The 1,089,301-nt window shown below is 39.6% G+C and overlaps 11 protein-coding genes, 6 long non-coding RNA genes and 3 pseudogenes across 112 annotated transcripts; 11 read left to right on the top strand and 9 right to left on the bottom strand.

Moving 5' to 3' along the window:
* The first annotated feature begins 29,215 nt into the window (after positions 1–29,215).
* Positions 29,216–31,664, top strand: CITED2 (Cbp/p300 interacting transactivator with Glu/Asp rich carboxy-terminal domain 2). The gene is made up of 2 exons (XM_077895130.1): positions 29,216–29,471; positions 29,951–31,664. The coding sequence occupies exon 2, from the start codon at positions 29,959–29,961 to the stop codon at positions 30,766–30,768; it is 810 nt and encodes a 269-aa protein (XP_077751256.1). The 5' UTR covers positions 29,216–29,471; positions 29,951–29,958; the 3' UTR covers positions 30,769–31,664.
* Positions 31,665–48,760: 17,096 nt separating this feature from the next.
* Positions 48,761–223,877, bottom strand: HECA (hdc homolog, cell cycle regulator). 7 transcript variants are annotated; one of them, XM_077895105.1, is made up of 5 exons: positions 196,049–196,136; positions 191,654–192,694; positions 185,751–185,905; positions 50,133–50,244; positions 48,761–48,849 (listed from the first exon to the last, which is right to left on the bottom strand). In XM_077895105.1, the coding sequence occupies exons 1-5, from the start codon at positions 196,119–196,121 to the stop codon at positions 48,776–48,778; spliced, it is 1,455 nt and encodes a 484-aa protein (XP_077751231.1). In that variant the 5' UTR covers positions 196,122–196,136; the 3' UTR covers positions 48,761–48,775. The 7 variants fall into 7 exon arrangements, 6 of the variants coding, with proteins under 6 accessions (XP_077751231.1, XP_077751236.1, XP_077751248.1 ...); XM_077895110.1 differs by lacking the exons at positions 48,761–48,849; positions 196,049–196,136 and adding exons at positions 49,904–49,962; positions 223,145–223,244; XR_013377845.1 differs by lacking the exons at positions 48,761–48,849; positions 50,133–50,244; positions 196,049–196,136 and adding exons at positions 179,135–181,007; positions 181,727–182,717; positions 223,554–223,877.
* TXLNB (taxilin beta) lies at positions 90,997–140,847 on the top strand. 2 transcript variants are annotated; one of them, XM_077895063.1, is made up of 10 exons: positions 90,997–91,149; positions 93,656–94,099; positions 102,093–102,184; positions 107,745–107,915; positions 115,176–115,370; positions 117,159–117,278; positions 120,477–120,551; positions 126,227–126,319; positions 136,022–136,117; positions 137,362–140,847. In XM_077895063.1, the coding sequence occupies exons 2-10, from the start codon at positions 93,670–93,672 to the stop codon at positions 138,154–138,156; spliced, it is 2,067 nt and encodes a 688-aa protein (XP_077751189.1). In that variant the 5' UTR covers positions 90,997–91,149; positions 93,656–93,669; the 3' UTR covers positions 138,157–140,847. The 2 variants fall into 2 exon arrangements, with proteins under 2 accessions (XP_077751189.1, XP_077751195.1); XM_077895069.1 differs by lacking the exon at positions 93,656–94,099 and having other exon boundaries at positions 91,008–91,149.
* A 58,870-nt stretch (positions 223,878–282,747) lies between the features above and the next one.
* ABRACL (ABRA C-terminal like) lies at positions 282,748–295,471 on the bottom strand. Of its 4 annotated transcripts, XM_077895047.1 has the most exons (5): positions 295,248–295,471; positions 294,686–294,810; positions 293,329–293,430; positions 288,991–289,057; positions 282,748–283,323 (listed from the first exon to the last, which is right to left on the bottom strand). In XM_077895047.1, the coding sequence occupies exons 4-5, from the start codon at positions 289,049–289,051 to the stop codon at positions 283,139–283,141; spliced, it is 246 nt and encodes an 81-aa protein (XP_077751173.1). In that variant the 5' UTR covers positions 289,052–289,057; positions 293,329–293,430; positions 294,686–294,810; positions 295,248–295,471; the 3' UTR covers positions 282,748–283,138. The 4 variants fall into 4 exon arrangements, with proteins under 4 accessions (XP_077751173.1, XP_077751157.1, XP_077751164.1 ...); XM_077895031.1 differs by lacking the exon at positions 293,329–293,430 and having other exon boundaries at positions 295,248–295,465; XM_077895038.1 differs by lacking the exon at positions 293,329–293,430 and having other exon boundaries at positions 294,686–294,775; positions 295,248–295,465.
* A 30,126-nt stretch (positions 295,472–325,597) lies between these two features.
* REPS1 (RALBP1 associated Eps domain containing 1) lies at positions 325,598–407,920 on the top strand. 8 transcript variants are annotated; one of them, XM_077894723.1, is made up of 21 exons: positions 325,601–325,856; positions 349,914–350,004; positions 368,345–368,468; positions 370,043–370,239; positions 370,384–370,537; positions 371,042–371,166; positions 371,677–371,839; positions 372,121–372,184; positions 373,128–373,282; positions 384,133–384,254; positions 387,604–387,684; positions 393,719–393,806; positions 395,010–395,111; positions 397,107–397,179; positions 398,509–398,627; positions 399,850–399,914; positions 401,558–401,743; positions 402,598–402,693; positions 404,527–404,675; positions 405,484–405,589; positions 407,658–407,920. In XM_077894723.1, exons 3-21 carry the CDS (start codon positions 368,348–368,350, stop codon positions 407,724–407,726), a joined length of 2,235 nt encoding a protein of 744 aa, XP_077750849.1. In that variant the 5' UTR covers positions 325,601–325,856; positions 349,914–350,004; positions 368,345–368,347; the 3' UTR covers positions 407,727–407,920. The 8 variants fall into 8 exon arrangements, with proteins under 8 accessions (XP_077750814.1, XP_077750822.1, XP_077750809.1 ...); XM_077894688.1 differs by lacking the exons at positions 349,914–350,004; positions 407,658–407,920 and adding an exon at positions 407,078–407,567 and having other exon boundaries at positions 325,598–325,856; XM_077894696.1 differs by lacking the exon at positions 349,914–350,004 and having other exon boundaries at positions 325,599–325,856; positions 371,042–371,103.
* ECT2L (epithelial cell transforming 2 like) lies at positions 407,905–487,460 on the bottom strand. Of its 38 annotated transcripts, none has more exons than XR_013377768.1 (19): positions 487,353–487,460; positions 477,743–477,869; positions 476,577–476,689; positions 457,449–457,608; positions 453,839–454,091; positions 452,760–452,937; positions 451,878–452,016; positions 449,680–449,848; positions 445,404–445,532; positions 438,635–438,727; positions 436,796–437,047; positions 435,007–435,081; positions 434,771–434,799; positions 433,045–433,170; positions 428,873–428,959; positions 425,706–425,859; positions 422,632–422,854; positions 421,104–421,194; positions 410,115–410,251 (listed from the first exon to the last, which is right to left on the bottom strand). XR_013377768.1 is itself a non-coding variant. In XM_077894765.1 (19 exons), exons 2-18 carry the CDS (start codon positions 477,842–477,844, stop codon positions 421,161–421,163), a joined length of 2,316 nt encoding a protein of 771 aa, XP_077750891.1. In that variant the 5' UTR covers positions 477,845–477,869; positions 487,353–487,460; the 3' UTR covers positions 410,123–410,251; positions 421,121–421,160. The 38 variants fall into 38 exon arrangements, 23 of the variants coding, with proteins under 23 accessions (XP_077750908.1, XP_077750901.1, XP_077750932.1 ...); XR_013377789.1 differs by having other exon boundaries at positions 421,104–421,192; positions 422,789–422,854; XM_077894765.1 differs by having other exon boundaries at positions 410,123–410,251; positions 421,121–421,194.
* On the top strand, positions 412,971–424,112 carry LOC144312357 (uncharacterized). The gene is made up of 3 exons (XR_013377834.1): positions 412,971–416,142; positions 423,327–423,475; positions 423,584–424,112. It is a non-coding gene; the product is annotated as an uncharacterized LOC144312357 (long non-coding RNA).
* Positions 424,128–437,883, top strand: LOC144312355 (uncharacterized). Its single transcript, XR_013377833.1, has 4 exons — positions 424,128–424,313; positions 431,204–431,330; positions 436,815–437,204; positions 437,682–437,883. It is a non-coding gene; the product is annotated as an uncharacterized LOC144312355 (long non-coding RNA).
* Positions 487,461–487,503: 43 nt separating the features above from the next.
* On the top strand, positions 487,504–653,339 carry LOC144312166 (uncharacterized). Of its 30 annotated transcripts, none has more exons than XR_013377694.1 (9): positions 487,504–487,637; positions 488,370–488,530; positions 535,430–535,647; positions 535,813–535,911; positions 537,546–537,701; positions 539,250–539,318; positions 540,176–540,263; positions 546,639–546,741; positions 548,258–548,799. XR_013377694.1 is itself a non-coding variant. In XM_077894549.1 (5 exons), exons 1-3 carry the CDS (start codon positions 503,561–503,563, stop codon positions 540,230–540,232), a joined length of 327 nt encoding a protein of 108 aa, XP_077750675.1. In that variant the 5' UTR covers positions 503,342–503,560; the 3' UTR covers positions 540,233–540,263; positions 546,639–546,741; positions 548,258–548,799. The 30 variants fall into 30 exon arrangements, 10 of the variants coding, with proteins under 10 accessions (XP_077750669.1, XP_077750715.1, XP_077750675.1 ...); XR_013377702.1 differs by lacking the exons at positions 487,504–487,637; positions 488,370–488,530 and adding exons at positions 503,334–503,731; positions 519,579–520,652; XR_013377664.1 differs by lacking the exons at positions 487,504–487,637; positions 488,370–488,530; positions 546,639–546,741; positions 548,258–548,799 and adding exons at positions 503,344–503,731; positions 626,277–626,435; positions 652,819–653,316.
* On the bottom strand, positions 489,428–503,600 carry CCDC28A (coiled-coil domain containing 28A). The gene is made up of 6 exons (XM_077894523.1): positions 503,190–503,600; positions 498,950–499,149; positions 498,278–498,441; positions 495,141–495,295; positions 493,068–493,090; positions 489,428–489,998 (listed from the first exon to the last, which is right to left on the bottom strand). The coding sequence occupies exons 1-6, from the start codon at positions 503,442–503,444 to the stop codon at positions 489,941–489,943; spliced, it is 855 nt and encodes a 284-aa protein (XP_077750649.1). The 5' UTR covers positions 503,445–503,600; the 3' UTR covers positions 489,428–489,940.
* LOC144312158 (BAG family molecular chaperone regulator 2 pseudogene) lies at positions 500,629–501,473 on the bottom strand (annotated as a pseudogene).
* LOC144312238 (uncharacterized) lies at positions 565,552–570,518 on the bottom strand. Its single transcript, XR_013377739.1, has 3 exons — positions 569,667–570,518; positions 567,771–567,879; positions 565,552–566,220 (listed from the first exon to the last, which is right to left on the bottom strand). It is a non-coding gene; the product is annotated as an uncharacterized LOC144312238 (long non-coding RNA).
* Positions 653,340–657,861: 4,522 nt separating the features above from the next.
* On the top strand, positions 657,862–809,030 carry NHSL1 (NHS like 1). Of its 6 annotated transcripts, XM_077894490.1 has the most exons (9): positions 699,691–699,997; positions 738,274–738,342; positions 741,289–741,441; positions 768,786–768,913; positions 787,312–787,504; positions 791,745–791,876; positions 798,324–801,563; positions 802,078–802,210; positions 806,249–809,030. In XM_077894490.1, exons 1-9 carry the CDS (start codon positions 699,982–699,984, stop codon positions 806,946–806,948), a joined length of 4,764 nt encoding a protein of 1,587 aa, XP_077750616.1. In that variant the 5' UTR covers positions 699,691–699,981; the 3' UTR covers positions 806,949–809,030. The 6 variants fall into 6 exon arrangements, with proteins under 6 accessions (XP_077750636.1, XP_077750603.1, XP_077750620.1 ...); XM_077894510.1 differs by lacking the exons at positions 699,691–699,997; positions 738,274–738,342 and adding an exon at positions 657,862–657,883; XM_077894477.1 differs by lacking the exons at positions 699,691–699,997; positions 738,274–738,342 and adding an exon at positions 676,697–677,562.
* LOC144312119 (protein FAM133B pseudogene) lies at positions 764,545–765,434 on the bottom strand (annotated as a pseudogene).
* Positions 809,031–822,823: 13,793 nt separating the features above from the next.
* HEBP2 (heme binding protein 2) lies at positions 822,824–831,091 on the bottom strand. 2 transcript variants are annotated; one of them, XM_077894454.1, is made up of 4 exons: positions 830,931–831,091; positions 830,309–830,453; positions 829,404–829,584; positions 822,824–823,363 (listed from the first exon to the last, which is right to left on the bottom strand). In XM_077894454.1, the coding sequence occupies exons 1-4, from the start codon at positions 831,015–831,017 to the stop codon at positions 823,165–823,167; spliced, it is 612 nt and encodes a 203-aa protein (XP_077750580.1). In that variant the 5' UTR covers positions 831,018–831,091; the 3' UTR covers positions 822,824–823,164. The 2 variants fall into 2 exon arrangements, with proteins under 2 accessions (XP_077750580.1, XP_077750583.1); XM_077894457.1 differs by having other exon boundaries at positions 830,318–830,453.
* Positions 831,092–831,186: 95 nt separating this feature from the next.
* On the top strand, positions 831,187–835,748 carry LOC144312098 (uncharacterized). Of its 2 annotated transcripts, XR_013377533.1 has the most exons (4): positions 831,187–831,317; positions 832,806–833,201; positions 833,667–833,794; positions 834,443–835,748. It is a non-coding gene; the product is annotated as an uncharacterized LOC144312098 (long non-coding RNA). The 2 variants fall into 2 exon arrangements; XR_013377532.1 differs by lacking the exon at positions 832,806–833,201 and having other exon boundaries at positions 831,197–831,317.
* Positions 835,749–852,220: 16,472 nt separating this feature from the next.
* Positions 852,221–900,013, top strand: LOC144312088 (uncharacterized). Of its 2 annotated transcripts, XR_013377528.1 has the most exons (4): positions 852,221–852,494; positions 865,417–865,536; positions 898,537–898,658; positions 898,838–900,013. It is a non-coding gene; the product is annotated as an uncharacterized LOC144312088 (long non-coding RNA). The 2 variants fall into 2 exon arrangements; XR_013377530.1 differs by lacking the exons at positions 852,221–852,494; positions 865,417–865,536 and adding an exon at positions 895,915–896,279.
* Positions 888,606–1,061,460, bottom strand: ARFGEF3 (ARFGEF family member 3). Of its 5 annotated transcripts, XM_077894383.1 has the most exons (35): positions 1,061,269–1,061,460; positions 1,053,260–1,053,311; positions 1,018,920–1,019,001; positions 1,015,787–1,015,918; positions 1,000,959–1,001,027; positions 992,082–992,213; positions 988,469–988,591; positions 984,947–984,989; positions 982,557–982,635; positions 975,397–975,501; positions 974,178–974,511; positions 961,397–961,509; positions 959,699–960,618; positions 946,370–946,536; positions 945,129–945,294; positions 941,426–941,533; positions 940,862–941,077; positions 940,594–940,704; positions 938,965–939,115; positions 937,415–937,735; positions 935,080–935,213; positions 932,641–932,786; positions 930,833–931,012; positions 924,193–924,337; positions 922,355–922,477; positions 917,954–918,057; positions 916,777–916,921; positions 912,486–912,614; positions 909,855–910,031; positions 908,413–908,527; positions 907,520–907,622; positions 907,157–907,288; positions 905,572–905,693; positions 899,603–900,863; positions 888,606–896,220 (listed from the first exon to the last, which is right to left on the bottom strand). In XM_077894383.1, exons 1-35 carry the CDS (start codon positions 1,061,351–1,061,353, stop codon positions 896,029–896,031), a joined length of 6,717 nt encoding a protein of 2,238 aa, XP_077750509.1. In that variant the 5' UTR covers positions 1,061,354–1,061,460; the 3' UTR covers positions 888,606–896,028. The 5 variants fall into 5 exon arrangements, with proteins under 5 accessions (XP_077750509.1, XP_077750516.1, XP_077750523.1 ...); XM_077894390.1 differs by lacking the exon at positions 988,469–988,591; XM_077894397.1 differs by lacking the exon at positions 992,082–992,213.
* Positions 905,405–910,832, top strand: LOC144312095 (uncharacterized). Its single transcript, XR_013377531.1, has 3 exons — positions 905,405–905,701; positions 906,636–906,711; positions 907,410–910,832. It is a non-coding gene; the product is annotated as an uncharacterized LOC144312095 (long non-coding RNA).
* On the top strand, positions 964,562–965,044 carry LOC144282589 (ubiquitin-ribosomal protein eS31 fusion protein pseudogene; annotated as a pseudogene).
* Positions 1,061,461–1,089,301: the final 27,841 nt, after the last annotated feature.

Raw genomic sequence — 1,089,301 nt, 5'->3', positions numbered from 1 at the left:
AGAAGGCCTTTCTCAGTAAGTAATTATTAATGGCCCAGTGTCAGACCAGAGATGCATACCTCATGGGATTCCAAAGCAATTGGTCTTTACCTGATGCTATTTTTAGTAGGGACTTAGATGGTGGTAGAGAATATGGTTATTAAGTTCAGGGATGACATCAAACCGGGTGTGGTACATTCCACTTTGGAAAACTGGATGGAAGTGCAAATGATCTTGATGAGCTGGAGAAGTGGGTGGACACAAACAGACTGAGGTTCTATAGTATAATTCACATGGGAAGAAAAACAAAGCACACAACTGCAGGATTCATTTTGTGATGTCATAAAGAAAACGATCTGGAGGTCACAGTCAACACTAACTATTGGTGTTTCTGCTTCAGCCTTAAAATCATGATTGATTTAGTAAAAGAAAAGCATGAGGATTTTCCTTGATGCCAGTAGATACAGGCTATCCTGGAGCATTCTGTAGTGTCTTTAACCCCACATTTTTACAGTGAGATATGGAGAATGTGGGAGTTTAAGAAGAAATCAATTTTTTCTTCTTGATTACAAGTTTGAAAAACAGCCCTTGCAGAAAATAACTAAAATGATAAAACCATTTAGCCCAAAAGAGTTTGAGGAAAGCAGCTCACCATTTTCAGACCAAAAAGAAGAAGAAAAATAGAAAGAAATAATTTTTAAGGATATTAGAAAATCTTCCTAGCCAAAAAAGCTGTGGAAAAACCAGAGGGTATTTCAATTGGAATCAGACATGCATATGCATCCCTGAAAACTTCAAAGAATGGGCCTTTCCTTGATTTGGGGAACAACTTTATAAGTAGATAGAAGATTAGACTACCTGAGTAAGAGAACAAAAGCAAAAATGGTGTTTCCTGTTTATCTGTCTTTCCCCCTTTTCTTTAAAGGGCAAGTGGTGGGAGGTGCAGAAGGGGAAGACCTGTTCACCAGGTTTAGGGATCATCACTTTTCCTTATGAGACCAGATGGCAACTCACATTCCACCAACTATCCATGCTTCTCCAGGTCCCGACACCGCACACTGTTCACACACTTTGTCATGTTGCTTCGGGAATAGTCTTCACAGCTAATTTTGAGCCCCAGAGACACTCCAACACCCAAGCCCTCTGCCATGTCTGAGTAGAATGCACCCTGATTCTTTAAAATTACATTTGGCTCACTCCTACCACTGGGCTTTTGCTCAAACCTTGGGCCCTGATCTGGATACACAGTAACAGCTTTTTGTCCACTCCCTAAGAACTTCTTACCTTTCAAGACCAGATACCAACCCACCTCTTCTGGAGCTTGTCTAACCTCTCCTTGCCACAGAATTTCTCCTTCCTAGGAACCGAGAGCCTTTATGTACTACCAGTGGCATCCATTCTATACTTAGTCACACACAGCCTTGTGACATCTCAGATACTCTTCCATTACTCTCTAACATGCATTGCGTGTCTGCACTGTATTCCCTCGACTCCAAGCTCTTTGATGGTGAGGATTATGTGTTAAATTGCTTTGTATCCTCCTAGAGCACCCAATTCAGCAAATACTATGCTCATGGTAGGAACAAAGTTAATATTCGCTTCATGAATGAAAGAATGATTAATGAGAATGTTTAAAGAAAATTTGATCTTCACCTAGGAAAGTTTCTATCTTAGAAAACTATTTTTAAGGAGAGACAATTCTGTGAAAAAATAATAACCAATTAAGGAGAAAATATTTTATAAATTCTTAGAGGGAAAAGTAAATATTAACATTATAAAACTCAATAAACCAGTCACAATAATTCTTTACATATAGAAAATATTAAACTGCAGAGTCTCTGAAATTATGTAGATCATAAAAATTATGTATTTGGTGATATTTTCATCTGAGTAAAACATTTCACATCAGCACATGCAATTGTAAAAGCAAAAAGAAACTATCATGTGTATGGATATTGTGTGTATGTCTTTTAAATGATTTGGTCTAATAAAATTTGAACACTTCTTTTTTTTAAAGATGAACATTTAATGTGCATTTTACCCCAGCTCACAACAAACAGCATTTCTGCCGAGGTATCAGAGGTGGTAGCCATATTTAAAATTTATCTAACCACATCTTAGATTTCAAGTTAGAACCGTGGTTCATTTTACAAAAGATAAATATTGCATGATAGTCACTAATCTGGGTTGCATTTGAACCGATGACCTAGAACCTAAAAGCCCCATATCCATAGCACCTTTTCAAAAACTTTGCATGAAGCATTATCTGAGAATGAGCAGACACTGCTATTATAAGCACTGTTCAGTTTTTGTTATCTAAATACTGTTAGATGGTTAGATGTTGAGATCTTTGAAAAATAGCAAGAAGGAATTATGATGTACACTGGTTGAGGAGGTTGTTTGACATCCAAGTAAAACTTGTTCTTTGCTTGAGTTACACTTTGAAGTAATTTCCCAGGAACCTATTGCACACAGTAACACAGAATATTCCCCAAATTTCCAAAATAATTCAGGGTGTCCAAAGTTCTTGTAAAAGCAAGTGGAGTAGGTTGGGGGTGGGGAAGTGAATTTTGGCATAAACTATGGGTTTGAGAATCAGTCAAAAATAATAATTTCCTGCCAAAACCTACATTACCTCGTTTCTATCTGAGACTGTATAATAGAAGTCTGTTTCTATACTAACTCTTATGGGATTTCCATTGAAGGCTGGGTACCACCCCCCATAATTCAGTCATGTATGTTTGTCCAGTTGCCCTGGACAGATGGAGGCAGAAGCAAAGTGGGGGGAACTATGTATTTGACTCTCTTTAAGGTCCTGAGCAGAGCAGCAAGTTGGGTATAATGGAACACCTCCTGCCATTGTCTAGCCAATGATGGCTGGACAGTGGAAGGAGTGCCTAGGGACCATGAGCAGCAGTAATTCTTGTTAGTGGTGCTTCATCTGTTCAGAGTATTCAGAAAAGGGATCTTTACTCTCCTGATTGGAGATTGGAGATTTTCAGGAAGGAACAAGTTATAAATTCAGAGGCAAAGGGCTGGAGAAGGTTCTAATTCATTCTGCCAGATGCAAGCAGAAGATGCAGGCTGAAGAGGGTGACAGCTTGAGGCACTGGTTGCAGGGGGCTGCCATCAGCATTCTTTCCAGCTGTAACTTCATGACGCCACACAACTCGGTTAGCCTCTCTTAACCTGAGTTTTGTCATCTAAAAATAATCTTTACCTCAGGTTGACATGAGAATTAAGTGAAATAATATTTGTACAGTGTTTATCACAGCACCTAGGACATACTAACCTCTCAACTAATTGGGCCTTCTGGGACTCTCACTGTTATTTGGTATAAAGAAGCTCATAAAACATCCAGGGCAGCCAAGATAACCCACACTGAAGCCACGTGCACTGAGGTAAGGCCTGAAATGAAGGATATCTCTAACCAGGTGTCTGGATAAACAGAACAGAGGCTCTGAGCTAGCGGCAGGAGGCCTATCTTTCATCTGTTTTCCCAGCGCCTCTGGCAATGTCCTAGACCCAGGAACATATTTTTTTTTTCTCAGGTATTTCCTGAATAAACTGTACAAAAGAGCAAGGTGCAAGGGGCGGGAGCAGAAGCAACATCTGGAAGAATCTGAGGGACTAGATTAAAGCAATGACAAACTAACATTTCAGAAACTTCTCTTCAAGTCAACCTTCATTCTCTTCAGGATGCATTACCTTGACACGTTTCTTTCCTTCTTTTCCCTACCTTCCTCATCTTTTGGCCAAGATCTGTGATCTCCAAAAACCTCAACCAGTAATACTTGGTGACAATTGCCAAGCATGCTTTCATGCCTTTTTCATTCAGTATTTGTCAGCAGGTGGGAGTGTGACAGATACAGTGCTAGTTGCTCAAAATTTGTGACCCATTTCAGGGATTCTTCTTGCTCATTCAATAAGTATTCCCATGGGTAAGAGAAACCACAGACCATGAAGAGGAAATGGGACAGACCCATCATCTGCTCTCTAAGTACCCTTTCTTCTGGGCCTGGTAGCACATTAGACCTGCTTTTACTCTTTGTTTGCCACTGGTGTCACTTCCTGGCTGTAGACCAAAGTGAGAGAAGAGGGGGAGGGAGGTGACTTGGAGGGTCTTTTACCAGGATAAAGGTGTATGGATGTGATTCAGAAGTTCTTCTGATGGGAAATAGATCATTTCTGTTTTCATCCCACTTCAAATGCTTGCTCTAAAATTTCAGTCCTTCAAGTGCTAAGGATTTAGGAAGACTGGCTGCAATTAAGCCAAGAAGATACAGAATAATTATGAGGTAAGAAGAAATTTTGCTTTGTTTTCTAATTGAGTCACATACGGACACAGAATTTTCCCCCAAGTCCCCAGGATATTTCATGTGCAACTGATGCTCTTCAAATAACAATAATCATGGACATCCCCTCAAAATTTTTCAAAGCCAGAATACTGGTTAGAAGATTTTAGATCCAGGAGCTATTAAAAAATGGTGACTTAAAAACCAAACATAGGTTACATTTCAAATAAAATCACAATTTAGCATTTCATATCAGATGTATTAATTTCAACAAACAGTACTGTGACATTTATTGGAATGTAAAAGCAATTTCAAACTTGGAAATACAGGTAAAATAAATAGTGAAGGGGCATGCTACAAAAAGTTTCATGAATTTTCCACCTAAAAGCTATGGCAATTCCAAAATTATGCTTAATCCAATTGACATTTATTACAATATCACAGAGTGACTGGAAATCAGAGATGAATAGGATGCAGTCATTGCCTCACAGAGCTCCAACTTACCCTTGCTGTGCCAGGCAAGAAAATAAGCAAGCAAATTGGTATAATACAAAGCAGTGCATGCTTATTGTTGGCAATCATCCCAGAATGATCTCCTAATCCAATCTGGGGAAAATTGGAGGAAGCTTCTCTGAAGATTATGCATAGGCAAATCCTGAAAGAGGAAGAGGAATTTTCCAGGTAGGAACACAACAGAAAGAGAGCAGTGGCAGAAACCACCATGGCACTCAAGGCAGTTTGGTGAGGGTGGAATAAAGCATCCATATTGTGTGGGTGGCAGGGAAGGAGATTGGGTAGAGGCAAAACTAGAAAGTAGGTGAAGGGAGGAACATTGAAAGGCTTGAATGATTGGTAGGTGGAAATATATCCTGTACCACTCAGGTAAACCCAGTTTATAACTGTAACCTCAAAATAATTCTTAACAGTGCCTCCTAGAATGTTCAAAGGCGTCCCAGACTGATTGAGTGATCATCTTTGCGATTGGCCCTAGAGATCCAAATATAAAAAAATCTGATCTGTGTCTTCTAAGAGCTCAGAGGATTGGAAGAGGAAGACTCAGAAAGAACTACTTATAATACAAATTAAAAGATAATATGCTAAAAAAAATGATAATATGCTGTAAGAATGAGTAAACACTCCCACAAGTGACAACATATGAGCAGAGCTTTGGAGGACAAATAGAAATTATAAAGGAATACAAGACCATTCGAGGCATAAAAGGTCATGCCTTGTTGCAGAAAGGTGAGTATCCAATGTGGTTGGAAGGGAAAGGACCTCCGTGGCTCTAGTGGCAAATTAAAGTTGAAAAGGTAGCCTTGAAGACAAGTAGTCAAGGGCCTTTGAACACCACATCAAGAAATTTGGAGTTGAAAATGTCAGCAATGAGGAGCCCTTGAAGATTTCTAATCAGGGGACTAATGGGATCCAATTTGGCTTTTGAATCAAAAACTCCAGCTTCTCCGTGGAGGATGAACTAGAGCGAGGAGATAGATAATGGCTGCACTTCAGATGGAATGGAATTCGATGCTGCAAATTTCAAAGCCTGATTGCGATCTCCTATGAAGCTTGATTACTATGACTTTGGGAGTCCAGAAATGAAGAAAAGAATAGCCTTATCTATGAATGACAGTAAGCAAAAAATGGAAGAATATTTACAATCCTACGAAGATGTGTCATTCAAACAGTGCAAGGGATTGAGGAGATATTATAAAAGATTTGATGAGCTTACTACTCTAAAGGTTATGGCAATGTTTACACATATAAATTTTATAATAAATCAAAAGACCAAATGAGCCCATGGAAAGGTGTGTGACAGAGCCAGAACTACTAGGAACTTTTGCCTTCACTGAAAGGGATGAAATCATTTTTAATAATGGTGTATTCTAAACTTAGTCAGTGAAATATCTGGCAAATTGGGAATTTGAATTTTATTTCAATAAAGTAGCCTGCTAGCTGTTTTCATAACCAAAATAGACTGGCCAGAGCCATAGGAAAGAGAAAAACTCATTTGTCTCCTCTGCTCTCTTACCTTTGATTTTTTTCTTCCTTTTATTTTGGAAGATGGTAACAATGACATTTTTTAAACGAACATAAGTTCAACTCAATAAGCTATATTAAATCTAATGATCAGCAGATGGCAGATAAAGAAACCAGATCACTCTGACGTCCAATTGTCAATGAAAGGTTAAAAAAAAAAAGCTCAACAGAGAAGCCATATATCCCTAATAATAAGATAATTTCCTCAGCTTTCTGAAAAAGAGATTATGTGCAGATAAGAAGGTTGTGGGCCACATGAGTCCGTTAACAAAAGCACAGACTTTCCCATATTCGTACCATAAAGGCTAACTTCTATTAGGAGTTTTCCCCTATGATTCCAACCTTTGAGAAATTTCTTCTACAAAATTAGCAGTTTTTAACATAACAAATAACTTATTTTCATATTGTTTTATCACACATAGCCTTTCCTGCCAATCAAAGTTTCTGATCATTAAAAGAAAATCTCGGGGATCCCTGGGTGGCTCAGTGGTTTAGCGCCTGCCTTGGCCCAGGGCGTGATCCCTGGGTCGTGGGATCGAGTCCCACATCAGGCTTCCTGCATGAAGCCTGCTTCTTCCTCTGCCTGTGTGTGTCTCTGCCTCTGTGTGTGTGTGTGTGTGTGTGTGTCTTTCATGAATAAATAAAATCTTTTTTAATTAAAAAATAAAAAATAAAAGAAAATCTCTGTCACCACACGAAATTGATACAATTTTAGCAAAAAGCAAAGAAACTTGACATTTTTTTTTAACCTATAGGGACTTATCTCAGCTTGATGTAATGATTTCTGTTAGCTTTTTTGAAATACTGAAAATAGCTCAAGGTGTCCATTCCAATCTTTAAGGACCCTGAGGGATGTAGGAGCCTTTCACTGGAATGTTCACACCAGATAATAGACTTCCAGAGGGTGATTAAGAATAAGCAAACCTTGGGGCACTTGGGTGGCTCAATGGCTGAGCATCTGCCTTCCGCTCAGGTCATGATCCTGGGGTCCTGGAATCATGTCCCACATAGGGCTCCCCGCAGGGAGCCTGCTTCTCCCTCCGCCTATATCTCTGCCTCTCTCTGTGTCTCTCATAAATAAATAAATAAAATCCTTTAAAAAAAAAAAGAATAAGCAAACCTTGTATGCATTATATTCCTCCAACCCCTGTCCATTCATTCTTACATTCATTCCATTTGACAAGAATTTATTGAGCACAACCAATCACGCATTAGGCACTGAAATAGACACTGGCGATACAAAGACAAAATTCCCTGCCCTCAAAAAGCTCACAGTCGGGATCCCTGGGTGGCGCAGCGGTTTGGGGGATCCCTGGGTGGCGCAGCGGTTTGGCGCCTGCCTTTGGCCCAGGGCGCGATCCTGGAGACCCGGGATCGAATCCCACGTCGGGCGCCCTGCATGGAGCCTGCTTCTCCCTCTGCCTATGTCTCTTCCTCTCTCTCTCTCTCTGTGTGACTGTCATGAATAAATAAATAAAATCTTTAAAAAAAAAAAAAAAAAAAAGCTCACAGTCTAGCTAGAGAAATAGAGACGTGAACAAACCCAATACCATTTAAAAAGAGCTCGACCGCACACACTAATTCACCACTACGGCCACAGAGACATTGTTTCTTAACACTGCCTTGGGGAGCCTTGGAAGTTTTCCAAAGAAGTTAACAAGTGAGCAGAGACATTACAGTGGAGAAGGAGCCAGCTAGTTGAACAAACGGGACAAGCCTTTCCAGGAAGTGGGAACAGGACATAAAAAGCCATAAGTCATGGAAAAGGGTGAATGGGATGTTCTGAGATAACTAGCAATTCAGCAGGTGAAGCAGTATCGTCTAGTGGTTAAACCCACAGACTGAGACATCAGATCACCTAGGAGAGACTCTGGGCTCCACCACTTAGAAGCTAATGACTTCACATTTGTTTCACCTCTAAAAGGTGGCACTGCCTTCCGTGGGTCCTCGAAGAATTTTAAGTGGGGAATAAGAAGTGACATGAGATGATTTAGAAAGATCACTTGAGCTGTGGTGTGTGGGATGGATTTAAGAAATGGGAGACTGAAGGCACATGGCCAACTAGGGGATTATTGCAATGAAACCAGTGGCACTTCAGTATCACGAAGTGGTAATAGTTACAACTGTGATTGCCAAGTTGAATCTGCTAAGGAAAGAAAAATATTAGTTTCACTCAGTCACACCAGGTCTACAATATTCTGTGAGAACTTCTCTTCCTGAAGTGTTTGTTTTTCTCCTTAGAGCAACAAAGCATCTTTTGAATTAGCATAGCAACCAATGTAGGAACTTTGTTGTCAGCTCAGCGCTGGGGGAATGTTATAGAAAGCCCTTTCTAAAGACTTCCACACCTGTAAAAAGCTTCTCTGCCTTAAATGTGACGACTTAACTAATGGGATAAATAAACCCCCTTTGAAATGCAGAAGAAGCTTCGAAGAGCCTCTAGGAAGTCGTATTTGATATGCACAAGCATCTTGAAAAATAGTTTCCCTCTCCCAGTCCCCACTTGGGGATCAGTGGAAGAAGGTTCTTTCAGCCAGGCAAGAACACCAGCAGTGCTGGGTCTTCACAGCTTGGTCTCCACCCCCAGCAGCTGGGCTTTAAGAAGAGTACAGATTGTAAACTACCTTTTGCCAGAAATCTCCGACTTCCAGCTAATAGAAGCCACCAAGGAAGATGGGGAGCTTGAGAAGTGTAAGCCAGAAATATGGGACCACCAAAGCTAAGGAATCTTGAGGAGAGGATGCCAAAGGGATTCTGTTCACCTGGAATATAACTCTACCATCAGTTGCCCCATCCTCAAAAAGGGTGTCCTTTAAAAAATTTACTGGAGGGACGCCTGGGTGCTCAGTGGTTGAGCGTCTGCCTTCTGCTCAGGGCGTGATCCTGGGGTCCTGGAATCGAGTCCCGCATCGGGCTCCTTGCAGGGAGCCTGCTTCTCCCTCTGCCTGTGCCTCTGCCTCTCTGTGTATCTCATGAATAAATAGATAAAATCTTTAAAAAAAATGTTTACTGGATAGATACTTACAAAGGGAAAGTCAAAACAGCTTTGAATAAATGTTCTTAGGCAAGGGGGGTGGGGAAATAAAGTATTTGGCCAGAAGGAGAAGACCCTTAGAGGCGAAAGCAAAGTGCCATAATTGAAGCTAGCATGTTTTGCCCAAATGGTTTCTTCACAGCCTCTTAACTGACAGCCCTTTTCCATACTGTAGACCACCCAGTTGTGATCATTTGGTGTTGGACTCGTGTTAGTGGCATTTGGGAAAGGCAGCTGTCTACAGCCCAGGGAGTTAGAAGCAACCCACAGGGCAACTCCAGTCAAATGCAAGTTCAAGGTACATAGTGTTGTGGACACCACTGCTGGAGAGAGTCATGTATTTTTCACCCTAGTCTTCTCTGGAGTCCTTGGAAACCCCTTGTAAGAAGTAGTGGAAAGAAAAAATCCTACAGTATCAATTTAAGGAAAATGGCAATTTTGTTTCTTTTTAATGTCTTTCTGTATTTTCCATGAAAGTTATTTATTTACAACCACGGTTAATTTTCCTATAATTTTACTCTTCTGTAATGTGTTTACATCTGTTGCTTTCACCACAATCATAAAAAATCTACTAGAAATCAGCTGTAAATTGATTGCACTTTTCTAATACAATCTCTCCCTTGGTCTTCCAGCAAACTTCAGTAAAACTTAATCTACATGCAAAAGAAAGAAAAAAAAAGTTACATCCCTATATAAATGTCAGAGGTACACAAAGTCCATGGATACAGAAGCTGTCCTCAAAGAAAGTAGATGTAGAAACACAATTGAGAAACTGTCTCTAATAGGAAAAATAGTCATGTTGATTCCAATAAATGTGAAAAAGAAGGAATGGATCACTTCGCTCAAGTCCAAAAGTAAGCACTCTGTGGAAAGTTTTGATTTTTGACACAGGAAACAAGAAATAAAACACACAGATAAAATACTCATGAATGGTTCAATCTGGAAGTACAAATAGGAGCTATATTAAGGAGAGAAACATATCAGTGGGTCATAGGGCAAATGAAGAGATACGGTTTAAGGAGTAAAATTCAGATGTCTTGCATTGTTGCTATTTCCAAAGTAAATATTGATAGTGAACCTTTAAAAGAATAAAACATGAAAATCTAGTCCCCATGGAAAGATCCTTTATGTGTTATATAGTGTGTATGTGTTTTATGCAAAGCACAAGGAGCCAACATGGTCCTTCTTCGTAGGAACTTTCAATCTAAAATGTGGCAGGACAAGAATAAAGAGGCCTACACTATAAAACTTATGGGAGAAATAGTCTGAGCAATATCATGGAAGAAGGCTATTAAAGACTTTCTTTGATCAATATATCAAAAGTTAGTGCACCATGTTGAATAAACAACCAGAACATGGAAATTCACCTCTCAGCCAGAGTTGTCTGTCAAAGAGATGTCTTTCATCTGTAATGAACAAAAAATTTATCTTAGGTTTATTTTTTTTTAAATAAAACTATTCTCTAGTATTTTCTCACTGATGTCATTCAATATTCCTTTTAGGATAACCTACACAATAAATTCCTTTCAGAGTAACAACCAAAAAAAGTGTCTCTCTCCTGATGAACTAGTAGTCCTTTCCTTATTTGACCATGAAAGGCATGGAACACAACATATTTCTTCCTTTGCCTGGGCTACCAGGAAGCTCTGAGAAAATTTGCTTCCCCCAGGGTTTACTGATATCATTACTCATTGTTCTTCTTCCTTTGATGTTTATCTGTCACTGTTTTATTCTTGTGTTAAGATTGTCTTATTGTATCCTTTGAAAGCTGTTCTTTCATTCGAAGTTGGAAGGTGGAAAGTAGAAAGAAAAAGAATAATGAGTATTTTGTTTTGTTCCATTCAGGATAGTGCCGATTACTGTCCTTTCCTCAGAGTGGAGCAAAGGGAGATGAAAGGCCAAAGGATTTTGGAGCAGTTTTTCTGGATTTGGAGAAACAATAAAGCACAACCCTTGCTTTGCAAAACTTAACTTCGGTCTGGAGTCATATTCCATCCCACCGTCTTTTAAAAGTGACAACTAATAATAGAAAGTCTTTTGACTGTGGGGTCAGGCAGACTTGATGTGAAAGGCCAGCTCTGCCATTTGGCAGCTGAATAACTTCAGTCAAACCACTTTGCTCTTTAGGCCTCTGATAATAATACCTTTTTAGCAGAGTTGATACTGAAATTAAATAAGACAATGTAGATGGAAGTGCATGGAATACTGTATGTATGGCACGTAACGGACACTCAGCAAGTGAAGTCTGTGTCCTTTTTCTTCTTCCTTTTACTTCCCCCAAGGGCACCCTCTTTTTCAATTTCTAAGTCATCAGACACAGTGTTGTCTAAGGAGGAGAATCCAGTGTGGCAGTGGATGACAGCCAAAAGCCAGCATTAAAGACTTTTTTTATTTGTTTTTTTCTCCCTTAGAGCCTCTGTGGGGTTTTTAGGGGGGAGGGGAGAGGGATCCGCAGCCAACTGAATAAAGTTAATCAGTTAATCATTAACTTTCCTGTTCTTATTAAATAAAATAATACATAACTGCCAAGTTACAATGGCAACTTGACATTCCCATTGTTATCAACATTTGTTGAAATAAATGAAGTCAAAAGCAAAAACAACTAAACCTTTTAAATAGCCTGAACAGTATTACGGCCTATAGGGTTCAGGATTTTCAGGATTTAGTTGTATTAAAACGCACTAGAAAGCTTGTCTTACTACCTTGGCTAATTTATAGGGGTCTGGAGAGCTTCCAGTGGGGCATCACTACTATGGTAGCTAATGTGGTAGCTGTTTCTGAGAAAATCTACCAGGCCTGAGATTAATCTTAGTGGCATCTGAAGCAAAAGGAGCAGTCTTCATAGAGAAAGAGCTGTAGGCAGTGGTCACTGTTTTAGAACGTGATGTGATGAGCCCTGGGTGTTATATGCAATTGATGAATCACTGAACTCTACATCTGAAACTAATGATGTACTATATGCTGGCTAATTGAATTTAAATTTTTTTAAAAAGGAAAAAAAAAAGAATGTGATTCTTAGTTCTCAGGTACAGAAACTCAATTTTTTAGGTGCTTAGCAGACTCTATGGTCTGACACGTCCTAATCAAGATTCAGTTAAAATATATATTCATGTCTAAATTTATTAATTTTTAATGGGAAAGGGACATGCTTTTTCAGTGGCTGAAATACTTAGGTTCACCAAGTATAATATCTTTTTTACATTTATTACCCTATCTTTATTCTTTGTTTTAAAATATCTTACAATTTTATTTCTCAGTTATGCTTCAATAAAGCTGAAAAAAAAAAAAGTTCTTTTGAGAACCATTTATGTAGATCTACATAGGCCTAGCTAGCTTATTTCTTTTAACTGCCATAGTTTTCTATAGTACTGCTATAGTACATTTGACTCATTCCCTTCTTGTACATATGCACAAGAGATTCTCTAATGTATGCATCTTAAGGTAGAATTTCTGGTTTGTATGGTGTGGGACTTCTGATATGACTGTACCAGTCCACACTCTAGCAGCAACATTTACATTTGCCTCCCCACAATTTCACCCGCATATTTCTGAACAACAAATAATATTAGACTTTTAAATTTTTCCAAACTTATGAAAGTGAAATTAAATCTCATTGGTATTTTATTCTGAATTTTCCTGATTACAAGTGAATTTGAGCATCATATTTATTAATCATTGGATTCCCTGTGGCTTACTGAGAATTGCTTGCTCATTTTTTTTTTTTTTTTTTTTGCCCACTTTCCTATTGGGTGTTTTTGTTTTTGTTCCTCTTGGGTGTTTTATTATTAACCTGGTAGCTTTTCTTAAACATTTTTACATATTTACATGTTTTAGATACTTTAGGTAATAATCCTTTTCTTATTGTATGTTACAAATATATTGTTCCAGTCTGCTATTTATCTCTCAATATTATAATCTTATTTGTCATTCAGAAAGCTAAATTTAACATAATCAAAGTTATCAATGCTTTTTATATGTTGCTTAAGTTTTTCCCTATTCTAAAATCTTAATGATTTTTTTATATTTTTTTCTAGTTCTAATCCTTAAAAGTTAAATTACTTATCAGAAATTTCATTGGTAGACATTGAATCAACACAGGGGAAAAAAAAATGATCATGAGAAATAGTTGACAGACACTTTGGTAGAGCCACTGAGCAAAGTTTCCCACACAGGAAAGGACACTTCTCAAGGTACCAAAGTTAGCGTTTTTGGTTCAAGGCAGCTTAACACAGCCAAATTCTTACTCTTTAGATTCTATGTCATCTACATGTCATGCTGACCTTCAGTTAACACCTTCAGACAACTTATTAGACCACAGGTTTCATAGTTGATTCTAATCATTTATGTTACTTGTTGGCTTTTCCAAAGTTGTATCACTGCTCTATTGTTCTGAGAGTGCTTCCCTGAGATTCATAGCCTGGTCAACATTGACTAGATAGATGTGGGTGATCCTATTCTCCCCAGCCAAATGTGTATAAATAATCTCTTGGGGTATTTCTCTAGATAGTTAATCTTACACAATATACATAGTCCTTCCTAGTTTCACTCATTTTCATTGTCTAGTTATACTTCAAAATTCCAGTTATCCCTTACCTCACTCTATGTTCTAAAAATTAAAAGAATGTTGTAATAAACAGGGGAGTTTGAAAAGAACAATGATCAAGTGGTCTCTCTGGCACTGATAAAGGGACACAATTGAGTTGAGAGAATTGCTTGTTTAACTTGTCAATATAATCCATATTGGGCACTTCTCTTTTTCAGATTCTATTTGTCCACTGAGCAGTCTTGACCTGAGTCAGAACTGTCACCTTACCTCCAGGTGTTCTAGAGGCCCAGGTATAGACCATTATTTCCATCTTCTGGAGCACTATGTTTGCCTGCCAGTATTTTCCAAACCAGTGCTTCTGCCTACTGCAAATGGCTCCCATAAAATAATCTGAAAGCAGAATATCAAGATGTTATCAATGGGCTAATTCTACATCTTTGTCTGAACAGGGGTCCCTGGTGTTTCCTCTGCCTCAGAGGCTATTCCTAGCCACCAGTGTGACCTACATGCATGTGCTGGCTCAAGTTCTGATAGTGATTTGGCTTTCTAAAGATTTCTGAGAGCTAAGAATACTGGTGGTCTCACAATGGCAGCCTTTGGCTTGTATGTGAGGGAAGTGTTCAGCTGTATGTAGGTTTCCTCTAGTGCCAGTTGTTTTCTTCATGTTTATCAGCAAGGCATACATGGCAGGGCACAGATTCCAGAAGACAGCTCATATGGTCTCGTGCACCTCTTTCTGGCTCTTGAGTCCCTCTGTGTGTGTGGGAAAGTCCACCTCCCTTAGTCACGATTTCTATAATCTCTAGATGTAAAGGGTTGGACTAGATGGTTTTTATGGGCCCTCCCATCTGCAGCTTTCTGTGATTCCATGACCTTATGAGTTTACTTCAAAAGTTCCATTATTGGCATTCAAGCTGTGGTAAGAATCAAGCACATTTCTGCATGTGGCTTGTGAAAACTTTCCCCTTATTTTATAGTCGCACTTTGTGCACTGATTACTAGATAAACTAGTCAAGGTTTTGTTTTTGGTTTTGTTTTTGTTTTTTTACTAAGATAAAACATTTTTTACTGACATATAACATCACATTAGTTTCAGGTGTACAGCATAGTGATTTGATATATGTATACATTGCAAAATGATCACCACAGTAAGTCTCGTTAACATTCATAAACACATGCAGTTACAAATTTTTTTCTTCTGATGAGAACTTTTAAGATTTATGTTTTTAGTAACTTCCTTTCTTTTTTAAGATTTTATTTATTTATTCGACACAGAGAGAGAGAAAGCACAAGCAGGGGGAGCAACAGAGGAAGAGGGAGAAGCAGGCTCCCCACTGAGCAGGGTGCTTGATGCAGGGGCTCCAACCCAGGAGCTGGAGATCATGACCTGAGCTGAAGGCAGACACTTAACAAACTGAGGCACCCAGGCCCCCCCTTTTTTTAGCAATTTTCAAATATACAGTATAGTATTATTAACCACAGTTGCCATTCTGTACATTGTAACCCCAGGATTTATTATTATTTTTTAACTAGAAGTTTGTGACTTTTGACTATCTTCTCCTATTTCACCCACCCTCCACCCCTGCCCCATCCCTCACCTCTGGCAACCCCCAGTCTGTTCTCTGTATCTATGAGTTCGGGTTTGTTTTGTTTTGAGTCTTGTCTTGTTTAGATCTCACATTTAGGCAAGATCATACATACATTGTATTTCCTTCTCTGTCTGACTTGTTTCACTTAGCATAATGCCCTCAAATTTCTAATGTATATGTAGGTATACCACATCTTCATTCATTCATTGATAGACACTAGGGTAAAGATTTTTGAAAATGTTGGTAACTTGATGCATTTAAAGAAAACTGAAAACTTTCTGGCTCTAGCTGCCTAGGCTCTTTCAATTTTAGAAGCACAGCTACATCAAGTTGAATCATTACCATTATGATTCAGTTGTACACTCTTGGTGGCAAAGAGGGGGTCTAACAGAACCAGCAGTGATGACCAGAGAATAACAGATTGGACACAGACCCGTAATTCAATCAACTTCTGGAGCTTCTGAGCATAATTAGTAATGTAAGAGTCTCTTCCTAAAGAATTTTGTTAATCCAATTTATCCAGTCTGCTGTCTATCAAAATAATATATATCTGAACATAGTTTCTACCCTATACTGAATTTAGGCCTATACTTCAAATAAAACAGTTTCTGATCTATGAGTGAAACCATTTTTACTTCCTGAGAGTAGTTTTACTTACCAAAATCTCTCCTCCCCTGGACTAATATCCTTCAGCCTAGTAAAAAGGGAATGGGCTTGGGGATCATGCAAAGCTTGTTCTGAATTCTCACTGTGCCAAAAATCAGGACACAGTGAAAAATAAGTTATGGTTCCCAGGCTAAAGAAGATTGTGGTGGTGGCAGTGGCAGTAAGGGGGTGACACGTAGGAAAACCGTTCTGTCAGACCTGAGTTTCACTTTGTGGTTCCAGTCTTGCAGCTTGTATCTAATCGCCTCAGATCTCACAAAGCAGAGCTCACCCAGCCTCATGAACTCTGGGCTTCTTCCTTATGTCTGTAGTTTTTCTTCTACCTCCTTTTTAAGGAGGCTCCCTGCTAAGCAAAAAAGACCATGGAAATCACTCCTTGTTTGTGTTATGATGCTTGGGAACTTCTACCTAAATGACTACTTCCTAGAAAGCATCACTGTGCCCCACTGCTGCACCAGGTAACATGGGACTACCTAAACATACTGCATGCTGGTTCATCTTCTCTGGAATCCACTTTTATAATATCCTCTCAAACATAGAAAGAAACAGGAATGAGGAGCCCTCCTCTCTAGGCAGAGAACTGATTCCTGCTCAGAATTCTCTTCCACCTGATGATACCATGAAAGACCCATAAAGCCAATAAAAAATCCAGGATCAGTGGCCTAGAGAGGAGAACTTAAATTCGGGGTGGGGGGTGGAGTTTGGAATCTTGAAAAGATGGTGAACACAAGGACTAAAAACATTTTGACAACAAAATAGTAATTTTATAAAGAGCCTTCTAAATTATTTAGCATAGATTAGCAATTATGGAGAAAACTTTGAGAAGGTCCACAAAGTAGTCAACTAGAAAACTGGAAAACATTTTCAATTTCTTTTTTAAAGGAGGTTTTAAATTAAATCTCAATCGCTTAACTGTAAGGGTGAAAGGAAATAGAATTTTTGAGTTTGTGATCACCCACTGTGCCCCAGGTTCTGCTTTTTCACTGAGGATACAATGTTGTGGCACTGGGATAAAATAGAAGTAAGGTCCCTGCCGTCATGGGGACAGTAATCAAAAAGTCACAAAATAAATGTATAACTCCACCTTTGTGAGAAGGCCCATGAAAGAAAATCACAAGGCATTATACGTAATAGGACCAATAATGGTGGGCTGGGCGGTGGGCGGGGGGGGGGGGGGGGGATGTTGGGGGAGAATAGCAAGGCATTATAAAAGATCAGGAAGTAGGATTCTGACACTTCAGAATTTCAAATTATTTCAACAGACCCATTATAGTTATAATTCAGATAAGAGGAAAGGAGGAAGGCCAGAGGATCAGCCACAGCACCGGTATCTTTTCCTTTGGTGATGACACCAGAGACAAAGACTGGTTTTCAGCTTAGCTGGTCTGTCCATCTAGAACTGTACCAGATCCTACATTCATCAGACCAGAAGAGACAGATGAAGTATGGCTTATTAATTTACAACAGGAATATGCCCTTCTAGTGCCTGGAATTCCCATTGCAACTAACTCTCGAGATACCTAGCAGGCCTACGAAGCTGGGGCTTTCCTGATGAAGATGCTGATCTTATCTTGTACATGTTCATACTCCTTTATTTCACTTCCAGAAGATTATCTACTCTCAAAGTTCTGAGGGTGCTTCTCTGGTGCCTCAATATACCAATTCCAGAAACTAGGCCGCATAGCAAATTAGCTTAGAAATCCCTTGCTCACCACAAATTGATGGTGTAAAGATTGTTTACAGTACTTAAAGAACTAAAGTACTTAAAAGCACCCCAAAAATACTACTTAAAATACAAATAATTGACACACTAATACAAACCGTTCTTATCTAGTTATTAGACAGGCATTTGAATGAATGGAAGAAGGAACTAATGAACCAACAAGCAAAAGATTGAACTCACAGACAACTCTAGGGTCATGTATTTATTTGATATAGTAAAGAAATCTGTATTTTTTAAAAATTCCAGTGTAATTAACATACAATGTTACAATATAGTGATTCAACAATTCAACATTACTCAGTGTTCATTATAGTAACCATACTCTTAATATCCTTCACCTATTTCACCCATCTTGTCCACCTCCCCTCTGGTAACCATCTATTTGTTTTCTATGGTTAAAAGTTTGTCTTTTTGGTTTGTCTCTCTTTTTCATTTGTTCATTTGTTTCTTAAATTCCATTTAAATTATAAGTGAAATCATATGGTATTTGTCTTTGACTGGTTTATTTTGTGTAACATTATATACAAAGTAATGTTAGGTCCATCTATGTTGTTGCAAATGGCAAGATATAGTTCTTTTCCAGGACTTAATTATATAATTATATATATATATGTCTCCCCCAATCTTCTTTATCTACTCCACTCACCTATCAAAGGGCACTTGGGCTGCTCCAGTAATTTGGCTATTATAAATAATGCTGCATCAAATATAGGGGTGTATATATCTCTTCAAAGTAGTGTTTCAGGGACCCCTGGGTGGCGCAGCGGTTTGGCGCCTGCCTTTGGCCCAGGGAGCGATCCTGGAGACCCGGGATCGAATCCCACATCGGGCTCCCGGTGCATGGAGCCTGCTTCTCCCTCTGCCTGTGTCTCTGCACCTCTCTCTCTCTCTCTCTCTGTGACTATCATAAATAAATAAAAATTAAAAAAAAAAAAGAGAAAAAAAAAAGAAAAATTAAAAAAAAAAAAAAAAAGTAGTGTTTCATATTCTTTGGGTAAATACCCAGTAGTGCACTTACTGGATCATAGGGTAGTTCTAATTTTAATTTTTTAAGGAACCTTCATACCATCTTCCACAGTGGCTGCATGAGTTCACATTCTCACCAACGGTGCGGGAGGGTTCTTTTCTCTACATATCCTCACCAAACTTGTTTCTTAAAGAAATCTATATTTTTAAAAGAAAATGGATAACATTCAGACATCCCAGTAGTTTAAACTCTCCATTCCCTCCCCTGCTTCAACCACTGACTCAAATTATTTATTATAATCAATAATTATATGATCCAAGGTACTTTTGATATTAAAGCTGGATACCATTAAAACCAGTTTTTTGTTTGTTTGTTTGTTTGTTTTTGCAACTGGAGTTCATGAACCCTTCATACTATTTAAAGTATTGGGGGGGTCTCTTTTCCTCTTCAAGTACTCTTTAATTTTATGCTTTCATTTTATTGGTAATTTTTAATGAGTTATTACAGGCATATTGTGCATCATCCAAATGACCATCTTTCAAATTTGGATTTGTGGTTACAACTGTGTGGTGTCAAGCCATATTACTTCAAACATTAAACACTAAAAAGAAAAGAATAGAGGTGATTTTAAAATGTAAGTGATACGTTCATACCATGTGGAAACCAAGTGAAGTCATGGTGCAGTCCATACAAGTTTTTGCAATGGTTCAAATAGAGAATTTCACTGCACAGCATGCTATCCATTAGAGAATCAAACTTGATAGAATAAAAATGTATTCTTGTTGCTAGATTCACATTAAAAGCAACAATTTGATTTTGACAAAATCTGCCGTGAAATGCTGTTGATTTTAATTTTTACTGGTGCTCCAGTTTTATTTTTTGTTTAGCATGTAAATGAGTTTTAGTCTTACAGTTGTAAAGGAGCTATAAACACAAGTATATCACATATTGTTTTCTATTTTTACATACTTAAGAAATCTAATAAAAATTATTTAAGTAAGCATTGAAAGCCTTAGAGAGGTTTTTCTCTTGAAAGAGGTCCATATATTACTTTTGAGAAACATTATTTTAAACCAGCATTCTTTTTTTCAATATTTCTGTCCTGTGAGTTTCCTTCTCTATTATTTCATGAGCTACTTAGGCATTCTTTAGTCATTTAGAATTTTTTTGTATGCTACATAAAAAGAAGAGAGTTCATAGAAACTGTTATGTTTTAAATAAATATATTATTGAACTATATTTTGTGGCATTTATTTTAAGCCAATCTTTAATAATATTTGCTACAGAAAAATATAAAAACAAAATATTTTTGTCTTATGTTGTAGACTTCTATTGCATGATTTCTATAGAATCAATTATTAAGGAGGGGCACCTGGGTGGTGCAGTTGGGTAAGATTTCCACTCTTGGCTCCAGCTCAAGCTGTGATCTCATGGGTTGTGAGATCAAGCCCCACTTTGGGCTCCCTGCTCAGTGTGGATTTTGCTTGAGATTCTGTCTCGCTGCCCCTCCCACTCATGCTCTCTTTCTCTGAAATAAACAAATAAATCTTTTTTTTTTTTAAGAATCAATTATTAAGGAAAAGCATCAACTGCATACAATAACATCAGAAAATGACACAAAATACTTTCACTTCTTAGTGCTTTTTAGTTCTTGTACTTTGTACTTAAAAACCAACTGGGGTTTCTAAAAAGAATTTGTTTTGTTTGTAATTAATGAGATAAGATGAAAAGAGTTTGAGGCTCTTATTTGTAAACACACCTCTACTATTGTTATATGTAGCGGTTGAATCTTTATTTCTAATAAATTAAAGGCCAACTGTTTTCTCTTTGCCCTCTGAGTTTTGAGTTCTAGAGTTACGTATTAGTGCTACATAAGAATTTTCATTATAAGAGTATAACCTCTGCATGGGGTGAGCATCATCCTAAGTCATAGGTAGAAAAATTACCACAAATCTATTTCTCATTGATTTATTTTATTCAGGGCCATTTCTCTTCTATCTTAAAAAAAAAAATCCCCAAAGTAAAAATAATAAAATAAAATAAATAAAATAAAATAAAATAAAATAAAATAAAAACACAGAGAGAGGGACATCTGGGTGGCTCAGTGGTTGAGTGTTTGCCTTTGGCTCAGATCATGATCCCCGGGGCTCTTGGATGGAGTCCCACATGGGGCTCTACGCAGGGAGCCTGCTTTTCCCTCCGCCTATGTCTCTGCTTCTCTCTCCGTGTCTCTCATGAATAAATAAATAAAATCTTACACACACACACAAAACAGAGAGAGGCAAATCATAAGAGACTCTTGACTATAGGGAACAAACTGAAGGCTGCTGGAGGGGAGGTGTGTGGAGGGATGGGGTGATTGTGTGATGGACATTAAGGAGAGCACATGATGGAATAAGCACTGGGTGTTATGTGCAACGGATGAATCACTAAATTCTACCTCTGAGACTAATAATACACTGTATGTTAACTAACTTGAATTTAATTTTAAAAGTATAAAAGAAAAAAGGGGAACAATCCCTACGTGAATAAGAATTAAAGCAACTCAAAGTTGTACAACAGTAAAAGTCATCCCTCTGATGGGGGTATTAAGCTAGAGAGAAAATGAGTTAAGTGCCTGCTCATCAGATGTGGGATGTCTATGAGTTCGGTATGCTCACTCAGCATACACTCATAGACTTAAACTCCCATTTTGAACTGCAAAAACACTTTTAAATCATTTTATTTCCCACTTTTTAAAAAGTAGAAACTGATACAGATTCTGTTACTGCTTTTACAATGCACCCACCTATAATACCAAGTGCCAGTTGAGAAATGCTGATTTAAGCCATTCAACACATCTCTTATCCTATTTCACTGAAGTCTTCATAAGACTTACTTCCCTCTGATAATCTGCTCTAGTGTTTTAAAATCCTGATATTAAGGAAGTCTTTTACGGGCAAGTCACTTAACCTCTCAGGACCTTAGATTTCTCATTTAGAAAATGAAGGGGTTTGGAAAAGGTTCTCTTTAAAGTCCCTCTAGAATTAGAATGCTATGATTTTTGTATTATCTCAAGCTTTAGTTTTCATAACTGTGTAATATAAGAACAATGTTTTAAAACAAATTCAAACAAAAAATCCTTAATATATAAAGCACGTAAAAGTGAAGCTGAGACCACTCCAGGTCTGCAGAACACAATCTGAAAACCACTGATCTAAAGCTCTCTTTTCAAAATGCTTTTCTTTTTTCTTTGTCTCAGTGGAAAAGGAAAACATCTGGAAAGGATCCACCATATTAGTTTCCCTATATGTACACCAGAACATATGTATTAAGTCACCTGTCAGCTTTTCTTCTCCAGATTAAAAGGCCATTATAAGTCCCATTTCCCATCCCTTTAAAATACATTCCCCCTCTTTTTTTTAAACGAACCTTCTTTAGCCTCTGTAATTCTTTATTAAAATGTAAGGTTACAAACCAACCACAATCTCTGAGAAGAGCCAAGTGTAGAAAAAGGATTACTTCCAGCTCTATCATGTGATCTTCTTACTCCCAACACACTCCAAGTTGTTTCCTTTTTAATAATGACATTCCATGGTTGCCTCCCATTCAACCAACAGCTCAGTTGGGACCCACACTTGTTTTTTGTTTTGTTTTGTTTTTCCTTTTTTCTGTTTTGTCTTTCTTTCTCTCTTTTTTTTTCTTTTTCTTTTTTTTTTTTTTTTTTCTTTTTTGCTAAACTTGTTATAGCTAGTCAAATAATATCCCACCTAATACTCATGTAATTTGTTATTGTTCTCATGGGCCCTTTGAAGTATTTCCTATTGAATATAATTCTGTTTTTAATGGAGCATTTCCCTAATTAGTTAAGGTCACTGAAGTTCTCTTCTGCCTTCCAGCAGACTTCACCCAATTTCATAACCAATGTGAATGTTGCCTAGTTTATTGTTGGAGCTGTAGACTAATCAAATGTCAATTATCTAAAAAGAATCTACATGCGATATGTGTTATGGGATGAATTGCATCCCATGAAATTCATATGTTGAAGCCTTTTCCCCCAGTATCTCAGAATGTAACTATATTTGGATATATGGTCTTCAAAGAACTGACTGAAGTACAACTGGGCCATTTGCGTAGGTCCTAATCAAAGAGACAGCTGGGGCTTCAGCACAGAGATAAGTGGAGGAATGACCACGTATAGAGCAGCAAGAAGGTGATCATCTCCAAGCCGAGGAGAGAGGCCTCACATGAAAGCAAATCTACTGACACCTTGATCTTAAACTTCCAGCCTATAGAACTCCAGAACTGTGAGCAAATAAATGTCTGTTGGTGAAACCACCCAGTATGTGTGGTGGTGTGTTACAGCATCTCAAGCAGACTAATACAAGCTATTCTATGCATGACATTGTACAGCTCCTTGGGGCTCACCAAGGAAGTTCTGCCATTACAGAGAAGGCTACAGGAGGGCAAAAACACACATGACTCAAGCCAGAACAAGTTCTAAGGGAAGATCTGAGCAAAGTGCCCTGAAAGCAACAAGGAAGCCAGAATTTTTTCCATTGGGGGATTGAGGCTGGAAACAGGAGACATCACCTGAGCAGAATCTCCTTCAAAGATCAGGAAAATTCCAATAATGGGAGGCAAGGCAAGAGGATGGCAATTGGGGAAGGGGACAGAATTTTACGAGTATAAGCTACACTCATGCTACACCTGAGGATAAGGTCGGTGGTTTGTAAACCTGTCTAAACATCACAACTAACTTTTCAAAAAAGAAGCTTTTCAAAAAATATAGATCGTCAGGCCCCACTCCTAATGTGCTGAATCAGGAGTTCTAGAGAGAATGTCCTAGAATCTTTATTTTAAACAACTTCTCAGGTAAGTTGTATCAACTTCATCAAGTTTAAAGATCTCTTTTTATTTTTTTTAAATTTTTAAAAAGATTTCATCTATTTATTTGACACAGAGAGCAAGCAAGCACAAGCGGGGGAGTGGCATGGAGAGGGAGAAGCAGTTTCCCCACGGAAGCAGGGAGCCCAATGCAAGGCTCAATCCCAGGACCCTGGGATCATGACCTGAGCTGAAGGCAGACATTTAACTGATTGAGCCACTCAGGGGCCTCTAAGGATCCCTTTTAATCAAAACATCTGAGTGCCTGCTCCCTCTCCCCCGGTAACTAGTATATTTCTTCTATTGAGTGAGAAAATACATAAAGACAGAAAAAACCTATTATGAATTTAGTGATGACTTCAAGTGAATTTGTATTTTATTACATAGAACCATATCTACAGGTTTAAAACTGATATATCATTTTTACTGAAGCACATGCATGTAAGACATTATTTATTCAACTTGCAGAAATACAAGGTTGCATATAGGGCTTCCAAATCCTTATTAACCAGGAGTCCTCACCCTGACGCTAAAGTCCATCCATAGTCTGGATCAAGAACTATGGATCCAGTGACAGGTCCTAACCCAAATTATGCGACAGACCAATAAAATATTGGATTTTCTACCACAGACACTGCAAATGAGGGAGAACAGAAGTGGAAGAGGGAAAAGGCAGAAATAGGGACTGTCACCACACCTCATGCTCAGATAGATGACCCTGCCTTATTACGGTGTTCACACGGATGGTGGAATAAGATGACAGTAGCATTTTTCTCACCAGCTAAGATCTGGGGGAGGGGAGGGGAGATTATAAATAATAAATAAGTGTAATAAAAAAGATATGTCTGTTTCTCTCCCCTTTTCCCTAATTGCTCTGAGAAGGTGGTCATTTATGTAAAGTACAAAATCTAGTACTAGACTCCACCTTCTCCCCCAGCCCCACCCCCACTCCACCAGCACCATGTATAAACTCTTCCACAGAGGTCTTGGAGCTGGGTCCTTTAGTCACTTAGACTTTCCTCGACTCAAGGTTTCCTAAAGCCCAAAGCTTACCTCACAAAAGCTCTGCTTCGATCCAAAATTCACACCAATAGGGGCCTACTTCCATACCTCAATAGTCAGTGACCCCCAGATGAGCTGTCTTCCCAAAGAGATCACAGTGTTGCTCAAGTGCATGATAGGCCACAGGCAGACAGTGGTACCCTGCTGGTACCCTGCTGTTCTTTCCACTAGATTCTTCTCCCTTCAGCCTTGAGAGTAACCTTCACCAGAAAATCTTCTCTGACATTCCCCCTCATAAATCCTTAATTTAGGGGGCACCTGGGTGACTCAGTGGTTGAGCACCTGCCTTTGGCTCAGGTCATCACGACCTGAGTATGGAATCCCGTATTGGGCTCCCTACAGGGAGCCTACTTCTCCCTCTGCCTGTGTCTGCCTCTCTCTGTCTCTCATGAATAAATAAATAGAATCTTAAAAATAAAATCCTTCATTGGGACCCCTGGGTGGCTCAGCAGTTGGGTGGCTGCCTTCGGCTCAGGTTGTGATCTCAGGATCTGGGATTGAGTCCTTCACTGGGCTCCTTCAGAGGAGCCTGCTTCTTCCTCTGCCTGGGTCTCTGCCTCTCTCTCTCTCTCTCTCTTTCTGTGTGTGTCTCTCATGAATAAATAAATCTTAAAAAAAAATCCTTCATTTAGTTTTCCTCAATATCTCTGATATATTTCCTTCCTTCCTTCCTTCCTTCCTTCCTTCCTTCCTTCCTTCCTTCATCTATTTAGGAAAAGACTAATCATGCTAGGACTTATTTTAGACACTGAATGAACAAACAGGCAAGGTCTTCACTCTTCTGGGGCTGCCGTTTTAGGAGGGGGAGAGACAGCAAAAAATTCAATATGCAGTACACCATGTGGGGACAAATGCTAAAAGGAAAAATGGAACAGTGTAAGAAAGCAAACGGGGATATTGCTATTTGGGTAGGACAGTCAAAAAGACCTCACTGAGGTAGCGACTGAACAGAAACATGAAGGAATGAATGTAGGTTGGCAGGATATCTGGGAAGAGAGTTCCAGGAAACATCTTTTTTTTTCCCCCCCACAGTGGCAGGGGTCTTGTGTTATTCAACTCCTCCTCTACTGTTACAGGTTGAATTGGGTCACTCCAAAAAAAAAGATATGCTGGAATCCTAACCCCGAGTACCTCTGAGTGTGACCTTATTTAGAGATAGGGTCTAAGTAGAAGTAATCGAGTTAAAGAGAGGTCACCAGGCTAGGCCCTAATCCAATATAACTGCTGTCCTTATAAAAAGGGAAATTTTATACAGAGATAGGCACATAGGAAAACACCAGGTGGAGATAAAGGCAGAGACGGGGTGACGCAGGTACAAGCAAAGGAACACCAAAGATGGCCAGCGAATGACCAACTCTGGGAGACAGAAATGGAGTAGATTCTCCCTCAGAATCTACTCATAGGCCTCAGAACCACATAGCCCTCAGAACCAGCCCTACCCACACCTTGAAATCAGAATTCTAGCCTCCAGAACTGTGACAATAAATTCCTGTTCTTTAAGCCTCAGTGGTGTATACGAAGTTCGTAGCTGTCTATTGCTGTGAAGGTCACACGTAGACCACTGCCTTGCCTCGTTCAGAAGGGGTTTATCTTTACATGGGGCTCTGGGTACTCCTAGATGACTATAACCACCCCTTAACCGGATACCTTGCTTCCAGGCTTACTTTCCAATCCATTCTACACAGTTCTGTTCTGATCTCTCTAAAATGAAAATGTGATCATCTCTCTGGTTCACAAACCTTCACCTGCTTCTCTTTGTAGGATACAATCCAAGTTTCTCACCTCGGGAACCAAAGACAACATGGTCCGGCCGGATTTGCCTCTCCAACCTTGCTTCTCTTATCTCTGCCCCCTGCTCTGGTGGCCTAACTTGGACTGGGGCCTCAGTTTAGTTACCACCTACACAAGGAAGCCTTCTGAAGGCCCCTAAGGCAGGTTAGATTGTCCCTCCTGTGTATTTTCAGAAGTCTGTGTGTGGAATGCTGTTGTTGCATTCATTACAGTGGCCCAAGGCCTGTTTGTCCATCTCCTCTTTTTGAACATGAGTTCCTTTATTGGTTGTTTCTCTGGGCACTAGGAAAGTGCCTGGCTCTTGGGAAACATTCACTGGACAGATGAATAAATGAACAGAACATGCCGTGTTTTAACCAGCTGGTCCCAGAACTAAATTTTTTTTTTTTCCCTTTAAGGAGGTGGGGGACGGGGAGGTGACCTTTCCAGAGATTTCTCAATAGCATGTGGAACCAGTGGAGTTGGATGGAACTGCACCTTTCCTTAATGGTTGCAAGAAAAATTTAGATTAGACACTCAAGAGCTGGTCCTTGTGTCGCAAGACACTGCAGTAGAAGGAAGGGAAGTAAACAATCCCTCCGAGTCTAAGGTTGACCAGTATTTTGGAGCTTATTTTTTGATAGGCAGTGGCACTTTGAAGTTTATTCCCAGGCTCTGATTCTGTAACTTCAAGTCCCTGACCTACAGGTAAAAGTGGTGGGTGGACAGGAGAGGAGGGGATTACTGCAACCAACAATGCAATGTGTCCTGTGCACGAGTCTCCAAAAAGTAAATATTTTTGAGGTTTAAAAATTACTGCACACACACACATAACAAAAGAAATAATTGCACCCACAGTTATAAATGCTGAAGAGCTGGGAAAAAGAAAGAGAGGAAGACATTAACAATGTTTAAATATAGATCTATTAAATAAAGTATATTTGCATATTAGGCATATATCTCTATATAATCTAACTAGAGGAAGACAGAGGGGCAAGAGGTTAACGTAATCAGGATTCGCTCTCTTTTGCAAAATTCCTGCAAGGGTAAATGTATCAGAATTTCCAAGCCTCAAAAAATAGGGCCTAAAAAAAGTCTTGTGAGCACGAAGGGAGAAAAGGAGGAGTGGAGGGCGGGGGACTGGCTCTTCGCAGCAGGAAGTCCTCAATGGCTATCGAGTTATGAAGAAACAACTCTGAACAGAAGTCCTTATTCGGAGCGCTAAACTCGCTTTTGCCACATAAAGAGCAATATAAAAGCTCGGAGCAGCGTCACCACGGTGTTGGGGAAACAGCTCGGCTTCCCCAAGTGAGAAAGCAGGAGAGCTCCGACCGGGTAGGAGCCCAGACCGGCGTAAGGGGTTTTATTTGCAAGTCAATGAGCCAAATGGACGCCCGGGCTACTTGTGCCGCGTCCTGGGAAGCAAGGTTACGATTATCGCCTATTGCCCCGCTGAACAATTTCCCTGAAAAGGGAAGAGTCCCAGCAGTGTGTGCGCGCGCGGTGCCATACGGGACGTGCAGCTACGTGCCCACCTCCAGAACGACTTTATTTACAAAGCGATTACCATGTTATCTATTTGTTTTCCTTTTCCAGCAACAGCAGCTTTACTCAGCCCTCGAATTTCTTAATTACAAACCCGTTCGCTTCTAAATCAAACCCCAAATCGTCAGGCAGAGCCCGGAGGGAGGCTGTGCAAGTTTGCACACACCCCCACCCCCCGGATCAAGGGCAACAGCAGAAGCAAGAAACTGTGTATGTGCAAAAAGGTGGATCTGGGGACGAGGATCGCTGAGTTTGTTTACAGAGCAGAGACGCCTCAGCTCGGATGCCAAAGCTACCAAGAGCTGCAAACGCAAACTTAGCAGAAGCACACGTACCCCGGGAGCGGCGAGCGGGCCCGAAAGCGCGGACCGGACTCCCCGGCGCGGGAGCCGAGGCGGCCGGGCCCGCGAACGCGCTCCGTCCACCTGCAGCCGCTGCCGCTCCCCGCCCCCAGCTCCTGTCCTTGAAAGGGGGGGGGGGGGGGGAAACGCGTTTACACGCAGAAATATCTAGATCAGGTTTACCTAGTGCCCCTGTAAAAGCACAAAGGCGCAGCCCGGGAAAGTGCGTTCGGGGAAGGGGCATTATGTGTCCGGGGATTTAAAACCCCACTCGGAAAAACACAGCCATTCTTTGCAACCCGGGAGCGTGTGTGTGTGTGCGTGTGTTTGGGGGGGGGGGCGGGTGTTGCAAAGCCGGGGAGGCAGAAGGGCACTGTGGAGGAATGGGGCGCTGAGCGAACCCCCTTTCCCCGTAGAAGGCGCCTGAGATCGCTAGGAGAGCCGAGCGGGAGAGCTGGGGGCGGGGGATCCGACCAGAGGGGAGCGGTGCGGTTGTCCTCGCTCCTCGCTCCTCGCAGGGCAGGCGCTGCGCCGGGGCTGGGGGGCGTCCAGGGGCACTTCCTCCCTGCCCCGGGCACAGCCGCGCGGGGCCCCCCGTGCGTGCGGCGGGAAGAAAGCACAGCCCCGCGGCAGCGAGGCGGCGCCCGGGCCCGCAGCCTCTGCGCACGTGCCTCCGGCCGCGGGGACGCGGCTCGCCCACCCGGTCCGGCGTGCCCGGGGCTCCGCAGTCCGCGTTTTGCCGCCGCCCGCCCGGGAGGCTCTCGCTCCGCCCTTCCTGAAACCCTTATATTAACTGTGGCCAAAGCCCTAAGAAACACAGCTCATTGTTGGCAGCTGCCGGGCGGCCTTACCGAGCTGTGAGGGCAGCGGAGGGGAAATCAAAGGGAACGGCTCCGATTCTGCCCCAGCGGCCGCTGCAGGACCTCGGTGCCGACGTCGCGACAGCGAGCGCCCTGCACACCGGGAAGGCCCCCTCTATGTGCTGCTGAGCCGGTCCTGGACCCGACGATCCCGCCCTCGGTCTTTGGAGCAGAAATCGCCAAGACGGAAGGTAAGCGCGGCGGGCGACGCTGGCTGGGGCGCCTGCCAGCCCCGTCCTCCGAGGGCTGGGTTTGCCCGGAGGAAGAGCGCGAGGCGGAGCTGGGGAATAACAACAGGATGTGCAACAACAGGATGAGGAGGGCTGATTTAATGCCTGAAGTTCGCGGCGGGGCTACGGGGCACTTCCTTTATGAGGCGACTTCGGGGAGCAGAGGGGGGTGTGGGCCCGGGTCCGCCCGCCCGAGCGCCGGGGAAGGGGCTGTTTGTTCGGCGCCCGGCCCTGGGGTGGGTGGCAGGTCCCCCGCCGTGGCGGGCCCGGCCCGGCTGCACAGGCTCCCGGCCGGATCCCGGGGAGAGCGAGTGGCGAGGGGTTGCGCAGCCGACGTGCGTGCGGGCAGCCTGGGGGGCAGAGGCGAGGAAGAGCGGGGTGCGCCGTGGTGGGCGGCACGTGTGGCGCGGGTGCTAACCGCCTGCCCTTTTCGCTTCCAGGACTGGAAATGGCAGACCATATGATGGCCATGAACCACGGGCGCTTCCCCGACGGCACCAACGGGCTGCACCACCACCCTGCCCATCGCATGGGCATGGGGCAGTTCCCGAGCCCCCATCACCACCAGCAGCAGCAGCCGCAGCACGCCTTCAACGCCCTGATGGGCGAGCACATACACTACGGCGCGGGCAGCATGAACGCCACGAGCGGCATCAGGCACGCGATGGGGCCGGGGACTGTGAACGGAGGGCACCCCCCGAGCGCGCTGGCCCCCGCGGCCAGGTTTAACAACTCCCAGTTCATGGGCCCCCCGGTGGCCAGCCAGGGAGGCTCCCTGCCGGCCAGCATGCAGCTGCAGAAGCTCAACAACCAGTATTTCAACCATCACCCCTACCCCCACAACCACTACATGCCGGATTTGCACCCTGCTGCGGGCCACCAGATGAACGGGACCAACCAGCACTTCCGAGATTGCAACCCCAAGCACAGCGGCGGCAGCAGCACCCCCGGCGGCTCGGGCGGCGGCAGCACCCCGGGCGGCTCCGGCGGCACCTCGGGCGGCGGCGCGGGCAGCGGCAACGGCGGCGGCGGCAGCGGCGGCAACATGCCCGCCTCCGTGGCCCACGTCCCTGCTGCAATGCTGCCGCCCAATGTCATAGACACTGATTTCATCGACGAGGAAGTGCTTATGTCCTTAGTGATAGAAATGGGTTTGGACCGCATCAAGGAGCTGCCCGAACTCTGGCTGGGGCAGAACGAGTTTGATTTCATGACGGACTTCGTGTGCAAACAGCAGCCCAGCAGAGTAAGCTGTTGACTTGCTCGAATCCACCCCGGCCAGAAGAAATCAAACACCCCCGCCCCCACCCCCAACTTCGGTGTGAATTAAAAAAAACATTCCCTTAGACACAGTATCTCGCTTTTCAGATCTTGAAAGGTTTGAGAACTTGGAGACAAAGTAAAACTATAAACTTGTACAAATTGGTTTAAAAGAAATTTGCTGCCACTCTTTTTTTTTTTTTTTTTTTTTTCTGTTTTCGTTTCGTTTTTGTAGCCTTGACATTCACCTCCCTTATGTAGTTGAAATAATCTAGCTAACTTGGTCTTTTTTGTTGTTTGTGTTTACTCCTTATTTCCTCACTTTCTCCAGTGCTCAACTGTTAGATATTAATCTTGGCAAACTGCTTAATCTTGTGGATTTTGTAGATGGTTTCAAATGACTGAACTGCATTCAGATTTACGAGTGAGAGGAAAAATTGCATTAGTTGGTTGCATGAACTTTGAAGGGCAGATATTACTGCACAAACTCTGCCATCTCGCTTCATTTTTTTTAACTATGCATTTGAGTACAGACTAATTTTTTTAATATGCTAAACTGGAAGATTAAACAGATGTGGGCCAAACCGTTCTGGATCAGGAAAAGTCATACTGTTCACTTTCAAGTTGGCTGTCCCCCCTCCCCCATATGTACAGACAATAATAGGGTGTGGAATGTCGTCAGTGGCAAACATTTCACAGATTTTTATTTTGTTTCTGTCTTCAACATTTTTGACACTGTGCTAATAGTTATATTCAGTACATGAAAAGATACTACTGTGTTGAAAGCTTTTTAGGAAATTTTGACAGTATTTTTGTACAAAACATTTTTTTGAAAAAATACTTGTTAATTTATTCTATTTTAATTTGCCAATGTCAATAAAAAGTTAAGAAATACTCGTTTTCTAGAAGTCATTTGGGGGGTGGTTGTTCCTTTTGGTGGCTTTTTTTTTTTCTTTTCCTCCTCTTTAAGTTGAACACTTTATTGATGAGAGTAAGCATTCCAAAGGATAAATTACAGGACACTAAAACAGGTCATGATGAGCTTAAGTGGAGAGCAGGATTTAACATAATTGGCATAATGCTTCATTGTTATCATTGTAACATGCCTCTTGGTGTGGTTTAATCAGAAGCTGCAAAGTTGTCAAAGAGCATTTTTTTTTTCTTAATTGCCATCATATTCGAGTGTACTCCAGAGTTAGAAAGGTCTGTAACACCAAATATATTTTTTTCACAGTCTGGGAGGGGGAAAACCAAGTGTTTCTGGTTATACCTGATTCAACTACACAAATGAAGGGAGACCGGGAATAATATACTGGGAGATTGATGAGGATGGCATTGGACATAAATCTACCTTTATCTCTAGTGACGAATTTTATTTCTCAGCAAAAGTCCTAAGGAGAGGCACACATTTTCTAGCTTAATCTCTGAAATAGCTTCTGACTGGTTTATAGTCCTAAGAGGAAGAGGGGGCCAGAATTCCACCTTGAGGCTTTCTATTTTGTTCTATAATATTTAAAATTTACACAGGGAGGTTGATTCAAAGGTCAAATTACAGTCTTCACAAGATGTTCCCTCTCAAGCATGCCCTATTTTCCAGAATTCCTGAGCCTTTTCTGTTACAGGAAAGGGGTGCAAAGGACATAGGGATAAGATTGTTTTAATTTTACCTAAACGTGTTATCAAGAAGACATAATTATGGCTAAGTAGGTGTCGAGTTTTGCCTTATATAATCAAGTAAAAGAAAAAGTATTGTTAACATCTCAAGTTATCCCAGTTTGAAGATGGAGTTTTGTTTTCCCTTTCATGTTTTCCTTAGCTTAGCTTGTAGGAGCAATACATCTACATTCAAGAAAAAAATTCAGTCTTTTATATTTGACCCACTGGAGAAGTAAAGAAATAGAGTTTGAGGGAAATCACACTAATACTTTAAAAGAGCATTTCATTTAGACTCTTAGATTCTAATCTTAAATCCCATATTTCATAATAAAAAAATCAGAGAAGGAAACACAGAAGTGTTAAATTACAGTGAGTCTGGCGTAAAGGCTGATTTCAGTATAATTCAGATCACCTACACTATGATTCTATTTCCAAGGCAAGCCATTAAAATTAAGATGCACACTCCACTGGGCTTTTTATACCTCTATAATTGACACTTTCTTATTCAAAATTATGTTCTAAATAAATAATTTCTCTGAAAACAAAATCATTTCAAACTCTTCACCCCATTTTTAAAAACCCATCCAGATTTCCCACATTAATAGTTCAAGCTGAAGTTTTCTTCAGCTAAAATATGTCAATACTAAATCTGCAATCAGCAGTAAATCTTTCTGGCTAAGCATTTTCACAGTAAGTTTTTCTTTCCTTCCCCCCCACCCCCTCCCGGCCCCAGAGGCTCAAGTGAAAAAATATGTTTGCATACATATTAATACAGCAATTCTTGTTCTTTTTCACTTGTGCCAGGAAAAAAAGGAAAGCTTTTGGAGGCATTGTTTTTTTTGTTGTTGTTGTTTTGTTTTTGTTTTTGTTTTTTGCATAAAGAAAGACGCAGAAGAATAGTCTTGCCACCACCCTTCACCATTTATTCTGCCAGGAAATAAGCCACAACACCTGCTCTGTCACTAAATTCCTCCTGCTGCTCTAACACCGGAACACGTATGTGGAGATGCAGAGCCCAAGGAACTATTATTAGATCCTGAGCCCATCTCTACCAGAACAGAGGACTCAAACAGAGGAGCTGGTTTAAAAGCACGATTTCTCCTCAGTGCAAATACAAGCCTCCCCCACCCCACATTCATTTGAATGATCTATTTCATTAAAACTCTCTCTTGATCAACAATTGAGCAGATTCTATGTGATATCTGCAGGTCTCTTAAGCAGAGGAAAATAACTCCTTGTTTGAACAACCTGATTAATGAAACCTGTACAGTGACCTAGATCACCGGGCTACTGGCGGACATTTGCAAAACCTTTTGTGGTCTTGCTTCCTACTAAGTTGCTTATAGCATATGGGGAAATTTGACCTCTGTACCTTGGCTGTTTTTCAAAAAGTTCTAATATGGTACAAGAGAGCTTCTGTTCTTTAAGCTTTGCACACAAATAGACACTCCACGCTTGATTTTTCGAGATGAGATCAATGATAAGCAAGAACATCATAGAACATGTCAGAAAAATAACACATTGATAAAAACTTGTCCCTCTGCCTTGTGGCTGCTAAAATCCTGGGGCCGGGTTTTTGCTGGAGCTGATAAAGCCGTTACAACTATGGATGCGTCTTTGAAGGACAGTTACCTAATCACCACTGTTTATGGGGTGCTAGGCTAGAGCACTAGTACCAGAAGGCTGACATCTATTGTGAAGTTTATGGTCTCCATGACTTTTACTACTGTAAATGCCTGGGATAGCTATAAATTGATGTCAACATTAAAGGCCAGATCCTTTAGAGCAAAATATTAATCCACTAATCTATTATGGGTGGCCGGCTTTGTAATATAAACTTTGTAGTCCCAGACTATTAGGTGTTTTCGCCCCCTTGTGGAATTTATTTAGAAGGTCAAAGGAAAACCATTTGCTCAAGAGGGGTTTTTTGTTGCTCTATTTGTTTGTTTACCATTTCTGAATGCTTCATTTTCTTTCTTGAAGCAAACAGCACATATCTGAGCAACAAATTTTTTTAGCAAAGAAGAATCCTAAGTAAACTCCCTTTATGAAAATAAGAGGCTTTTACTTAACTTACAAGGAAATGTACATAATTGAGATTTGCCTCACATTTCAAAATATGCACTGGTTAAGGAATTTTCTTTAATAAAAGTATAGTGAGCAGTGCTTTAGCCTGTCAGCTGAAGCTGATACTCTGCACCCTCACAACAGAACTGTTGATTTGGGACAAGTGCAAATAATAATGGGTCTGATGGTAAGGGTTTGGAAAGGTGGAGAGCCATATCTAGGAATGCAGAATGCAGTTATCTGTGTTGGAATGTGACCAAGCCACAGGCTCTAATCTTGTGAAAGGGCCACAGGATGTTTAATGAGAATGAGTGTTGCTGTCTAATTGATTCAGTAAAATTTACTTTAAAATAAGCTTGGCAGATAACATTGTCTCCAAAAAATAAATAAATTTAGAATTCAAGGAATTTAGGACCCAAGCCATTGGCAATTTTCTCCTCTCCAACCGTATTGTTTTGTTAGCACAAAAGAGGTATTACACAGCTTCAGAGATGGTATTTATCATTTTGGTACTGTACCACTATCATCAGAATCAGAGCTCCCAGGCAGGTTGAAGCAAGAGAACAATAGGTAGCACACCAAGTGACTTAGCCAATGAACCCCTATTATCATGTGTTCTGTTTGTCTTTTCCCCCCAGAATAGAAGAAACAATGGCAATGTCAGAATTTTAATTGCCATGGACTGGCTTAAATTACTTGACCTATTTTTACCCAGCTAGGAGAGAAATGATTCTGTTTTGTCTGGTAGCCAAACTTATAATTTAAATTGGAAAAAGAAATATAAGGATATTTCTCTATCAAATACTTGTACTGTTCATAAATAGTTGTAGTTTGCTGTATAGTAAATAAGATTCACATATATTTTTGAAAGATTGTAAGGCATCTGAAATAAAGACATTTTCCCCCCTCGTTGGAGAACTTAAATTCACGAGGAATGCTAAATAATGAACTGAAAATATTCTAAGAGTTGCTGGTGTGATTTTCCAGAGTATTTTGCTATGGGGGAACATAATAAAAGAAAAGCTAAGAGTAATCGGGGTTGCTACTGAGTTGGAACTGAATCCACGTTGGTCCTTGGGAAAAGAGCATCAACCAACACCTTCCATGCGATCTAGGAAGAGATGATGGTTTCCTTAGTGCCTGGATCCTTATCAGCTACTTCTTTCCCCCACATGAGCATTAACCGATGTCAGAGACAGCCCCAGGAGCCGGTGGGTGGTGCTTTTTGAGAATTCTGCTTGGTTAAACCGAGACACACAGAGTGAACTAAAGCAGACACAAGGCAAACGATGAGTAGTATTATGGCTTTATATGTTGTTGGTTTTCATTAGGCTGAACTAATCTGAAAGATTAGTGAGGCAGGGAACAACGTGGGTGAGAACAGTGGTTCACAGGATTCCTGGAACTTTCCCGCGGTCTCACCAATGTGCACATTTTAGGCTGCTGAACAAAGCCGACAAGGGATTCTGACTCCAAAGGAGCCTGTGGCAAGGGTAGGTTAGTGCGGTAAGCCTTGCAGGAGATATGCAAAGAGGCGAGTGGCTTTTGAAAAGTTAATAGTGCTAGAGAATCCTGCTGGTCTATTCTAGAAAGCTGGGGGGGTGGGGGGAGCAAGAATTAGGCTTGAGTAAAAGTCAAACGGGCACAATACCAGAAAAAAAGTTGTCAGAGGTCAGCCAACCCTAGGGTGTGATATTATTTTATGAACACTTGTAGGGGACAGGATGCTAGAGTAGAGGAAATGTGATCAGGGCTATTGCAGCCTTTTCTTTTTGTGTCTCCCTAGGGACTGATAGAAAATTCAGCCTTGTAGGTTCTTTAACTAGCTGGATCACAGAACTTTAAAATTTCTGGTAACCCACCCTTTTTTGTTGTTGTTCTCCCTTTGCTTCATGACAATATCTTCATGCGGGCAAACACATAGCACTTAAGTTGTACATAATAATCTTTAGGTCACCTTGTAAACATTGCCCCGTTACATTGATTTTGAATAACTATTGAAAGGAAGATCCTGGATGCAAAATGATGGCTAGTTCCATATTTCTTCTCTTTACCATATGTATTTAGCAAATATATGGACAATGGAGCCGGTAGGTCAAAAATGATTGAACTGCTATGCCCCTAATATGAACCTAAAATAAATATCCAAATGTTTCTTAGATCCCTGTCTGCCACCATGCTTTAAGGCAAAGATTCTCAGCTAGGTGGGGCCACCCCTCTAGGAGGCAGATCAGAATGGGGGAGAAGGTATAGGGAGTAACTTGAAAAAACAGATCCCACACTATTATGTATTTGGAAACATGTTTAAATACATATTATTTCAGTAGGACTTTAAAAAAAAAGATTTATTTATTTATTCATGAGAGACACAGCGAGAGAGATTCAGAGACATAGGCAGAGGGAGAAGCAGGCTTCATGGAGAAGCAGGCTCCATGCAGGCATCCCAAAGTGGGACTCATCCCAGATCCCAGGATCATGACCTGAGCTGAAGGCAGAAGCTCAACGGCTGAGCCACCCAGGTATCCCAGTAGGACTTTTTAAAAACTTTATCAACCGATGGGGCATAGACTAAAATGGTGAGAAACACTGTTTAGGCTACATGATTTTTACCAAATCGGAGAAATTCACCCTTCAGCGAGCACTACTTGACAAATCATTTTGTTAACTGAGTTCCCATGACTGAGCTGACTTTGCTGAACATCTACTATGTGATAGGCAAGGTGGTAGGCACTTTATATGCAGAGTTTTATTTAATTCTCACAATATTCCTGCAAGGTTCACGTCACTATTCCAATATTAGGTAAGGAAACTGTTTTTTACAGAGGAAGTAAATTACTCAAGGCCAATACAGCTGGTAGTCCAGAGTGGTTTTCCAGATCTTGCTTTTGGTACATAACACTACCGTTGTAAACCAAATTCCTCTTATTCTTGGATGTCACAACTGGAAGCTCATCAGTCAATTTAATAACGTGCTTCAGGGGGAGAAATAAAAGCACTACATTAGAAATACACAAATGATGAAGTATACTAACATAACTGAGACCTGGAAATACACGTAGTTACATACTATTTCTTTTTGGGATTCACAACATTTGGGTCTGTATTTTTCACATCCAGTCTAAAGATTCTTCTAAATTAACTTTGGCCCTGACAGTGTAAGGGTAGCTTAGATGGTGAGTCTGCCCCATTCCTTCTAAACAGCGTCACCACGTTCACACCTCCAGCCAAATGAAATAGTACCAGCGATTTAAAGTTTGATTTTGTTTTTTTATTTCTTGATTGAATTACACATTGCGAATTAAAAGTTTCTTTTGCAAATTAAGGCAACACCTTAGCCTTGCCAATTCCATAACCTACTAAATGAGAACGTCAATGGCTAAATTCTTCCACGTAAACAGAACCACCTCACGACTTGACACACTGCCTGGAAGCAACTATGATTTAACATTGTAAGAGTTAGGGTGATTTCAGAATATTAGCATGCAAAAAATAGACACATCTCAAAATAAAGAAAATATAGTATTTAGTTCTTTTACAGTTACATAAGCTTCCTCAATCTATCTAAACTTTCTTGATGTAGGTATAAGCCCACTTCCTTTGCTTTGGTCTTCTTTGGGAACAGAAAACTTTTCCATTAATAATTATAATAGAAAGAATAGTACAACAGGAGTAAAAACCATGGGTTGTAGTCTTAGTCTTCAATTAAATAGCTGGGTAATTTAATCACTGTTGGCTCAAGTTTCTCCATCAGTAAAATGAAGATATATGTTTAAATAATATATCCTGTATTCAGATTCTCATGAAGGAAACATAAACCAATTCCTATCATTTTCTTCCTCTGGAAAACTGCAATATAATGTCATAAAACCCCTTCAAAATCTTTGCATCATTCCTTGCCATTCTTTTTCCAAGATAAATGTGAGTCTGAGGATGTGCCACAGGTGTATTGCCAGTCAAGTCAACTCTTCAATGGTTGGAATCATCTCTATACATGTCTCCCTTCACTGCCATAAGAAACACTAGAGTTGGCTACTGGGATTTCTCAAACTGTAAGCAAATGCCAAAAAAATTACCACTTGCAAAGACACAGGTGACTATGTAACATTCTTGGCTGATGCAGTGGTTGAAGTATATATATTATGTTCTGAAAACAATTTGATCAATTCTTCATTTAGGTTCTGCTCCATTTTCTTACAGGTTAATTTCATTTTTGCAACCTCATAAATCTCAGATGCAGAATAAATATTTGGGCTCTCTTTCCTTCAAACAACTCTTCCTGGACCACCATCATCATCACTACCATTGTTATTTCTTTTCTGGAAAAGACAATCCTTTATATAAAGTTAAAGTACAGGAACCTAGCAGGTGCTAAACACCGTAAGTTCATACTTCAGAGTTATCAAGCGGGTAAGGCAAAAAACTGAGCCACTGTGCCCTTTCATTTCCTTTTCCCCACCTTCCCAACACACCATCTCTTTCTGCTTTATACCACCGCATTCCTCCCGTTTGGAGAATAAATTATTTAGCTCGATGACAAACAGAGTCATTGAAAATAGTTATACAGAGGAAACTGCACTATAATACAGAACTCCCCAAGAAACAATTATTGACTATGTAAAGGTGAAGTAGCTGAAGAACCATGTTAAAATATTACAATAAAACATTCGTTCTTTTCACAGCTTGGCCACTAGGTGTAGCTGATGATCCATAAGTTTATATTTACACTTCAGTCACCCAGCCAGACCAGATTGTCCCAAGTTTAAAGAACTTGCCTCCTGACCTGGTGTTTGTTTTACTTATTGAAATGTAAAATGTTCCATGTGACCTATTATAACTTTCAAAATTAAAGGTAAGCCAATGACATCTCAACATACTCTGCCTAGACACTATTGCTCACGACAGTTTGACAGAAATTGGAAATGGACAAATGGTATCTTTGAACAGCACTCCTCTCCAACCCCCCCCCCCCCCCACTTTATCCCCGTTCCCTTTCCAAAGTGCTCTCACCCAGCCTTTTGTTCACTCAGATACCAGTGGCTCAATTTTCTGTCCTACTGGGGATATTTATATCTTAGGAGAGAAACTCTGGAGAGAGTACAACATTTACACTGAAGGAGTGTTTTGAATGGGAGGTTTCTGTGCACCAATCTGAAAGATTGCTAGGTCTTTCTCTGCCTTTCTCTGCCTTTCTCTGCCCCTTAAATCATTCCCCTCTCTTGTTCCTCGTCTTATCTCTCAAGCCAGTGCTGTTCGATGTCTTCTATTAAGCCTTTTGCTCTTCCGTTAAGTATTGATGTTCACCAGACTTCTCATCTCACCCTCACTTACCAATTCCATAAATTCCTAAAGGTTCTGATATGATCAGAAAGGGTTCTAAAACTGAGGATTCCAATACCTGGATCTTTTTAGCTCCAACCTCCTTCCTACATCCTGCCTGCTACACGTGTGCGCACGCACACGTTCCCACCAGAGAGCCAGTAACGACCTCCAGTGTGAGTGAAGATAACCTCCACGTGCTTCCACTCTCCGGCATTGAGTAGCTCTTGGCTATTAAGTCTTTTCAGCAAAAGCCCCAAACATTAGACATCATAGAGCAGAAACCAACCATGCTCCTGGTACCCTTTCTGAATTCCTGTCCCACAGAATCCATGAGTATCATAAAATGGGAAGTTTGGGGTGATTTGATAAATAGCTATCAAAACTGAATAGTACTTATCACTATCTCTCAAAATATGTAATTTGCTTACTCAAATTATTTCTTGATTTCTGTCCTTACTTTAAATTATAAGTCCTATGAGGATTAAAAATTTTGCCTATGTTGTTCATTATACCCAGAAGAATACTGGTGTTTGGTAGGTGCTTAATGAATATTTGTTGAATAAACAAATGAGTCGATGAGTGAATGAATTCATTTCACCTTTATTGTATCATTCTCTGCTCCATCCCCCTTCTATTGTCTTAGTTCAGATCCTATGTCTTACTTAGACTGCAATAACTTCCTATCTGGTCTCACTACCCCGATTTTACCCCCTACCATCCAAGCTTCATGCTTCAGGAAGAGTTATTCTAAGATACAGATTTGATCCTACTACTCAGGCCCAACTAACACAGTTCATATACGCAGCCATGTTCATATTATAATGACCCTGTCTCCGAGTAACACCAATCATTGGACCATAGACTGGTAGCTGTCCAAAAAAAATTCTGGCCAGGAAATTCCAACCAAGACACAGAGAAACTATAGTCAGATCACAGTGGTGTTGAAACAAATCATCTTGAGGTGATTCCAGGATGTCCTTTGGGGGTCATACACTCATATTGAAGACCAGAGAGGGACACCTGGGTGGCTCAGTGGTTGAGCATCTGCCTTCGGCTCAGGGTACGACACTGGAATGCCTGGATGGAGTCCCACATTGGGCTCCCTGCGGGGAGCCTGCTTCTCCCTCTCCCTGTGTCTCTGCCTCTTCCTCTCTGTATCTCATGAATAAATACATAAAATCTAATTTAGAAGAAGAAGAAGAAGAAGAAGAAGAAGAAGAAGAAGAAGAAGAAGAAGAAGAAGAAGAAGAAGAAGAAGAAGAAGAAGAAGACCAGAGAAAATAACCTGTAGAAGTCCACAGGAGAGGACACTGGGTCAGAACAGAGCAATACTAAAAGACCATATAACCCCAAATACAGACGGAGAGAGAAAATACATCTGTCCCCAATGGATTTCTAACCCCCCAATTCAGTCCCCTTGACACTCACCTGTGCATTGTTCCTATGAGATATCCTCAGACTTCTTTATTTGTTCTAACTTGAGTGATTTAAAGAGGAACATCTATTTTATTACTCTGTGCTCTTGCATATGTTGCTCCTTCTGCCTGGGAGGCTCTCCTCACTTCATTCTCTCATTGAAGTGTCCTTCAAAATCCATTTCAAGTGTCTTCTCTCCAAAAGATCTTTTCATAGGACTCTCTACTTTGTGGCATCCCTATACCTTGTAGATACCCCTATTTATTTGTATTTATCACACAGTACTACAATTATTTCATAAGCTCCTCTTTTATGCTTTGCAATTGGAGTAGTCCACTTTATCTGGGGTTTCACTGTCCATGGTTTCAGTTACTTATAGTCAACATGGTCCAGAAGTAGATGATGATACATCAAAAAGTCAACAGGAGCCTAATCCTAAGTCACAATGTCTATGTCATGTCATTTACCTCACTACATCTCATCACATTGGCATTTATCATCTCACATCATCAAGAGAAGAAGGGTAGGTATAATATAGTAAGATATTTTGAGACAGAGACTACACTCACATAATTTTTATTACAGTATACTGTTATACTTGTTTTATTTTATTAGCAGTTATTGTTGCTAATCTCCTACTGTGCCTAATTTGTAAACTGAACTTTATCATATGTATGTATGAGTATATATATATAGGATCCTATACTATTCATAGTTTCAGGCATCTACTGGGGGTCTTGGAACATATTCCCCATAGATGGGGGAGACTGTATATATATTAAGAAATATGCAGCTATATGTAGCAAACAACCTGATTTTGTCTTAAACCATAAGGAGATATATTAGCCATCCTCAGTCAATAGAAGGAAAGGCTCTGAGGCTGGTTAATTCACTGATTCAACAATGTCTACAGGGACTTGGGTTCTTCTTTTTCTTTTTTTTCTTTTCAAGATTTTATTTATTCATTCATAAGAGACACAGAGAGAGGCAGAGACACAGGCAGAGATAGAAGCAGGCTCCCTGTGAGGAGCCCAATGTGGGACTCGATCCCAGGACCCCAGGATCACAATCAAAGGCAGATGCTCAACCACTAAGCCACCCAGATGCCCCGGTTCTTATCTTTCTATTGGGATATTCTCACTGTTGGCTTCACCTTGGACTAGTGACAGGTAATATTAGCAGAGCATTGAGACATATGGACCCAACAATCTCTAAAAGAAAATTTTTCATCTTTCTGTGGAAGAGGAAAACTTTTCACAGAAACATTCATTCTCTTGTGTATCATACCACATACCCCTTTCTGAACCAACCACTGGGATTGGATTTACCATGGGATGGGAGTAAGAGTTGACTGTAACTAATCACTTGGGGTGGAGTAGATAAATACTGGATCAGTAACTCTGACACTAGAAGAGTTAAAAGGTAAGCTGATTCTTTCTGAAATTGAAGGCAGAGATTTTTTACTGGAACTGAACAGGACTATTTTTCAAGTTGTATTTTCAAATAAGTCTTCTTCATATAATAAAGATGTATAGCCAAGTAAATGATATTATAAATCACTCAGAGTAAGTTTTTTTGATAAAGGTTCAAATGCCTTCTATTTGTTAATATAATCATTTTTAATATAAATGTAATCATATATAATATATTGTGAATATATTTGTTAATATAAATAAATAAATATCCTCTTAAAAATAAGATATAATCATTATGTCTTCATTTCTAGCCCTTAAAAATTCCCTTGTTAATATGACTAATAAACAATTTCTCTGAGCCAAGAAAACCATGTACACGTTGGCAGGTGATTAATCTCAGTGCAAAATGAGTGGAACCTAATATTTATGAACAATTTATTGATAGCTATGTATATGGTCTATTTCCATGAATAGATGCACTGGCCCATATGCCAAAGCCAAAAACAGAATAATATTAGTCTGGTAAGATTGAAACAGGGAATAAGAGAAATCTAATACGCAACAGCTTTTGTTCTATCCTCTCATTGCCTGCCCTACCTTTCCACAATATATCCTGGTCTGCATTCCAGTCATGGATTCCACTTGAGAATTCCCTTAATCTTACTTGGCCACAGTGACTGGTGAGAGCTACCCAGATTGACTCAACTGAACCCATCATCATACCTCATCTTCCTGGCTGCAGCTAATTTGTCCACAGATAACAATGGATCCAGTAAAAACCTTCCCAGGGAGTTTTTAACTTCACAAAAGAGAGATCAAGTTTTAATCCCCCTCTAGTGATGAAATTGAGCTTGGAAACTGCTGTGAGCCTCACTTCCAGCTCTGTGGAAGAAGCAATGTGAAGAGAGAAGCAGAGACAAAGAAGTGATCTGTTACCATATAAGTCCCTGACGCCTACTTGCAATTTTGCCTTTCCTGGAGTTTGGTTACATGAGACAATACAATTTCCTGTTTCTGAACTAATTTTAGTTGGGTTCGATTACATGAAACAAACTCACTCTGACTAATATATACTAACACAAGTTTCATCTTAATTTGGGTTGTTTTTTAAATGTTTCATAGAAATATGTGTTTGAGGGGGAACTTTTATTTTAGAACTATACTAGTGAGTGACTTAAAAATGTTATTTTTTTAATGAACATAAGGTATATAAAGTGCCAGCATTAAAATTCACTTTTTTCCCTCTCAGATGAAGCTTACAGCATCCTCTTCTACTAATATTAAAATTAGCAATGGGTGCCGTCCAGATTTCCCTCCAGGACTAAAGAACCTATTCCTTCAGTTGCCGAGAATGCTGCCAGAAGACAGCCTACAGCTGACAACTCTCTTTCAGAATGGTCTCATTACTTCGCCCAAGGTCACATCCCTTCCTCGAGGCAGCCTGCCTCCAATGACCGGTTAATGTTAGGTACAAAGGCCTGGCTCCCTCACTCCAACTCAGGGCAACCCTGAAAGGCCATCTTAGTATCAGAGCTTCCCATGGGGTGGGCTGAGAACTTCACTGGGGCTGCATTGTCTTTTCCTCACCCCCTCAGCTCCCTTCCCTTCTCTTCTCTTCCCTTCCCTTCCCTTCCCTTCCCTTCCCTTCCCTTCCACAGGCATTGACTTCCCACTCAACTCCCAGCATGCTAATCTCCATCTCAGAGGCCACCCCCTGAGAAACCCAATCTGCAACACAGTGCTTTTTAAAAATCATCAACCATAAAGATATTACATGGCCCTTTAAGAAAAACTCAGTAACTATTTAATGGCTCCTTATACTTTCCTAGCACTATCCTAAGCACTACAGAGGACAGAATAAAAGTATAAGGCACATCTCCTGCCCTTAAGAAATTCACAGTCTCATTGGACACATGCAACTTAAGCAATCATTTTCATACAACTCAGCAGTGTGCTCAGATGAGGAAAGCTAAAAGGAAGCCCAAATTGGCACACAGTAAATGGTTCATAAATATTCATTGGATGGATGGATGAATGGATTGGTGGATGGATAGATGGAAGAATGAATGGGAAGAGATATATGTGAGCTGGGATAGACCAGAAAATGTAGGTGAAGCCAGTTTATATTTGCCACTGCCACCCTTCTTCTATTTGTTAATGTCCTTTATCATCTCCTACTTTTCACATCAAAAAATAGAATAATCAACCCAAGTGAACACACAAAATCCTACTAGGAATTCTGCTTTGGTTTGGGAGGATTTGGGGAAGAAAGAGCCTGCCCTTTGCCCCTGTGCTAAAATCTAATCTCTAACATACTCTCTGGATGGCCAAAGTGAACCAAACATACTCCCACCTCACAACCAATCTGTCGAGAAAGAGAGCTAATAGTCAGTAATGATCATACCAACGTAATAATAATTTCTTACATCATGGTAGTGTTTTATGGACCTGATTCTTGCTTTATTTGATCCTCATATCATCCTGGGAGGTAGAAAGGATAAATATCATCGTATCCCCTTTCACAGATGGAGAAACCGAGGTCTAGAGTCCTACATATTAGAACAGAAATTAAAGTGAAGTCTTACTTCCATTGCAGTCCTATAAACGATTAGAATTTACAGAGACTATTCATGGGGTTCTGTCTCTGAAGACTACCAATTGAGGTTATTTTGTAATAATATAATTGATATTTTTAGTTCCAGTAGCACAATGAGTTTTGGAGTCAGTAAAGGTCAGTAAATCTTAACCAAGCAGAATTTGTATTATTGCATATAGTATTCAGAAGTGATGTAATTGAACATAAGCCTTGAATTAGAAAAACAGAAGTTTATTGAATTAATTGTACCCATATTTGGACAGATAAATATGTGTATTACATTCTAAGTGATAAATCTCTTTACCTTTTATCTGGGATCTTATTTATAATTGCACAACTCCCTAGGAGATAAAAGCTAGATTCTATCAGAAACCTATTTCCTTTTCCACTCAGTTGTATGGCATAACATCCTATCCTTAACTGAGATACACTCATTTTGGATGTCTACTTTGGCAGGTCCCTTGTGGGGTGGAGGTTGGGATGGGGGTAAAAATTAATGGGAAAAGAAATTAGGCTGCCAGCTCCTGCCATGCCCCTTCAACTCAAATCAGCTTGCTATTTCCTCTACATGTCTTCAGCCAGCATATGGCAAAAACATCAGTTCATTTTTTTTCTTCTCTTCATGAGTGTATTGAGGTCATCTCTTGTGCAGTAATTATTCGGTAAGGATTATTCTGTAGGATGATTTGATTTCCTATTGTCTTGTCTACTCTTGTTTCCACCTATATTTACGTCTCATTGACTCTGAAGAATAATGTCTTACTCAGCTCCATTCCATCTGTTCATGTATATAATGAAGATTCACTTTCTAAAGTGTTCCATTCCTGAATCTAAGTCTCACCCCAGCAATCTCACTTATGGACTATATGACCTTGGCCAAGACAATTACATCCTCATTGGCTTCGGCTTCCTCTTCTAGACTAAGGGGATAATTATAACTGTTCCATTTATTAATATGCTCTGAAAAATCGCAAAGATTGCAGGGATCATTGGAATGTATGGATGTAATCTTCATGGCTATGCATCACACATAATCTCTGACATATTCAATAGATTGTCATTTTGAATTAGTGGATGTTTAAGGATGATACCCGAGATAGTCACTCAGAGTGCCTGAGCACCTGCACTGTCCAATAACTAATTTGTTTGGTTTTATAGTACCCTTCTCATCAGCAAAAATTCACACTGAGCAATGGAAACTTTGGTTCTTTGTTAAAAATGGACACCTTAGGCCAAAGCAAGCCACATGCAAGTGTTGTTGGAAAAACTGAATACAAAGTAAAGAGAGCTAAGAAAGTAATAATTATTACTCAGAAAAATTAAGTTTTAAACATATTAAAGAGCAGAATCTTGAATTTATCCATGGTTAATGACACTCTTATGTGAAAGACTGCCATATTTATTGACTCTGAAAGAAGAAAAGGTGATTGAAGAAAGTCTTTCACCTAGTGCTTTAGCCACTGCAAATATGGAAATTTGGGTGGGGGGACTATATGTTAAAGTACTTTTGTAACTTGAAAGATTCCAGATGGGTTTCAGATGTATCTCTCTTGAATGTTAAGAACCCGCTATATAAGGCAGTGTGGAAATGCTGGGCATGTTATTATGGTCCCACCCAATGAGATAATGCTGATCATACAGAAACTACTTTTAAAGATTTTTTTTTTTTTACTGCTACATAGAAAGACTAAGTATTTTAAATCCTCTGAGTTCATATTCCGTATTTCTAACCAAGGAAATAGTAAGCAGTTTAAATAATCCCTAAGTATTTGTTTAACACTGTTGACTAAAGTGACTATGATTGTATAAATGCTCCTGTCTTTTAATTTATCTGTTTTTTTTCTATGAATCTATCCTAAGAAAATAGTCCAAAAAATAGAGAAATGTTTATTCATTACAGTATTTACTACACATTTTATGTAGTGAAAAGCTATTGGATATGATCTAAATGACCACTATTAAGATGTTTAAATTATGGTTTAAACATGAAAGAAAAATGTTGTCATTTAAAATGATGCTTTAGCAGACCTTAATTAAAGTGGAAATTCTATGACAAAATATTTTAAAATTCAAAATAAAAATCCATTTTACCATTTTATTTCAACCATGTAAAGATGTGTGTTGATAAAAGTCTGAATGTAAACCTGTCAAAATACAATGGTTTCGAATATGGGAATGAAGACCTTATATTTGATGGACTTTCCAGTTTCTCTATGATGTATACATGTCATATTTACGGTCAGGAAAAAAAGTTGAAGGAAATTTTTAAATAATTTATCTCTCTTAAAAACAGCAATATTGGGATCCCTGGGTGGCGCAGCGGTTTGGCGCCTGCCTTTGGCCTAGGGCGCAATCCTGGAGACCCGGGATCGAATCCCACATCGGGCTCCCGGTGCATGGAGCCTGCTTCTCCCTCTGCCTGTGTCTCTGCCCCCCCCCCCCCTTTGACTATCATAAATAAATAAAATTTTAAAAAAAAACAGCAATATTATCTGGAGGAATGATGAACAAACAAAACACTACCCAATATCAGAAACTGGAATCGCTATTGACAATCCACAGCACCTGTGCCCTACTGGCCTGTAAATGTCTCCCAGCTTCTTCTCTGCCACTTATGACATGTTTCTTTACAATGTTGGAATGTTTCCATAGTTAGAAAAGCAGAAATTACAATATCAAGAAGGAAATTTGCAGATGCTTCTGTTACTATCCAAAGTAGTTATTTATTTACAAATTTTGGACTAACTAGATACTAGGTACTGTGTGTGTTAGGGGCTGGGGAAATCAGATAGGATGAGTAATGCAGTTTACAGTCTACTGGTAGAGCTACATGTGAAGCAAATAATATTTAACCTGAAGCTAGAAGGATTAGTGAGTGTGAACAAAGCCAAACTGAGGTCTAAGTCAGGCATGGGGCAGTATATGCAACAGCCCTGGACGCAAGAAGGTAAGAACCAACTGTTCTCCAGTATCCAATCTCCCTTTTCTTGCCTAGTCATAGAGGATTCTGCTGCTCAGCTCCTTTGTAGCCGGGCAGGGCGATGTGATTAATTCTGTCCACTAAAATGGGAGCAGAAAAGACATCCAGCAATCTCTCTTGTCCTCTGACCTTTAACTGAAGAGGTCCTGGAGGCGCCTGGGTGGCTCAGTTGGTTCAATGTCTGACTCTTGATTTCGGCTCAGATCATGATCTCAGGACAGTGAGATGAGTCTGAGTCAGGCTCCATTCTCAGCAGGGAATCCGCTTGAGAGTCTCTCTCTCCCTCTCCTTCTGCCCCTCCCCACCACTCATGAATACACGCATGCCCGCTCTCTCTCTCGCTCTCTCTCAAATAATAAATAAATAAATCTTTAAGAGGCCCTGTGTTCCAGGTTACAGGATCATGCCTCCATCACTGAATAACCACATGGAGAGCAGTAGTCCTGGAGAGTTGCTTGGACCCACAGCAGATTTTGCATTGATAAGAAATAATTATTGTGCTCAGCTGCAGAGAATGCGGAGTTTTTTATTTCTTGGATAATTTACCGATCTTGTCTTAAACAGAGACTTTCTTTCTTTCTTTCTTTCTTTCTTTCTTTCTTTCTTTCTTCCCTTCTTTCTTTCTTTTAACTAAAAGAGGCACACAGAGAGAAATTATCAGAATGTAGGGCTTGATCTCTCAACCCTGAGACCATGACCTGAGCCAAAATCAAGAGTTGGGCATTTTAACGACTGAGCCAACCAGGTGCTCCTTAAACAGGGATTTTAAAGATCAAAATAGTATGATTGAATCAACTGGAAGGGATGTACATTTGGAAATAAGTGTTAATTGCCATTGTCAGCTATGGCTGACATGGTGTTTGCATGGTCCCGGTAGGGATGCATTCCCCAGCATTATCAGCTGGTACTCACTCTTCCCTTCTCAACTTGCCCCATGACCTGTCTCTGGAACATTTTTTTTCCCAGCCCCATTTGTTTAATTTCTGGTCAGACCTCTCTTGTTGCAGTTTTCTTTATACTTCATAATAGACTACCACTAATCCCTGACAGCTCTATCTTTGAAGTCTCCTCTAGTCAATGTAAAACTCAAATTTTAATACCTGGTATGAAGTTTCTTTGCTTCACTTTTCTAGAACACTGTTCTCAAGTCTATTTGCCAAGTACAAAATAAATAACTAAGAGAAGCTACAGGAAAGACTACCATGTTGCAACATAGTCAACTCAACTCAGAATAGTATAGTGGAGAGGTGCCTGGCTAGCTCAGCCAGTAAAGCATGCAACTCTTGATCTCAGAGTTGTAAGTTCAAGTCCTATGTTGGGTGTAGAGATTACTTAAAAATAAAAAATCTTTAACAAAAAGAGTAGTACAGTGGAGAATATAGCATACTACAAAAATGTGCCTTGCCATGAGTGCAGATTACAGTCTGCTGAGTTAGTTTTCATTGTTTAAATATATAATAATAGTTAACATTACACAGAACTTACCATGTGTTAATAGATTAGAACAGAACAACCACCTCCATCAATCATGCAAAATTGAGAACTTTAAGAACTATGTCCAATTTCAACTTTAAAATGTCTTAGGAAAAAAAAAATAAATAAATAAATAAATAAAAATAAAATAAAAAATAAAATGTCTTAGGACTCACATAGCAATTCCTTTTTCATTAAGAACTTCATGGCACTTACATCAACCACTTCAAGAAATTAACCCATCTGAAGACTGTTCCCATTTAAGATATCCTAAAGCCAAACAGTGAACAATAAAAACTGTACAGTCATTTCCTCCAACAAGATGCCATTTCAGAATTGAAATGTTCTCCCTTGTTTCTATAATTCATAGAGTTTTTTCATTTATACTGTAACTGGTTTCTTTATTTAAAGAGGAGCTTCACACAGTTTGGAGGACTTACCAAGTTTCAGCTCTGACTTTCCTGCCACGGCCCAGGACCACCAAGCTAGACATCTTCTGTATGCATCCTCATGGCCTTGCTGGTCTCTTCTGCTTGAGGTTCCTGGGCTCTGCTGGAGAGATGAATTATTTGGTGGATCTAAAATATTATTTCATTGCAGCTTCCAAAACTTAAAAAATATTTTTTCCTGAGAAAATAATATTTTATTCATTTATGTCTTGAACTTTCTGATGAGATCTGTGCTACAAAGAAATTTTGGTGAACAAAAATTCTTGGTGATAATGTGTTCCCTCTCTTCAACTCGATCGTGTTATATCTTCTCATAAGCATTATTCATTGATTAAAGGGAAGACAATATAGAATGATAAACAAAGTCTAAGTCCATGACAAAAACTGGCACCATGGTCTTCTGCTTATGGCCAAGATGGAGTAACAGATACCAGATTCACTCTTGCCTGAAACAACCAAAACAAATAGACAAAATATTTGAGAGAAACAAATTTCAGGATCCTGGCATCAGGTGAAAAACACCAATACCAATGGCTGATAAATGAGGAAGAAATCAGGTGAATCCTATGATTTCCTTAGCTTATGGCCTTAAGGAATTTCCAGACTATACCACAGAAAAAAAACCCAGAAACTCAAAGCCGACTCCCTGCATTGAGGAGATAGAGTCTCGGGAAAACAAGGTGGCTAGAGTTCACAGGGCAGAGTACTAGAGATTGCTGCCAGGAAAGAACTACCCAAAAGGATTAAAACTAACAATAGTTGGTGCTCACCCAGCACTGGGAATAGTGCCTGTTCCCACTAGCAAGACTGAAATACTTCATAATTCACAAGCCATTTGGTAAAGCATCTTGCTTCAGTAGTGTGGAATAATTAACCCTAGACTAAACACCGCACTAGGACTACTGAACACATCTTCAAAGCAATTTATGAAAGAATCAAACTTTTTTTGGTAACTTAACTATATCCCAAAACAATGCTTGAGAATATTTTTACTGATATAAAAATATCCAGCACAGAATGGGAAAAAATCTGCAATGTCCAGCATCCCATAAAAGGTTATGAGGCATGCAAAGAAACAAAATACAACCCTTAATGAGACAGACAGTCAATCAATTGAAAACAAACAAGATGTTAAAATTAGCAGACAAGGACATTAGAACAGTTATGTTTTCCATATGATCAAAAATTAAGTACAGATATGGATGACATAGAAAAGACCTAAAAAAAAAAAAAAAAAGAAAAGACCTAAATCAAACTTTTAGTGACAAAAATTTAGTGATGAGATGAGAAATAAATCAAGTGGAATTAAGAGTTAGAAAAAAAGTAATCAATAAGATGTTTCACAACACTGTGAATATACTTAGCACTATTGAGCTATATACTTAAAAATAGTTAAGATGGTAAATTTTATGTGACATGCTTTTTTAGCACAGTAAAAATTATCTTAAAGAGTTAATTAGAAATTGCAGAGCAAAAATGCTTGAAGACACAGCAATAGAAACTATCCAAAATAAAGCAAAGAAAGAGAAAAAAGAGTATCAGTGAGCTGTGGACAACTTGAAGATACCATATCTGTACATATGTAATAGAAGTCTCTGTTTGGTTTGAGGGTGACAGAAAGAAGTTTGAAGAAATAATGGCCAGTAATTTTTCAAATTAAATGAGAACTATATATCTGCATATCTAAGTTCAATGAATCCAAGACACAAGATTTAGGAAAAAGGATACACCAAAGCATATCATAATTGACTTTTTCTAAACCAGTGATAGAAAATTATAAAAGCAGGGAAAAACAGAAAAACCTGTCAACTACAGAGAAAAAGAGGAATGATGGCAGATTTCTCATAGGAAACAATACAAAGAGAAGACAATGAGGCAATATCTTTAATGTATTGTCCAAAAAAAAAAGAAGAAGAAGAAGAAGAAAAGAAACAGAAAACCTGTCCACCTAGAACTCTACACTAAGCAAAATATCTTTTAAGAAATTAGGTAAAATAAAGACTTACAGATGTACAAAAGCTGAAAAAAAATTCATCACCCACAGACCTGCTATATAGGAAATGTTAAAGGAAAATTTTCAGGCAAAGTAAGAGGACAAAAAGGAAAATGGAAGAACTGGAACAAATAGAAAACAAATGTCAAAATGATAGACTTAACTAGATTAATAATCACATTAACTGTAATTGTCAAAACATCCCAGTTAAAAGGTAGAGACTGTCAAATCAGATTTTCAAAAAAAATGTAAGAGCCACCTATATGCTGCATGTAAGCACTGCATAGAAAAGGATAGAAAAAGATATACCGTACTAACCCTAATTAAAAGAAAGTTGGAGGGACTATATTAGTATTGGGCACAATAGAATTCAAGCAGAGTACTATCAGGATTTTTTTAAAGGTTATTTCATAAGGAAAAAGGGGTTAGTCCATCAAGAAGGCATTAAAAAATCTAAATATTTATATAACTGATAACAAGATAGGTGAAGCAGAAACTGATAGAATTACAGAAGTGGACTGTTTAGAATTACTAGTGGACTAGTCCACCACAGTTGGAGATTTCAATATTCTTCTCTTAAAAAAAATAGAAAATCTGTAGTCATAGAAGAATTAACAACATAATCTATCAACTTGACTTAATAGGATATTTATACAACACTCCAATTAACAAAAGCAGAACATGCCTTCTTTTTAAGTGCACATGAAACACTGACCAAGATAGACCATATTCTGGGCTATGAAAAAGTGTCTCAATACATTTTAAAAATTCAAGCTATACAAAGGATGATCTCTGACCATAATATAATTATTAGAAATTTTTTTTTAATTATTAGAAATTAATGACTGGAAGATCTCTAGAAAATTTCAAATATTTGGAAACTAAAATGACACACTTCTAAATAATCCATTAAACAAATGATAAATCAATAAGAAAATTAGTATTTTAAACTGAGTAAAAATCAAAAGAAACTACTTCCAAATTTCTGAGATGTGTTTAAAATAGTACTTAGGGGAAATTTATAGAATTAGAAAGTGAAACCCAAGTAACAGAGAGAAACAATAGATCAGATCAGAGAGCAATGAAATAGAAACACAAATCTAGCTGAGAAAATAAATGAAACAAAAAGCTGGTTCTTTGAGAAGATAAATAAAATTAGAAAATCTCTAGCCAGACTAATCAGTAAAAAAAGAAAAGAGTAAAAAATTACCAATATCCACAAAGAGATGTAATAACAGTCTAGATTCTACAAATATTAAAAGGACAATAATGTAATATTATGAAAAACCTTATGCCAATAAATTTGACAACTTAAAATAAATGGAAAAAATTCCTTGAAATACGCAAACTTCAGAAAAAAATAGGTAACCTGAATAGGTTTATATCTCTCAAAGAAATTGAATTGGAGCTAAAAACTTTCCCACAGAGACACTTTAGGCCTTGGTATTTTTACCAGAAAAATTTACCAGACATCTAAGAAAGAAACAATAGCAATCACACACAAAATACTGCAGAAGGCTGATGAAGAAGAAGGAGTACTTCCCAACTCAGTCAACAAAGTAAGCATTATCTTAAAAAAAAGACTACAAGAAAAGAACACTACAGAGCAATACCTCTGATGACGTAGACATAAAATTACTCAACAAGCATTTTAGCAAATTGAATTCAAAAATATGTTAAAATGCTACCATAACCAAGGGGGATAATTGTGGGAATTATCCTACAAATGCAGCAATGTTTATCATTCAAAAATCAATTAATGTAATTCACTACATCAACAAACTAAAAAGAAAAAGTACACATGATAATTTAATTAAATGCAGAAAAAGCATTTAACAAAACCTGACTCTCAGTCCTAATAAAAGTTCACAGCAAGGGAACTTTTTCAACCTAATAAAGGGAAAAAGGACATTTATGAAAAACCTACAGCTAATTTCATTCTTAGTAATGAAAAACAAATGTTTTTCCCCTATGATCAGAAATAAGACAAAGATGTCTACCCTCTCCACTTAAACTATCATTTTACTAGAGATTCTAGCCAGTGCAAAAGGCAAAAAGAAAAAAATAAATAAATGAAAGGTATCCAAATTGAAGAGGCAGAAGTAAAAGTCTATTTACAGATGACATGATTGTCTGTAGAAAATCTTATGGAATCAATTAAAAGCTACTAGAACTAACAAGTGGATTCAGCATGCAAGAAAAATATACAGAAATCTGTTGAAGTTCTCTACACTGGTAATAATCAGAAATTTTAAAAAACAATGCCACTAACAAACAACAGCATCAAAATGTGAAATAGGGAGAAGTCTAACATAGGATATGAGAAACTTATACAATGAAAACCGCAAAACATGCTGTGAGATGTAATAGAACTCCTAGAAACATCAAGTGATAAGACCATGTTCCTGGGTTGGGAAAACTCAATATTGCTAAGATGTTAATTCCCCTCAAATTGATCTATAGATTCAATATAATCCGTATTCAAAACCCCAGCAGACATTCTTGTGGAAATGGCCACATTTATTTCAGTACAAAATGTAAAGGACATACAAGGAACTGGAATAGCCAAAACAAATTTGAAAAAAGCACAAAGTTGGAGGACTCTCACAACCATATTTCTAGACCTAATACAAAGCTACAGTAATCAAATGGTATGTGTTTAGCATAATGACAGACAAATGCATTAACAGAACAGAAGAGTCCAGAATAGAGACCAACAGGCACATGGATAACTGATTTTCAACATAGGTGCAGAGGAGACAAAATAATCATTTCAACAAATACACTGAAATAATTGGATAGCAATGTGCAAAATTATGGACTTCAAACCACACATTTCACTATGTATACTAATTAACTCAAATGAGATCATAAATCTAAATCTAAATCTTACAACCCTATGACTTCTTTTTTTTTTTTTTAAGATTTTATTTATTTATTCATGAGAGACACACAGAGAGAGATAGAGGCAAGACACAGGCAGAGGGAGAAGCAGGCTCCATGCAGGGAGCCCGACGTGGGACTCGATCCCAGGACACCAGGATCAGCCCTGGGCCAGAGGCAGACGTTAAACCACTGAGCCATCCAGGGATCCCCTATAGCCCTGTGACTTCTAGAAGAAAACAGAGCAATATCTTTGTAATCTTCGGTTTAGGCAAGATTTCTTAAATATAACCCCAAAAGTAAAATACGCTTTTTAAAAGAGTTCAAAAATTATGTTATTTGACAGACACTACGAGAATAAGAAGAGAAGCCACAGACTAGGAGAAAATATTTACAAATCATATGTCTGAAAAAACACATGTGTTTAGATCATATAAAGACCTTCTATAATTACCTAATTTAAAAAATGGGCTAAAGACTTGATTGAACAAATTCTTTACCAAAGAAAATACACAGATGGTAAATAAGGCCAAAAGATGTTCAGTATCATTAGTCATTAGAGAAATGCAAATTAAAGCCCCAATGAGACTCTACCACATACTTAATAAAATGGCTAAAATTAAAAACGTTGACCATGAGTGTTGGTGAGGTTATAAAGGAGTTAAAACTCCAGATATTGGGCAGCCTGGATGGCTCAGCGGTTTAGTGCCGCCTTCAGCCCCAGGCCGTGATCCTGGGGACCAGAGATCAAGTCCCATGTCGGGCTCCCTGCATGGAGCCTGCTTCTCCCTCTGCCTGTGTCTCTGCCTCCCTCTCTCTCTCTCTCATGAATAAATAAATAAAATCTTAAAAAAAAAAAACCTCCCAGATATTGCTGATAAAAATGTAAAATGATGTAAAATTGTACAACCATTTTAAAAAACAGCTTGATAGTTTCTTAAAAACTAAATGTATACCTACCATACGATGCAGTTGTTCTACACCTAAATATTTACTCAAAGGAAAATAAAGCATATGTGCACATGAAGTCTTGTATACGAATGTGCACAGAAGTTTATTTTTGCTGTTGCAAACAGCAAAAACCTGGAAAACACTCCCATGTCCATGGAGAGGTGAATGGATAAATAATTTGTGGTATACCCATATAAAGGGATACACAACAAAAATAAAAACAAAACAACTATTGACATATACAACAACATGGATGGATGGATGGATCTCAAAATAATTATGGTCAGTGACGGAAGCCAGAGTGTAAAGAATACATACTATATGCCATTTATGTAAATGTTTAGCCAACAATGACTCATCTATAATAATCTATAATCTATAATAATCTATTCAATTTATAATAATCTATTACCAAGGGGCATGGGGAATCTTCTGGAAATGATGGATATTTTTATTATCTTGATTGTGGATTAGTTCATTGATTTATATATGTGTCAAAACTTATACATTTTATACTTTAATTATGTGCATTTTATTGTATGACAATTATACCTCAATAAAGCTGTTAATAAAAATCTTGTAAGCTAACATTTCCCATTGAATGAAATTTACTTTGGTCACCATCCAAAAACTTTACAAAGTTTATTCTTCCTCTTTTCTGCATTTACAACCCTGGGAGTTAATCTGAGAGGTAAATCTCCACAATTCTATCTGCTGAAGACCACAGATCATCAAAACTATTGTCAAAGATGGACAACCACTGGCCTAGGGCTTGATGTAGGAGCTATGGAATCAACACATTAAACTTACCATGATAATTTTCCAGATGTAGCTCGAGTTCAAGTTTGCACATCTGCCAAGCCCCTACTGTTCCTTATATGCAGTATCACTGTCACTCATATTCTTGCACATGTCTCACAAAATGACACTATTTCATCAATGATAATTTGGAATCACAGTGATCGCTTTGGGTGAACTCTAGGTATTTCCTAAAATTGTCCATCTTAGACTCATCTTAAAGCAAATGTGCAAACACTTACTGTTAAATATACTGTCTTTTTTTTGATTGCCATAGAGAAGCTTCTAAACAAAATTCCAATCCTCTAATAACTTTAATTACAGGGGAAACGCCAAAAGCACATAGCTTAATAGAAACTCTTTTGATCAGTGGCAAAGCCCTACCTTGCCTCAGAGCTATAGCAACCACTGCCAAATTTATGGTGGCTTCTGCTGGCATAGATTCAAGGTCTTCCTTGGAACTGATGCTATACAATTTGGCACTTAACTGAAAATACACATTTCCAGCAAACTGGCTTATATCCTATAAGATAGTCTTGCCTACTCCTTGTTGCTTTGAAACCCTTTCTGGAGCTTCGTGGGTGAAATCTGAAAAGGGCCCCTGTACTCAGAGGGCAGAAAGAACGTGAAGAAAGAGGTGACCTCTCCAGGTTGGTAAGTGGCAGACTTAAAAAGCAAAGGGAACTTACCTACAAAGCTTGTCCTGGGCAGCAAGATGAGGGGATCCGGTCTGTCTGCCAAATCTCAAAAGTTTACAAAGAAGCCCTAAGTGGGTTCAGTCATGTATACCCTGCAGATGTTCTCACACCACAGCACTGTCTCAAGGCTGTGCCCGTGGAGCAGCCTCTGGAAGCAAGAAAGGCAAGTGGAACCCGCATTCCAGGAAGGGTGGGGGGGAACTGATCTCCCAGGTTCAGCTCAGGGTCAACTGGTGGTCACATCTTCTCAATGACCTCTCTCAACACTCCTTTATAATTAGTAACCATTGCTTTAACACTTTATACCTTGCTACCCCCCTTCTCAGAAGAAGCTGGAATGCACAAACCGGGAGTTATGTAATCTACGACACCTCATTAAAATTAGGTAAGGGCAAGTGTGGGCAAGGTTTGGGGGAAGAAAAGTAAGTTGAATGAGTTTACTCTGAAATAGTATTTTTAAAGTCCTGATTTGATTAGGTTTATTCTGAATTGGCAAAATTAAATTTTTCATTATCTGGTAGAAGTTAATATTTATGACAGAAATTAATTTTGATTATAAAAAATTCTTAAAGCTTTATTTCATGCACAATTAGGTCACAGACTGATACATTTGCATCCACTGAAACAGCATCCTTTTCTGCTAGGAGGAACCAGGCTCCTGGATTGTTTCATTCAGACAGTAATAGAATAACCCCTACAAGCTCCTAGATAAGGGTTTCCAGGCTAGAATTTAAAATAATTCCACTGCAAGGATAAAGGAGGTTATAGAACAAGCGAATTGAAGGCTCTGGGACAGAAATGGGAATCTAACCCAGATTCACATCCAAGTCTATCTGAATCCAAACCCAGGTTTTCTCTCTTTCTGAAGAAGTAGCCCAGGGTTTGAAATCCAAAACACCAGTTTAGTGTCTGAGCATCATGGCCTCTTGTATAAAAGAGGAGATTACCGTGATCTTGAAATATGAGATAGCACCTGAAAATATCTGACCTTAGCACACGTTTAACACCTTTTCTTTAAAATTATATACTCATCTGGCAGAATGTCAGGTGGTATGTGGAGAACCTGAGGAACCAACCAGAGGCTTTCCATACTTAATGATCAGTTTTCCAGTCAAGGAGAACTGTATTCAAACTGGCGAGAAAGAGGCAGCAGGATTTTTGAACGGGCTGTACATGTTTAGGTGGAAGTCAGAGGGAGTCAGAATATTTATACTTGCTTTCTCAGCTCCTGTCTACAGTGTTATTTGTCACATAAATCTTGCAGGGGCTTTGTTTGGACAAGTTCTAAATGCCTACAAAGCTGATGGCCCCACCTTTTGAAGACTATTACTTCACGTACTTCTGTTGGGAGACAACTCTAGAACTTCCCATTAAAAGTATTCCTGGATATGAAATTTACTCATTTTCTTCTGCAGTCTGATTCAATCTCTTTATATATTCACCAGTGTTCAATGATTTCAGTTTGATTTATTCTCATGTTTTACCTTGATTCATGCTTTCAGGCCACTCCATTCACCATCTAGCTTTCCCTGACTCTCCTCAAAAACAAAAACAAAACAACCGTCCAAAAAACCTTTCTGACAGTATGTTTCTAAGTAACAGCCTTACCCGTATGTTATAGCCTCTAAGATGATAAAATCAATACAAATATTTTTCTTTTGAGACAGATTTCATCATCGCAGCCATGAAAGAAACATAAGATGATTTTTAGTGTTGATTTTTTGAGGATGAAGACGCCTAGGGAAAGGTCTGTTTGTTAGAAGATGAGTCACATTTGGCAAAGGTTTAAATGAAACAGCAAACTTGATAAATCTGTCCAAGGTTTAAGAATATTCAGGCACCTTTCTTCTCAAGAAAATCCCCATGAATCTCTTCAAGAACAAAAGCTTCTCTACAATGGCTTCAAATGATTCAGACATAACTTCCTGCATATGCCACCAAAGGGATTTCTTTACTTTTAGTAAGACCATTAGCTGGCTTGCCAAATTCTTCAGCATAACAAAATTATAGGCCGTTTCTCTCTTGGGCATGCTGAAATGGTGAAAATTGCCTGGAGAAAATTGAAACTCTGATAATTGATTTTCTTGCTGTTTTCAAAAGACCTAAACCTTTCTCCGATTAAATTGAAACTTTTCAGGAAGAACACTATCAAGACCATAGGGAATACCACTATATTCTTAGAACAGTTTCACAGCTAAAACCTATACATGACATTTCTTCAGACACAGATTTAGAATTAAATTATTTTTTTAAAATAGAACTCTTCTCGGGATGCCGAAATGTGGCTCAGCAGTTTAGTGCCTGCCTTTGGCCCAGGGCATGGTCCTGGAGTCCCGGATCGAGTCCCACATCGGGCTCCCTGCAAGGGGCCTGCTTCTCCCTCTGACTGTGTCTCTGCCTCTTGCCTCTGCCTCTCTCTCTGTATCTCTCATGAATAAATAAATAAAATCTTAAAAAAAAAAAAAACTCTTCTCTTTGGGCTTATGCAGAATCAGCTAATTTAATTCTGCTGTTTGCTTCATCCTTGGAATCTGGGAGTCAAGAATTAAAAATGAGAAAAAAATTGGTAAATAATGGCTGTGACAGAAATACTTACATTTTTTAAATTTTTTTATTTTTTAAGGATTTTATTTATTTATTCATGAGAGACAAAAAGAGAGAAAGAGGCAGAGACACAGGCGGAGGGAGAAGCAGGATCCATGTTGGGAGCCTGATGTGGGACTTGATCCCGGGACTCCAGGATCATGACCTAAGCCAAAGGCAGACGGTCAACCACTGAGCCACCCAGGTATCCCAATGCTTCACATTTTAAACTTGATATTGAAAAATAATCTTTCTCCCCGTTTGTGAACACTTCAGATAGAGACTTTGTTGACAAAATGACAGAAATGTGAGACCTTTAGTTTCCTCATAAAATACATCTCTAAGTGATTGGATAATGTTGTCAATGTGATTAAGTGGTACACATATTTCCAAATTAAGATACTTTGTGGTTGTCCACAAGACACAAATTGAGTTGCACAATACCTATCACGTATCAATGTTAGTTGATACGTGCAAAACATGTTCAACAGTTGAAGGAAACTTTATATGTATATGGAAGTTCTTACCATAGGAACACTTGGTTACCTTTTCCAGAACAGCTGTGTTCCAAAAAATATTCAAGCTAGTAAGAAAATTTCTTTGAATCATTATTTCTTGAAAATGACACACCAATATTTAAAATTTCAACTAACATTTATGTCCTTTATTCCTGTAGACCTAGATCAGAAGAAGGGGTTGAGGAAGAGGCCTATAAGGTCATTGCCATCAAATTCTGGCCAGCCCTGCCCCTGGAACATCCACATTCCATCTTAAAGTGCATATTTGTTCTTTTTGCCTAGAGCATCCAGTTCCACTTATGGAAGTAGGTAACAGTATCCCAATTTTCCTCTGCATGAGAAAACTCATTCCCCCTACATGTGTGTAGGAAGAATCACTCCACTTTACTTCAGATGTGAGGCCTAAGCCAAGCTGCTCATTTTGCCACATACTCCCTGCCCAACCACAGCTACTGGTTAAAGGATGAGATGGGCCCAGTAACCCACAGTGGGACACAGAAAAAGTGTGTGTGCATCTCGAGAATTATGAGGAAGCCACAGAAAGTTATTCTCCCTCTGCAGAATTTAAGAGTAGAATAATATGGATGTGAATCTATTGTGGGCCATAGAGTAGAACCTAAAAATGGACCTTAGTGGTACTGTTGGAGCACAGAATCAAGCAATCTAAAGTAAGCTCCATTTTATCAAAAGAAAGATTAAATGCTAAGTCAGTTCAAACTTTAAATATTTGCAATAAAAAAATCCCAATTGGCATTTGAGCTTCTCCACTATTCAAGAAACAATAGGTGTATTTTATATCTTAATTAAATTATAGTTAGAAACAAATTTTTAATTTGTTAACATTCATTAATCTGAAAGAAAACAAACAACTAAAAGCATAAATAGCTATGTATGTAATATATAAATTATGTAATTTATAAAATTATGTAATTTATAAATTTATAAATTATCAGTTTTATAGGAAAGTTGTGATATATTAAATTCAAATATTTATATATATTTTAAAAAGAAGGATCTTGAATACAGCCAATTGGATCAATAACAAGGATAGATTAGGAACATAGTTCCCATGTTATGGCTTTCACAAGAACATCATGAAAACACAAATTCCAATTCTGACCACCTCTTTTACTGTGATTTTACTCAGCTTTACAGGCCATAACCGTCTCTTCTCCATCTATAGCTCCAACACATTTTCCCATTTAATAGTTTATGAACAAACATTTACAACTGAGTGGTGATATCTACTCAGTCACCTCAAAAGGAATGGAAACCCAAAAGGTAATCTTTTGCTTATAGAATCCTCTAGATAATATCTAAGAAGGGTGCCTGGATGGCACAGTCAATTAAGCATCTAACTCTTGATTTCAGCTCAGGTCATGATCTTGGGTTCATGTGATCAAGCCCTGCATCGGGCTCCATGCTCAGCACGGAGTCTGCTTGTCATTCTTTCTCACTCTCTCCTCCCCCCATTCATGCTCATTTTTTCTCTCTCTCTCTCTCATTAATAAATAAATAAATAAATAAATAAATGAATAAATAAATAAATCCTTTAAAAAAAAAAAAAGAAACTATCTTAAGTGACAAGTCTCAATCCTGGCCAATTCTTTACTCTCAATATCTCAGGGATAGTTTCCTCAGAATGGACTCTGTGGAATTACTCTTCTATGCAAAAGATAATTCTATTGTCACTCCAAATTATAAGTTTTTCCATTTCCTGTTTTGAAAGTGTATTACAAATTTCAGATGCCAGGTCTGGGTTTCTTACTCTTCTGCAAGAGAAAAAAACATGACCATCTCCCCACAAAATACTACTTTATTTTCCCTTCAGTCTCATGAAATATTCAAATTAATATCAGAATCATGTTGGCATTTATTAATAATTTTGAATGGTGTTCTTTTCATATGTATGTTCTTGGTATAGAAACTAGCCTGAATTCTTTCCCAGCTGGTATCTTACCATTCTGGCAAAATGAGAATAGACAAGAGTAGTAACATTCTGAAAGAGAGTTTTAATTTTAATGTTTTTAAAATTGAGTGCATTTTAGCCCTTCCGATTTATGTGTATGCATATATGTTGGTGTGTGTATAAAGGGTATTATTTAGATCTTAGTTAAGTAATGTTTATCTATCCAACCTTCTGAATAGGAAGATGGCCACATGGGCCATCTTCACAATAAGAAGAAAACTCTACCTGTCAGGTCAGTTCATCTGGCAGATAATGGTGTATTTGGCAAATCATTCTTAAACCATAATTTTAACCAAAATCAGATTTAGAACAATGCCCTACTGAACCCAGAAATTCAGGGTGGAAAGTTGAGTAGGAGGCATAGAATAGAATGATTTTTTTCTGTACATTTTGGGGTTCCATTATCATAAGTGATATTTGAAAAAGTATATATCGATATCTACTTACCTCTTTTCTTAATAAACTTTGCTTTTCTCTCAGATTAATTCAGCTCCCAGAAAGCGACATCCACATAGTATCTTACCTCCTCACTGAAAAGCCTTTGTGAAAGCTTAATAGTATGCTTTCAGTGTCAGTCAATGGTCAATACATAAGAATGGTCATTCATAAGAACTTTTTGTATCTTCTATAAAGCGATATTTAAAGGTAATGCCACTGTGTTATCAACTGCTCCTTTGTATGGATCCAAGTAAGAAATTCCTCCTGGAATATAATTCCTGCCTGCCATATGATGTTAAGAATACTGTTTTCTTACTGTGTATATATATATGTATATGTATATGTATATGTATATGTATATATATATATATATATATGTATTTCTTTTATAATATCTAAAGAGACTTCTAGAACCCACTAAGCTTCCTTTTTGGTCTGGTCTACCAGGAAATTAAAAAACATATATTGCTAAGTTTAGGTTAAATTATATTTATATATTATATTGCATTAGTAATACAATGTTAGATTTCTGTGGCAGTAAATTTACTTCTATTAAAATTCTGACCATTCTTTTACTCTTCATATTAATTGCTTTTTCTGATGTCTGGGAAATATCTTACAGTATGTAATTTCCAAATTTTATTTGGAAGTAAGGGTAAAATAACATATTTTAAATATATGGGGCGCCTGAGTGGCTCAGTGGTTGAGCATCTGCCTTCTGCCCAGTGCGTCATCCTGGGGTCCTAGAATCGAGTTCTGCCTATGTCTCTTCCTCTCTTTTTTGTGCCTCCCATAAATAAATAAATAATAAAATCTTAAATAAATAGGTAAATAAATATATGTTACCTTCTTAGCTTACATATAGTTAAAGTTGAAAAAAAGTTATGTATACTCGTTGGTACTAAAGCCAAATGCATTGTGGAAATGGAGACTACTATGGAAGTTTACAAACCATAAAGAAAAGGCTTAAGCTTTCTCCTAAAAATAGATGAGGAAACACATCTAAGGTGGTGATTAATAGTAAATAATGTAATCTGAAATGAAATGCCACATGTCTTTGGATATTGATACTCTAATTTTGCTTGTATTCATTGCTTGATTTATATTGTGTATATACTTCCATCAGAAAAAAAAATGGTTTCCCTCTCTCCAAGAGGAGTTCAACCCTTTTAACATACATGGAACTGTGAAGGAGGAAGAGGATACTCTTCATCCAGTAGTGTATTCATTATTCCAACAAATATTTATTAAGCACTCACTGTGTACCAGGCACTGCATTTTCAACCCTATTCTTATGGAACTTCCAACCAAGTGGAGACAGATATTAAACAGACAGAACGAAAATGTCAGATAAATATATCATCACAAAACGAGAAGTGCTATGCAGAATTCAAAAATGAGGTGTGAGATGAAGAACACAGGGAAAGCAATAGATATCAGGGTATCTGGCAAAGCAACTCAGAGAAAATGACATTTCCGCTGGGCTCCGAAAGAATAGTGTGAGTTAGCCAAGTCAAGGAGAGCAATATTCCCAGCAGAGGAAAAAGCAGGCCGAAGGGCCTGAAGTGAGAGAGATGCTGGCACATATGAGGAACTGAAAGACCAGTATGGCTCAGTTTGAAGAGCGAGGGAAGAGTGCAGAAACATGGTACAGAAATGAACACCTGTTTAAACCACCAGATCAGTCAAATAAAGCCAACAATAGGGCAGAGAGCAATACATATGACAAACTGTTCTCAGACTCTCATGGTTACTTGACTGAAGTAGAAATTGTGTATATGGTAATAATGTGCATGTGGTAATAATTTTTAGTGTATATGGTAATAGTTTTTAGTAAGGTGAGCTTTTCAAAAGAAAGATAGTAAGTACATGACTGCTTGGTGCTGAATAAGGCTGGGTTGTTCTCTCATTCGTCAACCCATATTTTTTGTACTAGGGCTGGTATACAGAGGTGACTATGGTAAGCACCCCTCCTGCCCTCATGCAGCCTGCAGCCCAGGGAAGGTAAAGCCAGGCAAGCAGGCAAACAAACACTGGAGACTTGTTCATCCATGAGCAGTGTGGGAGGTGAACATTCCATGGAGCGAGGAGGGGAGGAAGCAGTGGTGAACAATGACCGCAGTTCTGTGGTTGAAGCAGTTGTGAAGGTTAGATGGGAACCCAAGGCTGTGGTGGGAGAAGGAAATATTCCCCACCCGAGAGACATGAAGTGACAGGGAGAGAGAGGGGACGATTCTGATGCCACCACATATCAGTTTCTTTTGGAGCAAATCTATCCTAGTTCTTTTTTTTTTTTTTTTTTTTTGTTGTTGTTGTTGTTGTTGTTTTTTTTTTTTTTATTTTTTTATTTTTTTATTTTTTATTGGTGTTCAATTTACTAACATACAGAATAACACCCAGTGCCCGTCACCCATTCACTCCCACCCCCCGCCCTCCTCCCCTTCTACCACCCCTAGTTCGTTTCCCAGAGTTAGCAGTCTTTATGTTCTGTCTCCCTTTCTGATATTTCCCACACATTTCTTCTCCCTTCCCTTATTTTCCCTTTCACTATTATTTATATTCCCAACGAAAGATGAATGGATAAAGAAGATGTGGTTTATGTATACAATGGAATATTACTCAGCTATTAGAAATGACAAATACCCACCATTTGCTTCAACGTGGATGGAACTGGAGGGTATTATGCTGAGTGAAGTAAGTCAGTCGGAGAAGGACAAACATTATATCCTAGTTCTTCATGATGATCCAAGAACACTTAATTTTATTTCCCTCATAAAAAGGAGGTACTATTGACTTGAGGAATCATTCAGCTTGGTTTAGGATTTTTTAAAAAAACATTTTTTTTACTACAATGTAAAATATTTGATAATTAAATGTCAGATTCTTTGACACTGTGTGTTTGCACTTGAGGGAAACAGTGGTTATAAGCGGGCATAAAAATTAACACCCCCTGAAGAATGAGGAAGTGACTCTTGCAGTTAGTAAATTGTTTCGATCTCTGACCACAGAAGCAGAGGTTAGAACCAAATTTGATTTACAAAGTAAATATAATTTCTACAGTTGGGTTCAGCCTGCTGTTTCCTTAAAGGATATATATTTTAGTTTGTACTGTGAAAAACACAGATGAGCATTTTTCAGAACATTAGGAATCAAATATAGTATAACAGGAGCTCATTTTATTTTCCAGTCTCAGATGATATTCCCAGTCAAAACCACATGTGATGAACACTCAGATATCCAATTTCTGGGGTTCTGCTCTTATCCATATATTAAACCATATCTGTTTCTTTATGGCAGAAGACAAGACTCCAACACTGGTTCATCTGTGTGTGTTGAGAATATGAATATAGCAAAAAGTTCTCTCTGCCATCTGATGGAGAACAGCAGTCTCTTAAAATTTCTTGACCTGGGAAAGTATTGGCATACCTTTGAATTCAACTCAGGATTTTTTTTTTTTCAAATTTGCCTTAATCATAAAAATATCATTCTATATTCAAATTAAAGCAATTTTAATAGAACCTTCCTTTCCAGAAACAATAATATACAAAGCAAGGCATTTCATAAACTATGGTCCTAAACTAGTCACAGTACAAAAATAAATATACACTAAATACGCTAGTGAAACAGAGACTACTCTCTGTCCCTTGAGCTTGAGAGGAAGCTGGACAAACTTTAGCAGGAGTTTCTAAAACCAAAGTTTAACTCAGGCTGTATATTTAACATTTGGTGCTAAGATATGGTGATCGAAGATGGAAATCATAAATCAACACCAGTGTCCCAGAGTGCTTTTCAAAGTCAAAAGTGGAGCTGTAAGAGTTAAATACACAATAACCTGAGCAGAACCTATCTGTCTGGAGATGGCATTAAACAAGGTGGGGTGATGGGGGTGGGGGATTCTATTCACCTTCTCTTCTCAAAGTTCCTGAGGATATATTTTGATGTATGGGACCCTTTCAAAACCCTGGCATCAACAGACTGGACATGAGTTGGGCCTTGACAAGAGCAATCCATGAACTATCCCCTATGGGAAAGTAGAGGTGGCCAATTTTGAGAAATAGAGGCTGAATCAGTCAGAAGTGAGGTTTGGGAGCAGATGTGAAAGGAAGCCTTGTAGTAGACTAAAGGCTTTGCAAACTGAAGAGGAAATAGAAATTATGAGTAAGCAGCGGAAGTTAGTAAGTTAACCTAGAGAGGAAAATGGAGCAGATGTGCAGAGAGAAGATGCTGGGACTACGTGCCTCGTGATTCTTGGTGACTTTCCCCTTCATCCCCAGCCCAAGTCCACATATGCCCCACTGTAATATAAGTAAGCTTAACAGTAAACAAATGCTTGTCCTTAGGGTCACTACACTAAATTTCTAGAGGTTCCTTGCCAACACGGAGGTCTTAACCACACACCAATCAATCAAAGTCTCTACTTCATCTTGTGCGGACTAGAACACTAACACTGAGAAAATGATTTCCTGTGTCTTTAGGTGAAGAAAAATCATAGTCACTTACCAAAAATGAAGCTTCTTATTGAAAAGACAACAAATTACTCCTGATCTCTTGCAGAAATCCTAGCTTAATATTTGAAAATGAGGGATGGTCCAGAGGATATAAAGGGATTTAGGGGAATGGATATCCCAAAAGCAATTGCCCCAAGAGTCTCTGAACAGGAACACTCACTGTTCAGTGAACAAATGTTTATGGAGGAAAGATGTAGAAGAGAGAATATGTAAAAGAGAGGATGTAGAACAAGCAAAGTAAGTAAGATGTACAGTGTGTTATATGAATTCTAAACAGTAAAGCAAAGTGTACAATGAAGATACAAAGCTGGGTGGCATTGATATTTTAAAGAGGCGACAGGGAGGCATTTGCTAATAAGGTAATTTTGCATGAAGAACTGGAGAAAGGAAAGGATCTCTCCTCATGGACATCTGGGAAAAGTGGTTTTAAGACAGAGTAAACAGCAAATTAGAAGCCCTGATGCAGGATGTTGGAGTGTTGGTAGAAAAGCAAAGTGGGGGGCATGGTTTCAGTGGAATAAATGAGGGAGAGGTGAGTGAGGTCGGGGATCACAGGGGACCAGGTTGTACAGGGTTTATAGACCACTACATGGGTTTTGGCTTTCACTTTGAGGGGATGAGAAACCACTGGAAGATTGTAAGCACAACAGTAATGTGACCTGATGTACATTTTAACAAACTCACACAAACTGCTATATTGAAAGTAGACAAAAGGGGTTAAGGGCAGAAGCAGGTAGACAAGAGATTATCTTAATAATTCAGGGGATAAATAATGATGATCGGAGCAGGGTGATGGCAATGAAGATGATGAGAAGTGGTTGAATTCTGAAAATAAAACTGGGAGGACTTGGTGTTGGATCTGATGTGAGAAAGGAAAGAAAGAAGGGAGTCTATTTGGTCTGAGTAACTAGAAGAATGGAGTTACCATTTTCCATAATGGAGAAGACCAGAGGAGGAACTTCTTTGGAGGGGAACACTAAGGGATACATTTTGGACATTTTAAATTGTTTATGTCCATTAAATATGCCCAAGTGGAGAAGTCATTAGGCAGCTGGATATATGAATTCAAAGGAGTGATAGGGGTTGAAGCACTTAAATGGAGTCAGTATAGACAGAAAAGAGGTTCAATCACTGAGCTCTGGGAGGCTCCCACACTGAAAGTCTGTGTGTAAGTTAGAATATCATCCATTAGGGATGAAATATCTAAATGTGAGACAAGATTCCATCAAAATCCTAGAGGAGAACACAGGCAACACCCTTTTTGAACCTGGCCACAGCAAATTCTTACAAGATACATGTATGAAGGCAAGGGAAACAAAAGCAAAAGTGAACTATTGAGACTTAATCAAGATGAAAAGTTTCTGCACAGCAAAAGAAACAGTCAACAAAACTAAAAGACAACCTACAGAATGGGAGAAGATATTTGCAAATGACATATCAGATAAAGGGCTAGTATCCAAGATCTACAAAGAACTTACTAAACTCAACAGCAAAGAATCTAATCATGAAATGGGCAAAAGACATGAACAGAAATTTCAGAAGAAGACTTACACATGGCCAACAAGCACATGAGAAAATGCTCCACATCACTTGCCATCAGGGAAATACAAATCAAATACAAGTCACTGGTGTGAGGTGGTATCTCCTCACACCAGTGAGAATGGTGAAAATCAACAAGATAGGAAACCACAAATGTTGGATAATAAATAAATAAATAAATAATAAATAAAAACATAAAAAAAATTCCCATCCTGGGAGATGTGGAGAAAGGGGAACCCTCTTGCACTGGTGGTGGGAATGTGAACTGGTGCAGCCACTCTGGAAAACTGTGTGGAGGTTCCTCAAAGAGTTAAAAGTAGACCTGCCCTACGACCCAGCAATTGCACTGCTGGAGATTTACCCCAAAGATACAGATGCAGTGAAAGACTGAGACACCAGCACCCCAATGTTTATAGCAGCAATGTCCACAATAGCCAAACTGTGGAAGGAACCTCAGTGCCCATCGACAGATGAATGGATAAAGAAGATGTGGTTTATGTATACAATGGAATATTACTCAGCCATTAGAAACGACAAATACCCACCATTTGCTTTGACGTGAATGGAACTGGAGGGTATTATGCTGAGTGAAGTAAGTCAATCGGAGAAGGACAAATATTATATGGTTTCATTCATACAGGAATATAAGACATAGTGAAAGGGATTATAAGGGAAAGAAGGGAAAATGAGTGGGAAATATCAGTAAGGGAGAGAGAACATGAGAGACTCCTAACTCTGGGAAATGATCTAGGGGGTGGTGGAAGGGGAGGTGAGCAGGGGTATGGGGTGACTGGGTGACGGGCACTGAGGGGGACACTTGACGAGATGAGCACTAAGTGTTATACTATATGCTGGCAAATCTAACTCCAATAAAAAATATACAAAAATTAAAAATTAAAAAAAGAATATGATCCATTAGATACAACGAACATCAAAATAATGATATCTTAAAGAACATAGGAAACTGGAACAAGTCTTCCAGGGCTAGTAGGCAGTCTATGATATAAACAGAGACCCTGTTCCTTTTCCTCCCTGCTCTGTCATCCCAAACACATGGTTTCTATGTCCATATTTGACTCAGGGGAGGAGCATGACCTCCATAGCTCCTAGCAATGCACCTGTCTCAGGCAGGAAAAAGGAGAAAGAGAAAGGGGGCAGACAAGCTCCCCTGGCAGTCCCATTCAGGGACTCCTGCCTATACGATGTGGAGAGGAGAAGAAATACAGGCCCTGGAAGCCAACTCCTGGGTGACAATCTTGACTCCACTGTTCATAGCTGAGAAGCCTTGGGAAGTCGATGAACTTGGACAAGATGATTGATCTCTGCCATAAATTTGCCTTCTGAAAATGAGAAAAATAATAGCTCTTACATTGGCATCAGTGTGAGGAATAAATGAGATAATATGCTTAGAAAATTCCCCACCCACAGTAAATGTTCCTGAATGGGCATGTGATTACATCTCATTTAATAAGCCAAGGGGTAAGGGAGGCCAGAATACAGATTTTTATAAATACAAATTTTTATAAACTCTTCTTATATTCTCAGAAGAGAATGCTGTAAAAACCTCTAACCTAGAAGTCCTACCTCTGGCTCTACTACCCAGTCAATGTGGTGCCATAGATAATTCAACCATCTGAAGATTACTTTAAGCATCTATTAGAAAGAAATAAAAACACCTGCCCAGATTTCTTCTCTAGGGTATTGTAAGGATCGAATGAACTGATGTTTGTAAAACTGCTTGTATATGAACAGTATTACATGAAGTAGAGTATTTTCTTAATTGTCATAAAATTCCTTCCCAATCTAACCCTACCTGTGCTTTCTCCCTCTCATGTTACAATTTACTTATGTATTATTGCTATAAGCAAAATACTTATAAAGTAGTAGAAATGTATTTTTTTAATGTTTTATTTATTTGAGAGAAAGAACACAAGCAGGGAGAGAGGGAGAGGGAGAGGGAGAGGGAGAAGGAGAGGGAGAGGGAGAGGGAGAGGGAGAGGGAGAGGGAGAGGGAGAGGGAGAGGGAGAGGGAGAGGGAGAGGGAGAGGGAGAGGGAGAAGAAGCAGGCTCCCCTCTGAGCAGGGACCCCAAAGTGGGGCTCCATCCCAGGACCCTGAAATCATGACCTGAGCTGAAGGCAGCCGCTTAACCAACTGAGCCACTCAGGTGCACCTAGAAAGTATTTTTTAAACTGACATAATCTTTTGACTTTTTACCCACCGAATTGCCACTTTAATATGTTGTTTATTGCTAAGCCTTTCTAAATTTGCTTATCATTTCCTGTTATAACTGTTTGTCAAATTCTACAAATTTTTAAAAATTGGCCTAGATTGTGATTTATTAATTAACATAAAGTACTTATTCAGAAAATTTATTTGTTCTCATGTTGTTCCTTTTAAAAAGAAGAAAAGTAAGCTAATAAATCCTGAACAAAGCTGTACTTTCCTAAGTCTCCCCAAAAAGTTAACTACTTTTCATCATTTTAGTCTATCCATTTATGTAACTTAATATTTGAGTCTCTCTTTACTTTAATCAATTTTAATGTGGGTTTACCGGCAATAAATACTCTCAGATTTTTGTCTGAAAAAAATGTCTTTATTGTATCTTCCTTTTGGAAGATACAATCACTGCCTATAGAATTCTAAGTTAGCATTGTTTTTTTTATATCATGTTAACAATAGCATTCCATTATCATCTGGCTTTCATCACTCTGATCATTTCTTTTTGAAAGAGATGTGTTTTGTCCTCTAAATGCTTTTAATATTTTCTTTTTGTCTTTAATTTTAGGAAGTTTTACTATAATGTACCTAGATGTGCTTGGGTTTTATAGAGATTCTTGAATCTTAGGTTTGATACCTTGCATTAATTTTGGAAAAATTCTCATTTACTACTCATCCCCCATTCTCTCTCTTTTCTCCTTCTGGGGTTCCAATCACACATATACAAGAACTTCTCACCATTTGTTATATACATTTTGCTCTCTTTTGTATTTTTTGTCTTTTTCATTAAACTTTTTAAAAAAGATTTTTAAATTTATTTCAGAGAGAGCATGAGCAGGGGAGAGGGCCAAGGGAGAGGCAGAAGATTAGAACTTGATCCCAGGACTCTGAGATCATGAAGTGAGCTGAAGGCAGCCCCCAGGCACCACTTCATTTTACACGTTTTACTTGACAGCTCAGTAATCCTCTTCTCTGCTCTAATTTACTGTTAAACTCATCTGATGAGGTCTAATTTTGGTATTTGTGTTTACAAACTCTGAACTTTGATCGGATTGTGCTTATAGGTTCCAGTCTTCCAGTGGAATTTTCTTTTCATCTATTTTCTTAAATCTATTAATCACAATTATTTAAAAGCCTCTGTCTGATAACTCCAATACATAGATCAACCAAAGGTCTGTTTGTATTGTTTTTATTTTTGTTTTGGCCATTTTGTCCTGTTTCCTTGAATATCCTGTACACTTTTATTGAATGCCAGTAATTGTGTATGATGAATTATAAGGGCTCTTCCCTTATCTTATAAGATAATATGTTCCTTAAAAGAAGCTGGGTGGTTTGTTTGTTTGTTTGTTTGTTTGTTTCCTAGGAGACAGAAACTGTAAATCACTTTGATCTGATTAGGGATTGAGATGATTAAAATCTGAGAGGTCTTTGGAAATGTCTTGAGTCTAGTGTTTGTATCTCTCAAACACTGTGAAACTGTGTAAAGTTAGTTTTCACTTTCTGCTTTGATGCTTATATTCCTACCCTGTGAAACTTATCAAACACCCTGAAGAAAAAAGAATTACAGAATATTGGGCTCACTTCCTTGTAATTCCCTTTAACCCAAGGTCTTGACTTCTCAAGTCTTAGCTACCTTGGCCATGTGGAACCCCAACTCTTGCCTACCCACTTTTGTGAGCATAAAAAAAAAATTATAAGATTTTTCTTTCTGTTTATCCTCTCTCTTGTGCCACTTACCTATTAGAAAATGGCTTGAGAAGACAATAAAAAAAGAATGTCATGTTTGCATCAGTGCATTGCTCTTGTGTACAGGATTTTATCCCACTAATCTTAACACCCTTAGTTGTTCTCTGATGCCTCCAAAAGTTGGGGGAGGCATTACATTTTAATACATTTTACTCTCTTTTTAAATTGTTTTTATCAAGGGAAAGGAGTTAATTTGATTATAAACCACCATACCTAGAAGTGAAAATTTCCTTACAAGATTATTGCATTCTTTTCTATATATTCTTGCCAAATATATTTTCTCCCTATCATGTTTAACTTAACACTTCAGATGAAAGATATTTTACTATTATCATTACTTTATAAAATTTAGTTTTAATTTCTTTCCATTAATTTAAACCTATACCATTTATACATTGTTTCTTTTTGGTCTGCAACTTTAATCTTGTAATCCAAATTCTCTCTATAAACTCTCTGTATCTACAATAGTATCCACTGTAGTTCTCTTGATGAAAAGGCTTATTTCTAAAGTTACAAGAAAGAAACTATGACTTTTAAAAACTGGCCTGCATACCTTTTGTTCATGCCAGAATAAATTCTTTTCCTTTTACCATTTATTTTATTCTCAAAAGAATTTCAAACACCCTTGCCTGAATATCCATCCTTGTGTTTCACAGTTTTCATAATACATTTTGGTTAAAAAGAATCTGACACTCAAACTTCTCTGGGATGCTATAAATATTCTATTAGTATAAAATTTGTGTTCAAATAGTTGTTTCTTTATTATTTATTCATATAAGCAATATCCTCAGTGAGAGAGATGACAATTACATGCATGCTGACTTCATCCAAAGAATGCAAAGATCATGGAATTTACTCATAATTTACTCTCTTTCATGCCAGTAACAAGTATTTATTTTAAAAAATTACAAAAATTTGAAAAACTACTTAGTATTATTCTAGATAAAGCTATTGTAAGGTTTGAAATCCCATTGTGTAGGGGAAGAAAATCTTATAAATGAATGTGAGGGCTACCTGCCACATAGGAGTCTTAATAAGTTTGCAGCTGTGTTCATATTCAAAATTTACCTTAAGAGCATCAACTTTCACGGATCAAACTACCCCCCACATTTATGAAAGCACTACTGAGCTTTCTCATATATGTTCCACAACAGATCCTGCATGTGGTTTTTCTGGCCCAAACTCCTGGACAGAGCACCCTTTCCCTTTCTCTTCTTCCGATATGAGTTCTGAGATCACCATTTTGCAGGAGCAGCTACACTGTGGGAAATGGCCATTGCTAACACCCAACTAGCCTAGGGGACAGATCCTTCCCTTAACTAAGGATTCAGCTAATTTCAGACTGCAGCAGATGATGAAAGGATACTGTCCTTTCTTTGATGTGTAGCACCTGATAGAAGGGTGTCTTACAAATGCCCATAGAGGTGGCTACACTAACAGCTTAGTCTCAACTTACCTTCAGGGCCCATTTGGGTGTTCCTAGCCAAAGTGAACATAGTAAGGGTCAGGTTATTCCAAGCCCAGGAATTCTCTGAATATAACTGTGCCTAAGAGTCCAGATAACCGAAGATAAGTTGAGACAGAATGATTTTTTTTTTATCCTTCTTCAAGTCTAAGGTCCTAAAATCAGTTCCTCTTGCTCAAGAGTGACTGAAGAAGAAACAGCTCCTTCACAGGAAGATCCTGCCCTGGACCACAGGAGTATGACCTTGCATAAAGACTCCATCAGAACAATGACACCAAACAGAATAGTACAGTGTTAATCATTCTAGATTATGTCTTTTTTTTTTTAAGATTTATTTATTTATTTGAGGGGGGTATTGGAGGAAGGGCAGAGGGAGAGAGAATCTCAAGGAGATCCCCTCTGAGAATGGAGCCAGAAGTGGGACTCCATGTGGGAGCTCCATGCAGGGCTCCATCTCACAACACAGATGACGACCTGAGCCAAAACCAAGAGTTGGGTGCTCAATCGAGTGCACCACACAGGTGATTCAAATGTTGGCTACTTTTTAAAAAGTTTCCCCAGCTTCTACTGATCAAAGTTTCAGAAAGCATTAGGGCCACATTGTCAACCAGTTAGGGTTAGTTCTCAATAATACAAGATACAGAAGTGAGCAGAGGGGTGGTATAGGGTTGGCTAGCTCATCTGGAGCTGGAAAACATGTATCCTTACCTTAGCTTAGTTGACTGTTATTTAAATAATTATTTCATTGGTTATTATACCTTATTACTTATTAAAAACTGCAATAAGACCCGAAGATGTCTGGCAGTGAAGCAGAAGGCAGTTTAGTTGCCAATGCAATGATACTAAAATTTATTTTTTAAAAAAGACACAGAAGTGTCCTTTTAATAATTAAAATTCTTCTTCATTGGGGAACTTGGTGATTATTCTGAAGGCTTCATAATTGGAAGGATAGATAGAATGGTGATACTTTTACTGCCAGAAATTTATATCTGATAAATAGAATAGTGGCAGTGGGAATTTGTTTTTAGGAGAGATATCTTCTATTTGGGGAGGTGGCACTTTAACGAGCATTTTAAAGTCAAGAATCTAATAATTTCCCTTGGGATATCTCTGGGTAATGGCTGGAGGAACCCAGCTGAGAATGCTTCGTATGAGACAGTAAGTGTTCTGTTTAATAAGGTTAAAGACCGTCCCATGGAAAGTAGTGCATCTCTAATGAAGGATGTTTTTACCCCAGATTGTCAGTTTCCCCAGTCTAATAAGAAAAAGTTTGGGGGGAAACACAGAGCCTGGATGAGGAAGGCAGAAGGGAAGGCCTGAGTCAAGGATAAGAATGCTAGGGGTATAGCTGTTCTTTGCCGACACTCTGCCCTGGTCTTGGAATGGCTCCTTCTGTCTGGTCATTTGGATTTCAGCTCAAATATCATTTCACCAAAGAGAACTTCTTGAATTGCCCTCTTCATGGCAGCCTCTAAGATGGCGTCTCATCCTCATGGTCCTCAAGGAAGGAAAAAAAAATAATTTTTTAAGGGACACCTGAGTGGCTCAGTGGTTGAGTAACTGCCTTTGGCTCAGAGCATGATCCTGAGGTTCTGGGATCGAGTCCCACATCAGGCTCCCCACAGGGAGCCTGCTTCTCCCTCTGCCTATGTCTCTGCCTCTCTCTGTCTCTCATGAATAAATAAATAAAATCTCTAGAAAAAAAAGGAAATAATTTTTAAATGCATCACTAAAGAAAAAAATTATCACAGTTAATTTTTTCCCCTCCTTTGTATGTAGGAGTATCATTTTTAATCTTAGAAAATGGTACCAAGCAACATTTCAAGAAGGAATCCCCATATTGTTTGTTAGATAAAAATAAATATATTGAAGTCTTCCTGCCATTCAATGCTAAGATAAAACACACCATCTTTGTTCCCAGGAAACATAGTCCAGGGGTTATAGGCAAATAAATCATTGTAATGAAACTGGATGGAATGTTGCAATCATGGCTATTCTCCTAGGTAGATCTCACAGTTCCTACTTGACATTAATATTAATAAATTATTTTGACGCTTTTAAATTTTTCTGTGCTTAATTCTAAATCTTCTGGGGATTAAAAGATGCATACCTATTGAGAAAGATGGTTCCCCCCACTTTTTCTTTTTCTTTTTTTTTTTTTTTAAAGATTTTATTTATTTATTCATGATAGTCACAGAGAGAGAGAGAGAGAGAGAGGCAGAGACACAGGCAGAGAGAGAAGCGGGCTCCATGCAGGGAGCCCGATGTGGGATTCGATCCCGGGTATCCAGGATCGCGCCCTGGGCCAAAGGCAGGCGCCAAACCGCTGCGCCACCCAGGGATCGCCCCCCCCCACTTTTTCTTAAGACATTTATTTATTTGGGGGGGGGGGAGATAGAGTGAGTGTGTGCACAGAGTGAGAGGGAGAAGCAGACTCCCTGCTCAGCAATGTGGGGCTCGATCCCAAGACCCTGAGATCATGACCTGAGCCCAAGGCAGACGCTTAACCGGCTGAGCCATCCAGGGGTCCCAAAGTGGTTTCCCTTCTAATTAATTGAGATTATTTACTATTAGAGATAGATGGAAGATCTGAATCCTTCTCAAGACCTGAGGATTAATGCAAAATTCTACTTATAGTAATCAGGCTAATAATTTCACTACTGTGAGGGAAGTGATCACCCAGCTCACTTTCCTGGATATGCATTATAAACAATTTCTAATTCTTCCATGTACCTTTAGAAATCTACAGATCCTGTTCAGGATGATCCATTTGATGTGCTTGGGATTCTTAAGCTATGTAAATATCTTTTTGTCTCTAAAGACTTACAAATTGAAAATATCACAAAATATGTAGATTTCTTTCCATTTAATTTTTTCATAATAGAAATTTTTGTTCCATGATCAGTCCATAGATGCTATGAAACTACTTGTAATTCTTAATATAAACACTGAAGGTTTAAAAATTCATGAGTTGTAATCCATGGCAATTTTTCCAGTAGCTTTCTATCTTAAAATTTGTAGGCAAATTGTTCTTAAATAGAGGATCTCAAATACCAATATTTTAAAATATTGATGAGCTGTTAGACCTAATTTCTCTCCAACATATAATTTAACGCATATGCACAAAAATTTCCACTCTTTGACATTAGATGAATAAAGTAATATGGAAAACTAGAATACCACTGCCAAAGATGTCACAGTTTTAATGGGAGAGCTAAGAGCAAGGAGCAGGAAACAATTCTACTTTAAAAATGGATTTTTTAAAAAGTAAGTCATTTGAAATACTTGTCATGCTGCAAACATGATTATGACTTCAAATTGGCATTTAGTTATATTGCATATCACAGGCCACTCAAATTGCACTCCTGCAGCCTGTGGAATGTTAAGTCGACACAGAAGACAATCGTTCACATTTTAAAGGTTTGCAGTAAATGAAAATAAGCACCTACCCAAATACGTAAAAAAAGGGGGGGGGGCGAGTGGAGTAGAATAAGAGGTCGGATTTTTTCCCCTTTAAAATGTCCTCCTAAAGGGACGCCGGGGTGGCTCAGCTGTTGAGCGTCTGCTTTCAACTCAGGGTGTGATCCCAGGGTCCTGGGATCGAGTCCCTCATCGCGCTCCCCATAGGGAGTCCGCCTCTCCCTCTGCCTCTCTCTCTCTGTTTCTCAAGAATAAATAAATAAAATCTTTTTAAAAAATGAGCATAAAAAAATAAATATAATGTCCTCCCAGAGCTACCAGTAATTTGCATTTATACAAGGGTTGGTACAAAGATATCTGGGTTAATAAGGAGAGACATCCACAGGTGAGAGCTGATGTATGACACCAACTGGACTTCACTTTGTTTCTTTGGTTTCTTCAGGGCAGTATTCTAGTTTCTTGGTGAGCTACCTCAGCCTTTCCTCTTTCGTTTACATCTATTTTTGTCTGAAAATCTGTCCCATCCTGTTGTCTTCTGTGGCTTTGTTTCAATGTGCACAGGCCTGCAGTTGACAGACTAGCTGTTGCCCCTGCACACCTTCTTGTCCTGCTCCTTCTGGTGAACTGACCTTCTTTTCTCCCCACAATGGTATTTGCCTCTTCCATTTACCTTTAAAGACATTTGCACAGGACACATTCTTTCCTATTGTTTGCATCATCTAAAAAGTGATGCAAATGAATTTGGGAATTTGGCTATTGATAGACTTACAGTCACAAGTTATGGAGTCTTTCTACTGACATTCTTACCTTGTGTCCTAAAATGCCTTCTACCGATACATTTAGGTTAGCTAATTACTGTAATCTTTATAGATACAATAAATAAGCCAATAATGCCACGTGAAAAAGAAGCCTCAGTAGTAATAAATTCTAGTCCCTTCATCTTCTTTCAAATACTTCATGTGATGTTTTTCCTTTTTGTTCATTTGTTCAGGAAATCGTGGCTTTTTAGTAGATTGAATGTATTTAAATTGGCTGGAGGACTTGTTAACATTTTTAATGTCACAACTTTGGTTAGTGGTGGCTTCATTTAGGCAAGTTTCTGTCTTTCTGATATGACTATTTCTTTTGGAAGCTTCTTGCTGTCTGGCACAAGATAATCCCAACAATCTAAGCTATATGTCTAGACCATGCATGCATAGACTGAGTTGTTTCTCCAAGGAAACTTAGTTTCTTTTAGTGAAAAAATGAAGACATCAAAAACTAAATAATATGGTGCAACATGGAGTAACATTGTTCCAGTGAGCTGGTGAAAGGAAGAGCCCCAGCCGTGGCCATTCACTATGATGAGTCCAGGCTGATGCTCTTCAACCTTTTCCACATGCTGAGCCCATGAATAAGATTTCTATTTAACCAAGTAAAGCATTTAAATTTAATTCTGGACAGAACTTTATGTGCCAAAATGCTAAAATACTTGTCAACACACTAAGGGAGTTAAATGTAAACCTTTTCAGTTACATGAGCACCTATGGCTCTGTTCTGAGGTTATTTCAGAATCAAAGCTATGAAAGTTTTCTTTTTTAAAAAATATTTTTTAAAGATTTATTTATCTACTTGAGAGAAAGAGCGCGTGTGTGCATGCAGGTAGGGGGAGGGGCAGAGAGAGAGAGAGAGAGAGAGAGAGAAAGAATCTTAAGTAGACTCTGTGCTGAGTATAAAGCCTAATGCAAACTTGATCCCAGGACCCTGAGATCATGACCTGAGCTGAAATCAAGAGTCAGATACTTAACCGACTGAGCCACCTAGGCGCCCCAAAAGTTTTCTTTTAAAGCTTACACTAATATTTCTAATCCTGTTCTAAAATTACATTGTTCCTCCTTAATTCGAGGAACTCTATAATCGCAGTGCTTTTCTATTATGCAAGTAAGAATAATTTCTTACTTTCCTTATTTGACTAAGAGTCCAAGAGACTTATTCAAATATCAATATGAACAATAAAGTATTGAATAAAACACACCATTCTATATGTAGTCACTTTTATATTGAGAGGAGGATCCCAGAAAGGATGTGCATTCCAAATACTTCTACCGATACATTCTAGGTTCTAGGTTTGTTCTGGAGCCTTCATTCTTTGTAGCTATGTAGATGCTTGTTTGACAAATGGTTTAAGTTTCACTTGTTTCAATTGGTTTTGAGTCTGAGGTCTTTAGAATCCTCACAGCTGCCAATTCTGTGTCGCAGGAAGTGAAGGCTTTAGATCACAAGTCCTCTTTCAGTGCTAATATTCAACTTTGGAAGAGGGCCCAGGAACTAGTCCAGTCCACTCTGAGCAGATGGAAAGAGCTTTAATTTGTGGTCCACTATGACTTACTACACAATTAAAAGTATAAACTCATTTATCTAAATGCATGCTGGACAAATTGATTCTTCTTACTACTCTTTAATTTCTAGTAATTTCTATTTCACACATTTAATTAAATTTTAGCTGTCCTAAATTTTGCCTTTCCCCTGATGCTCCTTAAATATATCTTACTCCGTTTCCTGAGCCATAAGCACATCCTTCCATATGCCATGCACCATTTCCTCATTTCCTTAGCAACCTAACATATCATGAAATGTTTTATTTGCATTATGTGAACCCAACTGATTCTCCAGTGCCACTTCCATCCAGGGCCAGGACAGTTGAAAGTGTTTAATTTTCTGCAAGGAGATCAAGAAAAGACTGTGTAAATAACATTACATGTAAATTCGGGCTTTTGAGGTTTAGATACTAAGTCTCTCCTTTGACCCATGATCAAAAATTCATGTATTTTGAATATATCATCTGATAAATTTTCACTTATCAAAAACACATGAGTCTTTAATTTAATTACAGTTGACATCAGTATAGAACTTGAGTTTCTCAGAGACCTTTTAATAAATAAAAAGTATCCATTACTTAATATGTTATGAATTCAAGATTCCAAAAACTACTTTAGGATATCAGAAAATATTAAAATAAGACAGTTTGATGGAAATATTATGTACATTCACCTAACATAATTGTATACTTTCACTTGTTTTTATGCAGAAATCTAATCTTGTGTCACTTAACCTTACAGAAAAAAACCACAAAATCACATTAAATTTTCCAGTTTCATTGTACAATATAGGTATGGTTACACTTCAAAATGTAACAGGCTTTTAATACAGAATTACCCAGTTTGGGAATATGTGGTATAGAAAACCCATCAGATTATTTTGTGTTGTTGCTGTTATTCAACCCTTATCTTTCTAGAATTGGGCTTTTGCTATTAGGACAGATTTTAAATGGCCACTCTTTTCCCAGGTCAAGCTTCTTTATTCAGGTCAAGCTTCTTATCTCTTCCTTGGCCTTTTTCTGTAGCACAAAGTCAAATATCTTTTTGAGTTTAAATCTATGATACTAAAAAATTCATTTAAAGTAGCTTAATCATATAATATTTAACTTTATCTACATAATTTCATGTTGTTATATTATTTTTTGCTAAATACCTATAACTCCATTCAAACAAAATATGCAAATATTAATTCTTCATACACACTTTGACCAATAAAACTTCATCATTTCAAGCAAGTGTATTTTTTTTTTTTTAACTGTTGGCTTGTTGGAGCACCTGGGTGGCTCAGTCAGTTAAGCATCTGACTTCAGCTCAGGTCATGGTCTCTGGGTCCTGGTATTGAGCCCTGTGTCTTAAGGCTCCCTGCTCAGTGAGGAATCTGCTTCTTTCTCTCCCTCTACCCCTTCCCCTGACTTGTGCTCACTCTCATGCTCTCTCTCTCTCTCTTTCAAATAAATAAAATAAAATCTTTAAAAAAATTGTTGGCTTGTTGTTGCCTTTCCCAAAAGACATTCATTTTTTAGATTTTAAGATCTCTGGATTTTAAATTTTGAATTTTGAAGTTACATCAGTAGTATGTTTTGTTTTCAGGCAGTGTTCAGGCAGTGTTCAAGCATTGATCTCTGTGAACAGATTTCTTCTGGTGAGGGCACTTTGTCCCATTCAGTGTTGGACACTGCAGGACAGTACTTCTTTTGGTGAGGATTCAAACCCATTAGTTTTAGGTTGTCCTCTTCTAATCTATGAGGAAGTAGTGATCATGCCTCAGGAGCTTATTCTTATTTCTAGACAATCTATAGAAGACTTCCTGGCATCCCTAGAAGAAAGCTATATGTGGTTTGTGGGGATGTCATAGGAAGGTAGATGCAGAGCAAAGAACAACAGAGATTGTGAAGGTTTACTTGGGCACTGGCAACAGCCAGGTATCACTTTCCCACTATTTTTTAATAATGGTTAATAATATTTTTCTACTATAAAGTGCTGGAAGATATTATCTTTTGCACTTAGTTTGCAGATACCCAAGATGATCCCCTTGCATTGTCCTTCATGCTTTATTTATTTATTTTTTTAACACCCAATGCAGGGCTTGAATTCACAGCCCTGAGATAAGAGTCAGATATTCAACTGACTGAGCCACCCAGGAGCTGCCACTTCATGTTTTTAATGCTTTTGCAACCTCTCTTGGATACATAAGAGAAAGGCAAGTAGGAATTTGTCCTTCCCAGATAGCATGATTCCAGCTGGCCACAGTCTAGGTTGAACCTAGACCCCCATGATGCACAAAGCTGGAGGACTTTTTATTTTATTTCATTGATGACCACAGGAATTAAACAACGAGCCAGCTCTGACAAGAGCTGGGACAATTATTGATTAATTCAATTCCAAACGAACAGACTAGGGTCCACTAAATGGTTTAAAGATGACAGAAGAGGTGAGGTACTTCCTCCCCAATCTTTTAAATTAAGGAGCACAAATGGTAAGTTAATCTAGTCTGGGAACAACCAGTCACATAAAAGATTATTAAGAGCTGGAAAGTCTCTTAAAGACTAGATAGGTAGATGGACAAACTCAGTTAATGGTCTATTTTCAAAACAGGGATCCCTGGGTGGCGCAGCGGTTTGGCGCCTGCCTTTGGCCCAGGGCGCGATCCTGGAGACCCGGGATCGAATCCCACGTCGGGCTCCCGGTGCATGGAGCCTGCTTCTCCCTCTGCCTGTGTCTCTGCCTCTCTCTCTCTCTCTCTGTGACTATCATAAAAAAAAATTTTATTTTCAAAACAACAAAGTCTAGGCATCCCACACCACAAAAGGAACAAAAGGAGGAGACACAAAAGGAGGATAAAAAAGTGTCAGTGGTCTAAGCATTTGCTCACTCAGTCCTATGGCACTGACCACCTCTGCCATTCTCAGGATCTATGTTGTTCCCGATCCTATCAAAACCACATCAAATTATTGTGGAGGAAAAAGGCCACATACTTAGAATTTAAAAATAGGTCCAGATTCTATGATAAGAACTGCATTGCAAGAAAGAAGGAGAAAAGAACTCATCAGCTTGTAACTAGGTGACCACCACACCCCTGTTTTTTAACACATCAAATGACAGGCTTTTCTTGAACACTAGTTCAACTTAGACCCTTAGACCCTTTCTGAGAATTTCTCTGTGATCAGCAAGGGAAAAGGGGCTTCATGACACTCAGGTAGAGGAAAAACGAACTCATGACCCTCCTCACGGAAGAGAATCTAAAGAACTTTTGATACTACACAGAGAAAAGAAAGATGAACCTTGTAGTCATTAGTTACCAAGCCTCAAAAAGGGTTTTTGAAAGAGAAGCCTTGTCAAACCTTTGAAAGGAGGAACAATTGCTTAGGGTAAAACACCACAGATCTATCATTTTGGGAGACTTCATTCCTTTATTTAACACTTGACAAGTAGTGCTGTCTTATAAGTAAGGGATGATTTTTTTCCCACCAAAATGTCATCCTAACAGCAGGTCAGGGTGGCATGGGACAAAACTCAAGTGCAAGGAAGATGGTAAGATGATCTGTGAGGTCCTTTCACTTGCCAAGATTCTGCAGATGCCACGGTAGTCATCAAATTCCAGAAAAAGAAGGAATGAGAATAAGGGAAGGGTTGGGAGGGGGGATATACCTAGTAGGGGAGTCGCAGTCCAAAACCACGGATGGTTTGGCAACTTCAAAGTTGGGACCAACAGCAATTGGCATTTTCAATCTGCGTTATTGTCTTCTTGTTGCCAATGATTTTTGTATCTTGTGACTACAATTCTTTCAAATGGGATGTATATCCCAAGTTTTCTGTAGGGAACATGAGCCAGAAGCAATGGGACTGTAAGTAATGGTGCCACTGGAGTTTAGGAGCTCCTGTCTCCAAGTTATGTTATGACTGTTCAAATGTCAGCAGGATTTTCCTACTGGTCTGCAGCTATAAGCAGATCCTGACACAAACAACATCTGGAACTCTGATGGGCAAATCACTGATGACACGTTTTAGACAACACTCAGGGAAAAAATGTCTCATGCTTTAACCATGTGGCCTTCAAGCCGCCTTGTTGGCATTCAGAGACTGGAATGGTGAAGCATGTTTAAGGAGAATCATTGCTGCAGCCCTCGGCAGCCATTAAAATTCAGCTCTACCCTCAGTGGACACATTCTAAATGAACACGGCAACACACAGTCCCATCCATGCTCCAGAATCCTACTACGTTAAGCAATGCAGTAAGGAAGGGCTTTTCAAAGGTGAGAGATTCAGTATTATACAATGTAACAGACTTTATTCTGACCTTCCTTGGACAAAATATTGACAGAAGCCAAATCTCCATCGTAGAGTGCATGCAGCACAATCTTGTTAATTCAGATTAACAGAGAATCAGTGTAAAGAAGCTTACTCTAAAATTTATCTGCATTATTTATAAGAAGAAATTCATGATTAAATTATTATCATGAAAAAAAAATTTAAGTATAATCAAATAAGGCCACTTAAGAAGTGGAGCTTTTTCCAAGTACAAGGGTAGCACCCAATATTTATGCAAATTTCAAATGATTTATTTTATTCATGAAAGCTAGTTCACATTGCCCTTTCTACAGACAATCGTTGTTTGGTTAATTCTTGTTTAGAAGTAATAAAACCAAAGTCTTTCCATAGGATGTGAATCATAATTTTCACTTCTAGGGACCAATTGTACCCAAGTACAAATTAAAGAGGCATCACCATAAAAATTGAAAATTGTAACTTGCTGCATAGGTTTTGTAATTAGACTAATTGAAAATAATTTCTGCTTGGCCACAATCCTACATTTTCCCCTTTTCCAGAAACACGAGGGTGTTTTCTGTTGAGTAGGAAAAGAATCATCCCAAGCAAATCTAACCCAGGTTAAGTATATACCATGACCAAGATATAATACAATAGATTCTCAGCTATAACTTGACTTCTAGACAGCAACAATTTCAAAATGCTATTAGTGTAGAAAATACTAATCTCCATTCACAAGCTTTACTTCAACATACCACTATTGGAATTAGTTAACATAGATTATGTGTTCATTATATAGACCACATTCACTATGTTAGTCTCATAACACTCATATAAAATAGGCAGTCCTAGTTTACAAAGAAGGAAATTAGAGCTGAAGAAGTTAAAATATAGCCTAAGGGGGCACCTGGCTGGCTCAGTTGGTAGAGCATGCAACTCTTGAACTCAGGGTTGTAAGTTCAAGCCCCACATTGGACATGGAGCCTACATAAAATAAAATAAAATAAAATAAAATAAAATAAAATAAAATAAAATAAAATAAAATAAAATAAAATAAAATAAAATAAAATAAAATAAAATAAAATAAAATAAAATAAAATAAAATAAAATAAAATAAAATAAAATAAAATAAAATTGGGACGTCTGGGTGGCTCAGTGGTTGAGCATCTGTCTTTGGCTTAGGGTGTGATCTTAGAGTCCCGGGATCGAGTCCTGCATTGGGTTCCCTGCATGGAACCTGCTTCTTCTTCTGCCTGTGTCTCTGCTTCTCTCTCTCTCTCTCTCTCTCTCTCTAATGAATAAATAAAATATTTTAAAATAAGATAAAATATGCCAAGTAAATAACGGATATGGAATTCATATGCAAGCTACCTGTTTTCAGATTTATAGTCTTAATTATTATGTGATTTCTGTTTCCCTTAAATCCATAGTAAGAAAGTATAGAATTAATAAATTCATTTTTGAAAAAAAGTCTTAAATGAGTCATTTAATTAATTCTTCCCCACCCTATGCAGAAATTTCTTCTTCAGAATCTCTAAAAGAAAGAACAACTAAGGCTCTATGAGATATTTCTAGTATTGAAGCTTCTGATTTTGGCTGATAGTTCATTTCATTGTTAGACCACTGCGATGGTTAAACAGATCTTCCTGACTCTAAGATGGTATTGTAAAAATCTGATCTCTTTTTCCTATAAAATTCTATAGCAAACAAGAACAAGAAATAGAAACTTATACCATGAATGAAACCAGAAAAACTGAATCTGTAAACCCCAAACCATAGTGAATGAGGTTTAGAACAAAAGACATAATGGTAAAAAATCAAACAGAAAAAAGATGCTTGACAGAAATGAGTTAGTGAGCTGAGGGAAAGTCAGCAGGAAATGTAGAAGCAACATAATTTTCCTAATAGGCTTTGAAAAGACTAAAGAATTTGAGGTTAATAGTCAGCAAACAGGGGTACTATCAAAAGTAGTAGTAAGGCTGGTTTTTTGTTTATTTGGGTTTTAGTTTTGGGGTCTTAATTAGCAGAATGAGCAGTCAGATCTAAGGGTCCCCAATTCCACCTCACAAAGTAAAGTAACTTCTCTCTACTCTTTCAAGATACCTCAGGATTGTTCTCTGGGAAGTTTAACCAGAAAGACTCTGCATTCAAGGATATGAGGCCCCGAGGAGGAAGAAGGTAAGCAACAATGAATGATAAAGGGGGAAGGAAGCTAAAGCCATAAGTCTCTAGATTTAAAAACCCATTAAGCATCCAACACAATAAATGAAAAAAAATGCACATCAAATTTGTCATTGTGAAACTTCAGAATATAAGGGATAAAGAGAAGATTCTAAATGTTCCCTTTGTAGGAACATATAAGGATCATATAAGAGATCAAGAATAAAAATGACTTTGCACTTTTAAGAAAAGAAACCTAAAAGACAAGGGAATAATGCCTTTAAAAATTCAGTAGATATGTAAAAAAAGTTTTATCAAAAACAGTTTTTTTTAGATTTTGTAAAAAAGTTTACATCTATGGGGATCCCTGGGTGGCTCAGTGGTTTGGCGCCTGCCTTTAGCCCGGGGCATAATCCTGAGGTCCCAGGATCAAGTCCTACATTGGGCTCCCTGCATGGAGCCTGCTTCTCCCTCTGCTTGTGTCACTGCTTCTCTCTCTCTCTCTCTCTCTCTCTGTATCTCTCATGAATAAATAAATAAAACTTTTTTTTAAAGTTTACATCTAGCCAAGCAATCAAGTATGTATAAGGGTAGCAAAAAAACATTTGAGACATACAAAGTCCCCCATAAACGATTTCTCAAAAAAGCCCGTGGACAATACATTTCACTAAATGAAGAAGTACACCAAGAAAGAGGAAGAATGGGAATCAGGAAACAAGAGAAAGGTAAAGGGAATTCCCAGAATGACATCCGGGGAAGTGTAAGGACCACAGCTGTGCAGCAGGCCAACAAAGTCACCAAATCAGACTTAACAGGAAGTCAAGTCTTTGGGGATTTTTGTATATGGGGGTGATATTTCCAAGAAGATACTAGAATGTATAAACTATCTTTTTTTTTTTTTTTTTTTTTTGTATAAACTATCTGACAGATTATATCTTGGGGAAAATTGCATAACAAGGCATTTTACGGACCTTTTGTGCAGTTTGGGAAAACAGAGTACTCTCAATACTAAACAAATGAAAAGAGAAAATGATCATTAGCAAAAAGTTACAAAAGAATGGAATTGTATGTAATCACAGTGGTTTACCTAATTTGTCAGTGAACATTTTATCAATAATGAAAATATAGAGTATTGATTAAAATGAATTATATTTTATGAAGAAAATGAGGAAAAAGGAGGTATAGCAAACATCTTTATCTATTATTATGGGAAAACAATAGATAATGTCAAAATGGGTGAGTTGACAGACAGCAATCTAGATGTCTTATTTATAAATGAAAAAGTAAACCATAGAAGAAATTTCTGCTTAGTTTAATATTATTACCCCTGGGGAACATGACAGGGTTGGAAGAACAGGATGGGGAGGAGAACAAGGGATTATTGATAAACATTTTAGCATTAGTGACTTTCTATTTTCTTATAATATTTGCATAAAAATTAAAATGTTATTTTCCAAAAAAAATTCCTTACAATAAAACAACATTGAATTCTGGGATGCCTGAGTGGCTCAGTCAGATAAGCGTCTGTCCAACTCTTGATTCTTGGCTCAGGTCATGATCCAGGATCATGAGATCTAGTCCCAGTGTCAGGCTCTGTGCTCAGCAGGGAGCCTTGTTGAGATTCTCTCTCTCCCTCTCTCCCTGTCCCTCTGTCCTCCCCACATCAATCTCTCTCTCTCTTTCTGTCTCACAAAAACAAATAAATAGATCTTTAAAATAAAATAAAATAAAATAAAATACTATTATTATTAATTTGTTTTCTTTACATTCCCAGTTCTTTGGGCTTCTACCAGGCCGCAGATGGGTTCTAGAGAGCTATAAGTTTGTGTGTTTGTCTTCATTTCAATACTAATTGAAAATGTATAAGCCTATCTTGGATAACCTGGATAATTGTCATTTGGTGCCATCACTTTCTTGTGTATCTAATCAACTTAGCTCAAAGTAGCACTACTTTTTTTTGGAAAGTTTTTATTTCAACTCCAGTTAGTTAACATACAATGTAATTTTAGTTTCAGGTGTATAATTGTTCATTCAGTGCTTCCATACAACATCAAGTGCTCATCATAAGTCCATTCCTTAATCCCCATCACTTATTTAACCCATCCCCCCACCCACCTGCCCTCTGGTTACCATCAATTTGTTCTTTACAATTAAGAGTCTGTTTCTTGGTTTGCCTCTCTCTTTCTTTTTCCCCCCTTTGTTCATGTTTTGTTTCTTAAATTCCGCATATGAGTGAAATCATATGGTATTTGTCTTTCTCTGACTTAATTTCTCTTAGCATAATACTCTCTAACTCCATGCATGTCATTGCTAATAGTGAGATTTCATTTCCTTTTTATGACCAGGTAATATTCCATTCTTTTTTATTTTTTTTCTCAGATCTAGGGTTAGGGTTAGGGTTAGGGCCAGGTTTAGGATTAAAATTAGGGTTACAGCCAAGATGAGGATATGCAAGTAGCACTACTTTAATAATTGCAAGAAAGTAAGAAAGAACTAAAAATGATACATTAGTATCAAAGAAAGTCCAATTGAAATTATGGCAGGTAATGTGAATGAAATTTATGTAATAATTTGGATGAATCAAGCATTGAGGAAATTGAGTCACTTCATAAGATGCACTGTGGTAGAGTGTCATAAACTCAATAGGACCAGCAGGTATATTCATGTTGCAAGTAGCAATTTGGATTCAGCAAAATACTATCTGCCACATAAAAGTAATGTTCATTTGTGTACTTATTCATTTGTAGGGTTTTAAAAATAATATATATTTATATTTTGTATCATATAATAACTATAGCAACAGAAGTTTATACCTATTTTTACATTGGTACATATTGGTACAAATGATAATATAATAACTTAGTTCAATCACGAAGAGTTCTTTTTCTGCCTTTAAATTAATTTCAAGGTTAAATTATTCTGTTAAAAGAATATATACATTACTTAAATTTGAAAAGAACTGACTTACTTTTTGTATTCACTGAGAGATCTAACTACATCAGTTTAATGCAATCCAGTATGCTACCCATTTGAGGCCCTCACCAAGTACACATTAATTTAGAAAGAAGTTCTTTTTTCTCTCACCCACTTTAGTTCACCAACTTTATCATCAAATGATGCAGTAAAAGGCCTATTGTCTTTATGACTGGGATTCTTTATCCTGACCTCTACTTGTTGGGAACCCTTATCTGTACATACCTTATGCCTCTCCTAAACTTAGAGAAAGGTATGAGAAAACATTTGGGAACAGAATATTTTAGTTTTGACACATTACTCTGACCTCTTTTGAAGTCATTTTCTGACTCTAACCCTCCGACTCAGACCCTTATTTATTTTTAAGGACCCTTGCGATTACATTGGGCCCACCCAAATAATTCTGGATAATCTCCCCATCTCAAGACCCTTAATTTAATCACACATGCCAAGTCTCTTTCAACATGTAAAGTAACATACTACTGGTTCCTGAAATTTGGATGTGGACATCTCTCTGGTGGCACTATTCTGCATACCACAGCCGGTGTCATTATGCCCAGCCAGTCCCAAGAGCAGCAACTCTGATGGAGGAGCCTACCTCGGAAAAGTGTGAGAACATGTTCTCTAGAAACAGAAAGGAAAGGGCACCGATGTAAGGTAAGAGAAAGAGGCCGTTTTACAGTGAATCAAGAGAAGGTTCTTTTTCTGACAAGGATTAAGGAACAAGTTGAAGACATAAAAAGGGTGGACAAATTTGGGAAAGCAGCTGGTGGAAAAGCCTCCAATTTAGGAAGAAAAAGCGACTGCCTCCCCAAGGGCTTATCTGAGACGTGAAGGTGGTGACATGCTTCAGACGTGGGATCTGAGGCCAGTTAGGCCAATTACCGTGTCCATGAAGATGCCACTAAGCCCAGTGCCAAGAGAGCCACCTCCATTCGTATTTCGAGTTTTACAACAAACCAATAACATCAGAATTAGAGGAGTTTTCCCACCACCTCCCTATTGTTAAGCCACTGGGTTTTGAAGTCAAAACCTTGATTCCTATAAGAAACCTGACACTAATTGGACTAGCATAAGAAGGGGAAAAAAATGAATCACAGATCGCCCTGGAAATAAACTAAGGAATAAGAAAATATGACCTCTGCCCAAAAGAACAACGGTGAAAAATTGCACCGAGGGGCTATATATAGTGAGCATTTAGATTTTTAAAAGGACAAAACATGGAGTCTGATAAGATCTACCAGCTGTTTCTCTTTCCTCAGACCTTTGCCTAGAAGACAGCTACTGAAACTTGGGTGTACCTCTCTCTTGCTGTGTCATACACGGTTCCTTTCCTTCCCCACCCCCTCCCTGCTCTCCTGCCGCCCTGGCGCCTGTGTGTGTGTGTGTGTGTGTGTGTGTGTGTGTGTGGTTTCTCTCTCTCCCTTGTAAGAACACAGCTGCCTGTCCCCTGCTGTCACCGCTCCTCTGACTAGCTTCTTGCTGCCTCTTGCCTCTCCTTTCTGCTTAGCTCCCTGTCTTCTGGTAAGTGCGACAATCGCTCCCCCGAACCCCGTGAGAAGCTGTAGGGTGCGGTTTGTGGTGTTCGAAACTTGCAACTTTGAGATTGCCAGTGAACTCTGAAGAACTTTCCATTGTTTTATTTATAATTGAAATGTGTTGCTCAGGAAGGGATGTGTGTGATAATTTGCTGGACTACCCAGTACAAGTGAAAAATTCTGAGGAGAGAAAAAAGGCAATAAAGTTTATTAAGAAGATAAAATTTAGAAATAATTTCTTGCTGTCAATTAATTAATATGGAAAGGAATCATTTAAAGTAGCAGAGTTCTCTGACTTTAATTTTCTCCCTCTTGGTGATTTATCTTGAGGCTACTTTTAGGAATTGAGTTGTCTTGTGGTTTACAATGACTCAGTTATTCTGTATTAAAGTAAATGTGGGCAATGAGTTTAAAGGATATCCATGGAATTAATATTAAAAACATCAAGGACTGTGGCCTCTGAGGAATGAAGAATAAATCAAATACAAGTCAACTTTTGCATTTAGACTAACCATACTAAAACTCCTGTGAGCAGTCAGTGTTAAATTCATTGCTTTGAAGTTGGGGTTTACTTTAGATTTTATTTCATACTAAGAAGCCTCCCTAACACTTTAAAACCCACATATGTATTTAAGCCAGTAAATGTTTACTGCTTTTAGTTTTGATTTTAAAAGGATTCTCTTCCCTTAATTTTCAAAGAAGTGCTAAATGCCATGGCTCCTTTTAGAAGAGCTTAAAATAACTTCTGGCTGGACAGCAGGTGCCATGTATCTTTCTCAGAGTTTAGGGGAGGCATAAGTTATATATAGACGAGTGTGCCCAACAAGTCAGGGTCAGGATAAAGAAATACCAGTGGTGAAAACAATGAGGCTGTTTACTGCATCTTTTGATGATAAAGCTGGTGAATTAAAGTAGGTAGGAGAAAAAAGTACTTCCTTCCAAGTTAATGAGCACTTGATGAAGGCCGTAAGTGGGTGGCAATGGCTGTAGGCTGGATTTTCCGTTCTTGTTGGGGTTCAAGCACTTGAGGTCCCCTGCCCTGAGAATGAGAGGAGGAAGCTGTGCAGTGCATGGAACAGTATGTTTTTGGTTTTCTTCTCGAGCTACCACAACAGCAAAACCTGTGCATTATGAGAAACTTGTCATATTTTTGTGTCGTTCATTAGCAGCATCCCCATTAAATACCATTAACAAATAAAAGGCACCATAACTCCAAGGTCAACTCTATTGCAACCCTAGAAATGAAGATGGCCAGAATTCCTAAAATTCTTTGACTCACCTTGTGCTTCAGCCCCTCTTTCCAAAGAGCCCACATTATATGTGGATTATTTCCCAAGTTTATCCCCTCCCTATTCATTAAACAGTGCTATTTCTTAAAAATTAAATTATGAAGTTAGCCTAGAGCTTCTTGACTGAGAAAAAAAAAGAGTTGTAATCTGTGTTTTTTTTTTTCTTAAAGAAAGTCAGTTTTTATATTGGAACATGAAAATATTAATAAAATTCAAGAAATTATTATTATGACCATCACCATGGTTCCATACTAGCTTTTGGTTAATTTGTACCTTCCTTCATTCTTCATTTTATCCAAAAATGGAGCTAGTTTGAACCTCAGAAAACGTGTTTTGCTGATAGATGATTAAGTGTTGCTCATTTGAGGAAAGGAAAACACCAGAAAAGCAACAAAGTATTTCCTGTATGTAGTATTCATTTATTTATTTATTTATTTATTTATTTATTTATTTATTTATTTATTATTCATTTTTATCAATGTATTCATATTTATCAAGTCTTCACTTATGGATTAAAATAGACTAGGATTGGAGGGATCCCTGGGTGGCACAGCAGTTTGGCGCCTGCCTTTGGCCCAGGGCGCGATCCTGGAGACCCGGGATCGAATCCCACGTCAGGCTCCCGGTGCATGGAGCCTGCTTCTCCCTGTGCCTGTGTCTCTGCCTCTCTCTCTCTCTCTCTCTGTGACTATCATAAATAAATAAAAATAAAAAAAATAGACTAGGATTAGGACTGCTGTTGTTATGAATGATTTTAGTAAGTTCAGTGGCTCTTATATTAAATGTTTTAACTTTGAAAAAAATAACAGCATTTTAAACATTTTAAATACAGCCATCCATCCATGTACTTCCAATGACTGTAAGTCTACATAGAATAAAGTAAGAGAGCGATAACCAAATTGGCTTAAGCAATATGACAAATATAACATGAAAAACAATATCTTGAATTACTCCATTAATGTCAATCATAGAAATTTCTACTGGAATTTAAAGACCAAAACCAAAAATATGTTCACAGTATGACTTGCTTTGGAAAAATGGCTTCCCACTGTTTTTACATAACTAATTGCAATATCAATGGTTTGCAAAAGTACATTCATTCTATGTTAGAAGCCATAATTAATAGGTGCCCTTTGGGGGATATCCTTACATTTTATGTGTAACTTGGTTAACTATATAAAACCTGACTATGCTTATCACTAGATACATCTCCCAGTATGGAGATGAATCACTCTGTGCAGCTCTCAGGGGAACCCCAGTCAGCACCTCCAGGAGACAGTTCATCATTACCCAGTCAAAATGGCTTGGAGAAGCAAGATGATAAGGATTCCTCAACCTCACTCCAAGCACCAGAAGGGATAGCAGGTGTGCAGTCTAAACAGGGAGCTCATGATATCTCTGAGGAGTTGAATCGACAACTGGAAGACATCATTAACACCTATGGGTCTGCTACTGAAAAAGAGGGTCCCACCAAGGCAAAGGAGCAGCCTGAGAACACAGAACCACCCGACAATGAGGATGGGGACTGTGATGAGGCCACTGAAGAGACTGACAGAGAACCCATGGCTTCTGGAGAGCTGGCCACAGCCAAAGAACCTATCAGCAATAAAGAGCAAAAATTGGAAAAGAAAATCCTAAAAGGATTAGGCAAGTAGTTATGTTCTAATGCATGACTTTTCTTTGATTATTCCTAAAAAGAGACACTTCCGCTAACCTTTACTAACAGCCACATCTCATTTTTGGATTGCTGTAATAGCTTCCTTCAGGGTCTCCCTATACTTCCCTTGCTCTAAGCTCTATGCTTGTGTTTAGCCGCTTCCCCTGAAAAGAGTGAAGTGAACTTTTCAACATGTTGCTCACCTACCCTGTCTCCCCAGTGATTTCCCACAACTCTTAGGACAAAGACTAAAATTCTTAACATGATCTTTTAGGCCCTAATGTTCTAACCCAAACCAGTCTCTGCAGCTTTATCTCCCATCACTCTACCGCATAATTCCCCTTCCTGAACTCTCTGCCCCTATCACCCACTACTACTACTGCCTAATTTGCTAATCATTCTGACCTTCTCTATCAGTTTTTTAATGTACCATGCTCCATGTACCACAAAGCCCACATACATCCTATTTTCTCTACCTAGAAATCCCTTCACTTTCAGCCCTTTGGGGACTTAACTTAGCAGTAAGCTCACAATTCAAGTGGCATTTTCTTAGCCCAACCCTAGATAAGGTCTTCTTGTTTTCTGTTTCTGTTGTACCATGTATCTTTCCTTCCAAGCATTTAGCAACATTTGAGAGTGTACACTTACTTTTTTGTGATTATTTGGTTAATGCTTGTCTTCACTTCCCCTAGCTCTTTTAGAACAAGAACAGGAACTGTGTGTGAATTCAGACATCATTGGATGCCTAGTGTCTACAATAGTAGATGACATATGCTAGGTGCTCAGTAAATATTTGTTATAAGGATGAATGAACAAGAGAAATTGTTTAAAGCAAAGCTAGTGGAATCTGGATTTAAACAAAAGATAAATATAGAGATGGTTTGTATATAAAAGGATTGCCTATTAGATTAATGAGTGGAATGTTCTATTACTATATAAAATATTTTTAACAAAACTCTTAAAAATGTTCAGTTATAGAATGTCAAAAATTATACAAAATATTTTTATTCTCATCCGTTTATTGATTCAGCAAATATTTGCTAATGCATAGTCTTTATGAAGTACTGTGCTGGGTACACAAAGATAAATAAGGCCTTTTGGTTAAGGAGCTCTAAGTATGGAGAGAAAAGCAGATGTGTAATCTAATTGTTATATAGGATAAGTGCTAAGAACAGGTACAGGAAAAGTGAAGATTGTGAGGGATTTTACATAAAAATGGCTGTGAGAAAAGGATGAGAGAGTTAATTTTTCAGCTACTAGTGAAAGCACGTTACTGTGCATAGGAGAGCCCCTCTGCCTGTCTTCGTTGGTGAGTTTCACAGTGACACTCAGGACAAGACCACCTCCTCTATGGTCCATTCCCTGACATGCCAAGCTATAGTTAGCATCACCTACCTTACTTCTCCATTAAATTTTCTGCAGCAATCATTTGTTTATATACCTGCTTCCCAAAGGAGGTAGAGAATCTATCAGAAGCCGCTATAATGTCTTACTCATTTCCGGAAGATAGTGTGGCAAAGTGAAAGATCACGGGCACTGGAGTCAGAACTGGGTTCAGATTCCAATAACAAGCTATCTATAAACCCCCAAATATGTCTGTGCTGGCATGGGATATCACTACGGTACTTAAAACCCATTGTGGGCAATACTTTCAAGAAAGGTTAAAAGACATTTAAATAAGACACTTGATAAACACAACATAAAGAATAAAATAACCCAAATAATACTTTTAAAATATCTACCAAAGTTGCAAAGTGCAGGACTAGAATCACTCAAGGGTTTTGGATCTTTGGGAAAGAGAATAAGGTTGTTCTGTGTTCAAAAGCTGTTTTTCCTTATCTATCCAAGACATTTCAGAAATGTCCCTTTGTATTAGTCATTGTTACATTTCTTATAAAACAGTACAAAGTCACATAGCAGAGGTGAATGGTTTCAAGTGTTCCTAATCCAGAAAGTTCTTTTGCTTTATCACCCTACAGCTATTTCTACAGAGGAGTGTGTATGTGCTGTATTGAGGGGATATGAAAAACATAAGGGTAAAATCAAAGATGACCACTTGTGGTTTCTTCTCTGTCTTCCATGAGTTATTTCAAAATCTATGCTGTGTAGTTACCAAATCAAAAGAATTGTAGAGAAAGAAAAAATTCCACAACTCTAATTCTGCCACTATCTACAAGCTACCAGATTTCAACTGAATGCCCAGAACCAGTGTTTGTGAAGCAGGGTGCCCATTTGTGCCCACTCTATGTATGTGTGAACAGTGACCCTTCCATGCTCTTCCTCTGAGCACCATCAGCATATTCTTCTAAACACTGTCATGTTTTGGCTTCATTATGACAAATATCTTTAGACTAATCAAAACATGGAACCACCATTTTCAACATGATTTCAGCCATCTGCAAGTAGCTATAGCAGGCTTCTTAGTTGTTCATCAATTAAATGGCACTGTGCTATCATCTAGACCAGTGGTTTTCAAACTTAACTGTGCATTAGAGTCAAATACAAAATGTATCAAAAATGCTCTTGACCACTGAAATTCAGAATTGGGAGGAATGGAATGGACCAAGCCAAAATACCAGGGGTAGTTTTGATACAAACAGGTTGTGGAAGCAATGATTCTGCTGCTTCAGAAAGTGCTTCCTCCCCCCTTTTAAAGAGAAAGTAAAGTGCTGGCTGTGGTCTTTCTTAGAATCTATTTGGACCTTTTATAGAATTTTAGTAAATCATTTGACCAGTACCTGAAAATAGATCCTTAGATTTTACTTAGGTCCTTGATCAAAGATACCTTTAATTGCTGCATGTTTATCAGATAATATCTGCTTTATTGCTATCTTTGAGATGCTGAAATGTTCTGGCTCTCTAACCCAAAATTTTCCATAGCATATACTTTGGGATATTTGAGGTTTCAGACAAAGTTAAAGTTTCCTTACTGCTAGAGTTCTCTGACCTTTAACATACAACAATAAAAATCCCCAACAGAGATGAGCATAGTTTACATTTCCTGGACTTATTGGACCAAAGAGATCCTTCTTTCGCAGAACACCTTTGAATATTTGGGAAATGTCTCTACAACCCATGTATCCAGGACTCATTTTTCCTTTAGAGACTGCATATCCCACAATCACACACTACACACCAAAGCAATTGGAAGAATATTTTTAAATCTCTTTAGTTGATAAAGTCAGAACTGAAAGAAACAAAAACAGAGTCCTATTAGACACCACCATGACACATCATGTCAACATCTAAATCATCCCCCTTGCCTTCCCCACCCCACCCTCCAGACTCACAAATATTTTATTATTCACTTCTCTGCCAACAGTAGGTGGGCTGCATGGACACCCCATAGTAATAAGCATAAAACAATGATAAAATATAATATACATTCTGATATTTAGGTTGATAACTGATCGAGTAGGAAATCAGAGGTTTGAAGCCTGGGAAGAAAACAAAGCTGATCCACAGGTCCAATCTGGGCTCAGAATACATTGAGTCAACCCACTAATTTTATAAAAAGGGAAATTGAAGCTTAGAGAGTTTAAGAGTCTACAAAAAAGGTTACTCACCTAGTTGATGTGATTTTGAGATTATTCATAAAGAAAGCAAGGAGCAGAACTGAAGCCACTAATATTGCAGGATTGAGTATACATAAAAACTAATTGGTGTGTTGGGTAGGGAGCATTTACTATATAGCTCAGTTAATGGGTTCTGCCTTTAGTTACAGGTGACTTTCAGTTGTATCGTCTGAGGACTTTGACGAGGACAGTGGATTCTGAAACATCTTTAGAAAGCCATTCACTTACTCTTCCTTAGAATGGGCACTTTTCCAGATGATTTATTTCATCCATTTTAGCTTGATTTCTAGTTTCACTGTGAAAAGGGAATAAGCTGTTGCCTTGATACAAATCCTAAATTTTGGGATAAGATGGTAGGAGACAGGAAGAATTCAGGGAAAAGAGGAATCAACAGAGATTGCAAGATTCATGAGTAGATTCACAGGGAAACTGGATTTTAGGCCAGGTCCTTAAAGGAGAGAAAGGTTTAAAGAAATAGGTTGAATGGGAGAGAAAAACATTACTTGAGAAAAATGATTAGTACTATCTTCTGATCAGAATTAGGAATAGATGTATTCATTTCTTACTGTTCTTTCTGATATTTTTCTTTCTCACTATAAGGTTTTGCTTTACTTTGTTTTCCCTGGAATAATCTCCTCATTACTAGACTCTTAAAGTTATTTTTTCCTCTTAAGAAAGTTTTCTTTATAATTATAGCCAAGAAATTGCTAATAGTTCAAACATATCATCAACTGACCTAGTAAGAAGTCCAGGTCCAGTCCCCAGCTGAATGAGAGGCCAAAGTTCCAAGTAAATATAACAAGGTGACTAAAACATTTTATACAGAAGGTATAAAATGTTGGCCAAATAAAAACAATGTAACTAGAAAATACAGGGCAGGTAGTATTTTCAAAGCTGATAGTCATTAAAACTAAGCAAAACAAACAAAACTCAGACAACACAAGGTGAAATGAGGGATAAGAGAATCCTGATAAATTCTTAAAGTTTTTTATTTTTTTCCCCAGAACATTTTGGGAAGACAAATATACCATCCAAATATTGTTATTTTTGTTGTTGTCTAAATCAAGCCAAAAATGGTTAAAACTATTCCAGTTTCCAGTCATGGAATTTTACAAATCCTAAGAGCTAAACTCAGAATCCATTTAGTCAACTTACTAATTTTATAGGCAGGGTAATATAGGCCCAGAAAGTTGAAGACTATAAAAAACAAAACAAAACAAAAACAAACAAACAAACAAACAAAAAACTAGTCAGTGCCACAGTCTGTTCTAGAACCCAGGGTCTAGTCTTTATGCTGAGTCCATGGGGAGTGTCCTTTTTATCAACATACACAAATCCTATTTCACTTAAGATTTCTATAGATACTCAGGAATTATTTGTATCATACTCACTACTTTTAAATTGTGTTAGAGAACAAAATTAACACTGAAATATAAATCTGGGTCTAACATTTGAAACAGAACCTTCACAATCTTTTCAAGCTTTTAGCTTCCGCCACAGCACATGGAAATCAGGAAGGGGGAAGACAGGCACACCTGGGTATCCAAGACCAAATTTTAAGCCCAAATTTTAAAAGACAATTTTGAAAGAGAAAAAGCCAGGTTTCAGACACTCATCAAATCTACATAAACTTAGTATTGATAGTTATCACTATGCTAAAAGTTTAAGAAAAATCCCAGTCCACATTTATATAGCCAGCTGATTTCATTATCTCAATTTAAGTGTTTTAATGTCTTTGATGTAACAATGATTCCTTCGTATAACAATATTCCCTCAGGCTACAGCTGTGCCATTGGTCATAGCCATGTGTGACATGGCTGTTCTTGTTGCTTTGGTGGTCCTACTTTTTGTAGAGTTTCTTGTAGAGTGTTTTGTGGACGGATGGCCATATGCCCTTCATGTGCCTTCCCTGGCTTTAATGGGGACTTCAGGTCTGTCCCTTGCTTTTTTAATGACTAATCTTACAATCACACTGTTTTGGAATGACACACTGGAGAGAAGTCAGGTCATTCCCTCACAATAAAATATCCCTGAAAAAAGTCAGTTTGTCTCTGGTGTCTGACACTATCACCGAATGACCTCATTTCTGTGGAACTGTAATTGCAGCCTTTATTAGAAGATGAGCAATCTCTGTCTATTTCTCTTCACCACGATAATCCCACACAACATTCTAGTCCAGCAAAACCAATGAAAGTTTAAAACTAAGCCCCCTGATGTCACAAATTTTTTAATCCTGCACATGCCCACCTCCAATTTCCTGGATGTTTTTTGCTGTTGAATGATAGACTGATGCCTCTGAATGTAAACCTTTTATACAAAATAATGGGATATGAGAGTAGAAAGATACCTCAGTGAATGTGCCCAAAACAAAACGGAACAAAACATAATCCCCTTCTCACAGCTAAAGAAAATAAAAGGAAAGAAGATTCTTAATATGGAGAAAAAAAAGAGAGAGAGAGAGACCCATGGGACTCACTCAAATGTTTCTATCTCCCCCAGATGAAACACATAATGGTTTTATGTGCTAGTACTCAGACTGAGAAATATCCTAAGTGTATATTAAATATCACAGGTGAGAGTAAGACCTGTCTGTCCTCTAGTCAGTCACAAAGTAGTCTTCAGGACAGCGTTCGTTTCATTTACATGTTACTAGCGAGCACAGGTTGGCTTTGCTCTGTTCCACTATTACCAACATTTACTGAGAACTTATCGTGGACAAAACATGTGCTGGGTTCTGGGCCAAATCTGATCCACAACAATCTCTTTCCCCTAATAGATGACACTCACTCAGGACAGCAGTCTTCATCTGGGTGCCTTTCACAGCCTGAAGACAAGGCCTGTGACCAATGCACATCTCTCCCTGGCTGCTAGAGAAATAGCTCACAGCGCAGGTGCAGTGGAGGTGGGCAGCAGTGATTCTCAGCTTAAATGCAGCACGAGGCACCCAGGCCATAATTGGAGAGCTGGCAGGTTGCCTCTCACACCCACCTTCTCCCCGTCTCAGGTCAGGTCTCTAATCTGAACTGACTCACTGGGCAAAGATGGACAAAACCAGCTGTTAGGAATGAGGTCATGTTTTTTAAGAAAAAGTTTTCTTTTCTTTCTCTGGGTTTCCTGGCATCCAAATTCCACATGGGAATGGAGCGATTTAGAGCAAATAGACCAACCTTGGACTCAAGCCTCAGCTCTGCCAGTACTAATTATGTAACTTTGGCCTTCTCTGGGCTTTAGATTTTTAATCTATAAAATTAACCAGTTGTCTGGCTGCTCTTTAAAGTACTTCTAAACCTAAAATTCTTTGATGCCATTAGAGTTACCAGAATTAGCAAATAAAAATACAGGATGCCAAGGGGAATTTGAACCTCAGTAAACAATGCAAATTTTTTTTGTACAGTCATGTCCCATGTCCTGTATTTCATCTGGCAAGCCTAATTCCATGATTTATCTGCCTCTCCAGGATAAAAGCAAATATTTTAGCAAAAGGGAAATGCCTGTTCTTGGGAAAAGGTTGTCAAAGTTGTTAATATTCTTACATAGATTTAGGCCAGGAAACATGGCCTCTACCGTGTGGTTTGACCTTCCGATTCTAATTAGCCAGAGTGGCTGTCACTCTGTTCCACCTTGATCAGACTCTTTGAAAAGGTATCATCAGTGGTACATGCAGGCCTCAGGGTCCCTCTCCTCCCCACCAACACTCAGCCCAATGGCTAACTTGAAAACAAGATTTCTAGGCCCACAGAAAGGCAAACAGAGAGGCTGAGCTGAAGAAGACGAAAGAAAGAACAATGAGGAAAGAGAAGAGTTTGAGATTTACTATCAAATAATTGTGAACAGATGACTCTTAAATTGTAGCATAAACTCCAACGGGGACCGGACAAGGAGACTGCCAACAAATTTTAAGGCCTGGGCAGGAGGAATGAAGGCCCAGGAAGGCAGAAGCCATCATCACAGAAACACCAAAAAGTCTGTGGAAAAGGCCCTCCATGTCTTGGCTTGATTTTCCTTCTATGTAGATTTTATTCTCTGCTAGATAGGAGATACAATCAGATCATTCCCACCCAAACCTATCTCATGGAATGCATTCATGCACAGGAACAAGAGAATGATTCCCCCAAAAGAGAGAGAAAAAAGAGGTACTAAAAACAAAACTAACCAAAAAATGGCATACTGAACTGTCAAATTTCTGTGCTTTGGGCTGGAATTCTAGAACTGCATGTATCGATGCTGGCCATTTCATGGGAGTCAGAAATTTTGATTGGCTGTTTTGCTTTTATTTTTTTAATTAATTAATGAGGCGAAATGGATGACTTAGCCTTATATAAAGTCAGCATTTTTTATTCTTTTGAATATTTTCAAAACATTTAAAACACTTTTTCATATGTCTTTATGGTTTTTATTTTCTTTGAAGGCAAAGAAGCCAACCTGCTAATGCAAAATCTGAACAAGTTGCAAACACCTGAAGAAAAACTTGATTTTTTATTCAAGAAGTATGCTGAATTGGTAAGATCTCTGATTAGTTTTTTTTGTCAGAAAGATTCAGGCTCTGGCTAGAGCTGACAAAAAGAGGCCTTTCGTTTTTCAGGTAGCTCATTAGAGACCATAGCTGGTTGCCTCACGCAAGCCAAAACAAGAATCCATAAAAGCAGAATTTTTTTAAAAGGAAAAAGAAATAGAAAAACTGAGGAAAAACAGCTCAAAAAAGAAAGAGAAGAGAGTTGGAATCTATTCTGCCTTCAATTATATGTATAATTTGGGGAATGGAAAAGAGAATTATAGAGAATTGAAAATTGTGGATATTTTAAAGTTCTTTTTGGGTTTGTAATAAAAGAGAAATATACTCAATATAAAGGCGATATAGGCAAGAGAAGGTGACAGGAAGAAAGGTAAGAACAGGTGCATAGGCGCCTGCCTGGGTGTTTTGAGAGGCCCCCTCAGGAAGGGAGAGGGATGAATTTATCCTACCTTCACTGTGTAACACCTTCTCATTTGGCCTGGAAAACTTTATTTGTTCATTCAGCCAGTCACTCAGTCATTCAACCATTCATTCATTCTCTTTGATCTACATTCTTCTCCCTGCCCCCCTGTGGCAGTGGTTGGTGTGGATCACTCTCTGCCTAGTGCTAGGTCCTCCCCACGGAGGGTCCATCTGGAGAAGGCCATTCGAGAGGCAGGGAAGCCACTCAATGGACACCAGAGAGCCGGCAAAGTGCACTGCCTCCCCACTGGTACTCCTTCAGTGGGTCAGTTGGGGAAAAGAGGAGGGTTCAGTGTAGCAGCCTCTCCGCTAAAGCAGCGACATCTGTGTCCTACTCCCCCAGGTGTACGGAGTATGCAACCCACTGCTGGGATGTGACGTCTGCTCAAGTGAAGCTAGCCAACATGCTTCTCCCTCATATCTGCTGGCTTTCTTTAAAACAATGTTTTCACTTACTGATTTCTTTTGGACAAGCAGTGACAGGAGAATGAAACCAAGTCCACACGCAGCAGAACATTTCCTGTAGGTGGCAGGGTGAAGGCAGGTTTACCTTTGCCACTAATGAAGTTTCATTTGGAGCCTCTCACTGGCATGGGCCTCTCTGAGGCCCTAGACGGAATTGCTTTTTCTTAATTTTGTTTTCTGTGTGTTTTGTTTTGAGAAGAGAGTCCAAACCTGAAGGAGCTTCAGGCATGCAAACCCCTTGTCTTATCCCTATCAGTGGAGTGCAATCTAACAAGTGATTTGTTTTCTTTCTTTTTCACTCTTTTGTCTTGTGGTTCCTGTTTTTCCCTTTCTTCCTGTCCTCCTGTTGCATCCTCTGGGCTGAACTGTCCTGCAATAGACCTGGAGGGACTCTGAAATACTGAGTGACTGGCTGGTTGCTTAACTCCCCTAATACTTTTTAATTTTTTTTTAATCACATAAACCCCACATCATGATGATACGAGAAATGCTGCAGACATGAGCAAAACTCTCTCTAATGTCATAATCTAAAACACAAACTTTGATTTATCCATCTTCCTTTCCAATTCTGCTATATATGCAGAGATACTTTTTATAACAATTACTATCATAAGGTACGTATGTAATTTGGTGCCTGGTTTTTTTGGCTCATATGACAGACATTTTCTCATGTAGTTCAGAGTCTTTATAATTATATTTTATAATAGCTATGTCTTTTTCCATGAAGTGGCCATTATCTCCTGGTTCTCGAGTCTGGAGACATTAGATTCCTTCCACGATTTGCTTTACCAAATACTGCTGCATGGAACACCGTCATGCATTAGATCTGTTCCTTCTCCTTTATTTTATGATCTTTGGGAAAAGTTCCAGAATTGGATTACTGAATCAAGTAGTATGAATTCCTTCTGGTTTTTGTGTTTGTTTGTTTTTTAATGGTCATAGTACTTTCCAAAAGCATAGTAGAAATTTATAAAGCAAGTACCGTGTATCAACTTTTTTTTTTATTACAGTTTGCTTAACACTAGCTATTAACTGTCTATGAACAATTTCAATGGCATAAAATAAGTTAGGTTTCAAAAATATTTTTCCTAAAAATAAGGCCCCATTCTCACCTGTCCATCCCTGCTCTCTTCAATATTTCCCACATCATTTTCCCTTTGCCACTTTGATTTACCTCCTTCTACCAAAGCCAGTCATGTTTCGTTTCTAGCGCCATGCTTCATACTTGGCTGGACTGGGCAGTATTCGAGCTCCGTACAGGAAGCCATGTGCAGTGCTGCAACCCACAGAAACACATCAGAGAAGCACCACTTCTCCCATCTGCCGAGATTTTCTTCCTAAACCACAGCTGTTCACCATGGGAACTCCCTCCGCCTACTCACCTTCCTAGTCAAGACTCACCCCACCCAGGTTATTTTTCCAGAGCGCCTACTCAATTCAAGCCTACTTACTATACTTTGGCATTTATATCATGTCCTATAATGAACTTTAAAACCCAAAAGATCATTCTAGAAAGAATGAATAGGAGATAATTGGCCAAAAACTCATTACATTTCTTTTTCAGAAAGGCAAAATTATGAATAATTTCAATCTTTTACTTAAAGACTAAAACCTATTTCATTGCTCACTGATTTGGATATTAATATAGAAGGTGTCTGACATGTATTAACATAGAATAAATCATCAAATTCAAAGCCGTGAATCAAAATGCCACTCTAGCTAACTCACCCTTACAGACTCTGAATCCTGTAATATCATCTACGATTGTTTTCATTAATAAATAAGGATATATTTATTGATAAAGATACCACATGACTAAATTAAGAAGGGACTTGGGAGAAGTAGGTTTTCTAAGTTTCCTCAGTTTTAATGTAGTCACAACAAACCACTAATACTATTCTGATTTCATAATTGGCATTAATTTTACTTTTTTAACTTAATAATGAAAAAGAGAGAACAAGAAAAATAGCAGATAAAAATCCAATATGACTGTTACAATTGTACAGAAGTGCTGTGTCTAAGTGCATCATTAAATCACTAAGCCAGTAAGTATTTGACTAAAGTTGACTCGTTACAATATGTTCGCTTTCATTCATTAAGAACCATATATATATATATATATATATATATATTCACAAGTCAGAAGTATTTGAATAAAGTTAGCCACACTCTTCATAAATTTGTCAGAAAGTTAAGAGTTTTTATTTAGAGCAAAGCAAGATAGACCTAATGGCAAATATGTATGACTTTGCAGTAAAACTAGAACATTACATGGTTGATAAGCAAGCAAAAATCATCTCTTCCAACTTATAAAACACATGTAGGGTATCTTTCTCCTAGTGCTCAGGTAAATCCATATGGGGTAGTACTCCCTTGTTTGGCAGTTTTGCTCACTGTGGGCCAATAGTCAATGTCTGTCTGGAGATATTATGAATGCCACAATTGGGGGGCGCTACTGGCATCCAGTAGGTTGGGGACAAGGATGCTGCTAAACAGCCTACAATGCTCAAGATAGCCCCCCACAACAAGAAATTATTTGGCTCAATATGTACAAGTGCTTAAGTTGAGAAATCCTGACATACAATTTAATCTTCAAAAAGAAAAAAGTCTAAATAATAATGGCAATAACAATAATAACAATATATAAATTTCAGATAGAGATAATAGGTCATTTAAAATCCAAATACACTCTCTCTCTAAAATTTTTTTTTTATAATTAAAAAAAATGAAAAACAAATGGGAGGCGCCTGGATGACTCAGTCAGTTAAGTGTCCAACTCTTGATTTCAGCTCGTGATCTCAGGGTCGTGAGATGGAGCCCTGCATGGGGCTCTGTGCTCAGTGAGAAGTCTGCTTGAGATTCTCTCTCTCCCTCTTCTTCTGCCCCTCCCCCCACTCTATCTCTAAAAAAATAAAATAAAAATAAAAAATAAATAAAATCCAAATATAAGCACAAATGTAACTATGGTACAAAATGAAAAAAACTCATCCATCCTTTTAATAGGAGGTTAGAATGAGAAACATAATAAAATATCAATGATTTTCCAATTGAACCTCAAGAAAGAAATCAATTTCAATCAATGTTTATGGTCATATGGGTCTAATTTTTCCTGATGTTAATTCTCACTAATAAATGAAAATTGCCCATAAATGTGAAGATTGAATATCATTTATGAACATCCCCAGCTTAATCCAACAATGATCATTTTGGTGTGGCAGGAAGGAGTGAGGAAGAGAGTAAAATAAGCCATGAACTGAAGTAAATGTGATAGTCTTGTTCAGCTAGTTCAAAAAGAACAAATACCTTTTCAAGACAGGGAGATTGAGGCACATGCGAGAGTTCATATCGTGTGTGATCACTTGCATCAGATTCTTCAAGTCACTAAGAACACCTGGGGTTCAGAAGCCCTGACAGTCTCACATGGGCTTTTCCTCCTCTTGAGCCAACAAAGTCATAATCAGGATAAGCACCTACCTGCATTAAGCACCATTTTGGCACTCAGGAAACTGAGTCCAGCAAAAGAAAGGCTCTGGATGAAGTGATACAGCCTCACTGACTGTCTGAGATCAACACGTCTGGCATGTGCTAGTCTCTGATGACTTCCGTTGGTTGATCCCCAAACTGCCCCTCCACCCACCAGAGCTAGAATTCCATTAAAATATCACTAGATTTGGCAAACAAAATAGAGAACACCCAGTTAAGTTTATGTTTCAAGTAAACAATTTTTTTTTCAGTAAAAGTGCCCCATCCAATACTTTAGATATACTTTTACTAAAATTTTTTAATTATTTGAAATTCAAATTTAACTGGGTGTCCCACATCTTATCTTGTGACTTCATCCCTGAACTGTAGCATCCCAAGATGGGAAGTCGCATGGAACTATGTGGTAGCTGCTGGAGGAGCATGAGAAAAGGCCCCCACTGTGGTTGGCAAAAGTGCGTGTCATGATTTATTGGCCATGAGCATGGAACCTGGGGATGGTCAGAGGGCAGGGTGTGTTATGGATACTTGCCATTCTCGCTGTTGAATTGTGCAGTGGCTACTTCTGAAGCTCTGGTGGAAAATCGCCAATGCTAGGTAGTTGAGAGGTATTTTCTCTTCCCTCCCTGTTTTACAAACCACAGACTTCACCTTCCACTTACCAGGAGGCTATTTTATGCTTTCTTATTCTTTAAAAAATAGTTGCTATAAGCTTGTTATGAGAAATAATTGTGAGAACAAAATATAAACCAAGCAGACACACTGTTGACCATTGCACCAATGCAAGACATTATCATGAATTCTGACAGCTTTACAGATTCCAAGATATGCCCTTCTATATTGACCAGTATCACTGGATAGATTCAAGAGAAGGAAAACTATTTATAGACCACCAAAAAGAATAGGAAGGGATCATTATAATGATAAGGAAAACCTATAAATGATATGCTCTAAAAGCTGTATCTATGAGTATCACAAAGTCCCATTTGTGAAATTTTTTGCAGAGGGGCAGTGACAATAGCAAAGAATGTTTCCAACAACCACAGAGTAATCTTTTGGTATTTCCTCTTTTCATCCTTTTCTATCAACTCAAAAGCAATTCCTGCCATTTTCTTTTATTTTTGCATCCCTCATGTCTAGCTGGATGAGCATCGCACTGAGCAAAAGAAGTTAAAGTTCTTACAAAAGAAACAGGTACAAATCCAAAAAGAAAAAGACCAGTTACAAAGTGAACACAGCAGAGCTATCCTTGCTCGAAGCAAACTGGAGAGTCTATGCCGGGAGTTGCAGAGACACAACAAGACACTGAAGGTATGTTATCACCACCTCTCTGAATAACACACCTTCTGGCATGCAGCGCAGCACGGGCTTCTGCCACTCATGGAAAGAGCATGAGTTTCTGATTTCCCATAAATTATTTTAACTCCCCAAGCCTGTTTCCTCATCTGTAAAATGGGGATCACGCCAACTTCACTGTGTGGCCAGGGAAAAATTAAACAAGGTCATATACATAAGGTGCTACGTAGTACCTGACACAGAGCAGGCCCCCAGTAAAACATGTACCATCCCCCTTGCCTTTTTCTTGCCCCAGTTTGTCTTATTTTTTAGGGTAAGACTTAGTTCTACCCTGTAAAATACAAATTTGTAAAAATTCCACAGTTTTTGTATTATGATGAAATCTGCAGAACACAAGAAAAATTGACACAAAACTAAGTGACACAATACAGCAAGACTGAGAGCCAGAATGTCAACAGTCAGCTGAGAAAAGAAGCTACTTGAAAAAATACTGAAGCTCTTCAGACTTAATTATTCAATCTAAAAATAATAGACTGATCACTTCATTCAGTCTGCATGGGTTTCATTAATTATAGCAGAAGCCTGTAGCAGTGTGCCTAATTTGATTACACACAGACACTAGCTCCATTCAATCAATGAAGCAAGATGCAGGGCTCTCCAAGATAATACCGCCGGCATCCACAATCCCCTTTCCAGCTGAAGACCTTAAAGCTTTTGACAAACAATAATTAATTAGACACCAATATTCCAGTGAGATAGTTATTATTACATGTGTTTAAAAGGAAACATTTTAAGAAGCAGAGAGATTGATATCACTGCTGAGTTTGTACAACATAGCAGGGAAGAAAACTGGAAGAGAATCATGACTCTTATATTCCAGATTGGTTTCTGATATCTAGGAAATGGAAGGCCAGCGTGATGAGCTATAGCTCTCAAATTACAAGTTGTAGGAGAAGGGCTTCTGGCCTGGCATCCTTTCACTCATTGCACTAGGGACAATCAGAATTGCAGGTTAAACGGGGGCCCAGGATGAGAGCATTATTCTCAAGATACACATTCAAGCAAATAGCACTCTGTGTTTACATAAATCCTCTGGCTTTCAATAGTGTTATATGGTAATGAGCTAAAAATTAAATCAAAGATAGTGGAAAGCTTATCAACAAAGATATTTAAAGAATGGGATGGGGTACCTGGGTGGCTCAGTCAGTTAGGCGTCTGACTCTTGATTTTGGCTCAGGTCATGATCTCAGGGTTGTGAGATCCAGCCCCACGTGGGAGTGTAGAGCCCACTTAAGATTCTCTCTTCCCTGACCATCCCCTCCCTAAAATTAATTAATTGATTGATTAATTAATTAAAATAATAAATGGGGTGATGTTGCTTGGGCTTTTTGAGTAACATTCAAAGAAAATAATGGAAGTGGCAGGAGACCTATACGTATAGCCACACACCCTCACCAATGGCTTCCTGTTATGGACAATGAAGTTAAGAATCATTATTACACCAGGACTTGTGCTAAGAGCCTTAACACAACCTTGTGCTAGGGTTAATAGCTCCATTTTATTGATGACTAAACCGAGACTTGGCAATTCAAATCAATTGTCCAAGGTTATGCATATATTAAGTATCAAAATCATGCTTCAGATTCAAAATATTTTCTGAGTCTCCTTCTCCATTTTTCCTTGACCCATGGATTATTTAGAAGTGTTGCTTAATTTTTATAGCCCATTGAACATGGTCTATCTTGACAAACATACTATATGCACTTGGAAAGAATGTCTGTTTTTCAAATGTTAGGTGTAATTTTGCATAAGCAACAATTAGCTCTGGATCATTTATGTTTTTACTGAATTTTTGTCTGTTGTTCTATCTATGGCTGAGGAAATCTCCTAGTATAATTAAAAATCTCCTGGTATAATTTTGAAACTCTCTACTTCTTTGAATTATGTTAAATGTTTGCTTCACATATTTTGAAGCATTAATTTGACAAGTATACACATTTGTGATTGTTATATCTCCTTGATAAATTGTTTTATCACCATGACATGTCTTTCTGTAAAGATCTTATCTTGATGTTTACATTATCTGATATCAATAAAGTCCCTCCAGTTTTCTTACTCTTATTGTTTTCAGGGTATATCTCTTTCCGTCCTTATTTTCAAACTTGGACCTTTATATTTAAAGTGAGCCTCTTATAGACAGTACATAGTTGTACCTTGCTTCTATCATTCTTATAATATCTATCTTTTAAGAGTACTAGTCCATTAACTACAGTGAAATTATAAGTGTGGTTGGATATATTTCTACTATTCTATTATTTATTCATCATCTGCCATCTCTGTTGTCTGGTTCTCTATTCTTTTCCTACTTTCCTTTGGATTATTTGAATATTTAAAAAATTCCATTCTAATTTATTTCTTGGATTTTTAAGTATACTTCTTTGTACTTTCAGGGGTTGCTCTGTAATTACTTAAACATTCTTAGCTTTCTACAGTCTACCTGGAGTTAATACTGTATCACTTCATATAATGTGTAGAAACACTACAACTTAAATTGGTCCATTTAGTGATCCCCCTTCAAACTATAATTGTTATATGTATTACATTTACATACATGTATAAAGCCCATGAGGCCATGTTACAATTTCTACTTAAATGAGAATATACATTTCTTTAACAATTAAAGGCAAAACTGTCTTCTTTATTTACCTAGATATTTATCATTTCTGACACTTTTTATTCTTCTAAAACTTCTACTTTCTGTCTGGTGTCATTCCCTTCAGTTTGGAGAACTTCCATTAGTATTTTTTATCATACAAGTCTGCAATTAATTCTCTTTTTTGTTGTTTGTGGGTTTTTTTTTATCATTAAAATGTCTTTATTTTGCTTTTATTTTTGAAGGCTATAGTCATTGGATATAAAATTCTGGGTTGGCAAGGGTTTTTTTTTATTTCTCTCTCTCTCTCTCTCAGCCTTTTATAGGTTCTGTATTGTGTAATCTAACCTTCACAATTTCTGATGAAAATCAACAATAATTTGAATTGCTGTTCCCCAGTTATGCAATATGCCATTTATCTCTGACTACTTTCAGGGTTTTTCTATTGATCTTTTGTATTCAGAATTTTGACTTCTTTATGCTTAGCTCCAGTTTTCCTCATATTTATCTTATTTAGGATTGACTGAGCTTCTTGTATCTGTAATTTCTGTCTTTCATCAATTTTGGTAAAGTTTCAACCATTTTTTTCAAGTATTTTTTATGTCTCATTCTTTCTCCTTTCCTTCTAAGATTCTAACTTCATGAGTGTTAAACCTTTTACTATTGTCCCACAGGTCCTTCAGCCTCTCATATGTTCTTCACCAATCCATTTTCTTCTATCTTCAGATTAGATCACTTATATTGATCTAGCTTCACATTCACTGATTTTTTTCTCTGTCATCTCCGTTTTGCTCTAAGTCCACTCCGTGATCTATAAATTTCATATATTATGACTTTTACTCCAGAATTTCCATTTCGTTCTTTCTTATAGATTTTTTCCTCTCTTGAGATTTCCTATATTTTCATTCGTTGAGATAATACTTTCCTTTATAATCATTAAGCATACTTATAATACCTGTTTTTAAATTCTTGTTTGCTAATTCTACCTCTGGTTCATTATGGAATAGGCCTCCTATGATTACCTTTTCTTATAAGAATGGGTCACATTCTTCATATATCATATATATCAAGTCATTGTAAACTGTATCCTGGATGTTGCAGCTGTTGTGTTGTGGAGCATGTGGATTCTACTATACTCCTTGAGAATGTTGTTGCTATTGTTCTTTTTAACCAGGGATTTAACTTGATTAGAGTCAAACTGCAAATCCTCTCTCGGGGAGCAATTCAAGTTCAGTTCATTTCTTTTTTTCTTAACTAGGCTGCTTTGAGCCTGCCCTGAGCATGTGTGGTTCAGAGTCAGCCAAAGATTTGGGCAGAATGTATTACAGAATTTAGGGCTCTCTCTCTCTCTCTCTCATTTTTGGGGATCTCCCCACATCTTCCACTAGCTGTAGTTGTTCAGAACTCTCCATTCTTCACACCAGAAAAATAGTAGATAGGTTTTCTTTTTTCTTTTTTAAGTCTTTATTTTTTAAATTTTTATTTATTTATGATAGTCACACACAGAGAGAGAGAGAGGCAGAGACATAGGCAGAGGGAGAAGCAGGCCCCATGCACCGGGAGCCTGATGTGGGACTCGATCCCGGGTCTCCAGGATCGCGCCCTGTGCCAAAGGCAGGCGCTAAACCGCTGCGCCACCCAGGGATCCCTAGATAGGTTTTCTATGACCGTTTTACCTGTCCCATGCAGCTGCTAATTTCAGTCTTCACCCAAGATAAAAGCTGAAGAAGGACAGAGAGAGAGAAACTTACAGTATATCATTCCCTTTTTACAGGTGTCAACTTCCCTATAGCATCTGTCTGACCTCCAGTTCTCCAGTGTTTTTAAGTAGTGGTTTCTTGCATTTTGTCCAGACCTCATACTTGTTATCTGTAGAAGGGTCAAAGTGATATGAGTTTCCTTGGTCATACTAGTAAAACAACATAAGTATATCTGCTACTAAAATCCATGTGCTAGGAGCTTGGGAAGATACAGAAAAAGAATGCATGCCAGGCTCTTCCACCAAAAAACTCTTAACTATCGCTATTCTTTATTAAAATTGATTCTTTAGGAGACCCCTGGGTGGCTCAGCAGTTTAGCACCTGCCTTCAGCCCAGGGCATGATCCTGGAGTCCTGGGATCAAGTCCCACATTGGGCTCCCTGCATGGAGCCTGCTTCTCCCTCTGCCTGTGTCTTTGCCTCCCTCTTTCTCTCTGTGTCTTTCATGAATAAATAAATAAAATCTTTAAAAATAAAATAAAATAAAATTGATTCTTTAGTGGGTCAAAAAAGAACCCACAAAAGATCACAATTTAGGGTAATCTAGAAAAAGACCAGTGAACGTATGAGACATGGATTTATTTCAAAAAAATACTCATATATTTGAAGCACTAAATGTGAACTTCAAACTATACTGAAAAAGAACTTTCCAGTAAGAGATGGGTGTTTCAGGGAACATGATTTTAGTAAATGAATAAGTAGGATTTGTTATCAGAATGTCACAGAATTTTAACATGGAAAGGATTATAAGACTCATCTAGTCCAAGTTACTCATGTTTGTATGTAAATTAATAATTTGTTGATTAATTGAATTAATATTTACTGAATACTTATGAATCACCTGCCAGGCCCAGCACCAGTTCTAAGATACATATTGCTGCTTGCAAAGTCTCTTTTCTTAGTTATTTCATACTTTACTTTTCAATCTTATTTGCATTATTAATTTTGACTTTGAACAATGTGCTTGATAAGGAAAATTTGTTCTCTGACATCATCCAAATGATTGCAAATTTTTTACCAATAGAACCAAGTTTTATAAGATTTTGCTAGATTTATTTTTCCCTCATTGATAAACAATGTGCTGTAAAATGCAAAATGCTACTTTGTGGGTCAGGATTCAGTGCTGTAATGTTTTGACCTGTGTTTAAACCATCCTAACACCCACACCTTCTTTCTGTACCCAGTTGCCAGTGATAAGCTCAAACTTGCTGAGTATCATGGGATGGTTCTTTCATTTATCATTCATTCATGGATGGAATAGTTATAAATGCAAATGGCATTCAGATCATGGTCTGTAGGTCTACAGCTAGGAACCTGTTGACTTCTAAGCTAAGCTGGAGCAGTAAGGAGACAATCACTATTATATAGATATTCAGTGACTCTTGGCAGATGGCTATAGTCATTCTTAGTGAAATATATATAGTAAGAGCATACAAAGAGCAGAGAAATATAATATCTCAGTTAATGTCCTCAGATTAGGAAGTGATATTTCCTACAATACCCCTAAGAAGGTGTCACCAAATAAATGTTTTATGACTTAATTATGATTCAGATATCAGGAGTTCTATCGGAGTTGGAGAATATGTTAATATTGTAGAGGAAAGAAGATACCTAATGATAACTTAAAATATTTTCAGAGCATAATTCTTAGCATCAGTTTTTATTTTGATCACATAATTTTACTACCATAATAAGGATTTGAACAATTACTTCTATTTAAATCATTTTTTCTTTTTAAAAATCCTGTTACATAATTTGATCACAGGAGGCAACTAAATGCAGTATAATTTTACTTGCCAACCATGAAGCAAGCTTTCATAATAACAATTAATCAGAACTGAAAGGCATCCTAAAATGTCTATATCATTTTTCAGCAGCGTCTCTATCTTTGGTATGATATAGCAAGATTAAACCCTTTGATTCTAAAAGAATGAGAGGCATCATCACAAAGCAAATACTTCTCAATATAGATATGGGGGAAATTTGGGCACATTGTTAGTAGTTAGCAATGAAAGGAGAGTTTTGATTTGGGAGAAAAGAGAACAGAAATGATATAAAAGTTAATTTCCAATTCTTGAATGTTAACAAAGCAAAAGAGGGAGAAATTAGACGTTTATTTGCGAGTTAAAGAAAATTTGAAACTTAAAATCGCTTTCAGATTCAAAATTTATATTGAACATTTCAATTACCCTATGTGACACATGGGCTGATTGTTCTTTCAGAAATAAAACACCCAGCAAATTTTCTAAGATTTATTTTTACATTCTTGAATTGCTATAATTGATCTATAACTATCTTTGTTTCCTTTACAAGCTTGCTGATGAAAGTTTTCCTTACTAAGAAAAAGTTTATATTGTGATCACTTATATTTACAAAACCTGGGTAATACAATTATGTGGTTAACATGCCCTAGTTCTTTTATAGAGGAATATAAGATCTATTATTCTTTTTTCTGTACCAAACCAAGGAAACACAGGATCTGTCTCATCAATCAGTAAAGCTGAGTGGCCTTTTTTCCAGGCCACAGCCAAGAGATCAAAACCCTGTTACTGCATGTTTGTTAGAAATTGCTACAGTTTATGCACTCAGTCAGAGACCCGTCATCTTTAAAACAAGCCTATTCATCACTAACTATCCATTTCAAGGCCTTCATTGCACCTGCTCCGAGTAACCATGTATTTACAACTGAAACCTTTGCTCATACATTTATTTTGGGGCTGAGAAAGGTTGGCTCCAGAGAACTGAGGAAAAAAATCCTACTTAACCCTGCACACTAATCTCCTTTCCTTTACCTAACCCTGAATTCTATAAACCCAGATGCATGTAAGCCAGCCTAACAAAAGACTTTGCTTTTTATCCACAGGAGGAAACCCTTCAGCGAGCACGTGAGGAAGAAGAGAAGAGGAAGGAGATCACCAGTCACTTTCAGACCACTCTGACAGATATCCAGGCACAGATTGAACAGCAGAGTGAGCGAAATATGAAGCTGTGTCAGGAGAACACAGAGCTTGCAGAGAAACTGAAAAGCATCATTGATCAGTATGAGCTCAGAGAGGAGGTGAGAACCACATCAAACAACTTAGGGGCACTATAAATAGATTCAGATCTGGGCTGTGAAGATGGAGGACGTGGTTAGTAAGAAAGTTATGGCCAGCCCTCTCAATTGATTAATATTTAGAATTGGATTTCTTTTACTAGCCAAAATAAAAACAGGTGGTGTTGCAAAATACCTGGCTGAAAGCCATATGGGGTTTCTTCAAAACTGGAATCACTGCAAAGCAAAGGTAATAAATAGGAAGTAGGAGGCCATGAGCACAGTTATCCCTGAAAATAGTATTTCTCGGCTTTTTAAAAATACTCTCTACAGAGCCAAGAAATATCTCACAGATTCCCTCTTAAGAATTATCATGTCATCTGAATGAATCTGCATTCTTTATCCCCCTAAAGCCAATAAGAGTACTAAAAATATAATTCTAATATTCTTGGTATTAGTTATTCAGTTTGTGCCAGGAAAGGTGCTGAGTACTGTACTTTGCATGCAATGTCATTTCATTGTCTCAGCAAGCTTATGCACTAGACAATACTTTCTTATCCACATTACATGGATGGGAAGCAGAGCCTGAGATTAAAGCACTTATCTGCAGTCACAAAAGCCAAAAGAGTTTTGCTTTCAATAGTTTACATTAGGGAGACTATGGGGACCTTTTATTATTCCAAAACTATATTTTAATATTTAATATATTTTTAAGACTCCAGAAGCCCTCTCAGGATTTTTATGTCATGTTATTTTCCCCATCCTACCCATATTTTAAATGTCTGCCTTAAATATCACATAGCAATCACAGTGGCTGTGTTGGCAACATGCTAAGATTTTATCAAGAGAAAAACTGAGCACACCAAAGCAGCAGTTAGGTAAATCAAGAAACCCGTCACAATAAGCCAAAATGCTATGCTACCATTTTATCCTGTCACCAAGATCAGTCCTACTCCAGAATGATAGGTTCAGGCAAAAGCAAAAGGGAAGAAGCTTAAAAACAAAATGTCCATACTCTACAGAGAGATCACAGGTAAGAATGGCCTGGTAGACCAGTAGTACATTCTTGGGATTGGTTCTGGATAAGCTCCCAGGCTGGAATTCCATAGGTCTTCTTGCCACTGGCACCTATTAGTGACCAAGAAATGATCTGCACTGAAATAGAATTAGAAGCTTCTCTTCACCAAGCTAGTTGAAAGGTCAGAAGATATAGGGGAAGCAGTAGCACGTTTGCTATTAATTCATCTGTGACCTTTGGCCTTGTCTTGCCCATCAGAGCAAGAGTTGAAGTGGGTGGGAGGGCTGCCCACTAAGTGCCAGGCCCTGGGCCATGCTAGTCCTCCAGAGCTGCCTCACAACCTTTGAGACAAGAATGTGGAAGAGAATTCACTGGAATAAATTGTGATTAAAAGCAATTTTATATTCATAGTAATCATCAAAATACTGAGCAATTGTGCAATAGCCCTCCCAATATGCATCAGTTTGCCATCTAGCATAATAAGTAGCATCATATCTGTAGTTACTAAGTTTAGAAAAATAATGTTGAGAGCTTGTAGAGCTCACATTACTGAACTCTGGCCCCCCTACCTTTTGCAGCCATCTTTGTGTAGTGCAAAATGCAGGGGACTCCACCAATTTGTGACTTTTTTACAAAGCCATAAGTGATGCCAATGTATTTATTCCCTACCCCCCCCCCTACCTTTTCTTTAAATCTTAAAACCTGGAGAACATATATGTCAATATTACTTTTTATTATATTTCTCAGCACCGGTAGTAAGTCAAGCCTGATCTGTGCAATTTATTTTCCCTTAGCATCTGGACAAAATATTTAAACACAGAGAACTGCAACAGAAGCTGGTGGATGCAAAGCTCGAACAGGCACAAGAGATGATGAAGGAAGCCGAGGAGCGACACAAACGTGAAAAGGAATATGTACTTATCATTTTAGTCAGTGTGCTTGTCTGGTCTGCCTGGGGGTCAGAGAACCCCAAGAAAGCTGGTTTTGATTGTAGTCACAGAGCACTAGACAGATGGAGAGAGCCCGAGCTTCCCTAGAGAACTACACTGGCCAGCCAGTAGAAGGCATTGTACCTACACAGATTTTTATATAAAATAGTCACACATCTGTTCAACAAATCTTTTTCAAGCACCTGCCATATGCTAAGCATCGTTCTAGGGGCTGGGTACAGCAGTGAACAAGACCAAGAAGACCATGTCCCAGCACAGAGAGCAGAATCTAAGAAAAGACAGGCAAGGGACACCTGGGTGGCTCAGCAGTTGAGGGTTTGCCTTTAGCTCAGGGTGTGATCCTGGGATCCTGGGATGGAGTCCTGCATCGGGCTCCCTGCGGGGAGCCTGCTTCTCCCTCTGCCTGTGTCTCTGCCTCTCTCTCTGTGTGTCTCCCATGAGTAAATAAATAAAATCTTTAAAAAAGAAAAGAAAAGAAAAGAAAAGATAGGCAATAAGCAAGCAAGGAGGAAAATTTCAGATAATAATCAGTGCTACTAGGGAAATAAGGAGGAATTGAAAAGAAGAAGAGCAGAAGGACGGGGCAGACTGTATGTAGCCTGGGGGACCAGGAAGCCTTCTGGAAGGGAGGATGCTTGAGCTGCACCCTGCCTCACGAGAAAGAGGTGGCCTCCAGCAGTAGTGTGAATAGCAGCAACAAAAGCCCTCAAAATAAGAAATAAAGCATTTAATTATACAGAACCCAAGCAAATAGCTATTCCACTGTTGGTGTAATTATTCTCTTAGGCAAAGTATTTAGGATATCAGTACCTTTGATATATAACATATGAGACATGACAGAAGGATAACTAGACAAAGCTTCACTTGAAAAAGACTAGGGGTGGTTTTGAGGTGACCCAGCCTTAGCAAGAAACTAGTGTGCTGCCCTATTTTCTACCCTGGTTTAGCAAAATAGCAGATTTGAGTCCAAAAATATACCGCCCTCAGTTCTTCAGAGCTAGCCACTGGCCTGGGTTCCAGCTCTGATGCTTCTTTTTGAAAGTGATGAAATAATCAAGTGAGAGCGGGAAAGTTTCTTCATCCCAAGCAAAACATGCAGCCGCCTTCCTCCATCACGGTCAGGGAACTGGGTTCCTCAGCCTGCTCTGTGAAGCAGGGGCTCAGAGGGCCAGAGGGGACCCTGCAGGTCCTGTACCCCACAGCTGCCTCAGACCTCCAGAAGGATGCATTGATTGTACTTCTATAACAATTAGCCTTCACTGCTCACTGGGAGGCGTTGAGGAACAGATAACTCACTTTACAAATGGAGAATTTGAACCGTGAGAAAAAGATAAACTCGGATTAGAAAGACAATGCTTCCAAGTTTTTAAAAATAACTTTATTATTGTTTTTTGTTCTAATTACCAAAAGTGGACATTTTTAAAAACAGGAGTAAAGAAAAAGGAAATCTAAATCAGCTTATCTTCAAATACACTAGAAACTTCTTAAACTGATGGCCACCTAATTGACTAGCTATGATGTCCATGATGTCCACCATTCTCTCTGTCAACACACTAACAGATGCCTATAGCAAGTTGAATCCTGTAGTTAGACAGCCACTTGAGTTTCTACACATGGGTTCCCAAGATAAGTAAGAAGGCACTGACCAAAAATTAGCTCTTTGCTCCCAAAGTTATTCTTGCTTTTGTATTATGAAAACCAACAGAATGACACAGAAGTGGATGAAATGTAAGTGCGAAAAGAAAGAGTTGTTTCTATGAAAACTATGCTTAATGCTTTGAAAGACTAAATGTAGGCAAATAGCACAAACAATTGTCAAGTTAGATGGGAGTAGCTATAAAAGACAGAGAGAAAGCTTTACAATTCCAAAGAATGATCCAATCAAGCTTCTTCACAAATATCTTTAGGGCTGTAGGTTTTAGTACTATTGTTTAAAAAAGTAAAAACAAAAAAAAATATATATATATATATAAATTTTAAATGGCACATTATGGACATAATTTTTACAAAAACAAAACAAAATATATAAGAAACTCCTCTGAAGTCCAATTAGAAGACCTATATCCAAAACAAAGAGCATAGCTCTCTATCAAAACTAACAAATAAAAAAATAAAAATAAAAATAAACTAATAAATAAACATACATCTTAAGTTAAAATAAGATATTTTGTTATTTTTAAAGATTGATTGATTGGAAAGAGAGGGAGAGACAGAGAGAGCACAAGTAAGGGAAGGGGCAGAGGGAGAGGTAGAAGGAGGAAGCAGACTCACTACTGAGTGTGAAGCCCAACACAGGACTCAGTCTCATGACCCTGAGGTTGTGACCTGAGCCAAAATCAAGAATCAGATGCTTAACAGACTAAGTCAATGAGGCACCCCCAAAATAACATGTTTTACATATATTTGTGTCACTTTTATGCCTAGAATAACTTTTTCAATGTAACCTATCAGCTCCCAGTTATGACTGTATTTGATATAAGGGCCTTGGTTGTACTCGAAAGGCTGTCTTGTGGAAGCGGGATAAGACTTATTTCATAAATATTCTACAAGATTTGGAATAATAGGTCAAATTTCTAACCCAGTGTTTCTCAAAATGTAATCCAAGGAACACCAACATCCAAACTATCTTGGGTATTTGCTCCCACTATAGACTTTAACCACACCCTACACTTCCTAGTTTACATTCTTTGACATTCTTTGAGAGGGATCTACATTTTAACATGCTGCCTAGCAGATTCTGATGCATGCTATGGTGGAGAACTGTGGTCTAGGAGAATAACTTTGAGTTTAATATAAAGGAACAGTTGTTCACAACAGTGATCCAGGTGGGGGTGCTCTGGAGATGTCCAAGCAGAGGCTGAATGATGGTTGAGCAGGACTGCTAGAGAATGTTCCAGAATTTGGTGGGAGGTTAAATTTTGCATGATTCATGCTTGAGTTAGAGATTATTTTTCTCTTTTTTTTTAACCATGAGAACCACAAACTTTTAGTGGAGAATCCAACTGTTCAGACTAGCTGCTTTCTTAGATATTTTGCAAAGTTCCCTAAAACTTACTTAAGAGGGTTAACCAGCAAGTTATTAAGTTTTATACACAAATTATCACCAAATGGTGATGTAAAGGACAATTTGACAGTCTCTCCATGCATTCTTTCTTCTCACAGTTGCTGAACCAGGCAGCAGAGTGGAAACTTCAGGCCAAAGTACTGAAGGAACAAGAGACAGTCCTGCAGGCTCAGGTGAAGTGGGGGAGACAACAGTGCATGAGGTGTACTCTCCTTGCTGTCCCCACATAAAGGGGCTGTGAACCAAAGATAGTCTGCACCAGGATTTATGTGTCACAGGGGGGCAGGAATTAGAAATGAACACTAACTTCATACTTATGATTTTAAAGTAAAAAGAAAAGCACAGTATTATATCTAAGAAAAATAAATTCTCCACAACAACATCCAGTCAAAAGGTTTGTTGACATATCAATGGGGGCCCTGAAATGGTTCACTAGAATAAGCTGGGGTCCAGATTCATGCCTGTCCATAATATGTCTTCTTTCTCTCCTCCCCATTACCCTATTTAAGTAAGAATAAAATGGCAACTGGTCAGATGCACCATACAGAAACTGTCAATACTGAAAATATCTGTACTGGTTTGATATCATTTATAACAAAGGAAATTAGAAAAATTAAGTCAGCACCTAAGTTTTTGTGCTATCATAGGTTGTCCTTGTCAGTGGTTAATGACTAGAGACGACAGACAAGTAGGGCACAATTTTGATTTGGCTCCGTGATGTTATGTGCGTGTTCTGATGAGTCTATAAGAATTCATAATTCAGACTCAAAGCCTCAGGCAACAGATGACTCTATCCCTCTTTCCCGTGCCCTTGTGGCCCTGCCCCTTCTGGGAAAGGTTCCCTGTCATATTCCAGGTGAAGCACCCTAAGGCTGAGCTGTAGAGAAGCACTAGCGCCCCAGCTGGGAGAAATGTCCTAGTGAGAGAAGGACTATAAAGTCACACAGAACAAATAAATTCACAGAAGTTGAGGAAGTCAGAAGGCTTCCAAGCTGGGCAGTGTTAATTTAAGATCTGAGTAATTCACTTGTAAATGTTGATGTGCTGACTGCTATACACTTATTCACTCTAAAAAACAAAAGCAAAAAACTTGTCATTACATGAATAAACAAGTTCAATGAATACTTCTTCATTTTAAAGAAGCAAATAAGAAACTTAAAATCACAAGTTATATCACTGCAGACAAAGACACAGATAACATTTTTATATCTAACCTTCCTAAAGCAGACTTTTCCAGTGTGAACCAAATGCAATGAGAGAGTCATGTATTCAGCTAGCATCAGAATGTAGGCCTTTAAAGACCTGTGGAATAAAAGATAAAGGTGTGACCCAACTTCCCACCTATACCCCCTCAAATTTGAAAAAGCATCTACCAGGGGTTTTAGACTTGCCCAGGTTTCTCATTTGTCCATCAATACTGGACTGAGTCCAGGGACCAGGGTCAGAGTCCTGGCTCTGCTGCTCAGAATTTATCTAACCCTGTGCAATTCATCTGAACCTCCTTATACCTAAATCTCCTTGACTGTAAAATAAGGATACCATAATGTATCACAAGCTTTGGAGTTCTCCGATCTCTGGGAGACTTTACTATTCAGTATTCAGTATTCCCAAAACATAACAGCATACAAGGCAGCAGCTACTATCTAAAATACAGTTGTTTTTGACATTATGACAGCTCTCCTTCAGAGCTATGGATGGTAACTGTTCATATGTTTGGTTAAGTTTATAAAAAGAAAATGAGTTAATGAACATGTAATATATGCAGTTTGCTTTCAAATTATGCACTCAGAGCACTTAGCTCCATGCCTGACCCATAATAAGCATAATTATTTCAACCAATATTTATTGAGCACCTACTTAGTCCTAGGCAAGGTTATAGGCGTTGAAGATATACTAATCAGTAAGAGAATCAAAAATCTCTGCCTAATTAAATTCACAATCTAGTGATAACAACAACATTGATAAAAATGCTAACAATTAGTTGTATGAACCTATATCACTATTATTTCATAGGTGAGGATCTATATAAGGATATACGAGACAAAAGGAGTCTTATTTGCAAAAAAAAATTAAGAGCCACTGGAAAAGATGATCTGAAGACCCAATCAGCTCTAGTTCTTGAATGCAGAGAATTTCCAGAATTGAAGCTGTGTGGTCCTAAGCTGGGTTAACCTTGCCTTCTCCTCTATTGCTTTGTTTTCCGTGGTGTATGGCTCTTGGCAAGGACCCCTCCCCACCTTGTCTGTCTCTTGTCTTCAGGCACTTTCTAAAACTCCAGGAATAACTTAATCTTCAAGAAGAATATAAAGGCCCCCAAAACCTATAAGTAATCATGTTTAAAGTTTCTCTTGAAAAGTAGCAACATTTTATTTTTAAAACCTTTAAACTTTGAGAAACACAATCTATCACAGGTTAGTTGGCATAGCACTTGAACACTTCCTTTGGTTTCACAATCTTTAAAGGACAGGGGTGGTAGGAGGCAGAGGTCTTAAGTCCCCATTTCTACAATCTGAGCAAGGTAAATAACAAGGACAAATTGTGTTTTACTAGACGAAGTCACTTTCAGCCGTAAGACAACAGCTTGCCAGTTTGGGACATGGTTTTCACTTAGGGAAGGGATGTCTGGCTTTCAATTATATGAACCAAGGCAGCAGAGTAAATGACAGAAATGATCAATGGGATACAATTGTCACTACAAATAGAGTATTCATTGGATCGATACGGATGAAGATGGTAGATGTGGAAAGCCAGCAATCCTAACAACGCAGCCACAAAAACAAAACAAAACAAAACAAAACAAAAAAACAGCCCAAGGGTTAAAGATCATTGAGTAAATTGTTAAAGACAGTAATCAGAGCTTTTAAACTCAAAAGTCCTCACCTTCCATATAGATGATGAGAGGAGATTACTCTGCAACTATTATTATTGGACTTGTTCCCAAACCAAATCTCGTAAGTTTGCTAGGCGAATTCCTGGACATGCTTCTGTTTCCTATATGCTATGAATGTTTGTAATTCAAATTCAGTGCTCTATTCAAAGAATGTGAGTGTCGCTCACCCACTTACCAATGAAAATGTTGAGGCAATTGTTGTTATTACTAACCCTAGAAGAGTTTGTTTCTATTTCTGCCTCTGGCAAGAGCACTGTGGATGACCTCTGAATGTCCCTTCCATGCTTCTCTGAAATCCCAAAATAAGAGCAGGAATATGACACATGAAACCAAACAGGCATCATGTCAGCATAATAGTGAGAAAGGAACATATTAGCAAACAAATATCCATAAAATAACAGGAAGTGTCTATTTTTAAGTAGTATAAGTAAAGAGAGAGTTGGTTACCTCAGAAAAGTTATAATCCACACAGATTTTGCCACCTACAGCAAAGAGGTCAAATAGGAAGAAAAGCTGAGTACGAAAAACAGTTCTAGAAGGGAAATGGGGAGTTAACTGGTTCATAGGTGTCGAGTTTCAGTTTTGCAAGATGAAATAGTTCTTGAGATTGGTTACACAACAATGTGACTATAGTTAACAGTACCGAACTGCACACTTAAAGTAGTTGAGACGGCAAATCTTATATTATATGTATTTACCCTAATTAAAAAGAAAAAAAAAAGTTGAGGGAATTAAAAAACAGGCACTAAAAAAAGGCCAGGAGAAGTGGTAATGAAATGAGACACTACTTCCTGGCACGCTGGGTGTGTCTGCCTTGTCCATGCCACAAGAAAACATGAGGAAGGGAAACAAAATCTGCCCAACCTATACACCCAAAAGAGCATTTTGCCCAAAGGAAGGGGAGAAGCTGACCAAGGTGGGTGCGGTTGTTCCTTGCTGATACTGTCAAGCAAGGAACAGTGCCTGTGCACACTCCTGCTCTCCTGTCTGCAGCCTGCAACTATAGGGCTGCAAGAGTGGGTTTGGGAGAACCTACTCAGGAGGCCAGAGTATCTACCACTCTCCTGTAACTCTGCAGGAATTACTGAGAAGTGAGGAAAAGAAAGGAGAGAAAGTCAGAAAAAGAAGCTTAACAGGCGATGTGACCAAGAATGCCAATAAACGGATTTTGTGATAGAATGTGAAGAGGATCAGCCCAGAGTTTCGGTTCTCACCCTAGACCATTAGATCATGTGCAGTATAGGTAGCCAGACCTATAGAAGCTTATCCTCGGATTAACAGGCTTAACCTACTCATGGGCCCTGAAATCAATTCAGTGGATTCCAGCCAGTACCTTGAAAAAAATGAAATGGAATTAAATAGAATATGTCAAGAGTACTTTGCACATAAGGAGTTAATGAGTAAGGATTATCTTATGCACTGTGTGTGTTGTGTGTGTGTGTGTGTGTGTGTGTGTGTGTGTGCAAAACCCTAGAGTACCTTCCTGGTTATGAATTCCCCAATGCCCCTTTACTCAGTCTTCTTTAATCTGTGTGCCAGGGAATCACAGGAAACAAATTTTAGGCCACCAGAGTTGTTCCAAGCTCTGTCACATATTCACAGAGCTAAGGGATGATTCCAAGATGATGGCCAGCCATTGTTTGACTTTTCTTTGGAAAATCTATCCTGTGAAAGTGTTTTGTGTTAATTATTTTGTTGTTCTTGTTTAGTGCAGTAAAATCTCTGCCATTCTAAAACATTTCAGAATAAGCCATTCTGGATAAGCAGATTTTCTGGGTTCTAGGGCTTGTTTGATTCCCATACTCTACCTCTCACTCCCAAGACTGAGAAGTCTCCAGAAAAAGAACCCTCCAGAAAGCAGAACTCTGCTTTCAAAATGACAGTGTCACAGGTACCCCCAGCTAGTCATTTGGTGCTCATTTGAAGAGTTGGAGCAGTTCCAGGCAGTCAACAGTACTAAACACTCATTTGAAAATGCAGGCTTTACTAACATGTATCATCCATATTAAATTTCCACTCACTCAAAGCATGCTATTCTAAAATCATTTTCGAAAGCAAGATTTTATTATTGCATTACTTTCACTAGCAACACACTTTCCTTCTCTGTCTTGCTTTATTCCTACCTCAAACTCAAGCCTTGGAATAAGGATATAGATAGGGGTGAGCCACACATTTGCCAGTGTTAACCCATATGATGTTTTATATTGTGTGCACATTAGAAAGGGCATTCCTTCCTTGAGACTCATTCTTTCCATCTGTAGAAAATTGGTATGATTTTGATGAAAAGGGGCATTTAACTGCTTTTGGCTAAAACACTGTATTCATAAACATACAAAAGCAAATTGACCAAAATGCAAATAGCTGTTGCTTAGTGGGCACAAGCTATATAATGGCGGCCACCCATGTCTGGTCCACCTTTCATACCACTTCTTTTCATCTATCTACTTTCTCACTCCCTTCAAGACCAAGTTCAAGGTAAGCCTTCTCCACAAAAACATGGCTCACATGAACACCTGCCATGCTTACTTCCTTCTCTGATGGGCACTATACTTAATGAACTTTCACTTTGTAGTCACTATACCATAATCAAGTTGTCTTTGAGATTATCTTCCTATCAGGAGTGCAAGTCTCTCAAAAACAGTAGTCATGTGTTAAATGCTTTTGTACATATAGTCGATGCATATGTTCAGTGCTCAATAAAAGTTTGTTGGTAAAAGTTATAATGAAATGATGACATATGTTATTATTTCATTTTTCTTTAAAGATCTCCTTCAGTCATACTCACTGACTTAGGTTGATCTCATAGTAAATACAAGAACTGAACATATTACTAACATTGTATTGAGAATTCCCGTAAATCACTTTTCTTCTCAAATAATGAACAATGACAAGTTGTTTTGTTCTGGAAGCATTCTGAAAGCAGCTTTAAAAGAGATCTACTTTTTCCCCTCTTAACAGCTTACCCTCTACTCTGGAAGGTTTGAAGAGTTCCAGAACACACTAACAAAAAGCAATGAGGTGTTTGCCACTTTCAAACAGGAAATGGATAAAGTGAGTATTACTTATTCCCCATAAACTCTGACATTTTCTATTATGATAGGCAATTCTCCTTTGGGTTCATTTTTCTCTCATTAAGATAACTCAGTGCATTTCATGAAGTAATTAAACATTTATATATTCAAATGAGATTTAAACTGTATTTTTTTTATTGGTATGTATCTGGTGAATTAATCTCAGGAAGAGTCCAAAAACACTAGGATACATTTTCACTTTGTAAAAGAATATTTTCTTTTCCTAGTCCATAGAGAGCAAAAAAAAAAAAAAAAAAAAGACAAGAGCTAGCAATTTCACATTATGTTGTTTATACTGAAATTTCTTAAAAATCTAATTTTTAAAGATTGAAGGAACAACTTTCATATAAATATGCAAGAGTAGAATTTTATAGTGGAAAAACCATTTCATACAACTCTTCCAATCCTTCTTAGAAGAGAATATATGTAGTATGATATAATTGACAGAGCCTTGAATGAGAAGGAAGCCTGAATTCAGATTCTGGGTGTGTTGTTACTCCTCAAGTAGCATTGGACAATCCATTTAAGTTCCCTTCAATTTTCTTATCTATAAATTAAGATACTATTCCCTTGCCTACTTCACAAGATTGTGAAATTCAAATAAATTAATATATTTTAAAGAATTTTAATCTTTCTTATACTCGCTTACAAATATAAAGTACTAAATATTATTATTAGACATAATATTTAAATTTTATTCAATACAATATTTTCCCAAAATAAAATCAGCATCAAAATTGTGTTTCTTAAGAAGCATTGGCATTAACTTTTTTTAAGTGCACAAAGTATCTTTCTAAAACACTTTCTTGGGGTGCCTTGGTGGCTCAGTCAGTTAAGCATCTGCCTTCAGCTCATGTCATGATCCCAAGATCCTGGGATCCAGCCCTGCATTGGGCTCCTTGCTCAATGGGGAGCCTGCTTCTCCTGCCGCCTACCACTCCTCCTGCTTGTGCTCTCTCTCTCTCTCTTTCTCTGTCAAATAAATAAGTAAAATCTTTTTAAAAAATAAAAAAAATTAAAACATTTTCTTAAAATTATATGATAAATTTCACAATTCAGTGAACAAACATAAGTAGGCCAATACTGGTTAAAAGTTACAGCTTTTCCTCTCAGGATGGAACTATCTATTTTTCAAAAATCTTTTTTCACTATACAGTACTAAGATTGGAATAAATATTAGAACAGGAATTTTTAAGTAAGGATTTATTTACTGACTTTTAAAGTTGACCTTAGAATTAGCATACACAAAACAAAATTGATGGGCATATTGCATTTCTTTGACTGTGGTTCCATAGATTTCATCAAATTCTTAAAGAGGTTGATGGAATTTAAAAAGTTTCTAAACTACTAAGTTGGTTAAGGAACGATCAAAATTAAAAATCAGTTAAGTCTCACCCAGCTTCCTTATAGAGCCCAGGGGCTGACAGCCTGGGCCTAGCCTCTGGTCTCCAAATGTACCCCAGCCTCAGCATGACAAAAGCAGCAAGTGCCCAGGGGTGGTTCATGCAGAGAAACTACACCTGATTACATGCCTGCCCTTCACTTCATCCAAGTAGAGCAGAGAGCCAACAAACAGTTTCACGTTCAAAAATGATGGGCTGCATTTTATTAAATTCTGTATCCCCTACACCCAGTTCCCTACTGGTGACCAGCATATGTTGCATTAAATAAAGTAACTCTAGCCCCACTCTTCTGCTAACTCACCTGAATATTCTTCCACTTCTCTGAGCCTCAGTTTCCCCAGTGATAAAGTGGAGGTGAAACAGAACCTTCCTTATGAAGCTGTTTCAAGGGTGAAATGAAAAATGCGTGTAATCACATTCTATGAATCCCACCACAACCTACAAATGTAAAGACAAAGGGAGCGGGAAGATGGTGGTGGAGTAGGAGAATCCTAGGCTTGCCTCAGCCAGCAAACACTAGATAACTATCAAATTATCCTAAATACCCCAGAAATTGACCTGTAGACTGGTAGAATAAACTCCACAACTAAAGGGAGAGAAGAGGCCATATCAAAGAAGGTGGGAAGTGCAGAGCTGTGATTCCGGGGAGAAACAGATCACAGCTGCTATGGAGGGGAGGGAGCTGTGGTCATGGAGGAGAGAGAGAGAGAGGAGCACACAGGGGAATGCACAAGGAGAACACTTCTCCAAAGCCATTGGCTTAGAAAATGAGAGGGGCTGAATTTTGTAAGCTGTTAGAACCAGCATGTCTTAAAGCCTGATTTAAAGGTCAGCAGGCTTGGCTGGAGAGAAGCAGGCAAGAAACCCAGGGTAGACAATGTGGAAGCAGTCATCTGAAGAGCACCTGGGGCAGCACACAATGGGGACATTATTGAGTCTTCTCATAGCATGTCCGTTGGAGGCATCATTCATGGAAACACATCTCCAGGAAGAAAGGAGCTGGTCAGCACCATTTCTCTCCTCTGTCCCTCCAGCATAAACACAAAGCCACCTGCAGAAAGCAGCATAGCATGGATGCTGGCTGCCATGGCATACACCAGAGACCTTCCCTGAAGCACCAGATTCTGGGCACGACATGACCTCTTCTTCATTAAGCCATTACTTTCAGGAGCAGGAGACAGAAGTTGCCTTTCTAACACAGAGAATACAGAGACTTAAACAAAGTGTTAAGATGAAGAAATTGATCCAAAGTGAAAGACTAAGATGAGACCACAGCCCAAGACCAAAGCAAAACAACTATAAGTAACATGTCTGATGGAAAACTTAAAGCAACAGTCATAAGACTACTCACTGGCCTTGAGAAACAAATAGAAAACAACAGTGAGCCCTTACTACAGAGATAAATAGTTTAAAAAGAATCAATCAGAGATGAAGAATGCAATAAACAAGATTGGAAACAGGCTTGATGCAATGAACAGGATAGAAGAGGCAGAGGAACAAATTAGTGACCTGGAAGACAAAGTAATGGAAAGTAAAGAGGCTGAACAAAAGAGAGAAAGAAGAATTTTGCAACATGAGAATAGACTTAGGAAACTCAGTGACTCCATCAAATGTAATAACATTTATATTCTAGGAGTCCCAAAAGAAGAAGAAGAAGATAAAGGGGACAGAAAATTTATCTGAGGAAATAATAGCTGAAAACTTCTTCTCTTACCTGGGGAAGGAAACAGATATCCAGATTCGAAAGACACAAAGAAAAAGAAAAAAAAATAAGTAAAAAATTTTAAAAATTTAAAAATTAAAACAAAAGACACAAAGAACTCCCATCAAAATCAACAAAAGCAGGCCAACACCAAGACATACTGTAATTATATTTGCAAAATATAGTGATAGAGAAAAAAATCTTAACAGCAGCAAGATAGTCAAAGTCCTTAACTTACAAAGGAAAAGCCATAAGGCTAGCTGGGGAGTTCTCAACAGGAAGTTGGCAAGCCAGAAGGGAGTGGCATGATACATTCAAAGTGCTGAATGGGAAAAAATCTGCACCTAAGAATACTCAATCCAGGAAGGCTATCATTCAGAATAGAAGGAGAGATAAAGAGTTTCCAAGACAAGCAAAAACTAAAGGAGTATGTGACCACTAAATCAGCCCTGTAAGAAATATTAAAGGAGACTCTTTGAGGTGAGACCTAAGGTGACAGTATAAAGGCAGGAAGCACAAAAGCAGTAAAAGTGAATAATTCTGTAAAAATCAGTCAAAGAATTCTCATTAAAAAGGTATAAAATATAATAACATATACTTAAAAGGAGGAGAGGAGAAAAGAATGAGTTCAACCCTGAATCACGATAATTTTAATTTAGACTGCTATTTGCAGAAGAGGTTATATACAAACCCAATGGTAACCACATATCAAATCCACTAATAAACATGCAAACAAAGAACAAAGAGAAAGAAATCCAAGTAAATCACTAAAGAAAATCAGTAAAACATGAAAGAGAGAAAGACAAGAAAGGATCAGGGAAAATCTCCAGAAACAACCACAAAACAAGTAATAAAATGGCAATAAATACATATCTATCAATGATACTTTGAATATAAATGGACTAAATGCTCCAATCAAAAGACGTAGGAGTCAGAATGGATTAAAAAAAAAAAGACCCACCTATATACTGCCTGCAAGAGACGCATTTTAGACCTAAAGCACCTGCAGATTGAAAGTGGGGGGATAAAGGAATATTTATCATGCAAATGGATATCAAAAGAAAGCCAGAGTAGCAATACTTGTATCAGACCAAGTAAACCAAGTAAACTTTATTTTTTTTTAAAGACTTTATTTATTTATTCATGAGAGATACAGAGAGAGAAAGGCAGAGACACAGGCAGAGGGAGAAGCAGGCCCCATGCAGGGAGCCTGACATGGGACTCAATCCTGGGACTCCAGGATCACGCCCTGGGCTGAAGGCAGCGCTTAACCTCTGAGCCACAGGGGCTGCCCCCAAGTAAACTTTAAAACAAAGCCTGTAACAAGAAAAAAAGAAAGGCACTATATAATAATAAAGGGGAATGATCCAACAAGAAGCTTTAACAATTGTAAATATTTATGCACCTAACATAGGAGCACCCACATATATAAAACAATAACAAACGTAAGGGAACTAATTGATAATAATACAATAATAGTAAGGGACTTTAACATATCAATGAACAGGTCATCTAAACAGAAAACATACAAGAAAATAGTGGCTTTGAATGACACATTGGACCAGATGGACTTAACAGATATTCAGAACATTCCATCCTAAAATAGCAGAATACATACTCTTTACAAGTGCACATGGAACATTCTCCAGAATAGATCATAGATTATAAAATAGGCCACAACAAATACAAAAAGATTGAAGTCATACCATGCATCTTTTCTGACCACAATGCTATGAAGTCAATCACAAGAAAAAAATCTGGAAAAAAACACAAGTACATGGAGGTTAAACAACATGCTACTAAAAAATGAATGGGTCAGCCAGGAAATCAATGCAGAAATTTAAAAATATATGGAAACAAATGAAAATGAAAACACAACAGCCCAAAACCTTTGGGATGCAACAAAAGTGGTCCAAACAGGAAAGTATATAGCAGTACAGGCCTACCTCAAGAAACAAGAAAAATATCAAAAAAACAACCTCATCTTACACCTAAAGGAGGTAGATAAAGAACAAATGAAGCCTAACACCTGCAAAAGAAGGAAATAATAAATATTAGAGGAGAGGATGTGAGGGACACCTGGCTGCAACATCCACCACTCCATTGACCACCAGGATTGATTCCGTTGATCTGGCTAGCTAGGTGGGTGTTTCGATAGAGGAAGACTGCTCTTTAGTCAGAGATATACAAGTAACTACATTCCCCTCCAAGAACTTCAAACAAGCTCTCAAGGTCCATTTGTAGGAGAAGGTAGGGTAGTCAAGCTTCTAAGACTCAAGACCCATCCAAATGAGGTGCTACATGTGGCAGTCTGCTTTTCTGAAGAAGAAGAAGAAGAAGAAGAAGAAGAAGAAGAAGAATGAAGATTAGAGCAGAAATAAATTATATGGAAACTAAAAAAACAATAGAACAGTTAAACTAGAAGCTGGTTCTTTGAAAAAAATAATAAAATTGGCAAACTTCTAGCCAGACCTACCAAAAAGAAGAGAAAATAAATAAATAAATTTTAAAAATCAAAGATGAAAGAGAAATAACAACCAGCAGCACAGAAATGCAAACAATTATAAGAGAACATTATGAAAAACTATATGCCAAAAAATTGGACAATCTAAAATAAATTGATAAATTCCTAGAAACATATAGATTACCAAAACTGAAATAGGAAGAAACAGAAAACTTAAACAGACTGATAACCAGCAAAGAAACTGAATCAGTAACCAAGAAAATCCCAACAAACAAAAGTCTGGACCAGATGGATTGACAGGTGAATTCTACCAAACATTTAAAGAAGAGTTAATACCCATTCTTCTCAAACTATTTGAAAAAAAAGAAAAGGAAGGAAAACCTCCAAATACATTCAACCAAGCCAGCATTATCCTGATACCAAAACCAGATAAAGACATGTCTAAAAAAGAAGCACAGGCCAATATCCCTGATGAACATAGATGCACAAATTTTCAATAAAATACTAGAAGCCAAATCCAACAATACATTAAAAGAATCATTCACCATAATCAAGTGGGATTTATCCCTGTATTGTAAGAGCAGTTCAATATTTGCAAATCAATCAATGTGATACATCATTGCATTAATAAAAGAAAGGATAAGAAACATATATGATCATTTCAATAGATGCAGAAAAAGCATTAATAAAGGAACATACCTCAACATAATAAAGGCCATATATGAAAAACCCACAGCTAGTGTTTTCCTAAATGAGGAGAAACTGAGAGCTTTTCCTTTACAGTCAGGAACAAGACAGGGATGGCCACTCTCACCACTTTCATTCAATATAGTACTAGAAGTCCTAACCACAGCACTCAGACAACAAAAAGGAAAAAAATGGATTCAGATCAGCAAGGAAGAAGTAAAACTTTCACTATTTGCAGATGATATGATACTATATATAGAAAACCCGAAGACTCCACCAAAAACTGCTAGAAGAGATAAGAGAGTTCAGTAAAGTCACAGAATACAAAACAACATACAGAAATCTGTTGCATTTCTATACACCAATAATGAAGCAGCAGAAAGAGAAATTAAGAAAACAATTCCATTTATGAGCACCAAAAACAGTAAGATACCTAGGAATAAACCTAACCAGAGAGATGAAAAATCTGAACTATAAAACACTGATGGAATAAATTGAAGATGACACAAAGAAACGGAAACACATTCCATACTCATGGATCAGAAGAACAAATATTGTTAAAATCTCTACACTACCCAAAGCAATCTATACCTTTAATGCAATCCTTATCAAAATAACAGCATTTTTCACAGACCTAGAGCAGTCCTAAATATGTGTGAAACTACAAAAGACCCCAAGCAATCTTGAAAAAAACAACACAAAACACAAAGCTGGAGGCATCACAATTCCTGACTTAAAGTTATATTACAAAGCTGTAGTGATCAAAACAGTATGATCAAAACAAAAATAGGCACAGAGATCAATAGAACAGAATAGAGAACTGAGAAATAAACACACAAATATATTGTAAATTAATCTTTGACAAAACAGGGAAGAATATCCAATGGAAAAAAGAATATCTCTTTAACAAATGGTGTTGGGAAAACTGGACAGCAACATGCAAAAGAATGAAACTGAACCACTTTCTTATACCAAACACAAAAATAAATGCAAGGGCCTCCTGGGTGGTTCAGTGGCTGAGCCTCTGCCTTTGGCTCAGGGTGTGATCCCAGGGCCCGGGATCGAGTCCCACATCAGGCTTCTCACAGAGAGCCTGTTTCTCCCTCTGCCTATACCTTTTCCTCTCTCTCTCTCTCTCTCTCATGAATAAATAAATAAAATCTAAAAAAATAAATGAATAAAAATAAATTGAAAATGAATTAAAGACTAAATGTGAGACCTCAAACCGTAACAATCCTAGAATTTTTTTGACATTAGCTATAGCAACTTCTTAAATATGTTTCCTAAGGCAAGAAAAATAAAATAAAAAATAAACTATTGGGATTATATCAAAATAAAAAAACTTCTGCACAGTGAAGGAAACAATCAACAAAATGAAAAGACAACCTGTGGAATGAGAGAAGATATTTGCAAATGACATGTCTAATAAAGGGTTAGTATCCAAAATATATAAAGAACTTTTAAAACTCAACACCCAAGAAACGAACAATCCAAATAAAAAAAAAAAAAATGGGCAGAAGACATGAATAGACATTTTCCAAAGAAGACATCCAGATGGCCAAGAGACACATGAAAACATGCTCAATATCACTCATCATCAGGGAAATATAAATCAAAACTACAAGGAGATATCACCTTATGCCTGTTAGAATGGCTAAAATTAACAACTCAGGAAAAAAATGAGTGGGAAATATCAGAAAGGGAGACAGAACATGAGAAACTCCTAACTCTGGGAAACGAACAAGGGGTGGTGGAAAGGGAGGTGGGTGGGGGGTGGAGGTGACTGGGTGACGGGCACTGAGGGGGGCACTTGATGGGATGATCACTAGGTGTTATGCTATATGTTGGCAAATTGAACTCCAATAAAAAAAAATGCCAGCAAAATATAAAAAGAGAATCATGTTATTTTTGAAAGTAAAAAATTAAAAAAAATTAAATTAGCAACTCAGGAAACAACAGACATTCACAAGGATGCGGAGGAAGGGAAACCTTCATGCACTGTTGGTGGGAAGCCAAACTGGTGCAGCCACTCTGAAAGACAGTGTGGAGGTTCCTGAAAAGTTAAAAATAGAACCACCCTATGACCTAGCAATTGCGATATTAGGTATTTGCCCAAAGAACAGAAAAACACTAAGTCAAAGGGATATATGCACCCTGATGTTTATAGCAACATTATCTACAATAGCCAAATTACGAAACAGCCCAAGTGTCCATAGACTGATGAATGAATATAGAAGATATGGTATATTTAGATATGCAATAGAATATTACTCAGCCACAAAAAATGAAATCTTGCCATTTGCAACACATGGATAGAGCTAGAGAGTTTTATGCTAAGTGAAATAAGTCGGAGAAAGACAAACACCATATGATTTCACTCATATGTGGAATTGAAGAAACAAAACAAATGAGCAAAGGAAAAAAGAGAGAGAGAGAGAAAGGCAAACCAAGAAATAGACTGTTGGGACGCCTGGGTGGCTCAGCGGTTGAGTGTCTGCCTTTGGCTCAGGGTGTGATCCTGGAGTCCTGGGATCGAGTCCCACCCACATCTGACTCCCTTCATGGAGCCTGCTTCTCCCTCTGCCTGTGTCTCTGCCTCTCTCTGGGTGTCACATGAAGACATAAATAAAATCTTGAAAGAAAGAAGGAAAGAAAGAAGAAAGAAATAAATAAAATCTTGAAAGAAAGAAGGAAAGAAAGAAGAAAGAAAGAGAAAAAGAAAGAAAGAAAGAAAGAAAGAAAGAAAGAAAGAAAGAAAGAAAGAAATAGACTCTTAACTAAAGACAACAAACCGATTGTCACCAGAGGGGAGATGGGTGGGGGGATGGGTACAATAGGTGGTGGGGATGAAGGAGGGCACTTGTCATGAGCACTGGGTGATATGTGGAAGTATTGAAATCACTATATTATATACCTAAGCTAACATTATACTGCATGATAACTTACTAGTATTTAAATAAGAACTTTTTTAAAAAATGTAAAGCCTAAGAAAATAGAAAGCTGCCTTTGTGTAACTACTTCTCAGATGTGTCAAGATAGTATCAATATTTTAATGGCTAAAAAGCCTGACCAGCTTTCTCACTTAGTCTTCTATTTAATAAAGTAAAAAATCATTATTGCAAGTTCATTCTTGTGACTGAATAAAGCTACTTTAAAGAAAATGCAACTGACGAAACAGTGTGGACCTAAGTAGTTTCCTTCTTCATGAATTGGCTCTGGTGCAAGTAAGTCTTGTTTACCACTGACCTAGATGATTCAGAAATAAATATGACTCTCCCCACTCAATCTTCATTCCTTGACATCAAACCTGCTTGCTTCGGCAGCTAGTAACAGGAGGACTTTTCTTGGTGTTGCATATGGAACTTATAGCTTTTTTCGATATAGTAAGTCTTCAGGATTAACATTAAAATACTCTAATTTCTGTAGACAACTAAGAAAATGAAGAAGCTGGAGAAGGACACAGCCACGTGGAAAGCTCGGTTCGAAAACTGTAACAAAGCTCTGCTAGACATGATAGAAGAGGTAAGGAGGGCTTCCCCAGAGCTGATTTCCCCCTGCCTGGTCCAAATATCCATACTTAGAAAATAATGATGACCTAACAACACAAATTATTATCTTTGAAAAAGAGCTGATCTTTTTCCCGGAGATGTGACATATGAAATTGTAATAAAAATATTTAGAGCAAAATAGAATTGGGACCAGACTCCCAAAGAGCTTTGTGACCCTAAGTCACAGCCTACTTACTGAGTCCAAAGCCATCCTCAAATCAGCACCATGCCTGCTCGACTACATTTCTTAAAGGCAGGACAAGTGTCTTGCTTGTCTTTGAATTTCCTCCATGCCTGGCACATGGCAGGTGCAGAATATATTAGTGAGTTGATTTGAACATATTGAGAGAAGACACCAGCCTGAACACCCAGGGTATGTACTACTTTATAGACAGATATGGGGATGGATTTTTTTAACTCCTCCAACAGGCATTTAATGACTGATATTATGTCAGATTCTGTAGCTATTGAGACTACAAAGCCAAAGAAACATGGCCATTATCTGTGAGGCAGAGTTTAGAGGTGAAGGCCTCTCCATATCAACAGAAAAAAAAAAGTCTTGAAGGGTACAGAGTAGCACAAAGGTGGGGGTGAGGAGTGAGATGATGAGGAACAATTTCATGCAGAAACACACCAACATTTTTACGGAAATGGAGGAGAATTGAACAGTTTGAGCAGCATCATGAATTAGTGTGGGGGGAGTTTCTGTCATTATAATTACTGTTCTAACAATTCATCCCAAATTGCAACCAATTCCAAAGAGATGAGCTTATTATTCAGCAACATAAATCAAACAGTTGCTGGATTAGCATACAGCAGTTTATCTATAGACTAGATGAAGCTCTGCTGACAGCCAGGTCTTGCTCCATCTCACTCATTGTGCCATTGGAAGACTCCTAAGTCTTGGAAGCAGAAAATGCATGTACTTAAAGATCTGGGAGACTTGGACTGTGGCAGGGGGGAAGCTTGGCCATCTTTCTTACCCAAAGAAAAGGATACAGTGATTAAAATTCTACCAGAGTCTACCTGACAATGGAGAAACAGATTCGATGCCCCTGGCCAGGAGTCTGTCTGTTCAGCCACCAGTCTGTGGTCAAGGCCCAGAGTCTGGTAGACAGATTCCTGGACAAATGGTTTTGCTCGTCTCCAGAGAGCATCCTGGCAATGTTGCTTTGTTGTTTTATGCCTTTTTGGCTTTCTGTTGTTTTCAAATCACAGAAAGCGCTGAGAGCTAAAGAATATGAGTGCTTCGTGATGAAAATTGGGAGGCTGGAGAACCTCTGTCGAGCTTTACAAGAAGAGAGAAATGAACTCTACAAAAAAATTAGAGACGCAAAAATGCCTGAAAGGGATGACCAAAGTCAGCACACCTCCGACGAAGAGCCCGAGTCTGCTGTGTCTGGGGGGGCAGGGGTTGATGCCGAGGAAGTCAGTAGTGTTCACAATGCTGTGAAAAATCTGGCCACAGTCTTCATGGCCATTCATCATCCAGAGTCGACCCTTAACCAGTCCAAAGAAATCCAACCAGAATGTGGCAGTCCTCAAGAGGGTGGTGACTCGGCCCCCAAGGAGCCAGAACAATCCTCTCTGGGCCCTTTATGTCATTCAGAGAGTTCCCTGCCTCCCCTAACTCCTCAGGCTGAAGCCAGAATTGGCAATGAGGCAGAAGTGCCTCCCAAGCCCAGTAATCCCCCCGTGGGGTGGGGAGCAGAGGCCCAAGACTGGGGTCTCTTTGCAGCAGCCCAAGCTGATCAGCAGCCCCAGAAGCCAGAGGCAAAAGCTTCCAGTCAGACCCCACAGTCCCCAGCTGAGGCTTCCCTACCAGTGATGGAGGAAAGTGGTCCTGCTCCACCACCCACAGCAGGTGAGCCAATTCCACCTGAGGTGCTTGCATGTGGGCCCAGTGGGCCGCCACCACCACTGGAAGAAGCAGCAGAGGGGCTACCAGGAGGGCCCTCAGTGGGGCCTGGACAGCCCCCAGTGGCCGACACCAACCTGGAAGGAGTAGACTAAGCCTCATGGTGCCTTCGGAAGCTATTCTCCCTGACTTTACATTTTCATCATAAGACTGTCTTCTGAAGAGGCGCTAAGGGCTAGAGATGTCTAAGGGAAGAGACTTAATTAGAATCAAGACATTTTTAAATGTTATGCAGAGCACATTCAGCCTGTGCTATTTGTTCTCAATTTATAACTGATTTGGAGCTTTTCTGTGTAACGGATTGACAGTATAATTTTCCCAAATGGCAACAAAACACACAGATAGGAAATTCCTACTAATTTTCCATTGAGATGGTATTTATTTCAATTTCTTAATCAGCAGTAAGATTTGGTGTTTCAGGACTCCCACTATAATATATAAATATAGAAAATGCAATGTTTCATTTATTTCCCTATACAGTTTTAATAAGTTCTGTAGTAAGTAATGGATGTCCAGGTTCCATTTAAACATTATATACATAATATATGCATATATGTGAATATACATATATATGTATATGTGTGAATATATACATATGTGTGTGAATATATACATATATGAGTTTATATACCTATATGTGCATCTGTATATTTTTAGTATATATGTATACAAATATGTGTGTGTATATATATATATATACACATATATATATATAAAACACATACATTTCATCCTTTTTTGGAGTTCTCTTGTGCAAAATATTTAGATGATAATCAAAAAAGTATCTCTTACTTGCTTGGGATGAGGGTAGGCTAATGCTCTATGAATCAGAAGTAGGTTCAGGATTCAGGTCTTTAGGCCATGTAATGTTGGGCAAAAACAAGTAACCGGATATTGGGAGATCAATAAACCCAACCAATGGATCAAATGACTGAACAGCAGTTGGGTTAGACTGTGAGTGTGCAAAACACATATAGACACAAAGATGCCACAAGAAGTCGTAAACAGAAAAGGGGAACAGTCACAGCTGTAGACAGCTCACTTCTTCCAACTGCCTCTCAGACACAACTCAGCATTGCCTTGCAGCTCCATGTGGGGAAGCAGGCACTCATGGCTACCTGCAAGGAGTAGCCTTCCCACTAGAAGTGGGAAAACAAGCAAGAGCGTAGAAGGATTGAGGGTCCTCCAATTGAGATGAGGTTATGCTCTTGCTCCCTGCCTCCTGTGCATGGGAGTCTTGAGAAAGAATGTTCACCTGGCCCTGCCAAGTCCCCAGTTCCCTCACTGTCTTCTATTGCTCTGGAGAGAGAGTTTCCCACCATTCTTGCTGTCACAGCTTTCATCTATATTCTCAAAGCACCTGCACCTTTTTTGTAACCACTCCCCACCCTGGACTTTGCAGGATATTATACCCGGCCCTCGTCTCAATTATTGCTAAGTAGAAGCTATTATTGTTCCAAAACAGAAGTCCACGCAGGGTCTCAATATGCATGATGAGGTGGCCAAACCAACAGGTTATCTACTTTGCAGAATTCTCTGCAAAGAACAAAGAACAAATGGGTCCCTTCTCGAAATGTCTTGAAAAATAGATGAGGATTCAGAAGAAGGCAAAAGCTAGAGACACCTGGAGTGGTCCACATGAGTATTACATTACCATTGCTGGACAAGAACTTCTAATATCGCTGACAGCATAAATTACTCGACTTAGGGGAGAGGGAGACTGGAACAAAAAAAAAAAAAAAAAACAGGAAACAAGGGAGTGCAGGAGGACAAAGAAGGGAGAGGAGGGAGAAAAGGAAAAAAAGGTCTAACCCAGCCCTACCTTAAAAGTTGAATTCAAGTAGAGAAATGGATAAAAGCAAGATTCTTTACTATTTATCCAGAAAATCATTCTTCAGTGTCACATGTGGCCGTCTGCCAAGGAATGCAAAGTGCTTGTAGGCAGCAACCATATGCTACAAGAATTGTAAACTGCATAAGATTTGTTTAAAGAAGACTGTGAAGGTAATGACAAATGCTAATCAGGAAAAAAGCATATCACTATTGGAGAACCCAAATATTTTTATTTATTTTTTCCATGCATTTTTAAAGCTCAAAATATTATAACCACAGATGATCTAGCCAAATTCAACATTACTGGAAATCTTAGAGATTTGAACATTCATTTAATTCAGAGCCAAATACTCACCATAACAATCCAGGAGGGTCTCCTTTCCTACTATTTATAGAAGCTAAACTTCCAAGAATGGAGTAAGATTAGATAATCATAGTAAAGTCTCAGTCTGAATGTTTAGCAAGAGAAACAGGCAGGAGAGGAGCCAAAATCTGGTAAATCAAATATTCTAATACCCAAAGTTCATGATTTTTTTTTTAATCCAAAAAGCTTTCAGAGCAACACATTACTCACTACTGTGTATGTCTTGGGCAGAGTTTCAATACAATACCTTGCCTAAAATTTGCAAAGCGTAATATAGGCTCTGGGAGGATTATTTTAATATTCAAAGAATGTTTTATTATGGTCCTTTGTGTTAGAATTCGGCCTTATTAATTATAACAATAACTCATGGGACCTGAAGGAACAAGGAATTTCTATGCTTTATCAAGTTCACGTAACTCTTTCTAGAGGTGTCAAGTCTACTTTCCAGAAACACCAGCATTATTTGTGTTTTCTTAAATTAAATAACTATAATTTATGTATATTAAAGTTACTTCTCTTCCCGAATGCTCACTTTTGTTACTTCTATGTGTCAATAATACCTAACAAAGATCATGGCTTTGTTTTTGTTGTTGGTTACATTTTTTGGCCTCTGAGTAGAATGTGCATATAATGAACACTTTGAAGATTTTGAGGTGTGTGTGTGTGTGTGTGTGTGTGTGTGTGTGTGTGTGTGACAGAAAGAGAAGGAGGGAAAGAAGAGAGAGAGGACATGACTGCCCAGAACTAGTGAGAGAGCAAACCCCCAGCTCCTCTGCCTGACCTTCAGCTGCTGGTGGGTAGTGATCACATGGCCACTGTTTCTCTCCAGTGCCAGTCTCCAGTGAGATTGTTTCCACAGGGTTCTCTGCCAGGTGAGCTCTCAGAAACACTCTGAGGAGTAAGGGGGTGGGTGTGGAAGGTGTCAACTTATTTTACCCCTACCTGGTCCTTCTAATGCCCCAAGAGTTTCCCTAGGAAGACCCGAAGAGGCCTGGCTGTCCTGCCTTTTGCTTCTACTCTCTTCCGAGTCTCTACTGATCCAGGAGGCGCAACTAGAACAAAGCATTTCCTGGTATGCTTGGAGAAAAGAATTATCTAGCTAAAATGGAGAAAAGATTAAACCCTACCCTTAACGCTGTTTTTGCTCCTTTTTGCCTGGTATAGATACACATTTTAAAAATAGCTCTCTCTCTCTCTCTGTGTGTCTCGATAATAAAGTATTATGTGTTTGTTGCAAAACTTATTGAAGCTGCTTTTCAATAAGATTAAGATATCATTAGGGGAGAAATCATTTCGGGAAAATGTCCTCAGCAATTTCTCCTCTAACCAGCAGTTAAATCCAGTATTTAGGGAAAATAAACGTAATTTAAAATGTAAAGGGGACGCCTGGGTGCCTCAGTGGTTGAGCATCTGCCTTCAGCTCAGGTCGTGATCCCAGGGTCCCGGGATCGAGTCCCACAGCAGGCTCTCCACAGGAAGCCTTCTTCTCCCTCTGCCTATGTCTCTGCCTCTCTCTGTGTGTCTCTTATAAATAAACAAATAAAATCTTTTTTAAAAAAACAAAAATAAATAAATAAAATGTAACAAATTGAGGTGCCCAGCTGGCTTAGTAGGGAGAGCATGTGACTCCCGATCTCGGGGGTCATGAGTTCAAGCCCCACATTGGGTGTACAGCTTATATAAAATGTAAAGAATTCCCTAAAAGAAGAGAGGAAATAACAATGATGACTTTGGTCTCTAAAATTTGTGGCCATCAAAAACTGGCAAGTAAGATTTAGGATTCAAGCAGGATACATGGGTAAGTTTATACAGGGTTTAAACCAATTGCATTTCTGTCCTTTACAACCTAAAAATTAAAGTTATCATTAGAACCGGAATGAGGGCATTCCATTCAAATATAAGCATTTATAAATGATAGTAATAAAGATTTTTCTCAGTCCCATGAAGTCGTATCTTCCATACTTGAAGTGAATGAAGTCTCCTTGCTGATATCCCAAGAGAAGTTCTAAAATACCAGTTGCTGCTATATATGTGTCTGAATGTTCCCACATACACATACACATGCACATAAGCACACAGTGTAAAATCTGTCCAAGATTCAATGCTGCACCTGTCGGTGGGCCTTTACACCTGTATTTTCAAAGGATATTACTATTATCTTTCCTGATGAAGACACTATAAAAAGAAATCAGGAAACTGTTCAAATAAGGATATCTGATAGAAACACTTATTAGCAAAATAAACCTACAAATTTATTGATTTGTGGCACAAAAATCATTTGCAGAAGTCGATTCACTCTTCCAGAAGATAGGAAAGGAGATAAACCACCAGCACCACAGTCAGGTTGGCTACATCCAATTGCAAGGCCTTCTTCCAGTCTTTCTTCCTGCTGGGTTTTAAAGGCTCACCCTTCCATTACCAGCCATGTCTATCCCATTCTTAACTTGAATTTTTTACAAAGTAATATAACGTTTGATTACTTCACATCATAATTAAAATATACCTTGGTATAAAACTCATCCTTTCTGCGCTGACCATCAGTATGACATTTTATGTCAAATAACACAAACCCACTGCAGAAGCCAAGGAAGAAGACATTATGTCAAGATAGGGAAAGAAGAGAGAAAAAGAGGCCTTCAATCTGAGAACTAATACAATAATGAAAAGTAAAAAAAGTAAAAGTTTAAGCAATAAAAAGAAGACGCAGGTGGACCCTTTTGTGAAAGCAAGATGCCAAACGAGGGCAAGAACCATAATGACTTTAATGCACTCCCACACCACAGCTTCCACAAAGAGGATTCTTACAAACATATTTCTTAGTGCAGCGGGTTTTATTGGTTTTCTTTTTGTTTGCCTTTCTTCTAAAACAATAAATGCATTCTTTTCAGTAAATAATAATAATAATAATAATATTACATCATGGAACATGTAGAAAACAAAGAGAAAAATTACCCTGAATTCCATCACCCTACCCTAACTTAACCAGTGTCAGCATTCCCTGTATCATGATATATTTTATATTACGTATCTTTTTTATTTAATATGATGTTAGTTTGTGTTTGGGGAAGTAAACAGTAGTCCAACAGAGAGTAATAGCTATTAATTGCTACCAGATTTGAGTGTTGATGCTATGTATTCAAATCTGCTACACTCTACCATATAAACATGGAAGCATATTATGTTATTCATAGAATAAATATAACTAGGCAAACACAAATACACAGCATTCTCACATGCTGTTTGGACAAGTTATGCTACGCATTGCACTTAAATGTTCTACTGCATATACACAAGTTTCCAAGTAAACCTGGACATAGCTAGAGTGAACTTAACGCAGTTCAGAAAATAAATAAATGAATAACCAACTCTAGAGAAATACAAATGCAGTGAATGAGAAAACAAGAGAGAGAAAGAGTCAAACTCTGGTTTATGAACTGACAAGATACATATGATAATACCACAAACCATAGCATTGGCTAAATAAAGGTCAGTGTTCTAGAATAAATCTAAACTCTTCAGCATTAGTGAGACAGTGTTTTTGCTGCCCTACTGAAATGATAGTCATCAACATTAACTACAGCCAATCCATTAAGTAGGGCCAGGCTAAAAACCTACATGAACCTGAGATTACTCTAACATCTACCAGGCAGATGCAACCAGCCATGGAGTACTCAGAGATCTCATACTCTAAGAAAATATGTAAGTCAGTATTCAAATTTATAGGAGCGGTACAACAAGGATGTCTTTCATCGTGCCCAAAGTCATGAAGTTAAATGTAAGTTGTAATGTAAGTTGTAAGTTGTAATGCTCTCCATAAAGAAAATTCATGTTCAATAATTTGTTTTCTTCACATTCTTATCAAGGAGTCATTCCCTGGAATAAAATCATGCAAGTCTGAGCAAGGTGTGAAGTGTGGGATAGCACTAGTCCAAGAACCAGTCCACTAAGTCCCTAGTCCCTGTTCTGCTGCCTACTAATGGGGTGACACTGGAGAAATAACATCTTTGTTCCTTCACCACCTATAAAATGAGAGCCTTGGACTACATTACATGATGGCTGAGGGTTTTGACATCTCTGATTAAATCCTCAAGAAACTTAAGAAGTTATATAGAGCTTCCACTCCTCAGGGATAGTTTTATTCTAAGAGATCTGCCCAATCTTGGGCTCTTCTATTAAAAGTCAGGCAAGGGGAAAGAGACAACATTACCCAAATTTTTAAAAAATGTTTTTAATTTAATTTATTTTTTAAAGATTTTATTTATTTATTCATGAGACACAGAGAGAGAGAGAGAGAGAGAGAGAGAGAGATTGAAATTGAGGCAGAGACACAGGCAGAGGGAGAAGCAGGCTCCACGCCTGGAGCCTGATGTGGAACTCGATCCCGGGACTCCAGGATCACGCCCTGGGCCAAAGGCAGGCACTAAACTGCTGAGCCACCCAGGGATCCCCATGTTTTTCATTTTAAAAATGAGAGGAAATCACAAATTCTTGGATTTCATCAACAAATGCTGAAGACCTTCTATGAGAGTCTGTACTAGCCCTGGGATGGCAGCGGTTACAAGGCTAAAGAAAGGATCTCAGGACCACCCATAACTTGAATCTATCTGCTCAGGACCAGAATGCCTGGTTGAGCCTGAGGATTCCTGGGGGACTCAGTACCAAGGGAAGGGGCTACAAGAGATGCTGAGAGGCCTCACATGCCCCTTCATGTTCTGCAACCAAAAAGCAGCACAGTGACTTCCAGCAGCATCTTTATCACAAATGGTACCCAGATCTCCGAGTGGAAAAGTTGTGCTCCTGCTAGAGAAGGAGGGCCTTATGGAATGTGTGTGTATAACTTGTGTGAATGAGTGTGAGTACATACTTGTATGTGAGGGTATGTGTGAGCATATGTGTGTAGCATGTGCCAGTATGTGTGTGTAGTTTTGTGGGCATGTGACATATGCATATAGTTCTATGTGAATGTTTATGACTATATGTGATAGTATCTATGCATAATAAATTGACATAGCCTATGTAAGTGTGTGTAATGGTGTGTGAGTCTATGGCATGTGCGTGATAAGACTGGGAACTGAAAACCTGAACACCACAGATGTGATTTTAATCATGCGGCTAACTTGTTTTTCATAGGATCATGTCTTGTTGCAGACTTTTGTTTGCATGACTAATCCTCTTGTTTACAGTGGCATAGGGTTTGTCCTTTTTTGGCTGACAATCTGCCTCCTAAGCAAACAGGATGGTGGGTGAAGCTGCAGCTGCAGGGGCATCTAGTCATGAAATAATAGCACACACAGCCAGCCCAAGGTGATAGCCCCCACTGACTCACAACTCTCATCCTTAGGCAAGGCTACGGGTATGTCTTGAGAAATGCTCAGTGCTATTCTTCACATGGACCAGCCACAGCTTGAGCAGGGAACACAAGAAGTGGTAGCAAACAGGCCAACTTAATTCTTGTCTTTCTAACTAAGAGAGGACCTCCTCACTCACATGACCACTGTTTCTAATAAAGGTGGCATCCTTAGAGGCAGACTCATAGTCTCTTCATCCAGCTGAAATCAAGCCCCTGAATATTACGAAGGTTTCTCTGAATTAAAAATCAAAGAAACAGTGTCCAATCTAAATTTTAATCATAAATGAAGGCAGCAAACCAGAGTTGATTTCAGCTGCTACCAGCCAATCAGCCATGCCCATGACTCATCCTTTGTGTGGAGAGATTTTTTGCTGTGATACAATTCATCTCCCAGAATCTAGCTGCGTTGTCAGAGTTGGACCATCTGGCTTCTCCCTTGCCCATTATTAGAAAACTGATCCAGAAGTTCTCCAAATCAGTCTGAGACTAATTTAAAGCAATACCCAAAGGAAGGAGAGTGAAAGCTTTTTTGACAAATTAATTACCTGCCACACAAGTTAACTGATGATCTTCAAAAGTTAAAGGAAACAAAACAACTAAACATTAACAAAATTTAAGGCAAGAAATGAATGGCAGAAAACAGTCACAACAAATACAACAAAGCATCAATATCCAGGATTCAAAGAGAAATCACAGAAAGCAATAAGAAGAGACGAACAACCCAGAAGAAAGTGGGAGAGTCAGAAGGTGAGGCCTACCAGGCTGCAGGTGATGAAGGGGCAGGGCCATAGTCTATAGAGAATCTAAAAACAGGAATGAAACCAACTCCTAGACAGTTTGCTTTTTACTACCACCACGCACAGCAATCCTGCATATCACCATGGAAAGCTGTCCTCCCTTCCGGAGACGACGCTCCCACTATGTATCCCCCATTTGCCTACCACTGGCATGAGACATGATGGGTAGTTCATAGAAGAAATTCAAATGACAGAAACATATGAGGCCAATAAAAACAACAAGAAGACATTCTATTACTTTTGCCCAATAGACTGAAAAAATTTAAATATTTATAAAACTCAATTTTAGCAAGGATGAGAGCAAATGGATACATTCAAGTACTGTTGGTACATGGGCATCTGGGTGGCTCAGTCGGTTAAGCGTATGACTTCAGCTCAGGTCCTGATCTCTGGGTCCTGGGACTGAGCCCCAAGTCAGGCTCCCCAGTCAGAGGGGAATCTGTTTCTCCCTCTCCCTGCTCATTCTCTCTCTCTCTCTCTCTCTCTCTCTCTCTCTCTCAAATATAAATAAAATCTTTTAAAAAATTGTTGGTTAATATTGGGTCACCTGTCTTTTTCTTATCCATTTGTAGGAGTTCTTTTGAAAGGCAATTTGGCAATATGTACTCAATTTTTCTAGTGTGCAAAATAAACATTATTTGGCAAAGAACAGACATATTGCTCTTGCCTACCTGCACCTTTTCCTTGGAGAAAGCACTATCCCATGGATACATATGATCTAGATGGCTAGATGTGGCCATCAATCACAAAGTCCTAACCGCCCCCTCTCCCCCTCCCCCCACCCCACCCCCCCACAGCCAGTCGTGGCCTCACAGTCATGGCCTCAGGGCTGGGCATAAAGCAGCAGACCACTTGGCATAGTATGTAGTGGCAGCCCCAGGATTTCCACAGAGGAGCTTCTGGACGATGATCTGCTTGAAAGAGGGGCAGGAGGCAATTTGACTTGTCTTAAAGCTGCAGTTGCTTCATGGCAGCCACACTGTTTTTATTCATGTTATCTTGGGGTTTATGGGCACCCAAAAGCCCTCTAATCCAGTGTGCCTAAATTCACCACGAAAGGTCCAGTCTAATCTAATAATTGGTTCTTTCTGCTGGAATTCGGCTGACCACATGGAGATAGCCTGTGTGCAGAATAATGTCCAGAGGGAATGAATGAAGTCGAAAGTCAAGGAGAAACACATTCCTGGTAACCCTATTTGGGCTCTTGAATCCAGTTGGTCTTTTCAGATCAAATAATTTCCCTTTTTGTTAAGAGGATGTGAGTCAGGTTAGTCATTCGCACCCAAAGAGCTCTGAGTAACAAAGATGAGGAGAAATTTAAATAGGTGAAGTTGGGCACACCAAAAGGGAGTTTTAAAATTGTAATAACTAAAAAATAAAAATAAATAAAATTGTAATAGCAGAATGTGTATCAAAATATTTTTAAAATCTTATTTATCACTTTAATTTTTTAGATTCTCTTTAGAAGTTTTTTATTGCAAAAATGATGAACTAGTACAACATAAATTCTTGAATGTAACCCATCACCCAGGTCAAGAAACAGAACACAGCCAAGCATTTTAGAAGTTCCCCTTCCCTTCTCCATCACTACCCCACCCTCCTCGCCAAAGGAAGCCACTCACCTGATGAATAATGACATGGATTTGTATTTGCCTCTGTGTGTGTGTGTGTGCATATGTGTGTTGTTTTGGGTTTTTTTTACTTTATAAAAGTATTATTTTGCATCTGCCTTCTTGTTTGCTCATACTGTGTCTGTGAGATTCATACATGTTATGCCTGTAGGGGTAGTTCACTCATTTTCATTGTCATAGAGTAATCTGTTGTAGGACTATACCACAATTTACCTGTCCATTCTAATGTAGACTGACACTTAAATTGTTTCCAGTTATTGACTACTACAAATAATGTTGCTGTGACATTTCCTAAGTGTATACTTAGAGAAATTGTTGGGTTATAAGGCATATATCAAATAGCTTTCCAAAAAGAGTGTACCAATTATTTCAATGATCAGTGTATGCGAGTTCCAGCTGCTCCTTGTCCTCCTCCTGGGATCATCAGCCATTTAAACTTTAGCTATTTGGATGTGTGTAGCAGCATCTCATTGTAGCTTTAATTTGCCTTTCCTGGATAATTAATGAGATTGAGCCATCTTTTCTTACAATTATTAACCAAGTGGGGAGATCCTCTTTTGTGACATTCATATTCATGATTTTTTTCCCCTTTACTTTTTTCCTATTGAGTCATCTGGTTTTTTTCTTGTTCATTTGTAGAGTTCTTTAGACTTCTAGAAAGACTTTATTAATTAATGTAATTACAAATAAATTCTACTCTGTGACTCTATGGCTTTTAGTTTCATAATGATACATTTTGATAAACAGAATTTGTCAATTTAATCATATCCAATTTAACAATATTTACCTTTTTGACATGTGTTTCCTGTTTAAGAAATCTTTGTCAACCTCAAAATTATGAAGCTGTTCAAAGTTTCATGTTCTCTTCTAGAATCTCTATTCTTTTATCTTTTACATTTAGGTCTACAATCTACCCAAAATTAATTTTTGAGGAGAAAGTGATATAGTGGGTCAGATTAGTTTTTTCCTAAATGGATATGCCACTCATCAAGCTCCACTTATTTAAGCAAAACATTTTCCTCCGCTGCTTTTTTAGTGTTATCTTAGTCATAAATTGAATGTCCATTTGTGGGTGGATCTCTTTCTAGATTCTCCGTTCTGTTCCACTGGTTTTGTTGTTTATCCTTGCAGCAATTCACCTTTTTAATTACTATAGCTTTATAAGTCTTTATAGCCAAGAATCCATGTCTTCTACTTCTCGTTCTTCAAGATAGTGTTGGCTATTCTTAAACTTTATTTCCTTGTTTAATTTAGAACCAGCTTATCATTCTACACATGCGCACACACACACGTTTTTATGAAGTTTGGATTTAATTGATAAATCAGTTTGGAAAGAATTGATATTTTACAATATTGAGTTTTCCAATCTGTGAATGTGGTAAAGATCTCCACTTATTTATGTTTCTTCAATTATTTTTCAATAAGATTTTATCATTTTCTGGTGTGTTGACTCATTTTTCATTATGTTTAATTTGGTGTTTGTGATCATATTTAATTTTTTGAAAATATTACATTAACTTTGGAATAAACTCAACTTGGTCACAAAGTAGTATACTTTTCATATTATTATATTTGGTTTGCTACTATTTTGTTTAGAATTTTTGCATCTATGTTCAGGAAAGAGATTAGTTTTAATTAATCTCAATTCTCTTATGTCTTTGTCATTATGAGAAAAGTAGGTTTCCTTACTTTTCTATTCTTTGGGAGAATTTGAGTTGGTAAATGTTCTTCTTTCCTTAAAGGTTTTAAACAAATTCTTTGGTTAAGCTATCTGGGATTTAAGTTAAGGATTTAATTATCTTTAATAATTTTTCCCATTTTTTGTATCAATTATTGGGTGCTGTATTTTTCAAGAAATTAATCCATTGCATCTAAATTTTCAAATTTGTTAACACAAATTGTTCGTGATATCCTTTAAAAAATTTTTTTAACTCTGCAATGTCTGTAATATTTTTTACTCCTGATACTGGTAATTTATGCCTTCTCTTCATGTCTTTTATTAGTCTTACCCAAGAGTTATTAATTATAGTATAGTGTTCACAGAACCAACTCTTGGCTTTTGGTTTTATCTATTTTATTTTCTCTATTGTCCATTTTGTTTTCTGTTTCATTAATTTGTGTCAACTTCTTAATGTTTAATTGGCTGTTCTTTTTCTAACTCCTTGAGATAGATGTTTAGATCACCGATTTTCTTCCTTTCTTCTTTCCTAATATATGTATTTAAAACTATCTAAGAAAAAAAAAAAACTATCTAAGAATGGTTTTTCAATTACATCCCACAAGTTTTGATCTGTTGTGTTTATTACCCTTCAACATATTTTCTAATTTCCAATATTTTTCTTTGACATATGTTTAAAGGTACATTGATTCATTTCTAAACAGAAAATTTTCTATTTATCTTTACCCCTGAATTAATAGCTCAATTCTGCTATGATCAGAAACCACATTCTATATGATTTAATTTATTTGAAATTTGTTGAAACTGTATAGCCCAGCATATGATCAATTTTGGCAAGTGTTCCACATGCAGTTGTTGAGTGCAATGTTCTATATATAGCAAATAGGTCAGTTTTATTGATCATGTTGTTCAGATTGTCATCCTGCTTGATTGATTAACTTACTGATTTTTAGGTCACTAACTCTATTGGTTACCGAGAGAAGTGTGTTAAAATATCATGCTATAATTGCATATTATTTTTAAACTTTGTATTTAATATAATTGCATATTTTTATATTTCTCTAGTTAGTTCTTCAAGTATTGCCTTGTATCTTACTAGGTGTAAAATTCTGATAGCCTTATGTTGGAATGACCATTTCATTATTATAAAACATCTTTTTAAATCTTAAGTAATGTTTGTTGCCTCAAAGTCTCCTTTGTCTGATGTATAGATAACTGAGCTGTCATTTGGATAGTATATACATACTATATCTTTTTCCATCCTTTTATTTTCAACTTTCATGAATTCTTGTAATTTGCACCATGCACTTATATGCAACATTGAGTTGGGTTTTGATTTGGTTTGTTTTTTTTCTTTATTTTGTTTTGTCCAATCTAACAATTTTTGCCTTTTGATGAGAATTTCTTATTCCTTTACCCATGATGTTATAACTTGTATATATACATTTAAACCCACTATCTTGTTATTTGTTTTAAATTTGTTCCATCTGCTTTGTGTTTCTTCCCCCCCTCCCCTTTCTTTTCATATCTTCTTTTGGACTATGAATGTTTATTATTTTTATTACCCCATTTCCCCTGTTAACTATTTTTAGTTATACAATCTTTCGTTATGCTTTTAATGGTGACCATAGAGATTTTAACACTCATCTTTAACTTTTCAAGTCTAATGAATAGTATTACACATCATTTTCTGGCCAAAGCAAAACCTTAGGACATTTAACTCCATCTAGTCCTTTTCAATGTCCTCTGATTCATCTTTCAGTTTATGATCTCTCTCTTCAACTCTAAGCCATTTTAAACCAATCTATTGAGTTCTTAATCTAGTCCTTTTCAATGTCCTCCGATTCATCTTTCAGTTTATGATCTCTCTCTTCAACTCTATCTAAGCCATTTTAAACCAATCTATTGAGTTCTTAATTATAGATAATAGATATTAATGTTCAAGTTTAGATATTCCATTTGATTTTTTTGTAGTTTCCAGGTACAGTTTCCTGTGTCATTCTCTATCTCATCATTTAAATTCTGGAACATACTAATCACAATTATTTTAATGTCCATGCATGATCATTGCAATATCTGGATGCCTTCAGGTTTTCCTCCCCCTCAGTTTTCAATAATTTTGCCTTGAGATGTACTGGATAGTTTCTTATCTTTCTTTTAAGATTTTATTTATTTATTTATTTATTTATTTATTTATTTATTTATTTATTTGACAGAGACAGCACAAGCAGGCAGAGCAGCAGGCAGAGGGAGGGGAAGAAACAGGCTGAGTAGAGAGCCCCAAGGGGGGAGGGGTGTTCAATCCCAGGACCCTGGGATCATAACTTGAGCCAAAGGCAAATGCTTAACCAACTGAGCCAGCCAGGCACCCCTAAAAATGTTTGAAATATAAAGCTCTGGATAGTGTCATCTTCCTGAAAGGAGCTTATTTTTGCTTCTAATAGGCAGTGAAGGTGGAGCAGATTACCTCATCCAACCATAAATTGAAGTGATTTTAAGTTGAATTTCTGCCTTTTTAAAGAGTCATCTATTTCTTATGGTGTAGTCATTTGATGGTCCTAACTGAAAGCCTGGAGTGTTTGCCAGGGCCCTAAATCATTGGCTGATGCTAAACTCTAATTTTTATTTCTGATACTTCATAAAACAGCAGGAAACTTTACTTAGCTCCTCAGCCTCTCAGCCACAGCTTGGATATTTGCAAGTGCGTGCAGAGGAAAACCAGTCTGAATGTCACTTAATTTCTCTAGGGTTTTGTTTGTTTGTTTGTTGTTTTCCTTCTCTTGAAGACCTGTCCTTCCAGAATTTTGCTCTGGGTAACTCTCCAATGCCTTCAAACAGATGCTGTATGTATTTTCTCCAGCTTTTCTAGTTTTCTTGGAGGGAAGGTCACCCTACAGCAAGTGATTCCACTTTTACCAGAAGTAGAATTCCTAATCAGTTTGTCTTTTGAGCATCAATTTCATTTTCTTGAGATTCTGGAGATTCATTGAATTTCCTTGGAGCTCTAAAATCAATGATCCCCTATGACCTTGCCTCCTTCGAGTTTCTGTTTCTTGTAAGAACCAACCATGAGAGATCTATTTTGTTGTTTTAGCTAATATTTTGACCTTTATTATTATATAATGAAAATATTAAAGATCAACCATGGTTTGAAATGAGAAAAATAAGTTTTAAGCCACGTGCCAAAGAGTCTGAGGCCACAATTGGTCCAGCAGGAAAGTGAGCCATGAGAAATTCATGATGCCTACCCTAGAGTGGGGTGGCAGCAGTATATGCGCCAGACATTTGCCAGACAATCCACTTGTGGATTCATCTCTCTGAGAAATTGCTTTGTATCCACTTAAATTTTACAGAGATTCAGCTAGTGCCTCTCTCTTAAAGGTGGGTAAGGATTTGCTAATATGAAAGATATTCTTCCCATAAACTAAGAAACTAGCAGCAACCAAATCCCAATGACCCATCACTTTGTATAAGAGTTTAATAGGTTTAGTTAGATAGAAAGGTGAGGGACACATTGTTGGGGTCTTTGTCCATTCAGGCTGCTATAAAAATTATCTTAGGCTGAGTGGCTTATAAACAACAGAAATTTATTTCTCACACTTCTGGAGGCGGAGAAGGCTAAGACCAAAGTGCTGACAGATTCAGTGTCCGGTGAGAGCCTGCTTCCTGGTTCACAGATGACCATCTCCTTGCTGTGTCTTCTCCTTGCAGAAGGGGCAAGAAAGCTCTCAGGGGCCTCTGTCATTACAGCACGAATTACATTCATGAGAGCTCCATCCGTATGACCTAGTCACTTTCCTACTCCCACCACACCGAGGGTTAAGACCTCACATATGAATTTTTGGGGAACACAGTCAATCCGTAACATTGGTTGAAACGCAGCTGTCAGAAAACGGAGGGTAATCATTATGGCAGCCGTATTTTCTAAACCCCAAATAGAGGCACTGCCCGGCAAGGGCTAATACTCGTACATCAGCAATAAGAACGTTAGAAATCAAGACTGCCTGGGAGAAGCCAGCACAAAGGTATAAAAGTACAATTCTGTCACTGATTCAAGATATTCTTGATTTTCACTGACTCGGTTCCAAGATGGGGCTTTAGAGAGTTGGCCTTTTTGATGAGATTTTTCAGAGCAGTTACAGGAGGGACGGGCCTGCCTGGGGTCCGGCCTCAGCCTCCAACCTGCTCCGGACCAGACCGTCTGCAGGGAAGCAGATAACGGACTCCTAACCTGCTTATTTCAGACGGTGGCTTTGCTCCTCTCTCCAGTCTCCCAGTCAGCTTGCAAAGGCCTTTACTCTGAAACTGCCTGCAAGCAGGCCCCCCTCCCCCCTCCCTCCCGGCTGCAGCTGCCACCGCACTGATAATGGGTTTGTACTGCCGCTTGCCCAGAGAGCTGCTTGGAGCCGGAGATTTGCATCCTGCCTGCCCGACCCACAGCGCCCGCGCGGCACGCGGAGAACGCGAGCGCCACCTGCCGGAGCTCCGCGGCAGAGCCCGCCGCTCGCAGGCCCGGGCCTGCCCGTCACCCAGCAACCGGACTCAAAACCACCTTTGTGCAGCGATTCAGTGGGCCGCGTCTTCTGCCAACAATCCTGGCTGTTGACCACAGTTAGGCTGAAAAAGTCTCAAGGAAGTTTATTCTGTTCCGAACAAACGCAAGCAAACTGCAGTTGGGATCCAGGCTGTACTCCACTTAAGCGAGAAGTGGGCAAGCCAGCAAATGCAGAGTTTGACACACAACACAGTTACGAGGTGCTTAGCCCCGACTGGACGCCGGTGAGGCACCAGGATAGAAGTGTGAACGGCCTACACGTGACGAACAGTGGAGAGATGAAGAATCTGTACCTGCATCCCACGAAGGACGAAATTACATGAGGAGCGCAGCCGCGATGTATTCCAGAGTCTACCTCAGAGCATGGAATTTGGAGGATCTGAATTTCCCATTTTTCCCTGAGTTCCGTGGCCACTGTCACTAAGCTTAGATTAAGAAGTCATAATGACTTTTTTATTGTGGGGCTTTTTGTTTGTTGTTTGTTTGTTTTGAGTCACCAATTAACAAATGATATATTTGGAATTTTGTTCTCAAAATAGCTGCTCTGCGATGCCCTAAGCATCCACTTGGCCTGCTCTCATAAAATCTTGCCAGGACAACTCTCAAAGGGCAAAATACTTTCCCTGCATTCACAAACGCTTCTATATGTGCTAATAACAGATGTCTGACAATGATCAGTAAAATACATTTGTCAATATTCTTAATGTCTAATGACATCAGAAAATCTTACTTGAAATACATACGTACCTACTTACATAAGTTAGTCAGTGAACACCCTAGTAAGTCAAGAACTCCACAGTGATTTGGTCACACATGCACAGCTGTGCAGTGAACCTGAAAACCCTGAGGGACCCCTTCCCTGCTGAGAGACTCTGGTGCTTCAGCCATTGTGTGGTCACTGTCCAAGCATATTTTAATGAGCTATACAGGTGTGCCTCCTCCATTAAGAGGAGACCAGGTAAATACAAATGATAGGAAATGGGCAAAGAAGTGTCATGTTGGATGCAAGATGCATAGACTTAAGACAGAATGCAATATTCACAAACTAAAATTCCTTAAGCTACTACTGTGAGAATTATATCTGAGGCCCTGCTAAAGTTTCTGGTATTTTACTATGATTTTACTTTTGAATACATAATATATGATATATTAAGTATGTTAGCACAAATTGCATCCATAAATACTCAACCAACATATTTCCCACCCACCCAGTGATTCAGCTGCTGACCTGATAAGACTTTTCTTACATGTCTTATTCTGTAAGTCTCATAATTCAGCTCGCGGGAGGCTCCTAGAACTGCTGTTGGCTGCTACAAATCCATATTTAGACATAAAATGAGCTGCTGGAAAACAGGCACACACCTCCTGTACATCTCTCAGAATCTTCCACAAAACTCTAAGGCCACTGCAGCCCTCATTCCTGCCAGAATATCTGCACTGTTCTGAGGGCAGGCATCATGGTTTCTGTAGCCTGTCTCTGAGGTATACAGATGGTAAGCACTGGGCAGGACCCCGGGGCTGATCCTTGACTTTTGTTCACCTCTTCTTCCCACCATCCTTCCTGTCCTTCACACTCAGCAAGGCGCTACTCACTGTCATCTGACCAAGGCAAAAATACTCAAGCCTTGGTGAAAACAAACAGGAAATGACATCAAATAAAATAAAATAATCATAGACACTGATATGGGCGGGAACCTTAAAACTCCGATTCAATCTCTGATCTGACTCAGAGCTTTGGTGCCCTCCACACACCCTGCCAAACGGTCATCAACATTTTAAAACACTTGAGTGATGGGAAATTACTCCAGAGTAGCTCTACTTGATGTTTAGATGAGTCTTCCTTGTATCAGCCAGACTATGATGTGTTATATATTCTATTTTGTATGTACGATCACTTATTCTCCTCAATAATGCTGTGAGGAAGATACTAATACCCTGCCCTGCAGCTGAGGAACAGAAGCTTACAGAGGTTAAGTAGCCTGCCCAGAGTCACCCAACAAGCAAGAGATGATGCAAGATTTGAACACAGGTGGTCTGACTCCAGAAGCTCTCTAAATTATGGGTTCTGCATAGCAAAATGATCTCCACCCCCTCTAACTCCCACTCATGGTCCTCGCTCTACCCCCCCAAGGCCAGAGGAGCATCTAATTTCTCTTCTCCGTGACCGCCTTGGCGATTAGCATAGAGGAGGTGCTGGCTCTTCTAGCTGCTATTCACCCGGATCCTTCAACACGTCTCGTAGGACATGGTTTTTATTTCCCTCCTTCTCCAGGCCCTCTGATCTGACATATTCCACTTAGTCTATGTTCCTCTGAATATGTTACCCAGATCCTAACATAACCATATCCGTGATGTGGTTTGATCAGTGCAGTGTTGAAAGCACGACCACAGTCTGCATTCTAGAAAAGTGCCATCCAACACAACTTTCTATGATGATAGATCTATCGTATAGTTGCACTGCCCTACTCGGGAACCACCAGCCATTCTTGGCTATCTAGTGCTTGAAATGTGGATACTAAAACTGAGGAACTAAATTTTTATTTTACTTCATTTAGCTAATATTATTTTTAGTGGGTACATAGTTCTAGATTCTGTATTTTTTAAAAAGATTTTATTTATTTATTTGATGGAGAGAGAAATAGCGAGAGAGAGAGAGCATGAGCAGGGTAGAGAGGGAAGAGCAGTCCAACAGGAGCTTGATCCCAGGACCCCAGGTTCATGACCTGAGCCAAAGGTAGATGTTCAACCTACTGAGTCGCCCAGGCATCCCTAGATTCTATATTTCTAAATCACATCCTGACTCATGTTAGGCTGAATGTTCTCAATAAATATGCCATCCCAGGGTCACCTGGGTGGCTCAGTCAGTTCAGCATCAGTCTCTTGGTTTGGGCTTAGGTTGTGATCTCAGGGTTCTGGGACCAAGCCCCACATCAGGCTCTGCGCTCAGCATGGAGTCTGCTTAAGATTCTTTCCCTCCTCTCTGTGCATGTGCATGCACGCTCTCTCTGTGTCTTTCAAGTAAATAAATAAATCTTTTTTTTTTTTAATTATGTTATCCTCATCCTTTAATCCTCATGGCTTTGGGGACCTCTGAGTATACTTTACATTTATCTTTGACAGATGTCACTTCATGATCATTCCAGTCTTTTAAAATCATCCCCAATCTGATTTTGTCATTCAGAGTATTTAGGGACTCTCACACCAGTTTGTGTCACCTGCAAGTTGGCTAAGCATACTTGCTACATCTTTACGAAACACAGCTAATGGTGTGTGAGTAACCAATGTAACTAACACTTACTGAGAGCTCTCTATGTGCTAAGAGCTGTGCTATGCACTCCAGCACTCTATATACATATCCTCATGGACACTCAGGACTGACTGGATCCACTGCCCACACTCACCTGACTAGACTGCTTTCTGCGATGAGGCACATTCACATATATGGGCGCGGACATGCGCGCACGCACGCGCACACACACACACACACACGCAGAACACGAGAAAAGCCCTTCCACATACTGAACATTGTCACTCAATCACAATTATCCTTGCTTCCAAGACTATGATTTTATAATATTTCCATGAATTTCATGAGAGTTCTTGTCAAATCTCTTGTTAAAGCACGTATTCACAATCTGTAAACACTGCCCTGAACTCCATAACAACCTATTAAGAAATATAATGAGATCAATCTACCTTGATTTTTTTCTTAAACTCATCTTGACTCTGGGAACTATTTAATGGTCATTCCTCATTTAGTAACTCACTCAGTCAAGGACATGTTCCCATATCCATGAAGAAGAATTTAAAACCTGAGACATTAATGAAAATTTTGTTTCAGCTGTCTAGCTTGTCAAACAGCAATAGAGAAATGGATTTAAAGTTTAGAGAAAAAAAAACCAGTTCGCAATAAAAAGCAAGACTTCAAGGAGAACGTTTCATTTTAAAGATTTATTTATTTGAGAGAGCAGAGAGAGAGGCAGAGGGAGAGAGAGAATCCTCAAGCAGACCCCCTGCTGAGCATAGATCTAGCCCAATGTGGGCCTCAATTCCAGGGTCCTGAGATCATAGCCTGAACCAAAACCAAGAGCCAGACACTTAATTGGCTGAGCCACTCAGGTGCTCCCAAAGAGAACATTTTTTAAATGAACATATGTCTAATAGGACATTGAGATTTTTTGCCTGTTGCCCCAATTTCAACTAAAGCCCCAAGATGGAGTACAAGTGATAAAGGACTCCATAATCTTGAATCTGGACTGTCTTTGCAGAACTTTCTTAGGATGGCCTCAAATCACCATCAGCAATCTGCCAGTTGCCTGTAGTCTATATTTAAGAAAATCAGAATGATAAAGAAACGACACATTGGTGGGTGAGGATGTCTTGGCAGTTGTCAGACTGCTGTGCCATCTCTCTCCTATCTATCAGAGGTGGTAGTAGAGGACATTAGAGATGGGTAGAGACTCTGTGAAGCATCTGAAGAGGCAGAAAGAAAATCAGAAGAGTATATTGTCATGGAAACTGAGGAAAGAAACAGTTTCAGGGAAAAAGGGGAGTGAGCTGAGTGCTATTGAGATGTTAAGCTAAGAAGTGAAGGCATTGCTCATATTTAGCAAATGGAACACTGGCTTCCTTGATTAGAGCAATTTCCCCAGAATGGTAAGAGTGGAAGTGAGATCACAGTAAGTAACGTGCTAGTGACAGAAAGTCCAGACAATTCTTTGAATTAGGCTGTGAAATGGGATAGAGAGAAAGACTGATCAGTGAAAGTAAATGTAAATTCCAGGGAAGAATGTTTAACATTTTAAATTATCAGTATAAAGCATTCCAGAGAAATCAACCTGCAGTTTTATATGTACTCCATGGAGATCCCACCCTGGAGTGCAGGGAAAGTGATGAGCCTTGAAGAGAGCTGTATGTATGTACACCTAAATGTTTTAGTAATCTTTAAAACAATCTTTAAAAAATCTTTAAAATCTTTCTAAAAATCTTTAGAAATCTTTAAAACAAGGGTCAAAGTTCATTTGTTTAAGTTCTGCTGCATTAACCAAAATAAAAATGAAATAGAAAAGGAACTAAAGGATCACTCAAAGTTTGAAATTCCTGAAATGTCCAATTTATGCAACTTGTAGAAGACTTTATTTTTTTTTTAAGATTTTATTTATTTATTCATAGAGATGCAGAGACACAGGCAGAGGGAGAAGCAGGCTCCACGCAGAGAGCCTGACGTGTGACTCGATCCAGGGTCTCCAGATCACCCCCTGGGCCACAGGCAGCGCTAAACCGCTGCGCCACCAGGGCTGCCCTGTGGAAGACTTTATAAAGTTTTCTGAGAAACCCCGGATTGTTTCAGCTAAACAATTTGCACCTGTGAAATGGTCCCGGGTGAGCCCAGTAAAATAAAATGTTATAATCGCATACACACATGGATATGATCTTTCCATAGGTTATTCATAAAGTCTCAGGTTTCTAAACTGTGCTGTGTAACTAGATAGGACTAAGAACCTTTTAAATGGAAATTTTATATAGTGTCATTTCAGCCAAAAGAAAATAATGAAATTAAGAATACCTATCACTAGGGGGCACCTAGCTGGCTCAGTCTGTGGAGTGTATGACTCTTTTTTTTTTTTTTAAGATTATTTATTTATTCATAGAGACACAGAGAGAGAGAGAGAGGCAGAGAGAAGCAGGGACCATGACGTGGGACTCGATCCAGGGTCTCCAGGATCACACCCTAGGCTGCAGGCGGCGCTAAACCCCTGCACCACCGGGGCTGCCCAAGAGTTAGGGTTAGAATGTATGACTCTTGATCTCGGGGTTGAAAGTTTGAGCCCCACATTGGATGTAGATTACTTAAAAATAAATAAAATAAGAATAATGAAAGAATATGCATCACTGTTGGAAGAAGAAGCAGTGGTGTGGGTCCTGCAGGAGGAGAGGGGTCAGAGCACACACGAAAAGTTAACTCTGGCTAAGTGGGAAGCATTTGATTTTGTCTGGTGCTTTAAGCTCTGGGGCTGGTCTAAGGCCTCTCTCCAGTGTGGCTGTCCAGTGTTTATCCCAAAGCATTTCAGTTAGCCAGTTTGAGAACAGGGTCATGCTTTCCAGTTTCTATTCCTGCTTTCACAGGGCCAAACAAATAAATAAACCAAACCTTGAAAAGTCAATAGACAAGGAGATGTGGGAGAATCAGGATCCAGCATCTCTGAGGCAGAGGAAGAAAACAGGTAACAGATACTTGCATTAGAGAGGAGAAGAGCCCACTGTTTAAAGATAAGAAAGAAGGAATAAAGTTACAGATGCTTGGGAGGTTGGTGGCAAGAAGTTGAAGGATTTTTCATTTGTTGACTTGAATATCAACATGAAGTCAAAGGCAAGGTTGACACCTGTGAACGGAGAGCTGGAGGTGTAGTGGGAGGTGTTTGAAGAAAATAGAGAGGAGATTTAAGAAATAAATAAATAAAACCTGCCATGGGATACATGACAGGGGAACTAATGAAAAGATTGTAGAGCTGTTGAGACCTGGACAGAGACCAGGAAGGTGAAATGCCCCCGAATGCATAGGTTTGGGGGGCTCTCCAACAGCTGCCCAGGCCATGTGAGGCTCAGAGGTGCTCCAGGATACAAATGCCAGCCAGGATATAAGGAGTAACTAGGAGAATGTTAGCAAGACAGCAATTGAAGCACTGGGCCATGAAGACTAGGCTGGATCGGAGTACCTGTCACTCCATAAATTCTTGTTCACAGACAGAGAAGAAAACTAGAAACCTAATAGTTAGCCCTCTTCCCACCAAACGTAATTGCCCCACCCTACTGACTCCATGTTGTAAATATCCCTGCATTCTCTCCACTTCCGTGATCTCACCACACAGTCATCAGCATCCACCATCAGCATTTCCCACATCCACCATTGATCACAGCAATGAGAAATCTTTTTCTTAAACACCTAAACTTGCCTTTTCAATTCGCTTTCTTCCAGTAATAGGACAAAATGACCAACTCAAAGGGGAAGAGCAAAGGCACTGCTAATTGTTCTCTGGGCCTTTCAAAAGCATGGAGTTGTTCCTTTGGCCACATACATGCAAATCTACAAGAAAGATGATTGACATCAAGGGGAAATGGGTACTATTCAAAAGGCAATGCCCCACAAATGTTAGTATGGCAAACGGAAATCTACAGTGTTACCCAGCATGCTGTTGGCATTGTTGTAAACAAGCAAGTTAAGGGCAAGACTCTAGCCAAGAGAATGAATGTGCATGGTGAGCATACAGAGCCCTCAAAGAGCCAAGATAGCTTCCTGACATACATGATGAGAAGTGTTCAGAAAAAGAAAAAAGCCAAAAAGAAATCTACTTAGATTCAACTGAAGCACCAGCCTGTTCCATCCAGGGAAGCACACTTTATGTGAACCAAAAGAAAGGACCCTAAGCAGTTGGAACCATTCCCTATGAATTTATGAGGCATAGTAAGTGTTCGAAACAAAACCAACAAAAACTTCTGAACTGTAAAGACAAAACAAAACAAAAACAAACCCCTAAACTTACTTTGCTTTTGCCTGCTCAGACTTCTTTAGTGGTGTGTGAGACAGGATCTTAGCTAAAGATCAAGGTACTGCAACCACACAGCCTACAAGATGGTTTTCTTTCTCTCCCCTACAAACCCTCTAACCTGACATGCCTCAGTTAGTAAGTGTCCTCTCAAATATGCTGCCCAAATCCTAGAGAGCATGGGACTAAACATACAAGAATGTTATCAGGGAAAATGCTTCTGAGAGAAAATTAAGGGACAGAGGAAGATAGGAGAACTAGGGGGCCAGAATGCAGTCAGACGTCCAGGGAAGGACAGAGGGGGCGCAGGGTGGGTGGAATGCTCAGATCTCTATGCAGGCTCAGGAAGGTGTAGCATGCTGCAGGGGAGTCATTGGGCTGAAGATGGCCTTTCAGGCCTCCTGTTTAGCTAAATTCTCAAATCCTTAATAAAGTTTCACAGGCCCTATAAAATCTGACCTTCACTCACCATTCCAGCCTTACCCAGCCCTGTTTTTTCTGCTCCAGCTATATCAGACTTCTCTCAAATCCAGGAACACAACACACTACTCTTCCTCAAGGCTTTATACATTCTGTATCCCTTATGGAGAAAGCTCATTCTGATCCCACCCCCACCTTGGCTTATCTATGTTCTTTACTCAGCCTTTACTTGTGTCCTCATTTAAATACCATCTCCTCAACTCCCCTGCCACTATCCCTCAGACTGGATTATGTGCCTCGTGATGTGCTCCTGAGATGGTTAGTTCTCTGATATAGAATAGGTCAGATGATTAAGCATCTGTCTAGTGTCTGACTTTGCTGCCAGAGGAGGTAGCTGCATGACAGCTGGACCCATCTCTCACTCACCACTGGACCCCAGGGCCAATATATGGCTGATGCTCAAGAGATATGCAATAATCCATCTTGACAGGCTGCTCAGTAAAAGAAGATCATGTAGAAGGTGGCTGCTAGCAAGATCAGGAAAATCACAGTCCTACAGTGCCAGCCACGGTGAAGGTTTAGGGAAAAAAATTAGTAAGCAGCCTAAAGCAGGATTAGAAGAGAAAGTCAAATAAAATGGTTTATTCTGTAAAGGAAAATTAAGGCCAAGATCATACTAACAATGTAAGCATTTTGCTGAACTGAGTGTGAATCTAGGATATAACTATAGGTATCTTTCAAACAACATGGCACCTGAAGGCTGTTCTCAGTCAGGATTAAATTTATCTGTATATAGCAGGGAACCTAAATATGAAGCTCTATCCATCAGGGATCCTAGGGATCCATCAAATAGATGGCACATCCAAAAGGGTTTAACCAGAACAAAATTTAAGGAAGGCACTATTACAGAGGTATGGCAGGATGAAGGAAACCAAAAAGGAATGGGTGAGGGAGCTCCCTGAGGTTAGCAAGAGTGAGAAGCCATTACCACCTCTAGGCTGAAGGGACAGTGGAGCAATAGTGTTACTGGAGCCCATCAGGAGCTGGAGCCAGGGAGAAGAGGCCACTGGGCAGGAGCTCTAGCCACAGAGGAACGAGCCTCTGCTAGAACTGAAACAATGCAAGCAGGGTGGTAACAGAAAAAAATCATCGTTCTCTTCTCCTCATTGATCTGCCAAGTGCCTCAATTGGCCAAACCCAAACAGAAGCCAGCGGGCAAGGGGGCCTCTTAGGGTACAGACCATGGAAGTCAAAAGTGAAGAATGGATCTGGGGGAAAGGGATGCAAATGGAGAATAAGCAATACAACAGCTTATTGATCTCAAATTACAGCAGATCCTGATATAGGTGCCCCATGACCAAGATGCCAGCTCCATGGTCTTCAGCCACCCAGACTCCTTCTAACTTTCTGATCAATTGTCTTTAACAATTGGCTTCCTTCCTTACAGTCATATCATGGTCAAGATGGTTTCTGGTGCTTCTGATAACCATTCTCATTCCAGGAAGGAAGAAGGAGAAAAGAGAGAAGGCTGAAAGAGACTTTCCAGTTGAGTAGGGATTCTCTAGTAGCCAGCCCAAGACCTCCACAGATAGCTCATTCACTCCCCATAGCTGCAAGGGAGCCTGGAAGAGGTATGCAGTACTTTGGCTGGGCATGTTATTCCCAGAAAAAAATCAGGGGCTTTAGTAAAGAAAAGGTAGAATGAATACTAAGTAGACCTTCCTTTAAACAATGATTGAAGAAACATTGCCAGAGATGGACTTCCTGAAAGATGATATGAGTTTTCAGAAGGGAAAAACTTTTTTTTGCCTCATATAACAACTTTATGACCTAATATCTATTTAGGTTTCCACAGGTTCCTGTGATTCATAATCTTTCTAAACCACAGAGACCATTTGCTTTACATCTTCTTACTCACATAGTTCTCAAGGAATATCTGTCAATTAGTGATTGGCTGATTTTCTCAGTTGATGGTAATGAATCATACTTCCAGCTGATGAAAGATGAAAATTCTTCCTTCTTTTGCTCAATACATATTGTGTGCCTACTATGTGCTAAGTACCATTCTAGATGCTGAGATACAGCAGTGAACGAAATAGGAAAAAAAAAAATCTGTCTTCATGGAACTTCGCAGACTTTAAATATGCATAGATACATGTCAGTTGGTTCACTTGAAGGAAAATAAAGCTTCAAAGGGAAAAGGAGTGTTAGATAAGAGTTGTGATTTTCTGCAGTCCAAAAGACTTATGAAGACAACATATAAGCACTACCCTACAAGAGGGCATGATTTGCAGGTAACTGAAAGGAAAGTAACTCAGGCAGACAATAGCAACAGGTAGAAGAGGTAGCTCCCTGGGGTACTTGGGTGGCTTAGTCGCTTGAGCATCTTCCTGTGGCTCAGGTCATAATCCTGGGGTCCTGGGATCGAGCCCCATATTGGGCTCCCTGCTCAGCGGGAAGCCTGTGTCTCCTGCTCCCTCTGCCCCTTCCTCCTGCTGTGTTCAGTCTTTCACTCAAATAAATAAAATCTAGAAAGAGAAAGAAGGAAAGAAGAAAGAAAGAAAGAAAGAAAAAAAGAAAGAAAGAAAGAAGAAAAGAAAGAAAGAAAGAAAGAAAGAAAGAAAGAAAGAAAGAAAGAAAGAAAGAAAGAAAGAAAGAAAGAAAGAAAGAAAGAAAGAAAGAAAGAAAGAAAGAAAGAAAGAAAGAAAGAAAGAAAGAAAGAAAGAAAGAAAGAAAGAAAGAAAGAAAGAAAGAAAGAAAGAAAGAAAGAAAGAAAGAAAGAAAGAAAGAAAGAAAAAGAAAGTTTCCTAGGGAACGGATATAGTAGGCAGAATAATAGTTCCCCCAAAGATGTCCAAGTCCTAATCCTCAGAACCTGTGACAATGTTAGATGGCAAAGTTGCTAGTTATCAGACTTTAAAATAGGGAGATTATTCTGGATTCTTGGGTGAGCCCAATGTCCTTAAAAGTGGAAAAGTTGGGGGACGCCTGGGTGGCTCACTGGTGGGGCATCTGCCTTTGGCTTAGGGTGTGATCCCAGGGTCCTGGGATTGAGTCCTACATCAGGCTCCCCATAGGAGCCTGCTTCTCCCTCTACCTCTCTCTCTAGTCTCTCATGAATTAATAAATAAAAGCTTTTTTAAAAAAAAAAAAGTGGAAGAGCTGGAAAATTATATCTGATGGATACAATGTGAGAAGAACTCAGCTCACCATTGTGGGCTTTGAAAATGAAGGAAGGGGGCCACATGCTGGGGAAAGTGGACAGCCTCTAGAAGCTGGAAGGGCAAGGAAATCAGGTTCTCCTCTGGAACCCCCAGAAAGGAATGCAGCCCAGCCAACTCCTTGATTTTCACTGAGCAAGACCTATGTCAGGCTTCAGACAAACAGAACTATAAGATACTAAAATTGTGTTGTATCACACATGAAACCAACACACATGGAAACACATCAGAAAGTTAGTGGACTAGCAAGGAAACATCACTGAAACAGAGTGGACAAGGGAAGGAGTGGAATACTTGCCCCTAGAGAAATAATTGGGGGCCAGATCATGTCATTTCTTCTTGGCCATTTTAAGGATGTTGACTCCCATTCCAAAGAGGAGAAGGGAAACATTACATAGTTTCCAGCAGGGCTGTTACATTGAAAATACACTGAGAAGGCAGGGCAGATGCAGTAAGATGGGTTAGAAAGCTATCCCAGTAAGCTGAGCAAGACTCAATGACTTCCTCCACACAGTAGCACTGGGCTGTGTGAAATGATTGGATTCTAAACGTATTTTGATGGCTGAGTTGACAAGATTTTCTAAAACACTGGATATAGAATATGAAAAATAAGAGTTAGGCATGATTCCAAGCATTTTTGTCTACGCAGCTAGAGTTGCCAGCAATTGAAATGGGCAGGAATGAAAGAAGAATAGGTGTGGAAGGAAGATCAGGAACTCAGTGTTGGATATGTTAAGCCTAAAATGTCTACTACACATTCTGCTGCATTATGTTAGTGTTCAAAATAATTCACTCCCTTTTCAGTTGACAGAGTACACTTCCTTGTCACATTGACTTTGGTCTTGACCACATGACTTGCTTTGGCCAATAGAATATAAGCACATGTGACATATGCTACATTTAAAGGCATCAAAAATTTCCACCTGCCCTCTTGTTCCTACCCTCTGCTACAAGAAAATAGTTCAAGTCAGATATAGGTAATACCTTTCGCCAGTTTAGGGGTCTGAGAATGAGAAGATAAGGAGAGAAGATTCATCTGTGGAACAAAGAAAATCTGGACCTAACACATAGCCTGGAGCTGAGATGTAGCTGAACTGCAAATCCATGAACAAGAAATAAATGTTTGTCAGTGTAAGCCACTGAAATTTGGGGGTTATGTTCTTTTAAACTAATGCAGTCTAGAGTTTAACAGAGAAATCTAGGTTAATATATACATACAAAGCCATGAGACAGGATGAGATCACCAAGATTATGAGTAGAGATGGAATTAAGAAGAGGGTCAAGGGGCACCTGGGTGGCTCAGTGGTTGAGCGTCTGCCTTTGGCTCAGGGCATGATCCTGGGTCCAAGGATTGAGTCCCACATCAGGCTCCTTGCAGGGAGCCTGCTTTTTCCTCTGCCTATGTCTCTGCCTCTCCCTCTATGTCTCATGAATAAAAAAATAAAATTTAAAAAAAGAAGAAGAGGGTCACAGGCTGCACACTGGGGTACTCCATTGTTAAGAGATTAGGGAGATGAAAGGGCACCTGGGCAGCTCTGTCAGTTAAGCATCTGCCTTTGGCTCAGGTCATGATGCCGGAATCCTTGGACTGAGTCCTGCGTCAGGCTCCCTGTTCAATGGGGAGCCTACTTCTCCCTCCTTCTCCCTCTCCCTCTGTTGCTCCCCCTGCTTATGCTGTCTGTCTGTCAAATAAATAAATAAAATCTTTTTTAAAAGGGAGAGACTGGGGAGATGAAGAAGAACCCACTAAATAGGGATTGAGAAGGAGCTAGCGGCAAGATAGGAGGAAAAACTGTAACATGCTGTGTCCTGGAACCGGGAATGATCACTATATTAAATACTATTAACAATTTAAGTATGATGAGGACTGAGAGATGATAGTTTTAGCAGGTGGAGGTCACTGTGAACTTCTCAATAGTTTTAATGGAACAATCAAATGGAAACATCACTCTTTGTGATCATAGTCACCTATGCATTCAATAACTATTTCTTGAGCATCTACTATGTGACAAGCACTATTCTAGATATTTGGTATATACCAATGAAACATACACACACCCTCCCCACTTCTCTCCCTTCAAAATCAAAACAAAACAAAATAAAACAAAACCAACCCTGTGCCCTCAAGAGGATTAGATTTTAGTGGAGAGAGAGACACATAAACAAGAAGCATAATAAATGACTCAGAAGGTGATAAATGCTATTTAAAAAATAGTGCAGGAAAGGAAAATATCAGGAATTCCTGAGGGGTTGCAATTTAAATAAGGTGGTCAGGGTAGGCTTCATAAAGAAGGTGACATTTGATTTATAGCTTTAAAGAGCGGATTCTCTGATCCAAGACTTTCTCAGGATTTTACTTTCCATGCCCTGTTTACAGCCCTCAGCTGGCATTAAGTAATCGAGTACATGTACAAGACCTGTGAGTGACTCTAAAGTCTATCTAAAATGTAATTAGTTGAATAAATTAACCAAGGGTAAAAAGCCAAGATTCAATCTTCACTTCTTTTGCTGTTACCATTAAAATAATCCAATTAGTACTGTGCTCTATCAGAAACACCAGAGAAAAATTATTTCCTATTAAGCCTGACAGAGGTTCATAGAGCATTACCAAGAACAAAAATCCATCACTATTAGATTATTTAAAACTAAATTAAGTATATGTTTCGAGGCTCATAGAAGAGACTAAACTGAGCGGGGATGTTAAGAGCGCCAGACTTGACACAGACAAGGGCCAAATTAATCTTTTTTTTTAAGATTTTATTTATTTATTCATGAGAGACAGAATGAGAGAGAGAGAGAGAGAGGCAGAGACACAGGCAGAGGGAGAAGCAGGCGCCAAGCAGGGAGCCTGATGTGGGACTCGATCCCAGGTCTCCAGGATCACGCCCTGGGCTGAAGGCTGCACTAAACCGCTGAGCCACCTGGGCTGAAGGGCCAAATTAATCTTGTGTCACATGAGGCAGACAAGGGCCAAATAAGGCCTTTTCTGCTCCTTCTTGGTTCTATGACTGTTCTCCTCAGGCTGTTTGAATGAACCCTACACTCACTCCATAAGCTCCTGATACACCTCTTTCCAAGGATAAGCAAAAATGAATAACAAGTAACAAAATCATTCCACACATTGTATCCAGTTTTAAATCACTTATTGGAATATATAGTAAGAAGTGAGGGGCCCATCATTAGACACTCTTTAAGGTTTTAAGTGGAGAAAAAAGAGCTTTGATGAAAAAGTCTAGTCCGAGCACGATCCAAGAAACTTTCTCTAGTGATGGAAATGTTTTATAATTGGTGCTGTCCAGTATTGTAGCCACTAGTCATGTGGCTATTGAGAACTTGAGATATGGCTAATGCAACTTAGGAAGTGGATTTTTAACTTAAAAATTTGTTCATTTGATTTGAATGGCCACCTGTGGCTAAGTGGCTACTGGACTGGATGACACTGTTCTAGAGGTCTTGATTCTAAGCAGTCTTTCTACTGTTTCCCTTTCTTTCCAGAAAGGAGTTTTAAGGTGCCTTCTACCACTGACATTCCTACTTCTAATTTTTTAACCCTAACTACCTAATCTTAAACATGATCACCTTTTTCCTAAATGTGTAAAGGATGAAGGGACTTTTACCAATGGCCCAGAACAGAAGTAATTTCTTATGATCGAGATAGTTTCTTTACTTTTAAAATTTTGATATTTGATTTTCCAAAAGGAATCCCCAAAGGAGCAGACATCAAAAATACAAAACATGATATAATGCATAGTATACTAGGTGAAAAGAAAAATTGTCTGAATTCTCCCACAGGTAGCTCATTTATGTCCCTGACATGTAGAATTGCCAGTATATTCACTTAACATTTAACAGACAGCTAGTGGGTAAGACCCTGTACTGACATTATAAATACAAGATGTCAAGAACATAGGAGAGCAAAATCAATGACTCGATATGGAATTCCATCATATAGTTACTACAGCACAACAGCCTTACCAAGTTCTCTGTACCCCCACGATGGAGCAACTTCATGCCAACACATCATCCTTGGTAAATGCTAACATTGCAATTGGTCAAAGCTGTTTTCATCTGGCCCTGCCCTCCTCACCACACTCCTACACCACCCCGCCACCAGCTGCAAAGACACTATTGCCTTTGAAGAGCTGAAAGCTTTCTTCCTTGACCCATATTAGAAATGTGACCTGGGAGTGTATATATTCAAAATGAGCACATCTCCATGAGCCATGAACTCCATTTACTTCATGACCTTTCAGACTTCTTTTCTTTGGGGTATAATAATAAATTTTGAAATCTTCAGACTCATATTTAGTATCCTGTTAACTGAAATTATGTGTAAACCAAGAAAACTAAAAGTACTAAAGTACTTGTTCCAACCTCAAAATAGAAGCGGTCCTAATGACAAAAAATTTCAACTTGATCATTTTAAGAAGAAACATTCTTCTTCTTAGATAAAATCATCTCTTTTGAATTTTAAAACTTAGCAATTTTGAATAAGCTTTCTCACATAGCTTAAATAATTTGCTAGAGATATTTTCTTAAAACTTTCAACTAATGCAAATTTAAATATGCACATCAACTTTAAGAGAAATCATATAAAGTTTTTAGCAACAGAAACAGAATATGCCTGTCACCTCTTCTGCAATATTTTTACCCAAAAAGCTATAATAAAGCATTAGTACTTCTTACACTAGGCATCATATAAATGCTTAATGTTTAAAAAAAAATCCCAATTCTAAAAGAATAAGAACAGCCCATATCCTGCCTACCCAGATACCAGATTAAAGGCATCTGGAAAATGATTGAGATTCCAACACAATTCTTCAAGAAGCTCTTGCTTCTCTGCACACAACATGCTGCATATGCATTAATAAACCTGACAAAAATGTAAATGACAGATATGCCAGGAGTGAAATTCCTTTCAGACTTTTTTCAGTCTAATAAAAATCTTAACCTAAAAACGCAAATCTTATAAGTCAAATGCTCTGTTAGAATTTCAATTAGTTCTTTTAAAAAGGATCTACATTTAAGCTTTCATTTCAATGTTAGGGTAATATCACCAATGAGCAGTCATTCTCAGCAAGAACTATTTTAGGTGTACATAACCTCAAGGAGCTTGTCCTCTCTCATGGAATGATGACACTTCAAAAGTAGAATTCAGTAAGAGTTTTTAAAAGATTTTCACAGCTATTGAAGATCAGCCTTCTGAACAAATAATCATACCTTGTTAGCAGAAGCATGTGCACATAGTACATGCTCAGTAAACAGTGTATCTCAATAAAAGTTGAATTAGATAGCATTTAGCATGTCAAGGTTGACAGGTGAAAGTAACACAGTCACAGCTATTTAAAACCAGGGATCAAAGGCATCTGGGATAGATGCTACTGTTTTAAAGTAGATTTGGGCACCTGGGTGGCTCAGTCAGTTAAGCATCCAACTCTTGATTTTGGCTCAGGTCATGATCTCAGGGTTGCAAGATCAAGCCCTATACCAGAATCTGCCTGCCCCTCTTCCTCTGCTCCTCCCACCCCTAGCCCCCTGTTTGAGCTCTCACTCATGTGCTTTCTCAAATAAATACACAAATAAACATCTTCAAAGTAGAATTAAATGGAATATCACTGACTTGCTCATTTTAATAATGTCTCATGTCTATTTCTCATTGAAGAGCTTATAAATTAATTTAGCCTATTAATTCATTAAATCTCACTCTAAGAACATTAGAAAGTTGGTATTTGTATTTGCTTTAAAGATTTTATTTATATATTCATGAGAGACACAGAGAGGCAGAGACATAGGCAGGGGAGAAGCAGGCTCCCTGAAGGGAGCCCAATGTGAGACTCGATCCCAGGACCTCAGGCTCAAGCCCTGAGCCAAAGGCAGATGCTCAACCACTGAGCCACCCAGCTGCCTTGGTATTTGTATTTTCATGCTATAACAGAAAGCAGATGTTAAAGCATGCTGTAACAGAAAGATTAAGTGATTTGCCTGAGTGTAAGAGGCACAATATAAACCGGAGCCTCCTGCCTCTGAAACCAGCAGCACTGCTGCCAGGCACGGCCCTGTTGGCTGAGCGAGTTCAGATGCCCACTGGGGGGTTAATGACCCTCCAGCATTTCAACAGACATATCTTGCAACCTAGATAGAACACCCAAGCTGGATGGGGCCAGTAGAAGCAAACCTCCAACACCAAAGGGCATTGTCTTGACTAGCAAAGAATGATCATAATCTGTTTCTATCACATTCCAAGCAAGTGTTATCATTTGCAAGTGGCATTCACTGCACTAAGTCATGAGTGTGGATGCCATCCTTCATGGGCATGCTTCAAGTGAAGATATTATCACTATAACAAAACAGATGGCCAGCTCTTTGTTTTCACCACCAAGGGGAAGAAATGAACTGTTTTCCAGCCCAAGAAGTAGGTTTTGGAGCGTAGGTCTCAGTTTGAAGCTAAACCCAAGTGGAGAAAAACAAATACGGCTTTCACAAAATTTCTAACCCACCTTCCTAAATCAGATTTCATGTTTATTCATCCCACAACCTTCTCAACTGCCTTCTTACCTTGCTGCCTTGCTTCACACGCCCACTGATTTTAAAATGTTCACAGCTATTGAAAGCGACCATCCTTCTGAACTAGGAAGACTGCTCTTGAAGCTCTTTTAGGAGTGACATAAGGTCTGCAATTCCTCCATAGTATCAGAGAACACCCTAGGTTTTCAAGAGCCCCTCTGTAAGAAGCCTCCAGAGAGCCTTCCTTAGGGTTACCCACTTTTGGTGACACACCAAGACCTTCAGCCCTGTATGCTGATGTGTTGAACCACGTTCTTCACCTATAAAATAAACAGAGTGAGTCAGATAATCTCTGAGTCTTTCCTGCCCTGCCATTATAAGAATGCTTTCTGAAATAACACACATAACCATAATAAGGCACATTTTCAGCACTTACTACATGCCAGGGATTGCAGAGAGCCCTTTATTTACACTGTTTCACCTAACTCTTAGTAATACCCTTGTTTCAGGTAGGGACTCAATATTTACAGGTGAAGAAAGTAAGCATCGAGAGCTTCAGCTCTCAACGGACATTTGCTTAGTCAATCCAACAAATGCATGACTCTACATCACTCTAACTCATGTCATAAAGCTGCACTGTGATGAACGCTTGTGGCTGGTAGGCTCTCTGCCTACAGTTTCCCTCCCCACTACACAGTTGTATGCTAACCAAGGGTTAGTCCATGTTTGTTCCCGAACTTGTTCATTCCAGTTATATTTGTCACTGCAATAATGTAATTTAATACAAATACCTACCAATCACGCATAATTATAAAAAGAAAATACTGTTTCAATAACTCAGTAGGATGTTTGGAAATAAGGCAATTCTCTCACACACATACACAAAAATATTGTTGAACTAAATGTCAGAATAAAACACTTAAATATTAGAGGACAGAAATCCCAAAAGGGTAAAGAGTTATTATATTTATGGTTTCTCCTGTGTCTTTAAGTTCTTGTTCCATTTTAAAGAAAACCCAACAGGAAGTACTCTTAGAGAATGCACCACAAAAGATATTGCAGCAAAGGCAGCAAGATGCCACAACTGCACCATTGTGCAGGAACCACACACTAAAACAAAAGAACAGAATCTGTCATGAATGAGTATTCCTGATTTTAATTTAAATAAAATGTTTATGGTATAGGGCATCCCTTGGTAGGGGGGGGGTCTCTCTCTGCTTTATGAAGGTATAATTAACATAAAATAATGCACACATTTAAAGTACACAAGTTTGTTTTTTTTTTTAATTTTTATTTATTTATGATAGTCATACAGAGAGAGAGAGAGAGAGAGAGGCAGAGACACAGGCAGAGGGAGAAGCAGGCTCCATGCACCGGGAGCCCGATGTGGGATTCGATCCCGGGTCTCCAGGATCGCGCCCTGGGCCAAAGGCAGGCGCTAAACCGCTGCGCCACCCAGGGATCCCAGTACACAAGTTTTAACAAATGTATACACCTATGAAATCATCATCACAATCAAGATTATGTACATATCAGTAGCCCCCAAAGGTTTCCTCCCACCCCTTTGTCACCATTTTCTCTCTCCTCTCCAATAATAACTCTCTGCCCAGCCCCAGGCAACTACTGACAGCACACTATAGATTTATTTGCATTTTAGCAAGTTTTATATAAATGGAATCATAAAGTATGTACTCTTTTTTTCCTCTGGTTTCTTCCCTTCAGTGTAATCTGAGATTCACCCATGTTGTTGCATATTATCAATAGTTTGCTCCTTTTTACTGCCGAGTTATATTCTATTGTATACATATCCCACATTTTGTTCACCCAGTCTCCTGCTGATGGACATTTGGTTTGTTTCTGTTTTGTGGCTATTACAAATAAAGCTGCTATAAACACTCAAGAATGAGTCTTCCTATGGACATGCTTTCATTTCTCTTGGGTATATCCACAGAGTAGAATGGCGGGGACACAGAATAAGCACAATTAACTTTTTAGGAAACTGCCAGATGGTTCACCATCAGCAGCAAATGTGAGTTTGATACCTCACAACTTGGCCGCAATTGGTATTCTGTCTATAATCATAGTCATTCCAATGGGTGCGTAGTGATATTTCATTGTGGTTTTAATTGGCATTACCCTAATGATTATGTTGAATGTCTTATTATGTGTTCATTTACTATTCTTATTTTTTTAGCAAAGTGTTCAATTATTTTGCCTTTTTTTTGTTGTTTATTTGTTTTACTATATTTTGGGAGTTCTTCATAGATTCTGGACACAAGTCCTTTTCTTCCGGTCTATGGTTCATCTTCATTCTCACCAGTAACTTTGAGAAGTTCTTAATTTTACTAAAATCCTACTCATTCATCATCAGATTTTTAGATTTTCTTTTCATCATAACTGTACTCTTTATCCCTATCACCCATTTCACCCATCTCCCCACCCACCTCCTCTCTGAACCATGAGTTTGTTATCTGCAGTTAAAAATCTGTTTCTTGGGAATGCCTGGGTGGGTCCGTGGTTGAGCATCTGCCTTTGGCTTGGGGCATGATCCCAGCTTCCTGGGATCGAGTCCCACATTGGGCTTCCCACATTGGGCTCCCCGCAGGGAGCCTGTTTCTCCCTCTTGCCCTGTCTCTGCCTCTGTGTCTCTCATGAACAAATAAATAAAATCTTAAAAAAAGAAAAAAAGTCTGTTTCTTGGTCTGTTTGCTTGTCCGGTTTGTTTCTTAAATCCTACATTGGCGTGAAATCATGTGGTATTTGCCTTTCTCTAACTTATTTCACTTAGCATTATACTCTTAGGTCTACCCATGTTGTTGCAAATGGCAAGATCTATTTTTATGGCTGAATAATATGCCGTTTTGTGTGTGTGTATACACACACACCGTATCTTTATCCACTCATCTTTTGATGGACACTTGGGCTGCCTCCATAGTCTGGCTATTATAAATAATGCTACAATAAACATAGGGGTGCATGCATCACTCTCAATTAGTGCTTTTGTATTTTGGGGATAAATAGTAGTGCAATTACTGGATCATAGGTCAGTTCTATTTTTATTTTTTGAAGAACCCCCATACTGTTTTCCAGTGGTTGTACTAGTTTGCATTCCCACCAACAGTGCATGAAGGTTCCTTTTTCTCCATATCCTTGCCAACATTTGTTGTTTGTGTTGATTTTAGCAATTCTGACAGGTATGAAGTGATATCTCATTGTAGTTTTGGTTTGCATTTCCCTGATGACTGATGTTGAACACTTTTTCATGTATGTGCTGGTCATCTGTAAGTCTTTTTTGGAGAAATGTCCATTCATGTCTTCTGCCCATTTTTTAATTGGGTTATTTGGTTTTGGGGTGTTAAGTTGTATCAGTTCTTTATGCTTTGGATATTAGCCCTTTATCAGATATGTCATTTGCAAATATCCTCTCCCATTCCATATGCTGCCTTTTAGCCTTATTTTTCCTTCGCTGTGCAGAAGTTTTTTACAGATTTTACACTTAGATCTATTATCCACTCTGAGTTTTTTTTTAAATATAGTGTGAGTATAGATCCAGGTTTAGTTGTTTTTTGCATATGGATAGCAAATTGTTCCAGCATCATGTGTTTCACTGCCCTTTCTTCACCAAATTCTCTTTACACCTTTATTAAAAATCAATTGGCTACATATGTAAGTATGGGTCTACTGTATTCCTCTAGTGATCAACTAACTTGTCTATCCCTACGCCAATTGTAGGGATCTCTTTTTTTTTTTTTTTTTATAAATTTTTATTTATTTATGATAGTCACACAGAGAGAGAGAGGCAGAGACACAGGCAGAGGGAGAAGCAGGCTCCATGCACCGGGAGCCCGACGTGGGATTCGATCCTGGGTCTTCAGGATCGCGCCCCGGGCCAAAGGCAGGCGCCAAACTGCTGCGCCACCCAGGGATCCCGGGATCTCTTTTTTAAACTAACTTTTCAAATGTGTTAACTAATTCATGTCTGGGTTGGTCAGGGAGCTTTTACCATTATTCCAGTGGTTAAGAAACTTGATACAACAGGACAGGCAGGAGAAAGGACAAGGTAGAAAAGACAGATGGACAGGTATGAAAAAGATAAGGCAAAAGTATCACAGCAGAGGGGAAGAAAAAGATTAGAAAAAGTAGACACTTCTAAAAAACGTCATTTTCCAAACTCTGCCATCGCCAAAGACCACCCCCACCTAACTTGACCTTATCCTGTTCTGAAAGATTATGTCTGTAAAATAAACAGCACTTAATAGGTAGTAATTCATTTGTTTTCTCATATATTATTCATCAGAGACATATGCTACTGCCAGTGTTTCTGATGAGATAACCAAGGTTGCAACAAGTCCTGCCAAAAATAAATTGATCTTTGAGATATTCTGTGCAATCTCTTGGTTGGGCCATGTTACATCCCCATTAAGCTTTTTGAAATATTCACAGTAGTCCCCAGAACTGCCACCATTTTGCTCCTTTGCCCACTCTTTTTTAGAGCCAGGGGGTTCTGGAGCCTCAAACTCTAGCCTAGGGGCTTCACTTTAGCTTTACTTTTTTATCAACCACAACAGAGCTTCAGAAAAATGTGTGATTTGAAAAAAAGAAAAATGTGTGAAGTTAATGTGATGAAAACAAGTATAAGGAAGGCACCGATTGCCCACACATGGTTTTACAGTAATTTGGAGTATTGCTAATTACTACTTCAAGATATAGCCCCTATACCATCAAAAATCTTAAGTCTCTGAAACAAATATATAACCAGCATTTCTAACCCCTAAGGCTGTGTGGAATACAAATAAAGTGCTCAGGTTTAGCAACTCAGAAAAGTCTGAGATATCAGAGCTTCAGACAAAATAGTGAGAAGCTGAAAATGAAACACAGCAAGACAAACTGAAAATTTAGAAAAGAGGAAAACCCTGCCCAAATTGCAGAGACCAAGGCTACCAAATCCAACAGCAGGGCATGTTTGAATCAAAACATAACTGAAAATCAACTCACAAAGCGAATAAAATGATGGATTCTTAGTGTAGACTATTGAAGTGTCACCTTCCTCTCTCAAGCAATGCTGAACAAAAGGGAACAAATGTCAATAAATTAATGCATGAAAAATGAGGAAAGACACAATTACTGATTTCAAATACTGTTTTTCCCTTTTATAAAAATGTTCCTGCTTATTTTTTTTCTTCTAAAAATAGGGGATGCTTTCAAATGTACTTGTCACCCGGGGATCCCTGGGTGGCGCAGCGGTTTAGCGCCTGCCTTTGGCCCAGGGCGCGATCCTGGAGACCCGGGATCGAATCCCACGTCGGGCTCTCGGTGCATGGAGCCTGCTTCTCCCTCTGCCTATGTCTCTGCCAATCTCTCTCTGTGTGTGACTATCATAAATAAATAAAAATTAAAAAAAAAATGTACTTGTCACCCTTATACAGGAATCAGTGGAGCTTCTCAGAATTATTTCCATTTTTGAACCTGTGCAGCCAAAGCAAGGGCTACTATACCTTTTAAATCTGCCTTCTTACAATGAAGAAAGCAAACCCAAAGTTATCTCTCACCTGAAAACAAAATACCCATTTGTTGATCTTATCTGGAGGATTGAGAGGAAACCCAGGCTTACTACTCTCAGCTATTAACCATGTCAATTTATTATATAGATTTAAATTCTCAGGGTCTCTGTTTCTCTCTAAAATAAATACAACAGTCAATGCAATTTAACATGCACTACTGTGAATACAACTGAAAACATAGCCCTTGCTCTAAATTCTGGTATCTCTAAATTCTAGACTTTTATGTTTATGAGTTCTTTACTTTTAGGTTTGTGAGAAATTTAGCTAGATAGTTCTAAACTTGATTTTAAGATATGACCTAAACTATCAATCACGTGTATCAGAACCACTTGGCATGGTATCCATCACCAGGAAATGATGCAATGGTGGCCAATTCCATTTGCTGAACACCAACAAATGTAAACAGTGTCGTTCTACTGAACTCCATAAAACAAAGTGCTTTGTTAATTTTCATTTTGCTGTCCCTGAGGCATAGCAATACCAGATTGAGCTTGTATGAAGTCATTACCACAAAACTAGAGGCCATCATTAGAAGAAAAATATTCCCTAAAAAAAAAAAAAAAAATACTTAAAATAATTTGTAACTATCTTCAAAGATATTTCATATTCATTAAATAGGACTTATCCCAACTATGGCCAGCTAACGAAACATGAAAAGAATACAAGCTCAAAGCCAGCTTTTTTCTTCCAAAATCTAACTCTTTACTAGAGAAATAGCCTGCATAATTAGCAATCTAACTGCTGCTAAATTTGAGTGAAAACAATATAAGCCAGATTTAAAGAAACTGGAAACCACTACAAACAAGATTCTTCTCCCATTAAACTTAATTCTTATCAATCACTGCTTAACTTTGTTTCTTCTTTCAGCTCTGTCACAGTAAGAAGTGTATTTTTCTTACAACTGCAAAGGAATTTTGTTGACATATATTACACCAGCAGAAACCACAATATCCCATGTCCTTAAGCCTTTAAATAAAATAAATTTATGCATAAGATGTCTGTAGTAAGTAAGTGGGAAGTCAGGCCTTTGAATCCACTGGTAGACTAGAGACACCTCCCTCACTCACATTTCCACATCTTATCCTATTCTAATGTTTTTTGTGGATTTCAATCCACTAGCTGAGAATGATATTTGAAATGAAAGGAACAACGAGATTTAAAAGATAAAACATACCTGACCACAGTGCATAAAGTCACAATAGGTTTAATTACAACTCAGTTTTCATTTCTTACCATGAAGAAGCATATGATCAAGTCTTTTCATTATGAAAATTGTTACAGGCCTCAGAACCACAGAAAAATCTGTAGAATAGGACCATTTACCCATTCAATAGAATTCTCTATAACCAGAACAATAATTTTGGACTATCCATATGGGACCAATCTACTAGTACAGCAACACTTATTTTATTGTGAAGGTAGGCTGCATGCAACACACCACCATCGAACAGCATATAACGTCCACAGTTCTTGTGAACTGCAGTAGTGACTGTGACCTTGAGCAGTGATCAAACCCCAGAAAGTCTTCCCTGTCTTTTCTGATCAAACAACCCCAAGCTCTGAAACCTTGAAGCTCAAACAAAAAATTAAGTGACACACTGAAGAGAGTACAATATTAGTTTCTGAAATTTTATTATTTTTAATACATACATTTCACAAACAGAAACCTTCAAACACCACACACAATTCCATAACCAAATGTTTCAGTTTTATCAACATTCTTGAACTATTTACACTGTCTTCCCTCAACAAAAGTGCAATCCAAGACATCTTGACAAGAAATCTTTAGGACAAGAATATATTTTTGAGCTGGTTTTAATGACGCCCATCCATGACATTTTCTTTCAATTACCTGCAAGAATAACAAAGTCAACAGGACATAGAAATGAGCTGGGTTAGGCAGCATCCTATTAAAGGAACCAAAACACTGAACAGATGCACTTTCTCCTCAAGTCCTCCTCAAAAGTCCAACTAAAACTGTTTAAGAGCTGCAAACGGGAGACCAAAGAGGAAAAGCCAAGTGGAGGTCCTGACCTGAGCACAGAAAAACAGACTGTACGTTAAGGGTTGGTCTTACAGGACAAAACAGATTTCAGCAAATTAGTTTTCAGGGTCTAATAAGTTATGCATCACCCTAAATGTTAGTATTTAAACACCTAATAATATTCTTTCCTGATGAGCTAACGTCCCCTCAAAAGATATGAAAATACTTTTTACTCTGAAAATAAATTTCCTTTGCAAAAACTGGAAATTAGGACTAGGGAGAGCTCTTTCTCACTTAGAATAATACACTCCACACTCCTCAATTTCACGGCCAACGTCTATCTTTTATTCAAGCAGTTGATAAACTCGGTGTATCACTTGCTTCAGATGCAACAAGAAGAGAGTAGAGAACTGAGTCAGCCTGAAGAGGAAATGATAAAGCCATCAGAAATGGTTTCTCACTGAACTCAAGCAGGTAAAACTTTATTTGTTCCAGGTACAGAACTCTTAAAAATAAATGATAGGGAAAAAAAAGTTAGAACAGATGAAAAATCACTTTGAAATTATTAAACACTTCTGAGTGGTTCATTTTATTGAACACTATTTATCAGAAACACAGAAAATGGATCTCTTGGGTGATGATATCCTTTAATATCCAAACCATAATAAAAGTAGTCATTTTTTTTTTGACATGCTCCCATTTCCACCAAGGTCATCAGAGCAAGGTACTTTGATAAAGTGTGGTGAAAATACTCAGGTCAGCAGATTTCCAAAATAAGATTTATTCTCCACACTATTGTATATTCATTATATTTTATTCTCAAATAAGCCAGATTTTCTACTTTAGCTGAGAATGTGATGCTTTAAAGGCAAACAATACCCTCAGATGATAACTCTGCCTCTCCTTTTACAGAACTACAGCATCCACAGAATCCTAACTTTCTTGTCCAAAGAAAGGCCAAAAGCAAACTTTATCTAATTACAGGATAAATCTTCTCCTCCTTATTTTTCAGAGAGTAGAAACCAAAAGAAGGAGAAAATACAGTATGCATCAGATAACACATTCACAGCAGTTTTAGGCCAAGGGGCTTGTGAATAGGATCTATACATAAACTCTAAGATCCAGAACATCAATAATAAGCAATAATAGGGATAAAATCTTAAGTGGATTAAGAAATAGCATTAGAAATATTTTACTATCCGTTGGAAATTCAGAACTGAAATCCAAATATTACTCTCAGGACATGAGAAACTTACCAATTTTTATACTTGGTACATGAGAGAATTAATGGGGAACCAGTTAATTCACAAATGCAGCTTTGTGTATTAAGGACAAGTTTGCAAGGGCTATGTCCTACAGATCTTTGCAGTTGCATTGAATACTGTCAGAGCAATATCGATTTGTGGCTTCGCAGAGGCATTGAGCATTTCGCCCCACTGTGAAATATTTTTCAGACCATCAAACACCAAACTAGATGCAGTAAACCGAAGTATAATCATCCAAACTGAAAGATAAGAATTAGTCGATATACTGATTCTTCAATACTCTCGTTTCAAACAAAACAGCAAATATTTCATACAGTAGAACTGAAACTTGCTTGCAGTAATACCTAAACACTTCTGAGAGGAAAAACAGCTGTTTTTCTGAGGGAAAAAAAAATGGCATAAACCAAATGAGTCATACAAACTGTTCATATAACCCCAAATTTGGCTATCCATAAAAGACTGTATTTTCAGCATTTTACTAGCATATGTGTGTAAGACTTGAAATTATCAAATCCACTTATAAGAAGTCATATTCCAATTCCAATTCTATGACGATATGGGATGTCAGTCTATTTAAATCCTCAAGCTCTAATTAACAAAAGGCTGGTTTTTGGAAAGCCCAATGCTCTGATTAATCAAGTTATTTAAATTATCATCTTTTTTCACTACTGGTTAAGTATCATGGAGAGCTTCAGAACGATCTATTTTCAAACATAACGTTAACACATTACAATCAGTGGTTTTGAAAAATGAAACACACTTTAAAGTAAAATATTAAAATTATTATCTTCCTCACATCCTCACAAGCAATTTTTTCCTTTCTTTCTTAAAGTCAAACCTATGATTTGGAAAACAGCATCAAATGGGTAAAATGTGGCCATAACAATTTTGTGGAAGACAAAGCATGGTAATGATGGTTCTGAAACCACCAGTTAGGGTCTATGGCTGTGGGACTGACCTGTGAGAAGGATGTGACATCAAACAGCACTTCGACAGCGCAGCCGACATACAACCATACTACCCAAACTAGGTCATTCGTGGATTCTCCTTATGAGCTCATTTGACCAACTTCAAGGACACAATTCCAAGGACAGGATTCTGCGTGTTCTTGGCCCCTGGAGTCAGTATGCATCACTTCCAAATTCATTTAGCATATTCTCTCTGTTACAGGTCACTTTACCTACAAATATCCGTTAACACCATTCGTTTTCTTATGTCTTATGATTTGGATATATTTTCAGTAGGAAAACTGCCTGCTAAATCACAACAGTGATAGAAGGAGCACTCATGTCCACTTTGAACGATCTGTGAGTCAGTGTGCACAGCTGAACACAGAACCCAGGCGACTACTACGCTGTCAGATCCCCAGGCACAGACTTACATTCACACGTCACGGGGTTTTCCCAGGGCCCAGAGAAGATCTGAAAGTGGGTCTTTGGACAGTTAACATTTTAATAAGACTTTCCTTCCAACTCCTACTATGCTTTTAGTTCCTAACCACAGAATCCCTTTGCTAGTTAAGTTCACCCTATCCTCCCCACCACACCTAATGACAGTGAACCGCTACCCCAGAACCATCCGTTTGGGCTCTCATAGGGACCACAGACTAACACTCAGGAGTTGAGAGAGGGCAAGGGGCCAACCCCATGTTAGTGGCACACATACGCAAAGGAACCCTCCTTTAAATTAGAAAAGAAGGTAATGTCACAGAATGTTTCCCTATAAAAGATATGTAATAAAGAAATAAAGTCAATAAAATAGCTATTACTAAAGCAAAGCTTTCATCAATAAGCTTCAAGAACTTTGAAGGAGGAAAATGGCTTCACGAAATGGTAGTCCAGGTTCCCACAGTGCGGACACTGCTGGACGTTGCTGTACTCGGAGAAGTACTGCATCCCAATCCGCACGTCTATCACAGGCTTCCCGCAGTGCTTACAGTTCAGGCGGGCCTGGGGGGAGGGGGAAAACACAGATGCGTGAGCCACCATGCCCTCCTGCCTCAAGACACTGTCAAGGTCACCTAAGCCAAAGTGCAACACTATTATGCCTGAGAAGCCCACCAAGAGTTTGGCGAAGCATCCCTCTTATGATGGAAGGCAAGGTATGCAGAGCAAAAGATATGTATATTCAAATATTCACCATCAATCTGACAGATTGACTCCTGATTTCTCTCTGGATAGGCAGCCCTGTTAGCAGTTGCATCTACTGGTAGGAAGAAAATTCTAAACTCGCACTGCCTGAACTTCTCCACTGAAGTTCCCCTAACAATAGGACACCCTTTCCCTGTGGGGTTATAAGGAGTGGCTGATGCTGACTTCCCTCATTCAAAGCCTCATGAAACTTCATGGAATGTGTTGAATTTATTTTAAAAATTCATATATATTTCTCATTCCACTCCTTACTACACTTTTCTTTGATGTAAAAATAAAATTTCCTGAAAATACTCCAGCAAAATTAACAATCCACGAAGAAGTGCTCTGTCTATCCTGAGGCTTCTGGAAACCACCACACACCAGATCTTCATTCATGCCTGGGTCTCTAAGAGTACATTCAAAAGGTTCCAAGAACTTAAATGAATAATCAGAAATGATAAATACAACAGACTCTCAATTTAGAATTCGTTGTAATAACGTAATAAAAATTATAATCTCGTTTTGTCCTCAATACACTCATGGGTGGTATGTGGTAGTAGATGAATTTTTGATGAAGAAACAGGCACATAGTGATAGATGGCCAAGACCATGTAGATAGGAAGCAGAAAGGCTGAGAATTGAACCAAAGTAGCTATTCCAAGGTCTACATTCTTAGCCATGACATGGACGACCTTTCTGGAGCTAAGATAAATTCCCTTTTAGCTGACTAATCGCTTTGAACAACAAAAGCGGGATTCTGGGCCAACCTCTCTCTTCAGTCTGTTATTCCTTTCAAATAATTAACCATTAGCTTATTTTTGGCTAAAAGTCTTATTAGAAGACTTCTCTTGATTCCTTAGTAGCATCTAACACTTGTACCTTCATAGCGGGTTGAACAATATGGTTCAGCTGTTCAAGCTGACCCCTGAACAACATGGGTTGCACTGCATGGGTCCACTTATAAGCATATTTTTTTTTAAATAAATACAGTAATACAATACTACAAATTTATTTTCCTTACTATTTTCTTAATAATGTTTTCTTTCCTCTACCTTACTTTATTGTAAGAATACAGTATTAACAAAATAGATTAATCAACTATGTTATCGTAAGCCTTCTGGTCAATAGTAGGCTACTAGTAGTTAAGTGTCAAGTGTTAAGGAGTCAAAAGTTATATGCAGATTTTCGACTGCATGGGGGACAGGGCCCCTAACCCCCATGTTGTTCAAGAGCGAACTGTAGTTGACTGACATTTTTCTAAAAGCCAAAGAGTAATTAAACATGTTTTTCCATTTTAATTGGAGGCCCAAAAACAAAGGCCTGGGCTTACATTGTTTTAAGGAAGAAATACATGAGTACCAACAGGTTAGCTATGGCAGGATGCCATTCTACTTTCTTCCTTAAAGATAAGGAAATAAACTCGCTGCCTTTCAGTGGTATAGTATAAAGAACAGTAGACTGGGAACTATAGGTTTTAGCATGGCTGTGACACATTTGTAAAGACTTGGGTAAAAAGACCTCCACTATGTGTGGAAAACAAGGAGGCTGAACTAGCTCTCCCAGGTCCTTTCTAGCACCAACAAATGGCCCCAAATTCTTTCACTTCCTTAGTTCTTTTAAAAGAGAACCCTCTCTTGTGTGTGTAAAGAGAGAGGAACCACTTCCTTCTGTTTCTCTCATCTCAAGACCTGGCACTGCAGCAGTGAGCATTACAAAATCCTACAGCACATACTAAATGACTGAGATCCATTTCCAAGGCTGATGGAATTTTAAAATGGAAATGTGGTCAATATATTAGAATAGCAGAAAAGTAGTCAGTCCTATCTGGAGTCAAATGAAAGGCTATGGATGGCCATTTGGGTCTCTCATGGCCATACGTCTCTTTGAGAACACTAGTAGAGACAAAGTAGAGTTGAAATACTCACTCCACCAAACTTTTCACTCAGCTGACAGTTTTTCACAGGATATTCTTCTTAAAAAAATCAAACCATAGTCTAAAGATACAAAGCTATGTAGTAATTAATAAAGGTGTTTATCAGTTATTTCTATTAAAAGCCAACTCGGTGACCAAAGAGCAAAGGAAAATTCTTTCCTATCCGTGAATATTAAGGAATGACAAGGCTTTCTCTTCCCTTTCTCTTTCCCTAAATGAACCCAATGTACTTTCAAGGATTTTGTTTTGTCTCTGGTGTTTCCATGGACTTATTTAATGTGTTTTTACAGGCTATTACTTCCCTTTTTTTCTGGTGACCCCTAAGTTTTGGAAAATGCTTCCTCTTAGCAGTACTTTAAGGATTACAGATCTTTCAACCTCCAATACCACGCAGGCAGGCAGTTCTTGGGTAACTGTGCTATCCCACAGAAAGGGAACAAAAAGAAAATCGTGTCTATTAAAGAAAGTAAAACCTCCTTCTTCCTTTTAAATAATAACTTTTTCTTACTAGAACCGAGGTATGTGTTAATCATACAAACCATAAAAAATTACAAGCAAAAAAGGAACCACTTAGCATCCCACCATCCAGAGACAACCTTTGGGTTACAGGTTACTAGATCCCTTTCCATAGTCACTTTTCATACTATTAGGCTATTTTATAAATTACCTTTTTCACTTAATACACTAAAAATATTTCCCATTAATTGTACATGATTCTACAATGTCTCCTCTTAATGGCTGCACAGTATTCCAGCAATTGCTTCATCACACTGTGCTAGGTCAGCCGTCAGTCCTGGACTTTGTGTGAGATTTAGGACTGCTCACTACCTTCCTCACCCTCTCCCTATTTAACTACATTCACCAGGAGACAGAAGCCTGAGATCATCCGCTGCTCGCCATGTGGGGTCCATACCAACCTGACAGCACGGAGAGGCGGCTAGGATGTCGTAGGTGTACATGGTGCCCAGCTGGTGCCAGCTGCCATCCCATCGCGACTTACACTTGATGCAGATGATCTTGTGAACCCCTTCCAGGCAGTCTACACACACCGCATATAGGTGCATGAGTCTCCCTGTGCACAAAAGACACAATGCTGAAGAGTGGCTGTCATGGGGCTAACAAGTGGCTTATCTACTGATTATAAGCAGACATGTTATGATCCAGATAAAATAAGAAGCAAAATAGGTCATATTTATCACATATCTCCATGCTGTCCTTTTAGAATAATAATGAATTACTAACTACTGTCAATGGGACATATACTTAAAATTTCTATCATATTAAATACTGCTTCAATTCACTTTTCTAAAAGGCATACTGCCAGGTTTATAATATGGACATCCAAATTCAAATGACCAAGCCCTAAGTGCTAAAAACCAGCTAGCAATCATGAAGGACTCTCTGCACAGAAGTCCATGTGTGGCACAGAGACCATCCAACAATGCTGGTCTGCAGTCACGAGCTTTCATCCACTGACAAGTCCCGTCATAAAAAATTCAAACGTCTGTCTTGGTATTGGTGGCCCAGAATTATACCATAGCCACAATTACTGTGTTGAGTGTCCCTGTCTCCAAAATTTCTCAGCCATCACCATATTTAATTTAGGAACCAGAATCATATGCTATTTTTAAGTAGTTATTTAAAAGTTCAATGTCTTAGTATTTACTGGGCTCTTAAGAGATACAACCCCATTCCTCCATCATTTGTTTAACATCTAATGCTTGTGACGGAAAAGATGTCACCCTTGTTTACATGGAAGGGTTAAGATTCAAATCATTAGGAAAGGCTGGTCATGTCCAGGATCCACCTCAACAGTGTATAACAGCAACACTGCTACTCTCTACGTAGAGACCAGGTAGCTCCACCATGCTGAAAACTATGCTCAGGAGAACACGTAGCCCTTCAGGATGTGCTGCTCCTTGCCAGCAGCCAGATCATGGGTCTTCACCTTTCAATGGTTAGGACCAGCCTGCTCCTTACCCACTGGAAAGGTATACGGTACTTACAGCATAGCTTTTTGTTGCATTTGCTTACAAAGCTCCCTCTTCCTCCTTGAGGGTAGGAACCATGTTTTCACACATCCATACAGACACTTCCCAGGCCTATCTCATTTTCATCTTTCTCCATCAATTCCACGACAGGTACCCTTCAGATGTAGTCCTGGGCTTTGTCACATACTGTTCCCTTGCCCAAAGTCTAACACCCCTTCAAATCCAACACATACCAATGCCCCCATCTTCCTTCCCCTAAGACAGGTCCCCCTTCCCAGGAGCAGAGGCTCCTGTCCATTGCAGCATCATTTATCTGCTCTAGAGCCAAAGGGAGCCAACCAGGATGCATCTTCATCCTCTACAGGCAAGTTGTCCCCAATACCATAATTTTTTATTTAAAATAATATTTTGTAGCTATTCCTTTCAGTTCCCACTCTTAGCACCCAGCAGTCTCTCATCTCCTGCCATCTAGGTTGAAGATTTAAGTTCCACCTCTCTGGAGATAGGTTTCACCCCTTTCAAACAACTTTTCCCCCAAGAGATCATCTGCTTTGAAGAGAAAAAATGAACTTCTTCAGTTCTTAAAGAACATAGCAAAACTCTTATTATGGCTTGAAAGGACATCCACAATCTGTTCTCCCTATGTATCCTACTTGTTTTCCACTGGAGAACCTCTACTCTCACCAGTCTGTTCTCTCCAGTTCTCTTAGTCTCGACTTTTTTTTAACTACCATTCCTTTGCTCGCATTGCTTCCTGTCCTTATCAACTAAGGCCTGATGTGGCCAGACCCTCTGCTTATCAAAATCTAGCCCCCCTTCTGATATCTGCCTTCACACCGCCTCCTTTAACTACCCAGGCCAAAGTGAAATTATAGGATGCTTAAAGTACATCATTATCCAAGTTTTATTAATTCCACAGGGGGTACTAGAGCCTTAGGCCTGGCGAAGTTAGTTACACTTTTCTATAAGACTCTTATATCCTAAGATTATAAACTGATGAAAGGCAATGACAGAGTACTCAACACATGTATGAAATTCATTAAATTTGATTCACTGATGAATGGGTTAAGTGAAAAGAATCTGTCCATCACAAATAGAAAAAGAACAACACTCCTCTCTTGTATGCTGAACTGAACCCCTGTACTCTCATCTTCACAGAAAATATTTCCAGCCTTAAAATGAAGTGAATGTAGTTTCCACCTACTTCCCTCTAAAATTATCCCCAACCAAGATCAAGAACAAGAAATAAAACACAAACTCCATCTTCCAGGAAACTAGGAGATATCTGCAAACCTGAATCAAAATAGGAGGTCAGACATCAGATGAAGGAATTTTAAATTGCTTAGCTCTGAAACTGGACAGCAAACAGAGTGGAGAGTGAGACAAGGTGCCAAAAGGGAAACAGTGTGGTAGACAAGTAACCATACATTCTATGCAACTTTTTCCATCAAGAAGTAGAATCTATTTGATCATCCCGTAAATCTGGGCTAGCCTTATTTTGAAAAACACAATGTGATGGAAGTGATGATACTCAGTTCCAAGCTTACACCTCTCGAGAGAGAATGCAGCCCCCATACTCACCACCCTGAATGCAGGAAAAAAAACAGTCTAGCCTATTGGAAGATAAAAGATCACACAGAACAGTCATGAGCCATTCATTCCAGCTGAGGCTCTCTGCCAGGCCAACCAGTCTGCCAACCATCAGACATGCATGTAAGAGGCCATCCTAACCAACTCATAAAACCATGAAAAATCATAAATCATCACTCTTTTAAAACACTGAGTTTTGTAGCTGTTTGCCTTTAACCAAGGCTAAAAGATATAAAGGATTAGGTGAAACTCTAGAAAGGAATGAGGCCACTCCCTGTAACTTCACTTCCTCTTCCCTACTGAGAAAGTTAAGACAAGAAATTGTATCCATGTAACAAGAACAAGATGCTATTAAAAAGAGCTCTTGGAAATTCTAAATTATCATTTATATATTTACAGAACAGAAAATCTGAAGCTCAGTAAAAATACTCGGATATGAAATCAAAGAAATCTTCCAGAAGGCAGGATAAGGATAGAGATAAACAAGAGGATATATAAGAGCTCTCTCCATCTCAATCAGTTTAAGAGGTCCAATATTGGGTGCCTGGGTGGCTCAGTGGTTGAGCATCTGCCTTTGGCTCAGGTCGTGATCCTGGGGTCCTGGGATCGAGTCCTGCATCGGGCCTCCTGCAGGGAGTCTGCTCCTCTCTCTCCCTCTGCCTATGTCTCTGCCACTTTCTCTGTGTCTCTCATGAATAAATAAATAAAATATTTTTTTAAAAAGAGGTCTAATATCTAACCAATAGTTTCACGGTTGTTTTTAAAAATGAAAGAGGAAATCATCAGAGAAATAAATCAGAGGAAAATGTCCCCAAACTAGGCCATACATTTATACAGCCAAAAATCCAAGAAGGGTGCTGCACAATGAATGGGGGTAGAGGGGAAGATCTATGTCACAGTGAAACTTCAGAACACTCCGTATAAAGAGAAAATCCTGGGACGCCTGGGTGGCTCAGTGCTTAAGCACCTCCCTTCAGCCCAGGGCATGATCCTAGAGTCCCGGGATCGAATCCCACATCGGGCTCCTTGCATGGAGCCTGCTTCTCCCTCTGCCTATGTCTTTGCCTCTCTCTCTCTGTCTCTCATGACAGACATTTATTTATGATAAATAAATAAAATCTTAAAAAAAAAAAAAAGAATCTTAAAACCTTCAGGGGATGGGAGGGGAGAACAAAAAGACAGGAATAAAATCTGACTTCCCAACAGTGACACTGGAAGACCAGAGACAGTAAAGAAATCAATGACTTCAAATCCTACGGGGAGAATATTTATAACTTGGAAAACTATACCCAGCCAAACAGCAATCAAGTGTGAAGACAGAATCAAGATATTATCAGATTTTCAAAGTCTGAAAATACCTATTCCCATGGTTCCTTTCTCAGAAAGCTCCTGGGGATGTTTCTTAACAAACTGAGGAAATAAACCAAGAAAAAAGAAAACATGAGATCTAGGAAACAGAAGATAAAAAACAGAAAAGCAAGTAGAAGGGCAGCCATGTAGTATAGCAGGTAATGAGTGCAGCCCGACAGATGGGAACAGGAAGAGGAAAGGCTCATTGAAGGGAATTTCTACAAAAAGTAATTCATTAAATGGATGATAGGTATGTGCAAATGCCTCTGAAAGCTCTGTGGGAGCTGCTGGAGAGTGGGAACAACCAGACAATGTTTCCAAAAAGACTAAGCAAATGAAATTGTGAAACAAATATTAGCTGTAATAACAAAACAAAAGATGTCCTAAAATATACTGTATTCTATATAAGAAATACACCTATACATCTTGCTCAGCACTAAATATTTACATAATCCTAACAGCAAAAACATTAAGCATTTCACCAAGAATGGTGATATGTTATCCTGAGAGAAAGGAGATTTAAGAAAGCACAGTCATCCACCTTAAGAGTCAGTCAACAGACAATATCAAAAATTGGATATGAAGGGCAGCCCGGGTGGCTCAGCGGTTTAGTGCCGCCTTCAGTCCAGGGTGTGATCCTGGGGACCCGGGATCGAGTTCCGCGTCAGGCTTCCGGCATGGAGCCGGTTTCTCCCTCTGCCTATGTTTCTGCCTCTCCCCACCCCACCCCCCACCTGTGTCTGCCCCTCTCTCTCTCTCTCTCTCTCTCTCTCTCTCTCTGTCTTTCATGAATAAATAAATAAAATCTTTTTAAAAATTGGATATAAAGATAGCGGTTTTCAAATTATGATGGTAAGAACCTGAGAATCGATTATAATTGAAAAGTGCTCATCCCTGGGAACTGAGACAGCAGGAGCTGGTGAGAAGAAGATAGGTATGGATATACTGTTTCTAGCACAGGTTTTTTAAGCATATTTTTAAAGTTACGGACAGGTTATATACATCATGTATCTCACCTTTATGTAAATACAATAATTTTACATGAATTGACAGATTTCTCATTTATACTAACCAATCCCCATCATTCAAGTTGTGGCTGAAGTTATCCCTACATTCTTAAATGTCAGCCACAGCATGAAGTTCCCCACCCCTGCCTTGGCCACCAGGGTGATGTCTCAGCTTTCACTAACCACCCACTTTCCTTTTGCCACTATCAAGAAAGCCTGATCTTCCATAAACTTCAAGATTAATCCAACTAATCTAAAAACACTTTAGCTGGGATCCCTGGGTGGCGCAGCGGTTTAGCGCCTGCCTTTGGCCCAGGGCGCGATTGCTCCCGGTGCATGGAGCCTGCTTCTCCCTCCTCCTGTGTCTCTGCCTCTCTCTCATCTCTCTGTGTGTGACTATCATAAATAAAAATTAAAAAAAAAAAAAAACCACTTTAGTCCTCTCTGATATTCCTTTTTCCTTACTCTGTTATGTTTACAATGATCAAAAGATGATACACAGCATACAGGGCACATTACTACAGGTTTAAAAGGCAACTATTTTACACCATGACGTAATTATGCAATTCCTAGTCTAAATTCCCTCCCAATTATAGAAAGCTATACACGAGGCATCCCCCCTTCAAATTACAGCAGAAAAAAAACATAAAATTACCCACCAGAAAAACTGTATTTCGTACAGTGACAGCAGAATAGAGAAAAAAAGAGCCAACGCCAACTACCTCCACCACCTCAATGGGCAAAGCTGAAATATTCAAACATTGCCTGGCATCTGACTAGAACTAAAAAGTACCATCAGTAAAAACTAAGGCAGAACAGAGTAAATTCCATCTTGCTTTTCCATTTTTTAACAAAGCAGGCAAGGTGAATGAACACCTGTACCTTGAAGATGACACGGAACATCATATTCGATCTCATCGTGTCTCGATGGGCTCAAGAACAGAGTTCCGTCCACCAAAGGGAACTGTTCGAACACCGGGAGCGCCCGGTGGCACAGGGCACAGTTTACCACGTTCCTGTGGCTGGCGCTGAGGGCTGCAAGAATGAACTTCCGCAGATCCTCGCCCTGGCCCATTTGGGCATCGTCTTCCATCCGCACGTGGAAAGTGTTCAACTTATGCCTGGGGATGTGAGTGAGCAGCTCGGACAGGTCCAGGCGCCGCAGGAACTGCACCGGTGCGTCGAAGTGGCCCCCCCTGTGCACGGATATCCCAGCCGGACTGTAGTCAAAGTGGGTGTTTCGGAACACGTGGCCCCCCGCCATGGCCTTCTTGTGAGGCTCCAAATGGATGGCATTCTTGAGGAATTCCCCGAGGTACCTGGAGGAGCGGGGGCCGCTGAAGTGGGCGGGGGAGAGGATGGAGTAGCCGGTGGGCGGCGACTGGCCCGGGGAGCCGCAGGGCGAGCGCGCCCCGTAGGCCGCTGTGCCCACCGCCTTCTCCTGCGAGTTCTGCCGGTCCATGGAGTGCCGCCGGGGGAGGTCGTGGCTCAGGCCTTTCTGGGGCTTGTTCGGCGGCCTGCACTTCTTGGCCTCCTCCCCTGCTTCGCCGGAGGGCCTCCCCGTGTTCTTCTCTGACCCAGCCTTCTTCTTTTTCTCATCCTGCATCCGCTTCACCTGGTACCAGTCTGTGTCCTTTTTTAAGTGGCCCTGTCCACAACGGCAAGAGCAGAAGCGGAAGGCCAGGTCGTAGCCCTTCTTTGTCCACATGTTTTGGCGGCACTGCTTCTCGTTCCAGCTGCGGGCGCGGCCGATGCAGTTAAACTGGACCAGGATGCTGCTCTCCCACTCGTAGAAACACTGCAGGTGCATCCAGGTGCTGTAGGGGCAGTGCTCGTTGTTACACACCACTTTCTGGTAGTCATCCTTGTCTAGGTCCACAGGCCTCCCGAAGCTGCAGATCAGGGGTGTGGCACAAGGGGCTTCTGGGAAGAGACACAGAGAGAGAGGTTCAGCACGCAGGGGGCCAGGGTTCCAGCTGGCACCGAGTCAGAGACCAAAGCCACCATCCTCACGCTAGCCCATGCACGCTGTTCTGGTGTTAACATTTCCACCACTGGAATAACACCAGATGGGATTAAAAAACATTTACTACTTTCTCCTGGTATTAGGTTGTGCCAAGGGATTTGATTTTCAAATATTTGTTATCGCCTGAAAAACATACCAGTAAGCTTCAAAAAGTCCAAATCCTTCATAGTACAATTAGCCGTATGTCAGTACTTCCAACAGTATAGTGTAGTATGAAGTTTTTCCCAAAGATGTGGGCGTAATGACAGGCAGTTCCAAGGTTCTTTTAAAAAGGAATCACTTCAGTGAACTAGGAAATACTATGATGAAGCCACTTAATCAACCAGCTCCAAAAGGACCCTCAAAGCCCTTTATCACAAGCTTTAGGTTATCCTCAATACCACAGAGAAGCTAGAAAACAGAATTACCTCGTCCCCTCTTCTCTTCTAGAATGGTCTGATACCTGATGGCAGGAATGTTTGGTCCAATTAATTGTTGGTCTACACAAAATAATTACACTGCTAGGACATGGAAGGAAAAAAACAGAATTCTCCTAAAGCCATCAGGACAGAAAGGAAGAAGATATTTCTACCCTATTTAGCCACATGCCGCTCTGGACATCTAAAAAGCCAATCAGTTTCCCCAAAAGGAGAGAAAACTTGGTGGTACAAAGCAGAACCCATTTCTGAGATTGGAATTCCACTAGATTCCAGTTACTCCAACATCCATAACATTTTCAAAAGGTTCTTTTGGACAGCAGTTAGTACTCCTAGTTGGGAACCACTGGGCTTGATCTGGAAGGTTCCACATGCCAAGCTCAGTTTAGACTTTATCTGTTGTAGCTGAGAACGCTCAGAGTTCTTAGAAAGCTCCCCCTGGTTGGCAGTATGGGACATGAGGCTGATGAGAGATGCGTGCCTGAGCTACAGTAGCAGCAGAGTAAAATGGCATTCAATGTTGGGGGTGAGCAAATGCTGAAGGACAGCAAACATGGTTTGCACCATGACAACTTTGGGCTGGCCTTATTTTGGACCTGCTGAATTGAAAGTGCCTGTGTACCACTGAGGTAGAGAAAGACAAGACAAAAGAGTCAAAAGAGCTGGAGACGAAATACAGATGTGTGGCCACACACCCAGGGAAGTTAAGTCCCTGGACTGAGGAGCTAGCCCAAGAAGAATGGGAGAGGAAAAGAATCCGGAGAAGCAACAATAAAAAGGCTAGAGGAGTCCTCCACAGAGGCTGGTCAGTAATGAACTAAGGATTCACCACAAGGCAGGAGAGAATTATATCAAGACAGTTGCAAAGTTATAAAAACAGAGGACTGACTCAGAACAACTGTGACATCCAAAAATATCTCCAGATATTGCCAGATATCCCAAGGGAAGAAGCAGCAAAACTGCCCCTGGTTGGAAACTACTGGGGAAGTTAAAAACCAAAAGGTCCTCACCAGAAGAAGCAGTAAGCCAGTCAGTGACACCTTAGTAAGAACAGTTCCTGTGGAGTGACAAAGGACAGATCAGACATGGATGGTGAAGAGCGTACAGTAAGATAAAAAAGTAGCAGCAGTTTGGATGATCTTCCAGAAAATGCTTCCCAGAAGTACAAGGAAGGGAAGGAAAAACAAGGGGAAGAGGCCAGCAAGGGCTGAGCCCTACACATGTTCACCCACTCCAGAAATGAATGCCAGAAATTCAGGACAGCTTGAAGAGGAGGAGGCAAGGGGCCCTACAATTCCAGTCCTCAGGGACCTTCACAACTTCACCACTGCCCACTGAATTACAAATACAACATTCCACTCGCACAGGTGATGGGATCCCCTAAAGCCTCTAAAGCCTATGACACTTGCTCTTGTGTTACAATCATCCCCTTCAGTGTGGGACTCCAGGGCATCAAAAGGCCCTAACCAACTTGTCTGCCTCCATTCCTTTGATCATTGTGGCTCCTCCATCTATTGCCTGGGAGTCTTCATTTGTCCAAATCCCGCTCATCTAGTGCAGTGACTCACAACATGGACTCCCAACCAGACTGCCTGTGCTAGAATCCTGGCAGTACCATTGTTGAGCTGTGTGCTCTTGGACAAGCTACTTCCTTTAATCTTAATTTCCTGTACAGAATGTAGATAACAAATGAATGTACTTTATATGGTTGTTGTAAGGATAAAACCTACCAATACCCAGGTGGCGCCTCAGAGCAGGGCCTAGCACACAGTAAGCCTTCTCCCCTTCCTCCCATCCTTCCAGGCCCAACTCTAGACACTGATTTCACCAGAACCACCCCTTCCCCAGCTGGATCTGGTGTGAACCTTACTTGAGTCTCCACTGTGGTCCTACCAGGGTGGTGACTCCAAATAGGATTCATCTTTGTGTCCCTGCACCACTGAGCTTAGGCCTGACACACATCTCATGCTGAATAAAGCTGCATTAAAACGACACTGGCACATGAAACCAAACATGACAAACACAGCAGAAGAAGAGAGCAAGCTAAAATCCTAGACAGAGAGAGAGACCTACATGTACTGAACCATGCAGAAAAAAAGTAGAAAAATGGTCTGTAAACTGAGTAAATTAACCGTAGTCACCTGGGCTGTGACCTTTTGTGTCCTTTAAAATGTTAATTAGTCAATTAAACAAAGTTCAGTTGCTTTTATCTTCAATTCTTCAGAGAAACAGCCTTGGAGAAGTGTCTCTGAAATGTAATGACAGTAACCAAAGTACTATTAACCCAGGAATAATGAAATCAAATTGAAGAATGGCCTAACTATATCTTTGCATTTACAACATCCAATATCTAAAATTTTAAATGCTGAGATCAGCCTGATTTTTTTTAATGTCTTTTCATATTAAAGAAGGTAGACTAAGAGGGGAAAAGTCCTTTTTATATCTTTCTCAGGGATCCCTGGGTGGCGCAGCGGTTTGGCGCCTGCCTTTGGCCCAGGGCGCGATCCTGGAGACCCGGGATCGAATCCCACGTCGGGCTCCCAGTGCATGGAGCCTGCTTCTCTCTCTGCCTGTGTCTCTGCCCCCCTCTCTCTCTCTGTGACTATCATGAATAAATAAATAAAATCTTTAAAAAAAAAAAAAAAAAAAAAAGCTGCAAATGTATCATTTAACCAATACTGAGCACTTCCTGTGCACCAGGTCTTTGGAGCTGAAGAATCAGCAAATGGTGCTAGGGGCTCTAACAGAAATATTTGTGGGAATCAAAGAGGAGGCAGCACTGCTCCAGGTCCCTGTCTCTCTAGCATTGCCCATCCTCACCACAGCCGTCCTCACCTGCACTCCACCCCCCTCCACAGCTCTGCAATGAAGAGCTCCCACTCCAACCTGCCAGCCTGCTTGTTGACATCTCAGCCACTCTGATGTGGTCTTTGTGGCTAGGCCTCAAAAACAAAGACAAGGTCTTAAGACCAAATACTATGTGTAACAGATACCTGACCCTGTTACATACCTCCAGCCCAACGGTGAGGCTCCAAGGAATGGGGCGAAACAGGGGGAGCCTTGGGTACCACACAAGGGCTGCTGACATGCTTTTATATTTCATGCAGCCTTCTGATGAGGCCACAATGGGCTGGCCTCTGAACTCAGACATGATCACCTTTGTGGCTTAGTCCAAACTTGGCCTCTCCCTCCCACTGTCCACACTGGAAAGGCAGCTGGAATAGTGCAAGAGGGGTTTGGGTGACTAGTTGTTTGACATGGAGCAGTTTCCTGCTTCCTCATCTGTAGAGTGAGGACAAAAATGCTTGCCTTCATTCACCTCAAATGTATATGTGGAAGCGCTCTATCAAGTTTCCTCACAACTCTCCAAAGCTATGTCTTCTGTAGCTTGATATCCATGTATCTGGCTCCACAACTAAATGCAAACTGCTCCAACAGATTTCCTACTTTTTCTATCTAATGTTTTAGACATACAAAAGGGGTTCAGTAAGTAACAGGCTATGCCTCTTCTTCAATTTCCTAAGTCTTATAGTTGACTAAAACATACAGGAAAGATTTTGAAACTCTAAAAAGCAGCACAAGATCCCTTCAGATCACACCTATAACAAATGAGCAGTCTTTTTATTTTATTTTTTTTTTTTAAGATTTATTTGAGAGAGGTGTGGGGGCATGAATAGGGAGGAGAGGGGCAGAGGGAGAGGGAGAGGCAGACTCCCCACTGAGCAGGGAGACCAATGTGGGGCTCAATCCTGGGACTCCAGGATCATGACCTGAGCTGAAGGCAGACACTTAACGGGACTGAGCCACCCAGGTGCCCCACAAACAAGCAGTATTACAGAAATACATTTGATTACTTCCTGAAAGTGGTCTCTAAACTTACAAAATTCCTAGCTCTTAACAACTGCAGTCCCACAAAAGTAAAGGTATAAATATAATATAGACTGATCAATACAACAAAACCTCTGGGAGAGAGATGAGAAAGGAATCCCACATCCAGTGAGGGTTTGTGTCATGTACACCCCTTAGGACATTCGTCAAAGCTGTGATGGTTGAACTAACAAGCAGTATGAGAAAATGTTCCTTTATGCAGTCAGCACTGCTTTACAAATGTATAGAAACTCTCCACTGTGTTTGTACAGCTTCACTGTCAGATATTCAGTACTCAGCTTCTATTTCTCCCTGCCCAAGTATAAATAATTAGGGATCACCTCATTCCAGGCAAAAATCTCATGTAGTTTCAAGTCTGGACAATAAGATAGGTACGCTGACATCACTTAGGCAGTCACTCCTCCCAGCCTTCTCATCCTGAATCCTGCCTCCCACACCTATTAAAAAGGAGGGATCTGACAGTAGTCATTTACACTGGCTGCCCAACAAAACCCAAACCCTTTGACACACCCATTCACACCAACAGGAGCCCTATAAACCAGGCAGACATTGCCACTGTCAGCTTAACTGTAAAATTAAATGTTTTCACCCCTCTTAAAATAGTTGCATCACAAGCAGGTGGAGAGTTCAGCAGGGTGGTGGGGTGAGGAGTGTCTTCTGAAGTCACAGAAGGTTTCCTAGGTGAAATCTAAGGTAGGCACTTGGTCATATTCAGCCTTGTAAGCCCACTACTGTAAAAATCCTATCAAGTGTTGAGTGAATGTCTTATTGAAGGAAAATACAGGGACTGAAGTGCTGAAGGATAGAGAAGGGAGGAAAGGTGAATCCCTGAGGAACACTGTTCTCAACAGGTCTTCCATACTCAGCCCCAGGACTCCCACCAATTTCAGAGCACAGCCTGGCCCTCATCACCCCCAAACTTACCAAAATCTATTCTATCCTCCTTCTGTATGCAGTTACCAAACGCAAACCGTGCGGTTTCTGAGCCGCTATTTTATTACAATTATCTTTTCCATACAGTAATTCTCTTACGTGGGAACATAGCCCCTTGTTTTTAGAGCAAATTCTCTTCAGGGTACAAAGTTGCTGACTAGAGAATCCTCAACTCCAGATTCCTGAAAGGCCACAGAGATTGGTCAATGAGCATATAGAGACTGGAGCCAGCCTGCCTGGATTTGACTCTGGCTCTGCAACTTAATAGTTTTTGGATCTTTAGCAAGTCACTTAACCTCCCTGTGCTTCTGTCTTAACGTGTAGACTGGGAGAAGAAATAACAGAACCTATCATCTCAAAGGGTTGCCATGAGGATTAAAGGAGTTATTAAAGCAGTTCACACTGTGCCTGGCACATAATAACCACCATTTAAATATAAGCAATTATTATTAAAAGCCCTATCACTTTATATTACTTGATGTAAAAACTAAAGAACTTTAAAAGCATTTAATGCAAATCTACAAGCAGGAAGTGACCATCCTCCTTTCAGAGGGTGGCATGCATAAAATAATTGACTATTTACTGACAAGTTTTAAGGGAATAGATGCAAAATTTTCTCCTTCTAACCCCTTAAAGATATTCTACTCTGTGTCAAGACAAATAAGTACCTTGCTATATGTATATTTTTCAACCTAAGAAATATTTTCCAGTCTGGGCAACAAGGTTTCATAAAGCAGGGCTGCAAATATACAACACAAACAACAACAACAAAAACCTAAAGCATGGCTGCATCAGACTCATGGGATGTGTCCCTGAAGAACTCACATAATTCAAAACTGATTATCCCAAAGTCTGGGGGCAGGGCAGGGGAATGCATCCTCAGAACACATAAATCTGCAGCCATTGTGTTGTATTTTTCTTTACTGCTGCTTTTTAATATTAGCATTATCGCTAATATTTCTCAGTTTTAGCTCATAAACTGACAGCATGGCATATCAGTGTTTTTATCACATTTCTGTTCAAAAGTTACTGATTTTCAGGATATTTTTCAGCACCAGCATTAGCACACCTGGGTATTTTGCAAGATAAATACTTACTTTGTAATAATTAATTTAAAAATAACACAAAGGTCACTAAAATCCTTGAAGAAGTTCTATAAACAAAAAGTTCACATAATACTGCCAAGGGTTAGAATATATTTCTCTTTATAAGAAAAGGTGATGCCACTGGGTATCAAAGTATCTTTGTAATTCAATGGACCTAACTTTGAAAATATGACATAGCTTGATACACAATTTGAAAAGTAACCACTGAAATTTTGCACATCATATGAAGCTTTTATTAATAGTATTTGTGACATTAGTTGAAATTTGCATACAATGGGATCACTGTACCAGGAAATCTTTTAGCAGGCTGCCTTTTCTTCTGCTTAAATTTTTTGATCCTAAGGATGCTGGATCACAGAGAACCACACAGCACCCTAGCATTACATGTATCGCCTGCACTCACCCTGAAGGAAAGGTAGGTTCAGGAGCTCTCAGAACCAAATCACATTATCATAAAATGGAAACACAACTCCAGATTAAGTATGTGTGTACATGCAGGAGTGTATGTGCATTTGTATGTAACTGCAGAGAAACTGTCCAGACAATTGTTAAACTATCCCATTTCTTTTATTATTGAGGTATAATTGACATGCAAGGTTTTTATTAGTTTCAAGCGCACAACATAGTGATTCAACAATGTGAATCTGTGACCATCTGTCACCATACGATACTACAATATTACTGTCTATCCTGTACTTTTCATCTCCAGGACTTATTTTAGAACTGGAAGTTCATAGCTTCCATTCACCTATCATACTCATCCCTTCATCTATCATATTCATCCCTTCACCCATCTCCCATATTTAACCAGTTTGTTCTCCATATTGAAGAGTCTGTTTATTTTTTAAATTCCACATATAAATGAAATCATATGGGATTTGTCTTTTCCTGACTGGCTTATTTTACTTGGAATACACTAGATCCATCCATGTTGTTGCAAATGGGAAGAGCTTACCCTTTTTTAGGACTAATATTCCACTGTATATATTTGCCACATCTTCTCCATCCTTCTACGTACAGATGCTTGGAGTGCTTCCATCTCCTAGCTATTGTAAATAATGCTTCAATGAACGTAGGTGTGCATCTATCTTTTTGAACTACTATTTTCAATTTTCTTTAGGTAAATACCCAGTAGTGGAATTAATGGATCATACGGTAGTTCTATTTTTAATTATTTGAAGGACCTCTGTACTGTTTTCCACAGTAGCTGCACCAATTTACATTCTCACCAACAGCGTAGGAGAGCTTCCTTTTCTCCATGTTCTTGTCCACGCTTGTGGTTTATCATCTTTCTGACTCTAGCCATTCTGATAGTGTGCAGTGATATTCTCATTGTGGTTTTAGTTTGCATTTCCCTGATGATTAGTGATGTTGAGCATCTTTTCATGTGTCTGTTGGCCACCTGTAGGTCTTCTTTGGGAAAATGTCTATTCAGGTCCTCTGTACATTTTTTAATCAGATTGTTTTTTTGGTGTTGACTTGTAAAAATTCTTTTTTTTTAATTCTTTATATACTGGATATCAACAGTTTATATTCCAATTTTTAAAGCATTTTCCTTGCTCTTCTGAAACACCACAGAACATGATTATCTTTGTCAATGTCCTCTCCTTTGCTGGCACAAATATTCAGAATGTGGCCATAATCAAAACTCCTACATTTCTTTTGTATGTGATACCCATTTACCATCTAAGTTATAGCACAACATCCCCAAAATGATGGCTCACCTCTTCTCTCTTGGTGGGCCCAAAATGATGCCTGGAGACCAAAAAGTGGAATCGGCCTTCTCCCCTTAACTCTCGATCCTGATAGAATTTGCCCTCTCCCCTTACCTCTAGATTCTGATGCAGTTCAAGGCAGGTCACCCCATAATGTGCCACTCTGGCATGCAAATTATTTTGAGCTTAAGATAACCAAGGTACAACAGACTCAAGAAGAGCTTTTTACCTCCCCACTTATCTAAAACAATTTTGACTAGGAGTCTGTACCAGGAAGAGAGCTATTACCAAAGATAACCTTTTTTTTTAACATAAGAAAGACCTCTCTGTAGGGTAAACACTTGCTTACCAAACATTTGCTCTTCCCATCTTCCTGTAAATAGTCTTCCCCCTCTCTGATGTCCCAAATTCCTATACCTACCTCTCTTTAGCTCCTGGTGGCATATAAACTTCAATTGTCTGTCAGCCTCTCATTTGTCTATTAAATTTGTTTTGCTCCTGTTAATCTGTCTTATGTCAAATTAATTTTAGGCCAACCAAAGAACCTAAAAGGGAAGAAGGAAAAAGTTTTCCTCCCCTACAATTTCCAGTGGCCTCAGTTGAAAAGACAAATGGCTTTAACTCCTCCCTAGTCTGTCCAACAGGTAAAACATATGGCTGCATGATTAACTGGCAACATGGGTCATCTGCAGACCAGGTACCTATCAGAGAATACAATCCGTAACTCATTGCTGTTCAATATTTTCCAAAAGCTCAACTGAGAGAAACACTTTTTTTTTTTGAAACAATTTTTAAGAAAGATTTCATAGGTGATGTCCACATAATCTAGATCAGAGTTCCAGTGGGGTGTGTTGGCCTGCAGTGTGACTTCTTAGACCAGTACAAGTTTTTTTTTTGTTTGTTTTTTTGTAATGAAATAAAACCCAAATGCCTATTGGGGTGCATCTCGTACTTTCCAGGTCGGTCATCCAAGCTTCCATTCTAGCCCCATTCACACTTATTCATGCCAGGGCTCTGGAGGCATTTGGGTGTAGGACTCCTTTGCTAAATAAAAGCTATCCTTCATCTAAGCTACGTGTCACACAACTGGTTACTTAGACCACATTATTTCATTCTCTGAACAGACTGCTTTTAATGATGCAAGCAAACCTAATAAAATTCTTATATTTATAAAAGGATACTGTCATGGACATTGCTTAGTATTTTACAATGCCTTATAAACGGCTAAGTGACTGTTTTTGTTTTTTAAGATTTATTTGAGAGAGAGCGAGAGGGGGTACATGCACATGAGCAGCAGAGAGGGAGAGGAGAAGAAAGAGAGAGGGAGAAGCAGACTCCCTGCTGAGCAGGGAGCCTGGCCCTGGGATCACGACCTGAGTTGAAGGCAGACACTTAACCAACTAAGCCACCCAATCACCTTGTTTTTGTTTTTTATCTGATGGATACTGTAAAGTATACACCGCTTCTGTTTGCCTCTTCCTTTTGTTAGAAATATGAAAGCCAAATTTGTGACCTACCTCTTAAAATGACTCAGGACATCCATTATTTTTCCTAATAGTACTGCTCCTAGTACTAATATTCTCATTTATTATTTATCTTATGGTATTAAATGTATTTTTTTAAACACCATTTTAGGAAGGAGAGTATAAAAGATGAAAAAGAAAAAAATCCATTTGCCACCTCTCTCCAACTTTACAGTCAGTCTTGCCTACTAGATATTAAAATCTATACTTGACTGGTGCCAAGGCACCCCCACCCCTCCTCACTTTTCAAAATCAACCAGAATAGAGTGCAAAGGAAAAGGAGAGGCCAGGGTGACCCACTGACCCCCGAGGTCCCAGAAACATAGCACCTTTCAGGAAGGCCACTCTTTCTGCCATGCCCTGGGCTCTCGTCCTCAGAGAAACATGTGGACAAGCCAAGTACTCTCCATCCTTGAACCACTCACCTCATCCATTGCACACCTCTCCTCTCCTTCCCCTTGGCTCAGCTCCCTCCACCTCAGACTCTGCTATTCATACCCAGGTCTCCACCTATTGCTCTCTCACCTGGTTTATTTCTCAGCATTTCTCTTCTCTCAGACTCAGCTGGGCTGTTCCTGTCACTCTACTCTGCCAGCCAACTCAGCCCTCAGTCCACCCTATCCACACAGGTGCCTCTCCCTGCCCCCCACCCCCGACCTGCTCCCAGACCGACTGGTGAAACTGAGACAATAGTGTAATGGGCTCAAGTTGCTCCCAACTCTACCCTGCCTTGTCTTCTGTCAAGAGATCCCCCCTTGGTTCCAACCCACAAAAGTCAGACTTTTGGGGGTACTTATCATCCTCATGTGGGCCCAGTCTTGTCTTTGCTTTGCTCTTCTCAACACCATTATCTTTATATCCTTTGTACCCATTCTCCTCCCTCACCTATCAAACCTGGGAATTCATATTCCACAAATACGAAAAGGAGAGTCTCAGATTTACCTCAAAGACTGTATCTATGGGATGAACTGAGAAATGACAAGTGATAAACAAATGGCCACATAATTTGAATGTACACCTGTCATCACCACTGACAATTATGGGAGACCAACAAATTCCACCATCTTAGGATGGCTACTCAAGAAATATCAGCGTAGGGGCACCTGGGTGGCTCAGTTCATTGTCTGACTCTTAATTTCAGCTCAGGTCATGATTTCAGGGTCATCAGATTGAGCCCTGTGTTGGGCTCTACATTCAGCATAGAGTCTGCCTAAGATTCTCGCTCTCCCTGTCCCTATGCCCCTCCCCCTTTAAAAAAATTTTTAAAAGAAAGGTCAATCTAGGGGTACCTGGATAGCTCAGTCAGCTGAGCATCCCACTCTTTTAATTTCAGCTCAAGTAGTGGTCTTGGGTTGGTGAGATCAAGCCCCACATCAGTCCCCACCCTCAGTGAGGAGTCTGCTCCTCTCCTTCTTCCTCTCACCCACCCCTCCCATCACACTCACAGTACACATGTGTGCTCTCTCTATATATAAAATAAATCTTTAAAAAAAAAAAAAAAAGAAACGTCAATGTAGTAACTTAGTAGGGAAAATAATAGATTATTGAAGTTATCTAGTCTTCATCAGTGGCACTAGCAATTATAATGGCAATTTGTTTTAATAAGAAAAAGTCATATCCATTGGTAATCACAGATACGTATACTCATATATAATAGTTATAAATTTATAACAGATGTCAACTGAAATATGGCACACCCATATGTTCATCAGTGTATCTATAAAAAACTAGATACAACCTTATCCATGTAAGCTTATATATACGTACATGCATACACACGCATATGCACACATCTATCCATAGACAATACCATTTCCATAGTGAAAAACAAACCAAAAAAACCTTGCATTTTATTTTTACGTACTCTAGTACAGAAAACCCAAACTGTGGGGTGCCTAGGTGGCTCAGCCAGGTAAGTGTCTGCCTTCAGCTCAGGTCAGGATCTCAAGGCCCTGGGATGGAGCCCCGCATCAAGCTCCCTGCTCAGCGGAGAGTCTGCTTCTCCCTCTCTCTCTCTGCCCCTCGCCCCTGCTTGTGCTTTCTCTCACTCTCTCTCTTTTTTTTTTTTTTTTTTTTTTTAAATTTTATTTATTTATGATAGTCACAGAGAGAGAGAGAGAGAGAGGCAGAGACACAGGCAGAGGGAGAAGCAGGCTCCATGCACCGGGAGCCCGACGTGGGATTCGATCCTGGGTCTCCAGGATCGTGCCCTGGGCCAAAGGCAGGCGCCAAACCGCTGCGCCACCCAGGGATCCCTCACTCTCTCTCTCAAATAAAAGTCTTTAAAAAAAAAAAGGAAAGAAAACCCAAAATGCTCTTTCACAAGAAAATTACTTATTATATGTTCTTATACATTTACAAACAGAAAATTGTGAAACAAAAACTACAAAGAAAGGGCCTTCAACTTATTATGAACCCAAACTAGTCCTTGAAAGGGAATTATGGTTTTGCTAAGCAAGTTCCTAAACAATTAAGTTTTAACTTCAGGATCACTTCATGAACCCCAGTCATTTCTGGCCTTGTTTACAACTGCCAGTAAACAACTGTTTATGGGTCCCCTTTCCTGTGTCACTCTGGACAATGACCAGCACAGCATTAGCCACAACAGACATCTGTCATCACCATTCAGAATGCTGACCACATTCTCCAAGACCCTCATCAGCCTCTGCCTCCCTGGCTGGCATCAATGCAAATTCAATCCACATCTTCCCCTTGCAGTGACGTAGGAGTTTGAAGCTTGTCAGTCTAGTAGATTTACTTCATCTTTTATCAGACACTAGAGTAAAAAGAGAAGGATGAAAAATATACACAAATGAGTATTTGGAAACAGGAAATATTGATAACACTGTGCACAGATGTGATGACTTCAGTGTTTCCAGTTTCCTTTTGTCTGCTCCTGGAATGAATCAGGGAACATCAATATGGTACATGACAACCCTGAATATATTCCATCATCACAACTGATCACGAAAATGGTAAAAGTCTGCCATCTACAAATACTACGGATTTGAGTTGAGGCCAGATTTTTTTAAATCAGCATGTGCTGTTAAGCAGTCTTAATTCACTGGGTCTGACACACCAAAATCCTCTGAATCAAATAAATTAAATTAAATTTAAATAAATAAATAAAACCAAAATCCTCTGAATCATTAAATGAAGAAGTCAAATACAATATAATATGAGTACCTGACTATAGGTCACTAGAGATCTGGACATCTGAAAACAAAGTATAATAATTATATTCACAAAATCCTTTAAAAATTCAAACTATAAAGATAAATTTCATATAGGAAACATTTCAAAATGATCTGGTCTCTAAATAAGTCAGTTTTCTTATCATGTTACTGTATATAATTGCCTAAAGAAAGAGCTTTCAAATTTTCCAGGATACTCAATCATCACACAGTTGGGCAAATGTATGACTTTTTAAAATGTCATTTAACAAGGACCCTGTTCTAGGAGACATAATAAAAATGCCAGGGTTTGTCTTGGGGTTAAACACTTATTTCGGAAGAAAGAAAATACATAGGGGCTCTCAAAATCAGCTAATTACAACTACTTGCACATCAGTTCAAATAATGTTTTTGAATACCTATTATGTAGCCAGTGCAGAGTTTAGCACAGGAGATGCAAGTGCTGAATAAGATCATAAGCCATACTTCACTAATTCCTTGAGTATCTTATACTTTTGTTGAAAACTGAACACTTTAAAAAATATAAAGTGGCAACTCTGAAAACCAGATTCCTTCTCCTCATGGGACATTCTGCTGTTGCTATTGCTGTTTATTGGTTTAGTGATTTTCTTGGGCTAATTCTGTAAAGTCTGGGGTTTTGGGTTTTTTGGGGGTTTTGTTTTTTGTCATATGCAGCCACCAAAATTCCTGCTCAGCTGACTTAGTGATAACTGAGCTAATAACTGAACAGAGATTGCCTTAAATGCCTTGAACTGGTAAGTCTCCCACTCTTCAGCCAGGAGCTGTATGTGTGCTGGGACATGCTTTCAATGCTTCAATAGTTCACAACTGTTTCAGCCTCTACTTGCTGATAGTGCAGAGCCTCAAGGCCAGAGGTAAGAAGGAGGACCTTCTCAAGTATTTCCTGGGCATGCATGCATCCCTCCCCATGGGCATAGGCTTCTAGAGCACCGGAAATACATCAGAGCTTTTCATATGCCCTCTATGGACAGCTCATTCCCAAGATTTTCTTTTCTCAGTTATTTGGCCAACCTCTTGTTTGCTCCAACTGCTATCACTGCCACAGGCAGTTGTGATGTTTAACAACTGCTGCTGACTGTTTTCAAAAGAAATCCTAAGAATAGGACTTTACCACGGGGCAATTTTTGAGCCAGGTTAAATAAAGACAAGCCCTATGTATGAGCTTTTACCAGGGAGCTTCCAGGAAAGTCAATAGTGACAATTCTCGGGGGCTAGGGCTTTTGGGGAAGCTCCAAACTTGTTTTTTCCCCTCCAATGACTACTAGGCTACTTGTTTAAAGCTACCCCGGAGCCAGGGAGAGGGAGTGGGAATAGAGCAAGTTAAAACACAACAATATTCAGTGTTCTTACAATGATTGAATCCTTTTCCCTGAATAAAGACTCCTAGGAGTACTGCAAGCCTATGGTTAATTTCCAGAGTTCTGAAAAGTTGATTTTATTGTTGCCTTTGCTCTCTTTGATTTTATGGCGATGCAGATCTCTAGAGGTCCTTACTCTGCCATTCCAGAAGTGCTTCTTAATACAAAATTAAGTTTAGGATGCCTGGGTGGCTCAGCCGGTCAGGTGTCTGTCTCCGGTTCTGGTCCATGACCCCAGGGTTCTGAGATTGAGACCCACATCCCACTCTCTGCTCAGCTGGGAGCCTGTTTCTCCCTCTCCCTCTGCCACTCCCCCTGCTTATGCTCAAGTGCGCGTGCTCTCTCCCTGTCAAATAAATAAAATGTTTAAAAATAAGCAAAATGGGATCCCTGGGTGGCGCAGCGGTTTAGTGCCTGCCTTTGGCCCAGGGCGCGATCCTGGAGACCCGGGATCGAATCCCACGTCAGGCTCCCGGTGCATGGAGCTTGCTTCTCCCTCTGCCTGTGTCTCTACCTCTCTCTCTCTCTCTCTCTCTCTCTCTCTCTCTCTCTCCCTCCCCCTGTGACTATCATAAATAAAAAATTTAAAAAAAAATTTTTAAAAATAAGCAAAATAAACTTAAGTTTATATACATATTTTGTTACAGAAAAATATGATAGAATAATCAGTAAAAGACTTCCAAGCAGGGCAATATTTGTTTGTTTGTTTTTTAAAGGTTATTTATTTATTTATTCATGAGAGACAGAGAGAGAGAGAGAGAGAGAGAGAGAGAGAGAGAGAGAGGCAGAGACATAGGCAGAGGCAGAAGCAGGCTCCATGCAGGGAGCCCGACATGGGACTCGATCCCAGGACTCCGGGATCACACCTTGGGCTGAAGGCTATGCTTAACCGCTGAGCCACCCAGGCGTCCCACCAAGCAGGGCAATATTTGGTCTTAGAATCAAATTATGGGTAAGAATTGAATAAAAATAAAGAAAAAATGTAAAATTTCTGAGTATTATTTTTTAAATAGCTAATAAATGGTCATCAAGTTACTATGATATTGGCATTCTCTTTAAATATATTTAAATGATATTTTACAGTACACTGGAAATGGTAACCTCTGCATTTATTTAAAGCTTTAAAAACTGGGTGTAACATTAAATGTGCAAGAGAAACTCTGTGTTTTTTATTTCTTTTAGGGGTCACAAAAGCAAAAGCGCTGGACAACCACTTTGAAATCAGCCTTCTAAAAATTACCCTATGATTATATCATATACACATTCAGGAAACTCAGAAACTCCCAGACTAAAGCCCCAAGTCCCCAAGTCCTCTGAGTATGTTCAAGTAGCTCCACGATTAGGCCCTAGACTGGCCTTTCTCACCAGATAACCCACCAGGCCCAAAAGCGAAGCCTGTGCTTTAGCCATGATCTCTGGCTATGGTCGCAGCCTGCACAGAAAGCAGATTAGAGGGGAAGGGACGGATACAGCCTGTAGAAGGCTAACTGCAGCCCACCGCTGCCCCACACCACACCTCAAATTGACTAGGTGTTGGCATATCATTTCTTGATGAATTGGTATTTTTTTAAGTGAAAACTAAAAAGTTTTCTTAACTTTCTCAGATATTTAAGACCTTTTCTCTATTACATAAAAAAAAAAGACACTAAGTTTTATACATAAAAGAAAGCTAATACAAAAATATTTTGTCAACTTGTTTTAATTAGTACAGGAGCTACAAATAAGCTCACTTAAGCACATCTGTCTTAACCTCTGATTTAGATTATCCTCCCTTATGTTATTTTAGTATCTGAGACTGCTCCAAAGTGGGTAGCAAATCCAGTACACAGTGATTACATTCTATTAAACATGTTTTTAATGCTTTGAATGGGGTTTAAACATATGCTTTTACTCAGACAAGCCACTCTATACAAATAAACATGGAAGTTTTACATTAAAAAAAAGAGCTCCTCAACTATATTTAACAACTTGGGTTTTTAACATTCTCTCAATATATTGTTTCTTCTCTGTGACCTATGCTTTCCTTACTTTCATTTAAAACCCACAACCTATCTAGCCTCAAGTTCAAACTAAATCGAAAGCTACAGGCTTCTATTATACCTGTTTTTTATTTCTATTCTGGCTTTATCATTCTGTTATCGGTTAAAAAAAATCGGTATCAGGGATGCCTGGGTGGCTCAGTGGTTGAGCGTTTGCCTTTGGCTCAGGTCTTGATCCTGGGGTCTTGGGATCAAGTCCAACATCAGGCTCCCTTCAGGGAGCCTGCTTCTCACTCTGCCTATGTCTCTGCCTCTCTCTGTGTGTCTCTCATGAATAAATAAGTAAAATCTTTAAAAGAAATCTGTATCAATTATGACTATAAAATAGAAAAGTCATTTTTCCTTTTCTTAACAGAGGCCATGTCAAGATCCCAAAGGACAGAGACCCAAATATGCCTGGTTTAGGCTGAATATCAGAATGAAGATAATGGTTCCATAGTTTTCCAGAATGTTTCTTTAAAATACTGAAGTTCAGGGCACCTGGGTGGCTCAGTGGTTGACCTCTGCCTTCGGTTCAGGTCTTGATCCTAGGGTCCTGGTACTGAGTCCCGCATCAGGCTCCCCACAGGGAGCCTGCTTCTTTCTCTGCCTTTCTCTCTATGCTTCCCATGAATAAATAAAATCTTAAAAAAAATAAAATACCGAAGTTCCACAGAACAGAAATAAGACAATGTCTTCATTCACATTCTACAAACATTTCCTGAACCCCCAGTAACCTTTAGTGATTTGCCCAAGGTCACTCAGTTGGTAAGAGGCATTCCTTCTTCCACTCATACCCATCTGCACACAGATCAATAAAGAGCATAAAGTCACCTTATAAAAAGAGGCAGTGACCAACAAGCTTTGCGAAACCAGATCAAAATAAGCGGTTCTATAATTTGGAATGGTGTCTCTTTTTTTTTTTTAAGATTTTATTTATTTATTCATGAGAGAAACAGAGAGAGAGAGAGAGAGAGAGAGAGAGAGACAGGCAGAGGGAGAAGCAGGCTCCATGCAGGGAGCCCGACATGGGACTCCATCCCAGGTCTCCAGGATCCCGCCCTGGGCTGAAGGCAGTGCTAAACCACTGAGTCACTGGGGCTGCCCTGGAATGGTGTCTTATTCAAAATTGTAGCACTACTTACTGTGATGTGATTACCCAAAAGCTTATTCAAAATGTTCAATACCCATATTACTCCTCAGACTTACCTTAAAACTAGGTATAAAGAAGGAAACCCAAGTTAAGGAAGCAATTGCTTAAACTCAATTATGATATAAAGATTTCCTGACCCCATCTTTGTACTTCTTAAAAACACAGAGAGGGGCACCACAGTGGCTCAGTCAGTTGAGCATCAGACTCTTGATATCAGCTGAGGTCATGATCTCAGGATCCTGGAATCAAGCCCCAGGCCAGGCTCTTCACACTTCATAGGAAGTCTACTTAAGGATTCGCTCTCCCTTCTCCTCTGCCCCTCCCCACACACAAGTGCTCAAAGATAATTACATCTTAAAAAAAAAAAAAAAAAAAAAAAGACGATGTGATAAATCTACTCTAGCTAACAGAACTGCTAAACTCAGGAAAAAAAAAAAAGTCATGAACAAAGGTTTACATAGTCATTAATGAGAATAAAGCAATTTTCCTTGAAAAGAATGTAAAGAAACATACCATTCTTTTGGTATGGAGACTAGTGAACTACACAGCAAAAAAAGCAGATGTTGAGAAACAGAAGCTCAGCCTGTCTTGCCTGAACCCTGTTTGAGTCAACAGACTGGGTCAATATACCAACTCTCCAGACTATTTAAGACTAGTGTATTTAAATCAATAAAATCGTAATACACCGTAACTAAGTTCATTTCCCTACCCTATCCATCCCTCAAACTAAACTAAAACCTTATACTCTTGTTTTCCATATGCCTTTTCTGCCCTGTTCAGCTCCCTGAAAAATACTTTCTGCTCCCTTGCCTTCCCTTCAAAATAAAGCTGGGAAAATGCTTCATAGCAATCCCTCCCAGCCTGGCAGTCACTCTGCTGAGATCCAAGGAGAAAAGACAAAGCTTTTGCCTGGGGGCTGCACTGGTCTATTTCTGAAATGCTGCATCAGCAACCAACAAGCAAGTTACAGAATCTATTGCAACAAGAAAAGACTTGTCAAAGAAGAGAGCATGTCTAAGTCTTATACACACCTTAGTAAGAATAAAAACTAGACTCAAGAATCAGTCATGTCTCCTGATCCAACAGTTTACCACATATTCACACTCAACACAACCTGCTGTTATATGACCTGTTTTCAATATATATTTCATAAGATTTTCTACTGCTAAGGAAACTCAGTTATAGACTGCCACTGAGATATTAAGCCAGTGATGTCATTCTAGCCAGACATTCGTTCTTTTCTCAACTACTTCTGTGGAACAAAGATATAATTTTATAGTACGGCCACTGTCAAAGACTCAAAACTATTCATTTCTACACTAGAGGGAAAAAATAATGTATGCCATTTATAAAGTTACCAAATATATCTAGAAATTTCTTTTTGCTATAGGAGAATATGTCACAGTAAATATAATTCTACTGAAATATATATAATGTATATGGTTATATGTTAAATGAATTCTAAATAGTATTTCCAAATCTGTCAAGAGAAAAACAGTTCCAATTAATTTTTTTAAATTGGAACATTAGGAATGCCTGGGTGGCTCAGCGGTTGAGCATCTGCCTCCGGCTCAGGGCCTCATCCCAGGGTCCCAGGATCGAGTCCAACATTGGGCTCCCCCCAGGAAGCCTACCTTCCCCTCTGCCTGTTTCTGCCTCTCTCTCTCTGTTTCTGCCTCTCTCTCATGAATGAATAAATAAAATACTTACTAAATAAATAAGTAAATAAATAAAATTGTAACATTAAAAAGTTATGAGGAGGGATCCCTGGGTGGCTCGGCGGTTTAGCGCCTGCCTTTGGCCCAGGGCACGATCCTGGAGTCCCGGGATAGAGTCCCACATCGGACTCCCTGCGTGGAGCCTGCTTCTCCCTCTGCCGGTGTCTCTGCTTCTCTCTCTCTCTCTGTGTCTCTCATGAATAAATAAATAAAATCTTAAAAAAAAAAAAAGTTATGAGGAAAACTGATTTAGTCCAAAGTCAAATTTCAAATCTGAATATCTCAAGGATGAAGCTTACAAAGTGTTTTTAATCAATCAAATCTCAAGAAAAACAATCATTCTATATAGATATATTGATATATTTATGCATACATTAAAACTTACATGTAACCAAGCAACATATGCCTATAGAAGATACTTTGATAAAATCTATAATATAGTTTGGTATATCCAAAATTCTTCAATGTAATTTAAAATGCAAAATCTAAAAGGGAGTTAAGGAAACAAATGAAAGCCACATATAAGCATTTCAAATGTTTTTTACAGTAACACAAACTCCTACTCCATAGGACCCTAGAGGCAGGTAAAGAGCAAAAAGTAGAAAGGCCTGAGTGAATCAAGGTACAAACTAAGTGAGGCAAGATTACAGATACAGGCAAATACATGTAAATCATGAGTACAATAGCCAAAAGCAAGGCTCTGTTAATAAAATGGTTAAAATCACAGTGGAAGTTGCTGTTACTGATGAAACCTGGTTACAAGATGATTCACAGATCACAACAGAACAATCCCCAAGTTAGCCACCCTCACTCTGCTGAAAGAACCTTACCCAACGCTTCACCACAGTCATTCCTCATGGCAGGGTCAGAAAGCCCTTGCAGAAACTCCTAAGAGCTCCCTCAAGGAGCTGGACTTGCCCTGAGAACTGCAGGCAAGCACTGCAGATTCTCCTGGAAAATCTGCACAGCAGAGCTCCTAGACCTGAATGTGGAGAGAAACTAAAGGCTTCCCCAATAAGGATTTTGGAATAACATTCACTGCGAACTTAAGGAGGCAAAGCCAAGGCCTGCCCTGGGTTCTTCGAAAAATTAGAGTATGCAATCAACACAGCGGGAAGCAACCACACTACCATACAAGTAATTAAGGACCAACAATTCACCTAGTAAACCCTAAAACTCCCAAATCATGACCCAACAATCTGCTTTTTCAAATAGCTCTATATTTTGTTTGCAAAGAATTGGTCACAAACGATGTATCATTATCATCTTTATTTTCTACAGATTAGAACATTTGGGCTGAGGGACACCTGAGTGGCTCAATCAGTTTAGTGTCTAACTCTTGATTTCAGCTCAGGTCATGATCTCAGGGTCCTGAGATTGAGCCCCACATGGAGCTCCAAGCTCAGGACAGAGTCTGTTTGTCCTTCTCCCTCTGCTCTTTCCCCTGCCCTCACCGCCCCCACCCTCAATACACACTCTTTCTCACATAAGTATATAAATACATAAATGAAATCTTTTTTAAAAATAAGGGGAAAAAAGAGCATTTGGACTGAGAAAAGTTCATTGGTCTTGCAAAATGCCAGATCTTAAGTTATGACCCGTGTCTGTCAAATCTCACACTCTTTAGAACAAGCAGTGAGTTTGGGAACCTCTTCCAAATCACAGACATTTGAGAAGCACAAGGGCTGACTGGATCAGCATGATGGAGATGCGAATAAATTTTAGTTCAGTTGAGTGCTATACCTTCATTTTACTAACATACAAATGTAATTTCAATCCAAGTTGTAACAAGAAAAATGAGAACTTTCTTGTGCTTGGCATTTAGTGTGTTATCACAAAGAAGTTATGGGCAATTTTAGCCTTAAGAGGACTCAGTTTGCATCTTTATTCTTGAGAAGAGGTGGTAAGTAACTAATGGACCTTTACCTACAAGTTTCCAAGTCCTCTGTAGCTGGAATAGAAAGTGCAAGGGACTTTAGCAGTGTGCAAGAAGTGACAGGTGTTGAGCACTGCAGCTCAGCTGCCAACTGGATGGACAATAGCGGTCAGGGAAGTGGAGGGTCAGAGAAGCCAGCAGGAACTGCAACGCATTCTATGAAAACAGAGCCTCGAAAATTAAATACAAAAAGGAAACAGAACCTAATGTAAGAGCACTGCTGTGCACTGATATCCCAGTGAGCTCAGTCATTAAGCTTACGCCATGCTCACACTCCTTTTCCTGCCGGTACCATCGTCACACAGGCTACTTTCCTCATACTCCCTACCTTTCTCTCAAGTCCTCTCTCTATGTGGATGTTCTCTGATCATACAAAAACCGTAACATTTCTAACCAGGAAGGACACCTGAAATAAGGCAAAAGATGAAAAAAATAAGCCAGGGGAAATGTATATGAAAAAAGTATCCTAAATATACAAAACCCTTGTGTCAATCAGTAAGAACACAAATGACCCATTTGTAAAATGACGAAAAAGCACAAACAGGAAAACAACACACAGAAAGGTACTCACTCACTGACAATCCAACAAATGCAAATAAAAATAACAATGACTTGTAATTTTTCAAACTATCTGATTGGTGAAGATGAAAATGATCCTCAAAACCCATGCTGAGGGGCAGCCCTGGTGGCGCAGCGGTTTGGCGCCGCCTGCAGGCTGGGGTGTGATCCTGGGGACCCGGGATCGAGTCCCACATCGGGCTCCCTGCATGGAGCCTGCTTCTCCCTCTGCCTGTCTCTCTGCCTCTCAGTCTCTCTCTCTCTCTCTCTGAATAAAATAAATAAATCTTAAAAAAAAAATTAAAAAAAAAAAAAACATGCTGAGGACTATGAAGAAAGGCATACCCCATGGAGGGCAGCGGTCACACAAACAGCTAAACCCTTTCCAGGGGGCAGTTTGGCAATTTGACTTGAAGCCTTAAAAACCATATGCCTTGTGACCAGTGATCCCACACCTAGGACTTTACCCTAAAGAAGATAATCACATCCTAGTTACAAACAGTGGTCCATTAAGAACAGGAAGCGTCAGTTCAAATGTTTCACAACCTTCACAATTCCAAGACCAGGAAATCCTTCCATCATAATGAGAAGGAATCAGATCAACATGAATGGAAAATGTATGAGCGAAGTGCTTCCTTCGTCAAGTGTTTTGCTTCACAAACTTGATCTTAGTTTCAAGTACCCAAATGGTGAGCATAAGGCCTTTTAAAGGTAATTTAAACAGCCCCATTGCTTCCTTGATGTTTATATACTGCATTTAAGTCCTCAACTTAAAAATTCACTCATTGGGCAGCCCTGGTGGCGCAGCGGTTTGGCGCCGCCTGCAGCCTGGGGTGTGATCCTGGGGACCCGGAATCGAGTCCCACATCAGGCTCCCTGCATGGAGCCTGCTTCTCCCTCTGCCTGTCTCTCTGCCTCTCTCTTTGTCTATGAATAAATAAAATCTTTTAAAAAAAAAAACTCACTCATTTATGCACATGTATGTGTGTCAGTCAAGATGGACCTAATGCCACACAGAATCAAACTGTGGCTTCAGGGTCAGGCACATTTCTGTAACCAAACATGCCTTTTCTACAAAAAAGGAAAGAGGTCATACGTAACTCAGGGACCTCATCTTTAAGTCCAGACTGCCGACTGCAGGGTTTTGTATCTGGCTCCTAGAAAGCACTTAACAAAGGGCACTTGTGGTATCATCATGGTTCTGACTGCTAGAAGCAGCTGCTTCTCCTTTCTGTGGATTCTATGGGTTCTGCAGCCCCAACACACTTACCACCCAGCAACCTTACCCAATTTGCTCTGGAAGCCAGACATTATCTACACATCTAAAACTAAATGTCAAAAATAAATAAATAAATAAAATAAAATAAAAAATAAAAATAAATGTCTAGGGATGCCTGGGTGGCTCAGTGGTTAAGCATCTGCCTTTGGCTTAGGGCGTGATCCCAGAGTCCAGGAATTGAGTCCTGCATCAGGCTCCCTCTAGGGAGCCTGCTTCTCTCTCTGCCTATGCCTCTGTCTCTCTCTCTCTCTCCCCGTCTCTCATGAATAAATAAATAAAATGCCTAATATAGTGAAACCATATCATTCATTACAGAGCTAACAGTACTGCAACACGTAAGCACTGCCCAATAAGAACAGATCTGAGGAGCTGGAAACCATTTGGAATAGTTTTGGAGCTGCCCCGTATGTTAGATGTACACATTTCTGCCTCTACCAGAAAAGGACACTTCGTATTTCTCAATACCAGGCTCTCTCCATGGCTTCTGGCAGCAATGTGTGTGTTCAGTAACAACCATCACCAACCATCCTCGGCTCAGCCTCTCAGATTACAAACTGCACATGCTGCCAATCAAAAATAGCCAGAACTTGATTCTGTACATCCCTGTTTCCATTTCTGCCCAGACACTGAGCTTCGTCAGGCACTGAAACATAACAAATAATATGTCACTTTAATAAGAAGCTGTATTATAATAGTTCTACTAAATATTATACTGAAATAACCACATTCAGGAATGCTCATTTAGAAACCTAAAAGAGTTTGTAATTGAGTTTCAACATTAGTGTCAAAAGACTCTTCTGAGATGCATTTATAACTTGAAAGGACATGATCTGAAGTATCATCAAACTTATGCTTATTCCTAGGGAAAACATACTTTTTTAAACAGCTTCCTTAGTTATATGTGTAATTTGATACCCTGTTAACTTTTGCCTAAACTTATCCTTTTCATTGGTTTTATAAAGGCATATGCTTTAAGACCATCTATTTCTAATAAATTTCCAACAAAATTAAAAATAGAAATCCTGAATTATGACAGTCTTTTGCTATCTGACCACCTGCAATTGTTATTACAGGGGTAATGTAATCTGAACTGCAAAATATTTTGAAGAGATCAATGTGCCACTATAGCCTAAAAATTAGTTTCAGCTGAAGGCATCAGAGTTCCTAAAAACCCTTATCTGACTAAAAGCAGAGCCTCTCAAAGGAACTGATTTAAGTCTCCTTCCTGGGAGCAATCAGGGAAGACTGACTCTTATCACCAGACAGAAGTCTTGACACCAAACCTAAGCAGCCACTGTCACTAACCATCATCTCTCTCATCTATTCTCTAACGGCACATTTCTTTTCCAGAAAGATATTTTTCCCATAGGTGCCTTTTTCTTCTCCACTTCTCTTATTAAGAAGTCCTCTGTTCTCTCCATAAGTGATCTCTCTCCTCCCCTTCTCTTAAGTTGGTATAGAAGCCACAAATTCTAGCTCCCTACTTTGAGTCGCTTTTTCTGTGATTAAATCAGTCTTTTCTCTTGTTAGTCTGTCTTTTGTCAGCTTAATTTGCAGACTCCAATTCTTACACATAAGAAGATAGAGGAAAATCTCTTCCTCCTGACAAATTAAACCTACAAAATACATTATGTGAGTGTGTATGAGAATCATGCTTTTTTATTAATTACCGTCAATGCAATTATGATTAACATAACACTTCCTCTTTAAGTCTTCCTCTTACCTTATTTTAAACTTCCTCTTAATCTTTGTTTCTAACTCTTAGATTGTTTTCAAGTATTATCCTCCTAAGTATAATTTAGCAAAAAGAATTTGTTCCCCTTTTGTACTTCTAATAAATTAGGACATAATTAAGCATTAGAAGCAATATTACTCTTTGCAGTTTTATAAAAACTCTCTAGTACAATCAAACTGAAACATCTTGTTGATTAAATAAATCAAGTAGCTATTTCAGCAACCACTGAGAACTGGAAGCTTTCTAAAATACAGAATGGGGCAGCCCGGGTGGCCCAGCAGTTTAGCACCGCCTTCGGCCCAGGGTGTGATCCCAGAGACCCGGGATCGTCAGGCTCCCTGCATGGAGCCTGCTTCTCCCTCTGCCTGTGTCTCTGCCTCTCTCTCTCGCTCTGTGTGTCTGTGATGAATACATAAATAAAATCTTAAAGAATAAATAAAATATACAGAATTAAGATACACACACATACACAAAGTTACTTTGTACAAAACAATGAGAGCCAACCTCAACCAGAGTTTGTTTTAAAACTGATCCAATGATAATAAAAACGATTAATTTTCTTGGTTTCTCATTCTGTTTTTGAATGGGGCAGCCCCGGTGGCCCAGCAGTTTAGCACCGCCTTCAGCCCAGGGTGTGCTCCCTGCTTCTCTCTACCTGTGTGTCTCTGCCCTCCTCTCTCTCTCTCTCTGTTTCTCATGAATAAATAAATAAAAATCTTAAAAAAAAAAAAAGATGTACTTATTCATTTGAGAGAGATAGAGAGAGGTGGAAGGGAGGGGCAGAGAGGGAGAGAGAATCTCCAGTAGACTCCCTGCTGAACGCAGAGTCCAACATGGAGCTCATGACCCACAAGATCATGACCTGAGCCAAAACCAAAAGTCGAAGAGTCGGAGGCTTAACCTGAGCCACTCAGGCCCCCCATAATAATCCCAATCTTTTAATTCAACTTTTTACCACCTCAGAAGCCCTGGTCTTTATTTCTAAGCTGCACTTGTGTACTGCATGTAATAACCTACTTGTACTTGTTTCTATACAGGCTCCCAAGTAGACCATAAGCCCCTTGGGCCCAATTCTTCTGTCCCTGTAATCCCAGAGCCTAACACAGTGCCTGATGAATAAATATATGAGATGAATAAATAAATGAAGAAAGGAAGATGTAACCGTTTTCACATTCTACTTTTTTCTTTTCTGTTTCTTTTCTGCTAAATCATCTGATCTTTCCAGGTAAACTATAATCAGAGATGATAAAGGAAGAATAGATCATTTGTAATCAAATCAGTGCTTGAATAAAAACCTGTATGATATCCATCTTTTCCTATATTAATATTCACAGACCTTTCACCACCATCTTATTGTTTCTTGGTATCTATTCTCAATTCAGAATAGTTGAAAAAGTCTTGTAATTGAATAAAGTTGAACAAATCAGAAAGCTTATAAAGCTATTACTGATAGAGCCCATATGTGCCAGGACCTGAGCCAAATCTTTAGTACGGTTTTTCTTCATTTTCAAAAACTCACTAAAGGGTTGTATTTAGAAAATGGAGTCTGAGAAAGATTACATAACTTGCCCCAAAGTCACTTTGCTAGTAAACTAGGGCACCTAGGTTTGTACCCACGCCTCTTCAGATTGCGTGCCTGTTGACTAAAACTTTAAAATTTTTAGACCTTATTTCTTAAGATTAGAATAGTGGTGCAGACAGAATTTGAAGAGCTTATGCTTTCATCTTCATTATTACCAACTACCAAAATGCCATTCACCATTATCAGGTATCTTGTTGAATCCTTGTTAACCACCAAATCACTAAAGAGCACAGAAGTCCCCGAAAGAAATAAATGCAGTCCCCTTAAGTGTGGTAGCATCTGCTCCAGGCTCCCAATCCCACTGGGGCCCTCTTATTGCTGAGACATTCAGGTATACCAGCAATTCTCCCAGCATACCTTTAAAACAAGAACTAGAGACTAGTAAGGCTATGGGGAAAGGGCACTCTGACCACAGCAGGGTCAAACTGCTACAACTTTTTTACAGGACCATCTGTCAGCATGTATTAAGTAATAATTTTTTTAAATGTATATCCTTTAACACAGAAGGTCCACAAGTAAAAGTTTATCATAAGTAACTGGATAATGCCTACAGATGTCTAAATAAGGACCTAAAGATCAGACAGTAGAATGATCAAAGTATCCAAGATGTGGACATAGGACGGCCTGTTATGCAGTCATGAAAATGGTGATGCACCTGCGTATTTACCACCCTGCTAAAATGTCCACAAAATACTGCATATGTAAAATGCAGATTATAAAATATACTATACTCTTTTTTTGAAAACTATATATGTACTTTTAAAAATTTGTAAGAGAAAAAATTAAAAGTGTACAAGAGTATGCATCAAATGTTAACAGTGGTGATCTATGCAGTATGCTTATGTGTTAGACTAGAAAGTAAAACAGAACTTTGCCTATTTTCTTTATTTTTTTTTTAATTCTTTTCCCACAGTGGTCATTTTATTACTGGTAAAATAACGAAATAACAACATTTGTAATTATATCAATCCCTTAAAAATGCCTAAGAGAAGGGCTCCTGGGTGGCTCAGTTGGTTAAGCATCTGCCTCTGGCTCAGGTCATGATCCCAGCGTCCTGGAGTTGGGCTCCCTGCTCAGTGGGGAGTCTGCTTCTTCCTTTTTCTCTGCTCCTCCCCCCAACTCGTGCTCGCTCTCTCTCAAATAAATTAATTAAATATATATATTTTTTTAATGCCAAAGAGCTGGTGAACAAAATCGATCAGAACAGATTTTTCTCTTCCTAAAGTTTTCCTTTTGATGCCTTCAAGTTTTTTAAATTGTTCACAGCTAAGCCTGGAGTAAATTCATAGGAGGATTAAGCTGCAAGAGACTTCCTAGTTTTATATCCTGTTTTCAATTCTCTATGGAATGGGCAGCCCCAGTGGCGCAGTGGTTTAGCGCTGCCTGCAGGCCGGGGTGTGATCCTAGAGACCCAGGATCGAGTCCCACATCAGGCTTCCTGCATGGAGCCTGCTTCTCCTTCTGCCTGTCTCTGCCTCTCTCTTCGCTCTTTCTGAATGAATAAATAAATAAATCTTTTAAAAAAAAAATTCTCTACGGAATGATATATATTCTTGGACTTACAGGAAAGCTGACATTGAAGGTTTAGTTCCTAGAATTTAAACTCAGGTCCTCTAACAAATAAAGAGTAAAGACTGCACAAAACTCCATCCGCAGAGCAAAGGATAGTCTTCTTAAAAACACACAAAATAGATCTTTGATGGATGAGGCAATATTTTCTACCAATCCTCATTACAAAGGTGAATTTCAAAAGACAAGATCCAAAAGTAGCAGATATTTTTAAAGACCTGACAAAATTAACTTCTAAATAAAAAAAAATATATATATATTCCGAGATGACAATCGTACTCGACATACCATAGACCTGCAATAAATATTCCTTGATTTGAAAATAAACAGCACTCTTTTTTTTCTGATGAATATAGATAATTTAAATGTAGTAAGAATTCAAGTAAACACCTAAAAAGAGAAACTATTTAAAATGTACTATAAACCTAGGGTTATAAAAAAAAAATGTGTTCACTGGTCTAAGTACAGAGAAAAGCACAAATCTTGCTTATAGGAACAGGTGGGAGTCCCAAAAACCCATTTGTAAAGAAGTATTTCCCATCAAAACAATGTCACGCTGGTAGTGAACTCCCAGCCTGATCCATAAAGGGTAGTGAGAACTATTTATCCAAAAACTGTGTCTTAGGTGAATGGCACTAGTGGTCTAAGAGAAGAAACAGATATAGGGGAATAAATAAACCTTTCAGCTGAGCCCCTCTCCACAGAGGGCTCTCCAGCTAAGAGATGCCACTCCCCAAGTCATACCCTCTTTCTGGGGGCAGCCCATGTCCAAATGGTCAACAAAGGAGAGCAAGTTTAAAGGCCCCGCCTCCATGCTTCAAGGTGAAAGAATTCCTCAGGACCTTCCCCACTAAAGAGCTCCCTGTTCTAACTGTGTGGCAGTTCAACTCCTCCCTCTGCTCAATCCTGCTTCCCTCACTGTCCAGCTAGTGCATTTCCAGTAATATTCCTACACAAAGATATTTCTAGAATCTAAGATGCATTTGTAATTTCCTTGCTGTCAATTTTGCACGCAGATGCCTTAGCATCCATGTTCAGTCATCAACTGCAGTGAGAGGTTCTTCAAATTAAGGTGGATCATTCACGGAGACTTCATCATGTCAGAGCCAAGTGGGGCATCGTAAAATACAGCTCACTGGTCAAAGTTTGTGCCTTCTCTAACCCTGACTATGGCAATGTTTGGCCCATTTCTTCCCTTTTTCCCCATTCATTTCATAAAACAAGCTGCAAATAAGAAATACACAGCTTCACACAGGTATATACATAACTGCTAAATATACCTGAGTTTGCCATTTCAGAGGAAAGTAATAATAGGAACGCCATAATCAGCTTGAAGTTTACAAAGGAAGAGGTATCACCAGCCTAATAAAAAATTTCCTCACACTGCCTTAAAGTGGTCTAATCTTTTGGAGAAAAAAGGAAATAGCCAACTTGAAGATTCTGTACAAACAAAAAATAAAAAGGTAAACCAGACCACCAGGACTGGAATGCAAGCCCCATGAGGATCAGGATGTCTTCCCTTGATTACCACTGTACCCTTTAATACTTAGCATAGTACTCTAACACTAAGTGCTATTTTTTGAAGGAGTGAATAACAGCTATCGTTCACAGATCACTTCTCTTGAGGAACTTTGCTAAGCATGGTAGAAATGTAACAAGACTTTAAAACAAACTTCGAACTGGGCAGGAAAGTGACACTCTGAGCCTCACAATAACCCTATGAGGGAACCAATGTAATAAATACAGATTTTTTTTTTTTTCCCACTTTAAAGGCGAGGAAATCAAGTCTGAGAAATCAAGTTTGCCAAGAAGGCAGAGCTCTAAGGGGGCTGAGCCACAAGTTTGTCTTCCTTCCCCTCTGCCACATCAAGACCAAAACAAAGTTGAGAGCTTGCAAAACCAGAGAACATGGAGAAGACTGCCTGGCCAAACACTGTACTACCAAACAGTCAAAACCAGGATTCCAAAAACAAAAACAAAAACAAAAAACCAGGATGCCTGTTCCTGGAAAAAAGAAAAACGTTCCTATTTCAATATTGCAGAGACACAGTCAGTGGGGCCTATGCCTCTGTTCTTGGCAGGCTACACTTCAACCTTCTATGTCCAGAGCACTGTGGGGTTCTAAGAAGCACAGGGGTCCGTTTAAAAAGTGACTGATCTGCATAAAGAATGGCTTCAAAAGCTGAAAAGCTACAAGGTAAAAGCCAGATATAAAGATCCTAACCCCCCTTCATTAAAATACACCTCTATTCCCTTCCCTGAAAAACTGCCTGACTACAGGAATTCAAAGAACTGTCCTAGCAAGAAAGAAGTCCCTGCCCGGCAGGCACCCTGTGGCGGAAGCCACGTCTCTGGAGTGACCAGGGCAGTCCGGCCACACCTTCCTATGCCCTGAGCGCCCCTCGGAAGGTGCTTCCAGGCTCTGCCTGCGACCAGCAGGCTTCCTTCCACAGCTGTAAAACAGAATCATATAGAGGATGATCTTTTTTTTTTTTTTTTTTTGAACTCCGGCCTGAGAACGGAAGTCAAGTTCAGATTCTCTTCCTTCCTCGAGCGAGCAGGAGAATCGAAGAGCGCGCGCGCGCACAAGCACAAGCACAAGCACGCACACGCCCCGGAGCAGGAAGGTCTCGGGGCCTCCTCACCTGTGGGACCGCCGCCGGGAGGAAGGACGGGGGGACCGGGCCGCGGGGCAGACGGGGCGGGTGTCGGAGCTGCCGACCGGATCATCTCCGCAACTTGGGCAGCTCTCCCCCTCCCTGGCCCCCTGCCCCCACGGCCCGGGGCGCACGCACTCGGCCCGCGCAGCACCCGCAGGGCCCGAGGGGCGCCGCCCGGGGTCCCAGGCGCTCTGCACCCCGCGGCGCGCACCCCGGGCGCCGCGCAGACCCCGGGCAGGGGCAGCCGCCGCGGGGCGGAGAGGCGGGGTGAGCACTTCCTGACTCTCGCATTGTCCGCGCCCCGCCCGCGCCCGCCCGCCCGCGCCCCGCGCCCCGCGCCCCGCCGTCCCCGTCGGGGAGGAAGTTGGCGCTCGCCCCGCCAGCCCCGTCTTACCGTTCCTGGCGTCGCCCGCCGCTGCAGCCCCCGCGGCGGCCGCGGCGTTGGCGGCGCCAGTCCCCGCGCCTCCGGCGCCCGCCGCGCCCCCGGTGCCCGGCGCGCCCGCCGCCGCCGCCCCGCAGCCGGCCGCCGCCGCCGCCAGGCCCCCCCCGGCCGCCGCGCCCGCCGCGCCCGCCGCTGCCAGGGCCCCGGCTCCATTTTCCTGCTCGTCGCCGCTGCTGTTGGCGCGCTTGTTTTTGCGGCCGCCTTTGCTGTTTTTGGGGTTGGGCATCTCGCGAGCGTCCAGGTGCCCGGCGTCAGGGAAGGCGGCTCCCCGCCGCACGGCCGGGGGGCAGAGAATGGAGGGCGCGGGCCGGCGGCTCCTCGGAAGCCCGTCTAGCCGCGCGGCCCGCGCCGCGCCATCCCGGCCGCCGCGCCCTCCCCGGCTTCCTGGAGCCGGCGCGCGGCCACCAGAGGCTCGCAGCCGCGCGAGCGCCGCGGGCTCGGGACGCGAGCTAGGAGCTCCCGAGCCGGAGGGAAAAGGCGGGTCTCCGGCTTGTTTTGATTCGGCTCCGCTGACACGCTCTGGCCCCGCCCCCGCCCGTGACGACACTGGGGATTCGGCCTGGCCGCGCCCACCAGGTGACCTCACGGCGGAGCGGACCGGCCGCGTGACGTCACGCCCGCGCTGAGCCGGCCGCTTTCGAGTGACGTCATCCCGACGCCCTCACCCGGGGTCCGCGGGGCTCCCGGGCCTCGGCGAAGCGGGCTTCGTCCGGTGGCGCCTAAGCCAATCCGGTGGCATCTCAAGTAGTTATTGGGTGGCCTCCTGACCTCCGTGTAATTGAGGCTTAGAACAATATGATCCGGAAAAACAGGCGGCTGACTGGAACAAGAAGTGAAAACAAAGGATTTCGGATTCATAATCCATCAAAACACTTTACCCTGCAAGAACAACCTTAGGCTCAGTGACTACAGAAATAAGATTGAGTTCCCAGACAAGGGGAATGAACAGCAGGGTCATGAATGCGAAGCCGGCACAGCACTGGGGTGAAAGGACCCACCAGCCAGGGCTAACACTAAACGTTGCCTGTGACCAAGAAGCAGGCCTTGCCTGGTGGGGTGGTGGGGGGGTGGGGGGGTGGGGAACGGGGACCCACAGCCGCCGCGGATAGGGCTGAAGTGTCCTGAAGGAGAGATGGCTGCGTTGCGAGCAGCCTAAGGTTAGAACATGACACCTGTGAAGACAGGTGGTGGCGTGAGGGCAGGAGACAGCCCCTGGGGAGGGTTTTCCATGGGCTCCCGTTACTGCAACTTTATTCTGCCTTTTCACAGACCAGCTTCTTCCCAAACCTCAGGTCCCAGATCAAACACACCCCTCCTTCAGAATGTTGTCACAGAAACACCTTCCCGGAGGAGCTATCACAAGTATCACTGTTTATTTTTCTCATCCATCTCTCATTAAGTTGTCAATGTACATGTTTGCTTATTCCTATCTGTCTCCTTCTCACTCACATGAAAGCTCCAGAGGTAATAGATTTTATCAGTCGTGGGCACCTCAGGGAACAACAGCTAGCTTATATTTACTGAGTATATAAATGAGATTCTTTTTCCCATGAACTATGGAGGAAAACTATTTTAGCTGACAATTTATAGTTTTCCCCTCCTATAGTGCAATCTTCTTTAATTAACCCAGCTCTTCAGTAAAGGCTCAGGGGCTCTGTGGTAAAGCATAGAGAGACAGGCAGGGAAGTCCAGGGAAGAGAACCCTCCCCATGCTCAACTTCTGGAGGGGTTCTGATTGGGAGCAGAGTCCACAGCAGAGCTCAGAGCTACTGGGAGGAGCACTGGATACCCAGAAGCAATTGCCAGTTGGACTTTCCCGCAGGAAAATGATGAACCTTTTAGTTCCCTAGTATACATTGATGGTTACATTAGATATTTTGTGCCTATATTACCACATCTATTTTTCCCCCACTCTGACTTCCTCTAAGCACTTAGAGGAGCAGGGAGTGAGTCTGTCTTTCTACCTAACTCTGCAAAGTCTAGCAGAAAGCCTGATCCACAGTAAAGGGGTCAATAAAAATCTGTTGAATGGAGAATGTCTAATGCACTTTTCTTCTGGCTACATCTTTCTGAACCTTGAAGTCTCAACTAAATCATCAATTCTCTAGGATATCTCCCAACGACAGCCCAACGTTAGATTTGCCGCCAGGTTCTCCCTATAACTTCCCGACCAACACAGCTTGCACACAAGGTATTGAAAATGCCTGTTTACTTGTCTTTTGTCTGGGCCCCTACTGGACTGCCAGCCCTGTGATGGCAGAAGCTGTGTCTGTCTTCGTCATCCTTGATGTCTAGCACGGTGCGTGGTACACAGTAAGTATTTAATAAATGCATGACCAGTGCATGAATAAATGAATGGACAAATGCTTTGAAGGTATTTGCAGGAGGATTTGGTCACCACCTGGGCCCGTGAAGTCAAAATATTCTGAAAACTGGAGGGAATTTTGCCAGTGGTTGATTAAGTGAAAACTTCAGGTAGAGAATGGAGGAGCTGAAGATAATGAGTTAATGTGACCCATTCAGACTTACCTTAATTTTGTTACTGGGATCCTTCACTAGAGGCGGCTGAGAGATCTCACAATATTTTGGTGACCTTGGCTTTGACCTTTCTCTTTCTTTCTTTCTTTCTTTCTTTCTTTCTTTCTTTCTTTCTTTCTTTCTTTCTTTTTTGAATGGTGAAAATAAAGTCTTGTGTTAGGATACAAGAAAATTGAGATAACTGTTTTCTTGAATAAGCACAGTGCTGTCATGCCATATTGGATCAGAGTATGTATGTACCCTGCAGACAGATATTCACACCAGCTGCCTCCCACCTCTACATAACTGAGACTGAAGAATTGGAAGCTTTCCCACAAAAATATCATAATTGGCTCAAAGCACACAGTCATCCAGCCGGTTGCTGTTCTTGTTCATTGTGTAAGCCACCTCCTTCTCATTCAAAATAAAACAATCAAAAGGAGGAAAGAGAAGCTGGGCCACTGCTTCCATGCTTAACCTTGCTCATCTATTTTTAGCCTTAAGCAAATTGGATGCAGAGGCAATGGTTAAAATTTTATTTCTGAAGAAAAGTACTAAAATCAAGATATTAGAAACAAAATTTAGATAAGGTTAAGAATCTCCATTTCCTACTTCCATACAACATGTGGAATTTCCCTGGAATGCTAACTCTTTTTTCTTTCCCTTTTCACACATCTGACAGAGAGAGAAAGGGAGAAAGAAAACTTGTCTAAAGTACAAAAGGTGGATGGTAACACAAAGCCACCCCCCTCAGATGCTTCCAGAAGGAAATATGAAGAGCTCTAGGAAACCATGGAAGCCACTATGCTCTGTACGTCCACATTTGGCTTCTCTTTCTTTAATTTCCCTGATCAACCCATGCGCTCTGAAATAAATTTCAGAAAAAGTATTTCGGTACTCAAGGTTTCCTTCCCCCAAACTTCATCATGCACTCCCTATCAGGTCTTTGCCAAACTGGGCAGCAAACACAACAACAATCCATATCATCATAGGTAAACAATTTATACCCTTGAAAAGGGACAACCTAATCTTCAAGGCTGATCAGAATAAGTGGTCATTGGTTGAATGTTCTTGTTCTGTTTGTGTTTTTGCTTGACATTTGTACCTGGTCTTCTAAACTCCGGGGGTCAACTAAGTCCTTTGAGCTAGAAATAGCTTGATCTGCTGAAGTCACTTCAAGTAAATATAACTTGAGCAATGCCTATTATCTCTATACACCAGTTTCTTCTTCTAGAAATAGCGTCTCCTATGCCCAGAGGTTTACTTTGAGGAATAGTAATAATTGTGATTATAAAGAATTCTGACAAAAGGAAATAGTAATGCAAATAATGATATGAATTTTTAAATGCCATAGGTCTGCTGTCCTATTAAACTATTCCCAATTATCGTTATTAATATTTTTCTCAAATATGTATCCTCAAAATCTGTTTTCAGGCCCTTAGTTTGACTTTTATATTGTTTCCGTAATCTACAAAAGCAATCATATAAAAGATCAGAATTCTGTTCTCAGTGACCCCTGAACCTACTGCTTACTCTAATCTCTGTGCCTTCTTTGCTCATATTGTTGTCTCAGCTCAGCATCGACGCTGTCATGGACCCCAATAATCTAAATAGGACACTCCTTTCAAAAGATATATAAATTATCTTTTCCAGGACAGATATCTCTGGGTTCATATTATTCAATATTCTTTTACTTTATACCTCTGTGTGCTCACCACCTGGCTATTCCAATGTTTTCCAAACTATGGATCATATTCTCTTAGCAGATTGTGAGATCAGTTCAAAGGGTTTCCACCAGCATTTTTTTGAAAACTGACACAGAGGAGAAAACATCAGAATTCATTCCGTATAGAAATTAAGTATTTTTTGTAAAAATATATTATTTTTGTAAAATTTGGTTTACACACACACATATATATGTATATATATGAAAATTGAGATAACTATTTTCTTGAATAAGCACATTGCTGTCATGCCACATTTGGCTTCTCTTTCTTTAATTTCCCTGATCAACCCATGCGCTCTGAAATAAATTTCAGAGATTAGAATATGTATGTATGTACCCTGCAGACAAATATTCACACCAGCTGCCTCTCACCTCTACATAACTGAGACTGAAGAATTGAAAGCTTTATATATATATCTGTATTAAGCTTTCTATATAAAGCTGTGTGTGTGTGTGTGTGTGTGTGTGTATATATATATATATATATATATATATATATATATATATATATTCTCATTGTGGTCGCAAGCCAAAAATATCTGGAAGCTACTTGCCATACCATACCATGAAATACTTGATTGATATGGGGCTGTCTTTCCATGGGCTTCTCACTTCAGGGTGAGCATTTTCTCTCTCCAAATATGTATTAAATTCTGCAAAGACAAGCATCATATCTTTTATCTTTTTTTTTAAGATTTTATTTATATATTAATGAGAGACACAGAGAAAGAGAGGCAGAGACATAGGCAGAGAAAGAAACAGGCTCCATGCAGGGAGCCCGATGCAGGACTCAATCCCAGGACCCCAGGATCACACCCTGAGCTGAAGGCAAACGCTCAACTGCTGAGCCACCCAGGTATCTCATATTTTTTATCTTTTATATTTCTTCCAATGAAGGTACCATCAAGAAGTTTTGCTTGCATGCTCCGTACATACTCACACATTGAGTTTTGGTGTAAAAATATACCAAACTCAAAAACCTGAAATTCTATTGGGAAAGGGGAAGGGTGCACAACAAAACAACAAAGGAAACAAGAATCAACTAATAACAAAGAAAACAAAAAAGATGGGTAAGTCGTGTTTTGTTTTGGAACTTTTTATTTTGGAGGGGGGTAGTCCCCTCAGGTCCCCAGAAGACAGAAAGGTTAATGGAGGCTAAATTGTCAAAGAAGCCTTCGTGGGGAAGCCATGAAGATCAGTCTTTTAAAAGGACATGAAAGTGGGACACCTGGGTGGTTCAGTGGTTGAGCGTCTGCCTTTGGCTCAGGGCATGATATCGGAGTCCCGCATCACATCAGAGTCCAGCATGGAGAAGCCTGCTTCTTCCTCTGCCTATGTCTCTGCCTCTGCCTGTCTCTCGTGAATAAATAGATAAAATCTTTTAAAAAATAAAAAAATAAAAAGGCATGAAAGCCAAGGCACCTGATTGGTTCAGTTGGAAGAGCATGTGACTCTTGATCTCAGGGGTTGTGAGTTTGAGCCTCATGTTGGGGTATAGAGATTACTAAAAATTAAATAAATAAACATTAAAAATAAATTAATTAATGATAAAAGGACATGAAAGCAAGAATGAGTATAGAGCCTACAGGGGTACGAGAGGAAGCCTTAGCAACTCTGGAGTTTGTTGGGTAGCATTGGAAAACAGATCATGATGCGCACAATACAGCAATGGACACAGCTGATTATCGTCTAGACCTTGATAACTGGTACAGAAGCTACAACTCCCCCTCCTTTTTTCCCTCTCTTGCTTTCTTTTTTCTGATAGTACTTAATTACTATAGCACATATTTTTAATTCTTATTACTATACGGTATATTTTATTTTTATGTTTATTTGTTTTATTACTGTCTGTCTTTCCCCACTAGAATGGAAGTTTATTTTTTTAAAAATTTTTATTTATTTATGATAGTCACACAGAGAGAGAGAGAGAGAGAGAGAGAGAGAGGCAGAGACATAGGCAGAGGGAGAAGCAGGCTCCATGCACCGGGAGCCCGACGTGGGATTCGATCCCAGGTCTCCAGGATCGCGCCCTGGGCCAAAGGCAGGCGCCAAACCGCTGCGCCACCCAGGGATCCCCTAGAATGGAAGTTTCAAGAGTGAGAGGATTTCTCCATTGAATCCTCCGTGCAGGGGCCCCTGGCTGGTTCAGCTGGTGGAGCATGAGACTCTTGATCTCATGGTTGTGAGTTCAAGCCTTGCATTGGGTGTGGGGATTACTTAAAAATAAAACCTTAAAAAAAAAAGAATTTTTAATGCTTAAATCAGCACCTAGAATATAATAAGTATTTAATACATAGCTATGGAATTAAAGAACACATAGAAAAACACCTAAAAGAAATAATCCAAACCTCAAAAAAATAAAAGGGTAGGAGCCTTCTAAAGCCACATTACTATGCTCTTGGTAGACATAACATCCTTCCCCAGTTGCTAAAGTATTTAAACCAAAATGGGTGTCTTTGTTTAAGGCTAGCTTTTACAGCAAGCTGTAAATAATGATGTCATAACGATATCTTCTTCAGCAATCACATTGGCCAGGCAGCAATCAATTTCTACACCTTGCATTTCTGATATCTCCTCTGGAAGTAGCACTGGAAATTCAGATTTATATCCTTAGATTTCATCTTCAGGATCCTCTATGTCTTTTCCCAATTAAATCAGTATTTTTCTATGCTGCCATTCTAAAGCACAATTCAACCACAGTGCTTTTAGTCTTTCTTTTGGCTGTCTGCAAGTTTTGACTTGGATAATACAATACTGGCCCATTCTAAGGACCTCTTTTAATTCTGCACTAATTATCTATTGCCACCTAATGAAGTACCCTACAATTTAGCAACTCAGAACAACACATATGTATTATTCACAATTTCTGTATATCAGGAATCTAGGCATAGCTTAGCTAGGTCCTCAGGCTCAGGATCTCTCATAAGACTGCAGTCATGTCAAAACTCAACTCGGGGAGAATCCATTTCCAGACTCACTCCTGAGGTTGTTGGCAGGATTCAATTCCTCAGGGTAGCTGCTTGGAGGCCTCCCTCGGTTCCTTATCATATGAGCCTCTGTGTACAGAAGCAGGCTTCATCCAAGTGAGCAAGTGAGAGAGTATGAGAAGGATAAACAAGATAGAAGCCAGTCTTTTTGTAACCTAATATCAGAAGCAAGAAGCAAGTCACCAGGTTCAGCCCATGCTCTAAGAGAGTGGATTTTTCAAGGGCATAAATACTAAGGACAGGGATCATTAAAAACAATCTTAGAAGCTGCCTACCACAAGTAGGTTAATATATTGCTTGCAATCCAAATTCTAATTCCTAAAGGCTTCAAATTTAATTTATAGGACAAGGGTGGACTGTGATAATCATTTCATAATATATACATATGTCAAAACATTGGTCTTTGGACATTGTAAAGATATACAATTTTTGTTTGCTGATAAGACAAGAAAGGAAGCACCTGGGTGGCTCAGTTGGTTACGTGTATGCCTTTGGTTAAGGGTCTGCCTTCAGCTTTGGTCATGATCCGAGGGTCCTGGGATGGAGTCCTGCATCAGGCTCCCTGTTCAGTGGAAAGCCTGCTTCTCTCTCTACCCCATGCTCATGCTCTGTCTCACTATCTCTCTCTCTCTCTCAAATAAATAATAAAATCTTAAAAAAAAAAGAAAGAAAGAAAGAAAGAAAGAAAGAAAGAAAGAAAGAAAGAAAGAGACAAGAGATAAAAGGCATTATTAACTTATTTTGGTTCTTGCTTTCTAAATTACCATTTCAAGTAATTAATCTTTGATGATCTTGGTTGAGTCAATTTCATGAATCTAAAATAATTTTTGCAAAATAATCTTTATTTTAACTATTTCAGTCTTCTGTATTCAAAACATTATCGATGTATGGAATGAAACCAACAGTATAGTACATTACATGACAGAGGGCCTGCTTCAAGGACATCTATTTTTTTAAGTTCTAAGGCTACAGTCTGCCTGTATGTTGAGTTAATTTTGATCAAGCTTGAATAGAATTCTTTCAGGATTCCTCCTCCTCCTTTATTTCCACTTAGAACAAGTTCTACCAAGAGTGCCCTGAAGAATACCAATTATGTGAGACAATGCCTCTATTTCTGTGGTTAAATAAGTCTAGGAAACACTGTATATTTTATTAGTCATAATATACATGACTATAGTAAAGACCCTAAAAACCCCAGCAATACAGAAACCAGTCTACTGTCAACTTAGAATTTCCCGAGTTTATACAACCTATAGATCCTTTTACATGCAATGCCCATTAACAGTCTGTGAAACTAAAGTTCTGCTAAATACTTTTTTTTTTTGAGAAATAGTGCCTTAGAGCAAAAAGTACTTACTTCTATCTTTAGCATTCAGGTGAGTTGATGCACTAGCGAAAATTCAAGTTGAAAAGATAGACACTAAATCCTTCTTGTAAACAAACAGTTCTTTAGAAAATATCTTGGGAAATATATTTAAAACTCTACAATCTCCAACACTTATAATAATATAAATGCATTAAATATTAATGTAAAATAGTTGAACATTCACAATACTGCTTCCATTTTCAGAAACATCAATATTATCATTGTTCCATCAAGGAACAAAAATTTATGTCAACAACCTAGTAAGGACTACTTTTTTTTTTTTAATGGAAAGACATAATTATCAATATTATAACCAGAGATGCAACTTTCAACTTTTGTTCAGAATTTTTGATGTAACAAATACTATCGAATCTAGAAATACATGCTTTGTACTCTTTAAATATGATGCAGTTCTTTTCTTTACCATCATGTGGTTTTTATCTTTGTGCTAGTAATAAGGGCTGTTATGTCTGTTTTTGGAGTTAATTTTGATTGATGTTCAATAGAATTCTCTCTCAAAATTTCCCTTCTTTCTGCAGAATATTCATACTGAATCCTTGAATGCAAATATAGTACTGCACAGATTAAAGATGGCCACAAGTTGGTTACTCCTCTCTCCAACACGTGGAGTCTATTTTCTCTCCCCTTGAATCTGCTCTGGACGTTTGGATTGCTTTGATCAACTAGAAATACAGGAAGTCATGTTGCTTTCGTTCCCATTCTTTTAGCTTTTACTCTTATTCTCTTAAAGCCAGCCATCATGCTGTTACAGGACCTTGAACTAGGCTGTGGGATGATGACAGGCCATACAGAGGAAGTGACAAAGATTCTCTCCTTGACCCAAACTTGTGTCAGGCTCCTCTGGGTCCTCTTTTTGAAGAGATCCTAACCCTGGGCTTTGTCCTTGGTCTGCTCATTCCAGTGTTAGCAAAAATCTGCTAAGCCAGTCTATTGAAAATACCCTACTCTTGCTACCTGATCACCTTCAATATCTTATCACCCTGGCCCACCTTCAGCAAGAATTCTGTCAAGTCAGTTAGCCAGGGTCTCCCTAATCCTGATGTTTCCTCTTGGTGATTTTCCATGTACTGACCCCCCAACTCTGTTCCTTCGCTTTAAATTCCCATTTTTCCTTGTTGTATTCAAAGTTAAGCCTAATTTCCCTCCCTTACTACAAACTCCATTGTAGTGGTCCCCCTGGACAAGTCCACCTTATAATCTGTAACAAGTATTGTGAATAAATATCTTGTTAACAAAGGATCCTAGACACCTGGCAGATGAGAAGTACCAAGATAAAATTGTCAGGAGGCAAAAATTAAGTCAGAGCATTTATTTGGGATCAAAGAATTATGATTCCTGGTCCACAGACTTGGGTAGCAAATCAGAAAGTGTCCCAGTCAGGAGCAAAAGTCAGGAGTTTTTATTTTATTTTATTTTATTTTTAATTTTTATTTATTTATGATAGTCACACAGGGAGAGAGAGAGGCAGAGACACAGGCAAAGGGAGAAGCAGGCTCCATGCACCGGGAGCCCGACGTGGGATTCGATCCCGGGTGTCCAGGATCGCGCCCTGGGCCAAAGGCAGGCGCCAGACCGCTGCGCCACCCAGGGATCCCAAGTCAGGAGTTTTTAAAGCAAAAAAAGGAATGCTTGTATACATCATTTACAAAGAATTTTTGATTGGTGTTGGCAGCAGAAAGCTAATCTTGACTGAATATAATTGGTTACTAAGGCTATCACTAAGCAAAATCTCTTACTGTAGCAAGTTGCAGGTGTTCTGACTGAGTCCTTGGAATATTTGTGGTTTGGCCCAGTGCAAAAGTTCATGCTTCCACCAGTGAGGACATGCATAAGGCCTATGCCTTTAACAGCTTCCTAATTCCACTTTAAAACCCCTTGACATAAGGGATCTCATTGAATTTTACCGTTCCCGGGAGCCATCTTTGATATTTCAGCCTCAGCCAACCCCCTACCTAACTCAGTGGTTCCCAGCCTAGGCTATTTTGCCCCCAGGGACATTTTTGGTTGTCACTATTAGCATCTAATAGGTAGAAGCCAAAGATGTGGCTAAAATCCTACAATGCACAGGATAGCCTCCACAACAAATAATTATCTAGCCCCAAATGTAATGAGAAGATTAAGAAATCCTATTCTAGCTGAATGCAGCCAGTATGAGTCACCATAGCTTCACCATGTGGAGCAGATTGCCCAGATGAGCCCAGTCAATCCACAGAATTGTGAGAAATAATACATAGTTGCTGTTTTAAGCAACTATTGGGGTAGTTTCAACCGTGCTATTGTTAAACCACCAAGGGGAGAGGGAGGAGGGAGCCTGTGGTCTGAATACTCCTACCATGGCCAATTTTAGGCTACCAAAATGAGCCACTGACCTCAAGGCTGGAAAGAGGTGTGCATAGTCAGCTCTGTGAACCAGGGGGACTTGTTCACGCTGCAATAGAAAACTGAAGCAACATCCTGTGTACAATGTTTTTTTTCCTGTCTGCATTTCAGGCATGGGCATTTCCTGTGTTCGGTTGACCGCCTAGTTAGGGCTCTCTACTGTATACTAAGGTCACATTTCTATTGGAAGCTTCTCCTTTAAATGCTGACACATTGATTCTGCAGTCCTTCTGGCTTGCACCAATTTTTGCACCATGAAAATTATCAAACTGTGTTTAGCCAAGAGGCTGCCATAGAGCATCACAGCATGGACTCTACTCCGAAGTAGTCCCACAACACTCAAATTTGTGGTGACTGAGGTGAATGGTCCAATGTGGAATAAAACATTGCCCTCACTAAACTGTGGGTTTTCTTTGTGAAATGAAACATCCGAACAATAGGTGAAAGAGCTAGGTAAAGGAAACCAAGCATAGCAAGAGGACCACCCATGCCAGGTTTAGGCCCACACTAGAGCATATTTTTATTCAGAAAAAAATCTTTTTCTTCCAGATAGAGACAATTTTTCTTGCATGTAAGACCAAAGCATTATTTGTTATTTCCTAGAGCAGCCATTTCTTAGGTTTTTAGGGTGGGCACTGGATTTAGGTTCTATTAAAAGTTATTATACTTTTGTGATTGGGAGACTATTCATGCAGCCAAACTTATTGGTTTCACTCTTGGCTTACTAGTTATATGACCTTGAGCAACATATCTGTGAAATAGGATAATAATGTTATCTATTTCAGAGTTAAGATAGACAATGTGTAGTGCCCAGCACATAGCAAGCTCTCAATAAATCGTAGCTAATATTATATGAGCAGGAGCATTTAAAGTTTGTATTCACGGTTGCTGTTTACTTTCCTCCTTCTAACTATAAATGCTATTCAATGTTCCACATTTTAACTGTAAACAAGATTTTTTTGTAGACGCTGTGCTGGTTCTAGGTCAAGGATAAAATGCTTTCAGCACACAACTTTTGTCTCATCCAAGAACAAACCACACCCTACTTCCTGTTGCATGCAAATATGGGTACCTTAAAGGGGCAGTCAAAACCAGAGACCCAGGCAGGATGCTAAGATTGCCACAGAGCGCACTCTGGCGAGCACAGCTGGAAGCCAGGATGAGATTTCATGCTTTGCCCAAGAATTGGATGATTTGTATGGACAGAAGCTATTGTAAGTTACTAAATTTAAAAATGAGGGGCGCCTGGGTAGCTCAGTTGCTTAAGTGGCTGCCTTCGGCCATCAGGTCATGATCTCAGGGTCCCAGGATGGATGGAGTCCCTGCCTCAGGGTTTCCTGCTCAGAGGGAGTGGGCTTCAACCTCTGCCCCTTCCCATCGCCCCATATGCTCTCTCTCGAATAAATAAAATCTTTTAAAAAATGATATGGTAAAAACAATATTTTTGGAAGAACAGTCTAACTGTAATATTCAGAATTGATTTGATAGAAAAAGTAGTGACAGGAGCACCTGGGTGGCTCTGTAAATTAAGCGGCTGCCTTCAGCTCAGGTCAGGATCCTAGTCCTTGGATTGAGCCTAGCATCCAGCTACCTGCTCAGCAGGGAGCCTCCTTCTCCCTCTCCTGCTTCCCCTGCTTGTGCTCTCTCACTCTCAAATGAATAAATAAAATCTTTTTTAAAAAATACCTTTAAAAAAGAGAAAGAAAGAAAAAGTAGTGACAGGGAAGCCAGCTGAAAATCTATTGTATCATTACTGGAATGAGATCTTGGAAGTTTGGGATTAGACAGTTTAACATGAGAACCAAGAAGAAAGAATGTACATGGCAGACATTTTGAAGGAGCATCCATAGGACATGAAGACAAAAATCTTTGATTTTAAAGAAAGTCAACCTTATCATTACTTTGTTCCATTTAGATGGATACCATGAATTTCAATTCACAAATAAGTTGTGAGCATCTTCTATTCTAAGGAAGCCCATAAAGGTAAAAGAGAACCCAATACTTTATTATTTTGGTTTGTTTGCTTTTAAAAAAACAAAATTAATTTACTATTCATTAAGACTTGAAAGTTCTAGGTAAAATTGAGCATTTTGCCATTAAAGACATTATCCAGTGATCTAGATGTCTTTTTTTTTTTTTAAGATTTATTTACATATTCATGAGAAACACAGAGAAGTAGGCTCCCTGCAGGGAGCCCTATGTGAGACTCATCTGGAACCCTGGGATCATGACCTAAGCGAAAGGCAGACCCTCAACCACTGAGCTACCCAGGTGCTCCTAGATGTCTTTTATACCAACTCTGGATTAGGCTAAAAATTCTGAATTCATTGGTTTCCTAAGCCATTTTTAGGTTCCAATCTGAGATAAAAGAAGAGCCAGACATTTCCTGCCAAGCATTCTAGATGACTCTGTTTCCCCAACTAATATCCTGAGACGTAAACTTAACTCAACATAAGGAACATTTTCCACCTTTTCCTCTGTAGGTGACAGTTTGATTCATAGTTCTTTACCTTTGTTTTACCATGAAAAAGAAAACCATCATTGCTCAAATTACCAGAAGATTCTTTTCTATTTTATAATGGCAACTTCATTTGGTTTATTTTCAAAAATATTTACTGAGCATATAATGAAGTACTGTGCCAGATCCAAATGCAAAGTGATGGAAAAAGGATCACAGTCCACTCTTAAGGAGCTCACAGCCTAGTGAGAGAAAGATGCAGATATGTCTGTATTCTCATGCTTTTCTTCAAAAGGACTTAGAGAACAAAGCGATGTGCAACACAAGAAAATATAGTCTATTAGAAACAAGTGAGATAGATGAGTCGAAGGGAACTCAATGATGGGATCATACAATAGAGGTAGGCTAATGCACAAAATAAATACAATGAAGGCCTACATGTATTCGCTAAGGATCACTAGGAATTTGATTCCAAGGTTTTTAGCATTCTCTGTAAAAGGAGAAACATGATCAGTTACACAATCTACAAGTCCACCAAATAACAGCAGACTAGTTGCTCAGGAATAACAGAACTAGTCCTGATATAAGGCCCCAACAAACCTCAGGAGTCCTGCAAATGCAATGCTATGTAATATACTGAAGAACATCCTCAATAATATCCTTATACCAAATGGAGTGGAGCTATTTCATAGCACATCAAAGTATGGGCTGATGGCTTATCATCAAAGTCCAGTTCAGAAAAAGCTATTTTATAGGAGTTCACTTAAGCAGAAAATTTCATTATAGAATGATAGTTATAGTAATAGAAATATGCATAACGTGCTATGGAAGAACAGAGAGGGCACAGGTGCAATTTCATTATTCAAGGTTGGAGCAGACATCACCATCAAGGAGAGAACCTTAGAGTTTCTATTCAATTTCCTTACAAAGGAAATACACAGATTTTGTTGCAAACACCTAACTTTCTTAGAACTCCAATTTTTATTATGGGTGTAATATTGTTGTACAAGGGCTTTCTCATCACAGCAAAATTCACATTAAAAAATCAAAACACAAAAAAAAAAAAAAAAAAAAAAATCAAAACACATCTGGCACCTGGCTGGCTCAGTTGGTGGAGCATGTGACCCTTGTTCTCAGGGTTGTGAGCTTGAGCCCCACATTGGGTGCAGAGATTACTTTAAAACAAAATCTTTAAAAAAAAAAAACAAAAAGCAAAACACATTTTAATTGCAAGAGTCTCATTTTCTTTGTAGTGTACATATCTTGTCTCACCCTTATTATGAAATACAATGAATAATAAATTAAGAAATTAGAGTCTGCCTACCTGAAGGGTGGGTACACAAAGAATCAATGAGGGTTAAGAGTTATATCAAAGTTTAAACTAGGCTCCTCCAAGAAAACCAAGACCACACAACAAAAGGAATTCTTTGGGGATTAGTTCCAGTTCAATGTTAAATTGCATTTTTAAAAAATGATATGGTCGAGGGTCATATTTCTACTGAAAAAGAGAAAATAAACAGAAAAAGAAGTTTTGAACATAAAAAAGTAAAATTTTTGACATCAAAAAAAAAAGTCTTAGGTTTCTAATCCATTCAATAAAAAGGGGACAAGATTTGTCTTGAAGGGAGGGAAAGGCAGGAAGAATGGAAAATGCTTCTATGGTTGGTTTTATGAAGATAGTATTTTTCTTCAGTGTTCAGCCAAGTAGAAAGGGAAGTAGCATTTCTGACTTCTTTTTACTGTGACTAGCTTCCTCATCCACAGGTACAGAGCAGCATCTGTGGACCATGCAGGTGAGTGGCAGAAGGAGTCTCTTCCATAGCACAAAGATTGAGACTAACACCAAGTAACGAAGGATAATGTTAAATCTCCACAAGTAAAAATGCACAAAACTGAGAATGACTAGCACAGATGTGAAACCAGGGGAAATCCTTTTTGAGAACCACCAGTCAGAGAGCATTCAGAAACATTTGCATCGACTTCTCTGTCTCTGAGCACATGTGATTGGTTGTGGAGATTACAAAAGGATATTTAAAATCTTCACCCAGCAGTGCTTTAGATACTAAGCCTGACAACATTTTTGTGTGTGACAGAAATAAAAGCTGGGTGTTTCAAATCCATCTGCCATCCTGTGAAGGATCTTTCAGTTTAAGGATCTTGTTTTCCAAGCACGAATGAAGTCATCTTCAAGATTACAGACACCTGCAGACAGTATGAAGCGATGGATGAGGAGGGCTTGAGGCGAGGTACCTTTCTGTGTGACAGAGAGTAGAGAGTAAGTGCAGAGGAAACCAAGGAGAGAAGGCTGGAGGTTTTATTAAAGGGGGGAGGAGGAAAGACACAGAGGAGGAGACTCATGAAATGGGGTGAGGCAGGAAAGGGGGAGTGATTTTTGAAAAAGATATTTAGGGGAGGAGACCCACCTCATATGATGAACTGTCTTGCCCTCTAACCACCTTCCACCTGCCCAGTCTCCACATAGGTCCACACATGAAAAACCACGTGAAAAAGATCAATCTCTCCACCTTATGGGGTGGCTTTTCTTTGGTGAAGTCAAGAGTAGTATTCAATTCTACTTCCCTTGCTGGAGAGGAAAAAGAATGGAGGCTGCCATGACAGGACAGGTTCATGCATCCTCTGCAATTTCCCAACTCTGGGAGAAAGCAGTATAGGTAACTAAAAGGCTGAAGGCATCTTTGTCTCCACCTTCTTTTGCTCACTTTATCCACTTTCTAGATCCTGTAGATTCTGCCTCCATGGTCTCTCAGAAGTAGACCCCTCTTCATTCTACTTCCAAGGCCATTTACTGGCATGATCCTCCCCGCTTGCTGACAGAACCCAATCTCTCCCACCCCTCAATGCCCATCACATTTTTCTGTACTTTACTTATCCAACTGAGCCCACTCTACCTTATTTACTTGGAATAGGTATCTTAGATGAACCTTCTAGGAACTTAAATCACACAACATTTATACATATTCAAATACCAGTATTTAGTTAGCCCCATATTTTTCCCCTACTCAAATACTTCTTCTATTTTATTTCTCTTTACAGTCAATATTCTTTATCCTTAAGATACTGGAAAAGTGGACTAAACAGTGCTAAATCAGGAGATGATTCAAAATACTTTTATTTTACTGTGTACTTCATTTACCCTTCCCGAGTATCTGATGGATTTCAAGGAGGCTAGTATATTATGTATTTTTCGGCAATTATTTTTCTCATTTCTGTGGTGTGGAAAAATCTGACAAGACCCCATGCAGCTGCACTGGTTCTAGTCTCTGCCTGTGATCCCCAGCCAGGTGCAAGGACAATGGCTATTTATTAATATCCCCCAAGCCAGCTGTTATCTCAATATGTGCCACGCCCAGGGACTGGAGAAGAGGACTCTATTTTATCGGCAGCCTCCCCTTTTTCTGCAAGGAATAAACTTGGCTATGAGGTTTGAAAGAGCTCATAAGGAGTTAAGGAAGTAAATTATGTTTTATGCAATATACTTCTCATGCAAAGCACCAGTGATAGACCTTTCTGTCTATCTTGTCTGAAGTAGATACAGAGCACAGGACTTCAGGCTGCCAAGGTTATTGGTGAACTGATCTATGTGATTTCACTGGAGTCTGTGATGAAAATCAATCTGCCATGAAAGTACCCTGTAATTGTGTATAATGGACATAATGAATAGGTAAGCATGAAACAGAAGAACACATTGGCCACGTAATACATAAGAGGGACCAGGGAATACATGTGAAAGAAATCTGAGACGATAAAGCTAGGTGACATTTCAGTTTTTAAAAGTACTAACACAGTTGCCTAGGAAATCTGTTAAAAATAGAACCACAGGCCCAAAATGGTATCACTTAGGCCCAGTCACCAAACCAGGGCTTAATCCCTAACCTCATGGCGTTTCAACCTTCCCCCTGAAATGTAGTCTTAACTGATAAGTCAGGAACTTCCTGATCAGCACCAATGAAATAACCTGTCACATGGGCTTTCTCCATCCCCCAATGGAAGACGAGGTAAACCACCTAATGAGACCTGTCCTTTCCCTTAAGTTAGACTTGCCTGGAACAGTTTGGTTTTGTATTCCTTCTCACTTTTGCCAGTGACTGCTTGCTCCACCTTCCTTCCTACAAAAAAATCTTCCATTTTGTACAACTCCTTGGAACTTACGTCTCCTTGCTACAGAGGATGCTACCTGAATGGTCACTCAATAAAGTCAATTAAATCTTCAAATTTACTCAGTTGAATTTTTGTTTTTTAACAAATTCCCAATATAGCTTGAGTAGGTTTAGCTTACAAATAGGCCAGATTCTTCATTACCTCACTTTTCAATTAGTGTCTTTATTCATAAATACATGATCACTTTCATTATGATTTGATGTCAGAAAGGTGGGAAAAACCATTTCTGAAACCAATATTGCACCATATGTTAACTGACTAGAATTTAAATAAAAATTTGGGAAGGGAAAATGTGGCAGAAATGAAAGTTTTCTGTCAGATTTACTTCAAAGTCATATAATCTTATAATGGAAGAGACTTTGCAATCCAGCCTCCTCTTGAGCCCCAGAATTCCTTTCACAACATCCCAAGCAGATGATCATTTAGGCTTGGCTTCAATTCTTCCCATGACAGTGAGCTAAGCCCTCTGGAAGGCAACCTACTGCATTATTGGATATTTTTAGTTCCCAGAAATTCTCAGGTGAATATTTCACTTCTATAATTTCTATCCATGGGTCATGGTTTTGCTATCTGGAGGCTGTTATAATTTGCAGAGAAGCCCTCAGGTAGACAGAGTGATGATCTAAGATACCTTAGGTCCAAAGAGTAGGGAATTTAAAAAGGTGAAATAAGATATTGCTAAAACAAAATTCAATCAAGTTATTTTTAAGATCTCATTGGCTTTATTAGGCAATTCATGAATTGGGAAGTATCCCATCTGGCAAGGAGAGGGGAGCTTGGAGGACTTGTACAAAATGGAAACTTTTTATAGGAAAGAGGGGCAGGAAAAAGTTATTAGCAAAAGAAAAAGGATTATAGGCAGGGTCACCTTCCTTTAAGGGAAGGGTTAGGGCGTCTTCTCATGGAGATAACCTCATTTTCCCTTGAATGGAGAGAACTCCTGTGATTACCTCTTTGGCCCTGACCAGAAAAAAATTCCAGATTGATTGGATTAAGATGTCCACTCCTTGGAGAGACTGAAATTTAAATTAAGTCTGAGTGTTCTGTCCTAGGGGCAAGTGACTCCACCTTGGTCCAGTCCTTTTTTTTTTTTTGATAATACCTAATAATAATACCAACAACAATTTTTGGATCAATGTAAATAGCATAATTCATTATTCCAACTTACACATAAGGTATAACTAAAGTGTGTGTGTGTGTGTGTGTGTGTGTGTGTGTAGTTAAGGTTTAAGGGTATGTTACCACTGAGTACAATGTGATACTTTTAACTAGACTCAACTGTCATCATTCAGTTTCTCATATTGTTCTGATTTCTGTAATCTCCCTAGTCTCAGATCAAAGGGAGTAAAGGCTTTGAGAGTAGGAGACACCGGGAAATAATTTTTTCAAGAACCTTTCCCCTGAAAATATTAGGGAACAGCATTTCTTTCTGTTTTTTTAGCCCAGTAAACTTGATCTTGAAATTGTCACTTATCATCAGAGGCCTTGGAAGACATCTGCATGGCTCCAGGCTTGTGCGGAACTTCAGGCTTCAGAAACAACACCCTGACAGGCTACCACTTCTTCCTGGTTCTAAGGTTAAAAGCAAATGCTTGCCCTAAATACTCTAGGTAAGATCTTATCTTCTCTTGTTTTTCTTTCTCTGATAGGCTACCCTGGTACTTCTAGACAGAACAGAAAAGTGTTTTGATATTTGCTTTTCTTGAGGCTCAAACTCAAAGAAACCCATCAAAAACCTGCAGTCACACAGCCAATGCATTAGTCTCCCTGGAGCCTGGGAGTCCCCATGTGTGTTTCTAACTCTCCTTCACGTGTGATGGATAAATCACCATGACCTTACCTGCTTTGGGTTTTGGTAACCATAAATTTATAAAAGATTTGTTCACTTCGAGTAATTCATTCTTTTTTTTTCTTTCTCTAAACAAATTTTAAACATTTTTTAACATAGATTAGATTTTAAACCTAGGTTTGTTCTCTCATAGTTAACTAATATACTAAATGCCCTTAGGGAACAATGATGGGGCTTACATTTCTTTCACATGCTTCAAAGAATAGAGCAGAATTGAGGACAGCAATGAATTCTAGGAAACCCTCCAGATACATTTTTTTAATCCAACTGGCAAAATTCAACGAGATTATGCTGGGAAACTGAGATGTTTAAAGAACTGACAGGAAAAAGAAATACCTATTCAAATGCAAAATAATCCTTTTTGCTTTCTATTTTAAGGTCAGTGAAAGAGGTTTCTTGAAATTTTTACAACTATTAAAAGAAATCACTATATAATCACCCACTTTCATAAATATTTATCCAATTTAATCCTCAAAACAAGCCCAGGGGCATTATCCTCCACATTTTTTATGAATAAGAAAATGGGTTAAATAGGAAGAGCTGAGACTTGCCCAACATCCCAAGGGCCAAACTTGAGTCTCCTGACTTCAGAGCCCGGGCATGTCCACTATAGCACAGCCATTCTGGGAATCTGTAGGCACGCTTGGTCTATTCCACAAAAAAATATGCTTTTCAAAATAGTTATCTCCAGACATCTTGCATTTGCTTTCTAAATGGTTATCTCCAAACCTCTTCATCCTACTAAGTCTTGAAATTTTTCAAATGATTCTCCATGTATGGGCGAGTAAGCTGGATCCTTTGCAGATTTCTAAAAATAAATTCGAAGAGATAATCTCTAAGATATGTTTTAACTCTAAAACTCTTGATTCTATGACATTTACACTTTCAAAGGCAGAGAAAAACAGAGACTTAAATACAGACTTATTAGGTTACGTGAAAGTGCTGCTTTGTGTCACAGAGTCTTGTGAGAGAAAATTAGAAGCTCAAAATGACGTGATTTAGCCCCAAATTGGGCCTTAATGCCTAACCTAACTATGGTTTCAACCTGCCCCAGAAATTTCGTCTTAACTAGTCAGTCAGGAATTTTCTGATCAGTGCCACAGAAGTAATTTGGGGGGTGGGGGGGCTCCATTCCCCTCAAAGCAAGATGAGGTAATCTGCATGACAAGACCCCTTAGTCTTCCCCCACCAAGGGAAAGCCTTGCATGGACAATCCCTTTTCTTTTGCTAATAACTTCCTTGCCCCACCCTCCTTCCTATAAAAATTTTCCATTTTTGGACAACTCCTGGAAGAGTCTCTCGGCTTCCTAGAGCATGGCGCCCAACTCATAAATTGCTTAATAAAACCAATTAAAGCTTCAAATGTACCCTGTTGAATTGTTTGGGTTTTTTAAAAGATTTTATTTATTTATTCATGAGAGACACACAGAGAGAGGCAGACACACAGGCAGAGAGAGAAGCAGGCTCCCTGTAGGGAGCCCGATGTAGGACTCAATCCCAGGATCATGACCTGAGCCAAAGGCAAAGATGCTCATCCACTGAGCCACTCAGGTGCCCTAAACTGATTTTTAAATAGTCTCTTCCTTGGACAAATATTAAAATAACCTGGAAATTAGGGGAAAGGGAAAAGGAGGAAAAAAAGTAAAAATAATAAAATTGAGTTAAGGACAAACAGGGTTCGGGATCCTTGGGTGGCTCCGCCGTTCAGCACCTGTCTTTGGATCCAGGGCGTGATCCTGGAGACCCGGGATAAGTCCTGCGTCGGGCTCCCAGTATGGAGCGGGGTTCTCCCTCTGCCTGTGTCTCTACCTCTCTCTCTCTGTGTCTCTCATGAATAAATAAATAAAATCTTAAAAAAAAAAAAAAAAAAAAAAGGACAAACAGGGCTAGGCAAGTCTAGGATGGGGGGCCAGGCCACAGTAGCAGGCTCAAAAAAATCCCAAAAATGCTCAAGTGTGAGGAACCACAGATAAGAGAACAAGCCAGATCACCCTGCCCTAGGTGTGGGTGGAGAGGGTGTCTTGTTATAACAGCTATTTGTGACCAACAAAGAATAACCAGACCCCAAAGAAGAAGTAAGCCATTAAAGATGTTATCAATAGTCCTTAATGATGATGTCCATAGATAATGTTAAAAGGATTTAGGTTCCCTGATTAGGTTCTCAATAAAAGACCAACCCTACAAGCCCTCAGTGGCAACCCTATCAGGACAGGACCCCTCTCACTCCTGAGAGCTTTCTTTGTATCTTTGCTTAATAAACTTCCATCCCTTTACTCTCCTGTGTCTGCAAGATTCATTGACTCAGTGAGACAATCAAGCTCTCCTGTATCAAAATGACCTAGAAATTTAAAAAGACAAAAATTAAAAAAAAAAAAAAAACATTACTAGCCTTGCCCTAAGAGATGATGATTTAGTTAGCCTGGCAAAGAGCTCCCAAATTAAATGTTTTTCCTAAACTTCCTAAAAAGAACTTTAAAGTACCCCAGGTTGATTCTGAGGTGTAGCCAGGACTGAGAGCCCCTAATTTGGGGGTGTTGGGGGGTGTCTGAGGAGTTTAGAGAATAGAAACTGGGTAGAAGATAGACCGTTCAATAACTTTCTCTGGGGCACCTGGATGGCTCAGATGGTTAAATGTCTGCCTTCAGTGCAGGTTGTGATCTCCGGGTCTTGGGATCAAGCCCCATGTTGGGCACCCTGCTCAGCAGGAGTCTGCTTCTCCCTCTGCCTCTATCTCTTCCCCTGCTTGTGCTCTCTCTGTCTCTCTGTTTCTCTCTCTCAAGTGAATAAATAAAAAATCTTTTTTAAAAAAATTGTAACTTTCTCTTCTTGAGAATCTACATTTCTGCTTGTGTTACAGGAATTGTGGGAATAAACACCTCAACAGGCATCCGTTGGTATTAGTTTGGGAAGGCTTTTAAAGGAGATAAAGCCTAAGCAGAGTTTTGAAAGAGAACAAATTATAATTTTATTATAAGAATAGATGAGCTAAGATTAGGTTAGGGACTTAGAAGAGTAAGAGTGAATTATGTCCAGAGCTGGAATAGAGCTTTTAACTGAGAACAATCAAGGAAAACCAAGAAACCCATGATCAAAACTTTGTTTCCTCAAGGCATTCAATAAATACTAATTAAATTTCATGTAATTGAATTGAAATAATCTTAATGGAAAATCATTAAATGGCTTGAATTAAGTTTTCTACTTATCACTGTATCCATTTAATCCTGGATCTGTTCTCAAAGGTTTAGAAATATTAAGCCTAAAGATCACACTGTTCCCTCTTTCTTCGCACTGCATATTATCTTTCCAGGAGCACAATGAATGGAAATTCATACTCTTAGCAATTTCCACTCCTTATTTTCAGCAGCCCAAATGTTACCCTAACATTCAATGACAAATAACTTTGAGATCTTATAAAATTTCCTGATATCCACCAACACAGTGGATAGCTCTTAAGTGTTCAATGACCATAAGGGAAAAAAAAGATATTTTAATAGAACGTTTTCCCTGAACTTTAGAATCTAATAGTACTTTAAGAGTTATACTAGTTTCTTTTTGACAATTGTAAAATATTGCTTATTCTCTTTCAAATATTTTCAAGAGAGAATGGAATCGAATATGAATAGTTTCTGAGATATACAAAGAAATTGCTGGTAGGGGCACCTGAGTGTCTCAGCCAGTTAAGCAAGCATCTGCCTTCAGCTCAAGTCATGATCTCAGGGTCCTGGGATGGAGCCTTGCATCAGTCTTTCTGCTCAATGGGGAGGATGCTTCTCCCTTTTCTCTCTCCCCTCTCCTCTACTTGTACTCTCTCTCTTTCTCTCTTAAAAAAAAAAAAAAAGAATAAATAAATAAATAATAACATCTTTTAAAAAGAGAGAGAAACTGCTGGTTAACTAATTGGGAGTAAAATTCTCATGAGAGTTGCTTGAAAATAAAATATGGCCTTCTTGAAATATCCTTTCTTGGGGATTGTCCAATCAACACTTAAAGATCAGCAGCTGTAGCTCCAGCATCAGACAAGCTTTTGTCACCAGCCAGACGCGAAGACCTGACCTTTACTGCTCACCTGCTTGTACTCACCAGCCTTTGTCCCACATTTTCCCTTAAGCTCTTCTTTCCGGTTTGTCTCTTAACTAAGGCAAAGATCCAAGGAGCGTAACATCCCGTAATGGAAACCAAAACCACCCTTCAAGCAATAACGACTACCTGGATGAAGAGCTCTGGCGGCCCAGACCACCTAGGCCAGTTTGAGCTCAACCCCTGACTCACACCTGCCTAGATGACAATGGACCTACCCAGGGAGTGACTGAGTTTACCTGTACCTTATTATAATACTAAAATCTCCACCCACAGAGAAGCACAAGTCTCATTTACATAGCATACAATATATGTATAGGCATGTTTCTGTAAGATGCAGGATGAGGTTCCCCTATCTAAATATTCATTCTGACCTTAAATGAAAGTAAGCCATTCACCCTTGCTTGGGGGGTTATGGCTTTGGAAGTTATTCCCTATGATCTCCTTATTTGCTGCAAATAAAGGTTCGTTTGTGCAACAACTCTACCTGGTGTAGTTTCTGTCTGTGACTCCCCAAGGAGCAAACTCACGTTAGTTTGGTTACACTTTCACCATTAGCCTTCACCATCAGCCTTCACCAGCTTGACAAAATGTAACAGACCATCTTTAGCATCTTTCAGTGGAATAGGATCTTATGCAATATTCTGGAGTCATTAATAGAATCTGTGGGAATAATGTAGTATCTGACCTTGAAAAACATTAAAATTGTCACAGTGTGTCCTTGATGCCACTATACCTGAATCCTAAATTCATTCATTCACCTGTTCACTAACTCAGCAAACACTGAGTCTATATTACATGCCAAATGCTGAGAGGGACAAGCTATTTTTTGCTCTCACAAAGTTTAATGGTGGGGGAGTAACCCAAAAAACAGGTAAATCAATTAAAAATTATGATTAAAAATTGAAAAATAAATGTTGTGAAGGGATAAATAGCAGGTCACTTGAAGGACTTAATAAAAGCAAAACAGCCCTGCAGATGTAAGGAGAAAGAATTGGAGCAGAGAGAAGGCCCTGGATGAGGCCGGATAGTAAGATCATGGCCAAGTTATGATATAGGACTTTTTTACTATTCCGCCTGAATCCTCTCTGCTGCTCAGTGACAGTACAGGCTCACCAAGGACACCTTATGCAGGACCCAAACCAAGCCCTTGTCTTACTGTCTCCTGTGGGAAAACTCCTCTGCTCCTGTGGGTGTGTGTGTATTCTGTGTGTTTGTGCTGTGTGTGTGTGTGTGTGTGTGTGTGTATTTTGGAGGCTGGTGTTGCTTGCACAATTCAGCTGTTATAATTAAGTCCTTTTTTTTATTTTTTTATTTTTTTTTTTTTTTTTTACAGCTAGAAACTTAATTTTTCAAGAAAACTGCATGGGAAATAACTCTTGAGTATTACTTGCCTGGGAAACCTAAACAATAAGTGAAACTTATTGACAATGTGGAAGCTGCTCTAGTGAAGATCTATGAATCCTCTGGTTTGCTGACTTCTAGGGGTAAGCAGGGCTCAAGTGGGGAATAGGAGTTCCATAGCAAGAGCTTAAAAGGCTATGATTCATGTCAGTAAGTTAGGGAACATCTCAAGGGAACCTATGTAAAAAAATCAGCTGTGATGGCTATGATGCAGGCAGGCCAGGTCCAAGGACCCACATGGGGTCCTACAGGACCAGCCAAAAAGGCCCTTGGCTTCACACAAGACGGAAATCAAATGCAAGCCAGCAGGATGTGAGAGCACAGTTTATTGAAGATACAGAGAACACTTACAGATAGAGCATTTGGGAGACTCAGAAAAGAAAGGAGCAAGATTCTCATCTTTACTCAGGGTCTAGGATTTTTATTGAGGATGGTGATCTGGTGTACATATCCCCTTATGTATCCAGGAACCAGTTAGAACAAAGATGAGGGCTCAGGTGTCATTCTTTGGAGCCAGGGGCCTTGACATTGAGCTGTCTTGCACTGGTGTCTGGAATGCACATGTGGTGGTTTCTCTGGTCATTCTCACCTGGTTCTTCCTTAAATGTTACCTATTCTGAAAAAAAAAATCACTAAGTCTTTGTCCTTTACAAGGAGGACATACTTTATTTGCACTATGAGGCATGTATAAAGTGGGGTGGGGTGCAGGTCCTAGCAAGAATAGAAGCAGAAAAAGGAGAAAAAGCGTATTTTTATGGTGTCTCAGTACACCTTTAAGCCTTGAAGTTCTCAACGTTTTAAACTCTAGCTACTCTTAATAAACCTAAAAAGCTTATATACTCTGTAATGAGTTGAATTGTGCCCCTTTGCCCCCAAATATTGAAGTCCTAATCCTCAGTATCTACAGATGTGACCTTATTTGGAAATGGAATCTACAGCAGATCAAGTTAAGATAAGGTCACTAAGGAGGGCCCTAATCCAATATGACTGTATCCTTATGAAATGAGGAAATTTGGACAGAGACCACAGGGACTATGAAGAGACGTATGATATGAAGGCAAAAGTCAGAGTGATGCATCTGCAAGTTCAGAAATGCCAAAGATGGCCAGCAAACCACCAGAAACTAGGTGAGAAGCCTGGCACAAGTTCTCCCTCAAAAGGAACCAAAGCTGTGGATACCTCAATCTTGGACTTCTAGTCCCTAGAATTGTAAGACAGTGGATTTTTGTTGTTTTAAGTCATGCAGTTTGTGGTACTTGGTTTTGGCAGCCCTAGCAAACTAATATACATTCTTACAAGTCTATTGGAAATTTCAAAATAAATGGAAAAGTAACTTCCTTTGAATCTATAGTTATTTTAAAACAAAACGCTAAAAAATGGAAAATCATGACTAAAAGCAATTAAATATTGAAGACACTTTCAAAAAATTTGTTTTGTAGTCTATCCATTCCTGGAGATTCTGATGTCAATCATGATAAGTTGGTATCCCAACTTCACACAGCACAGTTGAGAAATCACTGCTTTACCTACACTGAATTATATAGGAGTAGGCTTGGATCCTGCCAGACCTCCTCCCACACCCAGAGGAGACCTCCACCAAGGTATAACATTGGGGGAAGTAGTGGTATTCCATCAATCCCCTCTCTGAAACCTCTACCTGATGATGTCCATAAACTACTTCAATAACAGACCGGACAACTATGTCTACCCCAAGGCATGGATATCTGGAAGACCACTAATGTAACAGAAGAATGGGAACCAAAAATATCTTTATATTATCTTGGCCCCATCCTAGCATGTCATAGGGTGGGGGGATTTCATCTTATCTTGGAATTAAATTTTAGGTACAGCATTCATTTCCTAGGGAGGCTATGACAAAGTACCATAAGCAAGGTGGCTTAAAACAACACAAATGCATTTTCTCAAAGTTCTAGGGGCTTGAAGTCTTAAAATCGAGCTGTTGGTAGAGTTGGCTCTTTTTGAGGGCTCTGAAAGAGAGCCTTCTACCCACTGGTACTCTAAGCTTGTAGGTCCTCTCTTCACATGGCATTCTCTCAGTGTGATTGTGTCTATGTCTAAATATCTCCTGTGTAATGAAAATACCAGCCATATTGGATTAGGGCCAACCCTAATAACCTCATCTCAACTTGATAGTCTGCAAAGACCTCATTTCCAAATAAGATCATATTCACAGATATTGGGGATTAGGGCTTAAACATATTTTGGGCTAGAGGAGGACATAATTCAGCTCCTCATAGTACCAGATTGACATTCCATCCTATAAGAGACTAAAATCCTTAAGATTCTCAGCTAAGGACTGGATCCAGCAGTTCCAACTACTCAACCATTGGAAAGAAGCTGCCAGGAGCATACTGTCCGAAGGCTCCCCCTGCTGGAAGAGTCAATGATGTATTTAAACCTGTCTAATCTAACTGCATTTATACTTGTGTCTCCAGGTAAAATTAGCCAGTAATTCTTTCTTGTTCAGTCAGTCCTCGAAATTAAGGTTTCATTATTCTCATAACATGAACTGGAGGGTTGTATCTATTTAACTATTCTCTGGAATATTATTAGATGGAAATGCTGTTCTGTTGCTTGAAGATTCAGTCAAACCTACTCATAAAACCATTTTGGAGGGTCCTTGGGTGGCTCAGCGGTTGAGCCTTGGCTCAGGGCATGATCCCAGCATCCTGGGATAAAATCTCTTATTGAGCTCCCCTCAGGGAGCCTGCTTCTCCCTCTGCCTATGTTGCTGCCTCTCTCATGAATAAATAAATAAATTCTTTAAAAAAAACACATAAAACCATTTTGGCCTCATGTGCTTTAATTTTGTCTTTGGTAGATATTTTAAAAACTACTAATTGGTATCCTCTCTCTCTTCCTCTCTCTCCTTCTCACCTTCCCTGTGTGTGTGTCTGTCTTTCTTTCATTTCCTGCCTTCTTCCCAGTGAATTTAATTTTTTACATTTCCTTTTATTCTTCAACTATTTTGGGAGTCTTACCTTATATTTCTATTACTTTACTTTTACTCCATCTTTTCTTAAATTTTGCCATGCTATGGTAGGTTATGGCCAAGCTTGCTATTCCTGATTGTTCTTCAAATTGGAAACCTCAATGACTGACTACATGTTACCACAGCTTAGACATTATTATACCACTTCTGTACCCAGAACTGTTCGATGATGTAATTATATAAAAGCAGCATAAAATCATAAAAGCAAATTATGTTGAAATTTGAGAAACTGAGGTTTAAGAGGCTTGGCAAACATTGTTTTACCTTCAACAGGCAGTACACTATTGCCTAATACAAGCATGTCTGTGAAAACACTGGGAGAAACTTGAAAAGCCATCCTCACTGAATATCTGCCTGTCTGATGTGCTCTGTTATGCTTAGAGTTTATGACAGTAAAATGTAACTAGTACATAATTTATTAGTCAAAGTCTTCATTTCCATCAAGACCTAGCATCAGTCCTCTGCAGAACTATTTTGCCTGTGGATACTTTACAAAATCTAAATTAACTGCTATCTTAGATCTCATATATGACAGAAAAAGTACTTGGGATACTGACACTCTAAAAACTATCCCCCATCTTACATATAACTATTTGTAATGTACTTTAACTCCACAAATAGACATTGCAATTTGTTTTTCAGACTTACTTACTTATGGTCTTCTTCATATTTTTATTTCATTTTCATTTTGTATTTCAAATTCCTGGGGCCATGAATCTTTTTTTTTTTTTAAAGATTTTATTTATTTATTCATGATAGTCACACACAGAGAGAGAGAGAGAGGCAGAGACACAGGCAGAGAGAGAAGCAGGCTCCATGCACCGGGAGCCTGACATGGGACTCGATCCCGGGTCTCCAGGATCACACCCTGGGCCAAAGGCAGGCGCCAAACCGCTGCGCCACCCAGGGATCCCTGAATCTTTTTTTTTTAATATTTATTTATTTATTTATGATAGGCGCACAGAGAGAGAGAGAGAGAGAGGCAGAGACACAGGCAGAGGGAGAAGCAGGCTCCATGCACCGGGAGCCCGATGTGGGATTCGATCCGGGTCTCCGGGATCACACCCTGGGCCAAAGGCAGGCGCCAAACCGCTGCGCCACCCAGGGATCCCCATAGTTTTAAATTGTACTTTTTCTACTCTTGGTTTAACTTTACCAAAATGATCTACTCCAGAAATAGGAGGATGAGAAGGCTTTCAATATTTTTCTCACTTTTGCCTGCCCTGGATCCTGACTTTCTCTGGCTGGACACAGCTCTATACCATCAGAAGGGATGCTCCCAACACAAGATGAGGTTCCATAAGAAGACAGAGGTAGTGGCAGCATATTCCCATTGCTTTTTCTCAATGACATGGACTTGGTAGGCCAAGGCAACTACCAGATACATAAATGAAAGCTGGTGTCAAAGTACAAATGTATGACTTGATGAGTTTGGTAGCACAAAAGAGAACGCTTGGACCACTATCTTGCGACTATTCTCAAGAGCGGTTCTGTGAGAAAATGTCCATGATGATTGGGGTGGCTATCTTCTCAATTATCCCCCAGATGATCCATTTCTAGTGCCATTACAGACACGGAGAAGGTAATTCTGTATATACCTTGAATGTTTTAAAGCTTAATCCTCTCATGAAATTGCGGTTGAGACGGGCTGGGGAAAATAGCTAAAACAGCCTGTGTTTCTACCAAGCAGAATGGGCTGCTTTCCCAGAGCAATTCGATGTTTCAATCCACTAAGTCCTGGGCAGCCAAACTTACAGAACAAATAACCTCTTTTATTATCTGGGTTATGATTTCAGGAAATCTTGTGGCCTAAAAACTTTAATGGCCCAGGTTTGTATTAGTTTACTAGTGTTTCCATTACAAAGTACCACAAATTGGGTAGTTTAAACAGCAGAAACTTATTGTCTCATGGTTTTGGACACTAGAAGTCTAAAGTCGGGTGTTGGCAGGGTTGGCTCCTTCTGAGAGCTATGAGGAAGAGGGCTGTCCCAGGCCTCTCTCCTTTGCTTGTAGATGGCCACTCATCTTCAGGTTCACATGGCATTCTCTCTGTCTGATTATCTGTGTCCAAATTTCTCCTCCTATAATGACACCAGTCGTGTTGGATTAAGGCCTACCCCCAGTGACTTTGTTTGAATTTGATTATCTCAATAAAAACCCTACCTCAAAATGAGGTCACATTCTGAGAGACTGGGGGGTTAGGACTTCATATGAATTTGAAGGAGACACAACTCAACCCATAACAAGGTTGTACAGGCAAATACTGGATTTACCTGCTCAGTATCCATTGAAATCTTGACAGTACTCACCATGAGTTGTAAGGGAGAGGGTAGCGTATGATACAACCTGAACAATGAGAAAAGCAAATCTCCCTGACATTAACATTGGTTTAGGGATGAGCACTTAACTCAAATTAAGCCAATTAAAATTCTCCCTGGGACTTTCTCTGTAACAACCAGGAAAAATTGCAGCTGCTGAGGACTGTGTGAGCCTTAGCTGCTGATGGCCATCGTTGGTGGTACATGGAAAGACAGTGCCTGAGAATAAAGTCAACCAACTGGGTGCATGGCCCTCTGCCCAGATCATTGCATTGCTTCAGAACTGGAGCATTTATTTCCCCAGTTGTTTGGAATATTGGCAAGTGATGGCTCTCAGCTGAGTTGCTCTCCATGACATGCCCTCAGCCAAATAGCCACCTGGTCCAGGGACTGAATAATGTGGGAGTGAGGGTTTATAGAGGCCTAGACCCCTTCCAAGCAAAGCAGCCCTAAAGAGTTATCCAGAGCTACCCACAGAATCAGCTACCTTCCTCTGCTCAGTCCTGCTCTTTTCACTGTTCTCGCACATGTTGATGTCAAGAACATTCCCCAATAAACTTCCTGCATACAAATCTTTATCTCAAAAGATTTGATACTATGATACTAATTACAGAGGAAAGCAGTTCTACAAGACCCTGATTACCTTGTTGGAGGCCACATATTCAACCCTCAGACCTCTTGATTATAGAAGTTTCCTTTTTTATTAAAACTATTTAGTTTTGGGTCCTTATCCCTTTCACCAAAAAAAAGAGACTTGATGAATTATAACACCTTGGATATGAGTGTCAAAAATAATCTAGTGTGATCAGGAGAGGAATGTATATAAATTCATTCAGTGGGCAGCCGGGGTGGCTCAGTGGTTTAGCATGGCCATCAGCCCAGGGCCTGATCCTGGAGATCTGGGATCGAGTCCCACATCGGGCTCCCTGCATGGAGCTTGCTTCTCCCTCTGCCTGTGTCTCTGCCTCTGTGTGTGTGTGTGTGTGTGTCTCATGAATGAATAAATAAAATATTTTAAAAAATTCATTCAGCAATTATTATGGAGCACCTACACATCTACTTTGTGCCAGGTCCTGTTCTAGGCTTTAGGGACACAGAGGTAGGTAATTCAATGTCTCTGTTCTCAGAAGGCTTACATTTTAGTGGGGAGAAGAGAAAATAAGCAACTAAGAAAATAAACATATAGTGGAATTTTAAATAAAGGCTACCCATCCAAAGTTGGCAGTGGGGGATTGGAGTGCCACGGAGATTGGCTCTCCCAGATTGGATGGCTTTATATTCGATCCTATGTTCTGAGCTGTGCCAAAACATCTCTCGGGCTACTATGGCTTACTTAGAATCAACCACAGCGACTACTAGTAGGGACCTGGCAATCAGCACGCTACCCCTCAGTGTTACCTTTGACCAAGGCCTAACTAGGCAATTTGGGAGCGTGCTATAACAGATCTTGACCTCTGAGAACATTTGCTCCATCAACTTCACCTCAATTCCGCCTTCCTTAGATCATTCTAAGTGCCTTACATGAATGATTTCATTTAGCACTCAAAACCACCTTGTGAGGTATTTCTACCTTCACTGATACATAAGAAATTCATTTCACAGGCTAAGTAGTTTCTCCAAGGTCAAACTCCTACTGAGTGGATCTGAGCCCAGGCAGTCTGATTCTGGAGACCTTAGCAGCCCCTTGAGAAGCCTTGACTTGGCAATAGGTGGCCCAGGGGTCATACCTGTCAGGGCACCTATCATACCTGTCTCTGGGTCTGCATTTCTCAGCAAGGTCAAAAATCACGAGAAAAGGATTACCATTTACTGGGCACCTACATTGTTCCAAATACTTTAAATGTGTAAGGTCATTTAATCTTAAAAAACAAACACCCCTACAAGGTTGCCATCTCTATATTTATTTTAGACATGAGGAATTAATGCCAGTATAGATTTAAAATGTGCCTACCTCTCCAACTAGTGCTAGAGATGGGTCTCAGACCTGGATCCAGCTAACTTAAAAATACGTGCCCTTTTATGATTATGAAGGCATCACTACTTTTCCAGTCTTCTGGATACATTGAGGCCTTTAGTTGTTTACTTTCATTCAGTTTCCTCAGATTAAACTGATGTTACTGAACTATTAGATATTGTTGAAACATCTGAACAGGATTCTTTATTTTGGAAACTGAGAATACAAAGAAATTAATTGATAGGAATCCAGGCCAAGCAATGAATTGGCCAAGCTTTTCACTCAGACACGTATTGGTATCAATAAAGAGTAACACACAGCAGTGTGTTACTCGCACGCAGTCACCGCATGCCTTCTCGTTGAAGGACTTGTACTCATTTCCAGCCAGGGGTCAGTGGGGACACAGCCTCAGTCCCAGTCCTGGTCCTCAGCCTTCCCCTCTCCTGGACTGTAGCCAGATCTGGCAGATTACTCTGTGTCTTGTGGTAGTCATGACTTTGCAAGATTCTCCCCAAATTCCCTTCGGCTTTTTGGCTTTCCTCAGGCGACCATGCCTATGACTTCAATGCTTTTCTCTTATTCCTCCTGTCACTGCTAGTGTTCATGTCCATTCTGACACCTTTCTAAACCCTCTATTGAGTCCACTGACCTCTCTGTGAGGTCCCAACGGTAGGACTCCTGGTTCAATCAGTGATTCTTTGTCCTTCGTTCCACCTTTGCAAAACTGCGATTTCCCTCTGCTCCTTCGGCCCCAGAGACAATCTGCCAGGGGAACACACCTTGGCTCAGACCACAACCTCTTTCTGGTCTGCTTCACCCTCTGATGTTCTTACAATCAGTCTCATTGGGCACCTGATCTTTCGCTGGCTGTCGCTGGGCTCCCTGGACATTGCGACATTGCATTGCTCTCAGTGTTCCTGTTGTCCTCTAGAATCTCCAGTCCCAGGTCACATCTTCCTGGAAAGGGCTATTTCTACCATCCCTGTGGTTTCTGGAGGGGAGGATTAAGTCCCTCAGGAATAGATGACTCCTTTCTCTATAGTTGTTTTCTGGATCCCTTTTGAAAAGATCACTCTTCTTCCACAGCTTCAGGGCAAGGAACAAAAAGATTTTTACTTAATATGCAGACCTTGCAACCAGTCCTCTAACCGCTATTCCTGCAGAAAGCCCTTTTCAATACTCAAAAAAATTCTTTTGCTTTTTCATGCTCTGCCCCTTTGCATCTGGGTCACACACTTGTCACGACGTTAGAAACTATTTAATGTATCTTCCAATATATTTAATGTAATGATAGCATAATAAAAGAGCTGATGGTGCTCTTTAACCATCTAAGTTAACTACAAAATATAGACTTAAACTTTAGAGCTGATAGTAAATACCATTTTCTTGTTATTTGATCATGAGATATTTGTAAGTCCTCTGATAACAGCAGATCAAATTTGCTTATTTTTTTAAAGATTTTATTTATTTATTCATAGACACAGAGAGAGGCAGAGACACAGGCAGAGGGAGAGGGAGAAGCAGGCTCCATGCAGGGAGCCTAACGCGGGCCCCGATCCCAGGTCTCCAGGATCACACCCCAGGCTGCAGGCGGCACCAAACCACTGCGCCACCGGGGCTGCCCAAATTTGCTTATTCTTAATGCTATCACTTCCAGAAATGGACCTTTAAAAATCTAAACACAATTCCAGTCCATTAAAATATCACACTGGGTTTTGTAATCATTCCGTGAGAATGAAAGAAATAGCTTATGTTTAATGAGAATGTACTATGTGCCATGTTCTGCACCAAGCATCTTATAGACATTATCTCATTTAGTCCCTCAACAACTCTAAGAGGCTGATATGATAATAATCTCCAATAAGCTACCTAAAGTCCAGAGGAGTTAAATAACTTTATCAGAGCCCCAGAATGAGGCCACAGTGGAGCTTGACTCTGAACTCCACACCTAAGCTATTAAGTGACTTTGCCTCCCAAAACTAAGAAAAAAAAAAAGTGTGTGTGTGTGTGTGTGTGTGTGTGTGTGTGTGTGTAAAGAGAGAGAGACATGGACACAGACCACACACAGAGAAATACATATAGTGAGAAGTCCTGTCCTTCCTCATCTTCATACCCTCTACCCTAATCAGATTTGCCTATGTAGAGCCTCTACTGTGAATAGCAACATCACTATTGCCAACACTCAGAACATTCCATTTATTTGATCACAGAACGGACACATCTCTTTTTGCTTTTGTGACCCCTGGAGGGAATTTGTCTTTAGTTCTCTCATGAAATAACTTTCCCAAAGCTTCCTTTACCCATGACCTGTATTTGACCACAGATGACTCAGATTCAAATCTATGGACATTGCTCAACATATGAAAAGTGTGCGTGATCTTCCATTGTGTTATTTTGTTTGTTGTGACATTGCAGGCCTAAAAATAGGCTGGTATTTTTGTTACACGTAGCCTATCATTCATTTAGTTTTACAAGGTTACAAGAAAATTTCTTGAGGCATAGTACCAGCAATCAGGTCTGTTGTGATTATTTAACTGTGGCCCAGGAGAAACAAAACAGCAAATGAGCCGGATAATCCCTTAAGACCAAACTGTGTTCATAGTAAGGTGCCCAGGAAGTTGAGTTAATTTTTTCCATCTTTCCGCCTACAAAATTACCATTTGTTGTATTGCAACTTCAAAGTGACAAACAGGCAACCACTTCACCCAGATTTCATTGTAAAGAGGGTTGTGGTGTTAATAATAGCATTGGTAGTGAGTCATCCTGGCAGTGGCAGCAGCAACAGCAATCTTGCTACTATATTTATTACACGAAGATGGCATTATTAAGGCTACAAAACTAGACGTGGCACATCCATCCTATCATCCTGCCATTTATCTGGAAAGAAGCAAATGATTCCTGTTCAATTCCAGAGTAGATCCAGGAAGCCCTAATTTGCTCCTAGACTGATGGTAAATGATAAGGTCTCTTTAATCTCTCTCCCATTTTGCTCATCCAATGCTGGGTCTTCAGAATTGTGTGGGCACAATCTGGATTGACTGCTTTTGCCAGAAGTGTTGAGAGCACCTACTGCTGCACACGGACATTCACAAAAATTCCTTTTAGGTGCATAATGGGGTTCGAGAATTTTCCAGGGCCCAAGTCTTCAGAGCTCACATCTAGCAAGAATTCATAATTCCCAATGACCAAGGACCACTATGTGCTTCCTGTCCTTCTCTTTTCCAAAGGATAATATTAATTGAATTTATCCTTTTTGTTCTTCTCCATTGTATTTTGAGCATAAGTGAGGGGAGGAGCACTTTTTTATTCACTTATGGTCTACTAGCCCAAAGATCTACCTGCAGCCTGGCTGGAGAGGACAGCACATGACCCTGAGCTCTTGGACTTCGAACCATTTGTAGTTACCAAAAGGGAATTTGAGTTGTCACCTTTAGGAAGTATAAATGTGTTCAGGCAGTGGAAAGAAGAGGATGCATATGTAGAAGGCACGTAGGGAGAACTATGGCAGAGACTAGTTGCCCACCAAATCTGTTTGTCCCTTTAATGATAGAACTGCCAAATTCCAGGGAGCATACGACTACCAAGGTATAAAATATATCTCTCAGAAGACCATGCAGTTAGTGTCATCATATTACTAAATATGGCACATAGAATGTGGACAGAAGTAATTTATGTCTCTTTAGAGTGGAATTCCTCCAAAAGGAAGGCATGTGTGCTCTCCTGCCCTGTCCCCCTTTCTGCCCTATAGGAGATGAGGGGCCCTGGGAAGGAGAAGACACTTATTGGGTAAAGTGGAGCCTCCCACTGTCCCTGACCTGATTAACTCTGGACTGTTACGTGACAGAGTTATACTGTTGTCTTATTCAGGGTCTTATTCAGGCCTCTGTATATTTAAGTTGCTTTGTTACCAAAGTTTATCTCATATTCTAATATCTGTGGTTTATTCTACTAATGCAGAAGTGAATATGAAAGTTAATGACTAGCAGAACTGATGGCAAAATGTGACTAAACTAGAAATAAAAATTAGAACCTCATGTAATAATTGTCATTTTTTAATTATTTTTTTATTATTATTATTTTTAATAATTGTCATTTTTACCACCAATTGTAGTGGTACCAATAATAGCATATTGTTACCAATAAATATAGTTGTTACCACTACATTCTCTGAGGTGTTGCATTTCTGTGCATCTGTAGTCATCCCTACGGCATCTTTATTTCCATCTCTTCCCTCTTCTAAGGCCCTGGTGTCCTCATGATTTTTCCATTGACTCCCTTCTCTGAACACATTAGTGTAAATGGAGAATAGAAGACAACTCACATATACTGTGTATTTTCTCTATGCCTAACACTATACATGATATAATGTAGACAGTATTGTTATCATTATTTGTCAGATAAGAAAGGTGAAATTCAGAGATATTCATTAACTTCTCTTAAAGTCACATTTAGTAACTCTTGGGACCTGGCTAAAAATCAGTCCCTCTCACTTTGAAACTTAAAGGTGTACAGTTATACAAGACTCTATTAGTATAGTTTCAGGTGTCTCTGACATGAATAGAAAGTGGGTTTCCTATTTGTGTTCCGGGTGTAGCCACTGAATTGTGGCATAGAAATATCCACAAACTTCTGAATGTACATTAATACTTTAACTCCTTTGGGGGCTTTTAATTAATGTACTAATGATGCCAATATCATGCAAATGACGGTGTTGCTTTTTTCTTGCATTAATTATTAAATACTCTTAGTATTTTCCAATATATTATGTATTCTCTTTCCTTTAGGAGTATCTAGTCCAGTGCTTTCCATCCTAAAGATTTATTGAAGAAAGCATGGCATCTTAATGAAATCAATATAATCATAACAAAAAAATAAAACATAACAGACTATACCACAAAATGTAATATCAGAGTATGTTGCACACAATACAGGTAAGAATTATTTTATGAAAATATTGTATTGGTACATTGTATTATGTATATATTGTATATTGTATGAGAGAATGAGAGAGTGAGAGAGAGAGAGAGATTCCTAGTATAACAAAGCACCAAAAAATTAAGTGGTATTTGCACAGCCATGTTCTCTTTGAAGGATCTAGAGGAGAATCCTTCATTGCCTCTTCCTAGCTTCTGGTGGGTGCTGGCAATCCTTGGTTGTTCTTGACTTATAGCTGCACAGCTCTGATCTCTATCCCTGTCCATCTGTGACCTTTTTCCCAAGTGTGTACCTATCTCTGTATCTCCTGTTTTTATAAGGACATTTGTCATCTAGATTAAGGGTCCAGCCTAACCCAGCATGACCTCATCTTAACTTATTACATCTGTAACAGCTCTATCTCCAAACCAAGTCACATCCTAAAATTCCGGGTGAATATGTATTTAGAGGGGACACTATTCATCCCAGTAGAATATTTGTGTGAGTATGAATGTGTGTGTGTGTCTGTATGTAATGGGCCAATTTTTAAAAAATGTATTTCTTCCTGTGGCTCATGATCACAAGTATGAAATTATCCGATTCCAGTTGAAAGGGGATATGGCATCTGCTTATCACAGTGCTGCCAAATACATACCAAACACCTAAGTCCTAAGGGGATGCAAGCAGAGGAGGAAAGTGAGGTGTGCACAGCCCAGGAAAACACTCAAGAAGACACCCACTCTCACTCTTATTTGACAATAGATGTATGGTTGTCTGATCAGCAAGTGGAGCTCATCACAAGATTTTGGAATCAGACAATGTTTTAAATTACTTTAATGATGATCTTTATTATGTGTCAGTGAACACTAGAAATAGTAATTATTTTGAAGCCGCTCTAGTGACATAATAAGCTGGGAGCTAGTAACCTGGAAACGGGTTTCTTGAGCATACTGATAATACTTCAAGGACTTGAAGGATCAACTTAGCCATAGTGTGAAAATAAGAGATTTCAACTGTATATTATTATGAAACCCACACAAGTAAGAACTAGAAATTCACTGAAAAACATAAGTTTCAGGCATTCAATGAGCAACCCACGTATATCTTTTTTTAAAATCTATCTCACATATCAACTTTCCTAAGCTAAAAAAAACTTCCAATATATTGCTGGTAGAGTTAAAAATTAATTGAGAGGGAGCTTAAGGCAATATAGCAAAATGAGAACATTAAATTTTGGTGAATGAAACGTGGACGCTTCTCATAATATTCTCTACATTTTCTTGTAGTTAAAAGCATTTCTTTCTTACTCATTTAAAGTAGTCAGTTGTGCCAGACAATGTTACTGTGCTTATTCAGATCTGGAAGACTCAAGGGGCAGCTTCCAGGTTCCATTTTCAGAGTCCTTGACTCTCCTCCATGGACACCTGTACGAGCTCTTCCTGATGTGTTCTCTTGCTCTTTTATGTCATACACAGTTTTCATTTTCACTAGAAGACTTAGGCCTGGAGTCCCTGTTGTTGGATGGCTTCCAGGCTGATCCTGGGTGGTCTTCTCCAGCCACTCCTTAGTCACTTTTGTTATGCCTCATGGCCTCAGAATGCCTTCAGAACTAGATATTTGGACCGGCCAGCCTCCAAAACAGCTCTTCATAATAACACTACCTTCTAGGAGAAGTGTACCTGGGGGCTAACCTGGCTCTAGGGGAGAGGCAAGGCATAGGAGTGTGTGTGTGTGTGTTGTATATAGCCCATCAACGTGGGGCCTGGAGCCAGGGAGGGTCTGAAGGACTAGCTTTCCTGAATAACAGTGGTCTTCAAACTACATTTTGCTCCACACTCTAAAACCCTTATGTGTTGACTTAAAGATTTTATAAAACCATGTACCCCCTCAGACATTTTAAAGCTGATTCCAGGAGTGTTACTGTAAGGTTTAGCAGCTGCACAGAATATAATTTCCAGTTTGCATATTAATACATTTGTTAAAACTGTTACATCACTCTTAAAAGCAGCCAAAGGAATCTAGATATCTAGCAATTTGATACTCACAACTATCATTTTTAAAACATCTGAACAAGAAGTTCTTTTTAGCAGTCAGAAATTTTAGCTTATTCCTTGCTAACTCCATTCTACCTCCTCCGCATAAATTTATCCAAATGTAATATCATTCTAAGCTTGAAAGTCTTTTATAGATCACCATATTATCTTATCTGCAACATAAATGTGTAGATAAATTGAACATTTTTTACTTTATGTGCCCATAATGCTCTAAATATTAAAATTTTTTATCATAATTACTAGTATACAGTTGATCAAAACAATATCAGTATGTTGACACTTTTGATAGATGATTATTAAACATAAAAGAGTTTTTTGGTTGGAAATGCATCTCTTAGTAAGATGAATGCAGCTGCATTTTAAAAATTAGTTCATATATTCATCCATGAATATTATTATTGCTGGTATGAGAGAGATTTGGTGACTTTCTTTTCCTATTTTTCATTTTTGTAAGTGAAAGGACTAAGAAATCTTTAGAAATAAGAATGAGGGGAGAGAAAAGGTTTTGCTGAAACAAAATCACTTAATCCTTTGAATTCTTTCAAAGTTTTATGTCAAAAATCACCTACTGATTTGTCATTAAATTATTTTTCATGTTCTATCAAATGACAACTTGATTGGGCTTGCCTTCAATTTTGTTGTAAGAAAAGAATTGAAAACCAGCTGCCTTGCCACCAACTTTTTATCCAGATATCAGCTCTTTCACCAAGAAATGTTGCCAAGACTTATCAAGTGACTATTAACTATATATGTTACTTTTGACTTAGAGGTATTTTCTAAAATAAGATATATTCAAAAGGTTTGGGAACATAAAACTTCTTTATTTTAACAGTGTATCTTTGCATAGTCATAATTATTAATAAAATTATTTTTATCTTATCACATATTTTGAATTTTTTTGTTTGTCAAAACTTTGATGAGCTAAAGCAACAGATTTATCTCACTGAATTTGGGGGAAATGTTCACCATCTAACCAAGTGGCAAAATCAATCATATCACACACAATCTCTTTCTTCAGAAAAACTGAGTTTATCAATTGAAGTAAATATAATAAAATGGATTTTAAGGAATATCATGAAAATTCTTCTTTTATAAAAAAAAAAAATCTTGAGAGGGGGCAGCTGGGTGTCTCAGCAGTTTAGCATTGCCTTCAGTCCAGGGCGTGATCCTGGAGACCTAGGATCGAGTCCCAAGTCAGGCTCCCTGCATGGAGCCTGCTTCTCCCTCTGCCTGTGTCTCTGCCTCTCTCTCTCTCTCTCTCTCTCTCTCTGTGTGTCTCTATGAATAAATAAATAAAATCTTTAAAAAAAAAATCTTGAGAGGGATGCCTCAGTGGCTCAGTGGTTGAGCGTCTGCCTTCAGCTTAGGGTGTGATCCCAGGGTCCTGGGATCGAGTCTCACATTGGGCTCCCTGCGTGGAGTCTGCTTCTCCCTCCGCCTGTGTCTCTGCCTCTTTCTGTGTCTCTCATGAATAAATAAATAAATCTTTAAAAAAAAGTAGTAAAGACTAAAAGCAATTAATAGAATTAATTTTTCATTTTTATAATAAATTTTAAAACAAGAAAGTAACATGTTTCTTATAACAATCTGTAGTCATGATGGAATATGAAATTCTAGCTCAGTAGAAGTATATCTTTCTTTCAAGTGGGAGAAGGATTTCTGGGAAAGAGGATGTTGGAAGGAAGAGCCCTGATAAACATGCCAGCCAGTTCTCAAGAAGATCAATGTCAAAAAAATGTATACTTGGGAAGGGAGGATCTGGACATTGATTCCCTGAAAACTGTCCATGCTCATATGCCCCTTAGAAAGTCTTCTACACACAGGAGCCTACCAGCGTCAAGACTACTGCTCTTAAGAACCAAATAACCAATCTGATTTGAGACCTAAAGGAACCAGGCATATAATCATAACAGTTATGACGAGGAGAAAGGCCAACTGCTATATATAGGACAAGAACAACCAAAATTATCATCAGTCATGCTTTTTCATGATTTTGAGATGCCAGCTGAATATCGCAGCTGGATGACTCACAGTCACCTCAAACACAACACATCCCTAACTGAACTCATTGTTTCTCCACTTAGGCCTGCTACTCATCATGCATCACCTGTCTCAGAGCATGAAACCAACATCCACCTATATTTCAAGCAAAATACCTCTCTTGTTCACTCGATATCCATTTTTCACTAATGCAACCACTGTTTAGCTCAGAAAGGAAATATACCCAATTTAAAAACTCCCTTGCAACTAAGGGCAGCTATCCAAGCTACTTCTGACTAATGCATACTATAAACACAGGGATGGGCCATCCAGGAAAGCTCTTTTACAAGGGGCTCACTCAGCCTTTTGTCCTTCACCCTTCTTCTTCATCCAGCCTAGTCTATAGATGTGATGTGCAGAGTAGCTCATGCTTCTTGCAGTGACAATAGGATGACAACATGAGGATGGAGGCCCACGCTGAAGTAGGCTGAGCAGAAAGCTAGGAGGAGCCTTCACCCCAGCCACATCACAGCCTGCAGAACTGCACTGCCAGTTTCTTAGCCAAACAGCAATCTTGATATATGAACCAACCCAGGAAGCTGGATCATTTTCCAATGCTCCTTTTCCCTCCATCCCCACACCCACCTGGTGTCCAAGCCCTGATGGTTTAATCTCCCTCACATCTCCATCATTCCTGTTTTCTCTGTCCCTACAGCCACTGCCTTAGTTCTAGCCCTTGCCTTTGGTTTGTCCATCTCCCTGAGGCAATGTTTTCTTGTTAGAGTCTCAACTTGCCACCAAAGGTTTAAATGGCCTCTGTTGACTGTAGAAGGAAGCACCAACTTCTCAAATTAAACACTAGGTCCAAGGATTTGATCTGAATCTTGCTTGCCCTGCTAGATTAATTTCTGACTTTGTCTCCTCCATTCTTCACTCCAGACAAATTGAGCTGCACTGAGTTGTCCATTGTTTTCAGATCTTTCCTTTCTGCCCACTTACTTTTAAAATAACCTTCATCCCTCTGCCATCTTGGCAGACATCTGTTCTTCTTCTTTTTTTTAAAGATTTTATTTGTTTATTCATAAGACACACAGAGAGGCAGAAACACAGGCAGAAGGAGAAGCAGGCCCCTATGGAGAGCTTGATTTGGGACTCAATCGCAGGACCCCAGGATCACACCCTGAGCCAAAGGCAGATGCTCAAATAAAAATAAATAAAATCTTTAAAAAATGAAAATAGGGGATCCCTGGGTGGCTCAGCGGTTTGGCGCCTGCTTTTGGCCCAGGACACGATCCTGGAGTCCCGGGATCGAGTTCCACGTCGGGGTCCCTGCATGGAGCCTGCTTCTCCCTCTGCCTGTGTCTCTGCCTCTCTCTGTCTCTCTGTATATCATGAATAAATAAATAAAATATTTAAAAAAAATAAAAATTTTAAAATGAAAATATGTTTATGTATTTTGTCTTTTATGGATTTTTCTAGAATATATGATAAAGCACATGTCTTATGTGTACAGCTCCATGAAATTTTACACACACACACACACACACACACATAACTACTACCCCTATCAAGATATAAAACATGACCAGCCCCTAAAGGCCTCCTCAGGTCTCTTCTCAAGTGAATATTACTTCCTCAAAGAACCACACTTCTGACATTAATCACCATAAATTACTTTTGCCTGCTTTTCAACTTCATAAAAATGGAATTGGCGAGAACAAAGTAATGGTAGCCCCTGGCTTGTGCTCCCCGGGTGTCAGAGCCACTTCCCAGCTGGCTTTGCTGTTGAGTCATTGGCATGACCCCTGTAGAGAGATCCTCTGTGGCCCCTCACCTGCCAGGGGCTCCGGAACTGACCAGGCATCTGTCAGTTGGCCTTTTATTTCTCTCTTCCTCCAGGCATGGTGCTATGGCCTGTGCCCAAGGGACATGTGCTTCCTGCACAGTTCCCAGATCCTCTCCCATAGTGGCTGGAGGAAGAAGCCCTCTCAGGGGGCAGGGAGAGAGAGGTCACCACTCTTCCCCACCATCCTTGCCCATCTGCTTGCCTTTCCTTCTTGCCTCTATCTCTTTTCTCTCTTTCTTCTTCCCATCTGCCCTCTTTTCCTCCTTCTCTCCTCCTTCTTTCCTTTTCCTTTCTTTGTTTCCTTCCTCTATCTCTCTCCTTACTGTCATCCCTGCAGTAAGTCTTCTCACCAACAGCTCAATTGAGACATGTCTCCCCTGCCTCTGCTCTCCTGGTGAGGGCTCTGGGGTGCCTAGGCCCCAGGTGGCCAGGGAAGTCCCAGCACTGTAGCTGAGTCAGGCTGTGGCCGGGCTTGTAGATAGTGTTTACAGGAGGCTTGGGATGTTGGCCTGGAGGCCACAGGTGAGGAGGTGAGCCAGGAGCAGTTTCCCTTCCTTTTCTAGCCCCTCCACTTGGAGAGTCACTTCCCTTCATCAAGAAGGTAAATGGGGAGGAGGGATCTAGCAGGAAGAGGAGTCTCTTTTAATTCCTTCCTGACCCCCTCCTCCTTACCTCTATCCACATCTTTCTATTTCCCTCTCCATATGCCCCAAATCATAGACAATTCTGTGTGTGTCACGCCCACCCACCAGGAACCTCTTGATCTGAATTAAAAGCTGGGGATTGTGCTTTATGGGGAGAAAAAGAATGGGGGACATGTTGAGCTGTGACTGTCTTTGGGGGCAAGGGGGTAGAAAGAATCATTCTGTGTAAAGCAGTAAGAGTGAGCCCTTTCTTAAGCAACTTCACCGGACTTCACCGGACTTGGTTTCACACTGTGCTCTGGGGTATGGAGAGAAGCCTTTTGCTCTAAATATTTCACACTATGTTCCTGGAGCATCATGCCCTGCCACTCTTTCCAATTAAGTTAATTATATGATAATTAAAAATAAATACCCAATGAAACTAAGGAAATAAGTTTTCAAGTCCAATCCTCTTTATGTCTATCATACCAGGGTTTCTAGCATTGTACAGAGGGCCTTTAAAAATAGTTACTAATCATTGCATATTATAGGGAAACAAAGACTGGCCAGATGTTTCAGACTCAGTGCTTATTTTAATATGGTCAAACACAAATCTGGGCATCATTATTTCTTCTCAAGTCTGAGTATGTAATCAACACATAAGGCATGATGGTGCCTGTATTAAGATGATTGAATAAACAATTCGCATTGCTAGTATTCAATTATCATCCCCAAATATTTATTAAATGCTAACATATTGGTGGAGCTGTGATTAGACCCTATATAAGCCAAATTAATGAGACAGGTAACCACTCAGTTACCTTTTGTATGCATGACATAGAAAATAATGACACTGCTAGGCATGGCATTTTTAGAAAGTTCTGAGATAATTCCATTTTACCACTAGCTTTTGTGAAAATAACTTCAACAAGCTGTGAAATCTATAGACAATTATGTTAGCTGTAACAGGATTAATTTAGGGCATAGTTTGGGTTAAATATATAGGGGTTTCAAAAAATATATCTATTACATATTATAAATATAAAACACATTGTAGGGCAGCCCCAGTGGCTTAGCGGCTTAGTGCCATCTTCAGCCCAGGGTGTGATCTTGGAGACCCCAGATCGAGTCCCACATCGGGCTCCCTGCAGGAAGCCTGCTTCTGTCTCTGCCTGTGTCTCTGACTCTCTCTCTCTCTGTGCCGCTCATGAATGAATAAATAAAATCTTTAAAATAAAAAAATAAAAAACATTGCATATTAAAATGTATTTTATGTATTATATAATGTATTTATTATATATTTATATAAAATATGCATTTCATATAAAAAGCATTTTTTCAAAAAAGATTTTGTTTATTTATTCATGTGAGGGGAATCATGACCTGAGCTAAAGGCAGAAAGTCAACTACTGAGCCACCCAGGTGTCCCCAACATATTTTCATTTTTAGAGTTAATCTATTTAATCAAAATTTCTAAGGTAAGAGCAATTTCAGTGTTTCCCGGATATTGTAAGAACTAGGAAGGTGGGAGTCCTCTCATGCAAGATACTTGAGGTGCACTGCTCTGTACCACAGCAGCCTGTAACATTAGCAGCGCCTGAGGAAAGGAAGAGAGAGCCCTTGTTTCTCAAAGCATGATCTGGGGCTAGCAGCATGGGCATCACCTGGGAGCTTATCAGAAATGTAATATCTTTTTTTTTTTAAGATTTTATTTATTTATTTGACAGAAGGTACAAGCAGGAGGAGCGGCAGGCTCCCCGCTGAGCAAGGAGCCCTATGCAGGGCTCCATCCCAGGACCCTGGGATCATGACCTGAGCCGAAGGAAGATGCCTAACCCACTGGGCCACCCAGGCTCCCCAGATATGCAGTATTTTGTTTCTCACCCCAGACCCACTGAAACAAAACCTCCATTTTAACAAAATTTCCAGGTGATTCCTATGCCCTGAATAGAAAATAGAAGCACTGATAGAGACAACAATAAAACTGTTTCATGCACTTTTCTTAACTTCCTAATTGTACAATGAGGAGGACAATGTGCAGTAGTGATGGAGAGCTACTTCCTAGCTGAGTTGTTTTAGGAAGTTACTAGATTCCCTTAAGCCTCAGAATATTAAGTGAGATTATTATTATTATTATTATTATTATTATTATTATTAATACCTATTTCATGGGTGTTATGAAGATTAAATAAAATAATGTATTTAGGGCAGCCCGGGTGGCTCAGTGGTTGAGCACCTGCCTTCAGCCCAGGGTGTGATCCTGGAGACCCGGGATTGAGTCCCACGTTAGGCTCCCTGCATGGAGCCTGCTTCTCCCTCTGCCTGTATCTCTGCCCCCTCTCTCTCTCTCTGTGTCTTTCATGAATAAATAAATAAAATATTAAAAAAATTAAAAAATATAATGTATTTAAAGAGCTTAATATATTGCTAAATACAAAGTAAAAGAATAAGAAATGTTAGTTATTACTATCATCTTTATCCATCGTGCAGAGGTGAAGGGCATTTATTCACTTATTCAACAAATGTTTATTGCATGCCTACTACATGTTGGGTACCATTTTAAGCACTGAGGGTGCAGCTCTGAACAAAACATACAAAAAAAATCCCTGCATAAAAAATATTTTTTTTAGTCCCTGCCTTGTTGGGGTTTCTGCTCTAGCGTGAAAGGAGGTGACAGTGTAGCTGATGGGAGTGTGAACAGAAGGAAATGGGCACTGTTGAGATCTCCTAATTGAGTCCTAGGGTGTCTGGTACACCATGTACTGATTTTCCCTCCCAGATGGGCTGTGACCACTGTTAGTAAAAGAGGTATGCCACAATCTTTTCACACCTGCCCTGGAGACGGCCTACATCAGTGAGAGAGAAAATGTAGCACCTTCAAATCTCACATTTAAAACTATTTTTAAAGAAATTCTTATTCTTCTGATATTTGTGTTTCTATAAATAAATTGGGGGGGAATCTCCATTCACACCTCGAACAAAGAAAAATTAAGATGTCACATGGGTCCGTAATTTCTGCTCTAGGGGAGATGATAACAGAGGACATCACCCTCCCCTCTTTGCTGGAACAGTTGCCCAGGTGGGCACAATGACCGTGTGCCCATCCTCTGTCTAAATGAGCACCTGCCCTGGGCTGCTGGCCTCTCAAAGCCCTCCTCTTTCAGCTGAGGGATGATGGCAATGCAAATATTATTTGAATATTTAGCATTTGATTTGATGCAAGTATAAAAAAAGAAAAACCCTTTCCCAGCTCACTGTCTCTTGGTGTTCTTCAGTTTTTGTCCTCTTGTACATTAGAAGAAACCCATAGTCTATCTCAAAATAGAGAGTCATTTTGGATTTTGGCAGATCCTAATAGAGAGTCTAGTGACTTGCTTTAGGAAGGGTTTTTTTTTTTTTCATTCTATTCTTTCTCTTTCTTTCTCTTCTACTACATGAGTCATTGAATAAAAAGCCACCGAAAGCACCTGAACTTGTTCAGAAAATTATCCTGAGCCTCAGACCTTCATTCTCAGCCTTCTAGAGCTCCCTCCCCATGTTGTCCATTTATTGTTGGGTTGAGTTGAAACTTGGAGATACTCCTAACACAGTAGGGAGTAGTCAGGCTTGGAATATAACTAATCCAGAGGCTTCCATGCTTTTGCCTAATTGAAGATTTAAGATTGCGGGCTAGAATTCAGGATTTGAGTAGCTCCCAGTGTCAGCATCTCTGAGTTATGGGGATTGATACCTTCAACCCAACTGGGTCAGCTCGGAGTTGCCCACATACCCAGATATCATGACCACTTCTTAGAAACCCAGTGCTGTAGTGGTGTTTGCTTCCTCAGCCCCAGGCTTGCCAGATCTTTGCTTGCTCCTCTTTCTGTCTGCCTGACTCCACTCTATCATGCTTTGCAATCAACTCTTGCTGAATCATGAAACCCATTACTTCCTAGTATTTGATAACAGAAGTGAAATTAAGACTCTTATCATAACGTTAATAATTTTCATGGGAATTTTAGCTTTTAGGATATTTTCCTTCATGTCACCAACATACAAGTAGCTGCCCTTTGTTAAACGTTTTATCAAGCCATAGGGGCACCTGGGTGGTTCAGTCAGTTAAGTGTCTGCCTTTGGCTCAGGTAACAATTTCAGAGTCTCTGGGACTGAGCCCCATGTAGGGCTCCCTGCTCAGTGGGGAGTCTGCTTCTCCCTCTCCCTTTGACTAGCCCTCATCTGCTCATGTGCCCTTTCTCTCTCAAATAAATAAATAAAACCCTAAAAAAAGTTTTATCAATGTTTAAACATTGTAGCTCAAACTTTTTGAACCATAGTATATTTAAATCAGGATAATGCCCCCATGCACTATCAAATAGTCTTTGTAGGAGAAAAAATTTTCCAGTAGGAGAAAAAATAAATGATAAAAATAAATTATTTTACAAGCACATATTATAGGTTTTTTTAAAAAAATATTTTATTTATTTATTCATGAGAGATCCAGAGAGAAAGAGGCAGAGACACAGGCAGAGGGAGAAGCAGGCTCCATGCAGGGAGCCCGACGTGGGACTCGATCCCAGGACTCCAGGATCATGCCCTGGGCCAAAGGCAAGCGCTAAACCTCTGAGCCACCCAGGCTGCCCCATATTATAGGTTTTATGTACACATCTTCTCTAGCAATAGATTGTTCATATGTCAAAGCCCAGCTTTAGGGAAAATTGTCAGCCACAAATACCATTGCCTCAAATATGTGTCCCCATTTACAAACGTTCTAATTGTTAGAAGTTGATAAATAACAGAAGTAAAACAAATCACTGAAGTAGTAATTAGTAAAAGTTCACTGTGCAGACACCAAAAAGGTTGCAAACAGGGAGCATTCAAACCAAAACATGGAATGAGACTCAGGAATATATTGCTACAAGACTGCTAATATAAGAAAGCAATGGTTGTTTATTTTTCACAGTGATTGATTATAATATCAGAATTAGATTAAAATAATATTAGGATTTTCTTCTCAATAGCATGGGCACTACTGGGTGCTAACTAGACTTGTCAGTAGGCTCCTGAGTTAGGTGCTTTGTCAATTCCAATGTGCATTACGCTTGGCTTACAAATAAGTTAAGCTTAGCAACCCTTGGCTTTCTTAGTAGGTTACTATACCAGTTAGCATCTCTTAGCCCTATGTAAAATGAAAGTCACTTGCCCTGAAGCACCAAAAAAAGACCTGGCATTTTTAGACCAGTTTGAGGCTCTTAAAAGAAGACCCAGCAATGGGCCCCATTTTGAAAATTATGGTCCTAACCTAGAAGATGCAAACTGTTCCTTTAGGCCACATGCTGCTCATTGGCATTGGTTCTATTGGTACCTCTGCCCTACATCCCCTGCCAAAGCCCCCCTTTCTTATTCTACTGTCTACTCTGACCTTTGTCATTCCTTCTCTCTCTCCCCAAGGGTTGAGATCCCTCCAAACTTCCAAACTTATTATTATACCAAAATCAAGGTTCTCCAAACTTCTATGCAAATCTACCACTCTCTACTCTTGTTCTTTGATCACCTTGGGGATATTTTACTCAGCAACAGCCTCTTGAGCCAGGCCCGTTTATAGAGCCATAGCTCTCTGGGAAGATAGTGACCATCCTGTCCACATCCTCCACCCCCACCCCTTAACATCACAAGCTCCTGTGTATTTAGGGCTCTAAATGTGCACAAACCTAAGACTAGATTGTTCTGGATTCATTCTGAAACTTTTCAATTTTGGTTTAGCCTTGCAAAGTCTCATTTTTATTTCTCCAATTATGAAACATATTCTAAAAATCCAGCAATGAAATGAAGGGTTTGTTATTTCATAAAATGCAGGAGCCATGTGTTACCTTTCTGTGAGAAAGTACTCATTTATCATCCAAACACTGTATAATAAAAGCTGCCAAAATGTTGATTAAAAAAAAACTATAGCACACTGCCAAATCAAAAAACTGTAACTGCCAGCCCATATTCTTTCTTATTATTTTAAGCTGTAAGTGACCATGATACATGAGCATTCTCCTGATGCTCCGAACAATAACCAAGTTCTTCTGCTAAATTCATTATCCAGCCAGCCTTTCACTCATCCATTCATTCAACAACTATTTATTAAGCACTATTATGAGCTAACACTGTTCTAAGTACTAGAGATTCATCAGCGAACAAAAAGACAAAGTCACCATAGGATGGACAAAAATGTATGATATGTGATAGGAGGTGGAGATGTAGCCTTCAACCAAGAAGAAAATTATCATTTGTAAATTGGCCTCTGGATTTAGTCCTCTGACTTTCAGTAAGCCTTTTTCCCTCCCATTGAAGTCTGATGCAGTGAGACCTTGACCTTGACCACTTCCCCTGTTTGCATTAAGTCATCCTTGATGTTCAGGTTACTTTCATTACAGCATGGAAAGAAATAATGATAATGATTACAACTCCAATAACAATGTTTCTGTCAAGAAAAATAATCGCAACATTTATTGAACAATTACTATATTTTAGACACTGAATTCTCACAATAATCCTAAGAGTTAGGTATTATTATTATCATTATTTTTCCAATTTTACAGATGAAAAGAGACGGAGGCTTGGATTTGCCCACCACTTCAAGCCAAGGATTGATTTGCTGAATGCCTCCTGGTTGCAATGGTAGAGTCCTGATCTCTGTGGTTGACTCCAGCTCCAAAAATACCTCACCTTTATCATGTGTTCTTGGCGCTAATACTCTGCCTTTCTGCAGCCAGCTGTCAGCAAGCTCCTTCTCTGCTGATTACAACATCAACAAACAATAAATATTGAATATATGTGTAGACTGCTTACTATTCTAATCAAATAGTGCATTCCACAAAGTTAATTTGGCACCTATTTAATGAGACACATAATTGTTATTGAATTGCTTGACAATTAGATAAAGTTGTTCCAACAAATTTTGTAATCAGTCCCTAAATAATTATCTTTAAAAAATTATCTTATGTTTTCTACTCCCATTTCTTAATTTCAAGATCCACCATTTCTTATTATGATGTGCTATTTCTTTGCCTTTTCTTCTTATACCTCCTCTTCTGTTTCTCAGAACACACTCACATGAAATAAAATAAGTGTAGGTTGTATTCGCAGTGTCCTAAATCGCAGACTTTTCAGGGATGAGCTTTTTTGAGCTTCTCCTGTTACTCCACACCTCCTTTCCTGATCATCTCTGCCTGGATGATCTGGAGGCTGAAGGATTCAGACACAGCAAAAACCAAGCAAAGCTTGCCTTGGGAAGGCTATAGATGTATTATACTCTGGAAATTTGGCATGGCAGTGACCTCCAATGCAGCTGATGAACTAAAAATGAACATTTTAGATCTGAGAGTCTTAGAGCAAAAAATATTAGAGAAAACAGTTTAGGAATAAGAAAAAGGGAGAGGTTTCCAGCTAAATATGGCAAATTGATCAGTTTTTAAATATTCTCTTATTTTTGAACCTGTTCTTAACTGCAACAAATAAGTGAAAAAAGCCACAAATTCACAAGGACAAAGAGAATGTGAGAAGATACAATAGCTGATAAGCAACATTAATGATCTTTGGAGGTTGGAGAGCAAATGGAAGAATGGAAAATAGATTTGAGAAAGCTGCCACCTAAGCACCTATGGGTAGGGATACTAGCAGGAATTGAGCCAAGCCACCCCAACAGAGCCCCAGAGAGAGCTCTGAACAAGGGTTCCTGAGAACCCTTAAGGCAGAAATAAAATATGTAACTGAAATTAGGGAGAGTAATTGATCACCTGTACATTAAGCTGGTAGGTCTTCTCCATGAAACAATTATCCTTCACCCCTCCCCCATATACAGAGACCAAGGCTTTTGGAAAATAAAGAGGAAGTAGCTGCATACCAGAGAACCTCAAGTTTGGTAGAGAGCAGAGTTGAAAACAGAAGAATAAATAAAGTTTGCTGATTAAAGAGTTGGGCCTTCAGCCTGTTCCCTTACTCTACTTCCAGAATGCTGGTGCCCATAAGATGCATCCAGGCAGAAAACAGCTGAATTCTTCTCAGGAGAAACCAAATGGCTTCAGGTCGGGGAAACCCTACAATGTTGATGTGTAGGGTTTTTTCAACAAAAAGCTTGCTTACTATCTGATTACCATATAGCAAAGCTCACTAGTATAAGTTGGCAAAGACTACCCGTCATTCCAAAGCCTCCTATAATGTTTTTAGTGACTATTACATATTAATTTGAGAGCCAAAGATTTCTAGGCTGTTTGAGGAAATACCCCAGCAAAAGCATACAAAATAGAGATACAAACAAATTGAAATAGGACTTCAGTTGAAAGAGAAGTAAGTAGAAAACATCAATGAAACCACAATTAATTGGGGATCCCTGGGTGGCTCAGCAGTTTAGCGCTTGCCTTCGGCCCAGGATGTGATCCTGGAGACCCGAGATGGAGTCCCACATCAGGCTCCCTGCATGGAGCCTGCTTCTCTCTCTCTGCCTCTCTCTGTGTATCTCTCATGAATAAATAAATAAGATCTTTAGAAAAGTTTTTTTAAAAAATCGGAAATTAAAATATCAAAATATAATTTTAACTTTCAATTTTAAACAAAAAAGTGAAGTAAAAAAAGAGAATGAAAAGTCAATTGAAGGAGATCATTAGAAAACTAAAAAATTAGTGTATCAATTCAGAAGTACCCAACATTTGGGGTACCTGGGTGGCTCAGTGGGTTAAGTGTCTGACTCTTGATTTTGACTCAGTCATGATCTCAGGGTTGTGGGATCAAGTCCTACCTACATCAGGCTCCATGCTCAGTGGAGAGTCTGCTTGAGAGTGTCTTCCTCTGCCCTTTCCCCACAGACTTGCTTGTTCACAGTCTCTCTTACAAATAAATAAATCTTAAAAGAAAAAGTGCCCAATATTCAACTGAAAAGAGTTCCAGAAAGAAATAAAACAGTAGAAATGAAGGGAAAGGAATTGTCAAAGAAATAACACAAGATAACTTCCTCAAGCTAAAAAAAACCTGTTTCCAGATAGAAAGTGTCCATGCATGCCCAGAATAAAAGGTAAAAAAAATTATCCATACCAAGGTACAACCCAGCAAAACCTTACAATACTAGAAATAAAAAGAACATAAAAGCTTCCACAATAAGGAAAGCCAAATAAAAATGATGAGGAATTAGGATGCCACCTGACTTTACAACAACGACACTGGAAGCTATAATCTACTGATGCTACTTTTTGAGCTTGAAGCTCCATTCTCTTCCTTTATCTCTCTCTCTCTCTCTCTCTCTCCAAAGGGCCATGTCACCCCAGGAATTGTTGGCACTTATTTTTTGACCAGGAAGAAAGACTTAGAATGAAATCAATGAAACTGATAGCACAGAAGTCAGAATGGAGAAACAGAAAGAAACAAAACACAATAGGATCTTGAGGACATCACTGATACACTTGATCAAGCCATCTCTGAAACCCTGCCTCCCTCTGAACATTGTGTCACATGTGCCAAGTAGTTGCTCTTTGGCCATCTATGACCTACCCTCGGAAATCATTAACATTACTTCCCCTGCATTCTACTTGTTGAAGTAGTTACAAGCCTACCCAGGTTCAAGGGGAGGAAATGTAGAACCACCACTGATTCTGAGAAAAGAAGTTAGTGAATAGTAAACCCTGAGGCTGAAATGTAGACTTTCCTGATTTGGGATATGTGCTTATCGTACCACAAAATCATTCCTAACCTGCGGGCAGAGCACCCATAAGAAGACACAGAGTTAGTTCAAAGAGTCCAAGAAACCATACTACCACCAAGCATTTTCTGTAGATAAATGATATTCCTTGTATACATAATAAATGTACTACTATCTTTAAAGTATAAGCACTACTCTCTGATTAATAACATACACAGTCTTAAAGCTTTCACTAAAGTCATAGCAGCATTTTGTATTTTGCATGTTTTGTATTATGTTTTCTTAAATCATGGACTCTAAAAGTACAACTAATGTGTGGAGGAATTATTTTTATGCTTAAAAGGGGTGGCCATATGCTCCAAATTGAAAAGTACTGTCTTCATATTCTATCATATATCACAGAGGGGCACCCGGGTAGCTCAATGGTAGAACGTCTGCCTTTGGCTCAGGTCGTGATCCGGAAGTCCCAGGATCAAGTCCTGCATTGGGCTCCTCACCAGGAGCCTGCTTCTCCCTCTGCCTGTGTCTCTGCCTCTCTCTGTGTGTCTCTCATGAATAAATAAATCAAATCTTTTAAATCAACCAATCAATCCATCCAGAGAATCTCTGAGTTAATTGTTAGAATGGGATCACAATGCCTGCCAGATCCACAGACACATCTCAGGAAGCTCAAAGCACAAACCTTGTTTCGAACAGTAGCTCCGAACTTTCCGCCCGCCCACCCCTGCCCACCTATCCACCTAGTCCTAACTGATTGGACCGGGGAAGTGCAGCTGACCAAATCAACTTTGGAGCTGGCCAACGACCTGTGGGGTAGCCTGGCACAGAAAGTTCTGACAGCTAAGGGCAAACTGAGCTAGGCGAACTCAGCCTGTTAAGCATTTCAATTTACACATGCAGACATGGAGCACATGGGACAGCTAGCGGCAAGAAGGGACACTAACAAATCGAAGTCATGAGGGAGCAAAGTAAAACTTCAGTAGAAGCTATGGATTAGGGAAAAGACAGAGGATGAGGATGAGGAAGCTAATTGGAAGCAGGAGGAGAAGCAAATGGGAAGTGGCTCCATGAACACAGCCGAGTGGTATTAACAGAAGAGCTGGAATGCAGCCAGGAGGCCTTCTTCCTGAGAGCTGCCCATCAGTCTGGGAGAGGCTCCCTTGTGGAAATGGTTGGGCCTTTCCAGACCTACTGAATCAAAATCTCTGGAGCACCGAGATGTTCAAAAACCACAGAAGCTATTCTGTCGCTCTGTGGTTAGGAGCCCCTTGTCCCCAGAAGCCCCTGCCATGGCACATTTCACTTTCTTGGATTTCAGTGAGTGACTTTATCTTCGTAATTGCCCTGTATGCATCCTGATAGTTAATCCCTGTTGACTAGCTAAATTTGTCTCCATTCCTTCCAACCAAAAAACTTCTCACTGAAGCACTCACTAAATTCTCCCTAATTCTCACTAAAACAAAAGGAGAACTATAGAAACAAATATTTTTATTTAAAGGAATCTTTTTCTTGAGGCTGTAGAGATAAAAACCACAGGAAAGGGGTTGTCCTATGGAATAATCTTCTGGAAAAACATGGTCATTTTTGATATCTCATCATAAAAGTCTTCTGAGGAGCAAGTTTTCTTTGAAGAGTTATTTATATCTTTCGTTAAGAAAGAGGGCACTTCAAGACTATTTGACTATTAATAAATGGAAGGTGCATGCCTGTCCCTTGACTTTTTCTAGATATATGAGGCTATAAATTAATGAGTCTAATACCACATACCACACAGAAAAGTAGGCTTGTTCCTTTACCATCACATATGTTTGTATTTTGTCTTTCAGTCCATAGGCTCTTCTCTTCTTATTGTCTGGAGCTATAGGAAGCAGCTCAGACACCAGGGAAATCTGGGATGTTGGTGTTCGATTATGACAAATTCCTCAAGTCAACAGTTCTGTGACTTATTTTTAAGCCATGTCTCCAAGACACAGGGGTGCTTGGATTTCTTATGATGGGAAATTAAGGAAATTTGAGTTTGCAAAAGTGGTCAGTTTCATCAATTTTTCAATTAACAGTCATTCTCTGTGAGGATGATAAACTATAATATAAGTTGCCTTGTATAATCACAATATACAAAACAGCACTGTTAGGGAACTTAGAGATTAAAGTCACTTCATCATTAGTGGTACTTGTCATGTTATTTTATGTAAGTTGTTTTTATGTTTTTTGTTTTTTTGTTTTTTTAAGAGAGAGTGCACAAGCAGAGGGAGGGGCAGAGAGAGAGGGAGAAGCAGACTCCCCCTGAGCAGGGAGTCTGACGGGGGGCTTGATCCCAGTTCCCCGTGATTATGACTCGAACCAAAGGCAGCCACCCAGGTGCCCCCCCCCTTTTTTTAAACAATTCTTTATAATTCATCATTTTTAAGACATAGAATTGTTTCTTCTATCTTAAGAGTTCAAAAATAATGCCTCAACCTTTTCATCTCAGCTCCTAACGTTCCTTTCCTTCCTTACCTTAAGCTACTTGTCTTTCTCTCCTTTTGTAACCGCTCTACTAGGAAAGCTCTTCTCAATCATTCTGATACTTTAAGACAAACTTCACTTCATCCCAGTTTCCCCCTGGAACAATTTATCATTAATGTACCTGTCTCTTCTATCATCTACCCAAAGCCTCTTCTATATTTAATATATATGGTACAAATCATTTGTTTCTCTTTGAAGACTGGAATCAAATTTTGTTTATCCTTTTTTTAAAAGATTTTATTTATATATTCATGAGAGACACAAAGAGAGGCAGGGACATAGGCAGAGAGAGAAGCAGGCTCCATGCAGGGAGCCTGATATGGGACTCCATCCCGGGACTCCAGGATCACACCCTGGGCCAAAGGCAGACACTCAACTCCTGAGTCACCCAGGGTCCCAAATTTTATTTATTCTTATTTTACTTTGCTTTAATAATCCCTAATGCCTAGCATAGTGACTTGGAAAAAGTAAATGCTATACATTTTTGTTGCATGAGGAAATATTCATGCACGACTGCTCATAATTTTGAATTCTCACCTACCTATAGCCAATGACACTCGTTACTGAAACGATTAACTGGGATTTAGTTTATGGTCAAGAAAGATGATTTTCACTGTGAAACTGGCCCCAAAGAAATCAAATTTATGATTTTGAATTTTTAAGGCCATGATTCAAATAAGAGAGAAGTATCCAAATATGAAGTCATTACAAAGAACTGATCATCGCGAATCTAAAGCAAAATATGTAAAACTACAGCAGGGATGTCAGTAGTAGGTTAAGAATGCTATAGTATCAATTTTCTCAAAATGACAAAACAATCATTCGGAGATCTCTTTTCTGGGAGATTTATCAAATTCTAGATCATTATGGTTTGAAACTTTGAAACTTCCTTTGATACTCACGAGAAGACACTAAACAAAATGACAGACTGAGTGACTATTCAACTTACTTCTGCAGATTTTTTAAAGGAAATCTTTGATAAGATGAAGTCAGCCTCCTCTCTCAAAATGCTCTGTCGGACAGGAATTTCCCAAATTGCTTTCCTCTAAAGCTTGCTTCACTTTCTAGCCTAGGCTTTTACAAATTCTGTAGATTATAGGTCTTTTGTGTTTTCTAAGCACCTGATAATAAAAATGTCAACTTAATGATAATAATAAAGGCAGAATTACACTTATCTGTACATAGCAAAATTGAGATGAAATAAATCTTGAACCAGAAGTCTCAAGCCTGTCTCTGCCAAGTTCCGGAACCAAATCCTCACCTGCTTACTACACAAGTTCATCATGCCCAAATAAAACTCTAAGATCAGTCCTCCTGCTCCATCCAACTTTTTAAAAATATTTTATTTATTTATTCATGAGAGACACACAGAGAGAGGCAGAGACATAGGCAGAGGGAGAAGCAGACTCTTTAGGGGAGGCCAATGCAGGACTCGATCCCGGGACCTCAGGATCACAATCTGAGCCAAAGGCAGACACTTAACCACTGAGCCACCCAAGTGCCCTGTTCCATCCAATCTGTCTCTGTTCACAAGTTATCATCAGTTACTGATCCCACAGCTGGTGTGTCTTCTAACCAGACCTTCTCCTTTATCTTTTACTTTCTGCCACGCAGTTCTAAGGATTCATCCTTCAAAAGATCTCTTGTATGTATAGTGAACTTATGTTATTCCTATATGCTCAGTATCCTTTTTTTCCCCCCAGGGAATTACCCCTGTTTATTGAGGTGAGGTTGTGAAGCACAGTACCTACCCCATCCTCACTTGAAAACACACATGTGACCCAGGCCTGTCAATTCATCCTACTTTATTCCTATGGCAAATGCTATTATTGGTCAAAGGGGTAGGTTTTTGCTGCAAGTGCAGCCAGAGTTCCTCTGCTAGGATTCATAATTAGGTATAAGAAATTCTCTTCCTTATACCAACTAGGGTTGCTCATCTAGGAGTATGTGAATTTGCAACCACGTGACTAAATGCACAAAGCCTGTTTAAAGTTAGAAAAAGGGGCACCTGGGTGGCTCAGTTGGTTAAGTGTCTGCCTTCAGCTCAGGTCATGCTCTCAGGGCCCTGGGATCACCTGCATCAGGCTCCCTGCTCAGCAGAGAGCCTGCTTCTCCCTCTCCCTTTCTCAAATAAATAAATAAAATCTTTTAAAAAATTAAGTAGAATGAGATTGAACCGAAGAAGGCATCAGTACCAATATGGAAAGTCAGAGGGTTTTGACATTGTTTGAATCCCTAGAGCCAGCCATGCCTGCAGTCCATCCCATCCCAGTACTTGCCTGTTAGTTGATTCTGACTTGCCCATTTCTAGCTAGCTAAACTTGGACAAGCTATTTAACTTCCCTGTGCATCTCTTGCCTCATCTATAAAATGGGAGATGATATTAATATCTACCTCACAGGGTTATATGAGAATCAGCATAACAAATGCTCAATAAATGTTAGCAATGACTAGGAAGTGTCAGTGAATACTATTGTTGTTTAATCTACTTTGAATTGTCACAATTGAAAGGACATTGATGAGAGTTTTATCTTCTTTCAAAGTGTGCTTGGAGTCCATTCTTCCTCTGCTTTTCCATTATCATCGCCCCCATGGATTCTTGAGCAATGTTTTAGCTGGTGTCTTACTGCATCTTTGCTCTCTACAATCCGCCCTGGTTATCAGTGCCAGAGCTACCTTCATGAAGCATCATTATCATCATGTAACTTCTCTGCTCCAATTTCTGTTGTTTCCCTAGTTTCCCAGGTTCAACCTTATTTATACAATCTGAATCACCTTTCTCCCAACATTCCACTCAATCTGACATCCAAGCTTTCATAAGAGCAAGCCTTGCTTATCATGTACCCCTGCCTTACCTTGCCTGAGTCATCACCCTTGTCCATCTCTTCTTTTTCCTTGCTGGATAATCAGTTCCAATCATGCAAATTCTAACTCTTCTATGATACTTTTTCCAACTATCATGGTTTTCATGGATTTTATCCTTCTTGAAATTCTGTATCATTTTCAATTCCGTACCATAGGCTGAAACATGCATTTATAGACATTTCTATATTATTTCAGGTGGACCTAACTAATCCAATTAGATAGTGAAATCTTAGGTTTCATTTCTTTTGGCATTGGCACATCCCCTAACTCAGCGGTAAGTACCAAAGCCAATGTTTTCTATAGGGCCCAATCATGACATATCCCTACTTTTAAAATTCTGTAGTTTTAAGGAAATTTTCTTCAGATTATGATAACTTTTATTGCAGTTACTTAATCTTGATGCAAAGACTTCTGAGAGGCACATAAATCTTAAATGAAAAAAATAAGGCAATAAGACAATTGTGACATAGTTACCTGTTTTTATTACATAAACATTATAATATTGCTTGTGGGAGCTGGTCTTCAGTTTGGCCTCTTTTATGGAATGTCAACTATCTGTAAAGATTGTCTAAGAATTATTTATGAACACTCTTGCACCCTCACCAAAAAAGCCTCCATGCCTACATTTTTCCAGTCAGATTCCTGAGAAAAATAATAGGTTTTGTTTATTTTACAGTGTAATTCATAAGTTCTCTTTCAAGGTATAAAAAGGGACAGACTTTTAAAATAAGAGTCTCCTTTTGTTTACAAAGTTCTATAAAAATACATTAAGTATGCTCATGTTTGTCCTTTGACTTAATATTCCAGTTGACCAGAAACAAAAAATAATAATAAACAAAGGTAAACCACATTAATCTTGCAGCAATATAATGTCCACATCATCATGAACACCTTGCAAAAGCAACTCTCCTGTGTACGTAACAATCTTCCTTCGTTTTGCAGCTTTGAGAGTTCCCACCAATGCTTCAAAGAGGTTGGCACACTTGTCATCTCGGAAGAGGACCCCAAATTTCACGCTTAACTTCCCATCAGCATCTAAGTTAAGAAAATACAATGTTAGTCAAATGCAAAGTCCGTTTCTTGCCCCATATTTGGAAGATTTATGTAATCTTTAAAAAAACATCTAACTATGGGTTAGCCAAGATGACAAACAGTTCACACTCATAAATTCAATGTCATCTCTTGCCAGACCCAAAGACTGACAAAATAAATACAATGTGTTTTATTGTAGCCTTAGGATCATCTGAGCAAAGACTAGAAGGGAACCAAAACCCTAGCCTTAGGATCATCTGAGCAAAGACTAGAGGGGAACCAAAACCCATTTACAAAAAGTGAATGTGTTACAATGTTACTAATATGTCCCCTCTCTCTACATTTTGATTTTTTTTAAAGATTTATTTATTTATTTGGGGATCCCTCGGTGGCTCAGCGGTTTAGCGCCTGCCTTTGGCCCAGGGCACGATCCTGGAGTCCCGGGATCGAGTCCCACGTCGGGCTCCTGGCATGGAGCCTGCTTCTCCCTCCTCCTGTCTCTGCCCCCCCCCCATGTCTATCATAAATAAATAAATAAATCTCTAAAAAAAAAAGATGTATATTTATTTGAGAGAGAGGGGGGATGCGTGCACATACAGTGCACATGTATGAGTGCAGGGAGAGGGAAAAGGAGAGAGAGAATCCTTGAGCAGACTCCCCAGTAGCAGGAAGCCTGAGACAGGGCACCATCCCAGGACCCTGAGACCATGACCTGAGCTGAAACCAACAGTCAGACTCTTAATCAACTGAACCACCCAGGCGCCCCTACATTTTGATTTTTTAATTGTCATGTTGTTGAATCAATAAAAAATAACAAATAGAAGAGAAAGTTTGGGTCAGGAGCAGTGTTTCTCTAAGTGTGTTCTAAACAGACTCAGAGCCCCAGGCAGGGACTGGTGACCTTAAAAATGAAGAAATCTGTATTTACCAGATCCCTAGATTATCATTTAGAGACCAGTTTTTACTAGATGTTAAAAATTAAGGTAAACCCTAAAAAGAAATGAACCACGAAGCGACGAAAAGACATGGTGGAACCCTAAATATATTTTACTTTACTAAGACAAAGAAGGCCATCTAAAAAGGGCTATGTGCCATATGATTCCAACTATAGGACATTATACCACCAACAGTGAACCATAGAGTAAAACTATGAATGGTGGCTGATGATGTGTCCATGTAGATGATCAATTGTAACTGTGCAATTCTGCTGGGGCAGGGGGGTTAGTAATGAGGGAAGCTATGCATGTGTGGAGATAGCAAGTATACGGGAAATCTTTGTACTTTTCTCCCAATTTTACTGTATTCTAAAACTGCTCTAAAAAAATTAAGTCTTTTTTTTTTTATAAATAAGGTAAGTGAAAGATGGACCTTTGATTAAAAATCAATCAACTGGTAACTTGGAGATAAGAGTAATATGAAACACCCCCCCCCCCCCCATTGCTGGTTGATTCCTTTGATCTCCCTGGCTAAACTTCTGACTCCCTTCCTTCAGCACTGCCCCACTAGCCGTGCCTGCTGTCAAGAACACGGTCATCACAGTGAGGGAGACTAGTCCTTTGGCCAAGGGTTCTTGAGTTCCCGAGCTCCAGTGCTAGAATTTCTAACCTGACGCTTAGCACATTCCTACTGTAAATGCAGCATGGTGGTGGCCACTGGAGGTAAGAGAAGGAAATACACAATCATGTTCTAGCACTTTCTAGCTTTCAAAGAAACGGCTTCAGTTCCCACAAGGAAATAAGACATTTGCACATAATAAGTAAAGCAACAGTACAAAGCAGTGTGTGACTGGATGTCCAGCATGTAGCCAAGTATATCCTACACTTTGGAGAAGGGCAAGATGCCTCGAATGGACTAGAATGGGAAAGGAAGACTTCCTGAAGGAGGCAACCCCAGTGCTGGCTTTTAGGGAGGGTGTAACATGGAGCTTTTTTTTTTTTTTTAAGACTTATTTATTTTTATTTGAGAGACAGAGAGTGAGGGGAGGGGCAGAGGGAGCGAATCTCAAGAAGATTCCCCGGAGTGCGAAGCCCGACTCTGGGCTGCATCCTACTACCCATGAGATCATGACCTGAGCTGAACCAGAGTCGGATGTCAAGTGACTGAGTCACCCTGGTACCCCCAGGTTTCACTTTTTAAAGGTGCCAAAGGCAGAAATCTTGGAGTTCTGCCCACTGATTCCTCACTCTCACAAGTGATTCTACTTCCTTTGTATCTTCTGTTGCTCTCCCCTCTTCTCCATGCACAATCAATGTTTTGGTTCAGGCTGGAATTGATCCTCATGCAGATCACTGCATGACTCCTCACCAGCCTCCCTTTCGGCATTTTGTCCCTGGTATGTCCTCCATATTGGTGCAAAATAAAATCCGTGACAGAAACTTTAAAGATACAAATCTGATTGATAATCTTTTTATTTTTTTAAAATTTTATTTATTAATTCATGAGAGACACAGAGAAGCAGAGACACAGGCAGAGGGAGAAGCAGGCTCCATGCAGGAACCCAATGCGGGGCTCGATCCCGGGACCACAGGATCATGCCCTGGGCCAAAGGCAGACGCTTAACCGCTGAGCCACCCAGGTGTTCTGATTATATATATATATATATATTATATATATATATTTTAGGTAAACTCTACCCCCAAGGTGGGATTTGAACCCATGACTCTGAGATCAAGAGTCACATGCTCCATGGACTAAGCCAGCCAGGCACCCCTGACTGATTGATTCTCTTCTACTTTAATCTTTCAGTGGCTCCCTACCACCTTCTAATAGGGATGCCCATGGCGTCAGAGATAAGACCCTTCATCCTCTGGCTTTTGCACTCCTCTCTCACCTAGTCTCCTGCCATATTGTTATATGTACCTTTGATCCAGTCAATAATCAATGACTTGTTCTTACCTAAAGTAAAATGAGAGATCCTGCCCTGGCAGTTTTGCCCATGTTTAGCCATTTGCCCAGCATCCTAGATCCCTTTTTCTAGTTAATTCTTTTTCTTCAAGAATGGGCTCAAATGGGACGTTTTCTGAGAAGTCCTCTGTGATTCCCTCAGTTGAGTTAATCACTTCTTATAAAATTAGGTATATATCAAAGTACTCACCATCAATTTAGTAATAATAGCTAATATTTGTTGAATATTTGCTATGCTCCTAGAAATGTTCAATGCATTTTGTAGTAATTAAAACTCCCTTAATCCCTATTTCATGGAAGGTAAGGCACAATTCATTGCAAGAACCACCATTATTTTATATTCCAATTAAACTGCCAATTTAACTATAGCATAACATGTATGGTAAGATGCATTCTTGGGGCACCTGGGTGGCTCAGTGGTTGAGCGTCTGCCTTTGGCTCAGGTCGTGATCCTGGGGTTCTGGGATTTAGTCCAACAACAGGCTCCCTTCAGGGAGTCTGCTTCTCCCTCTGCCTATGTCTCTGCCTTTCTCTGTGTGTCTCATGAATAAATAAGTAAAATCTTAAAAAAAAAAATGCATTCTTATTTTAGAGATTTTAAAGTTTAGGGAAAAATGTCTTTGAATCATTGAAATAGAATATTATTTCCAAATAAGGAAACCAAGGCATAAAAATGTTTAGTAATGTGTCCAGGGTCACACAGTAAGTTGTAGGGTAGCTGGGATTCACTCTTAAGAGAGTCTGACTCCAGAGCATATGCAAATAACCACTTCCCGATCCACACCTCCAGTCCATTTGTCTGTCTTCCTGCTACCTAAAAAGGGCCACAGAGGCTGAGATGGAATTTTGTTTATTTTCACATGTCTAGCATTTAAGCACAAAGACGGCACTCAAGAAATACTTGTTGAATGAAAGAATTTAAATCTCCAAATAATCTTTATCCACTTAATTTTTTTTCCACTGGATGAAAAATGAGACTTTAAAGAATTTAATTTTAAAAGAAATAGATAAATATGTTAACTAACGAGACTTTAAGTAAAAATTTGAAGACAAAAATAAAAGAAGTAGGGATCCCTGGGTGGCGCAGCGGTTTGGCGCCTGCCTTTGGCCCAGGGCGCGATCCTGGAGACCCGGGATCGAATCCCACGTCAGGCTCCCTATATGGAGCCTGCTTCTCCCTCTGCCTGTGTCTCTGCCTCTCTCTCTCTCTCTCTCTCTCTCTCTCTCTGTGTGTGTGTGTGTGACTATCATGAATAAATAAATAAAATCTTTAAAAAATAAATAAATAAAAATAAAAAAAAATAAAAGAAGTAGATAAAACTAAATTCATCAATACAAGCTTCACCTAAAACATCATATTTAGATTAGTCTAAAAAGGATTAGCCTAAATCATAATTTAGTCAAAATTATCCCTGACACAACTTACATAATTAACCATAACCTGTCCATAGATAACATATCTCCATAGACACTTTCCAACTCAGGAAGTAAATTATTTCCAGGAATAGATAAGTGAAGGAGGCCTGGTGAAGCTGCAAAGTTCAAAATGCTTCATCCTTACAGAAATTATGATAATTACCTTATGGTCTTCTAATTTGTAAAGCTGCTAATTTTGAAGTGCAGATTCAATTTCCCTTAGTAGAATAATAACTGTTCTAGGGTAGAGGTCAGAAATGTAAATGCAATTGAATCCAACCAATAAACACTAGGCTAAACATGGAGACAGATCTGAGAAGAAAATCCCCAAGTTATTTAAAATACATCCTTAATATCTTTAACAATCTAAATAGTACTACTCCCAAGAGCAACAGGACCTCACAGAACTCCAAAGAAATTGGAAAGGTAGAAATGAGGAACTCAGGTAGAGCAATCACTATTGAAAATAAGATTTATGGGGTGCCTAGGTGGCTCAGTTGCTTGGGCATCTGCCTTTGGCTTGGGTCATGATCCTGAGGTCCTGGGATTGAGCCCTGCCTCGGGCTCCCTGCTCAGTGGGGAGTCTACTTCTCCCTCTGCCTCCCCACCCCTGCTTGTGCTTGTGCGCTCTCTCTCAAATAAATAAATAAAATCTTAAAAAAAAAAAAAAAAAGAGAGAGAGAAGAAAAGAAGATTCAGAACAACAGTGGAGAACTAGTACAAGGGACATTTGATATACTAACAGCTCAATGGCATTTTCCAACTATGTCTTATTTCAAGTGATTTGTTATTTAAAAGCAGACAGAGCCCTGAGTCCAGGGCTGAGCTCAGCAGGGAATCTGCTTGAGATTCTCTCCTTCTCCTTCTCCCTCTGCCCCTCCCTCAGCTTTTCCATTCTCTCTCTGTCTCTCTCTAAAATAAATAAATCTTTTAAAAAAACCAACTGTGTAAAGGATATGGTTTCTTTTAGTTACATGTACATAAATACCTGACAAAACTCAAGAATTCGGAGAAAATAGAGACAATATGGTGTAATTTTAATTCGAGTCCCTAGTCATTTAGAAGTTTGTAAGATGGTGTCAAGATAAAACAAATTAATTTTAATAGTGTGACAAATAAAAATATGAATACAATTCAATCACCAGATTTCAATGCAGCCAGATTAAAGAAACACAGCAATTTTCTTTGCATCAAATTCACAATATCCCAAAGGCTTTGTCTCCAGAAACCACTCCATGGCTGAGGGCAGAGCTGCTATAACTATGTCCTGAAGTCCTAGGTTACCAAAAAAGTTGGTCCTACCTGCTCTGAGATAAATTCAGAATACTATGACCTTATTATAATACTTACTTTTTGAACCTAGACGATGGATTTCCTCCACTAAAAGATTAACTTCGTGATCCACATTCATTGCTGCCTGAGAGAGAAAAGAATGCCTATATTATTACCATTTCTATATCCTATTAAGCACATCTTGCCAAATCCAAGGGTCATCTTTTTTTTTTCCCATGTTTCAATTGTCACTGTTAATTTACCATGTTCCGCTTCCTAAAAATACTTGTGTAACCTGCATGACACCGGACTTCCATTTCTCCTCTATCTTCATCATTGCCCCTTTGTGCTGACCCCACTCTTATTCTACACAGGATATTGGCAAGAATGCAGCACCCACTATAAAACTCTAACCCCATCCTCATGGTGCTCTGCACCAAAACCACAAAGGTGACACAGGACCTGCCCTCAGGGAAGAAGCAGAGAAAGACCTGCAATGAGTAATAGCAATGCGACAGTGTTTTTTTTTTTTTTCACTCTATTTTTTAATTGATCAGATGTTTTAGCTTAGTTTCATCATTATTTTTTTAATTTCATTTGCCAACATGCAGTATAACACCCAGTGTTCATCTTATCATGTGCCTTCTTCAATGCCCATCACCCAGTTACCCCATTCCCCCTCCCCCCACCTCCCTTTGTGTAAGCCATTGTTTACTTCCCAGAGTTAGGAGTCTCTCATGGTTTGTCTTCCTCTCTAATTTTTCCCCACTCGGTTTCCCCTCCTTCCTTTATGATCCTCTGTACTATTATATTCCACATGAGTGAAACCATATAATTGTCTTTCTCCGACTGACTTATTTCATTCAGCATAATACCCTCCAGTTCCATCCACATTGAAGTAAATGGGAGGTATTTACCCTTTCTGATGGCTGAGGAATATTCCAGTGTGTGTGTGTGTGTGTGTGTGTGTGTGTGTGTGTGTGTATACAAATCTTCTTTATCCATTCATCTGACAAAGGTGGAAGCCGCGGAAGACTTTGTGGAGGTCACTGAAGAGATGTGGGCCAGGTAGACAGTTGGCAAAGGGAGCCCTATGAGTGGGGAAGAGTGCATGCAAAAGCCCAGAAGCAAAGGAGGAAGCGCATAGCACATTTGAGGCAAGCCCTAAGATAGAAGCTGGAGTTCCCGAGATAAAGGAACACACTTCCAACCCTTCCGGAGCCTGCGGTCTAGTGCAGAAAGCAGATCAATACAGGGCAGCTTTAATACTGTCAGGACAGGGTGATGATGACTCTGGGTCACCTGCGGGGCGCCGTGGCCTTCCCGGGGCAGTGTCCAGTACAGCCCGACTGCAGTGGAGAGTTGGTGGTGAGCATCATTCGTCTCAGATAAGGAGGAGTCCAGGACTAAGAGCAGCTGAGAGACCCACCTCGGTTCACTAGGTGGTCTCCCGCCGGGGGCTTCACACCATCATAGCCTCCTCCACCCTAGCCCCCCAACCCTGGGCTGCAGCTACATGGAGCTTCTTTCTATTCCTCAAATTGTCTGGCTCTCTCACCTCCAACCTTCACACATACTGTGTCTCTACCCGGACTACTGCTATTCCTCTTTCTTGCCGCTAACTCCCACACATCCAGCCCCAGCTTAGAGGAGACTTCCTCCAGGAAGCCTTCCCCGAAGCCCTGGTGGAGGAGCGCTCCCCCACAGCATTGGGCACCCTCTCCATTCCACTTCCCTGGAATTATGTTTCTCGGCTTTTTTTTTTTTTTAAGATTTTATTTATTTATTCATGAGAGACACAGAGAGAGAGGCAGAGACACAAGCAGAGGGAGAAGCAGGCTCCATGCAGGGAGCCCGACGTGGGACTCAACCTCGGATCTCCAGGATCACGGCCTGAGCCAAAGGCAGACGCTCAACCGTGGAGCCACCCAGGCGTCCCTGGAAAAGACTCTCGATGCAGGAAACGACCAATATCTATCCGGAGACAGAAAAGGGAGGTAAAGAGGCATAGCAAACACCTTCAAAAAGGGAGAAGAGAGCAAGAAATAGGGAAAGAGGAGGTGGATGTGGGGGAGAGAACTCCAACCATCAAGGGTCAAAGAAGTAAGGGCAGTAAAGAGTTTCCTTTTTACATTATTTTTTTTAAGATTTTATTTACTTACTTGAGAGAGAAAGACAGAGATAGCGAGAGAGGGCACAAGCAGGGAGGAGAGGGAGAAGCAGACTCCCCGCTGAGCAGGGAGCCCATCATGGGGCTCCATCCCAGCCCCCACTCCCCCACCCCACCCCCACCCCCAGCCGCCGGGATCATGACCTGAGCCAGGCACCCCTGAAAAGTTTCCCTACAAAGGCAATAACTCACCAAAAGCACAACATGAGAGTCAGAAAGTATGAGCAATTGGCAGAACATGCATCAATTCAGTCTATTTTCAAATCAAATAAGGAACTAAAAAGTAGGGTTGTATGAGTGGTGTGCTTAGGAGTGATAATTTAGAAGAAACCGTTATATCTAGACACATTGTAACTAATTCCTGGTAACTTTTAAAAACAAGGATGATTTAAGTGATAGTGATTGGTGCCCCGGGTTTCTATCAGCTCATAATGAAATGCACCACTACTATCTGCTACAATATTTGTGTGGATATTATAATTTAACAAGTGTTTATTGCAATAAAATGCAACATCTTGGGTTAATGTGTCTACATAAAAATCAATACCAAAAATTATAGTGTCCAAATATTGAGAACTTCCCAGTTGGTGAAACTATAACATTGTATTCAGTTTGAGATCATTTGAGAGATGCTAAAAAGTTAAAATATAATCAGAAGATACAACAGAAAGATACGTCATGAAAACAATGGTAGAAAAACCCTACAGATGTTAGTGAGGTGGACAGTCGTCACTTTATCTGCTCGGCACCCATTCTGCATTCTGCTCCAGCAGTGTAATTTTTGGTTGGGTCCAGTCTTTTCTTCCTTACTCTAAATCCAAGGATGTCAGTAGAGCCTCACTCGAAATTCCAGGAGTGGGTTAGAGCCAGAATAATTGATTTGGGACCCAAGGTCAGTGATCCCGTCCTGAACAATTAGATTCAGCCCAGGAATTTTGCCAGAATGATCAGTAAAACACACTCTTCTACTAGGTTTGAAGATATCACTTTAGAGCCCCTAATGTAAACTGTTACCACGTGAAAACAGCCCGTCAGGAATAAAGTTAGCACTGAGAAAAGTCCAGCCACATTACAATGACTGAGCCTATATAGGACTGCAGACTTTCCAGTTGCATGAAACAATCTTTCCTGGTTTTGCCTGTGCTGGTTTGATTGAGCTTCTGTCACTTGTACTCTAAAGAATGTTGACCCATAAAGTCAGCCTAGAGAAGACCTGCAACCATTTCTTAAAATTAAAGCTTTTATGGGACGCCTAGGTGGCTCAGCGGTTGAGTGCCTGCCTTCAATTCAGCCCGGGGCGTGATCCTGGAGACCCAGGATCGAGTCCCACGTTGTGCTCCCTGCATGGAGCCTGCTTCTCCCTCTGCCTGTCTCATGAATAAGTAAATAAAATCTTTAAAATAAAATAAAGCTCCTTTTATGTATTTATGTAATAGTGTTGTTTCATGCGGCTCTATTGGGTAGGATGGACGGATGTAATAGACTTGAGAGCCATATAAGAAAAAAATTTCCTTATAATCAAAACTGTTGTCTAACAATGAAGCTCGCAGCTGTTACTGGTAACACTGATGCAGCAGTATGGATGTGCCAGTTAGTGAGGAAATTAGCCTGAGGCAGAAGACAATATGCAAGGGGATTGCAGTCCTCTCCAATTCTCAGATTTTCTGACTTCTCCCACACATGTACCTCTTTAACATTGCCCCCCCACACACACACACACACATACACAATCAGCAGCACACTTCAGACCTAGCTCTCCTTTAGTAACGAGACTTAAAGAGGAAATCCCACTATGAAGTAGTGTGAATACCTGTATCATATTAAGCAGATGTATGCAGATCCAATTTAAAGAAAGGCAACCGGCATTTCTTTATAATTAATTCCACACGAGACTCCTTATCTATGTTAATTCATGTAATCCTAAGAAACCTTGCAAAGAATGTATTACTTAAACCCATTTTACCTACTCCAGAACTGGCTCAGAGGGACTCCCTACAATTAAATGCTGTTGCTACACCATCATTCTGTTTTTTTCTCTTCCGCTTCTTCATCTTCTTCCTGGTCGTTATGCAAAGTGTGCTAAATATAATAGTGAGTGGTGTTTGTATGGAATATTACATGCTGAGTACATACTAAGGCAGAACACTGACAAAGCCAGAAAAGCTCCCCGCCCAGACCCCTGCAAGTAGGAAAACAACACGTTTAGGAACTCTTGCTAGCACATACAATTTGGTATGATTCATTTCTTTATTATTTAGCGGGGACACAGTGGGGGAGTACTCATTGTTGTTCCACAATCCTCGAGGCCCCCGACATTTGGTAAGGACAGAAGGCTGGGCTGGAGTAAGCTGCAAGATCAAGAACAATGGGGAGAGGCCATGAGCAGAGCAAGCCCAGTGAAAGAAAGAGATCCTCAGTGGGAGCTCAGGGGAAGGCGGTGGCAGATGCTAGCCGGGTCCTCTAACTGTGTCAGAATCTAATTAGGCTTTGTGCGTGGGAATCACAAAGAAAGCGGCTTGTCGGCGGATTGGGCCGCAGGCCGAAAAGCTCCACCCTCGGTATACGCTCGAGAATGTACTTAAGGACCTTCTCCCAGTTTTTAAGTTTAGAAGCAATACAAGGAGGTTTTCTAAGGCTCGAGGAATACCCCTGCTGGAGTGGGGCGCCCGGGAAGCCGCCGCCAGCTGCACGTCCACCCCGAGGGGCCGGGCACCCCCCCCCCGGGGCCGGGCACCACCCTCTGAGGCCGGGCACCCCCCCTGGGGCCGGGCACCACCCCCTGGGGCCGGGCACCCCCCCCCCCCCCGGGGCCGGCCACCTTTTCCGGCCGAGCCTCGCAAGCCCTGCCTAGCCGCCCGCGGCCCTCCCGGGTCAAGGAGGACTTGGGTTCCTTCCTGCCCGCCCGCGGCGCGCACACGCTCCATATTTGGTCATCCCTGCTCCAAGTTTGGGACTGGCCCGGAAGGGGTCCGAAGCCCCCGTCCCCGCAGGCCGCCCACGGCCACCCCGGCACCGGCACGGGCGCGGGGCGGGGCGCGGGGCGCGGGGCGCGGGGGGCTCCGGGGCAGCCCCGGGGAGGGCCGCGCGTCCCGGAAGCCTTTGTCTCGCCGGCGCCGCCCGTCCGCGCCCGTGCGCCCCGGCGAAAGCCAGCGCCCCTGCCCGGCCACCGAGACGCCCCGGCCCGGGGCTCCCCGAAACCCCCCGGGGCGCTCACCCCCCACCCCGCCGCGATCCGCAGTCCCCGGGGGAGCCTCGCCCCTCGGCCCCAGCCCTTGCCCGCGCGGCGCTGCAGAACGCCCCCCGCGCCCCCTGCAAGCGCAAAGCGGCCCGGCCGCACCGCGGAGGAAACCTCGCCGCGCTGCGGGCTTCCCGGGCCCCGGCCCCGGCCCCGGCCCGCGCGATGTCACGTGAGCCGCGGCGGGAGGCGGCGGGAGGGGCGGGGGCGGGGGGCGCGCCCTCGGGTCCCCGCGCGGGGTCTCAGCCCAGCGCCGGGTGCGAGCTCCACGCGCGTCCGCACCTCCCGATCGCCGTCCGCGGGCCTCCACCGGACCCCCCCATCCATCCTTGACACCTGCCCGTCACCTTGCCGGGGGGCCCACTCACCTTTCCGCCTCTTCTGACTTTCCGAGGAAAAGCTGGTGCAGCGTGGGTGCGGGCCGGGTCGTCTTCTTCAACACACCGAGGAGGAAGAGGCTGAGGAAGGAAGTGACTGATGCAGAAGAGAAAGGCTGGTGTGGAGGAGGGGGTGGGAGGTAAGAGTTTAAGCGCTCCAGAAAGGGGCCGCCCACACTCCCAGGGACAAGCCTATGGGGAGGAAACTGCGGAGCAGACGCCTGGGAAGGGGCCGACTCCAGACAGGTGGCAGGGCGCCCGAGGCTTCTAGGAACACGGACTCGAACTGCGATAACCGCCACCTTCCCCTGCGCCCCTCGGGGCCAGTGATCCCCCCTCCATCCCCCCCCCCACCCGCATCTGATCCTGGGCATCGATTTCCTGCCAGTATCTCTCTCCTAACGTCAGAAATAAAGTGCCACCAATGTGATGACTGCTGGGCTCTTGAAGGAACACGACTTTGGTTCTGGAGGCCAGCAGCAGGGGTCTCCAGGAAACTACAACAAGGCAGGAGGATAGTCCGATTTGGGGGGAGGGGGGTGCATTCTTCAACCTGTTCTCTTGCAAAGAAATTTTGCTCGGGCAATGCCAGTTCTTGATCCTGAGTGAATATAACTTTCGTCTCTTCTTCATTCAGTATTTCCTACATTTAACTACCTAGCTCAATCGGTCTATTTATACTCCTTTTCTTTTAGTCACCGTTGTTTTATTCACTGTTCTTTACTTGCACGCCAAAGAGAGAGAGAGACAGAGAGATGCTTGCTGTACCCAGAATCCCCTTAAAAAGGAAACTGAAATAACCCAAACTATTCCTAAGGCAAAGGTTGCACAAATAACCAAGAAAACTACCCTCCCCATAGCTGATTGGAGTAAGGGTGATCATGTGACCCAAGAGCACACAATCCATAAACTGGCCTACCTCCTAGAAGGTGACTTGGAACAAACAATCCTTACCCAACAGGGACTCTAATAATTGAGTAAGCCAATCAGATTCTCCCTTCAAAATTGAAAGGGAAGAGCAAAAAATGAGCTGATCCATAGAAAGAGTAAAGCTGAAAGAGGGCTTGAGGCTGGAGCAGAAAAAATGGGCCTCCAGGAAGCAGAACAGTGGAGTAAGCAGAAAACCCTTGGGATGAAGTAGAAGGTGTGTGTGGGCAGAAATGGTAGAAGCAAACTCTAAGAGAAGCTGAGACCCAGTGATGGAATAAGAGCAACAAACACCTGCTCCCCAGGGGGATATGAGTATCCAGGTCTCTAAGGCTTCACTGGATCCATCCACTTTGCAAACTGTATTCTGGTTTCCCTTTCATAGTAAACACCTATCCTTTGGGCACAACTTTGAATGAGTCTCTGTTCACCACCAAAAGATTCTGATTCAGTGTAGGTTTCCCATGTCAGATGAAGTGTAAAGTGACTCTGAGATCCTTGGAGGCCTATCTTTTTCTCACTAAAACAAAGCTGAGAAGTTACCTTTTATATCTTTCAAAGTCTACATAATGCAAAATCATAATTCAAGAAATTACCATGTTTAGCAATTCTCTGACCTGGCTAGTTGGCCTGTGGCTGTGATTGCGGTCCTTGGATAATATTCAGTGAAATGACTAATCAATCCGTAGTGTGCTACGACTATTAAGTAATTAGTGTTTCACTGTACTCTACCAATGGGCAGAAAAAGAAACAGATTCCCTAAAGAAAGAAAAGTCCCTATTAATATAAAATATATATATAAATGGATTCAGTCTTTGAAAATACTTTGCTTATATACATATGCTACACTAAGCATAACAACTTCATGTGAATCTATAAAGAATTACAATTCAAGAAAGTTTTTTGATGAAAAATATTAAATTTTTTGCCATTTAATATTTTTCTTTTTAAAATTTTTTTTATTGGAGATATTTTTCATACCCAATTTCTACACTTTCAGTTTTTTTTTTAAGATTTTATTTATTTATTCATGAGAGACACACAGACAGAGGCAGAGATAAAGGCAGAGGGAGAAGCAGGCTCCCTGTGGGGAGCCTGATGCAGGACTCCGTCCCAGGACCCAGGGATCATGACCTAAGCTGAAGGCAGATGTTCAGCCACTGAGCCACCCAGACCCTCTTTCAGTTTCTATACAGACTTTTGCCATCTTTTCTTGTTCTCTTAGGAATATTATCATCATGTAGCTAAACAATGTGGAATTTTAACTTACAAGCAAAAAATAAAGTTTATTAAACAGTTAAGAAGTATTTATTAAATATTGAGGATGTGCCAGCAATGGTGTGCCAGGATTGGAGGGTACAAAGTAGCCTACAGTATGATCTCTGTCAAGAAGAATGTTCAGAAAGGTGTATATGAAATATTAAGACAATCTTTATCCATTTATTTAATTGCAAAGTATAGACCAGCACTGTCCAATAAAAATATAATCATGAGTCACATTATGTAATTTAAAATTTTCTATTAGCCACATTAAAAAATGTGAAATTAATTTTAATAATATGTTCTAACCCAGTATATCCAAAATACTGTCATTACCACCTATAAAACTTATCAATGAGATATTATTATACTTTCTTTGTTTTGTACTAAGCCTTTGGAATCTATGGTATATTTTAAACTTATAGCACATTTCAGGTGCTCAATAACCTTATGTGGCCAGTGGCTACTGCATTAGTCAGTGTAGCTACAGACAACTCCAGAATAAAGTATGACATACATGCTAATAATTTTACTTAAGAAATTACATGTTCCTAGAATGAGAAAAATTATAGCGTTGTATTTAAAGGTTCATGACAAATTGAGGTATTCATTTTAAAAACATAATTGTCTCCATTATAATGAATAGAAAGTAATATTTGTAAGAAACCTGAGGATAGTAATTCTATCCTGAGTATACACCCAAGAGAAAAGGCACATTCATCAAAAACATGACAGAAATAGTCATGTAGTCACAATAGCACCGTTCATAATATTTCTAAACTAAAGCTACCCAAATGCCCAGTAATATTCAAATGGTTAAAAATTGTGGCATATTCATAAGCCAGAAAGTTATCCACCAAGGAAAAGACACAACAAATAACTACATGCAACAATATAGATGAACCTCACACAGTGCTGAGTGGAATGATCCTGATGACACTTTTTATATGAAGCTTTAAAAACAGGCAAAACCCATCCGAAGTGTTAAAAGTTAGGATAGTGGTTATCTTTGGTGGGTGGTGGGGTGACTAAAATGGGCATGACGGGGGCTCTATGCAGGTGGTGATTAGCTTCTGCCTCTTGACCTAGTCACTAGATAAACAGATGTTTTGATTTGAGAATTCACTAAACTGGACACTTAATTTTCTTTTCTTGTGGCTATATTCTTAATAAAACATTAAAAAAGTATAAAGAATAGAGAATATTAACCAAACAAGGCCTATTCCAGGAATGTAAGGATTATTCAGCGACATTAGAAAATTTAAAATTCCCTGTGGCTAGGGGTCTTTAGGTTTTATCTTATTCTGTAAAGTGAGATTTCTCAGTTGGACCTGTCATTGTAGCTCAAACTATCATCCCCTTGTACTCATGTTAGTGTTAAAGATGATAGTACTATTATGATGATTGCATGTCTTGGCATTAATTTTGGATTCAATTGCAGTACTGTTTGAGTGCTTTGGGGGACACAAAGAAGTAAAAGTAAAATTTTTGCTCTCAAGAAATAATGGAAAAGGATTATATATCATAAGCAAGCAAAATTTATTCCAGGAATGCAAAATTGCTTCAACAAATGGAAAATAATCAGTGTAATGCAATATATTAATAAAATAAAGGGGAAATCCACATAATTATCTCAGTAGATGAAAAAAAGCATTTGATAAAACACTGTTCTTTTATAGTATTACAGTAAAAGCCTTCAATAAACTAGGGGAAAAAAGGGAATTTCCTCAACCTAATAATAAGAAGGGCAACTACAAAAACCCATAGATAGCATCATACTTAATCATGAAAAACTGAAAGCATGTCCCCTAAGATCAGGAATGTGACAAGAAAGTCTGCTAAAGAATTCACAAAAAAACTATTAGAGATAATGAGCCAGTTCAATATATAAAAATCAATTGTATTTCTTTTTTTTTAAAGACACTTTTCCTTTTTTTTTTTTTTTTAAAGATTTTATTTACTTATTTGAGATGGAGAGAGAGGACACAAGTCAGGAGGAGAGGAAGGAGGAGGGGCAGAGAGAGGAGAAGAGGGGACAAGCAGACTTCCCACTGAGCAGGGCTCCATTAATGGGCTTGATCCCAGGACCCTGAGATCATGACCTGAGCCAAAGGCAGACAGTAAACCAACGGAGGCACCCAGATGCCCCAATCAGTTGTATTTCTATATACTAGCAATGAATCATCTGAAAATGAAATTAAGAAATAAATTCTGTTTATAATAACAGGAAAATAATAAAATACTTAGGAATAAGTCTAAAGAAGTACAACACTTGTACAAAATATTGCTGAAAGAAACAAATTTTTAAATCCAAGTAAATGGAAAAACATCCTGTGTTCATAGAGTGGAAGGCTTAATATTGTGAAGATGATAATATTTCCCCAAATGATCTACAGATTGAAGGCAATCCCTATCAAAATTCTAACTTTTGGGACGCCTGGGTGGTCCCAGTGGTTGAGTGTCTGCCTATGGCTCATGATCCTGGAGTCCTGGGATGGAGTCCCATATCAGGCTCCCTGCATGGAGCCTGCTTCTCCCTCTGCCTATGTCTCTGCCTCTCTCTGTGTCTCTCATGAATAAATAAATAAACATTTTTTAAAGTTCTGTTTTTTGACAAGCTTATCCCAAAATTCATACAGAAATGAAAGGGATCCAGAAGAGCCAAAAGAATCTTGAAAACAAAGTTGGAAATAAATAAATAAATAAATAAATAAATAAATAAATAAATAAATAAATAGAAAAAAAAAAGAAAACAAAGTTGGAGAACTCATATACCTTGATTTTAAAGCTTATTAACAAAGCTATAGTAAGTAATGTAAAACTTACTATGAAGGTAGCGTAAGTGGTACCATAGACATATAGAAAATGGGATACAATTTACAGTCCAGTAATAAACTCATTCATTTATGATCAACTGATCTTTTTATAAGGGTGTCAAGACCATTCAATGGGGAAAGAATGGTATTTTCAACAAATGGTGCTGGGACACTGGATATACTTAAGGAAAATAATAATTGAATCCCATTTCATATAAAATGCAAAAACTTAAAATGGATCAAAGATGTAAACATAGATGTGGAAACTATAAATCTCTTAGAAGATGAATAGGTGTAAATTATCATGACCCTGGATTAAGCAACATTTTCTTAGATATGACACCAAAAGCACAAGCAATCAAAGGGAAAATAGATAACCTGAATTTCATAAAAAAATTTAAAATGTCTATGCATCAAAGGCAGCACCAAAAGTAAGATCTGGAACAATTCCAGCCCCAGTCAATTTAGGACAACTGGTCACCCTATCCATAGTTCTCCCTTCTCTTCCGTAGATTTGTTTCATTTGGTTTTCAGTTCTTCCACTTTCTTTTTCCTAAGTCTTTGTTGCAATTTCAGTAAGGGAGAGGCTAAGGCTACATTATCCTTTATTGAGCTTGGGCCAAATGGTCTGTGTTGCCTGCTGAGAGTCAAACTTTCAAGATCATTGAACTTAGTCACAAGAGGTTATATGCTATGTGCAGAGAAGAGCCAGACTGGCATCTACAGTGAAGGTGGCAAGGTGGGCACTAAGAAATATAATTTCTAGACCAAATGTCCAGGCTGTTGTCTGAGGGTTACAAAGACCTGAAATGGAAGGGGTTAATGCCACAAAGCGTGACAGTGGTATTTAATCTGGCTATACATTAGAATCACTTTCCAGTCTTTAAGAAGTAGTGCCCAGGACCTCCCTAAATTAATTAAATTATAATCTTTGAGACATCTATGTTTTAAGGTCCCAAAACAATTCTGGTGTGCAGTCAAGGTTGAGAACTACTGGTCTAGTCAAGCCCGTGAAGCCAGAGAAATCTTGTGGCAGCAGTTGCTCCAAGGTATTCCAAGGGTCTTCTGCTTTTTAGCTGTTGCAGCTCCTAATGTCTTTTTAGTCAATCTCACAGAATGTAAAGGGTCTGTTCTAGTTTCTGCCCAGGCCCCCTCATTCCTGTTGTCTCTGGTAGGGTAGGTGCACTTTCCTAGGATGAGCAGAGGAAAATATGATACCAAGGCAAGGTAGGGATTCAGCAACATTATAAGACCTGAGGGATGCTCAGGAGGTCTCTTTTTCCCAAAGTGTCTCCTTTACCACCATAATTTATGCCTGGAATTCCAATCTGTATAGATTGCCATAAAACAGAAGTTACAAATTCAAATGCCTCTAGAGACAGACAAATGAACACAGTCTTTCAGTATCTCAATTCCAGATTCTTGAAAAAGTACCTAACTGACCCAGTTTAGATCGATTATTATTATTACCCACAGTTAGATCCTGTATGTCCAGTCGTTATGACTGCTCATTACAAAAACTATAAATGAGATAGTTTCTCTACCAAGGAGACATTGGAGAGGGATCATACCAAAATATGTCTACCACAGACAACAGCAACTCTGTACATCTGCCTTGTACAATAACTAGCCACTAGCCCCATGTGGATATTTTCATTTACATTTAAATTAATTGAAATGAAGTAACATTAAAAATTCAGATTTTTAGTCACAGCCTCATTTCAAGTGTTCAATTGCCACAAGTGGTTCATGGCTACTATATAGTATAGCATAGCACAGCATATTTCTATTTTCACAGAAAGTTCTAGCAGAGGTGTTATAGATGGCAAAAAAAAATCAACAACATCTGGAAATTGCTAAGAACCTTAATGAGATAACCAATAGTTAGCTTTTGTAACTTCTCCCCCACTCCCAAACCACCAACCAAAAGAAAATGTGCAAATTACTTGTTCTAGGCCTCCTACTTTTCTGACAGAAAACCTAAATTCTTACCCTAAAATGATTAATCCTGTAGTTTACTCACAATTCCTTTCCTCAATCCTTAATTCTGCTACTTGCTTAAGCTTTTGTTTACTTTTTATCTTAACAAACTTCTTCAAGGAACTGCTTTAAACTTGCCAATGCTATGCCAAGCCATCCACCATTTATTTTACTGCTTGTAATCTGGCTTCTGCCTTCAATTTTTTACTAAAGCTACTCTCTCTAGTCTAAGGTCAGTAATGACTCCCAGCTGGCAAACACAATAACCTATTCCCAGTTCTCACTGTCATGCAGCTCTCTGTAGCACTTGGCATTGTCACCCATCCCCTTGGTCATGATCATTACCCAATAAGGGAAAGTAAGTGGCTCATGTGCACCACCTGCTTGAAGTCTAGGCTTCTGAAGATCAATAAGTGGACACCAAGAAGCGAGCAGAAGGCAGGGAATGCAGGAAACAGAGTCAACCAAGGTCTCTTGGGAAGGAAGAGATATTCTAAGCCTGAGTCCAAAGGAAGTACAACTAAAGTGGTTTGGAATTGGAGTTCTGGTCCAGAGGCTTCAACCAAGAGAGAAGAAGATACACAGTTGTGTGCCTAGCACAGAGAACACTAAATAAACATTTACGGAGTAGTTTATCCCCACCCCCTCACTATACACTGAACTAGATGCAGGAACAGAAGTAGATCTTGCCACCAGGTCCAGGACTGGTGATGGAGGGAAGGAATCAGAGAAGGAAAGTCAGGGCTGAGGAAAAGGAGATCATGGGTCAGAACCCCAATCTGCACACCCAAAATCTTTCAGTGGAATGTCAGCAAATAGTGCCAAGCTGTTGGGCACTCTCCCCTTCTGAGAGGACTCCAGGAGAGGCTGGAGTAGACAGCCTCAATTTCCTTTAATCAGCGATGGGAGAGAAGAAGCAAACACTTACATGCAGGTAAGCACAGAAAGGCTGGAGAAGGAAGAGCAGCTCACCAGCTCAGACACTTGCCATCCTCAAGACTTAGTCAAAGAGCCATCTCAATGCTCCTCTTGTCACCATTTCTTCCTTCTCTAACCCCTTCACCGGCCCCCTTTTACTGCCCTGAGGCTCTGAACTAAGAAGTCCTCACAGACAAGTCTACACTTGTCTTCTCATTTCCCCCAACCCCAGCCTAGCACACACCACTCTGATATTTCTCTGTGTGGAGGTCTGAGATCCCCCAGCCCAACCAGCCTCTCTGTGTCAGAATCCCTAAGGGAGGGAGCTTGTTAGATATACAGAATCTCAGACTTACTGACATGGCATTATGTTCAAGTCTGGGATGCCCTGCTGTGGTCCACTCTTCACCTTCCTGCCAGGTTAACTTTCTGAAAGTACAGCTTTCCTCTCTTACTTAAATTCTTCTTAGTCTCCTGATGGTCTATTAAATCGAGTATACACTTTTCATCACACCCTTTAAAACCTTCCACAATTTAGCCTCTACTACCTTCCAGATTTCTGACCACTCCAAACCATCTGAGAAAACTGTGAATCAGTCAATTGAATTCCATCCTTTTCCTGCACCTGGTCCAGAGTATAGTGTGGAGATGAGATGCAGATCAGTTTTGTTCTATAAATGTGTAGTTTGTACTTCTTGTGTGCTTGGCATAAAACCTTGTGCCTCTTCTCTTCCCAGCCTGAAATCACCAAATCCCCTCTTTTTTCCCTTTGCTCACCTGGTGCCCTTTGCCTGACGAGTCTCTCCTCCTGGTCCCCCGTGATATCTTTGCCTACTGAACTTCAAGATCGAACTTGAATACATGCTCTTGAACAAAATTCTGTGTGTTGTGTAAGGCAGAGGTGACCCAGTCACCAGTTTAACTCCAGTCTTGACTATGTGCATCCTTGGGAATGGAACTATGTTCTATGTGCCTCAGTTTCCTAATCTAAAAATTAGTGAGACTAAAACCAACTGCTGGATGGTTGTAATGATTAAATAAAACTGTGTCTCTTTTAAGCATCCCTCTTCATTGCAAAAGGATTTGAGGGAAAATGAACTAATATAGGAAACAGGCCTAGCCCTGTTCTCTCCCTTCATTCTAATCCTCTCTGCCCCGAATGTGTCATATCCCCCTTTGAGAGTCCTCTAGCACCTTGTGCATCTTTTAGGAGATCTTTTATCTCATCCCACCTCATGAAATGCCAATATCACCATCATCTCTGAAATTTAATGAAATCAACTCAGATTCACTACTCTAATCCAATGCTCTACCTTATATTTTTGCAAATTCTTAGAATGTACATTCTTCTTCTGCTTTCTGCTGGTTCTGAGTTCTCTAATCCCAATTACATCTCACATTTCATGGATGTTCAAAAAAGACATGGAAGAGTTCCATTCCTTTAATTCACCCCAATTGCTTCCCAAATTCCTCAACCCACATTTGGCATTAGGTGAAGAATGTCAGGGCAGCCATAAATTACAACATGATGTGAATTTTTTTTTAATTTTTATTTATTGATGATAGTCACACACACATAGAGAGAGAGAGAGGCAGAGACACAGGCAGAGGGAGGAGCAGGCTCCATGCACCGGGAGCCCGATGCGGGATTTGATCCCAGGTCTCCAGGATCGCGCCCTGGGCCAAAGACAGGCACCAAATCGCTGCGCCACCCAGGGATCCCATGATGTGAATTTTTAAAAAGTACATACAGGGGTGCCTGGGTGGCTCAGTGGTTGAGCATCTGCCTTCCATTCAGGTCATGATCCCGGGGTCTTGGGATCAAGTCCCACATCAGGCTCCCTGTAGGGAGCCTGCTTCTCCCTCTGCCTATGTCTCTGCCTTTCTGTCTTTCATGAATAAATAAATAAAATCTTTTAAAAAATACAAAGTTTATTAAAAATAGATTGCAAATGATTGGTAGGAATGGAATGGTAGGAATGGAACACTACACCAGTTTTGATGTTTTGTCCATAGTAATACACAATTGTGAAAAGCACTTTTACCTGGTTGTCCAAGGATGGCCAAATACACTTATTTAAGGATTTTACAACTAGACATAAAATATCCCTGCGTGTACATATTTGCATGTATTTGCATGTATTTATGTGTATTTATTATTTTCTGTATATTTATTATTTTCTGTATGTATATTTTGTATATTATTTTATGTATATTAACGGAATAGCAATTCATCTCCATCTTTTCGATTAAAGAAAATGTGGGTTGGGTCGCCTGGCTAGTTCAGTCAGGAGAGCATGGGACTCTTGACCTCAAGGTCATGAGTTCAAGCCCCACACTGGGCATGGAGCCTATTTACAAAAAAAAAAAAAAAAAAGTGTGGGTTTAGGCCCCATAAGGCTGCCAATATTCTCAAGATAAAGTTTAAGGATACAGGCAATGTATAATAAAGCAAAGCAGGCAATTTATAATGGAATATGAGATATAGTGTTTAAAAGTTCCTTCACTGCTCTGTCTCTGGACTTGCTCACTGTCCCCTCTCCCTGCAGCTCCAGCCTTCTACCTGCTGCCAGGACTGTCCTCACCTCTCCCTGTCTGTTTGCCAAGGTCTCGCTCACTTCTCAGGCTCCAGAACCTCCAGTTCCTTCCTTTAGTATGTAGAGCAGTTTAGCTTTCTAGTCCAAACTCCAAAGTCTCCTTAATGTGCTCTGCTGAAAAAAGCACCTTCGTCGACTCTTGAGCAGCTTGAAAGACCTGGCAAGGCTTTAGAATTTGTCTCTGTTTTTCTTTTTTCTTTCTTTCTTTCTGTGGGGCGATCTTTCTCTACTATGAATCTCCATCCATGAAACTAAGCCCATAGCAATTTCTTCTCCGTGGTGTGAATTATGACAAAGGCTTCCTAAGAAGACAAAAGATACTATAGTCTATTGTTTTAAAAACGACATTTATTGAAATTTGTATTGGAACTTGTACCATAGTCATTCCCCTTTGGTGGACTGACTATAAAGTTCTTGGGGGTGGACAGCATCTTATTCACTTTGTATCCTTTGCAATGCTTGGCACCATGCCTGGCAAGGAGTGGGCACTCAACAATTGTTTAGTTGAACAGACTGGAGGGTTGACTAATCTCTTGACTCCTCTCAGGACTATTTAAAATGAAAGAGTAGATGTATAAACCAGTCATCTTAGCCATTGTAGTCTAGATCTTTCTCAATTTCTCCAAAATTTAAACAAACCTCTAGGGAAAAGGTAATAAAAATAAATAAATAAATAAGGAGCACCTGGGGTGGCTCAGTCAGTTAAGCATCTGCTTTCAGCTCAGGTCATGATCCCATGTCAGATTGAGTCCTGCATCATAGGGCTTCCTGCTCAGCAGGGAATTGGCTTCTTCTTCTACCCCTCCCCCCAGTTCATGCTCTTTCTCTCTTTCAAATAAATAAATAAAATCTTTTCTTAAAAATTGAGTATGTATTGAGTGCATACAGTTATCAGCATATATATATATATATATATATTTACACATATATACATATTTCTTTTTCTTTTTTCTTTTATTTTAAGTAGGCTCCACATACAGCATGGGGCTTGAACTCACTACCTTGAGATCAAGAGTCAGATTCTCTACTGACCAGCCAGGAACCTCTCAGCCTTGACATTCTATTTCCACTGTCCTTTTATTGTGAGATTAATGTCTAGTCTCTACCCTCAGGATCAATGCCTCTGGATCTTGTGCAATTGAAATAATCTACTAAAATGTAAAAATTATTTTTTGAATACATTTTTAATGGGATAAAGGGAAAGTTTCGTTAACACTGTAGTTTACAGCATCATATGAACCTTCCATGTTATCAATTACATGAAAAATTCTTTATATTTGCCTTTTTGCTGTCAGTTACTAGCAAGTATTTGTCATGCACGTTTATTAAATCTTCCTGAGAAAAATTTCAGAGAACTGTGATTTGATGTTTTGTCAGTATAAATTGAAAAGATCTATCTACGAGCAAACTTTAAAAGTCTCTTTGGCAGTTATTCTGTGTATTTAATTAAGGGATGAAACAATAAAAATGGGTGAGGAGGGCACATATACCACATTTGCTCCTTTCTTGTCTCAGTAGTGTTGATAAAACTGATGTTCTAAACAGAAGAATTATTTGATAAACAGAGATATCTTTCCAGGACTAATTTCAATCTCTTCATTGATTTCTTAGGAACTCAGAACGTGGTTTTCATTGCCACAGATTTCCTTTAAAAAGCTAATTACTTCTTTGGGCTTATAAAGTCTGATGGAGTTTGACAGGTAATGTCACTCAAGCATTTAGATTTCAATTTAAAAATTCAAACATCCAGATGTTTCTAGATAGGGTTCTCTTCTAAGTAGTTAAGTGGCTTCGTGGTGCTCCTCAAGTTTGACACATGTCAGGAAGACTGGCTAATGTTAACCAAGTGCTGTATATAGAAGATTGTCTTTGAAATATCAATATTAGTATGTAATAGGCACTCTAACTGTAAGAAAGTAAGATTAGGTACCCACCTAGCGGCATCGATAATTTGGAAACAGATTCCCATACTTTCAACATCAGATTGGTTTTTATAAACTGTTTTTTATAAGCACAGAAATAAAGATAAAACAAGATGGATTATCCTAGAGGCTACTAAATTCCTGGAATAGTGTTAGGAATTCAAAGCTTATAAGAGAAAAGAAAGAAAAGTATGTTACAGTAATGAAAGACCTTAATATTAATATTTTGTTAGTTCAATGGTATTTGCCATTGATAATGGTAACCATTAAGCAAATATTTATTGAGTACCTACGATGAGTTTGATAGATCACTCTTATCCCTTACAGGGATTTGGGGTCTGCTATGTAGGACTATTTACTCTGGGAAAGAAATATCTACTACATAGCACTTAAGTTGAGATAATGTAAGTCTCTTAAACTCTCCCTTTTCGGTATTCTACAATGGTTTTCAGAAGCTTCTGTTTGTAGTTGTTAAATTATTATTCTGTTCCCCAGGAGTAGAGAGCCTCTGATAGCTAGCTAAATCCAGGCTTATTTTCAAAGGAATTAAGAGCAGAGAGGCCTTCTGAACGTGCAGGGTAGCAGCCATCAGTGTGGCAAGATCTGAGATCAGAAAGAGCTACTACTAAGAAGACTGCTTGCCAACCCTTGTCAAATCATTTATTTTCAGTTCTACCAGCAAAGGGTGGAAAGGTGGCTGTATCAGGAAGGTCACTTTGTTATCAGCGAAACATTAGCATTATTTTGTGATCATTCTTGTTTTCAGTTAATGTTATTTGGCTTTTTAATGATCACAAATGTTAAGTAGACATATGATTAATTATAAGGACTTTTAATTAAGCATAGCATTATTAATTTAGTTGTATCATTATATATTTACATTGACTTAATTTTAGGCTCCATAATTTTCTAATAAGCCATTGCGAAATGACATATGCTTTTGAAAACCCCTCAAATTTACTGAATGGTAGCGTTTACTTAATTATATGCTCCCAATGCATCTCTCCTGTTCGTGTTGGGTGGTATTAGGTGCAGACAGGGAGAATGGCTATTTGGTCCCTGAGCCTAGGCAAGAGGCTTCCCCGGGGAAGTCAGGGGTTCTGAGACTTGTGACTATTGTGGCCTTAAACATTGTCCCTCTTGGTAGTCCTTTCTAAGCTTTGCTCACTTTGCTTTGCTCGACACCAAGCCTTCTAGGTTGCTTCTTTAGGATCAACTCCCAGGCTCCCAAGGAGCTCTCCGATGAGCTCCTCTCATTCAAAAATCCCTCCTCCCCTGCTGTTTCCCTCCAGATCATTGTCTTCCTTCATGTCACAGTCTTCTCCAGTGGCATTTTTACAATAGGCTTGATCATTGAGAAATTGATATGTTAATTAAAAAATGAAAATTTAGCTCTCCTGGAGAAGAGAAAGCTTAACTTCAAACCTTCCATGGAGGTGAGCTGAAATATTTGCAATTCATTTACCCAGGGCAGACAAGGAAGGGGAACAAGGCTCTCATAGTAAGCAGCCTAAAAGTTCACCAACTACTGCAAAATGTTCACATAAAAGGGGATCAAAGGCCATTAGAGGAGAAGCAGACACCCTCAAACTGGGAACACAGCCAACTCGAGCCTGAGAGGTAGAGTGTGGGGGTGGGGAGATATACAGTTCAACACAGACACAGGAAAATTGTTAAGAAGTGTGTATTTGTGTCTTCCGTTAGACTATACATGTCTCAATGACAACATTCTGTTCTCAGTGTCTAGTACAATTATTAACACATAGTAGATGCTCAATAAATGTTGGCTTGAAGTGAACAGAACTTACCAAATGTTTTCATGACAGGCATTTATAGGTATGTGCAAAGCCCCCAGGTTGTTTTACACACCCCAGACAATTCTTGAATCTTTAGAGGGTTAGAGACATATTGAATCCTTAAATAAATGCATGTCAGAATAGAATGGGAAAGTATGGAAAGGCTCAGATAAAGGAGCTGAGTGAGATGCCTATGGAATGTGGTGCATAACAACTATAATTTGAAGAGTAACTGCAAAAAGAAAAATTGGCAAACTTAGATTACAAATGTATGAACACGGAACAAAGAGATCTTAGAGAACTGCTATTTCGTTAGCACCACACAGTTATAAGAGTGAAACCTGTACTCAAAATATAAGCAGCTACAAATTGACTTCACTAATCTTAAAATTTGACCACAAGTATCATATATATGCAGATCTGATATGAAACCAGAACTTGAACTGCATAGTTAAAATTACTTATGCATAACATTGACGTGTGTGAATTAAATATGCTTTCACAGTGGAGTCTGAATGACTGCTGTCTCATCAATTTGTGATTGAAAGCTGCTTTTCTATTCATTTTGAGTCTTGTACATATAAATTTTTTCTTATGAACTACGAAATAAAACTATTTTATTTTTAGAGATCTTATCTATTCATTTGAGAAAGAGCATGAGTGAGAAAGCAGAAGAGCAGCAGAGGGAGCAGGAGAATAAAACTATTTTATTTTTAGAGATCTTATCTATTCATTTGAGAAAGAGCTTGAGTGAGAAAGCAGAAGAGCAGCAGAGGGAGCTCCCTGTGGAGCAGGGAGCCCGATGTGGGGCTCCATCCCAGGACCATGAGGTCATGACCTGAGCAGAAGGCAGACGCTTAACTGACTGAGCCACTCAGGTGCCCCATAAAATAAAACATTTAATTTACTTATTTTTAAGTAATCTCTATACCCAATGTGGGGTGTAAACTCACAACCCCAAGATCAAGAGTCACATGCTCTTCTGACGGAGCCAGCCAGGTGCCCCTTGAAATAAAACATTTTAAAACTGAGAAGGGAAAAAAAAGGAATACATGCCAATGAAGGTCCTAGAAAAATGATAAGAAAGACAAATATAAAGGATACAGGGAGAAAATACCTGGCTGTAAAAAATAGACTAAGCGGTGACTGATTTTCAAAGCTAGTCACAATCAAGCAATTCCTTTAATTTAACTCTAGTTGGTCTAAGTGGAGCAGTTGAAGAAACATCAGACACTAGTCTTATTTCCAAAAAACCCCAACTTATTCTTAAAATGATGAAGGCAATGGGGTAGGGATTATAAATGTCAAGAGATTCTGGAGTCTGACTGGTATGAAGAATCAGGCATCACTCTCAGCTAAGCTCAGCCTGGTCAACACGAGGATCTATGGCAACACTTGTTTTTCAGTCACTGTGGTAAGGACACTTAACATGAGTTCTACTCACTTAAACTTTTAAGTGCACAATATAGTGTTGTTACCTGCACGTGAGTGTTGTACAATGGGTTGTTAGAACTATTTCATCCTGTGTAACTCTCTTCAATCCTTCTTCTTTTTCTTACTATCTTTCACTTACCTTGCCTTCAACCTCATCTCCAGTTCCAGCTTCCATTGTCCCATGTCCAATGACCTAATTTGAAATGTCATCACTTTTTTTAAAAAAAGATTTATCCATTTATTATTCCTGAGAGAGAGAGAGAGAGAGAAAAAAACACAGAATGGGGGGGGAGGCAGAGGGAGAGGGAGAGAATCTCAAGCAGACTCCCCACTGAGTGCAGAGCTGGACTGAGGGCTCCAACCCACCACCCCCAAGACCACAATGGTAGCTGAAATCAAGAGTCAGATGCTTAACTGACTGAGCCACCCAGGTGCCCTGAAATGTCATCACCTTTATCTCACTGGTCCTATTCTATCTGTCACAGAACTGATAATTACCCCCAAATTCCTCCTAAAGGAGAGGCCCACAGCATCTAAGACTAACTTGACCTTACTTTTCAGCACTCCAGGTCTGTATAGGGCCGTTGTTCTGTAGAGCCTAAGAGTATTCTATTTCTGTCTCCTGGACAGTGACTACATCGTATTAAGTGTTGACTTCTAGTGCATGTCTCCCTCACTAGCTTCTTACCTCTTTAAAGGAAAGAAACATTTCCTTCAAAGCCTCAAACTTAACATGCTGCCTGACATAGAGTAAATATTTAATAATTGATGAATGACAGGGAAGGAGGAGGGAGAAAAAGAAAGCAAAGGGAAAAGTAAAGGAAGGAAGAAGAAAGGGGTTAGTTAGTTAGTTGGGGGAATTCTGTTCATAAAAGAGGAGAATGTAATATTGAATTTGTGGAAACCAATTATTCATAGGCACTGTGACAACAACAAAAAATTTTTTTAAGATTTATTTATTCATGAGAGACAGAGAGAGAGAGGCAGAGACACAGGCAGAGGGAGAAGCAGGCTCCCTGCAGGGAGCCCGATGTGGGACTCCATCCCAGTGCCTTGAGATCACACCCTGAGCCAAAGGCAGATGCTAAACCACTGAGCCACCCAGGTGTCCCTGACAACAAAATTGTAATAGCTCCTTGGCCTGGTCCTTCAAAATGAGCTGGCTCGTTAAGGTACACATCTTGAATGAGGTAGGAGAATCCAACTTTCACAGGAGCGAGGCATGTCCCAGGCTGCCAAGCAAGGAAGAAAACTAAAACAACGTTTTTTTTAAGGTTTCCAAGTTTTACAAATATGATCACCAACAATAAACACTAAACCAGACTGAGCAAATGAACAACAAACTTCATTTTGGTGATCAGGCAATTTCAGGGAAACATTCGGTTTTGACTCCTTAGCTGCATTTCTCTGTTTGCTTATTTCTTTTTCTACATACAATGGTTATTTTAATGACTGCCTTCCTCATAAATAACCCTTTGAAAATTATTGTCTTTGAGTGAATGAACTGGTTTATTGAGTAACTTTGGTAAAATAGCTTTCTGTCTTTAAATCAAAGTATTGTTCTAGAAAACACACTAGAACAAAACATTGTTCTGAATCGTGGAACCCCAAGACTGAACCTTGGTGTACCTATTAACTTCTTGTTGCATTGACCCTCGGTGAGTTTCTTTATCAAATGCTGCAGAAAGTAGCATACAGTTAATTTTATAGTTCTTAGTTTATTTCAACTTATTTTGGTAAAATCAGCTTCGCTACCAACCAAGTAGTACATTTCATGATGAGAATTTTTTTAAGTTTTTTTAAAGACACTGTAAATCTACTTTTAAAATACCAAGGAAATCAGTTAAACTTACCTTTTATCCTAAAGCTTAATTATGTTCTGCCTTTAAAATATTTTGTCACAAAAGACACATTAAAAAGATCAATATCAATTGTAAAATCTCAATGCAATGGATAAATTTCTGAGAAAAAAAAATTACTTAACAAGAAAAAGAAGATCTCAATAGGCTAATAATCCACGAAGAAACTGATAAATTGGCAAAGAAACCACCACACAAAAATATCAAATGGTTTTATAGGTGATCTTTCCATGGTAAAGAGAAAGACTGTCCAGTTAATTTGGAGACAAATATAATCTTAACGGAAGTGACAATATGGTATAGTGCCAACAACAGGAAGAAGTGAGACTGAGTGAAAGAGAGAAATTCAATCTAAAGTAAATCCACTGGTTAGTTGTGTTCATCTTTTGTCAGTTACAGTATATATGGTTTTCAAAGACAAATATTCTGCATGGCTTATTCTTTACAATGAAAAACACTGGGCCCTTCCATCAACAGGTGGGATATATATAATTCTCATTAAATCTGGGCTGGCCTTCATGACTCACCTATGACCAACAGAATGCATTGAAACTATGCTGAATAATTTCTGCCATGATCTCTTGGAACACTTTCTCTTTAGACGCTCTCCTAAAACCCAGCCATCATGCTGTAAGAAGCCATGCAAAAGGAGTGGCCATAAGATACTCCAAGAGATAGCCCTCGATGAGCTCCCAGGCAATAGGCAGCATTAACCACAACCCATAGGGGAGAGTCATCTTGGACATTTAGCCCAGTCAAGACTTCAGATGATGACATATATATCACAAACACTAACTGCTTAGTCAAGCCCTCCCTAAATCCCTGACCCACAAAATCATGTTTTGTGTCACTCAATTTGGGGGCAATATATTATGCAACAATAGATAAGCCATTTGCCTAAGACCAAAGTCTCAGTTCTTTTTTTTTTTTTTTTTTAAGATTTTATTTATTCATGAAAGACACACAGAGAGAGGCAAAGACACAGGCAGAGGGAGAAGCGGGCTCCACGCAGGGAGCCCGACGTGGGACTCGATCCCACGTCTCCAGGATCACGCCCTGGGCTGCAGGCGGCGCTAAACCGCTGAGCCACCAGGGCTGCCCTAAAGTCTCAGTTCTTTTTTTTTTAATTAATTTATTTATTTATGATAGTCACAGAGAGAGAGAGAGAGAGAGAGAGAGAGAGAGAGGCAGAGACACAGGCAGAGGGAGAAGCAGGCTCCATGCACCGGGAGCCCGATGTGGGACTCGATTCCGGGTCTCCAGGATCATGCCCTGGGCCAAAGGCAGGCTCTAAACCGCTGCACCACCCAGGGATCCCCAAAGTCTCAGTTCTAAGAAACAATCCATCTACCCCTCCGCCCCCTGCCAGGCCACACCCCCACCAAGTTTCTATATGGATAAGTGGAACTACCAGTGGGAGGACTGGTGAATGGCAGAGGCCACCAATAGAGACTTAACAATGAGAATTAAAGGCTACAAGTGATTTTGTGATCCCGATCTGATGCCCTAAAAGGCCAGACTGGATCAGCTAACTCTGAAGATACCTCAACATAGACTTGGGGACCAGGCCACATCAGCCAACTAGCTGGGGAACCAGAGGACAACACAGGGACTCAGGCTTGCTGATTCAGGCTCTTTCTCTCTCACGGTCAAAAAAATCACATGAGTGATTTGCACCCCTACCCTCATATACCACTAATGACTTCTGGGAGAGGAGCAGAGAAAAGAGGAAGAAATAAGGGCTGAACATTTAAGTGAAATACTGAACTACTTAAATGATTATACAGTAACAGAAAGATCCAGAGATATGATAACTGGTGAAATTAAGTTAAACTCTGCTGCTATTGAGGAAGATGATAGTTCATTAGAAGAAATTTAAAAAGCCACTTGTAGTGTTTAAAATGTTTGATCCCACTATTCTTAGGTACCTCTATAGAAATAATTATATTTTTAAGAAAAGATAAGTAGATTTTAAGCACTAAATGCTTACTGATTATAACACTTATTGAATGTACCCAAATCACTAGATATGGGTCAGGTTCTCTTTATCTAGAGGGTTTACAGGATAGTAACAACTTAAAGACTAATAGGAAATGAATATGATAGCTGTGAATAATGTTTTAAATAATTATTTATGTCTATAAAAGAGATGCCCCCTGGTTGTTTGAATTAGTTTAACAAAGAAAAACAAAATTTAAAACAATCCAGGTTTTGTTTTTTTAAAGATTGTATTCCTTTACTTGAGAGAGAGAGGGAGAGGGAGAGGAGCAGGGGGCAGGGATACAGGGTAAATTAGACTTCCTGCTGAGCAGGGAGTCCAGGATCATGATCTGACCTCTAAGGCTGAGGTTTAACAGACAGAGCCACCCAGGTGCCCCCCAAACAATCCAGATTTTAACTGATCATGTTTGATAATAGCTGCTAGTTGTGAAACACCAGTTGGATAACAACTTTTTATATTCTTTCTCTCTTATTCTTACACTGGCCAATTAAATCATCCCATTTTACAAAAGAAGACTCTGAGGCTCAGAGAAATTAAAACTGCAGAAGAGAATCAGGTTTCAAACCCATGTATGTGACCTCAAATGAGGACCCTTGGGTTTCTATTACAACTTAATACCTTCTTTTTTTTCTTTTTTTGAAGATTTTATTTATTTATTCATGAGAGAAGAGTCACACAGAGAAAGAGGCAGAGACACAGGCAGAGACACAGGCAGAAGCAGGATCCATGCAGGGAGCCCGATGTGGGACTCGATCCTGTGTCTCCAGGATCATGCCCTGAGCTGAAGGCTGCGCTAAACCGCTGAGCCACCTGGGCTGCCCAACTTAATACCTTCTTACTGCTGCAACCATTAAGGTTTGTACTCATGGGGGATCCCTGGGTAGCTCAGTGGTTTAACACCTGCCTTTGGCCCAGGGCATGATCCTGGAGTCCTGTGATCGAGTCCCATATCAGGCTCCCTGCAGGGAGCCTGCTTCTCCTTCTGCTTGTATCTCTGCCTCTCTCTGTCTCTCTCATGAATAAATAAATAAAACCTTAAAAAAAAAAAAAAAGATTTGTACTCATGGGACACCTGGGTTGCTCAATGATTGAGCATCTGCCTTTGGCTCAGGGCGTGATCCTAGAATCCAGGATCGAGTCCCACATCCGGCTCCCTGTGGGGAGCCTGCTTCTCCCTCTGCCTATCTCCTGCTTCTCTCTGTGTGTGTCTCTCATGAATAAATAAATAAAATTAAAAAAATATTTATACTCATTTTACACATTTTAAGTTTTTAAGATTGCACAGAGATGACCTCTAAGCATCCTCAGAAAATGAAATATTGACAACAGCAAAGCATGACATAAGGCTAAAATGGAAAAAGAAACACTATAGCTCTTAAGCACTGTGAACAGTCATGGAATCCATAACACTGTAAAATATTTCCATGGCAGGGTGATGGAAGTGAACAGAAACTAATACATGCTGTGGAAGTAAAATAAAAGGCATTTTTTTAACAATTTTAACAAAAAATTATTTTTTTTACTTTTGTTAAATTAATAGTTTAAAAAGTTGATGTGTTTGGAGACAACTCTACCCACATGCAGAGTTTTTGCTTTAGAAAATGCTACTCGTGGGAGCGCCTGGGTGGCTCTCAGTCCATTAGGATTCTGACTCTTGATTTCTGCTCTGGTCATGATCTCAGGGTCCTTGGATCCAGCCCCATGTCAAGCTCTGTGCTTAGCACAGAGTCTGCTTAAGATTCTCCCTTCCTTCCACTCAGCTGACTTAAATAAATAAACAAATCTTAAAAAAAAAAAAAAAAAAAAGAAAAGAAAAAAGAAAATGCTACTAGTGGCAAACAACATGTGTTTAGTATTTTTCACAACTACCTCTACAGGCTTCAGTATTACAAAGAATAAGAAAAACCATTTTGATTTTTCCATATTAAAAATTCATAGTATTGAGAAAATACTAAATTGAGAATGTTTACAAAGGAAACTTAGAAGGAAAAACTGCCCTCCATAGAGTAAGTAATAAATATTTGTTGGGTTGATTTTTATTTGGATAAAAGTGCTTTTTCATTTTTTGGCTAATCTCTTCTGAGAATTCTATTTATATAAAGAATTGATTTATTTCTGCTGTGCCAACAATTTTGTATAGATTTCTATGCCTTTGCTCCTGATGAATGAACCTCATGCTAATATGAAATCTTAAATTTATTTGGCATTTTCTGTCTCATTATGGGAACACTGATTTACAGCTGCAACATCCAAAAAAATAATCATTTTGTGATTCCCTCCTAGTTAGGTAATGAAAATAGATCCCACTGGTAATAAAATACAAGATTGCCTTAAATGGTTTCTGGAGGATACAGTTGTGTTTTTCCAATCTGTTAATCTGATTATATCATTTATATTGCTGACTCCAAAAAAGGAAAAGAAATAAGATTCAAATTAAGTTAAGAGAAAAGGACAACTCTTTTTACAAATATAATCTTGAGTGAAAAACACTTGCTGCATATGTTGGCAAAGTGAATTTAAATTACAAAAATGTTTTAATTTAAAAAAAAGGAAAAAGACTTGCTGCAAAGGAGTAGAAAGATATAGGCATACCACAGCAAATAAATGGATGAATCATACATATAGACATATATAATATGTAGTAAAAATATGTAGTAATATATAATACATCTATTCAATTGTTATGTTTCAGAATATAAGGAGTGATGTATACATATGATGTACATCTATATATACATATAATCCATCCCTTTATTTGATATTGCATGCTTGTATGCCTATCATTTTGTGTGTATTTTATTTTATTTTTAAAAAGATTATTTATTTTAGATGGAAAGAGAGAATGAATGGGAGGGGCGGGCATAGGGGGAAGGAGAGAGAATCCCAAGCAGATTCCCCACCAAGTGCAGAGCCCAGAGCAGGGCCCAATCTCACAATCCTACAATCATGACCCTGCAATCATGACCTGAGCTGAAACCAAGGGTGGCTTAACCAACTGCACCACCCAGGTGCCCCCATTTTGTGTCTATTTTAAACAAATAATGTCAGGAATATTTACCCAAATGTTAATAGAAGTTGCCTGCAGATGGCAGGATACCAAGTAATTTCTTTTTCTTCATTCTTTTCTGAGTTATTTTGTTTTTACACTGTGTATATTTTTACAAAAACAATACAAGATTTTTCAAAAACAAAAACAAAACAGAAATTCTGATTAGAGATAGGAAACTACCAACCATTCCAAACTCTAGATCAATCAATTAAACAAGAAGCACATACTGAATCTGCTGTGTGCCCAACACATAGTTACAGTAGTACCATATTTGCTTTCAACTCCTGGTCTTTCTTCATGAGTTCTACAGCCAATTCAACAGTAGCATCTTAGCAACTTACTATCGTCAACTTTTCCCAAAACACTATTTTGCGTTTTTATAAAAACAAAATCGTCTTCCTGTTTTCATAATTAATTTGTTTATGTAACATTTAATCCAATTGTAACAATTAACAATAATAAGTATAACAGGTTGGTAAACACTAATTAACTCAATTTACTTAATAGGAGCAGAAGTGTGTGGGTGGCTTAAGTTGGTTTCCCCAGGAAACACATTGGAATGAAGATTTGGGTACAGGAAGTTCATTGATAATTATTGTCAAGAACAGCACACATACAGAAGTGAAGCGGAAAAAGCCCATAATTGGACCAAGGGAGATGGGCAATGTGGTAACAACAGAGGCACCAGCCAATTCCTGGAGGAGCTCTGGAGCTGAGATGGCTCTTCAGATGGTCTCAAAGTAACGTAAGGACCTTTAGGCTTCTATATCCTCTGACTAGTGTGCTGCCCCCAGGACACAAGTGTGACCTTAGGTGAGGAATCATTTGTCTCCCAAGGGAAATTCCTGGCGTGGGATTCAGCTGTGAGCCCCTGACATTCCAACATCCCTAACAATTGAAAGAACGGTGTCTCCATCCGGAGGGGTGGTAGCATACCACAGTCCATACTGACACCACTCAGGTCCATTTGCTTCATGAAATGTATTTACCCATATGGGAACAACTCCCCCAGGATTCTGACGGGTGTTGTTTCCTGGAAATTTTTACGGAGAGGAAAGTTAGTGAAGCAAACTATATCTGCCACCATTGCAGCTCATTTCAAGGCCACATCTGATATTCATTGTTCCCCCCTACTTCTCATTCTAGATTCCTCTTGACCTCAGCTAACACCTCTGCAACTCCAGGTGCAGTGTAAGGTGATGCAGACTTTCATCCCAAAGTGGCCTGAGTCCCTTGTCACCACACTCTTCTCAGATCGTGTTAATTACACTTGCCCATTCACATTAAAACTGAACAGGGGAATACGAAGAGACACCTCAGTGGTCTTCTGGGTGTGAAACACATTCTTTCCTACTTCAGTCGTGTAAAATAAGCACCGTTTTCTTCTGATTAGTGGGTTCAATTAATTTCTCATATGTTGATTCTTTTCTTTTCTACTAGTATATTAGCAGGAGGTGCCCTAAGTGACTGGACAGACAGCATTTGTAGCTTAAAGTTTAGAGGGATTAATAATAAACCTCCTAGTAGAGGCATTCCCCTTTGAGAACTGGGACCTCCAGGTGCCCAAAATCCACAATTGAGAGGATGGGAAGTGCAAACTCCCCAAGTAGGTTGCTGAGGACAAAGGCAAATGGGACCACCTTGACTTCTACCCCTTGGTTTCATGTCCCATATACTGTGGTACTATAGCAGGCCATTAATTTACTGTGCATACCATATCCTGGAGTACGGGGTTCCATATTTACAGAATATCATCTCCAAGCTGACACATCAATTGCACTTCAAAAGGCCATATCATATTCTCTGAAGTCAGCAGCTTCTGGATGATGTGGTACGTGAGAAGTCCAGTGGATTCTACATTAATGCACTTGTATTGCTGTAAAGTGAATCTCTCAGCCTGAAGTGATGTTACATAGATTCTATGTTGGTGATAAAAATGCTTAGACCCACAGATAGTATTGTTGGCTGAGGCTCTGAAGACAGAAAAACAAATTTATGTCTAGAATACATTTGATTCCAGTAAAGATAAATCAACTTGTCACTAAGTGTCTGATGGGTCTCGCCTGAAGTATGATGCTGCATCAGAAGCTCAACCTGGTATTAAGCGGACACCAAGCTGAGCTGAGCTGAACTCAACTCTTGCTGGTAGGTTAACATTTGACCTTGGTAGGTGGAAACCCATAATGTGGGGCCCATGTATGCCTTCCATTGCTGCCATAGTAGCTATTCAGTTCCCAAGCCAGTGCACCAACACTGGGGTGGCTGCTTGCAGAGGCTACCTGGCAATAGCTAGCCAGGCTGTTTAGTCTACTTGGTTGTCATGTGCCTCCTCCATAGTGGATGCTTTCCAGTGGGTGTCAGCACAAAATACAGAAATATTCACACTTCATGCCCCTGGTTCAGCCACCTGCTTTTCCCTTAGATCGTCTTCTCCCTGATCTTCCAAACTACTTTCTCCCACATCTCTGCCCTATCAGCCCAACTATTTGCCACTCTGCATGAGTTTAATGTATATTCTTATCTTGGGCAGTCTCTCTTATACAAAGTTAATGACCAGGTGCGCTAAAAAAACTCTCCTCAGTGGGTTTCCCCTCACTAATGTCTTTTATGATCTCTCCTGAGTCAGACTAACAATTCTATTCTGCAAAAAATAAAAAGGCAAGCCATGGGCTGTAGAAAATACTGGCAAATCATATATCTGACAAAAGCTTGTATCAAAAATGTACAAAGAATTTTCAAAACTCAACAATAAGAAAACAACCCAATTAAAAAAAAATGGGAAAAGTCTTGACACTTGACCAGAGAAAATACACAGGTGGCAAATATGCACGTGAAAAGATGCTCAATATCATTTGTCACTGGGGAAATGCAAATTCAAATCACAGTGAGAAACTACTACACACTCATTAGAATTATGTTAGAATAGTTTATGAGGATACAGAGAAATTAAAATTCTATACATTGCTGGTGGGAATGCAAAGTGGCACAGCCATTTTGGAAAAGAGTCCGGCATTTTAAATTTTAAAAATTTTTAAAAATATTTTTATTTATTTGACAGAGAGATAGAGCCAGAGAAAGCAAGTTGGGGGGAATGACAGAGGGAGAGGCAGAAGCAGACTCCTGGTGAGCAGGGAGCCTGACACAGGGCTGGCTCCTAGGACCCTAGGATCATGACCTGAGCTGAAGGTAGATGCTTAAGTGATTGAGCCACCTAGGCGCCTCTAGAGTCTGGCATTTTTTAAAAGTTAAACATATGACCCAACAATTCCAATCCCAGATATTTACCTAAGCAAAAAAAATGAAGACTTAAGTTTGCAGAGAAAACTTACATATGGGGCAGCCCGGGTGGCTCAGTGGTTTAGCACTGCCTTCAGCCCAGGGCCTGATCCTGGAGACTGGGGATTGAGTCTGCCTGTGTCTCTGCCTCTCTGCCTCTCTCTCTCTCTCTCTCTAATAAATAAAAAATCTTTAAAAACAAAACAGAAAAACCCCTTACATATGTGTTTATAGTATCTTTTTTTTAAAGATTTTATTTATTCATGAGAGACGCAGAGAGAGAGAGAGAGAGAGAGAGAGGCAGAGGGAGAAGCAGTCTCCATGCAGGGAGCCCAATGTGGGACTCGATCCTGCGTCTCCAGGATCACACCCTGGGCTGCAGGCAGATGCCCAATCACTTGAGCCACCCAGGTGCCTCTGTGTTTACAGTATCTTTATTAATAATCACCTAAAATGGGAAAGAACCCAAATGTCCTCCAATTAGTGAACAGATGAACAACCTATAATCATTCCTATCACATAATACTTAGCAATTTAAAAAAATGAGCTACTATAGAAGCGAGAACATGAAAGAATCTCAGATGCATTATGCTATATGAAAAAAATCCAGATTCAAAAGGCTACCCACTATATAATTCCATTTATAAGACATTCTGGAAGAGGCAAAAGTATAGAAGCAGAAAACAAATCAGTGGTTGCCAGGGGCTGAGGGTGGAGACAGAGGTGAGTAAAAAGCGATGGCACAAAGTTCTTCGGGACCACAGAATGGTTCTGCATCTTGACTTCAGTGGTGGGTACATAACTACATGCATTTGTCAAAACTCATACAACTGTATACCAGAAACAATGAATTTTACTGTATACAGTTTACTTTAAAAGCCTAGAGATTTCCAGTTAAATAACAGTTGATGCATTTGCTGGCAGTAACTATTTGATCTTTCCCTGAAAACCAGCGTGCTTACATTTGTAGCTATATAATCTAGACCATCTGTTTTAAAATAGCTTTCTCATGATGTCACCTTTTAAAATTGATAGGTCTAGAAATGTATACTAGGAAAAAAAATCAAACTTGACCTCAAAGAGCATGTGTTAAATTATATTTTTTTTCCCTTTCATACCTGGAAATACACATTTAAGTGACAGATATAGAGAAAAATCTCTTACATTTGTGAAACTGTCAAACTCTACAGTACCAAGCCCACCCAGAATACCGCAGGGAGCTGAGAAGGCAGGCTCCCCCAGAGCAGGCCTCTCTGTCTTTGTAAGAGCCTCACTCTGGGGGAGTATATGCTTGTTTGGAGGGGGTCTCAAACCACCATGCTCCTTATAAACGGAGTGATGTTCAGGACTCCTTCATGAGCCTGGGGAGCCTGGTCTGGGGCTGAGGCAGTAGTTGCTGGTAGTAGGGCCCATTGAGTCACTTCTTAGTAAACCCTTACGGGCTGGGGTGTGACTTTGTTGTTTTGCTTTGAATCATGTGGTACAGGTGACTTTTTGCCCTCCGCTTGGTCTTGCTCATCAGGAAAAACCCCACTATGTATCCTATTATATTAGGAAGGCCTCATGGAGCAATGGGACCACAGAAAGAGTCCTCCTCAACATCCCGTAACTCACATGTGGAGGCCAATTCAGTTTTAGCATTTGGCAAGGGGTAGGGGGGAAGGGCAATGCATGAAGGAATCCAGGGTGCCAGCTGGGTGTCTTTGGCATGACTGATTAGGAGGTCTCTAGACAGATGATCTCTGAGGATGAAGCCATGAAATTTGTTTTAAACTGGTATGAGATGCTCAAAGTACACTGTTAATGCATGATAGATGTGTTGGGATTGGAAGAGAAGAAACTGCAGGTTATAAGGACCAAGTTTTTTCAAGGAAAAGGAGGCAAGAGTAAATGCACAGAACATTACGGACGGAGAAGGAAATCTCAGAATCCCAGAACTTGGAAGGAAAACAATCCTATAAGCATTTTAGGTTGCTAAAGCGGAGTAGGGTTGGAGGTTGCCGGAGTTAAGGGAGCCAAATTAGGAGATTAGGGTTCTGACTGGCTCCTCATGTCATTAGTTCATTTGTTCATTCATTCATACAGCAAATGGTTCTTGATGAGCTTTATGTGCCAGGTATTAGGTGTTGGAGTCACAGCAATGAGCAAATATTTTCTGGTAAATACAGGGATGGTGGTTGGGGAGATTTAATATTATTACAAGAAAGGCTCTATAAAACAGCAATTTCAGAGTTGAGATTTCCTGGATTTTGAATCCTAGATCTAGGCATTTAATAACGATGTGATTTATAAGTAACTAACTCATTTGTGCCTCAGTTTCCTCATTTGTCCAATAAAAATACTAAGTGCCTACTTCATAGGATTGTTGTGATTAATGCGGTAATTAGGGTCAAGTTTTAGAACAGTGCCTGAAACATAGTAAGCACTCAATAACTATTAGCTATTAAATATGTAAACAGATGTATACTTTAATGTCAGGTAGTGAAAAAAGCTATAAAGAAAAATAATTCAGAGAGGGGATAGAGTGTGGTGGTAGGGTTGTTATGGATCAGGTGTTGAGAGGAAGTTCTCTCTGGGGAAGTGACATATGAACAAGGACCTGAATGATGTGAAAGAACAAGTCATGCAAAGGTCTGTGGGAAGAGTATTTCAGGTAGCAGGAACAAAGGCCCAGGGGCAGGAAAGACCCTAAAGGCCTAGGAAAGGTGGTGGAGAAAAAGATGCTGAAGGCAACTGTGATCCAACCCCTACCCCATTGTGCTCCTCTTATCTACACCTTTGGAAGACAAGCCATCTGTAGGGCTCTGGTCACCTACAGCAGGTCCCCTGTACAGGTATGTGAGATGTCTATGTGGCAAATTGAAAGTTTTAGAGCTAGGGCAGGTCGAGCCTATTGGCATAATATATATATATATATACCTAAAATGCTACTGGTCAAGTTAGAAAGTATTTACAGTTCTATAGTCATAAATGTGTGTGTACATTTATTTTTTAAAAAGATTTTATTTACCTGTTTATGAGAGACACAAAGAGAGAGGCAGAGACACAGGCAGAGGGAGAAGCAGGCTCCATGCAGGGAGCCGGATGTGGGACTCGATCCTGGGTCTCCAGGATCATGACCTGAGCCAAAAGTAGCCCTCATATACAGGCAGCTCTGTATATGTATATATACATATATATATATATATATATATATATATATATACACACATATATATATATATTTTTTTTTTTAAAGAAAGATAATAAAATGCTTGTAACTATGTATATATCAACATCCCATCAAGGCCTGGAGTAAAATAAGCATAGATTGACACTAAGTGGCACAAATAAGACTATGAATAGCTTCAAGTGAATTAAGTTTTTGCCTCCAAATGAGACAACAGGGCATGTTTTGCTGCCAAAGTGCTGAAAAAAAACAAAACAAAACAAAACAAAAAAACAAAAAACCCCAAAACCAAAACAAACAAACAAGCAAGCAAAAAAAAAAAAAAAAAAAAAAAAATCAAACCAAACCAAACAACAAAAACAATCCACAACAACTTTGTGGATTTTCCGTGCTTTTTGTTCTGGAATTATAGGGAAAGGACTGGGAACCTGTCCTGATTTCCTCCCATGGGCCATCTATAGGATCAGAAAACTCTAGGGAGCAACATAGAGAAGACAAAATTAAAAAAAAACCAAAATGGAAGAATCTGTGTCACAAACAGCCTTAGCTGTTGTTTTTGAAATATTTCATATTTGCTAAGCATAAACTCTTCAGTGTTGTACGTGGGCCATCTTAGGATCTCCTCCCAGGGCGGTGCCGACGGGCGGCTATTGCGGGGCAGGGAGCCCTGAGGTCAGCCCAGGCCCGCACGAGCGAGGTCACCAGGTCGGCCTCGCGCGTAGAACAAAACCTACGCGCCGGTTTTCCCCTCTATTCCGCAAATTCTGTTTCTCAGGTAAACATGGTTTGGAGCGAGAGCGGCAGCTGGAGCTCAACGTTCCCGTCAATCCGGGAGTTCCCAGGTAGATGGAATCTTCCAGGTAGCAGGGACAAAGGCCCAGGGGCAGGAAAGACCTTAAAGGCCTAGGACAGGTGGTGGAGGAAAAGATGCTGAAGGCAACTGTGATCCAATCCCTACCCCGTTGCGCTCCTCTTGTCTACACCTTTGGAAGACAAGCCATCTGTAGGGGCGCACAGGGATACTGCGTTTAGCCTCCGCGACACCGGACCTCTAGGGCGCACAAACAGATACAACGATTACCCCCCGAGCACTGTTCCTCTTTCAATCAACGCTCATTCGGCCTCCAGTGCCCGGAGCTTCGAGGCCATCGAAGCGCCCCGCCTCGGCGTCCCGGGGCCGCTGCTGGGGGCCCCTAGCGCGGCCGCCTGGGGCTGCGGTCGGCGCGGGCCTCCCCGCGGGGCTCCGGCCGCCAGGGGGCGCTGCGGCCCCCTCTCCCGGGAGCGGCCGAGCCCGCCCGGTGGGTGTTTCTCTCCCTCTCGCGCTCTCTCCTCCCGGCCTCACATCCGGGTCTGGAGCGCGGCGGCCGCTGTCAGTGTCGGTGCGGGCGCGTCGGGGGCCGGGCCGGGCGCAGTAAATGGCGGCGGAGGGAGGCGGAGCGGCGGCCACGCTCCGCTCACAGCCCCCGAAACTTTAGCCGCGAAGCCCCACAACTTTCCGGGAAGCGCCGGCGCTCCGGGGGCGTGGACGGAAGGGGAAGCCGAGGCGGGGAGTCTGGGGGGAAGCGGCGCGGAGCCGGGGAGCCTCGAACCCGCGGCGGGGGCGGGGGCGGTGGCGGAGTCCGCCCGAGCCTCGCGCCGCCGCGGCCCCCGCCTCCTCCTCCCCCGCGCCCTCCCCTCGGCCGCGGAGCCGGAGCCCGAGCCGCAGCCGCAGCCGGAGCCGGAGCCCGAGCCGGAGCCCGAGCCCGGAGCCCGAGCCCGAGCCCGAGCCGCGCGCCGAGCCGAGCCCGGGACCGCGCGGGGCCTCGCGGGCGGCGGCGCGCCGAGCGACCTCCGGGCCCTGTTGCTCGCGCGCCCCCCGCGCGCCGGAGGCCGGGGCTCCGCGCGGCTCCGCGGGGCGAGGAGGAAGCCGGGGCGCGCGCGGCCCCCGCCGTCCCGGGGTCGTGGGGCCGGGCCCCGGGTCTTGCATGCGGGGCGGGGCGGGGCGGCCGTGAGCCGGAGGCGAAGATGGAAGGCTTAACGCTGAGCGATGCGGAGCAGAAATACTACTCGGATCTCTTCTCCTACTGCGACATCGAGAGCACCAAGAAGGTGGCGGCCAACGGGCGGGTGCTGGAGCTGTTCCGGGCCGCGCAGCTGCCCAACGACGTGGTCCTCCAGGTGACGCGGCCGCCCCGGGGCTGGGCGGGAGGGGGCCCGGGCTCCCCAGCAGCGGGCTGGGGCCGCAGGTGCCCGGGCGGCCCGCGCTCGCGCCGCGGCCGAGGGGGAGGGGTCGCTGTTGGAGGACAAAAGTCACGCCGGGATCCGGTGCGGGTGCGGGTGGGGGCGGGGGCGGGGGTGGGTGGGGGCGGGGGTCTGGGCATTCTCTCCCAAGAGCCAAGTCCGGGGTCTCGCGGCTGCCCCCCAGACTCTGCTTTTCGACGCGGGAAGAGCGACTTTGAGCTGAAGGATCTTGCATTGCTACCGTGTCTTTGAATCCTGGATCCTGCAGAGTAGTAAAGTTATCGGTGTAGATAAATTTTTTTTTTTTTTTTTTTTTTTTTTGATTCTTGAATGAGCCAGCAGACGGGACAAAGTGGGGTTTTGTAGGACTCGAAGAAGCAGTTTTCTTTTAAGGAAGCTGAATTCTTTCTTGGGGAGATCAAAAATTTGGACTTAGAGCTAGTCGTTTGCAAATAGATGTGGAAAGAACTTGCAGCTAACTATAGGACATGTGACTGATGTAAACTGGACAGTTTGCGATTGGCATTCGGTAACATTTGGTGGAACTTGTGGGTTTGGGCTGGGAGATGAGTATTGAGCCAGCTGTTAAGTCAAACGTGCATATTTGTTTGCTTCAATCAGATGTGTAGCACTAGAAAAGCAAGCAGTAAATTTTAAGCTTTCTCTATCACGTCTGTTTTTAAAATAGAAGGTTTCCTAGAAGGTCTTATCTAATGTATGTGGTGAACATTATTGTTACTGTTTAATGATTCATAGCTGCTAGTCTGTCTAAACAGCATATCTGGGGCAGGTTTTAAGCTTTCATCTTTATCATGATCCAAGCCACTTACCCACACCTCCAAAACTTAAAGCCATATGCACAGGTATAATGTAGTATACTGCAGAGGGCACTGAATCTGGGTTTTTGAGGCCTGGGTCTTTGACCCCATTCTGTTGTTAACCAGCAGTGGGACTTTGGGCCAGGTACTTTCACTCTTTAAGCGTAAATCTGCTCATCTAATGAATGAGAGGTTCCTTCTGACAAAAATTTTGGAAGTATAAAAATGCCCACGAAGGTCTCTGTTTTAGAAATTACCTGTATGTTAACTATGACTAAGTTGAATGCGTTCTTTTTGCATAATCTTATATGTCTTATATTGCTTTTTAAAAAGTTTTGGGAGGAAAAGTTGGATGTCTTAGATACCAACAGCTAGGAGTCTAAAATTTGTGCTGCTGTAAAGGGACAAAAATAAAATATTTTAGGCTTTGCTGGCCACATACAGTCTCTCTCGAATATTCTTTGTTTTTGTTTTTGCGACCCTTTTTTTTTTTTTTAAGATTTTATTTATTCATGAGAGAGGCAGAGACATAGGCAGAGAGAGAAGCAGGCTCCACGCAGGGAGCCCGATGTGGGAATCCATCCGGGGACTCTGGAATCACGCCCTGAGCCAAAGGCAGACGCTCAACCACTGAGCCACCCAGGTGTCCCTGAGACCCTTTAAAAATGTAAAAAATATTCTTAGCTCGGGGGCATACAAAACAGGGTTGGGAGGGTCTACAGTCTGCTGATTCTGGCTAAAAAATGGTGGGAGCTTTGGGATACCATACTCTCACCTCTTATGCCTTTGGAGTTAGACTTTTAGAAAGACGTCTGGTCAGAACATGCTCATTAATGCTATTGCCCTTCTTTGTAGCAATAGCAAAACACACTTTCAAGTCATTTAGGAACTAAACGAGAAACTTTATGAGTTCTGTTTTGGTTTATGTTTTTGGGGTGGAGGGAGCTAAAATAAACAGACTTTCATATTTTTAATGGTGCCAGAAAACTTTAGGACTTTTAGTGTATTATTTAAGATAGACACATTAGTGTTAGTTAACCTTTGCTTGAAATCTGTTTAATCAAGTTATTTTCACGTTTTGCTCAGTTTTATTAACATTCAAAAGTATATTTCTGTTGCTTTTCAGTATAAAGAAAGGACTTACATAGCATAAATATTCAGGATTCAGTTACAAGCTGGAAGCTGTAGGAGCTCGCTGAAGCAGAACTAAGTATTTTGGGTATATTTGAAGGCAGTTTACTTAAAAACCGGCCTAAGACATAAAATGTGAGACAAAAGGGGAATATGGATTTGATTCTCTTGAGAATTTGGGATTGTCTGAAAACACAGCCTCCTGTTGCTAAGCGGGAGACATTTGAGTCAACTCAAATACATTAAGTTAGCTACTTAACTGGGGTAGGCATCACAGGGCATCGAAAGAGGAGTAAGAATCTCTCAAGGACCTTGTAAACTACAGAAATACACATATGTGACATAAAGTACCATGTGAATGCCATAGGAGAGGTACAAAGGAGGTGTGATCAGGAAAGTCTCCTTGACTTAATTGAGATGGACTTTAAATTAGTATGGCGGTAGGGCAGTGGGATGAAGGACTTGCAGGCAGAAGAAAACATGATAAAAGGTGGAAAGTGTAGGAGCCTTTTCAAGGGGTAGCAGATAGTTAGGTTTTGCTGAAGCTGGAGTGTGCCTTGGGGACAAAGGAACATACAGTTGAAAGAGACCATATTAAGAAAGACTAAGGAATATGCAGAAGATTTCGTATTTCAATAGGCAATGGAGACTCATTGCTGGTTATTTAACCTCGAGTAAGAAGAGAGTCGAGTCGGGGGAAGGAGGCTCGTGCAGTGGTCTGGAATGTATGTTGGGTAATGGGCATCCAAACTAGGGTGACAGCTGTAGAATAGGAAACATCCGGACGAACAGGTCTGAGTTACTGAAGGGTTGCTGGGTAGACACTATGTGAGGTGCTTTGTTGGATAATGTTTAATTGAGGCCAGATTATCCAGGCTGGGTGGAGAGCTTTGAACTAATTGTAAAGGTAACAGGGAGGTGTAGTTTAAGAGAAATGATTCATAAAAGCCGTGCTTTACAAGACCTGTAGGAGATCAGTGCAACAGGAATTAGAGGGAAGAAGCTGGAGATGAATTTGGGGAACCATTCTCTGTTGCATGTATGAGGTGATGAGGAACTGGGCCATGGTGTTCAGATGCAGGAGTGGGGGACATCCTGGGAGGATGATTTTGTCTCCCAAGGGGCATTTGATACTGTCTGGAGACATTTTTGGTTGTCCCTACTTGCAGGGAAGGAGCAGTTGTACCGGCATCTGGCAGATAGAGGCCAGTGATGCCGCTAAACATACTACAATGCTCAGGACAGTGCCCACAACGAAGATTGATAGGGGCCCAAATGTCAGTCAGTGGTGCTGAGATTGAGAAATCCTCACCTGGACTCTGGTGGTAACAGTGGAACGGAAAATGAGGCTCGAAATTATGAAGGTAGACTTGACGGGCCTGAGTTACCTGGTGATATTTAGATGAGGGAAGATTAGTGCGAGGATTATTCCCTGTTGGACACCACTCACCACTTGGGCAGGAAGAGAGCCTGGTTTTAAAAAAGATACTGGTGGGTTTGATTTCTGGCATTTTGAGAGGGCAGTGCAAAGTCTCTGGAGATAGTTGGAAACTCCTGGACATTTGTCCACACCAAGTGCTTGTTCTTACAGTGAAATTCAGATATTCAAGTCTCTTCCTCTGCCTTTCTCACCTAAGTATCTCAGGGGTAGGGGACGGACAGCTTCTTAAACTGTGAGCATGCATGTACACATCAGGACTTTGATTGATGTAGTAGTTTTCAGCATTTGTTAATAAAAGTCATGAGAAGGCTGAGTCATCTGGGGGAATGGATGTGGAGAACAAAGAACAGAGGGCCCAGAACTGAAGGAGGAAGGAGCTGGCATTTATTGAGTGCATGTTATGTTCCTTTTACTGGGCATGTCGTTTTCATGCAGGAACTCATTTGATCCTTACAACACCCTGTGAAGTGGGTGTTATTTTTATTTATTAACTAGGAACACGATAGGTAGAGAAGTTAAATAACTTGTTAGTGAATAAAGCATCTCTCCTTTCCCATTATTCCTTGCTACCTTTCAGCTTTTTCTTACTTTCACTGTTCATGTGATTGGTTTGCCCAGAGTTCTTTTCAAGAGTAGAGATTTAAGATTGATTTTGAGTTATGTATGGATTTCCTTCTTTGCATAGTGAATGGTTTTATGTATGATGCTGTCTTGAGACACAGCCACTTAAGAGAAAGAAGATTCTTGTGGTTGTTATCTTGTACACACAGAGACACAATTTACATTATTAGTACGATTGTCAGATATTTTATTTTATTTTATTTATTTATTTATTTATTTATTTATTTTTTCAATTGTCAGATATTTTAAAGGCAATTCAGTACACTAGTTTTGAAATAGAGTAAGACTTGTGTCAAGTTTAATGGTTTGTTTTTGGAGACGTGTATTAGTAGATAAAATGAATGAGCTAAAAGCTCCACAACAGAGAGGAACAGGACTGGGTAGAGAAAAATTTGGTTCATAGGATTTAATCAGGAGGAATTTTGCTTTTTGCTGAACAAAATAACAAACATTTATTGGCTTAAAAATCAGAAGTAATTTATTTTTTTAAAGATTAGGCAAAGTATGCTACTACACTGATGAGTATGTTTTCTTAGCTTTTATTTAAAGCTTCTGTTTTGGGAAAAATATATATTTTTTAAGATTTTTATTTATTTGAGAGAGAGCGTGTGAGAGAGAGAGACCGTGAGCAGGGGGACCCGGTAGAGGGAAAGGGAGAAACAGATTCCCCCCTGAGCAGGGAGTCTGATGTGGTACTCAATCCCAGCACCCTGGGATCATGATCTGGGATGAAGACAGACATTTGCCAGACTGAGCCACCCAAGCACCGCCCCCCCCGCCCCCCCATTTGGGGAATGTTTTAAAACTTCATAGAGACCTTGAGTGCATAAAAGGTTCTAGTACTAACAGTTCTTTCATTGAGGGTTATAACCAGTGTACCCCTATTCATGAAGCTCAAGAAATCTTTCAGGTTATTTTCTTGAACAACATCTCAGTAGAATATTTGAATAACACATTAATTTAATGGATGAAAAATGACAATGAAATATAAACCATTTCGTTTTTCTCTTGAAATTTGTTCAATTACAAGATCTGCTCATCAGTGATAATATTATAATAGAGAAGTAGAGCTTCATTTGTTCATTGAAAGTTATAAATTTAATGTAAAGGTCAGATTTGTTATTCTGGAGTAGTGATTTCTTTATCTGTAATTTCTGAATCACTAATTACAACAAATTACAAATATGATCTTGCCTTAGACACTTCCTATACACAGTTGAAAAACATATACTGTTTGTGAGAGAAGTCGTACTTAATGACTTTCTGTAGTGTCATATTCACCTCTTAAATTTCTTTTTCCTGTATCATATCATGCTAGCTTTAATCTTTTTTTTTTTTTTCTTTATAGAAAGAGTTAGAGTCGTAGTATTTGGGGACCTCATGCTAAGCATTTTGATGGAGCTATAAAAGAGAAGTTGGTAATAAGGAACACTAAACATGGGAGGCAAGTTCCAGTCCTGTCTTTAGCTAGCCTTGTGACCTTGAACAGATCACTTAATATCTTGGATTCATGTTCTCATAGCCTGAAGTGATTGGATTGGATTTTTCAAATAAAATTGTTACAGTGTCAAAATGGCCCCCTAGCCAGCCAGCCACACCCTTGAGAACATAGTGTACAGTCTTGAAATTAGTTGCTCCACAATTTTAACACATTGATTTCTTTCACATTCTTTTGGAGATTTGAAGAGAATATCAGCCTGGAATGCTGAAGTGACTACCTACATGAGCAGGAACTAATAATGAAAAGGTTGTAAGGTCTGTGGTTTCCTAATTCTTCAAGATATTTGGCCAGTGAAAATTTGGAAAGGATGATAAGACTTGGCATTTCTCATCTTTTCCTTCATAGATGTTTCTTTTTCTGTAGCTTTTTCTGTGATAGATGCATTTTCATTCATCTTTTCCCTCCTTTACATCTATATAAAGAATTTATGTCTGCTGGGTTGCACATATAGGCATGACATAAAAATCAGGACATGATAACCTTGTCTCAGAAATCTTTTTTTAAGTTCATACCATACACTAAATTCTATTGAGGTTTAGTAAATTATAGGACTTAGGCCTTTAAAAAAATACTGTTTTTTTAAAAAAGATTTTATTTATTTATTTCGGAGAGAAAGAGAGTAAGCTGGAGAGAGAGAGACACACACATACAACAGGAGCGGGGGCGGCGGCGGGGGGGGGGGGGGAGAAGCAGACTCCCCACCGAGCAGCAAGCCTGATATGGGGTTCCCTCTCGGTACTCTAGGATCATGACCTGAGCTGAAGGCAGACACAACCAACTGAGCCACCCAGGCACCCCCTAAAAAATACTGTATCTTCTTTTCATTTTGTTTCATGAATTGATTTTATGTTCAATTTGAGTCTATCTTGTTAAATGATGAAGTTAGAATTTATTAGATTACATATATCTTCTAACTCTTGGATTGCGGTTTCCTTTGAAATTCTGTTGCATGTACTAGACATCTATTTAGAAAACACAGTTTATAAAGTTGTGCATATAATTTGAGGTTGCTAGCTTTCCTCCAGTTTAGCCAAGCTCAACCCATGGACCTCTACATAAAGTTTTGAAGAAGAGCAGACATACCTCTGAAGTGCTAAACATAATTTTTTAAGTTAGTTTTGTATATTTTCATGAATACTTTTTGATGGTATTATTTACATTAGGGGTATATATTTAGCAGTAATAAAAAATCAGAAATCCTTACTGCCTTTATGGATTAAGGAAAAGAACGTGTTACAGTTAATAGAGAATGATTGCAGACTCCAGGGCCCTACTTAGTTGTAGGACGATGGTTCCTCTGAGGAGGTAAAAATCAGAAATCCTTACTGCCTTTATGGATTAAGGAAAAGAACGTGTACAGTTAATAGAGAATGATTGCAGACTCCAGGGCCCTACTTAGTTGTAGGACGATGGTTCCTCTGAGGAGGTATGGACACAGGTAAGGGAGCAAGAATGAGATATTTCACATAAAAGAAAGCATATGGGGGATCGTGGGTGGCGCAGCGGTTTGGCGCCTGCCTTTGGCCCGGGGCGCGATCCTAGAGACCCGGGATCGAATCCCACGTCAGGCTCCCTGCATGGAGCCTGCTTCTCCCTCTGCCTGTGTCTCTGCCTCTCTGTCTCTCTCTGTGTGACTATCATGAATAAATAAATAAAATATTAAAAAAAAAAAGAAAGCATATGAAGGGCCTGAAGCCTAAAGAACTTCATGTGTTTGAGGAAATGAAAAGCTGGAGCACTATAGGGGAGGGGAGATGGACATGGCAGGGACCACATACTACAAGTCCTTTGTACACAGCAACAAGCAGTTTAGATTTGAAAATACGAAAAAAGGGCAGCCCCGGTGGTGCAGCGGTTTAGCGCCGCCTGCAGCCCAGGGCGTGATCCTGGAGACCCTGGATGGAGTCCCACGTCAGGCTCTCTGTATTGTGCCTGCTTCTCCCTCTGCCTGTGTCTCTGCCTCTCTCTCTCTGTCTCTATGAATAAATAAATAAAATCTTAAAAAAAAAAAATACGAAAAAAGTTTTTAGTAAGGGAGTACCATCTGAATTATGTTTTGAAAGCTTACCCTGCTGTATGATAAGAGAATATTGGGCAAACAGAAAGATTGGCCAGTGGATATGCAGCAGCTCAAATAGGAAATGATGACTTAGATTAGTGAGGCGTCAGTGGGATGGAGAGGAGTGGATATATTTGAGATATTTTGAGGCGGCAAAAATAGGACGACATGACAATGGATTGGATATGGAGCATAAGTTAGAACTCAGATGTTGCTGGAAGTCAACATTATTGGATGGCTGGGAGAGGATTTTTTTGTTTGTATTTGTTTTCTGTGGAGGGGTAATGGTAAATTCAGGAGGGTTTTTGTTTGTTTGTTTTTGGTCAATCATAGGTTCTTAGAATCATGTAGATTGTCAGGTCTCTACCAGAGAGGATCAAAGATATTTGGCTTGGAGATGTCAATTTGAAGTTTATCAGTGTATTACTAGTGATACTTAAAAGCCATGAAAATAGATGAAATCAGGGAAGAAGAGAAGGAAGAGACTATAGAGAGGAAAGACGGATTGGCTAGAAATGGAACCCTGAGGAATGCACATTTTTAAATTGGGTAAACTGGGAGAAGGCCTTTAGGAAGGAGGCTAATAAGAAAGAGTGGTTGTAGGGAAATTGACAGTGTATATTGGATTATATCATGGATGCCAAGAAATATGAGTATTTCAAGAAAAGAATACTTAACTGTGTTGAGTTTGGCCAAGAGGTTTGGAAGATATGGGCAGAAATATGCCCATTGGATTTGGTGGTCTGGAGGTCATCAGTAACTTTGATGAGCCAGTTTCATGGAATGGTAGAGGTGGCAGCCAGATTTGAGTGACTTGAGGGATACTTGATGGCCCAGGGACTAGACATAGGGTGTATGGATGGCTTTTTATAGAAGTTTGCTGATGAAATGAAATAGACATGAGGTAGAAACTGGAGGTATTCGAGGATATAAAGGAAGTCTTTTCTGATTTATTTTTTGAGTATAAAAAGTATACAGCAGCATGATTTTAGTTGTTAGGCTTAACAAGGGAAGAAAGGAAGACAAGAAGAGAAAGGGAGTTGACAAAGCAATATTGTTCAGAATCCTGGCTGCATAGGATGGTCTTAACAGAAAAGGGATCTCTTCCTCAATTTTGAAAGGGGAAAACAATGAAGAACATGGATATGGAACCAAGTAGGTACATAGTGGAGGAAAATAAGGATATTCTAGCCTAATGGTTTCTACTTCTACTTTTTTTTTTTTTTTTTTTTTACACAAACTGAGGCAATATTAACAATTTAGTAGTAGGAACAATCTGAATATGAAAGCAACAAAAAAAAATCTTTGGTAGCATCAAAAAGAGTAAATATTTAGGAATAAATTTAACAAAAGGTGAGGTACCTAGCTGGCTCAGTTGGTTAAGCTGGCAACTCTCAATCTTGGTGTTCTATGTTCGAGCCCTACAATAAATGCAGAGAGGACTTAAAAATAAAATCTTTAATGAAAAGCACCAAAATTTCTATACTGTAAAACATTACTAAGAGATATTAAAGATTTAGATAAATGGAAAGGGGTGCCTGGGTGGCACCCTTGGTTAAGGGTCCAACTTGTGGTTTCGGCATGATTCCTGATCTCCGGGTCATGAGATCATGCTCCGATCATGAGATCAAGCCCTGTGTCATGCTCTATGATGATCTTAGAATCTGCTTGAGATTCCTTCTCTGCACTCCTGCTCTTTCCCTCTCTCTTTAATATATAAATAAATCTATAAATAAATAGTCTGTATTCATAGATTGGAAGATTGATGTTAAAATGGCAGTTGTCCCCAAACTTCTCTCTAGATTCAAGCAAAATCCCTATCAAAATCCTACTAGGCATTTTTGTAGAAATTGTAAAACAGAGCCAAAAATTTATAAGGAAATGTGAAGGATGTAGAATAGCCAAAACAATTTTGAAAACAAAATAGAAGCTTTGCCCTAATTTTAAAATTTACTATAATCTACAGTAGTCAAGATGGTGTGATTTGCTAAGACTAAGCAAAAACATTAATAGAACAGAAATGAGAGTCTAGAAATGAACAGGTTATTGAAAAAGTGCCAGGACGACAATTCAATGGGGGAAAGATAGTCTTTTCAACAAATGGTGCTGGGACAATTAGATATCCGTATGTTTAAAAAAAAAAAATGGACTTGGATACCTTTGACCGTCCGGTTCCCGTAATCACAGTGCTGGCAAAAGAACATCTCATTCTCTGCGGGAGGGCCGTCTCTCTCAGAGCTGCTTCGGGTCAGCTGCTGCATGGGGCCGGGTGGCTGAGGGGAGTCTTGGGGCCCCCTCATCATTGCAGCTGTAGGAGGAGCTGTAGGAGGAGTCTGCCTGATATATTTGGCAGTGACCTTTATCTCTGGATGTCTTTTCTGGTAGTGGACAAGCACTCCCACAACTGACCAATTACTGTAGGAACAGTATTTGCAGTAGTAAAGCTCAGTACTGAGGTCTGGTGGCTGGTGGGGGGGACCCCATGTTGAACATTTTGGGAGACATTGGAGCACCCACCTCAAGAAAAAAAAAAAAAAACTTCACACCATATACAAAAATCTCAAAATAGATCATAGATTTAATTATAAAATCTAAAACTATAAAAATTTTAGGAGACATTAGAGAAAATCTTTATGACCTTATGTTAGGCAAAGTTCTTAAATGATACCAAAAGCATGAATTATAAAAGAAAAGACTGACAAATCAGACTTCATTCAAATGCTTAAAAAGTTCAGCACTTCAGAGAATACTTAAGGAAGTAAAAAGACAAGCCATAGATTGGCAGAAAATAGATATTACAAACACAGTAAAGGTTTTTAATCTAGAATATATAAGGAAATTTTACAACTCAGTTATAAAGAAAAAAACTAAAAAATGAACTAAAGATTTTAATAGATACTTCACCAAGGGAGATTGTATAAATGGCCATTACACATATGAAAAGATGTTCAACATTATAAATGGCCAATAAACATATAAAAAGATGTTCAGTGAAAAAAAAAAAAAAAAGATGTTCAGTGTTGTTAGTCATTAAGAAATGCAGATTAAACAATGATGCTGTCACACACCCACCGGAATGACTATAATTAGACTGATATTACATGGTATTGTGGAGAAACAGGAACGTATACACTGCTCTTAGAAATGTAAATGGTACAGCCATTTTGGAAAACAGTTTGGCTGTTTCTTAAAAAGTTTTACACAGAAGCTTATATGAATAAGCAATTCCACTCGTAGGGACCTATCCAAAATAAATGAAAATGTGCACATGAAGAATTGTAAATGTCTGTTAGCATCATTATTCACAGCAGTCAAGAATTGGAAAGCAGTCCAGCTGTCCATCAAATGGTGGAATGGGTAAACAAAATATGGTATATCCATACAGTGAAACATAATTCTGTAACATAAAGGGACAAATTACAAAATACTACAACAAAGATGAATGTCAGAAACATGGTAAGTGGGGGGCCTGGGTGGCTTAATCGATTGTCTGCTTTTGGCTCAGGTCATGATTCTAGGGTCCTGGGATTGAGTACTGTGTGGGGCTCCCTGCTCTGTGGGGAGCCTGCGTCTCCCTTTCCCGCTCCCCATGCTTGTGCACAAGCGTGCTTGCTCTCTCTCTCCCCCTGTGAAATTTTAAAAAAAATCTTAAAAAAAAAAAAAAAAACATGGTAAGTGACAGAAGCCAGATACAAAAGAGTACATATTGTGGACTCATAAGAAATGTCTAGAAAAGGTAAAGCTATACAGAAAGAACAGTGGTTACCTGAGACCAGGTTAGGATGGAAACACTGGAGGAAAACATTTGGGGTGATGGTAGAGTTCTAATATTGGAATGTGGTGATGATGCACAACTCCATAAATTTTCTTAAAATTTAACGAATCCGGGATCCCTGGGTGGCGCAGCGGTTTAGTGCCTGCCTTTGGCCCAGGGCGCGATCCTGGAGACCCGGGATCGAGTCCCACGTTGGGCTCCCGGTGCATGGAGCCTGCTTCTCCTTCTGCCTGTGTCTCTGCCTCTCTCTCTCTCTGTGTGACTATCATAAATAAATGAAAAAAAAAATTTAACGAATCCAAATTTACCATCGTTGGATTTTATGGTATATGAATTATACCTCAAAGCAATACATTTTTTTTTTAAACGGTTTTGCAGGGTGGGGGGAATGTATGAAACAGTCATCTTGGAGGATGTGAAGGTAAGTATGGTAGAGAATAAAGGATCCTCTACTATCTGTATAATGTATTTTTATTTACAAAACCTCAATATCAATATTACTTACATAATTGATATTTGTTAAGTGTCTTATGTTCTGAATATCATATGAAAGGTGATACATTGATAATTATGTGTAGAGGAGATTGCCACTTGAAGATTCATTACAACCAGGTATATTTACATGGAGCACTAGTACTGGAATAATAATTCTGGCTTTAACATTTATTCATTGCTTTCTGTGTACATGCCTTATATGTACTAGATTTTTTTTTTTAAGATTTTATTTATTTATTCATGAGAGACAGAGAGAGAGAGAGAGAGGCAGAGACACAGGCAGGAGAAGCAGGCTCCATGCAGGGAGCCTGATGTGGGACTTGATCCTGGTCTCCAGGATCAGGCCCTGGGCTGAAGGCGGTGCTAAACCACTGAGCCACCCGGGCTAGATTTTTTTACGTGTACATTATTTAATAGCTTTAGAAGGGGCTGAAAAAGTTGTGATTTAGAAAGAATTGAGACCAGTTTCTGTTGAGTTTGGGTCGTATGCTGAATTTATATACACTTAATTCAGATATCGTAATTTTTTGGAAAATTACACATAGTGCCTCAAAAATAATCTGACTTTGAAATAATCATGCCTGATAAGTAGTAATTTAATAAAATAGTAGTTTTAATCTATAGGAAGGACTACTTCTGGTTATCTTCTATTAAAATAATCACTGTCAGGATTCTTGGTTTCCACTCAGGTCATGATCTCAGGATCCTGAGAATAGAGTCCTGCCTCAGGATTCAGCGTGGAGTGTGCTTAAGATTATCTTTTCCTTTCCCTCTGCCCCTCACACGCACCCTGCACATGTGAGCGTTCTCTCTCTCTCTCTCTCTCTCTCTCTCTCTCTCTCTCGCAAATCTTTAAAAAAATAATCACCATCACCATCATGAATCTTTTTTTAGGCTAAAAGCTTCTATTGTTACTTTGAAGCATTGATTTGGTGGCTTTGTATTTCTGCATTGTTGTATCCAGTCCAAATTTGCATAAGTGATAGATCTGGGACCCAGTCCTCACAATCATGTAAATATGCTGCATTGGATAAAGAGTAGCCAACAGCCCTGATCTAAGAGTGATTATTGTTTCTTGTCCATGGAATATGTCAGGTGTATGTGGAAATAGAAATCTCTATCCTTGAAAAAAAATCATTTTCTAGAAACTATTAAGAATTATTGATTTTTCTTTGTGTCTCATTTAGGACTAGAAGGAACAGAGGTTTGTTTATTTTTTTTAAGATTTATTTGTTTATTTTTTTAATATTTATTTATTTATTCATTCAGAGAGAGAGGCAGAGACACAGGCAGAGGGAGAAGCGGGTTCCATGCAGGAAGCCCGATGTGGGACTCTATCCGGCGTCTCCAGGATCATGCCCTGGGCTGCAGGCGGCGCCAAACCACTGAGCCACCTGGGCTGCCCCAGAGGTTTGTTTAAACACAAGTGTTTAAGGTCATGATCTCAGGGTTGCGAGTTGGAACCCCCGATTCAGGCTCTGTGCTAGATGCCTGCTTAAGATTCTCTCTCCCTCTCCTGCCCACCCCAGAAAAAGAAGAATTCATATTTTTTAGAGCACTTAATTATGTTCCATAGAAAAATATTTAATTATAACACCCTTATTCTGTGCCAGCAAGTATTGAGTATTCGAATGTGACGTTATAGATTTGAATCTCCACTTGGGTGCCAGGATGGTTCCATTGGTTAAGTGTCTGCCTTTGGCTCAGGTCCTGATCTCAGGTCAGAGCCCCATGTCAGGTTCTTGCTTAGTGGGGAATCTGCTTGTTCCTCTGCCCCTCCCCTGTGCTCTTTCTCCCTCTCACATAAATAAATGAATCTCCACTTTGTATTTAATAACTCTTGTCCTGAACAAGTAACTTAACCTCTCTTGAAGACTCCCATTTCCTCATTTGTAGACTGAGGATAATATCAGATAATATCAGTAATACCAGAAGTTTTCATAATACCAAAGTGAAATAAAGTGTAAACATAGAGCAAAGTACCCAGTTCTAAGAGGGTGATCAAATAAGTGTCATTCAGTCAAGCTCTGCTTATTTGAGAAAACTCAAATAAATCATAAAATCATAAAATCATAAAAATGATTTTAAGGTTTTGATCTTATGTAGCTTACAGAGTGGTGATAACCATTAACAGAAAGAAGTGAGGAGGGTTGTATAGTTTTTTGGGGTTACCTTGTGCTGAATTTTGGATGTGCTGAGTGAGATGTCATGTTCAGTTCATCTGTGTTAGCAAGATTCAGTGGACATTTCAGGGCTTGAGAGTAGCAGCTGGGTGGCCTTAAAGCTTGTGCAGACTTGATGGTTGTTTCTGAATAAGGCTGTTGACTAAAAAAATGAAGATTTCATACTTCATTATATTTGAAATATTCTTTCACAGTAAATGGCAAGTTGCACTTTTGCTGTAGAGTTTTAGGTATTCTCACTTAAGATTTCAGAGGTTTTTCTGAAATATTCTTGAGACCCCTAGCAAGGCGAGGTGGATGTAGAAGTATAATATTTGCCTAAAATTAGTGTAGCCTCCAAAAAGTTGAACCTTGGATGTTAAACCCAGAAGTATTTGCATATTTTTTAACATTTGCATATTTAATGTAAGAGCCTTTTAGCCATTTGCAAGCAATACCCAAGTCATCCACACATAGTATGATTGCATTTTGGCTGAGGAATGCGCCTTGGAGCTAGAATAGTCTAGCCTACTCTTTTCCACTAGCATCTCATTGCAGCTTTGTGGTTCTTATTTAACACATGGTCTCATTTAATCCTTATAGTAAGCCTGTTATTCCCATTTTATTAATAAGAAAATGTATGCTTTTATGATACTCTAAAATTAGTGGATTCTTGAAGATTTGTGAACAAATTACTTGAAGATCAGTTACCTTGTAGCTGTAGCATTACTATACTATTTTATTTAGGAGATGGTTCTATTGAATTCTGTTCTCTGTATATTCAGAATATGTTTTTCCTATTTAATATTCTATAATAACATTATTCATTAAGTCAGCAATCACTGTCAGACACCTTTTATGCACCAATGTATGCATCCAGGTACTGAATATATAGAGATGAGTAAAAGAGACCTAATTCGTGCTCTTCAGGTAAACTTAAATCTTTTCTCCTAAGCTCCAGCAATCTACCAGGGTAACTGTTACTATCAGGATCATGACCAGACATTTTTTGGTGGTTAATATTTGCTGAATATTGAATGAGTGAGCACAAATTTATCTTTTTTTCCCAGAAGTATGCTGATTACTAACTTTAATGCTGTAATAATAAAATAATAATAGATGCTGTTGTGTAGTGCCTACTATATGCCAGCTACTGTTTTTGCCCCTTTACTAGTATTAATTCATTTAATTCTCAATGTTGGTACAGTTTATTTTACCTGTTTTTAAAATAAAGACATGGAGAGGATAAATAACTTCTTAACAGTAGCTGGCATATAGTAGGCACTACACAACTGTTAAAGATTCTAAAAGGACTCAGGCCACTAGAGGCAGACTGCAAGCAAGTAGGGGCCTCTCAACATAATTTTAAAGAAGAAATTTGGGGATTTAGAGTATTTTAGATAGAGGACAAAGAGATGAGCATAGAAGTGGGATTATTAATCATATAATACTTAGGAAGTAGAGCACTGTGGTTACAAACAGGACTACTTAACTCCCAACTCTACCATTTACTAGCTGTGTAATCTTGACAGTTACAAGTCCTCTTTTACCTCTGTCTTTCAGGCATGTGTCTTCGAACATTCTGTAAGTAAAACTTAAAAATAGGTTCTTCTGCATTTATTTAGATACACTGATTATTTTCAGTTTGCTAATAAGTATATTAATAACTTTATTAAAATAAAGGGATATGATCCAAAACTATTTTTATATAAAGACAAGGAACATTCTAATAGATTGTTAAACCAAACACTTTTATTTGCTAAAGCAAAGTTAGTCAAGATCTCCTCTAGGAAATCTGGGTAATATTCATTCATCTGACTTTTTTGAGAGCCTGCTTATTATAAGCTCAAGAGGACTGAAACTTGGGAGAAAGTTTACAGAAACATGGTTTGGATCTCCTGAACAGAGGTGGCAGCTTATGCCACAGAGATGAATAAGGTCAGGCAAGATGACTTTGTTAAGTAAAAGAAAGAGCCTAAGAGAAAGCCTGAAGTAGCTGCTTGGGTCTTTGGAGGGAGATGAGCAGAGAAGCAAGGAAAGAAAGCATGTTTTGGAAAAGCATAGTCTGTTGCATGCTGCAAAACTCAATATTGGGTTTCACAGAAGTATAAGAATGGAAATCAGGGGGAGCCCGGGTGGCTCAGCGGTTTAGCGCCACCTTCAGCCTAGGGCCTGATCCTGGAGACTCAGGATTGAGTCCCACGTCAGACTCCCTGCATGGAGCCTGCTTCTCCTTCTGCCTGTGTCTCTGCCTCCCTCCCTCTCTCTCTCTCTCTGTCGCTCATGGATTAAAAAAAAAAAAAAAAAGAATGGAAGTCAGATTGCTTGCTGCCAAGTTTGTATATTACTTTCAAAACATTTTTTAATTAAGACTTTTGGTTAACTCATTCTAGATTTTTCTCTTAAATTCTCCAAATTGTTACTGAGATTTTACATATTCTTCGTTGGTATCTAGAACAAATCCTTCTCATGATGAGTTCATTTCTATATACTGAGGTATATGCAGACTAACTTATTTTTAAAAGTCCTTTGTTTCCTTTATAATTTTTATCCCAGACATAATATTTATCTAAATTATCTGAGTCATCAAGAATATCTCTGTAATATTATTTTGTTGCCCATGGAATAAGAAAACTATTTGAAATAATAATTCAAAATCTTTATATCATTCATGCTTTGTTTTGTTCTGCTTTAATTTGACATCCTTCTTCTTACTTTTCCCTAATCATTTGAATGAGATATCCCTCCTTCTGTAATTTTCCCACACTGTTCTGTATGTTTGCACTTGTATACAACTTGGACTTTTAGCTTCCTGCTCATGTGTCTATGTTTTCCTGAATGATAGGTGGCAAGCAACTTGAAGGCAAGTATTTACTTATTAGTATTTGTTTCCTTCATATCATTGTTCATGATAGGCACCCCAAACCTATTGGACTGGTTAATTAGCACATCAGGCCTTCATTCCTTATCAGTACATTGGTGGATCCTAACCTGATCTTTTCATTTTATCATACTACTTTAAAAATTCTGAATAACAGGGCAGCCCTGGTGGCACAGCGGTTTAGCGCCGCCTGCAGCCCGGGGTCTAATCCTGGAGACCCGGGATCGAGTCCCACGTTGGGCTCCCCGCATGGAGCCTGCTTCTCCCTCCGCCTCTCTCTCGTTCGCTCTGTATCTCTCATGAGTAAATAAAATAAAATCTTAAAAAAAAAAAATATGAATAACAGTGTATGAGCCTCTTGGAACAATATGAAGCCTTTGAGACAAGATTGTATAGATCTTCAATTAGACTGAGTGTGCTAGTTAATACTTCTGAAGTTGTTCAGGTGGCTCTAATCAGATATAGTGAGCATGCATACTAACAACTTTTCTGTAAGGTACTGTGCCTAAAGGCTGTTTTCTTAATTTTTAAAGATAATTACGGTTCACTTTAGTCATAAACTCACGAGTTCCTCTGCCCTTTAGAAGTATAATTTCTAATTTTTGAACTTGACAATAAGCAGGAAGTGGTAGAGAATCTAAATAAGGGAAGAAAAAATCTAAATAAGGAAATAGGTCAGTAGTTTCTAATTTAATTTGGTTGACACTTTGGGAGGAAAAGCATAGCATTCTCATGAAATGCCCGGCCCTGACACTAGAGCTATCAGATCTGAATAGTCCTGTCTACCAGCCTTAAAATTACCTACCACTCACCCCCACATCTCACAATCTTGTTTTAGATTATTGTCTTAACATGGACTGTGTGTTCCCACCCACCAAATCTGTTTTCTGTTTCTCACAGTTACTTGTTCTTTATCAGCTTCTTTTCATCATGCTACTTTGTTTATCTGCAGTACCCTCCCCCACCTTCCATCCTCCCCTTTTTTCAGAACATGAGTTAGCTTTGGTATCTATGGAAATCCAATTTGAACAACCTCACTCTCACTCTGAGACTTTGTCTCCTACCCATAATTTTCTATGTGTTTTGTACTAGGTTGCTTTTTGTTCATTTATGTCATTGTTTAGCTGCTCTTCCAGTAGATTTACCTCTCAACAATATTTAAGCAAACTGAATAAAATTCAGGTTTCATTTCTTTCATGACCTTGTGATATCTAGAGTAGCAAAAGCACATAGTAGATGTTTAGAGAACATAGCCAGCTTTTAAGGGTAAGGAAGTTGCTTAGCTCTGCTTATTGCTGTGCACCCATAGACGTGTTTGGGATGATGAATTAAGACAAGTCTGGGCTCTTCACCCAGGGAAGTAAAAAGTGGGGGTGGTAAAGCTTGCAGCTTTGGATGTTCCTCTGCCAGCACTATGGGTACTCTCTCTGCCCACCCCAGTCAACGTTCTGGGCACGAGAAGAGAAGAGGAGGAGGTGGCAAGAACGGGAACAAATAGCACAGAATTCTCTGAGATCTGACTTTGGTGCTTTGCTGACTGATGTTGCCAGTTCCCCCTGCCTCCCTTTCAAAACCTAACCCCCCCCCCCCCCGAATTTCTTTTTTTTATAGCAGAGTGACTGTAAGAAGTTTAATGAGAAACAAAACTAAGAATTTGTGGGCAGGTAAAGAAATTCTGGTCGAGTCTGGATATCTTAGCACTATAGCATATACCTTCTTTAATAAAATGTAATAAAGCACAACTTCTGTCCAGTTCTATTGTACCTGGCTGGAAATGGAAGACCACAGACAGACCCACTTAAAGATGAGGGTGTGAGGCACACTTCACATGACATCACACACAGCCTATTCCCTAGCACAGGCCAATGAAACTTGTATCACAACAGAATGACAGGTTATAGCATTTGTCATGATCTGTATGAATCTAACAGGAATAATAGAAATTGCTGATGTGAAACCTTTGAGACATAAGAGCCTACTGTATTCTCTGCCTCCCTGCAAAAAGCTAAGGATTTAATAGCCAGAGGAAGGGAGTTTGTGGTTGGCTTTTCTGTTACTGCCCACAGTTTTAAACCCCTGGAATTAGAAATCTTTTACTTTCTTCATCATATTTCTGCAAATTCCCCCTAAGACTAGATTCTAGAGTGAATCTAAACTTTGTGTTCCTCATTTGCATGTAACAAATGGCCAAAATAGCATTGTCATAGTTACTAATTGTATTGTATCATGGCTATTTGCTACATAGAGCTCTTTTTTTTGCTTCCTCTTTTCATTTGACCCTGCACACCCATGGAGCTGCCTTCCCTATTTTTCTTTTTCCTTTTACTGCCAAATAACATATGACCCAGATTTCTTTTCACTGCCTGTATACTCTCCTCAACCACTAGTAATCTAACTTTTGTACTACTTCCACTCTCCTTTTCTTTTAAAAAGGGATATTCTTTTTTTTTTTTTTTTTTTTTTTTAAGAGGGGGAGCGGCAGGGGGGAAGGAGAGAGAATCTTAAGCAGGCTCTGTGCCTAGTGTACATGGAGCTGACCTTGAGCTTGACTCGGGGCTTGATCTCAAGACCCTGAGATCATGACCTGAGCTGAAATCAAGTCAGCTGCCCAACTGACTGCCACCCAGGTACCCCTAAAAAAGGATATTCTTAAAGTTTGCTTTTATCCTAGTCACCAAATTCTTAGGGCTTACCCTGTTTTACCATTTCACTTGCAAGTGACACTGAATTACTTCTTGGTAGATATTCTTTTTTTTTTTTTTTTTTTTTTTTTTGCGTGCCATTATCCTAAATTACTGTTACTTTATGTCTTTAGCTTCCTGTCTTCATACTGTGTCTCTTTCTCTTGTTCAGAATTAGCTTTGACTCCTCCTTCCCTTATGTCCAACCTGTGAGATTCTTCAGATTTTCTCTTTAGATATCAGCTTATCATTCTTTTCTGTCTTTTCCATTATGCACTTGAGCTCTTACCAGCATGTTGCTCAACACTGCAGTAGCCTCTGAATTTTTTTGTTTTTTGTTTTTGTTTTTGTTTTGTTTTGTTTTTTAGCCTCTGAATTCTTAACTAGGTTTTCTGTAATTGTTGAAATAGATAATGAATTTCTAAAAAATTATATGACATTCTTCAAAAATGCTTGGTAAAAAATAGTCACATTCAGAGCCCTCGCCATTGAGTTCTGTCCAGTTTGCTACCTAGCCACCACTACAATCTCTGTTTTGATCTGTTGGTAGCACTCTCCTTACTCTGCCCAGCCCCCACAATTAGAATGCCCATCTTGTTTAGACTTAGCAAAACCTGTCTATTCTTTAAGGTCCAGACCAGGCTTCCTTTTTTTTTTTTTCTAATAATATTTTCAACCCATAGTAGTCCCTCTGTAACTCTTACCAGTATCAAGTCCTAATTATGAGCGTCTGTTATGAGCCAGGTGTTGAGCTCTTTGGCATATAACTAATTTTAAATTTAGAGAACAGGCATTATTTCTGTTTTATAGCTGAGAAACCTGGGGTTTTAGAGGTTATATGCTTAGTAGGAGCTGGGATTCAAATCCAGCTCCCATTTGGTGACAAAACTTTGTATTCAAGATAACCATTCTGATGTGTAAAATTACAGCTTTATATCATGGCTTATCTTTTTCAATTATGTGTTGTGTTTACAACTAGGTCAGAAGTTCTTGAGAGCAGGGGATGTGTGTTAGAACATTGTGTGCTTCTAAGGGTATACTATTAGTACTTTGAACACTGTATGGAGTACTTCAGAGGAGAACATTTTGATGAAGGTGTTCCTATAGTGCTACTAATTACGATAACCAGTCTGCCTTCTTTTTGTGTTAGAGCATTCTCTAAAATGTGAGTGTAAAGAAAGACTGGTGGCATGGCTGCATACTTGGTTTAAGGGAGGCGGTAGAAAACTTTTTTTTTCCTAAAGTGGGGGATATGTACCCAAGAAGATGTGAAAGCACAGTAAGAAAGCTGTTCCCTTTTCAGTGGTTTCCCAGGTCTGATTAAGGAGAAATTTCAGCTTGGAACTAAGTTTTTATCACCTTCCTAACAGGTTACTCTTACAGGCAGGCCTAGATGGAGCCACAAGGATATTTTGCAGACAATGGTATTTAGATGAAATTAAATAGCAGTTTTGTTTTCCTGGAACTTATATAGTTTCTATTATTTTCTGTTTATTTCAAGTGATACTTAAAATTTTATTTATGGTGTGATATTTTAAACTAGTGTATTAAGGGGCACCTGGGTGGCTCAGCCGTTGAGTGTGTCTGACTTCTGCTCAGGGCGTGATCCCAGAGTCCTGGGATCGAGTCCCACTCGGGCTCCCTGCAGGGAGCCTGTTTCTCCCTCTGCCTGTGTCTCTGCCTCTCTCTCTCTCTCTCTGTGTGTGTGTGTGTCTCATAAATAAATAAATAAAATCTTTAAAAAAATTAGTGTATTAAGGGGCACCTGCGTGGCTTAGTTGGTTAGGTGTCCGATTCTTGGTTTGGGCTCAGGTAAATGATCTCAGGGCTCCATGTTTAGCATGGAGTCTGCTTAAGAATTCTCTCTCTTCTCACTCTTTGCCCCTCCCTCTGCTTATACTCCCTTTAAAATGAATAAATCTTTTGAAAAAAATGTATTAACGGGGATCCCTGGGTGGCGCAGCGGTTTGGCGCCTGCCTTTGGCCCAGGGCACGATCCTGGAGACCCGGGATCGAATCCCACGTCGGGCTCCCTGCATGGAGCCTGCTTCTCCCTCTGCCTGTGTCTCTGCCTCTCTGTCTCTCTCTCTCTGTGTGACTATCATGAATAAATAAATAAAATCTTTAAAAAAAAAAAATGTATTAACGTTTTTTAAGTATCATGGTGTAAGAGATAAAAATTAACAGCAGAAGAAGCTCATAGACACGGTAGAGTCTGTGAAAGTGGTGTACAGATGCCTCAAGTTTGGGAAACAGTGACTTAGTGGAGCAAGCCAGACTGCAGTTTCTCAAAGCTATTTATATTTTGGTCCTGCTGATTTTTAGTCTGTGATCTTGGGCAAGAACTTTCTTCTCTTTGGCTATTTCGATTTGTAAGATGAATATAACAGTACCTACTTTTTTAGGGTTGTTTGAGGTTCTTTGATATCATCAATTTTGTTATTTTGTTTAGTATTTGTTTTCTCATTTAGTCAGCTAAAAATCTTTTTTTTTTTAATCTTTGATAGAATTTTAAAGACATAGTTTAATTCTTAAGACTTCTTACTTTGAAGCAAGTATTTTATTGTGGGCCTTGGTTTCTCTGGGCATTAGTTTTTTCATCTGTATATTGGGAATAATATAGCACTTGCCTCATAGGATTGTTTTGAGGACTAAATTAATTCATAAAATACCCAGAGCAGTGCCTGGTACTTGGGAGTAGTACTAGATAACTGTTGTCTACTACTGTTTTTATTTCCTTAGGAAGGATGTAGCGTCTTGGAAGATCCTGAAAACTTTCCTTTGTCCTTATCTGACTTGAGTATGGAAGGTGTTTTTTGATATTTGTATATGTTTGTTAAACACTTGTTGAGTAGAAAGCATTGTCACACTGGGACCATGGTACACAGGAAAGGGAGAATAAGGTCTTCAGCAAAACCTCCCCGAGATACGTATACCCTAAAATTAGTACAGCATGCAGTTAAACTCAACAAAAGACTTACTAAACCTCAAAGATCTGAGGGGACGAATGTTCAGTCATTGTGAATTTCTGTATGTTACAGCATTTTCTAATTAAGTAAAATGTCACAGAACATTTGATAGTTTTATTTATAATTTATCACCATTTCTTTAGGGTAATGTCATGGGTTCATATTAGTTTCATGGTATATTTGCTACTGTTCTGCTTTTTTAAATTTTTATCTATTTTATAAAATACACCTGGTTTTAAGACAAGCAGCATTTTTTAATTCTGTGGGTTAGTTATGTTCCTAAGATGTTGGTTATAAAACAGATGTGGTAAGCCAAATCATTCCCCTATATTTTTTTCTTTTTTTTCCCCTTTTTTTCTTGAGTAATTTGATTGACACACTTCTGATAGAGGGGAAAATTGACCCTAAGACATAATACAAAACTAGAGTGCAGAAAGTTTTCGTTATCAAATATTTAGTCGAAAAATATGATAAGGCACTGATTTAAAAATTAAAATATTGATGCTTGAATTTCACGCCAGGTGTTGTTCCTTTGGAGCTAGGTTTACAGAACAAGGTTTTGGCAAGTCACTTAATTATTTCCACTTAAATGCCCCATTCAAGCAGTGAATTTATTAACTCCTTATATTTTTGTTCATCATAACTCATATTTAAATATACATCTGTGGCATTTTTTAAAGGTGGCACATAACTAGTAATCTTTGGTACTTTGGCAGAAAATAGATTTTTAAAAATTAGATGTTTTCAGAGAGCAGTTTTTTAATTATAGACTTGATACGAAATTTGTGTTCAGAGAAATGGTGTTTGCACTAGAAGAGATCTTAGAGTAGAATCCACCCCATTCTTTGATCTTGGAGGAAGCTTGAGATATATTATGTAACTTAGCTCTTTTCACATAAGAAGCAGTTATCAAAACTTGATTCTGTGGCCTACCTGCCAAAAAAACAGAAACTCTTGTTTCATGATGTAACATAGTAAAGCTCTGGTATAATTCACCTTATTATGTGACTTTACCACTGGGCAGACATTATCCTTTATACAATAATGTAGTGGTTAAGAGCATGGGTTTCTTTCCATGTTCTGTCAGCTTGCTGTGTGTCCTTGAGCAAGCTTCCCCGGATGTCAGTTTTCTCATCTGTAAAACTGTACCTACTCATACTCCTAGAGTTATGAGGATGATTATATTGGTTCATGTGTTACTGAGCTTGGATGGGTACCTGATATATACATATATACACTATTAATGTTAGCTTATCATAATCATCATTATTGTCATCATCCTTATCCGGTAACAACCTGCAATAGCCCACACGGGGTAGAGCATTATCCTGAGTGCAGTGAATGGTTTCTGTTTATCAAAGTAACAGCAAGTTCCCAGACCCATGTTTGCTGATGCCTGACCAGTGGTAAAGAAGAACATACACCAGAGTTATATCACAGATGCTTAACTGTGTTCACAGACTGCAGACACTTCAGAGCTCCACTCTATTCTGAAGAATAATGGGCCCCCAGTCTTCCCAGGAAGAGAGCAGTAGTAACCGAGTGCTGTAGGTAAGAGCATCCTGTGGAGTCCTCAGCTTCTCCACTTAGTTTAATCTTTCAGTGCTTTAGTTTTCTCATGTAAAAAAGGGATAAAAGGCCCTGTCTTAAAGGAATAAACATTCCCTTTATGGAGACTGAATGAGCTAATTTGTAAAGTTCTTAGAATGATACCTGGCCCAGAGTGTTTAAATGTCTAACTTTTATTATTATTTGTTAAATTTGATAAATCAGGAGTTGCTGTAGCTCTAGAATCATCCTTTAGGCCTCTGTGTAAGAAAACAGGGTTTTGATTACTAGTACCAATTCCTGAAAAATATTACTCCTTAATTAAAAATTAATATTTAGTATTAATAGTTATATATGAGTATGTATATTTTATAATATGTATTATATATTAAGTATATTATATACTTAATACTATAGTATCAAGGCATATAGTTAGGAAGTGTTGGCTTTTTCTGTCATTTTATGCATCTTACCAGTTAAATGAGATCATTTATTTTTAAAGGTGTTTTAGAAGGGTAGTTACAAGTCTGGGTTTGCTTGAGACAATCTCATGCCTGTTGTCTAGGTATAAATAGTACCCCTTTTACTCTTGCAAATGTCCTAGGTTGGGTGTACATTTTATGGTTACTCTAAGTATAGTTTACTGGCTGGATTTATTTTACAAGACTGCATACCTCAATAATATTTTCTAAAGGCACACGCAACTATTTTAAGCTTAAGTTTTAGATGGTTTATATTTTAAAAACTCCTTTTGCATTTTTGTTGTTTTTCTTCTTTAGTCTGTATTGTGATATTTTTTTAAGTTTTTTTGTTGATGTAGAAAATACAAAAATTATTTTAATTGGGAATTTGGGACTTGAACTACCAGTGAACTTTATAGGCAGTCATACTGTTTTTCATATCAGAGCCCTAATGTTTAGAGGCTGTCAAAAGTGTTTTATTTGTTTAGATAACTAATGACTGTGATACTGATTATAACCTGTAAAATATTTATTGGTCTGTATGTACTACTCTTATCATAGTAGACTGTTAACAGTATAACATTACAACAGTTGACTATTATGGCCCAAAGCAAGTAAAATTTATAGTTAAAGAATTAAGAGTCAGATATTGCCAAAAGGAATCTCTTTTATTACCTATACTATCCAGAAGTTTAAATTAAGAACTCCATAAAGTTTAAAAATCTCGGGTGCCTGGGTGGCTCAATCAGTTAAGTCCCCGACTCTTGATTTCAGCTTGGGTCATGGACTCAGGGTTGCGAGATTGAGCCCAGTGCATGGAGCCTGCGTAAGATTCTCTCCCTCTCCCTCTGCCCCTCTACCTCCCTGTCTCTTCCTCTCTTAAAAAAAAAAAAATATATATATATATATATATTTTTTTTTAAATCTATTTCAGTCCTCTTTTTGTGTTGACTACTTAACACATTCTTTACAATTCCTTGCTTTAGCAAGTAGAACAGTAACTGCCTTCCAAATATTAGTAAGCTTCTAGGTGCTATAGCAGTAGTCTGTTATAGTGTGTTCTTTGGATAGATTTCTGTGATAATATTAGTAGGTGAAAAAACATATATTTAAACTTTTTCTACAGTAAAGTTATAGGAGACATTTGTAGGTTTTTTTTTTTGTATTGAAAAGGACACCTTTTGCAAATGTAGAGAGGAGATTAATATTTATCCATTACTTATCTGATATTTCAGTGCCTAATTTTTTATAAGGGCTCAAGAAAAGGCTGATACACTTCCTATTTTTGAGATGATGTAAAATATATGCCATTGCCAGCACAGCAATATGTAGACAATTTTTTATTTTACCTAAGGACATACTGTTGGGAAAAGACTGGGCAGACTCATCCTTAAGACTGTGGCTGGGGATCCCTGGGTGGCGCAGCGGTTTGGCGCCTGCCTTTGGCCCAGGGCGTGATCCCACATCGGGCTCCTGGTGCATGGAACCTGCTTCTCCCTCTGCCTGTGTCTCTGCCTCTCTCTCTCTCTCTCTCTCTCTCTGTGTGACTATCATAAATAAATAAAAATTAAAAAAAAAAGACTGTGGCTGAAATATGAAATGGAAGTTATACAAGTGACAGAAAAGAATAAGAGAATGCCTATTTACTTACAGATTAAAGTAAAGTCATAGTACGAGAAAGCAAAGCAGCAGTGTGGTCTCGAACCTTACTTAGATTTGAAATCAAAGAGCATTTGAGTTGTATAGGCAGACCAATAGTACTGAGGATTTTGGAGAAGAAGGTAATATATTGAAAGGGAGATGAGGTATTTGCTCTAACATGACTGCTAAGTATCTCAAAAAGTTTGGTAAGATTGCATTTCACTTTAGTCCTAAATTTCCTAGGAAATTAACAGTGGAGCTGGCCACAAAGGGATAGCTAAAATCATTTAGGAATGCAAACATGCTTCATGAGTGTAGTAATAGATATGAGTTACTCACTTGTTAGTGGCACTGGCTACGTATTTAAATTGCCTTTATAACAAAGGAAAATACTAGAGATTAGTGTGTCCACATAATTTGTAAATAAACATATTCTGTGTGGACAGCAGTGCTTAAAAAGAAGTTAAGTCCTACTTAAAGAAGTTAAGTACAGTAATGACTGTACTTTGATGTATGCCCCTGTCTTCTTTGCCATTGACTTTTTTACCTTTTCTGCTTACCACAATATACTGTAGTGGTGAAGGGGATGTGCAGATGTGCCTGGATCATGTGTAATCCAAATTACCTTGCACAAAGCAAACAGTGTTTACTATTAGAGAATATTTAACTCTTAAAGAGTTTTTCTAATCAGAAAGTTTTAATTCTCTCTCTCTCTCTCTCTCACTCACACACACACACACACACACACACACAAAAGATTTAATTCAAATAAAGGCTAACAGAATGAATTTGGTAAATCAAGAGAGTGTGGGCACCATGAGGGAGCAGTTCCCTTCAACACTAAGTGCAGAGTACAGTGCTAGATCTTGCTACTATGACTAAGTCATAATCTCTGCCCCCAAGGATCTTAGTAGAGGGAGTATCAGAAGTGTGTGGTTGACACACATAATGATGCAGATAACTCAAGTAATTCAGATGGTAGAAGCTGGAGTAGAAATACAAAGACAAAAGTCATTCACTTACAGATTAGTAGGAAGAATGGAGAATGTTACAGGAAGGAGGAGGCTCTTAAGGTGTTTGTGAAGAAAAGGGTATAATTTTAATAGGCAGACCTACATGATGTGGTGAGAGAAACCCGAAGCATGGAGAGAGGGTAGTCCAGTCTAGATTGGTCAAAGGAAGACTGGAAAAGAATTTTGGGGGTATATTATGGAGAGTCTTAAAAGCTGGACTTAGAAGTTTGTTCTTTTAAATATAATGAACATTATTTGGAGCTGTGTTTTAGGATTGTTAATCCGGTAGCCTTGTGTATTGTAGTGGACAGAGACTACAGCAAAGTTGATTTAAAAAAATAATTCGTTCATTTATTCTCCCAGCCAACAAACATTGATACTTGTACATCAGGAGTTGTTCTAGGTGCTGGGAATATAAGAGGTTGCCTTCTTGGAGATGTTGACAATAAGTAAGTAAACAGTAGGGTGCTCTAGAAAGGTCTCTGAGATTAAGACACTTGAGCTGAGACCTGGCTGGCAGAAGAAGCCAGCCAAGAAAAAATCTGCGGAGAAAACCTACAGAGAAAAGAAAAAGAAAAAGAAAACCTACAGAGGGCACAGCAAGTGCAAAGTCCCTGAAGCAGGAGCAGTCTTGATTTACTGAAAGAAAGGAGGAAGAGGTATTTTAGAATTCATGTATTACTGATACTGTGGGAATATGTAAGAACCGTACCTGACAGACCAGTGGAGGATGGGATCACACATTTCCTTAGAATTAATTTCTCTTGGTTACTCTTCAATAGTCTCAGTACCTTGAGTCACTTTGCCAGATAACAAGATCTTATATAAAACCATTATATAATGATTCATTAATGGCCTGAGAATAATTTTTTTCTGTGCATTCAGAATCTTAGATAGCTTAAAGCACTCTAAGACCATTATATAAGCAGGGCAAGTTGATATATAATAATGCCTGAATGGATGAGTATCTTTCATGAAATTTGGTCTCACTTTTTTTCTGCCCTGCTTGCTAGGGGACCCGAAGGGACATTATTGCAGGTTTGCTATTTATTTTATGCCATTTTTCTAGTATTAACTATAGAACACCCTTGGGGACAGAACATGTAAATACATGGTCCACATATTTTAGTTAGTCAGTATATGTTTTAAAAATTATTTTGAATCCATGTTAGCATCTGAAAATGAGAACGTATCCTAGAAAATTCCGGATTTCCATCTTTAGAAAAATCTGAAGATGGCATCATTTGGCAGATACTCTTTTGTAATAGCGGTTAGCTAGAGCGTCCTAGCAGTTTCCTTCACACCTTCTCTCCTTAGTTCACTACCTCCCCCCATCTGGCCAGCTTCAGTAATTTATGGTACTGGCTTGCACCTGTAAGACAGTATGTTTTCAGTGGCTGTTCTAGGGCAAGGAGTAGAGAGCATCGGCATCAAAGCAAGAGGTCCTCCTGTCACTGTTGTCTTTTTTTTTCCTCTGTAGCAGAAGAGGGTATATGCTCTGTAATGGCATTTCCCAAAGTTTGGTTTGTAGCCCCCTAGTGTGTGAGGTCAAAATTATTTGCAAACTAATAGCTGGTTTTTGCCCTTTTTTTCTGTGTTGACATTAGCATTGGTAGTTCAAAGTAGTGGCAGATAAAACTACTGGTCCTTGGTACAGATCAGTACATTTACCAAACTTTACTAGTATTATGTTCTTAACTGCTACAGTAGAGAAGCCGGTTTCACTTAATGTTCAGTGTATAGAAAAAAATTAATTCTATTAATCCTTAACCCTTGAGCATATGTCTTTTTAGTATTTTGTGTGAGGAAATGTTAAGTGTGCATAAAGCACTTCTGCATACTAAAATGTGATGATTGTCTTGAGGGAAAGTAATTTTTTTAAGAAAGATTTTATTATTTATTTATTTATTTATTTATTTATTTATTTATTCATTCATGAGAGAGAGAGAGAGAGAAAGGCAGAGACACAGGCTCTATGCAGGGAGCCCGACATGGGACTCGATTCTGGATCTCCAGAATCAGGCCCTGGGCTGAAGGTGGCACTAAACCGCTGAGCCACCCAGGCTGCCCCAAGGGAAAGTACTTTTATTTGAATTGTGAACCATATTTTTTCATGAAACACCACTTCTTGAAGGAACAACTTCAACCTTGGAGATTGGGCAGATACTTGGTTACAAATGAAGACAGTGTGCCTGTCGTGTAAAAAACTGATGCTTTTTATTACAAATGATGAAATTCAAGCTTTCTGGCAAAAATTAGATTTCAACAAACTTTGTCTACAACTATGTGCTTGATTATTGCTTCCCAATATTTAATGACTTTTCTGAGGAAATCGGTGGTGATATTAGCTTTTGATTTAAAAAATATTGTATAAATGAAATGTGTCAACATTTGGAAGATCTACATAACCAGAACTAATAGTCTACAAATGACCAATGGAGGATGCAGTGCGCTTGGTACACCAGTGCATTTTAATGGTATGCAAAAATATGTGGCTTTGGATTCCATATTGCAACTGTATTTTAAGCATTTACCATTTGTTGAGTTTCAGGTTAGTATCAAAACAAAATCAGAATTATCTGACAAGGCTATATTAAATCACCTTCTGTTTTCCAGTACATATCCCTGTGAAGTAAGAGTGTTCTCTTATATTTGAAACAAAGTGACATATTGCAATGAATCAAATATTAGACGGGTAGGAGACTCTTAGCTTAAACTATACATTAAGGAAAATTTGCATGCATATAAAACAATGTACTCTTTTCGCTAGTTTTGTTTTTGTTTTTAATGTAAGCTCTCTGCCCCAGGATCATGAGTCATATGCTCTAAGACTGAGCCAGCCAGGCACACCTTTACGCAATTTTTAAAATTTTGGAGAATAGTTATTTTCATAAAATTTTACATTACATATAATAAGATTTTTATTTTTTTATTTTTAAATGAATTTATAGATACATATTCCTAAATTTTAAAGAATTAAATTCTAATATGGTAAATATGTAAATATAAACCACAAAAACAAAAGCTTTGGGGGAGTCCTCAGTACTTATATAAAAAAATATATTTTTTTTCTCAATAACTTTTTAAAGTATGTATAAGGGATCCTGAGACCAAAAAATGTGAAAATCACAGCTCTAGGGTCCACAGCACTGATTCCCAAAGTTTCTTATACCAAGCATCTGTTCTATGAACCACTACTTCTAAAGCATTTTAATAGTCTCTGAATCAGAAAGAGGTTTATTTCTAGGCTACAGGATTTTTTTTTTTTTTTTTTTTTTTTTGGTGCCTCTTTTGGTCTAAAACTGCATTGTGTAGTCTCCACAGGAAATAGAATATCTCTTAATTTACTCAACTGCAGAGTCTTTAGCTTGACTGGCGTTCATTGGAATACATTTTGAAACTACTGCTCCATAAGTATGCCAGTGTTAAGAGTTGTGTTTAGCTGTGCTTTGGAGACAGCTGGGAACAGAGAGCTTTGGACTTAGACTAATAAAGCTTTGAATCCTGGCTCTGCCACTTATTAGCCTCAGTGTCCTTTCCTATTAACTGGGGATAATGGTAGCCAACATTAGAGAATTGTTCTGATCATTAAGTGTGATAACAAGTAAACAGCCTTCCTAATCATAGGTACTAAGTATAATTGTTCCCTACTTTCTTTTAATTTCTCTGGTAAATGTGAATCTTCATTATAAATACTCCCATGTCACTAAAGCTAATGAGTCAGAGATGTGTAGGGACTAGTCTAACAAGTTAGTAAATTAAGAAAAATGACACTGATTGGTCTACATGTATACACTACAATGCTACCAAGGTGCCTGGGCTTTTAAGCCAGCAAATACATAGCTTTGCCACCGATTCATTCCCATTTAATCTTTCATTTTAAAAATGAAAGCAATGGTGGATTCACCTCATTTTTAACCTGATAATGACTATAAAGGGAGGGTTTTTTGTTTTTTGTTTTTTTCTTAAAGATGTTATTTATTTGAGAGAGAGAATACCAGCAGGGGTAGAGGTAGAGGGAGAAGCAGATTCCCCGCTGAACAGGGAGCCTAATGCGGGACTCGATCCCAGGACTCCCAGGATCATGACCTGAGTGGAAGGCAGACGCTTAACTGACTGAGCTACCCAAGTGCCCTAAAGGGAGGATCTTATTTTCTATTGTATTTTGTAGTGCAGTTGACCCTTGAACGGTATGGATTTGAATTTAGTGGGTTCACTTACATGCAGATTTTTTTCAATAAATATGGGCACAGTACTGTAAATTTATTTTTTCCTCCTCATGATTTTCTTAACATTTTCCTTTCTCTAGCTTACTTTATTGTAAAAATACAAAGTATAATACATTTAACATGCAAAATATATGTTAATCGACTTTGTTATTGGTAAGGTTTCTGGTCAACAGATTTTTAATTAAGTTTTTGGGAAGTCACAAGTTTATGTATTTTTGACTGAATAGGGGTTTGTCTCCCCTAATTCCTATGTTGCTCAGGATTCAACTGTATTAAACATTTCATAAAATTTCATCTTGGGGAGAATATAGACAGCTTGCTACGATTCTTCTCCATATCATACAGTTTCAGTATAGTCCTCATTCCATTTTTCTGAATTCTTATATTGTAATTCAGCTCATGAATTCAAGCTCAAATGTGTAATTTGGCATCTAACCTTTTCTTATTTCAGATAAGAAACAACTGTACAGTGTTGCTAGCATTCCTGTACCTCATGTCCTGAACCTAGGATTAAAGAGCCTTGCTTACACATTTATACTACTCTTTCATTGTCACTGGATTCTAGGCACTCTGGGCTATAAGACATGCGTTAGAGGTTAGTGAGGGTACTTGCCCTGAGGAAGCCAACATTATCCTGGGAAAAGGACAATGTACAACATGTCGTGGTGAAAAATTAAAGGCATAGTTTTGAATTACAGCTCTCCCTTTTGGGCCCTCTGGCCTTAGTTACTTGGCCAACCTGATTCTTTCTTCATAAAATGATAATACCAATTCTTCTACATTATTTTTAGGATTAGATGGGAACACTTTGAGTAATTGGGATTGTGCTTAGCATTATGTATTTTCAATAAATGTTAATCCCTCTCCCCTACCAACAAATGTACCACGACCATTTGTATATCTGGAAGAAAAAATAATAATAATTTGTTCTTTGGTGAGCTCTTTGAGTTACTATTAAAGAACTATTTATTCTTGTTTTTATACAGTTTTAAAAGGTTCTATTTCTAAACCATGGTGGGCAAGGCAGAAGGGGTCAGCAAGTAGGAAGACTGCTGATTAGAGTAAAAGAGCTTGGCAACAAAGAAAAAGTCACAAATCATTAAAAAAAAAAAAAAAAACTTCTGTTAATAGTGTTAGTCTATTAGGCGAAGAAAAACATTTCATTTTTTCTCAGGGGCTTTGAATGTATAACTGCAATATAGTACAGTGTACTAGTTTGTTTGTAAAATCTGTATTGTTGGGATGCCTGGGTGGCTCAGTTAAGCATCTGCCTTCAGCTCAGGTCATGATCTCAGAGTCCTGAGATGGAGCCCCACATCGGACTCCCTGCTCAGTAGGGAGTAGTCACCTTCACTCCCTCTGCCTCTCCCTCAGTTGTGCATGCGCGCGCCCTCTCTCTCTCTCTCTCTCTTCCTCTCTCTCTTAAGTAGACAAATAAAACCTTTGGAAAAAAATCTATATTGTTGAAACTAAGAGTGTGCTATTATTACATCTTTCAAAAATACATACTTTAGGTTTTCATCAAAATAATATCTGCAGGGCAGCCTGGGTAGCTCAGCGGTTTAGCGTGCCGCCTTCAGCCCAGGGCGTGATCCTGGCGACCCGGGATCTAGTCCCACCTTGGGCTGCTTCTCCCTCTGCCTGTGTCTCAGCCTCTCTCTTTCTCTGTTTCTCTCATTAATAAATAAAGTCTTTAAAAAAAATAGTATCTGCATATGATTTAAAAAATCAGGAATTGTAAGGGTTTTCTGAACAGAGCAACAATTTCCTCTCCTTCCCCTGTCCTGTACTTCATCTGGGTTTCAAGGCAGTTGATGCGGATGGGTTTTGCTTCCAGTAAGTTGTGATTCTCTGTATCTGCCTTCTGTTGGTCTCCAGTTCCGGGGGGGCAGCAGTTTGTTCTGTGATCTGCCCAACTTTTCTTACAGATCTAAGAAGAGTTTTTGGTTTTTCAGTTTGTTCAGCTTTTTGCTTTAAGAAAGAGTATTGGCTTCTACTTCTTAAGTACTAGACCAAAAACCAGAAGTCCATGACTTTTTCCCTTCAGCTTTCTTATCCTTCTTTGAACTTGTTAGTTACACTTTTACATATTTAATGTTGAGAACATTTGCACCTTGTTCTTAAACCATAATTCTTAATTAATATGTTCCGACTTCAGATGGAATCTAAAAGTTGAAAACCAAAGTGTGTTTACGTTATGAAGATATAAATATTTTTACTGCAGATCCAGTTCTATGATATAGTACTGTGATTATTCTCATGAAGCTTTCCCTCACCAAACTTTCTCAGTTGCCTTTTTTTTTTTTTTCTTTATTTATTTATGATAGTCACACAGAGAGAGAGAGAGAGAAGGAGAGAGGCAGAGACACAGGCAGAGGGAGAAGCAGGCTCCATGCACCAGGAGCCCGAAGCGGGATTCGATCCCGGGTCTCCAGGATTGCGCCCTGGGCCAAAGGCAGGCGCCAAACTGCTGCACCACCCAGGGATCCCCCTTTTTTTTTTTTTAAACCCCCTAGGACCTTTGCCTTTGTATCCATTCCTTCCCCTTTATTTTTTCTGAAATCTTCCTGGAACTTTCTGTCATTTTGCTCTAATATGGACTAGCTGCTCTTCGGGCCAGTTACATAGTTGTCATCCTGCAGCCTTATTTCCCTTTTTCTTGGTGCATATCTGCTTTTTCTTGGATGTTCTGTCTCTAAATTTTGCTGAGTAACATCCTTAAATATTTTCTCAAGGGAGATTTTATAGGAGGTAAACTTTTTTTATTTCTGCATCCACTAAAAGTGTCTGTTCTTTCCATCATCTTAATGCTAGTTTGGATACAGAATGCTAGGTTGAAAATAATTTTTCTTAGAACCTTGATGGTATTGCTTTATTGTTTTCTGATTCAGTGTTACTGATGAGAAGTCTGATTCCAGTCCAGTTAATATTTCTTCTTAGTGATCAGTACCTCTCTCCCTTATCCACTTCCCTTACACATATTCTGGATGCTCTTAGGATCTTTGTTTTATCTTTGCTATTCTGAAATTCCACAGTAATGTGTTCAGGAATTCTTTAACCCATTGTATTGAGCCCTCAATAGGCTCTCTCAATCTGAAAGATATCTTTACTTTAGATTTGGGGAAAATCTCTTACTCTATTTTCTCTGCCTTTTTTGTATACCTCATTTTAAGAAACATTTTGTCATTCCAAATTAATTCTCTGTTTTTCTCTCATTTCCTAACCCACCTTGTCCCTTCCTACTTCTAGAGAAATTTTTCTCTATCTTCTAGTATTTCTTTTGAACTTTGTGTATTTTCAGACATCTTGTTCTTTGGTTGTTCCTTTTTCATAGTATCCTGTTCTTGTTTTATGGATGCATTACTGTCTTAAATTTGTCAAAGAATGCTCACTAGAGTTTGGGGTGTGTGTGTGTGTGTGTGTGTGTGTGTTAAAGATTTTATGTGATTAATTTTTTTTTAAGATTTTATTTATTTATTCATGAGAGACACAGAGAGAGAGAGAGAGAGAGAGAGAGAGGCAGAGACACAGGCAGAAGGAGAAGCAGGCTCCATGCAGGGAGCCCAACATGGGATTTGATCCCGGGTCTCCAGGATCGTGCCCTGGGCCAAAGGCAGGCGCCAAACCGCTGCGCCACTCAGGGATCCCCTTATCTGATTAATTTGACAGAGAGGGAGCACAAGCAGGGGGAGCAACAGACAGAGGGAGAGGGAGAAGCAGGTTCCCCACCGAGTAGGGAGCCCAATACAGGGCTCCGTTCCAGGGTCATGGCATCCTGACCTGAGCTGAAGGCAGACCCTTAACCATCTGAACTACATTGGTGCTCCTCACTGGAGTATTTTTAAGTGCTCTCTCTTTCCTGAATTACATTTTTCCCTCAGAGTTTTTTTCCTCTTTTTAAATTTTACAGTTTTCTTCCATTATGTAGGTTTTCCTCAGTTGTTTGTTGATGTTTGGTAACTTGTCTATATTTAAGGCAACAGTAGAATAACTGAGCTCTGTGTTCTTGCATTAGCTCTTGAAAAGGCAGCCTTATTTTGGGAGGACTGGGTCAGATGCTGACTCGTAGTAGATTGCTAAATACTAGAAACAGGAGCTTTTCTCTAGGGCAACAACCTCTGTCCATATCAGCTGATCTAGTACTTCCCTACATTTCATTCTTTAGAGATATAACTTCCAGCTTTTTGTTTGTTTATATTTGGAGGGTAAAGTCTGGTTGCTAATATTCTGTGAGCAGCTGTAGAGATACGGATTTTCATCTCTGTCCCAATTTCACTTAGTCATACCTGGCATTTCTGGGTGAGTCCCTGGATTTTGCAGGACAAATTAGTTCTCCTCCATAGGTATTCTTGGCACTGTTTCTTCCACCTACTTTATTAGGCATGAATCCATGTGCTTTCTGATTGCTAACATTTGTTGAGATTTCCTGCCTGCTCATTGTTTCCCCTTCTCTCCTATTTATTTTTGTGGATATATATTCCCTTACTGTCATTTTAATAAGATTCTTGAGAGGAGGTAATTTCCTGTACTCAGTGTATTTTTTTAAGAACTTCAAAACACTTAAAAAGTCTTGAAAGCATCCTATATTTTAGAAGACTTTTCATAATGATAATAATAAAATCCACTTTGGCACTTAAAGAATTAACTCTTGGCTGTTGGGAGAATGTAGTTTTTAAGGATGACTTAGTCTCTGGAGTCTCTGAATAAAATACATTATGATCACAGGTAAAAGTAATAATAATTCTATCTTGAATGAGACACTTTTGCGTTTTACAATTAAATACAATTTCATTGACTCCTGATAACCATCATAAGAGGTAGTATATTATGTTCCCCAGTTTTCATAGAAGGAGACTAAGACAATAGTAAAGTGATATAACTTGCTCAAGTACTATGTAAATGACACAGAATGACTCCCTAACCATGTTGATCTCTATAGGTATTAAAATGAACTGTAATCTAGTTTATCTTTTCTTCCTGGAAGTTAATGACCTTTTGATAAGTATTATGGAATAGTGCATTCAGGAAAAAAGTCAACACTGACTTATTTAGGATTGATATCCTCATGAAGCCAATAAAATTAATGAAAACTTTTGGCCTTTTTCTATCCTGTCTCCGACCATGTAGCCATGATTCTGTGCTGGTCTGTAAGTCATTCCATTTTTGGAGTGCTTGACTATATTATATTTTAAAGTGTATTCCATTTCTAGAAATTTGTCGTACAGTTCTACAAGTGCACAAAGATAATACACAGGAATGTCTATGGCATTATTTTTAATAGAAAGCTAAGAAAATCTAAGGGTCCATCAGTAGGGGACTGGTTAATTTGTAATACGTATGATATGAAATATCATCAATGTAATACGTATGATATGAAATATGAAAGAGACTTATGCTGATATAAAAAGATCTTCAAGTAATATGATGTGAAAAAGTCTCATACAGTATGACCCTGTATGTGTAAAAAATATGTGTACTCATATGTTTGTATACACGTGGAAAAAATGGGAAGTACATATGAAAAGAATTGTTACCTCTGATGGGGATTGGAGGAACTTTGAATTCCATATCCTTAGGTACTTATTTTACCACAATAATGTAAGTTTTAATGGTTTTCAGTAGCTGTTGTTAGTATACCAGCAACACTAGCTGGCCCTGGGTGTCCTAGGTGAGTAATAGTCTAATGAAGAGGTCTGGGAATCTGGATCCTAACAAGGGCTTTCGTGATTTTCAATATTAGACAACTGCACAAGCGTGCTCACAAATGTGTGTAATTTAGGCCAAGGGGAAGTTACCATAGAGAGGCACTTGAAAGAGTGGGACTGCTTTGAATAATGCTGAACTAATAGTAAATTTCAAAATTTGAGATGAGAAATGATTTCCTAGGAAATTATCATTTTAGAGATCGACAACCTAGTTTATTCAAGAAACAGACACATCTGAGATCATACTCAGCACGTGTCATAGGTGAATTCTTCCAAATCTTTATGGAACAGATAGTTCCAAATCTATTTAAAGTATTCAGAGCAGAGAGGAAAAAAAAGTAAAACTTGTTAGTTGTGTTTACAAAGCCAACATAGCACTACTTCCAAACCTTTTAGATATAAGGGTTTTGGGGTTTTGGGTTTTTTGTGTTTTGGGGGGGCCTAATCATTTTATGATTCTGTTTAAAATGTTCTAAATCTTATTTGAAACAGTAATATACACCATGACTAAATGGAATTCATTTTACAGATCAAAGGATGGTTTAATGTTAGGAACTCTGTTAATGGAATTATTAATAGACCAAGGAGAAAAATTATGATCTTTTACTTTTCTGCCCAAAAGTGCACACAATAAAATTAACATCTATTTGTTGTTTTTGAAAACAGAAAATTCCAAAGAAAATTCTTAGACCAGTGGAACTAGTTGTTTTTTCTTTCTCCAAAAATATCTATTCTTCCTTTCTTCCTTTTCCCTTCCCTTCCCTCCCCTACCTCCTTCCTTCCTAGTGAGCCCATGAGTAAGGGAGAGGGAGAGAGAATCTTAAGCAACCCCCCTCCCCCAGCACAAAGCCGGATGTGAGGCTTCATGACTGCAGTGAAATCAAGAGTTAGATATTTAACTGACCTACTACCCAGGCACTCTTTAGCTGAATAGTTTCTTAACATAACGGTGGTGTTGCAGAGTGTTACTAGCCCGGATCATGCTTAACCACTAGAAATGGTTTCATTAAAGTTAGGAAAAAGATTAAAAATAAATTGCCATTCCATTTAAAATCTCAATTTCTTTTGACAAATAATTGTAAAGATTATTTGGTGGAATAATAATATGAGAGTAGTCCAGAAAATTGTAAACAAGAAAGAAACATTGAAGTCTGGGCTAATAATCTGTCAGACATTCATTCATTCACTTAAAAAAAAAAGATCTTATTTATTTATTTACTTGAGAGAGAGTGCACTTGCTAGTGTGAGGTGGGGAGGGGCAGAGGGAGAGGGAGAAGCAGAGCCTGACAATGCAGGCCAACCCCAGGGCCAGGAAATCAAGATCTGAGTAGAGGCCTTCCTTAACCAACTGAGCCACCTGAGTGCTCCTCTATCACATATTTAAATATTATAAAGCTAAAGTAAGAAATAGCTATATGAAACTCTGTAACACAGGTGGTCAAAATGCTACATGTAGGTGTGTGAATGACCTTTTTAGGTTACTGGAGAAAAGATGAAAAGGAAACACTCCTATTGATAGTGGGAGAATAAATTTCAGTAACCTTTTTGAAAGGCATTTGGCAATAGCAAAAGCATTTTTAAGTTTGTATGTTACAGCTCCTTTCCCTGTCAGCTGCTTTCTTTTTTTTTTTGTTTTGTTTTCTTTGTCAGCTGCTTTCAAGGACTTGTAGCCTCTCTAATTGGAAAGATAGTCATCAGTGACACATATATGCCTAACTTGCACCACAAAGTGAGTTTTGTAGGTGATGCAGCCAGGATTATAGAGAAATAACAGCAAATATTTTGCTTTGAGTCCTTTTTATCTCCCCTTTGAAAACCTCATTCCTCTTTCCTTATAGGCAGCTTTTAATATATATGTATATATTTAAAATTTTTTTATGTCTGATACAGTAGAAATATAGTATACCTTCTTGCTTTTCTACCCTCCACCCCACCAAAGTGGCCCCTTGGAAAGAGCTTTGGGTTTTGAATCAAAGGACCTGGCTTCTTGAGCAGGTTCTTCCACTCACTGGCTCTGAGAATTAGGAGAAGCAAGATTACCCTTCTAAACATACTTTCTTTGAGAGCCAAGCATCCTAACCTGTCTGTCCACTTGCATTCCTCTTGTTTATTCCTTAATCCATTGTAAATGAGATTTTACCCTATCGCATCTCTACTAGTGCTCAAGCAGCAAAAACCTCCTAACTGCAAAATAGAGTGTTTTCTTTTTTTTTTTTTTTAATTTGGCCCCACTAATTCTCTTGTTTGGAAATTATTTATAAATTTTTGATTAAATAATATTAAATACTTTTGATAGTAATATAGGCTCATGTAAAGAAAACATAGAAATATCCCTTAATCTCAGTCCCTAGAAGTAATCACTGGCATATTCACTATGATTTATGTGTACATATATCCCAATAAAATTGGAATTTTACTTATGTATACACTGCTTTGTATCTTGCTTTTTGTTTTCATAACATTAATACTGGTAAGCTGTGAGTTTAAATGTTAATGGTTTTCTCATATATAGTTATTTCATAATCAACTGTATCTTTGTTCTTGCGTTTAAGTTTAGATTGCTTCTCATTGTGAACACCTTTGTACATGAATTTGTATGTACAATAGTGATTTTCTTTAAGGCTTGCTCCTACCTTCTAGAACCTCTTTCCACCGTTGATTTCCTCCTTCTGCTGATACTTTTTCCCACTGCTTCTTTCATAGGCTCCTTTTTACACCTGCCTTTAGGTTTTGGTGTTCTCCAAAGTTCCCTTCACTGCTCTGGGTTTGTAGGCAAGCGCTCTCCTGCGCTCTGTCTCTCTCTCTTTCTCTTTTTTAATTGAAGTTCAATTTGCTAACATATAGTATAACACCCAGTGCCTGTCACCCAGTTACCCCATCCCCCTGCCCGCCTCCTCTTCCATCACCCTTTGTTTGTTTCCCAGAGTTAGGAGTCTCTCATGGTTTGTCTCCCTCTCTAATTTTCCCACTCATTTCCTCTCTTTTCCCTTATAATCCCTTTCACTATTTCTTGTATTCCCCGTATGAGTGAAACCATATGATGATTGTCCTTCTCCTATTGACTTATTTCACTCAACATGATACCCTCCAGTTCCATCCACATCGAAGGAAATGGTGGGTATTCGTCCTTTCTGATGGCTGAGTAATATATTCCATTGTATAAATGTACCACATCTTCTTTATCCATTCATCTGTCGATGGACACCAAGGCTCCTTCCACAGTTTGGCTATTGTGGATATTGCTGCTATAAACATCGGGGTGCAGGTGTCCTGCTGTTTCTCTGCATCTGTATCTTTGGGGTAAATCCCCAGTAGTGCATTTGCTGGGTCGTAGGGTAGCTCTATTTTTAATTCTTTGAGGAACCTCTACACAGTTTTCCAGAGTGGCTATACCAGTTCACATTCCCACCAACAGAGCAAGAGGGGTTTCCCTTTCTCCACATCCTCTCCAACATTTGTTGTTTCCTGTCTTACTAATTTTTCCCATTCTCACTGATGTGAGGTGGTATCTCATTGTGGTTTTGATTTGTATTTCCCTGATGGCAAGTGATGTGGAGCATTTTCTCATGTGCTTGTTGGCCATGTGTATGTCTTCTTTGGTGAAATTTCTGTTCATGTCTTCTGCCTATTTCATGATTGGATTATTTGTTTCTTGGGTGTTGAGTTTAATAAGTTCTTTCTAGATCTTGAATACTAGCCCTTTATCTGATAGGTCATTTGCAAATATCTTCTTCCATTCTCATTTCCTCCCTCTGCTTCAGTCATCACCTGTTGTCTGCTTCCCAGGTGTGGAGCACATCCCCACAGTGTACCTCTTTCTTAACACCCCTTCTGCATTCCTTCCTGTTCCCTGGGCATCTCCTACTGACTGAACCGCATTTAACAAGGATAAATAAACCAACTACCTGTGATTTCCTCGTAGGTCTTCCCTTTATCTAGCGTAGATACAGGGCATATTTTGGATGTTTTAGATTTGTTTTATAAGCAAGAGTATCTAAGATGTGTAATGATCCTTACAGGGTGCCGAGCAGGCAGACTTTTCTGGAAATCTTGGAAAAGGGCAGTAACCATGACAAAATGCCTGCGTGTTTTTCAAGGCTGTGTGACCTTCTTAACTCTTGCCCTCCTTTTCCTCCTAAAGGTCCCTAATGTGAACCTTCCTTCCTCTTTATCCTCCTTGCCCTTTTAAATTTACACTGAAGTGATGCCCCTTAGTGGCAGAATCAGGAACTTTCTCCGTTGCTGATCAATCACAAAAAATGACTGCGGTCTTCTCATGTGTGTAAACAAATGGTTACTGTGATTGTGATACGTTGCTTAATGGTTGGTGGTGCTTTTTTTTTCAATTCTAGTAAGTACTTCTGACTTACTACCATAACATCTGGGTACCCTAATCTTTGAGTGTTTTGGGAAAAAGAAAATAGACAAATATGTTCCCTTTCTATAGAAATTGTTATCTTTTGAGGTGAGACAACGATACTTAGTGTTTATTTTAAGATTATCATCTCTGGACAATAGATATTACTCCAGCTTTTGGAGTTGTAATTTAATCTTATAACTGAAAATTCTCTTTTCTAATCTGAGACTTATTTGTAGTAGCCAGTCTAGAAAATACATGTTGAATGACTACAATGATCGATATAGATCCTTTTGTGCCTTAAAAACACAAAGCAAACAAAAATTGGGTTTTTCTTTTTTTAAGAAAAGTAGTATAACCACATTAAATACAATCTGAGAAATAAGAGGAAAAACCCTACTCTTAATCTCCCTTAAGAAAATTGCTGTTAGAATTGTATATATTTGATTCTTTTCAAATTTGTGTTTATGTGGTTAAAATTATGTATCCTGCTTTTTTCCACTTAATATATCATTTTATGACTATATTTATTTATTTATTTTATGACTATTACTTTAAATGGCTGCATGATAATCTATTAGTTGCAGGAACTTTTGGCCCTGTTGTATGCATAGTGTTTATGAAGAATGGATGATGGTACATTGTTGCTGAAAAATATGACCCATAAGAGAAAATAGTTTTTCTAATAAAATAAAATTGCTTTTATCACATGGATGCTTAGTTCTAAGTAGAAGACTATAACTTTCTTATTATAAGGTCAGTGCCTTTTTATTTTCAAACTTGCAAATCTGAAACCTGAGGAAGTTGGCTGTCAGTTGAGTGTAATATACTGTGTCAGTTATGTTTTGGAGAAGTCATATAAACAGAAGTTAGATATCTGCTTATTTGGAAAATTATTATCATAAATCTTAATGTTAACATTGTGGTTTTTTTATAGATTATGGAGCTTTGTGGTGCAACGAGGCTTGGTTACTTTGGAAGAAGTCAGTTCTATATTGCTTTGAAACTTGTAGCTGTTGCCCAGTCTGGTTTCCCTTTAAGAGTGGAAAGTATAAATACAGGTAAATATGGTGTACATTAGTAGTTGAAGTGAAAATAGTCTTCTGATCACAAATGAAATAAAGTCAGTAGAATTTTTGAGTTTTCCTGATACTATACTGGCATTTGCAACTTAAGTGTCATGGCTTTATTCTCACTACCATGCTTTTTTCATTTGTGAATATTAGAAAAGTATCTCTTTGTTAAACCTGTTACAGCATGTATGTACTTAATACGTATTTGATAATATGAAAATTGTTAAAAGTGGTGATTTAAAAAAAAGTGATTTTTCAGAAATAATTCACTAAAAATTGCTTAGAAAGTTTAGATAATTTTTATCAGAGTAAATGATAAGTCGTAGTGACTGACCATCTTCTTATATGTCTTCCTTATATTCTTCTTTTCTAGTAAGTATAAAACTACATTATACTTTGTGTTTTTTTCGTTTGAGAAGGCTGTGCATTTGAAATTAGAAGGAATTAGTTAACCAAAACTTTCTGATTGATAGAAACAATATTAAAATATTGGCAGGCTAAAGCCTAGTTATAGATATCTGTCTGCCTTACGAGTGTCACCTGGGATAATTAGTTTTTCTGCTTATTGATGTCGAAGTCAGTGGAAATTCTATAAAGCTAGGTACTTAACTGCAGAGAGTTCTGTGGTTGTTGTAGGGAAAAGAGGAAACAAAACTTGAGGTTTTCTGTAATGTTAAAATTTTTATAAATAGTTTTAAGGACCAAGTTCAGTTTATTAGTCACTGTGAGGTTTTCATTGTTGACCTCTGGTTTGCTACACATCATTTGTCTAGAATTGAGAGTTTACATTCTTTTTAGGTAATTTTGGATTCCTTTATGTAAATACTGAATAAGCTTAGTATTTTTTCTCCTTTGTATGAGGATTCAAGAGAGATGCAGATAATTATAGTGGAGGGAAGCGTACTTTCTTTTAAAAATTCTGCTCTTCTGTGTGTTGTCTAGTCTAAAAGTGTGAGCTGTGATTGATGTGCGATGTAGTTCTCAGTGTTCTTTCCTCTCTTTAAAATTGAATGTAGGGTATAAGCCAGACTAAAGTGGATAGATAAAATGCTTTGTTCTGTTGGTAGGTGGACAGTAAAATATTTTTCAGGAATTTGTGCCATGAAATGTCTAGATGAATCTAGTCTCAATCTAGTGACGTAGTCTTTGTTTTACTTGTGGCTCTAACATCTTAGTTAAGAGAATCAGTATGAGTAGAAAAGAAGTAGCCTAAGCTTTCAGGTCAGGCTGCCCTGAGTTCAGATTCTGTCAGTCACTATCATTGACCTTGGCATCTTGTTGCCTCAGTTGTAAGCAGAGAGCCAGACAGGACATTTTTATAGCTATTACCATTAGCTGTAATTAGCTATTCCTGCCTTTAGAAGGAAAATTTAGTGTTACTATTTCTTTCTAGGTTAGTCTCCCACAATCTAAGGGAGATGGTGTAAATGTCATGATAAATGTGTGTCTGCTTTTTCTGTATTTGTTTTTGCAAAAGTTCTTTTTAATATCTAATTCGTATAGCAGTTCTAATGTGTGCCCTTGTTTTATTTTAAAGTAATAATTATTTCTATGATTAACAGTAAAGGACCTTCCTCTGCCAAGATTTGTTGCTTCAAAGAATGAACAGGAATCTCGCCATGCAGCCTCATATTCTTCAGATTCTGAAAATCAAGGGTCTTACTCTGGTGTAATTCCACCACCACCTGGCAGGGGGCAAGTGAAAAAGGGATCTGTAAGCCATGATACTGTCCAGCCTCGTACATCTGCAGATCAGCAGGTAATCATGTGCCTGGAGATGTTATCTCTTTATGTCCTGTGTAGATGTTTACACTAAAACATTTGAGTGCTTTCTTAATGAAAATGGTATTTTAAAAAGATTTAAGTCTTAAAATAATAATAATACTAATAATACTGTTTTTAGGAACCTGCATCTCCAGTAGTTTCACCCCAGCAGTCCCCACCAACTTCTCCACACACATGGAGGAAGCACAGCCGTCACCCCAGTGGGGGAAATAGCGAGAGGCCTCTTGCAGGACCTGGACCATTTTGGTCTCCCTTTGGTGAAGCACAATCAGGTATTTTGAAATTCTTTAGAAGGGACGGTTATTTATGAAGGGTCATAAATTGAAGGAAACTAGGTAATACTCCTTTAAGAGTTGCCTTCAAGACCATTTTTAATTATAATTTAAGTGCCTTAATTAGAAGCAGAAGCCAACAATGAAAGTTTGTAAGTAGATATATCACTTTGAACAGTGGTAATTGCGTTTACTTACACATGTAGTGCTCAGACAGAAGTTTATAGATACCAGATTCTCTGAAGGTGAAATGAATAATGATTTCTCAGAATATGAGGGGTGTATTACATTAATTCCAGTATTGACAAGGAAAGTACAAGAACAATTTAAAAAGATTTAAATGAAGTTTTAAGTTGACAGAGGAGATTGATTTTGGAAATCGTTAACATTTTTTCAAAGTTAGAGTTCAAAAGAAAACATAATATATGTATGGTGAGTTATGGTAAAAAACCTGGTAACTTTTCTTCAAAAGTGAGCCAGCATGTGTACCCATTCTCCTCTTAGGTTCTTCTGCTGGTGATGCAGTGTGGTCAGGGCATTCTCCACCTCCACCACAAGAAACTTGGGTCAGTTTTGCAGATACTCCACCAACCAGTACTCTTTTAACCATGCATCCTGCTTCTGTCCAGGTGTGACATTTTATTGGTATTGCATTTTTATTTGCTTCATTCAGAGTATCGCTGCAGTCATTCATTTTATATTTTGCTGTTGCAAATTTTGTAAATGTAAGTTCACTCTTTTATACAACACGGAACTCTGCTCTGTGTCTTAAAGTCTGTTATCATTGGAATGTTTCACTAAAAGTTTTGGCTGATTTTCTTTCTAATTATTCAATGACATTTTGAAAGTTTTCTGCCCCTAGGAATATATTTGCTTGGCTTTCTTAGCACATTTTTCATAACTTTCTGTTGCTTACATATTGCTATCATTCTACGCACTTATATAATCATTGTACAGAAACATTCAGTAACCTGATTATAACAAATATGTGGTTTGCTGATGAGTTTGTGAAGACTTCTTATATTTTAAACATCCACAAAAAGTAAGTTTCACTTTCAAAGAATAATAACCTAGCAATCTTGGTCCGTATAATCATATAGATAGATACTGTACTGAGGAAAAAAAATGTTTCCTTACAGGACCAGACAACAGTACGAACTGTAGCATCAGCTACAGCTGCCAATGAAATTCGTAGGCAATCCAGTAGTTATGATGATCCCTGGAAAATAACAGATGAACAAAGGCAGTATTATGTAAATCAATTTAAAACCATTCAGCCTGATCTAAACGGATTTATTCCAGGTGAGTTGTTAAAAACAGAAATTCTTCTAGATGGGACAAGACAAAGTCTCAATTTCATAATTTCAAAGATATGGTTTTATTGGTCAGAGATTATAAAAGATAATTGATCCTCAAATTGTCTGAAAAGTTTATAATCACTGGAGACAAAAACATGACATAGACACATGTTAAGATTACCATTTTCCCAGTGAAAAAGTCTTAAAAAGACTCTTAACCTCACATTTTATTCTTGAATCTGTAAGTTCAGAATAACATTAAACAACACTGTTTTAATATTTCAGGATCTGCAGCTAAAGAGTTTTTTACAAAATCAAAACTTCCTATTCTTGAACTTTCTCATATTTGGTAAGTGTGGTATATCACATCAGTTGGGTAATGTGGGTTGTTTCAAAGGAGTTTCCTTCCAGCAGGTGGATTTTCAAACCTTAAAAAATAAACGATGAGAGCACAAGCTCTTCAAGAGTGTTCTCAAAGAACACAGTATTGCCTTAAAATGGTCAACTTCTGTCTCACTCTCTGGAAAAGAAATAAGTGATGCCAGTACAGTAGTTCTTTAAAAAGTGCTAAAATTCTTTTAAATCATATCTGCTATTTCTTGTTGCTAGCATAATGCATGGAATAAAAGCTAGTTGGTACTTACATGGTTGTGTGTAGCCCATTTGGTTTTAAAACAGTTATCAGATAAACATAAGTGTTATTTCTACTTTAAAGGGTTTTTAGTAGTGTAGAATGCTATAGTAGAAGGAAGATAGATAATGCCTAAACTGAAAAATCTAGAACTAGCAATATATACATGCTCTTTATAGTGTGAGGCATTAAATACATAAGTGGTTGCTTCTGCATCTATTAAGTGAAAGGATAGAGGGGCTGCTGTTTTTTTTATATCAAGCCTTGTAATTCTATTGAATGCTTTAAAGTGGATACATGTAGGACTTTCATAACAATAAAAACAGTTTTTTATAAATTTAGTGATTTATTAAGTAGGCCTGACTTTAAACTAAATTCTGTTACTAAAAATACATATTGATTAAAAGTCATTTTTTGGTGATCTTATTTATTGAAGCTGTTTTTTAGCATTTGATTATAAGAATTTCAAGCATTCAGAAAAGTTTAAGGAATTGTGCCTTAAATACCCAAAATGCCCACTGCCTAGGTTGTATAATCCATTTCTTTCCATTTATGGGATTATTGATTGCACTTTTTCTGGAAAAGGATTTCTTTTTCTTCTTTTTGAGACATAAAGGGATCTAAAGCAGATGATTATATTTATAGTAAGTTTGTCTTCTAGGGAACTTTCAGACTTTGATAAAGATGGAGCATTGACACTGGATGAGTTTTGTGCTGCTTTTCATCTGGTAGTTGCTAGGAAGAATGGCTATGACTTACCAGAAAAACTCCCTGAAAGCCTAATGCCCAAATTGATTGATTTGGAGGACTCAGCAGGTAAGATTGGGAACTGAAGGGATCTGGTTGCAGGCCTTAAACATAGCACTTGATTCTTTTTTTTTTTTTTTTTTTTTTAAAGAATTTATTTATTTGCTTGAGAGAGAGAGAGAGGGAAAGAAAAAAAAAAAAACCCTCAGAGTCTGTGCTGAGCACAGAGCATGTCTCACAACCCTGAGATCATGACCTGACCTGAAGTCAGGAGTTGGACGCTCAACTGACTGAGCCACCATGTGCCCCAACACAATTCTTAAAAGCAAAATCAAGATAATTATTAAAACTCAAGAACATAGATATTTCATCAAGAGCAAGTAGATTTGCCATCAGAGTATGATATACAGGCTGAACTTGGATTAATGGTTTGTCTTATTTAGTTTTAAAGAGATAAATAATACATGCCACTACTTCACTTTATACTTTTGATTTGCTGAGATTTTACGAGCATCTCATGGTATCTCTGGTTGTTTTGCCACCCCTTTAATTACATTATATATTATCTGGGGTGAGCAAGGTAGCCTGTCTGCATCATCACCATTTTTCCATTGAATACATCTTAATTTATTGAAGGATGATACCTGGTTTATCATTAGACCAATGCAATATGCAGGCATTTTTCTTTCAAAGGCCCAACTCTTTCCTTCAGACTATAAAGAAATCTGGTAATTTTGTGTTTGATTATTAGATAGGTGCCATTTTGTTATCATGTTTATAAGAATGCTTTTGTAAATGCCCATATATACTGGTAGCTTTCTTAAAAAGGAAACAATATAAGGGTTAAAGAAATGAATAAAATTCAGAATGAATAAAAGGAAATCTTAACGTTAAATTCTTAATGAGCCTAATTAAAACTTAATTATCTTCAGTTTTCTTATCTAAAATTTCTTTTGGATGTTTTAATGGAAGGAATTTTATACTTTTGAAAGAAAAGTTAAAACAGAATTTGGCTCTCAAAAGGACATTTATCTATTAGGCAGTGTCTGTTTAACCCAGAAATGCACATGATCTGACCTTATTGCCTAAATTATACAGAAGGAATCATATGCATGTTACTAATCTCACAAAGAGAATAATCTCGATGGTGTTAAGAATCTGAGTCAGCTTCTAGTTTTACTAATTATTCCTGTGACCTTGGGCAAGTTCTGACCATTTATTCTATTTTTTCCTTCTGTTTCTCCGCCTGAAATGTGGATTTGATGCCATTCATGTTTCAGAACCTGAATTGTACCCTGACTTTTTATTAATGAATAAACTGATGAAAAATTTTAGCATTGATTTTATGTTTTTTAGAAATATGATCCTATGAGACTCCTAGATTTTCCTGATCATTTCAGGTAGTTATAAGGTAACCTCTAACTTGAGCTGAAAGCTATTTTTGTTGGTAATTTTGCTTCAGAGTACTTTGATTTGCCTAATTGAGAAATAAATAAAAAGAACTTTGTCTAGCTTATTTGATAGTAGCGAAAGGGAGATGAAACTTTAGTAGCTGTACCCTTGGTGTATCATTTTAAAAATTGGTCCTTGTATCTAGAAATTTTCTGTGACTTTAGTTCTTTGAAAAGTGATAGCACACTAATACAAGAAAATAAGTGGAGTTTTTTTCTGTTACGTTATTCTCTAGAGACTTGTCTGAACCTGTTATCTGTTGCATTCAGATTGGTAAATCTGGCTATTGCATGTAGTCAGTGGAATTTTTTGTTTTTTTTTTTAATTTAAATGAATTCTGGTTCTTCGTAAATTTGATCTATTGCCTGAATTTTAAATTAAAGCTCATGATTGAAGAATTTCTTTTTTTGGGCCTTTGTTTTTTTAGACCTGTTAAATCTGTATGGCAAAGAGACACTGGGTTTTTTTACCTGCATTTATCTGTATACAATTGCTTTAATTATAATTTTAAAGATTTCAAAGAATCAGATAGTTTATTCCCATCCCAACATAATATTATATGGTTTTCTGACCAAATTTATTATAAACATTTGGCTACACAATATTAAATTCAGATCTTTGCCTGCTTATAAATTTGGAATTCAGTTAATTTTGGGGTGAAACTGATTAATCTTTTTTTTACCTACTTCTCAGAAGCCCGAGATTCATAGTACATAAAGCCCTTTGAATATAGAAACTGTCATGTGACACTGTGGATCCATCAGTATCCACAAACACAATTTAAAATAGCTGTGTCTTTAGAAGTTCACTTTAGAAGTTTTAGACACTAAAAGTGAAATACCCAAACAGTTTCTTTTGACTGATCTGAGAATTTATCGTAGGTATTCCCTCTTTGGAGGTTTTCTGACTGCCAGGCAAAAGTAGTTTCTGTTTTCTCTGATCTCTCATAACATGTCCTACATGCTGCTTATTATGGCACATGTATCATACTGAATCCTGTTCTTTCTTTCCTCTTTCTACTACCTCAGTGAGCTCCTTAAAAATACAGGAAATGCATTCTACTCTTTTAGTATCCTAAGGATAGCACTTTGCCAGGCATGTGCTAAGTTGGTCAGCAAATATTGAATGAATTAATGCTAAATATGTGCCACTTTTAAAGAAGAATATTTTTAACACATTTCTATCTTCGAAATATAGCTGTTACTATATTTTGTGATATTGGGGGACATACTAAAATATTAGCTCTACAGGTATTCTGCATTGGCAATTTAAATAACTTCTCAAAAAGTAAACAATGAGTAGTGGTGGCTTGAGTTAATAGCCACATGGAGTAACAAGCTATGCTTTTTGTAGGCATACAGACATGGTTGGGGACATATGTAACTTTTCCAAAATTATTTGACCAGGTTTACAGTTTAAATAGCAGATAAAACAGAAAAACTGATGATCATAGGTAGAGTGTTTATGTGGGCTTGAATCAAAATACTTAATATTTAACATCAGCACTGAATTTGGCACCTAGAGGGAATACAAAGGAAAACTTGGTTTTTATTGTTTTAGCCAAAAAAAGCATACAAAAATTCATCTATGAAAACACCTTTCTGAAGGTATTACTCAAGGAAGAATGTTCATCTTCTTTTTTTTTTTTTTAAGATTTTATTTATTTATTCATAGAGATGCAGAGAGAGAGAGGCAGAGACAAAGGCAGAGGGAGAAGCAGGCTCCACGCAGAGAGCCTGACGTGGGACTCGATCCAGGGTCTCCAGGATCATGCCCTGGGCTGCAGGCAGTGCTAAGCCGCTGCGCCACTGGGGCTGCCCGAATGTTCATCTTCTAAGAATGATTATCTACTTAAAAATTTTGAGACTAAAGTGATCTGCTAGCCTACAATAACACTATATCTTAAAAGGACAAAACCAAATGTATTTTGATGCCATCTATACACCTTCAACTCAACCCACAGAGATTCCTCTTCAGACCATAGTTGCAATGTGACATACAGCTTTTGTGATTATTTGGTAAATATCTTTCTCTTAAATTAGCCTGGAGGTTACTACCTGCCTGGGATCCTATCAGTCTTGTTCATTATATCTCAGCACCTAGCAGGATGCAAACTGAGTGTAAAGTAGGCATTCGCATTTTTGAAAAGACTAAATGGCTGAGCCTCTTGTTTTATTTTCTTATTTTTTAAAGATTTTATTTATTTATTCATGAGAGACACAGAGAGGCAGAGACACAGGCAGAGGGAGAAACAGACTCCATGCAGGGAGCCTGATGTGGGGCTCGATCCCAGGACTCCAGGATCACACCCTGGGCCAAAGGCAGGTGCCAAACCGCTGAGCCACCCAGGGATTCCCTGAGCCTCTTGTTTTTAAACTGTTTTCTGTCTTGATAGCACATTACTCATGAGCAATTCAGTAATACCTGGTTGAGATGCTCAGCGCAGGAGAGGAATTGTTCCCTGTTCTGTCTCCTCCTGCATCGTCACTGCTTCACATAGTAAATTTGAGCATGTTTCATTATTGCTGATTTGGTACATAGCATGGATCCCCAAACTCCTAGCAGTCCTAACAGGAATATTTTTAAAGCCATAGACTCTTATGAACAGTTTACCAAAAATCTGTACTCAAAACTAGCGTGATGCTAAATCACTGTTGAGTTTTCTCTTCATCCAGAAACTTTTGACGTAGAAAAGCCAACACAAATAACACATGTAGATAACTGTTTTTACCAAGTACAATCACAGTATAAGCATCCTTGATTTTTTTTTTTTTTTTGCATCCTTGATTTTTATTTAGAGTGTTGAGCAACTTCGCACTTTGTCACATATAGGGCTGTCTCATTCTTAATCATACAGTGTATCCCAAAAGATAAATAAGCTTTAATTTAACCAGTGCCTTGATGGACTTTTGGGTAGTTTTTTGACTTTACCTTTAAAACAGTGCTGCCAAAAAAAAATACATATATTTTTATTTTATATAAAGAATCATAAATCTTTATTTTTGAAAATTCACTCTTCCAGGTGCCGTTAGTTGCAGAGGAAAAATAATGAAAATATGCCCTACTAATAGTCATCATCAACTTTACACTGAGGAATTGCTTCAAGCACGCCGACATCCCCATATACATGGGGATGCTGCTTTTTTTTTTTTTTTTTTTTTTTTAAGATTTCATTTATATAGTTATATGAGGGACAGACAGAGAACAGAAGGAGAGGGAGAAGCAGCTCCCTGCTGAGTAAGGAGCCTGATGCAGGGATGTAGGGCTCGATCCCAGGACCCTGGGATCATGACCTGAGCTCAAGGCAGACACTTAACCAACCGAACCACCCAGGTACCCCAGATACATACATTCTTAACACTAGTGTCATTTCTTTCCAGATAGTTGGGTATTGTAGCTGACAAATCAGGACAATTAAAGATATTGGCAAAAACACATCATTTAATGAAATTGGCCAAAATAGTTAAAACTCCCAAAATTTCTAGCAAAGACATTGACAGAGAAGGCTAAATAATATTTGAAGAAGAAAATTTCTACAAGAATGACCCAATAGGAGCTTTAAAAGATTAGGGCTTACATATCAGGGGATTCATAATACTCCTTGGGAATAACTACTGATACTTTTAATTCTTTTTTGTAAAAAAGGACAAATTTTGTATTATAGAAATAATAATTACAATTTACAATTGTACTGCAAAAATCAAAACTGAAGTAAAGGACAGCTGTCTTCCTCTGTTAGAGAACTCCATGTAAATAAATGGGAGCCTTGTCATCTTGCTCAATATTGTACATTTATTTAATGTATTTATGTATAGGCCCTCAGTAAATGCTCACTGATTGAATTCTTGCTTTTATTAATTTTGCCACCAAATTATGCCCCAAAATTGTAACATCTTTTATTCTTTGGTCTTCATACTCATTTTCACAATGTTCTGTGTAAGTTTTGAAAACAGCCCTAATTATTTTTCATTATGAAATTTTAGTTATCTCAAGTAGATTAACATTAGGTAGACTTCTTCCATTTTTAGTTATACTTGGATAGTGGGAACCTCGTATCTGCAGGTAATAATCTTTGAAGTATAGTAGCCAAGTCAAATAATAGTTCCTATAAAATGCTGACCAGTAATACAAAAAAACAAAAAAATCAACAGGTTACAATTTAATTAGGATTTGAGTGAATGTTTTTTTCTTTCAAACCGTGTTGCACACATTTTTATCTTCACTTTAAAAAAAAAGAATCCTTGGTTTCAATTTAAAACTAATAAACTTCTATGTAGACTGTATAAAGGTCTGCATTACTGAATAAGTTTCCATTTTAATTAAGAAAATTAAAATTAATTTTGCAAATATAATGTAATTTTTTGATGGATATGATACCGTTCAAAACAAAGTGTATATCTTAAATTCTTTAATTTCTCTTTTCATTTTCATTGCTTATCTGTATCTTTTTATTTTAAAGATTTTATTTATTTGAGAGGGAGCACGTGAGAGAGAGTGAGTATGAGGTGGGGGAAGGGCAGAGGGAGGAGAAGCTGGCTCCTCCCTGAACAAGGGAGCTGGATGCTGGGCTCCATCCCAGGGTCCTGGGATCATGATCTGAGCCACCCAGGTACCCCTGCTTATCCCTGTCTTCTAAGTATGAATGAAAAAGGTACCATTAGTACTTTTCCTTGCAGACTTAAAAGTTTATCCAAATCTGTTAATTTTTAATTTTAGGGACTTTTTCAGGTAAGAATAGTATTCACATTTCAAGTAAAACATGTAGTTGTTTTTGCTTTTGTAAAGCTACTAAATGAGTTTTAAACTATGAGACTTTAGGAAATGTATCTATTTCTCTAAGATTAATAATAGCTGCAGTCATTTTTGAAACAATGCTTAGCCTGTTGAGTATAATACTGAGAAAATAAACCTAGAATATAACTGATGCTCTTTCACAAAGAGGTTGTTCAGCAGGTACCCAATATTGAGCTGAATCTGGGAACTTCTCAGAATCTTTGGAGGCTAGAAGGGTGAAAACTACTGATGGTGTTTTTATTTTATAGTGTGATCCTGAAAATGAAGTTTGCACTCTTTTAATACTACCATTTCTCACTTTAAATGTAGATTGACAGTATGTCAGTGTGATCACACTGGGTTGTATTTTCCAGACACACTTTTATACATGGAGATACTCTTTGCATAAAAGCCCTTTCGGGATTTAGGTTAACAAATAATTTAGGCTCATGCTCTTCTTTTTCAGCCCTGATGCTCTGATGATGTCAGGGGCAGAGCAGAACCCTCAGGAGGGAGGCAGGGTTGACACAGTGTTCCAGCAGGAGGCTAGGTTGGAACACTGCATCAGGTAAGAGTAAAACTACACCCCTGCCTCCGAAAAGATACAGTCTCAAAGACTAACTTTTGTGTGTGGGCACGAAGCTCTTTGTTGGAGTTTATAGGGAGCCAAGTTGAAGGAGGTGCAGTTTATTTACAGACCTGATACTTCTCCTCGGACTCATGACTACTAGGATGTTACCTTTCTAGAACATAGGTAATTTGCGCTTTTTCTACTACTATTTATTGTTCTAAATATGAAACAGGAAAGAAGCAATGTGTAATTTTGCTAATTTATTCCAGAAATAATTTTTGGACTTTCTAGGACAGTAATTTTTCAAACTTTTAGTCTTAGGACCCCTTTACATTCCTAAAAATTGTCATAGACTGCAAAGAGCCTCTGTTTATGTGAATTAGATCTATCAATAGTTTACCTTATTTTTAAAAAGTTACCCTATTAGAAATTAAGACTGATAAATTTTATGCTTTATTTTAAAATAACAATAGTAAACCTTTACATACTAACAGATATTTTTAGGAAAATAATTACATTCTTCAGAATATTTTTTTTCTTAAAACATTATAAAAAGGGTGACAATGTTTAACATCTTTTCCAATCTCTTTAATATTTCGGTTAATAGAAGATGGCTGGATTCTCCTATTTGCTTCTGCATTTCCTGTTGGATGTTATTTTGTTTGAGGAAATTGACAAACTAAGTGCTGAGGACCAGATTCAGTCCCCTCTCTTTGTACAGCTCACAAGCAGAGTGGTGGTGGTGGTGGAGTTTTTAATCAGTGGGGGGGCGGGGAGCAATATTTCATGATACATGAAAATTATATGAAATTCAAATTTTAGTGTCCACAAATAAAATTTTATTGGAACACAAACAAACCTCATTCCTTCCCGAATTATTTATGGCTGCTTTTGCGCTGCAACAATTGAATAGTTGAAGCAGAGACCATATAGGCAGCCTGCAAAGCCTAAAATATCTATTATCCAGCTCTTTGTAGAAAAAGGTTGCCTGTACATGAAGAAAATGTGTCCTTAGTGGTAAAAGGGAGAAGTGTTTTCAGATAATTACAGATGCTCTTTGGTACTAACTCCAAAACTCAACAGATGGCAATTTCTTAAAGGTTGATTGTAGTGTGAAAGCTGAAACCATATTAATGAATTGTTTATACTGTTACATTAAAATCCACATATCCCTCTTGCACTTTGAATGAATCTTTTACCCCACAGCATGATTTTGTAACATAGTGCATTGATTATAGAATATCAGTTCCAGTTCGTGGAGTTATACAAATCTTTCAGTTGTTGGGGCATTTTATTATAAAATATCAAAAAAACATTTTTGCTAATATAAGCTATCTTATCAAAGAAGTATTGGACAGCTCTTGACAGTATGGACATGGATTTTTTTTCTAAAGTTCATATTTTTGCTAAAAGCTCAAACTTTGAACTTTGTCACTTGTAACAAGTATTGAAGACACACACACACACACACAAATATTGAAGACAGTCGGTTTCCTTGAAATGATAGGCTCATTAAATTAATTTTTGAAAAAAATGCCTAATACCCAAGTCTGAATAATTATAGTTTATCAGCTATTCTTTCAAGAAAAATGGTGTTCCAGGAAATTAGCTTACAACTAATCACACAAGTACTTTTCCTTGAGACAACCATAATCCTAGGTGCAAAGCAGAATGCTTTATATATATTTCCCTTTTTTGCCATGCAGAGTATTAACATGCGTTTTCAGGGTTGAGATTTAATTGAAATAATTTTTACTGTGATAATTATGGGCATTCTTCAGTGAAGTTGCCATGCATGTTTATTTTAACTAGAATGTATGGCGGTGAAGAATATAATGACTAACGTACTTTAGTGCCACTGCCTTGATTCTTGCTGATAAACAGCAGTTTTACCCACCATTGCTTTTGCATCATCTTATAGGTGCCAACACAGGAAAAAAGCATTATTATCATTACAAAAACAATTTTGACTTTTCAGACTCCCTCAAGAGTCTTGGGGATTCCCCCAGGAGTCCATGGACTACAGTTTGAGAACTGCTACTCAAGGAAAATAGCTCTTAGCATAACAATGAAGTGTAATTATTTGGGAGAATAACATTTTACTTCTCAGCCTCAAAGAGGCTGGACCCACTGCAACTTTGTACCAGTGAATCCAAGAGATTCAAACAATTTACCTGAAATTGTAACTGCCCTGAGGTGGGGGTAGGATGCAGTCTGATCTTAAATTTGTAAGTGGAAAACTAATAGAAAGAATGTCTGGAAAGCCAAACCAGGGCCCCAGGTTCCCCTATGGTGGCATTTAAAACTTAGCTGATACAATGTGACTTTAAGTAGGTTCTTTGAAAATTATTCATCCTATCTAGTTAATACTATTTTAATTCTGTTTTTCTTCATTATTAATACCTGCTTTGGGGCATCTCTTATAAGACATTTCTTCATTCTCCACCTCCATTTCACTTTCAATCGACTTAGTCAAATTTATAGCTATTATCTTCCTTTTCTTAACTCCTTTCCCTTGGTTATCATTGAAAAAAAATCCATAATTTTCATTCATACTGAAAACCACAGCTCTCCCCATGAGGGATTTACCGTTATGATTTATCATAAATAATTTTTTCATTAGTCTTTAAGAGCTTTGTCTTCATTGAATATTATTGGAAGCATTGGTTTTATACTACTTCAAGACATTTATTGAAAAAGGGATAAGATTAAGAAGAGCACCTATTCTTGGTCTTAGAAAACAGGAATTTATCAAGATATGATGCTGACTATAAATTAGAACTTGCAGTGTGATGAGAATATAAAGAAATTACATTAGGATCAGTAAATGGGAGAAGTGTTTTAAGATAGACAGAAAACAAATAGGGTAAAGAGAAATTTTGAGAACATAAAAAATATCAGTAAGTAATTTTTGTTTTAGGAAAATAACAGTAAAGGAGAATGAATTTAAAATGAAGGAGAACCTGAAAACAACTCAAATAAATACTTGAGTGTATGGTATGTATTAGGTCCTAGTATGTTAGGCACTAACATGTAAAGGATTTATTTATGAATAGATTGAAAGGTAAAAACCTACACTGCTAAATTATTATATGGCTGTTTAGGAATTTTAATTACAGTGCTAACTAACATTTAATGGCAAATGTCTTTCTTTCTGATGGAGAAACTCAGGTGCTATTTTATTCAACTTGCCCATGGTCAGTGAGATAGTGACAGATTTTAGAATCATATTTTTTTTTTTTTTTTTAGAATCATATTTTTGGTACAGGTTCTCAACAGATTAGATATTCCCCATTATTTTGGCAATTTATGTGATTTTCAGATTGGGATTGTATTCCAAACCACATACAATTTGGAAAGCTTGGATTGAGAATTTAGTTACCATTGAAATTCCTTCTGTTTTTACATTGTAATGTAATTTTACGTTGTAATGATATAAGTTGGTTCAGTGACTTTGCTCTTTGCCCACGCCTGGGACTCTTCCTTTTCTTCTGCTGTCTGCCTTGCCAATAGATGCAGCTTTTTGGTAACAGAGGAGATTTGTAGAGAAACTATGAATGAATTAGTTATAAATCAGTAGTTCCCAAATTATATTCCAAGGGAATATGGAGGGATTTTGTTTGATAAATGGTCTGTGTTTGGGAAAAAACTGATTTAAATAAGGTTTATTTGCTCTTAAACATTACAAGTCTTTGATATACAGATATGCATGGGGATGTCCAACAGGGATAGAGTATCCCCACATTTATTTGAACAAAAAGCCTAACTTTTTAAAGCATCTTAATGATTAAATATTCCATGAAATACACTTTGGAAACTGTTATAAGATTATTAGAAAATGATTCAAAGCTTGTGCCCTATTGCATTATTGTTATGTGTAACACTCTTTTCTGTTTATGCCTAACTAGATTTTATTTTCATGGAAAGCAATGGTTTTAAGTAGACAATAAGTAACAGGAACAGGTATTGCCTGATTGATTGTTAAAATGATTGGGGAACATAAGGAAAGTCAGACTATAAATCACTACTTGTAAAACTCTTCTGTTAGATTTTCTTTTATAAATAAATATTCCTAAACTAAACTCTGTTGTTTATAGATAATTTCTCTGTTTTTAAATTGCAGATGTTGGAGATCAGCCAGGTGAGGTAGGTTATTCAGGCTCTCCTGCAGAAGCACCTCCAAGCAAGTCACCATCAATGCCGTCACTAAACCAGACTTGGCCTGAGTTGAATCAGAGCAGTGAGGTTAGCAGAGCTTCCCTTTTCTTTTACTAACTTAAACTGTTTGAAGGTAAGAAGTTCCAGGCAGAGTAATTTCAGCACATATATAGCTCTTTCAATATGCATGCACAGTTGAGAGAACATATCCAATAAGACTGTGATAAATGTTTATAATTATGTGACTAAGGTTTTCAAAGTACTTTTTCACAGTGAATACTATCATTTGGTTTCCAGCACTCATTCCTGCTAAAACCTTGTGAGTTAGATGAGGCAGACACATGAAATCAACCAAAGGGTGGTATCTTGGCCTTAATACCTCTTAGCCAGTGAGGGACTAGAGCTAGGCTTTAACCACAGGTCCTTTGAGATTCACTCAGCTGCTCCACCCACCATATCACACTCCTTCCCCTTTCTGTAAGCAGGATATGTGATTATATATTTGCAATCTTAACATTGGAAGTGGTGTGTGAAAAGTCACTAATCCAGCTTTCCACAAGAAGAAAGCATTTTCTACAACTCAGGCTATTTATAATTTATTCTATGTAATACAAAATGGAATGATTTCACTGTTAAATGCAGTGGTTAAAGAAAACTGGTGTAAGATCAAGCACAGCTTGCAAAACAATGAAATTCGAGATGAATACACTGCTCCCCTATCACTTTGGAACTCCATTATAGAAAACAATAGAAGTAGGGCCGCTCTGATTAGAGAGATTGTCTGAGGCCCCCAGTCTCTTAAACCTTAGTGCTCTGTAGAACTCCTATTGAAAACTGTTCCAGGCTGCTTAGAGCAGTTTTGTGAACAAGTCACTTTTTTTATTATAATTTTTAATATCACCTTTATAGTGCTACAAATTTCAAAGTTTGCTGACTTTTAGGAAAAAAATTCCAAGCTTTCTATGCTTTCCGTATATTTTAAAGGCTGAAAACCACTGGGTTAAAGCAACACTAGTTAATTTTGGACAGTTGAAAAGCAGAGAAGTAACTGGCCAGTTTAAAGTACTTCTTGCTTTTGGACATGATCACAGATACCTGTGTTGGAGACATTATAGCACATTTATCATAAAACAACTGTTTAGGTATTTTTTTTTTAGAGGGAAGAATTAAGCCTTAAAAGAATTTACTAATAGAGAGGCTTTATAAAGAGTAGGATCAGTTTTCTTGAAATCGTTAATTTTTGCTGCATTTATTCATTTGTCATTTTTTAAAAGCACTATCAGATTAAGAGTATTTATATTCCTTTGATATCAGTTCATAAATAAAAGCAACTCTAAGAAGCAACTGAATTCTAAATCCCATCTTCATTCTAAATAAAAATTGCAGTGTGATCATTCAAGCCTCATCATGGCGTCCCTTCCAAATTCTGATTCTAGTAGTTGCATTTTCCCTTAAATATTCCTAGCAAGTTTCATTTGTAGTGTTGCTAAAAAGTTCATGAATGTCATAAATTTTTTTTACTGTATGTGGAAAATCAGAATGTTAATAAAACATTGATTTTGATACATTTCAATAATAATATTTTCTAAAAATACCTGAGGATATAGAATTTAAATTATATTTTAACTTTCTACCACAAAACACTAATACTCTTTCAGCAAACACTTATTCAGCACCTGCAAATATGGATGGAATTTAACACTAATAATCATCCCTAACATTTATCGAGCACTCTTGATGTGCCAGCTCTGTTCACAAAGCTCTTTACATGTACTAACACCTTGCATCTTCACAATAGTCCTATGATACAGGTATTATTAATCTTGTGTTATAGATAGTAAAACTGATACACAGGTTAAATAACTTGCCTAAGGCTGTATAGCATAACTGGGATTCCAGCAGCCTGGATCCAGAGCCTGCGGTCTTAGCCATTATACTAAAGTTACAAAGATCAGGATGCTCTCTGCTTTCCAGGTAGCTTACGTACAGTCTTACTAAAACTTCATGCCGCCAAATAGAATAGGTAATACCTATTTTATGGTGAAAATCTTCTACATCTAAATTTTTCTCCACAATTAAGTAATTGGGATTTTAAAAATTCCTTTGTTTACCCCTACAACAGTAATTATTGAGAAAACTAATTATACTAACATCACTGAAGTGATGCCCCTTGATAAAAGTGAATTATTGTGGATTTTCTTTATTCAACAATCACTTTGCATCAGTATTAGTTTGTTGAAAGATTATATTATCTATTTTTATAGATAATTTTCATCAACATGTTTGCTAATAATTTCTACATGTCTTCTCAAATAGAGTATCACTGTTTTAAATAGTAAATCGAACTTTGAAGCATAAAAATGTATACTTTTCCATACTGAATTATAGAAAGGATTTTGGTTAAATGAGTAGGTGTGTCTGTGTGTAAGCATTTGTATGTATATACTGTATATGTGTAGATGTTTTTCCTTCTTCAGAGGATAACCGATAATTCTTAATCAAATTTAAATGATTTTAATGCAGTTTTGATATAAAATCTTACACTATTTTATTACTAAGATCTTCAAAATAAATGGAATTTACTAAAATTAATGTTATCACTCCACCTATTCTAAGAGGTCTAATACTTGTGTACCTCTTTTAGAGGAGTAGTATTTCATATCAAAATCAGTCTTCTGTATATAACACCTACTCAGATGCTTGATTTGCTCTCATTGTGGCCGCAGTCTGATTTTTCTAGCATGGGGTAGGGGACGTTGCCTGAGGCAGTTGTCTTGTGGTCTGGCATGGCCCTGTGTGTAGTGCGGATTGCAGGGGTTGACTTGCTACAGATGGACAGAAGCTCAAACATATATTAATTCCAAAAATCTTTTCATTTTATCTCAATTACGCCTTATTAAATATCTATACATATGTATAAATTATGTGCACGTCCATAAATAGAATCATCTTTCAGGGGTCGCACTGGCAAGTCACACTGACTTGCTTTGTTTTGACCAGAATTTTGGTACACAGGGTACATTAGCATCACCAAACCAATACATTAATGTTAGAATTTTGAAAGAAGGATTTGAAGTAATTTTTTCTCTAGACAAACCCCTTTACATTTTTACTTTGTTACCATTTGTACCACTTAGATTCTGTTCCTATTTTATGTTTTGAGTTTTAATTCTGTGAGACTTTTAGTCTCTTACATTGAGATTGCAATAAATTGTTATTATACGTTTGAATTTGAAGCTGCTCACCTTACATTATAAGATTATCCACCATAGATAAGTATAAAATGTTTATGGAAAAACAGAAATTATGGAATTTTGTCAGGCCTTTGAAACACAACTTGCAGTGCAACCTCTGAATTACTTTGCTAAATCTTCTCCAATGATCTTTTACTCCATCTTTCTCATCATGCTGACTTGTCTCTCCTCTGTCTGTTCAGCAGTGGGAGACATTTAGTGAACGCTCTTCAAGCTCACAAACTCTGACCCAATTTGATTCTAACATTGCACCAGCTGATCCTGTAAGTCAATCACTTAGCTTGCTTGTTTGAAATTAATTTTATTAACCCAAATTTCCATTCATTATGGTTTTTAGCTGATATGCATGATTGAGTGGAGTGCTTAGGGGGGAAATGGTGGCAGGCTTTTCAATTTTTGTGTGCTTAATGGTGGAAAGAACATTTTTTTTTTAATCATTTGTATTTTCTAGTTATTTTGATGGGAGATAACTGTATGTTTTTAAATCTAGTACATGTGTCTAAGGAAGCATTTTGTGAAAATTGAGCTGACCTTGTTTTCATTTGCTAATTAAGTGTATGTTAAACATATACTGTGTATTTCATAGTAAACATACTGTGTATTTCAGTGCAATGACATTTAGTAAATACTATTATTTGTATGCTTATACATCATGTAATATGTACTTTATATGTAAATATGCAATGTCATCTTTTATTTTAACAGTCCAGATGGTATGGCTTTGACTTAATTAGTATGTTGAGTTCTGTTAAGAGAATCAATTTCAGCAAAAAAAAAAGTTGTTGGTCACAGATTGCCATTGTGCAAGGGACCCTCTGTCTTGTCTTCCTGTGGCTCACTGTGTTGCTTTGAAAATGCTACAAAGTTCACATCCTGATTTAAAAAGTAAATTCTGTCCCCACAGAATTAATTTCATATATGCCCTGCCTCTCCCTCAAATCATTAGAAAACTTCAAAACCTTAGCTATTAATCATTCTCTTCACTGTTCACTCCTGCTTGTCCTTTTATTTTTTCTTTTAAAGAGAAGGATATAGTAATAAGCATCTTTCAGAAAGAAAAAAGGAAGTAAGTAGGAAGGGAAGAAGAGAGTAAAGGTAGGATTTTTTTTTAAAATGAGTGAAAAGATAAAGTGTCACAAGACTTTTTTTTTTTTTAGATGTTTCTGATCAAAGAACCATTAATTTTTAATCTAGTAATGTCCTTATTTAGTGTGGATTTGGGAGAAATGGCACATAAAGATAGCAGTACATCTTCAGTAGTTTAAATTATTGGATCTTTCATGTGCTTTATAATTTTAAAAAGTTGGTATCTATTTGTGAAATAGGATGCTGTTACATTGAATTCAAACAGATAAAATATGGAAGTGTTTTAAGTGTCTGTTTTCATAGTTTATTAATTATTTATGGGCCAATTAATATGTAGATCATCTGTGCCCTTTGCTTCTTTTATTGCTATTTTGAAGGCATTAATCTTTGGTTTCAACCTGAAAATTGAGGAATGAAAAAGCAAAACATAATATCTGCTGCTTATTTTCAGTTTTAATTAAGGTCTCTTGGGAAGTGACAGGTGCTATAACTTAAAAGAAAGTTTACCTTTGCTCTAAGGTTTATTTCTCCATCTTACTCTTTTTTTTTTTTTTTTTCAAGATTTTATTTATTCATGGAGACAGAGAGAGAGGGCCAGAGACACAGGCAGAGGGAGAAGCGGGCTCCATGCAGGGAGCCTGACGTGGGACTCGATCCTGGGTCTCCAGGATCACGCCCTGGACTGAAGGTGGCACTAAACCACTGAGCCACCCGGGCTGCCCTCCATCTTACTCTTACCTACTATTTACATAGGCAGGTTATTTTTTTTAAATACTTAATTTTAAAATGTTTTATTGGGAAAGCAGGTTAGGTTTAGGAATACAGAATTGCTCTGTTTTATTCCCCAACCCATAAGAGATGGTGAAAATAATTATGCAGAATATTACGATTTTTTTTGTCAGGCCAGGAAAGAACATTATATATAAAAACATAGAACTCAGAGGCAAAATAAATTGACTCATGACTGGCAGGAAATACCAGGAAATATTTGACTTTATCATAGTGATGTTCTTGTAACTTCTTGGAAAAAATACCCAAATTTGTGATTTCTAGCTCTAGTGTTTAAAATATTATGGCTCAGTACTTTCTTTTATTATCTCTTGTGTGGCAGGAAGCTGTAAGAAATTAAAAGTTATAATTGCTATTTTAAATCTGAAATTAGATCTCTAAACTTGAAAGTTGGCAGTCTTAAATATTTATAATGTTACCTAGAAATCTTTTTTATGATGATAAACTTAAATCTTAACTTTGTTCCCCCAACTTAGGGATCTCATTAATAAACCTGCCATTAGGAGAATGCCCTTCTCCCATTGAGGATCTAAGTTCTTATCCTTCATTTAATACTAACCTGGCAAACTGCCTTCTGTATAACACAGCTTATACCCATAATCCCAAATGATCCTTTGCAAGTCTTCTATAAATAATTGTAAGTGAGTAAATAAGGTCCATACAGATTGGAAGATAATTGCCTAAGAGAAAAATATCACTGCAGTTCTAATATGAATTTACAAACCTTACAGTCTTGGAAATATTTAATGGAATATTTTTAAAAAGCTAAAATTTGATAATTAGCTGTTTGCTCAGTAAAGTGAAAGTCTATGAGAAGCCCCACAGTTCTCTGTAGCATTTAGAGACTTCTGCATCACATAGTACAGTGACCTCACATGCAAACTGAGATGGATAGTTATTAGGCTCCCAAAATTATAATGAAATTGAGCTTCTGATATATCATTTCCAGAAACTTGATTGCTTTTGTTGAACTGCTTATCGTTAATAGCCTCTGGAAGAATCTGCTTCTGCTACTAAATTCTAGACTGATGAGAAGTGTAGTGCACTAGTCTTTGCCATGATTTATGCCTGATCTTAAGTGCTGTAAAACTTCTGAGTAATTCAGGATATAAAAAGAAGTTAATTTGATTACTACTGATGCCCAGCCAACCCACCTGGTTTAGTGGAGCTCCCTTCTAGGTGCCTGTGACAGTCTCTAGGAGTATAAAAAATGTCAAAAACTTCACTCGTAGGTAGCCCACAGCTTAACCATGATAGGTGATGGTTGTAATATCACTGATTGTGATAATTATATATAGTTGTGAGCAAAATTTTAGGCAGAGAACTGTGGGCTAATTCAGCCTGGTGTATTTGGGAAAGTTTTCACAAGAGTGGTTATGCTTTTATGCTGGGTTTTGAAAGAAACTATGAATTGGCAGAAATGGACAAGGGCATTCCAAGCAGAGAGAATATCACAGGCAGGATCTGGTGAGTGTGCTGAGAGTATAGGGTAGACATGGGGTTGAGGGGGTCTAAGCAGTATGGTTGAAACCAGACTGGGAAGATCTTTTGTGCTAGACCAAGGATCTGAACTTCATCTCATAGACCTGAGGAGCCAGCCAGGAGTACCATGAAAAGATAGGAGTGAGAAAGAGGCAGTTGGGGAAGATCAGTCAGGCAACAAACAATGTGAAGAATTGATGGGATCAGAGAGAGCAAGATGATGAGTGACAGGAAAAGCAGGGAGGGTGGATCATGAGATTTAAGGCAAGTAGAAAATACAGGTAGATGAGTCTAATATATTCAATAAAGTGTATAGTATAATATATATAATATATTCAAGTATATTATATTATATATTATAATACACTTGAGTATATATTCAGTAAAGTATAGAGTGAAATGCCCAAATATATGACACAGATGTACCATGAGTGATTAAGAATGGGTTTCCTAAAGGTGACGAGGTGATTTGAATAGGTAGAAGAAGCTGGGCAGAGCCTGCTAGTCAGTCTTTATACTTTTTTCTCTATTTGTAAATTTGGGGTTGCTAATTTGGAGCATCTGATGGCTCAGGACTTAGAAGAGTATAGGCATTCATGGTTCTTCATTTGGATGTCGAAATGCTTAATGTCAAAGCTGTCTATCCTATTGCAAACCACAGTCACAAATAGAGCTTCTTATGTGTATACTAGTTGGTGGTTAGGCCTGCCATCAGTGTAAAGCTCTGTAAGGAATTCTCTTGTCCTGCTAGCAGCTGGACTTGCAAGCTCACAACAGCCAGTGGTTGCATGTCTGAAGTATGTGATACAGAATTGATTTGCTGGCACAGAAACTTATGCAAATAATTTGGAGAATGAATAGAACATTCATGATTTTCTTTTCTTAGAGTCATTATCATGACTTCCACATACTGTACTGGAAATATATGAAAAGATTACTTAATAGTTCCAACTGTCATAAGTTTTATATATCTGATTTTATACACACAGAATATATATTAGATGAATATTATGAATTAAAATGTCTAACAATTTTTTTGCTTGTTTTTTCCTAGCTTGTTTTGGGTTTGGAATAAGAATTTATTGTCTCATGAACTATCCTTTTTTTTTCCTTTAATCTTGCCTTATAAGGTTAAATTCTGATTCTTATAGCATTTATTTCTACCACTAAAGTTGTGAGTTAAGAAAGTAGTTATTCCTAAAGCCATGTTTTTATAACCATAAATGCAACAAAGAACATCTTAAGTGTATTGTTAAAAATTATTTTCCTGAAGAACACCAGGAGGCTCAGTGATTGTGTGTCTGCCTTCAGCTCAGGCCGTGATCCAGGGTCCTAGGATCGAGTCCCACATTGGGCTCCCCACAGGAAGCCTGCTTCTCCCTCTGCCTGTGTCTCTGCCTCTCTCTCTGTGTCTCTCATGAATCAATAAATAAAATCTTTAAGATTTTTTTTTCCTTGAGAGTAACTCATTATTGTTTGAGAAATCTATAAACTTTTATCCAGCTATAATATTAATCTTTATAACTGTAATTTAGAGTTGTAGGGGAAATGTTAGAACTCTGTCCACAACCTCGCTGGTGTAGGGACAGAAAATTACTGTGAATGGATCTATCAGTATGATTGCAAAAAAAATTCATTTGTTATAAATTGGTTGATTTGAGATTATGAGAATAAGCTAAGGGGGCCTGTCAAGCAAGAGGCAGTATGCTAGAACCAAACTTCCTTTAGCAGAGGCTTGGTGTTACCTAGTACTGTCAACCAAAAAAGGTGTCTGACTTAAACTGAATCTAAGATGTTTGTCTTCATCTTCTCTTCTTGCTTTGCTGTTTGCATTCTTTTCAAAAAGTCTGTACTACAGTTTCCTTACTCCTCTAGCTAGACTTGCCACTCATGAAATTTTAAGAATATCAGATATATTCCAGCCATGAAAAGGTTTAAGAAAAATAATGGAATGTTAAGAGTAGGAGTCTTACTTATTCCTTTTTAAAAATACGTGGCTTTGTGGAATTTTGTGGGGTTCTTTGTTAGTTTTTGTTTTTATTTTATTTATTATAGAGACATGGGAATAGTGAAGGAGATAGCAAGCGAGAGAGAGCATAGAGCAGGGAGGAGAGGGAAAAGCAGGCTCACCACTGAACATGGAGCCTGATGCAGAGCTCGATCTGAGGACCCCGGGATCGTGACATGAGCCAAAGACAGGCGCTCAACCAACAGCACTACCCAGGTGCCCCAGTTTTTTTTTTTTTTAATTATTTATTCATGAGAGACACAGAGAGAGAGAGAGAGAGAGAGAGAGAGAGAGGCAGACACACAGGCAGAGGGAGAAGCAGGTTCCATGCAGGGAGCCCGATATGGGACTCGATCCTGGGACTCCAGGATCATGCCCTGGGCTGAAGGCAGGTGCTAAACCGCTGAGCCACCCAGGGATCCCCGGTGCCCCAGTTTTAAACAGTTTTATAGAACTAATCTGTAGAAACAATATATTATGCTGTTACAATATAGTGAGCATTATTACCTTGTTTTATATAGGAAAAAGTAAGTGTCCATTTTTTTCAGCAATTAGAGAAAAATTTGAGTTCTCATGAAATAGTTCACTTTAACTTCAAAGGTTTAGATTTGTATAATTTCATTAGATCATCTCATACTTTGCCTTTGATATAGTTCTCAAATATAGTTTTATAGATCTTTTTTCCACTCAAATCTTTAACCACTCAAAAATTAAAATGTACTTTTTTATTAAAAAAAATCAGATTATTAGGGTACGCATAGTGAACTTGATTTGTACGCATAATTCTAAGATTTCTAATTAAGAAATTTATTTTCATGCTTGCCTTAGCATGAATAAGAAAGTCTATTTAAAGTATTGTTAGTTTGGATTATTCATGGTATCAGCTTGGCGTTTTTAATGCAAAGTCTGTATTTCCTCCCATTCGTCTCTAGGATACTGCTATTGTTCATCCAGTTCCCATTCGTATGACTCCAAGCAAAATCCACATGCAGGAAATGGAACTGAAAAGAACTGGCAGTGGTAAGGAAGCTGTTGCTGGGTTGTATTTTAGATTAGCATCTAACTAAAATACACAAATAATTATTTGAGGGCTCAGATTCCTTCATAATTGTTTATTTTTTAACATAGTACTTTCTATAAGTATAGATGTATTTTTGTGTATATTATTCAATTTATATTACAGTTTCAAAAGGAAACTGTTAAAGGGTGCCTGAGTGGCTCAGTTGATTGGTCAGCTGACTATTGATTTTGACTCAGGTCACGATCCTAGGGTCCTGGGGTCCAACCCCATGTCATGTTGGGCTCCATGCTCAACAGGGAGTCTGCTTAAGGATTCTCTCTTTCACCCTCTGCCCTTCACCCCAAGTGTATGCTCTTTCTTGCTCTCAAATATTTTTCAAAAATTTTTAAAAAGGGAAACTGTTGAATTTATATTATAAAGAAAAATAAGGACACTTGGAAGATGTGACTTTTCTAATACCCAATGGGTTTTGTGGGGTTTTTAAAAGATTTTCTTTCTTTCTTTATTTTAGAGTGGATGTAAGCCGGGTATGGGGAAGAAGTTGGGAAAGGCAGAGGGAAAAGGAGAGAGGATCTTAAGCAGGCTCCATGCCAATGTGGAGCCTGACGTGGGGCTCAATCTCAAGGCCCTGAGATCATGACCTGAGCTAAAATCCAGATTTGGTTGCTTAACTGACTGAGCCATCCAGGCATCTCTACCTTATGGGTTTTATGATAACTGCTGTGAACATATATTTAAAGTATGTTCAGATTTTAACTGAAGAGGAGGTAGTATGTTAAAATAAATCTTAGCTTTGAAATTGTATGTTTTGCTTAAAGTCTTGAAGTTTCTCCTCATTTTAGATTAAATGTTTTAGTTAGACATCTATTTATTTTCTCAGAGGATTATCTATTTTCTGTATAAGTCAACATCATAAATTATTTTATAACCATTTGTTTGGGGTTTTTACTACCCTGAAGGGATAAATTAACAAAGTATGAACATGCAAATTGACATTTTTCATTAAAACCAATCTTCTGTTGTGGTAGAAAGCAAAATTCGCTATGAACAAGCTCATATTTTTATTAAAAATACTATTTTGTCTTATATCTCATGAGGTTTACCTTCTACTTCTTTGGAATATATAAATGAAGTCTTATACTCTGAAGTTTATGAATTTATTAATTCAGTTCTTGTATTTTTACCTTTTACTTCTCTACTAGATCATACTAATCCCACTAGCCCATTACTGGTGAAAACATCTGACCTGTCGGAGGAAAGTAAGATAAATTCATCAGTGAAATTTGCTTCTGGAAATACTGTAGGTAAGTGAAAAATAGCATTACAGCTTCCATTTGAAGTTGGTTAAGTGTGGATTTAGAATCTGAATAATTCAAATGTATAGCTATTTCATATTACCTTACTGAATAAAGTAGAGATAAGTCAACCTTTTTAAGTACCCTACCCTCTGTATGAGTAAATGGTTGCTTATTGCCACCTGGACCTGCTTCTAGGCAGGCCTTCTGTTTGCCATCCTTCTCCGTTAGCCACATTTAGTCCATGAACTCTTCACACTTACTCCTTCCTCTCACAAGAAATTAGGTGTACATTCATTTATTTAGCCTATGTTAATGGAATAGTATGTGGCAGGCTCTGTTCTAGACACTGGGGATTCAGCAGTTAAACAAAAAATCTTTGCCTTTATGGAGCTTACATTCTGTAGGGAATATAAGAGAAAAAACCCAAAACAAAAATCTTAACTCCTCCTATCTTAAAAGATAATTAACACATTGGATAAGAATAAAGCTGGCAAAGAGAAGAAGAGGGAGTGGCAGTTTAAGGAAGGAGCTCAAAGAAGACCTTACCAAAAGATGACATTTGGGTTAAGACTTGAATGAGATGAGGGATTCGGCTGTGAATATCAGAAGGAAGGACATTTAAGGCACAGGAAACAGCACATGTGAATCCCTTATTTAGAAATCTGCCTTCTGCTGGGAACAGCAGGCAAACACCTGGAAGAGAACCAGTTAGCAAATTTGGCAGCCAGAAGTAGCAAGTAGTAGAGGAATAATCAGGGAGCAGTGTAAGAGTGACTTTTACTGCATGAGATGAAACGCCATTAAAAGGTTTTGAATGGAGAAGTGATGTGGCCTGACCTTCCTTTTTTTATATACGAGGATCACTACAGCTGCTGTAAGAGTAATAGCCCCCAAGAAAGCAAGAGTCAAAACAGGAAAGATTGTTTAAAAAACAACTGGAGGAACATATGTAAGAGAGGAGGACGGCTTAGCCTAGGGTGGTAGCTGTGCTGGGAAGTGGTCAGATTCTGGCTATATTTTATAGAAAAAGAGTCAGCATTTGCTTACTTGTGTTATAAAGTGTGATGGTGGGAGGTCACAGGTGATTCAGGGAATTTAGCCTGAGCCACTGGGAATTGTGGAAGACTGTGATAACAGGTTTGTTGGGGAAAAACAGAAGTTGAGTTTTGGACATCTCAAGTTTGAGATGCCTATTGGAACATCCAAATAGAAATATGTTAGTTTTAACATCATTCATGGGCCAATTAATTAAACAGTTCAGTTATTTGGTAAGAAAAAGGAAGGGATACATTTTGAAATGAAACCAAACCAAATAACCAGTCCCTTCAATTCATAACCCTTCAAAGTAAGCAGCAGTGTTCCTTCACATTGTCCCTGAGTTTCTGTTTTAAGATTTATCATTCATCACAACCATTAGCCTGTCTCTGGGACCCTCTGCTCTTCATAAGATTGTGAGGATTTGGAAATGATATTTTCTCAGGTGAAAAATGGGGAATGTCTGGCTAATCTCATAAATTTTATTATTGTGGGATCCCTGGGTGGCGCAGCGGTTTGGCGCCTGCCTTTGGCCGAGGGCGCGATCCTGGAGACCTGGGATCGAATCCCATGTCAGGCTCCCGGTGCATGGAGCTTGCTTCTCCCTCTGCCTATGTCTCTGCCTCTCTCTCTCTCTCTCTCTCTCTCTCTCTGTGTGTGACTATCATAAATAAATAAAAATTTAAAAAAAAAATTTTATTATTGTCTAAGCATATTTTTTAATTCCTATATTAACTTCTCTAGACTAACCTATTCTGTGTGCATGGTATTTCATTGTGTAAATATGCCATGATTTGATTGATATTTAAGTTTTTACATTTCATAACACTAGGATGAACTGTTAACCTATTAGCCAATCTTTAAATATCTGTGATTTGAAATAATAATTATTATATTTGTTTAGATTATATAGAGTAAAAAATGAATAAAAGATTATTATTAAATAGGATATATTCCATTTATCAGCAGATGGGTACAGTAGTTCAGATTCTTTTACTTCGGACCCAGAACAGATTGGAAACAACGTAACTCATCAAAGGTCAGTATTTCTTCAATTAAAAAGCATATTAAAATATCTTGTTATGTTTTAATTGAGAATATTTTAGAACCAAGTATGAATTATTTTCCTCTATTCTTCAGCTCTCTGGAGACTGTTAGGTTACCTGTTGACTTATGTAGAAGGGAAATAATTTTTTTATTCTTTTCAACTATAATAGGAAATAAAAGGAACCTTATTGTTCCCATGATATTCTTTGGAAGGTCTAGAAAGAGCTATAGTAGCATTAGCAGTTTAATACAGTCCTTTTTGTAAGTAAGTAGTTGAGAGTCTGTTTAAGTAATGTACAGATTTTCTTGGATAGCTTTATGGCAAGTACCAACAAAATTCTGTGTTTTAAGATACCATCTAGAAGCACACACCCTAGTGTTGGGCTATCTACTTACCCTGAGGATCTGCATTACATATAACTTTTCAGGCACAAATAAAAAAGGTATGGGATAGGGTGAAGGTGGCAAGGGATTTGTCTGCAAGGGTTTAGCCATCCACTAAAAATTATGTGCAGGACAAGAGTATCTTTTCCCCCTCATCCTTTATATGTACTAAGTATCGTTTCCCATATTCCTGGAGGATATAGAGACTAGTAATATAGAATCTCAGAAGAATTTCCAGAGTCAAAGACTGCTTCTTTGTATAATTATTTCTCTTCAGATATCTTGGATTTTATTCTCCTTTTTATCCCTGTACATGAGGATCAGATTGCCAGGGTCCATGAGATTCTTTTCAGAATACAGAAGACTTTGGTGGCAAAAAAGTGAATCTCTAGGGTGGGTCAAGAATGAGTACAGCCCAAAAAAAAAAAAAAAAAAAAAGAATGAGTGCAGCCACTGCTACAATGAGATTGCCTGTGGGGACACAGGAATGGGCACCTCAGTAGCTGAGCCAGATTCTCTTTCAGCTTACCAAACTTCAAACTTTAAATAAGGTGAAAGCTAACCATGTCTGAAAGTAAAGTTTCTCTTTTTTGAAAATGTTTTTTCAAACTAGTATTATCTTTAATTGAGTGGGAAAAAGTTACTAGGTTTGTGTCTACCTTGAATTCCTGTCAATAACTTTCTTTTCAAAATTTTTGAAATTTTAAAAAATGTAATAATTATGCTTCATAAAAAAAAGATTATTTGACACATTGACTAATTACTTGCCAATGCATATCATAAACAGTCTTGTCTTTATCATCATAGGACTTGTATACCTACTTGAGAAAATGTCACACCAATAAAATTTTCACTGCTTAGCCAAATTTGAATGCTTAAAAAGGAAAAAGCTCCAATACCAGTAACATGACCAGTTATAACGGGGTATATTTTGTAGGTCTCATTCAGGAACATCTCCTGATAACACTGCACCACCACCTCCTCCTCCAAGACCACAGCCTTCTCATTCTAGATCATCATCTTTAGATATGAATCGGACCTTTGCAGTCACCACAGGTAGGGATTAAGAGCCATATCTATTTTCATTTGGTTTTTTTTTTTTTTAAGATTTTATTTATTCATTTGACAGAGAGAAAGAGAGCACGCAGGTACAAGTAGGGGGAGAGGGAGAAGCAGGCTCCCCACTGAGCAGGGAGCCCAACGTGGGGCTCAGTCCCAGGACCCCAGGATCATGACCCAAACCAAAGGCAGATGCTTAACTGACTGAGCCACCCAGGCACCCCTGATTTTAAAGTTCATTAAAGAGCACAACATTTTTATTTAATCTTTTCTTACTATGCCTTATTTTTTATTTATCTGAGGAAAAATTTTGAGTTTAGAAGATGTCAGATGAGAGGAAATTTTTTTTCTTTATGTATTTGAGGGAAAATGATAGAGATGGGAACCTGAGAGTTGCCACAAGAGATTTTAAAACAACCATGTGGAGAGATCAAGGAGGGAAAGCTGGCTAGGTTTTCAGTTAACTAACAAAGGAGAGATAACACTCATAATTTACTTCAAGTTTTAATTTTTATATAACTGGTTTATTGTTGTTAATAAATTTTGATCAAAACAGAAAAGTTAGAACCAAAGGGTGATGATGTTCTATTTTAGACGTCATAGGTTTGGAATGATGAGGAAAACATGACATAATAGTAGGCCATTGGACTTGTGGACTAAGAAAGATTGTGTTATTTAAGAATTATTTACTTAGAAATGATTGAGTGAAGTATTAAATGCAAAGAGAAAATTGGGAAGTCTGCATATTTTATAGCTGAAGAGCATTCAGAAATTTTAGAAAACCAAGAATGTATAGTATTATGGAAACAAGAATACCATGAGTGCCTTGTGCAATAGAACAAGAGAAATGCGATCTGAGATAGAGTGCCTGGGTGGCTTGGTCAGTTAAGTGTCCGACTCTTAATCTCAGCTCAGGTCTTGATCTCAGGGTCATGAGTCCAAGCCTCACATTGGGCTCCACACTGGGTGCGGAGCCTACTAAACAAAATAACTCCCTAACAACAACAACAAAAAGATAGATAATGAGGTCTCACAAAAGGCTATGAGGCTTGGTTACTAGGTCATATCTAGATAGTTTTACAGGATAATAAATGCCTTCCAATACTTGTCAAGCATTCTTAGAAGTCTTTGTCATTTGATCCCATTCACTCTGCTTGTTCGTTCTACTAGCAAAGTATGTGTTTACTAAAGAAAAAAAATGACTTGTGTATTTACTCAGGACAACAACAGGCTGGAGTTGTTGCCCATCCTCCTGCAGTGCCTCCAAGACCACAGCCCTCACAGGTAATTCTTCAGTGTGTTCATTACTGAACAATTATATTTGTCTGTTAGGGGTTTGCTTCTACTCTGGAATTATTTTGAAGATCAAGAATTACCCAATTAATCATTCTTAATGAGCATTTCATTTAGGGAAGCTGGGTCTTATTTTGGAAGTCCAGAGGAGTTACCTTTGAAAGAAACTTAAAAGTGGACCAAATGATAATGTCTTAATAATGGAAGGTTTAGTGGAGAGAACAGTGGGTTGGGAGATATATGTCCATGTATGTCCTGGGTCTAGCAGAGGCTCTGTGCCCTCCCTGCATCTCCCTGCCAAGGATGTTAATCCATCAGGAAAGAAAGTGTAAGAAGACCTCTGCATCCCTGCCAGGTGGAAATTGTTTTCATCTAGTATGTTCTGAGACAGATTCTGGATTATAGCTATAGTTTTATGTGACTGACTGGCTGGCTGCCTCTTACAAAAATGAATTTGGTTGATTTTTTTCTGAGTTAGATTCTGATCATGAGGTTGGTTACTTGAAGTTAGAAAGATGGTTTCTTAATCATAAAAGGTCCTGAAATTTGAATGTTTCCATATCTAGTTTATCTAAAATGCCAGCAAAAATATTTGTGTTGGGTTAAACTGTGAAACCCAATGAGCTAGTCACTTGACTCAAGAACGAGTTCAGTGGGGAAGACAGACCTGTAAACAACAATTATAATGGAAGGGCTATGCTAGATATATTTATGAAATGCTTTGGCACAGCTTTACTAGCTAGTAAAGTCAAGGATCTCATTGAAAAGGCATAAGTAAAATGAAAGAAGTAAGACTTTAAGCAGAGACTTGAGAGATAAAGTAGTGTTTCTTGGGGAGAGGGCACTCCAATCAGAAGGAATGACATTGCCTGGCATATTCAGGGTAAAGGAGTCGGTTTAGTGCAAGTGGAATGATGGGAGATGAAACTGAAGAGGTGGTTGGAAAGGGGCAGAGTATTTCTGTGTCGTACTCAAGACCCAGAGAGAGTCATGAGACTTCTCACGCTGCATTTTACGTTCTTGTTTACTTGTCTCTTACCTTGCTCTGGTCTATCTGCTTCTTTAGGGCGCAGACTTTATTTGTTCATTCATTCACTATTATTTTCATAATGCTTGGCCACAAGTTAGATACTCGGTAAATTTATTTTTGAACTGAAGATTTTAGGATTGCTCCACCAAAGGAGTGGAGGACATACCAAAGGGAAGTACACTGAAGTATTGGGAGGATCCTTAGAGCAGTGGTTTTCATACTTTAAAATAACCCTTTTAGAAACATAATGAAACAGTTTAAAAATAACTTGTTAAAAGCACACACTATTCTGCGGTACCCTAATTAAGAAAACAGTGGATGCAAGTGGAGAATCAGACAGTAGGGCCATACCCTCCCTCTGCTTTCATGTACTTTCTTTGCAAAAAAGAATTTTGTAAAAGTATCTTTTTTATTGAAGGTTTGTCATCTTAATTTTTTTAGTGTGTCAGCATTCCACTTACGGATTTTAGAGCCAGATGCTACCGTCCCTTATCACCCTGAATTTACAGATAACAAAGCATATCTACAATATATGTTCAGAGAAGGTTGCGGACAGTGATTCACTAATAAAATATGTGTTCCTCTATCCTGATCCATCATGTAGGCTCCTGGTCCCGTTGTGCATCGCCCAGTGGATGCTGATGGCCTGATAACTCACACTAGTACCTCACCTCAGCAGATACCAGAACAACCAAATTTTGCAGATTTCAGCCAATTTGAAGTATTTGCTGCATCAAATGTAAATGAAGAACAAGATGATGAAGCTGAGAAACATCCAGAGGTCTTGCCGGTCAGTTTTTAAGGGCTTATGTAATTTTCTGCTGAGAAACTCTTCCCACATTATATTCATAAGCAGGTCTATAAACAGAGGAACCTCTAAAAGAGCAGATATTAAGAGTGAATATAAGTGAGTAAAATTGCTGCTGCTGCTGCTGCAGAGGATTTATATTTCCTACATCTGTGCATTTTACTTATTTGACCTCAGGTACCTGCTGGTTACGATATATGCTCAATAAGAATCAGAATCTGGGTGGGAGTTAGCTGTGGTGTGAAAAGACACAAACACAACCATCTGAGCGTGGCTAAAACACTGCTCCGGGGTTTGCATCTGATGTGTGATTTGGTGAAGATTTCCATGTAACAAGTGGTTATGGTTACCATAGCTACACTCCATTCATATGATAGTAAGTCACCTTAGTTAGACCTACAGACTACAGGATGCCAAATTCAGTCTTTGCAGTGTTCCAGGATGTGCTGTTGAGTTCTAGTGGCAGGAACTTCTACTAGCCACTTCTTCAAAATTGAAACTTTCTGCCTAGCCCTGGGCCCATTAGGGGTATGGGCTATGCCTCCAGGAAGCAAGGGAGGGCCCAAGGGGAAGTACAGGTGTGCACAGGGTACTGGTCCTCATGCCCTGTAGTGGAGGCATCCCCTCCCCTGCTCCCTCAGAGATGCATTCCCTTCCCTTTTCTCTGCCCTTCTGCACAAGAGAATGGTCATTTTATGGGGTTTTCTCAAATTATTTATTATCAGAATGAACATTTTCTTATAACATTTTGCTCTCTGACTTGTTAACATATATTTATGCATAATTATTATATACTGCTTATGTGTAATTAGAAACGATAACGTATTCACCTCCAGGTTGAAAAAGCTTCAGATCCTGCAAGTTCTCTTCGAGTTGCCAAAACAGATAGTAAAATTGAAGAAAAGACAGCTGCTAGTGTTCCCGCCAATGTGGTATGGAAAAAGTCATCTATAATATTGATTATTTTGTACATATAAAAAATTATATGACACCATTTTTACTTTGTAAGATTTTAAAGATGATGAAAATCTTAGAAATGAAGTTAACTACAGAGTTTCTAAGCCATTCCACTGCCTTCAACTGTAATATATTTGGTCTGTCTCAGAACAAGGTCTATCTATTTAAAAAATCTGGGAGAGGATAGTCTGGATAGTCTGTCATCTAGTATTTGCCATAGGTTCTCAAAATTTATCTGCTGATGACATTCTTCCACATATATTGTCAAATTGTTTTATTGCAATCTTAAGTGTCATAGGGAAAAATTACCAATCCTCTAAGGGTGTTATACTCTCTGCTCTTTTTCTTTACTGTTTTGGGGATAATTTTCCCCCCAACATTTTATTATGAAAATGTTTAAACATACAGTAAAGTTGAGAGAAGTTTACGTTGTATATATATCAATAAACCTACACTTTGACTATACTATTAATATTTTACTGTACTTGCATTATCCTATATCTCTCCATCTATCTACATCAATCTTTATCTTTTTTTGAATTTCAAAGTAAACTCAAGATGTTTGTATATTTTTCCATTGAAAGAAAAGTTTTGGTAATTTTTTTTCTACTATCATCTGGACATCTCCCGTAGTTATTATAGCGTGTATTTGAGAGTACTTAAATTCTACTTTCTGGACACTTTATTTTTTACTATATTTCTGTGATTTTTTTTTTAATAGTGAAATAGATTTTTGTCAGCTTACAGCAACAAATTTAAAATAGCACTTAACCAAAGATATGACAGTTTATTGTCATTTTTATTTATTAGCAGATCAAACCAAGTTATGGTAAATACCAAAATACTGTATTTGAATCTGTTGAGGTCAAATTCACAGTTTCTAAAAAAAATGTCCATTCAGGGCAGCCCGGTTGGCTCAGCGGTTTAGCGCCGCTTTCAGCCCAGGGCCTGATCCTGGAGCCTCGGGATCGAGTCCCATGTCGGGCTCCCTGCATGGAGCCCTCTGCCTGTGTCTCTGCTTCTCTCTCTCTCTCTCTCTCTCTCTCTCTCTCTCTTTCTCTGTATGTTTCTCATAAATAAATAAATAAAATCTTAAAAAAAATATCCGTTCATATTCAAGAGTTAAAATAATTGTGCATCTTAGTTGTGAGTTTTTAAAGAATTGCCTTTCTATTTTATAAATTGCTTTATATAAGATATATATTTTATGTATTTATTAAGACACAGTTAAGTATTTTTGAGTAGGAAATCCTATGATGATGATAGATACATACTTCTGGACTCCCCCACTTTTTTTAAAGATTTTATATATTTGAGAGAGAGAGCACGAATGGCAGGAGAGGAAGAAGCAGGCTCCCTGCTGAACAGAGCCCGATGGGGGGCACCCAGGTCCCAAGACCAGGATCATGACCTGAGCTGAAGGCAGATGCTTAACTAACTGGGCCACCTAGGCACCCCTGAAGACACCCTTTTATATTATTAAACAGTACATATATATTGAGCATGTTTTTTGTTAATATTTAAACAGTGGATTACAGTTTTGAGTCATATTTAAGCCTCAAGGAGCTTATGTTTCCCTTTTTTAAAAAAGTAGTTACATTTCACAATTGTGTCAACCAGGAACAAACCCTTTCACATTGAAATTTAACTTAACTGTGTTACAGATGCATAAATTAAAGTAGGACAGGTGACTTTTAATTTTTGGAGAATAAGCAGTTTAAAGAAAAAAAGTGCTTTATGGTAAAGTGCTGAGTAACCATGAATGTCTTGAAGACATGCTTATTGTTAATGGACTTCTTCTCTTGTAGAGCAAAGGCACAACACCTCTCGCTCCACCACCTAAACCTGTTCGAAGAAGATTAAAATCAGAAGATGAATTAAGGCCAGAAGTTGACGAACATACGCAAAAGACAGGTGTCTTAGCTGCTGTGCTTGCATCACAGCCTTCTATTCCTAGGTAATCAGAGTTGTTCCTAAACACATATAATTACAAGGAACAAAAAGCACAGCAATTAAATTTCTATCAAAATAAAAGAAATTAAAGTCAGACTAGCTCTCTAATTGAGCAGAGGTTCTCAGCTGTTCCCTCTCTAAGAGTTTTCTTTTTTATGAATAGGTGTAATATTCTTCCCCACTTTCCCCCCTTTCTATTATCAGGTTCAATTCCAATTTCATTTTGATAAACTAACACAAACCCTAGAACAAATTTTTAAAAATTAATAGTGTACATAACACTTAAGATTTTAACTATGGTTGTCCTGGACCCAGAATTGGCCAAAAAGGGCTCATGGGCCAAATTCACCTTATGGCCTGTTTTCGTAAGGCCCAGAGCTAAGAATGGCTTTTATATTTGTGTAAAAAAAAAAAAAAAAAAGAAGAAGAAGAAGGGAGAGAAGAGAGAAAGAAGAGAAAAAGAAAGAAAAGAAACAAAAACCAAGAATATGCTGTAGAAACCATTTGGCCCACAAATTAAAATATTTACTATGTGGTCATTGATAGAAAATGGTTGCCGATGCCTGCTCTGGACTAATAAATGCAGGTGATTCTACAGATAAGAAGAATTAAAACAATAACCATAATACTTAAGCTCCTGAAGCTTAGGTACTTTTGGTTGACCATTGAAATGGAACAAGTAAGGTTGAGCGATGCTGCTAAGGCAAAAAATGTTCCCTCTAGTTTCTGGATTTAGAGATAGGTTGGAAGAATGGAGAGAATTTAAGATAAGAAATGACAATCTGTTTTTCTTGCTCTTTTTATCTTCTTAGGTCTGTTGGGAAAGATAAGAAAGCAATTCAGGCATCAATTAGACGCAATAAGGAAACCAACACAGTTTTGGCCAGATTGAACAGTGAATTGCAGCAACAATTAAAGGTATTCTGAATCTTTATTTGGGAAGTCCCATGGACTCAGAACATCTCAGTTAGCTAGAACTTAAAAGTGATCCAGCAATTCTTAAGCTAGTATAAAACTTCCCAGGCACCAAGAGAAACGTGTATCTAAAATGTTCTTTATGCCTTTGAATCTTTGGGTATTAAAAGAAGTTTTGTATGCTTGATTCTGGTCTGATTGTCTTTATATATATATATATATATATTATATATTATATATATACATATTTTATATATATATATACTTATTTTATATACATATATAAAATAAGACACTCTATGTATGGCATCACTGTTTGTATAATGTTCCTAAACTTTCATAATAAAACCCAAGATAAGAAATGTTGTGACCTCAGGTACATCCAAGATCATATACATGATTTTCTATACTTTTATTTAATTTTAAGATGATTTGAGTATTGTTAGTTTATCCCTTTATCAAAGACAACTCAGATTCTATTAAAGGGAGTTAAACGGGTCTAAAGAAGGAGGGTGAGGACAATTGAGGTCATTTTGAATGTGGAAAAGAAAAGAAAAGCCTTAAGTAGAAATGGGACTTACGGCCAGTGTATATTCCCATCATTTATACTTGAGAGGAATGGGTTTGTTTTTCTTTCTTACTACTATGATTTTTTTGAATCCCTACAAGTAAAAATTAGCCAGAATCATTCATGGTTTACCAACATTATTAAGCATTCATGTCTTGTAAACCAGTGGCTCTCACATCTTGATGTGTATACAGTTAATCAGAGATCGTGTTAAAATGCAAATTCTGATTCATACTAGGTATGGAGTGGGATCTGAGAATTCTGCATTTCTTTGTAAGCTTCCGGATGATGGGAATGACTGTTGGTCCCACTTGGAAGGTTGCAAACCACTAAAATGAGGAAAAAAGAGTCCGTGGAAGTGTAAAATGAATGCTTGTTCCCATAACATTCTGTTTTTATCCCTCAACCAGCATTCATCACACTATCTGGAATTATTATGGCACATTTGTCTCTTTGTCCTACTAAAATGAACTCACTGAGAGTAAATCATAATTTTTTTCTGTGCAGGTTGACCATATATAGGTTGTCCACACAAAAATACTTTGAAGAGAAAAAGAGAGAGAGGGATGTGTTAATGTTTAGGCAGGAAATCAGAAATAAAGTGGGACTCTCCTCAATAAACTCATAACCATCTTGTCTCTACCCCCATACCTAGCACGTTAGGCACTTGATAAATATCTGTGAATGAATTATATTTTTGTATAGCTCTTTGATCAAAGTAGATATTTGTAGTCATTCTATGATTATGAATTTGGTCTATTATAAAGGAATAATGTAAAACTAAGGATAAGCTTGCTGTTATCATACTTTGATAATGAAAATTTTGTTGATGGATCTTTTTCTGAAGAACTAAAGACGCCTTATAGAAACATGTATATAGGAGCTATTTAAAAAATAACTTTTCTCATTATTTTTGAGAACAGAAAACAGGAAGTATGATATGAAGTAGGAAGAGGTAGTTCTGATTAAAACACAATACTATCAGCATGATTGAGAAAAATCAAAATAAGTAGGTAAGTTAGGATTTGCTGGCTATCTGAAAAGACTGCTCAAAACCAACAGTGATTAGAAATTCTGATTGCAAAATAAATTTATTCATTGTGAAACCCAAACTCAAATCAGGTTCAGGAGTTGTTATGACCAGATATTATAATCACCAGGGGAAAGAGTCTGTGTTAATGGTCATCTACTGTTACTGTAGGGTGTAGGCTTAATGCAAAATGCATGAATTAATAGCATCATTTGCAAATATTGGCTTTTCTAATAATTAAAAAAGCACTTTATTACCCTGATTTATTTAGTAAGAAAAATATTTTAATTAAGATCATATTTTAATATTACATACATATAAACTTTCCTAAGTGAAGTATCCTCTTAAAATATGAATGACTCTCCCTTCATCTTCTTAACAAATTTAGATTGTTTCCTTGATACTGAGTTGTTGTTAGATGTGCCTTACTTTTATATACTTCGAAACATAACTTAGTTTTGCATCTTTTTCAGGATGTTCTTGAGGAGAGAATTTCTCTGGAAGTTCAACTGGAACAGCTTCGACCATTCTCTCACCTATAAGCCAATTGCCGTTAACTGTGAACATACCCATTTTTAAGCAGTTTTGGGTTCAAGCCAATTTGGAGACCCAAACATTCAGCTCACTGCTTAATTCAACGTTAAATTTTATGATTCTGTTTTGCCCTATATGTTCACCTGTATTTAAGTATCTTTTATTTTTTAATTTCAACAATAAAAGGGTCAGGATGACTTTTCTTGGAGGATATATTTTGTTTGTTGGTATAGCCCACCCATCTTACTCCATAGTATCAGGAATACATGACATTGGTTCAGCATATTTACCTGGCCAGCACCTCACACAGATTTGGTTTACAGAATGGCCTTCCCATCTATATCTCAAGCACAAATACTTGTAAAAGGAGAGAAAATTAAATAAATTGTCAATTTGTTTTTTAGGTTTAATATTTTACATAAAGCATCTATATTTTGTAAAAATTTTGAAAATGAGTTTCCTACTTAATTTTTGATTTGAAAGAACTGTATTGGTTGAGGCATCCTTTAACCATAATCAGTGTTCTTTGGCGGTCCTGTGGTACTTCCAGGTTCTTCTATGTCAACTTGAGGGGCAGATATTCTTATTTTCCCAGTGAAAATTGGAGCAGTTTTGCCAATAACCTAGAATTGTTGTGTGTGTGATTTTACCTCAGCAGTCATGTAAACTTATGAAGATGCTATGAAGACAGGTCTTTCTTGATTGTCTCCTAGAAGCGAAGGGAAGGTATTGTGACCACAAACAACATAAGTACCACCCAATGCAAACATCATCATTTTTTGCATGATTTATGCATTTAACTCTCAATTAGAAGCTTGTGCTTATCAGTTGCTACAGAGATTATTTTCAAATAATAATGTTTTAAAACATCTGAGGGCATTGATTATTCATGAAATAAATGGAAATTTCTGGAGATTTCTAATTTACTTTCAGCTATCTTGTCATTCAATCTTCAGCCATATAGATTGGTTTTTCCTATTAACAGAGCTTCTGCAGTGTGCCCTATTCAGGATGATATAATGTTGTATGATTTGTTTCATATTTATATGATATAGATACATTTTGATCACATATGTAAATTTGCATTCACTGCTGACCAACATCAGATGTAGAGGTTTATTCTGTAGGATCACAGAATCAAAGTGTGATTTTATACTAATAACACAGAACAATATTTTAACTTCTCTACATTTTTAATAGGAATTTAAATTTTTAAGAATTAGAAGGAATTTTGTATGTTATTGGAAAAAAGAAACTTTAAAATAGCCCAGTTCACAGTCCAAGGGTATACTTGTAGATTTTTATTATCTGAAAAGAGAATATGAAAGAGAAAGGAAACTGACAAATGAAAGCTCCCAAGATTAATACCGACTTTACTTAAAAAATGTGTATACATCAGCAGAAGTTCCAAGTGGCTAATAGATTTATAGCTTCAGTTTGTTAAATAATTAAATGATTTTAAAAGTACAGAAAACTACTGAACACCTGTTTTGCTGTTTCTTGAAACACAATTGTCTTAATTATTTTTGTTTCCTAAAAGTTTTTTTCCCCCCAACAACCTTCTAATTTAACAATGTCTAATTTAACTTTTTGAAACTTCTTACTTGGAAGGTCTGAAAATTTTAACTTTGCAACCAAAAGACACTTAAAAATCAGGGATCCCTGGGTGGTGCAGCGGTTTGGCGCCTGCCTTTGGCCCAGGGCGCGATCCTGGAGACCCGGGATCGAATCCCACGTCGGGCTCCCGGTGCGTGGAGCCTGCTTCTCCCTCTGCCTGTGTCTCTGCCTCTCTCTCTCTCTCTCTCTCTCTCTGTGACTATCATAAATAAATTAAAAAAAAAAAATTAAAAAAATCACGGTACTTTTTAGTACTTCATAGTGGTTTATTTTTAATGCTCTCTGGAGGAGTATGTTCACATTAAGGATGTATGTAATAGGTTTTTGAGTAAATTGCCCTTTAAAATTCTTATACACATGTTTAAATCAATAATTATATCATGAAAATTTATAAAGATGGGATTGGTAAATCAAAATATTTCTCTAGACTGATCATTAAGAAATACTTGTTTATACTGACTTTTTCATTAGATCATAAAACAAAAGTTTAAGTACACAATTATCCTTGTTCTGTCTTAGGTTTTATCAGTCAAATTAAATAATACTGTCTGAAAAATAACTACAAAAAGAAGTGCTTCAGAATTTTGGGCTCAAATTGTTATTACTATACATTTCTTTGCATAGTTGAACATAGGTGATAAAGTTTAAAAGTTAGGAGGGACTTTATGGGTCATCCTAGTTCATTCTCCCATCATCCATGACAAATCATCATTCCGCTTCCTACTGTATCTTCTGGAACACAAAATACACCATCTTTGCCAGGGAGAATTAGCGTCCATAATGTTTTCTCACTTCTCCATACTACTTTTGATTGCACTTTGGAGCACTGACAACCATAGGAACTTATCATCCTCAGCCTCTGTAGCACAAATCCATTCATGTTTTGGACCATGAAGAATAAATGCATTCTTGACATCTGTAAAAAATATTTCAAGCCCACTAATTAATCCTGGCAGGTCACAATCAAAAGAAAAGAAAATGTTTTAAAATTCAATAATTGATCAAGTCATCTTGAGGAGTGTATTGACAACTGAAAAGGAATTCCAACAAACACAAGTCCATTTTAGAATATAACTTACTAAAAATACTGAATAATTGTAATATAATCTAAAATAATCTCGTCTTTGTGATTGTTTAATTAGCAGTTATTTTTAAAGACTAAGTGGTAGATGATGTCATGTTCTTTAATTCCTTGTCTCAGCCACTCCAGAAGAAACTAGCACCAGTAACAGTCTGCCTTGAGTTGGTGCAAGTAAAGATGCTGAGAGCTAAGCCTGACCCACCTTGGTATGAAGGCCTTTGTTAGAATTAAGCCACCTATGTAGCTGACAGCAATTTGACAACTGGACAGTGCTGACTTAAGGGGAGATGAAAAGTAGATATCTTACTCTCCTTAACCATTCCTAGTGATTATAGATATGTCACCTGAGTTTGTCTTCTAGGTGGAAATACTTATTTTCACCTTTGGTATTCATTTTTTCTCAGGTTCAGATTTAAAATGATGCTAAAGCTAAAGGGAAGCAATCCTTTTTACAGGGTGAGTTCCCTAAAACCTCTGTCAGTCCTGCCTTCACGTGGTGAAAAGGATTGGAACGAGAGGTACTCCATTCAGATTGGCCTAACAGGAAAGAGAAGGATCCTTTTGAGCTTAAGAAGTAGAGTGTAGGACAATAATTAAAAATAGGCATGGTAGTTTTAAGTAGGGTTTCTTTTTGTAACAGACGACAGTTCCATTGAGATTAATGAGTGAAATGTTTGTTATTAAACATCCTTTGCAAATCTGTTAATTAGAGAAGAACTGTCAACTTGAATATGAACTTAAAAGGTACACAGATCTGTAGTAATCACTTTGTTCTAGTGGAATGGAAACAGCATATAAAAATTAAAAAAAAAATAGTAACATTGATAGGCAGTACAGAGTCCTAGTAAAATGGAAAAATAATAGGTAAAAGTGTAAAGTTGTAACATTTACAAGCAGTAGTAAGTAGTGGCTCTCCTGGCTGATTGCTTCAAAGAACTCAGGATAATGTGGGTTCATGCTTCCCTTTGTGATTTTCAAAAGTTATTTTCCTAATAATGTAGTGCATGTCTGACAATGCCAGCATTCCTTTCTTTTGCTATTTCAGGTAGATGCAAATTTACATTAATGAAATCCTAAAAACATTGGGAGAACTATTTGCAAACTTGGAAATGAAAATTCCATTCCTTTTTCTATTTTATATTTCAATAGTTAATGAGCATTATATAATACAGCTTTCTAAAGGTCTTTAACTCTTGGAAGAAAAAGAGTACATACATTTGGAATCTGGAATATCCTCTACAAGTAACCTATGAAGGGCCACTGATGCAATGAACTGGTAGGTGGATTTTGAAGTTCTTTCAAATGGAGTATGCAGTGTGCCCCGACTAGAAACCAGCAGTGCATCATTGAAGAGGAAAAGACTGAGGTCACAGGTTTGTTCGTAGAGCCTGTGTTTTTTTGTTTTGTTTTGTTTTTTTAATATTTATTTATTTATTTATGATAGTCACAGAGAGAGAGAGGCAGAGACACAGGCAGAGGGAGAAGCAGGCTCCATGCACCGGGAGCCCGATGTGGGATTTGATCCCGGGTCTCCAGGATCACGCCCTGGGCCAAAGGCAGGCGCCAAACCGCTGCGCCACCCAGGGATCCCCGTAGAGCCTGTGTTAAAGTGGAAAAGGGTTAGGTAGACCTACACGCTTTGTTACACAGTACACCATTTTTGCATTGATAAGCCAACAGTCAAGGCTTTGCCCACTACAGACCTTTGGGATGGCTCGTTGGAGTTCTCATATTTTCCTCCTGGTGTGAAGAGTCCCTTCTGTCTCAGACCAATGCTGTGGGTGGGCCTCAAGGTTCTTGGTGGAATGAATTGACTTACCTGCTAGGCAAGGATTCAATCAATATGAGGGAAAGGGACATGGAACTTCTCCTTTCTGACATGAATCATGCTAGATCTGTGTCATTAAACCTCTGTCAAGTTTGGAATTTTGTGTCTGATGTACCCTAGTATTGGTTTACTTGTGTGTGTACTCACCAGGGAGTCAAGCAACATGTTATGGAGGAGCTAGCACCCCACACACACCCATACACCAGGAGAGACCACGTGAGGGTATCTCAGTGTTTTGATAGGATAACCAAAAAACGTTTTTCTCTTAGAAGCATCAAGCAACCCTCAGTTACTCTAAGGAAGGGAGTCTGGCTTGATGTTCAGAGGAAGTCTCATTTTTTACCTTTACCATATTTGTTTGATTTTTAAATTGTCAATTTAAATCCTTATAAAGTTGTACATAAATGCTTAAGTGGCATCAATCCATACCATTGGCTTTTTTTTTTTAAGTGTCCTTTTTTGTTTCACTTTTTCTTTTTGCTTGGTCCCCTCCTCCCTGCACTCAGGCCAACCACTCTCTATCTTTGTTTTCATCCTTGCTCAGGTAATCCCACCCACACATAGGTATGTATGTATACATCTATTTATAGGTAGGTTGCCATAATTTTACAAAAATGGTTATATTATCCACAGTTTTTTCCTGCTTTTCTCACTTAGGAATGGGAATCACTTCAAGGTAACTTTTTTTTTTTTTTTTTTTTTTTTTTTTTTTATATTCATGATAGAGGCAGAGACACAGGAAGGAGAAGCAGGCTCCATGCCGGGAACCCGACGCGGGATTCGATCCCGAGACTCCAGGATCGCGCCCTGGGCCAAAGGCAGGCACTAAACCGCTGAGCCACCCAGGGATCCCAAGTTAACTATTTTTTATTTTGCTTTATTTTATTTATGTTTTTTTTTTTTTTTTAATTTATTTGAAAGAACTCAAGTGGGGGGAGGGACAGAGTGAGAGAATCTCCAGCAGACCCTACACTGATCCCAGGACCTGATATGACCTGAGCCAAAATCAAGAGTCCAATGCTTAACGAACTGAGCCACCCAGGTGCCCCTTTATTATTTTTAATGGCCAAATAATACTTTAGGGTGTGGGTAGACCATCATTTATTCAACTATTCCCCTTTTGATGCTCAGTGATTTTGTTCTTTGTTTTTGTTTAAAGATTTTATTTATTCATGAGAAATGGAGAGGCAGAGATACAGAGGGAGAACAGGCTCCTCGAAGGGAGCCCTGGATTCAATCCCAGGACCCAGGATGACACCCTGATCTGAAGGTGCACACTCAACACTGAGCCACCCAGGTGTCCCGATGCTCAGTGATTTTGTTTACAGACTTGGGTCTCTTTTCTCCCTTCCCTCCTTTCACTAGTTCTTTATTGCCACTATGTGCAATGTTCGAATAAACTGATCTTCACATAAAATCAAATCCCTTACACGGTTACTTCTATCAAATAGGCCTGTGGAGGGTAGGATTGATTGGTCAAAGGTTTTATGTATTTTTATCAAAAACTTTCAGATTGATGGGCAGCCTGGGTGGCTCAGCAATTTAGCACTGCCTTCAGTCCAGGGCGTAATCCTGGAGAGCTGGGATCAAGTCCTGCATCGGGCCCCCTGCATGGAGCCTGCTTCTCTCTCTGCCTGTGTCTGTCTCTTTCTATGTCTCTCATGAATAAATAAATAAAATCTTTAAAAAAAAAAAAAAAAAACTCAGATTGCTGTCCATAAAAGCTGCTAAAATTACCATTTAGAATTCATTGTATATGACAATGGCTCTGACTTATACACAGTACAAACTTTAATGTCCCTCTAAATTACCTGGAGATTTTTGTTAAAATGCAAATTTTGATGCAGTAGAGCTAGAGTTCTGAGATTTTCTGCATCTATAATAGCTCCCTTATAATGCTGATGTGCAGACCACACTTTGAGTGGTGAGGCATTTAAACCATCTATTAGTTACAACTGTGTCATGCTAGGCAAAGGATTGGATCCAGAGTCCTGGTGAGGACTATTATATTTCAGGTTCAGCTATTTGGAGAGTGTTAGGAGGTACTGGCTATGTTAAGTGTATGGTTAAGGAGAAATGCAGTGGTCACCCAACCACCAGAGCCAGCTTTGCCTTTCTCACACATTTTCTCTCCATGTCTATGTGGTTATGACTTAGGCTGGAAGGAGTGTGGTGCTTCACATATACTGATGTCTTACAGGAAATCATATTCTAGATCAAGTTGATAGGGTATCCTGACAATAATGGTGCATATAGAACTAGTGACGAGGAAGAGAGGAAGCAAGAAAGGTAGGAGATATTTAAATCTGTGTGTAATGGTCTATATGTGGTGAATGGCCACTTTAAGTAGATAAGAGAACCCCACCCATATTGTCCTTTTCTGGCAATTTTACCATATTACTAATAAGAAGAACAATTACTTCTCCTCTCGTACCAGTTTAGAAAAATGTTCAAAGCTATAATAAAACTCTGCTGTTTTACCTGAATTATCAGAATGTGTTCTAAAGGAGTGGCTTTGAAAGGGGTGGTTGCTTTGGTAAGTAATCACCTTTTTCCTTTGGAAAGGGTCACACTGGGGGTGGAGGTAAAGGAGAGGATCCCAATTTTGTGACCCACAGGGAGGGAGCGGGTGGTTGGCCCAAGGAAGGGCAGGAGCAGGCACATTATCTCGGAATTGAGGCCACTTGTAATTAGAGGACGTGAACAGGGAAGGAGGCTTGAAGACACAAAGAGGTTTTCATTATTTCAATCTGATTATGCGAGTGCTATTTAAAATCTGTTCTATCTAGAAAAAAAGGTTTTCAGGGGGATCCCTGGGTGGCTCAACAGTTTAACGCCTGCCTTCGGCCCAGGGTGTGATCCTGGAGTCCCGGGATGGAGTCACACATTGGGCTCCCTGCATGGGGCCTGCTAATCCCTCTGCCTGTGTCTGCTTCTCTCTCTGTGTGTGTCTCTCATGAATGAATAAATAAAATCTCTAAAAAAAAAAAAAAAAAAAAAAGGTTTTCAAAAGCCATTTACTAAGTTAAGACCCTCAAGGAGCACCTGGGCAGCTCAGTAGGTTAAGTGTTGTACTCTTGATTTGGGCTCAGGTCATGATCTCAGGGTGGTGGGATCAAGTCCTGTGTCAGGCTCAGCATGGAGTCTGCTTGTCCCTCTCCATCTGCTCCTCCCACCATTCATACTGTCTCTCACCCTCCCTCCTTAAAATGAGTGGATAAAATCTTTAAAAGAAAGAAGGAAAGGGAGGGCATAGGGAAGGAAGGGAGCGAGGGAGGGAGGCCCTCAAGATCTCCAACAATTTTCATGCAGAGATGAGAAACACCAGAACCTTTTTTAAAAACTTAACAATAGTTCTACATATGTCAAAGTAAATAATTTCACCTTTCATATTGACATAATAAAGCAATAGAAGTGGAAACTATGGATCCTAATAGGGTTTCAGAAAGCCACTTCTGCAGATTCAAAAGAACCAACTCCAACTCCAAGAACCAATTCCAAGGGTACAATTTCTTTTCCCCTGAACTTGTGTAGGGTTTCTTTTCTTGTTCAGAAATAGTTCAAATGACTCAGCAGAATATAACAGGTCTATTACAGTTTAAATTACTAATATCATTCTAGAAATGTTTTATTGTTGTTTATTGTATTAGACTGCCAACAGGATGAAGTACCCAACTTATATAAATACATAAAACCTTGAAAGGAATCTTACAACCTCGGGCATGAACAGACAACAGTGAGCTATAGGTTCTCTGAGCCGACCTGAACCACAACTGTAGCTCCTATAAATCCACACGCTGACTTTTGATGCTAGCGGCTTTCTGAGTTTCCAGGATAAGAATCGATTCAGAGCCAGAGGCCAGTATCCCTGGGAAGTCCCCAATATGTAGTTGCCTTGGTAAGTGACTGCCGGTCTCTTTGTGTAAGGCTAAGAAGAATGTTTACACTATGCGTTTTGGGCAGTGTAATAGGGGTTTTCCCCAAGAGGACTTGGTCTGAGAAGTAGATGTCTCCCTTGGGTGATTCAAGGCCATGCCACTATTTACCAGTCCTAGAGGGCTTCATCTTTTGTCACCTTTGCATCAAGTGAGGGAAGAGAGAACAACAAGAACATAAAAAGCCTGTTTAAAAACCAGCAGGCTTGGGATCCCTGGGTGGCGCAGTGGTTTAGCGCCTGCCTTTGGCCCGGGGCGTGATCCTGGAGACCCAGGATTGAATCCCACATTGGGCTCCCGGTGCATGGAGCCTGCTTCTCCCTCTGCCTGTGTCTCTGCCTCTCTCTCTCTCTCTATCATAAATAAAAATAAAATAAAAAAATAAAAACCAGCAGGCTTAAGTCACATCAATGCAAATTGGTGTTTCTGGAAAAATGATATAAAAGTTCCAAATTACGGGATCCCTGGGTGGCGCAGTGGTTTGGCGCCTGCCTTTGGCCCAGGGCGTGATCCTGGAGACCCGGAATCGAATCCCACATCGGGCTCCCGGTGCATGGAGCCTGCTTCTCCCTCTGCCTGTGTCTCTGCGCCTCTCTCTCTCTCTCTCTGTGACTATCATAAATAAATAAAAATTAAAAAAAAAAAGTTCCAAATTACATATTATAAAAGCTTAACATATCCCCAAACTGTGGGCTGTATCCATAGACCAATAGCTCCAAATCACCTCGCTCTAAAACGACCCTATGACTTCATCTCTAGCCCAGAGGAAATGTTTTCATTTATGGTGTAAATATTTACTTGTTTTTTTCTGTCACAGCTCTTGTCTATTAGTAATTTGGCTAGTACGTGCTACTCAGCTGGTGAATTTATTTAGAGGAAGGTTCAGTTCATTTTTTCACCTGCTGGCCTAATCAGTAGATAGAGCAGTGAAACTTGGTTTTGAATTTCAGACCAGCACTTTTTCTGTGGCCTCAGAAAACTTACTTAAATCCAGATTCTCACCAATAACACTGTTCCAGTCCTACATGCCTTAGCAAGTGATTGTAATGAGTGTATCAAATGAGAGACTTTAAAAATATGATAGGGGCACCTGGCTAGTTCAGTGGGAAGACCATGTGACTCTTGATCTCGGGGTTGTGAGTTTGAGCCCCATGTTGGGTGTAGAGATTACAATAAAAAATAAAAGCGTTGACTTAAAAATATGGTAAATTATAAAGCCTTATACTCATGTGAGTCAGTATTATAAATATAAGCAGAGTTTCCTCTGAATAGAAATCCCTAGTGGAAGTTATGGGAATGGGATTTCTTAAGTTTTATGGGACATTCCAAAATGATAGAAAACAAAGTTGCAGGCTAAATATTTTATAATACTTTTTGGAATATGAACCTATCTTGTATTTACTTAATTTTAAATGTTAAAGTTACATTTACATTTATTTGCTTGGCAAATCACTGAGATAGTACCTATTTTAATATAAATGTACCTCATAATTAGAGGGTAAAATAATTTAGTATTCTCCCATTGTCCTCAAATTCTTAAATGTACTCTCTGTTGTCCCAATACTGAAGACGAGCCTAAATTCTAATAATTGAGAATCTGGTTTCTGGTTGGACAGGTAAAGAGCTTGGAAGTCCTAACTTCCAACCTCACAACAAAAAAGAAGCTGAAAACCTCAGCATCAACAACTCTTCTCTGATGTATCGGTGAATTAAGGTCACAAGGGAAACCAGCACCCCAAAAGCTGGAGAGACACTGACAGAAGCACAGCTTACTGGAAGCAGAAACTCCTTGCTGGAGGAGCATCAAAAAAGAGTATTTAAAGGAGAACCGACTAATTGTTAAGAGTCAGTGTGAACTACTTTAAGAGAGTAGCAACTCCTGGAAGCCTAGCCTTAGGGGAACATTCTCTCTCCATTTGCATGAATTTAAAACTTTCAGGAGTTTTACTTCCAGGAGCACCACTAGGTTCTCACTGTGAAGATCAAAGAAAAATATTTTCATTATTCCTGATAGGGAGGGGAATGGTAACTTTTTAGAAATGGTGCCGGAAAAGTTCTCTTCTCTTTACCAAAGGAAAAGATGGGGTAAACCTTACAGTTTACCTCAAGGGAAACTATTTTACCAGAATCTAACCATATGGGGGAAGGGAAACACCTACCTCCAGGCCCCTCTAGCCTTCCTGTCTCTTAGAGGTGTACAACAACAAAACAAAAAGGACTGAAAGACACTTGTGAGAGTCCTAGCCCAGGGGCACAGCTCACTAAAAAATTAAGACCTAATCATGAGATTATAGAACTCTTCTTCCCTTCCCATTTGACACCACATCAAAAGGATTCCTTATAATGACAAGGGATTACAGCTAATAAGAACTAGAAGGCTCAGACCCTATTTAAGGGATCTCTAGGGAAACTTAGTGACAACAGGGGAGACAAAAACAAGAATACCAAAATAAACTGTAGCCTCTGATACCACAGCTACAACAAGCAGTAAAAATAGGCTAATATCTAGCCACATAAACAAAACCTCACACTGAAGAACTGTTTACATCAGTTCTTTTTTTTTTTTAAGATTTTATTTTATTTTATTTATTTTTAAAGATTTTATTTATTTATTCATGGGAGACAAACAGAGAGAGAGAGAGACAGAGAGACAGAGACACAGGCTCCATGCAGGGACCCGGGTCTCCAGGATCAGGCCCTGGGCTGAAGTGAAGGCAGTGCTAAACTGCTGAGCCACCAGGGATGCCATACATCAGTTCTTTTCACCTAACATGTCATGTCTAGCTTTCAACAAAAAAAATTACAAGTCATACGAAGAGAAAAGAGAACAGTTTGACAAATCAAGCATCAGAGTCAGACTTATATGGCAGGGATATTTTTGGAATTATTAGATCAGGAATTTAAAATATTTATAATGAATAAGCCAAGTACTCTAATGAAAAAGGAGGACAACATGCAACAAAAGAACAGATGAGTAATAGAAACAAAGAAATGGAAACTAAGAATTAAAAGATTGTAGATTTAAGAACACTGAAATGGAAATGAGTAATGCCTTTGATGGGCTCTTTAGCAGACTGGACATAGCTGAGGAAAGAATCAATGAGCTTGAAGATACATCAATAGAAACTTACCAAACTGAAAAGCAAAGAGAAAAAAAAAGACTGAAAAAGAAAGGAACAAACTACCCAAGAAATGTGGGACAATTACAAAAGGTGTACATATGTATAATGGGACTATCATCACATGGAGAAAAAAGACAAAGGAACAACAGAAGAAATACCTGAAGTGATGATGGCTGAGAATTTTCCAAAATTATTGAGAGTCCAAAACCACAGGTCCAGGAAACTTAGAGAATACCAAGCAGGGTGAATACCAAAATTTCTACACCTAGGCATATTACATTCAAAATCCAGAAAATCAAAGATAAAATCTTGGGGGAAAAAAAAAAGAACAAAACAAAAAAACACTTTACCAAAGAAGAACAAGAATAAGAATTACACCAGATGTCTCCTTCAGAAATCAGGCAAACAAGAAGAGAGTAAAATGTTGAAAGAAAAGACAATTCTGTAGCCAGCAAAATTATTCTTCAAAAGTGAAAGAGAAATAAAGACTCTCAAGAATTGAGGAAATTCATTGCAGTAGATCTGCCTAGAAAGAAATGTTAAAAGAAGTTCTTTAGAGAGAAGGTAAATTATGTAGGCAAGAAATAAATTCTAATATTAAAAACAAATATAAAATAAATTCTAATAATAAAAAACTGGAATAATCCCTAGCACATCTCCTACTACCCCAGTGTGCTTAGAATTGCTGGTTTGATAGCTAGTTTCCTTCCATCCCTACAGCTCATTTCTATTGCTACTGAACAAAAACAACAAAACAAAGAAAACAAAAACACTATGATAATGAGAAAAGTGACACAATTGTGTCATTTGATTTTCATTTGATTTTTCATTTCTCTAGTCAAGAAAAAGGGGAAAGCCCTGGATTTCTTCCAACCACCCTCCCGCCCCCAGCCAACCGACCTACATCTTTGGGAAATATTCACTGAAATATTAATTGAAATAACAGGCAAATCCATTTTTATTTCTTTTATTGGAGCTAGACAAATTAAAGGAGTTGATTTCTCTCCATTTGGTTACTATTTGCTGAGTTGTCATCTTTGCCATTAATATTGAGAACATAGTTTTGCAAACAATTTTCTAAAGCAGGTATCAGCAAATTATGGCCCCATCACTTGTTTTATAAATAAAATTTTACTGTAACACAGCCATGCTCTTTCATTTATGTATTGTACTGTTTATGAAGATTGCATTATTTATGTATCATTATGTTGCTACTTTTGTGCTACAATGAAGTTAGTAGTTGCCACAAAAATCATCTGGCCAACAAGACCTAGGATGTTTACTATCTGACCCTTTACAAAGAAAGTTTGCCGGTCCTTGTTATAGAGGAGGAAAGGGATTGCCAGTTTACAGAAATTAGCACCCCTCCCATCTTTTGTTCTTACACTACTGTGAGCACTGTGCAAAACAGATATGGTGAGACCTCAATATATGGTGGTCTCTTGGTGAGATCTTTTTAATACTAACCTCAGTAACTCTTTGAGGATAATTAACTAGTCTTCTCTTTCTTATAGTTGAGCAAATCACTAGTGTGATACCCACAACACTTGGATCTTCTTTCAGTAGGAAAATGACCATCCTCAGAATTCCTGCCTCTACGCAGTTTGTGATTCTGGCAGAGATAATGTATTTTCTCACATTCTATCCAGTTTCTGCCTGGAATGTGAGTAAGGTCATAAAGCACCTTACAATGCTTCAGAGGAATGTGTGTGTTACATTTTCAGTCCAATACATAGATTACTGAATCCCATGTACAAAATGAGCAAGACGTAGTCACAGCCATAGGATAGCTGAATGTTTACCTTAAAGGGAAACTTACTGCCTCATCACAGCAGTGAAGTTGGGCTACATCTTGTACCCTAATCAAATATCTGTTTTCTTCTGATAGAGGCTGTGAAATCAAAAACAAAATTAGAAACATTCATAAATTTGTAGAAAATAAATGTTCCACTCCTGCAGAACTGTTCTATATCCCAGAAACTGTGTTGAGTAGAACTCTGTTGAATTATTAAAAAGTGAATATTTTTATTATTGACAAAATGGGTTTTCTTTACAAAGTCCACAGAACTCAGAATGAAAACTATATTTGATGGTGTTGTCCAATTCTTAAAAGTACCAGAAATTATGGTTTTATTTATAAATGCTTTAAATGCTTTCCTAGTATTAAAAAAAGAGGGGGGGTGGTAGGGAGCATGTAAGAAGGGATCAAGGAAAGGAAAAGAATGGATTGTTAAAAATTCAGAAGCTGGGCCCTTGTACTGATTTAACCATGAGAGGATCACTTGGTGTGAACAGTGATTCAGAAGTAAGATCGGGCTCTGTGAGTTCCAAGATTTTGGACTTTTTGTAATCCAGTCAACTCCACTCTCCCTACCAAAATTTGCAGATCTAAATTCAAACAAAATAGCTCCATCTTGTTTCCCCAATTTTTTTTTTTTTTAATTTTTTTTTTTTTTAATTTATTTATGATAGTCACAGAGAGAGAGAGAGAGAGAGAGGCAGAGACATAGGAAGAGGAAGAAGCAGGCTCCATGCACCGGGAGCCCGATGTGGGATTCGATCCCGGGTCTCCAGGATCGCGCCCTGGGCCAAAGGCAGGCGCCAAACCGCTGCGCCACCCAGGGATCCCTTGTTTCCCCAATTTGACCAAATAAAAATATTTCCAATAAGTTGGTACCTTAATTCAACATATTTCATATATCGAGTTCCTACTATATGCCAAACATTAGAGGATATAAATCATAGCTCATACCTGATGGAGCTTCAGTCTCATGAACTAAGGAGTGGTAAAAAAAAAAAAAAGTATGACAGAGATCTTCAGGGTGCTGTAGGATACCAAGAAGAGGGGAACTCACAACTGAAGATGTTGGCAAACTTTACAAGGAAGGTAATGATTGAACTGGATTTTTAAAGGACAAATAGTTCATCCAATAGCATGAGAAAGGAAGGCAATTTCAGAGAAGGAAAAGCATGGGCAAAGCACAAGTGTGTGGAGAAAGGCTAATGCAATTGCAGAACTATGAGATGATTTGTGTGATTTGATCATGAAGTGGGAGGCAAGGCAGTAAGAAAGAAGGAAGAGTGGAACCAGATGATATCCTATAGTTAATAACTAACAGAGGACTCCTGAGATTTTTTTCAGATGTCCTCAGTGTACAGAATCCTACACCAGGCACGATATACAGGAAAGTATAAAATAATAGGAGTCATGGCCCCTTTCCCCAAAGGAGGTCATGTTCACAGAAGTACCAATCAAGGAGCTGAGGCTGTAGAAAAGTTATGGGGGAGGGTCAAGTCCACTTGCACTTCTTCTCATATGCATCCTTACAGCTATCAAGGATGTGAAATATGAAAGCTTGCTGGCACATGGCATGAAGCAGGCATTCAATAGATGTTAGCTGAATCAAAATCTGCATGTCTCCTTTTGCCAATGATGTGAGGTTAAAGTCACGAGCATGAGATGTAATGAGTAGGTCAGAATACGCACCGGGCATCCCCGCACGATTCTCTGTATGTCTGGCAGCTGATCTTTCATCCTGATGTTTTGCTTCATCTAGTAAACAAAGTGATTTTAAGCAAACTAAAATTGGAAAGTTTTTATACATTAAAAACAGGTTTAAAATATTTTATGGCACTTGAGACAGGGCTCAGTATTTTCATAAACTTAATAAGAATCTCAATTTTGTGTCCCCAATGTTTTAAAACAAAGAGGTAAGTGACAAGACTGTATTTACGAAGTATCTTCAGGGCATATATATTATCAGTTTACATTCAGCCCAGATGCCCATGTGATATGCACATCACAACTATATTTTCTGAACGATAGTCCTGTCTTCCAAGATGCCAAATTCTTTCAGAGGATAATTATGATTGCTATAGTTACGGAGGCAGACAAGTTCATTAATAAGAAGTACCTTCAAAAACAAAGGATTTTACTTTTTTCTTTTAGTTATCTAGAAAAATCAATCCAAATATTCAGTTCTTCAAACTTCCATAAAAATAAAAGTTTTATTGCACTTATACAGATACCTGAAAACATTGTCTCCTGTTGTGTGGCTTAGAAAAGCTGCCTTCGTGCTCAAAAATCACTGAACCCAATGGTTTCACATGAAAAGGAGGAAAGACTTTGAAGTAAAGAACACCACGAAAGGATAAGGCATTTCAGGATCTTTGAGTCAGTACCACAAAGCATTGTAACATTTTTAAAGAACATGAACGAACCCTCATCAGCATCCAACCTGATCTATTTAACTTTTATATTTTTTGATTTGGTCAATTGCAGTGGTCAAGTCCCCACGGTCAACGTGTTCTGCAGGAGTGTGAAGCCTCAGAGCATAGAGAAGATTAATATATTCTTCGAATCTTCGGGATGGGTACAAAAGCAGCTCTGGGAGGCTGCATAAGGCATAGAAAAGGGAAACCTGGTCGCTCCCTGAAGATCAAAGTGTGCCCTGTCCTTGGGCCACCCCCACTGTGTGCTCCCTCAGAACTTACCTCAGCATTTTGGTAGCAATGGTCTTATCATGCCTCTTCAGGAAAGCACAGAATGCTGGTATCATTTCTCTGCACTAAAGGTGAGCATTATGTCAAAAATTTGCTCTGTAATACGGTTGAAAAGCCTTCTGTTCCACCAGGCAAGCATGATCTATGAAGCACTCAAAGCAGAAGGGCAGCAAGTACATCTAACCAAAGTATTATTAGTACTATTGGTGCTTCCTAATATACTAAGTGCAGTGTATTAATTTTATCCGAAATTACCCTATTCGGTGAACTTAATTTTTTTTTATTTTTTATTTATGATAGTCACACACACACACAGAGAGAGAGAGAGAGAGTGGCAGAGACACAGGCAGAGGGAGAAGCAGGCTCCATGCACCGGGAGCCCGACGTGGGATTCGATCCCGGGTCTCCAGGATCGCGCCCTGGGCCAAAGGCAGGCGCCAAACCGCTGTGCCACCCAGGGATCCCCTATTCGGTGAACTTAGTACAGACAAAATGAACTCTGCAATCAGGTAGGTCTGGATTAAAATCAAAAATCTAATTTAATTCTCTTTAATTCTACATGACCCCGTCAAGTTATTTAACTTCTCCGAGCCTTGGTCTTACATGGATATCCTAGCTAACTCTTGTGGTGATGAGGGGGAAAATCCTATCCACAGAGTACTTGTCAGGCAGTAAATGCTGTCTCCACAGTAAAAAGCTATTAATAGTATTCACTGTCATACTGCTGTTAACTGTGTTTTCCATAGTAACTGTGCTAAATGTCTGCCTTAAATAGTTTTCATTCATCACCATTAGAGCACTCAGGAAATCACCTCATTTTTCTCAGTACATATGTGCCAAAAGATGCCCGTAATGCTAATTTCTAGAAGTCAAATATACACTGGTTGTAATATTAATAGCTAACATTTACTGAGTACTTACTTCTCTGCATGCCCCACGCTGCTAAAAGAGACACATTATTATCCCTGACTATACAATTTTGGCATCAATTTGTTTACAATATTATGTGACACTTTGTCCCCATTCTTGTCCTAAAGGTTGGGTCTATGAAATTGCCTTATTCATAAACCTTTCACATAATTCTGTTGTCCAGCAGTATTTAAACTCCCTAATGGAGCAAGAAGAATACTGCAAAGAAGATGTCTGAGGTCAGGACTTGTTCAAAGGCCCTCCAGTTGCCAGGCCTTCCCCCCAGGGCCTCAGAATGGATGGGTGAACACAGCCAAAGTGCATGTAGTAGACACTGGCAGCAGCAGAAGGTACCCTCACCTGCTGCACTTTTGATACAAATTGGGGAGGGAAGAAAGAGACACCTCACTGCCATCAGAAGAGATCCCAACAAGAGCAGCGCATGACACAGAAGGGAGCTGCATATCCCCGCTCAGCCCACGGACAGCTTAAGTCACGACAGGAAGATCGTTCATAGCGAACTCTCTAAGGAGTGGAAGACCAAGAAATTCCTTGCTTCAGAGTGAAATTTCACAAACTGGGCCTCTTTATTCTGAGAAACATGGAATATTAATTCCTCTTCTCCATCAGAGAGTTGAACTTGTCAAGGCCGCAGAGGGCTGTGCGGGCAGAGTAGAATCCGGGCTCTCGGTCTTGTCCCTACCTAAGTGTTAAATGTTTTTCTCTCACTGAACCAAGGGTACCTGGGGCGGGGGAAAGCCTGGCAATCGGTAGGATCCGTTCGGTCCAACAGCCAGTTCCTAGGTCCTGCTGTATCACGCACTGTGCGAACCCTCAGGGACACAAGATTAGATAAGTCCGGGTCCCTGGCCTCAAAGACCTCACGGCGAACTGGAAGCTAGGGGTGGGGAAGAAGTCTTTCTTAGGAATTCTAGTCCTTTGGATTGCACACGAAACTCCCTTTCAAGCTCGGATGGCAACTCCAGCATTACCTTCTCCGTAGTTCTCAGAACAACCGGGTAACTGCTGAAGGAATTGGTCTATGTGTTCAACTGGCTTCCAAACTTGAGGAATATTTCCGCCACGCAGTGGGCTGGGCCCCATTCCTGCAGCCTGTCTCTCAGGTGGTCTAGAAACTGCCTGCCCCTGCCGGGCGAGAAAAGCGTGCCTGGGACGTGCCGGCGGGTCAACCCCGAAACGTAGGAGGTGCCCCGCGGTCGAGGTGCGCCGGCAGGGCTGCGGCGGGGCTGCGGGCCGCGGGGCGGGTCCCGTCCTCCTGATTCCCGCGGCGGTTGCTGCAGGTGGCCTGGGAGGCGCCCCCGCCGCGCCCCGCCCGCGCCCCCCGCGCCCCCGCCCGCGCCCCCGCCCCCGCCCAGGCCCGGGCTGGGCCGCCGCCGTCCTCTGCCTCTGCCGGGCCCGCGCGGGGAGGGGCGCGAGCAGCTCCTCTGTGGCCCGCGGGCGCTCGTCGGCCGGAGCCCGCCTTGGGGTCCCCGGCTCAGGACCCTGCGGACCTGGCCCCGGCAGTCCTTCGTTCTCCTTCCCTTCGCTCAGCCAGACGCCGCGATGAAGAGCGGGCCAGGCAGCCCCCCTTCCTCCCGCCTTGGGCGCCAGCGGGACCCCGACAGGACCCGGCCGAGCCCCAGGCTGGCGGCGGGGCGGGCCCGCGAGGCGGGCGGGGGCGGGGGCGGGGGCGGGGGCGGGGGCGGGGGTGGGGGCCGCTCCCCGGGCGCGCAGCCCCGCGGCCGCAGGGCTCCGGGAAGGGCCAAGGCCGAGCCTCCCGACGGCTTCTGGAACACGGAGGCGTGGCTGCCTCGGACGGCAGAAGGACTCTTTGAAAGAAACACCTCTTCGGGGCTTACCTGTTGAGACTTAACATCTGCACAACGTCCGAGAAGAGGGCCCGGACGCGGGCCGCGCGGAGAAGCGCCCTTGCGTAGACGCCTCTCCGGATTGCAGGTCTCCACTAGGTGCCCTGCCCCAGAGGGGCTCCCGGACCGCTCTCCACCGCTTCCCAGCGGGTCGGTGCGGAGGCAGGCGGAACCCCCAGGCACACAGGATGCCTCCCCAGGCGACAGTCTCAGAGGAGGCGGAGAACCGAGGGGCCGCCCTTGGGCTCTGCAGTACGCGCCGTGGAAGGGGCCCGGACCGGGCACCGTCGAGGACCCGGGACCACTGCCCGCCCCTCATCAGGCCAGCGATCGCCCTCGCGGAGACGGGACTGAGTCTCGGCCCCGGAGAGCCGACTGCGGCCCCCGTTTACCCACCCCCCCCCCGCCCCACTGTCCATCTGTCGGTGACGTGGGCTCGGTGCTGACCACACGTGGTGCGAGCACAGTCCTGCCTTCACGGCAGTGACCGTCCAGTGAGGAAGCCTTTGGGTTGTGCCCTCTCTCGACTGCTTTCCTATTTCTTTTCCCCCATGTTTTATTGATTGATTTATACCGTTGTATTGATTATTCTGCAGACGGCAGCACCGACATGAGCTAGCCCTCTCATTAACAACTAACCTGCTTCTCAGAGGCATCTAGGAAACACAAAACTCATGCACTTCTTTCAGCATTTAGGAAAAAGGACCCTAAAATGGAACTGAATGCATCTGGCTAGGTTGCCAAATGTTATCTACGTTTGAAAGTCCTGTTTTATCCTTTAATGCAGAGGGAAAAGTCATTCACTGGTGTAAAGAAATTCCACACCCTATTATTATGTATGCCATTTACACATATGGGGCAACTAATGTTCAGTACTGGGAATAGGTTAATTCTTTTTCTTTTATCTGTACTTTTCGAAAACTGAAAAATGAGTATCTTTACAACAGAAAACAATTATAATATTTAAATTTTAGAATTGTAATGGCCTTATATTTGAACTTAGAACACAATTTTTCTCCTCCAACCCTAGTATGCCCCAAACTGCCCCAAATAAAATATGACAATACTAAGTGTAATAATGTGAACTTCACCCAAAACAAATCATACCATAAATTCATGAACCAAAATTAAAATGTAAAAGTAATTTAGGAGAAAATTCCAAAAACTCACTCTATGGAATACTATAAACACACTGTTTTCAGCTAAGTGTTACCTAATGAATTAAAAAAAATAAATAAAACATTTGTATCCCACCTGGCAGCTGTCTTGGAACCCATATTACTTTTTTTTGCATACATTTAAAAAAATTTTTGGAGTCTTCCAATATTTGTAATCATTTTGAATTAAGGCTTCAGTTGCCAAACCTTTCCTTGTTGTCTTAAAACCAACGTCAGGTGTTATGACCAGTAGCGGGATGAGACAATGTTCTTCATGGCACCATGTGAATGTGAACCCCCTGTCTGTAGTGAATCCTGGGGGTGGATCTGAGGGTGCACCAGTGCCCACGCCACAAGGTCCACGCCTTCACCACCTGTAGCAGGTGGATTCACCCAGCGTACAGAGGCGCTGGGGTAGGAGCTCCAGGGCTGAGCTCCAGACCACGGAATTCAAGTTTCTTTCTCCCCTGTCCCCCGGCTGTCTGACCTTAGGGAAGCGATTTAAGTGTTCTTACTGGAGTTCCTCGTCTACAACACGTGGTTGCTAATGTCTACCTTAAAGGATTCTGAGAACGAAAATATGATGATGAATTTGTGAATGTGTGATGAAGAAAGGCAAAAAGGTGTGCACGTACTGCATGTCAGGGCAGGACAGAACAAGCTTTGGCCTGTCTGCAGCCTCCTCCACATACTACCTTTTATAAACAGAAGGACTGGGCCCTCAAAGTTATATTGATTATCCTCAGACTAGAACTCAGACCACCAGCTAGGAGGTGTTAGAAATTGTGACCCTTTATGTCCATGTGCCATTTCTTTAAATTCTGTCCTCGTGTTATATTAGAAAGCAGAGTAGCACAGAGATAGCTCTTACCCCCAAGATGTTACACTGCCATCCTCTTAGTTCGACTTCTCAGACCAAGACTTTCTCAAAAGAAAAATCTACCCAGTGGATTCCCTGAATTATATTTAGGTTTTTAAAATTCCCGTTAAGGGAAACTTTCAAGAAAAAAAGAACTAATCAGAATAAAGACTGAAGGGTTTTGTTTGTTTGTTTGTTTGTTTGTTTGTTCCCTTGTCTTTTTCTTTTGGTCAGGAGCAAAGCAAATGGAAAATTCTGTGTAGTGATCGGCTTACCAGTTTAGCCAGCATCTCCAAGTTTGGATCGTTTTTGCTGAGACTTGATTTTGTGTCCTGAGGGCTGTCTTCTATAACAGTTCTTTCCTGAGAATTAAATGAAGACTTGATTATGTGGGGGCAGACCTTGGGATGTCTGAATGCCCAGGGGGTGCTGTGCCCACAGGAGGCCTCCAGCAGCTAGCTGCCTGCCTTCAACGCCACTGTACCCCAGACAAAATGAATTAAGCACTTGACAAATTTGATGCCTCTCTTAAATTAAAGCTTATGTTTAAAAAAAATAACCTTTAGGGATCCCTGGGTGGCGCAGCGGTTTGGCGCCTGCCTTTGGCCCAGGGCGCGATCCTGGAGACCTGGGATCGAATCCCACGTCGGGCTCCCGGTGCATGGAGCCTGCTTCTCCCTCTGCTTGTGTCTCTGCCTCTCTCTCTCTCTCTCTCTCTCTCTCTCTGTGACTATCATAAATAAATAAAAGTTAAAAAAAAAATAACCTTTAGCTTCCTAAAAATGACATTACACTTGAGAAATGAAATTCAAGAAAACCCCCTTCTCCCCTGGGGGGCAGGAGAGTGACACGGATCCTCAGCAGCTCCTCCGAGGCTCCCGAAATCCCACACACTCCAGGCTTCTGCCTCATTCTGCTCTGTCACTTGTCAGTTGAGGGCACATGGCTTATCTTATGTTTAAAATTGCCAGAAGAAAAAGCTCACAGCACTTTGTAAAATCCACTTCTTTTTTTAATCTAATAAAAATGTGTCAGAAACAGTTCACATGCTCTCTCTGGACCTGTTCCCACATTTAAATATAGCTTAATTATTTTTTCACTTTCTTTGTTAGTTGTTCTTGTAGCTTCCATATAAATTAGCACATTAAAAAAATACCAAACAAACCAGTCCTGGGTGCGTGGGTGGCTCAGTCTTGGTTAAGCCACTGGCTCTTGGTTTCCACTCAGATCATGATCTCAGGGTCATGAGATGGAGATTGCATCAGGCTCTGCACTGTGCATGGAGCCTGCTTAAGATTCTCTCTCTCTCTCTCTCCCTTCCCCCCTACCCCTTGGCTCTATCTCTCTCGAAAAATAAAAATAAAAAAATAAAATATAAAATAAAATAAAGTAAAATAAAAAATAGTCCCACCTGCTGCCTGCAGGGTCCACTCTAACAGGGGAACAATAGCCCTGCGTTGGTGGTGAGAGCTAATGGGTGATTCCTGGCCACACTGCTGCCCTTCCTGGTGGAAGATAAAAGTACTCATGGTAACCCCTTGAGATCTAGGGGTGAGACTTGAAAAAAAACATCAATTTACAGCCGAGACTTGTTTTATTCCCTTACTCCCCTCAGGCAAAATGGAGTTTTTAGTTAGTATCTGTAGCTGTTCTTTACGGCTGCCTGAAGCCTTTTGTCAGAGCCCCAGGGCCCAAGCCGCAGGCAGCCAGTTCCTGCCTGGGGGGCAGGAGGCCCCCCCTGAGCCTGAGCAATGCGCAGCTGCCCCAGAGTCTCCCCCACCCTTTCTCTTCCCTGCTCTGTGGCTGTCCCGTCAGCCTGCCGTTCACTGACACATATGCTGGGCGGTGGGGATCTACTTTGAATTTTGATAAAATCATTCAGTTTCTGCGAAAGAAACACATTCTCTTCTTTCAGAATAAATCTTGGTGCTGGTGACTTATAGAGAGGCATGAAAACTTCAAGTAGCCCGTGGTGACACTGGCTGTTGTATGGGTAGAAGTGGCTGCAGACATGAAATGAAAATTAAATTCAAACTGGCCCAAGAGTAAGAGGACCTAAACAGTACAGAATCGAACGTGGATCTCACAGGTCAGGGAGACAGCCGGGTCTAGGACGCCATCCTATTGTACGGGTTCACAGGAGTGCTGAGCCCCTCAGCTCAGGTGTTGGCCTGGCCCCTTAGACCACCCCGGTTAGGTGGAACTTGCTCACTCCCACTGGGGCTTCATTTCACCTCTGGCTCAGCAGCAGCTATTTTTATTAAATATAAAGTTTTCTTTGTGGATAGGAAATTAATTTGGGGGAAAAAAAGGAAATTAATTTGGCATAGTAATTTTGTTTGAATCTAAAAATAGCAAGTTTTTTCATTGTATACAATCCATCTAGGTTTTAAAAAATTTTAGCCTTCTTTTTTTTTTTTGGAAAGAGAAGGGGGAAGAGCAAAGAGAGAGAATCTCAGGGAGGCTCCACACCCAGCACAGAGCTCCATCTCACCACCTGATCATGACCTGAGCCAAAATCAAGAGTCGGACACTTAACTGGCTGAGACACCCAGGAGCCCCTAAGACTATTTCTAAAAATATTTCATCCCTTATTTTATTTTCAGGTGTGAATTCAGAGGAAGTAACAGGAACAACAAACTTGGCACATTTATAAAGGAACCATTATTTTGGGCTGGTGAGTCTTTGCCTTGGATCTCTCCGTGACATATAAGGCAGACCTCTACTTACATGGTAAGAATTTTCCTAGCTTGCTTGCCTTGTCCAGATACATCCTAGTTACTGCTGATACTTCTCCCAGAAGTCATTCAGCTGCCTGAATTAGGGGCCCGAAAGAGTTGTGAAAATGACAGATACAGCTCAAGAACAGCTCTGATTCTGGCTGTAGCCTGTCGCCATGGTTATACAGTATCAGTGTAAACACTATAGCTACACAAAACCAGGAGTGACAACTGATGAGGCAGTAGTGGATAGGTAGGATCTGATGGGCAGATAGTAGGTAAGTAGGTAGACAGACAGACAGACACACACACACATATACATCTATCTGGGCAGAGTCTGGGCCTTCTGGGTGGAAGGTATGCCCTGTCTGGTCTTGCCTTCAGACATAGCTCCATGTGTGTGTGTCTGGTCCTGGATTTGGCAGGCACATCCAAATCCCTCTTACAGAATTCCCTATGGAAGGGTCTTTAAAACAATTCTCTCAGAAGCAATTACTTTTCATTTCTGTGCCTGTGAGGAAATGCTCCAAGTGACCATTGTAGGTGTTAGAGTTTCCAGAGATGGTTTTCATCTATTGTCACGTCTTTCAAATGTAAAATAAACACTTCAGGGGGTGCCTGGGTGGCCCAGTGGGGTAAGCATCTGCCTTAGGCTCAAGTCATGATCCCAGAATCCCAGATTGAGCCCCAAATCGGGCTCCCTGCTCAGCGGGAAGCCTGCTTCTCCCTCTTCCTCTGCCCTTGCCCCGCTTCATGCTCTCTGTCATAAATAAATAAATAAATACATACATACATACATCTTTAAAAAAGAAACACTTTAGAGGAGGAAGCACTGGTCATTTTGTCCCCATCGCTTCCTTCAAGTTTCCTTGCTTCAAAGATGAACATTTCTGGAGTCTGTATGTCTGGCCTTGGGGGTGACAGCTTTGTTCTCAGGAAGAACGGTGGGTGGAAGAACTCCAGTGATGTTTCCACAGGTCGGGGATGATGCAGATGTTGTAAGGGCCTTGGAAGAATTTGGAACCCACGTGATGTGGTTGCATGTTGAGCATCCTCTTTAGTGAAGCAAGGGAAAGTGAGTGGTACTAGAATCCTGAGAGCTGTTGTTCAAAGGCTTTCCAAAGGCTGAAGGATGGATGGAGATAACATCCACCTTTTGGGGAGACTAAAACCCAAGAATCTCAGAGGATAATAGGTGCTATAATAAGGCAAAAGGCCTCTGAAAAGCAGAAGAGAAATCTGGATACTCATTTTGGTGTTCCCGCCCCCTCTCGCACATCCTGCTAATAGGCACCAGTCATGCCACATCTTCTGCTTCTGTGCAGACTTTATCTACCTCAAAGCAATGACTGTGGGCAGCCCCGGTGTGTCCTAGTTTCACCAAAAAAGTGTCCTGGGCTGCAAATGAAAACAGTTTCTCTTTAGTCTGTCCCAGGACTCCACTGGGTGAGCTGCATGATGCAAACTGCTGACTCTTCTCCTGTGCCTGGACAGTGCCACTCCGGTCGATGTGCGTGCCTTCCGCTTTCAAGGGGCTTAAATGTCACTCTTGTTATGAAACTACAAAACACCCTTTTTAATAATAATCCATGAAAGGGAAGTTCTTAGGGGAAATGACAAGTTGAAAGCTTTCCAAGTAGAATTACCCTTATTGTTTATGGATTTCTTAACCACATGTGTCTAATGTACAGGGAAATAATGGCTTAAAATTGCAGCAATAACTTTACCTTTGGGAGTAAACTGAACACTGCCTTTGGGTCACATTTTGTCAGAATAACATTTTCTTCAAGATCCTGGCTCCCTTTACCACATTTCTTCAGCAGAAAATCTGACAAAAATTCCAGAGGTTTCTCCTAAAAAAATCCAGCCCCCCAACACCAAAAGAAAAAAAAAGAGATAATTTCTGATTAAAACATTCATCTGGAATACGGACCAATACAAGTGCAGCAGGAAAGAGAACATATTTTTGGTAGTGTCGTCTTCTTTCTATCTAATTAAGAGGCTAGAAAGCAAAGTATTATTCGATTAAAGTCTAAAAATGGGTTGTAGTTATTCCCGATTCTCTTATTGTCACAATCCAGTTAGGATGTCAAGGTATTGCAGGAGGGTCTCAAGATCTTTGGAACCACGTGGCCCAAGGTGGCCCAGGTCAGCACCAAGGCCACTCAGGGAACGGGGGCCCTGCTGTCTCTGGGTGGATGAGGGATGTAGCAGCAGGATGACCAGGCACAACAGACTAGGACACCTCCACATCCTGTTTCCTCTCAGGCTACCAGTGTGAGCACCCATGAAATTACATCATACAAGATGATTTTAAAATAATTCGTTTGGCAGTAAGTACACTGAAATTAGAGTAAACACGTTTAGTAATTCTTTAGTCTTTCAGGAGACAGGGCAAGATCTTCTAAGACCTCAGGGTCATCCCTGTGAACATCCCTAATCAATGTATCAGCAAAGCCCCCCTGCCACCCAGGGGGTGGGGGAGGCTGTACTTGGTGGGCTGCCAGTGGGTAGCTAGAAAGTGAGAAGCTGGGTCTTCAGAGAAGACAAATCGTGGCTAACGGCAGCTTCTCGGACTCCGCACTCTGCACGGCTGACTCTGGAGATGCCTGCTGCTGACCCAGACAGCCAACTTGAAACCAGGGCAGACCCACGTACAAAGGCAATGTTAAGTTTACCCACAGAGTAGAATTGCTATAGAAGAAGAGAAGGATTGAGAATCTTTCCTGGAGAACTAAAGACCTTGTATATATAGCATCATTATGTTAATCACCCCCCCCCCCCCAACGTCCTGTCCTGCTCTCAATTTGCCCAGCCCACAGCTGCATAGCTCATGGTCCTAGAGCCTCGCCATTGTCTCGAGGCAGACAGGGGGCCTGTAAACTCTCCTATTTCCTGATGTGTGGACTGACTTTTCTGGGAGAGTAGCCAAGATTGGTTTCTGATAAAAATGCTTCTTCACACTTTCCCCATGCCTGCCCCCAACCAAACTATTGATTTATTTATTCCTTTTCTTTCGCGTTCTCTTTCTCTTCCCCTCTCAGCCAGCCTTCTTTGCCTTTCATTTTTTTCCATCTGATTTCATGCTTTCTTGGTTTTCCTATCATACTATTAATTGTTTAAACCGTTGAGTAATGTTTATGTGAAACATAAAGCCACTAACATGTTGTTTAAAGAAGTCACTTCTGACTGAAATTAATCACGAGACAGAAAACAATGCACGGTGTAATGAAGTTTTAAATAACCTAGAAGATGTTCCCACTTGGCTATTTCCTATATATAATACATCTTGGGCCCAGAATTTCTCAGTGACTGACCTGATGTAATTTCTCAGGGAAATTGTGCCTCCAAAGGAGTACCCCCCACACACATACACACACACAAATAAGAGCAAACTAAAAATGTATTTAGTGTTGGGTTTTTAAAGTTTATGTTCTTCAAAAAAACACTTACAGAATTATTTTTTGAAAGTTCCATCAATCGGGATCCCTGGGTGGCGCAGCGGTTTAGCGCCTGCCTTTGGCCCAGGGCGCGATCCTGGAGACCTGGGATCGAATCCCATATCGGGCTCCTGGTGCATGGAGCCTGCTTCTCTCTCTGCCTATGTCTCCGCCTCTCTCTCTCTCTCTGTGTGACTATCATAAATAAATAAAAATTAAAAAAAAAAAAAAAAGAAAGTTCCATCAATCCATCAGCCAGAGCTTGTGAAATTTCTTGGTTATCCAGAATGTTAGCCATATTCATGTTGTCAAAAGTAAATTGCCCTGTAAATATATAAAGCCATATGCCTCGTAATTAATTTATGTAGGAGATGTGATCAAGAAGAAAACAACTCAGTCCTCACAGGTGCTTTTTAGTAGATAAAAAATGTGAAGAATAAAAATTAAAATTCTATTATGCCATGGGAATTATCCACCATGATAAAATATAAATTGAGCAAGAGTAACTAAATGTAAAACATATGCAAAAGTACCTACCCTGGTAAGGCTGATATTAAATAGAATCTATAAATTGGACAATAAGGAGAGAAGATGTGAACATAAACCTTTTAAGTTTAAATTTTAGATTCTCAATCCCACCAAAACTTCCTCCTCCCTCCCCTGTATGTTTGTGCTCAAGTACATAAATACTTTAAGTCTACAGCAAATAATATACATCTGTAGTTACATAGACATGTTTTATAGTTTTTTAATATTTTGAACAATGTGCATTTATATGCAAATAATTTTATTCCATTTAAATTCTCATAGCTTACAAATAAATATCATCAAAAAAATACTTCTATCGGGCAGCCTGGGTGGCTAGGCAGTTTAGCGCTGCCTTCAGCCCAGGGCCTGATCCTGAAGGCCTGGGACCGAGTCCCACGTCGGGGTCCCTGCATGGAGCCTGCTTCTCCCTCTGCCTGTGTCTCTGCCTCTCTCTCTCCTCTCTGTGTTTCTCCTGAATAAATAAATAAAATATTTAAAAAAATAAAAATAGAAAAGGAAAAAAGAATTCCTTAAAAAAAAATACTTCTATCTTGAAAAAGCTAATTTTTCCTGCTTTTCTCTTTGGTCCTTGGTATCTATGAAAAAACAAAAACAAAAACAAAAACAGGAGAAATAATGTCTCCCGATTTATATTCTTATGACCATTTTTAAATATTGGTTGAACATCTGCTAAATGTGGTCAAGTGGATAGTATATCAAACCATGAAGACAACTCCCTGTTTTGGAGGCATTTATGTAAAGCAATGCAGAACATAAATTGACATAAAATATATCCATGCATACTTGTGTGCTATAGCTCTTGTGTAGACAGAAATTGTGGCAATAGGACCTTAATAATAAGTAGGGCAGGGAGGGAAGAAGGAAGCGAGGCATAACTATTAATGACTTGATTTTGAGGGCATTTTAGTCAGATGGGAAGAGTTAAGGATAAATTGAATAGGTAATAAAAATGGGGGGTCCTTTGCGCAGATGATAAACAAAACAAAAAAAAACTTCATTATAATGAATGGACTGATTTAGGGGAAGATCTGGTTGACACAGAATATGGTTTCCAAGACTCTAGTGTGATAAATAAGTCATGAGTAGGGAGTGCAAATGGGATGATAAATTCAGTGATGTCCAACAGGCTCAACAGAGGACCATAGAGCCCATCACCAAATCGAGTATTTTATATGGAAAATACACAAAACAACATTGTAGAACAATTTAAGTAATGGGCGCTGTGTCTAAGAATACCTGAACTTTTAGAGCAAATTGTGGTGGGAAAAGGGGCAGAGCCCTCTGGGTTAGCAAACCCTCAGAGTTTGGTCCAGGTTAACAACTGACTGGCATGGCATTAAGACGGTCCTATTTAAAATGAACTAGCTTCCCCATTTTGAAGATGAATATTTTTGCTCTCAGTGGATATTCACTACATTTGAAAGGAGATATGAAAAACAAAGGAAATAAAGTTTTACTACACAGGTATAAAAGACTTTTGCTTCCTAACCTTGTATTATCCACTCTAGATCCGGAACCACCTTCGTGATGAACCTGCAACAGAAGCAGCACGAGCTCTTACCTATTATCCTGGCACTGATATTCTTCTGCAACTCCTTGAAGAGAGGACTCAACTGCTTCCTTACTGATTTCAAGGTGTCTTCCAGAAAGTCTGTGACACGGGACCACGTGTACAGCTTTGATTCGCTGAAGTAGATGGAACATGGAGCCCTTTCTGGTCGTCCCAGCCAATCACTGAGAACTGACATTATTTTCTCCTTTTATTATTGTGGGCTGGAGCTCAGATGAAAGAATTCTTCATGTTTATGGTACAACAAAAACTTATTTGTATTTATAGTAGGCATGTTATCCTTTCTCATTGGAAGACTAAGATAAACACCCATTGTCTGCTTTCCAAGGTAAAATTCGAAGCTCAGGAAGGACACAGTGAATAATTTCAAATGCCTATCTCTTCTTTGATAGGTAGGGTCGACATATTATATTTGAAAAAAAAATTAAGTAGCTTCTGGATTTGTATATCAGGAAGCAGAGTAGGCAAGAAGGTGATGCTTTTTCTTTACATCCCAAAATGAACATACAAGACAACCCCACTCTGCCCAGTTTCCCCACCATGTTCTCCAAAGTCATCTTGGGCTAGCTGGCCCTGTGGCTTTCTTACTTCACATCCAGCTGCTCTCTCTCTCTCTGAACATCTCTACATGACTGTAGTGGGTGCTTAAGGAAGCTCTCTCGTTGGAACATCAATTACTAAATGATGCTGTGGCATGTTAAATCTGATTTTCTGTCCTCACTGGATAGACAGTCTCATTTGATTCACCTTCCCCCATTTTTGTTGATAAACATGTACAACTCTTTCTAATGTATTTTTCCTGAAGAAAACTATGAAGAAGAGAGGGAAAAGGAAGATGAACAGAAGGAAGAGAAGACAGAGGGGTAAAGGAAGAAGGCTGCTCCATCCAGAACAGTGTTTGCACTGAGCTCCACCCCGCAAGGCTGCCATCCTCTCTGCACGAGGCCCATTGAGCTATCACTTAGTAATGTGACTATGTAACTACAATAAACAAGTGGCTTCTGCTATCAGGTCAATGCTCTTTTCGTAGATACATGGACTCTTTTCCCTTACAGGTTTCCAATCATGCCGGTTCCCCCAGGCTTGAAACTCCCTTGACATTTGGGATTAGAGACATCATGCTTTATATAGTTTCAATGTGGCCCCAAACCCCGTGTAATAGGAGGCCAGGGAGTTTTAAAGGGAGAATTGTCCCTGCCACTTTAGCAGAGCAATGTGGATCTCTTGTTGGTCAGCCAATGTTACGTCTGCATTTAATATTTGCAGCTTCAATTTCTAAATGAAACTTTGCTGTCAGCTCTATATTTTATCTTTGTGTTTCCTCTCAGATAATGCAATTGAATTGGAACCTGAGCAAGCCCCTTCACCATCTCTTTATAGTTGTGATTCTCATTTCCAAATGAAACCATATTAATCATATCTCCCTAAGAAAAATTATTCTTTGTACTTATTATTCCTCTAGACAAGCAACTATACATCTTTAACTATTAAAAATGATGTTTTCAACAGAGTTTGTGTACATCATGGTTTGAAGCAAATATTTGCAATAAATAATCCCTTTCTAAGCAAATGAAATGACAGTGGGCAGTGGGAAATGACACAGTTTGGGTAGTGACAGCATTCCTTTAGAGAAGGAATGGAAGGCAGTAAGTGACATGGGCCAGAAGGCTTATTATTATTAGCTGTGCTTTGTCTTTTGGTGACCTAGGAGCAGGCGGATGTCACTGGGCACCGTGCTCAGTCCCCATATACACTTACTGTGTTGGTAAGAGCCTGTTGCAATTCCCGTTGGGGCAGTAAAGAACGTGCCAGTTAGCTGAGACAGCTGGGAAAGAACTTGTATTCCTGCCTCTGCAGAGTCAAAAATACTTTCATTAGCTTACTCGTAGGTTTTGCCTTGGAACAGTTAAGTATCACTTAGGAGTGCTAAGCTGGCTAGGAATGGCTGCTAGGATTTCTCATCTTCAATTCAAATCCCTCATGAAACACTTTATAGCTTGCCCCTCAATGCCTAAGTCCAAACAATTGATGAGGACTGAACTGCTGGAGAGACAGGGCATGAAGGTGGACCTGGTGCTTATTTTTCAAGGTGGAATACTCAGGCCAAAGGACTGAAGAGTTTACATATCTTTTCTTTTCTTCTTAAGGATTTTATTTATTTATTCATGAGAGACACAAAGAGAGAGGCAGAGACATAGGCAGAGGGAGAAGCAAGCTCCATGCAGGGGACTGTTGCGGCACTCCATCCCAGGACCCTGGGATCACGCCCTAAGCCAAAGGCAGACACTCAACCACTGAGCTATCCAGGCATCCCTACTTATATTTTCTAAAATAGTCTGACTCAAAGGAGAAATCTTATTATAAGAGGAGAGATTTAAAACGGTTGAAACTGTTAAACATGAGGTCAAAATTTAGTGTGGCATTAATTTCATCCCTTCTTCAGGGACACAGCATAAAGATTGAATTCAGGATATAGAATGAATTACTTTGAGTGAAACTAAGATATTGGGTTATGTATTTTAATTCTTTGTGGCCTAAGAATAAACAATTACTCCAAATTGTGTGGAACAAGGTGGCAGTAGATGAAAGAAAGGTGGGGATGTCTCTCATTTACCAGGGTCTAATCTTTTAACTGGCAAATGGATCAATGAATTGAATGATGTCCATAGGTATACCTACATATATGTAGTCGATTGATTTCAACAAAGATGCAAATGGAATGCCCTGAGAAAAGGACAGTCTTTATAAGGAATGGTGTTGGAAAAGTTAGATATCCATACATAAGAAATCCCACAAAACTGCAACTCATACTTCTAATGCTATATAAGACAAGCATATAAATCAATGCATTAGAAATCTAAAAGTCAAATTATAATTTAGAAATTATTTATTTCTTTTTTTTTTTTTAATTTTTATTTATTTATGATAGTCACACACAGAGAGAGAGAGGCAGAGACACAGGCGGAGGGAGAAGCAGGCTCCATGCACCCGGAGCCCGATGTGGGACTCGATCCAGGGTCTCCAGGATCGTGCCCTGCGCCAAAGGCAGGCGCTAAACCGCTGCGCCACCCAGGGATCCCGAAATTATTTATTTCTAAGGGATGCCTGGGTGGCTCAGAGGTTGAGTGTCTGCCTTCAGCTCAGGGTGCAATCCTAGGGTCTGGGATCAAGTCCTACATCGGGCTCCCTGCATGGAGTCTGCTTCTCCCTCTGCCTATGTTTCTACCTCTCTTTCTCTGTTCCTCATGAATAAATAAATAAAATCTTTAAAAAGAAAAGGAATTATTTATTTCTCAAATAAAGAAATCTTGTGAACTTTAGTTAGGTAGAGAGTTTTCAGATATGACACTGAAAGCATAATCCAGAGGAGAAAAAAATAGATATATTTGACTTCACAAAAATTAAGAACTTCATCTCTTCAAAACGGACTATTTAGAGGAAACATAAGTCACAGAGTGGGAGAAAATATTTGTAAGTTATTTTTCTAGAATATATAAAGTTTTCAATAAGAAAATAAATGGCCTAATTTTTAAAATAAGCAAAAGACTTGAACAGACATTGCACCAAGGAAGACCAATGAATGGCAAATAAGCACATGAAAAGATGTTCAGCATCATCAGTCATTAGGAAAATGCAAATTAAAGCCACAATGAGATATTACTGCATATCCACTCAAAGGGCTAAAATTAAGAAGACTATGTACCCAGTGTGGGGGTACTATGCAACTAGAGTTCTCATACATTGCTAGTGGAAATGTAAAATTGTACAACCACTTTGGAAAATAGTTTAGCCATTGTTTAAAAAGTTAACACCTGTCATCTGACCCAACCATTTTACTCCTAGGTATTTATCCAAGAGAAGTAAGAGCATATGTTCACACATATGTTCATAGCAAATTTATGCATAAGACCCAGGAACTGGAAATAACTCAAATATCTATCAACAGGTGACTGAATAAACAAATTGTGGTATATACATAGAATGTAATAATTCCCAGCAATAAAAAAAAACTCCAATGAGCCGTTGATACAGGCATCAAACAGATGAATCTAAAATAATTCTTCTGAGTGAAAGAAGCTTGACAAAGAATGCACAGTGTATGATTCCATTTATAGAAAATTCCGTAAAATACAAACTAATACATTGTGAAAGAAAGTAGATCAGTGTTTGATTCAGGATGTGGGTGGGGAGAAGCAGGAGGGAAAAACTACAGTGGCATGAGGAAAATTTGGGAGGTAGTGAATATGTTCATTATCTTGATTATTTTATGGTTTCACAGGATATGTAGACCTATGTTAAAACTTATCCAAGTGTGGGCAGCCCAGGTGGCTCAGTGGTTTGGTGCCACCTTCAGCCCAGGGCATGATCCTGGAGATCTGGGATGGAGTCCCGTATCGGGCTCTCTGCATGGAGCCTGCTTCTCTCTCTGCCTCTCTCTTTCTCTCTTTCTATGTGTGTCTCATGAATAAATGAATAAAAATCTAAAAAAAAAAAAAAAAAAAACTTATCCAAGTGCATGCTTTAAACATCTATAGTTTATTGTATGTCATTTATACCTTTGTAAAGCTGCTTGAAAAAAATTTTTAAGACTTTATTTATTTTATTACTTATTTTAGAGAGTGAGCAGGTGGAGGGAGGGGCAGAGAGAGAGAGAGAGAGGGAGAGACCATCTCAAGCAGACTCCCTGCTGAGCATGTAGCCTGGCAGTGTGGAATCAATCTCACAACCTTGGGATCATGACCTGAGCCAAAACCAAGAATTGGGTGCTTAACCGTATGAGCCACCCTGGCAGCCCTTTAAAATTTTCAAATAATGTCCCCAAAAAACAAATTTTAGGTTTTTGGCTTATGAAGTAACTGGGTGAATGATATCTTAATTGAGGAATCCTAGGGAAGGGGTTGGTTTGGTGCTAGGGAGGCAAATAAGAGTTTTAGATGCATTAACTCTGAGATGCCTCCTAGATGCACGAACCCAACATTCTTAAGTAGATGCCAGGTAGGAGCTAGCTATGAGTCTCAGCTCAGAGATCTCAGAGCCAGAAGCATACATTTGGGAGTCTTGAATTCATAGATCAGATTCAGAGCGGGACTGGATGAGGTTGCCTATGCGAAGAGTGTGGCTGTGGAAAGGTTGAAGAATTTTCAGAGAAGGAGGAGCCAGCAAAGGAGATGGACAAGAGCCCACTGGCCTAAGAGGCAATTCTGGGAGAGGGTGGTGTTAGGGAAATCCAGAGAAGAAGATGAGCTTCCAGGAGCAGTGTCTATCTGCATGAAATGCTGCTGAGGTCAGAGCAAGGTGAGCATGGAAGAAGGACCATTGGATTTGGGCATGTGGAAGTGCTTAGAGTCTCCCACAGGCAACTATAGTAGAGAGAAAGAGACCATTTGGAAGAGCTTGAGGAGTGAGTGAGGGGTGAGGAAGGTAAAGTTGTCAGCATAAACCAGTGGTTCCCCAAGCATGCCTTGGAGCAGCAGCACCTGGGAACTTATTAGAAATGCAAATTCTCAGGCCCCATGCCACAACTACTGAGTAAGAAATGCTAGGATGAGACCCAGCTGTGTGTACTTTAATAAACTTTCTAGGTGATTAAAATACATATTAACATTTGAGAATCATTAGTTTAGTCAGCATATAGGTGTATATAGGTAAGTATATAGAAATGAGGGAAAGTTCATGGTCTCTTTCTCTTTTTTTAAGCACAGGAGCTGCTACTACAGGTAGCATCCTGATGTGATAGGGATGACTCAGTAAAGAAGGAGGGATTGAGGCTGTTGGAGAGCATTGTGAGAATGTGGCGGTGAGGAGGTGAAAGGAAGTGGTATACAGAGTTCAAGTCAGTGCTTGATCTCTGATTTGAATGGAGCTGTTTCTTCCATTGTGACAGAAGGGAAGACAGAGAATGAAGGTTAAGAGGTGGAGTAGGTGGTGGATTTGGTGGTGGGAGGGAAATGTGGGAGTTTTTTCAGGGCAGTTAAAGGTGAGGTCAACAGCTGAGAGAGGTTCGTGAAAGATCGACAAGGAGAAGGGATGATACACAGTCATCTCAAAGAGTGGGGAAAGGAATTTACCAACAGAAGGTGGTAGGACCGCTTCTCAGTGCTGCAATCCCATTGATATTTTTGCCATGAAAGTCAAGGTAGATTACTAAGAATAGCTGTAGTACTGTTTTCAACAGGCTTTAACTGCTTTAGGGCAGGCAGGCATAGATTATACAGATGATGGCATTTAAGGAGCACAGAAATTTAGCCCGAGAAAGAGAAACAAAGAAGTTCAGATTCTTTGCAAGAGAGTAATGACAATGATGAACCTTTAAATCCAAATTTCACAAGGATGGAACCGAGGATGAAGGCACGGTAATAGGGTGAAAAAGTGGGAGCGTGTGCGTTGGTGGTCTTAAGGCAAAGAGCTGATAGAGTAGAAATGTTTGGAACATGGATGTTTGGATTATTTAGTACCTAATTTGGAAGTGGTACTCAGAGAGAAAAATGCTGGAGATCAAGCATTCAGAGGCTACACAGTTACTGGGGGTGACAAGCTCCGGAGTGATGTGTGAGGTGGCACAAGAGAGACTTTTGGACTGAGAAGCCAAGGTCTTTTCACTGAATCAGGGTCTTGATGGCTCATCTAGGTGGAAATTACACTTGACGAGGAGTTCAGGAATGATTTGGGGGCCATGATGGTGGTGAGAGATTTACTGTTGGGTTACCATTAAGTTTCACTGGAGACAATTTTTTGTCACCAAATTTATTGTTCTTTCCTCCTTTTGCCCTTATTCTCAATCTCTTTCAAGGTCACCTTTCAATGCCTTACTTTCTCAAATCCTCTCTTTTACTCCAGTTTAAAAATTTGCTTTGCAGGGCACCTGGCTGGCTCAGTTGGTGAAGCATGCAACTCTTAATCTTCGAGTTGTAAGTTGGATCCCTGTGTTGGGTGTAAAGATTACTTAAAATCTTTTTTAAAAATGCTCTTATTATAAAAGTAATACTAGTTCATTACAGAAAATAGGGACAGATAAGAGATTTTTAATAAAAGGAAAGAAAAGTCACGTATCTATCTAACTATTGTTAACACCTTGGTATACATCCTTCCAAACTCTTTTCTATACACTGCTACCCTTCCTCTCTCTCACACACACACAGGTTTTATTTTATTTTTTATTTTTTTTTATTTATGATAGTCACACAGAGAGAGAGGCAGAGAGAGAAGCAGGCTCCATGCACCGGGAGCCCGACATGGGACTCGATCCCAGGTCTCCAGGATCGCGCCCGGGCCAAAGGCAGGCGCCAAACTGCTGCGCCACCCAGGGTTCCCACACACAGGTTTTAAACAAGGAATCACACCATCCGTATTCTGATTTCAAAAGCAGAAAATCTGCAAAACCCATCTGGAGATAAATGCTGTTAATAATTTTGTTATACTTCCTCCTAGATTTTTCTAGGTATAGTTTAGTTAAGATTACACAATTATCATAACCATGTAAAAAAATCACAGTATTTTGTAATTCGTTTTCTTTTAAACCCCTTTCCATCCTTTTGTTTTTCCCTTTACCCCGGTTGAAACCTGTCAGGAGCATGCTTGGCATGTATGAATAGTTCAGTGAAATCTGAGGATTAGAAGGAACTTTAAAAGTCAGAGTTCCCTAAGGAATGGGTAATAAGAAACTGAGAAAATTTAATTATATACTCCCTCTGCCTTGCTCTGCTTGGCATTAAAAAAAAAAAAAAAAAAAAAAAGGCCCATGAGTGTAGAGCTTTTATTTAATAGCTGTCTAAAAAGTGAATTTGTCCTAATGTTTCTAAAGTTTCTCTTCATGTTAAAATCAACTTTGAATTATAATGACTGGTATGAGACAGATGGGCACCTAAAATTCTATCAGCAACCTCCAAGATCAGCAATCAGTCTCATTTTTAGCAAGCACTTCATCTGGTTTTAATATTCAAATATTATTTAAACATTTCTATTATTTATTTTTATTGTAAGTATTTTTATAAATACAGTTATTGTAACTATTTACATTATTTTGATATTCACAAGACCTGTCAGGTAAAGTACTATTATCCTTATGAGGAAACAGAGGTTTACAAACTTGCCCAAGGCCACATGGCTAAAGTGGTGTGAGTGGGATTCAAGTCCAAGGTCCTTGGTCACAAGTTCATGCTCACTCCTTCCAGGTTCAGAACATAGCAGGGAGACTTTTCTCAGACCAACTGATTATGGTTTCAGCATTTCCCCCTCTATAGAGGAGGCTGATTTTACTGTATTTTCCAGAAGAGATACCGGTAGTATTCTTGGCTGGCTCTTGCCACTAGTGACTTCATTCTGCAGGGACAGGTTACTCTGACCTTTAACCTCAGCTCTTTGCCCCCTAAATACCTGAGTATGTGAGGTGTGAGAGAGAAAGAAGGAGTAAAATGTGACTGAATCATTTGAATTGAAATATTCACAACATATTACTAAGGAAGGCCATGACCACTGCCATTTATTTATTTATTTATTTATTTATTGACCACTGCCTTTTAAAACTGACCTGATGCTCCAAGTGGTACAAAGAGGTCCACATGACCCCCTTCTTCTTCAGGGGCCACATAGCTTCCTAACTTCTCCCAGAAGTCTCTCACTTCAGGCCTCAGTAAATTTTTAATACCAATTTTATAACCTGAGGAAGAACTCAAAATGTCATATTAGTTTATAACATTATCATGAACAGAAACTCTTAGCACTCTGTGAAAATGCAATCACAATTCAAAAAGCCAGTGACTGCTGGTAAGACTCAGATCTGGAGGGAGCCTCTGCTTCAGTGGTGCACCATATCAGGGCCACAGGAGGACTCCGACGTGACCATAATCTCCTTCACATTTTCGGTTTATTGGACACGGCGCATTTAGATTTAGGACATTGTCTCTCTGCCATCACTGTGCAGCAAGGTGCATTGCCAGGCTAGCAGCAGGGTTTAGGGGAAATGGCCAGTCAAGTCCTGGGATTTTTGCAACCAAGGTCCAAAGTAAGATGTCAATCAAAAAATAAGTCATTCAGAATAGAAGGCTCTCAGAGATGGTAAACATCCCTGACACTCCCACTTGCTGGGAATTCTGGATGATGATTCAATGAATCTGCATGTGTCTCGACCCATTTCTAAAGGAGTCCTTAAGATTCTGAATTCTTAAATCCTGGTAAGGGAATGAAAACAAAGTCAGGGAAGAATCCCAACATTTCACTTCTTTCCATCAAGAAATCTAGATACAGGGATCCCTGGGTGGCGCAGCGGTTTGGCGCCCGCCTTTGGCCCAGGGCGCGATCCTGGAGACCCAGGATCGAATCCCACATTGGGCTCCCGGTGCATGGAGCCTGCTTCTCCCTCTGCCTGTGTCTCTGCCTCTCTCTCTCTCTCTCTCTCTCTGTGACTATCATAAATAAAATAAAAATTAAAAAAAAAAGAAATCTAGATACAGAAGGAAGGACCTCTTCAATTGAATGGAGTAAGAGATCTCATTTTGTTCTTAATTTTAAGGCAAAAGCTCTTGGGGAAACACCACAATTATATAGAGAGAAACTTTAGTTTTCAGATATTTTGTTATGTTAGTATTGGTTTTAAAAAAGAAAACAAGGTGGGGGCACCTGGGTGGCTCAGTCAGTTAAGCATCCAACTCTTGATTTCTGTTCAGGTCATAATCTCAGGGTCATGATTCTCTCTCTCTCTTTCTCTCTCTTTTTTCTCTCCCTCTCCCACATTCTCCCCCTTCCCCTCTGCCTCTGCCCCTCCTCTCTATTTCTTTCTCTCCTTCCTCCCTCTCAAATAAGTAAATAAATAAGAAAACATGGAAAAGGCAGAGTTTGAAAATCCTTCTCATCTGCACAACATAAAGTCTGAGATGCTAGAAAACTTTAATAGGTCCTTTTACTCTGTAAGAGGTAAACCTACTAAACCACAGTATAAATTTCAATTGATACCTCTCCATCATTTAGAGAAAAGCTACCATGTAATTACTCATAAATGTAAACCCTAAGTAGTAGCTGTGCTGTACTTCCAGGGGGGGATATAAAATTAGATGTGGAACACAACTTATTCCATACATAGGTCAACTAAACAAGGAAAGACAAAAATAAGGTAAAGATAAACCAGAAGTAGTTTATTTTTGTTAATAAAATTTATCAAACCTATTCCAAGCATGCCAAGTTCTAGCTGTTAGCAAGCCCAACTATAGAGCCCAACAGTTAAAACCAGAAATAGAAAAACAAAACTAAACAAACAAAAAAACCCAGAAATAGACAAGACTGATTAATTCACGTTTCAAATAAAACCCATCATACCTATTTCTTACTGCACCTCCTTGAGGCATTGAAAAGACATTTTTGCAATGATTGGAACATTCCAATCAAACCAGAAAAGCCCTGATAGCAATGAAATGCCTAGAAGACCACACCCCACGTGTCTCCTTCCCTGACTGTGATTGTAGGCTGAACACATACTGGCCCCCTCTCATGATCACGTGCTCCCTGCCTGCTCCCTTGCATGTACCCCTTAACCTGTTTCCTTCCTTCCTTCCTTCCTTCCTTCCTTCCTTCCTTCCTTCCTTCCTTCCTTCCTTTCTTTTTTTTTTTTCTTTCTTTCTTTCTTTCTTTCTTTCTTTCTTTCTTTCTTTCTTTCTTTCTTTCTTCTTTCTTTTCTTTCTTTTTCATGAGAAACACACAGAGAGAGAGAGAGAGAGAGGCAGAGACACAGGCAGAGAGAGAAGCAGGCTCCATGCAGGGAGCCCGATGTGGTACTCAATCCCGAAACTCCAGGATCACGCCCTGAGCTGAAGGCAGATGCTTAACCGCTGAGCCACCTAGGCATCTCTGAACCTGTTTCTATAAAAGTCCAGTGTCCATCTCACAGGTGGAGAGGTCAGTTGTTAAGGCATAAGCCTGTCACCTCCCCTGGTTACTGGCACCCAAAATAAATTTCTTCCTTTCTTTTTTCCAAACCCTATCTCTTGAGTGATTGGCTTCTCTTGCCACTGAATTTATCCAAGTTTATTCAGCCACAGTGTTGACAAACCCAGCCAGGAGCTCTGCTATCCATTTTACAGCCCTCTTGAAATTCCCCCAGATGGAGCAGTTGGCCTCCGCAGAGCACCAGGGCTTCCCTGCTCATTTCCTGAGTTAGCAGCTGGGATAGATCACTGGGTAACATAGCCATAGAGGCAGTAGTTTGATGGGTGATTCAGGTACCCACTTTGCCATTTTATGAGTTCCTTGCCAGCTGGACCCTTGACCATCTCATTCTCTTTCTTCCCTCATCTCACAAAGATGGAAGATTTCACACTAGTAAATCTTAAAACCATTCTATTTTAGGTTTAACAAGGAAAGATGTAAGTTATAGTATAAGGAAGAAACTGAAACTTTAATTCTAAAACAGTCATCATCTCCTTCTCTCAGAGAAGGATAACCATTGACATTTTAAAAAGATGATCCATACAAGTTAATGATATCAGTCAATCCTTTCCTTTGTGGTATAAGCCATTTGGAAGTACAATGACTGCTGTTCATGCATACCAATTTATAGATCTTGGGTTTTGCTGCTATTATAATTGCTACACTTTCACCAAACTTAAAAACTTTTGTGAAGAACATAATTAGAGTAAAAGACAGCATAGAGAATGAGAGAAAAAATTTGCAAATCGTGTATCTGATAAAAGATTAATATCTAGACTATATAAAGAATGTCTATACCTCAATAAAGAATGTCAAATAAACCCATCAGAAAATGGGCAAAGGACTTCATTAGATATATGTAAAGAAGATACACAAATAGCTGATAAGCATATGAAAAAATGCTCAATATCACTAATTAGTAGACAAATGCAAATCAAAGCCATAATGAATATCACCTTAAACCCATTAAGGTAGTTACTATCAACTAAAAACAAACAAAAACACAGAAAATAACAGGTTTTGACAAGGATGTGAAGAAATTGGAGCCCCTGTGCACCATTGGTGGGAGCACAAAATGGTGCTGCCACTATGGAAAATATTGTGGACATTCCTCAAAAAATTAAAAATAAATTACCATGTGATTCTGCAACCCCACTTGTGGATATATATCCAAAGGAATTTAAAGTAGAATCTCAAAGGGATATCCACACTCATGTTCGTAACAGTGCTATTCAAAATAGCCAAGAAGTGGAAGCAACCTAAATGTCCATCAGCAAATGAAATGTGGTCTATAGAAATGATGGAATATTATTCAGCTTTAAAAAGTAAAGGAAATCCTGTCATAAGCTACAACATGGATTAAACTTAAGGACATTATGTTAAATAAAATAAGCCAGTCACAAAGTTAAATACTGCATTATTTCACTTATATGAGGTATGTAAAGTAGTCAGTTTCACAGGAAAAGAAAGTAAATGGTAGTTCCTAGGGGCTGGAATAAGAGGGAAGAGGGAAGTTCTTATTTAATGGTGTGATGATTGATTTTACATGTCAACTTGACTGGGTTAGGGGTGCCCAGATATTTTGTCAAATATAATTTTGGGTGTGTCTGTGAGAGTGTTTGGGAATTAATGTTTGAATAGGCAGACTGAGTAAAGCAGATTGTTCTTCCCAGTGTGGGTGGGCCTCCTCCAATCAGTTGAAGGTCTGAACAGAACAAAAAGACTGATCCTCCCTTGAATAAGAGGGAACACCTCCTGTATGACTGCTTTGAACTAGGTTATCAACTCTATTAGCAAACTGAAATTTAAATAGTGCTCTGAAGTTCATACACGTGGACAAATGTGGCATTGGTGTAAAGTTGGTTGTTGTTTCCAATCTCGAAGCTTACCTTGGAGTAAATTGATTTCTCTGCTGTCTCCATCACTAAATATCCCCATACTTTGTACCTTCTGCCCATCCAGAGCTTTTTCTATGAGATAAAGCAGGCTGTCCAAGGTTAAGCTGCTATGTTCATACACCACAGAAATGATACCTGTCCTAATGCTGGCCACCACTATCTAGAAAATGAAACCAAAGCTGATTATTTTAGAATATTTATTAATAAAATTAATGCAATGGTATGTAATTTGCTGTGATTTTTAAACACTTTTTTCCAGAAATCATTGAAAGAGGAAAATAAGCTGTCTCATTCATTGCTTTCTTTTAAATGATTTTATTTCTTTTCTAATTATAAGAGGAGAAAATTAAGTACCCTTGTAACTCCAGCACTCAGAGATAAATACGATTAACAAGTTAGATTATTTTCTTCCAGCCTTTTTATCTTCGTATATACCCACGAAGAGACGTATATGCAACTTTTAAAAAACAAATTGAGATCATATGATTTTGCAATGGACTTTTAAAATAGATTTAAAGTTTTCCTCTTAATTACAAATTTTTTAGTTAGCAACATTAATTGGTTAAATATTTGTTATTTAAATAAATATAAAGACCGCTGTGCTTTGAATTCAACAACCAGCAGACAGGCTAGAAAGTCATTCAAGTCAATGATTTTTTCCCCCAAACCTCATGCCACTTTCTGAAGGTCACAGTGCAAACTAAACACAGGACTACCACATCGTTATATACTACTTTTTGCCTAAATACCCATCACATTCATAATAAAATGAGTAATTATGGCATTGATAGAGAAGACAAATAGGAGAATGGACTTACTTTAAACTAGATTTTTCACCCATACTGTACTACCAGATGCCCAGCTTGATGCCCATTATTAAACATTAGGGAAACTATTTGGGGCCCACGGGAAGATCAAAGCTCTGATCTTGCTTTCCTGTGAATTCATGAAACTGGCAGGTTGTAAATGATCAGAGTCAATTTCTAGGTGCCCAGAAAGAATACCGATTTCATATTTTGAAAGCAACCATTTTGTTAGAAATAGGAATTTTTAAAAATCTTTCTAAGTAGGCCAATTAATGTAACCTACTGAATGTAATCCCTTACATATGTCCCTCTTTGTGCATCAGTGCATATATAGATACATGCAATCAGATATCTATAAAATCATACACATATCAATGCATATATTTGCACTCACATATCTATAAAAATACATGCTTCCTATGTCGTCATTGTGCTTCCTTCATTTTTCTTATTAGTCATATTAAAATTAAAATACATAACTTCATTATAGAAAGAACGTATTCGGATAGCCCATGTGGCTCAGCGGTTGAGCGCCGCCTTCAGCCCAGGGTGTGATCCTGGAGACCTGGCATCAAGTCCCACGTCGGGCTCCCTGCATGGAGCCTGCTTCTCCCTCTGCCTGTCTCTCTTTCTCTGTGTCTCTCATGAATAAATAGATAAAATCAAAAAAAAAAAAAAAAAGAAAAAAGAAAGAAAGAAAGAAAGAAAGAAAGAAAGAAAGAAAGAAAGAAAGAAAGAAAGAAAGAAAGAAAGAAAGAAAACATATTCTGGGGCACGAGCTGCTGGGACTCAGTGGTGGAGCGCCTGCCTTTGGCTTACGGTGTGATCCCAGGTCAGGGGATGGAGTCCCACATCAGGCTCCCTGACTCCCTGAAAGGAGTCTGCTTCTCCCTCTGCTTATGTCTCTGCCTCTGTGTGTGTGTCTCTCATGAATAAATTAATAAAATCTTTTTTTTTTTAATTAATGGCACCCTCCTTGAATGGCTCACCAAATGGATTTCTGACATTCTCCTTTTGAGAAATGATGGTAATATGATAATATTTAATTCCTTGGATATGTCAAAGAGGTTTTAAAATAATCAATCACCTTGCTCTTTTCTGGAATAAGCATAACAAATTCAGTTCAATAAGAATTCACTGGACACTTAATTAAATGCAAGGTAGTTTGGGCCTTTAATGTTTTTTTTTTTTTAAGTAATTTTGACCTATGGTTATCTTTATTGCTTCTGATTTTTAGAAGTGTTTTGGGGTCTGTAAATTTCCCCTTAGGCCATTTTCCTTTTAGAAGAGGAATAATTTTCATACACATGGTGACCAAAAGACTGCCATACATCCCCCTGGTATAGATTCAGAAAAGGGCAGACCTCCTAACATACTCTGTACCTCATATGCAGGAATCCGAGATGATATTAATAAGAAGTGGGGCTGGGAAGCATGTGAAGAGCTGTCATCATTTTTATGAACTCCATGCCAAGTTTTCTTTGATAATAAAGGGTAGGAATGGCTTCCAGAAAGATTGTTTCTATAGGGAAAAGAAGGGTATACGTGAAATGTAAATTTTCTATTAATTGCATTTTGATAACTGAGCACCAACAGGTTGTTTGGGCATCAGTTATACTGAGCAAGGCGCGTGGCCTCAGGACCTCAGTGTCTCCCTCCCTCCCATGGGCACAGCAGCAAATGGGGCTCCTGGGTGGGTTAGGGCCAGAGTTGGCCTCTGGGTCTCTCCTACTCCATTCATGGGATCCTGGAAAGGCTTCCTGGAACTTATTTAGCTTTTGTTGGGCTCTTAAAATGAATGTAGTGACATACTCAGCAGTTCAAATGACATTTTAAAAAAGAACAGCTGAGAGATTTAAAATTTCCTAGATCATCTGGTCCTCACAGTTTTCTAAATAATGTCTCCATTCTCTTACCCTTACCCCCACATTCCCATTTGGATACACTTACTCCATAAAAAAAAATTTCTGAAAAAAAAAGTTACTTTTGCTCAATAACTTTGCACAGAAAATGTACTACATTGCAGCCTCTCCGCAGGGTCAAGAATATTTGAAATATAAAATTTGAATGTTACACATTTCCCTCTTTAGAAAACATGTCATAGACCACCGCTCTTGAAGATGAAGGAGTTATCTCTATTGCTATCTCATAGGATATGAGCCAGATAGTTTTACAACCTCCCTGTGTGTTAGCTAAATAATTCTAAAATGAATTCTTGGTATCATGGGATGGTCTTGAGCCTTCAGGAGATGGAGGTTTGCTTACTGCTTGGGCAAAGCTTCTAAGGATGCCAAAACAAGCTGTTTCTCCAAAGCTTCATGTAATCCCCCTCGATCCCTCAGATCCTTCAGAGCCTGGGAGAGACGTGGCTGGCATTTGGATTTTAACAATCTAGAGCAGCATGTTCCGCTCACCCAAGGGGGTCGAACTTTGAATAACTCCTCTGAAAAACAAACAGCAGCAGGCTCGGTTGTTTACTTCATTCTTCTCTCAGCCAAATCTACATAGATAAAGGCATCAAAAATAAAGCTGTACCAGGGTACTACTCCAAATGGCCAATACTTATAGCCCTTTTTACAGACTCTGTTTGGATTTCTTATCCTTTCCGTGCTGTGGCTGCAAGTACGATGGTTGGGTAAGATACCATTTTAAGATGCTACTTACTACTTACCAGTCATGTCAGGTCAAGAAACCAAACTCAGAGAACAAGCACCTCTTTTCTTGTGGAAACCACTTAATCGATTTATAGCCTTCACATCCATGTCTACCCTTCTTGGCTTCAAGTAATCCCCCATTTGTTCCCATCTCACAGAGGGTGAGTCAGTGAAAAAAAGATGTCAGGACTCAAATCACTTTCACTGTTCAAGCAGTGCACTGTGCAAATCAGAAGGCTTTGCTGAGCAGCTCTTATCCTTCCTCCCTTCCCACTTTTCTTTTAGTGCCATTCTTCCTGCGTCCATTCTCAGTTTCACTTCTCCCCCTCTGTCTCCAATCCCAATTTTTCTGTCCTGGACCTATGTCCTTGGCTTTTGCATGTGTTCATACTCCCCTCTCCTCCTTGTCTTTTTTTCTGTCTCATAAACCTGAGAGGAACCAGCACAATAATGGAGGCACTGATATTTGACTTTCTGTGTTTCATCTGAACTCTTTTTTTTCTTATCCATTAACTTGAAGTATATGGTGGAGGTGGGGAGGGGGAAGAGCTTGTCCTGAGTATACTTTAGAGAATACCCTCCACATGCTATTCCAGAAAGACATAGCTATCCTCCTCTGTGGGAATCTATACATGAATCCATTTTTTTCTACAATGGTTGGGTAAGATACCATTTTAAGATGCTACTTACTCTTACGTAGTGCACTTTTCTCCCAAATTAATTTTCTTAAGCACTTTTCTCTTTGTTTCTCCTGCAACTCCTCATATTTTGTTTTGGGTTCATTCAGGGTCCCATAGATAGCAGCAGCTTCCCTAGGTGTTAGCCAATCTAAGTTGGACACACAAGCAATGTAATGATGCTTCCAAGCACCATACTCATTATCTGCTGGCGTATAGGGCAGAAACCACCCAAACCTAATGCATTTGGACATCCATAAGCAATCCTACAGAAAAAGAAATGAGAAAGATGAGTTGCAAGAAATTTTTACTGATCTTTCTTAGGAATAATGTTTCTGGGTACACGGATATTTTTTCTTTACATTGAGATTTCTGTGGCAGCTGACTTGTCATCTGAATTTGACACTAACAAATAAGCATGCCTTATTCCATACAAAACTAGTCTTTGATGACAATATATGTTATATATGAATATATGTATTAGTATCTCTGTATACCTGCTCCCATAGCATTCGGTTAGCCCTAGATTCTGAGTATTCTGCTACTAGCAATAGCGTTTTCGTTTGTTTTGGACCAAACCTCCCACTGGGAACACCTCTGGTTGAACCATATGATATTGCCAGTATGCAACCAGCTTTGCTATATGGAAACAGCAAATTTCATGTGGTTTAACTGAAGCACCTAGACCAACTATTATAAAACAAGTATTTGAAGGCATATAGAGCTACCAATGCAATAAGGGCTCATGCAACCATGACCCCAGAGAGAAGGGAAACCTAAAGAGGTAAGCCCAATATTTGGCACTACTTTTCACTTCAAGGCATTTGACAGTTCCAAAGCAAAGCTACGGCTGAGAAGCAGAGCAGAAAGTTATGGCTGAATGACATGGAATCTAAGAAAGAATTTTAGGCATTCTCACAAGGAAGAGAGGAAACAATTGTAAACTCAGGGCTCACCAGGGGAAAAAGCCCTGATAATCACAGCAGACTTTCAGCTGAGATCCTTATCAGTGAGGGTAAGGAATTAGACAAACTCTCACAAAGACTGAAACCATTTTAAAATCTCTCCTTCTCTGACTGGATTTAAGTGATGCATTCCTACCCTAACCAAATGCCAGAAGCAAAAGCAAATTCTCTCTGGAGGAAGATTACATCATCCAGAGGCTCAAATTATTGCATCAATATTTTATATCCAATATCTGGTACTCAATCAAAAGCACCAGGCACACAAAAGGATCATAGTTGTTTGTTTCTTCTCTGTCTTTTATTATCTTTTATTAAGTAGACAGAGATTCTCAGGAGAGCCATATGTTGTAATTGTTAAGTATGAACTTAAAAAATAACCCTATAATTAATATGTCTAAAGAAGTTAAGCAGCGAGGTGTGAAATTTTGGTGAAATAATCAAAACCGATATTCTAGAATCGAAAAATATAATAACTGAAGTTTAAAACTCAATGGACCAGTTTAAAAGCAAATTAGAATCTAGCTAAAGAGGTAATTAGTAAACTAAAAAGCTAGAAGCAAAATCCAAGTAGAAACAATGAAGGCCAAAAGGACTAGGAAAAGACGCATGAGAAAACATGAAACCGTGGGAGGTGGTGAATCAGTCTAATGTGTAAATATTGCAATCTCATCAGAAAAAAGTAGGAAAATGGGGCAGAAGGAATACATGAGGAGATAGTCTGTGAGAAGTTTTCAAAATTGATAAAGATATTAAATATCAGATTCAAAAATCACTGCAAAACACAAAACAGGAGAAATATACACACACACACACTTCTGGGTACATCATAATAAAATTGTAGAAAAGAGAAGATAAGACAGAAAAATATAATCCTAAAAGCCGTTAGAGTAAACAAAAATATTACCATTAAAGGAACAACAATAAAGCTTTCTACTTCTCAAAGAAAAAAAGAGATTATGGAAGCCAAAGAACAACAGAAAAGTTTCAAAGTTTTATAAAATTAACTGCCAGCATGGAGTTCATATTCCCAGTGAAAATATCCTTCAAATATGAAGGTGAAAATCAAGATAGTTTCAAACAGAAATAAGAAAATTTGGCAGCAGCAAGTTGCAATAGAAGAAATATTAAAGAGAATTCAAAAGGAAAGGGATCCCAAATGGAAACTCAGAGATGAAGAAAGGTATGAAGAGCAACAGAAAAAGTATATGGTTACTTATAAGTAAATATTGACTATATCAAATAATAGTCTTGTGAGGTATATATATATATATAATTTATAATAATATAATATATATAATTTATATATATAAATTGTGTTTGTGTATTTTGTGTGTGTGTGTATAAAATTAAAATATTTGACATGAAGGGCTCCTGGGTGGCTCAGTCAGTTAAGCCTCCGCCTTGGGCTCACTTCATGATCCCAGGGTCCTGGGATTGAGCTGTGTTGGGCTCTCTGCTATGTAGGGAGTCTGCTTATCCCTCTCTCTCTGCTGCTCTCTTATGCTCTCTCTCTCTCTCAAATAAATAAAATCTTAAAAAACAAATTTGACAACAGAGTTGAAGGTAGGTAGAAGCAGAGCTATTAGAGTTAAAGGGGTCCTAAGCTCCTTGCATTATCTCAGAAGTGGTTAAAAAAAAAAAAAAAAAAAAGCCCTAAGATGAGTGGTGTAATCTCTAGTACAGCCATGAGAGAACTGCTAAATAATTCATAATTAACAATATAAAAAACATTTAAGAACTCCAAAAGACAAAAATGGAAACAAAATAAAACACATGGAACAAACAAAAAATACAAAGTAAAATGGTGGATTTAAGCTTAAATATGTAGTATATACACAAATGTAAATAGAAAAATTACTCCAGCTGAAAGCCAAAGATTGTCAAATGTTAAAAAAACAACCACCAACAACCATATTCTGTTTACAAGACATATTCCTTAAATATAAGGGCATAAGTTGAAAGTAAAAAGTCAGAAAACAATACATGTGCAAACACTTGGCCTGGGTTCTTAAATGCTGTCAATCCAAGGCTCACGGTTGGTTTTGCATGTGGCCTCTCCATAGAGAGCTACGTATTCTCTGAGATCAGACACTCAATGCAAGCCCACCCTGGGAAGTTTGTTCACGGTGAAGAAGTAAATTCATTATTGACTTGTACTCAAAGTATGTCTGCCATTACACTTTATAAAATCTTTAAAAAGAAAATGAGACGACTAGGCCGGAGGCAAAATTAATGGCAGAGGAGGAAAATCTCTTTAACAGATGTTAGCCAAAGAGGGATCAAATGAGGATGGTTGTATAACAGTTTTCAAGGTGAGTTATCATGGGTAAAATAATATCATATAATAACCAAAGCTTAACTAATTTCTCTTGGAAAAAAGTGGACTTCTTTAGCCAAGATAAAACATTTTCTAAATAATTAAATTGAGTAATTTAAAGATTCTTAAAATTACACGAATTATTAGAATAGTGTATATTTCCTTACTTACAAAGTAAATTACTGTATTTAACTTATCCCCATTTTTTTCTCTGAAGAGTAAGTTAATTACGGTTCAAATACCCTCAGTCATTATCTTCAGGAAGGAAGCTACCCCTATTGCTTCATTACAGAATACAGTTGTATTTGCGCCCTATTACTAGAAAGTGACAAGTAGTAAACCTGTTCAGTTAAAAACTTCCAGGGCCAGCTGACTTGTGCAGCTGCACACAGATCTTTTGGATTCAGGAAGGAAAAGATATATAGAGAAATGAAGCGTGGTAACACTGTAGAGAAATCCAGTTTGGCCACTTGCATCCTTTCTGAAAAGTCTTGGACACACCTAAAAAGAAAGACATGGAAATTTCAATCAGAACACTAGTATCTAAAACTGACCAAAAATCCAATATAAATATTGGTCATTGTTCTTTCTATGATGTTCTGACTTTTAAAAAAAGTTAAGTCTGAAATAACATAGGGAAAAAAAATCTGAAATAAACAGTTATTTCAGCTGTAAATCTGGATTTTCTCTCTTTTTCCTTTACCCCAAATTCAATAAATCAGCATGTCTTATCAGCTTTACACATATGTATCTCCAAATCCAACTACCTCTCTCCATATCCACTGCTATCACTCTGGTGCAAAGCACCTCCACCTCGCTCCTGCACAACTCCAGCAGTCCCTCCTGACAGTCTCCTTGCTTCTGCTCTTCTTCCTGGAGCCCATTCTCTACACAGCAGCCCAAGTGGTTTTTTAACGATATAAATTAGATAACATCACCCATGCAAGTAAAACCCTACAACGACTTCCTGGTGCAATTAAAATAAAAACCTGTAAGCCACATCACACTTAGTGATGAAATATTAATTCCTTACTCCTAACATCAGGAATAAAGCAAGAATGTTCACTCTCACCACTTCAATTTAACACATACTGGAAGTCCTAGCCATTTCAACATAGCCAGAAAAAAAGTAAAAAAGAATATATATTGGAAAGGAAGCAGCTCATGAACTCTCAATTCATGTATGTAGAATGTACAAAACAATGTTTAAAAAACAACTCAGGAATCTACAAAACAACCATTTAAAAAATTGAACAGGGATCCCTGGGTGGCGCAGCGGTTTGGCGCCTGCCTTTGGCCCGGGGCGCGATCCTGGACACCCGGGATGGAATCCCATGTCAGGCTCCCGGTGCATGGAGCCTGCTTCTCCCTCTGCCTGTGTCTCTGCCTCTCTCTCTCTCTCCGTGTGGCTATCATGAATAAATAAATTTAAATAAATAAATAAATAAATAAATAAAAATAAAAAATTGAACATATTAGCCTAAAATTGTGATGATTTTCTTTTATCTTTTTCATGTTTATGGGATCAAAAGCAATATTCCCATTTTCATTCCTGATATTGGCATTTTGTGTTTTCTTTTTTTTTTTGGCTTGGTATTCTTGTCAGGAGTTTATCAATTCTATTGCTATTTAAAAATAAAAACAAATATCCAGCTTTTGTTTTCACAGTTTTCTATTCATTTTCTATTTTATTGATTTCTACTCTTCATCACTTATTTCTTTCTACTTAGTTTGTAAGTAATTTGCTATTTGTTTCTAGCTATTTAAGGTGGAAATTTAGATAATTAATTTTAAATCCTTTTTCTCTTTTCTAATATAAGAAATTAAATGATATATTTTCCTCTCAGCTGTGCTTTAGATGGATCCTGCCCACTTAGATGTGTTGTATTCTCACTGTCATTTAATTTGAAGTATTCTAATTTCCCTTGTGATTTCTTCTTTGGCCACAGGTAATTTGTGAGTTATTTTCCAAATATTTTGGGATTTTCTAGATATTTTATATTTTTTAACCTCAAATTTGTTGCATTGTTGTTTAAAAAATATTCATAATTAGATTTTAACAGTTTTGAAATGTACTGAGTCTTATTTTTTGGACTAGGAAATTGTGTATCTTGGTGAAAGTTGCTTTGCTCATAAAAAACATATATTTAGAAGTTGTTGGGTTTAGTTTTCTTTTTTTTTTCTTTTTTTTGGGGGTTTAGTTTTCTATAAATATTAGGTCAAGGTGATTGAGAAGTTTCTCAGTTCTATATTCTTACTTTTTTGTTGTTTAATTGTTCTATTCAGTCAGCTTTGTTTTATGTAACTTGAAACTCTATTATTTGGTACATATATAATTGTTCTGACTTCTTCATGAATTGATCCTTTTCTCTTTACAAAACATTCCTCTCTATCTTTCTGGTAATATTCCTTGTCTTGAAGTCCATTTTGTCTGATATTAATATTGCCATCTTACTTTTATCCGCTTAGCATTTGTATGGTATATCTTCTATCCTTTTACTTTTAACCAATCAGTGTGTTTATATTTACAATGTATCCTTTGTGGTCAGTATACAGTTAGATCTTGTTTTGTTTTTCTTAAAGCTCATTTGACCATCACTGCCTTTTATTAGAGGGTTTAGTCCACTTATATTTAATATACTTATTGATATGGTTGAATCCAGGTCTTGATTTTTTGTTTTTCTCTTTTGTTTTATGAAAATTTATTTTTTATTATTTTTAAAAAAGATTTTATTTATTTTTTCATGAGAGACACAGAGAGAGAGAGAGAGAGGCAGAGACACAGGCAGAGGGATAAGAAGGCTCCATGCAGGGAGCCCAACGTGGGACTCGATCCTGGATCCCCAGGATCACACTCTGAGCCAAAGGTGGTGCTAAACCACTGAGCCACCTGGGCTTCCCTGTTTCATGAAAATTTATTCCTCCTCTCCTGCCTTGGTTTGAGATTTGAATTTTTTTGTATTCCATTTCAATTTCTTTATTGGCTTTTAGGCATACCTCTTGCATTATGCAATTAAGTTGTTGCTAGGAAGTGTACTATGCATCTTTAACATTTCAGTCTATTTAGAGTGAATATTCATTTAAAATTAAGGAACAGTGGAATGGTATAGTTCTTGCCATCCTTTAAGCTTTTGTCACAATACTGCACCTACTTATGTTAAAGGCCCATAATACACTGGGTTTGCTTTAAACAGTCATGTATCTTTAAAATGACTGTAAAATTTTATATTTTTCCACACATCGCCATTTCCTGCTTGTAAATCCAAGTATCCATCTGGTATCAATTTCCTTAGCCTGAAGAATTTCTTTTAGCATTTCTTTACTGCATGTCTTCTGACAACAAACTTTATCAGTTTCATCTGAAAATATCTTTATTTCACTTTAATATTTGTAGTATTATGACCTGCATTAACCAATTTTAATAATTATCATCTTGTAGCCAGTCTGGTTTCTGCTATATCATCTTTTCCTCCTTCTCCTCCTCCTTTTTCTTCCTCTTTCACTCCCTTTTTATTTGAAAGCAAATTTAAGACATCATATCACTGCATTTGTCCCACCCCCTTTGATGTATTGTACTTTCAATATTATTCAATTTGAAATATTCTAATTTCCTTTATGATTTCTTCTTTGATATTTCAATGTGCCTCAGTAAAAAATAAGAGCATTTTTTAAAAACATATACTATAATATCATCATGCCTAAAGAAATTCAATAATAATTTCTTAATGTGACATTTATTTTAAATTTTTAAAGATGTATTTATTTTGAGAAAATCCCCATGCATGTGCATGTGTGTATGTGTTGTGTGTAGGGGGAGGGGCAGAGGGACTCCCCACTGAACAGGAAGCTGGATGTGGTACTCCATCTCACCAACCAGAGATCATGACCTGAGCTGAAACCAAGAGTTAGTCACTCAACCAACTGAGCTACTTAGGACCCCCGTGATATCTATTTTAAAAACATTCTAAACTTATGGCATTCATTGAGAAAACTTCTTCTTTTTTTTTTTTTTTTTTTTTTGAGAAAACTTCTTACATTGCTCTGCACATGGCCACTTAAGCACAAATGGATCTTGAATGAATAAAAAATCCAAGGTTTCACCAAAGTGGAGGCTTGGAGGCTATGTAGCCCTTGGACCAAAGAGACATTTTATAGCCCAAGAAAGATCCACTGCTGGTCCTGTAGCCACTCTACAAAAAAACAGATACCTAATACCTAATTGCCCTCTTTAGATATTGGCAATAAACATCTGTTATAATCCCAAACCAGCAAATAAGTCATAATATTTGCATAAGAATCACTAGAACAAGAAAGTTTGGAAGCAATCCAGATATTGGTAAGTCAAACTCTTACCTGGAACCCCTAATTGCCTCCATATTTGGTAAAATTACAGATGTTTGTGGCCAATCTCACAGCTAATTGGAAACTTTGGCAATAAGTATTCACACCAGGGCAGCTTGGGTGGCTCAGCAGTTTAACGCTGCCTTCAGCCCAGGGTGTGATCCTGGGGACCCAGGATCGAGTCCCACGTTGGGCTCCCTGCATGGAGCCTGCTCCTCACTCTGTCTGTCTATATCTCTCTCTATCATGAAGAAATAAATAAAATATTTTTAAAAATAAGTATTTACCAGAACTCATTTATCTCAAGCCATTTGGACTATAGAACTAGTTCTCACTGCTAAGTGGCCACAGCTGTCCTGTTACTAGATCCTAATGGACACAGATTAACTCAGTGAAAGAGAAGTCCTGTCTCTGAGTAGATCTCATTCTACAATGTGTCTTCTTTCTCTGACCTCTAAATGTGTAACCGCATAAGCTAAATTCCAACAAGGTGAGTCAAGCCCCAGAAAGTTCCAATGTGAAATGAAAATGACACCTCCAATTAGGGACCAGAAAAAGCTTAGTTACCTACATAAACAAACTGAACACTCATGAGACCCAGAGAAGGTCTTCACCAGTAATTTACTCAAACTGCTGGTTTAACTGGAGCCTCATCTATAAATCTTGGGAGAAGGAAAAATTCTATCTTGTAACAGAACATCAGTTAATAATACATGTAGAAGCAATTAAGAAGTCAGAAAATGAGCACTTGGCAGCTATCACAGTAATAATTATGTCAGATGAGAATCATCAATGGAGACTCAAACTAGTGGGTGAAAATATGATGAGGAACAGGGTATTTGCATAGATTCAAATACTTTTAAGTTAATTTAAAATTAATCACTCAAAGACTTCCTAATTATTAATTAATAAGTATAAAATATTTAATAATTAATCATCTTAACCAAGTGATAAGTCAACATCATGAGCAATGGGACAAATCAACATGGGATGCCCCAGTGTGATCTGCTGAGAAGAACACAGCATCACTTCTGTGTTATTCCTGCCAAGAATGTTTAACTTGAACGTAATCTTAAGGAAGTATCAGCCAACCACACACTGAAGGTCATTCAACAGAGTAGGTCTGTATTCTTCAAAAGTGTTAAGCAATAAAAGACAAGGAAAAACTAAATAACTACTCCACATCGAAAGTGGATATAGAGACGTGAAAACTAAATACAATAGGTGATCCTGGATTGGATTCTGGACTGAAAAGGAAAGGATGATCACAAAAGACGTTGTTGGAACAATCAGGAATATTCGAATGGAGTCCGTGGATTAGACCATAGTACTGTATCAATGCTGATTTCTTGATATTAGAGGATGTACTTTGATTTTTCAGCAGAATGTCCTTGATTTTTTAGGAAACACATACTGAGATGCTTAAGGTTAATGGAGCATCATGTTTGCAACATATCTTTTTTTTATTTTAAAGATTTTATTTATTGATTCATGAGAGACAGAGAGAGAGAGAGAGGCAGAGAAATAGGCAGAGGGAGAAGCAGGCTCCCCACAAGGAGCCCGATGTGGGACTTGATCCCAGACCCCAGGATCATGCCCTGATCTGAAGGCAGACACTCAACCGCTGAGCCACCCATGCGTCCCATGCAACATATTCTCATATGATTCAGAATAATAAGGTAAAAATGGTAAATGTTAATAGTTGAAGAATCCAGGTAAAAAGCATAAAGGAATTATTTTCATTATTTTTGCATTTTTCTATTAAGTTGAAATTTAGGGCAAAATAAAAAAGTTTTTTGTTTTTTAAAGGTTAACTGCTTCATTTGGAAGGTTTAGTGACTGCCTATTATTTTGTGTGTTTCTACTTCCCTGACTATTTTAGGGCACTGCTCTTTCTTTCTTTCTTTCTTTTTTTCTTTAAGATTTTTTATTTATTTATTCATGAGAGACACATACACACAGAGGCAGACACAGGCAGAGAAAGAAGCAGGCTCCATGCAGGGAGCCCAATGTGGACTCAATCCCGGGACTCCAGGGCCACACCCTAGGCCAAAGGCAGACGCTCAACCACTGAGCCACCCAGGGGTCCCAGGGTACTGCTTTCTTGATCCCTATCCATGCAGTTTATCACATCGTGAGATAAAACAGAGTGATTTAAAATGATCTTACTAGATCTCACTCATATGTGGAATTTAAGAAAGAAAACAGGGGCACCTGGGTGGCACAGCTGGTTAAGTGTCTGACTCTTGGTTATGGCTCAGGTCATGGTCTCAGGGTCATGGGATCCAGCCCTACATCGGGCTCTACACTCAGCACAGAGTCTGCTTGGGTTTCTCTCTCCCTCTACCACCCCCCCCCCCAACACTCTCTCTAAAATAAATTTTAAAAAGGAAACAGAAGAACATATGGGAATGGGGAAAAGAAAAAAAGGAGGGAGGGAAACAAGCCATAAGTGACTCTTAAGAATAAAGAACCACCTCAGGGTTGCTGGAGGGAGGTGGGTGGAGGATGGGCTAAATGGGGGTTGGGGGGATCCCTGGGTGGTGCAGCGGTTTGGCGCCTGCCTTTGCCCCAGGGCGTGATCCTGGAGACCTGGGATCGAATCCCACATCGGGCTCCCGGTGCATGGAGCCTGCTTCTCCCTCTGCCTGTGTCTCTGCCTCTCTCTCTCTCTGTATCTGTCATAAATAAATAAAATATTTTAAAAAAAAATAAATAAATAAATAAATAAATGGGGGTTGGGTATCACAGAGAGCACTTGTTGTGATGAGCACTAGGTATTGTGTGTAAGAGATCAATCACTGAATTCTACTCCAGAAACTAATGTTGTACTATATGTTAACTAGTAAAATTTAAATAAAAATAAATAAATAAAATGAACTTGTTGGTAAAAAAATAAATAAAATGAACCTGTTTGTATGCAGTAGGGGGAAAGTGTGTGAGTGTGTATGTACTGGCAGTATATAGTAACTACAGACAAAAGTATCACAAGGGGAATCCTCTCATTGTTAATAGATTAACATTGAGGCTGAATGAGCCTGTGATAACACCAAGAACAGTTAATCCCAGTGGATCCCTGACCTAACTCCTCAGTGTCCCAGGCAGGCTTCAGCATCCCTTCATTAGCCCTTGGGGGACAATATGCTCTCATTTAGAATTCCAAAACAGAACAATAAAATGAGGTATAAAACAAAAATGTTTTTCACCTCCTTTTCAAAGATGGGTCTCAGGATCTTGAGTTTTCATTCCCATCCACAGCATCTACTATTCCATCCCAGTCAAGCAAGGGAGAACTAAATCTGCATTACTATGTATTTATTTATTTAATTAAGTTTTAAAAGATTTTATTTTTAAACCATCTGTACACCCAGCGTCGGGCTGGAACTCAACAACCTCGAGATCAAGAGTCACATACTCTACCAACTGAGCCAGCCAGACACTCTGAGAATACTTTCTAAAGTGGACCTCGATTATGCAAGTTGTATGTTTGTTCCTAGTCAGCACTGCTACAAGGACACATTCAAGTATAATGAATCTTAAGCAAGAAAGAAGGAAAATGTTTCAGTCACATTAAAAAAAAAAAAAAATCAGTATCCAAGCAGCACAACTAGGGTAGTTTGCAGTAATGACATTGTGGCTCATTGCATTTTAGTTAATGTTACAAAGTAAGAAACCCATGAAGAGAAATAAAAACATGTAAGGAGACAATGAACAAAATGTGCTTTGCTCCTTTATTGTGACAAGGATAACTTCATTTAAATAATTCATGACACTACTTTGCAGTGTGTTCCTGAATGTACAATGTGTACTTTGCAAAAATAACAAGGCTTAGGAATACAGAACTTGAATCTAATTCTTGGCTCTTAAATTTCTGATAAGAAGTAGAAAGAAGCTACTCAAATTGTGATGAAAATGGGTGGCTTATCAGTTGAGCGCCTGCCTTCAGTTCAGGGCGTGATCCTAGGGTCCAGAGAGTGTCCCACATTGGGCTCCCTGCGAGGAGCCTGATTCTCCCTCTATCTGCCTCTCTCTCTCTCTCTCTCTCTCTCTCTCTCAGTCTGTGTGTCTCTCATGAATAAATAAAATCCTTAAAAAAAATTATTGGAAGAAGAGCTTGCAGAGGTGTCTGCTTTCTTGCCACCTGGGCAGTTCCCTGTAGTTTTGCCTGGTGGCTTTACAAACGCTTTCTGGCATGGCAAGGGCCTATCTTAGGTGGATTTCCATATGGAAGCCAGTGTCACACAGGATAATGACTAGCTTTGGGTTATAAAGGTAGTGGAGACCCATGTGCTGAAGTCTCCAGTGAGTAAGACAGCAAAGCCAGGTGTGGGAGAAGCAAAAAGGGAGGGTGATTGAAAAGTGTCTTAAAAAGATGATAAAAAATAAAATTAAATAAATTAAATAAAAAGATGATAAAATAGGGATGCCTGGATGGCTCAGTGGTTGAGCATCTACCTTCGGCTCAGGGCGTGATCCTGGAGTCCCGGGATTGACTCCCATATCAGGCTCCTCGCAGGGCAACCTGCTTCTCCCTCTGCCTGTGTCTCTGCATCTCTCATGAATAAGTAAATAAGTAAAATATTTTTAAAAATCTTAAAATAGGGATCCCTGGGTGGCGCAGCGGTTTGGTGCCTGCCTTTGGCCCAGGGTGCGATCCTGGAGACCCAGGATTGAATCCCACGTTGGGCTCCCGGTGCATGGAGCCTACTTCTCCCTCTGCCTGTGTCTCTGGCTCTGTGTGTGTGTGTGTGTGTGTGTGTGTGTGTGTGTGACTATCATAAATAAAAATTAAAAAAATAAAAATAAAAATCTTAAAATAATTCGTATGTTCTGGTTCATGTAAGCATAAAAAATATAAGGTTCTATCTGGAGGGTGGGATTATGGGTAATTGGTATTTCCCTCTTTTTGCCGACTCACATTTTCCAATGCTTCTAACAAAAGCCTGGTGTTACTACTGAATAGACAGAGAAGGCCCTAGGCTTCTACCCATGTCGTCCTGGCCAGGTGGCTCACTCATCCTCCAAGTCTTTGCTTGTCTGACTTCCTAGGCATCCTTCAGACTCCAATCTCAATGTCAGAGCCTCAGGGAAAGTGGCCCCAATCCCTGGGACTGGGTGAGGTCACCTTACTTTTCCTTCGTCACTTTTCACAGTCATAGCTATATTTATCTGATATCTATCAGGTTGACAAAGCCTGCCTTGGATTCTGAGAAATAAAGGATAATGCCTGTACACAGACCTGTCATGTTATAAAAGTGCAGTATGACTTCCCATGTGTATTACATATTGTATAACTTATGGCCAGTGAAGCAATATGGTGCCTGGGAAGGAGTGAGAGATTTTAGCTGGAACCGGTATGGTAGATCTAAATTACATGGTTCGTGGAAAGCTATTTTACAACAATATAGGGGACCATACAAGGTAACGATAGTGAAATTTTAGGGTGATATTCCTGGTGTACTCACAGAATCCCCCCACTCCCCCAACAGGCTGACCATTCCTGCTGCCCAAATACTAGCCTGTATGAGGAGGCTACTGCCACTCACTGAGCTCTCTTTTCTTAATGCCATCTCCCGTGCCTTCCTGAAACTGTGTCCTATACACTCAATATGCTCTATAATATAATCTAAGCATGATTTTTGTATTTCCATTCTTGCTGACCCTCCAACTCAATCCATTTTGGGGCTCACTCATTATTTAAAGTCTTTCTCTTCCACTGGACAACAAGCTGCATGAAAGAAGGTGTGCTGGTTGTCTGATTTGCTGCTTTGTCCCCAGCACCCAGTACAGTGTTTCTAACTTGGCAGGAACTAAATAAATATGTGTAAGTTAGAATAAAGAAAGAATAAAAATAAACAATAGAAATTCACTGTTTATATTAATTCCTATTCATTCTGACAAATGCCACTGACATAGTGGCCTAAAGCAGTAGAAATTTATTTTCCAGAGTTCTGGAGATCAGAAGTCTCATCAGTTACACTGGACTAGGTGTTGGCAATGCTGGCTCCTTCTAGAAGCTTGGAGAGGAGAATCTGTCTTTTTGTCCCCTTCAGGTTCTAGAAGTTGGTTGCCTTCCTTGGCTCATGGCCCTTTCTTCCATCTTCAAAGCCAGTAGCACATGGCTTCACATGTCTCCATCTCTCTGACTGCTCCAGACATCACATAGTCTTCCGTCATGCCTCTTGCATCCCTTATAAGGACCACTGTGATTATGATCTGAGCCCCAATAATGCAAGATAGTGTCCCCATCTCAAAATCCTTAATCACATCAGCAAACCACCTTTGCCCCATAAGGTAACATCTGCAGGTTCCAGGAATGACAGCATGGACATATCTGGAGGCCACTATTTAGTCTAGTGCACTGCTCTCACTTCCAAGAACATGGAAAACACTCCAAAATATTTAGTGGTACTACGTTGTGCTGTCAAATATCCAGTGAGAGGCATGGATGTTCCCTTGTCCTAGGACAAGGTTTATTCTACTAAAATATGAACTTCAGATGGTAGGAATCTTTTACTCTCTTTTTAGTGTTGAGTCCTTGCACCCAGAAATGTGCTTGGCACGTGGTTGGCACTCAGTAAACATTTGTTGAGTGCTGGATGAACAGCACTCTTTTGACACCCATCATTTACTTCCTTTTCTTTCTTTTTCTTTTTTTTTTTTTTTTCGCTTCCCTTTCTTTAGGTAAAATAACTTTGTTGTCTATATGTTGTTCCAGGTGGTTCTACAGAAACTGACTCCATCCCTGGTTCCAAAAAGCATATGATCAAGGCTAATTCAATTCACGTGGGTCACTCTTATGGCCACAGCAATTGGCAAAAATTGGGGCATGGACCTACTAGTTTCACCATAGTGAAGCTCAAACAGAGAAATTCTTTTTATTTCTGTACACAATCTGAAAAAAACATAATATGAAGGCACAACTGCCAAAGGCAGAGCAGAAGAACAGAAAGAATCAAGTTATTGGTTTTATTACTGAACCTCTGAATTGAGCTTCAACCGCAGCCAAACTTACTCTGGATTTTTCAATTAGTTAAGAGGGAAATTTTTCCTTTATTATTTGTGTTAGGGTTACTTACAATGATACATTTGAAAACCACTAAGCATTAGTGCCACAGAAAGATGAAGAAGGCATCTAGAGACCAGGTAATTCTGTTTCATTAAGAATAGAAGGGGTGGGGCACTCAGGTAGTCTGTGCTCCTCCTCTGAGGAAGAGTAGAATCAAGGGGTGGAAGAAGCCTTGGGGCCTTCAGGTCACCCAGGCCTTGTGTCTTACACTTGGCTGTGTTCCACATCACTCTGAGAATGGACTAGAACCACTTTTTCAGCCCCATCCTGATGAGTTGAGCCACAATCTCTATGGGTGAGGCTCGGAGTCTATGTTTTTACAAATTCCAAGTAATACTAATGGGCCTAGCCCTTTTCAGCATCGGTGAAATTGACTTCACAGGGCAGCAGATCTTGATGCTCAGGTCAAGTCAAGTACAAAGCACTGAATGTATGTATGGCGGTTTTAGGATAGGAGTAGGATAGCTCCTTTTTAAGGCCCTGAGCCAATTAAATACTGAGACACAGCACAACAGGCTCTCTCCTATGTGTAAAGAGCATCAGTTGACTGCTAAATGCGTTTTGTTTTTCTAAATGTAGCTGATTCACAGCTCAATTCTGGAGAATTGTTATGATTAGAGAAGGTACAGCTAGATAAATGGACTCTTACAGACTATTTTAAAACTATTTCTCTTCCTTACATTTAAGCAATAAGGAGGGTCAGGGCAGTTCCGGGGTTAGTGAATTCAAGGACTCAGAGATGTCATCAAGCTACAAAGATCGTCCATATTTTCACTTTGCCTGCTCGGTAGTTTTTTCTGGTCCTTAGACATGTCCCTAGAGGGGATTTCCAAATGACTATTGTGAGGAGTGATCCTCACAGGATGCAAAAGAGCATGTTCCTTCCTCAAACCCCTATTTAAGTTCCTTTCAGAGTGAAGACAACTCTCCCAGAAGCTCTCTAGTGGCCAATCTCTATGTCCCCTTGGGAAGAATTTGTAGCTACATGCCTGTTTGTAATCCAGACACCAGCAAGGGGGTGGACTCATCACGATCCTGTCCAAGCCTGACTCACCCTTAGTGGGGCAGAGTGACAAGCCACCTCTGAAACACACACTGCCTGCAGACAAAAGGCTTCTATCAGGAATATGGAGAAGAAACAGAGAATGATGTGGGCAGGTGAGTAATCGACAGTGCCCAGCCCACTAAACACGAACTGAAGGAAAGGAATGGAAGATCTATCTAGCTGCCTCAGCTGTCCAATCTGCACGACCTTCACAGATGCCTCCTCCTTTACTTCAGACCTCTTATTTATCTCCATTCTTGTTCCCTTTTACCCTCAAGACACTACTTGCAGGTATTTCTTACATGGTTAAATGTGGTTTTAATATCTGGTAGTGTAACTCTTATTCTTTTTTTCTTTATGTGTATGCTTTTCTTAGCTGTGGCTATACATTTTCTTTTCTGGATTAGCTTTGGAGTCAGTTTCCCAAGGTCCATAAAAATATCCTATTGGGGAATTTGTATCAGGACTGACTTGAACTTGAAGATTAATTTAGAGAGAATTGGCATTTTTAAACATGGCACATCTATCTATTCAGGCTTGGTTGGTTTTGTTTTGTTTTTCTTAGCTATCCTTTAACACAAACTCATAATTTTCTTTGTAAGGGTCTTGCACTTCTCTTTTTACTTTTATACAACAGACATAGGGAAGCAGAGCTGAGAGAAGAGGGGGTGGGGAGGGGGGCGCAGGCAGGCCCACCAGCCCAGGGAACATTATTTGAATCGAAGGATCTAGCCCAGCCTAAAGCCAGACAAATCTTAAGTCAATACGTTCCTATTTCTTCTTAAGCTGGTTTGAATTCCATTTCTGTTATTTGCTCTTGAAAGCATTCTGACCATGACATCAAAAAAACACAGAGAGAGCAGGAGGAAAGATGACAAACACACTGTGCACTGGAGGCATTCTACTTCTGCTTTTAAGACTTGCTGGCCTGCTGTGGTCTCATGGGCTGTCACTTCTCCACTTCTTCTGCCGTAACCTTCCTGGCCATTTCCTAAAGAGATTCTTAAATACAGAATAGAGACAAATGTTCTCTTAAAACTTTTCTCCATTCTCCAGTGATTTACCTGTGAATCGGACTCCTATGCAGAGAAGTTTTGGTAGCTAAGAGGATTCTTGGTAGCTGTGGAAGCTACAGGTACTTTATAAATAGCTAGCTAGTAGTATTCATTATCAGGGCTGCTGCATTTGGGAAGTTGTGCAATGAAGAACTTCAGGAGATGCCATTATCACAGATGATAGTGTGAAACAAGAGTTGTGTGACACACTACCCTTGGGTAGTATTATTGTGCATAATTCCTTTTGCAATTTTCTTGAGTTGATTAACAAAAAGTCTTGAATGAAGCAAAGTATCAGTAATCTCCCATATTTGGGAATTGTAATATCTTGAAAAGTTTCTTCCTCCGAATGAAACCTTTGTTCTGATTAATTTTTTGTTATCCTTGTCATTAGGAATATTTTGAACATCATTCATCCAACAAGCATTTACTGAGTGGCTGCTATTTATCTACTATTGCTCTAAGTGTTAGGGACACAAAGACTCACCAGAAAAAGTTCTTGCCCTCATGGAGCAGGAGTCCAGTGGAGCATGCAGACAGTAAATAAATGAGCACTGTATATAACATAATGTGGGGGGGGCTAAGTGCTATAAAGACAAGTTAGACATTATAAACCATTGTAGAGAATGGTATCCCTTATAAACTGGAAATGAGGATCTCTTGGGCACAAGCTTTGCCAAGCATAAGCCAATGACCTTCCCACCACCCACCCCCTAGTCCTCATCCCCACCCAATAAAAAAGCTCTGGGTTTTTGGTTTCTCCTTTTAAACTCAAGGATTTTTCTTCTTCACTTCATCCACCTCTAAAAACTGCCCCAATGACAAATTATGTTTGTCCATGACCATCTGATTTATGTGAAAGGACAGGAGCATGTCCAAAATATGGGGCTGAGGGAGGGAAGAGTGAGGATGACCTATATTTCCAGACTCGTCTTGGATATTTAGAAACCCAGTGTGCTTTTGACTACATCCCTCTGCTGTCTACGGCCTCTACATAGAAATATTCCCCTTTCAAATGGGTGCTCAGGAACTCAGAGTGACGTGGCTCTGTATCCAAAATTAACCCAAATGTATGTTGTCTCTGAAAAATGTATATAGCAGATTTCCTCATTGTTCACAAATGAGATAGACCAGCTCACCTGAGCTCTCGCAGGGGCTGCATGGAAAGAGCGGCTAAATGCAGTGAAGTGGGAGTGAGGGGTGTTCTTGCTCACCTGTACATTGATCAGTACATTTTTCTGACCCACCTCATTTCCTGTTGGCTCTGATGATGAGAACTAATCCTTCACTGTTTGTGATCTCCCTCTCATCTGACACACAGGCATGCACACAGGAGCAGAAAATCCATCTGTGTGGGGCGCCTGGGTGGCTCACTGGTTGAGCATCACCCCAGGCATGATCCCGGGGTCCTGGGATCGAGTCCCTCATTGGGCTCCCTGCATGGAGCCTGCTTCTCCCTCTGCCTATGTTTCTACCTCTCTGTGTGTCTCTCATGAATAAATAAATAAAATCTTAAAAAAAAAGTAATCCATCTGTGTTTTGGGATTGCAGTTGCATGAATGTTGCCCCAGGGACCCACCAGGGAAAGCTACAGGTTTGAACAGCTCCAGCCCTGGAATGAGAGGCCTTTGTGTGGGGCGTTGCCTGCTGCTGAGTGGAGGCCATTTGAAACCGGTCCCACCAGTTGGCTAGGAGACAGACGCAGACTTCTCATGGGTTTCTCTGAGTGACAGACACAAACAGCTCCGTTTCCTTCAGGGAGTCAGGAAAAGTCAGCCTGGTCAAGTGGCCAAGGGAAGACGCTAGTGGAAGCATTTAGACATGTGGCCATATAAGCCCAATGTAGTGGGGGGAAATGCCATGATAGATGTTTGAGAAATCACTGGAGGTGAAAGATGCGCAGGGAAAGCTTCCCAGGAGAGGGACCACTGAAGCTGGGTGAGGAAGAGCTTGCCAGAGCCATAGTTTAAGAAGCTGAACCTCTGGAAAATGTCTTAAATATCATAAAACTCCATTTAAGAAATCTTTAATTTTTTAAAAAAGATTTTATTTATTTATTCCTGAGAGACACAGAGGGAGAGGTAGGCTCCCTACAGGGAACCTGATGTGGGACTCAATCCAGGACTGCAGGATCACACCCTGAGCCAAAGGCAGATGCTCAACCACTGAGCCACCCAGGTGCCCCTAGAAATTTCAAATCTTAACAATAGGAAATACAAGGACATAAAAGACAAATCTTAGGTACTGGAATATATCTTACTGACACTAAGAAGAAACTTTTTTTTTTTAATATTTTTTTATTCATTCATAAGAGACAGAGAGAGAGAGAGAGAGGCAGAGACGCAGGCAGAGGGAGAAGCAGGCTCCATGCAAGAAGCCTGACATGGGACTCGATCCCGGGTCTCCAGGATCACACCCTGGGCTGAAGGCAGATGCTAAACTGCTGAGCCACCCAGGGATCCCCAAGAAGAAACTTTAAAACAAAACACAGTCTCAACCAATACCACGATATCTCATATAAGCTTTGTAATTATAACTACCTGAATTAAAATAAAATTATTCAGAAATTATAAAGCAAAAACATCTAAACAGTGGTTTCTCTGCCTTGAAAACAGGGACTGCACAAATGCAGCCTCACTTACATAGAAAGATATTAGACATTTAAAAAATGCTATATTCTCTCATGTATTCACCTGCTTACTCAGTGATGGGGGAGTAGGGACTATAGGAATAAAAAAGGGTTCAAAAGAAATGTTTAATAATTAAAAGTTGATTGCACTGTCACTATTTGGCCCAGCAATTCCATTCCTGGGCATGGACCTAAAAGAAATAAAGACATCTGTACAGAAAAACCTATAGACAGATGTTCATAGCAGCATTAGTCACAGAAGCCAAAATATGGAAACAACCCAAATGCCCATCAATTTAGGAATGCATAAATAAAATATGGTATATCCATACCATGGAATATTATTTAACAATAAAAAGGAAAGCAGTATTGATACATGCTACAGATGGGTGAAGGTTGCGAACATTGTTTAAAAAAAGAAAACCACAGGCTCTGATGGTTATGGTGTCACTTAGACTGAGTTGCCAAACTGGGGCTTAATACCCAATCTAATTGCAGTTTCAACCCCTCAGAAATAGGTCTTTAACTGGTTGGTCAGGAACATTTTTCTTTCTATCTGCACCAACAAGTCTGTCTGTCCCCTGGGCCCTCTCCATCCCCCAAAGAAACACGACACATAAGACACACTGCTTTTCCCCCCAGCAAACAGCTTTGTTTGAAACAATCTTTCTCTTTTGCTAACAACATTCTTGCCCTCACCCTCCATCCATAAAAACTTTCCTACCATTTTGTTTTGTATAACTCCTCAGAGTGCCACTCTATTTACTGGACAGGGCGCTGCCGGATTCAGGAAAAATTTAATAAAGCCAATTGGATCTTCACATTTACTTGGTTGCCTTTTGTTGACAAGATTATAATACATGAAAGTAGCCAGTCACAAAGGACCACATATTGTAAGATTGTATTTATTTGAAAGGTCCAGCAAAGGCAAATTTATAGAAACAGAAAGTAGATTAGTGGTTGCCCAGTGCTGGGGATGGAGATGCAGTTATGTCTAATGGGTAGCAGGTTTCTTTTTGGGTAATGAAAATATTCTAAACTTAGATTGTGGCAATGGTTGCACAGTTCTGTGAATATACTAAAACCACTAACTTCATACCTTTTAAATGACGAATTTTATTACATGTAAATTATATCTCAATAAAGATGTTAAGAAGAAATTTGATTGCACTAACTTTAAAAAATAAAATGAATTGGGTTTTTAGATTTAATCGAAATCCAGCACAACTCAAATCAGATTAGACTATCAGCAAATGGTTTTTGTAGATGTTGGCAGGAGAGAAGCCATGGCTGACTCAAAGAGATGGAAAGGAGTAGAAGAAAGACTCAATTATGACTTGGAGGAATGAACTAACTGATGTTCAACAACAAAAACCTACCACTACAAATTAGAGATGGGTTCAGGATGCCAAATCTAGAGACCAGAAATTGGCATACAACTTCTCCTAAAAGCCGCAGTCCAGAATATGTAATAATAGCTTCATGCAACTACAGTATACGACTCTCTGCAGAGATACAGCTGCTACAGAACAAAGCAAAGTAATCCCACTGAATGGATTAGTCCTATATCATTGTGTCATAGTAATTCAGGTACCAAAGGGTGCAATTTCCAGTGATAAAATGTCAGGCCGAATGTTAATGAGCTTCAAAATATACCACAAGATCTCTAATGACCTCCAGTGGTTAAAGTTAAAACTGCATGGTTTATGATACAGGAGACTAGAACATGATGTACCACAAGCAGTTATGGGTTTGGGGTTTGGTCTGTTATTTTATCTTGAAAGCTGTAAAATTGGAGTAAAAGGAAACCTAGCCAATAACTACTATAAAAAGTTCCCTTCTCTGATTTTTAAGCCTGGACTAAAGAGGCTTTCTTTCTTCAGCCTCTTTCAACACAGCCAGGATGTCTGTCTCACTCCAGTGACTTGGTGACTCCATCAGGGGCAGTCTCTTAACAATCCACAGTGCACCCATGGATGCAGAAGAAAGCAGGCAAGGGAGAAGGTGAGGAGGCAGGCAAGCAGGGGGGATGACATGGCTGCTGAAGGAGACAGTGGGAGGAAGTGTGAAAGAGTGGAAGACAGGTATCACAAACTAAAATAAACCAATTTGGTTTTGCACAACTCTGATGCTTTCTGGAAACTACAAGAAATTTAAAGGTTAGCCTCTCCCAACAACCTCACCACGAGGTTATAGGGAAAACAACTAGTGCCAAATGATGTCATACCTAGAGATTCCCTAAACAAACCTAGTAAACAAGCCCCAACCACTTTATACAGTCTCCTCTGTGGGCTTGATGGAGTCCCGGCTCTCTGTTCTTTGGACGAAAAGTTTACTCAACTAAGAAAGTACAGTATTCCAGAAATGAGATTATACTGTTACCCTTTTTGACAGCCTCAGGCTATCAGAAACCCCCAGACTGACAAGGCCATTTATTTGGGGAAAGCCTCACAACCATCTGCTACAGGGCTGGCTGGATTCTTCAACCAGGTCCAGGCATGTTGGAGGGCTCTCTAGAATATTTTCAGTCCCACATCTGAATACCTATAATTTCACCAAAAAGAGTCCATTTCTACCCTTCATCTGATAGATGAACAAGCCACTGGTTGCTCTGATAATAACTAATGTCTGATATTTGCTATGCTAATTAGCAAAGTATTTTGTGATAACTTCGACACTGCGACCTTTCCAATACAATGCGAGCTTACCACCCTTAGAGTAGTCATTCTTGATCAAAAAACTAGCTGTTTCTGCATGTAATTTCAACTAGCACTTTCAAATATTACACCATCTCAGCTGGAATAATTGAAAGCAAGTAACAGACATAGGAGGTCAAGGTAGGAATAAGAACAAGGACCCACTGGCAATCAGTGGCACTGTTGTACGAGTCTTGTGCATATTCCTAAATGTTGCTACCATGGTCACTCCTCGGATATTTTTCAGATCCATCATTCATGTAACAATTACTTATGGACTGCCTACATACCAGATATCTACTTGAAATATATGGTCCGTCAGTCTGATAGTTCTAAGGGTAATTAATATACTAAGAGAATGTTAAAAATTCACTGGCTGAAGCTTCTGATGTTTGCAAACACTAAACATCCCACTGTGGTAGGAAGATGTTAAAGCCCTCAAGGTTCCGTTTCATCCTCAAGGAGGAAGCAGCTCTAGAAGTTTCTGTTTATAAACCTTAAAAAACCAATTGCTTTATTTGTTCTTTTGGGGAGGGGGGGGCAAGGAAGAAACCCTAAAAGGTTACATAAACCTTTTACTATATTTTATTTCCTTTAAGAACCAATGATAATCACATCCTTAGGCTACATTTACCTTAATTGTGATTTGGAGCATCGTAAAAAAATCGTGAATAAGAATTCTTGACGTTGCTTGTTAGTCCAGAGGTCAAACCAATGACTTATAAGAGCAACTCTTTCCTGAAAGAGCTGTAAGGGGAAGAAGATATCATTTTCCTGTATGGTTCGATCTATTCTTAGTTGCTAAACAATCCTTAGGCAATCTCACAACCTCATGGGTAATATTTGCTCAGCACATTACAGTTCACAAAGCACTTTTACTCTGTAGTAGGGGTCTCTCCCTTCAGCTTAAACTGGTTTTACCTGGGGATTGAGACAAGCCCAGGCTTGTTGGGTGGGTTGGTGGGAAAGGTTGACCAGGGGATATAATTACAGTGGAGCCTTAGGAGGGCCTCTTTAGAAAACAGGTAATGAATCTTGGCTCTTGTTTCTACCTAAACGAATGTGGCCTGGGGAAAGATTCCAAACATTTCATCTAGAAAACACATACAGGCTATACTTGAATTGTGAAAATAGGACCATTTGAAGGAGGTATGATTTTATTAATCCACAGTCCTATATTTTCATAGGTCCCACCAAAACAAAAGTTATTAAATATTGCTAAGTAGCCATTGTTAGATGTGTCTGTAAGGAAGAGATACACCAAGGACCAGGGTCACCCCCAAACCTGGGTTTCAGACCAGCTTTGCTCACATGACATATACAAACTCACTGGTTTTATTACCAGATCAGGCTTTGGCCCAGCCCTGCCAGTCTCCTTCCCTTGGGAAAAGGCCTGACCCACGCATGCAGTCAGCCTACTCCATTAATGGCTGGCAGAGCTACCTAAGCCTTTTGGTGACTACTTACTGGCTACCTTTCAAAGGAGTGGGAATCCCCAGGCCATCTAACTGAACTGTTGGCATGAGACAGAGACAGGATTAAAGAAATATGCAAAGAATTAATTACACATTAATACTCTCCACACCAAACACCACCCAAAGCACCTCCTCTTTTCTCCTCCCCCAGCACACTGTGTGTGCTGGAGGCTTTTATCTTGTTTGGAGTGACTCCAAAACTAAATTCTTTAGACATTACATTGTTGTTGTTGTTGTTTGTAATATGGCAACATGAAACTCAATATGTCACAGCAAAATTGACCTTACAAATTAAACTTGTTTTGTTCAAGAGTATGTAGCTAACCTGTCTATTTAATGACTTATTGCTGAAAGGTGTCCAGGCACTGAATCTTGTGTGGAAGCACTCCATTTCCAGGGTTTTTCTAGAAGAATCCCCAGCTGACATCTCAGCAAATTATTTTCTTCCAGTCCTAAGAAATATAGGTTCATTTCAGTAGATGCTTAATGAAGATAACCTAGAAAAATCCAGTATATTAATGTTGTTCTTCTAGGAATTATATAATTGTAGCCACTCATTTACATCTCTATATTTATATGGATAGTTATAGCAAATCATATAAATCATATAGCAAATCACAGCTTAAGATTCTCTCTCTCTCTCTCTGCCTCTCCCCACTCCCACTCATTCTCCTTCTCTCTCTCTCTCTCTCAAAAGAAAAATAAAAGATACCACTTATAAAACACCAAATGCTATTAACTGGGGAGGATAGTGGAGTGTCTAATCAGTCTGCTAGGGCTGCCACAACATAATGTCACAAACTGAGTGCCTTGAACAGCAAAAATTTATTGTCTCACAATTCTGAAAGCTGGGAGTCCAAAATCAAGGTCTGATTTCAGAAAAGACCTCTCCGCCTGGCCACCTTCTCTCTGTGTTCATACAAGGCCTTTCTTCTATGTGCAAACCAGGCGGGATGGGTGGGAGGTAGACAGAGAGAGAGATCTTCTGGTGTCTCTTCCTCTCTTTATAAAAATATTAGTCCTATTGGATTAAGGTCCCACCCTTATAATTTCATTTAACTTTCATTACCTCTTTATAGACTCTCTCTCCAAATATAGTTACATTGGAAGTTAGAGCTTCAACATGAAATTTTGGGGGGCGCCAATTAAGGCCATAACAGGTACTTCTGCTTCGGGGTTTCTCATCAGGCTGCAGTCAAGGCGTTGACTAGGACTCCAGGCTCATTTGAAGGATTTGACGCTCTGCTATGTGGTTGTTAGCAGGATTCGGTTGCTCATTGTTTTAACCAAAGGATATAGATAAAGTGAAGACGTGTGACTTATGGGCATAGGCCTTAGGATGATTTGCAGTTTGTCTTTTTGTTCTCTTAGGATCTAGCAGCCATGTAAATAAGCTTGGGCTAGATTACAGAATAACGAGAGACCAGATGGAGAGACAGAGGTTGAGCCAGCCCAAAGCTGCTTTAGCCACCCCAGTCAAATCACCAGATGTGGGAATGAAGCCATCATGGGTATTCTGTTCCAACTGAGCTCCCAAATGAATACAGCCATATGAATGACCCCAGACTATAATAGGGAGCAGAACTGCCAGGTGCCCATAGAACCACGAAAAATAATGATTTCTATTTCAAGCTACCTAGAATTTGTTATCCAGCACAGACTGACAGAGCCATGTACGGTGAGTATCCAGAACAGTCACGTACAGCTGGTGAATGTGCGAATTGGTGTAAGTATTTCCAAGTACCTTGGAAAATGGCTTGGCATCATTTCCTAAAGTTGAACATGTGCATGCAATTGACTCAACAGAAAAACATGAACATGTGGACCAAATATATCCACAGCCACATTCACAGTACATTGGATAGCTCTAAACTGGAAACAGTGCCATCATTCACCAGCAGTCGAATGGATAAATATATTGTCATATATCCATGTGCTAGACTGCTGTATATCAATGAACAATCTGCCACTACACACAACAATATGTGTGAAACACACACATAAAACATTAAATAAGGAAGCTGGGAATAACGGACTACATTTTATATGGCTTAATTTATACAAAGTTCTCCACTACAATGTTGGAAGTTAAGATGGTAGTTACCTTTGGAGAAGGAAAGAGAGGTTATGACTGAAAGGGACATGAGACATGACTCTGGGGTACTGGGCCTCATCTGGCCGTAAGGACCCAAGGGGGTTCACTTTACAATTCACTGAGTTCTACACTTATGATTTCCATATTTTTCTACATCTTCTATTTCAATCAAGAAGTTTTAAAAAAGACATCCTTTTGGGGGTGTACCTGGATGGCTCAGTCATTTGAGCATCCAATTCTTGATGTTGGCTCAGGTCATGATCTCAGGGTTGTGAGATTGCCCTGTATGGGTTCTCTGCTAGGCATGGAGTTTCCTTAAGATTCTCTCTACATCTGCTCCTCTCCCCTCACTTGTTCTCCCTCTCTCTCTCTTTCTCAAAAGAAAAAAAAATCATATCACTTATAAAACACCAAATGCTATTAAGTATCCAGAAAAAATAAAAGTACAAACTTTATGAAGAAAATTATAAAATTTGGAGATGCTTGGGTGGCTCAGTCAGTTAAGTACAACTCTTGATCTCAGCTCAGGTCTTGATCTCAAGGTCGTGAGTTCAAGCCCCAGTTGGGCGCCATGCTGGGTGTGGAGCCTACTTTAAAAAAAAAAAAAAAAAAACGTTGAAAAAGAAAATTATAGGGGAGGCCTGGGTGGTTCAGTAGATGAGCATCTGCCTTCGGTTCAGGGTGTGATCCCAGGCTCCTGGGATTGAGCCCCTCTTTGGGATCCCCGCGGAGAGCCTGCTTCTCCCTCTGCCTATGTCTCTGCCTCTTTTTCTGTGTCTCTCATGAATAAATAAAATCTTAAAAAAAAAGAAAATTATAAAAATTTTATTGAATAATGTTTTTAAAGAACCTAAATATAAGGAGAGATGTTTTACTCATGAATTAGAGAATTCAGAAGAATGAAGAAGATTAATTTCCTCAAGTAGATCCACTAATTCAAGGCAAACTCAATAAAAAAAAATCCTAGGAGATATTGTGGTATGTGTGTGTAACTTGAAAAGCTGATTCTAAGATATTTATGGAAGTTTAACAGTCCAAAAATAGTCATGTCAGTCTGGAAGAACCAGAGAGGGAGATGTATTTGTAGATATAAAAACTCACTATAAAGCTGGGGCAATAGCATGACATGGCATCAGTGTGGAGACAAATATTCAAGCCAGGGGAACAGATGAGAAAGTCTGAAATAGACTCCTGTATATGTGGGTACTTGTTAGACGGTAAATCAAAGAAGAGATGGATTTTTTCCATTAATAGAAAACAGAGCATCTGTTTAAAAAAAAAAAGAAGAAGAAATTGGAGCCCTTTCCCACACTGTACACACACACACACATCAACTATCTGAAGGCTTTTCATATATAAAATCAATTACACATGGCTTGTGAATCCCCAGAAGACAAAATTAAGACCAATGTATGATGTCAGAGAGACGGATTTTGGATCAGTCTAAGTGGGAAAACAGTCACTTCAGCAGCTTTAGCTGTCTCAGGAGGTTATGTCCATTCCTGGAGATATGAAGACACAAATTGGATGACCACTTGTTGGTGAAATTCCAGCTGGGATTCCAGCATCAGAAATGTCTAAGTTTCTAAGCAACCCTCTGTTGCTATCAATTCCAAGAAGAGAGAGAACAATGAGGCTCAGAGTAGCTGAAGAAACTTTCCAGGAGAGCCAGAAGATTTTGAGAATAAAGCAAACATTTGCAGATTCTCTCCTCTTACTACACTTGGGAAAGATGGGAGTGTGCTTTAAAAATGAGTATATTGGAAAGGCATGTACCAGATTAGGAACAATTTTATTTTAAGATTTTATTTATTTTAGAGAGAGAGAGAGAGCAGGAAGATGGACAGAGGGAGAGGGAGAGAAGATCTCACACAGATTCCCTACTAAGGGCAAAGCCTGACTTGGGGCTCAATCCCACAACCCTGAGATCATGACCTGAGCCAAAATCAAGAGTCAGATGTTTAACCAGCTGAGCCAGCTGAGCCACCTCGGAACAATTTTGGAAATATTACAGAGAGTAGCATGACAATGCTGAATTTGGATCCTTGCTCTGACTCTTCTTTTCCCCAAGTGAAGCTTTACAAGTAATCTAACCTCTGAGCCTCAGTTTACTCATGTGTAAAGCAAAGCAATGCAATGCTGTGCCTTGGCAAACTACAGTATAATAATGTGTTGTTCAGATAAAAACTTCATGGCAGTGTGGGAAATTAAATACCTCCTTCTGAATCAACATTAAATCAAAACAAATCCTTAGTTTCCCTAAGATGCCCAGCTGTTGTTATATGAAATGCCTCCAAGAGCCAACATAAGGAGTTTTGATTTAGCAAGTTCTTAAAATTGTTATTATCCTCTGTGTTAGGGGATTACTGAGTTACATAATGAGCAGAACATTACAGAAAGAATAGTCACTATCTCTGCTGATGAGCTTAAATATGTGAGTACAGTACATCATAGAGATATAAATATACAGATAGAGATACAAATACAGAGATAGAGATAGGGATATAAATTCCCATAGGATTATTTACATTCTTCTAAGATGTCAATTTTGCTGATCAGTTATTCAACCCAGGAAGAAATGGCATGTTGGCAATAACTACATCTTTAAATTGAATGATTTCTTTTCATATTCCAGCATTTTATATCTCTCCAAATAGTGACTCCTTAAGATATTAATAGGCATTTCTCAGAAAAACAAGATCCATGGTTAAATATGCTTGGGCAATGACTGATTGAACACAATTAAACAAGTTTCTTTTTTATAAGATGTTTTGGAAACCTTATGTTGATAGGTGCTGTCAATCTCCAAGAAATGATAGGCAGCATTTCCCTTCTTCATCCTTATAGGAGCCTATCACAATGTAAGTACTGGCTATATGACATGCTTATCATGATGGCAAACTGATGCTGTGTAACAAAGAGTCCCAAAACTTAGTGGCTTAAAATAACAAACATTTATTATTTCACAGTTTCTTTTTTTTTTTTTTTTTTTTATTTCACAGTTTCTATGTCAAAAATCAAGGCATGGCTTAGCTGGGTCCTTTGGCTCACAGTCTCTGACAACCAAGTTTCAGTTGGTTATAGTTATCCAAATGCTGGGCCGGGGAAAGATCCACTTCAAAGCTCATGTAAGTGGTTGTTGGCAAGATTCAGTTCCCACAGACTACTAGAACAGGGTCTGAGCTCCTTGCAGGCTGTTGGCTGGAGGGTTCCCTCCCATGTAAGCTTCATAGCCTATTAGCTTACAAAATGGCAGCTGTTTTCCACCCTGGTGAACAATCGAAAGGGCAAGACAGGACAGGCAAGATGGAAGTTGGAGTCTTTGTGTAATATAATCTCAGAAGCGAGACACAATCGCTTTTTGATTAGTCAGAACAGAGGTCAGCAAATGTGGTTGGCAGCCCATATTCAGCCTGCCAACCACTTTTCTAGTTTTATTGGGATACAGCTAATCACATTTATTTACATATTGTCTGACAATATTACATATTGTCTACTTTTTTACAATAACAGGAAAAATTGAGTAATTGGGAGAGACCATATGGCCCACAAAGCCAAAAATATTTACTACCTGTTCCATTACAGAAAAAGTTTGGCAACCCCTGCATTAGAAATAAGTCTAGCCCACACTCAAGGGGAGGGAATTCACAAGGGCATAGATATCAGGAAGTTGGGGTTTTGGGGAACCATTTTAGAATCTCCCTACTACATAATGCTTGCACTGACCCAGCACTTGGCAAGTATTTGTTGGATGAGTAAATGAAAAATTGTTCACATGTACTAATTTTCCAAATTCAAGGGCTGAAAAGCAAGTTACGAGCTAAGAAAAAGCCAAATTCCTTCACTGATTATTAGGATTTGGCCCCTGTGTCACAACTGTGACAATTTTTTTTTTTTTGAAGATTTTACTTTATTCACAAGAGACACACAGAGAGAGGCAGAGACATAGGTAGAGGGAGAAGCAGGCTCCCTGCGGGGAGTCTGATAAAGGATTTGATCCCAGGACCCCGGGATTATGACCAGAGCCAAAGGCAGATGCTCAACCACTGAGTCACCTAGGCGCCCCACAACTGTGACAATTTATTAACTTGTGTAGATCTTATTAGTAATCTCCATGATGATGTTAAATGAGGTAGATGGTAAAATATGCTTAGAATTGAATTAATACGTACATCTGATAGATGATTCTTTCACAACGTCAGCAAATTGGAAGGGGAGTGTTTTAGGGTGCTCATTTGGATTGCGAACTCTGGGGCAAGAATACTTCTTGGGAATTAGGTCTATAATATGGCCATCCCCAATGTCTTCAATTACCAAGAGGGGCTCAAAACCTGTGTACAAAACCAAATTCCCATCCGTTCTTCGTCTTTTCTTTGTGCCCTACCTCCAAGAATGAAATACTGTATCATAATGTTCTTCCTTGATCATTTAGGATTTCTATTGTTCTTACACAAAGAAATGTGTCATGCCTGGAAAATTAAAGGTCCAACTGCTGCCTTGTTTATGGCCCAAGTGTCCACTGAGTTGAGGCCCCAGTGTGGGTGATGTCAACTGGATAATTTTTTTTTTTTAAAGATTTTATTCATTTATCTGAGAGAGAAAGAACACACACAAGCAGAGGGAGCAGCAGAGGGAGAGGAAGAAGTAGGCTCCCCGCTGAGCAGGGAACCTGATGCGGGACTCCATCCCAGGACCCCTAGAGCATGACCTAAGCCCAAGGCAGGTCTGAGTCACCCAGGCCCCCCACCCCCCATATCTCTTTCTTACACGACCCTGAAAAACAAGGGCTCTAAATGTTTCTGAAGTGGGTTGCAAGAAGGAAATGAAATAGGAAACTCCAATCTGTGGTTCTTCTCATTTAGAACTAGATCTAACAGGGACACCTGGGTGGCTCAGCGGTTTGGCGCATGCCTTTGGCCCGGGGCATGAGCCTAGGGACATGGGATCGATCCCGTGTCGGGCTCCCTATGTGGAGCCTGTGTCTCTGCCTCTCTCTCTGTCTCTCATGAATAAATAAATAAAGTATTTTTAAAAAAGAACTAGATCTAACATACATACTGTTACAAAATCAAAGTGGGAAGGGAGCCATGTAATAAATGCTATACTTATCTTAATTTTTGTTTAAGAGGCTACTCTGACAGGCACTGTGCTAGTAAATCTCTTCCCTATACACGAGCCCCTTCACTTTTCACATTTACCCTGGCAGTTAGACTACAGAGGAGAAAAGCAGGGTAAAGAAAATTATCTGAGGTCATACAGGGAATAATTGGGCATCACATTTAAAAATTATACTGGATTTTCCCTAAAGTGTGAGTATAACTTAAATTGGATATTTTACTTCTCTGGGTTAATTTGGAAATAGAACTTCTTTTTCCTGGCTGACTATACTTTACAACTGGCTATTGATGAGGAAATTAGCAAATGACACTAGCACTTCTTTGCTTAGCAAAAAAAGGGGAACGAGATGGGGAGGAGCCTGTTGTGTGACAATCAAAGCCAGATTAAGGTGTGAAAGGCTGGGCAATTGCCACTCAACAGAGAGCTAAACTGTCACTGGGATAAAGCAGAATCATGTTGCCATTAACGGTTTCCCCAGGTGATTTCTTACACAGTTGGAGACATGTAAATTCAACCAGTCCTGCCCCACTCTAGTAGACAAAATGACTTGAAGGAAAATTAGAAACAAACCATTGTTTTTTCCCTGCCACAGAGGTACCTACATTTGAGTTTTTTTATGATCCACCCATGCAAATTGTACCATGACTCATCTATTATCTAAAATTTAATCCCTTAAGCATGTTCTAGATTTTCAACATTTCAGAGGCTATGCAAAGTCATCTGAACTTTTAAAATATGTACCTGACAGTAGTTCCTTGAGAAACTTTTAGATTCTCTGCATTACAAAAAAAAAAAAAAAAAAAAAATCTAGGGGATCCCTGGGTGGCTCAGCAGTTGAGTGCCTTTGGCTCAGGGCGTGATCCTGGAGTCCCGGGATTGAGACCCACGTTGGGCTCCCTGCATGGAGCCTGCTTCTCCCTCTGCCTGTGTCTCTGCCTCTCTCTCTGTGTGTCTCTCATGAATAAATAAATAAAAAAAAATATTTTTAAATCTTTAAAAAAAATCTATAGAAAGTCTTCTTCTTGTAGCATGAAAAAGGAATAAACTACTAGGAGTGAGGAAGAAACCCCAATTTAATCCCTCAAATATGCCTCTCAGGAGGGATCTAGGGGTGCCTCAGTGGCTCAGTCCATTAAGTGACTGACTCTTGAATTAGCTGATGCCTGCGACCAGCTCCTGTCTGCTTGAGATTCCTCTTCAGGAGGAGGAATCTTCAGTCTCCTGCTTGAGACTCCCTCTTCCTGCCCATCTCCCAACTCAAGCACATACCACTCTCTCTCTAAAATAAACAGATAAATAAAATCTTTAAAAAAAAAAAAGTTATCTGGTTCTAAAGATTGCAAAAAAGGACCAGAGTATAAGAAAAATGTGTGATTAGTGAAAAAGAGAAATAAAAAACTATTCCAGTTAAGTTAAAGTCTGTATTGATGGCATGTAAAAACATGATTTACTTTGAACATAAACTAGTATTTTTGTTAAATGAACAAATAAGTAATGGAAAATGAAATGATGGCTTTAAAAAAAAGATTTAATTGATTTACTTGAAAGAGATCGAGCACGGAGGGAGAGGGAGAAGCAGAAACCCACTGAGCAGGGAGCCTGATGGGGCTCCATCCCAGGACCCTGAGATCATGACCCCAGCCTAAGACAGACTTAACCTACTAAGCCACCCAGGTCCCCCAGGCATAGTTTCGAGGAAATCTGCACTCTTGATAGCACAGGAGGTGATAAGAAAGGCCCTGCTTGTGAGCCCAAAGTGGACATAATTCAAATGCTGGTTTGGCTCACTGATAAAATTAAAACTATAAAATTAAAGCTGCGGCAAGAAGCAACAGTACTACTGAAACTCATTCAGGAAAAATAACCAGTCATGGCTATCCTGAAACTTTCAAGTCCCTAATCCCTCTTTTCTTCTCCTGAAATAAATTTTATTTTTAATTTTTTTAAAATTTATTTATGATAGTCACAGAGAGAGACAGAGGCAGAGACATAGGCAGAGGGAGAAGCAGGCTCCATGCACCGGGAGCCCGACGTGGGATTCGATCCCGGGTCTCCAGGGTAGCGCCCTGGGCCAAAGGCAGGCGCCAAACCGCTGCGCCACCCAGGGATCCCCTGAAATAAATTTTAGAGCATGATTTTTGAGATTCCCAAAGCGCGCCAATGTCACGATCGGCCCGAAAACAGTGGCCTGGGTTGTGCCAGACTTTGACCCAGATGATGTCTGGATATTCCGTTCCGATACTTGCCGCAAGAGTTGGTGATAAGCACGAAAACGGAAATAGCATATGCCAGTCATTATTTGTCCCGCTCACCACCCGTTCGCGCGTTAACCCCCAGAGCGACACAGCGCCACATGGGATCGATCCCGTGTCGGGCTCCCTAGGAGGAGCCTGTGTCTCTGCCGCGCCCCACCCCCCGCGGCCCCGCCTCCCGGGTCGCAGGAGCCCGAGAACCGCCGAGGGAGGGAGCAGGCGCGAGCCGGGGCGGCGTCGGGCGCGAACCCGTGTCTTCCCAAGTGCTCGTCACTAGACTGCATTTCTACGGCAGCCGAATGTTCCGGAGGAGGTTAAGGGGTTCCTTGCACCGCCCGCTCGAGCCTACGCAAAGATTGCTTCGGTTTCTCCCCAGAGCCACTGCAGGGTTTTCGGGGAAGCGCGGGGCTGCCGAGGTCCTCAAGGTCACGGGGGGCTGGGGGTGGGGGGGGGCGCTGGCCGGGCTTTACCTCGCGGAGGGGCCGCCTCCTCTTCGGCCCGCCCAGCGCGGAGCAGCCGCAGGAGCGCGCGGCCGCAGCGGGGCGCCGTCGCCATGGGGACCCGCACACCGCGCCCCGCCGGCACCTGCGCGGGGCGGGTGGGGGGGGGAACGCAGAGGCGGGGCTCCGGGCAGGCTGCGGTGGCACCGCCCAAGGCTCGGAGCGTTGGGACCGACGCCGGGCTGCGGCACCCCGACCCGGAGACGGCGTGCTGGAGCCCCCACCTGAAGGCCGGCGCCCCCCGTGGTGGGAAAGGTGGGGCTCCTTAGCGTCCGCAGCAACTCAGGCTATTTTAATAATTACCAATTTTAGCGTTATACAAAAGGTACCAACACCAGAGTAAACGAGTTTAAGGGATCTGAAGGGAACACAGAATAGGATAAATGGTTTGTCCTGGCAGTGTGTTTTTAAAAAATCATCGGTAATTAAAATTTGTTTACAAGGAATATACAGCACCTATATAATCAATAAATTTTATTCTAATACAGTTTTAGACTAATCCAGGCACCTCATTTTTTTCCCCTGCTGCCTTTAATATGTTTAAATTGTGTGAAAGGGTACAAATTAGATAAGCTAAAATTTTATTACCTGAGGCCCACATGGGTCCCCTTGACACAAAGGACAAATGAACCAAGTGAACAAACAAGGTCAATCTGATACTCTGTCACTAATCCACAGGAAACAGCTTTTGCTTTACTGTCTCAGGACCCATCCAAGAAAAACATGTCACATGGCAAAATTTCCTTTTGCTCTGTCAGACCCTAGAATGCTATTTCCCCACCCTGGAATCCCTGTTCTCTCCACCCAATTGAAAAGTTCACAAGATTGTATTTAATGTTCTGCTAACTTTCTCATTTTTAAAAGGGGTTATCAAAAAGACTGATTAGATAAATTGATCAAAATTCTTTGAACTCAGAATGCCAAAAGTTACTAAAATTACTAAAATTTGTATCATTCAATGGGTTTCACTCTCCCACCCCAAATTAGGTGATTTCTCTGTCCTGGAAATGAGGAAGCAGCATGCGCCTCTTCCAAAATGTGAAGGCAACTGAGCTATGACTGAATAAGCAAAATGTGGCATACCACACAATGAGATAAGTACTGATCCGTGCTACAACATAGATGAACCCTGAAACCTTGAAAATATTGTAAGTAAAATAAGTGAGTCATAAAAAATCATGTAGGATTCCATTTATACAAAATGTTGAGAATGGGCAAATCCATAGACAGGAAATAGATTACTGGTTGCCAATGGCTGGGAGGTTTGGGAAATGGGGAATGATAGCCAATGGGTTTTTATTTTTTTTTTTTGAAAGATGGGAGTGATGAAAATGTTCTACAATTAGAACAATTATGGTGATGGGTGCACAACTCTGAATCCACTAAAAACCACTGAGCTGTACACTTTAAAAGGTATATTTTAGGCGGATCCCTGGGTGGCTCAGCGGTTTAGCTCTGCCTTCGGCCCAGGGCATGATCCTGGAGTTTCGGGATCGAGTCCCACATCAGGCTCCCTGCGTGGAGCCTGCTTCTCCTTCTGCCTGTGTTTCTGCCTGTCTCTCTCTCTGTCTCTCGTGAATAAATAAATAAAAAAATCTTAAAAAAAAATAAAAAGGTATATTTTATGGCGTTTATTTCAAAAAAGCTGTTGTAAAATGGGTAATTATTAACGTTTGCTGTACATTACTGGCGTTAGCTGTTGTGATACGCATCTTATACATGCTTTTTAACTTTCTCCTCATAACTACTACAAGTTGGTTATTAATCTCATTTTCTAGAGGAAAAACAAAAAAACCCAAAGAAGCTAAGTAAATGGGCATGAATACAAAGCTAAGGAGGCAGAGTGGGGATTCAAGTCAAGGTCCAACTTTAAAGTCCATGATCTTTTCATAACTAACACCAATACTGAAATGTGCAAAAGGTGCAAAATCTGGAAGAAAATTATGTAACCTAAAATTTTATAAACACAGCTTACTTTTGAGGACTGAACTCTTGTATTCCCAGACTGAGGACTACAGGTTTCTTCAAAATAAAACAATAAAGACTAATTTAAAATGATCACTTTATTAAAAATAGCAAATCTCACAAATACTCATTTAACATTTTGTTGGCACTGGCCACTGGAAAACACACCAGTGTGTGTACTGATTGTCTAACGTAAACTGAAGCAGGGCTGCCACAAAAAGCCTGTGCATCATCAACTTATAATCAACACGGGACTAAGTTTGGTGAGCTCAGGAAGGATAAACCTTCAGCCCTATTAATGACATTTTGCGCACTGCATTTCAAGTATAACCCCCATAAGGCAACAATAGAAAGCATAGCAGCACAGCCTCTGTATCATATTTCCTGATTAAGCCTTCAACAAGGCCGAGGCTCCGGTTATGGCGAATAACAGCAAGTCAAATTTACTAAAAGCAGTAGTGAAAACAATCATTGCACTGGCACTTTAATGACTTTATTCCTTGTTGTGGAAGATGATTCTGCTACTGGATTCAGCTGGAAAAGTAAAAAATGCTGTTTTTCTTCAAACCACAAGAAAGCAACCACATGTCATTTTAGCTGGTAGAAGAAGTATTTGGGACATCTTGTGCATCTGCCAAATGTAGTTTTTGTCTGGATTCATCAGTTAAGAAGATTTTCATTCTATAATGAGGGCTTCTTTTAAATTATGGGAAATCATGCTCAGGAGCTATGAGAGGTATTAAAAGAAATATGTTTAAAGGGAAAGTGCCCATATAGCTCCTGAGAAACTTGGATGTGATAAGACAATTTTTAAACGTAGTGAAGTAATTATATCCAGAATTTGAAGACTTAAAAAAAAGTCACTAAATCAAGATTATGTTACAGGTTCTAATAGAGCACAGAATTATATCAATGTGGCAAGAATCATTTTCATGGTAAGGAACTGATGAGAGGCAAATATGAAAACTTACCAGATTAAAAAAATAATAATTTAAGAGGACAACACCACTTTATCATCTTTGGGAAAACGATTTCTTTGTAAAAGTCAAAAAATAAAATCATCATAGCTCTAAAACTTTTTCTATAATCCTCTGAATTATTCTTTAAGAAGACTAGAAATAGAATGGAATTCCTGCAGGTATTATTCCCTTTCCTTATCATTAATGTTTTTCATTTTCCTCTTTCATCTCTCTATATAAATCCACCTGCTACCTACTTTGTCAAGCCCCAATTCAAACAATGCTATAGATTCACTGAGAACAACTAAAAGCTAGCAATATACATATGGCAAAGGTTACTAAAGTATATAGACAGGAGTATTGCCAAAGACATTCTCATCCAGTTGGAAAGCGGAAATTTAACATATACAAAAATCAACAGATAATGAAATAAGACAGAATGCTAGTTTGAGGTAGAAATAAAATGATATATGGAAATAGCTTTGGTGTTATTTGGTAAGGGAAAGGGGGAGCAGAGCAACTCTAGGTAGGAAGTACAACCTGAACAAAGGCATTAAGGTAAGCATGAACATGATGTGTTCTCAGAAATCCAGAGAATCAGCTTAGTGGGAATGAAAGATAATGAAAAATATAACAGTAAGTAGGCTGTGATCATACTATTGAGAGCCTTTGAAAATCTGACATGGTAAAAAAAAAAACCCAAAAAACAAAAAACTTGGTCTGAAATAGGAATGGCAAGAGGACAGTGATGTTTTTAGGAAGAATAATTTACTGGTATTGTCTAAAGTCTACAGCAGTACTGTGCAAAAGAAATATAATGCAAGCCACAGATATAATTTCAAAAATATATTTAATTTACACTAATATATCAAAAAACTATCAGCATAATCAATCATTATAAAAATATTGATATATTTTACATTTTTTCATGCTAAATCTTTGAAATCAGTGTATAAATTATAGTTCTAGCACATTTCCATTTATATTAGCCACATTTCACATGCTCAGTAGCTACATGGCTAGTGGCTACCATATTGGACAGTATGGCAGCTCCAGGGTTGGAACAGAAGAAATTTGAAAGGTTATGGAATAAAGTGATGAGGGTAGGGAATGAAGGAAGAATAAAAGGCAGAACTGATGATGCCTGACAACTAACTGTAATTAAGAAATGGCAAATAATTTCCTGCCCACATCCAGGCTCAATGGCAGATAGTGCCATGGTTAAGTAGCAATGTCTGATATAGTCATAGGAGGAATTTAAATAATCTTGGAGACTGAAATAATAGAAGCAACTGAAGACAGAAAGGGAAATTAGGAGGGAAAGTCTGAATACAGAGAGAACAATTATTACAAATGAGGAAACTAGGGTTGCCAAACTTTGTTCAAGGTTACACACCTGCTTACCAAGATTTGAAACCAAGCAATCCAAAGCCCATGCTCTTGTATTCTATCATGTTTCCTTGTTCAACTGTTGTGGTCGAATCAAGTCAAGTGGTAAGATAAATAAACCTAATGTTTAACAGAAACTCAGTTCCTAAACTGATGTGTCATCTGCACAAAAGGAAAAGCATAGAATATAAAGCTCAGAATGAAAATACGGAAAGAAAAAAGAACTACTACGAAGAGAAGACTCATAGTTAACTCATATCTAATCCTCAAATTTAAGTCCTTCTTGGCAATGATGTTTCACATTAATGTGCCCACAGTTTATGTGGCTTCTCAAAATCTTATTTTCTTCATCTGTAAAATGGTAAGTATACCACCACCTACTTACAAGAATAGGACCAGATGAGAAAATGCATGTAAAGCCCGTCATAAAATATTTGGCAAGTAATAAGTACTCAAATAAGATGAACTATTTAATTGTTATTACTGGATTTGTATTTACTTCTCTATTTCTTCATTGTTGTTACTGCAAATTTTAACAATAACAATATGTGTTAAGAGTAATAATAATTTGTATATATATATACATATATATACACACACATATTCTACATTTTGAAAAATTTCATATACACATCATTACATGTAGCAATTACTGTATAGTACAGAGGATGCTTTGAGATGTTAAACAATTTATCCAAGGTTAATTATCAAAATTATCAAAACCAAATTTCAAAAATCAAATCTCTGGACTCTACAACCAGCATCCTTTTCAGTATCTCATTATTTAGTCCAAAAGGACTAAACTCTAAAATTATTTTATAGGCAGGATAATTTCTTATTGTTCTTATATATCTCACATTGTGCCTAGGACTATATCCAAAAATACATTTTGAAAATTCCTGCAATAATTGCTCCAAATTGAAAAGTTAAAACCTAAATATTTTACATGTGTTTTGGTGATTTCCTTTAAGCTACTTCTGTAATACACTTTTATTTACATCTAAAGTATTCTATGTAATGATAGTAAATTAAGTTTGGCATATTATGTCTATATATCCAACTGCTATTTAACTTAAGAATCCAAGATTCAAAATAATTTCCATGGCAACTAGCCTAATCCTCAAATCTCTTAATTTTTTAAAAATTTGTTTTAAAATTCCAAAAACAATATAAAGCAAAGCAGAACAAACCAAAAACAAAATGGCAGCATACAAAAAAGAACTGAAAATGTCATTTGGAAACCAAGAGGGAAGAGAAATGGCCCCAGTAAATAACAGCAGGGCTCTTCAGAAGTTATAATTTATAACCAGAAGTTATAACCAGATGTTATAATTAGTAAACTTTTCACTGTTGATATTAGGCAAAAGGATACATGGAAGAATTCAGTTCTTCTAACTGTAACAGAAACAAATTTAACTTTTATAAGAAAAATATCTTAAGTAGATAATTGTTTACACATTTTAAAATAAACTATTTTTTTCATTTAAGCTTTCTTTAAATGAAAAAGTAAATACTGAAAAAACTTTCTAAAAATTTCCGGGTTGGGAAATTCACTTATACAAAGTAATTATAAAGTATCGTTAACATTTATTAAACACAAATATAAGGAGAGAAACCAGGTAATAAAAACTAGAATTTTATAAAGATTCTTAGAACCATGATAATTATAATCATCTCTATTATTAGTTTTTAAAAGTTGCCATTTTAATGATCAAAATCTTTAAAAACTTTTGTGGATTATGAAAAGATTTCACATATCATTCAGTTTTCAGGATGAGGTAGAACTAATCACACCTATTTTACAGAGGAGAAAACCAAAGTTACAGAAACGTTAACTAAATTGACAATATTCAGATATAACTGAAATGCAAATCCCAGACTAAACAAAGGCTTTCTGGTTTCAAATTCAGTGTTCTCTCTATACCATAGTCACTTTCCTAAATGTACTGCAAATTATTAAGAGGAACAAGTAAAAGGAAATACTTGTAAGACAGAACACAGTAGATATGAAATAAAACATGTAGGCCTACCATTTCCCTTACATTTACTTATTCAAAGGATAAACAAAACCAACAGAAATGAAACCTTTTGTCATTAGTGAATACAGAAACTATTCTGAAATTAAAGTACATTGAATTCAGTTTATTTTTATATCAAGAAAAGGTTTTTTTTTTTAAGATTTTATTTATTTATTCATGAGAGACACACAGAGAGAGAGAGAGAGAGAGAGAGAGCGAGAGAGAGAGAGAGAGAGAGCGAGAGAGAGAGAGAGAGAGGCAGAGACTCAGGCAGAGGGAGAAGCAGGCTCCAGGCAGGGAGCCTGACGTGGGACTCAATCCCTGGTCTCCAGGATCACGCCCTGGGCTGAAGGCGGCGCCAAACCGCTGAGCCACCTGGGGTGACCTCAAGAAAAGGTTTAAAGAGGCAAATTTCATTAATACTTTTCAGTATAAGAATCATATGTAGTGTTACAGACAGGGCTATGTCCTCCCCAAACTCATACATTTTAGGCCTAATCCCCAATACCTCAGAATGTGAGTGTATTTGGAGATAGGGTGTTACAAAGATGTAGTAAGTTAAAATGAGGTCATTAGGGTGGGCCCTAATCCAGATGACTGGTTGTCTTTACCAGAGGAGGACATTTGGACATAGGCAACCCATTCATAAAAAGGTGAATGCCATGTAAAGATGAAGATGGCCACCCACAAGCCAAGGGAAGAGGCCTCAGAAGAAACCAGCTCTGCCGACGACACCTTGACCTCCATCTTTGGGCTTCCAGAACTGTGAGGAATGAATTTCAGATGTACCAAGTCTATGGCACTTTGTTGTGGCAGCTTTAGCATGCTAATACACATGGCAGTGTACTAAATTACCGTAAACACCAAATATGGTTCTGTATTTAGAAATAAGTAACCATCACCTGAGTGAATAATAGAAAATATATTAATCATGTCAGGAGTGTTTATATGTTAAGATCTTATCATATATGTACAGAAGTAAATCTTTCCCTTTTAGATTTGCCAGCATTCTCAGAATGTATGTGTAAATGTATATATGACAATTCCTTTGAAATATATTTCTTTTTTTAAAAAAAGAGTAGAATACAATGTGTATGAGACCTGAAAATACTACACTAAGTGAAAGAACCTTGTCATAAGAAGCCACATACTGTGTGATTCTCTTTATATGAAATATCCAGAATAGGCAAATCTACACAGAGTAGATTAATGGCTGCTAAGGGGATGAAGAGAAGGGAGGATTGAGAGGGACAGGGTTTCTTTTGGGAGTGATGAACATGTTCTGGAATCGGACAGAGGTGATGCCTGCAAAACACTGTGAATGTACCAAAAACCACTAAACGGTATACTTTAAAATGATTAAAACGATGAACTTTCAATAAAAAATGTTTATGAAAGAAAGAATAAAGAAAAAGAATTATACTCACATCAGACAGAAGCCTGTCTAGATTGGAGTCACTGGCTGTTTTTCTTTTATCCTCAGGAAGTTCCTCTAACTCCCCATAGAGCTCCAAATTCAAGCGAGCTAATTTCTCCTGCATTCCCCGAACATGCTCCATCTGTTCGATGGAACATTCATTTCCTGGGGGAACATCCCAGAACATTAATAAAGATTAGGATAGTTCAAACTAACTGCCTGGAGGAAAAACTTTTAAACTCAAGGTGTTCACAAGAAATTAGCTTTCTTTTGTAAGTTACATTGTTAATAACTGCATATTTTCTGTGTATAATCACAAATCAAATCTCTGGCCAGGAAAACAATGATAATCTAAGAAATGACTATGGGCACTAAGAAAATTAGATAGGAAAGATTTTCTGTAAAAAACAAAATCATCAGGGCACCTGGCTGGCTCAATTGGTGCAGCCAGCAACTCTTGTTTTCAGGGTTATGAGTATAAGACCCATGTTGGGGGTGGGCATCACTTGAAAATAAAATATTTTAAAAATTAAAACAAAACAAAACAAAACCCAAAAATCATCCTTTAGGTAAAGGAAATTCTTTTTTCAATAGTAATATCATTTCTAGAAGCAATAGCGTCATCTAATCATGTTCAATTTGACAACTGCCATTTTAACCGAATGACCTCACATTTTATATTAATGACGGAACTTAAGAATCCTATAAGAGCTTCAACTATGACTCATTTTTGCCACCAATTATGTATGCCTCCTTTAAGAAATATAAATGAAAATATTTATGAAGCATGAGAAATACAATGTAATATTTTCAGTTGTATACCCATTAGTGCAAGACAGCTTAAATGCTAAAGGACAGGTCTTACACTATTTATTGACTAGAATTGTCTGAGGTAGTATTATCTGCTCAGGGCAGCTAATATATATACAGTACATATTACATATTTTTATATAGTTAAGTATAGCCTCAACAACCTTTTATTTTGCTAGAGAATTTTATTTTATTTATTTTTTTTTTAATTTTTAATTTTTTTTTGAGAATTTTATTTTTTAAGTAACCTCTACACCCAATGTGGGGCTTGAATCCACAACCCCAAGATCAAGAGTCACATGTTTCACTGACTGAGCCAGCCAGGTGCTCCTAGCCCTTACAACTTCTTGAAAGTAAAATTTTTTTTTCTAAAAAACTCTGGTTTTCTCAGAGGTATACTATAGCTCAGAAGTTTAAGTACATATATCTTAAATCAACAAGAATTTATGTAAATTACACTATTAATTTCCTCCAGCTAGCTTTATATCATCTTCACACACCGACAATATTAAATTAACTACTGATAATTTTGAAGCTAGTTACAGCTCTTTAAAAATAATCCTTTTCTCACAGAAAATATCTCATATTTCCTTTACTTTAATGATGTTTTTCAATCATTAACCGTAACCTGGAAGGTCAAGTGGAAGAAATACCCTAAAAGAGAGGTGTGTGTGTGTGTGTGTGTACACATATGTATATACTGGCAGACATATAAATGTATCTCTATATAACATCTATATATATATATATATAGAGAGAGAGAGAGAGAGAGAGAGAGAAAAGGTAGGAAAGGATATAAAGTAAAAATATAAAGAAGCAGAAATCATAAGAGATCCATGTGATCTAACATGAGAACAACAGAAACTCCAAAAGAATAAAAAGGAACAGATGGAGGAGAAATCAACTAGCAATAGAAAAAATATTCCTTCAGATGAAAATGAGTTGGTAGATATGATGGGCTCACTGATTCCCAGGCAGGATTGATGAGAAAAGTTAAAGAAAGAAAACTTTCAAACATCATTTTGTATCATCAGCAATTTATAAAAAGAACTCTTTTCTCTGAATTCCACCAGCAATAGGTATTACAAGTCTTTTAATTTTGCCAGTCTGGTGGTATGAGGTGATATCTCTTTGATTGCTATTGCGTCTGTGTTTGTTAAGCAGTTGAATTGCTCTTTTCAGGGCCTTTACCCAATTTTCTATTTGGTTATTTATCTTTTTGTTGGTAGTGGTGGCCTCAAAAAACCAGCATATATGTTAACACTTTTGGATTTGTGTGAGATTCTGTATGTGTGCATTCAATAATTTTCAAATCGCTTTATAAAAAATACAGGGACATAATTCTATCAAAAAAGGCTTATAAGGTGAGTTACAAAAGCTCTTACTATATGCTTTGTGAACTCATACAAAAATATCTACTCAGAATTTTTAATGAAACAATCAGTTAACTGTTCTTCATGAAAGAACAAGAAAATCAGATTCTTTTAAATTCAAAATGAGGAATGGTAGGCAAGAAATAAGTTTAGGCTTAAAAGGATAAAGAAAAATGATCTTGGGACTTTCCCAAACTAAAACATTAAGTCTAAAATATTTAACTGACAAAGAATATTCCTTTTGTTTGTTACTTTCAGGATAGTTATTTCATAATAGCAATCCTACTTTAACATTTCAACTAACCTTCCTTCTTTTTTTTAAAAAAAAATTTTTTTTTAAAGATTGTATTTATTTCCTCATGAGAGACAGAGAGAGAGAGAGAGAGGCAGAGACATAGGCAGAGAGAGAAGCAGGACTTGATCCCAGGACCCCGGGATCATGCCCTGAGCCAAAGGCAGATGCTCAACCACTGAGCCACCCAGGCATTCCTATCCCTAACCCTCCCTTCTTTTTTTTTTTTTTTAAACCCTCCTTTCTTTAAAAAAAAAAAAAAAAAAAAAAATCTTTTCCTGGAGCCTGTGTGGCTCAGTTGGTTAAACGTCTGACTCTTGATTTTGGCTCAGGTCCTGATCTCAGGGTTGTGAGATTGAGCTCTGTGTAGGGTTCCATGCTGGACAAGGAGCCTGCTTAATAGTCTCTCTCTTTGCCCCTCCCACCCTGCACATTATCTCTCTGTCAAAAAAAAAACAAAAAAAACTTTTCCTGAAATTTCAGAAGACAAATTATAGTCCACGACCATGACAAATGAAATATAGGATGATTGCATGTTATGCCTCTGGACTCTTTTTTTTTTTTTTTTTAATAAAAGAAAATGATACTTTTAAAAGGAATGGCAAAACAAATGCAAAAAATAGGATGCAAACATCTTGAAAAGAAAAACAAAGGGAAATATCTATGGCTTGCCGAATGCTTGAAGTTTTCCAGAGTGGAAATCATTCAAAAGGCTGAGAAGCCCTCTCTCCATTTCTTGAACATCTGAGACATCGGTGAGAAAAGAGTGCTGAATGGGAGCAGGCTGTGCACCTTTTCCTTCTCCACCCTGAGGTCTGGTCTTTTCTTTCATCACTCTGCGAAGATGATGCAATAAAAACATTAACTGCATATGATTATCTTTAAAAAGAGAAAATTATACATATATATAATATACATAAGATATATTATCTTGCTTTCCAAATATCTAATACTACAAAATATTCACACACATGCAGCAATATCCTATATCACATTTAAACCTGTTGCTCCTAAATTAGTTAAAAAAACAAAACAAAACAACAACAAAAACCCTGTATATTTTTTATTCCTTTTCTGGCTAGTGCATCAACTTTGTCTACAAATTTTCTCATTCTATTTTAATAGGAAACAAAGTAAGGGCGTTCAAACCAATCATTCATTCTGCATGTTCTAATCCCTACACATTGTAACCTTCATTATTTTTCTCTAAAATCACACATGATAATACATGCTTCAACTGTTTAAAAAGTCAAGCCAAGAGAAAAAAAGGGTTATAAGAATTATTGGATTCAGTATTTACTCTGATAGCATTTTGCTGTGATAATATAAAAGAAAATAATTCACCTTTTTAACTTTGGTCGTTGTGAAGTTGACTGTGATGCAGGATTTGAAAACCCTGTGCTTTTACTAACTGGAATGGCATTTTTTTTGGCACTAGCAATCTGAGTAGAGTGGGCACTAAAAGACTTAGGACTCCTCCTCTTCACTTTCCGCTCCTCCATTGCTCTAAGTTCCTTATTGCACCAAGGCCAGCTTCTTATGACCTAAGGAAATACAGCAAAATTATACATATATGCTAGAATATGCAAAAATGAAAGGGGTTTTTAAAGACCCACTTCATAGGAGGAAAGAAGATCAAGAATTTCAGTGGCCATTAGATAAAGTTAGAATAAGGATCCTTTTTTAAAAAAGATTTATTTATTTGAGAGAGAGAGTGATCACGAGTGGGGGGGGGGCGGCGGTAGAAGAAGCAGACTCCCCACTGAGCAGGGAACCTCGATGTGGGGCTCCATACCAGGACCCTGAGATCATGACTTGAGCTGAAGGCAGACACTCAACCGACTGAGTCACCAAGGTGCCTCAGAATAAAGATCTAGCTGCTGTGCTATATATACAGGAGCCACAGAGCCCTAAGCAAAATCTGTTAGAAATTTTTTTTCACCATTTTCTTTATTCACTCACCCCACAAATATTTACACTATTCCACATGCCAGGCTCTATTCTGGATATTGGGAAGATAGTAGTGAAAAAGACAAAGTCTCTGTCCTCAAAAAGCCTCATTATAGAAGGGAAACAATACATGAAAAATAAACAAAATAGCCATGTGATATTCTCAGCCCACTCAAGATTTAGGTGGTCTTTAGATCTCCCTGCTAAAATTTATTCTTAGAAGAACCAACTAGATTCAAACAGATACAGATACAACTGAAGAGGTATCTGCATTTTTTTTTCTAATGAAACAGCTACACTTTAATTACTGAAGACAGTATAAATTGATGTAACGCTTGAAAATGTATATATATCTTTGACCCAGTAAGTCCCACTACTGGGAATTTATATAAGGAAAATAAAAAACAAAGAAGGAAAAAAGTCTCTGTATATAAATATGTTGCAGGAATAAGCAACAAATTAGAACAACCTAAAAGTCTAGTAAGGGGAATAAGTAAGTAAATTATACAACCATACAGAATAGAGGTTTTAAAGTTGACAATTAGACTTTATAGCAGCATTTTTTTTAAAGGCAAGGTACAACACTGTATTTTTGTAATGATTAAAAATTTAGAGAAATTATACACTTGGAAAAAGATGAGGTGGACATATAGTTGTTCACAATGATAACATTAGAGTTGAATTCTCTTTACGCCAAGCCTTTATATATTTCAAGACTTATATTCATATTATCAGATGCGTAAATCTTAAATATACAAATGTCCAAAAAAAGCGCTTTCTAAAAAAGATTATGTAGGGAAAGTTTCTTACTTTGTGATGTCTTTTGTCCTTTTAAGCACACCACGTAGTTAACAGTAGATGTGTGGTGGTAAGTTTGTGTGCTGCCTAATGTCAAGAATTTCTAGTCAGCCTAATGCCCCATGTGCCCAAGTATCTCCATGCCAGACAAAGCCCAGGACAGAACAATAATACTTTGTGCCCAGGCTGAGCAGTTATTCTCTCCTATATACTAAGCATTCATCCACAGAATAGTAAAAAAAAAAAATATATATATATATATATTAGGTGCTAGAGCCTAATACAAGACAAGAATTCAATCTAAAAACTTCTAGAAAGATAATTAAAATATTTCTAGTTTTAATTGTATCATTCACAAAACGATGACACTGGAGTATTTTCCTCATCTCAAACAACAATCAATATCAAAGGTTATGCCTAACACAAAGAACTAGTGTTTAATCATTTTTATGCCATTATTTTTAAATGCTCTTATGTTTCAAAACTAATTAAATTTGCCTTCAGTATTTTGTTGCAGAGTTTTAGAACCAGCTCCTTTAGAATGCTCTAACAGCTTGATGGCCTTGTCAGAGTTTTCAATATTTCTAAGCAGGGTCTCTAATCTTCTCTTAATTTCCTTCTGGTCTTCAAGAGCACAGCCAATTCCTATGGACTGAAACTTCTGGTCAACAGGCCCTGGTGGCACCTCAGATGAACATGCACTGTACAGGGACATCAAGTGACTCCTGGCATTTCCCAAACCATCCAGAAACTTACTGACCACCTCATCAATAATCCTGGTGGCATGCTTTAGGGATTCTTGCTGCTGGGGGTTTCTGATTGTTTCTACTGAAACTTCAACAGTGAGGGTTCATCCCATCAAACAGTTTGCCATCAGATTTAATTCTTCTCTTTCTCCGTCGCTGATCTGCCTCATATCCTGGCTATTCTGGATGCTGTGGATCATTTCCAGAAGGATTTCTTTCTCTTGCTCAACAGCAGTTGGCGGCTTCTCTCAAAGCTTCCACCCTGAGCTCCAGCTGTCCAGGCTCTCCAGCAGGCGGCTGGAGTGGTCCGCCATGGAGGAGGAGCAGCAGAAATGCCCCTCATTGGCTTTCGTGTTGATCTTGGCCTAAGCCATATGAGGTATCTGCATTTTAATTAACAACTAGAAACCATATTTCAACTACGAAGCAGAAACTCAGTTTCACCCTAGGGATAATACTGGTTCTAGTTCCTTGATCAACTGAAGTTCTGTAAAATTAAACTTGTTCCATGACTATTTTGAATATAACTTTCTCTACTTATTTCCAAGGATACAGGAAACTGTATTATATACGTTTAGGTTTGCTAGTATCAAAAGTTACACTATAAGCTCCAGGTCGCCCTTCCATAGAGAACACAGACCCAATATTTTCCCCTTATTTCATGTATTAATCAGTTTTATTTTCCTAACAGTCATCCATCTAAAAATATCCTACATTTTTAAACTAGGCATTCTATTAAATTTTTTTTAGATTTATTTATTCATGAGAGACACAGAGAAAGAGGCAGAGACATAGGCAGAGGGAGAAGCAGGCTCCCCCCCAGGGAGCCTGATGTGGGACTTGATCCCAGGACCCCAGGATCACACCCTGAGCCAAAGGTAGATGCTCAACGACATAGCCACCCAGGCTTCTCACATACTATTAAATTCTTAATTATATTGTTTCATATATCATGACAAATTTACATGGCTATTTACCTCATCAGACTATAAAGTGCCTTAGCAGTATTAGCTCTTTTTGTGTACACTATGATGAATGTAACCATGCTATGACTGTTCCAAAAGATTCAAATTCACTGATTAGACTCCTAACATAATTCTTTGAGAACTTTAGTGAGAATAGATTTTTTCCACTGGATTTTAACCAGCACTGGACTTTAAACCATTTCAGCTTAGTGGGCTCAAGGTGGCTCTAAACAATCATAACAGGCACTATGATACCTCAAAAAGAAGCAAAGTGTTTAAAGTAAAGGCTCTAATGACCAGTCTTTAATCCCAGATACCAAGGGCAAATTCATCCAAATCGTGGCTAACAATTTTTCTTTAAGATACATTTTTAGTAACTGAACAGACATTCTGGCGTTGTTTCAGCATACAACACGAGGTAAAAAGAATTTTAATAAGCAACTGAATAGAGACAAGGATCTGTATAAACTTGTGATACACATAAACACACTCAACCTCGAGTTTAATGATGCTAATACACATTTGGTGAAACAAGAAAAAGAAAAGAAACCCCAAAACCTGAGGAAGTAAAGCTATGCAAATAAACCAATAGTGGTTTATTTTAAAATTTTAAAAAGATTTTATTTATTTATTCATGAGAGACCCAGAGAGAGAGAGGCAGAGACACAGGCAGACGGAGAAGCAGGCTCCACGCAGGGAGCCCGACGTGGGATTCGACCCGGGTCTCCAGGCTCAGGCCCTGGGCTGAAGGTGCTGAGCCACCCAGGCTGCCCCCAATAGTGGTTTAAACTACGATGTACTGAGGGGCGAGGACTAGAAATTTACCCATTTTTGGAAGGCAAATCTCTGCCACAGAGAACCGAAATCTTTCCCGTATACACATAGCAAGGAACCTTTTAGAGAAGGCCTTCCCAGACTGCTCAGTTACTCACACACTGGTTCTGAGTGCCAGGGACGCACAGCCTCCAAGCAGGACCACTAGGAGTCCCTCTTGACTTCACCTCATTCCCCTTCCTCAATCTGCCCACACGGTGACCCTTGACTTTCCCGAAGTGAGCAGTGACCAGAGTGGCGGCAGGGGCCTAAAGGGGACACTGCGGGAACGACTTTGCTTCCACCTCATACCTGAGGAAGGAGAGGATGGGGGTTCTCTTCCTCAACCTGCAAAGACCCCGGAGTCTCCGAAGTCAGTGCCGCAGCTGCAGCCGCCGACGCTACTGCTGCAGCTAGAGCCGGGGTCACATCCCGGACCCAGCGCCGCCACAACTCCTTTTGTTTACGGAAGTGACGCAAGGGGGCGGAGCCTCCGTGCCCCTGGCGGGAGCCTGGCCTCTTCCTGCCCCACCAGTACGGCTCCCGTCTCCGCCCTTGGCACCGCATTGCTTCCACTGTCTTGTCCTCAACTGTACTTTAGGCGGACGTGGAAAGGCAGACTCATAGTTGGGCTTTTATTTTGGGTTCTGTGGCCCAGAAGCCCGGGGGGTGAAGGAGTGGCGATGGAGGCCGGACGGGAAACTCCGAGCCCTTTCCGGAAGCTGCCCCGCCCCTTGGGTGAGTGTCAGTTCCCACGCACTACAATTCCCAGCATGCTATTCGAGCAAGTCCGGAGGCGGAGCCAAAGTGTCGCCATAGCAACTGAGTCCACTCCCTCTCCCGGATGTCTCCAGGTAAACCAACTTTTTTAGCACGGAAGGCGGCATGAAAGAAAAGTCGTGTTTCTGCTTAACGACCCCGGGCCGAGCCCGTAAATGCGATTTTATTACAATTAAGAGCTACTGTGTTCAGGCCGTAGACATATGTTAATCTCTCACCTTCACTACAATTCTAAGGGTTTTAATCCCCGTTTTAGAGATGAGGACTCTGACACTCAGAAAGACTAATAAATCCACGTCTCTCTGTCACCAAGACAGTTCTTCCGCTCTACATATTTCTTCCTGAGAAGGAATTGTGAATTGTGAGAGACGAACTATCCTAAATGAGGGGACAGATCCATATTTCATTCCCTAGTCTGGTGGATATCGTTTCCCGTGTGGTGGTAGGGTGGGGGAGGTTTTAGGTTTGTACATCTTTAGAGACTCTGGATAGTTTTAGGTTTTTAGATCTTATAGACTCCGAATAGTACCACATATTTATACTGAATTTGTTAATGAGGAAACTGTATCTAGAGACTGATATCAATATATCAATTCTAGAAAGGCAGAGCAAAGTAGAAGTCAAGTATTCTAGTTTGGGATGTTTTGCCACCGCTACTCCTTACATTTTTAAAGATTCAGAAATGTTTTAAAAAGAAAGACTAAGTGAACATCCATGTATCCACCATCCAGAATGGTATGATGTTAAATTTTTTCATTTTATATTTTTTAATGAAAGAAATAGAACATTACAGATTAAGTGGGTGCCCCTATTCCCAGTACCACTCTACTTCCCTTGTGAGAGGCATGGTCTTAAAGTTGATAAGCAGCTTGCTAATCTAGGTTTGAATGCTTTCACTATTACTATATATTTATAAGCAATATATAGTATGACTGGGCTTTTGAAGATTCACATGAATGTTATTATATTTTGTGTATTGATCGACAACTTGGCTTTTTCATCTAACTGTTTTTGATAGCTATCCACATTGATACATCTGTCTAGACTTCATCTGGTTGGCTGTATAGTATTGTGTCAAAGAAGTTTCTCACACATTATTTGGAAATTCCTACAGTGATGGATACATTTAGGTTGTTTCCCATTTTTCACCATTACAAACAGTGTTGTAGGGTACAGTATTCTCGATATCTTTTCTCAATGTCTCTTAACTAATCTCTGAGTTATTTTATCTGTATGAGCAGAGCTTGCAAACTGTTGATTCACATGCTATTCTAATTTTTCAAATTGGTTGCTAACAGCTAAAATGGAACTAATAAAAAAAAATGGATGTCATCCCATTCATTTGGCATTCTAATAATAATGGGAAGATCTGACCACACTAGATCTACACTGTAGCCTGGCAGCAATAAGTCAAGCAGACGAGCACTGTTTCCTGTGCTCTCTAGTTTTTCCCTAAGTCCTTCTGCTTTTAGTACTCGTCTGAGCCCTGTCGTATTTGCATTTGCAACCCCTAATATAATGTAGGGATGCAAGAAGGTATCCTTACATGTGTACATATTTCAGGTCTTCAAAGTTCTGTATCGAGTCCCTATTTTGGCCAGACACTATTGTAGGAGGTCAGAGGGCATCTATAAACAAGTATTGGACAAGAGCCCTATAGTGAGAGATCTTACAGTCTTGATAAAGGAGATGGTCAATAAATTAGTAAACAAGAAAGTTTAGTTAATGAAAAGTGGTCTGAAATAAAAGCTTAAGTTCACAGGGTGTTACTGCAAGGTGTGGGGTACTGAAGAGGGAGTGTAAGGCCCTTCTGAAAAAGCAACTTTAGGAGTTGAGATATGAATGAAGTAGAGAAGCCAGCCATGGAATGATCTAGAGGAAGAACATCCTTCAGCAAAATATATGGTTAAACCACAGGTCTTTAGGCACAAACAAGATTGACAAATTTGAGGAAGCAAGCGGTCTGTGTGGCAAATTGTACTGATTTAGAGACAGAGTGCATGAGATAGAGCCACAGTGGTACAGTTTACAGTGCGATTTCTTTTTTTAATTTGAATTTTATTTTTTAAGTTTAATTTTTTATTTAAATTCAGTTAATTAACATATAGTGTATTATTAATTTCAGAGGTAGAGTTCAGTGATTCATCAGTTGTATGTAACACCCAGTCCTTATTACATCACGTGCTCTCCTTAATGCCCATCATCCAGTTACCCTGTCCACTCTCCTCCAGTGACCCTCAGTTTGTCTCCTATGAGTAAGAAAGAGTCTTTTAGGGTTTGTCTCCCTCTTTGTTTTTGTCTTGTTTTATTTCATCGTCCCTTCCCCTATGCTCCTCTGTTTTATTTCTTAAATTCCACATATGAGTGAGATCATATAATGATTGTCTTTCTCTGACTGACTTATTTTGCTTAGCATAATACCCTCTAATTCCATCTACATTGTTGTAGGTGGTAATATTTCATTTTTTAATGGCTGAGTAATATTCCATCATGTATGTGTATGTGTGTGTGTGTGTGTGTGTGTGTGTGTATATATATCACATCTTCTTTATCCATTCATCTATTGATGGACATCTGGCCCCTTTCCAGAGTTTGGCTATTGTGGACATTGCTGTTATAAACATTGGGGTGCCTGTGCTCTATCAAAACACTATTTTTGTATCCTTTGGTTAAATACATGATAGTGCAATTGTTAGGTGGTAGGGTAGCTCTATTTTTAACTTTTTAAGGAATCTCCATACTGTTTTCCAGAGTGGCTGTACCAGTTTGGCGTGTGATTCTTTTACTTGAAATCTAGAGTTCTTCTTTGAAAGAAATTTTGTTCTTTGAGATTTATTAGAATTTTCTTTAAACTGCAAAAATCCCTCCTTTGGATTAATTGTTAAATAGACACCTTGTATAAATTACTCTAACCAGATGCTTTCTTCCTAAGGGCAATATGCAAAGCATAAGAGCTTTGATCATCAACAATCTCTAGCCCCACCACTAATATACTCTATAGCATAGATAGGCAGGAGGAGTGCTGTTGGTGAATCTCCTGGTAGTGATGGTTATACCAGTGTTCAGGTTCACAGACTCTAGACTTACAAGTCAGAAACTCTTGGGAACTCAGGAATCACTGTTTTTAAAAAAATTTTTCTTACAGAAAATTTCAAACAGATTTCAAAGAAAATAGAATAGTACCTGTTATCTACCTATTGACTCATGACCAATCTTATTTTTTCCTCCTACATTTTTTCCTCTTCTCTATTATATTGAAGCAAATCTCAGACATCATTTAATCCATAATATTTCAGTATATATTTCTAAAAGAGAAAAAAACTTAACCAGAATATCACTGTTATTCCTGAAATAGTAATAATTACTTAATATTATTAAATATCCAGTCAGTCTTCAAATTTCCAATAGCATCATAAATGTCATTCATCACTTTTTTCCACATTTCATTTGAATCAGGAATATTTTTTTAAGTCCTCAGGTGATGAATGGATTTGGAAGCCAGTGTTTTTTACATCCTCGTTTCTTCAGACACAAACATGCGTTGTCCTTCCCCTTGAGAAGGTCACATTCTAAAGGAAAAGGCAGATATCTCAACCCAAAGCAAATTTCTACTCTACCTCAGTGCCTGGAAAAAGAGTAATCCCTTGGTTGTGCCTGTACTTCTAAGATGGAAGAGGTTTTTTATTTTGTTTTGTTTTCGTTTGGAAGCCTGTTCATTTGCTAAGTGTTTCTCCCCCTACTTTTCCTGCCATATCAGAATGCCTAGGCTGGGATAGGTCAGACTCAATGCTTCTTTGCATGCTTTGCTCAGGAAACATCTAATAACAAAGTCCTAAAACATAAATGAGCTCACCATATTCATGAAACTGAAAGAATGCCAAGGTACTAGTCTACCCTAAAATGTTCGTGTTAAGTAAGCATTAGTGAAAGGCTCAAAACTAAACATAGAGATGCTTATAATTGTATTTTACTGGTAGCTGCTTTGGAAAAACAAAGGGTAAATAACAGACCTGACCAATTACAAAGACTTAGACATTTACAGAATTCTTACATATATGGTCTTTTTTTTTTTTTTTTAAGATTTTATTTGTTTATTCATGAGAGACAGAGAGAGAGAGGCAGAGACACAGGCAGAGGGAGAAGCAGGCTCCATGCAGGAAGCCTGACATTGGGACTCAATCCTGGGTATCCAGGATCAGGCCCTGGGCTGAAGGTGGCGCTAAACCGCTGAGCCACCCAGGCTGCCCCATATATGGTCTTTGATTTTTTTGTTTTCTTCATTAGATCATAAGTTCCTTGAGAGCAGATATGTTTTGATTTTGTATCTTAAGCACATTGTGTAGAATGTGACATAAAGTAGATAATAAATGTATGTGTTGTGAATTGATAAAGTTCTCTAATTTTATTTTTGAAAGTGAAGTGATTTCTACAATCCCTATTTAAACTCCATAATCCAAAGATCAAGGCCTAGTCACAGTGCCAATCAGATAACATCCCTAATGCCCAGGCAAATCATCTCTTTTAGCTGGGCAATTTGTGTTTTGGTACACCAGCCTTCATAACAAAGAGATCTGATGACGAAACTAATCCAAAAGTTTAGGGAAATTGTTAATTGAGTAATTCTTTTTCAACTTAATATTTGGGATAGTTTTAGTTTATGATTTTACAAAATGTTTTAATGCAATTTCATATTCACACTTCCTTTTTAAGGCCAAGAGTAGTTAACAGGATTAGGGAATGATTATCAGCAAGATATTAGCAAGAGCACAATTCATCTTTCTAACATCTTTTCTCCAAGTTCTTGTCATAGGAACACTTCAGCTTTAGGAGAAGGCTTGTGTTATAGGCTTAACCAGAAAACAAAGTATACCATGGACCAGGAAGTTAGCTGTACTGCATGACAACACTTCCATCAGTTTTCTGTCCTTTGTTGAACTTTAAGTTTAGTAGTATTACCAAAGAGTACCACAAGGCTAGTAAGAAATGCTTGTAGGGATAGCTTACGGTATGGAAGAGAAAGTAGAAGGTGGGGAGGGAGGGAAGGAGGCAGGGAGGAAGGGAAGGGTAGAAGGGGCCCTCATAACACCTTATTTATATCTCTATCTAACAAGGAAATTTTAAAGTGTTATTTAAAACCTAAATTGCTACCACTCTGTCTTTTAAGAGTTGTCATAGTTCCTGTCAAGGAGAAATAAATCTTACATAGGGAGGGAAAGGGGATGAAACTCTAGGCAGATGGCCCATTGTGTGTCATAATATAGCAATGAGAGTTGGATATGCACAAGTGGGCAGGAGGTTGAGTTTGAGGACATGAAACTGAGAAAATTGAATTGTTCTATGTAATAAAGTGGGAAGAATTGTTCACTGTGGTAGAGGGTAGAGGTCGGGAAATATTGAGAAACAGGACAGCAAAGAAAGCAGCAAAGTGAGAAAGGAGATCAAAGTGGTAAGAGGGAGAGGACTTTAAAAAGGTCAGTGAAGTCTATTGTCCAATTTGTAATTGCAGAGTTGCTGTAATTACACAGACACATACACGTCTTCCATGCTTCCACACTTCAAGATAAATCCCCTTCAAGCTCAAAGCTTTCTATGAATTAATCATTATGAAAATCAAGGAAAACGCATTGTATTCTGCATTTTTGGAGATTCATGGAGAACAAGAGCAATATGTGTGTAACAGTAGAGTGATCTATAAACTCCATTATTTCAGGTGAGGCAGATTAGAGTCGGAGGTGATTGGGAAAATTACAAACCATGGTCTATGCTATATATAATCTTAGAAAAAGGAAAAGAGATGAGTTTGTCACTACATAAAGACAAGTATTATATTCAATTTTGCTTCACTCTATTTTTTTTAAGATTTTATTTATTTATTTATTTGAGAGAGAGAGAGAGTGGGCTCATGGGCACAAGTAGGGGAGTGAGGGAGGGGGCAGAGGGAGAAGGAGAGACTATGAAGCAGACTCCATGCTGAGCCCCATGCCTGTCTCAGGGCTCAATATCACAACCCTGAGATCATGACCTGAACCAAAACCAGGAGTCGGTTGCCCAACTGACTGAGCCACCAGGTACCCTTCAATTTCAGTTTAAAGGGTAGGGGTACATGAGATGACACCTAATAATATGCTGGGCTCTCCTACTAGTCTGTTAGCTACTCAAGGAAGGAACTAAGTTTTATACATCTTTATGTTCCCAAAGCCTAGCCTAGTGTCTGGCATACAATGGAAGATTAGAAAATATTCACTAAATTAATGAATAAATGAGGAAAAAACCGGACCCATATGATGGCAAGTGGCAGATGGAATTATTATTAAATTAAGTGTCACCGTAACTCAGATTACTTTCAAGAATTAGAATTAAGATTGATTCTTAGTCATACTGGCCTCTGATCTCCAGGTGGCAGTATTATCTCATGTTAAATTGTTTTGATACCCGATTCCATTTAACTTTTGAGAACCTAAATGAATTAAAAATCCAATTCTTAGTTTATTTCTATAATTGCACAGAGCCAAAGAAGAAATAAAATATAATTACATAAGATTATGGACTTTCCCCCCAATTTCAACATAAATAAAAATTACTGGTAGTTCCCTAATTTAAGCAGTTTCCAAAATATTGACAATAAGTACAAATTTGGGTACTTTGTTTATGAAACACATATATTCCTTCAAAGTATGAAAATGTGGGGGGTGGGTATGGGAGGAAGAACAGGCCATGGAGAGAGAAAGTGAGTGAATAGTAATATGTCTAGAAAGAAATCATTGCCTAACAAATAGGGTGACCAGATTAAATGCAAGATGATCAGTTAAATGTGAATTTCAGATATATAAAGAATACTTTATTTGTATAAGTTGCATGCAATATTTGGGACATCCTGATACTAAATATTCCTCATCTGAAAATCACCTTCAACTGGTCATCGTGCATTTTTCTTTCCTGCATTTTTCTTTGATAAATCTGGCAGTCTTACCAACAAATATACTGTTGTTTTTAATTCCAAAATAAGCATAACTTTACCAGGTCTGCCAGACACCGTGGTGTTTCCTTATTTGGAGAGATGGAAAGGAAGTAACTGGTAGGATCAGCTTCCTTGTTGTAAGTCCAACCTTCTGCTCATTGTACGCTGCCGGCTACCCATGAAGAGCAGAGTTCTTTAGCTGAGTAACTTATTTTCAGGAAACTGACCCCTCAGGCAAGTGCAGATGGTATAGTCTGAAGAGACTATTTTATACAAACACAGTGTTTTTTTTAGCATTTGTGAATCTGATTGTAAAAACCAAGCTCTGTGAATAAGCAAGGAGATCCTAGATCCCTTCACCTCTGATTTATATTTTTCAGAGATACTCATACATACCAGCTATGTCAATAGAAAAAAAATTAATTATTTATGAAATAAGCCCTATTTCAAAAAAGTAAAGAATTTTCTGGTAAATTAAATCATATGTCATAGTTTTATGCACATTTGCATTTTTTAAGAAAGATTTTATTTATTTGAGAAAGAGCACACTCACACATGAGCAAGGGGAGTGACAGAGGGGAGAAGGAGAGAGAGAATCTCAAGCAGATTCCCCACTGAGTGTGGAGGCCAGTGTGGGGCTCAATCAGGTCAAGACTTGAGCCTTTACCTACTGAGCCACCTAGGTGCCCCACACATTTGCATTTTTAATGTATGCATTCCTTCTCTTCCAGATAAAGTGCTCTTCAAAAGTTCATTTGCAGATATTTCTGAATTCAAAACAAGCTTTCCATAGGAACATTATTATATTAGTCAGATCTTCAGGTTACCTAGTAAAAATGTATTTAATTGGTTATATGACTGAAACACTATTTGTGGTTAAATTCTCTTTAAAGGTTGATGTAATAAAAGTATTTTAAAGAGCAAGAATTAGGAAAAGTTTTTAAAGTTTTGAATATTCATATTTGAGAAAATATCAATGGCTCATATTTATTTTGCTCTCACTCTGTGCAAGAAGCCATTCTAAAAGCTTTAAATGAATGAACTCATTTAATCCTCATAATAACCATAGGAGGCAGATTCCATATGATCCCACTTCACAGATGAGGAAACTGGAACAAAGGATAGATAGCTGCCCAGAGTCACACAGCTACTAGATAGTAGGCCTGGGATTTGAGGCAGCCAGTAGCCACTTTAACCACTGTCCCTCACAGTTACATTAATTTAAAATAAAGAGGTAAAGGAATTGTCTGAGAAGGTTTTGAAGGTGACACCTCTCTGATCACTGTCTGGGGTAGTACACAGTATGGTTCACTAAGCCTAGAAAAGTTCAAAGTAAATGGCAGGTCTCTTCTTAATTTCAGTGCAGTATGAATACCACTTTGGTGGTTACTAACCATCATGGAGTTATTTGAGAGGTTATAAATGGAATTAAAGATGTCAGAAAGAGGAAGAAAGGTTTACCAGAGGTAACTGGATAAGAGTCAATGAGAAGCAGAAGTGGATTAGACAGTACTTGTATGTGGGGTATGAGGAAGAGATTTATGGGATGAAGACCAGTTATTGAGCTGAGACTCAACAAGAAGACTAACAAGGAGAAGAATTTGACTTTGCATGATTATCTACATGAATAGGGAAGGAGAGGTGGGAGGGATATTGCCCCACATCAGTGTTAATTCTATTTAACTTGTTTAGATTTGTGATGTCCTGACATAGTTCTTGTGTCCCCCAGTTGTGGCCGGAGTGGACTTGCTAAAGACCCCTGCTCAGGGTGGTGGTCTTTCATGTGCTGAAGGCAGAATCAAACAATTCCCGATTGGCTGCCTTTAGACACTTTAGACACTCTGACTACCCTTTACCTTTTCCCAAAGAGATAAGAGATAGTGAGGGTGGAGGGGAAGAGCCCCAAACTCACTGTCTAGGGAACAGGGTTCTGACTCTTCTACCGAACTAGCTCTCTAACCTTTGGTCCCTGTTTCCTAAGCTGTGAAAAATGGTCATGATATTACCCACTTCATGTTGTAAGCACCTGGCAAATATTAGCTCTGGTCCCATTTAATCTTCACGACCATATGAGGTGTCACTCCTATTTTTCAATTAGGGAAAAGGAGGCTCAGAGAGGTGAAAGTCCTTTGAAAGCATAAAAGGGTGGCCACCAGAGTGGTGGAGATAGGCACCCCTGTTGTTTAGTGCCAATGCTGTTGGTCTTGCCTTTGCTGTGCTGTCTGCAGTAGAAAAGGAAATCACTGGAATGAAATCGTTTGCAGCATTAATCCAGAGTGAACATTTTAAAAGCCTTTTGCTACTACAGTCCTAATAAATAGTAAAAAAAAAATAATAATAATAAGTAAAACCTAGAAATGTATTTTCCTAGGATAACAAAAATCGTGAGGTTTTTTTAACAGAAAATATAAAGTTTATACACATTCAAAAAGCTTTCAAATTATGATTAAGTACACACTTGTAGCGTTCATTCATTATAGTGATTTTTATTTAAAATTTATTCTTTACTGAGTGAGTAGTGCAAACTTATTCATTCAACATGTATTATTGAGCATCTACTTACTCTATGCCATGTATTTTCTAGGCTAAGTGAACAATACAGACAAAAATCCCTGTTCTCATGGACCTTATATTTCAAATGTGACCATGGCCGATTATGTATGAATTAACCAAATCATTGTTATAGAATAGAAAGGGATGAGTGTTAGGGGAAAAGATTGAGCTGGGAAAGGGAATAGGGATGTGGGTGGGTGGTTGCAATTTTAGACCAGACATTCCAGGAAGGCCTAATTGGGCAGGTGAGTTTTGAGCAAAGATGTGAAGGAAAGGATGAAACCGATCTTGATAATATCCATGGTCAGAGCAGAGGAAGGACCAGCACCATGGCATGAGATGGAAGCATGCCCTGTGTGTGAAAACTAGTAAGGAGGCCAGACTGGCTGGAAGGGGATGAGCAAGGAAAAGAGTGAGAAGTGGTGAGGTGAGAGAGCAAGGCAATGTGTGTGGGAGAGTGGGAAGAACTGGGCCAATTACATGGGGCCTTGTAGGCCATTTTAAGGGTTTGGGCTTTTTCTCTTTGAGAAGTAGAAGCACCTGGAGAGTTTTGAGCAGAGGAGTGACATGATCAGGTCTATATTTTGATAGATCACTACATCATGCTGCTGTTGGGGATAGACTGTAGAGGGTAATGGGGAGACACAAGGAGGCCAGTTTGGAGAGTGTTGAGGTGATCCGTGTGAGAGATGTTGGTGCCTGGACCAGGGTGGCAGTTGTGAAGGAGGTGAGAAGTGGTCAAAACCCAGATTCATTTTGAAGATAAAACTAGCAAGATTTACTGAGAGATTGGGTGAAGGCTGTAAGAAATACATCAGGAATGACTCCCCCATCTTTAGCCTGAGCAACTGCAAGGATTTTCCATAGACTAAGATGGGAAGACTTGTGTGTTGGAAGTGTGTGGGAGGGGGCAGGAAGTCAACTTTTGGTTGTGTTATGTTTGAGATGATGTTTAGACGTCCCAAGTAGAGATATTGAATAAACATTGTATATAATATTAAAGTCTGAAGCCAGATCTTGCCTGCAAATATAAATTTGTCCGGCATATTATTGATATTTAAAACCATGAGGTTCCATGAGATCACCAAAAAAATGCAGGCAGAGAAAATTACTAAGGACTGAGCTCTGGGAAAGAGGAGGAACCAGCAAAATTAAAAAATGGAAACAGAAAAAGACTAGAAATGGAGAAAATAAATATCTACAGTATGTGTACCACTCTCATTTTGGCATGTATCATTCCAGACCTTTGTTCCTTGTATGTATATGCCTTCCTTTTCTAAAAATTAGTCTTAGGGGCGCCTGGGTGGCTCAATCTGTTGGGCATCTACCTTTGGATTGTGATCCTGGGGTCCTGGGATTGAGCCCCGCGTGGCACCTTGCTCAGTGGGGAGTCTCCCTCTCCCTCTGCTCCTCATACCACTTATGTGCTTGATCTCTCTCTCTCTCTCTCTCAAATAAATAAATCCTTTTAAAAAAGTTAGTCTTAGAAATCTATTCTAAAATATCACTTTACAGAGCTCTTTAAAAATAAATTTTGAGTAGATTAATGTATGTATGTGGTATCAAGGCCAAATGTAGTGAAAGTTGTATAATGAAAAGGAGCTCTCCTTTCCAGAGACAGCCTGTGTTATGGATTCCATCTCATGCAGATATAAGTATATGAATATTGGTATGTGCAAACAGATGTATTTTCCCTCCACACATAGAATATGCACATTGCTCTGCAACTTTCTTTTTTCACTTAATGTATCTTAGACTGTGTTCCATGTTGACATATACAGAGCTGCCACTTTCTAAATACAGTAGTATATTAACAGCTGATTAATGTGATAGCTGCCTAGATTATTTTAGTCAAAACTGTCATTAAAAAAAAAAAAAAACTGTCAAGAGAATGTGCCCTGAGGACCCCCACCCCAACTCCAGGGTCAGGCAGAGCTTTCATTCTGTCTCCCCTTTTACAATGTTTTTCCTTCAGATCATTCATTTCTCGGTTTCTTCTTTTTCTCCTTATGGAAACATATCTACTACAAATTGCATCCTCCCACAGTTTTTCTTGTTTTTGTTGTTGTTTTTGTTTTTGTTTTTCCTGAGAAAACATAGCTGTTCATTCACTAAATATTTAAGGGTTTTCTACGTCTTTGGAAAATAATGTGAGCTAGAGGACAGAGTCTACAGGAGCTCATGCCTAAGAGAGATGCAGGCCTGTAAACGAGTCATTACAATGCCACATTATACATGCAGTAACATAGATAGGAATGGAATGCTTTGGAAACATGGGGAGGGAAAAGGGGGGGACTAACTTGGCATAAAAGGTGATGCCACTGTAAGACAGATAACCAGAAGTACAAGATATATGGCCAAACAAAATGGTTTCTGCCCTCAGGCTTAAGATAAGCAACAAATTCTCTGGCCTGGGTGAGCAGGCCCTTTATGACCTGGCTCTAGAAGGTTGGCTTCCTTCCCTCAGCCCCTACATGCCCCTCTGTCCTTGGGACTGTTTCCTTGGCCTAGAATGGCCTTCCATATCTTCCACCTCTCAGGAGCTCAGTATTCATGGTGATAGCATCATCATGAGAATGAGAAGAGCCAAATAACCAATAAAAATCATTTTAGTAGCTAAAACCTATTAATGCACACATTTACAGTATCATCTAATCCTTTTAACAACTGTATGAGACAGGTACTGTGTTAACTCTATTTTAAAATGAGGATTAAGGGTGAAAGATATTAAATAGACTACCGAAGTCACACAGCTAGTCCGTAGTGCAGCAAGGATTTTTACCTAGCTCTAGCTAATCCTAGAGCCCACCTCTTAACTTCTGTTGCTGCTCAGGATTAACTCTTTAGTAAAATAATTCTGCAACTTAAATATCTTAAACAAAAATGTCCTCATCTGTACTCCAGTAGCTTTATCCCCTTACTTATTAATATAATACCTATTACAATTACTTTGTACTTTTATTTTTCTAAGTAGCAAAAGTTAGGTCTACTATAGAAAATTTAAAAATGCAAATAAGCAAGATAAAAAAAAAACTAAGGAAGTTATTACCCATAGTCCCACATTCTGGGGGGGGAAACAATTTTAATCAACAGAGTTCATCCTGTATGATTCCATGTATATGGATTCTAGAAAAGGCAAAGGGAAAAATGACAGTGGTTGCCAGAGGGTTTGGCTACAAAGGGTATTAGGGCTGATAGAAATGTCCTGTATCTTGATTAAAGTGGTAGTTACATGACTATGTATATTAAAATGATCAGAATTACACACTAAAAGAAGTGCATTTTACTGTTATAAATTATACCTCGATATATCTGACTGAAAAAAATTAACACCTTGAGGTATATCTTTCCTCACTTTTTCCTATGCATATGTGATAAATATCTATCCGTAAAACTGATTTATTTTTTACTAATATATTTTATTTTTGAGAACATTGTGGATTTACAGAAAAATTGCAAAGTTCTCAAATCATCCCTCAGGTTATTAACATGTTACATTAATATGACACATTTGTTGTAATTAATGAGCTACTATTAATACCTTTATTTTAACTAAAGTTCACAGATTATTCAGATATCCTTAGTTTTTACCAAGAGTGTCCTTTCTCTGTTGCAGGATCCTATCCAGGATATCATATTACATTTATTTGTCATGTCACCTGAGGCCCCTCTTGGTTCTGACAGTGTCTCAGACTTCCTTGTTTTGATGGCCTTGACAGTTTTGAAGTACTGATCAGACATACTGTAAGATGTCTCACTGTTGGAGTTTGATGTTTTCTCATGATTAGGCTGGGGTCACAGGTTTGGCAGGGGAAGATCACAGAGGCTAAGTGCCTTTTTTATCACATCGGTATGATGCTTTTTCACCTACTTTTCACTCAAAAATATATCAAAAGCATATTTTTTATTCACTGAATAAATCTGTAGCTTATACTGTTGAATGGATGTAGCAAAATTCATGTAACCAATCTCCTATTATTGGGCACTAGAGTATTTTACTATTACAACAAGTGCTTCACTGTATATATTTGTGCAAACGTCTTTGCAAACTTGCTGGTGATTTCCTTAGAATAAATCCTGAGCTCTGAGGATCTGCTGAGGTGAACTGTATTCACTTGTTGTTTAAGATTTTTGACACAGAATGCCACAGTGTCCTCCAGAAGACTTGTTACCAATTCCAGCTTCTGGCAAAGGTGTTTCAGTGCTCTGTGTCTTTATGTTCTAGCTACTGCTGGATATTATTCTTTTCAACCTGTGTCTGGTGTAGTCAAAATGTATCATGTTGCATTGTGTTTGTTTTCCTGTTGGTGTCTTCTGCCAGACAAGGAGCTCCTAAAGGAAAAAGACTATATCCTATTCATTTTCCGATACCCACAGTCTAAGTTACAGCCTGAAAGAAACAGGCATGCTGCAGAAGGAGGGCAGAGGGCAGGCTGGAATCCACCTGCGACGATTGTGTGATCTGACAAGAGAATCCACGCTGAGGAGAGTGTTTTCACCATCACTGGGTGCAACTGTATATCCTGGGCCCATGCCCTATATGCATTATGTAACCTAAAGGCGTGGCTCTAATAGTGCGAGCTTCAGAGCAGGTAGGAGAGAAACCAACACCAGCTCGAAAGAAGGTAAACAGGATCTTGCTGTTTTCCTCAAATAACAAGCGTGATGGCTGGGGATTTATTTTACCAACTCTGAAAAGGAGGATCACTTGATAGTTCTTTTAAGTTGTAATGCCACTAATACATTCCCGTATCACAGCTTTTTGAAAATATTGAATATATTTGTGAGTTCCAGATCTTTTTCTTTTAGTCAATACCATCTTATATTTGGTGCCTTGTGTATCAGTTTTAACTGCCAAAAATTTAATTTTTTTCTGTACACTTCTCTGATATTTTATTTGCATCCTTTCTTGTAAAACCTTGAATTTCTCTACTTTCTCATACTTTGCTCTCCTCAAATCTCAGTGTCACTTTTTTTTAAATAAATTTATTTTTTATTGGTGTTCAATTTGCCAACATATAGAATAACACCCAGTGCTCATTCCATCAAGTACCCCCCTCAGTGCCCGTCACCCAGTCACCCCCACCCCCCGTCGGTGTCACTTTTAAATGTATTGTATAACCATACTGATAAAAACTGTTGTTTCAATTTGTCCCTGGAAGAGGACACTATAGAAAAGGAAAAAGAAACATTTTTTTCATATTAAATATATATTTTTTTGTTTTCTAGTTTTGTGAGGTTGACTCACTGTTTATTAGAGTCCGAAAAAAGAAAAATGTTTTTGAGCCCTGTTTGTAACTCAGCAGACTTTTAAAGTTAAATTTTTCAATTTTCAGTGGGAGATTTTCTCAAGGTGATGCTATTTGGAGTATACCTCACATCTAAGAATTTCCATATGTTGTTAGCAGAGACTCCCCACCCCCCCCCCGCCCCCATCCAGTTATCACTTAAACTCTGTCCAGGGTGTAGGAGTACTGTACTATTCTTCCAATCTGTGCTACAAAGAGTGGAGCCAAATTGTAAGACGGGATGAGAGAGAGAGAGAGAGAGATTAGATTAGGACACAATGAAGAGAAATTCAAAGCTCCAGACAAGTTCCTGGAATAAGAAGTACTACAGTATTAAAATTAACTTTACACTTTGGATCTTTTTGTGATCTATAATCTCTTAGTAGCTAAATTTATCAGCGGAGGAAAATAACTGATGCTGTTTTTTTCTAAGTAATCTCTACATCTACCATGGGGCTTGAATTTAGGATGCCAGATCAAGAGTTGCATGCTCTCCCTACTGAGCCAGCCAAGTGCCCCTAATTGATGCTATTTTATTACATAAAAGAGAGAGGTTAACAAGATGGTGACAAAATACTTAAAACAAGTACTCTATAGTGAAACAAACCTAAGAATTACTCCTGTCAGTTCATTAGTTAATCATAAAATTATTTTTCCTTTGTATGCATGTGGAGCTATAGGTAGGTTGAATGCTTTAAAAATATGCCTTTGGGGCACCTGGGTGGCACTGGTTGAGCATCTGCCTTCAGCTCAGATCGTGATCCCAGGTCCTGGAGTTGAGTCTCGCATCAGGCTCCCCCGAAGGAGCCTGCTTCTCCCTCTGCCTGTGTCTCTGCCTCTCTCATGAATCAATAAATAAAATCCTATAAAAAATATGCCTTTAGTTTTATCTCCTCTCCTTTGTAATTGTCATATTAAGTGTCTTGGTTAGAAGACTTAGAAATTATTCAATAATCCCTTTCATGAAAACATTATCATTAATTATGGTATATTAAGAGGTCATAGCTTCTAAGTTATATTAGTGATTTTTAATAGCATATTTTTTGTTATTACAAATAAGTTATATTTATTTTTCAACTAACAATGCTTAAACAACTTTACTCTTACCTCCTTTAAATCTAGAATTTCGAATTGAGTTAAGATGAACAGAAGTCAAAAGAAAAGAAGATGGGAAACACTGAGGAAATTAAATGTCATTTAAATTGTCAACGTTTGTTTACCTGAGACTGTAACTGAGGGAGAAGGAAGAGGGTCAGAATTGAGTTACAAGAAGTAGCTTCATACCATTTCTATCTTTAAAGGATCAAACTTGATAAGGACTCTAGAATGTTTCCTTGACCATCTGAGGAAGGGGAATTTGGCCTCTAAGTCTCCTCTGTCACACTAGAGTTTAGGCACTTAATGATCAGCTGGTAATCATCAGGCATTGGGGAAACTAAAATGAACATGCCTGACTAAATCTTATGACTTTAATTCCAGAATGTTAAATCTTTTAAAATAAACAGAATATTACAGCTACATTAAGCCTTTCCTATATGAAGTCAGGCATAGAGATTTCCCATATGAAGTCAGGCATAGAGATTTCCCAATAAAGTATTTTAGAAGTTTCCCAGATACTATTAAGGCCCTTGACAGAGTAACGTGCAGAATGATGTCAGACTTGTCAAATGTTTTGATAAAACAGGACCTTCGGATGCAATGATAAATTTGGCCATTGTATAAATCTGTCAAGAGTTTTTGAAAAACTGTGTAAACTGAAGATGGCAGAGCATACTCCACCTCATTAACAAAAGAAAACAGTAAGCAGTGTTCTCTGTTGCCATCATGTTACTACCCTGCTCAAAAGCCTCCTGTCTATCCCTATTTCTTAGAGAAGCATCTCCCCAAATCTGTGCGTGGAACACTGGTATTCTGTAAGACGGTAATAGATCTTACTGAAGAATAGATGCCTGTGGAAAAATGTTTTTCTAAAATGTATTTTAAAATCAGTCTATGTTAGGAAACTTCTAAACATTTTAAAGAAATTATTAACATGGGATAATCTTTGTTTAAGAAATGGAGTGCCAACTTCTGTGCATACAACGTGACTTTTAAAAAGTTAAAAACAACAGAGGCTGGAGAGGTTACATGCCACACATATAACAGACAAGATTGGATCCAGAATATATAAAAAATGTGGACAAAAAATATGAACAGGTAATTCACAAAAGAGAAAATAGAAATGATCAACAAACACATGATGTTCAAATCACCAATAGTCAAATGAATGAAAATGAAAATAAATACCGTTGAGCTCTCAAGATTGGCAAGAACTAAAAAGCCTGAAAATATCGAGTGCTGTCAAGAATGTGAAACAGGAGTCTCACACTGCATAGGGATTATAATAAGTACCACTTTAGAAAGTTGATTGGCAATATATCTGGTAAATTAATGATGTGCATAACTCATAGTCCAGTAGTTCTACTTCTAGGTACACTCACATCCATGTTACTTCTAGGTATAGTCACATACAGTGTTCACTGCAATGTTGTAACAATAATGATTAGAAGCAATATACAAGTATAAAAGTGTGCCTGAATTGGAGAATGGATATACTAGGAAATATTCATTCATTAATTCAAGGAGAATTCATTGAGCATCTATGGTATGCCAGTGCTGTTCTGGGCATCAAGGGTACCACATTATACAAAACAAAAATATATGTGCCCCAACAGAACTTACAATTCATAGAGAGGGAGGATGTGGGATAGGGGGGAAGAGATAGGAAAAATATGATGTATAAGAAATAGATGTGTTATGGAGAAAAATAAAGCAGAGAAGGGGGGTGGGAGAAGTTCTTGGGTCATTAGGAAGATCCCACAGTGCTGGTGTCATCTGAGTAAGCCCTGAACAGGAGAGGGAGTGAGCAGTGCAGACATCTTGGGAGGAACATTAGAGGCACAGGAGGGTACAAAGGTGAACACCTTGATGCAAGCAGTTTCCTGGGGAATTTGAGCAAAGTATTGGTGGAGATGGGGGTGAGGGAGGAGGTGGCCAGTGCCTGGAGCTAGGTAGGCCTGAGATCACTTTGAAGATTGATTTTATTTATTTATTTATTTATTTATTTACTTACTTACTTACTTAGGGGGAGAGTAGAGTACAAGCAAGAGGAGGGAGAGTACAATGTGGGGCTCAATCTCATGAGCCTGAGATCGTGACCTTAGCCAAACCACCCAGGTGTTCCAGGCCTGAGATCACTTTGAAGACCAGTGCTCTCATCACTGGGGCACACATTTTGAGCACTCACAGTAGGCCCAGCACCATTCTAAGCTATTTACACTTTTTACACTTATATTTTGTTACTTACCACTCACACTTGTCTTAAGTCTGCTTTAGACATCCAGCTCCATTTCATAGATGAGGAAATGGAGTCATGAAGAGGATAACTTGATTTGGATCAGTTAGACTAGCAAACACTCTCTCAGCTGCTAGGTGGTCTGCCTCTTGCCTTTCTAATGTCTAATGCCATATGTCTTTCCCACCATCCCCAGTGATGCTTCAGGTCACCCACTGGCCTTGTTCACTGTCATTACCTTGAATTTTAGTCTCTGGTCCTCTGGAATCTGGGAAGAAAGGAAAGCTCTTCTTTTCCCTGGTCTCCCCATCCTTTCCATCTCCCCAGGACTAGCATCGCAGGCTGTACCAGTCTGCAAGAACTTCCTAAGGAAGGGCTGGGGCAATTTCACAAAGTTTCACCAGTTGGGCTTTCTCTTGATTCTCCAAAGGGAGGGCAAAATAAGACTTAGGGCCTTACAAGTAGGTCCTCCCTTTGCACTTATCCCTATTCTAACCTGGTTCCTCTCAATTCCTTTTAGGCACCTCCCATGTAGAATCCTGGACATTCTCTATTATCTGGGCAAGAGTTTCAAACTTCATTACCTCCTAATCTCTAGTTTTCCTTTGATTTGTTAGTGGCAGAAGTGGCGGTTTCCTCTTCCATCTGCCCCATGTATTTATAATGCTATTCTATTTCCATTACAAAGTAAACTTTTCTAACTACACCTGAGTTTCTCACACTTTCTGAATCCAAAAGCAAATCTCTGAATACTTCAAAGTGAAGCCTACCGGTGGCACCAGCAGTTTTTAAAAAGCTGGGAATTGAATGACAAAAGCAAGGTCAGGGGAATGTTTTTGGAATATGCTACCATTTTGAGTATGAAGATACTGTCTCCAAGGACAATTGAGACAGTAACAGCAGTGGTTGTCTGGGGAGTGAACTAGGCTCAAGGGTAGGAAGTATGGACCAGGCTTTTCACTCTAGACCTTTTGTACAGTTAGAAAATTTGTTGTTGTTTTTACCAATATACATGATACATTTTTTAGAAAGTAGTAAAAAAACTAAAATTAACAGTATGGAAGTGAACTACTGAAAATACAGAGTGATTTTTCTAACAGCCTATTTTGAAAGCACTTGGATATCACAACATATGAAATATTCCCTCTGCTTTGATGCACCTTGTGAAGTGTAGCTTTGTTTTGTGAAGACAAAATGAAGCAGTAGAATTGATGCAGCTACCTGATACGAGGACCTGACCTGCAGCGTGACTCTCAACATCAAGTGGCCACATGATGGCCAAATAATATTTGTGTGTGTTGTTTTGCACAATAAAAATATGAGAGAGAAAAAAATATGAGAGATATTTAATAGTAGATATCATTTGTTCTTAATAAAAGGTTTTGATTTTCCCATGGTTGAGCCTTAAAAATGGGGGAGTATCCAAAGTTGATCATTTCTTGTGTTTGTTGTTGCTGATTTTACCTTATTTGTGAGGAGACAGTTTTTGGCTGCCTACTTTAATTCAGGCAGGCACTGAATTTTCTAATGGTGTTTCATCAAGCTGTTATACCTTAAAAAGGCATTTTTTTAAAGGCATTTAACTTTTGATGGTCATCCATGAATACATTATAATTATAAGAAAAGCACTCTGGGGTCAGTTAGCATTGGGAAAGGATGAAGATAAAACTCTTCAGCCCCTCTCTCATACTGGTCCTATTCATTCTCTCAATTTGTGAACCTTTGTTTTTAGCCAAAATACTCTACCCCTTGTTACCTGGTTCCACTTCATTTCTTATGTTTTCCAGACCTTGTTCTTATTCCTTCTCTCATCTGGATCCCCTCTCCTCCACTTTTATTTTTTTGTTATTATCTTTAAGATTTTATTTATTTGGGCGTGTGTGCATGTGATAGAGCACAAGCGGAGGAGGGAAGGGACAAGCAGACTGCACTGAGCGTGGAGCCAGATACAAGACTTGATGTGGTGCTTGGTGCGGGACTCGATCTCTTGACCCTGAGATCATAACCTGAGCCAAAATCTTAAGTAGGACCCTTAACTGACTAAGCCACTCTCCTGCCCCCTGCCTCTGCTTTTAAACTTATGCTTTTAGGACCATCTATTTCGTTAAGATTTCCCTGACCATTCCCAGATGCAATGATGTTAAACTTCACCAAACTTCTCTGATTTGTGAACATTTGGATTAGAAATTAAATATGGCATTGCCTTCCTAAGGAACATGTTTTTAGTCTGTTTACATTGGATTACAAGGAGACTTCATATAACATATATTAAAGTATAAACAGCAAATATATCTGGTAGGTGAAATTTTAGGTGATTTCTATATTCTTTGACCTTTGTTTTCCAAATCCTTTTAGTGAATGTGAAACTTTTATGATCCAAAATACTATATAAGTGTTAAATCACAAAATTGCTCATACTACACAAATTTTGTTTTCCACTTTACTGTATTTTAAACACATTCTCATCCTACTGATACCATGTGAGTGATATCATCATATTCTATATTATGAGCATATTACACTTCACTTTGCCAAGGTCTAGTCACCTTTTCTCATTTCAGTTGTGAGAAACAATGCTACAGTAAATACTTTGTAACTAAATTTCATACACTTTCATTATTGCCTTAAGATATATTTCTAAATGTGAAAATGCTGTGCCAAAGACTTACAGGCTTAAAGGGCAGATTTTCATGGCATTTTAAATATAGGCCAAATTTCCTTCCAGAACATTTGTACCATTTTTCCCTCCATCTCTAGGAGTGCTTGAGACATTAGATTTGCCCCTTCCTTGACAACACTGGACATTTTAGCTTGTATTATTTGTGAGCTTAAACATTTCTTTGTTGTATGTGTGTCTTCTTTTATTAATTGACAATATTTTGTCTATTTAAAAAATCTGCTTATTTTCCCTACTGATCGATAAAAGCTACTTGTCTACTAAGGAAATTAACTCTTTGCCTTATTTTTTACATAATTATTTTCCCTAGCTTTTCATTTTGTTCATGGTAGGGTCTTTTGGTTTATTTGTTTGAACTTGAATCAGCAGGGTGAACTATGCATACGTCTCAGTTCATGGCTCACCTTTCTTACTGCTTCAGTTAAAGCCCCTCTCATGTGGTAGCTAATTTTTTCAATTTTTTGCTCCTCTAGCCCTGTTGACCTATACCTACCCATGGCCCTGGGCTCCAATTCTAGAGTATGACAACTCTGTAATATAGGTTCTTGAATGCATATATGTTCTTTCAATATATAGGTATGGAAATATATATAGTGTTTTATGTGTGCAACTATTTTTAATTTTTTCTTAATTTAAATTTTTCTGAATTACACTGTGCTGTGTAGACCACATAGATTTTGCTGTGTCCCTTTTCTGTTTCACTCAGTGCTATGATTTTAAGACGAATTCATGTTTTAGTATGTATATCTGTAGTATTCCATAGTATAAAACTCCAGCATTTAACTCACCCATTCCAATGATGGATACATAGCTCCCTGTGTGATAGACAGTTCTAGCATGACTATCCCTATGTATGCCCATAGACACTGCTAGGTGACTTTTTTCTGGACCTGGTTCTCAATTACTTTTGTGCTGTTACTTCTGTAGCAGTGTGGTGAAGCCAGTGGACTCCTCAAAATAGTATTTTTAAATGCATAAGATAAAATACGTGGGATTATAAAAGAAATTATTTGTATTAATATACAGTAAATGTGTGCTTCCTTATGGCTGAATTAAATGTGTAACAACTAATAACTGACAATTTCAAAGTAGTGATAGCCATAAATAATATCACATGAAGATATTTATTATTTTTATTTATTGCAATGACTCAGATACTGTCAGTCTTCATGTGGTTTGTTATCTACATACATAGTCAAAGAAAATGCTAGATTTCATTGGCACATATAGGTCTGTCTCTGGGAGGACTTTACCTTCACTTGTTTGTATGGAGTTGTATCTATCTGCAGTGCATTTTTGGCTCTCACTCAGCATTGTGACAGGACCTGTCTGACAACCAAGCCTGAGTTTTATCTTCCCCCATCAGTTGGTCAGAGGTACAAAGTGAGGCATCAGTGCACTAAAAGTAGGAGATAGGGGATCTTGGGCCACCTGTTTATGTCACTTACCTGAACCCTACGCATATGCTAGACCCTATCCTGTGTGTGCCATTTACCTTTTATGACAGATTACTGCTTACACCTATCTGAACTTACTGTTTGATGGGCCTTATGATCTTGAATTCATGTTGGCTCGTACTCCTTACATAGTAACTTGATGCCTCATGTCAGCAGCTTAGTTTATGCTGGGGCCTACTAGCACACCAGGATCCACTTTTCAAATGACAGGTTCTCTGCCACCAAAGTATCACTTTGCAACATAATCCTAGGGTCTGAGTTGCAACTCTTCTATTAAGGTTTGCCAGTGATTCTTAATATCTCTAAATCCTTACATATCAAGGATACTTCTAAAATCACTGGTTCTTCATCAGCATATGATTTTAGTGACCTAAAATTGCTAATATACTTTCTCTTCCTCTAGGACCCACTTGAAGCTGGCAGCCCTCTGAATTGCTTCATAAATAGGTTGGAGCAGTATTCCTAAATTCAGCAAATGCTGCCTCTAAAATCTAAAGAGGCCTCCTATTGGTAGCGGTGCAAGTGACAATGATTTGTCCTATTCCTTAGGTGGCCTGTCTGTGACATCTTGGACTATTGAAACTCTAAAAGTTTCACAGAAGTAGCAGGCCTTTGAATCTTTGTTATGTTTATATCCCACCCTCTGGCATGCAGGGGTCTTACTAGGGCATCCAGAGTACTTGTCATTTTCTATTTCCAAGTCTACTTACGATGTCATAGTGGACCAGCCTGATTTTCTGGAGAATTGTCACAATGATCCAGGGTTTTGCAGACAATATGATGAAGAAAGCAGAAGACAATATATAGCCCATAGTGAAGACCGTAAAATGTACTGCTGTCCTTGTCATGTAAAGGCAAACTTTTTTGACCCTCTTTACTATTGGATATTGAAAAGAACATGTTTGTAAGATCAAGAGCTGTATATACACCATATACCAGAGCTTATATTGATCTTTTATTTTAAGGATATTATGTCCCGCCCATCAGCTGTAGTTAGAGCTACCAAGTGGTTAAGTTTAATATATCTCCATTAACCAGCATTATCTGTCTGGTTTTTGCAAAGGTCATATAGATAAACAGGGATGTGATGGAAACCAACACCTCGGCATCCTTTAAATATTTGCAAGTTGTGTGAATTCCTGAAATTCTTCTTGGGATATGTTCAATTTACTATCTTGGCAGTTTGACTATAATGGGGATGGATGGAAGGGGTTATTTTCAAGGATTTCTTCATAGCCCTGCTTGCCGTGATGACTTTCACACAGTTGGTCAGGGAGTGTGAAAATTCTACCAAGTGATAAGTATGTCCATTCAAATTTCACACTGAGGAACTGGGAAAATAACCACAAAATATGTTATTTTGTATCTTTAAGATTCTATTCTGCAGAATTTTTGGGTTCACAGTAACATGGACTTCTGCCTTTATCACTTGACACCTGTAAGTCTTTTTTTTTTTTTTGAAGATTTTATTTATTTATTCATGAGAGATACAGAGAGAGAGGCAGAGACACAGGCAGAGGGGAGAAGCAGGCTCCGTGCAGGGAGCCCAATGCGGGACTTGATCCCCGGACTCCAGGATCACGGCCTGAGTGAAAGGCAGGCACCAAACCACTGAGACATCCAGGGGATCTCCAGACACCCATAAGTCTTTACCCAGTGGTCTATGACGGCATTTTGCCATTACAGCCTTGCCATCTATTGTAGTAGTTATGTTCGTATCAGCTGTTGGTAGGTGCCATTCCCTGGCCTCTGCCATTCTAGAATTCTATCATCTCTTTTGAAGGCTGGTTTCAAGGCTGCATTTCCTCAACATATAGAAGAACTGCGTCATTGAGTTTCTCAAATGACCCAATGCGAACTTCTTGGTGCATTTCTCATTCCCTTACTGAAGTCAGTGTTCTCTAGGGCTTCCTGGGGAATATAGTGAGATAGTGGGTTCTCTGATCATACATAATAAGTGTAATAAATCTATTTTAACATTTTTTATCTCCCTGAGCCTTAAGACCCCTTCCTCACTATTCTGACAAAGAAGTTTTGGCATCACAGCCTCATTTACAGTAAGAAATCTGCCTGGCCAACCTTCAGGAGCCTATCTTAGCAACAAAAAAGATGACTCGAGATTTCCTTTCCAGGAGGCATAACCCCAAGTCACAGGAGAGTGCTTCAATGTCAACAAGTTCCCCACTATGCAGATTTATCTTTTTTCCCCTTACCACCACCCTGATTGAACATTCTCGAAATACACTCCCACACGTGTTCTTCCAGTTCTTGCCAGTACTTATTATTCTGGTCCTGTAATTGTTTTGATTGTATAAGCTATTTCCTGTCAGAGTAGGAAATGTATTTTCCCAGTAGACACTTGTTATTCCTGAGGCAATTGAGGATGTGGTGGCAAATCTTAGCCTAGAAAAAAAAAAAGCATTGTCTTGCAAGATGCCTGATTCAGGTGAGGTTTTTGCAAAGCTTCCAGCCATTGTGAAATTTTTCTCTCTAGTGAGGGGGAAAGGACTGGCAAAAGATTGATGAGAATCTGGGAGTTCAAGATATTTTAGTTAATCCACCCAAATGTCACCATCCCAGATGTCAGGATCCAACTTTTCCTACTAGGGCCTTGACTTAGGCACAGAAGACTGAGGCCATGCATTCACTCCCCTTAGCAACTTTGCCACCCTTACGATGAAATCTCAGGCCTGATTTTTTTTCAGCATATATTGCCCACAGCCACAGAAAATGAAGGATGTTTTATTTTTTATTTTTCTTTTTTTTAAACTTTTAATCAAGGTATAATTGACCATTCAGCAAAGTATATACATATTAAGCATAGTACTTAATATATGTTTACTTTTGTGTGCACCCTTATGACTATTACCCACTCAAAATATAGACTGTTTCCAGTACTCCAGAAGGCTTGCTTCTTCTTGACCCCCTCCCAGTCAACATTTTCCCCTCAAAGATATCCCTGTTTGACCTTATTAATCATAAATGTATTTTTCATGTTAAGTTCACATAATATAATTTGTGGTTTGTACTCTTGTTCATCATTGTATCTGTGAGCTGCATTCATGTGTTGTCTGAAGCAGTAGTTTGTGTTCATTGCTGTTCAGAATTCCACAGCATACCACAATTCATTTATCCACTCTTCTGTTGATGGACATTTGGGTGAATTCCAGTTTGTTGTTATGATAAAGCTGCAATACACATTCTTACATATGACTTTTGGTATACATTAACACTCATTTCTTTTGGGAGTAGAATTTTCCAGGAGTAGTAGAGTAGCCTAGTTATTGGCCATAGGTACATAAAACTTTAATACTATCAATTAGTTTTCCAAAGTAGTTGTACCAATTTAAATACCCCCACCAGCAACATATAAGATTCCAGTTGCTCCATATCCTCACCAGTTGCTTACTTCTCATTAACCTTTTCATTTAAGTCTTTCTTGTGATACTGTGATAGTATCAAATTGTAGTTTTAATTTCCTATATGAGTAATGACATTTGGGGCACCTGGGTGGCTCAGTCGGTTAAGCATTTGCCTGCAGCTTGGGTCATGAGCCCTGAGTCAGGCTCTCTACTCAGTGGGGAGTCTAGTTCTCCCCCTCCCTCTGTACTGTCTCTCTTCCCCTCTCAAATAAATAAATAAAAATCTTTTAAAAAGAATAATGACATTAATCATCTTTTCATATGCATTTTTCCTTTTTTTTTAATCCTTTGTGTGAAAGAGTTTTGGAAGCAGTTTTAAAAATCCAACCATACAGATTTCCTTTTTTCTTATTGATACGTAAGAATTCTTTATATATTCTGGATCTAAGTACTTTGTTGAATACATGCTCTGAGTCCTTGGCTTGCCTTTTAACTCTCTTTCTTTTTTTTAAGTAATCTCTATACCCAACATGGGGCTCGAACTCATGAAATTCAGATCAAGAGTTGCATGCTCTACTGACTGAGCCAGCCAGGCTCCTTGCCTTTTTTTTTTTTTTTTTAAAGATGTTATTTATTTATTCATGAGAGACACACAGACAGGCAGAGACATAGGCAGAGGAAGAAGCAGGCTTCCTGCAAGGAGCCTGATGTGGCACTCAATCCTCGGTCCTGGGATCATGCCCTGAGCCAAAGGCAGACACTCAAACGCTGAGCCACCCAGGCGTCCCAGGCTCCTTGCCTTTTAACTCTCATAATGGTGTCATTTAAGAACCAGAGATTCTTAATTTTAATGAAGTCCATTTATCAATCTTTTCTTACTGGTAGTGCTCTTTATGTTCTTTTTAACTTCAAGGTGATGAATATGTTCTCCTGTGAAAGAAGCTTTATTGTTTTACTATTTACATTTAGATCCATGATCCATCTAGAATTAATTTTAGGGTATGGTATGAAATAGAGGTCAAAATTCATTTTTTCTATATGGATATCTAGTGGATCCAGCACCAGTTATCAAAATGCTGCCATGGAGGACTTTTTTTTTAAGATTTTATTTATTTGGGAGAGAGATACGGAGAGAGAGCAAGAGCAAGGAGAGGGACAGAGGGAGAAGGAGAAGCAGGATCCCTGCTGAGTTGGGAGCCTGACCTGGGGCTTGATCCGAGGACCCTGAGATCATGCCCTGAGCTGAAAGCAGAGAGCCACCCAGGCACCCAACTTTTTATTTTTACAGTAGGCTTTGAGTTGGTAGTTAGATGATATGACTATGTTGTTTTCTTTTATCAAGACTTGAAAAACAGCTAACAAATGCCAAACCATTGTATAATTCTTATAATTACTATTGCTTTCTATACTACTGCCAAATTACCACATAACCCATGCTTTGCCTTCTACTTTCATCATCTTCCAGTCCAACACAGATGATTGCAATTCGTGAAACCATTGTTATCAGAGATTATAACCATCTTACATACTACCAACAATGGGAATCTTTTTGCTGCGCGACCAGTGGGCTATCTAGGTTTAGAATCCTGTCTTGAGGGTTTTCTTTCCATGGTCACTTCTGATATCAACTTGCTTATTCTGGGTTTCCCCAAAAGCAGGATCTGGTCAGGGTTGCATGGTGGTAGTTTATTTGGGATGTGATTCCAGGAAGTAGAAATGAGAAACCAAGGAAAGTGAACTAGAGAAGGAGGGAAATGTAACACAAGACTGCATTATTAAGAGATTAGTGCTTATTCCTATTGAGGGTTTCTGAAGACCTCTGTGAAAGGAACAAAATGAGAAGCATTCCCCCCACTGCTGATATGCACTTATGCATGCCATGTGTCGGTACTGGTGAGCTCCGGGGTTGCCCTACACCATAATGCCAGAGAAGCTCTGGGTGGGAAGCAAGAATGTGAGACCCACTCTTGAAGCGAGATGCTGAGAGAGAAAAAGGGTCACAGCCTGTGTGGAATCATTTGTATCACAATCAGGTGTAAGAAAGGGAGATGTACACAAAAGGTTTCTAACAGATAATTTTTAATTGAAGTATAGTTGATCCACAATGTTACATTAGTTTCAGGTGTACAACATAGTGATTCAACAAGTCTATACATTATACTGTGCTTATCACAAGTGTAGCTACCATCTGTTACCATACAATTATAATACCATTGTCTATATTCCCTATGCTGTACCTATTTATATATTTATAATTTATAATATATATTATAGAATACTTCAAAACTAATATGTATGCTATGAAACAAGTACTCTCATTGGTCTTAAGTTCCTTTAGAAAAGCAACTGAATTATTTATAACTTTGTATTGACTCTCATGGGTTCTATGCATGCTAGATAATGGTGATAGTTAAAGTTTATTTGTAAGAATATAAATGATTAAATATAAAAATACATATTAATCTCGTTTTCAATATGCTTTCATAAAGTGCTGTATGTTATCCAGAAAAGAGCATATTGATATGTTAATACATTACCCTATTTGGTTCAGTTTACATGGTAAGCTAGTAGATTTTGTTATTGTCCTAATCATTTCTTTCTTGCAAGAGGACTGTATATCCCTGCCTATTATTACTTGCAGTACCTCCTGTGAAAGCACACATCCTTGCTCTTTTGATGTTGGTCTTGGTCATGTGGCTTGTTTTGGCCAATGGCATGTGAGTAGATATGACTAACATTATGTTTAAATAGAAATGTTGATTATCACTGTGTGTTTTTCCCACCCTTTTCTCTCTGTTCTCTCTTCTCTGAGAATAGCATGTCTCTGATACTGAAGAAGATACATGTTACAGAAGAATTGTGATCAATTCATGACTGATAAGCAACATGAATGAGAAATAATCCTTTATTTTGTTAAGTCACTGTGATATGGGGCTTATTAGTATAAGCTCACTAATACACGGGCCATATTGACTGTTGACAATCATGTTTTGAATAATTATTGGTTGAGCAGATCTGGTTCAGATAGATATCTTTTATAATAACTTGAAGAAGTTTTTTAACTAAAAAGTTTTTGTTGAGGCTCCTGGCTGGCTAGGTTGGTAGACCATGCAACTCTTTATCTCGGGTTCATGAATTCAAGCCCCATTGGTGTGGAGCCTACTTTAAAAAAAAAAAAAAAAAAAAGAGTTCTTGTAAATATAGTAAAAAGATGAATCAGGATAACTGAGAGCTCATTATGGACATGTACCACCTAAGTTTTGCTCAGCAGTTACCTTAAATACAGTCAGATACTACAGCTATTTAGGTTATAAGTAAAAGAGACATTAAAAACAAGGCCTAATAATAGTGATAATTATAAAAATGTATTCGGAAAAAAGAGAGACTGAAACTCAAAGAAACTCATGAGCAATAGATGTCTTCAAAATCTAGAACATGTCCAGGGCAGTAAAGGGACAGTTATGTGTGATCACTTGAATGCTCTGATATTAACATGACTTTGATATTTTTTTTTAATAAATTTATTTTTTATTGGTGTTCAATTTGTCAACATATAGAATAACACCCAGTGCTCATCCTGTCAAGTGCCTCCCTCAGTGCCTGTCACCCAGTCACCCCCCCCGCCCACCTCTCCTTCCACCACCCCTAGTTCGTTTCCCAGAGTTAGGAGTCTTTCAGTTCTGTCTCCCTTTCTGATATTTCCCACTTATTTGACTTTGATATTCTTGATCTCTGTTTCTCTTAGTGTCTTTTTGCTCCTCTCTCTGCTGCCACTTGGCTTCCTTACAGTCTATCCTATATCTTTTCTCTTCCTCAAAGCTTCTCGATCTATAATTTCTGGGTTTTAATGCCTTCAGCTTGCTTATAAGTTTAGCTTGCTCCAGGGTCCATCTAGGACATCTTTGAAACATCAGCTTCCAATATTAGTTACCTCATCTATACTCTTCCATCTCAAATTCCTGAGAGGATGGTTTTGTTTGACCCAGCTCTTGTGGGTAAAATAGTAGCTGCCCACTCCCCCCCCAATCATGTTCACCCAGAACCTCAGAATGTGACCTTATTTGGAATAAGGGTTTTTGCAGAGATGGTTAAAGTAGGGCTAATGAGATGACATCATCATAGAGGATGATGACCCCTAAATCCAATGATGAGTGTGTCATTATAAAACACAAAAAAGGGGATCCCTGGGTGGCGCAGTGGTTTCGCGCCTGCCTTTGGCCCAGGGCGCGATCCTGGAGACCCGGGATCGAATCCCACGTCGGGCTCCCGGTGCATGGAGCCTGTTTCTCCCTCTGTGTGTGTCTCTGCCTCTTTCTCTCTCTCTGTGACTGTCATAAAAAAAAAAAAAAAACACAAAAAAGGAGAAGACCTAGAGATGCAGAAGGGAAAAGGCCCTGGGAAGATGGAGGCAGAGAATAAAGTGCAGCCACAAGCCAAGAATGCCAGGGATTGTCAGCCCCCTGAAGCTGGGAGAGAAGCTTGGAATGGCTTCTCCCTCAGAGCCTCAAGAGGGAAACAAGTCTACCAGCATCTTGATTTCAGACTCATGGCTCCCAGAACACAGAGTACATTTCTGTTATTTTAAATTATTCAGTTGGGGGCAGCCCTGGTGGCTCAGTGGTTTAGCACTGCTTTCAGTCCAGGGCCTGATCCTGGAGACCCAGGATCGAGTCCCGCGTCAGGCTGCCAGCATGGAGCCTGCATGGAGCCTCCCTCTGCCTGTGTCTCTGCCTCTCTCTCTCTCTCTCTCTCTCTGTCTCTCATGAATAAATAAATAAAATCTTTAAAAAAATGAATTATTCAGTTGGCAGCAATTTGTTATGGCAACTATTGGAAACTAATACTCCTGCTCATCTCTGAGGAACTTTAATGTTTATTGGCCATTGGTTGGGCTATGGATTTGGAACCCCTGGGTGAAGTGCTTGGAGCCAGGCCATTGGCAGGGTTGTGGACAAGGTGGTTTGCTTTGAAGATACTGGACCTGGGAGACATGTAACTGATGTGTCTAAAACAATGTAAAGCTTGGCTGCCAGGCATACATACTCTCTTCCCTTATGGACAAAAGTATCCTAGTGTCCTCCCAACTCTCCCACATAACACTGCCTGTGTCCCATGGGAGGGGCAAAGTCATAGGAGCATTTCAAAATTTGCTTGTCCTTATTAGAAGTCTTCTTGTCTAGGTAGTGTCCAGTTCTATTTTATTTAATTGAAATCTTGCTTATTGTTACATCTGTGATATCTAGTGTCCTGTAGCTGAAACTGAAGGTCTCAAATGTGTGTGATCTCCTTTAAAAGGATATAGATGGCCGAAGACCCTCAGTCTTGGCTTAAATCATTTTAACAATAATGCTACCTTATGATGCATTAAAAACAGTATGTTAAAAGATATAAACCTATAGAGCAGAGGTTGGCAGAGGTTTTCTTAAAGGATCAAATAGCAAGTTTTTTAGGTTTTGTCGGACATATCATCTCAGCTGTAACTATTGTAACATGAAAGCAGCCATAGACAGTACATAAATGAGTGAATGTGGCTGTGTTCTAATAAAATTTTGTGGAGGGATCCCTGGGTGGCGCAGCGGTTTGGCACCTGCCTTTGGCCCAGGGCGCGATCCTGGAGACCCAGGATCGAATCCCATGTCGGGCTCCCGGTGCATGGAGCCTGCTTCTCCCTCTGCCTGTGTGTGTGTTTGTGTGTGTCTCTCTCTCTGTGACTATCATAAATAAATAAAGATTAATAAAAATAAAAATAAAAATAAAATTTTGTGGAGGGGGACACTGAAATTTGAATATCAGGAGCTATTATTCTTTTTAAATCTCCCCCCAACTATTTAAAAATGGGAAAACCATTCTTTGCTAGTGGCTGTATAAACACAGGCATTAGGACATCTGTAGTTCATGGGCTGTAGTTTGCTGACTTCTGTTATAGAAGATGCATGATCTTCTTTATCCACCCAAAGTCACCCCTTCTTTTATAAATGGGATCCTAATTTCATTTTGGGAAACTTCCCCCACCCTCACCTTTCACTGAAAATTGTCTGTATGCCTCAGGTTGTATGACAGGAGCATGTGGCCTTGGCTGCAGTGATTGCTTCCATCCGAGTGAATACTGCAGTGCATGGGGTCTACTTTCTTTCTTTCCACAGGAACTCGTAGCAATAGAGAAGATGTGAGCCTGGAGATGCCAGAGGCTGCTGCATGAATCTTAAGAATGAAGCTGACACAGCAGAATGCTGAGCCAAGAAACTAAGATAAATTGAATTTTTATTACATTTTTGGAGCTCCTGGATCAAACCACTCATGACACTAAACAACCCCAAGGCTTTTCCACTACATGAATAAATAAATTTTCTTTTCTGTTTAAGTGAGTTTGAGTTTGGATTCTCTGTTACAATAACAAGATATGAACTGAGGCAAACTTCTTACCTCCAACATTTATTGTAACTCTAAAACAAAAACAAAAATTAGGTGCCAACATAACTACCAAGCCAGAAAAGTTCAAATCAACAATGTTATTTTTTGTTTTCAGAAGCTAAACTTCTCCTCCTCAAACACCAAAGACCATGGCATTGACGAATATGTTGTGGATTGTTTTGAGTTCTGCATACCTTTGTGTCCCACACATAAGGTAAGGTGTGTGCTGTGTAACGAATCATCTCTTCATTGCTTTTCTCTTTTTAAACTATTGCAAAACCTTCATTCACAGAGTTTGCTATGACAACATTCATAGCAAACGAATGTTTGGAACAAATGTATGATGTACATAATAAGGCTTTCTTAACTTTCCTTAGTTGCTAAAACAAAGAATATCATTGTGCTTGCTCTTCAAATTATATTGATCTGAAATTAAAGTCTCATTTTATTAAATTACTTAAGGCAAAGTCTTTGATCTATGAAAATGTGTTTCAACTATGAATTGAGAAGAGAAGCTTTGTGTTTTTAACAGGAGACAAATTCAACTCTGGTTGACTGTGGCAGTTTGCTATTGGGACATACCAACTCTCAGTAACTGGACAAGCCTATGATGTCTAGACCTGCTTAATTCATTTTGGGCTCTGTTTCTGCACCTTCCTCTGACTCCCATCTATGTCCCATGTTTCCATTCACTAGTGTGGTCTATTACTTTATTAAGGATTTTAAACTAATCGCACAATTTGTCAGTCTTTTTATCTCCAATTGGATATAAAGCACTCACACTAGTTTTTAATTGGATTACTAGAATCTGTGCATGTACTGCCATTTTTACCTAGGAATGGTGAATTAGTTCACTTATTTTCTACAAAAATCCAGCAAAGATCTCACAGCCACTCTGGCTTATAACAGGAAGCCTATATAAAGACTGCAGTATACCTTGGCTCTTAGGTGGAGGACTGCCTGTGTATCTCACTTTGGGCCCGAGACTGAAGGGACACAGTTAATGGGCATAGTCAGTTTTCATGGCAATCACAGGAATGTGAGACACTGAGCCAAATGACACAAGGACATTTAAGTTTTTGTGCGTGTCATGTTTACTGCCATTCTATTGACTAGAACAAGTTATATGGCACTGTATCAGTAAAGTAGGGGAAACACCCATCCACTCTAATGTGCTATAGGTTTCCATGGCTCAGGAATTGAGGGAAGAAAAGAATTGTGAACAATAATCCAATTGGTACATATGGCTTCACTTTGTATGAACTTTGTCTCTGCTCCTTCAACCCTCTGATCTCAATTTCTATTACTAATATGCCCTCTGGGAGTGAAAGGGCTTTCTATAGCTAGTTTGAATTTTAAAAGAAGAGAATAGTTTCCATAAATCCAGTAGCTGTTATAGCTGAGTTTCCATTTTGGCTCAACATTTGGGTTTGTGGTGTTTTTTTTTTTCTTTTTAAAGATTTTATTTAAAAAAATTTTTTAATTTATTTATCTGAGAGCTGAGCAGGGAGCCGGATGCAATGCAGGGCTGGATCTCAGAACCCTGGGATCATGACCAGACCCCAAGGTGGATGCCTAACTCACTAAGTCACCTAGGTTCCCCATTTATTGATTTATTATGATAAAATTAATATTTTAAAATATATGAAACTTTAATTTTTATGTTTTCATTCAGTAAAAAATAAAAACCTGCATCATTCTATCATTTGTAACTAGTAAGAGATAAGGGGTTTCATTCACAGTCAGATTTGTAGGACCTAGCATAATTCTGAGCTTAATTCTATTAAGCATAATATATGCTTAATAAATATTTGTTGATTGAAGTACATTGTTTTCTCTTTTAAAAAGATTTTATTTATTTATTCATGAGAGACACTGAGAAAGGCAGAGATATAGGCAGAGGGAGAAGCAGCCTTCCCAGGGGAACCCATGCAGAACTCAACCCCAGGAACCCAGGATCATGCCCTGAGCCGAAGGCAGACACTCAACCACTGAGCCACCCAGGTATCCCAAACTGCATTGTTTACTTATTTACTAATTATTATTATTGATCAACAGATAGGAACTTGTACCTGAATAGATATTTTCTTTTTTAATACAGTAATGTATATATAATCAATATTCCCCAACCTCATTAGTGCCTGTGAACCACTCCAAAAACATATTTACAATGTGATACATTGAAAAGTGATGTTTGTGTTTGCTCTTTCCAGGACCAACACAAATTATTGGTTCCTGTTTCCTTGTTTTAAAAATATCTAGTTACATAACCTTTTGAAATACTAAGAGCCCATAGAAGAATATCTACATGGATAGTTAGAAATATGTACAATATAGGCAAAATCTACTAATTTTCAAGTTTATAAATATCAAACAGTGAAAGTGCCATTTAAAACCTTTAAAAAGCATTTAAAATTAAAATGATGTGTAAAGTAAGTATAAAAAGATTTTCATGCATGAGAAAGGTGGTAAAGGATACATGGTGCTTGAAGGGTTATTTCCTTCTTAGAAAGAAGTAAATTAATTCCCCTAATTGATTTTATGAAAAATGGTTCATAAAACAAAAATAATTAAAAGACAGTTTGCTTTTCATAATATGTCATCTACTTTGGGGAAGAACAAGACCAAAGTAACAATGCTTTCTTGGGCTTTCTTCAATGATTCTGAGAGTTCAAGCTATTTCCTTTGCTTTCTTACAGGAAACATTTATTAGAGCTTAAATATGCATTAATGTCTCGAGTTATAATCATCTTGCCAGATATGTTTATGGCATAAAGAGAGGAAGGAAACTAATATTCATGAAGTGTCTACTATATGCCTGATAAAGTACTAGAAGCAAAGACTTGTTAAGATGAGAAATATTGTCATTTCAGAAGAAAGGAAACTGGGCTCTGAACATTTTAGTGATGGAGTTTTTTACTCCAAAATCATATTCTTTGGCATGAGCCAAAATCCAAGAAAATGGTCTATTTGATAGTATAGTAAACTGACATGAACTCCACTTGCAAGTTCAATAATTATAGTGTAGTAAAACCAAGTTTTATTTAAAGATAAACAAACAACATCTATGTACATATGTTTTGCAATAGACAAATCATAGTGGTCCAAAGTCCTACAGTGGGTATTCCCCAATGCCACATAAGAGGCCCTAAGGAATGGTTCAAATGTGGATCTATCCACTAGATGTTCCCCAGTCTTGGGCATAAGTTGACATGTTACTCCTCCTGGCTGGAACTTCTCCTTGTGGTTGTCTCTGCAGTGGCTGCAGTGCTGACCTTACCCCTGGCCTCGAAATCCGCTTCCTCTTCTGGTGGTATCGTTTTTCTCATGCTTCTAGACCCATTTTCAGATCTGGTGAAGCCTCTAGACATCGTTCTTTGATAATTCTTGATTTATAGGACTTTCCAAATTCCTTCTAATGCAGACAGGAGTTCTCTTTCATTGAATACTTTTGCTAAGCAAAAGGGTCCTCTTGATTATCAAGCATAAATATTTAGCAAGTGTTTGTTGTCTTTATGATCTGTTTCTAATGTGTCCATTCTGTTTTCAAAGAATTTATCATCTACCTAAAAGCTATCACATAAAAATAAAAGCGCCAAGTGAGAGCTACAGACAAGAATGGTAAGTGCTACGAGACTTTATAGGAGGGAAGAATGAACATGGACTAACGTGGTTCTAAGGGAATTGTGGCTAGAGCTGGCCTTGGAAGCATGAGGTGACCACAGGTCCTCCACTCCTGGGTCTAGCATCATGCTCTCGCTGGCATTAAAGGACACATCAAAGACCTGAGGAACACAATGGGACTGCCATTCTGGAGGAACAAAGGCATCAGCATACTCTTTCTCCTATGCTGAGTCATCTCCCCTTTCCCCCTGCAGAACTTGAATAGGGTTTGCTTTCTTCTTGGTCCATGACTACTCTCAGAGCCTGCGCTTATGAAAAAACACACGCTGGCCCTGCTCTGGGGTCAAGGGGGATTCAGACTTGTGGCTTCTATGTTGTCTAGCCCAACTCACAGAGTAGGAGAAAATTTCAGACAGATATTCTGGGCATAGGAATAACAAAGGTGATCTCCCTCAGAAAAGCTCACGTCATAGCTCTCTAGAGACCCTTATGGGTAGGACGAGGCAGTATAGCAATAAAATGGCTAATGACGCCTGAGTGGCTCAGTCGGTTAAGCATCCGACTCTTGGTTTCTGTTTAGGTCATGATCTCAGGATCGGGAGATTGAGCCCCTCCCCAGTCTCTGTGCTCAGAGGGGAGTCTGCTTGAAGTTTCTCTCCCTCTGCCCCTCACCCATGTGCTCATATATGCGCATGTTCTCTCTCTCTAAAATAATTTTTTTTTAATGGCTAATGGTTCAGATTTGGGGATAAAAATACTGTCCCTAAAATAGTTGTTCTAAGTATTATAACAATAAGAATTGAGATAGGTCCAGAAGGATACTGGATCAGATATTTGATCTTCTATGCTTCTAGGTCCTTCATACATGTTCATGGCAACACCTACCTGGTAGCTCTATTACAATGGCCTAGAGAAGTTACCTTGCTTGCATTTATAAAACTAGTAAGTGACTGATTAAATATTTGTTGGGATGTGAATGTGAGTTCATGGATTACACTAATTTTTATTTAATGCAATTGAAGAATTAACCACTTGAGAGTCAAATGAATAGTTCCACACTGCTCCACTACTCTAATTTGCTAACTTTGCTAATTTTTAATGTGTATGAGAATGGTGATAAACTAATATTACCTCTTCTAAGTAACATATTTTCATTTAAAACTGGCACTAGGGTGGGGTGCTTGCCTGGCTCAGTCTGTTGGGCATGAAACTCTTGATCTTGGGGTTGTAGGTTTGAGCCCTCATTGGGTGAAGAGATTCCTTAAAAATTCACATCATCTCATGGGTAGGGGTTTAGAGAAGGGAGTGGTTGAGCCCACTTATCTGTGTTTGGTTCTGAGAATTGCCCATATTGATTTACTTCATCTACCGTACCCTAACCCCAGAATGAAAAATATTATATAATTGTTATGTTGTGATAGTTTATCTTAGTAGTAGTGAGGAATGTTTTTAACTTCTTTGGGAAAAAAAGGACTTAAAAGACTGACTCTATTATATATCCATATGTCAGAATTTCATTGATATTGTCCTTTTGAAAAAAGATTTTTTTTTTGTTTGAGAGCAAGAGAGAGAAAGGAGGAGAGTGCACATGTGCATGGGGGCGAGAGGCAGAGGGAGAGGGAGAAGCAGGTCCCTCCTGAGCAGGGAGCCCAATGTGGGGCTCAATCCCAGGACCCTGAGATCATGACCTGAGCTGAAGGCAGACGTTCAACCGAGCCACCCAGGTGTCCTGATATTGTGTTTTTTGTTTTTTTTTTTTTTTTATGATAGAGAGAAAGAGAGAGAGGCAGAGACATAGGCAGAGGGAGAAGCAGGCTCCATGCACCGGGAGCCCGACGTGGGATTCGATCCCGGGTCTCCAGGATCGCGCCCTGGGCCAAAGGCAGGCGCCAAACCGCTGCGCCACCCAGGGATCCCTGATATTGTTTTTAAATGATAAATTCACTCTCCATTAAAGTGAAAAAAATTTAAATGTTAACTTTACTTAACTATTTCTGTCAGTAAGCTGATTCTGGTAATAAGCTCAGGGAAGCAAAATTCACTTTGCCCATCACATAAAGGAGGTTTGTTAGGCATCCCTAGTGCAATTTGATAAAAACGTTTTTTTCTTAGGTCCTTTATAGTCTTTGGGAAAAGAAACTACTAATGCAGAGAGCAATCTATTTTCCCTGATGTGTTACTTCTATCTGTTATAAATATGTTTGTTTGTCTGCAAGTGACTGAAAACCCAAGAAGTTAACAAGGGAAGGATATATTTGCTTCTATGGAGAAGGTATCTGGGGGTAAGCTTCCAGAGTGGGGATGATGACTTAGCAAGGTCTTCATGTGGCCCTCACTTTCAACGTTGAAAGATACCTTCATTTCAGGCATCATGTGAGTGACAAGTGGGAGAAGGAGAAAGAAAAAAGGGCAAAGTGCAAAGGAAACTGCTACCCCAGTCTTTAAAAAAACTTTTCTAGAAGCTGTAAGCAGAGACTTCTATTTATACTGTATTGGCTGGAACTGAATCACATGGCCTCCCTACTTCTATTCAGCCAACTAGGAAAGCAACTATCTCCCTTTCCAACCATCATACTTGGAGAAGAGGCTGGTTGGAGAGATGGTGAGCCAGGAGAGAAGGAAGCCAGCTTACATGATCTGCTACCACTGATTGGGGATTCTTCTCCTATAAATACCTTGTCATGGGGAATTATTTTAAACTAAAAGTTTTCAGTTCAAAAGTTCCAGTTGAAGAATGCAGTGCTCTTACCACTTATTTCCTCTTTTAAATGATAGATTTGGGCTGTCTTGTCTCTAAATAGCTACTTACTGTAGCTTGTGTTTTGAAAGCAGCATATCTAGGATCAGATGACAAAATGAAGGGAAACATCTTGTGACCTTTTTGGTTTTAGTCATTTGGGATATATTTCTTCCCAGGACAGACAGTTCAGTATTTTTAAATATTCTAGTGTTTATTTGTTCAAGACCAAGACAGAACTATCATGAATAATGAATATATGAAAAAAGAGCCAAACGATGAGATACACACTTTTGAAATTCACTTGAGTCTATTGAGCTAAAACAGTTCCAATTAAAGAAATGTATTATGTTTGTCTAGGAGGCAAAAATTTTGTTAATATCCATGGGTAAAATTTCATATTGTAGTTCTTAAGCTCTGTTAAAGATATCCAAACAGGGGCACCTGGGTGGCTCAGTTGGTTAAGCATCTGCCTTTAGCTCAGGCCATGGTCTTGGGATCCTGGGATTGAGCCTGGCATCTGGCTCCCTGCTCAGCAGGGAGTCTGCTACTCCTTCTCCCTCTGTGCATGCTCTTTCTCTCAAATAAATAAATAAAGTCTTAAAAAAATAAAACATTTTTAAAAAAGACATCTAAACAATGATGATTGATCATAAAAAATATCTAATTTTTAGTGGCAGATCCTATATAATGCTATTTATCAGGTTATTGCAACTGAGAGCTTAAAAATGTGTATTTTTACAATTAGAAGGAAACATTATAATTAGGGTAGCTCTGTAAAAGGAGAGAAAATTCTTCCATACATCCACTATTATGAATACTTAACATTTTGGTATATCTGTTCATGAAGAGGAAATAATAATAACCAGTGTCAATGGAATACAAACTCTATACTAGTAATTTTATATGTGATTATATAACTTAATCCTCTCAAAAACTCTAGAAGCCAGTATGGTTTATTCCATGTTTATAGATGAAGGGAGTTCTGGTTAAATAATTTGCTCAAAGTCACATGAATTAGTAAGTAATATTGCTGGAATGTGAGCTCAGAAAGTCTTCAAAAACCTCTAAATTCTCAGGACATGAATGGCCAGTGTCAGTAACCAGGAGATTGAAAGCCACTCCAGGACTTGCCAATGCCTTTCTGTCCTTGTATCACGAGATTCAAGATTCCTGTTTCTAAGAAGGACTGATGTCCGTCAGTGGCCTAGATCCAAGAACCATTTAGTTCTTGTTTTTCCTGAGGGCTAAAGTTGCATGTCTTCTTACATGCAACTAAGTCTCACAGGAGCTTCTTCATAGTGTTCAATAAATTTTTGCCTTCATTTCCAGAGCATTTCTGATGCTTCTTACCAAGGAACACGGATTCAACAGGTTTCATGAAAACCTAAACATTCTCCCCATAGAGAATCCACTGTTTCCAACAAGAAATCTATAGATAAACTTAAAAACAATTCATTAGAAAATCTGATATTCTATTCATAAATATGGCACATTATTATATTCCTTATATCCTATCCTAAGCAATCCTTTAAAGCACATTATTATATTCCTTATAACCTATCCTAAGCAATCCTTTAAAAAGTTCTCTTTCTTAGTACTATTTGCTCATTTTATTAGTGGAGATTATGTGCATAGGCCCCTAAAACGTTGACCCTTAGATCGTGTACATTTAGTCATTTCCATTTGGCAAGGACCTTACCTATTTTACATAATAGTACACTGTTTATGCTCTGTAAAAATTATTCTTACTCTTTCATTTGCTTTTTTTAAATTATTTTTTTATTTTTTATTTATCTACGATTACACCGGGAGCCCAACATTGGGATTTGATCCCGGGTCTCCAGGATCGCACCCTGGGCCAAAGGCAGGTGCCAAACCGCTGCGCCACCCAGGGATCCCCTCATTTGCTTTAGTTAAACAAGTTCTGTTGGGTTTATTCATGTGTAAAATCTTCAAGCAAAACAGGCAAACCAAAAACCCTCCTGTTAACTCCTCCCAATCCTCATCTTCTCCCTGGAGGTGAATTCAATTATTTATTGGAGGTGGAACCTTCTTGCAGTCTTCCCTACATGCATATCTATATATAGAAATATAGAGATTTGTTTCTGCATGTTTCATTTTTTAAAAACTTAAATATGCTAAAGAATGCAATTTGCATTCTTTCGTAACAACATGGCCTGGAAGTTCTTTGGCATGTCAGTGCCAATGGCTCCATCTTATTCTTTGAAACTCCTGCCAGGTATTCCATGATGTGGCTCTACAATGGATTACTTAACATTTTGTTAAGTTTTTGGATGGACAATTTAGTTGTTTGTGATTGTTTATTATTACAGGAAGCTGTGGGGAATATCCTTTATATGCTTCTCCTGTGAATGCGTGCCAGTATTTCTCTAGGAGGACATCTAGCAGTTGATTTCTTGAGTTGAAATATGTGTGCTTTAAAATTTTTAATAGATGGTAGAAAATGAACTCAGAGCCAACTACCACAATCATGACCATATATCACTAGTTCCTTGTGATCACACCAAATTTAATATTTCTCAACAGTTCCTCTTACACTCATTCTTACATTCCTTCTTTTGATTCCTCTCTCTCATGCTTCCATTCCTCTAAATGACTCATATTGAAGACACATATTTGGTTGCAAGTAATAGAAAACTTACACTAGCTCAGACAGAAAGGGTAACTTATTAGTTCATGTAACCAAAGTGTGGGTAAGGCCCCGTTTAGCTATCTCTCAGGGCAACCAGCATTTGTGGCCAGAACACTGCCAGGACTCATTTTGCTTCTCAGTTTCACTTTTTTACTGCCGGGTTATAAAATAAAAAAAATAAAATAAGGAGTTCTTTATATTCTGATATGAGTCCTTTAACAGATAGATATATATCCATGGCTTGTCTTATAATTCTCTTAACAATATCTTCCAAAGGTATAATTTTCAGATTTTTACCAAGTCCAGTTTATTAATATTTTTTTCTGAATTGTGATTTTTGTGTTGTATGTGAGAAATTGCTGCCTAACCCAAGGTCACAAAGATTTTGTCCTATGTTATCTTCTAGGTTTGTAGTTTTAGGTTTTATATTTAGATCAACGATCAATTTTTAGTTAATTTTTGTATATAGTGCAAGGTATGGGTGGAAGTTTATTTTTTTGTAATGGATATCTGATTATTATAGCGCTGTTTGTTGAAAAGACTATCGTTTCTCCACTGAATTGCCTTTGCATCTTTGCTAAATATCACTTGTCCATGTAAGTGCAGGTCTCTTTCTATACTCTATATTCTGTTCTGTTGATTTGTCTACTGTCTTCACCATTGTGCCTTTATAGTAAGTGTTGAAGTAGAGTAGCCTTAGCCCTACCTCTGTTCTGCTTTTTCAAAGTTGTTTTAACTTTGTCAGGTCCTTTACATTTCCTTTTTTTGTATTTTTTTATTGGAGTTCGATTTGCCAACATACAGTATAACACCCAGTGCTCATCCCGTCAAGTGCCCTCCTTGTGCCTGTCACCCAGTCACCCCAGCCCCCCGCCAACCTCCCTTCCACTACTTCGTTTCCCAGAGTTAGGAGTCTCTCATGTTCTGTCTACCTCTCTGATATTTCCCACTCATTTTCTCGCCTTTCCCCTTTAATCCCGTCCACTATTTTTTGTATTCCCCAAATGAATGAGACCATATAATGTTTGTCCTTCTCCGATTGACTTACTTCACTCAGCATAATTCCCTCCAGTTCCATCCATGTCGAAGCAAATGGTGGGTATTTGTCATTCCTAATGGCTGAGTAATATTCCATTGTATACATAGACCACAGCTTCTTTATCCATTCATTTGTTGATGGACACCAAGGCTCCTTCCACAGTGTGGCTATTGTGGACATTGCTGCTATAAACATTGGGGCGCAGGTGTCCTCCCGTTTCACTGCATCTGTATCTTTGGGGTAAATCCCCAGAAGTGCAATTGCTGGGTCATAGGATAGCTCTATTTTCAACTCTCTGAGGAACCTCCACACAGTTTTCCAGAGTGGCTGCACCAGCTTGCATTCCCCCAACAGTGCAAGAGGGTTCCCCTTTCTCCCCATCCTTTCCAATATTTGTTGTTTCCTGTCTTGTTAATTTTCACTATTCTCACTGGTGTGAGGTGACATCTCATTGTGGTTTTGATTTGTTGGTCCTTTACATTTCCATGTGAATTCTAGGATCAACTTGTAAATTGCTCCAAAAATGTCTCCTAGGATTTTTTTAGGTAGATTTTTAAAAATTGAGATAAAATTCGTATCACATAAAATTCACCATTTTAGCCTTCCTAAGGGTATAATTTAGTAGTTTTTGGTATATTCACAAGGTTGAGCAACCATCACCACTCTAATTCCAGAACATTTCCATCACCCCCAGAAGAAACCTTGTATCCATTAGCAATCACTCTCCATTACCCTCCCACCAGCTCTTAGTAACCACTAACCTATTTCCTGTTCTTTGTGATTTGCCTTTTGTGGACATTCCATATAAATGAAAGTATATAACATTTGCCCTTTTATGTGTATCTTCTTTCACTTAGCATAATGTGTTCATGGTTCGTATTGTAGCATGTATCACCTTCTGGGGTTTTGATTGGAATTGCATTGGATTCATAGATGGTTTGGGAAGAACTGGCTTCTTAACAGTCTTAAGTGTTCTGACCATGACAAGGTAACTCTCCACTTTATTTAAGTCTTTAATTTCTCTCAGTAGTGTTTTGTAGTTTTTAGTTTGGAATCTTGGATGTATTTTATCAAATTTGTCCCAAAGTATTTTATGGGTTTCTGATACTATTGTAAATCATTTCTTTTTCAAATTTGAATATCCAGTTGCTCATTACCAATTATATAGAAACACAATTGAATTTTGTGTATTAATTTCACTATTTTCTCTATAGTTTTAAAGTTTTCTATTTCTTTTATTTCCTCACTAATCTGAACTATTTCCTTTCTTCTGCTTCACTCTGGCTTTGATTTGCCTTGCTTTTCTAGTTCCTTAAGGTGGAAGCTGGATTGTGATCTGATACCTTTTCTTTTTTCTAATATAGATGGTTAGTGCTATAAATTTTCCCACTAAATTGTTTTAATTTTCATTCAGTTAAAAAAAAACTTTTCAATTTCACTTTTGATTTTTTCTTTGACCCATGGATTGTTAAAAACTGTGTTATTTTGTTTCTAAATATTTGCAGATTTGCCAGAGAGCTTTCTGTTATTGATTTCAAATTTAATTCTATTGTGGTCAGAGAACATATTTTGTGTGACTTGAATCCTTTTAAATTTATTGACACTTGTTTTGTGGCCAAAAATATGGTCTGTTTTAGTAAATATTCCATGTGCAATTGAAAAAGTTATGTTTTCTGTTGCTGTTGGATAAAGTATTCTATAAATGTCAGTGAAAACTGATAGGGCCATTGAACTATTGTTTTCTGGATTTTCTGTCTACTTGCATTATCAATTTTTGAGAAAGGGATATGGATATCTCTGACTATAATTGTAGATTTGTCAGTTTGTCCATGCTGGTCTGTCAGTTTTTGCTACATATATTTTGAAACTGTTAATAAGAGCATAAACATTTAGGATTGCATGGGGTACCTGCTGGCTCAGTTGGTAGAGTATGTGACTCTTGATCTCAGCATTGTGAGTCGAAGCCCCGTGTTGGGTATAGAGACTACTTAAAAATAAAATCTTAAAAAAAAAAAAAAACAAACCATTTATAATGGCATGTCCTCTAGATGAATTGATTCCTTTATCATTATAAAATGACCTATTATCCTAGTAATTTAAAGTATTTTCTTGGGCAGCATAGAGTTTGTTCTTGTTTTGTTTTCTTAAAATCCAAACTGACGATTTCTGCTTATTTTGGGGACATTTGGATTATTTACATTTAATGTGATTATTGACAAATTTGACTTAAGTCTATCATTTTGCTATTTATTTTCCATTTGTTTCATCCATTCTTTGTTTTCCAATCTCTCTCTCTCTCTCTCATTTTAAACTTTAATTGAGTATTATTTCTGTGGTTCTATTTTATCCCCTTTAGTGGCTTATTAACTATAACTCTGTTATTTTTGTGGTTGCTTTTGGGTTTATAGTATACATTTTTAACTTATCGCAGTCTACTTTCTATGGATATTATATCACTTCACAATTTTTTTTTATATATTTTTTTCTTTATTTATTTATGATAGTCACAGAGAGAGAAAGAGAGGCAGAGACACAGGCAGAGGGAGCAGCAGGCTCCATGCACCGGGAGCCCGACGTGGGATTCGATCCCGGGTCTCCAGGATCGCGCCCAGGGCCAAAGGCAGGCGCCAAACCGCTGCGCCACCCAGGGATCCCTCACTTCACAATTTTAAAGTAACTTATAGCAGCATACTTCCATTTCTCTCCTCCTAGCCTTTCTGCTATTGTATTGTATTATATATAAAGTCTATATAATACACTTTAATTTTCCATGTTATTAACTCTATAATACATGGTAATCATATTTGTTTAAAGATTCAAATATCATTTAAAGAGATTTAAATGAGAGAAAAAAATCATGTAATTTACCCATGTAGTTGCAATTTCCAGTGTTCTTTATTCCTTTGTTTAAATCTGTATTTCTATCTGCTATCATTTTTCTTCTGCCTACAGGACTTTCTTTAATATGTCTTAAAAGTGTGGGTCTGCTGGTGATGAATTCTTTCAGCATTTGTATGTCTCAATAAAATATGAAGTTTGTGGTTAAGATGATTTAGTCTTTGTTCTTAGAATTAGTTGACAATTTATTATAGGTTTGAATGTGGAATGTATATTAATCCATGTTTATATTTATAATTTTTAGCATAATAATGTCTTTTTTTTTTTTTTTTTGCACTGGAATTTCTTTTTAGTTTTAGTGTCTACAGTGGGCCAGGCTTTGTTCCTGGGTGGAAGGGCTGTCCCAGATACAGGGAACAGCAGTTTTTTGCCCTCATGTAATCTGTAATTCAGCCATTGGTTCTCACAATCAATGCATCTAGTTCCCAATCACTATTTTATTATAATGGTGCCTAGATTGCCCCAAGACATCATTTTCCTTTTAAATCCTGGGAGATCTTTATGAAATTATCGTCAGCTTTTCTCCATTCCCTTCTTCAAATTTGGAATTATTCAATAGCTATTTTAGTATTCATTTAAACTTCTTTGGAAAAAAAAAAAAACTTCTTTGGAATTCCTAAGATTAGGAGTTCTTGTAGAAAGAACATTAGAAAACCAGAGAAAGGTATAGTTTCGAAACTTTCTGGTATATGGCCTTTCTGGTAGCAACGGTGTAACACATTTTGTTCTCATCTGAGCCATCAGCTGACAGCTTCTAATTCTCCCAGGAACTTTGTTTAGCAGAGCAGCTGTTGGTTTGTTAATCCCAACCTTGTGCCAGAAATTCAGTCAAGAGATTTAATATACTTCACTTAGTGGCTATCATTATTTTTTAATGCCAATTACCCAGTATCCAATTAGTAAGTAAAATTAATTTGAAAATATACACTGAACATTTTTTTATCTGGTTTGCCTATGGTATCAGAAGTAAATATATAGCTTTGTTTTACATTTGCTCAGCTAACAAATGTAATTGGTAAACATTCTATGAAAATACAAAAGCATCAAGACTAAACATGTTATAAACCTCTTTAAAAATGTTCCATTAAAAATTGATATATTTTTTAAAGTTCATGTGGCTGATGGAGAATGGGTGCCTGTGGGATAGGGCACAGGCTGAAAGCCTTGACCTCAGGTCTGAAGTCTAGACTGCAAATACAGGATGGGATAGAATGAGGCCTGGACAAGAGCAAATAGAGTGAAAGATATAGAACTTTGTATTCAAGCAGTTCAAAGTGGAAAAACGGAATGGGCTTTTCCACGAAGTGGTTTCACAAATGTGTTCAGCAGAACTTGGGCAATATGGAATGTCATAGGATATACTTCTATTAAGGAAGTGTGATTTCTAAAATCCCTCCCCATTTTAAGATTTTAAAAATTTTAGTATTGCTTCATGTATAGCAAAAGTTTAGATATAACACAAATATTCAACATCAGGGAAAAGACTGCACAAACTATGACTTACATCCCTTTTAGAATATATAGTTACAAGTTTTCAGGCTCCGTCATTAATGACAAATTCTATATAAGTATTTAAAAAACAACAACAACCAAAATTACAGTTTACATTTATTATAGGAGTATAAAATATGCTTTTTTAAGCATTATTTAAAGAGATATATAATACTTAAAAATAGTAAAAATACTTGAAATAATAAAGATTAATGACTAAGGAGATTCTTTAATTTAAAATCTTAGACATCGTTTTAAAAGAGAATCTATGTATTTTATTTAACAAAATAAGTATTCAGAGATAAACTAAGGATTAATTGATTAATCTTCACAACAATGCTAAGAGATTTTTTTTAAGTAAAAAAAAAAAAAGGCAAGGTACAAAACAGTGTACAGAATGGTACTGCTATAAAATTATGGATACTGACCTAACCTTGCATGTGCATCTGGAAGAATAATTCTGTCTGTCTGTCTGTCTCTCTCTCTCTGTCTCCCTCTCTCTCACAACCTTCTGCCTCTGGAGAAGGGAATTGGGGTTCAAAATAAGTTCAATGCCTCTTTGTACTATGCAGTTGAAAAAGTTTACATGTAGTAAGAATACTATTTAAAAATAATCAGGGTGCCTGGGTGATTTGTCCATTAAGTGCCTGGCTTCAATTCAGGTCATGATTTCATGATTTCAGGGTCCTGGAATTGAGCCCTACACCAGGCTCCACAGTCAGCCTGCTTCTCCTTCTCCCTCTGCCCACCCCCTCATAACTCTCTCTCTTTCTCAAATAAAGAAATTAAATCTTAAAAAATAATAATCTGTGAGCCTATACTATAGGAAAAAAGATGGTTTTTTTTTTTTTCTGACTTTGAAGTCCATAAAAAAGGTCCAGTTGCATGACCAAAAGTCAATGTTTGAGATGGGTTGAACATGACATAGGGATCATATGAGCAATGCCATTAGGATCATATACCCATTGATGATCCAGATGGGAATGAAACCAGTCACTAGATCATGAAACAGAGATTAGGACAAAATAAGAAGTTTAAGCTAAATAAGCTAAATGAGAAATCATAAATCAAGAAGGAGAACAATTTCTAGACCAATGCCATAATGAAGGGTTATAACTTTTTATTGTGTGGTCAGACCTAAAGATGGTTAAGAAATTCACAACCACCAAAAGAGCAGAGGGTCAGAAAGCCTGGGAGTTGGTGTCTGTGCAGCGTTTCATTTAGAAACATCAAATCTTCAGTCCAAAGACTGCTTTCTAATGGTGACCCAGGCACCTCCCATATACCAATAACATGTCAGCAGGCATAAAGTAACATTTGAAAATTTGGAAGAAGAGAGCTATTCTTTTCTAAATCTTTTTTAAGCTTTTAAAATTTTTTTAAGGACTTTATTTTTTTTAAGTTTTGTTTACTTATTTGAGAGAGAGAGAGAGAGTGAGTGAGCACAGGTGGGATGTGGGACAGAGGGAGAAGCAGAGTCCTCCCTGAGTTGGGAGCCTGATGTGGACTTGATCTCCGACTCAGGATCATGACCTGAGTCAAAGGCAGACGCTTAACTGACTGAGCCACCCAGGCATTCCTAAAGATTTTATTTTTAAGTAATCTCTACACCCAAAGTGGGGCTCAAACCCCAACCCTGAGATCAAGAGTTGTAAGCTCTTCTGACTGAGCCAGCCAGGCACCCCCTCTTTAAATCATTTAATCAGCGGACTGTTCCTAGGGTTTCTGTACAGGTGTTCGAATTTGGTCCAGACTGGTTTACTCTGCCAATGGAGGCCTCGCCAACAACATAGACTAACTAGTGTATTCATTTTCTGTTACTGATGTAATGAAGTATCACAAACTAAGTGTCTTACAACACAGATTTACTCTCTTATACAGTTCTGGAGGTCCAAAGACCAAAACAGTTTCACTGGGTTAAAGTCAGTGCAACAACACAGATTTACTCTCCTTTTTTTTTTTTTTTTAAAGATTTTATTTATTCATGATAGACACAGAGAGAGAGAGAGAGAGAGAGAGGCAGAGACACAGGCAGAGGGAGAAGCAGGCATCATACAAAGAGCCTGACGTGGGACTCGATCCCGGGTCTCCAGGATCACGCCCTGGGCTGCAGGCGGCGCTAAACCGCTGCGCCACCGGGGCTGCCCCAGATTTACTCTCTTATACAATTCTGGAGGTCCAAAGACCAAAACAGTTTCACTGGGTTAAAGTCAAGGTGTCCTGAGGTCTGCATCCCTTCAAAGGGCTTTAGGGGAAAATCCATTCTCTGCCTTTTTCTATCCATGTTCCTTGGCTTGTGATTATATCCCTCCTGTCTTCCTCTGACTCTCTTGCCTTCCTTTTTTTCCCTTAGAAGGACCCTTATGATTACATTGGGCCCAGCCAGATAATCCAAAATAATCTCCCTACATAAATCTAGTGATTATGGACTTTAGTCACCTCTACAAATACCTTGACAGCACCACCTAGATTAGTGTTTGATTGGATAACTAGAGATTATAGCCTTGCCATAAAGCAGATCATTATATTTACCTAATATTTTTCTTTAATATGACCAGTATTTAAATATGTTCACTGAAAAGGAAAAGTTATTTTTACTACATGATGAAAAACCTGTAACACACTCCATAAACATAAAATATATGAAAATACTTGTTCAATTCCAGCTAGATACCACTACCTGCCAAAGGCTGATCCTGTGGGCTTGGTCTCACTGTTTATAAAATGAGAGCATGAAGGGTTAGAGAGATGTTGACAACCTAGCAGTAAATTGAACCTTTTTCCTTGATAGGAAAGGGGGGATTGAAAGATTTTCAAAAGAACATGATTTTTTCAATATTTAAGGAAACATCTGTGTCCCAAATAAAATTCTATCACAGATTGCCAGAGATTCTGTTTAAAACTTTGGGAAACATAGGCATAATGTTTTCAAATTCAAGCTTTTAAGTGAGACAGGCTGAATTTAAATCCAGAATTTTGGGGGTGCCTGGCTGCCTGGCTGGCTCAGTTGGAAGAATATGCAGCTCTTGATCTCAGGGTCGTGTGTGGGTCAGCCTCACATTAGGTGTAGAGATTACTTAAAATAAATAAATAAAATTAAAAAAATAAATCCAGAATTTCTCCTTCACTTACTAGCTAGTCACTGTTAGACCACGCCTATGAATTAATTTCCTTACCTATAAAATGGCAGTGATAATAAAACCTTCACAGGCCTGGTAGTTATTTAAATGAGTTAATGCATATATAGCTCATGCATGTATACATAAAGGCATAATGCCTAGCACATGATATATGCCTCAAAAATGTCGGTCACTTTTAAAGCAGAAAGGCACTGGTATCAAGACATTTTATGGAATTGTCAGCTTTCTTCCTCCCTACCATGAAATTAAGAAACTTGGCCTTGACCTAACCTCTTCACTCTTGAGGTATAGAAATATATTTTTGAATCTTTAACTATGGAATCAGTACCACAATTCAAATCTAAGTGACTTTTTGGAAGGGGCACAAACAAGGATCCAAGTGGGAATTGTGGGCAAGGTCATCTGAGCAATAGATACTCAGTCCTGGCTTGCCATAATTGGCATGGTGTATCATCAACAGATATTTAGGGGTGAGCACCTGCTGTGGGTGATAGCCTTGAGAATTCTATGTGAGTTAGTCTTTGTCAATGTTAGAATGGGTGTCTGCAACTTGCTCTGGGAGGCCATCTGGAAACTAGATCATGTGAAATTGAACTACATTATGGCTAAAAGGCACAAGCTACAAAGAGTAAAATTATAACTTGTTCAGAATTGTACTCCACATTCCCCCTTGACTGCCTGTTTGTTTCTCAGTATAATTTGAGGCATTGACTATGGTCCACAAAAATCTAGGTGTTTTTGGATACCAGGCTATTATGAACTACCTTTTCCTTAACTTCCTTTTGGCCAAGACCAGCAACTACAGAAAGAGTGAGGGTGTCTAGGTGGCTCAATTGGTTAAACATCCATCTCTTCATCTCAGCTCAGGTCTTGACCTCAGGATCATGAGTTGAAGCCCCACACTGGGCTCCATGTTGGGCATGGAGCCTACTTTTTTTTTTTTTTTTAAGATTTTATTTATTTATTCACAAGAGACACACAGAGAGAGAGAGAGGCAGAGACACAGGCAGAGGGAGAAGTAGGCTCCATGCGGGGAGCCTGACGTGGGACTCGATCCCGGGTCTCCAGGATCACGCCCTGGGCTGAAGTCAGTGCTAAACTACTGAACCACCTGGGCTGCCCTGGAGCCTACTTTAAAAACAACAACAACAACAACAACACTGCAGAGAGAGTGCTCTTTGATGAAAGATGCTCATATGTTTAGATGTTCTGATTTGAGAAAACTTTAGCTCCTTCCCTACAGATTATAATGGACATGTAATTTTTAACAGTTGATTTTTTTCCTTAATATATTTGTTTAGGGGCAGCCCCGGTGGCGCAGGGGTTTAGCGCCGCCTGCAGCCCAGGATGTGATCCTGGAGACCCGGGATCGAGTCCCACATCAGGCTCCTTGCATGGAGCCTGCTTCTCCCTCTGCCTTTGTCTCTGCCTGTGTCTCTCTCTGTGTGTCTCTCATGAATAAATAAATAAAATCTTTAAAATATATATACATATATATATTTGTTTAGATGGGGAGATGTGAGGAGGACATTATTTCAACTCTTTATAGGCATTTATAGGCATGTATAGGCATTTATAACATTTTTTTTAAAGTTGGTCATCTCTATAAAATCTTAATTGTATATTGAATTATTGCCAAATTCTCTTAGTTCATCGGGAAACATGAGTTATGGCTAAATTATTAATAGAAATTAAAACTTAATCTTGAAATTGCAATTGGACTTACTTGAATAGAAAGAAGGCCCTGTTTTCCAAATTGCCTTTCCATACTACTTTTATTTATTCTATTTTTATTTTCTGTAAAGATTTGTTTATTTATTTTAAAGAGAGAAAGAGACAGCACAAGCATGTGAGAGGCAGCGGGAGAAGGAGAATCTCCAGCTGACTGCACTGAGGGTGGAGCACCATGCAAAGCTTGATCTCAGGACCCAAAGATCATGACCTGAGCTGAAATCAAAGAGTCCGACGCTTTACCAGCTGCATCATCCAGGTGCTCCCATATTACTTTAAAAATATCTTAATAGGGATCCCTGGGTGGCGCAGCGGTTTGGCGCCTGCCCTTGGCCCAGGGCGCGATCCTGGAGACCCGGGATCGAATCCCACGTCGGGCTCCTGGTGCATGGAGCCTGCTTCTCCCTCTGCCTGTGTCTCTGCCTCTCTCTCTCTCTCTCTCTCTCTCTCTCTGAGTGTGTGACTATCATAAATAAATAAAAAAATTAAAAAAAATCTTAATATAGGGCAGCCTGGATGGCTTAGCGGTTTAGCACCACCTTCAGCTCAGCACAGAATCCTGGAGACCAGGGGTCAAGTCCCACTTTGGGCTCCCTGCTTGGAGCCTGCTTCTCCCTCTACCTGTGTCTCTGCCTCTCTCTCTCTCTCTGTCTCCCATGAATAGATAAATAAAATCTTAAAAAAAAACAACAACAGGGATCCCTGGGTGGCGCAGCGGTTTAGCGCCTGCCTTTGGCCCAGGGCGCGATCCTGGAGACCCGGGATCGAGTCCCACGTCGGGCTCCCGGTGTATGGAGCCTGCTTCTCCCTCTGCCTATGTCTCTGCCTCTCTCGCTCTCTCTGTGTGTGACTATCATAAATAAATAAAAATTAAAAAAAAAAAAACAACAACAACAACAATATAAATGACCCAATAAGCACACATTCTTTCTCAGGCTTATGCAATTAAAACAGTATTTTACAGAAGAGAGCTGGTTTGCTATGGTTACAATCTTACTTTGGAGAAAAATAAACTGCTGAGTTGCTTTCGTTGAGATGAGGCATAGATCTAGGTTTTATCCAGCCCAAAGCTTATGCAATTTTGGGGTCCTTCTCTGAGGAAAACAAACAAAACAAAAAACGATTGACTTTGCAAACCTTACAAAATTATGTGATTCTATGGACACATTGGAAAGGTCCCCTCACAGGGCTTAGGAAACATCATGTGAGGGGACCCTGAGGCTTCAGTTCCATTACCTCCATAGTAAAGTTACCTGTAACTAAGATATATAATTGTGGAAATTTCTAAGAATGTTCCAGTTCCCAAATTAATTGAAAATCTCTTTGGATTCAATCCTTGGAATGGACCATAATACAAATAATCAATGACCTGCACAAGATGATGAACTGTTCTGCTTTTGGCAGTGTTCCCTTATCATGTTTATCTAGTGAGGCATGATAAAACAATGAAAAATTCTAACATTTTGCATTTTCCAATGGAGGTAGCCAGAATTACAAGTAGCCCTTTCACTAGATGTGAACAAAAATGAGTGCAAAGGATTATACATAGTTGAGAGCATTTTTTCCCTCAGTGTTAGATTTTTCTCCTGGAGACTTACTAAATAAGAGAATTATATCTTACTTATATTTACATAATTATGTTTTCAAAGAATGTTACATGCCTAGGTTTCACTAGTGGTTGAAAATAAAAAGAAAAAAGAGTAAATCAAGGAGACTAAACTTAAAATAACTTCTACATAACTGAGAAAGATCAATTTTCCTGACCATGCCTTGCTTAGTTCTCCATGATCAAAAAGAAGTAGACAATTTAGATATTTACTGCATGTGGGAAGTGCAAGCAAACTCTATAGATAATTCTAGAAGAAGTTTTGTTTCAGAGAGTCCTGAAATAAGAAAAGAAAGTCCTTAATTTCCCATTGTTACCAGAGGGACTTGGTCTCCGACTTCTTGTCTCAGGTACACAGTTTTAACAGCCTACTGTTTTATCCGTTTCTTTTTTCTTTTTGTTTTTTTGAAGATGAAGAATGAAATCACAAAATGGCCAGAAGAGGGAGGAAGGAAAGAGGCTGAGAATTAGGATCCTCAGTTAGAAATTACAGAAGGAAAATATTGAGTTTATGGAATAGTAAATTCATCTGAGTCTTCTCATCATCTCACAAAACCATATTTGGAGCATGGGTACTGGATAAGAGAGAGGTCTACTGTTTGGATAAGATGACTTGGCACACCCAGATGGGGCAGGACGTGCTGAGTCTGATCAGTCTGGCAGTGGGTGGCCACTGCAGTTGCCAGGTGGGTGCATTTAGTTCAGGTGCCTCCCTTTGATAATGCACAAACAATATTTGTGCCTTTAGAACATTAAAAATAAGAGGAGTTAACTGGGAATGATGGCACCCATATTAAATAATTGGTTTAGAATTAATTTAAATCTAATGCCCACCTCACCTTTTCAACCAAGGATTTGAGGCAGCTCACTAAATACACATATAAGAAAGTAAATAAATACCATGTTTTAAAAACTATGGCCATGGGAAATAGAGTAGAAAGTTAATAATTGCAGTGTGATATTGGGTGCCAATAGGAGACTTATATCCTGGTCAGGAGGCCACGGACACTGCCATAGAACAGTAAATTTGTCTTGAAGTTTCATAGAGACCAAAGTGAAAAGGGAACGATAGTCTGTTAAAAGTTTTTAATTAACCGTGAGATGAAAAACATTTCTTCCGGGAAGCAAAACTTTCATAACATAAGTTTAGAAAGGAATTTCTCAAGTGAAGCTGTTGTAAACAATATTCATAGCAAACAAAATAATCGGTTTATAAGCTGTTTCTTTTATTGTCTGTTGACAAAGGCCAGCTGAGTTTTCAAAAAGCTGCTGAGTAAAAACAGCTCTGGAGGGAGTAATCCATACTATGGAAAGGACCCAATATGGATTACTAAGTGGTTAAAAACATGCTAAATATACAAATATGAAAGCTATGTGCTAAAAATAGTGTGTATTAGTATAATACTGGTACTTCCAATTCCTTCTCAATAAGCTGTTGGAGAAATTGGCTAAGAAATGATTTAGGTTTTCTTTCTTTCTTTCTTTCTTTTTTTTTTTTTTTAAGATTTTGTTTATTTATTCATGAGAGGCACAGAGAGAGGCAGAGATATAGGCAGAGGGAGAAGCAGAATCCCTGCAGGAAGCCTGATGTGGGACTCGATCCCAGGACCCCAGAATCACAACCTGAGCCAGAGGCAGATGCTCAACTACTGAGCCACTCAAGTGCCCTTAGGTTTTCTTTTTATCTTTGCCCTTGTTCTTTGTAAAGCTCATATATTGAATAACATACAGGATTTATATCTAACTGCTCTGATTGTGATTAGGGGTTGTTTATTTGCTATATTTAATTTTCTACAGCTATCTTCTCTCTCTGAATCACAGGTCTTTCATTAGTTCTTGCAGTGGTTGCTTATAGAACAGAAGAATGGCAACATGATTTCAGTAAGGCATTTGATAGACTTCTAAGATATCCTCATAGACAAGATGGCGGAATATAGCTGGGGAGACAGATTTGTAGCAACTGACCAACTCTATCTCAGAAATGTTGATAGATAAATGGCTGCTGTTCTGGAGAGAGGACTCTGGTGTGCCATAAATATTAGTCCAGGCATTAGAAATGCTGAAGGAAGTGCACGTTTGGGTGGTGGAGGAGATGACCTCAGTTTGGGACATCTATGTGAGACTTTAAGATTGAAATATTTTTTCAATTAAATTTTAAATATTTTATTTATTTATTTATCTTATTTATTTATTTATTTATTCATGAGAGACACACACAAAGAGGCAGAGACACAGGCAGAGGGAGAAGCAGGCTCCCTGCAGGGAGCCTGATGCGGGACTAGATCCCAGGACTCCGGGAACACAACCTGAGCTGAAGGCAGATGCTCAACTGCTAAGCCACCCAGGGATCCCAGGTTGAAATATTTTTTTTTTTTTTATCAATTGAATAAACTGACTTGGAGGAGGAAGGGAAGAAGGGAGGTAGAGAGATCTAGTGTATAACAACCATTTATTAATTACTAATTATGGTACTAAGCAATGTCTAAAGAATTTTGCTTGTATCTTATGTGGGTCTCCCAACAACCATATCAGGATTATTTTACTATGATCTGTGTTGTACAGATGAGGAACTGTGATATGACATGTGAACTACATGGCTGGCAAGTGTAGGGGCTGAGATGTAAACCCTGGTGAAAGATGCATAGAGTTGGGCATTAGGCAATAGCTGAAGTCATAGGCATGGTTGAGTTGCTCAGGAAGCTTGTATGAACTGAGGTACATCAGCCCCTTGAGGATCTGTTTGTTTGCTTTCGTGGTTCAGAAAAATAAAAGCTGCATTTTCTGTGTACATGCATTTTCTGAAGAGTATGGTCGTATCTTTTCACCCCCTAGATTGGGAAAATATGATATAGAATAAGTAAGAAAGAGCATGACAGAAACCTGGGAACCATTTCAGGCAGGTGGGAATGGTCAATAATGTGAGAGGCAGCATAGAGTCAAAGTCAAAGCAAGCAGGAAGTGACATTAGCAGAGCCATTTCAAAGGAAGGAGAGGTGAGAAAGCAGATGGCTGTGACTTGGTTTGTGGACCTGGAGACTATGAATGCAGTCTGTTTTAGAAGCTTGACTGTGAAAAGAAAGAGGGAGTGAGGGAGGGTGGCTAATTACATAGGGAATCAGCATGAAGGGAAGGGTTTTAATCTTTTGATGGCAGAGACTTGAGTGTGTTTTAAGTGCTGAAGTGGCAAATGGAGAAAGAGATCAAAGATACAAAAAAGAGAGTAATTGTAGGAACAAGGTGTTGGAGGAAGCAGGAAGGGATGGGATCTTAAGCACAGGCAGGTAGAACATTCGCCCAGACATGAGGTAATGGATAGTATAAATATAGGTAAGCTTGTAGGTAAAGGAGAAGCCTCTGTACTCTTTGTCATGAGGTAATAAGGACCAGATAAGCTAAGTGGTTGGTATAGGGTCTCACACCCAATTTGGAGCACTTCTGGAGTTAGAATTCATCGTGCTGTCCATGACATCATAGGCTCTTCCAGTGAAAAACTCCCTTTCCTTGACTTCTAAGATGCTAGGTTATTATCTCAGGCTTATTTGAGGCATCCTTTTCTATTTCTTTTTCTGGAACTTTTTTTCTTCTCTCACCATTTCCGTGTGTTCTGAGCCCCCTGTAGTGTGATACAGTTGAACAGTTACAGATCTTGGTGCCTTATCTGGTTTCAGACTCTGACTTTATTCTTCCTGGCTTTGTGATCTTGGGCAAGGTGCTTCACTCTACTGAGCCTCTCAGGTTCCTCATGCATGAAGTGGGGACAATAACACTGACCTTCAGATTGCATGAAGATTAAGTGAGATAATGTGAACGAAATGCTTAGCACAATCCCTCCTATTAAGAGGTGCTCAGAAATAGAACTCCCTGTCTAGTCTCTCTTCCTTGGTGAGCTCCCTAGACACTCAGGCTCCTTGCCTGTATGCAGTTTTGAGAAAGTTGCTTCATCTTGCTGATTTTGTTGTCTCATGTCAAAAATGGAGAAAGTTCTTCTTACTATACAACATTGTTGTGAAGATGAGCATGACTGGAAATCTTCAGGAGGATGGTCAATAATTGTTGAATCTTTTTTTTTTTTTTTAGATTTTCTTTATTTGAGAGAGAGAGAGAGAGAGAGAGCACTCACACAAGTGTGGACTGGGGGAAGGGCAGAGGGAGAGGGAGAAGCAGGCTTCCCGATGATCAGGGAGCCCCATGAGGTTTGATTCCAGGATCCTGGGATTATGACTGAGGCTGAAGGCAGAAACTTAATCAACTGAGCCACCCAGGTGTCCCATCTTTTTTGAATCTAAATCTCATCTACTTCCTGAGCTTCACTTAACGACTCCTAGAAACACCTCTCCCAAGCATATTTTCCAGCCTGTTCTTCTCACTTGAACATTAGGCTCTATTTCTAACTACTTGTTGGAGATTGCGTGGATCACCTACCAAAGGGTGTAGGGAATTTATTTTTAACTTGTTATAATCAGAACTTGTCTTCGATCTCTTCCTCATCATAGATAGTTGGCAAGCCCCTTCTCCTGACTGTTACTTCCCTGGTGGCTGCCACGTCTTCCATTTCTTCTCATCCTGCTGGTCATTTTCTATTTTTTTCTTGATCCATCATAGCCACGAAGGCTGATTCCCAGGCAGCACTTCTCCATCTCCTTTGCCAGGTGGCTTTTCATTGGAAGCCCCTATTTATAAGAGAGAAAAAAAGCTTATGTTCTGCTAGGGACCATAGTCCCATTAATTAGAAGCCAAGACTACCTGCTTGGTTATTTGGGGCTCTCCTGCCACGGGGTATATCAGCTGCTTACTAAGGAGAAATTTGGTATTGATGCACAGAATAGTAAATGGACAATTGTTGTCCTCAGGACTCAGATCCTGTAGGAATAAAGGTTTGGGTCACCCTTGCTGACCAAGAGTAAGAGAACACGCAGGGAGTGGTAGGAGAAGGTGAGTTGTGATTATCAGCTTTGGCCTCAAGACTAGTTACAGAGGTGGGTGTATAACTTACGCTGATTGATTTTTTTTTTCTTTAGTCTCCCACTTTCCTGCTATCCTGTATGAAGTTCCGGAGGTAGTTATCATTACAATTTAGGTCCTTCTCAGAAGGTGACTGAATTGACATCACCCTGCAGCTGACAGTAGCTCAATGACAGTAGCTTCTCACATGCTGGGGATCAGACTATTTCCATCTGAGGGAAGAGCAAAAAAGGATGCTAAGAGGCAAAACTTGTGGACTCTTCTGGTTAACCTCCCCTTGTGCCTGCTCCTCTCCCCCTGCATCTGTTCTCTATCTTCCTACCCCAGGACTCTGATCCCTATGGATTACACCACCCAGTGGCTTCCTGCAGTGCAAAGTACAGGCAAGAGATACAAAGGTGGGAGGGGAGAGGTTGGGATATTTCTTCCTCACTCTTTCTCTGCTCAAGTGCTACACTTTTGGCAGTGAATACAGTTTTTTTGTTTGTTTGTTTGTTTGTTTGCTTTTAAATAAGTATGCTCTTTTCCATGGTTACAGCTCACACAGTGCTTGGGTAACATTTTCTTTCTCTACCCTTGTTACAGGTCAGGTTCTATGGGAAAAAGACTCTGATACTCTCTGCCTGTAGGAGGTTTCCTGGGGAGTGCTCTTGGGTTTACTACTTGAGGTGAGAAAGAGAGGGATACAAGATTGGGCAGAGTGAGCTGGGATGGCCTGCCAGTTAGTTGTCTCAACTTGGAGCAAAAGGTTAGACCTTTATATCTTCATGTTGGTCAGTCACTGATGCAGTTGCTGGGGGAGGGCATGTCTTCAGTGAGGAAGTTCCTTTTGGTGGAGGACAAGTCCCAGAAAGGGATCTGGCTAATACCTGTTGGCCACTAGCACTCCCAGCTGCTGGTGAATGAGTTTAGTCTTGGAAGGGAAGCAAAGTGTTGCTCCCCTTACACCTTTCAGACTGAAGGGTCTTGATGATTTCCCACTATTGCTGGTCCATGGGTGTCTTAGCATCAATTGCTGGCACTCTTAATTTACTCATACCGCTGTGCATTGTCTCTATCAAATTTTCTTAATTGAACAATCTGAGTTGATTTGCTTCTGGGCTTCAATATAGATGGTAATTTTAAAAATCACATAAATATATAAAAACAAGTTCTCATATGTTCAAGAAGAATTACAGTATCCTGTAATAGGAAGACCTGATCTGGCTGGGGAGACAAGGGCAGGTTTTGTCAAGGAAGTGACATTTGAATTGAAATCTGGAGGGGGAGCCAAATTAACTATGAAGAAGAACATATGAAAGAAAGAGAGGGGGAAAGAGGAAGGGGAGGCGGGGAGAGAGATATAGGGAGAGAGAGAATATTCTAAATGAAGAAAACATAGTCTGTGTGGCAGGAAATAAAGCTGGAGAAAGACAGGGAAAGCACTCTCAGGGCTTTATGGCCCTCATTAAGGATAATCTAAAGATAATGAAAAAGTTTTGAAGGTTTTTGAGCAGAAGAGGGATATAATCAGATTTGCATTTGAAGATCTCTCTGGCTAATCAAAGACCAGTGTCATTTTTAACTTGAGGAAAATTATCACTTACTGCCTATGTCTGTTAAAAGTAGAAAAGGCTTTTTGGTTTCTAGAAGTCTTCAGACTAGCTGGACAGAAGTTTCTATCACTTGGCAAACTCTACATATAAACAGAGTACTTCATGGACAGAATGCTACATGCCATAGTGCCTGTTGTCTCTTTTTCACAACATGATAATTTGTTGCTTTTCCCCCTTGCTGGGTAGGATAGATAATACTAACAATATATCAACTACTAGACTTTTAATACAATAACAATTTGCACTGCATATCAAAAAGTTGGGGGGTGCCTGGCTGGCTCAGTCAGTGGAGCATGTGTGAGTCTCCTGGTCTTGGGGTTGTGAGTTCGAACCCTATGTTGGGTGTAGAGATTACTTAAAAAAGTAAACTCTTAAAAAAAAAAAGGTTGGAAAATACTATATACTCTATCAGAACTTTTTATTTCACTTTTCACTCATTTTTGAGTCTTTACAAAATATACACACTTACAACTTTGGTCTTAGAATTGATTAAATAGGATTTCTCTTTATCTTCTCTTCAGGTATGTTAATGAAAAAATGCAACTAGGGAGTGCTAGTCATGATTTCACATTCGAATGTAGCCTGGGACCTCAGGGCTCCTTTCTTGGTTTCTCAGTTCTTGATGACTAGTGAGCAGAGATTCATAGAGCACCCCCTCCCCCAGAGCCCAATCCCTTGCTGAATATACAGAGTGAGGAAGAGGTGACAGCCACATAGGGTGACCAGAGCTCAGAACATTAGCATCACCCAGTGTTTCTATCCTATTACCCTTTGTTGGCACCCACTTGCCATACCTACCTTGAGAGGTCCAGAACCAGGGCCTGCCTGGTCATGTGCCATTGTTTTTTTGCCTCTAATAATTTGGGCATGAAGATTCTCTATATTCTTCTGTATTCAGAATACATCTGAATAAATAACCTGAAAACAGTTTCTGTCATCTCATTGGGTTGGTGTTATTGAATTTCATCTTTTAATGTATATTGAAGTCCTCTCTCCCAATACTTCAGAATGTGACCTTATTTGGAAGCAGGATACTGGCAGATGTACTAGTTAATATGGAGTTTGCGCGGGGGGGGGGCGCTGGGTGGCTTGGTCGGTTGAGTGTCCGCCTTTGGCTCAAGTCACGATCCCAGGGTCCTGGGATTGAGTCCTACATTGTTACTCCCTGCTCAGCAGGGAGCCTATTTGTCCCTGCCCCTCTTCCCCCATGCTTTCTCTTGCTCTGCTATCTCTCAAATAAATAAATAAAAATATTTTTTTAAAAATATGAAGTTTTACTAGAATGGGGTGGGCCTTTAATCCTGTAAGACTGCATCCTTCTAAGAAGAGGAGAGATACAGAGACAGAGACCTATGGGAAGAATGTGGCCACGTGAAATTGGAGGCAGAGTTTGGAATGATGCATCCACCTAAAGCCAGGGAACACCAAAGATTGTTGGCAAATACCAGAAACTAGAGGAGGCAAGGAAGGATTCTTTTTTTATTTTTAAGATTTTATTTATTTATTCATGAGAGACACAGAGAGAGGCAGAGACATAGGCAGAGGGAGAAGCAGGCCCCTCATAGGGAGCCTGATGTGGTACTCCATCCCGGAATTGGGATCATGCCCCGAGGCAAAGGCAGCCGGTCAACCGCAGAGCCACCCAGGTGTCCCGGAAGGATTCTCTTTGACAGGTTTCAGAGGGAACAGGGCTCTGCTGACATCTTGATTTTAGACTTCTAGCTTCTGGAACAGTGTGACAATAAATTTCTGTTGTTTTAAGTCACCCAGTTTGCAATATGGCAGCCTGAGGAAACCAATATAGTTGGCTTCAGTTTTTATCCTAAACCCCTAAGATGAAGCCCTACATCTATTATTTAAGTTTGAGTCATATTTGGTAAGATTTACTGAATACTGTAGAAAAAAATTATTGAGCACTACAGAAAATATTTTGTTCTGAAGCAGCTGGGTGGCTCAGTTGGTTAAGTGACTGACTCATGACTTCAGCTCAGGTCATGGTCTCAGTGTTGTGGGATTGAGCCCTATGTGGGTCTCCGTGCTGGGCATGGAGCCTGCTTAAGATTCTTTCTCTCCCTCTCTCTCTGCCTCTCCCCTGCCCCCGAGCACTCTCTCAAAAAAAAAAAAAAAATTAGAAAATATGGTTTCAAATGGGATAAGTACTTTGTTTCTATTAAAGGTAGGCTTTAATTTTTTGCCTTTTGGATAATTATCAAGAATACATCAACTGTGCAGTTTGCTTTTTTCTCATTAAGAACATTTCTTTATTTTTATTTTTAAATTTAGTTTCATTTAAGTTCAATTAATTGACATTTAGTGTATTATTAGTCTCAGAGGTAGGAGCATTTTTTTAAAAAATTCACACAATTAATCATAAATCATTGTTCGATCTCTGAAATTTCAAATTTATTGCCCCCTTTCTAGGCAACACGTTCTTGCCTATTTTCCTCTCAACTACTATGCAGCCATTGAACATTCTCTTGGGACTTCCCTGGATTGTATGTGAAGCTCTCTTGTTGTATTTAGGCTGTTTACTAAATTTTGTCCACCACCTTCTTTAATCTACGTCATACTCCATAGTCAGCCTCTTAATGAGTTCAAGCTAGTGCTTCTCAAATGTAAAATACATCTGAATCACCTAGGGAGCTTGTCAAAATAGAGATTTTTGTTTAGTTGGTCTGGGGTGGGCCCTGAGTGTTTGTATTTCTTACAAATTCCCAGGTGATGGTAACACTCCTGATCCCATCACAGGAATTTACACTTTGTATGCATATGAAGTCATCCTTATGGGGTAAGCTTGGTATTTGCATGATGGCTTTGACTCTTCTGGTCTGCCCCTCATGATCTCAAGATCCTGCTGTAGCTCCAGACATCCCATCCTCACTTGACTGCGTCCAAAGGCGACTCAGGTTGAGGTTTGACTAGAGATGAGAATGAGAGTCTTTCTCCTCCCCTCCTCTTTTCCTCAGGGAGGTAAATATGTGTTGAAGCCTCTCAATTCTCCTTACAACTCATTGGCTTGGAACTGGGTCACACCTGACCGCTCACTGTCAAAACAGAATGGGATAGATAAATTATGATTTATGTTAAGAGGCTGGACATACTGCTGAACAAGTTAAGTCCTGTCAGCAGAAAGAGGGAGGATGGTCCAATAGAGTAGTTTCAGCCATATCTGGTTTTCTTTTTTTTTTTTTTTTAATTTTTTTTTTTTTAAATTTTTATTTATTTATGATAGTCACAGAGAGAGAGAGGCAGAGACACAGGCAGAGGGAGAAGCAGGCTCCATGCACCGGGAGCCCGACGTGGGATTTGATCCCGGGTCTCCAGGATCGCGCCCTGGGCCAAAGGCAGGCGTCAAACCGCTGCGCCACCCAGGGATCCCCATATCTGGTTTTCAAGTACCATCTTGAGGTGAAAAAAATTTTTTTTAAATAATACTGCTTCATTTGACTAGTTTTTGAACTTTTCAGGCAGTTTTCTCTGTGAATGTTCTAGTTCTACTCTATGTATATCCTTTCTATTCATATGCTTGAAATCTGGCTTTTGTCCCTGCTGTCATAAAGCAATCACTTAAATAAACAAATAAATAAATAACCTTTCTTCTCTTGCCCCCTGGCTGGGGGCTTGCCCTCACTTGGACCTTAGCTCTCTGTTCATCATTCCTTACAGTCATCGACTAGCTGTTGGGACATCTCTTCTCAGGGCTCCTATGTATCACCTCTGTGGCTCCCAGTTCCTAGGTGAATTCCACCCTCCGATCTGCCCATCAGATACTTCTAACTGCATGTCATTCCAAACCTTTTCCCTCCCAAACTGCTGTCTCTTTCCATTTCCTTTTCGTAGGTGGCATTAAATTCCTCTTGGAATAAATTAGCATAATGTTTTGTTTTGTTCTATTATTTTACGGGATGTTAAACGGTTGTGACTGATGCAGCAGCAGGAAATGACAGATATTGGATCCCAAAATGAGTTGTGATTAAGACTAAAATGTGGAAATTTCAAAGTAACGGGTAGAGGGCTGATTAGATTCTCATTCATGCAGAGGATCCAAGAGTGAGGTGACTGAAGATGGGTGGAGGGTGGGGCTTGAGATTTTGTTTGGATGGAGCACTTCTAGTTCTGCCATTGCACCTCCCGCTCCACCCCTGCCTGTGGGCAAGGGCAGTGGCATCTACCACCAAGCCCGGTGAGGAGGGCTTCCCCAGGACCTCTGAGAGCGCGCTAGACTCCCCCTGAGGAAGGTACTGCCTCCTCTGGCAGCAGAGTAGGGGACTGAACTTACAAAAGGTGTGTGAATTTCAGAGACTATACGTAAGAGTCCACAGGAGGAGGTCATTTTAAAAGAGATTCTGGCCTAAAAGTCTCACTGTGGGGGTTGATTGGACCTCAACTGCAAGAGTCTGTGTGGAATAAACCACATCAGAGTTAGAATAAGCAGTTGGAGAGAATCCATTGCCTGTATCCCAGGAAGTATGTATGGTCAGACATTCCTAGCACAGGACCACAAAAAGCGTTCTGAGAAAATTCTGCTTCAGGTAGCCACTAGGCCAGAGGGTGTGATGCCCTTTTGCAGAGTGCTGGTTTAGTACAGACTTACCTGTCCCTCCACTTCTCCCTCTTCATATTATTGTCAGCAAGCTGGCCAGGATGGGGTGAGGTGGAGCAGGAGCAGGGCCCCTTGGCCTGACTTCTGCCCAGAGAAAGTCCTTGCAGGGAAAGGGAGCAAGATTTTAACTACTAAATGGAAAACATGTTTTATCTTTTAGAGTAACAGGAAGGTTTTCTATTACCCAAGACAACAAGATAGTTGTGGGACTGCTTGAGTTGTCATTCACTTGAAGAGGAAGAACTGTCCTCCTTGAATGGGACAGTAGGTGACAAAGCTTAAGTTATGAGTCCTCTCCCTGAATCCTATTTATTCAGTGTCCTGGTTACATATAGTTTCAATTCAGCTTCTGGAGCAGTGAAATCATTTGATCAAAAAATTCTGTTCATATTGCCCCAGGATTACAAATTTGTAAACATGTCCTTGGCTCCTCTTGTATTAGTTTATGCGGTTAAGCTGTACTTTTTTTCAGACTAAGAAACGGTCTCAAGGGATGAGGATGAATGCATAAAGAACAATGCTTAACCACAGGACTGTTGAAGCAGTGAGTAAATGTTATGCATGATAGAGAACTTGTATCAAGACTATATAAAAACCTATTACACCTTAAAAAAAAAAAAGGGCCAATAATCCAATTTAAAAATGGGCAAAGGATCTGAGAGCCACTTCTCCGGATATATGTTATCTTCTTTCAAAGAAGATAAACAAGTGGCCAGTAAGCACATGAAAGATGCTCAAAATATTAGCTCTCAGGGAAATGTAAATCAAAACCACAATGAAAGACCACTTCACAACCATTAGGATGGCTATAATAAAAAAGACAGATAATGACAAGTATTGGTCAGGATGTGGAGAAAGTGGAACCCTCAGACATTGCTGGTGGGAATGAAAAATGATGCAGCTGCTTTGGAAAGTAGTCTGGAAGTTCTTCAAAAAGTTAAACATGGTTACCATATGATGCAGCAATTCTAATCCTAGGTGTATATACAACAGAACTGAAAACATATATCCATACAAAAACTTGTACATGAATGTTCACAGCAGCAGTATTCATAAAGGCCCAGAAGTGGAAACCCAAATGTCCATCAATGGATGAATGAACCAACAAAATGTGGAATATCCATACAATGGAATATTATTCATACATAAAAAAGAATTGAAGTTCTGATATATGATACAACCTGGATGAACCTTGAGGATATATGCTAAGAAGACAGACACAACATGGCATATATTACATGATTTCCTTTATAAAAAATGTCCAGAAGAGGCAGATACAAAGATGAGTGAGTAAGTACTAAAGAGAACTGTTTGGGGTGGTAGGCAGGAGGAGAGAGTGATTAAAATGTTCTAAATTTGATTGTGATGGTGTTTGCATAACCCTGTGAATATATTTTAAAAACACTGAGTTGGGGCGCCTGGGTTGCTCAGTCAGTTGGGCGTCTGCCTTTGGCTCAGGTCATGATCCCAGGTCCTGGGATGGAGCCCTGCATCAGACTCCCTGCTCAGCAGGAAGCCTGCTTCTCTCTCTCCTACTCCCCCTGCTTGTGCTGTCAAAAAAAAAAAAAAAAAAAAAAAAAAAATATATATATATATATCTTAAAAAAAATAGAAACACTGAGTTGTACACTTTATTACTTTTTTGAAGATCTTATTTATTTGAGACAAAGAGCACACGCACGTGGTAAGCCACCCAGCTGCCCTCTGAGTTGTACAATTTAAATAGGTCAATTGTATGGTTAAGTTTGAAATGTTATTTGTGGTTAGACTAGGAGCCTCATGTTGGCAGGGATGGAGCAAGCTTTGCACATTACCTTATCTCTAGCCAATGCCCCACAGGCACTCAACAAATATTTCTTGATGAGACAGCACACTTTTATACTGTACCCGACGTTTATACAGTGCTTCATAAATTTTCAATTTCTTTTTTTATCCCCACTGACAGCAGCAGTTCCTTTGTGCCTGGTAACTCCGAAGGTGGTCAGAGTGGGTGATTATGGGATTGTTATTGGCCCATATTGTGAAAAATGATCTGCTGTACAACAGAGAAAAAGATCCCCAAATATTTCCATCTACTAAACTTTATCTTCCGATGCTCGCTCTCAGGCCTGTTTGTCTTGCATTTCTCGTGTCTCCCAGAGAGAAGAAAGCGCTTCCTAGTACAATCGGCACAGCGCTCTGATAGACTGGTTCCCAAACTGCAACCCAACGGCACAGCAATTCGGGTCACTTGTGGGGCAGAAACCAAAGAACCGAGATTCCTTTTCTAAGCAAACATAGCAATGAAACCAGTAGGATTTTAGCTTTGGGATATTGGACCCAAGTCTTCTCAAATACTTCTAACCATAAGGTTTGAGGCGGTGTCCCACAGCCATGTCAATAGTAATTCGTTTGAGCACCTTCCAGGCATCGAATTCAGCTTTCCAGGGTCTGGTCCCTTCTCCCACTCCCCATCTCCCCCACCCCCACGCTTGGGAGAAGAACCTCAAGTGCCGCACATTTCTGCCAGAACCTTTCCAGTTAGAGGAGTGGGAGCGACCTTGCTAGGAGAAACTCCCTGGAAGCGCCGCGGACAAGAGGACCTCAGGGGTCTCGGGCAGCCGGACTCCCGCTGGCCTCCAGAACTGCCGGCGCCTGTGCGATGTGGGATGTCGTCCGAGAGGAGCACCCCAGCGCCGGAAGCCTTGGCCGACTTCCCCGGGGGGGCCGGGGGACCCTGGGAGGCCGGGGGCGGTCCCTGCGCGGCGGGGGGCGCGGGACTCGGGGGCGCCGCGGGCCGGAGCGCAGGTGAGCAGCGGGAGAGGGGCTCGCGGTCCCCGCCGCCCCCGCCGCCCCCGCCGCCCCCGCCTCCGCGGCGCTCCACCCTCCGCGCGCCGGGCCCGGGGGCGGGCGAGGTCTCGGCCCAAAGGCTCGTGGGGCTTGGAGGGAAGCGGGCGGGGACGTGGGAGCCCCGGGCCGTGCGGCCGCGGCAGGCGGCGCGGAGGCGCGGGCCGCCACCTCCCCTCGGGCGCGGGGCGCGGGGCGCGGGGCGCGGGGCGCGGCGGCCGCCGGAGCCGCAGGTGGTTCCCCGGGCCGGCCCTTTTCTCCTCCCCCTTTCTTTCTTTCGCCTGCCCTCCCTCGCGCCCGGTGTCGGCGGCACTTCCCCCGCTTCCTCCTCCCTCTCCAATCGGGAGGGAGGGAAGGGGCCGCCGGCTCTTTCCTGCCTCCCTGCAAACTTGAGCGGGACTCCCGACTCCGCTCGCCCGCGCGGCCGCCGCGCCCCGCGCCCGGGAGCCGCTCCTGGGACTGCCTCTCGCCGCGCGGCCCCGGCGCCCCCGCGCCCCCGCGCCCCGGCACCCCGGCGCCCCCGCACCCCCGCGCCCCGGCACCCCGGCGGTGGGAGGGCGCCAGGCGGCCGCGGCTCCGACCCCGCGGCTGCCCGCCCGCGCGTCCGTCGGTCCGTCCTGCCCGCCGCCTCGCCTCCTCCCCGGCGCCCCGCCGCTGCCCGGACTTTCCTTTGTGTTGGATGCGCACTCGCGCCCCGCGCCGACGGGGGCCGGACTGAGGGCTGCGCTCGCCCCGGGCGGCCCGCCGCGCCTGGAGCCCGCGCCTGGAGCCCGCGCCTGGGGCCCGCGCCTGGGGCCCGCGCCTGGAGCCGCGCCTGGGGCCCGCGCCCCGGCCCCCGCCCCGCCCGGCCCGGCCCGGCCCCCGCCATGCCCTTCCACCAGAGGAGCGTGGAGCCCGCGCGGCTGCGCCGGCCGGAGGCGGCCGGGGCCGCGGGCGCGCCGCTCTTCCGCTCGCTGGAGCAGGTCAGCTCGCACGCCCTGGGCTGCCTGCTGGCGCAGCTCGCCGACCTGTCGCGCTGCGCGGGGGACATCTTCGGCGAGCTCGAGGGCCAGGCGGCCGCCCTGGGTGGCCGCACCGCCGCGCTGCACCGCCGCCTCGACGCCCTGCACGCCGCCGCCGCGCGCCTCGACCACCGCCGAGTGAAAATCCGTGAGTGGCCGGCGGGTCGGGGGAGGGGAACGAGGCGGGGAGGTGCCGGCCAGCTGCTCCCTCCCGCCCCCTGGCGGCCGCCGCGCGGAGCCCGGACCCCGGAGCCCGGACCCCGGAGCCGGGAGCCCGGACCCCCGCGCCCCGCGCCCCGCGAGGGAGGGCTTCTCGGGCGGCCACGGCCTGACCCGGGACGGGGCCGCCGCGCAGGTGGCAGGTGGCAGGCGGCCGGCGGCGGGCGGCGGGCGCGCGCGTGGGAACAGGGCTGGCCCGCCCCACTGCCCGGTCCTCTGTCTGCGTGGGAGGCCGGGACGAGACCCGGGGCGCTGCAGACCAGGGGAGGAGCCAAGGTCGTGGGAAAGGGTCGGGGGAAGATGGCCTGGGGGAGAAGCCAGGGTAGGATGTAGACACGGGCATAGAATGATTACAGACCTTGAGACCCCGGCGGGATCTGCAGAAATCTCTGGGGATCTCCGCGGGCCTCGGGGCTGCCTGTCGCCTCTCGGCCTGCCGCGGACCGGCGCTCTCACCTGCAAGCAAGTGTGCCGAGGCTTAGTGTGTGCGTGCGTGCCGCTTTGCCTTCCCACCCACGAGCACTCTGTGATTCAAAGGACCTTGGCTTTGAGCTCAGACTTTGAGTCCCATTCATCTTTGACCTCCTCCAACCCTGAAAATCAAGTCTGTGTCCTGACGTCGTGATCTCTCCCCAGCACCCGTTTCATTTCAGCAGCTTAACTAGCTCCAGTGAATGAAGTAACTGGAATTTCCTGCTGGCCCGAAGTAGAGAAACTTTAAGTATTATGTTTGTGTGGTTTCTCCTCTTTTTAGTACGTGGCCTTGGTCATAATCCTAAGTGCAAAGAACAAATTGGAGATGGTTGATGGATTGCAGGGTGTGAGGGGAGGTGTTGGTGGAACACTCGCCTGGATTTCCACACCTCTGAATGCAGTACTGTTTCCCCTACGATCGCTTCATATACAGGCTCAGGCAACTGGTTTTCCATTTTTTTCTCTTGCTAGAAAAACTTAGCTATATTTTAATTATCTTAAAAGCGGAAGTGTGTTCACCTTTTCAGTATGTTAATACTGAAGACGTTGCTTGCCTGATACCTCTTTCTACAAGTTGTGAAGTTATATGTGATGATTTACATTTTAATCTCTTTCATGGTGTTATCAACAGATCCTGGTAAGTTGTGGACAGTTCCCAACTGGGAGAGCTTCCTCCCCCCCCCCCCAAAAAAAAAATGAGCGGAGAAAAAAATCAAGATGGTCTCATAAAGTTGTTGGATAGAATATATGTATTGTGAATCATGACCTCATGCATCAGGATATACTGCCCTAGTGGAATGTCACAGTCCTCCCGGTGATGTCTCGTTCGCTTCTATGCCTTTTTTGTGTGGAGTGACTGTGTGGGTGAAGGATAATTTCACCCTTCAGGAGTGATGTGAGGAGGCAGATCTGACTGGTAGGTAAACTGATCTATTGTTGGAATTAGAAAACAGGAAAACTCTCCCTGAAGGTTCAAGAACTCCTTCTTTGCTAGTATTGTTTTGCATTTAAGCATTACTTTTCACTCCTTGTATACATATGCCCCAAATAAGCTAATATCCACAGCCACAACTGCCCAAATGCCCTAAATTAACCAAAATTGTCATAGTGACTGATAAAACTCTTTTTAAAATTTTTCACAAGTTTGTTTGAACCTGAAATAGCTTTGATTTTATACTAGAAACCTGGCTCATCATTTTTTTTTTATGATTGAGAAAGAAGGCTCTTATTGAATATAATTATGTGTGAGAGTAGAAGTGCACGTATGGAGAAGAAAGCTGAACTGTAAAGATATTAGTTTTTATGGTATTTCACCTTCACACACTTAACGTTTTTATTGCTAAAAAGCAATGAAACACCTGTGTATTCATTTTACTTAGCTTCTTTTAGATTTTACAAAAAAATGTGTCAAACTTTGTTCCTGAGTGAAAGCTACGTTTTGAAATCCCTTGGGTCCCTTTTTAGGCAAGTCTTCCAAATAACATACTCCATTTGAATGGACATGTGGACTTTTAGACTTGGAGTTGACTGTGAAGTCCATCTACTTCATTAACTTACTGAGAGAGGAAATCAGGTCCTAGAGGGTTGAAGTGACTTGCCTGATTATGTGGTGGGCTCCTGGCACAGCCAGGCCTGGAGCCTGGACATTCTGATTGGCTCGCCTGCTTGTCCCACTGAGCATCTCTCTTCCTTTTAGAATCACATGGGAAATAGGAATAAAGTTTAGATACATTCCACAGACAATCCAAAGGATAGCTATGACTGCTAATTTCATCCTTCTTGTTAGATAAACCTTTTAATGAGTCTCCCAAGGAGCGAGTAACAGAACTGAATGGTTTAGAGGATCCTACTACAATGGGAGATTACGTATATTTCCTTGCTTAATGGGTCTCTACCATACTAAAGGGTGTGAGTGCAGCTGTTTTAAAAACATGTAGACTATCTTTGCAATAGAGAAACATTTTAGTTCTGTGGGCAGTGATTCTAAGAAATATTTCATCAAGTTTGCCTTTCCTCAGAATCTCATAGGTTGATAGTTATTCAAATTAACTTTTTGTCATAAGTTGGGGAGAACATACATCACTTTTTCTCCTGCTTTTTATTTTTTTAATTTAAAAACTTTAAAATTTAAAATTTTTTTTAGAGTTCAATTAATGTATAGGGTATTACTAGTTTCAGAGTTAGAGTTTAGTGATTCATCAGTCTTATATAATACCCAGTGCTCATTCCATCATGTGCCCTCCTTAATGTCCATCACCCAGTTACCCTATCCTCCCACCCATCTCCCTCCAGCAACCCTCAGTTAGTTTCCTGTGACTAAGAGTCTTTTATAGTTTGTCTCCCTCTCTGATTTTGTCTTGTTTTATTTTTCCTTCCCTTCTCCTATGCTCTTCTGTTTTGTTTCTTAAATTCCATGTATGAGTGAGATCATATGATAATTGTCTTTCTCTGATTGACTTACTTCACTTGACTTTCTAGTTCTGTCTTGCAAATGGCAAGATTTCATTTTTTTGATGGCTGAGTAGTATTTCATTGTGTGTGTGTATATATATATATAATATGTGTGTGTATACACACACACACACACACACATACACACCACATCTTTATCCATTCATCTGTCAGTGGATATCTGGGCTCTTTCCATAGTTTGGTTATTGTGGACATTGCTGCTGTAAACAGTGGGGTGCAGGTGTCCCTTTGGATCACTACGTTTGTATCTTTGGGGTGAATACCTACTAGTGCAATTGCTGGGTCTCTCCTAGTTATCCTTAAAGACTCCCCTAATGTTTTCTTGACACCCCAGGGTTGGAAGGAGTCCTCCCATAGCATCTATTATGGGCCTTCATTGTGTCTATCACTGCATTTACCAGCATGGGCTGAAATTGTGTACGTACTTCTGCTCCCCTCTGCTAGATAGCAAGCTACTTGAGGTCCAGGATGGCTGCATCTTTATTTTTCCAAAGTTCAGCTGTACTGCAATGGGATAGCTCAGTAGATATTTGAACTGAACCAATAGTTGGCTTCTTAGCGCTCAGTGTCAGGAAGAACAACTACAAAAATCTTTGGGAGGAACTGTTACTGACTACTATAAATCTACGTGAACAAGACAATAACTTTAAAAACAAATGAAAAAGTAAACTTTCTACCTTTTTTAAGGTTGTGCTGAACCACTAGTATACTCCTTTCTCTAAAAGTCAAACTTCATTAATTTTGCTGACAAGATCAGTGCTTATTGAAAGTAGTAACAGTAGCTAGAAATGTGGGTAGTTCTCTCTCCGCTCTGTAAACAATCAAAACAGATTTTCCTATGCAGAAATCAATAGACACTCAACCTAATAGCCTGTTTCATTATTAAGCCTCATGTGATTGGTTTCTTTTTATAATTAATAACATTACACTTATGTAGTGCTTTTTATGATTGAGAAAATGTTTTTCATATTCATTATTTCACTCAAAATCTTGTGAGGTAGAAAGGCCAGGTTGCATTATATCCATTTCACAAGACAAGGAGATGGAAATTCTGGAACTAGTAGGTCTAACCACATTAGATCGACACTGAGACTTCTGATTTCCATTCCAAAGCTTCACTTTGTCTTAACAGTACTTCCTGGGTGAATATGAAATATAATTGTGGAAAACAGAATAGGAAAAAATATGATTTGCTGGCTTTTCCTCTTAGAGGCTCAGAGAAGCAGAAGGTTTTTTCCCCCTTAGATTGTAGAAACATTCCAAGTTCAGGGAGACTCGTGTTGTATAACGATAGTGGGCACCGTTCACATCTGGTGTATTTTAACAGTGCTTCCATGGAGTTGGTGTGGTTCTTAGCTTGGGGAACTTTTACATGAAGATCTTGATGGTATACAGTTTTTATGGGAGAGATGAATGGTGTTGCAGATAGTTGGTTGGCACAAAGATTGTATAGGCACCATCTTTGCATAAATAAGATACGAGTTTGTAGTGTAGTGTCTGAGTTAGGCAGATGCTATGGCCTCCAACTAGCTGGTTAGAGCTCCAGGTGTCCATCTGCATTGTCTTACATCAAAACAGACTGATCCTTGACCCAGCCAGAGGGTTGGTTGTCCTGATGTCAGAATATCTTTGTTTCTTCCCTCAGAATGAACCTTTTATGCAAGGTGCTTGTCAGAGTTCTAAAAACAGAGTGGAGGCTTCACTGCACTTCTAAGAACGGGTAGTATGGTGGTTTTTGTGCCTGCCTGCCTGCTGATAAAATGTTTGTATTTCTGGTAAAATTGACTTAAGACTTGCTTTCATTGAAACGTACCACATGGTAGGGAGGGTATTGGTGTTAGGAATGTGGTCTCCACCCATCTCTAATCCCTGGAGGGCCCCTAACTGTATTGACAGAAACAGAGTAGGTGAGCAGTCAGATTGCACTTCAGGTTAACGAGGCTGTGTGAGGTGACGCAGTGTTTTCCATACTTGCCTGCCATTGAGAATTGTCTAGAACTCTTGGTAAAGTTACAGATTTCCAGAATCTTTCAGAGCTTCCAGTATGTTTAACAGATGCCACTGTGTACTTGGAGGACTTCGAGGAGCATTGGAATAGATGGGAAAGCTCATTGGGTTGAGAATTTGGAGATTCAAATCTGGTTTTATTGCTGCCATTTTCTTTTCTTTTCTTTTTTTTTTTTTTAAGATTTTATTTGTTTATTCATGAGAGAAAGAGAGAGATGAGAGAGAGAGAGAGAGAGAGAGAGAGAGGCAGGCAAGACATAGGCAGAGGGAGAAGCAGGCTCCATGCAGGGAGCCCGATGTGGGACTCGATCCTGGGACTCCAGGATCACACCCTGAGCCAAAGGCAAGACACTCAACTGCCGAGCCACCTAGGCATCCCTATCGCTGCCATTTTCTAATGCAGATCTCAAGCAATGTACTCAGGCCTTAGTTTCATTATCTGTAGAGTAGAGACTTTGACTAAAGCAACCTCTACTAGCCTTTCCAGTTTGGGCATTTTGTGATTCTCATGAGGGGTTACTATTTGATAATATTAATAGTGCAGATGACCGTGCTTTGATCAATGATATGACTTTGATCAGTAATCTCTCTCTGATTCTTATGATTAGGGATTTAAAATGGTTTTTTTTTTTTTTTAATGTCTGAAATAAACTCTTCATGACTGACTATGGAGGCTCTTTCAAATCATTATTTCACCTATATAGTGCATGGAGCTTCATGTCTTGAGGAGTTAGGGGGTTCATAGCTTTCTCTTCATCTTTAAAAAATGCTAATATCCTTATGGAGAGAGAATTGTTTAAATGCATTTGCCATATGTCATATTTCTAAAAGAGAATTTTTGTTTTGTTTTGTTTTCAACTATGAAGATGTATTGTTTAAGCCAAAACATCAATTTACTCATTGACTCTTGGGTATAATACAATTACTTGGTTCAAAAAGCTACCTACATTTATGTTGAAATGTTATTCTAGCAATAATTTAATTTTTCTCTGTATCAGGGAAAGCTAATATTAGAATGTCATCTATATGTATTGTTTTAGGATTGTGAGTAGCAAATGAAAAAAATTTTAAAGATAAAGAGAGAAATATTTGAGATTTTTAATGCTTTGGAAGAAAATTCAGAAAATGCTGCAGTTTTTTCCTCTGGCTATCATTTTAATGTCTTTTTTTAAAGTATAAAGTATAAAATATAAAATGATTTATATCTAAGGGGCACCTACTGATTTTTAAAATTAATTGTTCAAATTGGCATTTATCTTAGGATGAATTATTTCTGCAGGATTTGCAGTTCAAAAGCAACAGGAAGGTGCTGATGGCAGTCTTGCTTTCATACATTACCTTTGTGGCCTCCACTTCTCAAAATGCGCATATTAGTAGCATCTTGGACAAAGGTAGCAGAAGAGATGGAGCTTCTGTTTCTCACTGAGGGCTCTTTTGAGCAAAGGGCCTGGAGGTCCCAGTCTCTGTCCCTTTCCTTATGGATTAAATGACATGTCTGTGAAAGCATTTAGCCTCCCTCAAACAAAAAAATGATGTTACTAATATATCTATGTAGTCGCAACAGGGCAATTCCAATTTCTGGTATGGAGCTGTTTTTTTTTTTTTTTTTTTTTTTGGTGACTCTGTATTGCCTGATAACGCCGACAGCTGCTGGTTGAAGCACTTGCTATAAGCCAGACACTTGAATACAAGAGTCTCCCCTTATCTGTGGGGGTACATTCCAGGACCCATAGTGGATCCCTGAAATCAGAGATGGTGCCAGACCCTCTGTGCACAATGTATTTTTCTGACATGGTGTTAGGCTACTACTGACCCCTTGAAGATAGGTCAGAAGAAGGATCATCTGCTTCTGAACCGAGACTGTGGAAAGTTGAACCGTGGATCAGGGGAGGTCTTCTCTACGTACAACAGCTCTACAAAGTGGATGCTATTGTTATTTCTCTTTGACAGATGATGCAGTTGACGATGCAGTTGAGGCACAGTAATTTGCTTACCCACGGTCACAGCTAGTAAAGCGATGCACCTGGGGTTCAAACTAAGACAAGCTTGTCTCCAGAGCCTGTCCTAACCATTCTGTGGTGCTGTCTCTCTTGAAATTATGACACTTTGTTCTCCAAGGAGGAAAACTGACCCCATGAAGATGTGGCAAAAGCCTATCACATAGCTGAGGGAGGAAACCCCCTGTCTTTTGGTCTTTTTGTTTTGAAACGTCTCAAACTACTAGTTGATGACCAGGAAATCTGAGACCTGCATCTAAAGCACTCCACACAGTGCCTGGTGCCTGGCTAACATGTATTTAACATTTCCTGTTGTGTGAATGACAGAGGAGGCTGAGCTAGCATCTGTGTGCCCATCCATGTCCGCGTTACCACGGACGGCCCCATCCTTGTGAGGCCACTCGGCTGAAGCCTGCACCGTGAAAGCTGGCCAAGGTAGAGGGGAGCTTTTGTCTGAGATCAACATAATTTAAAAACCAGAAAGTTCTGCCCAGGGATCTTAAAGTATACGTGGCTCCTGACAGCAGCATGTTAAGGGGCTGTTGTTTCTTTTTTCTTCACAGATGGTGGGGGTTGAGACTGGGGACAGCGAGCCCATCTCTTGGGGCCTTTATGGATAGCTGAGAGCCCTTTTTATCCCCACTTCCTCCTTTTGTAGGGATGGCACACCTGGCTCAGCCCCCACTTTGTTCCCTAGCTGTAAGAGCTTCCCCCTTTACCTCCATTGCCCCGGAGGCTCAGAGCTTCCATCTACACCCTACTCCTACCTGATTTCCTGTTCCCACTCAGAACCTGAGAGGCCCAACTCAGACCTTAGCTTTCCTTGGGCATCTTGGAACTCAGACCATGTTAGCGCTATTTCATTCATCTCATGTTTCCCACACTTTCTGAATCATCAGATACACCAGGGGCTTGTTTTAAAACAGAATTGTGGAGATTCTGGAGATTCTGAGTCATCAAGTCTGGGGTGAGGCCAGGAACCTGCTTGGCTAACAAGTACCCCCAGGTGATTCTGATTAGCCAAGTTTTGGAAACACCAGTCTGTGTTGTCTGTGGAGGGTGGCAGGATGTTCTTCCATTCATGAAGTATGTTTTGGGTTCTTCTGCTCATACTGAGTTATGAGGATTACAAGATGAATACAGTTCCATGTGGATGATCAGATATGTAAATAAATATTAAGGAATAAAGTTAACCATTATTTGTCACATTCCTTCTAAAAGAAAATCTGTTCAGAATTCCAAATTGCCAATCTAAATTGGATTTTTAGAAGATAAGTAACTTACAAGAAGGCCTGACTGTAAGCATAGGGGACGGTGGCCCTTCTACACACATAAAATACTGATTTTAAATATTCAGAGCATATTTTGCTTTAAAACTGTGTTCTGAAAAAGAAATATAAGGCTTCTGTAATAAAAGTTTTTTCCTTGTGTGTTGGTGGATTTTTCTTTTTTTAGTAATGCTTTATTTTGACTTATTCTCCTGATTTTTTTTACAAGAAACTTCCTTCCACGTAAAAAAGCAACATCTTGCTCTGGGAGGACAGACAACTGTTTCAGGTTATTCCTGCAGGGAAGTCTTCTGTTATACTTTCCTCTGTTCCCTACTCCCTTTCTGATTAAAAGCTGATAAAGGATGTTATCAGTCAGTAATATGTAGAGGACTGTGTGGTAATGGGCTGGTTTAAATTGTAGTAACACACAGTGAAATAGAATGGGGGCTTTCTGTATGACAGTATTAGCCATCTGATCAAATGTTCTGAGAACTGAGAGACCACCATGTATAGCAGAGGAAATTGAATTAAGCAGATTCTATGCTATGCAGAATTGAATTATGCCTGATTCTGTTGGCATCTGAGAGCTACAGCTGAGGAACATCGTGGTTTCCCAGCTCATGGTCTGGCTGCTGTGATCATCACTGAGGCAAGGGTCCTGTCGCTCCTGTCTCAGGATATTCCAGTTGGACTCATTAGCTAGCTCATGGCATGGCACGTCCAGAAGCTGCTGGCAGCCTGACTCCACAGCCAGTGTTCTTTACCTCTACATTAAATGAGGGCCAAGATTGCCAGAAAATCATGATACAGCCCAGGTCATCTTAGCATAAATTTTCATTTAGTTTATTGAGCAGGCAATATTTTTACATTGTTGGAAAAATTAGATATAGAAAGCTATGCAAGGAAGTCTTACTTCTGCTTCTGTCTCATCTCTGCTTTGTCATGCCCCCTCCACTAGAATAATCACTTTTATTCGTTTCTCCTTGTTCTTCTAGAGTTTATGGAAGTATAAAAATGTTATTTAATGTTATTTTTCTTCCATTTGCCATACACATAATTTTGGGATTATCCTGCTGCTTTTCTTTATTCATATACATAATCCAAGGTGATTATTTTCATTATTTTCCTGTATGTCTTTTAGCCAGTTTTTTTTTTTTTTTTAAGATTTTATTTATTTATTCATCAGAGACAGGCAGAGGGAGAAGCAGGCTCCATGCAGGGCGCCCAATGTGGGACTCGATCCAGAACCCTGGGATCACACCCAGGGTTGAAGGCAGACGCTCAACCACTGAGCCACCCAGGTGCCCCTAGCCATTTTCTTTTCTATTTGTGAAATTGCTACTCCTGCTGCTGCTGCTGCTGCTGCTGCTGCTCCTCCTCCTCCTCCTCCTCCTCCTCCTCCTCCTCCTCCTCCTCTTCTTCTTCTTCTTCTTCTTCTTCTTCTTCTTCTTCTTCTTCTTCCTTCTTCTTCTTCCTTCTTCTTCTTCCTTCTTCTTCTTCTTCTTCTTCTTCTTCTTCTTCTTCTTCTTCTTCTTCTTCTTCTTCGATTTTATGTACTTATTTACTGAGAGAAAGAGAGTGCAGCTGCATGAGAGCAGTGGGAGGAGCAGAGAGAGGGAAAGAGAGAATTTCAAGCAGACTTTGTGCCTAGTGGAGCCAGATGAAGGGTTTAATCTCACTACCCAAGATCACCACCCGAGCGGAAACCAAGAGTCAGGGTTGTTCAACTGACTGAGCCATCCAGGTGACCTGAAACTGCAGTTCTTTTTTTTTGTCAGAAAATGCAGTTGATTTGGTAAAAATAAGATTGATTAACATTGAAATGCAGTGTTAAGCTAATTTTTTAAAATTGCTAATGCTTTGATTTTAGGTATATTTTAAATAGGAACTTCTCAAGAGATGATTAATCTTTTCCTGTATTAAGAAAGAAAAAGGGAAAAAGGACTTCTGTTAAATGTCTGTAACAACACAGTATAGGTTGAGTTAATTTAAAAGTGGGCATTTCCTGCCTTCTATCTGGATATCCTGCATGCTAAATGTGAATTACTTCCTGGCTTGGGAGGGGACTACTAATAGAGAACTGCGTTTGAATATTAGTGTGGAATGTTTTACTCTGACATAGTGATTTCATTTGTTAAATAAATGCATTTGATAATGAAGTCCTCTGGGGATTTTGAGTTCACTGGGTTGGTTATAACTACCTTCCTTGCCTGTAGAGCTCAGTACAGAATGACATTAACAGACATGTGAAGGAAGCAACCATGGTCATTTGAATTATTATTTTTTCCCATTTCTTAACCTGCTTAAAACCCAAAGGTTTGTACTGAATTAGTATAAAAATGACTAATTAAAATATAGTCACAAGTGTAACCTCAGAAACAGAACATCCTACCATGTAAGTTTTGTGTAAATGTACATTAAAAAGCTTTAACTCGTGTGGCACTGACTCTTAGTTTTGGCTCCAGTCATGATCTCAGAGTTGTGAGATCTTGCCCCCATGTAGGCCTCCATGTGGAGTCTGCTTAAGTTTCTCTCTCTCTTTCTCCCTCTGTCTTCCCGTCCCACGCTCTTTTTCTCTCTCAAAATAAATCAATCTTAAGAAAAAAGCTTTAACTCTTAAGAAGTACGTCATAAAATAGTCCTTTTTTTTTTTTTTTAAGGTTTTGTTTATTTATTCATGAGAGACAGAAAGAGGCAGAGACATAGGCAGAGGGGAAAACGGGCTCGGGAACCTGATGTGGAACTCAATCTCAGGACCCTCGGATCATGACCTGAGCCAAAGGCAGATGCTCAACCACTGAGTCACCCAGGCATCCCTGACATAAAATAGTTCTGATTATATTAATGTTTATTCATCAGAAAGTTCAAACCTGTAAAATGCAGAATATATAAAGAAGAAAAAATTTCACAGCCAGAATGTCCAATTCCTCTCTCTGTCTCTTTTTTTTGCTAATATATCTATAAATGGCTCTATAGCAACAGATAACATTTTTTTTAAAGATTTTGTTTATTTACTCATGAGAGACAGAGAGAGAGAGAGAGAGAGAGAGAGAGAGAGAGGCAGAGACACAGGCAGAGGGAGAAGCAGGCTCCATGCAGGGAGCTTGATGTGGGACTCATCCCAGGTCTCCAGGATCACGCCCTGGGCTGAAGGTGGAGCTAAACCGCTGAGCCACCCGGGCTGCCCCAGATAACATTTTTTAACAGAACACAGGGCATCACTCTCCTCTATAAATACTTTTGTGTCCCGATTTTTAATTCTTTTTATATTTATTTATTTAGTCCCGATTTTTTAAAACTTAGCTTATATTGTGAGAAATTCCCCCAGGTCCTGGACATCCAGAGACTGTTTTAAAAGAGGAGAGGCATCAGGGTGTGTCTTTCTGACAATCCCTTATTTTGTGTTGGCTCCCAAGTGAACTTTTTTTGATATTCTCTGGAGTCTGTTTACACAAGAGTTATCATGTGGACAGAAGTTTGTTATCTTCTGGGGCTTCCTAGGGTTTCTTTGTGTTACTTGTGAACCTTTAAATTGCACTCATGAGGTAGCATTTAGAAGATACACTGGAATTCTATCAGTCCAGTAGATTGCCAAGTCTTCAACATTATCCTCTTTCTGGACAAATTAACCCTATTTTATACTAGGGTTGTTGACCTACAATGACAGTTCTCTTTATCTTTACAGCAAAACAGGTCATTGAGTCAAATGATGGTTGTGTTCTTTCCTTATTGGTTCTTAAGTTGAGTAGTGTGTGTTGATAAATTATGTTTGTTTGTTTTTTTTTTTATGAGAAGTTACATTTCTTTTTTCCTTTAAAATCTTCTTCCCGCTCCACCAAAATGTCAATCAGACATCTGTCTCTAGGTTTCTCACCTTGGCTGATGCCTGCTCTTGCAACATACGGGGTCTGTTTAGATTTAGCTCAACAAGTTTTAAAAACAAAGGTTTGACACCTATCTCTTGCTACAACTTTGGCTCTTGTTTTGTGGGAAGATGAGGATTAAGCTTGCTCCTTTTATTCTAAATGTTGGATGGTTTAATTGAAAAATTAATAGTCTGTAGAAACATCGAGGGCCTGGCAGATTAACCCATGATAATGGTGGCAGGGAATGGAGGCATGAAAGAGGGTGGGGGAAATGTCTTTGAGTGCCATTAGTATATTTTACGTAATCTAAATATATTGCTTGCAAATTGCAAGGTCTGCTCAATAAAAATAATTCATATTAACATTAATGGGATAACATTTATAGCTAATATTTATAGGATACTTACTATGTGCCAGTTTCATTTAATCCTCATAAAAACTGTATGTAGCTTTTCAATTTATGTAATCTCCCCATTTTACTGATTTTACTGAGTGGCTACAGGGAAGTAAAGTAATTTGTCCAAGGTCACCCAACTGGTAAGTGGTGGTAGAGACAAAGTACAGTATAGGTGAGTTCTGTGTTAACACTTAGTAATTGTAACTATTTTTTTTTTTGTGAATTTTTAAGTTCATTTTAATATTGAAAAATTTCTGAGCTTGGCTAGGAGTTGGTCATTGTTTTCCATTTCATTCTGGTTATTTTAAATCATTGTGCCCAGTGGCATAACCTGTGGAGGTTAATTAGTAGACATGTGATGGTGCTGTTGTGAACCTGTAGAGAATTACTAGAGTTTATTTGGTTCTTTGAGTTGCACTGATGAAAGGTGCTTTAGTCTCTAATACAAAGTCCTTTTGTTAATGCATCCCATCATTCTGGCTTTTTTTCCATTTCCAGACATTCATGATCAGTGTCAGAAGACAGGTGAGGTAGGAACAAAATTCAGTTTCTGGCTTATTTTGATTTGGTATGTTAGGGGAACTTCTCTTTCTCTGCCCTCCCCAAGCTTGCCATCTTTAAGTGCTGTGACACTGTGAGGTGCTATCTCAAGCCTATACCTCAAGGACATTGCTTAGTTTACTTGTTAGTGATGGAGGATAGGAGGAGAAGCTGTGATGAGACTAGCTAGCCTTCCCTTGACTCTCTAGAACACTTACCTTGTTGATGGAAAATACCCTCAACCATGTGGTGCTTGCTCATGGCACCAGCCAAGAATTTAACCTAAGTCAGCAGTTCTCAAAATGTGATTCCTGGGTCCGAATCATCTGTATCTCCGAGGAATTTGCTAGAGATGCAAAGTCTTGGCCCCACACCAGACCTCCTAAATCAGAATCGTGGGGATAGCACCACGGTCTGTGTGTAACAGCCTTCCAGGTGATTCTGATGCTGAAGTTTGAGAACCACCATCTGCAGAGCCAGAGGGGTGAATCGGCTTAGAGACCTACCGCCTTTGCTGGGCTGTGGGCCATGAATGGGGCTGCCAAAGCTCAGTTCCCAGAGGCTTCTTTAGAGGCTGGACCATATGGTCCAGAGCAGTATGGGTTTATGAACTAATGCTTCATTACTGTACAACAGTGGGAATCTTGCTTTAAGAGACTTTGAATCCCTGCCAATTTGTGCTTTAGAGGCACACTTGCTAGCAGGCCTTCCCCATTTGGAGATTAGTAACCTGGCCCTGGGCTTGTTTGTCATTCTCAGGGCTGAAGGCAGCCTCTCTGATTTCCCCTTTCCTTAGGAACTTTAAACAACATCCAGAAAGCAGGGAGGGGACTCACCACAATCACAGGGTAGGGACATACTTTCTAAACAAAATCTAAGGAGAGAGGATTATTCTCCCTAAATACTGACTATATAAAACCCCCATTTCAATATTTTAGTAAGTGTCTCCTGGAAGACTTAACTAGGAAAACTTTAGGCAGATGAGGGAAATCTTAATTGTGGGTGGGATATACATGTTTGGATAATAAACATGAGAACAATATAGAAGCATGAACATACTGAGTGGTTGGTGTTCTATTGCTGGTAGCAGAATCCTACTTTCCCCGATATAATTCAGCTTTTCAATTTATGTAATCTGCCCATAAAGTAGCTGTTAGTACAGTATAATCCATTGTAATTTGGAGAAGTGAGAGATAATTGAAGTGGTTTGATAAAAGGTAGCAGAACATAGTGGTTAAGACACAAGATTTTCTGGCTGTGTGACCCTGAATAAATTACATAACCTCTCTGTGCTTAAGATTTTTCCTCTGTAAAATTGGCACTGTACTAATGGTTGTGCAGATAAAATGACATATTTAGAACAGTGCCTGGCCCATATGAACAATAAATATTAGCTGATAGATACTTTGGACTGGCCCTATGATTTTTTTCAAACTATTTTTACTTATTTTTTCCTGAGTGTATTTTTATTTTATTTTATTTTATTTTATTTTATTTTATTTTATTTTATTTTTTTTAATTTTTATTTATTTATGATAGAGAGAGAGAGGCAGAGACACAGGCAGAGGGAGAAGCAGGCTCCATGCACCGGGAGCCCGATGTGGGATTCGATCCTGGGTCTCCGGGATCGCGCCCTGGGCCAAAGGCAGGCGCCAAACCGCTGCGCCACCCAGGGATCCCCTCTTGAGTGTATTTTAAAATATAAATGTAAATAAAGTTAACATTGGAATAAAGGATTGGACTTAATTATTTGATTGAACTCTTAAAATTTCCTAATAACTGTGCTTGTGTTCTGGTTAAGTGAGTTTTCTAGATAGCTGATGGCTAGGTTTGATAATTGGACTTAATGTGGGAGTAAGATCATCGTTTTGGACATCTTCATAACTCAGTTCTGACAGTCTAGAATATTGGATTAAGTTTATTCAGCATGTTCTCTAAAAATGGTGTTTTGGTTACATTCTGATGCGAGTTTGTTTTGATGTTATTTTCTTTTCGAATTGAGATCAGATAAAATCAAGTTAGGGGTTTTGGTTTGTTGAGTTCCAATGAGTTGGTTTTATTACACATGTAATCTCTAGTTTAGAAATTTGTCAAGTTACAAAAGTCAATTTGTAAGTTGTTTTAAACTTAGAAATACATTTCCTCTTATAAACCGTGTTTCCAAAGCATGACCAGGCACAGGGCAGTCCCCACAAAGCCTGTTCATCCTGAATATATAGATACCCAGACCTGCTGTGCTGCATACCCTAATCATCATGGAAAAATTTTCTGCAGCAAAATGGATTATAAATGATGGCCAGGATAAAAGATCACATTTTTTTTTCTGTCCTCCCAATGCCTTCCCTAAGCCATGTGACCCTGGCTTTGTCTATAACATAAATTATTTAGATCAGGCCTCCAAATTCCTTTTCTAGGGGGAGGTGGACTTCATGATTTCATGATAGCAGGGTATGTGAGTATAGAGCTTGGGAAGGAGAGGATAGGAGAGTTTCCAGGGAGTGTGGGTGCAGGAGACTGAGCTCTTCAGACCCTGTGCTCGGCCAGAATGTTGGCTGGGCATGATCCTTCCAGGTAACAGCTCTAGGCCAGCTGAGGGAAGGTGAACCACCAGCAGCCTGTAAGTTCATGTGGGGCACATGGCAAGTATATGCAGAGTGTTTATATTTATTTGTAAGTAAGAAGAAGCTGCTTATCTTGCCTCTTTTAAATTTTTCTCTAGGAATATTTAAATGGGTGAGTGAGTAGTTTTATTAGTTTGAAAAGCCCACTTCATTTTTTTTTTCTTTTACTTACATGCATTTACATTTGGTACCTGTTCAAAGATTGTGGGTTTTTTGTTTGTTTAGTTTTTTTTTTTTTGAGTGAACAACATAACAAAGGATTGAAGATCCTTTCTGCTTCCTCTGTACATTCTCTGTAAAAGGATCTGAATTGTTTATAGAATCCAGCTTTTGGTAAAGTACATGTTTTTAATTCATGTTGAACACATAAAGAAAAGACAGAATTGAGCTTATTAAGTCCCATGTAGCTTCACATGTCAAACAGGACATGAAAATGCTTTCCCCAAATGGCCATGTCTTAACAGTTTATGTTCTTGATGGGGTTCCTTGGAAGAAATTAAATTCTGGGAGGTCACATTTTTCTTTCAAGTTTGATTTCCAAAGTGAAAAATGAACTTGTTTTTTAACTTAAACTTTGAAAAAAAATTCAATGAAGAGCTTTTAGAACTGTGCAATGATTGTGTTCTGTGGAACTGGGCTTCCCCATCTCTGTAGCCAGAGATGAATCTTGACAGTTTTCTTTGTAGCTGTAAAAATGAAGAGAGAAAGGGAAGAAGAGGTAAAAATGCTGAATCTGGGAAGCTGTTCTAGTCACTTAAATCTTAGCTACATAAGTGTCTGTTTATATTAATGAGGCAGGGCCAAATAACAATAGTCTTTTTTTTTTTTTTCTAGTTAAATATTTCCCCAATGGGAAATCAGTGTGCAAATTCCTCAGGCTTTCTCATTGAAAACATATGAATAGCTAAAGTTTAATATTTAGCATAATTAAGAAATAGATTTTTACTGTATTCCAATCATAGTGGCATATTTGGTTATTGAATATTTTTCTTGATTATTTGAATTAATGGAGAAGAGGTACAAGGAAAAATCTAGAAATATTTTTTACTGTGCTATTTGCGTTGTGTTTTAAGAGTCATAATGGAGTACTTTAGATTAAGCCACAGTCATATCTGTTTTAGAAAGAATTGGAAAGTGCTCTGAATTACCTATTATGTCTCTTTCATTCAGGTTTGTTTGTTTTTGTTTTTTGTTTTGTGCCCATATCATATTAGAAATAGATCTTATTACCGCTCAGGTGGCATTGTGGATCTAGACCAAGCTGAAATATCCTTTTCATATATGGTGGTTTTTAGTTTCCTGGTTAGAGATAATAGCTAAATACTTAATTTTTAAGTTTTATTGTTGAGTGATGGGTGATTAGAAGTATAACATAACTATGAGGGGAAAGAAAAATCATAAGGAGGAGGCAGTGATAAAATACTTCATTGACTTGCAGTTACTGCAGTACCTTGAAAGATAATGTGTTGTCCTTAGCATTCACTAAAGATGTCACCGCTATGGGACAGTTAGGCTACCTGCTTTGACTTTTCCCTAATGGCTGTAGAGGATTTATGGTGATTCATTTCATACCATATACCTTTCTCTTGATGATGAGGGGCTTCATGGCCATGGAAATGATCAATGTGGGATACCTGGGTGGCTCAGTGCATGAGCATCTGCCTTCAGCTCAGAGTATGATTCTGGGGTCCAGGGATCAAGTCCTGCATCAGGCTCCCAGTCTTTGCCTCTTTCTCTATGTCTCTCGAAGAGTTTTCAAACTCTTTTTTTTTTTTTTTTTTTTAAGATTTATTTATTTACTCATGAGAGACACAGACTGAGAGAGAGAGGCAGAGACACAGGCAGAGGGAGAAGCAGGCTCCCCCCACAGGGAGCCCGATGTGGGACCTGATCCCAGATCCAGGGATCACGACCTGAACCCAAAGAAGGCGCCCCTAAATAAATAAAGTCTTAAAAAAGAGCCATGTGGTCTAGCCAAGAGTGGAAAAACCTATGGACATGGATAGTTATTTCAACTTTTTAGCAGATTTTTTTTAGAAATTTACTTTATATATGTAAACGTCATGGTGGCTTGGCTATTTCATGTTTTTGTAGTCTTAGGTATCATCTGTTGACTTCTCAAGGTGAAAGCTCCTTTTTCTTCTCTCCATCTGACCCCTGCCGTACATATTTACCTCCCCTCCCCGTCTCCCCGTTGTATACTTATATTGTAATTTTGTTTAGTTCAGCATTCAGTTTCACAATGTTATGACAGCATACACTGTTCAGAGCAGAATCATGTCATCAAACATGATTACTTTTGCTTTACTATAAGCCTTCTGTTTTCCCTGGTGTCAATACCAGCTCTTTTGGTATGTGTGTTTTTATGTGTTTGTTATTATCTCCATTTCAAACTCTACCCTATCCGTATCTTCTTTTTACCTTAAAAATTCTAACAGGGGATCCCTGGGTGGCTCAGCGGTTTGGCGCCTGCCTTTGGCCTGGGGCGCGATCCCAGAGTACTGGGATCGAGTCCCACGTCGGGCTCCTGGCATGGAGCCCACTTCTCCCTCTGCCTGTGTCTCTGCCTCTCTCTCCTCTCTCTATGACTATCATGAATAAATAATAAAAAAAAATTAAAAAAATTCTAACAGTTTCATCTTTTTTGAATAAGCTTTTCTCCCAGAGCTTTCTGATCTAATTTAATATAGGTTGATTGTTCTTTGTGGCTGGTGCCTGTCACTCTGTTCTTCACTACCATTCTAGAGATTTCTTCTCTTTCTTTTTTTTTTTTTTAATTTTTATTTTTATTTATGATAGTCACAGAGAGAGGGAGAGAAAGAGAGACAGGCAGAGGGAGAAGCAGGCTCCATGCACCGGGAGCCCGACGTGGGATGCGATCCCGGATCTCCAGGATCGCGCCCTGGGCCAAAGGCAGGTGCCAAACCGCTGCGCCACCCAGGGATCCCTCTCTTTCTTTTTTGATGCCTATCTCCTGTAACACTTTCTTCTTGGTGTAGTCCTTCATTTTAGAGTGAAGCTCTGCTTCTGGTAGCATCCTAAGAAATATTGTAGAACACACAAATTTTTGCTTGTCTATCTTCTCAACTGATTGATAGTTTTACTGGGTAAGGAATTCTGGGTTAAAATTCTTTTGCTTTTTCTGTTTTGAAGACATTGCTCTTTTAGTTCTTTTGGTCTTCAGTTTTCAAAGGTTCATCTTGAGAAGCTGAAGACATTCTTTTTTTTTTTTTTTAAGATTTTATTTATTTACTCATGAGAGACACACAGATAGAGACAGAGACACAGGCAGGGGGAGAAGCAGGCTCCCTGTAGGGAACCTGATGCAGGACCATGAGATCATGCCCTAAGCCTAAGGCTAATGCTCAACACTGAGCATTCTGGTATCTCAAGCTCAAGACATTCTGATTCCTGGTCCTTTGTGTGTAACTTCCTTCTCCTCTCTAAAAGATTTATAATCAGTTCTTTAATCCCAGTATTCCAAAATCTCAGTGATGCCCTTTAGTGTGTATGTGTGTGTTTTAATTAATATTGTTGGATACTTGAGCCCTTTGAATCTAGAAAATCTTTTGCTTCAGATTTGAAAGAAGTTTTTTTTTCTTTATTTATTCATGAGAGAGAGAGAGAGAGATAGAGAGAGAGAGAGGTGCAGAGACACAGGCAGAGGGAGAAGCAGGCTCCATGCAGGGGGCCTGACAGGGACTCAATCCCAGGTCTCCAGGATCATGCCCTGCGCTGAAGGCAGCACTAAACCACTGAGTCACCTAGGCTTCCCTGAAAGAAGTTTTTGAATTAATTTTTAATTTTCTCTTCTTATAACTTTAGATGTTAGATATTTTGGACCAGTCCTCCAACTTTATCTTTTCGCTTTCCTTTCCATCTATTGTCTTGTTTAACTTTCTGAGAGATTTCTTTAAAAAAAAAAAAAAAAAAAAAGATTTTATTTATTTATTCATAGAGACACACACACACACAGAGAGAGAGAGAGAGAGAGAGAGAGAGAGAGAGAGGGGCAGAGACACAGGTAGAGGGAGAAGCAGGCTCCATGCAGAGAGCCTGACGCAGGACTCGATCCAGGGTCTCCAGGAGATATTTCTTATTCTTTCTCTTGCAGCCCTTCTATTGAGCTTTTCATTTCTGCTGTTAGGTTTTTAATTTCCAGTTTTTTGGTGTGTGTGTTGTGAGTGCCCCTTTATGTAACACCCTGCTCTTAATTCATCTTCTTGAGAATATTAGTAAGGTTTATAAGTTTTATTCACTGTCAGCAGTATTTCTTCCAAGTTGTTTTTTTGTTTGTTTGTTTCGGTCTTTCTTTTTTATTTTAGTAATTTTCCTGAGATGTATCATAATCTTTGATTGTCTACTTATTTATATCTGGGGGAATGAAAGGACAGTTGGAGGGTCTGAGTTTGAAGAGAGCTTGTTGATTGGATGGGCAGATTTTGTGTGGGATCCTTGTTGTCAGTAGCGTTAGGTCACTGTAGGCTAGTCAGATTCTTTAGAGAAAACTTGTCTAATCACTTAGCTGGAGAGTAAGTCCTAGCTGTCAGCTTTTCAGGGACTGTGTGGAAAGAATGCTTCTGTTTACTTAATCCCTCTGCTTTTGGTAGATTCTCAACTGTGCTTGTATTCTCAGACCAGAAACCCTCTGTTTTAACCTCTTTTGAGAATTACCCTCCAGTCTTCTGCTAGGATGTTTGAGGGGTGGTCACTGGTGACCTGGAGTGGGATAGGGGGGATGGAGCATTCAGACTGCATAAGTAATTTTCAGCCAATCCTTAATTTTAACTGTTACCCGCTTCCCCAAAAAATCATTTGACTTCTTCTAGAAGTACTTAGGATCCATTCAGAGTTTTGAAAACTCTGCAGTGTAAATTGAGTAGGTTCTTAGTTTTCGTCTAAGCTGGTTTAGGATTGGCTTTATCAGGTCTCTAGTCAGGTATTGCTCAACTTATTTCCTATTCCAGCTTCAAAAAATTTTCTCATTACCTCTTCCATTCTCTCTATCTTCTTAAAACAATTCATCTGTTGTAGCTTTGGTGGGGCTTTGAGAAGGATCTAGATTTAATGCTTGTGTTCATTTCACCCCCTTTGCCTAGAGCCCCTGGACAAGTTTATGTGTATGTCTGTTTTGTCAAACAGAACACCTTTCCCTCGCATTCTTCCCCCTTCCCTATTCTGTTGGGGATACCATTCTCTAGCCATCAGACCAGACTGTAAGGGTCAGCTTTGACTTTTCATTTCCCTTCTTTGCCCCATCACATAGTGAACCAGTGAGCAATTTCTCTCTGAACAAGGTCTCCCTTATCCTGTAGTATGAGTCATGGGGCCACCACATTGTGGAAGGACCATAAAAGTAGTAGAGTAGACAGAGGCTTTGAATAGCCTGTCCTAGTGAGCCTTAATCCATTTATTTTTTAAAGATTTTATTTATATATTCACAAGAGACACACACACAGAGGCAGAGGGAGAAGCAGGCCCCATGCAGGGAGCCTGACGTGGGACTTGATCCCAGGACACCAGGATCATGCCCTGGGCCAAAGGCAGGCTCTAAACCGCTGAGCCACCCAGGGAGCACTGCCTTAATCCATTCTTTTTTTTTTTTTTTTTAAAGATTTATTTATTTATGATAGAGAGAGAGAGAAAGGCAGAGAGAGACACAGGAGGAGGGAGAAGCAGGCTCCATGCCAGGAGCCCAACATGAGTCTCGATCCCAGGGCCTCCAGGATTGCGCCCTGGGCCAAAGGCAGGTGCTAAACCGCTGAGCCACCCTGGGATACCCCCTTAATCCATTCTTAAATGGAGGGTCCTGTCAGCTCTCAGGAGGAGAGATGGGAGCTGGGCCTTCAGGTTGTCTCATTTTTTTCTTCAGCTGTGGGTGATATCTTCTGGTTGAGTGGACACTCTCCATGGAGGGCTGAGAGAAGAAAAAAAAACCTGTTTTTGGGGGGCAATTTTATCATGTCATCACCAAGACTAGCAAACTACTCACAGCATTTCAGACATCAGCTGTGTGGGTGTTCCCCTCTCATTAAGTAATTCTGACACTAACTACCTGGAGCTAGGTGAGACTCCACAAGTTAAATCTCAGTCCCAAAAGACTGTCCCCTTCTTTAGATGCCAGTTGCAAGTCCCAGGTTGCCACCAATATTTCTTTGTTTTCTTTTTCTTTTTCTTTTTTTTTTTAAGGATCCTATTCATTTATTCAGAAGAGACACACAGAGAGAGACAGAGACATAGGCAGAGGGAGAAGCAGGCTCCCTGCAGGAAGCCCAATGTGGAACTTGATTCCAGGACCCCAGGATTGTGCGCTAAACCAAAGGCAGGCTCTCAGCTGCTGAGCCACCCAGTGTCCCATGTCCCCCATATTTCTGACCAACTGGCTATAAATCAATTCTCACAATCCTTTCCTCTAGTTGGATCATTTGCTATAAACTCACACAATTCAAGGAAATGTGTACTTAATGTGTATTTATACATTTTATTATAAAGGATATAAGAAGGGATATAGATGAAAAGTCAGATGAAGCAGGACACATGGAGAGCACAGTCGCTTCTGTCTCTGAGGAGATGTGGTGTACCACTCTCCTGGCTTGTGTTCACCAACCAGAAGCTCTCCAGACCCCATCTTTGAGGATTTTTTTATGGAGGTTCCATCACGTTGGCATAGTTGATTAAGTCATCGGCCATTTGTTGGTTGAATTCAATCTCCAGTGAGTGTCTTCCCCAGAGGTTGGGGTGGGAGTGAGAGTGGGTGGGACTGAAAATTCTAATCCTCTAATCATGTGGGTGGTAACCAGCCCCTATCATATAGAGTCACCTGATTAACATAAATTCAGGTATGGTTGAAAGGGGCTTGCTGTGAATAACAAAGATCATCCCATCATCTTTGCCATTCAGAAGATTCCAAGAGTCCTGGAAGCTCTGTGCCAGGAACCAAGACCATATACATATATATTTCTTATATCACAACATCACAACTAGAGATAGGCCTCAATATTAAATTTACCAGCTCAAAAAAAAAAAAAAAATTTACCAGCTCACGTCATTTTGGGGCCACATCATGTCGTTAGTCTTTAAGAACTGCTAGTATTAGAACTAAAGAACTTTGAATACAGCCAACGCTTAATGCTTATATAAATGTGGATTTGTCAGCCTTTATGTAATCTGTATCATATAAAGCAGGGACTAAGAAAAGAGGTACACAATGTATGCCTTTAAAAGGCTATTTCTTAAAGCTGTTACAAGGGGATAATGGTATTTCAAGTAGTTATCAGCAAGTGACAAATACATTCCACTACAAATGTACTCTTGTTCTAGCTTTTAGACTATGGAAAAAATTGAGTGCTTCAGAGTTCGGGAAAAGAGAAGGGAACACTACACCTGTGTTGTGGATGAACTGAAGACTTTGTTCATTTTTTAAAATATTATTTTCAGGTCCTTTGCTTACTAAAGGAAGCCCAGTTTCACTCAAATGTTCTGAGAACTGTGTTTAAATAAATGCAAATGAAAAGAAAAAAAAAAAGAATTTTCCCTCTGCTGTCATTCCTTGGTTTGTCAAATCACCTTGCACTTTGCTTCCAATGAGTGTTCCTGAAATAGTCATCCTTATAATTTTTTTTTATTGAAGTATAGTTGACAACGGTTGACAACAATGTTATATTAATTTCAGGTATACAACATAGTGATTTGACATTTGTTTGTATACATTATGAAATGCTTACTATAAATCTAGTTACTGTGACCATATGAGGTTATTATAATATTATTGGCTATATTTTCTATGCTGCATATTACATCTCCGTAATTTATTTTATAACTTGAAGTTTTGTGCCTCTTAATTCTCTTCACCTATTTTGCCCATCCTCCATCTCCCTATGATAACCATCAGTTCTGTGTTTATGAGTCTATCTCTGTTTTGTTTTGCTTGTTGTTTGTCTTTTTAGATTCTGCACATAAAGAAATCATAAGGTATTTGTCTTTCTCTGACTTGTTTCACTTAGCATAATGCCCTCTAGGTCCATCCCTATTGTCTCAAATAGTAGTTTCATTCTTTTCTTTATGGCTAAATAATATTCCATTGTATATACATGCCACATCTGTATTCATTCATCTGTTAATGAACACTTTGTTGCTTGCATTATCTTGGCTATTGTAAATAATAATGCTACAGTGAACACAGGAGTACATACATCTTTTCAAATTAATGTTCTCATTTTCTCTGGATTAAATACCCAGAAGTGGAATTGCTGTATCGTATGATATGTCTATTTTTAATTTTTTGAGGAACTTCCATATTGCTAAAACAGTCTTTATGTCACTTCTTAGTTGAAAGACTCATTACCTATAAATTAAAGTCTAAAGTCTTGATGCATAGGGTGCTTTCTAATCTGCTGTATCAGTTCCCATGGTCAACAGATGGGCTTCTTGGTTCCATCATTTTGCTGGCTGTATGACTTGGGCCATGTCCTGTATCCTGTCCTGGTTTCCTCTTCTGCAACATGGAAGGATTGTAATGTCTAGCTTCTAGAGTTGGGTGATGATCAAAATTAGATAATTTTTTTTTAAAGATTTTCTTTTATATACGAGAGAGAACATGAGGGGGTGAGGGGCCAAGGGAGGGGGAGAAACAGACTCCCTACTGAGCAAGGAGCCCAATGCAGGGCTCAATTCCAGTACCCTGAGATCATGACCTGAGCCCAAGGCAGACACTTAAGTGACTGAGGCACCCAGGTGTGCCCAAATGAAATAAATCTTATGAAAAAACTTCATGAGCTAGAAGTCTTATAGATCTCTAACTTACTTTTTATTCATATTATTATATATCTAGGTGTATGACCTTTTTTTTTCTTCTATCATTAACCCTTTTTTTCATAAGTTAGGCTAGTTTGTCAGAGTTCTCAGACTACAACTTGTTCATTTTTGCCCTACATCTTTTGTTTCTACCATTCTAATATTGATAAACAACTGGATTACTGGTCAGTCGTTTAAGACTGACTTCTGCCATGGCTGGTCAGGGCCTGAAGTGTGGTGCCTGTGCTGAAAATATTGCTGAAAGTTACAATGATGCTTCTAGTTATATTCCATCCTAGAATGATCTGTCCTTTCTTCTCTATGTACCTAAAATTGTATCTGTATTTCTGGGCTGAGTTCCATATCTCTTTCTTCCTGAGTATCTTTCCTGTCTATTTAAATAATAGTAAAAACTAGGGAATGGTTTGCTTTACTGTATATATATATATATATATATATATATATATATATCTGAAGTTCAGCTAAAATATAAACTCAGAAATGAGAGCTGCCTTGTGCTTTGTAGCATTCTTTTTATTTATTTTTTTAAAAAGGTTTTATTTATTTATTTGAGAGAGACAGAGAGAGAGAGAGGAAACATGAGTTAGGGGAAGGGCAGAGGGAGAGGGAAAGGGATAAGCAGACTCCACACTGAGCACAGAGCCTGATGTGGGGCTTGATTCCAGGACCCTGAGACCATGGCTGAACCAAAGTCAGATGCTTAACAGACTGAGCTACCCAGTCACCCCTCAACATTCTTTATATGCACATACAAATATTCAGATAGAGTGAGATCCAAATGTAGTATCAGTGAATGCAGCTGAAAGAGTGTTGGAATTTTGATGATTTCACGTTCTAGCGTACGACATTATGACACTTGGGAAAGTTATGTCACCTCTCCAGGTCTCAGTTCCCTCATTTGAAATGTAGGTGAATGAAATTACATGATCTCTAGAATCCAAAGTAAAAGAAGGGACATTTATTGTTTTTGTTTTTTGAGGACTTGTTTAAAAATTACTAAGTAGCTGCACAAATTGTGATAGTCTGAACTAACGTCAGATAGAATGAATGCTAGGGCAAGAATTGAATTTCTGGTGACTTCATTATAAAGTATGTATGACTTTGGTCACTGAATGTAGTCAACATTTTTCTGTTTGGGGTGATAAAAGGGAATTATATTTTCCTTGGAGTTCTGCTTAAAGTCGAGACTGTGCATGCTGGTTTAATATTTGGCATATATGTCCCTTATAAGGAGTTCTTCCTGAGTGGTCCTAAGTTTTTCACACAACCTGTAAGAAAGCTATTATAGTGTTTTTTATTTCTAATTTCAGAGAAAGACTTAAATATAAACTGCTAAAATTGTGGAACTATATAAGTAATGAACCTTCTTTATAGTCCTCTTTGTCAGATACCTACTCTTTATTGTCAGAGTATAACTGGTGTTGAAAATCATGGATGTTTTCCATTTGTCAATACCTCATTTGATAGTTCCCTTTCTAAATTAATGTTAATGACTATACAGAGAGGATGTGAAAGTAAAGATAATGAAAAAGGATATATTCCTTGAGTGGGCAACTAAAATGCCTAAAATTCTGTTAGCTGCTCAGCATTTGACATATTTGGGATTTGGTGAGTGGATGAAATTGTAGAAGAGACTGAAAACATTGTGGTTGACCAAACATCGACATTTTATCCTGCCCTTTTCCCCGTATTCTTTAGAATTCTCTCCTGAGTATACGCATTTCCATTCAGTCCTTTCTAAGAGAAATTACATTGTGTTGAGTGATGGTCATGCTATCTTCCTTCATTTTTCCTATACAGCAGAACAGAGGCTGCACTTGAATGATTTCTTGCATTGTCTCAGGTTGTGACACGACATGAAAATCCAAAATTTTGGTGTAGACTAGAAAGCAGTTCTTCATGTTGAGGTTTTCTGTTATTTCAAGCTATCTTTTAAGAACACCAAAACCTCCCTCCTTGTTTTTTTGATTCTTTCCTTTTACTTCATCTTGACCTGTTGTAGAAAGAAACATTCTTTCATTGTTATATGAAAGGACATTGTTATATGGCAGACTGTACCTTTTACTGTCCTGCAAAAAGCCTACAACTGAAGAATTGATGTTGTAAACGGTTATTGGACTTTGAACTCAGAAACAGCCCAGAAATAGGTATTTTAAAGTTCTACTTTGGTTTTTCTTGCAGGGCTTGTGCTATTAATTAAGTTCAGAAATGAGACTTTGTTGTTCCTGCATTTAGAGCCCTGACTGGGGTTGCACTTCTCTCTACTTCTTTGCCTGTGTGAAGAAAATGCCACATTACAGGGATATTGAGAGCGATAGTAGTGACAGCCCACAATTTTCCCATGTAAAGCTCTGGAACATGAATAATTGCAAATGGAAAGATGTAATTTGACATTTAGAAAAAAACCTGACAAAAATATTATTCTGTACATTGCAACGAAAGCATTCTTTTTAGAACAGTCATGTTGAGAGAGTGAATATTTAAGCTAGTGTTGCCAGTGTTGCCAAAAATATTGTTTAATTTTTAAAAAATTGAACCTGGATTCTGTTAGCACATTGATATTTTTGGTTTGTATGTATGTATTAGTTGTCTCTACTACTGATAGACATCTGTGTGTGTCTAATTCATTTCCTTATTTTATAATCAGATGATTCTAGTAGGTGTAGCTTTTGAATTGTGTTCAGTTATAGTAGATGATTTTTCCAAACCTTTAGTTAAATAAACAGATTTTGATTCCTTATTGACTTTCCCTGCCAAGTTATAATTGCTGTTATCTTTGATGAGATGGCCTTTCCTACAGTTGGTCAATCTGACTAAATCTGGTGAGCCTTAGAGATGTGGCATTTCAGCTGTGCTGACTCTTCCTTGATTCCTCTGCCTTGTCACACTCTCCCGGGTTCTGAAGACTCTCTGGACCTACCCATGCTAGAGCATCAGTGTATTATATTGTGTTTGTACTTAAATCCCATTCATATCACTAAATTTATGTCTTTGGGGTAAATACCTACTAGTGCAATTGCTGGATAGTATTAGCTAGGATTAACATTTAAATCAGTAGACTTTAAATAAGTAGACTTAAAGTTGGTTACTCTTTATAATGTAGTTGGAATTTCTTAACCTATCAGTTGAAGTTCTTAAGATTAAAAATACTGAGGTCCCTCAAGGAAGAGGAAATTCAGCCTCCAGACTGCCTTTGGACTTGAGCTATGACATCAACTCCCTGGGTCTCTAGCCTGCAAGTCTGCCCTGAAGATTTTGGATTTGCCAGCCCCCTATAACTGCATGAACCAATTCCTTAAATACCTTTCTCTCTAGATGTTTGGATACACACATACACACACACACGTTCAGTTGTATTTTCTATTTACTGAGATTTTTCTTTAACATTAGGTCCATTTAGATTTTTTGAGTCCTTTGATAGACAACTCTCCTCTTACTAAGCAGTTATCCAATTCTACCCTTGCTCAGTAAGTATCCTATGTGTACCTCTCTTGTGCCATTATATTATTGGAATTGTTGGTATGTGTGCCTCTGGCCCCAAATGAATCTGGGGCTTCCTACAACTGAGGATTTGCTCCTACTAGCTTGTGTAGCCAGTCTAGGTGGCATGTAAGAATTTGTAAGTATGTGTTTATTGAGTGAAAGAGTTTATCTCTTACCTGATACTAGAAAGAAAGTGAAAGAAGCACCAAAAGGAAAAGTGTGATCAAAAAGCACAAGGAGAGGTTGATAAGCACACTGTCAGCATCTTCTGGGTTATGGCCTTGTCCTGGATGGCAGGTATGAAATGTATTGTGGTTTGGATGCCACAGCAAACCATTATCTAATCAGTATTTGTTTTAACATTTGTCAAAATTTATTCAGGCATGGCTTCACCAGATAAAGCTAGACTTAAAAAATATTTCTTAGAGACATTTTCAGGAAAACACAGAAGCATCAAGAAGGAAAAAAAATGCTTGTCACCTCACTATTCAGTTTACTGTGAACATTTTTGGTATACATCTACCTAAAATTTTAAATATATTCAGACATATGTAGTGATAGTATATCATATAAGCTATTTATTACTTTCTTTTTTTCAAGTAAACATGTCATGTCATCTTTTTACGGTTTTTAACTATTTTTAATATCTTCATAGTATTCTAGTACATGGAAGTATATATTAATCAATTGCCTTACTATTAGACATTTAATTCTCTTATTTATTTTTTCTATTTTAAACATGGGCTCTGTGAAGATATTTGTATCTTTGTGTATATGCCTATTATTTCCTGAGAATAAATTGTTAGAGTAGAATCTCTAGATCACATGTAGCCAACTTAGTTTTTACTTGTTTATTTATTTTAATAATCTCTGTGCCCAACATGGGGCTCAAACTCAAAATCCTGAGGTCAAGAGTCAGATGCTCTTCTGACTGAGCCAGCCAGGCACCCTTAGCTGACTTTACTTTTAAAGGAGATTTTTGCTCTATGTTAGTTAAGTGCCCTTTGGAAATGTTTTATCAATATACATTAATTCTAGTGCTTTGTGAGAGACCCATGAAAAGTGTTCTTAAAACATGTATGGGTATGCAACTGATTATTTTTTCTTCTAGGACATGCTGCTTTTTCTTAAGTCTAGAATATTTTGCATCAGATCTTGTTCAACCTGTTAAGCTTATTAGTGATTCTACCAGGATAAATTAATAGTCATCATATACCCATGCTTGTTTGAACAAAATGCTCAAGCGTCCAAAATATGAGTAGCCAGTCTTACAGCATTCATGAGTGACTCACTTGTTTGTCTAAAATGAGAAAAGATGGGAGGAGGCGAGTCAAATGACTATGAATCTTTTTAAAGGAACCATAATATAGTATGTAGGACCAAAGGACTTGCCCCAACCCCAGTCCTTGTGGGAGAGAGTAGAGCACATTAAATCATGATGTGTTGTCACAAAATTCCAAACTATGATAAATGATACAACATCAGTTGAAAATAATGATTTTTCAAGGATCAGGAACATAACATTTCAGTTAGTATCTTAATGTGTCTTTGGCAAGAAATGTTAAAAGAGTAATACTGCAGCCTCAAATGAATTTTTTCTTCTATGGATTACAATTAAACTATACTTGTAATATTGCTTAATGATGATCCAGGAACCTTTTACAACTGAAAGGAGTTTATGAAAGTTATGGTGCCTATTCCTATTGTGTTTATGATTATAGTTGTTGATGTTTATAAAGCCAAATTTATTTAACCTGGAGAATTATCATTTATTCTAAGATCTTTTTTGAAAACCAGGTTTATTCTAGGAATAAATGTGTTTTCTCATTGAAATTCTTCAAGACTCTTTTTCCTCAGATTTAATTCATTTGTTTAGCTTGGGGACATTCTAGAAACTTCAAATTTCTAGTCAGAAAATGAAGACATAGTTTCATAGGATCAGCCCTGCTGTTTCTAATTTCTGTTTATTGCTGTTAACAAATATAATAAAAGGTAAATCTATATTATGAGAAATGAAATTTAAATATTATCATGTTTAACTTTTTTGGCTAAGTACCATTAAAGAATTATTGGAATTTTGAAAATGTACAGATAAATATAAAGTAGTTCCCATGGTATCTATAAATTAAGGGGGCATATGGGACTAAATACATCTGGCTTTCTGTGTCTGTGGTCAGAGTTCTCTATTTTTCTCTCCAAGATTTCAAGGGAGGAGTAAAGAGTCCTTTTATAAAAAACATTTCTGTGTAATCAAGTTTGTGAGTTGGATTCCTTAAATACTCAAATGGAAATACTAAGACATCAACCTGAAATTTTCCTTGCTCAGGCTCAATTTATAGATCAGTGAAACCTTAGATGTTTCAGTATAGTCTAATTAAGAAGTAGAAGAAGTATAAAATCTGAACAAATGATTTAAAAACATAGTAGTGATCCTGGGTGTGCTACTGCAGAAGGGGAATTACGTAGGTGTGGTTCCTACTGCTGGTTGGAGTGAAAACTGCAAGGTTGAAACTGTGGGCTCCTGTGTCTTCAGCTGTGTAGATTTTACAAAAAAAGTACTATTTTGTATCAGCGAAGTAATAATAGTTATGTGAGGTGTTATGTGAAGGAAGGACATCATTAAAGTTATGTATTTTAGGGAGGGTTCGATAGGAGAAAATACCTCTCGCTTTCTTAATTAGCTTTTTTTATGTTAGTTGCATGACCTGACTTCAGATTATATTTAATTATGGTCATAAGTCAAAATGTCATGAAATATTTTACTAATGGATATCTTTGTGATTCCTGTGCTCGTAAATCCTCAATGAGTCAGTCGTTAGATTTTAGAGCATCATCCTCTTAACTCCAGATCCATAATTTGGCAGGAGATGTCCAGGATTATTTTGGCTCTTCTATGATTGTAGAGAAATAGCTAACATAGCTACCATTCAGAAATATCTCAATTTAATTTATTTATACTTTCACTAGTAGTCTGGAGAAGCATGAGAGTGATTTTATAAGAGAATAGTTAAGAATCATAGTATCTCAAGTGTATCATGCATCTGCTACTTCCCATTCTTTTGCCCTTTGCCAGTATGTGTAAATGTTGAATATGTGTACCAGCCCTGTCTTGTGTGAGTACAGCTCAGATTACTAGACTGTAGACATAATATGTATGAGGGAACAGGGGTACAATTGTAAATTTAAAAGAAACAAAACAGAATTAAAGTATTTTTCCTTCCTGCTAGCCCCACAAAAGCCTTTTGTCATTAGAGTGGATTTTGTCAAATTAACTTAAAATTCTTTAATTCTAGTTTAAAGTTAGAAGAACTCACACAGACCATAATGGAACTCAGTGATAGCTCCAAGCTTCAGTTTTAGTTTTAGAAGAGGACTCTAGATGGCAAAAGTTTTTTGCCAAGATAGTTTTATGATTTCCTTATCAGATACTCTTAAACGATATATTCAGGAACTTTTTTCTTTTAACATTTCCAAATATTATATCCTAAAACTCTTTTTTTTTTGGAGTTGTTTTCTCATTGAAATTATTTATAGATTTTTTTTCCTTACCTAGATTTAGTTCATTTTCTAGATAGTTCGGGGACATTCTAGAAGCTTTCAGCTTCTACACAGAAATTAAAGACATGATTCATAGAGATAGGATGGCTCAGTCTTGGTGTTTTTTATTTTTTTTTTTACTGCTGTTAACAAAAGGCAATAAAAAGTAAATTTTTTTACAATCCAAATGTGAGAAATGAAATTTAAATATTCTCATGTTTGATAATTTATATTGTTAAAACAAATTAAACACTGATTTTGGTGCTGACATTATACCAGGAACTGTTTAAGCTTCTAAAAATGCCTGGGCATTGTTTTTTTTTTTTTTTTTTTTTTTTTTTTTTTTTTGAGTGGAATGATTTTCTTTGGTCTCTCTAAGGAGTCTTTGGCTGTGAGCTTCTAATGTCATCAAAGGCAATGAAAATTTTCTAATAAAACTTTTCTGAAAATATATATGAACTTCATTTAAAAATTATGGAATTGGGGGCACCTGAGTGGCACAGTTGGCTAAGCATCAGACTCTTAATTTTGGCTCAGCTTGTGATCTCAGGGTCTTGAGATCAAGCCCTGCCTCCAGCCATACTCGGAGTCTGCTTAAAACTCCTCCTATCCCTGCCCCCTGCCCCTGTCCCTCCATGTGCTTTCTCTCTCTCTCTCTCTCTCTCTCTCTCTCAAATCTTTAAAAAAATATGGAATTGACAATTAAAATGTAAATAATAAAACCTGGGTTTGTTTTTCAAGTACCTTGATATAGGTATCTTTCTGTTGTTTTGGCTAGAAATCTTGCAGCCTTCTCAGAGGGATGTATTAGTGACTGATTGCCCATTTTTGCATGACTATGGTTAGCATGGAAATCCAGTTCAAACAGCAGAACATAAACTCTGTTGAAACATTAGGAGTATGAGAGTGTGTGTGTAGTGTGTGTGTGTGTGTGTGTGTGTGTTTGTGGGATGGAAAACAGTGCATACAGATTGAAACAATAGTAAGTCAGGCTGAAATCCTCTACATGAGAATTGATCATAGCTGATAAATGTGGCGATGGGTGATCAAACATGGTATGTAAGGAAACATACATTTTCTTTATGGTTGTCCTCTTAGGATAATTTGTGGTGTTGAGAACTTGCCTCAGGTTTCCTAATAATGTTTTCTTAGCTGGCTAATTAGGACGTGCTGCTGATATGATCCAAAAGTGGTTAGCTCCAAAAGACGTTGCCAAAAGAAGGGAAGCCTAGGTGAGGTGTGTGCCAGTCTGGGAATGTAATGCCCATTTTATTTAGGGGTGATTGGCAAAAGTTGATTTCTGGTGTGCCTGTGTGTATCATCCCAATATTCACTGACAGCTTTGTCTTCTCTACTCATTTATATCTCGTTGTATTCTTTTGGTCAGATCTTCCATTTCCCTGTATTAATCTAGATCCTCTTACGGTCTCAGCAAGGGGATTCAATGCTGTGCTGCCGATTTTCCCCTATAGATGATACATCACTAGGAATGTTTTCAGCTGCAACACAAAACCCTGGCATTGGGGTACACAAACATTGATTTTTCTCAGGTAGCACAAGGTCAAGCAGGTCGGCAGGCCAGGATCCTGCAGCTGCTCAATAACATTAAGGACCAGCTCCTCCTATTTGGGGGGCGGGCCATCGTCACATGATTCCTCTTTAGAGTGGCAAGTGGGCTGTTGCATTGCTAGGATTTATTCACAGTTGAAAGAAGAGGTAAGAGGGGAGGGCTTTTTCCTAATGAGGCTTTTTTTGGGCAAGGTGATCTCTTTCTGGTGACTTCTGCCCACATCACATTGGCAAGAACTGTGTATGCCCACCACTAGCTGCAAAGAGGTCATGTGCTTTTATTTGGGTACATGGCTGCCCTGGACATTAATTGTGCTGTGTCAGTAAGAAAGTGAGGAGTAGATACTAGATTGTCAGTGCGGTGTGTGGCACAGAATGCTATTGTTCTGATGATTTTACTTTGGATATGATCCTTCTGAAATAATTACCTAAAATGATAGTACTTCATGTGTCTTTTCTTAATTCTTTTAGTTTCAGTTGGAATGTAAAACAAAACAAAACAACACCCTTTAGTATTTTATTACAAAGGAAAGACCAATTGTAATTTCATTTTCAACTACTGCTATTGAACATGGACCATCTTTTCTTTGACTCATCTCATCATTGTAAAGTGGTTAAAACTCATACCCGGTTTTGCAGATTTTTTTTTTCAAATCTCATCATTGACCACACTCTTACTGAGCAGCAGCTCTTAGAGGTAGTGTGGAGAGTGGTCAGTGGATGAGAGGTGGCCTCTGACCTCACAGAGCTTCTGACCTGGTGGGGCAGGTGGGTCGGCCGGCCACTCATCACGAGGGAGGGAGCATGGGCTACAGCTGGGTATGGAGATCAGAGGTAGTATTTTTACACATGTTGTGGAAGGAAGGTGACAATGGGGACCTAAGTAGTGTTATTGTTTAAAATCCATGTTTTAAATTGTCTTTTTATGTATATTTAATTAGTATATTAAGGAGAGATCTTGTCACTTTAATTAGGAAGGAAAAGGACTTTTATGACTCATGTCATTAGTACCTAGTTCTTCCTCTTACTCTCCTTCCCTCCTTGTTTTATAGCTTTGTCAACAGGCTTTACTCAGTCACGGTTCTCAAAATAGCCATGTTAAGTAAGGTTTGTGAGTATATTGTGGATTTTAGTTTCCCCAAATAAAATAATGTTAACCTAATAAAATCAAACCACTTATATAGAAATAAATTCTTTAAAAAAAATCAAACAATATTGGAGCTTATAGGACAGAAGTTGTAAATCTGTCTTATGTGGTCCTCCAATTCAGTACGTGCCCGAGAGTGTACCATTGTCCTCCAATTCAGTGCATTCACCGGCACATACACCAGAGTGTGGTTGATTTATTTTCTGTAACTTTTTTTTTTTTCCTTTGTGATACCTCTTGAAAAAATTCCTTACAGTACACACGGAATATTGTTTTTCTCACTCCAAGATGGTACCAGGGAGTATTTTTAAACACCTAGGGGCATTTTATGAAGAAATATCCTGCTTAGAATGCTAATGGTATCCCGTTGAAAAACAGTGGTATGGAAAGACCTTGTCTTTTGGACATTTCTTTATATAATTGAAGAACGTGATTGTACCATAAGTTTTTCCTTATCAATGGTCAGTGTTTTGAAATGTAGATCTCTGTGCATTGTAAGAGCCTAGACTAAATTACTGGAAGAATTGCTGGGTCAGAGGGGTTTGCATGTTTAGAAATTTAGTTATATGCTCCCAAATCATTCTTCAAAATGGCTGTACAAAGTTACAGTCCTAATAACAGTGCATACATTTTTCCACATCCTTTTCAACATGATATTATCAGTTAAAAATGTTTTGCCTACATAATAAAAAATAAAGTCTCATTTAAATTTCCATTTTCTTGTCCAAAAAGGACTATTCTAGTACACTTTCAATAGAGCGAAAGTGACTCACTTGCTTTTGGAGATGCACAGTTAGTGCTCATCTGTTCTAGATATCCTGCTGCCTGTTTCATTCATGTTTCAGAAACAGTCCTATTTACAAATCAGTCAACCCCTTTGAACTGTCTTTTTAGTCTCACAGAGAGTGTCATACCGACACTGATTGGCAGGAGTGAGTTTTATGAAGAACTGAATTGGTGCTTGTACAGAGGGAGCTGTGTTTTCCAAACTCTGGTTGCTGCCCAACTAGTGGGTCGGTGAAACCAAATTAGGGACCACAAGCAGGGTGAAAAAAGAAACAGAAGAGAGAATAATGGAGAGTCTCATATACACTGAAGTCTCATATACATGTTTCATGAAACATGCATTTTAAAATGTACATGGTTTGGAGTTGAATACGTCTTTATGTATGTATATATATGTGTGCATAGTTAACGTCTGCTGCATTGCCATGTAAAATATCTTGGTGGGTCGAGGATTGCCAATATGGAGTATCTTAGCTTCTTTCTTTTCTTTTCTTTTCTTTTCTTTTCTTTTCTTTTCTTTTCTTTTCTTTTCTTTTCTTTTCTTTTCTTTTTTCTTTTCCTTTTTAAATTTTATTTATTTATGAGAGACACACAGAGAGAAGCAGAGACATAGGCAGAGGGAGAAGCAGGTTCCCTGCAGGGAGCCTGATACAGGTCTCGATCCCAGGACCCTGGGATCACCACTAGAGCCAAAGGCAGGCGCTCAACCACTGAGCCGCCCAGGTGCCCTGCTCTAAAATGTTTTCAAAGCTGTTTCTTTCTATCCTAATAGAGGCAGAAGGTTCATACTTGGTTGTGACATTAAAAAAAAAAAAAAAAAACAAAGTTTCTTAGAGTATCGATACATTGCAAAAAGTTAAAAGCCCAGGCTTTTAAAGGAGCTTAAATGCCTAAAGATAGATGTCACCTAATTGGACTTGAGATAATAGGTGTGGAAAGCCAAATTGGCTTGGGTGCAGGATGAAGAAATGATGAGTTACACCCTACTCAAGTTAATTTCACTGAGCAGTGTAATTTATCTGCGCCCAGCTGCTCCCTGCTCTTGACCCTGCTACAGTAGCTAAAGCACTGTGCAGGCAAGAGGAGGCAGAGGGAATCTTGATGCCCAAGAGTTTCTCCCTGTGAACAGGCACATGTGCAACTGATCACCCAAGAGTAGGAGCTTGAACTAGTTTCAAGTATTTAGCTTCCCTCAGTTTCAATCCAGATCTTAAGTTGCTTAGGAAATTACCTGTTGGTGATGATAGTAAATGGTGATAATTAAAAAAAAAAAAAAAAAAAAAAGGCAATGAAACACTCTGCGTGTGGGTGTGTTTAATTACCTGGCAAGTGTTCATATTTGAGTGTGGAACTTATGAGTAAACAGTAGCCTTTCTGTTAAAGATTCTACGCACACTTTTCTGTTTCTTCCCTTTCATAGTCGGGTATTTTCCATCATTTAAGAGCAGCTGTAAAAAAAAAAAAAAAATAAGAGCAGCTGTAATGATTAATCTGTGTTGTACTTAAAAATTATGCTTTTAAAGTTCTGTGATGTAACCATAAATTAATTTTTTTCAAATTTTATAAGGCATGACTGAGACATTTTTGGCAGATGTAAACACAAAATAATGAATATTATTTCATAGACCAAAGAAGATGGACATGAAAGGTCTTTAAAGACTATCAACAATGCCTATTACGAGGTACTTATACTCTAGATTGTTACTAGGAACAATCTAGAGCATAAGCAGGGAGAGGCAGTGTCGACATTGAGTATACTTACTGTGTTACTTTAAATTTAGGTACAATTTTTTAGCTTCCAAAATATTTAATTTTATACATATTCTTGCATAATCTAATCCTATCTATGAGATGGCATCCTGGAGACATAGCATGACTTTTTCTGTCCATCTCAGTGACTACACGGTGATACTGAGGCATCTTGATACCTTGTGATATCGGGCCAGCACATCTCCTATCATCATCCTTCAGCTCAGCATCTTTTATCAATGTAACAAAAGTTTGCTTCTGTAAGGACTTTGTTTGAACTCTTTGCCAGTGTTGAATATAATCACAGCATTTTTGTCCAGTGTTTTTTTTTTTTTTAGATTTTATTTATTTATTCATGAGAGACAGGCAGAGACATAGGTAGAGAGAGAAACGGGCTCCCTCCAGGGAGCCCGATGTGGGACTTGATCATGGGACCTTGGGATCACACCCTGAGTGAAGGGCAGATGCTCAACCACTGAGCTACCCAGGTGTCCCTCTGTCCAGTGCCTTAACGGAACTTATACAGGTGGTTGTAACATGTAAGACCATGTTATTACTCTCCCTTCTGCTTGAAAACACCCCTTGCCATTCACTGTTCATCTGAAGAAGATGCAGCAACTAGGAAAGAGAAGACAAGATAATGTGACCCAAGTGGGTGTTTGAAGTTTCATAGTTTCTACTTCAGCCCTTCTAGTTTGTTAATTTGTATAATTTGTGTATTTTCTTGAAAGTGATGTAGATGCCCACCCAATCAGTTGGCTTGATAAAAGCATCTTGCACACTGGAAGAAGAAAGTCTTAATTAGCAGATGTTTGGAAGTAAAAAGAAAAGCTAATGTAACACATTCTGCTCCATACATTAAATTGAGGAAAGTGTATCTTGTGAGTTTCTTTGAATAGAATTCTTTGTGTTCAACAACCTTTTTCTCTTCTTTTTCTAAGGTATACCTTCAAATTTAAATAATGAGAGAAAGGGGACAAATCTGCATTTAGAAAAAACTAAAGAAATGCCAGTAAAAGTCAGAATATGTACAGGATCTTTTTTTCTTTGAAAATATTAGATACTACATTAAATTGGTTGGCGTAAGTAATCAAGTCTTAACAGATAAGTGTTATGGCATGTTATCAAAATATGAGGCAATTAAAACAACTTTATTACAAATAGATATAATTTGCTGTTATTAAGGAAGACCCACAGAAAGACTTTCAGTAACAAAATTCTATGGTTCCTTCCAACCATGGCTAGTGGCTTCCACTAGAATTAAATAAAGATCTGTATCATATATAGGTCTAATTTATGGGAGACTCAAACTGTATCAAGTTTCAGAATGGTTTCACTGACTAGAAATAAAGCTACTGAATAGAAATGATATATGAAATGAGGGTATTCTCTGCCTTTCCCAGTGAGGGATTAGAAGGAGCTTACAGAACCCACATTCTCCCAGGGTAGTGGTCTGTGAATTCTGGATATGAAGGTTGAGCCACTTCTTGCTTTTTCCCTCTTCTAATTCTAATCATCCTAATGGCTGATGGGGTATAGTGTATATACTTTCCTGTAATAACTTGGTATGTCATTCCCCTTGTCCAGCTTCTTGAGGATTATGTGCTTCTATATGTAGCTCCTTCTTAATTTTACCAATAAATGATTTAGCAATTAAAGAAAACCCCACATATGTTAAGGTACAGATTTTTATACCAGCTCTGTTCAATTATGCTCTTTCGTGGTTGAGTGTATTCTTCTTACCAGTAAGGATTTTCTCTCTTCTTTCCACCTCCTCTGCACCCCCCTCCCTCATCTATTACATTTCTTTCACATATTTTGCCTAGCTTTTTAAATTTTTGCCTCTTCCATGGTGCTAACCCAAAGAAATACAGAGTAGATTCTGAAGGTGGAATATAAATTGTCCTTATCATCTGTTCCATTAGGAGGTTCTGATAAACCATTGTACTATTTATACCATTGTGTAGGCCCCTCCCTTTGAATGTGGGTTGGATCTGAGATTTGCACTAACATAATCAGGAGAAGTGACAGTGGGTTGGTTCTAGGCGTAAGCACTAAGAACTCTGGGCAATTACACGTAAGAAGGCCAGTTACCCTAATGGAGAGGTCCCACAGATAATAGAGTGGCTTACTCTTCCAGTGTCCTAGCTGGTCCCTGCCAGTTCAGTGTAGCCTCATGTGAGAACTGGCAAGATGAGCCAAAAAGAACTGTCCAGCCAAGCCTAACCTAGATGGCAGAATTGTGAGGAAATAAAATAACCTTTTTTTTCAGCCACTAAGTTTTAGGGTAGTTTATGGTGCAGCAAGAGAAATGAGAACACCCCTATATTGATAGATGGTGATAAATGCATTTTAATAGCTACTTAGCAATAATTTGTATTGATGTACTAGAAAGGTAAAATATAAATTATTGCTTCTCTGTGATTAGAATGGATTTATCAATGTATGATGTGCTGTGTACTACTGGAGTTACATCAAGAGAGAAAGAAATGAAATAGTCACTGTAGAGGTTCATAACTCCATGCTGCTCGAATTTCAGTGCAAGCTTTGCCATCACTGATGAATAAGGTAGCAATGGCTTAAGATTTTGGCTCTAATTTAGACCACAAACTTGGAAGAGAAATATGTAAGAAAATTAAAGATATTATTTTCTGATGGGATGAATTTTTAAGTGCCTTTTTCTTTCAGAACGCTTTTGCTGCTTCACTTGACGTTTCAAGCTAAATGGCTCTGTGGGGTGACTGATGACAAATGTTTTCACTCAAGCACTCTAGCTTTTAAATCTGTCTGTAAGCTGCTTTCTTAAAAAAGTGAATAAGCTTAGGAAATAATTATTCCTCAAAGTACACAAAACTCCCGAGCAAGCTTTTGTTCTGTAGACAGATCTGATTCATCAAGACACATCAAGATAATTGTCACGATTTAAATTTTTAAAGGAAACCAAGAAGCCTTTGGCTCAAGTGTAAAACTTTCTGTTGCTTTCTTGGCATCATGCCTTGAATTGAATATTTTGTGCTGTACGTTGCTCCATTTTTTTGTTTTGCTTTGTATTTTTGCCCCTGGGACAGGAAACTACAGAACAAAATATATTCATTTTGGTAACCAATGCTGGTCCTTTGGTGACTCACTATTCTTTGGTGATTGGTACAGAGAGAAGAGGCTGACACTTGAATGCTGCTCCCTAGTGGATGCAAATGATGAGCCAAGATTTTTTCTCATCACAGATATTTTGTAAAACTGGGAATCCCTGTTTTGACACAGGAAGAAAAACATTCACAGTAATGCACTCTCCAGTTTATAAATTACTTCTTTCACCGGGGTAGTTTACTCCCTTTTAGTTAAAATTCTTAATGGGCTCAGACAGTTTACATTTGAATACACCAGTGTTACTGTTCTCAGGATTAATCTGTGTGACTGTGTGAAGGTAATTTTATAGAAAAACATTTTCTTACAAGACTGTAAGCTTCATGATGGTAGAATCATGTCTTACTTGCTGAAGACTCTAAGACCTCAAATTGAGGACAGGTGTTAGCATTTGTTAAGTCTTGGATTATTTTTTGAATTAATACATTTAGCTTATTTTTATTTTTTCAAGATTTATTTTTATTTATTTATGATAGACATAGAGAGAGAAAAAGAGAGGCAGAGACTCAGGCAGAGGGAGAAGCAGGCTCCATGTCGGGAGCCGCGGGACTCGATCCCGGGACCCTAGGATCGCGCCCCGGGCCAAAGGCAGGTGTGAAACCGCTGAGCCACCCAGGGATCCCCTACATTTAGCTTGTTAAAAAACATTTGGGGGCAGCCCAGGTGGCTCAGTGGTTTAGCGCTGCCTTCGGCCCAGGGCCTGATTCTGGAGACCCGGGATCAAGTCCCACGTCAGGCTTCCTGCATGGAGCCAGTTTCTCCTTCTGCCTAGGTCTCTGCCTCTCTCTCTCTCTCTCTCTCCCTCTCTCTCTCTCTCTCCCTCTCATGAATAAATAAATAAAATCTTTAAAAAAAATTGGTTTTCAAGAGTTTCTGGTCTAAAGAGAATCTCAGTAATTCGAGATTGGCATATTATGTTGAAGCAATCATGTTATTCCGACATTTTCCTCAGTAGATAGTCACCATTTTTTTCTATTCCAGTTCTATAAAACATTGATAATTTTTAATACAAGTATCTATAATATGCTGATTCTTTTCAGCATATTATTTCTAATCTTACAACCAGTCATTTGGAATTAGGGTTAAAAATACTGTGAAGCTGATTTTCTTATAATTCTCCACTGAAACACCTGTGTGACAAGGGATTTATGTGGTATTTTAAGAATGTTTAGATGTTTCTGGAATTACTGAGTTGGAAGATGCTTGAGTAAGAAAGATGCATTGGGAAGGCTTTTGTATTCTTATAAGGCAAGGGAAAAATTTAAGGTTTTTGGGAACTTCACTAGGTTTCTATGTTAACTGCTTGCATTTAAATTTTTATCCCATGTGAAAGAATATAAAGAAGTTTTGGTTCTAGGTTTTCCTCAAATTATATCTTACTCTTATTTCAGTCATTAAAATACTTCAAAAAATTTAAGCAGTATATATTGAGCACTTATTTCATGCCAGACACTTCTTAAATTCTTGAGGTTCCACACTCAGTGAACAAAAAGACCGAAATCCCCACTCTTGAGGAAGTTTGCATTCCCAGCACTGGAAACACACAAACAATAAAAATAACAAAAAGTAGATATTGTAGAAGGTTATAGAGTGATGAGTGCTACAGAGAAAATAAAGTAGGGGAAGTCAAGGAGAAGGAGTGAGTTCTCATTTTAAATAAGCCAGGCAAGCCTAAGAAGGTGATTCTGAGCAAGGCTGGAAAAAGTGAGGCAGTGGGAGAGGAAAATGCTTGAGTCCTGGGGCCCAGACCGTCACAGCCTGCCTCTGAGGAATGCTTTGATGATTCAGCTTGGTCTATGTTCTTGCTAGATCCTGCTGGACCTTACTGGGAATGAACACTGTACAGCACTAAATTACCATTCATCCATTCATAAAAGAACACCGAAAAGGAAAGTCACTAGAGTAGAATCACTTAAGAAGATGTGACATTGAAACATTTCTTTTGTCCTTTATGGTTTTGAGCACCTGTACAAACCATGCAGTGCCTCAGTGACAGATAACATTGCTCTGTAGAATTTCCTGGCCAGGCCTCAAAGGCCTTTTAGATGTTTAGGGTTTAAAATGATTGACCTCATATTCAGGGTTAGAGACCATCTAATTAGTTAATTAGAATGAGAGGAGTTGGAGTATGAACCCTCCTTGTATCTCTGCCTGTACAAAGCAAGTACTCTACAAGTGTTAATTGAATCTAGAAGCAGAATTTTTAAAGTAGAGGATAAACTATAGGATTTAAAAAAATTTTTTTATTGGAGTAGAGGATAAATTATAGGATTTTTATACCTATATGGAAAACACATGTCAATTTTTAAGTTAATTTTTATTTAAAGGTAAGATTTTTATCTTTTGTGTCATTTCTGTTTTGTCTCTTATTACCTTACTTATGTCAGTCCCTGCTCCTCCAAATCAAAATCAGATTGTGAGATAATGATGGTAATAATAATAAAAGCAATGCCTTGTGTGCCCTTTTTTGAAGACATTGCTTTCCTTTGTGTTACATCTTTTCAATAGAGACAATTTTTAAACTAACTGCCTGACATTTCGGCAGAAATGATTTCTTCATGAATGTTATAATACGATAAAAGTGTTTTTGAGAATTTTTTTGCTGTCTTCTTATGCTATGATATCCTATCATTTTAAATGATTAATATGTATCAATTTTAGAGTGTTTTCTCTTCTGTTGAAAGTATAAATCCTCTGGTTTTGTTAAAAGGGTACCTACTTGTAACAATTTTGATGACTGGGATGTATTTATTTAGGGCATACTGTGTGTCAGGGGTTGTGTAGGTGCTAATATTGGTGTATTTCCATCTTATACAATACATATAGCTTTTAAGATGTATGTAAATGAGCATGTATTTGAATATTAGCCCTGTCAGTTTTAAAGATGTGTCTTATTCAGGTTAATCACTTAATTCTGTGAGACTCCGTTCCCCCACAATGAGAAATAGATCAAATGATATCTTCATCTTCATAATTGTGAGGAATAAAGATGATACCACAGAATGACCTGCAGAATGTCTGCCTAGTACTTGACACATTGTAGGTCCTCAACAAATGGTAATTGCTCTTAATAAAAAAAAAAATCATCATGTCAGTTACTAGCTACTGTTTTGGTTTGATTTGTTTTCATCTTTGACATGTCTCTACCTAATATGTTAAGCTTACCTGTGCCTACCCTGTTCTTCAGTCTTTTGAAAATAACCCCCTAAGTATTTGATTAGTATGTTTATGAGGCAGATCCAATATTTAAAGGAATCTTAGAGTAATACACTTGAGAGTGATTACCCTTTAATTAGAATGTCCTTCTTTGAACTCGACCCTCTCCACCTCATGGACCTTATCTCCCTGTGCTCAGCCTTCTTTTGGATCTCCCCTCTAATTACTACCTCCCTCCCCACTTGTATTCTCCTGTTTGCATTGTTGCTAGACCAAATTTTCTAAAACAACACTGTGCCCCTTCTTTTATTTTCTTTAAAAAAAATTTACATTGGCTCTTTGTTACCAAGTCTGAGCTCCTTGTCCTAAACTGCATGGGTCACCACAACCTGAAACCATCTTATTTCTTCATTTATTTTAATTTTCCATGATTCCTAATCCATTTACTCAGTGGGAACTGTAAACAACTGTACATATTTCATATATGTTCCTATCTTGAAGCTTTCTTGTGTGTGTGCCATTCATTCTGCTGAGATTATTCTTCCTCATTGTTTCTACCATAAGTCAAACCCATATTGTCAGGTTGTATTCTAGTCCTGTGGTCTCTTCAGGATCTTTTTCTGACTCTCTTTTCAGTGATTCTCCCCATCACCACCCATGGATAAAATGGTAAAAAAATTAAATGAGAGAATGTATTTGTAAAGTACTAAATGCTTATTTTCATCTTCCCTCATGAGGAGAAATATAAATTCTTGTAGAATCAGGTAGCCAAGTGCTGACTACCCAGTGAATATTTGAATGATATGATTCCCTAAGCTCCTACTTTCTTCAATCAATATTTATATGAATTTGGGAGTGTAACATAATACAGTTTATAAAGGAAATTTAATCAGAAATTTAACCTGACTATTTAAAAAAAACCTATTTGGAATAAATGTAAAACATGATACCTTTTTTTCTCTGTAGGTATTTATTTGAATGTGTTGATAGACAATAGGTAGAACATCTAAGCTGGGAATTTGGTTTGGAAGCACTGAGGGAATAGGTGGTACTTGAAGCTATGGTGGTGTTAAGATTGCTCATTGAGTTTATAAAAGATGAGAAAGAGGCAGAGTCTATAAACCCTGGGGAAAAGTTACTTTCAGGATATCCAGAGGAAATTGATCTCAAAAGTAAACCGAGAGCAACAAGAAACTGAGAACATTGCCTGTTGGTGTTAGAAAAGCTGACTGTTCACGTATTTATGGAGCAGTCTGATATTATATCAGCCCATGTGCTTGGAAGGGTCCTAGATTGAAGGTGACTACAGTTTTACCAATCAATATTTTTTTTAAATTTAAAAAACTTTTTATTTTTTAAAAAAGATTTTATTCATTCATTCATTCATTCATGAGTGAGTGAGTGAGTGACAGAGAGAGAGAGGGGCAGACACAAGCAGAGGGAGAAGCAGGCTGCATGCAGGAAGCCCAATGTGGGACCCGATCCTGGAACCCTGGGATCATGCCCTGGGCCGAAGGCAGGAGCTCAACCGCTGAGCCACCTGGCATGCCTCAATATTTTTTTTAAAGATTTTATTTATTTATTCATGAGAGACACAGAGAGGCAGAGACATAGGCAGAGGGAGAAGCAGTCTCCCTGCGGGGAGCCCAATGTAGGACTCGATCCCAGGACCCTGGGATCGTGACCTGAGCTGAAGGCAGACACTCAACCACTGAGCACCCAGGTGCCCTTTAATCAATATTTTTAACATGCCTAGTACATATGAGGCATTTCAAAAGTGCTGTGAAAATACCATGAAATTACAGAATAAGTTTGGTTGCCCTAGCCTAACTGTCAGAATACTAGGTTCCTTTTACTTATTGGCTATGCTATCTTACTGTATAAGATAGTAAGAAACAAAAATTCAACGAATGGATACTTGACAGATATAGACAATAGGCCTATTAAGACAATGGTGGATAGTTCTGGGGGCACCTGGTGGCTCAGTCGGTTAAGTGTCTGCCTTCTACTCAGGTCATGATCCTGAAGTCCTGGGATTCAGCCAGGTGGGGCTTCCTGCTTGGCAGGGAGTCTGTTTCTGCACCTCTCCCTGCTCATGCTGGCGTCCTCTTTCTCTCTCTCTGAAATAAATAAATAAAATCTTTAAAAATTAATAGTTGATTTAGACAATGAGACCTTAGATAGTAACAAAGGGAAAAGCTCACAAATGTACATGCTCTACCAGTTTACGTGGTAACTAAAATATTCAAAGACTGCAGTTCTCCCTGAGATTACAGTCTGTGTAATATGGGTTTTACTGATGAGAATTTTGAAATGGTGATAGAGCTCTAGAAGACATGATGAGATATAGCATTCTGGATAAAAAACAGCCAAGTTTCTTCAAAAAGTAGCTAAAGTTCAAAAATTAGTTTATATATAAGGAAGTTTGTATATATCAGCATTTTAAGCAGTTCAATGAATAAAAGTTTTTCAATGGCAATTAATTCATTTTGTGGTGAATGAAATATACTTATGCCAAATTCTCAAGTTTTTAGGTAATACTTTTTATCCAGAAGATGTTTTCAGGGATACCCTTAATTCTTTCCAAGAGTATAGATGGAGGGAAGAAATAATTTGACAGAGTTTCTAAATGGCCATTAAAAAAAGAAAAAATTTCCTTGAAGTTCCTGATTACTAACACTATGAATTTCGTTGTATCTCCTCTTCAGGTAAATCAAGCAATTCCGATGTGAGTATGAATCTGTTAACCCAGATTTAATGTTATTTAAACAATGGCACAAAAGAAGAAGAAAAGTCTTACTGTCCCCTATGAGCAAAGCTTAGACTTATTTATCCTCATCCAAAGGCAGTTTCTCTCTGTTTTGGCCTGACTTCTGGGAGCCCAGAGCTCTTAAAAGATGTTTTCTTAAAAATAGTGAGCTCTTTTCTTGTCTGTCCTAGTATTCTTGGCTGAGCTTCTTATATTCTGGCTGCTTTTACTCATTAATATTCAGCTTGATCAGTAGTGACTGAGGAGGCAGCAAAGGGTTGGACATTAGTGCAATGAAAGGTCCTAGGAGGGCTTTCTGAGCAAAGATGCAAATGTCTCCAGGAATAGTGTAACCAAATTTCATCTTCTCAAGTCAGTTGAATGCTTAAGGCTTTCAACTGATTCAAATAGAAGGTTTTTCTTTTCTTTTCCTTTTGATGTAGATTCAATTAGGACTTAACTTTTCTGCCTCCTTTACAGTTAAGTATGCTTTTCTTGTTAAAAAGAAAGTAATGGATCGGGTTAAGATAGGCATAACATATTTCTTAGCTTAAGCATATTTACATAGATTGACAAATATTAAATTGTTTAAGAACTATCAACAATGTCACTGGGATGAAATTGATTGAAAAAAAATGGAAACTGTGTAACTTCAGAGTGACTTGTTTCCTTTTACCATTTTGGAAAAAACGTATTTAGCTCTTCATCCAAAGATATAATTATTTCTTTCAAAGACTGCTTTGAAAAAGTTATATCAACTTATATAATTTACAAGGTATTACAGTGTAGAGTCTTTTAATAGAATTTTTGGTTTGTTTTCAGAAGAAAGTGATTGTGTTCTGTTGTGTTCTGTTGAAAAAATAGATAATTAAAGCGAATGGTCATTATTTCTCCAGGCTGTACTACTTTACAAAGCCTGCTTCCACAGAAATCAACTTATAATTACTATATGTTTGCTTATTAATGTTTGAGGCTTCGGATTAGGTTAGAATGAAATCCTGTTACCACAAATGTTTTTTGTAACAGTTGCCTCCACAGCTAAATATATGTATTTTTTTAAAAAAGAAATTTGGTAATTGCTTCTTTTTAACTTAATGTAATATTGACATAAAAGTTATTGGGCTACAAATAAATTTGGTACTTTCAAGTCATAGTGGGATCTGGCCCCCACTGAAATAATTAGGGATGGAGAGTCCTTGTTAACTCATTTTAACTCATTTTGGTTCAGTTGTCCAACACAGTAGTAGCTTCTGGGTAGGGCTGTGGGAGGAAAGTAGAGACCATTATCTCCTCCATGGTGGTAACTTTATTCAGCCACAATATGAAGAGAATATTCCTACATGTACAGGTAGTAGAGCTTCCTAATGTTATTTTAGTATTGAATATTTTTTTTGAAATTGCTACTGTGGGAGACAGCTTTGTTTTATCATTAGAATCTGCCAGTGCCTCTTGGAGGCTGACATAGGGTGACTGGAAGTGGTTGAGCTCTATATTGATATACTTGATGTTTTCTTTTAACCCTGTCAGTGTTTGATAGAAATGTTGAGTTTATCCAGCATTCATTCATCTTGCAGAAGTTTACTAAGCACCCAATTATGTGCCAAGGTCAATAATTTCCTGTAGTTACCCAGTTTCTACAATGATAGTTTCTGCTAACCAGGATGGCTTCAAATGACTTTAGTCTTGGTCAGTGGCTACTGTAGACAAACAATGGAGGGACCTTCTTTTAATTATACAGAAATAAGTCATTCAAAATCAGTATTTTAAGCTACATATTGAATAATTCTTAGAGTACTCAGGGTAAATTAAAATATCGAAATGGGGGATTAACTATAGGGTATAGTATTATAAAACATAAAGATAAAGCTATTGGTTGTCAACTTTCTATAGCAATTCATGTTTGTCCTGTTGTTTGTCATGCCAAACATGAAAATATTCTCCAAGATATACATATTAAGGATGACATATAGGAAATTAATATATATTGATCATATTGAATGATTATATAGATCCATATATTTTATGTTTGTCTGTATATATTTAAAAACTTAAATTAAGCTTTTTCAAATACAATGTTTTTTTTAAAGATTTTATTTATTTATTCATGAGAGACAGAGAGAGAAGCAGGCTCCCTGCGGGGAGCCTGATGTGGGACTCAATCCCAGGACCCTGGGATCAAGACCTGAGTCAAAAGCAAACTCTCAACCACTGAGCCACTGAGGCTCCCCCAATAAAATACGTTGACAAAAATATTTTAAATCACTTACAGAACTTACCTAAATACATTTTCTATATCTAATATACTACTATATCTAGTATACTAAAGAGCTCATTCAGTTTATATTGTATATTACTGTATGTGTAATATTGTATGTGTGTATTGTGTCTGAAACTTTGTGTGTTGTGTGTGTGTTGTGTCGTGTGTATGTGTGTGTTGTGTGTCTGAAACTTTGCTCTAATACAAAATCAACTATGTAAAGCTTCAAACCACTACCAGATTAGTAGTCTAAGGTGATAAACAGTGGGCTATATAAAACTTAATGTTGTCGTCATTACTTTTTGTATCTTTTATATAGGGAACCCAGAGGAAGCAATTAGGGGAGCTTCTATTATGGACTGAGTTTTCATGTACAAAGGAGAATAGGCTCAGAAAAATTTCATGAAGTAATACTCATGGTATACACCAACCAAACTTTTTGTATATTAATTATTCATCTCGAAAATATAGGCCAAAAGAAAGATAATTTTCTGGACTATGTTAACCTGTAGAAATGGACAAATGTAGTACAATTCTCAATGTAGTTTGAGAATTGTATTTTCTTTCTTTCTTTCTTTCTTTCTTTCTTTCTTTCTTTCTTTCTTTCTTTCTTTTTTTTTTTTTTAAGAATTGTATTTTCTAGTTGTAAAATTTAATGGTCTTACTCCTTTTGGGAACAGGTTTGACACTAACTTGGTATTTTTGCAGTGAGAACTACTGAGTAGAGAAGATTTTCTCTCCTCAACATCTCATTAGTCCTATATATTATCCTTAGAGGGGAAAGAAATAGCAAGAAAGTAGAAAGTAGATGGTTTGGGGTATTTTATGTGCAGCAGAAAGTTAGATTAGTCAAGTATACTGCTAAGAATTTGTATATGATATACAATAATATTTTGTTTTTGTTTAGTCTGGATTATTAATGGTGATAGTTACAATTTAAAAAATATGATTATATTGGGATCCCTGGTTGGCTCAGCGGTTTGGTGCCTGCCTTTGGCTCAGGGCATGATCCTGGAGTCCCCAGATCGAGCCCACATCAGGCTCCCTGCAGGGAGCCTGCTTCTCCCTCTGCTTGTATCTCTGCCCCCCTCTCTCTCTCTGCGTCTCTCATGAATAAATAAATAAAGTCTTTAAAAAGATATATGATTATATAAATAATATTTGCTAATGCTGAAAATTTGAAAATAGAGCAACCTACCACAGGGGTTTGGTGTAGTGTTATGTTTGCCTTTTTTCTTTTTTTTTTGCCTTTTTTCTAATATTTAAAATTTTGAGGGATAGTTGAGATTTAATTGTGTATATGCAATTATGTATAGACTGTTACAGTTTGATTTTTTTTTTTTTACATTTACCATTACCATGAGTGTTTCCTCAAGTATTTTCTTGTTTCTTGTAATTGTTAATAGAAACATAGTATTCTGAGACACCAGAATGGTTCAGTGGTTGAGCGTCTGCCTTCAGCTCAGGGCATGATACTCGTGTCCTGGGATTGAGTCCCACATTGGGCTCCGTGGGGAGCCTACTTTTCCTCTGCCTATGTCTCTGCCTCTCTTCTCTGTGTCTCTCATTAATAAATAAATAAATTCTTAAAAAAAAGAAACATAGTATTCCATCATATGAATGTACCGTAATTCAGCCACTTCCCAACTGTTGAACATTTTTCTAAGTTTTACTTTTATCAATTTACTGTAGTTTGTCATAATCATTAGCGGGCAGAATTGCCTAATTTTTTGATGAGTATTTTTGTTGTATCTGTTTATTATGATAGAGTTCATATGTGAAGTACATAAATAACTTTTACCATTATTTAATTGAAACTTTGATATGAATATATGTATATACACAAGAGCAATTACTGTATTTTTTACATTTTGAAAATTGTGATATTTAACTTTTATTTTTGTAGCGTTAGATGTGATAATTATCTTTTTACACTGTAGAAATGTCAAATAAGTTGCTGAAAGTAGGCATGTATATAAGAAGACTGAGGAGGTAGGTGTCATAGTAGGAATGTGGAAATGAGAAAGAGTGTCTGATTAAATAGGTAGAGAGGGGCATCCTTATTGTTCTCAGTCATGTGTTGAGAAGTTTTGTGACTTGGAGGAGGCTTACATTTGAATTGAATATTGAAAACCTGTGTTACAGTTAATGAATCTATAACAGAGTCTTTACTGCAACATCCAATTCCTATATTGAGGAATCAGCTCTTTTAAATTCTCTGGCAGGGGCAAGCTATTATTTTGTTCTTGTCTTTATTTCTATAGTATATACTATATATAAAAATTTTAAATATCTCTTGTACTTAAAATTATTCTTTAAAACTTTTTTTGAAGATTATTATGCGGAATTTTTTTTAGGTCTATTTTCTCCCCTTGGCTCTATCATTAGTATGTAAGAATACAGGTGATTTTTGTTTTCTCAGTTAACACTGCTACTTGTTATTCTAGAGGCAAGGGAAACATGAATCTAAAGAAGAAATTTGGGATAGTGGGCTGAGAAGGGCCAGGAAAAACCCAAATGGCTCCACAGGGGCAGAAAGGGAATATTTATTACATATACTGAAGTTAACAAAACTGGAGAGTGAGAGGTAGAGCCAAGAGCAGGGACACTTCACTTATTTCTGGTCTCTTCTGTGACACGCACATAAGCAGTAGGTCAGACAAAAAGAGACTTTACCTCAGTTATAGGGATGATTTGTTTTTTGAAAGATTGTCAGATTTTTTTCCAGTTAATTCACTTCTTGGGAAATGGAATTTCATTATCTTTCGAAATTTCCTCTTTTTTAATATAGATTTTCTTTTCACTTATCAGACTTATTAATATATTTCCAGTTCACACATCTTTTTAGATTTGTTCATTCTTCCTAATTTTATTTTGTCTTTTTTTTATTGTTTGAAAAAAAAATCTATTCCCTTTATGCCTGCGTTGTTAATTTTGAAAAGAATTGTGTGTTGTTTTTGGTTGTCAATTTCATTGCCTTTTCTTTCTTTATCAAGTGACTTAGTATGCTTTTCTTTTTTATTTCAACTTTATCAATATAATCACTGAGTCTTACAGCAAGAACCTCCCTTAGTACTGCTTAGCTTAGTTTTTCATGCATTTTGTTATGTTATCTCACCTATTAAAAAGCTTTTATTATATTCTAAATTTCATTCCAGGTTCAGTCTTTAAGATATTTTGGTTTTAGTTTGCATATATTTGAACAGTATTCAAGAGTGACTTTTTTTCCTATCTAATTGTGTTGTAATATCTGCTAATGGGAGGCTAGAGTTTTGACTTTGCATGATCAATTTTGTAAGTGATATGGTTAGAATGAAAATGCAGTATGTTCTGTTGTCTTATTTTATGTTCCCCGCTGCGGCTGTTAGATAATTCAAGGCTCATTTCATGGTCTACTTGAACTGTCGTGTTCTGGCAGAGGCCTTTCAAGTCTTTGGTTCTCCTTGTAGCTTTTTGCCTCTGCCACATCATGCCAGCGTTCCTTCTTTTGTTTACATTGCTGCTAGCTTTGAATTTATATATTTACTTATTTGCTGCTAGATGGGAACATTTAAAAACATATTTGCTTTAAAACACCTTGAGATTCTTTGCTTGATAGCTAGTGTGTTTTGAGCATCCACTGTACTTTTCTGGACCTCATCTCATTTAACCTTCATAGGATCCCTGCAAGGTATTCTTATATGGTAGAGGAGTGTTTCATTTGACTGAGGCATTCAGAGGCTGGCCCTCTTCCCCCAAGTCACAAGTCTGGTAGGAGGAGGACCCAGCAGACATAGGGCTGTCTACTTGCTGGGGCTGGCTCCAAAGCATGGCCTTGCTGTTCAGTGACAGTGGTATCATTCCTCTATTCTGGTTTTTGCACACACTGGATACACCTGCGAATAGCCCCTAATTTTTAGTCTGCATTTATTTTTGGTAGGTAATCAGTTACATTGAAAAAAATTAATGGTACTTTAAAAAAAATAGGACATTCATTCTATTTGTTTTCTTTTTACATTTGAGGTATTTCATAGTTAAGCTACCAGATGTATTTGAGACATTTGTGCTCTTCTCCTTTTCTATCCCTATAGCTTTTGCATTTTCTTGCTTTTGCAAGAAAGAGTTTCAAGTTGATCTGGCATGAACTTAAAACTCTGATTTTCCATGGATTTAAACTGGAAGATATGCTAACTTATTCTAACGAGGCAGTTCTGAACTTTCCATATATCTGACTTGTGTGCCATGGGCAGTGTAATTAACTTTCTCAACAATCTATTCAGGATTCAGTTGTTTTCAGATCTCTTACCTCTAATGTTAATATGTTAGCAGTGACTCTAGGGAGAAGTCACAGAAGGGGAGAGGCTGCTCCTGTGGGTGCTACTATGGGGCTGAATCTGCCCCATACACCCCTCCTCACGGTTCCTCCCCTCCTCCCCCAAGACTTGCTCCGGGGGCCAATCAGAAAGGGCTGCTTGTATGGGGCTGCGGGCGGGGCAGGGGCCCTCACTCACCTGTTGTGGCTCATGTACACAGCCAGGTGGAATTGTCCAGGACCCCTGTCTCTGCTCCCTATTCTTCCCAGATGATACCCAGCACATTGGATGAAATTTGACGATTGGAGCCTGGCTTACAAGGTCATGAAGGGGAGGACACTTGGGAGGGCTACCTGTTTGTCTCAGGCCTCTGTAGCTGTCTCCCACCCCAAGACACTAGTCGACATTGCAGTGAGCTGGAGGAGGCTGTACTAGCTGACAATAATCAAAAATATCATTACATGTTTTTGGTAGTAGAATCCTCTACCCTCACAATTCAAAGATATGTTTGTTCTAATGTTAGATGGTTGTGTTTCAACATGCTTGTAGATTGGCATTTATAGACCAGAAAAGCAAGGAAGGAAGAAAGAAAGGCTTCTGCTTTTCCCATTAGCACTTGTAGTAAAATTGTTTATATTAGTTCTTTTTATTTTATTTTAGTTTTGTAAAGATTTCATTTATTCATGAGAGACACACAGAGAGAGGCAGACATAGCAGAGGAAGAAGCAGGGTCCCTGTGGGGGAGCTCAATGCAGGACTTGATCCTAAGACCCCGGGATCACAACCTGAGCCAAAGGCAGACAGACGCTCAACCCCTGAGCCACCCAGGCACCCCTAAATTAGTTCTTTTTATTTTATAAGTAGGAGTCACCATCTTAAGTTACTTTCTCAAACTGATGTAGAATTTAATTTTTTGAATAAGTCAATATTCCATGATATTAATGAGATCCTTTGTGAAGTTCTGTTGTTACCCCTTGCTCTTCTCAAAATGACTAATGTTTTAAGGAATTACAACGTTTTGTTAACATTACTCTTTGGGGCACCCATATCTCTTTCATAAATTCTTTCTGCTCTCTTGCTTTTGTTGTGACTTTCTTAGATGTTAGTCTTATTGACACATTGTTTCAGATCATTGAGGTCATAAGATACTTTGTTCAATCTTCAAAAAGAACAGGGTTTTGCCTCAGTTCTAGGCCTGTTTTGACCATTTCCTTTGTGCAGATTTTCTTTCAAGCTCTTCTTTCTCTTTATCTCAATCTGAAGAGTTCTTTTCTTTGTATCTTAAATGTTAACTCAGCTTATTTGTTGGCAGAAACTAGAATATCTTGTTTTTGTTTTTCTCTGTGGTTATGTTTTTAAAACACTGTTCAAAACCTTGATCAGTAGATTATGGTTGTTTTGTTGTTTTTGTGAGGGTGGCTTTCACTTGAAGCTGATTGTTAGTAAGGACTCTTCCCTTTCAGTTCTTACAAATTTTTTTTTAAAGTTCTGAGACTTTTATTTTTTATTTTTTTTAAAGATTTATCTATTTATGATAGACAGAGAGGGAGAGAGAGAGGCAGAGACACAGGCAGAGGGAGAAGCAGGCTCCATGCAGGGAGCCCCATGTGGGTCTTGACCCCAGGACCCCAGGATCACGACCTGAGTCAAAGGCAGACAGACGCTCAACCCCTGAGCCACCCAGGCGTCCCGTAGAGGACTAGTTCTTAAATTTTTTGGAACAGTGGGCTCCTTCCTGGATTTAAATACAACTCCTGATGAGGGTCTTACAGGAAAGCTGTGAACCCTTTCCCTAGAAAAAGGGGAATGAATACATAAGTTTCTAGAGGCTTCTCCCCTCCTTTTTACAAATTCCATGGAGAACATACTATTATACATACTGTTTGAACTTGCTTTTTCATTTAAACATATATTGTGGATGTCTGTGGCAGGTCCTTTAATTAGATAGGAATGGGGAGTATGAAAAGTAGCAGCCCATCAATCCCTCCCATAATTGCTAGAGTTAATTTAACTAGCTTTTAATAACCACATTATCAGGTCCTTTCTCTATAAATAGACACTTACCTTGGGGAAATTTTGATGGGCCGTTTGGTATTTACACATTTTTCATGTTGTTGTTTTAGGTGGCCTATACCCTCCCCTTCCTCATTCTCATAGAAGTGGACAGCGCAGAGGAGGTAAAAGGGGCTCCTGAGGCAGATCCAGGGGCAGCCAGGCCCAGGGTCTAAGGCAGATGACTCCGCAGATGGGAGGATTGTGATGTGGGGACATTGGTTTCTTAGGTAATAATTTATATGTATTTTTATAATTTATTAAAAGCAATTCCCTCAGCTTTATTGAGATATGACTGACATATGACATTGTTCATATATTTTTTAATGCCAAGCATTACAAATTAGATTTAACACACAATCATTGCTCAGATAGGTGACTGTTTCTTTTAGATGTGATTGGAGTGGCACCTACTGACTGACAGGCCAATCTGTGCAGGTCATTATTTCCTTCATACAAAAGCGTCATAGAAAAGCATAAAATTGGGGATCCCTGGGTGGTGCAGCGGTTTGGTGCCTGCCTTTGGCCTAGGGCACAATCCTGGAGACCCGGGATCGAATCCCACATCGGGCTCTCGGTGCATGGAGCCTGCTTCTCCCTCTGCCTATGTCTCTGCCTCTCTCTCTCTCTCTCTCTCTCTCTCTCTGTGACTATCATAAATAAATAAATAAATAAATAAACAAATAAATAAATAAATAAATAAATAAATAAATAAAAAGAAAAGCATAAAATTTTGTAGAGGCAGAAGAAGGAAAAATATTCTTTCCTACCATAGTGGTGCTCCTTCAGTTCCCTTTATCTCTTCCTCTTCTGAATATTAGAGTTGAATATGTTATTTAAAAAACTGAGTTCATATCTTGTTAAGGAATATACTTCTGGTAATTTTAAGCCGATGAGTGGTTTTTCTGCAATGATCTAAACAGCTTATCAGAAAATGATATTTTCAGTCATTGCTTTGCATTCAGCTTGGTATATTTGTTATCTGAAAAGTGCTCCTCTTTTTAATTGGATGGGACTTGAACACAATTACTCATGTGTGTCCTGCAAGTTGCCCAGAGTCCTAAGTCATTCGAGATCATGGTTTTAAATCAGGTCTTAACTGTATGCTGGAACCCTTGCAGGAGCTCTTACAAGACACATATGCCTGAGCATCGCTCTCATCCCACTGATTGAAAACCAGGGGTTGACGCCTGGGCATGTAGCTCTTTTTTTTTTTTTTTTAAATTTTTTTTTAATTTATTTATGATAGTCATCAGAGAGAGAGAGAGAGAGGCAGAGACACAGGCAGAGGGAGAAGCAGGCTCCATGCACCGGGAGCCCGACGTGGGATTCGATCCTGGGTCTCCAGGATCGTGCCCCGGGCCAAAGGCAAGCGCCAAACCGCTGCGCCACCCAGGGATCCCTCTTTTTTTTTTTTATAATAAATTTATTTTTTATTGGTGTTCAATTTACCAACATACAGAATAACACCCAGTGCTCATCCCATCAAGTGCCCCCCTCAGTGGTGGGCCTGTAGCTCTTAGCAGAATCTCCTTGGGTGGCTCATGTACAGCCTTGATTAGGAAGTTCTGATCTCACAAGTGTTCTTCCTCTGGCATTACCAGGAATGTTTGCACCATTTTTCCCTACAGAAGAAGGCTCTCTGTTACAAGTTTCTGTTAGATACTTATTGATTAGCTGCATACAAAATCATGTCCATGTGAAAGTATTCTTATATCCCTAATTAATGATTTTGCTAATGAGTGTTTTCTAGTTGTGAAATCTCTCCTGAGCCCTACCTCTGTGTATCTACAGGGTTTTAATCAAAACCAAAGAGCGGCATAAAGCTTAATTAGAAGTGTTTGGTGGCTAGAGTTAAAATGTGCGGCAATGGCCACCACAGGCATGAACGTGAAGCTGTCATCAGCTTCCCTTGGCTCTTCTTTTGCTCTACCAACACAAGGCTATTTGAGCAGCACAAGAAGGAGCTGGGATCCGACAGGGAGGGGACAGGGAGGGAACGGTATGCCTTTCCCTATTTCTCAGCCTGCCTTCCAGGAGTAATGCAAACATGGTGCCTGCATCCTGGGGAGGGTGCAGCAGACTCTGAAGCTCTGTCAAGCTGAGCTAATACCTATCTTAATTTTTTGCGTTTTTTTCATTCTCTGTTTCACAAGCATGATTTTCTCAACATGGCAGACTCATGTTATCCTAGAGAACAGTGTTTTCTCTGTAAACTGGCAGTGGAAGGAGGGAGGAATAGAGCAGTAGATGGATGAGCGAGTGAAAGGTGGTTTTGATGTCTTTGAATGAAGAGATTTGGGTTCGTGGTGGTTCAGACAAGGAAGAAGAGAAACAGAGCTGGGGGAGGCAATTGACTGAGTAGTCTTTCCAGTGAGTCTGGGAGGGTGGGGTGTGTGTGTGCTGTGTCTTGTTCCTGTGACGTTCTTTTGTCACAAGCTAGAACTCAGACTTGATTTCATCTACATATTGCTTGTGCTCCTTCCCACTGCCTGAAATGGTCTCTTCCCCCTAGGATTAGCCAACATTTTCCAATACATATTCTCACCATTGCCATGTAGTTACCTCTTCCTTTAGGGTCTCTGGTCTTCCTCCTCTCTCTTGATTGAGTATTATGGTATTTGAATTGCCCTTCCCACTTTTGCATCTAATTATAGTCTCTCTTGATTTTCTTTTTACTTTTTTGTGAGTGAGGCAGTTTATCTTTGCAAACAGACTGTAACCTTAGGAAGAGCAGTCATGAATGTCAAGTCACTTCTCCATCCCCATTGCATCCAGGAAAGCAATACTGGAGTGTCCGGTTCCTGCACAGACCCTCCTAGAGAGCCTGCAAACAGCTTCCTGTTGGCTTGTGGCTTGACGGATGATGGATGATGTTCCCCAGACTGAATCCACCCTAAGAAGAGTAGTTTGTAGGACTTGAGTTCATTGTGTTTCTTTGACCTGGTTCTAGCTTGTGAGGCTGTTTTCCTAGAGAGTTTACTCCTTTTGCTAATATAATAGTCTTGATGGAAGGAGATGGGTGGGGGTGGGGGGAATATAGACTAGTTTCAAAAATCCCAAAGATCTAGTAAGACCTGTTCTGGGCTTCTCGCCCTAAGGTTCAGGCTGTTGTCAAGTGGGCCCTATGGTCTGGTTTATCCAGATTTGCAGGAGCTCCCCTGCATTTGTGAAGCATTGACCCAAATACTTGGTGTGGTGAGGTCTACTGAATGAACTTTTCCTGTCCCCTGTGTCAAGTCTCCTTCTGTTACTTCTTCTCTCCTTCTCTGTCCCCACCCTCAGCCTCTCTCACTGGAGAATTTGTAATTGTCCTCTGCTACCCAACTGTAAGTTTTGCTACTCAGCATAATTAGTATTCTACTTGAATTAACTGTTGTGCAGTTGTACATTACTAGTGTCTCGGTGTTTAAGAAATGCAGTGTTTTAGGCTATGTAGTATTTATGAAGTTACACTTGCAATTTTTAAATTTTATATAGCAACTGTACAGCAGTAATATAATTATGCTACAGTGTGTAAACTTTGCATGTGGTCTCTGCAGTATGTATTTCAGAAACAATACTGATAGGAAATAAGATTCAGGGGCACCTAGGTGGCTCATCTGGTTAAGCGACTGCCTTTGGCTCTCAGGTCATGATCCCAGGGTCCTGGGGATGAGCTGGGCATTGGGCTCCCTGCTCACTGGGGAGTCTGTTTCTCCCTCTCCCTCTGCTGCTCCCCAATGCTCCTGTTCTCTTTCAAATAAATAAATAAAATATTAAAGATAAAATTTATGTATGAGTTGTTTATTATTTGCTCTGCTTCAAGAGAATAGCAAATCAGATATTAGATTGATTATTTCTGGGGGTTTGGTAAATTTGATTAGAGCAGATATTTTGAAATGGAGTATTAAATCTGCTTCCATGTCAGGTAGAGACATAAGCAGGAGTTGTGGGTATTGGTATAAAGTTGGGCACTGGACATCATATCAGTTGATACCAGTTTGAATTGTATCTCTCTTTTTTTCCTCCTCCTTTTTCTATTATTATTAGTATTAGTAATATTATTACTATCATTATTAGCAGCAGTAATGATAGTAATTTTAAGAACCTGGCTCGCTAAATTTGGTTCTTTGTATCAAACATTGGTTTCTTTAACTGGACACTTCCATTCATATATAACTTGATATATGTACTCATTTAGTACAAGTCTTTTTATAGCTAAAGAAGATACAGAGTATGTCTATGAATAGAATAATCATTATCACCAAGAGAATAGCTGTATTGCCAAGAAGGGACTGAAATGCACCATTTTAAATACATAGTAAGAGGACCTTGAACCATGCAACAGTGCAGTGTTTAGAGGGCATGGGCTGAAATGAAAGTCTGTCCTGAGTGGAAAGAAAGCTTGGATGGATGACATGATCTAGTTTATACTCTGCAGCAGCCCATGGGGCCTGAGGTTTCATGACATTGGAGGCTGAGACCTGGGGAGAACTGGGAACTAGGCTCTGGAAGTAGGCTGTTTGAAGTCAAATCCCAGCTTTGCCATTTTCTGGCTCTCTGAGCTAGGGTGTATAATTATGATCTAGGCTGTCTCAGTTTCATCCATTGAAAATGATGCATATAGTAGCTTCCTTATAGGTGAGTGACTTAGAATAAGGCCTGCCTTATATAGTGAGTGCTTGCTTCATTCAGTCATCATTTAGTTGCAAGTCATAGATCCTAAACAATGGTGATTAACACATTTGGATGTTTAATTTTCTCCTGTAATTAGAAGTTCAGAAGTAGGCCACCCAGGGCTGGTGTGGTGGTTTTATGACACCATCATCAGACTCCAGTGTTTCCACTGTGCTCTCCTTAGTGTGTGTCTTTGTCACCTCAGAGTCATAAGATGGCTGCACCGGCTCCAGCAGGAAGATGGTTCCAGGAAGGAAGAATGACAAAAGGGAACAGGGTGAGAATGAGCTGAATTGCCTCATCTTATAGAGATATTTCCCAGAAGTTCCACCCATCAGGGTTCCAGTTATATCCTGTTGGCCAAAATTATATCACATGGCCTTACCAGTAAGGGAGAAAAGGAAATATAATTTTTAAAAATTGGGCACATTATCCTTTTCAACAACATCAAGCTTGTTATTGGTCATGAGGAAGAATTAGGAACTGGATATTTGGTCAGCAATCCAGCAGCATCTGCCACAGCACTCCATATTACCATGGAAAGTATCCTTTGATGAGACTGGCCCCAGAGAGGGGAACCCTGGAGGAAGGTGGTTTCAGGATCCTATTAGGAATTGTGGAACTGTGCAGACCTTTTGGAGACTGATTCATAGACTGAAGCAGCAGCATTCATTTCCAGGTCATCCCAGAGTAGATGTGAGCCTAGCATTGACCCATTCCCCATCTTTCTCCTGATTCCTCAGCCTTGCCCACCTCCCCCCCTCTATTACTTCCCAGGGGACTTTAGTGTCCAGATCAGGCATTCTTCCTCTGTTCTGTTGCCCCCAAATTCCAAGGTACTTTGCCAGAGCACTTGGATGCAACAGCCGTCTGATGGTCCCAGCAGCACCCAGCACAGAAGCCAGGATTCAGGGCAGCCTGGTCACCCACAAGGGGTGATGGGTGTGCAGGTAGCATGCCTTTGGGGAAGTTCCCAGGGTTCAGCGCTCTGCTTGCTGTACTTTTGTCCTCGTCGAATCAAGTTCTTAGGCCTGCAAACTTCCTCGATTTTATTGGCATTCCATTCCCATGCTGAGTGTTGATGAAATGGAAAAAACGCCTTTGCCTGAATTTGTCAGCAGGGGAAACTTGGCTGGCGGTCTTGGACACAGGCATGGTGTTTCCCATCTGCAGGGGCCATCGCCAGAGTGATGTGCCTACAGCACATGACAATAAGGGATTCTAAATTTTGGGGAAGAGCAAGAGGCCAGATGTCATCATCTGGAAGTTTACCTCAATCAGAAATAAGGGGAAATTTCCCAGCATGGAAACAGCTACTTAAAACTTCAGCTTGAGCTTTGTGATTGGCTGTTTTACTAATAGCTAATATTCTGGCTTGCATTCCAGTAAAAGCACAGTACCAGCCAACATTTAAGCAGCTTTCCATACCTGTTCAGGGCGGTCTTACTTTGCCTCTAGAATCTGTAAACTTTCCATGAAAAAAAAGGTCTGGTATGGTGGTTTCTCAGGATTTGCTTAAAATCTTCTAATGCCGTTAGCTCTCAATAGAGAGCCAGTGCAAATACAATTAAGGATCACTCCTTACAGAGGCAGGAATAACTTAGTCTTCTGGTGGAAACTGAAAGTGGTATCTTCAGTCCCTTCTCTTTTAGAAAAGATTTTTTTCCCCTTCAATCAAGCAGCTCATAAATGCGTGGATCAGCAAGGGAATTTCATTATTTAATTATATATAATTTGTTTACTGCCCTTTAAGTTCTGCAAACCAGCTCATTTAGTACAGGGAAGATATATATATATATATATATTTTAAATTTTATTTATTTGATAGAGAGATTATGAGAGGAGGAGGGGCTGAGGGAGAAGCAGACTGCCTGCTGATCGAGGAGCCTGACTGGGGCTGGATCCCTGGACTCGGGGATCCTGACCTGAGCCAAAGGAGACGCTTAACTGAAGGAGCCATACAGCTGCTCCCAGGGAAGATTTATTTAAAGCCCGCAAGTAAAAGGTAAATGTTACTGTGTTCAATTAATTAAAAAGGAGGATGGTTGAAAGACATTATGTCAACTTAGTTACATTTTTTTTTGTAATTCCCATGATATATGGGAGCTTTCTCGTAGTACAATATTCAAACAGTGTAATTGTTCTTGGCTACCCTGCCTACTTCTTAGTCCCTTTCTCAGAGGTGAGCAATATTTTCACTCTGTCGTATATCATTCCAGACTGTTTCTATGCATTTATATTTGCCTATGCAAATTATCCTTAAAACCGCATATAGTATTAGACTGTCCCTTATACAACCTTCTGTTTTTAATAGAACAGTATACCTTTTTAAAAAATTTTATTTATTCATTCATGAGAGACACAGAGAGAGAGGCAGAGACATAGGCAGAGGGAGAAGCAGGCTCCCTGCAAGGAGTCTGATGCGAGACTCAATCCCAGGACCCCGGGATCACAACCTGAGCCAAAGGCAGATGCTCAACCACTGAGCCACCCAGGTGTACCAACAGAACAGTATATCTTAAAGATCATACCAGTACCAGTACATTTATACTGGTCTCGTTCTTTTTTATGGCTGTATATAGTATTCTGTGTTGAGCTATACCATAGTTTTAGTCATTCCTCTGGGGTTGTGCATTTAGATAGTTGCTAATGTTTTTGTTTTGGACATTGCGTTTGTCATCTTCTATGTTCTTGTGAATGTTTCTCCAGGACAGAGGCATAGAGTATGTGCACTTAAAATTTTATTAGGTACTTCCAAGTTGCCTTCTAAAGTGACTGTGCTAATATACCCTCCCAGGAGCAGCATATGAGAGTTTCTTTTCTTCTTCTTTTTTTAAGATTCATTTGTTTATTTTAGAGAGAGAGCGTGAGCTGGAGGAGCAGAGGGAGAGGGAGAGAGAATCTCAAGCAGACTCCACACTGAGCTCGGAGTCTGACATAGGGCTCTTCTCACCATCCTGAGATCATGACCTGAGCCGAAACCGAGTTGGATGCCTAACTGACTGTGCCATTTAGGCACCCCTGTGAGAGTTTCAACTTACTTTTTTATTTGGCGTTTCTTTTCTGTGTTTTTAAATAGCCTTTAGCTTTTGTGTACTTTTTTATTATATGTCATGTTCTGGGGCCACATTTAGTGCTCAATATTTTTAATAATGTTTTTAGTTTGAAATGGTGGTAACTATTCAATTGCTCTTGTTCCACGGAGCAGCAGAAGTACACTGAGAAATTGTGTAGCCCTGAACTCTCTCCTTGGATGAGCTATGGATGCGTGAAAAGCATTATTAAAATGCTGCTATTGGTTGCTATGTATAGTTGGCACTGTGAGTTGCCTGTGAAGCATCCTCCTTTCTCGTACTCTTCTCTATAGCAGAATCTCTTTTTTTGCTTCAGGAAAGTGACCCCGATTCAAGAGTAAATCATTGAGATACCATTTCCCTTGCCACTTGAGTTTAGGTGTAAACATATGACATGGTTCTGACTCACAAGATGTGGTTAAACACATGCCAAAGGATGAATAAGAATTTCCTCTAAAGAGAATGACCTGGGATGAGAGGAAACCTTAATTTGCAATCATTACTTCTTATTATGACATCTATAGCAATTCCCTCTGTCTTTTGGTAAAAACAGCATACTAAGGGAAGGCAGAAAGAAATTGGGTCTGCCAGAGCAGTTAGGATTGCTCTTAGCTGCAAGTAACAGAAATTTAACTGAAGTGGCTCACATAGGGATTTATTATTTTGTCTTGACTCAGCTTCTCATTGAGGTCATCAAGGCTCAGGTTTATCCACCTTCCACATGCTGACCTTTCATGCTGTCCCTTTTGCTCATTACTTCCCGGTCACAAGACTGCTGTCTCAGTTCTAGGGAGAAGCAGCTCCCCTACAGCAGAAAACAAAAGCGTTTAGCAGCTGGGCTCTTTCATGTCATTGCCAGTACTGGGTCACAAGACCATCTTTGCTCCCAAGGGCAACTTGGAGGTTAGATATCAGGCATAGGGGGAAACCCTTTTCCTGATTTGCTTATTAGACCAGTTGCAATTTATGTCCCACTGCAATCTTTCCAGTCATAAATCAATGATCTTTCTTCTTGAGCCATTTTGGGTTGGGCTTTTTGTCACTTGTAGCCAAAATAGTTCTAACAGATTCAAATAAACAAATAGGAATATACTGCCAAGCATTACTGTGCTTTTTAAAAAATCATTATTATTCATGAAAGAGAGAGAGAGGCAGAGACATAGGCAGAGGGAGAAGCAGGCTTCATGCGGGGAGCCCGAGGTGGGACTCGATCCCAGGACCCTGGGATCACACCCTGAGCCGAAGGCAGATGCTCAACCTCAGAGCCACCCAGGCATCCCTACTGTGCTGCTGTAAGATATGAATGTAGTTATGTGCTCTGATGGCTGTGTACAAAGGCCTGGACAGAGTTGCCACTGTGGGTTCCCTGAGCCTGCAGCAGTCAGCTATTGGGCTTTGACTGGACCTTCCTGGAGACAGGCTAAAATGAACACAGGACAAATGCAGCAGGGAAGACAGTTCATGATCAGGTGTTTTGAACTGTCCCTAGAGACTTCAGTTTTTGCTCATGTCTTTTAAGGCGTGTTTTTAGTATTTACCACCAAATGCCTCACACAGCCTCCAGACCTAACTTTTTTTTTTTTTTCTCAAACCTTAGTTGGCTTAAAGATTTGTTTGGTTCTTGGGGAGGAGGCATTGGTAGAGTCCCATGCAGGTAAACAGCCAACCTCTCTCTTGTTATCTGAGTTGGAGCAGCTGGGGATGAGATGGGAAGGAAGCTAAGAGTGTCCTGGTGTATCCTCAGGTCAGATCCAAGGGAGGACTGTGACATCATGCCAGGAGCCTAAGATATAAGATACGTGCTGCAGCTGAGCACATCTCTCCCATCAAAGGGACACTCCCGGGAGGCACTCAGTGAGGGTACAGCCTGGCAGTGGTCGTAGCAGTGATAACTGTTGAACACTGCCATGTGCCAAGCATTCATTATCTCATTTAATCTTCATAACAACTTCTGAGGTCAGTGATACTAATATCACAGCTTTTTGGAGGAAAATGAAGAAACTTGGTCAAACAACGTGGTCAGTGGTAGCAGTGAGACTTGAGCACAGGCAGTCTGGTTTGGACCCTTGGTGACGTATTTCCAGCTTGCCTGAGCAGCCTCTGCTTGTCCTCCATTCTTCCCAGCGCTGCTGCTCTGACACAGTCCCCAGCTCACCCACCCACCATTCCCTGTACCATTTCGGTAGCTTTGGTATATGCAGCTTTGCCCCCTTTGAAGCCTATGGAAAATCTACTTGCTTATCCACCTTTCTTAGTCACTTTATGTGAAAGTTACATTTATCTTGGGAACTCCCCAGCATGTATTACCTGTATCCGTAATTCTTCATCATTTTGGGATTATGCATGCTTTGAGTAATAAGCTTTGTTCTTCCTACAGAAAAATGCATTTATACATGTAAATTTGCACATAGCTTTGTGAGCTCATAGTATGCTGAAAACCACTGTTTTTTTTAATTGATTTTTTTCCCCTCTGAATAGGCTTAGCATTTTAGAGTCACTAACAGAGTGATGTGTAATGCAGTGAGGATGAACAAAATGTTCATTCCAAAATGTTCCATTGTGGAAAATCTTTTTCCTGGGTTTAATTCCCCAGAAGGGAGGGATAGTCTCAGTCTTACAGTGAATTTATTTGTATACTATGATGTAGTGAGCACAGTTATTTATCTTATAATTTGTGGAGTTTTATTTATAGTGGCAGTTGAAGGAGACCTCTCTGCTTTGTTTGTGCAAATCAAATCATCCTTGTTTCAAATAGTAACTGCAGTTTCTAGTCCAGAGTAATGGGTCAGGATTTTTTTAATAGAAAGTTAATGGAGTTAAAATGGAAAGTTAGTAGAAATAAAAGTTTCAGTATGGATAACAAGTTTTATCAAACCTAATAGGCTCAAGAAATGAGTTTGTGCCTCAGACTTACCCCATTATAACAATGCTTGTTTTATAGAGAAGGCAGGAATTCTTGGATACATTTTGCCTTGAAACCTATAAAATTTTCACCTCTACTCTTTTACCAGTTTAAGTTGACTTGCACATATGGAACCTGAAAATGAGCTCTTTTCTTTAGGATCAACTGTTAAAAATCTCTTGTGTATATGAATTACAGCTTTTGTGTGTGGATTATTGGTGCTAAGATTTTAAAACCTTGAGACTGTTTTGTTGTTGAAAATGGGCTTCCTTTACCTCAGAAATTGCTTGGTATGAAAAACTTGTCATTCAAAATAGCTTTCATGATTCTCTGACAGACAGACATGTTAGCGCCTTTCAAACAAACCAAAGCCTTCATTTAATATGACTTCTGCTCTTGTGAGCTAAAATATGTGCTTAGACAAAGGAGTATCCTGGTCTAGAATGCTTTTGTTGGGGCTCAGTGTGGTGGAAGGGATTTTCCTGCCTGGCAGCTGCAGCCCTGGCCTGTGGCTGGACCGTGAGTGCAGCCAGAAGGTTGAAGATCGGCATCAAGGGCCTGGGAGGCAGCAGCTCTCCTCTTAGGAGGCCCCAGTAGCACCACCGCATCTCCCCAGAGAGCTTCAAAGAGAGCCGCACCTCTGAGCCCCCCTCCCCGCCCCAGAGGCATACTGCTTGCTGCCTCTGGCTGTCACCTGCTGTTATAGCTGAGATCGTAGGACTTCATTTTACTTCATAGTAGGTATAAGTTTAAAGACATTCAAAAAGGGTGTTGCCTGTGTTCTTCTCTAGGATTTTGATGGAATCTTGTCTCACATTTAGATCTTTCATCCATTTTGAGTTTATCTTTGTGTATGGTGAAAGAGAGTGGTCTAGTTTCATTCTTCTGCATGTGGATGTCCAATTTTCCCAGCACCATTTATTGAAGAGACTGTCTTTCTTCCAATGGATAGTCTTTCCTCCTTTATCGAATATTAGTTGCCCATAAAGTTCAGGGTCCACTTCTGGATTCTCTATTCTGTTCCACTGATCTATGTGTCTGTTTTTGTGCCAGTACCACACTGTCTTGATGACCACAGCTTTGTAGTACAACCTGAAATCTGGCATTGTGATGCCCCCAGATATGGTTTTCTTTTTTAAAATTCCCCTGGCTATTCGGGGTCTTTTCTGATTCCACACAAATCTTAAAATAATTTGTTCTAACTCTCTGAAGAAAGTCCATGGTATTTTGATAGGGATTGCATTAAACGTGTATATTGCCCTGGGTAACATTGACATTTTCACAATATTAATTCTGCCAATCCATGAGCATGGAATATTTTTCCATCTCTTTGTGTCTTCCTCAATTTCTTTCAGAAGTGTTCTATAGTTTTGAGGGTATAGATCCTTTACATCTTTGGTGAGGTTTATTCCTAGGTATCTTATGCTTTTGGGTGCAATTGTAAATGGGATTGACTCCTTAATTTCTCTTTCTTCAGTCTCATTGTTAGTGTATAGAAATGCCACTGACTTCTGGGCATTGATTTTGTATCCTGCCACGCTACCGAATTGCTGTATGAGTTCTAGCAATCTTGGGGTGGAGACTTTTGGGTTTTCTATGTAGAGTATCATGTCATCGGCGAAGAGGGAGAGTTTGACTTCTTCTTTGCCAATTTGAATGCCTTTAATGTCTTTTTGTTGTCTGATTGCTGAGGCTAGGACTTCCAGTACTATGTTGAATAGCAGTGGTGAGAGTGGACATCCCTGTCTTGTTCCTGATCTTAGGGGAAAGGCTCCCAGTGCTTCCCCATTGAGAATGATATTTGCTGTGGGCTTTTCATAGATGGCCATAGTAACTTCTTGCAAGATACATCCACGAAGGCAAAAGAAACAAAAGCAAAAATGAACTATTGGGACTTCATCAAGATAAGAAGCTTTTGCACAGCAAAGGATACAGTCAACAAAACTCAAAGACAACCTACAGAATGGGAGAAGATATTTGCAAATGACATATCAGATAAAGGGCTAGTTTCCAAGATCTATAAAGAACTTATTAAACTCAACACCAAAGAAACAAACAATCCAATCATGAAATGGGCAAAAGACATGAACAGAAATCTCACAGAAGAAGACATAGACATGGCCAACATGCACATGAGAAAATGCTCTGCATCACTTGCCATCAGGGAAATACAAATCAAAACCACAATGAGATACCACCTCACACCAGTGAGAATGGGAAAAATTAACAAGGCAGGAAACAACAAATGTTGGAGAGGATGTGGAGAAAAGGGAACCCTCTTACACTGTTGGTGGGAATGTGAACTGGTGCAGCCACTGTGGAAAACTGTGTGGAGGTTCCTCAAACAGTTAAAAATATACCTGCCCTACGACCCAGCAATTGCACTGTTGGGGATTTACCCCAAAGATACAAATGCAATGAAACGCTGGGACACCTGCACCCCGATGTTTCTAGCAGCAATGGCCACGATAGCCAAACTGTGGAAGGAGCCTCGGTGTCCAACGAAAGATGAATGGATAAAGAAGATGTGGTTTATGTATACAATGGAATATTACTCAGCTATTAGAAATGACAAATACCCACCATTTGCTTCAACGTGGATGGAACTGGAGGGTATTATGCTGAGTGAAGTAAGTCAGTCGGAGAAGGACAAACATTATATGTTCTCATTCATTTGGGGAATATAAATAATAGTGAAAGGGAAAATAAGGGAAGGGAGAAGAAATGTGTGGGAAATATCAGAAAGGGAGACAGAACATAAAGACTGCTAACTCTGGGAAACGAACTAGGGGTGGTAGAAGGGGAGGAGGGCGGGGGGTGGGAGTGAATGGGTGACGGGCACTGGGTGTTATTCTGTATGTTAGCAAATTGAACACCAATAAAAAAAAAAAAAAAAAAAAAAAAAAAAAGTTTAAAGACATTATAAGGCTTCCATTTGGTCTCCCAAGCATGTGCCCTTTAAGTAGTTGTCCTTTGGACACAGATCTCAGCATTTAGCTTTAAAGCCATATGGGATGGAAGGAGGCAGATAAGAAACTCCACTCTGTGGTTATAACTACTGACAATCCTCACCTTTATGAGGCATCTGTCACTGCTTTTGCTTTTGTTTGGTGCAAAGCTACTTGTTTTTCTTGAGTTCCCTGAGCTTTTGGACACTGAAGAAAGAATCAGCATCAAAATGTTAAGCTTGATTACATTACATCTCACTTCCAACTCAACTGCAAAGAAATGTGCCCAGTTTCAATGTGTAATATGTAAATTGAAAATCATTGTATGAGCCTCTGCTTTTTTGTTTATGGACCAGATGAGGTACTTTTCCCTTCTTCCTTTCTTTATTTTTAAAGATTTTATTTATTAGAGAGAGCAGGGGGAGAAGCTGAGGGAGAAGGAGGAACAGACTCCATGTGGAGTGTGGAGCTGAATGCAAGGCTTGATCTCATGACCTAAGATTGGAAATCAAGAGTTAGGTGCTCAACCGACTGAGCCACCCAGGTGCCCCATTTTTTGCCTCTCGTCTGTCTCAGAGATGATCTGTATTAGCACTTTCTTTTTCTTTTGATTGGTTGTATTAGATGTCAGTATGTTAAGGAGTAATGTTCATTGCAGTGATGCCACAAAGTTTAATAAGGTAGTGTTGTTCTTAGTGAGATGAAAGAGGGAGGTAAGAAAAGGAAATGATTCCTACACAGTAGGGAGCACTACAGGCAGATGCACAGGGTATGCCCCAGAGGGTATCTTATCCACTTCTTGGGCACCTCCCCTTTGAGGAGATTCTCTCTTAGCTAATAAGGAAGTAACACAGGTAGGCCAGAGGAAGGTGAGCAGGGGCATGTGAATCATAGAGCACAGGGGGGCAATGAAGGGCAGGATACACGTGGGGAATATAGACCCTGGAGACGTGATGCTAGGTGGCTGGTGACCACAGGCTTCTGAAGGAGGCAGGCCCTTATTGTGGAGGGCTTTGTATGGTGTGTGGGGGACAGTATAGAATTGGGCTGCAGTGACAGGGTCAGTATGTGGCGGGCTTGTTCAGGGAACATCGAAAGCATCCATCATGATGGACACTGTGGGCTAGGGTCATTTTGTTGTTTTGGAATTCTCTGATGATGGTCTATGTGTTAATTAACCATAGTTTATAGCAGATGGAATGAGACGATGGCAATAGTCCTCTGTGGGGAATGAAGTATTTTAGTTATGAGAGAGGAAGGGGGAGGAGGAAGAAGAAGATGCAGTGTTGACTCTCCAGACTGGAGTTAGTGGAGGAGCAAGAAGGCTGTTTTTTTTTTTTTCCTAAATTAATTAATTATTATTATTATTTTTTTTAAATAGAGATAGAGCACATATGCAGGGCCAGGGAGTGGGGTGGGAAGAGAGGCAGAGGGAAAGAGAGAATCTTGAGCAGGCTCCATACTCAGTGTGGAGCCTGACAAGGGTCTTGATCTCATGACCTTGAGATCATGACCTGAGCTGAAGTCAAGAGTCTGATGCTTAACTGACTGAGCCATCAAAGGCTGGGGTTTGTGAGAGAATGTCTGGGACAGCAGAGGGCTGCTAGAAGCAGTAAGTACTTACATTCGGAGAGCTCTTCACTGCTTTGTGAAGCCCTTTCACCTCTTTATCGATTTTGACCTTACAAACCCCTATTTAAAAAAGCACTTGGGTGACTCAGTAGGTTAAGTGTCCAACTCTTGATTTGAACTCGGGTCACAATCTCAGTTTCCTTTGTTGGAGCCCCATGCTGGGCTCCATGCTCAGTGCAGCAGAGCGTGCTTGACATTCTCTCTCCCTCTCCACCTACTCCTCCCCACCACTTGTGCTCGCTCTCTCTCTCTCTCTCTCAAATCAATCAGTCAATAATAGAATCTTAAAAAAAAAAACCTAGAATAATAATAATACTCTTTGAGTTACCGTTAAAGCTAAGAGAAATGAAGTGAGATGTTTGGGAGTATGCAATTAGAATTAGAAGATATGGTAAAACTCCTGCAATTTGTGACTCCAGAACTTGTGTCTTTTCTGTATTACTGCACTTTTGTCCTGCTTGGTGGCCATGGGAGAGTTCCAGGCTTTTCCTCCCAGCATTGCAAGTAGCTTCCTTCAGCAGAGAGACTGCTGTGTGGGAGATACTTAACAGTGTAGAAGCTCTAATCAGATGAATATAGTGATGATCCTACTCTCTGGAATCATTTTGGTAATATACCTCACTTTGATGGAAATCTAGCCTTTTTGGTGTGCCTAAGGTCTTAGAAATACCCTTCAAGGGCACCTGGGTCGCTCAGTTGGTTAAGTGTCTACCTTCGGTTCAGGTTGTGATCCTGGGGTCCTGGGATCGAATCCCATATTAGACTCCCTGCTTAGTGGGGAGTCTGCCTCTCCTAGTCCCTCTGCCCCTCCTGCTCCCCCTTCTCTCTCTCTCTCTCCCCCAAATAAATAAAATAAGTACCCTTCAAATCAATAAATGTGGGACAACAATGCTAAGAGAACCAGGACTTTTGTCTTTTTTCCTGCTCGGTAGTACCTTGCCACATACTTAGAGCGAATAAAAATCTGTTCTATTTTCTACTGCTGCAGTATTTTAATTCTGGCAAACTCTTTGAGGTAAGAAGCTCATGTGCAAAAAATGGTGAAATGCCAGTTAGGTCTGTTGTTTTATTAACTATGCTATGCCGAGTTTCTTGCTTCTGATAATGCACTAGAGTTATAAGATGTCCTTGTTGTGGGAGGCTGGGTGATGAGCAGAGCAACCTCTGCACTATTTTTGCAACTTCTTGTGAGTCTATAATTATTTCAAAATAGAAAGTTAAAAAGTAGAGAGGATGTGCCCCTAAAGTTATTGTTAAGAAAATCTGAGATTTTGTTTTGGCTTGAAATGATTTGCTGCAACTGAATTATGGCACAACTCATATACTCATAATTTATTCATTTACCAAATATTAATTGAGTTGTTTGCTTTGTGTCATGTGTTATTCTACTCGGAGACTAGTGGAGAGGTGCTCTTCTTCAAGTAGTTAGCCAGAAAGAACTTATCCTTACCTCCTTTGTTTCTGTGCTGTGGGGTTGGGATTTTTAACCTGAGGTCCATGGATTTCAGGGGTAACGTTTGCATGTATATGTGCTTTCTGCAGAAAGTATCTTTGGTGATCAACATATTTTCAAAGGTTAAGGACTGCTGCTTTGGATGGTTACGTCCCTTGCATTGATTTTGAAAAGAACGGAAGACTATATTGGCACTGATCACATTTTAAAAGAAAGATTGTATTTATTTTAGAGAGGGAAAGATAGTGTTAAGGGGTGGAAGGGACAGAGGGAGAGAGAGACTCCATGCTGACTGTAGAGCTGGACATGGGGCTCAATCTTATGACTCTCAGATCATGACCTGAGCTGAAACTAACAGGTAGATGCTTAACCGACTGAGCTGAACTCCGTCACATTTGTTTCACAACCTCTAGTGTGGAGTCTAGCACATAGTAGGTGTCCAAAAATTATTCAATGAAAGACCTTCTCACAAAAGCACATTTCTACTGTTCAGGTCCCACCGAACTTTATGTTTACCCATGAATACACAGGAAATCTTTACACCGATCACAGAATCATACCGGCTAGAGCACTGAGTGATGTTTCATTTTCAAAAAGCTCAGAATCCTCAAATGCTTTCTTCTAGAGGTGCATAAAATATTTTTCTTTCAGCAAATGCTTTCATTTTAAAAACTAAACACTAATAGTTACCATTGTAGTTAATTTTGGGAGCTGAAGGCACCTTTCTCCTTCCCATAAATGGGAACTAAGGCCAGCAAATAACATGTAAACTGACTTAATTTTTGTTCATGTTGACAGTTTCTGTTTGTTGGAGAGCTTTCTCTGTGGGTGCTTCATATGCTTAACCACGATGATGTTCTTTGTAGATTGCAAACTGTCTAGGAAGGCATTCTATTTTAATTTCTCACAGCAAAACAGTGTCTTGAATGTGTAGATTCTTAATGCATATGATCATGAAGATGTAATTCTAAACATTTATGTATACTGATGATAAAAAGAACAAAAAGCATGCCATAGTCATTCTAAGTAGATTCTTCTTTTTTTTTTTCTAAGTAGATTCTCTTAGCTGTATTATCCATGGAGAATAAAAAATGTCCCACATTGTTGGGAAAATCTGAAATTAGTTTGAATAAACATTTAAAAATAACTGTTAAAAAATAAAAATAACTGTTAATATGAAAAATCATTTGCATTTCTGTGGCAACTGAAATTAAAAATTCAATACCCATATTTTTTCTGAACAAATGAAATAAACATGTATGGGGTCTGTATGCTCTAAGTTATAAACTGCTGATGAAAGAAATCAAAGATGACCTAAATACCTAGAGACATACTGTATTCATGGATTGGAAGATTCACCATATTAAAGATGGCCTTTCCCCTCCAAATTGATCTCAGATTTAATGCCATTCTTATCCAAGTGTCAGCAATACTTTTTTTTTTTTTTTTTAGAAGTTGACAATCTTACTTTAAAATTCCTCTGGAAAAGGAATGACCATACAATAGCCAAAACAACTCTGAAAAAGGAAAGTAAAATAGGAGAAATTACTCTACCTTATGTGAAGTCCTACTATATAGGCTGCAGTAATCAAGATTTTTTGGTATTGGAGATGGATAGACAATAAATTGATCAGTAGAGCAGAATAGAGGACTCAGGAATAGATCCACACAAATATGCTCAGTTTTGACAAAGGAGAAAAACAGTTCAAGCCAGGAGAGATACCTTTTAAATACATGATGCTTGAGCAGCTGGACATCCATTGGCAAAAAACTGAACATTGAACAAAGGCTTATACTTTATACAAAAATTAACTCAAAATGGATCACAGATTTATTGTAAAACATTACAACTTCTAGAAAAAAAAACCAAAGACAAAATCCTCAGGACCTAGAACTAGACAAAAATGTTCACAGCTATTTACTGGAATAGAATATATAGATGGCAAATAGCATATGAAAGATGTCCAACATCACTATCCATTAGTGTAATGCAAATTAAAACCATATAACTAAAAAAAAGAGTTATCACTACATACCACTTAAATGGCTAAAATAAAAAATAACACCAAATGCTTGTGAGGCTCCTGAAAAACTGCATCATTTTTCCATTACTTGTCCAGCCACTCTGGAAAATAGTTTGGCACTTCCACTTAAATATAAAAATGGACGTACACTTAGGCATATATCTCAGGGAGATAAAAGACTTGTACATGATGTTAATATCAGCTTTATTTGTAATAACCAGAAAGTCCTTTGGTAGTTGAACAAACTGTGGTACATCCATTTCATCCATATCCAATAATACACAGTACTAAAAGGTACAAATGACTGATACACAAAACAAAACATGGATGAATCTTAAGAAAATTATGTTGAGTTAAAAAAAAAGTAAACATGTTGCAAGATTCCATTTATATAACATTCTTAAATTAGCAGTTATAGCACTGGAGAACAGATTGCAGGTTGTCAAGGGTTAAGGATGGGATGGGTTTGGCTATAAAAGTGGTAAAGCATGGGGGAATCTTATGGTGATGATTTATAGAATTGGTGGTGGGTCTGTAAAGTGACATATAAACTTGCATAGAGTTACACATGCACACACACACAAAATGAGTCCATATGTAACAGGCAAAATCTGAATAAGATTCTGGGGGCGCCTGAGTGGTTCAGTCAGTTGGGTGATTCTTGATTTTGGCTCAGTTCATGATCTCAGTGGTGGGATTGAGTCTTATGTGGGTTCTGACCTGGTGCTCAGCATGGAGTCTGCTTCTCCCTCCCCCTGCTTGCCCTCTCCCTCTTCTCCCTCCCCCTGCTTGCCTTCTCCCTCTTCTCCCTCCCCCCTGCTTGCCCTCTCCCTCCTTCCACTTGCACCTTCTCTCTCACTCTTTCTCTCTCTCATAAATAAATTAAAAAATTAAAAAAACCTTTTTTTCTTTTTTAAAGTGTGCATTGTACCATTGTCAATTTCCTAGCTTTAATACTGTGGTGTAGTTATGTAAGATAATATTGGGAGACGGTGTATGGGACTTTCCTGTACGTTTCTTTGTGCTTTCTTGTAAATTGATAAGGATTTCAAAATAACAAGTTTTTGAAAATAAACCTTCACCTTCACATCTTAAAAAAGATTCCAGGGATCCCTGGGTGGCGCAGCGGTTTGGCGCCTGCCTTTGGCCCAGGGCGCGATCCTGGAGACCCGGGATCGAATCCCACGTCGGGCTTCCGGTGCATGGAGCCTGCTTCTCCCTCTGCCTGTGTCTCTGCCTCTCTCTCTCTCTCTCTCTGTGACTATCATAAATAAATAAAAATTAAAAAAAAAAGATTCCAGCTTAATTCTTAGTTATCATTTTTCGGTATATGCATAGTGCTGTCACATTGTAGTCCTAAGATGTAATACACACCGTTATTTAGGGGATCGTAATCTAATAGGTCTTCTTACGAGAAAAATTAAAGCATATACATTTCCTTCTTCTTTAACCTCAGTTCTTATTTTTAAAATAAATGAATTCCTGAGTTTGTGGTGCTATTGCCTGATTTAAGAAAAACTCTTATAGTCAGTATTAGCCATTTTTTAGTTTCACCAAAGAATTAAAAAAAATAGCATTCCTCTCACATGTGTTTTCTGCTTGGCAGGTACAATTCAGCAATAGTTAAGACATGTCCAGAGATGGAACTGAATACATTGCAAAGGGTGAGAGAGGTTTCCACAAGCTTACAGAGAACCTTTTACAGGTCTTTAGTGACTTAGGTGTTAGTTTAGATTGAGATTGGGTATACATGAAACTAGAGAACATAACCAAACATTATAAAAATAACAGTGGGTATGGTTGCTTTGTTAGATTGAAAGTTAAAATCAGGCCCTGGAGTGTAATCAAAACATGCCCAACAATCCTGGTAAGGTTTATTTTAGATTAAAGTTCCAGGATGAGGGGTGCCTGGGTGGCTCAGTCAGGTAAGCTTTGGACTTTTGATTTTGGCTCAGGTCATGATCTCAGAGCTGTGAGACTGAGTCCTGCATAGGGCTCCACACTGGGTGTGGAGCCTGCTTAAGATACTCTTTGTCCTTCTCTCTCCTTTTGCCCCAACTCCTGCTCTCTCAAATAAATTAATGAATCTTAAAAAAAAAACAAAAACAAAACAAAAACAAAAAAAACCCAAAACCAAAAAACAAAACCTTTTAGATGGTGTTAACAAATGACAGAAATGACAGTCCTTTTCAAGAAGTTATTGCATTTTGATACACAATGATAGGTGTGGACATTTCATATTATAGACTAAAGTGGTCATTTTGTGGGATGAATTTTCCTTTTTTTTTTTTTAAGATTTTATTTATTTATTCATGAGAAACAGAGAGGCAGAGACATAGGCAGAGGAAGAAGCAGGCTTCCTGTTAGGAGCCAAATGTGGGACTCAATCCCAGACCCCGGGATCATGACTGGAGCCAAAGGCAGATGCCCAGCCACTGAGCCACCAGGCGCCCTGAATTTTCTAAAGGGTATTTGCAATATTGGAGGTTGGGAGTGTTAAAAAGCATCATTTTTTTCTCTCACAAATTAAAGTTTTTGATTCCCATAGTTTTTTTTTTTTTTTTTAAGATTTTATTTATTTATTCATGAGAGACACACACACACAGAGAGAGAGAGGCAGAGACACAGGCAGAGGGAGAAGCAGGCTCCATGCAAGGAGCCTGATGTGGGACTCAATCCCAGGTCTCCAGGATCACACCCTGGGCTGCAGGAGGCACTAAACCGCTTCGCCACCGGGGCTGCCCTTGATTCCCATAGTTGCCAAACGTACAAACTTAGGTCTTCATCCTAATGCTTACTAGAAACATTAAGGTTATTAAAAGTATCAAAAATTACTTTTCCATTTGAATTTACTGTAATTTAATAAGAAAGAAATGATCTGAACCCAAGGCAGCATTGATTGCAATTGATTTAGCTTAATGATGTTCTCTTTTGATTAAAAAGTAAAAGTTTTAAAATACTTAGAAAGTTCTTAGGTTTGTGTCACTCAGCAACCTAGAGTTTAATGACCTTTTATAGGCTGATAAATACTTCATTTTTGCAGCAGACATTGCTAAATCAAGTTTAAAGAAGGCAGTGAGAGAACGTTAAAACACCTCTGTTATTGCTTCATTTTAAATTTACTACATTCTTCATCTGGGTATCCAGAGTATTATATTCTGAATTCTGAATTCTGAAAAACACTGATCAACAGAAAAGACATGCAGGTGACATTGGAAAGTTACTTCCTAGCCTCTCTACTACTACTGACCTCACCCAACCTGAGACCTGGTCTTGAGATCAGATTGGACCCAACTGAACATCTGTCATTTGATAATCACAAGGTATCTTAAGTACTGGAGGTTTCTAGAGTATCTGGGTTACACACATGGCTAGATAAACCAATTCTAATTTTGTTAGCACCATTATTTCTACACTTATTATACATGGAGGAAACAAGACTGAAGAGGTCCAAATCTTTTTCATACAGTCTAAGTTACCATAAAACATTATATAGTGTTGAATTCTTGTTGAAAAAGTATACAATAGAATTCAAAACAGCTAGGTAGCTCAGAATGTTTGATTAGGTTATAACATGTCCCTGTGTTGAGAGATAACAAACAAATCTGTTCCTCATTTCACAGCTGGAAAAACTTGAACACCCAGAGTGTAGGTGGTTTGCTGATGACCAAGCAGGGGATCTGCCGGAAAGCTGTGCTCTGAACTCTGAACTTTGACTTTTACGTCTTGTGCAATCTAATGATTGAAAACACAAGAGTGACCTGAATTAAAAAGAAATGTGCAGAAGGCCATTTACTGTAATTTCATCTTCATTTTAGTGTTTCGGGTGTGAGGATGCTGCCATCCTAGAAAGAACAGACTCAGGACTCAGCATTGGGTGGCATTGTATAGTCCCCCCCCCCCCCACCACCACTACAAGGAGAAGCTGCCATCATTTTAGTTCATTTGCACAAATCTGAATCTGTGAGCATTGTGGAGAAAGGATTCATCTCAAGAATTCTTTTAGTAGTACCTAGAAAAAAAAGACAAATGACCTAGGAGGGTGGCAGCCAGTTTTTCCCCATACCGGCTCTGTTAGGGATCAACAGCAGGGTTTGAAAGAGTTGAGGCAGGCAAGCAGCTACCTACACAAAGGTGTTAGGACCTCCTTTGGATTGGTGTAACTTGTAACTGATGTTTTGTGATATCCTTTTCCTATTTTGAAGTGGGAATTTCCTACACATTGCAACCCATCTATACACAAAATTTTCTTTAAAGTCTCTCTAATGCCCTAACTGTAATGTCACCAAAAGGATGACCATTTGTAGTTTTTCACATTTGTTGCTCTGGCCAAACTACCCTAGAAGGTGTTATGAGGCGATTAGATGCTTACGTGATGTGGAATGTCATGATGGGAAAGCTGATAACGCAGACACTGTGAGCAGTGGTGGTGTCACTGATGCAACTTTCAGAAACAGTGAACAATTACTGAGAAAATTCCAAACGAAGCAAATCTGAAGTGATTCTTTTAACTTCAGTGGTATTTGTATATCTGGAAAACTTAGCATGCATTAAAGTCAAGCACAAAGATTATATTTTTGTGTAAGGTAGAAATGAATTTCTAAGCTCTGATAATATGAAAGAAGTTGTTTTTACTGATATAAGTCTAGAGTTTTTGAAATCTGTGAAGGATTCAGGACTATATACTATCCTACACATTGCAAGGTGTCCAGTATCCCTGCTGCCCGCCCACAAAATGCCAGTGATGCAACAGCTGAAATGTTGCATGCATTTCTCAGATGCCAGCTAGGGAGAGATACTCTTCCCGTTGAGAACTACGGTTCATTTCCTGCTGCTTTTGATGATTTTCCTACTTTTCAGATGAAGTCACATTCATATACCTTCTCCTAATTTCTCCTCTCTCTTGGGATATAGTTGTGTGTATGAGTGGGGGAGAAAGAAGATTGTATTTGTAGTGGTGGCGAGTATTTTGATGATTTTTGCATTAATTTATGAGGGAAGTGGGTCTCTACTCTTGATAGTGCTTTTGCCCCTGAAAAACCATTGGCCTGACTTCATTTTCTTCATAGTTACGCTGGAGGTAATATTTGAAAATTGTTAAAGTATTTTTAAGTGGGATTTTTTTTAAACACCTAGGTATTCAGTATTATTGACTATAAAATTTCAAAACCACCTAGTTTCGGTTATTAGAGCAGATCTGGTCAGTCATTGACAGGTGACTGTGACTCTTTAACTTATCAGAAGTGTTGATATATTTGACTAGTGTGTCCCAGCAATTAAACCGATAGACACAGTGTTTGCCATGACAGAATCACAGTCATTTGTTACAATATTGTTCCCAAGTAATGTTAGTCTTGTTGCATCTCATGATGAAGGTGTACTCCTTGGCATGCCCCATCCCCACCGTCAATCCCCAGAGTCACGGGTGTTCAGGGTGCCTGATTTGTCATTTTCAATTTTTTCTGAAGTTCACTTGTATTCCTACTTTTGGTATCTATGTACTACTATTGTGAACTTCCAGTACACTCCCTTTGTTTAAGTTTGTTTAAGCTGATTACTGTTATTTTGGCCAAGGGATGCTAATTAATAGAGAACCAAACTGAGACTGGCATTGTAGTATGCTACAAGGTAAGGAACTATCTTGTAGTTTTTGTGAAGCTGTCACTGGTTAGGTGGACTGCAAAAGGGAAGTAGGAAAAACCACTAGAAGCCTGCTGTCATCAAAACATGAGGTAATGGAGGGACGGTTGGGAAGGAGCCAATAGATCTTGATCCTTTTCAGAGTACCTGTTATTGTATTTTATGGACTAAATGTTTGTGTTTCCCCAAAATTCATATGTTGAGCTCCTAAACTTCAATGTAATGCTTTTAGGAGTTGAGGCCTTTGGGAGGAAATTAAGTCATGAAGGTGGAGCCCTCACACATGAGATTAGTGCCCTTTGAGGAAGGCACACGAGAGCTTGCTTCTTTCTTCTCTGCCATGTGAGGATTCAATGAGAAGACCACCATCAGCAAACCAGGAAGCAGGCCTTCACCAGACACTAGATCTGCCTAGTTTAGCCACTCAGTCAGTGGAATTTTTGTCATAGCAACCTGAACTACGATAACTATATAAACTCTTTCATTTAATTAGGCCTGAATTAAGGGAGTGGATTAAAGAGATTCAAAGAAAGAAGGAAAGTGAGGAGCCCATGTTGACTTTGAACATTCTGTCTTGGGCAGCAGAGCTGATGGGTTTGATATTAAGCAGCCAGAGGACTGTCTGTGTGTGAGGAAGGACTCTAGGTTTTGATCTGGGTGTGCTGAATTTGAGGGCTTGCAGGGTAGTCAGATGGAGACTGCCAGCAAAGAAACTGGATGTGGTAACTGGAGTGTAGGTGCTGGAAGCATTGTAGTCATTATAGCATGTGATGGTGGTTGAAGCCATGTTGACTGGAAGATATCATCAGGGCCTAGAAGAGAGAATCCCAGCAAGAGCCATTTGTGAACATCACCATTTCAGGGGCAATCAGAAGAGAGTCTATAGTAATTTAGCTTTCAACAGACTCAACAAACATCAGCACAATGTCGACAAAAGTTGTGAAGTGATGTTACTGTCCATTCAAGCAAGAACTGCACATCAGAAAAACTGAGGCAACTTAGATTGTTCCTTCAGGACTACAAGAAGAGGGTGGCGCGAGGGTGGCGGCTGGGTGGCTCAGTGGTTGAGCATCTGCATTTGGCTGAGGTCATGATTCTGGGGTCCTGGGATTGAGTCCTGCATCAGGCTACCCCACAAGGAGCCTGCTTCTCCCTCTGCTTATGTCTCTGCCTCTCTATCTGTGTCTTATGAATAAATAAATAAAATCTTAAAAAAAAAAAAGACTACAAGAAGGGAAGAGAATGGTTGCTCACAAGGAGGGCAGGATAGAAGGAATGTTCCCATATGAAGGGGGAAATCCATATTCCTTCCAAGATATACTGCTTAAAATAGCCATTTTCATTGAGGTGTGCAGTGTCTGACTAAATGCTGTATGTACATTACCTGTGAGACTTGAGAGAGAAAAAGTTAAGCAGGTAAACTCTTCCTGCCATACTGCAAGTTCATGCAACTTGTACAGTGTTGAGCCAATAAAGCAGCTCCGTCTGTCTTAATACAAAGTCACCCTATCCCTCATATCCATCCCCTACCACCCACCCCAAATATAACAAAATGATTCAAACTAACTTGAATTCAAACTTGTATTCAGCTAAATACAAGAAAATGCAGAAAAGGAATTTAGGCCGTCTCCTGGAATTTATAAGATGGGATTTGGCAAACATACTACATTATTGAATTAAATGAATAATAATAAGTTGAAAAAAAAATTGTAAATGGGAGTAACAAGCACAAAGGTCTCGTTTTGTTTAGAAAGAAATTGGCCTCGGGGTTAAATGTGTAAATGAAATAATAGGGGTGGAAATTAGAAATTCATTTGGATGCAGATCAGGAAAAAAAAAATCAGGTGATGTAAAGTTAGGTAAGCACTTTCAGTAAAGGTCAGTAATATAAGAATGGTCACCACTAGGAGAGCCGTTAACCAACCTAGAAACACATGTGAGAAAGCAAGAAAGGCATGAGTTTGCAACTGAACTAGATGAGAAAGTCAAAGATTAATGCAGAAAGATTAAATAGAAAGCATATCATGAAAGAGGACCCCCCTCTCTCTTGCAAAGAATATCAATAGAGACAAAAGGGAAGAAATTAATGAAAAGTTGTTCTCCACTGGGGAAGTCAAATGAAAGTGTAACATTAATGCATATCACATCTTCTCTGGTAAATGTGAAAGAGCATTTGTAAAATAAAACCATGCAGTTCGCAAATTGAAAATTATATATATACATATATATAATTTATTGTAGTAATGCCTACTAACTCACATTCCCTTGTCTTCCTGACCAGGAACCCTGACCAGTTTCCCAAGGATCCAACCACTTCTTACTCATCCTGCATTCTTCTCAAGTCCCAATCCACTGAATGCATAGTGGTCCTCCATATATACCTCAGTAAATAAATTCTTTGTGTTCTTTCGTTTCCATTTGATGCAGGAAATTTAAGAGATTAAAGTCTTCATCAGAGGATTTTAGGTACTTGATCAACAATTCATTAGCTCAATAAAATAAATACTATTTTCAACTAAGAACTAGAGAGTCTTAAGTTTACATTAGATTTTCACATTATTAGAAATGGTGTCCCTTTCTAGCAGCAATGTCCACAGTAGCCAAACTGTGGAAGGAGCCTCGGTGTCCATCAAAAGATGAATGGATAAAGAAGATGTGGTTTATGTATACAATGGAATATTCCTCAGCCATTAGAAACGACAAATACCCACCATTTGCTTCAACGTGGATGGAACTGGAGGGTATTATGCTGAGTGAAGTAAGTCAATCGGAGAAGGACAAACAGTGTATGTTCTCATTCATTTGGGGAATATAAATAATAGTGAAAGGCAATATAAAGGAAGGGAGAAGAAATGTGTGGGAAATATCAGAAAGGGAGACAGAACATTAAAGACTCCTAACTCTGGGAAACGAACTAGGGGTGGTGGAAGGGGAGGAGGACGGGGGGTGGGGATGAATGGGTGACGAGCACTGAGGGGGGCACTTGACGGGATGAGCACTGGGTGTTATTCTGTATGTTGGTAAATTGAACACCAATAAAAAATTAATTTATTAAAAAAAAAAAGGAATGGTGTCCCTTGGCTTTTGATGACAGATTTATATTTCTCTTCATTGTCTTGTTTTAACCCAAGATGTCCTTTTGGAAAACCTAATAGATATCTTTATATTTAACTGTAACTTTGTCAAATTGATATAAGACTATATGTTACATAAGAGAACAATGTTCTATTTTGTTGTTTCTTTTGAACTTTTTTTAAAGGATTTTATTTATTTATTCATGAGAGACACAGAGAAAGAGAGATAGAGAGAGAGACAGAGGGAGAAGCAAGCTCCCTGCTGGGAGCCTGATGTGGGGCTCAATCCTGGGACCCCAGGATCATGACCTGAGTTTAAGGCAGATGCTCCATCATTGAGGCATCCAGGTGCCCCTCTTTTGAACTTTTAATTGAAAGACAACATGCATACAGGCACCTGCATCATATTTAAGTGCTTTTTAACTTGCAGTGTCCTCTGTTTATTGAAGAGTTTCATAGTTAGTTTGTCCTGCTTCTTCACTTTAATGGGTCATGAGATTTACTTTTAGATCTCTCAAATGTGCATTTGCTAAAGGAAGCAAAAAGAACAATATTCAAATAACACCAAAAAGGAATGTCATTTATATGGGACCCATGAGAAGTAAGGCATATTAGGCTTTTTGTATACTACTCAATATTGGGAAGTTTTAACTTTTTTATTTCAGGGTGGGAATCTTGTGCACTTGAAACTTTATTTGATAGAGGTTTGTTTTTTTGATTGAGATTAACCCATGCAAGATAGGAATAATTTGCTACTGCTGCCTCTAGAGACCATTTTTTCTTTTAAGATTTTATTTACTTATTCATGAGAGAGAGACAGAAACAGAGAGAGAGAGAGAGAGAGAGGCAGAGATACAGGCAGAGGGAGAAGCAGGCTGCATGCAGGGAGCCTGATTGGGTCCTGGGATCACGTCCTGAGCCAAAGGCAGATGCTCAACCAAGCCACCCAGGCGTCCCCTCTAGAGACCATTTTAAAGGGTTATTTCATTGCAGCTTTGAGAGGTCTCCTCCATGTCCCCAGTTGAATCTAGGTAAGAAATGGATATGAACTTAAAAAGGTATATGACTTCCTTAATCCTTAGGAGAAGCTCTGCTATATTAATTGCAGCAGACTCTTGGGATATCCTTTTGTGATGCTATTGATTCTTTCAAGAATCTTGGTTATTTTGCCAAACGTAGCACCCTTTTATAACCTTAAACCTATTAACGAATGGAATCCTGTTCTGTACATGTCATGATAGTCGAGCAATTCACTTAGTCCATCAAAATCCTATTTTGACACATCCACATAATCCTTTAGTCTATTCTTAAGTTTATTAAGTGCTTCTCAAGCAGTTGATGAAAAAGCTTTCATTTAAGAAATTATTTCCACATGACCCCGGAGGCTTCCCATTGTAGTTCAACAATAGTTGACATGTTGCATTGTTTGTTCAAAAGTGCAAAGTAGATGCAATGCTAGCATGTCAGGGAACCCTGTCCTTACTACTGGGAGGGTCTCAAGGGTGGCAATAGAACCTTTTCATTTTATAGTCACAAACCTGGAGATTTTCAATGATTTAGCCTGGTAGGGTTGGTTCTGACCCTTAGGTTATTTTGCCTAAATCAAGTTGACCCTTGAATACCTATGGACTTTCACATCTTTGCCAAACAAATGCTTTTCTAGTTGCTTGGCATGAGAGCTGCAAAGGAAGAAGTACTTTCGTCTTGGATATTCTTGTTTTAAGTTTTCAAAGAGAGATTTATGGCCTTTTTTTTTTTTTTTTTTTTTCTCCTTGGGGTGGGAAGAAGGTAAAAATGCTACCATGCTACTAATAAGAAGGAGAAAGGTAGCCATATTGGAGCTGCGTCTGTCTGTCAAGTGCCTAAATCTTGGAGCATGTACATGCACAAAGGTGGCATGGCAGCTGGGAGCCTTGGCAGCCTCAGACCCTTCACTTTCACTTACATCTCCATCAGGACTCATGTTTTTATTATATAACCATTTCTTAGCCCTGTCTCTATGCTGGATGATTTTTACCCAAAACAAGGTGTCTAGATTAAAGAAATTCAGAAAGGAAAGAGGGAGAGGTTCTTTTTATATTCTATTCCAAGGTCCCCTATATCAAAGCTGTTTTTGTTTTAAATTAATATGTCTTTAATTTTAACTCTCTCCCTCCTCCTGATCAAGCCTTTTTCTAACATACTGTGCTTAGAGACTCTTTGTATAAGATAGGCTAAATAAATACACTTTAGAAAGAAAACTTTTTTCAGAAATCCCTTTTATAGGTGATTGACCTACTTACGAGACCCCCTGGAGACCTACATCCTGGGCTGGGTAGCATAGAGTAGTTTTGGCTTTAGCACTGGGGGCATTTGTGGTTGTGACTTTCTCAGGTATCCTCCAGAGACTTAGAGCCATGTAATCAACTGTTGAGCCCCAAATTTGGGCCATGCACTGTATGGGCCATGTGGGGGGGTCAGGGGTTGAGATGTGTGGACCTACAGACACCCCGCTGCAGTCATCTGCACCTGCAAGAGCTTTGTGGGGCACCCCTTGTTCTAAGGACTGTACTCCTCCCAAAATAATACGTGTCTGTTTCCTTGTGGACAAGGCCCAGGAAAGAAAAGGAACACCTGCGAATGCTACTGATTTATCTGTAAATCTGGGGACTCACTAAAATGTTGCTAGGTAGGCCTTCCCTTATTAATGTCAACATGCTCAACTTATGGTACATGCACAATCAATTATTTGTCTGTTGACTTCACCTTCCTAGGAAGCAGAACAGTGGTTTTCAGCTCTGGCTGCTGCCTCTTTGGGAATCATGTTGGATTCCGTAGATTTGGCATTGGGCCATACATCTGTAGAGTTAAAGGCTCCCTGGGTGATCCTGATGTATGGCCACGGTTAAAAACCACTGAAATAGACTAGAGCATGCAGATCAAAGAGTTCAGGGAAAATACGCAATTACTCTGATTCATTCCGCAGGAACAGGTATAGGGGCTTCGCTTAGAGCCAGGGAGCGATTTCGAAAGCCCAGGGGGAATTGGCAGTCTGGTTGGCAATGAGAAGTTAAGCTATGAAGGATTTAGCTCTGGTAGGCTCCTTCTCCTAATTCCAATTTGACTTAAAATAGAGAGAGACTCTCAATTTACCCTGAAATAGTTGTGAATGAGGGTCTACTCTTTTCTGCTGCTAAAGAACAATATATGATGCTTTTAGAAAAGTCATTTCTCCACTCTTGCTTAGGAGGTACTGATCCAGTGTCGTGTGTTTTTCATATATTATTCCCAACCACCAGCCCCCTCCAGATAATAAATGTGACCAAATAAACTGAAATTTCCCCCTCCCCCTATTCTTGGAAATTTACAGCATCATTAGCATATCAAAGGCTGGAAGAGTCCTGCTGTTAATGAAACAAAAAAAACTTTTAAAACTTTTTTCTAAACTTTTAGAACAAAACTTTTTAAACCTTTTTTTTTTTTTAACTTTTAAAACAAAACAAACTTATTTGCATAGGAAGAGACTTTTTGCTTCTATACCTAAAACAGGGCGCTTTTCCCTTAACACCAGCTTTGGAGAGACTGGCCAAGTCATTTTTTGATTCAGTAATTTTCTTACAGTTAATTTCTGACAGATGAACCTCTTTAAAATCCCCTTTGAAGTTGGGCTGAATTAATGAATGGAAGGCTTGGCCAAGCAGTTTACTAATTCATAACTATATCCCTCTGCTTTCTTTGTGTTGCTAAGTACTATAATCTTTGACCTGAAAGGAAGAATACTGCTAACAAGTAAATATTTAAAAGGCCCCATGAAGTATAATGTGCAAGAGTTTGTGCCTGGGGAGCCCGTCTGCTGGATGAAAGAAATGACTCACTTTTCATCTCCTAAATAGGCTGTTGTTTTACAGGAGGTTGAAAGGAAGTATTTTAAGTGCTAAGAGTTAGATCTCTTCTTATTTTTAGATTTTGTTAGCCATTCGCTTCACTAATGTGAAGGTGGCATGGTAAGTCATGATTCCTAAGTGTGTTAGAACTCTGGATGAGTTAGCATGTGAACTGTGAACGAATGACCTCTGTGCTACCAAAGACTACTTGGAACAGTTCAAGGAAACGGAAACATGACTCACTGATGTGCTTGAAGAGTATCAAGGGGGGATGCACGAACTCCAGAGCTGGACCTGAAGTGTCCTAGAGCAAGCGGAGTCCAAATGGGGTGACACCAGGACTGGAGTCCTGACCCTGCCGCGGACCACCTTAGGGACAGCTGTCTTACTCCCTTCGGCCTAATGGGAGGTGTGAATTAGGTGTTGTCAGTATCTCTTCCAGCTTCCAGATTAATGAGTCTCTGAATTCTACTGATTTTCTGGTTTGTGTGGAAGTGGGTGTGTGTTTTAATGACCTTCAGATGGGATTCATCAAGGCTCCATGAAATGAGTCTTTATTTTTGAGATTTGAAGTGAACTGCTAGGACAGAATTTGACTAGGGGAGTCTAACAGAGAGTGAGGAAGCAACTAACTTTGATTTATAAGGCTGTGGGTTCCTGGTTTTCTGTGGTTGTGGCATATAGAATGATGCATATGTGATCCTGTTGAAGAATGATTCACTACTGTTTACAAGCAAATGTTCTGCTCTATTAGGATTTCTTTTACAAAGCCCTAAAATAGTTCCTAGCTACCTTGTCTAATATATCTTACTATATTTTTTACAAAGTATTTAAATCACCCTTCTGAAATATATGCCACATATTTCTCCTTAAGTGACAAAACTGCCTATTTGATACTTTGCGATTTTTAACTCTTGCTGCAGAGTTACTGTAGTTATTATTGTATAAAAATAATCCTGTGTTCATTCAGTGATTTTCTTTCATGTAACCTAGATTGACAGGTACCTTGAAATGTCAGTGCTGCGCTTATTAGAAATTACCTATGTAGGGCAGCCCCGGTGGCGCAGCAGTTTGGCGCCGCCTGCAGCCTGGGGTGTGATCCTGGAGACCTAGGATCGAGCCCCACATCGGGCTCCCTGCATGGAGCCTGCTTCTCCCTCTGTCTGTGTCTCTGCCTCTCTTTCTCTGTGTCTATGAATAAATAAATAAAATCTTAAAAAAAAAAGAAATTACTTATGTATTCTTTAAAAGTGATAACCTGGTTTATCTGGTATTACATTTGGGGAGCAAGTCGTGCCATTTTCTTGAGGGTTATGATTAATTCTCTTTAGTTTTATTTATGGCTATGAGAATACCTTAATTGTCATAGAATAATGTTGCAAGAAAAACTCCAAAATATTTCATATGGCAACTTTCAAAGTTAGATATTTCAAAATTTCTGTTCAGCTTAAGCCACAATGTACTATTTACTACACTTCCAAGAAGTGTTTCCTTCTTGAAAAACTTTTATCAGTAGCCCTTTACCTATTCTTTTCTTCTGACTGTATCCTGCAAATTCTCATGTTCAAACAGTTAGTCTGACAGTAATGGTTTCCGGCTACTACAGCGCCATGTGCCTGACTCATACCACCCACTAGGTGGTGATATTGCTATTCTTGTTTTTTGTTTCCCCTAGGTGGTGGTGTTGCTATTGTTTTTTGGTCTTTCTATGGGGTTCAGAGAGGCTTGCTCAAGACCAATTTGTCAATAAATGTGTTGAAATCAAGATTGGAATGCAGCTTTGCCTGAATCAGATATTTGTGCTTTTTGCTTGTCTGTTGTACCAGCATGATTTGGGGAGGGAAGAGGAGGAGAAGGAAAGGGATTAAGCCTTCTTTCTGACATTGTCTATTAAGTAAATTTTTACTGCACATTCACAGACTTAACATTGTGGTCAAGGAATTGCTCCGTGTTGGTGGATAGGAGAAAGGGTAACGGGGTACCGAGGCACACTAAGGAATCCTTTGTGGCCAGCTTTGTGGTGCCATGCGAGTTTTCAGGATGGAGCAAATAAACAGTAGACACTTGGAAGGTAAGAAGTGATACTACAGAGGAAGGGGCACTGAGACGAGTCTAGAAGGGCAAGTTGGACCCTATTGTGGGACCTAAATCAAAGGCCTGGAAGCTTGGGTTTGATTAGCAATGGTGGCTCCTGAGCAGAGTTTGACAGGATCAAGGCTGTGGTTTGAAGTGGATGTGGCCATGTGTGTTGGCCAGCATGAAGCACAGAGACTGGACCAAGCGGAGGCTAAGCACTGCTGGAGCTTTTCTTAGGGGAAGAACGGAGATACACAGAGGGACATCTTGACTGTTCTAGTTTTGTGCAGACTCGGTTTTGTTCAGAGGGAGGTAATCTTTGCCTTGGGTACAAAGGTGGAAGTCAGGCTTAGAAGAAAACCTAGTGGTTTGGGACAACCAAGGGGACGTAAAAGATGAGAGTGGAACTGCTGTAGGAAAACAGGGCCTGCTGGGGGTGGTGGAGGTGGGCTGTCAAACCCGTGGTGAGGCGATTCTCTCCATTTATGAACTGGTTGGAGACAGACAGGATTAGAGGAGGTGCCAGGTTGCACCAGTGAGGAAAAGGGAGTGCAGGGGGAGTGGAGTCCTGACTTCAAGCTCCAGGCAGAACTTATGACGAGCAGCAGAATGACTAGGGTGACGTATTTTGTCATTTGAAGTAGTGAGAATCAGATGGAAAGGAACACATCATCTAGAAAAAAAGATTGAAAATGCAAAGTAGGCAGCAAAATCATGTGGTAGACAGCAATCAGAAGGCAGAGATGAAGCAGGAGGGGGGAGATGGCATACCTGAGGTATTGAGGTCACCCAGAGGGACAGGGAAGGAGTGAGCAGAGTAGTCCCCTGCTGAGTGGAGGGCCTGCCTGACAGCCACATGGCCCCTGTCTAACCTGTGCCGAGCAGTGGGAGGTTACGTGGTCCTGCCCCCCATTTGTTGCTTCTCTGACCAACTTGGGAAGTGATTACTCACCCGTGGACAGGTTATGACACTAACCACACATGTTGTCACCTGACATTTAACCAAGTTGTGGAATGCCTGTCCACAGGTGGGGAACGGCAGTAAAGCATCCGACAGGCCCTCCAGGTGATCCCCTGGCCCTTTCTCCAGAGATTTTGTGTATCTGGAGTGGTTCCCCGGGGTCTGTATTGTAATAAGCACCCCCAGGCCATGCTGATCATCAGGCAGGTTTGAAAAACACTGATTTGGGCTCCTGGGTATGCTCCAGGCTGGACACTGGCCTCTCATACTTTTAAAGTTCCTCACCAGTGGTGGCATTGTAAGGACTGAATTTTATCCTGTAGCTAATTGAGGTGAACGGATACTTGACTGTTTTTATTCAGTAAGATACCTTCGGGTTCCTTTGCTGGCTCCCAACCTAGTCATTGCCTGTTTGAAGACAAATCCTGCTTCCCTGGAAATCCACCCAACCCTCTACAGCCAGGGGCTTTATTGAAGATGGGCTGTTCTGTTCTGCCACCTGCTGGTCAACTGCTGGCAAACCACGCAGAGTTTGGAGAATGGCCCCCGGATGTAAGGCAGCATTGCCAACGTGATTTTCAATGGACCGGAGATGAGGCAAAAAGTCTTCTAATAGAGCCATCTGTTCTAATTTAAACCTTACACTTAATGTTGCAAATCTGACACAATTAATTTCCTCTTCTCCAGAGCTTTTTCCAGCCCAGGTGTTAAAATGTTAACAACAACATGTTTTGAGATTAGTTTGCTGTGTTAATCTCAGAAAGAATGTTTTTTTATATGCTGCATGTCTCTTTGATGGGCAGATGATTCTGGTGATTCAAGGCAGTGGTGAAGAGAGAGAGGATTCATACTCCGGTGTGTTGGAGAAGCTTGTTCTCCAAAAATTGCTTCACGTCCTAGGATCAGTTGGTTTTCAGTGTATCGCTGCAGTGTACCACCATCATCCTCATTTAAACTGTGCCTGGCTCTGGGTCCAGCTTTGCCAGGGACCTGCACCTGACGTTTTCTAAATTTTATGGAGAACCTATTGGGCTTAGGGCCACACAGTGTAAACCACTCAGATGTAATTCCTGTGGCCATGGAGTTAGCATCGCAGCATGGTGGACAACCTCTCGTTCTTTGTTGCCTTATCTGCAAAATGGAAAAGTGACAGGATAATCTCAAAGATCTCTTTTGGTCTCAAGCTTCTGTACTTTAAATAGCACGAAGTGTAGTACTTAGTTTTCCTAGTGACTATGGAAGGCCGTGTCTGCTCTTGGTCCTTTGGTTGGGTGCCAGGCTTTCATATTCTGGGTGCCATTGACATCAACATGTGGTCAGGATATTTCCGAAGAGGCTAATTTCATGCTTTGTGTTCAATGACCTTTGAAACACTTTTTAAAATTCAGATTGGGAAAATGGCAGTCTTCTTCATTCTTTTAAATATTATTGATCGAAACAGAACTAGCTTTGATTTTAGTTCTATCTAGAAACAAGATATAGACTTTCTTAAAAATTAATTGGAGGTGGGGGCATACCTTACGTAAAGCATGAAGCTTTTTAAAAACATATGTACCAAACAGAACACCCAAAAGCCTATCTACACATGACCTATTAAATAAGAATCTCAAAGCAAATGCTTCTGGGGTGCCTGGGGTGGCTCAGTTGGTTAAGTGTCTGCCTTTGGCTTGGACCATGATCTCAGGGTGATCGAGTCCTGAGTTAGGCTCCCTGCTCAATGGGGAGTCAGCCTCTCCCTCTCCCTCTTGTCCTTCCTCCCTGCTCATGTTCTCTCTCTCTCTCCCTTAGATAAGTAAAATCTTAAAAAGAGAGAGAGAGAGAGAGAGATGCTTTTGATGTGCAGCCATGGTTGAGAAAAAAGACACTACTACAGTTTCAGTTGGGGCTGACTTATTTTGTGTTTCTTTGAGCAGTACTGGGGCATGAAATATCTGGGGGCTTATAGTGCACTGTGCCAGGCCCTGGACCCTGGGCCCCCATAAATACTTAGGGATTATCCCATCTGTCCACACCCCTCTTTCCCACCTTATTAGGCTGCTGGCAAAACATTTTATTCGACTACCAATTTCTTTAGTTATATTTTAGTATGAGGCTGTCCCCTAGTTAGATAAATTAGATTTTGATCTTTCCTCAGACTTCATTTGTAATCTCATTCTATAGAGGGCATACTTACGCATTCATTCTTAAATGAATTAGGTGATTCTTAAGTGATGTCACTTTCCTAAGTGATGTCATTTGACCTGATCTCAAATACAGGCTATAGTCTGCTATAATTTCCTATGTGAGAGTAAGTAGTATTGAACTATGTGATAGATTAAAAGTTATTTGAGACCTTGGGGTTTTGTTTTTTCTTATTTGAAACGTAACTTACTTTTAGCTAAGCATTTTCCTGTCAACTATAACCAATAATGTGTATTTTATGGGACTGTACAGTTAACTGGTATTTTTCTTCTGTGTTCATGTTTTATCCCGAGAAAAATTATCAGCAAAGGTACCATTAAAAATGCCTAGAATACATTTTGAGAGAGAGAGTGTGGGTGAGTGGTGGTTTGACAAAATTTAGCATTTTCTATTTCTTTCTTTGTTTTTTAGTTATTGAAAAATCAGTGTCATATTATGAGGTTAGTAGCTATACTGTGCTATTTTCATAATTCCTTTTATGTTGTGAGATTTCACACTTTCTTTGAGCCATTCATTGCCTCCTATCATTTTAGGGAGTGCAATGTGCCTGATGATACAAGTGCAGGGACTTGAAAATTTTGTTGTTGGAGGTGAGATGAGGCCACTCAGCCCTTTCCTCTCTGAGGGGAGTCTGGCCCTCCATTCCAGCTCCCAGTGCCCTTACTACAGGTGCCAGGCACAGTTTAAATCACCTGCTTTCGGCCTTACCTGTCACCTTGCTTGTCCACCAGCCATGTCTGCTTCAAGATCTGTAGGGTCAATGGCTACCTCTTTGTTGCTGCTGCTGCTGCAAATAACTTACTGATTCCTCAGTGCTCATGAGGTCAGCATTTTCTCACTTAGTTTTCAGAACAGCCTGAAGAGAGTCCATCTCTAGCATGCAGGGATTTGAGCATAGGAAGGAGAGCTGAGGGCATTCCCCGGGGGTGCCTTTTGAGGCAGCATTGCCCTGGCTCTGCCATGTCTGACGGGGTTGATGGAGGTGCTGGGTGGGGGGTTGGGGAGGGCGGTTGAGAGGAGACTCCCTGTAAGGCTTTCATTTGTGCTTCCTGATCTCTGTCAACCTGCCCTAGGCTGGTCAGTGGAAAGGCTCTAGTGTTTATTTTGTAGAAGGACTTCATCCTTCTTTGAAGTTCTCTTTGATGGTCTCTCTCCAAGTAGTGTATTCTCAAAACAAAGGTTCTCTTGACTTAACGATCCATATTTGACCCAGGGGAACAAGTGTTTCCGACCAAAAATTTCTGAATGTCTTAAGTGTTCTTTAGGTCTTTTGTTTTCTAAATTTCTCCTTATCAAGATGAGTTTATTACCTGAAGACTCTGACAAATGTGATTGGACGGGAACAGCTGTCATTATCAAATTGGAGCCTTTTACTTGGAGACTTTGATGATGTCGGAGAGTTGGCAGTGTCTGTGACTGTAAAACTTGTCAAGCTAAAGAGAATAACATACAGAGATAAAGCCGTCTTTATATCCTGCCTGTTGTGTTTTCATGAGTTCCAGAAAGGTTAAATTTGTTAGGCTTTTTAAGAAAACATTCTTAGGCAATGAGTGAAATTTTAATAGGCACTGTATATGCGAGAAACACAGAAAGGCCATGCCCTTGAGCAAATTTGCACATCAAGTACAGAAACTTAGAGATCAATTTTTAGATATATCCTGCTGTGAAATGTTCCTTTAATTACCTGAACAAGGTTGTAGGAAAAGGATCAGGTAAATTGGTTTGTAAGAGATACCACCACAGTTCCTTTAGTAGCAGAGCGAGTGAAAAAGTTTTTAATAGTAACTATTTTATAAAAATAATTGTGAAAATGATTTAGGCAGTATAATATCATTTATGAAACCTAGACAAAGCAGTATTATGTCATATTGATGACGACACTGGTATTCAGAAAAAGTGTGAAAAATATGTTCGGGAATGGTACAAACCAAATTTAGAATAATGGCTATACCAGGAGACTAGGGACAGGACGGAAATTTATCTGACATTTTATTTTTTAAAAGCTGAAGCAGAAATAGATAAAAATGCTATCTATTAAATCTGGGCTGACTTCTTTCCTTTTCTCTATGTTTAAAATAACTGAATGAAAATAAAACATTAGATGATTAAAAATTTTACAATGTAGGAGCTCCTGGCTGGCTCAGTCAGTGGAACCTGTGACTCGATCTAGGAGATGTGAATTTGAACCCCATGTTGGGTGTAGAGATTGCTTTAAAAAATAGAATCTTGAAAAGAAAATTACAGTATATGTTTAGCATACATATTCTGGAAAAATAGAAAATCCATAATAAAAAATTAAAACAGCCATTATACTGTATTCTGCTTGTAATATCCACTGATAGATAATATTTTCAGTCTATCATCCTAGTTTATGTTGTATGCATTTGCTATATTTTTTTGTTTTTGTTTTTTTTTTATGATAGTCACACACAGAGAGAGAGAGAGAGAGAGAGAGGCAAAGACATAGGCAGAGGGAGAAGCAGGCTCCATGCACCGGGAGCCCGATGTGGGATTCGATCCCGGGTCTCCAGGATCACGCCCTGGGCCAAAGGCAGGCGCTAAACCGCTGCGCCACCCAGGGATCCCCATTTGCTATTATATCTATGATATTTGTACATCTCCAGTGAAATTATGAGTAGAGATTTGAACTCTGCATATTCATTTGATATTTTAGTGTAATTTAGGTGTTGAATTTAGGGGTTGAAACTAGTGATTTTCAAATTATAATATGCAGGAACCTCATCTTGGAAGCCTGTTTTTAACTGTGGATTCTCAGGTTCTCTCCAGAGATGTGTACCAAATAGACTCCAGGAATGTACATTTTTAACAAGCCCTCCTGGTCTGCTCACCCCTACTCCCCAATCCACAGTGATTCTGATACAGGTATCCTAAGGAACACAGTTTGGGAAACATTTGTGTTAACTGTCTGTGCTTGGGAAGTCCACACAACTCTGAACATCATTTGTACTTCTTTTTCTTTTTTAAATTTATTTTTAAAAAATATTTTATTTATTCACGTGAGACACACAGAGAAAGGCAGAAACATAGACAGAGGGAGAAGCAGGCTCCTCACAGGGAGCCTAACGCTGGACTTGATCCCTGGACTTGGGATCACGCCCTGAGCTGAAGGCAGACACTCAACTGCTGAGCCACCCAGGTGTTCCTCTACTTGTTTTTTTTTTTTTTTTTTTTTAATAATAAATTTATTTTTTATTGGTGTTCAATTTGCCAACATACAGAATAACACCCAGTGCTCAAGTGCCCCCCTCAGTACCCGTCACCCATTCACCCCACCCCCCGTCCTCCTCCCCTTCCACCACCCCTAGTTCGTTTCCTAGAGTTAGGAGTCTTTATGTTCTGTCTCCCTTTCTGATATTTCCTACCCATTTCTTCTCCCTTCCCTTCTATTCCCTTTCACTATTATTTATATTCCCCAAATGAATGAGAACATATAATGTTTGTCCTTTTCCAATTGACTTACTTCACTCAGCATAATACCCTCCAGTTCCATCCACATTGAAGCAAATGGTGGGTATTTGTCATTTCTAATGGCTGAGTAATATTCCATTGTATACATAAACCACATCTTCTTTATCCATTCATCTTTCGATGGACACCGAGGCTCCTTCCACAGTTTGGCTATTGTGAACATTGCTGCTAGAAACATCGGGGTGCAGGTGTCCCGGCATTTCATTGCATCTGTATCTTTGGGGTAAATCCCCAACAGTGCAATTTCTGGGTCGTAGGGTCTATTTTTTTAACTCTTTGAGGAACCTCCATACAGTTTTCCAGAGTGGCTGCACCATTTCACATTCCCACCAACAGTGCAAGAGGGTTCCCCTTTCTCCACATCCTCTCCAACATTTGTGGTTTCCTGCCTTGTTAATTTTCCCCATTCTCACTGGTGTAAGGTGGTATCATTGTGGTTTTGATTTGTATTTCCCTGATGGCAAGTGATGCAGAGCATTTTCTCATGTGCGTGTTGGCCATGTCTATGTCTTCCTCTGTGAGATTTCTGTTCATGTCTTTTGCCCATTTCATGATTGGATTGTTTGTTTCTTTGCTGTTGAGTTTAAGAAGTTCTTTATAGATCTTGGAAACTAGCCCTTTATCTGATACCTCATTTGCAAATATCTTCTCCCATTCTGTAGGTTGTCTTTGAGCTTTGTTGACTGTATCCTTTGCTGTGCAAAAGCTTCTTATCTTGATGAAGTCCCAATAGTTCATTTTTTGCTTTTGTTTCTTTTGCCTTCGTGGATGTATCTTGCAAGAAGTTACTGTGGCCGAGTTCAAAAAGGGTGTTGCCTGTGTTCTCCTCTAGGATCTTGATGGAATCTTGTCTCACATTTAGATCTTTCATCCATTTTGAGTTTATCTTTGTATATGGTGAAAGAGAGTGGTCTAGTTTCATTCTTCTGCATGTGGATGTCCTAACCAAAGAGGTAAAGGATCTATACCCTAAAAACTATAGAACACTTCTGAAAGAAATTGAGGAAGACACAAAGAGATGGAAAAATATTCCATGCTCATGGATTGGCAGAATTAATATTGTGAAAATGTCGATGTTACCCAGGGCAATTTACACGTTTAATGCAATCCCTATCAAAATACCATGGACTTTCTTCAGAGAGTTAGAACAAATTATTTTAAGATTTGTGTGGAATCAGAAAAGACCCCGAATAGCCAGGGGAATTTTAAAAAAGAAAACCATAGCTGGGGGCATCACAATGCCAGATTTCAGGTTGTACTACAAAGCTGTGGTCATCAAGACAGTGTGGTACTGGCACAAAAACAGACACATAGATCAATGGAACAGAATAGAAAATCCAGAAGTGGACCCTCAACTTTATGGTCAACTAATATTCGATAAAGGAGGAAAGACTATCCACTGGAAGACAGTCTCTTCAATAAATGGTGCTGGGAAAATTCTACTTCTTTTTCTAATCCAGGGTCAGCAAACCATATTCTGTGAACCAAGTACAGGCCACCACCTATTTTTGTAAATAAAGTTTTATTGAAACCCAGCCACCCTGATATGTTTACTATTGTTGGGCTTTTTTTTTTTTTCCCCACAATGGTAGGTTGAATAGTTGCAACAGAGACTATAGAACTGGCAAAGGCTAAAATGTTTACTGTCTGGCTCTTTACGAAAAAGTTTGTTAGCCCCTGTGTGTAATCTAGCATTTTGTGTGGGAGAATATCAAAGAAAGTCCAGTAAAGAAACTGAAGTACTTTTAACAGGAGAAAGTTGAAAATGGTGATGAAGGACATATAATTGACCAGTTTAATTTAACAAGCATCGGTTTAATCCTTACCATATTCCAGGTACTGTGCACATTATGACAAAAGGCCGGTTCATAACAAGATTTATAGTTATTAGTCACTCAGGTGTGATAGGTAAGTGCAGCATCTCTCTTTATGGGGTGCTTTGGAAACACTTGGCAGGGCACCTAAAAATCTAATTCTTGCAATGATGTCCTAGGAGTTTTTAACTCTCAGTAACTTGCCCAGCTGGTGCCCCCTGGTAAATGAGATTCAGAAACATCTATTCTCCACCCTCCCCTCTGACTTGCTTGGGTGAACGGAGTGTATCGCTGTGCCCCAAGCCCCAAGCATGTTTGGTTTGCTTTCGCCAATGGAATGGCCAGCTTTGATATAGATGAAGCTGGTGGTTGAGTTTCACTCTTTGGTGCCATTGCCATGAGAAAGATAACCTTGGACTGGCCTGCTATTCCTAGGATGGGGAGGAGAGGCACCTACAGGCTATCCCTAAGGTGACCAGTCATTCTTGTATGCTTGGGACTGCCCCAATTTTAAACCAAGTTCCATATCCTGGGAAATTCCTCAATCTTGAGCATACTGGGATATCTGCCTTGGAGCAGAGCCACCCCCAGCTGAGTCTAGCCTACACTAGCCGACCTCCAGACAACCCACAGACTAATGAGAGAAATCATAAATGATTGTTGTTTTAAGCCACTGAGTTTTGGAGTGGTTTGTTATGCAGCAGTAGTTTAGCAATGTAGTGCCCAATAAAATGTTTGCTTATTTGAGCTGAGATGGCTCCTGGTCGTAGTTGTGAAGAGTGTGGAAAAGTTAAGCAAGTGGAGAAGATGAGAAGTATTAATCCTGCAGTAAGTGCCAGGGGCTTGGAGTATGGTATGAGTTGGCATGTGGAGGACAGCTTTGAAGGTGGCACAGCTGAAAGTGGGGCAGCCCATTTCCCAGGGCATTGCAGGAGGCCAGGTGAGAGACCTGAAGGCTGTGGAAGGCTAAGATTTGGTTGTCAGGTAGATGCTTCTTCATTTTTTTTTAAAGATAGATTTATTTATTATTTGAGAGAGAGTGTATATCAACGGGGGGAAGAGCAAAGGGAGAAGGAGGGAAGCAGACTCTCCATTGAGCATGGAGCCCATCCCAGGACCCTGAGATCATGACCGGAGCTAAAACCAAGAGGCAGAGGCTTACCTGACTGAGCCACCCACATACTCCATCAAGCAGATGTTTCTTTAGATCTCAGCTCTGCTGCCTAATAACTTGGGGACCTTAGGCCAGGTTGCTTTATCACCTTTATCCTCAGTGTCTGCAGATATAAAATATGTGTAATAATACATATTTCCCAGGGTTTTTGTTAGAGGGGAAAAATGTTACAGGAAAGGGTGTGTTGTTTTCATTCTGACTCCACACTTCCAAGATGGCCACAAAACAGCTTGGCTGCCTGAGAGTTATCTCTGCTCTGTGGTTTCAGAACTTTTCAGTTTTATTTCTCTCACTTTTTTTTTTTTTTAAGGTTTAAATTTGTCATTCATTTTCAGTCAGTTATACCCCAGGAGAAAGGGAATTATTTGAGGAGAAAAGGAGTACTTTGAAGATTACTGATTGGATTCATCTACATATTCTCAATAATTTAAAAATTGCTCTTCAAATTAATGCCACTTTGGCAAAAAAATTAAAAATAAAAAAGCACTTTTCATCATATCCCAATCTGTTTCATACAAAACTAAAAATATTTTCCTGTATGGGAGCAAGGTTTATATGGGAAACCTTCCTCTTAGTTTCGCTGTGCACCTAAAACTGCTCCTTAAAAAAAGGTCTACTACAAAAAAAAAAAAAAGGAGGAAGAACTGAAAATAGTTTCCAAATTTAAAAAAGTATATATTTTTTTCCCAAACAGTCGAATCAGGCATTATTGGCTTAACAATGAATTTTTAAAAAGTAGAACCTTGAAACTTCCAGTTTTTTTATTTTTCCTTATTATGAAAGCAAGGCATGCTTATCTGACAAAGACTGAAAGATTCAGAAAGTTTGGGCGTTAAGGTCACACTGTGTTGCCAAGCCAGTGCAAACTACTCAGAAGTGTATTTATACTTCCAGACCCTTATTCTTTTTTTTTCTGTCAGGCATTTCTAAAAGTTGGCAGTTGTTGACAGGTTGGTCAGCTTCCATCAATTCTTATAAAATGAACAGAAATGCTTAGAGATGTCACTGATTACGGAATCTCCTTTGGTGTCCCCCTGAACCTGTTTCTTAAAACAGGCTATTATAAAAAAAGACATTGGCTTAAAACAATGCAAATGTATTCTCTTACAGTTCTGGAGGTCAAAAGTCTGATACTAAAAAACTGATGTCTAACAAAACAAAATAAACAAACAAAACAAAACAAAAAAACCCCTGATGTCTAGGGGGAATTGCCATAATCCTAATATATATATATATTTGCATTTCTGTCTCTTTCCTTGTTTGGCCACATGTTTGAATTTGGGTACACGGTACATATACCAAAGTATGATATTTATGTACTTTATGCCTAATTTTGTTTTCTTACATTGTTAGAGGTAAGATTCTTTTGGTTCAGTGGAATCACTGCGACTATTAGCAATGTCTAACACATGTTTACCATGGCATGGTAATGTAATAAAGGGTAGTCAAATTATTAAAATGCCCATTGAAAAACCAGATATATAAGGCCTTAGTGAATATGGCTTTACAAAACACCCTTTGGAAGGTGACTTAAAGGTTGATTGAAAATTTTTCTGTCTTAAATGGGTACCAGGAAGAAATATATAAAAAATTTTTCCACCACCACAGAGCAATTAAATTCACACAGCAGAACACAGGAGGTCCCAGCCTGTCTGTGTAGATTCTGAGATAGGACGTGGGCTGTGTTTCTGTATTTGGCTCATTGTTGACTGCCACAGGTTCTTTTTTTTTTTTTTTTTTTTGACTGCCACAGGTTCTGAGCCCAGATCATTGGATTCTGGAGTTTTGGATGGAAGCAGTGCAGATGTCCTAAGAGTAAGAAAAGCATAGAGCCTCACAGTTAATGACCCTCTTTCTTCTCAAAGTAAAGCAATCTAACTCTACGACTAACAGAATTTAAATACTATTCTTTAATTCAGATTACATATATTTTTGGTCAGCTTACAAATTTTACTTTCGCCTTTTGGAATTTAGTGATAAAGGAATGATTGCCATAAAGGTCTAACTGTTGGCTTGTCCTGAAACTTAAGATCAAAAGAAAAAGGTACGTGGAAATGGATAGATGGTTCTATATTGTTCATTCTTTTGACCAACATTTAGTACTACTGGCTGTGTATAGGTTTGTAAGAGATAACAGAGATTAAAAGATGAGATCCCTGCCCCTCAGGGCACGTACCTCTTTCTTTTATTTAGAATTTTATTTCAGTTTCAGAGTCAGTTCATCCTTGGTCTCCTATGAGAAGAGTCTCAAAGTCAGTGCTCATTTTAGGGGACCTTTTCCTCCGAACCCCTTGGGTGGGGACATTTTCTTGGTGAGGGCCGGGAAAGTGTTCCTTTCTTGGTAATCAACTGCTAAGCAAGCCTCCGCCACTCCATGGCATCCGAGCGCCGGTGATGGCTTCTGTGCCAGGCACAGCCTTCATCCCCTCGCCACGCGCCCCGCCCCAGGGGGCTGAGAGCAGTCGCGTGCTGCCGTATTGCTCCCAGATCCGGTGACCCCATGGGAGCCGCGTGGCGAAGGCTTCCAGTGTCAGATGGCTTCAGGAGTCCCCTTCGGATCTGCAGACGTTGAAAGGTGGGATTGAGGCTGGTGCTGATATATAATTACAAATGTTCACGTTTAAGCTTTCTATTTGAGGGGAGCGACGCATTCATTTCACGGACAGGAACAAACTCTGTCTTTTAAAGCTCGAGCGTAATAAAAAGGCAGTGCTTTTTCTCTCTTTCAAATACTGAAGCAGTGGTAGGTGAGGGAACCCTGTCTCTGAGTAGGGAATTGGCAGGGTTTTGTCTTCCAGGACTTCCTCCTTGAGTAAATCAGTTTCATTCCTTAGGGGTTGGGAGGTGGATGACAAGGTGGATTTAGTGTACTGTGGGAGTTGGCTCGCGGTGGCCCTGGGGGTCATATGCTGTTGGTTTTTTGTTTTGTTTTGTTTTCTCGTTATAAATGTCTGGCTCGGGATCCCTGGGTGGCGCAGCGGTTTGGCGCCTGCCTTTGGCCCAGGGCGTGATCCTGGAGACCTGGGATCGAATCCCACGTCGGGCTCCCGGTGCATGGAGCCTGCTTCTCCCTCTGCCTGTCTCTGCCTCTCTCTCTCTCTCTCTCTCTCTCTGTGTGTGTGTGACTATCATGAATAAATAAATAAAAAATCTTAAAAAAAAAAGTAAGTAAATAAATGTCTGGCTCAAATTGTTTACTTCGAGATGTTGAGATAAGCTTTCATTATTAGCGTGTGCAAATTGCCTCATAGAAAGTTTGCATTTAAATCTACTCCTAAATTATTTATAAGAGCTGACAGTTGGAAAACCTACTGTACCCTGTCCTAGACGCCAAAGGTCCCCGTAGGTTGTCTGAGTGATTCATGTGGTAATCTGATAGGGTGCACACTTCACTGCTCCTACCCGGTCAGGGCTGCTTTAGAACATGACACGGTTTAGAGCGACTCTTCTCACTGCTGTGTCACCTTTGTCTCTGTTGGTGGCTTTCCATGTTTGCACCCCACTGCCAGCCAAACCAGCCAACCTCACCAGCTCCACCACTGCACACTGTTCTCTACTCATTTCTAATTTCAAGGTTCTGCCTCTCTCGTTCCTCCTTCCAGGCTGGAAGGGTGGGGTCAGGGCAGGAAAGGTACACATGGCAACCGAAAAGTCACAGTGCTCATTGTGGCCTTTGAGGCCAAAAAACTGATGGCATTTGAAATTACTTCCTACTCTTGGCTGGTATTTTACACAGATGGCAAATGGGGCAATTACACGCCTGGGTGGGTTGAGGGGTCTGTCTAATCCTGTGTCTTGTCACTTTTAACAATTTTTACTGAATCAAAGACTTCCATTTGAGTGAAACTCCTTTTTAAGGATGTCAGCATATATTAAAACAGGAAATATTATGTCTTTTGGCAAGGACTTTCCAAACGTATTCAATCTATCTATCCATTTGACTCTGGGGTAGAAACATAAATAAATCTTTCTGAATTAATGGATATTTGACTTAGGAGTTCCCAAAGAAGACGATGATCCCAGAACTTCCTTTAGTAATATATTCCGGCGCCTCCCAGTTTTTTTGCTTTTTAAAAATATTTTATTTATTTATTCATGAGAGACACTCATGCCTTCAGAGAGGCAGAGACATAGGCGGCAGAGGGAGAAGCAGACTCCCTGTGAGGAGCCTAATGTAGGACTCAATCTCAGGACCCTGGGATCATGACCCAAGCCAAAGGTAGATGCTCAACCACTGAGCCACCCAGGGGTCCCCTGCCTCCTAGTTTTTATAGTTAACATTTCTTTAATGTCTGACTTGAATTGTTCCTGAAATAATACAATTTTCTGTCCTTTTGTCATTAGTGATGAGTCAATTTCTCACTACCCTTAAACGTTAAGAACTTAATACAAAAGAGGCAATAAGTGAGTCATAAACCTGGTGTAGATCCACCTGGGGGCTGTTATCCAGAGACTGCCCCTCCAGCCATTTCAACCATTAGACACCCACCTCACCAGGCAAAGGGTGAGGGTGCTGGCCAGGAGGCAGCTGTGGCAAAGCCCTTGTATAAAGCTATGTCTTTTGTTCTATGGGTGCTTATCAACTCCCAGTAAACGTACAATTGAAGCAAGATTATTTATCTGATTCTTCTATGCCTGACATCCAGCAGGGGCGAGGTGGTAGGCAGGGAGCAGTTATTGGCACATATAATGACAACAGAAGTTTCAGTTTGACAGCCTGACAGTGAGAGAGGAGACCAAAAAAAACCAAAAAAAACAAAAAAACAAAAACAAAAAAACCCACACACACATGGTAAGGGATGCAGATAAAAATCTGTGCAGCAGGTCTGGTTCAAAAGTCTGATAAGAGTGTATTCTGTTGTAGATTTTCATGGGGAAAAATGTTGAATTAAGATGTTTTATTACACCAACAGTTACATTTCAAGAAACAGGCTTTCTCCAAAAGGGATTTTTCCATGGCAGGTTTACTGTAAAGATTACTGTAAAGATTCGCAATTTTATACACGAAGTGCCCTGCACAAAGTAATTCTAACCCTGTTGCTGGGAGTGGTAGATTTATATGGCTCTGGGATCTGGATGATTAAGGTATATGTTTCATAGTTGCTAAATAAATATAGTTTGAATTAATGTAATAGCTTTTCAAGCAGCCCACTTATGATTTTCTAAGCTAATTGGAGCACATACCTAGCATGGATACTGAAAATCTCAATGTTTCCTCCAAAGCTAATTTAAACCATTATGTTCTTCTATCTTGGCCATAGAGGAACTCTGATTCAGTGGTACAGGTAGTTAATTTATTTGATCTTCTTTTACATAAATGAAGATTTTCCTCATCAAGGGCCCATATCACAGAAGTGTGGAATAGCTAGTCAATAGAGAATTTGTTTTTGTGCAGACATATCCATAGGTCTCATGAATAATGGGAAATATATAAGTTGGAAGTCCAGCATAAGTGTGTAACTTACTTTGAAGGAGAGTTGTGAGTCTAGTCCCTGAATGGACCAGTTAGCCTGCTTGGCTGCTTGGCAGCGGATGTTCCTCCAGGCCCTGTCATGGGCTTGCTGTTGGGTGTGTGTAAGGATAGGAGGTACTGGACAAAAACACACTGCTTACCACTGACACCAATCCATCTATGCTATTGTGTATACAGGTGTACACACTCCAAGGTGGGGTGGACTGGAAAAGCATTCAACAGGACTTCCTGAATATAAAGAACAGCTTTATTTCAGAGCTTAGGTATTTCTAAATTAAAAATATAGCTGTAGGATGTAGACACCAGAGAGGGAACCAATGGTATTCTTTTTTGGGGAGGTCCATGGATCCTCAGAGAATGCATGTGCGGATGTCAGGGGTTACCATGAGCCTCTGAAATGGAAGGCAGCATTCAGGATGTTTTTATATTTTCTGGCACCATGTTCTTTGTTTTTTAACTTTTTACTTTATATTTTGAGATTCTCAAAAGTGTCTTTGACTCAGAAAGAAAATCTGAAAAAAAAAAAGGATATTTGGTGTTAGAACTTTTACAGGCACTGGTGCTTTGCATCATTATATGATTTTCGCCTTTATGGAAATGAACAAAGTAGAGGTATCATTCCAATTTAGTAGCTCGGAGTGCTTGGTGAGGTACTGCCCCAGTAAGTGGCAAAACTTTGAATCTAGTGGTGTCTGCCATGACCTGGTCCCATTACTGACTTCTCTATGTGATATTGGGTATGTCATATGCCTTCTCTGGGCCTGGATTTCTTCACCTGTGAATTGAGGGGTTTATACTACGTGAGCTCGTGAGGATCCTTAGCTTTAAGCTGAGCCCATATCTGTTTTCCCTAGACTACTTTAGCTTTGCCCTTAGTCTACAGGACCTGTTCTGTGTCATGGTTTCTGTGGTAACGTGAGCTTCCATCCAGGGAACATTTCTCAGCAGCTCTGTGTTTTTCTTCTACTAATGTGTCTGTCTTCATAAGCTTTTAGAGCCTTTTTCTTAAAATCTCAGTGAATTGTGGTAGATGTATGATACAAAATCCCTCTTCTATAGTTTTTAATCAAAGTTTATTTTCTGTTACACCGTGTTAGTCTTAATGTTTGCTAAGTGCTGAGTACAGTGAGATGGACCCAGTTCTCTGCTTGTTGCTTATTAGCCTTACTCTGAATAACACTTTGGGGAGGGAATGCCTGACTCAAGTCTCTGTGGTGGAAAGTTATGGGGACTTCTAACGCCCGCAGGATCGTGGAATTATGTTGGTCTTGGGGGAAATGCAGCACCCAGTACATTCCAACATATGGCTTAGATGTTTTGCATGTCATGATTAATGGTTTTATGAGTCTCGACGCTGGAGCCTGCAGCTAACATAGCTCTCAGATGATGGCTCTCCATGATAGGATGGTCTTTCAAAGCTGGAGAGGAATGATCCATAGGGACTGCCAGTGGGGGAGGCAGTAGGTCCTCCGCCCCACCCCACACTCTGGCTGCTGGTGGAAGCAGCAGGTGCAAGACTGGCTGCATTTCACCTTTGTGGAGAGCCAGGAGTGAAGGAATAGCTGAGTCAGTTGAATTCTCTTCGGAAATACATTTTCTTAGATGACATCCCTCCATCAGTCAAGGAATGCTTGATGTCTATAAAACCATATGCTCTCTTAAACTCCCTTCTCAAAATCCTGCCTTCAGAAATGTGGTCTGATGATTAATAATCAAGTTCTTTCTTTCTTTCTTTTTCTTTCTTTTCTTTTCTTTTCTTTTCTTTTCTTTTCTTTTCTTTTCTTTTCTTTTCTTTTCTCTTTTCTTTTCTTTTCTTTTCTTTTCTTTTCTTTTCTTTTCTTTCTTTCTTTCTTTTCTTTTTTTTCTTTCTTTTCTCTTTAAATTTCCAGAAGTCTGTATTCTGCTCAGGCTTGCATTTTCCAGCTTTGCTGGAGTTCAGAAGTTTGAGCTGCCACCGAAGTATTGCCTGTGGAGAGGAGGCGGGGTTTTCTGCCTCCAATGGGGTGCCTTGGGTGTGGGGAAAGCCTATCGCCTTTCACTGGAGCGCTCACCCTGTAATCCAGGCAGGAGCCACGCAGCCTGTTTTATTGTTTGTGGCGTCCTGTGGATCCTGAGCGCTTCCCAGCCGGGAAAGAGGGCAAGTGGGCGCTTGATGATTCTGTGCTGTGCTGCGACAAGGGAGCCGAGCTCTTTTGATTTTCCCCAAGTCACCTGTGTGGGTGAAGTTCAAACCGGCCCCCGGGTTGTCACCGGACTTCTTTCTCCAGCCTGAGGAGTTCCTTCTGTTTGTCTGCAGCGGGCGGCTGTCCCTGCTGCTCTCTGCCCCAGCGAGTGGGGAAGGATGCCTGGGACAGGAGCAGGATTACAGTATGGGATGCCGGGCACACACCAAAGAGTCCGAGTGCTTTGGTTCTGTTCTTCTCCAAGTCCTGACAAGTGTTCCTGAAATGAACACCCTGCTTCATTTTTAAAATTATGCCAAACCAAGTGCCACAATGTGGCTAGGATAAAAAAAAATTTTTTTTGTTTGTTTATTTCCTACCCCTCTCTCCTTTTCTTTGTAATTGGGTGACATAGAAGCAGTCTCTCTGCATCATGCTGTGCCTGACTCTCAACATTGAATAAGTGGGAAGGAGCAGGTTTGTTTAAAAGGACATGGAAGGATTGTAAAACCGAGCTTCTTGTTTGCTGGGCTGTCCTTTGTAGTCGATTTTGATGTGAAAGAAGATGAAAAAGGAAGGCTCGTTCAGACTCAAGTCAAATTCAGGGTCTCTCTCACGTGCTGTGAGTTGGATAAATTTCTCCTCCTTGTCCAGGCAGACAAAGAGGCTGTTTCGCAGTGATGGAGAGCTCTCCGTCTGTGGGCAGCAGGTGGAAGCAGATGATGAAAACTGGAATTACAGAACCCAGCCCAGAAAAGGTGACTTGATTTTTTTGTTGTTGTTTTTATTTAAACATTCTTAGAAGTTTGTGATGTAGAATTCGTTTTATATCACTGATTTCCCTTTGTGAGTTTTGGCCTCCTTAGGAGTTTTTTTGCTTTGTTTGTTTATTTTTGTGTTGGAATTGGGTGTCATTCATATGCTTACATGTCTAAAATAATAGTGCTCTTCAAACTAGATTCAGCTTGAGATTGTGTCCTTCTGACTAGGATAAGATAGCTTCCTTCTGACAAGGATAAGATAGCTGTTGTCCTCAGCCCTCCTTCTCCTCAGCAGATCCACACACGGAGGAGACTTGTGCAAAGTTCAGTGGTAAGCCATCCTCATAGAAGGAGTCTTCTTCTCTTACAACTTGCAGTTGGGACATGGAGCTCTTTACGGAGACAGTACACTGAGAAAACTTTGGGAATCATGAATGGTCTCCTTGTGTCTCTCTTAAAGAAGATTGAGGAAGTCCACAGATACTTGAATTAAACAGGTGTTAGAATGACATCAAGGAAAAGGAACACATGAAGGGCTTGCCCTTGATATTGTGGCCAAAAGGGAGTTTCTGGATTTCTTTCAAGTTCCTTTGCAGACCAGTGTTGGTTTCTGTTCTCAGAGTTCGTGTGTTTTGCCTTCCGCAGGGTAAAGAAAAATATCAATCCTGGTGGGAGAGAGGGAAATATTTCACTGATTCTTTAACACACACCCCTATTTTATATTTAGAATTTCTGGGTTCTTCCTCTTAGAATGTTTACTGTACAGGCTGAACTATTAAACTCTAAAATGTGCCCCCCCCCACCCGTTTGGTGCTGTGGCAAAGCCCAGTAGGGGAGCGCTATTTAAGTATTACAAAGGCACCTAGTCCAGACATTCCGCGTGATTGTGTTTTCCCTGTTTATCACATTCTTCCTGTGCCAAAAAAGAAACCTCACTGGAATCTTTCACAACCTGTTCTTTCCCTTCTTTTGGGAGACAAAACTGCCGAATCCCGACAGAATAAACTAAGTTAAATGCTGATGGGCACAGTGTTTCTATCCCGCTGACTGAGAATTTAACGCAGCTCCTGATGGATAATGTGTGTGAAACAATTCATTCTTCTCTATTACACTGGGGCACAAGAGGGACTGGTTAATGCTCTTAGGAGATGGCAATTGTTTTTATCTCAGGAAGGGTGTCAACAGTGGTCTGCTGGTCCTGAGCTTCAATATACAGGTTTTTAGTTTAGACATGGTGTATAATTGCCACGCAGAAAAGAGGCATGGTGCTTTCTGGTTGGAGTTGTGCAGTTTAGTAAGTCCACGAACTCTGCTCTTCTAAATCAGGAATAAGCTGCGGTTTGAGTAAATGGGTGGGTTGTAATGTTTGAAGCAAAAATGTTTCAAGGGTGGATACAGTAGTGCTGTGGTCATCAGAGGGTGTAATTTTGATTCCCTTGGCCTTTGCCAAAGGTTGTTCTTTTATGATTGTTTGGTTTTAGATCAACCGCTGTCAGGTTTCTGTTAAAGACTAGATGCGTGAGTGTGTGGCTTTAGGATTTCTATCATAGATGCTCCATCAAAATTAACATTAAAGGGAAAGACACTATGAATGTGCATGTGTTAGTTTTAGTTGGGAAATGAAGCAAATACTGTACACTTGACTTGTGAAAAATAATGAGGTTATTGTAGAGAAAAAGGGTGACTTGTAAAGGGAGGGAGGACTTGTTTATGCAATACTACAAAAGATTGTGCCCTTTATCTCTTAATGTAATAGGGGATACAGTAGCCCCATGAAGAAAAATGGAGGCATAATACAGTGTGTAAATTTATATGGCTCTTAGAAATAATTGGCTGAGGGCAATATTACAATTTCTGACATAGGGAGCTAGAGGGGAAATCCTTCAAAAGCTGCCTGTACATCAAAATTTGTAGTATTTTATTCTGTTTTCACGTTTGACTTACTGAAGAAAATTGGTTTTCAGCTTTGACATGCTGTCCCAGGGGCATGTCCTTGACAGCTGATCTTTATTTCCCATAGTTCTTCCCTTTGGAGAAATACAGGAATGACATTTGTTTATGCTTCCAGATCAAAAGAGGATCAATCTTTTTTTTTTATAATAAATTTATTTTTTATTGGTGTTCAATTTACCAACATACAGAGTAACACCCAGTGCTCATCCCATCAAGTGCCCCCCAAAGAGGATCAATCTTTCAGAAAAATGATGCAGGATTGGAGTTTTTTTTAAGAGTATCAAATAAGCTTAAACTCTAACACGAATTTTCAGTCAATGCTGAGAATGCCCGATGTTCATGTTAGGATTTGGTTGCAAATAAACGTGCATCAAAGACATATCATTCTGATAGGAAGCGCATAGCATTTTTCTCTTACTTCATATATGTCTGCCCAGACCATATATATTTGAGACCACACACTTTCCTTTCAGCCTGCTCCCCAACTCCCCTACCTTATGGTAACATTTTTTGATCTACACAGGTTTCTAAAAACCTGCTGTCCCACCTCCCCTCCCCCACCACCAAGTAGTGAGAGATAGAGCCTACCTAACAAGACAGCCTTACTTCAGGGTTGTGTCCTGTGTCTTCCACACCCTCCATGGGATCTCTGGCTGCTGGGGTGTCCAGTTCTGCGGCCTTATGTCTTTCTTCCTTCCATCAACAGTTGTTGCAAGCCCAGAGTGTTTGCTGGCTCCCTGTCCACTGTCACCCAGTCACAGTGCTTTGTACAGTTAGCCCACTGAACCCTTACTATGCATGTGGACAGTATGTTGTATGCATGTTTGTTTTATAAAACAGTTCTTTCGAGTTTCATTTAGTAGTGAATTTCTAATTCTTTTTATAGTGAATCTCCATGCTGGATTGCTTCTTAGGACTAACAAAATAAAGTTTTTAGGTAGTTAACCTGTATGGGTATCTCCCAAGACACAAACCTATAGGTTTGCAGTTTAATGTTGTCACATATACTCAAGAAACTAAGGATAAAACTACAGTGCTTGAAAATTCTTTAGAGAATGCTTTTATAAGATTAGATGCTATTAATAGGCATCTTTCCAATTAGACTACTTTTTTTTGAGCCTAAAAAGTAACTAGAAGATACATACCGGTATGTCCAAAGCAATTACAAATAGGTACCTGCATATTTTCTTCTGGTCCAGCACATGGCAAGTTTCAAAACTTCAAAACTATTGACGTTTGTACTCAGGAAGGTAAAAACGAATTAAGTAACAGCAGTTATCAGTTCTTACATTCGTAGTGGGATATGATCCATTTGAATGGCAGATGATGTTTTGACTTAATCAGCCATAAAAATCAAGGGTGTGAATCAGTATCCTCTTGAGTATAAATTTCTGTAATCATAAGCTGTTTTATTAGATGCCTATGTAGTAAAAAAGGTAGAAGTCAGTTGTAGGTGAGACAATATGTAGCTTTTCATATGGAGTTGTGAGTGCATTTATTGAAGGGATTTTTAGTATACACCACAAAGAAATATAGCACACAGGCTATGAAGTCATGGAGTTCATACTTAAATGGAGAAGCAGATAAGACGTCTAAGGGAGAATCTAAGGAAAATGCAGGATAATTGTGAAAAGTGTAAAATGGATGAACTTAGATGAGAAGGTCCAGATAAAGAAACTTTATCTTGAGCATTTTCATGTTTTGCATGGTCTTCTGGCTGTTAGCATTGATTTGCACAACACTTAATGAGCTCCTGCTTTGTTTCTAGCACTGGAAGGTTCTCAAGGGAAACTAATGACTAGTATTTACTCTGTGCTCCCCCATCCTGCTCACATACCCTTCTCCTGTCAAATAAAACCAAAAGAGGTGGAATAATAATGGGGTAGCCTCTCATTGAGCAGAGCATGTTTTGTTGTATCTCCAGTTCTGTTCAGCTGGGCAGAGGCATGATTGATGATACTGGTATTGGCAGGTCGGTGCAGAGACGGTAATTGACTTGCAAAGCCTCGACAAACAATCCTTTCATTCTCCTCTTCAGGACTTCTATCATATGTGCTAATAAGGTTATCAAATTTGAATCTTTTGAATTTCAGTTCCTTTCCATCCCAGGAACTGCAAAAAATGACCAGAGATGGCTTTACTAGGCATTAAGGGTAATGAATAATCCATACACTAGATAATCAATTGTTGAGGGTGGGAGTTGGCTGTATTTAAAGTAATTTCATCCCAATATCCTCCTAGTAAAATAGTTGCAGAAAACAGGAATCTTGTGCATAATTAGATTAGCAATGATTTTGGATACTACAACAGAGAAAAATGGCATGAAAGACCAAAAGGAGCAAGGTTGAAATCCTGTTTCCATGTAAATAGCTGTGATTTATTTTTGATCATAAAATCTTTAAAATTATGGGATTTAAGATCATTTTCTTCATGGCATTAAATAAACCTAAAAAATATTGGCAAACATTGCTAAGGTAGCCCCCTCAATTTGAGAGTAAAACTAGATAAAAAAGCAATATTTATTCTGAGGGTCACCATGTACACTGGAAAAAGAGCTAAATGGAGTTTATCTTGAGGTCTTAATAAAGAGATGAGAAGAATATTCTCGGTGTAGTGAATGTAATGTTTTCCTTCTTACTTTCTACTGAAGCTGACATTCTGTGAAAGAGATAAACAGTGAGTGCCACTTAATATTTCATCTGGTTCATTGAAACTGCCCTTTAGTGACCTTTGATTATTTTTTTCTTTTGAAGATGGGGATCTGTTGTTTCACTGCCTTGTTTTACTGCAAAAATGATCTTATTTGTTATTAAATTGATGAAGTTCTGTTGCAATGATTTTTTTATCTAATACCCTTCCTTTACTTAGTTGTCTTAAATGTTTGTGGATTTATTTTGAGAATTAGATACTTATTTAGATGCTAAAAATAGAGTATTAAAAGAAGGAACTTACTGTCAGATGATTCATTTAGAAGTTAGTAACCTATATTCTTCATGGGAATGTCATTACTCAGTTTTGAAAACTTTTTTGAAATTGTTCTTTTCAAACAGTTGTTTTAGAAATGATTTCAAAAGACCCTGCATATCAATTAGGGTTAATTTTATAAGTCTCTTGCAGTTGTTGTAGAATATATTTATATTTCTATGTAATTTCAAGGGTTTTTCATTTAACCATAATATTTTCTATCAAAGTTTTAAATAAAGGTGTGTTGTTTTTTTTAATGACACTATTTCCTATGAAATACTTGAGTAAACTCCAGTCTTACCAGGTTTATCTCCTCCAGGTCTATTGTGTCTGCACCCTCTTGTCCATCCAAACTATAGTTCAGGCCTTTTTCTGCTCCTAGCTGGCCTCTTGAGGGGCCTTCTGGGTGTCTTAGACTCTTTCTTGTTATCTTCACTCTTGTCTTCCTTTGAGCCATCCTTGAGGCTATACTGTAATCAGAGTAATCTTCCTCAAACCCAAATAGAATTGGGTGACTCTTGTGTTGCTCCCCCAATGCCTACAAAATGAAGCCGATCTCACATATGGTAGCATGGACCTTGCACCTTCTGACCCGCCCCATCCCCTACCCTTTTTAACTCCCCAAGTAGCAAATGGATGCACTGCTCTTTTACCTGCCATGGGGTATCTCCCATGCCCTGTGTCACCATGCTTCAGTCCCCCGCCTCTGCCTGCTGACTTTTTGCTGGACCTTTTCTGCTTTCTTTAGAACTCTGTGAGTCTCTCCTAAGGGCAGAACTGATGACTCCTTTCTCTCTGTTATTTCTCCACCTTCTACAGACCTTGGTAATTATATATTTATTAGACACTGGGTGATACTTATATTTTATGTGTCTGTGTCTTTAGCTGGACTGTTAACTTTTTTAGGACAGAGACCAAGTCTTACTTATCTTTTATTTCCCAAGCCTAAGTGCTCAATAAGTGGTTATTGACTGGGTGGACAGAACTCACCTGGGACATTGTTAATAGTGCTGTTTGTAGAGGCCACCGTGCCAAACAGGGGTGGGGTACCGGTGGCTCTGTGTGCTTACTTTGTCCAATGTACTGATGAATGTCACCTTGCAAGTGCTCCCAACCCTGAAGTTTTTTGAGCATAGCAAAAGAGAGCCTACACATTGTTGGAACTAATTTTAGTGGCAGTCAGCTGTTTTTTGTTGCTCACTTAAACTGTGTGTGGATCAAATGCTTTGTAGAAAAGTTTGATCATGACTGCTTGGACCATTAAGGAAGTTGGCTTAGTGAACAGAGATGAGGTATGAGATGGGATGATGCCATGTCTGATAAGGCGAGGCAGCAGGGCACTCTTGCAGTCTTCTTGTTTTCCCCGCTTCCACCCTTCCTCTCCCTGCCTCCAGCCTCCCTTCACCCCAGGTAGGGCTAATCTTGCCAGACGAGCCTCAGTGATCTTGCAAAACATCAAATATAAGTCATGTTATGTAACTTCACTGCTTAAAGCTCTTCAGTAGCTTTCCTTCTCTGGCAGCTTGGTAACTAGTCTTTATGATGTGCTGTATGGCTCTGCACCATCTGCTTCCCAGTTGCATCACCTGTGCTTTCCCCTCGCTGTCCTCTAAGTCACAATAGGCCTCTTGCTGTTTGGAACATGCCGTGTAACTTGACCTTCCTCCCCACCCAGAGTCCTAGCTATGCACATTGCTCCCACCCTTTTCCTTTTTCAACTCTTTGCTCAAAAGTTATCTGAGTGACCCTATGTCACCTCTGACCTCATCCTAACCTTTCTATCTCCATCTTTGTTTTTCTTCAAAGCACTTACCACCATCTAATATCCGTATACTTTATGTACATTTGACCTTGAACAAGATAAGGGTGAGGGATGCTGAACTCTGTGTAGTCAAAAATCCTCGTATAACTGTTGACTCCCCAAAAACTTAGCTACTAATAATAGCCTACTTTTGACCATAAACCTTACCTCTAACGTAGAGTTTATTAAACATACTGTATGTATTACATACTGTATTCTTATAGTAAAGTAAGTGAGAGAAAAAGTCATAAGGAAGAGAAAATACATTTATAGTTCTGTACTGTATTTATTGAAAAAAAATCCACATATAAATGGACCTGCAGAGTTCAAACTCCTGTTGCTCAAGGGTCAACTGTATTTATTTTCAGACTGTCTATATCCTAAAACTAGAATTTAACCTCTAGTACAGGAGAGATTCTTTTTTTTTTTTTGTATGTTTTGGTAACCAGTGTTTTCCCAAGCCTGGCACACAGCAGGTGTTCAATAAATTTTAGTTTAAAGGAGAGAATGGATGATACAAGGTCAGGAAATCTGGATGTTTTGCTTCTGTCACTTGCTAATGTGACCTGGAGCTAATCACATCATCTGTTTTTTTTTTTTTTTTTTAAGATTTCTTTTATTTATTCATGAGAGACACAGTGAGAGAGGCAGAGACATAGGCAGAGGGAGAAGCAGGCTCCATGCAGGGGATTCGATGTGGGACTCGATCCCAGGACCCCAGGATCACGCCCTGAGCTGAAGGCAGACGCTCAACCGCTGAGCCACCCAGGTGCCCCATCACATCATCTGTTTAAACTCTAGCTTTCATTTCGATAAAATGGGATAATACCTATTGTACGTATGGGTAGTAGGTGCAGCTTTATTTCTTCAATAAATGAGTGTATGTTTTATAGATATTCTATCAGCTTTCCAATTGGATCTGGTTGTATTTAATGGTACTGTCTGAGGGGTTGGCAATTTTTTCACTACTGATAGCCAATCAACTCAAAAGATGTCTTTATCCTAGTTATAGAATATACTATTCTACCGAATTTTCAGTGTAGAAATAAGTGCTTTTAGAATACTTGTATAACCTAGACAACCCTACTGGAAGCTGCCGCCTCCTATACATAATCCTTCAAGCAATATATACCACAGTTTTTATGTAAAATCCTGAAATGGTTAAAATACTAAATCGAAAATTGTGTCTAAATCAGTCCAACTACTCATAAATATTAATAATAGCTAACATTTAATGAGGCTTTGCCATGGCTAGACACTATTAATACATTATGTGCATGAGCTCATTTAATAAATATTGTCTGGATACTGTAAGTATTCAATAAAAATAATAGTTTGATAAATGAGGAAGAGTCATTAGGGAGAACTGAAAACCAGGCGGAGAAACTTAGATGTGGTGAGACTGGGAAACAAGTGTATGTCTTCAGAAAGAGAAAAGACATTGAAAAAGCACTTGAGCATCTTGAGGTCTTGGACAGAGATTCTTCCAGTTCAAGGGCACGTGTTCTGCTTTGAGATTCTTTGGGCATGTGCTTCATACTTCACCTGAATTTGAAGCTCTTTGAACTCTAGTTTGTCTTATCCAGTGTGGTAGTAAGTAGGTATTTCTTGCGTGAACACGTGGTCAAGGCAGTGTTCAGGGGAGACTGCTTGGTTATGGCACAGAGAATGGATTGGAGTATAGGAACTAGGATCTGGACTGAAGCCTGGTCACCGAGGGGCTGTAGAGGCTGAGAAGCTACACAGTGCTGGTTGAAGTGATTCTATAGGCACATGAGGAAAAGCAGTTATGGAGCTACAGATTTTCATGTGAGGCTTTTTTTATCAAGGGAAGTTGTGGGACTTAATAGTTAACTTGTTTGTATCACACAGCATCTATGGTTTTCATAGGCATGGTTATATGTTTTCTAGCTTTATGAAATGCAGTAGTCTTCATATTGTATTTCTAACCTTCCTAATGATAGGTGGTATTTATGGTGACCACTGTCTTAGTAAATGTGATTGGAAAACTTACATGAAATCAGCATACATATTGTTCATATACAGAACTTTACATGATGTGGGGCTTAGGGGATAGTGCAGAAGCTGGTTGTAGTGATGTCTCTGTGGTCTGGTCCTCTTCAGCCCTAGTGAACCTCTCTGTACTACTGAATTTGGCACCACAGATTGTTCTCTGTCATTTATGGCTGACATTCAATGACTGACTAGTTATCAGAGACATTAAACCAGCAGTTATTTACTTAGTTCTTGCCAGAACCCATCACCATGCTGGATGCATAACATTTTGGCTGTTATGTATGGTCCAGGGTGGGCACTTGCTTATCAGGTGTCTGAGACAGTCTCCCTGCGGAGATTTGTTAGTTTGGAGTTCCCAGCTAGTGCTGTTCCCCTCCCTGCCCCCACAACACCCCCCACTTCTGGCCAATACACCCTTTACTAGACTCATTCTCAGGATTTGGGGTTGTCTTATGGATTCTTGTTTTTTGAGAGCTCCTATTGCTTGGTAGACTTGATATAGAGCAACGCCTTGAAAAAAGCCACATAGATGAGTAAGCCTGTCTCAGATTCAAGGAGAAAATGGCTTGAATTGTGAGTAACCTGGAGTGACCCTGCACACAGGGCTTTCCCTAGAGCAGGCACTCATTAAGGCTGGAGGAACAAAGAGTGACTCCACTTTGCCATTTTCATGCCCTACTACTTTTGAAAAAGTGTGTTAGGGGCTGTAATGAGTGGAACATAATGGGAGAAGGTAACAGGAGATTGGGAGAGGGAAGGAGATGGGATAGGTTATAAGGAGAGAAAAGCTAATGAGTCTCCACATTTATCCATGCTGCCTTCCCTGTGCTGACAGTTTTCTGATCCCATCTTCTAAGTCAGTAATGATAGTCTACTGGGACTTGGTCAAGTTTCTGAATATGCTGTTTGCACAACCAGTTGTACATTTGCAGTAGTTTGGGGTTGTTTGTTTTTGAGACATAGCTTAACAAAGTTTTGATGTATGGTTGAAAAGGTGTGGAACAAGGATAAAGATTAGTCTATTCACTGGTTAAAATAATTTTAGTGGCATCTGTAAATTATTCGGTTGGATTCAATATATGTTTATCCTTCTCTAAGAAAAACCTCATTTATAAGTAAAAGCCACCAGCCGTTGAGATTTCAATAAATTGTACCCTTGATTTTTGTCTTTTCAGTAAACTTTAAAAGAGAGTGAGAATAAATAAATTTTATTGTTGGTACAGTTTCCTTGCTCCTATTTCTGAAAGTTCTCTTTTACTTTGTAACTGGAAACGCCTCAGCTAAAGTAGAAACTGGGTGTCGGGTGTTTCTGGATTACATTTTGAGATAAACCAGAATTCTTACCTGAACACAGGTGTGTACTGCTTCAGTGTTGATTGGTTGGTGATCCTTTTACAAAGCATACAAAAGACAGTTTGTGAGTTTACCTTGGTGGGTGGTTGTGGCTGGTATTGGCTTGGTTGCTGTGTTCATCTTGACCAGTAGTTATTTATTTACATAGTTTTTTCACCAACAGAAGGTACATAGAGTGCTTTGGCTTCCTGGAAAAAGAACTTTGATTTTTACCTTAAAGTAATTTTATTTCAGAGTTAGTCAACATATTCCTACAAAAAAATCTTTTAATTACTTTTCTTCTTTACTAGCTCTATCCAATTTTTTGTTCTTAAGTAGGAATGCCTAAATGTTATTCTTTCCTAAGGATCCCACTTCTGTTTAATTTGTAAGCCATTTTTGAGACACCTTGTTGCATTTGGGGCATTCTTGTGTGCTACTGATGTTTTCTGAAGCTGGCAAGGTTAGGATTTTTCTCCATCAACATTCCTTCAGATCATCAGACCTTGATTATGTCCCACACACTGGGGTGTGTGTTAGTTTGTCCACTTGATCTGTGTGCTTGTGTCATTGTAACCACAGAAAGGTTCTGTAGCTGATTTGATTTGATTTATTTAAACAAATTTTTAAAATTTATTTCAGAGAGAGAACGCGCATGCAAGAGATCATGAACACACACGAGTGCAAGCATTAGTGGGGGGAGGGGCAGAGGGAGAAGCTGACTCTCTGGGATCATGACCTGAGCCACCCAGGCTGATTTTTAGAAATCTTGAAGGTCGTATGTCAACTCCCAACTAATAAAGATTGGAACAAAAAATCCAATTAGCAAAATTTCCTCTAATTTTTGAGCAAGTTGAGCTAGATTTTTCTATAACAAATGCTTGTTTGGGATGGAATAAAGAATGTTATACAGTAGAACTATAGTGTGAATGTCTTGAGCTTTTCAGTGCCAGAAAAGATTAATTATAGTTGAAAGTCAGTGGCTTTGAAAAGTTCTGCCTGTGCCTAGAGTAATAAGTACACTTTAGATTGGTTTGCAGTCCACATATTGCATATACAGTTGACCCTTGAATAACATGGGTTTGAATTGCATGGGCCTGCTTTTATGTGGACTTTTTGCTGACCAATAACAGTATGGTACTGTGAATGATTTTCTCTTCCTTATTTTTTTTAAATAATGTTTTCTTTTCTCTAGCTTACTTTAAGAATACAGCATATAATACATATAACATACAAAATATGTATTAATCAACTTTATGGTTTCCAGTCAATGGTAGGCTACTTAGTAGTTAAGTTATTGGGGAGTTCAAAAGTTATACAAAGATTTTCAACTGTGCAGGGTTGTGTGTCTAATCCCATGTTGTTTAAGGGTCAACTGAACACACACACACACACACGTTCACATAAAATGAAGCAAAAGTTTTGTGAAGCTACTTCATTATTGCCTGACTCCATGTGATACTATCTTCTGTTTTATTCTAATTTATTAGGCAGAAAAATGTCAGTCCTGACCTACTGAAGTGATGACTCCCTTATTAGGTCACACCTACATTCAGCAGACTTCACTTCTTTTGGCAGATTCTTAATATGCTCGTGTACCAGGTCACTTTTTCACAATGTTTCGAAGTTACACACTATGCTGAAGTTCCTCTGAATTAGTCTATCATTATATCAGTGTTGTAGAAAGGTCTGGCATATCTGAAGTGTCTCTAGATGCAGTGTGGATTTGTGTTACATCTCAGAAATCATCTGCTGTGAGAACTGACTTATGATCATGAGCTTGTAAGCATTCACTACAGTAAGTCCTCTTCTAGGGTGACCTCTGCGCCCCTTGCCCATGACCATGTCAGTGAATATGGGTAAATACTTTAAAGTTAGGCAGGATTTAGTGATTTCTGGTGTAAACCTTGTTGCCTGATGGAGCACAGTGTCACAGAGCCTGCCCTCGGCAGATTATGTGCACCTGCTAACTGGCCCAAGGGAAAGCTCATGGATAGCAATGTCTGAATAATTTCTGCCTTTTTCTGGAGATTTCTTTGTCATTATGCTTACTGGCCTACTGTCTGTCCTCCTTAGAGGAAAAGCCATTGAGAAGTTGAGGCTATTTAACTTCACTTTGGAGTTGTTGGACTCTAGCCTATATCTGTCATTCTATGTCTGAATTGGAGGAAAAGCTGCATTTTCTTTGAAACATAAGGTTACTGTAAAAAACTGGTAATTGGTTAGAGATACTTTTCTAAATTGTGATCATATGGCCTACACATTAGCTTATATAAAATGTTAGAGAAACATGCCTTTTATTTGTTTGTGTTTTCATATAACAGATGCTTGCCTCATTCATCTTTCAGAATTTTAAAACAATTAAAAATATGGGGATCTCTGGGTGCCCCAGTGGTTTAGCGCCTGCCTTCGGCCTAGGGCGTGATCCTGGAGTACCAGGATTGAGTCCCACATCAGGCTCCCTGCATGGAGCCTGCTTCTCCCTCTGCCTGTGTCTCTGCCTCTCTCTCTCCCTCTCTCTCTCTCTGTCATGAATAGATAAATAAAATCTTAAAAAAAAATTAAAAAATATATTTTTATGAACATCGTTCTAAGGTATATTATGCAGATGGAGTCTGTTTGCAGGTTATGGTTTACACAGTATTCACACAGCTATGGCCTTATTCCATTGTTATGAGAGTCCTGTGAGTGGGTAGAACAGGTGGCGTTATCCCCTTTTATGGTAAGAAAGCAGTCCCTAAGTTAAGTGACTTACCTGAAGCCATATAGATAATAATGGTATAGATTGGATTTGAGTCCACTTCTTGTGACTTGGTCCCACCATGACACCATGCATGACAGATGTCCAATCCTCAGCACAGTTGAACCTTGTTTTGATGCTTTAGTGTCATGAATAGTCACTAAACCTGTAAGAACCTAGCGACACCCTAGTGGCTGTTGAGATTTGCAAGGATCTTTGCTTTGGCATGAAGTGGGTCTCCACTGTCTGCTGCCTGTGCCACTTTTGCTGTAAGACTGTCAGCTCTCTTTCTCCATGTAGTCATGCCTGCTTTTTGTCCTTCCCACGGTCTGATTTGGTATTTCCAATTTGTTACCTTGGGTGGAGGGTCTGGGCAATCCAGTTTATTGCTATGGTATTGGTCAAAAGATTATAATAAGATCCTGATCCATAATCCCCTGAGTGATGCTCTCTGGTCAGAGATCATTTTGGCTTCTTAATTCTTGGCTGTATCCTGAGTGGTTGAGTTTGTCAGAAAAGTGATCTCTTGATAAGTAGGACATATCTGTAGGATGATATAAATATGGTTTTTTTTTACATGTTTATCTTCTGTTGGCTTTTCTTCTTAGTACAGTTGAATAAAGCCCATTGTTTGCATTAATGTTATGAAATTGTGACTATATTTGGGCATGTCAGTTCTTTTTTGTAAACATTAGATTTTAAACACTTCTGTAAAATCACCCTAAGTTTTCAAGTAGGATTTCTGCATTGTTTGACATAATAAGCAAGTGTAGCTTTGCTGCTTTTAAGCTGGGTTTCAGCATTAACCACTTTCTCTAATAATATTCTATGTTCTCCCTCTCTTTCCCCTCCCCGCTCTTCATCCCAACTGATTTTTGGACACCAAATATATTTTCTTGTTTTGCATATAGTTGGAATTGCCTCCCCCTATATTCAATTTCATATCTTCATGTCATCTGCTTCAAAAAGTAACAAAATAAAAAGAAAAAAAAGGTGATGAGACCATATTTTCATGACTGAAACCAATTCTCCACTGAATATTTTTAGTCAAAAACTATAAATGCATTTGATCCACATTAACACAAATGGGAGCTGTAGAAAATGTGACTGAAAAAGCTGATTTAACTCTCTGTCTTTTCTGTGAATTTCTTAATAAACCACTACTATCCCAATGCTCAGAATTAACATGATCTTTTAATAGTCTATTTGAAATGCTACAATCCCCATTTTGCATCTTAGGCCCATAGTAGTAGCTCAGTGAATACTTAGATTTATACACAGGAAAGCTCCAAAAATGTTGGGATGCAATTTTGAATAAGTTGAAAGTAGAGTCAAAAAAATGTTGTTGTTTTTTTTTTCTTCCTGCAACTCGAAATGAAGCTGAGAAAAAAGCAGCAATTTTAAAAAGCACTGTTATCCTTTCTCACATTCTCCAAACACTAAAGCATTAACAAAAGATGCTCACTCCCGATGTCAAAAGCTTTTGATACCCAATATAGTTTATTCCACATTTTGGCTGTAAAGTCTCAGAGATAATTGTAAAGATGTCTTTCTTTTTCAGATAGAGGGAAATTTCAAATAAGTCTGTTTGGTGTAGATCTAATTTGGAAAGCCAACTTTAGCAGTTATTTAGAAGTAGTGACCACATGTTTTCTTCTCTTAGTGTCATTTAAGAGAATTTTAGTAAGTACTCTTATATAGTTTCTAAATTGGAGCTGTGAAGGGATCCAAGCACTTACCTTAACAACACAAGACTAAGCTGTTTGGGCTGGGAGGAAGCTCAGAGAGGACTCAGTCTGCTCCCTTGTTGGACAGGAAAGAAGCGAGGATCCAAGTAGTTTGATTAACACCTTACAGCAGACAGTAGCCCAATTACTTTGTGTCCTCATTTTCCTTTCTCTTCTCTTCAGTGGTTTTGAGGTTTTGTTCCTTTCCATTTGTTTCTTTAATTTTGACATTCCTGATGGTTCTGTGAAGGTCAAGGGACAGATTCCTTCACTGACCTTACAGAGCAGGTTTGGGAAGCCTTTCATCCATTCTGCAGCACACGGAAAGTTTTCTTAAATAGATGTGCACAAGATCAGGAACTTATTAAGGATGGCAAAGGCAGAAGAAGGACAACATCACCTTGAAAATAGGCTCCTGGTGTCATTTTTATTCCCTCATAAAAGTAGAATTCATTTAGCTTTCAAAGAATTGAAGCAAAAACCTCAAACTAAACTCAGTGCCTGCCCCCCCCCCCCCACCCAAACACAAAAAACAAACAGAAAACCCAAAGGGCCCTGGCTACTGCCTTTCTTTTGTATGAACTGAAGTCTTTAGAGACAGTCAAATAACTTAATAGAACTGTTATATGTACATCTGCCTCAAAACACGTGCATTTTAAAACTTTAAGCGCAGTATTCTATTTTTGACATAAAACTTTTTTCCTCTTGAGGGGCTGTAGGTTTATGGTCATTAATAGCTGAGTTTGCAGAGATGCATTAAATAAAGATAGAACACAAAGTAAATGCCAGCCATGACATCGACAGAATCGTAGGTGACTTCTACTGGGACCTACCTTTACTGATGTCACCCAAAGAAGGGAGAGGGAGAGAGAGAGAGAGAGAGAGACACCCAGAGAGGGCATAAAAGAGGAAAAGAGGAAGAGGTAAAACAAAAATAAAAAAGGAAAAGGTTTGATCTGTTTAACATGATGAAAGAGGAGGACAGAAAAGAGCTGTCTCTGCGGTTTGCTGTGTTCTTTGTGGATCTTGTAACTCTGTGATTATCATGCACCATGGCAAGACGCCATGCTCACATTGGTCTGCCAATTGGAAGAGTCATTTTCTTGCTTATTTTTAAACTCCTAAGGACAGGGAAAAAGACGGAGGGAGCCTGAATGGTGTGGTTTCCTCAAACCATTATTGTTGTAAATCCTATGGGTCCTGAAATAACTGGCTATTCCAGAAGTTTCAAACTGCCCTGCTGCTCCAAAGACTTGGCACTCGAATGGGAAATGATTAGCTCCTTCCTTTAAGCCTTGTCACCAGTTTAAGTGGGTCACAAGTTGGAGAATGTGAGTGCAGAAGTAAACTACCTTTTTATGGAAATCCTCTAGTTCTTTGAGTTTTTCAGATACATAGTTGGGTATAAAATACAGTGTTTGAAATGTATAAGTCTTAAGTAACTTAGTTATTAAAGTATTCAGTTGTCTGTGCAGAGAAATTATCAGGAGGGCATCTTGGTACAGCTTCCTTTTAATTTTTATCTTTTTGCTTGATGATTAAAGATAGTAACAGTGCAATTACTGTCTGGTTATGGGCTTATGTTTTCTTAACAAGTAAATTGTGGCAGAACTTGTATTTCTTTTGGTTGACTGGTACATGATCTTGAGTAATTCTGATTTGTAGACTGACTTCTCTTTAGAATGATTTAGGAGGGTAATTTTGTGGGTGGAAGAGATGCACCTGTTTCTGAGGCTGAAGGTTGGTTATTGTTTTAACTTCCTCAGATTACTCAGATGCTCAAGGGAAAATGATACAAATGACCTCTTTATTTTAGGTTGGCTTTTTTTTTTTTTTTTTTTTAGGGAGGTTGCCATTGATATGTTTATTTTGGGAGTTGCACGTTGATGAAATATACAGAATGAAAGGATACGAGGTTATTTTTATGTGCTTTAAACTTAGACTCTCCAAATATACATGTATTAGGCATATTGACAGTGGCAGTGTTAAGAAAATGACATTTAGACTCTAGGGGTTTTATCTTTCTTCTGTAATACGTTTCATTATAAGTTCACTAGGGAAGGGGGTTTGGGGTCATTATTATGATATCTTTTGGTGTCCTCCCTCCAGCTGGACACACTGACTTTGACATTCTTGTATGGATACTTTCAAAAACATTTTTTTTTCTTTTCCACTTCTGTGATCTTTCAAACATTTAGTTAGGCTGAATGAGAATAGGAAAAACTGCTTTCTAAGTTTGTTGGAGAACTTGCCTTGAGAGAGAATGGTATTTGTGTTTGCAGGTTTGAAAGTGAGGACTCCTTAGACTCTTAGCCTTTTTTTATATGGTGTATTTTTAAAAATTGAGACATAATTTACATATAACATTATATTAGTTTGAGGTGTACAATATAATGATTTGATATTTGTATATATTGTGAGAGGCTGTTAAAGGATGATTTATAAAAATTAATTATATTATTTAACTATTAATGATCAGTAATTATTATTTAAGAAGGAATTTCAGTATAGTTACATGTAGGGAAAGTAGTATCTATTTAATTTGAAGGACTATGTTAAATATTTTTGTGATGTCTCATAGCAGTCATTATACTATTGGATATATATCTCATCCAGGTTTTATACACTTTCCACTATTTTGCTTTTGGATGAAATATTAACATGATAATAATTTGGTTTGTGCTACAAACATCAATCATTTGTTTTGTTTCAGGTATCCCACAGAGCATTGGAGGTTAAGTAAGAATGAGCAAGTCCCTGCTTTGAGGTCTTCTCATTGTCAGTGGGCAGACAGAATTGAGATACTGTGATGACTTCATAGAAAAAGTGCCATGGTGACTTAGTGCAAGGAGAGATTGATTGAGAGGAGCATGGTCCAGGAAGGCTTAAGAGAAGTAAAAACAGGCTGTGGGAGTGAGGGCTGCATTTCAGATAAAGGAAATGATGGCTTACTCAAAGATGGTGGAGATATAAGACCATACGGAATATGGTACAAGGCCTGCTGATAGGGCCACTGAAGGGGGAAATGGCCAGAAATTTTTGGGAAAAGATTTGAGTCCCAAGTGTCAGGTGAGCCTTTATTGCTAGATGAGGAATTTGGGGTTTATTCTACCTTTTGTTTTTTACATAAGTGGAAACATCATGATGATGATGTTATTTTCCTAAAGGAGCGACTAGAGCAATTGGAGCTCTTTTGGAAAGATGTAGTAAGAATGAAAGGAGTAAGTGGTCAGATTTAGAAAGAAAAAATAAACTACTATAAAGGTATCAAGGAGTGTGATATCTTGGAGAAACACCTCAGCCACTGGTGGTACCTTTGGAAGCTACATCAGGCAGGACGGATGGAGCAAGGTTGCTCCAGTGAAGCCTCCTTCCTGCTGCTGTTGCTTATGAGGTGGACTATGTTTCTAAGGCAGGGGGTAGAGTTATAGACTGGAGCCCAGTGGATGGCAGTGGAGTTAGGACAAGTCCACACATCTAAGAGAGATCAGGAAAGGCTACAAAATCATCTAAGCTAAGAGCTCAGGTCAACTTGGAGACTCATTGTTACATTCCCTGGGAAAAAAGAACCAGATGGACCCAAGAGTTCTTAACAAAAAGCAAATCAAGTCAGTTGGCTGTTGGGAGAGCCAGGGTGGCATAAATGAGATTAGAGGCGGATTTTACAGTAAGGAGCCAAATACAGGGAAAAATTCAGAATGTTGGTAAAAACTGAAGTACTGTAGAACAGTTGGGGAGCTGGGAATGACTAAACCTTCCTTAAGATGTTCAGATGGTATCATTCAGCCTTGGCCACCAGAGGGGCTTCTTCTATGGTCATTCTAATCTTTAAAGTATTGGAAGGTAAGTATCTTCAGTCTTTTGTAGTACAGGGAAAAATAGAAAATGGGGCTTGGGAATATGTCTTTAATCTCCTCTGACTTTTAAAACATTGAGCTGCATATGTAGAGATAGAGGTCTGAAAATAGGCCTTGCTTGGTTGAATACTTTTCTAATAGATACAAAACAAACTCTGGAATGAGTACAGAGAAGAGTTTTTTCATCTTTGTCTGCCTTATTTTGGTAAGAGTAAGGGTCAAGATGCAGAGAAAGAAAATAGGGTTTGCCTATTTTTCTTGTATAGTTCTGTCTTGTGTTTTGCCAGGAACACAGTAGAATTTTGAGCCCACCTAGATTCACTAATTCTATGTATCATGTACATTAATTCCTAATTTACTCATATCCTCACTGTTTTATTGAAACAACAGCATTTTTTTTTTAAACAAATTTCATAGCACTGGAGTGGTTTGGAAGATGTAAGTATCTGAAAATTTTTGGCTGTATGTGTGGCTACCACTCCCTCTGGCAAAGATAATAGCGTTAAACTTTAACACGATGCTGGATGTTGTAATCCTCTAAGGGAGAGAAGTGGTTGTGCTCTAAGGTCATGGCTGGCAAAGGCACCTGTGTCCTGTCCAGAGGGCGGTGAATTCTGCAAGCATACATCATCCCAGGCCCACTCCCCTCATTGCAGACTTCTCAGTAGCAGTGATCGATGGTAACAGATCATAATCATTTTCATGGGTAGTTCTTATTTTTTATCCCTAGATTGAACAGTGTGCCTTTAATGTTTTATTTCCCAAGCATATTCACAGTTGTTTGATGTTGACAGTAAGGGATTTAAAAAATACCTATATATAATTTTATATTTGATATTAATAAAAGCACATTCCATTTCCATGACTTGAGTTTAATGCTGTGACCTTTTCAGATGGTGATACCTATAATTTCACTAGTTTAATAGAATATGGTAGTATCCATGCTGTTTAGTATTATAGGAAGGTGTTTTTGTTTTGTTTTGTTTTGTTTTGTTTTGTTTTCAGTAAAAATTTAGCCACAGTAGTATGGAAGTGACAGTTTTTAAGCCCATGTAATTATACATTGAAGTTAGTTTAAAAAGAAAAAAAAATTGTTCCCCTCCTCTCAGAATGCTTACTTTGCTAAATGTCTTAGTTTCCCAGGGGTACTGTAATGAATTACAACAAATGGGTGGCTTAAAACAACAGAAGTTTATTCTCTCACAATTCTGGAGGCCAGAAGTCAGAAATCAAGTTGTCTGCAGGGCCATGCTCCCTTCACAGGCTCTAGAGGAGAATACTTCCCTGCCTCTTCCAGCTTGGGATGGCTCTAGGCATTCCTTATCTTGTGGGTACATAACTCCATTCTTTGACTTGGTCTCTACAGTCTTCTCTGTGTCTCTGTGTCTTTTCTGTCTCTTTTAAAGACACTCTTGGGGTGGCTGGGTGGCTCAGTCCATTAGGCATCTGCCTTCAGCTCCGGTCATGATCCTGGGGTCCTGGAATCGAGCCGCACATTGGGCTCACTGCTCAGTGGAGAGCCTGCTTCTCCCTCACCTTCTGCCCCTTCCCGTGCTGGTGTTCTCTCACTTTCTCTGTCAAATAAGTAAATAAAATCTTAAAAGAAAAACAAAAACCCACCCTAATCCAGTATTAGCTCATCTTCATTCATATCTTAAGTACATCTATGAAGACTTTATTGCCAAATAAGTTCACATCCTAAGATTCTAGGTAGACACAAATGTTGAAGGGGACAGTATTGAGCCCATTACATTAAATTATAGATGTTTTAACCTGGTTAGTTAGAGTACCTTAGTTTAGCTAAGCTAATAAGCAAGAAGCTATTGATGATTATTAACTTTGTGTATTCTTCTGTTCTTCTTACCAAATTGTCTTACCAGTTGTGTTTATTCACTCACCTACGTAGCTCCTGCACTAAATTATAAGGCAAAGCCTGTCTCTTTTCCTGACATAATTCATCTAATAAAATGCTTATATATATTGTATTCATATACATATCTATGTATATGTCACAGAGAAAAATTAATAGGGTAGGCTAGAGGATCGAATCTTAAGAGTTAATTTAGTCCCTACATTCAGGGCACCCTACATGAATTGATGTAGAGACCAACTGGATAATGCTACAGATGTGGCTGCAATCAGGTTCTCTTTGCTTTCCAGTTTATTCTTTCTAGCATATAAAGTCACCTCTATCTTGAAGGATTTGACTGTGAGTATTCAGAGTGCTGGTAAAAGCATATAAGTGTCCCAAACTCTGTGCACTGACCTGTGTTCAGAAGTCTTAATTCTCCAACCTGTAGAAGTTCTCTCTGTGTGCAACTTCAAAAGCCGAATCCATCCCAAAAGAATACTTTCAGGAATACCTCTGCTATTCGTAAATTGTACAGGAGACCATTCAAGACAGGAAAGGACAAGGAATGACTCTGCCCATCTTTGGCGGGGTGACGGTGGGATGGGGAGGAGGGTGGGTCATGTAGTGAAGTAGAAAAGGCCAGATCAAGTGGCTTAATTTTGATCTTGACTCAGTTAGCTGCCGGTTAGTTGGGCAAATCACCTCATCTCTGAACCCATTTACCAGATGAGATGAGTGATAAGGTTCCTTCCAGTTCTGTTCTAAGAGTTAATATCACTATTTGTCATTCCACATGCAGGTTTTTGTTTTTTTTTTTTTTTTTTTTCAACCTGAAGCTTCTGGCTAGGGATCTTACATTTCTTTGTGGTCGTAGCAACTAGTGCAATGACTTCCTCATGATACGGAATTCATTAACCAGGCCCTGCTGGTAATCCTGGAAGAACAGGAGTAGAAACCAAATGAGGGTATGCTGAAAATGTATGTTAGACGCCAGAACACACAGAGCATCCACCGTGTCACGAGGGCTGCAGCGAGCACCCCAGGACACAGACAGATAGATTGGTTCTATGAGTCAGTTTCCTGCATCCTGTGGAGTCAAAAGGAAGACCTGCACACAGCAACGGGCTTTGCAAACAATGGCCACTTCCGGTGGCCAGGGGACTTGCAAGTCTCTGAGCTTCTCGAGGGCACTCACAGTTCACACAGTACTTTCAAGCGGGGTACTCCCAAATCCACGTTTGTAGACTGTTTCTCTTTAGATATGCAGTCCAATTCCTTCTGTTGCTTTTAACCTGTGCTGAAAAGTTTACAGTAATCTTGAACTCACCAGAGTGAATGTAGCTTTTCGATGGAAGAGAAATTGAACAATCGGATTATGGCTGCAGCAGAGTTAGAAATGCATATCCTCTGAATGCTGGCTTAAGTATATTGATCTTTGTTTCCTCATCTGAAAGATGCCATAGACGTGTAACACGGTTCAGATTTGCATCCTAACACTCAGGTTTATTGATAGCAGTGGTAGTAATCATAATGGCAGTCAACACTTCCACAGTGCTTACTGTTTGTTCGACACTGTTGAGTGCTTCACATATATCCACTCATTTATATAGACTTGGACAGCTGTGTGTAGAGTTTCACATCCTAATGTTTAGTGCTAATTATGTCCCCATATATGAGTTGTTCTACACCAGGAAAAAAAAAAAAGCGAAGAGTGTGAGTAACAAAGGAATAATGAGGTCAAAGAGTAGTAGTCATAATTTAATAGTAAAGAGTTAAACCTAATCAAGTGATTTCCTTTTTGTATAGTCGATCACGTGAGGTCCTGCATCTGGTGCAATGGAAAATGCTGATAAGACAAACAAATGGGCTTGCCCTTTTGCGGTTCTGCACTGGGCTAAGTGAACAGTGACTGCTCGCCCCAGGCTCCCCTCACTTTCCAAGATGATCCTGGCTGATTCCATGGTGTGAAACAGCATATGAGAGATAGGGAGGTGTCAGCAGCTCAGCCCAGAAAGCTGGGGATTGGGCAGTGGCTTCCTGTAATCACAGTTGCTGGCTGACTGCCTCGCTCTCTGGCAGTGAATGTGGGGAGGTGGGCTGGGAGACAGCTGTGCCTAGCACTGCAGGCTACATGGGACCGTAGAGCACCAGCTCCTCCATGGAAGTGCTTCAGAATGTTCTGCCTGAAAGGTGAGGGGGCTTTGGGTCCATTTAGGTGGTGGAGTGTTAGTTAGGAAAACTATCATCTAGCTTGAGAGTCTAAGTCACAGTGCTGCTTGCACTATTAAAATCAAAGTTGGGAGTAGTTTGTTAAGTATGAAAGTGAAAAAGTCATTGTTCTTTTTTGTTGTTGTTGCAAACAGGAAGAAAGACCTCCTGCTGGGAAGATGGAATTTCTTTTAAACAGAAAGGATGTTTCTCTGTTTGGATGTGTTTTGTCATAGACAAAAGTAGTTATAAGTCTAGAATGAAGGAAACTTAATGAAAGTAGGAATGGTTAACAGTTGTAGTATGAGTTCTATCAGAGAAGTTTTTTATGTGATAAGTTGTTCTTGTAAAGGATCAGAGGGAATGGGAAGGGGGAAGCAATTCAGCGATTTTACTGCTTTAAGCTTTAATGTGTGAATTCAGGAATGAAATTAATTTTATTGTAGAACATACTTCTTGTTCTGGCTGTGTTTGGATGATAGTGCTTTCCTAAGTACTGTAAGATGGTAAGCATATATGTAGAGACTCCCAGATTAGTTAGGGAGTGTTTCCTCTTTTTAGGCAACTATTTTTTCTTCAAACTCTATTTTTGTTCCAACTCTTGTCTTAATGTAATTAATTTAGACATTTGAGAGTGTGTTTGTCTATGAGATTGTTGGAATGGAAGAGTTAAAATTAATTCTCTTGGAACCGGAGTAGGCTATTTTGCTCATATCTTTCAGTGTATGTCATTCTGTTGATGGAAAATTCTTGACAGCTTTTCAATTTTGGGAAATAAAGTGGTCCTGGCTTGCTTGCTTTGCTGATTTCTCCTTTGTCCACAAAGCCCATTAATGGGTTCTAGACATGGATTCTCTAATTTCCACCTTTACAGATTAACTAATTCGATGCCTTAAAAACCACCAAAGTCTTTAATATGAAACTTTGAGTATGGTATATTTGTTGCTGTGGTTGATACAAATTTGATGAAATCAAGGAAGTAAAAACAAACAAGCACATCACATTTTTCTCTCCCTAAAAATTCAATTAGTTCTTGTTATAGAGAATATCTAGTTGCAATGGATTTCTAAAGAGCTCTATAAGACTTAAATGAATTTGAATAGTTCTGAAAAAAACAATTTTAGATGAAATGAGTTATAGGTTTCCAGGATGCTGTTTGTTAAAAAAAGTATTTGCTCAAAAATATATATAACTATGAAGAGCCAGAATTTAGTATTATGGGAGAAGGGTGTATGCTAACCTAGTATAGTTTCCACAGTGTAGTTGAAATCATTATGATCTAATGATAGCTTAAGGTTTAGGATTTTTAATTGAATGCAGGTGTGGAATTGTTGCAGGGTACGACTTCTGCAGCTTCAACATATTTGTCTCCACCCATTCCCATAACAGCAATTTCATTTTATTAAAGCATCTATCAATTTCATGGACTCTTAGTTTCCGTGGTAACTTAGGAAATTTTAGAAAGTCAAGTGAATGGCATGTGATGACAAGCTAGTACTTTTGTGCCGAAATGTGTGTTATAATCAGGAATACACAATCCCCTTTAAAGCCCACTTTCTGATCTCCCAACAACCAGGACAAACAGTTGACATTTGGATCTCTTCCTGTGAGTTATAGCCTCTTGATTTACAATAATGATTTTTAGGTTGCTCTTCGTGCTTTACACGAGACAAACTCATGATAAAGTAGTGGTGAGTGAGACTGAGCACAGGAATATGAAGGGCCACTTGCAGATGCTTTGTGTTTCTTACTGTTTGTGTTTCCCTCTGTTGGAGACTTTTTCAGAGGCTTTCATTAATTGGCCTCTTTCTATGGCTAGCTGAGGTTCTAGGGGCTGTTGAGTCTGTGGTTATGATTAGCATTGACGTTAAAGGAAACATGATTGCCCTTCGTTTGGGTAAATCATGTTCCTGCATTTTTTTTTTTTTAATTGTCGAGAGAAAACATTCACATCAGACAGTCTCCCACATTGCTGCAGGGTTTCCTCTTCTCCATTGAGATTGTTTTTCGCTAAAGTCATGTCTACTCAGCTTTTGGTCACTTTGGTGTTAGAGAAAGAGAGATGACATCTTTGTTATTGCTGTCTGCTCTTATAACTCATGTAGTTATGGTCACTATTTATTCTTGCCATTGAAGTAGCTCAGATACATTCACTCCACCCACGTTCATTTTTGTATGAGCAATATCCGAGCTCCCAGCATCTGAGAAGATATTCTCTTATGTTCTGCCAAGGTCCCTGTAGTCCACAAAGCTATGGCGTGTTATTCCTTCATTGTATAATCAATGATCCACCACAGTCTAGGAAGTAAGTTTCTAGCTAATCAAATGATATGATTCATAGCTAACAACCATGCATCCATTGTAAACCATTTGTGGATTATATACTATTCAAAATATTAGAATAAAATATTTTTACCACTAATACAGAGCAGAAAACAAGTTTCTCTGAGATGATTCAGAATGCAAATTTCTTAATTATAGTACTCCAGCTTCAGCTTTGAAAATATTAATTATCTTTGCATTGCATCTCTAACTGTGAAGACTGTTTTTTCCTTTTAATTTTCAATCCATCACAGATATTTTGTAAAACAACATTAAGTGCTATGTGGTATCACCACAATGTCAAATAGCTATATAAGTCCTTAAACATTTAATCTTGTTTCCTGTAGAATCCTTGTTGCAGACTGGTAGAAAGCATTGGCCAACTGGCACTGGTTAGTAAACAAATCTATGAGTTTCCTAGAGCTTCTGTAACAAATTACCAGGAGGTAAGTGGCTTAAAGCAGAAATTTCTTCTCTCATATTCTGGAGGCTCACATCCAAAATCAAGGTGTTGACAGGGTCATGTCCCCTCTGAAGTCTCTTACAGAGAATCTTTCCTTGCTTCTTCCAGTCTCTGGTGGCATGGGGAATTTCTTGGCTTTGGTAGCATCTCTAGCTCTCTTTTCACATGACCTTCTTCCTGGGGTATCTCTATCATTTTTATAAAAGGACATGTGTCATTGGATTTCAGGCCCACCCTAATCCAGTATATGACCTCATCTTAAATGATTACATCTGCAAAGACTCTTTTTCCAAATAAGGCCACATTCTGAGGTACCTGGTGGACATGGGTTTATGGGGACACTATTCAACCCATTAGAGCGAACCATGTGTAAAATCACTGATTGAAGGTAGCCTTATAAGAGATGTATTTAATGGTGAGTACTGCACTGTAAGAATGATGATCCAGCATAGCTGCTTTGATGATGCACTTGAAACTCATGGCAGTATAAGTTTAAGACAGTTTGTTATGTGCAGGTAGAAGGGTGAAGAATGTAGCCACTATGGTCAGTCACACAAAGAAAATGTTGCCTTTTTCTTTCCTATAAATGATCCAGTTTTCTTCATGAACTCTTATCCCACTGAGAAAGGGAAAAACAAAAAACAAAATTGAACTTGGTTCACTGCAGTCATCTCAGTGTGAGCCAAAATTTAAACAGTTGCATTAGATAGCTCAGTCTGTTGAATGATTCAGTCTTCCAGAATTCTCCTGTTATCCTCCTTCTCTCCAAAGTGGATTTTGTTGCTAAGTCTTCCCCTAATTAATACAGCACAAATGATGCATACTAAATTACATACTTTTGAATCATTGGCTTATTTGTGACATAATTTTAAAAATTGGAAAGCAAGATACCTTTATGTAGTTGAGTTTAAAAACCAAACTATTATTTTAAAAATGTCATTCTTAATGTGGAAAGGAATAATACATATACCCTTTTATCCGATATATGTATTATGTAAGAATATAAGAGTAATTTCAGTATGTTTTATGAGCATCATGGACTTTTAGTTTCTGAATTAATACTAGGTTTTACCTGGTCAGCATTTCTCCAAGAATTTAAATCTGGCTTTGGTGTGTTGGACTCCATTCTTTCTCTTTCTCAGCTCTTAACTGCCATTCAAGATCTAGAAATCCAGTTTCATGGATTGAAAAGTGGTAAATTCTATGGAGTGGGTGTATCCCAGCTGCCTGCATGCTCAGCATGGTAGGATCTTGTCTTTATCCTTTTCTGCTTCACAAGTTACAGACTTAGGAAAGCCTTTACATTGTCTAATAATAGCAAAGAGTTATGTTGGAGATTACAGCTAGGAACTATCTCAGGCATGTGCTTCTGCTCTCACGAGGGCCGTTCATACTAGAAACTCTGCTCTCTCCCTCCTCGTGCATCCTGGAACAGATCACAGACCGCTTTCCAGTTGTCTCCTGTATGTTGTGCATGTAAAAGAATTCCTTAGATTCTTTTCTTGGCAACATTTGGAAAATAATGTCTGGAATCAGAAACAGATTTGTTATTTCTGTGCTGAAACAAGTGCATTTTTCAAATTAGCTAGCAAGTAACCATTTGCTCTGGAAGGTTCCCCACCCCTTCTTAAATCAGTATTAAACTGTCCAGGAAGCATTTAGCAAAGTTCATACTATTTTGCTATTTGATTCTGAGCATCACTTTTAAAGATTTTAATAATCAAAATGCAAAGTGACCTTGAGGATGTTGCATCTTTGTGAATCTGGACATTTTACTAAACATACATTTAGAGTTTTACTTAAATTAGCAGCAGCTTTTAGAACTATAGTCCTGTAAGTCTTTCCTATTTTCCCTCTTCTTTTCATTTAAAAATTGCATATAATTGTTAGTCAATAACCCACAACTACCAAGGGGAATTCACATTTGCTTAATCTGCAATGTAAAGTAGCACTTTTAATAAACACACTGGTGATATCATGCATTTTTCAAACTGGCGGGCAAAGCCCTTGAAATTTAATAAACCAAACAAAGCTAACCCTTTATTTCCTTTGTCTTTCCTTTGAAACTATGGTGCTTTCTAATTTTTCCTTCCTTGTGCTACTAATCAAAATCTTATTTTTTAAATATGTTAATGGAAGGAGAAACTAGATTACCATGCTGAATAAACGATACAATATAAACTAGGAGATGCTATCCTTAAGGAATGAAAAGGCAGTTAACAGAGCTTTGCTGCCTGAAGCCCACAGAGCTAGGGGTCTGCTTAGTCCTGGAACATGCTCTGTGCAAAGATAGTGCTCTGGGTAATTTGGTAGAACTGAATCAAATGACTTGAATTACCAAAAGCACTGGCAAAGGCTTCAGTTAAGTTTTCCATTTTAATATCTCCTATTCCATTTTTACCTCTTCTTGTCTCTTTTTTCCAATCTTTCCCTCTCTTATCTATTCTTCTGATTGCCCATTGGGGGAGCTGTGTCATACCTAAACGGGATTAAACTACCTTTAGGTACAGAGGTGTGATCAGTAGTCAGCACGGTGTTAGAAAAGGTGATAGTTAACAGACGAAGACAAATGGATCACTGTGATGAAGGCAATTTACCGCTCGGGACACCATGTCACCACCATCAAGCAGGCACAAAGGTATGCAGGGGTACGCATTTTCCTATTTTAAACCTCAGAAGGAAACACTGCTTGAAAACAACCGAAGGGTCTTTAAGCAATTAATAGCTTTTACATGATTAAACAACTTGTCAGGATTTTTTATTGGGGGACACTGGGTGGGAAGGTGGATAGTCTCAAATTAAAAAATGTCAATTATTTTATAAAATCATACATAACAATTGAATTTGAAATGAAGAGGTCTTAATTTGACGGCAATGTAATGACAAACTCTTTGATACAATGTTAGCAGTGCTTATCCTGCATCTGCTGATTATGTGACACTTACCGGGTTTTATTAACTTTGGGTTTAAATTCTTTATTGTTGTAGCTGTCAAAATGTGGCTGATACCTAGAGCCTCAGAGACAAAAAGCCATGCTGACTTGAACTCAGGTTTAATTTGTATGTGGGTGGGGGGTGTGCACGGTAAGAGAAATGTGAGCACTCATGACTACTTTTCCCTTGGAATGTCTTCTTAATAACAAAAAGATATAAATAGCATAAAGTGAGCTTTAGAAACTGTGTGAAGTATAGTATAAGTAAATTTCTATTTAAGTGTAGAGTGGTTTTCAAAGGTCAGATTACCTATGTTTGCTCTTGAGACTTTTTGCAAGACAGCATTTGAAAACAAAGAGAAAATCTCTGCTCTAGTGACTGCCAAGAAGGTACTTGTGATCTTTATTTCAAAATTATGCAAGCTTCATTGTTTCTGAAACTTTAGAATGAAAGTTGTGACAAATGCCTCTGCTGTTCTAAGTGAGCCACTGTTCACAGTAGGAGTAAGAGTGAGGGAAGGCTGGACCATGACTTCTAAGGGTGTTCTCAGGAAGGGGAGGCAGAGGGTCTATACTATTCAGGGCAGCCTTGGGAAAGAGGCCTGAGTCCAGGAGAGTCTAGAGTTGGCAGGAGATCACCTGGGGAAACTGATTTACACCAGAAGTTAAGAGCAGTGACTTCTCTGTTTTCAAACAGAAAAAGTTCCTCAGCAAAGGCAAACGGGTTTTTAGACAATGCCTAGAGATGAGATGATAGGGCAGGGCAGAGGAAAATGAAGCATGTGGAAGCATCTGTGCCCGCTGGTACACCATTGCTCCTTCCTAGCAATCCATCTCCTGGAGGTTGGATTTTTGCTTTATCCAGACCCTTTACAAATTATCAGAGGACAAAGAAAGCTCTGGTCCCTTCTTCTTTTTCCTGGAAAAGTGTTGCTGTAAAAGAATACCCAGTTTTTGTTGTTGTTGTTGTTTTAAGGGCTTTATTTATTTATGAGAGACAGAGGCAGAGACACAGGCAGAGGGAGAAGCAGACTCCCTGCTGGGAGCCCAATCTGGGGCTTGATCCCAGGACCCCAGGATCAGGACCTGAGCCATAGGCAGATGCTCAACTGCTGAGCTACCCAGGCATCCTAGAATACTCAGTTTTATGCAAAAAAGGCCAGTACTATCCCAAGGTGGCTAATTTGTATATCTACATTCAACCCAAATCTGTTGATATTCTGAATTACTTCTGAAGTTCATCTTATCTGGCCAAAATGTTTTGGTAGAATTTTAGATATAAGAGTTTATTCGTCAGGGGTGCCTGGGAGGCTCAGTCAGTTAAGCATCCACCTCTTGACCTCAGCTGTGGTCGTGATTTCAGGGTCGTGAGTTCAGCTGTTGGACTTAAAAAAAAAAAAAAAAAAAAGTTTATTTGTCACATATTGATGGGCACTTATCATATGCAGGCACACCCCCTCCTCTGTGTCTAGGAAAGCCTTCCATCTCTGATGCCCCTGGGTTTCTTCAGTACCCAACACCTTCTCCTCTGCTCTCCTGTCCACTTGTGAGCACTTTGGGGGTTCATGTCTCCTCAAGGTGAACTTTGAGAACAAAGCAAAGCCAGAGGCTTTTTAAAAGGTTTTCCTGGCCATTATGACACAAATCACAAGAATAACAGATTAGTGAAGAAGATTCAGTAAATCCCAACTCTGTCCCTTACTAATATAAGCTTGAGTAAAGTCTCCTTAGCTATTAGAGTACAACTACCTGATAAAATATTGAAGATTAAATAATAACATATAAAATCCTGGGCATTTTCTCACAAGTATATAGTGATGCTATTTAAATTTGATCTGAGTGCTTTATAAAGTTACTGATTAGACCTACCTTGGGCTTGTGAAAGTAAAGACTAATTTGTACCTTAATATGTGAATATGATGTAACTATACGGGGTGTAAGCCATACTTTTGGATTTTTATCACAGCATATTTACACCAACGTTTGTAAAGTTTTCTGGAATCACAGTTTTATAAATACACCTGGATGAACACAAAGTATTAAAAGTCATATTTACTGGCAAACGAGCGTGATAGTAGTAGAAGTATTTTGAAAGCCATGGAAGCCAGCGAGAGTATCCTGATACCAACCCGATCCTGACTGCTTCAATGCTATTGTTTGCTACCACAGCAATTTCAAAACCTTTCCTTTTTGGAAATGTTTCCTGGCAGAACAAATACTTGCTAAAAAATTTAAGCAAGATTTGGAACTACTCAGGATGCCTTTTATAAAATTGTTTTGTTTTCACACAATCTCTCCATAACTATATGAGCAGAATGGATGGATGGATTTTATATGGGTAACAATGTCCTTATTTTAGGTTGACTGCTAAGTGAGGAATTGGTGGTAATGAAGTCTCCTTATTTCTCATCTCACTGTATTCCTAATTCTTCAGTAATTGGTAGCCTGCTTTTCATCTCAGATAGAATAGGCTAGTAAGGGTAAATGTCCAACTGAATTACCCATGAATTACAAAGGTAGCTTAAAACAAGTAGCATCCTGGAAGGATGACATTGTGTATCCATCCCTCCAAAAATGCAGTCAAGAAACGCTGAAAGTACTGAATACAGATGAGTAAAATTTTGACGGCTTTAAGCTTGTTTTGAATATAAAACATGAGTTTAATACTTACCATCACTTTTAGATTGGGTTTATCAGACTACTATAGAGATGGCTTCTTTTCAGTTACCTACTGAGAACATCTAAGGCTTAAATGTCCAGTGTCTTTTCTGCTTCCCACAGAAAGTTAATGTTGGTATGACAAATGTTAGGAATTTTTATGTGCTTTTTGGCTTATGATAGCAAATTTGGCTGGAAATGAGTTTATGTTACTTGCTCCCTTTTCCTCACTTACCTTCGTGAAATTATTGAATAGATCCATTGTTGGTGTGTTATCTGCAGAAGATAAAGTGTCTGGGAGCTGAGGAGAAAACAGGAGCCCCTGAAATAGATGAGATTCCTTTGGCACATGACATACCAGAGGGTTCTCCCAGACTACTGTTTTGGACTGTGTTTGACTAGATTTTCTTTGCTTTAATTTCCCCTTTGCCTTATGGAAGGTGACCTCCATGTTCTGTGCGTGAAAAGCAACTACCGGGCAGCCTGGGTGGCTCAGCGGTTTGGCACTGCCTTCAGCCCAGGATGTGACCCTGGGGGCCCAGGATCGAGTCCCACGTCGGGCTCCTTGCAGGGAGCCTCCTTCTCCCTCTGCCTGTGTCTCTGCCTCTCTCTCTCTTTCTGTGTCTTCCATGAATAAATAAATAAAATCTTAAAAAAAAAAAAAGAAAAGCAACTACCTTTCTCTGTGTCTTTTTTGATATGGGCCCCTAGCATCTTGGTGTGATGCTAGAATTATGTCTATAATGGATGCCCTGTAGAGAAATGACAGAACAGGCTTCCCTCTGCCAAAGTAGTACTTTCCTCACCACACGCAGAATCCTTACTATAAGATAATTCTCTAGTTCGTGTCGAGAGCCCATTGCTGTTTTCCAGAAAGGGAATCTACTATTTGTGATATGCTGGTAGCACCCAAATTTCTATTTCCAGCCTAGACCTTTCTCCTAAACTTCAGATGTGAATATCCATCTTCCCACTCCACATTTCCACCTTGATGTCTTGTAGATGTCATGAAGGTATCAAAACTCCTTGTCCCCCTCACGGTTGACCCCCCACCCCCCGTATCTCTTCCACAGCAGCCTTTCTCATTTCAGTTAGAGGGCAAATTCATCTTTCCAGTTGACCTTGAAGTCATATACGCCTCCGTTTTCTTTCATTCCCCACATTCAGTGTGTCAGAGAATCCCATTCACTCAATTTTTCAAATCTTTTCCATAATCCAACTACCTTCCACACCACCCCTGCCCCCTACCTGCCTGAGTCCCACCTGGCCTGCCTCTACCTTAATTCTCCTTTACAGACTGTTTCAACCCAGTGGCCAGAGTGAACCCTTAAAACTGTAAGTGATGGTTCCACAAATTTACTCAAAACTACATTTCACTTGCAGGAAAAGCTCGAGGAGTCTTGGCAGTTTCTCTGTATCAATCAATCTTAGGTGTCAATCTTAGGCCAAACCTAAACCATAGAGAAGAGGGGTTGTTACTTAAGCTACAGGGCTCTGGGCTTAAGCTCTGTCAAATCCTTTACTCTGGTGGAAGAAGAAAGAGTCCCAGGTGAGTCATGTTCTTGTTTGATGCTCACAGAAGATGTGATCTTTAACGGGATTCCTTTGTCTTCTCTGCAATGGGAATGAAGATCATTCTACCCATTTTGGCATTAAAGGTAGCAACCTGGGGGATTCCTGGGTGGCTCAGCGGTTTGGCGCCTGCCTTTGGCCCAGGGCGCGATCCTGGAGTCCTGGGATCGAGTCCCACATCGGGCTCCCGGCATGGAGCCTGCTTCTCCCTCCTCCTGTGTCTCTGCACCTCTCTGTCTCTCTCTCTCTATGTCTATCATAAATAAATAAATAAATCTTTAAAAAAAAAAAAAGGTAGCAACCTGTGGATTTAATGCAGCTACCGAGATGTACCTTTAGTCTTCACTAAATAGGTTTGTTAAGTGTTTTGGTTGGGATTTTGGAAAATTGATCCCCGTGGCTTTTTTGACAGGGAGCCTATCAAAGCAGTAGGGAGCCTATCCAAATTAGAAATCTCACTCACATGTTTAATAAGCAGCTCAATTTTTATTCTTACGCATATATTTGTTTTGCTGAGCTTTGTGTGTTATAAGGAATAGCAAAAGTCCTCTCATTAAGTGTGATTTACATGTTCTTTGGGAATGTACTACTTTTTTGTGTGTGGTAGTGATTGGTGCTTTGGCTTCCCTACTAGATTCTAAGTTTCTTGGAGACCTAGCCCATTAGCTTGACCAAGAAGTAATTACAGTTGATATTCGTGGATTAAAGGCATGAAATGTAATATGTAACCTAGTTCAGGTGAAATGGACTTTAAACATCAATCCCCCTGAAAATGAATGGGCTTTTTTGAGGATCACTTAAAATATAAAAATGGAGTTTTCTATATTTAGCTGCAAATATGTAGGAAATAAGCAGAGCATTGCCTATAAGACTTTTAACTTTCAGAGTCTTATTTTCTGTAACAGCCGGATAGAAAAATCTAATGCACTGATTTCATAAATAGCTTATTCTTACAAGTGGGAAGCTGGTAGAGAGGAGAAAAGTAATGTATTTCTAGAAAGTCAAACATTGTGGTGACAGGGAGGGAGGTACATTTCTCAGGTGCCTTCTTGGCCTTTGAAGTAGAAGGTCACTCAGGGAAATGGCCAGTGCCTTCCTGGTTCCTCTCAAGCCCCATTCTGAAGGCCTTGCACTTTTCTTGACTAAGAGATTGAGGATGTACTCATAAAGAGAAACACACCCCTTATCCAAGCACTTTCTTCCCCTTGGGTTTAAATACACACCCACCACCACCACTCCAATTCATAGTCTGGTGAATGGGCAGTTGATAATGGACAAGAAAAGAAAATTGGTAAAATTATCTTTAGAAGTATGCATTATTTTCTCTTAGCAGACCATTTAAATATGAGGGTTTTTTTTTTTTTTCCGTTTAACATCTGTTTAAATACTTCCATTGAAATTTTACTTCCTTTGGTCTTCTCATCCCTTGTTCTAAATTTTCAGATCTGCTGGTTTATTTTCTAGGGTTCCCCTGTATGCAGTTCATTCTATTTCCATTATAACCTTTGTTCCCCATTTTCTTTGTAAATATGCATACAATTTGGTCACTGTTTTTCTGTCTGTACTAGACACCATGAGAACAAGCTGGTTATTCAGGACCTTATGTCAGAGTATATATACCTTGAGCTGCTCTATTAATATCTGTTGAATGATTGAGCTCTTAGCTGTGTTAGGGGCTTGATTCCTTTCCTTTATTGCTGTGAATTGTTATGGTTATTAAAAGCTACAAGAACTGGGCAGCCTGGGTGGCTCAGTAGTTTAGTGCCACCTTCAGCTCAGGGCGTGACCCTGGGGTCCCGGGATCAAGTCCCACGTCAGGCTCCCTGCATGGAGCCTGCTTCTCCTTCTGCCTGTGTCTCTGCCTCTCACTCTGTCTCTGTCTCTCATTAATTAATAAATAAAATCTTAAAAAAAAAGTTACAAGAACTTTGACCTAGAGGGTTGTCTTTTCAGCTCAGAAAAATGAAGATGACAGACCCACCATTTTCATGACCAGTTGAAATCTTACTAAAATGCCCGTTCAGGATTATGAGCCGACATCTCCTTGATGTTTTTAACTATGAGTAAAATTTCTGCACATGAAGCAGAAAGACTCAACCTGGGAATCAGAGAGGGTTTCTGATCCTGAGTCTACATTTACTGACCCTGGGAAAGCCACTTACACACTCTGAGCCATTTTCCCAAACTAAGAAATACAAGTGACTGCCCTGCCTGCCTGATGGGGTGATTCTGTAGAATTGAATGAGATGAGGTGCCTAGAATGTGGGGGGAAACCGGTAGTCCTCTGTCCCCTTCTCTCCCCTTCTCCTACACTTCCTGTCAATTCTCCCTCTCTAATATGCTCTGGAACCCATCTGTCCTCCCCGTTTCAGGCTCGTAACACCTCGAGTCTAGGCTCCTTGCTCGCTGGACCTACCCAGACTCTCTTCAGAATGTGATTTCTTCTGTGGTAAATACTGCACAGTCCTCTCACCATATCATTGTTTTTAGAATAAAGTCAACTTACTTACCATGATGGAGATGAGCCCTTTCGTGAAAGGATGCCTTTCTGTTTTCCTGTTAAGCCTCAGGTCCCACTAGCCAATCTCTCTTCTAGATTCTCGACTTTTGTTCCTCTTTCTCTGTATGTACCAGGACCCTCTACTTAGAAGGAATCTCTATTTCTCCCCTAGTGCATCATCACCCTAACATTTGATTGGACTGACAGGACTAAGTTCAGATGTTATCTCCTATAGAAGTCCTCCACAGTAACATTCCAAAGTTGGTCTTAACTTCTCTGCGCTGCCTGCCACAGGGTCATACAGCAGTTTTCTTGTGCTAGGCAGTGAGGCAGGGAACCCATTCTTTCTTGTCCTTGATACTAAGGATCACATAAATGTTAGCTGGTTGAATTAATTCATTAATACTTTAAAATTGTAAAAAAATTATGAAAAATGTGAAGATTCTGGTGTATCATCTGGCTTAGTATTAGAAACAAAGTAGAAAACATTACCCTACCCATGTATAAGGTTATCAACTGTTCACACCTGGGACACTGTGCCTCCTTCCAGCTATTCTCTGTAAATAATCTCTAAAGTGTTGAAATGCGCAAAAAGTTTCAATTAAGATGATTTGCCTTGGGAGGAGAAGTCACTATGCCAAGAAATCATAAAATAATTTGGATTTTACCAGGGAAAATCATGTTTAGGATGCAGTATGTGATATTCTATAAGGGTATGTGATATGGATGTTGTCAACCAGAGATAGGTATTCAGGACTAGGGATATAGTGTTTATTACCTGGAATGGTGGTGCAAACTTAAAATAGTAACTCACTCAAGAAAAACACAAATAAACAACTAATGATTGATTGATAACTGATTATCAAGGTGAAATGGTCTGATTCTTAACTGGCATTGAGGAGTCTGAATAATGGAAAACTCTACTCTGCCAACCCTGATGGGTAAAATTTTGGCCCCGAGGATTTTTACCCCCTGCTGCCATGTCTACCAGTATGTTCTACACGGCAAAAAGGGACTTTGCAGATATAATTAAGGTTAAGACTCAGTGACCTTAAAAGGAGATTAGCCTGGATTATCCAGTTGGGTCTAATATAATCACAGGAGCCTCTAGGAACAGAGCTTTCTCCCCGCTGCTGGCAAAGGTGGAGTCAGGAAGGTTCTAAGCCTGGGAAGGATTCGGTGTGTTGCTGACTTGAAGTTGAAGGGATCACTATGAAACTGTGAGAAGGAACTGAATTTTGCCAACAACCTGAATGAGCTTGGAAGCAGATATTTTTCCATAGCCCCCAAATAGAAGGCCAGTCAACATCTTGATTTAGGCTTGTGAAATCTTAACCAGAGGACCCCCCCCCCCCCCCGAAGCCTTATGGACTTTGGACCTACAGAACTGTGAGATAATAATCAGGTATTGTTTTAAGTGCCAAATTCATTGTAATTTGTTGAAACAGCAGAAGAAGAATACTACGCTAACAAAAAAAAAGGGACTGGGGTACAGGAACTTCTTGGTTTGGGGAACTTTCCATCAGGAATGCTTGATTTCCAGTGGACCTTGATATTGAATGGACCAAGTCTGAAAACACTAGACTTGAATGCCCCTTCTGACTGCTGCAAGGGGTCCTTATTTCTGGCTGATCTGAGATGTCTCCCTGATGTCTGCAGCATCATAGTTGATACAAGGCATGCCCTAAGTGTGTCTCAGGCTTCTAAGGCCTCCAGAGAAAAAATCAAGGCTGATCATACATATTATATGCTGACTTTGTCCAGGGACACTTAACAATAATAAATCAGAAGAATGAAGATTGTTTTTGGTAGAATATCAAAGGCTCATTCTCCGTTTTTCCAAGTGTTGTATAAAGGGACATCTGAGATGTTTACTTCTTTTTTGCACTGTTTTTCTAATGTTGTCTTTGTGAGAGCACTTCTGTTGGTCTAAGGCCTCCTCAAAGCCCAAATGCTTGAAATATACTTGGTTTTTGTTAATGAAAATAGAGGAGTTGATTTGACATCCTTTAAGAAATACTGTATTCTCATCGCAATTCTAAAAGCCGTTTATTTTCTTATGCAGTACGGGATAGGCAGAAGCCTTAAATCTGGGCTGTGCTTTGCCGATGTGGTGAATTTATCTATATGAAATATTAACACAGTTGGCTTGGTATCAGTTGGCTTGAAATATTAGAACAGTGGCTTCTGTACAGGATGATAATAATTGAGTCAGAAATTAACAGAGCTGATAACTGTACATAATCACTCACCTTTATAGGAATTAAGTGACGACTATCTACATCTTTCTAGAGGAAAAATCATAAATTATACATTTGTTCCTCTCAAACATGAAATAGCAGGCTCGTAAATAATTCTTTTAATGACTGGTCAAAGAATGAAAATTAAAAAGACAGTGCTACTGACTCGATGGGCCACTACTGCCAATGAAGTTTTAAAACCTGACAGGTGGGGCACCTGGGTGGCTTAGTCAGTTAAGCATCTGCCTTTGGCTCAGGTCATGATCCGGCATTCTTGGGACTGAGCGCCATTGGCTCCCTGCTCCATGGTGAGCCTGCTTCTTCCTCTGCCCATGCCCCACCCCCATCTCTCATGGATAACTAATAAAATCTTAAAAAAAAAAAATCTGACAGGTTTTCTGTTTTTGCTTTTTGTTTTTTTTTTTTTTTGCTTGCTTGCTTGCTTTAGTTATTTTATAAGTATAATCCTAAACTGTAATCCTTAATTTGGAAATGAGTTTTATTTGATTAGCATATTAATTTCATCATTCAGAGATTGTCTACATTTTCTTTTCTAAGGCCAATCTCTCTTCTGTATCTTAGCATATTTGTTGTTTTGTTTTGATTTGATTTGTTTTTTGAAAGAAACATTTACGTAGGGGCACTTGGGTGGCAAAGTTGGTTAAGTGACTGACTTTTGGTTTTGACTCAGGTCATGATTTTAGGGTTATGAGATTGAGCCCTGTGATGGGCTCTGTGCTCAGTGTGGAGTCTGCTTGCGATGCACTCTTCCTCTGTCTCTCCCTTTTTATGCATATGCTCTCTCTCTCAAATAAATAAATCTTAAAAAAAAAAAAACCCAAAGAAACATTTACTTAGTATGAGAGCAAATCCATGCAGTAGTGTTCAAATGCCATGCTGGCTACTAAATTGTCACACTGCACTTCCTTTCTTCCTTGATCCTAAAACCTGGCACAATTATTAACCCGGATCTGCTTTGCTTTTTTTTGGTTGTTGTTTCTTTTCTTCTGTGTTCACATTTCTTCTTTCTGAATGGAAAGCTTTGGCTCTTTCTCTCCATTCTACCATTGTCCTTCACTTTCTCTCTTACTCCAGTTATTCCTGGAGTGTTAGGAATATATTTTTAAAAAGTAAATAGCAGAAACACAATCTTGATATTTTAGGCTTATCATGTAATTGTGCGAAATTATATTGACTTATGAAGCCTTATAATAATGTCAGATAACTTGCTTTTCTCCCCATAATCTTCTCATCTGAGTCTTAGATATACAATTTACCAGTTCCCAGTAAATTACAAAATGTGAATTGGAAAATGGCCTGTGTTCCTCAGGGGAGGAATTATAAGGTGAATAAATAAAAAGCAGGATCTGGCATCTTATTCATTGGTTCTTGTTTGGGGCTTTTTAATTACTGATGACTTGGGCTTTACCAGTAGAATTTGTAACCAGCCGTGGGGCAAGTCACTTAACTTCCTTGGGTCTCTGCTCTTTCATTTCTAAGATGCAGATGGTAATTCCCTAACTGATAAGATTTTCATGAACTTTAAATGGGTTAATGCATGTCAAGCTCGCCTGGAACCTTGGCTAGATCCAATAACTATTAACTGACATTTTTCTTTCTGTTCTGGTGTGTTAAATGCTCACAGCCTCTGCACCTCTCACTGGTATTTGTCACACTGTAGTGCCAACCAGGATCTTTTCACTTTGGGTTTTCAGTTTCCTAAGTGGATTGGTAAGGGTCCTAGTATGTACCCATTTCTTTCTACTTTTCATTTGGAAATACCCTCAGCAAATGTCTGGACACTGGTAATCCTGCTGCACTCTGACTTGCCATTTAATGTGAGCTAGAAATTTAGCTTCTGTTCATGGATGTAAATGAGGGGATTTGTTTTCTTGGTGTGACAAGCCTTATAAGCCTCATATACTCTTTTGTCACTTCAGATTTTAAAAAGTTGTGGGTTTTTGTTTTTTGTTTTTTGTTTTTAGTGTGTTTTGGTTTGGTTTGGTTTGGTTTTTGTTTTTGTTTTTGTTTTGCACTTTTTCCCTCTCAGCTTCAGAATCTCACACTGGGGCTGTTGAGTACAATTGTAATGGTTATCTAAATGTCTGTATGGTCTTTGGTGTTCCGTGGTGTTTTTTTTTTTTCCTCTGTACTTAACTAAAGTTTCCAAAATATGTGACTATGAAAGGAATCCTTATCTGTACAAAATCCAGTGCAGCCTCACAGAGCTTGTCTTGGCCTCCTGTGTCAATAGGATGAAGAGGAGGAGACAGAGGAAGGGAGACAGAGATTTGGTACTACTTATACAGCTGGCTCAATTTGCTTTTCCTGTTTAAATACTGGAAAGCAAAGACAAGCTAAATTTACCCACACGACAGGGCATAGTACCTTTTGAAGCATATCTTTAAGTGCAAAGAGGCAGGATAGATGCTGGAGCAATTTCTAAAAAAGGCATCAAGAATGACAGACTTCTTGTGGATATTAAAAGATGGATTCTATTCAACTTAAGACCATGTCAGGTTATTTTAAAATTCATTAGTATTACGGATAAAAGGAAGAAAGACAAGAAGATATTTAAAGGCAAAAGCAAACTCCTTAGGAACTAGTGATAGAGAGAAAGTTAAATTTCAGAACTAATGGGATGTAGCCAACACTGCATGCAGAGGAAAATTAGTAACCTAAAGTAAACCTTTTTTGTTTTTATTTTTAAACAAAAAAGAATAAAAATTAAGCACTTGAGGAAAAGTATAAAGAAATATACTTACTGAAAAACATTATAATTAAAATAGGAGAAAAATAGTAAGCCCACTGGAATGAGTTTCATATGTCATAGGTGTTCTGGGTAAAAAAGACAGCAGGGAGGCGTCCTATATAAGAAGGAAGAGAAGTGGGAGCTGTATATGGCAAAATATGATTTTTTTTTGAGATATTATTCATTTATGGGCAGCCCCAGTGGCCAGTGGTTTAGCGCTGCCTTCAGCCCAGGGCATGATCCTGGAGACCTGGGATCGAGTCCCATGTTGGGCTCCCTGCATGGAGCCTGTTTCTCCCTCTGCCTGTGTCTCTGCCCCACCCCCCCCCTCAAGAATAAATAAATAAAATCTTTAAAAAAAAAATGCAACAGATAAGTGTTCTCTTCATCACACAGCAGTAAGAATAAACAAACTAACTACTACATGCATCACATGGATGAATCTCACAAACATAATGTGGAGTGAAATGAGCCAAACACAGAAAGTATGATTCTAATCATATAAAATTCAAAACCAGGCAAAACTAATCTCTGTTGATTGTGTCAGGGTAGTGGTCACCTCGGGATGGGAATAGTAGTGACTGCAAGGGTATGAACAGAGCTTCGCGAGCTGGTCATCATCTACATCTTGATGTGGGTATTGGTGACATGGGCATTCACTTGGTGGCACACATATATTTTGTGCAGTTTCTGTACCCAATAAAAAGTTAAAGTCCAGGCTTCATTTTAGCTTTTAGTTCTCCTGCTTCGTTTGAATCTGTGTGCGGCTCAGTTCTCTGCTTTGCTAAGTGCGCATTCCTGCCTTAGGTATTCCCAGAGGTCGCACTACTTGGCATGCTTTTGGGTTTTGGAAATTACTTAGCTTCTTACTGAGCCACCATTTCTTCAACTTTAAAAATGGGGAAAATTAAAGGTCCAAAACCCTAGGGCTATAATGTGAGTTAAATGAGATATTGTGCATGAAATGCTCAGCTCACAGGAAGCACCTTTTGCTTCTCGCTATTATTTTTCTTTTGTTTCCCTAAAGGATATATTGTGCTTTTAACACATGGAGCAGTCCTGCCATTTGGCACCAGGCTGGACCTAAAGCATTAGACATGGGTTTGGACTTTCCATTCTTACGTCCTTGGAGATTTCAGACTCTCAATTACTTCTCTGTTGTAGTACTTCATGTTCTTTTTTTTTTTTTTTTAATACTTCATATTCTTGATTCCAAATTCGTAAACCCATCAAGGATTCCTCTCTCAGTCTATTGTCTTCTATTCCTGGAGCTATTTTTTATCTTAAAAAATTCTCATTAATGTTCTGCTCCCCTTCACCTTAATTTTTTCTTCATAAATAGAAAAAATGCTGGGTAAATGGAAAGACTTGGTAGGCTGACTTTCCTTAATGGCCTTGATGGGTACCTTCTGCCCAAATGGGTGACTCAAATCAGGAATGTTCAGAATTTGAATCCAGCCATTGTTAGTTGGTGGAAAGATGGTGTCTGCCAATGTTGTACAGAGAGGTCATGGAAGGATGCAGGGTAGGGGGAGAATTGGGGGGAATGGAGGCCCTTTCTTTTTTTGATTAATGAAACTCATTAATTCAGAAAATAATTCCCAGACTTTATGCCTGAAGATTGTCATTCATTAACCCAGATTGTTGAATCTTGTTTCGTAATGTGAATCTAAAAGAGGATCTGCAGTGGCTTGTGGACTCAGAAACAAATTAAGAGATCTTGAAGAAAAACCAAACGTTTTTTGAAAAAGGAAATTCTAAGGACTTATTTCAGTTTTTTTAAACTACTTGACCTCATGCATCCTTCACTACTCACCTGTTTTTCTATCTTGACAGCAAAACTTAGCAATCAAGTAGTCTATATCTGATCTTTCTGCTCCCTCTACCTCCTCTTGACTTTCCATGTATCAGAATCTGAATTTCTAGCCCTCCGCTACACCAAGCTTTCATGTAGCCAGATGCAATGCTCAGGTTCTTTCTTTGCCTTCTTAGCATTTTTTGTGGAGTTGCCTACTATGTTTTCCTTCCTCAAAAGTATTTCCTCCCTTAACTACTTCTTCAGCCACTTCTGGCTCCTGCAGTGGATCCTCCTCCTCTTTTTCTAAGGAAGAATCATCGGTTTCAATCTGTTCTCTTGTGTGCCTGCCTTCTAAGTGCTCTCATTCAATGGCTTTAAGTACCTTCTGTATGCTCATTTCCAAGTTCTTTTAATCTCCAGCCCTGGCCTCTCTTCTGAGCTTCATGCAGCTACCCATGTGAGATTTCCACATCTAATAGACTCCTCCCATAGATGTCTGGGTTCCTTGCGCCTCCAACCATTCCTCCTCCAGGGTTTCCCTTCTCAGTAGATGGGATCATCAGCTTCCACCCAGGCACCTACGAGGGGAAAAAGTGGAGTTCTCTCTGGTCCCTGCCTTTCTTTCCATCCCACATCTAATCTTCTGTTCCACCCCCAAGATCTATTTTGAATCCATCCATTTCTCTCTTTTCAACACTAGTTCAAGCTGCCATCGTTCCTGGCATAGTTCATGATACTAACTTCCTACTTCTACTTGCCCATTCACAATCTGTTCTTCACACAGTGGTCAAAGAGACCTGATTGAAGTTCATGTATGTGTTGCAAAAAGTTGAACTCAAGGTGAAAAGGGCCAGCTTTTCACTTGTGCACTGTCACAGACACACATGACTCTGAATGTTGTTTTTTGTCTGTTTGTTCTTTAAGATAGAACATTTCAGCAATATAAATGTGAAGAAAAGCATTACTAATCAACCCTATCTGATTTCTTGAAGGAAATAGGAAATATGGCCAGTGTGTTCTGGATCTTTCTCCAGCTGCCTTGCTAGAAACCACTAGGTGTATGTGGAGGAGTGTCCTTTCTGAAGTACAAGGAAAAACTAGTAATAACCTGCAGACACTGTGCTTGTTTTCAAAGATTGCTTACAAAATTTCTTCCTGCTCTCCTGCTGATCTTCTGATGGGGGTCCATGTATCATGGACAATAAGAAAGATATTGTAAACAATGTCATATTAGCCTTGCAAAATTAAATTATTCATGTATTGAAATGGAAGCAAATTACTTTCTCCATCCAAGATGATAGCTCTCTAGTTTAAAAAAAAAAACTGTAGAGGAAATTAATATTCCATGCTTTTATTAAAATATCTGGGTGTTTATGAAGAAATAAATATTTGCAAGTAATGAGATACATAGAAATTCCATTTGATTGCCATTGTTTCTTGATAAAAGTTGAAGATCTTTATTTTATCAAAAGAAAAATTGAATAGCAGAATAGAATTTCTTTTGAAGATTTGCTTTCTATTAAATTAGTACAACAAATTACACTGTGAAATAATACTATTGGAGATAATACATGGTAAGTCATTTTTATTCTGTCTCATTCAGAGAAGCTTTATTTGTGCAGTGGTGCTCAGAAAAGTTATATTTTCTCAATAGATGCTTACTTATAGAGTACTTTATTCTCCAGTGGCATTTTATTTTTTGTATTTTTTCATTTTTTACAGGGTTGGTAATTGAATTTTTATTTTTAAAATTTTTTATTTAAATTCAATTTCTTCAGTGGCATTTTAGAAGTATAAGTATTGAAGTTACTATGTTGTTGCTTAGATTATTCATGACCTGCTCTATAAAAAACTCAATACATAGTGGAGAATTAAGGCCAAACTTCTTTTTTTTTTTTTTCTTCTAATTTTAGGTACATAAGGTAGTTGGAAAAGTGATCTCTTTGAATTTACTCTTAATTCATAAAGTCAGATTGCAACAACCCATGGAGTATTCTGGTTTCCTGAAAATCATTGCTGTATATCTTACACACTCACCTTTATTGCCATTATTTTTCTTTTTCTTCTTCTTTTTAAAAATTTTATTTATTTATTTGAGAAAGAGAGAGAGAGAGAGAGAGAGAACACAGGGGTTGGGCAGAGGGAGAAGCAGACTCCCTGCTGAACAGGGAGCCTGATGCAGGACTTGATCCCAGGACCATGAGATTAGGAACTGAGCCGAAGTCAGATGCTCAACTGACCCAGGTGCCCTGCCATTATTTTTCTTATATGACCTGAATTTGAGCATGTTGTTAAAAACAAACCAAAACAAAACCTGTAATTTTCTTCTTCTTCTTCTTCTTTCTTCTTTCTTCTTTCTTCTTCTTCTTTTTTTCATTCTTATGAAAGGGAGCCCATGGGAAGAAACTAATCCTGGACCATGTTGAGTTTTTCTACTCAAGAGGTAACAGTGTTGAATATTACTTGATGAGTTTTTGGGAACACCAGCGCAATCTAAGTAAAAGAATTCTCATCTCAGCTTCTGATTAAGGGAGTTCTGGTAAATAAACATTCTTCTGGATTTGAATCAAAACTAAGATAAGAGACTACAAATCCCCATTCATTTTATTTATTGTATTAGTTGATTGTTCTTCCTGAAGAACTTGTCTAGAAATCCTGCAGCAGGTTCTGTCATTGGCTCACCCAACTGGCCTGTCTGGCCTGACTGGACTGACTCCTATCACAGTAGCTAAGTGAATGCCTTTACTCTCAGACTCCCTTGCAGCTAGAGTGCAGGTATGTGACCAAGGCTCTGTCAACCAGTATTGAATTTGGATGCAGTATGAAAATTAGGCAGTAACTGTATAGGTTGTTTGCATCTACTTGTAAGCCTAGCAGCATTAGCCTCCTGCTGACACTGACTTCTGACACTTACTTCTGTGGACACTTAGCAGCCAGACTTGTACCTGATCAGTGATGACAGCAGGTGGCAGCAAGAGCAGTGTTTCACTGTGACAGTCTTAGTAGTATGGCATGGGAATTTATCCTCTGGCCCTCTTGGAGATTCTGAAAACTCTTTAATACCTCTTAACAAATCCTTTTTGCTTAAAATAATGAGTAGATTCTGTTACTTCCGTCTAAGTATTCTGACATTGCCGTCATAGACACTTTAACAAGATGTTGGCTGTCTTGTTTCAATTATCTGATGTTCTTTCCCTAAATGCTGATAGTGGTTAGATGTTCTTGTGTGTTCTTTATCAGAATTTATGCAATATTTCAGTTGTATCTAGCTAAGATTGGGGGGAAGGTCAGCATTTTAAAAATAAATACAGAGAATATGTTATTTTTCAGTTATGGGCTTTGAGAACTAATGTTGATGAAAGAAGGAATGGGGTAAATAGTCTGTCCTCTTTTGTTAATGATTTCCCTCAGGCCTAACCTGGCTGTGTCATAACACTTTCTACCTGTCTTAAATGCTGTATCTATTCCAGCTAGGACACCAACAGTCCAGGGGTAAGATGTGGCCAACCACTGACTTGGGTCAGCCTCTAGTCTTACTAGTTCCTTTCTAGTTCACCTTGGATTTATAGAATTTGCTGCCTTTTCAGTTTGGTTTTCCTTTGTCTCTGTTAATTTTTCTAAAACACAGACCACTACTATCTTGTATGAACACTTTTGATGTTTAACCATAACCAACTGACTGAGGTCTAACCTCTTTGACCTGATAGGCAAGGTTCCTCCCAACTGGTCCTGACTTACTTTTCCAGCTGGATCTCCCACTGCCACCCCTACAAACCCTGCTTGCTTATCCCAGTGGGCCAGTAGATTATCTCAGGCAGATTCAGTTGCAGACAACAGTATCAGTAGAAGGAGATTTAACACAGGGTGTGTGGTCCTTACACGATCATTGAAAAGGCCTCAACTCTCAACTCCTAGAAATGACTCCCAAGACACCATCTCAGGACTGGCTTACCAAAGGAGCCCTTATCTCTGCCGCAGTCAGAAAGCTGGCATGTAGTTTTTGACTGTAAGACCACATTGCCTCAGCTATATGCCTTATCAGCAAAATAAGTGCCACCTGCTCTGACCACAATCCACACCAAAGTAGGGATTGAACAGTGAGACTTAATTACCACCCCTACTGAAATGTCTCGACGATCAGACTTACCAGCAGAAATAGCCAAGGCAGCAGGAGCATGGACTCACACATCCTCAAATTCACCAGGTGTACTAGCTTTGCAAACCAAGTGTAAGGGAGTTTGGGAAATGTGGTTTTCAGCTTCTAGAAGTTCAGTGCACCCTACGAGGTGATTTGGGGCTGTGAAGGCAATGTACAGCATCCGTTATACAAGTAACTCAGTATTCCCAGTACACAGGCCACTCGCTCTCTTCACCATGCCTTTGCTCTCTTGCTCTTTGTTTAGTTGGAATGTGTTTCATATCCTTCTCCATTCTAGCAAATTTTTATCCATCCATCACGTGTCACCTGTTCTGTCATGTTTTCTCTGATATTATTTCCTTCTAGTTCCCATTAGAGGGCACCCTCTATTTAAAAATGTGTCATAATACCATTTGATTATATCAGTATTCCATTCAGTGGAATTCTTAACAGACAAGGAATAGGTTGCTTATTCATTCATTTTGCTCTTCACTTAGCAGACTTGCTGGCATCTCCAAAGCCAATGAAGGCCCAGTTCCTGTCCTCAAAGAGTGAAGGCCCTAGTAGGAGAAAGAAGTTTACTTATGGAGAGATTAACCACAAAGGAGTGGATAATAATTCTCCTGGGGAGAAGGCATGGGAGACAAAATAGTCAAGGAAGACTTTGTGAGAGACAGTTGTCTTCCATCATTGGGTCTCCAGTGCCTAGTGTTGTGCTTGGTATGTAGCGTCCTTAGTGAACAAGTCCTACCTAACTAAAAGCTGTCTACCAATACTGTGTTACTTTAACGTTAGTTATTTTTTAATATTATAGAGTAAAGCAGAATTCTCTGGAGCTCCTTTTGCTTAAACTTTGCTTCCTGTAATTTATTCCTTTAATAAAATAATAATTGTGTGCCTACTGTGTATCTGTCTGGTGTTCAGTACCTAGGCCCTGTGGATCCAGAGAGCTGCGGCCTCTGTTCTGTAGTCCAGATCCTGTGTCTAGTGGGAGATGTAGTCACTAAACAAACAACTAAACAAAAACAAGTAGTAGTGCCATAAAACAGTATGAGCCTTTTTTTTTTTTTTTTTTTTTTTGAGAGAGAGAGAGAGCACCCACCAGAGGGGGAGCAGCAGCAGGAGAGAGAGAAGCAGACTTCTTGCTGAGCAGGTAGCCTGACATGGGGCTTCATCCCAGGACTCTGGGATCATGACCTGAGCAGAAGGGAGATGCCTAACTGACTGAGCCACCCAGGCTCTCCAAAAGTATGGGTCTTGTGAATGAATAATAGGAGGTATCTGCCACAGAATTAGAGGGTCAGGAAAGGTTTGCTTTCCTCAAGAGATTGTCAGTTAATCTGAAAGGATGGTGGGAAGAGAGCAGTTAAAAGGTAATTCACTGGTACCTTCTGGCTCCCCATTTTTCTGTAGCAACAAAAGTTTTGCCTTTAACTTTTCTCCCAGTCCTCTAGCTGTAGTAATCATTTGATTGCCAATATACTTGGTATTCAGGAAAATAAATTCCAGTTTCAACACATAAGGAAAATAAAAGTTTTGGGAAAACTTTTCCCAAAAAACCAACTTCTATTTGTGAAGTGAAAATAGCCATCATATGTGTGGGAATTTTTATTTCATTATTTGTGAGCTATTTCCTCAGGGAAGTTTTTGCTGCAGCTTTACAGGATAGGTGCTTTTAAATTCTCTCAGTTCTTGCCCTCCTTCACCCCTTTCATAAAGATGGGTAATTATCCCCTGTCTTTGAATGTATCCATGGATATTATGTATTGTCACATTGTACCAAATTGGGGAGTAGCTGACTTTGCAAAACAAATACTTGGATTTGGCTCTAGCCCCACAAAAATATCAGAGGGGGGCTTGCCATGTGTGGAATACACAAAGCATTAAGCCAGATGATTTCAAAAATTAACCTAAGAATGGAGCATTGATGCTAGAGCATTAATAGATTTAGAGTAAGTACATGTATTAGGAGAATAGGAAGAAAAATAAATAGGTGTGGAGAACGGAGGCGACTCTAGGGAAACCCCATTCAGACAGAGGAGTTAGCTAGTCGTCCTTTGATCAGTGTGGGAATCTCCTGAAACCATTCTCTTGCCATTTGCATAGACCTGAGAAGAATTTGCAGTCTGCTGCTGAACGCAGTCCTCTGCTCCAAGACTCCCAAATGATCCCCATTACCACTGTGATGTTTTTAGGGCATTCTACACATTTTAGTTCTCTCTGAATGAAGCATTCACGTTGCCATTCAACATGTCTAGTTTGGGGTGCATTCTAAGTCAAATTATACAAGAAGCTATTTGTGGCATTCAGCAGCTGCAGAAAGAAGAGGCTGTGGGGCGGGGCGGGGGGGGGGGGACAAGAGAGAGTGGTGGTGTTAAACACAATATAAGTGAAGCCAGAAAGTTCAGAGTAGAGTTATGGTTGTGGATGGGCCATTGTGATCGCGTTGACAAGAGGGAGAGAGGGTTACTGAGTGATGAAGTGAATTTTATCCCATTTCAACATGGGATGCCCTGCTGGCATGAGCCCTCCGTAGATGCTCTGGGGTTTATTTTGATAATGAATGTGATCTATCCTCCAGAGTCTGTGGCTGATTCCACTCTCCAGTGGGGTGCAGTTGGTGAGTATTTCTCTTCAGAAAGCAGTTATAATAACATAATTCCATTCCATCCCGTTGTGCATAAACATCGAGACAAGTAGAGAAAAGTGCAGTTGTTTTAGGACTATCTTCAAGAGCCAAAATGTTTACTTGATTAAATATGTTTAACTAATGAAATTTGATGGTGGCAGCTCCGTTTGAACATGTTTTATCATGTAATGATTTATATGGACTGCTGCACACAAAGAGGTGGGTGTTTCAGAGACGGTGATAAAAATAGGTTGAGCTGGGGTCTTCTGAGAGCTGCTGTAAAATTCGACAGAGGTTTGGGAAAATTATTTGGCATTTTAAGAATCTTCCTGTGTTGTTTTCTCCCTAGATATCTTACTTTTCTTTTTATTCTGGCTCAGGAAAACACTGATCGCATGACTTTAGCATCCGTCAAATTTTTATAGTGCTTTTTACTCCCTTCTGCCTTTTCTCCTTAGTGAAAATAGCAAAAATATAAAAATAAATTACAGTGTATGAAACTACCAACTGTCTTCACCTCCATCTTTAACAGTCCCAAGCTTTCTACTTTTGAATGCACGGTGAAACTATTGTTGGGGTGCATGAAAAAACTGCTAATCTTAATCTTTCCTGTTAATAATGATTTTATTTGCTAAGATGAGAAGTCCATGTTTTGTTTTGTTTTTCCTACTGTTTCAAACTCTTATGATCCTGTCTGTTGGGGAGGAGCTAAGCTAAGCATATCATTTTAACAAAGTCAGTGGCCAGCCATTACCTAGCATCAGCATTCTTGTTTTGATTGCCGTTTGATTTTTCTCAAATTCTGTGTGGGCCTAATTATTGGGCTCTGTAATCAGCATGCCTCTCTTCCTTCCAGCTGTGCCCTAATTGTATGGCCCCCTGGTACCGGGACATGCCAGCAAGCCTAGAGGCACTGCTGTGGTGTCAGCTCAGGAAACTACACTGTCAACTCCTTGCTTTAGAAATATTAGGTGACTAGAATGTAGAGATCCTGAACCTTTGTCCCCACGCGATATTTGATATTTTTACTCATGTCTCTTGCTCTCATTTGTTGATTACTTATTAAGAATATCCTTATCTCTCGGCAATTGAAGAGAAAAATCAGTGAAACAATATGAAATGTCGAGCTTATAGGAAGGTTTATTCATGTCAAAAGCGTTGGCTTGACCTTAATGAAAGTTCTGTACTCTCTAGACTCATTTTGAATATCATTTTATGCCTGGCTGACCTTCCCTTGCTCCTGCTGTGACACCTCCAGCATAATTACAGATCCTTCATAGCACTCCCCCTTAATACAGTGCTAGGGTTTCTCCTTTTGAAGAATTCTGCTGCTGTCTATCCAATAGTTTAGGGCAATGTAATTAAAAAACAAAAACAAAAAACAAACAACCCAACCCAAGGAGATAAATGTTATCCTTGCCTAGGTCAACCTTGACCATTGCTAGAAAACCAAATGTAGTTAGACATTTAACTAGTATTGCTGTCAGTTCCTCAGCAAACCAGAGCATCTATCTTAATTTGTCTAATTATCATTTTGCACGTCAACCAGCTGGCCTCTTAACAAAAGCAGTTGGTCACACCAGTTTATTAATTGTAGCGCTCATCTTAACCATATGTGAAACAATATAAGAAATTAAGAAGGAGAGAAAAAAACTGAACGTTTGTGAGATTGTTCTACACACACAAAAAAATGAGTCCAAGTGATTCTTTTCTCTAAATCTTTATACTTATTGATCATTAATTGTATCTAATTTAAACAATGAGAAATATAATTTTCCTTCAGTCATTATATTTTTTAAAAAGATTTTATTTATTTATTCGACAGAGAGAGAGAGAGAGCATGTGCAGAAGCAGGGAAGGAGCAGAGGGAGAGGGAAAGGCAGACTGTCCGCTGAGCAGGGAGCCTGATGTGGGGCCCCATCCCAAGACCCCAAGATCATGACCCGAGCCAAAGGCAGACACTTAACCATCTGAGCCACCCAGGTGCCCCTCCTTCATTTTAAATAAAGTATTTTTTGTGTTTGTGGACAGTATGGTTTCAGAATCCTTTTCTTACTAAATGAAAACACTCATGATTGGCTTTCTTTATTGCAAGATCTTATGGTTTGGTTGTAAATTGAGGTGGACCTCTTTTTTTCTTAGCCCTTGTCTTTCAGTTAAATGTAGCTGTTCCCTGATAGATTCAGAAATGTTTTATATCATTCAGGGGTGCTTCCTTAATCTGTGTTTGGTTGCAGATGCAAGGTAGTTTATGAAAATTCACAGAGATCATAGAGTCTGGGTCTTCCTTCCGTGGAGGAAGATGAGAACATTCTTTTGAGATGTGTTAAATCAGAGGCATTTCTGAAACAGTAAGTAGCAGGAGTCATTGTCCTGTGCGTCTTATTGGCTACAGTGCCCCCCTGTAGGTGGCGACCTTCTACTTTATTTTGTCAGCCACCCCCCAACCCCATCCCATACCAGTTTTTATTAGGAAGTCCCTTTTGTCCAGTTGTAAAAGTACAAGAGAGCCCAGAGTATAAAGCTCTTTAGTAATCACGTGACTCTTCAATTAGATCTCTCATATCATCACATTATACTTTGGCTTTTTGTTCCACGATGAGATTTTTTTTTCCTTTCCTCCCTGAAGATTTTAAAAGAAAGGCTGAATTAATTTTTTTTCTTTTCAAATTTAAGGTTCATTTCCCTTTCAGTTATTTTTATTATAAAAGGATATCATTATTATAGATTTAAGTAGCACTGAAAATTATTCTCTGACATGTGATGGACCTCTAATGTGCATTCTGTGTTTTGAATGATTAAATTAGGAAAGGTAAAGTGAGTTAACTTTAGAATTGAGCTAATTGATATGTAGCTCTGCTCATATACATTAGCTTGTATACTCTGCTCTCCTGAATGAGCCTTTCTATTTCTAATAGAGGCTTAGTAGAATGAATTAGATGAATCAGTACGACGTGGGTGGATGTATTAGAGCTATACAACATGTCATGAAGAATAATTGGTACAAGCATAAGAGGCTTACAGTTAATGAAATTATCCGTCTTCTTTCTGGGAGACAAACATAGTTCACTTTTGAGGAAATTATTCTTGAAGTAAAATGGCCTATATTTTTGAAATAGTTACTAAAGGTCTGTCAAAGGATGCCTCTTAAGGAAGGTTAACATTGGGATCCCTGGGTGGCGCAGTGGTTTGGCGCCTGCCTTTGGCCCAGGGCGCGATCCTGGAGACCCAGGATCGAATCCCACGTCGGGCTCCCTGCATGGAGCCTGCTTCTCCCTCTGCCTGTGTCTCTGCCCGTCTCTCTCTCTCTCTCTCTCTCTGTGACTATCATAAATAAATAAAAATTAAAAAAAAAAAAAGGAAGGTTAACATTTGAAGTATAATTTGAGAAGCACACAGGAGCATGCCAAGTGGCTAAGTCAGGGATCGAGCATCCTGGGTGGAAGAATGACAAGTGCAAAGGCAGAGAAGCAGAACTGAGCGTGGACGTTTGCAGCCTGCCCCACCAGCCTTTTCCCAGTGAAGGCAGAGGTAGCACTGGAGCTCAAGATGGAGGATTAGAATGGATGCTGGATAGTTCTGTGACGTACTGCAGGTCACTTATTTTGTAAAATAAAAAAGGGTGGATTAGATGCTCTTTGGAACTGTCTTCAGCTCTGTCTAGAAAAACATGAACTCTCCCCTTTTCAACTTGGCCTTGCCATATCCCTGTTCACCGTTACTTCCAACCTCAGGGCCCATTCCCTTCTTGGAGCTCTGCAGTGTGAGCTCATCATCGCAGGACAGTCTCCAGATTGTCCCATTCCCTGAGAGACATTGCATCCTTCCATCCTTGCAGGCAGGATTGAATTTTGCATGCTTTGTCAGCAGGGGCTCCCTTTGTGTTTTGGACCTTTGATTGGGATTTCTTTTTTTCATAGCATGTTTTCTGTCTGCCTCGCCTTTCATTTGTTCAGCATTTGTCACATGAATATTGTGGCCTGACTAAACTAGTCACAATGATAGCAGACGTTTTGAAATTGACCGAGCAGATGGTAGCAATGGTTTTAGACTAAATTATTAACCAGGATCCACAGCAGAAGCCTTTAGCTTCAACACATGTAGAGTAAAGGGTGTTTCCTAGCATCAGAATTAACTGGCCAAGTGGATACCAGATCAGGTTCCTTCTAAAGAACTGATACATTATCATCTCCTAAGGTTTCCTTTTCTACACCCACCAACTCCCTTCACCAGATATTGATGAAGAGATTTCCATCAGTCTTGTTTTCAATGTGCCATATGATTCATCATTAAAGATTAATTCAGAAGCAGAAGAAAGAAAAGATCATTGTACCATTGAAGTTCTAGAACATTGGGAATTTTTAACTTACCATTATGAAATAACATAACTCAAGGGACAATTAATATAATTCTTCATGAGTTTCTGTCATCAGACACATGATTTCATTCCAGGACAGTATTTCTACAACATTACCTTGTGTGTGTGTGTGTGTGTGTGTGTGTGTGTGTGTGTGTAACCTCATTATGCAACGGTAGAAAGTACAAGGTCAAAATCACACCCAGGGTATAACACATTTCCTCACTTGTCTATAAAAGGCCTTTCTTTATGGCTGGTTTATCTAAAAATAGTATTTTGTCCAGGGTATGCATCTGATTGTGGTAGTCCCCATATCTCTAATCTGGCATGTTGCTATTATTATTATTATTATTATTATTATTATTATTTAATTGACTTACTAGAGAGGCCAGACCAGCAAAATGTTCCACTTTTAGTTTGATATATGTATTGTATTCCCTGTAAACTGGAAAAATTTAACTTATCAACAGTGTTTGACTGGATTTTACCATAGGTGATGCTTATCCTTGGCATTTCATCCCATCAGGGGGCATGTGATATTACTTGTCCCATTAGCATCTGCTGGATTTGGAAGATGGCAGGCTGGTCTTTCTACTGTGCAGGCAGTTGCTCTAATATTCCTCTTACATGGCAGCTCTGTAGTAATAGAACATAAAACTGACAAGTGAATCAAGAAGTTTTGGGGGCACCTGGGTGGCTCAGTCAGTTAAGCTTCTGCCTTCAGTTCAGGTCATGATCCCAGGGTGCCAGGATTGAGCCTTGCATCCAGGCTTCCTGCTCAGCATGGAGTCTGCTTCTCCCTCTGCCCCTCACCCTGCTCCTGCTCTCTCTCAAATAAATAAAATCTTTTTTTAAAAAACACAAAGAAGTAGTTTTGAATGTGTAAGGTCTTAGACGGTTGAGAGAGGAATACTAGAAATTTGTAAGAAAAATGCCAGATGTGAAAAAACGAGAGGGAAATTCTTTAATCACATGTAACCAACTCACCTTTTGGGTTGATTCTAATCAGTTCAATGCCTAACAGCCAGAACCTGTAGTCAATTCAGTTTGTCTTGAATAATAAGAAAGCATATTTTTCATCATTTGTGTTAAATCTTTATGGCTGTTTTTTTAATATCATAAATTAGAGTTGTATCAAAAAAACTTACTGTAGATTTTTTTAAAAGTCCTTTAATCATGAAATTATAGCTCCCTGAAATTCAACTTTATCTCTGGGCATCTTTATTTTATTTGATAGACCTGTTTTTTTAAAGTTACTCTTTCATTTACACATTTATTGATTATATCAATTCATCTGTCTCATTTGATTTACAGCTTCAATAATGATTATTATTTTGATAGATAAAAATTAGACACTCTATATAATTGCCCTCAATGTGTGTTTATAGAAACATGAAACACAATTCTTATCCCCAAAAGTTAGAATTTTGGCAAGACTTTGTTTTTAATAAGCAGGATAGGACTCAGCTATCTATAAGTTTATTACTGAAGCATTATTATGAATGTCTAAGTAGATTATCTTGCTTGTTAACTTTTAAATATTTCTAAAATCTCTTAATATTAAGTGTACACTATTTTATAGGCCTACGAGCCTGGTATTGGATACTTTCTGCTATGATGTTTTCCAATGCTCCAGGTCTAAAAAGTACAAGAATCCTTGGGTGTGTCTGTGGATTTAAAAATTGTATTTCAAGTATTCTAACCATGTGTAAAGATAACGAGGGCACCTAAATTAACTTAGTCACATACAATCTTTTATTTTGGATGTTACACTTGATTTTTAAAAATAGCCTAAACCAAATCAACAGTCAGTAAAATTCCTATTTATAGATAAGGTTGGACTGGGAAATTTCATATTTTGAAGAGGTAAAATTCCTTTGAGAAGAACTTAAAATTATCTTTTAGTACATGGCTCTGACCAGAACTCTTTTATATTTGATTTTTCTTTCTCTTCCGTCCCTTTCAACTTAGAAGACCAGAGTGATCTTTATTGATTGTATATCCCATTTCCAATTGATCAAGGATTCAAATTTTGTATGATTCAAAATGTGTATGTTATATGCTATACTTGCATATTACTTCTTGTGGATAGTATATGAAAATGTTTCTTTTTAGTAAAAACTGTTTAGCAAAATTTATGAATGTTTTTTGGATTCAACCTAAAGACTTTTAAAACCACAAGTGCGCTGAATGCACAGGGAAGGACCTGAAGTTTTGTGTCAGTGGAGATGGGGACGTAGGGGAAGTGTTAGAGGGGATAGAAGCCTCATCTGTGGGTCTTGGGAGCCTCAGACTGCTCTGCTCTTAAGCAACTCTTGGGTTTAAATATATAATCTTTTGTCGTTAATGAAAATAAGAAGGTTGTAACTTCAGGTTGTACTCAAGATGGAGACCTGGGTGGTAATGGAATCATTTATTAAACAGTTAGGGTTTAATTTTAAATTTTACACCTTAAGTATATAATGGTTTCTGAAGTTACAGACTTTAATACGGGCTGGTAAGACCAAAGAAGTTGTAGAAAAATTGCCCAAGTGAAAATTGATTTGGGCCACCTCACATCTGGCATGGGTTGTTACACCAGCTCCCAGTTTCTCTTTCTGCCCTGGTTAAGCCCATTCACACCCACTGCTCACCTTGATCTCTTTGAAATGTGACACTGGCCTTACAGCTTTCCCGTTTCAACTCTCTCAGTGACAGGCTGGCCCACCAATGAAACCCCCTCGCCCCCTTCAATGGTCAGGCCCTGTCTCTCTCCACCTCCCTTGCCACCTTTCCCCACATTACCCCCCCTATAAACTTATCCCGAACCTCCTTGGGTGACCATGACTGTGTTTTATCGAAGAGTCTCCTCTTCCCCTTTGTTTTTTAAAAGAAATGTTTGCCCTTTGCCATCATTTCCATTAACATCATGGTCTTAATCTCTCTCCCTATGCTTATTCATTACTTTATTATTCTTATCTGTTTGGGTGTGTTGCTCCAATGGACTCTGACCTTCCTAAGGTCAGGAACCAAGTTTGATTTACGTTTAACCCGGATGTCCACATCGGTTGTGGAACACATGGCAGTTAATAAGTTGTCCGTGTAAAATTTCTGAGTGGTTGACTGCAAAGGCATACATAGTTAACAGTTAAAATTTTTAGACTATGTATTACTTTGCAAAATATTTCTGTATCTCTTTGCTAATATGTTGTATACCTACTCCTAGAAAGTAATCAGAGAGCTGTAGAAGTAATCAGATGATTCCTAGAAGAAAAATTTTAAATGTTGGTCAGAAATAAGATTTCATTTCAGAGAAAGATTAAGCATTTGGAAATGTTAGAACTTTATAAGGATGCAAATATTTATACATTAGTAGTGATAATAGAATTCCCTGGACTAGGATAAGCCACCAGGATTCTTCAAGTGGTGGAGAACATATATTTTTCTTTATAATATTTGGCAGTATTTTTCAAGAAAAGTTAGTTTCAAATATTTTTATTATTTATCTGTCCTAATTTTGAAAGATACATTGATTTGAATACATTAACTAAAGACATCTTTTCAACTTAATATATGCTAATGAAAGAGAAATCAGGACACCCAGATTCTCATCTTAGCTCCTACATTGCATTAGCTTCTAGTTCTCAGTTTTCTCATTTTTGACTGAGGATTAAATCTATCTGTCTGGTTCATTGAAAATTTGACTGTAATAGCCCTAATAGAAATGAGAAAGTTCTTGATAAGCAGCCGGGGGGGGGGGGGGGGGGGGGGGGGGAGGGAGGGGGGGTGCAGATTGGCTTAAATTATCCAGCATGAGATAACATGAAATTTAAGTAGAGGTTAGGAATATGGATCTGGAGGACAGACAAATGAAAGACAATAGTGGGAGAGGAAAATGGAGCAGAGTGTTTAAAGGCAGTAGCATAATCCATGGATCATCAGTCTTTTTCCCTAAAGATCCAGATAGTAAATAGCTTCAACTTTGCAGGCCATACGGTCTTTGATGAACACAGTCTGAGAGCAGCTGTAGACAATAGATAAACTAATGGGTATAGACGTGTTCCATTACAGCTTTATTATTGGACACTGGAATTGTAATTTCCTAGAATTTTCATGTCATGAAATATTCTTTTAATTTTTTGTTTGTTTGTTTAAAAAGGGGTCAGCTAGTTTTGGCTGAAGGGCCATAATTTGCTGACTCCTGCCTTTCTCAGGTAAAATTCATTAAGTTTTTAGGTGGGAATAAGTAAAAAGCACAGGACAAAAGTTTAAAGACAGGGTTTTTTTTTTTTTTTTTAAGATTTATTTATTTATTCATGAGAGACAGAGAGAGAGAGAGAGAGAGAGAGAGAGAGAGGCAGAGACACAGGCAGAGGGAGAAGCAGACCCCATGCAGGGAACCTGATGTGGGACTTGATCTCAGGACTCCAAGATCACGCCCTGGGCCAAAGGCAGGCACTAAACCGCTGAGCCACCCAGTTGTCCCAAGGACAGGCTTTTTGAAGCTTGTTAAGTTTGTTAGAACTCAGAGAAGGAGCAGTCAGATGTAGGAAACACACAAGTGTTATACAGTGTTGATGAAAAGCTCAAGACATGGGTCATAGTGGGATATAATTAAAAATAATTAGAAGAGGAGAGAGAAGACCATTGGTACTAGTTAGAGATGCACTGGTGACCACTGAGAATTTATTGTAAATGAAGAGAGAATTTTAGGCAGTAGAAAAGTTAGAGAATAGCAACTGGAAGTGATAGGTGTAGAGGAATTATTCATGGTGCTGGTAGTTTAACTCTGAGGCAAGAAGACTAAAATCTGTGAACTTGATTTCCCTTCTGTGAAAACATAACTGACCCTCTATTAAGCTTAAGGCTGCTTAGCTATCTCTTAAGATTTCACTCACCTATGTAGCTAATATATATGCTTACCACATACCAGGTACTGTTCTAAGGATTTTATCAATAATAACTCCTTAAATTCTCATAATAACCTTACAACATAAATACTATTATTGCCTCCATTTTACAGATGAGAAAACCAAGGTATGGAGAGGTCCCTCCTCTATTAAGTGACTAATATCCTGGGTGGGCTGGCTCCAGTGTTGGGCTCTTCACTCCTACCTACCCCATACTGTCAAATTTTCCATGTCTGGGTTATTTGAAATCTTTTCTTTTCTTTTCTTATTTTTTTTTATGCTATTGTAGGGCTAAAGTTGGAAGAAGAAGTACCATAAATTTATATATTTTCTGTTGAATGTATAAATGGAGCAATTAAAAAATACTAGACACTTCCGTAAAAACCTGGCTCTTCAATATACTATGACACTGAGGCAAGGCAAATTGTAAGGCTGTTCTCTTGCTGATATGCAGGGTATAAAGTAAGACATGTTAAAATTATTGGGGAAATCTTTATGACTAATAAGCTCTTTCAAAACATAACCTAATGTGTAATGGGGTAAATACTATAATTTATCTGGCTAGCATCTGCGGATCTGGACTTGAGTGGGGCAGCATGGAATAATGCATAGAGGGTTGATGTACCCTGGATGCTGGGATGAAAGCATGCTTTCTACTCCTAGCCTTACCACTGACTGATGTGCAACCAAATAGTGATATCTCAACACAGCTATGGCCACTTACTATCAGACTTAATATAGAGTGAGAAGGGAAATTCTTTCCCGTGTGACTCTTACTACAGTTTATTTGCTTAGAACACTTCTCTGACTAGTCCTAGTGGACTGGACGTGTTTCACACCCCCTCCCAAAGAACCCCCACCCCCCAACTGGACATATTCCCTCTTTAAATGAGAACCGATGAAATTCAGTGTAGGTTTTTGTTTTATTGCCATCTCCTTAAGGTTTTTACTCCAATTTTGCCTTTTTAATGAGGTCTACCCTGATTTCTATTTAATACTGTAGGCCAGCTGCTTCCCCAGCCCTTAAAATCTTTTTTATCCTATTCAGCCTTTTCTTTTGTCCACTCACCTCTTACCACTAACATGCCAGGTAATTGTAGTTTACTGTCAAATAATATAAGCTCCATAAAGGCAGGGATGTCACAGATGTACCCCAAAGAGATGGCATTTAGTATGCGCTCACTATTTACCTTTTTAATGACTATTTGGATGCCGCCGTTATATACATGTGAAAAGCTGCATAATGTTTCCAACTCCACATACGTGGAATGAGATTTGATCTCCAAGACTTGTGAGTTGTGCATTGGAGAGCTTTTATCTAGAAGCCCACCCACTACTACCTGTCTCTAATGCTGTGAGGCTGAGACGCGTCTTTTGAAGCAGATCAAGGTCACTTGCTTATAAATTTGTTTTCCTAAGGGGAATTTCGTTTGCTAATTTAAGGCATTTATATAATTTAACTTTGGAATCATTTCTCATTTGAGTTGTTTCTTGTTTGCCATCTGGCCGTGTAATTACTTTTAAGTAAAACTGTATATAGGATGAAAGAGCACAAATTGGAAATCTGTGATAATATGTTTGGTGAGATGATAATATGTGTGTTGTAATTTTTTGTTTGTTTGCTTTTATTGTTCAAAAAATAAGGGAGGGGGGAGCATTTGCGGAGGAATCATTCCAAAGCTTTCCTTAGAGGGAGTCCCTTATATAAAGTTTCTTCTTTGACGAACAGCTTTTGTTATAAACTAAATGTTTTGAATTAGTGGATTATTACATTTTTCCATTCATTTATAAGTCTAGCCTTAAGCTATGGAACAAGAGATTGTCTAATGTGTCTCTGAAACTGTTCTGCCCTGAAGTAGAACTGGGCAGAGGTATAAAGCATCATTCCTTGACTTTTTCTGTTTTCTTAGTATCTCCCTATCTGTGTTCATTTTCTTTTTGTTCCAGTCCCTTTACCCCGGAAGTTATTTTCCTAGTGCCAGCCTGTGTATTATTATTTCAGATTCTTCCCTTTCAATTTACTTCCCCAGTTCTTGGATGTTAATTGCAAATGGACAAAAGAACCAGAACCCAGTATCATATATTCAAGTTCAGGAGAAACCTAAATAGTGTTTGGAATTACTGTTCTCTGTCAGGAGGAGGGGCTCAGGGGGGAGTGGAATTTTTTTAGACCAGGTGCTTAGGTGATAATTAAATTTAAAATACAGATTTAAATCATTAAGGTACAATTGCAATGCTGATTCTCAGTCACTGGCAAAAGAACAAAACAAAACAAAAAACAACTGGGTGTGAAAACAGGAGGTACTAATTTGCATGAAAATGCAACCAAGTGATCACTTATGGCTCCAAGGAGAGTCTGTTGTAAAGTTTTACTGCTGGTAAAACGTTCCTTTGGTGTGGGAGGCAGAGCCGGGGGGCGTGGTCAGGGAAACAATAGTTTGGCTCTTTCTCCACCACCCCCCCCAAATCCATTCAAATGCCTGAATTAACTGGAGAGTCAAAGAACCAACCCAGACTCGCTGTAAGACTTGTGGGTTCCAGTACAAAGATCTGGAAGTTCCTGGTAGCCTAGTGAAAATGGGGAATACATTTGCTTCACCTTGACTGGCATAGAGGAAAATCTACTTATTTTCCTGGACTCCAGAGACGAGAAACTTCTGATCTGTTGGAGAGAAAGTGAATACAGGAGCACCGAGGCAGAAAGACTGATGTGGCTATCATGCAAATAAGAACTGTGATTAGCTTTCTCTTTCTGTACACTTTGTCACTGCGGCTCTCAGCCTTAAAGATTAGGTTTCAGTGGGAGCTTTTCAGGTTCAAGGGCTGTTAATGGGTTGTAACTGCCTGACAGTAAACTCAACCTCAACATTACATCAGCACCTCCGGCAGATGTCTAAGGATTCGAGCCCGGAGGAAGAAAGTTAGAATCTGGAGCAGAAGGATACAGCTTACCACCTGCCTGATGGGCTGAGCTTTTAATATGATTTAAATTTCTAACCCCTATGTAGGCATTCTGGAAATGGTGGCCTTCATTAATGCAAAGATCAAGTCTTTAATTAAACTTTTTAAGAAAAAAAGTAAGTAATTTCTCCTAACCCCCTCCCTGTGTGCGTGCGTGTGTGTGTGTGTGTGTGTGTGTGTGGTTTTATGTATTACATCTTTTTGAGTGATGGAATTAGAATATGAAAAGATAAGTAGCACAAGTTAAACTTCATTCTCTACCAGGTTGTTCAAATACCTCAGACTTTTATAACTCTAGGGCAGAATTATGTGATTTAGCATGTCTTATTTATTTATGGTTGAGATTTTAGGTGAATTCACTTCTTTTGTGTTTGTCAAAAGAAGCCCTTTGATAAAAAGGGGGAGGGGGGAACCTTGTATTTACCTTATGTCCGCCTTGATAGATGTGTTTTTGATTCTCTGGCTTAACCGTGCAGGGAGGCTGTGTGTGATCTATCATGTATTTTTGATGGGGATGATCCTCTAAAACTTCCTGGAACTCTCTGTTATGTATTTTAGATCTCCAGGACAAACTCTGTCTAGACTGATCAGTCACTGTAAAGTGCACAGCTTTTGTGGCATGTCCTCATTATGTGCTTACCTTTGATTTATATTTCTTTAATCCAGGTGCTGCTTCATTTTCTGCAGAGTATAGATTTTACAAATATATGGTTTTGTTTTTACACGGCTGTTGGCTTAGTTTAGTTTTGGGACCAGTGATTTAAACTAGATAAATGTGAATGGGCATGAGCATTGGTAAGAGAGAGATTGGAGAAAGTAACAAAGAACAGCCCTCTGGGCACAGTTTATGCAGCTCCCTCGGTGGAAGGCTGTCTTTGGATGGACTGATTAAAATCTGCCCTGGCCAAGAATGAGATGCTCCAGAGAAAAGACAACTGTTCTTTCATAGGAGCCAGTTGGTAGCTGTACAGTGGGGCTGATGGTGTGATTGCACAGACACAAGTACCATTACGTGGATTTGATTTGTAACTGGGAATAAGTAGGAAGTTTCACTTTTCAATCTTTTTCAGCTATGAAGTATGGGAATTCAGTCTTCCAAATAAATGGACATTAGCACAAAGCATTGCAATTAACCATGGCTACTCTGGGAGACATATGGGGAGTTCCGCCCTGTGCGAGATTCTAAGGCATATGCATAAGGGCTAAGTCAGGTCTTTGTGGATTTTATGTATTAAGATTGATAATTACATGCACCATGCAAAACATTTGTTTAAGAGGTTACAGGAAATACCAGGTACCTAATTTACATGCTGCTTTTGTCAAATACTAAAAGCAGAAAGCAGGGGCATCTGAGTGGCTCAGTGGTTTGAGCATCTCCTTTGGCTCAGGTCACAAGATCCTGGGGTCCTGGGATCGAGTCCTGCATCAGGCTCCCCACAGGGATCCTGCTTCTCCCTCTGCCTATGTGTCTGCCTCTCTGTGTCTTTCATGAATAAATAAATAAAATCTTTAAAAAAAAAATAAAAACAACGCACACAGCCATTTCTGTTTTTAGCTTGATGTCTAGTTTACAATGTTTATTTTACCATGTAGCAATTTATGGAGAAGGTGGGATGATTTGAGAAACAAATTATTTAGGGATGAGGCTTACAGAATTTAGTAGCTCTAGAAAAGATGGGCTACGGGGTAGTGCTAACCTATGACTCAGGTTCCCGGAAGTGCTAAGGAAAGCCAAGTTCCCCTTCAGCGATAGTTCTAATAAGTCAGTGGCTCCATTAGATTAATTTCACTGCTTCTGCCACAGTATGCTTTATATATATTAGTTCATCTCATCTTTATAATAGCTCTACTGTGCTATTAGGTACTTTGAGTTAATTTGAAATATGTTCAAATAGAAGGGCTCAGTAGTTGATGCATGCATGTTCATTTTATTTTGATAGTCTATCTTACAGTCTTGTTTCCAGGGACATACGGTGTTATACAAGTGTGTATGCTCAGTGTGCTCCCTACAACATAGATCAGGGTCAGGGAAGGCTTGCCCCTGGCTTACAATTCCAGTATCTTCTGGTTTTACTTGTCACCTCCAGGAAATGCCTTATTAGTACGGGGTTTTTCTCTTAAACTTCTCTAGTCTCTCCTTACATCTGGTTTACATCAGCAGATATACAGAAAGGATTAAAAATTATTAATAGATATGATTGGTGCTGTCAGCTTCATGTTGGGTTCCACTGGTACCCCCAACTCAGTCTGTACTTAGGAAAACGTGAAATAGACATAGAGATCCCAAGCCCTAGGGGAATCCAGGAAAATTACTATGGAGATTTAGGGTACTCTCATGATTACCTATCATTTCCCCTCTGATGTACTCTTTTGTATCGGGAAAACTCAATTGAATTGGAATATGTTTGGTCAATTGCATTGAAATTTTTAAAAATTTATTTTAACATAATAGTATTCCATGAAAAAAGTATTCCATGAAAGCAGGAAATGTAGAGAAAATTTTGTAGCACAGATTGATTTCTACTTCATTAGATATGCTATTTAAATATATCCCACTGAATGTTTATGCTTAATTTAAAAAAAATGAATTTATTACAGTGATGTTTTAATGTAATGCTTTAGAAGGGAAAGATTTGGTCTCCGCCTCTTGATAGGAAATTTGTTGCTGTCTTGATAATCTAACATTTACTGATGTAATGGCATAGTACAATTGGATAATAAATACTCATTGCAGTAGAGTTAAGTAGGAATTGAAGGTCTCCATCAATTTCAAGTTTTCTCGGTTGTTTGATAACTTTGGAGTAAAGGGAAGGCCTAAAATGCTGGGAAGCAATTCTACCAAAACATTGTGGGGAATGCTGTTCTGTTTCAGCTTTCCCTTTAGAGACAAAACACTGTGGGACGGACCCCTGGAGCCTAAGACTAAACCTCATCCAGAATTTGCTCCATTTCCCCTCTGTTGGCCCTTAACCTATGGATGTAAAATTTTACCTTGACGTAAAATGTTTGGAGCCACTGAAGCATATTTTGACGTAGAATTTATTCTACCTTTCTTTTTACAGCGGTTTCCAACCTAGATGAGGAGAGTAGATGGACAGTCCACTACACTGCTCCATGGCACCAGCAGGAGAATGTGTTCCTTCCCACCACAAGACCACCCTGTGTAGAGGACCTGCACCGCCAAGCCAAGCTCAACCTCAAATCAGTATTGAGGGGTAAGATTGCATCCTGCAAACTTGCTGTTCTTGGATCACTGACCATTAGAATTGAAAGCACAAATCTGATAGCTATTTGTAAAAGAAGACCTATTTATAATGAACATATAGCATGCTGGGTTGTTTTTTTTTTAGAGGAGATCATAATTACTTACAACCTAATACATGCCTCATATGTTCTGGTCTCTGTAGAAACCTACCAATTTACAGGCATGCAAATCTATCCTCAAATACCCCACCCCTGTTTAGCAACTCTTTAGCATGTTAAAAATCACCAGTCCTAATTTAATCCAAATAAACCCCTGCTGACATGTGAAATTTTGCCACTGCCTTTTTTAAACCATTGTAAGTATTCAAAACAAATTTGTTAAAGCTGATACTTTGTAATGGTTTGTACTATTTAGTTCAAGTTGGATGGAAAGGGGACCTATATATATAGACTTTGAAGGAGTTCAAAATGGTTTGTTTTTTCAGAAGTTACAGCACCCAACTGCTCTTCTATTAAGCATAGGTTCTGTCAACAGATGGGCAGAGTACACCGTGGTCAGTAGGAAACAGAGGAAGAGTATACTCCTATAGCTAGTTTAAAAGTTTTGTTTTTACTTCATTTTACTGTGGATGTTAGGAAGTGTCAATGTGTGGCAAGGAAGGCTTCTTAAAAGTGATAAAGAAGTTCTTTAAAAGAAGAAGGAGTGGGATCCCTGAGTGGCGCAGCGGTTTGGCGCCTGCCTTTGGCCCAGGGTGCGATCCTGGAGACCCGGGATCGAATCCCACGTCGGGCTCCCGGTGCATGGAGCCTGCTTCTCCCTCTGCCTGTGTCTCTGCCTCTCTCTCTCTCTCTCTCTCTCTCTCTCTGTGACTATCATAAATAAATAAAAAAAAAAAAAATTAAAAAAAAAAAAAGAAGAAGGAGTGTCTTTTAAGATTCGAGACTTTTTCCTTAAAAAAGCAAACTAATGTTCTTACTCTACCAGATGCTGCTGCCTCTACCAGTTTTCTCCTACCAGGCAATATTTGGGACATTGTTTTATTTAAAAATGCTTGTTGTTGGGGTGCCTGGATGGCTCAGTCAGAGGATCGTGTGACTCTTGATTTCAGGGCCTTGAGTTCAAGCCTCTTGTTGAGTATAGAAATTACTTTTTATTTTCTTTATTTTTTTTATTATTTTTAAAGATTTTATTTATTTATTCATGAGAAACATGGAGAGAGAGAGGCAGAGACATAAGCAGAGAGAGAAGCAGGCCCCATGCAGGGAGCCTGACGAGGGACTCAATCCCTGGTCTCCAGGGTCACACCCTGGGCCGAAGGCAGGCGCTCAACTGCTGAGCCACCCAGGGATCCCCTAGAAATTACTTTTTAAAAAACCTTTAAAAAAAAGTACTTGTTTTGTTGTTTATCTGAAATTGAAATTTAGTTTAACTGGGTGCCCTGTATCTTAATCTAATTGGGAAATATTGAAATCCAGAAGAAATCTGTTATTGACTCAAGGAAAACCCAGCACAAGGACCCCAACTAGTATTTACCAAACACTTGTCTATATGCCAGATTCAGTCCTAAGTCCATTACACGTGTTATCTCATTGAATCCCCACAATAATCCTGTTTACTATCATTAGGCAAATTTTACAGGTGGTGATATGGATACACACAGATCAGAAATTTGCCTGAAATCGCCAAGTTAGTTAATGTTAGGACCAGGATTTAAACCTAAACCTGGACCATCCCAGGCTACAGAGCTCATATTCTTAACTGAAGCATCATCTTGCCTCTAATATCATTTGTTAGAAATCTTTTATTCTGGTAGAAGTGCAGACTACAAAGGCATGGTCTTGGCTCTCAAGGAAATTATACTTACTTCATTGGTACAGATCACCATGTGAAAAATTCTCAAGAGATGTGCCAAAAATTGCTATAGAGGAATTAGAGAAAGCAGATAATTTCTGCTTTGAGAAAGAAGGAATAGCTTTCAATAGATTCACAGTAGATTTACTATTCGGAATAGAACTATACAGACATTTTAAATGATCGCCTTAGTTTTTCTTCCTTGAATCTTTTCTAATGCTTAGATTACCTTATGGATCTTACAGTATCTTGTATCCTATAGTCTTGGCATTGGATCATCCAGAGCTGAGATTATTGGGTCCCCTTTTTCATTTAGCCTGCCTAACCTATATATTTAGTGACTATAAGCTTAAGAGGAAGAAATTGCATTAGTCGGGCTCTTTTGTGCAGCCTTGGAATTGTACTTTGACCTTTGTTGCCTTCGTGATGTACTTAAATCCAACCAAAATTTCTTCTACATCCCTTCACTACATAGTGATTTATCTTCAGTACATTATGACCAAGAGCTTCTCTACTTATAGCTCATCTCTTCCACCAAATAATTAATAAGAATATTAAATGGCACAGTTCCCAGGACAAACCCCAGAGGCAGTGCCATTGTTAACATTTCTCCCTGAGCCATGAACAACAGAGCGCTGCATGGTCTGGCTTGTAGAGAATGCTTTCAGGAAGGTATGTGTGAGTTTGAGTATTCAGGCCCCGCTTTTTTTTCTTTTGATCACTCTCCAGGAAATTGTGCTTTACTACCTCTTTCATGTATTTTCCAGTATCAGATCAGAGCTTCTCTTTTCTTCCCTGAGAAAATTGAACATCTGTATATAGATTTTTCTGATTTTATTTTCTTTTTGATTATTCAGTAGATCTATATAAAATAACATCACCACCAGTTTTACCTACCCTTGAATTTTATTTTGAAAAGGTAAATGTTTTAGCAATCGCTCTAATGTCCTAAAATGCTTTATTGAAGGGATTTACTATTAATAAAGTTAATAACTGTGGAAAATTTGTGGAGCTCAACTTTTAAAGCCTGGATTTAAATATTCCTGGAGAGATTTTTAGATAAATAATAACTTTTAAAACAGTGATTGAGAAAGGTGAAATGAAAAAGAGCCTCTGAGTTGTTTTCCTCTTCATTTATTTGCTTTAAAAATTTTTTTTTAATTTTTATTTATTTATGATAGTCACAGAGAGAGAGAGAGGCGCAGAGACACAGGCAGAGGGAGAAGCAGGCTCCATGCATCGGGAGCCCGATGTGGGATTCGATCCCGGATCTCCAGGATCGCGCCCTGGGCCAAAGGCAGGCGCCAAACCGCTGCGCCACCCAGGGATCCCTATTTATTTGCTTTTAATCACACACACAGAACTTCACATCCCACGCTTCCCATATACTATATTCGCAACCTGCAATAAACACAAGTGCAGAGCATTTATTGCCTCATTATCAGTGAAGATTAAAAAGAAAAAATCCAGTCCCTGAATATATGGCACTATTAAGGTACGGGGTTGTATAAAGCTATTGGTCTAAGATAATTTGACCTCAGTGTTCTTTGCTTAAAATATAGAGAGGTAGCTAATTATTCACAATAGAATTTTGTTCCTTCACCTCTTACTGTGACTTTGTCCATAATTTTAAGGAAAGAATACTATTCTTTTTTTTTTTTTTTTTTTTTTTTTTTTATGATAGTCACAGAGAGAGAAAGAGACATAGGCAGAGGGAGAAGCAGGCTCCATGCACCGGGAGCCCGATGTGGGATTCGATCCCGGGTCTCCAGGATCGCGCCCTGGGCCAAAGGCAGGCGCCAAACCGCTGCGCCACCCAGGGATCCCAACTATTCTTTAATATTAAATAGGTTTGTGCTTTTTCATAATCATTAAATGCTCGTCGTGTAAGTTCCGTCAGGTTCTATGGGAGCTTAGCTGTCCTCTCAAGGATCATAAAGTAATGGAGGGAAATGATACAATAAATACTAGTAAATTAATAACTAAGTGTCATAAACATTTGCTTATTAAAGTAATGCAGAAATGCCTAAGGTCAGTAGAGTGAGGAAGGCATGGGTTTCATGAAAAATGTTTACATGATAAAGCTAAGTTTCCTAACTTCATGGGTCCTTAACTTTAAAGAGCTGAGCTTGCAACTTTGTGTCAAGACTGAAGTAAATAGAAAATGGTGTAATGGACATGTGTATGATGTACAGTAGGCAGAGAGAGCTTAGTCAGCTAGAAAAGAAAAGCATTGGGAGACACCTCCCTCTCCACTTGCCCACTCTCTCATCTCCCCCCATTGAAGAGGAGATGGGCACAGTGTGTAAAACGGCGTATGGAATGCCTGAAGCGTGTGTTCTATGTGCAAGTTCACTCTATTCTGGTCCAAATAGAGATCTTTTATTTGTTGTTGACTAATCTCTGGAGAACTTGATAGAATTTGATGGACCATGCTCTTAGTGCAAATGATTTGATCTTGCTGATTTGTTTCTAGAGATTTAGGTAGTGGTTTACTGCTAATGACGATACAAACGTGTACCTAGATTTCTTTTTTTAAGATTTTATTTATTTATTCATGAGAGACAGAGAGAGAGGCAGAGACATAGGCAGAAGAAGTAGGCTCCCTGAAGAGACCCCAATGTGGGACTCGATCCTGGGACCCAGGGATCATGCCCTGAACCAAAGGCAGCCACTCAACCACTGAGACTGAGCTACCCAGGCGTCCCCGTGTACCTAGATTTAAGAATAATATTTTGATATTTGGCTCAACAGAACATCTGGCTGGCAATGAATAGTTAATTTCTGCAGATCAATCCCATTATCTATAAAGAATTCACTTAGCTTTTTACTGAATCTCTGGAAGAATTCTACCCTTTTAATCTCATAGTTGTTTGAACAGTTCATGAACCTCATCTGAGTTAGATGTGATGATGGGTAACCTTTCTCTAACAAAATATCTGAATCATTTTTAGCATTATTAAAAGGGCCACATTAAATGGGAAAGGGGAACTGAGGGATGGGGGCGTGGGCATGGTTAAGTTTCATGAAAGGTTCAGGTTTTATTTCTTTATAACTGTAGGCCTCATTCAACAATTATGAACATATTGAGAGCTGAAATAAAGACATGTTATTTTCAAGGCTCCATCCCCCAAAAGCCCAACCTGGGAGAGAGAGAAACTAAATTTCTCACAGTATGTTTAACACGCAGTTTCGTTACTGTGTCCATGTCCACTCCTTGCCAGAATTAGTTCACAGAGCATCTGTTGTTGTATCAAAAATGTTCCTACTCACAGCTATCCTTCCTGAAGAAATAAACCCATTTTAGCAGGTCAGCGGCTCTGTGGCTCTAGAATTAGAAGTGAGAGCACAGGGAGGAATGTTAGATCTGGCCTATGTTCATTTACAGTCAGGCGGTTATATTTATTATAGGAATTGAGGATTTACAATGGGAATAAATGACTGTTGATACCAACTGGTTAAAAACTGTAGTTTTGTGTGTGTGTGTGTGCATGTATGCACACCAACCTGCTCAACACTGGAGAATGGTACACTGTTCTTAAAATTATGGACAAGGTTTCCAAGTAGTTTCAGGCAGGTTCATCTGACAGTTCCTGACATAGAGACTTTATGTAGGGGTCATTGCGTCTACTGCTTATGTCAAGAAGCATCCTAGGGACGCCTGGGTGGCTCAGTGGTTGAGTGTCTGCCTTTGCTCAGGGTGTGATCCTGGGTCCGGGATGGAGTTCTATATAGGGCTTCTTGCAAGGAGCCTGCTTCTCCCCCTGCCTGTGACTCTGCCTCTCTTTCTCTCTCTCTATGTCTCCCATGAATAAATAAATAAAATCTTAAGAAAAAAAAAGTATCCTAGTTCACTTTTGGCTTAGACAGATAAGTTTGTTCTCGGAAGGATTGTGGGATTCTCTCTGGATTTGATGAGGCGCCTTGGCTATCTTATCTCACCACCTCAGACATACCCAAGATGAACATCTGCTTTGCCCACCTGTGCTAAACAATGGATTCTTTTTCTTTTTCTTTTTTTTTTTTTTGGTCACTTTAAAAAAAATTATGACATATAATACAAATGCCTAAAACATGTACAATTTAACAAATAATTATAAAGTCAATACCAACAAAACCATTACCCTGGTCAGAAAGTAGAATATGACTTAAACTCCAGAAACCTCTTATTCTTGCTTTACAATAGGAGAACATCCAGGTTTAATGAAAAGAGTATGGGTCACACCTAGGTTCAAATCCTGCCTGTTATGTACTAGGTATCTATGATTTGAGTTTAATTTTGAGAGTATTTCATTGACAATTTAAACATGTTTTCTCATCTATAAAATAAAGATCATAATATATGTGTTCATGGGAGTAAAATGAATTTACTTTTGTAAAGTATCTCAAAGTACCTGCCCCTTAAATTGGAAGTAGTGTTTGTAGAGGGAAGGGTGCATTTATTTAAGTGCAATGGAATACAGATATGATTTATTATAAACCTCAGCCGTCTTTCCCAAATGGCTGTCAGTGTTCTCCCTCCTACCTGTGATGCTCCTGAGATATGCTGTGGGGAGGAGAGAGAGAGGAACAGAGCAAGAAACATCATCAGATAACAAGGGACAGTCTCAGACACTTGACACTCAGGTTCATTTCATCCATATAAACAAGGTGACTTTTTCTCCCACTCAGCATCAACCTGTGAAAGAGCCTAGATTGCTAGAGCTGGAAGGGCCCTCCCGCATCATTTGATTAATAAACCCCCCTTTTCATTTTGTAGGTAAGTAACCCAAGGCCCATGGAAGTGAATGGGTTAATTTATAGCTGCTTTGCAGTTGATAGATGACTAGGTCAGGATTTGAAATTGGGTTTCTCGCTCAGCCCACGCTGGCCTATTTGGATCTCACATCCTGCGGACACTGAGGAGACCTATCTCTTTGATGCCTGCCATCAACTCAGAAAGGTCATAGGGACAGGGGTCACTGGAATCTAAAGGCTGGAGGCAGGTTTGGTTTGGTTTGGTGAGCCAATTCATTTAGGGAATGCACATTAGGTTGTGGATGCCTAAAGGTAGGGCTTCACTGTTGCTCTGGAAATCTTCTCTTTACTCAGTCTTAATTTCTTTGAAACTTAAGTTTAAGAGAAGTAAAGGAGGCAAACTCCATCATGGGACTTCGGGTATGTCAAATACCTGTAACTGTCGTTTCATTCTAATGGTTTGGTATGTGTTTTTGGGACTACAGTAGGTTATTAGTACCTCAGGGGACTTTAAAAAAAAGGGCCCAGATTATAGAAAGGATAAGGGAAAGATAAGGGGACTAATGATTTAGTGCCCAGTTTTCTTTTTGCCTGGGGCTATTCCTTGTGTTCTTCCTGAAGAATCCTTTAGGTAGAAGGAGAAGGGGGAAGTATCACTGTTTAAGGAAAGGTTTATTTTTAATATTTTATAAGTAAGAAACATTAAATTACTTAGACTCATTCATATAGAATTTTAATGTTTTTTTCTAGTTTAAATAAAAGTAGGTCTAGAATTCAGGTGGGGAGAGTGGTACATATTCTGAAAAAGCCATTGAACAGGGGTAGGGAATATATTGTCTCATCTTTCCTAAAATAATAGCAGCATTAACATTTTGTTCGGTTGTCATTAACTAGTCAAGAAAATGAGGCCAGAATTCTGATTCCAGTGCCCTGCAGTGGCCAGTGGGATGTTGGAAAGCCATATCCCATTTTTGTCTTTGGCATTCCTCCTCTGGAAAACAATTGATGATGTCTAAGCTCCCTTCCAAGCTCAAAAATTCTAATTGGCCTCTCAGTACTTGGCTGCTTAAGGGTGACACATGAAAGTTTTTGGCACAAGGTTAGAATTTACTGCTGAGCTTAAGTCCTAAGCAAACTGGGCTATCTAAAATCTAAGCTTGTGTTGACATATAAATTTTCTAAGTGGATCCTGCCAATGAAGCACTGGGCTGGATATTGTAGCTGAGTCACAGAGGAATGACGTTCTTGCTTGCCCCAGACGCTTAAAGCCAGCCAGAGAGATAAGATGTATGTGTGAGTAACAGGGTTGATGAGGCTGGTATCACTGAACCTCACCCCTGCCCCTGGGTGTTGTCTTTAAAACATAAATCTGATCATGCCTCTCCTTTGTTTAAAAATTCCCTAAGAGCCCCTCTCCCAGACAGGATGAAACTTAAGCTCCTTGGCAGCTAAGAACCTTCATGATCTGCACCCTGTTTGTCTAGTCTCACCACCAGACCACCTTTTCTCCCTCTGCTTCCTACCCCTCCACCCAGGCTCTCACCTGTGCCTTCACGTGTGAGGATCAAGTCTGCATGGGAATGCTAGCTTGTCCTGTGCTCTCTTTCTCTTCTGCGTGTCCCAGTCTTTCTTCCTATTGCATCATCATCCCTTACACCTGGCTAACTTCTGTTTCCCCGGGAGAGTCATCTGGTGGATGTCGGAGACCCTGCGAGGCTTTCCGGGACTCTCCAGGGCAGCCCCCGGCACACCTTCAACACTTTCCATACATTCCCACAAAACCTTACAGTCCTCCATTTAGTGTGTGCTGCATAATTGTGTTTACTCATTTATCTCCCTGCCCAACAGCAAGACCATTGGGAGCAGGGCCTCTTCTTGTCATTTGTGTGACCCCAGGACACACGGTCTGGTGTTTTACTTAATTAGGTTGACTTTTCAAAGACAAATGGTAATGTTATTAAAGACTTCTTTTTTCTGTTTTTATTATTTCATTGGATCATAAACGCTGTCGTGTCTGTGGAGGTCCTGGGAAGGTCACCTAGAGCTCAGGAGAGGTGAGAGCCAAAGCCACAGAACAAGGGGTGAAAATGCAGGGGTGAGGACATGAGGATGGGGAGTACGTAGGCTGGAAGCCTTCATTTTGGAGGCTGGGAAGGAGAAATTGGTAAACAAGTAGTTGGGGAAGAAAAAGTCAGGATGGGCACTCGTCATGAGGCTCCCAGATGGGTAGAAAGTCAGAAGAAAGAACACTAAACTGGACATTGGGCTGCTATTGGTGATCTTCAAAAGAGCAGTTTCAAGGAAGGCTTTGGATGTAAGAAGCCAGATTTCATGAGAGAAGAATTATTTTTATAACCAGAAAAATAACACAAGTGATTTTTTTTTTTTTGAGAAACAGGGAAGTAAAGAATAAGAGAATAAATTGATGTCAGCAAAAGAAAGAGAAAAGGGACACTGTTTTGAGGTGGTGGCAAGATAGAGGTAATATTATTACTTGTTTTAAAAGCTAGAGCCAGGGGCATCTGGGTGGCTCAGTCGTTGAGAGTCTGCCATTGGCTCAGGGAGTGATCCCAGGGTCCTGGGATTGAGTCCCACATCAGGCTCCCCGCAGGGAGCCTGCTTCTCCCTCTGCCTATGTCTCTGCTTCTCTCTGTGTGTCTCTCATGAATAAATAAATAAAATATTTTTAAAAATAAAAACAAAAACTAGAACCAATTAAAACATGGTTGTAGGCAAAAGGAGCCCAACAAGGAGGGGGAAAGATCACCGATACAAGAGAAAATGGGGAGGACGATGTTCCTCGAGGAGGCAGAAGGCAGGAGGCAGTAGGCAGTAGGCAGTGAACTCGGCGCAGGTGGACGTCAGGTTTACACCTTTATCTCCTAGACAGAGATTTGGGAAAAGTTTTGAGTTGGAGCAAAAGAAATGGTGAAGTTGTTCATTAGGGTGGTATTGGAGGCCTGGTTGAAATGTGGCACCCACTCTATTGCTACTATATTGCTAGGGCTTTGGTGAGAAGGATGACTTAATTTGATGCTCTTTTTCAGTGCTTGTGAATTTAATTAGGTTGACTCTTCAAAGACAAATGTTAATGTTATATGTTATTAAAAGCTTTTTTTTTTTTTAATGTTCAGTATTTCGTTAATTTTCTTTTGTAATTTTTGTCCTTGGGAATAGTTGCCCAACCTGATGAAACAAAGGATTAAATTCTCAGTTGAGGAAAGAGAAAAGCAAAGACAAAAATAAGGAATTAACATAATGGGGATGATATACAAAAGAGGTTGTTTAACTTCCCTAGTTGGACTTGAGGGCTCAGGAAATTTTTTATAATGCTAACTACTCTTGAGTGGGGAAACCCTGAAAGAGTAGTTAACCTGTGAGCTGGAGATCTGATGCAAGAGCAAGGGAAAATTAACAATCATTGCTCTTTCAGTAGATTAAGAGACATGTTGCTTCTTTCTAATGGTAAGCAATGCACAAAAGATAGAATAGCAAAGACAGTCATTTAAATGGTCCAGGTCTTAACAAAGCACTATGGATTGTTTAAACAAAAGGCTTTTGTTTTGTTTTTGTGTTCCTGGCTAGTCTGCTGTTTCAGCAATTCTGTTTTAATTCCCGATAAAGTGAGTAACTTGAGTGGCCTCTATATTTCACTCAGTGCAGCATAAAAATGCTACATTGAAGGTACTGTGGATAAGGTTTGTTATCACTCTTTATACAACTGGAGTCTCTGGTGTTGGTTTAGAATCTTTGCAGGTTATTTGATATCGAGTAACCTTGGTGATGCTCCACTACTGCCAGTGATAGAGCTTTCTCATTCTAAAGTGAAATGAGATCACCTCCAATTTGGCTGCACTCTGGTGCCACTCAACCAGAACTGGCAAACTCTTTACACGCTCACATGAATCATGGGCACCACAAAGCGGTTCACCTTAATTTCAATCAGATTTAGTCCTTTGAGTCTCCTTGAATTCATCTGGGCATATGAAGAGAAGAAATGTTAAAAAGTAGTTTTCTACAATGGAAAATCACCTTTGAGTTTTGCAGTGAAAAATAAAGCTAAGAGTTTTATCCAGCTGCTTAAGTTTTAATATTTAATTCCTAATTTTTGAGAGGTTTTTATTCCACTTCAATAGAAATTAACCATAGAGGGAAGATATTAGTCAAAATGACCTTTTTAAAAACCTTTCCACATAAAGTGAAGTTGCCTATGATGTTTAATGTCAGTGAGGGAGGCGTTGGTCCTAGGATTGGGAGCAGGGTGTTTCTTTCCAATGCAGGTTTATACATTAGCCACAGACTCATTTCCTGTTGGACTTTTGAGCTGATGACACAGTTCATTGTGCATATTCTCTTTGTCATGCTCCACCTTCCCAATGCTGATCACTTTATTTCCCCAATCCCACTATGTAGATTAAAATGACAAGTCATTTGGAATTGTCTAAAATAATTTTTAAGCCTATGAATTTTACAATCTGCTTGTCATCCATTTTTCTCCCCTCTCTAGGCAAAAAGAAACCTATCCATTTCACAGGCATCCATTCCATCACCATCTCCTGTCTTCTTCCATATTCTCCTACCGAAAACTTCTGGGAGCTTTCTCTGGTTCTTATCTGACCAGAAATTTTTAGTGTGGTATTCATATACAGTTAAGGTTTTTTTTTTTTCTTTTTAAATAGAAGATTTTATTTTTATTTATTCATGAAAGACACAGAGGCAGAGACATAGACAGAGGGAGAAGCAGGCTTCCTGCAGAGAGCCCAATGTAGGACTCTGTCCCAGGACCCCGGGATCATGACTTGAGTCAAAGGCAGCCGCTCAACTGCTGAGCCATCCAGGTGTCCCTACAGTTAGTTTTTAAATACTGGATTTGTTCAGTTTCCCTGAAATTCTACTGAGACTAAATTTCCTTGGACAGGTAACCCTGATTGAGTATTGGACATCACCTTCTCTATGCCATTCCCAATCCTATCAGCTTTTTCCTCATCTGCTTATTCCTGAACATGTGATTGGGGCCCCACCCCCATAAAATTCTGTATGGATGCTGGCCCCAGCCCACACTGGAAAGTGTGTTCAAGGATAAAGTACCCTTTCAAGTGCTGATTGTTCATTCACTTAGCTCCCTGAGCACCTGCTAGCCACTCAGAGTCAGATCATGAAGGGCTTAGAAACCATTAGGAGGACATTGGTTTTTCCTTTCACGGCCTGGGAAGCCATTGGAGAGGTTTGAATTTAGGAGTGACATAATCTGATTCATTGTTTTTAAGCAGCTCAGTCAGGTTCTCTGTTAAAAGTTCACCGCAAGGGGGCTGAGGTGGAAGCAGGAGACTGGGTGGAGATTACCACAGTAATCAGGTGGAGATATTGCTTTCAGAATTTAGGAAGGTTTGGATTTATATTAAAGCCATATATTTTCTCTTTATCTTTTTTATGTTTTTTGGATTATAAGTATCATTGAAGTAACTATTGGCGAAGAAGTGATCTTATGGACCCAACTATGCATTTGTTGGAAGATAAATTTGGCTTTACTACTTCATATACAAATAACATGCTTTTATGCCATTATAAGTATTACTGTATAACTACGTAAAAACTTTTACTCTGAAGAGAGGAGGGGAGGAAAGAACTAATTGTTAGTCTAATATTAAACCAAACAGCATATTTATTTGAAATCTGTCACTTAAAATTGCTGTCAAATTTCTAGGAAAATATCCATATTGGTATCCAAGATCTATATTAAACTTATGACCTGTTTAAGATTTAACACAGCGTTTCAGCTCACTTGGTAGGCTACAAATAACCAAGGAACTTAAAACGTTTGAACATCTATAATCTCTCAATTATCCCAATTTTTTATTCTTAAAAACAATGCAAATAAATCAAAATTCAGCTGTTTTGAAGAATTTGTGGAAAATCCAAATGTATTTTGGGAACATCCAATATACCTAATTGGCAAGCCAGAATCCAAACCACAGTATGAGAATGATCTTTTTTTCCAGTGTTGCCAAACCCAATAAATTAATGAGCTAGAAGGTAAATTCCTCTGTTTTAAAATACATTTTGGTTTATATTATCTTAAAATAAATTCTCTAATGATTACGGAGCATAATATTTGAGGGCAACAAATTTTTCCTATGTGCTTAATTTGAAAGCTCAAATTATTTGAAAGCTTTCTATATAATACCTAATACAGCTGTTGGGACTGGAATTTATTTTCTTTTAAGCATACATGCTTGTAGTCTTGTGTGTTCTCAGTTCTCCACTCCTGGATAAAGATACATAATAGAATTGGCCTTTTACTCTGTTGTTGGTAATCTGATGGATAAATCTGAGAGATAGAAGTTTGGAAATCTGGATCTTTCAGAAACTTTAGACCTGGGTTTTGTAATCCGTAAGACACCTACAGGATCTCTTCTCCTTCAATTCCCCCAGAAATACTTCAAACACAAATCAAATAATGATGGCCAAGGGCTTTCAGGTTAGAAAATAATACATTTATTGAGTGTCAGAGGTAATGGCTTTAAAAATCAGTGATCTGAAAAAAGGACTTTTTTAGACTATGGTTCATCATAGGACATTCTCACTGAAGCAGCACCTCATGACCATTATTTTTATAATTAATTTTGAAAATGGAGTTCTCCTAGTTTCTATGACCTTGAATTACAGTAGGAGGGTTATGAAAGATTTGGTACTATTAAAAAGAAACCACATTCAGATTTAAAAATATGGCACATCTGGAACGCTCTGCTGTTGTGAAATGCCAGAATTGTGCTTTTGATTTGAATGTTTCAAAACTCTCCTAGCAATTCATACCTGCAAACATTAACACCACCCATAGGATCTGAGGAATGACAAAATTAAAATCAACTGTGGTGAATTATACCAGAGAGTGGTAAAAATGTCCATGTACTTTTTACTGGCATCACTGAACGATTAACTTTCTCCTCCTGTAGGTAACAATGAAACTCCTACTGAGGTTTATTTGGAATTTAAGTGTCCGAGTAGTTTTGAGTTGAGTCCTCACATCTTAGGGAAGTGGGTAGCAGGAAGAAGGGGATAAATGCAAGTGAGATTGTGTCACTTCTCTATTCCAAGTCCCCAGAGGTGAGTTCTCAGCTTCATGGTGAAAGCCAGAATCCTTACAACCCTCATTACCCTACATAGTCTGTCACTCCTTTACCTGTCTAACCACGTCTCCCACTGTTCTCACCCCAGACTTTCCTCTAGCTCTTTCTCAAGGTGATGGAACCTACTTTCTTTGCTCAGATAACACTACTCAGTGAGGCCTGCTCCAAATACCACTCTCTGTTCCTTTCTTTGCTCTGCTTTTCTCTTAGCACTTAGGACCTTCTAACAGAACATAAGCTCCACAAAGACAGGAATTTTTGTTCTGTTCACTGTAGAAGCCTCTGTGCCTATATACCTGGCAAGTAGTAGATGCTTCATAAATATTTGTGAATTAATGGAGAAATATGGGATGGGGAAGCTTTGCCTTGGGAGTCCTAATACATGACTTACCAAGGAGAAAGGCTTGTCTTAGGAACAAATGACTTTTTTGTAACTATGATTCTTTGGCAGTAGATGCTACTGTAGCTCATACTCCTTCTGTTTGCTCTTCTTTCATGAAACACATCAGACGCATCAATTGAACCTCTGTACTGTACAAGGCAGGAATGAGGTTCTGAGGATTATGCAATATAGCTTATAATATTGAAAAATTCAGGCTGGCGTGGAAGATTGGAGGAACTAAGGAAGACTTTGTAGAAGATAGGATTTGAGGAAAGCCTCAAAGGGGGTGGCATTTGGATTAAGCTGCCTTTTGAAGGAGCGCAATGAGGTGAGCTCCCCATAAGCATGACTACCAACACCGCAGGCCCGTAGGACCTGGACTGCTATTATCTGTGAGGACTTGGGAAGTAATGATGGTAATATACAGGCTGTGTTGATATGTATAACTAATATCATTTAAGAATTTATAAAATAACTTCCAAAGGGAATCAAAGGAATTCCATTTCCATCTTAAAATGCTGAGTCTGCTAATATTTTCATTACTTCAATAAGATACATAGTGTTTTCACTGCAGACTTGCTTTGCCCTTAAGGAAACAAATCTTTCCCTAATCTTAATTTCGGAAGATCTTAGATATCAAAATTCTTTAAGAATAAACATTTACTTACTTATTTCATTTCATACTCCTTTTTTTCTTATAAAAATGTAAATGTAGAGAAAAAAACTATAATATAGCTAGTTTAACATCTTTTCTTTCTAGGAAAGAGTTAGGGGCATTAGACTCCCAAACTGAAAGTATTGATTTCCTAGGTAATGGCTAGTGTTCTTTTATATGTTGAGTGTGGTCCCAAGAGGAGTGGAGGCGGGTAGTTTCTCATCACAGCATTGTGGTCTTCTGTGAGTTGTTAACCCCAGGAAAGACCACCAGTTCTGGGGCCAGAGCACCTAGATTCTAACGTTGGCTCTGTCACTTGGAGCAAGTTGCTTCTTATTTCTCAGAGTTTTTGTGTGTAACATGTGGATCAGCACAGTCCCCATCTCTTTGGGTTGTTGTGAAGAGTAAATGACTCACTGTGTGTGAAGCGCTAATTGGAACAGTAGTCTATTCGTATGGAGCCCTCATCACAGTTCTTATGAAACAGTGACTGCTCTGTCGGCTGAGAGCAGTTAGCACATCTTGCCTTTCCCACCACAGAGGTAACTTAGAGATAAGTCCCTGAAGTGCAGAGTCACACAGCGTTCCAGTAGCCAAATGAGCGTCTCCCTATGTCCAATTCCTGTCCTAGTTTCTTCCAGTGATGCTTTGACATTCTTGTCATTTCCTTGGTAAGTTTCTTCCCTATGTTAGCATCTCCTGGTTCCAGATTATGTAAATTTCCTAGGGCTTCCATGACAAAGAACCACAAACTGGGTAGCTTGGAAAACAACAGAAATTTATTGTTTATATAGTTCTGAAGGCCAGAAGTCCAAAATCAAAGTGTTAGCAGGGTCATGCTCCCTCCAACCTCTAGGGGGGAATCCCTCCTTGCCCTTGCAGCTTCTGGTGGCTCTGGGCATTCCTTGGCTTGTGGCTACATAACTTCTAATCTTTGCCTCTGTCTTCACAGTCTTCTTCTTTCCTTCTGTATATGTCCCTATGTTTTCACATGGTCCCATGGGCTCTCTTCTTATAAAGACATTAGTCATAATGGAGTAGGACCTACCCTAGTGCCCTCATTTTAATATGGTTATGTCTGGAAACGCCCTATTTCCAAATAAGGTCACATTCATAGGTACTAGGTGTTAGGACTTCAACACATCTTTTTCAGGGACACAGATCAACCCTTATTACAGATCAAAGGCCCTCAGTCCTTTTCCTCTCCTTCCTCGAAGAGTTACAATATATCAAATACATTTACCAAGTGCCTGGCTGATACTTGACCAGTGTAATGATACCCCTAAGTATGAGGCTTCATGTCATGTAAAACTGATTAGATAATAACTTTGAAAATTCTGCAGTTAGCTCAATTCAAATATTTTAGCTCTATTTTAGATTGAAAGTATTTAGAAATAAATGCTCAGGCAGTTGAAAGATAATCCAAGTATCAGTGCCGTACATATTTAGGAAAAGAAATACAGCCTCATGATGATTTGGTAAAGATGTAGCCAAAGGCTTGGTAAAAATAATGGAATCTTAAGGAGTTGTGCAGCCAAGCATATCTTGTTATGGGATTGCTCACTAGCTTTTAAAAGTGGAAGAGTTTGGGACGCCTGGGTGGCTCAGCAGTTGGGCACCTGCCTTCAGCTCAGGTTGTGATCCTGGGATCCAGGATCGAGTTCCATATCGGGCTCCCTGCAAGGAGCTTGCTTCTCCCTCTGCCTTGTGTCTCTGACTCTCTTTCTCTCAGTCTGTGTCTTTCATGAATAAATAAATAAATCTTTAAAAAAAAAACGGAAGGTGGTCTAGTCTATGTAGTAAATCCTGGCAGCAGTGTCCATTCTCTGAGCACCCCGTGGAGGGTTCTGTGCAAAGTTCTGACATATCCTTACTTCGGCTTTCACATCAGAGAGCAGAGCACTCAGAAATATTTGTTAAAATATTTGTCCCATGACAGCTTCCCTGATGGAGTAATGTCCCAGCTTTTACAGAGGTGGAATCTGAATTTCCAGCAGGTTAAAATGTTGTCCCCTAGACCTCACGTGTGGAAAGTGGGGCCGATCTGTCTTGATTCAGGATACTCAATTGCTCTTCAATGAGGAGCCCATCCCAATGGTGAACTATCTGTTCCTAAAACACAGTAGCTTTTCATTGCTGTTGGAAATTCCACATCAAAAGCCTCTCAGCCTTATTCAAGAAAGATTGGGAGTAAACATTACATAAGTAACAAGGATCTGGAAAGTCTTTGATTCAGTATTCTCTCTCTCCATTTGGAAGAGTCATTGGAGCAGTTGAATATTCTCATTCTCCCCCTTGCTCATGAGGTAGGGTGGTCCTTTCTTGTCCTCTCTGAAGCTAGCAATGGTTAAATGTGGCTTGTTTTGTCCAAAGAAATAGGACCACAGTAACTCGAGGTTATTTCTGGTTAAAGTTTTAGGAGCCAGTGTAAGAGGCACCACATTCTTATTGTGCTGCCGTGTGATCACTTAGCACAGGTGCTTCCCTCTTTCTGGTCCCTGAGAGACTGGTGAGCAGATCCCCTGCTACTGCTGATTATACCAGGAGAATGTGAAGCAAAGATTCTTCTAGTTTCTTAAGTCACTGAGGTTTTGGAACTGTCTTTAACTGCTGCATATTCTAGCTCATTGTGACTGACTTAATAAATTTAAAACATGGAAAGTGGCAATTCATCAAGGATTTCCAGCAGAGAAAATTATTTTGAAAATAACTCTTTCAAGCATCTTGGAGTAGACTCTTTTAACATGTCTAAAATGTTAACAGGAAAAGTATAACTAATAACATGAAAGTTTGGAGGCCAAGGCAGGTTCAAATTCAGAAGATGGTTAGATCACCATCCAGTGGTATGATGTTGGGTTTTTTCTTCTATATTTAAAACTTTGGTCTACCAAGGAATGTTTGCTCACTGTTCTTGTGCTAAAGAAAATAGTTTGACATGAAAGGAAAGAGGAGGAAATTTGTGATTAGGAAACCAGAGGACACAACAAACAAGTGATACCTTTATTCAAGCAGAACTATGAGAACAATAACTCAGTTTTACTCCAGATTTCTGTTGCAAGAGGAGTATGTGTTGAAGATAGATCCTCTATTACATTTAGTATCTCATTTCTAGCCTATAGCTGCCAGCATAACTGGCTTTAAATCATACTTTGCCTTGCAGTTACTCTTGGTTTGGTGTCGGAAAAGTTTTTGTTTATTCATAATGGCTTGCACTCACTTCTATCTCACCCTCCAGACAATAAACTCCATTTAATGAACAAAGCCATGGCTTTAGAGACTGAGAGCTGTTTCAACTTGACAAGAGGAGATTTTTCTAGATTTTCCCTAGAGTTGGAATAAGATAAGAGACCATGGAATTTGATGACTTTACTAGATTTCAGAAATTTGAGAAGAGTGAAAAAAATTGGTCATCTGCCACACATGTATGCTGCCTAGTTTCACCTAAGACCTAGCATCTTATTTCATGGAAATACTACTATTTAAACACTCCTATGATCAAGCTTCATTGTGGAAAAAAAAAGGCATTGTCTTTTAAACTAGGTTCACAAGGTAATGGTAGAAGTACTAATAAATGCCAGATTTTCATAGTTTTAGGGATAATAATTTTGCAAAATTTTGGCCTTTTAAGATTTAACATGTATCAAGTCATTTTAGCTATCTTAATAAAAAATAGCTATTTTGATTAAAAGTCATTTTAATATTGCCAAAAGCATCAGAACTAGTATCACCTTTAAAGATGATCCAGCCCAGTAGCCCCTCCTTATTTTCTAGCAAGGAATCTTTTCAAAACACAACCTCACACGGGACCCAATACGTAAAAAAGATTTTCAGTGTTATCAAATATTGTAATTTTAGGGGATCGCTGGGTGGCGCAGCGGTTTGGCGCCTGCCTTCGACCCAGGGCGCGATCCTGGAGACCCGGGATCGAATCCTACGTCGGGCTCCCGGTGCATGGAGCTTGCTTCTCCCTCTGCCTAGGTCTCTGCCTCTCTCTCTCTCTCTCTCTCTGTGTGTGACTATCATAAATAAATAAAAATTAAAAAAAATATTGTAATTTTAAAATTGCACTTCTTATAGAGTCAGTTAATGAGGGCTAAAAATTAATTTGAACAACAGAAGGACTTAGTTTAAAATGGTCTTGGGACACCGGGGTGACTCAGCCCTTGAGCTTCTGCCTTTAGGCTTGGGCTCCCCTCAGGGAGCCTGCTTCTCCCTCTGCCTGTGTCTCTGCCTCTCTCTCTGTGTCTCTCATGAATAAATAAATAAAAATCTCAAAAAAAAAAAAGTGGGAGTCTTGACTTGAGTGGCCTGGCTGACTCAGGTCAGAGAGTAACTCTTGATCTGGCGGTGGTAAGTTTGATCTCCACATTAGGTGTAGAGATTACTTAAAAATAAAATATTTGAAAAAAAAATAAAAGGGCTTCACTTTGTATTTTGTTTGTCAAGTATTTGAAAACAATGAATTAGGGCAGCCCAGGTGGCTCAGCGGTTTAGCGCAGCCTTCAGTCCAGAGCAGCCTTCAGTCCAGAGCGTGATCCTGGAGACCCAGGATCGAGTCCCATGTCGGGCTCCCTGCATGGAGCCTGCTTCTCCCTCTGCCCTCTCTCTCTCTCTTTCTCTCTCTCTCTCTCTCTCTCTCTGTGTCTCTCATGAATAAAACAAAAAAAAACAAAACAATGAATTATAAGAAGCTACAAGTGGTAACAGTTTTTTGTTTTTGTTTTTGTGTGTATGTGTGGCTGACTGCGTTTCATTTATTTTAAATAAAATTAACATACAGTGTGATATTAGCTTTAAGTGTACAATATAATAATTTAGCAAGTCTATGTATGACTTTAGTACTCATCACTGTAAGTATACTCTTAATTCATTCATCTGTTTTACCCATCCGAACCCACTTCCCCTCTGGCAACTTACCAGTTTGTTCTTTGTATTTAGGTCTGCTTTTTTGTTTGTCTCTTTGTTTTTTGTTCATTTGTTTTCTTAAGTTCTACATATAAGTGAAATCACATCGTATTTGTCTTTCTCTGACTGACTTATTTCACCTAACATTATACTCTCTAGATCCCTCCATGTTGTTGCAAATGACAAGATTTCTTTTATAATGGCTGAGTAACATTCCATTTTATATATATATTTACACACATATGCACATACCACTTCTTTATCCATTCATTGATTGATGGACACTTGGGTTGCTTCCATAATTTGTCCATTGTAAATAAAACTGCAATAAACGTAGAGGTGCATTTATCTTTTCAAATTAGTATTTTTATTTTCTTTAAGTAAATACTCAGTAGTAGAATTACTGGACCATATGGTAATTCTATTTTTAGTTTTTTGAGGAACCTCCATGCTGTTTTCCACAGTGACTGTACCAATTTACGTTCCCACCAACAGTGCATGCAGGTTTGTTTTTCTCCACATCCTCACCAACATTCATTGTTTCTTGAGTTTTGATTTTAGCCGTTCTGGAAGATGTGAAGTATTATCTCATTGTAGTTTTGATTTGCATTTCCTTGATGGTGAGTAATGTTGAGCATCTTGCCATGTGTTGGTTGGCCATCTATATATCTTCTTTGGAAAAATAACTCTTTGTGTCCTCTGCCCATTTTTAATTGTATTATTTGGGGGTTTTTTTTGTTGAATTGTATATGTTCTTTATATATTTTGGATATTAACCACTTACCAGTTATATCATTTACATTTTCTCCCATTCAGTAGGTTGCCTTTTTGTTTTGTTGATGGTTTCCTTCACTGTGCAAAAGCTTTTTATTTTGTTGTACTCCCAACAATTTAATTTTGTGTTTTTTTTCTTGCCGCAGGAGACATATCTAGAAAAACCTTTTTTTGGCAATGTCAAAGAAATTGCTGCCTAAGTTTTCATCAAGGAATTTTATGATTTTAGGTCTCACATTTAGATCTTTAATCCATTTTGAGTGTATTTTTGTGTATGATGTGAGGAAATGATCCAGTTTCATTCTTTTGCATGTAGCTGTCGCATTTTCCCAACACCATTTGTTAAAGAGACTATCTTTTTCCCATTGTATATTCTTGCCTCCTTTGTCAAAGATTAATTGACAATAGAAGTATGGGTTTATTTCTGGACTATCATGTCCCATTGACCTATAGGTCTACTTTTGTGCCAGTACCATACTGTTTTGATTACTGTAGCTTTGTAGTATATCTTTAAATCTGGGATTATGATACTTCTGATTTTGTTCTTCTTTTTTAGGATTACTTTGGCTCTTCGAGATCTCTTGTGGTTCCACGCAAATTTTAGGATTATTTGTTCTATGAAAAATGCTACTGGTATTTTGAAAGGGAATAAATTAAATTTGTAGATTGCTTTGGGCAGTATGGACTTTTTAACAATATTGGTTCTCCCAATTCATGAACATGGAATATCTTTCCATTTGTGTCATCTTCAGTCTCTTTATCAGTATTTGTTTTCTGAGTACAGATCTTTTATGAACTTGATTAAATTTATTCTTAGGGTTTTTTTTTTTTTTTTGGTGTGATTGTAAATGGGATTGTTTTCCTAATTTCTCTTTCTGCTACTTCATCATTAGTGTATAGAAATGCAACAGGTTTCTCTATATCAATTTTGTATCCTGTGACTTTACTTAATTCATTTATCAGTTTTTTTAAAAAATATTTTATTTAAATTCAATTTGCCGGGATGCCTGGGTAGCTCAGCAGTGGAATGTCCGCATTTGGCTCAGAGCGTGATCCCAGGATCCAGGGTCCAGTCCCACATCGGGCTCCCTGCAGGGATCCTGCATCTATCTCCCTCTGCCTGTGTCTCTGCCTCTTTCTTACTCTCATGAATAAATAAAGAAATTAAATAAAGAAAGAAATAAATCCAATTTGTCAGCATATAGTATAACACCCAGTGCTCATCTCATCATGTGCCCTCCTTAGTGCCCTTCACCCAGTTACCCCATTCTCCTCACCCACTTCCGCTTCTGCAATCCGTTGTTTGTTTCCCAGAATTAGGAGTTTCTCATGGTTTGTCTTCCTCTCTAATTTTTCCCACTCAGTTTCCCTCCTTTCCCATATAATCCCTTTCACTATTTCTTATATTCCACATATGAGTGAAACCATATGATGATTGTCTTTCTCTGATTGACTTATTTCACTCAGTATAATACCCTGCAGATCCATTAACATCAAAGTAAATGGTAGGGATTCATCCTTTCTGGTGGCTGAGTAGTATTCCAGTGTATATATATGTCACATTTTCTTCATCCATTCATCTGTTGAAGGACATCGGGGCTCCTCCACAGTTTGGCTATTGTGGACATTGCTACTATGAACATGGGGTGCAACTGGCCCCCCAGTTTCACTACATATCTATCTTTGGAGTAAATACCCAGTAGTGCAATCACTCAGTCATAGGGTACCTCTATTTTTTTTTTTTTGTTTGTTTGTTTACATGCTAAGTATCTTGGCAAGTATGCCATTAAACACAGTAAGGAATTTAAGATAGCAAGAATAAAGAATTAATAAAAGCTAAACATTGCAGCCTAAACAAAATTCTTACAAAAATAAAATAACTATCACTGGTTACATAAAATTTTCCTGACTGGTTAAAACTTAACAGTATAAAACATGCATTTTAAATCTTTAGCTATCAAGTTCAAAAAGTACCAGTGTCTATTTTAAATGATTCTTCTCCAAAGCCAAAGTTGTAGTCAAAATTAATTCAAATGTTATAACACATTCTAATGCTAAAAAACATTCAGTATTATTGAAGTGGAGGTAAATCCCAGAGCTTCTGGAGCTCTGTCATGCTGCAAAGGGCTGTTTCTCTGGTTCACTCAAAGCAGCAAACGACAAAGTCCAAAGATGTCTAGGGGCAAGATGGCTATACCCAGCTCTGACCTCCCCATGAAGCATGGCTACTATGTCCACAAAAATAGGATGTGTGAGGATAAAAGGCACACTATTCTGCTAGCTAAAGAGATAGCAAACCACCCCCCAACCCTAAAAGCTCCTTCCCCAGGTAAATAAAAGTATATAAGGGGAAAAAATTAAAATACATTTATCTACAGAATAAGGATTTTGAAATATCAATGTGATCCCTATTTCAAAAATGTTAACTAGAATTATCTGGTCATTGCTAATTACATCTTAGTGATGTATCCAGATTCGATTTCTGTTGATTTATCAATAGATACTTCTAGTCAAAAATATTAACTTTATCCCCAAATATCTTAACCACTAGCACAACTGCAATGTATTATCTCCCCGAGTTGTTAAGCACTGGAAGAGAAAAAAATAGATGTTCAAGCAGCAGGCAACAATTATGGCCCTTTCACACAGCGGCACCCGAGTGGCTCCTGAATAGTCCAGGAATAATTCTAAAAACAAGAAAATTCATGCATTTTAGTAATTATGTCATAATTTTCACAGTTGAAATTTCCTTAGACATTGCACTTTCTTTATAAGGGAATCCTGATTTTTCTTAATGTTACGGTGAGTCAGGACTTGAACTAGCAGCCTTCTTTTTCTTCTTCTTACTGTGTTTCTTATGCTTCTTTTTCTTTTTTGTTTTTTCTTTTTCTCGTTCTTCACTGCTTTTCTTCTTTTTTGCTCGTACCTCCTCAATATAATCTGATTCTGATAAGGACTCAGATGATAATGGTTTATCTTCAGGATACATCTTTCTTTTTTTGCTGAGTCCTTTAATGTCCTTTTCTTTCTCATTTGCATCCTTTGACTTCTTTTTCTTTTTTAAACTATCCTTACTGTCCGATTCAGTTTCTGACATGGAGCTTTCAGAAGACTTATGTGAACGGTTCTTCTTTTTCTTTTTCCTTTTCCCTTGTTTTTTATCCTCATCGTCAGAATCCGAAGAACTGCTGGAAGAATCAGAGCTTGATGAAGAAGATGAATACCTACCAGATTTCTTCTTTTCTTTTTTCTTTCTCTGTCTTTTTTTGGATGAGCTCTCACTTCCACTTAATAATTTCTCCCTGTGTTTTTCTAGTTCTTTCTTCCAGTTCTCATTCATTTTTTCTTCAAATTCAGCCAATGCCTTGGAGCCTTTCTTCTTCTTTTCTAGTTGTTCTTTCACTTCTTCCCAGGTAGGCCTTGGTCGGTTTAGATAATCTTGGATCGTTGGCCCTGAAGACTGGATTGGACCCCTTGATCTGGCCATTGCTATTGGGTTTATATAGGCCACCCGATTGTCCCGCTTCCCCATGGTGCAGGGCCGACCGCGCAGCCGGACGCCGACGGAGAGCGGGCCCGGTACCTCTATTTTTTAACTTCTTGAGGAACCTCCACACTATTTTCCAGAGCAGCTGTACCAACTTGCATTCCCCTAACAGTGCAAGAAGGTTTCCCTTTCTCCACATCTTCACCAACATTTGTTGTTTTCTGTCTTGTTAATTTTAGCCATTTTCACTGGTATAAAGTGGTATCTGTTTGTGGTTTTGATTTGTATTTCCCTGATGGCAAGTCATATGGAGCATTTTTTCATGTGCTTATTAGCCATATCTATGACTTCTTTGGAGAAATGTCTGTTCATTTATTCTGCCCATTGCTTGACTGGATTGTTTGTTTCTTGAGTGTTAAGTTTGATAAGTTCTTTATAGATCTTGGATACTAGCTCTTTATCTGATATGTCATTTGCAAATATCTTCTCCCATTATGTAGGTTGTCTTTTAGTTTTGTTGACTGTTTCTTTTGCTATGCAGAAGCTTTTTATCTTGATGAAATCCCAATGGTTCATTTTTGCTTTTGTTTCTCTTGCCTTCATAGATGTGTCTTGTAAGAAGTTGCTGTGGCCAAGTTCAAAAAGGTTGTTGCCTGTGTCTCCTAAGAATGTGGATTCTTATCTCACATTTAGATCTTTCAACCATTTTTAATTTATCTTTGTGTATGGTGTAAGAGAATGGTCCAGTTTCATTCTTCTGCACATGGCTGTCCAATTTTCCCAACACCTTTTTTGAAGAGACTATCTTTTTTCCAGTGGCATTTATCAGTTCTAATAGTTTTTTGTTTTAGTATTTGGGCTTTCTATATACAATACCATGTCATCTGCAAACAGGGAAAGTTTTACTTCTTCCTTACCACTTTGGATGCTTTTTAAATTTCTTTTTCTTGTCTGATTGCTGTGGCAAAGACTTCCAGTATTATGTTGAATAAAAGTGGACATTCTTGTTACTGGTCTTAGAGGAAAAGCTCTCAGTTTTTTGCCATTGAGTATGATGTTAGCTGTGGGTTTTTAATATATGGCCTAGATTATGTTAAGGTATGTTCCTTTTAAAGTAGTAACAGTTTTTGTTGGTTTGTTATACAGGGTTCACCTTGAATCCCTAGGAGTCTACAGTTTATAAGACCACAAAAAAGTTAATTTGCAGCACAAGTTAATGAAATGTAAAACTAATGAGTATTTTTTTATCCTAACTTTAAGGTAATTAAAGAAAATCAAATCAAATACTTAGAGAATCCCGAAACTTTTCAGAGGACAGTGAAAACTACTAATCATGCTTTATGTAGTATTCTCTCTGCATAAGGCAAATAAAATTTTGATGTTTTATTTAAATTTTTAGAGAAATTATTAATATTGGAGAAATGGGGAAATATTTCTCACTGGAAAGTGTTAGATTAATATGAGTAAATCCTTGGGATGCCTGGGTGGCTCAGCAGTTAAACGTCTGCCTTTGTCTCAGCGCATGATCCTGGAGTCCCGGGATCGAGTCCCACATTGGGCATGGAGCCTGCTTCTCCCTCTGCCTATGTCTCTGCCTCTGTGTGTGTGTGTGTGTGTGTGTGTGTGTCTCATGAATAAATAAAATCTTTTTTAAAAATATGAGTAAATCCTCATTAAAAAATAAGCCGTGTTCTGGAAGTTTCAGAATTAAAAAAAAAAAAAAAAACCTTCCATATTATTCAATATTAAGAATGGTTGCCAGACAAGCCCACAAATTAGCCCCTAAGTAACTGAAGTAGTAGTATTTAGCTATCTTGTGATTACATGATATACTTTTACTAATTTATTTATTTAAAGATTTTATTTATTTATTCATTAGAGACACACACAAGAGAGAGAGACAGAGACACAGGCAGAGGGAATAATAGGCTTCCCACAGGGAGCCTGATGGGGACTCAATCCCAGGACCCTGAGATCACTACCTGCGCCAAAGGCAGATGGTCGACCACTGAACCACCCAGGTGCCCCTCCATGATGCACTTTTGAAGTTAGTTTGGCATTCTGAAAGGTTCTCGTGACTATTTCCTGTGGTTTTTAAAATTCTGATTTGCACTTCTGGATAGAAACTCTCTATTCATTCCCACTGTGAGGTAGCAAAGGAGAGTAAGGATTTTTTTCCCCTGGTTTGAGAATTTTTATCCTTTCTCTAAGGCCACTGTTCATCCCCTCTCTGAGGGAGAATCATAGATCCTAGTGTTACAAAGGAACTCTGAAGATGCCCTACTTTAGTTCTGTGCCATTAGGTGCGTGGCTTTGTCAAGCTGTGTAAAGAGGAATCTCTTCCAAAACCAAACACATTTCATATTTCTTTAGCAAGCTGGATATTTAAAGATACCCTGTGGTGAGTGAATCCTTTTGCAAGGCAAATGCTCCTCTAAGATGTTGTCTGGATAATAGGAAGATCTCCTGGGGCTTTAAAAAGCCATTAATACTTTTCTTGCTGTACTTACCCCTATTGATCTGAGTAATTAGCATGATGGTTCCTCCTTGAAGAGAATCTCTAGTCTAGGCAGCCAGTGGCCCCAGCCCTGCTGCAAAGCAGAATACCATGCTCCCAGTTACCTTCCACCTGCTGGTGCCAGGCATTTCTCTGTAGACTGGGAAACATCTCAGACTGCCACCTGGTTTCATATTAAATTCCACTCAATGATTATAGCCTATTTGATACCAAAGCTAAGCTGAGAACTAAAAATAAAATGAGGGCATTGTTATCCAGGACTTCTTATGTCATTACTAACAGATAAGTCTAGGAAAGAAGCATAGCATGAGAATTGCTTGTATTTTTTGATGAGGAGTTACATAATCAATTACTGTGTATCAGAAATTATAATAATTAAGACCCTGGGTTTAAATCCTGAGTCCATTGCTTATCTGCATAACATTAGTGAACAAATAATTTAATTATCTTAAACCTGACTGAGAGTGTTATTGTGAAGTCTAAACGAAATCCCATTAAAACATATGAACAGGGTATATATAATGTATAATCAGTGCTTTACTAATTCTTAGTTGTTTTTTTCTTTTTTAAGATTTTGTTTATTTATGTTAGAGAGCTCACACACATAAAGAAGGTGAGGAGCTGAGGAAGAGGAAGAGAGAATCTCAAGCAGACCTTGTGCTGAGTGTGAAGCCCAATGTGGGGCTTGATTTCACAACCCTGAGATTATACCTGAACCAAAATCAGGAGTTGGACGCCTAAATGACTGAGCCACATAGGCACCCCTCGTAGTTGCTTTTATCATCATTTTCATTATTAATAGCATTGTTATTTTGAAATCTTATGCCTAGGAAAATATTACTAGAAAAGGAAAATAAATAGTAAAAAAATTCTGAGTTTTAATGTCCTTTCTCCCTCCCTGGCCTGTACCTTCTATAGAATGCGATAAACTAAGACGAGATGGCTACCGAAGTTCTCAGTACTACTCCCAGGGGCCCACCTTTGCAGCCAATGCCAGCCCACTCTGTGATGATTATCAAGATGAGGATGAAGAAACAGATCAAAAGGTAAACCTTCCCGATTCAACATGGGATCCTGGATTGGGTCCCAGAACAGAAAATGGACATAAGTTGAAGAACTGGTGAAATCACAATAAAATCTGGTTTCAGTTAATAATGTTATCTCAAATTAATTTCTCAATCTTGACAAAGGTACCATGATTATGTAGCATGTCAATGTTACTTTACTAGGTAAAGGGTTCACAAGGAATTCTCAGTGCTATTATTGCAACTTTTCTGCAAGTCAAAAATTTCTTTAAAAAGGTAAATGTTGGGGCAGCCCAGATGGCTCAGAGGTTTAGTGCTGCCTCTGGCTCGGGGTGTGATCCTGGAGACCAGGGATCGAGTCCCACGTCAGGCTCCCTGCATGGAGCCTGCTTCTCCCTCTGCCAGTGTCTCTGACTCTCTCTCTCTCTGTCTTTCATGAATAAATAAATAAAATCTTTAAAATAAAAAAATAAAAAAATAAAAAGGTAAGGTCAGGATTCAACGAATTCATTAAAGGGTCACAATCAGGTTATTTGTGCATTTTGAATATTCTCTTTTGGAGAAGAAAAATAAAAGTCTTTGTTTTGTTTTGTTTTGTTTTTTTCATCTGATCAAGAACCCAGTCAAATTCCAAAGAGGAGCTCTAAGTGTTACAAGCCAATGCCACTGTTTCACAAGTGGTCAGTGTTTTTCATAAAGATTGAACAGAGGCAGCACTTCAATATATTATAGTGCTGGTCAATTCACTATAGAGATGTGATTTCCTATGCGTGGTACTTTCTAGTGCCATCTCTTGTTTTGTTTTGTTTTTAAAGATTTTATTATTTATTTATTCATGAGAGACACAGAGAGAGAGAGAAAGAGAGAGAGAGAGAGGCAGAGACACAGGCAGAGGGAGAAGCAGGCTCCATGCAGGGAGCCTGATGTGGGACTCGATCCTGGGTTTCCTGGATCAGGCCCTGGGCTGAAGGCGGCGCTAAACTGCTGAGCCACCCGGTCTGCCTGTGCCATCTCTTGTGATATGTACAAACATAACTTTCTCAGTAATAGATGCCCATGAAAGACTAAAAATGTAGGAAGATTTTGACTTAAATTTTTTTTTCATTTTATTTTGTACTGTGGACTTAAAATTTGATGGGCATGTTTTGGTTTAGAAACCATTTTTAATTAATCTAAGAAATTTCATTGGAATTAGGTCAATACATAAATGTGTTATTGTTTAGGGAACATTATTCAAAATTTATTGTCCTTCCTCAAATAAGTAACATCAGAAAAAAAGGGTAGATAGTTGATCAAAAACAGAAAATTGTTACCATAATATTTTAGTCTTCTGATGAAGATGGGGTGCTCGGTTTTGTTTTTGTTTTTGTTTTGAGAATTTTTTTTCCTATTTCTTTAAAAATATCTTCACGTATTAGCTTAATTCTTTGAAACTCAAAATGCACAAAAAGTTTTCCGTTACTGTAATGGGAAAAATAGCTACTTCCAAATTGATCTGGTTTTTAATTTTATTTTTCTCTCATTGACAGAAGCAAAAAAAAGAGAAATTTGAAGATGAATTATATAGTGAGGATTTTGTTCTGTTCTTATTTTTAAAAGTTTTTCATACCAAAAAAAAAAGTTTTTCAGCGTTATTGAAATTATAATTGACAAATAAAATTGTATATATTTAAAGTGTGATGATATGACACACATATAGGATTAATACCTCATATAGTTACCTTTCTTTTGCATGTGGTGAAAATGCTTAAATTTTACTCTCTTGGCAGATTTTAAGTAGTCACCATGGTGTGCATTAACTTCTCAGAGCTTATTCATCTTATAACTAAAGGCTTGTACCCTTTTTAATGAGCATCTCCCCAAACTCCCGACCCATGTGATTTGTCTTTTTTAATCCAAATACACTTCAACCTTTTACTAATGCTGAGAGGAAGAAAATTGAGTCTCTAATGGGACTCAGTGAGACAGAGGTGGTTTGGGTGCAGCGTGATTGTGTAAGTTGTGGGTATCCAGGAACATAGAATCCCCTGGTGGCAAATTGACATTACCAAGACAACATCCAAAGTGTTCACTCTGGAAAGTGAAATTGTAGTTTCTAAATTGTCACATAGCTGTTTATTTACCATGATGCTTTAAAAAGGTAAATGGGCTAGTTGTACTATAAATCTGAGAGAAGTTTTGTCTCAGTGGACTAGTTTCTATTCCTATGTGCATTGCAATGGATCCCTCTAAGCAGCCCTTTCCCAAATGTGTGGCAAAAGTAAAAAATCATTATCCCTAAGACAAGGCTTCTGTCATGCTGAAAATGAGTCAGGAGATAATGATAATATGGAAAAGAATATATACCTAAATGTCCTCCTTTATATGATAGGACATGACATATGACATATCCTATGAAACCTAAGAAATACCATAGTATGACTTGGTACCACCTGGATCCACTAGAGCAGAAACCAGAGAAATCTCCTCTTGGGGCCAAATGCTTTTGTAAAATGGAGACATAAGAGCAGTAGGGGAGGAGCCTTCCCTGGAGTGTGTGTTCAGAGGCTGTACTGTTTCCTGGGCTCCCTGAAAACACCCTCTAGGTTACAGGCTCAATCACAGTATCTGGATTCATGGCCTGCCTATATTTGGACCCTCATAAAAGCACATAGTTGCTTTCAAATTTTACCTTCCTTTACTACTGTATATCCTTGGTTAAAAGTATTTTCGAAATCCTTAGAATATACTGTTAGTGATTTTTTTTTTTTTAAGATTTTATTTATTTATTCATGAGACACACAGAGAGAGAAAGAGAGGCAGAGACACAGAGGAGAAGCAGGCTCCATGCAGGGAGCTTGATGTGGGACTTGATCCCATGACTCCAGGATCATGCCCTAAGCCAAAGGCAGGTGCCAAACCACCAAGCCACCCGGGGATCCCCTGTGTTAGTGATATTTAAGGAAACTTTCCTTAAATATATAGAACCAAGGTTTTTTCAGAATAAATACCAAATTATATAATGTATTAATTATGAATGCTTATTAATTAAACATCAACTAACAAATTATTCTGTCATATTAACAACAAACTTTCTTCCTTTCCTCCTGACCTCCCATCTTTTTCTCAGGCAACATCATTCAGTGTTGCATTAACTTCTGCAATTTCTTGGTTCCCTGGAGCATCAGAAAAACCCACTTGCCATCTTACTGTTCCACATGCAATTTGATGGTCTTGGAGTACATTCTTCATCTTTTTGTTTACTCATAGCTATTGGATTAATTACAGTGTTCCCTACCAGATCATATGCTTTTGTTTGTTTTTTAATTAACTCTGTATAAGTCAGTAAGACCTAGTACTGCTTTCAGTGACAAAAGTCCTGAAATTGGTGTGGAAATTAACCATTGTCGGTTGTTGTGCTTTTTCTACCACTTCCTATGGGTCCTTCACCCTAACTAGTGCTAAAGTATCTTCCAGTCAAGGAGAAGGTTTCATACGTGTGTGCCCCACACAGCGCTTAGTGCATGATGGGCTACTCAGCTGGCTCATTCATTCCATAATTATTTCCAGAACAATGATTAATAAGTAAATACCCTGAATCAGGAGTCTTTATTAAAAATCTTTGGGATGCCTGGGTGACGCAGTGGTTGAGCATCCGACTTTGGTTCAGGGCGTGATCCTGGGGTTCTGGGATCAAGTCCTGCATCAGGGAGCCTGCTTTTCCCTCTGCCTGTGTCTCTGCCTCTCTCTCTCTGTCTATCATAAATAAATACATAAAATATTGAAAAAAAATCTTTGTGACCCTCCCCTCATTGCCCACTGTATCATGATGATGCACTTGATGTTTCTCCATGCTGTGTGGCTGTCATTGGTAGTCATATGGATGTATTCCTTTATCCTTCCTCCATGTGTTCCTAAAGCACAGAATTAATAATTCATTTTCAAGTTAAGTATTTACTACTAAGGATGTCCTATGTGCCAGGGACTATTTTAGGTTCTAGAGATGTAACAATAAAGCAAACAGAAGAAATCCTTGCCCTTGATAGCAGTTGATTTGGTAGTGAGACACCAAGAGTAAATAAGCATTAATACTGTATTAGAAAGTGATATATACTCTGGAGTAAAATAAAGCAAAATAAGACAGAGGGGAGGTTGCCATTTTAAATTAAAAGGGCAAGCGTTCCTGAGCAAAGAGGTGATTGGTATTTTTTTTTTTTTTCTTTTTAGGTGATTGGTATTAAAAGAATGAGCCAGGCAGAAATCTTGGAGAACATTGCATTAAATAGTGCAACAAATGTTTCTTAAGAATATATACTAGATATTGCAAAATGCAACGGTTAACAAGGAACCTGTTCTTGCCTCAAGGAAGTTACAGCTGTCTGGTAGGGAGAACTAACCAGAATAAAAAAATGTTTTTACCAAGGACCTAGATCAAAAGAATGGCTGTTTCAGTGGTGAAAAAAGGAGAACTTAAGACAAGAAATTAAGAGAGGGTGGCATTCATTAAGAGAGGGAGTTAGAAGACAAATTTCAGGTCTTAGCTCTGCCACTTGTAGGGTTTCTTTGGCTATATCACTTGAGCCTTCCAGGCATTAATTTCCCTATCTAGAAAGTGGGGAGTGGAATAAGATTACTCTCTGAGATCTTTTTGAATCGGTTGCTCATTCATTCATTGACTCAGTGAATATTTATGCTGCATCTCCAACAGACTAGGCATCATTGTAGGTTCTGCAGACCCATCAAGTTAAAAAGACAAAGTCCCTGTCATTAGAGGAAACACAACTGTTTTTTTTTTTTTTTTTTAAACTTTTTTTTTATTTATTTATGATAGGCACACAGTGAGAGAGAGAGAGGCAGAGACACAGGCAGAGGGAGAAGCAGGCTCCATGCACCGGGAGCCCGATGTGGGATTCGATCCCGGGTCTCCAGGATCGCGCCCTGGGCCAAAGGCAGGCGCCAAACCGCTGCGCCACCCAGGGATCCCCACAACTGTTTTTATGTATACATAAATATAACACAAGGTGATGATACATGTTATGAAGAAAAATAAAATAGTGGTAAGGAGAATCTTTGACAGGGCTGCTATATTTAGATTGACTATTCAAGAAGGGATCTCTTGAGGGTGTCATTAGAGCAGACCTCAGAATGAAGTGTAGGAACACCACATGTGACTGTCTTTGGGAAGAAGAGATAGTAAGTGTCAAGGCTGGGAGACAGTAATATGACTGTCCTGTGGATGGGGGGAAGCCAGACACCCTCAGAGCAGCTGGATCAGGCATGGTAAGGACTTTGGATTTGTTGTTTCTGGGTGAGATGTGGAAGTCCTGGAGGAATTGAGGTAGAAAGTAGCATGATGTTGTTTCCTATTTAATGCAACACGGGTACTATATGGAGACAAGACCATGGAGAGCTGAAGATGGAGTAGAGTGACAAGTCAGTAGGCCATTGCAGTAATCCTGGCAAAGATATAGATGATGCAGGCTGGGACCAGGTTGACAGTGGTAGAGATTCTAGGTTTATTTTAAAAGTGTATCCTACAGAATTTACTGAAGCTATAAGAAAAAGAATAGTCAGGGATAATTTCATTTGCTGTCTTTCCAGCTTGATCCTTCTAGAATCCCCTCCTCCCTCCTTTCTTCCCTCTCTCCTTCCCTTTCTTTTTAGAATCCCATTTCAAAAATTATTTGACCCTGATGAGAAATTCTCTTCCACTGACCCTACCTTCTTCATGTCATCAGTCATCCTTCCCCAGCTTAGATTACATGACTCACAGTTATATTCACTTCTTTACAAACTCTTTCAACTCTACTGGTCCCTCTCTTTCTGCCAGTTTCCTAAAGAAATCACACCCATAGTTTAATGCAACTCTACCCCTGCTTTGCACTAAAGCCTGGCTAGTTAAACAAGGCTAGGGAAAAAAAACAGGTTATATTAGCTAGTTGTACTATAAATGCTTGATCTCAAACCTAAAGTGCCAGCAATCCTACTATATTAGCTCATCGATTCACTCTTCCACTCTACCAAATTATATTTCACGCCTTCTTCTCAAATCTCCAAACACCATGTTTTCTGCTTTACTTTTGGATACTGTCTTTGATATATACTGCACTGTGAAGTTGGGAGTGGAGGGAGCAATCCAAAGGTATATCCTTTTACAACCAAACCTGTTGAACTGCTTGCATCTGTTTCTCCACCTACTCACCCTTCCCTGCCATTGCAATGGGTGAGTAGTCCTTGCTTCTTTTCTGCCCTATTGTATCCCAAGTGCCTAGATTTGAGCTTGACATGTAGTGAGGACTCAGTATTTTTTCAATGGAATAATTAAGGCCAACTTCTCAAGGACACCTGCAATTTATCCCTCCCCTCTTTTGCCTAATCAATTTTCTCTCCTTACTGCATCATAACTATCATTATATGAACATGCTGTATTTTCTTTCATCTTGAAGAAACCCTCCTTTGACCTTTCCTCCCCCTCCAAATTCTGCCACGTTTTCCAGTTCTTCTTTATAATAGGACTTCTGTAAAGAACTGTCTAGACTTGCTGTCAGCACTGCCTTTTCTCACAGTCTCTTTTGAACCCCTCCAAATAAACTTTTATCCCCAGCACACTACTGAAATTACTCTTGTGAAGTCTCTTCATCACATCTACCTTGCCAAATCTAAGTTAGTTCTCAGCCCTCCTCTGATTCAACCTCTCAGCAGCATTTGACATAGTTTACTATTCTTTTCTTCTTAAAATACTTTCTGTCCTTGGCTTTCATGAGACCACACACTCCTGGTTTTCCTCGTCGCTCATAGCCATTGCTTCTCAGTCATTTGTTGGATGCTCTTCTTCCATGTATCTAAACCTTGGTATAATTCTGCTCCTCTGAAACAGGCTCACTCCTTGAGTGATTTCACTGAGCCCATGGCCATAAGTCCCATGCACTGAAGTTTCCTAAATTTCGGTTCCTAGTTAAATACAGACTCATGCATTTATCTGCTCACTATCCATTCAAACTTATCCAAACCCAGGTATGTGATTCTCCCATTCCTACCTGCTCTTCCTCCCATAGTTTCCTCCACTTCAGTAAACCATAACTCCATTCTACTAGATGCTTAAGTCAAAATGTTGGGAACATTCTTGATTCTTTTATTTTCACACCTTCAGTAAATTCTATGGTATTATCAATAATTGAACCACTACTAAGACCTCACATCTGACATTGTGTAATGATTAAGTCCAGGGCATGTTTCTGAGAGTGGGTGGTAGGGGCATGTTGGAAGTGAGGTTGTGAAGGACTGGGGCAAGTGAGAGATGGATCAGCTCTGTAGATACTGAGTTCACCAAGAGTGTTAACAGGAGTAGTGGTCGGGGGAGACTGAGGTGGGATCACAGGGGGCCTGCTAAGTGAGGGAATTAGCTTTTATTACATAGTTAATAGGAAGTCACTAACATATTTTTTAGGCAGAGGACTTTATGATTAGGCAGAGGACTTTATGATTATTATTTTTAAGCAGATGATTTTATGATTATATATTTGTAACAAAAGTTATATGTGCCATCTTTTGTTAGTTGGAAGATGTATAGATAATATTGAAACTGATTTTCTAATTTATGCAATGTATCAAATCTAACTCTAGAACTTCTAGAGATGAGTATTTTAACAGATTGATTTCTATTTTTAAAAATAGAGAAATTTGGGGGTAGCTCGCGTGGCTCAGCAGTTGAGCATCTGCCTTTGGCCCAGGGTGTGATCCTGGAGACCTGGGATTGAGTCCCACGTTGGGCTCCCTGTGTGGAGCCTGCTTCTCCCACTGCCTGTGTCTCTGCACCTCTCTCTCTCTCTCTCTGTGTCTCTCACGAATAAATAAATAAAATATTAAAAAAAGAGAAATTTTATCAAAAATTCACACACAGATTGACTGTGTTAGGTAATAGATGGGTTTACTAATTGTATTGTGACAATCATTTTGTAGTCTATACATATAACAAATTATCACATATATACCTTAAGCTTACACAATGTTATGTGTTGATTATATCTTGATAAAGCTGGGTGGAAAAATGAAGCTATGAAGCTCATTTAAAAAAAAAAATTGAAGCTTTCCCAAAGCAAAGAAAAAGAAAGATATGGTATGATTGTTTGTTTGTTTGTTTGTTTATTTAAATGAATTAGCTTAGCCCTGAGGCCAAACCTGACAAAGACTACACAAAGCAGAAAATCAACTGGCCAGTCTCACTCATGAATATTATCATTAGAAGTCATAAGTAGAATGTTATGAAATATAACAACTTAATACAATCAAATACTAAAAAATCAACCTGGATCTATCCCAATAATAATGCAAGGATATTCTGTGTCAGTTAATCCAATCACATGTTAATCATATTAATAGATTTGAAGAGAAAAGTCAGGTCAAAACCATAGATATTAATAAGGTATTTGATACAATTTAACAGCCATTCTTGATTTTAAAAAACTATAATATAGGAACAAATATCTTATCCCCAAATCCAGCATGATTTTTAATGAGCCATTCTTGTTAGAATGAGGCATAAGACAGAACATTCACTATCACTATTATGGCATTGTATGGGAAAACTAAGCAGAACAATTAGAAAAGCTTTAGAATAAGTTTCAAAATTAGGGAAGACTGAGATGATATCGTCATTCTTTGTACATGGTAAGTTGGAGATACTTGGGGACTGCTGTCAACAGTAGGATTTGGTGGGATGGACGCCTGGGTGGCTCAGCAGTTCAGTGTCTGCCTTCGGCTCAGGTCATGATCCCAGAGTCCTGGGCTCGAGTCCCACATCGGACTTCGTGCATGGAGCCTGCTTCTCCCTCTGCCTATGTCTCTGCCTCTCTCTTCTGTCTCAGATAAATAAATAAATAAATAAATAAATAAATAAATAAATAAAATAAAATGAGTTTATAAATAAATACATAAATAAGTAAACAGAATTTGGAGACAATAAGATATGAAATTGATATATGGATATCAATAATTTTCATATCTACAAAAGCAAGTTACAAGGTATAGTAGGAAAAAATCTCAAGTTATGCTAGCAGACGAAGTAGAGATAAATTAGTAAGTACAAGATCTATGTGAAAAGATTTAAGATAAATTAGTACAAGATCTATGTGAAAAAATTTAAAATACTGTAGAACACAAGATTTTAACTAATGAAAAGACTTATGCTCTTAGATTAGAGGACTCAGTTTCATAAGAAGTCAAGTGGTTTGTTTTTGTTTGGTTTAGAGTTAATTTCAGTGATGGGAAGAGGAGGAGAGAACCAGAGAGGCTGAATCTAAGGGTCATAGCTGGGAAAGCTGTAACATAGAGGAGCAATGAGGCAGGAGAACTGTCTTCACCAGGTATTAAAAAGAGTCAGGAATTATTCAGTGTGGAACCTGAATGCAGACCAGTGGGACAGAATGTTAAACAGAATATAAAGTCCAAAAGTAGACATAAATCTTTATTGGATTCAGTATATGACCAGGTTGGCATTTGAAATTAGGTGGGTGTCCAGTAACTATTAAAGGGGCTCCGAGCCAGCATTTTATGGCCTCCATGTTAAGACAAGACCCCTTAAATGCAGTTTATGTTTTTAAAAGTTACTCTAACAGTTTGGGTTATTTTAGACACAGAACATGTAGAGGTCAAATTTGAGGAAAAATTCTAGGGAAACACTTTACTTTGTTTATTTTTTTAAGATTTTATTTATTTATTCGTGAGAGAGAGGCAGAGAGACAGAGACAGGGAGAGGCAGGCTCCTTGAAGGGAGCCCGATGCAAGACTCAATCCCAGAACCCCGGGATCACGACCTAAGCCAAAGGCAGATGCTCAACTGCTGAGCCACCCAGGTGTCCCGAAACACTTTACTTTGTATTTCCTTAGTAAACAGTGGGGGGTTGGGGTATGATGAGGAGAACAGTGGACTCATAGAATTTAAGTGCTTAGGGGACGATTGGGTGGCTCAGTGGTTGATTGTCTATCTTTGACTCAGGTCATGATCCTGGGGTCCTGGGATCGAGTCCCACATCAGGCTCCCTGCAGGGAGCCTGCTTCTCATTCTGCCTATGTCTCTACCTCCCTCTGTGTGTCTCTCATGAATAAATAAATAAAATCTTAAACAACAACAACAACAAGTGCTTAGGCTACAAATGCTCTGACAGCAAAAGAAGTAATATAGAATGAAAAGCATCTAATTTGCATTCAACGATATGAAGCATCTATTATGTGGCTAGGATAGAAGCACTCTCCTAAAATGAGAATTGCTAATAAGGTAAAGTCTAAAAACTTAAATTAGAACAGAGAACCTACGGGACATCTGTTCTAGATGTTTATTCTAGAGAATTATTCTAGAATAGTTATCCTAATGCAAAACATTTACCAAATAGGACTCCTGCTTATGGGATAAGGAATTATGTTTTGCCAATAATACCCACATGTATCTTTTCAAAGTGTAGCAAGAAAATTAATTAAAATATTTCCAACGAGGGATCCCTGGGTGGCGCAGCGGTTTGGCGCCTGCCTTTGGCCCAGGGCGCGATCCTGGAGACCCGGGATCGAATCCCACGTCGGGCTCCCGGTGCATGGAGCCTGCTTCTCCCTCTGCCTCATTCTCTCTCTCTCTGTGACTATCACAAATAAAAAAAAAAAATATATATATATATATATATATATATATATATATATTTCCAACGATACATATTATATATAAATCTGCTGCATGAAAAATGCTGTCTGCAAAGGGATTTAGAAATCTTACAAAATACTTTTTTTTTTTTTCAACTGTGAAATCAGAGGGTAAGTCATTGCTTTAGTACTATTCCAGTCTTGGGACTTTGTTCTTTCAGTTTTCAATGCATACCAGGTACTACCAAACAGGTTTTTCAGGTATTTAAAGGAAGTTCAGTTATAGATGCCAAAACATTTCCTGTGAGTTGATAGGGCATTTCTTCAACTGCCATTGTTGGAGGTTATATTTGATGATATGTTCACTGAATCAGGGAAACATTCATAGAGGCCCCATTGTCTCAAGAGAAAGGATGTCAGTCATGAGTTACTCAATCTCTTATGTAAAATTAACCCCCAAACACGTAAGTTAGACTGGGATTATGGCAATAGAAGGTTGGCTTTAATGGTATTGATAGAACCCCAAATTGTCTTTCCTGTTATTCTTTGAACTGGCATTTCAGGTTCTGTTTTAGTCCTCAGTGATGGGGGATATTTAAATCAAAGGAGGACTTTGAAGAAGACAGACAGTAGCCTTGCTCTGTAACTGCACATGTCACAGGCTTATATAACATGATGCTTGAGAACACCGATTTGGGGCAGCTTTTCCACCTGTTGAAGCTGAGTGGCTTTGGGTAAATTGCTTCTCTTCTGTGAGCTTCAGTTTCCAAACCATAATGAGTTATAAGCCCCATGTTCTAGTTTGCTCAGGACAGCCCTGGTTTACAGCTGCTATCCTGTGTAATTATCCATAGCACCCCCTTTCACTTTCAAAGGAGTTCTGGTTTTGATAATAAATTATATGGCTAACTTACCTACCTCGGAGAGGGATGTGGTGAGGTTGAAATTAATTACTGTTTATGAAATTCTTTGCATGGTGCCTGGCACACAGAATATGCTCAAGTAATGGTTAGTAAAGTATTATTAAACTGCTTGGTTTTTCACACTAGCTGTAAAGAAAATAACTCTATGAACAATGAAATTTGGCCACTCCCTCTATCCTGTCTCTTATTCCACCCACATAGAATTTCTGGTCTAAAGCAATGAATTTGAGAGTTATTAGCAACTACTACAAAACTTCTGGTCATTGTGTCTTAGTAGGTTATTTTTAAGTAGAACTACCAGGAGCCCTACTACTACTAACTTTGCAATAATGGTAGAACAGTTTAGAACATTTTCCAAACTTTTTCACAAGTTATATCTCCTTTTCCACAGGAACTACTATGAAAGAAATGTTTTCATATTCATTATTATCATTTTAATGATCTGGAATCCGAGACTTAGAATTAATGAGATTACTTTCCCAAGAGCACATGGCTAGAGTGCGTCAGGGTGGACATGAATGTGAGGCCTCTCACTTTATACTCTGTTTTCTTTTTTTCTTGCGCCATGTTGGTGGAACAAAGGGGCAAGATTACTAAGTTAACCAAATTCCTTCTCATTATGCCTGCTGTTGTCATTTTTCATTCCACCATTGACTTGTCTGGTATTCCTTCATTCATGACATTTTTTTTTTTTTTTTTTTCAAAAACCATTTAGGTGCTACTTGGTCTCTGTATACAGACATAGTGCCTGACCTAGGGTGGTTTATGGTCTAGAAAACACTTATGATGCCTCAAGATGTAGTCATTTGTACTGGATCTCTCTGTGTGAGTAACTTCAGGGCATGGTGGGAACACAGAGAGGATCTATGCTAATTCCAGTGCTCTGCAATTTGGGATATCTTGTTACTTTGTATCTTGCAAGCAAGAATGAGAAGATTGAGAATTGTCATTTTTCCAGGCCTTTATGCATTCAAACCAGTGAGCGTCTCTAGTAGCCTGCCCCATGTTGTAAACATCCCATTACACTGGAATAGGGCTCTATTCATATCTGCCATCCCCTCTAAATGGGAACATAACATCCATGTCTTGTTGATATTTATATATTTCTGTTATGTCCCAGTATGGAATCAAGCACCAGCATGCAGAAAAGTTTAGGAGCCAGAGACTAGGCTTAATGCTATGTGTAAATCTATTTAGTACTTATTGCAACCATGAGAGATAGCTTGGATTGTTCACATATCACAGATGAAGAAACTGTATTTTAGAGAAATTATATCATTTGCTTAAAGTCACATAGTTTTAAAATACTGAAACTGAAATCTCTATTTTAAAGCAGTGTTATTGGGACGCCTGGATGGCTCTGCAGTTGAGCATCTGCCTTCAGCTCAGGGTGTGATCCTGGAGTCCTGGGATCGAGTCCCATATCAGGCTCCCCGCATAGAGCCTCCTCCCTCTGCCTATGTCTCTGCCTCTCTCTGTCTCTCATGAATTAATAATAAAATCTTAAAAAAATAAATAAAGCAGTGTTATTAAGATATAATTTACATAAAATAAATACACATTTAAATTATACAATTATACAATGAGTATGTGGAGGAATTGAACCTAAATACAGCCTTCTCCTCCTCACCTCTCATGGGAGTTCATAATTGTTGAGATAACAGAAAGAACATCTTTTACAACCCAATTGTCCATCAGTAAAAGAGTGAATAAATAAATATGGTATTGGAATGGAATGTATACCCATAAAATCAATGAGCTGTAGGCTCACACAAAAACATGGATGTCTCTTAGAAACAGAAGAACACAACACAGAGAATGAAACCATTTTTTATAAAAGTCAAAGCAAATATAAACATGTAATTTACACATTTGTACACATATTAAAAAAAGTAAAGGAATGATTAATGCATAATTCAGGAGAGTAGTTACTTTGGGGGAAGCATGGAGGTAGATGCAGTTATTGGTAATACTTTATGTAAGTCATGAGTTGGGTAGTAAGTTCTGAACTATTCATTATGTTATATACTTTGTATATGTCATTTATTAAAATTAAAATATTATTAAAAATAAATACTACATCACTTTAAACATTTATGTTCTAATTAAGTATTTTCTGTTATTTTAAGGAAAAGATCACTTAATGCAATAATTTAAATTCACAGTATTTTAATTCAACATGTAGTATTGATAAAGGGACTAGCTTTGGGATAAATGGGCTAATACACTGATGGGGAGAAAAGGAATAATTAAAGTTATTGAATAATGTGGATATTGATACCACTACCTGGCCATCATAGAGTTTCTGGATGAACCATGAACTGTGCTTCTGAAAGATCCATTTCTACCACCCCTGCTTTTTTGGTTGTTGTTGGGTCCAAAGGGGAAAAGAGGAACAGGAGAGAACAGAATTAAGTCAGGATCTTTGTGTCTAAATATATTGAAGGTAGAAGGAGCATATAGCCAAAAAACACTGTAGAAGTTTTGACACCTTATAAAACCATCTAAAATCTTGAAAACCAAGAGTCAACCCAAGAGAGATTTAATTCTGGAAAGAAAAACACCGAAAACTGAGAAAGTGTCCTGCAAAAAGGGATGGAATATATATAATATGTTGACATCCTCTTAAATAATGCTCTATATAGTTTCATCTGTTCTGTATTTTCATGTAATGATTACTAAATTAATGCTAAATTTAGGTCTGGTTATAATTCCAGTTTCTAATTTTTAAGAGCATAGCAGATTTTTTAAAAAAGCCTTGGCTAGTCTGTGATTCGCAGTTAAGCCCACTTTTTGGTAAGTTGGCCAGCTGCCAAAGAGACCATATTCCAGGCTCCTCTGTCCATCTGGTGGGAGCTTGTTTGATTTCCAGACAGGACTTATGAGTCTCTGAAGTGCAGGCTTACAGCATCCAAAATCTACAAGACCACTGTTGTTGTGGTCGGTGGTCTCCCTTTCTAAATTCAGTATTCTGGCACAAGGAATTATGGCTTCTTGTTTCATTTGTGACTTTCTATTCCTTCCAGGACTAAGGTAGGGGTATGGCGAACATCATTGACCAACAGACAGACTTAAAAACTGCATTTAAGTTCTGAAACCAAGGTATAAACAAATAATTCACTTCATATCAAGGGATTCCATTAATATGAAGCATGGTTGAAGCTATTTGAGTTACTCTTTTTTGAGCACTTTGAGTTATGCTCAAAACCTACAACTAGTAAATGACAGAGCCAAGATGCTGATTACTTAGTGTTATACTCCAGTGTGTACTGCCCCTCCCATTACACCACACTTTTGGCTCTATAGATTTTCGAAAGGTTTGTTCTTGAATAAGAGCTAAAAATGGAGATTTAATCTTTAGATAAGACAACCTAGTAACTTATTGCAAATATTGCCAGGTTGTTATTTTACAGCAGAGACTCTGGGGTTATGTCTGGGTTCTAGTCCCAGTTGTCCACATGTATACTTCCCAAAAGTACTTTACTCCATTTAACTTTACTCCATTTTCTTATATATAAAATGAGGCTAATGCTATAAAGATTAAAATGAGATAACCAATTTCTATAAAGTCTGCATCCCAGAGTGAGACACATAGCAATCAGTTATTTAGCTAAAATTCTGCCAAGGTTCTATGTGATTCTGATTTAAAGCTTCTGGAATTTATGTTCTCATGGGAGAAATAAGATAAATAACTAAAATACATATATGCTTGTGAAATGTACTAAAGAGAAAAAGCAGAGAGGGGAGGAGTTGAAGTTTTAGGGATGCTGAACAGCTAAGACCTCAACAAGAAGGGGACTCTTGAATAAACACCCAAAGAAAAATAAGATGTAGATGTCTCAGGAAAGAGCATGTCAGACAATGGGAGCAGCAATTGCAAAGGCCCTGAGGCAGGAGTGTGCATGATACATACAAGAAAGTGCATGGAAAGGGTGGTACAGCTGGAATAGAATAAGGGGTGGAATGAATAGTAATTTAGTTCAGAAGATAGCAGTGGGCTGTTGGCAGACCACATAGGGTCTTGTAGGTCATAGTAAGGTATTGATGGGGTTGAGCAGAGGAGCAACATGATCTGACATAAATTTTAAAAAGATCCCTCTGGCCTCTGTATTGAGAAATAGACTGTTGGAACAGGAGGGTAGACAGAAGCTGGGGACCAGTTAAGAGGCAAATGTAATCTTTCAGAGCAGTACAGTATCTATCTTAATGGAGTAATTATGATGTGTTCTGCCATTGAGATGCAGGAGGTTTTTCCTGTGCCCTTTGCTGTATTTACAAATGCTAGGAGGGATAGGAGTCAGATTATTCTAGAAGTCATTAGAATAATCCTGGTTTTAATTTTTCTTAGTAAGTTGTAGCACTGCATAGTAGTCACATTTGCATATAGTTTATTCTGTGGCATGCTTGGGAAATGTTCTTGCAAATGAAGGGAACACTTAATAAAATAGATTACCTTTGAAAGTTGTCATGCTGGAGCTATCCCTGGTGATTATTCCATGGCAACAAGGCTAAACTGTAGTATTATTTCATTGTGTTAGTTATCAATCCTGACACTATCAGCCAACTAAAAGCAAAGTAGGTTACTACCGCTGATGAGTGCCATTGCAATGCACACAAACTGTGAACAGTGCTTCACCAGCTCCCTTGGAAGAAGTCACATAGTAAAGGGAACCCTGCTCTGCAGGGTGTCACCATGCTATTTATTCTCTGTCAAGCTATAGCTTTACTTTTCTTGCTGGTAAACCTGTTTGGTTAGGATTTGCTTCATGTGGCCTTCAAGGTTTGTGTCATATTTCAAGATTACTTGAATTACAAGAAAAATTATTTCTATCTGTACATCAAAAAATTGGAGTAACCTTCTAATTTACTAAATTGAATTTCAATCAGCAACATCAGAAACTCACGAAATACTCATATGAAATTGGTTTTAATTTACTTGTGTGTGTGTGTGTGTGTGTGTGTGTGAGAGAGAGTGTAAGTGTGTATGGGTCCGCATCTTAAGGATAGAGAATATATAAGTCAAATTTAATAAGAGTGTTACAAGTGCAAAAAGGCTGGAAATTATTTATATTACTATGGCTTAGCTGCCATGTTGACCACAAAATTCCCTTGATTGTCTTTCAAGGATCTGTAGGAATCATAACCATTTTCCCAGAAGTGGATCAAACATGAATGGACATGGTATAATTGAGTATCACAATCAGATGTCTATAACATGCTTGTCATAAGTTGAATATATTTATTTGTCAGTTTAATTACAAATATTATTTCACATTTTCCTTAGGTGGAGAAGAAACAATATCATATTACATGTTTTATGTATCAAGAATATAAAGTCAAAAACAGAGATGTTTAATAATGTTTTATTTTGTACTATTTCCACAACACCTTTATTATTGGTAGTGTCTTTGCAATAAAAGAGAAACTTGGGTGCTTGTCAATTCATGATTTTCTTTTCCAAAAGTCCCATTATTATGGCCACCACCTTCATTCCCAGTCAGACATTTTCATAGATATTATCTCATTAGGTCTTAAGAGTAGCTCTTTGGGGGATTCAGGAAGTAAATGTATAATCCCATTTTACAGCAAAGGAAAATTAGGTTCAGGAAACGTCTGAAGATCACTTGTCTGGCAGGTATAAAGTGAATTGACTCCAGTCTTTGGATTCTTGGTCTAGACCCTATGCCAAACACCAAACTATTTTTCTTGGTTCTTCTCTAGTCTTTTTCAAATCTGTGGAGGGCCGGTAGTTGTAGAATAGATATAGATATTTTGCAGTAAGCTGAACCCAATAGCAATAAAGAGTGATGACAGTGTTCTTCTAAGTGGTTGAAATTTCTAACAAATGCATTTCTGTAACAATCTTACCAGTGTCCTCTTAGAAACTTGCATTAAATCCAGAAAGGTATCATCAATGCCTGCTTTTGAAAGATAGATGAATTCTTGCAAACATAATATTGAATGAAAGAAGTAAGTTATAAAAGAGAACATACATCACAATTCTCTTTGGGACAAATATTGGCAAATAAAGCCATAGGTTACAAGTCAGGAGAGTAGTTACCCTTGCTTGGGGTTCTGTGTTTTTGGGAGGGGAATGTTAAACTGATTTGGGTGCTGGTTACACAGATGTTCCCTTGGAAAGGTTCATTGACTCTTTATTCTTAAATAAAGTCCATTATAAAATGCTTGCCAAAACAACTTTCTTGCTTATGCTTTTTAAGATGTTATGGGAAGAAAGGTATTGAAGAAGAGCTCTCCAGTTAGGATGTTAATCTGTATCAAAACAGACACTGCTAGAAATGTTTTCATGGAATTCTGATAAGCCTCAGAGCAGAGCTTCAGTCAGCTTCTTAGAATTTAACAATTTCACACTGATTTTTCCCGTGTAAATGGTTTCAGAAGAGCACACATAGTTGAGTAACAGTAGCTTATCATGTCAGAAATGTTGAGGTCAGTGCCTTAGAGAAATAAGATTGAGGCTAGAAATTACTTTGAGCAAACAAAATTTTAATAAAAATGTAAACCGCTGGCCACAGCCATGATGTTTTTCTAGGCTTCTGGTGGTAAACTAAATCCATAAGCTTTCTGACCATAATAAATATAGAAAAAACAGGAAGAACGGAAAAGATATTGTGGGTCAGCAAAACCCTTTTCAGTCCTCATGGTTTAGAGATTAAGGCCACTGTGCGAATCATATGTATAACAGGTCATGATCTAGATGATAAAGAGCAGTTTTCTTGCAAATCACTGCTTCTTTCCTAAATGTGACCTTTTGCGGGGGAGTAGGGAGCTTGCTTTAAATCCTTTTTTTTTTTTTTCTAAATAAGAAATGTACTTTTAAATGTTTCTGCCAGCTATTTACACACTGTCTTCTTACTTTTTTCCCTGCAGTGTTCTGTTTCTTCATCAGAAGAAGAAAGACTTATTTCCATCAGGAGACCTAAAACGCCAACCTCAAGTGACTTCTCTGACCTTAATACTCAAACAAACTGGACCAAGTCACTTCCTTTGCCAACACCAGAAGAGAAGATGCGACAGCAAGCCCAGACAGTCCAGGCTGATGTGGTTGCCATTAACATAACTGGTATGCTTTGCTATGCAGCTAGGTTTCTAAATGTACTTGGGAGAATGACTTGGGCTTTTGTTTGTTATATGCTCTTAGCATTTCATTTATACATCAAAGATAAAAATAGCTGTAGTCCAGCTTCCTGCTCTTTGAAAGAAATACTAAAACTTACATATGTGCATGCACATGAAATATCTCTTGGTTGTGTTACCAAAGGTTGATATCATGGAAATCATCAAAAGTGTGTGTGGTGGGGAGTTTCATTAAATTACTTTTTTGAAAACATTTTCTAAACATGGTCCTGGGTAAGAAAAGAATGATGTTTCTTTTCTAAAGGGCTGTTTTATGTTGTATTTATGAAAGTGAGAAAATAGCAGTTTTGTGATATTTCCAAATGATTGATTTTCTTACCTTTTTGTCTTAAGTAGAAAAAGGGAAACAAATTGAACACCAATAAAAAATAAATTAAAAAAAAAAAGAAAAAGGGAAACATTGCTTAAAGTAAGAATATCAAGTGAATTAACAGTAAAAATTATAAAAATATTGTTTTAAAGTTAATAGGATGGTAAAATTATATTTTGATCCCCATTATTTGAATTCTACAATCTTCAAATAAAAATCACTTCCTTCTGAATATAAAATTTTTAGAATATGTTATATTAAGTTGGAGTATGAATATTGCCAAACATGAAATTCAAGTTCTTTTAGAATTTTTTGCTTAGATTTTAACCATCTGTGATATTTAAGGGGACAAATAGCAAGTTACGTAAAGCTCAAAGGCAATACTTCGCAAACTTAGAGGAGTTGTTAAAGATTAAAAATCAAAATTGTCCTGCTTTATCAGTTCCATAGCCCACAAAGAAGATAGGTCAGTGGTTTGGGGTGGGGAGGGGCATACCAAGTAAAAAAATAAGATGGGTTAAGAGTTAACATTGGACAGAGTGTTCAAGTGAAGCAGATTACTCATAATTATCATTGATAATCAGTCCATACAAAGCATGGCCTCTTGGGCCAGAACCTAAAAAACTAGGTGACCAATAAGAATGAATTTTCATAAGAAATTAGGATGAAAAACCACAGCACCCTTGCTGTACTTCTGAAGCCACTGCTACTGCTGTTGACTGCTGTTAGAAAGGTTGTAGATTTTGATAGTTAATGAAGATTTTTTTTTAAACCTTACAGATGTTTTAAAAATCACATTTAGAATAAAAATTACACTTATTTTGAATTCCAGGGAAATTTAGTAAATAAGTGCATGAATTATTTTAAATTCCATGTACATTTTTCCACATTGACTGTACTTAACCCTAAAGGAATAGCATAGTATTTTATTCCACTTTCTTGGCAGATAACATTGCTGATCTTCCTGAATGTGATTCTCATACACCTATATCATATCTTTTTAAGATTATTTTTATAAATAGCCATGTTTCATAATAAAGTGTGTTTATTGCTCTATGGAATATGTGGACACATATCTTCTATCAGAAAACGCATTACATTTTTTGATTGATTAAATGCAGCAGAAACATAATTACATTATATATGATTAAATGCCTCAGAAGTAATATAATAAGACTGTGCTATGAAATATGACAGTCCTTAATGGAATTAGGATAAATGCATTATCCTGAAGTTAGAAAATGTAAAACAGAGTACCTATAGCTTTAGAAGTAAAGAATTATTTGCAATGAAATGTGTTCTAACAACAGTAGACAGTGCCATTTCTTTGAGCTGTAATTTTCTCCTGTTAATGACTACTAAATGGATATGAATTACACAGAGTTTAAAAGAGTCCTTCAAATGCCACATAGGGAAGGCAAACAATAATGAAGTGAGCAATATGAGTTATCTTGAAGTGCAATTTACTTTTAATTGAGTGATTAACACTTTCAGAAGTGTAATAATTAAATATAATGCCTAATTATATATTTATTGATCTGTGTTCTGGTCCATGTGTTCACATACATACACATATGTTTCCTATAGAGATGAATTTTTCTGATATTGTGATATAAAGAAGCATTACATTTAAACTCTTCACTTAGCAAACTGACATGGGTTATATAGCTTCCTGTTCTTTAAATATTATATTTCTGAGGCCCTAGAAAACTTTGAGACTAAAGTGTAGCTTCCTATAGAGAATTGTCATATGTTCACTTATTTGGATGAACACTGACACTCTAGTTTGATTTCTTAGTCGGTTCGGTAGGGAAAAGAAATGTCAATAAATATACTATTTCACATCCAGGGCAAAGCTGGCCAGGCATAGAGGTAGAACATTAGCACAATGAGCTGCCAGCCTGAAAATCAATTTAATCCCTTTAGTCATAGTCCTGTAGGGACTCATCCTGTTCTGGGAGTTGAAGAGGAAAAAAAATGTTTCAAATGAAATGTATATATGCATAGGTTTCATATTCTGCCCTGTGGAATAACAAGTCTTCCACCTGGAAATAAATAGAGTGGGTAAACCTGCTTCAACAGTTTTGACAAACTTGCTTTGTACTAATCTGAGTTAGCCAAAGTTTATTTCTAAGTGGTAACCATGACTAAGGCTGTTTTTCAATGAAGGGAAGTGATTCAATTCCTCTCAACAGGTATTTATTAAATACCTACTTTGTGTCAGGCATCAAGCTGAGTGACACAGGGTTGCTAAGTTCTGTAAATCATGGTACCGCCATCAAGAAATGTGTAGTCCACCAAGAGGACAGACTTCTTGGGTCATGATGCAAGATGGAGAGTTTGATGATGCCTTTAATGACATTTGTCTTAGACGCCATTCTTATGTTTTCTCAATTTCCTTGGAGTTTGGGTGGTTTATCTTTTGTTTCTGTTTTGTTTTTTAGGAAGCAAAACTAGAGACTAAATGCAACTATTAATGTTTTGTCTGTTCTTAATGCCTTGATACAAGGAAATTGTCTTCCTCTGCTGCAGGAAACTAATGAACCATGGAAGTCATGACTTGCCCCTTAGAAGCACCATATATGCTATTGCACAGAGTGATGTATTTATCACAGTGATGGTACCTTCTGGTGTTACACTGTCTTCTCTCAGTCATTTCTAGTTTTCTCCATTAGGAACAAAGTTGCAAGCATTTTCAAAGTTGAAAGCATTTATTTATGCTTGTTCCTTCATAGGTGAAATGTGTTTTGATTATTCAGGTCTTTTATCTTCTGTTTAGATTTTCCTATTTAAATATAGAGTTCACTGATTTACAACATATTTACTTTGAACATGTGTCAGTATTGCTAAAAAGAGTGAATGTTTTTATACTTTTTTTTTTTTTACAACATAAGAATGATGGAAGTATATAATTTGTGTACCTATGTATTTTTAAAATCTCTTTTTAAGCAGAATAACCATTTAACAAAGATAGTGCTATAAAACTTTCTTTATTAAACTCACAAATAATTTAAAGCAGACCAATCAATAACTGATACTATATTATTTTATGGTATCCCATTGGTGTGTTAGTCACACAAGCTCACAATCTAGAGATAAAAAAGTCCTGTAGACGTAGCATTCTAGGTTTGATTGCAAAATTATCGGAAATGTCTGAATTAAGAGCAATTGTAAAAGGTGATTATGAAACAGAGAAGGCAATTCAGCTTTAACAACAGCAGTGCTACTGGGTCTCATTGTGGTAAAAGTACTTTATCATTATAAGGCTTTTTATTGGTCATTATAGTTGTATCTCACACCACAGCAATTACTACAGCCTGTCCAAATTATCATCCACCCTGACTGAAAGAAAAAGCTCTTCATCCAAGAATTCTTGATTAAGCTATTTGTATCATCACATAGGATAAGACATTATATTGCTCTCTAGAGATAACCAAATGAACACAATATGCCCATTTCCATCCTATGTACACTGATATAAAGAGTGATTTCAGTGACCAGAGAGTCTATGTAAAACACTTCCAAAATGACCCAATTTTTAAAATAGCACAGAATCACTGTTCAAGTGTGTTATTAACAGATTTGCACTTGTTACTCCACCTCGTTTGCAAATGAGATCAAGGTGTTTCCTTTGGAAGGACACACATTGGAAATGGAAAAAAGAAAAACAGCCTTATGATGATAATGTGCTTTCCTTCCTATTTTTGCCCTTCAGCATTTATTCATCATCATATGACTGGCTAACATCATTATTAATACCTTCTGATCATTTTACAACAAGCTTCTGGAAGAAAGTGCATGGTGTCGGCTTGCTTGAAAATAACATTGCTTTGCTTGTTCTACTACTCTATATTAGGGGAGAATTTCGATCGCCAGGCCAGTCTTCGGCGGTCTCTAATTTACACAGACACTCTGGTAAGACGACCGAAGAAAGTCAAAAGGAGAAAGACTATTACAGGAGTCCCTGACAACATACAGAAGGAGCTAGGTATGGCTCATCAGAACTGTATTTTGTCGCCCCACATTACTGCTCAGCATTACTACTCTAACCTCATCATCGTGCTTATGAGATCAATACATTCTGATAGCCGTTTGGTGTCCCCAGAGGAACGGCTTCTCTCCTGAGTGAGGCACTGGATACAAGTCTTAACATCTCATGAAGATGATTTGTTGAATTTTGGTGAGAAGGTGACACAAAGAGCCTATATGAAAACTGTTAACTGGGGTGATGGAAATTTTCAGTAATGTCATCATCTCTGTGAACCTTGCACATTGGATATTTCCACAATGACATTTACCCTTCATTTAGATCTTAATTTTTCATAAAACTGAAAACTCATTCTAGGACTTCAGATTGTAAATATGGACTTCATTAGTCATACTGACAGTGTTGGTGGCATTTTGTCATCAAAGAGACAGCAGTGTGGGATGATTAGTAAATTTCAGTACAATAGGAAATAGTCATTTATGTTGGATAGTGCCTTAATGGAACTTCCAAAGAAACAATTTCATAGGTTTTTTGGTCAGTACTTTTCAACCTGTGATAAAAATAGAAAAAAAGACACCCCGTCCTTTTATTTTAATCTAGTAGAGAGGGTTATTTACTTCATAATTCACTTATCCATATTATTTCTGCTTATCTTTATATAAGCTTTGGATAGTCCTTTCTTTCTATATTCACTTCCTCTCTCTGGTTTTTAATGGGCCCATCAGGAATGTCTACAGAGGCAGCAGAGCATACTGGGTCAGGGCCAGGCACTCTGACACCAGGCTGCTTGGATTTGAATCCTAGCTCTGCCACTTACTCTCTGGGTGGCCTTAGGCTGGTTACTTTACCTCTCTGAGTCTGCTTTCCTCATTCAAATAATGTGGTTGGTGATGCTAACGGAACATATCTCATAAGGTTGTTGGGAGGATATAATGAATTTATACAGGTGAAGCACTTGATGTCAGGTAGTGTTTACCATATGTTAACTTAATAGCTGCTTTTATAATTATTGTAGGGAACTTACTAGTACCTGTTTTGAAATTTGCTTCTTTCTCTTCAGTGAACTAATGGACTTATTTCCTTATAGCTACTTTCACCCGATGTTTTTACTTACATTTACTATTGAGGGTCTAGAAATTCAGAATAATTATTTCTGAACTTGCTCAGCCATCTTTCAGTCAAAATGAATTTTTCCTAGCTATGGTGGTCTGTTACAGCACATTGAGGTAGCATTGCAACATCCGGGTGCTAAAGACATTGTACCTCTGTGTTTTTTTCCCAATACCCCTGCTTAAAAGCCATGTATCAGTAATGGAAGGCTAACTCTTCTTTACCCATATTCTCTCTTTTCCTGCCATCCTGTTCTGCAGTACGTATGCTCCACCTTCCAGAATGAAGCCACAATGGGACAAGAATAGGGACTCTTAGCTTTTGCTCTAGATCATTCCAGTGACCCAGATGACGTATGGGTGCCCATCTTATTTCATAACAGGGTTTTATCACAAACAAAGGCAAGCCTGCATCCACAGGATTTATGAAATTTGTCTGGTTCATGCGCTTGCATCTGCTTCCAGATCTGGGCCAGTTCTCTTGGATCTCATTCTGTCAGACTCTATTTTTTTTCCCCTCCTTTAGGTGATAGCTAACTAATGTGAGAAACTAGTACCTACTCTTATGTTCAGTAGGTGCTTAATGGGCTAATTTCTTACAGCACTCAGGTAATGTTTATATTTTAACTGATCTTTAGGGAACGTTCTTTAAAGGAGTGAGTGACTTTATAAAGACAGACCCTTTGTAAGATAAAAAGGTTGATGTTTCAAGGTAGTCTGTATTTTAGTGGCTGTACAATCAAATAGGCAGGTTGTGGATAGCTTTGTGCAAAGAGTAAGGATAGTTTGGCCCAGGTAAAGATATGTATACACACAAATATTCAATATGAATTCTCTCTCTCTTTCTCTCTGTCTCCCCTCTACTATATATGTGTACATAATGTAATATAATTTCTAGAACCTCAGAGATACGCACTTTTATCATTTTTATTACTAAACCAATCAGTATGAAGCCAATAACTCAGGTGCCTCTTTGACCTTACTAGAAGGTCTAAGCAGCTAGGTAAATCATGTCTTCTATAATTTTATTTTTAAAATCAATGATTGAGTCCCTGGGGCCCATGTTCATTTCTCTTTTACATTTAACACAGAAACCCCAGTAATGCTGGAAGAAAGTAAATAGCTTCCCCATATCTTTGCATTGTGATTGTTGCCAAACATGAGATGGTTGATGTCATTTCATAGTCAGTGACATGACCTGGATCCTCGCTGGTGGTCAACTGAGATAAGTTAGAGCTAGTTTAAAAAAAAAAGACAAATAACAACTGTAGTTTTAAGGATTGATAGAGTAAGGGAAAATAACATTTAAATATAGTATCATTTAGCAGAAAATTTGGATCATATATTTTTCTTCATTCACTTTATGACTTGTAGTTGATCTTGCCCTTCCTCCCCAATGTTTTGTACTTATAAGGTGCCTGGTATTTCAAAGCTACCTAACTAATGATTCTCAAAAATAGACACTTGGTATTTTCCTTAAAAATTAGTCTATTCTAGTTGTGAAGCATGGGAAAGTATAGCTGAGTCAAACAAATCAGATGAAAAGAGAAATGATTATCTGAAAAAAAACCAGTCACTGGGAAAGACACTTGCTATTCACTAGACAACTGCCCAAGTTGCTGGGGATTTGGATTTTTAAAAAATCTAACCAGAGATTCTTCCAGAATTAGAGAGTTGTGATTGTGCTTAATTTAAATCTATACGACTTTTCACTTCAAAATCCATAAATAGGGGACTCTAGAGGTAAGCCACTTTAGAATACTTTGAAGTCAAGGTTTTCTATTTACCGTTTCAAGTATTTTATAGGTAATAATTTGTTGCCTTCCATTTAAATGAATCAGACAAAATTTATTTTTTTTTAAGATTTTGTTTATTTGTTTGTTTATTTATTCATGGGAGACAAAGAGACAGAGGCAGAGGGATCCCTGGGTGGCGCAGCGGTTTGGCGCCTGCCTTTGGCCCAGGGCGCGGTCCTGGATATCCGGGATCGAGTCCCACATCGGGCTCCCGGTGCAGGGAGTCTGCTTCTCCCTCTGCCTGTGTCTCTGCCTCTCTCTCTCTCTCACTGTGTGCCTATCATAAATAAATAAAAAAAGTTAAAAAAAAAAAAAAAGAGGCAGAGACAGAAGCAGAGGGGAAGCAGCCTCCTGGGGAGCCCAATGTGGGCCTTGGTCCCAGGACCCCAGGATCATGCCCTGAGCCAAAGGCAGACACTCAACTGCTGAGCCACCCAGCCATCCCAAATCAGACAGAATTTCTAATTTTTTCTTTACTCTTATTATCTTAAACATATATAGAAATGTATTTGAACAACCCATCACAAGTTTTCATCCTCTAGAATCAGATAGTATCATTTTGTTGTTATATAATTATATTTGGTTACTGAATAGTTCCTGGAACACTGTGCATTCCTCAAGCAAAAAAAGCTTTGTTTAAGGGAATCATCTTCTGAATAACTATTGATAGGTTGTACTAAGCATTAAGAACATAAGACCAGACATGACTTTTTAAAAATCATTGTGTTACACCTTAAATTAACTAAACTGTAGATCTCTATCATCTTTGATTACATATATTTTTTAATTGGAATCCCTTGTGGTATTGTGTAATAAGTAAAAAAAAGTATATAATTCTTTCTTTATATTATTTTGCAAAATCAGATAAATCCCATCAAGATTTTTTTTAAGATTTTATTTATTTATTCATGAGAGACACACAGAGAGAGAGAGAGACAGAGACACAGGCAGAGGGAGAAGCAGGCTCCATGCAGGGAGCCCGACGTGGGACTCGATCCCAGATCTCCAGGATCATGCCCTGGACTGAAGGCAGTGCCAAACCGCTGAGCCACCAGGGCTGCCCCCATCAAGATTTTTAGCAACACTGTAGGTTGGCTCAGCAGTTGAGCGTCCGCCTCTAGCTCAAGACATGATCCCAGAGTCCTGGGATCGAGTCCCACATCGGGCTTCCTGCATGGAGCCTGCTTCTTCCTCTGCGTATATCTGTGTGTGTGTGTGTGTGTGTGTGTGTGTGTGTCTCATGAATAAATAAATAAATCTTTAAAAAAAAAGATTTTTAGCAACACCTAAGAGGTCTATATTTGTTCGCAGATCTCTTTTTATAGTCTGTTTCTGTTACTTAATTCTAGTCAAGATAGTATTCATCTGTGTCCTATAATATGTGACACTTTTTGTACTATGAAAATATTAGGGACACCTGGATGGCTCAGTTGGTTAAGCATCTGCCCTTAGCTCAGGTCATGATCCCAGAGTCCCAGGATCGAGCCTGGAGTAGGGCTCCCCAAGCAGGGAGTCTGCTTCTCCCTGCTTCTCCCTCTGTCTCTCTTCCACCTCGTGCCGCTCCCCCACCGTCTCTCATTCTCTCTCAAATCAATAAATAAAATCTTAAGAAAAGAAAAATATTAGAGGATCTATTTTTGAAATAGAACTTCAGTGGTCCCTATGATGGTTGATAATGTGAGTTGCATTTCACATGTATTTTTAAGGGTCTTTAGAAAAACATGATTTTAATAAGAAAGTTGTATTGAGCTATAAATGGTGAAGAAATGGCTATATTTCCATTTTGAGAATTCTAGGATGGTTTCACATTCAAAATTGTTACCTAAAAGAATCAATACATCTTTTATGGTAGTTAAAAATCTACCACTGATCTCATGCAAAAGTTGCATGAGATGTTATGCAGTTTTGAAAGAAAAAGCTATTAAAATCCATTGTTGAGTAGAATTAGGTATCTTGAATATTTGGAGCCAAACTGGTGCAAACTGATACAGCCATACAAGCCAATTTCCCTCCTAAAATACCAAGTGGCAAAAACTTCATCTTTTGTTTTCTTTCCTCAAAGTGGATTTTTCTCCTGCTCCTGCCTATTGGCCACTTCCTCTCTTCCTGAAGGGAAAACCTTGTGATGTGTGTGTGTGTGTGTATGTGTGTGTATCTGTGTGTGTGTGTGTGTGTGTCTTCAGTGAGTGTGCCTGGCAGAGGGTAGAGGAAGGAAAGAGATCCTCTTTGCTAAAAATACAAGTATAAAAATATTCTCCATCATCGAAAATGAAGGAATGGGCTTTACACTTTATTCTCGTAGGATGACATCTCCTTTGTGGTTCATACAAGACCATCACTGCTGTATTTGCAATATCCTTTGCTATTCAGATGAACGAAAGGCTTTATATCCAGTCAGGGACAGGTTAATTGATGTGGGGTAGGGAGGGAGTTCTCAGGAATCCCATCACCACCAGTGTGCTTGCCCCGGTGAACATTGATGCCGGCAGGCACTCAGCTTGCATTGCTCACCAAAGTGCATGCTTGAGATTTCTTTTTTTTTTAGGTTTATGAGACAACATAGAGAAAAACTGGTTTTGCTGTTGTTTTTCAAAATTTAGTGTGTTTATGCATTAGTTATGTTTATGCATGAATTGATTTTTTTTCTCTCTCTGTACACTTTCATAAAGTTGTTGGTTTCATGATTTTTTCTTCTTTTTGAGATTCTGTTCCTTTCTAGATAGCTTGAAATCTAACTGCTATCTACACTTAAGGTTTTTTTTCTCATTTTCCTCTCCATTTGGCCCTTTTTATGCTTTTTCTCTTCTTTCTTTAAACATACCTATTCTCAGTTTGGTTGTAAGCTCCAAGAAATGAATAACCCTAATTTGAGGAAATGCTCACTGGATCGGTTCCTGCTGCTTTTTCCCCACTAGAACACAACAGATTGTTCTTGGATTTTGAATGTCACTGACAGATGACAATGGTTTGAGATGGATAATGAAATGTTTGAAACACAGATGGGCCTGTAAATCATTTTTTTCTTACGATTTCCTTCTGACATGAAAAAAATTAATGCACTTAACACTGTTTTATACCAATATCCCTTGTAAATGGTATCTCTGTAGCCCTACTGTTGAGCCCTACTTTGGGAAAGACAGTCTCAGCTTGACAGATGCTCTGGTAGTCACCAGGTGGGTGACAGGCCATCTTGAAATCTTTACCAAAAGGAGATTATTTGAAAAGAAAATCTTCCACAGAGCACTCAGCCTTGATCTCAAAGAGAGTAACTGAGAATTCCATATGTAGCACTTCATCTATGGGAGGATTTGAAGTACAAATCAGTAGAAGGACATGAAATTCATAATAAGGGTTTTTACCTTAGGAGCTATCGGTATGACTATTTAAACTCTCACCTAGATACCTATAGGAGAAAAGAAACTAGATCAAATAGAAAAAAATATATATATTTTTTAAGTACAGCAGAATTAGAAGGGGGTGAGGGTACAGGTGATGAACTAAGATATTTTGAGATAACAAATCTCTTTCTGCTTTATCTCCAGCATCAGTCACTGGCCAAGATGATGGTGGTGGTCACTCGTTGTACACCCCAGACCACTGCTCCACACTGGGAAGGCTTGATAGCTATTGCTCTGCTGGGCAGCGCTCAGAAACCAGGGACTCCAGCTGTCAGACTGAGGAAGTGAAAGTTGTACCCCCTTCAATGAGAAGAATCAGGGCACAGAAGGGGCAAGGCATTGCTGCCCAGATGAGCCACTTCTCAGGCTCCTCCGGGAACATGTCTGTGTTGAGTGATTCTGCAGGTATTGTGTTCCCTTCTCGCCTCAACAATGATGCTGGCTTCCACAGTCTCCCACGTTCTGGAGCGAGGGTGAGTGTTCAGTCCCTCGAGTCACGATTGGGTGCCCTGAGCCCTGCAGAAGACCTGGATGGCACTTATCCCTACCAGAGTGGTCACCCACAAGTAGATGAAAATTCAGGACATTTGGGAGGTGCCTCAAGGACTGGAATGCTTTTGAGACCCAAGTCCCAGGAGCTGAGGCATTTTGAGAATGTGATCAGCCCAGCGTGTGTGGTCTCTCCTCATGCCACTTACTCCACCAGCATCATCCCAAATGCCACACTCTCTTCCTCTTCAGAGATTATTATTATTCACACTGCTCAGAGTTCAGGACAGCTGGACAGTAAAATCACCAGCTCCTCTTCATACTCAAAGATAAAATCTAGAGACCACCTCCTCTCCAGGCATACTAGTAAAGATGATCATCAGTCTCCCAGTGGCAACTGGACAGAGGGTCACCCCAGCATTCTTTCACAGGCCTTAGATCCCCACACCTCCAGTGCAACCATGCTATTGTCCCTCTGTGATTCAGTGGTTTCTCTAAATACTTCAGCAAATCGGGAGAATGGGTCCCAAGCCATGAGCTATAACTGTAAAAACAACCTGAGTTCTCCGGCCCACGCCCAGGATGTGGATGGCAAGAGTGAGTCCAGTTATTCAGGAGGCACGGGGCCCAGCAGCTCGGAGCCCTGGGAATATAGTGCCCCCGGTAACGGGCAAGCATGCCCACTGAAGGCTCATTTGACAACGCCTGGTTACTCCACTCCCGGAAGTAATGTGAGCAGCTGCAGCTTGGACCAAACATCCACCAAAGATGATGCCAGATCCCTGTATTCAGAGGAGCATGATGGCTACTACACATCTGTGCACCCCGATCCGGGACAGGGATCTGGAAACCAGTACAATAGTGATGGCTTTGGGAACCCCAGGCACAGTGTGGTCAATGTTTTTGATGGAAGAGCTCAGAAAAACCAAGGGGACCGGTCACATTACCATGACAAGTCCCTTTCTCGAAACATCTCTTTGAAGAAAGCGAAGAAGCCGCCTCTGCCACCCTCTCGGACTGACTCCCTGCGCAGGATTCCCAAGAAGGGTGTCCAGTCCAATGGGCAGGCGCTGAACGAGAGCCTGATCGCCTCGCTGCAGCACTCGCTGCAGCTGAACCTCCCGGGCAAGGGCGGCAGCTCGCCCTCCCAGAGCCCCTGCAGCGACTTTGAAGAGCCCTGGCTGCCTCGCTCCCGCAGCCAGAGCACGGTGAGTGCGGGCAGCAGCATGACCTCGGCCACCACCCCCAACGTCTACTCCCTGTGCGGGGCCACGCCGTCGCAGAGTGACACGAGCAGCGTCAAGTCTGAGTACACAGACCCTTGGGGTTACTACATTGACTACACAGGCATGCAGGAAGACCCCGGGCCCCCTGGCGGGGGCTGCTCAGCCAGCAGTGGGGCGCCGGCTGGAAATGGGCCAGTCCACCACGTCCAGGAGGGATCCAGGACCCAAGTGCCTGGTGGCTCAGTCAAACCAAAGATCACGTCGCCAGAGAAGTCCCACAGAGTCACTTCTCCATCCAGTGGGTATTCCAGCCAGTCGAATACACCCACAGCACTCACCCCTGTGCCTGTGTTTTTAAAATCAGTGTCACCAGCAAATGGGAAGGGGAAGACCAAGCCCAAGGTGCCAGAAAGGAAGTCCTCTCTGATATGTTCAGTATCCATCTCCTCATCGTCCACGTCTCTGTCTTCCAATACTTCCACGGAAGGAAGCGGGACAATGAAGAAGCTGGACTCGGTGCTGGCCTCCCCCACTGCCGGTGCTTCTCTCCTTTCTCTCCCCTCACCGTGTCCTGCTGACAAGTCTCCTTTGCTTCCTCCTCCCCCACCTTTAGTAGATTCCCCTGACGGCTCTCTGCCTCAGTCTCCCCTCTTCCCCCCTCCACCACCGGAAGTTCTCACTCCCTTCTCTGCCCCTGCCAGCGGGTGCCTCCCTCCTTCCCCCAGGGCACTCAGCCCCCTTACTCTGGGTGCATCTGCTTCCCTGCCACTGCCCCCCGCTGCCCTGCTCTCCTCAGCTCCCCCGCCTGCCCCACCCCTGGACCCTACATTGATGAAAGATGCCAGGCCTTCTTTCAAAAAACCTGGCCAGCCCGAGTGCTCCCGGGAGGGCTTCCGGCAGCCTTGTAACAAGGAGGAAGGCGGTAGGCCCCCCATGCCCCTGATAACCACTGAAACGTTGCAGATGGTACAGTTGAGGCCCGTGAAAAAGAACTCAGGAACCGAGCAAGCACTGTTATATGAACAAGTATCTCAGGAAAAACTAACTCCGGTCGTTCCCCAGTATCATTTAAAGCCATCTGCTTTCTTGAAATCCCGAAATAGCATAAATGAAATGGAGAGTGAAAGCCAGCCTGCCTCTGTGACAAGCTCGCCGCCGCCTCCTGCCAAGAGCTCGAGTCAGGGTCACCGGGACGGTGCAGCCGAGCATGGTCCCCCGAGCCGCAGCCCGGGCGGTGCCAGGGAGGCAGAGGCTGGGCCCGGCGCCCGGCCCGCCCCGCTCCAGGAGCCCCCCGGCCCTTCACCCAGCAGGAAGCCACCCCCCATTTCCAAGAAGCCCAAACTGTTTCTCGTGGTGCCACCTCCGCAGAGAGATCTCACAGCGGAGCCCGCAGAGCCCGCGAGCGGAGCATCACCCGGCCCCAGGCGGGGCGAGGCAGCCGAGAGTGGTAGAGCCAGCGCTGGTCCTGATGAGCCGGGCTCTGGCAGCGCCGTGCTCGGGGGAGGAGCCGCAGGAGCCGCAGGAGCCGCGGCCCCGGCCCCGGGTGGAGTGAAAGCCGACGTCCCCATGGTGCAGCCCGACGTGCAGCCAGCCCCCAAGCAGGAGGAGCCAGGTGCCGGGACCAGTGCAGGCGACGTGGAGAGCTGCCTGCCTCTCCAGGACGGACGGCGTGAGTATGCCTTTCTCTCTCGGTCCCCTGGACCGTACAGCAGAGGCAGAAGATGGGGCTGGTGCCTGTTCCCGGGAAAGCCGGCAGCATGTGGGCTGCTGCCCTGCTGCTTCACACTTGGGGTACCAACTTGGCATTTTATGAAATTAAAAAAAAACAAAAACAAAAACCTAGATCTAGGGATCTTGCTTACTGAATGTCAGAAAATAGAGGGGTAGGGTGGTCTGCGGCAGACGGGGTATTAAATAGCAGTGAGTAACCTCCCTTCTGGAGAGCTACAGAGAAATGTTCCAACAAAATTTAAGAGAGACTCAGTAGGAGTTCTAGACTTCAACAGAAAAGAAGGAGCTTTGGCTATCGTTATCAAAATAAAAAGTTCAAACTACGGACCCGACTGCCTGTCCTGTGGTTCTTACATTATCAGGAACGGCAGGGACAGCATTTTGGGAAGCCTGGCTGAAGACAAATTCAAGTCACTAGCGCGTCCTGTGTTTGTCTGCTTGCTTCCCTCTAGCTGGGCTGCCAGAGCCTGACGCAGCCGGCTCTTCCTCGGAGGCCTGTGACTTCCCCAGGGAAGAAGGGAGTGATGAGGTGATGACCCCCAGTAGACCCCGGACCACAGAAGACCTTTTTGCAGCTATTCACAGGTACCCCAAACCCCTTCTCCTTAATTTTGATCATCTTTACGAGTCTGCCTTTCTAAATGCTTTCTCAATTTGCCCTCCTTGGATTTTTTTCTGTCACCCATTAACTCAATTATTTATTTTTTGAGTGTGTTTCTATATTTTTATTTCCTCTGATTCCCTGTTTCTGGTTTACTTTGTCCCACTGATTTTTATGGTGATGTTGGGGGGAGGGGGGACGGAGACTCGATGCGGCGCCTTCTGCTCAGCGCTGCACTTGCTGGCAAGAAATGCAACGTGTCAGTCATATGACAGAGTATTTACAAGAACTGGATTAGAGCAACCGATGATCCAGGCCAGGATGAGCAACACTGTGTTTTGTGGACGTAAGATGCGCAGACAAGCTCTTGGGGACCTCTTTACCTCAGGGCGTTTTTATTATTATTATTAATATATTTTTAAAATATCAGGATATATCAGGATTTTTCTAATGCAGTTTTCTCTGGCTACTTAAAGTGTTTCAATACAAGAGTACAATCTTTTCAAAGCAGAAGTGGAAGGAATGAAATTTGTTTTTGAGTAGTCTAGACCATTAGTGCCATCTACTGGCATCAGAAATTGTTGGGTTTTAAAAAAATGTAGGATAAATTTTTCAAAATAACTGCCTGAACATTTTTTACCTGTGGTTACCTCAGAGAGTGAATATGATTTAGCATGAAAACTATATATATTGCCTTCTTTCTGGTTGTAAACAGCTGTGTAGTCATAACAGTGTCATTGTAAGAATAGATGAGATTGTATATGTACAAGGACTTTCAACCACAATGCTACTATATAAACCCTATGCTTCCTTCTCGACTTCTTTACCACAGTATTTTTAGATAATTCTTATGAATGTCCTTATGTTGCCAACACCTTCTACGACGCTGACTCGCGATCCCTTTTTTCCTTCCTGAAACAAAGAACTCTGTAAAATCATTTGATCATCTATGTAATAACCTTGTGTCAGGACTCTTTTCCCAATTCTTGGAATCTAACTGAAAAGACGGTAGCGTGAGATGAAAAGCATAGGGCTGTCCTGATTTGAAATCTCCCATGGAGCACATAAATATCTAACGTGGGGTTGGGGAATGGAGGGAGGAACCAAGATGGGGAATTAGGTGTTTGTCAAGAATTTTGTTCTTCACCTCTTGGCTCTAATATTGGTATAATATCCTAAAAGACCCTAAAGATTGCCTCTTGAACATTGACTGGTTGGTTTCTTTGATTTTATTAGAAATAAGAAGGTGGCTGCTTATGAAATTATTTCTCAAAAGAGTAAAAGGAAAAATGCTACATCCTTTGAAACCAACTTTAGTGGCATTTCTAGAAGTTTACACAGATGTTTCTAACTCTAACCATGCTAGACACATAATAAGCACTCAATAAATAGTTTTCAGAATTAAATGAAACCAATTGGAATTCAACTATTAGGAAATTCTTCCAAGACGTCACGTTTTTCATTTAGTTTGGAACACACTGGATTGTTAAACAAGTAGGCATATTTATAGTAGCAGTCCAGAGAGAAGATGCATTGCTAGTTGCTCTGTGTACTAAATACTTGGTCTCAGTGAGGAGCCCAGTTGTCATGGGGCCAAGTTACTAAGTGCTTTTCCGAAAAATATGCCCTATTTTACTTTGGCAACCTTCTTAAGGCACTGAAAAATCTGTGGTTCCTCCTACTAGTGAATTTTATCTACTGCAGATGTGGAAATCAGCCAGTCTATATTATTATTATTATTATTATTATTATTATTACTACTACTACTACTACTACTACTACTACTATATTCTGTGTACACATGATAGAAATAAAGGCCAAGTAGGGTGTGGATTGCAAAGAGAGTAAGGACACCTGCTAATTTTTGTTTTAGCATCGATAATGTATTAGCAGACATAACAAAATCCATCTGAAGGCTGTGATTTTTAGGGCTTTATTTTATTTTATTTTATTCTCCGGCAGCTAAGCTAATAATTTAAAAGAAAGAGTATCTAAACTGAACCACAGCCTTCAAATTTTATGATGCAAATTAATTCACTTCAGATTTAAAGCCAGATGGAAAATGTAGAACACCAGTTGAGGTGTGAAATTTTTATATTTATTGAAGTAATTAGTTTTCAAGCTAGTGTTAACTGTTTGAGCACTTTTTATAGCCATTTTCTTTAGAAATACACACACAGAGTATATGTGTGTGTATATACACATATATACATACGTATATGCAGAGAATTCATAATGTTTACATTTAATTCTCATTTTGGGGGGCAGTTGCTCTTGAGAAACAACAAAACTTATAAATTCCCATCTCCTCTCTTAATTCGAAATCCACAGTTAAAGGCTGTCTCAGCGCACCCTCACCTTTCAAAAACCAAACAAAAAATTAGGCACCAGAGCAGGGCAGCCATCAGGGGCCCTTCCCCACACCCCACCCCTCCCCCGTGCCTTGCTGTGCAGGCCAGGTCAAAATAGCACTGAAGCCCGGAAGGAAGAATTATATTTCCCTAAATGACACTCAAAGTTTTATTAAGCACATCCTCCATGCCTGACACATTATGGCTGTTATTTGCATTCATCTTTATTGATAAACTATGAGCTCTCTACTGTTATTTCCCTTTCCAGCTAGGAAATTGGATCAGAAACTTTAACTTGCCCAAGGTCACAGAGCAAGGAAGCTTAGTGTGGAATTTAACCCAGGTCTGTGTACAGAGGTGGTTTATCTCATTGAATCCTCACAAACCTGTGAGGTTAATATTCTCACCCCTATTTTGCAAGTGTGAAAGCTATGTTGCAGTATAGATGAGTAGCTTGCCCAGGGTTACACAGCTAGAAGTTGGTAATGCTCAAATTCAGTTCTTTATCTGTATATACAATAGCATCCTCTTTACCCTTCCCTACTGCATATTTAGAATTTTATAGCAAACAAAGAGATATACCCATGTCTTTATTTTATTAAATGTACCAAGTTTCCTTAGAGCACCTGCACTCAGCAGAGAGATTCCATGCAGATTGAGTTGTTATCATGAAGAGACCAGCAAGGGGCCCCGTGGCTCATCTGCTTTATTACCTCTGAGCCATTCTCAGTACAAAACACATGGAACAGAATGAGGACAAGAAACACATTCAGAAAACATTTTACTTTCCTTAAAGGCCCCTCCTCTTTCACAGTCCACCCACATTCCTCAGAATCTCTTGATCAATTGAAGGTTTTCTGAAGTCCAGCAACTGCATGTGGTATGGAAGGTTCACTCTTGTTTTCTGGAAAACTGGATTTGGAGGAGTTGACATAAGATCCCGTAAGCGCCAAGGAAGACTGGTTTTATGTCAAACTCTAGAATGACTAAGAATGCAGGGTTGTAGAGTCCTTCTAGAACCTGAGGTGGGAGCCTGCCTCAGGATAGTGGATATTCTGGGGGCTGGCTTATCTATTAGCCGTGTTCAAGGGCTAGAACCAAGCAAGAGAAGAAAGAATAGCAGAAAGGCTGGCCAGCACAGGCAAATGATCTCAGGATCAGTCCAGTATAGGAGAGTTAGATACAATATGGCAATTATTACAAACTTTTGAAGTGATCCTCACCAAAATAAATTAATGTGATGTCTGAGATTTGTTTCAAAATAATCCAGTGAGAGTGAATAGAAGAAAGATGGCTGTTGGTTAATAATTCCTGTAGCTGGGTCAGAGGCTCACACGATAATACAATGAATTATTAAAGTAATTCTCTTTTTTTAAAAAAAGATTTTATTTATTAGAGAGAGAGAGGGAATGCACACACACACACACACACACACATACACACACGCACAAGCTGGGGTGGGGGGAGAGGCAGAAGCAAACTCCCCACTGAGCAGGGAGCTTGATGACACGGAGCTCATTCCCTGGGATCATGACCTGAGCCACCCAGGTGCCCCTAAAGTAACTCTTAATAAATGGTGACCTGAGAACGCAGCAAAAAGCAGCGTGGTGGTGCCTGACATGCTGCAGCCCACTGGGAATTAACCGTTATCTTAATGTTACTGCCTCTCAGATCCAAGAGGAAAGTCCTGGGCCGGAAGGATTCAGATGACGATCACTCCCGAAATCATTCTCCCTCCCCTCCGGTGACGCCCACCGGTGCGGCCCCCAGCCTGGCTTCCCCCAAGCAAGTGGGGTCAATTCAGAGAAGTGTCCGGAAGAGCAGCACCAGCAGTGACAACTTCAAAGCTCTGCTGCTAAAAAAGGGGAGCCGCTCGGACACCAGCGCCCGCATGTCTGCAGCTGAGATGCTAAAGAACACAGACCCTAGATTCCAGAGGTCAAGGTCAGAGCCTTCGCCAGATACTCCCGAGAGCCCGTCAAGCTGCTCCCCCAGCAAGAACAGAAGGGCCCAGGAGGAGTGGGCCAAGAACGAAGGCCTGATGCCTCGGAGTCTGTCCTTCTCTGGCCCCCGGTACGGGCGCAGTCGAACTCCACCTTCTGCAGCCAGCAGCAGGTACAGCATGCGGAACCGAATCCAGAGCAGTCCCATGACTGTCATCTCAGAAGGCGAAGGGGAGGCCATGGAGCCTGTAGATAGCCGGGCTCATGGGGCCCTGGGCACCGCCAGGGGGTGTTCCATGAATGGACTAGGTGGGGAGCCCACCACCCCCCTGCAGGCACAGGGTCCTGGCCCTGCTGATGGGATAGTCAGCGCAGAGGGCACACATGGAACAGAACAACGTGGAGGTCCTCAGAGGGAAGAGAGCTAGGGCCAAGCGTGTGACTCCCAGGTTACATGAGGGAGGCACACACAACATCGCTCTAAGAAAAGCCTGACAGGTACCCTTGCCCCTGGATCCTTGCCCCTGGATCCCACTCAGCATCTGTGCTGTGGGCCCAGGCACCGCCAGCCCTGCAGCGGAAGGGGAGCATCATTTAGGACCCACCTGGCACCTGTGGCTTAAAAGCAAGTAGAAGCTTAACTTCTGAAAGTGCTTCCTGGGGAAGATTTTTTGTTTTCCTCCCCCCCACCGCCCCCTTAAATGCTGGGTGTGTGTGTGTGTGTGTGTGTGCATTTTGAACACTTTTTATGTTTAAAAAAATACACACACATACAAACAGCATGTACAGAAATAGGAGAAGGAAACACAGTTAAGCTGGGTAGAGTAATGGAGTCTTATGGACTAGGTGGTAATTGCTTTAAAAGTGTTACAGTTTGGGAAATTAGTTCCCAAAGGGAGAGCAAGAACCATCTCTTCTAAGAAAGAGGTGGTGGATTTGCTGGTGTTGCTGCAGAGGACACGTAGGTGTGGGCACCGGTGTGCTTTCCAGCTGAGCCAAGTTGTGATTAACCCAAAATGATGGGAAAGGGCTAAATGACTAATTGGTTCAGGTACTTTTTTCTGGGGAAAAAAGGCTTTGTTTCTTTTTTGTGAAAATGACAAACATGTGGAAGTGGCAACGCCGTAACTCGGAGCCTGCTGCTATGCAGCCACAGGCACACAACTTTTAGCTTGACTTTTAGCCACGTGGGTAATTTTTTAAATGAATTTCCTCCTTGAGTAGCAGCTAAAGCCTTTAAGAATAGCAACAATGGGGTGCACATACCGAGAGGGTAGGAGAGGACGAGGAGCACATAATAAAATACACTGCTGGAAGCTGTTTCCTGCTTATTCAATAAAATTTATTCTTCAGAATTAAATTTGAAAAGTTGCACTACAGAACTGTGGGTGGAGATTTTCCTTTTACGACTGTTTTTACCAGAGTTTAAACTTCCATTTGACAATTTCTTATCACTTGAAATGTCAACATTTGCTAACTTTTGGATATCCTTTTGGTTACACCAAAGAAAAAGGTATGGCTATTTTTCCTTGAACTGCCTACAGTATCATGTCCTCATTTAGAAAGGTTTATCAGGATCTATTATATATTATCTTACTTGGAAGAAAATACTGAATAGCTCTTGTTAGTCAAATAACACTAATACAAATTGGCAGGGCTTGGCTATTAGCCCTGGGAAATGAGTTTTTAGATTAAAAAGATTTTTTGCATTAATTGGTTTGTGAGTTTTTATATTTTTTATAAGGAATTGAGTTGGCTAATTACCTTCTAATCTTCTCCAGTTAGAATTTTAATACTTTTAGGCTTGGGAGAAAAGTGTGTAAAGTATTTATTTTTTATGTCCTATTCTTGTGACCTCTTCCCCCCACTCCCCTCGACTGCCGTGTACTTAGGCTCCTGTTAAATTTGTTGGTTAAATAAAGTAAGTCTTGTCCTCTTCATTAGAAGGACCTGAGAGGATAATACTGAGATTCTTGGCCTACGTACAATGCAGCTGCCAATGGTCATCTTTTTTTGGTATAAAAATATCATCTAAAAGTTGCACTGCACAGTCCAAATTATCAAAAAGTTTATTATACATTACAATTTTAGATGCCCATTTTAGACATGTCTTTGAGACAAAAACAAACTTAAAGAATTAAGGCTTCTTCCGTTCTCTGAAGAAAACAAAACATTTATTTTCACACAACCAGAAATGAAGATCTGATATTTGGCCAAAGGCTAAAGGACTTTTTACCATTCGGAGCAATTATCTACCACATTGGGCACAAGGATCTTTTCTTCTAAATTTTAGGAAAGTGGTGTTGGCTTTTGAATATGAAATCTCATAGCTCCCTAAACAAGATTAGAATGTACGTGAATATCAGAAAACTTTAACTTAATATATACATCATTTATGTTGAAGGTAAACAACATCAAAATTAATTATAAAGCTATTAAAATCCCCATTTTTAAAGAAAAAAAATATTAGGTTTTAAAATTTGCTTTGAATAAAACAATTGTAAAGTAAACATTTGAACCTTATTTCTTTTTGTTTCTACACGCATTTTTTAATAATAAGGTAGATCTCCTTTCAGAGAACTGCTGAGTGCTTTGCTGGGTACAAACAGAACAGCAGTGAAGACCAGAAGGTGCCTGTGGGATGTGGGGACCCAACAGACAGGAGACAGAACATCACAGACACGGTGGCTGGTGCCATCTAAAAGGACATATGGAAGAACAGCTCTGGACAGTGTCCTAAGGACTTTTGAATAAAATCTGAATAAAGTATTGACGTATAGTTCAGGTGATGCGACACATGGAGAGATGTGAGAACTTTTCACAGGCATGCACCAAGTATAGGGAAACAAGAATCTTAAAAAATGTGGATGAGAGGTTCAAATCTAATGAAAAAGACACACAAACCACGAACTATCCTATAAAACATCAGAATAGATGAAAGAGTACTTGGGCTCCTTAGCAAACCCTGTTGGGACTCGACTATGTGTTCTCTCCTTTACCATTGGAACACCTGACATTGATTCAAGCTGGCAGTGCACCCATCCAAAACTATACCTCACAGTTTCCCCCGTAGTAAGAGGGCACAGTTTTGGCCAATGAGACATGAGCAGTAGTGTGGAAATCTCCAGGAAGATTGCTGAGATAGGAGCCAGCCCCAACCCTCATGGCTTCCTTTCTCCCATTTCTCCCTGAATGGGAGGCTGGAAGAGGAGCAGTATTCCTCCAACCTTTCAGCACCAATAGATTGAAAGCCACATGTTGTGGAAGATAGAGGAGAAAGGAGCCTGGTCCTTTGATTACCTCTAGAGCCACTGTACCAGCCTTGGGCTGTCTACCTCCAGGCGCACTGAGTAAGTCATTTTTCACTCACTTGCAGTTGAGGGATAAGATTCTCAGAGTAAGGTATCCTTGCTTTTAAGATTAAAAAAAAAAAAAAAAATCATCTCTACACCCAATGTGGGGTTTGAACTCAGAACCTTGAGATCAAAAGTCACATGCTCTACTGAGTGAGACATCCAGGTGCCCTGGGTATGATTGCTTTTGAGTAGGTAGATGAGGGAGGGATTGATGGTGAACCTGAACTATGTCTTTAAGGATAAGGAGGGTTTCACCAAGCAGGACACTCCAAATGGAGGGGATAGCATGATCAAAGACACAGAGCCCAAGTGTTTAGAGGAAGCCATGTAGTTAAAGTGTCTCTAGAAAAACGTAGGAAAACACGAGACTGGAAAGGTGGTCTCCGGCAAGAATGTAGAGGGCCTGGTATGCCCTCTCAAGGAATTTGGGTTTTGTTCTGTAGTATTGGGAAACAATGAAGGCTTTATAAGAAGGAGAATGATAAGACATGGCTTGGTTCTTAGCCTTCTAAAGCTACACTCTTCCTTATTGACTTTATCTAATCCCAGAGCATTAAAAATAAATATATACACTGGTAACTCCTAAACACCTGTCCTTATTTCCTCTGTGAGCTCCAGAGTAGTATACCTGCTGCCTACTCAAAATCTGCAGTAAAGGTGTTTTAAACTTAATATCTCCAAAGCATACTTCTACCCTCTCCCCCAACACACACACACACTTATCTTATCAATTAACAGCATTACACAATGGCTCAGGTCCACATCTAGGCTCCTTCTTATGGCCTCCTTTTCACCCACATGTAAACCCTACTCGAGTCCTGTCAGCGAGACTGCCAAAATTTGTTTCACGAATCCAGTCACTTCTCACTGGTTTCACTGGTCCTCTCAGGTATAAGCTGTTGTCTCCTACCCAGACTATTGCAAAAGTTTCCCAATGGGTCTTGTCTTTACTATGCCTCTTCAATTACTCTTAATTCACCATACAAAGGAAGCTCTTAGGAGCAATTTGTAGCACTCCACTGCTTGAAACCCTTCAAAGACTATAACAATCAGAATAGGATTCTAACTCCTTGCCGTGGCTTGCAAGTCCTTTAGGTTCTGTCCCTATTCCCCTCTCCTGAAGGATCTGGCCTCATTTTCCTTTCTGTCCCTTAGCAGAAGCCACTTCCCAACTCGGAGCCTTTATTTTAACTACTGATAAGAAGAGTTCCTATATTTCTGTGTTGGCTTATGTTCCTCGGGAAGTAGGCCCCAAGACCATTAAGAATGCCAAGAGTTTTACTGGACTGAAACACCTTTAAGAGGAAAAGGAAGAAGGATGATGGGGCTGGGAGAGCTATCAGATTGCAGTACTGACTTTACACATCTGCCTAATGTACAGGAACTCTGGGGAGAGGTCATTCCCTAGAGGGTCCTGGGTTGGACAAAAACAGCTATGTCCTTTACCACTGCCTTGCTTGGTCTTCAGTAAGAGTCCACTCTGAGAAAAGCGTGCCTTCAATTTCCACTGCTTCATGACACGACCGGCCACCAACCCTTTCTGATTTGGGAATAGTATGCCCTCAGCTTAAAAGCTGAGGTGACCCCTGATGAAGCCAACAATTAGAGGCTGTCAGCAAACCATACCATCTGCAGCTGGATGGCAAGTCTTGAAAGGAGATCTAAGTGGCACATCTCCAAGCCTGTCACAGTCCTTGACACCTGTAGATCCTCTTGCCCCCACAAACATGGAGAGCCACTCCTCCAGAACTCTAATGGACTTCTCTTCCTGAGAATAAAAATGTTTTGAAGGATCTGGATGGGACCAACTATAGCCCTTTCTGTCATTGGTCTGGGGCCACATTGGATACTCATCATCCTCTCTTCTACTCCGTGTCCTTTACCTTCAACTGCCACCTCTCCTCATCTCCCTGGCTTTCCTAATTGGTATGAACCAAGCTATCATTCCCAAGGGTTCTGAGATCCTAAGAATTAAACCATTTTGGGACCAGGGTTGCTACACTTGTCCATTCACAGTTCCAACTGGGCAAGGAGCCCAAGGGGTACTCCAAGTGGGTGCCCTGAGTTCCATCATATCATAGCAGGCTTACCTCCTCTGGCACTCCAGGGTTAGTTAGCCCTGACAAGGTGGTGACTCTTCTTCTTGCTTGCTGGACCCTGGACACAAGGAGCCCAAAGTTCCCAGGTGACAGCAATAGGTTGAAGTTCAAGGGGCCTTTGCTCATTGCAGGGGAAGGGTGTACACCTTTGAGAACCATGACTTCTGGCTCTGCAGAGCCTAGAGGTGTAGGGTAGGAAGTCTTATGTCCCTTGGTGGTTCACTGGGAGGGGTAGTAAATATAGTCATTCTTGCTTCTACCCTTTGTTTCCCAGAGCCATGCATCCTTCTGTTGTGGACACAGCACTATGGAGGATCTGATTTAGTATGTGAGTAGGGTCTTGCCTCCAACCAGACCAGCAGCTTCTAAGTGGTGCCATATGTGAGAGGACTAGTGGATCCCATGGCCATAGGTAACTCTTCCTGATTGGGTGTTATGATGTGTAGATCACAAATCCATGCCAGTGGATCAGAGGTTTTGTAAGTCTCTAGATTAGGTTGCTATTGAGGCCCTATGAACAGGAAAGGAAACTGCTTACCTAGAATAAGTGTCTGCCCTTGTGCAAATAAATTGCTGGCCCTTCCCGGAAAGAATGGGCCTAATGCACTGGTTTTGGCTCCAAATGACCAGGTGATCTTCTTATATCCTCGTGAGGGTCTGAGCATTGGTATCTATTGCTGGCAGCTTGGACGTTCAGAGTTAGCAGTGTCTAGGTTAGCCTTGGTAAGTGGGAGTCCATGTCATTGGGAGTTCATGCGTAGCCTCCATCTCTGCCACTATTGCCACTTAACTTGTGTGCACATTGTGCCAGCACTGGAGTGGGCACCAACGAAAGCTAACGGCAACAGGCTTAGTCATTTTGTCTACTTGGTGGCTCAGTGCTTCTTCAGTTGTGGGTGCTTTCTGGGGGGCATTAACATGGAATGCAGTGGTTATCATGCTCTGTGCCTGCTCCTGTATGTCCATCCATGTGCCTCTCTCCCCAGAATTCATTGTCTCAATCATCCTTTTTCCTTTTTCCAAACTCCTTTAGCCTTACCCCTGAGTGAGGGTGTAATACAGCTGCTGTCCCTGTTCACCCACACCCTCAGAATAAGCCAAGTCAACAGTATCACTCAGGCTTTCTCTCTTCCTTCAGCTGACCATACATGTCCTCCAAATAACCAGAGGGAGGGAAGGCGGGGATGGGTGCAACCATGATGACGTGGGAGTTTGGGCAAGCCGCTAATGCAGCTTGCCTGTGCTCCTGGATCATTTCTATCCATGATGAAGTGCTACTGATCCTACTAACTTCATGACGTTGTGATTCTGATAGAAACTAGCTAAGGTGGGCATTTCTGGACACATCATCACTTGGTGTCTCATGGTCACATCTCTCCTTAGGGCCCAGTAGTGTACCTGAAGCTATTTTTCAAAAAGTATGTCATTCTCTCCTGCAGTTAGCAAGCCTTACTTCAGGAACCCTGGGGCCTGCGACCCACATTGTGTTCTCCCCCTGGGACTTGTCGTAAATGCTACATTGCATTTTTTTTCACTACCAACACCAGCAATAGATCACGTGGGCCATGCTGCTAATTCCTTCCTACCTGTCGTTTCTAGGTCTGTTCCTAATTGATTTTTTCCTCCTAATTATGAGTCATAGTTTTGTTTCTTTGCATGTTTTTCTAAAATTTTGTATTGAATGTTGGGGATTAGGTAGTATATTGATGGATTTTGTTGTATTTATTTATTTATTTTTCGTTGTTGTTGTATTCCTATAAATAGTGTTGGCCTTTATTCTGGTGCACAGCTAAGTTTCTTGGAATTAGTTTGATGCTTTCAAGGCTTGCTTTTAAGCTTCATTAGGGGAGGTCCAGAAAAGTCTTTGTTTTAGACAGTGTAACCTCACTACTAAGGTAATACCCTTGTGAGGGCACTACCTGATGCCCCATGCAATATGAGCTATTTCCACTCTTGCTAACAAAAACAAAAACTGTCCCCAGCCCCAAATATGATCTATAAATCATTTCTCTCTTTTTTTAAAAATATTTTGTTTATTTATTTGAGAGGGAGAGAGAGAAAGAACTAGTGAGAATGAAAGAGGGGGAGGGAGGAGCAGATTCTTAGCTGAACAGGGGTCCGACATGGGGCTCAATCTCAGGACTCTGGGACCATGACCTGCCCGAAGGCAGACTTTTAACTGACTGAGCCACCCCGGTGCCCCTATGAATCATTTCCTCTGTTTTTGCAGTTCATTTCTTGGCTTGGGTAGTTTCTTCTTATACCTTCACAGAGCAGTGCTTGGCCAAGTACTTAGGAGGACTCGCTGTAGATGTATAGAGGCGGTGTGTGTGTGTGTGTGTGTGTGTGTGTGTGTGTGTGTTCATCCTCTATGCTGCTGAACAAATTCTGTTCACTTTGGCATTCCCTAACACTGATTTCTGTCTTCGCAACTCAGTAAGACAAGCAGTCTTCCCCTCCCTGCATTGCTGCCTAGAAAAGCCTTGAAGCCATAGCTTGAACAGTCATTGAACTCACCTCTCCCCACTACCCCCAACCCTTATCTGAGAGCACAGTCATGAGCTGTGGACTTTCAATGTCTGGTTCTTTTTTCACCATCACAGCTAGAAGTGGATATTCACCTGGGGATCTTTAAACACATTGCTCAAGGGAATAGGGGTTTTGATTTAGTGCCTCACTTTGGGGAGAGTGGTGTCAGAAGCTTACACTCTTTCCTCAGAGGTCAAGGAATCAGTGTGGGGTTTATCCTACCTTTCAAGTATGGCAATCTTAATTATATCTTCAGGGATTGAGGGAATAACCAGTGGTTGTCTACAGACCCAGGGCACCAACTGGAAGCCAAACTTTGATTAGAACTCCATTTATTTTCTAACTTCCATATGCTCACACTTTAATGGGAAAGAGGAACTATGATGAACTCCTAGACTTCTGGGTGTCCAATATCAAATGGATTCCAGCGTATCCGGGTATTTCTCTCCAGTGTACATCCACCTGAGTAAATGGACACAGGTCCCTTTAGAAAAACACTAGGGGACTCATTAGTGTACATACTTGCTGAAATATTGTAGGGACTTTCTCCCTGGGAACCCAACCACCTCTTCATTCAGTCAGTGATTTTTGATTCTGAAAACAGGCTTAGCTCTGGAAACTAACTGGGCAAGGGATCAGTGTCGTGGGTAGGGGTTCGTGGGGGGTAGGAGTGGTGATCTCAGCCCCCTGCTTATCCATTCTTGCTGTCTTGTTATGTCTAAAGAGCATGACCCTTGGCTACCCCATCTATTTTATCCCTCCAGATGCCATGTCTGTTAACCATCTCCCTAAGATTTTACAAGTTAGGCCCCCTTGAACTTAGTGGTTAATACAATAAATAACACACTCTGGTTTCTGCAATTAGCGCTGCCACCTGGGCTCTTCACAGACTCCTCATCCCTCTATCACTCTCTGGACCAGCCACATTCGACCCCAACCTATCCTGCCAGCCTGGACTACAGGGGAGAGCCTCTGCTGAGCAACATGGTTTTGCTCAAACACCTCTCACCTATGCCTCCCCAGTGGCACATAATTGTGATAACTGTGCCACTCGCTGAGCGGTGGGTCCTCCAGGCCTTCCCATGGTACATAATTGCTGTGGACTCAATTGTGTCCCCTCCCCCAAATCCACACAATGAAGTCCTAGCCGCCAATGTGGCTCTTGTTCGGAGATGGGACCTCTGGAAAATAATTAGGTTTTGATGAGATCATGAGGTGGAGCCCTCAAACTGGGATTAGTGTTCTTACAGGAAGAAAAAACCCTCTTGTTGTTTGACCACTTGTTCAGGAACATCTCGGGTGTCATCTGAAATTGGTCCCCAAACACAGAAGGCAGGGAGAGAGCAAAAGAGGAGGTAAACCGCTCCATGTTGGTAGGTGGCAGTTTTGATAAACAGGAAACCATAAGAGGTTTGTGTTCAGTGGCTGCCAGCCGAGTAGTTTCCATCCCTGCCACCAGAATCTCAAGTTTACGGTAGACCCCTCCCGGGCTGCGTCCCCTTCCCCGGCTTCAGCTACCTGCCGCCAACCTCAGCCCAGCACCAGAAGCTCCTCTGGCGAAGGACGGAGGAGGGTGACAGGAGCCCAGCGCTGCCTCACGACGCCCGTGTCACTCCTGTCACTTCACCTCGTCACGTAGGCATTTTATCATCTCACATCCTCACAAGGAGGGTGAGTACAACGCAATAAGATATTTTGAAAGAGACCATATTCACATAACTATTATTAAAGTATATTGTTATAATTCTTTCAATTTTATTACTGGTTCTTGTTAACTCCCCACTGTGCTTTTTTATACATTTAAACTTCATCATAGTTTTGCGTGTCTAGGAAGAAGCAGTGGATATGCGGGGCGGCACCATCGTGATTCCAGGAGCTGCTGGGGTCTTTGAACGTATCCCTTGCAGATAAGGGGGCATGACTGTGCCTAGCAGCCTTAAGCAGCAGGCACAGACGGCAGTGGTGCACCCAGTGCGGCTGGTCCCATCCCCACTTCCACCCCAAGGCTGGGGCCTCACAGGAGCACCTCGGAGCGGGGAGGGCAAGGACCCGTGGGGTCCTCCTGCTGACCTCCTCCGACGCCTCCCCCTCATCCATGTGGGGATGTAGTAAGAAAACGGCTGTCTGTCTGCAAACCCGGAGCCCCGCCTTCAACAGGCATTGACTTGGCTCACACCTGATCTGAGGATTCCCAGCCGGCAGCACCGTGGGAAACAAGTTTCTGTTGTTTAAGGCCCCAGCCTATGGGGTTTGTTAGGGCAGCCCTGGCGACTAAGACAAAGATCCCATGGCTCTTACTGCCACAGCTAATTATCCAGCACGGCCCCTTCTGTGAGCTCTGCATTCCTTCCTCTATCCTCTCTCCTGGCAATTCAGCCATTTGAACATTTCTCTTACTTTTTCCAGGCTTCTGGGAGCCACCCACCCTCAAGCTCTGAGTTTGCACTATCCATCCCATGGAGTTTTTCTCCCAGTATTAAATCCTGTATCTTGAGCAGTACAGTACCCCCAAGCCAGAAAGCCTATCCTCCCCAGTCTTCTGTCCGGGCGCCCCTGACCAAGCACCTGGGGAACCTGGTCCCAGGGGCATGCTCCTGGCCCCTGCCAGGGTGTGTTGGCTAGGTTCTGCAGCACCTCTGGTACATTATCCACTTCTTCCCTCATCTGGCCTGGCCTAGCCCTAGCCAGCGATGCTATGACTTAACCTTGAGTACAGGCCTGGGAGATGGGGTACATCAGCTTCTAGGCACAACTGTTGCCTTATGGGGACAGATCTCTAAGAATATTGCATTTCCTCCTTTGGGTGGGAGAAGGGAGGGGGGGTGATTCTAGTTCTTAATGGGGAAGGGCTGAGCCTCTTTTGCAGGCCCAGAATGTTCAGAAACTTGCAGGGACTCAAAAGTGTTGGGGGCATCCACCAGCTGTCCCTTTCTCATTATCCAGGTTTGGTCCTGACCTTGGTGTAACAAACTTGGTTTGGTTGAACAATTTTTTCCCCCTTAAGATTTCTAAATTTATTCATTTGAGAGAGAGAGAGAGCCAGCAAGAGCACGAGCAGGGGAGAGTCAAAGGGAGAGGAAAGAGCAGACTCCCCACTGAGCAGGGAGCCCGAAGCAGGCTTGATCCTGGGATCATGACCTGAGCTGAAGGCAGATGCTTAACCGACTGAGCCACCCAGGCACCGTGGTTGAATATTTTTGGTGGTTGATACTTTTACCATCAAATCCTGTGCTTGACCTTCAGCTTTTTCTGCTTTTTTTAAGATTTTAATTTTTGAGAGCAAGCAAGCATGCTCAAACAGGGGCGAGGGTCAGAGAGGGAGGGTGAAGCAGGGAGCCCGATTCGAGGCTCCATCCCAAGCCCCTGGGATCATGACCTGAACTGAAGGCAGATGCTTAACCAACTGAGCCACCCAGGTGCCCTTTCTGCTTAACACCTGCATGAGGTGAGGGCTTCTTAGCAAGTTACCAAAGAGACTCTGGCTCTCACACTTTGTTTTTAAATTGTCTGCTAATTGACCTCAGCTTTTCCTTATCCACCCCGAGGCTATCAATTCAAATTAGTAATAACCATTCGAGTCCATTGCCCTTGTATTCATTATCTACCCTCCCCATATTGGAGACACCCGAATCATCCACCAGCCGCGGTAGGCTTCTCTGCAAGTAGGTCATTCCATCTGAAGTTGTAGTAACAGGAGCTGCCTAAATCCTGCCTCTTCACCAGGGACGTGAGCCGTCTCGGCAGCCAGGCAGCGAGCGAGCCAGTGTCAAGATGCTATCTCACGGCTCCTGATCCTGGGTCAACCCCATCCCAGGAATGCCAGTTTGATGCTGGCATGGAGTTTAAAACGTATGACAAAGTTACAGCCTCTGAAAGGAGAAAGGAAAAGCGAGACTGTTGTGGGGGAGCAGTCAGCCTTCATGACCCATCTGATGAGGTCTCTGCAAGCCCACCAGGGAGCTCCAGGGCCAAGACGGTTTAGTGAGAAGGGGCCTGAGGTGGGCAGAAACAACTAGGTCTTTGCACCACCACCTTGGGGAAGATGTCTTTGGCTGGAAGATGCCAGAAAACGGCAGACTGTCAGCTCCTACTGCCTCACTCAGGCTTAGGCTCACTAGGCCCCGAGAATACTGTGTCCTTGTCTTGAATCTGCAGCCAACTCTGAAGAAAGTGTCAGCTGGAGCTATCAGCTGACCACACCCCTCCCAACGTGGCAGCTGGTCCTTTCTCGAAGGTGGATCTGAGGAGCACACCTCCCCCAAGTCCCAGAAAATAAATGACTGGTCTTTGGCCAGTTACACGTAAGTACCAGGACTGATCCAATGTCACATCAGCAATCTCACCTCTAAACCAGCCTCCGAAGTCAGGCTAACCAGCAGTGGCCTCACTCTGGGAACCGCACCTCCCCAACTAAAGCTGGGTTTCTAAGGGGATTCTGAAAGTCCGCTAACCCTTGGCCCCTGCATTTCCTAAAACCCTGTACGGGGTCAGCGGTTTTCTTTGTCCAGAGAGATTGCAAGCACAGCTCTCTCTTGCTCAGCAAGCACTACATGCAGCATTTTCTTCTGGATGCTGAATGTGGCCTCTTCCTTTCACACGGTCATGTCTGCACAAGATGTCCCCAACCCGCCAGGCCTTTGTCTGACTGGCTCCTTCTCGCCATCCCAGTCTCAAAGGTCTCCTCCTTAGAGAGGCCGGGGCTGTCCCCTCTAGGGGACGTCTGCTGCCCCCTGCCATGCCACCCACCATCCCAGAGTCTTACTTCATTTCCACGTTCTCCCTCGCTAGAACATAAAGCCCGTGAGGACACCCACCACTGTATCCTCAGGAAGGAGGACTGAATGGAAGAGCGAAGGCACTGCGGTGTTTGGTGATTACAAAGTCGCTGACAAGGGAGTATTTCTGTCACTGCCGTGTCCCAGGCCCTGCACCTAGTGCTGTGCCTGGAACCCAGTAGGCTCGCCACCATGACTTCTGCAGGAATGAAGGAAAGTAAATGACCTTTCGGTGAAATGTTTAAGGAGAAAGGTTAAGTGTTAACTAGAAAAGACAGAGCTTAAGTGAATTGTTTTTCAGATCTTTAAAAAGATAATCTTATGAAAAATTGACACAAACATCAACTTGTGGATGGCTCTGTGGAAAGAAGTGGTGGCTGGGGGACTGCCCACCTTCATCCCTCTCAGGATCCCTGAGATCCCTCCTGAAACCTAGAGCTCCAGGGAAGACCTTGGATAGCTCTTGCCAGACAAATTGGATAATCCAGGCAAAGGAGAGATAGGAATGAATCCTAGTTCTAGGGGGAACTAGGATTTAGTTTTGGGGGGTGGGGAGGATTAAGCATAATCTGGACCTCTCAGTCGGCAGAGCGGTTGGAACATGCGTGTAGGACAGCCTGAAGGAGGGAGGAGGGGAGCTAATTGATGATGGGGCAAGAATTACAGCAACAGCAAAGGTGGAAGGCTTAGCCTTAGAGGAGTCTAGACATAAATTTCCTATAGATAAGAGAAGAACAGTCTCCACAGAAATGTTGACAGAAGGGATCTTTTGTAGTTGGTGCCAGCCATGTAATTAAAGTAACTGATTTTTGCTATGAGAAATATTCTCTGGATTGATTTTAAGGCTAAAAAAATGCTTTCATTTATGGTTTATGGAAGATAAGAGGAAAATGGGATATCTTGGACTTGAATAGTACAAAATCAATTTTTTTATTGAACATGTTTCAGATTACAACTAAATGTCGATCATCAGAAATATGCTTCTCTTGTTTAAAATGGAATTTATTGCATAAGAGATGCCTATTTGTATAGAACTATAGAGTAAATATTAGAAATATTTACCTTGGGGTGCCTGGGTGGCTTAGTGGTTGAGCATCCCCCTTCGGCATGGGTCGTGATCCTGGGGTCCTGGGATTTGAATCCCACATTGGGCTCCCCACAGGAAGCCTGCTTCTCCCTCTGCCTATGTCTCTGCCTCTCTCTGTGTCTCTCTCTCATGAATAAATAAATCAAATCTTAAAAAAAAATAAATACTTGCCTCATAGCAGTAGAGGCTAGTACTGTGGATTCTCATAGGAGGGCTAGAAGTGGTTCTCCAGTTGGTTCTTTTAAATAAATTAAGAAGGAATTTAATTTCTTTTTGGCAAGCATAAAAAAGCAGAGAACACAAATGATCAAGGCAAGCAAATAACTTTGGAAAATAATTGCCTGAGATTTTATAATTTTATATCCATAAGAATTACAAAGCCAGAAATCCAGCTTGTTTGGTATCAAAAACAAGGTCATAATCACATTATGTGTGTAATATACATGAGACAAATGCCTTCATATGGCCCTATCTACTTGTGGCCTGAGAGAGTTGCACTCTTTAAAAAAAATTTTTTTTTAATATTTTCTTTGACACCAAGAAAGAGCACACAAGCAGGGGGAGCTGCAGCAGGAGAGGAAGAAGCAAGCTTCCCACTGAGCAAAGAGCCTGATGCAGGGTTCAATCCTAGGGTCCTGGGATCATGACCTGAGCTGAAGGCAGATGCTCAACCACTGAGCCACCCAGGCGCCTGAGAGCTGCTCTCTCCAACAGCCATCTACCAGCAGGCACAGTGATTAACACATGGACCCAGGAGTCAGTCAGCCTGGGCTCCCATTAGCCTCTGCTCTTAGTTTCATCTGAAGCAAGTTGCCTACCATCTCTATGCATCAATGTCTTTATCCGCAAAACAGAGCTGACAGAACGTGACACAGAGAGTGAACGTAGGTGAGGGGTGAACGTAGGAATTCAGGGGACACACTTAGAATGGTGCACCTAGCAGGTAATCCAGAGATGTTAGCTATGGAAACTGTTGACTGTAGGTCTTTACCGAGGTTAGCAATCCAGGCCAGGGAGAAATGGGAATTATTGTCCCATAGGAGGGTCTAGGGGGACCTAGGATTATGCTAATTATAGGGATCCAGGTTAGGGAGATTAATTTTAAGAGATATCACATAATACTGGGGTTGGAGGGAACTTAGCACCATCTGGCTTCATCCTCTTACCACTGGATGCTCACATCTTCTTAGAAGTGATCACACGGTCTCTGCCTCAGCAGACACACAGTGATGGGAACTGGAAGCTGTGTCATTCACAAGAAGATTCATTGTGGAGAAGTTACTGAGCACCAACCTGCTTTTCTCCTTCACTCCTCCAACCATTACACTCTAGGCGGCTACTGTAGTTTCTGCCTTTCCTGCAATGGGCTTCCCCTCTGGGGACAGGGACTTCAACTTACCCCAATTTTGACCTCAGTCTATACTTCTAATTGATTCTTTCCAGCCTATCTGTTAACTCAGACAAAAGACCAGGAGGGCCAAGTATCCCCTGCTGGGAACTGAAACTACCCTCTCAGGCAATAAAGACCCTGTGTGATTGCCCCCAAGACAGTGATTGACCTGACCTTTACTGCCCACCTGCATGCACCCACCGACCTTTGTCCCACATTTTCTTTATATAAACCTGGAAGTATTTTCAGCATATTAGAGATCATCTTTAGATGCTAGTTCCCTATCTCCCCAGTGCTGGCCTCACTGAAATAAATTCCTTTCTTGTTTCACCACCACTCATCTGTTTGCCTTTGGATCTTGTCAGTGGCACATGGTTGAAGCTGGTCCCTTTGGGAGCCCTGGAGCCAGAGGCTCCTACATCCTTGGCCCCTGGTTATATCTGAATGTGACTTTGTCTTCTCCAGGACAAGCATGCTCCAGCACAAATTAGGCATGGATTTCAACCTCCTTGATTTTGTGGCAATCCATTCTTTCAATAAATAGAATAATTTTTCTATGACCTCTGGAATTACATGAACTACTTTAAAAAGGGGGCACCTGGGTGGTTCAATGGTTGAGCATCTGCCTTACACTCAGGTTGTGATCCCGGGGTCCTGGGATCGAGTCCTACATCATGCTCCCCATAGGGAGCCTGCTTCTCCCTCTGCCTGTGTCTTTGCCTGTGTCTCTCGTGAATAATTAATAAAATCTTAAAAGAAATACTTTCATAATGCATGTGAATTTTAAAATTACATGTCTGTATACATGCCTTTGCACAAGAACATGGCTTTCTTGGGTTTCAAAACAGGATCGAGGTCCCTACCTTCATAAATTTCTTCTCTGCCATGAAATATTATCGACCCTTTGGGGTATGCTGGGAATTCTCTTGTGCAGTGAGGGCGGGGGGTGGACAAGGAAGAGGAGCCCAAGGGGATGTGACAGGGTCTGGCGCAAAAGAATCCGGTTTTTGTTGCCAACCGAACTTCACCCCTTGAGGCTTGACAGCCTCACCATGCCATACAGGATGCCTCTTTAACATTTTTATTGATAATATCTGGAGGGAATAACATCCAAATGACACAAATCCAAGTCAGAAAAGGCAACATGACTGTGATGCAGTGAAGAAGGGTCAAGTAACAGGATATTCCCTGGAGCCTTGCAGACAAACTCCTTCAGAGCTGTTCACATGTTTCTAGAATACTGTCCCCTGTTCCCTGCGCATCTAGATAAAGCTTCAAGCTTTAATAGGCACCTTGGAAAGAAGCTCAATTCATCGTAGTTCTCTCAGTAGAGCTACTAGACCTGCAGTTTACGTGTAAGTAGAGTGTCGATGTCTACAGTAAGTGATGGTACTTCCCGGTTTTTTTCTCATTTATTTTCTTTGGGGGGTTCATGTTTCTCAATCAACCACACTTCATTATTTCCATCAAGCAAGTTGAAAGGACTGTTGTAGCCTGCGGTGTAATAAACCTTCTCATTGAAAACTTTTCCTTCTTCCCTCAAAATGCTTGCCAGTGTCAAAAGTTGCTCTTGATTCTTTTGAGCACTAGAGAATCCATCGAAAGCCCTGCGAAGGAGAAAGAAAAATAACCATGAATGATGTTCACACTGATGTAAATGTCAGCCTGGAAAACAAAGCTGATAGTATGAAGGCTGGAAGAGGTGCAGCTCCCGAGCCCTCCTCTTCAACCGCTGACCGGGGCCATTCCCCTCCTGTGGTTCCCATTCCAGTGCGACCTCATCACACCAACAAGACCCAGGAAGAGCGACGTATCCCAGCTGCTAGCAGGCAGATTTGGAACTTTCACCATCTCGTGCTCTAACTCTTGCTTCTCAGACTTTAACAAACACTTACAAGTCACGTGGGGATCTTGCTAAAATGCAGATTCAGGAGATCTGGGGCGGGGCCTGAGAATCTGCATTCCCAACAAGATCTCTATAATGCTGATGCTACTGGTCAGAGGACCACACTGAAACCCCCTTCGAAGATTCCCTTTCAGATTTTCAATTTTCTATGGAACATTTCCCCACCCCTCTCCTCCCTGGGAAAAGGGTAGGTGCCACATTACAGGTGAATATGATATAGTTTCGACCCTATGAATTTATAGTCTAATGGAAGAGAGGAACATTTTGGCAGCTTGTTATATATATCCTGAGAAGAGATTTGACAGAGACAGGATCGATATGCTTGGGAACACTGAGGATATGACTGAATCAGGGGTAAGGGATATCATCTGAGTTGGGTCTGGAATGGAGAATGGTTTTGCTGGGCAGAGAAAGGGGAAGGATAAGAAAAGGAACAGAATTTCAAGAATATAAGGCATGTTCGTAGTGAGGCCCAAAACGAGCTCTGAAAGGTGAGTCAGAGCCGAAAAGAACAACCTTGTATGTCATCTCAAGGCCTTTTGAGATTATTCTGAAGGATGGTGAGCAGTGAAGTAGCTTGATAGGATTTGGGAAAGACATATGGAAAAGAGACCGGGGGGAAGGAGCCAGTTAGGAAGTTGCTATGGGGATGGGGAAGAAAAGGCAGTCAAAAGATTTAAATAAAAAGTGGGAAAAGAGAATACAAGTTTCAGTATGGATTTTAAAGTATATAAACAAAAATAGCCATAGTTAAATTATGACAGCACACGGACCTAGCTGAGCTGCTGACATGTTAACACGATGAATTGGATTTTGAAGGTTAAGAATAGGAAATACAGAAAACTGCAAATGTTCCCAATATGCCTTCTTTAGTATAAGATTTATTATCGAGGTGCCAATGGAAAAGATTAGTCCTACCATTCTTCAGGTAAGATGGAATCTCTCAAGGGTACAAACCAACAATGTTCATGAGGCACCTAGATTGTTCCTGGCACACAGTATCTTTTAAATCCTCATTGAATAGTGTAGGAATCTATGTATGCACATATACGTGAAATAAAACATTGAAGATAAATTGATAAAACTGTTCTAATTTTCAGAATATTGACTGATAATGATAATTCTGAACCATATGTCAAGAAATATTTGCCTCCTAAGTTTATTATTTCCTTGGTGAATAACCAGCTCTTAGTATGTTCTGCCTAAAGCAAACTTGCTTTCAGACCCTATTTCTTCCTTGAAATCAAATTTTGAACCCCCTAGTTAGAAATCATCTTTTGTTCTATGAATACATATTGCTCTACAATGATCCATTCACAGCTTTATTCAGTACACAAACATGACTCTTTCCACACAACTGCCTTGCTAGGAGCTGCAGGATATAAACAGAGTACCATGTTACTGTATTTTTGAAAAAGTTATACTCTGTACCTATATCCTTATAATGTAGAATAATAGGAGAACAGAGTGGCTAGCTAACTGGGGAAATGAGGACAGCATCACAGATGAGATACCATTTAATCCAAGTCCTGAAGGATGAAAGTGGATGCTCCAGGAAGAAGAGAAAGAGAGAGCTAGAACCAGTAATAAGGTCATGTGCATGTTTTAAATATTTTACAGAAATTAAGTCATTTAATCTTCATGGCAAACCTATGAGATAAGTAGGTACTATAACTCTACACATTTTACAGCTGAAGAACTTTTGGCAAGGGAAATCTGAGTAAACTGCTGAGGTCACAAGTAAAGATATGTGGAAGGTTCTAGCCACAGCAATCAGACAACAAAAAGAAAAAAAAAAAATCCAGGGAGCACCAGCAGCTCAGCGATTTAGCGCTGCCTTCAGCCCAGGGCAGGATCCTGGAGACCCAGGGTCAAGTCCCACGCTGGGCTCCCTGCATGGAGTCTGCTTCTCCCTCTGCCTGTGTCTCTGCCTCTCTCTCTCTCTCTCTCATGAATAAATAAATAAAATCTTTAAAAAAAAAATCCAAATTGGCAAGGAAGAAGTAAAACTTTCACTATTTGCAGATGACATGATAGTAAATACAGAAAACCTGAAAGACTCCACTGAAAAACTCTTAGATCTAATAGGTGAATTCACTAAAATTGCAAGATATAAAATCAATTTACAGAAATCTTTGCATTTCTATATACCAATAATGAAGCAGCAGAGAAATAAAAGAATCAATCCCATTTACAGCTGCAACAAAATCCATAAAATACCTACGAATTAATCTAACCAAAGACCTGTAAAAGACCTGTACTCTGAAAACTATAAAATACCGGTGAGAGAAATTGAAGATCACACAAAGAAATGGAAAGGCATTCCATGCTCATGGATTGGGAGAACAAATATTGTTAAAATGTCTATACTACACAAAGTAATCTACATATTTAATGCAATCCCCATCAAAATATCAGCAGCATTTTTCACAGAGCTAGATCAAAGAATCCTAAAATTTGTATGGATCCATAAAAGACCCCAAACAGCCAAAGCCACCTTGCAATAGAAAAGCAAAGCTGGAGGCATCACAATTCCAGACCTCAAGTTATATTACAAATTGTAATAATGAAAACAATAGGGCACTGGCACAAAATAGACACACAGATCAACAGAACAGAATAGAAAACCCAGAAATGAACCCACAATTATATGGTCAATTACTCTTTGACAAAGGAGGAAAGAATATTCAATGGAATATTGGATATTGCTCTTCAGCAAATGATGTTGGGAAAACTGTACAGCAACATGGAAAAGAATGACATTGGACCACTTTCTTGCACCAAAAAGATTCAAAATTAATTGAAGGCCTAAATGCAGGACTTGAAACCGTAAAATCCTAAAAGAGAACCCAGTAATTTCCTTTACATTGCCCATAGCAACTTCTTTCTAGACATGTCTCCTCAGGCAAAGGAAACAAAAGCAAAAATAAACTATGGGAACTACATCAAAATTTAAAAAATGCACAGCAAAGTAAGCAATCAACAAAGCAAAAAGTCAACCTACAGAATGACAGAAGATATTAGCAAGTAACATATCCAATAAAGGATTAGTATCCAAAACATACAAAAAACTTAGAAAATTCAACACCCAAAAACCAAATAATCCAATTAAAAATGGGTAGAAGACATGAACAGATAGTTCTCCAAAGAAGACATACAGATGACCAACAGATACATGAAAAGATGCTCAATATCACTTACCTCACACCTGTCAGAATGGCTACAATCAACACAAGAAACAAGAGGTGTTGGTGAGGATACGGAGAAAGGGGACCCCTCATGCACTATTGGGGGGAATGCAAGTTGGTGCAGCCACTGCAAAAAACAGTATGAAGGTTCCTCAAGAAATTAAAAATAGAGCTACCCTATGACCCAGCAATCACACTACTGGGAATATACCTAAAGAATCCAAAATACTAACTCAAGGGTACCTGGGTGGCTTAGTCAGTTAAGCATTTGTCTTAGGCTTGGGTCATGATCCCAGAGTTCTGGGATTGAGCCCCCACATGGGGCTTCCTGCTCAGCGGAGAGTCTGCTCCTCCCTCTGCCCCTCCCCCACTCTCTGTCTCTATCTCTCTCTCAAATAAATAAATAAATAAAAATTTTTAAAAATGCTAATAAGGGATACATGCACCATGATGTTTACAGCAGCTTTATCTACAACAGCCAAAACATGGAAACAGCCCAAGTATCCGATGATAGGTAAAGAAGATGTGCTATATATATGCGATGGAATACTACTCAGCTATTAAAATAAAAGAATGAAATCTTGTCATTTTCAACGACATGTATGGACCTAGAGACTATTATGCTAAACAAAATTAAGTCAGTCAGAGAAAGACAAACACCATATGACTTCACCCATCTGTGGAATTTAAGAAAAAAACGAATGAGCAAAGGTTAAAAAAAAGAGAGGCAAACCAAGAAACAGACTCTTAACCATAGAGAACACATGGTGGTCATCAGAGGGGAGGCGGGTTGAGGGGGTGGGTGGAGGAGATGAGGCGGAAGAAGGAGGGCACTTGTCGTGATGAGTGATGAGCTTCGGGTGACGTGTGGAAGTGCTGAATTGCCCTAAATGGATACTATGCTGTATGTTAAGTAACTGGGATTTAAATACAAACTTGAGAAAAAAGAGAGCCGTGGCACAACATGCACAGGTCAGTGAGGGGTGGGGAGGTCAGTGGAACATAACTAGTGGGGAGACAAGGCTGGGCCACTGTAGAGAAGGCCCTGTGAACCATCTCAACTTCACCCTGAAGCAAGTGGAAAGTCACAGAGATTTTTCGTGAAGTAACAGGTTGGGGTTCTTGTTTTGCTGCTGTAGTAGTAAGGAAGAGCATGGGTTCCGGGGTGGAGCGTGAGAGGAAGAGAATGGCAGGCAGGTTACTCCCAACAGTTGGGAGGCCACTGAAGCAGAACAGTCAAGGCCCAAGATGACTAGCCATCCGATCATCTCCTGAGCATCAGGCGTCGCGCCAAGCATTGTGGGATATACAAAGATGACTGAGGTGTGGTTCCTAGGAGATGATGTTCAGAGGAAGTCACAGGGAAGGGCAGAAAAGTAGATTCATGGATCACTTCCCAGGAGACCAGTTGTCAGGAAAGAGTGCGTTGATGGTGACCTGGGAGGGCCTTGCTGGGAAGGCACTATAAGATCACTGCCCACATAAATTGGGAATTGGGGCGCCGCTCATTTGTAGAGCTGTTGAGTTTAATCCCCACTTACCTCATGTGGAAATGTCTGGCAAGTCGGGCAACCTGGGCTGGAAACACTAAATTTGAGAGTCACTGGACACATGTAGTGAAAGCTTTATAAACAGATCACCCAGAGCAAGGCTGCTATGACGGGACAGTCAGTGTGGTGGGTCGACAGCACTTCTCTCAACAGAGAGAGGAATGGGAGGAGGGGGGGACATTCTGAGACTTCAGGGGAGCAATGAATATCAGGAGAACAGATTAGTCAGCACATGTAGGCTGCGGGGGTCACACGGGCAAGGGGTGCCATCATGCGCCGCAGGCAGGGCCACTGCTGAGGGTGATGAGGACAACAGTTCTGAGGAGGTGGCCTGGGTTCTCCCAGACTGAGGAGCGGTGGTGTGAGGAGCACGGGGGAGACAGAGACCTTTAGCAGGCTGGTGGTGCCAAGAGGGGGAGAAGGGAATAAAGCGACTTCAGTATGAGACTGTTATCATGTTCTGTGCGTGGTTTAAATTTCAACAGAGAGAATTTAGGGAATGAGGCAAACAGGTAGGGAAGTCTGAAAGGGTACAAAGGAACCAGCCAACGAACAGGGGCGATGATGACAGGACCAGCTGCCATCCCTCAGGCTGGGGAGCACGGGGCGGGGGAGGGGGGAGGTTGGGGCTAACAGAGCCTAAAAGCTGGGAGGGGGGATACCGCACACTGTGTGGCAGGGTTTTTGCTCAGGTTTACCTCCATGGCAGATAAGGGCAGCCTTGCCCCCCCTTTTTTTTTAACTTTTTTTTTTGAGAATAATGTGCATTGTGTCTTATTTGTGTGGAAGGTAATCAACAAACTCTTTATTAAATGAGTTGATTATATCTGGCAGCAGACCCTCAGAAACATATAAAACTAAGCCAGCAGGAAACCCCTGGAGAATGCACTAGACCTCTTTCTTTATGGAAGGGTGAAAGCCTGCGGAAACTGCATAGGAGCGAAGCTGAGTGCAGGCAAGGCCAGCTCGCAGTCCGCAGGGCTATAAATTATCTACCACTTACCGTACAAACACGGTCATCTCAGCTCGGTCTTCAATGAAGACACCTGACTCTGAAGGCCGTGGCGGATCCGGTTGCTGCTCAGAGGGGATGTACAGGGAAATGGTAATGATAGACTCACTAAAAGGACCTGAACCCGGCTCCACGAGGCTTGTCACTGGAGCTGTCATCTTTATCTTCATCTCTGGACCATAAAAGACCAGGAAAAGGGCGTGAAAGCAAATTTAGTATATTTACGATGACTTCTAAAAACTTAACCTATCATTTTTTTGATCCAGGTTTCCTGACTGACTTTATGCTACTGACATAAAATTCACCTTTGAGATCATTTTCATCATGAAAAAATAAGGGCAAAACGATTCAATTATCCACCGGCCACATTAAACACTTTCTGTACTATTGATATTTTTGGTTAATAATAAATTCTAGCTTTAGGGATGGAAGGGAAAATTCAAGATTGTATAGACCAGCCTGTCCTTTATTTTTTTACAGTTCAGAACCTGAGATCCCACGGGTTAAGTGACCTGCTAAAACATAAACAGAGTCAGAGCCAGAACCAGAGGTCTTGAGACCTGATCTTGCGCTCTTCCTACCTTCCTGCCTCCTGATGACTCTTAACTTACCAGTCACCAAATTACCTCAAAGCATTAGCCACGAAAATGACCTAAGGCTGGTTGCATGGAGGAGGCCGGGCTCGTCCAGCGGAAACACGGAACAGAGGCTGAAAAGCACTGCCCTCCTCCGGGCTCTCAGCGTCCTGGGGCGAGTCCCTGTCCTCAAACATGAAGTCTTCGACGATCTCATGATTTTTCTTTCCCAAAGTATATCTCTTTAATAAGCTAAAACGCAAGGATAAGCCCGGGGACTCGACCACACCGTATATATGACTATAAGGCACACTGTCTTACTGTCTTCACCTCTCTCGTTTTTGCCTCTCATGTAGCTGTCCAGCTTGCTGTAACCCGTCTGGATGGCCGCATCCCAGTCCAGGGACTCCACGGAGGTGCTCACCCACTTGGCGGGTCCATAGCGCCGGATCTCGTAACTTCCCGGCTAAAACGCAACAGAGAAGCCCGAGGGAGTCATTCTGAAAGGGCAGGACGAGGACGGCGACGGCGCAGGGGCCCTACCTCGGTCGGGCCCACCTGGGCAGGCCCTGATCGCGGCCGGCAGCCCCGGCGCCCCTCCCCCAGGCTCCGCGTCCTTGGACTCGAGACCTGGAGGCGCCGGGGTCGCCGGGCTCTGTTCGCGTGACGTCCTCGGGGCCGGGCGGCTCCCACCGCGGGCCCTGGACCCGATCACTTCCTTTTCTCTTGTTTAACCTCAAAAGACACTGCGCTGTGCCAGTGGGAACTGAGATGTAGCCGTAACGTAGGGCTCCGGCTAAGCGACCGGCATTCCCCATCGGGGCAGGAACGGAGCTGGGGGCCCAGACAACTTTAAACATTGTCCTTTTTGCTTCCATCTGCGGGACCCGCCGGCCCCACTGCAAGTCGCCGGCCGCCCCGCCCTCGCCGCGGGGGCGCCTACCTGGGGGCCCGCGTCCTCCGGCGCCGTCCAGCCCGGCGTCTCCACGGCTCGGGCGTCCGCGGGCTCGGGCTCCTGCCCCTCGGCCATGGGCGGCGCCGACGCTCGGGGGAGGCTGGCGAGCAGAGCCGCCCAGGGCCGCCCGCGGCGCGCGCCCCGCTCCCGGAGTGCCGGCCCCGCGCGCCCGCGCCCCGCTCCCCCCGCGCGCCCGCGCCCCGCTCCCCCCGCCGCCGCGCGGCCCTCCCCGCGCTCCGGGGAGCCGAGGCCGCGGGAGCCCTCCGGGGCCGGGAGGGGGCGCTGCGACCGCGAGGGCCGCCGACCCGGCAGCAGGGGCCGCTTGGGCCCCGCGTCCTTTGGGGGTCCCTGCGCGCCCTCGCCCTCGTTTATAAAGTAAGAGGCGCGCAGCGGGGTCCACGCGGGGAGCCCGGGGCGGGGGTGAAGGATGGGCGCGGCTGCCGGGGGCGCTGGTGGAGCCGGTTTGGGAACCTCTCGGCGGCTCCACCCGCGCGGGGAGCCGGTTCTGCAGAGCCGGCGTGTCCGGGCCCCGGGTGCACGCGGCGGAGGCGGGAGGGAGCCTGCGCGCCCGCCCGGGGCTCCACCTTAGGGCCGCCCGGAGCTCCGGCGCGAGCTGGCTCGGGACCCGGGACCCGGGACCCGGGACCGGCCGGGGCTGCGGAGGTGGCCGAGCGCGGGAGGAGGCAGATGGGGCGACAGTCCTGCCTGGAGAGGCTCTCCCGCGGTCCCGGTGGATTGACCTTTCCCCGACATGACCCCAGAACCTCTAAGTTGGCCCCACTGGAACTATCAGGCGGCGGGGAGGAAGGTTAAAAGGGGGGCAGAGAAATGGGGGGAGTCCAGCGACAGGACTCTAGTGCCTTTAAAACTTTTTTGGTTAGATTTATTCTTTATTTTTCCTAAGAGATTTATTGAAATATAATTGATGTACCATAAAATTCACCCATTTTATGGGTACCATTCAGTGGTTGTTAGTATATTTACACTTGTGTGCAACCATCACTACCATCAATTTTAGAACATTGCCCCCCCCCCCGCCCCCCCTTTAGCGGTCATTCCTCAATTCCACATCCCCAAGTCCTAGGCAGCTTCTAATCTGCCCTCTTTCTCTACAGGTTTGCTTATTCTGACATTTCATATAAATGAGCTAATACAGTGTCTTAATCTGTGAGGCTGCTGTAACAAAATATCACAGACTGGTAGCTTATAAACAACAGAAACTTATTTCTCAAGGTTCTGGAGGCTAGAAGTCCAAGATCAGGACACTCGCAAGTTAGGTGCAGGCCCTTCTCCTGGTGGCACACTGTGGGTGGTGTCCTTACAAGGTCGAAGAGGAAAGGCAGCTTTCTCTGGCCTCTTTTATAGGGGCATGAATCCCATTTATGAGGGAGTCTGTCCTCCTGACCTAATCACCTCCCAAAGGCCCCATCTCCTAATGCCATCGCCTTGAGCATTTGTTTCTCAAAATACGAGTTTTGGGGGGATGCGGGCATACAGACCATATAGCATACAGCCTGTGGTCCTCTATTGCTGGCTTCTTTTACTTAGCAAAATATTTCAAGTTTCATCCATGTTGTGTAGCATGTGTCAGTACTTCATTCCTTTTTGTAGCTGAAAACATTCCACTGGATAAATATTTTTCATCAGTTGATGGACATTGGATTCGTTCAACCTTTTGGCTATTATGAATCATGCTGCCATAAATATTTGTATACAGGTTTCTGTGTAGACAGATTCTCATTCCTCCTGAGTGAATTCCTAGGAGTGGGATTGCTGGTCAAATGGTAACACTATATTTAACTTTTTGAGGAACAGCAGACTGTCTTTTATTTTTTAATTTTTTTTTTTTTTTTTTTTTTGCAGACTGTCTTTTAAAGTGGGCGGTGCACTGTTACATTTACATCAGCAGTGTGTGAACATTGTGTTTCTCCATATCCTCGCCAACGCTTGTTGACATCTGGCTTTTCGATTATAGCCATCCTATTGTGTGTGCCTGGTGTAAAAAAAAGTTTTTTTAAAAATCTTTTTTGAGATATTCATATAGCATAAAATTCACCATTTGAAAGCGTGCGATTCAGTGGGTTTTAGTATTGTCAGTACGTCGTACAAACACTATCACTAATTCCAGAACATTCCATCAATCCAAAAAGAGACCCCTCACAATTTAGCAGTCACTCCCAATCTCCAACACCTCTCAGCCCCTGGCAATCACTAGTTTACTTGCTATTCCTGTGGATCTGTCTATTCTGGACATTTCACGTAAGTGGAATATAACGTGTTCTTTTGTGACCGACATCTTCCTCGTAGTGTAATGTTTTCGAGAGTCATCCATGTTGTACCTTGTATCAGTGTTTCATTCTTTTTTATTGCTGAAGAATATCCCATTGTGTAGTCTTACTGCTTTAAAGCAACTGAGGTTCTCTTTTTCCTTTGCCCGTCCTTGCCGTAATGAGTATGGTGGCCTGTGGACACATGACACTTGCCAGTGTTTGTATCAAAGCTATTATGCTGAGTTATGTTTGAATTATTTAGTGAAGACTGAATAATGAATTTTGACTGAAATTTTAAAAACAGCCTGACTCTTTTAACTTCTATAACATGTGATCCACTGCTTAGGTGACTTTGCAAAGTTGGGAATGTAATTTTATGTTGTGAAAAGCTTTAAGAGAAAAGGAAATAATTTACATTGTTGTTTAAGATTTCTGTTGTTTTTTCCATCTGCAGAGTACCTTTTACAGTGATTGATGCCTTTTGGGGTGGAGGAGCATTTTCTTTGTAGAAGAACTGAGGCTAAATTTGGAGACATTCATTTAAGAGGGTGTGGAATGTACAATTAACAAAGATAACAGCAGGTGACTCAGCTGAGTTATCTATATTTATAGGGTGATAATTAGTCATGTAAAAGAACAGAAGGAGGGGAAAAAAGGATTTATTTCAAAATAATGGGATTTTAGTTAGAATAAATTTAATGAAATTCAGAAGGCTCAAGTTTTATATCCATATGTCAAAATAATCTAGCTAGTTTTCTTGTTGATTAATTATGGTAAAATTGTTCTATTAACTCACACTTAATGAATGTATGACATTATGAAGAAGGTAGTCTAAGCTTTACAGCACATTTGGTGGTGCAGTGTGGCTCGATTCTAACAACAGGTGTCTCCACTTCACCCCAGCCAGGGGAAGAGAGCCCTGCAGAGCCCTGCAGCAGGAACCCCAGAAGATTCTCATTATTTGCAGAAGCTTTATTCTATAAAGTCACCATGCATGTTGAATTAATGAGTACTGAACTATTGCTTCTGGAGGAAATACAGAGTTAGGTTCCTGTGAGCCTCTGGCCACATTTTTTGCCAATCACTCCATAACCTTGTTTTATATGAGTTATTGTATAAAGATACCTTATTTAAGAGATGCTGTTGATTATTTTGATTCATTGACATTGAACTCATAACCAACTCATACTTTAATGAAGCTTATATGACACATATTATCTCCTCCAAAAGGTACATCCCAGCCTTCCTGCACTTAGGCATAGGAGTAGCACTTCAGTGTTATGATTGGAGGCCATTTTAAGCAACAAAATCAACAAGAAGCACGAACATGCAAAAAACATGGAACAAAATAGACTGCAAAAAGGACACTCGTTCACTGTATGAGAGCTGAAACTAGAGGGCAGAGCCCCACCTTATTTGACCTCAGCTGGGAACGTGTGCAACCGGTGGCCAGAACTCCTCGCTGCTCTACACATGCAGATGTCCACTAGTGACCGAGACGGTGCTCTGAGTATTGCTTTTGAAGTTCGAAATACGTACCAACAAGTCGGTGAACTGGCAAATATGGAATCTGTGAATGATGAGGATCAACTGCCAATGCTGCCTGCAGTAAGTTACGCCGGTTGCTTCTATCCATATTTCCTTGGCCAAAACAAATCATAGGGGCTTGTTTGACGTCAAGTGCAAGCACACTGTGTTCTCAAAGAAGAGCTCCAATATTTGAGAGAAGCGCTGATGCTCATTGGTGATACAATTTAGTCATTCATTGATAATTCCATACTTGCGGTAGATTTTCTTTTCCAAAGACAGTTGCAATATTATCTCCCATCCAACATGCTGCTCTTATAATGTGATTTTGATACATCCCGGCCCCCTCCCCTCTGACATCAAGAGATGGAGGTCTATGCTTTTTTTCCTTGAAACGGGGCAGGTTTGTGACTACTGTAGAAGTAACCCTGTGTTACTTCTGAAGCTGGATCATTAAGGACTTCCACCTGATTTTCTTTAGGACAATTACTCTTAAAAATCCAACAACCATGCTGAAGGGAAGCCCAAGCATCTCCACGGAGAGCCATGTGTAGGTTCCTAGCTGACAGCTGGCGTTGACCTCTACACGTCCAAGTGACCAAGTGTTCAGACATTGCCAACCCCCACCACTGAGTCACACCACACATCCTCCATTCCTCTAGGCTGAGGCTTCAGGGATCATAGCGCAGACACAAGCTGTCCCTGCAGTACCCACAGAACCCGTGAGCATAAATAAATAGTTATATTTTTATGCCATTAAGTTTGGGGTGATATATTCTCCAGGGTAATAACTGAAAGAGTGCCCTCTATGTACAGCGCTGTTGTAGATGTTGAGGGGTTTTAGTCATACATAAAATTTCATTCTAGGGGATCCCTGGGTGGCGCAGCGGTTTAGCACCTGCCTTTGGCCCAGGGCACGATCCTGGAGACCCGGGATCGAATCCCACGTCGGGCTCCCGGTGCATGGAGCCTGCTTCTCCCTCTGCCTATGTCTCTGCCTCTCTCTCTCTGTGTGACTATCATAAATAAATAAAAATTTTAAAAAAATTTCATTCTAGTCTTCGCATATCTTACAGTCAGCTCATTGTTTACTATGGGGCCATTCTTGCTCTCATAAAGAAATTAGGTATTTGGTCTTTCTAGAGTTACCACTGTTTCAAATATAGGAACTGTATAATGGGTAGCAACTTGGTAGTCTATCAGGAAGTACCTTTTAGTTTGCCTGGCTTCCCCTTTAGTTTTGGTGAGAATTATAATACTCATCCATCACTTAGACCCAAGACAACCCATGAAGCCCCTCTTACACTAAGCACTTTGCTTAGTACCTGACACATAATTACTTGATAATGTTGAATGAGGGCCAGTCAGAATTTATCAGACACATAGATAGTAATTGAGTGTTTTCAGGAGCACCTGTGCACCACCTTTTGAAGGGCCACAGAAAATGAAGAGACATTTATTGAACGTGGGGTCGAGGATACAAAGACTAAAGTCTAAAGCTGAGAATGTCTTTAAAAATTAAAACATCAATTCTAATCAATATGAGGCCTGATACAATAGACTGTGGTGAGTGGTTATAAAAAAGAGTGAGGGGTATCCATACTGATTTTATAAGTCTCAGGTTTTGAAGTAAAAATAGACAGCCAGCTATGCCACAGCTAGATAGCTAGGCAGCTCACACTCTAAAGAAGCTCTTAAAAAGAAACTAAATCCTTGATGCAGCTAAGAGGAAATGTTTTTAATAGATCACTTGATTAAGGACCATTTCCCCAAAATAGGACATTTAAGATGTTCCCTTAAGCTCTTATCTATGGGACTTTTGCTTTTGCCATACATTATTACCTTATTTCTTGATTAAGAAAAATGAAAACATTGATAGGAATTGGACTCGCTTCCCTTATAACTTTTTTAGGATGGAGGTGTTCAGTGTTTCAGTGTTCCCGGTTCTGAGAAGAGGAGACACTCAGCCCCAATCTAACATATACCTGTGAACCAGTCAATTCTCAGCCAGTTCTCAAGTCCTGCATAATGGGCTCCACAAGCAGCTGCACACCTGAGTTTGTTTGGGTCTGCATGTTCAGAATGTGTTCCACTCCAGGAAGAGGTCAGTGGCAGATTGGCTTGGCTCCAAGATGGAGGAAAAGTTTAGCAGTAATTAATGTCTGGGGCATCTTTTCTTCTAGATCAGGGCTTCTCAAGCTATCTGTGATGGAAAAACTTCTCCTTTTAAGAAATAATTTCTAGGGACACCTGGCTTAGTTGGTTAAGCGTCTGCCTTCAGCTCGGGTCACGATCCCAGGGTCCTGGGATCGAGCCCAGTATTGGGTTTCCTGCTTCATGGGTAATCTGCATCTCCCTCCCCTTTGACCCCTCCCCCTGCTTGTGTGCTCTTTCTCTCTGTCAAATAAATAAATAAATAAAATCTTTAAGAAAAAAGAAATAATTTCTAGTTCATCATAAAGCAATATGTGATTTTACTGCTCAAGATTGTGCAGCTCGGGCAGCCCAGGGTGACTCAGTGGTTTAGCGCCGCCTTCAGCCCAGGGTGTGATTCTGGAGACCCTGGATTGAGTCCAACGTCAGGCTCCCTGCCTGGAGCCTGCTTCTCCCTCTGCCAGTATCTCTGCCTCTCTCTCTCCTCTCTGTGTATTCTCATGAATAAAAATAAATAAAATCTTTTTAAAAAATTGTGCAGCTCACTATATGGTTTTTAACTCACAAGTTCAACGATAATTTAATTGGTATATACCATGTTCAGTGAGATGACTACTGATGATGTGCACAAATTTTGTAAAAATGTTTAATTCCTATGATGATTCTAAACACTTTCAGTTTCTCTAGTTATCTTATCTCAGACTGTAACAAATAGTTTGTGAGCCAGCACTGTTTTGTGGATCCTGCCTTGAAGAATACTGATTTAGATTATCTTTCCTGTCTCCTGATGCTTTCTGTTTTGGAAGGTTGTTATTGATTCAAATTCTTTAATAGAATAGGCTTATACAAATTGTCTATTTCTTCTTGCATGAGTTTTGGCAGATTATATCTTTTAGGGAATTGGTTCATTTCTTCTAGGTTATCAAATATTTGGGCATAGAGTTGTGTAGTATTCCTTTTTGTCCTTTTATCATCCAAGGAATCTGTAGTGATGTTCCCTCTTTTTTTTTTTTTTTTCCTGATATCAGTAATTTGTATCCTCTCTTGTTTTTCTTAGTTGGCCTGGCTGTGAGTTTATCAATTTCATTTGTTTTCAAAGAGCCAGCTTTTGGTTTCCTTGTTTTCTCTGTTGATTTCCTGTTTTCATTTTCATTTTCATTGATTTTCTCTTTAGTTTTTATTATCTATTTTCTTTTGCTTACTTTGGATTTAATTTGCTTTTCCTTTTCTAGTTTTGTAAGGTGGAAGCTTAAATTATCGATTTGAGATCTTTCTTCTTTTCTCATATATGCATTTAGTACTATAAATTTCCCTCCAAGTACTGCTTTTGCTGCATCTACAAATTTTGACAAGTTGTGTTTTTCTTTAAATTTAGTTCAAATATTTTCAGTTTCTCTTGAGATTCTTTCTCTGCCTCATGTATTATTTTTTTTTTTAAGATTTTATTTATTTATTCATGAGACACAGAGAGAGAGAGAGAGGCACAGACACTGGCAGAGGGAGAAGCAGGCTCCAGGCAGGGAGCCTGACCTCGGACTTGATCCCAGGTCTCCAGGATCACACCCTGGGCTGAAGGCGGGGCTAAACCGCCCCATGTATTATTTACAAGTAGACTGTTTACACTTCAAGTATTATAGAATTTTCCAGCTATTTTTCTGTTACTGATTTTATGGTTTAATCCCAGTGTGATCTGATAGCATACATTGTATGATTTCTATTCTTTTAAATTTGTTACACTGTGTTTTGTGACCAAACCTGTTAGATAAACTAAGAATAAGAAAAGAAAAAAATGTTTATTTTACTTTCACTTATTCTTTCTCTAATCCTCTTCCTTTTTCTGAGTTTCTAACCTAGATCATTTGCCTTCTCTCCGAAGAAGCTCTTTTAATATTTCTTGCAAAGTAGATTTATTGGCAACTAATTTCCTCAGTTTCTGTTTGAGGTCTTGATTTATTTTTCACTTTTGAAGAATAATTTTGCAGGGCACAGAATTCAGTCTGGTATTTTGTTTTGTTTTATTTTGTTTTTTCTCTCTCAACCCTTGAAATATTTCACCCCACTTCACTAGCTTGCATGGTTTCTGAAGAGAAGTTGGGGGTAATTCTTATCTTTGTTCCTCTACAGGTAAGGTGTTTTCTTCCTTGGGCCTCTTTCAAGATTGTTTAAGTTTATTTTTTATTTTATTTACTTATTTATTTTTTAAGTAATGGACATGGAGCCAAATTCAGGTCTTGAACTCATGACCCTGAGATCAAAACCTGAGTTGAGATCAAGAATCAGAGACTTAACTGACTGAGCCAGTCAGGTATCCCAAGATTTTTTTAATCTTTGATTTTCTGCAGTTTGAATATGGTAGGCCCAGGTGAACATTTTTGTTTCTCTCTTTCTTTTTAGTCATTATTCCTGCTTGGTGTTCTTTGAGCTTCCCACAGTTATAGTTTGAGTTAATTTGTGGAAATTTTGCAGTCATTATTGCTTCAAATATTTCTTCCGTGCCCTTCTTTTTTTCTTCTCTTTCTGATATTCCCATTATGTATCTGTAATACCTTTTGCAGTTGTCTCATAGTTCTTGGATATTCTGCTCTGTATTTTTTTTCTCTTTGCCTGTTTTAGAAGTTTCTATTAATATACCTTTAATCTCAGAGGTTATTTCCTCAATGCTGTTCAGTCTACTAATAATCCCATGAAAGACATTCTTCATTTCTATTTTGGTGTTCTTGGCCTCTAGCACTTCCTTTTGGTTCTTTCTTAGACTTTCCATCTCTTCATTGACATTACCTACTTGTTCCTGCATGTTGTCTATCTTATCCCTTAGAGCACTTTGCATATTAATCTTAGTTATTTTACATTTCTGGTCTTATAATTCTCTCTTTATATATCTAAATCTGGTCCTGATGCTTGCTCTGTCTCTTCAAACTGTGTTGTTTTTGTTGTTGTTTTCCTTGTAGTATGCTTTGTAATTTTTTTTGAAATGTGGACTTGATGTGCTGGGTAAAAGGAATTGCAGTAAATAGATTTTTAATAGTGTGATGCTTAGGTGGAAGAGAAGGGGAAGTGTCTATTGTCCTGTGATTAGGTCTTGGTATTTTTTAAAAAATATTTATTTATTTGCTTGAGTGAGAATGAGCAGGAGGGAGGAGCAGGGGGAGAGGGACAAGTAAACTCCCCACTGGGCAGGGAGCCTAATGGATGCTCCATCCCAGGACCCTGGAATCATGACCTGAGTTGAAGGCAGATGCTTAACCAACTGAGCCACCTAGGTGCTCCAGTCCTTTTTTTTTTTTTTTTTTTTTTTTAAGATTTATTTATTTGAGAGAGAGCACACACACACACACACACACACACACACACACCCCACACACACCTTGGTAGGGAGGGGGAGACGCAGATAGAGAGGGAGAGAGAGAATCCCAAGCAGAATTCTTGCTGAGCGTGGAGCCAATGCGGAGCTCCATCCCAGGACCCTGAGATCACCACCTGAGCTGAAATCAAGAGTCAGTTGCTTAACTGACTGAGCCACCCAGGTGCCCAAAGGTCTCAGTCTTTGAGTGAGCCTGCTCCACTAGGCTGTGAACTTCACAAGTGCTTCTCCATTTTTCCCACTGCTGTAAGTAGAACAAGATGGCTAGAGGGGCTGGAATTGGGTATTTTCCTTCTCTAGCGTAAGGCTGGAGCCAGGTAGGGCTAATTAATCCCCAGGCTAATTAGGCCCTGGTAAAACAGTTCCATCTGAAGGCAGGACTTGTTAAGAGCAGAGTGCTCTAGCTATTTCAAAACGGTTCCCTTCTCTCCTTCCCCTACCAGAAAGCATGAGAGAATTTTCCTCCGATCTTTGCTGTGAGCACCTGGTAAGGCTCCTAGAAGCAAAACTCACAAAGTATGGGGCCCCTCTGGAGTTTGTAATTCTCATGTTTGTCTGCTCAGAGCCTCCAGCAGTCTGTCGATTCCGGTTCTGGTCTCTCTCGCTGCCACTGGTCCTGAGGAGGTTTTTGCTTATGGATTTCTGCTCCCATAGTCATGATTCTTTGTTTCTCTCACTTTGGGGGCAGTGGTTTGTCCTATGACCTCAGTTCTCTGGTGGATCCAAGAAGTGTTGATTTGCAGTTCAGCTTTTCTTGTTATTGGGATGGATTGATGTTTCCGAGCTCTTTACATGCCCGACCAGATACTACACTCCTTTCCTTTCTATAAATGATACTTTGGTGGTATTTTCTGGTCTAGTGTAGAACCTAGTGAAAGTGTCTACATTCTAGTCACCGTTTCTATTATACTGCCTCCCATTCTTAACCTTTCCTGGCTATGCTTATTTCTCTCCAAAATACATCTTAGTTGTTAACAACCTAGTTCTTTCATTTATGGACTTTCTTCAGCTCCACTCTGTCTTGGAGGGCTAGCATCCGGTCCCACCAGCGTTTGTCAGTTGTGTCAACATTTAAGCAAGGATGTGCTGTTTACCATGTTGTTCTTAATATTCTGCTTCCAAGTCCTGCTTCGTGAATTGAATTGGCTACAGTTACCTAGAGGCTGGTGTCTTCAGGAGTGTGTAGAAAATGGTGGGTAATAAATGATGGCTCAAAGCTAGATTTACAGATCTAGTTTTCTCTCAGCCTATAACCTTACATCTACCCACATCAAAGTTCGCCTGTATTTTGTGGCCTGTTCACATTGCATAATCATTTTCAGCCTTGCTTTTATGTTAGAATCACTGGCTCGATTTCAATTTGATTGGTCTAGGTGATATTCGTAAGTTGAAGTAATTCTATCGTGTAACCAGATTGAAATCCATTGGGCTATAGCAAGGATGTAGGCTTTGAAGGTCATTATGGTCTCTGTTGCAGCCACTTAAGTCTGACGCAGCAGCCATAGGCAACTGTGCAATAATTTGTGTTCCAATAAGGTTATTTCTAGACAACAAAATTTGAATTCATACAATTTCATGTGTCACAAAAGGCTTCTTTTGATATTGTTTTCAACTACTTAAAACTGTGAAAACCATTCTTGTCTCCAGGAGGTACAGTAACAGGTTGCAAGCAGGATTTGGCTTGTGGGCCATAGTTTGGCAACCTCTGGTTAGTAGTTTATCTGATGCTTCGGTTTGGTTCCAGAAGAGAAAATCTTTCTTCCTCAGATCACCGATAGCATTTTATTTTTTTAATTTTTTAAAAAGATTTTATTTATTTATGAGAGACACAGACACAGGCAGAGGGAGAAGCAGGCTCCATGCAGGGAGCCTGATGTGGGACTCGATCCTAGGTCTCCAGGATCATGCCCTGGGCCGAAGGCGGCGCTAAACCATTGAGCCACCCAGGCTGCCCACCGATAGCATTTTAAAGGAGTCCTATCATTGACTAATTCTTTTAAATAGGTCTTATCAAGACATTTTTAAACATGGCAATGTATTTCCTTAGTGGCCTGAGAAATGGTAGCAGCTGGGATGCTTTGTCTACCAGTAACAAGCCTGGCTTAAATGGTTTAAAAGAGTAGGAATGACATTCTCTCATTAAAATATAGAAAGTTGAAAGGCTAATTCAGCTTTTCTACAATATTATCAAACCTTCTTTCTACTCTACTGTCCTCAATACCGGTTATGACTGATGTCTTGCCTCATAGTTTCATAGTTGCAAGATGGTGGTAGTATCCCCAGGCACCACATGAGGCATGTTAACATCCAGCAAAAAGAGGCACAGTACTCACTTCTATGTATATATATTTTTAATATGAGGTAACCTTTTCTCGAACAACCCTATCCTGATAGATCTCCCATTAGGTCCCAAAGACCAAATCAGTCCCTGGTGGAGCAATTGAGATCATGATTAACCATCATGAGGGATCTGGTCTAACAGATGGCTTCAGGATCCCAAACCAAATCAGGGTCCTGTTAGCAAAGGAGGAGGAATGGCAGTTGGAAAAGAATCAACATAGTCTCACACAGAGCTAGATTTTTAGGATTCAGAAAAAAAATCTGAAGATGGCTGTCTGCTGAGCTTCTCATTTCTATTTGCTTTATTTACTTTCCTTAAAGACCATCAGGGAATTTTTCAGTCTAATTTTCCTGAAAGAAATTTTACTGATCTTCACTCAAAGAGCTTATATTTTGCATTCGTCCTTAAAGATAATACTATTATTTCTATTAGATTATGTTTAGAAATAAATGTATATTTGGGCTTATTTTGTTATCTTTCTAAAACTGCAGCACATTGCATATGTAGCATAAAAATGCTTTTGTAAAAAAAGGTTCAAAAGTTTTTTGTTCCTTTTTAACCATCAAAGTGTCACCTAGTTTTTGTATTATAAAACAACAAAAAATAGTTTTTTTTTTTAAGATCTTATTTTTTTATTCATGAGAGACACACAGAGAGAGGCAGAGACAGGCAGAGGGAGAAGCAGGCTCCCCACAGGGAACCTGATGCAGGACTCAATCCCGGGACCCTGGGATCACCACCTGAGCTGAAGGCAGACGCTCAACCACTGCCCCAACAAAAAATAGTTTTACCAAGACAATTATAGTATCAAATAAGAGTTTTAGAATCATCCATGTCACCCTCCTGCTTCCTCCACCATCTCCATGGGAATTCTGATCTGCATCCCAAGTTGTTGGTCCTCATTTGCAAATCACAGAAGGAGATCTGTATCCATTCGGATTTCAGCTGGGCTCCTCCCCCTGAGAGCCTGGATGCCCAGCCAGGGGCCAGGAGCATGGCCTGAAATTCCACATTTGCAATTTTCTTAGAAGAACACCTGGTGCATTGGAAGGTGCTCTAGCCCAGAGCTGAGAGGCTTCTGATCCCAGCTTCTTATGAAGTATTTAACATCAGACAAGTTACTTAACCTCTCTGCGTTCTAGTTTTAACACCTGTAAAGCAGAACTTTGGACTATATGGTTCATGAGGTCCCTGGTGGAGCTAATCTGTTTTTCCTTACCATGGGATCCAAAACTTTGATCTTCACTTTCCAATGTTAAACTAATATCTACTCTGTTACTGCTGGGTGGTGGAGGCCACTCAGTCACTCCTGGTGTCCCCTAAGATAATGTGTTGAGGCAGCGAGTCTGTCCTGCCCCAGCGCCCTGGGACAGCCCAGGATGCTCCAGTGTGAGACTCGCCCACTTTGTCGGGCCTGATCCCCTTCCCCCTCCGGAGACACAGGAGAACACAAGTAAGCAAGGAGGGCTGCACCGGGAGGGAGAGAAGTTGGTGAGCTTTATCGTTTTGTTTTGTTTTAGACTAAAATGTTTGCAAATGTCTGTCTGTACCTTCATTCTTAATGATGAGACACACAGGACCGTTGTTCGCCCCGCGACCGACCGCCGCACCGGGGAGGGAAGCCGGAAACCCAGAGAAACGTGTGTAGGGAGAGTCCTCTCGTTTGGTGGCAAAAGCAGTGTCCTTCGCTCGGCAGCATTTCTTTTCCTTCAGAGCTTCCCGTGCGTACAGGGAATTCTTTTTTTTTTTTTTTTTTTTTTTTAAGATTGTATTTATTCATGAGACACACACAGAGAGAGAGAGAGAGAGAGAGGCAGAGACACAGGCAGAGGGAGAAGCAGGCCCCATGCAGGGAGCTGACGTGGGACTCGATCCCAGGACTCGATCCCGGGCCGAAGGTGGTGCTGAACCACGGAGCCACCCGGGGAGCACCCCCCCCACCCCAGGAATTCTTTTTTTTTAAAGATTTACTTATTTATGATAGACACAGAGAGAGAGAGGCAGAGACACAGGCAGAGGGAGAAGCAGGCTCCATGCAGGGAGCCCGACGCGGGACTCGATCCCCGGGTCTCCAGGATCGCGCCCTGGGCCAAAGGCAGGCGCCAAACCGCGGAGCCACCCAGGGGTCCCCTCAACCCCCCGTACCAGGAATTCTAATCGTTTAACTCGCATAGCATTTCCCCACGTTTTCCTGGGGGGCGGGGGGGCTGCAGTTTTAGAGAAGCCTCAGGGTCCTCCGGCCCCCCTGGGAAGCGGTTTCCCTAGGGGACCCGAGGGACTGCGGAGCGCGGCGGGGCCTGGGGAGAGCGGGGCTGAGGTCGCGGCCCCTCGTGGGAGGGCGGGGGCCGCGGGGAGGCGGGGGGCTCGGGCTCAGCGCCCGCGGGGAGGCCTGGCAGGGCGTCCGTGCCCCCCGCTGCGGCGGGGCGCCCCGGGAGCTGGGCGCCGGGAAGCTGCGCCCCCGGCCGCGGGGCCCTGCACCGGCGGTGCAGGCAAAGCAGCAGGAAGGCCAGGAAGAGCAGGACGGGGGCTGGAAGAAGGATGCACAGGAAGGGCTCCACGTCGTCCTCGGGGGAACTTCTCCTCTGGGCGCCCTGGAACCCGGGAAGAGGCGGCGTTAGGCGGCGGGGAAGGAGGCTTCTGCGGGCCCGAAGCTCCTCGCTTTCTTCATCCCTTGTTTTTATTTTATTTATTTTATTTTTTAAAAGATTTATTTGTTCCTGAGAGACACAGAGAGAGAGGCAGAGACAGGCAGAGGGAGAAGCAGGCTCCCTGGGGGACCCCTAGGATCTCCCCTGCGCCGAGGCCAGACGCTCCTCCGCTGAGCCCCCCAGGCGCCCCTCATCTTTTCCTCTTACCCTCGTTCCCCCCTCTCAACATCACTATAGTCCTTTCTTTATGCCAATGGGCTTGGGCCCAGACGAAGCAAAGTAAGTGGATATGATAAAGTATGAATTCGAATGTCAAAAATGCCTATTGACGCTATCCTACAATATTTCGCTGACGGAAAAATAGGACAGTAGCTATGAGGCCCACCGCTCATTCTTGGAATGGGAGATCTTACTCCATGCGCGCACTCAGAATTGGACCAGTCCCGTAGTGTGGCCAGCAGGGATCATATGGAGCTTACATCCTTTAATTCTGGAATGAATTCTGACATTGCTAGGTGTTCCTATCACGGATAAGTAATATTTGAAATCTGAGTTGATCCCTGATGTTTACGATGAATGAGATTTTAAGATTCCTCGGGTTGCCTGGGTGGCTCAGCGGTTGAGCGTCTGCCTTCGGCCCAGGGCGTGACCCTGGAGACCCGGGATCCAGTCCCACGTGGAGCTCCCTGCATGGAGCCTGCTTCTGCCTGTGTCTCTGCCTCTCTCTGTGTGTGTCTCATGAATAAGTAAATAAAATCTTAAAAAACAAAAACAAAAACTTCCACTTGTGTCTGCAATATTTGTAGAATCAATATGAAAACTTTTGAGCTCTTTAAAGAAAAAGGATTGTATCCTATTGCAGCCTAAAATTTCTTTAAGTGACCCTGTAACAACTCTTTGCAGCCAATTTCCTGCAACATGCTGTTTATATCTATTCAAGGGGAAAATAGCCTGAATTGAACAATAAAGTTTAATGAATCTTTTAATCATATAAAAGCACCCCCCCCCCAAAAAAAAAACCCTACCTAGTCTAGGATATTATTAAATTAGATATATTAAAGATTTCTGCTATATCTGTGGTTTGCGAGTATAAGTCATTTATGAACTCTATATGAACACAGATTTTTTTTGGTTGTTTTCTTAAAGTACAATCTTTATTTTATTTTATTTTTTTTTTTCATTTGTTTTTTTTTTTTTTTTTTTTAAATTTTTATTTATTTATGATAGTTACAGAGAGAGAGAGAGAGAGGCAGAGACACAGGCAGAGGGAGAAGCAGGCTCCATGCGCCGGGAGCCCGATGTGGGATTCGATCCCAGGTCTCCAGGATCGCGCCCTGGGCCAAAGGCAGGGGCCAAACCGCTGCGCCACCCAGGGATCCCAAAGTACAATCTTTAAAGTATAAGCATATCTGGTGCTTTGTTAGATATTCACCATCTGCAAGGTTTTCCATCTCAGTCAAACTTTAAACATTAAATATTCTTGAAAGTTCACTAGTTTAAAAAATCGCAGATAAATTCTTAAGCAACCTAGAAGATATTGATTTTACAATATTGGCTGACAAGGTAATGATGGTTCTTGATGGAGTAAATAATATAATAGCCATGAAATGATGCTTCAACAGCAAGGTAAAAAAGCAGTACAAAAAAATACTGTTCCAAATTGCAGAGACATTGCTTTAAATAAAGCTGCTAAGAAGTAATGAGGTATTAAAAAAGCTTCTCTGTTAAGTAAAGCATACAGCAACAAATATAAATCTTTGTATCCACTGTTACAGAAGAAAAAACTAAAGCCTTGTATTGTGTTTCAAACAAACAGGCAAAATACTAAGCTCTTTATGTACTTATTTAAAAGAAAAATAATAATAAAACAGAGCTGGGAGTCTTTCCCTGATTTTGGGGCCAAGGACAACTGTTTTGCTGGCTGTGACCTCTTAAGACTGGCTTATTCAGTGTTTGTATCCTCTTTTTTACTTCCCAAAGAATTTACAATTATGTGTGTTATTTTGATTAAAAATTAGTTTATTTAATATTTATATTGCCAGATATTTTGTCCTGGGTAAGATAGGAGTTAAGGTATTTTAGCTTAAAGTGCATAAAAAGAAAAAATGGGTTGTTTTTGAAACAGAGTATTGTTTTGGGGTTTGACAACTCTGGCTTTTGAATTCTAGTAGGACTTTCTAATACCTGAGTGACTATGGACCATTTCTTTGTTCCCTATGGGCTGGGGTTTCCTTCTCTATGAAATGGAAATAATATCTCTTTTTAAGGGTTGTAATGAGGATTTATTTTATTTATTTTATTTTATTTTATTTTTTTTAATTTATTTTTTATTGGTGTTCAATTTACTAACATACAGATATTTTATTTTTTTAAAGATTTTATTTATTTATTCATGAGAGACATAGAGAGAGAGGGGCAGAGACACAGGCAGAGGGAGAAGCAGGCTTCACGCAGGAAGCCTGATATGGGACTCGATCCTGGGTCTCCAGGATCACGACCTGGACTGAGGGCGGCTCTAAACCACTGAGCCACCCAGGCTGCCCCTGTAATGAGGATTTAATGAATCAGTATGTGTAAAGCAGTTGGTGAATAATGGATATTTATGTATTTCTACATCAGGTAGTCACATGGTCAAATATACTAGAAAATAATATACTAAAGATAACCAGAAGAAGTCTATAAATTTATTGCTAAGGCTAGAAAATACAGTGAACATTAAAAAAAAACTAGAATTACTATGTTTATGTTTTATATTTTTCAGAAAAAGTATTTTAGTAACAATATATCTTATGTGTGTGATCATTGTTGTGTTTCTAAATTATGGGTTCTGTTTTCTTACACATAATCTGTCAAAACTATTAAAATCTTGTGATATAATAGGACTTTGATTACAAAAGCTATAAGAATAGATGAACTCATAAATAAAGTCACTAGCATTAGTAAAAAATCAAGTTAGAATCAAAAGCAATTTAACTATGTTTAGTTTTTTTTCTCTAGATGAACCATTAAAAATATTAAAGCTATTATCTCTTTTAGTGCCTAAAACACTCTTCAACCTTGATAAACATGGATCATTATGCATGACTTAGTTTTTTTCATTCTCCATCAATTATATGGATGATAATAGTTTCTAAACAGTTGTGGGCATCCAATTTTAAATACCTTGTAAGTTCAACATGCATAGACTATAAAGATAGTTAATGTTCTATTTAAAAGGTTTTGTGTAATAAGACCTTGTTGTTAACAGCTATACCACTTAACAATATTATCAGTATCAGTTGCATTTTTTTTTTTGCAATTAGTTGCAAAATTTTCCAAAGAGAAAAGCTACAGTCTCTTCTATCATCCATACTTCCATTGGTTGAGTCAAATTTATCCAATTATCAAAGACTTATCTAAGATGCATTTTAGGCAATTTCTTGAGATAACTCCTCTTGTGTTCTAGATAAGAGAAGCACAGAGAGCTACAGGACAAATTTATGATGGTCTCTTTAATTTTCTCTTTTACTAATTCTTGGCATATTGGTTCAAATTGTTTTTTTTTTTAATACAGAAAGGATGTCTCCTTTTCTAGTCAAATGTTCTTATTTGTTCATTTTCCTTAAAGTTGTTTCTTAGCTTTTAATATTCCTCTGATGCTTATATTGACTCAAAGGCTTTGTTCAGGGAATATTTTTAAAAATATTCAGTTAAAAGTGTAACTGTTGAAGGATATACAATCATAATTATATAAATTCACTTAAAAATGTTAAATATAGACAGCATATATAAATATATAAAAAATGTATAAAATGTCTCTCTGTAAAAGGTAGTTTAGGAGAACTTAAATGCCAACCTCGTCAGTTGATTTCCCAGACAACAGGAAAATAGATTTGTTTCCCTCTTTTTCTGGGACAGCAGTATCCCTCATTTCCCTCCTCATCATAAAATTAATTGAGTTCTTAGGTTTCTACAAATATTTTTCCTTTCGGCTGCCTCAGATGGACGCTGCTGTGGTGATTTCCCAGCAGCAAAGCAGCTGCTGCATTTCTTAGAGACAAAAACCTACTTAACCCTCTGCTGGCCTGCCCAAGGTAAGATCCTTGGCTTCTCTTAATTCTTAGAAACAGTGTCATTATACAGCCAGACAGCCAAAGGGAGCCTCTTATGTTTGTGTATGTGGGCATTGCTTTACTGGGCAAAGAACAAAGTCATAAAACCAAGGCATGAAGAATTAGTTGATTCCTACCTTCAGGTGTTCTTTGATCAATTTGATCTATCTATCTATCTATCTATCTATCTATCTATCTATCTATCATCTATCTATCTATATCAGGTGTTCCTGGAACATATTTGTGGCAAGTTTCACTTGAATCTATCATTGTCAAAAAGAATACAACTTTCCAGTTACTTCCTTAGACCAAGCCAGTCAGTGAATTAATATTTCTGTCTTAGCCATAAAGTAAAATGTTTCCACTAAGTTTTAAAGATCCTAAAAATATAGGCATTGTTGGTTTTAAAACTGACTCTTAAACATAACTTTAGCAAAGAAAAGGTTTAAGTCATAGATACAGACCTGTAGCTGGGTTTCCAGAAGAGGTAGGTTTGGTTCGCTGGTTAACCACTCATATGTCCCCCTGCCAGCGTGTCCAAACTTCCTCCAGCTGCTGGCCATCAGTCCCCGCATGTTTTCATCCGACTGGTGCACTGACCACCCTTCTATCTCGCTGCCCAGATTTCAACAGCCCTTGGCCTGGATCCAGCTTGGATGTGCTCGGTTGATGGCTGTTGGTAAACTCGTTCTCTGATGAGGGGCAACTGGGAAAAGAAACCAACCAGAGAGACCTCTCAGGGCTGACTGTTTAAATTCAGTGCCTCTGCATTTGTTTTTGTGGCCTTTATCGCTGTCAGGATTGGCATCAGATATCAGACATGGAATAGACTTTAGACAGAGGAGTTCTTTGCATTAGCATTTTGACAGTGCAGTGGATGGTCTCGGTGAATAAAAGCTGTTTATATTTAGGTATAAGACCCTCTCACTTCCCTTACCACATCCCTCTCCAGAGATACAGCTCAGCAAGAAAAACTACCCAAGCTGAATTTTCTTTTATTATTTCTGGGTTCTATGATACAGAGAGAAAGGGTATTTGGTGGAGAAGCAAGACTCTTTTATAACATTTTAGTGAATTATTTAGATGAAAGATGCTAATGATAAAGTTGTATGGGAGCCAGACAGACAGTAGCTCAGATTGTTTGGAAGAAATATTTGCTGGTTTCAATTAAAAACAATCAAAGTACTGATAATTAAATCGTCTTCCTTTTGATTATCTTGGGAACTTTATAAGATTATTTATACTAAGCTTAAAATAAGAAACTTTCAATTTGAATATTCACTGAGGTAACCTTGGGATGTTTAATTCTACAAATTTATGGAGGCTTGAACATTTAAGACAGGGTGGTTGGATTCTCTCTCTTGCTTTTTTTTTTCTTTTTAAAGATTTTATTTATTTATTTATTTATTTATTTATTTATTTATTTATTTATTTATAACAGAGAGAGAGAGAGAGAGAGGCAGAGACACAGGCAGAGGGAGAAGCAGGCTCTGTGCAGGGAGATGGACGTGGGACTTGATCCTGGGTCTCCAGGACCACGCCTTGGGCCAAAGGTGGTGCTAAACCGCTGAGCCACCCAGGCTGCCCAGATTTTCTTTCTTTTAGTGGGGTAGACTTCAGTTTCAAATATTTATTCAAAATATTATAATTCAGTATTGCAACTATCCACATCCTGATCTAAGCATCATTTCCATCCAAGCAGCTGTCATGATGCGGAGAGTATTTCTTAACTAGGATTTTTTTTTTTCCTAATTAAGATTCTCCACAGTTGGCCCATGGTGGCCCATGGACAGGTTTTGGGGATGGGGTAGTGAACTGACACTTTTAGATAGATCCAATTTCTGAGAAGGAGCCATCATTTTCATTACCCTTTCAAGGACAGCAGCCCTCCTTGCTATGGTTTGGCTCTTTGCCAACCTTCTCATTTGTGGTAGAAGTTTTCCCTAAGTTTCGCAGTGCCTTAGTCAGTATCCTAGTGTGGAACTCCTTTGTCATTTCATCCTTTTAATTCCTAATGTAGAGTAAGTTGATTTTGTGCTTTCAGTTAAAATATTTTCTGATTTCACTGATCTGTTTCTATTTTGATTCACTACTGTATCCCCACACTGGCAACCTGTGCACTATTTAGCTTTTTTTGTATGTCCCTAGCTTTGTTAATACTGTGTTCTAAACTCCTCCTCCACCCTATGAACTTCAATACCTTTATTTCTTAAGAAGCAAACTGGAAATCTGGATCCAGAGCATTAAATATGCACCCATAATGTTGACCCTCCTCCAGCATTGAATGAATCGGATACAAATTCCTGCTCTTACAGATATATTTTTGTGGACTGAGAGAAACAAGTTACACAAATACTTGTCAGAAGGTGATACATGCTATGGAGAAAAAGAAGAGAAGGAGCAGAGTAAATGCTGAAGGGGGGGCTCTTTTAAAGGCGGAAAGTCAATTAGGATCTCAGAGAAAGTGATACTTGCACAAAAAGCTGAAGGATGCAATGGATTCAGTCATGAAGTTATCAGATGGAAAAGTATTGCAGGGCAAGGGAATAGCCAGTGCAAAGGCTCTGAGGCAGTCACGTGCCTGGTAAGTTCTCAGAACGGCTAGAAGGTCAGGGTGGCTGGAGCAGTAAGCTAAGGAAAAAGGAGGATGTAATGAGAGAAAGGATATGTGGGAGGTGATAGGACAGCACAGAGTAGAGAGTTTATAGAGCATTGTAAGAATTGTGACTTTTACTCTAAAATGTAGGAGCCATGCAGAGTTTTGAGCAGAGGAGTAAGAAGATCTGACTTTCATTTTAAAAGGATCACTCAGGCTCATTTGTGTTTGAAATAAGTATAGGGATTAGGACAAAAAGCAGGGAGACTAGCTAAGGCCTCTTTTAATAATTTAGGGAAGAAACAATAGACCAGAGTAGTAGCAGGGGAAGTGGTGACATTCTAGATATATTTTAGGAATAGAGCCAACAAGATTTCCAGAAGAACTGAAAGTGGTACGAAATAGAAAAAGAAAAAAATCAAGGAGGATTCTGTTTTAGGCTTGAGCCACAGGAAGGATGACCATTCTCCTTTACAGAGAGGGAGAAAGACCAGATGGAGCAGATTGTGTTGTGTTTTGTTTTTACACAAGAGGAATAAAGATTCAGAGTTGGGTTTGGACCTGGTAAGTTTGCAAAGTGTGTGAGTTTGGATATTAGAATTTGGAGTTCAGGAGTAAGGACTGGACCACAGTCAACAGTTAGAACTCATTGGCAAGGAGATGGTATTTAAAACTGCAAGACTTAATGAGATCACCAAGAGAATGAGAGTCAATAGGATGGGGAGACAGGGAGTGGCCAGTGAGGTAGAAGAGAACCCAAGAATGTTCAGCGTCTTGGAATCCAAGAGAAGAAATGTTTCTAGAACATTTCTACCTATCTCAAAAGGTAGGTGCTATGTGATCAAGTAAGATAATGGAGGAGTTTTACTATTGGATCTAACAAAATGAGTTTGGGGGAGGGATGTCATTGGTTATTTGGAAAAGAGTAGTTTTGGTAGAGTGGTTGGGGCAAGGCTTGATTGGAATGGCTATAAGAGAAAGGAAGGAGCAGAACTGGAGATAGTGCACAATCTTGAGTTATTTTTTGCTTGAAAGGGGAGCAAAGGAATGATGTAGTAGCTGGATAGAAAAGCAGAGGTAAAAGAGTTATATATGCAAATAGACAAGTTAATAGACTATAGAGAACAGAAATCATCAATATATGTCGACTCTCAACAATTCTAATTCTAGGAATTCATCCTAAAGGAATAATCTGATAAATACTCAAAGATATTATGCTGTTGAAAGGTGTTTTAGCACACCTTGAACATCTATAATAACAAACAGGCAATTTTTAAAAATTCCACAAGATACTTGGCTAATAAGATCTCTACATACAAAGACAGATTATCACCTGAAAGCAAATACCAGAAAAATGTGAAGATGCTTATCACATATTAAGACAGATTTATCAGACAACTGCATGCTTATTATACATTTTCAGGTCTCTGCCTGTAGAAAAAAGTCAAGAAAAGTTATTTTCCGTAAGTAGTGGAATTATGAGTTGTTTTTTTTTTTAATGGGACTATGGTTCTTTCTGCTGATCAACATTTGTAAATTTTCTATGACTATAGTTCTTATATTTTCAAGAGTGACAGACTTCTTGGTTTTCTGGTTCTGCTGGTTTGTGGAGCAGCTGGACTCAGGGCAGTCTGCTCTAGTCATGTGACATAGTTCATCTTCTGGTCAATAAAGGAGAAAAGGTCCTTGAGAATTCATGATTAGGGAAGATTGAACTGAATTAAAGATGCCGATAGAACAGTAGTAGTTTTTTTTTTCCCACATTTAATTCTAAACTAGGAAATACATTTGAATTTTAGCAAACTTGTCAGTGCACTTCTCAAGATGATATTATAGGAATTAAATAAGCTTATATTTGATTAGGAGGACTGAAAACGAAACAGTAGATGGCAGGCGGCACTGTGATGAATCACTCTGCCTGAACCAGAGTTCCATGGAGACGAAGAGTTCACCTAAGGGTCAGCAGATCTGGCCTTTGGTTTTGTTCAGCTTTGTCCCTGATAATCTGGAAGGGAAGAAACGCAAGCCACGTGACTAAATCCACCAGCAATATGGGTTGAAAGAAGATATGCCAGCAATGATTTTTTAAAAAAACCAAACAAGTATGACAATAAAAAAGGAAAAATTATTGAAATTTACTTTGGAAAAATGAACACTTACAGAAATAGAAGATTTCCATTTTGAACAGAAGATTAAAAAAACATTTTATGAAGTTGTAATGAACATAAAATAGAATCTTAGCATTCTTATATGCAAATTGTAGTTACTCTTAGTGCAAAGGTCTTATGTGTTGTTTGATGAATTTTGACAGTTTTATTTAGCCCTGTAATCACCACGTAAAACAAGATGTAAAACATTTCCATCACACCAGGAATTTCTTTTCTCCTTCAGTCAACTACTTTAAAATTCCTGTCTACAACAGAAGAATATTTTTAAAAATCTCAATTCTTCCCCCAAATCAAAAGCAGGATATGAAATGTATAAGCTTACTGTTTTCTGGTTATGAACGTGGGTATTTTTAAAAATTTGGCCTTTAGTTTTTCTATACTTGGAATCAAGGAAAGTCTAGGTATATTTAAAATAGAATAATGATCATAAATGTTTGGAAATCACATTGATATTCTTGAATTTAAAACTGGAACTAGGCAGGTAGATACATGTAATTTGTTCATGTATCTTTTCTTCATATATATGTGATAGGGAGTGGATTAGATGGGGTAGAGGAACCTCATCATTTAGTACCTAAATTGTCATATATTATTATATTATCTGTTTTTTTTTTTTTTTTTTTACAACTCTGAATGAGAAAAATCATTCCACTACGGGGGCACAGTTGGTTAAGCATCTGCCTTCAGCTCAGGTCATGATCTCTGGGTCCTGGGATAGAGCCTCACATTGGGCTCCATGCTCAGCAGGGAGTCTGATTCTCCCTTTCCCTCTACCCCTTCCCCTGCTTGTGCTATCTCTCAAATAAATAAAATCTTTAAAAAATAATAATAATAAAAATAAAATCACTTTTCTGAAAGTGCAGTCCAGGCCTGACATGCAGTGGGCAATCAAATGCTTTAGGAAGAAAGATGTACTGGAGTCTCCTTTTACACGTAATCTGTATCACTCTGTTGAACACTGTCAGAAAGGTGACCTCACCAGAGGATGACTGGATTGCATGTACTTAGGCAAGGGGACCCTTTGGGTTGACCTGGGAACTACTGGAACTTCATCTAGGTACTGGACTCGTTCCCTGCTCTGTGGAGGTCTCTGCTCAGACTCAACAGTGCTGGTTCTTGGGAGCGGTGGGCCTATGTGTGGTGCTACACCATTCACTTGAGCTCATCAGAATCCCCCAAAAGATGCCCCCAATGACACACATTTAAGCAAAGTCACTTAAAATATCCAAAATGCTATGGGGGAAAATTTTAGTCTGAACCCCAAATTCAGCAAGTAGTTTGGACTGGAACAAATGTAAATGGCATATGTTAGGAATACTACAGCTCATGAGTACACAGTAAGTAACTACTGTTGGACATACAGAAGAACATTTGAAACATCCACTAACTCTGATTTAAATTCCTGTTTTGAAGTCCTCATTTATATCAAGGTCTTCTCCCTCTAAATAGGAATACTATCAGATGAAAATGCTTGGTAGATTTGATTTCATGATTTGAAATTAGAGAAATGAATTCCAAATACATTTGGACTGTTTTCATGTGCAGCCTGATAATTGAGACAAAATCTCTTCCTTTAGCCAGCATTTCAGTATTTTTGAAATGGGATATAGTTAAAGTCACAGTGTATAGGTTCCCAATATTCTTTCCCTCTAGGCACCAGTCAATACTTCTGTGAGCTTTCCCAGATGAGAAACAACAACAAAACCTACTCCTCCTACACACACTTAGGTAACAGAACAAAATCTTTGGTGGGTTTGTGATTACAGATAGAATTATGGAGATTATTTTTAGGGGCAACCAGTTGGTGGAACCATTTGGATTATATAAGAATTTTATTTATATCTTTATTCACTTTTTGTGGTTAATTAACCCATAGCAGTTTTTTGTTTACTGTCTCATTTCAGGAACTTACGTATGTGCAGAAAATGGTCCTTTTAGAAACATTTCCATACACATGTGTCTAAAATGGTGTCCTGTTTATTTCAAATAGTATTTTATAGACAGACTCAAGTAATTGAAGGATGTATTTTTCCCTTCAAATTTTTATTTAAATTCCAGTTAACACACAGTGTGATGCTGGTTTCAGAATAGAATTCAGTGATTCATCACTTATATACAACACCTGGTGCTCCTCATAACAAGTGTCCTTCTCAATACTCATCATCCATTTAGTTCATCCCCCACCCACCTCACTCCATCAACCCTCAGTGTGTTCTCTAAGAGTCTTTTATAGTTTTCCTTTTTTCCCCTCCCATATGTTCGTCTGTCTTGTTTCTTAAATTTCATATATGAGCTAAGTCACATGGTATTTGTCTTTCTCTGACTAAATTATTTCACTTAGCATAATATCCTCTAGCTCCATCCACTTCATTATGAATGGCAATATTTCTTTCTATTTGATGGCTGAGTAATATTCCATTAATATCTTCCACTCCCTCTGCCCCTCCTCCTGCTTGTGTTCTCTTTCTCTCAAACACACGCACACACACACACATCATATCTTCTTTATCCATTCATCAGTTGTTGGACACTTGGGCTCTTTCCATAGTTTGGCTATTGTTGATAGTGCTGCTATAAAAGTGTGGGTGAATATACCCCTTTGAATCTGTATTTTTGTATTCTTTTGGTAAATACCTAGTAGTGCAATTTCTGGGTTGTAGGGTAGTTCTATTTTTAACTTTTTGAGGAACCTCCATACTGTTTTCTAGAGTAGCTGCACCAGTTTGAATTCTTGCCAACCGTGCAAGAGTTCCCTTTTCTTTTTTTAAAATCTTTTTTTTTTAACTTTTATTTATTTATGATAGTCACAGAGAGAGAGAGAGAGAGGCAGAGACATAGGCAGAGGGAGAAGCAGGCTCCATGCACCGGGAGCCCGATGTGGGATTCGATCCCGGGTCTCCAGGATCGCGCCCTGGGCCAAAGGCAGGCGCCAAACCGCTGCGCCACCCAGGGATCCCAAGAGTTCCGTTTTCTCCACACCCTCACAACACTTCTTGTTCCTTGTGTTAATTTTAGCTATTCTGATAGGTACAAGGTGGTGTCTCATCATGGTTTTGATTTGTACAGGATGTATTTTCTTTTAACACCAAGTTGGTCACAAGTGAAGCTAACCAGAAATGAGAAGCTTCTGCTTATGTAGGCCACAAACACTAAGTACACACTAGTTTAAGTTCCAAAGAACATAGTACAATTGTATGTGTAATCAGATGGCTTAAGAGATTAGGAAAAAATAAGAGAAAATGCCAGACCTAAAGGCATTTACTCCTCCTTTTCTCTCTTGTTGTATTCTAGAACAATTTGTTTTAATCTGTCCTTTATAACCAAAATATAAGCACAAATAATGCATTGTGAGGCTTCTCAAAATAAAACATGGGGAACTAGCCAAAGTAGTGGTGTTTCATTAAAGTTTCTTTACTGTCAGAAATGGACATAAATGACACCTCATCTGTCTCTTCATAGTCAACCCGGTATTTCCCTAGGAAGTTCATAAGGCAACAACTTCCCAGGAGAGCTTGTCCATGGCCCACATTACATTTCTCTTACTGATCCTGCTCTTTTGAGGTTTTAACCAAGAGAGAAAAATGAAAGTTTAAAGAAATAACAAAAGACACAAATGATTCAAAATCTGGGTAATCAGCTTTTGAATAACCATTGAATTTTCTTGCCAGACTTCTATGAGAAATAGTAGGATTTGAAATGACATCAATGCCCATATATAGAATGGCTGAATAAACTGTGGTGTATCCACACAAAGGCATACAATGCAGCTGTGTAAAAGAATAAGCATCTCTATAGATGGAGGAATGGGAATGTGCTATTAGAGATGGGAAGGAATAATACCTCTAGGTATACTTCTTTGCATAATTCTGACTCTTAGCAGCTTGGTAAGGTTTCACATATCCAAAAACTTTTATTTTTCTATAAATTGGTCAGTTTTGTTTTCGTAGTTATTGGCATCAATGATAATATTTCTCTTTAAATCGCATCTGTAAATATGGTTATGTCCTTTTTATCATTCCCAATTTCACTTTGTGCTTCCTGTTTTTTCATCTTTGAACACGACTGTAGATTTGTCAATTCTGTTAATCTTTTCTAAAGTCTGTATTGGGCTCCCTGATTCTGTCTTTGTTTTCTATTTTATTAATTTTCACTCTATTTCTTTCTTGTTTACTTTGAATTTATTTTGCTGTTCTGATGACTCTAATTCCTTGAGATGAGTGCTTAACTCTGGATATTTTTACTCTTATTTTCTTTATGAGTAGTTAGGACTGTAAGTTACCCTGGGACTACTGCTTTAGCTGCATCCTCCAAATTTTGTTTTATAAAAATTTTATTATTTAGTTCTCAGTATTTTTAAATTTAGTTATTTTTATTTGACCCAAGACTTATGTAGACCCACATTTAATTTCTACTTGTCAGAGGATTTTCTATTTATACTTGTGTTTGATTTATAAATAAGTTTCATTGTTTTTAGAGAATACATTGATGTGATAGCAGTTCTTTAAAATGTTACAGCTTAATAAGAATATGTGGTTAGTTTTTCTTTAAGTGTTCCATGTGTGGCTGAAAACCCTGGCTGCTCTAATTGTTGGTTGTAGGGTTCTGAATATATTAATGAGATCTTAATCTTTTTTTTTTTTTCAAAGAATGCAGGGAGCTTAGATCACCTTAGCTGTACTTCCCAGCTTGAATGACCTGATATTTTACTTGACTTTTTCTTTTAAATTAAGACTTCATTTGTTTTCTAGTAGTTTTAGGTTTATAGAAAAAACTGAGCAAAAAGTACAAAATTCCCGTCTATCCCACCCCCAATTTCCCCTATAGTTTTAGCATTGTGCATTAATGTGGTACATTTGTTACAATTAATGAACCAATATTAATACGTTATTATTAACTAAAGTTCTTAGTTTAGTTTTTGCTATATTGTACATTCTTTGGGTTTTGACAAATGTACAATGACATGTATTCACCTTTACAGTATCATATAGAATAACAGTTTCACTACCCTAAAAATTCCCCGTGCTCTCCCTATGCATCCCTTCCTCCACCCCCACTCCCTGGCAACCACTTATCTTTTTCCTGTCTCCATAGTTTTGCCTTTTCTAGAATGCCATATAGTTGGAATAATAAAGTGTATAGTCTTTCCAGCTTGGCTTCTTTCACATAATGTGCATTTAAGATTTCTCCTTGTCTTTTTGTAGCTTGTTACTTGTATATTTACAAATTATTTGGCTTACTATCCTCGTGTCTCAGACTTTCCTTCAGCAATCATTATCCGCCTTCCTTCAATGAAGGAATAAAATCATTCTGTAAAAAATATGTATCTTTATTTCACTCACATTATTGGATGATAGATTTTCTGAGCAAATATTTCTAGATTGACAGATTTGTTTATCAGCATTTTGCAGATATTATCCTGCTGGTTTCAATAGCTGTTGAGAAGCTAATTATCACTGCTATGTCCTTGTAGCTGGTTTGTCTCTTCTGTCTGGCTGCCTTTAAAGTTTTCTCTTTGCTTTTGGCCTTTAATATCATTATGCAATTAAAGGTAAAGATACTTTATTTAAATTTTACTATAAGCTGTACTTTATACATCTATGGTTCATGTCTTCCATTTGCTTTTGGAAAATTTAGAATTACTATCTGATTGCTTTTTTTTGGTTCCTTTTGAGACTGTTATTAAATGTATTTTAGGCCTTTTCATTCTATTCTCCATATCTTCTAATTTCTCTTCCCAGGTGCCATCTCTTTCATTTTGCATTTATTGACTGGTTGGTAAGTTCTCTTCTCCCTGGAGTCTAATTATCTGTGAAACACATCCGTCCTTAAGTTTTAAATTTGAACAACGATACTTTTCATTTCTAAATGCTCTAAGGTTTTTCCCCTTAAAAGTGATTGGCAATTTTTGATGATCTCTTATTCCTTGATTTTATTTTTGGAATCTGTTATTTCTTTATCTGATCATTTAAATATCTGAATCCTTTAGAGTCAAAGTCTGTTTATCTTTGCTAAATCTCTCTTAAAATGAGAGTGAATTTTCCCTCTGAATTTGGTAATCTTTACAGTTGTGAGTTCTTATTTTGTGGCACCCGATCTATGAGGATCCTGAGATACTAAGTTGGAGGTGCTTTCCCCAGAGATGATTTGCATTCAGTACTGATGGGCCCAACACCAACATGGGATCACTTCAGCTCCATCTGGGAATTCCAGATTAAATGTGGGAGTTGCAGATTCAGTTTGTTTGCCTTGTTGGAACCCTCAGGCTCAGCCTTCCAATTTCATGGTGACCTATGCTCCAGTTTCACAAGCACATCACCTTGCCCGTCAGATTCTTGAGTGGCCTGCTGTGAATTGGTATAGCATGGAGCATTTTTTAATATTATTTGGTCATGGAAAATTTTTGGGGGGGGGTACTCCTTTTCAGATCTAGTTTTCCAGTGAACGTTGCTTAATTTCTAATCCAACCACTTCAGGAAACTGATGCTGTGTGACAGGCCAGTATTTCACAATGAGTCTGTGTTAGGGTGAGGGAAAAATCCTTTGCATTATAGAATCAATATGGTTTCTAACCCTGGAAAGTCCATTAGTAGAACATCCATTTCTTTCTTGGTGAAAGTATTCTTATATGTGACATGTCTCACCTTGGACATGTTCCTAAGAGTTAACTATCTTGTGGAAGATATTTGTTAAAATATATAAGTAAAATCTTAGATTTGTAGGGGGAGCAGTGAGATTAATGTTCTCAACAATAAAAGGTATAGATATGTTCTTGGTTAGAGGTAGGTGCTGAGTAGTTTCCTAAGAGTTAGGCTAGGTGATTTAAAAAGATACCTGTATACTCTAGGGTATTGCTGTTGAAATATGGAGGGGCAAAGCATTAATAAGTTCATGGCTCAATTTATCCAGATGAAAGCCTCTGAATTGAAATGTGCATTATTTAAGAGTCCCATTTTTTGACACAAAATTGGGATACTGGTGATTTAATTTGAGGACATTGAGTTTGAAATGCCAAGTATAATCTGCATTCCCACTTTAAGGCTCATTCCTTAAGCAGTATTTATAACTCAAAATTTTGCTGAATCATATTTCAGTTTCTTGCCCTTATATATTGTACTCATACTCTACACATATTTTTAAGACTCCTGCTGGTAGTTCTTCCTGCAAATAGATATTTGTTGATTGTTGTAACATAATAAGCAGTTTATATTGAATTGAAATTTAGAACCTTTATCCCTTAGTCACTGATTATAGAATACTATTGTTTGGAGGATTCTTAGGTAGGATTCTAAGTTCAGGGCTTTAAATACTAAGTTAACCATGCAGCAAGTGGTATAGATTCTTTACTACTTGGCAGTATTTTTGTCATTTATTAAGCAAGCATTTCTATTGAGTATTTTTTATTATTAGTAGTAGTATTTTATTATTTATTATTTTTGAGTCATATTAATTTTATTTCTAGTTAACATAGTGTCATATTAATTTCAAGCGTACAATATAGTGATTGAACAATTCCATACATCACCCAATGCTCACCATGACAAGTGCACTCCTGAATTGTCATCACCTATTTTTTATTTTATTTTATTTTATTTTATTTTATTTTATTTTATTTTATTTTATTTTATTTATCATCACCTATTTCACCCATCTCCCCCCACCTCCACTGTATAAACTATCAGTTACCTATAGTTAGGAGTCTGTTTCTTGTTGTCTCTCTCTCTCTCTTTTCCCCTTTGCTCATTTGTTTTGTTTCTTAAATTCCACATGAGTGAAATCATATGGTATTTATCTCTCTCTGTCTTATTTCTCTAGATCCAACCATGTTGTTGTAAATGGCATGGTTTCATTCTTTTTTAGTGCTGAATACAATTTCAATTGGATCTTTGTTAAGTTCTAGGCATTATGTTTACATAAAACAATCTCTTCCCAGAGAAACTTGTGGTTGTGTGTAGGACAAGCAAATGAATAGTTAGAGGTCAATGTGAAGCATTCGGGCAGATATATGCTCAAAGAGAACCCAGAACCATAAAAGAGGGAATCTAAGCCAAATGAGGACATGAGGAGTGTTCTTCTAAAATAAGCTCTTTTCTCATTCATTTCTAAACATTCACCACTTTCTTTAAATCCTTTGCCAATTGCTCTTCTTTTCTCTCGGGCTTAGTTTTTCTCACAGAAATGACCATTAAGCAAGAATTCTGTCCTTTACTCGCTTAAGTCAAATTTCCTCATCTTTTCTCATCCACCATGGTGGGAACTGTGCTAAGGAAGAGCTGTCCTTTTTTGTTCAAAGCAAGTTGTGCTGCCCTAGGTCCTCCTCCAACCTATGATCCCACCCAGTCTCCCTACTGGGATCCTGTTCTCCTTTTCCAACACATTTCTCCTCTCTCTCTGTCTCTCTCTCTCTCTCTCTTTTTCTCTCTCCCCCGCCCCCCGCCACACTCACTCCTTCATCCTGTCCCCTTCTCTCATACCATGGAAGGCCCACAAGTACCCCCCCATCCCTAGCAGATACTCACTATGTAGCCTCTCTCTTTCAAATCATTTCCCCTCAGTCCATAAGCATTAAATTATCTCCCATCCTGAAACAAACAAAACAGGAACTTTAACTTATATCTTAGGTCATTGTTCCTTCTGTGTGTCCCTTGTTGTTTTATTTCCTTCCACAATTTAAAAATAGTCCTCACTCCTGCCTTCTCTTCTCCCAATTGTTCTTTGTACAATTTGGCTTGTGCCCTCACCCTTGTCCTGCACTTAGTCTGATGAAAGTCATTACAACTTTCAAATCAATGATGGACCATTTCCAGTGTTTATCCTCCTTGGTGTTTATACTGAATGTTCTCTTCTTGAAGGGCTCTCTTACTTGACTTTGGGAATACCCTGACTCTGCTGCCCTCCAGTGTAGCTGGTGGTGGTTTCTCATACTTTTCTGTGAGCAATGCTTCCATGGGCTGCTGTTTTTGCTCAGTTCATATCAACCAATGGTAAACTTTCAAAAAAATCAACTTTAAATATAAAGATCCAAATAGGTTAAATGGAAAAGAAAAGAGTGTACCATGGAATAATTAGCTTAATAATTAATACCAGTAATATAAATTGTAATATGAATTACAAACACTCAGCAATTGTCTGCCTTTGACTCAGGGTATGATCCCAGGGTCTGGGATAGAGTCCTGCATCGAGCTCCTTGCAGGGAACCTGCTTCTCCTTCTGCCTATGTCTCTGCCTCTCTCTGTCTTTCATGAATAAATAAAATCTTTTAAAAAATTAATATAAATTGATATCAGCCCAAGGGATATTAACAGATTTAAAGACATTTCATCATAAAGGGGTCAATTTGTTAAGATGATATAACAATCCTAAATATATATACCTAACAACAGCACTTCAATATTATGAGGCAAAAGCAGAAGAAATTGAAAGAAGGAACAGACAAATTCACAATTACAGTTGGAGATTTTAACATTTCCTCAGAGTGTAATTGACCTAGTTAGTATTTATAGAACATTCCATCCAACAAGAGTGGGATATGAATTTTCAGGCATATATGGCATACTCAACAAGACAGACTATATTATGAACCATAAAAATTATTAAGTAGAAAAAAGTTGAAATCATGTCCTCTGGAATTTAAATTGGAAATCAATAGGAAGATACAAGGAAAGTCTCCAAATATTTGGAAATTAAACAACATACTTTTCAATAACAAGGATTAAGGAAGAAATTATAAAATTGAAAAATATTTTAAACTATTGTTAACTTGAAAAAGGAGTAAATTAAACACAAAGTAAGAAGTAGGGAGGAGAATATTAAAGTAGTAGAGATTAAAAAAAATAGAAAATGAGAAAAAAAGAATGAAATTAAAAGCTGGTTATTGGAAGAGAATCAATAAAAGTAGATAATATTTATCCAGACTGATCAAGAAACAGAGTAAGGGCAAAAATTGCTGACTTTGGGAATGGCAGGGGGGCATTATCACTACAGACATTTAAGAAACAATAAGGGGGATGCCTGGGTGGGTTGGTTAAATGTCTGCGTTCAGCTCATGTCATGATCCCAAGGTCCTGGGACTGAGCCCTGCATCAGGTTTCCTGATCAGTGGGGAGCCTGCTTCTCCCTCTCCCACGCTCTCTTTTTCTCAAATAAATAAATAAAATCTTTTTTAAAAAATGAGGAAATATTATGGCCAATAAACTTGACAACTTAAATGAATTAATAAATTACCAAAGCTCACTCAAGAAGAAATAGATATACCATGTGATTTAGCAGTTACATCCCTAGATATCTATGGGAGACAAATAAAAACTTGTATACATATATGTATAGCAGCATTATTCATAATAGCTGAAACATAGGAACAACCCAAATGTTCATCAACTGATGAATGATAAGCAAAATGTGATCTATCAATAGATCTATCAATCTATCTATCAATACAATGGAGTATTATCTGGCCATAGAAAGAAATGAAGTACTGATACATAATACATGCTATAATATAGATGAATGTTGAAGACATTGTGCTAAGTGAAAGAAGCAAGTTATAAAAGACCACATATTCCATTTATATGAAATTTACAGAATAAGCAAACCTAGAGAGACAGAATGTAGATTAGTGATTGCGTTAGGGTAGGTGGAGGTGAGTGATAGGTAAAGTATATGGGGTTTGAGGTGATGGAAAGGTTCCAAGATTTACTGTGATGATAGTTATGCAAATTTTTGAGTCTAAAAATCACATTGAATTGTATACTTTAAATGAGTGAATAATATGGTATGTGAATTACAGCTCAATAAAGCTGTTATATAAAAAATAGATAACCTGAATAGCCACTGTCTATTAAAGAAATTAAATTCATAGTTTAAGACCTTCCTCAAAAGAAAACTCCTTCCCAGATGTATTCATTGGTGATTCTACTTAACATTTGAGGAAAAACATCATCAGCTTTACAAAAACCCTTCTAAATCTAGAAGAGAAAGAAAACATTTCACAATTCTTCTTTGAGGCTACCATCACCTTGATATCAAAATCAAAGGCATTATAAGAAAAGAAGCTACATACCAATATTACTTATAGATGTAAAAAAACTTTAGCAAATTAAATCCAGTAATATATGATAATAATAACACATCATGACTGTTATGGACTGAATTGTGTCCCCTCCAAAATCCATATTTTGGCTCCCAATGTGACTGCAGTTGGAGATAAGGCCTTTAAAGAGATAACTAAGGTTAAGTGAAGTCATAAGGCTATGGCCCTAATTCCATAGGACTGACATCCTTATAAGAAGAAGGAGAGATGCCAGAGATCTTTCTCTTTGCAGGTGCACAGAGGAAAGGCTATGTGAGAACTCAGCAGAAACACTATGTCTGTAAGCCAGGAAGTGGTCTCACCAGAAACCAGTGCTGCTTTTGCCTCAGTCTTGGACTTCAGACTCGGAAAGGTGAGATAGTAAGTTTCTATTGTTTAAGCCGCTCAGTCAGTGGTATCCAGTTGGGGGAGCCCCAGGAGCCTAACATAATGACCAAGTGGATTTTATCCCAGGAAGGTAAGTTTAGATTAACATTAAAAAGTTAAGCTGATTTTTCACATTAACCGACATTGAAAAAATAATATGATAGCCTCAAAAGACACAGAAAGAACACCTGACAGTCTTCAACACTCATGAAAAAATATATTTCAGCAAACTAGGAGTGAAAGAAGCCTTTCTCAACCTGATGAAGAATAGCTAAAGTTATATTTAATAATGATAGACTGATTGCTTTCTGCTAAGGTCAGGAATGAGGCAAAAATGTTGTTTCTCACCACTCCTATTCAACATCCTTACTAGAACTAAATCCAGTATAATAAGATCAGTAAAAGAAATAAAAGACATGTATATTGGAAAAGAGTAAAATTATTTTAATTATCAGATGACAAGATTGTCTAGATATACCACAGAATTTATCAAAAAAACCCTACTAGAAATAATTAACTTTTATTAAGGTCACAGGATATAAAGTCAATATGGAAAAATCAATTGTATTTCTGTATATTAGTAAAAACTGTTGGAAAAATATAAATTATAATAGCATAAAACTATAAAATACTTAGGGACACATTTAATAAAATATGTGTAAATTGTACACAAACTGTACATTACTGTACAAACTGTACATTACTGAAAAGATTAAAGAAGACTTAAAAAATGGGGAGGCATACTCTATTTCTGGGTCAGAAGAGTTAATATTAAGTTCTCAGTGATCCCTAAATTGATACCCAAATCCTATGCAATCTCAACTCACATTCCAGGAGATTGTTTTGAGGAGATTAATAAGATTTTCTAAAATGTATATAGAAATGAAAAAGACTTGGGATAGCCAAAGCAATTTTAGAAAAAAAGAAGAGATTGGATGATTTGCTATGTGATATCAAGACTTCAAAGGTGTATAGTAACCGTGTTGGTGTGATACCGACATGTGGTGTGGTACAAGCATCTAGACCATTTCAGGAAAATGGAGTTCAGAAATAAATCTACTGATTGTTTTGAAAAGGTAATAAGATGAATCCATAGGAAAAGGATAATCTTTTCAATAAATGGTGCTGGAACATTTTGAAATCTACATGCAATGAAACAAAACTCAAAGCTTCCTTCATACTGTATGAAACAACTACGAGGGCATCATTGACTTAGACCGCTAGACTTAGACTGCTAGAAGGAACACTTGACATGTTGTTTGTGAACCTAGGCAAAGATTTCTTGGGTAAGACATAAAAATGGTGAAAATAAAGAATTAAAGGTAATAAATTTGATTTCAGCAAAATTAAAACTTTTTCTTTTCAAAATTTACTATTAAGAAAATGAAAAGACAAGGTACAAACTGTGATTTGCAAAAACCTATGTCTGATAAAGAACTGTATCCATAATATAAACATAACTTTTTTGTTTTACATATATGTGAGTGATTATGTATATATGCATAGTTGACACAATGTTACATTAATTTTGGGTGTACAACAGTGATTTGAAAAATCCATACATTATGCTATGCTCACCATAAGAGGAGCTACCATCTATCCCCGTACAATGCTATTACTATACCATGACTATATTCTCTGTGCTGTGCCTTTGATCTCCACACCTATTCATTCCATAGCCTGAAGCCTGTACCTCCCACTCTCCCTCACCGATATTGCCCATTCCCCCATCCTCCATCCTCTGGCACCATCACTTTGTTCTCTGTTTTTATATATATATATATAAAGAGCATACAGTTAAGTACAATCACATAGTGTTTGTCTTTCTCTGTCTGAAAATTTCACTTAGTATAATACCCTCCAGGTCTATCCATGTTGTAGAAAATGGCAAGACCTCATTCTTTTTTATGGCTGGGTAATGTACTATTGCATATATATACCACATCTTATTTATCCATTCATCTATTATCCATTCATCTATCAATGGACACTCAAGTGTTATTTTGGTTATTGTAAATAATGCTGCAACAAACACAGGGGGGCACATATCTTTTCACATTAGTGTTTTTATTTGGGTTAAGTGCTCAGTAGTGGAATTACTGGATTGTATACTATTTCTACTTTAATTTTTTGAGGGACCTCCATACTGGTTTTCCCAGTTGTTGCAGTGATCCACATTCTTACCAACAGTGCATAAAGGTTCCTTATTCTCCATATCCTTGCCAACACTCGTCACTTCTTATCTTTTAGATTCTAGCCATTCTGAGAGGTATAAGATGATATCTTACTCTGGTTTTGATTTGCATTTCCCTGATGATGAGTAATGTGGAGCATCTTTTCATGTATGTGTTGGTCATTTGTGTATTTTCTTTGGAAAAATGTCTATTCATGTCCTCTGCCCATTTTTAAATGGAATTGTTTGGTTTGTTTGTTTTTAGTGTTATATAAGTTCTTTATATGTTTTGGATATTAACCCTTACTAGTATATTATCTGAAAATATCTTTTCCCATATAGTCAATTGCCTTTTTGTTTTATTGATGGTTTCTTTCACTGTGCAAAAGCTTTTTTTTCTTAAAGATTTTATTTATTCATTCCTGATAAACACACACACACACACACACACAGAGAGAGAGAGAGAGAGAGAGAGAGAGAGAGAGAGGGAGAGAGGCAGAGACACAGGCAGAGGGAGAAGCAGACTGCATGCAGGGAGCCTGATGTGGGACTCAATCACAGAACTCCAGGATCACACCCTGAGCCAAAGGCAGACAAGACACTTAACCGCTGAACTACCCAGGTGTCCCGGCAAAAGCTTTTTATTTTGGTATAGTCCCAATAGTTTATTTTTGCTTTTGTTTTCCTTGGCTAAGGAGACATTAACATAAATATGTTGCTAAGGGCAATGTCTAAGAGATGACTCCTTATGTTTTCTTTTAGGAATTTTGTGGTTTCAGATCTCACATTTAGGTCCTTAATCTATTTTGGGCTTATTTTTCTGTGTAGTGTAAGAAAGTGGTCCAGTGGTTTTTTTTTTTTTTTGCATGCAGCTGTCCAATTTTCCCAGCATCATTTATTGGAAAGACTATCTTTTCCCTTATTCTTGCTTCATTTGTTGTAGATTAATTGGCCACATAAATGTGGGTTTATTTCTAGGTTCTCTATCCTGGTGTATTGATCTGTGTGTCTATTTTTATGCCAGTACCATTCTGTTTTGATTACTGTAGCTTTTTTTTTTTTTTTTTTTTTGTAGCTTTGTAGTGTATCTTGAAATCTGGAATTGTGAACCTCCAGCTTTGTTCTTCTTTCTCAAGATTGCTTTGCCTATTTCAGTCTTGTGGTTCTATACAAATTTTAAAATTATTCTAGTTCTGTGAAGAATGCTCTTGGTGTTTTTTTTTTTTTCATTTATTTATGATAGTCACACACAGAGAGAGAGAGAGAGAGGCAGAGACATAGGCAGAGGGAGAAGCAGGCTCCATGCACCAGGAGCCTGACGTGGGATTCGATCCCGGGTCTCCAGGATCGCGCCCTGGGCCAAAGGCAGGCGCTAAACCGCTGCGCCACCCAGGGATCCCGCTCTTGGTGTTTTGATAGTAATTGCACTGAATCTGTAGGTTTCTTTGGGTGGTATGGACATTTTAACATTATTCTTCCAATTCTGAGCATGTCTTTCCATTTGTTTGTGTCATCTCCAATTTCTTTCACCAATACTTTGCAGAGTATAGGTGTCTCATCTCCTTGGTTAAATTTATTCCTAAGTATTTTATTCTTTTTGGTGCAACTGTAAATGAGACTGTTTTCTTAATTTCTATACTTATACAAAGTATAAGTGTGTTATTTTGTTGTTAATGTATAGAAATGCAAGAGATTTCTCTATATTAATTTTGTATCCTGCAACTTTACTGAATTCATTTTTCAGTTTTAGTAGTTTTTTGGTGGAGTCTTGAAGAGTTTTCTATATATAGTATTATGTCATCTGCAAACAGTGACAGTTTTACTTCTTACCAATTTGGATACCTTTTATTTCCTGTCCAATTTCTGTGATTTGGAATTCCAGTACTGTATGGACTAAAAGTGGTGAGAGTGGACATTTTTGTCTTGTTCCTGATCTTAGAGGAAATCTCTGAGTATTCCACCATTGACTATAATGTTAGTTGTGGGTTTTTCATATAAGGTCTTTATGTTGTTGAGGTATGCTCCCTCTAAACCCACTTTTCTGAGAGTTTTTTTCATAAATCGTTGTCAAAGATGGTCAAATTCTTTGTATGATCCTATGGTTTTTATTCTTCTTTTTGGTAGTGTGATGTATCACATTGATTGATTTGCAAATATTAAACTGTCCTTATATCCCCAGAATTAATCCCACTTGAATGATCCTTTTAATCTTGCTGTTGAATGCAGTTTGCTAATGTATTGTTGAGGATTTTTGCATCTATGTTCATCAGAGATATTGGCCTACAGTTTTCTTTTTCTATACTGACTTTGTTTTTTGTATCAAAACCATAAACTTTGGAAGCTTTTATTCCCCTTTATTTTTGAAATAGTTTGAAGACTATTAATATATTAAATTCTTATAAATACTTTAAATGTTTGATTGAATTCATCTGTGAACCCATCTGGTCCTGGACTTTTGTCTGTTGGGAATTTTTTGATTATTGACTCAATTTCATTACTAGTAATTGGTAAGTTCAGGTATTCTTTTTCTTCTGGGTTCAGTTTTGGAAAATTGTAGCTTTCTAGGAATTTATTAATTTCTTCTTAGTTGTCCAATTTGTTGTCCAGTTTGTGGACCTATAATGTTTCATAGCCTCATAAGCCTCTGTATTTCCTTTTTTAAAGATTTTATTTATTTATTTGAGAGAGAGAGAAAGAGAGAGTAGAGGGAAAGGGATAAGCAAGTCCCAAGACTCCAGAACTTGACAGGGGCTTGATCTCACGACCCTAAGATCATGACTGAGCTGAAACCAAGAATTGGACACTTAACTGAGTAAGCCACCTATGCATCCCTTTAAAGATCTTATCTATTTATGTGAAAGGAGAGAGAGAGAGAGAGAGACAGAGACAGAGACAGAGAGAAAGAGAATGAGTGGGGGGAAGGGAAGAAGGAGAAAGATGATCAGACTCTCCAATGAGCATGGAGCCCAACTCATGGCTCAATCCCAGGACCCTGAGATCACAACCTTAGCCAAAGTCAGAAAGTTAACTGACTGAGCCACCCAGGTGCCCCAATCCTTTGAATTTTTGTAGTGTTGATTGTTACTTCTCCTTTTTGCTTCTGATTTTATTTACCTGAGTCCTCCTTCTTTTTTTCTTGATGAGTCTGGCTATCAATATTTATCTTTGCAAAGAAGGAGCTTTTGGTTTTATTGATCTGTTGTATTGCTTTATCTCTATTTCTTTTATTTCTTCTCTGATTTTTATTATATCCTCCCTTCTATGAATTTTGGGCTTTTTCTCTTCCTAGTTTTTTTTAAAGATGTAAGTTTAGATTGTGTATTTGAGATTTATATTATTTCTTGAGGTAGGCCTGTATGTATTGCTATAAATTTCCCTTGACTTGCTTTTGCTCTGTTCTAGAGATTTTGGACTGTTGTGTTTTTATTTTCATTTGTCTACATGTATTTTTAAAATTTCCTCTTTGATTTCTTGGTTGACCCATTTATTGTTTATTAGCATGCTTTTTTTAGCTCTACCCATCTGTGTTTTTTTTTCTATTTTCATATCATTGTGGTCGAAAAAGATACATGATATGATTTCAGTCTTTTAAATTTTTTAAGGGATCCCTGGGTGGCGCAGCGGTTTGGCACCTGCCTTTGGCCCAGGGCGCGATCCTGGAGACCCGGGATCGAATCCCACGTCGGGCTCCCAGTGCATGGAGCCTGCTTCTCCCTCTGCCTGTGTCTCTGCCTCTCTCTCTCTCTCACTGTGTGCCTATCATAAATAAAAAAATTAAAAAAAAATAAAAAAAATAAATTTTTAAAGATTTGTTTCATTGCCTAACATGTTATCTGTCTTGGAGAATACTCCATGTACATTTGAAAAGAATGTATATTCTGCTGTTTTGGGATGGAGTGTTCTGTATATATCTGTTAAGTCCATTTGGTCTAATGCTTTATTTAAAGACACTATGTCCTTATTGATTATTTGCCTGAATGATCCATCTATTGATATAAGTGAGATGTTAAGGTCGCCTGCCATTATTGTGTTACTGTCAATTTCTCCCTTTATGTACATTAAGATTTGCTTTATGTATTTAGGTGCTCCAATGTTTGGTGCATAGAAAATTACAATTGTTATTTATTCTTGTTGGATTAACACTTTGCTATAGCCTTTGTTTTAATTACTCTTGTTGGATTAGCACTTCGCTACTATCTTTATTTTAAAGTACATTTGATAAAAGTATTGCTCTGCTTCCCTTTTTGTGCTTCTTTTTGCATGGTGTATGTTTTTCTGTCCCTTTACTTTGAGTCTGTCTGTGTTTTTAGGTCTGAAGTGAATCTCTTGCAGACAGCATATAGATGGGTCTTGCTTTTTTATTCATTCAGTCATAGTATGTCTGGACTATGGGTTAAATTGGAGCATTTAACCCATTTACATTAAAACTAATTATTGATACGTATGTACTTATTGTCATTTTGTTAACTGTTTTCTGTTTTTGTTTTTTTGTTTTTTTGTAGCTTATTCTGTTCCTTTTTTTTCTCTCTCTCTTGCTTTTCTTTCCTGTGACTGAAGACTTTCATTAGTATTATGCTTGGCTTTCTTTCTTTTTACTTTTGTGTATCTTTTACAGGTTTCTCTTGTTACCATTATGTTCATGTATAACATCCGAAGTGTACAGCAGTCTCTAGTAAGCTGATGATCACTGAAGTTTAAGTGAATTCTAAAAGAACTTCATTTTTATTTCCTATCTCCATGCTTTATGTCTAATGTGTCATATTTTACATGTCTTTATTTAGTAAGTCCCCTTAATTATTTAAATGATTGATTTTACTACTTTTTTCTTTTTATCTTCATACTAGCTTTATTTATTTTTATTTTTTATAAAGATTTTATTTAGTTGAGAGAAAGAGACAGAGATAGCAACAGAGAGCATGAGTGGGAAGGAGAGGGAGAAGCAGGCTCCCCACTAAGCAGGGAGCCCCATGTGAGGCTTGATCCCAGGACCCTGGGATCATAAGCCTAGTTGAAAGCAGGTGCTTAACCAACTGAGCTACCCAGGAGTCCCCATACTAGCTTTATAAGTGATTACTGTACTTTTTTGTATGTTTGCTTTTACTTGTGAATTTTTTTCCTTTTATAGTTTTATTACTTCTGGTGATGACCTTCACTTTTCCATTTAAAGAAATTCCTTAAACATTTTTTATAAGACTGAATTAGTTCTGATGAATGTCTTCAACTTTTGTTTGTCTGGGAGAAGATCTCTCCTTCAATTCTTTTTTTTTAATTTTTATTTATTTATGATAGAGAGAGAGAGAGAGAGAGAGAGAGAGGCAGAGACACAGGCAGAGGGAGAAGCAGGCTCCATGCACCGGGAGCCCGACGTGGGATTCGATCCCGGGTCTCCAGGATCACGCCCTGGGCCAAAGGCAGGCGCCAAACTGCTGCGCCACCCAGGGATCCCCTCTCCTTCAATTCTTAATGATAACCTTGCCAGTAGAGTAATGGTTGTAGGTGTTTTCCTTTTAGCACTTTGAATATATGAGGCCGCTCCTTTCTGGCCTGCAAAGTTTCTGCTAAAAAATCAACTGATAGCTTTATGGAATTTCCCTTGTATGTTACTAGTGACCTCTATCCTGATGATTTTAAAATTCTCTGTCTTTAATTTTTGCCATTTTAATTATTATGTGTCATGATGTGGACCTCCTTGTTTTCATCTTGTTTGGAGCTTTCTGTAATTCCTGAACCTGGATGTCTTTTCCCTTGCCAGGTTAGAGAAGTTTTCAGCTATTATGTCTTCAAGTAAATTTTCTGTCCCTTTCTCTCTTCTTCTTGGACACCTATAGTAGAAATGTTTCTTTGCTTGATGTCGTCCAAGAAATCCTTTAAACTATCCCCACTTTAAAACTTCCTTTTCCAAAAAGAACTCTTATAATAATAAGACAATGTGACTTAAACATGTGCAAAAGATTTGAAAAGTATTTCACCCTCCCCCCATCAAAAAAGGAAAACAAGAACACAAAAAGATTTTCAACATCACTAGTCACCAGGGAAATGCAAATTAAAACTACAATGAGATGTCATCACATATCTTGCTAGAGTATATGTGCTTAAAGAGATTTTAATATCCCTGATAATACAGATTTTAGCAAGGATATACAGTAACTAGAACTTGTATACTGTCTGTGGATAAGAAAATAGTTTCATCACTTTGGAAAAATGTTTTAGTTAAAAAAAAAGAAATAAAACCGCAATGCCACCAGTAGATAGTACCCAGAAGATATGAAAATATATCTTCATGGGCAGCCTGGGGGTTCCCTGGGTGGCTCAGTGGTTTAGCGCCTGCCTTCGGCGCAGGGCCTGATCCTGGAGACCCAGGATTGAGTCCCACGTCGGGCTCCTTGCCTGGAGCCTGCTTCTGCCTCTGCCTGTGTCTCTGCCTCTCTCTCTCTCTCTTTCTCTTATTAATAAATAAATAGAATATTTTTTAAAGGAAAATATATCTTCACACAGAGACATATGATTGTTTATGGTGGTTTTATTTGTAAAAGTCCCTAATTGGAAACTAGACAGTGCACATCAACTGAAGAATGCCAGCACATTGTAAGAATCTGTACAACAGATTATTTGGTAATTTAAAGAAATGAATTACCGACACATACATCAACATGGATGAATCTCTGAAGCATTACACTTTGTATAAAAAGCTGAACACAAAAGAGTATACACTGTATGATGTTATTCATATGAAATTGTAGGAAAAAAAACTATAAAGACAGAAAACAAAACAGTGGTTACCAAAGGCCAGGTTGGAGGGGGATGACTGGTTGGTAAGGGGATATGGTTTGGGTGATGAAATGTTCTATATCATGATTGATGTGTTGGCTACACAGTTTTATATGTGTCACACTTACCAAATTGTACACTTAAATCTGGTACATTTCATTATATGTAACTTATACATCTATAAAATTCATTTTGTTTCGAATGCTGTAAGAATGCTATAAGGTGTACCTGGAGTCATGTGGAGAAGCTGGCAGGCTTGAAGGAATTTTTGGAAAAGCAGAAGCTGTCTAGGAGCTCCATGAAGGCAGGAGGGAGTCTTTCTTGTGCGCCACTGTATATCCAGATTCTGTCTTTGTGCTCAGCACATGGTATATGCTCAGTAGAAACTTGATTGAATGAAGAATGATAGTATTTCCGAGTATCAAAGAATGAAGATTAGGACCAAGAAGGAGCAATATGAATTTCCAGAGCCTGGCAAGGAGAGGGCAGGGAAGTAAAATAAGCCAATTATCTGGAGCCCTCAGTGCCACAATTGTGCATATTAACTCTACTCAAATGATAGTAATATTAGAACTATGTTCTGTTAGAACCAGACAGATAAATACATGATTTTAAATTTTAAGGAGGGAAAAGGGTACAGGAATTCCTCTGGTAAGTGTGGATGGAAAATAATGGAGGGGAAAGTCTGGAGTTAGGGAGGAGAGCATTTAAGAGGCTGTTGGCACATGTGCATCAAAGGAAAGTTCAAATGCAGTAGAAATGGATATAAAGAAGGTCTTGAAGCTGCTTTATCCTTTCCTTTTTGTAGACTTTTGATTTGTGCATAGAAAGTCTTTTCCTTTTAAAGTCAATTTTTCTGATTATTTAGAATCATCAATGGCACAAGGATTAGAAAATCAAACATAGAAGAAAAGTAACATTTCTATTAAATCTATCAACTTAAAAATTTTAGTATTAATACTTCTGATTTGTGTAATTGTGATTGTATGTATTTTTAATTTTTTAAAAGAATTTATTTATTCATTAGAGAGAGAGAGAGAGGCAGAGACACAGGCAGAGGGAGAAACAGGCTTCATACAAGGAGCCCAACGTGGGACTCGATCCTCGGTCTCCAGAATCACACCCTGGGCTGAAGGCAGCGCTAAACCGCTGAGCCACCCAGGCTGCCCTATATATGTATTTTTCAAACAAATATGAAGGTTGGTTTAAAAAAAATCTTAAAGTTGGAAAACTGCAGCTTAGGGGGTTTTAAGGAGTTTCTGCTTTCTAAGGTAGACCCTCTCTTTGTGCTGGGAGATATCCTTAATTCTAGTGGAAGTCCTGAATTGCTAGGGTATTTACCCAAGTGTGGAAATTTCAACCTGAGATGTGTTCTGTCTAGTAAAAAATTGATAATTGGTGGTAACATGATTTGCCCCTTAAACCTGAAGGTATTTTCTACATACAAGTTGAAACTTCAGCTCCTTATGCCTGAATGTGATTAGGGGTTTATATTTGGCATAGACAATGGCATTTGCCCAAGTAATTGCTTTCGGGTGGAAAGATGGGTAGACAATGGGCTGGAATGCCTATCAGACAGTGTGACCTAGACTGAAGGAGACCCTGGAGAATGTTCTCTGGATTCTTACATTGTCATGGACTGGACCATGAGAATTAGATCACAGTCCAGTTGCTGTTCACCTGTCCAATCCATCCCAGGACAGAAACTGGAATAAATATTAAATGAGAGGAAAAAATATGGCTATAATGTGAAAAACAAAGCAGGTTAGTGTTTCAAAGGAGACAGCTGATAAAAGAGGCACAACAATGGTCTGGAAACAGGATGGGGTGCCTGGTGGTGTCCTATACTTCTTCCAGCCTGATTCCTAGAAAGTTTCAAGGAATGAGAAATTATCAAGAAAAAACTAATCTTAAGGTAATGAAGTGGAGGGAACTGTCTAAAAAAAGATTGGTGAAGAAGGGGAGTTTATTGATAATACAGCATTTATAAGATCACCACACCACTATTACTAGATCAAAACCAATATAAGTGTAATTCTAGAGAATGACCTCTTCAGTCTGTTTGGGTGGCTATCACAAAACATCATCAACTGGGTGGCTGGGAAACAGCAGAAATTTATGTCTTACAATTCTGGGGGCTAGCAAGTCCAGGATCAGGAACTGGCAGATTCAATGTCTGGTGAAAAACCACTTCCTGGTTCACAGATGAATGTCATCTTGTGTCCTCACAAGGGAGAAGGAGCAAGAGAGCTCTTGGAGTCTCTCTCATAAGGGCACTAATCCTGTTTACCAGGGCCCCACCCCCATAACATAATCACCACTGAAAGACCAGCACCTCTTAATACCATTGGGGATTAGGTTTAAATGTATGAATTTTGGCAGGAAACAAACATTTAGTCTATAGTAGTAACTCACTTTTGTTTTTGTTTTTTGTTTTTAAGTGGATTTTGGGTCTAAGCATAGAATGGGCTAATAGAAAACTTTAATTTGTAGCTATTTTGAAAAATATTTAGACCTGTGCTATTCTGGGAATTAAATATTCAATTACTATATACCATTGAATTTTACCTATTCTATATTAATATAAAAATTTAAAATGTACATATAAATGCTACTTGGGTACAGTTATTTCATAAGCTTTATAACCTTTTAGGTTATTTTGCTCTGATAAGTTTATGAACAGGCCTGTAGGTCAGTAGTAAAAGACATAAGTTCCAGGGCCAGATTTTTTTTCCAGATTTTATTTATTTATTATAGAGAGACTCATGAGAGAGAGAGAGAGATAGATAGAGAGAACACAATTGGAGGGGAGGAACAGAGGGAGAAAGAGAAGCAGCCTCCCTACTGGGGAGGGAGCCTGATGTGGTGCTTGATCCTAGGACCCTTGGTATCATGCCCTGAGCAGAAGTCAGATACTTAACTGACTGAGCCACCCAGGCACCCAAAGGGGCCAGATTGTTTTGATTCCATTTCTACTATTTAAACAAGAATGACTTTGGGCAAGTTAGATAATTCCTTTAAGCTTCAGGCTCTTCTGTAGAATATGGGTAATGCCTAGCTCCAAACTGTCCTGAAAATTGCATGAAATAATCCATGTCAAATGCTTGATAGGTTCTTAGCTACTGTGATGATAGGAAATACTACTTCTATTATTAAAAGAGAATTATAAACTTAAGAGAAATTTCACTGTGAGAGCTCTTTGGTCAAAATCCTTTTCTTGGTCTCAAGTCTTTTTTTGATTGGACTATACAGAACATACAATGTTATGTTTTAGGTATACAACATATTGATTTGACAATACATGCATAGACAATGCATGTCTATACATGCATTACTCAGTGTCCACCAGGATAAGTGTAGTCACCATCTGTCACTATACAACGTTATTACAATATTACAATGCTATGGACTACATTTCCCATACTGTACTTTTCATCTCTCTCATTTTATAACTGGAAGTTTGTACCTCTTAATCCCCTTTGTCTATTTTACCCATCCCCCCACCCATATCCCCTATGGTAACCATGTTCTCTTTGTTTAAGAGTCTGCTTGTTGGGATGTCTGGGTGGCTCAGTGGTTGAGCGTCTGCCTTCTGGCCCAGGCCATGATCCTGAAGACCCGGGATCGAGTCCCCCATTGGGCTCCCTGCATGGAGCCTGCTTCTCCCTCTGCCTGTCTGCCTCTTTCTCTCTCTCTCTCTCATAATAAATAAATAAAATATTTAAAAAAGAGTCTGCTTGTTGTTTGTTTTTGTTTTTTAGACTCAGTGTATAAATGAAATGATACGGTATTTGCCTTTCTCTGTTTGACTTGTTTCATTTAGCATAATACCTTCTAGGTCCACCCATGTTGTTGCAAATCACAAGAGCTCATTCTTTTTTAAGGTTGTGTAATATTCCACAGTGTATTTGCCAAACTTTCTTTATCCATTCATCTATTTATGAACATTTGGGTTGCTTCCATAGATTGGGTGCTGTAAATAATGACGTAGTAAATCTAGGGATGCATATATCTTTTCAAATTAGCGTTTTTGGTTTCTCTGGGTAAATACCCAGTGGGTGAAATTACTGGATGATATGGTATTCTTATTTTTAAGGTTTTGAGGAAACTCCATATGATTTTCCACAGTGGCTACACCAATTTGCATTCCCATTGACAGTGCATAAGGGTTCCCTTTTCTCCACAACCTTGCTGAACTTGTTCAGCAAACTTGCCCTTTTGATACTTACTTTCAAACTTGCCTTTTTGATATTTACTATTCTGCCTGAGGTGAGGTGATATCTCATTGTGGTTTTGATTTGTATTTTCCTGATGATTGGTGATGTTGAACATCTTTTTGTGTATCTGTTTGCCATCTGGATGTCTTCTTTGGAAAAATTCAAGTCCTCTGCCTGTTTTTTATTGGATTGTTTTTTGGTGTTGGGTTGTATATGTCTATATATTTTGGATATTAACCTTCTTATTAGATATGCCAGTTGCAGATATCTCCTCTCACTCACTAGGTTGCCTTTTAGTTTTGCTGTGTAAAAAGCTTTTACTTCAGTGTAATCCCATTAGTTTATTTTCACTTTTGTTTCCCTTGCCTGAGGATACGTATTTATAAATATGTTGCTAAGGATGATGTCCAAGAGATTACTGCCTATGTTTTCTTTTAGGAATTTTATGGTTTCACTTTTTTCATTCTCATTATTATTATTTTTTTTCTCTCTTCAGTTTGGTTGCTTTCCATTATCCTGTCTTCCAGATCACTGGCTTGTTCTTCTGTATCATCTCATGTGCTGTTGATTCCCTTTAGTGTATTTTTATATTCCAGGTATTGACTTTTTCAGCTCTTACTGGTTCTTTTTCATGTTTTCTATTTATCTGTTGGAGTTCTCACTGAACTCATCCACTCTTTTGTTAAATCCAGTGAGTATCTTTATGACCATTACTTTGGATTCTTTATCAGGCATATTGTTTATCTCTGTTTCATTTAGTTCTTGTGATTTTTGTCTTGCTCTTTAATTTGGGACATATTTTTCTGTCTTCTCATTTTGTCTAACTCTCTATGTTTGTTTCTATGTGTTAGGTAGGTCAGGCGCATCTCTTGGTCTTCTGTGCTGTGTCTTTAGCCACATTATTTAGTATGTTGGCTTTTAAGGGTGGGCACTCAGTTTCCTAGTGCCTTCTGGCTCTCCCAGAATAAGTCCACTGATTTTTGAAGACAGATGTTTTGGGGACTTGTCTTCCCAGTGAGGATCTCCAGTGCCAACGATGCCTGGTGTAGGGTCTGATGTTCTCACTTCTTTGTGCTTGTGTTACTTCTGTTTGTGGTTAGTCTCACTGTGGGTTTGCTTCCTGGCCATATTTTCACCTCTCCCAAACTTTTCAATGTGACCTTCTCTCTGCAATTAACTGTGGAAGGCCTGTTTTGCTGGTCTTCAGGTGATTTTCAGAGTTAGTTGCATATCTGTAGCTGACATCTCAGTGTGTTCATGGGATGAGGTGAGCTCAGGACCCTACTACTCTGCCATGTGTCTGGCCCCCTTCTTGATCTCAACTCTTTAGACAAGAAACTGATCTAAAGAGATACTGGTAAACCATAGTCCCTCCCTGTCTGCATGGATGCTGAGGGACTCAAGCGGGATTGAGGATCACTTCCTTCAGATTCTGTGGGTTATGCTACTGAATGTTGCCACTGATCAGTCTCTGGCTAGTATGGACCTGAAATTCTGGGTGTCTGATGTAGCTAAGAGAACTTATAGGTGTTTATGCTAGTTATATCATAGTGTTAGCTGGGTCACATATTTTTTGAGGGAAGGTTTTATTTACATGTGACATATATATAATTCACAACAGAGCTTTAGGCTGTTCATAAACAAAAACAACACGAAACTAAAAAGCCAGGGGATGGGTGCTATTAGGGAATGAAAGTGAAACAATTCTTTTCACCTGGTGGAATACTTGAACTTTGACTCAGACCTGGACTTGAATGCTGTTTTGTAGCTGGACCTCCTTAGGAAAGTGATCTCCATGCACTTTCCTTCTATAAGATGCATTGATTGAATCTACTTTAAGTGTTGTGATGAGTGAATAAGGAGAGTCAAAAGATGCAGTGAGTAGCATGGTGCTCATGGTTTGGTCATCCCTTATTCCTCGACATTCTTCTTCAGCCTGAATTTAGCTCTGAGTTGCCTGGAAGCTAAAGAAAAAATGAGTGAGTCAATATCTAGAATAAGATCAAATATTCAGTTGAGTTTGGATGTAAAGTTCTGTAGATATCTGTGAAATCCATCTGGTCCAGTGTATCATTTAAAGCTCTCGTTTCTTTGGAGATGTTGTGCTTAGAAGACCTATCGAGTATAGAAAGAGCTAGATTGAAGTCACCAAGTATAAGTGTATTATTATCTAAGTATTTCTTCACTTTGGTTAATAATTGATTGATATATTTGGCAGCTCCCACATTCGGGGCATATATATTGAGGATTGTTAAGTCCTCTTGTTGAATAGATCCTTTAAGTATGATATAGTGTCCCTCTTCATCTCTCACTACAGTCTTTGGGGTAAATTTTAGTTTATCTGATATAAGGATGGCTACCCCTGCTTTCTTTTGAGGACCATTTGAATGGTAAATGGTTCTCCAACCTTTTATTTTCAGGCTGTAGGTGTCCTTCTGTCTAAAATGAGTCTCTTGTAGACAGCAAATAGATGGGTCCTGCTTTTTTTATCAAATAAATCAAAACTCCTCATGGTTTCTTATATAAGAAAACAAATAGATAATGTAATGGGCACCTACTATTAATATAGATTTATGAAAGACAAATTTGGCAATTTTTATATCAACTTTCTTTAGAAGCCAAGGACATAACATTATATCTTAATTCATTAAGGCATTTCTGAAGGAAGCTGAGATAATTTGGTTTGAATACACAGCTTCTCAATAGCACAACCTAATAATGCAGGGATAAAGTTAGAAATTCTAAAAATTGTGTTTATTTAAAAAATATCTTATTTTAAAAATATTTTATTTTTATTTATTCATGAGAGACACAGAGAGAGAGGCAGAGGGAGAAGCAGGCTCCCTGTGGGGAGCCCAATTTGGGGCTCTATCCCAGGACCCTGGGATCATGACCTGAGCCACAGGTAGATGCTCAACCACTGAGCCACCCAGGTGCCAAATTGTGTGTATTTAAAATGACCTTTAAGTTTATTGTGGGGGCGGCTCATTGGTTGAGCATCTACCTCTGGCTCAAGTCATGATCCTGGGGTCCTGGGATCTAGTCCCACATTGGGCTCCTCACAGGGAGCCTGCTTCTCCCTCTGCCTATGTCTCTGACTCTCTCTCTGTGTCTATCATGAATAAATAAATAAAATCTTTTAAAAAGTTTGTCATGAATATTAGCTCTCTCAAATTATCCTTTGACAAAATGCTAGGTTGTTAGGTTGAATACAACCATCAGTTGAATTTCATGCTACTTATTCCTATTGCAGATGAATTTATTCTGTATTTTCTATGGTTATGGCACCAGAGTTTCTCATTGTGAGGACTAATGTAACACAATTCTTCTGAGGGTACTGATTAAAAAAATGTTTGAATTTAAATTTGTGAGTGATTTTATCTGCAGTTGAAGGTGCTGCACTGGACAAGGCTTCCTCCAGGCTATTCATTTCATTTAAATTTTTACCTCAGGTATCATGTTCTAGTGGAGAGAGCATGACTTTGTGGTTCAGACTGATTAGGGTTTTGAATCCTGGCTCTGCCAATTGCTAGTCATGTGACCTTCAGGAATTTATCTCCCCTTTGGAAATTTCTCCCCTTTGAGACTTTGCTTTCCCATCTGTAAAACATATCTGAGAAACTCACCCCATGGAGTGTTCCTGAGAACAAGTGTGCATTGTGCATAAATTGCCTCGCACAGTTCTGAGTCTTGAGATAGTAGGGGCTGGGCTTGGGTCTATTTATGTTCTCTACAATCAAATACTCCATTCAGACAGGAAACACTTTCTTTGATGGATTAAACATGCTTCTTTGAGAATTTCATCCTTTCAGTCTTGCCTTTCCTAAAAAATGGTTACTTCAGGGGCACCTGGGTTGCTCAGTTGGTTAAATATCTGACTGTTGGTTTTGGCTCAGGTCCTGATTTTGGGGTTGTGAGATCGAGCCCCATGTTGTGTCCCATGCTCAGTACAGAGTCTGCTTGGGATTCTCTCTCTTCCTCTGGTCCTTTACCTACTGCTTTCTCTCAAATAAATAAATATTTAAAAATGGCTACTTCAGTCATCTATGAATTCATTTTAAAAATGAAAATAATAAATGATTAAATAGTCTGGTTGCTCCATTTTTAGTGCTACAGGTAAAATTCCCCTCAATTTATTTCATAGTCTACTGGTTGATAATGTGAGATTGTGATAATAAATGGATTTGGCCATTTATCCATCAGATTTCCTAAGTAAAATCATTGCCAATATTAGTTATTGAATATTTTACAGTAAATATTAGCTTAGTATTTAGTAGTCAAATTGATTCCAGACATCTAAAGGGTTGGTATATTCATTAATAGGAAGCTGAATCTAAATAAGATTTTAAAATTAGTTCTTTTGATATTTCACCTATTTCATCTTTAAACATTGTAAACTCTATTTTGAAATATTTCTAACTCAAAGCAATTTTTAAAATTTGCATGAAATTAATCTTATTATTTTTAAATTTAAAGGGCTGATCTGACATAAAAACATTGAATTTTTTCCATTTTTCACAATGTAAGCAGAGGGAAATTTTAAGCCATTCTATTTTTTCCTACAGTGTTTTAAAAATTCAAACCAACTGGAATTTTAAAAAGTATATAAAATTCATGAATATATACAGAATTATATTTTTAGTAAGCTTTACTCTATAGCAGGGAGACATTTCTTCTTTGTTGGAAAAAATCTGTGCACTGTCCTCATTTGAATGCCTCCAAAGTAGAAGCCTTTGTGAGAATTTACCAGAACAGCCTTATTAGAATTTTGGTCATGAAGATGGAATTGTTTATGTTTTAAGGGACATTGGCAATCGCCTTACCAGCTCTGTCTCATGGCAGGTGAGAGAATGAGACTCAAAAGTAATTTGCTGACAAACAGTGCTAATCTAGGACTGGAATTAGGGCTTCTGATTCCAGGTGATTACACTAGAGTATAAGGTGACATGAGAGAGAAAGCGCTCTTGTCTCAAACATAATTATGAGTTTACCCCAGATTTACAGCCATCCTTCCTTATGATAATCCTGGACAGAATTTAACTGGTTATTGTGCCATAGATTCTTATAGTTTGGGAAAGTCTATGAATCTTTTTCAGAATAATTTAAAGTATTTTAAAGACTTTTAAATCCATATGGTAAAATATGTTCTATTACAGAGAAAATGAAACCAATGTAGTTATCAAAATATTCAACTCTGAAAGAGTAATATATATGTATTCATCCTCATTAACATATTAAATAACAAGATCTAGTAGTGGTTCTAATAGCAACTTTAGTGCTTCCCAAGTATGGGAATTTTGAGGAATCTGCAGTAGGGAAAGATCTGTGACCTCTATGGGCAACCAGTCATAGGCCTGCCATTGTCGTGGTGGTTTGTCACCCATATTCAAAATTGAAGGGTATGTTAGATTTCAGTTAGAAATCAGTGAAAAGAAGGGACACTTGACTGGCTCAGTCAGTAGACTATGTGACTCTTGATCTTGGGGTTATAAGTTTGAGCCCATATTCATGTAGAGATTACTTAAAAAAAAAGTCAGTGAAAATAAAGCTATAATTGTTCCTTTCCTTGTTCACAGATCCCCCCCGCCCCCCAATTTCTTGTGAATCCCAAGTTACAAACCTCTGGTGTATAGTGAAGCTATCTGGGCAGGTAAAGGCTTGAGCCACTACAATATTTCTCGGCCTCCACCTAAACTCTTATATTTAAGGACCAAACACACAGCTTTTAATTTTAGGTCATATTATATCTCAGATTCTTAGAATAAGAATATTAGATAGAATAAGACTAAGATTCTTAGAATAATTTTCAAAGAGTGATTCATAGGTCATCTGTGTCAGAGTATTTTTGAAAGCTTGTTGCATGCAGATTCCTGAGCCCTGCATCATTTTTCCTGGGTCAGAATTTGTGAGGCAAGCCTGGACACCTGCAAGTTCAACAATCAGTCAAATAGTTGTTATGGGCATCCCAACTTGTGACTGTCTAGGGTAGTGAGCTAGTAATGGGCATAATTGAGCTATGTGGGAGGATGGCTTGTAGGTAGCAGAGATGTGTTTTTGATAGAGTTTGACGTTACTCTGTAAGCTGTTGTCCTATTGTGATTCTCAGGCTGATCACATAAAGAAGCTAGTTCTAAATCTGTATTTGTCTGTAACCACATGGAGTGGGTGCTGTCTTTTACTGATTAGGGAAAACCTGAAGTGGGGCTATTGGAGCTGCTGGCAGAGAAGGAGGTGAGCAGCTTAGGTTCACCCAGAAGCAAGGAGGAGGAAGGCTATGGAATCAGGTTCAGCACATTGATTGGGTTTATCTACAGCAACTGGAGCCCTGCCCATTGGGAGGAACCAAATTGCACTTTGTTGAGACAGTTCACACATCTAAGAAGAGACAGTTTGGAACCTGATGGAAGATGATCTGGTGAGACTGTCTTGCTCCACAAGAGGGCAGACAACTTTTTGACATTGAGGGCCACTGACATTGAACTTGGGAGGTCTTGTCAGTTGCCAACTCAGTTGGCCCTTCCTTGAAAATAACTTCGCATTTGTAGGTACAACTGTCTCCCCTCCCACCCCCATTCCAATTGCCTTACAAAACCAGACATACTGTGGTTTTTAGATTATTCATTATGAAATCAGGTATAAATTCAGCCCACAACTTCATATATCAAATTTTGATCTTTATTTTTCTCCGACTTGATGGAAAAAAGAAGTGTTTTGAGCTTCCATTCTGTCATAGTGGCTGCTCACTTTGCTGCTTCTACACCATGAAGTATGGAGATCTTTCTGCTACCCATGCCATGGCCAGGGACTGGGACTTTTTCCTAGGCTAGCTGGCCAACCTGCAGCCAAGGAACACCTTGCAGGCTGGCCTCCTCTGGGCTCTTACTGTCTTGTCATTGCAAGGGTCTTTCCTGACCTGCAGCCTTTCTGCTACTGAATCTCTTCTCCCTCTTCCGTATAGCCCTGGGAGTTCACTCTTAGTCAAGGACAAAGGAATTTCCTCCCCTTATGTCTCTATCTTAGAGGGTTTGTCTACACTTTCCCTTTCTATGACACTCTTCCCTCAAAACCCATATTAAGGTCCCTCCCCCAACTATGTGTACACACACGTGTATATAGATGTGTATGGCATGGGATCTTGGGATAGAAGAGCCAGAGAATGTCCCAGGCAATTCACTGCCATCCCGCCAATTACTTACTGAACACTGGAAGGAAGAAGAGCATAGATTAATATCTCAGATATACTTTTTAATCACAGGATTTCACTTAATGCTTTTGAGGAAAAACTTGTATTGAAGAAAAGTGGCCTGGTAGATTCATCTGTGATCTTTGGATCAGAGATCTGGTCCTGTAAATCCATAGGTGTTACCATTCCTGAATATTGGCCAGGAAACAGTTTCGTGAAAGACACAATCCCAGTTATTCTGATAAGTAATAAATTCTGTGCATTTTATGATTATGTTAACTTCTTGCCATTCCTCTCCTTGGAGTGGCTGAGGGGGCGGGGGCGGTGGGCAGGCAGGCTCAGCTGTGTGCAAGGGATGATCTTCCCCCACTACCTTAGCCAAACCCAGCAGGGGGCCAAGGGAGACCTGCAGAGAGGAGATGTTTTTTTATCTCTAGGTGGAGCTCTAATCCCCACAGGTTTTACAGGCTTTTTTTCCCCATTGGAATAAGAGCTAAGTAAATTAAATTGACCAATTTAATAATGTAAAAATGTAACTCCCTGAACTTGTACTAATGTAGACACTGCCAGGGTCTTCAGTCGATAGGGCTTAGCATTGTGCTCAGTTTTCCAAGAAGCTCATTTCTGAATGGTTTGACCTGACCAGTCTGTAATAATATATATTCCTCCCACTTGAAAGAAAAAATCTATTCTAGGCTTTTAGAATAATGTTGCTTTTATAACCCATTGTTATTTTAGAAAACCCATTGAGTATTTACTGATTTGATGGAATATTGAATTTTTAACCAAAATATAGCCAACACTATCTTCTCCTTTATAATTGGTAAATTAACTTCAATACTCATTTTTTCAAGTTGAGTTATAATGGAGCCTTCTGCATCACAACATTCATTATCTAATTTATCTTCTTGAAGGTTATTCTCTGCCAGAGACTGGGAAACCATGTCAAAGTTAACTGAAGTTCAATGTTTGAGTTCCCAGCTCTAAACTGTTGTGAATTTGATCCCTTCATGTTGAAATAATCTTTTTTTTTTTTAACTTAGAAACTGCTTCTCTGGGATTTAATTATGCTGTTGCCCTCTCTCAGTTTGCATGAGATCATTAAGCTGGATAGTTTGTTTCTTTGACAACAGAACATTTTGAGCAACCAGATTAAATTAGGGGGCAGATTCAGGGCACCCATGACTTGATGTTGTAACTAGGAATCTACATATAAAAACAAACAAGGAAGAGATAAAAGTCATGCTTGGAGTATTCTTTCAAAGGCTTGAGATAACAGAAATGCCGGTCGATATGTGAAAGCCACAATATTACATTATGCTTCAATTTTATTTTCACTGGCTTATTGAACCTACCTTGACGCCAGATGGGAAAGTGAGTTTTTAATGAGTGAGATGAAATATTTATCAAAGCTGAATTATACAAGTTTTGATCAGAAGTCAAATAGTTGAAGCATATCAAGTCTCCTTTAAGGAAATACATACAGGTTTATGCATGTCTTATATTCATTGCAGGATATCAATAATGGAAGAACTGGTTACTGACCTAGGACTTATTTCCAAAATATTTGATTAAAGAGATCTACATCTGAGCTGCCAACCTCCTTGTATAAGACTAGCACAAAATGTTAAGCTTTCTGTGTTGTAGTGCATTTATTGATATAGATGTCAAGGATATGTATACATGAGGTTTCAAGCATAAATCATCTTGCAAAATAGTGGTGCTATTTATGAGATGGATAATCCTTCAGCACATAGTTGTACTGCATTTATTAGTTATTGGTGTTTACACAGCACTGCAACATTGGGGCTTTCATGTTACCTTGAAGCAGCTCTGAGGTTAGAGTTTATTTTGCAGAGTGGGAACCTTGAACTCTGTACTCAAAATTGTATGATTTTCCCACTCCCAGGAAGCCACAAAGCTTGGGATGTGAACTCTGCTTTTCTAGCGAAAGTCCAGGGCATTCTTGGCCCTCCTCACCTCCACCCACAAACACCCACTTACATTTATGATGTCTGTATTGCAAAGTACATATCTATTGTAGTTTTATTTCAGCCATAGGAGGGAAGTGACTATGTTTTAGTAGTAAAACTGTGAGATTCCCAGTGTATGATAGAGAATCATGGTTTAAGGTCACATACACAAATTCCATCCCTATGGCAGCCTGTACTTTGATCCTTCTAATGGCCACTTTTCCACAATTTGGGCATGATGATTTCTAGGCTTATACTATTATAGGCTTTTGAAACAGTGATAAAGCTGCAATCAAATAAGACCATGATGTTAAAAGTGGCTGTATGTTCTTTTCAATATTACCTTCTAATAGTATTATTCCTATTAGTTGTTTATGAAAAAAAGGTAATTTTTATAATGAACAAATTCCACCAATATCTACTGATAGTATGAATTTATTTTAAAAAATTATAGGGGTGCCTGGCTGGCTCAGTTGGTAGAGCATGTGACTCTTGATCTTGGGGTTGTGAGTTCAAGCCCCACGTTGGGTGTGAAGCATGCTTAAAAAAATAAATATTAAAAATATTATATATATGTAATATGTATTTCTTCAAATGTACTTTCTAGGCATGTACCAAATTGTTAACAGTGACCATCTTTGTATTATGGAACTGGAAGTGGCCTCTTCATTCAGTTGTGAAATGCCATGGAGAAAGGAACCTGATTCTTTGGCTGAATTCTATAAACATAGGCTAGTTACATAAATTATTTAGATATATTTATTATGTAAAGAAAATTGTTTCACATATTTTTAATGCATTTGAATTTTTATTCTACAACACAAGCAACATAAATACAATCTTTTAAAATATTTTCTCTTTAGAATTTTCATTTTCACCTCAGATAAAATGTACACAAAATACACTTGCAAGCTTGCTTACAGGGACCTGTTAAACAATGAACAGACAAATTCTATCAAACAGTTTATCAACATATAAAGGAGGATAGTTTCAGGGTTTTAAAAAAAATTATTAATGTGAGCAAACTGATTAAATAAGGCGGCAAATTAAAATTATATTTCCTTGACAAGTCCTTTGGAGTAAACAAAATGCTTCAAGGCTCCTGGTGAATGGGATTGCAAGGATGAATTCTGCATTTTATAGGTAAAATGATATACTGACTCAAATAATTATGGCTATACCACGCTTTACTTACAATTTTTATGCATGAAAACAAGTCAATTCTTTGGCATAATACAAGAAGGGATAAAAGAACCCTTACCACCTTCTGGCTTTATTTAGAGTGGGAAGTGGTAGTAGGGGAACTGTTTATAATGTAATTTATTTCTCTTAGAAATGCAGGAAAATAATCTTGAATAACAACTTTTTGGCATGATTAGGGCAATAAACATCTTATTCTTAGCTCCCTTCCTCCCACCCCCACCCATCCACTGAAAACAAATCAACAAACAAAAATAAGTGAAATTACTCTTTCCCTCTAGGCACCTGCTCCTGCCCCTATCATGCCATACCTGGATATCCTACCACATGGTTTCAATTGAAGTGAAACCAAAAATATCAAAATCATTAATCTTTGTCCAGTTTTGCCTATTTAGCAGGAAACCAATTTTTATTACAGAGGACCACTTCCAACAAAATACAGATGAAAGAACTGCCAAGGGAGGAATACAAAGTAGCCTGCACATGATCATGAGGTAGTCATGGATGACCACTGGTGGCTGGTAGTGTCAGGGCTTGAGATTCCCTAACTTGAAAACATATTTTATGTGGTAGCTCAAAAGATTGGATTTTAGATTCCCCCCATCCCTTTTTTGGCACCAATTGGTAAAATAAGTTGGAACTAAAATTATTCCCAGAGATTAGTATTTTAAATTTAACTTGAAAATCAATTACTATTAAAAGAGCTAAAAGCACACATAATTTCTAAAATGGATTATGGAAAACAAAAGTGTAATAAAACTCTTCAATTATTTCCATCCACAGAGGCAAGAACTCTACTCTTTAGTACCATTAACACTTTGATATGCTTTCTGATCTCACTAAATCTAGTAAATACTGTAATTATCTTCTCATACAAAAATCTAAATTAATTTAAACAATGTTAGAGTATTCAAGCAGAAAGTTTTAAAGAAACTTAAATCAATAAGAAGTATCTGTAATTAATATAGTTTATACTTGGATGATAATTTAAAAGTTCTTAATTTTTTTCTCTTGAACTATTCCATGAACCTTTTTTTAATGCAAGAAAAGAATTTCCAAGGCTAATTAATCAAAGAAAATGTTAGGAAATCAACTAAGGCCCCACCTACACTTGAGTTAACATGATTTCATTGTATTCCCAAAGCATATTGATACATGTGTACATTTCTCCCATAATTGGAAAACGAGGAGTGTGGTCTCCACTGTGCAGATATGAACAGAAACACATTTTCTGAAAAGTCCTTAAAACAGGCACATGTACTGCTAAAAGGGAGTTATTCAGTTTCCAAATTTCCATGAAACCACTTGGTAGACTCTTTACAGGTACACAGGAAATGAAAATATTTACACCAGACAGTTAAATGAAAGATGAAGGTACATCAAGTAGTGTAATATCATTTTGACATGTTGATATTTGGGTGACTAATGAGAGAGAGAAACCTACTAGCAAGCAAGCAATGACTCAAAAACCTCTGGAAGCCAGGAGCCAAGATTGCAACAGAGTTGAGATGGAAATATTAAAACTGTATGACAGAAGAAACTCAAACACTGTGTATTTAAATTTAAAATCACCTCAGTACAAGTCAAAGGGTCAACATGATACAAATGATCATCCATAGAACCAGTGTTTCTAAGTACAAAGACGAAAAGCTTACACAGATCTCACTGTCCCATTGAACTGATACATTCATTGTCTTTGAGCTTGTAAAAAACCGAATTGTTGGTATAATAAACCTAGAAACTGGGAAGGTTGAATAGGAATGCTGTAGAGAATCCAATCCCAAGTTGTCTGCTCCAGGTTGTTTGTTGTTTTCTCTAGAGCTTGATAAGTCAGGCTGATCTTAAAGGTAGTAGCTGGAAATTTTTTCAAGGCAGTTCTCAGAGTATGGTCCCCAGACCAGCAGCATTGGCCTCACCTGGGTCCTTGTTAGGAAAGCAAATTTCCAGACCTACTGAATTGGAAACCCTGGGCATGGGCCCAACAACCTGTGTTTTTACAAGCCCTCCAGGTGATTCTCATGTGTGCTAAAGTTTGAGAACCACTTTAGAACAAAGTCAAAAGATACCACACAACCACTACTTAAACCTTCAGGATAGGAACTAATAGTACAAACAATTCTTGGTGATTGAAAGGCTGGAAGGACCATAAGTGGATGGGATTCACCCACAGTTGACTACGGTTTTGTCACGAAGATGGTCAGCCAGTCTCTCCTCCCTGGAACTCTCATGCATTATTGTACAAAGATAGAGGGGGGACAGGTTTTGTATGGTGCTAGTGGTGTGGCATCGAGTTTTCTTCAATTAGTAAGTGGTGCCATCATTTATATGGAAATTGAGCATTATTCCCAACTGAGTTTCTCATAGATTATCCCCGGGGATAATTTTTTTGGTCTGTTTTCCCTGAAGCAATAATTGTGTTTTGGAAATCTAAATGGTGTTCTAGTCCAACACTTTGTATTAAACTATTTGTTACTTCCACATCAAATACAAACATTATAAGCAGAGGAAGAGGATCTCACAAGAGACAATTTTCTAGATTGCTCCACTATGAGGAAGGAGAACACAATTTTTCTTGATGAAGCATAATTATGAGTTCTATACTAGTTTCATAAAGCTTGCCCAATAACAAGTTCATATTTCCAATAAAAAGTGCTTAAAAAGAGTCTCTTGCTTTTTTAAGGCCACACTAAATGTCACTAGGATCACCTAAGTGGTACCCATGCATATCCAAGTTTTGTTATTCACTTAATGAAACGTGTTGGACTTTTTTAATGCCTGTCTCCGCAGAATATGCAGAAATATTTAGGCATGTGGCACGTGGTTGCTATGGATATTGACCTGATGCCCTCAGTACCCGGATCTTTAAACAATCTTGTCTTACCCGTTGCTGCCTCTTCAGAAAGAGTGCATTTGAAAACTGGTTAGAATTTATTTTGCATATTCCCAAACTTTGATGATGACTTACGTATTTACTACTGTACACTTCCCAGGGAAGCAAGTAGAGAGGCACTGTTGGCTACAGGGCACTTTATTTTGAGTGATTAAATTGAACCAACTTTGCATGTCATTCTGGCCACAGACTGCCATGCTTTTCTGCGTAACAGCTGGCCATGAACAATATTATTCTATCATTTCCAACTAATTTGGCAAGTTTTGTAAATTACCTCTGAGGGCCTGCTTGAAGATTAAAGTTCAGACCTTATTTTATTTTCAAACACTCAAAATATTATGTTATATATGATCTTTCTATGTAAAAACACTAGCTTTTTCTTTTTTTTTTTTTAAACCTTATTTGAAAAATTCCCATAACATAGCAGATCTGGGATGTCAATCAGATATTTTCCACTCATTTTAACTGTTTAATTCCTTAAAACACTAAAGTGTTTCCCCTGTGTTTTTAGAGCACAATGTTGTAGAGCATGGCCTTTGAACTTAGGAACACCTCTCTCACAACCAGCTTTGCCACTTACTGGTTATCTCAGGCAAATTTCTTAACCTTTCTGGGTCTGTATCCTCAGCTGAACAAAAATGAGGAAATCTATGCCTATTTGACAAGGTCATTGTGAAAATTAAATGCTAATGTAGGTAAAGGGTCTACATTCACAGTGGCACTCGACAAATGTCACCGCCTCCCCACTGTTTATAACCTCTTGTGGTTATCAGCTCCAAACAAAGGTCTTCATTCTGCTTAGTTTGATGGGTGGACACAAATGGATTTTCTTTCTGAGAAAGAAGACTGTCTTACCTAAGCAGTCTTGTGATGTATTTGGGGAGAGTCAGGGATATCTATTATACAATCACATTACCTTCTTATGGTTAAGGCCATTTGACTTTCTCCACTCACTCTGTATAAGCCTCTTCTTAAAACAAGAACTAAAAGCTTGGTGGTATCATACCAAGAGGCTTCCATTTAAAGGTACTTTTGAATTTTGTTAATATTTTGTCATGTTTGATTGCAAATATTTTAATCTGAGCTGTTATGTGTGTTAACATCTGCCTTGGTCAGTCATTAAATAGCATAAAGATGGTAGAAAATGCCCTAGTTTTGTATTGATGGAGAAGGCTAGAAAATAATCGTAAGGGGAGAGAGAATAAGATGGTGTAAAGAGGCAGCCCAAGCATTTTTAAAAGCTAATCAGGAGAGGCAAGAACTAGGGGAAATCCTAGAACTCCATCAAACCTATGCTCTTAGGGCAAGGAGAAATCTGATGATGAGTGTGGTCTACCTGGCTGTCAGGAATTCCTAAATACTGAATTTTCTAGATGCTTTCAAGATGCACTTTACCAAAATATTAAAAAATAAATCTCAACCTTAGGGTAACACACTTTTGGCAGTAAATATGGGCAATTGAAAGCAATGTACAAAATCTTATTCTGCTTAGATCAGTAAATGTATGGTAAGAACTGTTTTAACCACAAAGGCTGTCTTGACATTGGTCCTTCAGAGACCTTGGGAGAGCGAGAATGAAGGAAGAGAGCGGAAAAGGCAGAAACCAAGACAGCAGGAGAGTGTGAGAGGCTGACCTGGGCCGTCTGGAAAGGGAACCCTTGTCTACCAAGGGTTCCTCTCCACCCCTGGAGATGACAGACTTCATTGTGACCTGATGTTCTGTTTGTTAGAGATTATTTGCATCAGGCAATATCTTTTTTCACAATCACAGATACCTCTGGGAGGTATTATGGTGGTTTAGCTAACTTTCTTGTTGAAATCTGATGTGGATGTGAAGCACAGAGTATGCTGGGGACAGAGGTGGGTGGAGATCAATGTGGGCCGTGGGGTAGGCTATAGAATAGATGATGGAAAAGGGTCAAAAACCTCTTAAAAATGGTAGGTAAAGAACTATGTATGTTTTCTCACTTTTTAATTCTTGAACGTACAGTTTATTTTCATAAACTAGCCTTGGATCTCATAATAGAGCATCTATGGGAGAATGGATTCTGATTTCTAAACAATTAACATACTCTAGGACATGACATTCTACACTGAGACAGGCTTCCCTCAAATTTTCATACTTTATAAGAGGTTGCTACATATAAACATTTCATAATCACTCTGATTTGATACTCTTCTCTAATGAAGCTTATTTCCCACCCCTAAAGTGAATTTTGGAGTCCTCATGGGCTCACAAAGGGGAACCAAATCTCAGAAAAGCAGTACATCTTGGTGGCTCTATTTCTTTTTGTAGCTTTTGTTAAAATAAAAAAAGTACCCGACTTTCAATTCTATTTCCAAAATATAACAATTTAAAAGTATAGAATACAGCTCATTACTATCCCAACAATTCACTGCTTGTTAAGATCAAGGAGTTGATTTGCTTCTAAACTTATTTGTCTAATGAGTAAAACCTGAAGGCAAAAAGAGTGTGTCATGGAACTGGAAATATGTCTCTGGACTCTGTGGTGATCTTTAGATGGTATAAGGAATGATGAGGTTCTTTCATATTGGCTAAATAAATCAGGGAACCCTGTCTTCATCTTAACCTTGTAGATAGTTACATATTTCTCAAGGAAGACAAAGTTTACAAATAACAGCACTTAATAAAGCTGTTAGTTGTAAATCCTTGCTTCTCTACCAAAGACTTGATGTTTCAATCATTATAATTTAGGAACTATGAAGTATATTGTAAATAATATAAGGATTCCAAATTAATTTTCTAGTACTATCCGAAAGAAATGTCCATATAGAACAGCCATTTAGAAAGACCTCAGACAAAAGATAAATTTACTTGCCAGAGAGAACACATATTTTAAATTGAAAAACTTAATTTCCTAAATTTCATTGTGTCCCCTTCTCCATTAGTTATTTTTTCTTTTGAGACTAGAGCCTGTTTGCCTGACGCTGTAATTTCACGTGATGGTTGTATAATATTTAAGGTTTAAAATGACTTCGTCCCAGTCTCCTTTCCCACCCCTTCCAGCTGTCTCCCTGCCACCCCACACTTCCTGCCCCGTTCCCTGAGAAGTCTGCTCACTGGATGGAGAACTGAGTCCTTTCCTCCAAGGGTGTGGATACAAAAGGAGTTGCATTTAAATGTTTTGTTTTCTTAAAAACCCAATGTTCTGCCTTATGTTCAGATAGCTAGAGCATAAAAATGTCTGTGCAACAAGAAACTAAGGCACCATTTTTTTTTTTCTTTCCCTTTCCTGTTTTGCCTTGGGAGCAAAAGCAGAGACTGGTGGGAAGCCAGGGTGGCAGGTCAGTCTTATGTCTCTTGGCAAGATCTGTATCAGCCACTATCACTGGGAGCTGTGTGTCAAAAGTTTCCAGGACACAGACTGAAAACCCTGCCAGGAAAGCATTTTATTCCTTTAGAAATAGGGAAATAAAGGCACAACAGTACCTTAAAAGAAGAAGTAAGTTGGTGAATACCAACCAGAAAATCTTGACAATTTAGGACAACTTTGAAATGTTCTGAAATATTTTACAGAGGAAGTCATCCCTTACTTGATTATGACACCCAAGAATATGTTTTTCCAGCTGTTGTCTTCCCTGCTAAGCCCATAACCATAATAGATATCTTCCTCCGATGAAGAACGTCTGCTACTAGATGCCTGAGTGCTTGCACATCAGCTTGACTTACCAGCGGATATTTTCTTAACAATTGCATTAAAAAAAAAAAAAATCAAATGGACCAGTGAAGTGTTTTCAAAGGAGTAGTCCTTGAAAAGGGACTCTTTTGGGAATAGCATGGCAGGCAAAAGCACTGGGAAATAAACATCAAAATTTAGAAATGTGTCAAGGACTGAAGACTTTTCTGAAATAATGTGCAAAATCAGAGTATCGTTTGTGTCCTCTAGATACAAGGTGAGTGTCCAGAATGGCCCCAGGACTGATTAGCGAGGGAGCGGCCAACTGTTCTCCGAGACACTGGTTTCAGTGGGGCTGGTGGTGGGGAAGACGCCACCCGTCAGACTGGCAGGCACTCTCCGACCTTCGCTATTGTACTTGGTCACTGGGAGTCTCCTAGACGATGATGTCATAGACCCGGCCCACTCGGCCCAGCCATTCCCTCACAGCCTGGCGCACTCTGATGTCGGTCACGTGACAGGTCAGCTGGCTGATGCACGGGAACACGGCGGGCTGGAGGGCCGTGAAGGTCTGGTCCGGAAGGATCTGAATCTGGTTGAGGACTGTTAGCACCATGTTGGTCCATGCCTAGGAGAAAGGATGGAGGGGAATTAGCAGCTTTCTCCTCTGGATTCATTCGAACTCAGGTGTGGCTAAGCACTGCCAGTTTGCAAACGAGTTTTCCTAGGCTTTAGGTTGCAAATAAATCAGTCTTTACTAATGCAATGTGGCTAGAAGCCACTAATGTGGCTAAGTCGTCATTTTAAGTTCATATATACAAGGAATAGCAGAGACTCCTTTAATGTTAGGAATACCTTATTTTCAGGTTTCAGGGACTCCAGGCATACCTTGTTTTATTGCATTTTACTTTACAATACTGTGGTTCCCAGACACTGCTTTTTCTTTTCTTTCTCCCCCCCCCCTTTTTTTTAAATAAACTGAACATCTGTGGCAGCCCTGTGTTGAGCATGTCCATCGTTGGCACCATTTTTCCAACAGCATTTGCTCACCTCACTTTGTATCTCTGTCACCTTTTGGTAATTCTCACAATATTTGAAACTTTTGCATTATTATTACTATTATTTGTTATGGTCATCTGTGATCAGTGATCTTTAATGTTACTATTGTAATTGTTTCGGGGTGCCATAAATTGTGCCCATTAACTTAATCAATAAATGTGTCCGTTCTGATTGTTTCACTGACCAGTTCCCCCATTTCTCTCCTGCTCCTCATGCCCTTCTATTCCCTGAGACACAATAATGGTGAAGTTAGATCAATTACTAACCCCACCATGGCCTCTAAGTGTTCAAGTGAAAGGAATAGTCACAGGTCTTTCCTTTTAAATCCAAAGCTAGAAATGATTATGCTTAGTGAGGAAGGCATGTTGAAAGCTGAGATTGGCACAAGAGTCTACTTCTGGGCTAAGTTAGCCACACTGGAAATGCAGAGGGAAAGCTCCTGAAGGAAATTAAAAGTGCTACTCCAGGGAACACACAAATAAGAAAGAGAAACAACCTTAGCGCTGTTCTGGAGAAAGTTTGAATAGTCTTGATAAAAAAATCAAAGCAGCTACACCATTCATGTAAGTCAAAACCTAATTCCGAGGAAGGCCCTAACTCTCTTCAATTTTGTGAAGGCTGAGAGGTGAGGGAGCTGCAGAAGAAAAGTCTGAAGCTAGCAGAGGTTGGTTCATAAGGTTTAAGGAAAGAAGCCATTTCCATAACAGAAAAGTGCAAGGTGAAGCAGCAAGTGCTGATGTAGAAGCTACATTCTTAGAAGGTCTACCTATGGTCATTCATGAGGGTGGCTACACCCAACAACAGATTTCCAATGTAGACGAAAAGAGGCTTCTGTTGAAAGATGTCATCTAGGACTTCATGGCTAGAGAGAAGTCACTGCCTGGCCTCAAAGGTCAGGCTGCCTCTCTGGTTAGGAGCTTACGTAGCTGGTGACTTGCGGTTGAAGCCAGGGTTCATTCACTATTGTGAAAATCCCAGAGCCCTTAAGAATTATGCTGAATCTGTTCCGCCTGTGTTTCATAAATGGAACAACAAGGCCTGGAATGACAGCACATCTATTTACAACACGGTTTCTTGAATATTTTAAGCCCATTGTTGAGAACTACTACTCAGAAAAAAGGATTCCTTTTAAAATAATCCTGCTTATTGATAATGTGCCTGGTCACCCAAGAGCTCTGATGGAGATGTACAATAAGATTAATACCATCTTCATGCCTGCTAACACAACATCTATTCTACAGCCCTTGGATCAAAGAGTCATTTCTACTTTCAAGTTAATATATAAGAAATACATTCCATAAGACTGTAGCTGCTATAGATAGCGATTCCTCTGAGGGATCTGGACAAAGCATATTGAGAATTTGGAAAGTATTCACTATTCTATGCCATGAAGAACATTATGATTCATAGGAAGAGGTCAAAACATCAATACGAACTGGAATTTGGAAGAAGCGGATTCCAGCCCTCATGGATGACTGTGAGGGTTTCAGGACTTCCCCAGAGGGAGTACCTGCAGATGTGGTGAGAATAGCAGGAGAACTAGAATTAGAGGTGGAGTCTGGAAATGGGACTGGATTGCTTTGATCTCCTGATCAAACCTGAACAGATCAGGAGGTGCTTCTTATGCAGGAGCAAAGAAAGTGGTTGCTTGAGCTGGAATCTACTTCCAGTGAAGATGCTGTGGAGATTGTTGAAATGATAGTGAGGGATTTAGAATATTACATAAACCTCGGTTGATAAAGCAGTTGCAGGGTTTGAGAGGATGGACTCCCATTTTGAAAGAAGTTTCTACTGGGGGTAAATGCTACCAGACAGCATTGCATGCTATAGAGAAATCATTCATGAAAGAGTCAATGCAGCAAACTTTATTGTTGCCTTATTTTAGGAAATTGCCATAGCCACCACAACCTTCCGCAACCATCACCCCGACTGGTCAGCAGCCATCAATGTCGAAGAAAGACCCTCCCCACTGGCAGAAAGACTGACTTGTGGAAAACTCAGAGGATGGTCAGTACTTTTTAGCAATAAAGTATTTTTTTAAATTAAGGTTGTGTGGGTGTGTATGTGTATTTCTAAGTATGCTATTGCACATTTTATAGACTATAGCATAGTGTAAACATAATTTCAACATGCACTGGGAAACCAAAAAATTCATTTGACTCACTTTGATATCTGCTTTATTGCAGTGGTCTGGAGTCAAACCCGCAATATCTCCGAGGTATGCCTGTACAAAGATCTTACCTACCTATTCCTCAGATTTTTAAAAATTCTCTTGCCTTCTCATAATGAAATCTCTATGAGACATTTTAAATGATCAGTCTCCATAATGCTTAGCAAACTGGAATAGGACTACCTTCATTCAGGGTGACTTTTAAAATCACAAGCAAATCTCCAAGACATGAAAAAAATTAAGCCATGTTATTTGTCCAAAAGGTCATCTATTATAGTATAACCACACATCTCTGTTTGGACTTTTGCAAATCTAGTCTGGTTTTGAAGTTTGGTTCTATTTTCAAGATACTTTAGAGGAAAATAAGGCATCTTGCAAGATTCACGCTAAGTCCCAACTTCTGTTTATTCTAAGAATACATTTTTTGTGTAGGTCCACAGAATCCTAAGATCTGAGATCTTCTAACTTATTTATGCCTGCGGCAGGAGCCCACAATTCAAACACTCGCATTATTTTTAAAGGGCTCCCTGTGACTTTAGATCCCTCTTTTTCTCTTTCCCCATCTCTCATCTATCCTTAAATGGTACCAACACCGTTTTCTTCTCAAGCTGAGTCACAAATTTTAAATAGTGAAGGGGCCGGCCCACTCAAGGCCTTCCAAGCAACGAGCAAGCTGTGCTCCTAATGGGTTAGGGAGACTTGAGATGAAAGCAGCCGGTTGGTACCACCGCAGGCCAACGTGCGCCGGCTTGGCTGGCTCGTCGGGGCGGCGGGAACCCACCTGGATCTGGGCTTCGGCGTCCCGCACCGAGACGCTCAGCGAGCTCCCGGTGGAGCCCGAGCGGGGCCTCTTCTCCTGTCGCAGCAGCTCGGGGCCCGCGCTGAACGAATGGCGCATCTGCCCCTGGTCTACCAAGTGCTGGGGACGCTGCAGCAGCGGGGAGTCCTGGCCCCTGGCGCCCAGCGGCTCTCCCTTCTTCTCCACTTTGCCCTCTTTGGGGAACGCGGGCAGGTTGTGCTGCTGCTTCCTCTTTTTGTATTCGGTCATGAGCTTGGAGATGGTCCTGTCGGCCGCCATGGTGTAGATCCTGTTCCCCGCGCTCTCCCACCACTCCCGCCTGCGGCCGGCGTCCTTCTTCTCCACCCTGGGGCTCGGCGGCCGCGGCGGCAGCAGCAGCGCGTCGCCGCCGCAGCCGCCGCCGCCCGCCCTCAGGCTCCCGGGCTCGGCCGCGTGGTCCCGGGCGTGGTCCCGGGCGTGGGCCTGGCTCCGGTCGTCCTCCGAAGGGGTGTCCTTCCCCGAGAAGCCGCCGGTCGACGGCGTGGAGGACTCGGACTGGAAGGAGGGCAGGATGAAGAACGGGTCGCTCTTGAAGACGGGCGCCTCGTCCACGCTGCTCTCCAGGTCCAGGTGCATCTGGATGTAGTTGGTGCACAGCTCCATGCACAGCTTGTGCAGCCGCTTGACCAGCCACACCCAGTCGGCGTTGCTGACGGGCTGCACGCTCAGCGAGGGCAGCCGGGCCCGCCACCGCCGCTTCTCCCTGCCCCTCGGCGGGCTCACCTGCGCCGTCTCCTCGAAGATGTCCTCGTCCTCCGACGAGCACTGCTGCGACGAGTCCGTGCTCCTCTCGTCGTCCTCAAAGAGGACCTTCTTCACCTGCTCGGCGGTGATGGCCTCCTGGTTGGTGAGGACGGCGCAGACCAGCGCGTGGAAATAAATGTTAAAGCTCATGGCGGACTGGCGGTAGAGGTTGGCGGCGCCCCCGATGCCGGACACCTTCTTCAGCAGGCACTTCAGCCCGGGGCTCGTGTCGAACTCCCGCGCCGTCCGGTACGAGTCCAGCAGCAGGTCGAAGATGACGGCCAGGTTCTGCATGGAGATGTATCGGAGGAAGCCGGCCAGCTTGGCCTCGGGGGCCGCGCCCGTCTTGTCCTCCCCCGGGGACGGGCCCTTGACGAACTCCTCCAGCAGGACATCGTACAGGTTCTGCAGGAGCACTTGATGAGACAGCAAGCTCACCACAATCTCCCGGAAAGACACGCTTCAAATGCAAAGAAACGGATCCATTAAAGTCACCCGCCTCGGCCACCAAAGCCATTCGAATGTCACCCATTTTCCAAGGACTTGGGCCAAATGATACACTAGCCGGCTTTATTTCAACGCCTTCATTTATCTGTATATTTTATCTCATTATCTCTTTTACAGCTTTTATTTATTTATTCATGAGGGACACACACACACACACACAGAGGCAGAGACACGAGCAGAGGGAGAAGCAGGTCCCTGCAGGGGGCCCGATGCGGGACTCGATCCTGGCACCCCGAGATCACCACCTGAACCAAAGGCAGATGTTCAACCACTGGGCCACCCAGGCGTCCCTAATGCCTTCCTTTCAAAAGGGCAAACTTCTTGGGCCATTACACCATCTTAATCATGGTTAACAGGATTGCAGACACTTTCTAAAATCTAGGCGCTATATGATATTACTGTTTTGTAAAAACTTTTCAGTATAGGCTCAGTGATGGGATACAACATTGGACATTTTATTACCTGTAACTGTGAAGGAAATAAAATCGGGAAGTAACAACTTCTGGCCAATTCTATGAATTTTAATTGGTTTTCTTCCCTACCTTTGGGTTTTTTTTTTTTTTTTTTTTTTCCCTCAAACCCAGAGCTGTTAGCAATCTCATTGAAGTCTAGCTTTCTAGGGACCAAACCAGTTTACTGTTTGGATTAACCGTTAATGCTTTAGGTGCATATATATAAAAACTCCAGTGCTTCCAGCATGTGAAATGGGCGAGGGTCACATATTTGCAAATTTAAGATAGAGATGACTGAACTCAAGCTTTCTAAACCAAACCTGAGAGACAAAGCAGCATTCATTCAACACTTATAATTCTCTTCTGTGTCCTTTCCTGCCAACATGGCCACAGGGCTCCTTTGTGGCCCTGGAATGCTTACTTGGATTTGCTGAGAGGCCCCTCGGGTCAGCTACATGGCACAGGGGGAGGGGACGAATCCTCCCTAGACACCTGGCCAGGTCCCCTGGTTGAGAAGCGGGCACAGCCCACATAAGGAAGCCTTACCAGTGCCCCTTGGTGATTTAGCCTCTTCTGTTTGGCTGTATTCTTATACGATTTCAATTCCAGGTACTACCTTTGTTAAATACTATAATTCACCCATGTGGTTTGTGGTTTATGGTTTCACATTGTTTTGCTGCTCTTAGAACTGCATGAAAATAGCTTATACCATTATGTTGCAAACTAAATCCCATATGGGGTAATTATGAATTTATGACAACTCTAATTAATTAACAGTGTTTATTTAAAGCTCCAACCACTATGTTAATATGGTTAGCTATGACCCTGCATTTCAAAATTACTCTTTTAACAAAAAGGAACACAAATGCTTCTGTACATTTAAAGGCTGACCTTGCCCTCTGTGCCATGGTACACTGAGGCAGCATGGTGTAATCAGCACAGATCTGCCATTGACAAACCATATCCTTTTCTAACAACTCATTTAAGTAACTTGCTTTGGTGGTAAAATATACATAACATAAAAGTTTATTTTATTTTAGCCATTTTATTTTTTTTAAATTTAATTTTTTTTAAAGATTTTATTTATTTATTCATGAGAGACACACAGAGAGAAGTGGAGACACAGGCAGAAGGAGAAGCAGGATCCCTGCAGGGAGCCCGACATGGAACCTGATCCCTGGAGCCGGGATCATGCCCTGAACCAAAGGCAGACACTCAACCGCTGAGCCACCCGGGTGTCCCTATATTAGCCATTTTTAAAAGCACAATTCAATGGCATTAAGTACCTGCACCATTTTGGGCAACTGTCACCACTGTCTATTTCTAGAACTTTTCATCCCAAATTCAATACCCCTCAAACAATAACTCCTCATTCTGCCCTTCTTTTGATAAGTTATTTAAGGTATCAGGAACCCTGAATATGCATTCTTTTTAAAAGCCCCCAGGTTCATCAAGTGCTTCATGTCTATAGCTATAGGATACTACCTTAAGGGAAATCCTGTCGCCACTCAAGTCTTTTCCCTTGTCTGTCTGCCCCATTACACCGTAAAGTCTTCAAGGGCCAGGGTGGTATCTTATTATCTTATTCAAGGCTGGGAAAATGTCTGGTGAGAACAGCTCTCAGTAAGTGTTCAAGACAAACTGAGTAACAAAAACAGATTGGCTCTAAGTACAAATGCCGCCCGGAAGCAACGTTCTCCCCGAGAAATGGCTCTGACACCTCAACCCCATGCCCTTGGCAGTCTGGACTCCTGAAGCAGGAACCCAACCAGAGAGGGGTAAGTTTGATCAACCTTTAGAAGATATAAACACCAGAGCCCACAGGACATGATCTGTCACCTTCCCCGAGAGCTGGAAAGCCCTTTACCAGTGAATGTTTAAAAAGACAGTTGATACTCAGCCATTAGAAATACTCAGCCATGAGAAATGACAAATACCCACATTTGCTTCAACGTGGATGGAACTGGAGGGTATTATGCTGAGTGAAATGAGTCAATCGGAGAAGGACAAACATTATATGGTCTCATTTGTTTGGGGAATATAAATAATAGTGAAAGGGAATAGAAGGGAAGGGAGAAGAAATGGGTAGGAAATATCAGAAAGGGAGACAGAACATAAAGACTCCTAACTCTGGGAAACGAACTAGGGGTGGTGGAAGGGGAGGAGGGCAGGGGGGTGGGGGTGAATGGGTGACGGGCACTGAGGGGGGCACTTGACGGAATGAGCACTGGGTGTTATTCTGTATGTTGGCAAATTGAACACCAATAAAAAATAAATTTATTATTAAAAAAAATAAGACAGTTGATGCAAGGCCATGTTTGAGTTATGGAGTATCTTTATCAACCAAGATAGCAATTTTATATCCTAAAGTATCAAGGGGACTAAGTGTGCATGTGAAAAGTTTAAAAAAAATGCCTTCTGCTTTAGGATCAAGCTCCATGATACATAATAAGACAATAAGGGGACGCAGCTGGAGCAGTAATACAGAGATCAAAATTTCAGAGAGGTGCTGAAAAAGTGAAATAACTGTTATAGATGCACAACTCTTAATCATTTATATTGACAGAAGATTTTTAAAAAAGACCTGGAACAAACAAAAATGAACAGATAATTTTTCAATTTGTTGTACCCAAGTGTTTCATCCTTTTGGTCTGCACACCCATTACAAAGGGGACTGTGAAGTGCTTCTGAGACCAAGTGCAAAGGAAAGGTCTCTTCCTGGAGAATTAATTGCCTAACCAGTGGCTGACTGAAGACCTGCTAATGCCAGTTTCAGAGAGAAACAGATTCTGAATTTCAAGTACCATATCTTAAAGCTCTCACATTAGGTGGATGCTATAAAGCTCAGGGGCTATCTAGAAGTGATTTAAAACCACACCCAGATTTCTCTTTATTAATACTATAATCTGAATTTGATTTAGATATTTTTTTTCCCCATGGGTAACTTCAACATGAACCTTTGGGGATGAGCATAGATACGAACCTTCCTTGGGTCTACCGCATCTTGTGCTACATCTCGTGCTAAGATAAGAACTGCTCTGTAATAAGAATCAAATCCAAGAATGCCAGATGGCTCCACGCCTTTGTGCTTATGTGTCCCTGGATAGGTGGCCTGGCCTCTCTGAATGTTTTCCCATGGATAAAATGGGAGTGGAAGTATCTAGCTGCTGTATCTTACATATCATGCTCAAATACTTACCATCATTATTATTAGTAGGCTGGAAGTTTAAAAATGGGAAATTCCACTCATGGGTATTATCTTCAACATTGTATTATCAACAATAGTTTGTAGGCAAAATGACAGTATTTAGAAAGGGCAAGATTTGGGGGTACCTGAGTGGCTCAGTTGGTTTAGCATCTGACTCTTGATTTTGGCTCAGGTCACAATCTCAGGGTCTTGGGATCAGCCTGCATCAGGCTCTGCACTCAGTGGGGAGTCTGCTTGAGATTCTCTCCCTTTCCTTCTTCCCTTCCCTCTGCTCTGTGTCTCTAATTATAAGTCAATCAATCAATCAATCAATCAATCAATCTAAAAAGGGCCAGATTCTTATGGCTGGGCACAGATGTTTTTATCTCCCAACAGCTCATGAAAAGTTGAAGTATTTCTCCCTGAAACAGTATGAATCATGCCTCATATTGCAATTTAAAAAAAGAGAGACCATGGATAATACTATAGACACGCTGAGTTATGTCCCCCCACCCAAATTCATATGTTGAAGTCCAAACCCACAGTACCACAGTGTGACTGTATTGGGAGTTAAGATCTTGAAAAATAATTAAGGTAGATTCTCGTCCAATATGACTGGTGTCCGTATAAGAAGGGATTAGGACACAGACACATACAGAAGAAAGACCACATGAAGACACAGGGAGAAAGCATCCATCCAGAAGCCAAGGAGATAGGCCTCGGAAGAAACCAACCCTGCCGACACCTGGATCTTGGACTTCTAGGCTTCAGAACTGTAAGCAAATACATTTCTGTTGTTTGAGCCACCCAGCTGATGGTATTCACTATGGCAGTCCTATGAAACTAGTACATGTGAAATGTTGAAGCTTTACAGAAACAGTTTTCTGTAAAAACCTTTGCTAAATGACTCTATAAATGTCATTCTTAGCCAAATCTTGGATTTCAATGAGCCAGAAATGAAAATAAATAGAACCTTCCTTAGTTGTAAGCTCCCCACATGTTTAAGCTTATTAGCTGCTTACCTTTTCTTGGTGTGTCCATTTGGCTTCTCATCAGGAGGCAGCTCAATAATGAGCTGACAAGACTGAGCATGATCGAAGTTGTTTGGAGTCTTGGGTGAGCACTGCGTGTCCAACATAAACACCTGCAAAGGTACAGTTCAGAGCTCCGTCATCCTCCACCTGACTCCACTAGGGATTAGCTGGATGGCCCTGGATAAATTTCTTACTCTTTCTACTCATTTTTTCATCTATAAAATGAAGTTGACAATGGTTTCCTACATGATATGTTGAGAGAATTAATATGTGTATATTACATATGCATAGCATTAGAACAGAAGAGTAAATATTCAGAAGTTAGTGGCTGATACTAACACAAATAACACGACTACTTTAATCACGTGACAACTCATTACACCCAACTAGTAAGTGCTGATATTTAATATTAATTAAGAGTAAATAAAGAGGGGCCGTGTTTATAAAAAATATCTCCGATTTTGACATCTCTGTGGTATTCTATCCAACACAGGAATAAGAAATTAATTAGGACATTTAGAAACCAGACCTAGCCAGGAAACTTATCAATTGATAATCAGAGTATCCTGGATATACTAAGGGAGATTTTATTAACAATTTAAACAGCTCTTATAGAGAAAAGGCAATTCTGAATAGAACCCTTAATTCACTTTATTTTTGTAAAGAATTAGAATACTTTTCCAATAATTCCATCCAATACTGCATATACATTTATAAAAATTGCTTAATATTTTAAACATACCACAAACATGCAAAAGATGTCTTTTGTATATGAAGACATAATTCAAATAGGTCTGCTGCCATTACATGATAGATTGTAAATTTAGGGACAATGTTTAATTACTCTGCTGGAAGCCACATGCAGGGTTTCTTAGCGGTAGACTGACATGCTACTTGAGTGTTTGGGGGCATATCTGTAGCTAGTGCTAAGGCTGGAAGGCCTTTGGTGATTTAGTAACTCACCTACTCAACAGATATTTACTAAGTATCTTCTATATGCATGGCTCTACTAATACCAAGGTAAGTATACAGACATGTTCTTTGCTCCTCAGGAGATTCAATCAACTTTTCTGACTTCTGACCTCTGTCAGCAGAAAAAGTCACTGGTACATGGTGATCCCTGAATAGGTAAGTATATTTTAATTTTAGTTATGATTTACATTTGACTGAAATTAAGCAGCTTGTAAATGTCAAACTCTGCATGGGAAACATAAGGAAAAATCCAAATAGGTTTGCCATCCTTAGGCACTTGTAGACTGCAAGTACCATCAATATTTCAGCAAATATGGATAATATACAGAGTCCGAGAAAGTCAAGTGGTGTATGAAGTGTAGGGGCCAGGCAGAAAGAGGACTTTATCTGATCTGGGCACTGGAGGACACAACAAGAAAGAGATGGAGGAAAGGATTATAATGATGTTGACTGGGTTAGTGGTCCTCATCAAGAACAGTACTGACAAGATGTCAGAGCCAGGAAGTGTATGTCCCTAAGGGAATGAAAGACAATCTGATTATGCAAGACCTTCAGGAAGAAGCTTGTAAAAGTCCTGGGAATCACAAGCCCCAGTCCTTACCTGCTGAGCCATGGCTCGAATGCGCCAGTACTCGGCCTCAGCACTGGGGGAGGAGGAGGGGGCCGCCACCCTCACCTGGCAGCCTTCCCCACTGAAGCTCTCAGTGCCGCTGTGGAAGCAGCCCAGTAGATCCTAGGGAGAAACACAGCAGAGGTTTCCTGGGTGCATCCAGGCCCTGTGTTCTAGAGCTGTTACGGTCCTGGTGTTTGGGACAAAAGCACAGATTGGACAACTTCTTTTTCACCCTCTGTAGGATTTCAAGTGAGCCTGCCTGATAAGAGAAGGAGGGCAGCATCCAGATGCCCAACTTGACAGGCACGAGATGACTCGAACCTTCTTTGGCTCCACCTGCCAACAATTTACCTTCACTGGCTTGAGTGTGGCTGAGAACGCATCCTGCAGGGCACAGCAGGCAAGCCTCCACATTTCTTCAGTGAACACAGGTCCTGCTGTGACAAGGACGTACCTGCTCAAAGAAACCAGGAAAGAAGTCTTGAATCTGTACCTTTTGTCGCCCTTACAGACGAATGCACATATTTGTTCCACAGCTTCCATTCAAGTCTTGCTGCCTCTTATTACACTTGTCTTCAATCCAACTGGTATCCTATCTATTGTCACAACACTATTTCCTAAGGTATTTTCCTATAAAAATATCAAATAGCAATGGGTCCCCATTACAGAGAGGGCAATGTCTCAACTTAGGCTTTGCATGCAAGACTGTATATATATTCTGTACTAATTTTTCTATTCTTGCCTCATTTTCTACTACTCCTCTACAAATAACAACCAAAATAATAAAGACTCTGTTGTCATTTATGACTCAGATCTCCATGCTTATGTTTGTGATGTTCTGCTTGCAAGTCCCCATCTATCAAGATCTTGCCCACTTTGGGTGATCTGACCAAATGTCATTAATATAAAAAGTCCTTGCTGACATCCTACTCCCCTGCCCTCCTTGGCATGTACAGTAACTCCTAACTATTGTCATTTTTCATGTGTCTCTCTCTGTTATGTCCTTTAGAAAAGGCTATAAGCCTCTTTGAGGGTAGGGACCTTGACTTCCTATGCACAGAGTATCTCTCTTTGTATAATGCCTTACACATTGAAATGAAGCATTATTAGCATATACATATAGACATTTTTACTTGTAGAAAGCAGTCCAAAAAGTGGATTGCTACAATAAGAGAATTTAACTCCCTTGGATTTCATAATAAAAATTCTTAACTTTGTGGAGAGGCAAAGAATCTTTTCCTCACCTAATACAGGAGCAGCCCACTCTGGAGATGGTTTCTGTGGGCTTGGCCACACACGCTACCAGTAACTCAAACAGGTCCTTCAGCATCGTGTTGATCATGCTCTCATACCTGATGTCTACATGGAAAAGTAAAACCAGAATTTCACTCAACTCTTGTAAAGGAGAGGGTTAAAATGACATTTTTAGTAAAAGGGGAAAGTCTGAGCAATAAAAAGATGTATAAAAATCTAGGGAAAAAGTAATTTTCTTGGATTTTTTCTGAACTTGACTTTAGCTTGTATTAATCATTTCATGATGAAATATGAGGCTTACTTTTATGTGTTGATATACATTTTTCGAAGTTAAGCATATAATTCATCCACTTATACTAGCTACTATTCAGGCTGTGCGTGTTCTTTTCTGTATAAAAAATTTCAATTCTTAAAAAAAAAAAAAGAGAGAGAGAAAAACGAAACCTACAGTTTCCTTACTCTTGACAGACTAATTAAATGCTCGTGGCAAACAAACCCTCTCTCATCTTAACAGTTCTTGAACTCAGCCTGGCACACTATCCCCAGACTAAAGAAAATGAGACTTCCCCAAATCACATTCTATTTTCCCAATTCAAGGAATACATGTATATTCTTTCCCTCAAAGTCCATGTGATGACACAGATTTAATTTTTAGTAGAATCCTCAGTGGTTCTGTGCTGGGCAAAGCAGTGATCCAGCTAAGAACATACCTGTAGGGCTAATTATCGCTTACATGTGGAAACACCCACTTGTTGTCTTTCTCAATTAACTTTCTTTTTTGTGGAGGCAAGCTTATTAACTTTAGTAGAGCCACCCATTTCTTACTTTGCTTTTTGATTCTCCCTTGGGTGAACATCTCATGAATTTTTCTAACCTCTTCAACAAGGGCGTCTCTTACCTTACCTCTTCCTTTATAAAGAGAAGCCAAAGGCATATTGAATTATAACTTCTAGGTTAACAGTGATTTTTTTTCTGACTTCAGTATACTATCTGCTACATACTTTCAGGTCATCTTCAAAGTACCACAGATATTAAGATACTTCACCCCTAACCTCTTAAGCAACTTCTTGCCTATAATTTAAGCCTTTTCTCAAATCTTATCTCCTCCATTTAGCCTCCCAGAGGAAGCAGGAGGATATACACCCTCTCACCTACAGACTACAGAGCTAGTTCTTTTTTTCTTCATTTAACTTATTGCATAGTTGAACTTGCCTCCTCTCTTCTCATGCACAGATCTACTAGATGGCACTATATTCTTATATGTATTTTAAGTATTAATTTTCAGTTTGATAATCTAGGAGAAGGTTGGCACTAACCATTATAGTTCTATTTAGGTAATACATGGACAAAAATCATACACTGGTATTTTTTGACAGTGATGCTTCCCATGAGAAAAAATACTCAGCATGGACTGCTAGGGGACCAAAGATACCTGAGTGTATAAAGCTTTGAATGTGCTCCACCACCAGCTCACAAGACAGGCCAATGGCGTGCTTGAAATTAGCAGAAGCTGCATCCCAGTACGAATGGTCTTTATGGCTACGTCGGAGCCAAAGGGTCATCACAGGGAGGAGAAGGTGAACAACCGCATAGATACCAAACCCTGGTCCTGAAATAGAAAAGTTGGCATCAGAACTGTGATCACAACAGCTCTCCTGTAGGGAAACAGAAGTTACTGCCATCACTTGGCATGCCCCAGTTCTTTCACAGGAGTTCCCCCCACCCCCTAAGAAGTTGCAAGGAAAAAGAATTTACTACTGACTGGGGGGAATATATGGTCTTCACTGGCATTTTTTTTTTCTTTTTTAAGATTTATTTTAGAGAGAGCATGAGAGTAGGGGGAGGGGCAGAGGAAGAAGGAGAGATGATCTCAAGCAGACTACCCCTGGGTACAGAGCTGGACTGGGACTTCAATCCCACAAGCTGGAAATCATGACCTGAGCTAAAATCCAGACTCAGAGGCTTAAATGACTGAGCCACTCAGGTGCTTCTCTTTTTTTGTTTCTGTTATGAATATAGTTATGCAAGTGATATATGAATAAATTCATAAAAATTCAAATAATACCAATAAAGCCAAAGTATCACCTAATTAACTCCCCCAGAGGTAAACAGAGATACACATATAAGAAAATGTCCTCTAAAGTTTACATATAAATATCTATATGAAACATCAAGAAACACATTAACATGTGTTAGAGATCATTCTGTATCAGAGAATTTAGATATTCCTCATTTTTACCGCCACATACTATTCCATTGCATGTATACACAACAGTTACTTATCCGTTCCCTTACTGATGGACACTTAAGGTGTTCTAACTTTTTGCTTTAGACAATGCTATAATGAAAATCCTTGTGAAAGTGATGGATTTTTAAAGTTCTGATTACAAAAGTAAGAAACCCTTTTCTAATAAACACAGAAAAGAATGAGAATACGAAGAAAGAAACCTCACCCACAGAGATAATTACATTTTATGTTTGATTTCTAGTCTTTTTGAATGGACATGTGTATTCATAGATGCATACAATTTCAATGTTGTGGTTACTCCATAGTATATATACTTTAAATGTTATTCACAAATACTCATTTTTATATCTGTGGGATATTTATATGTTCTCATTGTAATTTACTTAACCCATTTAGGGTGTTCATAATTTTTTTGGTATTCAATATATTTCAGCAATCATTTTATACTCATTTTGTTTTCATCACTATTAATTTCCTTTGATGATAGATTTCTAGTAGAATTAATTAGGTTGAGTGCTCTTCACACACAGTTAATGGCAATGTGAAAACAGAAAACGGTACTAACTAGTGAGGGAGAGCTATATAATTAATTCTGTAAAATACCTGCTTATTTTTGGCTTATAACTTTTTGACATATGAGAATAGCTATGCTGGCTTTTTTGGAAAAAATTCTGCTACCAACTGCAATGGATCTTAATACCGTACCAGCTATCAAGTCTTCACCAGTTTGTAATAAATATGAAACTCCTCTTATTACTATGGAATTGACTAGTGGGTTCATTTGTGGTTCTGATTCTGTTTGTAAAAATTAAAATTTCTATAGTTGCTTGGATCTTGGGAAAATTTGCATGTGTTAAGTATATATGCTAAATTTGATTGAATCAAAAGAAGAAATAAATTCCTCAGGGCCATTCTTTTCCTGTACTATCAAGGTATTAGGTGATCACTACATGTCTTTTTCTTTTTTTGAGAGAGAGAGCGAGCATGAGTCGGGGAGGGGCTGAGGGAAAGGGAGAGAGAGAATCTTAAGCAGACTCCACACTGATCATGAAGCCTGAGATCATGACCTGAGCTGAAATCAAAAGTTAGATGCTCAAAAAAAAAAAAAAAAAAAAAAAAAAGAGTCAGATGCTCAACTGATGGAGCCAGCCAGGTGCCACTACATGTCTTTTTCTAAATCTAACCACCTATGACCTTTATATATTTAAGATCTTGCTGTTTTAATATTGTACATACTTTTGAGTGGTTTGTTTATGTCACTGAAGACTCAGTGAGCCTTACTGACAGCCCTAGGGCCAAGAGAAGGCTGTGATCATAGAACAGAGCAAAGCCAATAGCCTTGGCCTGATTATTGTAGGGATCCAACACACCTAACTGGATAGTACGTATTATTTGTAAATGGACTGATGGGAAGACATGTAAATAATAACAGGACATATCTTTTTTTTTTAAAGATTTTATTTATTTATTCATAGAGACACAGAGAGAGAGAGAGGCAGAGACACAGGCAGAGGGAGAAGCAGGCTCCATGCAGAGAGCCTGACGTGGGGCTTGATCCAGGGTCTCCAGGATCACGCCCTAGCTGCAGGCGGCGCTAAACCGCTGTGCCACTGGGGCTGCCCTAACAGGACATATCTTAAACATAACTGCATCATTACCATTTAACAAGTATTTACTGAGCATCTATTATGCAGGAAGCTCTGCACCAAGTCTAGGGTTATAGGTGTAAAACAAGTAGACACATGGAAATACCTTCCTGAGAAAAGTTATATGCATAATACCTCCCCCACAAAAGACAGACATAGAAATTCTTACCAGGTGTTTTGGTAACATCTCTCAACAGCTCAAAGAGTAAATCCAAGGTTGGCGGTTGGTGCTGACGTGGACAGTTGGACACAGCCGCTGTTAGCTCCTCCAGCAGGATGATCCAGACTTCTATCAGCCCTGGATACGAAAAAGCAGATCTCTGTGAAATCCAGTTCAACATAATAGAGAGTCATAAGATCAAACTAAACATCGTGAGTTTAGCAGTGTGTCATATGGCAGTGTGTAGTCCTCAGTGTCTACAAGCATGGGCAGATTATGATTTACATGCTCTAAATAAGTTAAAGGGGGAAAATCCCAAATTTCTTCTCATTCCCCTACAGGAAGAAGGTGATGTGGCAAATTTTACTATATTGAACTAACTATCAGATTTCTTGGGAGCTGACAATACCAAAATAATAAAATATCCTTTTGTATCATCTTAGCATACATTCTTTTAAAACATTATTTTGTTGTAAATATGTAACAAAAATTTGTCACTTTAACCCTTTTTACATATGCAATTCAGTGGTATTAATTACTCTCAAGGTTTTGTGCAACCATCCCCACTATCTTGTTCCGAAACTATTTTTTTTATCATCTCAAACAGAAGCCCTGCAACCAGTAACTGTCCGTTCTCCCCTCACTCTAGCCCCTGGGAACCTATCATCTATTTTCTGTTTTTTATGAATTTGCCTGTTCTGGATATTTCATATAAGTGGAATCACACAGGATTTGTGTTTCTGTGTCTGGCTTATTTCATTTAGTGTAATGTTTTCAAGGTCTATCCGTGTTGCACTGTATATCAGATGAATAATAATCCACACTTTGTTCATTCATCTGTTGATGGACACTTGTGTTGTTTCCACCTTTAGCTATGGTGGAAATAAGGCAATGAACATAGGACAGTAAGTATCTGTTTCAATCTCTCAATTCCTTAGGGTCTAGACCCAGGAGAGGAATTTCTGGGTCATCTGGTAGTTCTTTTTAACGTTTTTTTTTTTTCTTTTTTTCTTTTTAACGTTTTGAAGAAGTACCAAACTGTTTTCCATAAAGGAAATATATATTCCTGTGAGGGTTCCAATTTCTCCATGTCCTTGCCAACACTTACTTTTTTTTTTTTTTTAAACTATAGACATCCTAGTATGTAAAGTGTGTTTCACACTGTGGTTTTGACTTAGATTTCCCTGATGACTAATGATGCTGAGCATGCTGATCAGCCATTTGTAGATCTTTTAAGAAATATCTACTCATGTCCCTTTGCCCATTTTTAAATTGTGTAGTTTGTCTTGTGGAGTTTTAGGAGTTCTTTATATATTCTGGATATTAAAACCTTATCAAAAATAGGATTTACAAATATGTTCTCCTTTCGATTGTCCTTTCGCTTTCTTGATAATGTCCTTTAAAGCACAAAAGTCTTTAATTTTGATGAAGTCTGAGTCATCCAGTTTTTCTTTTGCTGCTCCTGTGTGTGAGTCTATTTTCTTTACTCTTCTTCATGCCCCACTTTTCCCAAAGGTCCATCAGTCATCTCCAGTCTTTTTTTTTTTTTTTTTTCAATTTATACATTATTTTGAATTTGCATGCCTGCCTTGTGGTTGGCGCTGCTGGCACTTTCTCATCCTACGTACATGCAAATCACTTCATGTACCACTCACAGATGGGGAATGAGATTCACAACATCAACAGAATCATACACCCAAAGCAGCACACCTCTCAGTATATACCTCTCTTCCTTCTCCCCTTCAGAGTTTCATTTTTAAAACAAGATACTAACTTTTAGTGCTGCTCATTACAAGGCAAGGGAAAAAGCATGAGATTTTTTTTTTATTAGATCCAAACAATTTTAGTTTTGCCATTTACAGAAGCACTATCTGAGCCAACATTCCTGCTGACCACTGCCTTTGGAAATATACGAACCTGCCAGATAACTGACAGAGAAAGGACTCAATTTCTTTCGCTTCATCTAAAAGGGCCTAGAATAGAAAATTAAAAAATAACCCACCCTACATTTTAATACTTCTCAGTTTCCTATGAAAGATAACTGCCAAAAGATGGCAGCTTTATCATATTCCCATTATAAAAAAAAAACTACTTCTACATTTTGGACATTCCCATTCATAGAAAGCTAAAGCAAACCCATGAACCACAAATATAATAAAACTAGGTGACAGAGGCTCATGAGCCTCAAAGTATAAGCAGGTGGCAACAAGCTAATTTATCGGAAATGCAGAAGACAGAATCACATGCTATGCACCACTCGGGGTGGGGGGGGGTGTAACCAATAAAGTCCATATGGAAAACTCTATGGGGTCTCACTTCAACAAATGAAGTACAAAAGAGTGAAAGAGAGTTGAAGAGGAAACTCTAGGGATTGAGAAGGACTTCAGAGACCTATCAGCAAAACACACAGTACAGGTCTTATGTGAATGCTGAAAATTCACTGACATAAGAAAATGGGAAATGTTAACATTTAAGGAGGGCAGCCTGGGTGGCTCAGCAGTTTACCGCCTGCCTTTAGCCTAGGACGTGATCCTGGAGGCCCGGGATCGAGTCCCACATGGGGCATCCTGCGTGGAGCCTGCTTCTCCCTCTGCCTATGTCTCTGCCTCTCTCTCTCTCTCTCTCTCTCTCTCTGTATCTCATGAATAAATAAAATCTTAAAAAAATAATATTTAATATTAAATAATTATTGTTAATTCTTAGGTATGATAATGGAATTGTGGTTATGTTTGTTATATTTAAAAAACACAAGCTGAAACATTTACAGATGAAATGCTATAATGTCTGGGATTTAATTTAAAATAGATGAAGTGAGAGAAGGGGGAGACAGAGTGAGGGGTTGTGTGTGTGTGTATACATAATAGACTGGCTATAAGTTAATAGTTGAAGCTGGGTGATGGGTACATGGAGTCTCATTATACCATTCTGTCTAGTTTAAACATGTCTGAAATTTCCATGGGGGTAAAAAAAAAAGGACATTATTTGCCTTTGGAAACCAGAGGAATAACATGTAAGAGCATATAAATTTTCAATACTAAGTTGAAGCCTTTGCTTTTAATTCTTTTTTCTGAGCTAGCTATATTTTGTATATCATAATAACTTTAAAGATATCAATGAGTTGATAATGTGGAAAACTTTAGATAGGTCTTAGCTGAATTTTATCTATAAGATGGGCTGCCTAGAAAAAAAACAATGGATTAATGATTTGCACATATGGAAAGAGAATTGCTGATTGCTACATACACAGACAATTTATAACTGTTTAAAGACTGTATTATAGATAAGCAACATTAGCCTCTGTTTATAATTGTCTGGGTTGGAGGTTTAAGAAGCTAAGTAAAAATTATTCCTAACTAGTCATTAAATGAAACCTCTATTAGACAACCTCTAGCCAATTTCCATTTTAATTGTTCTCTACATTTGCTATTCCTTCCTACAGTTCTCCCTTAAAACTACTCTCAACTAATGAGGTTTTACCATTTATAATCCCTGTGGAAAAATGTAAATCCTCTCGCTATTCTCATAAGTGAATTTATAACAGAAAAACAAAAATTAATAATTAAAAAAAGCAAAATTTAAAAAACCTCTCCCCAAAACTCCTTTTGCAAGAGTTTGAATCAACCTATGCCTGTTAGTCCTGTTAGTTCTCTTTAAGGATATAATTTCCACTTCTAGATTTAGAACAGGGCAGGGTTGACTGAATCAGAAGACAAGCGTGAGCATGAGTTAATCCATCTGAAAATTTCCCAAAGTTACTAGAGAACTCCGATCCACAGAAAATTACATGGGAACTAATTTGAAACACATTCTTTAAAATTATTCTTTTAATGAGGCTTCAGTTCCACCAGGCACAAATAGATTCTCTCTTCAGTAGTGGCTTAATTTCCCCAGTCTCTAACCAAATAGTCCTACAGGAAGTAATTATATAATGATTGTGTTTCCTAGAAGGTATTAAAGACAATTACCAGTCAATTTACGTAGCAATGCAACCGCGTTCCAATTTGCTAAATTATAGAGAATTCAGAGTTAGAAACTATATTTAGTGGAATCTGCAGATCTGTACTGAGCTTGGATAGAGGCATCCATCTATAAAAGGATGGGTTTGGAGACAAGACATCAAATGATGTTTTTAAATAGTCCATGGAAACTTTATGTAGACTTGTTCTATTAGAATTAAAAACAATAGTAACATAAATGGATGATCATTCTTATGTCTCTAAGCTACTGAACTCATGGTTTAAGCTTCTGGGAATATAAACATAACAAATAACCTAGAGTTCAGTCCAATCAATTAACTCACCAGTGTCATCATCAAAATCAGATAGGACCGACTCAATTCCATCCTCACTGCTGGCCGACTGTTCCTGAAGTCTTCGAGGCAAGCTAGCCAGTCGCCCACTAAGGAATATTGGCTTCAAGGGCATTTTGTAGATTTTGGCCAGTAACTAAATAATGAAAAACCAAATTGCAACTATGTATTAGAAAAAGCTGTACTATGGGTGTTAAAGAAAAATAACATAGTATACCAGCAATACTGGTGTTAGGGAAAACCAGAAAAGCTTCCAATGTATGAAAGTTTTGAGGTTGTTTGTGATTTGGATTCTTACAGTAGCTCATGAGAGGGAGATGCAGGGCGGATATTCCCTGGAGAGGGAACAGCAACTGCCCTGAGCAGTGAGGTGCCCTGTATCTGAGGGGTGGAAAGTCGGTGTGGCTGGAGCATACAGTGAGAGGGAAGGATCTGAGGGTGGAAAGGTAGCTGAAGTCCTGTCATGTGGTGTCTTTTGAGGGCTGATGGGGGAAGAAGCTGGGGCTAGGTATCCTTTCTAAAGCCCTGGGGTTCACACCATCACTTGCTGTCACGGAGGGAGGAGTTCCGCAGACAGGAAAAGGTCTGGGGACACCACCTGTGAAGATAGGAGAACAACTATAAAGGGTGTCACTGAAGCCTGGGGGCAGAAGGGGCTTTCTGGTTGCTGGAGGGAGCATCCTCTTGGGCTAACAGCAATGACTGGATTGACCACAACAAAAGTCGCTGTTCCTTTGATAAATGAGGTTTCATGGGATTTCCTCACTAGATCTTTACTGAACATGTCCCTTTTTTGTTTTTGTCCCTCTTCAGTGGTGGCACCACCACCACATCCTATCATGAAGACTTCCCATGACCTCTCTCCCTACAGCCTGATGCAAACATAGAGATTAGGACCGTTCCTGTGTCTTGAGTATAAAGGAGAAGTTTCAGAGGTTTCAGTTCAATTGTGTGTTCTAGCATATTTTCGTTCTTCTCATTCTTTCCTTCATGGAGTGAGGACAAAAATTCCTACTCCAGATCTCAGCCTCTGCTCTCCTCAGAGTCAGCCAAAAATGTTTCTCTTGGGCTTCAGCAAGAGACATCCATGCCTGGTTTGCAAGCATCAGGTCCCAGGCCGGTCACAGGGCCTGGAGCCCAGTGTGGGTGCACGAGCATGGTCCCCTACCTGCGAGCAGCGCCTGAGGTAATCCAGGGCGGGGAGGCACAGGTCTGGGGACGTGGCTCCGGGTCCCGGGACACAGTCTCCTATTTCCTTGCAGTCCACCTCCCCTGGAGGACAGACAGACACAATTACTCTGGCATTCCCCCTTCAGCAGAAGACCTAGTAGCTCCCACAGCACTCGTTCATTAAATGTCTACTAAAATAAAAGACAAAATTACCCCAAACTTGGGACCCTGAGGAGAATCCTTCCAGTCATTTTTTCTCCCTCCACATGTATATGTGTTAAATACAGTTGGGATTGAATCGAGCATCTTAGTTTGTTGGATTATTCCATTTTGGTAACTCTTCTTTTCACTAAACAGTGAACTCCTCTTTTCTGGTACTGGACCACAGTTCCTTCAGTGGCTGCACGGGGTCCCTCTGTGCCTGGGCCCGCGGTAGTTCCCCTCACCGTCCCTGCTGTGGATGGTGCGACTCTGAGCTTGATGATAAAGGACACTCCTGGTGCCCAGCCACGTCTGCGCTGGAGGGAAGAACTTGGCCTCTCTCTGTTTGCAAAAAGACCCCTCTGCTGCCTGGGCTCAGCACTATAGAGTGGTGATAAAGTCCTCTGGGAAGAGTCTAGACATCTGGGGCTCAGGGATAGAGACTATCGAATTGAACTGAAATGATTTTTTTTTTTTTTTGGTACATATCTAGAGATTTTGCAGATCTGTGGAGGGCATCTAGATTTTTCTATAGGTAAATAGTAGTTGAGGATTACCATTTTTCTTCCCATGGGATGAAATCTATTCTCGTACTTTTAATAAGATCATTCCACAGTACTGAAATTATTTCTAATTGTCTACAATCGTAGCCACTAGGCACCCTTTCCTGTGGGCAGACAGATCTAATTACTAGGCATTAGTTAAAATTCAGACAAAGCAGCATGTTTCCTTAAAAAAGAAAAGATAAATATTTGTATTCTAGATCAGGGATCGGCAAACTTTTTGTGTACAGGGCCAGACAGTAAATACTTTAAGCTTTGCAGGTCATCCTGTTTTTGTTACCGCTTCTCAAATCTACCATTGTAGCACGAAAATAGTAGTAGACAAATGACCATGGCTGTGTTTCAGTAAACTTTATTTATAAAAACCATCGATGGGTTGGATCTGGCCTGCAGGCCATTGCTTGCCAGCCCCGGGTCTGGATTAACATGCTTTACAATATAAAAACACAGACTGGGTCAAACTCATGTTGAAATAACCAGATGGCAATTAAAAATAATTTCATTTCTTAGCCTGTTGATCAAAGTGAGCAGCCCGTTTTTTTTTTTTTTTTTAACCAAGGTTGGTGTGTTACACATCAAAGTCTATGCAAATTGCGCCCCCCTGGAGTCTGGGGCAGTACCTAGCCAGGGTGGCTACTGGGGGCTCAAGGTTCCCATGCCCCTTACAAGTAAGGCCACGTTATGATTCACAGAAAAAAAAATTTTTCTCCATGTGTACATAGATTATTCTGCATCTCTATCTGCTGCCTTTAAGTCCTTCCCTAAGATAAAATCTCAAATTTGTTAACATGCTGCTAGACATCTCCACTTGAATAGGGTTTTACAGAAACTCAACGTGTCCAAATGTCCAAAGATGGAATTCGTTACTTTTTCCTCTCCTCCACACCTACTTAACCTGCTCTCCTTTTTAACATCCTATTTCTGGGTAACACTAGTCCTTGTCAGGGAAGCAGGGAGCCTTCCTCAATGCCTCCTCCCCAAGCCCCCATTCTAGCAGGGCCAAGCCCCACAGATCCCACCTCTACCATGCACTGGAGCCAACCTCATCTTCTCTACTGCCTCTCTGCCTGCAGCCTCTTGTCCCCATGTAAGGGGACATATGCCTTCCAGAGTTCAGTTTCTAACACTGTGTGATCGTACCACTCTTTACCTAGAAACCTTCCCCACACGTTCTGGATTCCTTGATGTGGCATATGGAGCCCTTCACAACTTCCTTTCTTCCCAACTCATCATTCACTATCCCTTTATGTGGGTACCTCCAATGTACCTTGATTTTAGGAAAGGAAACCTAGTTCACCACAAAGTTCAAATGTCCCTTACCCTTTAAAGCCTGCACTGGACCCCACTACCAAACATCTATCTCAGCTACTTGTTTATTTCAGCTTACATGTATTTTTTCTTTTTTACTAGCTTCCATGAAAGTATTCATCTTACTTAATTGTAATGATTGATTTATATGTGTTTCCTAGAAGAGGCTGTGAGCCTCTCACAGGCAGGAAGCATGTTTTATTCCTCTTTACACCTTCATAGTACATATGAAGGCTGCTGTGCACACATGGCAGGCACTCAACTCTTCACTGAATAACAGAATACCAATAATGGTTCTTAAATGAAATATAAGACTGTGACATAATAGCAAATATACATATTGGCCTCTGCTCCCAGTTCCTGGCACAGAGCTCCTAAAATCCTTGTAATTTCCCAAGTGATGAGGATTAGAGGCCCCCCCTTTTTTTTGCCCTAATATTTGGTTTCTGACTCCAATTCCTGACACGCCGCTCCTAAATGCTTGGAATTTCCTGCATGATAGGAGGGTCTGTTGTTCTAACTGAGGCAATATCCGGTGGGCTCCTAGAAGTGGACGACTGGTCACCTGAAAGACCAAGCCATGACTAGAAGCTTGAAATTTTCAGCTCCTTTCCCCTTCCTAGGGGAGAGGGACTGGACATAGACTTAGAGGTCTATCATGCCTACATGATAAAGTCTCCATAAAAGTTCCAGAAGTATGGGGTTTGGAGATCTGGGTTGGTGAACACATTTATATGCTGGTAGGGTGGGACACCCCAACTCCATGGGGACGAAAGCTCCTGTGTTTGGGACCTTTATGGACCTTGCCCTATGTAGCTCTTTCTCTGGCTATTCATCTGTGTCCTTTATTATATCCTTCATTATATAATAAATTGCTAATCATGTTCCCCTGAGTTCTGTGAGTTGTTCCAACAATTAACCAAATCCAAGGGGAGAAGGTCATGGAACCTCCTATTTGTAGCCATGTCAGAGCTGTGGGTAAATGGGGACCTACTTTTGCTTGGCATGTGATGTAGGGGGTAGTCTTTTGGGACTGAGCCCCTACCCTGTGGAGTCTGGGCTAACTCTGGGTAGTGTCAGAATTGGACTGAATTATAGGACACCCCACTGGTATTGCACAATACTGGATGGTGTGAGAACCCTCCACCCTCCACATCTAGCATTGGAGCATTTTGAATGTGGTGGTCACAGGAGAACAAAGGAGACACACAGGAGTGAGTTCTTCCCATGCAATAACTGAATTTCCTACTACTAAGATTATGTATCTTACAATTAAGACACTAAGTTACTTGGTTTCTATTTAATTAACATAGTTAAAAAAAATTTTATGCTGTTGTTCACAAGAAATCTTCCTCTGAAGCCCATAGTGTAAAATCGATAAGCAAGTGGCTGTCATGGTTGCCCTTCTGCTCAGTCCTCCATTTCCTGGGGCAGATTCAACAATAGAATGAGGCACATATAATAAATAATAGAATATAACAACAGTGGTCTACAGATCAGCCTTGTTGCCTCTATCCTAAAACTTGCATTTTGCTTCTGCTCCCTGCAAAAGGGGGAATCTGAATGAAGTCACCTAGTTTCTTTGTGTCCAGTTTTCTTTGCAAATGAACTGTCGATAACCTCCAGATATAAGAGCACCCCACGGTGAAGTTCCAAACTTTAAGACTTACTTACGTTCCTTCTAAAATTATTGGTTTGACTAACTGTGCTGCCTTCCGTTTCACCCCAGATAAACTTGTGCTATATAAAAATCTGCTGCAGCAGGTCATGTTGCAGAGCAAGACTCTACTTTGTTTAAGCATTGCTGAATGAAGCGTTAAATCAGCTTGGTAGTCTCTGAAACACTTCAGAGGACTCTCAAAGAAGGGGGACTCTCACACTCCAAAGAAATGTTATGATAAATAAGGCCCAGGGGGAGGCATCCTTAATTTTTGTTTAGGGGAAGCTGGAAACTCAAGGTCATGCTGCTAATTATGTGACATTGAGGACAGTGGTTCCTGCATAAGGGCAATTATAGAATATAACACTGAACGTTTGAAGATTCAAAAAGAATCTTGTTAGAGTAAAGTAACATACAGATTGAAAACATGCTACAAGAGTATTCCAGGAACACGATGAAAAATAGCAACCCTGGACAGAATCCAAGCTGCTTTTACAGTAGGCTTTCTGCTTCTGAATATACAACACGCCACCATCTGTTGAAAGCCCAGGCTGCTTACTTGCTTGCTCCAGGCAGCCAGTGGGACTGCCTCCAGAGCTTTCCATGCAGAGTCATCCAGGAAAGGGCCCCCAGCTGTCACAAGGCAGGAAAAGAAGACTCCACTTACCCAGTCCTTTGACAAACTTCATAAGGCACATGATGTAGCTTGTGGCTGCATTAGCAAAGACCTGAATGTTGTCGGTATTGAGAAACGCTTCAAATACATCAAACACTGGAGCCTGGCCTTTTCCTAAGGGAGGAAGGTTGTAGAATTTGAAGAAAAATAAGTCTCAGCCCTTCAGGTCACCCATATTCCCAGCACCTTCCCTGGAGTCTTGGAAAAGACCTGCTCCTGGAGGAAATCCCTGGCCTTTTGATGGGACATGTGGCCAGGCTCCACTGCTGTCCTTCTCAGCTTTGCCTGCAGGGGGAGGTGCAGGAAGGCTAAAAATAGGAAGAGAGCTGGGTAGAGCTTTAAGGGCAAAGCTAGCTGAAAGCAAGGCTGGGGCAACAGGTGGATCTAGGAGGTAGTGAAACACACAGAATCCCCTGGGATTCTGCACATATAATTATAGGCAAGGAAAGGTTTAGATAAGCCCTCATGGCATATACTAATTGATTTATAACTGAGCAGAAGAGAGTTAACAGGCTCAAGATTGTTATCCTCACAAAGGCCTGCACAAGTTCAGCCCTTGGCTGGCTTCTGGGAACCTGGCTCTCAGGATAGTCCCAGGCAACAGCTGACTGGTAAGGTGGTTCACTGTGCCTAGACTATGCAAACAACTTGGTTTATCCTGAGCACTTTCCTTTGGGGAGTCTAGGATTTTGGTAGGTGCTAGGCAGAGGGAATCTATGTGGCCAGCTCCTAGCTGCATCTCCAATGGGCTTTGCTGGAGAGAAACATCATATTCATGTTGCTACATTTTCACCAGTGGAGCAGAGTATGCTCTGGGGGACCCTTGGGGGAGGCTGAGAGCACATGGAAGCCCGTACGGGGATTTCTTCTGCCCTTACAATCTGGCTTGTCCTCAGTATGCTGCCATGATAAATCTTAGCGGTGAGCCATGTAATAAATCTGACTCATGCAATGCCACCTAGCATACCTCTATGCTGAGTGCTGTGAATCCCTCTGGTGGGTCTCTGGGCATGCTTTATGGACCCCAATTCATTTCCAGCCAAACCCAATTTGCCTAACTGGGATTCTATTGTGTTTGTGATGCTTTTCTGCTTCTTACTAGCAAGCAAATAATGTTTTTCTTTTTCACTTTAGGAGCAAACTCAACACACATCTGTATAACTATAACAACAGAAGTGACAGCATTTTGTTTAATCTGTCAGTAAGAGCAGGGCCTGATGAGGCTCAGGGATCTTGGCGCGTGGGCAGAACTTGGAATGCGTGTCCCTGCTACACCAGATTATTTCCTACCAAGGAGACATGGCTGAATGTTAGCCTTCTCTATTGTTCAGTTTCTTTTGGTAGCATGAAAATTGGCATCAAGAATTCATACTTTTTTTTAAAGATTTTATTTATTTATTCATATGAGAGAGAGAGAGAGAGAGAGAGAGAGAGAGAGAGAGAGGCAGAGACACAGGCAGAGGGAGACGCAGGCTCCTCACAGGCCTGATGTGGGACTCGATCACGGGACTCCAGGATCACGCCCTGAGCAAAGGCAGATGCTCAACCACTGAGCCACTAGGTGTCCCAAGAATTCATACTTTGTAACAAAAATCATCTACATTCTTCCTTCTCACCACCCTTACCCAACATAGTACTGGAAATACTACCCAGTGCAACTAGACAGGAAAAAACACACATCCAAATCAGAAAGGAAGGAGGAATATTACCTGTTTGTAGATTCCATGATCTACTTTATTTAGAAAATCCTAAAGACACCGCCCAAAAGTTCATAACTAATAGATGCATTTGGTAAAGTTTCAGGACATGAAATCAACACATGTTCTTACCCATGGAGTAATCACCAACCAGATACTCCTTCACCTCAGACTTATTCCCACTGTGCACAGTTTCCAGGGCACTGAACAAGGGCCTCCATCCCGACTGGATTTGGGTGGAACACACTTCGACTAGCTCACCAATGGATGTGACAACCTGGCAGAAACAAAGGAGGTGGCACGTAAAACCTTTTCCTTAAAAGCAGCAGAAAAGTTTCTGGGAGGAGGATCTACTTCTCTGCTTCCTATTTTTGGGTTAATTTCAGTGAAAAAGAGAAGCCAGAATTCAGTCAAACTCACTCAAAAATAAGCAGCCATATCGCATTAATCTGCATTTTGCTACTGATTCATGTCGTTAAGCAACTTTTCACGTGCTTATGAGTCATCTGCAAATGTTTTGCTTTTTTCTTTTTTGTCTTTTCATTTATTGTCATTTTTTTAAAGGAAAGGTTTATTTTGGGGGGGGGAGAGTGAGTGTAGGTGGGGTGCAGTAGAGAAAGAGACGGAGAAAATCTCAAGCAGACTCCACACTGAGTGCAGAGCCCAACATGGAGCTCAAGCTTATGACCCTGAAATCATGACTCAAGCAGAAACCGAGAGTCAGATGCTTAACTGACTGTGCCACCCAGGCATCCCTCATTATTGTCTTTTTATTAATAAGTTGTTAGAGTTCTTTACATATTCTAGATTCAAGTCTATCCTCAGATACAGGATTTACAAAATTTTTTTTACAGCTTTATCTTTGTCTTTTTATTTTTTTAATGGTGTCTCTTAAAAAACAAATTTTAATTTTTCTTAAGATTTTATTTATTCAGAAGAGACACACACACACACACACAGAGGCAGAGACATAGGGAGAAGGAGAAGCAGGCTCCCCGTGGGGAGCCCAATGCAAGACTCCATCCTGGGTCCCCTGGATCACGACCGGAGCCGAATGCAGACACTTAACCACTGAGCCACCCAGGCATCCCATCTTGAAGTACAAGTTTTTAATTTTGATGAAACCTAATTTATCAATTTCTCTTTTTATGGATCATGTTGGTGTCACTCTTAAGAAATCTTTGCCTAACTCAAGGGCCGAAGGATTGTTTCTAGTAATATTTACCATCTTGCGGTCCATTTTGCCTGATGTTAATATGGCCACCCCAGCAATTTCATGGTTCCTGTTTGTTTGGCCTATCATTTTCACTTATTTTACTTTCAATCTACTTGTGCCTTTTAATCTAAAACTTGTCTCTTGTAAACTTACACCCTTACAATCTGTTTTCTGATAGTTGAGTCAATTCATGTTTTTTAACATCTTTATTGAGATATAAATCCCATACGATAAGATTTACCATTTACACGGCCCAATTTGTTGTTTTTTAGCATATTCAGAGAGCTGTGCAACCATCACTAATTTTAGAACGTTTTCATGACCCACCTGTGCCCCCAAAGCCAGTATGTGCTAGCAGTCATTCCCTCCACAGAACCCTACTCTCTGCCCTAGGCAATCACTAACTTACTGTTTCTCTCTATGGATTTGCTTATTATAGGTGTTTTACATACATGAAATCCTATAAAGTGTGGTCTTTTGTGGCTGGCTTTTTTCATTTGGTGTAATGTTCTGAGGTTCATTCACATTGTAGCACAAATCAGAGCTAATTTTTTATTGCTGAATAATATTTTATTATGTGGAAATACCACATTTATCTGTTTATCAGCAGATGGAATTGAGGTTTTTCCAATGTTCTGGCTCTTATGAATAATAATACTGCTCTGAATGTTTGTGTATAGATTTGTATGTATATATGTTTTCATTTTTCTTGGGTAAGTACCTTTGGAGGCACTGACACACTGTTTTCCATGGTGGCGCATTTAACTATCCTGATAGTAGCATATGGGAATTCCAACTTCTCCACATCTTCATCAAAACTTATTATCTTTTATTGAAGTCATCCTAGTTGGTTTAAAGTGATTTCTCATTGTGGTTTTGATTTGCATTTCCTTAATGACTAAAAATGGGGAACATATTTCACCAATACATATTTAGTACTATTGATGTGGTCTTATTTACATCCATCATTTTACTATTTGTTTTCTATATATAATGTGGTTTTTGTTCCTCTGTTCCTCTCTTACTGCATCTTTTGCATTAAACACATTTTTAGTGTATCATTTTAATTCCTTTGTCCATTTTTAATTTATTTTTTGTGTTATTCTTGTGGCTGTTGCCCTAGGGATTATAATACACATCTTCAATTTATCACAATATTCAAGTTAATAATGACTTAATTCTGGCAAAATAGAATAAGTTTGCTTCTAAATAGTTTCATTTTCTCCCCCTTCTTTCTGCTATGGTTATTTATATCTTTACATTTAACAAATCCAAAAATACAGTGTTAGAGTTAGTGCTTTAAACATTGTTTTTAAAATAAAAAGGAAAAAAATACAATCTTTTTATATTTACCCACATAAACACCATTTCTTCTTGTGAAATTAAGTTACTTTCTTGTGTTATCACCCTTTGGACTGAAGGAATTCCTTCAGGACTTCTTTTTTTTTTTTTAATTAATTTATTTTTTTTAAATTTTTATTTATTTATGATAGTCACAGAGAGAGAGAGAAGCAGAGACACAGGCAGAGGGAGAAGCAGGCTCCATGCACCGGGAGCCCGACGTGGGATTTGATCCCGGGTCTCCAGGATCGCGCCCTGGGCGAAAGGCAGGTGCCAAACTGCTGCGCCACCCAGGGATCCCTCCTTCAGGACTTCTTATAGGATAGGTCTGTTGGCAAGAAATTCTATTGATTTTTGATGATCTGAGAATGCTTTTACTTCACCTTCATTTTGAAAGGTAATTACTCTAAATTATTCACTGACCACTTTTTTTTTTTTTAATTTCAGCACTTTCAATATGTCATTGCATTGTCTTCTGGCCTTCATTCTCTCTGGAAAAGTAGCAATTAATCCTATTCTATTGTAGTAATGAAGTGTCTCTCTCTCTCTGCTTTCAAGGTTTTGTCTCTGAGCAGTTGACTATAATGTATCTCCTGTGGATATCTTTGTGTTGATGTTAATTGGAGTTCCATTATTTTTCTAAATATGTTTTCTGACCCTTTGTGGGTTCTCATCTTTGTCTCAACCTCCATTACATGTAAGCTTCACATTTTCCCACAAGTCTCCAAGGCCTTGTGTCTCTGGTCAATCTTCTCCAATTTTTAGAATGGACTATTTCTATTAATCTACCTTCAAGTTCATGGATTCTTCTTCTGCCATCGCAAATCTTGCTGGGAAGACCATCTCGTAGATTTTTTATTTCAGTTATTGCCCTTTTCAACTCCAGAATTTGCATTTTTTCATAGTTCCATTTCTCTAATTAGGCTTTTGAGTCATTGTCATCATATTTTCCTTTTATTCTTTGAACATATTTATACATATTTATAATAGCTGCTCTAAAGCCTGTCTTTCAACTCCAACATCCGGGCTCATTCTAAGCCACTTTTTATTTTTTGCCTCCCTTCCCAATATGTGTCATTCTTTCTTGCCTCTTTGCTCGCTTGCTTGCTCCTTCCTTCCTTCCTCCCTCCCTCCCTCTCTTTCTTCCTTCCTTTCCTAAAAAGTTGACATTTTTATATAATACACTGTGGCAATGCTGAATTCTGATTAGTTTTTGAGTTTGTTTTTTTTTTTAATAAGGGGTTGGATTTCTATTGTGCAATCTGTCTCTACCCATGTGTAGGAGCCAGTGTCTTTGGATCAGTTTTTTGTTTTTAGGTCTTAGATTTATTATTTAATATGCATTCCCAGGTCTGCATAGTTTAGTGGTCAGCTGATGATGTGGGGAGAAATTGTGTTCGACAACTTGAGCCCTTAAGGCTTCCATCCTCTTCAACCAATCCATGTGTGTAGGTTGGGGAAAATATTCTAAGTTTAGCCAGTTCTCAAGTCTCCCTTCTTTTTCACTTTCTGGTGGAACTGGTATGGTCTGTCCTGTGTATGCCCATGTTTCAGCCAGCCACAGATGTGTGAAGGAACTTATCTAGTCTTCCTGTAAATCTCTGGTTTCCAGAGACTCATGTTGCATTTCTTATTGGTTCATGGCAACCTTAGGCTAGCAAAGTTGCAGGCTTCCCCTGTTCACTTCCAATGATTTTGCTGCTTTTCATGGCCAAACCAATGGCCGTTCTTCCTCTTCTTTAAACCAAGTCTGTCCCTTATAGTAGAAAAGCTGCTGATTTTCTACGTTAGCTCCACACTGGTCAAACTACTATTCTTGGCAATAGCTTGACAGTAGAGGTGATGGGGAGTCTTTGGCAAGAAGTCACAGACTTCCACCGTTCTTAACCAAGGTTCTAGAAAGAAGTATTTCCAAATGGAAATCCTACTGTATTTGTTGTCTGTCCTTGGTCAATTTCCACAAACCTAAAATTGTTGCTTTTGACAATTCCATCAAAATGTTTTATACTTGACTTTTGTGAAGAAGCTTCATGAACTTTTTCATGCCATCATAGCCCAAATCCCTCCTATTCTTTCTTTTTTCTAAAATTTATTTTAAATATCTTATTTATTTATTCATGAAAGACACACACACACACACACACACACACACACACAGAGGCAGAGACACAGGCAGAGGGAGAAGCAGGCTCCCTGCAAGGAGCCCAATGTGGGACTTGATCACATATCCTGAGATCATGCCCTGAGCCGAAGGCACACACTCAACCCCTGAGCCACCTAGGCATCCCAAATCCCTCCTGTTCTAAATCTTTCTGAACGTAATTGTAAAAGTTAATTAAATTAATTAATTAATTTATTTATTTATTATTATTATTTTTCAGTTAATTTAATTTAAAAACAGTTATTTTAAAGTATGTCTCTTATAACTCTGGATCCCTGACTGAGCATGAGCATATATATGTTTGTGTGTGTGTCTATTTTCATTGTTTGTTTTTCTTTTTGTTGTCAGTGACATGTTATTTTCCTAATGAGTCTGATTATTTTTGATTGAATGTAGACACTGCACATGCAAATCAAGAATAATTTGAAGCCTTGGGATGATGTCATCTTCTGTCAGAGAGGCATTTTGTGCTATGGCAGGCACTAGAACCCCAAAATCTTCTAATCTCATGTCAGGGATTGGGATTATTTGAAGTTGGGGATTATTTCCTGTTATAACTAGTCTATTTAAGTTTCACTCTTCCTCCTAATATATCCCTTTCTCTTCATGGTTCTGTCCCAAGATGTCAGGAAGTTATCAGACTTGGCAGACCCCGGCCTCCAAAGTTGATTAGTTTCTCAATCTTCCAACTTCTTTTTCTGAAATTAGCAGATTCCATTTTCAGGAAAAGAAGTCTCAAATACCAGACACTGACTTTGGGTATTCTTTTTCTTCTAGATATTGGCCTCATAGTTACTCACCACCTTGTTGTATTTCAGTACCTTCCAGTGATTTAAAAAAAAAAATTGTTTTTATCCAGCTTTTCCTGGTTATTCTCCGTGGGAAGTTGATCTGAACTACTTAGTTCACTATCATTGAAATTCTCCAACTTAATCTTAGGTATTAACTCATATATTTTCATTGCTTTCCTTTGTTTCATTGAACTTAATAGACATTCTTGTTTAATATTTTGCAGGAAGGATACCAGTATTTCAATTCTTTTCAGTCCTCACTGTGACATCTGTTGTTTCAGCCAGCTCCCTCTATTGCCTTGTTTTCCCGTATGCTTTACAATATTTTGTAAATACTGTGAACTCACATATCTTGGAACTTTAGTAGTGGGATTCTTTTATGGCCCAAGTTGAAATGAATTCCTCTGGGGGAATTTCTGTTGCTTTTGTGCCATGCCCATATAAAGCTTCTCAGAGCACCATGGTGGTGTAATTTCATATGCTGACCTGCTAGAAGGGCTACCTTGTAATTTTAAATGCTGCAGAGTTTTTGGGTTTTATTGTGTGTGTTTTTGGTTTTTTAAATCTCTACCAAGAGCCAATGTTAGAGAGAGGCTGCTAGTATCCCTGGGAAGGTGGTATGTGGATTCATTTCTAATTCAATTTTGGCCTGAGTGAACACCAGTCTTATAAGGTTTGCACTGAGATTTATCTTCTATTCCTATGGCCTCAAAAATGTGAGAACCAGAACTCATGCTTCACCTGATGGCAAATTCCCTCACGGAAAAAGCAGTCTTAGAGCTCTACGTAGCACACTGGCTTCCCATTGTCACTTAGTTGTGGACATCTTGGTATTCTTGCCTTTCTTGCCAGAAAGGGTCAATGGATCTAAAAGGATTTTTTTTAACCTTTTATTCACATTTTGGGTAGATTTCAGACAAAGAGTATCTTCTGTGGTCCTAGCGCAACATCATGCTGGATATGTAGTGTCCAGTTACTTTTTTTAATACCTGTCTCCCAGCAGAGGGTACTGTAGTGATTAAGAGTGTAGGCTACGTACATAAAAGTATAGACTGGTATAGCTATACTGCCTAGGTTCGAAACTCAGTTCCACTGATCATTAACTATGTATCATTAGCCAAATAGCTTAACTCCTCTGTTACAGATTCCACAGAGGATTTCTGGACAGATGACATATGCAAAGGCCACAGAGCAGTGCCTGCCAGGGTGCTTAGTCAGGGCTGGCTGTGATGTTGGTGATGCTGACTTCCACGATACACTGACCTGGTCTTGGACATCCTCATCGCACAACTCCAGCTGCATGATACGCTCAAAAGGTCGGAAAAGTGCTTCATTAAAGTGAAAATGAGGCGGCTCATTCCAGTCAGTGAGAACCTCTGTCAGTATATCATGGATGAAGGAAACGGCCTTCTGAGACACATGCCTTTCCTTATGGCAGGCAGCCTACAAAATTTGGGGGACAGAAGAATACTATCAGGACTCTACACAAGTAAGAAAATGGTTTCTTAAGTTCCTAAACCACCTCGTTGTGGGGAGGTAGAAACAGCAATTCTGTTCAAGTAAAAAAATAAATAAATAAATAAAAATCCAAGGAATAAGTATAGATACAGAGCACACTAAAATTGAATTTTTAATAATTTAACTGAAGATCACACTCAATTTCCCAAAAAAATAAGAGTTTCTGTAATTTCTCTTCTCCCCTCCCCCACTTGTAACATGACAGTTTTCTTGGGTGGTATAGAACACACGGACTATAAAGATACCAGAATCTACTAGTCTGGGAACTGCCTATGGCCTCATTACGTTCCAAATATGAAGATCAGACAGGTCTTCTGTCCCTCAAGGACATGGGCTTATTGCCCCAACAATGCTCTAATTGGCTCACAGCTTTGTATGCATGCCCTTGAGGAGCCTTTCTCACACCGACCCTGAGCTTGGATGTGTGACCTGCTTTGGAAAATGGAACAATACCAAATATTGTATCAGTAGAGAACTGAAAAGTGGTTCTGATTTGGGGTTTGCCATCTTGCTTTTCCTTGGGGATCCTGAGAATGCCATGTGAATGAGCCAGGGCTGGTCTGCTGAAGGGAGAGAGATTGTGAGGAGAGGCCCATGTGTCCCACCCTCCTAGTCAAGGCTGTCATGAACCATCTGGCCAACAGGTGCACAGGTGAGGCAAGTGGAGCTCAGCTAGGCTTGGCTCAACCTAGCTCAGATTTCTGACCCATAGAATCATGAGCAAAATAAATGGTTGTTATTTTTATGTTGCCAGATTTAGGTGGTGGTTTATTATAGTGTAACAGATAACTGATAATAACAGATAACTGATAACTGTTATTATAGTGTAACAGATAACTTGCTTCAGTGCAATCCTTGCTGTTTTTCCATGACCAAGTTGTTACTTTCTACCCTTATTCTTTACTAGAATGTTCTCAGTTTAGTGAATTAAGTTTCAAAAAATACTTTATTTGATGATGTAGCTCCATCAGATTAACACTAAAGAACTAGTAAGAATAGTTATCACTGAAAAACAAGGCTGAGAAGTAGCCAGTTGTCATATATTGAAATGCTTAGTTCATAGAATTTAATTTATCATACTAACCACTTTGTATAAGAGTGAAAGGGGTCCTAGTATAATTAATTTTGTTGGAAAAACTAGGGCATCTGGTTTGCCTACTTACTGAGTACTTCCCCGAGTATATTTTAGCTATGGGAAAAAAGAAACTGGCAGGAACAAAAGACATTGTTATCATTAGGTTTAAAAGTGAAACTCCAGCCTCAGTTGAAACTAAAGCATAAAGAATGAAAAGCCGGCTGTACGAGGTACCTAGCCAAGTCATGTGATTGTAAAGAAAAAGGGTCAGGATGACACCAAGGTGGTACTGCCCTTTGGAGTGATTTTCCAAATGCCATGATGTACAACTGGAGAACAATGCTGTCTGTAGCCAGGTGATGGAAACCTCATCATTGCTCCCAGGTCACAGTACTCTTTGTACACCACCTGGAAAACCCGGTACTGGCTCTACTGCAGGAACTCTCTGAGTGTTTGCTCCCTGCTTTCCGAAGCTCACCTCCACCAGGTGTGGGGCCACAAGGCTCCAGCAGCGCATCACATGGAACAGTGGCCTCGACTTGCTCCGCACGATCCTCAGCATGGCATCCCCAAGGCGGAATAGGTGGAGGGCGCTTTTGCGGTCATGGGTGGACTTAACTTCTCCTATAAGAAGGCAAGACCATAAAAGCCATAAAGCCCAAACACAGAAACAGTTTGATCTATTCAAGTACACAGAGAGGATGAAATCAAAGGGGATGAAAATACTGAGTGGTGGGATTAGTCACTGTGGGCCAACCAAGAGAGGAGAGGACCCTGGATTCAAGAGAGATGAAGTGGTTCACTCAACACCTCTGCTATTGGCCACCACATCCCCAGTGCCGACTGTGACAAGCATGAGCAATGCTTGTGGATAAGGGAGAGTGGTATTGTGGTTAAGTGGGATGGGTGGGGAGTTCAGACTGTCTGGGCTCAGCTCCTGGCTGCACCAGTTAGGAACTGGGTTATCTTGGACCAGAGATTTCCCTCTCTAAGCCATATTTCTTATAAAAGTAGAGATAACAGGACTTACCTCTTAATGTTACTTTAAGGATTACATGTGGTGATACAAAGTGCTTATCGAAGGGCTTGGCAAGTACTAACCGCCCCCTGCTGGTAGCCATTAACGTTACTGTTGTCACTCATCGTCCACATTGCTAATCTTTAATGGCACCTTCGAAGCCCCTGCTAAGCAGGTCAGGCCTCTTTCTACTCAGTAAATGCCTGTTAACCTGCTTCGTCTTGCTTCAGGGCAGTCTTTGCCTAGGGTGATCTTTTGCTACTCCTTTGCCCTGTCACCTTAGTCTTCTCCCTTGTCACCTTCTTGCCCATGTCCTACTGCTTCTCTCACACTACTTCCAAATGCTGATCACTATTGCACTCTTCTTCTTCTTCTTCTTCTTCTTCTTTTTTTTTTATTAAGGTTTTATTTATTTATTTATTCATGAGAGACACACAGAGAGAAAGGCAGAGACACAGGCAGAGGGAGAAGCAGGCTCTATGCAGGGAACCTGTTGTGAGATTTGATCCCGGGACTCCAGGATCATGCCCTGAGCCGAAGGCAGATGCTTCAACCGCTAAGCCACCCAGTTGTCCCTATTGCACTCTTCCAATCAGAAATGCTCCTTTCTAACTAGTCTTGCCATATCAAACTTCAAAATGACAGTAATAATAATCACTGACATTTACCAAATGTTTACTCCGTATCAAAAGCTGTGCTGGTTCTTTATGCGTCTTTAATCACAGTTTATTTTTTAAAGCAAACCTTTAACAAATGTTGTTATTGCCATTTTGTAGATTAGAAAATTAAATGTCAGACAGGTAAACTAACTTGCCTAAGACAATGTAGCTGGTAAATAGTGAAGGCAGCATTTTAACTCACGTCTGGTTCATTCCAAAGCAAATGTCTCCTTCTTAGGTCTGCTGCCTCTTCCTGACCCTGCTCATGGCTTTTTTGTAAGCCGAGAGCTTGCTGATTTCTCCAATCCAAAACACTTTGAAGATTGCCCCTAGACTCAGGGATGCTCTGGAAGTCCGATGGGTCTGGGAGGTTGGCTTTATATAGCTAAGGTTTTAAAGTCTATTAAAAACTATCAGGAAAAAGACTGTGTTTCTCAAATCAGAATCTGTAGTAAGGATCAAAAGACCAAATATATACACTTAGAACTTCAGATCCTTAAAGATGGGACCTCAAGAGGCTGTACAATCCAACCTGCCACCACAATGTGTCCCTAGCACATGGCTCCCCGTGCCTTTGCCCAAACCCATGGGCAGGGGCTGGCTGTTTTGGCATGACAACCTTGGCTGCTGATGGATGGTTGCATTTGTGAGCAATCTGCCACCCATTCGGGACCCCTGGGCAGCTTGGTGTAACTCTGCTCCCTTCAAGAGGACCTTGCCTTTTCACTTGGCCTCATCAGTGAAGACAGTGACATTGACCTATCATTAATAGGAGATGCCTCGACAGCAGTTTTTCTAAGAGCAGCAGCAGGCTTCTCCCTCTTCCACTCGTCCCTCCCACCAGCGCCTTGTGGAATCAGGAGTCGCTTCTGCAAGCGGCTGAACTGAATAAAGCAAGAGATGTGGCCTGTGATATGGAGAAGGGGTCCTACCCTCAAGGGAAGCTATCTGTACCCCGAGTAGCCACATAATTTTCTCTCAAGCACAAAACTTCACAGAACACCTAGCATGGCTCCGGTGGTGACAGGTGCAGTGCTGGCCATAGCAGCATTTCTGTTCACACAGAATAATGTTGCTTCCACCCCCTGCATGCCTGAAAAGTGATGACAAGTCTGCACTAGACCTTAGCCAGGGTGACCCTGTGTGACGGTAACATGGATTCAAGCGTTCAAGCTGCTTTCGGAGATCTGGGCTGCTTCCTACTAATCTCATGGTATGGTCTCTTCAGGGAAAGAATTACCTGGCATTGCCAGAGAGTAATCCACTGTATCTGTAACAGAATGGAAGAGCTGGGACTGTGATGCTTTCTTCAGCTGGTAAAGGAACCCTCCCAAAGCCATCAGGTTCAACTTATCTGTAGCATCTTCAAAGAGCCTGAAAGAAACAGATTTGTTACTTGGAAGCAATTCCATGAAGTCTTTGTGGTAGAATGATTACGGTAATTTTGTTAAATGTGATTAACGAAAATGTGTAAACATTGTAAAGAAATGTATGTTATACTTCTATACCTATTATTACTGTGTACAAGTCTGCTCCAACTAAGAGATTTTAATCTAAAGGGCACAGACCATTAACAACAACAATAAAAATCTTTGTTTCCCTATGGCTTAGCTCAGCCATACTAGGTACTCATAAAATATTTAGTGAGACATTGAAAATTGGCAAAACATCACTCCCTGAAACTGAGTAACTGGGAATGGAATCATTAGAACTAGCTTTAGTTTCATTAAGCTATAGCAAAAAAACAAAACAAAACAAAACAAAAAAACAAAAAAACACACACACACACACAAAACAAACAAACAAAACAAAAACAAAAACAAAAAAACCCCCACTAAATTAATCAAGGCTTTTGCTGGGCTAAAGTTGATGAATCTAATGCTTGGCATGGCCTTGGAGGATACAAAACGAAAGTACACCCAAACCTGTAAGTCCCCTGGGGGGTGGGCCTAGCTTTCTTATTGCCTCTGACTCATACATCCAGAGCCCTGGACTTGGTGGGAATGCAACTATCTACTAAATGAATAAATATTCCCTAATATAAGGGACTTTCCTTTTGTTTTCAACTCAGCTGGGCACAGAGATTTCTAGCAGAAGGAGCTGGGAAGGAAGAGGGGAGCACAGGTAGCAGGGCTAAGAGTAGGATCAGAGGCTCACTGGAATTCAGAAGGTTGGCATCAAATGTGGGTTTATATGGCTAGCCTTCCACTGCTCTTGGGTCATCCTGCTGCCTGCCCTCCAAATCTGAGTTCACACTAGAAGGGCAAGTAGCCCTGTGGCTGTCACATGCTGGGCAAGGGAGAGGGTCTCCAGCAGAAATTGAATAAGGAGTCCCTTTTGTATATGAGACACACAGCTCTTAAGATGGGAATTAGTGGATTCAGCATTCACGAATTATTGAAACAAAGACTTTTTTCGTGCTATTTTGTAATTCCAACTTATTTTATTTTATTTTTATTTACTCATAGAGATGCAGAGAGAGAGAGAGAGAGAGAGGCAGAGACACAGGCAGAGGAAGAAGCAGACTCCATGCAGAGAGCCTGACGTGGGACTCGATCCAGAGTCTCCAGGATCATGCCCTGGGCTGCAGGCGGTGCTAAACCGCTGCGCCACCGGGGCTGCCCCAATTTTAGTATCCTATAGTTTCTGGGTCTTATTAACAATTTGTTCTCTTGTTCCTAGTAAGAGAGCAGTAGTGAATATTATGCCCCACCTGACAACTGTATGCTACTTTCCAGATGCCAAAACACTTTCACAGCCACCGTTTTGGGTAAATAGGAAAAAAGAGATTACTGTACCAAGTGAGCAGATGGAGAAACCGAGTCTCAGCCTAACTACTTCTACAGACATGACCTTGTAGTTGGTCAGTGTCAAAGTCAGGAAAGAACTCAGGTATTCTGTGCTCCAGTGACTGCTGCTCTGCTCCCCCATTCCCTCTCCTTGAATAAACTTCACTGCATCAGTGCTGAGCACACCATGACCCAGTGTGGAGAGGGGAATGAGGTGGGACTACATGTTACTGGTGACTCACCACAGTTTCAACATCAGAAAGCCTCACCACTTGGGCCTGGGGTTATGTTTTTTTCCTCTCCACCTTAACACGGTTAAATAATATATCACACACTTGGGTGTGGGACTATAGGTATTAACTATCATAAAAATTATGAAGTTTTATGATTTATCAAGCTCTGCTTAAATGCTTTGAGTGTAGTAATTAATTTAACTCACGGCCACCCTGGGAGAGGGTGACTTTATGACCTTATCTTACATGAGGCAATCAGGGTTCAGGGAGTTGAACCTGCCCAAGGTCATGGGGTAAGTGCAGAGCTCTGGCCCTAGGGAGCCTGTCTCCAGGGCCTCCGGTCTTAGTCAACAGGCAGCAGTTCATTTTAAGTGTGGGGCGTGATGGGAGACAGAAGAATATTTGAAAAAAAAAAAAAATCAAAAGACGCTTAAATGATAAATCCAGTTGGCCTGGAAGTGATTTTGAGACTAGAGACATGGATGCGATGTTGCCCACTGGCACTCCATGGTGAGCAGTCCTTTGAGGTGTGGTGACCATGCTGCGTTCATACCTGTCAGCCTGGGTGGACAGCGTGAGCACAGCCTTGGCGGCACTGCTCCCTGTCATGAGGCTGCCTCCACGGAAGTCGGAGGCCCGGCCTCGGCTGCCTTCTCTGACCAGTTCTTGGATGGAGAGGGGCTGGATGACAGGGGCTGTGCTCAGAGAGCTCTCCGGCTCTAGGTTCTGCTCCGGGGCCAAGCCCTCACACTCTGGGTCCCCAAGGAGTCCGGAGCCCCCTGACGCCTTCTGGGGCTGGCTGATGGTCAGAGGGGGCTGAGCGGTGCCGTCGCTGAAATGGGTGTGCTCCAGCGTGCCCACGTATTCACAGACCCTAGACAGAGTCACGGACAAGCAGCTGTTAGGCTGTAGCTCCGCAGGCCAGCTCTGTAAATCCCACAGTAAGAGAAGGATAACCCAGGCAGTTCTGCAGTCCTCCCCAATTTCCTTCCTTCTCTTATTATAGCCACCTCTCCCTTTCCTCCCTCACTATCCGTATTATTTTTTGAGTTGGACTAGATGACCTGGAAGTGAGGTAGGGATGCCTCGATTGTCTTATCCCATGCTGGGAGAAAAGTGGGTAACAATAGCCCTGCTCATCCAGTTCTATCTTGTCTAGCCTACCGGCTTATTTGGATGATGGCTGTCCGAGGGAGCTTTCCCAAGGGGCCCTCTCCCCACTCTCTGTGCTCTGATTAGGACTCAGGAAGTGCTTCTTTAGGATCCCAGAATGGGTGTGTAGGCTCCCTAGCCACAGCAGGCCCTTTCTCAAGGACTCTGCTCAGCCGTGTCCTGACCGGCCTCGACAGCTCCATGTAACTAGTGCTGGGGTCGTGCCCTAATCACAGTAAGCACAGAGAAGCATCACAACATAGGGTGTAATTGCCAACTTCCAAATTATTTGTGCCAAACAGACCCTGGGACTGAGATGGTTCCTAAGAGGCCCAGGATCACAGAAGTCATCCAGTTATAGGTAAGGATCGTCCCAGATAATTCGCTCTCGTGTTCTACAATCGGGTAATTTTTTGATTCCATATAAAATACTCTGATGCAATTTATGTCATTTTTTTTCCTGTTTTGCTTGTGAGAGCAGTGAAGAGCAGCAGGTTACCAGCTCCACAGTAAAATCCATTTTGTTCCAGATTGATTCACACTGGCTCTTTCACATGTTCCTCTCAAGATGGGTTTTTCAATGCTTGAATGGTCTGTATGCTTCTCTATTTGAAACACAACAGACCATTATAGCCGTATTTGCTTTGAGGGCATCAAAGTGAACTGAGATCTAGGTGCCTAGGCCTGCCCCTGACTGCCCTATTGCTGCTCTGCTAGAACTGAGCTTGGTGCAAGGCATTGGGTGTATGCTGAGGAGGATGAAGAAACAGCTGGCACCAGCCCCATGCCTGCACTGTGGGCAGCGCTTCACTGTCCCAGGTCTGCCCAGATGTCAATGCCTGGGAGATGTGCTGTCTTAGCCGCACGGGGACTGTGGAGCTATTGCTGCTGCCATCTTACGGGTGTTGTAAATTCTGTAACTGATTGGTGTTTGGGGATCTTGTCGTGCACCTGAATACGTGTGGCCAGCAGTCCGGGTTGTGGCTTCCCATCTCCAGGCCTACGCTGAGGATGGCATCCATGCACAGGACGTGGGCGGTGTGCAGCCAGACTCCCTGTAGCTTCCCGATCTGCTCCAGTTTCTGCTCCACTTTTAGCTTCACTGTGCCAGGAAGACATTCATTAATGTAATGGTCCAAGAAGGAGACAGAGAGGGAGAAGGGAAGGGATGAAAAGGAAAGAACAGGCGGCATGAAAGAGTAAAAGGGAACCCGCAGATGTCACTTGATGTCACTGGCAGCAAGCTCCTTGGTAACAGGTCCCTGTGGTTCATTGTGCAAACTGCCCAGCCCTCAGGCTGCACAGACCCTGGTGAGCCCAGCTCTGCTGCTTCAGAGTTGGGTGGACCCTCGGCTGGTGGGCACAGTCCTTGTAGACCCACCTGTGGGTTCTAAGAGCAGTGAGGATGAGCTTTATGTGCCAACACTAGTGGAAGCCCTTTGTGCCTGAGGCCCCCCCCAACCCGTACTCAAATTGATAAGAGAATTCCTGGCAACCCGCAAGTTCTCTGAGGTTTATATGATGTCACATGTTCATGATGACGATCATTCAATGCATATGGATCTGTGCTCTGAGCACATGATGACTGCTTTGTAACTGGAAATCATCAGGTCATTTCACTCCCTGAGTTTACATTTGTATTTGTCATCTTCAAATGACACTTTTTAAATTATAGATGACTAATGATAAAGGATGCAGAAGGTGACTTAATATGTCTATTATGCAAAATGACAAGGCAATGTCAAATGACAACATCCTCCATGAACAGAGGCTTCAATTCATTGGAAGATGGGTCTGGTGGGATAAGTGAAGGGTGGTCCAGGACCCAGAAACACAGCACGTGCACTTCAGGGGATGCCAAACCATACTCCTGTTGTAAGAGGCAAACGGAGTTCGGCAAAGCATCATTTTGTCTCATGGATGTGATACTGATTTTATTTTTTGTCTGTATATAATTTGAACATCAGTTTTGGCTTTATAATTTTTTAAGAACTTTAAATGTAAGGATTTTTAATGGAATTCATGGTTGTGCATATTAAGCATATATACTAGATCATCATCCACTTCATTGGCCAACTGATTTTAGCAAGTTAAAAATCAACTCTTTCCAGAGTTCATGATGCTCAGGTTTTTCTCTTACAAGGACAAAGTTTTTCTTCCACCATTTGATTTCCCTATTCCAAAAAAACTGGCTACTCTGCCTTTTCCCACTAGGACCTGGAGCTCCTCAGATGTATACTCTGTGAAGTGCCAAAACAAGTGGCCAGATGATGACAGAAGTCTGAACAGCTCAGCCAGGTGGGCCCCTGGTGTCCTGTAGGACTCCTGTTAGAAGCCAAGAGCACTTTTCTAGTCGCTGGGGCTAGTATGTCTCTTGCCTCCAGAGGGATCTACTGTAGGGACTCTATGGGGGCAGCCATGTAAAAGAGAGCCCAGCCTGGGACCCAGCCTGGCATTCTGTGATCAGCAGTAGACATACTGTGCGTCGCACGAGGCACAGGTATAGGTGTCTGCTCACATGTGGGGGCGTGTGTAGACTGCATGTAATGAGCCAGGTGGACTCTGGCCCTTCAGCATTACCTTGTGCTATGGCATCACTGGGTTCTTGGACTTCCTTTTCCTCTTTTTCTTCCTGGACACAGGAGGCAGCCGCCATCTGGGCAAGGGCTGAGGCACAGTTAGCTGCAACTCCTTTAGAGATGAGACATGATCACCACTCTAACCAGCTACCAAGAAGGGCCTTTCCAAAAGACTTGTTTCCCACTGGGGCCATCCCCAGGGTGTTCCCCAGGGAACTCCCCTCCCCCGCCGCAGGCTGTGGGTCAGGGAATGTTATTCCCTTCAGTACCTAGAGCACAGCTCAGCCGTGCTGCTTTCCGCAGCCCGTCGAGGCTCATGCAGATGGCATCACGTTCCTTTTGGTTCTGCTCTTTGATGCCTTCAGCTCCCAGAATGAAGGCCAACCCTTTGGAGCTTCCTGCCATTCGGCCAGTCAGGGGGGTTGATAGAGTATCGATCAGGTTCTTCCAGCAACCCACCAGAATATAGCGAGCAAATGCCACACCTAGAACGTGAAGGGGCATGGATCACTTGTCGGAGGCAAAAAAGACTGGGCAGAGAATGGCCTGGGATCTTCTGACCATCAAAGTAGCAATACTGAGCTGTAAGCAATTCTACTATGGGAAAGAGAAGTTATTGGATATTGGATTACATTTTACTTCGTGTTTATAAATAATGAATGTTGCATCATCAGCTGGATGTTGCTAAGTAACTTTCATCAGGCACTTCTTCTACCAGGATATAATGTTAAATGTTCATTTATGTCAGCCCAGAAGGCTGCCACTTAGTGATTTAATTGCTGGTAACATATCTGATGTATGTATATCCATAAACTCAAGACCCAAGTCATTACCTGCCACTGTAGAGTCATCAATTCTCCTGCCTTGAGTGAAAGGAGACTCGGTAGATGCTGAGGCCATCAACTGGCCCCCAATCGCACTGCTCTCTAAGCCATCAATGTCTGCCATGAAAAAAGAGCAAGGTTTTCCCTGATTAGAACACTCCAGTCAAAAACAAACAAATGGTCACCACAATATTCATTCCCCACCGCCCCACCAAACATCCATTGGATATATTTTGTACTGAGTATGTAATAATCTTTTATCAGAATGTTAAAATTTTTGTTTTATTCTTCCAGTCCAGTTTTCTTTCATTATTAGAACATTCTTCTGTTAGGCCATTGTATATTTTTTATTTAAAAAAAGAAAATAAACTCTGCTATATCTGTTGTTAGAAAATCTATTGATTTAGAACATTTTGATGTCTGAATATTCCTTTTCTCCAGAAAAGGGGCATTATTCCCAAATTTTATATGTGAAAGTTGCTCCAAGATGGATTTCTCTTTCAGAATTTCCCCATAAGAATGAAGAAGAGACTAAGATCTCTTTGGTCAGATAGCCACATAATCCGATTCCAAAGTATAATAATCACTTGATAATAATACCTTAAATTTACAAAGTGTTTTCACATTTAGATCTTCCTGACAGCTCTAAGTAGGTAAGCAGGGTAGGTATTATTTTTCCTATTTCATTGAGAAAGAAATAAATATTTCTTATTTATAAGAAATTTAGTATCATATCTTTTGACTCCCATTTGGGCCTCTTTCCATGACACCACACACACTATCCAGCTCAATAAAGGAATCTTAATTCTCCTTCATTTGAATTTTTGTTAAAACAAACTCTCATCTCTGGCATTAGCTCAATGAACCATTTCTTAATATACTGGCAAGAAGAGGCTGGCCTGGGATTGAGAAGTCTTAGCTCTGAATTAAGTAGCCTTGCAGTCCTGGGTTATACTGCATCCTCTGGGCCTCAATGCCTCAGTGGAAAGGAAAGAACCATTGGAAAAGTGACCATGGAATTGGAGCATATGTACTTGAATGCAACTAACATAGCCAGGAGGGAATGGTAAAAGAGGGTAGCCAAAGTTTATTCCTTGACTGTACAGCTTGATCCTCACCAACAGGATGAGACTTCTCTGTATGGTGTTTGAAATTTATTTAATTAGATCTTTGCTTCTTACAGGAAGTCCAAGAAGCCTAGAGACTTCTGGCAACATATCTCTTTGACAATTACAAAGACAGTAGATCTTAAAAGTTCTCATTACAAGAAAATTGTAACTGTAAGGTGTTACAATTTGTAATTTTTAAGGTGTAAGGTGACTGACATTAACTAAACTTATCATGGTGATCATTTTGCAATAACACACACGGACGGACACACACACACACACACACACCATATCATTAAGTCATCATGTTGTTCGCCCTGGACTACCATGTTATATGTCAATTATATCTTAACAAAACTGGAGAACAAAAGCAGGGAGAAATCTCAATGGCTACCAAAGTGGGAACAGGGCAGTTTCATTGACATTAATTTGACTTTCAGTCAAATGGTCTTATACTATTCAACAGAAATCGCCATTTCTGAAAGTTATGATGTTTCCTATATGCTAGGTGAAGGACTGATGAATTCAAGTAATACAAAGTTTATCTAAGTGCTAAAATCCCACAGTTCTATAGAACACTGTTACATGACCTCAGGAATGGCCAGAGTTTGTACAACGTTGATAAGGTTGCTACACCTTATCATGATGAAAAGATCAGATGGAAGCTTCCAAACCCCAGGTTAACTGCTGCTCAAGTTTATTTGCCATTTCAAACCTCGATTTTGCTACAAAGAATCACAGAATTTTATTTTGTAGAATTCGTATGAAAAAGCCTATGTTTATAACTTTATATCTAATTAGAGAACTCTCTCCTGGATGTAGTGACTGAGCTTACAGTTCCATGATAAAGAGGTGGCTGATGCACAGGATCGCATGATGCATGTGGCCCCATGAATGGCCTGTTATTTGCTCATTTTTATAATTATCCAATGACTCCCTTTGTTAAGGTTCAGGTAAGAGGTTCACAGACATTAACTTTGGCAGAAACTGTGGTATTTGAAAATTAAAGCTGGCATGTTAGGATCCTTATCCAAATTCCAAGGCTCTTTAAGTTCTGGGCAGTACCCTCAATCCCTATTGGAGGGATTTTACAAGGACAGATGGAAACCACGCACTACTTACAGGATGACTGAATAAATATCTCACACACTGATGAAATCCTGCACTTCAAATGGATGTAAAAGTTATCATGATTAATCAGATACAAATTGGTCATCTGTCCGGTGATCATGATCCCCAAAGTTAAGGACCTTAGTCTTGCTTCTCCCAGTTGCATCCTAGTTCTAGAACCAAGACTCCAAATGCCAGCCAATGACTACAGCTCTGCCTGCTGTGGTCAGACCTCACTATTGTTGGGGTCAGTAGTCTACTGTCTACCTGTCTGTAGTCTACTCTGCCACCTTCATAAGAGCCCCCTGATACCAGCCATAGGTTATATAACATTCCCTTTGGAATCTGCCTCCTCCCCAGACTGTCCTGCCCTGGTCCAGCCATGCTCCTGCCTGTGTGCCTTGCCTGGCACAGAGCCATGTGGACACATGGCATGACAGAGAGGACAGGGAAGGTATCTGGCATAGGGTTGTGCCCTACATATCCTGTCGGCCGGAGCCATGAGATGATAACTCAGATCAGTAATCAGTCTGGAGGGCAGCCCAGGTGGCTCAGCGGTTTAGTGCCGCCTTCAGCCCAGGGCCCGATCCTGGAGACCCGGGATCGAGTCCCACGTCAGTCTCCCTGCATGGAGCCTGCTTCTCCCTCTGCCTCTCTCTCTCTCTCTCTCTCTCTGTGTGTGTGTGTCTCATGAATAAATACATAAATAAATAAAATCTTTAAAAAAAAAAAGAAATCAGTCTGGGAACTCAGATCAAACACAACACAAGTCTGGACCTAATATACGAAGGCTACGATGACCAAAGTCTTGAGCACTCCTTGGTCTTCACCTAACATTGTAGTTAAGCCATAAAAAGCCATGAATGACTGTTTTCACCAAAAATCCCATGAAAACAAAAAAACAAAAACCTGCTTCATGGCCACACCCCATAGTGCTCTTTATGCTCTCATGTAAAATTTCTAATAAACGGGATTTTAAAAACTCTGGACACTGAAGACAAAGATGCTGGGCAACAATTTGGCATTATTTTTTAATTCTTATATAGCCAGGAAGAGAAGAGAGGACCTCTGATGTGAATAGGAAATGGGAAGGAAGCCAAGTTTAAAATGAAGCATTTTACATTTCTGGCAAATTCAGGAGCACTGAATGATATAGGATTATCTATTAGCATGTGAGAGCTTCCAGGAATAATTCTGGGCTTTATGCCCAGAAAATACTTCATATCCTTAGGAGAGGCTTATAGTTTCACCTTGACAGACACAGGTGCTATAAAACGTCCTTATCTAATGGGGCATAGTGAGCCCTCCAGGGTCTCACATGAAAAACAGAACATTCCTATTAGGTGAATTCATGACACTTCCCTGGCACTATTACTGGCTGCCAGGGAGGCTTTGTGGGTGTCATTTCAGGGCTGGCTTCTCCAAAAGGGGCTCTGGGATGTCAGCCTTCCCTCCCCACCAAGTACCCCAGAGCTGTGTGAGGAGCTACTGACCTGTCAGCATGGTGATGAGGGGCAGGCTGTTATCCTCTGGGCTGCCCCAGTAGCCAGCCTCTCCCAGCATATTTCTCTCAAGCACCTGATGGTAGAGCTCCTCAATCCAGGCCTGGGAGAAGACCATCAGCACCCCGCTGGTCTGCACCTGCTTCATGAACTCCTTCTACAGAGAGGATCACAGGAGAAGGTGACCAGAGAGGATCCCCTGCAAATGGACAGGTTCCTCTGCTGCCTCGTCCCTTCACAGGTCCCCTATCTGAATCAAGGGTTCTAAGGAAAAATAAAACCTTGTTGATTTGGGTGAGGGTGAGGGGGTGTTTAAGGGAAGGGGTAATCAAGATGGGGAAGAAGTCCTAAACTTCATGAAGTTCCTTTTAATTATGATACATTTTTAAGACACCTTGTAGAAGGGATTAGGAACACTGCGTCTCATAGCTTCAGTCTTTGATGTGTGGGGGGATTAGAAACAGCACAGAAATATGAATAGAGCAACTCCCTCTCACTGCCCTAAGAGCAGCGGAGATGGAATGTGTTCTCTGAAAAAACCTGTGTGGCTCAAGAGCTACTTGAATTATGCTCATGAAGCCACCAGTTATCCTTGGGAATTTATAATTTATCAAGCAAACAAATGATGACTAATGCCCTTCAGGCAGTTCCATGGACTGAGGCTCATGAACTGATATTAGGGCAGACCATGGAGGGGTTCAGTCCAGCAAGGGAGCCAACCACAACATAATCACCATCATTCTCATTCCACAGCTTACAGGAGGTGCTTTATTACTGACAACTAGTAAGCTTAGTAGTGGGTCACAAGTAGATCTGAGTACATTCTGGAAGACAATGAAGAGTTTTTGTAACAGCACGCCTTGATTTTAGGTAAAGGGGACCATTCCCTGAATACTTTCTAATGTTTGAATATTCTGATCACTTGTTTTTTTTTTTTTTTTTTTGATCACTTGTTTTGAATATGGCTTACACATATTTGTGTTTAACAATGCCACTGAGTGAAATCACAGCCATTGGCAGGCAGCCACTCCCAGGCACTTGGGGTCATTGGCTCTCTGGAGCAAGGTGGATAGCCATGTGGCCCACAGTATTATGCAAATTGTACTGCATCCCCTTCCACCCTCTGCGGCCCCACAGGCATTGCCCATTCCACACTATCCCTCCCAGGTCCTTGATGCTCGGCTTGCCAGCCACTTGCCCTTGGAGGGTCTGAACAGAGACCACACACTCACCATCATGCCGGATGCCAGGGTGGGGCGCTTTCGGTAGTAGTCGCCATGGGAGAGCTTCAGGTTGAGCAGTAGAGCACAGTGTGCTGCTGTGTATAGGCTGTCTGCATTCATCAGCATCTGCAAGCTGAGGCTGCCACTCCCATCAAATCCGGGAGAGTGCATCATGCCTACAGGAGAAAGTTAAGAAACCTCTGGAGTTGCAAACAAGGTGCCTGGCAAGACTGGCTTATGGAGTGTCCCTGACCCAATCCTAGGGATAGGAGCATACATCTTATAGGACACTCCTGGAAAGCAACTACAGCCAGCAAGGAGTATTGGGAGGGTCAGAAACACACCCCAGCTGGATGGGGAGGCGCATGCGCTCCAGAGTGAATCCATTTGGGCAAATCTTGATGAGTTACTCATAAGCTACTTTGGTAAAAATTGCTCAGATCCCCTAAGTCTCAGCTTCTTCACCTATAAGTAGGCAAAATAATCAACTGTGTCCATCTCCTGATCAAAGTCTCTGACAATTTTCCATCACAATATAATAAAACCTTGACTTCCCCTCTTCTTTCCTCACTCCCCACAGCCACCTGGACCTCTGCTGCTCCTTAGACCACACCAAGACTGGGCCTGCCTCAAGGCCTTCGCATTTGTTCTTCCCACTTCCCAGAATGATCTTGGTGTGCCAATTTCACTGCTGTATTATTCACAATTGCCAAAATATGGAGACAACCGAAGTGTCGATCAACAGATGAATGGATAAACAAAATATGGTACATACCATGGAGTTCTTATACATGCTACACCATGGATGAGCCTTGCAAACATGCTGAGTAAAATAAGCCTGGCACAAAATGACAAATATCATATGATCCACCTATGTGAGGTACAGGCAAGAAGAGACAAATGTATAGACACAGAAAGTAGATTAGAATTTTCCAGGGGCTGGGGAGAAGACTTTCTCTTTGGGATGATAAAAAATAAAAAGTTTTGTAAGTAGTGATGTTTGTACAACATGGTGGATGTAGTGAGTTCCATTGAATTGTACACATAAAAGTAGTAAAAATGGCAAATTTTAAGTTTTATGTGTGTTTTTATCCCAATTAAAACAAATGATAATGTAATATATCAAAATCATTGAATTGTATACTCTAAATAGGCAAATTATATGTTATGTGAACTTTATCTCAATAAATTTTAATACAATTCTTAAATGAGGAAACAGATTTAAAAATATATATATATATGAATTTATATAAAGCACAAGGTGCCCTTCAAAAAATGAAAACCTTATTAAGGTGTTGAGAAAAAAATGAGGGAAGAACCAATAGCTATTCCTTTATGTGTGTGTGTATACATAAAATGAGGGAATGTGTGTGTGTGTGTGCATATACATAGTCATTTTTTGAAGGGCTCCTTGTGCTTTATATAAATTAATTGAAATAAAAACAAACTACAAACTACATCTTCTAGATGACCTTTAAAGATGGGCTCTTTCAGCCAGAGAGAATTGGTGCCTTATTCAAACTTTTCACGGAGAAATGTGGGGTGACAAAAATTTCACAGGTCAGCTTCTCTTCATCTGGTCCTATGTCAGCCTCAATGCTCTACTTGGTCCTGCAAACACTCTGATGCTAGATTTAGAAATGTGGCTGAAACAGACCATCTGAAATATATGCATGCAAATGACCTATATCCATATACTCTTCATATGGTTAAAATTATCCTTTGACCAAAAATGTACGTCTTATATGAAATGCAGTTTTCAAAACTAACAGGCAAATACATTGGAAATATAAATTTGTAACTGGAATGGTTACCTACGTCCCTGTGGATTTCTTAATGAATGTGCTAGCAAGAGGATGTGGGCCAAAGAAGCTTTTGAATTTGAAAAATCTTCAAGATTTTTGCTTTGTTTGAGAACTGTATAAACATCCTTTGGTGGGAGTAAGTATATATGTTATTCCAATAAAACCACTTTACTCAGTCAATGTTAGGCATGACCTCTGCCTTCCTCTAAGAACTCTGCAGCTGCTAGGAGAGATTTTTTTTACTGAAGGCACTTTGTGATCCTAGGCTGAGGTGCATTTATAAAAGGAGGGGTTGAGAGTGGGATTTAAAAATTATATCCTTGGGGTACCTGGGTGCTCAGTCAGTTCAGAGGCCAACTCTTGGTTTTGGCTCAGGTCATGATCTCAGGCTCTGTGCTCATCAGGGAGTCTGCTTGAGGATTCTCTCTCTCCCTCTCCCTCTGTTCCTCCTGCTTGTGCCCTTACTCTTTCAAATAAATAAATAAATCTTTAAAAAAAACAAAAGTGACATCTTTGGTCAGGACATGGGCAATATGTTTCTGCCATGATGATCCAGAGGAACACTCCACACTCTTAAGGTCCTGGTGGGGTTGGTTCTAGTCTCTGGAAGAGATAAAGGACACATGATGGGTCTCCTCTCATGGCAAAGAGAAAGCAGAGTTCAATATTATTGGGTATTTAACTATCCTGGATCATAGATGAAAGGGATATTTAAGACTATGAACCAAAAAAACAGTATTTGTAATGGCTTTGATCTTTGGTTATCAGTAATAATTTCTTCTTAAAAATTTTAAAACCAACTACTATTCACCTTGGAATATGTTTTGAAAAACCAAGCACATGCTCAGATGCTGAAAAGAGAGGCGGCAGCTGATGCATCTGCTGACACAGAGACCCAAATCACTAGTGGAGGCGTGACAATGTCCTGGAAGTGCGGAGTTCTGAAATAATTTGTCAGACTCGTTAGGAGCACTCTGTTGGTACTGGTCTCTCTCTTTCTAGGAAGATAATTTCTTATATTACAGGAGCTGGCAAATTTGAGAATAAAACAAAAGAATTATCTATCAACCTTAAGGAAGATGCTCATTTCCTTGCTGTGCCAGATATAGTTCACTGGTGATGTTAATGATGGGAATAACACAATAGCTATAATTTATTAAGTGTTTTCTAATTTTTAGAACCAATCTCTTCTCATATGTTATTTCATTTGACATATAAAATCTATATTGGTTGCCTTTATTTCACCAGTAAGGAAACTGCCTCGGAAATATTAATTTGCCTAAAGTTAAATAGTTAGAAATTGGCAAAGGTCTTTTGGGCCCAAACTCCAGGCTTTTTGCACTATGCCATGCTGTACTTGTTTCTAATGTGAAAGGTTGTACTCTATCATGTCCCTCTCGAACAGATAGTCTATTTTAAATTCATCCTCTGATTGAGTTCATTGAAGTGTCAGAAATTTGAAGTGACACAGTATAGGAGCTATGACCTTTAACACATTCTGGCTATTTGTTTTTTCCAGTGTTCTGTAACTAAAGTTCATTCTTTCTCTCTATAATTAAGATGTTCTTAACTGTCAGGAACAGAAGGATGGGTCACTTGCTTGATTGGCTACCAGTGAAAGACTGGATACAAGATTAGCATGAATGACCTTGAAATATCTCTTTCATACCTTGGATAATTTAATGTGTCTTTTTAAAATAAACATTAAATACTTATGTAAAATCTTTAACAATACTGAAAAATATAAGAAATAATAAGGATAAAAAAAAAAAAAGAAATAATAAGGATAATAGTCCCTGCCCCATCCCAGCAGACTTACTTCCTTGTATGTATTATGTGGAAATATAGTCGCAAATGAGATCAAACTACATATGTTGTACTGTGACTTGGTGTTTTCTTAGCAATGTATGTTAGCTATGTCTTTTTATTTTGAGAGAGAATGTGTGTGTGAGTGGGAGCTTGATCTCATGACCCCAAGATCATGACCTGAGCTGAAATCAAGAGTCAGATGCTTAGCTTAACTGACTGAGCCACCCAGGTTCCCCTACATATCTCTTGACATTAGCACTTACGTATTTGTCTCATTCTTTTCAAATAATTATGCTTATACCATGGCATGGTTGGAGTGTGATTTATTTAATGCTCTCTTGGTGTAGTCATTTATGTAGTCTTAATTATGAAAAAAAAAAACCCTGAAATGATGAAATGACTTTTAGTAGGTATACAAGTTTATCTGTGGGATAAATTCCTGAAAGCAGACTAAAGACATATATTAAGTTTGATAGATATGGCCCAAATATCTTCCAAATAATTCCTTGCTGGAAATTTTTCTTTCCAGCAATGGTGCATAAGAACACTTTTGTAGCCACTCAGCAATATTGGACATTATCAACTTTCTAAACCTTTGTAATAATATTATATGATTTTTGGTTGCATTTCTATATATTAATAACAAAGTCACAGAAAGAGAAATAAAAAAATTCTTCTTATAATTGCCCCCAAGAGAATGAAATGCCATGCAATAAACTTAACCAAGGAGGTGAAAGATCTATACTCTGAAAACTGTAAAACATTAATAAAAGAAACTGAAGATGACACAAACAAATGGAAAGATAACCTGTGCTCATGGATTGGAAACATTCATATTGATAAAATGTCCATACTACCCAAAACAATCTACAAATTCAATGCAATCTCTATCAAAATACCAACAGCATTTTTCACAGAACCAGAATAATCCCAAGACTGGCATGGAACCTCAAAAGACCCCAAACAGTCAAAGTAATCTTCAGAAAGGTATCATAATCCCAGATTTTAAGATATGCCACAAAGCTGTGGTAATCAAAATAATGTGGTCCCGGCACATAAATAGACATATAGATTAAGAGAACAGAATAGAGATCCCAGAGATAAAGCCATGCTTATAATAGTCAATCTACAAAAAAGAAGGCAAGAATATACAATGAGGAAAAGACAGTCTCTTCAGTAAATGGTGCTGGGAAAACTAGACAGCTACCTGCAGAATAAAACTGGATCATTTCCTTACACTAACTCTACATGGATGAAAGATCTAAATGTGAGACATGAAACCACAAAAATCCTAAAAGAAAAATAGGCAGTAATTTCTTTGACATTGTCCTTAGCAAAATTTTTCTAGATATGTCTCCTTAGGCAAGGGAAACAAAAGTAAAAATAAACTATTGGGACTACAACAAAACAATAAGGTTTTACACAGCAAAGGAAACCATCAACAAAACAAAAAGGCAACCTACTGAATAGGAGAAAGATATTTGCAAATGATACATCCAATAACAGGTTGAAATCCAAAATATATAAAGAACTCACAGAGGAAGACATAGACATGGCCAACATGCATATGAGAAAATGCTCTGCATCACTTGCCATCAGGGAAATACAAATCAAAACCACAATGAGATACCACCTCACACCGGTGAGAATGGGGCAAATTAACAAGGCAGGAAACAACAAATGTTGGAGGGGATGCGGAGAAAAGGGAACCCTCTTACACTGTTGGTGGGAATGTGAACTGGTGCAGCCACTCTGGAAAACTGTGTGGAGTTTCCTCAAAGAGTTAAAAATAGACCTGCCCTACGACCCAGCAATTGCACTATTGGGGATTTACCCCAAAGATACAGATGCAGTGAAATGCCGGGACACCTGCACCCTGATGTTTATAGCAGCAATGGCCACGATAGCCAAACTGTGGAAGGAGCCTCAGTGTCCATCGAAAGATGAATGGATAAAGAAGATGTGGTTTATGTATACAATGGAATATTACTCAGCCATTAGAAACGACAAATACCCACCATTTGCTTCAACGTGGATGGAACTGGAGGGTATTATGCTGAGTGAAGTAAGTCAGTCGGAGAAGGACAAACATTATATGTTCTCATTCATTTGGGGAATATAAATAATAGTGAAGGGGAATATAAGGGAAGGGAGAAGAAATGTGTGGGAAATATCAGAAAGGGAGACAGAACGTAAAGACTGCTAACTCTGGGAAACGAACTAGGGGTGGTAGAAGGGGAGGAGGGCGGGGGGTGGGAGTGAATGGGTGACGGGCACTGGGTGGTATTCTGTATGTTAGTAAATTGAATACCAATAAAAAATTAAAAAAAAAGACAAATAAATAAATAAATAAATAAATAAATAAATAAAGAACTTACACAACTCAACACCAAAAAATCAAATAATCTGGTTAAAAAACGGGCAGAGAACCTGAATAGACATTTTTCCAAATAACAGATACAGATGCCAAACACATGAAAAGATGCTCCACATCACTAATCATCAGAGAAATGCAAACCAAAACACAATGAAATATCTTGTATCTGTCAGAATGGCTAGAATCAAAAAGACCAGAAATAACAAGCGGTAAGGATGTGGAGAAAAAGGAACCCTCTTGCACTATTGGTGGCAATGTAAATTGGCGCAGCCACTGTGGAAAACAATATGGAGGTCCCTCAAAAAATTAAAAATAGAAATACCATATGACCTAGTAATCCCACTATTGAGTATTTCCTCAAAGAAAATTAAGGGGGTGAAAAATATGCACCCCTATGTTTACTGTAGCAATATTTATAACAGCCAAGTACAGAAGCAACTCAAGTGTTCATCCATAGATGAATGGATAAAAAAGATGTGGTGTATACACACACATACCCTGGGATATTACTAAGCCATAAGAAGAATGAGATCCTGCCATTTGCTACAATATGGATGGATCTAGAGAGTTCGGTAAGTGAAATAAGTTAGACTGAGAAAGACAAATGCCATATGATTTCACTTATATGTGGAATCTAAAGCACAAAATTAACAAATAAAAAAAAAGCAGAAACAGACTTGTAAATACAGAGAACAAACTGATGGTTGCCAGAGGGGAGGGGTAGGAGGATAAGCAAAATGGGTGAAGGGGAGTGGGAGACACAGATTCTAGTTACAGAATGAATAAATCAGGAGAATAAAAGGTAAAGCAAAGGGAATATAGTCAATGGTATTATAATAGCATTATATGGTGACAGATGGTAGCTACACTTGTGGTGAGCATAGTATAATGTATAGACTTGTCAAATCACTTTGTTGTGCACCTGAAACTACTGTTGTATACCTGGAACAAAAAAATTACATGATTTTTCTTGGTAATACATTTCTTTAATTAAGTCTATGGTTCTAATTTTTATATAGCATTACTGTTTTATCTTCTGATGAAAGAAGTTATAAGAAAACATTTTTAAAGAGGTTTGGAAAAAGATACAAAGAAGAAAATGAAAATAGTCTGTAATTATACCATCCTGAGATAAGTATTAACATTTGATGTTCATATTGAATCCTTTTAAAAATTATATTATGACCATTAGCCATATCATTAAACATTACTTGAAAACATCATTTTAAATAGCTATATAATGTCATAAATGGATGTATTATAACTCATTTAACTCTCCCCTTATTTGATGGCATTTAGGTTATTTCTAATATTTCTGCTGTGAAATGCTGCTATCATATACATTTTGACATATAAATCTCTCCTTGAGTTTCTGCTTCCTCAGTATAAATTCCTGAGATTCTCTCAGGAGCTGATAAGATGACAGGGTTCCATGCGTGTCTGTCTATCAGGACTTGGAAAACTGTCCCACATTCACTGGGCTACAAACTGAGACTATTTTTTTTTTAATTTTTAATTTATCTACGATAGTCACAAAGAGAGAGAGAGAGAGGCAGAGACATAGGCAGAGGGAGAAGCAGGCTCCATGCACCGGAAGCCCGACATGGGATTCGATCCCGGGTCTCCAGGATCGCGCCCTGGGCCAAAGGCAGGCGCCAAACTGCTGCGCCAGCCAGGGATCCCTATTTTTTTTTTTTTAAATCATAGCCAACCAACTCGAGAGGGTTCTGTGTTCTTGAACAGTCTCTATGATTTACCCATCCATTCATCACTCTTCCATCCACCCACTCTCCCACCCTAGGAGGCACAGTGTGGTACTAGGAACAGGTCTCTGGAGCTAGGCTGTGTAGGTTTGTACCCTGGCATCACCACTTTGTAGCTGTGCACCTTATCTGACTTACTTGACATCTCCATGCCTCAGTTTTATCACCTATAAAATGAGGGTCTATGGAGTCACTATGAGTATTAAATGAATCAATATAGGTAAAATCCTTCATCAATGCAGGGCACACAGGAAATGCTATGTTCATGTTAGCTATTATCATCCTTGCTGATACATATAAATGCTGAAAAATAGCTCCAAGTTAAGACACCAAGATATTTCAGAGGCAATCTCTGGGTGGTGTATGTTTTTTTCTTTATATTATTATGTTTTCCAAATTTCATATTCCACAAATGCCAGGGTATTAGAGGAGGATTTTGTTAGACTATTTATTCCCTAACCTTGCTTCCAGAATACTCCTCTCTCTCCCTTTATTAAAGCAAATGAACCAACCAGCCAACTCCACCAGCAGCAGTCATCTTGGTAAAGGAGAAAACCTTAAGATGAAATCACATGTTAACAATGGGTAGGGCAAAAAAAAAAAACAAAAACAAAAGCAAAAACAAAAAAACCCAAAACAATGGGTAGGGCAGGAAGACAGGACAGCCATCACGGAGCACCAGACAGCCTACCCCAGATGTAATTTAGGGGAAAGAAACTGAATCATAAACACTTGAGTTTTCCACTAGATGCAAAAAAACCTAATCCTAACTGACAGAGGTGGGTTAACACACTAACTTATTTATTTGAGCATTTCTTTTTTGTATTTTACCTTTTGTATTCCACAGGGATTTTGAGTTAAATTTGACTACCTTCTGGAATGTTTAAATCATAGGGCAAGAAATCAAAGCTGACAAGAGCATGCTTGCCTTCCTGGTTTTGTATCCACAAACCCAGAGGTCCTTCCAGAGACTGTGGTCCCTTCCCAGAAGGTAATGAGAGGAGGGGGGAAACAGTGAAACAGAGAAGGGCCAGGGTTGGAGGTCTGTGACTGTCTGCTGCCTGGCAGTGCCACGGGCATTGGTAGGACCCCAGAGAAGCTACAATGACGCCCAGGGGCTCCCAGGCTTGCCGGAGGAGTCCAGATGCAGGGTTGGCAGAGGGGTAGCAAAATCACAGGACTCCAGGGAGCCTGTGAAATGGACATGTGAGAGGTGAAAGGCCTCTCTGTTCAGATCCCACATAAGCTCCAGCTTCTGGTTTTACCCTGGAATGGGGACCCAAGAGCTACTGTCAAACATTTGGCCAGCCAGGCTGGCTGAGGGTCTGGGGTCAGGTTTGTTTTAATTTAAAGAAATAGATATTTCCTGCATAACTGAGATTCATGCTTGCTATACTATCTTTTATGAAATTTAGTACTTTATAAACATCAAATTGCTTGTGATAAGCCTTACATGTGGTTGCAATGAATCTCAAGATGGTAATAGAACAACACTCATTTTAGGGAACAGCGATCCCAAAGCCAAGCGCCTGTGCCCCTCTATTCATCACTGTGTGAGGTTGGATCTTGCTTTTTCCTCTCTGAGGGGCCACTTCACACAGATGCCACTCTGTTCTGTGCAGGATAGGGAAGGAATTTCTGCAGCTGTCACAGCTCAAGTCCACTCCCATCTTTATAAAACCCATTTTGTTTGGATGTTTTCAAACTCCCCCAACATAAAAAACAAAACAAAACAAAACAAAATCCTTTAATTGCTTTCAAAGGAAAGGCTCCCTTGAACCATGTAGAATTAAGGGGGCTCATTTCAACTGAATGTTAGTTGTCTGAGGACAGGGGTCCCTGAGAAATGCTGAGCCAGTCTGATCCCAGCCGGCAGAGCAGACCCTTATAACAAGTCCGGGAGATACTCGATGGGAGTTTTTGACAAAATAAGGTTTCAAGCTTTTGACATTGAAGTAAATAATGAGTAAAATATCTGGGTTGTCACTCAGGGAGACTCTCTCTCCCCATCTCCTGTTGTTATCTTTTAAACTTTGTCTAGGGTGAACAAAGGCCATCAGCCTGCTCTCCTGCCCCCGCAGGGTACAGATGTTTCTCTTTTACTAATCTTTCTTCCCCAAGGTGACGCTTGCGAAGGGAGGGAGAGCACTGGCTCAGTGCAGAAGTGGGACCCAGACCAGCATCTAGCAGCTTTGGTTCACCCGCCGCAATGGGCAACGGGATCCGTTAACTGAGTGGTACCTGAGGAGAATGAGCTTATTGGTAGCAGGAGCACAGAGCAATAGGTCTGTAATTTGGAAAGACAGACCAACTCCTAATTGGTAAAAATACTGGGGAGGTCACTAGAATGAAAAAGAAAATGACTAACTCAGTTATGGACAATTACTAAAAATTATATTCAGAGGGATGCCCGGGTGGCTTAGTGGTTTAGCATCTGCCTTGGACTCAGGTCGTGATCCTGGGGTCCTGGGATCGAGGCACGCATCGGGTTCCCTGCAGGAAGCCTGCCTTTCCCTCTGCCTATGTCTCTGCCTCTCCCTGTGTGTCTCTCATGAATAAACAAATAGAATCTTTAAAAAATAAAATAAAATTAAGTTAAATTAAAAATATTATTTTCGGAAACAACCAAAATATTTTGAAGTCTCTATTTTTATTTTATTTTATTTTATTTTATTTTAAGATTTTATTTATTTATTCATGAGAGATATATATATAGAGAAGCAGAGACACAGGCAGAGGGAGAAGCAGGCTCCATGCAGGGAGCCCGACGTGGGACTCGATCCCGGGACTCCAGGATCACACCCTGGGCCGAAGGCAGGCGCTAAACCGCTGAGCCACCCAGGGATCCCCGAAGTCTCTCTTTTTAATGTATTGATTCCTGTATGTAAAAATGAATATCACATCAAATTGGGTCTGATGGGACATTTTACTGGCCTTTAAAACTTGAGCAGTTTGCAACATCAAATTCTACAAAAGACTTTGCTAGGATTTATATTTCCTAATTCTCATTGGAGAGGCAGGACCTTTGAGAGCCAACCTTTACCAATATGACAACTCATTTATCTGGAATTATTGGGGATGTTGTTGATAAATATGAAGTCATCTGAAAGTTAGATCTTACATATTTAAATTCTGAAATTTCTGCAGCTGAATTGTTTTTATGGTTTTAATTTTATTTATTTATTTATGTATTTGTTTATGTATTTCTTTATTTAGGGGGGAGAGAGAGGGAGAGAGAGAATCTTAAGTAGACTCCATACCCAGCACAGAGCCCAATGTAGGGCTCAATCTCACCACCCTGAGATCATGACCTGAGCTGAAATCAAGAGATAGATGCTTAACTAACTGAGCCACCCAGGTGCTCCAAGATTATGTTAATTTTAAATAGAAGGCCTCAAATGTAATTTTACCATTCTTGATTCAAGGTCACCATTACTGCAACCAGTAGCAGTGCTGTAATGTGATAAACAGTTGTTCTTTGGGATCACTGATGTTTGCTGGCCTGTCTGCCTTGGCACCAGGGGCACCAGGCTGGTCAGAACAGGCTGCTGAGCATCTCTCCATGTGAACATTACTAGCTGAGAAGAAGCACAGGCTCAGATGCTCTACCAAACCTCCTCAAAGGGAAGTGAACATTCCTTCCAACTCAGGCTTTATCCGCAACTTACTTCTTCAGCCCACGAACTATTTCACATATTAAGGGACCAAAGACCAAGCTTATGAATCTACAGTCAATACATATTTATTGAGAAGAAGGCATGCATATCTTGAGGCCTCTAGTTCAGAGCACAGTGAAGTTTCTCTATAAATGTTGACTGATGAAACATGTGTGAGTGTGTGTGAGAGTATATGTGTGTGTGTGAGAGAGAGAGAAACGGAGAGAGGAAGAGATCTACAAAACATATAGTAGCAATGCTCCATAAAACAATGACAAATTTAATGTTGGTAGCATAAAAGATATTAGGGAGAAACAATTTTTAGAAGAGTATTTAGACATTATCTTAGTCTTTCAACAAAATTAATTTTATATATGCATGTGTTCCTTTGCACAAATCAAATATCCCAACCTTATTTTTGTAACTAATTCCAAAAGGAAAAGTATTGAAAAAAAAAATGTTGAGTAGCCTTAAAAGTAGGTATTTTCATATCTCAAAAAGAATCAGCACAGTTAGGAAAGCTGTGGAGTTTTATGTGTCTCTTTATGTGTCTCTAGATAGGTTGAGAAGTCCAGGATTATTTTTCCAGGATTAAAAGTTCTATAGATCTGCTGGTGCTTACAGTTTTGGATCATTCTCATATTAGAAAATGTCCTTCCTTAAGTACACTGGAATTAAAACGTGTTTTTTTGTGTCCCTTTAACCAAGGACAATTTGGTCAGTTTCTTAAAGATACTGATTAAGCTATCTCTTAACTATACAGGAATCAGCTTCTACCAAGTTCCAATAACTGGGCTAGACTTTTTTTTTGTATATGTGTGTGATGTGTTCTTTGTTGGGAGACCGACTATGTGCTAGACATGGTTGGAGCATGCAAGGAACTGAAAGTACAGAGGGGAGAAGGTGGATGTGTTCACAAGTAACTCTGGCAGATGTGGTAAGTGCAACAATGCACACATGCTCAAAACTCAGTGGTGGAAGAACAAATGGCGATCTTGACTTTCAACAGTTACATGTTCATTCTCAGGGCTAGTCCCTTCTATGTGAGCACAAGCCCAGCAAAGTCCATCCACCTCGGTCGTCTGTGGTCAAGAGACCCTTGAATGTCAGGGGAAGGAACAGGTGACCACCAGGAGTCAGGCACTCAGTTATTTCTGCCTTAACTGTTTTGTACCCATTAATTGCTTTCTTTCTGTAGTACTGTGAGATAATAGGAAAAAAATATGTATATTGGTCTCTGCCCGTTTCCTGGCAGAGCTCCTCAAATCCTTAGAATTTCCTAAGTGATATGACCCCTAGAAGCACCGTTTGTTCTAGTATATGGCTTTGACCTCATCCTGACTCCTAAATCCCTTGTAAATGTCTAAGTGATAAGGGAACTAGGAACATCTTTTGTTCTAAGGAGGTGACTCTGGGCGGGCTGCTGGATGGGGACTAATCACACCATGCTGTGATTAGATGCTGGAATATCACACTTGGGGAGTTCAGGGGAATTCACGCAGCCTGCATGTGATTCAAGACCTCACTGAAAATAAAATAGTTCATATATTGATATACCAGAAGTGCACTGCTTTGTGATTTTTAGACGCCAACGTGTAGAAAGAAGCATAATGAGAACTCAGTGTTTGAGAGTCAGAAATTGTGATTTTGCTTTGGTCAGCAGCAGCTTGCTCTACTGCAGTAACCTCTCATTCTTTACTCTGCACCGTCTCCATCTATCAGCCTCAGAGCATCCCAGCTGCCTACAACCCAAACCACCTCCAGGAAGTCTTCTATTGCCCTGTTCTCTTCAAATACAAGCAACCCTGGGAGTCATTAGGATGTTTTGCGCACTTCAAACCCCAGGCACGATGGGAATTTCCCACTTCGGCAACATGCTCTGAATACCCTTACCTACCGACTGTTCTAGCCAAGGCCCGTTTACAAACCTGAGCAGAAGGTAGAAGCGAAGTTCTGGAGGGCGGCGTCCACCTCCTCCACGCTGGGCAGGGCCAGCAGGCGGGGCAGGAGGCTCTCCAGGGCCTGCAGGAACAGCCTGGCGCTGTGCTGGTCCGCCTCCTGGTTCTTGAGCAGTTTCAGGGACAGCGCGGCCGTCCGCAGGGACCGGTGGCCCAGGCAGTCCCGAGGGGTCTGCTCCTCATCGGCCAGGGAGCCGTTGTCCGACCCGATGTCCGACACGTCCGACCTCCCCGAGTCCTTCTCCGCGGCCATCGAGTACTGATCACAGGAATCGAATTCTGTCCGCGAAAGGTCTTGGTCATCGACGCTGAAATTGCTCTCGCTGTAGCGGGAGCCGAAGGACCGCATCCTGCAGTCCACCGACAGGAAGTTCGTTATGTCGGGGTAGGCGACCGTGTGGCTTCGCTGCACCACGTCCGGCTGGTCCACGGCCTCGGGCTCCGGCGCCTTGCTCGGCGGCTCCTTGCTCTCGGGCGCGGCCGGCGACTTGAGGCTGCTCTTGGGGTGCTCGGGGTGCTCGGGGTGCTCGTCGGGCGTCGTCCGGCCCAGCGCGCCCTCCAGCGTGGTCTGGCCCGTGTCGGTGGTCACGCTGATGCTGATGTCGGGGCTCCTCTCGCTGCCCGGCTCCCACGGCGTGTGCTCCGAGGACAGGACGCGCCGCTGCCAGCGGAAGTCGGCCTCGTTGATCTCCACGGAGTCCCGGCTCCACTCGGCGCCGTCCTTCAGCTCCTCCAGGCGCAGCAGCAGCAGCTGGACCTGGCCTTCGCTCAAGCCCCTGCCCTGGCTGAGCTCGTCCAAGGCCCCGAGCAGGGTGCAGACGCAGGACACGGCGGCGTAGCACGCCTCGATGCCGCCCTTGATGCACGCCTCCGTCATGCCATCCATGATGCTGGGCGTCCAAAGGAGAGAACGAGAGCGTAAGAAACACTGGCCAATGCTCCGACGCGAACAGGACGCGTGAGCCTGGTCAACCGCACGCTATTCAAAACAGACCCTCTGAGCTACACGGGGTTACACGGTCTGGGCCAAGGGTGAACGACACCAACATGCGCAGGCTGTGGCGCAGGAAAACACCCAGGAAAAGCGGCCCACCCTGAATCCCATTCTCTCTCGGTTGGCTGGCTTATCTGGATAATTCCAGATGGGGATTTATAGTCTCCACAAGGACGGGCACTGAATAGTCTCACTTTTGTATTACAGTCAGTTTTTCAAAAAGAAAGTAGTTATAATGGCTATATGATAATGAGGACACCCTCTATAAAAATAAACACGTTCCCGAACAGATGGATGTGAATACAACCATCACAAATCAGATAATATTCAGTTTTTGGTGGTGGTGGTGGTGGTGGGGCTACGTGAAAGGCAATCTTACAGTTATATAGTACTGTGGTTCATAAAGTTCTTCCCTAAAATAACCCCAATGAATAAGTGTACATTTCATTTTGCACCCTGGGTTTATGTTAAGTCATATGAAAATATGGAAAGTACATGATTATAATACATTGAAATAAGACCTCTCATATGGCTTGTGGGAACATTATTAGTCAATAACATTCCATAAAATGCAGGTTCATAAAAATTTCAGGGATTTAAAAACAAGGTCAAATGTATTCAGAGCAGCAGTCTTCACCAAGCAATAATAGATGGAAAAGGGGAATGTAGCATACAGTTTGAGAAGATCCAGATGAGACTTTCTTTTTGAAATTGATCTTTTTCTAGATTCTGATTCAGTGGAGCTGGGTCCTGCCAAATCACAGAGACGCTGTGGGCTTCCGAGAAGCTTTAAGAAAAAGAAAAAGAAAAAAAAACAACAACAACAGTACAGTGAGTATCATAAAAAAGCACAAGGTTTTAAAATTGTGAGATCAAATAAGCATGTGATACACTCTAAAGAAAAAACACAACCATCTGTAATTACAAATCTTAATAAAACTGATCTAGTATTCCTCTTGTCACCAAGTACACATTGGGTTCCCAGCTCCACATTCAGGACTGGCTTAGACAAAGCAAATTCTCTAAGGGATTGTTTCAAAAAATTTTATAGCACATAACTATAAAGCACTTGAATCTATGGTCTTTACTGAGAATGGCCTATAATTTAACATCCCTGTACTCTGTCTCATTTTGCTATCAAAGCTGGTTAGCTTCAAAAACTGGACTGATCAAGTGTATGAGGAACATTCTCCAGGACAGATCATGTTAAGGCACAAAATAAGTCTTAAATTTAAGATAACTAAAATCATATCAAGCATATTTTCTAACCACATTGGCATGAAACTAGAAATTAACTACATTAAAAAGTAAAAACCGGAAAGTTCACAAATATGTGAAGATTAAAGAACATGCTACCAAAGAACTAATGGGTCAAAAAAGAAATGAAAAGAAAATACCTTGAGATTCAGAAAAAAAAAAAAAAGGGATGTATAACATCCCAAAATTTAAGGGATGGATCAAAAGTAGTTTTAAAAGTTCAAAGCAGTATATAGCCATATACTGGTCCTCAAAAAATAAGAAAAGTCTCAAATAAACAATCTAGTGTTATACTTTAAGTAACTAGAAAAAGAACAAGTGAAGCCCAAAGTTAGTATTAGTAAATAAGATTACAGCAGAAACAAATGAAATAGAGACTAAAAAATAGTAGAAAAGATCAATGAAACTAAGAGTTGATTCTTGGGAAAGATAAAATTGACACACCTTAGCCTAGACTCACCAAGAAAAAAAACCTAGAAGATTTAAATAAATAAAATCCGAAATGAAAGAGATGTTACAACTGATACCAAAGATATACAAAAGATCATAAGAGACTCCTATAAACAATTATATGCCAACAAATTGGACAACCTAGCAGAAATGAATACATTTCTAGATATATTCGACCTACAAAGATTGAATCATAAAGATATCCAAACTGATCAATAAGTAGAAAGGTGATTGACTCCATAATCAAAAACCTCCCAACTAACACAAGTCCAGGACCAGATGTCTTTACCAGTGAATTCTACCAAACACTTAAAGAAGGATTAGTACCAATCCTTCTCAAATGCTTCCAAAAAATAGGAAAGGAGAGAACTTTTCCAAACTTATTTTATAAGGCTAGCATTATCCTGATACCAAAACCTGACAAGGATACCACAAGAAAAGAAAATTATATCCAGTCAGGAAATGGACAGAAGACATGAACAGACTTTTATCTAAAGAAGACATACAAATGGCCAACAGACACATGAAAAAATGCTCCACATCACTTGTCATCAGGGAAATACAAATCAAAACCACAATAAGATACCACTTTATACCAGGTAAATGGGTAAAATTAACAAGACAGGAAACAACAAATGTTTGTGAGGATGTGAAGAAAGGGGAACCCTCTTACACTGTTGATGGGAATGCAAGCTGGTGCAGCCACTCTGGAAAACAGTATGGAGATTCTTCAAGAAGTTAAAATACAGCTGTCCTATGACCCAGCAATTGTACTACTGGGTATTTACCCCAAAGATACAGATGTAGTGAAATGAAGGGGCATCTGCACCCCAATGTTCATAGCAGCAATGTCCACAATAGCTGAACTGTGGAAGGACCAAGATGCCCTTCGACAGATGAATGGATAAAGAAGGTGTTGTGTGTGTATATAGATACACACACACACACACACACACACACAATGGAATATAACTCAGCATCAGAAAGGATGAATACCTACCATTTACATCAACGTGGATGGAACTGGAGGATATGCTAAGTGAAATAAGTCAATTGAAGAAAGACAATTATCATATGGTTTCATTCCTATGTGGAATATAAAAAATAGTAGAAGGGACCATAAGGGAAGGAAGGGAAACTGAATGGGAATAAATTAGAGAGACAGACAAACTACAAAAGACTCTTAACTCTGGGAAATAATATGAGGGTTGCAGAAGGGGAGGTGGGCATGGGGTTGGGGTAACTGGGTGATGGGCATTAAGGAGGGCATGTGATGTGATGAGCGCTGGGTGTTATATGCAACTGATGAGTTATTGAAAACTACATCTGAAACTAATGATGTTATATATGTTGGCAAATTGAATTTAAATTTTAAAAAAAGGAAAAGAAAATTATAGGCCAATATCCTTGATGAACACTGATGCAAAAATCTTCAACAAAATGTAATTAAACTAAATTTAACAATGTATTAAAAGGATCATACACCATAAACAAGTGGGTTTATTCCACGGGTGCAAAGAGATGGCTCAATGTCTACCAATTAGTGAAGTGATACACGACATTAACAAGATGAAGGAAAAAATGAAAAGATCATTTCAATAGATGCAGAAAAAGCATTCTGACAAAATTCCACAGACACTTAGATGAAAAGTCTCAAAAAGATGAGTATTGAGGGAACATACCTTAACATAATAAAGGCCACATATTACAAACCCACGGCTAACATCATATTCAACAGTAAAAAGCTGAAAGCTTTTCCTCTAAGATCAGAACAGGACCAGGATGCCAATCTCGCCACTCTTATTTGATACAGTATTGCCAGTCCTAGCTACCGCAATCGGGCAAGAAATAAAAGCATCCAAATTGGAAAGGAAGATGTAAAACTGTCACTATTTGCAGATGGCATGATATTATATATAGAAAACCCTACAGACTCCATAAAAAAAAAAAAAACTGTTAGAACAACTGAATCCAGTGAAGTTGCAGGATACAAAATCCACATATAGAAATCTGTTGCATGTCTATGTGCAAATAAACTATCAGAAAGAGAAATCAAGAAAATAATCCTATTTACAAAGTATCAGAAATAATAAAATGCCTTCAAATCTGCTATCTGTGGAACTGCCGCCAAGATGCAGATTTTCATGAAAACCCTTGCGGGAAGACTATCACTCTTGAGACTGAGCCCTCAGATACAGTAGAAAATGTAAAGGCCAAGATTCAGATAAGAAAGGAATTCTTTCTCATCAGCAGAGACTGGACTTTGCTGGCAAGCAACTGGAAGATGGGTGTGCTCAGTCTGACTACAACATTCAAAAGGAATCCACTCTTCATGGTGTGTTGAGACTTCGTGGTGGTGCTTAAAAAAAAAAAAAAAGAAAAAGGGAAAAAAAGTCTTATACCACTCCCAAAAGAAGAAGCATCAGAGAAAGAAAGTTAAATTGGCCGTTCTGAAACACTATGAGGTCGATGAGAATGGCAACAGCAGTGGCCGGCGTCGGGAGGACCCTTCAGGTGGATGTGGTGCTGGAGTTCGTGGGGCGAGCCCCTCGGACAGACATTACTGGGGCAAGAGTTGTCTGACCTATGGCTTCAACGAACTGGGAGACAAGTAATTGTATATAGGTTAGTAAAAGACATGAACTAATATTTAAAAAAAAATAACAAAGTGCCTAGGAATAAATTTAACCGAGGAGGTGAAAGATTGGCATACTGAAAACTCCAAGACGTTAATAAAAGAAATTGAAGGGGCGGGGCTAGATGGCAGAGGGGTGGGGTCCCCGAGTCACCTGTCCCCACCAACTTACCTAGATACTTTCAAGTCATCCTGAAAACCAACGAATTCGGCCTGAGATTTAAAGAGGGAACAGCCGGAATGCTACAGAGGGAAGAGTTTGCACTTCTAACAAGGTAGAAAGGCAGAAAAATAAATCAATAAAAAAAAGCATCCAGTGGGGGAGGGGCCCGTGAGGAGCCGGGTTAAGCTCCTCATGCGGAGCCCCCAGGACAGGAGAGCCCCGTCCCGGAGAAGCAGGAGCTTCACCAATCTTCCCAGACGGAAAGGCGCTTGCAGGGAGCTTGGGCAGGACCCCAGGAGGGGCGGGGACGCCCTCAGGCTCCCAGGGACACTAACAGAGGGGGTGCGCCCCGGGGGAGAGCGCGCCACACCCCGCGGCCGAGCTCCCTAAAGGGCTGCAGCGCGCGCCGGGCGGGGCCTCGGGAGCAGCTCGGGCAGCGGCTCCGCGCGGAGGGGGCTGTGCGCCCCGGGAGTGCAGTTCCAGAGGCGGAGGCCCTGGAACCCCGGGGGACACAGCCCAGGATCCGGCGCTGCATCCAGGCCCCTGCGGACTGGGAGCTACGGTAGTTACTGCGGGAGCTGAATACAGGGCTGGAGAGCTGGCCGCCGCCACTGTTGTTCCTCCTGGTGTCACCCTGTGCCTGGGGGGGGGAGGGGGGGGCGGGGGGGTGCCAGGGAACAGGGGCCTCATGGGGTAAACAGCCCCCACTGAGCCGGGCACCTGGCAGGGGGCGGGGCAGCTCCCCCAGGTGCGCACACCTGAGAGCACAGCAGGCCCCTCCCCCAGAAGACCAGCTGGAAGGACAGGGGAAGAGCAAGTTCTTCACTGAGCAGCGCTAGAAAGCTCCAGGGTAAGTCCAGGTATTTACAGTATATAGAACCAGAGGATACCCCTCCTTGTTTTTTTTTTTTCTTCTTTGTTTCTTTGTCTTTTCCCTTTTTTTAATTTTATCTTCCTTTTTCCAGTACAACTTGTTTTTAGCAACTCTGCACTAAGCAAAATGACTAGAAAGAAGAACTCACCACAAAAGAAAGAATCAGAAATAGTACTCTCTGCCACAGAGTTACAGAATTTGGATTATAATTCGATGTCAGAAAGCCAATTCAGAAGCACAATTATAAAGCTACTGGTGGCTCTGGAAAAAAGCATAAAGGATTCAAGAGACTTCATGACTACAGAATTTAGATCTAATCAGGCCAAAATTAAAAATCAATTAAATGAGAGGCGATCCAAACTGGAGGTTCTAACGACGAGGGTTAATGAGGTAGAAGAACAAGTGAGTGACATAGAAGACAAGTTGATGGCAAGGAAGGAAGCTGAGGAAAAAAGAGAAAGACGATTAAAAGACCATGAGGATAGGTTAAGGGAAATAAATGACAGCCTCAGAAGGAAAAAAATCTACGTTTAATTGGGGTTCCAGAGGGTGCTGAAAGGGACAGAGGACCAGAAAGTGTAATTGAACAAATCATAGCTGAGAACTTCCCTAACTTGGGGAGGGAAACAGGCATTCAGATCCAGGCACATGAGAAAATGCTCCACATCACTAGCCATCAGGGAAATAAAAATCAAAACCACAATGAGACACCAGTGAGAATGGCGAAAATTAACAAGACAGGAGACAACAAATGTTGGAGAGGATGTGGAGAAAGGGGAGCCCTCTTGCACTGTTGGTGGGAATGTGAACTGGTGCAGCCACTCTGGGAATCTGTGTGGAGGTTCCTCAAAGACTTAAAAATAGAACTGCCCTACGACCCAGCAATTGCACTGCTGGGGATTTACCCCAAAGATACAGATGCAGTGAAATGGCAGGACACCTGCACCCCAATGTTTATAGCAGCAATGTCCACAATAGCCAAACTGTGGAAGGAGACTTGGTGTCCATCGAAAGATGAATGGATAAAAAAGATGTGGTTTATGTATACAATGGAATATTACTCAGCCATTAGTAAATACCCACCATTTGCTTCAACGTGGATGGAAGGAGGGTATTTTGCTGAATGAAGTAAGTCAATCGGAAAAGGACAAACATTATATAGTCTCATTCATTTGGGGAATATAAAAAATAGTGAAAGGGAATAAAGGGGAAAGGAGAGAAAATGAGTGGGAAATATCAGTGAGGGAGACAGAACATGGGAGACTCCTAACTCTGAGAAACAAACAAGGTGTAGTGGAAGGGGAGGTGGGTGGGGGGATGGGTGACTGGATGACGGGCCCTGAGGGGGGCACTTGACAGGATGAGCACTGGGTGATATGCTATATGTTGGCAAACTGAACTCCAATAAAAGATAATTTAAAAAAAGAAATTGAAGATGACACAAATAAGTAGAAAGATACTCTGTACTCATGGATTGGAAGAATTAATATTTTTAAAATGTCCATACTACCCAAACCAACTATAGATTCCATGCAATCTCTATCAAATTTTCCATGTATTTTTCACAGAAATTGAACAAACAATCCTGAAATATGTATGGAACCTTAAAAGACCTGGAATAGCTGAAGCAATCTTGAGAAAGACGAACAAAGCAAGCGGCATCAGACAACCTGATTTAAAACTGTATTACAAAGATATAGTAATTGAAACAATATGGTACTAACATAAAAACATAGATCAAAAAGTACAGAATAAAGAGCCTAGAAATAAACCAATACATATATGTCAATTTACAATAAAGGAAGCAGGAATATACACTAGGGAAAGGACAGTCCTTTCAACAAATAGTGCTCAAAAAATTCGACAGCCTCAAGCAAAATAATGAAAATGGATACCTATTTTATATCATCCACAAAAAATTAACTCAAGATCGATTGAAGACTTGAAAACACAGGCAGTAAGTTGACAGGAGTATTGGAGATGATTTTTTAAATCTGACACCAAAAGCAAAAATAATCATGTGGGACTACATCAAATAAAAAGTTTCTGCACAGCAAAGGAACCACTGAAAAAAAAAAAGTCACCTACTAAAAGTGTTTGCAAGTCATATATCTGATAAGGGATTAAAATACATAAAGAACTCATACAACTCAATAAAAAAACAAAACCCACAAATAATCCAATTTAAAAAATATTCAGGGGAACTGAATAGACATTTTTCAAAGATGGCATATAGATTTCCAACAGACACATGAAAAGATGTTCAACTTTAATACCATCCAGGAGATGCAAATCAAAACCACAATGAGACATCACCTCACACCTGCTGGAATAACTACTTTCAAAAGACTAGAAAAAAACAAGTTTTGGCAAGGATGTGGAGAAAAAAAGACCATTGTGCACAGTTGGTAGGAATGTAAATTGGTGCAGCCACTCTGGAACAGTATGGAGGCTCCTCAAAAAATTAAAAACAGACTGCCATATGATCCATCAATTCTACTTCTGGGTATTAATCTGAAGAAAATGAGAACCCTAAGTCAAAATGATACATGAACCCCATGTTCATTGCAGCATTATTTACAATAGCTAAAATATGGAAACAACCTGTCTCTTCATGGATAAATGTATAAAGAAGATGTGGTGTGTGTGTGTGTGTGTGTGTGTGTGTATACATACATACAGCGGAATATTACTTATCTATAAAAAAGAATGAAATCTTGCCATTTGTGACAACATGGATGAACCTAGAGGGTATTATGCTAAGTGAAATTAGAGAAAGACAAGTACTATATGATCTCTCTTATAGGTGGAATCTAAAAAAACAGACAGCAAAAAACAAACAAACAAACAAACAAACAAAAAGAACAAGCTCATAGTTACAGAAAATGATTTGGTGGTTGCCATAGGTGAGGGGTGGGAGGACGGAAAAAAATGAAGGTAAAACTTTAAAAATTAAAAAAATCATGTGTTGAGAAGTATTCTCTTTCTATACTCTGGAAATATTCATGTATTATTAGAATTATCCATTCCTTAAATGTTGGTATAATTTGTTTTTAAAGTTGTATGGGGCCAGTGTTTTTTTTAATGGAAAGATTTTTTTTAAACTACTGATTCAATTTCTTTAAAGATTCTAGAACTATGTAGGTCCTCAATTTCTTCTTGAGCCAGCTTGTTAAAGGCTGTGTTATTTCCCAGGGATTTATCTATTTTATCTAAGTTTTCAAATTTACTGACTCAGTGGCCTTAATACCTTTTTAAAATTTCTTTAGTGTTTATAACATCTATAGTTACATGCATGTTTGCATTCTTATTTCTATTTACTTGTTTTTACCTATTATGGATTTGTTTTATTGCTTTTATCAAGAGTTAAATTTCCTTAAGCTTTTCAGAGCCCTGGTACTTTTCAATTTATTGATTCACTATATTTGCTTTTATTCATATTACTTTCTGCTTCCATTCCTATTTTTCCTCCTTTCATTAAATTTAATTTGTTCTCCTTTTCCCGGCTACCTACCTTGGAGAATTGGAATCTTAGTTTTAGGCTTCCAATCTTTTAAATATAATCATTTTAAGCTATAAATACCCTTCTACATACTGCTTTGGCTACATCTTACAAGTTTTCATGTATAGAATTTTCATGACTGTTTAATTCTATTTAATTTTTGTCTCCATGTGGTCGAGATCTTTACAGAACACTTCAATTTGAGGCTAATAAATTCAGGAAAAGATTGGGTTAAGTGTATTAGAGCAGCCTTCTTATCACTATGCCTTTTTTTTTTTTTTAAGATTTTATTTACTTATTCATGACAGACACAGAGAGAGAGGCAGAGACATAGGCAGAAGGAGAAACAGGCTTCCTGCGGGGAGCCCATTGGGGGACTTGATCCCAGGATCATGACCTGAGCTGAAGGCAAACGCTCAAACACTGAGGCACCCAGGTGCCTCTGTCCATTATTTTCAAAGTAATTTATACCCATAGAAAAAGGCATGTTAACTAGAAAAAGTTACATCTTAAGGGGCACTCTTCTTTCCTTCCCTCCTGCCACATTTCTTTTGTACCCCAGAAATTGGGAACTTCTACTCTCTTGGAGGTATAGCAATGAAGTTTCCACTTTTCTCTCCATTTTTTATTTTTTTGACATTGAAAGAGTCAAGTTTCCCTCTCTCCACTCTTTCCCTTTCCCCCCTTCTCCCGCCCCTGGCCTCCTCTTCCCTCTCCTCCCCCCACCCTCTATCTTGCCACCAGCCTGCCCTGCATCCAAGCTAAGTGGCTGGGCCTTAGTGCCTCTAGCTGTCCCATCTCTTGCTAGAAGGGCAGGTGCATTTCAGAGGGATAGCTGGGGGAGAATCTTACTTTGTCTTGGGATCTCATTACATTCTCGAATCTAACTATACCAATAGTAAATCAGATGACATATTTGAATTCCCACATTAATCTTGGGTTTATTTCTCAGTTGTTTCCAAATCTGGAAGGAAAGGACATGAGTGATCACGCTTCTGAAGAACGCTGAACAACTACTTGAAGAATGGCAAGACACGTCGAATCTCAGCTTCTCCCAGTGGGAATGAGGGATGTGCTGTCAGGGGCTGGGGTGTCATGGTCTGATTAAAGACTAGGGAACTCCTTCTGAAGCTGAACCATGGGAGAGAAGAAAGGAAGCAAGGTGAACTTTTGATTACTGCTCATATTTTGGGAAAGCGGAAACAGAAAAGAGAATGTCATTTGAAAAACAAAATGTTGTCCTGTCTCTCTTTGATTAATAGGCACACAGCACGCATGGGAGAGTGACAAATCACAAAGAGAACAAGGAAATAACACATCATGCGTTCCAACTGTGAAAGGCTAAACAAATATCCTCAGTGCCCAGTGGTTTTCTTTGTGTGCGTAGATGGCACATTCTGGTTTCCAGGTTACCAAGCTTCCCAATTTATTGGTTGTCATAGTGAGTGGAGTAACCTGGCCCACATCAGTCTTCTGGACTCCATGGGGCAGCATCACCTGCAAATGCTACTCATATGCTGGTGTCTAATTGCAGCCTTGCCCTGTAAAATAATTTTGGGAAACTAGAAAAATCTATGAAAAAGGGGAAAACATAACAAATTTCCTACACAGTGCTAAATAAGTTATAATTTAAAATACATTTAGACACCTATGTGCCCCATATGCAATGTATTTACTCAGTATGCAGCTATTTTTTTTTAAAGATTTATTTATTCATGAAAGACAGAGAGAGAGAGAGACATAGGCAGAAGGAGAAGCAGGCTCCTTGCAGAGAGCTTGATGCAGGACTTGATCCCCAGATCCTGGCATGAGGCCCTGAGCTGAAGGCAGGCCACTGAGACACCCAGGAGTCCCAGCATGCAGGTATTGAGTAGATCTACCATGGGCAGCCACAACCTCAGTGCTGGTCAACTCGGAGTAAGAAAGAAAGGTTGCTGCTGCTCACAGAACACCCTGTTTGCAGATATTCTGTCTTCAAGTCCATCTCCCATTCAGTCAAAATTCATTGAGCACGTATTCTAATTCAAGCACTGCAGTGTTAGATACTGGGGTGGGAAGGGGGTGGGACATACAAAATCAATATAAAAAAATCTGAGGAGACAAGAAGTTTGTACCAAGTAGTACTGTGAAACAATCAGTGAGGTGGGACATATAATTAATTGCTAAATGATGGAATTTAAAGAGCAAAACTGGTGGTTGGAAGAAGCAGAACTTATAAAGGAGGAGGATATTGCCAGCAGACATAGCTGTCCTCAGAACATCTGGGTTCACCTGGTAGCCCTGCTACTCACAAGGACTTTGGGCAAATAACTGCTCATGGAGCCTCAGCTTCCTCGTCTAGAAATTGGGCATGATATCATCTTACTAAGAGAGTTTGTAAATAAATTAACATGAAGTGCAAGCTCTGTCTAGCATATCATCATCAAATGTTTGACCCTGCTAAGTGGAATAGCCCATGGGGATAGGGGAGAAGTCTGGAAAGAGGCAGGAAAGTAGGAGCTGAACGGAGCAGAGTCAGTCAGATGGAATGAGGATGATCCTGGGAAATGAGAATGATGAGAGAAGGATCTAGAAACTGGGCAGCATAATTCAGACTTGATGAAAGAGGCAACAAGAGCTAGTAGAGCCTGAAAAAAACTGTTAACAGTGATGATTTATAAGCCTAAATTCAGAAAGTCAAAAGGAAGAAAATAGACGGCAAATAGACAAAGAGCTGAGCCAGAATGGGTGCACTACTCTGGGTAGCAGGTCATGAGGACCAGCTATTTTCAGCCTCCACATATTTTATCCTTTCCTTCGGATAGCAATAATCATGCCAAATATTTGTCTAGCACTTTATACATATGGTGTATTTATACAACTTTATTGCATTTTGAACCTTTGAAATACTACTAGTTTGTACAAATGAAAAATTATAAGTTCAGAATTAAATGATTTAGCTACTACAACCTTGCTGGGGAGTGGTAGACAGAGGATCCGAACTCTGACTCTGAAGAGGGTAGCTGAGCCAGCATGGAAAGGGGCTCCTAGAATCATCTGCATTGCAATATCAAAGTTAAGTACAGTAGTAAATGTGTTGTAGGAAAAAGTGATGGGTTTCAGGATAGATGGACCAGGGTTCACACCCTTTCTCTTTTTCTGTGACCTTGGGCAAATCATATGACCCTTTGGAACCTTAGTTTCTTTGTGGGAAAGAAAATTCCTTTTTCCTGGTGTCAGATCTCTATGGGGAGAAACAGCCAGTGGAATAGAGTTCTGGACCTTTCTCCTCTCTTTCTCTCCCTTCCTTCTGATGTGGGGTGGTGGTGTGTGTCTCATCTGACTGGTAGATTTAGAAGGATCTGAGCATGTGTAGCCAGTCCCTTCCTCTTTCTTCTCCTTGAAGATCTGCCTATTCAGAGAAAGCCCATCTTGCTTCCCAGTTATATGCTTAACAAGGGTAGAGCCAAGAGAGGGTCACAGCTATCTGAGTGGTGACAAACTAGTCTAGTCTCACTTGCCTCCAAAGTTGTATTGGGTTCACCAACCTAGGAGCAACCGGTTATTAAAGCCTACCCTACCCTTTCCTCATTGCCTGAAGCTGCCATGGGGAAAAAATAGTAGTCTTCACTGGTACAAATTGAAATACAACATCAAAGAGCTATTAAAACTATTAAAGATAATATATGTGAAGTGCTGGGCATATAGAAGGTAAGAAAAAAGAAGGTTATTATTGTGTACTCATAGATTTTCTTAACCAGCAATTAAATATGGATCACTCCTTCATTTCTAGAAATGTTGAGTCAGAACTTGCCATTGTTCATTACAGTCAAATCTTACTAAAAGAATAAGAAGAGGCATTTCAAATTAAGCTTCTGAAAAACCGATGAGTAGCAAATACTACTTAAACGAATCATCAACAAGGGAATTTTGTTACTCTGGGTTTGTTATTGTTTGAGCATAGGTACCAAAAACAAAGGCAACTTCACAAATACAAAAATGTTGATCCACTTTTTTTTCTGGTTATTTGAAAGAAAGCAGAGAAATTCTTACCTGAAGTACCCCCTCAAAACCATGAGAGAGCACACTAGGATAGCTGTGTAAGCTGGGAAACTACTTTCTCACAGGGGTCATGATGTTTGGGATATGAGGGCCTAAGAATGGATGGGGCAAAGGGAATTCTTGTACCAGTCAGAGATTAGTCATGATTTTTTTTTTTTTATTGGACGATGTACAACCTGAGTATGGAATCACTCTGAAATCCAATTTTGGCAAAGGGGAGTAAACACAATATCTGCATAAACAGTACCTAAGGGAACAGAAGGAAATCAGACTGGGGCCCGGTCCGATGCCTGCAGCTTAAGTTATCAATGACTTTGCATCAGTGAATACCAATCAATTTCTCCTCACCGAGGCTCCCAACACATCCCAGCCCTAAAGATACTGCCAGTTACTGGATACCATGTGGTAGCAAACAAGTTTCGGCAAGCGATTGGCGGAATTTTCTGAGTGCTTCCTGTAGGCAAGACACCGTGTTTGGATACGACCCCCCCACCTCCTGGCAGGCACACTGGCATTCCTTAGCGCCCCCTTACCTCCTTCATGATTTTGATGGCTTCCACCCGGTGCTGGGGTGGGGGATAAAGCAGCACTCGGTGGTAGAGGGACTGAAGCACGGGCTTCATGGAGTCCACTGACCCTACCAGCCGGACCAGCTCGGCCGCGATGTAATAAATGGTCCGAGCCACAGGCCCGCTCAGAGCTGGCGCAGTGGAGGAGCAGCCCGACCCCCGGCCATGGTCAGAAACTCCTGGAGATGCAGAGTCGGACTCGATGCCAGAACCAGTGCTGCTGCTGTGAGCAGAGGTGATGCTTTTATCATGAATTGGATTCCCCAGGATCACGATGAGAGCTGGGCACAGGTTTTTCCTGGGAAGACACAGGAGAAAAAAAATGTCTGCTACAAGTCAAAGTGATAAAATGTGAATACAATCCTGAGGGTAAATATCAGATGCTACAAAAATGACTAATAAGAGTTGGGTTCTTTACTGCTCCTCCTTTTGGCTCCATCCTTCCCTCAGGTTTCCATGTCTCTTCATCACTCCTGCATATATGAACAGAATACTTTTTCTCATAACACAAGGCAGAATTAACTAAAATATCAAGACAAGTATTCAGAAACCATCTTATGTAAAGAAACAGACTCACAGTGATAAATGGCTTAGTTAGAAAGTTTCATTCTATAAGTAACTAAATTATTTCTACTTCTAATTTGAGAAGTTAATTTAAAATTCTGACACACACACTGTCACATATCATTGGACTTCCTCCCTGTCAAAAAGCCCAGGAACCCAGAGCAACTAGCTGGCTGCCTGCGGGCCCTGTCACTTGTGTGAATCTCTGGCTATGATTAAGTGACTAGTCTTCAGGTTGAGATGGAGAAAGTATCAGGGAAGAGCTAAGAATAACACTTACTAGCTTTTGCCCCCTGTGCAACTTTCTGGTGTCTTTGTACACTTTTGAGATAAATGAATAACCTAGAAATAATCTTTCCCTTCCTGAGTCTCATGATCCTATGGTGTCAACAAAATGCAAGAGGGCCTCTGAGGCCTACTTTGTTAAGATAATCACAAACCTCTTTGTATTCTGATCTAGTGCATGCAAGCAAAGCAATCTCCCTGCTTTCTCTCTAAAGCATTCGTGCACAAATGGGGTGACTGGTAGGCTGCAGATGCCACGGGAAGGGACCTACATGTAGAGCTGGAAGGGGAGAAGCCTCGGGTTGGTGTGGGGGGGCATTAGGGGGTTGCTTACCAGATCAGGTCTGTGAAGCCTCTGTGCAGATGCATGGAGGAGGAGGAACTGCTGAGCACGGACAGGACGCACTCCAAGTATAGGAGCTGCAACTGCTGTTGGTCACTGCAGAACAAAACCAACACATAGACTCATGCAAAGTGAAGGCAAAATGAAAGAGTTGGTATGTGGGAAACACTTGGAAGAATGTTAGGCATTAGAGAGGTGTTAATTTGGGAGGAGGGACAGTTAGCATAACGAGTTGAGTTGCATCCCTGAAAATTCCTCTGTTGAAGACCAAACCCCTGGTATCTCAGAACATGCCCTTACTGGAGACAGGGTCTTTTACCCAGGTCATCAAGTTAAAGTCAGGTCATGTGGGTAGGTCTGATGGCCACATAAAATGGGAAAAATTGGAAACAGAGACATGCACAGAGGAAAGACAATGGAAATGACATAAGGAGAAGATGGCCATCTACAAGTCAAGGAGAGCGGCAAGGAATGTATCCTGCCCTGTAGCCCTGAGAAGGAATCAGCTCTACTGACATCCTGATCTTGGACTTCCAGGCTCCAGAACTGGGAGGCAAGACATTTCTATTCTATAAGCCACCCAGTCTGTGGTACTTTGTTATGGCAGCCCTAGTACACTAATATAGTTTGGGTGATTAAAAAAAATATTAATAGACGTTGCTTTTTGGAACAGTTTTAGATTTATAGAAAAACTGAATATGGAACAGAGTTACTGTGTTCTACTCGCCTCTGCACATGGTTTATCCTGTTATCAACACCTTATATTAGTACGGCACATTTGCTACCATTACAGAACAAATACTGATTTATCATTACCAATTAAATGCCACAGTTTATTCCAGAAAGCTTTTCTTGTGTTCAACTGTCAAAACCTTTCAAAAGACCATTAATTACATTATCTTTTAAATGGTCAACACTTTACTAAATTGCATTTGAATTTCTTTTTTGAAGGCAACATGGTTGTCCAATGAACACATTATTTTTCTCAGAGTTATTATTATGAGATTAATCCATAGAGACAGATGTGAAAACAAGAGTTTTCTGGGGTGCACGTTCTTATACCCAGACTAAGTTTTCTGCCTAACACATCAGGAAATACTAAACTCCAGGTGGGTGTTAAGTGACCGACAGTAATAAGGAAGAATTTAATGTTCAAGCACTCATTTATACAAATATGTAATAAATACTTTTAAGAGAATTCACTGAGAAATCCTGTGTGGAATGGAATGTTCCAAAAAAGGAGGAACTTGCTTTGAAAAATCATTTTTGGTTGTGTCTCTTTTCTCCTAAGTAAATGCCAATAGGAAGTTTAATGCCCTTAACAGTTCAAATAACTCCCAGGAGAAGGAGAATGGACAGTAGAAACTTGAGGAGACAGGAAGGAAGAACGAGAAAAGTTAACCCCAGGCTGTCCCAAGGCGCAGAAGGCTGCACACGTACAACTGCCAAACAGAGAAAGGTTGCATGGATGCAAGATGAAGGATGGCAAGATGGGGGGCTGCGGGTCCCTTGTTTAAGTGCCATGCCATGTTAGATTCCTTGGCAATAGGTCTCTATAAAATTGACGTCAAGTTCTAAAACTAGTTGGCAGGCTACAGCCCAGAGGCCAAATCCTGCCTGTGGCCCCATGAACTAAAAACAGTGTTTGCATTTTTAAATGGTTGTAAACCAATAACAGAAATGGACAGGGAACAGAGGCAGTGTGCAGCCTTTTACAGAAAAAGTTTGCTAACTCATACTCTAAGATGGTCTTCCTTGCCCAAAGAGAACTGTACAATGATTCAAATAATGCCATTATTCTGAAAAAGAGAATGCTGCCTATATTTGGATATACTCTACTGCACCCACTGAGGGGGGAGGAAGAGGTAGGTCAAGGCTAAGTTTCCACAAAAATTATCACTATTTGCCAAGAGGAAGGTGGTGGTTGGATGAAGAATAAGAAAGGTAAGACATACTTAGCCATCCTGGGCCAGGTAAAGACTTTATGTTTTGATACTCCTACCCACAAGCTTCCCTACACTTTTGAGCAAGGCATTGTTTCTGACCAGAAACAGCACAGTCTTTATTCTTCAGAGATTAGAGAAACAAGGAAGCAGGTAGGTAAAGGATTGTGTAGTAACTGGTACAAATAAATAATTTAACACAAGGTTTGATGAGAGCATATGGAAGTAGCATCTAATCCTTAGAAAGACCCAGAAAGAATTTCTAAAAGAAAAGGCATCTGCACGGAGACCTAAAGTGGGAGACTTGCATGGCAGTGTTGGGGAGAGGGTGGTGGTGGTCTGTGGTTGGAGCAGAGTGTGAGGATACCATCAACAAGAGGTGGAACCAGGGGCCAGATTAGGAAGGGTCTTGGAGGACTTGTCTGAACTCTATTCTGCAGGTAAGAGAATGTCAGGACCAAATTCTTGTTCTAGAATAATCATTCTGGAGGCTGTAGAAATGATTGGAGAAGGCAAAACAGAAGGGTCATATCACCAATAAGCCACGTTTTGAAAAAGTTCTGAAAGGACCCTCTCTGTTATCTCACTGGACTCATTATTAAGAAAAATAATTATTAAATGCCTCAGTTCAAAAATATATACCTTTCAAACTGTCAGTCTAGCACCAGAAAATGAGAACTTTAAACAATAAAGATTCTTAATTTCTGAAACCAGAAATACACCCACAGAAAAGTTCTGAGCAGTCAAGGTTTCTACAAGTATCTGCAGAGTGTGCCACAGCAATATTGCAACCCCAAGCCATCGGACCTGATTTCAGAGAGGATGCATTGCCAAGATCACGGGCCTGAGAGTCTCCTTGGAGACCAAAGGCAGTAGCTTTTCTGTGGGCTGCAGCGGTCTGGAAAAATGGGTGCTCATGGCCTTGCACGAGTTGTCATTTAAAGGAGCGTTTGAAATGTAAGCAACTTCCACACATGCCCCTCACTAGATACATATATGCACATGCACCATGTGTGTGGTTCTTATTTGTCTGACTGTAGACAAACAAATACATGAAAAGCACAGAGTAGAAAGAAGTCAAGAAACCAGCCAACTTCTTCAAAACACATGAGGAAAAAAAAATCTGCCTACTTAGGAGGATTGTGGTCCCCTTGGCCTGGTCTTCCACTTGAGCATTTCATGGTTGGTAGGTTGAGTAAGCTGCTGGGTTCATTCTCTGCTCATCTCTGAGCTCAAGATCCATGGAGAAGAACTGCTGTGAGTGGACCAGCGGGCGGGGAAGGCTAAGCAGCTCTCATACTGGCAAGGTGACTGACTGCAAGGGTATTTGACAGCACATTCTGGATTTCTGGAGTTCCTGGAATTCTGTTTAATTATGGATCATTTTGACCTTATCTCTCTTTGAGACAATTGAAATTTAGGTAGAAAAGGAGAGAGGGGTTAAGTAATTGTGAGAGAAGTGGAATGAAACTAAAAACATGATGTGAACACCTGGCCTTGCCTCATTGCTGCTGAGAATGCTTTGGTGTACACTTCTCTCTGCCATTCAGCACTGGGAGGAGAGGGCAGTGGGGAGAGGCTTATAGGAGACCAATAGGCAGAGAATGAATGAATAGCTTTCTGAGCCCAATTAGCCTTCCAAAAACCATTGGATTTAAAAAGCATCATGTTCTATTAATAACACATCTCTAAGGCATGTGAGGTATTCTGCATACCTGGATGCACTCTGTGAATCCTTCCCAGAGACTGAATATATCATGAATACACACCTTTACGGAGCAAAAGCCCTATGAGGTGTGTGGACACTGATTTTTGGAAATGACCACTGAAGGAAAGTACTGACCATAGTGTGACTTCAGAGGAAGAAGATATTTAGAAGGTGGGAGAAGTATCAAATTTAGCTAATAGAAATTAAAGGATTTCAGGTAGTAAATCCAGAAGAAACTGTAAAAGATGTGAAAACTCAACAAGAAGAATAAAGAGAATCACCAGATTGAAAGCAGCCAAGAGCTTGGGTCCACCTGACCAGGTGGCCTTACAGGTCTCCTATTTAAGCTTCACTAAGCATGCTACACCCCAGCTCCCTTAGCCACAGAACACTCATCTCAGGGTAATGGAATCATGGTGAGAAAGACCATACTCAAACATGGTGAAGAGTCTCTAAAGACAGAAGCATAACTGGAGAATTGCACTGAAAAACCAAGCTCTATAAAATCCTATAAAAACCAGTAAGCTCTGTGACAACATGTCTAAAGCTATCTTTGAGCCACAGCCCAATGAGAAATCCTAGAAAAACATGTATGTGTCACATGAATTACTTTTCTCATTTAAAGCCTATTCCCAAGTCCTATGGTTTGGAAATGTTTTTTTTCCCCCCAGTGACTGATACACATTTATGACCTTTAGTCTGTAATATCTGCACATATGCATTTGCAGTGTTTGTGCAATGTAGTTTCCTAATGATCTACAAATGTCTGATGTAAGAAGTTCAATGTCTCAAACTGCATCATAAACTAAAGTTAGCACTGACAATTCTAAAAGTAAACAAACCATTTGAGAGCTAATATTTATCAAATATTTATTGTTAGGCACTAAGCAGTTAAAAAATTCCATTTATCCCAAAACCTCCTAAAGATACCAATACTGAATGTCTATAATAATTACAACAGGCATACCCTTGGACTGTTCCAGGTATACCAGGTCTTATGGTCACTCTACAGATAGCGGTCCCTACAACTCATGTTAGAGACATCCAGGTTTTAGAGTGCCATGGAACTTGAAGCCCTTACTGGACCTAGCTGAAGACTTTCCTGACCAGTGAACGATGGTATGTTTTCAATCCACCATTCATAGACCTACAGAATTGTTCTGACTTATCTTGGTGGCTAGTTTTCAATTATTAATAGCATAAGTACCTTGAGCTTTTCTAGCACTTAATATCTTAGTTTTCTCTTAGCAAACTACTCAGGAAAAAAAAATGTATAGCTTATTTTCTCCCTTGCCTGCAAAGTAATGAACATAGCCTTTATATTTTTCAAAGTTCTGATGGTCTGTGTTTTATTCCCTGATAACGCTAAGATCTGAGGAGGGCACAGGAGCATCTTTGACAGCTGGCAACTGCCTCGTTGCTACCAGCTAGCTGTGGTGTTCCCCTGGTGAACACAAACAACTTCACAGAATATTGGAGTCAGATGAGGACTCTCCACAACGGTGACAGAACAATATGAAAGCCAATCCAAAAATAGGCCTGAACAAAGATTTAAAAAAGGAATCCTGTACAACCACAGAAATGACCAAATATCATCCTTCCCTGTGAATTAATGCTGTTTCTTCTATGATGACAGCTCCCATCTGTTCCTGCCATCATTTAAATAAAAATTAAGATGTCCCATACCAGGAAGGCCCCTACTTTCTAACAGCACCCAATCCTTGAACAGATCCTAAGTTCGGGTCACCCACTCTAATAAATCACCTCACTCTGGTTCAAATCTAGGACAATCCCTTCTAACATCCTTTTACTGGAGACCCTTGGCTCCGTATAGTGTACAGACTCCCTCACTATTACAAGTTCATAAACCAAATTCTCTCAGCCTCAGGTAATCTTTGGCTATTGGGAATCAACTATCTCTTAAGTAAATTTTCTCATTTGATTCTTACAAAAAACCCCTAACATATTTTATATCACTAGTATTATATGACATAAAACAATAATAAATGTTAATTATTTTATAGGATACATAAGTTTACAGTGGTTGAGAGCTCTGCCCAAAGTCAAGAGCTAGTAAGGAGCAAAACAGAGGTTTTACCCAGCTAATGCAATGATGATAATGTAGTTGAACCAATAGTGATTAAACACTATACATGATTATATCTTAGGATAAAAAGCCAATGAAAAACATCCCTCAGCTCTGATATAACAGCTGGCTCTGCTATGAAGGAGAGAAACTAGGCAGGGCTGGGGAGGAGTGAGCACTAGAAGAAATCTATACCCTGGTCATGGATGGGTAGAGTGAATATATAAACTGAGCAGAGTACAGGGGAAGCCAACTACACATGCCAACTGCTTTTCGACATATCCATTCTGAGGAAAAACAATGCTCTGCTTAGGGTGTAGGGATGAGAGAAACTTGAGGTGGGGCTATGGAAGAAGTGCTTTTCTTTTTGGCTTACACTATCTATGGATTAAATAGAACTCTTCATTTTTTAAGTGCCTAATATGAAGGGAGCTTAATTTGGTCAAAATGTGCAGGTAACCTAGAGGAGTGATGGATTAGATCATCTGATATAGAAACTATTGGGCAAAAACTTTGAGTCATTCTAAGCTTAGCTTTAAAGACCCCCTAAGTTTATTTAAGAAGAAACAAAACCCCAATAAGTTTCTACAATTTTTCCAGCAAAGTGAGAGACCTCATTAATGTTTCAACTAGACTGTCTTCCAACTTATTACTATATATAAAATTTATAAATAAAAGTTTTATAATTTATCAAATATTCTAGTTCATAGTAAATTATACTGTCTTTCATGACTCAAAGGGCATTTCAGAATCTTATTTTGTTACAGAATTTTGCAATTAACTATGTATGTAGCTGGTAGAGACTCTTCATTTCATCTTGGAAAGTCTAGTTCTTTCATGATTTGACTTTATTATAGATGCATAAATTAACAAGTTAACTTACCGTATAGAAAGTTGGAGCAGTGGACAACATCTATACGATCTAATATCAATGATTAAACTGGCATGTAAAAAAATGAGTATATAAAAGTCAGAATAATGTGTTCTTTTCAAAAATATGCATGTGAATTCACAGGCTGGGGAAATGTTAGAAGAAATATAGAAAGACCATGGAGTCTGTCCCTGACATTCAACAGAGGTCAGTGTGAAGACTCATTTTGAGTCATACAACTGGGACGTGCCTGGGTTACATCAACTAGCTTTGTCACATCAACTACTCTACTTTGTAAGTAAGTAAGTCTTCTTTGTAAACTATTGTTTTCCCATTTCTCATGAGAAAATTATATCCTTCAGTCATGGTATTTAGTAAAGTAAGCTTGCCCAAAGTCACTGAATCTATTTCTCAGGAGTGACAGGTGAATACCAATGGGGGAACCATTGTTCTTATAATCTGCAGTTTTAGGTGAAGCTGTAGACAAAAGTTCTCAGAAACAGACCACTGGTGAATAAGAACACCAATGTGGAAGGCACTTACTTGATGGCGGCTTGCAGCTTCTCACACAGAACAGTGAGCACAGAGACAAGGTCATCACAGAGGGACTCAACTGTTGACCCTTCAAACAGAAGAGGTTACAAGCATTAGACACGGGCAGAGAGCCCTAGAAGCTTCCTCAACAGTCCTTCCATCCTCTGCTTTTAATGTCTTCAGGACTGAAAAGCTGGTTTTCAGATGCTGAGCCTCCCTTAAGCCACTAAAATTATCATAGAAAATACAATTATTCGTTTCTAATGTAAAATACTTCAGAAAGAAAATAATACATTGTTTGCTATTATAAATAAAACTCATTCACACTTAATGGAAGGATATTTGATTAAATTAAGAAACAAACACAGTTGACAACAATTTTCTCAATATTCAGGCCAGCAGGCTACAATGTATCCCTTATTCTGACCTTTGGAATTTCTGGATCTTTTGAGCAGATCTGAGTTGTATCAAAGAGAGGAAAAACTGGCGGCATGGAAGAAAGGTGGGCTTTTCAAACTAAGGAACTAGGGAAAGAGGGCAAAATAACTTAGTCACCATCTCTACTATTTTAACCCACTGTCCAGCTTCCCAGAGCACACAGTTGCTAAGAGAACAATGGCAGAAAAAACAATTTTCCCTCCAAATGTGTTCATGCCCAGAAACTAGCAACAGAACTTCCACAGAAGCCCTGGATGTTTTATAGAGAGGGTGAAATTTAGAATCTGTCCAAGTACTGGTCCGCAAGTTGCTTACTGTGTGAGCTTGGGAAAGCCTCAGTTCTCCCTTTGGTGAAATGGGAGCAGACAATCCCAAACTGACAGAATTGTTGGGCCAAGTGAAGTAACAGGTGGAAGCATTTGTTTTTCTTACAAGAAACACCTTCAAATATCTATACAAATGTGGCTGAGTGTATGATAAATGCAGAGATAAAAGAATGACCATGAGGTCAGAGAAGTTGGAGCAAAAATGGCAAGCACAGAAGACCGAAAATGATAGTAAAGTCAGAGGAGGACAGGAAAAAGAAATGGCTAATCCTGAGAAGTTATGGTCTTCCACGCAGAATGACTTGACACGTTCCTCATTTCTCTCCTTCATTCTGTTTCTCCTAATTGTGGCTGTTTGACTGCTTTTCAAAACTTTTTTTTTTTAAGATTTATTTATTTATGATAGACAGAGAGAGAGAGAGAGAGAGAGAGGCAGAGACACAGGAGGAGGGAGAAGCAGGCTCCATGCAGGGAGCCCGACGTGGGATTCGATCCCAGGTCTCCAGGATCGCGCCCTGGGCCAAAGGCAGGCGCTAAACCGCTGCGCCACCCAGGGATCCCCTTGACTGCTTTTCTTTCCCCTTTCATTGTCCTTTCCATCCTTTCTATAACCACCCCCATCCCCACCTTTTCTTATTACTAACCTGCAAAACTATCAAAGAAAAGCAGATTGCCCAGTATTTTTTAAATTACTGAATAAAGGGGATCCATGGGTGGCTCAGCGGTTTAATGCCTGCCTTTGGCTGCAGGGCGTGATCCTGGAGTCCCGGGATCAAGTCCCACATTGGTCTCCCTGCGTGGAGCCTGCTTCTCCCTCTGCCTGTGTCTCTGCGTCTCTCTCATTAATAAATAAATAAAATCTTAAAAAAAAAAGAAATTAAGAAAAAAATGTTTAAAAAATTACTGAATAAAATCTGAAATATATTTAAATTTTTTAAATTAGATGGTCTGAATTTTTCATATCTCTTTCAGAAAATAATACTACCAAAGTAAAAAACAAAACAAAACAAAAAAGCCCCCCCCAACCCAAAAAACAAACTGCTTGTCAATTATATGTGGACCTTTATTTTTCCTTTTCCTCTGGGTCAGAATGAAATTCTTTACCTTGATTTCATCTCCCACTTAAACTGAGCTGTTTGTCCTACTGCCAGATTTCCTGTGAGATTCATTTCTCTATATTAAAAAAAGTTGCATTTCACAAACACTTGTGGTATTAGTAGCTCAATGTCAATAAGGTTTCCACAACCCTCTATCTAATTCTCATTTTAACAATTAATAAGCTTGGCTTCATGGAGAACAAAAGAAACCAATGACCAATAATAATAATAATAATAATAATAATAATAATAATAATAATACCCACAAAAACCTCCAGCCTCCAACAGGAAGGTATATGAAGAGTTGCTATCCTTCACATAGTTGGAACGGTAATCGGTGGGGCTGGCAGAGTGCAGGACCAGAAGGAAGATTAAGAACCAGCTGATGAAGTAATAGCTGGGAAGCCGAAGTTAAGCAGAACGTCCTAAGAGCTCCCTGGGAGCCCCTACTCACCCCTTTCATCCCCAGCGCCAAGCACAGAGTATGCATCCTTCTACCTGGTTTTTAAACTGAACTAGCAAAAATCAAATCCAATACCTTGATTCCTGAACTCCTGTGGGACATCCGGGTTTTCAATGATCTAGTAAGGGAGACACACCACAAGACAATTAGAAGATTTGCGCACAAAAATCCTGGACTCTTAGACAATGGAAAATTCAAGGAAACAAATGTCATTCTGAGTGCTCTGGGCTCACCTAACTCTCCTAAGTGCACCCTCCAGGTCTTGATAGCATTTCATTACTCATGGTATTTAGGAAAAGACTCTGATGTCTGGAACTGAGCTCATCAGGTCCTAAAATATTCATTCAAGAGTTTGCAATCTTCACAAAGGTTTAAGTCCTTTACACACTGTATGATTCCAGGGTGCTTAGCTAGGGCTTGGAGCTACCCCTGCGTAAACTGGTGAGTTACCTTTGCACAGATAGTTTGTCCCAAGGTCACAGACAACACTTTGATTGGCACCTAACAAACACAGATTCTTAGTAATAAGAAGGATCAGGTTCCTGAACTTTAAAATACAGGTCTGTAGAAAGGTTCTTCGGTCTCCCTACCTCTGAGCACTGGGAGAGAAGAGGGTATTTTCATTCTAATCAACTACCAGACATATAAATCATCCCAGGACACTGTTTTAACTTATTTAAACTTGTTACAGGGGCATATTTTTACTATTCTCTGTTCATCAATTTGCAAGCTCAGTTGCTTCCATAGCATTCACTGAAATCCTATGTCAATGTCTACAGCTCAGAAGTGGCTAAATAAGAGTGTAGAACAACATTTTCTGGAGGAAAAACATCTAAATCATATTTAGAGAACAGGAGAAACACTACCACCTTCCCCCTAAGTATTTACGTGTGGCATTTTTGCTTTTTGAAATTAGTAACTTATAATCTAATAATAGCTTTCATCATCTAAATAATTCAATAATTCAAAGTTTGATAATAACTCCAAGATCCTGATGGTACAAAATCAAATTGCATAATCTGTCCTGGGAGTAGGGGTAGACATTAGGTTGATGATACAGTTGACCCATGAACAATGTGTGAGTTGGGGGAACTGATCACCCCATATAGCCAAAAATCTGTGTGTCACTTTTGACTCCCCTAAAACGTGACTACTAAGAGCCTATTGTTGACCAGAAACCTTACCAATAATATAAACAAGTCAATTAACACATATTTTATACATTATATGTAATATATTCTGTATTCTTATCATAAGGTAAGATAGAAAAAAGAAAGTGTTATTAAGTTTTCTTAATTTTCTTTTTTTTTTTTTCTTCATAAGGAAGAAAAAATACATTACTGTATTTATGGAGAAAATCTGTATATTAGTGGTCTCATGTAGTTCAAACTCATGTTATTCAAAGATCAACTGTAATCAAACATTACCATGTTAATGTTTTTGCATTCTAGATTTATTTTCTTTCCATTGTATTTAAGTCTTCCTAATTGTGACATGGCTCATGATTCTTTCCCGTGATGGGTCATGCTACACATTACACATCTTTCCTAGGTAATGCTAGGTGCGCCATGAGAGAACACGCAATCTCCTTTTAATGAAACTCACCATTCCTATAGACCACTTCCCTTTAAAGGCTTTTTAAAAAATTACCATTTTTAGCTGACAAAACTTATGTCTCCCTCTAGTAGATATCACATATGCTTCAAATATTAGCACCCTGAGAATTACTTTTCTGGGTCATGGAAGCATCTCTGGGGACTGCATGAGTAATAGAAAGGAAATGACAGGAAATACTAGTTTTCCACCTAATTTGGGATCTTGCCTCAGGCTGGGTAAGTCCAGATGGTCAGTGATGAGCAGGCCAGAGGGCTTATTAGACACATAGTATCACAGACAGAGGCAGACAACCCTCTAGGTTCTTTTTTTTTTTTTAATATTATTTTTAACCAATCTCTACACCCAACATGGGACTCAAACTTGTAACCCCGTGATCAATAGTTGCATACTCTGGGTTTGGTCCACACCTCTATAGCTCTCTACCTGTTACCTGTCTCATGGAAGAGCAATGTGAGCTAAAAGGCTGTCATTTTACTTGAAACCTAATATTCTTCTACTTAAAATTTTAAAAAGATTCAGCAAAGGGATACAATTAAAATCACTTTGATACTACAAAGTTTCATTTAAGTGTTTCATGTTAAAACATGAAGATACCATTAGTATTATATTACCTTATCAGGTTGCCATTTAGTAAGGATGAAGTATGAGTACATGATTAATATAAGATTTTCAACATTTAAGGTTTATTTCTATTACAATGTGCTTTAGTGTTTTTTCTTAACTGTTTTTTTCTGTAGCATATTTTCTATTTATAATTTGAATTTCTTTTAAACTATTATTTCCATGCTACCATATTCAAAATACTAGTTTAAATGAAGTAGTTTTTAACAAAGGGTAACCTAAGGAAATAGCATCTCAAGATAAAATAATTTTTTAATAGAAACTTGGGCTGTGGACATAGCAAACATTAAAAAAAAAATCAGTATTTGCTTTTTCAGATTAATGTTGCTTTTTCAACCCTGTCTGTCACAGCAGGGGTTAGGAGCCCAGGTGCTTAGTTCTGGCTCTTTCTTTCACTGATAAGCTCATGCATTTCAGATTTCAATTTCACCTCTCTGGGTTTCATCTTCCTCATCTGTAAAATGAAGGGTAAAAGAATTTGACTAGGTAAACCCTAAAGTTTCATTCAACTCTAAAAATTAGAAGATAATTGAAGGTAAAAATTAGAAATGATTTCAGTTGAATATGAGATCTTAACTTCTGTAAAGTTAATTTCTGAGATATTTCAGACTACCACTGAGATTTCCCATTCTAAAGAATAATAAAGTGTTCATTTCAGAATACTTCTTGCAAATTTTAAAAGAATTTTAATCTGAATTATTCAGAAGCAGATAAAAAAGAACCCCACATACCTATTTTAAAGAAGAATCATCTCTTCACTAACACTCCCCAAAGATAAAATATATGAGAAGCCAATTACATTTATATTTTTCCCAGGGAATGCTCATTTTAGACAATCTGTTCAAATTTAGATCAATAAGCTCCAATGGCCTTCAACGACAGAGAGAAGGCAAACTGAGCTTCATTCACCCTTATGGCACCAGCACGTGAGGGAAGACCTACTGGCACAATCTTTTAGTTAACAAAGAGAAACACACACTACACCTCAAACATGTAATTAATTGCTGTTAGTTTTTCCTAATTTGGAACTTACTTCTAGTATTAGTTAATGTGTCAACACAATATTTTTATGTAAAAGTTTTCAACCTGAGTTAAAAAAAATGATTAAAAAACAAAAGTGAATCACAAAATAATGACTAGAAAATGATAGGAGCCATAAGGAAAAAAGGACTCCGAAAACTTTAAACAGGCAAAAATATATTTAAGGAGCTTAGTTTGTATAAATAAACATTCTTCTAAACCAAGCAAGCCCCTCCTACTATTGCAGTAGGAAACAGCCAGGGCAGCAGGTGGGGGAGGGAGCGCTGGGATGTGGGACACACCGCATGCAGTTACACACATACCGGCAAGGCTGCTCACCGTATTCTCCTGCCTTTGTCGTAACTGTAAAGTCAAGTCACTCAGCATTTGACTCAGAGTTGCCCGCACAGCAGTGTTTATACTACGCTGGTGACAGCTACATATGTAAGTCTCAATGCACACCTGGTAAAGAAATAAGATAGCAACATACACGCTCTGTGGGTATCAGTTGGTTCCCGACATGCTTTGGAATTGACCAGAGAGGATAATAAATCTCTCTTAAGTAGAAAGTCAGCCTGATTGAGGACTAATTATCAATGAGTACTAGAAATATTTAAAATCTTGAAAATTTGTTTTTAAGCCTCCAGGCAAGTCACCTTTTTCCTAAAGGTTACCACTCTTAGAACTTACCCAGAGCATCATTAGAGAATGCAAATTAGTGATTTTTAGATATGCCAAGTAATTCTACCGAGAGGAGTTGCAGGGGGCTGGAAGTTAATCAGGAAAACCTCCGGCCATGGCCAAACAGGAACAGAATTTACTCACTCCTGAGTTATGAATTATGGGGAAAGGGTTACTGAATCCCTTTCTCCTGCACTATAAACAAGCTCGATCTTGGGTAACTCTCTGGCTGGGCTCTTCTGGAATCCTGGTAGAGGTGGACCATGGGCTGGGTTACCAAGCAGCATGGCTTAGGGTGAAAAGTGTCTCTCAATTTCTAAGTTGCATCTAAATTGAGAACAATGTGGATGGACTTTAAAAATCTGGTGAGAAGTTCAGGTTTGGGTTTTCTGGGCGCATCTTGTTGCTCACATCCTCCGAGGGACATCTGCCAGTTCTGTTCACAGACTTAAGGACATTCCACTTCCTTAACACAGTTGAAACATGGAGGCTTGGCAGCCAAGGTGACTGCACCCACCGGGGTGGCTCTCATCTTCTTGCTCTGAGGCTGGCATTTGAGAGCCACAGACTGGCTCTGAACCACTCAGAGGCAGGGACTCCTTCCTGTGACAGAGAAATGCCTGCCAGGGCCCTGCCTCTCTTCCCTGTGTGTATCTGCTGAGCAGATGTAATGCCACTTGTGGCCTATTTGGGTCTTGCAAGTCTGAATATCAGGTTGGACCTGAGAGGACTCCCCGATGACTGCAGCATGGAAAAATCCCAATTTGGGAAAAAAACAAAACCAAAACGAACCAAAAAAATCAAGCCCAACCCTCCTTTGATGATGATGATGTTTAATGTCAGGACTTTTTAGATTTTACTGTCTCTTAATTCTTCTGGAAACAATGGAGATGGGCATAACAATAAATGTGCGCTTTAAATTTACTGCATTTTCCCTCTATAAGGTAGGCCATCCTTTCCTGTTTGCTAACTATATTTAGACCCACAAAAAGAAAAAGAAGGGATTTAATGTACTGAAATTATTTTTCTAGGAATAACTCTGAGTTTATCTACGATAAAAATAAAGTGTTCTCACCTCAATGACAAATTTAATTTGATGGATGAGAAGTGAGATGGGAGAGATCCTAAGTGTTAACCTTTGTTGCCACTACTGTCTACACTGGAACTTCTTGTCAGGCTTGTCATAACCTTTTTGGTAAAATTAATGATGAAAAAAATAAATATTTTCCAACAGTTTAATTTATCTCCTATTGGATGCTGAATAGTCCAAGTGAGCATTTAAAACTCATAAATTTAATTGGAAGTTGGTTTAGATTAATTCATTTTTATGTAAAAAAGAAAATTCCAAAATATTTATTTTTCTAATTACCATTGAAGGGCATGTAAGTTTTAAATTCATTTTCTCCAATGATGATGGATTATAATGTACTTGAAGCCACAGATTATACATACTTAGAAAAAAAGGTGTCTTAATCTTGGAAGGCTTATACTTGGCGTGTCATGAAATGATGCACAAACCCAGGAAATAAATCCAAATGAGTGCAGGGTTTCACTTTGATGCAACAAATTCTCCGTAGTGTAATTAGGCACAGCAGGACTATTCATGCCTCAAAATTTAACAGTTTTCTTTAAATCCTACATTCTCTCCAGAAGCCTTTATAGCTGCTGATCTTTAAGATCTCTGAGCACTAAAATAAATTTAAGGGGGATTTTGAAGCTGTAGAAGTATTAAAGATGAAAGAGTAGCTATTTTGAAAGCTGAACTCATGCTCAATATAAGCATGATTCTTTTAGGTACAGAGAGCTATATGAGCTATACAACCTCCCTTCAAAAATTTTATCGGTCACTTTGGACCCATGAAAGAAAGCATGGATGAGGAACTGGAGTTTATGTAATACGTATGGTTCAGTATATGGGCAAGAACTTCCTAAATACCAAATGTGTTTGAGTTTTAATGTCACCACTACCTCTTTTGTTCAGTTGCCTCTACCAGGTGTACAACACTTGGAGTGACTCATTGCATGCTTACTCTGTTTTTAAAACTGAGTGGGGAAAAATTATAGAGGAAGACAAACCATGAGAGACTCCCAAGTCTGGGAAACAAACAAAGGGTTGCCAAAGGGGAGGTAGGTGGAGGGATGGGGTAACTGGGAGACAGGCGCTAAGGAAGACACTTGATGGGATGAGCACTGAGTATTATACTATATGTTGACAAACTGAATTTAAATTTTTAAAAAAGGGAAAGGAAACCCTAAAAAACAGGTATTAATCTGGGGTGCCTGGGTAGCTCAGTTGGTTACCGAACTGTTGATCTCAGCTCAGGTCTTGATCTCAGAGTTATGGGTTCAAGTTCCAAGTTGGACTCTGTGCTGGGTGTAGAGCCTACTTAAAAAAAATGGGGCACCTGGGTGGCTCAATGGTTAAGTGTCAGCCTTTGGCTCAGGTCATGACCCCGGGGTCCTGCATCGGGCTCCCTGCAGGGAGCCTGCTTCTCCCTCTGCCTATGTGCCTCTCATGAATAAATAAATAAAATCTTTTTTTAAAAAAAGAGTGTTAATCTAAGAAGCTCATTCTGCTAAAGCTGGATGTGTAAATATTTACTGGATAAAAGGGTATCCTTTTTAAAAAAGATTTTATTTATTTATTCATGAAACACACACACACACACAGGCAGAGACACAGGCAGAGGGAGAAGCAGGCTCCATTCAGGGAGTCCAATGTGGGACTCGATCCCGGGACTCCAGGATCATGCCCTGGGCCAAAGGCAGCTGCTAAACTGCTAAGCCACTCAGGGATCCCCCAAAAGGGTATCCTTTTAAAAATAAAAATGACCACATACCTGATAATATCACTATTTTTAAGTCCACAGAAAGAAATGCTGTATCAGCTATCTTGACATATCCTAACAAAAAGTTTCTCCTACTTGCTATAATAATAATAAACTGGTAAACCAGTAAGGGTCATCGAGCTAGGTTTTCCATGATAAACCTGACCACTGTGTTCAAGGCCAGTGATTTTTCACTTCATAAATGTTTTTCTGCCTCTATCTTGGAGCAGTGCTAACATGAGCACAGTGAATCAGAGAAGGTAAGAGAATACCAAGTCCAAAGGCAGGCTGAGTTTCTGGGAAGAGGCTCCTCAGTTTCTTCTTGCAGTACTTCCAATGGCACTTCTACCTCCCCATGCCCTTTGCTTTCGTAGAGCAGAACTGACACTTAAAAGTCCCAGTTCTGTATCTCTGCCAGAGGCTCAAAGGGCCAAGTCAAATACCTTGTGAAAAGCCCCAGGCCCCTGATCTCCAGGGAACGCACGAAGACACAGGGCAGTGAGGAGTTTCGTAATGGACATTTTGACCATTTCATGCATTTCTGGACGTCCAGCTTTATGGCATGCTAGACACAGCTGAGGGCAAAACCACAAAGAGTTAATGAAGCAAAACAAATCCAAAAGGCAGAAGGAAAAAGAACAAGAAAACACAAGTCTGCAAGCCATACACAAGCAACAAGAGTCAGTAGTATCATCAAGTAAGGGACCAATAAATAACAGTACGAGGTTAAGAATCATTATTATTAATCACCGGGGTAGAATCATTATTATTAAGTATGAAGCAGCATAGTAGAATGTCATAGACATATAACATTGGCCAAAGTGATAACAAATTTTAAAGCGGCTGCCACAAAAGAAATTTGTTTATCTTTGCAAAGTGCATACGACGTTCACTTTGTTAAACCATGCATTTGCCTTCTCTTTCCTATCTGAACAGGGCTGGTGGCACAGTTTTGTTAAAACAGTGCATGATACTGAGCACTAACAAGTTCCATAAACAGAAGAGCTATATGTTTTCAATTGGAAAATCTTTATGGAGATGAAAAATAATTTATGGTGATAAAAAACAGGAGATCAAAAATTAAGCTACAAGAAGAAGAAATGTCTTTTTATATAGGGAATAATATGATGAAAGCTTGTTGATCACATTAGAACCAAAACCAATTTTGATTGTTACTACAAACCTAAACCTTACATTGAATCATGACAATTCAGTGGCCAAGCCATTTCTAGGTGAACTGCTGTAACAGGTGGGTATGTGACAGAGGGCACCTCATCATATGGTTCCTGCTGGTTGTGCGCACACACATACAGAGTGAATTGAAGTTATTTTATTATTCCTAAGAAACGTGTGTAAGTAAGTCTATCATGCTAGGTTAGGAAATTTGTTGGTTTTCCTTTCAGAAATTTTTAAGGTGTCCAAGCATATATGGACAACTCTGATTGTGACTTCTCTCCTCCTCTTCATATTCTTCTTGGCTTAAGCTGGCTTATTAAAATGGCCTTAAGAGGCCTCAACCCTTTAATTCCTGCACCTTAGTCTACAGAAGGTCTATTGAACTTTACCCTTTGCCCTGTGAAGCAGCCCAAAATGAAGTAGAGAGGATCTCTGCACTGCTTTCCATGTCTTCTAACTCCAAATAAATTCTTCAAGAGCTATGTAAGTCAGACATTCCAGGGAAAGGTGGAAAGTCTTTGCAAAAGGACTAGTTTGCTCAAAGCCTACCCGGCAGCAAATAACCAAAGAACAGACACCTCAAAGGAATCAAATCAGGGTCAGTAAAGAAACAGGCCCACAAGGAAGAAAGAAAGTGTTTCCAGAAGGAAAAGTGGAGACACTCCTGCGAACAGGATTTCCTTACTTCATAGGCCTCAGCCAATTTGAGACCATAATCTGGGCTCCTTTGACCAATTTTCTTGCCAGGAGGTGGGGTTAGAGAGAACATAACAAACAAGATGCTTCCAAGAAAAACTGACTGGGTCACCTATGCACTTTTCTTCTGGATTTTATCTGCAGACTAATCTGCTCCTTAATTGTAGAGAATATTTTATTTGCTGTATGTCTCAGGAATAATGCTATTACATTTAAGGAAAGAAAAGAAAAGAAAAGAAAAGAAAAGAAAAGAAAAGAAAAGAAAAGAAAAGAAAAGAAAAGAAAAGAAAAGAAAAGAAAAGAAAAGAAATCATTGGACACTCAGGAGTTAGCAGTAAGCCCAATTAAAAAAATCCTTTAGTGACAACTAGAATCATTTGGCTTGGAATTGGAATATTTGGCAGCAGGTCTTCAGCCTTCATGGTTTTAAATTCCCTTTGGTAACAAGTGATACTAAATAAAACTAGAAACATAAAAACATTAGATCATCTGATGCTAGTATAATGCTCATAAAATATAAACTGAGTATCGATATATAAAGATACCCAAGAAAGAGGCATAAACCTAACAGTCACTTGAATCTATGGTCACAAAAAACGTAAAATTCACCAATACTGCTGCTTCATATGTGAAAACACCATACAGCCATTTTCTAACTAAGCATCGTGGTAAAAAGCCAAGGTGGATAAGACTCCTAAGAATTTCAGTTGGTTGCCAATATTATGATGGCAGGATCCTACCAACATTTTTAAAGGCTGAGAGCAAGGAAGCAATATACCATAGTGGTTAACAGCCCATATTTGAAATATAAAAAGTCTGAATTTGAATGTCTCACTGTAGAAACTTGGACAAGCAAATTATCCTCACTTTTCTTGGGATTCTTTATCTGTCTTCGTTGTGGGAAAGATGAGAGGAGAATGTACAAAAAAAAAAAAAAAGACACTACTTATTGACATACCCTAGGGACTCAGTGGCTAGCAGCTACCATTATTATTAGTTGGTTATTATTATTAACCAGTGTTTTACAACTGAGGGATAGATGGATAGATGGAGTCAAAGAGGCAGGACCCTAAAACTAAGAATCTTAAAGAAAAAAAAAATGGTCTTTGAGATAGACTTTGCTTGAACTTAACAAGATCAAAGACTGGAAGTTTCCCATAAGTCAATAAGGAAACCAAAAAATACACATTGATCAACAAGGCTTTTTCATTTTGAAAAATCCCACAGAGGAGCCTAGAGAAGGCATGAGAATATACCCTGAATTTTTCCAATGAAACATTAACCATTTTCAAATTCGCTCTACAGACCTTCTGGCTCTGGCTTCTCTTCTTCCTTTATCCAAAGTCCTTGGCAATTTTTATTCCTACAGCTTTCTCCAATATTAAAGTAACTACTCTTGGAAAACTCAACAGCAGATCTGCTAAATTGGGCATCGTACTAAAAGAAACCTTGGTCTAGTTTTCAACCAATTAAGAGAAGTATTATGTATCCATAGAGAGTTTTTATTTCTGATTATTCATGAAATTGGACAAAACACATATTACATATTTCATAATTATCCATTTCTAAATTTGATGATTTTCATATTCCTCCTATATCATGGAAAACTATGCTCTGAAAAACTTTCCTTATTACAATTTAATTAAACAAGTTAAAGATAGACATACAAATAAAGGCTTTATTTACATTTTACATGTTTAATGATCCTCTTACAGTTTCAACAGTGCCTTGGGGAAATGGGCTCATTTTTCATAGTTAAGTACACATCCCCATTTCCTGATCAACAGGTTTCAGGGTAAACACTGTTCTTGAGTAAAAGTCAATGTGCATCAGGGTAAGAAAGAAGAGAATGTCTGGATTCTTTCTCAACATTTCCACAGGAGCTTTAAATAATTGATTTTAAGGTGTTTTTTAAATAGTTTCCCAAGCTATAGCAAAAGTGACAATAGAACTTTTTTTTTTTTCGTTAAGTTACTTATTTTTATGAAAAGTCCAGATACAAGTAAGAAAACTTCTAGGAGTGAAGCACTAGTTTTAGGCTAGAACGTCCTGCTTTCAAAACCAAGATGCAGATTTTCAATGAGCAGGTGAGAAGCACCTGAGAATCTACAAAATCACTGCGCTTAAATCTACAGAATAACTTTTTTTGTGGCAGTATAACTTTCTTACATAGTTCTTTTCGTTGATGCTATTTTTAAGATCAACAGTCTTACTTAAAGCTGAGTAACAGTCTTAATTCCATCTGCAAAGTTCATTCCCCTTTGCCATACAATCTAACATATTCACAGTTTCCAGGGGTTAGAACATGGATGTCTTTACAGGGAGAGGGTTTTATTTTGCCTGCCACCAACCATTGAAAAATAATTTAAGTGACTTCTATGGTGAGAACTGAGAGGGTCTGAGCTGTTTTGCAAATTTGAGGAACCATAAAGGCCAGTGAGAAAAATGTTTATTCCTCTCTTGTGTAGCTAATGTAAATAATGATTTCAGATGGTTCTACTATTATTCTTTCTTAAATTGTCTATACATTATTCATCTAATAATCTAGTATTTGTAACTACTGATCCATATGCTTATATTTATAAATTGTTGCTATGCTTTTCACATAAATAGATCTGCTTATCCTGTGCCAGATTACATAATTACAGAATGGGGTAGAGGCATTCTCCCCCTTTTTAAAGGCTGACAGTGGGCCTTATGGCTTCAGAAGCAACAGTAGGACAGCTCTGTAGCAGATTAGACTGTTAAAGCATAAGAAATACACCTGATACATGTCAAGCACTGACAAATGGGAAGGGAAAAGTGTAGAGGTGATCTGGCAGGAGATGAAGGACAAGAGGGATGATAGGAGAATCAAAAGCCTGCACTTACTGAGGGGTCACCATAGAGGGGATGCTGCTGCTGGTAGGTTACCATTTTTGGGGACAGGGGCAGCTCTTGCCTGGGTTTTGGACCATTTAAAATGAGAGTATGCTGACACATGTGACACTGCTTCTTAAACTTGGATAGGCCCATGAATCACAAGGGAGCTCTAATTAGAAAACAGACTTTTATTCATGGGTCTGGGGGTAAAGCCTGAGGTTCTGCATCTCTAATAAGCTCCCAAGTGCTGCTGATGCATCTGGTTGGTGGACCACAGTCTGAGGTTTTAGAGTACCATGGCTCATTCTGACATGGTTTTACAGCAAAGGTTGGTGGGAGAGAAGAGTAGCCATCAGAGTAGTTGTTGTCAACTTGGCTTCTAAAGCAGGATCACTGGGGAGCTTTTACAAAATGTGAATGCTTAAGATCCCCCAAGACCAAAAAACTCAGAATTTCTGGGGGCAACTGTAGGCATCTTCTTTTTACTAATACTTCCCAGGTGATTCTAATGTGAAGCCATTTGATGAGAACCACCAATGTAAAAGTAAGGCCTCCAGAGCTTGGTGACTATAAGTCTCCCATAGATAACAGTTTCAGGAATATAAAGAGGAAAAAGCCAAAACCTAATCAAGTAACTACTGAAAATGGCCAGCCTTATATAGGAACCTAAGCCTGCCCCTTGTTCTGATTTTTGATCACCGTTAGTAGTCAACTGATATATATTATACTCTTAATCAAAAGACATGTTTTAAAGACAAAAGGCAGGATTAGTTTAACTCCAACACTGGATCTGTATGGTATTCTTTCCTGAACATGGTTTGGGATGAAGCTGGGGGTAGCCTCTTTGATGGTTCCACTATTTACAGAGGAGATCATAAGAGCCCCCATGAGGTGGGCCTTCTGCAACCAAGCTGGTGACAGATGTGCAACACAGTGCGAAGAGTAGAAGCTCAGTCACAGCCACTGGTCTTGCATCCCATGTCCACCACTTTTGAGCTCTCTGACTTTTGGGAAGTTGGTGAGCCTCTATGTGTCAGTTGCCTTATCTGTCAGATATGGATAATACTGCTTCATGGTATTGTGTGGATTATAAGATTTACTATAGGTAAAGCTCTTAAAACAGTGACTGGCACAGAGTAAGTGCTAAATAAATATGAGGGACAGCTATACATTATTGTCTTTGAGTTTATGTACTTGTCTCTCACCATAACAAGTGGCAAGATATGTTGTCATGCCTCCTCAGAATTACCAGCTCGGAGAGAGAATGGCCATGGGAGGGCCTGGAAATGGAACTTATACCTCATAGAAATCTGATGGGTTGCAGGATAAATGTCCACTATTCTTCCCAGCAGCAGGAGCACTCTCCAGGGTGTGTCTGTTGTTGGCTTTTTGAGCAGTGCAGCAGAGTGTGAAGCTCTGGCCCTAGGATCTGTGGTGCTTGTCATGCTCGGGGATCACTCGGCCTCTGTCAGCAGACTGCCTTGGGAATGTCCTTCCCATGGACCAGCCAGACAAAAGAGCTGGAGTCTTACTCTCTTGAAGCTGCTGTCGAGGCCCAGGGGGGCAATTCTGCACACTGCCATTTACCAAAGGCACGCTGAGATGGTGATTCTCACACCTGTAACCAAGCAGTCTCCACAGTCCTGCTACGCTGGGGAGTGTTCCAACATATCCAGTGACCAGAGCAGAAAGGCAGATGGAGTGAGGAGCAGAACTGCAGACGAAATCACGTCCTGCTGTGAACGGGGCAGTGGAAGAGTCTGCTCGTGGGCCTGCAGGAGGGGAAGGGCCGAGAACCTCATCAGTGGGCCTGCAGGCTCCAGTGGAAGGCCTCACCATCAAATACATGATGAGATATTTATTTTCTAGATCTTCATCAAGTCCTTCCTTCAAGGGAATGTCATCTCAAGCTTTTTTCATGGACTATAAAGTCCAAGCCAGCATTGGAAGCAACACACATTTCCATGATGGTTTGACCCCGGCTTCACTACCTTCATGCTCCTATCACACGGGGGACGCTTCCCCAACTGAGGGATTGCAGAGGGCCACAGCAGGACATGAAGAGCTGGAGAGCTAGTGAATGAGTTACTGTTCTCTCAGGAAGCTTCGCTGGATGCCCCATCCTGCCAGGGTCCTGGCCAGAAAAGCGTTATCCAGGGGACATCGTGATGGACCTGCCGCTCCCCCAAGGCAGCAGCAAGGCCTTACTGTGTGGCTAGATCCGCACTAACAGCTTCTTCAATGGATTCTACCTTCCTTGTCCAAATGGCACAACCACACTACCACTGTGGCTTCAGCAGAGAACAGACGCTAGGCCCAGGGAGGTAGCCAAGAACACCACAGGTGGGTGGAGGCAGCAGAGCTGGGGTTTACATCCAAACAGTGCTACTCCCGAGCCAGGGCTTCTTGCCACGAAGCCAGAACGCCTTTATCTTTATGTTGCTTTGGAGCCGAGATCTTTTTTTTTTCCAAAAGACAAAAAAAAAAAAAAAAAAAACCAACAAAAAACAAAAACAAAAACAAAAACAAAAAAACAACACTTGGTTTTCCTTTACAGGTTTTGGTAGACCACTATGTTTTGATGTTTTATTCTACCTGAAAAGGCCTGCTGAGTCTTTACTCTGATTTCTAGATACCTTCAGTAAACAGCCTTAACTTGGGAGGTTCACGGCCATGTGTGTCCACTCTTCAGGGATGACATCTTGAATCTCTCAGATTCTCATTCGAAAACTGGTTTCTGTGAGGATGGTAAAGGCAGCCTCCTCCTCCTCCTCTGGAAGGTAGCTTGGAACTCTGGCAGCACTTCCCCTCCCCCCCAGAAGGTCCTGGAACAACCTGTCATCCATCCACCCCCCTCCACCACAGTCCTCAGCTCCATCAGCAGGGAGATTGGCTAGGCAGGAACAGCTGCATTTCCCTTCTCATCCTTCACATGCCAAAGGGCTAACAGGCCACTATGCTTTCTTGCTGTAACCAGAAATTACACTTGTCATTTTAAAAGCAAACTGATATAGGGTACTTAAATAGTCAAAATCCTACAGAGACTAGGTTGGTAATTGCCAGGGGCTGAAGGGAAGGGGGGATGGGAAGTTACTATTCAATGGGTGTAAAGTTTAGTTCTAGACATCTGCTGAGCAACACAGTGCCTGTAGTTAATACTACCATATCCTACGCTTAGAAGGTAGATTTCATGTTAAATGTTCTTACCACATACACACAAAAAAGGGAATATGAAAATAATGAGAACACTCATAGGTGTCCCTTAAAAATCAACTGAAAAAATATTCTATTTCTTTACCTATATGGAGTAAAACATATAAATATGTTAAAGATAAGTGTTCTTTCTACCTATATAAATACACATTTGGGAATTTACATTGTAGTGAGAGGTCAGCTAATTGCTTTTTGTTCTTTTCACAGACACATAAAAATGTTCAATGTGCTCAAAAATAATTTTCTCTTAATTTTCACTCTTTAATGCCACACAACACCATAAAAAGCACAGGTATAGGCCAATATAAATACTACTCATGATAATGCTAACTATATGAGTTGAGGAATGTTTTAATTAGTTTCATTGTGGTAGTTATTCCACAATGTGTATATATATCAAAACATGGAGTTGTAGATTTAGAATATGTAGAATTTTTGTCTATTATACCTCAATAATTAGAAAAAGAAAAAAGAAAACATGTTCAAGACACTAAGTATCTACCTGGTATATTCAAGGAATGGTGATCATTACTGTAAGATAGAGAGAGAGAGAGAGATATAGATAGATAGATAGATATCCATGAGCACTGATTATTAAGCTTTCTTTTTTCTTCATAATTTCAGAATTCAGAATATCATTGCCCGTTTGAGGTCTACACATGTACTCTTGTCAAAACACATGAATTCTGAAGATACTCTTTTCAAGAAATGGAAAGAAAATTATTCTAAGAGTATTAAAGTATAGCTTTGGAATGCTGACATTTCCAAAAGCCACAGGCATCTGCCAGGCACTCGAGAAGCCAAGAATTCTGTTGGACATACTCTTAGGAGTGCTGGAAGGTGCACAGTTCCCTAGCCTGCAACACAGATGGGAAAGAGAAGGCTTTCCAACGAGTGTTACAAAATGTGTTCATCTGGCTTTAGGTGGAGAGCCTGGAATTTTATCAGTAAATTTCTCTCTCACTCTCATACCTGGTTTCTTAAAAACCATTTTTTAAAAAATCGAATGCTTTTTAATTATTCTTAAGAAAAACAGATTCAGAAAGCAAAACGAGATGCAACACTGCGGTGTAGTAGTGTTGGGAGAACCAGTACTGTTATTTCCATTTTAAAACCTCAAATGAAGCAAACCAAAGCATGCAGAGCATTATGACCAAGGCTGATGGAGTCCACAGCCTGCTTCCTACAGATCATTTCCTTAGTGGAAACTCCCTAAGGTAATGATCAGAGAAGGGTTTACCCTACTGCTGGCTGCTGGACCTCAACTCCAGCAGGGACTTCTCCCAGCTTGGGGGAGGCAGCTGCCAGCAGGCACCAAACAAGCAGCACTCGAGGGCCAGGAGGGGGCGGAGGGGGGGGAAGCGGGCACTCACCTCAGCAATCTTCAGTACTGCGCTCCCATTCAGGTCAAATGTCGGGGTGTAGGTTATGCAGAGCAAAACCTTTAGCAACCAGGATGTGGGGGAGGAAGGGAAAGAGAAGGGGTTAAAAGTGTAGAAATAAACAGAGATACAGTTTCACATATCATTTGTGCAGCCCTGTTTTTATGACTCCTTTGCTCTTTGCTTTATCTCATGTTTCTTCCCATGCCACTTACTGCTCTCTAACGAGTGGCTGCACACTGCCCAATAAAATAGAGACTAATACTATAATAAAGGGACCTACCCTCTTCCTCCAGGGAAGGGCCACTGCAAGACTGGCCAGAGACAGCATTCCTCAGCAACTCGAGGTGGTCTACCCAATAACATGGCTCAGCGCTACGCATGGTGGGTAAATGATCTAGGTTAATACTGTTAATAAATGTGATGATTGTTCTTATTTCCCTGATAAGGAGACTGATGCTAAGATTAAATAAGCCACCTAAGACCACACAAGAAACAAGTTGTGCAGCTGAGATCTGAACCCAAGTAACCTGACTCCATGTCCCGAATTACCATGCGATCTGCCCACGTGTCATTGTACTTTCCTGTTCCTGTCCCCTTCCTGGATCCCCAAAACATATAGAAATTCCTTAATAGGCAATTTCCTCTTCCCTCCTATAACTTCCCCCAGATGCTGCTCTGAGTTTACCTATTTATTAGTCTCAGATGACTCTTATTCTACAGGACAGACAATGAGTTGATGACATTTGGAAGACCTTTAACAACCTCTAAATGTTTCACGTCCTACTTGCAGAGCTATCAGCGAACAGATTGTTAAAATTCTGTGGCATTTTTTAAAATTGTTTCTAATTTCGTAGCTAAGAGGCAAGACTCTCCCTGTCCTCTGACTTCTGACACCGTGAATTTTTCTCACTGACCATCCGAGATTAAACAGCACTGGTGTCTGCTCCTCGATTGCCAACCCAACACTGTCCTGCTTGCAGCCTGGCCTGCCAGTGGGGGCTACCTGATGGTGTTTCTCATCTGGTTCTGCCCAGTTCATGGAAGAACGCTGAAGCCTAGCAAATTTACCATAGGATATCACCTAATCAATGAATAGTGCACTTGCCGGATGGGACAAGGAATCTCTCCCAATCCCTCAGTTTAGTTACCAGCCAGGCCACCCTCAGAACAGCTGCTCCTTTAGAGAAAGCTAATAGGTATGAGATTAAAGAAGCTGAAGGGGATCTTCTTGAATTTTAGTCATGAGATTATATAAATTCATTGTGGGTCTGTTTCTCAGTCTTTTTATCCTTAAGGAGCCTGGTACCCAAGAATCACCTCCAGATAACAATCCCCTCATGCCAAGCAGGTAGATAGAGAGAGATGCTAGGAACAGCTGTCCTCAGGCCTTGTGGGAAAAGGCTTTCTTTTGTTTAATGGTTATCTTTGGTAAACAAGAAGTGGTGAAAGCCGAGGTCAGCTGTGTCCTGAGGACCTAATTTGGCTTGGGAGGAGGCCATATCTTCTAATGCCTCTGTACTTGGTGGTGCCTGTGCCTGAAACCCTCCTGTCCTTGGCTCTTCCTGCTTTTGTTAATCAGGTGGCTCATTTGATTGGCTTTTTTCAGGCCTCAACTTAAATGTAACCCCCTCAGAGAGGCATGTACCTTCCTCTGACTACTCTCTCTAAATGGCTGGTCACATCTCTTTGTTTTATGATATCAGAACATGCACCAGGCTCATAAACAACTGTTTTATTTACTTATTTTTAATCTCTCCATTAGACTATAGCATCCATTGGGCATCTGAAAGACCCTCGAGGCTTTCTCAAATGGAGCTTTCCTACTTTGAGTTTTTGCTACTTCTCACAGCTTCCCTTTCTTGAATTTTTCCCTCCTCTCTGATTCCTGGCAGGCAGGTGGGAGGTTGTAAGAGGCTGGCTGGTGGAGATGGTGGTCTGCAGAGAGGGAAGTAGCTTGCCCATCTGGGCTCTTGGTTCCTTCAGTATTTACAATAAAGACTGACAACTGGCAATACTTTACAATATGAAAATAATAATGGCAAATATTTGCCTAAACTGGTTAGTTATTAATGTTACTTATAAGACTGGTGATTGGCTTTCTGCCTTCCATTACTCTGCATTCATACAAGGTACACAAGAGTAGATCTGGAAAGAAGTTTTCAAAAATCAAACCCATTTTCGGTGAGGAAGAGGGAACAGTACCAATGGGGACGTCTCCATGAAGGGCACTGAGTTGGTAGTGGTATCTGGTAATCAATGTTCTCTGGGAAACCGAGGAGGGTCAACTTCCTCTGTCACAAGGAGGTCAGTAAATGTAGAATGAGGCCTCTTAGCAATAGTCTGAAGGAAGCTTAGGATCCCTGCACCCAGCCAATGCTGATAGAGTTCAAAAGACCCTTGATAAAAGGCTCTCCACACCTAATGTCTGGCCACCAATATCCAAAGACTCACTGAGCTGTCTGCAAAAACTACAAACCACCAAAAACAATGAAAGGGAAGTGAAGCACATTAATGAAGCTAGCTTCTTCAGCTCAAGTAGAGTTTTTTGTGTTGGAAGCAGAGCAGGTTTGAATAATAGGGAGGACAGTGCTCATGGCCCACAATGACTCACACAGTACATACAAAGAGCAGTGTCCAGCGAGGATGATGCAGTAGACAGAAATGACTTATCAAAGATGATCAATGGAGAAATGGTTGATATGCCCAGTGCCTAGCAAGCATTAATTCACCAGATTAAAACAAAGATTGGGTGTAGGAAGTTTAGGGGATAGAAAATGAATTTAAAGCAGCTGACTTCTGTTGCATTGGGAGAGGGCAGAAAGTTCAAGTTCACTACACTGGCCTCAAGGAAAACAGGAGCAACTAAACCCTGAGGGCGATTCCACTACTGACTACACCATCACTGAACAGCAGGAACTGGAGTGATCGGCAGTATCTCACAATGCAGCTAGCCCGCATGGCCTCCATAAGTGAGCTACAGGGATAGGGAAATCAGACACAAAGTCTTCCATAAATTGGGAAAAATTACTGCAAAGACTAACAAAAAGCCCAATCATTAAAAAACAATCATCAAATTGCTACTGTATAAAAGAAATAACTCCTCAATTTAAAATATGTACAGAAACTTTGGGGCACCGGGGTGGCTCACGTCATGATCTCAGGGTCCTGGGATTGAGTCTTGTGTTGGGTCCCTGTTCAGTAGGGAGTCTGCTTCTCCCTCTCCCTCTGCCCCTTCTCCACTCCTGTGCACGTGCTCTCTTTCAAATAAATAAATATAATCTTTAAAAAATAAAATGCATATAGAAACTTTGCATAAAAAGATTGTACCAGAAAGGAGAAAGCAAAGCTGATTTACTTTAAGAACTGGGCACAAGTGATAAGAATTTGGGAAACGTGGTCACATTAGGAACAGAGGGGGACAGATATGGACAGATAATGATGATGAGCATAAGATGACAGGTGTGCTCTTCTGATCACACATGCCCTGGATTAACCCTCTCCCAAGTACTTCTCACAGCTGTGACTGGGGTTTCTCCATCAGGCAGACTGGGCCCTGTGACTGTATAACAGAGCAGGTGCTGTGATGTCAGAGCCAAAACACCATTGTTTTAGTAACATGACCATGGCATGTGATTCAGCACCTAATTGCTGTGTGACTATGCCCTCTATCCCCCTGTCTGTAGAATTCCCACCCCCACCTCATGAGGATATTTAGAGGAATGAACACACTAAACAATGGTTTTTTTTTTTTTTTTTTTTTTTTTAATTTTTTATTTATTTATGATAGTCACAGAGAGAGAGAGAGAGAGGCAGAGACACAGGCAGAGGGAGAAGCAGGCTCCATGCACCGGGAGCCCGACGTGGGATTCGATCCCGGGTCTCCAGGATCGCGCCCTGGGCCAAAGGCAGGCGCCAAACCGCTGCGCCACCCAGGGATCCCCTAAACAATGGTTTAACACAGTAGTGTACACGGTACCTACCCAGGGCTGCCTTCTCACAGAGGTTAAATAAGCTTCCATGTGATGTAACTTATGGTATCCATTCTAAACATAAGTGATTAGGTACATTTTCAGTAAAAATTAAACTCAATCAGGGACACCTTGATGCCCTAGCAGTTGAGTGTCTGCCTTCAGCTCAGGGCATGATCCTGGTGTCCTGGGATCGAGTCCTGTATCAGGCTCCCTGCTGAGAGCCTGCTTTTCCCTCTATGTCTCTGCTTCTCTGTGTGTCTCTCATGAATAAATAAATAAAAATTTTTTAAAAATAAATCAGATTATCCACATTCAAAAGCATAAATCTGTGGCAATCTGCATTCTACTCTTTATCACTGCCCCGGATTCCTACTGCCCAGCATCCACATCATTCTGCTGCATCTCCACGTTCTCCCTCCTATATGTTCTCCCTTTTCAGCCTCACATCAGTTCAAGTCATTATGCATTCAGAGTCTGACTGCTATGGAGTCACAAGTATAAAAAGCAAGCACAATCTTTGGCATCAAGAACGCTCATCTCTTGGAGAAACTAGCACAGGCCTAACTGTACTTCAGGGCTGGTGGTGATGAATGCTGTTGCAGTTGTGAGGGCTAAAACAACCTTGAAGGCTAGAAGGCATTGTAACCTGGAGGAGACTTTGCTGATGAGGTGACATATGGGCAGGAGAGAGAGGGAGGGAAAGATGTGCTAAGCAAAGGAAATGTCACAAGTAAAGACAGATACGGGAAGGTATGAGGCTAGAGATGGTGCTAGAGAGGTAGGCTGGAACCCTGGTGCACAGCAATTCAACTGCCCAATGGTTAAGTGTCTTGCACGTATTGTTTTAGAGCTTGGCAGGCCCATAAATCCCAACTAAAAATAGAGGAGCTGAGGCAAACTGTAAATCAGAGTGATAAAAGCAGACACTTAGGATGTAGAGGAAGTTAAAGACAGATTCTAGTCATTCCAGTGACAGTGAATTGCCTGGGGTACATTTGGCAAAGGGATGCAGGGAATTCCCACCCTAAAAGACAACTGTCACCAATATGTGAAACCTTGTATCATCCCATAGCTGTTCTCTCCTCCTACTCCCTACCCCTCTAGTGGATCACACTGATCTCCCACAGTCCCATTTTTTTTTTACAATGCTTTATATTTAGGTATTAATATAGCAGCATATTTCAGAGAACAGTGATACACTTTGTTCAAAATGTATAATATACTACTATTACAGGTGTGACACTCAGAATGGGCAGGAAATGCAGACATTCTATACCATTTCTTCAGAGCAGCTTAGACTTATCACTTAAATCTGCATCCCTCTCTATGCCTCATTGGACTTATATAAGCTTCTTAGTAGTAGTAGCTTCTTAGTAGCATCTTTTTGATGCTTAACATGTTTAGCACATTGTCAGGCCTCGAGAGGTGTGATGTCCTGGCCTGTACTCAAGCTCTCCTATACCTTGTTCACCTTAGTGATCATCCTCACAGAGTTTCAGTGAGACTGTGCACCTTCGTGTCTAGTCATTTTTGTAAAATGTGTAGACAACATGTTAAGACAGCCCAGTTGTATAGAAGAAAATTATCCTAGGAATCTGAATGCCAGACTCAGGTTGCTCAGACTGGCTAAAGGCAGATTTTGCAATCACATAAGATAAGAATACTAGAACTTCTGAAGACTAGGTTAGGGTAATCAGAATTTAGTAAAGCCTCCTTTTGGGATATCCAGTCACCTGGCAGGATCTTGCTCTGGACAGTGAGAAAATCATCTCAACTAATCAGATGGCCTCTCCCATGAGATGCCATGAACATTTCTCCTTCCTGAAATCTCCTGCTATGCTCCACTGAGAACCTACCTTTTGCACTCAACATAGTAAATGGTAACTTGCCTAAGATTTAGGATTCAAAGATCTCACTTCTCCCAAGGTTCCAGATGAGTTCTCCCCAGGACTGTTTCCACAAATGCTAGAGCGAAGAAGTGATTCTTGAGCTTAATGGATTGCAACTGCATGTCTGCTTTATGTCTAACTGTGTGCTGTGTTGCTCAGGCTCCCATCCATGTATGCAGCAGACATTTATGGGTGTGTTACTCGTGATCTGACCTAGTGCTGGTGTTGGGCATATAGTACTGAACTAAAAAGACACCCTGATTTTGCAAGGATAAGAGCTGGTGTTGAAGACCATCATAAAATAAGGGGTCACAATAAATCGTGGTGGATACTATGACTGGGAAAACACACTGTACTCTGGGGAAGTCTCTCTGGGTCTAAAGCATAGCATACTAGTTGTAATGCTGCTTTCTTCTCTCAGTGGATTTTTAAATTTAACATGCTACAACATGCACAATTAGTAAATTAACCCTAGGGAAGACACCACAGGTTCCATCAAGAAGCGAGCTGATTTGGGGAAGTCAAGACATATTGAGGATATGGATGCATATCGAATGAATAAGGAAGTCTTCTTTCCCTCTTTTTTTAAACTATTAAAATAATCTTAATTTACATATGAGTGTATCTTAAGGTGACTGGAGTTTTACTTTCCCAAATACCAGATGTTATTTATAAATCAAACCAAACAAAATCTACTACAGCTCAAAAAAAGTTACTAAAAACTTGAGTCCAGCCCACAGAAGGCCTTGTCTTTACTGGAGCATAGAGCAGACGACTCTCTTCAAATTCTTAATGCCAAACGCATTTCAAACCCCAGCTCTGGTTCTGGTGGAAAATCTAACTTCGTTACTTCATGCACATTTCCTTCTGGCATTTCCTTTATCTTGGCATGAAACTTCATAAAATTAAAAATAATTGCATAATTCCTTCTCTTTAGAAACATTCCAGTTCTTTTTTTTTACTCTGTCAAATATGGCAAAAACAAGGATGGGAAATTCAGTGTTGAGCATGGGGATTCTGAGCCACCAAAATGCCTTTCCATTGGTTGCAGGGCAGGCCCCTCTTCTGCATGTGCAGCCTTATGGGGTGTGAGCTGCTGAAAGTGTACCTTGGCCATGAACTAGAAACAGATTCTTTTCCTCAGGGTCTACACACGAACAATAAAGCAGATTCCGCCTTCTGAAGACAGCAGAACAGAAGAATGTGTATCTTTGGAGTGGGGGTGGGAGTAGTGAAAAAGTACATATAGAATGTCAGGGCACATTTTCTTCTCATCTACAATTAAAATGTGGCTGCCCAAAGTAAGCATTTCTTTTTCTCATTTTGATCAAAGTTTTGCAACCTCAGTGTGATGGACATTTGGGGTCAAATGATTCTTTTTGCGGGGGATTGTTCTGTGCATTGTAGGATATTTAGCAGCATCTCTGGCCTCTACCCTCCAAATGACAGTGGCACTCCCAGTTGTGACAACTGAAAATTTCTTCAGCCATTGCCAAATATCCTCTGGGGGACAAAATAGTCCCCAGTTGAGAATCACTGTTTTAGATCACTTATACCCCACATGCCTTGTGAATATAGCTGAGAACCCCTACAACGTTACTCTGCTTCCAAAAGCCTCAGAGGGAGAATCGAGGACTTTCAGAGGGGATCTGGGATGACCCACTGGTCCTTCACTATGCTCCAAAGATCCAAGACTGAAGTTAACAACAGGTAGTTGAGCTATGATCCTAATCTTTATTTTGATTTACAGAAAAATGAAATTATTGTATCACATGAAACCTCTACCCCTTAGGACTCAAACAGACTTATCTGAGGCTGAGGTGACAGGTAGTTTGAGAAATCACATTCTGGCAAATGGCTATTCTGACAGATTTTTTTAGTCCACAGAATATTTTGCTAGAGTTCCTGAGTACCCAGTTTGGAAAACATTTCTAACTGGTATATGGTCATGTTTCTTCTGGCCTTGATTTGTTGCCACAAGTAGTAAGTCTGATATTCATTGATATTCATCAATATGCCCTTAGCACCTAATTCTAGGAAATGCTGTACCAGTGATATCTGTAAAAAAATTTTTTTGTGTGAATATTAAATTATAATGAGCTTGGCTAATTCACTTGAACAAATAAATAAATAAACCATTCTGCTCTTCCTTCCAAACTCTCTCCCCCTTGGCAAGTTCTCGTAACTCTTCCCTCTAACTAGAGTCTCAAAAATCTATCACTGGAGCCAACATTTCTTCCAAGTTTCAGTCCCTAATTTCAACTTCTCAACAGCACCAACAAATATATGCAATTCCATGAAAATCTTGTTACCAGCATAAGTCTCCAATGTGACACAGCGAACACTTCCCCCACTTCTAAAATTCCTAATTATGCAACCATTAAAATTATATGAAAGGAATAAATATAGCCTGGGAAAGGTTTATAATCTAAAGTGAAATGAAATAAAAAATCCTATATGCACAATGAATATAACTGAACACATAAATAGATAGGATTAGAAACAAATATACAAAAATCAGTCATACTTATGGGATTTGCAGTGAACTTTCTTCTATTTTGGAAAGCCTGTGGTGCTGAACTACTTGTATTTCTTTAAATTATCCTTTAAAAAGATTATAATTCTTTAATATCTGACAATGTGAACTATCTCTCTCCTAAAATGGCCCCTTAAAAATCCACCATTCAGTCAGAAATCCTGGCTCCTACTCCTGTAATCACCTTGGATTTTTCTTTCGCCACCTACTTACCACCTACTCCACTGCCAGCCACCACAGCTCCTGATTCTCTCTCTGCAGATCAGCCCCGTGCAGCTGGGTGCACTTTTCCACACATAGTTGCACAGGACCCTTCCTGTTGCCACCAATCTGTTTCAAGTCCTCAGGACTTCTTGCTTAGGCTCTTATATTTCACCAGCATCTCTGACTCAGTTCTGCTGATTCTGGACCATCATGCAAAACTCTTCCTTCTTCTGCCCTGAACCTTCAACACCTAACACCCATCTCTGGAAATGTCCCTGTCCTGCTCCTGCTCACTCTGACCAGGCCCCAGAGAACCTCTCTCAACCTCCCCTCCAGGCTCATCACTTACCAGCCTTCAGTAATCACAGTTTACAGCCCATGCTTTCCCATCTACAGGGCTTTTCTTCTCTACCAGGAACGCCCACCCTCCCAATATCACTGTCAGAATTCTATACACCTTTCAAAATCCAACTCAAATATTACCCTCTCCTTGAAACACTGATCTATCCAGCTCAACGTGGTTTCTCCTTCTGAATTTTTCCAACTCCACTTCTGCTACAACATACACAACTACCTTGAATTTTGGTAAATGTGTACATTGTTATCTCTTTCCTATTAGATTCTGAACACTTGTCTTTGAAGGTACTGCTTTTAATCCTACAAAATTTTATATGTTGCTGGTAATAAAAATACACTCACTGAATAAACCAATGGAAAGAAGTCTAAGAGAAAACAAACTGAAAAGTTCAATGAACTGTCTTGTTCTAGGTTAGTCTGTAACAAACTTATTTCGACCTAATCTCATAGCTGATGCTTTAAGAAGTAAAGTTCATCAGCATGTCCTAGATAATACCTTTATTCCCTCTTTCTCTCCCTCTCAGACTCTCCCCAGAACAGGCACCTCATCTCAGATGGTCTCTACCCACATACACATGAGGTTTCTGATAATTTTATAATCAATGCTTATAGACATGATCAACCAAGTTCCTCAAGATAGTTTTTAAAGGGCTAAAGCCAACTTGATTCTCTATATGTTAGACATTTAATAATTATAAAGCTTCCCCAGTGTAACCAAATCATATGAATTTTACCTAGTAGGATGGAATAGAAATTTATTGGCATAAATGGTGGGGTGTTTTCTGTAGACTGTGGAATTATGACTAATGATTAGGACCCTAAATATATACTGGTAGATGATCAATAAATAACAATTCAGAAGATTCTTCTTTTAAGCTACAATTTAACAATAGTAAACACGATGAAGCCCTTTTTTAGGAATCAGAAATATATGATGAAACACTTTTCCATTACTGCATACTGCAGAAGAAAGTGACCTTTATAGGCTGTAGGGGGAGGGAGTGGCTATAGAAAAAAAAAGAGAAGAAACTCTCAAAGCAAAGGTATTTTTCTAATGTTCAGGTTCATAATTTGAATGAGTTTAGAGGTATTCATTTTATTAAGATGCTACACATATTTTTATAACTATAACAAAACTGAAAGCTAACCAACGGTTACATACAGTTAACCGGCTGAACCACCGAGGTGCCCAAGACATGATTGAGGGGATTTAGAACCAGTCCTTCCATTTGGTCTGTTTCTTCCTCCCAGACAAAGGTGCTGACTGCAATGCTGGTACATAATTTAAAAGCACTCTCTCCTTCTCACTGTAAGACCAGAGTTATAAATGGACATCCTGAAGCTTTGGTCTACCAGCTCTATAGCCATTAGCTCGTTTTCTATCAATCACTCATCTTTGTATTTTCTATAGATGTTTGGTTGACTTTTGTTGTAAAACATAAAAATACCTCAACAGTAAATGACATTCTTTTTCTCTTCCCCCAACCTGATCTCAATCTCGATCTTTCTCTCTCTCGCTCTTTGACACCCACACACTTGTCAGCTAATTTGGTGGGAAAGAGATATTGATTCTTCAAATTTGAAACTAGGTCTTGAAACTAGTGAAAGAATGCACTGTCATGGAGGATGCCAAAAACACACAGGATTCTCAGCCACTATCAGCTTTGCCCCTTACCGCCCCGTGACTTAATTTCTCTGTTCAATCATCTTTGGAATGGGGATACTAATGACTACCATGTACATGCCTTTTAGAAGAGACTCAGAAGGCAAGAAACCTAGCCCACTGTTTAAAAGCACACATTTGGCCTCCAGCTGAATTACAGTTCAAATACTGGCCCTTCCATTTTACTAGATGTATGACCTGAGTATGAATGTAAAGTACTTACTAGAGCATCTAATGCATAATAAACATTAATCAGCCCCTGTCATTTCCCCCTTTAAAAACTGTACAGTCTCCCACCAATATTCATTTCTATTACCTAAAGGTGCATACAAAGTAAAACATCCAATACCAGAACATTCATCAAATGCTTTCTCGGTATCCAGTATCACATCCTTCCTTAAACACAAAGCTAGCGGCCCTCCTCAGGATGCTCACATCTCTGACACACTTATGAAGGCAGAAGGCCAGCCATAATTCCCTCCGGTTTTAAAGACCAGCCAGCTGTATCAGCTAATAACCACACTAAATGTTATCTATCAGGAAGAAGGGGAAAAAAAGTCCTAATTGCTCTAGTCAGAGATGTCATTAGTTACGTAGCTGGCTTCTATGGAGTCTGCATGGCATTTACAGAAATGGCACACACCATGGGAAAATGCTACCAAAGCAGACAGTGCTTAACGTAAATATTAAGTAGCTCCCTGCTGTCTACTAATGCATTACTAAGGTAATCTATCTTGAAAAACTTTCTTTCTGATTCTACAGTGCTGAAATTTGATTTGCTCAAGCTATAAAATTTTTATTTGGATTCCATGGCCATTTCAATAAATCAAAATTGCCTTTTCTTCCCCTCCTGTTAGAACAGGATCTTAGACTAAGTGGTCTAACCTCATTCCTATTTAATTTGTCAGGAGTAAGCATCATTGATATTTTTTTCTTTAACCTTCCAATTGACAGTCTAGGGCCTTCCTTCTAAATGAGAACATTACCATCAGAATTTTGAGTTTCATTATTAGTTAGTTTAATCTTAGGGAAATGTCTAAAAGAGGAAACCATATTATTTTCTCTCCAGGAATTCAATACAACTGCTACATACTCTGAAAAATGTGACAGGGTTCAATTTCTCGTGTTTATAAACACTACCAGATAGCAATAGGTGAGTAAAATGCATGGCATCACTTCTTAAAAAATAGCACCTGGGGTTTGTCATAAAAATGTGCTATGCTGTGGTTGGACAGACATAAATAAAAACTGCATGGTGTGCCTTTATCGCTCTTGAATAGCATATTGGTGTTTGAAAATGCCTACCATATCTCACCTTAAAAGATTTTCTCGTACCTACAAAATATTTATATGAAATGACTAGGGGATTTTGACAGGTAATTCCTAGTTTGGATAATTTATCATGAGAATGAGTTATGTAGAAGCATCAGGAATAAATATACCCTTCATATGAAATGAATCCAGCCTTTCCTTGAGGGCTCATCCAATTCCCTCTTTGTTAATTATATTTTGGGGAGAAGTGGCAAAAACATTTTCATATTCTAATGATGTCAGCAAAACAAGGACTTATTCGTGAGTTTTTTCTCAGGCCATTACAAATATTACAACATCCAAGATAAAAGGGTACACGCTTTTGAAGGTGACTAAAGTAATCACAGAAATTCTTCCTGCATAGAGAAAGGGCATAAACATTATCATTATTTATAAGCCAGCAATGCTATAATTTGGATATATCTTAGATCCAAATAATCCAAATGTCAGAAATAAGAAATGCTCATGGAGCCCTCCCTTGTGGTTATCACAGCATGTTATCTTATCATTCATTGTTTAGCTGCTTGGCTAAAACTGTTGGTCTAAATAAAAGTATAGTATAAAAGAAATTAGCTGAAGGCTAGGTCTGTTGTGAGTGGAAATATTTTTTCCCAATCCCAATGTTTAAATGGTTAAGAATAATAGCATAGGGCAAAGGCCCTTCTCTTTTTAAGCATTTTGGAAACCTAATTTTAAAGAATGGCAGCCTACATTATTGTTTTTTCTTTTTTGTTTTTTGACAATGCCTGATCTCTTCCCAGACATTAACGACAAATACCAATGGTTTATCATGGTGTCATTAGAAAGTCCATTAAGATAAACTTTCCAGGATTTCCAGTAGAGTTAACATGTGTCAACTGCTGTCCTCAGCAAGGCTAGCAGAAGGCACTGCTGGGCTGGAAGTAGCAAGCAAGCATAAGTTTTCAAAAACAGGTGTTACTGTTGACATAACCATTAAACATCCTGCTTCTCCAAGACTTTAAGAATAGGTACTTTCTCCTTTTAATTTTTAATACATATTCCTGTATTCCACAAAAAGGTATATTCCTGGGAGAAGTTCCAGAGTAATGTGAAATCTGTGAGGTGTTTCAGTAGGACACCACAGCTCACCATCCAGCGTATGGAGACCTAATAATACAAGAATGATTCGGCAGACTGGTCTTGGAAGCCACAGAAATGATTACCGTGGCAGCTGGCCTTGTCTCTCAACAGCAGCATGGAGGAAATGGAAGAGTAAAATAAATTCTAGAAGTGGTTAGTCTTCAGTTCCTATGAACGCACAGCTGCCAAACATATGTCGGAGGACAAGGCAAAACTGTCCATTACAGAATTGAAGAGAGTTAAAGATGAATGAGATCATCAAGACCAGCTAGTTCAGGGATTCTCAATGTTTATTTTAAGAATATTCCTAGGGGGCCCCCCAGTCGCTCATTCAGTTAAGCATTTGCCTTCAGCTCAGGTCAGTATCCTGAGGTGCTGGGATTGAGCCCCACATCAATCCCCATGTGGGGCTCCCTCCTCAGCAGAGTCTGCTTATCCCTCTCCCTCTGTCCATCCCTCCCACTCATGCTCTCTTTCTCTTGCTCTCAAATAAATTTAAAAAATCTTAAAAAAAAAAAAGAATATTCCTAGACTCACCCACTGAGATTATGACTCAGCAGCAGCAGGTAGGAAGTAGTAGGCATATGTTAACACTTCTGAAGCACTTGCTTTATGCCAGATACTGTGCTAAATTCTTTACAAATATCACTTATTTAATCCTTGCAACAGTCCTGTTGGGCAGGTGCTACTATTTCCCCCATTTTACAGATGAGGAGACCAAGACACAGAGTAGTTAAGGAATCTACCCGAGGATATCCAACTAGAAAGTGGATGAGCTGGCTTCAGAGTCTCAGCTTATCATCACTGCACTCAATTACTCATACTATCGGCTAGGGTGAGGTGCAAGGCATGAGGAAAATGTCATGACTGAAATAATCTTTTCTTTGCTGAACAGGGAAACTGAAACCCAGAGGAGTTAAGTCTCTTATCCAAGACAAAAATCCTTCAGTGCATTTCCAGGAAAGAAATCAATCATTATATGACACCAACTTTTCCCAAATATTTCTCTGTACCTATTCCTCCAGGGAGAGAAGGAATAGATGGCATTATTAAAAGCCAGCCCAGTGGTTCTAGCTGTGTTGCTCTGACTGAGGTACTGTTCTAGGAGAGAGATTTCCATCCTCTTCTGCTCAGCTCCCTGTTCATTCACAGCATAGGACACATTCCAGAGTCAGCATGAAGGGCTCCCAGTCATGGTGATCCTCAAGAGAGGGCAAAGGGAAAGAAGAGGGAGAGATGCCATCCCCCGAAAAAATAACTGAAATGTGGGAGATTAAAGTTCATGTCATTTGAGAATAGACAAGAAAGATGTGATTCTAATGTGGTTCCCAAGGATAGTCTTCCTGACCCTAAATTGACTATTTCTAGAGCCTTAGGATATGTGAAAACATCACTAGGTCACTGCTTTGTTTAATCATAAACAGGTAGCAGAGTACTCAGAATGATCGGAACTCCCCTAAGCTGGATCTACTCACATGCATGCTCTCAAAATGTGATAAATAAATACATTTCCTAGCAACACTGGATATGCAGGATCAGACCAAAAATCATATAGATTTACCGAAATTCTATCTTCTTACTTAGTTGTCATTTCTGTTCAACAATCCAGGTAATTCCGGCGGACCATAGGCAAGAACCACCATACATTCCAAATGAAGGGGGAGCTGGCATGACCACAATACAGAGGCATTTTCAAGATAACAACGAGGGCTTGGGGCGGGGGTAGGGGGGGATCAGTCTGTTCCTGTCCCAATGACGCAAACTGGCAGCCACGTCAAACCAACCTTCATCACTTCCACCTGCAGGTCTTCATTGAGGGAAGGCGTCACTTTCACAGCATTCAGAATCTGATTGAGCAGCTGCTTCTCATCAGAGTCTGTTTCCATGGATACAAACCTCTCTTCTGACAGAAGCTTCTGTAAAGAGCACAAGGCAATGATCACAGATAGATACAACAGAATAAGGCAGCAGGGGAAAACCTTAGAATGTACTGAGGATAATTTTTTGTATTCAGGAGCCACGTAGGTGGAGGTCATTGGAAAAGTACTCATGCTACGTGGCAACAAAAACAACAACAAAACCACATCAGACCTTTTGTAAACAGTGTGGGCAAAGACTTTTTGCTGCTATTAAATAATTCTTTCTAAATAACATGGTGACCAATAGGTTATGTGGTTGGTGGGGATGGAGGATGAATGTGCCCAGGGGATTCTAGCACCTTACAAAAGTCATATTCACACATACATATTCCTAACATAGCTTTGTCACAGGAAGGGAGAACATCTTGTAGACAACAAATTCAGTTTTCAGAATTTACCTTTTTACTTCCTAATGTGAACTGTCATTTACCCAAGTAGTATTCATGAGCTCACAAATCTTAATGCATTTTCATCAGAAAACAAATCCCACAAAAACCAAAATGAGAAGTCAGTCACTTCTATGAAGTCTCTTAAGAGACACTACACCTCACAGCTCTTTTCTATTCAGGAACAACTTTCATTTTCCATAAAATTCTGTCTTAGATTGTACCAAAACCCTTCCTAGAATTTCTACTCCCTCATCTTTCCCTGGAGCCACAAGGGCTAAACTAAACTATCAGAAGTCAGCTATGAAGTCCACCTAAGTTTCTTCTTCTCCATACTAAACCTCCTTGGGCATCTTCAAATGTTCCTGGAGTGAGGTGGCTTCACAGATACTCTCCTACTTAAAATGTGGCCTCCAGAGGGAATGTCAAACTTTAAGGGGTGGTCTGACATTAAAGAATAAAAGCAACCAAGAGTGCCCCCTAAGGTACACTATGAACCTTAGGTGATTATGATGTGTCATTGTAGTTTGATTCTTGGTTAAAAAAAAAAATACCATTCTGGTGAGTGATGCTGGTAATGGGACGGGTGGGCATAGCGGACATATGGGAAATTTCTGTGCCTTCTTCTCAATTTTATCATAAATCTAAAATTGCTCTTGAAAAAAAGTCTTAAAAATGTTTAAGATGGCAGAAGGGAAAGCCAAAAAAAAAAAAATGGCATCTTGGTGGCACCATTAAGCTGTCACACCAAACCTAGAACTGCCTGCCTCTAGAATTCTAGTTATGTGAGATAATTAAATGTGTTTATTGCCTAAAACCAAAAGCCAAAAAACAGCATGCATAACTTTAATTATATTCTCAGATCAAATGAGCTTAGTTGTAAGTCACAGTACATTCTATGCTGACTTACCCCGAAATCCCTAATTCTCATTCACAAGGGCTGCAATTAGGCTATTCTTCCCATTCTGTCCTGAGACAGTCAATTTTTGAGACCCTCGTGTAAGATTTTATATTTATCTGTCCTCGTCCTAGTGTAGATTTGCAGCCGTGAAGAACTTTTGGAATTCTGATTTATCCTGTGTAAGGATTCCCTCTTTTAGCAGAATGTCACTGCAAATCCAGAAATCGAGTATTTCAAATCTTCTTAGGACTCCCTGACATTTTGTCTACATCCTCTCAAAAGTGATTTTTTCACTGTCATGCAGTGCATGCCAGGCATCCCAGAGTTAAAGTTTATATTCAAACTTGTTTTTACCTAAAGTGATAAAGACTGGGGAAAAAGCCCTACAAGCATGCTGAAAGTTAAGAGGAAGTAACAGGGGCTAGTAAGAGGAAGACTCATTGTCCATCAAGTCACTGGAGTTAACATGGTAAAGTAAGCCCTTGAAAACATGGTTCTGTAAGCTTAGAGTATTTGGGAGTTAAAAAAATAAATAAATAAATGGGGGATGCCTCAGTGGCTCAGTTGGTTTAACATCGGACTCTTGATTTCAGCTCAGGTCATGATCTCAAGGTCCTGGGATTGAGCCCTACATCGGGCTCCACACTCAGCCAGGAAGTCTACTCAAGATTCTCTTTCTCTCTCTCTCCTGCCCCTTCCTCCCTCTTGCACACACACTCTCTCTAAAATCAATCAACTGAAAAAAAATAAGTGGGAAATCTATATAATACTAGAGAAAGGGAATATCACAGCAGGTCAAAACAAACTCTCATTCACATTTGTGGTTGGCCCAATCACCTTGGAGAAAGCAAAGAGTTTTTAATAACACTGACAATGTTTAAAAATGTCTAATGCAGATAATGCATAAAACATACATTATCTAATTTCGATCCACTGGAGACAGAAGAGCCATGTCTTCTCACTCTTTTATATGTATGAGAAAGAAACTTAAAGGAGGAGATAGTACACACTAATATGAAAAGACACCTGACAGAGGCCACCAATTCATGGCCACATTGAATAAACCCCACAGGCTTGTCACTTAGAAGCTAAGCCACTTAAAATTCAATATATTATATAGTCATCACCTTTGCACTGTTGGAATTAGACCTATTCTATACAGTATAAAATATAAACAAACAAATGCTCAGAGAAGGAAAGTGTTCAAGCAATCTAATTTTTCTGATTAGGCCAAATTTCTTTTTTTTTTCCCCTCCCATTCTTGCTCTGGAAACAAAACACATGAATTCATTTACCAACCTAACTGTAAAATAGAAAACAAGACAAAATATTTCCAGTTTACTAATTCTCCTTACACAGAATCAAAGATGTTAAATATATACAAGATTTTAATTGGTACAGAACTGGAGTTGTCTCTCTTGGGATTCTTTGCTCTCCTAAAGTTGGACATCCTCCAAAATATTTCATTTCTCTGTGAGTTTAGCTGGGAATCAGCATCAGATGACAAATGCTCCACAAGATATACTATACCCAGAGAAATGCTGGTAAATATAAGAAAAATCTGTTATCATTTATGGTTATTACCTAGTTCAAACAAATTACAGTTGGGGTCTTTAAACAGCTAGTATTTAAAATGTTAAGTATTTGGTCTTTCAATGCCAAAGTAGCCTATCAATTTCTGTCACCTGGTTGCACCCAGTGAGAGCCATACCTGTATTCCTGCCAAGGCATGTTGGGCCAGTTTCACATTCTTGGATTCCAAAGCCAACTGGAGAGGAAGCAAGCATTTCTCCCTGGCAAAACACATAAATAAGGACAACATATGAGCTCAGCAAAGCGGGCAGTCAAGTGATACAAGCCTTATGTACACCCACTCACAAATGCTGTGACACACATACATAAAAACTATGACCAATAATAAATGCACATGGACTTAAAAAAAACACACAGCAAAAAAAAATCTGTGCAGAAATGATAACACAGGAGCACCTGGGTGGCTCTGTTGGTTAAGTGTCTGCCTTTGATTCAGGTCATAATCTCATGGTCCTGGGATCAAGTCCCACATCGGGCTCCCTGCTGAGCAGGGATTCTGCTTCTCCCTTTTCCTCTGTCCTTCCCCTGCCCCTGCTCATGTTCTCTCTCTTAAATAAATAAAATCTTAAAAAAAAAAAAAAAAAAAGATAGCATATCGGCACTTGCCTTGGCTATAGGAAGAGCCAACACAAGGACCCTCAACCAATTGCTTTAGTGCACAAATTATTACATGGTGGGGCTCTCACTGGTCCATGTACATGCTTTTCTCTTTCCTAAATATAGGACCTAGGACATCTGGGGGGAATAACTCTAGAAAGTACCATTTATATAGATTTCAATGCCTTGCTCATACTTCTCTCTCACCAACAAAATGGATGCATTACACCACTACTGTGCCTCATCAATATAAATGGAAATTCTATTAACTTGTCAATTTTTCTCCAATTCAACATGTTCAACAATCATTTATACTTTTTAAATTTGCTTTTTGGTCTCCATCAGGTAGATCTGAATTTTTTGATGGGTTTTCGATAAGCATGTTTCCAAGACAGAAATATAAATGTCAGCAGCTTTGACCAATGAAAAGTACCTGGTACCAAGGGAGAGATGAAAAAGACATATGTGGAGAGGTACTTGGATATTTTAGGGCTTAACAAAATAACTGGGCACTAAAGTATGTTAGGAGTAAGCCAGAAGAGCTACAAAAAGAAAAACATCTTTCTGTTAGAACATTCACTCTAAATAATTAAACAATATCTAAGAATTTTAATCAACCTAGTATTTCCCCATGGAGCTACACTAGCATAACAAATGGGATGTTACTTAATTTTACCAGGCTCCCCCGCCCCCACTTAAACCATAGCAACCTCGTTTTTATCTGTTTTATTTTTTCAGCATAAACTGAAAGATTCATTGACTCTAGGGAGTACGAAAGCTACGGGGTGAGACTATAGGATTTCGAGTTTGGAGAAATATGGGTTGCTGTTGTAGAACACAATGACACAAGTTAATTATAGCTCTGATTCCTTCCTATCCACCCTGCAGCTCTTCTGTTTTTCTATGGATCCTCCATCAGTAGCTCCATGACAGATGAAGCAAGAGTCACAGACCCTCCCTAATGCTGGCCACAAAGAAAGAACAAAGACAGACTCCATCAGAGGACATTCGCCTTCACAGTCCTCACCTCTCCCCTCACCAACCCAATACTACAATAGCCACTTTTACGTGACAATCGAATAACAGTGCAGCCATTTTTCATTAGATAAATCCTGTGACAGATGGATAAATTACCCAGTGTTACTTCCAGCGAGGGGGCTGGAATTCTCTCATTGTACCGTTATTGCCAGCTTAACTACCATTACAAGGCAAACACTGCTATGCAGTCAATTAAAGCAGGAGTGGCTGATTTTTTTCCAAGTTTTTTTTCTTTTGTTTTAATCATAACCAGTTTATAAGCTGGAAAAATTAACTGGAAGGGTGAGCGTTGCAAAGTAGTAATAAAAGGCAGATGGAGTATTAACAGAAGAACAACAGAATGTCATCTGCAAACCCTGGAAACAATCAAATATCCATCAGGATTCATTCATTGGGGATGAACTTTCTGCTCACATTTGAAGTCAGATCTGCCAGTGAACATGCAGTACCAGTGAGCAAGTATGAGGTTCAAAACCCTCACAGTCTCACAGCCTGGGGGATGGAAAATCTCTGCTGAGTGGCCCTGAATTGAAAATGCCCAAGTATCACACATCACCCACCAAGGGCATCAAACAAGAGTGGAGGCCACATTCAGCAGCAACAGGGCCACTCCTGGGAATGCTGAACCTGCTATATATACATTGTATGATCTCAACCAAGATATATAACTGGGTCTTACTTCCTAATCCACAAAAGGGGCATCTGATGACCAATCCTGCAGGATTGCAGTAAGGAGTACAAGTAAGATATCAGGAGTTGGCAAAGTTTTTCCATAAAGAGGGAGATAATAAGCATTTTAGGTTTTCTGTCCATGTTGTCTTTAAGTACTCAACTCTGCCATAGCACAAGAGCAGTCATAGACAATACATAAATCAATAAGCATGGCTATGTCCCAATAAAACTTTATTTACAAAAAAAGGCACTAGGCCAGGTTTGGCCTACAGGCTATAGTCTGTCCAGTCCTGGAAATAGACAAAGGCAGCACAGTTCATGGTTTGCCACATGGAATAAGAAGATCTAATCTTGTCATAGTATGTGGACAGATTTTGCACAGGACATGGAACTAACTGTCCTGGGGGAGGGGGGTGGTGACAAAACCAAGCTCTCTTCCAGAGAGAGATCTTTTAGTATCAAGAGATCTCTTAGAAATGTTTTGAGAAAGGAACAGAGATTTCATCTAAGTACTAAGCCAAGGCACCCCATCCATCCAACCACCTATTCAACCAACATTTGAGTGCCTGCTGTGAGCAAGACACCATCACGGGTGCTCAGATAAATCTAGCCAAGAACACAACAGAGCAGATACTTGCTTTCATTTAAGAAAGAGAAAAATAAAATTAGCACTTATTTCTGTTTAGTGTACCTGTCACTTCAACCTTAAAATAGGCATTTTCACCCTGTTTTACACTTGAGAAACTGGAGGTTCAGAGAGCTTCTGTAGCCTGCCCAAGGCTACACAGCTGAAACCTACTGGAGACAATTCAAATGGAAATCCATCTGACTCCCAAGACCAAGTTCCTTCCAATACCCTTTGGTCTCAAAAAGATCAGAGCAAAGTTAAAAGATCCCTTTCTTAACCTTTTCTGGATCATGAACCTAAAATATCTGGCACAGGACCCTCCTCTGAGAGAAGTACAGAAATCATTTTAGGGGGCTCGTGAGCCCCCAAATGTCAACTTCTTATGGATCCCAAGTTAAGAGCCCCTAACCTCAAGGGAAAGGACCCTGCCCGACATGGTGGAAATTTTGATGGGTCGGAGAAGAGGGACATGTTCCCTGACTGGTCTGAGAGTTCCACAAGGATAGGCTTTGAAGTGATGTTATGCTGAGTGAGGCAGAAAGGTAGCTTTGTGTGTGAGTGTATATATGTGTAGGAGGTAAGGGGAATGACTCTCTTGAGAATCCAAGGTCTCTCTTCCCCTCAGACCCAGCAGTGCCCTAGATTAGCATCACCAACGTCAGCTCCAGACTTAAACAGGAAAGGAACACTTGGGAAATGATTCCATTGCTTGCATTACCCTGCCGCCTTTTTTTTTTTTTTTTTTAAGTGATTTCAATAGAAGAATAACAGGACTGTTAACTGAGTCTCACAATAAAATTGATAATGAAGTTGCGAGGTAGCACCCACTCGGTCCCCTTTGCACATACTATATTAGAACAAATCATCTTTTGATCTTTCCAGATGCTGCCTCATTGGGAAAAGGGCATACCAAAAATCAATATTCAGTTACATTAAGTGATTATTTTTTATTCACAGGCATGTACAAGTTCACTCTTGCCTAATTAAATAAAGGCAGTGGCCTCTGGTTCCATGTCCTGACATGTAATTATTTTTTTAAAGGTTTTATTTATTTATTCATGAGAGACAGAGAAAGAAAGAGGTAGAGACACAGGCAGAGGGAGAAGAAGGCTCTCCACAGGAGTCCGATGTGGGACTCGATCCCAGGATCCAGGGATCATGCCCTGAGTCAAAGGCAGGTGCTCAACAGCTGAGCCACCCAGGCGTTCCCATCCAATTATTTCTTAAAGAATTAGCAGTGCTGCATATGCATGAGGAGCAAATCATCCCGTGACACTGTGTCTGGTTGTGTCAAGGAGACTAAGCCTACTTCCTTTACTATGTTGTCAAGACCAGCTTCATTGGGCTGGAAGATAACAATGAACAAAGGGAAATTAAAATAATAAATAGGAGGAAAGTTAGGATTTACCAAAAATTAGCTTTTGGTACCAACTTCAATATGAACTTCAAGTAATCAATTACTGAATGCTGGGCTGATTTCTCTTTGATGAACCACATGGGAAACACACAAAGATACTTCAGATTTATAATGTCTGCCAATGCTCTCCAGTTCTAGGATCCTACGATCTGAGACATTTATTCAGTAACTGTCTGAAATGCTTCATATAATAACCATGGCTCTGATTGAAAATCAGAGGCTTATATATGTAAAGGTCCATGATCATATGTTCATCTTTACTATTTAATCACAACTTTTGAAAGTAGAAATTTAATTGCTGACAAGACAAAGAGATATTAGATTACCTATGCAAGGTCCCATGTTTACAAACGAAACAGCTGTGATTTAAACTTGGACCATGGGTCTTCCAAGCCCATACCCTAGGCCTCCATAATGCTTTTACCAGCAGACAGCTCCCCACCAACTGTGGTGTAGGACATATCGTTTTAAAAATAGCAGTTCAAGTGTTGCCAGGTTAAAAGACTGGAGACAGGCACCAAACAAGTAATGTAAATGATCTTATTTTGAGTGACTGTTGATAAGGAATGCATATTTGACAGCTGGTATGTAGTTATGAGAAGGGATTGGCAATTGGGATGAATGGTAAAATGAGGCTTTAAAACCAGTTGCTGAGTTTAAGCTACAACCATCCACTTTTCCTAGTAGCCACACGCTTTGCTAATTTGAGTATGGGAGGTTTTTCAACGCTTCCCCACCCACCTTGTGTGACACCTGGGACTTTATTATTCGTGTTTATGAATACTGCAGCTGTATATAGTTTGTATAAAAACTGATGAATTTTCATTGACTAAGCTTCGCCAGAGCCAATTCTATTTAACCAATTGGAGTTGAATCGGTTCCTTAATTGACTTTCACTGCAGTGCTGTTAAAAAGGTTTCCATTTTATTACAATTTTCATTTTTATTTTAAGTTATTTTTATCAGTATCATTCCTTCTATATTTCATAAGATTAGGTTCATCCTCCAGGAACTTTTTTGCCCTATGAATGCTACTCTGAACAACATAATTCCTTCTCTCCTGCCTGCTTTCAAGATATCTTAGCAAGCCTACTGTAATTATTAAGTTGAGCATATGAAGTTGCCATCTTTACAGAGTATCAGCAATTTTTTATGATTCTATTTTAAAAATCCCAAATAATATGGTTATGCTCATATTTTCACTATCATTTTATTATAAAAGACTTATATGTACATAAAAACATTCAAACAGTACAAAGGGTGGATGGCAATGAAAATCAATTAGGGCCCTGTCTAGAAGAGAGTGGGCTGGATGTTGGCAGTGGGTATATTCAGACGGTGGCATGGGGGAATCTTTTGGTTTTTTTTTATACTTTCTATTTGTATCAATTTTTATATAATAACTCTAGAATATACTTGCATAATCTGAACAAAATACTTTTTAAAGCCATAAAGCCATTGGCTCCTTACAAAAATAACCATCACTGTTTCCTTCTGTTCTGCTCAAAAAGGTGAGTGCAGTGCTTTTGCTTGTATACAGGCAAAATATTAAGTATGGAACTAACTTTCTCCCACTTCTTATTGGTACTTACACTGACAGTCCATGTATTTTTTTTTTTTTTTTTGAGACAGAGAGAGAGAGAGAGAGAGAGAGAGCATTTGCGTATGCACATGAGTGGCCAGTGGGGTGGAGGGAGAAGAAGAGGGAGACAGAGAATCTTAAGCAGGCTCCATGCCCAGCATGGAACCCAACACAGGGCTCAAGCTCATGACCCTGAGACCGTGACCTGAGCCAAATTCAAGAGCTAGATATTTCACTGATTGAGCCACCTAGGTGCACCATTACAGCCCTTGTATTCTTTATAGCAATTATACCTGTTGTTCTTGTCCATAAAGAAAGTTTCATTTACATGATGGGCAACACTATGCTAATTGATTTGTTTTTGTAATGAAAAGATAACTATAGGTAATTAAGTAGGCTTATCAACATCTGACAACTTGTAATACTATCTGGATTTTACCTTTGCTATTTGATAGGTCTAATGGCTCCTACTCTATAATAGATGGTTATTTGTATGGAGGTAGGTTAAATTTGTTCAAACACTAGAATTTACCTTGAAAATCATTTTTCTAACATCTATGAGACAAGCTCATTTTCTTGACTTTTTTTTTTTTAATAAAAGAAGCCAATTCAGAAGAAAAAAACTGCAAAAGAATAGAAAGCAACTTAAACACGAAAAATATTTTGTTACATCATTGTGATGGGGCAACGGCAAACCCATTTACTTTTTTCATTTCAAAGTTTTCATCTAATATTCTTGCAGTAATTTAAAAACACAGAATACAACAGGTCAAGAAAACAATTCATAAAGGAGAATATATTTTTATTCACTTTGAAAATACCTTCTCCCAGTTTTATTGACCAGTTTCACTTACTGACCTATATTAGTTTCAGGTATACAACATAATGATTTGATATGTGTATAATGCAAAATGATTGCCACAATAAGTTTAGTTAACATCTAACAACTCATGAATTATAATTTTTTTTCTTATGATGAGAACTTTGAAGAGGATTCTCTTAGCAACTTTCAAATAGTCACCAGTCTGTACATGACATCACAGAACTTATTTATCTTTGGAAAAAAATTAAAGACACATTATGGGTTGGTATTTTCACCAACAATCTGGGTTTATCAATATTAATACTTCTGCCATAAGATATACATACCCTGTAATCAAGTGGAAAAACACTAAAGTTTTTTTTTTTTTAATTTCCAGAGGAAAAGAGACATGAAGTCCATGCTAATCATAACAGAAGCTGCTCTGGAATCCATTTTTTCTACAACTATTGAGCATTTATTATGTTCTGGGCATTGCACTTGGCACTTAACACAGAACAGCAGAAAAAACAGCCATCATTCCTGTCCAAGATACGGGTTAGTGTCAATTCACCTTCTGATCATCAAAAAGAAGGAAAATGCCTGAGATGTGTTAGCATCAAGGCTATTAAGGTTAGCTGAGCCTATAAAGATGAGCATGTCCAGTAAAAAGATCAAAGCAAGTGTCCTTTTCCTTCCATCAGACACAAAATGTGCTGGACACAACATGCTGGCTTTTTTTCTTTGGCTTGAGTGTTCCATCACTGTCAACCAGAGGACCCCTAATCGATACACAGGAGAGTAGCCATGCAAGTATTAATGCCTTCCACGGAAGAGTGTGCGGGGCACCACTTTAAGAGCTTAGGCACATGATGTTCTTTAAGCTTCATGCCAACCCAGTGAGGAGGGACAAACAGTATTGGCATTTATTGATGAGGAACAAGAGGATGAGAGGAAAACTCATTCCTGGAAAAGAGATGAAGCAGCAGCCGAGCTGTGAACACAAGCTCCTCCCACAGCAGATGACCTTACTGGTTCCCATTGGTAGCTCTCAAACCCTGTTCCAAGACTGGGTTAAGCATTTTACACACAGTAAGCCTGTGAAGGACCTTTCATGAAAAACAAAAAGCCCAGCATCCTTTCTTTCTTACATCTCCTCACATTATCTCCCACGTCAATCATTTACACACCGACTTGTATGCTGTTCCACCGTGAAAGACTCAGCTCTTCCTCACCTTCATCAACACACTTAGCAATTTCTCATATAGCCCCTTCCTGTGGCACCATGAAAAGGTTTATTCTTTAAGATGTCCACCAAAAATAATTTGTCAATAAGTACCAAGAGTTTAAAACCATGAATCTGCCTTCACTGAGGGTCTTCTATGCCATGAAATCTTTCTAAAGAAATCATTATACATGTAACAAAGCTTTAGATGCAAAGACTTTTTTTTTACTGTTCTTTTGTTTATAATGTAAATAAGGTTAAGGAAATTATGGCACATTTATAAAATGGAATAATAGACAATAATTAAAAGTATCCTGGAATGTTTTCACTGACACAGGAAAGTGCTTTGAAATATTATGCCAAAAAATTTAAAAATGAAAATGCAATGGAGAATACATACTATGACATTCCTACTCTTAAATAAACCATTACAATTATAGAAGGCTGGAGGAGGGAGAGAGGCCGGAAAGAAATTCCTCAGACATGTCCAGAATGCCTTTCTGCCTTTTGGGAATACGAATGATCTTGGTATTATTATTACATGTTTCTACAGTAAAAAAATTTTCAAGAACATATTGCCATTAGAAATAAAAAGTGAAGCTAGCCCTGTACTACACGAGCAAAAACGCCTGCCCATTTTCTTTCAAAGCTTTTGGCCTGGGACCCTGAGGAGCTATGTTTCCTGTAACAGCTTTCATCTAATCCTTCCTGAGCTTTCTGCTGTGCCAACTTCTACTCTGTCAAGTCACCACCCTTCCTTCTTATCAAAAACTAGGCCATATTCCAGGAATAGTTCCCCTTCCCCTTTCCTCTAAGACATTCCTTTACCACCTTTCAAATACTTCCTGAATTCTTTGTTTTCCCTAAAGTCTTTTTGACTGAAAAATAGGCCTGCTTATGACCCTAAAATATACTTAATTATCTTAGTCACATAGTGTAAAATCACTATGCTTAACTTCATTTTGCTTCTTTCTAGGACAAGCTTTCCCATAATCAAACTTTTGGGCTTAGAATATAAATATACCACTAGCATGAAACCTGCCTATGGGAATTGTTCTGCCCTGTGGCGTAACACAGAACCACATGTATCTTTTACTTAATGATTTTTTTATTTTTAATTTTTAAAGGTTTTATTTATTTATTCATAAGAGACATGCAAAGAGAGGCAGAGACATAGGCAGAGGGAGAAGCAGGCTCCATGCAGGAAGCCTGATGTGGGACTCGATCCCAGGACTCCAGGATCACAATCTGAGCCAAAGGCAGATGCTCAACAACGGAGCCACCCAAGTGCCTACTTAATGATTTTTTTATGATGAAAGTGTTCCAACTGGCAATCCAGAGGTAGGACTCTGCCCAGAATCTCTGCCATGAAGAGGCAAAAAGCAATAAATCACCAAAACAGAAAGGATTTCTAACTCATATGTTCAAATCTTAGGGAAGAAGAAAAAAGTAGCTGGACAATACCATAGCATAATCTTTTTTAAGTGCTGATAATTTTATGTAAATAAGTAGCTACCTCTTGAAAAACAGCAATTAATGGTATACATATCTTTCAGGAAAGTCTATGTAGCTAAAGACAAATAGCTTAAAAAACAAAACTAATCACACTGAGACAAAACTATGATTTATGCTCTATTCAGAGCTCATCGGCCTGTAAAAAGTTCACAAATATATATATACATATATATATATATTTTTTATAATGATTTCTCATCACTTAAATGCTATGATAGTGAAATTATAGGGCTAAAAATAAAGTAACATATTTTTCCTGTGAATTAGAAATTTTCAGTTGTGATGTCAAAATGCCTTATAAAACCAGTTCATTAGCAGATCAGCACAACTGTCAGAACTAGAATTTGTATTCCTCAATTATTAATAACTCATTTGTGAAAAGTACATAAGATTTTTAGTAATAAAAAAGTCTTTAAAAACTATTTATTTATTTTTATCTTTAAAATAAAAAGCCTACTATATATATGTCCAGACTCTGTATGAAAATATAGGATTATAATGATAAGACATGTAGTTCATTCCCACATGGAAGCCACAGCCTCAGGGAAGTAACAAAGGATAATTTTAAAACATAGGTAATAAAGCAATGCACATTTTTATTAAGGTATAAACAATCAAATATGAATGTGTAACAAGAGTAGGAGAGATCCTGTCTACAAAAAGTCAAGTGTCTTCATGGACAAGGTGATACTCATTTGGCCTTGAAATAGTATAGCATGGGACTGAAGTGGGAAAGACATACCCAGCTGAGGTTTTGGGGACAAAGGCTCAGAGTAGGTTCATTACAACCAGATAAGTCATAGTGGGAAGACGGATGAGAAAGGAATGTGGCAGGATAGAGTCGAGGCAGCTTTTGAAGGGTCTTTGCATGCTATTCCAGAGAAACTGGCTGTTAGCCAGTTGTAAATGATGAATCAATGGGAAGATTTTGTGATCCAGGGAATAATGTGACCTCAGACATTTTCTACAAAGTGGAATGGATACAATGCAGGGAATGGATAAAAAACAGTATCATGGAATAAAATTCTGGAGCCTAACTAATCTAGGTCAAATTCAGGCTCTGCCAATTACAATCTGTACAGTAAGTATTTTACCTCTGCAACTCTCACTTTATATATGGACCTAGTATTACCTACCTGGAGAACTATTACAATGATGGGATAAAAAGCTACATTAGAAGAATTCTTGATTTCCCATCCTAACATTTACAGCACTCCTGAAGATCCCTGGCCCAATTCCCTTCTCTTCTCACCTCTGGCTCTGTCCTGCCCCACAAGGTTTTCACGACACGGGTCTCAGACTGCCAGCTATGCAAATAGCTGCTGTTTAGGGCCCTAGACATGCAGACCCCCATGGCACCATCTGCTTTCTTAAAGGTAAAGCTGGGAAAGGGGTCCACATGCAGTTTCTGGAAGAAGGCTCAGTAGAGTCTAAGTAGAGAATTCAGAGATCTCAAGTGCCCAGAGCATGAACTGAGGAGATGGAGTGGGCTCTGAGGGGGAATGCTCCCTCCACTCTGGAGAAGATAAGAACAGGGACTCTACAACATGAGCCCAGAGAAGGGGCCCGCTACTCCTAGGACTTAGGTTGGTGGTATGATAGTGCTTAGCATGTTGCACATGCTCAACAAATTTTTGTTGTCATGTCATCCCTACTTTTCTTACGACAGATAAAACTAAGAACTATTTCCATCCAAATAACACACTCAGATATAAAATGCATAGGGCTCAGAGGTCACAGAAAATAGAAAAATCTGTATCCTTTACTCTTTTATTGACTTTTTATCTACAGCAATAATATTTTCAGCCTTAAATTGTCAAATATAGTCCAAGATGTAAAAGCTAAGTATCTGGCTAGTTTGAATATAGGGAAAGGCCAAGAACAAGCTTAATCTTCACTGTCAAGAAAGACTGGACCATTAAGGCTAACAATCATTCATCAAAGGCATGCACAGTGCTTTTAAACCTCACATCCTCTCTACACATCCATCCATCTTTACAAACGCTATCCTCCTCCATGCTTCTGCTTGACCCTACTAGCATTTCTAGAGCCCCTCCTGGCAGGGTTAGTGCCTCCCTCACCTCCATGACACAGTATACAGTAGATGATTACACAGGTAGTTAGGGATGCTATTAAATAACTGTGTGTCGGAGGGGGGCATTTTCACCTTTCTTGACTCACAATCGATTGGTAATGAAGGTCCTTGTGAAATCTACTAAAGCAAGTGAACTGTCTTACTATTATTACAATGGCATAATAAAATTTAAAATTGGTATTATACCTTCAAAGAAGGGGCACTTTCCAGCAGTTTATGCCAATTTTTGATCAACTGTTAGAATCATAGCTACAATGATTTTTCCTATGGTACATCAATTTGATGGAATTTTAATAGCCTTCAAAATGTTTTTAAAGAACCCCCGATGGCATTTGAAAATATTTTCTCAATACAAAGTGAAAGTAGCAAGTTGTAAAACAGTATATACCTCCTGATCTAATTTTCATGACATTCATTCAAAAGAAAATAAACCAATGTTAAGATTTATTATCTCTAGATAATCTGGCTTTCATACCCAACTGTCAGGGGTTGGAGTTCAGACTTTACCAGTTATTACTGGGCAACCCTATGCAAGTCCTAGCTGCTCCATGCCTAAGTGTCCTCATCTATAAAGTATGGATGTAATGAAATCTACTAAATAGTTAAACTAAGCAACATGGCACTGTATTTCAAGAGTTACATTTTCTAGGCTTTTGAATTTTCTACAGTAAGAACATACTTCTCAACCTAAAAATGCTTTTTTTTCCCCTGCAAATGTATCATTTGTGTATTCTTTTTCTTTCTAGATAATTTAAAACATATTTCATATTATAGGACACAAGGATTCATTTTAGGCTCTCTCTTATGCCACTCACAAAAGTTAACGCCAAATGGATTAAAGACTTAAAAATATAAGTCCTAAAACTGCAAAACTCCCAGAATACTTAAAAAAGCTCTTTGACATTGGCCTTAGCAACAATTTATTGGATAACAATCAAAGTCACAGACAATAAAAGCAAAAATAAACAAGTGGGACATCAAACTAAAAAGGTGCTTTTTAAAAAATATTTTATTTATTTATTTGACAGAGAGAGAGAGAGAGAGAGAGAGAGAGAGAAAACACAAGCAGGGGGGAGGGACAGAGAGAGGGAGAAAATGGCTCTCCGCTGAGTAGGAAGCCTGGTTTGGGGCTCGATTCCAGGACCCTGGGATGATGACTTGAGCTGATAGTAGTAGTAGATGCTTAACTGATTAAGCCACCCAGGTGCCCTAAAAAAGTTCTTCACAGCAAAGGAAACAATCAACAAAATGAAAATGCAACTTACAGAATGGTATAAAATATTTGTAAACCATCTATCTGATACAGGTTAATATCCAAAATATGTCAGAAATGCATACAACTCAACAACAATAATGATAAATAATCCTATTAAAAATGAGCAAAGAGGGGTGCCTGGGTGGCTCAGTTAAACATCTGCCTTCAGCTTAGGTCATGATCCTGGAGCCCTAGGATTGAGCCCCACATCAGGCTCCCTGCTCAGTGAAGAGTCAGCTCCTCCCTCTGCCCTTCATCCTGCTTGAGCTCTCTCTCACGCTTCTCTCATGCTCAAATAAAATCTTAAAAAAAAATTTTTTTTAATGGGCAAAGAAATGGAAAAGACATTTTCCCAAAGAAAACATGAATTTCCAACAAGTACAGTAAAAGTTGTTCAAATCATTAATCAGCAGGAAAATGCAAATTCAACACTACAATGAGACATCACCTCACACCTGTTAGGATGGCTATTTTCAAAAAGACTAGAAATAACAAGTGTTAGCAAGGATGTGGAGAAAAGGGAGCCCTGTGCACTGTTGATAAGAATATAAATTGGCACAGATGTTACAAAAAACAGTATGGAGGTTCCACAAAAAATTAAATATGTAACTACCATATGGTTCAACAATCCCTGGGTATATACCCAAAGGAAGTGAAACCAGTGTCTCAAAGAAATATCTGTATTCCTGTGTGTGCTGCAGCATTATTCACAAAAGCCAAAGTATGGAAATGACCCAAGTGTCCATCAACAGATGAATGGATAAAGCAAATGTGATATTTATCTACCTAGATATCTAGATTTATATATAGATAGGATATAGGATAGATACACAGACACACAATGGAATATAACTCATCCATAAGAAAGAAGGAAATCCTCCCGTTTGTGCAATATGGATGAATCTACAGGACATTGTACTAAGTGAAATAAGCCAGTCAGAAAGACAAAACCTACATGATCTCACTTATATGTGTAATCTAAAAAAGTCAAACTCCTTTCTGCCCTTGGATGCCACCAAGTAAGTATCATTAAATTTCCTCTCCCACCTCCGTCATGTATAAGTCAGTCTCCCAAAGAGCCTGAACAACGATGGAAACTCTTCATTGGTGGTTTGAGCTTTGAAACAACCGATGCAAGTCTGAGGAGCCATTGTGAGAAATGGGGAACACTTACAGACTGTGTGGTGATGAGAGATCTGAACACCAAGCTTTCCAGAGGCTTTGGGTTTGTCACATATGCTGCTGTGGAGGAAGCTGATGCAGCCATGAAGGCAAGGCCACATATGGTGGCTGGAAGAATTATGGAACCAAAGAGGGCTGGCTCAAGAGAAGGTTCTCAAAGACCTGGTGTCCACTTAACTGTGAAAAAGTTTTGTTGGTGGCATGAAAGAAGATACTAAAGAATATCATCTGAGAGATTATTTTGAACAGTATGGGGAAAATGGAAGTGACAGAGATCATGACTGACCCAGGCAGTGGCAAAAAGAGAGGTTTGAAGGACACCTGGGTAGCTCAGTGGTTGAGCATCTGCCTTCAACTCAGGGTGTGATTCTGGTCCGGGGACTGAGTCCTGCATCAGGCTCCCTGTGAGGAGCCAGCTTCTCCCTCTGCCTGTCTCTCTACCTCTCTCTCTGTGTCTCTCATGAATAAATAAAATCTTAAAGAGAGAGAGAGAGAGAGAGATTTGGCTTTTATAACATTTGATGACCAGGACTCTGTAGATAAGAATGTCATTCAAAAATTCCATCCTGGAACTGGAGGGTATTATGCTGAGTGAAATAAGTCAATCAGAGAAGGACAAACATTATATGTTCTCATTCATTTGGAGAATATAAATAATAGTGAAAGGGAATAGAAGGGAAGGGAGAAGAAATGGGTAGGAAATATCAGAAAGGGAGACAGAACATAAAGACTCCTAACTCTGGGAAACGAACTAGGGGTGGTGGAAGGGGAGGAGGGCAGGGGGGTGGGGGTGAATGGGTGACGGGCACTGAGGGGGGCACTTGACGGGATGAGCACTGGGTGTTATTCTGTATGTTGGCAAATTGAACACCAATAAAAAATAAATTTATTATTAAAAAAAATTCCATACTGTGAATGGCCACAACTATGATGGAAGGAAAGCCCTATCTAAGTAAGAGATAGCTAGTGCTTCATCCAACCAAAGAGAGCCAAGAGGTTCTGGAAACTTGGGAGGTGGTCGTGGAGGTGGTGTGGTAATAGAGGTGGTTTTGGTGAGAATGATAACTTTGGTCATGAAGGGAACTTCAGCGGGCAAGGTGGCTTCACATTGGCAGTCGGGATGGCTAGAATGAATTTGGTAATGATGGAAGCAACTTTGGAGGTGGTGGAAGCCAGAATGATTTTGGCAATTACAACAATCTTCAAGGTTTGGACCATGAAAGGACACCCTGGAGGCAGACGCTCTGGCCTCTATGGTGGTGGAGGCCAATACTTTGCCAAACCATGAAACCGACATGGCTATGACGGTTCCAGCAGCAGCAGTAGCTATGGCAATGGGTTTTCATTACTGCCAGGAAATAAAGCTTAGCAGGAGAGGAGAGCCAGAGAAGTGACAAGGAAGCTACCAGTTATAACAGATTTGTTAACTCAGCCAAGCACAGTGGTGGCAGGGCCCACCTGCTACAAAGAAGACATGTTTTAGACAATATTCATGTGTATGGGCAAAAAACTTGAAGGCTATTATCTGTGACTAATTATATAAAGGTTATTTTAGTTTCTGTTCTGTGGAAAATGTAAAGCATTCCAACAATCTAACGTAGATTTTTTTTTTGCACCCATGCTGTTGATTCCTAAATGTAAAAGTCTGATGACACTGAATAAATATGTTTTTAAATAAATAAAATAAACAAGAAAGTCAAATTCAAGGACAGCAGAATGGTGGCTGCCAGGAGCTAAAAGGTGGAGGAATAGGGAGATGTTGGTCAAAGGGTACAATTATAGATTTCAATTATAAAATGAATAAATTCTGGGGATGTAATGTACAACATGGTGATCATAGACAGTAATACTCTATTATAGCCTCAAAATTTGCTAAAACGGTAGATCTTAAGTGTTCTCATTACACACACACACACACACACACACACACAAATCGTAACTATGTGAGGTGATGGATGTGTTAATTAACTTGATTGTGGTCATTTCACAATGTGTATATATATATACATCAAATCATCACATTGTATACCTTAAATAAAAATACAAATTTATTTGTCAATAAAGTTGGGAAAATAAACTGATACCTTTTTATATTTCGAAGTTATAGCCTCCATCCCATTAAGCGCCCCACAATTCTCTCCCCATAGGCATCAAAAATCACGTTCAGCCATCCATGTAGAAAGATCATACCTCTTAAGCAATACATTTTGGCAATAAGCATCGGATGGAGAAGGATGTAAAATTTTATATTCCCATAAATAGCAACTTCCCAACAGGCATATGTGTGTGTTGTTTTAACCAGTGAATATCCCAAAAGATTCTGCTCTGTAAGCACTTTCTAAAAATAAGCCTTGGGTGAGAGCCAAGGAGATTGGTTTGGTTATTAGCCATCTGCTTTAAACATATTATAGATTTTATACCTCCCCTCGCCCAGCCTATAGTCTCAGCTGAGTAAGATCTACATTAATCTGCCACTCAGTAGCCTCAGGTCTGGCACTATCTGATATGAAGACAAGACTGTTTCTCAGGATAAATTTAATTTTAAAGGTTGGGATTGTGTCTGGGCACTAGTTACCCTTCAGCCTGCCTTAGAACCCAGTCATCCTGAAAGCAGTTGTGTTTGTGACAATACATCAGCAAGGGGCTGCTTTATCCTACTCAAGGTAGCAGCAGATCTATTACACACCGCATGACCTTCCTAAATGAAACATGTACTGGAAGAAAAATAGATATGCTCTGTATTTTTTTATGTACTGAAGAGAAAAAGCAGTAGCAGACTGGTCTCTTAGTGAAATGATTAAAGATCAAGACAGCAAAAGCTGCCTGACAATAATCCCAACCTAGGGTATGAAAATGGCACATCAAGGGACTGCGGGTTTGACCAACCCAGGAGGGCCATGGTGGAGCTCCTCCTCCTTATGGGTGTTAACATGAGTTGGCCAGGTGTTATTGTCACCACTCGCAGCCACCAGAGATCACAAAGAGCAAATGCCACACAGCCAGCTGCTACAGGTTTGGCTCTAAATGGCCTAAATCCAAACAGGGACATAGTGAGTTTGCAAAAGTACATATGTGGATACCCACAAAATCCGAGAAAATAAGCTGTGATTCTGCAGGCTCATAAAGATGTTCACATCGAAGAAAGGGAAATGTATGGATAAATTTAACCAAGTATTTAACCAAGTATTTTAATTTAACCAAGTATTTTAAACACTATAATTATAATTCTGCTATAATTATTATTTGTACTGGCAAAATCTCATTACATGAGATTACATGGAAACCTCTAGCTAAGGAAAGGCGTCTCTCCTTTTACAAGGCAAGAAAAGGACCCTCCTCTCATTTTGTATCCTAATATTGATGAGAGAGGTCCCCACTATGGAACACTGCGATTAACTGACTACCACCCAAAACACTCTTCCAGCTGCACAGATGCCTGGTCACTAGGGTGACTCAATACAGTGTTTGCATTACATTGTTCTTCCCTGTGTGTCAGAAGACACCCGATGCTCTCAGTTCCAGCCTGGGGAGGCAAAAACATGCTGACCAGTCTCAAAATGACCAAGAACCCTGCTGCTGAAAGACAGGGTCAAATAAACCTTGGAAAACATTCATACTCAAGTTTATGGGCACTTGCCCATTGCTATTCTTCATAGCCCCACTAACTGGCTCTCCTTTCTCCTTGGGGACTCCAAGGGACCCGCTACCTCTATGCAGGCTGGGCTCCACCCAGTTATCCCTGAAAAAACCAAAGCCATCCATGCTGGGTAGCTGGGCCTGCCCAACTGAAAGCCCAGGGGAGCAAGTCCCTCTGCTCTGGATTAAGTAGAAAGCTAGAAGGGAAGATCAAAGTGTCAGGGAAGGCAATGGAGTCTGTTAAAAGAACTCTGGCCCAAGGGCACCTGTGTGGCTCAGTCAGAGAAGCATCTGCCTTCAGCTCAGGTCATGATCTCAGGGTACTGGGACGAGCCCCACATCAGCTCCCTGCTCAGCAAGGAGTCTGCTTCTCTCTCTCACTCTGCCCTCCCAGCCCCCGCACTTATGCATATTCTTGCTCTAATAAATAAATAAAATCCTAAAACAAACAAACCAAACAAACCACTCTGCCCAACTTGGAATTCTGTTATTTCATTTTAGCCAACAAATGTCAGATATAATCCTAAGCATATTACTTAGGTCTCTCTGATATGCAATTTCTTTTCACAAGACAAGTGCAGAAGCTTTCTAGACTTCTTTGAAAGGACAGGAAGGATAAACTGAGTAGGGATATGAAAGAGCTTTGAAAGCAAACACTTTATGGAAATACGAGGGAAACACAGTGACAAGAACAGCAGAGTCTAAGGAAACCAGCTCTGGTCTCTGCATGTCCCCAGCTATCTCACCAGCTACACCTGGCAGCTCCAGGACCTTTTCAAATTCTAATAGCCTCGGCATCTTTGAGGTGTGTGGCTCGCAGTCTTACCAGCCTTCCTCTTAGCAACTTGATTGCAACTTTGTTTTTGGCTGACAGCATAGTCAGCCTCCTCTGGTAAATCAAAGTTGGTCTGAGTTGTTCCCGATGAATCCAGTTTCCTACTTTTTCAGCCTCCCTTGTGGCTCTTGAAGTACTTTGGCTTTCCTGATAAAAAGGGCACAAGGGGGATCCCTGGGTGGCGCAGAGGTTTGGCGCCTGCCTTTGGCCCAGGGCGCGATCCTGGAGACCCGGGATCGAATCCCACATCGGGCTCCTGGTGCATGGAGCCTGCTTCTCCCTCTGCCTGTGTCTCTGCCTCTCTCTCTCTCTCATTAAAAAAAATAAAATAAAAAATAAAAAAAAAAAAGGGCACAAGGCCTGTTTAGTTAGCACTGTCCTTCTGCCTTTCATCTTTCTGCCTTCTATCTTGGATGGGGGCAGCTGCAAGAGCCATTTTGTGGTACAGAAAGCCAAATATAATGGAAGGTCAGTAGTATCCTAAATGTACCAGCCTGCCTATTACCTGAGGAAGATAAGCCCTATCTCATTTAAACCACATTTACATTTTCCATTACTTACAGCTGAATGCATTTGTAACTTACTACTAAAGCTGATTTCTTCTTTCCTTTTTAAAGATCTTATTTATTTGGAAGAGAGAGACAGTGAGAAAGAGCACAAGTGGGGCGGAGAGAGGAAGAAGCAGATTCCCTACTGAGCAGGGCCGGGACCCTGGGATCATGAGCTGAGCTGAAGGCAGATGCTTAACTAACTAAGCCACCTAGAAGCCCCTAAAGCCAATTTCCAGAGAAAAGCCAATATTCAAGAAATCACATACGTGTCTTCTGTTCCCAATACATTTCCCAAAGGTGAAAGGGGATATGAGACAGGGACAACAGTAATTCCTATTTTAACATATCTAAGTGACCGGTACTCAGCAAATATCCATTGAAAACATAGATTATATTAGTCAAAAGAACAACTTTCAAGTCAAACCTGTATTTGAACCTCTATCTTGTACTAGCTGTGTGACTTCACACAAATGATCTTATCATTCCAGCCTGTTTTCTTATTCAAATATAAATTATATTAGTACCTATTGTTAAGTTTAATAAGATAATGTATGAAGTCATTAGCACAATTCCTGGCATAGACGGATGCTTCATAATTGGTCACCTTCAATATTGTGGGGAGGTACATCACACCACCAGCCTGGATATAAGGATGATAAGGGTTTAGAATTTAGCTACAGAAGCAAAGGAGTAAATCAGTTATTTGTGGCAGAAGAATGAGGCTATAATGTGCACCCGTGCACTTAGGGTGTGGGAGAGGATGCCAAAGCCCCATCTCCAAGTGCCTAGACCTTGTAAATGTCACAGATGTCTCAGCCCTCTTCCCTTAATATCTCACTGGAGTTACCAAATACTTAGAGTTTCCTTACCCTTATCCTGCAAAAGAAATTAAAAGGTCAGCAAAATGGTCAAAATGCAGCCAGACAACAGGAAAAGGACTCCACCAACAGAGCTTCCAGCCTGCAACGTTTGCCTAGGCCGCCACCCCTGGGCGCCTGGACCCTGGGGGGCATGTGGATTCTTTTAAAACGGGTGCATCAGGAAAACACTTTCAGCTGCAAGTGACATGAAATTAACTCTCTAAGTGCTTAAACATGGAGGCAGGTTGGCCTCAATTTTAGGCGATTCAGTGCTCCAATGACACAGCCAAGAGCCCAGTTTCTTTCCATCTTTCCGGTGATCTACCCTCTAAGTGTCCGTTTTACCTACCCACCTGCATTCCCTGACCCACATCCCCTTTCCCCACTCCCCCACCCTCTTCTGGCTTTCTTTACAGGTGCAAAGTGAGCTGTGGCCATTGGAAGCGTCATTTGAAGATGCTAAGTATCAGAGAAGAACTAACTTCACCTTCACAAGTGTGAGATGGCATCCCTCTCGAACTCCATTCTGATACTCTGACATAGGGCACATCCAAGGCCAGACCAGAAAGTCACACCTGTGATGGGGTAGGCTCCTCTGAATACCCAGTCAGTCCTATTGGTGGTAGGGGGTGACTGGATGTTGGGTAACAACCAAAAGTCTCTGCTCCAGGGGAAAATAATGGAAGGCCCAGAGAATTTACAAATACAATCACCTCCTAAACTAGGAAAACCCCTGCATGTTTTCTGATTAGAAACCAAATCACGACCTTTAGGTAGGCATGTAGTGTGGTACTACTGGAAACTTGGGTTTTCCCTCTGCCCCCATAATTCCATGAACAGCCACACTCATCACAGACTGCCACAAAAGAAGCCAGCTCAAAGAAATTTCTTGGGTCTATAAGCAAAAATGGAAGAGAAAGATAGAGTGTCATTCAATGCCAGTTTTCTTTTTTGCAGATCCTAGAATTTATTAAACGACACTTGAAACTGCCACAGTGAAGTTTCACAGATCACACCTGCTCCAGCTCATGTTTCTAGTGCCCAAGGACCAGCTTAGACCTCTCTGTATTCTTAGGAATCAGAGGTGACACTACTTAAATTCAGATTCTCATCTGCTCCTTTGTAGCTGAAATCTGTTCTTCTATCTAAAATCATACTTTGAAACTCAGCACTGCAGGGGGGTAGAAAAAAAAAAAACCAAAAACTTTAATCATGCTGCAAACTGCCAAAACACCATGAGACTATTGTATCAGTCATATTTCACTTATGATTTGATGTACATTCTTCAGAGTACCATCTTATTTAAAATCTTAATTAATCTTCCTAAGGCCCCAGGTAAGGAGTATTATTTGTAGAGCTATTCCAGGGCAATCTCCATAGTTCCAGGGGATGACAGAAGTGTAACAACATGACCCAGGTGACAGTTCCACAGGCCTGGGAGGCACACCAGAGGGCTACAAAGCATTATAGCATGATTGCTGTGCAGGCCTAAAGCTTAGAGTCAAGGACAGGCCTAGGAAAGGCGGGGGTGGGAGAAGCTCCTATTCCCAGGTAAGAGCTGGTCATTTTTTAAAATTTAATTTATTAATTTATTTGAGAGAGAGAGAGAGAGAGGGCATGCAAGGGGGAGGGGCAGAGGGAGAAGGAGAGGCAGAGAATCTCAAGCTGACTCCATGCACAGCACAAAGCCTGACATTTGGCTTGACCCTGTGACACCAGGCCTGACCCCATGACACCGAGATCATGAGGTGAGCTGAAACCAAGAGTTGGACACTGAACTGATGAAGCCACCCGGGTACTCCAGGTTGGTAAATCTTAATGAAGGATTTAAGATTCTGACATCTAAAATGGGAAAGGGGGCGCCTAGGTGGCTCAGTCAGTTTAGTGTCCAACTCTTGATTTTGGCTCAGGTCATGATCTCAGGGTTGTGAGATGGAGCTCCAAGTTGGACTCCGTGCTCAGCAGGGAGTCTGCTGGAGATTGTCTCCCTCTGCCCCTCTCCTGAACCTGCACACATACTCTCTCTCTCAAATAAATAAATCTTTAGTAATAAAATGGGGAAGAAATGTTCCCAAAGCATAACCTAGATGCCTGGGATCTTTTCAGAGGGTCCACGAGGTCAAACACATTTTCATTCTCAATCACTCAGGGGTATACGTGGACTCTATCAAAAATGAATATCCACCATTATCTGGAAAGGCAATTAAGATTCCTCTCCCATTTTAAACCACTAATCTGTGCAAGGCAGGATTTTCTTTATCTCCTTCAACCAAAGCAACATGTTGGAACAGATTGAATGCAGAAATAGAGCCAAGACTCTAGCTATTTTCCTTCTACTAGGCCAGATATGAAAGATTTGAAAAAAAAATATAAAATTCTTCTCACTAAATTTGCTTAAAGTAGTTCCTTTTCATAAAAAATGTCATTCGTATCGATAGGTAATTGGTTTCTTGTTACTTTTAATGAATTAATATTTAAACTTTCTGTTTTAACTTCAATGTGGTAAATATTGATAGATATAATCCAATATTTTTCCTAAAAAGCCCTTTGGGGTCCTCAATAACATTTAAAAGTGTAAAGGGTTTTAAGACCAAAAAGTCTGAGAACTGCTGCATTAATGTGACAGGTGAATGGAAAGGGAAAATGTGGTACAGGTACACATGATAGGATATCACTCAGCCATGAAAAAGAAGGAAATCCTGCCATTGACAGCAACATGGATGAGCCTGGAGAACATTATGCTAAGTGAAATAAGTCAAAGACAAATACTGTATGATTTTATGTAAAAGTTCTCGTCACACATGGACACAAAATGGTAGCTATGTGAGGGGATGGATATTAAGTACCCTTATGTGGTAATGACTTTACAATGTAAACATAAATCAAATATCACGTTGTATCCCTTAAACTTACAGAATGTTATGTCAATTATATCTCAATAAAGCTGGAAAAACATATGCCTGTAACATGGAGGGCCCTGAGGTAAGCTGTTTGGGCTAGAAGCTGCTCTCCTGCTCAAATGCTAAGAAGAGAGAAGAAAGGAGGAGGTAAATTGGTGGCTTTTTTGCTTGGACAGAAGGTGACATGCAAGCATGCTGATCCCTTCTGCAGGAAGACTGAGTCTGTCTCTGTGGTCTGCAATTGGGTCTCTCTAGATCTCTTTTTTTCTGTATCTATTGGTTGGTCAATGATCACACTGGGGAAACAGAGGCACCTTACTGCCTTTCAGTGTCCATCTTCATGTATAGATGCTGATGGGCAAAATGACTAGCTCAGGATCCCAACGGCCATGGAAGAACTAGGAATTGGACTTATAAGTCACTGTATGACTATTACCTGTTTCCTTTCTCCTCCAATGGTATGTTCTTGGAGGGGAGATGGTCTCTGTGTTATTCCCAGCACACAAAACATGGCTGGTTTGGCTGATTCTGAGCCCAGGATGCTTGTCCCCATCTGCCACTGCCTCTTCCACCACAACCCAGACCCCCTCATACTGTCTTCCTACTACCAATCACAGCTTCAGACACCTCCATTGAGATGCTGACATTCATGACAGAGCTGCAAGGCATCATCACAAGCAAATATTTATAAAGGAGTCCACTGTACTGGGTGATTGTGTACACACACCTTAAACTAACAATTGTTTTCTTTCTTAATCAAATATCTTATTGACTTTAAAATTACAATTATATTTTGACCATGTCTGAAACACGTGAGTGCTTCCCTCCTCGCTTTCAGCAAAGGTCGTGTTACTGGCTCTGTCTTCCACATTCAGGTTTACTTCAGAAGAGCAGTTAAATTTCCAGAGGGCAGATACAGTGACCCTCCCCAGGTCAACCCGGATGGCCTCTGTGTCCAGCCCCTGCCTGCCAACCACAGCTGGACAGTGTTTCCTGGCTTCTTCTCCACCAACAGACTCTGAAATACACATACAAAACCCTTTTTGTCTTTGAAAGATTTTTCTTGCAGCTGGCAATACAGAAAACCAAAATGAGGCTTACAAAATAAAGCAGGCAATGGGGAAGATACAGCTTTAGAGAGGAAAAAAAAAATCTTTAAAATACAACTGTTCTCTCTGGACTTCATTAAATTAAAAATTAGCCCAGGTCTGCTCTCACTAAGAACGTGATCTATACTGGATGCGTTTCTTTAGTTTAGGCCTAACTTGGTAAAAATCAGTCCTTGGCTACATTTCCTCTGAGGAGGTCTGCAGGCTCACTGCTCATGGTAACCCTCCCTAAAGAGACCACCATAGCTGCTCATTAGCCTTTTCCCCACTCAAGTGAGCAGAAGCTCAGAGAGGTAAGGGTTGGTTAATGACATAATTACTCAGGCTTCCCTCGTGGGTACTCACATCAATTTCAGACTGGAGTCTTTTATCTCAAGGTCTCTTCTGCCTTACAAAGAGGAAAAGTCAATTTAGGTCATTTCCTGGCAAAGTTCTGTACACACATGAATCTCAACAGCTCTACTAATTCACAGCTCTTCCCTCAGCCTGAATATATGACACCCCCTCTTTTAAAAGCTCTGGCTCCATTGGGACGCCTGGGTTGCTCAGTGGTTAAAGCATCTGCCTTTGGCTCAGGGCCTGATCCTGGAGTCCTGGGATTGAGTCCCGCATCGGGCTCCCTGCATGGAGCCTGCTTCTCCCTCTGCCTGTGTCTCTGCCTCTCTCTCTCTCTCTCTCTCATGAATAAATAAAATCTTAAAAAAAAAAAAAAAAAAAAAAAGCTCTGGCTCCTTGGAAATTGCATTTAAAGTTGTTTCAGTACCGGGTGATTTTATCTGCAACTCCAACATTAGTAAGTCGCTCTCATTAACGAGCAGTGGCTAAATACGGATTTCCCAAGAGCTCTTTGCAACGATGGTGCTTCATCAGATAATGTACTGCATGAAATTTAGTATTCTATATCTCAGTTTTTCACAGTTACAAGAAAGAAAAAAATAACCCTTTTTGATGAATCAATAATGGTGGAGGGAATACCCCATAATGGGTTAAGACAGTAAACTGGAGTCCTGACTCTCCCCGAGGCCAGCTTGAGAAGTGTGGCTGGCTACCTGGTTTTTCCAAACCACAGCGTTTCCCCTGCTGCACAGAAGGGCTGTCAGGATGGAGACCAGGATGCACAACACCTGGGAGAGGCTCTGTCACATAAGAAAGGTTTTCAAAATGTTAACTTGTATTCTTAAGGGTATTCAAATTAGTTGAGAAAATATGAATCAGAAAGCTTTGAAGCTTCGAGACATTTTATTAACAGAGCACTGGGATAGGAAGAGGTAAAGGAGATCTCCTGTGTCAAATGTACTGAACTTCACTTGAAAAGATAGACCAGGGTATTATTGTGTAATTCCATAATCATACTGACTTACAGACAGTCCAACTACACATAAATATGCACCAAAATGAAAACAGAATATAAAATATTTAATAAATGAAGATATCCAAAGAAACTAAATATGATTTTAGTTTTTGCACTATGCCTTCCCCAGTAGAAAAAAAAAACCCTACAGGGTGAACAAGGGAGATACAAACAACTCACTGAAACATTTATATCACTGAATCAATAAGCTCCAGTCCCTACCCATCTCTTGGAATCCACTGTTATAACCCATCAATAGAAACAATTTCTCAGAGGCATACTTTGAAAAAAGAAGGAAATTTGGACTTAAATTGCCTATAAGGCACAGTTTAATTATAAAAACCAAACAGAATAAAAAGCCTACCTTTATTCCATTCAAAAAGAATAGAGGCTTAAGAAAGGAAAATTCATGATTGGATTGTTATATTTTCTCAAAATGGAGTCTTATTTTTTATTTTTTAAAAAAGATTTTATTTATTTATTCATGAGAGAAAGAGAGAGAAAGAGAGGCAGAGACACAGGCAGAGGGAGAAGCAGGCTCCATGCAGGGAGCCTGATGCGGGACTGGATCCCAGGTCTCCAGGATCACGCCCTGAGGCAAAAGCAGATGCTAAACCACTGAGCCACCCAGGGATTCCTCAAAATGGAGTTTTATGTTTCCTTCCAACACTTCCCCTTTAGAATCAAGGGCTATAAAATAAAGACATCAACCACTTGTCAAAAGGAATGATGAGTGGCCAAGGCTATTCTTGAACATTAATATCTTGTTGGGGGATCCCTGGGTGGCTCAGCGGTTTGGTGCCTGCCTTTGGCCCAGGGCGTGATCCTGGAGTCCCGGAATCGAGTCCCGTGTCGGGCTCCCTGCGTGGAGCCTGCTTCTCCCTCTGTCTGTGTCTCTGCCGCTCTCTATATATGTCTATCATGAATGAATGAATAAATAAATAAATAAATAAATAAATAAATAAATAAATAAATAAATAAATCTTTTAAAAAATCATTATAAGAAAACATTAACATCTTGCTCACATCCCAATATATCCATCAAGCCCAATATCCTCCTAGTCTGGGTGGGTTATACACTTCTTTAATTGACTGCATCATTTAAAACTGCTTTTAGGTCAGGGGATATTAACAAGGAGAAGCTTTATAATTGAGAGCTAATTGTAAGTCTTCCTTATCAAAGGGAATAGAATAAGAAAACCATTAGGACTGACCTACAGGCTGGCAGATAGCAGAAGAAGCTATAAGTTAGGAAATAGTATAGTACTGTTACTTATGATACATAAAAAGGGAACAGAGGGCAGCTGTGTGCCTCAGTGAGTTAGGCATCTGCCTTTGGTTCAGGTCATAATCCCAGGGTCTTGGGATCTAGCCCCACATCAGGCTCCTCACTCAGTGAGGAGCTTGCTTCTCCTTACCCCTCTCCCTGCCACTCCCCCTGCTCATGCACATGCTCTCTCTCTGTCAAATAAATAAATAAAATCGTAAAAAAATAAGATAAAAGGTGACAGGAATACTCTTTGTCTTCCACAGCAGCAAAAAAAGGAAAAAGAGAAATTAGATCTTTGGGGCACCTTGACTTTGAACATGGATTTCAGCATCCCCCCCTGCTAGAGGCTTCTCTACACGCCACGTTCTTCTTGCCAATGGGTTTCTGTGGTCAACACGGAAATGTCATTATGCTCACCTGTGTAGGGCAATTCTGATCTCAGGAAGGTGTAACAAATCAGGTCCACGCCAAGGCAAGTCCTTGTGCACATAAATGGTCCCTATATACCTCTGGCAAGGCTGACAGTCTCCCTCCTTCCTTTCAGGACTCACTGAGATAAAGAATTCCCTATAACTGTAAATGAGCCAGGCTTAGATTAGCCAAAGGGTCTTAAACCTCTTATTCTATCATCATCATAATCATTATCATCTTCCTATTGCAGAACCAGCAAAAGATAAACAGAGCCAATATTTACTTACATTTGCCTGCCTCTGCAAGGGGAGGTCAGCTGTACTTGGGAAGAAAGAGATAAGACCTCAAGATGAGTTTACATTCATGAGAAGCAGAGATGTTTCCAATTCACCTGGAATAACGTGGAAGCCTCATTAGAAACACCTGTCCTGCACTTATGCTAACAGCCCCTATTCAGTTAGCACAAGCTGAAGACAGGACCTGGGAATTCTACACTACCATCCTTTGCTTCCTCCTCTTGACTGTAGGAGCTAGCAAGGGAAGCCCAACACTTCTTCATGACACAAGAAACAACAATGCTGAGATTGAAACTGTCTGCCAAAACCACTATTGAGATATGTGCTGTTCTCATCCATTTTAAATCAGTCTTTCCCACTTGATGTGAATATGTTTATTTCAATTAAAAAATAAAAATGTTGCACATCTGTAGAAGTTGCTCCAGGGTTCAAAGCATAGAACTGAAACACTGAAATAGATAATAGCCGCAGAAAAGCAATTAAAATAAAACCACACAAAGAATGGGGAGCTACTATGGATGGTTCTCTTAAAGCATAAAGGCTGATGAATGTGCTCCCATTCTGCATGAAAGATCAGTAGGTCCCCCAATCAAAATAGGGAGGAACATGACAGCATCTGAGCTGAAAAAAAAAAATGTGGACCACCCAAGTAAAATGAAGCAGAAGGCTGAGCAGAGGCTCAGCCAGAGCAGGGACAAGAGTCATGTGTGGGACACACACAAGGATGAATGGGAAGAAGTGCTGTAAGAGTCTTTCTGGGAACAGCAACTAGCAGGAGAAAAGTAATTAGGCTGAGATTGACTCTGAAGAATCACAGAGAAGGTAGTAAGCAAAAGGCAGCTGGTCTGTGGCTGGAGTACTGTCTGGGATTGTTCCCAAAGGGGCACTGAGAAATGCCAACAAGAGGTTCACTGCCAATGGCTGCCTTTTAACAAGACAACTCGAGGATTCCCTTGACAGTTTTATCTCGTCCATACCACTCCTATTGTAAATAACCTGGGCTAAGAGAAGGAGCAAATCCTGGGTTGGAGCAGGATGGTGGTGAAGGTTCTTTAGTTCTTTAGAACAGAAATACTCCAAGTCAAATTCATGTTGGGCATGTGGCAGAGGAGGCAGCTTGCCTCTTCTAGGCGGGCCAATGAGAGCTGAAATTCTTGCATCATCAATGCCCTTTGGCAAAGAACATTAATCAGAGTCCCAATAACTACTACCAACTCCCAACCCATGATCTAATACAGGGCTTTGGTTGAGTAGAGAGTGAAGCATTTAAGACTATACTAGCTGAGTCAATGGATTGGGTGTTGGGCTTCCGATCCTACTCTTTGGGACCCCCCCCCCCCCGCCCTTCAGTCAGTGAGATGTAAAAAGTTGTCTTGTCAAAGCTGAGGTTTCATTCTGGCATGGATCCTTCCAAATACTGTGTTTTCTAAGAATCTAGGAGATGAGGCACAGGTGCCCTGGGGTATGCAGTGCAGTTTGGAGAATCAGTTTCATCCTGCAAGCATTTACAGAGCACCGTAAGATGAATAATTTATATATATGACCTTCTTGAGGATAGGGTCTCAGAACGGAAGCCCTAGTCAGCTGCCAACCTGATTGATAAGCATCCTGAGAGATTTATGTATAGTGAAGGTACAAAGGAGAAAAGGATCCCTTCTAGCAAACACAGCTCAGTCTTTAAGGATAAGAAGGATGACAAAGTGGGAAGAGTTGTATGTAAATGAGGCACCCAGTAGACAATCTTGAAAAGAGCAGCTCAGAAAATACCTCCCACGTGTTTTAATGCCCCATTAGAAAGGGAGTTTGGGATTGCTAAGCAAACACTGCAGACCTGCCATGTTGGTCTAGGCTCTGGCATGCAGAAGGAAGAGGATTCATAAGAGCATGCTTTATTTCAACTTCTGAGATGGGCTCAGGAAGGAGGAGGAGGGGGCTGGGAAATGCCTTCAGTAAAACACTAGTACATGTGAGACAGAGTATCCCGGAACAAATCACAGCCTTCATTGTGGGAAAGAGCTTGTTTCCCTGATGGCATGTGCCACTAAGGTTCCACTCAAAGCAGGACAGAAACCAAGGTCCTTAAAACAGTCTGTGGAATCTGGAAGGGCAGAATGAAGCTTGACTTGAACGGGGATGGCCCTGGGAGCCATGAGAACTTTCTGAGGGGACAGGGAGTACAGGGCTGGAATCCTGGTGAGGTGAGTGAGGTACTGGCCTTGGGTAAAAAATTTTAGAGGGCATGAAGAAACTCAGCAAGATAAATAATATTTTAGTGCCACATTTTTTAAAATTCCAGTGTAATTAACAGGGTTCTATTAATTTCAAGGAGAAAAATGTCAGAGAACAGAAAACATTTCATGCTATTAACTAATAATATTTCTTGATTAGTAGCATCCAGGTCTTATTTATTACTTGGCTGAAAAAACAACAGCTAACAATGATGAAGTCAAGGACTATTAATGCGAACGTGATTTGGTCAGCATCCTCAGTTGCTTTCTGCTTGTAAAACAAGTAGGATATGGAAATGGTAACCCCAATCAAAGGGAGAGCCTGAGCTATCAATGACCTCCTTCTTGAGTTTAAGAACACCGTGATGTCCCACTAATTCACAGGTTTTCAACCCTGTGTAGATATGGAAGGCCTGAAATTAAAGAAGGAAAAGAGGAACAAAGACAGTGAAGGGACAGGCTCATCATGGAGGAAGGTTAGGGTTCTTTTTTTTTTTTTAAGATTTTATTTATTTATGCATGAGAGACTTGGGGGGGAGGGGCAGAGACACAGGCAGAGGGAGAAGCAGGCTCCATGCAGGGAGCCTGACGTGGGACTCGTCCCGGGTCTCCAGGATCACACCCTGGGCTGAAGGCAGCACTAAACGCTGAGCCACTGGGGCTGCCCAAGGTTAGGACTCTTAAACTTACTGCCAAGTTCAAAAGCAAGACTTAGGGCAAGAAGGTAGAATGATATTCACATAACTACAAACAAATTCCACAGAATTCCCTAGAAATATTCCACAGGACAGGTTCCCTGGACCTTCCTCCATGGCTGGCACAAAATCTCACTGGCACTCTGCATGAATTCCTGTAGTTGCAGCTATAGCGGCTCACTTACTGACCCTGAGAGTGGGCGTTTGCTAACTGCAAGCCTGGCGTGGAATAGGCAATGCCTCTGACCACTCCTTATCTTCATCTAAAATGTTTTATCGTGAGATTCTCCCCTATAGTGCCCTACACATGACTGAATCTAGTCACTAGAGTGACTAAAATCACTCCTGTGACATCTGGTCTACTTCAGTTTGTACAAGAAGTCCACGGAGCAATCAATGATAAACGAAAAACAGAAGATAATGGAACCACACGTCTCTCAAGGCTTTGGTTTCTTCTGATCTGAGGTATCATTACTAATGTACACATTTGAGCAAAACAATATGAGTAATTATTTATCAGAACGTTAATATATTTAACCTAAAAAGCAACCAATCAGTGGCAAAAGAAAAAATTAAGAAAAACAGCACAGCAGTATTTGAGATTTGTATTATTCCCTATTGCCCTTTCCAAAACAACAAAATATCTGTAAATAATGGAAACCAAATCTGAATACAAAATCAGGAGATTGTAAGCCATAGCTAATGAATCTGGTTTCTTTCTCATATACTACAAAAAAGTGAAATCAAAGAAAAATAATTAAAATATAATTGAAGAAAAATAATTAACATATCCAAATTCTTTCTTGGATACACATATTTACAGTGACTAGATTTTTTTTGAGCAGGTACTCAAACAATAGAAGGATGCTCTGGTAAACATGATGCCTGCACAGAGTTAAGTCCTGTCTGGGTTTAATAGTGCCCGGCAGCAGAATCAGAGGATTAAAGGAAGACTGACTTCACAACAAAGAGAGAAAAGCCCATTACAGCGTATCTCATTATATCACTTCCCTTACGATAAAGGGAGCTAGTAAATCAGACAAATATTGATTCAATTGCTCTTTTTTGTTCTAATTATGGCTTATCCCTCTACCCTAAAAGAGGCTTTAAAAGCCTCCCAACTATTGTGAATCATGGTCAAATTGAAGTATCCTTCTATGAAAAAAAAAAAAAAAAAAAAATGAAGTATCCTTCTATGTATAAAATTCTACAATGAATTTACAGTTGCTACCACAAAACACTGTTTTTTCAGCTACATATGTGTTTATTCTCCTCCCTGTGAATATAAAACCTTTGAGAGCAATGCTCACATCTGCTTTGTCTCATGCATATGGTTTAATTCTCTGTACAAAAATGTTTGATTAACCTCAATGCATACGGAGAACACAATACACATACATGAGGATGACATCACCAGCTCTTTATTAGGATAAACACTCCAAATTATCTGCTAACGGTAGTAAAGATATGAAAAGACACCAATATATATTCATCCACAGCTCCTGATCCAGCATCCTTGCCACCTATTTGGTGACATCCCCCCGCCCCCTTCTATGGATTGTACAAGATGGCAACTGGGCTCTGGGTGAATCTCGAAGCCATGGAGGAAAGTAAAGCTAAATGCCATGGCTAAATGAGGACCAACCATGTTTAGATCCCATTAACACTGCATTTTCTCTACCTCATCTGTGCCCCATGACATCCTCGGACGTACATACATCAAGGGTTGAAAAATATCAGTTGTCCTTTGATGAATGTGCTTAACTAGTAGGCCACGAGGCTCCTCTGGTATCACTGCCACTTTCTCACCCCTAACACTATAGGCAGAACTCTTATCACAGACCCAGAATCACAAAAAGCCCAGCCGTCAGGTTCAACAACCCTCTGGATTAGGAACTAGCCTTTAAAGTGTTGTTACCAAATGTTTTTAATCAACCAGCCACTTAAAAAATTTAAAGTTCTGTTTTTCACGTATTTTAAACTGACATTTACATTTCTTTGTCATAATTTTAATTAATGGAAAAGGCTATGATTCTGGCATACTGGAAATATTACAATTTTTAATTAAAACATATCACTTATTTAAATGTACCTAATGAAATCTGAATATCCCACCAATTTGAAAACCACCTTCATCCATCAGAAAAGTATATGAGCACACTCTTCTTTAATAGTAAAAGATGCTACATTTTTCTCTTTTCACCTTGAATTTGTTCTTCCATTCTACTTCGTCAACTTAATTTTCTCTCAATATAATATGTTTTAACTCTTAAGAGGCCTTTATTACTCTCCTACTATATTTCCGTGTAACAAAATGTGTATAAAGTAATTTTTAAAAAATTTCCGGTGGCCAAAAGGCTTTAAAGTGTTAAATTTTCTTGTACTTTGAGGTGTAATTATTAATGGACCCAACTGATCCAAATAGTATTAAGTATTATTTATAAGAATGTTAATATAATTAACCTGGAAAGTATAATTTTACTTTATTTTTTAAATATCTTTTATTTTTAAAATTTAAGTCATTTATTTTTCTCTTCAATTACTTCACATACCCATGGATGAAGTATTCCTTATTATCTTTTTGTCTATTACCTTATAAAAGATTAGGTCTTCCTTCAATTTTGTTGAAAGCCAAGAAGTAAAAACTAACTTACAAAAAAATGTGTGGTCTGGTCATTACATTCGTCCCCTTTACCAACACAAACACTAGTATTTTCATAGTCCTTTGTTGGTGGGAAAAGATTTTTGCACTCCAGGACAACACATCACAGTAAGATTCAGAATGGGATGGGTTAATAGTGGTGCTTTCCTTGGTCAAAGAGAAGAGGGACTATAACAGATAACACAGAAAAGGAGATGTAGCAAAATCAGTTTTCAGAAAGAGTACCTATAGACAACAGGGACCAGGAAATATCTCCCTTAAACCATCTATGCCTTCACATGTCTTGGAGAGTCTCCATGTTCTCCTGTGTGCATGCATACCCCAACTGGAACACCCCTCCTCTGGGCAAGAGTATCGTTGCCAGGCATTCTGTCCATTTAGCTTTATACACAGAAACGTACTTTGGTTTGATTAACACATGTATTTCCTTACAACATATCAGCTTGTAGCAGATACTACAGGAGAAGCAATAATTTTTTTTTAAAACACAGGATTCTTGTTCATTCTCCTTGTAGAGATGGAAAACATCTAATAAATCATAATGTCCTGACAGTATAGAACTATACTCAACAAAAGACTGTAAGTTCAATATTTTTAATAATGTCAAAAAATTGGGAATCATCCAAATGTTTAATAATATTACTAAATAAACATTACAGCAGCCATATAGTGGAAGAATATACAATATTTTAACTTGAGGAACATATATTGATGTAAGAAAATGTTCTTCATATGATGTGGACTGAAAAAACAAGCAGGAAACAACCATAAATAAAATTCATACTAATTTGTTAAGTATGTATATGTAGGAAAAAGTCTGTTAAGAAAATTTTTTAAACTGTTTTTAGTGGTTATCCTTAGGTGGTGTGATTATGGGCACAGGAGGAAGTGTTTCACAGTAAAAAAAAAAAAAAAATGATGAAACGGTAGAAAATGAACTGAAGTGGAAAACAGAGTAGGAAACTGTATAGCCTTTGCTCCCACTGGCTTCTCCCTTCACATGCCTTTCTAACACATTCCTTCTAGGGAGGAAGCATCATACTCATCCTTATGCCCCCATGCTCAGTATAAGGGAGGCCATCATAAATGTGTGCTAAATAAATAAGTGAAGAAGAGGAAGAATCCACAGCTTTGTTCTTCCCAAATGTCCCACACAGGGCACTTGTCTCATGATAAAGGAAGGTGGGGAAGGGTGAGCAAGGTAGAGAAACTGGTTCATTATCTCCAGCCTGTTTTATGTGGCTATAGAATTAGTGAGATGGTGTCCAGCCAAGGGGCCAATGAGAGTTTAAATCTAACCCCCTACCCCCACCAGGGTGTAGGACTGCTTCTTCCCAGCAGGGGCACCATCTCCCAGTCTGCATGGAAGATCTTGTCTACTATCTACATTCTCACTCAGGTTTTGGTAATTTCTCTCCTTGACCAGTTTTATCTTTCATCTACTTCTTCAACTGCTTCCTTTGGGTTACTGACTTCATTTATTCCACAGATGCCTGGGAATCACTGCAGTCAGGTTCCCATCCTGTTCCTAGATATAAAAAAGCCATTGGTCAGCAAGTAAAATGCTATAAGCCAATGAGGTTATCTGGGCCTTCAGGAAAACACGGTGGTTTTTACTTCCACTACATTATATAACTCCAGTCTCCTTACCTCAGCAAGTGTGGAGGGATCTTGACAATGGTATCCACACCACCCAGGGTTTCTGCAGAAGGAAAATTACAAAGTTAAAAATAAATAATGTATAGACTGGGAATCTGCAGATAAATTTCCTTGTTAGTTTCTTTTTTTTTCCCTGGAAATCCCTATAATTATAAACTGGTCAGGGATCCCTGGGTGGTGCAGCGGTTTGGCGCCTGCCTTTGGCCCAGGGCGCGATCCTGGAGACCCGGGATCGAATCCCACGTCGGGCTCCCGGTGCATGGAGCCTGCTTCTCCCTCTGCCTGTGTCTCTGCCTCTCTCTCTCTCTCTGTATGACTATCATAAATAAAAAAAAAAAAAAAAAAAAAAAAAAAAAAATTAAATAAACTGGTCAATTCTCAATTATCTGCATGCAAGTCATTCGTACTTAAAAATCTTTCCCCTTCATGACTCCAAAGACTTCCTTGGAGGAGTTAAAAATTAGGATACATTTCCCTATAGAAACACAGATTGAATAGCTAAACTTCTCACCTGAACCAGAATGCCAATATAATTTAGCTACAACTGTCTAAAATGCTATATTCTTACTATAACAATAGAGAGAAGATATGAGAAACAAAAGCAAAAATAAAACTCTTGGGACTACACCAAACTAAAAACCTTTGCAGAGCACAGGACACCATCAACAAAAACAAAAGGCAATCTACTGAATGAGACAAAATATTTGCAAATCATATCTAATAAATGGATTATATCTAAAATATATAAAGAACTCATATAACTCAACACCAAAAAAATTTTTTTTAAAAACCTCAACCAGACAAATAATTCAATTAAAAAATGAACAGAGGACCTGAATAGGCATTTTTCCAGAGATGACATACAGATGGCCAACAGACACATGAGAAGATGCTTGACATCACTCATCATCAGGGAAATGCAAATCAAAACCACTATGAGATATTACCTGATACCTGTCAGAATGGCTAAAATCAAAAAAATAAGAAATAAGTGCTGGTAAGGATGTGAGAAAAGAGAATTCTCATGAGCTGTTGGTGGAAATGTAGCTTGGTGCAGCCACTATAGAAAGTGGTATGGAGGGTCCTCAAAAAATTAAAAACAGTACTACCATACCATTCAGTAATTCTACTCCTACCAGGTATTTGCCCACAGAAAATGAAAACACTAGTTCAAAAAGATATGTGCAACCCTATGTTTATCACAGCATTATATACAATAGCCAAGATATGAAAGCAACCTAAGTGTCCCTCAATAAATGAGTGGATAAAGAAGATGGGCTAAAATATATATATAATGGAATTTTACTCATCCATTAACAGGAGAATGAAATCTCATCATCTGTGAGAGGGTAGATAGACCTAGAGGGTACTATATTAAGTAAAATTAGGCAGAGAAAGACAAATATCATATAATTTCACTTATATGTGGAATGTAAAACAAATGGATAAACAAAAAACAAAAATAGACTCATGAATATGCACGGAGAATAAACTGATGATTACCAGAGGGGAGGGGTGCAGGAGATGGACGAAATAGATGAAGGAGATGAAGAGGTACAAACTTCCAGTTATAAAATAAATAAGTCACAGGATGAAAAGCATAGCATAAGGAATATCATCAATAATATTTTAATAACTTTGCATGGTGACAGATGGTAACTACACTTTTTGTAAGTATCTTGTAATGTATATAATAGCCAAAACACTAAATTGTGCACCTGAAATTAATATAGTATTGTGTATCAACTAAACTTCAATTAAAAAATAATAAATACAGAAAAGAAAGCTATTTCCTCGAAAATACTGTTTCAATACCCTTAAATAATAATTTATAATTGTGAGACACTTGATGTTCACAAGGCACTTTATGCAACATCTCATTATTCTCACACACATTTCTGACATGGTAGATTTTTAACTTTAAAAAAAAAAATCCTACAGTAAGGAAGCTCACCTTTAAATCTCATTAACCTAACCTGGATATTCAATACTTTCCCATTGTTGTGGATTATTCAAACTACTGCTGCCTCCAATTGTAGAGATAATGAAACACTATTCTCTCCCTACCACCCCCCCCCCCAAAGCTGTTCTATTTCAATAACGCTAACAGTTCTGCAGCGAATTCCAGCATGTGTGGTTGGGAGAGGCATCCCTACATGAACAAGCAATTCTCTGACACCAGCTAAGCCATTCTACAATTTAACTCAATTCTGACAATATCTACTAGAAGATGGGGTCAGATCCCATTAGTAAAAGACTCAGGCTGAAGGTTCTAATGATCCCCTCTTTGAGTTCAGTTAATTTGCTAGAACAGTTTGCAGAACTCAGAGAAACATTTCACTTACTACATTACTGGTTTATTACAAGAGGACAAAACTCCAGAATGGCCAGATGGAAGAGAGGCACGTGCCAAGGTATGGAAATGGAAAAGGCGAAGAGGAGCTTCCATGTCTCTGAGGGTGGCATTCTCCCCAAATTTCCATGTGTTTACTAACCCACAAGCTCTCTGAATGCAGTCCTTCTTGTGGTCTTTATGGAGCCTTCATTATGTAAGAACGATTAATTAAATCATCAGCCATTGGTGACTGAACTCAATCTCCATCCCTTCTTCTTTCTGGGGAGGTCTGGGGTCTGATTGAAAATTCCAACTCTCTAAGCACAGGGTTGGTCCTCCTAGCGACTGGTCCCCATCCTTAAGTTGCCTCATTTATATAACAACACTTTATGGTTCTCTTCACCTAGGAAATTCAAGGATTTTAGGAGCTCTGAGCCAGAAACAAGGAAAAAGACCAAGTCTATATTTTTCATTAGAAATCCCAGTATCACAAGCTCCAATTTGTTCCCAATTTTTTCAGCTCAAACTGTGTTAACTCCTTCTTCCTTGCTTAGAGTCAACTAGACCTGTCAATGCAAACCATTTTCATTGGAAAAGAAATATTTCTCCCTGTCTGCTAAAAGATCAGAAGGAAAAATGGATACCATATGTATCCCTGAGACTCAAGGGTAAGAACAGTCCAAAACCTGATGATAGGATCTGAGCCTGTTGTGGCCAATGGGGCAAAGAGCGGGTGCAAGCAAGACAATCCACAAAACAGAAAGATGGGCTCAGTAGGGTCAGGGATGCTGTGGCCAACAAGGCTAACGGTGGCAGTGGAAGAACTGAGGTCAGCTGTTAGGACAAGACAGGACATCAAGAAGGGAAAGCCCTGAGATGCATGTGCAGGAAGCAGATCAAAGCATGGCCTAGCAGCTAGCAGGGCAGGGGCCAGTGCCCACAACAATTTGATGCTACTGTCCAGGGGGAGGTGTTAACACTATAATGACCAAATCACTGTAGTTTTCTTCATCAGACAGAGGGGTTTATATTCAACTCGGGATGTTCAATAGAGCCCAACCCTACAAATGCTAACCAAGAGGCAGAGGAAATAAAAAGAACACAGGACAATCACAGAGCAGCTGTAATGAGCCTGTCCTGTTCAAGGAGAGATGCTGAGAAGGTGTCTGCCCCGGGCTTTGGGTGTCGAGCCCAGCTGCAGACTAGTGATGTCCATATGAGCATCACATTCTCAGAAACTGAACTGAAGCTGTGGATATGGATGTGGTCAACTCCAGTAGGGTTGAGAATAAGAGAAGAGGGCTCAGGGCTAACTCCTGAGAAGCTCAAACATTTAGGCTAGGGAGAAGTGCTGGAGAAAGGAGACAGAACCCCTTAGGAGGCATGATAAAAATTGTGGTCCTGGAGGCCAGGGTAAGATAGACACCCGGTATGTTCCACCTGGCTGAGAATGCCCTCCTGGACTGGGGTCTGGGTGCCTTATTCTTTAGCCACGGTTGGTGGCATGATGGAGGAGGAAGTCAGATGGCAGTGAGTTGAAGAATGAGTAGACGATGAGGCTATGGACACAATCACCATAGACACATTTTAAGAAGCCTGGCTGTGAACATAATAGAAACTGGCTGGAAGGAAAAGCAGATGGGAAGGTAGAGGGAAGGATGGTGGTGGACGGACTATTCTTCCTTCCCAACCTGGCATTCCAGCCTCTAGTTTTCTTTCTCCTCTCTTCCATTTTCCAAATCCATTTTACACAAGTCCCTGATATATGTAAGACACCAAAAGTTTCTAAAATGAAGACACAGTCCCTTGACGTTCTAATGTTCCGACATTCTATGTCATCTGGCCCGTCCCAGCTCACATGGGTCTGGGATCACCACTTCTTGAAGAAAAATGCTCTTGTCTCTACTTTCCTCAAGCTGACCCCTTCCCTTATTCTTTCTATTCCCTAGTCAGACCATTTTCTCACTGACAAGAAAAATATCTAACAACCCAGATTGTTCAAAATAGAGGGAAGACACATATATACATTCTTTGCCAGTTATTATGCGGCCACTAAGAAAACCAATTTTCAGAGAAGTATCAATGACAACATAGAAGAAAATGCTAAAGCTAAAAACAAAAACAAAAAAACAAATGATACTCTGCCATAGAAACTATAACCCCTTGCAGAAGGGAAATACTCTAAAATGTGATCAGCATTCTCTCTGGGTGTTGAGATTACAGGTGACATTAGTTTTTTTCTTTATACTGTCCAAATATTTTTCAGTATTCTAAAATGAGCATATATAAGTTTTATAATAGAAAAAAAAGATGACTATATCTTAAAACCCAAACAAGTCATTAAGAGGCTGATCTGTTTACTGAACATCTGCTTCTTTTCTTACAAATGCAGAAGCCACAATAAAGCATAAGCGACAGTCCCTACATTCAAGAAGCATGAGTCTATACTGTCGATACTTGTTGTTTTGGTTGACTAGCCTTCTGAAACAGAACCCTAAATTTGTTTTGAGGAAACCTTCCTTTTCTGAGTCAGGGATTTCAGGAAGCCTTGTAGCCTAGATCTAAGCCAGTGGGTCCGTTCTATTCCTTAGCTAGAGGACTCGTTCAGGTATACACATGACCCATCAGGACCAAGAGAGAACAAGTGAAACCAAAGACTGGGCAGGAGTGACTGGAAGAGCTCCACACTCTTGAGATGAGCTGATGATGGGTCAAGTGGGAGATGACCCCTTCTGTGATGGCCTGCATAGAGCAATGACCCCCCATCTCCTATGACGGTTTCAGTAGGAGATAACTCCTCTCTCCTGTGATGGGCTAAATGTCATGGTAATCCCTCTCCCCTATGATGGTCCAAATGGGAGATAACACCTTTCTCTTCCAACGGACTAGGTCAGTGGAAATGACTCTTCCCTTCCACGATGGTTTCAGTTAGAGATGATCCCTTTCCCCTCAGATGGTTGAAGTGTGCTGATGCTTCTTTCTCATGAGATGGTCTAAATGTGATAATTCACAAGCCTAAAGCTATGGAGACTCCTGCAGAGCAAGGTCCTTGATCAGTATATAATTTCTGAGCCAAACTCAACCCATAGCTAGCCTTACAAGGGATATTTAGCTAATAGAATGAATAAATTCTGTTTTGCCGGTCAGCTTAAATTAAATTAAATTAGGGTTTGTTATTGTTGTTGTTTTGGGGAGGTGAACGGTTTGGTCTCCCAAATACAATATTTCTCAATTATCCTGCCCCCAGAAGAATAACTATGCCCAAATACTCCAAAGTAGCAGGTGCTCTAAGACAGTCGTGAGGGCAGGTTTCTGAACCTAGGGGAGGAATGGATTCGACTGAAGAGCTCAGGGAATGCTTCCTATGTGAGTTGGGCCTTAGGAGTCTGGAAAGGGACTTCGCAGCACAAGTAAAGGTAGCAGAGTGTGCAGTGCAGTGTGTTTGTGGAAGCTTCAGCTTACTATAGTTTATGGGACCCCTGGGGGAAGGGCAATAAGAAACAAGAGCTGGGGTTAGATTCTGAAGAGTGTTTTAAGGAATTTACACTTTAATCTAGAGAGAAATAATGGAGATTGAGGAAGAGGAAGTGTTTCACAGTTAAAAAAAAAAAAAAAGATGAAATGGTAGAAAATGAACTGGAGTGGAAAACAGAGTAGGAAACTATATAGCCTTTGCTCCCGCTGGCTTCTCTCTCCACATGCCCTTCTAACAAATTCCTTCTAGGGAGGAAGCATCATACTTATCCTTATATCCCCATGCTCAGTATAAGGGAGGCCGTCATAAATGTGTGCTAAATAAATAAGTGAAGAAGAGAAAGAATTCACAGCTTACCCATTCTTGAAGACAAATCTACTTTAAAAGCTCCACCAACTCACACCAATTTCCTCCCCAACCCACCCCTGACCACATACTTATGCCCTCTTCATTGATCTGTTTTCCTGATTTATTCAGTCCAACCTGCACAATGAGTGTCAAGCACTGTTATTTAACTATTTCACGCACTTTGACTCCCCTTGGTAACTACAGAAAAACAGTCACTGGGGAAAAAAATCACATCCACTCTCTGGGGTCAGGTCGGATTCCAGGCTCCACTCAGATACCTTCCTCACTTCTGGGTTTCCCACGTAGCTTCCAGGATCTCACCTCAGCCACACTGTGGTTTAACTTAACAAGATGTAAGTACCAAAATTTAAACATGAAAAATACTCCATTACTGGTCTCCTCTCTGTTATCTCAATCTGCGTAACTTAGAGCAAAATAATAATGAACACAGGGATGGGGTGTTTAAAGCGTAGTCAGGCCCTGCTTTATTATGTTATTCAGCCATCTGTGACTCTTCATTAGAGACATTTAGGAATCTAGCTCTGAATCAGTCTGCTGAATGACAATGGCAATGCAAAAACAATACTGTGGCTTTAAGAGCCTAGTTGCTCATTTATATCTGGTCCAGATTCCTGTAAGGGTAAACAATGGTCAAGTTCCGCCTACAAGATAAACTTCCTAGAAAATATTGCAGAAAATTTCGTGATGATATGCAGATGTCAAAGAAAATTGATGTTGCTAGGATTGTCTGTACACAGACACCCAATATATGTGAATTCTGATCTTCTACATATTAACAGAGTCACCTGAAACACCATCGGATTCTACATACAGTAAAAAACCTGCTAATGGCACATTGCTTTTTCAGGTTGTAGCACAGCAGTGTCATAACAAGCACTGATTGCTTTCTGATTATGAGAGAAAGAGATTTAATTTTATTTTGTAATTGAATGGCAACTGAGGAATGGCAAGCAGGCTTGGGCCAGGGCGGGCGGGGGTGGGGGACGGGGCACAGAGCTGTCTCGGTTTCTCCTCCACCTTTCCTTGTTTTGATCACCCGAAGTATGCTCCTGATCCCTCTGCATTCCCATTCAGACCATTCTGATTGCTCAAATCCGTGCCAAATTGGAATGAATGTCTTTCAGTCTTCTTGTAGGTGGAGTCCTGCAAACCTGAGTCTGGTGGGGGACACAAATGTGCCACCTGGAACTTATTTCAATACTTGCACAGCTCACAAATTTAAAATCCCACCTGTCTGAAGGGCACACCACAGCAGAATTGCAGAGGCAACGCAATCCCACCCGTACGTAATGTCTCCTGTACAATAACCATGCTGGCCTCTATCCGGAAAATCAAATTAAAGAAGCCATTCCTTCCTCGTCACAGTCGCCAATGTTTCGAGATCCGGGAGGATGGTTCAACTTCCCTTTCCGCCACAGGCGCTTGGAATCGGGCCCCTGGATTCGCACCGGCTGTGGTCCTAACTCGGAGATGGGTGACCATCGTCCGCCTGGCTGGGGATCTGGGAAACAGGGGCCTCCTGGCTAGGAGGACGGCGGTCCCCGGTTAAGGTCTGGGAGAAGGCAGAGGCCAGAGGGGAGGCGGACGGGTGTTAACGCCCGATCCCAAATTCCCACGCCCCGCATCAACTGGCTGGGGCAACTCTCGCAATCGCGCGTTATGCGCCCACGGCAGAAGCTCGGCGCAGCCCCCCCGCATCAGGGCCGGCTCAGCCCCAGCCCGCGCGGCCCTCCGGCGGCGGCCACCAGGGCCCCGGGGCCCGACCGCAGGCAGGTGCCGGTGCCCGCGCCCCGCGCCCCGCGCCCCGCGCCCCGCGCTCACCCAGGGCCCAGGTGCAGCTCTCCTTGATGGCTTTGTACTTGCTCCCGGACGCCTCCTTCTGCAGCTTCCTCAGGATCTCTTCCATCTTGCCCTTCGCAGGGGCTCGGCCACCGACAGCGAGAGGCGCGCGCGAGGCCCGGCCGGGGACGCCGCCACCGCCGCTGTCGCCGCCGCCACCGCCTGGCCCCGGGCGCCTAGGCGGCCGCTGCGCTCGCCCCCCCCCCGGCCCCGCGCGGCGGCTGATGAATCACGCCCGCTCCATGCCGCGGGCCACGTCAGCCCCGCCGCCCCGCCCCGCCCCGCCCCGCCCGCCGCCCCGCCCGCCGGGGTCAGGTGCGCTGGGCGCGCGCCGCGGAGCGCTGGAGCCCGGGGGCGGAGGCCGCGGCCGAGACCCGCCGCCGACGCGGGCCGCCGGGCCTCGAGGCTTCGCGGGCAGGTGGCAGCGGATGCCCGGAGCTGGCCCGCCGGCCGGGCGTCGGCGGGGGCGGCCGAGGGAGCGTCTGGGCGGCGGCGGCAGCCGGCGGGGGGGCCTCGCCGCTTCCCCCGCCCCCCCCGGATTCCCACCCGGTTCCCCACCCGGCTCCCCGACCCGCGATCGCGTGCGCCCGGGGTGGGGCCCGCCGGGTTCGCGGAGCCCCCGCCGGCGTGCGGCGCCCTAGCATCCGCTGGTCCTGCGCTCACTCCTCGGCGGACCGCCCTTCGCGGCCGCGGGCGGTGCTGGGCTCGGGTGCTGCCGGCGGGCAAACCGTGCCGCTGCCCCCGCGCCCCGACACTCTCGCCCAGGAGAGAGTGCCCAGCCCCGCTGTGCACGCGAGGAAGCAGGCCCGGGGAGGCCAAGTCACTTCCCACGCCCCCAAGAGTTAGCCTCAAAACACATTCCTGAATCCAAACCCCTTTAAAAAAAATCTCTCTTCGACCGCCCCCCCCCCCTTTCCTTCCCCTCTTGCCCTGCATCGTTATCCTCTGGGGAAAGAAAGGGAGGGCGCGCAGGGCCCCACGCAGCTACCTAAGTCTGGTGGGGGTGGGAGGGCGGACAGGAAGAACTGCCCCAACCAAGAACCCTCAGGCTGAACTTGGGAGACCCTCGGGGGGTGGCCCGATGGGGGAGGAAGGCAGCCTCAGCCGGGCCTCAGGTCCCGAGAGCCGCTGTGCGCCGGTAACTCGGCGTCCCTGGGGTGGTTGTTGAAGCAAAGAGGGAGAAGGAAATCAGGAATCTCATTTGGCATCTCATTGTTTCCCTGTTGTTTCCCTGACTAGGAGCTAAGGAGGGTTTTGAAGCATATTCGTTTTTCTTTAGAGATGTCACTGGAGTGATAGCGGAAAAAAAAAAATTGCAAGGGAGTAACTGGCAGCTGGGAAAACAGTAAAAAGGTTCTTCAGTAATCTAGAAATGAGTTAAGCCAACGGTAGGTGGAAAGGAATGGAGGGAAATATAGCAAGAGATATTTAAGGAGTCAGAGCAGGAGGATTTACTGACTGATGGGGATGGTTAGCATCTGGGATGGTTCCTCCTTTGGGAAACGGTGGCCCCATCTTCCAAGTTAACGAGAAGGGGACAGTTTGGAATCTGAGGAGGACACATGTTCAGTTTTGAACATATTCAGGTGGAAAATCACAATGAGATACCCACAGGGTGTTTCCCTTATGGGCAGGGACCCACAACAGTGTTGTGTGATAAAAATGAGGATTTGAAAGCCTCCAGGTCTTGAGAGTTATTGATTGAAGCCTGGGGTTTGGCAAAGGTTGCAGAAGGCAGTGGATGGAATGGGAAGAGCAGGATGCCAGGGAGGAAGTTGGGGGTCCCCTTACTCTTTTAAAGAGTATTTATTATTACTTTATGATCAAAAACAAATTTATGCTACAAACTAGAAAATACTAATTTCAGAGATATAAAATTTAAATAGCCTTGTAAAAAAGCTTTTACAGAGTATTAAACAACAGATGCATTTGCACACTAAAAAAAAAAAAAGGACAATGATTATGAAGTCAATCCACAAAGAAATACAAATAATTTATGACCTATGAGAAATGTTCAACCACCTACTTATCAAAAGAGCACAAACATAAAATGGGATTTTTTAAAAAATCGATCAAATTGGCTAAGAGCTGGCTGGCCAACTGGACCTTCTCACATTGTGGGTGCTGGTGGAAGGGTAATTCTGGAGGGTTTCTGGATGTTTATACAGCATAGATATGGCTACAATTCAGCAGTCCTGCTTTTAGGAATTCATCCTAAGCAAGTGATTGTAGAAGTGGATAAAAAATTTTCTATAAGGATTTCAATGTGCTGTTCAATCATTTTTAAAAAATTAAAAAATATATATATGTCCAACAGTAGAAAAATGGACAAATAACCCATGATGTATGTATCCATAAAGCAGCATACTACATTGCCTTTAAGAATAATGTAGGATAGGAATATTGAATGACATAAAGAGTTGTTGCTACTACTTAGTTGAGTGAAGTAGAAAGTTGTAAAATGCTACTGCATACATCCAGGCACAGATCCCAGTTTTATTATTTAAATATTTGATGTGGATGTACATACAAGTTTTTAAAAACACACATGAACACATAGAAAAATAAACATTTTTCCTTTTACAATGGCAAACAGATCAAATGGAGTTTAGCTAGGAAGTCTGCCCAAGAAGAATAATGAAGGCAGAGCCTGGTTGCAGTAGATTAAGAGCAGGTAGAGATACATGTCTAAACAACCCACTCAAAATGTTAGCTATGAAGGAGATTAAGAGCAGAATAGTCAAAACACTTTTTTTAAACATCGACTCAGTAAATACCATTTACATCACTACCCAGTGTACCCAGAAATACATATATTGGTAGATTAAAAAACTGAAACAAAAGATTTTTTGGAGTAATTCCCATGCCCAACAGTGGGGCTGGAACTTATAACCAGGATATCAAGAGTACATTCTTTACCAACTGAGCCAGCAGGGCCCCTGCAACAAAATTTTTATTTATAAAACAATACTTACTGTTACACAGAATAGAGTTACTTTTAAATGGTATTTGATTCATTGTTGTAGGCATGTTTGCCTGTTCTTAAATTTATTCCAGGCTGGAGACATGAGGATAATGCTACATGCACAAATCCAGATGCTTTGTGCTTTGATGTCTATTCCTTCCCACCTTTCTCAGTTATTTTGTTTAAAAATTCTGGTTCACACAAATAAGTTGCTGTGCATGCTATTAATAACAATACACTCTACTTAGTAACTAAAATTACAAATTTCAGCAGATTCTTTAATCTTAATCTAAAATGGTGATAAATTTTAGATCTCATCATTCTTTAATCTTAATCTAAAATGGTGATAAATTTTACATCTCATCATTCTTCAATGTATTTGAATAACAAAACATTTCTTCTTTGAGCATCAACTCTAATCCAAATGTAGATTCAGGATTTTGAAAAACAAATGGATCTTTTATCCAAATGCTTTTTCTTGATATTTCAAATATCTTTATTGGAAATGTCTGAAGTTTGAAACAGACTTGCAATATCACTAATATCTTTAATTTCATTCCATTCAGAGTGCCTTTACTAATAATGTTTTTTTTCTGTGCTGCAAAATGTTGAGGACATATAGTAACCATGGTGATCACTTAAAATGTATTTTAACTGTTGCATATCTTCAGCATCTTGAAATATAGTGTTACTTTTCCCCTATAGTTCCAAATCCAGTTATTACAAAATGTTAAAAATAAGTTATATGTGCCAATTCTGTTGCTAAAAGACATCTCAAAAAATGTTAGCCAAATAAGATTGCTTTTAAACAAACAAACAAAAAATGTGAATCCCATTCCTGGGTTCATATAACTTAATATTTTCCTCATAACAACCGATAACTCCAGTATAACATATACATATATTGGTTAATGGAAAGGCTAATCTACTTTAACAATGACCCAATGATACAGTGGTTTACAGAACATAGGCTTTTATCTATCATTTAAACTAAGTCCCAAGTCAGTGGTGAAGATCAGTACAGCAGTTCCAAAAGATCATTGGAGGTCCATGTACCTTACATCTTACTGCTCCACTATCTTGGAAGAAGTTGTTCTCCAAAGATGGGTCCTAGGCACATTGTGTTCTAGTTGATAGGGAGAGAAACAGAGAGTATATAAGTCCAGGCCTGAGATGTGGAAGTCACGCAAATCCCTTTTCCTATATACCATTGGTGAGGACAGTTGCAGAGACACACTTGGATACAATATAGTTTATCTGGGTCCTCAGTGCCCCACCACAGATCTCTTCCTGTGAAATCCTTGCCCAAGGGGAAGGATTTTGTGGATAACACCAATGTCAGTCACAGCTCCAGTTTGAACAATAGGTATCAAAAAGTAGCAGTTCTCTTAATGAAATTAAACAACTATCACTACATTTGTTTTCCAGAAATTCAGCAGAGATACAGTAGAGTTCTAAGGATGTCAGATGTATGAACAATGTGTGAACAGTGATTCCAAGTAGTAATGTAGAAGGTAATTACTAATAATATTTTAAATTACTGTGCTTTGTTTCCTGGTCATATTTACTTTCGAACCGCTTGCAATTCTGTTACCAGTTTAATTTATATTTTTTCAAACAGTATTTTTCCAATTCTATCAAATTACTCAAACCAGTAATATGTTAGCTTAAATTTAAACAAAACAAATCCTTCATAAAAATTGTCATATATATTTGACATAAACTGAATGTATAATAACTCGAATTATTAGTGCTCTTAATAGGTAGAGGTAGAATCATACAACTTGTATCTGCTCATACCTGACTACTAAGTATTAATTCTATTCTGTATATTCTGTGGAACTACATCTGGACTGTATTATCACTTAGCAGGATAGTTTTAAGTTTCTCACCTGATTAATCATCAAGAATTGTAGTTATCATAACCATGCATGCTAGGAATAATTTTTTTCAGCAACTATGTGAGTAATTTTCTCTTTTGCCACACATATACAACTAAACGTAGTACTAACACTTTCTCATTAACCAATGTAAATCATGAAATAGTGTTGACAAATTTGTTTTTTTTTTTCTTTCTTTGAAAATATTTGAGGGCCTTATCAACAAATTTGACTTGCTGTATTTCCAAGTTTGTTTTTTCCTTTTTGTAAGATTTTAAATTTTCATTTGCATCTTGGGAAAGAAGAACAAAGCTGAATGCATCCTACTCCCTAATTTCAAACTATATTACAAAGCTATAGTAATTAAAACAGGATAGTATTGACATGAAAACAGACACATAGATCAATGGAACAGAATAGAGAGCCCAGAAATAAGTCTGTACATATATAGTCAATTAATTTACAGCAAAGGATGCAAGAATGTACAATGAGGAAAGGACAGTGCCTTTAATAGATGGTGCTAGAAAAATTGGACAGGCACAAGCAAAATAATGAAACTGGACTACTAGTTCATACCACACACAAAAATAAACTCAAAATGGATTAAAGACTTGAATGTAAGACCAGAAATGATAAAACTCCTAGAAGAAAACATACGCAGTAAGCTCCTTGACGTTGGTCTTAGCAATATTTTTTTTGGACCTGACTCCCAAGGCAACGGCAACAAAAGCAAAAATAAACAAATGAGACTACATCAGACTAAAAGGCACAGCCAAATATACCATCCATAAAATAACAAGGCAACTATTGAATGCGAGAAGATATATATATTTGCAAATCATGGGTTATAAAACTAAAAAATACAATTAAAAATGGACAGAAGATCTGAATAGAAATTTTTCTAAACACATGCAGATGGCCAATGGACACATTAAAAGATGTTTAACATTATTAATCATCAAAGAAATGCAAAATAAAACCACAATGAAATGTCACCTTAGAATGGCTATTATCAAAAGGACAAGAAATAAGAAGTGTTGGTGAAGATAAGGAGAAAAGGAAATCCTAATGCATTATTGGTAGAAATGTAAATTGATGCAGCTATCGTGGAAAATAGTGTGGAGTTTCCTCAAAAAATTAAAAATAGAACTATCATATGATCCAATAATTCCACTTACAGGTGAAGAAAATGAAAACACTAATTGGAAATTATATATGCACCCTCATGTTCATTGCAGCATTATTTACAATAGCCAAGATATGGAAGCAATCTAAGTGTCCATCAAATGATGAATGGATAAAGAAGATGTGGTATTTACGTTTACACATTGGAATACTACTTGACCATACAATGGAATGAAATTTGGCCAACTGTGACAACATGGAAGACATTGAGGCTATTATGCTAAGCGAAATAAGTCAGATAGAAAAAGATAAGTACTTGGGATGCCTGGGTGGCTCAGTGGTTGAGCGTCTGCCTTAGGCCCAGGATGTGATCCTGGAGTCTCGGGGTCAAGTCCCACATCAGGCTCCCTGCATGGAGCCTGCTTCTCCCTCTGCCTATGTCTCTGACTCTCTCTCTGGGTCTCTCATGAATAAATAAATAAAATGTTTTTTAAAAAAAGATAAGTACCATATAATTTTACTTATATGTGGAATTTAAAAAAATAAAACAAATGAACAAACAAAACAAGGCAGTACTCATAGAGAAAACAGGAGAAAACAGATTAGTGATTGACAGAGGGGAGGGGAGTTGAGAGGTGGACAAAATGGGTGAAGGGGATCAATAAGTACAAATTTCCAGTTACAAAATAAATGTCATGAGATGTACAATAGGTTGACTATAATCAATTATATTGTATTACAAATTTGAAAAATGCTAAGAAAGTATATCTTAAATATTTCCATCATGAGAAAAAATATTTTGCAACTTTGTATGGTGATAGATGGTAACTAGTCTTGTGGTGATCATTTTGCAATGTATACAAATGTCAAATCATTATGTTGCACCGGAAACTAATATAGTGTTATATGTCAATTAACTTGAATAAAGAATAAACTCTAAAACTACTATTTAATATATTAGTATATATTTTATTAGCTAATATATGGTTATTAATATTTTAATACCTTCAAAGGTTAGATAAACTATTTAATATCTCTTTAAAAAAGAATATCACTGTAAATAATACATTTTAGTGGTTTTGAGCATTTGACAAACTATACTTAAACCTTTTTTTTTTTTTAAGATTTCATTTAATTTATCCATGAGAGACACAGAGAGAGAGGCAGAGACATAGGCAGAGAGAAGCAGGCTCCTCTCAGGGAGCCCAATGTGGGACTCGATCCCAGAACCCGGGATCACGCCCTGAGCCAAAGGCAGATGCTCAACCGCTGAGCCACCCAGGCAGCCTTTAAACCTTTTTTAAATGGCTTACTTTTTTTTTTTAGACTCCTCAAATTAAAAAGAAAATGTATTGAATGGAAGAAACATTTTCCCCAATGTTGTCACTATTCATAAGTCCATATCAGCCAGTTCAATCAAAATATGCTTCTGTGTTTTTTCGCATCATCATTCTTATTTCTTCTAATAATGAAGTAAACTATTTTAAGAAGAATTTATGCAAGTTTGATTAAAATGTACAATTATTTGCAAAGTCAAAGAGTGCCTAATGATTATGCCTAATCCAAAAATTCAAACTGAAAATTATTAACTCACAAACAAAAGTTAATAGGAATTTTTGCTGCCTTTGTCAGCAGTAGATAAATTCTAAACTTCACTTCATAATTAACTGCAAATTACATTGACACAAATTAAACTATAAAACATTAACTCTCCTGATACAATTATGATCAAATCCAGAAAATCAAATGAAGCACCAGTGAACAGAAGAGCGGATGGCCGGCTGGCTCCCAGCCAATGCACAAAGTCACCAGCTGTCACCCAACTAAGTTGACCCCAGTATTTGCTACAATGTGGACAGGATGTCTTAGAATATAAGTGCCATTCTCCAATATTGAAGATTCTATACTACATTTCAAAAAACACATTGTGGTGAAACAGACTAATTGACTTCACAACACATTGATGAGTAACCTAAAATTTGGAAAACACTAGACCAGTGGGAGATTTAAAGGGTCTATTGGTGGGAAGTATATTTATACAGTGAAAGAAAAGAGACTTAAAGGTAGAAGTTGAATAGTAGGAAGTGGCCAACCTAACAGGTGAAATAGGCATCATAAGGAGATGGGAAAGATAGCAATTTAGTGTACAGATAGCCATCGGTCCAGTAAGGGTCTGAAAGCCAATCTCCAGATAAGCAGGGAAAGGTGGAAGACTGGTTTTAGTAGTGCTTAGTTTTTTGATGTGGACAGGGATTTGTGGGAGTTACATCTGATATCTTGTTTTCCTTGTGAAACAGAAAGACATTTGGTGAGTATAAGAGATATAGAGGTCCAAAAGTCTGTAAATGGGAAAGGGTGGTGACCAAGGATGCATAAGGAAGCTTCCTTGAAGTGTCGAGGGCCCTAGAAATTCCCTGTTTGTGAATGTTTAAGGAGCAGTCTCAATTCAGCAAAATTTCCAAGTCTGGTGATATCTAGTGAATTTGCTATTATTGCTTCAGATGCTGACCATCCAGGTTGATGATGCTAAATCTAGATTTCCAGCTCCAATTTTCCCTTCCAAGAGTAACCTGAGTGGCTCAGTGATAGAGCTCTGCCTTTGACTCAGGTCATGATCCTGGGGTCTTGGGATCGAGTCCCGCATCAGGCTCCCTGCAGGGAGTCTGCTTCTCCCTCTGCCTGTGTCTCTGCCTCTCTCTGTGTCCCTCATGAATAAATAAGTAAAATCTTTTTTTTTTAATTTCCCTTTCAAGTTTATTTTGCCTGATATTCAAATCATTGATCTTTTCACTTATTCTAGTACCTAATTCACAGTATACTGAAGAAACTTGTAGGCAATATTGTTTAACCCAAATATGCACAAGTATAACCTGTAAGTAAAATAAGCATGGTTTTGGATTAAATTCAGTTTTATAGTAAATTCAGCCTAGGAAACCGTGTTTAATTTGAAATCATTTGGGATGCCTGGGTGGCTCAGGGGTTGAGCGCCTCCCTTAGGCCCAGGGCGTGATCCTGGAGTCCCGGGATCGAGTCCCACATCGGGCTCCCTGCATGGAGCCAGTTTCTCCCTCTGCCTGTGTCTCTGCCTCTCTCTGTGCCTCTCATGAATAAATAAATAAAATCTTTAAAAAAAATCATTTGTTGACTGGACATTTAAAAAAGCAAATGATTATTTTTAATACATTTTAAATAATTTATCTAAAATATAATGTACCTTTATTTAAGGAAAAATTTTAAATACCCAAAACAGATAACATTAACAATTATTAACATTGAAAAATGATTCCTTCATTTGCAAAAAAACTGTTTCTATTTTAGTAAAAATTGATATGTACTCAAATATGATACAGTTGAACTTTGGCTTCTGGCCATGATTCAGCACCTTGTATCAGGACAAACTTACTGTTGAAAGAAGTTCTAAAGCTGGATTTAAAAAAACTAAGGGGGACATCTGTGCAGCTTAGTCTATTAGGCATCTGCCTTCATCTCAGGTCATGATCCTGGGGTCCTCGGATAGAACCTCATGTCAGGCTTCCAGCTCCACAGGGAGCCTACTTCTCCCTGCCTCTACCTCCTTCTCTTTCTTTCTCTCTGTCTCTTATGAATAAGTAGATGAAATCTTTTTACAAAATAAAAAAAATAATAATTAATTAATTAAGAGTGATTATTTGAAGGCATAAGAAACAACTGGGCTGCCAGGATTTAAGGGCCAAAATCCTGAAGAGAAGGGGAATACACAGAAGTGGGCCAGATGTTCTCTACTACTTTTTTCCCTCAGAGCACTTGCCAGTACCTCACTGTGCATAGAAGCCAAGTAAAAAATGGTGGACTGGAGGTGTCAGAGTTCTCAAAGTCTGGGAAAACGAAACTTGGAATCCTGAGTTATTAAGGCAATTAGAGCTTGAGGAACCAAGGTTCCTCATACAGAGGGAATCACATGGAATTAAGGCTACTTAAAATCATACATAACATTAAAATCAATAAAGTAAATGACTCAAAGGCTTGACACCTGCTCACTAATAAAATTTTAATGACTAGCCTTTCTCACAGTTGTGGTATGTCTATGTGTGTGGATGTGTATATGCACATAGTCAAATGCATTTTTGTAAATGAGGTAATATTATATATGCTCTTATACATTCTGCTTCTGCTTCTTTTCACTCAGTGGTATGTGACAGACAAGTTTTCCTTTTAAATGGCTGCTTATTATTCTGTTGTATAACTCTAACACACCTTAATCAATCCATATTGTTGGTTCCATTTTTTAGTGTTATAATGAAGTCTTCAATGAACATTTTTGTGGCTATTCTATTACTTCCCTATTAGAATATCTTCCTGGAGTAAACCTCTAGAAGCAGAAATACTGAGTCAAAAGGCACACACAATTAAAGTGTTTGACAACGTATTGGCAGACTAGATTCAAGGAACACGGATGTTTGCTTCCACCAAGGCACAGGAGAACCTGTATTTCCACTCTTCAGCATCACAACATATTGAAAATCTTTTCCCTCTTTGCCAACTTAAGTGGTGAAAAAGTTGTATCTAATTTTTGTTTTAGTTTATAACTAAACCTAAAAGACAAAGTTGAATATCTTATTTTTATTGTTTTATCTCTGCCCTGTTCATGTCTTTTGCCCATTTAAAAATTAGGATATTACCTCTTTTTATTAATTTGTAAGAGCTTATTTTATATTAGGAATGGCAATTTTGTCATATAGAATGTAAATGTGCTTTTTACATTGGTAATTTGTTTTTTCATTTTGTTTATGATTCACTACACATTTTAAATCATGACTCTGTGTGTTTGTGTATGAATTTGGTAGCGGAATCCTCTTTATTAAGTCTATTTCTCATTGTTGCCAGCAGTAATCTTCTAGAAAACCATGAAGGGACACAAACTTCTTCACAGATATGAAAGCAAAGGAGATTTTGCTGTATTCACCAGTAACCTAGCAGAAGAAAATATGGGTGCTACTATAGGCGATGTGGTGGCGACAGAAGTAGATATATCCTTGGGAAAAGAAAAAGGGAATTACCGAAGATGTGACTTTGTAAAATCTCCTCTGAGGTTTTCTACTCCCAGGAAATTCCAGTTCTTTAGGATGCTCCATACTTCACTCTCACCCATTCTAAGTGGCAGCTTCTCAAGTAGACTGTGCAATGGGCCACATCAGCTTCCATTAATGACTTAGAAGAGGGAGAATCCCCAATCCTGATGTTATGTGTGTGGCAAAGAAAGACGTGCTCTCAGAGTTTCAATTTGAAGTAGAGAATACATTCTCCTACAGGCACATTATTCTGCATGCTTATTAACTTGATCAGTGGAAACACTGTGATAAAGACAAGCACCCAGACACTTACTTTGCTTTGTTCAGCATCTGAATGTTCTTCCAATTTGGGAGCAGTTCCTCAGAAGTTTAGAGAAAGAGCCCTGTCATCCTGTGGGTGCTAACGTATGGCACCCGTTTTTCCTCATCCATGTGTCCATTCAAGATTCTGATTCTGAAGCAAGCACCAAAAAGAAGGGAAGGACATAGGTCTATGATAAGAATGTTCCTGTCACCACTTCTATTCAACAGTGGACTAAAGTTGATGGGTAATAGAATGAAATAAGAAAGAAAGTACACAAATTAAGAAAGGAATAAATAAAACAGTCATTATTTATGGATTATTTATGGATAGTTATATAATTATCTACATGGAAAATTCAAAATGTACAGAAAAATTGTCAGAATTAATAAGAGTTTAGCAAGATTTCTAGAGGTACTGTCATTATAAAGAGACAATTGCATTTCTACTCATCAACAAAAACAATTTTAGTAGCATAAAATAATATAAAGCATCTACAAATAAATATAAGAAAATGTGTGCAGGTCCTTTGTACAGAATATTCTAAGTCTCTATTGAAGCGTTTTAAGGAGATTCAAGTAAATGGAGAGACATATCCTACTTCTATAAAGACAAACTATTGGACAACAAGCAATTCCAGTGAAATTCCCAATGAATATTAAAGTAAGCACAAAAGGCTTACTTTAAAATTCATTTGGCTTCAGAGGCTGGGCAAGATGGCAGAGGAGTGGGGTCCCCAAGTCCCCTGTCCCCACCAACTTACCTAGATACTTTCAAATCATCCTGAAAACCTACGAATTAGGTCTGAGATTTAAAGAGAGAACAGCTGGAATGCTACAGTGAGAAGAGTTTGCGCTTCTATCAAGGTAGGAAGATGGGAAAATAAATAAATAAATAAAAAAGCATCCAAGGGGGAGGGGCCCCCGTGAGGAGCTGGGCTAAGGCCACTTGGCGAGTGCCCCCAGGACAGGAGAGCCCAGGCCTGGAGAAGCAGGAGCTTTACCACTCTTCCAGGACGGAAAGGCGCTCGCAGGAAGCTCGGGCAGGATCCGACGAGGGGCAGGGATGCCGTCAGGCTCCCAGGGGCACTAACAGAGGGGGTGTGCCCCGGGGGAGAGCGCGCCACACCGCAGGCCAAGCTCCCTAAAGGGCTGCAGTGTGCGCCGGGCGGGGCCAGGGAGCAGCTCTGGTGGTGGCTCGGGCGGCGGCTCCGCGCGGAGGGGTCTGCGTGGCCCCGGGAGCACGATTCCAGCAGTGCAGGCCCGGAGCCCAAGGTGCCGGGGGACACAGCGCAAGATCCCGCGTTCCCCCCCAGGACAGGCAAAGGCTGGGAGGACACAGGACAGCAAGGACGCTCCTGCCGCCCGGCGGCCCCGAGCTGTGCAGATCGGCGCCCTCCGCCCCCGGAGCATCCAGGCCCCTGAGGACTGAGAGCTGCGGTAGTTACTGCGGGAGCTGAATCCAGGGCTGGAGAGCTGGCCGCCGCCACTGTTGTTCCTCCTCCTGGTGTCACCTTGTACCTAGGACTGAGCAGGGGCCTCACAGGATAAACAGCTCCCACTGAGCTGTGCACCCGGCAGGGGGCTGGGTAGCTCCCCAGGTGTGCACACCTGAGAATCAGCACAGCAGGCCCCTCCCACAGAAGACCAGCTAGAAGGACAGGGGAAAAGCAAGTTATTGACCAAGCAGCACTGGGAAGTTCCAGGGGAAGTCGAGGGATTTACAGTATATAGAATCAGAGGATACTCCCCCTTGTTTCTTGTTTTCTGTTTGTCCCCCCTCCCCCCTTTTTTTCTTTTCTTTTTCTCTCTTTTTCTCCTTTTTCCAGTACAACTTGTTTTTGGCCACTCTGCACGGAGCAAAATGACTAGAAGGAAAAACTCACCTCAAAAGAAAGAATCAGAAACAGTTCTCTCTCCCACAGAGTTACAAAATTTGGATTACAATTCAATGTCAGAAAGCCAATTCAGAAGCACTATTATAAAGCTACTGGTGGCTCTAGAAAAAAGCATAAAGGATTCAAGAGACTTCATGACTGCAGAATTTAGATCTAATCAAGTAGAAATTAAAAATCAATTAAATGAGATACAATCCAAACTGGAGGTTCTAAAGACGAGGGTCAATGAGGTAGAAGAACGAGTGAGTGACATAGAAGACAAGTTGATGGCAAGGAAGGAAACTGAGGAAAAAATAGAAAAACAATTAAAAGATCATGAGGATAGGTTAAGGGAAATAAATAGCCTCAGAAGGAAAAATCTACATTTAATTGGGGTTCCCGAGGGCGCCGAAAGGGACAGAGGTCCAGAATGTGTATTTGAACAAGTCATAGCTGAGAACTTCCCTAACTTGGGAAGGAAAACAAGCATTCAGATCCAGGAGATGGAGAGATCCCCCCTAAAATCAATAAAAACCACTCAACACCTTGACATTTAATAGTGAAACTTGCAAATTCCAAAGAGAAAGAGAAAATACTTAAAGCAGCGAGAGACAAGAAATCCCTAACTTTTATGGGGAGAAGCATTAGGATAACAGCAGACTTATCCACAGAGACCTGGCAGGCCAGAAAAGGCTGGCAGGATATATTCAGGGTCCTAAATGAGAAGAACCTGCAGCCAACAATACTTTATCCAGCAAGGCTCTCATTCAGAATAGGAGAGATAAAGAGCTTCCAAGATAGGCAGGAACTAAAAGAATATGTGACCACCAAGCCGGCTCTGCAAGAAATATTAAGGGGGACCCTGTAAAAGAAAGCAGAAGTCCAAAGAAACAATCCACAAAAACAGGGACTGAATAGGTATCATGATGGCACTAAATTCATATCTTTCAATAGTAACTCTGAACGTGAATGGGCTTAATGACCCCATCAAAAGGCGCAGGGCTTCAGACTGGATAAAAAAGCAAGACCCATCTATTTGCTGTCTACAAGAGACTCATTTTAGACGTAAGGACACCTACAGCCTGAAATTAAAGGTTGGAGAACCATTTACCATTCAAATGGTCCTCAAAAGAAAGCAGGGGTAGCCGTCCTCATATCAGATAAATTAAAGTTTATCCCAAAGACTGTAGTAAGAGATGAAGAGGGACACTACATCATACTAAAGGATCTATCCAACAAGAGGACCTAACAATCATGAATATTTATGTCCCGAATGTGGGAGCTGCCTAGTATATCAATCAATTAATAACCAAAGTTAAGACATACTTAGATAATAATACACTTATACTTGGTGACTTGAATGTAGCTCTTTCTACAATTGACAGGTTTTCTAAGCACAACATCTCCAAAGAAACAAGAGCTTTAAATGATACACTGGACCAGATGGATTTCACAGATATTTACAGAACTTTACATCCAAATGCAACTGAATACACATTCTTCTCAAGTGCGCATGGAACTTTCTCCAGAATAGACCACATACTGGGTCACAAATCAGGTCTTAACTGATACCAAAAGATTGGGATCGTCCCCTGCATATTTTCAGACCATAATGCTTTGAAACTAGAATTAAATCACAAGAAGAATTTTGGAAGGATTTCAAACACGTGGAGGTTAAGGACCATCCTGCTAAAAGATGAAAGGGTCAACCAGGAAATTAGGGAAGAATTAAAAGGATTCATGGAAACTAATGAGAATGAAGATACAACTATTCACAATCTTTGGGATACAGCAAAAGCAGTCCTGAGGGGGAAATACATCACAATACAAGCATCCATCCAAAAACTGGAAAGAACCCAAATACAAAAGCTAATCTTGCACCTAAAGGAGCTGGAGAAAAAACAGCAAGTAGCAAAACAGCAAATAGATCCTACATCCAGCAGAAGAAGAGAATTAAGAATTGCATTTGGTTAGCAAACTCTGAGGAGTCACTGAGTCAGTCATTTAGTGGTTGGAAGAAAAGTAATTTTCTTTTGGGAGTAAGGAGTGGATACAAGAACTAAACAAAATGAACTTCCAGGGAAGATGGCAGAGTAGGAGGACCCTAAATTCACCTTGTCCCATAGATATAATTCCATAACACTCACATCAGTGCAAATAACCTAGAAAAATGAAGACTGACAGAAACTGTAACAAACTCCACAACTAAAAGTAGAGAAGAGGCCAACTGAAGAAGGTAGGAAGGGCAGAGATGTAGTAGGGAACTAAACCCCATGGATCTGGCCATTGGAGGGAGGGAGCCACAGGTGTGGAGAGCCGTGAAAATCCGACTATCACACCAGGAGGCTACATGGGGAAGACAAATCCCCATAGTATTTGGCTTTAGAAATCAGGGGGGCCAAATTTCAGGAGTTCTTAATAACCCATGGAACTTAAAGTCTGGTACTTTAAAAATCTACAGGCATGGCTCTGGGAGAGCCCAGAGTGTCCTTAAAGAGACAGTGCCACAAAAAGCCTTCAGAGATAGAGTTAGAGGCAGCAGTTTCAAAATGCCTGGAGCATATACTAGGGAGAGTTAGTTACCAATCTCAGACTTCACTGAGGGACCTCTCTAGGAACAAAGGAGCTGGCAGCTATCATTTCCCTTTCCCTTCCCCTTCCCTCAGCATAATCTTACAGTCTCCTGTGGGAACCAGACTTGCACAGGCAATTCACTGCCTAACTTGCTTACACTGTGCCCTGTCCTCTCCAGCTGGGCCTGCCTCAGTCCTCGTGCTGCGGGTCCCCTCCCCAGGAAGACTGATGCAAACCTTTCCAACACTGCACCTCCCAACCTCCTGTGGAGGATACAAGCACCTTGTTAAAAATGTACCCTCTGATAGGGTACCTGGGTGGCTCAGTCAGTTAAAGTGGTGACTCTTGATTTCAGCTCATGGGATTGGCTCCCTGCTTTGGGCTCCATGCCCAGAGGGGAATCTGCTTGAGGATTCTCTCTCTCCCTCTCCCTCTGCCCCTTCTCCCACTCTCTCTCTCTCTCCCTCTCTCTCAAACGAATAAATAAATCTTTAGAAAAAAACTGCACCCTCCATCTGTATGTGTGCACGTGGCAGAGTGGCTCCAGCTGCCCCAGTTTCCACAGTGGCTGTGAGTGGCCTCTTCCCCTGTGGAGGAGGACCAGTGACACCTTGTTAAAAGTGTATGCCCTGCCTACTACTTTCAAGAGCAGAGACATAGCTAACTTCCTAAAACACAGAAATAAACATAGAGAGGTAGGCAAAATGAAGAGATAGAGGAATATGTCCCAAATGAAAGAACAGGACAAAATCACAGCAAGAGACCCAAGCAAAATGGATATAAGTAATACGCCTGGTAGAGAATTTAAAGTAATGATTATAAAGATACTCACTGGACTTAAAAGTGGAGGACCTAAGACCATTAACTCAGAGATTAAAAAAGAACCAATCAGAGATGAAGAATGTGATAACTGAAATTAAAAATACACTTGATGGAATAAATAACAGGCTAGAGAAGGCAGTGGAATGAATTAACAACCAGGAAGACAGAGTAATGGAAAGTAATGAAGCTGAGCAAATAAGAGAAAAAAAAATTTTGAAATGAGAATAGACTAGGGAACTCAGTGACTCCATCAAGTATAATAATATCTGCATTATAGGGATCTCAGAAGAAGAGAGAGAAAAGGGGACAGGAAATTTATTCAAAGAAATAATAGCTGAGAACTTCCCTAATCTAGGGAAGGAAACAGATATCCAGATTCAAGAGGTACAGAGATTCCCCAACAAAATCAATGCAAGGAGGTCCATACCAAGATACATAGTAATTAAAATGGCAAAAAGTCACGATAAAGAAAAAAAATTAAAAGCAGCAAGAGAAAGGAAGATCACCATATACAAGGGAAACTCTAAAGGCTATCAGTAGATTTTTTCAACAGAAGCTTTGCAGGCCAGAAAGGAGTGCCATGATATATTCAAAGTGCTGAAAGGGAAAAATCTTCAGCCAAGAATACTCAACCGAGCAAGGCTTTCATTCAGAATAGAGGGAGAGATTAAAGAGTTTCTCAGAAAAACAAAAACTAAAGGAGTTCCTGACCACTAAGCAAGCCCTACAAGAAATATTAAAGGGAACTCTTTGAGTAGAAAGGAAAAACCATAGTGAGAGTATGAAAGGTAGGAAACACAAAAGCAGTAAAAAATTAGTTATCTGAAAAACCATTCAAGGGGCTAACGAAATAAAAGGATGTAAAATATGACATCATATACCTAAGACATGGAGAGACGAGGAGTAAAGAATGGGTACAAACTTAAGCAAGTATCACTTCATATAGACTGCTCTATGCAGAAGATGTTGTATACAAACCTAAGGTAGCCAATTAAAAAACAATAATAGATATGCAAAGAATAAAGAAAAAGGAATTTAAATATATCACTAAAGAAAGTGAACAAATCATGAAAGAGCAAGAAAAGAAAGGATCAGAGAAAAACCACAAAAATAATCATGAAACAAGTAACAAAACAGCAATTAATACGTATCTATCAATAATTACTTTGAATGTAAATGGACTAAATGCTCCAATCAAAAGACATAGGGTAACAGAGTGGATAAAAAGTAAGACCCAACTATATGCTGCCTACAAGAGACTCATTTTAGAGCTAAAGGCACCTGCAACTGGAAGGTGAAGTGATAAAGAAACATTTATTAAGCAAGTGGTTGTCAAAAGAAAGCTGGGGTAGCAATACTTACTTCAAACTAAAGAGACATTAAAGCAAAGACTGTAACAAGAGACAAAAAAGGACTCTAATAATAAATCCAACATGAAGATATAACAATTATAAATATTTATGTACCCAACATGGACACACCCAAATACACAAAACATTTAATAACAAACGTAAAGAAAATAATTGATAGTGATACAGTAACTGTAGAGGATTTTAACACCCCACTTACATCAATAGATCATCCAAACAGAAAATGAATAAGGCAACAGTGGCTTTCAATGACACACTTGATCAAATGGATTTAACCGGACAGCAACATACATACAAAAGAATGAAACTGGACCACTTTCTTACACCATACACAAAAGAAACTCAAAATTAATTAAAGACATACATGTGAGACCTTGGACCATAAAAATCCTAGAAAAAAATCACAGGCAGTAATTTATTTGACATTGGCTGTAGCAACATTTTTCTAAGTAAGTCTCCTGAGGCAAGGGAAATAAAAGCAAAAATAAACTATTGGGACTACAACACAATAAAAACTCTGCATAGTGAAGGAAGCAATAAAACTAAAAGACAATCTCTTGAATGGGAGAAGATATTTGCAAATGACATGTCTAATAAAAGGTTAGTGCACAAGATATATAAAGAACTGATACAACTTAACACCTAAAAAACAGACAGTCCAATTAAAAATGGGCAGAAGACATGAATAGACATTTTTCCAAAGAAGACATACAGATGGTCAGTAGACATGTGAAAAGATGCTCAACATCACTCAACATTGGGGAAATGGAAATCAAAAATATAATGAGATGTCACTTCACACCAGTCAGAATGACCAAAATAAAAAACAAAGGAAACAGCAAGTGTTGGTGAGGATATGGGGAAAATGCAAACTGGTGTAGCCACCATAGAAAGCAGTATGGAGTTTCCTCAAAAAGTTAAAAATAGGACTACCCTATGACCCAGCAATCACACCACTGGATATTTACCCAAAGAATCCAAAAATACTAATTCAAAGGGATATATGCACCCCTATGTTTACTGCAACATTATTTACGATAGCCAAATTATGGAGACAGACCAAGTGTCCATCAAAAGATGAATGAATAAAGAAAGCAGGACTTATATATACATATGTATATAGGTATGTGTGTATACATATAGATACAATGAAATATTATTCAGCTATAAAAAAGAATGAAATCTTGCCATTTGCAACAACATGGATAAAGCTAGAGAATATAATGCTACGTGAAATAAGTCAGTGAGAGAAAGACAACTGTCATATTATTTCACTCATATGTGGAATTTAAGATACAAAACAAATGAGCAAAGAAAAAAAGAGATAATGACAAGCAAAGAAATAGATTCTTAACTATAGAGAACAAACTGATTATGACCAGAAAGGAGGTAGGTGGGAGGATGCATGACATGGGTGATGAGAATTAAAGAGTAAGCGGGATGCCTGGGTGGGTCAGTGGTTGGGCATTTGCCTTTGGCTCAGGGTGTGATCCTGGGGTCCTTGGATCAAGTCCCACATCAGGCTCCCGACAGGGAAGGGAGCCTTCCCTTCCCTTCCCTCTACAGGGAGCCTGCTTCTCCCTCTGCCTATGTCTCTGCATGTCTCTCTTGAATAAATAAATAAAATCTTTTTTTAAAAAAAGAGTATACTTATTGTGATGAGCACTGAGTATACAATTACTGAATCACTATATTGTACACCTGACACTAATTTAACACTCCATGTTAACTATACTGGAATTAAAATGAAAATAATAATAAAAGAATCAAGCAAAATGGATTTCACTTCTCTAATCTCCAATGGTTCTAACCTGGCGGTAGGAGAGCAGTGCTCAGGGGGACTGGGAAAGACAACTAGAATCAACCAGACATACCTGACCTGTAGGAACTTGGGCAGCAACTCCTGATGGAAGCTCTGCTGGGTGTGATTTAGACTCTGGGAGTCCCTGATCCATGGTGAGAAAGAGTTTGCACTCTAAGTGGCTGGCTGAGTTGACTGGCTGGAAGGTAGGACAGAAAATGAAGAGTCCTAATCATGGGCCTGCTTTTTTTTTTTTAATTTTATTTCTTTATTTTAGAGAGAAGGAGAGCACAAGTGGGGGGAGGGGCAGAGGGAGAGAATCTCAAGCTGACTCTGTACTGAGTGCAGAGCCTGACACAGGGCTAGATCTCACAACCCTGAGATTACCACCTGAGCTGAAACCAAGAGTTGGAAGCTCAATCAAGCAACCCAGGTGACCCTCTGGGCCTGTTTCTTAAAGAAGACACTTTTGGTCCTAGGAGTGGAAGGAAATGAAAATTGTGTTTTAGGTACTGAAACTTTGCAGGGATGTCCTCTAGAGCAATACTCTGACCTGCCTCTGTCACACCTAGAAATTTATGCTGCAGAAATGTTCTATTTTCAGAAATTCAGAAGTAGGAAGACTGAATATTTCTCCCCTGTGACTTAGTTGTTTTCTTTTTATTTAGAGGGAATATTATGTATATTGTTTTATAAGCACAGGTCATGTCCCTCAGGAGCTTATGGTTATACTACACAAACAAATAGAAGGAAGGAACAAGCAGTGCATTTGAAGGGGAAAGAAATTCTGCTTGCCTTTATGACTGGGAGGTCCCTTGAGTTAGCTGCAGGCATGCCCAGAAAGGAACACTTTCTTTTTTATCTTTACAATTGCACTGGGCTTTAATGTACATTTGATTTAATACTTTATCAAATAAAAATCAAACTATTATAACTATTGATGTTCACTCTACAGGTAACCCCAATTTATGAATGGCTTATAACTCCAAAAATATTTTGTTAGGTCTATGCTTGGAAATGTCACAAATATAGCTACATTCACAAACTCACAAAAGCTTATTCAGTCCATCATGAGGATGAGATATTCCTGAATGTAGTTCTTAGTATTCCCAGAGAGACCTGACTACCACCTCATACTCTTAATCCTAAACCCTACGATTCTTGAGTCTTGAGACCCTAGAGCCCTGATGATTTTGTCCACAGGGAAGGATGGATGGAAATGCCGTTGGCTGTAGAGGCCCCAAATAGGTGTTCCTGGTGGTCTCCCCAGCAGTGATGGGGAAGGACTCCATGGATGAGGGTGTCAATAATGGGGGGAAGATTCCCGGAGAAGAGGCTATTAGAGACAGGAGAGGACTTGTGGGAACAAGGTAGTGGTCACTCATTTGTAAGTATTATTGTAAGTCAGAAGATCTTTGTACATACAGTAGTTTTTAAACACTTCATTCTTTTTAAAATGTCTGTCACCATACAAAGTTACTGCAATATTATTTACTGTAGTCCATAAGCTGTACTTTTCATTTCTGTGACTCATTAACTTCATACCTGGACATCTGTACCTCTTAATTTCCTTTACCTATTTCACCCATCACCCCACCCCCTGAGGGATGCATGCCACTTCTTTCAAATATGAGCATTTGACAGGTGTTAGAGAGTAGATATTTTGACTCTGAGGACTTTGGTAAGTATCTGATCTGGAAGAATGGGAGAGTTCTAACTTGTTTATTGGAAAGCGACCCATATATATTAAATGCCATGTGGAAAAATATGACAAAGTTGACATTTGTCATGAAATTTCAACTTCCTCACCTTATATACAAGGTTATCCACACCTTCATAGCGGTGAGCTCTTTTTTTTTTTTCTACCTATGCAGAGAAGATTTTAAAAATATGAATTCCTGGGTTAAAGACTCTGATTGACCAGTAACTATAATGAAATCTTCTGTGATGCCTATGGCTTCATTTCCAAATTTTGAATTTTAGGCAAGAATTTATAATGTTTAGACGTCATAAAAATGTTGACTTCTATAGAAAATGACCAAAGATAAAAACAAATGACCAAAAAAAGTATGACAAATTGAGAAAAACATTTACAATATATGCAACAAAGGCTTAATATCTCTAATAATGGGGTGTTATGTAGATAAGGAAAGACTAATACCAGAGAAAATTGGATAAGAGAGGAGAAAAGGAGGTCACATACGAAGAAATACAAATAACCAACAAACCTTTGAAAGGGTATTTAAGCTGCATGTTCAAAACTGAACACATAAAATGGTAAGAACTGGAGCACCTAGGTGGCTCATTTGGTTAAGCATCAGACTCTTGGTTTCAGCTCAGGGTCATGAGATCAAGCCTTGTGTCAGGCTCTGCACTCAGTGCAGAGTCTGATTGAGATTCTCTCTCCCTCTCTCTGCCCCTCCAGCTTGTGCTCTCTCTCTCTAAAATACATAAATACATCTTTAAAAAATAATAGCTTTATTGAGATTCAACTCCCATACTGTACAATTTACACATTTAACCTGTAATATTTACTGATTTTTCATATGTTCACAGTTATACAATAATTACTACAATCCCAAGAAGGAGAAATATGGGGGGAAATTGCCCAGCTTCTCTCTACTTATTTTTCCATCCAACAGCAGGAGGATAACTGAAGTGGTCGGTACACTTGGAAAAAGCGACTAAGTATTTTGGCTCAGGGTCTTTTGGGCTCTGTTCCTTTTGGAACCAGCCTTTCTGCAGGACACATACATTCCCTGTCCCTCCATCTAATAAGACCTGAGGTGGCCCTGTGAGCAGTGTTGATAGGTATACAAAGTGGCCCTCTGTTATAGCACAAGTGAGCTATCTTCACTGGTCCAGCTCCCATCAGTAATCAAAACCGGATTTTGCCCTCCATTGGTCTGCACCCAACATTGATCACTCAATTGTTTACAAACACAGAAAGAGATGAAGGGAGGGTTGTTTATCAATCTCTTGCAATTCTCAGTGAGAATGAGTGAGAAATCAGAACGAGAACTCAGCTGGGATGTGGGGGCAGGGATGCACACTTTGAAAATGACTAGCTGCGCTGAATATACTTATTTTACAGAAAAGATTTGTAAGGCACAAAGATATTAGAGAAGTTTTAGTTTACATGATTAGTTACAAGAAACTTTGAGTGAGGGATCCCTGGGTGGCGCAGCGGTTTGGCGCCTGCCTTTGGCCCAGGGCGCGATCCTGAAGACCCGGGATCGAATCCCACGTCAGGCTCCCGGTGCATGGAGCCTGCTTCTCTCTCTGCCTGTGTCTCTGCCGCGCTCTCTCTCTCTCTGTGACTATCATAAATAAATAAAAAATTTTAAAAAAAAAAAGAAACTTTGAGTGAGAACCCACAAATCTTGACTTTCTGGACCAGTGCTCTTACCCTATCATTTCTCAAATACTTAATACACTGTATATGGGTCCCAAAGTTTATGAAATTCACCTGTTTGCACTTGTCCTTCCTTCAAAAAATATTTTTGGAGGGAAGTTATTGCCTCATATAAGAAAACAGAAAACTCCTTATCAAATTATGTGTCTATTTCTGAGGTATATTTGAAACGCTCTTAACTTCAACTTGAACTACCTTAAATTCAATCCTGCAAACCATGACTTGGTTCATGTATATTAAAAAAAATGATTACAATTTCCTCAAACCAGGGATGCCTGGGTGGCTCAATGGTTGAGCGTCTGCCTTTGGCTCAAGGCGTGATCCTGGGGCCCTGGAATCGAGTCTCGCATCGGGCCCCTGCATGGAGCCTGCTTCTCCCTCTGCCTGTGTCTCTGCCTCTCTCCCTGTCTCTCATGAAAAAATAAAATCTAAAAAAAAAAAACAAAAAACAAAAAACAAAAAACAAAAAACCAATTTCCTCAAACATGATCTATTTTTCCTGTCAGTCTCATAGAGATATGTCAGAATGAGCTATTATCGTGTTCTTACAGGAAGTTAAATCGACTGTGATTTAGTGAACATTCTTATTCTATACATTAAAAAGGGTATCTTTTGAAATCTCGGATAAAATACAGAAAAACTGTTGGAAAATTTCTAAAAGAAAGTACACACTACTTCAGTAAGCCTTGCCAAGTGCAACATTGTGTAAAGCCACGGTGCTGTCGAGGTCACTCACATGCTGCTCTCGCAGATGGTGACCGCTGCTGCTCTTGGCGCTTGGGAGGCAGGCAGGGGTGGAGGGCCAGGTGCGCCCGCGCACCTGGAGCCCCGCAGAGGAGCTGCAACCACCGCCGCCCCGGGACTGAGCGGGCCTGGCGCTTCTCAGGCGCATGCGCACGGGCTGCCGCGCCGCAGGACTCCTTAGGCTTGCGCAGGTGTACTCCTGCCTTCCTCCCCCCAGTTCTTTTTTTATATATACACATGTATTTCTTATTTATTGGAGTTCGATTTGCCAACATATGGTATAACACCCAGTGCTCATCCCGTCAAGTGCCCTCCTCAGTTCCTGTGACTCAGGCACCCCCCCCCAGCACCCCCCCCCCCGCACCCCCACTCCCACCTTCCGGACGACCCCCCACCCCCGCTGGCCTCCCCTCCACTTTCCCTTGTTCTTTTCCCAGAGTTAGGAGTCTCTCATGTTTTGTCACCCTCTCTGATTTTTTCCATTCATTTCTCCTGTGACCTGTCCCCTCCCTAGTCTCTACACCCCATTTTTGCACCTCTCTGGAGACAAACTTGCTCACAGACCGATGGCCCAACGCGATAGGGGAGCTGACAGGCTCAGCGAGGCTTTCAGTGAAAGTAGAGTGTTTGAACAATGAAGTGGAAGCCAGCTTTGTTGCTCCTTAGACAGCAAGCAAGTCCATCAAAAACGGTAACTTCTAGGTTTTTGGGGTTTTTTTTTTAAATTTATTCATGAGAGGCAGAGACACAGGCAGAGGGAGAAGCAGGCTCCGTGCAGGGAGCCCGACGTGGGACTCGATCCAAAGCCCCCAGGATCACACCCTCGGCTGAAGGTGGCGCTAAGCCTCTGAGCCACCAGGGCTGCCCGAGTGACTTCTAGGTTTTACTAAGCTTTGCTCGTCTAAGCTTCTGAGCAGATGGTAACCAACTCCTGCTGACCTCTGAAGAGGTCTTGGGAATACATCAGGTCACAAGAACTGAGGCCCCTCCTCTGTTAAAACAACTTTGAAGAAAGAAGAGAGATCTAACAATGCCTATCACATAGTTATTGGGAAGATCGACAAAATAATATATGAGAAGTACTTAGAATAGAGTTGAATGCTGAATAAATGCTGGTTCCATTCTATTTTTCCCTTTCAAACTCCAAAAGTATATGTGAAAAAAACCCAGTTGCCTTCTTGTTTAGCATACACTTCTTAGTTCATTTTTGAAGATACTGGAGCTAAACTCTGTAAGGGCACAGTGTTTCTGAGAAACGTAATTCAGTATTTCAGATGGTGATACTGCTACCAAGTTGCCTCCATTCTTTGTGTGTTGGGAGTGTCATTTGTCTTTTCTGGATTTTGAGCTTGTGCAATGTGGATGCTAAATGTGGACCTCTGGGTAGGTAAGTAAATCTCTTTGAGGAGGAACATTCTGTAGCGGAGACTCCAAATAAAAGGGCCTGAAGGAATCATCTTTGAAAATAATTAGTTCTTTTTCCATTAATGTAATTTATATGCCAGACTGAGTTAAATATTTTCCCCACCCCCTACTCCACCATTCACATACCTAGAAACCAGAATGAGTCCTTATTTGAAGATAGGGTCTTTGCACTTAAGGTGAAGTCATACTGGATTCCAGAGGGTCCTAAATCTAATGATTGGTGTCTTTAAAGAAAAAAGAGAAGATTTGGAGACACACACATACACACTCCACAAGGGATACAATCATGTGACAATGGGTGCAGAGTTCCCAGCTTCTGGTGGTAGACTTTCCTTGGCCTCCAGAAGCTGAGAAGAGGCAAAGAAGGTTTTTTTTTTTTTTTTTTTTTTTTAAGATTTTGTTTATTTATTTATGAGAGACACAGAAAAAGAGACAGAGACACAGGCAGAGGGAGAAGCAGGCTCCTTGCAGGGAGCCCTCCCTGATGCGGTACTGGATTTCAGGACCCCGGGATCACGGCCTGAGCCAAAGGCAGAGACACTCAGCCACTGAGCCACCCAGATGCCCCAAGATTTTTTTTTTCCAGAGCGTTTAGATGGTCCTTCAAAACCTTGATTTCAGATTTTCAGCTTCCAGAACTGCGAGAGGAGTTCTGTTATTTTAAGCCACCCAGTTTTGTGGTACTTTGTTATGATAGCCCCAGGAAATTAATAATCCTCACAAGGAAGGGATTCTTGCATATCTTTATCCACTCCCCCCCCCCTTTTTTTTAATCTTTATCCCTTTGGATAGAAATAATATTCCACTCTTGTGAGAGTTCTGACTTTTCTCTCACTGATGTCTCTCATTCCTAGGCTCTGGAAAAGCTACTTGGCTACTTTGCCTGGTTCCTTGTGATAAGGTGACCAGCACATCCCCGTTTGCCCAGAACTTGGTTTTAGCACTAAAAGTCCTGTGTCCTGGGAATCATTTCAGTCCCAGGCAAACCGAGACATTTGGTGACTCTCTCTGAAAGGCCCTTTCTTGTTACATAGCAGATGGTTCCCTCCAGGCAGAGTCTCTTCCTAGAAGTGCTGTAGGTCCTGAGGGATAGAGGGAGATTTATTCCCTCAGGAGGATTCCCATTCCCTCTTCACATGAATCACATGGAGTTCTTGGCAAATATATATCCAAGACCCACTGTTAATGACCATATGGCCTGCTTTGTCCAGGACATCTCCTGTTGGCCCTACATATCATTTGGAAGATAGATTTATATACACTTCCCTTACCTATAAACATGTTCTATAGGTATGGAGCCTAGGAAGTTGTGATTTTAATAAGCACTCAGGTAATTCTTATTGTTACCAAAGTAGAGGGTTAGCATAGAGCCTATTCTATCCATACTTGACTTACCGATGCAGAGCAATGATTTTCCCAAAAGCAACACTACCTACACTTGCCTAAACAAGAAAAACAGGAACAGTGTGGATATCGTGAGACTTGGTTTTATTAGTTAGGGCTTAAATTCATTGCTATCATAGGATTTATTTTATTACAGCAGGATTTATTATTATTCGGATTATGCAAATCTGCTTATATACATCCTCACTTCCCATTCTCATTTTTTAAAATACTCTCTTTTATCTCAAAAATAGATTCCCACAGAGTGAATGCAGTCGAAACTAATTTATCTCTGTGTCATCAACCCTGCCATAAGCAACAGCCCTTAAATAATTCACTTTCTGTTGTGCCTTAATGCAGAAGATGCTATGAACGTTCCGTGCAGTCATTCTCCAGTATCTTGTGAGCATGAAGAAATCTTTAGTCCAGGAAATAAATTGGTCTGTCGTGTATGACCAGTTCACTTTATAATTTGTGCCTGAATCATGAATAATCATGAATAATAATATCTTCTTTGCAGCATTTTTTAATGAAAGAAACAGATACAGGGATTTTAAATCATTTTTATCTCTTATATGTTTGTGAGTTATTCTCCCGACATTTATAATTTGTGGGCAGGGCAGATGGCAAGAGCTAAGCATCAGGTAACGTAATCATAAAACACTCTCCCCACCCCTCAAAAAAGCAGAAATGTTCTATATTGAAAACTTATTTCATTCATTGAAAGATTTTTTTTTACTCTACTGGAATACATTGCAAGAAATTATGACATTAGATAAAAAGGTATTTCCACATCAGAAGTTCAAAAGATTAAGATGGCACTGAAGTGTAAGTTAAAGGAATTCATAAATGTTTCAGAAAACATTGTAGTAGAATTATTACTATCATTTGAGAGAAGGCAGGCTCTGTAATAAAGTGAGATTCATTACAAAGCCAAAATTGTTTTTCAAGCCTTTGACATATTTAGATAGAATCTCATGCCAAGTCAAATAATTATGAAATTAAAAATTGTTCAAAGGAATGCTTGGAATTTTATGCTAATAAAGACTGAGCTTTAAAGGATTGTTTTTCTCTCTGATAATGTTATGTTTTACAAATTTCTTCTAAGCTCTCAAGGTGTACAAGCATGACAAAATTCTAAGAAGCAGGGGTAAGAAGAATTTATTGTAAATACCTATTCAAGTGTTTCATTTACTCATTCATTTATTCCTTCATCAAATATCTACTGAGTGTCTGGCACTGGGCTCATTTCCAGGTGTGCAGCATTGGAGCTTATAGACAAGATT

This window comes from Canis aureus, chromosome 1, assembly GCF_053574225.1.
Source record: "Canis aureus isolate CA01 chromosome 1, VMU_Caureus_v.1.0, whole genome shotgun sequence".
NCBI lineage: Eukaryota > Metazoa > Chordata > Mammalia > Carnivora > Canidae > Canis > Canis aureus.
The sequence above is the reverse complement of the archived record's forward strand: the minus strand, read 5'-3'. Positions and strand labels throughout refer to the sequence as shown.

Excerpts from the sequence above, each read along its gene's own strand:
- CITED2 (XM_077895130.1), top strand. The coding sequence starts at position 29,959 with ATGGCAGACCATATGATGGCCATGAACCACGGGCGCTTCCCCGACGGC.
- TXLNB (XM_077895063.1), top strand. The coding sequence starts at position 93,670 with ATGGAGATGAATCACTCTGTGCAGCTCTCAGGGGAACCCCAGTCAGCA. Across the intron at positions 94,100-102,092 it reads GAAAATCCTAAAAGGATTAG|GCAAAGAAGCCAACCTGCTA; the intron begins GCAAGTAGTTAT and ends TTTTCTTTGAAG. Across the intron at positions 136,118-137,361 it reads TGCTAGACATGATAGAAGAG|AAAGCGCTGAGAGCTAAAGA; the intron begins GTAAGGAGGGCT and ends TTCAAATCACAG.
- HECA (XM_077895084.1), bottom strand. The coding sequence starts at position 223,827 with ATGCCCAACCCCAAAAACAGCAAAGGCGGCCGCAAAAACAAGCGCGCC. Across the intron at positions 185,906-191,653 it reads TGTTCCGTGTCATCTTCAAG|GGAGACTCATGCACCTATAT; the intron begins GTACAGGTGTTC and ends TTTTGTGCACAG. Across the intron at positions 182,718-185,750 it reads CCGCCTCTCCGTGCTGTCAG|GCCCGCCTGAACTGTAAGCA; the intron begins GTTGGTATGGAC and ends CCCTCCCCCCAG.
- ABRACL (XM_077895047.1), bottom strand. The coding sequence starts at position 289,051 with ATGAATGTGGATCACGAAGTTAATCTTTTAGTGGAGGAAATCCATCGT. Across the intron at positions 283,324-288,990 it reads CCATCGTCTAGGTTCAAAAA|ATGCTGATGGGAAGTTAAGC; the intron begins GTAAGTATTATA and ends TTCTTAACTTAG.
- REPS1 (XM_077894671.1), top strand. The coding sequence starts at position 325,704 with ATGGAAGGCTTAACGCTGAGCGATGCGGAGCAGAAATACTACTCGGAT. Across the intron at positions 373,283-384,132 it reads TGATTTGGAGGACTCAGCAG|ATGTTGGAGATCAGCCAGGT; the intron begins GTAAGATTGGGA and ends TTTAAATTGCAG. Across the intron at positions 401,744-402,597 it reads AACATCCAGAGGTCTTGCCG|GTTGAAAAAGCTTCAGATCC; the intron begins GTCAGTTTTTAA and ends ATTCACCTCCAG.
- ECT2L (XM_077894736.1), bottom strand. The coding sequence starts at position 477,844 with ATGTCAGCTGGGGATTCTTCTAGAAAAACCCTGGAAATGGAGTGCTTC. Across the intron at positions 452,938-453,838 it reads GAAAAGTGCACTACGTAAGA|AGGAGTTATTCAAAGTTCGA; the intron begins GTAAGTAGCATC and ends TTTGTTTTTCAG. Across the intron at positions 449,849-451,877 it reads CTCGGATTCCTGCATATGAG|ATAGTGGTGGCCAGCATTAG; the intron begins GTACAGAGTATG and ends TTCATTTTCTAG.
- CCDC28A (XM_077894523.1), bottom strand. The coding sequence starts at position 503,444 with ATGCGGTGCCAAGGGCGGAGACGGGAGCCGTACTGGTGGGGCAGGAAG. Across the intron at positions 498,442-498,949 it reads CAACGACCAAAGTTAAAAAG|AGTGATGAAAGAAAAGACCA; the intron begins GTGAATTATTTT and ends TCATCTTCGCAG. Across the intron at positions 493,091-495,140 it reads TAGACAGGCTTCTGTCTGAT|TTAGAAGAACTGAATTCTTC; the intron begins GTGAGTATAATT and ends TTTCTGTTACAG.
- LOC144312166 (XM_077894543.1), top strand. The coding sequence starts at position 503,561 with ATGGAGGCCGGACGGGAAACTCCGAGCCCTTTCCGGAAGCTGCCCCGC. Across the intron at positions 503,732-535,812 it reads CCTCTCCCGGATGTCTCCAG|AAGCTAAACTTCTCCTCCTC; the intron begins GTAAACCAACTT and ends TTTTGTTTTCAG. Across the intron at positions 535,912-626,276 it reads CTTTGTGTCCCACACATAAG|GTGGCCTATACCCTCCCCTT; the intron begins GTAAGGTGTGTG and ends TTGTTGTTTTAG.
- NHSL1 (XM_077894477.1), top strand. The coding sequence starts at position 677,370 with ATGAAAAAGGAAGGCTCGTTCAGACTCAAGTCAAATTCAGGGTCTCTC. Across the intron at positions 677,563-741,288 it reads CAGAACCCAGCCCAGAAAAG|CGGTTTCCAACCTAGATGAG; the intron begins GTGACTTGATTT and ends TTCTTTTTACAG. Across the intron at positions 787,505-791,744 it reads GGTTGCCATTAACATAACTG|GGGAGAATTTCGATCGCCAG; the intron begins GTATGCTTTGCT and ends ACTCTATATTAG.
- HEBP2 (XM_077894454.1), bottom strand. The coding sequence starts at position 831,017 with ATGGCCGAGGGGCAGGAGCCCGAGCCCGCGGACGCCCGAGCCGTGGAG. Across the intron at positions 830,454-830,930 it reads CGGAGGACGCGGGCCCCCAG|CCGGGAAGTTACGAGATCCG; the intron begins GTAGGCGCCCCC and ends GTTGCGTTTTAG. Across the intron at positions 823,364-829,403 it reads GAGATGACCGTGTTTGTACG|GGCTTTCGATGGATTCTCTA; the intron begins GTAAGTGGTAGA and ends TCTCCTTCGCAG.
- ARFGEF3 (XM_077894383.1), bottom strand. The coding sequence starts at position 1,061,353 with ATGGAAGAGATCCTGAGGAAGCTGCAGAAGGAGGCGTCCGGGAGCAAG. Across the intron at positions 961,510-974,177 it reads CCATCAAAATCATGAAGGAG|CTTCTCGGAAGCCCACAGCG; the intron begins GTAAGGGGGCGC and ends TTTTTCTTAAAG. Across the intron at positions 960,619-961,396 it reads CATCTGGATCTTCTCAAACT|CATCATGGATGGCATGACGG; the intron begins GTATGCTACATT and ends TTGGACGCCCAG.